Consider the following 1,153,433-nt stretch of genomic DNA (forward strand, 5'->3'; position numbering starts at 1 on the left):
AGTATGATCCTACAGACCATCTCGGGGGAATATAGTAGGTTACCGCCAGTGATGTCAAGGCAGCGGAACCTTGACTTGAGGATCCCAAAGGTGCGCTCGACAATGCTGCGTGTCCTCTTATGGGCGTCGTTGTATGGCCGCTCTGCAGCAGTACTCGGGTTCCCAAATGGTGTCATTAGCCATGGCTGGGTGCCATACCCCTGATCAGCTGAAAGAAAAACACAGAATGGGATCATGTAGATGTAGCTGGCACTATTGAAAAGACCTTTAATGGCAGTAGTTGTCTTGTGTTGTCTGTGACTCTTTTGTATACTGATGTGACATCCTATACTTGTAGGCTATACCATCTGCATTGTGTTGTTTCCTTGGCTGAGCAAGTGTTTGTCTGCTAACTGTTTGTCAGCAGTATGTTTTGGGATTTTCAGTACAGTGTGCCCTCCCTAGCATTGTGACTTGTGATACAGGTGTTCGTGTGTCTTCACTGAGGGTGAGATGATAGTTCCATGCACATTTAAATGTGGAAGTGTTGTTAACACGTTCATATCAAAGTACCCTGTACATCCCATACCTTGAAACTTATGCAATTTTTAATGTACAGGTCATTGTGACACCTACAATTTGTAAGGTGACATTTAGGCAACCACACTCATTAATGTACAGCGAAAAAGGGTAGTGGCGGTCAAGGTGCCGCACCTCCGTGACGTTACAGTAAGTATTGAGCAACAAAGTCAAAGAAACAAGAATCTGGTGCCAAGTTGGTCAAGTGCCCCACTACCCAATGGGCACTGAAAGTTGTGTATCTAGATACACAATGATAATTGCTGCAGAGTGACCAGGCACTCAGAAGAGTATAATCCGGTTAGATCAGTGGGAAATTGTATCCCTATGTGGATGGATCCAGAAGCGGAGAAGAAAACACTGATTCAAAGTTGGTGTTGGTCAAAGTCTTTAATCCTTAGCGTTTGTCATAGATGAGTTTTTCATTTGTGTAGAGAGACAGCCAACACGTGTTTCGTCACACAAGTGACTTTATCAAGGCTGTAAAACAATAAAACATACTAAGTGTCGTATACTGCTAAGCGTATAACCAAGTACGAGAGATAAGTTGTGCTCGTGCTCCGCTAATAAAAAAATGTGTAAAACTGCACACGCTAGTGAACAAACAGTGATTGGCATGGCAGACTAAATGTTCCAAGTGTGTATTCTAACAAAATCGAGGTGAGAGGGGAAAGAAGAGGAAGTGAATGGGACATCCAAGCTTACCCAGTGAAAAATAGAAAGCATAAAAAGTACAGACAGTTGCGTGTTAAGTTGTAGTGTAAAATAACCCCGGCGATGTATAGTGAAAAAAACACCACACCGCGGGTGTTAAGACGGCAAGAGACGTGACATCTAAGTGACTAGAGCTGGTAAGAGGAGAAAATACCGTGTAGGGCGGTGGTTGGTGAAAACCACTGTGAGTTCCTGCACTCGGTAACATACCTGGGCCAGGACGGCCAGGGAAAGTACGAACATGGTTGGTATGTAGATAAGTAGGTGAGAGAGAACTGGATCAGGTAAGTTGAGTGTAATGTCTCCAGTCGTCGAAGAAGGGGGGCAAGGAAGCCCTGATAAGCTTCCAAACGAATCCCTAAAAAATAGAAGCAGTCTGAGGTGGGGTATATACAGAAGGTATAAACAGTAACAATCTTGCAGAGAGCCAAGGTCAGTAACGCTAAAGCACTAAGGGGGGGTTTGGGGAAAGGAAACGGGGCCTGGTAGAGGGATGTTGTTAGTGATAAGCATTTAACCATAGGTCAGAGGTGACACAAGTTAAATGAGGAAAGACGCAGGGCGGTATAAACCAAAGAGCTCCAAGAAGGGGTAGGTCAGTGGTAAGAACCAAGTGTGTGATTACGGATAGGAGGTGCGTTACAAGTAACTGCACTGAGCTGTGTACTTTAAAGTGTAGGGTGCCGAATGGTAAAAGTAGAGGAAAAAAGACGGAGACAAGAAGATACTAAGGTGCGTATAGGAGATCCAAGGAAGTGCCAGTAACGAGTAAATACGGAAACGAGGTGCGGAGAAATGAGGCATGTGTTAGTTGATAATCAGGAAGTCCGGAGATAATGAAAAAAGTAACGGAGAACCAATAGTGCGAACTACAGTGAGTTCAAACCCGTATTCAGTTTAAAAATTGGGAAGGCATGAACACACCACATGTTACAAGTAACTGCACTGAGCTGTGTACTCTCAAGTATAGTATGCCGGGTGGTAAATGTAGAGGAAAGAGACGGAGATAAGAAGATCTAAGGTGCGTATAGGAGATCCAAAGTAGTGCCAGTAACGAGTAAATATTAGGCAACCGAGTTCGTAAGCGCGCTGGAATGGTGAAAGCGGATAGAGGGGGGCAAGTAAAAAGCCATACGAGTCTGAGAAGCTAGTGAAAAGAGCGAACATACCTCACAAATAGGGCTCGGTTCGTCTGTTGTACGGAGTGAATCGTCTGCCGTCTTAAACGCCCCGCATATTTATGTGGGAGCGTGTCATTAACATAGAGGGAGGACTACGCTGCAAGTGGAGCCGATGTTGGGTAAAACGGAAGCGGCCATCTATTAGTGATGTAAATAAACTGAAAACAAAGGTATGTAACGCTAGTAACCCAAGCGGTATACTCAGCGGAATGCTAAATTCGTATTCTTTACGAAAAGCATATGTCTGTGGGGTCGAGAGCAGTCAAAGAAATGCAAAAAGTTTGGCCGTGTCACAGGAGAGCTCAAGAATTCACGGGATTTGATAGCCCTAAATCCCTATGTAAACAGAGAAAAGAAACCCAGAAAGTGAAGAAAGGATAACTCACTGAATATAAGTGAGTAATGATACACCAGTCTATGTAACCTAAAGTATCATGCTTACAAATAATGTGGCAAGAGCTTCACCGGAGTGAGGGTTGACAGCTAACCTGAAAGAATTTTTTAGCAGAAATATACGTCATAACATTATGCATAATACAATGTAGGCGTAATTGAAAACCACCTTGAACACACATAATCATATAAGGAATGTAGAAATGTGGTTACATGTACAAGGTACAAACAGCAATAGTTTGATACACATTGAAATGCATGTTACATATAAAATGAGTAGTTACGCTCAAATACATTGAATAGGCGTGGAGCTAAAAGGCAAGCGTCAAGAAGCTAGGTGAGGAAGAAATGCAGTTCGTGGTCAGTGTTTAGCCCATGCTCTACTGCACGAAGTTTAAGAATCCAACCTGCCTCACATCTACGTAAGTCCCTGGTTCTGTCCCCCAGTCTGGGTGAACTAGTGACCTGGGCGATACCGTGAAACCTAATGTTAATCAAATCCCTCTCGCCATGCATAGTATTAAAATGGACGGCCATTGGGTATGTGCTGTTGAAGTTCCTAATAGCTCTCACGTGTTCTTGTATCCGTTCCTTCAAAGGGCGTATCGTGCTGCCAACGTAAATCAGTCCACACACACAAATCAAACAGTAGACAGAAAATCTCGTGTTACAGTTAATGAAGCTCATGATTTTATGAGTAACGCTCGTATTATATGTGAACGAAGTGATCTTGTTAAGAGCCAGTTGGCACGAAATGCAGTTTCCACATTTAAAGAAACCCTTTGGTTTGCTAGGCATCCAAGTGGAGGAGTGTATCTGTGTGAGGGGCATAAGAAAGCTGGGGCACAGTATGTTTCTGTGTGCGTCCCCTGCTGTGAGTCATGGTTGGAGAGTTGTTGATATAGCTCTTGAGACAAGAGTCCAGTAGTAGTAGATGCCAATGTTTCCTAAGGACACGGAGTATGGTTTTGCTGGCGGGACTATATTGAGTAATGAAGGAGATAGGATGTTTGTTGGGTATTCTGGGTGGTCTCTTAGAGACCCTGATGAGAAGCGAGTGTTGATCTTTGGAAGAAATGCGTTTAATTCCAGTGGAAATTAATTCCTTGGTATACCCCCGGGCTTGGAAGCGATGTGTCAGTATGTTAAGTTCTTGTTTGAAGATGTCGGGGTCGGTACAGTTGCGTCGAACTCTGATCATTTCCCCATAGGGAATGGCTCTGATTTGTGTCAGTGGGTGAGCGCTCTGCGCATGTAGGATAGAGTTACACGCAGTTGGTTTCCTGTATAGTCTAGAGGTGATCCTATGATTAGTGATATAGAGGAGAAGGTCTAAGAAATCGATTTGGGTGCGGTCCACCTTGTGTGTGAATTTTAAGTTGAAATCATTAGTGTTAAGATGTTGGATTAGTGTGTCGAGGTCCGAGGCGTTACCCGTCCAGATAACTAAAATGTCGTCAATGTATCTGCCCCAGTAGAGAATGTGCTGGCTGATGTGTTTTGGGCATTTGTACCACAGATGTGTTGATTCAAACTGTCCCATATACAAATTGGCATATGATAAAGAAAATTTTGCACCCATAGCTACACCCTGGCACTGGCGGTACCAGTTACCATTGTGTAGAAAGACGTTGTTCTCAAGTACCAAGCGTGTCAGGTCAAGAAGCATACAGGTGTGTTCCCATAGGGTGGCATCCCGTGAGCTGAGAGTCTTGGAAAGCATCTCAAGCCCCTTTTCTAGTGGAATGGTTGTGTATAACGAGCTAACATCTAGGCAGACAAATGTGCATTCTTCTGTCCATTCAATGTCCTCCAGTTTACAAAGCAGATCCCTAGTGTCCTGGATGTAGGACGGAAGGTTACGCACCAAGGGTTGGAGAAACGAATCAATGTATTCAGAAATGTGTTCAGTGGGGGACCCAAGTCCTGAGATAATGGGCCTGCCAGGTGGAAAACCGTCTGTTTTGTGTACCTTGGGTAGGATGTAAATACAGGGTGCTCGAGGTGCTGTAACTCGCAAGTACCTGTATTCGAGATCAGATAAGAGACACAGATTCTTCCAATGGGTAAGTTTGTTTTCTATTAAGTTTGAGATGTCAGGAAGGGGGTTAGACTGGACAGCAATGTAAGCCTGTGTGTCACTCAGTTGTCTGTCGATTTCTAAGATGTAGTCTGATCTATCCATGACTACTACATTGCCCCCTTTATCCGCTTCTTTGATAACCAGATCTGTGCGCCTGGAAAGGTCTTGCAAAGCCATACATTCACTATGTTTCAGATTTTTCTTATGTCTGTATGGGCGTGTCCCAAGTCTGTCCTCAATTTGGAAAAGTTCTGTGCTCACTGCTTTGTAAAAAACATCAATGCAATTATCTGGAGATAAAGTTGGGACAAATGAAGATTTAGGTTTAAGACCACTGTCCAGATCTAAGTTGGAAGGGATGTCAAGATGGACTAGTAGTTCCTCGAGGCGTAAGGGTGAGAGAGAGGGGTCATCCAGTGAAAGTATTGTCTGTATGTCTTGCAGATCCTTAATGGATTTGTTGCTGGTGGGTGTGTGTGCGGGTAAATCTTTGGTGGTGCCAATTTTATTGTGAAATAATTTTTTCAGTTTAAGGTTACGTACAAATTTGAATAGGTCAATGTGAATGTTGGTGTAATTAGGCATTGTAGTAGGACAGAAGCCCAGACCTTTTTGTAAGACCTTTATTTCATTAGTGGACAAACAAGAACTTGAAAGGTTAATGACTTGCACTGAGTCATCGATTGCTTTTACATTAGTACGGTCTGTTATGTTTGTTAGGACTGTTGGTTCCTCGTGGTGGATCGTGTTGAGACGCCCCCCCTTGTGTAGTTTGTTGTGTTTGAGCCCTCCCCTCCGGGTGGGTTTCGGTTTACGCCTGGTTTGTTGAAACCCTGCCGTATCCCTCTTCTGTATCGTCCTAATTCCTCTAAAAAAGAATTAGTTTGGAGAGAGGCATCAATGGGGGTTGTGTTTTCAATGGGTCTGTTCACGGAAGTGTCTGTGCCGTCGCTGGAAAGGTTGGAAATATCAGATAAGCTGTCTGAAATGGCACTCATCGGAGTGGCATTAGAGTTGGGCTTATTGGTGTCTCTATTTATCTGATCGAATTTCCGTGCAAAGGTGTAAATTCTGCCGCTACTATAGTCATTTTCGTCCCTGATGAGCTTTCTCATCTTCTTGTCTTTTACATAAAGTTGGTATCCATTAAGTATGTCCTTCATTATGGTGTAGTTTTTGTCGGTAGCTTCCGTTAGGTTTAGACTCTTGATTTCTTCCTCTAGAGAAGCTATATCCAAAAGTAGTTTGTTACGTTTCCTATCGGCATGTTTAATGAGAATGTTGATCATGCCGAATGATGTAGAGGAGATAAGGTGTTCCCACTCTCCAAGTAGGTCCGGGTCAAGGTCTTCAAATGAGGGAAATATTATGACCCGTAACCCCCTAGGGATCTGTTTAAGTTCCAGATATCTTTTGAGGGTCGTGATGTCCCACCAACGAGCTAACTCCTGTTTTCTTAAGCGTTCTAGTTTAATAAATTTATGTTTAAGCCCTTCCTTGGGTGGTATGGAATTCAGAGTATGTGCAGTGAGTGATTTCTTAGAGAATAATTCAGCAGCTAGGATATCCCTATTGTCATCAAAAGAAGCCATGCCTGGAAATCTGATAAGGAATAAGCAAATAATGTACAAATAGAATATACAGTATGACAAATATCACAGTAAACGGAGTGCAGCGGACCACCCTTTGGACAAAACCAAATAAATATACAGCGAAAAAGGGTAGTGGCGGTCAAGGTGCCGCACCTCCGTGACGTTACAGTAAGTATTGAGCAACAAAGTCAAAGAAACAAGAATCTGGTGCCAAGTTGGTCAAGTGCCCCACTACCCAATGGGCACTGAAAGTTGTGTATCTAGATACACAATGATAATTGCTGCAGAGTGACCAGGCACTCAGAAGAGTATAATCCGGTTAGATCAGTGGGAAATTGTATCCCTATGTGGATGGATCCAGAAGCGGAGAAGAAAACACTGATTCAAAGTTGGTGTTGGTCAAAGTCTTTAATCCTTAGCGTTTGTCATAGATGAGTTTTTCATTTGTGTAGAGAGACAGCCAACACGTGTTTCGTCACACAAGTCACTTTATCAAGGCTGTAAAACAATAAAACATACTAAGTGTCGTATACTGCTAAGCGTATAACCAAGTACGAGAGATAAGTTGTGCTCGTGCTCCGCTAATAAAAAAATGTGTAAAACTGCACACGCTAGTGAACAAACAGTGATTGGCATGGCAGACTAAATGTTCCAAGTGTGTATTCTAACAAAATCGAGGTGAGAGGGGAAAGAAGAGGAAGTGAATGGGACATCCAAGCTTACCCAGTGAAAAATAGAAAGCATAAAAAGTACAGACAGTTGCGTGTTAAGTTGTAGTGTAAAATAACCCCGGCGATGTATAGTGAAAAAAACACCACACCGCGGGTGTTAAGACGGCAAGAGACGTGACATCTAAGTGACTAGAGCTGGTAGGAGGAGAAAATACCGTGTAGGGCGGTGGTTGGTGAAAACCACTGTGAGTTCCTGCACTCGGTAACATACCTGGGCCAGGACGGCCAGGGAAAGTACGAACATGGTTGGTATGTAGATAAGTAGGTGAGAGAGAACTGGATCAGGTAAGTTGAGTGTAATGTCTCCAGTCGTCGAAGAAGGGGGGCAAGGAAGCCCTGATAAGCTTCCAAACGAATCCCTAAAAAATAGAAGCAGTCTGAGGTGGGGTATATACAGAAGGTATAAACAGTAACAATCTTGCAGAGAGCCAAGGTCAGTAACGCTAAAGCACTAAGGGGGGGTTTGGGGAAAGGAAACGGGGCCTGGTAGAGGGATGTTGTTAGTGATAAGCATTTAACCATAGGTCAGAGGTGACACAAGTTAAATGAGGAAAGACGCAGGGCGGTATAAACCAAAGAGCTCCAAGAAGGGGTAGGTCAGTGGTAAGAACCAAGTGTGTGATTACGGATAGGAGGTGCGTTACAAGTAACTGCACTGAGCTGTGTACTTTAAAGTGTAGGGTGCCGAATGGTAAAAGTAGAGGAAAAAAGACGGAGACAAGAAGATACTAAGGTGCGTATAGGAGATCCAAGGAAGTGCCAGTAACGAGTAAATACGGAAACGAGGTGCGGAGAAATGAGGCATGCGTTAGTTGATAATCAGGAAGTCCGGAGCCAACTGCTGTTCAATGTTGCGCAGTAGCTGCTGAATGGCCTGCCAGTTCAACCGGTACCTCTGTATGATGTTGTGTTCCCTGAAGCCATGCAGGGTTGTTCTTGGGCGGAATATCCTCTCCTGCCTTCTGCGCTGCCTTTGGGGTCCCTGCTGGTGTTGTTGTAGTTGCTGTTGTTGCTGCTGGGCTCTGCGTGCACGCTGGATAAAAATCACCTCCATGTCTCCCTGTTGCTGCTCTGCTGCTCTGCTGTTTGTTCTGTGTGTTCTGATTAAATACAGGTGTGTTTGCCCCATTTTAACGCCTGCCCTGACCCAGGCGTTAAATTTTGACGCAAATCGGGCCGTGCGTCATTTTTTTGCTCCGCCTCCCGGCCGAGAGTAATTTTTGCCCGGAAGCATAAATACGACGCGCGGCCGTGTGCGTCGTTTTTTGGACGGGAACGCCTACCCTGCATATCATTAACGCAGGGCGGGTTGCCGCATCAAAAAAATGACGCACACGGTGGAATTTTGTCATCCGCGGGCTCGGGCGTCAGAGTTTAAATATGGGGCAACGTTTGCGCTGATTGTGCGTCAAATCTTTTGACGCACAATCGGCGCAAACGGAGTATAAATATGCCCCCACATCTTTCCCCCTTAAACATGGTAACTGAAAACGTAAACCTATATCTAAACACATATATAATAAATGATAAACAATACAAAGGACTTTAATTAACAACCAAAAGTTTGTATTAAGTAACCTAACAATGATTTCCTTAACACCCTTCAACACTCTGCTGAGATTCCAAAATCATACCCTTTCACTCTCACAGCATTGCCTTTTACAGCTTCTACTGAGACAGGATCTCTAAACCTAGATGTACTTTTCTGTACGTGTAATGGTTCTCTGATGCAAACCCACTCCCCTTCTTGAATTGATTTGTTTTACAAGTTGCATGTTTCTTGTCAAAATACTCTTTTATTTTACTCTGAGATTGCTTTACTTTTGAACAGATTTCAACATCTATAATTCGTTCATGTTCAGTTTTAAACCTCCATTCTTTCAACCATGAAGGGCACATTGAAGGGAAGGTAAACAACCCTCATTATCTCAAAAGGTGTTTTGTTTGTCACACTATTTGGTGTTGCACGGTGTAAAAAAACAACATTCCCTCAACTGCCTTACATACTTGGATCCCATTTTAACAGTCCATTGGACACCTTCCACTAACATATAGTTCATTTTCTCTACAAAACCATTTGCTTGAGGATGATACAATGCCACACGTTTGTGACTGACACCACATGACATAAAAAACTGTTCAATCTCATTAGAGACATATTCCACCCCATTGTCTGATACTAATTTATTTGGGAACCCTTCCCTGATGAAAAGTTTATATAAAAAAGATATTACCACTTTAATATTAGATTTTTGAACAAATTCAACCTCCCACCATTTGCTGTAGTAGTAAACAACCACAACGGCATGTCTCATGTTCTTCGCCAGAACCCTAAATGGCCCAATGAAGTCAATGGCTAGCTTTGACCATGGGACTTCTGGTAATTCGATCGGATGAAGGGGGGGAAATACTCTTTTTTAATGACTGATCATCTGTGGCACATATCACACATTCACTAACCTCTTGAACTATTTCAACATCCATACTCGGCCACCAATAAACTGATCTAATCTTTCACTTGGTCACTGTCTGTGCTAAATGACCATCATGTCCCTCACATATTATTCTGTTTCGTAGTGACCTGGGTGGTACAAACTTACCCATCTCATTACCATATATTTTTGTTAACGTCAGTTCATCAGACACCTTAAAATATGGTTGTATGTTTGAAGGTAATGATTTCTCCTTTGGCCACCTGTCTGCCACATATTTTTATACACGTTTTAGATCTTCATCTTCCAGCAAGCCTTCAAACCACTCTTTTTCATCAAATCCACTCTCACAACACACATCATTTGTGCAATGAGACATTCTTCATCCTCATCTTCTGTTTGAGAAGAACCTACACTATCACATGCTTGAGGTGCTTTTGACAAATAATCTACACTCACATTTTTTGCACCAGGCATAAGTTGAACTTCAAAATTGTATTGTAGCAGTTTGGAATACAACCTGGTTAATCCTGGTGTCTGATACTTGCTCACATCCCCACTGGTATGTTTACTAATGGCGTCTATCAACAATGAGAATTTATGTCCCCAGATAAAACTTTTGAACCGTTCAACTGCCCAGCAGCATGCCAGTAACTCCTTTTCAATGACAGAGAACATTTTCTCTTTATCTCTTAATGTCTTAGACACAAAACCAATAGTTCTTTCTTCTTCCTGGGACCACTGAGACAATGGTGCACCTAATCCACAATTACAGGCATCCACTGTGATCAAACATTGGGCATTGAGATCAAAAGGTGCTAAAACTTTAATTGAACCAATTTCCTATTGCAGTGATTCAAATTCTACTCTACAACTTTCATTCCACTTTAAAACTTTGCTTTTCTTGAGTAACATTCTCAGATTCTGTGTTCTGTCTAAAAACTCCTTAATAAACTTAGAAAAGAGTTCACAAACTCCTAGGAAAGATGAAGGCTGTTCCTTTGTCTCAAGAACGGGAGCTGGTCTGATAGCATCCACCAACCCTGGACGCTGTTCAACACCTTTCTCAGAAATCACATATCCAAGATACTCCATGCTAGATTTAGCAAGAAAACACTTTTACATGTTTCCAATTATACCAGCCCACTCAAACCTTTCAAACACTGGCCCAGATTTATGATTAAATGGTGGAGCGCGATGTTGCACCAAATTTGGCACCACTGCACTCTCTGCTTTTCAAAACACAGGGGTGCGCAGTATTTAATAGAATACAGCACACCACTATATTGCCCCGTGCACTGGCACTAAATTTGCCTTGCAAGATTGATTCGATGATATGCTGTAAGACAGATGCAGCTAACTCCAGCCCAAATGGCATCCTCTTAAACTGGAACATGCCAACTGGTGAGACGAATACTGTAAAATGTCTGCTAGTTTGGTCAAATTCAACTTGGTGATATGCTGATGCTAAATAAATCTTACTGAAAATCCTGGATCCCGAAAAACATGCGATAATATTGTTGATGTATGGTAGTGGATGAGAACTGACCCAGATCACTTTATTTAAACCTCTCAAATCTACACAGATTCTCAGTTCCTCATTTATATTTTTTGCAATCACTAAAGGTAATAACCATAATGAAGATTCTACGGGTTCAATCACTCCGTCTTTGGTCATTTTCCTTAGCATTTCAGCTAATTCTTCTCTAATACTGAAAGGTATATTTCTCATCTTGTGTTTGATTTTTAAACACACCTTTAAACCTTTCCACCCATATACCACCTTCTCGATTTAAACTTTTGGTGTGCATATGCTTTTGATCATTCACTAATAATATTTGTATTTTTGTAAAGTCATCCCAAATAATGCTTGGTGATACCAGCCTAAAATGAGTAAGCCTTTTTTAGCTACATATACTTTTCCAGAAATGATTCGGTCTTTAAACTGTAGGAACACTCAAAATACCCTAATAACTCTATTTTCTTCCCATCAAACGATACCGGGCACCTGTCAGATGGTAACAAATCATTTTCTCCCCATGTTTTATAGAATAGGTCAGCTGTAATGATTGTCATTTTTGCACCAGACTCTTTTAAAATACTCAATTTGTTCTTATCAACTAACACTTCAGCATATAGATCAATGAATTCCAATTCTTCGTCTTCTTGCACCATTAAGATCATATGCTTAGTATTGTCACATAACTCACTCCACTCTTCCTCACTGTCATCATGAGTTACTACACCTACCCTGTTCTTGTTGACCTGACATACCTTCTCGAAATATCCTCTTTTGCAACAGGCGTGACAGTTTACATTCTTTGTCAGACATTGCCGACCTGATGGTGTATGAGTGGGATATCAATATCAAAAAAAAACATTCTTTTATTTAAAAAGTGAATTGTTTTTTTCTGGGTTGTTACCTTCTTTAGTTTTTTACTGCATCTTGTTTCCATGGATGGTTTTCCTTAGTGTTTTTCTCTGTGACCACACTCACCCCTTAGTTTTCCTTCCTAACCAATTCTTTTGACGCTTTTGAAATTTCTATGCTTTTTACAATGTCAAATGTTTCTGTCAAAGACGAATTTTTCAAAGTAAGTAATTTTTCTTGGACTTTCGTGTCTCACCTCGCAACAATTTGATCTCTAATAAGTTGCATAGTGAATTCTGCAAATTCACAGTCTGCAGCTAACATTCTCAAAACTGCTACATATGTGTTGGTTGACTGTTCCTGCTGATGATCACATGTGAAAAATGTATGTCTATTCACAATTAAACAAGGTTGAGTGTCAAAAAGTTTTTCTAATTTTTGTACGGTGTCCTGAAACTTCAACCTCTTCCTCAGACCCATCATGTTCTATAGGAGGTAAATATCCTGTCCTTCAAATCCTAAGTTATGCTCTAATAAAAATATTTTCCTTTCTGGACAATATGTGTTTCCTCCAATTGCCCCCGAATACTTTGTAAATGACCTGAAACATGTTTTCGACTTAATGGGAGGCTCACCAGGTGTCTGTAAGTGTGGTGGAGGTGCATGTACACTCTGCATAACAGCCATTGTCTAAAATGTATGTTCAATTTTTTTTTATAATGAAAAAAAAACAATTTCTGAAACAGTTAATTTACCTAAAGAATTATGCAAATCGGAATGCATCTGATGTGTATACCAGTTGGCAATACTGCTCAACCTAATACAAGCGTGTTCATCTTTGACAATGTTTTATGGAGAATAACTGTTTTTCCTTATAAGTATATAAGTATATTGGTTTTTTGAAGAAAAGTGTGTGTATCACTGAAACACACAATACCTTGATCTGCTTGCTTGAAGAACGCACGATACTCATGGGATACATTGAAATCTTGACTGATATTAAAATCTTTTCTGAGGATAAGTGTACGTATCACTGAAAAGCACACTGCAATTTGGCACCTGATATGTGCTGCTTTGATAAGTGTGAGTGTCACTGAGGGTTGTGCCAATGTCAAAACAGTGTGTGTCACTGTGCACACTAGTTGGAGTCGCATTGCCGCACCTGTGCCGTTCTGATTAGAGTGCGTGTCACTGTTGGTCGCACCACTGTTGAGATCCTCTTCTTGGTCTCATTCAGCGTGTGTGTCACTGTGCACACTGGTGGAACTGCGAGCTGATGGAGGGCTCACTTGTATTATGTCACGTGCAGCTTTCAATGTTGAACAGGTCACACATATTGTATGCCGCGTACCACCACCAGTGTTCTCTTGGATGCACGCAACCTCTTCATCCTCGTGCAGTGCTCAGCTCGCGCTGAACCAAAGACTCCTCTTGGGACAGCAAATGCCCCATCACGCTCCACCAAAGTGATTATTGTGCTTTTACCAATGTTATTCCCTCCTGCACGCATCCTTTAATTTGTACAGCATGTCCAACATGATTTTTCTTTAAAACATGCCTGGGTGTCAGTAATCAGACGTTTCTCTACTCCATAGAACACAACGTTTTTACATGTATACCAATTTTACATGCAACTCCTTTCAGCATTTATACTGATCAACTTGTAAACACAAACTGCTGCACAACCAATGTGACATGCAGCTCAAAATTCAAGTTGCAGCTTAATGGTCATTTACTCACGAAACCGGCATCCATCAATGCAGTAGATGCTTGTCCAGGTACACCGCTTCAAGTGCTGTCTGGTCCATTCAGCTCATTCCCAAAATTGTGGAAGTCCAATGTGCCAAACGATCACACATTACGCACTGCACTCAGGAGGTAATCTTTATTCATGTCTTCAAGTCAACAGCATGGGGAATAACTGTCACATCTTTAATCATTAACATTCCACCTTGGGAAATGGAATGTAGAACCCCCCCCCCATGACATTTCTAAGCATTGCTAAGCTGCAATGGATCAACACACCCTTACAATTGCTCCCAGAAAGAGTATGTTGTTGTCGCCATAACGCTACAAGCGACTCTGTCAATTAAAGCCCTTTCTTGCTCCCAAGCAGCCTTTGAATTTGGTCCATAACCAGTTGCACACATTTACATTACTTTGAGGTAGCAGGCAGCCTGATGAGGTGACCTGTTTTATCTTCATCTCTCTGTCCCTGCTCTGCTTTACAGATTGATTTCTTTTGTTTCATCTTTGTTTCATCACTGTCATTGTTGCAGCCGGTGAAATGGTAGAGGGGCCATGGGGAGCCACTACACCCCATTAATGACCATCAAACTAGCACAAAGGCTGGTCATGTCCCATGTTTCTTATTAGCATAGGGTCCCAGTTACCCTTATTGCACAGGAAACAGGGTCTGAATAATAAGGGCGTGGGTGCAAGATATGTAAATGTTCCATTTTTTCATTTTATCACAAAGGCCAGACAGCCTCCTTGGGGCATTTGGTCTAAGAGCGATAGTCCAGTGGAGTGGGCAGAAGTGACAAGATTTAGGTATCATTGGTGTTGCTAGTGCATTCACACTGAGGCCCAAGGATTTGAAGGGCCAGTTAAACCACAAATATGTATTTTTTACTATCCTTCTTTGCTTGCATTATGGCCCATTGCACCCTTGATGTGCCAGTGTTGCTTTGGCCCGCTGATCAATAGTCCAAAGATGGGGAAAATTGGAGCAGGGAAACTTTAGCTGGTTAGAGGGATGGTAGAGAGAATGGGGCAGGGGCCCACATATCTACCAAAGGTCAGAGAGGACTGCCTGCTACGCAAGGCAGTAGCTATCATTAGTCAAGTCGGTGGAGTGGCACTAGGGCCCACATGTGTGGGAAGCCTACTCCACCACCATTATTTTTTTTTCATGTTTGTTTATTAGTTTTCAGCATTAATTAAGACATAGCATTATATGATCACACGGATTGATTTGCCATAATTATTAACAGTATCTTTATATATTCATATCGGTACTAACGAGGTGGCGGTCTAATAAAGTTTGTCTCTTTGGTAGGAGCTTGTAATCACTTTCATACATATCAACAAAACTATTATACAAAGGGCATAACATTACAGTCATGGGACTTTGTGTGTTGCGGTGGGACATTATCTGTGCGGTTGCGGATAGCAAAAAATATTCAGGGATAGAGGTTGTAAGGGAGATGAGCAGTGTAACCCTTTTTGGTGTCTGTGGGCGAAATGGTGAGATATATGTCGGTTTGTAATTCACTTCTCAAGGAGGATGTGAATTATTCGTGGCTTCCACGTTAAGTACTAGTTGATCCCAGCATTCCCCACCTTTGCATATAATACCCCGGGCTCTAAGCTAATGGATATTGTGTGCTTAAGCTGTGGTACAAGTTGACAGGTCTTTCAGACATTGGGATTTAGCCGGGGGGAGGTTGCGGATTTCCATGGCATAGCTATTCTGCGTTTGAATTATATGAAGGCTAAGTCAATGAACCTGTGAAGGTATTTGTCTCCTTTCCTGCTGGGGCAAAGGCCCAAGAGGCAAGAGTTGGGTGTTACGGGTAAAGGGTGTGTTGTCAGGTCCGACACTATTGTAATAACTGTGTGCCAGGTAGTTTGTAACAGCTGGCAATCCCTATCATGTGATAGAATCGAACTGGAGCGGAGGTGCAGCGTGGGCAACTTGGATTATGTATGGGGTACATGAGTTGGATGCCGAGGGGGTCCAGATAGGCATGATGTATATAGTTAAATTATGTGAATCTAAGTCTTGGATTTCGGGATATCCCCTTGACAGACTGCAAAGCCTTATTCCATTCCCCGTCAGTTAATGGTTGCGGTAACACTGCATTCCATTTCTCTCTTGCAGTCTGCATAATGTTGTAGTCTGGAATGTATAGTGCGGCATACAGGGTGGTAATGGTACAATATGTACTTCTGGTTAGCAGTATAGTGTGTAGTGCGTGGGATGTGAGTGGCTCTGCATCTACTATTCCCCAGAGGTTGCGCATAACCTGCAGGATACTGTAATAAGTGAGGAATTGTCCAGGGGCAATATCGTAATTAGTAATGATGTCTTGAAATGACCTAAGTGTGCCCTTCGAAAATAAATTCTCCAGGCAGGCGATCCCTTTTTCAGTCCATTGGTTGCGATCAGTAACTCATGTCTTCTGTCATACCCCGGGTATTTCCCAAATGGAAATCTCCAGTGAGTATGGCATGTGTGGGCCCTTGAGATGTATGAAACGATGCCGGCATGTGTGTGCCACCTTCATTAACTGTGTCATTTTGTTACGAGGGCTACTAGTGTCTGTTAGCCAAGTGTACACTGCCACGGTCCCTAGTCGGGTTCGTATTGTCTGCGATTTAGGACATATTGGTGAAACTAGCCAGGTCATCGGTCATTGCAGCTGTGCTGCTGCGTAATATAGTTTGAAATTTGGAGCACCCAGCCCACCCTCTGCCAGTGGTGCTTGGGGTTTGGATAAAGCTACCCTGCAGCGTCCAATTCCACAGATCAGCTTAAGGAGCAGCCCATCAAGCATCTTGAAGAAGGCACGCAGTACTACTACAGGCAGTGCTGAGAATAAATAAAGGAATCTGGGTAGGGTTAAATTTTTTTAAATTGCCACACGGCCGACCGGTGATGGGGTAAAGATTGCCAGAAAGTGAGGGAGTTACGGAGATTTGCTATCGCCTTGTGCTAGTTACCTTCAAGAAGGTCATGCGTCATATGATAAACTTTAACTCCTAAGTACTTGAAGGAGTCATAGTGGGCGTGGGGCTAGCAGGAATACACATGACTTTGCTCAGTTAACCTGGAGAACCGAGGCCTCACCGGAGGCCGCACCTGAAGTGTGGCCTGTGAATCTCTGAAGTAGATAAGAGCGTCATCCGCATAAAGAGAAATGACGTGAGTCTGGTATACCCCAGGCTTCAGCGCGATCCCGCAGATAACAGGCAAGGGGGTTCCATAGCCAGGGCAAAGAGAAGCGGCGAGAGCGGGAACCCCTGGCGTGTCCCCCTCTGTATGTTAAAGCAACTAAAGATCACTTGACCTGCCTTCACCCTGGCTAATGGTTCAGTGTACAGCGTATTAAACCATTTCAGAAGTCGCGGTCCGAATCTCATGCGCTCGAGAGTCGCAAAGAGGAAGTCCCACCCTAAGGTGTCAAATGCTTTTTCTATGTCTAAGGGAACTGCTACCTGGTGTAAATCATCAGGTGGGGTGTTATGTATGATATGGAAGAGGCGCTGTATGTTCGGAAAGGTCCTCAGCCTGGGATAAAGCCTGATTGGTCGTGATGGACCAGTGCTGCATTACAAGTAGTAATCGATTTGCCAGGACCATCCCTAATATCTTACAGTCTAAATTTAACAAAGATAGGGGGCGAAACGATCTGACGTCTAGAGGACACCGCCCAGGTTTGGGTAGCACTACTATGAGGGCCTTGTGTAGGGACACTGGTAGTTGGCCCCGCTCAAAGGCCTCTGAGAATACCTCCAAAAGACGTGGTGTAATAGCGGTGGAGTTTGCAGTGTAATTTTCAATTGGTAGGCCATCTGTACCCGGCGTTTTATTATGTGCGATTTGTGAAATGTCTTCATTGATCTCGTCAAGTTGAATGGGTTCCTCCAGATTGTCCCGTTGCATAGGAGAGAGCTCAGGGAGGGATGTCTTGTTTAGAAATCTCTGTACACAGCTCAATTTTGGAGTTGTCAGTTTCTTATAGAGCTGTTGATAATAGTCACGGAATGCGTTGTTATACCCAATTGCAAAGTAGCCATCACGTCATTAGCTAATCTGATCACCATGGCCTGTATACTACGGTGTTCCCCTTCGAGAAACCAGACAAGCAATCTGCTCGAGTGATCTCCTTGGGCGTGTTGTAGTGCCATCCATGTACGAAAGTCATGACAGCTCAGGTTGAATTCCGTCTCACTACGATGAAGACGACGCTGTAGGAGCTGTGAGGGCAACACAGTGCACCCCACAACTTGTATTTCTGCTTGACGCAGGTCTCAACCACCGTAGAGAGGTCCTGTAGAAGTTGTTGTTGGATCCCCCAGGTGGTTGACTTACAGTGCCCTCGGATCACTACCTTATGGGCTTCCCATTCTAAGACACAAGAAGAGGCTGACATACATCGCTAAGACCCATGTGAGCACTGCATTTTCTGAAGTGGTGGGAAATACGATTGCATGTGGCAGAAGATAGTAGGGGGTAGGAACAGTCTAAATGAATGTCCATAGTACAGTTAACGTCTCCTCCCCATATCGCTGGGGTTAGTGGGTCCTGGAAAGTCCCTGCAGTAAGGAAATCTAGAAAGTGTGTTTGATTACCATTAGGGGCATATTTTGCTGCCAGAATAATGGGGATCCCATCTAGCCGTCCTTCCAAAATGACATATTGGCCTTCCGAGTCTGTTTGTTGAGTAATGAGCGCAAAGGAGACTCCTGGAGCTACCCATATGAGGGTACCCCTGACGTAGGCAGACATGACAGTGCCGTACGTTTGTCCCTGCCTTCTAGATCGCAGTCGATCCAGCTCTATGGCTGTAAGGTGTTTCTCCTGAAACATTGCAATGGGAACCTGACATCGCTTAAGATATGAGTACACCCTATGGCTCTTAGTAAGGGATGCCATGCCTCTTACATTCCAAGTCAGGATCCTATATTGTGGGGTATGCATTGATGATAGTGTATTAGGTATCATAATCGTAATGCGTGGGGGAGAGTGTCTGCTGAGCTATCAGTTGCTCCTCAATCCCTATGATCGCCCCATCTTTCATAAAAGGTCCCATTTATAGTCAGCCATAATGCTAGTGCCCCGCGTGTAAGGTACAATGCAGAACATTTTAAAACAAGCATGTAAATCGAAAAACATCCCAACTGTATCAACAATCTCCCCAGGGCCAAAGCCGCGTGGTTTGCCTCCCAATATTTATAATAATTTCTAAAATAACAGTTGCAGTCGTAACTTAGTAGATAATGGGTCCAAGTAGGCATAGTGCAGGGGTGTGTTTTATAAGTGCGTTTTAGGGCACCGCGCTAGGGCCCGAGTCTTAGTATGGAAGGGTCTCAAAGGAATCAACATCAGCTGTAGTGCCTTGTCTGCAGCCGGTAGGCACTCTGGGAGCAGCAGCTGTTGGTCAGCAAAAATAGCAAATGAGAAGCACAAAATCAAATAATGTCATCTACAGAGCCGGGGGTGATATGGGGGCCTCTGTTACTGCACACCGATGAAGCCTCGGATTCGCAAGTCTCGGATTCGCAAGTCTCAGATCCAGATTTATCTCATGCTATCCAATTGAAGAGCTGTGAGTGAGTTGATTTGATTTTTTGGCACTGCTTCAACTGCTCGGGCCTGTTCTGCAGCTGCTTGATCACGATCAAAGCAGGACAGTGGGAGTTTTCCGTGATGTCGCCGTGGGTTAGGTGTCATCCACGTGTCTGCTTCTTCTTCCTTCTCAAGTTTCCCAGCGAAGCCCTTGGCATGCAAACAGGTCCATACATCTTCCATCATTTGGAAGACGTGCGTCTTATCATTGTCCATAATCTTGAGTTTTGCTGGGAAGAGGAGAGTGTATTTGATCTACAGTACATGCAACCATTGTTTAACTTTTGTGTAGGAGCCACATCTGTGCTGCACTTCCATGGTGTACTCTGGGTAGGCAGAGATCATGATGTTGTCAAAGTGCCAGGGAACCTTAGTGCGGAACAGTTGGAGGATGAGATCACAGTCACGAAAGTTCAGCTGGCTGGCGGTGAGAGGGCGCAGCGGCACCCCCGCTTTAGGAGGTCGCCCTGGGATGCGGTGGGCTCTTTCTATGGAAAACAAGGGGGTAGTCTTATAATTCAGCACGGTATTCATGAGCCACTCCTCCAGGAACAATTTGGCACAGGGGAGTTCTGAGCGTTCAGGGAAGCCAATAAATCATGTTGTTACGTTGTGATCGTCCCTCCGCGTCTTCTGTTCGACAGTGCAAGGCAGTTATTTCTTCTTGCATGTTTGTTATTTTTGTTTGCATGTCCTGAACAGTTGGCGGCAGAGTTTGCGTGACTGATTCTGCCTGGGTTACCCTATCTGCAAATTTGCGGTGGTCAGCTCTCAATAAGTTCACTTATAGGGACACCAAGCCGATTTTGGCTTCTAGCGAAGTTTTGGTATCCAGTATGGCATATAGGATTTTCTCAAATTTCTCAGAGTGGCTATTGAAAGTGGATTAGAGGTGTCGAAAGTTGACTGCCTGTGACGGAGAGTCTAATGTGAGGCCATCACATCACCTACCATTTTAGTGGGACGTGTTTTGCCCATGGTGTCGCAAGGGGGAGAAGTGGCCAAACGTCTATGTGCCTTCCCCACTAGGTCGTCTGCAAGGTGGCTCATCTTCTCACCTTGGGTGTGGTTAAGGGGCAGCTCTGATTCACAGTCCCTTCAACTCTAGGCAACAGCCCTCCTAGTTCTCAAGATATATGCGACAGCAGACTACCTAGAAATGCTAGGTTTGATGCATCAGGGTCAGTTCTCCTGTGTAGGGCGATCAGCAATTGATTGCAAGTGTTTAAGTGTTCGTATCGACTGCATTATCTCAGACACTACAGTGATTCATCTCATGAAAAAGCTGTGGGTGCGGCAACCATCCTCTGTATTAGATCCGACACAATAACATAAGTGATCTCACAGGTACACACAGTCCGCTACTGTATTTTGCATGTTCCACCTGCCCAATGTCTCACTGTAGACCCGCGGTGTGCTTCCAATCAGGGCCCTCCCAGGCCGTGCGGTGTGCTCACAACATCTGGGCGCTACTGCTACCAAAAGCGGTATAGGGGTTCACTGTCCAAATAGAGCGCCAATGTACGTGCACTAACCTTCCCAGGGGCGTCAACTCCGTGTATCGGCCGATGTTGTTCGCAGCTCCTCCGGTGTCCCGGCTCAGATTTGCCAGTAATTGGGCCCACGTAACACGCCCCCCACTTGCAGCACAGCCGCGGCTCACAGGCTTGCACGGAGCGCTAACTGGGTCGAAGTGGGTTGGGTAGTCTTCCCTTGATTACGCCGTTCTCCTCTTCATGCACGGGCTGGGGCACCATCATCGCCTCCCTCGTGGCGTCCGTGGTGCCAAGACAGGCGAGCCCCATCACGCGATCCATGGTTTTGTTGGAGCCTCCCAGGCATCGACGAAGCCCCGCCGGGTTAGTGAGTCCCGGCAATGCAATTACGGGACCTGTCAGCTCGCAGAAAGGGGTCTTGGGGGGGAGCGCCGATTTCGTCAGTCTGCCCACCTGGAATGTTGCAGGAGATGGTACAGCCCATTCGCGCCGTTTATGGGCGCTGTTTGGGCTGCATGGGGTACAGGGTTTAGTAGCCTAAGGCTACAGTATAAATTAGGGCGGTCATTTTGTATTGCCACCATTTTGTTGGTGACAGCTTGGTAGAGAGGCCGTTTTTTTCTGGGCGTGTGCGTAGCGGTGTGGGTGTCAGGTTTGGTCGGGAGTTGGTAGAGGATTAAAAAAAAAAAATCTTAAAGAGATAAATAGCATAGAAGGGACATATTTCGGAATGTTACGTACCTGACTTCAAAGGTAGTGATTCCCGTAGGTTTCTTTGCGGCCTTACCGGAGTTTGTCGAAGGTCGAAGGCATGGACCGGCGTGTGCTGCAGGCCATGCAGTTGCTGCGGGAGGCAGGGCGCCTCGACTTGCTGGCGGAAGTCGCCACCCTCCGGGCCTGACCAGCGCGGCGAGCGGGGTGGAGGCCGCTGTTGAGGCATGCTCGGCTCCTCGAGGGAGTCGTGGGCGGCCGGCGCCGCAGGTGAGGAGAGCGGGTGTAGGGAGGGGCCGGGGCAGGGGTTCGGGGGCATCCGCCCGGTGTGTGGCTGGCAGCGGCGCCGGTGCGGCTGCCAGCATGTCAGGAACCATCGGGAGCCGGGGTCAGGATGGGGGCGGGCCAGGCTCCGATGGAACAAGGAGCACGGGGGTGGCGGCCGCACCCCTCAGGGGCGAGGCAGCCGGAACAGGGCCTTTTAATGGAGGCAGGCCCATCAGAACAGGAAGGTGCGGTAGCAGCGGGCCGGGACCTAAAACTAGTGAGCCTAGTAGGAACTAGGCAGCACAGGAAGGTGGGGCAAAAGACGCCCATATTGGGGAAAGGAAGTGAGAGGGGCATGACGAGGGTGGAGGGAGGGCCGGGCAGAAACAGGGATTGGGCAAAAATGGAGTAGGGGATATGGAAGGTTTACTAGGGCAGGATAAGGGAGGGTGGGGGTCCAGGAGAAGCTGGGGGAGCAGGTCCAGGGTTTGGGGTTGAACTATGCCGGGGAGAGTAAAGGGAGGGCTTCTCCCAGGGGCAGGGAACTGAGTCATATCCTGGAATGGAGTGACGAGGCGGAGCAGGAGGTAGAGGAGGACGGAATAACTCTTAGGGTGTGTCCGCCGACCCGCACTTATGGGGGAATAAGAAGGCAGACGGGGGTCAGTGGGGCTCAGGTACAGTCAGTTCAGATAGTGATGAGGTTGGGGGAGGGGAGGAAGCAGGGGGTATCCTTGGGGGGAGGGGGCCCGGCGAGGGCTTATGCTCAATGATACATTAGGATTTTTGCAGGTGGAGTGGAGCGGGAGTGAGGATGGGGACCCAGGCGGGCTCGTGACGGGCTCGGCACCCTGGGAAGAAGAGAAGGCGGGCCCCGTGCGGCTGGCTGGATTGAACCTCTGCACGTTGGCGGGACAGTGCGGGCCAAGGCAATAGCACGGCGGCGCCAGACTGGATTGGGTGTTGCACCCACCGGTTGGCTGGTGAGTAGGGCGAAGCGGCCTGGCCACGCAATGCAATGGGAGGGGCCTCAGGTGGCCCCGCAGGAACCGCGTACACCGGTGGCGCAGGTGGAGGACCTCATCAAGAGGGCTCGTTTTGGGGAAGGGGTGGAGGACAGTGACAGTGAGGACGTTGGTGAACAGGAGCGGTTGGATTATGAAGAGTACAGTGTAGAGGAGGGTGAGATACGTGAGGAGGATGCATGGTGGACAAAGGGGGGGGAATCTAATGATGTTCGTCAGTCATTGCAGGTGCCAGCAACGTCTGCGGGAGAGAGGAGAGATGCAGGGCGGACGGTTTCTGAGCGGCCCCTGTCGTTGCAAAAAGGTAACACGCTGAAGGTTTTAAATCAAGTTGGGGTGGCGGTAGGGACGGAGAACGGTACAGAGGGCGTGGGGGAGCGACTCCATAAAGAGGTGTACGTGACAGATGCGGGGGTAGGCACGGATGCGGTGAAAGAGCAAGTAAGTAAGGCAAAGGAAGGGGACTCGGGTAAGGTCGGTGAAGAGTACAGGGTTGGCAAAGTCAGCGGGAAGCACAAGAGTTTACCGTATATGGGGACGGCGAAGCCGTTGGGTGCACATCTTATGCAGGCAACAAAAGAGAAAATATGGAAAGGGGAGTACGTGGAAATGCTTAAATTGCTGCATAGGGAGGTGCGAGCAAAAGAAGGCTCTAAAGAAGAAGAGTATGAACTGGCGAAGCGGCCTAGGGTCCCGGTGACCATTGAAAATTGGACGGCGGCTTTTCTTATTTTCGCCAGCGTTTATTGCAAGCGTTTTATAGAGCGGGCGGTGGCCCTGTTCAAGTACATGGATGTTATCCGGAAGCCGTACCTAAATTACGGGGGCTACGTGTGGGCGCAATATGATGAAGAGTTTCGTGCACGCATGGCGGCTGACGAGGAGGCTCAGTGGGGAGAAAAAGATACGGATTTATGGCAGCATTCGATGGGGCCGGCGAAGTTTGTTAAGACAGTTTTTACGGCAAGCGGGTTGCCGATCATCTATCGGCCCTTTTGGGATCGCCCCACCCAGGGTGAGGCCAATTCAGAGGCTAGCACAGGTGACAAAGGGGGATCAGGCGCAGCAGGTACGGGCGGAAGAAAGTCCGGAGCCTGTTGGGATTTTAACAAAGGGTTGTGCACTAGGGAGTATTGTAAGTTCAGGCACGAATGCTCCAAGTGCGGAGGTAAGCATGCCCTTACTAATTGTTCAGGGGGAGCCAGCATCGGGCAACAGATGGCGGCAGCAGGAGGTAATTCAGCAGGGAATCAGGGACAGCCCAAGCAGAGGGGGCAGAGTAGTTTGGGAAAAAGCTATTACGCCAATTAAGTTGGACAGGATTAGTTTTTGGGTGAGTCGCTATGGTTTAGAGCGTCAGGGTCAATTGTTGTTGCAAGGATTTTCCGAGGGGTTTGAACTGGGATACAACGGACCGCAACAGCGTCGGTGGGTGGAGAACTTGCGTTCCATTCGGGGGAGGGAGGAGCTTGTGCGGCTCAAACTTGAGAAAGAAGTGGCTGAGGGGAGAATGGAAGGCCCTTTTGCGGACTGGCCTTTGGAGAATTTGATTGTCTCCCCTATCGGAGTGGTGCCCAAAAAGGAGCCGGGCAGTATCGGCTGATACACCACTTGTCGTGGCCTGAAGGGTAATCTGATTTCATACTAGAAGAACTCACTAAAGTGTCATATGCCTCAGTGGACGTGGCAATGGCATTGGTGGAGGCATTGGGTCCGGGTACCCTTATGGCAAAAACAGACATCAAATCAGCTTTCATACTCCTGCCGGTGCACCCGCGGGATTTTGAATTGCTGGGCATTTAATTTCAGGGCAATTGGTATGTTGACAAGGCACTGCCCATGGGTTGTTCCATTTCTTGCTCCTTATTCGAATGCTTCAGCACCTTTTTGCAGTGGATTTTTGTAACGGTCACAGGGCATGCATCAGTTACACACTATTTAGATAATTTTTTCATTGCAGGGCCAAAAGAGTCTGAGTCCTGTAAAGTAGCTTTGGGGAGCTTTCAGTCGCTCATGGGGGACCTGGGTGTGCCCCTGGCCCCCGAAAAGACTGTAGGGCCCTGTACGGCATTGTCCTTTTTGGGCATCGAGCTGGATACAGTGGCCATGGTGGCGCGCTTGCCTGCGGAGAAAAAGCGGACTATGTTGGAGACGGTGCGGTACATGGTCCGGAAACGGAAGGTGACAGTGAGAGAAATCCAAGTGTTGTTGGGTCATTTAAATTTTGCCTGCAGGGTTGTGCGGGCTGGCAGGACTTTTTGCCTGAGGCTTGGTATGTCACTTTCGGGTGGCACCATGCCACATCACCATGTACGGCTTAGCGCCGGGGTAAAAGAGGACTTGAGAATGTGGTGCATATTTTTGGAATCATTCAATGGAATCCCGATTCAGGCATGGCCCTTATGCGAATGGGACGTGCAGATTTTTTCAGATGTGGCGTGCGTTGGGATCTACTGGCAGGGCAAGTTTTGTGCTGAGCAGTGGCCGGAGGCATGGCGTGCGGGAGGTCGGAGTATTGCCTTTCTGGAGCTGTTTCCATTGGTGGTGGCAGTGTGTGTGTGTGGGGACAATGGTTGCGGCACAAAAGAGTACTCTTCCAAGTGGATAACATGGCGGTGGTGCAAGTGATAAATCAGCAGTCAGCTAGAGACCCGCAGGTGCTGCAGCTTCTTTGAGTTTTTGTGCTGGAATGTTTGCGGTGCGACATCTACTTCAGGGCGAGGCACGTGCCTGGGGTGAATAATGACATTGCGGATGCGTTATCTCGTTCGCAGTGGGAGAGATTCCGTGGGTTGGTTGTGGACGAACCTCTGAGCAGAACGGCGATGCCGGCGGCGCTTTGGAACGTAGGCGACAGAGGATTCTGCGATTGGTTGTGAATTTGTTGGCTCCATCTACGCAACGCACGTATGTCGGGCTTGGTGGGATTTTTTGGAGTTGGGGGCCCACCGTCGGCAGCTGGAGCAGGATCGGGTTGAGAACGTAGTTAATTTCATTATGGATATGGTGGACAGCGGACTGTCAAAGGTGTCCATGGCAGGGAAGTTGGCAGGTATCGCGTTTATGGGCAAGCTATTGTGGGGATACGCACCGTCGGCGGGGGAATTGGGTCAGCGCATCTTAGAAGGTTGGGCCAGGGAACGGGGAGTCAGAGCGCGGGAATGGCAGCCGATCACTGTGGGTATGTTGAAACAACTGATAGCGGCAACGGAGGTGATTTGTAGGAGTGAGGCAGAGGGCGCGCTGTTTCAGACCCTGATGTCTTGGATGTTCTTTAGGGCGTTCCAGGTGTCTGAGTTATTAGGTTCTAGTTCCTGGGATGGGGTTCGATGGGAGGATGTGTGCATTTCGGCGCTCAGGGTGGGAGTATCCTTGCGGCGGTCAAAGACGGATCAGCAGGGCAGTGGGAGACAGGTGTTCATGCTGGCCTACCCAGTGCGGGAACTGTGCCCAATGCGCTTAGCGCAGCGAATGCAAGGGATTTGGCGAAGATATGAGGGCTGGGTTTTTTGTCATTCGCGAGGCGACGTGGTGTCTGCGTATCAGCTACTTGCGGTTTTGCGGTCCTGCTTCAAGCATATAGGCGTTGAGGCGTCGCAATGTGGAACACATTCTTTGAGAATTGGCATGGCGACAGAGGCAGGTCGGCGGGGTTGGCAGAAGGCCGCAGTTTTAGAGTTGGGGCGATGGAAGTCTAATGTGTATAAGAAGTATGTGCGATGAGCGCTTGCGACAATAGGGAAGGTTACATGTATTTTTGCTCGCTGCAGGTTCGGTTCCGGGGCCAGCGGTGCAGTTCATATCCATATGGATCATGGGACATTCCTTTGTGAAATGGGCAGCAAAACAGGCACAGTTGACTACATTGGGGGCCAACTTAGGATTCGATGGTACACGTTATCGCATACGGTGGGAAGGCAGAGGGGGTATGTGCTGGTCCGACCTGTTGGGGACTTTAGAGAGGTTAAAAGGACAGGGTTGTTGCCCGGATGTACTGTTAGTCCACCTGGGTGAGAATTATTTGGTTAAGAGGACAGGACTGGATGTTTTACGAGACATGAAGAAGGACTTGACGGTAATGCGACGGCAGTGGCATGGTTGCCATTTGATTTGGACAGCTTTTGTTCCCCGGCAAGTGTGGAGAAGAGCGCGGAAACGGGGGCAATTGAGAAGGCGAGGAGGAAGATTAATAAGGAGATGCAGAGGTTTTGTGCAGAACAGGGATTTACATACATGGAACATACGGACATCAGGTTTGAGAACAAAGAATTTTTTCAGGGCGACGGTGTACACCTGTCCTTCGTGGGCATAGAATTGTACCTGCTCCAATTGAAAGAAGTTTTACGAATGATTTTCATGAACCGTAAGTGCCCTGGGGTGACAGCGGACTAGGGTGTATTGGGGGGAGCAGAAAAGGAGAGGATGGCCCTGGGGGCTGGATCCTCTTGTTTTCTGGTGGCGGAGACAGAGAACGGGCACATGACAGACGAGAACAGATTGGAAGAAAATAGGACAAGACAATTGCAGATTGGATGAGGGTGGACAGTAGCAGGGCTACGAAGATAATATGGAGCTTTAGGGGCTGGAGACTTGCACGCTCAAGACGCTAGCAACTGACTATTAAGGTACTAAACAGGTTAAACAGGAGCGGGAAGAAAGGAGGACTGGACTAATGAGCGGCAAGTGCAAAGGGGGGAAGGGGAGGATGGGAGTGTAGGGGAGGGGGGAGTGTTTGATAGGAGAGATTATGTATAGTGAGGCTTTAGTTTTGTAAGGCACAAGGCCAAGGGCGGAAATATTGTGAGTGCACCTGTTTCCAATAAAGCGGCCTTTTACACACAAAAGGGAGTGATGGTGCTGATTTTCTCCCGCAAAGGGGTCTTGGGGGGGAGCACCGATATCGGCAGTCTCCCCCCCAGGAATGTTGCGGGAGATGGTACAGCCCATTTGCGCCTTTTTTGGGCGCTGTTTGGGCTGCATGGGGTACAGGGTTTAGTAGCCTAGGGCTACAGCATAAATTAGGGCGGTCATTTTGTATTGCCACCATTTTGTTGGTGACAGGTTGGTAGAGAGGCAAGTTTTTTACCCACCCTCCCGCCCGGGGTGTTATAAGGCCAGTGGGGTTGGGGTAATATTTATTTTATTTTGGGTCACCAATAGTACTCTTGGCCCTGTTGGAAAGGGGTGCACGGGAGGGGTGTTTATGTATTGTCGCTTAGAGCAGGTGCAGGCGGAGGCAGAGAACGGGCACATGGCAGACGAGAACGGATGGGAAGAAAATGGGACAAGACAAATGCAGATTGGATGAGGGTGGACAGTAGCAGGGCTACGAAGATAATATGGAGCTTTAGGGGCTGGAGACTTGCACACTCAAGACGCTAGCAACTGACTATTAAGGCACTAGACAGGTTAAACAGGAGCGGGAAGAAAGGAGGACTGGACTAATGAGCGGCAAGTGCAAAGGGGGGAAGCAAGGGGGGAGGGGCTGGTAGGGGAGGGTGGAGTGCTTGATAGGAGAGATTATGTATAGTGAGGCTTTAGTTTTGTAAGGCACAAGTCCAAGGGCGGAAATATTGTGAGTGCACCTGTTTCCAATAAAGCGGCCTTTTACACACAAAAGGGAGTGATGGTGCTGATTTTCTCCCGCACACAGGATATTTACCGGGCCCAGCACGGACCTCGCTAAGGAGCGTCCGATGCGGTCGCAATCTTGGTCACGCCCCCACTCCATCACAATTATAACTTTCATGATTTACAAAAGAGGTTTGGGGGCTCATATGTCCTGCTAGCAGTAGCATTGAGGGCTCTTTTGCTGCAAAGAGGGTGTCACTACATGTGGGAGCTCGTTTTTTCTGATAGAGACCTTGTCTCAATCAAGACTAGAGGCATGATTGGGGAGGGGTCGAGAAGGCAGAGGAGGCAATCTGCTTTTCGGGGCCACAGTGGTCCACATTAGTGCCGCAGGTGTGCATGCTTTGGGGCCCAGTAGTGTGACAGGCTCACTACACTCCAATTACAGGGAGTAGTATGTTTTGGTCATGTTAATGCGTTCCTTTATGATAATATATTTCACATCAGGACTTGTTTTAGGCCAATGAATCTTTTGACCCAGTTGAGAGACACCTTAGGACGAGATAGCTAATCAATATATCAATCAATACATCAATAATGTCATCAATATTTATCACAACAATGCATTTCACTTTAGTCAAAGTCATCAATCAATTCAATGAAGCTACCATGACCTTTCAGCCTTGAATAACCACACCAGTTTAGTAGAGTTTTATTCCCTATTAGTTACAATCTAAGATCAATTGCGTTAATCTCAATACCAAGAAACATAATAACATAGTCACAATATGGCAACTTTGATAAGATTTCATTAACGCGAGAATCACAAACATCAGAACATAACACGACGTGAACATAGATCAAGTTTAGCAGAGTGTCAATATTGTGTCAGTTCAACAAAGCATAGTCTCGGTCGTTTGTCTATTTGCGTCAGTTTTGGTGAACACCTGTCCTAACCACTAATCAGCATTGGCATGTTGGGCTTCATGCAAAACAATTTAGAACACTAATTTGAAAAACATCTAGCTAAGGTCTCTGTCAAAAGCAAGCAGTTGGTACCTAGAAAGGAAAAGCAAACAGACAAATTACAAATGCATTGTCATAATTATCCTCCAAAGATTGGGTCAGCACACAGGTTCAGTCTTCAGGACATCAGTCAAATCGCCATCAGTCAGAACTCAGCTCTTGGGGACAAAAGGGCACTTCCCTCATAAGGAGGAAAAGTGAAAAGGGCAAACTAAGGGCAAGGATGGTTTTAATAAAATCTCAAGTCACCAAACAGAGTGACAGAGTTTCTGGATAAAATCAATAGCATTCCCTACCTAATTCTAATGACCTCTCTGTGACATGGGTTTTTATCCCTTTTTCGTAGTACATTCCCCCAAAATTCTATTGGACATTTACTATAGCCCACTATCTTTAACCTATCAAATTTAACATTAGGTAATCCTAATCTTCATCCCATATTGGTTTACAAGTTTTTGATTGGTCTTCGTAATTGACGTCTTCCGAGGTGGCACATCCGGTGTTACTTCATCCCTTGGCAATTCTTTGCACATCTTTTGGTCAGCAGTTCCATTGTCTTCTCCGGTTTGAATGACCCTGTACATTACATTAATCTACACTGTTTCAATATATTGTAACATTTATTCCATGGGCATAGAAAATGCGCCTGAGAACGGATTTAACATGGTTACATTTGTCTTCCAAGTCGAAGAAAAAGAACACACACAGGGTCATGGCCCCTTGTGAGTCAGCACACTGAAAAATTGAAAAATGCATTTCATATGAGAGCCGAGCAGCTAAGCTGCAGCTCATGCTAATTTAAGGCCTATGAGGTTTTCAATACAGATTCAATAACGCAATCTTAATATAAGCTTAATTGAACATAATATAAACATTTTGATCATCATTATTAGTTTGCGTATACATTGGTGGCCCTCTTCGTGGTCACAATTCAAGTGCACGTTTAAGTAAAATTGCTATTACTATAGTTTCTATGCGGCTGTATCACACATTAATTCATAAACATTTCATGCTACTATAGATTATATAAGCTACGCTCTCTCAGTCCCTCCTCTGATGACGTTTGTCATCACCCAAACCTTTCCCTTTGACCTTTCACTTTAATTTTTCACCTTACGCATAATGCGCATTTCAACATCTTGTCCCTTATGTAAACTTTCCAAAGTTTCGTTGAACATTTTCTCTCTTTCACTTTCTTCATTTTTTCTGGTTCTCTTTGTCCAATTTCTTTTGATTTTATCATTAATTTTGCATGCTCCCCATAATCCTAATAGACAGGCCAGAACAATTAATAGACCCCCTAATATTTTTGCAAGTACCCCATTCCAAATATTGCTAAACCAGTTCCCTACTCTGGCAATTCCCTTTCCAAATTTCTCCCACACTCCAGGTTCCTTCAAATCTTTCAAATCTGCACTATCTCTAGTTAGGTTAGTAAGCATACCTCTAATCTTTTTACTATTGTCCGGTATAAATGAGCAATAATTATGCTCGTTGAGCATCTTGCAGCCTCCGCCACTCTTTGCTAAAAGAATGTCTAAAGCAAGCCGATTTTGAAGAGTCATAGCTCTTTCCGCAGCAAGTTCAGTATCCATCAGGAGTATTGCCCCTGTAAAATTTGTCAGCATGTTATCCACAATAGTAGACAACCTTTGAATCTTCATGGAGTTCAAGATAACCCCTACTGAAGGGATTGTGGCTCCAAATATATGACCAATGACAGCAGCCACTGACTCTTGTTTTTGTCTAGCATGTTGTAATTCAGATGTTTTAGGTATTTGCTTTAAGTCATCAATCTGGTAAATCTTTGGGAAAACTATTCCCAAATAACATGTCCCATACCATCCCTTAGGAAGACGGTAATAAGCATTAAGTCCACAGATGTAATAGATCCCAGGGATTGCTGGATCCTGTCCATTTAACATGAATGTCCATTTACTCTGAAACAAAAACACATGCCTGCATTCACTCGTTCCCGCAAATAAATTGTCCTGCTCAGATTTTGGCCTATTTATACAAAGCCTCCCTACGTGTAATGCATCTATAGCTAATTTGCCTTGCGTTTTGATTGCGGTGTAAGCATAATCATTTGCATATGTGCGTTTCTCTAGCCCCTTTTCTAATCTTTCCTTTAATGCTTTGCGTCTATCATCCATGTGATCTAAGAAGCTTTTCTCTACAGGTGTCAATAAGCAGGTCAGATTATTGCGGTGTGCATAAGCTGTCCCAAATGTAAGCGTTGGCTCAAAGAAGCCTCTAACTATTCTCATACTATGCTCCTTAGCTAACTTGTTCAGAAACTCAATCACAGGCACAAAAGAAAACACAACATCCAGATTTGAATAGAAGTATTGCACATGCTCTTGACTACAGAATCTTGTTAATAGTAAGCTACAGCTTATCCCGTAGGTTAGCGGAAGGCTATGATAGGTGACCCCTTCTTGCACTGATGAAGGAATCTTTGTACACACATAACAGTTTTTTGCATCCATGGTCTCAACATACTCATTCAGCAAGCGATAGAAGACATTAGTAGATAGTTCCCCCTTTGAATTAGTTCCCTCGTGCAAGTGTCTTGCATCCTGCTCAAACTTTTCCCACGGTGTTAATGTTGTAGTCTCAGGTTTTGAAGCAGTGTTAGTTGCTTTCTTATCTAACCACGGCATTCCCACAATCACGCCCACAATTATTATTGCACACACCATACCTATTATAAGACTTAACCAGCCACATACCTTACCCTTCTTGTTACCGCCCCTATTATAAGCCATGTCTGTAAAGAATCAGACAGCAGAATAACAATCAACTCTGAGGACGATATAAAACTTTTTTTTTTTCTTTGATGAAAAAAGTCTCTTTTTCTCTGTCTATATTAACAGCGTTTCACTCACTCCAGGACCCCTTTGTCAAATCAGGTTAGCAGCTTGTCATAATCAGGTTTTTAAAGTCAAATCAAGTTATCAGTGTCTCATCCGGTAATTTATAAGTCTCTTTTCTTAAGTTTTTCAGTTCTCGATTTTAACAAAGTCTTTCTCTTTGAATCACTTCAGGTACTGTAGTATTGGCCTGGTACTTCTCGATCAAAACAGAACGCTAAGAATTCTTGTTACCATTCAGATGTTGTTGCATATGCCCATTCCGGACCTGCGTACCTTCTATTTGCGGTTCTCTTTCTTTTTAGTCTGCGTTCACCTTGCAATTCTCCTTCACTCAGATCTTCTACTCGGGATGCATCAGTCTCTTCTGTTATTGTTTCACCTGGTACGCTTCTTGCTTTTGCAGCCTGTTTCTCTGGCCAGTTATCTCCTTTATGCGTCTTCTTCCGGTTTGTCTTTTCAGGACGCTGAACAGCACCCTCCTCTTGTAATATGGTGTTTTCTCTTGACGGACCTGCAACTGGCTCAGGGGATGCCGGAGTACTTTGGTCTCTTTCTATTATTTCCCATTCTTTTTCTTCTTCTGGATCTGTAACGGGTTCAAGTCCTAACCCGTATCCGTCTATTTCTGGGAGAACCTCTCCTTGATTTAGTTCTCCTGCTGCATCTACTGGGATAGGCACACTGTCACCTCTCTTGAACTTGTTCACTGTTTGAGGGACTAGGCTGTTCTCAGTGGGCTCTCCTGTAGTCTCAGTTCCCTCTTGATTGTTTTCTGGCCCTGAGACTTCCCTTTCTGAAACTATTGTGCCGGAAACTTCAAGTTCCTCATCAGTTGGACACGTTACCTTCTTTGTGTGACTGGCATGTATCCAATTTGGAACGCCTGCACATTTCACAGCAGTAGTTGTTGTCAATATTACTTGATATGGCCCCTTCCAGCGCGGCTCCAAACACGACTTTCTCACGTGCTTCTTGACAACCACCCAATCACCGGCTTGTAGGGCGTGACCTGGATCACCGATTGGTGGCAATGTGTTAGCTTCTACCTGGTGAGAGAAAGAGCGAATCACATCAGCCAAGCCTTTGCAGTAATCCAACACCATATCATCCATGATATTCACTAGAGCATTTTCAGGTACTGCGGGTAACCTCATAGCTCTACCCATTAGGATTTTGTGTGGTGATAGTCCTGTCTTCTTATCATTATCGTTCCTCATTGACATCAGCACTAAGGGTAATGCATCTGGCCATTTCATATTGGTAGCTGCGCACATTTTTGCCATTCTTGATTTCAAGGTACCATTCATTTGCTCTACTAATCCTGAGGCTTCAGGGCGGTAGCTACAGTGCAACTTCTGTTCAATGTCTAATGCGGCACACAAGAGTTTAATCACCTCATTGTCGAAGTGTCTGCCCCTATCGGATTCTATAGAGACCGGAAACCCGAACCTGGGTATTAGTTCCCTAAGCAGTAGCTTTGCAACTGTGAGACTGTCATTTCTACGTGTGGGGTAAGCATCAATCCAGTGACTGATAACACACACACAATCACCAACACGTACCTCAATCCTCCGCAAACAGGCATTTCAATGAAATCCATTTGCATCTTGCTAAATGGACCACCAGCTCTCCCAATGTGGCTCAAAGTTTCCACAGTCCCTTTTCCGGCATTCATCTGTTGACAGATGAAGCACCTGTGACAGGTAACCTCTGTGGCATGTCTGAACTTTGGGTTAAACCAATCGATTTTGAATTACCTGATCATTGCATCTCTCCCAAGGTGGGCCTGTCCATGGTAGAGCCTAGCGAATTGTGACAGAAGAATGTTTGGCAAAACTAATTTCCCCTCCTCTGAGACCCACAAGTCGTCAGCCCTCTGTACACATTGCATTCTTTGCCAGGAGCGTTTTTCCTCTTTCCTAGCACGACCCTGTAGTGTCTTTAGCTCATCTAGGGTATCAACCACCCTTAATGCAAGGTTTAAGCATGTGTCATTTTCAGTTTGCGGCATCAATTCCCACTGATCCTTAAACAATATACAGTTCAATGCGCAAAACCACGCGACTTGATCTGCATAGCCGTTTCCCATGGACACAAAGGGGGTTATTACAACTTTGGAGGAGGTGTTAATCCGTCCCAGAAGTGACGGTAAAGTGACGGATATGCCACCAGCTGTATTACGAGTCCATTATATCCTATGGAACTCGTAATACTGCTGGTGGTATATCCGTCACTTTACCGTCACTTTTGGGACGGATCAACACCTCCTCTAAAGTTGTAATAACCCCCTAGGTCTTGTGACTTAACGTGAGCATTGCACTTTACCCTAGCAATTTCAAGAGGTAACTGAATCGCATGTAACAAGTCTTTGATCAGCTCACCATTTTTCACAGGAGAACCAGAAGAGACCTTGAAACCTCTCTGCGACCACAATTGGCCAAAGTCATGTACAATTCCAAATCTGTATCTGCTGTCAGTATAGATAGTGACTCAGATTTTCAGCTGCGTGGCATGCCTTAGTAAGGGCAATTAGCTCTGCCACTTGTGCGGAATACACTTTCTCGAGCCAGGAAGCTTCAATGATACCAGCTATGGTACATACAGCGTAACCGACTCTCTGCATTCCGACTGAGTCTCTCAAACAGGATCCATCAACAAACATAATACAGTCATTTTCTTTTAGCTGTCTGTCTTTAATATCAGGTCGTGGCTTGGTACATAGTTCTGGTACCTCAAGACAATTGTGCTCAATTTCTTCTTCATTATTAACTTCAGTATTCTCAGCAGGAAGTAGAGTTGCCGGGTTCAACACAGTACATCGTTTCAGCGAAACATTAGGTGACCCCAGTATAATTGTCTCATATTTAGTAAGACGAGCATTTGTCATGTGCTGAGTTTTAGTTCGAGTCAACAAAATTTCAACTGAATGCGGAACCATTACTGTTAGGGGATATCCCATGACTATGCCTTCACACTGCGTAAGGCTCTGACCAACTGCGGCAACTGTGCGCAAACAACCCGGTAAGGCTGCTGCAAAGGGGTCCAAGGTTGCTGAAAAATATGCTACAGGGCGATTTGCACCTCCATGGACCTGTGTTAAGACAGACAAAGAACAAGCATCACGTTCATGACAAAACAGTAGAAAAGACTTTGTGTAATCAGTCATACCCAAAGCTGGTGCTCTGCACATGCACTCTCTCAATTCCATGAATGACTCAAGCTCTTCCTTGGATAAAGCTATGGTATACGGCTCATCCTTGATCTCTTTACCTGTCAGCTTTATCAATGGTTTTGAGATAATCGAGAAGTTGGGTATCCGCTGGCGACAGTAGCCCACCATTCCCAAAAACATCCAGACATCTCTCTTTTTGTTGGGGGGTTCATTTGCAAAATGGCTGTTATTCTTTCTTTCGATATTCTCCTGGGCCCTCTTTCAATTAAGTGTCCTAAGTACTTTACTTCTTTCTGGCAGTACTGCAACTTCTTTGGTGACACTTTATATCCATTCTTTCCCAAATGATTCAGTAAGGCAATTGTGTCATACCTACAATTATCCCTTGTCTTGGATGCAATCAGCAAGTCATCAATGTACTGCACTAGAGTCGAGTAAAATGGCAGCACAAAGGATTCTAAGTCCTTTTTCAATATCTGATTGAAAATGGATGGTGACTCAGAAAACCCTTGAGGAATTCTGCACCAACTGTACACCTTGTCCAGGAATTTGAAACTGAATAAAAACTGGCTGTCCTCGTGAAGAGGTATTGAAAAGAAGGCTTGTTACAGATCTACAACGGTGAACCATTCAGCATCACACGGGACCTGAAACATAATCACTGCTGGATTGGGTACTATGGGACAACATTTTACCACAATCTTGTTTATTTTTCTCAAATCCGGCACAATTCGAACCTTCCTACAAGGCTTTTGCAGACCCATTATCGGTGAATTACATGGGCTGCTCAATACTTCCTTCAGGACTCCCTGTTTCACGAAGTCTGCAATTATTTGTGACACTTGAATAAGAACATCTTGTGCCATATGTTATTGTGGCACCTGGGGAAACACTGCATTTGGCTTAACTTGTACTTTAACTGGTTCTACTCCTTTTATCAAACCCACTTCTTTTCCTGTCAGATCCCACACTTTCTCTGTCACCGTTCCCTGTAACTCGGCAGGTAGGTCGATCACTGTAAGCATCTGGAACAATGTAATCAGAGGGTAATCTTAATTTGCAGTTCCTGTCTCTAACTCTGAGAACTGACCATCATCCCCCTCATCATCACTGTTTGTCTGTACTTCGATTCCATCATTGGAACATGTAATCGAACATTTTGTTTTGAACAGTGAGTCTCTTCCCAGTAGGGATACTGGACTCGAATCGCAGACTACAAACTAATGCAGTCCCTGGAAGTTGCCGATCTCAACCTGCACTGGATCTGTAATCGGATTTGTTAAGTACTGATTTGCTACTCCAACCACCCTTATGGTACGCCCCGAGAGTGGTCATTTTGGAATCTCTGCACTTCTGACTGTAGAGCGTGTAGCTCCAGTATCAACCAAGAATGAAACTTTGTGACCCATTACCTTTCCTTCTACATAGGGTCCCCTCTGATCTACCTCTAGGGACGCTGCAAGCCTGCATTCTTCCCTGCCTGAGCTGTCATCCGACCACTCTTCATTCATTCCATCCTCAAAACGCAATGGGAATTGCTGTACTGTATTATTTTGACTCATCACCTGACCTGTGACCTGCTGAGGAAAGATCACCTGTTGCTGTCCCATCGGAGCCATTGGTAATTGCATTTGCTGTCTAGGTACCATGGGAACCTGCTGTTGTACTTACTGCATTTGCGCCGGCTGAACACTCGGCATTTGCATTTGCTGCATGGGCTGTAACCCCTGCGTCTGTACCATGTTATTTTGGAAGTTCAAATTTTGATTTCTCAACTTTGGACCTCTCATATTTTGCAATGTACCGACATTAGTGCTTTGTTGAACGACACCATCCTGCACCACATTCGGGCATTCCCGCTTCCAATGCCCCACGCCCCCGCAGGCGTAACATGGTGACATCCTTTTCATCCCTTGTGCATAATTTTGAACCACAACAGTATTTAAGTCTGGACCGCGATTCACAAAACCTCGACCTCTTGGCTGTGCCTGAAACACACCATTCATTTGCGGTTGCTGTTGTATCATCTGTTGAACTCCATTTCCCTCAATTCCTGCCTGTGTAGCCCTTATCTGCATCACTATCACTTTCTCCTTCAACTTTTTCTGCTTCAGCTCAATTTCGTCACTACCGTATTTTGCATACTGCAACACCTCATCAATCAGTTTCGCTTGCCAACAAATCAAATGATTCTTAATCATCTGTCTAACCTCTGGTCTCAGCCCTTCAACAAATCTGAATACGAGATGATTCATGGCTTTCGGCACAATGGTCTCAGTACCACTATAATGTTTGAATGCCTTTAACAACCTCTCATAGTAAGCATGTATTGATTCCTTAACCTCCTGCGAGGTCCGGTCGATTTTCTGCCAGTCGGTCACCTTCGGCGACACTTTCTGCTTCAAAAACTCAATCACTTTGTGATAGTACTTCATCACCTCCTCAGAGGGAGCTCTGGTCACCTTATCCCTTGCCGGCTCCTTCGTCGGACTGTCTACCCCTCTCTTGCTCTCGAGCCACAAATCAGGCGGAACAATGATCTCAAACAGGGTATTCAAGTCTTCCCAGAGACACTTTGCAAGTTTCACGAACCTATCTGTTTGTTGGTACCACTCAATCGGTTTCTCTCTCAATCTGGGATAATCATTTGTAAAAGATAGGATGTCTCCTCTGGACCACGGCACATGAATTAAAACACCACCAGCTGTTTCTCTCATGGGTAATATTTTTACCGATTACGTATCGGGTGAAGCTTTAGCCTGACTCGACCCCGGACTGTCACTTTTCTCCTTATCTCTTTTTTTTGCCCATCTGCCTTCCCACTTTTCTAACGCTCCCCAAATTTGCGCACTTTGCAGTATTTCTTTTAAATGCGCTTTCATTCCGGCAGACCTCATATGCTCAAAGTCTTTTGAATCGAAGTCTAACCTGTAGCTTCTTTTCAAATGTTTAGTGTTCTCAATATCAATGTTGTACTTGTCTGCCAGGTTTGCTAATCTCTGATGCACCTTGCCTACCTCTTTAGTAATCTTAGGACACAGATATCTTAGTTCTGCTTCTGTGTATGATTCTAATCTGTTTACCCCCATTGTTCCGTCCACTAGTTCAGCAGCTTCCACCCCCAGTCTCACAAAATTCAGGTACTTATCTTTCCCTATCCTTTCCAGTTCTACTGTAGTTACTGTAGTCTTCTGTGAAGCATAGGTCTTCTCTAACCACTCATTCAACTGTTGTACTGTAAAACCTTGCAGTGAACTGTTCCCTGCATGCATCATTGGTGATTGTGAAGCGTTCGTACTTATTGCCTGTGGGCTTAACACCCCTAGCCCTGCCTGTCTCATTGCATCGAATGGTGGTTCAACTGGGCTAAGGTCTATTAAAGACCTTGGTTTCTCAACCGCTTGTTCTCCTGGGACCATTAACTGAGGGGTTTCTATGGACCCTCCTCTTAGCACATCTTGGGTCATCACTCCCTGATCACATACGCCAGGCTTACTGTGTGCATACAATGGCACCGGTGGACCAACAGTAATTGGTAATGATATTGCAGCATGTGTCTGACCTGGTCCCAAACTTCTTGGAGCAGCGACTCCAAAGGTCTGATCCAGCGAAGCCGGGGCAGGTATTAACGGAGGAACTGCTACTGGATTATATCCCGGTATCAGTTGTGGCTGTGGCAGCAATTGCGGAGTTGACTCAATCTGTACTAACCTTGACTTTGTATATATCGGGTCTGGCGGCACTATCAGATTTGTAGTAGTCTCTAGCACTGGGACGTCTGGATAGATTCTCTGTATCTGCGGTGGAGGTTGCAACTGTATCTGCATGTCTGGTGCAGTGGGTACACTGACACCATTCTGTATCAAAGCTGTATCGCTAGTCTGTACCGTATCAGTAACTCCCTTCTCCTGCGTCTTGTTCCCAGGACCTGTACTAGTGCTCGGGACATTATCGCTTACTGCATAACGTGGCGGGCGATCATGTAATATTCGATCCATAAACTCTTCATCGTCTGAGTCGTCTTCCTCTTCCCAAGGTCTCTTAGTTTCTTTAGGCTTACTAGAGTCTTTGTCTGTTTTACAGGTGGCTTTCTTTCCCTGCGTCTTTTCTCCCTGTGTAATTGCTGGGAACAATTTCAATCTATCAACTATTCGTCGTCTCCACATTTTGTTCTCATTATCCCACCTAACTCCTTCATAAGTCTTTTCTGCCCTTTTTATTCTTCTTTGGAATTTTTCTTGTCTATGTTTAAGAGCCATCAGATCCCAAATCGCTAAAGCCTCATATTGAGCTGGCCTCGGAGGTGGTTTTTGTGTACTCAACATCCACCTTAAATTCTCTAGCACCTTCGTATTGAACGTCCCATGTTCGGGGAACGCTAAACTTCCCTCTTTCTCTGTTAATTTGCGCCACTGTTTCATCCATAAACAAGGTGCGACACCTTTTTCCTCCATGACTATGTAAGCTGGAGTCCCTTCAGGCGGTGTAGGCTCCCCTTCAGTCGCCATAATGTATACTTCTCCTTTTAGAGCACTCTTGAAAGCCTTGACAAAATTCATCTTTGCGGTTTTTCTCTTATTTGTATTTAATCAGAAAGTGACTTTAATTCCCAGGACACTCTTCACCCACCTTTCTCAACCTATTGCCTTGCACAGACGGCAGCCAATCCGAGCGCGACCCCTCTCGACAAATGACCTATCTCAGCGCGGCACCACTGATGTCACACTCACACACTGCAGCTGACAAAGTCTTGTGGCTCGTCATTTACCTGGCCTAAATACACACAGATTTCACAATCACCTGCAAAAAGGCATAAGCTGAGCAAGCGCAAAACCCTATACCACACACGCTATAATGCTCCGAGATCCTGGGAAAGTCATGGTGAATTTAGAAACACATCATACCTTCAATTTGCATTATCTCAGAAAAACAATTTAAACAATGATTCTCCGTCATAGGGCCCCAAGGGGCCAAACCGTCACTCTGCTACCAGAACTGCTAACGCGTCCCTTTATGATAATATATTTCACATCAGGACTCGTTTTAGGCCAATGAATCTTCGGACCCAGTTGAGAGACACCGTAGGACGAGATAGCTAATCAATATATCAATCAATACATCAATAATGTCATCAATATTTATCACAACAATGCATTTCACTTTAGTCAAAGTCATCAATCAATTCAATGACGCTACCATGACGTTTCAGCCTTGTATAACCACACCAGTTTAGTAGAGTTTTATGAGTTTTATTCCCTATTAGTTACAATCTAAGATCAATTGCGTTAATCTCAATACCAAGAAACATAATAACATAGTCACAATATGGCAACTTTGATAAGATTTCATTAACGCGAGAATCACAAACATCAGAACATAACACGGCGTGAACATAGATCAAGTTTAGCAGAGTGTCAATATTGTGTCAGTTTAACAAAGCATAGTCTTGGTCGTTTGTCTATTTGCGTCAGTTTTGGTGAATACCTGTCCTAACCACTAATCAGCATTGGCATGTTGGGCTTCAAGCAAAACAATTTAGAACACTAATTTGAAAAACATCTAGCTAAGGTCTCTGTCAAAAGCAAGCAGTTGGTACCTAGAAAGGAAAAGTAAACAGACAAATTACAAATGCATTGTCATAATTACCCTCCAAAGATTAGGTCAGCGCACAGGTTCAGTCTTCGTCTTCAGGACATCAGTCAAATCGCCATCAGTCAGAACTCAGCTCTTGGGGACAAAAGGGCACTTCCCTCATAAGGAGGAAAAGTGAAAAGGGCAGACTAAGGGCAAGGATGGTTTTAATAAAATCTCAAGTCACCAAACAGAGTGACAGAGTTTCTGGATAAAATCAATAGCATTCCCTACCTAATTCTAATGACCTCTCTGTGACATGGGTTTTTATCCCTTTTTCGTAGTACATTCTACCAAAATTCTATTGGACATTTACTATACCCCACTATCTTTAACCTATCAAATTTAACATTAGGTAATCCTAATCTTCACCCCATATTGGTTTACAAGTTTTTGATTGGTCTTCGTAATTGACGTCTTCAGAGGTGGCACATCTGGTGTTACTTCATCCCTTGGCAATTCTTTGCACATCTTTTGGTCAGCAGTTCCATTGTCTTCTCCGGTTTGAATGACCTTGTACATTAAATTAATCTACACTGTTTCAATGTATTATAACATTTATTCCATGGGCATAGAAAATGCACCTGAGAACAGATTTAACATGATTACATTCGTCTTCCAAGTCGAAGAAAAAGAACACACACAGGGTCATGGCCCCTTGTGAGTCAGCACACTGAAAAATAGAAAAATGCATTTAATACGAGAGCCGAGCAGCTAAACTGCAGCTCATGCTAACTTAAGGCCTATGAGGTTTTCAATACAGATTCAATAACGCAATCTTAATAGAAGCTTAATTGAACATAACATAAACATTTTGATCGTCATTATTAGTTTGCGTATACATTGGTGGCCACTCTTCGTGGTCACAATTCAAGTGCACGTTTAAGCAAAATTGCTATTACTATAGTTTCTATGCAGCAGTATCACACATGAATTCATAAACATTTCATGCTAATATAGATTATATAAACTACGCTCTCTCAGTCAGTTTCTGTTTTTGTTTGATGTGCTTGCTCTTTTATAAGTCTCACATTTAGTGTGGATTATGACTTATAGAAAATTTACCACACAAATGATATCATAAGCCCCACTCCCTGCATTTAGCCCCACTCTCTAAAGTTTTGGAGGGGGGCTCAGCTTAAAAATATTTTGCTTAGAGTGGCTCAGGGAAAATACTTTGAAAACCTCTGCTGTAGACAATTCTACCTTGATGCTTTTGTACTCTTTGATGTAGGCCATCATTTCGACTGATGGGCTATATAATAGATGCCATTGGAGGTGTTCATTCAGGAGTCAAATGGCAACTGAAGGTGCTGTGATTGCCTGTTGGTGGGGAGGAGCAGGAGAGATTGGATGCTAGGGAGGCCTCACATTTGCTAAAACAAGTTTGTGGTGATTTTTTTCACCTAGGATGCGAGAGATAGGGGCTCTGCGGGGGGAGGGGACCTGTAAAAGGATACGGGGCAAATGTAGACGAGATGGGAGGTCTCTGTCTCAGGGGCAGGATCTCCTTCTTTAGGTCTGTGAAATAGAGTCAGTTGCAGTGTTATCTGTCTATCTTTCCGTCTGTCTTTGTATTGTTTGTAGTAAATACTGTCTATTGCTGGTGTAGAACGACAGCATTAATAATGGAACACGCATGCATTGCAATAGGACTTCAGAAAGATATCAACGCACTTTTCAAACAAAGACACTCTTCATTATTCACCGCCTGCAAGTAGTCTTTATACCAGTTTCAGAAGATTAAGAAGTGGAATATTTTGCTTGGATGTCAGCTTCAAACCCTGCAGTTGAACAAAGGTCACTGGCCGCAGACCTAGCTACATGACATGTCTGAACAGCATTACAACATGAATAATACCCCAGGCGTAGACATGCATCCACTTCCCAGTATAAACACTACCGTGCCATTCTAGGAGTGTCATTGAATCCGTGCCACACACACAATCCCGCTGCCACTCAGCTCTCAGGCACATGTCAACTTGTCAAACATTTACTTACTCTAATTATTGTACAGTGCTCTGCTGTCTTTGTTGACCTCGTTTGTGCTCATTAAAACTTTAAACAAAAGCACACGCGCTGGACATGCTTGACAGGCTCACAAAAAGTATCATAAACTTTACACGTAAGCAATCAGAAACAACGACTTGCACGGTTTTATTTCGTGAAAAGGTGCGGAGAGAAGGCAATTTATTGTTAGATAGCTTTTGTGTGGTTCACAACATCCACTAGTGTGGCATCTTATTTCTCTACAGTGCTACAAGTGGGATGGAAAAGGATGGGGCCTCTCAGAGGGGCGTGGCCTAAAAAGTGGAACTAGAAATTCATTTACAAAATTGAGTGGCCTAAGTCACTAAAGGCGTGGATGGTCTAACACGTGTGAACTAGAATCCGGCGCCTGACAAATTCAGAGTCACTGGACAAAGAATAACTGTGTTGCAATTTATCTGCCAAATTCAGCAAACCTTTCCTTTTCCAGTTGCTCACCTGTACCATTGAAGGTGAGAGAAAAAGCTCCAAGACGCTTGAGAGAATGTTGCATTACCACTTCGTCCCTCTCCCCTAGATTCCTAACTAGCAACGTGAGGCCTCGTGCCTCTCCAGGCCCTTTCCCAAGCATAAAAGCTCGTCCAGGGCTTGAGTCCTAGTGTTTCAATGATTATGTTTCCCCACTGAGGTCCAGTCAATTACAAAAATGTCCAATGTTAAAAAATGTAGGGCCAGATGTATCAAAGGTTTTTATCCATTCTGTGTCAATGGGAATATGTGTTCATACATATGGCCCGTAGTATACTATAATTTCGAAGGTTTCAGAGAGTGCAGTGCTTCCCTGGGTGTTCTCCTATGTGTCCTGTAGGGGAGAATGCAATGTTTCTCCTGGGGCCGCTTGCAGCAGGGTAGCGGGGTGCTGCGGTGAACTTCACGGCTGTGCTAGCCTACATGTCGGTAGTGTTTGAATGGTAAACGGTCCTGCAAGAAGGGCCTCAAGTGTACCAAGTACTCCAACCAGTGTTGTGTGCTGTCCATGCACAACCTAGGGGTTTGTACAAACTCTGTGATCAATGTCACTGTGCAGTTCATGTGTGGTTGCCCATAGGAATTCCAAGGGCACAAGAGCTCCCTCGTTGATGTGTGAGGATCCTACCCTTGTGCCAGTTGTACTCACTGTATAAACTAGAATGGCCACAATAATTGCTCTTGTTCCCCAGTTACCAGGGCAAGATTTGCCACAATGATATATGCCACCCTCGTAACATGTGTCATAATATGTGGCACTTTCGCTAATACCCCCGGGTTCTTAAAAATGGCAGTATGAAAGTGGGTAGATTAGGCAGCTGTGAGGGAACATTTATGTGCCATGTTTGCCATCACAAGGCATGAACGGACCTGGTCTGTGCCGTGGGGGTTGTGGGGTGCTAGTGTATTGGAGCACCTACCGGAGTGAAGTGGTTCTCTGGGTCACCGGTATTCTCCTGGGTGTCCTGGGGGGGAGAATGTGATGTTTCTCCTGGGGCTGCTTTTGACAGTGCAGCAGGGAGCTGTGGTGCGCTTCTTGATTGTGACAGCTTACCGGTGAAGCAAGCCCCTTTTATCTATGGTGGAGCTTTCTTTTGTATGTTGGCCACCCTTTTTAACTTTTCTCCAGAGTTTTGGATGGATTCATGGTTCCCTGCTTTTATGCTCCATACCGAGTGGTGGGTGGAGCGTTCTTCCTCTCCTTCTTCTTCTGAGGTTGTAGTTGGGCTGATGACTTTTCCAAATGGTTGACTTATTCTCTGGGGTAAAGGCATCGTGGATGCATTTGGAGTTTCTGTGGTCGTTTTAAGTGGTACCATCAGTTCATGGCACTGCAGGGCCTCCCGTGGCCGACACTCTCAACAAAAAAAAAAGCATAGTCTACTGCCGTTGATAACTGATGCCATTTCCCCACAGTAAATTAATGTGGCCTTTCGCTGACAGACCTTGCGGTGACTCCCTATTTATCATGAATTTTGACTCTCTGGAGGCGACAGGTTCACCAAGGCGAGTGCATCCGCTTAACCGTCTCTTGTCAAATCCAGCCCTCTGACTTTGGGCAATGTCGAAGTTTGACTCCTGGCCTTTCCCTCTTTGGGAGTACTCTGTCTCTAAGGCTGGGTTCTGGACTTGGTCAGCAAGGCTACTCTGCTGTCTTCACCTCACTGTCTCAGATTTAGGCATGTGTCCTTGCTCTTGTCCTGTTGAGAGGCGGCTTGCGATGGTCACCATTCCAACAGCCTGGAGGGGGTTGGGCGTGTATTCCTTCCTCTTTTTTTTCATGTGGATAGTGTCAGGTGGTTATCCTCCGGTGCTCACTCTCATGAGACTCCTTCTTGCTAGAGACTGCTCATTTTTCCACGTCATCCCTGCACAGCATTATTCTTCGATGCCCTGAAAAGTACCTTGTTGGCACCCATTGCTATGCAGTCACATCCTTCCTTGCCTCTCCTGCGGGCCTTCTGCTGTTTCTCCTGCAGTCCATGTTCCTCTGGTGTTGGCACAGTCTCTGCTGCTTCTGTAGCTGGGTCTGGTCTTTATGGGGCCTGAGTTAGCTCTGTGATGGGGTGGTTACCCTTCCAGTCAGCAGGGTGCAGCTGATTCAGTCTTTAATTCCGCCACTCTGGATGGCTTCCTCTGAGCTTGATTTCACATGGACTTTCCTCCTTTAGTAATAGGTTCCCGACTCGCTAGCTTTGATTTTCTCTTATGATTTTGGAGGACTTGCAGCAGTATTTGGCTTGGTGATGGGCTCTTTAGGTCACCCTCCTCGGTTAGTGATCGTGGGTGCCTGAATGCCATCCCTTCTAGCGGGGGCCTTTGGTCTTCCATTTCACGTATGCGGTCCACCACATGGAGAGGTCTCGGGACTGCCCGTTTTGGCTCTCCTAACCTTTTCTCCTGCAGTCTGCTACAGTCAGTCTTGCTCCAGTCTACCTGTTCTCCAACATGCTCATTTAGCGACCACCAATAAAAGGCAGGACCCTGACCCTTTCAGTCACCATGGCCCAGCTATTGTTTTTGATGCCTGGCCGTCTCCTTCTTGGACAGTCCCTAATATTCAGGGTCTCCCGTCCCCTTGGTTGAGCAGGGTGTTTACCTCCACCTGTGAATTTGACCCTCACCCCTTTAGTTTGGTCTCTTCTATCTGAGGTGGGGTTGTCTATTTATTCACACCTCCTCTTACATCTCTTCTTCCCGCCTTGTTGCTCTGGGTGGTGGAAGCCTGAAGCATGGGGGACAGAGGTAGTGTCCTGTCCCTGTCTGGTGGGTCATCTGTTGCTTGCCCTCCTTTCCCTTCCACCTGAGGTCTTCTGATCAGAGTGAGTGCTCTAGTGTTCTTGTGGCTCTGGCAAGGGCCCGTTCCTCCTGGTTTCCTCATCTCGAAAGTGGAGGGCAGACAGGGACTATTTCCCCATGGTTCTGTCTCCTTTGTTTTTTTTCCCATATTCTGGGACTGGTTTCTTGTTCGCGTACACCTGCCGGTCTGGAGTCTGTGTGGGAAGACTTTGTATTTCTGGGGTCTTCTGTTGCTGTCTCCTCTTCTGTTCCAGGCTCTTGGAATACATCCACTGGGCTTGTTCTGCTCGTCCTTACAGGTCCTTGAGGCAGTGGTGGTGGGCGGCAGGGGTCCTTGCAGTTTCTTTCCCTCTGCCTTTCCAGTTTCTACCATATCACTTTCTTCCCTTCTGGCTTGTCATTCTCCCTTGTCGCTGCTATAGGTGGCTAGCAGAACATTTGAGGATCCCTGGGTTTCTTTTGAAGATACATGAGGGCTTGCACCACCCTGGTTCTAGTTTTTTTTTTATCATTCCCCTCAGCTTTCTCATTTGGTTCAACCTTGGCTCTTCCTTGGTTTTCTGGACCCCAAAGTCTCTCTTTGATTTTGGCTTTCCATTCCATTGATTTCTGGTCTCTCGCAATGATAGTGTTTGTTATGCTGGCTGTTGCCTCGGTGTGGAGGTTTGGGGAATTGATGGCGCATTCTTTTTAGGCTCCATTCCTGCACTCTCTTGCCAAGTGTGTGGTTTAGTGCCTGGGACCGACATTTTGTACCCAGAATGCGCTCTTCTTTTCAGTTCCACAGGGTGGTTCTTTTACCTGTGTTCTGTCCTTTTTCTTGGTCTAATGAGGAGGGTAGCCTTCTGTCCCTGGTCCTCCTGAGAGCTTGTTCTGGATTTTTGAGGGTTGCCATCTGTCCTTGCTGTGGGAAAGTGCCCATTATTAACTTTTTCCTCCTTCAGTAGGTTATTTTTTCTGTGCCCTCAGTTGTCCTGGCTTTCTTGACTTGGGTACTGCTCACGTTGTTAGGAATCTAAGTGAGAGGGATGAGGGGTAATGCTTTGATTACTTACCAGTAAGTGCTTTACTCCAAGTCCTTCTCTCGCTTATATTCCCACCTCCCTCTCGCACAGCCCTGTGTGTCAAGGCCAACTGCATGTTCAGGACTTGTTGATGAAACAGGAAGTGTGGGGGAGAAGAGTTTCTATGCTTGAGAAAGAGTCGCAAGAGTCACAGAAGCCTCACGTGATTAGAAATCTAAGTGAGAGATAGACTCGGAGTAATGCAATTACCTGTATGCAGTCAAAGCACTTCTGATCTCAGTGCTGGAAAGAGCATAACAAAAATGGTTATTTCAAGGGCTTACTTTTTGAAGTCTGAAGCCTCTGATTACAGTGTATACTATTACATTATAAAATAAGATTCATTATCGATGATAAAAAGCTGAAAGTTGAGTTCGACCTAAGGGAGTTAGAACTTCTGCTTCTATACTGCACAGAGTAATCTACGTCAGACTCTTTAATCTGTCAAACCATGTTACAGCCTGATTGCATCAACCAGCGTTGACTGCATGTGCCTTACTCTATGGAAGACATTTTGGGCTAGGGGTGGACTTGATGCACTGAAAATGATGTATTTTATCTCCCATACTCCCATCATTCTCACTGAACCATCACTGGAAGGCCATGTCCTCAGTTCAGTCACATTAAAACACATATAAATAGCAGCATTTATTTGTTCACAAGCTCTCAGTACAATTTATTTTGAATCCATTCATAAACCTGGACTGCCACTAGATGAAAAATATAAATTGTATATTCAAGCAGCTAGCAAGTGCTGATGGGGCCCACATCACCAGCGGTGCTCAGTGGCATGCTGCTGTTTTACTGCATGCTATCCCAGCTACACCTCACTTCTTCAAAGAAGGCTCAGCATAGATAAAATCATTTAAAAATCTTATTTTATTTCATTTTATAAATGACATGAGGACAGGATTGCTTCTAATCAGATGCCAGTGTCTATTCAATATAGCTCTGCATGTAAAAAGAATTTGCAGTAAGCAGGAAGATTTTGAGGAGGTTCAGGATCAGATCATGAAGAGGTTGAGAGTGAGGGGTTACTCGAGTAAAGCTCAGCTAGAACACTTGCTATGGCACAAGAAAAGGTGAAGAGACATACAAGGAAAGATATTTTGTTTGTCAAAGATAAAATCAAAAAAGAAAAAGACAGCATAGTGAGTCTTATCTCAGGCTATCATAGCTAACATCAAACATTCCAAGCCATATTGAATAGGCATCTGATCAGAAGCGATCCTGTCATTGGTAAAGAAATACTTAGGAGACCACAGATCACTATCACGAAGGCGAGGTCTATGAGGGATATGTTGGTAAAAAGTGAGATTAAGGTAAAAAGGAAACAGTTCAAACCGAGAAGTAGGTTTATAAAGAGCTGGAAATGTAAAGCTTGCAAACAAGGTGTAACTATGCAAGAAGTGAGTACCCCTTTCTGCAAACACTTTAAGATACAAAATGCCTTCAATTGAAATACAGAATATGCAGTGTGCTTATTGACCTGTCCATGCCCTAAGGTATATGTGGATAGTACCATCTTGCCCATGCATAACATGATTCTCCAACACATAAGGGCAATAAGAAATAACGATAACACCTATCTGATGGCTGACATTTTTTCAAGTTTTATGAGGGTAATGAGAAGTTTTTAAAGTTCAGCATGATTGATAGTGTGCCCAAAACAATTAGGTGTGGTAAGAGAGAAAGGTATTTACGTCACCTTGAATCATATTATATTTTGAGATTAGATTTGAACGAACCCAAGGGCCTAAATGTAGATGACGAGATGATTGTACATTTTTAAGCAGCCTCTTTCTGGTTTTACTTTATGGGATGAATAAGCCATTTCTTTTTGGTAGTAGAGTTTTTAATATTGTTCTTTGGAGTCGACCCTGCTAGTGCATGCATTAGCACATGTGTCTCACTTGCAAGACTCTGTTGTGTACAGTAAAGGGCTTAGAACCCACCTGTCGCTTACAATTTGTTGGCATTCCTCGCACTCTGCTTTACAGCCTCATAATTTGTCACTGTAGGCCTGGCATCTTTTCCATTCCTCTGTTTGGAGCAGGGACCAAGCATTGACTGATTTAACTTAATCAGTGCCCGCCCGCTGCTCCAATGTGATTGAGGTGCTATTTTGTTCCTTTTAATTTCTAGTGCCCTTCAAACAGAAGGTGTGTGTCTGTCAAAAACTTCCCCAGTAAAATAAACAAAATTGCAAAGTTTTCTTTTTTATAGCTACCTTTATTTTGCCATGTTGTCTTTTCTCACTTTGCACTTATGTTTTCCTCTGTTTTTGCGATTATCATGTTGTAAATATTGCGAAGCTACATTGTTTCTTTCTGTGTAATTTCTGAAATGATGCTTTAACACATATTTGTGCAGTAATCCCCAATCTACCTCACTCCAGTCCGCCCCACTACAATCCACATCAATCCACCCCACACAATCCATCCCATACAATCCATTTGACTCCAACCCACTCCAGTCTAATCTGCTCCAACAAGTTCGCCCCACTCTAATCCAGAACAATCAACACCACTACAAAACAATCTGCCCTACTCCAATCCACAACAGTCTGCCCCACTCTGATGTGCCCCACTCCAATTCAAAACAATATGTCCCACTACAATTCCCAAAAATATGCCCCACTTCCATCTACCCCACCCTTTTCTGCCCCACTCCAATCCAAAACAATCTGCTCCACTCCAATCCAAAACAATCTGCCCCACTCCAATCCGCCCAATCCAAAACAATCTGCCCTGATGCAATCTGCTGCACTCCTATCCAAAACAATCTGCCTGCCTTTAATCCAAAACAGTCTGTCCTACTCCAATTCACCCAACTGCAATCCTATCCACCTCACTGCAATCCAATCCACCCCACTACAATCCAGTGAATCCAGTTCTCCCTACTCCAGTTAAATCTAATCCATCCCACTCCAATCCAATCCAATCCACCCACCTCCAGTCCACTCCACCCCATCACTCCAGTCCAGACCACCCTTCCCATCCAATCTAATCCAACCCACTCCAGTCCACCTAATCCAATCTACCCCACTCCAATCCAATCCACTTCACTACCTGAATCCCCTCCAACCCACTACACCCTATTCTACCCCACTCCACACCCAAAACTCTCTGCCACAGAACTCTACTCAACTCTGAGACACTGTGCTCCCCCTACTCCACTCTACGACACTCCAACAAATCCACCCTATGATTACTCACCCACTCTGACACTCCATGGCCCTAACATTTAGCCATGCTGGACAGCAGCCAGACTGGTGTACAACATGGCAAAACACATAGCCAAAGCCAATAGCTCTTGTATGGGTGAGACGTATTGGCTTTGCCAATGCTTGTTAATTTCTGAAGACACTGCCAAGGTGAAACAAATGATGAAATGTGGAATGCACACTGTTGTGATTTAAGAAATAGTAACCAAATAGACAGCTAGAGTAATTTGTTTTATTTTATGAAAATAGGATGTTAGCCCACTTGGACTTGATTGAGTTTGGTAATCAAATAAGTAATGCTTTTCTTTTTCAAGGTGGGGATTTTTTTTCAAATGAGCTGTTTAGTATATTTACACAATATGTAAAAATAGAAGTTCTTTTTTTTTTAAATGTAATAGTTTGAGTTGAATAATTATGATTTGTGATTTTCTCTGTGTATTATTTCTCGTTTTCAAATTTACATACACTGATAATTATGATACGAAGAGGAATTGAAGGAAAAGGAGCATCAAACCTCAGAATGTGAATTCATTTAATTGGTTGTGTGCAAAATGTAAAACTTTCAATATGGCACCAGTATTGATGCGATGTGGAGTGCTTCATAATGATGGTCAAATTGGCGACCAGCATTGTGAACAAAGTTTGATGCCAAAAGACGTTGATGCTGTTTTACTCCACATGCGGCTTATGAAATAAAATAAAAGAAGATTTTTCAGCGATTTTCTGTGAATGGGACTTTCCTTGAAGAAATAAGGGGAACCTGGAATGTATATGTGTTTTTATATATATAAATATTCATACCCAACGTCCACAAGGAACAAATCCAGCTTATTAGTAGGCAGACACGTTACGACACACCAGTGTGTTTCTCAATGCCATTGTACACAAGTGGGCTGTGAATCCCAAATTTTATATGTCCGTTCCCCCCCTCCCATTGGTTAATTTAGATGTTACAATTACCAACAGGTTCATGTTATTCCACCAGCAATTATGATGTCAGTGAGGTCCATGAATCTTTAGATCTTCAAGCCTCATTAGGCACAAGTCCCACAATGCACTCTTCCTGCTCTTGTACATGCTGGTTTCAATGCAGTGTTAAACAGAGGCAGTCCCACTTTACTCAATAAATTGTGTTTCCCTCACTCGGCTGACATTGCCAAATCAGGAATTGTGCACAGAAACAAGCGCTCATTAAGTAACTTACGTTCTCCATTCTAGTAATGATGACTCAGTGTCAATTAATGTGCCTCTCTTTCTCAGCGTGTAACGGTTCCAGCAGTATTACATCCTGCACCAAAGTCACTAAAAACATGTTGAACACTTTTCAGAGAGGGTGCATCCATACATGCTAGTGACTGCACGTCATAAATTCATACCCAGTTTCCACAAAGAATAAATGAGCACTCTCCAGGTTCACACAAATGCAATGTATTAATGGGCAGACACGTTTCGACGCACCAATGTCTTTCTCAATAACATTGTACACAGGTGGGCTGTGACCCCCCATTTTTATTTGTCTATTCCTCCTCCCATTACGGGGACGTTATAGTTGGGTTCTGAATTTACTCGCACAGAAAATTCAGCAATTATAATTACAGTTATTTCGAGTAACTATAACTTACGGCCTGAGGTAACTATAACTCGTGCCCCCGCCATGCACAGTTTTTTCTTCAATAATTTGACTTCTAATGTTTCATTGATATTTTTGTTGTCAGTATAAATGTTGCCATGAGTTTTGTAACATCTGGGGTAATTAGCAGTGCATGGCGAGGGCACGAGTTATAGTTACCTTGGGCCGTGAGTCCCAAGATGGCTGCCAACACTTCCTGGTTATGGTGATGGCAGCCAATCAGAGCTCTGTGGATCTCCGCACAAGCGTGTTATTATTTGTGAATCCTTCATGCCTCTAGATATCTATAATTCTTTTTCTTTTAATTTCTCAAAAATTACTGAACAGATTTAGACCAACTAACAAAAAGCACTCTTTCTGCACCAAGAGCTAGCTTCTTGCCAGATTTGGTGTAATTCCATCCAGCACTTCAGGCTATAGTCGTATCAAACATCCAGATGGGAATTATAATGGGAATCGCACTTTTCTTGAACCCCCCCTTTTTCTTTCTACATATAGATAAATAGATGTAAATCTAGCTATCTAGATAGATAGATAGATAGATAGATAGATAGATAGATAGATAGATAGATAGATAGATAGATAGAGAGATAGATAGACCTTACCTAGTGGTGGTCACCACTAGATATAGTTAGAACCTAGTTTCTATAGAAAAACATTTTTTACTTGCCTATATCTTTGGCGCCGGTCGACAAATCTTCCCAAATTTTTCCAAAAAACATACAACTCTCACGTCAGCTGCTGTCCTGAAAGTTTTGGGGTGCTTTTTCAAGCAGTGGGAGAGAAAAAGGAGGGTCACAAAACATGTTTTCTCCATGTTAATTTCCATAGGTATTTTTAACAGGAATAGTGGTCGAGACACTAGACGGATTTACAACAAATTTGGCAGAAAGCTAGCTCTTGATCCCGAAAGGCCCCTTTTTGTGATTTGGTGTAAATCAGTTGAGTAGTTTTTGAAATATTAAAGAAAAAACAAATGTGTATCTATAGGACGCAAAACCTATGTGAACTGTGAACCCTCCTGATTTCGTGCTGCGATCTGATTGGCTGCCAACATTCCAACAAGGAAGTGTTGGCAGCCAACTTGGGGCTCTGCTTCAGCCGAGTCCCACAAATAATGGTAAAAACAAGAAAAGGGGCCAGGGTAGGGATACCATGACCCTTCTGCTCTGGTGTTGGGGTCCCAGAGGGACCCCCTCCCCCCCAGGGCAAAATAGCTTTTTTTTTAAACATTTTGCTGCTAATTTGCAACAGGGTTGCAAATCTCAGACATTTTTTTTTTAAACTGGGTCCGGGGGCATGTTAAAATAAAGGTGGGGGGCTCATGCCCCCCCCGCTGAAGGCGCAGGGACGGCCACCTCCACGGGGCTTAAGTAATATAGATGTGGGGGGGCACGTTCCTCCCACTGCAGCCGCGGGGACCACCACCTTCCTGGGACTGAATTAAAATAATTAAAGAGGTCCATCACGGACCCTCCCGCCCAGGGGTCCACCACCTCCCTGGGGCTACTTAACATTGGAGGGGGCCCATGTGACCTCCCTCGAGGAGCCATAGATGGCCCTGGGGACCGCCACCCCCACAGGGCCAGCTCTTGCTATGTCCCAGGGTGCCACACCACCAGGACATAGCTGTTTGCTCTGACTTGGTGCAAGCTTTAACAGCTCCTGCCAAGTCAAAGCAAACACTACAGTCACAGGAAGTGATAGCTCTCACTTGCTGCGATCGGAGGTTTCCTCTGTTTCCCTGCCTGCAAACATGCAGGCCGGGAAACAAAGGAAACTTTGCTCTCACAGAAAGGGAGACTCATGGTTAGCAGCTCCCTCTCTGTGCCAGGAACCCCGGCTCTCACAAGAGGCAGGGAGCCGACAGGGATTCCAGGGGTCTACAGGCTCTCCCCGCAGTCCCATTTTACACAGTGGATGCCAGTGGGTTGAATGCCAGCTGGCTGCTGTTCTCAGCATGTCCAGTCCCTCCAGCTTGTGGATGCACAGAGCACATGGAGAAGGAACAGCCTAGTACAGCCATTCCATTGAAATCATTAATTCCATTTCTATCCCAACAAAGTTGTGGAAATATGGTAATGTACAACACCAGTTAGGCATTCCATGAACGTTGCTGTAGACGGCTGTAAAGCAGTGGGGACGTGGGATATTTTATCATGGCCAAAAAGTTTTCATAAGTTCTTGATTTTCGTCTTTTGTGTAGGTATCCAAGTATCCTGGTCCTTCTTCACCTTCACAAAATTATTTCTCTACACTTAGAAACCCAACAAGTTAAATTACACACCAATAAAAACCAACTAAGCCCAACATTACTCCTGGCTGCGATTAACGCGACTTGCATTTTTTGCTAGATATTTCTATGCACAAAAATGTGCTTTCAATGGGCAACTTTACATTTCGTGATGAGTCTCTATGAGCAACAGTATTTAGTGCCATTCCGTATAGCTATCTTGCATCTGGTCAGACCAGGCTTTAGGGAATGTATTTGAGAATCCAGCTCTTCCACACCACTACATAAAACATTACATTTTTTCTCAGTATTCATATAATACACCTCTTTGAATTTAATTTACATTTCTGCCACATCGCTATTACTTAGTATGTGCGGCTAATTGATCATTTACAGATTATAAAAGCTCCAGGAGTTGTAGAATGATTTACTTTTATGTTTGCCAATTTTGCCTTTGCACCGGGAATTTACTAGGGTAATGAAGAGGGAAAAACCTGGAAAACAAGTAAGACTAACTAGTAAGAAAGGACAAACATGTAAAACAGTAGAAGCCAACTAAAACAATTAGTACAAACTTTTTGCCCAAATAGACAAAGCAAAACGACCTGGAGGATCACTAATACTGTAATGTTCGGCTGTGACGTTGTTGGGGTGAAGGGGTTCCAGGGTGCAGAGTTAGGAGTACGTCATGAGTTATTGCAGACAGTATTCGGATGTGCAGTCTCAAACTTTCATAGTGTGGACTGATGAAACCATAGGTCTAAAACAGAAATGAAGCTCTGTGGCTAGTAATTAACGGCGGGTGAAATTGCATATCTTTCCAGTGAAAATTTGCAAACACGTTCTTGAAGAAATGCTTTAAGAGCAAAGTGCGGTTTGCCTGTACCCTGTGTGTTGTTTTTTTTCATGCAAGTGCTCACTTCGGGGAAAAATTCTCGCAAAATCCTGGCAGGAGACCGACTCACTAAAAAATGTCTCTTGACAAGATACTTTCTGAGTAAAGGAGTCTCTCAAATGCAAAACTGAGGCAGAATTCTATGATGTGAAATTTCAGATAAATAAGGCAGGCCTTTGACTAGAGTGCCACAGTGGTGTAAAACGATGTGTGGCAATGCTACCTTGAACGATTGCCGTTGGTTTCACATCTTGCAAGTATTTCTCCCATCATCTTTTGCGTATATCAATTAAAATTTCTGCCAGGCCCTCTAGTACTTGAACTGAACTAATCGGATCACACCAACTATGCTGGGTATAACAAACTTCTTTGGAGAGAGCAGTTTATGTAACGTTTTCTGGCCACAAGTCCTGTTGAGTGCGACAGGATTATGGGAATTCCATGAAAAACTAAACAAAGGGAAGGAGCTGCATGGATGTGCACTGCTTCGAACTATAATTAGTTCAGGTCAAACTATCAAGAGTCCTAAGTATGAAAGAGGAAAAAATATTTAATCACCCCCAGGTGAGTGCGCTCTAGGACCCGTCACAGGAAAACAAGGGCTACTAGGGCCCACCAGGATTCTTTGACATCAAGGATAGCAGAAAGAAACCAGGGCGGGTACTCACTGTAGACGGGAAGTCCACTGTCTAGAGAGCACGTGGCGATTAAAGGCAGTGACATAATGAGCAAATGGCGGTATTTGCTCTCTGAGAACACGCAAACGCGAGAACCTGTGTTGCGTGGCCACAGCTTTATAAGCAAAGTGCGAGCAATTCGTTCTTTGCCACATTTTGTTCTGTCTTATGAAGATGCGGACCTCCTTCCACCGAAGACCGGGGCTGCCAACCACAGCAGTTAATCCAATACCTGCGAAAAATTTAGAGGCGAGAGTCCTGGCACACTGAACGATAAAACACTGAAATATGCAACACCAGTTTGGATTGAGGTAACAAGAATGCGACTGTTATAACCAATAAAAAACGTTTTTCATCATTTCCTACATCTAAAACTCGGATTTAATGTGAGACACGTACCATAACAACCGTAAATTCAGCATTTTCTGTCTGTCGTTTTTTTTTTATGTGATCTAATATTTCCCTGGTAATTCTTTTTTCAAGAAACCTTTCCTCTTCACGCCTACTGTGGGCATATCGCCATTACATCTTAATGCAAAGTTTTTGGAACACCCACTGAACTAGAATGTTCTTGGCATTCACGAACAATTTGCCAGACTATTCCCACTATAGGATCTGAGATACATTTCTTGAAACCAAAAAGTAAGAATAATGTTGTTTTTAATGTGCAAAACGGTAGTTTGGCAGGTGATTTCTCGACCTGAAAAAAACTCTCCCAGGCAGGAAATAAAAGAACATACTTAAATGTGCTATTGCGCGTTTCTGCCATACCTATTCATTTGCATTGACAACAGGAGGGGTGCTTTGTTGCAGAGGTCTTTCTTTGCAACCTTCACAAAATTCTACAGAAAACCTAGCACACGTTTTGGAGTATTGCAAAGGTTTTTGTCTTTCCCGAGTTTGGTGGAAGTTGTGAATCTTCTGTTTTTATGTCACACATGTCCTTATTTAACACAAACAAAATAGTTCTGTATAAAACATAAATGGTAAAAACAATTGGGCTCTCATCACGGGTGTACTGATCAGTGGGCCGGATTTTTTCCCAAACCTGGAATTACGATAGAAAGGCTATAGGTGACTCTGGGGGTGGGGAAAATCCAACCAGATGCAAGTTGAAGCCTATGCCCCGCAAAGAGCTGAGGATTTACTTCGGAATTGGTGATTTCAGGTTCAGTTCCCACAATAAATCCTCATTTTCTCCATGATTCCACGGACGGGGGTTGGACATTTTTTCAGTAGCGGATTTTTCCGGGGGAAAGTAAAGAGATGCTTGGTTTCCCCATAGATCTCCTAATGCAGATGGGCCGTTTACAACATTTACCAGTCTTCAGCATCTTCTTGTAAAGAGGGCCTTATGATTATTTTCTTGTCAACTAAATTGTGCACAGAAAATCTCAGCAAATGGTAAACTTGCTGAGAAATATCTATATAAATGTTCTGTTGCATAGGTTTAGTTAAAGTTAACAAATCTTGCTGTGAAAATTAAAACACCATCAATTGTCAGATTGTCCTCAGGAACTCTTAGGGATAAATATGGAATCCTGAATTTGCATGGGTTTCAATAAATGCTTCAGTGGATTTTTGCAAATCCATTGAAAATAACGACTCGATTCATGACTTTCTGAGGTTATGTAGATTATATTTTTGTTGGTCAAATGTATGAGAAATTAAATGAGTGTTGGCATTGTTACTTTAATGGTAGCTGCCTATTGTCTCTGAAATAACATTTAGACTTTTATATTGCATGCATATCATTTGACTAGGACCAGATTTCGAGGGGGATTGGGGTAAACCCCAGTTATTGCACACAAAGGGTTTGCTACGCGAATGGAATTCCGAGTTTTGCTGCAATTACATCACCTTCACAATTTTCACAGGCAGATTTCGCCTGTTCAAACCAGGTGAAGCTGGTGAAATTTATCAGGTATGGGAAAAACCCACTACATGCCGAAAGTCATCTGTTCAATAAATACTAATTCCACATGTAAGCTTCAATTTGTCCTGTACAAACTCTGAAAAAAGTGTATTTACTGTCCCAGTAAATAGTTCACTCTGTGGTAACAGTCTTTTCCAAATGCTGTAAAAACGACACCCCTCAGTAATGGTATTTCCTGGATGATGTAAATATGGCCCTTGGCCACACAAGTATGTATTTATTCCTTACAGAAAGGCTCTCGCATTGGCTGAACCCATTTCATAGTCTTACGTAGTCAATTGAGTACTTCTCAGCAATAGAGCCTTCAGGGTAACAAAACTGCTGTTGATGTGTCAGCGCTGAAGTGGAAGACACAGGAAAAGCAGTTGCTCGTTCCCAACGTGCTCTGGGTTTTGGCACGCTATATTCTTTGTGGGTGACAAACATACTGCCAATTAAGTTGTTTTTATTTTCTAATTATAGTTTTGTTGGGCTGAACGCTTTCCATTTATTAATCCTGTCTGGGTGCGTCTGATGTGTGCATCAACACGTGAGCAGGTGCTAAGAGGTCTATGTTAATCGTTTGGGATTTGAAACAAGTGGGCAGCTTCTGCTACAGGGATTACAATGTGAGCACTCTCCATCAATTCAAAAACATAGACGTACCTTTCTGTTTGCTGGTTGCCGGAACTTGTGGTACTAGAATGCTGTTTGTCTGGCTTTTTCCAAAGAATGTAGACGTAACATAACATTGTCGACATATCCACACAATGGACATGATCAACAAAGGTAACTTAGACATTTGACTAAGTTTACACTTTGAAGTAAGTTTTCTATTTTTTGTATTCACAAACACTGAGTGTAAACTTACTACAAAACTGCATGTTACATGTCTCCACCCTCAGAGTAATGCAACTGACTTACTTTTGTATGAGTGGATGATGTTTCTCTCTTATCCTCTACCTGACCCTCTATGAACCACTCTTAATGCTCCCTAATCCCATCCCTTTTGTATTAAGAGTGCCCTTTCCCTACCTACACCCTTCATTCCCACACACATGTGCTACTTAAATGTATACGTAAGTGTGAGGAAACTTCACAGTCGGGCGGAGATTTCGCCAAACATAAGAATAGGCAATGCAGAAGCATAAAACTCTGTACTCAGATCGTGTAATTGCAATTTGTAGTACATTTTTTAGGACTGCAAAATGTACCACATAGTGCAGCTTGTGACTCAGACCATGAGTTTTAGGCTCCCAAAATGTTTTCTGTGTTTAAATCAGTGAAATATGATAGCTTGCCAAGAATCCTGACAAGATCAGGCTTACATTTACTTTCAATAGAACAATTGTGTTCATGGACTGGTTCCATTTGGCAGTTGTCCTCTGGACTCAACTTTGCCCCACTTCTAGGCTCCCAAGACAAATTCCCTGTCTTCCCATCTCCCTTATCCCATCCAAAGTATGTTACCCTTCCTAAGAACCATCCTTTTTCTTTGGACTTCTGAACACCCTTGCTGAGTCACCCGCCTGACCTCCACACTCCCTTTTCCTTTCCGGCGCCCCCTCTTGCTCATACAACACCTGCACTAATTCCACACCACCGTCTGTACCATGTCCTTGGGGAGCCACAAAGGTCCCATTCTAAATATGCAAGACACTATGGCCCTCATTCTGACCTTGGCGGTCTTTTCGCAAGACCGCTGAGTTACCGCCGCGGTGAAGACCGCCGACCGCGGCGGTGTGCCGCTGTGCGCATTCTGACCGCTGGGAGCGTTCCGCCGGAAAACCGCCAGCAGCCACACTGGCGGTCGGCGGGAAAGTGGAGACTGGTCAACCTCCACCGCCACGCCAGCAGAACACCGCCCACAGAATTACGACCCACATTTCTGTGTGGCGGTCTTCTGTTGGCGGTCTTCTGTTGGCGGTCACGTCCCTATGGCTCCCGTCGCCTCCCGGAGGACCAACGCACAAGGTAAGTTGATCGTCCGTGAGGGGAGGGGGTGGGGGGGTGTTGTGTGATGTGGGCGTGCATGGGGGTGTGCGTGTGAGTGTGTAGAGGGGGTGTGTGAGTGCGTGTATGCGGGCGGGGGGTGCTGCTGTGTCTATGGGTAATGTGTGCTGTTCGGCAGGTGCGCATGTCGGCATGTATGTGTGCGGGTATGTGTCCCCGTTGTGTATGTGTGTGTAGGGGGTGTGTATATGTGCATGTTGGGGGTGTGTGCATGTCGGGGTACATGTATGTGCATGTCGGGGTGGGGGTGGGGAGGGGGTTCGTACCACCTCTGGGGGGTGGCAGGGGGGTGGAGGGTGTGGGGGGAGGACTCGGGTGGGTAGTGGGGGGTGGGGGAGACCCCTATCAGTGCCAGGGAAGGAATTCCCTGGCCCCGATAGTGCTTACCGCCATGGTTCGCACGGCGGTTCCCGCCCGCAAGAAACCGCGGCGGTAGGCAGGGTCATAATACCCTTGGCAGTCTTGGGACGACCGCCGGGCCGGAGTGCGCAAACTCCAGCCCCGCGGTCATGACCGCCGCGGCGGTCGGAGTGGAGAAGTAGCGGTCGGTCGCGGCGGGGACCGCCGCGGTCAGAATGCCATTTTTAATACCGCCGGTCTGTTCGCGGTCCGACCGCCGTCTCTCCGCCGACCGCCAGGGTCAGAATGAGGGCCTATTTCTCCCCCTCTGTTAAATGAAAAATTGCAAATTTGTAGAAAACCATTCGACTGACACAAATATGTACATATTCAGAAACATCTACAACTATATCTCTCAAATTAATCCTCTTGGTGCTTTGATCTGTCGACACGATCTCTTTACTAAAAGCTGTAAATGGTCTTCTTCAATGTTGGAAATTGCCAAGGATGGCAAGGAATCAGCAATAGTCATTGAGTTTTCAAATCATTTTTTTTTTCACCATCTGTAGTTGAAGACAGATGAATCACTGGCCTGAAGTGACAAGAGTCTCTGGCAAGGGACTTTCCGGGTTGTTGGACAGTCACCATGTGTCTTTTGGCAGACACTAATTGAAAAGGTTAAGCATCGTAAGGAGCATCAGAATTTCTTTTCCTTAGTTCTCGAGCAATCACCAAATCTCTTTTTTTTAATAAGAGGTCTTGTCGCATGTTGCCTCTTGTCTGCATACACTTTCATTTTCTGTTTGTGACCGAAGTCCCTTGTACAAATTAGGCTTGTGTTACTATTTCTTTCTGTGGTCCATTGGGGTATCTTGGCTGCCATTGCTCTCCTGAACATCAAAGGTGCAAGACTTTCACCTGTGGTTAGGTGGGGTGTCTTGTAAAGTAGAGTTCAGCACTTTTATTAGACTGAGCTTCTCAAGAGTTGCACGCTGCACTGCTTTCTTTAGCACACTCATAAAACACTCATCTAGTCCATTGGTCTGTGCCCATAAAGTTGTGATTATTTGATGCATTATGCTCAGATGCTCCAGAAATTCTTTAAATTCTTTGCTGTTAAAGGGTGGACCATTGTCAGACTTCACAATGGCTGTCAAACCCCAAGTTGCAAATATGCCATCAGTTTTTTCGATTACTCGCTCATGTGTTGTGGATGAGAGATCTTCAACCAAAGGAAAACATGAATATTCATCTATTATCAACATTAAATGGTGTCCGTTGTCAAGTGGACCCAGTAGCAGCTGGTGACATTTGAAAGTAGTGGGGCGTAAAAGTCTGGATACGACTTTTACTTAGCGAGTGAAGTGAGCAAGCTCAATATACAAACGTGGGATCCAGGGCGAGTCCTCCTCCCAAGAAAAAATTTAATAAAGATTGACAAAAAAGTGGGGGCTCTCTAAAAGTGAACATGCTAAATACATTTCTGTGATTCCCATAGTGTGCCACCTGGCCTGTATTTTGGTTTCTCGTTGAGGTGTTATTACATTCAGAAATATAACAACTGAAATGCACCTAAAACCTGTCGGTACTGTTGGCTTTGTCAATGATTGTTAGCTGTTTAAGATAAATGAGTAACAACAATGATTAGTTATAAATAATTAACATTGGAAATGTTTAAATTCTGAAATTGTGAGACTGTGAATTACATATTATTGAGGCCCGTGGAACACCCTCTTTTCACTGTCCTCTGAATGCACTTCCTAGCATCTCCATCATTTTATTACCCCAAACATACACTGAACTCATTCACACTTAAGCACGTTGTTTCCTTTTGCCTTTGCCTTCTAAATATTTTGACCTCTATGCACCCCTGTCACACACATTACAGTGAATTTCATTTGTAATTGGAATACGTGATCATTGTTCTGTGTGCTCTGCAGAGGCACCAACACACTGACATGCACTTTGCTTTACCTTCAGCCTCAGCACCAGCGTTCTCAATCAAAGCTCCTCATAAACACCTGGCATGATGCAAAGTGTGCACCATGCAAGAGTAATACAATGCACAAAAAGAAATATAGAAACAGAGAATGATGAAACAGCTAACTCTCTTGGCGAATGCAACATTAAGTAAAATGTGAACTAAGATAGGAACTAAGGGCCAGATGTAGGTACAAAAAAATTCGCGACTCGCAATTTGCAGGCATGTGCGACTCGCAATTTGCGTGTTGCTAACTGGAATGCAGGTACAATTTGCGGGGACAAATTGCGACTCGCACCCGGAGTCGCACCGCAGATAGCGAGTCCGCTATTTGCGAGGTCGCTTTTTGCGACAGCGCAAAAAACGGACTCGCATTTTGCGAGTGGGTGTCGCAAATTGCGATTTTCATGCAAATTGATTGCAGGTGCTGCAGAACACTCCAGAACACTCTGGAAACACTTCTTGGCACATGATGATGACATCACAGCCAGGAAGTTTACAAATACACCTGGGAGGAGGGAGGACCACACCCTTTTTAACTGCTACACAGCTAATAGAGCAACAGCAACCATGGCTGACACTCCCAGAAAGAGAAAACTGAAATTTGCTGAGAAGGAGCTGGAGGTGCTCACAGAGGAATGCTGTCAGCACCATGTTGAGCTATTTGGGAAGGCAGCCCTCAATGTGCCAGACTCTGCCAAAAAAAGAATTTGGCAGGAAATTCAGGAGAAGGTGAACTCCCTGGGGGTCAGCCACAGGAGTGTCGATGACATAAAGAAGAGGTGGTATGACCTCCGCTCCCGGACTAAGGAGAGGGTGGCAGAAAGGCTCCGAGAGATGAGAGGCACAGGAGGGGGACCATCTTCCATACCACCACCCACACCCCTGGAGGAAAGGGTGGAAGAGACCCTGGAGCCGGAGTCTGTAACAGGATTTGGAGAACTGGACACCTCTGAGCCCAGCACATCAACCAGTGAGTACCATGTGATATGCCTGTACCCCCACCAATGCCATACCCACACCGCACAAAAAGAAATATAGAAACAGAGAATGATGAAACAGCTAACTCTCTTGGCGAATGCAACATTAAGTAAAATGTGAACTAAGATAGGAACTAAGGGCCAGATGTAGGTACAAAAAAATTCGCGACTCGCAATTTGCGGGCATGTGCGACTCGCAATTTGCGTGTCGCTAACTGGAATGCAGGTACAATTTGCGGGGACAAATTGCGACTCGCACCCGGAGTCGCACCGCAGATAGCGAGTCCGCTATTTGCGAGGTCGCTTTTTGCGACCGCGCAAAAAACGGACTCGCATTTTGCGACTGGGTGTCGCAAATTGCGATTTTCATGCAAATTTATTGCAGGTGCTGCAGAACACTCCAGAAACCACTCCAGAACACTCTGGAAACATTTCTTGGCACATGATGATGACATCACAGCCAGGAAGTTTACAAATACACCTGGGAGGAGGGAGGACCACACCCTTTTTAACTGCTGCACAGCTAACAGAGCAACAGCAACCATGGCTGACACTCCCAGAAAGAGAAAACTAAAATTTGCTGAGAAGGAGCTGGAGGTGCTCACAGAGGAATGCTGTCAGCACCATGATGAGCTATTTGGGAAGGCAGCCCTCAATGTGCCAGACTCTGCCCAAAAAAGAATTTGGCAGGAAATTCAGGAGAAGGTGAACTCCCTGGGGGTCAGCCACAGGAGTGTCGATGAGATAAAGAAGAGGTGGTATGACCTCCGCTCCCGGTCTAAGGAGAGGGTGACAGAAAGGCTCAGAGAGATGAGAGGCACAGGCGGGGGACCATCTTCCATACCACCACCCACACCCCTGGAGGAAAGGGTGGAAGAGACCCTGGAGCCGGAGTCTGTAACAGGATTTGGAGAACTGGACACCTCTGAGCCCAGAACATCAACCAGTGAGTACCATGTGATATGCCTGTACCCCCACCAATGCCATACCCCCACCCACCATGTACACAGGGGCATGCACAACCAAGATAGCTCTATTTTAGAGTAGCAGATACCAGCATGATGCATTATGGGCAATGTAGTCAAGTAGGCAGTTAATAGGCAAATGTTTATTAGGAAGTGTGCAACAGATAGTAGACACTGATAGTGTTTTCCCCATGTCCCACAGGTCTCCCACAAGACCCCACCACCAGCCACAGCAGCCAGGTGCCACTGGTCAGCCAGCCCCATGAAGAGACAACAGGAGCAGCCACCACTCCCACCTGCACCACCAACATCATCCCCTCTATGGCAACACCCGCTGCAAAAGTGGTTTCGGAGCCTGCACCAGCAACAACCAGGAGTGCCACAGCACATATCACAGGGCATCCACCGCTGCGCAGGCGATGCAGGATGAGGAGAGCAGGGCTGCAGGCAGAGTCAGGGCGTCCGTCCACCACACTGACAGAGGCACAACTGCTACGTGGTCAGCGCCTGCAGAATCAAAGGTTAGGGCGGATTAGTGGGGTTCTGCAGCGCTTCGTAAGGAACAATGAAAACAGCATGCAGCAGCTTCATGCACAACTGGACGTAATAGGCAACAACACTGGTGACCTAGACCTGTCCATGCGTGAACTGGTGGCTGGACTGCTTACACAGAGCGAGGGTGCGTGGCGCAGGGACCGCCAGCTGCTCCAAAGGCTGAACAGGATGGCCTCCTCTATTTGCAGACTGGCAGTGAACACTACTGGGCTGTCAAGGAGAACAGTCGGCCTCCAGGTGGAAATGGGCCACTTTGCGGGTGATGTGGCAAGGGGCCTGGGCCGGATCACCCATGTGATAGACCTCATGGAGGCACGGCAGGTGTCCAGGGGCAGGGGACACCACACAAGACAGCGAGGAGGGCTTCACTGTCAGCAGTGTCTCTGCTGGTGACACCAGGGTGCTCCGGAGTGGGAGTACGAGGCAGAGCACTGCTGAGCAACCTGGTACCAGCCAGGCTGGCAGAGGCCGCCGTAGGCTATAAACTAAACACTGTCCCTGATGTTGGGCACATGATGGCAATGTGCCCCATGCCAGGTGGGCTTTTTTAAGTCCCTGAACAGTTTTTCATTGTAAATAGTTCGGTTTTTGCGCATATTTAATAATTTTTTTGTTCCACTTAACAAATGGAGTGTTTGTTCAATTGGTGAGTATGGTAGAAGTTGGCACGTACCTTCCAAAGTATTGTGTTGCAATGTGTTCCCGTCTCAGTCTGCCTTGATTTGCGATGCTCCTATCCCCATGATGGCGATGTGGTTGCTCTTGCTTTTCATCCTCAGAATCTGGGTCTGCAGGGGTGAGAGGTAGCCCGCGTCGGGTGGCAATGTTGTGCAGGATGGCGCATGCGACAACTATTTTGAATGCCGTTATGGGGGTATACTGGATGGCACCTCCACTTCGGTGAAGGCATCTGAACCGTGCTTTCAGTAATCCAAATGTTCTTTCTATCAGGTTCGTGGTCCTCTTATGTGCACTGTTGTATCGCCTCTCACATTCATTGCTGGGTGTTAAGTACGGAGTCAGTATCCATGGCCGTAAGGCATATGCACTGTCACCTGTTGGGCACAAAAAGTACACTGTTAGAAAGTCCCGGTTGGTGTGCACATTGATCTGTGTGCATGTCTACAAGGTGTATGCAGCTCTACCTAGGAGGTATCCGTCTCCAAACTCCCCACGTTCCAAGCGTTGGTGTATCCCACTGTGCCTAAAAATGTAGGCGTCATGAGTACTGGCTGGAAATTTAGCTACGATGTCAGTAATGACATAATGGGCGTCACATACAACCTGAATATTGAGTGAGTGGGTACACTTTCTATTGCGGAACAGATATTCCAGGTTTGCAGGAGGGCATATTTGAATATGTGTCCCATCTACACACCCTATAACATGGGGAAAGTTGGCAATCCGGTAAAAGTCCAACTTGGTGCTGTTGATTTCTGCCTCATTCCTAGGTAGGTATATGTATTGGGACATGTGTGTGAGTAAGGCATCTAGGAAAGCCCTGAGGAACCTTGATAGTGCACTTTGGGATACCCCACCTGCCAAAGCAATGACCCCCTGATAGCTCCCTGAGGCCAAGAGGTTCAGTGAGCATAGCACTTGCACATGCGTAGGGATGGAGCAGCCGCGCAGAGTCTGGCGTTCTAGCTGCGGTTTGAGTAATTCAATTAAATCTAGTATAGCTGCGCTGCTAAGTCTATATTTATCGTATATTTCATCCTCGGTTTGCTGGAAGAGTGTCTGCCTTGTTCTGTAAATCTTCTCCTGTCTGTGACTCCTCCTTCTCCTCTGCTGGGCTGCGTGGGCTCTCCTCCTCACTGCTATCAGGTATATCTCCACCATCTTGAGTAACCCAGATGCCTTCTGGGTCTCCTTTTATACTTTGGTAATGATTACCACCTGCTCTGAGTTAGTGGTAAATGGGACATGCAAACTGGGCTTTTTGCGACTAGTCGCAATTTGCGAGTTGCTATTGCATATGGTTTGCGACTCGCAAATTGCGAGTTCCTATTTGCGGGACGCAAAATGGGGTCGCAAATTTTGCGAGTCGGTAACGGCTCGCATCGCTTTTTGCGAGTCGGAAATGGGATTTTTGCATCCCATTTCCGATTTTGCGGAGTCGCAAATAGCGCTTCGGGCCATTTGCGACTCGCAAAAGTTTGCTACATCTGGCCCTAAATCCCTGTTTAACATTCATTGTTTGCATATCAATCTACTCTTTTGGCATTTGTGCTGAGGGCATGATGATAGGACCAGTTTCAAAGCCATACAGCAGATAAGTGCCTTTACTGTAAGCACATATTTCTCCCTTTGCACTTTACTCCGATATTTGGTTCAGTTTGGCAAGGGAGCAAGAACCATGCTTGTCTTTTGGGTCAATTTTGTGAGGGAACAAACACATCAGCTCCACTTCTAAAGGAGCCAGCGATCTGCAGCCAGGGCCTGGGGTTTCACAGTGGGGGAGGTTAGTGTGACGAGGAGTCTCAGTACAATAAAAATGACACAAGATTAGCAATATATTAACAATTACCATTACCGAAGACAAGGCACCAAGCTACATGTACTTGCATCCACTCCCACTGCATGATGAATGGGGAAAGGGTGGGATCTATGCCTGTGAATGACTGATGGCTGCCCTCACACAAGGAGGAAGACTCCGACGCCTGAAACCATGACACTAAAAGTGTCTCTGGCCTATAGTAGACACTGCCATAGAATACAATGGAAATGAAGGGCTTTAGAGCAGTCAGCCCTGTGTTGTGCGTCACAGTGTAGAAAGTTGATTTACTGCCTGTCTCCGGTCGCTTGCTTCAAAGAGAGGCGGGGCAGGCAGCCTGGGACAGACAGCCCAGACTTAAATGCATTGATTTGTTTAGAGTTACAATTGTTATGATTGCATCTCGGAACAAATCGATATGTTTATTATTTTTTGCTGTAAATGTGTAGGAATTTCAGAGGGGCGCAGCCCCTCAGGCTTAAAGGAGAAACCACCCCTGTGTGGACCAAACAAGTAAATGGCTATTTTGTACCAGGCATGTTTAGGGAGTTCTGAAATGTTCCAAGTATGTTGAGTAACGTTGGTGGACAGGCAATTGCATATGTGACAGACCTTGTGTTCCCTTTTGACCATTTTGTTTAGGTATGGAGACCAAACTTGGTCCCGGAGAGCTGTTTGTAGTGGCAATACAACAGTGTCCTTGGTAAGCCACTTCCATCACCTTTTGTCAGAGACTCTCCGGAATCAGGATTCTCAAACCTCCAAAAAGCTCCTTTCTGCGTTATGGACAATTACGATTCATCTTTGACATTCTTGTACTTTTGATATTCACCATCTTTACTGAGAGTTCGAACGACTGGTGTGTAATTACGTCTTTTAACTTGAGCTGGTCACTGTCATGATTTGTAGCAGTGACAGTCTGGGCTAACGATACAGCAGCTGTTGTACTTGACTTGACAATGAAATTTGTGGAGGCCTCAGCCATTTTGGATGGAGTGCCGTGAGCTTGAATGGGGTCTCTCAAAAAGTAGTCAGCAGGATTTTGAACATTTTCTGGTTGATTCACAATTGTTTAATCGAATCGTATTCTTACAATCGCAGTCCCCATCATTCAATTGGAGGAGGCATCTTGGCTTTTGAATTGCCGAAGATGGTCAGCAAGGCTTGATGATCAATCACCAGCATAAAAGTTTTTCCGTACATACTACAACCAAACTTTTCTTTTCAGGCTGTGAATAAGCACGTTCTGTTTGGGACAAACTTCTACTAGCATAGGCCACAATATGTTGTCTTGTATTTGGGTGCCCACTATGCTGTGCAAGTATAGCATCTAACACAACAGGGCTAGCGTCAACTACAATCTCAGTATTGAGTTTTGGATTGAAGTACGCCATTTCTGTACCATTTTCTGTGGCATGTTTGATTTTCTTAAATCTCTTTTCCAATTCTTATGATCATTTGAAGGAAACATTTTCTTGGTTAACTCTTGTAATGGAGCACTAACAGTGGCAAAGTCCTTTATGCATTGTGAACAGCAGTTGGCTATTCCAAGAAATAAACGTACCACTGAAATATCTTGTCGGGGTTCAGTATTTGTAAAAGCTTGTACTTTTGCAGGATTATTTGTCATGCCTCCATCAGAAAATATATGGCCAGAGAACTTCAATTTTGTCTTATTGTGCTCTCACTTGCCTGCATTTAAAGTCAAACCTCCATCATTGAGTAATTGACATACTTGTGTGAGGACTCTATCGTGCTCCTTCCGTGTAGCTCCAAAAACCAGGGTGTCATTGCTATAGTTGAAAGCATTCACAACAGGTTGTATGATGTGTCATATGATGTCTTGGAAAAGTTCTGCAGCCTATGACACACCAAAAGTAAGTCTCTTCTATCTAAACAAACCAACATGTGTAGCAAAGGTTGTAACATATCTGCAGCTTTCTTCCAGTTCTAACTGATGATAACCTTTATTCAAATCAAACGTTGTGAGGCCCTGGATGTGTCTCTCATTCAATCGATTTGTTCGCTTGGTGCATGTCAATGCATATGCGCACAGCTCCTTCTTGGTTCTTTTTAGGCACTACTACTATGGGAGAAATCCATGGCCTTGGACCGGTGGAACGTTCAATAATTTCATGCTTAAGTAATGATTCAGGTTCTTCTTTAACAGCTTCTTGTAGATGAAAAGCAAATCACCTATGTCTCTAGATGGACATCCTCATTAATATTCAGTTTTACTTTCATAGACTTTAATTTTCCTAAACCATGAAACAATGAAGAGAAATGACTTACTATTTTGTGATGAGCATTCATGTTCTAATTCACTGAAAATAGTCCCATGTCAGCAGCTGTGTTGAAACTAAGTAAGCGGGCACTTGCCATTGTATCTTAAAGTACAGTGATGTGTGCTTCTACTTTTGTTCTCTTATGGTTCACTATCGCCATAAACTAGCCTTTACTCTTTATGGGTGTAGAGACAGTTCATCGTACTTTTTTTCAGCCATTATATTTAGCGAAGCACCGCTATCGACAATAAAAGGCATTGAATATCCATTCATTTTCAATGTAATCTTTGGACAGTGATTGTATGATTTTTTTATTTTGACATGTTGACTTTTCTTTGACTGCCTTTTCTCCTCACAAGCAACAAGTCCGATAAGTGCACATTTTTTTAAGGTAAGCAATGACATGGCACAATCACTTTCACTTATTATTGAGGCTGAGGAACAGTTTGACCATTATTTAGATGATGATCACATTCGTTTAGTATCTATTCATCTCAAATAATGTTGCCACTTGGCCTTGTGAGCACGAATCAAACATTACTTCTGGAACGTTCTGGCGGCCATTTTTTCTTCGCACCTTTATGCACTTACTTTTTCCTTCACTCTGCACATTGTCTCAAAATGGTTCTCTTTGCCACAGCTTTTGCATATTTGACCAATGGTGGGACATTTTCCTTTGTGTGGAAATGCAAATCCATATCTGAAACATGATGGCCCTCATTATGAACATGGCAGTCCCTTCCACGCCACCGGCGTTGGCGGTAGAAGCCGCTAACAGACGAGCGGGCTGGACCGCCAAATAATGAACCAAATGAAACACAGGCATCCCGCAAATCACCCACCGCCAGTAGAGGAGTGCCGATGACGGCAGAGTCCACCCACAGGCCGACGGAAAGGCCTAACCCGCCCATCAAATAATGAACCACCAGTCCGCCGCCAGTTCCGGGGCGGGAACCAACGCCACGCAAAGCCAGGCGGAAATGAACCAAATATAAGGAAACACTCACCGGAGGCCCACACAACGCGCCGAAGCAGACATGGACAGAGAGCTGCAGATCATGCCAGCCCTTCTCCTTGCCATATACCTACACGACCGAGACCGCTGACGAAAAAGACAACGGTAAGTACTGCAATCTACTGAACAAGGGAAGAAAGGACACAGTCACTTACCCACCCACCCTGCTACGCCCCCAACCCTTCACAGCAGCACACGTCATACACCCCACAGCAAGAGGTACTTACCCGACACAAGGCTAATCCAACTTGACCATAGTACATACAAATGCCCCACACCCATAAACAATGAAACAAAAGACCAGGGTTCAACGGCGTGCCGCCGAAACACAGGCGACACAGAAACTTTAACGTGAAGCTCACAGAGCCAAACAGTCCAAACAGGGCCAATGGCCAGTCCGTATGGTTACAATTGCCTTGGCCCACAACGGACCCAACCTGACTCCCACAAGTGCATGGTACTCCACCTAATGGGGCAACATATGGGCATCCAGGCACCTCACAGAACGGGGGCAGAGGGTGGGGGTGGGGATTTGCGACGGGGGTGGGCCTTGGACTGTCATTTGGAAGGTGGAGGGGGGTGGGTTTGTCCTTTGAAGGGTTGGGGGCTGTTTAGATCGGGTAGAGCTAGATGGAATCGGCTACGTCCGGGGCTTTTTTTAATCTGGGGAAGGGGCACAAGAATGTGAAGGGCGGACAGGGGTGGGCAGTGATGTGGAAGGAGTGGAGGTGAGCATGTTTGGGGACAAGATGGGGTGGGCCAGTGGGTTGGAAGAGGTCAGCACAGGAGAGGAAAAGTTTCTTCAGAGCAATTGGGGTGGTCATGGATGAGGGCGTGGGAGTGGAGGCAGAGGGTGTGGATGTATGTGGTGTAGGGGTGCGTGTAGTGGGTGCAGGTGACTGGACTGTATGCTGTGGTGTGGTGGATGTCTGATGGGTGGGTGTCTTGGTGCGTTTCTGTGTTTTGGGAGGAGGGGGGTGGACACAGTGGGAGAAGACAGACAGCTAGTGTGGATATATGTGTGTTGGTGTCTGCAAGTCTGGTGAGTGTGCTGCATGTGTCAACTACAGTAGTGGTGGTGAGTTGAGGTGTGGTGTATGGGGTGCATGTATGGAAGTCTGCTATTGTGGTGAGTGAAGGAAGAGGAGCAGCAACAGTGACTGAAGGTGCAGTGCATGAGGGTGTGGAGGTAGAGGGGACAGACAGGGAGGCAGAAGAGGTGGACACACTGGGGGAAGTGGATGTTGGTGTGTGTGCATGTGTCTGTTGGCTGTGTGAATGCTTGTGGTGGGAGGTGTGGTGCTTGTGTTTAGAAGTGTGTTTCTTGTGTGTTGATGTGCTTGACTCCGTGTCTGAATGTGTGTCTTGGACGGGTGAAGGGAGTGGTGTGCTGGAAGGAGTAAAGGAGGTTGGAGGGGGACGGAATGGCCAGGGAAACTGGCTGCCATCCGAGAGTAGGCCAGAGCCTGAAAAGATCTCTGTAGGGCAGACACAGCACAGTGAATGCCATCCAGATAGGCATTTGTCTGGTGCACCTCTGATGCTAGCCCCTGGATGGCATTGACAATGGTTGTCTGCCCTACAGAAATGGTTCTCAGGAGGTCAATAGCCTCCTCTGTGAGGGCAGCAGGGCTGACTGGAGCAGGGGAGGAGGTGCCTGGGGTGAAGGAGACACCCACCTTTCTGGGTGGGCGAGCACGGGCAACTCAGTAGGGAGCAGAAGGGAGGGTGGTGATGGAATGGGGTTGGCGGAAGATGTCACAGTAGTGGTGTGTGCACTGGGTCCGCCACTGCCGGGGAGCCCCCATCGGAGGAGGTCTCAGAGTCACTACCTCCAGTGGTAGTTGCATCCCCGGTGGAACTCCCCTTGCCCTCCCACCCACTGGTCCCCTTGGCGTAGGATGTCTCTGCCTCCGAGGATCTGTGGGGCACTGCCTCCCCACTTGCTGGCGCCTCAGCTCCCTCGCTAGATGTGAATGCTGTACCAAACCAACACAAGAGAACAGGGATGGGGAGACAAAACAGGAGAGGCACTTGTAAATAGCTGAATGGCGGTACATCATGGCCAGACATACACCCACTCAGAAGACACACCCAACAGGAAGCATCGTACACTATGCCCCTGACTACTGACCGGGGTACTGCTCTACACACATCCCCTGGAATACCTAAGCATACGACGTATGTGAGACCTGACAAAGACACCCCTACACCCTTTGGGGACCATTAAGTTGATGGACACCAGTCAAAGTCCCTGCCTCTAAGCAGCATGAACCCTAATGCACACCCAGACATCCTTCCAGACTGAAGTATGTGAAATGAGTACTCACCCCCTTGTGACTGCTGTGCAGCCTTCAAGCGCCCATCCAGGTCTGGGTACACCACTGCCAGGATCTGTCGCATGAGGGGGGTCAGTGCCCGACGGGCACCCCTTCCACGTTGGGAGGACTTCCCCATCTGGGCTTCACTGATCTCACGCGCCCAGCGCCGCAGGTCCTCCCACTTCTTTCTACAGTGGGTGCTCTGCCGGTTGTAGACCCCCATTGTCTGCACCTCCTTGGCGATGGCATGCCAAAGTGCCCTCTTCTGCTGGACGCTGTCCTAAAAGGGCGACACAGAAATGCAACACAGAGGTCAGGCACTTGCACGATAGGAACAGCTGGCCAATCGTCCACTATGGAACGGACAGTACTGTCAGACATACAGGACATACGCACGCAGCGTGCCATGCACCATGGCCCATGCAGGCACAGAGGTGCACACATATGTCCAATCAACACCATCCATTACACACACACAGTGCCCCCCAAACCCAGACTCACCTGTACCTCTGGCCGGCCGTAGAGTTTTGCGTACAGGGGCAGGACCCCGTCCACTAGCTTCTCCAGTTCCTCCTGGGTGAAGGCTGGGGCCCGTTCCCCTGCAACACGAGGCACATCCATAGCCAGAGGCAGGCCACAGCAGTACACACAGTGGAGCACCTGTCCGCACGGGATCAGGGAGTCAAGTGAATAAACGATGACAAACGCACGTACATTCTGCGGCGGTGTGCACCGTCACTGCCAGCGGCAATCATGATACGCCAGGATTCCCCATTGGCATCCATGTTAACCAATGAGGGTGCAAACGGCGGTAAACACCGCCTTACGCTGTGACGTCAACCGCTAGCGGTATGAGGTCACTTCCACAACAAAAGGGCAGAATTACAGTGGGCAGATATTTTGCCATGACCTACGCATCTAAAATTAAATACTCACAATGCAGGCCCTACTAGCAACATAAAGCACCTAGGCCTCTGTCCATTCAGTATTGTAGCACACATGAAATACTCTGTTCCCTCCTTGTGATGTACATGTATATCTGTCAGGTAGCAGTCAATGTAGAGACACTACAATGAACAATGCAGTGCACAAATGATGATAAGTGTGCCTATGTATGTGTCTTCATCACACCTTTTTTAAACCCCTCATAGGTACCAACCCTTGTGGCGAGGAAGGGCACCATCAGTGTACAGACCACTTGTGGATATGAGGACCATGGTGGAGCGTCACATCATAATCACTTACAGACTCACACGTGCAACAATTCAGGAACTTTGTGCTTTACTGGATCCTGCACTAACTCCAGGAAATCGTAATCAGCATGCCATCCCAACTGAAAGGCAGGTGCTCTCCGCAATCCATTTCATGGTCACGTGCTCATTTCAAGTGACCGTGGGCATGGGTACTGGATTTTCACAGCCAATGTTCAGCATGGTACTGACAAGATTTCTGAATGCATTTGTACCACATCCGCAGTCCTATGTGAGGTTTCCCCAAAGTACTGACCTCCATGCCATCAAGTCAGAATTTTATGTCTTTGCCAACATACCCCATGTTATAGGTGCCATCGATGGCACCCACATACCGATCATATCCCCAAGAGTGAGTGAACAGGTGTACAGAAATAGAAAGAACTTTCACCCCATGAACATCCAACTGGTATGTACTGCAGACCAGTACATCTCACATGTGAATGCCATGTTCCCAGGTTCAGTCCATTATTCCTTTGTGTTGAGGAACAGTAGTGTGCCACAGAAGATGGAACAACTCCAAGAGGGCAGAGGGTGGATCATAGGTAAGTGTGCCTGTCAATAACTGACACATTGCAGAGAACCAGCCTGTCTGATTAAGGGACATGACAATGACAACTTTGTATTGCACCATTTTTTAGGTAATTCTGGCTATTTAAACTTGCGTTCGCTCCTGACACCAGTGAGGAATCCCAGGACGGATGCAGAGAGAAATTACAATGAGGCCCATGGACGTACTAGGAGGGTGATAGAGCGAACTGTAGGTCTCCTGAAGGCTAGATTTCGTTATCTACATATCTCTGATGAGCCTGATGGCCTGGTAAGGTGTATAGAATAGTGGTGGCCTGCTGCATGCTGAACGGCGTGGCAGTGAGACATTCTATCCCCCTCTTGGAGGTGGAGGGTGCTGTAGGTCCTGATCAGCTACCTCAGAGAGGTGAGGAGAGTGATGGTGATGATGAGGAAGGGGAAGATGTAAATTCCAGGAACCTACTGATACAACTCTACTTCCAGTAAATGTGTGGGACTTTGGCCTGACATTGGGGTTTGTGACAAATACTGTCAGTGTGCTCAGTCATATGGGGGGGTTGGTAATGCTAGGCGAAACATGGCCCACTTCTGCATGGGACAGATTGAAATGATATGCTTTTCCTCATTGCCACCATTTAGGCACACAGGACTCCCTTCATGCACAGATTTAACAATAAAGTAGTGCGCTGCCAGTTGCATCCATACTTCACTTTGTTCACAATTTAACACAGGGGACAGTGTTACAGGTGTGAAATGTTTTTTATTGGTTGAAGTGAGTGAATAGTGCTATTTACAGTGATGGCAAGTCGTAAGGGGGGTTGTCCTCAAGACCAACATGGTGGCAGCCTTGTTGGTAGTATTGATGGGTCCATCTTGTCTTACTAGTAGTTCATATTGCCTCTTAGCTATGTGTGGTTGGTGATTGGGTGGGATGGTTGCAGTGCATGTTGTTGCTGAGTTACTTTTTGAAGGGGGCCTTGTTCTTAGCTGGGGTTCCAGTGCCATATCTTGTCCTGAGGGAACGTTTGGGTGCCTGCTGTTGATCTCAGGCGATGACATGGTAGGCCCTTGGATTTCCTGTGAGGGTAGTTCCTGGGAAGTTTCTGCTGATGGGGTAATCTGATGCTGGTTGTCCGGTGCTGTTGTGGGGGCCTCTTGTCCTGTGTGGGTGTCAGACTGGTTTTGGACCAGCTGCAGCAGTGCTCCTGGCATGGTGGCCATTGTGGCGTTGTGCTCCCCCAGTCTTCTGGTGGTGTTGGTGGCGGTCCTCCCCCAGTCTTCTGCACTACGATGTGGTGCCTTGATGCCATGCCCCTGACCTTTCCCCGCAGGTCATTCCATCTCTTCCGGATGTCATCCCTGGTGCGTCGATGGTGTCCCACTGCATTGACCCCGTTCACAATGGTCTGCCATAGCTCCATCTTCCTTGCGATGGGTGTGTGCTGCACATCGGCCCCGAATATTTGTGGCTACACGTTCAAGATCTCATCCACCATGGTCCTTAACTCCCTTTCAGTGAAGTGTGGATGTTTGGGGGGTGACATGGTGAGTGTGGTGATTGGTGTTGGGGCTGGGAACGAGGTGAGGGTGCTCTGCTGTGGGTCAGTGTGCGTCTCCTGTATGCTGGCGTTCGCTGTCTGCCTCTGGTGCTCTCCGTCTTCTTGTCCTGGTTTTGTTGCAAAGGATTGTGGGGTGTGTCTGGGGGTGTTTTATGGGGTTCTGGATGTGTGTCAGGTGTGTGGGTCATACGCCTTTCCAATGTGTGCACTTCTTGCTATTGAGTCCACTTGCCGCCCGTGGCTGTCGCAGCCGCCAATGGTCGTCCGGCCTCCACTGTCCACCAAGGTGATTTGTGCATCATTATTTAGAGGGCGGGATGTGGGTGTGCTTGGCGGTGGCAGAGTGGGGAGGTCCGGGATTCCTGCCAACAGGGTCATGGCGGAGAGTGGTGATCTGGGGATTTTCTGGCGGGGTTGGAATATTCGTTCATTGTATGGCGAGTTTCCATTCACTGCCAACGGCGGGATTCTGTTTACTGCCGCCATGGCGGTTGGCGGTGTTTTCCGCTGTGTTCATAAATGCCCGCCAATGTCTTTTTGCATGAAGACATCATTTTGTGCCCTTCAGTCCTTTGTTTGGAATTACTTTACACACATTTGACTGACTCACTCTGTTCACCTCCAGCCTCCATTTTGGCAGCTTGTCTGGCAGCCATCAACACTAACTCCAGTCTAAGAATTTCACTCAGCATTCGTCATCTGGATAAATCGGACAAGCATCCATTGATCACTCTGAGCCTCATAGCTTCTTCATCATTAAATTCATTGAAATAACAGTGTTTGATGAGTGTGTTGAGTCTTTCCATACATTGATCAATTGTTTCACCAACTCTTTGATGTTCTTAACTGAAAAAATATTGCTCATAATCAATGTTTGGTACTGGATTGAAGTTGAGAGTCAATGCATTCGTAATGTGATGGCATGTAACTTCTTCGTCATTCTTGGCATTTTTGCTATGAATTCTTTCACATAATCACCAGCAATAATTTTGAAATATCTGATAATCTTCCTGTTATCAGTCTCTTCAAGTGCATCAATAAATCTTCAAATGTATCTATCTAAGCAATCCACCTTTCACCAATATTTAGCTTTTTGGCAGTGCTGAATGGTAGCTGTGGTTTTAGGAAGGCAGCAGCATGTAAATGTTCATGGAAGTAGTTGACATTGAGGATGGAGCTCTGTCAAACACTATTGACTGTTCCTGGGAATCTGCATCATCACTGAGGTCCAACGATGTTTGAGCCTCATGGTCATCCATGACAACCCTTAGAATTTTGACCTTCTTTTGGCCTCCATCTGAACCCCGTCACTCTTGGAGACCTCTGGAGTTGTTCTGAGCCACGACCCAGCAGCTTTGATGGTGTACCGCTTCAGGTATTGGACAGCTCAGTAAGCACAACCCCAGTGGTTCTACTTGGGTCTCCCTATCCGGTGCTGAGGTCGTGATGCTCCACTTATCAAGACTCAGGTAAGAATATGAGCAGTATACCTGCTTTTTACTTGTTCTGTCAGTCGGCGCTATTATTTGTAAGGATATATGACAAATTATGATTGTCTTTAACTGTTCTTTGTAAGCTTGGTTGAATCCGCCTTCATTGTTAGCACTCTGTATATTGTATACTTTCATTTTGCATGGCAGTGTGGTACCTTTTTGAAGGATCTTGGTCATAGTTTCTTGACCAATGACGCTTGGACTTTCCTGTGAAGCTCTCTTTCCTTTTACATGCTTCACAATGGCTGGAGTTGCACTTTGACTCCACATACACCAACCATCCACTCTGCACTTTGATGAAAGCACACGTGGCACCTACAAGCAGTTTGCTTAGAGCAAAGCAAACTCTCCAGGAGAGAACTTTCTTTTTCAGGTTACCTATCCCCATCCCATCCCTAGTTGTAGCATCTTCCCCAGCCTGGGTACCCGCCAATGACTAGGCCACACACAGAGATGTAAATCACACATCTTTATTCCTCTGCTTTTACCTGTGAACTCCCAACATTATAAAGCAAACGTCATACTGTCTATTCTAGCAATTATGTCTCACACTGATACAAAGTCCTCGGGGAGCCGTAAAGGTTCCATTCTAAATCATGCAAGACACTACACAGCCCAAAAGGCAATAAGAAAATTAGGTGAGTGCTGTCAGATCTTACCTTAATTTCTGCAGGAGCGATTGGAATTTCATAAGGTAGGTTCCCATCTTCACCCACCACCGAGACAGCCCAACACAATTCAAAACTAATCTAGGTTAAATGGGAGAAGAGGAGATGGAAAAGAAAGAAACATAGGTCCCACAGAGTCAGTGCAGAGATGTACATGTTACCCAGTTTTGTTCTGTACACCTTCCTAAGTCAAATAGAAAAGAAAGTGGGAATCAGTGAATCTGCTAAGAGGTTAGAAATGGTACAGCATGTGTAAATATAGATTGTTACTTGTGTGAGAACACCTGAGTGAATCCCCTTTTCCGTTAGGTAGACAAATGGTTGTGTACCTGAAGTAGTATGCAATCTAAGGAAATATAACAGTGCTTAAAGAATTAAGGGCCAGATGTAGCAAAACGCCAATTTGCGAGGTGCAAAGTGCGAGTCCATGCGACTCGCAATTTGCACCTCGCAAATTGGTATGCAGTACGGTGTCTCAGACACCGACTGCAACTCGCTATGGGGTCGCAATGACCCACCTCATGAATATTCATGAGGTGGGTCGCAAATTGCGGCCCCACAGCGAGTATAGGCACTCGCAAACATGGAGGCCTGCTGTCGTCAGCAGACCTCCATGTTCGTGACTGCTTTAAATAAAGCAGTTTTTTTTTTTTTAAGTGTAGCCCGTTTTCCTTAAAGGAAAACGAGCTGCACTTAAAAAAAAAAACGAAACCTTTAGTTTCGGTATTTTTTCAGGGGAGGGAGGGGTCCCATGGAAGTTGAAGGGACCCCTTCCAATTTGCGAGTGGGTTACCATCCACTTCAAGTGGATGGTAACTGCGACTCCATTTGCGACTGCGTACGCGGTCGCAAATGGAATTGCATCCCACTGCGAGTCGCAAATAGGAAGGGAACACCCCTTCCTATTTGCGAGTCGGAAATGCATTTTGCGAGTCGGTTCCAACTCGCAAAATGCATTTCTGCATAGGAAACTCCGGTTTGCGACTCGCAAACGGCAATTTTTGCAGTTTGCGAGTCGCAAACTGTTTCCTACATCTGGCCCTAAGTGGTGGCAAAAGTAAGAACTTATTATACCCTATATATCTATGTGAGGGTTAAGCATACCTTGTAAGCTTCTGTTCAGGGTGGTAACAAACAACTCAAAACTAATGAAAAATATAGGCCCGTATTTATACTTTTTTTGCGCCGCATTTGCGTCGTTTTTTTATGCAAAAACGGCGCAAACTTGCAAAATACCATTGTATTTTGTAGGTTTGCGCCGTTTTGCGTCAAAAAACGGCGCAAATGCGGCGCTAAAAAAAGTATAAATACGGGCCATAGAGTCTTGATAAGAGTCCTTAGTACTTATTTCCTAAGAGTTCAAGATCAAGTACTTATATCTATTACTTTTGTTCATAGGTTTATCTCCCCATACATCAAAATACAGGACTCTCAAAGCAGGGTGCTGAAATCAGATAAGTATAATATAGTACACAATCTTAGAAGTGCAGTGCACGTTACCACCAACTTGCTTGAAGATTCCATTTTTTTTTAAAGTTCTGTTTTGTACTTTTTGTCTCTTTACAGGATCAGATTCCGGATCTAAGCAGAAGTGTCCATGCAGGACATCGAAGAATCCATGAAAAAGAGAGAAGGCTGGTGAAGGACTGACAAAAACGCAGAATGCGGGCATGACAAGAGCTTGCTTAAAAAAAGTCACACAAAACATTGGCAAACTACATTTTGCTCCAAAAGCATAATTATGTGAACTTTTCATGGAATTTCACTTCCAAGATAACCACGAGTAATAGGGAGTCACAGCCACATTGGCCAGGGCCAATGATGGGCATGAGTATGACTTTGGGTCGTGTTGAGACCTCTACAATGTTACTCACTGCTAACAGGAAACTGATGTACTTTTTGCCGTAACCATGGGGGTCTATCTAATCTAGTGTTATTAGTTATGGTTTTTTTCTGGCTGTATTTGTGTCTACATGTAAACCACTGTGTAGTGAATAGTATAACAAGTGAAGAAATACAGAGTAGGGTAAAACATCGCTTGGCTCTTTTCCACAAACACGTATTCTATATACAATATTAGCTAAATGTCTATTAATAGGAAATACTGACATTGACATTGATGTTGACATGGAACACAAATGGGATGAATAATGCAAAGAAGAGGCAAAATGCACTCATGTATGCATACATTTTAGTAACTTACAGGAACCACACTTAAGACAGTTTGATGGAGACATGCTCCAAAAAAATATGAAGGTACCAAATATTCTTTAATGCCTATTCTGCTTATGCCAGGAGGGCCCTAATAAGGTTTTGGTATGGTGTGCCCTTTGAGGTGCTTGCAGTGATAATTGATGCTCAAAGCAGATACATATTCACAATGGGTAAATTGGATGAGCACCCATAAGGATTTGGGGGACATATTCCCCTAATTTAGGCCAATCAATTTACTACCAATCCTTCACTAGAATGTTAACTAAATAGCTTAACATACCATGGATAACTGGTGATTATTTCAATGAGGTATCTGACATCCACATGGGCTGTTCATGTCCCCTTTGCCATATTCCACAGTCATAACGACACCAACGATTTTGGGAAAAAAGTAGTTTCAATATTGGCCATTATTTGATATTTGAATAAGTTGTTACTCAGACACAAAGGATATTACTGCTATTCTTCAGTTCATGGCCTTTATTCCAGTCTATACTGTATACTCCACACCCAGGACATGTATAGATCAATGGGTAGTTCTGAATATTTAAGTAGAAAATTATCAGACCACAAACCACCATTGGTGTAGTTGAAGTGAGGGTGGGTCGTTCAGCTCCCATTCCTACTTGACAACTGCAAACAACAAAGTTAGAGGATTACCAAGGCACACTGAAGGAAGCGCAACTTGAGTACATTGCCATAAATACTGACACGGTGTCCAGGAGGTTTACGAAATGGGAAGCCCTGAAAAGAGTCATTCAGGGCATATTCATTAAAATAATTTTAATTCAGCGGCTGAGCTGAGAACGGACGCTGGTGCCGGGTGGTTCACGTCTCGGACCCGCCGCAGAGTGCAAGACGCGGATGCGCTGTTGCCGCGGCGATCTTGGGGGAGCCGCACGAGCCGGGGGAGGACTGCTTTCTGAGACTTTTGTGTGTCCCGGCTGCCTCCCGGCTGAGGGGCTGAGGGGCTGAGGGTGCCTCCCCTGCTCCTTTCCAGTGCCAGATTCGCTGTCTTTGCTGTTTGCTGTTTGCTGTTTTGACCCAGGTTGAGGAGCCAGGAGCCAGGTGCCAGGGGAAGCCCGAAAAAAGAGAGTCCGAGGGAGTTTTTGCTGCCCTCCCCGGTGGACCCCCAGCAGACCAGGTGACCAGGTGAGCAGACCAGGGGAGACCGGGAGAGACCGGGAGAGACCGGGAGAGACTGGGAGAGACTGGGAGAGACCGGGTGAGACCGGGTGAGCAGCTACTCCTGCTGTTTCTGGGGGGGCTCCTTGGTTGGATCTTGGCATGCAGGACACTCCTTGACCACTCCTTGGTCACCTGATCCCCCCCCCCACTTCTACCCTCTGCTTCAGCTACGGTCCCGGCCTTGGTGCCGGTGTTTAGTCGACACACCCGGCCCTCCGCTTTAGCCTCGGACCCGGTGTTGTTGGTGGTCCGGTTGGTTGGTGGTCTCTCCTAAAGACTAAGACTAAAGTAAGGTAGTAAGTAAGTAAGTAAGGAACCAAGGGGAGGGACGGCGGACGGCGGACGGAGAACAGAGAACGGCGAAGTCGTCGAGGATGGTTGGGACAAGAGGAAAAACAAAGAAGGCCAGGGAGGCCAATGAGGCACTCGTTCACCCAGTGAAATTTCAAAGTTCGGGGCAGGAACTCAACAGTTCACAAGATCTGGGGTTAGATCAGGGTCAGGACCAGGACCAGGAGCAAAAGAACGATGGATTAAACCCAGATCTGTGACTGGGGGTGAGTGTTTGCATTGTCAGCACTCCGTCCATCATCCTTTTGTGTTGCTAAAGTTGCCCTAGGTGGGAAGGGTATACCCAGATGTGGGTCCCTTGCTCACTGTGCCACTGCAATCAAGCTAGCCTGGCTGAAGAAGGGTGATACCCTGAAACCGGTCCCAGGATGCTTGTTTCCGGTCCAGGGAGGAGCTGGCCTGGCAGTTCGGGCTGGACTGCTCCCATGAGGAACAGGGTCAAGACTGATTTGCATATGGCTACAATAAATGACCATATATCCCAAATTACAGATAAATGGAGCATAGATCTAGGAAGATGTGTCAGTGACAAAGTGGAAAGACATAATAGCATGCCCCCATAATGTTTCTCATATGGCCCTCTGTAAATGCATTCAATTTAACTTCCTTCACAGAGCGTATTTAGCTCCTGAGATACTATATAAGATCTATCCTACTGTTGCATCTGTGTCTGAGATGTTTAAGTAACGGGCTGTTTTTGGCACATGCTTGGGGCTATTCAACTATAATAAAATACTGGTCGCAAGTATACTAAAATCTGAGAAAAGATGTATGAACATACTGCTTAGTAGGGCAGTTTCCTAGCCCACAGACTGGTAGAGCTGTCTCTAAGTTTCTAGGTCTTGCTCTGTTACTTTTGAAGCATATCATTGCTATGTAGTGGAAACCCACAATGCCCCCTCCCCTATTACGGGATGTAACTAGACGTTTATAAATGGACTGAAGCTGAAAATCTATTGATACCTATATGAGAACTGAAAGGCCTCAGGGAGATACAAGCATCAGGGCAAAAGGATGATTTATTGGCAAAATAAGTGAACTTATCAAAGATGATACATTCCCCCTGCCCCACCTCCTGAACCACAAAGGGTAGTGTTAGACCTGACAGCCTTAGGGTGGTCACCCCCAACTTTTAGCCTGCCTCCCTCCACTTTTGAGATACTGTTTTTTTCTGGTTTTTAGACTCTGCGCACTTTACCACTGCTAACCAGCGTTAAAGTGCATATGCTCTCTCCCTTTAACATGGTAACATTGGATCATACTCTATTGGGCTATTTAATTTACACATAAGTCCCTAGTAGAGTGCACTATATGTGCCCAGGGCCTGTAGATTAAATGCTACTGGTGGGCCTGCAGCACTGATTGTGCCACCCACTTCAGTAGCCCCTTAACCTTGTCTCAGGCCTGCCATTGCAAGGCCTGTGTGTGCAGATTCACTGCCAATTCCACTTGGCATTTAAAAGTACTTGCCAAGCCTAAAACTCCCCTTTTTCTACATATAAGTCGCCCCCAAGGTGTGCCCTGGGTAACTCCTAGGGCAGGGTTCTGTGTAGGCAAAAGGCAGGGCATGTACCTATGTAGTTTACATGTCCTGGTAGTGTAAAACTCCTAAATTCATTTTTACACTGCTGTGAGGCCTGCTCCCTTCATAGGCTAACATTGGGGCTGCCCTCATACATTGTTTGAGTGGTAGCTGCTGATCTAAAAGGAGTAGGAAGGTCATATTTAGTATGGCCAGAATGGTAATACAAAGTCCTGCTGACTGATGAAGTTGGATTTAATATTACTATTTTAGAAATGCCACTTTTAGAAAGTGAGCATTTCTTTGCACTTAAATCTTTCTGTGCCTTACAATCCATGTCTGGCTGGGCTTAGTTGACAGCTCCCTTGTGCATTCACTCAGACACGCCCCAAACACAGGATACTCAGCCTCACTTGCACACATCTGCATTTTGAATGGGTCTTCCTGGGCTGGGAGGGTGGAGGGCCTGACACTTGCATGTCAAAGGACTGTAGCCTGCACTCACACAAAGGACTGCCACAACCCCTACTGGGACCCTGGCAGACAGGATTGAACTAAAAGGGGACCTTGTGCACTTCTAAGCCACTCTTTGAAGTCTCCCCCACTTCAAAGGCACATTTGGGTATTTAAACAGGGCCTCTGCCACTATCAACTCAGACACTTCCTGGAGAAGAGAACCTGAACCAAAACTTGCATCCTGCCAAGAAGTCCTGCCTGGCTGCTCAAAGGACTCACCTGTCTGCTTTCTGTGAAGGACTGCTGCCTTGCTGTTGCCCTGCTGCCTTGATGCTCTCTGGCTGTGGTGAAGAAGTGCTCCCCAAGGGCTTGGATAGAGCTTGCCTCCTGTCCCTGAAGTCTCAGGACCAAAAAGACTTCATCTCTGCAAGAAGGACTCCTTGGGTGGCGAAAATCGTCACACAGTCTGCCAGAAACCAAGTACAGCCTGCACCACGGTGAAAATTTCACTTCACGCCGAACCGGAATGACGCAGCCTGACTTTGCAACGAGAAGATCAGTGTAGCGCCAGCATAGCGACTGGAAATTCGACGCACGGCCTCACTGGATCGACGCACAGCTGAGCCAGAACGACGCAGCTCGACTTTCAGAGAGGAATCAACGCAGCGCCTGCCGTGCTGTAGAAAATTAAACGCAACGCCTACCGGATCGACGCAGCTCCTGTGACTCCGTCCTATCAGTGCCAGAAATCCACACACAGGCCCCGGGGCGTACGAAAGCCCCGCAACCCGAAGAGGATCCACGACCGAGCGGCAGAAACTGATGCACAGCCATCCCTGTGTCTAAACTAAATGACGCATCGCCGTGTGCGGCCCGGGAAATTGCCGCACACCCCTTTGTTTCCACGCACCTCCTCCTCTGCGGTTCTCTGCAGAGATTTTTCACACGAACCAGGTACTTTGTGCTTGAAAGAGACTTTGTTTGCTTTTAAAAAGACTTAAGACACTTTGGCCCTCATTACAACATTGGCGAGCAATAAAATCCAATTAATTAATAATCTGTATGAGTGACACATAGGCCTAATCAAATGCCGCATTTCAACATGCGTTTTCCTTTCTAAATGCTGCATGACCTGTATTTGCGTGAATTGTTTGATTTGCTAATGTTAACAAATTCCAAACAGCTTCAGCTCAGCAGAAATGTTTCTATTGTGACTTTTGTATGACTTTACATGATACAAACTTCCTAAGCTAACAAAAAAAACTATATTCTTCTATTCTTTGTGACTGCTTGACCAGCATTGGAAACTCAAAACTTGCTAAACTAATCTGAAATTTGCTTCTTTATGAACAGGCTTCTAGTGTCAAGATGCAAGCGAGAGGAGGTAATGCAAATACCACTTTGACTTACATGAGTGTCCTGTCTTTCAGAGGCCAAGACGGATGAGGAAATACTGTAGAGTTGCACTCTGTGTAACACTTTCACAAATTTGTATCTTATGTTAGAACTGGCTTTTTTAGAAGTTACCATCTCAATGGAAACTGTTACTGTCTCACGGTCTTCTCATCTGCTTATTGGTCGGCTAACTAACTTATCTGAAACAATTGTTATGTTTGTTTTCATTGTATTTTATTATAAGAGTATCTCAGGGAAAGTACAGATAGTGTTTTTCTTTTACTGCAAGACTGCAAGTGTGACATGCAGACAGATTCTCTCTCAACTCACAGACAGATTTTTCTGTCTGCCTAATCTATTCTGTATCACTGGCTGATACTGTATTCTTTATGAGGAGTGATAGCTTTATTTGATAAACTGATTCTCAGAAGCTTGTTCCTTTTTTATATTTTCTGACTAAAATGACTTATTTCACCTGATTTAGAATAATAGAATAGGGATTAGATTATGGGACACCCTTTATGCAATATTCTGTAAACTACATTCACTAATAAAGAAAATATTTTACATTTAAGGTAAATAAAGCCTTCTAATTCTAACTAGAACTCTCAATTTTGACACCTGAGAATTTACTAAGTATATAAAAGTCATGTATTGATGTCAGAATTGAAGTTTCATGTCTCTGGCATATTTCCAGGTCCCCTACTAGGTTTGTAAGAGTTGCATACTGTTTTAGAATTTTAGGATTAGGTAAGGTTTAGTAATGAGGGGAAAGAAACTGCAATAATTAAAAAATTCTGAAGTCTAGGTAAAACACAAGTGCACAGAACCCAGTTGCAAAGACTGACGAGGTGCAATTTCTGAAGTGGTTGTGGATTGCAGTTGAGGAACTGGTGAAATTGATGGGTGTGAGTATCAACAGGGTAATGAATCAAAATAGTGGAAATTATGATTTATGATTTGTATTGAAAACGTTCTAATGATATTTTGAAGTGTAATTGCTAGTATTATGTGCCTTGTTGAAGGAAATAAGAAATTATCAGACTAAAGAAGTAGTCTAAGATCCCGGGATAGAGATTTATATATATATATATATATATATATATATATATATATATATATATATATATATATATACACACACACACACACACACATATATACATATATATATTTATTATATATGTTTGTGTGTGTGTGTATATATATATATATATATATATATATATATATATATATATATATATACATATACATATTTATTGCCTGCTAAGAGGTGTAAGTCATGAGACGTCATGTTTGTACTCATTTTGATTAGCCCTTGTGAAGCCTCATGAGCAAAGGTGACACAACACTAATGATTTTCCATAGGTCGAGAACTCATCATTGTGAATGGAAAAATAGTACACAACCTAGTTCCAATAGTTTTTTTTTTATATATATATTTTTATTAACATTTTACTTACAAACAGACATAATTTCAGTACTGTTTACATTACTTGTTTCTATGTTCACACTTATGGCTTCGTCATACATTTTGAGTTATGCATCAATATCAGACTAGTTCTTGGTAACAAATCATATGTGGTTGAGATACTTCTCATGGGTATAGGTAGTGATTTTTCAAAGTCATTTATGTAGTAGGTACCTGTCTGATTCCATTCAGAACTATGTACACAATGGTGGTATGCAGTGCTAGTACAGTGCTGTGTTGAGCGAGGTCCATTGATATTAGTCTATTCAGTTCTGAGTTAATCCTTAATTACTGAATTTAGTAAAGTAGGGGGGAAGGTCTCTACGTGCACATGCAATGTGCTGATGCCATTATGCTCACTCCTCCACCGGGTCCGTTATGTTGTGGTGCAGTCTGACTCTTTCTTCTTGTGCCTACTATGTTGCTACTAGAACTGCCTTCTCTTCCCTTATCTAGTTAGCTTGCCACTGTGTGCTCCTTGCCCCTGATTTCTATTCTAAGGAGGAGGGTCCGTCGTCTCTCCATTAGTTCCCCTTTCATGAATTTCCTGCTTCCCTTTATCTAAGATTTCCTCCCAGTCAGGAGCAATGGGTTTCAGGCGTAGCCCCTTCATCTCTTCTCGCCTCAGTGCTTGAAGTTCAGCTCTCTCCCACCTTGAGACATCTTTTCTCTAGATTTTTAGAGGGGAGCTTTCAGAAGATTTCCATCTAATGGCAATCTGTCTCCTAAATAGTACCAGAGCCAGGTCTAAGAATCTTGTTTTTACCGATCCAGCCGCTGCTCCGGCATACAGTCCCATCAGACATGCCCATGGGGATTGATCTAGTTCCCTTTCCAGCAGCGACCCCAGCTTGTCTACCACCTCTCCCCAGGCATGTCGGAGCACTGCCACAACATATGGTCCAGGTCCGCATCTAGTTCCCCACACCTGGGGCATGCTCTAGTTTCGCCTCCGTAAATGATATTTAGTCTATGTGGGGTGAGGTACGTCCTGTGTAGGTAGTTGTATTGGATATAGTGCAGTTGTGTGTTTCGTGATACCATCTTGGGGTAGGACAGTGCTTTCCTCTAGGCCGAATCCGCTAAGTCTTTCCCTAGAGTTTTTTCCCAACGTTCTCTTAACGCCTGTAACGGCATCATGGAGCATTCCATTTGGGCCTTATATAATTTACCTACCAAGTGGGATTCATCTCCCTGTGTTAGGAGGTAATGAATTATCTTATGAACCTCGGGTTCCGCATTGACAGTATGATTTTATGCGGTGTGTTAGGTATTGATACGACAGGAACCTCCTGCCTGGGACATTATTTTTATCAGTCATGTCTGTGAAAGTTCTCATTATCCCGTCCTGGAAGAAATCTCCAATTGTCTGTACCATGGCCCGTGCCCAGACTCCCAGCCCGTGGCTAATTAGTGGTTTATCTGGCGAGGTTTGCACCAGTACTGTTAACGGAAGGGCTGGTGAATAAGCTACTCCCACCCCTACTCGTCTCGAGCAGCGTTTCCAGCAGGTTGCCGCAACCTTCATTAGGGCACTTTCCTCCCCCATGCTCCGTATCGAACAATCATGTGTGCTAGTATCTTGCCTACATCCTGCACTCCAGTGTCGGTGCATCTGTCCAGTTGGCCTCTTCCCCTTAGCCATCCTGTTGTCCACTGGAGTTGACAGGCCAGGTAGTACAGCTCAAAGTCCGGTACTCCCAGACCCCCCATGAGTACTGGCCTAGTCAGGGCCGATAGGGATGTGCGCCTCCGGCCTCCATACCACACCAGATCTCTGAGTGTATTTAATTTGTGAAACCATGTCAAAGGCACGAGCACCGGGAGGTTGGCAAAGAAGTAGAGAAGGCGTGGGAGCATGATCATCTTAGAAAGGGACACCCTAGCTGATATGGTTAGTCTGAGTGATCTCCAGAATCTCACTGAGGACCGGAGCGAACGCAACGCATTGCCCAAATTACTCTTGCGGAGGTCTTTTAAGTCGTGAAACACTTGTATTCTAAGGTAGTTAAAGGTGGGCGGAGCCCACACCACATCATCAGGGCAAGAGGAGGGTCTCTCACTGCCCTCTACCATGGGAAAGACAAAGGTCTTACCACGACTAAGACAGAGTCCAGAGACAGCACCAAAGTCATCTAATATTCTCAATGCCCTTGGTAAACCAGTCTCGCCATTTCTCAGATAAATTAATAAATCATCTGCATAGAGTGAGATGATGTGTTCAGTTTGTCCCCACTCCACTCCGTGCCCCCTTCCCTCTATCCGGAACTGGGCCGCTAGTGGTGCGATAGACAGGGCAAACAACAAGGGGGATAATGGGCATCCTTGTCTAGTCCCCCTGTGTACAGGGTAAGTCTCAGAAATCACTTTACCCGTTCTCATTCGCGCCAGGGGAGTCGTGTATAGCAGATCCACCCAACGCACCCAGCCCTCACCCATCCCCATCTGGAGCATCACTGAGCACAGGAAATCCCATCGTGTCAAGTCAAAGGCATTTTCAAAATCTATTGCCAACAGTGTCGACCCATCGGGCTTTGCAGCTTGCGGCATATGTAAAAGATTAAACAGGCGTCTCAAATTTAGGGAGGTGCTTCGCTCTGGGATAAATCCATGTTGATCTTCATGTATTAAATTGGGGATGTAGCTGAGTAGTCTGTTGGCCAATAGTTTACTAAAAAATTTAAAGTCACAGTTTAACATTGACAGCGGTCGAAAGTCTGTCACTGAGAGCTCACCTGTGTTCCGTTTGGGCAGGGGGACCACTAAAGCTTCTCTCAGTGTCCCTGGTAAGGAACCCCATTGGATAGCCTCCGCATACATTTCAACTAGCCTGGGAGCCAGCAGTGCGGAATACTTCTTGTAGAAGTCCATTGGGAGACCATCCGTACCCGGGGTCTTCACCGCCGCCAGTTGTTCTATGGCCTCTTTTACCTCTTCTAATGTCACTGTTCCCCCTAGGCTATCCCCATCCTGTTCTGGCAGAGTGGTCAGTGGTAATGCCCCCAGGTAATCACTGAACCTTTCGATTTCCAGGTTCTCTGGTTGTCTGTACAGGTAGGTGTAGTACTCACTAAAGGCTCCATTGACCTCACTAGGTGTATGTTTATGTAGTCCCTTTGCATCTTTAACGCTCACTATAGGCATCCCCTCTCCACCAGGTCTCACCAACCATGCTAGCATCCTCCCCAACCTGCCCTCCTCCGCTTGTATTGAGGTTAGGTACCTTTGTGTGTTGTGGCATCTTAACTGTTCCTCAGTCTGCTCTCTTTCTTTTCTTCTTCGTGGATGATTTTCTCTAAACCCATTAGCTCACGCTCGCAAGTGCACGTAATCCCAACAGTCTGGCTCATGCAATGCCCTCTTACCGCTACCTTTAGCGTTTCCCATTCCACTCCTCTAGTTGACGCTGAGTCAGAGTTGGTGGTGATATGATCTGTGAAAAAGGAACGCAATGTCTCCCTATATGCTTGGTCCTCCAGTGCGGCTGGGCCCAATCTCCATAATGGTATAGGGGGTCTGTCTCTAGTTGCTCGCCACGCGCAAATTAATGGGTTATGATCAGACAGAGTGCGCCCCAGATATTCAGTGTGGCTCATGTTCTGTGCTAGCGCTGCCGAGCAAATCACCCTGTCAATTCTGGTGTGTAACTGGTGTAAGTGTGAGAAGTAGGAGTAGTCCCTATCTTGCGGATGCTGCGCTCGCCATACATCCACCAAACCCCAGCCCCGAACCCATTCCTCCAAGTGTTTAGCTATCTTATGCATTGTTGCTCCAGCCAGTGGTGCAGTATCCAATACACAGTTAAAATCCCCTGCTAATAGTCCCTCCCCCCCCGGCGCGTGAGGTGACTCGATAAGCGCTGCATGAAGGGTATCTAGTCCTGGTTGGCCGCATAGGTACTGCTAATGGTAATTGTAACTCCATGTAGTATACCTTCCACAACCACAAACCTGCCTTCCTGGTCTATGTCCACAGCTTTGGCCTCAAAGGGGACCCCTGCTCTTACCCATATCAGTGCTCCCCTAGCGTAGGCCGAGTATTTGGTAGCAAATATCTGCCCCCTCCATCTACGCCGGAGTTTGTCTACTTCGGAGGTGGTAAGGTGAGTCTCCTGCAGCATTGCAATGTGCACCCCCGCTGTTTCAAGTACAATAACACTTTGTACCTTTTTGAGGGCGATCCCATTCCCCTGATATTCCAGGTCAGAAAGTTGTATTCAGCCATACTAGATTGATTAGGGTGAAACTGAGTTCTGTCGCGCCCCTGTGTGTCCCCTCCTCCACTTCTCGTTGTGGATGACTGTGTACTACGTTCATAGTGTTTTCATCACCATCAAAAAAGTGCAAACATAAACCCCAACTCCCGGACCCTGGGGCACCTCTCAAAATGTGGGTTGCCCATAACACATTGCAAAAACAAAGCAATAACAGCAAGTTAATTAAAGTTCTCGCCATCCTGTCTCGTGGCCGAGAAACTAGTGGCGGGGTGGATGCGTGTCCGTCAGGGCCTCAATCACATACCACTCCTCACCTCGTGTTCAGGTTGTGGACCATTTAACCTAGCTCGTCCGCCGTCTGTGGGGTTACCCTAGGCGCATCACCTGGGCCGCCGGAGCCCTCATCAGAGGACATGGATGCACGATCCCAGTCTCCACTACCACTATCAACCAATGGAGTGCCTCCACAAACGGAGGCAGCCACATTCAGTGCGTCCATCCTGGCCAGTTCCCTTTGGGCTGCGGTTGGTCTTGTCCGCGATCTGTTTCTGTTTCGCTGTCTCTTCTGACCCCTTCGACCCATGTGGGCCATGCACTCGCTCTGGCCATGTGGTCCCTCCGCCATTCCCTTCGATTCCAGCCATTCCCATGCCTCCTCAGGTGTTTGAAAGAACATGGTTTTGCCGTCCAGGATTACCTTTAACTTGGCCGGAAAGAGAAGAGAGTATTGTATCCCAGCTTCTCGGAGTGTCATCTGCACTTCCATAGTGAAATCGGGAAACAGCGTTACCGTGGTATTTTCAACTTTGAATGGTCCAGTCTCTCTGGCCCTTTGGTGTAGGGTATCTCTGTCCCTGTAGTGCATTAGTTTGGCTATCACCACCCTTGGTGGCCTTCCTCCTCGTGGCAGTGGGCGTGAGGGGACTCTGTGTGCCCACTCCAGGGAGAAGAAGGGCGAAAGAAGCTCTGGGGCCACAACCGTGCGCAGCCATTCCTCAAGGGACTCTACCATGTTTGGTTTCTCGACGCCCTCAGGAAGACCCACGATCCGTATATTATTTCTGCAGCTTCTCCCCTCTGCATCCTCTACCCTACGTTCTAGTTGTTGCACTCGTTCAGTTAGGTGTAGGACTGTGGCGGCGAGGTTATCTTGTTTTGATGCAAGCTCTGTCAGTTTAGTTTCAGTGTCTTTCACTCTGTCCGCTAATTTGTGGTGGTCGGCTCTCAGCAGACCCAGTTCGACCACTACCTGGTTGATGTCATGTCTCAGAGTGGTTTTTGTGTCTTCTATTGCACCTAGGATTTTGTCAAGGTTGGTCTGTACTGTGGATTGTGCAGGGTCCTCCATCTTCTCTTTGTCGTAGTCTCTGGTGGTGTTACGGCCCTGATTTTTGCCTCTTGCCCTGTGCCTGGTGGTCATCCGGGACATGTAGATCGTACTTCAATTGTCAGGCAGGTGGGAGATTACTTAGTGCCTCGTCCCTAGGCTTATAAGATCACCTCCATCTGTTCTCCACGGCATTGATAATGCGTTTCTTTGCAATGGCTCTGACTAGGGGTGCACCAATCAGCAGCACAAATCAGGCGCTGTCCCGGTACTGTCTTTCTTCAGTAAAGTGGCGTGGGTGCCCCTCAGGAGATCATGACACCAAGCCAGTCATCTTCCACGAACAGGCACTGTTTCTAAGGCTTGTCTATGTGTATGACCCCAGCTGTCATGGCGCTTTTTGGTACTGGGCTCCGCCCCCAGGCCAGGCACCCCTGCTCCGCGTTGTCAAGGCAGGGCCTTAATCAAGTTAGGATTGTGCGCTCAGTTCCGCGGGCCTCTGTCTCTCACCAACGGGCGCGTTCTGACTCACCACCGCGGCCCAGGGCAGGCTGCTAATTTGCCACTCAGTGTGCACTCTCCCGGTTCCCCCTGCTTGCCTCAAGGTTATGGGTCTAGTCTGATTTTCCCTCCGTGCCGCTGCGTCGGCTCTGCTCCCGCAGCCCAGTCTGTCCTCCCCAGTATAGGCCTCTGGCCTGAGCCCCCCTCAGGAGCACGTGACAACAAACCAGTCATCTTCCGCCAGCAGGCAGTGTTTCCAAGGTTTGTCTATGTGTATGACCCCGGCGGTTGTGGCGTTGTATGGTACTCTCTCTGCCCCCAGGCCAGGCACCTCCACTCCGCGCCGTCTAGGCAAGGCCTTGTTCAAGTCGGAATTGTGCTCTTGTGCGCTCAGCTCTGCGGGCCTCCGTCTTTCACCTACGGGCGCGTTCTAACTCACTACCGCGGCCCAGGACAGGCTGCCAACTTGCCACTCAGTGTGCACTCCCCTGGTTCCCCCTAGGGCTGTGGTCGGCTTGCCTCAAGGATATGAGTCTAGTCTGATTCTCCCTCGTTGCCGCTGCGTCGGATCTGCCCCAGCAGCCTAGTCTGTACTCTCCAGTATAGGCCTCTGGCTTACCAGGAATGATAGTGCTCCCCCGGGCCGGGCCGCAACATCCGTCCGGGTGTGCCTCCAGGGGTCTAGTTTTAAACCACCAAAATGCAGCTATTGAGGTTCCTCCGCGGCTCCGCAGGTATCCAACGGCAGGTCGGGCCCAAGATTAGGCTCTGTCACCGGCGCCCCAAACAGTGCCGCTGCTCCACTCCTCACCCCGGTGCCGCTCTTCCTAGGTCAATCGTGCACACTAGGGATCACCACTATAAGCCCGGAGCCTCCTCCAGCACGCCGGTCAAAGTCGGCACTCCTCCGGCCTCCAGCCACGCCCAGGTCCACTCCTGAAGTCGTCCGCGGGCCCCTCCGAGTTCCCAGGTGCTAGCCGGCCGCTCCTCGCCAGCGCCTCAGTATCCCTCTGCACGGCCCAGTCTACTGACTCAAAGAGGGAGTAGATTTAAGCAGGATTCTGTTAGGCCCCGACAGAGCCTCGGGATTATGCGTCTGCCATGTTGGTGTGGTTGGCCACGCCCCAAACTAGTTCCGATTGTTGACTGCACTATTGTTTTTTTTTAGAAGAAGCAGAAAAAGACTGACGTCATTATTTGTTGCTTAGTTGTTAGAATGGTCTGTTTGCTTCAGAAGGGCGAGGTGCTGCACGGTGCGAGTTAATACGTCATATTGTGCTGCGCTTGTATTGGTCAGTTGGTGTAACGCCGCCCTGTGATTGGATGAGTTGCAAAGTCATTGGTTGATTGAATTACTGAACTGCATTGTGATTTGATAAAAGGGGTCTGGGGTTCCGATGTTTACTAAACAATTTCAAAACAATTGAGACACTGCCATTTTTATTAATTAGTTTTTTAAATAAATCAGAAATCATGACATTTTTAAAACTTGAAGGAGTTTAATGAGAGGTGATGTAATGGCTCCATTGAGGTAGGGTGAGGTAGCACCTCCTGAGGGTACACCAGCATATCATATGATGGTTGAAGAAGGGTTACATACATGTGTTTGTCTTTGTCAATGGTGCAAGATCATTGAAAAAGAAGGGATGCTGAGTTTTCTTAGATGGAGGGCATTAACTTTAGGGATCATAGGTCGATTACAAGAACCATTGTATGAAATCAAGCCACTTCCCACACCTACTCAATTTGAAGCACTTAGTGATAAAATGGCTCGAATTAAGGACAGAAAGCGGTGAGAAACTAGGCAGATGCAATTTAGAATGACCAAGTGCAGAGATGGAGGAAGAGTGTCATGGAAGATACAAGATTATGGGCCTGATTACAACTTTGGAGGAGGTGTTAATCCGTCCCTAAAGTGACGGCAAAGTGACGGATATACCACCAGCCGTATTACGAGTCCATTATATCCTATGGAATTCGTAATACCGCAGGTGGTATATCCGTCACATTTGGGACGGATTAACACCTCCTCCAAAGTGGTAATCTGGCCCAAAATGACTAGAGAATCTGAAAAATCTGATATTAAAGGGGACAAAGAAGTGAAGGATGAAACAAAATCTGAAATAAATATTCATTCAGGTGTTGACATTTTAGATGAGCTTTTGGCTACATGTGCACCACCATATGTGGGTCCTACGCCAAACGGCAGAGCTCGGTTGATAAATATTGTGACTATAGCTCCTCTAGATCCAGGTGTTCCACAAGTTACTCTGATGCAAGCAGTAAGTCCTGCAAATGTACAAACTGTATTGACTCAACCGATTGTGCCAAAGTCAGTAATAACTCAACCAACTGTTGCACAGCCTCTTACTACACAGCCTGTAACTCAGCAAGCAGTTCAAAGTGCTCCAGCACCCATGACTGCTGAAACGTTAACACAAACAGATGGTCCAGTTTCTATGGTTATAACTCCATCACAGATTACTAATTTAATTACAACACAGACGGTGCCTGCACAGGTTGTTCAGACGCCAGTTACAGCAGTTCAGGAAATGACTGGAGGAATATCAGTAAATGAGTTTATTTCAATATCGCAAGATTCACAGATTGTAGTGTGGGCACCTCTACAGGCCATTCAAGCATTAGGATAAGGAAGACGATTTGTCTTCACAACACAAACTGTTCGAGGTGGTTTATTTCCTCCTGGTTTTGAAGAGGCTGCTCAAAATTGAGTAAAAGTTGAGGGTGCAGAATGACTGAGTGCTAGTTGAAGTTCAAATACAGTCCAGCTCCTGAAAAGGAGAGACCATTAAATGTGCCTAAATTGAAAATGTAATTAGAATTAGAGGATGTTTGGATCTTAATCATGTAAACCAATATCAAGAAAAAGAATTAGGGCCTGATTTAGAGTTTGGCAAAGGGGGTTACTCCAACACAAATGCGACAGATTTCTTTCCTGTCTGCCGTGTTGCAATTCTTTTATAGCCTATAGAACTTGTAATATGGTGGACGGGATATCCGTCACGTTTGTGACGGAGTAACCCCTCCACCAAACTCTAAATCAGGCCCTAAGTTTACTTGTGCAAAGAAATTATAAGTAAAGCTGCAACTACCATGACAAATGAACTAAGCTGGCAAATAAATGAGGTTGATATTTCTAAAAGCATCCCATTACAGAGACATTTCAGGGTGCAATTAGATGATGAATCAATTGAAAACATGCGCTCTTCAGGAATGCAAAATCATCCAATTGAATTACCAAAATGTATATGCAAATGGAGTGAATTTGAAAAAAATTTAAGTGAATGGTCACGAAAGTACGAAAACAAAAAGAAACAGGTAGAAGAGGCTGAGGAAAAAAGAAAACAAAATGCACAATCAGGAAAGAAAGAGGCAACTTCTCTCTATCCATTAAGAGAGATACCAGATGTGTGTATGCATGTCCCTTGGAGTAGGGGAGACCTTGCAACATTTAGGAACAATTTTCAAAAGTTGAGAGAAAGTCCAGTGCAATGGTATACACAAGTAGTTAGATTTGTTACAATTTCAAAAGTGTTGAGGGTTGATTTAAATACCTTTTTTGATATTGTCAAATTAGGCATGAACAGATACAATAACAAAAAGAAAAAATTAACATTGCAGCAATGAGGCGAAAACCACTCGATCCTGGGAAGGCCACTGGAATGGGGGAAGAGGGAGAAAAAAGGGGGAAGAATAGAGGAGGTGGACATACCACAGATTCCTCAACTGGGGGAGGCCAAAGGTTCCCCTGCATACAATACCCATCCCTGCACTCCATGCGGAAGGCAGGATAAAGAGAGGGTGGAGAAATATCCAACAACTAAGTCCTGTAGGGACGACTCCCCCCAACCCACTCCTCACCCGATTGCACAGACAGTGGCTCCCACACCTGCTGTTCATTCCAGGGGAGATAAAGGTGATTACATTTTTGAAGGACAGAGTTCCACCTAAGGATTTGGATTATTTGAAATCGAATCAAATTCAGCAGGAAGTCAAGGAAACTGTGCATGACTTTTGTTAGAGGTTGATGAAAGCATTTCAACACATACAGGACAAACTCATCTTGACCCAGCAGATATGGGATATTTCATTACACAGTTTTGACCTGAGATTTGTCAACACATACAACAGAATGTGATTTGTGGCAAAGTCTTTGGATCAGATTTTAAAGTATGCACATTATTGCAGCAATGAGCAGGAGATGAAACAGTGTAAAATTAAAGATATGTTTATGTTGGCATAGGCTAAGTTTGCACAATGAGGTGCAATGAGTCAGTCATTTGTTGGAAATGGTGGTCCAGTAAAAAATACAAGTGGAATGCATACAGGTGGTTTTCAAGCAGGAATGCAATTTGGTCTTGGAGGAATGATGGTGTTTCAGGGAAAAGGAAGAGGTTCTCCGATTGATCAGAGTACAGGTGTTGATGTTGCGAAGCTGGAGAAAATGACACCTTGTCACTTTCATTGGATTTCAATTTCACATGCATTGGAAGCACGAGTGTAGGCTCAATCCAGATAGAACTCTCAATAATCAGATGCAGGGAGCAAACCAGATACAGATGCCAAATGTTCCTATGCAACAGATGGAAGTGCTGATGCAAAATTAGATTCAATTAGTATCCATGCCACACGTACCTAGAGTTCAGTCCAATGTAAATAATGCAAGATTAAATCAAAATCAGTTGCCAAAAATTTATCGAAATGTAATGCAGATTCAAAATCAAAATTCAGTTCATCAGGTCCCATGCTTGACAACATTGGGGGTTAGACACAGGCACATCACAATGACAGTGCCTGAGAGGGGAGGCAGATTAAATGCTTGGTGCAGGCTTAGAGATAGACCAGAATGGACCATTTGTGGAACGTGAGGTAAACTGCTACCAAGTGTAATTTCTTATTGACACCGGAGCTCCCAGTTCCACTGTGAGAACAGTAGAAGCACTATACCTTCCCCTAACAAGAAAAGAGATCCACGTTGTGGGAGTTGCAAATAGACACCTTACTAAACCGATTTCAAAAGAAGTTTCTGTAAAAATCAGATCATTTGAAGAGAATCATCAGTTTGTGGTGTACGATTCAAGCCTTGTTCACCTTATAAAGATGGATTTACCGTGCAAATTAAATTGAACTATCGATTGCACGCAGCAAAGAGTCAAATTTCAAACACATGATAAGGATATAGAATATAAAATTGCCCAATAATAGACAGCAGGGATTTTACTGATGATAATGACAAAAGGGTTACCAGCAGATTTAAAAGAGATAGTTAAACTAGAAGTGTGGGATTTCACAGGAAAGGATATCTGATAAATCAAAGGAGTGGAACCAGTTAAAATTAACATGACACCAAATGTAGTCTTTCCTAGAACTCCACCTTATCACATGACACCTGTAGCGATAGCGGGAATAACCCCACTGATCAATGATATGATTGATAAGGGCATCTTGAGAGAAATAATTGGGAGTCCATGCAACTCACCAATTATGGGATTGTGAAAACCGAATGGGAAGTTCAGGATAGTTCAGGATTTCAGGAAGGTGAATGATATCTTAATCCCATGTTGTTCTGTGGTACAGAATCCAGCCACCATACTTTATCAAATTCCATGTACAGCTGAATGGTTTACCATGATTGGTCTCTGTCAGGCTTTCTTCTCGATTCCACAAGGACAGTCAGTACTTGTTCTCCTTTGTGTTCCAAAAGAAAGTATGACCATGGGATCCTGTCCCACAAGGCTTTACCCAGAGTCCATTGGTCTTTAATCAGATCTTGAAAAAGAATCTGGAATCATTGATCATGCCCCAAACTTCAATCCTGGTGCAATTTAATTGACAACTTTCTCATAGCATCAGACACAAAAGAATCTTGCAATATTGACACCATTGCATTGTTGAATCACTTGGCAGAGAATGGACATGAAGGCCTTCATTATGAACATGGCGGCAATCACCGCCAACCGCCGTGCCGACGGTGAACAGAAGACCGCCAGTGGCAGTGAACAGCACACTGCCGTATAATGATGCCAAAATCAAAAACCTCCAAACATCCTACAACCTTCATCAACCACCAGGGCCCATGATGGTGGAAAGCCTGTACACCTCACCACGTCACCGCCACGCAGACAAATCCTCCTCCCACCAAATAATGATGCACAAATCACCGTGGCCGATAGTGGATGTCGAACGACCATTGGCGGTACGGACTGCCACGACCTACAGTGGGACCCAACAGCAAGGAATGCACACATTGGCAAGTTTGAAACCCACACACCTGAGATACATCCACAACAGTATAAAACACTCACATACACACCCCAACAAACCTTTGCAACACCAGTTACATGAATGAGACTGACAACACTACAGGCAGACACAACACACAACATAACAAAAGTCACACACACATATGCACAAAAGCACCCTCACCAATACACCCAGACCACCCCACCCATAACACACACCATGGCATGCCCCTAAGCACCCACGCTTCACAGATAGGGAGGTAAGGACCATGGTGGATGAAATACTGAAGATCGAGCCACTACTTTTCGGGGCACAGGTACAGCAGACAACCATTGCTAGGAAGATGGAATTATGGCAGACGATTGTCAACAAGGTCAACGCAGTGGGAAACCATCCACACACAAGGGACGACATCCAAAAGAGTTGGAACGACCTGCTCGGGAAGGTGAGGTCTATGGCATCCAGGCACAACATTGTGGTACAGAAGAATGGGGGTGGACCCCCACCTACATCCCCGACTATACCTACTGGGAGTAGAAAGTAATGGCAATCCTGCATCTGGAGGGCCTCACTGGACTCACTGGAGGACTGGATTCGGGTAAGTCAACTACAATTACTCCATACCCATCACACCTGCAATGCATGTACCAGCCCACCCCTCCAACTACCACTAGGACCACATCCCCACCCAGGCCACAACATCTACATCCAGTCACCCTGCATGCCCACAAACCCACTATCAGGCCCACATCCCTCCCCCTGTGCACAGTCACCTACCCCTGCAAGGATTCACAATGGCACTACTGCACTCACAATGCACCTTCACATTCCACGCAAAATGAAAGAATAATCCCACAAAAAGTCCCTGAAAGGCCTGACAGGGGATTAAACAGCACAAAATAGGGCAGAGCTTTGCATCCATTTTTGTATCAGTACATGTAACATACATGTCCATTCCCCCCACAGACACCACCACCCATGCCACCTGGACTGAAAGGCCAAGGAGTGCCAGCGCCCCACATGGAGACAGAGGCCCCACTCAGGAGAGGGATGAATGGACAGTGAGGAATACCCTGGCCCGTCACACAGCCCTGGACTGTCACCCTCCACGATACCACTGATACCCCTACCACCCAGCCACCACCATCAGCTCAGGCCAAATGATCCCACACCAGTGTCTCAAGGCCACAGAGTGGCGGACCACATGTACAGAGGCCAAAGTCTCCACCAACCAACAGGCAGGATGATGATGGCCTCAGTGCAAGTGGGACTGCCAGACCTGTGCAGGGGACACAGGCACGGGGCAAGGGCCAGTGGGAGGGAATCAGTAGCCCAGGGAGGAGGCCAAAAGATGGATGCTGCAGCCCAGGAGGTGATTACTGAGGTCCTGGGAGCATACCACCATACCCAAGACAGGATGGGCCAGATCCTGGCCACCCTGGAGCAGAATCAAAGGCTGCAGAAAGCACAACACCACGAGGCAACAGAGCAATGGAAGCAGCTCAATGCCACCATGGCCACCATTGCAGGGGTGCTGCAGCACCACTACCCTAGCCAGCCTGAGACCCCCACACACCTGGAAGCCCCTACCGCTGCCCAGGCCAAAGACCTGCCATCCACATCTGCAGCAGCTACTGGTCTGGTGGCACTGGCAGAGGACACACAGGAGACCAGCACACCTAGCCCTGCAGCCCAGCACCAGTAACTCAAACCCAGATATGGCACTGGAACACCTGGCAAGACCAAGGCCACCGCTAAGAAGTGACTCTGCCCTGAACTGTCTCCCAAGTGTGCCACAGTGCCACCATGTTGACCCGCCAATACCAACATACTAACTACCAAGGGACTTATGGACCAATACCCACTGCCACCAACCGCTGAGCCCATGTACCCGGTATGGCTATGCACCAGGAGCCCACTCCCTTTCACTGTAGAGCGCACTCATGAAATTGTGACACGAAATAAAACACATCTACACCAAATCGTATGTACCCTTTTATTATGAGTTTACAAATGTGAGTGTGTATTCATTAGCCAGTCAATTTCATAATCATACCTTTGTTGGAGGAACGGTACCCCGTGCACAACAGTGTCTGAAGTAAGTCAACATTTACACCATTTCGTTTTCCCTGGCACATGCCACTTCAGTCTCCAGTTAACAGTGTCAATGACTACAGACAGCACATCCCCAAGCAAATGAGTCAGACTAACATTACGCAGTGCAGACAACAGCATCAGTGAACAGTACCTCATAATCACTGGAAGTATAGGTGGATCAGCTGGTTCCTGGAGCTGACCCATCTAGCGCCAAATTTATGGAGTTAAGGTCATTTTTTTGGACGTGGAAACCTACTTTGCGTCAATGAGATGCAAAGTAGGCGTTCCCCTGCAAAAAATGACTCTATGGCCTTAGTGCCATATTTATCCCCCTGTGCTAAAATCATGCACAGGAGGCAGGAGGGGTCAAAAATGGTGCAAAGCTTGCTTTGCACCTTTTTTTAACACCTGGGTCAGATCAGGCTTTAGGGGACCTGTGGGCCTATTTCGATGGTGTAACACCATGGAATAAGCCCACAGGTGCTCTCCCCAGGACCCCACCACCCACACCAGAGGGACAGTAGAGGATGGGGGACCCCATCCCAGGTAAATATAGGTAAGTACAGGGAAGTATTTTATTTTATTTTTAAAGTGCCATTGGGGGCCCTGAAATGGGCCCCCTAAATGGCACTGGGTGCAATGGCCATGCCCAGGGGACCCTGTGGTATGGATGGTTTTGGATCAGAAAATGACTCTAGGCAGGTTAGAGTCATTTTATTTTTACTCTAACCTGCCTAACATCATTTTTTGGTGCAAAACCCCTTTCTTCCATACCGCCAGCCCCACCCGACTAACATCATTTTTTTTTACGCTAGCCTACCCTTTGCACCGGCTTGCACCATTCCATAAATATGGTGCCCGACTGGTACACAGAAATGGTGCAAGCCTGTGCTAAACATTTTGGTGAAAAACTGTGTTAGTGCAGTTTTGCACCACAAAGTATGAATCAGGGCCTTACTGTTAAGGGAGTTAGTACCCAAGTACGGAATGCCACTTTCTCTTGAATCTTGTTGAAGTACTCATTTTAACAGTGAGATTATAAAAAGGTTTTGTGCAGCATTAAAAGTGGAACAAAATCGACATTGTAGTTATTGTTTGTAAGCATCTGGCATAGTGGAGCAACTTAATGGGATGAATAAATCCACTCTGGCAAACGTTTGTGCCTTCACTTCACTGAAATGGCCTGATGCTTTGCCTCAAATGTAGATGAGTCTGTAAAGTATACCTGACAGAAAAACTGGTTTACCATCACTTTAAATTTTAATGGGCAGAGCAATGAGATTACCAGCAGTTCCAGCAAATGCACTTGTGAATATTACAGATGACATGGCACTTGATTACTGTAAGGGATTGACTGAGGTGGTGCATTCTGTCTCTCAAGAGGTTGAAACTTTTACTGCAAATCCACACCGAGGCAGTGTCACAACCTTAGTCCTGGTGACTGGATACTAGTTAGGTTGCCTGTGAGAAAGTCCTGTCAAATAATTCTGATTACAAATACAGCAGGTAAGTGTGCTGGAGTCCCAAACTGGGTATACGCTTCACATACCCAGAGAATAATGTATGTTTTGAATATCACTGCCTCATAATACGTTTTTTTTTTTTACTGAAAGCTCCAGCACAACTAAAGAAGTGGATGAAGCTTTCTGCTGTTTATAGATGTTTCAGTCCCAACTTTACAGCTCCCTTTAGCTTGCAAACCAATGCCTCATGGATTGGTTTGGTTGCAGTAAATTCCCAGAAAAGGACTGTTAGGATATCATCTGCAAGTTCCTTTAAAGATATGATACAGAAGGAGAGCTAAGCTATAAATTGGGCAGTAGAATCTTTAAAATATTATCTTCTAGGCACACATTTTAGCCCTTTACCAAGCATGCTTCCTTTAACCTGATTCATTTGTGTAACAATGCCAGCCTGGAGTTGAACTTGGAGGGTGGCAGACATTTGCTGTCCTCCTTCTTTTCCTTAGAAAAGAATCATCACAACTTTAGGGGTGCTCCTAATTTTATATTTCATTTCATAAAGCAAATGAGATCACAATTGTGCAAAGCACTAAGGGCCAGATGTAGCAACGGGTTTATGCATCGCAAACAACGATTTTCGCTGTTTGCGACTCGCAAAACCCACATCGCGATGCCCTATTCCTGTTTTGCGAGTCGGTAACCTGGTTACTCATATATTTACAGCACCTAGTATTCCTATCCTGCTGGCCAACGTTACTCATGATCTGTAAAGACTCAAAAAGCAGAAGAGAAATTTAGAATAACTGCAGCAAAAATCAAAAACAAACTCTCCTTTCAGAAGTTATTTACAGCTCTCAGTTTAACTTCCAGGATCCCTTGTCAAAATTGGTAAGCAGCTTGTCAAAATCAGGTTTCAAAAGTCAATTCAGGTTATCAAAATCTTCTCTGGTTACTTTCAACAGTCTCTTTCTCAAAAATTTTCTCTCAGATTGTTTCAACAGTTCAGTTCATCTTTTTTCTTCAAGTGCCAAAATATTGACCTGGAATGTCTCTATCAAAACAAAAAGACAAAAATTCTTGCTGCCATTCACTTGTAGTTGTGTACGCCCATCCAAGACCTGCGTATCTTTGACTTGCTATTCTTTTTCTTTTCAACTTTTGATCGCCATTCAATTCTCCTTCACTCTGATCTTCTCTCCTTGTTGTATCTACTTCTTCCTCGATTGTTCCAACAACCACTTCCATTTTCTTTTCTTGTGACTCTGGCCACTTATCTCCTTTCAATGGACCCTTTGTCAGTGTTTTTTTCAGAGTTGAACTCGAAGCTTCTCCTTGCTCTGCTGAGTGTTCTCTTGATGGACCTGCAACTGCTTCAGGAGGAGTCAGATCACAGTGACTTTGATCCGCCTCAACTCCTTTCCCCTCAGGGTCTGGCAATTGTTCTGTTTGTCCATCAAGATCGTCTGCTTCTGGGAAAGCCCTCCTCTGACTAGACTCTCCTGCTGCCTCAACTGTGATAGGCTCTCTGTCACCCTCCTGGAGGTCTTCTCCTTCGTCTGTCACAGGAGTGACTGAACCTTCCTCAACGGGCTCAGATCCGGTCTCAGTTCTTCTTTGTTCTCAATTCGGCCCTGAGACTTGTTTTGCTGTTGTTGCTACTCTCAACAACTCTTCTTCCTCATGATCCAGTGGACATGCTACTTTCTACGTATGACTGGCATGGATCCAATTTGGAATTCCAGCGCACTTCACAGCAGCGGTAGTTGTCAGAACTACCTGAAACTGTCCTTTCCAATGAGGTTCCAAAAACGTTTTCCTCACGTGTTTCCGGACCACAACCCAGTCTCTGGCTGTCAGGTTGTGCCCTAGGTCATGGATCGGTGGCAGTGTGGTGGCCTCCACCTGCTGAGAAAAAGAGCGCACCACATCAGCCAGACCTTTGCAGTAGTCCAACACCATATCATCTGTAATAATTTGCAGGCAGCCCTGGCAACCTCATGGCTCGGCCCATAAGGAACTCATGCAGCGACAATCCTGTCTTCCTGTTGGGTGTGTTTCTCATTGACATCAGAACTAAAGGCAATGCGTCAGGCCAGTAGTTCCCAACCTTTTAACTTCTGTGGACCCCAACTTTATGATTACTGGAACCCAGGGACCCCCACTGAATCATTTTTTAAGTCCGGGGACCCCCTACTTAGTCATTACTGAAAGCTAGGGTTCTAATCTGTTAATATTCTTAAATTTTTTATGCAGTCGTGGACCCCCTGAGAATACTTCGCGGACCCCCAGGGGTCCCCGAACCACAGGTTGGGAACCACTGCCTCAGGCCATTTCAACTTCGTGGATGCACACATCTTTGCAACTCTGGATTTCAAGGTACCATTCATCTGCTCCAATAGTCCTGATGCTTCAGGGCGGTAACTCCAATGCAACTTCTGCTCAATGTTCAATGCTGCACACAGTAATTAAATCACTTTATTTTTGAAGTGACTTCCCCTATCTGACTCTAAAGAGATCGGAAACCCGAAACACGGTATCAGTTCCCTAAGCAGTAGTTTTGCTACTGTGAGACTGTCTTTTCTCCGTGTAGGGTACACTTCAATCCAGTGACTAAAAATGCACACAATCACCAACACATATCTCGAACCTCCCCACAAAGGTATCTCAATAAAATCCATCTGCATTCTGCTGAATGGACCTCCTGCTCTTCCAATGTGGCTCAAATTAACCACTGTCCCTTTCCCCCATTCAATTGTTGGCAAATGACATAATGATGGCGAACTGATTCAGCAACTTGTCTAAACTTTTTGTTGAACCAATCATGTCTGAACAACCGGATCATGGCATCCCTCCCAACATATGCTTGACCATGATAATGCCTAGCCATTTGAGACAACAGACTGTTTGGCAAAACCAACTGACCCTCTTCTGAAACCCACAATTCATCTTGTCTTTGCACACATTTCATTTTACTCCATGAATGTTTCTCCTCCCTGTCAACATTATTATGCATCATTTTCAATTCCTCCAAGGTGTCAATTACTTTCAATGCAAAACTTGGACAACTTTCATCTTCTTCACTTCCCACTTATCTTTGAACGGTATATAGATTGATGCGCAAAACCTTGCGACTTGATCTGCATATCCATTTCCCAATGATACGAAGTCCTGCGACTTCAGATGTGCTCTGCATTTCACCACGGCAATCTTTTCAGGCATTTGGATAGCTTATAACAATTCTTTAATCCTTTCACCATTTCTCACCGGTGAACCAGAAGAAGTCATGAAAACTCATTGTGACCACAACTGGCCTAAATCATGGACTATTCCAAATCCATACTGCCTATCTACATAGATTGTAACTTTCAGCTGAGCAGAAACATGTCACGCTCTAGTAAGGGCTACCAGTTCCGCTACTTGGGCAGAATACACTCCTCGAAGCCAAGAAACTTCCAGAATACCAGTAATTGTGCACACGGCATATCCTACTCTCAGTGTCCCTGCATGGTCTCTCAGACAAGAACCATCAACAAAGATAATTCTCATCATTCTCTTCCAATCGGGTATCTCTAATGTCAGGTCTCGGTTTTGTGCACAAGTCAGTTACTTCAAGACAATCATGCTCAACGTCTTCCATCTTTTCAATGTCAACATTTTTATTTGGGGTAAGGTTGCCGGGTTCAGCACTATACATCTTTTCAATGACACATTTGGTGACTCTAGAATACTTGTTTCGTATCTGGTCAATCTTGCACCAGTCAAATATTGGGTTTTAGCCTTGTAAGTAGAATCTCAATAGAGTGAGGGACCATTATAGTCAGGGGATGTCCCATCACAATGCCTTCACATTGTGTAAGGTTTTGACCAACCGCTGCAGCTGCGCACAAACAACACAGTAAGGCTGCTGCAACTAGGTCCAAAGTAGCTGAAAAATATGTTACTGGGCGGTTTACACCTCCATGGATCTGTGTCAAATCAGACAAAGAACATGCATCACCTCATGACAAAGCAATGTGAAAGGTTTCGTGTAGTCAGGCATACCCAAGGCTGGACCCTTGCACAGACTCTCTCTCAATTCATGCTTTCATTCCAGCCTGGTCTAACACTATAGGATCAGTGACTTCCTAGTGAGTCCTCTTCTGCAATGGTCTTGAAATGACTGAAAAATTTGGAATCCATTGCCGACAGTAACCTACCATCCCTAAAAACATTCTGACATCTCTCTGTATGGGTGCGGGGATTTATCTGCAACATGGTTGTAATCCGTTCTCTGGATATCTTTCTTGATCCTTTCTCAATCAGGTGACCCAAGTATTTCACTACTTTCTGAAAGTATTGCAATTTCAGCAGAGACACTTTATGACCATGCTTTCCCAAATGGTCGATTTCCTGTTCGACTCAGGGGGCCTAGACAGCTTGCAACATGGTTTCCGGAAATCCCATAGTACGGAATCAGCTCTCATTGCCTCATCCGATACCATACGCAGACTGGTTGATGAGGGTCAGGGGGTCTTCCTGGTTCTACTAGACCTGTTGGCAGCATTTGACACCATTGCCCTACATATCCTGCTAGAACGTTTACATCAGGTAGGCATTAGAGACCAAGCCCTTAAGCTTATTGAATTATTTTTATCTGATAGATGGGCCACAGTCAGCAGTGGTTACTTTAGATCCCCTGCCTACCTTCTGCCATGCGGGGTCCATCAGGGCTCTTCTCTCAGCCCGACGCTATTTAACGTGTACGTGGCCCCGCTGGCAGAACTAATTCACTCTTTCGGTTTTATCCCGACCTCCTACGCAGATGATACCCAGCTTATCATCCCGATTAACAAAGACATGGAGGAAGTGGCGACCCGCTTTAACGCCTGCATGATAGCAGTGAACAGCTGGATGAAGGCCAATTGGCTAAAATTGAAATGCGAAAAAATGGAGATCCTGTGCTTTGGGATCAAGAGGGAATATTGGTCCTCCATTTGGTGGCCCAAAGAGTGTGGCACTCTCCCTGTGCCAGGGTCTACCTCTAGGAATTTAGGATTACTGTTCGACAATCAACTGTCCTTTAAACCCCAGGTTAATCAGATAATTAAAACTTGTATGTGGACTTTGAAGAAATTAAAGAAAGTCTTTCCCTTTATCCTGCAACCTTGGAGAACTACTGCTACTCTGGCTCTGGTCAATTCCAGATTGGACTATGGGAATGCGCTTCTGCTCAACCTGGATAAAGGATCACTAAATAAGCTGCAGCTGATGCAGAACACCGCTGCTAGGCTACTATTGAAGCCGCCTTGTGCAGCCTCTGCTAAGAAGTGTCTCAAAAACCTACACTGGCGTCCGGTAATCCAACGGATCTCTTTCAAAGCCCTCTGCATTACTCACAAAGCCGTCCATGGGATTGGGCCTAAGGCCTTGACTACTAAACTGCAATGGTATAGACCTATAAGGGTGTTGCGCTCTGCCACCGCCTAACGAATTCAAACTCCCCGTACTAAAAAGGTGAAGTGTGGCGACAGAGCTTTTACTAATGCAGCTGCTAAAGCCTGGAACTCACTTCCACTGGAACTGAGAAAAGAACACAATTATCTGACGTTTAGTAGACTGGTTAAGACCTGGCTCTTCCCGCAATAAGATCCGGAGTCTCCCCCTCAGCGGATACAGCCTCACCCTAGTTAGCGCTTCGATGCCCTTGGGCCGGAATGTGCTTTATAAATACTCAATACATACATACATACATGGTTCAACAGGGCAATTGTATCATACTTGCACTCGTCCCTTGTTTTGGACACAATCAGCAAGTCATCAATGTACTGTACCAAGGTCGATTGGAAAGGCAATTCCAACGCCTCCAAATTCTTTTTCAAGATCTGATTGAATATGGAAGGTGACTCTGAAAACCCTTGAGGAATTCTGCACCAGCAATAAACTCGATCCAGAAACTTGAAACAAAAGAGAAATTGGCTGTCCTCATGAAGAGGCACAGAAAAGAAGGCTTGCGACAAATCTATGACAGTGAACCATTCAGCATCACATGGAATATGGAACATTGTCACGGCTGGATTTGGCACCACAGGACAACATTTGATCACAATCTCATTTATTTTTCTCAAATCCTGGAGAATTCGAACCTTCCCACAGGGCTTTTGCAAACCCATTATCAGTGAATTACATAGGCTGCTCAAAACTTCCTTCAAAACCCCTTGCTTTACAAATTCTGCAATTATATGGGCAACCTTCATAAGGACATCTTGCGGCATGTGGTACTGTGGAAGTTGAGGGAAAACTGTGTTCGGTCTTACAGTATCTTTAACTGGCTCAACTCCCTTTATCAGACCTACTTCTTTTCCTGTCAAATCCCACACTTTCTCTTTAACCATTCCTTGCAAATCAGGATGAAGCTCCTTCACTGTGAACATTGGGAAAAATTAAATCAGAGGATACTCCTCAATTGTAGTTTTACCTTCTATCTCTGGGGCTTGGTCATCTTCATCATCACTATTCATCTGAACCTCGATTCCATCATTTGAACAAGAAATCAAGCATTTGGTCTTACACAGCAAGTCTCTTCCCAGTAGGGATACTGGACTTGAATCGCAGACTACACATTTGTGTAATCCCTGAAAGTTGACAATCTTAACCTGAACTGGTTCTGTAATTGGGTTGGTCAAATACTGATTTGCTACTCCTACAATCTGAACTCTTTTACCTGAAAGGGGCAAGTCTGCAACTTCTGCACTTCTCACTGGAGAGAGTGTAGCTCCTGTGTCAACCATGTATGAAACACTGTGAGCCATAACCTTTCCCTTCACATAGGGATCTCTCTGATCTACTTCTAAGGAAGTTGCAAACACACATGGCTCCTCATCTGAACTGTCGCTCATCCAATCCTTGTTTATTTCATTCTCACTGTGTAACGGGAATTGGTGCACTGTGTCATTACTTTGGTTAAGCCTCTGACCTGTGACCTGTTGAGAAAGCATCATCTATTGCTGTTCCATTGGGGCTTGAGGTATTTGAATTTGCTGTCTAGGCACCATGGGAACCTGCTGCTGCATTGGCTGCAACTGTGTCATTTGTACACATGTAATTTGCACCTGCAGCATGGGTTGAAAAGTCTGCACTTGATTCACATTATTTTGAAAATTTGGATTAGGACCTCTCACTCTTGGCCCTCTCATGTTCTGGAATGAATTGATGTAATTAGTCTGCTGAACGACAACTTCCTGCACCATCATCGGACACTCCTGTTTCCAATGTCCAACAGCTCTGCAAACGTGACATGACATGGCAATAAAGTCTTCATTCCCTGCACATCGTTCTGAATCAGTACAGTACCAAAGTCTGGACCGCGATTCACATTTCCTCCGCGACCTCTACCTCTCATCTGGGGCTGAGACATCATAATTCCCTGCTACGGCTGTGATAACTGTTGTGCAAAATGCCCTTGCATACCTGTTTGCCAGCAAATCAAATGACTCTTAATCATCTGGCTAATTTCAGGTCTCAATCCTTCCACAAATCTGAACACAAAATGAATCATGTCTTTCGCCTCAATTGTCTCTGTACCACTGTAATGCTTGAACGCCTGTAACAATCTCTCATAATACACATGTATCGACTCCTTTGCTTCCTGAGCTGTCCTGTCAATCCTCTGCCAATCAATATTCTTGAGCGAAATTCTCATTTTCAAGAACTCAATCACCTTATAGTAATATTTCATTACCTCTGGAGACTGTGCACCTCTATTCTTGTCTCTCTCTGGTTCGCTTGTTGGCCAATCTACCCTCCTTTTACACTCTACCCACAGATCAGTTAGAACCACTATCTCTAGTAATGTGATCGAGTCCTCCCACTGGCACTTTGCAAGTTTCACAAACCTGTCTGCTGATACCACTCTACTGGCTTTTCTCTCAATTTTGGATAATCATTTGTAAATGATAGAATGTCACTTCTGCTCCAAGGGACATGGATAAAATTCCCACCTGAAACCTCTCTCATTGGTAAAATATTCACTGGATCTTTATCCTGCTGCACATTTGCAGTCAGCTCCACAGAATCCCTTTTTCTCTTGTCTTTTTTCTTTACCCAGCTGCCTTCCCATTTGTCTAATGCTCCCCAAGTCGGGGCACTTTGAAGCAATTCCTTAAGGTGTGCCTTCATTCCGGCTGATCTCATGTGTTTAAAATCTTTGATCTCGAAATCTAATCTGTAACTCCTTTTCAAATGCTTCGTTTTCTCTATTTCTATGTCGTACTTCTCTGCCAGGTCTGCCAGTTTCTGATGCACATTAACCACTTCCCTTGTAATCTTTGGGCACAAAATATCTCAACTCGCCTTCTGTGTAGGATTCTAACCTGTTCATACCCATAGTTCCCTCAATGTGCTCACCCGCTTCCATGCTTAGCCTAGCATAATTCAAACGCTCCTCTCCCTTCGGAACTCTCAGTGGGGTATTCCGCTTGTCTAATCATTCAGTCAACTGCTGAGATGTCAACCCTTGCAAATAAATGTTACTGGCTTCAACTGATGGCACCTGTATGCAACTGCATTTAGGGACTGCAGTGTCAATCATTTCCAACTCTGGCTAACGTTTGACCCTACCATAGTATCTGGAAGTGTTCCAAATGGACTAAAGTCTAACAATGATCTCGATCCGTCAGAAGTCAGTCCCACAGGAGAGACTACCCAAACATTTTCATTATGTCCTCCTCTCATTATATTCTGGGACATGGCACCCTGCTCACCTACTGTAGATGTCTTCTGTGCAAATAGGGGTACGGCTGGACCAACAGTAATAGGTAACCGTATAACACTCAAGGTTGGTCTGGCACTTACACTCTGTGGGAGAGTAACTCCCATGTTCTGATTCATCCTTGAAGACATATCTGACTGTGTCCATGTTACTGGAGTGAATCTCTGCATCACTTGAGGCTGTACTTGGGGCTGTAAAAGTGGAGTTGGTTCTGTCTGAACCAACATCGGTCTCGGGCAAATCTGTTCCGTTGGCACCATTAAGTTCGAAGTCATTTCCATAATGGGTACATCAGGGTAAATTCTCTGAACCTGTGGCTGTTGTACTAGGCTTTCTACTACAGGAGTAGTAGGTGCATGAAGACCACTCTGCATCGTATTCTGTGTCAGGCTAGCATTAACCTGCATCGGACTCACTACACCATTAACCTGTGTCGGGGCTGTCGGATCAGCACTGGTACTCGGACCACTCGCATGTGCTGCATATGGTGGTGGGCGATTTCTCAATAACTGTGTAAGAAGCTCATCATCATCTGACTCTTCCTTCATTGTCGAAGACTCTCTAGCCTCCCTATCTTCGGACAGACTTCTGTTTCTTTCTAGTAGCTTTCCTTCCTTCCTTCTCATCGTCCTGCGTAATTGCTGGAAACAACATAATTCTGTGAAAAGTCTCCATCCTCCAAACTCTCTGATCACTGTCCCACCTAGCTTCTGCTAAAGTCTTTTCTGCCTTTCTCCTCCTCCTCTCGAATTTCTGTTGCTGTTGCTGTCTCGCTACTAGCTCCCAAATCGCTAATGCCTCTAACTGTGCTGGTCTCGGAAGGGGCTTTGATTTATATAGCACCATCCTTAAATGCTCCAAAACCCTCAAAATTGAACATCCCATTTGTAGGAAATGCTAAGTTCCCCTCTTTCTCTGTCACTTTGCACCATTGCCTTAGCCAAAGACATGGCACAATACCCTTCTCTTCCATTACAATGTAAGTTGGGGTACTTTCTGGCAGTGAAGCTTCACCTATACTCATATGTATGTTTGTAGGTATGTATATGGAGATTTATATGGCGCGTTCCGGCCTTAGCATCGAAGCGCATCGAGGACATAAATGAGGAGGGACCGACCGAGACCAGCATCCTTACTGTGGAAACAACCATGTTTTCACTCGCTTCCTGAATATCAGGAAGTTATGTTCCTTCCTGATAGCCAACAGTAGAGCATTCCGATATCTGGCAGCCGCCACTGTAAAAGCTTTATCTCCCCACCTGACTCTAAGAGTTCAACAAACCTGTATCAGGTAGGAATTGTCCGATCTTAGGACGCACCCTGGATGATACCACCTGAGTCTATCAGCCAGGTGTTCAGCACCGTCCCCACAGAGCGCTTTAAAATGTAGGCAAAGGGCTTTAAAAATTATCCTCTTGCCAACCGGAAGCCAATGAAGATACTTAAGGCTATGAGAAGCCGAGGCAAAACATGGGAGGTCCAGAATCATACGATTCTCATTGTTCTGAATTAGCTGCAATTTACTCAAGGAACCCCCATCCGTATCCAACAGCAAGGAGTTACAATAATCCAATCTGGACATAAGCAATGCCAAAATAACAGTAACTCTTTCCTCCTGCTATAAAAAAAGGGAAAAAAAAAATCAAGAGTTTCAGTGTCCAGTAGCTAGATTTGACTATAGCACTAACCTGTGGTTCCTAATATACGTATCTCCCCTTAAAGCAGTCTTTAAAGCTTTGAAACATTTAATCTTTTCAACCTTTTGTGATTCAAAATCAAATCAGGAAGTTATTTTTAATCCCAGAATTCCCTTCACCTACTTTCTCACCCAAATGCCTCTTACGAACGGCTGCCAATCTGTGTGCGACCCTTCCCACTGCCTTATCCCAGCGTGGCTCCAATGACGTCACACTCACATGAACTGCGGCTGACAAAGTCTTGTCCTCCTAAACTTTGATTCACACAAAATGAATGCAAAAATTTGCAAGCACTAATCAATCAATCAATCACGTAATTTATAAAGCCTGCTACTCACCCGTCAGGGTCTCAAGGCGCTTGGGGGGGAGCTGCTGGTCAAATAGCCATGTTTTGAGGCATTTCCTGAAAGTCAGGAGGTCCTGGGTCTGGCGTAGGTGGAGTGGTAGGGAGTTCCAGGTCTTGGCGGCGACTTGAGAGGAGGATCTTCCTTTGGCGGTGGTGCGGCAAATGCAGGAGACGGAGGCGAGGGCGAGGCTGACGGAGTGGAGCCGGCTGACGGGAGTGTGGAAGGTAAGTCTGTCGTTGAGGTAGGCCAGACCTGTGTTGTGGAGGGCTTTGTGTGAGTGGGTGAGTAGTTTGAAGGTAATCCTCTTCGATACGGGTAGCCAGTGTAGGTCTCTAAGGTGGGCCGAGATGTGGTCACGGCGTGGGACATCGAGGATGAGTCGGGCGGAGGCGTTTTGGATACTTTGCATTTTCGTTTGTAGTTTGCCCGTGGTTCCTGCATAGAGTGCGTTGCCATAGTCCAGTCGGCTGCTGACCAGGGCGTAGGTGACAGTCTTTCTGGTTTCGATGGGAATCCACTTGAAAATCTTGCGGAGCATGCGAAGGGTGTTGTAGCAGGAAGAGGAAACTGCGTTGACCTGCTAAGTCATGCTGAGTGCTGAGTCCAAGATGATTCCCAGGTTTCGTACTTGGGTGGTGGGTGTGGGTGCGGCTCCTAGGGAGGTAGGCCACCAGGAATCGTTCCAAGCGGAGGGGTTGCTGTAGAAGATGAGGCTCTCTGTTTTGTCTGTGTTTAACTTGAGGCGGTTTGAGTCCATCCAGTTGGCGATGGCGTGAAGTCCATTGTGGAGGTTGTTTCTTGCTGTTGTAGGGTCTTTTGTGAGGGAGATGATCAGCTGGGAGTCGTCTGTGTAGGATACTATGTTGATGTGGTGGGATCTTGCGATGTTGGCTAGAGGAGCCATGTAAACGTTGAAAAGTGTTGGGCTGAGGGAGGATCCCTGGGGGACGCCACAGATGGTTTTAGAGGATTCGGACAGGTAAGGCGGAAGACGGACTCTCTGGGTTCTGCCAGAGAGGAATGAAGAGATCCATTTGAGGGCCTTGCCGTGGATCCCGGCGTTGTGGAGGCGTATTCGAAGGGTGTGGTGACAAACAGTGTTGAAGGCTGCGGAGAGGTCCAGGAGGATGAACGCTGCGGTTTCGCCTTCGTCAAGCATGTTCCTGATGTCATCTGTAGCAGCAATGAGTGCGGTCTCAGTGCTGTGGTTCTTGCGAAATCCGGGTTTGGAGGTATCGAGCGCTTTGCTGTCTTCCAGGAAGCAGGATAGTTGGCTTTTCATGATTTTCTCAATGATCTTCGCTGGGAAGGGGAGGAGGGAGATGGGCCGGTAGTTTTTGGGGTCATCTGGGTCCGCCTTGGGTTTCTTCAACAGGGCGTTGACGTGTTTCCAGCTCTCCGAGAAGGTGGCTGTCTCGAAGGAGCTGTTGATGATGGCGCAGAGAAGGGGGGCGATGATGTTGCTGGCTTTGTTGAAGATCTGGTGTAGGCAGGGGTCCGAGAGGGAGCCGGAGTGGATGGAGGCCAGGGTGTTCATGGTGTCTTCATTGTTGACGTGGGTCCAGGCATATAGAGGGTTAACGTTGCTTGGTGCGTTGGGTTCGTGGCTGTCTTTAGTTGGCTGGTGGGTCTGGGGTTTGAAGCTGTTGTGAATGTCTTCGATCTTTCGATGGAAGTAAGTGGCGAGGGAGTTGCAGAGCTCCTGTGATGGCGGGGGTTCGTAGAAGCAGGGCCTGGGGTTGGAGAGTTCTTTGATGAGGCCGAAGAGCTCTCTGTTGTTGTGAGCGTTGGTGTCTATGCGGCTTTTGTACTAGGTTCTTTTGGTGGTGCGGATCAGCTGGTGATGTTTGCGGATGGCAGTCTTGAGGGCGATGTGGTTGGATTCGGTAGGTACAAGGCGCCAGGTCTTTTCCATTCTTCGGCATTCCCGTTTGGAGGCCTGTAGGTCGGGGGTGAACCAGCTGGCCTTGGATCTGTGGTGGATGACCGAGGGTTGTTTGAGTGGCGTGAGGGTGTTGGCGCAGTCACCTATCCATTGATGCAGGTTGGTGGTGGCTGAGTTGGAGTCCCAGGTCCTAGGAGGAGGTGCCTGGGCGAGGGTGGAGATCAGCTGTTCTGTTGAGATGGGTTCGAGTGTGTGTCCTGCGGTGTGGGTGGGCGACGTGATGAGTTGCTTGAGGCCGAGGTTGGCGAGTAGGTTGGTGGTGTTGATATCAGTGTTGTTTTCTAGGTGGAAGTTCAGGTCGCCGAGGAGGATGTAGTCAGTTGAGGTGAGGGCTTCGGTGCTGATGATGTCGGTCATGTCGTCGCAGAAGTGAGAGCGGGGGCCCGGCGGTCTGTAGACCAGTGTTCCTCTGAGGGTGGTGTTGACGTTGACCAGGATTTTGAAATGGGGTGCTCAGCGGAGTTGATGGTGTCGTGGGAGCTGGTGGAGACTCTGATGGTGCTTTTGTGGACTATGGCGATTCATCCTCCTGGTTTGTTGGTGCGGTCTCTTCTGGTGATCTTGTAGCCTTCAGGTATGGCTATGGCTATGTCTGGTTCCGTGGCCGAATTCATCCAAGTTTCGGTGAGAAATGCATGTAAGGTGATGATGAGGTCAGTAGGTCCCATAGTTCGATTATGTGCTTGTGGACGGAGCGGGTGTTGAGCAGATTGCAGCTGAGGTGGTTGTCTACAGCTCTGTGTCGGAGCTTGGTGGTTAGAGTGCAGGTGAAGTTGCAGGCTCTGCAGGAGAAGAGTCCTTTGGTGTACTTAGGAGTGGACTGGAAGCAGATGGTGGAGCGTCCTGGATTGAGGGCGTGAAGGTCATTGGCTGTGTAGCGGTGATTGGTGGTATGGGGGCGCATGGGCCAGGGGGACTGGCGCTGGACGCGGTCTGGGCACAGACGGGCGCAGACGGGCTTGCCTTAGGCGCGCCTCCGGCCTAATCAAAACCAAAAACCAAATCTGCTGGTTTACTACAGGAAAGGGAACACAATCGCTTCAGAAACTTTATGGATTTTTCATTGATGGCTCTTTCCGCACTTACAGCTACACCTTCTTTCTCAGTCTCTCACACTCGCAAGCAAAATTCGACCCCCAAATTTTACTCTCATCTGATCAGTGGGTCTGTCCTGGTGCACATAGGACTCGACAGATCTCAGTCTAAATTTTCTTTCACTCACTTTGACTCACACTCTGACTTGTCAACCACGCCCGATCAACCTATTAAACCAGACAGATTACAACATAAAACCAAGTGTCTCATACACTTTTCAGTATACTCCAGAGTCTTAGACCATGCAGGGTCCGTACATCAACAACCACGTGGACAATTTTTTAGCACAAAGTGCCACATACATGTGAAGTTCGGTGACTTCCCTACTCTCACACTGCGGAGTAAGCACACTCATTCTACAACTTAATTTGGAGTACGCAAACTCCCTTAACCCTCACTAACCTCACAATTCACCTGTGATTTGCATACACTGTGCAAGCGCAACACACTTCATTCACACTGTCACTAGAATGCCAAAAACATCCTCAAACTACCATTAGTAAGCTCCTAGATTCTGGGAAAGTCATTTCTGGACTTAGGGAAACATTTTCTCTCCAATTAGCATCATTGAAAAATAAAATCCAAATCTCAATAATAATGAACTCTCAAAGGACGACATCATCAAGCTACCACCATCTCTGGGAACACCTACAACAGGCTCTTAAGGAGACGAACCATCCGTCTCTGCTATCTTCTCTGTACCGGATGTCTATTGTGAGCTCTTAAGGAGACAAACCATCACCTCTGCTACCATCACTGTTAGATCGTCTGACCTTAATAAGTAAACTTACAAGGGGCCGCAAATAGGTTGATGAACCTTTGGAGTCGCAATTAAGATGATCCCACCATAACTCCTATACATGCAGATCAATAATCAATAATTTATCAATTACATCAATAATCAATAATACTCAATGGCATTAGTAATCAATTGGAGTCAGTAATTGTCACACACCATGACCTTTCAGTCATGAATAACCACACCTTTAGTAAAAGTTAGAATATTTATTTCCCTATATTAACAATGCTAATGTCATGTAAATTAATCTCAAAATCAATTGATACGCATACAGAAACAACTCTGGCTGTCGGAACCTGCAAAAGAAGCGCAATCTAATCAAAGCTTGAACTACAACACATTCTAAAGTTACCGTACAAACTAATAACAAGAACAATTTCTTAAACGATATCACATACATTTAGGTTCAGCAGAGAAATTCATCAAAAATAATTCCCTATTAGCAGACTTTTATTAGCGAAAATCCTTATGTAACATCAGATTAGCATCAGCATGATGAGCTTCATGCAAACCAACTTAGTAACACAATTGAAAAACATCTAACTATGGCTCTATCAAAACAGTGCAGTTGGTACCTAGAAAGAAAAAGCAAATATGCATAACATACACATGGGTACAATAATACCTCTCCTCAATTGGATCAGCAAGCTAAAATAGTCTTTGTCATCAGGACATCAGTCGATCAGCAAGGCATCAGGATTCAGCATCAAAGTTCAGAAAACGCAAAGTCTTTAAGCATTAAAGTTAAGCACGTCTCTCGTCAAGATGCACAAGAAAATATTGACCTTTCGGCCAGCAAGAAAATAGGCTAGAGGCAAGTGCAGAATGCAAAAATGCTAGAAGGAATGCTGGTTTCTTCTCAGTGCAGTCTCTTTAAGCTAAATTCCCTAAAACTACTTCCCAAATCCCTATTGGTCAAGGGATTGCATGTTCACATTTTGTCCAAAAGTACTAACATTTCAAATCTATGAATTCTACCACTATTCCATTTACATGTCGCTGATTGGTTTTTCCTGCAATGTTCTCTTCATCCAGCTCGTCAGGTAATAATATTGTTGCAGCTTCTACTCCAGTCGGTGTCTCCATTGTTCTTTTCCTGAGAAAGTCAGTTTTACACACACTACACACATATTGTTACATTTATACATTTAGCAAGAACAGCATCTTCTAGCAGTTGGTTCTCATGAGAAAAGATTCTCAGCTATGAGCACATTTACACAATACAATGGAAAATCACAGTTTAACTCTCGAGGACAGCCATTTTATTAGATGTTAAGAAACACAGCTTGACATGAGGCCAGGCAACTAGGCCAAAACCTTCTCTAAGTTAAGGCCTACTGTTAATAAAGCTAATACATAATGCATAACCCTTAATGTGACCTATTACTACATTAGTCAAACATATGCTCAACATTTCATATTAATAAACTACTAGTAAGTAAACTTACATCGGCAGCCACTCATCGTGATCACATTTTCCAATGCGTGCATTATTTTTCAACGTTATTATGTTTTCTACACAAATCCATTACTCATACTACATGAACACCTATTAATAATTTTTATTAAAACACCTGCGCTAGCAAAGCGTACAAAGATAAGGGGGAAATGCTGGAACCACTTCCAGCCTATATTACGCACTTGGGGCCAGATGTAGCAAAGGTTTTTACCCATTCTGTGTCTATGGGAAAAGTGTTCGTACATATGGCCCTTGGTGATTTATTTAGTCTTTCATATTAACCAGATACAACTCATGGTAATGGATAATCTGATATTGTGCACTGTCCTTAATATAAGTATTGTGCATGTGTGTCAGAGAAGGCAGTACCATGGTGTGCTGATGGTTGTTCTTTTCAGAATGTTACTAAAAAGAAGTTAAAAGTAAAGCAAATTAGAGGCAATTAATTCGTGGTTACAGATTTCAAGAGATGGAGCATCAGAGTTATTTAAGAGGACAATCCTTCTTTGCATCAACTGAAAATAACCAAAAATAACAATAACATGCAGTTTGTAGTAGTCAGTGCCACTTCTGGTTGGGCTGGATTGTCCATATTGGAGCTGGACTAAGGCACATTTGCATGTAGCTGGTCTTTGTCTAAATTGGTATAGTTGGTGGAAAATGACGAACTGTGATGCGGCCCTATTTATCGACAGTGCCTGAGATTAATACATATACTCCTTCCATCAGTTTGCAGTACATGGTTGTACTTCGAGATATGCGAGAGAAAGATCTAAAAGTATGTTACCCATTGATGAAATGCCATGAATTTACAAAAAGAAAGATGTTTGAATTATGTAGATCATGGAAACAGGATTTACTAATACGAAGATCTGGACAATAGGGACGAAAAACGACCAAAGGTCGGTGGATAATAATGAATCCAGGTTACAATAATAGAAATAGGCAATGAAGAATGTTTATCACCTTTGATACATATATTTTATTGATCGCGTTATCGTTTTCTTGAAAAAGCAAAAAACTATGAAAATTACAACAAATAACAAAATGCCCCGACAGATGGGCAGGGCACCATAAATATACAGCAGGAAGGCTGCAGCTGGGCAGTCCAACCAGATGTTCGTCTGATCACCCACCAAACTCTTCATGACGGCCTTCATGTCATTAAAGGATTATGGTCTAACCACAAACGGAATCATTCTCACAAATATTGTGATTCCTACCCATAGTTGTTAACGTTTTCTGAATGCGAGCTGTAATGATAAAAGTGAGACTCGGATACAATTAAAGTAGTGGGGGAAAAAAAAGATTATCAACATTTATTCCGTTTCAGTCTGAGAAGCAAAATGTTTAAATATTAACTCGTAAAACAATCATTGGCAAAGCTAATAGATCTTGACTATCCAGATGTACTTAGTTTGTTAACTTTTTTTAGCCCTGATGTGGTAATGCTGTCACCGTCATAAATAAATACTCACTATATATATATATATATATATATATATATATATGTATGGCAACATGAGCAGCTGCATTGAATCGGGGCGCCGATGCGACCCGGACCCATCGCAGCATAATTCTGCCAATAATCTGCCACACTGAAGCAGCTGTGGGATGGAAAGCACCCCTCTTGGGTGGCTACTACTGGAGAACGGTGTCTCCGTGGAGACTGAAGGCCGGGGCGTACCGCCGTGCTGCGCTCCTTGTGGTGGCGTCCTGAGGGATAGGCTCAAGAACCTCGCTCCTGTCCTGGGGCGAGGAACTGCGGCCTCCCAGCCATGCCGCGCCGCCGGCGACCCATGCTGCTCGACCCACTTCCGCACCCAGGGCCATGCTTAGAGGGCCGCATTGAAGCTGTCAGCTGAGGAGGCAGGACGTCAGAATACCTGTCACAAACGAGGACTCCGTGTAACCTGGGTGGAGGGGCAGCGTTCATGGAGCGCGGCGGTCAGAGGAACAATGGTTGGACCCGTGGAGCTGCAGCGGCGGCTTAGATACCTGCGAGGTCACTGCAGGTGAGGTGCGACAGCTCAACTATCCCAGAGACCAGAGGGGGCCACTTGCCTCCCCCTTCCCCCAGCTTGGCATGTGGCAATGGTCGTATGGATGTTTGAGTTACCTCAGGCTCCCCTCACGCTGACTCCCCCTATAACACCAGGGCCGGACACGACTAAGGGGGCACTGAAGGGCCATGGCAGAATGCCTTACTTAGTAATTCATTGAACACCCCCACCATCATTCCCAGAGTTGTGAGCGTTGACCTTGGCACTTGAGTGAAGTGAAACTGCAGCGCCATCAGTGCCAGGATAGGGCTGACCAAGGACTGGCACAACCCCCAGCGCTCCCAAACATAACTACATTTGGGATTGATGAAGCTGGATTCGACCTTGGCACATCCTACCTGCTCTGGGGCTAATAGGTGCTACTGGTGCCATTGCATTGCGAGACGCTGAAGGCGGAGAAGTTGATTGGTGTGTCTTCATCTAGAGGGGGCTCTTAGACTTGCTGTTCATGTGTCTGCAATGCTGTCTCAGGCCAAAAACTCCCAAGCCCCTACCACACCAGAAATCTATCATGCCCGTGTTGTTCACCTCCACCCCGTAGTGGAGGACCCAATTAGGCAACTTGAGCGCACGCTTGAGTGCCATATCTGGATATTCAACAAGGTATTGCCAGCAACCTAAGACTCGAGGACCGCCTTGGAGACCCAGCTAAGTGCTATTCAAATTCAAATGGGACTTCTGAGAGAGGACCACTCCAAGTTAGCAGAGAGGGTAGATGAAGGAGAGTCCACCCTGATGTCCATGCGACCTTCTTTGGCCATGGTCCAAGAACAACTGAAAGTGGTACAGGCTGAGATGCAGACCTTCGAGGCCAGACGATGCTGAGGGACGTTTGAGATGGAATAATGTCTGCTTTTTGGGCTTTCCCGAGAAAGTGGATGGCCTCAAAATAGAGCTTTTCTTAGAGGAATGTCTACTCCAAACTGTAATGCATGACCGTACACTGAAGCTCTTCTTCATAGAACAAGCACACTGCATAATCAGCCGCCCACTTCTCCTGGGGGCCCCACCACATCCTGTGATTGCGCGATTGCTCATCTATAGGGATAGAGACCTAATCCTGCAACTATTTCACGTCAAAGGCCCCTGGTCATATAACGGTAGTACCATCACAGCCTACTTGGATTACACTGCAGAAGTCCAGAAGGTTCAACTTCGGTCCTTGGGCCTAAAATACACCCTTCTCCTCCTGGTGTGGCTCCGGTTGATTGACTCAGACACTACGCATTTTTTCTCCTCTCCAGAAGAGACATGGACATGGCTTCGATCCAACGGCACCCAGGAACAGGACACAACAGATGCTGGAGATCTACATGGCTGGTCGCATGGGTGGCCTAAACTATGGCGGAAACCACAGAGATCTTGTTCATGTCCCTCTGCTGAGCAGGTGGCCCTGGAGAGGGCACAGGTGGTGGCGGAGGTCTCTTTACACAGCACCACTCGCTTCCAGGTGTTGGCATCAGATGCTGACCACGAATGAGATCTGGGGATCCCAAGAATGGGGCCAGCAGATCGGGACTCCGTAAGTATACTGATGAGCTTGCCTAGAGAGAAATTGCCAGACCTATGACCAGGTCTTGGGTTGATGAGTGATATCGCAGGGGTTATGGGAAGAACGGGCGTTGGGGGGAAGGCCGGTGAAACTGTGGTGGAAATGCTTGGGCCTATGCTTAATAAGGAGCTGATGTACCACCTAGTAGGGCCCAGGTTGCTCTGGCCCATCACAAACGTAGTGCTTAGCGCTATTTGGCCCGACCCCTAGAGACTTCCGTACTGACTCACCTCAACGATGGTGCCCTTGTATGCTGTTTGGATTGTTGTGGCATAATGCCTGTTGGTATCCACTTCAATGAGAGGATGTGGCATAACAGGCATAGCTGCTGACTTTGGAGGAGGGGAACCACATTCGAGTCTCAGCATCAGCTCAACATCCTGTAATTCTGAGTAAATCACTTAGGGCCACATTAAAAGTCTGGTGGTCTTAAGACCTCCAAACTTGTGATGGCGGTTGCACCACTGCACTCCTGGCAGTCAGCCGGCCAGGTTACGACCCTGGCAGTCAGACCAGCAGGGGACCAACCCACCACCAGGAACATGGTTCGAGATGGGGTGGTAGCAGTCGGAGTCGTGTTCAGTCACGGTGGTGCTGAGTTCAGCGCTGCTGTGCTGATCACAAGTCCCCTTTCTGCCAGCCTTTTCATGGTGGGGTCTCTGCCAGGAAAAGGCTGGCAGAAAGGCAGTGCTGGGGGTCACAGGAGGGGCCTTGCACTACTTACCGCCATGTCGTAGGCAGTGCAGGTGCGACTTGCCCGGCACCCTCAGAATGTGCACTATCTTCTAACCCCTTATCTGTCGATGCCTCTGCTGAACAGAATGGAGCCACTAACCGTAATCCTGCTGAGATCTGACTGAGGCCCCTGGTTGGGCTGTGCTAGTGCTGCAGGGCGTCCTGGAATAGTGAGGGAGACAAAACCAGATCAGCGCCAGCTGAGAGAGCCACTCTTCAACTGGAGCCGATGGGTGGTGAGTGGGTGAAATGGCGAGGCCTGTGGCCCTGGTACACTGTGTGGTCACGCCCGCTGCCATACGAGACACTGTTAACCCCCACGTGCCTCCCCTCAATTGCTTTTAGCTGCGGCCTGCTGGTGCTGGGAGAGCTCTCCCCTACTCCCCTGTACTCCATTCGAGACATCCCCTCAGTGAGACCTTGAGGTGTGGAGAAGGTCTCAGCACCCTGATGGAGCCCTGACCTTAATGCGAAGGGCTTGAAAGGGCCTTGACATCCAAGCAGCCCCTAAGACCAGCATTTAATATGAAGGGGACCTGCCTAGGGAAATAGACCAGGACGTTGTCGGGGCAGTGACCATGAGGGCCCTTGGGCTCCCCCGCTCACCTGATTTTTGTTCTTCACCTTGAAATTTGGGCTGCACCCTGGGTCTACTCACGACCTAGAGAGACACCTAAGAAAACAACAATGCTCTAAGATCCTCACACTGTGCAGTGGTGTGCTGCGCTACACCTCATGGGCTGGTAAACCACCTGGTGGACTGGCAGTATCTCTACTGCGGCCTACTTGGGACATTCGAGAAGTCACTTGCGCTGGACCACCGACTTGGTCACAGGGCATCCCCCCACTTACTTTTTTCTGCCTGTGTTGACCGCTTCAAACTAAAGAATGAAGGCGTCATTTTCAAGGCACCCACTGCTATGCCCCGTCTTCCCCTGCACACCACAAAAGACATACTCATCAGCCACCACCTTTCATTGCCTAACACTAAGGCACCCTTATGATACCAGGGGCTGTGTGTGCTGCGACACCCTGGGGACTGGAGCAGTGCCATAAGCGAGCCCCTGAGGATAGCATTGCACGTGGAGGCAGACGCCTAGTGACGCACTGAAGGCTATATCCATATACACCATAGGTGCCGATACCCAAATGCACATGGATACTTAAACTATAACGCCATAGCCATAATGGATGCACGCTCATAGGCCCAACACCACTGACCACTCATACGCACTATTACAAGTTAAACCACCCTGGGGCCGTTTGATACTTCCTATACTGTGACATCCTGAGGCGCACCCAGCCATTGGCAAGAAGGCCCCTGCCAATTTATCTGAGGCCAACTCCGATACACTCTTAGTTTGTTCATGTGTGGGCATGGTGGCGGACTTATGCAAAGTTAATAACTGCTCTGATCTCCCACGGCCCAGTGAGACACATAGATTGGTCATGGGTCACTTAGGATACAGCATGCCACCAACAACGTCAACACAATCATCTACCTTGAGGCAACCATCAGGAGAACCAGCTGTTGCAGGCCCACCGGACTTGGAGGTGTCCTAGGGAGCTAAAACTGATGTGATGTGTTGTTACTGGCCGTGGAGAAGAGTGGAGCAACCCTCAAACAGGCACGTTCATCACTTGAAAGTAGAATTGACAAGGTCACAATAGACATTACGTTATTACACGCAAACCACTGTAAATTAGCAAACAGTGCATGTGATTTTGAACACGCGATAGCCAAGATCCAGATGGCAGCGTTGGACATGCAAGGCCAGCTGAACCGCTTTCATATAATGGAGGGCAAAGGGGAAGACACTGAGGGCAGATCCAGATGGAATAATATACACGTAGTGGGTCTGCTGGAAGGAGCGGAAAGCCTCAACGCGGTGACCTACACTGAGAACTGGATTCGTACCTTGCTTCTGATGCAGCGCTCTCCCCCTTTTTCACCATTGAGCGAGCTCACCGAGTGCCTGCCTGTCACCTGCTGCCTGGAGCCAATCCTAGACTATTCTTATTGCGTCTTCTTAATTACAGGGACCGCAACACCATCCAACGAGCAGTATGTAAACTGCAAAACATACGAGTAGACAATGCATCTATTAGGATCTTTCCTGATTATACCACAGTGGTGCAGCGCCAGAGAAGCTCCTTTCTAGCTTAAAGAAATGCCTCAGAGAATTAGATATCCGTTGCTCACTTCTAATTCCTGCGCGACTCTCCTGAGAAGGTGTGGGACTTGTGGGAGTCCATAGGCCTTGTGGTGAGGCAGCCCCTGACCTTTGCGATGGACCACCCTGATGCAGGGGTCTTCCTCACAGGCACCAATGAAAGAACGCCCCTCGAGACAACCTGACTCTGTCCCAAATCTGGAACTGGTGATACAAGAAAGACAACAGGCGCTGCCAATGGCTTCCACGATACGTGGCCGCCAACTGAATCCGAACCGTGATGCTGTCTTGGTAAAGTTCTTCAGTGATGAGGGCTCCTCCATTGCCTGGCCCTCTGGTGCTGATTCTATGGACCCACCTGCGGTCACTCCTCAGACTGTGGATGAACTTATATGAATCACTATTACTTGATACATACGTCCTGTTCTTGCTTCCTGTCTTCTCCCACTGTACCACTTGTATATAACATAACATCCATTACATTGCAGGTGACAACTACAAAGTCCTCACATGATACCTTTCCTTAGCATAGACTATACACAGACACCATACTGCGGCACACACCCATTCAGTATTCATCTGCTTTACCAGATTGTGCATGTGACAGGGAGCCACCTCAGGCGCAGGAAATAAACAGGCGGAAGAGCCCTGATCCGTCCCTCCAGTGCCCCAGGGGGATGAACGAGGGAATCACATTGGTACGCGTTAAGGAGTGTACCGATGTCAAAGAAAGAAAGGAGAAGGCGGACCAAGAGCAGGACAAGGGAGAGGACGCTGACTCTAGCAGGTCAGAAGTGAGACAGGGCGATGAAGGAAGAAACCAGCGTAATGGAGACGACGAGGAAAAGACTCCACAGACAGGCGTGACGAAGGAAACGAGCCCAAGAAACAGAGGAGTGGAAGGAGAGGAACAGACCGAGGCGGAGAACTGCAGGAGAAGTGAAGGAGGAACGTGGCTTGTTCAGGTACATGACTGCTGTTGCGTTCAAATAACTCCAGTGTAAGGAGGGTGGGGATTGGAAAAGGGAAGGTGTGGAGGTTCAAGGGCATGTCTGATTAGGTAAGGAGGTTCACTCTAACCTCCTAGTGCCCACTAACCCACAGGGAACACCCCCTGTCCATGGAGGTCTCCTTTGGGGTAAAGATGGTATGGCTTGAGAGATAGGACACAAGCAGGGTGACAGTATAGTAATTTTGGTGGCACACAAAGAACCCCCTCACCCACAAAACCCCCTCCCTCTTTGCATGCACAACAAGAATTATATAAAGAAGGGACACTTACCTGACAATGTCCTTTTTGTCTTCTTATTCCCGGAGCCCGCATGCTGGTGGTTGCTGACAACACCAGAAGACCCTGGAGAAGAAAAGACACCTAAATTGGGAAAGTGCAAAAACCAGGAATGGACTACAAATTGGACAGATCCTAGAGATTTATGTTTGAAAACATTGTGAAAGTAACAGAATAACTAGTTTTTCGACTGTGTACCACCTGCCTGAGTGGACTGAATCTATAATAGAGCACTGTGTCCTCTGTGGCAAAACCCTATCACAGGGCATTACACTTCTTGCACCTCCCTCTTGTGACACTACTAGTTAACCTGTAAGGTCATCACTTGCCTTCAACAGTTTAACAGTTTTGGCAGATACCAGTTGTCCCTCCGCACTATTGATGTTGCCTGTTCTGATTTTCCCCTTCCCCAGGCTGGAATTAGTTGCCCGGAGCCCCCCGAACTTCCTGCTCAATCTCACCTATCAGCATCATTACATAGAGGAACACTCCCCCCTTTGGAATTGTCACATGTGGGGCTCCAAGGTACTTCCCCCATGAGCCACACTAACATGACATGGAATATGAGGAGCATGCACACGCCCTCTCACCATTATGCAGTATATTCCTATCTAAAACGCTGATCCACACACATAGCACTCCTCCAAGAAACACACCTGACATTGGCAGAGGCCCGCAAGCTCCAGCAGAGGTGGCAGGGGCTGGTGTTTGCCACAAACAACTCCTCATTCGAGAGGGGAGTGCTAATTTGGATGAAACCAGGGGTCCCCGTCACAGCTGATGACATTATCATAGATCCGGTTGGCCTGTTTGTGCTTTTACATGGATGCTTGGATGGACGATGCCTCCTCTTGGGGCCGAGATATGCCCCTAATACTGACCAGCCCTTGTTCCTACATACACTATCTGACAGGTTGTCCTGTTCGAGTGGGATCCTGTGGCTCCAAAGGGGTGACTTTAATTCTGTCCTAGACACAGCTCTGGATTACTCTTTTCCACCTCTGTCACATACACTGGCCACGTTTAATGCACGTACCCTCGTTGACTGGCTTCAACATTGGCAGCTTGCTGACATATGGCAAGTTCACAACCCATGTACAAGTATCTATTCTTTCTATTCCTCACCGCACAACCTACTTGTTAGACTAGATTGCTTTGTAATATCTGACAATCTGCTCCCCACTATTCAACACATGGACTATTATGGCCAAACAAACTCGGATCACAACCCATTACACATACAGCAGACATGGTGAAACCTTACACCTACCATACCCACATGGTGACTGTAACCCACTGAGCTACATGACCTTTCCCTTCCATGCATCCCTCGATACAGCTATGGCAGACTGTTTTGAGATTAACATTGACACCGCCACTGAAAAACTGATTGAGTGGGATGCCTTTAAGGTGACCATCAGGGGCCACTGGCGTGGGCTGGTTTGGAACACTCGTAAACAATTGGATGGTGAAATCAGGCACGTTGAATGCAAACTTCTGCATCTTGAAACAAACTCTGTAACTGACCCAGCGCACATCCAACACCTAACCGAGCTGTGCTGCAAACACACCTCTCTATTGGAATGAGACCGGTGCTTGAATTACTCAGTGCACTCCTCACGTACTCATGCAACATCTGACCAAATAGGGCGGCTTCTAGCATGGTTGATACATTAGGACCAATTCAGACAACCAATTGTCTCACTAAACACATCTACTGGACTCACCCTATACACTCAACATGTAACACATGTGGGATTTATGAGGCATTACTCCTCACTATACACATCGGTTATGGATAGTAACCTGACCTGACTGAGGGCTTTCTTCTGTGCATTCCACCTCCCTAGCATCGCACCTGAACAACATAAGGAATTGGACGAACCTATAACTCTAGCAGAAATCCATGGAGCTATTAGAGCCCTTGCATCTTGCAGGCCCCTTGTCCAGATGGCATACTGGCTGACTATTATAAAGCATATGCTCCCACATTGGCTCCCCACCTACTCACTCTATACAAAGCATCAATCATGGCACAAACCCTGCCTCATTCATTATGGGAGAGCCAACTCATTCCCCTGCCAAAATCCGACAGAGACCCCGTAGCCCTAAGCTCCTATCGACCTCTGGCGCTCCTCAATACAGATTATGAAATTTTAGTTAAGATCCTTGCAGACTCCCTGGCATCCTTGGTGCTGCTACTGGTCCACATGGACCAAAACGGGTTTGTCCCAGTTCAAAACACATCCCTAAATCTGCGACGATTATTCTGGGTCTCAAAATACTCCATGCATCATTGGCCACACTCTGGATGCTTGGTTCTTGACCTTGAGAAGGCCTTTGATTCACTGGAATGGGGCTATCTATTTGCTGTACTTCTTCGCTATGGGCTGGGAGGCCGCTTCCTCTGATTGATTAAACTGCTTTACACTGCATAGTTAACTAGAGTAAAAACAGCTTCATATATCTCCAATCCTATTTCAACATGCAGAGGCACTTGCCAGGGATGCCCACTCTCCCCACTACTTTTCTCTTTAGCTGGAGGACCACTCGCTATGGCTATCAGGGCCCAAGGCGACAAATGGGCCATACCAATGGGAGGGGAAACTCATGCAATCTCTTTGTATGCCGATGATCTCCTCCTCTACACCCGAGACATGAGATCGACATCAGAGAACCTAGCTCAAATGCTCACAGAATTTGCTGCCCTCGTTGTCTTGCAAGTCAACTGGGCCTTATCCTGTTTGTTCCCCTTTACCCCCTTGTATCCCGATCCAACATTTACTTTTAATAGGACTCAAGTCAAGTGGCAACTGAAGATGTTTCACTACCTGGGGACACGTATATACCATCAACCAACTGACATAATGGACAGCAGTTTAACCAGGGCGACAACTGCCCTCAGGTCCCAAATTTTTTCTGGTGCACACTTCCCTTGTCAGCCATGGGCTGGGTAGCTCTACTCAAAATGGTGGTCCTCCCTGACTGATCTATTACTTCACTAACTTGCCTCTGTAAATCACACCCCCCTACTTCAGGTCCTTTGAGAGAACCATGCGAGATATGGAACAACTCACTGTGCAGGGTATTACTGGCGAAAATGTACCTACCCACAGACCGGGGCGGACTTGCAGTGCCCAATATGGAGCACTATTATATTGCCTTTCCAACTCCAGTGGGTGACCTAATGGGTGGCAGGGGAGCGACTCTCTGACACTGCCACATTGACCCCAGCATTGACTCGCTCAGTGGTGCTCCAACTCTTTCACCCTTGCACGTGTGGGAAGTCACCAAACTCATTACTGCTTGAAGTAGCACATAAGTGCTACAATGCACTTTGTACCTTAGTCACTCCACTATCCCACTGGCATTACCATTGTTAGGCACGCCGAGAGGCAACAGTAATACGATGTCAGCGGAGATCACCATTTGGAGTGCTGCCGATCTACAAACATTGAAGGACTTTTGCCGAGATGGTGAACTAATGCCATATGAGGCACTGGCAGGTGAGGTGGGGTTGACACTGGGTCTGTTTTTGCTTCAGACCTCACTCTTCACAACACTAAGCAGTAGATGGGGGACATGATGAGGGAACCTTCTATGCACCTCACACTGCATTATTTACATGTTACTGAAGCAGATCGCCACCTCATGAAATGGTTTGCAGCCTCACTCCGCCAACACACAGCAGTACCGCTCACACCTCTGGGACAACACTGGGAGAGAGACCTGACCCATCCCTTCACAGACAAAGAATAGGACTCTGTGCTGGAAAATCCAGCATGCATCCCTCGAAATTCCCGCTTCCGCCTCATTCAATACTATATAGCCCAACAAACGAACCTTACGCTGGCTAAAATGAACAGATACTTTAAATGGATGCACACTGCCCCAGATGTTGTTTCTTACATGCTGACCTCCTACACATGCTGTGGGCATGTCCACGTCTCCACACTTACTGGCGACACATAACCTCTCAACTGCACAGGCCACACTAACCTACACACATGAGAGGTATGCATCCTAGGGCTTTCACGCTGAAATAAATGCCAAAGAGTCACATCCTGATTTATAGAGCTGGGCTTGATAATAGCCAATCGCTTAATCAAACGATGGAAAACACCTGAACCACTCCCGCCCTAGCTTGGCAGCAATCACAACTGGTGTGGGCACAAACTGAAAGTGTAGCACTGTACAGGGAAGACACTCTGGCCCTTATTACAACCCTGGCAGTCGGTGTTAAAGCGCCAGTAATACTACAAACAGGCCGGCGGAAAAAAACATGGGATTACGACCGTGGCGGAAACCGCCAACATAGACAGCCACTTTAACACTCCGACCGCCACGGCAGTACAAACAAACAGCGTGGTGGACACCGCCAACAGACAGGCGGAACACAATGTACCGCCCACCCTATCACAAGATGCCAATCCGCCACCTTTTCCGGGGCAGAACCAACGCGAACAAAAAGACGGCGGAAACAGTACACAGAAGGGAAAACACTCACCCCTCCACACCCCACGAGGAACCAGGACGCCATGGAGCCCGAATTGCAGATACTGCTGATGATGGTCTTCCTTCTCTTCTATCAGGAGCTCCAATGACGGCGGCGATGACCACGGTGAGTACTGCACCTACAACACAGGGGAGGGAGGAGGGAAAAGAGAGTGACACACACACGCAACACGCAACACCCCCACCCACACCCACAACAACATACACACAAATACATGCAGCAACATTACATATACACCCAGTAACCCCCTGGAAGAACGCAAGGACAAAAGACATTGATTTGAACAAATGTAATCATGTGAAATCTCATTATCAAAGTTCAAAATCCAGTAAACGCAATTATGTACACCAACTACACAAGTTCGGATAGTGCACCAATTATTGTCTGTGGACCACTGGGCCCAAAATGTATGAGCGAAGCCCACACTAGATATCTGACTCCAAACGGAGAGAACACTGCAGGGGCATCAGATCGAAATGAAACAGGCACCTCAGTGAGGGGGGCACCTCAGCCAGATGAACGCATGACACCACTCGCCACTGCTGCACGAGGGGGCTCCATGCCCATTGATGTATCCTGGAGAGTGCAAAGCCACAGTCTCTCAAGTCTTTCCAGTGGGTGGTTTGCCCACTGCTTTATCCTGGGGAGTGCAAAGCCACAGTCTCGCAAGTCTTTCCAGTGGGTGGTTTGCCCACTGGTTTATCCTGAGGAGTGCAAAGCCACAGTCTCTCAAGTAGATAACAGTCTCCACTGGTTCTGGAGGGGGCTTTGTGCCCAGAGTGCTTCATCCTGCCAAGGACTGAGGTAGTGGACGCCTTTCTCCACTGGTTCTGGAGGGGGCTTTGTGCCCAGAGTGCTTCATCCTGCCAAGGACTGAGGTAGTGGATGTGATTCTCCACTGGTTCTGGGTGGGGCTTTGTGCCCAGAGTGCTCCACGTGCAGTGTGGCCGGTACAATACACTCGCCTGGGTGTGTGAGCCACGAGATTGCTGAGGTACAGGTAGATTGATATGCCATGGAGGCAGAGACATACCCCACACTGCTGCGGCTTTGCATTCCATATGCAGGTGACAACTGTGATGACAGTAGTGCTTCATGGAAGCTGCCCAGGGTCCTGGAACTCACCACCAGCCTCGGACGACTGACCACTGGGGATGGTAGGCATGTCTGCGGTGGTGCCACTGTCTGAGGATGTTGCGGGCCGCTGGCGGTGCTTGCGGCGGTGTCAGTCGTGGCGGTGCTTGCAGTGGTGTCAGTCATGGCGGTGCTGGCTGCGGGGTGCGTCGTGGCGGTGCTGGTTGCGAGGTCTGTGGTGGCGGTGCTGGCTGGGGGCTCTGTGGGTGCGGTGCTGGCGGCGGGGTCTGTGACGGCGGTTCTGGCGGCGGGGTCTGTGACGGCGGAGCATGTGTCAGCACCTGCTGAGGGAGAAAGCAGGATGTCTCCTGCAGCCTCGGACGGCTGCCCACCGGGGAAGAGGCAAGGGACTGTCGCAGTGGTTGTAGACGTGCCTGAGGGGGTGCAGGTGGTGGTGCAGGTGGCGGTGTTCGCCGCGTACAGGTTGGTGTGGACGTTGGCAGAAGGTGTGACACTGGTCCCTCAGTAGGTGCCACCATATCCTCTCCTGACCTGCCCTTCAGTTTTTTGCCCTTCCCCACCTTTGATGGTGGCGCAGTTGTCTTGCCACTATCCCCTTTCGTTTTCGCTGACCCCTTGGTGGCAGGTGGTTTCGGCTTCTCCCTCCGGGATGTGGGCACCTTTTTAACCTTGGCAGGTGGCAGAATGTCCTTGCCCTCGCTCCGTGGCACACTGGCAGCCCTGATGGTTGGTGCACTCCATGACCCGCAGTTGCTGGCACCACTGTGCCTGGGGATGTGGTGGCTGAGGTGCTGGGCTGGGACCTGGAAAGCCTGGCCCTAGGGAAGAACTGGGGGGGAGGTGAAGGGAAGAGGTCAAGGTTTGACTGGAAACGTTTTTTAGACACACTGGGACTGGTAGATGGAGGGGGTTTGAAAGTGGAGGAAGAGGTAGTGGTTGTAGGAGGTGTACGACTGCTAAATTTGGGTGAAGGTGCATGGGCTGGAGGCTGTTGTGAGGTGGATGGCTGATGGGTGGGTGTGTGCCTGCGTTTGTGTAGTTTGGGAGGAGGGCTCACTGACACACTGGGAGAGGACACTGGGGATGTGTGAATGGTAGTGGGGGTGGTGATTGCAGGTGAGCGGTGTGTGATGATGGGCGAGCTGTTGATGGAGGTAGTGGATGAGGATGTAGTGCATGCAGGTGTGAGAGGAGACGAGACTGGGATGGAGGAGGGAGACGTGGAGGTTGGGGACACAGTGGAAGAAGTGGATGTTGGTATGTGTGCATGGGTATGATGCTTGTGTGAGTGCCTGTGGGATGTGTGGTGCTTTTGTTTGCCTGAGCCACTCTTGTGTGTTGATGTGTGTGCATGGTGGTCTGATGGTGTGCTTGGGATAGGCTGAGGTACAGTGGATTGGATCTGGGTGGAGGAGGTTGGAGGTGGGAGGCTGGACACAGGGACAATGGCTACCATCAGTGCTGAGGCCAGAGCCTGAAATGCTCTCTGTTGTGCTGCCTGGCCAGAATGAAGGCCCTCCTGGTATGCATTTGTTTGTTGCAAATGCCTCTCAACACCCTGGATAGCATTCACAATGGTAGACTGCCCAACAGTGAGGGATCTCAGGAGGTCAATAGCCTCCTCACTGAGGGCAGCAGGGCTGACTGGGGCAGGGCCTGAGGTGCCTAGGGTGAAGGAGATGCCCACCCTCCTAGGTGAGCGGGCACAGGACACACGCTTAGGGGCTGCTGGGAGGGCGGTGCTGGTAGGGGGGCTGGCGGCTGTACCTGTTGATGCAGTGGGCACAGAGGGGCCTGCCACCACAAGGGAGCTCCCATCAGAGGAGGAGTCGCTGTCGCTGGTCTCTGCTCCTGCCCCTGCCGTGGAGTTCCCCTCGCCCTCCGTACCACTGGTGGCTTCAGACTCCGTTGCTTCAACCTCCAGGGCCAAGTGGGATGCAGCTCCCTCCTGCTCGGCTGCCAATGCTCCTCTGCCTGATGATGCTATTGCACACAAGGACAGGGAGACCACAAAAAGTGAAGGGGGGGCAAAAGAAAGACATGTTCAGTGCATGCAACGCCACTACCGTTGGCGGACACAACAGACACAGCAGCCCTCTGCACTACGCCATGCACTTATAGTTCCTAGATTAATCACATGCCCATGGGTTACAAGGCCTAAGCCCGATTGCTGCACACCTGGAAGTCACAGGAGTCTGACTAGGTGTAGATGGCTCTAACCACTAGTGGGGTTGGGGTGCCACATAGCCTGCCTCAAAAGGGACCTCGCCTACCAAGATTGCCCTGGCCTAGGGGAACCCACTGCCCACCTCCCCCACCTAGACACCTCGTAATGCGCGAAGAGTCAGCTGAATGAGAGTGTACTCACCCCCTTGTGGCTGCTGTGATGCCCTCAAGCGCCCATCCAACTCCGGATACGCCACCGCCAGGATCCGGAACATCAGGGGGGACATGCTGCGACGGGCACCCCTCCCACGTTGGGAGAGGCCTTCCCCAGCTGGGCCTCCGCCGTCTTCTTGCTCCAGCGGTGCAGGTCCTCCCATATTTTACGGCAGTGGGTGCTCCATCTGTGGTGGACCCCCAGGGTCCGGACGTCCTTGGCGATGGCACGCCAAATAGCCTTCTTCTGGTGGGCGCTCACCTAGAGGAATAGTACAGGGGGAAAGGAAAATCTTTACCCTTCCGGACCGTCATACTCATTGCCCCGTTCCCACCCTTGCCCTGACACACATACACTCACCGTCTGCACATGCAGGCCTCAGCCCCCCATGTATCTTCCATCCACACCACTCAAAACAGGCATTGCCCATGCAGCATGCTCACAGTGTACTCACCTGTTTGTCTGGAGGACCATACAGTTGAGTGTACTGGGGGAGGATCCCATCCACTAGTTTCTCCAACTCCTCCAAAGTGAAGGCAGTGGCCCTTTCCCCAGACTCATGAGCCATTGTCGCTTCCAGACATAGGTCACAGCAGCAGTTGCAGTGTAGGTCCTCTCCTGAAGGTCAGGTATCAAGTGAGTGAACAGACAGAAAATGGCGGCCACGTCCGCTGCGGTGCGTACCATCACCGCCGGCGTACATCATCATTGGCTCCTCGGACCCATAGGGCCCAATGTTAACCAATGCAGAATTGCGGCGCGGTCTTTGACTGCCCTCCGCGACGGTGTACAACACCAGCGCAGTTACCTCATATCCCCTTATCCCACCTTACAGGTCAGGCAGTCGCCATTTCAGGGGGCCACATGGCATTAATAATAACTGCGTCACCGCCAGGATCATGGTGCGACGGGCACCCCTCCCATGTTGGGAGGCCATCCCCAGCTGGGCCTCCGCCGTCTTCTTGCTCCAGCGGCGCAGGTCCTCCCATCTTTTACGGCAGTGGGTGCTCCGTCTGTGGTGGACCCCCAGGGTCCAGACATCCTTGGCGATGGCACGCCAAATAGCCTTCTTCTGGTGGGCGCTCACCTAGAGGAATAGTACAGGGGCGTCCGCGGCGGTGCGTACCGTCACCACCGGCCTACATCATCATTGGCTCCTCTGACCTATAGGGCCCAATGTTAACCATTGCAGAATTGTGCCGCAGTCTTCGATCGCCCACCGCGACGGTGTACAACACCAGCACAGTTACCTCATATCCCCTTATCCCACCTTACAGGTCAGGCAGCCGCCATTTCAGGGGGCCACATGGCATTAATAATAATTGCGTCACACCAATGTAGGCCTGGAATACACACAGTTACAGGCACATTCCGGATTAATAAATGTGTGCAAATGACACTTTGTTATACCTCAGTGTTGGCTGACTCTCTGCTCGCTGTTCTCCTCCATAGGGCACGTCTGCTGGGGCAGGTGATTAGATGGCGGCATCCTCTGGTGTACAGATCGCTGGTGGACCTGTCGACAATGGAAGAGAGACACGTATTAGTCACATACAGACTTGATTGTGCAAAAAAACAAGAACTGTGTGCCCAGTTGGAGCCAGACCTGATGTCAGCTACCCGCTATCCCACAGGGATACCCCCTATAGTGCAGGTCCTGTCAGTACTCCATTTCCTGATAAGTGGTTCCTCTCAAACAACAGTGGCCATTGCATCAGGGATGTCCCAGCCAATGTTCTCTAACGTGTTGTCCAGATTGTTGTCTGCCCTGCTTAAACACATGCGCATCTACATCGTGTTCCCTCAGGTGGAGGATTTGCCCACAGTGAAAGGTGACTTCTATGCCCTGGGACATATCCCCAACATCATTGGTCCCATTGATGGGACACATGTGGCATTGGTACCCCCTGCAGGAGTGAACAGGTGTACAGAAACTGGAAGAGGTACCATTCAATGAATGTGCAGATGGTGTGTTTGGCAGACCAGTACATCTCCCATGTGAATGCCAAGTTTCCTGGATCAGTGCATGACGCTTACATTTTGAGGAATAGCAGCACCCCTTATGTGATGGGGCAACTCCAGAGGCACTGTGTGTGGCTAATAGGTGAGGCCAAGGACCCTATACAGTGTGAATAGGTGTCTGGGTATGGAGTTGTCCCTAAGATATTTGCAGGTGATTCTGGTTACCCCAACCTGTCATTGCTACTGACCCCAGTGAGGAATCCCAGGAGAAGGGCAGAGGAACGCTACAATGAGGCACATGGGTGAACTAGGAGGGTGACTGAACGCACCTTCGGCCTTCTGAAGACCAGATTCTGGTGCCTCCATATGACAGGTGGTTCCCTCTACTACTCACCAAAGAAGGTGTGCCAGATAATCGTGGCCTGCTGTATGCTGCCCAACCTGGTTTTGCAACGGCAGGTGCCTTTTCTGCAGGAGGATGGTCCAGCTGGTGGTCTTGTGGCAGCTTTGGAGCCTGTCGACAGTGAAGAAGAGGAGGCAGAAGAAGAGGATATCGACAACCGAAACAACATAATCATGCAATACTTCCAGTGAGACACAGGTAAGAAGATGTCATTGCCTCCCACATCTCATACTATTGTTGGAGCTAGCATAAGTCTGTCATTTTCACTCAGTGTATGGACCCTGACTTGTCTCTTTGCCTTCCATTTCACAGATGTGGGTCCCACTTTGTGCCCTCTGCTACATTTCTTCCAGGCCTACAGCTGTGTTGCATCGGTATGTGCACAAGTAAATTGACATTGCTATATTCCATGGTTATTGCAATTACACGTTTGTGAAAGCACAGACTGACTCCAGATTGTTTTGTGATTGAAGTGTGTTTATTTCTGTGCAAATAAGTGGAGGGGGTTGTAAAATAGGCTGTGGGGATGGTGGAGAAATGTCCATGGCAAAGTCCAGTCTATTTGTTTCACAGGTGCATTGTCCAAATGGGCATCTGAAGTGGAGCTATGGCAGTTTAAGGATGGACAGGGTGACAATGTGGGACAGAAGGGTGACATTCAGGGGGGTCTCATTTCCTGGCGGGGGTCTCGGCAATGTTTTCTGTTGTGTTCCTGGATCTGTGTGTGCCATCGTGTGCAATGGGTGAATGACCCTGTACTCCAGTGCTTGCATTCTTGGCTTGGTCCTTGTGTGATAGTTGGTTTGGGGTCTGTGTGGGTATCTGTACTGCACATGCTTTGGCAATGTGTGTCCATGCTTTGGTGTTGCATACAGGGCTTGGTATTGGGATCGCTGGGTTGTGATAGTGGGGCATATGTGGGGTGAGGGTGAAGGTGTGGGTCTGTGATGGCATGCAGGTGGGGTGGGGGATATGGTAATTAAGATATGACTTACCAGAGTCCAGTCTTCCTGCTACTCCTGCGAGGCCCTCAGGATGCATGATTGCCAAGACCTGCTCCTCCCATGTTGTTAGTTGTGGGGGAGGAGGTGGGGGTCCACCGCCAGTCCTCTGTACTGCTACCTGGTTTCTGGATACCACGGAATGCACCTTCCCCCATAGGTCGTTCCACCTCTTCCTGATGTCATCCCGTGTTCTGTGCAGCTTTCCCACTGCGTTGACCCTGTCGACAATTCTGCGCCATAGCTCCATCTTCCTTGCAATGGAGGTGTGCTGCACCTGTGATCCGAATAGCTGTGTCTCTACCCGGACGATTTCCTCCACCATGACCCTGAGCTCCTCCTCAGAGAACCTGGGGTGTCGTTGAGGTGCCATGATGTGGTGTGGGTGATGTGTGAGGTGGTGTGTGTTGTGATGTGTGAGAGGATGTGTTTGTGTGTGGAGTTTGAGGTGCGTGGATGTTGTGTAAGTGACGGTGTTGTGTGTCTGTGGATGCTGGTGTTGTTTAAGGTAGTGTCTCTCTCTGGTGTGGTTTCAAAATTCTGGTAGTAAGGGTTTGTGGGTGATGTGAGTGTAAGCTTTATATTAGATTGGGTGTGTGGGAGTGGTGTGTGTATGTGTATCAGGTATGTGTATTTCGATTTGTCCAATGTGGTTGTATTTTGTAAATGTGCACGTATTTTGAGCGTGGTGGTTTGTACCGCCAATGGATTACCGCGGTTGAAAGACCGCCACGTTGATTCATGGGTCGCGATAGTGTGGGCATATTCCTGTTGGCGTGACAGTGGCTGTTTTGTTATCGCCAGTTTATCACTGACCTTTGGTGTGGCGGACTTGTGTGGGTGTCTGTAATATGGCGGATTCCGAGCTGTGGGTCGGCATAGCTGTAGCGGAATTCCGCGGCCGCAGCGGTATGTTGGCGGTCTTCTGCACAGTGGTAAGTGGCATTTACCGCCAGGGTTGTAATGAGGGCCTCTGTGTCTGTGTAAATACCCATGATTGCCACATGGGACATAATACTACATGATTTCTATTCAGACCAGCACTCATACTCAGGACATACTGATGTGGAGGTGGGAACAATTGGGACAGACAACCATGGTGGTTGAATCCTTTTACTGCAGATGTCCCAGGGCTCACTCTACTATGGATCCCTCTCAACTGGGCCGAGTACCCCTTCTGTACTTGACTCTCAGTGGTAGCTGTGGTTGAGCAATCAAGGCTCGCATGAGTTGCCCTTTCATGCAGTATTTGTTATTCATTTCCTTGCAAAACATTTTCATCAATGTCTACCCTGCACAGACAAATATCTGTTATCATGTCAGGGCAGTTCTTAGAACAACAGATGTTTTATTATAAAACGCCACACTGCCCCTACCTCATCATAGGGGATATTCCAGCCAGATAGCCATCTTATGCTGCACGTTAACATCACACTTCCTTCTGAAACTCTCTGTCTTCTCTTCATCCACATGGGAGAACTCCAGCAGACCAACTGACCTCTTTTCTACCTATAGAACAGGAATGGGGATTGGCTTTCTTTCCAGGGACTACACAGAAAGATTAGGGCTAACACTGCTGTCTCTGTCATGAAGACTCTTAGTGCAGGTAGGGATTTTAGATTCACTATTGTGACTGCATGATGTGACTTTCAGTCTGTGTCACTTTTCTAGTCACCACAATAATAGTGGTATGTTTCCGTTCAGATCAGCATTCATACTCAGGACATACTAATGTGGAGGTGGGAACGATTGGGACAGATCACACTACCTTAGATTACATGGCTGGAATGCGGGGTATTGTGCTAGCCCTCACCTATACCAAAAGCTCTCCCATGGTCAACATAAGCAATGTGTACCTTGACGTCTTTCGGGGACTGGCGGGGGGAGAGGGGAGCCAGGGGAAATCTGAGTTGCACTGTTTTGTATTTCCACTCCACATTGTTATTTACTTCCTTTTTCTCCACTTACTACTGTATTGTACTACAGAGACAACAACCCACTGATAGACCATACATTAACAATCCCACAGGTGAAGACTTATGAGGATTTTGTAACCGTTTCGTTGGACGCCTGAATGTGACCTTATACTAACATTTGAACATATGCACCACTCAACTCAGCATTGAAGGTTGATTTCACACATTAACTTCTTGTATATTGCATGTAACAATATTATTGGCATGCAGTTGATACCTCAAATCCTGAGTTGTAACCATTATCAAAACTGTACGATTTTTCAACAAAATCAATAAAACTGAATTACATTTTTAAAAATGACAGCACTTGCTTGATGTCTCTCTTGTTGTAAAACCACAAAAGCATAGGAATGAGGACGGTATTAAGGAAAGTGGAGTTCAGAGGAGAAGCGTAGCAGTGTAAGATGTACAACTATAATTAATAACCAAGGAAAGCTCCTCCTCTGCATGCCCATATCACTAACATTTCCATCAATAACCCTATTTAACCCTTCCACTTTTTTGTTCCCCATTTTACCAAGTAAAAACTTGTGACACTGTCAATTATAATAAAAATGTGATGTCTCCTTAAATAAGATCTTTCCATCCTGAGGAAATATATTGACAGACCAACCATAAGGGCACTCTAATTTTTGCAACTTGTCAATATTATGTTTATTAATGTACACTGCCCCATGGTAAAACATACTTATGTAAAAGTTAACACAACAGAAATAAACATCGGACTTACCCAGCTTGTCACAGACCCAACACACATTGCAGAATACACACTTGACCTAATCTTCGCCACCAATGACAACATCAAATACAACCCCTCTCTCCTCTTGCATGGACATACCACCCCATTACACACTTCCAAACCACCACACCACAAGTCAATGCACCCACCAGCATCAGCCTACCAAGCTGCAACTGGGGCAAAATCTCAGAAGTAGACTGGCTTAATTCTCTCAGTGGTGCTGGTTTGGTCTATGCTAACACCCTCAACAAGGGCATCACCAACTTCAACAAATGGATCGACAGCTGTGCAGACTCCCTTGCACCCATCAAATCCAACAAAGAAGAACCAACAAACAAGCCAGCTAGTACACATAAGATCTGCAGAATTGAAAATGCCACTGTAAACAGCTATAAAGGAAATGGAGAACCAGCCATGAGGCCACCACCAGAACCACATAACAGGATGCGCTTAGAGACTACCACCAGCAACAGACACAAAAAAAAACACTAGCTGAATGTATTGAAAGGAGTACCAACCCTTTGCACGGAGACCTTCTCCATTGTCAAGGAATTCACCACATCTGAGGCTGCACGCAGCACCATCACTCCCTCCCGAGAACTCTGCGACAACCTATAAAACTTGTTCCACTGCAAGATAGCAAACATCTACAGTTACTTCAAATGCCAACTAGACCCCAGAGATCTCATTGCAAACCTGCCCACCACCAACCAAAATGGACACTTGCCCAAATGGAAACCCTCACCGGAGAAGACACATTGACAATCATGCAGACCCTCCACTACCCGGCCTCAAGAGATCCATGCAGCCAACACATCAACAACACCCACGTCATCAACACCTCCATCTCATCCACCACTTTCCCAGAAGAATGGAAGTGTGCATCAGTCAATGCCCTCCTCAAAAAGCCATTGGCTGAACCAAACCAACTGAGAAACGTCTGTCTTATCTCACTACTCCCCTTTCCAGGCAAGGTAATGGAGAAAGCCATCAACAAATAACTCACCAGTCACCTTGAACTACACCATCTACTAGATATCAGAACCCTTTTCATAGGGTCATGGGGCTTGCAGGGACTACTGGGACCAACCATGGTGGTTGAATCCTTTTGCTGTGGATGTCCCAGGGCTCACCCTACTATGGATTCCTCTCAACTGGGCCAAGTACCCCTTCTGTACTTGACTCTCAGTGGTAGCTGTGGTTGAGCAATCAAGGCTTGCATGAGGGAAATGTAAATACAAGTCAATAAACACGACTCATAACTCAAAGTGAAAAGAGGACTATTGTGAGGTTATTTTAGCATTTATAAGGACACATGTATTTTAGCTCGGGCCTGAAGCCTGTGCCCTCTCACCTAGTTACATGTCATTTTGTTCCACTTATTATTTTAGCAAAGGTTAATTTTAGTGGTGATGTTTTAATTTTTAACAGTTGCCTTTTTATGCAGAATTTGTTAGTCATTTTCTTACAAAACATTTTCATCAATGTCTACCCTGCACAGACAAATATCTGTTGTCATGTCAGGGCAGTTCTTAGGACAACAGATGTTTTATTATAAAACGCCACACTTCCCCCACCACATTAGAAGGGACATTCCAGCCAGACATCCATCTTATGCTGCACGTTGTCATCACACTTCCTTCTGAAACTCTCTGTCTTCTCTTCATCCACATGGCAGGACTCCAGCAGACCAACAGACCTCTTTTCCACCTATAGAACAGGTATGGGGATTGGGTTTCTTTCCAGGGACTAGACAGAAAGATTAGGGCTAACACTGCTGTCGCTGTCATGAAGAATCTTAGTGCAGGTAGCGATTTTAGATTCACTATTGTAACTGTATGGTGTGGCTTTTCCTCCGTGTCACTTTTCTAATCACCACAATAATAGTGGTGTGTTTCATTATCCTGATAATTGCAATTCATGCCTTTTTACATCGAATGCAGTTGCTTCAATAAAACGTATTGAACCAAATCCCGCTTCTGTTTGTCTTTGCATGTATGAGGCATGTATAACTGAGAGAAAGGGGTAAGGTCTGTTCCATCAGGACTTCCCTGAGGAGTCTTACAGTGTCATGGAATAGGCTGCCACAAATCACCTTTACTCTTGGGGTCTGGTGAGGTGCTGCTGGCTAGCCGAAGGGGTCAGGCCGACAGCTCTCTTATGGTGTGGGATCAGACCCCCATGTGGGGTAGTGCTGCCCAAAATACAGCACTCTCATTCCTACAAGAGTCCAACGACAATAAATAAATGTCCAGCCAAATACTTGGTTTTATTACAAAAAGTAGTTTTTTATTTCTAACCCTAGAGGGGCAAAGAAATGTGACATTCAAATACAATGACACAGTCCCCCTTGAGGTTGGGGCTCTAGTAGTGGTCAGGTGAATCCCTGCCCCACCCTCCTTCATGTAACATGTTCAGGGTTATTCGCCATTCACTGGTGGCTGCATTAGGGAATGCAAGTTATTATGCTGTACTGAACAGCATAATAACTCTACAGGATTTCAGTCAAAAGTGTCTATGAAGCTACAACACCTTTAGCAGTGAATGCCGGGGAACCACAAAAGCCCTAGTTCAAGACTTACTCACTCTTGTAGCACAAAAGCATTCAGCTTTACAAGAGTGCCCTCAGAGCAGCACTAATGAGATCCAATCTTGCTCAGAGAAGTCAGGCTGCTTACGGTACATGCAACAGTTTTGGGTTGGTGCAGCCTCACCCTCCGGAGTGACGCCGACCCTCTCCCCAGTGATCGGAGCAGCTTCTAGCTCACAGGGATGTCAAGTTCTCTCCAGCGGAGAATGCAGTCCTTTGGCTCCCAGCTGTAGACTAGCGGGGGTGTGTCATTTTCAATGGGATTCTTCTGGTCAACAGGGGTTTATGGGGGTCAGTTAGACCAATCCTTCATACTGGTTGTCCATACAGAAGATTCAGGGGACTGAACTCTACCCCCTTCTGTGGAATCTCTTAGTAAGCAGACAATAGATATGGCAGGAGAAGATCTCATTCTGCCTGACGTTTTCTGGCCATTCAATCAATCAATCAATGTATTTGTAGAGCGCACTACCCGCCCGTAATGGTCTCAAGGCGCTGAGGGGAGGAGGGAGTGCTGCTACTGCTCGAATAGCCAAGTTTTGAGGCGCTTCCTGAGAGCAGCAGGTCTTTGGTCTGTCATAGGAGCAAAGGAAGGGTGTTCCAGGTCTTTGCGGCGAGGTGGGAGAAGGATCTGCCGCTGGTGGTCGCTCTTCGGATGCGGGGGACGGTGGCGAGAGCGAGGTTGGCTGAGCGGAGTTGACGGACGGGGTGTAGAAGGTGAGTCTTCTGTTGAGGTATGCTGGACCGGTGTTGTGGAGCGTTGTGTATGTGCGTGAGGAGCTTGAAGGTTATCCTTTTGTTGACGGGGAGCCAGTGTAGGTCTCTCAGATGGGGAGTGACGTGCCTGTGGAGGGGCATCGAGGATCAGGCGTGCGGAGGCGTTTAGTATGCGTTGCAGTCGTTTGAGGAGTTTGGCCGAGGCTCCTGCGTAGAGGGCGTTTCCATAGTCAAGTTTGCTGCTGACGAGGGCCTGGGTGACTGTTCTTCTTGTATCTGTGGTGATCCATCTGTAGATCTTGCGGAGCATGCAGAGGGTGTTGAAGCAGGATGAGGAGACGGCACTGACTTTCTTGGTCATGGAGAGTGTTGAGTTGAGGATGACGCCCAGGTTGCGTGTGTGGTCAGTGGGTGTCGGGGCTGCTCCCAGAGCGGTCGGCCACCAGGAGTCGTCCTAGGCTGAGGGGTTGGCACCGAGGATGAGGGCCTCCGTGTTATCCGAGTTCAGCTTCAGTTTGCTGTTCCTCATCTATTCGGAGATGGCCTTCATTCCTTCGTGGAGGTTGGATTTGGCGGTGAGGGGGTCCTTGGTGAGTGAGAGGATCAGTTGGGTGTCGTCTGCATAGGAGATGATGTTGAGGTTGTGTAGCGGGAGACGTGGACGAGCGGGCCATGTAGACGTTGAATAGTGTAGGGCTGAGGGATGATCCTTGGGGGACGCCACAGATGATCGTGGATTCTTCGGATCGGAAAGGGGGGAGGCGGACGCTTTGGGTTCTGCCGGAGAGGAAGGAGGTGGTCCACTTCAGAGCTTTGTCCCGGATCCCTGCGTTGCGGAGGCATGTGCGTAGGGTGCGGTGGCAAACGAAGACGGCAGAGAGGTCCAGGAGGATGAAGGGCCGCGGTTTTGCCGTTATCAAGTATGGCCCTGATGACGTTGGTGCCGGCGATAAGGGCAGTCTCAGTACTGTGGTTGCTGCGGAACCCTGATTGGGATGGGTCCAGGATGTTGTTTTCTTCGTGGTAGTGGGTCAGTTGTCTGTTGACGATCTTCTCGAAGACTTTGGCCGGGAATTGGAGCAGGGAGATGGGACAGAAATTCCTGAGTTCTTTCGGGTCCACCATGGGTTTCTAGAGTAGGGTATTGATCTCAGCATGCTTCCAGCTCTCGGTGTAGGTCACGGTCTCAAAGAAGATGTTGATGACTTTGCGGAGGTGGGGTGCAATGGTGGCGCTTGCTTTGTTAAAGATGTGGTGCGGACATGGGTCTGACGGAGATCCAGAGTGGATAGTGCTCATGGTTTTGATTGTGTTGTCTTCATTCACGTTGGCCCAGACGAGCAGGGGGTCGTAGTTGAAGGTGGGTGGAGAGTCTGAGGAGTCGGTGTATGGCGGGGTGGTCTGGCTGTTGAAGCTGTCATGGATGTCTGTGATCCTGGGGTGGAAGAACGTGGTGAGGGAGTTGCACAGGTCTTGTTATGGTGGGATGAAGTTTGTGCTGGAGCTGGGCTTGGAGAGTTCCTTCATGATGTTGAAGAGCTCCTTGCTGTTGTGTGCGTTGTTGTCAAAGCGGTCTCTGAAGGATGTTTTCTTGGCAGATCTGATGAGGTGTTGGTGTTTGCGGATGGCGTTCTTGAAGGCAGCATGGTGGTCCAGTGTCTGTTCGAGGAGTCACTTTCTCTCCGGTTTCCGGCAGGTTTGCTTGGAGGCTCGAAGGTCCGAAGTGAACCAGCTGGCTCTCTTGTGGGTGCCTCTGCTGGAAGGTTTATTGAGCGGGGCGAGAGTGTTGGAGCAGTCGTCGATCCAGTGCCAGAGGTTGCAGGCTGCGAGGTTGAGATCGGTGGGTTCAGTGGGTGGTTTTCGAGCGAGGCTGGTGTTCAGCTGGTCTTGGCTGACTTTGCTCCAGTTACAGCGGGGGATCTGTTGGGTGCGGTGGTGCGCGGTGGGTTTCCAGAAGGTGAAGTGGATGCAGTGGTGGTCGGTCCATGGTAGTTCGGTGGTGTGGCTGAAGGTGACGTGGGGGCTAGCGGAGAAGATGGGGTCCAGCGTGTGGCCGGCGGAGTGTGTTGGAGTAGTGACAAGTTCTCTGAGTCCGAGGGTGGTGAGGTTGTTGATTAGAGTGGTGGAGTTGGGGTCGTTATTATTCTCCAGGTGAAAGTTCAGGTCGCCGAGGAGGATGTAGTCAGCGGAAGCTAGGGCGTGCCTGCTAATGAAGTCAGCTACAGCCATTGGTTTGTGGGTGGTATGCTTTGGAGAAGTGGTATATGAAACCAGCTTCCTGCCACATTTCTGTTTTAGAGAAAGAGATGAAGCTAGTTCCCCAGTCGTAAATTATCTTTCTTGGAGATCCGACCCTAGAAAAAGTTCTTAGGAGACCTCTTGCTACCACATGTGCAGTCATGCTCCTCAGAGGTACAGCTGCAGAGTACCTGATGGCATGATTCACCACAACCAAGATGTACTTGTTGCCTTGCTGTGAGGGGGAGTCAAAGGGACCAACAATGCCTATTCCCATCCACTCAAACTTTGTCTTCCCTCCTGTCTTACCACTCATCTGTGTCTCTGCCCATCCTTGGACAGCAGAACAGAGGGACAACCTATGCTGGGTTTTTCTGATCCCTAGGTGTCCTGCTAAGAGTACTTCATGGCCAAGTGACAAAATTAAGTTTCTGTGCACTAATGGAATCACTAACCTTTTGTTAGTACTTGTCTCAGGATTTATTGGTTCCCTATATAGTAGACAATCCTCTCAGTCAACATGGTGTTTCTTGACCACCCCTTTGCTGTCCTGATTCTGGGCTTCCTTCTGAAGTCTCACATGCATTGGGCACTCTTCCTGTGCCTTGCAGAAATCTTCCTGGGTAGGCTCTCCAGCAGATAACAAACCTTGCAGCTCTGAAAGCATCCCTAACTCCAGCAAATGGTCCACTTCAGAAGCCTCATTCCCCTCTCCCTCTGGAGCAGAATTGATGAACTCCACATTTCAGTGTCTGCCCTTTCCTGCAAACTACCTTGTCATGGTCCCTGCAAATCAGAGATGGTGCCAGCCTCATTCTGAGACTAATGTGCAGTCAGTGCTCTGGTCAAGACATCTGGCATGGCTCAAGACATAAAGGCTTCTGGTCCTGGGACTAAGCCATGGGCAATCAAATCATTGCCCAAGAGACACCCAGATTCTCATCTTTTTCTTCCCCCAACATCAGTCATGGCCGCCTTGCCATTGAGTTCAATCTCAACTCCAGCAAGCAGGTACTCCTTGACCTCTTCACTGGCTACCAATCCTGTATCCTTGACTGCAGGCATTATATCCTCAGGCTTCAGGTACTTCCTCTCAACCATATTGTGAAATAACCTAGTATACCTCAGGGCAGGCCCTTTCCTCCCATTGATACTAACGTCCTGCACAAATTCCATTGTAATTGGGTGGATGTAGTTCAGAGCATCTGAGTCCCTCCCCCAAATGCCCATAGCTACTTAGTTGAGTGTAACTGATCTCTTTCAGGTACACGTACACATAGATAACATGCTTGCAATCACACGTGTCACTGTGTCAAGTTCCTTCTCTAAACAGTCTCTCTTGTAATGTCTTACCCAGTGGCACTTAAAACAAGTCATCACCTTGGACTTAGAAGGGCTTCCTTGTCTTCCTTTCTCATGATGCTCCTCCCCGGCCACATCATCACCATTTCCATATTTCCTGGGCCCTCTTCGAGTCTCATGAGAACTATCCTGGCCCTTACCCTCCAGTTTGGAATCAGTCTATGGAGTGTTCTTCTATCCCTTTGGTTTATAACCATGCTGTCCCAGCTGTTGTGAATCCTATTGGCCGACCACTTATTAGCTAACACTGCAAGATATATTGGATGCCTCTCTGTCAGACCAGGCAGGTGTTGCCTAAGTGGGTAGAGCACTCTTCCTTGAATTGTTCTGTCACCATTGTGTTATGGGACTGAAAATCCTTGCTCTTTATCCCTTTTACCCACTTATTCCAATCACGCAACATGCCATGAATCCATGTCTCAAACAGAACACCATGGGCCCTCATTCTAACCCTGGCGGTCAAAGACCGCCAGGGCGGAGGACCGCGGGAGCACCGCCGACAGGCCGGCGGTGCTCCAATGGGGATTCCGACCGCGGCGGTAAAGCCGCGGTCGGACCGGCACCACTGGCGGGCTCCCGCCAGTGTACCGCCGCCCCATTGAATCCTCCACGGCGGCGCAGCTTGCTGCACCGCCGCGGGGATTCCGACCCCCCCTACCGCCATCCAGATCCCGGCGGTCCGACCGCCGGGATCCGGATGGCGGTAGGGGGGGTCGCAGGGCCCCTGGGGGCCCCTGCAGTGCCCATGCCACTGGCATGGGCATTGCAGGGGCCCCCGTAAGAGGGCCCCTACATGTATTTCACTGTCTGCTGCGCAGACAGTGAAATACGCGACGGGTGCAACTGCACCCGTCGCACAGCTTCCACTCCGCCGGCTCGATTCCGAGCCGGCTTCATCGTGGAAGCCTCTTTCCCGCTGGGCTGGCGGGCGGTCTGAAGGCGACCGCCCGCCAGCCCAGCGGGAAAGTCAGAATTACCGCCGCGGTCTTTCGACCGCGGAACGGTAACCTGACGGCGGGACTTTGGCGGGCGGCCTCCGCCGCCCGCCAAGGTCAGAATGAGGGCCCATATGTTCTCTTGAAGTCACTGAAACTCTGCAGGTATTAGGCTGACTTCGGCTGGAACCTCTTAAGGAGTGCTTCCTTCATTCCCTCATAGACCATCTGGTCTGCCAGAGGCATACTCCCAGTGACAGCTGTCCCTTCCAATGGCATGCACTCCATTAAGGTAGATGTCTTGTACACCTCATTAAGGCCTGTGCATTACCAGCAACTTCAAAGCTCACAAACTGTTCTAGAATATCCCCACCTTCCACATACACATGCGCAAAATCTTTTGAAACCTCTGCCACAACCTGGCCTGAACTGGAAATAGAGTCACTTATCCCAGATGGAGTTGTCATTGCTACCATCCTGAGTTTCTCTCTCTCAAGAGCTATTCTTTCCCTTTCCTTCTCTCTTTCATTTTTCTTCTGTTTTTCCTCCCTCGCTCTCTGTTTTTCCTCCCTTTCTCTCTGTTTCTTCTCTCTCTCTTTCTCTCTCACAGTTTCTCTTTACGGGCCCACTCTTTCTGTTTCTCCCTCATCCTCTCCTCTTGTTCCCAGTGACCTAGTCGTACATTCTCCCTCTCAAACTCTCTGCCTTTCTCATCTTCTTCAGCTCTAGCTTTATGAAGTGCTAAATGCTAACTCAGGGTCTCTGCTAGACTCAACCCTCCCAATCGGTTTAGTCCTGGAAGTGGGGGCAGTGGAACCTTAGAAATTCTAGGTGGTGTGCATTCAAGAGATCTTCTAGAAACTAAAGGTGGTGAGTGCCTTGGTGAATCTCTGGAAAATGAATTAGTAGACACACTTGACGTGTGTCTGGGGTACACCTTTGCTAAGTGGATTCTAGAGTGTGACCCCAAAGTGCTCTCTTCCTGGGTTCCTACCATGGTTCTCTCCCTAGAGGGTGCTACAGCCTCCCCTCTTTCACCCAGTATCACAAACTGGTCTCTAATGAAATTAGCAAGGACCTATCTGTCCTTACTTCTGAGAATCCACCACCCTCTATCCCTACATCAATCCTTCATCTGATCTATGGACATTGTGCTGAGGTCAATTCCCAAACCTCTGTTCTCCATTGCTTATGTGTGTTGCCTTTGTTCAGACAAAAGCTGGATTTTTTCTAGTACCAGACAATGCCAGCTATGTATCTGTGGTTCCTAAATGTTAGGCACCCCATAGCTTGCTGCCAGTTGTCAGAACCCTATCAAGGCTTCAGGCCTTACTACCACTCCTAAACAGCCACAACAGTCTTTCTGCCACCTGGGGCAGATTGGGGAGGAGGGGGTTACCCTTAATCTTCCAATCAGCCCACTTAGACACAAGGGAAATATTTAAAAAAAGAGAGCTGTGGTGGCGTGCCCAGACAATGGGCCTGAACCCCATCCCTAATGGGCCACAAATGTGTTTCTGTCCCTTTGAAGAGCAGATTGAGGGGTTTAACTCAAATTTGCCCTGCAGTGGGCTGATAGCACTCAGACACCCGGGAAGAACAAAATAAATGTATGGGAGGGGTGGCTCACCCAGGTATTGGCCTGACCCCCACCCCTAAATGGCTGTAACAGTCCTTCTTCCCTCATCTGGAGGAAGATTGATGGGTTTACCCCTAATCTACGCCCAACATAGGTGGCAGAAAGCTCACATGGACATTAGAGATATATTGTATAAAATAAAAAGAGGGATGGGGCCACCCAGTAAACATGCCTGATGAGACTGACTCCTCAAATGCCTCTGCCTCCCTGGGGCCAGACTGGGAGATTATCCCTGCCTATCCCCTTTCCCCCATTTAATAAAAGACAATGTATCAGACGACAGTGTTTTTTCGGACATGATTGTACCAATTGTAGTGGATAACACCCAGCGATGCAGTGATTTGGTACTCTCCACACTGGGTGGCAAGGCCAGTTCAGAAGGAATGACAGGGGCAAGGGACAACATCAATTGCTTTTGAAAGGGGCCTACTCCAGTTAAGGTACAGGCTTTGAACTACTGACTACAATTTTATATTTGTCATCAGGAAGCAAAATGTCTATTTTGGGGTTTCACAGAAGGTTTTCGGCTCGGTTCTCAAGTTCCTCTGAGGTGGGTTAATAACTTAAATTGGCATTGGCTAACCCTGAGATTGAGAGGCAGAAGCTCCAGAAAGAAGTGAATGCTGGTTGGATTTTAGTCCTCTTTGACTATTGGCCTTTACAAAATTTGACTATTTCTCCTTTGGGATTGGTTCCCAAAATATAAGATAGAGACTATCGGTTGATTCATCACCTGTCTTTGCCCCAATGCGAGTCCATTATTTATTATATAGCAATGGAAGACTCAGGGGGTTATTCTAACTTTGGAGGAGTGTTAATCCGTCCCAAAAGTGACGGTAAAGTGACGGATATACCACCAGCCGTATTACGAGTTCCATAGGATATAATGGAGTCGTAATACGGCTGGTGGTAAATCCGTCACTTTTCCGTCACTTTTGGGACGGATTAACACCTCCTCCAAAGTTAGAATAACCCCCTCAGTGTGTGTTATTCATCATAGATGATGAAATCAAGTTAGTGAGGGCATGTGGTGCTGGTGCGAAATGGCAAAATCTAATATCAAGTGAGCATTTAGAGTTTTGCTGGTTCATCTGGATGACGTCTCTTTGCTTGGCTTGCAGTTTTGATGGAAGGATTCTCAACAACAGAATGTTGCCCTTGAGTTATTCTGTTTCTTGTTCTTTGTTTTGTAGTGAATCCATATTAGCTTTTATTGGGACTAAGGAGATTTCCTTAGGCCTTTGACCTGTTACCTATTGACTTTTAACCTACTTAGCTTGCTCTGTCTTAGTCTATGTATTTTATTATTTCTTTTAAGATGGCTGCCCTTGTTTATAGTTATTGAAATGCTTTGATTTGCATTATCAGTGCCATTCTGTGAAGACACCACTATCAGGGTCATTATCAAGTGATGTACGTAGGAATTTACATCACGTCCCTTTCTCTCTTATGTGTGACAGGAACATAATGTACGCTTGTTGGGGATTGTTTGTAAAATTGCCATCACAAATCTGCCACCTTATCAATTGTTTAGCAACATACCTGCTTCAGGGGTCCTACATGATCTGTATAAATACATCTCACACAGACAAGGTTATCAGAGGGATTCCTTCCAGATGCCATCTAGGCTGCACTTCACCTCGCTGCAGAACTCAGCCTTTGTATCACCACAGAGTGTGACCCACAGACCTCATTCCAAGGTAACTAGGGTTGGGGGAACTTCTCATGGACATAGTACTGGCAGATCAGGTTTATCATACCTAGCTCTCATTAGGTTTTCTATGCTAGGGATTTTACACTTCATGGTTATTGCAAGATGGTGGGAGGGTTTGTATTCACAACTCATCTTCACAATTATGCTTCTTTTATTGTTTGTTATCCTAATCATTGCAGCTCATGCATTTTACCGTAGATTGCAGTCTTTTCAATAAACCTATTGGAAACTTTCCTACATCTTCTTTATTGCCTTTGTGTGACTGAGACTCATTACTAACATGAGAAAAAGGTAACTTCTGTTCCACCACGACTCCCCTGAGATGTCACAATCTAGAGTCCATGCATAGGGCTGCCAGAAATCACCTTTCACTGTTTGGGGTTTTGGTGAGGTACTGCTTGTGAGCCAGGAGGGCTGGGCAGACAGTTGCGACTTGTTGTAGGAGTCACTCAGTTGCTCAGTTGCCTACAAACAAAAGTGCTGTCATACCTAAATCAGCAGTCTTTCCTAAAAGCGAGAGTCCAACTATGACAGTTTGAGATGTTTAGTTGCTTTTTGCAGTATTTTTTTCAGTTAAAAAATGTGCCTGTTATGTGAGGCATTATTTAGATGGTTTCTTGCTTCTTGCTAGTGGGCAGGATGAGCTCAGGAGAATGTCAGAAGGCTCGATGGAATTTCAAAAAGTTATGGAGGAGCGGCGGGTGCCTCGGTCCAGAAAAGAAGGTAGGGCCCTTTACAAAGATCACTTTTTTGGGTGTTGAATTTGACTTGGTGTGGATGGAAACTTGTTTGCCGAGGGATATGGAACAAACATTGATTGAAATTTTGGAGGTAGCATTGGTATGCTCAAAATTGGAACTGAGAAAGATGCAAAAGGGCCTTTTGAATTTTGCCCGTAAAGTTGTTTTTGAGGAGTTATTTTAAGGCTTCAGGTAATGAGATAAGGGTTTGGCTGGCATGGTCCTAGACAGATCAATTGGGCAGGGGGGCACAAGGTTGTTTTGACAAAAAGTTCTAATGTAGCTTGTCCTATTGGAAACTGGTTGCTTTTTCACATTTTTTTGGGCGGGCCGAGCATGTGGGTGTTTGTTCATGAAGACAGCTCATTTTGACAGCCTTTCAAGTTTTCAGATGGGAGATGTCATTTTGGGGTTTGATGGCCGCAAATTATGGAACATATTCTTTTAGGATTGGTGCAGCTACCAGTGCCAAGGCTCAAGGTAGGTCGGACAGACAAGTGAAGTCACTGGGTAGATGGAGCTCCAAATGTTTTAATCATTATGGGCCTGATTCTGACCCTGGCGGTCTATGACCACCAGGGTGGAGGCCGGGGGTAGCACCGCCAACAGGCTGGCGGTGCTACATGGGCAATTCTGACCGTGGCGGTACAGCCGCGGTCAGATACGGGAAACCGGCAGTGTACCGCCGGTTTCCCGCTGCCCTGGGGAATCCTCCACGGCGGCGCAGCTTGCTGCGCCGCCATGGGGATTCCGACCCCCTTACCGCCATCCTGTTCCTGGTGGTTTTGGCCGCCAGGAACAGGATGGCGGTAAGTGGTGTCGTGGGGCCCCCTAACAGGGCCCCACCAAGATTTTCAGTGTCTGCCACGCAGACACTGAAAATCGCGACGGGTGCAACTGCACCCGTCGCACCCCTTCCACTCCGCCGGCTCCATTCGGAGCCGGCATCCTCATGGAAGGGTGTTTCCCGCTGGGCGGGCGGGCGGCCTTCTGGCGGTCGCCCACCCGCCCAGCGGGAAACTCAGAATACCCGCGGCGGTCTTTTGACCGTGCAGCGGTATTCTGGAGGTTCCAGCCAGGCCGGCGGCTTCCGCCGCCGGCCGGGGTCAGAATGACCCCCTATGTGTATTGTGGCAATACTGTTCTTTTGCTATGTTGGTAATTGTTTGTTCTTTGGGCGGAAAACCAGGTGAAAGCAAGAAGTTTTGGCAGACAACTTGGCTTGGATGGGACTAGGGTTTTTCTATTGTGGCGGGGGAAGAGTGGCATGCGCTGAGAGGAGTTGTTGGGGTTTTTGTCTAAATGGATTACAGGGAAGGTGTGTCCTGATTTATTGGTTATACATTGAGACCAAAACAATATTGTTTCTCCTTCAGGTATTGGTCTTTTGAAAGCAATGAAAAGTGATTTGTCTCGGATATTGAACAGCTGGACTGGGACACATTATGTGGACTGAGTTGGTGCAGAGACTCGTTTGGAAGGGGAGCAGAAGCCTCGTGCAATAGAAATACCGAGGAAAAAGGCCAACAATGAGATGCAGAGTTCTTGTCACAGCTTAGGTATTTCGGTTTTGAGAAATGAGTAATTGGTGCAAGTAGACAAGTCATTGTTTCAGCAGGATGGGGTACACCTATCTGTTTTTGGTAATAATTATTATCTGTTGGAGCTGAGGTTGACCATTGCAGAGGTTATAGGGGGACGATCATGAAGCTGAGGTAGGATCCATTTTCTAGTTTAGTGCTTTGATCAGGGTGGGGTAGGAAAGCTCCTTGTGGGTTTTCTTGCTTGTTGGGGGCTCCAAAACAATCACAGTATGGGAGGGCTAAAATGGGGGGGATTAGTACAGCTCAGGAAAGTCTGGGGTATGGTTGAGGGTCAAACAGTAGGTTTGGGTAAAGGGAACAACATAGTGCTTGACATCAGCAGTGGGGCAAGATTCATATTGCACGTTTGGGGCATGTATGGGAAGACTTTGCAGGGAGAGGGTATTGTGGTTTAATGGGGTGGGAGAATAATTTTTCAGTGTATTAGTAAGCTTTCCAGTTTTGTAAGGCTTTTGGGTTTTATGTTTAGGCCAGACTTTCTCTATTAAAGTAGCCTTTTACCCCTTAATTTGGTACTCAGTGTTCCTACCCCGACTAGATGCTGATGTTTGAACATCTGGACAAGAGAGAGGGCCTCCCACCCTCGTGAAGCTCTTCTGTACCCGGTGCAGCTCTGTAAAACTCTACAGTACCAGCTGCGAGGGGCGGAAGCCATGGACAAGGGGCGCGGCCTCTCGTAGTCTCTCACAGTGCAACAAGATGCCCGTGAGGGCGGGCCTGCTCCGCCCCTCGGCAGCCCCTCTCCCATGACGTCACCTCCCCTCTGAGAGCTCCTCCGGCTCCAGTAGCCGCCTTGTTACTAGTCCCAACGCTGGCCGCTGTAACAAAACCCAGACGCTTTGCTGCAGGCAAATGGAGGCGGTTTAGACAGGAGAAGGACCTCTTCCATCGTTTATCACCCTGCACGGCGGCAGGGAGCGCCCGCTTCCCCCTCCTCTTCTCAAGATTTATTGATTATTTGGTTTCTGGCAATTAACTTTTTTTTCTGCCCCGATGATGTTACCAAGCCCAGTCACTTCCACACCTTTCTCTGTCAAGGACATTCTGAACCTGGAGCAGCAGCAACTCCCGGGGCCCCCACACCATCACCACCTGCACCATGAGCCGGAGCCCCACTTCCTGCCCTCGTCCTGCATGCTGGCCGGGGAGAACTCCAGCTTCTCCGAGGAGGGGGACGACAAGCTGCCCTACCTGGTGCCCGACGGGCCCGCGGAGGATGTGGGCGTCTCGCCCAGGAGGTACATAGTCAGCCACACGGCCATCGGGAGCACCTGCCAGCCCAAGGAAGAAGAGGAGGACGAAGACGATGGGGAAGCACACAGTGAGTACATGTGTCTAGCAACTGCACACTCAAGGGCAGCTGCTCTCGGGGAGCAAACAAGCTCACGGCACTAAGTTTAGCAAAATGTCATCACCGCGCTCGTTCCTTCAGAAGCCACATATCTGAAATATGCCTATTTATACCGCTGATGTGGTGAAACTTCTCAACTTGTTTTACCTGTTTTGCTTATTCCCTCCGAAAGCACCCCGTCTTCCAAAGTAAGTCAGTAGACTCCTGCAATCCCGAATCTTCCTGTAACGCGTTCACACCTTTTGTGGGTTCCCGGGCATTGGACACATATGTAAAGACACACAGACTGTCAAATTTTCAGTTATTTAGCGGCTTAGAAAGTATGCACAATGTTCTGTCGAGACTGAAAAAGCAAATGTAGAAATAGATCTCCGGGGATGGACCGGGCGTCTTTCCAAATATAGGGAAACATTTCTGAGCTAAATGTGGCAAATTATGATGTATGTTCCGAGTCCTCCTTAAAAACCTTTTACGACCAGTGTATTACTCCCGGGAGTCGGAACATGCCACTCAAGTAGCTTCTGCTGCCCCTCATTTGAACTTTCTAAACTTGGCAGCGGTGCTTTGGGTCCGTTCACGTACAGGCTTCAGTGTGTGTGTGTGTTCGCGCACGTTTTGCTTTGTTTCTTTAGTTCCTTGTCTGATCGTGTTTCTTTATTTCGTTGTATGTTTTTCTGCCTCAATATATGTGCCTGCCCCTTTCTGCACGTGTGTTTCTCTACTTGCACCTGTTTGTGTGTCTATCCGAGTATGCTTCTTTGTGTATGCCTTTATGTATGTGTGTTTCTGTACGTTTTTTTGATGTTGCAGTTTTTATGTAGTGGAAGGTATTGGGGTGCTTTACATGAGCACCAGTTAAATTACACAATGAAACGTGGGCTTAGTTTTATGGGTGCTTGTGTGTGTATGTGTGTGCATGTGCATCTGTATGCGCGCGCGCCTCACTGCATCTGGGCGCTTCATATGTCTTTTGAGGCGTTTTTTGTGTATCTATTTTTGTTGCAGTGCGTTTATGTTTCTGTTTCTATACGTACACCTGTTTGTCTGTACCATTTTCTATGTTTTATGATGTTTCCTTTGTATTTCTCTGTGTGTCTACGTAGTGTCTGTATGCTTTGTTTCCGTGCGAACATCAATGTGTATTTGTTTCTGTCTGATGGGGGTGTGTTTCTGGGTGTCTACGTAGCGTCTGTGTATTTCTGTTTCCGTGCTTAGGTCAATGTGTGCTTGTTTCTGTCTGTTTTTTTTTGTTTGGGGGGGGTTTGTTTCTGTGTGTCTGCTTAGTATTGGGTGTCTCTGGTTCCGTGCGTGTTCCAATGAGTTATTGTTTCTCTTGGGTTATTTTTTTTTTGGGGGGGGGGGGTGTTGATTGTGTGTTTTCGTGGGTGTGCCTAGAGTCTGTGTTTCTGTTTCAGTGAGTTCTTCAACGCGGGTTCTTTCTGTCTATTGTGGGGTGATTGTATCTTTCCTTGTGTCTCCGTGATGTCTGTGCGTTTCTGTTTCCGTGCGTGCTTCAATGTAGGTTTGTTTCTATTTTTGAGGCGATTCTGTCTATTTCTATGTGTGTGAATGTTTGCCTGTCTGCGTATTTTTCTGTGTGTGCTTCGCTGAATGTATTTAAAACGAGAGGGGGGGGGGGGGGGTTGCCTCCCTGTGCGGTGGTCTTAATTAACGCTGGGAAGACGGCAAAAACTTTAATAATCGCCTTCAGGTCTCCTGTCATTTGGGTGGTTTGTGGTTCATACCACCTAGTTTTACTTTCTCGTCGGAGCTTAACAGCTGCATCACAGTGTTGTGTGAGGAGTGTTACACACGAGGTGCATTTTATATCTACCCTGGCCTCATGCTGTTGGGTCATGTCATTTTAAATGTTTGGTAAAATGCCTCTCCGCCACCAAAATGACCACGGCTAAACGTGTTACAGAAAAGTTCTCCGAGGTACATGTACTGTGAGCACCTTGTACAGGTTTTTTCTCCACAACATTTCTGCCCTCTTCGGCTCGTGGAAGTTAAATACAAATTTTAATTACACACCAAAAGTCTTTTTCACATTTCTCGTGGGCACTATTTACTGATTGATATATGCTAGTGTCGCAAATACCGAACACAGTCACTGTGCTAGAAATGACAGAGATTCGAAGGTCACATGATTTAAGATGAATCTCACGGCATGAAACTGTTTTTTTACTAAAACTAATATGATGTACAAATAAAAAATGGTGTCCTAGTTAGTCAATAAAATTAAACAAGTACATAGATTAAAATGTACTCGTGGCGCTTAGATATTATACAAATGTTGCAACGAACCATTTCTTATGAGGAATAGAATTTTGATAGCCTTGTACACCTTCGAGGGGCGCGTGCACAGGTATGGTTTTAACGTCATTAATAACGACTATAAACACAGTTTAATCGGGACTGTGACACCGAGTGCGTGAAAAGGTAGATCCTGGGGTGCACCACATGAGGGTGGGACTTAGAGTGTGCACAATGCTAACGATAGCTCTTCCTTCACTCGTGAGATCCTCGGAACGGCTACATACATGAAGTGACCCTTTACCATGCCAATATTTGCTTTTGTGAGGCGAGAGGGTATTACTTCCATACATATACCGCGGCCGGTATTTTCCCAGACACCGTGCGTGTTGGCCAAGCCGCATAAAAGTGCTGCAAGTCTTTATATTATACGCACACGCGCTTCTTGCGTACTGCAGTTCGGCGGAAATGGGAAAACGCAAGTTTTCTCTCTAGCCCCGGATACTGGTGCCGGACTTTGAAGTCACTCAACTTTCAAAAGTACATTTACAGTCCAAGGCGAAGTGTTGCAAATACATTATATGTGGGGAAAGGAAAATGTTAACAGCTTTCTCACAGCTATATGTGTTAATATCAAAACATTAATGTCGGCGCAAGGTGTACAGTGGCAGCACGTGTTTAACATGGGCGAGGGGCTGATTTTAAGAAGTGCATTAACATTTATATTTTGGCAGAGTACCTTGGTCGGTCTGTCTGTCTATACAAACGTGTGCGCGCGTTCGTGCGTATATTTTTTATATAAATATAGTAGCCGTTTTTTTGTTTTTTTTGTGACACCTCTGAGTATGATCTGTAGTGCGTGAGATGAGTGTCACGAGTGGAAATTCCAATCGAATCTTGGAAGAGGGTTCCTTTTTGTCATTGGTTCTACTTATTTATTTAATTATGTGTTTGTTTTTTGTATTTTTTTAATTGCCCACAGGGTCTTTCTTCCCTTGTTGCACTGGTCCATTTTAAAGTCTATGGGTGGCTGTCCAAAACATGTGTGCCGCCCCTTAGTCCTGCAGACGCCACTGAAGGGGTGCATCTAGAATGCCCTTATGCGGGGAGGGCTCTGTCTTGTCAAGTGGTGGTTCCGTTAGAATAGCCCCAGCCGACTAGGGGCTCTGTTGGAATTATGCTGTCGCCGGTCAGATGGGGGCTCAGTAAGCATGTTCTTAGCCAGTTGAGGGCCCCATCTATGTGAGGAATCTGTATATCACTAGCCACTTGGGGGCTCTGCTAGGGTGTCCCTAGCCACGTGAGGGCCCTGTTACAATATTACTAGCCGGGGTGGAGGCTCTGTTACTTTCACTAGCCGGGTGGGGGCTCAGATAGAAAGTTCGGAGGTCCCTATGCGAGGACGACCCTGTTAGCTGCTGAGGCTAGAAAGTTCTCTATTCCAGTCAGAGAGGGTTCAGCTAGAATGCCGTAGTCAGATGAGGGCTCATAGGATGCCCCTAGCCCATGGACAGTTCAGCTAGTGGCTCGGATAGCCCTTGCCTGGATCGGTGAGGGCTTGGTTTGAATGACCCTAGACAAGTGAGGGCTGAGCTACACCATCCTTAGCACCTGAAGGTGGGGCTCCAGTGTCCCTAACCCTGCAGGGCTCAGCTAGAATGTTCTTAGTTGGGTGAGGCGTCAGGTTCTCTGCAGTAGCTGTGGCCACGGCTCCACTAGAATGTCCCTCATCGAGTGAGGTCTCAGCTGGAATGTCCTTCATCAAGTGAGGGCTCAGCGGGAATCAACCAATCAATCAAACAATTATACAGTACTGCAAATTACTCTTGAGGGGCTTGAGGCGGTGGAGCTGTAGCTGCTGCATGGAGGAATGATCATTAGATCATTCTGGTCTTTAGTTCTCTTCTGAATTACTGGACTGACAGTGAGGTCCTGAGGTGGAAGGGGAGGTTGTTCCACGCCCTGACTGCCAGCTGGGAGAAGGAGCATCCTCCACTGTTGTCTCCACGGATCTGTGGGCTGTCTGCAATGGAGAGGGAAGCTGATCAGAAGTGTCTGGTCAATTGGTGGAAGGAGAGGCGTTTGTTGATGTACACTTGTCCTTCATTGTGCAGGGCCTTGTAGTTGTGGGTCAGTATTCTGAATCAGGAGCCAGTGTAGTTTTTTGAGATGGTGTGTAATGTGGGTACTTTTGGGGAGGTTGAGTATGGTCTTGCTGCTGAGTTCTGTATTGTCTGGAGTCTCTTCAAGAGGTGTGCTGCCCCTCATGGAGTGATAGCTCAGCTAGAATGTCCCCTGTCGAGTAAAGACTCAGCTAAAATGTCCTTAGTGAGGTATGACTTTGGGTAGAGAGCCCACTGAGGCTCGGCTAGACTGCTTGTAGCCCGTGCGTGTTCCCCATATAACCAGGTGTGGCCAGGCCACAGCCAGGGGTGGACAGACCATGCAGGTGAAGGGATGCTCGTGGGATATGCGCTTGGGTGCACTTGCGCGTGCTCGCCTTTTGTGCCAGTCTGTGGCATTGCTAACCTCCTTGTGTTGCTTTCCCTGCAGAGCTTTGTTTCCTGAAGAAGTCCTCCGAGGGCGAGGAGCTCCGGCCTGAGGAGCTGGACAGGCCCAAGCAGCGCAGCCGGCGGAAGCCCCGCGTGCTCTTCTCCCAGGCGCAGGTCTTCGAGCTGGAGCGGAGGTTCAAGCAACAGCGCTACCTGTCGGCCCCGGAGAGGGAGCACTTGGCCAGCAGCCTCAAGCTCACCTCCACGCAGGTCAAGATCTGGTTCCAGAACCGGCGCTACAAGTGCAAGCGGCAGCGGCAGGACAAGTCCCTGGAGCTGGGGGGCCACCAGCACCCGCCTCCGCCCCGGAGGGTGGCTGTGCCAGTGCTGGTGCGGGACGGCAAGCCCTGCCTGGGGGGCTCTCAGAGCTACGGCACGGCCTACAGTGTGGGGGGCAGCCCCTACTCCTACAATGCCTACCCGGCCTACAGCTACAGCAACCCCCCTCAGTATAACAGCAACTACAGCTGCAACTACTCCAGCCTCCCGGCCGCGCAGGGCAGTGCGGGGGGCAGCCCCTTCATGAACATGGGCAACCTGCCCCAGCTGAACACTGCAGTGCAGCCACAGGGGCACCAAGGGGCCACCGTGCCGACCTGCCAAGGGACTCTGCAGGGCATCCGGGCCTGGTAGGGCATCTGCTGCCCAGGCCCCTCCTGGGAGTACCTTCATTGAACCTGCCTCGGCCCCCTGCGGGGAGGTGACCCTCACACTGCGAACAGAGGGGGGGCAGTGGCCACCCAGCGCTGCTCACTACCCAGCCTCAAGGAAACAAAGGGGACAGTCAAGGGGGTGCGTGAGATGGGCGAGCGGTGCAGCGCCCTCGGGCGTAACTGCCACAAGTATGAGGACCGCCTCGGCACAGCCACTGCTGCATATCTATAGCTAATATGCAACCGAACTAAAATATATATAGAGAGTATATATAAATAAATATATATGAATGTAAGAAACATTCTGCATGAAGACAAATCAGAACGCATTTTGGTATTTTGAAACCCAAAAACCGAAAGGCGGCAGCAAAACATGCCAAGGTCGCAGGATGCGTGTGCCAGCAAGCCGCGCTGGGAGTGTGCTCGAGGAACGGGAAGCTGCACAGCACATCCTGGCTGCTTTGGGTTTGTGGGAGTTGGAAGCGATGCGCTAAACAATTTCTGTGTCCTCCAGCATTTTAGGAAGTTTCACAACCGCAAAACATGGGTCCCACATTGTCAATAGAGTGTAATGTTTTTACCTAAATAACCACACGCTGTATCTACCGGATGTATTAACAGTAAAAGCGAAACAAGGAAGTACGTGTTTCACTAACGACTGAAAATAAAGTATATAAGGCAAGGCCTGGTTTCCAGGTAATATTGAAGCACAGATTTTATAAGGTGAAAATGGTTCGGTGACTGGAGAACATTCGGCACCAGGTGATAGCAGGGCTAATGGCGCCGAGAAGGAACAGGCCACTCTGCCTCTGACGGTGAGGGAGGTGGGGTCTGTCAGTCAGTTAAATATCATTCTGCAGTACGGAAAGTTTCCATTTCGAGGCTTCCCTCCCCCGCCGTTCGCTCTCAAAATGAAAAGAGCAGAAACGGCTCATTTGCTGCTTCTGTAAACTGTGGTATAGACATCAGCAGTCGCCCACCCAAGACCCCCGTACCCCTTACCCGGGCCATTTTATTTTAACTTTAACCCTCCAGAAGCCTCCCCTCTGCTGACCAGCGCCCCCTGCCTCCGCACAGAATGCATTGCTCTGGACTGACCTGGAAATAGCTAGACTTCGGCCCAAATAATATTGTCTGAAACTTACACTACTACAGAAATAATTTATATTTTCACATTATTTGAATGCACTGTTAACAGCACTTGTGAACGCACTGCTTCAGTACTGTAAATAGGACGCGTAGGATTTTTTTAAAGTAAGTTATGTATATTATGTTAAAAGAAAAATCAACAATAAATATGGAGGCACAATATATTCATATATTTAACGTAATTATGAATCGCCGCCCCACGGAAATGATAGTTACTGCAATATTTAACTACACAGTCTGTCTCATGTGGGTGTAATACACTCGTTCAACCCATGCTTTGAAGAGACATCCTTCCTTAGTTAAAAACACATCTCTGTATATTTCCATTCACCCTCGTGTATTATAATGTGTTTCTCATTAATGCGACAAACACAGAAACTCGTGCACATTTCGTCATCGAAACAAAAATAGCATGTAAAAAATGTAAAATTCTAAATCTCAATAATCTAGTTTCTGATGGATTTATTGAAACTCATACGTTACTATTTTTACAAATGAACGGGCTGTATCATCAGAGAAATGAAGTGCCAATGGCAAAGCCTTTGAGGCAATTACCGCATTTTAAAAAGTCACACGGTAGAAACGTCTGGAACAATTAAACAATTCGTTTCGTCGCATTTCCTCAAATGTTGGTCACTTCTTTTGTCACACACCGCAGTAATTCGCAACAATTAAGTCACTGCCTTGAATGGCGAATTCGGGGATGTGATACACCTTTCGAACTTCATAAATTATGAAAGAAAACCAATGCCATGTCAAAAAATAGGAATGAATTAAAATAAAAAACATATAACCTATAATTAGAGCAATAATGCCTCCTTGGGTTCTGGTTGTATCTGCAGATAAGAATTTCAGGTGTATTGTCGTGTTACAAGAACTCTTAAATTGACAATAGAAACAGTATCACGACGGAGATCTTCGAAAAATAATATCTTACAGCAGGCACGTTTATTGAAACTTCTTACACAATGGGAAAGAAATGGCCCGCGATTCAACTGCAATGGCGCCTTGCGGAGTGTTACTACTAAGTGCAAACAGCGCTACAGCTAGAAGTGCAATCAGCGCCTTAAATAATCTGTCCGCACGCCGTGCCCTGTCTCCCACCATGATTGGGACATTTTGAATCTTTCTTTTTGTGCACCGAGCATAGAATCCTCTGGGGGGGGGGGCGTTTTTCGCAGAAAGAACTGAAACAGAGCAGAGGTGCATTCGTTTGTTTAGGATCGCACGTTGATAAATTGAGGAACCCAGGATTAAACGCCGGGATCCTGGTTTCTAGCGCCTGTAAATTCTCCTCTAGAGTCGCCTTATCTCTCCATGTGGCATGCGAGATACAGTTGCAGATATACAACTTAGTGCATTAGAAGGAATAAAGTGCTCCCTTCCCTGCCCTGGGCATAGATGGTTGTCACAGTTCGTCCCTCTCAGAAGCACCGGGCCCTGCATCCTTGAACGTCTGGGGCTTGTCTTATAGACTTCTATGCGCAGCTAGGAGTATTTTATGCTGTACCATGCTTGTTGTCAGAGTGTTTAAAGGAACAAAGGTATGTTTTGTGCAGACCAGTGACTGTGCGCTAGAAGTATTACTTACCATGCATATATAAGTACAACTCGTAGAAACGGGGCCTCACTCCAACAGAGGGAAGGAGTGTTTAAGAAACAGACCCGTGAGCTGCTCGGGCAGAGAGGGCGAAGCAGCCCTTGTTTAAGTGTGGCTTATAACTCCTCTTTGGTGAATGAGTAAATAGATTTAAGTGCCATAGTACAAAAGGCGGGAAGTTGCGTGTCCGGTTTTGGTCACTGTGAGCCTCCCGCCGGGGAATATTGTGGCTAGCACTCTTCGGTATAAAAGGGTTTGGTACTTTCAATCGCATGTACTTTTTTCGCACGCAGGGGCACGGAAATGTAGAGTACCTCAAAAGCACACCGCGCTAAATGTATTTTGGGCTGCCGTGAATGTACCTGTAGAGATGTGATTGTAAGTGTGTTTTACTTCAGATGTATATAAGCTCTAGGCCCGTTCTTCAGAGAGTCACCGAGGGCATGTGGCTGCTGTGAGCGTGCGCTCCCTACTCGCCGGATCCCGGGCGTTGTTTCCGAGGCGCTCTTTCTCCCCCACACGTTGGTCCCGCTTGCGGCCCAGAGCTCTCCCGGCAGCCGAGCCCCGCAGCCCTCTTGTCACTCTATAGCGCGGCCGGGCTGTGTGCAGAGGGCAGCCGTGCCACACTCGGCCCGATTGTTGCAGTGCCAAGGCGTGTGAATGAGGGCCCGGCGAGGTGGCGTTGTAGGAGGCCGGCCGGCGCTGAAAGGGCTCGGAAGGTAGGAAGAATAGCTTTTTATGGGAGCCCCGGACAAAAGGTGTGCGCTGGGGAGGCCAGCTCGGCCGCGGCCGCAGAACAAACCCCGGGCGCCCGGATTGACGTTCCCTCGGGTCCCCCACGGAGCCCTAACTCCGTGTTATTATTGAGGAGGTCGCTTAACACAGGAGCAGGCCCAAGTGTTTACTTTTGTTCCCTTTTCTATGAGCGCAGAAAGCGGCCGGAGAGGGAGGGAGGGGTGAGGGCTACCGACTGGGGGTGCTTATTATCGAGGGAGGGGTACATTCAGCGGGGGCTGGCAGGATGAATGCGGGGTCATTATTGTTACATGTCTAGCAATTTCACTACCACAGAGGAGCCAGGGAGGGGGCGCAAGGGTTTGCATGGAAAACAATCACCTCAGGCCCAGGAAGAGGGAGAGAAAGGGGAGGGAGAGGGGGGGCTACACAACCTTGTCAAAGTATTCGGAAATTACGCACCTTTATTGCCGGTGGAGGGGTCTGCGTGTAATGAGATGGAAATGCAAAGCAAACTCATAAAAGTTTACCTAAACGCATTTACATGTTGCAAACGAAACCTTCCATGAGTTCGGCTACTTCTGGGCTTTCTGATGACAACTGTGACGTCTTAATCCTCCTGAGTCCGCCCCCCCCCCCCCCCCCCCCAGACAAACACACCGTGTACTCGTGAATACACACTGCGTACTTTACCCTTTTCTCAGCTTTTTTCAAATCGACTCCTGCGTGTATCTACGGTGTGGCGTTCGCGTGGCCTCCTCACCAGGCGTGCCCCTTACGTCACTTACTGTTCTCCTGAGGATACATTAGTGTGTGTGTCAGTCTGTGGCCTTGGCAGTTTTTAAACTCTAACTACTGGGAAACTAGGAGTGAATAAACGGGGAGCTAACACTTGTACTGTAAATTGTTTTCATTTCAGATTTAGAGTTATAAATAATACCCGCACCCTGGAAACAGTTTACGAAAACATGTTAATTGACTAGGCTAAGGAGGTACTGCCTGACTGTAAAGCGTCTTGGAGTGACATGCCATGACATTGACTACAATGCTTCACGGTGAAACTGTGTAAAACAAAGGGCAGATTAGAAGAACGCGTGTTTTTACAGGTCTTGCAGCTTGAACAGCTTGTTATTGTGCTATTGGAAGAAAAAAGGGAGAACAACCAAGGGGCAGAGCAGATGCGAACGAAAAGGGGACGGGCGGAGCCGGGAGCTCGCCAGCGCTGCAGCCACCGCCGCTCTCATCCCATCAAGTGCAGGCCCTTTGTGCTCAAGGGTCCTTGGGATATTGTTCCTCAGCTTGTTTACTTTTGTTGGAAACTGGTGTGGAGTATAATAGGTACTCTGTGTGTACTTTGCTTTCCACTCCACGATGCAGTGGGTGCCTTTGCCACGTCCGTGGTTGTCTGCTATTATTTCATGAAAAGAAGCACTTTGTCGAAAAATGTAGGGACATTTAGAAAGCCAATGTGATGGATAAAGCCAAGTGCTGCTGTCTAAATCGAACTACTTGCCACATAAAAAAACACACTAAGTACAATCAAAAAAACTGACAACGGTTAAGATTATGAAGGAAACAAAGAAGAGAACAATTAAAAAAACATCAAGCTACAATATACAACTTTATGAAAGTACTGCTCTTTACATTAGACACAACACAGAACTAAAACATTAATTTGAAAGACATACAGAAACCACTCTGACAGTACAAGTGCAAAACAAAAACACACCAAACAACTGCACCCACAATGACACAAGCCATTTTGATATAAAGTAGCATAACTTTAAAATAAAACAAATAATTACAACCATACAACTGCACATGGATAACATCAAACAATGACGTACTTTAAACTGTAAATATGTTAAGGTGTATTGACACCTTTGCATTTTGAATAAAAATTGACATTAATGATTAGCTAGTCATATCTATATCATAATCTCTTTTTCTGCACACACGCACGCATATCCAGAAGAAACAGTACTGTGCACAGACACACATCAAGAAAAAAACATAGATAAAGTTAGTTTTGCACTTAATTCACATACCATGTACCTATTCTGTTATGATCACAGCCTGGCTGTGCGCAGCGGGGGGTAGGCTGGAAGACCTGGCCTACGGCCAGATCGTGTATGGCCATCCCAATACAGGCGGCCTACCTCGCTGCTCCTAACCTTCACTTAAATGCCCAACACCTACCTATACATCCTAAAGGAATCTTTTCTCAACCACAAACCGTTTTTGTAAAAATTGCATTGATACAAAAAGTAGTTTTTTTTTGGACAAAATTGTGCCTTTTTATGGATACACATTGGTGGGTATGTGATTGTAATTTTCATGAAAATCACTTATGTACTGTAGCAACCTCATTTCTTTTCTTTTTTTTTTTTTTTGTCCTCCTAGCTCAGACACCTCTTGTTGTGCCCTGTTTTCTGTCAGTATGTTTCCCATAGTTGGGGTTTTGTATAGAATCTCAATTTTCAATATAGTGGGAAAATACGATCCTCTCATCACCCTGTTACATTTGTCTCAAAATTCAAATGTGATTGACAGAAATTGCAATTTTAGTAATTACCATTTTTAAATGCACAAATTATAAACGCGTAATCCTTTTAAGTCCACCCAGAACCTTTTTCAAATGCTAATTACTCAAAATCTACTGTACGGATTTATAACAAACCACCAAAAGCACACTCCCTGAGTAATGTTTTACTTTCATGCCAATATCGATGTAAATCGGTGTTACTTATTGTAGGCACAAGCAACATTTCTTGTGGAATCTAAAAGGGAAAACACAACTTTTTGGTCTCCCTCTTTACATTTGTTCCTCAGCATGGAATTTTGGGTCAGCATGAATTTTGGTATGTTGAATGTTAGTTGACTGTGCTAGGCAAATGCAAAATGTAATGCAGATGTGCCGTCCACAGGGTCAAAAGATATAGGCAAATCAAATCAAAGTACTGCAAAATAAATAAATAATATATATATATATATATTATTATTATATATATATATACATATATATATTTTGTGTGTGTATATATATATATATTTTTTTTTTTCACTGAGGAAACTCGAGATACCGAGGCTCAAAAGGTGGCGGTCCGACCATGGTGTCGGGAAACACCATAAATAAATTGAAGCAAATTTCTTGTAATCCCAAGAAAGGTCAGGACACTTCCAATGTATTCCAAATTATTTTACTATCATACAGATTGATCCTCCCAACGCGTTTCAGCCGTAGCCTTGAACCACTCCTTGTTCTGTGAACAAGGCTACAGCTGAAACGCGTTGGGAGGATCAATCTGTATGATAGTAAAATAATTTGGAATACATTGGAAGTGTCCTGACCTTTCTTGGGATAACAAGAAATTTTCTTCAATATATATATATATATATATATATATATATATATACACACACACAAAATCCCATCCAATATATATATATTACCTAATAGTGGTAGCCACTAGGTAGTTATAGTTAGGACCTAGTTTTTATAGAAAAATCATTTTATTTTGCTAATAACTTTGGCGCTGTTTGATGAATCTTCACAAAGTTGTCCAAAAAACAATGGTGGTCACTTCAGCTGCTGTCTGGGATGTTTTTGGGTGACTAGTTAAGTGGGGGCCGAGAAAAAGGGGAGGTCCCAAAACACTTTTTCCCCATTAAGTTTTCCATAGGGATTTTGAACAGCAATAGTCCCAAAACCACTGGACGGAATCGCACAAAATTTGGCAGAATGGTAGCACTTGGTCCAAGAAGAGGCCTTTTAGTTATTTGGTGTAGATCCATTCAGTAGTTCTCTAGTTATTAAATGAAAACCAAATTGGTATATATAGGTACGCAGATCCTTCTTGGATCCTCCGGACTTGGAGGAAAAGCCAGGCCCTGATTTGCTGCCCACCACCTGACAGAAAAACTGCAGCCCCGATTTTGTTTCTCGCATTGCCTAGAGAATGGGGAAAACTGTGTAAAACATAGAAGGGGTTAGGATACAGGTGTCCTGACCCCAGAGGACACAGGCACTGGCAAAAAATAGCTCTTTTTTTTTTTTTTTTTGGCTGATCCACGGATTCAAGGATCATCCTCAGATCCTCCTTGGATCCTGAGGAAAAGCAAGCTCCTGATTGCGGTTGCCGCAAACTGACACAGATATTAATGTGTACGTTAAAAAAAAATATATAAATTTACTGAAAAAAACAAAGGTTACAGGGACATTATAGTTCGGTTGACGTTTTACCCATACAAAAAATAGAAATTCAGCAGTTATAGTTATACTTATCTGAAGAAACTATAACTCGTGCCAGAAAGTAACTTTGGGCAACAAGTTATAGTTTCTTAACATAAGTATAACCATAACTGCTGAATTTCTATGGTTTTGTATGTCAGCCTAACTATAAAGTCCTTGTAACCTTTGTTTTGTTCAGTGAATATATAAATATATATGATGAAAAACAATAGAAGAGTTAGAAAGTGTGTTATGGTTGTGGTTCAAACACAGAAAACTACTGAAATTCATCAGTTATGGCATGCAGTGTACACAACAAATGCCTTGACTCACGCTTCTTTCCACTCCTGATATAGTATCTTTTTCCTTGTGCTATTGGCAAATGCAGGAGCTGCTCGTGGCGCTTTGAAGGAGCAAGTGGCGTATGCTGGGGGAAAGAATAAAAAAAAAAAACACTTATCAGATTCTCTGCTGCCACCACCGCACCACTCCTCTGCTTCCACTGCAGGCACAGGCTCCCAGCCTGCCCTGTGGCCAATCAGAACGCTGCTGCTGGCAGCAGGACAACAGCGCTCCGATTGGTTAGAGTGCCAAGTCAGGGTGCTCCGAGGCAGTGTGGGAGTCTCTGCTTGCCGTCTCCAACCCAGCAACACAGTGCTGGAATGGAGAGAGCACACTGCGCACATGTGTTTGGCCGGCCAACCATACATGCGCACTGAGGGGAGTGCAGTGCACTCCCCCTCCGTGCTCGTCATAGCCCGTGGCACTGCCCCTTTTACAATAAAACAATAATAAACATAGGCCCATATTTATACTTTTTTAGTACCGCATTTGTGCCTCTTTGTGACAAAAAAGCGGCGCAAACTTACAAAATAAAATTGTGTTTTGTAAGTTTGCACCGCTTTTGCGTCAAAAAATGACACAAATGCGGCGCTAAAAAAGTATAAATATGGGCCATAGTTTATTATCTTTTTATTGTAAAAGTTTTGCAGCTGCTGCTGCTGGCGGAAGGGGGCGACGCTCCTCCCCCATAGAGAAGGAGTCACGCCTCGGCAAATGTGTCTTTTGAGCATAGCTGGTTAAGTGCATTATGACATTCATTGTCTGGGTTGTATAACATAACTGGTGAATTTCAGTTGTTTTTCATGTTTGAGCCATAACTCTGTTTCTAAGTGTGTTTTTTCAATGAGTTTCTAGGGTTTTTATGATGCATTTTATTCCAAACCTGTGCTGTGCACAACCTCTGACCAAGTGCATTGGGTGTTGATCAATGGCCTGGACTGCATAGGCTAAGATCCTGCACCCAACCTGTCACAGATGGCCAATCTCATTATTACTATGTTATCTGATGTTGATTTGTAGAGTGCACTAATCGCTGTAAGGGGATCCAGGCACTTGAGCAGGTGTGTAGGCATGTGGTACCCACAGAGTTATTCAAAGAGCCAGGTCTTCAGCCTCTTGCGGAACTCAAGAAGGGAAGATGAGGCTCTAATGTGTTATAGGAGGTTGTTGCATGTTTTGAGTGCAATATATGAGAATGAATAACTTCCTGCTCTATTTTTGTGGTTGCGGAACATGTGCGTGAATAAGCGTGAGGCTGAACCTAGGTACCTGGTGAAAATGTATATGGCTGTTCCGATATACTTGTCCGGTGTTAGGCAGTGCTTTGTATGTCTACATAACGAGTTTGAATTGGCTGCATTTGTGAATCGAGAGCCAGTAGAGTTCTCTGAGGTGGCATGAGATGTGGGTGTGGCATGGGTGGTTGAGTATGTGTCTTGGTTTGAAGTCTGTGTAGGAGCTTCTTGGAGATTCCAGCATAGAGTGTTTTGCCATAGTCAAGTCCACCTGTAATGAATGCCTCAATGACAGTTGGTCTGGTGTGGCAGTATTTGAGGATCTTTCATAGCACGGGAAGGATGTGGAAGCAGCAGCACTGACTGCGTTAAGTTGTGCTGTCATGTCGAGCTTGTCATCCAGAATGATCTTGAGATTTATGATGTGGTCAGTGGGTACGTTTTCTATCAAGAAATAAAGAATGATCAACTGAATTGGATTCACCTTATAAACTTGCATACAGGAACTTTATAGGGTGTTTTTGTAACTCTGCAAACAATCCCATGTGGAGTGAATAGTACCCCCAACTTGTTATTTATAATTTAGTTTGGACTGCTATTGAGTGTGCTTCTCCCTATCTTGTGGTGTACGTGGTCAGTGTTTTTTTTTTAATCCTAGCTCTGTTGGTGACCAGGTGGCATTCCTTATGGAGGTCTTGTTTCTGAAGACCAATACTTCCATCTTGTTGGAGTTGAGCTTCAAGTAGTTGGTTTTCATCCACTCAGCTACCATGGTCATGCAGTTAGTGAAGTCGGTTATGGTGGCGGTGGTTTTGTCCTTTAGGGAGAGGATAGATTGTGTGTTGTCTGTGTAGGAGATGATGGTGATGCTTTGGGATTGGATGATAATGGTGAACAGTGTGGTGTAGATATGGAACAGAGTCGGGCTGAGAGACAATCTCTGGGGGACTCTGCACATCAAGTTCTTAGACTCTGATGTGAAGGGTGGCAGTCTGACTCTTTGGGTTCTTCCCGTGAGGATGGAGCATATCCAGCTGAGTGCAGGTCCTTGGATTCCGATCTGGTGGAATCTTCTGATAAGTGTGCTGTGGGGAACTGTGTTAAATGCCGCAGAGAGGTCGAGAAGGATGAGGGCCGCTGTTTCTCCTTGGTCCGGGATAGTCAGGGTGTCATTAGTGGCTGCAATGAGTGCTGTTTCAGTGCTGTGTGTTTTTTCTGAATCCTGATTGAATGTTGTCCAGTAGGTGCCGTAGTTCAAGGTGTCTTGTGGGTTGCTTGTTGATGGACTGCTCTATCGCTTTGGTTGTCTAGGGGAGAGGGGAGATAGAACGGAGTTGTCAAGTTGGCTTCTTGAGGAGGACATTGACCACTGCATGCTTCCAGTCTTCTGTGAATGTGGTGGATATGATAGAAATGTTGATGATGTGGTTGAAGGCAATGCTAATTAGTGATGCTCTGAATATTTAGGCATGGTGGGTTAATGGATCTGTTGGGGACCCTGATTGGATGGTCCTGCAGGATCATTGCTGTGTCTTCTTTGGTGAGAGTTTTCCATTTTTCCAATCGGTCAGATGGCCATCTTGTTTGGTGATGGGCAGTTTGGGGATGACATAGCTTGGGTCTTTTTGGTGTGTGATTTTGATGCGGAAGAAGTTGGATAGGAAATCACAGACTTCTTGGGAGGGACTGATGCTGCTGACAGAGCCCGAGGGTGTGGTGAATTAGTTCATGATCGAGAAGATCTTCTTGCAGCCGTTGGAGTTCCCTTTGATGCGTTCAGCTAGTGTTCTTTTCTTGGTGTTGTTTAGTTGCTGGTGGTAGCACCTGAACTGAATGCAGTCTTGTAGGTGGTTCTGTCAGTGGTTTAATGGTTGGCTTTCTATTTTCTTTATAGCTGTTTACAGTGTCATTTGTAATCTCAACGGACCTCTGTATACTAGCTGTTCTGCTTGGTGGTTATTTTTTGCTTATTGGGTTTGATGGGTGTGAGGGTGTCTGCACAGTTCTTGATGCAGTTGTTGAAGTTGGTGAGGTCATCATTGAGGTTATCCATGGGATTAAGTTGGGCTGTGATGAGGGTGTTGAGGCAGCCTGCTTCTGAGATCTTACCCGTGTTCCTTCTAGCCTGTGAGTGCCCTTCTGTTTTGCAATCTTGTAGCCAGCTGGGATTGCCGCAGTGATGTTGGGTGTTGATATGCAGTTGTGTTTAGGAAAGCTGGAAGCAACCAAAGTACGAAGACCTAGCTAGGCATGGCTGAAAGCCATGACCTATGGGCTCCATGGGGAGGGAGATTTATTGTAGGACAATGCCGATGGTAACAACTGTGTCAGAGCCTGAGTTAAATGAGCAGTTATACGACTTTCAAAAGCATGCCTTTACCACACTTGCCTTTACCATGATACTTTTACAGTGTATTGCCATTACAGTGCATGTCTTTACTACACACATGCCTTTACCACACATGCCTTTAGCACCCAAGGTAAGTAAGTTTAAGTTAAGTAAAACCCCTTCCTCTCTCTCTCTCTCTCTCTCTCTCTCTTTCTCTCTCTCTCTCTCTCGATAGAGAGAGTTGCCAATTGGTAGTTATAGTTAGGTCCTAGTTTCCATCGGAAACATGTTTTTTGCTTTGCTAATAACGTTGACGCTGCTTGACGAATCTTCACGAAAACTTCAAAACTAGTTTGCCACTCAATTCAGCTGCTGTCTTAAAAGTTTCAGGGTGATTCGTCAAGCAGGGGGCGAGAAAAAGCGGGGGTACCAAAACACATATCCCCATGCAATTTCCCATAGGGATTTTAGACACAACTACAGCCAGAACCGCTAAACAGAATTACACTAAATTTGACAGAAAGCTATATCTTGGCCCACAAAGATCTCTTTTTATGATTTGGTGTAAATCCATTCAGTAGTTTTGGAGTTATTAAAAAAATATATGTATCTCTAGGGGCACGGGTGGACCTAGAATCGGCCACATTTAAAATGAGATCTGATTGGATGCCACCACCTCAACCAGGAAGTGGTGGCAGCTGTTGGACCTGGCCCTTTTTACAGAGTAATTCCCTAAACGTTTTGCCTTCCTCCTCCTATTTTTTTTTATGACCCTTTTTGCTGACGTTATGACTCTGGTCACTTTATCACTGCTGATCAGTGCTAAAGTGCATATGCTCTCCCTTGTAAACTTGGTATGATTGGCTTATACCTGATTTGCACATTTAATTTACCTGTAAGTCCCTTGTACAGGGACCACAAAGAGCTCCACTGCTAGCTTTTTGCTAGTACACCGACTTCAGCAACTCCGGAACAACGTCAGCGATGCCGCAGCCTGCTCCCACACTGTGGACCTCGCTCCACACAACGACTTCCGCCTGCAGCGCAAGTCCGATGTCGCTGCGACTCCGCTAACGTCACTCAGGGTCATTGCAACATTGCGAAGTAGACACATCACGTCCTGACGGAGCAGAACCAGCGACCCTGCTGGGTCAGAAGGAAGTCACGCATCGTGGACAGCGCCATATGATCTCACCCTGCATCTGGACGGAGCTGATGCCTCGCAGCGTAGAACCAACGCCATTCTCCTCAGATGACGTAAGGGACTGACACTGCACCGACTCAACCGACGCCTCTTTCCGACTCGTGCGACATCCTTGTTCATCGTTTTTCAAAAGGTACTGTACCTGGGGGCCCGTGTGAATCTGAGACCGGCACCACTGGTGTTGAATTGTTGGGAACTACTGCGTCAACTACGCCATGATAGCCCCAGTTGGAGCTACTGTGTTTTCTAGGCGCTTTATTTGGATTTAATCTTTAAAAATTCATAACTTTGCTTGTGTACATTGGATTTTCATTGTTTCAACAGTATTTTATTCTGATAAATATTGTCTATTTTTCTAAACCTGTGCGGTGTCTTTTCGTGGTGTTTTCACTGTGTTACTGTATAATTTATTGCACAAATGCTTTACACATTGGCTTCTAAGTTAAGCCTGACTGCTCAGTGCCAAGCTACCAGAGGGTGGGCACAGAATATTTTGGATTGTGTGTGACTTACCCTCACTAGGATTGTGGTCCCTACTTTGACAAGGGTGTATACCTCTGCGAAATAGAGACTCCATTTCTAACAACAGCCATCTTGGGACTCGGACTCATCAGAGTCCCAACTAAAAAGGCAAATAAAGATCTATAAGAGGGCAGGGTAGGCATACCCTGGCTCCCTAGGCTCCCTCTTGGGGGCCAAAAAATGTACTTTTAACATTTTCCCAAAGATCCATGAAGGATCTGCAGATTTGAGGGAATTTTTTTTTTTTTTTAAAAACAAGTGCAGTTTACTGTGCTTGTTTTTAGTAGACTCCCTGAGTGGGCCAGGCCCTGGTGAGGTGAGGAGGATAATTCATTAATATATAATGGGGAGGGAGGTGCATGTGGCACCCCTCCCTTGGCCGCCTTCAGCCCCGTAGCACAGCTGATATTTAGAAGGGAGGGGGGGATGTGTCGCTTACCTGGCTTGGTTTCGACCCTGGGACTGAATCCCGGGGGTCCAAGCTTTTTTAATAGTGGGAGGTGGGGCATGTGACCCCCTTTTTAGCCAATTTTGGCCCCCCAGGGCCTGGCGTTAACAATGAAGGGGGGACACACCCTTCATCCCAAGTCGTTTTGGCCCTGGGGACTACCACCCCTTGGGGTCCAGACGTGAAAAAAGGGGGAGGAGGGATGATTTTGGCCTCAGGGACCCCAACCCTCAGTTCCCAGCTGTGCAAAAAAAGAAGAGGGGGGCCACAAGGGCCCCCTACTGGAGTCAATAATGGTTCTAGGAGCCATCCCCCAGGGCTGGCTCCAGCTCTGTGCCAGTTTCCCCACCTCCGGGACATAGGCCCTCATTACAACCCTGGCGGTCAGTGATTAATCGAGGGTAATGCCGCAAACAGGTCGGCGGTAAAAAAAATGGAATCACGACCACGGTGGAAACTGCTCAGACAGACAGCCACTTTAACATACTGACCGCCAGGGCGGAATAAACAAGCACCACGGCAATAACCGCCAACAGCCAACACGGAAGACAATGTTCCCCCCTCTGCATTATGACCGGCCTATCTGCCACGTTTTCCGGGGCGGTACCAACGACATCAAAAGCCTGGTGGAAACAGATCTCAGAAGTCAAAGGACTCACCTGTGGACACTCAGGGAACAACCATGACGCCATGGAGCCCGAGCTGCATGTCTTCCCCATGCTCGTCTACCTTCTGCTTCATTATGAACACCAACGCTGGTGAAGACGACCACGTGAATACTTCCGCCTAACACACAAGGGAGGGGGGAGGAAAAAGAGAGTGACACACACACGCAACACACCCCCCCCACCACCACCACCATACACACAACCAGATGCAGCAACATAACAGGACAAAATGATTTGAAGAAAATTAGTGTAATACGATGATGTACTATGAATAAGTGCATCCAAATCAAAACGTATATACATATTTACAAATGTAGGTACACTGTCCAGTCCTCAATGACCGTGGGCGATAGGGCCACAACACATAGGCCAAGGCCCCACCTCACTCCTGCAACAACACGGAGAGAACACTGCAGTGGCATCAGGTCAAAAATAGACAGGCACCTCAGGGGGACAGGGAATGGGGGGCACCTCAGCAGGAAGATGGTACAACACCACTGGTCCTGGAGGGGGCAACATACGCATCACTCTGTTCTAGGGAGTGCAAGGCCACAGTCTCTCAAGTGGGTGGTTTGTCCACTGCTTGGTCCTGGGGAGTGCAAGGCCACAGTCTCTCAAGTGGGTGGTTTGCCCACTGCTTGGTCCTGGGGAGTGCAAGTCCACAGTCTCTCAAGTGGGTGGTATGTCCACTGACTTGTCCTGGGGAGTGCAAGGCCACAGTCTCTCAAGTGGGTGGTTTGCCCACTGCTTGGTCCTGGGGAGGGCAAGGCCACAGCCTCTCGAGTGGATGGCTTCTCCACTGGTTCTGGAGGGGGCATTGTGCCCAGTGAGCTTCATCCTGGGGAGGATGGGGTGAATGGATGGCTTCTCTACTGGTTCTGGACGGGGCATTGTGCTCAGTGATGCAGATCTTGGGAAGTGCAAGGTCACAGTCTCTCACCTGGGTGTCACATCAACAGGACTTGCTGGTGCCAGGCTGCACAACAGCCCATGGACGCAGGACTACACATTGTCCACCAGCGGTGACGGCTGCTGAGTGGTGGTAGTGTTGGTGCTGCTGGTGGAGCTGGCAGTGGTGAGGGGAGGCTCCAGCCCATCCCCTGCAGCCTTGGACGGCTGCCCACTGGGGCTGCTGCTGGCAGTGGTGCTGCTGGTTGAGCTAGCAGTGGTAGGGGGAAGCTCCAGCCCATCCCATGCAGCCTCGGACGGCTGCCCACTGGGGTTGCTGCTGCTGGTGGCGGTACTGGCAGTGGTGGGGGGAGGCTCCAGCCCATCCCCTGCAGCCTCGGATGGTTGCCCACTGGGGCTGCTGGTGGCAGTGCTGGTGGCAGTGCTGGTGGCAGTGCTGGCAGTAGGGAGGGAGGCTCCAGCCCATCCTCTGCAGCCTCGGACAGCTGTCCACTGGGGCTGCTGGTGGTGGTGGTGGTGGTGCTGGTAGTGGTGGGGGGAGGCTCCTGCCCATCCCCTGCAGCCTCGGATGGCTGCCCACTGGGGCTGCTGCTGCTGGTGGTGGTGCTGGCAGTGGTGGGGGGAGGCTCCAGCCCTTCCCTTGCAGCCTCAGATGGCTGAACCACCATGGTTGGTGGCGGGGGCTCCGAATGAGTTCCAGTGCCAGGCCTCCTGTCCTTCCTGCCTGCTGGTGCATGCCCCTTGCACTTCCTGTCAGCAGCCGGGGATTGCTCCTTGCCCTTCTCTGTGCCAGCTGGGGGTGCCTCCTTGCCCTTCCTTGAAGCTGCTGGGGGTGCCTCCTTGCCCTTCCTTGAAGCAGCTGGGGGTGCCTCCTTGCCCTTCCTTGAAGCAGCTGGTGGTGCCTTCTTGGCCTTCCTTCCAGCCCCTGGTGCAGGCCCCCTTTCAGTGTGGCTGCCTGGTACCCGGTATCCTCTCCCACCTGGAGTAGCTGTCGACACTACTGTGGCCGGGGACTGGGTGGCTGAGGTGCTCGCCTGCGTTCTGACAACCCTGGCCTGACGTAAAGGACGGGGGGAGGGGAGTGGTAGGGAAGAGAAGAGGTCAACAGTGGAGAGGAAAAGCTTCTTAAGGACATTGGGGCAGGAAGAGGGTGAAGGTTTGGGAGTTGAGGAAGAGGAAGAGGTGAAGGTTTGGGAGTTGAGGAAGAGGAAGTGGTTGTAAGAGGTGTCTGCTGTGTTTGGGTGCATGGGCTGGATGCTGTTGTGAGGTGAATGGCTGTTGGGTGTCTGAGTGCTTGCGTTTGTGTACTTTGGGAGGAGGGGGCACAGACACAGTGGGAGAGGACACAGGGGACATGTGCATGGTTGTGGGGGTGGTGAGTGACAGCAAGGGGTGTGCAGTGATAGGCATGCTGGTGATGGTGGTAGTGGATGAGGATGTAGTGCATGCAGGTGTGAGTGTAGACGCAACTGGGAGGGAGGTGGATGAGGAGGAGGAGGGGGACACAGTAGAGACAGTGGATGTTGGTATGTCTGTATCTGGATGGTGTTTGTGTGAGTGCTTGTGGGATGATGTGTGGTGCTTGTGTTTGCCTGAACCACTCCTGTGTGTTGTCTTGTGTGCATGCTGGTCTGCCTGTGTGCTTGTGATAGGTTGGGATTGAGGGCAATGAGATTGAGTAGAGGAAGTTGGAGGGGGGAGGCTAGAAACAGGGACAATGGCTGCCATCAAAGAGGAGGCCAGAGCCTGGATTGATCTCTGTTGGGCCGCCATGCCAGTGTGAATGCCCTCCAGGAATGCATTTGTCTGTTGCATTTGGGCTGCCAGCCCCTGGATGGCATTCACAATGGTTGACTGCCCAACAGAGATGTTTCGCAGGAGTTCAATAGCCTCCTCACTCAGGGCAGCAGTGCTAACTGGGGCAGGGCCTGAGGTGCCTCGGGCAAAGGAGATGCTCACCCTTCTGGGTGAGTTGGCACAGGAAACACGCTGAGGGGCTGCTGGGAGGGCGGTTCTGGTATGGGGATGGCGGATGTATCTGTAGTTGGGGTGGGCACAGAAATGTGTCCGCCACCATGAGGAAGCTTTCATCAGAGGAGGTGTCACTGTCCGAACTGTCCCCTCCTGTCTCCGCCGTGGTGCTCCCCTCACCCTCCACCCCATTGGAGCCCTCACCGTCGGTGGATTCTGCATCCTGGGTCCTGTGGGATGCAGCACCCTCCGTCACCGGTGCCTCTGCTCCCCTGCCCGATGATGCTAATGCACAGAAGGATAGGGTGACAAAACAAAAAGGGGGGGGGTAAGAGACAAAGGATACACTTGGTCAATGGCGGCAACAACACCACCGTTGGCGTACACGACACACATACACAGTCCTACGCACCAGGCAATGCACTACCAGTCACAATGCTAGTCACCAGCCCGTGGACAGGGAGACCTAACGCCAATTGCAGCATACCTGAGACCCACAGACCCCTGCCCAGTAGTGGATGCCTACTAGCTTGGTTGGAGGAAGTTTACATCAGACCCTGCCCAACATGGGACCTACCTTGCAATGTCCGGCCTTGCTTAGGGGCACCCACAGGCCCCCACCCGGATACCACCCGCCACGCACAAGTAGTAAATTGGGGCACTGTACTCACCCCCTTGTGGCTGCTGTGATGCCCCAAGTGCCCACCAAACTCCAGATAGGCCACCGCCAGAATGAGGGCCATCAGGGGGGTCAGGGTTCGATGGGCTCCCCTTCCTCGTTGGGAGGCCATCCCCTGCTGGGCCTCCACCGTCTTACATGCCCAGCGTCTCAGGTCCTCCCACCATTTCTGACAGTGGGTGCTCCGCCTGCCGTAGAACACCAGGGTCCGCACGTCCTTGGTGATGGCATGCCATATACCCTTTTTCTGATGGGCGCTGACCTGCAGAGAAATACATATAGGAAATGGTATCATTCAGACTGTCCTGCCTGTTACACGCATGGCCCACCGTAGCCCTTCATATCCCCTTACCCACAGACATGGCCCAGCATACATGCAGCATGCTGCCCAGGGCCCATCCACCAATCCCCCCCTACACAAGGCCTTTACTCACACCACCCTATGCATTCATGCCCCATGCATTGTGCTCATAGTGTACTCACCTGTTGGTCTGGAGGCCCATACAGCATTTGGTACTGGGGTAGGACCCATCCACCAGTCTCTCCAACTCCGCTGAGGTGAAGGCAGGGGCCCTTTCCCCAGTCACACGAGCCATGGGCGGTTCCAGACACAGGTCACAGCAGCACATGCAGTTTAGGTCCTTTCCTGTTGAAGGTCAGATAGCAAGTGAAGGAACATATAGAAGATGGCTGTCACGTTCGCGGAGGTGCGTACCGTCACCGCCGGTGTACATCGGTTCTCGACCATCTCCCGCAACGGTGCACAACGTCAGTGGAATTACCTCATTTCCACCTGTCCCTCCACATAGGACAGGCGGACGTCATTTCGGGGGGGTGGGGGCAGGCCATGGCACTTAACTGCGTCGCAGTACACATAAGCACCATTTAGACCTATACAACAATATACTGTTACAATCACAACATGCAATGAAGTGTAGTGGTTGGAAATATGAGATACTGACCAGCTGCTCACCGTTTTGCCCCATAGATTGCAACCGCTGCAGATGAATAGGAGATGGAGAAATCCCCCCGTGTACAGACTCCTGGTGGACTTGGCAACAATGGAGGACAGGCACATTGGCCCTCATTACGACCTTGGCGGGTGGCTGAAGCCTCCCCCCAAGATCGGACCGCCGGGCGGCCGCCAATGCAGCCGCACCCCGCCGTGGCCATTTGGAGATCCCCGCTGGGCCGGCGGGCGGAAACCTAGTTTCCGTCCGCCGGCCCAGCGGGGATCTTGCCCGCAACACGGGAGCGGGCTTCAAATGGAGCCGGCAGTGTTGCGGCCGTGCGACCGGTGCAGTTGCACTCGTCGCGCTTTTCACTGTCTGCATAGCCTGGTTCAAACCGCCAGGAAAAGGCTGACGGTAGGGGGACTCGTAATCCCCTGGGCAGCGCTGCCCTGGTGGATTACAACCCCCGGGGCCATTGTGGCGGGAAACCGCCGGCCCCGGCGGTGCGACCACGGCGCTTCCGCCGCGCCGTAATGACCTGGGAAGCACCGCCAGCCTGTTGGCGGTGCTTCCGTCATAACAGCCCTGGCGGTCTTGGACCGCCAGGGTTGTAATGACCCCCATTATCTTCACCTATAGACTGGACAGGGTCACAATCACAGAGCTGTGTGCCCAATTGGAGCCTGACCTGATATCTGCTATCCGTCACCCCACCGGGATCTCCCCTCTTGTGCAAGTCCGAGCAACTGGCTCCTTCCAAGTGACAGTGGGCTAGGCAGCAGGAATGTCTCAGCCAATGTTCTCAATAGTGCTGACCAGAGTGTTGTCTGCCCTGATTAAACACATGCGCAGCTACATCATTTTCCCCCAGGTGGAGGATTTGGCCACAGTGAAAGCTGATTTCTATGCAATGAGACATATCCCCAACATTATTGGGGCAATTGATGGTACACATATTGCATTTGTCCACCCCCCGAGAAATGAACAGGTGTTCAGAAATCGAAAGAGCTTTCACTCGGTGAATGTGCAGATAGTGTGGCTGGCGGACCAGTACATCTCCCATGTCAATGCAAAGTATCCTGGGTCTGTGCATGATGCCTTTATCCTGAGGAATAGCAGCATTCTATATGTGATGGCTCAACTCCAGAGGCACCGGGTGTGGCTAATAGGTGAGCCCTGGTTCCCACCCAGTGGATGTTGGTATTTGGGTATGGTGTGGGTCCTAAGGGTTAGTGTGTGTCTAACAGTTGTCCCTCGATATTTGCAGGTGACCCTGGTTATCCCAACCTCTCATTGCTACTGACCCCTGTGAGGAATCCCAGGACAAGGGCTTTGGAACATTACTATGAGGCACATGGGCGAAGAAGCAGAATTATAGAGAGGACATTCGGCCTCCTGAAGACTAGGTTTCGTTGCCTCCATCTCACAGGTGGTTCCCTGTGCTAGTCACCCAAGAAGGTCTGCCAGATCATTGTGGCATGCTGTATGTTGCACAACCTTGCCTTATGTCGCCAGGTGCCTTTTCTGCAGGAGGATGAGGCTGGAGATGGCCGTGTTGCAGCAGTGGACCCTGTGGACAGTGAAGACGAGGAGGCAGAGGATGAGGATGAGGACAACAGAAGAGCAATAATTTGTCAATACTTCCAATGACACACAGGTAAGACAGTTTAACTTCACATTTAATTGACAGTTTTCTGTTTGACATTGTCACTGGCAGGGTGATTTTCCCACTTCTATGGACACTCACTGTACCCTTTGGCATCTCTATTTGCAGGTATTTGTGCCCCACTATCGCTCCTGGTGTGTTGACAGCAGCCAACTACAGGTCATTCCTATGTGTACATTACTGTACATTTGAATTGCAATGTTTAAACCTTGTTAAACGAATACATACTTAAATCATTTGACATTCTCCATACTTGTATTGTTTCAAAGGGTGTTTATTTAAGTGCTAATAAGTAGAGGGGGATGTGCAGTGGGCTGGGGTGATGGTGGAGGAAAGTCCAGGATAGAGTCCAGTCTATGTGGATTACAGGTGCATTGTCCAATGAGGCATGGGAAGGGGTGCAATGGCAGTTCAGGGTGGACAGGGTGACAGGGTGGGACACAAGGGTGACATTCAGGAGAGTCTTATTTCCTGGCGGGGTCTTGGCAATAGTCTCTGGCTTCTGCCTGGATCGCAGGGAACGTTTGCAGGGTGGAGGGCTGTTCATCGGTTTGGCTAGTGTAGGGGCCCAGTGGTGTGCCACTGCCTCCCTCATAGTGTTGGCCATTTCTGCTAGCACCTCTGCAATGGTGGTGTTGATGTCCTTCAAGTCCTCCCTGATCCCCAGGTACTGTCCCTCCTACAGCCACTGGTTCTCCTGCATCTTGTCCAGTATCTGGCCCATCGTCTCCTGGGAATGTTGATATGCTCCCAGGATCGTGGTAAGTGCCTCCTGGAGAGTCGGTTCCCCCGACCTGTCCTCCCCCTGTCGCACAGCAGTCCTCCCAGCTTCCCTGTTGTCCTGTGCCTCTGTCCCCTGAACCGTGTGCCTACTGCCACTGACCTCAGGTCCCTGATCGTCCTGTGTTTGTTGGGTGGCCTGGGGTCCCTGTAGTGGTGGACATACTGCTGATTGATGTGTCCTGGGGACAGAGGTATGGGCCCGCTGGGTGGGTACTGTGCTGGTGTTTCCTGAGGAGGGAGGCTCTGTAGTGGTATGGGACTGTGCCTGGGTATCCGACTGTCTGGAGATCCCTGATGGGCCAGGTTGGTCATCCAGATCCAGGCGTCCAGAGCTGCTGTCATCACTGTGGGCCTTTTCTGGGGGGGGACTGGATGCTGCTGGCATCTCCTCTCCGGTGACGTTGGCTGGGGGACCTGTGGGGATCTAAATGCAGTTTTATTGTTCCTGGGTGTGACATCTTGTGCATGGGTGTGTTCCCCTCTATGGTTGTTATTGCCCTGGCAGCTTTGCCTTGTGTGAGTTGTTATTTGGCGGGCTAGCTGTTTCCCTCTTGTGTGCATGCTTTAGCGATAGGTGTCCATGCAGGTCTGTGATGGGTGTCCATGCATTGGTGTTGCATGCAGGGCTTGGTATTGGGATGGGTGGGTTGTGATGGTGGTGTGTGTGGGAGGTGGTGGAATTATGGGAGTGAGGGTAAGGGTGGGGGTGATGGTATGCAGGTAGGGGGTGAAAGTAGTAAAGAGTTGACTTACCAGAGTCCAGTCCGCCTCCTACTCCTGCCAGGCCCTCAGGATGCATGATTGCCAAGACTTGCTCCGCCAATGTTATTAGTTGTGGGGGAGGAGGTGGGGGTCGACCGCCATTCCTCTGTACAGCTATTTGGTGTCTTGCTGCCACGGAACACACCTTCCCCCGTAGGTAATTCCACCTCTTCCTGACGTCATCCCTTGTTCTGGAGTGCTGTCCCACAGCATTGACCCTGTCCACGATTCTCCACCATAGCTCCATCTTCCTAGCAATAGATGTCTGCTGCACCTGTGATCCGAATAGTTGTGGCTCTACCCGGATGATTTCCTCCACCAGGACCCTTAGCTCCTCCTCTGAGAACCTGGGGTGTCATTGTGGTGCCATGGGTGTAGTGTGAGTGGTGTGGGTGAGGGTGTGTAGGGTGATGTGTTGGGGGTGTGTAATGTAATGTGCGTGGATGGTGTATAGGTGATGGTGGTGTGTGGCTGTGGTCTTGTCTGCGGTCTTGCTATCTCATTTGTGGCACTTGTTTTTAGTTGTAAAGGGCTGTGGGTAATTTAGGCGTGTGTTATATAGTGGTGTGTGTATGGGTATCAGGTGTGTGTAATTTGAATTGTCCAATGTGGTGCTGTATTGTTTGTGTGTGTTTATGTACCGCCACTGAATGTCTGCTGTGGTGATTCGTGGGTCATAATGTTGTGGGCGTAGTTCTGTTGGCGTAATTGTGTGGGTTTGGATACTGCCAGTTTATCACCGTTCTTTGGGCTGACAGACTTGTGTGTGTGGCTGTATAGTGACGGATTTCTATGTGTGTGTCATAATATGGGTAGCGGTAATCCGCTGCGGTGGCGGTATGTTGGCGGCAGTCGGCATGGCGTTAAGCGATACTTACGCCAATGTCATAATGAGGGCCATAGTGTTTTCCCTGCCTGCACTTGTGAGAAACCTGTGTTTTCTCTCGCTTGGCGGAAGCAATTTCAAAGCTCCATCCAGGTGAGACCAAACACTAAGTTAGTCATTATGAGTTTGGTGGTGTTGGACCACCCTGCAGGTGGTGACGGTGCGGACAGCCGACAGGGTGGTGGTGCGGACCGCCGTATTATGTGTGCAGCAATGTACTGTGAGCAATACAGCCACTTCACCGCCTGTGTGGTGCGTCTACCCCCGACAGTGGTGGACATCTTCAGGCTGGCGGAAAGACCCATCCCGCCCGCCGTATTATGATTCACCACACCGCCACAATTTCCGGGGCGGAACCACCGCTACACAAAGCCTGGTGGAAAGGAGCCATATAAAAGGAAGCACTCACTGTAGGGACACAGCCGATGCCGATGACTACATGGAGCGTGAACTCGCTATCTTTCCAGTGCTAATCCTTGCGATTTAACTCGAGGACCGTGACCGACGACGAAGACGACAACGGTGAGTATAGGCGCCTAGCACACAAAGGAGGGAAAGGAACAATTACACACCTACATGCCACACGCATCCCCTCCACTGACTACCCCACCCACAAACATGCACACCAACACCCATAAACACACACACCCTCCCCACCAACACCCTAACGCACACACACAGGCCAAACACGGTATGCATGCCGTACAGAAATATACTTACCTGACACATGCAGAGAAATAAATTAATGGATGCACATACCTGTGTACACGACCCTCCCATATTAAAACAACGGAATATCATTGCACCAACATGCCTGTTGGCCAGATATATTGAATGAAAATGAGAACTGAAAATAAACTATGTACAAACAAGGCCATGGGCCAGTCCATAGTAAATGTCTGATTGTGCCAACAAGGCCATGTCCTGTGTGTGCAGTTGGTGTTGGTGGGTGCCATTATTGACCGTGGTGGTCCGTACCGCCAATAGAGGACCGCCGTTGAATGACCATGGTGCTGATTTGTGGGTCATTATTTGCTGGGCTGTCTGTTGTTGGCGTGTCTGTGGCTGGTTGCTGACCTCCATCTTTCCGCTGTTGTTGGCCCTGGCGGTTTCAAGAAATTGGCTGTTTTTTGGAAGGTTGTGTTTTGTACTCATAATATGGCTGTATTTTTACCACCGCTACCAGAGGTCTTTAGGCAGGCGCTAGCACAGCGTTCGGTGGTAATTACCGCCTAACTCATAGTGAGGGCCAAGTCTGCTCCCAGCGGGCTGTGTCATGAAAAATGGTCCTGCCCCCTGGGGGCAGGCTTTTCATGTGTTTCCCTGCCTGCACTGAAGTGGGCAGAGAAACAGACGAAAACATTGATCACTCCCAAAGGGAGCAGACTTTTTTGCTGCTCCCTGTGGGTGGGACCAATGCCGACTGGAGGTGTGGAGCCAGCTGGGGTCGTGGCGGCATTGTTGCTGCCCCTGTGGCCCCCACCAAAGATGAAGTGGATGCCCTGGGTGGGCTCCAGAGCACCCACCCTTTACTGACTGGGCCCCTGGGATGGGGTTCCTGGTGCCAATATTGGCCCAGGGAGGGGGGCTCTGTGCCCCCATCCCCTTCATAAAATGGCTGTGTTCCAGAAGATGGGGTCCCTATGGCCAAAATCGGCCCAGAGAGGGGGACCACACAGACTCACTTCCCAAATATTAATTGGAAAAGTGCTCGGGCTGAATGCCCTCCCCCTTCTTAATATGTCTCCGGGGCCAGAAATGAGCCAGTGTGGGGGGCTGAGTGCTCCCCTCCCCAATTACAATGTGTCCGGGCCCCAGGAGATGGCATCCCAGGGTCGACTTCAGCCCCAGGAGAGGGATTCATGCCTCCTCCCCCACAAATTAAGCAATGGGCCCTGTGGATTAGGTCCCCAGGGCAACACATGACACGGGGGGCATCCACATAACCCCATCCTCTAAAAGCAGTTGTGGGCCCCGTGGCATAAGGCCCCTGGGGCCAAAATCAGTCTGTGGAGGGGAACTGCGTGCCCCCTCCTTCCAAAATGGTTGCATTTGGGAGGTTGGCCACAGGGTCTGGTCTGTGGCTAGGCCCTGTGGCCAACAGCCCAGTGTGCATGGCCAAGGACCATGCTTGTAATGGGATAGGCTGCCTCCCGGGGGTTGGCTGCAGGGCCTGGCCTGATGACAGGACCTGTGGGTATCCTGCCTCCCTGCATTGCCAAAAGGATATGCATGGCGTGGGGTTGGCTGCTTGCAGGGATTTGGCTGAAGGGCCTGGCCACAGGCTGCCCTACTCAAGTCTATGAAGGACCTTGGGACTCCTACCCCCGATGTTCACTAAACTGATTAAAAGTGGGGGGCTGTGCAGGCCCCTCCTTGAGCCATTATTGGTCCTGAGGAACCCATCCCCTGGGGCACACTCACTAGCTATGTCCTGAGAAGCCCACACCCAGGACATAGCATTTTCTCTGCCTGCACCAGCACAGGCAAGGAAACCTGTGTTTGCTCCCATTCGCCTTGAGCATTTTTGAATCTCCCACCAAACGGGAGCAAATACAAAGTTTGCTGTCATTGGGTAGGCGCTCTAAAAAAAGTGGGTGTCCTGGGTGGGCATTGGGGCATCCATCATTAATGATGGAGGCCCCAGGGATGGGGTTCCCAGGGCCAGAAAAGTCTCATGAAGGGGGCCATGTGGCCCCTCCCCTTTATTTAAAAAAAAAAACTGCCCTGAGGGATGGGGTCTCCAAAGTCTAACAAGGCTCAGATAGGGGGGCACACAGCCCCCTGCCCTTTAATTAAACAAATCAGCCCTCAGGGCTAGGGTCCCCAGGGCCTAACATGGTCCCATTCCCCTTTTATTAAAAAATAAAAAAAAACAGCCTGGGGTGGGGTCCCCTGGGCCTAATGAGGCTTTTGGAGGGGAGACACACAGCTTCCTTCCCATTTAATAAAAAAATGCCCCGTGGGATGGGGTCCTCAGGTTCTAAAGAGACTTGGGGAGAAGGGGCGTGTGCCCCCCTCCCTTTTCATAAGTTTTGGTCCTGGGGTAGGGCTCCCTGGGGCCTTTAATAGCTTGAGAAGGGGGGCAGTGGTCCCCCTCCCTTAAAAGAAACAGACATGGGAGATGGGGATCCCAGGCCCTACTAAGGCTCGGAGAGGTGGGCCACTTGGTCCCCCTCCCCTTTAAAAAAACACATAAGGCCCTGGGAGATGGAGTCCCCAGGGTCTAATAAGGCTGGGGCAGGGGCCCCTTTCAAAAATCGCAAAATAAAAAGGCAGGGGTGGATGGGGTCTGCCGACCCTAAAAAGAATCAGGAAGGGGGGCCATTTGGCCACTTCCCCTTTAAAACACAGGACCAAGGGATGGGGTACCAGGGCCTAATAAGGCTCGGGGTGGAGCCATGTGTTCTGCTTCCCCTTTAAAAAAACATAAGTTCCTGTTGCCACCCCCCTGTTGTGCATGGACGAAGGTGGGGGGTTGGCCTTATGTATGGTAATACAATATTACTTTGCCTTAAACAAAACCCTAGAAATTTGCTGAAAAACCAAAGGTAAAGTAATTTTATATTTAGGTGTGATAAAATAGATCTGTTTTTGTTTATAAAAAAACCTTAGAAATTCATGGAAAATACCAAAGGTTAACGTAATGTACGTAATGTACTAGTTAGGTAAATATGTCAGTGACAACATTAATACATTGAACTTAAAAAAAAACACAGAAATTCACTAGTTATACTTAGCAGAGCTAACTATAACTTGCGCCCCTGACAAGAACTGCTTATGACCTCATATATTACATTACTCATTACATGTTTTATGGCATCATTTATGACATCACTGATGATATTTCAAATGACATCATTGACTACATCTCTGATGACATCACTGATGACATCATCAAAAGATTGTGTTAGTTTGTTTTATAGTTTACATAGTGGCTGGTAAATACTATAATACTTTCTACCTAATTTTGTACAGCCTGTGTCCAGCTTAGTGGTGTAAGGGTAAAGAAAAAATAGCACAGTGATAATCCTATACTTAAAATCTTTGGTAGAAAAACAGACATTTGTGGTGAGTAAATTCACAATGTTGCTGGTGTTGTAGGGAGCTCTGTACTGGAGTTGCTCTCCACCTAAACTTGGGAACTACTCAGAGTTCTCTCTTCTCTTTTGCATAATTTATGCGTCACTCTAAGCCTGAAAGGGTATTGTTTTGACTTATACTGGGTGCTCCCTTGTGTATAGACAAAGCAAAAGCTCACTGAAGAGCTATAATGACAGTTAAACGTTTCAGGGGTCGCTTTTGGTTATTCCTCTTTGGCTTGGATGGTATTTTACCAATCTAAAGTTGCAATACTGTGCCTGGAGTGGTGAATAGCTTTTGTCATTTTACAGCTATGCGTGGATGGCAATGTGTAAATCCTATGCTTAAAGACTTTACTGTATAAGTGGCAAAACACTTTGTCCCTTTCTAGCTCCGCATGGATGGCACTGTGCTAATCATATGCTTAAAAACATTGCTAGAAACACAGACATTTGAGGTGAGCAAATGCCACTGGTGGTGTAGGGTGCTCTATACTGGAGTTGCTCTCCACTTGAACTTGGGAACTACCCAGAGTTCTTTCTTCTTTTTCCATAATTTAGGTGTCCCTGCAAGTCTGAAATGATATTGTTTTGACATATACTGGGTGCTCTCCTGTGTCTGCACAGAGCTAAAACTCTTTGAAGAGCCATAATGATAGCAAAACACGTGTCAATGGTTACTTTCGCACATCACAGGTTGGCTTGTATGTTATTTTACCAATCAAACTCTGTAATACTGTGCCTGGAGGGGTGAAAGGCTTTTGTCATTTCACAACTCAGCGTGGATGGCACTGTGTTATTAATATGCTTAAAGACTTTGCTGTATAAATGGCAAATGACTTTGGGGGTCATTACAACATTGGCGGTATAAGGTGCTTACCGCCGTGCAGAAGACCGCCAATACACCGCCGCGTCCGCGGTAGACCGCCACAGCTATTATGACACACATCACGGAATCCGCCGAAAATCAGACACCCACACAATACCGCCACACCAAAGGTCAGCGATAAACATGCGGAAACAAATCCTCCACCTCCACGCCAACAGAAACACGCCCATGCTATTATGACCCACAAATCCACACACTTCTCCAAAACACCACCACATTGGACAATTCCAAATACACACACCTGATACACATACACACACCACTCCCACACACCCAACACAATATAAAACACACACCCACATCACCCACAAACCCCTATGACCACAATTACTGAGAGAAGGCCAGAGAGAGACACCACCATCAACAATACTAGCATCCACAGGCACACAACACCATCACCCACACAACATCCACGCACAAAACACCACCTACCACTACAGTCACCACACTCATCAACACATACACCACCCCACACATCACACACACCACCCCATGTCACGCCAAAGACACCCCCGCTTCTCCGAGGAGGAGCCCAGGGTCATGGTGGAGGAAATCATCCGGGTAGAGCCACAGCTATTTGGCTCACAGGTACAGCACACATCAATAGCCAGGAAGATGGAGCTATGGCAAAGAATAGTCGACAGGGTCAACGCTGTGGGACAGCACCCAAGAAATAGGGAGGACATCAGGAAGAGGTGGAACGACCTACGGGGGAAGGTGCGTTCAACGGTATCCAGGCACCACATCGCGGTACAGCGGACTGGCGGCGGACCACCACCTCCTCCCCCTCAACTAACAACATGGGAGGAGCAAGTCTTGTCCATCCTGCATCCTGAGGGCCTCGGAGGAATCGGTGGAGGAACGGACACTGGTAAGTCAAATCTTAACTATCATAACCCCCACCCTACCTGCATGATATCACACACCCCCACCATCACACCCTCCCCTATAACCCCAAATCCTCACCTATCTACCCATTACACCAACCACCCATCCCAAACCCAAGCCCTGCATGACATACCTAAGCATTGACACCCGTCACCAAAGCATGCCCACTGCACAGACCCAGAACACCCCCCAACCATCAGCACACAAGCCCGCCCACAGAAATGCCTGCACTGGGGTTCACGCACACCCAACCATTGCTCACCATGAAACACACACATGCAATAATCATGTACTCATACCCCAGCAGGAACCCGAAGGAACGTCACCACACCAGAGGGTCCAGACAACACCACTCCACCCCCAGAAGAGGCCCACAGTGACGATAGCAGCTCTGCCCCACTGGATCATGATGACCAGGCCGGACCATCGTGGGCCTCGGGACTGTCGGTTCGCCTTGCACAGGCACAGCCCAACACCAAGCTGCCACCCTCTGGTAACACCAGCACAGCACCCACCCAGCAGGCCCAAACCTCCCTACCCAGGACAGGTCAATCAGCTGTGTGTCCACCACTGCAGGGCACCCAGGGTAACCCACCACCCCAACAACAACAGGGACCTGGGGGCAGTGGTAGTGGGCACACAGTCCAGGGGACGGAGGCCCAGGAACACAGGGGAACTGGGAGGGCTGCTGTGCGACAGGGGGTGGACAGGCCAAGGGAACCCACTCTCCACGAGGCCCTCTCCTCCATCATGGGAGCATACCACCACTCCCAGGAGACGATGGCCACGGTCCTGGACTTGTTGCAGGAGACCCTGCGTCTGCAGGAGGAACAATATTTGGGGTTCAGGGAGGAGCTCAGGACCATCGGCTCCACCCTGGGCACCATCGTAGGGGTGCTGACGGACATTCAAAAGACCTTGAGGGACACCGTGGCACTCCAAGGGGCCCCTGACACTAGGCAGGATGACGAACTGCCCACCACCTCCGCCGGCGCTAGTGGACAGGACGTCCCGCCACAGGACCACCACACCAGCACCCCACCCCCTGCAGACGGACAACCACCATGCAAGCGGGCACTGAGATCCAGGAACAGGACAGAGCAAGATGGCAAGACCCCCGCCAGGAAATAAGACCACCCTGATAGTCCTCCCACTGTCCCACTTTGTTACCCTGCCCAAATCGGAACTGGGCCAGCTCCACTTCCAATGCCCAGATGTGCAATGTACCTGTGAGACTAATAGACTGGCCTCTGCCATGGACATTCCTCCACCATCACCCATCACCATTTTACAACCCCCCTTCATTTTTGTACACTTAAATAAACACCCTTCAAACACCCAAAAAAATGGAGTCAGTCAATGATTTGTAAATCTGTATAATCAATTACAGTTGCATAATGGGTTACCCATTGGAAGGCTAACATACCTATGTCACACATCACAAGCCCTTCAAGGATGCAAACAGTTGACACGTAGGTTACCACACTTGTGGGACTGAAATGGAAGGGGACAACTCAGTTAACAAATAGTGAGTGAAATTGAGGTACAGGATAGAGGTAGATGTGTGAAAGTGAATGTAAAGGAAAAATAGAAAATGTGCTCACCTGTGTGTCACTGGAAATATTGCTGTATGACTGACTCCCTGTTGTCGTTTTCGTCTTCCTCAGCTTCATCCTCATCACTGTCCACAGGTTCCACAGCTGCTACAACACCGTCATCTGGATCATCCTCCTGCAGAAAAGGCACCTGGCGTCGCAAAGCCAAGTTATGGAGCATGGAGCAGGCGATGATGATGTCACACACCTTCTTCGGTGAGTAGAATAGGGATCCACCTGTCATATGGAGGCACCTGAATCTGGCCTTAGGAAGGCCGAAGGTGCGCTCGATAACCCTCCTAGTCCGCCCATGGGCTTCATTGTACCGCTCCTCTACCCTGGTCCTTGGATTCCTCACTGGGGTCAATAGCCAGGAGAGGTTGGGGTAACCAGAGTCCCCCAATAGCCATACACGGTGCCTCTCGAGTTCACCCATCATATCAGGGATGCTGCTATTGCGCAGGATGTAGGCGTCATGCACAGAGCCAGGGAACATAGCATTTACCTGGGAGATGTACTGGTCTGCCAAACAGACCATCTGGACATTCATAGAATGATAACTCTTCCTGTTCCTGTACACCTGTTCACTCCTGCGGGGGGGGGACCAGAGCTACATGGGTCCCATCAATGGCACCCATGACGTTGGGGATATGTCCAAGGGCATAGAAGTCACCTTTCACTGTAGGCAAATCCTCCACCTCAGGGAAAATGATGTATCTCCTTACGTGTTTCAGCAGGGAAGACAACACTCTGGACAACACGTTGGAAAACATAGGTTGGGACATCCCTGATGCCATGGCCACTGTTGTTTGAAATGACCCACTTGCAAGGAAATGGAGCACTGACAGCACCTGCACGTCAGGGGGGATTCCAGTCGGATGGCGGATTGGTGACATCAGGTCTGGCTCCAACTGGGTACACAGTTCCTGGGTTGTGGCACGGTCAAACCTGTAGGTCACGATTAAATGTCGCTCCTCCATTGTCAACAGGTCCACCAGCGGTCGGTACACTAGCGGATTCCGCCATCTTCTCATATGTCCCAGCTGACGATGCCTACGAAGGACAACAGCGAAGAAACAGTCACAATTCTTCCAGGTATGTACCCACAGTCACACAAAAGACTACCCCAGACAATAAACCCTTCCTGTATGTATGTTGAGTGTAGGCCTCAGTATGTGTGACGCAGTTGAAAATGAATCCATGTGGGCCCCTGAAATGGCGGCTGTCTGACCTCTAAACTGGGACAATGGGATTGTGGGGTAACAGCGATGGCATTGCACACCGTCGCGGTAGGCGGTCGTAGACCGTGGCGCAATGCTGCATTGGTTAACAATGGACCCTATGGGTCCCAGGAGCCAATGAACAGGTGCGCCGGCGGTGATGATGCGCCCCGCCGCAGACGTCACCGCCGCAGACGTCACCGCCATTTTCTATTTCTTCAATCACTAGATACTTGACCTTCGACAGGAGAGGACCTACACTGCTAGTGCTGCTGTGACCTCGGTCTGGAAGCGACGATGGCTGCTGCGTCTGGGGAAAGGGCCCCTGCCTTCACATCGGAGGAGTTGGAGAAACTTGTGGATGGGGTCCTCCCCCAGTACACACTACTCTACGGTCCTCCAGACCAACAGGTTAGTACACAGGGAGCACGTTGTAGGGGCTAGGCCTGGGTGGAGAGGGCTGGGTGGAAGAGGGAAGGGGGCAGAAGTCATACTACAGTAATGCATGGGAATAAATGGGCCACATGGTCAGAGTATGGAGGGGGCCACACACATTGATGGTGCTATTGGTAATGACTGTTCCTCTTCCCTTGTGCATGTCATGTAGGTCAGCGCCCACCAGAAGAGGGACATTTGGCATGCCATCGCCAAGGACGTCTGGACCCTGGGGGCCCACCAGAGACGGGGCACCCACTGCCGGAAGAGATGGGAGGACATTCGCCGCTGCAGCAAGAAGACGGCGGAGGCTCAGCTGGGGATGGCCTCCCAACGTGGGAGGGGTGCCCGTCGTAACATGACCCCCCTGATGTTCTGGATCCTGGCGGTGGCCTACCCGGAGTTGGATGGGCGCTTGAGGGCATCACAGCAGACACAAGGGGGTGAGTACAACATCAATCTACGGACTTTGCGTGCAGTGGAGGTGTCTGGGTGGGGGAGGTGGGCTGTGGGTGTCCGTAGGCCAGGGAGAGTTAGTTAGGCAAGACCCCTCCGTAATGTAGGCCATGTGGCACTGTACCCCACCTCAGAAAACTAGCAAGTTGAGGTATAGTTGCCCCTGTGGCATCCATGTGCGCAGATTTCCAGCATTGCCATGTAGCCCATATCCATGAAATTGCATGTGCAGAGGGCAGGAGCGCGGCGTTGGGCATTGGGCTGCTGCGTCTGTCTTGTCCGCCAACGGTAGCGGTATGCCATGTACTAAAACTCTCTCACTTCTGTCTCCCCCCCTTTTCCTGCTCTCCCTGTCCGTTTGTACATCAGCATCAACAGGCGGAGGTACAGTGGCACCGGAGCACGAGGGAGCTGCATCTCACATGGCCATGGAGGGCCACACCACAGACTCTGAATACACCAGTGGGACGGAGGGCGAGGGGAGCTTCACATCGGCCACCGGATCACCAACCAGCGACACAGACTCGTCCGCCGATGTGAGGTCCCCTGTGGTGGCGGCACCATCTGTGCGCCCCACTTCTACAGGTACAGCCGCCACCCCCCCTACCAGCACCGCCCTCCCAGCAGCCCCTCAGCGTTCGCCCCGTGCCCCCTCACCCAGGAGGGTGGGCATCACCTTCGCCTCTGGCACCTCAGGCCTTGCCCCAGTCACCCCTGCTGCCCTCAGTGAGGAGGCCATTGACCTCCTCAGGTCACTCACTGTTGGGCAGTCTACCATTGTGAATGCCATCCAGGGTGTAGAAAGGGAGTTGCAACACGGTAATGCATTCCTGGAGGGCATTCATTCTGGTCAGACTGCCCTTCAGCGAACCCTGCAATCTCTGGCCTCAGCACTGATGGCAGCAATTGTCCCTGTATCCAGCCCCCCCCCTCCAACTTCCTCCATCCAGACCCAATTCCCTGTATCCCAGCCCATCCCAAGCACACCTACAGACCAGCATGCAGACAAGTCAACACACCCAAATAGCTCAAGCAAACATAGGCACCACACACGCCACAAGCACTCACACAAGCATCACACCCATACAGACACAGCAACATCCACTGTCTCCACTGTGTCTCCCTCCTCCTCTTCTCCGTCCTCCCTCCCAGTGTCGTCTACACACACACCTGCATGCACCACATCTACAGGCACTAGGACTCGCACCAGGACACCCAGCACCACACGCCGCTCACCTGCACTCACCACCTCCACTGCCATTTACACGTCCCCTGTGTCCTCTCCCAGTGTGTCTGTGACACCCACTCCCAAAGTACCCAAACGCCGCCAATCACTCACCCAACATCCATCCACTTCACAACAGCCTCCAGTACTTGCACCTGCACCTGCACCCAAAACAGCTAAAGTGACACCTCCTACAACCACCTCCTCTTCCTCCACTCCCAGACCCCCTCCAGCTACCCATCCCAGTGTTCGTCAGAAACTGTCCCTCTGTCAAATTGACCTTTTTGCCCCCTCCAATTCATCTGCCCCGTCATAGCGCCTCAGCCAAAAAGCCTCCAGGACCAGTGGTGCCTGTTCAAGGTTTTTGGAGTGCACCGTCCACCAGGGCAGGCAGTAGGACCCGGAGCCAAGGCACAGGCAGCCCACCCCCTGTAAAGGCTCCGAAATTGGAGAGTGGACGACGGGACCGTGGCAAGACTCCTGGTGGGACAACAAGTGAAATGGGATCGAAGGCGATTGGTGAGTCAGCTGTAACTCCAAAAAAGGTGGGGAAGGTCCAGAGGAAGTCTGCACAGCCTGTTGTGAGTGTCACAGCGGAGAAGTGCGCCATCATTTCCGGCGGTCCAGACACAACCGCCAGCACCGTCGTCACTGGTCCAGAGAGCACCGCCAGAGTCACAGCCCAGGAGGGCACAAGTATCGTCACTGGTCCAGAGAGCACCGCCAGAGTCACAGCCCAGGAGGGCACAAGTATCGTCACTGGTCCAGAGAGCACCGCCAGAGTCACAGCCCAGGAGGGCACAAGTATTGTCACTGGTCCAGTGAGCACCGCCAGAGTCACAGCCCAGGAGGGCACAAGTATCGTCACTGGTCCAGAGAGCACCGCCAGAGTCACAGCCCAGGAGGGCACAAGTATCGTCATTGGTCCAGAGACCACCGCCGGAGTCACAGCCCAGGCAGGGCCAGGATGCCACACCCCCTCTGGGCAATGATGGAACGTCATGCCACACACCAATGTCCAGTGTGGAAATCGACATGCCACACACCAATATCCGTATCAGAACCGCCATGTCAAAGTACTGCTGAACAGTCCTGAAACGCCATGTCATAGCACCGCTGAAGAGGGCAAAGACCGCCATGTCATAGCACCGCTGAAGAGGGCAATGACCGCCATGTCAAAGCACCGCTGAACAGTCCTGAAACGCCATGTCATAGCACCGCTGAAGAGGGCAAAGACCGCCATGTCATAGCACCGCGGAAGAGGGCAAAGACCGCCATGTCATAGCACCGCTGAAGAGGGCAATGACCGCCATGTCAAAGCACCGCTGGACAGTCCTGAAACGCCATGTCATAGCACCGCTGAAGAGGGCAAAGACCGCCATGTCATAGCACCGCTGAAGAGGGCAATGACCGCCATGTCAAAGCACCGCTGGACAGTCCTGAAACGCCATGTCATAGCACCGCTGAAGAGGGCAAAGACCGCCATGTCATAGCAACGCTGAAGAGGGCAATGACCGCCATGTCAAAGCACCGCTGAACAGTCCTGAAACGCCATGTCATAGCACCGCTGAAGAGGGCAAAGACCGCCATGTCAAAGCACCGCTGAACAGTCCTGAAACGCCATGTCATAGCACCGCTGAAGAGGTCAAAGACCGCCATGTCATAGCACCGCTGAAGAGGGCAATGACCGCCATGTCAAAGCACCGCTGAACAGTCCTGATACGCCATGTCATAGCACCGCTGAAGATGGCAAAGACCGCCATGTCAAAGCACCGCTGAAGAGGGCAATGCACCGGGTAGGAATGAATGGTCCACCACATCAGGCATCCTTATCCCATGAGCAGCTGGGACAGTGACAGGACACTAACATTCACGGGGAGACTCATCCAGTCTGGGCACCTGTCACCCCCCAGTACCAGTATGGACCTGCATCAACTTGAGAGACTGTGGCTTTGCACTCCCCAGGATGTGACAGTGGGCAAGCCACACACTGTATAGACTTGAGAGACTGTGGCTTTGCACTCCCCAGGATGTGACAGTGGGAAAGCCACCCACTGTATAGACTTGAGAGACTGTGGCTTTGCACTCCCCAGGATGTGACAGTGGGCAAGCCACCCACTGTAGAGACTTGAGAGACTGTGGCTTTGCACTCCCCAGGATGTGACAGTGGGCAAGCCACCCACTGTACCGACTTGAGAGACTGTGGCTTTGCACTCCCCAGGATACATCAATGGGCATGGAGCCCCGTCGTGGATCTGGCTTGGCGTTTATGTGGCTGAGGTGCCCCCTATTCCCTTCCCCCTGAGGTGCCTGTAGTGTTTCTATCTGATGCCCCGGCAGTGTTCTCTCCGATTTTGGTCAGGTATCTATTGTGGGATTCGCCCATGCATTTTTGGACTGTTTGTGCACGGACATTGTGTACATATCTGCACTTCTTCTCGGATTGTATATATGTAAATGAGAGTGATTTTGGTATACATATATTTTTTTATTTTTGTATGACATGTATATTGGCACATTACAAAGTTTGACCGAAATTCGCATTGTCTTTGCATTCTTCCGGGGGGATTGTGGGTTGTTACTGTGATGTTTGTGACTGCATTGGTGTGTTGGTTGTAATATGCGAGGGTGGGGGTGGGGGTGTTTGGTGGGTGTCCCCCTAACTTTTGCCTCCCTCCTCCCCTGTGTCGTAGGTGCTGTACTCACCGGTATCTTCTGCGCCTACGTCGCTGTTGGTCGTGAAGGAGCAGAAAGACAAGGTCAGGTAGTATATGGAGTTCCGGGTCCATGGAGTCGTCGTTCCTCGTGGGATATGTTCAGGTGAGCGTTTTCCCATAGCAAAAGCTGTTTCCGCCGTGTTTTTAGCCACGGTGAATCCGCCCCGGAAAAGGTGGCGGATTGGCCTGTTGTGATACTGTGGGCAGTACATTGTCTCCCGCCTGTCTGTTGGCGGTTACCGCCGCGCTGCTTGTCTGTACCGCCGTGGCGGGCGAAGTGTTAAAGTGGCTGTCTTTGTTGGCGGGTTCCGCCAGGGTCAAAATTCCCTTTTTTTGTCCGTCTGACTGTTTGCTGTATTACCGCATCTTTAACACCGTCCGCCAGGGTTGTAATGACCGCCTTTGTCCCTTTCTAGCACAATGTGGATGGCACTATGCTAATCCTATGGTTAAAAACTTTGCTAGAAAAATAGAAATTTGAGGTGAGCAAATGCCACTGGTGTTGTGGGGTGCTCTATACTTGAGCTACTCTCAGTCTAAACTTGGGAACTGCCCAGAGTTCTCTCTTCTTTTTTGGATATATACAAAGGCAAGCGATGGTAATGGCACACATATTGTAAAGATAGCTTTGTAAAGGCTGTCTCCCGTATTTCCCCTACTGGGCATGGTCTACAGCCATGTCCAGTGGGTTCTGGAAAGAAAGAGACCTGGGACAGAGCATGACATGTAGATTTATATATACAGGGAGTGCAGAATTATTAGGCAAATGAGTATTTTGACCACATCATCCTCTTTATGCATGTTGTCTTACTCCAAGCTGTATAGGCTCGAAAGCCTACTACCAATTAAGCATATTAGGTGATGTGCATCTCTGTAATGAGAAGGGGTGTGGTCTAATGACATCAACACCCTATATCAGGTGTGCATAATTATTAGGCAACTTCCTTTCCTTTGGCAAAATGGGTCAAAAGAAGGACTTGACAGGCTCAGAAAAGTCAAAAATAGTGAGATATCTTGCAGAGGGATGCAGCACTCTTAAAATTGCAAAGCTTCTGAAGCGTGATCATCGAACAATCAAGCGTTTCATTCAAAATAGTCAACAGGGTCGCAAGAAGCGTGTGGAAAAACCAAGGCGCAAAATAACTGCCCATGAACTGAGAAAAGTCAAGCGTGCAGCTGCCACGATGCCACTTGCCACCAGTTTGGCCATATTTCAGAGCTGCAACATCACTGGAGTGCCCAAAAGCACAAGGTGTGCAATACTCAGAGACATGGCCAAGGTAAGAAAGGCTGAAAGACGACCACCACTGAACAAGACACACAAGCTGAAACGTCAAGACTGGGCCAAGAAATATCTCAAGACTGATTTTTCTAAGGTTTTATGGACTGATGAAAAAGAGTGAGTCTTGATGGGCCAGATGGATGGGCCCGTGGCTGGATTGGTAAGAGGCAGAGAGCTCCAGTCCGACTCAGACGCCAGCAAGGTGGAGGTGGAGTACTGGTTTGGGCTGGTATCATCAAAGATGAGCTTGTGGGGCCTTTTCGGGTTGAGGATGGAGTCAAGCTCAACTCCCAGTCCTACTGCCAGTTCCTGGAAGACACCTTCTTCAAGCAGTGGTACAGGAAGAAGTCTGCATCCTTCAAGAAAAACATGGTTTTCATGCAGGACAATGCTCCATCACACGCGTCCAAGTACTCCACAGCGTGGCTGGCAAGAAAGGGTATAAAAGAAGGAAATCTAATGACATGGCCTCCTTGTTCACCTGATCTGAACCCCATTGAGAACCTGTGGTCCATCATCAAATGTGAGATTTACAAGGAGGGAAAACAGTACACCTCTCTGAACAGTGTCTGGGAGGCTGTGGTTGCTGCTGCACGCAATGTTGATGGTGAACAGATCAAAACACTGACAGAATCCATGGATGGCAGGCTTTTGAGTGTCCTTGCAAAGAAAGGTGGCTATATTGGTCACTGATTTGTTTTTGTTTTGTTTTTGAATGTCAGAAATGTATATTTGTGAATGTTGAGATGTTATATTGGTTTCACTGGTAATAATAAATAATTGAAATGGGTATATATTTTTTTTTGTTAAGTTGCCTAATAATTATGCACAGTAATAGTCACCTGCACACACAGATATCCCCCTAACATAGCTAAAACTAAAAACAAACTAAAAACTACTTCCAAAAATATTCAGCTTTGATATTAATGAGTTTTTTGGGTTCATTGAGAACATGGTTGTTGTTCAATAATAAAATTAATCCTCAAAAATACAACTTGCCTAATAATTCTGCACTCCCTGTATATATATATATATATATATATATATATATATATATATATATATGTGTGTGTGTGTGTGCATGTGCACGTATGTGACTGTGTGCTACACACACATGTATACTTTAAAATCAATTTTCTCAGAAAGGAAAATGTCACATCAGGCAAAGGGATTGTTTGTTAATTGGCTGCCATTGTTGCAAACAAACAGTAAGAGATGCATCATTACTGTCTGGTAAATGGGTTCAACTTTCCATAGGCCATTTGTATTACCAAAACAGCTGCCCTTTTTCTCTATTGTCATATGCAGACCAGAGGAAGCGGTTCCTGTTACTGGTTCCCTGATGTGAGAATTTAATGCATTATAGAAAATGTAGTGCATGTGCGTTTACTTTTTGTAGACAGAATTGAGAATTGTAAACCGAACAAATATTGTAATTTATGTGTGCTATAAAACAGTTATGTTATATAGTGCTTAAGCAGCTTTAGCCGCGGTAAGACTGTGAGTGTCTTTATGACCTTTTCACATTCCATGGTGATACATATAGGTTGTGATTATAATGAGTGAGTTCATTTGCTGGCCATGCCTAGCCTGACTGCATGTTGGTGGGTTCTCTCAGGAATTAAACGATGTGAAAGATGATTCTTTGAAAGTGTTCTTTATTTATTACTACTATTTTGTCGCCGATTGAAGTCAGGCACGAGTCCGACATCAGAGAAACCGTGCTTGGCATTAAGAAATGCCGACAACTCCCTCATAAAGGCCAACCATCTGCCCTACTACCAGCTCAGCTTTGTCTTAAGCAGCTTCTGACACCTTCCCCAGTCTTGAGTTTCCTAAAACTTGACCTCAAGATAATCTTTGCTGCCCCTCAGAGCCCCCTATATAAACAAAGCAACAGTTCAAGCCCAACTTCAAGGTAGGGTGACCACCTGGCATTGATGCAAATTCTGGACAGGACTGTAAACAATTCAGGACAAAGGGTCAAAATTCAGGACAAAAATTCAAGAACAAATGTCAGTTTTACAGACACACGCAAGAGAGGCCATGCCTCACTATGTTGTCAGTGCATTTATTTACTCTTTTTTAACATAGCACTATTTATTCACTGTGGTCTTTTTGTGCCTGCCTCCTGGTATGCTACATTCAGGTGTCACATTATGTCCTTGTTCAGTAGTAAAGGAATGCCCTCCTGTACTGTGGCAAGGCCATCACCCCTACCCAGATCTTCCCAATCTTTCTTGAAGAGAAAGTAACAGCAAATTTTAGATTATGTTTCTGAACATTTTAAAACCCCTGGCAAACAGTTTGGGAAACATTAAGGTAATTAACCTTATGTATGTTTAAACAAATTGAACAAACACATCTGGCTAACCCCACCCACCTATGGACTTTCAACCAATTATTTTTTTAAAGAGGCAGGGCAGATGGTGTGGGCGGCAGTCTCCCACCTAATGTCAGGTTGTGAGGTACTCACAACTTGTCTGTAATCTCACAGCACTAGAGTGTATGTCTGGGACTCTACATTTATCTCACGAGTCTACTCTACACTCTGACAGTGCACCACTCTGCATTACTGTACTCTCTGCCACTCTATTGTATGCCACTCTACTCCACTGCACTCTATGCTACACTACCCTATGCCACTCTATCCACTGCAGTCTGCGCCAATGCACTCGAAACAACTGCACTGTACGTCACTGCCCTCTACTCTGCACCACTGTACTCTACACCACTGCTCTCTGTGCCACTCTACTCCACTCTACATCACTGCACTGACTCTACTCTGCAACATTGCACTCTCTGCCACTGTACTGTACACCAATCTACTCTGTACTACTGCATTCTATGCCACTGCATTCTATGCTACTCTACTCTGCATCACTCCACTCTATGCGACTGCACTCTACAGCACTAAAATCTACTTTGCACTGCACCACTCTACACTATGCCACTGCACTTTCTGTCACACGAGTCTACTCTGAACTCTATGCCACTGCACCACTCTACACTACTGCACTCTCTGCCACTCTATTGTATGCCACTCTAATCCACTGCACTCTACGCCACTCTACTTTGTCCCACGCCACTTCACTCTAAACCACTGCACTCTAAACAACTGCACTGTACCCTGCACCACTGGGCTCTGCACCACTGCTCCTATGCCTCTCTACTCCACTCCACACCACTATGCCACTAACTTTTAGCCATGAACAGCAGCCACTCTGGTGTATAACATGGCTAAAACACATTGGCAAAGCCAATAACTTTTGTGTAGACAAGACCTATTGGCTTTGCCAATGTTTGTTAGTACTATGAGGTACCAAGGCCCCTGAAAGAACGGTGAATGTGTAAGTCCTTATTTTAAACATGCATTTGACGCCTCCTCAGGGATAGTAAGTGCTATATAAATACAATTACATCATAATATAGGCTGCTATAAAATGCGCAAATACATTTCGGTTAAATAAAAAAAAGGCTTCTCAAATACAGATTTGAATAATATACAGTTTTTACCTAGTACTAAATAATTTTATAACACTCCATTAAAACCACACACTCCACAGCTCACCTTGGAACAACATTACAGTACCTCTCTAAAAGAAAATATCTTTGCCATCAGAAAACTTCTAGTGGCTCCTTTGGTTAAAGTGGATGCAGGTTTTCAAGCCCCTTTACATTTGCAGATTTACCAGTTGCCCACATTTGCATTTCTTTAGGGAAGGAGACACCCTGGCAAGAAGGTCTGTTTCTTACCTGTCTGCCCCTCCCTTCCTCCCTCTGAGCACAGGAGACTCCCTGCCTTTCAATCCAGCTGGGGAAGCTGATCTGCCCGTAATTTCGCCCTGCCTCTGTTGTCCCTTTGGTGAAAGGCTAAAATTACAGACAAATGCTGTTCGTTAAGCCTTTCATCACGGACAACGGACGGCAGGGCAAAATTATGGGCAGTCCGGGAAATTTACTGACTGGTGGTCACCCTACTTCAAGGTAGCTGCCCCCCCCGGGCACCCACAGTACTATCATAGCGGCAGTTCAGGCTGCGCCGCGTCGTCGTGAAGTTAATTTGCTCAGGCCTTCCAATTCAGCACGGCATAGGCTCACAAATGATCTAAGTTACTTACCGTTAACACTCCAAACGAACTGACATCATCCTGTCCCTTCGGTGCATCACTTTGAGGAGCACAGCTTCTTGTGTTAGGAAGTTCCTACTCTGTATGCACCACCTACAGGTTATTTACAACAGGCTATGGCTTCTTCCTAAGAACTCGCAACTGCCACCTTTAGGCTAGTATTTATATATTTTTAAAATATTTTATTGGTTTTATATTTCAGATATACGTTACAAGCTATACAATTGTTGTCATCAGGATCCCATTTATCTGCTTAAGAAGAAAACATGTAACAACCCCGAACCCCACACATTAAACACGTCTCGGAACACTACTTAACCTTCAGTATCATTACTTGCTGCATTAGCTGAAAACTTTAGCGTGTGATGAATAGCTGAGGTGGATCACGCGTGTGACCAGTATGGGCCCTTTGCTGCTGGATCTGTACCGTATGTCGCCTGGTGGTGGCTCGGGTTGGGCCCTGCAACCGCTGATGTTAACGGAGGTTGGATGTTTGCCCTGTGTGTTATAGATATTCTTGTGCTGGTGAGCTAGTGAGCTGTTAGCGCGGTAGGGAAGGGGTGATCGAGCCCGTTCGATGTTGGTGTGCCGTGCGTTGAGTTGTGCTTTCGTGGGGGGTGCGCAGGGGAATTTGTGCTGCTTGTTCGATCTGTGTATTCCCTGGTTCATGGGGGCATATCATCATTTTTGGCCTCGAGTTTAGTTACCAATGTTTCCCAGGTGACACACCCTGTATGCTGTTGTCCCTCCCGCGCCAACTTCTTTAGTACCTGGTATTCCGTGCGGGCCCAGCGTAGTGTTAGGGTGTACCAAGAGTTCCGATCGGGTGCTGTGGGCGCCTTCCAATGCATAGCTATCAATCTTTTGTACATCAAGCAGGCTAGGGCAACAAATTTGTGCAAGTGCCTTTGTTTTTTAGATCTTGACCTCAGCCCCAGTAGGCAGGATTTGGGTTCTGCTGCCAATACAAGCCCCGTTAGTGCGGAGATCCCCTGTACCACCTCCATCCATGCGTTTTGTATGCTAGGGCACTCCCAGACCATGTGATAGAAGTGTGCTGACGGCGCTTTACATCTAGGGCATGTCGGTTCAGAGTCAGGGAACATTCGCTTTATCCTGGCAGGGGACAAGTATGTTTGATGTGTGAAGTTGAACTGGGTGTACCTGAGTCTGGGGTTCCTTGACACTCCTCGGACATGGTGCAGAGCATTCGGCCACTCGGCTTGTGTGATCAGGTCAGGGAGAACGGAGTTCCATCTCTCCCTGGCTCTCTCCGCATGCGGCTCGGGGTTTATTAAGGATTTTGTACAGGCTTGATGTTACTTTTTTTTGGGCATCATATTGTAGAATATGATGGATTACAGGGGAGGGTTCTGGTTCTGTGGTACCTGCCCCCCACGTTGTTTTAATTGTGTGGCATATGGTGTGGTATGCCAGGAATTGTCCGGGACTTATCTTGGTGAGGGCCTGTAAGGCCTCGAACGACATTAGCTTGCCGTCTTCAAAGCAGTCGCCCACTGTCTGCACTCCTGCCTCTGTCCACGATGTCGACGCTTGCGTACCGGCCCCGGTCCACCCCGGGAGGTGATCCAAAGGAATGCACGGGGAGTAGGGGAGCTTCTTACCCCCACTTTGCACATATTTGACCCAGCAGGCGTGCGCCACTGCCAGCAGTGGATTATCAGATTTCGCCTTGGAACGTTTGGATGCCAGCCACTTTAACAGGGGGGTTTCTTTTAACCAGGTCTCCGGCCGCACAGACTCTGCCAGCGCCAGTCTGTGGATCCAATTCTGAACCCACTGCAGCTGTGCGGCTGCGTAGTAGCGTTCGAAGTTGGGGGCCCCCAGGCCACCCACGTCCACCGGTCGTTGCAACGTGGTTAGGGCCACCCGGGTTCTGCCCCCGCCCCAGATGAGTTGCAGCAGCGCTGTATTCAAATTACCGAAGAAGCTTTTGGGGATAATGATTGGTAGGGCCGCGAAGTAGTATAGCAGCCTAGGCAGAATCAGCATGTTCGCGATCGCCACCTTCCCTGGTGGCAAAAGCGGTAACTTGTTCCAAAACTGCCGTGAGCCTTTTATGGAGGCCAGCGCCCTTCCCAGATTTCCGTCTCTGAGATCTTCTGTGTTCTGGTATATGTTTATCCCGAGGTACTTAAACGTTTCAAAGCACCATTTCATGCGTCCCAGCGGGGGGGCCCCTTGTCTTTCGGGTGGCCACTTTACTAGCGGGAACGCACATGACTTTTCCCAGTTCACCACCAGGCCTGACAGGGCTCAGAACTCAGCCAGTAAAGATATTACTGAGGGGACAACCTCATAGCCTTTCCGGATATATATTAAGGCATCATCTGCATATAGCGAGATTGTGTGGTGGACCCCGTCCCTGACTATTCCCCAGCTGCGTTCCATGGAGCGTACTCTTGCCGCTAATGGTTCCATTGCTATTGCGAACAATAGCGGGGATAGTGGGCAGCCCTGTCTCGTGCCCCTAGTGATCAAAAAACTGTCGGAGATCACCCCGCCCGTCTTCACCCTGGCTTGTGGGCTGGAGTACAGTGTCCGGACCCAGCGTATGTAATTGGGGCCAAATCCCATGCGGCTCATTGTGGTCAGCAGAAAGTCCCACTCCAGCGTATCAAACGCCTTTTCAATATCCAGCGAGAGCACCATTTCATCGTATGCATCTGGGGGGGTGTCTCCCATTATGCTCAATAATCTACGGATATTCAAGAAGGTGTTGCGCCTTGGTATAAAGCCGTTTTGGTCGTCATGTATTATGGTATGCATGATAGGGGCTAGTCTGTTCGCCAATATTTTGCCTTGTATTTTGCAGTCTAAGTTTAGGAGCGATAGTGGTCTGTAGGATTTGACATCTGTGGGATCGCGGCCCTGTTTGGGGAGCACCACTATCATGGCTTCTCTCTGTGATGTGGGCAGGTATTCATTAGCCCACGCTTCTTCGAACACCTTCAGCAGGTGGGGTTTTAGGCAGGACGAATAGGCAGTGTAGTACTCCAACGGGAGGCCGTCTGTGCCAGGCGCTTTATTCCTGGGCATCTGAGCTAGGGCTAATTCTATTTCTCCCACTGTTAGGGGGGCTTCTATTGTTTCCCTGTCAGTTTGTGCTAGCTGCGGCAGGAGAGAGCCCGCGAGTAAGGACTCGAGTTGCGGGGAGGTGCATGAGGTGCGTTTGGTATATAAGTTTGAGTAGTATTCTCTAAACGTTCCGTTTATCTCAGCTTGTGTGGTGGCCATGCGATGTGCGTCGATTCGTATGGCCCCGATTGGGGACTGCTGTCTATCCTCACGTAGCAACCACGCCAGCATCCTGCTCGATCTATCCCCTTCTGTTTGCAGACGCATTAGATGATAGTTATAATCGTGACAGCGGAGTTTGCTGTCAGCATCGTTATATTTTGAGCGCTTTTCTTTAAGGACTGTGTGGGGAATTTCTCCTCGCGCTACTGTTGTTTCTGCCGCTCTAAGCTCCTTTTCTAATTTGCCGATTTCTGCCTGTAAAGTGCTTCTTACTCCCCACGTGGAGGATATGCATAATCCGCGGACCACTACCTTGTGTGCATCCCACTCTATAGCTCGTGATGTTGCGGTCATGGCATTTGTTTCCCAGTACTGGCTTAATGTGGATTTCAGTGTTTCGGCGAATGCTTGGTCTTGTAAAGCTTCCACTCGCAGTCGCCATGTGGGGATCACCTGGCGTGTCCTGCCCCAGTTCAGTGTTACTCTCAGTGGTGCATGATCCGACAGTGTCTTCGCTAGGTATTCTGCCTCACCGACCAGTGCTCCTATGTCCTGGGTGCCCCATATTATATCTATTCTAGTGTGGGTTTTGTGTGGGACTGAATAGAATGAGTATTCCCTCTGTTGCGGATGCCCTATGCGCCATAAGTCGTACAGCCTCATAACGCCTGCCCATTCCTGCAGGGGGCCTGGGGTTTTCCTATTTACCATCAAGCTCGCTTGGGCGTGGGATCTGTCTAGTGTCGCATTTTGTGTGCTATTGAAGTCTCCGCCCCAGAGGGCCGGGGCCATTGGATTTGTCAGTAGTGTCGGTGTGAGAGAGCCCAGGAATCCTACAATCCCGCTATTTGGAGCGTATATGCCTACTACAGCTAACTGTCGGCCGTCCAGCCGGCCTTCCACTACCACGTATCTACCTCCTTGGTCTATTTTGTGTGCCGATAGGAGGAATGGGACCCCGGCTGCGATCCAGATCAGCACCCCCCTTGCGAAAGCCGAATACGTAGTGCCTATGAGCTGACCCCCCATCTCTCTCGCAACTCCCGCAGGTCCGCCTCTAGCATGTGCGTCTCTTGTAGGATGGCAATGTGTACTCCTATTCGCCTAAGGCGTGCGTGTACTCTGGTCCGTTTACTCGGCGCTCCCAGGCCCCTCACATTCCATGTTACTATGACAAACTGGTCTATGTTATTTCTCCCGTGAGGCGCCATAAGGGTTTCTGGGATATACCACTATGCTTGGGTCCCGGTCCCTGAACTTGGCCCTCCTGGTCACTGCCCCTCTGACATATCTATTTGTTAAAGGGGGTGTGTGCAGCTGTTTACACTGTGCTTTGAGTGATTCTGGCGCGTGTAAGTTTACTAAACTACTAACCCCAACCACCCCTAATGGATCCCCAACCCCTCTAACAACTTGTGTGAAGCTACTGAACCCATGAGTGTGTGAAAAAACCCGTATCCGATTGGATTTCCGTGGTGGAGTAATCATATCTACCAGCTGTGGCTCTTTTACGGGGCTCACATCTTTCCGCAGACTGAGTCTGCTGATACCGTTGGGCGCCCCCAGGAAGTGAGTGTGCTCCGCGCTCCGTCCCCGCACCCCCCATACCGTTCCCCGAGGCACCCCGCATCAATTAGTTGTACATTTATACCAAAGATTCTCATTGCTGGTGGCGCCTTCGCCTCGGCCCTCGCCGCCGCCCCGAGGCCCCCAGTGGCTCCATAGTTCAGCCAATGTTAGTGCCATCGGTCCGGAGGAGCAGTTGGGTGCGATTAAAGCATGTCTGCGGATAAGGGGGTGATCCTCTGCCCACCTAGCTCTCCTGTTATTGTGGATACGGAGCTGGCCGTGTCAGAGTCCGTGCCCATCTCAGGGGGCTTCCTAGCCGACGTAAAGTTTCTCTGCATGAGCAAGGGAGTCTCTTTCAGTACTTTTGCTCTTTCTTCTGCTACTTTTTGGTCGTTAGGTTGGGCTCTGGCGCGCCTCCTGGTCCGCTTTCTTGAGGCAGAGGTTTGCCATTCCTCGTCTCCTTCCGCGTCTTCCCATGGGCGAGTGAGGCCCTTGGCGTGCAGCCAAGTCCAAGCATCCTCAGGAGTGGTGAATATGTGGGTGCGGTCCTCCGATATCACCCTTAGTTTCGCAGGAAATAGCAAGGCATACTTTATGTTGTGTTCACGCAGGCGTTGTTTGATTTTGACATGGGAGTTCCATTGATTCTGCACCTCCTTTGTGAAGTCCGGGTAAGCATTGATGGTCGAGTCCTCGTACTTATATGGGCCTTTGTTGCGGAACTGTTGTAATATTGCATCTCGATCCCTGTAGTTAAGAAATCTGGCGATCAGTGGTCTAGGCGATTGGCCTGGGGCCAGGGGTCTGCCCGGGACTCTGTACGCCCGCTCCACGGAGAAGAACTTAGATGGAGCTCCGTTTAACACCTCCTTGATAAGACATTGTTCCAGGGATATTTCCGAGTCTGGTTGCTGCATAGTTTCTGGAAACCCTAGAAAGCACACGTTGTTGCAACGCGCCCTGCTCTCCATCTCTTCCGATATCCTCCAGAGCACTTTCAGCTCTGCGTCTATGCGCTGGATCTGTTTTTGATTGTCTTGAGCCGTGGTGGTTAGATCGGATAGCCCTTCTTCAGCCGTTTTCACTCTTTCCGCTAAATTGCGGTGGTCCACTCGTAAGAGATTCAAGTCTTGTGAGACTGCATCTATTCTGTTTTCCAAGGAGGATTTAGGCGGTCATTCCAACCCTGGCGGTCCGAGACCGCCAGGGTTGGGGACCGCGGGAGCACCGCCAACAGGCTGGCGGTGCTCCTATGGGCATTCTGACTGCGGCGGTACAGCCGCGGTCAGTGACGGAAAACCGGCGGTGTACCGCCGGTTTTCCGCTGCCCTGGAGCTGCGCCGCCATGGGGATTCCGACCCCCATACCGCCATCCTGTTCCTGGCGGTTTCGGCCGCCAGGAACAGGATGGCGGTATGGGGTGTCGTGGGGCCCCTGGTGGCCCCTGCAGTGCCCATGCCAATGGCATGGGCACTGCAGGGGCCCCCTAACAGGGCCCCACAAAGATTTTCAGTGTCTGCAATGCAGACACTGAAAATCGCGACGGGTGCAACTGCACCCGTCGCACCCCTTCCACTCCGCCGGCTCCATTCGGAGCCGTCATCCTCGTGGAAGGGTGTTTCCCGCTGGGCTGGCGGGCGGCCTTCTGGCGGTCGCCCGCCAGCCCAGCGTAAAACCCAGAATAACCGTGGCGGTCTTCTGACTGCGCAGCGGTATTCTGGTGGCTCCCGCCGGCCCTGCGGTTACCGCGGCCGGTGGGAGTCAGAATGACCCCCTTAGTGTCCATGATCGCCTGTAATACTTTCTCAAACTGTACAGAATGCGACATGAGGGTGTTTTCCAATGACTGTAGGGACGGGTTTGTCTGCTGGTCTTTGGGTGCCGTTCCAAGAGTATTGCGGTCCAGGTTCTTGGATGATTTGGCCCTGCCAGCCATTGTGGCTGTCTAGGGATTACCTTGTGGGATGTTGTTGCGCAAGGCTTAGTGCAATCCACTCAGCGGGCCAACCTTTTGATTGTTGTTCTCGGTATGACGTGTGCTTTTACACTCCGGGTATGACGTTAATTAGTAGAGCTAAGGAGGAGCTTATTCTTAGCTTTTGAGTGCCCAGAACGTGCGTCTATATGCTCGCGGGGCGGTGCGGAGGCCGACAGTGCGTCCTTTGTTCTCGGCGTTTGGTCGCCCCGACGCAGAATGTTGCACCCCTTGTAAGGATGAGTCCCGTATGTGTTAAATTAGGATACAGGTTCCCCCAGGGGTAGCGACGGGGCCAGGCAGCAGCAGCGCCCCCAAGGAGGAGGGGGGGCTCGACAGCGAAGGGGAGCGCAACAGGGCGAGTTACTGGAGGGAAGCGGGTGTTTGGCCCCTGGGCGGGTTCTGCATTCACTTGTGCAGTCGCTGGCAGAGATCCGAGGGAGCGAAGAGAAGTCAGTTTGCTCCTTTTCGCGGTTGTACCATGGGGCCCAGGCGCGTGTCCTCCGCCCCCGGTCCAGGCCCACCGCCGGCACGAATCGGCCTTTCGGGGCAGGGTCAGTGGTGTGCCTGCGTAGATCTCCGGAAGTGGGTCACCTCCCGAGTTCAGGTAGCATGCAATGCCATTTTGGATCCGCACGGCGGCAGAGGAAGGAGCGTGGAGGGGGGGGGAGTTATTGGTGGTTCCCCCCCACGTGAGCCGTGTCTCCCCCAGCAGGTCTCCCCCTCACCTCAGCGTCTCTCGATGGTTGCCTCAGCACTTTTCCTGGGCCCACCCCGGGCCGAGATCCACGGCACGTCTCGTCTACGCACGGGCGAGCCTGCCCGGTCCAATGGAGGGTTCGTTCCTCCTTCGCCCCCGCTCGGCACGATCCAGCGTCGTGGGCCACGCCTGGGCTCTTGACATCGCCTCCTGCGGGTGCCTCTCGCGCTGCGGGAGTGCCAATCGCCGCTCCCGGGTCCCAGTACCCGCGCGGCGGGCACCGGCTGGTAATCGAGGGCGGAGGCCCGCGCCCCCGGCCCCCCCGGCTATTCAAAAAAATCAGGCAGGCGCGGGCGCCGCCGAGAAGAGGTGCGCTCGGGTCTGCCGGCACGGCACCCCCTCCCAGCGGCCTCGGCCGGGTTAGGGTCCACTCCCCGCAGCTCCAGAGCCCGCGGGCAGTTTCTGGCGTCGCGGTCTCGGTCTGGCCGGCGCGCAGCCCCCGCAGGACGCTCTGGTGCGCCCCGGGCAGTCCGTCCCTCCCGATCCATGCGTGGGGTTCTGGGGGGCGCCCTACAGGATGTTTTCTGGCGAGCCCTGGACGGAGCGCTCGTTTCAGGCGTCCATCCCAGCCGCCATTTTGGCTCCTCAGGCTAGTATTTATATATTGTTTCACACGTTCAGCTCAAAGTGTTTAAATTAAGCTATCCTAATGGATTTAACAGCTTCTACTGTGACATTGTCGCCTTTCTTAATGCTACCTGGGGATCTTCTGATCGAGTGGCAGGACTAGAATTACAGTTTGGGACCTATATATTGATGCTTGATGGGTCGAGGTTTCCAGCTGTCAGGGAAAAAGCTTTGTTATTAGGCTCCCTGGACAAAGAAGGCCAGAATGTTTTTAAATACCTCCCACCAATAAGGGATGCTGAGGGACATGAAATAGAAGATGTATAGAAAGAGGCTGTGCTACACCTGCAAACCAGACTTGCCAAAAAAGTAAAAGTTTTAATGTGTCATCATAAGTTCGATATGCCGCCACAACGCCCAGCTGAATCCAGACTTTGTGGCCAGATTGAGAACATTGACTGCAAAGTGTCAATTTGGACAAATAGGGGAAGAAATTATAAGAGATCAATTAGTTATGCAGTGTAACACCAAAAAAGTACAGGAACTAGGCCTGGGCGAAAAACTCGGCTCCACTGATGGAGTTTGTGGAATTCAGCAGAATTCCAAGTTATCAATAGACTCTGCACTCCACAACGTAGCAGAGTTTTTTCTGTTTCTCCCCCATTGGTGAGTGCCTTCTGTTATTTCACGCTGCGAGAGTTAGCGCCACACCAGTGACTTCTGGCGTGTCTTTTTTTACATAGGGGAAAACGAGTGAACACGTTCAACTGCTGCTGGAACCTGGCGAAGCTGAAGCAGCTAAAATCTACAACTTTGAGTAAAACATCTTCTCTAGTTGACCGTTCGCATTGATATTGTAGTGTGAGGAGTACTTTTTCCCCCCCAACAATAGGAAGTCCCACAGAGACTCCAACTTCCTGTTCCTGTCCAGCAGTCTCCTCCCACTGCTTGATCCATTTCCTGGTCACGTTTCACTTGGATTTTGAGATGAAAGGATCACTTTTTTCTCTCCTGGATACATCATTGCATTTAAGGACTTTTGTATTAGAATTTTCACAAGTAAGTTAAAAAACACTTGTGTAAGGATGTTTACAACTCGTTTGATTGATAGGGAGCATGCCCCAGGATTTATCTGTACTTTTGTTTGTTTTATTAAATTTATGTTGCTGGGTGTCCTGCATTTCTGGTCTAGTTATATTTTTACTTTTAACTTTATTTCCACAAAGGAAAAATGTTTTCCTTTCTTCCTTACCTGCTCCATGTTTTGTTTTGTGAATTTGCAATATTCATTAAATTGAATGTTAATGTTAAGTGGCATAGCCTGTTAATGTAATAAGCCTTCTAGCTGTAGGCTCAGTACTCATCATGGGTGCATGATGAAAAACAATTGTTTGTGGTATCTGTGGAACTGAAACACCATGGATGACATTGGATTAAAGATAGCAAAATGTTGTTTGGTGGTATTTCACATATTTGTTCTGCAAACAGTGTATGGGGTTGTTCTATAGTACTTTATGCCTTTGTATGATGTGTGTTGATGTTGTAAACTTTAGCCCCTTTAATTTTAGTTTTTGCAATTACTAATACTGAATCAATGCTATTTATTTTCTCCTGTACCGATTCCTTCTTTGTCTGGCCATTGTGTGAGAGTGTTTGTCAAAGGACACCATTTGTCTTTGTTCCCCCTGCCATGTAGTCAAAATTATATTCCTATATGTGTTTTTTGTTTTCTATTCATCCTGCTTGTCAGTTGATGTGGCTGGTGACCATTTTGTTTAGGCAGCCAGTAATCCTGCATGTGTTCTTCTTTGTTGTGGTGGCCGTGCCTCCTTGCAGGTTGTTGTTTGACCATATAGGTGGCGGCCAATTTGTGTAGGCAGCCAGTGTGCTTTCGGGCTGCATGTGTTCTTCTTTGTTGTGGTGGCCATGCCTCCTTGCTGGTTGTTGTTTGACCATGTGGCTGGTGGCCATTTTGTGTAGGCAGCCAGTGTGCTTTCAGGCGACATATGTTCTTCTTTGTTATGGTAGCCATGCCTCCTTGCTGGTTGTTGTTTGACCATGTGGCTAGTGGCCATTTTGTGTAGGCATACAGTGTGTTTTAGGCCTACATGTGTTCTTCTTTGTTGTGGTAGCCATGCCTCCTTGCTGGTTGTTGTTTGACCATGTGGCTGGCGGCCATTTTGTGTAGGCAACCAGTGTGCTTTCGGGCTGCATATGTTCTTCTTTGTGGTGGTGGCCATGCCTCCTTCCTGGTTGTTGTACGACCATGTGGCTGGTGGCCATTTTATGTGTTTATTCAGGCATAGTAGCTCAGTGATGCTTATTACTAAATGTACTGTACGAGCAATTTAATTTTTTTTATTATATACTTTTTTTGCATTTTTTACCTCCACCATTCCTTGCCTCCCAAATCTCTGTGGTTTTTCATGCTAGATCCCCTTCCCTAGTACATCAGCAATTGCAATCTATTTTACATTTTTTCATCCTTTTCTTCCAATTTTTTTCACAACCTTAAATTTCATTGTATAATATCAGTCTAATAATATTAATAATATTTTTTTTTCAAGGATTACTATTATTCAATTTGTCACCAGCACCTCCCTGAGTGCCAATGGCAGCTTGATGCAGACAAAGCTCTCAATTACATTCTGTATGTTGTAGGTGTTGCTCTTTCTTATCCTTCATGACTGTACATGATTATGAAAGTTAATGTTGGTGTGTTGTTTTTACGAATGGATACAATGTATTTCATGATTATTTATACATTTATTTACTTAACCATTCTATGATATTGTTTGTTTCCAGTTCTAGTACTAATGCAACTGCTAAACCAATGCCATGTTTCACTGATCCTTCTTGCATGTTTGCCTTTAGGTGCACGAAGAGAAAGCAACATCACCCACAGTATTGCCAGACAGAAGGCCTGTGCTTGACATGACGTGTGGCTACACGGACATCTCTTCAGCTGCTGAAGCTAAGTGCTACTACCAACTGACAGCTTCTAGATGGCCCGAATGAATGCTGCTACCAAGAAAGCGACCAGTGATAAGAAGGAGCTTCCCACCACTGGTATGTCACCCCAGACCTCTTTTGGTCAAAGACGTGTATCTGCCCCGCCAGCCTTTTGGGAGCAGCTGGGAGCACCACTCCTTCATCAGCGTCCCCATTCCAAAGTAGGCCCAAGCCCATGTTTGGCACAGAGGTTGCCTCTCTAATCACAGGAACGCCAACGAGCAGTGATGTTGAATTGGACTTATCTCTTTCTCAAAGTAGTACCCAATCGTTGCCGGAAACTCAGGCCTTTGAACAACAACAGCTGCAGCCAGCAATAGCAGTTCCTCCTGAAGTAGGAACACATCAGGATGTTGAACTTCATGCAGAGGAAGCTGAAGAAGCCCCTATTTCACAAGATCTACTGTCTATCAGATCTCCACCATCTTCTTCCTCAAGCCCCCCTTCTGATGATCACAACTCTACTTGGATGCCGCCTCAGTCTGAGACACACCAGGAGAGCAAGGAGTACAAAGAAAGGTCCCTGAAAGCCTTAGAGTTATGGATGAAGAAGAGGAGGATGACGAGTCTGATGATGAGCCAGTCATCATGGATGTTAGCCCAGCCCCAGTGGAGTTCAAACATTACCCCATTTTCTCAACCTGCTACAGGAGATGTGACAGCGATACCACCACCAGCTTCCATATTTACAAGGCCTCGGTGCAACCTACATCCACACCCACCTCAGTGGAAGAAGACACTGCAGAGAGGTAAACATCATCAAACAACACCCACCTACTGCTACTTCTTCAGACATTGGCAGTGGCACCAGTGTAAGAAAGTTGACCTCCCCATTTTGGGACTTCTTTACAGTTACTGAAAAGGAGCCAAATTGCCATATGTTCCATTTGCCGAGCAAGTGTTAGTCGAGGTAAGCTTGGTACAAACTATGGAACTAGAGGTCAAACAACCCATTTGAGAAAGCAACACACAATACCATTGAAGGCGCACCTTAGCAGCCAAAAGGAAAAGTCTGCAAGTGGTGTTAGTGAAGGTGTTGAAAGCAGGGAATCTGATCATCTCATGGTGGAATGTGAAGAAGAGGGTGACATTTTTGGTACACAAATCAGCCCTGATCCCAGCAGTGCAGTAGTATTGTTGCCCCAATCAGCAACATTGCAATGGTGCAGGAAGACTAAGAGTCAGGTCGAAACACCAAGGCAAGAACCTACAGTGGCTGCCCCCCCTGAGACGCACATTGATCCTACCACCACCTTCTAAGTCACCTGCATCAGACAGCAAAGAAAAAAATCTAGGCTACTATTACTGCCATGTTTAGGCAGGAGGAGAAGTACGAACACAATCACCCAATGGCAGATTTATACAACAGAAAGCTGGCTAAAATGTTAGTGTTGGACCTCCTACCTTTTTCTTTTGTGGAAGGAGTGGGTTTTCTACAATTTGTGGCGCTATCTGCCCGAAATGGAAAGTTCCCAGCACAATCTCTTTCACTAGAGTTGCTGTTCCAGCGCTACATCATGATGTGATGGAATTTGTTGGACAAGCTTTGTAGCAGAGTGCTGTCCAGACAATCCACCTGACAACAGACACATGGACCAGTTGCCAAGCCACTGATTACATGTGCATCACTGCATACTTGATCTCTTTTGTGGGGGGTTAAAGAAATGATATCTCCAGGTGTTGACACAGCTGAAATATTTAATGGTGCACGGAAGTATGCAAAAGTAAATATGTTCACCATGGAGAAATCCCATACAGTTGCACACATCTTGGATGACTTTATCAACAAGGTCTTTGAATGGCTGTTTCCCAGAGGGCTTAACATTGGATTTATTGCCATGGACAATGGCAGTAATATTTTTAAGGCCATGTCAGATGGTGGCTATTTTAGGGTCCTGTGTTTGGTGCACTGCATAAACATCATTGTACATGACTTCCTCAAAATAGAACCTTGAGTCAGTTAACTTACTGTCCACATGTAGAAGTATCTGCACTAACGTTAGCCATTCTTTAAAAGCCTGCAAGCTGTTGAGGATTATCCAGCGTGATAATAAAATGCCAGTTTAAGCCCTCATACAGGAGGTGGCAACAGGTTGGAATTCTGCTTATTACATGTTACAACGTCTCTTTGAGCAGTACAGAATGATCAATGAATGTGTCATGCAAAGAAGGGATGGAACTGTGAAAGGCATGATCATTGAGATGGACCAATAGGACCTGGTCAAATGCCTGACAGAGATGCTGCTTCCCTTTGAAATTTTTACACACGAAGTCAGTAAGTAGGACTGTACCATGGGTCAAGCTATCCCATTGGTGCATATGCTGCAGAAACAGCTAAAGAAGGTATCTGAATCATACACAGGTGTAGATGAAATAAAACATGATAGGAGTTGGTGGAAAGCTTAATCCTTCACCTGTCCGTTAATACAAGACTTCAGAGAGACATTGTGTCATCCAAACATTACATCTGTGACACAATTCTTGACCCGCAGTACAAACAATTACTGGCCTTCCTTTTTGAGATGGGGATGTTTCAACCTACAAAACATGGACTGCTGAGCAAGCCAAAGACCTAGAAAAAGAACGTCTGGAAATCAGAGGCCCACTCATGGGCAGAAGTTCTGGGGTGCATCCTACAACTTCCAGAGAGCCTGCGGACAGTGCTGTTGGCTCACAGCAGCCAGAATCAACACCAGCAACAACAACAGGAACAGGAGCAGTAGCCCCAAAAAGTAGCCCCAAAATCTGCATTTGACTGGTTTCTAAAAGCAGGGCTTTAGTCCACTGCAGAGATGAAGACAACAGAGCTCGAGCAAGGTGGAGTAACAATGACTACTGACAGACTCAACGGAAGTCTATCTGGATTAAAACCCATTGATGTATTGGTGTGGGAAGAGGCGCCTATGGACAGTGCTCAGCAGGCTGGCAATAAAGTATCTGGCTTGCCCTGTAGCCAGTGTGTCTGCTGAGCGTGTGTTCAGTGCAGCTGGTGCAGTTGTGACAGTGACAAGGACCAATCTCTCACCCCAAAATGTCAAGAGATTGACCATGATCAAAATGTATCAGCACTTCATACCACCAAATTACATCATACCTGAAGTACAATAAGAGGTGGATGAGGGTGATGAATGACTACCACTAGGTCATGGTAGTGTATTAGCTGACCAACTTATGGGTGAACCACCTGAGTTTGAGGATGAACTCTACTTCCCTGACCAGACATGGGGCACCATAGAGCTTCTTACTTTCTACTATGAACAGGTTTGAGGAAAAAAATAAAGTAGCTATCTTTGGGAACCTTGTTATTGTATGCTGTTTGTTTCTGTCTAAATGACTAATGAACCACAACTGTTTTAGGAACATGTATGGCTGAATTGTAGTTGGAGCAGTGTGCATTGAAGAAGCCCCCAAACCCACCAAAATCACTTCAAGGAGATTTGAGAGACAATTCCTGCCTCCATTCTCTGCCAATCCTTCCTTTTGTACCCTAGCAGGACTGCCCCAGATATTTGATTTACAACGTACTGGCCAATGTGTGTTTCGTTTCCTGAATCAAAGAGGATCAGCAATGTACCCCTATGCTTGATTGGAACAGGTAACTAATGCTATGTATGCCTCTTTGATTGATTGATATGAGGGATACTTGTTACAATGTTGAGAATTTAAATGGTTTGTGTGACTCATCATGTCTAGTGGTGCTAGATAGTGAGAGTGGATGTTTGTATTGTTTAAATATATTACACCGGCTTGTGTTTCTGTGGCGATAGATTTACAATGTTGGTGACATAAAAATAATGAATGATAATTTTTTCCTGAACGCAATTTTTTCCCCCTTCCCCTTTCACACTTACCGAAATTTGTTTGCTGGTGTTTTCACACTGCTTTGTTTTCTGGTGCTCTGCTTCCTGGTTCACATTTGTCAAAGAAGACCCAACCAGTCCATTTAGCTAACAAGCAAAATTCTAGCCCAGAAAATAATAAATACTCAGTGTTTCTCTTGTTGTTAAACAGTTACAGGGTGCTCTGTATCAATTGGGTCATGAGACTGTGACTCTCAGGAGCAGTTAGTATGGAGTTGGACATAATGATCTTTAATCAGAGTCTGGATTGGAGTGCGATGGACGGAATTAGAGCGTGATTTGACAACTTAACTGCTAGAAGTAGGAAGTTATCAACTTCCTAGAAATCAACAGGGGTGATGTGAGGATGAGTCTAACAGGCCTACACCAATCTGTGGACTGATGATGAAAACTGCATCAATTTCTTGATTTAGGAAATGCAGTGTTGCTGTGTGTATCTGCTGGCTGGCTCAAACTTGAAACTGTGTGGTTGGGTGGGGGCCCTGTTGTAGGAAACTGGAGGAGACGGACATGTGGTGGATGATAATGTCACATTAAGCAGTGCTCTAGGTTAAGTGTTATGATGAGCATGACAGTTGTGAGTTAGATCATCCCGACACATGTTGACACTTGTCTGTGATTGTTGGTGGATGATGGCAAAGGCCTTTGCTCTTGCTCTTGACCTCTGAGTCTTCTTGGTACACTACTCCTCATGCAGCTTACCTTCCATCCTTCTTTATTCTACAAAATCATGATGATGATTTCAGTTTTACTCCTGCATCATAACATTCCTGCTTACCTTATCGGACCACTTCACGCAGGCACTCAGGAAGATTGACGGGGCAATCCCAGAAGATTGCAGATGCACCACCCAATTTAGCAATACAGAATTGTATTTTATTTCAATGTTCTTTTTTTTACAACTGTGTGTGTTACCTTCACCCCAAGATTAATAATATGTACTATTTTGCAAACGTAGCTAACCGAAAGCTTTTAGATATATACAATTGGGGTCTCATTGGGGCTGGCAGGATCTAAAGTTATATGTGTCATACATATTCATGTTTTTATATTTCTCCCACAACAGGCTGCTGATCATTTCCCAGATGAATATTGTATGTGTGTTGTGTTTGCCTTTTTGTTACACCTTTCCCAAAATCCCTTTCCCATCCATTCATCAAATCCCTAACTCTCTTCCCCCTGGCTGCGTGATTGATTGAGGTGTTACTTCATAATTTACACCATTGATTAATCTCACACTTGGTGGGGCAGATATGGTAGAAGCAACCTCAACTCAGTGTGCAGGATCTTCATTTGAGTTCACCTATGTGGAGTGGGACCTCGCTTCCGGAGCCTTCACTGTCAGTGCACTAACATGCTACTACTACACCACCATTGTACCTTGAGAAATCATGCAGCCCTTGCTTCATCAATTCAGGTAAGAGAACTGTGGAGCATTGTTGTACCTTTAGTTTAGGCAATATAATTGGCAATAGCAAATCTCTCCACCCAATTCCTATGGGTCAAATTATGCAGAATGTACTGCAGAGACTAGAAGAATTTTGGGACAAGTTTACCTAACTGCATAAATAATTGTTATATACTATCAGCAGATTTTGAAAACATGCTGCTTAAAGGCAGCAGTGCGAAGTAAAACACCCCAAGGCATAAAGAACTGTAAATAAGTATTTATTTCACCCCATCTCTAAAAAAAAAAAAAAAAAAATACCCACCCCTTTCACCCACAACTGGCCCACCCCTATCCCCAAACACATGTCCTTTTCCCCAAACAGTGTTCACAACGAGAACATTTCCAATTGTCCAGTGTTAAAAAATAAAAATAAAAGTCTTTCACAAACTCATTCCTACCCTTTCCACCCATACCAAGTCCCACCCACCAAAATAAAAGGTTACAAAAGGGGCAGAGGAGGGCACTAAAGGCGGGCCAGGATTCTCCTGAGGAGCCCCTCCACCAGTGCCTGACTGTGCCAGCACTGTGACGTAGGTGTTGCTGGGCTGGAGGCACTGGGGCCTGGCTGGGGCCCTTAAAACTGCAGCACGCCTCCTCCTCTTTCTCGAGGACCATCAGCCGCTGGTAAACGCCCCGTATGGCCTCTAGCTTCATCCGCCACAGCCGGGCTGCTATTTTCTGACTTGATGGTGGAACAGCAGTAATAGCTACATCAAGAAAGAAAAAAAAAAATTGTAAACAGTTATTTGAGCAAAGCACTTGTTTAAAACCATGTAGTGTAGTGTAGCAGAGGTAGTATATTTGGTGGTCACCTCAGGCCATTCAATTTTAAGGTCATAACTGTCACAACCATAATATGCACTATAGAGCATAAGTATTCTTCTCTCTATGTTTTTGTAAGTTAATGGTGGCATTGCTAGCTCAGCTGGCGCCATAGTCGTACTTGTTATTGTATGCAACTGGGGCATCTGTACTACAAAATTAATTTATTCCAATGGCCCTGGTCTTCTTTGTACCTGGACCACAAGGCCGATGAATACTAAGAATGAAATCCACCACATAATATAATCAATCATGCAGACATCCTGCCCGCCGTAAGTAGGCGGTGGGAGAAGTGATGCACTGCAGTACAGGGAAAGGATTAAGGTTTGGGATTTAGATTTTATGTGACGCATTTGCATTGTCACAGACTATCCCATTCAGGAAAATCAAGGCACTTAATTATGGACCACTTTACTCCCTGTTCTCATGCCTCTCCTCCACCACACACTGTAATAACTACTTTTTTCTAAAAAAATACATTTGCTTTGCAGTACGAAAAGGAATCTTCCAATCTTCTCAACGTACTCAACTGTAGGGTAAGATAGAGTGGATTAGGACGGGTAGGTAGAGTACACATTTTACAAATCAATCAGTTCCTCCTCATCATCATCATGTGCCTGAGGATTGGCTAGTAGTTTGACTCACTGTGGTTGGCAAAGGTTGAAAGGGAAAAGTTAGAACAGAAGTAAATCCATTATAGGAGCCATTATGAATTATATTGGCTTGAAATATGTGGCGCAACCAAAGATAGAATTTTTCAAATTATTCAGTACTAGGAAATGACTGACACAGTTGGCACTGGAATGAAAGGGAAACACACCTTTGTTTAGCATTGCCATGCATTGAAAAGTGTTTGACACAATAACTTAACTTAAGCTGACAGATGCATATTGCACAGCTAACTTTGCAGTGTTGATTCTGCCAAATTGAACCATGCAGCTTTTAGTTCATCATGGGTGGCGCTGCTAAAATGCCACAGCCAGGGTGGGTGGCGATGGTAAATGGATGCTGGGATACATATTACCTGCCTCGCTTGACAAATACTGTGAGTCAAGGGAATATTTTGAAATACCATCCAAACCTTTGCATCAAATCTTTGATAAAAAGCATTCCAAGCAAGTAAAGTAGGTGAAAAGAATGCTCCTACCCAGAAGAGCTCCCATGTTTCTTCATTCCAAGCATTTATCTATTCATCATTGCAAATGTCTTCTTTTAGTACTCTTATTTTTCTTCACCCTTGCCTTTGATACTCACCATTTAAGCTAAGCTTTACATTGTCTCATCCAGTCCTTCGCCATTTAAAACCAACCAAATTCCAAGCATGGCTCTCTACTAACCTTTCGCCAACATAAATTTACCCAATAACCACCCATTCATCCTTTCACCCATCCAAGAGCTCTAACCCACCTGAGGAGTCTGTTCACCCTTCCAAGCATGGAATCCTTTCAACTATACGCTTTCACCCACCTGGGCTGGCATCCTTCACCTTTTATACTCTTTCATCCATCCTTCACCCACACATGCATCCTATCATCCTCCTCATCACCCACCTATATGATTATTATGATGCACCCTTTAATCCACAGACACATTCTTTCACTCATATTATACTGTACCCTTCCATTCTACTTCCATCCTTTTTTAAATGTTTCGAAACACATCATAGTTCAAATTCATTTTATAAACGTTAGTCTGCTGAGTTACAGATAGAAGAGGCAAATACTTACGTAACTCCCACTGCATCTTCAAAAACAGAGTACTGACAAGTGAGTCAACAACACTAGCACACCCTTGTAGTGACTATATTAATAATTGTCAATAAGCAAGCAATAGGACTTACCACTGCCTGCCGCCGCAGAGACCTCCCCCCCCTCAACCGCTCCCACAGCTGCGTCGGAGATGGTGCTCAGTGCAGCTAGAAAACAAATTACACAATTTAGACACCACATACGCCTCCCCCTATTGTTTTTTTCTAATAGCAAAATACAACCGACAATACTTCACTATATTTCGGGTACAGATTCTCTTCTATCAAAATATCAGGTAGGCATTTTGTTGTTTGGGAATTTTTTTAAAGCCAGGTACTCAAGTAAAAAACAAAAAGGTAATGGAGGGGCTGAACTAGCTATTGAAGAATCTGAGTTTTTTGGGAGAAATAAAAAGGTGCAAGAATTGGTCAATGAAGGACATATGGTCTTGGTTGTCTAATGCAATGGGACCATCCTCCTCATACTTCCAACCATGGTGCACAGTCATCAATTGCTAATATACTACTAATACATACACAACATTGGAGGGTGCAAACATTTACACAACCATGTTAAAAAACACCCTATTTCCTTTTTTTAATGATTGAGCTGGAGCAAGAAAAAGAATGCCTTCTCACGAAACATGTGGGGAATACCTTACATGGGCAAGCAATTTTCAGTACACGTGTTCTCTGAGCCTTACCACCACTCCACAAGAAAAGATACATAAGGGGAGAGGGAAAGCTCACTAACAAAGCAGAAGAAAAGGAAGTTACAGACAATCATAGCCAGACAGTTCTAAGTAAAGAAACTTGACGTATAGAAAATAAGTAAATAGAATAATGCAGGGATAAGAAGATTTTACAAAACAGATAAATCAAAGTGGAGTTGGGAAGAAAATAGGAGACAGGCACAGTAAAAAGGTAGAAAATAATTCTAAGTGTGGAGCGGTAAAAGTTAGGGAAATAAATAGTAATATTAACAACAACATGAGGACTTACTGGGGCCATCAGACCCATCTGCCCGGCACTTGTGGAGGGGCCACCTTCAGCTGCCTCGCCCCCCTCAACAACAGCCCTCCTCCTGCCCTTGGATGCTGGATGATGTAAGAAAAAACTTTAGAAAAGATCAGCGGTACCATTAATAAATAATCTTTCCAATACTATTAATCAGAGATTCAGGGGGCCTGTTTAATAATAATATTAGTATCAAGGACCATCCTATTTCAAATTTCTTAACCCTATTCCTTATTTCCTAAACTACATTTTGGAATTACTAATAAATTGTAATGAATGATTTCCACAGATCTCATCTCATTCTCAATCTCTCAATGCATAGAGTGGATGCATGAAAAGCTACTAACCATCATTGGGAAATTGCTAGGCAATTGGCACTGTACAAGCTACAAAAAATAAAGGCGCAGCGAAGTGAAAGAACATGCAAAATCACTAATACTAATGTAATAATGATGACTATCTTTGACAGGACACAGGGGGAGTCTCTGCATTACTTCTTAATCAGCCCAAGCAAGCGCCAAAGAAAAGTACAATTAGGTATCAATGATAATCACATAATATATTTGGAACATAAAGTTAACTTACCTGCGTGTGAGCAGCATGCTTACTCTTTGGGAAGAAACTATTAGCAGAGAGCACAACTGATAATGAATTTTTACTCACCCAGCCCCACAACCTCAACACCTAGCAGGTCGAGCAGGTCAATTTCCTGATTGAGGATGTTGGCCCACCTGTGTGTCAGCTGTTTCTGTGTGTGCCAGACCTCAGAGCTTCTGCACACAGCCCGGCGCCCCCTCACCCAGCACTGCTGGCACTCCCGGAGGCCGAACCGAGACTCGGGTCTGCTGCCTACTTCCAAGGCGGAGGATAGGTGGTGCTGCACATGGAACACCAAGGCAGCCACCCCACCTCAGAAAATATGGCGTGGAGCTGCACCCCTTGATACAGCCGTCGTCTGCAAGGAATAATGTGGCTGATAAATGGGGGCCTGGTGCTGCCGCTCCCCTGCTATGCCATGGTGCTGGGGACTTGTATCAGATGCATGCGTGAGATGAAAAACACTGTTGCAGAGAACAAAGTTTCTGATGTAGCAGCATTTGATGGTGATGTTGACCTTGTTAACACAGTAAGGAAGACACTGTTGTTTTCTAGAGTCTTCACCTTGTGTCTGCCACAGGTGTGGTAGTAATTATCACTTGGCAGATTCAAAGAACTGTTTCTTGGTGGGGAAAGACTGTTGCTATGAGTATCAAGGAGCTGACATAGATGGAATGGGCTATATCACTGCACAGATCAAATTTGAGAGATGACAGACAACAGGAAAGAGGTTTGTTGCTCCTGATGGTCCACCTATTTTTGGATGATTAAATCAATATGATCTCCATGTTGTGGTGAATCCAAGAGCTGGCAACCAAGTCATGGTTGTTGATGTCAGTGACTTGAAAGACACTATATTCCATCATGAGAGAGTCTTTGAGAATATCTGGGAGAAGCCAAGCACAACATGCACAAGATTAAACTTAAAAAGAATACTGTTCTGGTTAAGCATATTGCCAGAAAGGGTCCAGTGGCAGTGAGAAAAAAGTGAAGGAAATTCAACAACAATTGGTGGAGGACAAAGTTATAGAAACGGTGGGGGCTACCAAGTGGCTGCCTCCTGTTGTCATCAAAAAGAGGTCTGATGGCTGACTCAGGTTTTGCGTTGACTTACACAGCCTCAACAAGAATGTTGTGATGGATTTTTTCCCCTTGCCCAACATAAACAAACTGATCCTTATGTTGTCTGGTGGGAAATATCTTTCAAGACTTGATTTACAGGTGGAGTTCCATCCACACTCCAACATCTTACATCATTCATCACTTCTGAGGGCACATTTCAGTTTTGTAGACTTCTGTTCAGCTTGTCATCGGCAGCAAGTGTTTATCAGAGGTTGGCATCCAAAGCCCTGTCAGGTATCAACAAAGTCACTGTCTTTCAGGTCAACATTCTAGTGTTTTGAAATGATGTGAATGAACACAACGAAATCCTAAGTGAAGTCTTATGCAAGAGGTGGAGTATTTGGGTTTCCTTATCACAAAGGAGGGGGTCAAACCAAAAGTCAGCTCAGTGAATGCAATGGTGAACGCTGAGGTGGCAATGACAGGGGCAAACTTAGCTCATTTATGGGTTTAGTGGAATATTATTCCAGATTTGTGCAAGACTTTGCACATACAACAGATCCATTGAGAGCCTTGCTCTACATTTTCTAGAGTGTCTTCCTTGAAGTGAAGAAGAGGTCTGCCTGGACACCATCACACCTCTCACTGAAAGATCATGGCTTTAGGGTAAGAAATTTATCTGGAGTGAACAGCAGCACATGGCTTTTTCTCTCATCAAAGTCAAAATTGCTAAAGCAGGATTGAAAACCATAGTCACTGTGGATGGCTGTGCTCTAGGGATTGGGGAGGTCTTAGCACAGATGTTTGGCAAAGTGGAAAGAACAGAATCTTTTGCTTCTCGCTTTCTGAGGGATGCTTCGGTAACCAGTTATTTCAGGGTGTTCATTTTGGGAAGGACGATATTATTAAGGACAGACCACAAAACCTAACTTAAAGTTTTGGGACCTGGAGGCACAAGAAACAGTTCAGAGAGTGTAGACGGGTGTCTTCCACCGTGCCTCCAGACTCCTCCGACTGGCGCCGTTCGCGCGCGTCGGAGGACGGAGTTTACCGTTCCCATGGCAACATGGGGCGGCACCAGACGCCTGGGACTAGGATTTCCGGGTCCCGGGCACAGAAAAGAAAGACGGACTCGTGCAGGAGGAGGAGGAGTTCCCCACGGCGACAGACGTGAGGGGAGAACACCGAGAGCTGGAAAACGCGGCAGCAGCAGCAGCCGAGGAAGGCGAGACTGGGAAGTCGGAGCTTCCCAAAACGTGGGCAAGATTCGAGGAAAGAGCCAGCCAGCAGGAGACGAGCGCTTTCCGCCACGCCCCAGGAGGAACGTGGCTAAACAAGGTACGGTCCTTGTTCCAAGGACACAATAACCTCACAAAAACCCAGAGCACAGGGGAGAGGGGAGCGAGACAGGAGGGGAGGGTGGCAGAGGGGGGGGATTGAAGTGGAAACCGCTACTGGTACTGATAGGCACAAGGAAAACCGACCTGAGCGCTAGCAAGGACCTTCAGGGGAGCACTAAGGGTGTTTGTGTGCAACACATATATTTCTACCCTCCCACACATACACAACCATCTCTCTCTCTTTCTCTCTCTCTCCTCCCCTTGTCTCTTAAAATCTTACTTGTGTGTTAGAGATATCCCTCCGCCCGACCTACCTTCCATTCCGTTCCTTTGTTTTCCGGTCCACCTGGGAGTCCACCTCAAGTCAGCGCCAGTCAAGAGGGGAGTCTATAAAGAATACGAAGAGAGAAACATTAAAGAATAAAAGAGCACGGAAAACTAAAACAAAATTTTTCTTGTTTTGCACAAACTCTTAAATAAATATCACTGTCACCTAAAATAAGTCTCAGAGTCCTTTGTACCACCCGCACACCCTGTCACAGTGGTGTCAGAAGTGGGATGTGTACATAGGTGGTACGAGGAAACCAGCGAATATGGGGGATAAGCCAACACTGAAGGACATGATTCAACAGCGAGCTGAAGGTCAGAGGCACCTTCAGCTCGTATGGGAGGCACATCAGAGGGAGGCAAAAGAGGACCGGGAAGCCCTGCAAACGGCATTAAAAAGCCAAGCTACCATCATGGCTAATAATCAACTGGTACATGAAACTGGATTACAGAAATTAACTGATACCATCGCAGCAAGTAAAGTACATCCGAATGACCCGAGTTCTGTCCTGCTAAAATTTCAAGAGAGGGAGGACCCCGACGCGTTCTTCACGAACTTCGAACGCGTGGCATCCTCGGCCCAATGGCCAGAAGAACGCTGGGGTCAATACATTGCCCCTCTCTTAACAAGCATTTTGCAAACGGCGTACCAAGCTGCCAACCCAGGAGGCACGACACCCTATAAAGATATCAAGAGCAGTATCTTAGAAAGGGTGGGCCATGACTCCGGGTATTATAGAATGAGGTTTCGGAAGATTAGGTGGGGACAGAGTGAGGATCCCCGAAGCTTTTATTTCAGAGTTAAAGACCTCGGGTTAAAATGGTTGGGCCCACTAGGGACAGAAAGAGAAGACATCATCAAGGCGGTTATACTGGAGCAATATTTGGACTCGCTTCCAGGCTCTACTAGGAGTTGGATAAGGCAACACCCAAAAATTGACACCGAAATGGTGGTAGATCTAGCCTGTGCCTATCACAGATCTGCTGAATTTAAAAATCCGGGAATCAAAGTCAATACCAAACCTCCTGTGATACCCCTCAAATACCCCCCACGTCGACTACAGGAAGAACCAGGACCACATCGGAGTGGAGAGGTGGCCCCCATGCAACAGCCCCAATGTTACAGCTGTGGCGAGTGGGGCCACATCGCCAGAATGTGCCCGAGGAAAGGCGACAGGGTAGAACCCATGGAAATCGGGGTCACTAGGGGTAGAGTGTTGTGCACTGGTGAGGGAAACCTTAAGTTCAAACAAACTGTGAAAATAAATGGGAATCCCATACATACAGAACAAGGTGTCTGACTGTCAAGACTGGCAGACTAAGCCGCAGAGCAGTATGAGCTGACTACGGAGGAAGTGGTGGCTTTTATGGATGAGGCCACAGAAGGTTTAAGAAGCTCTGTTTCTAAGGAGGATTGGGTTCAGGGCTGTGGAACAGGATGAGAGAGAGTACGTTGGCAGACATGGTAAAACCGTTTCTCAAGATTGTGGATAAGCTATCTGTTTGATGATTGGTTGCTGATGAGAGGTGAAAGATTTGTGTCACCTAGTACCATCAGACCAAGGCTAGTGATTATAGCACAAGTGGGACTTTATTGGGCCTTATGAGTTCTCTCCAGAGCAGGAGACGTTTGCCATTGTGCTGGCTGATGCCAAATGGAAATGGGTAGACGTAGTGTTTATGAGATGCGTGAGTACCAGTTCGGCAATAGTGGTGTTGGGTGAAGTGTTTAGAATTGAAGGTTGTTGACGGACAACAGCACACAACTTACTCCACAGGAAAATGAAAAATGTTTAGGACACAGTTGGAGAAAGGCATGTATGTGCCTTGTTGGCATCAAGGAAATGGTCTGGTCGAGAGGGTAAATGACTTGGCGAAGGGTACGATGCAACAAGCTTGTAGCACTGGTTTGTCAGTGCAGGATGCCATTAAAGATATGCTCTGGGCTTATCACACCATGGTGAAGGCCAGTACAGGTAAGACTCTGTGTGAGATGCTGGAGGGTAGACAGGTGGGACTAAATTGGTTATTTTGTGGAAGCGTGATGGAACCTCCAAGAAAAGGGAGGTCTCCCAAAGTGAACCAGCAAAAGCATTTCATTGATGTAGGTGATTAGGTAAAGATCAGGTCTGGTGGAGATGGTAGCTGACTATTCAAGTTTTGGGGGACTTACAGGGTCAAGACTGTAGGTGGCAATTGGGTCAAGTTGGATAACAGGCAAACGTGGAATCTGAGGAGAGTTGCCTTGTACCAAAGACAGGGAATGGTGAAAATAAAGTCTGGTGATAATGAAGGACCATGTACTGCTTAGGTACCTATGAGAAACAATGAATTTGCAAACCATCAAGCGGGTAGGCCTTGGTAAGTTCCTGAAATTTTTGGCAGTGCTGAGGATAGTGAGGATGGTGAGATTACAAGTTAGAAGTGAGGTAAGAACAAGGAGACTCCCAGGTTTCTTGGGGGACTAGGTTGGGGGGTAACGTTGGTTTGGACGTTGGTTTATGATGTTTGACCAGGGGCTTCAGTTTGGTTGTCTTTGGATCTGTACCACAATGTGTTGTTTGTTTGTTTAATCTTTGTTCTGTGCTTTGTTGTTGTGTGTTCTCTATTTGTTGCTCTCTTAGTTTTGTTGCCAGGGAAGGGAGATATGCTATATTGTGCTAATACAGCTTTTGCCATGCTGAGGCTGTGAGTGCCTCTATGACATGTTCACTTTCCGTGATGAAACATATGGGTTCTGTGATTTGAATTAGGCAGCTCAGTTGCTGACTGCTTGGCCTGACTGCGTGTTGGGGTTTTTCTCTGATTCATTAAATTAAGTGAAAGATGATTCTTCGAGAGTGCTCTTCGTTTATTACCACAAGTTACTTATTTCTGCCTTCCACATTCTCATGATCTGCAGCAGCAGTGGCACAAGAGTTACGTTATAAAATGCCTTCACTTTTGAGTCAATGAAAGCATCTGGTCAGAAGAAGCCATCTGACATTTGACGATCAGCCTATGAAAAAAAGATTACATGTTGCAAGACAAATGTTCAATTGCTCTTTTACCGTTAATTTTAAAAGAGAGCTCCTTTAGGATTGTCTTGGGTGGAGAGGCCTGCAGCACCTTCTGCACCCCTAGATCCCCCACAATCCTAGTTCCAGCGTTACTGATCTCTTTGCAGGACTGAGTACCTTTGCAGGGTGGGAAAGGGAGAAAGTAACTTTACTTTTAATGAAGGTGTGGGAGTTATATTGAAGGACATGCTTCTTCCTTTGAGAAAAATGTACATGTTAATGATAAACACGTTCAGAATTTTCCTCCAGGTAACCTGATGGAAATTATGCATGTTTAAGCTATGCGCATTGGAGTATGTTAGGAAATCTACAACAGTTGTAGTTTCACATGAGTACTCTTGGGATTTTTTTGTTCATCACTAAAAGTCACAAATATACTCCAAACTTAGGAGACACACCATGGGATCTGAATTCTGAATTTATAACAAAGTTCCTATTCAGTACTGGTCAGCAAACTCTGGAAATTCTCACAACTTGAATAAGAAAGCTTTCAAAACACTAACTGCTTCCACATATGTTGCACTAAAAATATACACTCAAACAACTATGTATAATAGTGTGCTTGCCATTATACCATATGGCATGCCATGCAAACATGATCCATAGGGTTCCTATGAGATCAATCAAATACCAGCAGGTGTTGCTCTCTAGATTTACCACTGTTTGCTCTTTTTATTCCTAGGCAATGATTGGATATAAAGAAGGTGCTGTCCAAGTATAACACAATAATCTTAAATCTCATTAGGTCGAAGCACCCAACTTGGCTCCATCACTGAGCTCTGGTGAATAATTCTCGGAGGTCCTCCAACAGAAAAAGAAAAGTCACAAAGGCTGGGAGGGTAGAGGAACTGAGGCTTTTTTTCCAAAAGCTTTCCAAGAAACTGTTGGCTCAGTACATGTTTTATTACCCTGAAATCACACACAATGAAATAGTGCAGGCAAATGCAATCTTAGGCCCTCATTATGACATTGGCGGTAAATCCCACTTACCACCATGCCGACTGCCGCCAACATAACGCCGCTGCGGCGGATAATCACCAAGCTTATTATGACGCACAAATAGCAATCCATCACTATACGACCACACACACAAGTCCGCCAGCCCAAAGGTCAGTGATAAACTGGTGGTAGCAAAACCCACACAGTTACGCCAACAGAATGACGCCCATCACATTATGACCCATAAACACCGCAACGGACATTCAATGGTGGTAAACCATTGGCGGGACATACCGCCGCCTTAAAAATATACACACTCAAACAAAACTACACCACATTGGAATACACACACCTGACACACATACATACACCACACCCACACACCCACACCACTATAAAACACACACCCACAATACCCACATCCCTTTACGACTAGAAATAATTGCCACCAGAGAGAGATACAGCAGGAGCACCCACACAACCAGAGCCACATAACATCAGGAAGAGGTGGATTGAACCTACGGGGAAATGTGCGTTCCGTGGCAGAAAGTCACCAACTAGCTGTACAGAGGACTGGCGTTGGACCCCTCACCTCCTCCCCCACAACTAACAACACGGGAGGAGCAAGTCTTGGCAATCATGCATCCTGAGGGCCTGGCAGGAGTAGGAGGAGGACTGGACTCTGGTAAGTCAAATCTCTATTACTATCACCCCCTCTACTTACGTGCCATCACTAACCCCCACCCTTACCCTCACTCCCATCACTTCACCACCTCCCACATATCCCACCATCACAACCCACTCATCCCAATTCCAAGCCCTGCATGCAACACCAATGCATGGACACCTCTCACAGACCTGCATGGACACCTATCACAACAGCATGCACACTGGAGAGAATCACCTAGCCCACCAAATAGCAACTCACATAAAGGCAAATCTGCCAGGGCAACAACAACCATAGAGGGCAACACTCCCATGCACAATATGTCACACACAGAAACAATAACACTGCATTCATATCCCCACAGGTACCCTAGCCAATGTCACCAGAGAAGAGGTGCCAGCAACATCCAGTCCACCCAAGAAGAGGCCCACAGTGATTACAGCAGCTCTGCTCGCCTGGATCTGGATGGCCATTCTGGCCCATCAGGGATCTCCCCGGACAGTCAGTTACTAAGGCACTGTCACACACCACCACAGAGCCTCCCCCCTCAGGAAACACCACCACAGCACCGACCCAGCGGGCCCATACCTCTGTCACCAGGACACGTCAATCAGCAGTGTGTCCACCACTACAGGGACCCCAGGCCACCCCACAAACATAGGACCATCAGGAACCTGGGGTTAGTGGCAGTGGGCACACGGTTCAGGGGACAGAGGCACAGGACAACAGGGAAGCTGGGAGGACTGCTGTGCAACAGGGGGAGGACAGGCCCAGGGAACTAACTCTCCAGGAGGCACTCACCGCGATCCTGGGAGCACACCAACATTCCCAGGATACGCTGGGCCAGATACTGGACATGTTGCAGGAGAACAAGCGGCTGCAAGAGGGACAGTACCTGGAGATCAGGGAGGACTTGAAGGACATCAACACCACCCTGGTCTCCATTGCAGGGGTGCAGGCAGACATGGCCAACACTATGAGGGAGGCAGTGGCACACCACCTGGCCCCTGACACTAGCCAAACCGATGAACAGCCCTCCACCTCCCCTGCCGCTAGTGGACAGGAGGCCCCGCCACAGTACCAACAGGCCACCAGCATCCCTCCCCCTTCAGAAGGAGAACCACCCCGCAAACATTCCCTGAGATCCAGGCAGAAACCAGAGACTATTGCCAAGACCCCCGCCAGGAAATAAGACTCTCCTGATTGTCACCCTTGCGTCCTACTCTTTCACCCTGTCGACTTTGAACTGCCATTGCTCCCCTTCCTATGCCCCCTTGGACAATGCACCTGTGATACAAATAGACTGGACTCTATCCTGGACTTTCCTCCATCATCAACCCAGCCCATTACACTACCCCCTCTACTTCTTACCACTTAAATAAACACCCTTTGAAAAAAGACAAGTATGGAGTATGTCAAATCATTTAAGTATGTATTAGTTTTTCCAGGTTTAAACATTGCAATTCAACTGTACTGTAATGTACACATAGGAAAAACCTGTAGTTGGCTGCAGTCAACACACCAGAAGTGATAGTGGGGCACAAATATTTGCAAATAGAGATACCAAATTGTACAGTGAGTGGCCATTGAAGTGGGCCAGTGACAATGTCAAACACAAAACTGTCAATTAAATGTGAATTTACACTGTCTTACCTGTGTGTCATTGGAAGTATTGACAAATGATTGTACTTATGTTGTCCTCATCCTCATCCTCTGCCTCCTCATCTTCACTGTCCACAGGGTCCACTGCTGCCACACGGCCATCTCCAGCCTCCTCCTCCTGCAGAAAAGGCACCTGGCGACGCAAGGCAAGGTTGTGCAACATACAGCATGCCATGATGATCTGGCAGACCTTCTTGGGTGAATAGCACAGGGATTCACCTGCTAGATGTAGGCAACGAAACCTGGCCTTCAGGAGGCCAAAGGTACTCTCTATAATTGTTCTTGTTTGCCCATGTGCCTCATTGTAACGTTCTTCTGCCCTTGTCCTGGGATTCCTCACAGAGGTAAATAGCCATGAGAGGTTGGGATAACCTGAGTCATCTGCAAATATCGAGGGACAGCTCTTAGCCACACACTAACCCTTAGGGCCCACACCATACCCATGCACCAACATATACTGGGTGGGAACCAGGGCTCACCAATTAGCCACACTCTGTGCTTCTGGAGTTGACCCATCACATTTGGGATGCTGCTATTTCTCAGGATAAAGGCATCATGCACAGACCCAGGATATTTTGCATTGACGTGGGAGATGTACTGGTCCGCCAGGCACACCATCTGCACATTCATGGAGTGAAAGCTCGTTCGATTTCTGAACACCTGTTCATTTCTCCGGGGAGGACAAATACAATATGTGTTCCATCAATTGCCCCAATAATTTTGGGGATATGTCTCATTGCATAGAAATCAGCTTTTTCTGTGGCCAAATCCTCCACCTGGGGGAAAACGATGTAGCTGCACATGTGTTTAATCAGGGCAGACAGCACTCTATTCTGCACTATTGAGAGCATTGGCTGAGACATTCTGGCTGCCAAGCCCACTGTTACTTGGAAAGAGCCAGTTGCCAGGAAATGGAGCACTGACAGCACTTGCACAAGAGGGGGATCCCAGTGGGGTGACGGATAGCAGATTGGGTCAGGCTCCAATTGGGTACACAGCTCTGTGATTGTGGTCCTGTCTATTCTGTAGGTGAGGATAATGTACCTATCCTCCATTGTTGCCAAGTCCACCAGAGGTCTGTACAGGGGGGATGTCTCCATCTCCTATTCATCCGCAGTGGTTGCAATCTATGGGGCAAAATGGTGAGCAGCTGGTCATTATCTCTTAATTCCAACCTCTACAGTTCAATGCATGTTGTGATTGTAACAGTATTTTGTTGGAGATGTCCAAATGGTGCATTTGTGTACTTTGACGCAGTTAGGATCCATGGCCTGCCCCCCCTGAAATGGCGTTCGCCTGTCCTGTATGGAGAGACAGGTGGAAATTAGGTAATTCCGCTGACATTGTGCACCATTGCGGGAGGCGGTCGAAAACCACAGTGCAACTCCTCATTGGTTAACATTTAGCCCTATGGGGTACAGTGGCCAATGGTGGTGTACGCCGGTGGTGACGGTATGCAGGGATGTGCGGACCCTGGTGGTCTATGGCAGGCGGAGCATCAACTGTCGTAAACGGTGGGAGGACCTGAGACGCTGGGCACGGAAGAATGCAGAGGCCCAGCGGGGGTTGGCCTCCCAACGAGGAAGGGATGGCAGTCGAACCCTGAACCCCCTGATGGCCTGCATACTGGTGGTGGCCTATCCGGAGCTGGATGGGCGCTTGAAGACATCACAGCAGCCACAAGGGGGTTTGTACAGTGCCCCAATATACAACTTTCGTCTGGTGGGGTGGGATCCACGTGGGGGGTGTGAGCCCTGTGGGTGCCCCTAGGCCAGGCCTGGTATTGCAGGGTTGGTCCCATGTTGGCCAGGGTTCTGATGTGAAAGTAATCCAACCAAGCTAGTAGTCATCCACTACTGGGCAGGGGTCTGTGGGTCTAAGATATGCTGCAATTAGTGTTAGGTGTCCCTATCCATGGGCTTGTGACTAGCATTGTGACTGGTAGTGCATTGCCTAGTGCGTTGGGCTGTTTCCTGTGTGTGGGTGTGTCGTCTACGCTAACGGTGGTGTTGTTGGCGCCATTGATCCTTTGTGTCTCCCCCCTTTTTGTTTTGTCACCCTGTCCTTATATGCATTAGCATCATCTGGCGGAGGAGCAGAGGTACCGACAACGGAGGGAGCTGCATCTCACAGGATCCAGGAGGCCGAATCCACCGACGGTGAGGGCACCAGTGGGACGGAGGGCGAGGGGAGCACCACAGCGGAGACAGGAGGGGACAGTTCAGACACAGATTCCTCCTCCGATGAAAGCTCCCTGGTGGTGGCGTACACCTCTGTGCCCACCCCAGCTACAGGTACAGCAGCCACCCCCTGTACCAGCACCGCCCTCCCAGCAGACCCTCAGCGAGTTTCCCGTGCCCGCTCACCCAGGAGGGTGGGCATCTCCTTCGCCCCAGGCACCTCAGGCCCTGCCCCAGTTAGCCTTGCTGCACTGAGTGAGGAGGCTATTGATCACCTGCAATCCATCTCTGTTGGGCAGTCAACCATTGTGAATGCCATCCAGGGGCTGGCAGCCCAAATGCATCAGACAAATGCATTCCTGGAGGGCATTCACACTGGCATCCTCTCTGATGGCAGCCATTGCCCCTGTTTCTAGCCTCCCCCTCCAACTTCCTCTACCCCGTCCCATTCACCTCAACCCCAACCTATCCAAAGCACACAGTCAGACGAGCATGCTCCCAGGACACCACACAAGTGTGGACATGGCAAACACAAGCACCACACTTCATCCCACAGGCACTCACACAAACACCATCCAGAAGCAGACATACCAACATCCACTGCCTCCACTGTGGCCCCCTTCTCCTCGTCTTCCACCTCCCTCCCAGTTTCGTCTCCACTCACACCTGCATGCACTACATCCTCATCCACTACCCCCATCACCAGCACACCTAACAGCACACACCCCTCTCTGGCAGTCACCACCCCCACTTCCATGCACAGGCCCCTCTGTCCTCTCCCACTGTGTCTGTGCCCCCTTCTCCCAAAGTACACAAACGCAAGCACTCAGACACCCAACAGCCATCCACCACACAACAGCATCCAGCCCATGCACTTGCACCCAAACACAGCAGACACCTCCTACCACCACTCCCTCTTCCTCCACTCCCAAACCATCTCCCTCTTACTGCCCCTATGTCCCTAAGAAGCTTTTCCTCTCCACCATTGACCTCTTCCCTACTCCTCCCCCGCCCCTCACGTCACGTCAGGCGGTACACAGCCACCCAACAGCCATCCACCTCACAAGGGCATCCAGCCCATGCACCTGCACCCAAAATCAGCAGACAGACACCTTCTACAACAACTTCCTCTTCCTCCACTCCCAAACCTTCACCTTCTTACCACCCCAAGGTCCCTAATAAGCTTTACCTCTCCACCGTTGACCTCTTCCCTACCACTTCTCCCTCCCCCGTCCTTCACGTCGGGCCAGGGTGGTCAGAACCCAGGCGAGCACCTCAGCCTCCCAGTCCATGGCCACAGTAGTGTCGACAGCTAACTCCAGGTGGGAGAGGATCCAGAGCACCAGGTAGCCACACTGAAAGGGTGTCTGCACCAAGTGCTGCAAGGAAGGACAAGGAGGCACCCCCAGCTGCTGCAAGGAAGGGCAAGGAGGCACCCCCAGCTGCTAAAAGGAAGGGCAAGGAGCAATCCTCAGCTGCTGAAAGGAAGGGCAAGGAGCAGTCCCCAGCTGCTGCCAAATGGAGCAAGGAGCCATCCCCAGCTGCTGGCAGGAAGGGCAAGAGGCCTGGTTCTGGAACTCAGTCGGAGCCCCCACCACAAACTATGGTGGTTCAGCCGTCCAAGGCTGCAGGGGATGGGCTGGAGCCTCCCCCCACCACTGCCAGCACCGCCACCAGCGATGCCACCAGCGCCGCCACCAGCACCGCCACCAGCGCTGCCACCTTACCACTGCCAGCAGCCCCAGTGGGCAGCCATCCGAGGCTACAGAGGAAGGGCTTGAGCCTCCCCCCACCACTGCCAGCACCGCAACCAGCACCCCTGCCAGCAGCAGCAGCCCCAGTGGGCAGCTGTCTGAGGCTGCAGGGGAAGGGCTGGAGCCTCCCCCCACCACTGCCTGCTCCACCAGCAGCACCACCACTGCCACCACTGAGCAGCCGTCACCGCTGGCAGACATTGTGTAGTCCTGCGTCCATTGGCTGTTGTGCGGCCTAGCCCCAGCAAATCCTGTGGGTCTGACACCCAGGTGAGAGACTGTGAACTTGCACTCCCCAGGATCTGCATCACAGGGCACAATGCCCCCTCCAGAACCAGTGGAGAAGCCATCCACTCACCCCATCCTCCACAGAATGAAGCTCACTGGGCACAATGCCCCCTCCAGGACCAGTGGAAAACGCCATCCACTCACCCCATCCTCCACAGGATTAAAGTCACTGGGCACAATGCCCCCTCCAGAACCAGTGGAGAAGCCATCCACTCACCCCATCGCCCACAGGATGAAGCTCACTGGGCACAATGCCTCCTCCAGAACCAGTGGATAAGCCATCCACTCACCCCATCCTCCACAGGATGAAGCTCACTAGGCACAATGCCCCCTCCAGGACCAGTGGATAAGCCATCCACTCACCCCATCCACCACAGCAGGAAGCTCACTGGACACAACGCCCCCTCCAGAACCAGTGGAAGAAGCCATCCACTCACCCCATCCTCTACAGGATGAAGCTCACTGGGCACAATGCACCCCCCCCCAGAACCAATGGTAGAAGTCACCCACTTGAGAGACTGTGGCCTTGCACTCCCCAGGATCAAGCACAGGGCATGTAGCTCCCTCCAGAGCCAGTGGGCAAGTCACCCACTTGAGAGACTGTGGCCTTGCACTCTCCAGGACCAAGCAGTGGGCAAATCACCCACTTGAAAGACTGTGGCCTTGCACTCCCCAGGACCAAGCAGTGGGCAAGTCACCCACTTGAGAGACTGTGGCCTTGCACTCCCCAGGACCAAGCACAGGGCATGTTGGCCCCTCTAGGACCAGTGGCGTTGTACCATCTTCCGGCTGACGTGCTCTCTTATTCCCCGTCCTCCTGAGGTGCCTGTCTATTTTCAACGTGATGCCCCTGCAGTGTTCTTTCTGTGTTGTTGCAAGAGTAAGGTGGGGCCTTGGACTATGTGATGTGGCCCTGTGGCTCACAGACATTGAGGACTGGGCAGTGTCCCCACATTTGTAAATACTTTTTGATTCTGAAGCACTTATTTATACTATTTTATCTTATTACACTCACTTCAATCAATTCCTTTTGTCCTTGCCTTATTCCTGAGAGGTACGGTGTATATGTTACTGCATCTGGTTATGTGTATGGTGTTGGGGGTGGCGGTGTTGCGTGTGTGTGTCACTCTCTTTTTCCTCCCCCCGTGTGCTAGGCGGCAGTACTCACCGTGGTCATCTTCACCGGTGTTGGTGTTCGTAATGGAGCAGATGGTAAAAGAGCATGGGGCACACATGCAACTCGAGCTCCATGGCGGCATGGTTCTTCCCTGGGTCTCCAGAGGTGAGTTGTTTCCCTTCTGTGCAGTGTTTCCGCCAGGCTTTTGATGTCGTTGGTACCACCCCGGAAAAGGTGGTGGATTGGTGTCTCATAATACAGTGGGAGGAACATTGTCTTCGGCTTTGCTGTAGGTGGTTACCGCCGTGGTGCCTGTTGGTTTCTCCCTGGCGGTCGGTGTGTTAAAGTGGCTGTCTGTCTGAGCGGTTTCCGCCGTGGTCATAATTTCAAATTTATTACCGCTGGCCTGTTGCCAGTATTACCGCCACTTTAGCACCGACCGCCAGGGTCTTAATGAGGGCCTTAGTGTGGTTGATTATTCATATAATAAATATCATTTTAATCAAACATTGTAATGTCAAACCACACCATAAAATGTCATTTCAAATCAGGCAGCACAACATGCACCTATATCTCTTTGCTTTATTTCCATCTATTTTAAAGGAGACACCTAGGGTAGTCAGAGAGAGGTGCATGGGTAAATGAACTAATTCTTTAAAAAACCTATGGCGGCAAGGTGGTCCAGGGGAAATGGAATAATCATTACAAAAGGAATTATGATGCTGATTTGTCTGCAGTGCTCTGCAACCAGGGTGTCCAGGATCAAATAGAATTATTATACACCTAAAGAAACGGAGTGCTGTAGTGTGGCTGTGGGCCTTTCGTGGATGGATTAATGGAGGAATGGATGTGTATGGGTGGATGGAGCAAGGTAAAACGCAGAGTGAAATAAAATGAAATAAAAAAGTTAAAAATTTAAATAAAAATAAATAAATTAATAATATAATACAAATAAAAATAAAAAATTAAAACATTTTTTTAAACAAATAATAGAATATAAAACTAAAATTAAAAAATGAAAATAGAAAATTAAAATATAAACAACAAAAGCAGCAAGGAGGCATGACAAAAAAGAACACATGCAAGTCTGTGGCAAAGGGACACTGGCTGGATGGACAAAATGTTTGACAGCCACATGGTCTAACAACAACAGCAAGGAGCAAGGAGGTATGGGAGCAAAGAAAGAACCCATGCAAGCCTATGTGTTAGACGGGGCCCTTTTCACAGGGTCATCCCTAAACTCTTTTGCCTTCCTCCTCCTCCTATTTTTCTGACCTCTTTTTGTTGGCTCTAGGACTCTGGGCATGTTATCACTGCTGATCAGTGCTAAAGTGCATGTGCTCTCCCTTCTAAACTGGGTATGATTGGCTTACACATGATTGGCACATTTAATTTACCTGTAAGTACCTTGTAGAGTGATAGCTCTTATACCCAGGGCCTGTAAATTAAATGCTGCTGCTGGTCCTGCAGCTCCTCTTGCACCACCCACAGAAGTAGCCTTTCAAACCTGTCTCTGGCCTGCTACCACAGGGCCTGCATGCACAGATTACTGGCATGGGGACCTGGCATCTAAATGTACTTGCAAGGCCTGGAACTCCCCTTTTACTACATATCTGTCAGGTAGGACTTAGCTAGCCCTATGGGTAGGGTGCTGTGTAAGTAAAAAGTGGAGCAAATGTATTTATGTACTACATGTCCTAATAATGACTAACAGTGTATTTCGTTTCTTACTACTGTGAGTGCTGCTCCTCTCATAGGATTGCATTGGATTGCAGTCGGAGCCACCACCACAAACTATGGTGGTTCAGCCGTCCAAGGCTGCAGGGGATGGGCTGGAGCCTCCCCCCACCACTGCCAGCACCGCCACCAGCACCGCTACCAGCGCTGCCACCTTACCACTGCCAGCAGCTCCAGTGGGCAGCCATCGGAGGCTACAGAGGAAGGGCTTGAGCCTCCCCCCACCACTGCCAGCACCGCAACCAGCACCCCTGCCAGCAGCAGCAGCCCCAGTGGGCAGCTGTCTGAGGCTGCAGGGGAAGGGCTGGAGCCTCCCCCCACCACTGCCAGCTCCACCAGCAGCACCACCACTGCCACCACTGAGCAGCCGTCACCGCTGGCAGACATTGTGTAGTCCTGCGTTCATTGGCTGTTGTGCGGCCTGGCCCCAGCAAATCCTGAGGGTCTGACACCCAGGTGAGACACTGTGAACTTGCACTCCCCAGGATCTGCATCACAGGGCACAATGCCCCCTCCAGAACCAGTGGAGAAGCCATCCACTCACCCCATCCTCCACAGAATGAAGCTCACTGGGCACAATGCCCCCTCCAGGACCAGTGGAAGACGCATTCTACTCACCCCATCCTCCACAGGATTAAAGTCACTGGGCACAATGCCCCCTCCAGAACCAGTGGAGAAGCCATCCACTCACCCCATCGCCCACAGGATGAAGCTCACTGGGCACAATGCCTCCTCCAGAACCAGTGGATAAGCCATCCACTCACCCCATCCTCCACAGGATGAAGCTCACTAGGCACAATGCCCCCTCCAGAACCAGTGGATAAGCCATCCACTCACCCCATCCACCACAGCATGAAGCTCACTGGGCACAATGCCCCCTCCAGAACCAGTGGAAGAAGCCATCCACTCACCCCATCCTCTACAGGATGAAGCTCACTGGGCACAATGCCCCCCCCAGAACCAATGGTAGAAGTCACCCACTTGAGAGACTGTGGCCTTGCACTCCCCAGGATCAAGCACAGGGCATGTAGCTCCCTCCAGAGCCAGTGGGCAAGTCACCCACTTGTGAGACTGTGGCCTTGCACTCCCCAGGACCAAGCAGTGGGCAAATCAACCATTTGAAAGACTGTGGCCTTGCACTCCCCAGGACCAAGCAGTGGGCAAGTCACCCACTTGAGAGACTGTGGCCTTGCACTCCCAGGACCAAGCAGTGGGAAATTCACCCACTTGAAAGACTGTGGCCTTGCACTCCCCAGGACCAAGCACAGGGCATGTTGGCCCCTCTAGGACCAGTGGCGTTGTACCATCTTCCGGCTGACGTGCTCCCTTATTCCCCGTCCTCCTGAGGTGCCTGTCTATTTTCAACCTGATGCCCCTGCAGTGTTCTTTCTGTGTTGTTGCAAGAGTAAGGTGGGCCTTGGACTATGTGATGTGGCCCTGTGGCTCACGGACATTGTGGACTGGGCAGTGTCCCCACATTTGTAAATACTTTTTGATTCTGAAGCACTTATTTATACTATTTTATCTTATTACACTCACTTCAATCAATTCCTTTTGTCCTTGCATTATTCCTGAGAGGTACGGTGTATATGTTACTGCATCTGGTTATGTGTATGGTGTTGGGGGTGGGGGTGTTGCATGTGTGTCACTCTCTTTTTCCTCCCCCCGTGTGCTAGGCGGCAGTACTCACCGTGGTCATCTTCGCCGGCGTTGGTGTTCGTAATGGAGCAGATGGTAAAAGAGCATGAGGCACACATGCAACTCGAGCTCCATGGCGGCATGGTTCTTCCCTGGGTTTCCAGAGGTGAGTTGTTTCCTTTCTGTGCAGTGTTTCCGCCAGGCTTTTGATGTTGTTGGTACCACCCCGGAAAAGGTGGTGGATTGGTGTCTCATAATACAGTGGGAGGAACATTGTCTTCCGCTTTGCTGTAGGTGGTTACCGCCGTGGTGCCTGTTGGTTTCTCCCTGGCGGTCGGTGTGTTAAAGTGGCTGTCTGTCTGAGCGGTTTCCGCCGTGGTCATAATTTCAAATTTATTACCGCCGGCCTGTTGGCGGTATTACCGCCACTTTAGCACCGACCGCCAGGGTCTTAATGAGGGCCTTAGTGTGGTTGGTTATTCATATAATAAATATCATTTTAATCAAACATTGTAATGTCAAACCACACCATAAAATGTCATTTCAAATCAGGCAGCACAACATGCACATATATCTCTTTGCTTTATTTCCATCTGTTTTAAAGGAGACACCTAGGGTAGTCAGAGAGAGGTGCATGGGTAAATGAACTAATTCTTTAAAAAAACAATGGCGGCAAGGTGGTCCAGGGGAAATGGAATAATCATTACAAAAGGAATTATGATGCTGATTTGTCTGCAGTGCTCTGCAACCAGGGTGTCCAGGATCAAATAGAATTATTATACACCTAAAGAAACGGAGTGCTGTAGTGAGGCTGTGGGCCTTTAGTGGATGGATTAATGGAGGAATGGATGTGTATGGGTGGATGGAGCAAGGTAAAACGCAGAGTGAAATAAAATGAAATAAAAAAGTTAAAAATTAAAAAAACAAAAATTTAAATAAAAATAAATTAATTAATAATATAATACAAATAAAACAAAATGAAAACATTTTTTTTAACAAATAATAGAATATAAAACTAAAATTAAAAAATGAAAATAGAAAATTAAAATATAAACAACAAAAGCAGCAAGGAGGCATGACCAAAAAGAACACATTCAAGTCTGTGGCAAAGGGACACTGGCAGGATGGACAAAATGTTTGACAGCCACATGGTCTAACAACAACAGCAAGGAGCAAGGTGGTATGGGGAGCAAAGAAAGAACCCATGCAAGCCTATGTGTTAGATGGGGCCCTTTTCACAGGGTCATCCCTAAACTCTTTTGCCTTCCTCCTCCTCTTATTTTTCTGACCTCTTTTTGTTGGCTCTAGGACTCTGGGCATGTTATCACTGCTGATCAGTGCTAAAGTGCATGTGCTCTCCCTTCTAAACTGGGTATGATTGGCTTACACATGATTGGCACATTTAATTTACCTGAAAGTACCTTGTAGAGTGATATCTCTTATACCCAGGGCCTGTAAATTAAATGCTGCTACTGGTCCTGCAGCTCCTCTTGCACCACCCACAGAAGTAGCCTTTCAAACCTGTCTCTGGCCTGCTACCACAGGGCCTGCATGCACAGATTACTGGCATGGGGACCTGGCATCTAAATCTACTTGCAAGGCCTGGAACTCCCCTTTTACTACATATCTGTCAGGTAGGACTTAGCTAGCCCTATGGGCAGGGTGCTGTGTAAGTAAAAAGTGGAGCAAATGTCTTTATGTACTACATGTCTTAATAATGACTAACAGTGTATTTCGTTTCTTACTACTGTGAGCGCTGCTCCTCTCATAGGATTGCATTGGAGTGCCCTAACATGTCTAAGTGGTATTGTCTGATCTATGAGGGGTGGCATAGGCATGTTTGGTATGGTTGGAATGGTAGTGAGAAATGCTGCTTACTGGTGTAGGTGTATTTATTTATTATCAATATAGAAATGCCACTTTTAGAAAGTGAGCATCTCTCTGTGCTTATAACTCCGGTGTTTTGCAGCTTGACTTCAATCCACGTCTGGGGCAGAGTGTCAGCTGGGCTTTGTGCATACTTCTCAGAGAGCCTGTACACAGTGGAGAAGTGTGGCACAATGGTTAGAGCGGCAGACCCTGATGCAGAGATCTGGCCCGGGACCAGGGTTCAAGTCCCGCCTCGGCAGGTCTTGGGCTCAAATCTCTTGGACCAGATAATTCTCGCCTCAGTGCCTAATCTAATTAATGAGTCCCACTCTGTAACTCTGGGCAATAGCTTGCTTAATCTCCACAATTGCCCCACCAGGGCTTGGATGCCTGGCTTCACCCTGGGGGTGCCCAGGAGTGGGCACCTCACATGGAAAAGCCAGGAGGGGTTCCATAGCGGTATGTGTACAGTGCCTTGAGACCCTAACAGGTGAGTAGTGCGCTATGCAAGTGCGAAGTTTACAGTTTACACAGGGAGGGTAGAGGTGTAACAAGAGTACATCTGCATTCCTGGGCTGGGAGAGGTAGAGGTGGGGCACACATGCAATTGTAAAGGCTGTGCCCTGGCCTCACACAAAGGGCTCATTTACCCTCTACTGATGTCTGGAGCCAGTGCTGGAGGAGAAAGGGGGCATTCCTGGAACCAGTTAGTGTTGGTTGGAACCCCCTTCCCTCCTTTGTGGAAGCTAAGCAAAATGAGTATAAGTTCCAGGGGTTGTCCCCCACATTTAGATACACTGTATTGACTTGGAACCAGATGGTGCTGGAGGGGTGCTGTGACGCTGCAAGGAACCAACACTGGAGTGACTGGTGATGTGCTGACATGGGATCTGTTAAGCCTCGGAGGGACTGCCAGTTATTCAGCAAGGATCCTGGTCAGCTGGCCTTTTTTTTACCCTCCTCCCTGCGTTCCCCCCGTGATCTCCAGGGGCTGGGTGTGTGCCCCTTTCCCCCCTCCTTTGGAGTGCATCGCTTTAGGCAGACTGAGAGAACGCTGCAGGATTCGCCCTTGGGCTCCCAACGTTCGTTGCACACTGCAACCCAGCAGAGCTGCGTGGAGAGCACTATGGATAATGCTAGGATGGTGCTCCCCCTTTTGTGTCTTTCCCCCCACTTGCAGGAGCCGGGAAGAGGAAGGATTTCTGTGGCTGCTTCCCCGTAATGCCCGATGGGGAGCATGGGGGAAGCGCCCACTCCCTAATTCCCCCAGGGCATAGGTGGACTCTTAGCTCTGAGGTCCTTCACCTCTGCAGCCCAAGCCGCTTTGGAAGCACGTTCTACACCGACTCTGGTGGAAGGAAGAGCCTCTGGCGAAGAGGAGGACTGCAACAGGAGCGGGGTAGGGAAAAGAGCCCTGCTGCTGAGTTGTGAGATTATTGTAGGTGGCCCGCCTATCCTAAGAGGGAGATGGGCCATGTGTCCCCAGGAGTGCAGATATGGAGGGCAATAGGCCGTGCAAAGGAGCGTGGCCGGCCTGGCCAACAGGACAGGAGGGCCTGATCCTGGACTGGACATGGTCTTGAGCCAGGAGGCTCACTCCATCCGGCCAAGTTGTTGTGGTGGAGACTTGTGGTGTCCAAGGATGAGGGAGATGGAGCTGGCAGGAGCCGCCTCTCCCCCCTCACAGCACCACTAGAGAGGAATCCATAGTTTTGGATAGCTGCCCCGTGTGGAGGCAGGTGGTTGTTGGGAGTTCTGGCCTAGGTGGGGGACCCAGGGAAGTCTCCCTGCTTACAAGAGCAGTGTGTGTACCGCCCCCTGGGGTGGCCTACCTTGGGAGCACTGTTTGTGATTGCCATGTGGGTGAAAACCTTGGCTGAGGTCCCTGAGCGCGGCCAGGGCTCTTCTAAGAGACTGGGCTCCCAGTTACCATACCTCACATACAAGACAAAGAGAGGTTCCTGCGGCCTATGTGGCTATATATGCAACAATTACTGAGGTGTAGGTGGTATGTAATGATAGATGTCATTGGTTCATAGCCGCGTACATTCCATGCCCTGATTTTTGTCATGCTTTCTTTACATAGCCAGGATAACAAGGAATATACAAAATACCACAGCAATATGCAAAGTAATGTCTTGCATTCACGATGTTTTGCAGCCTTCGTGCAGAGGATGTTTTTGTTGGTTCCTATACATGTTGACTTTCCTCACTGGATTATTTTCCTCATTACTTATGCTGGGGGATATGATCTAATTTGTTAGGTCATTTTGCCTTGCTGTGCAAACTTACATTTCAGAATCTGCATTACCTGCATTGGGGAATATTGTTTTATGACAAGGGCAACATGCAAATGTTTCTTATGTTACATTCATGATGATGGTTTCATTATGACATGCATTTCTGGTGATAATGATGACCTGACTACTGCTTGTGTTGCAGAATGCTAGTAACCTATGTGTCTACCTGACTACTGCTTGTTTTTGCAGAGTGCTAATAACCTGTGTTATGTTCTGAAAACTGCTTGTATAGCACGGTATTACTAATACATGTTGTGTTTGGTCTAATGATGTTTTATGCAATACAGTTATATTATATATATCTTGTTGCAGCGTTACCTTGTGGTGTATTTATTGTGGCACAATTGTTGTGTGTGTCATGAAAATGCTTTATACATTGTCTCAAGGATAAGCCTGACTGCCCTTCCAGGCTTCCAAGGGGGCGAGCAGGGGTTATCTTGGGTGTGTGGCTCCCTTGCCCTGACTAGAGTGGTGGTCCCTGCCTGGCGGAGGTGCCTACCCTCGCTAGCCAAGAACCCCATTTCTAACACTATGGCGAAGGAACACTGGCTGCATGCACAAAACGGCCACCAGCCACATGGGCAAACAACAACAACAAGGAGCAAGGAGGCATGGGGATCAAAGAAAGAACACATGCAAGCCTATGGTAAAGGAACACTGGCTGCATGTACAAAATGGCTTTCAATCACATGGTCAAACAACAACAACACGGAACAAGGAGGCACAGGGAACAATGAAAGAACACATGCAGGCCTATGGCAAAGTAACACTGGCTGCATGAACAAAATGCTGCCAGCCACTTGGTCAAAGAACAACAACGAGGAGCAAGGAGGCATGGGGAACAAAGAAATAATACATGCAAGTCAATGGCAAAGAAACTCTGGCTGCATTCACAAAATGACTGCTGGCTATATGGTCATACAACAACAGCAAGGAGCAAGGAGGAAAAAGAAGAACACATGCAAGCCTATGGCAAAGACACACTGGCTGGATGGAGAAAATGGTTGCCAGCCACATGGTCAAACAACAACTGTGAACAATGAGGAGCATAGGTTGGTTCTATCTTCCAAGAGGAAGCTGAGGTCCCCGAGGAGTACGAAGGCTTATAGTCAATGGTGAGGGGGAAGAGGAAGTCTGTGATGAGATTGTTGAAGGTAGCTCATGGTCCCTGTGTTCACTGGATAAGGGTTCAGTTTAGGGTAAAGTTGTTGGAGATTTGCAGCCTGGTTGGACAATTTTGTCATCCCTTCTGCCCCTGTATTTTTGATGGGGCCCATATGGCTTTGCACAGATGACCTGAAAGCGCTCTTGATTGTGCACTAATTAGTTGTTTCCTACCCAGTCCACTTAGTTTGTATACCCCATCGAAAGATAGTGTTAGTATAGATCTCAATTTCTGCCCAAATACTTTTTTGCAGAAGTGCTGACTTGTTTTCGGTGAAGGGAGCATCACAATACTGCACAAAGCATGAATAAACTATAATTCAAAGTATAGAAGCAAATGCATCCATATTTTATTCAGTTGAAAATAAATTGAAGTCTTTGTGAACCAGAGACCTAACTGCTAACGCACATGTTGTATAATTGTTAACTTCTTATTATGATTACTTATGATACGGAAGAGAGAGGGTAGGGTTATTAAAGCATAGAAGTCTCAATAGTTTGCGACCACATTTTGAATGGATATCGACATCTCAAAGACAGCGGTAACCATTCACAATGTTGAAGCTGTAATAAAATAGTAAAGATCCATAAGCCTTCATATTTTGTAATGTTCAGTGGCTTTAGGAAAGTATTCACCCAAAAATCAGGTTCTAGTGAAGCTATTTGCCGCGGTTCCTGGATTTCCTTAGGTACTTTCAGGAGTCAGTTCAATTGTCCAATCAAATCTTCCAAAATCTACATGGATTTCAGTTTGTAGGGTAAGAATGGTAGAATGGTAGAATTGTGTCAAAGCCCTATGAGGGAAAATGTCCTTTCACTACTAATCTGCATTACTGTATTTCCAACTGTGAATAGAAAACTGGCGCTCTAAAACTCAGAAATGGTCTGTCCCACTACGGCAAACATGTTTCCCTAAGGCTTTCTCGACTCACCTTTGGCAGTTAGATCAGAGCTCTAAGGCAATCCAAATAGAAAACGTCATAATTGACAGCAAACAGTGGCCTGTGCTCACAGCGCTAAAGTCACTCACACTCTTCTGTAAGAAGCTACCACTGGCTGCAATAAGGAAGATCGCATTATCAAAGATGGTGATGTTACTCTGTCTTCTGTATTACTTTGCCAACCTCCCGGTAGAACCCCTCCTGCAGTTTTTCCCGTGACCTTAATTCTCTAGTAATAGAGCTTATATGGGTAATTGCTGCCACCAAATAGCCCTGAAAAAATTACAGCTCCCTACGGGTTAGGGAGGTCTATGCGCCCCATTATTTTCAGCCTTTGTTCTAGTGGCTAAACTGCAATAAGTTACCAGGTGCCTGGCAAACTGTAATCTGGAAGAATCATGCCACCATCCTCAACCCCTCACCGCTGCCACCATTCACAGTTTCCTACTTCTACTACTATCACCGGGCAATGTGCGCTGTCTGCAAGTACATATTCCCCGTTACGCCCCACTACAGGGCCTCCTACGTTATCTGGACAGCTTTGGACTTCCACAGCTGGCAAGAACGATCCCTGCCCAGGGCTGGAGACCTTTTCTCTGACAACCACCTTTTCTCTTTTGAGCAACTCCTAATGGACCATGGCCTCCCACCAGCACAAGCCTGACCTGCCACCAACCACACAACACTTGCTTCACCTTGTGGTCTACCAGGGATGATGAGCCATCTCCATATGCAGTTTACCAAACACTTCTGCCCATTGGGGAGGGTGGTCATTAAATCACCTGGCTGGCTCTATAAGGCAAACCGGAGGCACACTAATATTTCCCTAGAGGCCCTGCCCACTAGGTGGGAAGAAGATATGGGAAGGGCATTAAATGATGCTGAATGGATATAGGCCTTGGCTTTTCCTCACGATGTTTCAGGAATGGCAGGTTTAAAAATATCCAGTTCCATACATTACATGGTGCATACTTGACCCCAGTGCAACTCAATCGTTATTTCACCATAGAAGATCTCCGATGCCTGCGTTGTAACACTGGAGAGCCAGACCTCCCCCACATGTTATGGTCCTGCCCCACCCTCCTCACCTACTGGCAAGGCATTCACGCTACGTACTGCTAGGTCACCAAACTCACTGACATCTCCACCTAGGAGGCCTCTGTATTTTCAAGCGAAAGATAAAATGCTCCTTACGCACACACACTTAACCAGACTAGCTCTGCTGCTGGCCAAATGCACACTTACAGTACAATGGTGAGCCACCACTGCTCAACCACTAGCTGCAAGGCAGGGTGCAGTACATAAATGGTGAACAGTAGAGGGAACCACGCTCTGTTACAAGGAAGCATGTCACCTTTGCAAACACCTCATATCCCAGGGATGGGATGCTCCCCTGTCGCATTTCCCACAACTCCTGTCACCCGATGATCTACCTCCATGAGCTAGTTGCCAAACCACACCATCACAGGCAAACCCCTGCAAACATCTCTTCCATACTTCTTTGGCACACAACTACCTCTTACCCTTCTACCACCCTTCCCCACAAACACGCAACTTGCAAATATACAACTAATCTCCCACCATGTCCTGCCTACCCCACCAGTTATTTGTTACATATGAGACCCTCCTCACTGTCCTCCAACGCTTCCAGTTTCCAGCCTACCTCCATGCCTCCCCCTCCCAAGTCCTAATTGTATCATTCCCCAATAGCAGTTCTAATGTTGTTCTTCATTTTTTACAGATTGTATGATGACACATTGATACATGCTATGTATAACCTACGACTTGGTGTTGTGCAATATACGTAACCTTGCATAATTCCCTATGTAGGGATTGCTTCAATATTGCTGTACATTTAAATGATTGTGAAAACTCTATAATTGTTTTTTTTTTAAACGATGATTGCCAGACAGAGTCATGTACAAGTACAAGTGAGTGGGGCTGAGTGAAGAGATTAGCGACTCAGCAGATGAGCATTTTGGGTTCTGAGGAAATGGAAAGAGCTTGAGCTGTTGCATTTTTCCAAGTGTGACAGTGGCTATCCCTTTCAGAGATGGTTCTCAGTACCTTTTGTTCTAGACTCTGGAGATCAATGTGTGTGGATGTGAGTGTGTGTGTGTGCTCGGAAACTACTGGATTCCACACAAAAAATAGAAGCATGGTATATACATGTCTTTACCCATTCCTGTAATGTAGTAAGGTTGCTTGTTGTGTAGAGTTGTGTGAATTTGTATCAAATATGACCTGTAGGCCACATGTTCGCACAAATCCCATGCAAGACAGTACATCAAGGCAGACTGATGTGTTTTAGTGAGTGAAAGGCAGAGTGCAGGATTATTTTGAAGGCATAACAAATTAACATGACTGATCAGTGATGTGGTGTTAACTGGTTGCTTGAGGGAATGCAGACAGCCTGGTGACATGTTGCTATGGTCTCAGCAGTGGTGTAAAGAAGCTAATGTTACAACAGTGTAGGCACAAACCAGAATAGTAACCTAATATGGAAAGTGTGGCCCTTACCTGCACTCACTCTTTCAGGCAGGCCAGCAAGCAGCCTAGCTACATTGGCCCTCATTACAACATTGGCGGTAAATGCCGCTTACCGCCGTGCAGAAGACAGTCAACACACCGCTGCGGACGTGGAATTCCGCTACAGCTATTACGACTCACAGCTCGGAATCCGCCAAAATCCAGACATCCACACAAGTCCGCCAAACCAAAGGTCAGTGATAAACCTGCGATGACAAAACCATCACGCCAACAGGAATACGCCCACACTATCACGACCCACGAATCCACGTGGCGGTCTTTTAACCGCGGTATTCCATTGGCGGTACACACCGCCGCGCTCAAAATACACACACATTTACAAAACACAACCACATTGGACAATTCGAAATACACACACCTGATTCACATACACACACCACTCCCACACACCCAATACAATATAAAACACACACCCACATCACCCACAAACCCTTACGACCAGAATTACGACAGAAGGCCAGAGAGAGACACCACCATCAACAAACTAGCATCCACAGGCACTCAACACCATTACTCACACAACATCCACGCACCTCACACAACACACACAAACACATCCCCTCACACATCACAACACACACCACCTCACACATCACCCACACCACCCCATGGCACCGCAAAGACACCCCAGGTTTTCTGAGGAGGAGCTCAAGGTCATGGTGGAAGAAATCATCCGGGTAGAGCCACAGCTATTTGGATCACAGGTGCAGCACACCTCGATAGCTAGGAAGATGGAGCTATGGCGCAGAATCGTGGACAGGGTCAACACAATGGGACAGCATCCAAGAACACGGGATGACATCAGGAAGAGGTGGAACGACCTACGGGGGAAGGTGCGTTCTGTGGTCTCCAGACACCAGATTGCTGTACAGAGGACTGACGGTGGACCCCCACTTCCTCCCCCACAACTAACAACATGGGAGGAGCAGGTCTTGGCTATACTGCATCCTGAGGGCCTCGCAGGAGTAGCTGGAGGAATGGACTCTGGTAAGTGAAATCTTAACTACCATATCCCCCACCCTACCTGCATGCTATCACATACCCCCACCATCACCCCCATCACTCCAACACCTCACATATGTCCCACTATCACAAACCACCCATCCCAACACCAAACCCTGCATGCAACAACAAAGCATGGACACCCATCACCAAAGCATGTCCACTACAGATACCCACACAGACCCCAAAACAATTATCACACAAGGTCCTCCACAAGAATGCAAGACTGGGGTACAGGGTCACCCACCAATTGCACACGATGGCACACACAGATGCAATAATCATGCCTTTACACCCCTGCAGGACCCCTACCCAACATCACCAGACAGGAGGTTTCAGACATGTCCACCCCCCCACAGAAGAGGCCCACAGTGATGACAGAAGCTCTGTCCAACTGGATCTAGATGACCAGCCCGGCCCATCTGGGACCTCGGGACAGACGGTTCCCCTGACACAGTCACGAGCCACCACAGAGCCTCCCCCCTCAGGAAACACCAGTACAGCACCCACCCAGCGGGTCCATACCTTTGTCCCCAGGACATGTCAAGCAGCAGTGTGTCTACCACTAGAGGCAACCCAGGCAAACCCACCAACCCAAGAACAGCAGGGACCTGGGGGCAGTGGCAGTGGGCACACGGTTCAGGGGACAGAGGCACAGGAAAATCGGGGAACTGGGAGGTCTGCTGTGTGACAGGGCGAGGACAGGCCCAGGGAACCCACTCTCCACGAGGCCCTCTCCAACATCATGGGAGCATAGCATCATTCCCAGGAGACGATGGCAACGGTACTGGCCAAGTTTCAGGAGACCCAGCGGCTGCAGGAGGAACAGTATTTGGGGTTCAGGGAGGAACTCAAGTCCACCAACACCACCCTGGTCACCATTGTAGGGGTGCTGAAGGACCTTGTGAACACCAGGCGGGACACTGTGGCACAACAAGGGGCATCTGACACTAGCCTGGATGATGAACTGCCCACCACCTCTGCCGGCGCTAGTGGACAGGAGGCACCGCCACAGGACCACGACACCAGCACCCCACCCCCTGCAGATGGAGAACCACCCCACAAACGGTCCCTGAGATCCAGGACAAAGACAGAGAACAATGCCAAGACCCACGCCAAGAAATGAGACCACCCTGAATGTCATCCTTCTGTCCCACTTTGTCACCCTGTCCATCCTTAAACTGCCCTAGCTCCACTTCCTATGCCTCGTTGGACAATGCACCTGTGAGACAAATAACTGGACTCTGCCATGGACATTCCTCCACCATCACCCCTGACCATTTTACAACCCCCTCCACTATTTTGCACTTAAATTAACACCCTTGAATCACAAAACAAGCTGGAGTCAGTCTGTGTTTTCACAAATGTCTATTTGCAATAACTGAGGAAAATAGCAATGTCCATTGTATTGTCAACATACCTATGTCACACAGCTCTAGTCCATGAGGTAACATAGCAGAGGCCACACAGTGGGACCCACATCTTTGAAATGGAAAGGCAAAGTGACAGGTCAGGGTCCATACACTGGGTGAAAGTGACAGACATATGATAGGTCTAACAATTTTATCAGATGTAGGAGGCAGTGATGTCTTCTTACCTGTGTCTCACTGGAAGTCTTGCTGGTTCACGTTGTTTCTGTTGTCGATATCCTCTTCTTCTGCCTCCTCTTCTTCACTGTCCACAGGCTCCACAGCTGCCACAAAACCTCCTTCTGGACCATCCTCCTGCAGAAAAGGCACCTGTTGTCGCAAAGCCAAGTTGTGCAGCATACATCAGGCCACGATGATCTGGCACACCTTCTTTGGTTAGTAGTACAGAAAACCACCTGTCATATGGAGGCACCAGAACCTGGACTTCAGGAGGCTGAAGGTCCTTTCTATCACTCTCCTAGTTTGCCCATGTGCCTCGTTGTAGCGTTCCTCTGCCCTTGTCCTGGGATTTCTCACTGGGGTCAGTAGCCATGACAGGTTTTGATAACCAGAGTCCCCTGCAAATGTCGAGGGACAACTGTTAGACACACCCTAACCCATAGGGACAACCCCAGACCCAGTCAACTATTCACACTGTAAATAGTCCTTGTCCTCACCTATTAACCACACACGGTGCCTCTGGACTTGCCCCATCACATGAGGGATGCTGCTATTCCTCAGAATGTAAGCGTCATGCACTGAGCCAGGAAACTTGGCGTTCACATGGGAGATGTACTGGTCGGCCAAACACACCATCTGCACATTCATTGAATGGTAGCTCTTCCAGTTTCTGTACACCTGTTCACTCCTGCGGAGGGGACCAAGGCCACATGTGTCCCATCAATGGCTCCTATGATGTTGGGGATATGTCCCAGGGCATAGAAGTCACCTTTCACTGTGGGCAAATCCTCCACCTGAGGGAACACGATGTAGCTGCGCATGTGTTTCAGCAGGGCAGACAACACGTTTGAGAACATAGGCTGGGACATACCTGATGCAATGGCCACTGTGGTTTGAAAAGACCCACTAGCCAGGAAATGGAGTACTGACAGGACCTGCACTAGAGGGGGTATTCCTGTGGGATGGTGGATAGCTGACATCAGGTCTGGCTCCAATTGGGCACACAGTTCCTGGATTGTGGCACGATCAAGTCTGTAAGTGACTATTACATGTCTCTCTTCCATTGTCGACAGGTCCACCAGCGGCCTGTACACCGGAGGATGCCGTCATCTCCTCACCTGCCCCAGCGGACGTGCCCTATGGATGAGAACAGCGAGCACAGAGTCAGCCAACACTAAGGTAGTAAAAAACTTTTTTTATTGCACACATTTCTCAATCTGCTATGTGCCTGTCTTTGTGTGTATGCAAGGCCTAGATATGTGTGACGCATTTAAAAGTAATGTCATGTGGCCCCCTGAAATGGCGGCTGCCTGACCTGTAATGTTGGACAAGGGGATATGAGGTAACTGCGCTGGCGTTGTACACCATCGCGGTAGGCAGTCGAAGACCGCTGCGCAATCCTGCATTAGTTAACATTGGGCCCTCTGGGTCCCAGGAGCCAATGACGATGTACGCCGGCGGTGACGGTACGCACCGCCGCGGACATGACCGCCATATTCTATCTGTTCACTCACTTGATACCTGATCTTCGACAGGAGAGGACCTACACTGCAAGTGCTGCTGTGACCTCAGTCTGGAAGCGATGATGGCTCGTGTGTCTGGGGAAAGGGCCCCTGCCTTCACATCGGAGGAGTTGGATAAACTAGTGGATGGGGTCCTCCCCCAGTACACGCTAATCTACGGTCCTCCAGACAAACAGGTGAGTACACTGTGAGCATGCTGTATGGGCAATGCCTGTTTGGAGTGGTGTGGATGGAAGATACGGGGGGGGTGAGGCCTGCATGATCGGACGGTGAGTGTATGTGCATCAGGGCAAGGGTGGGAACATGGGACAATGACTGTGATGGTCCGGACGGTTAAAGTTTTTCCTTTTCCCCTGTACTGTTCCTGTAGGTCAGCGCCCACCAGAAGAAGTATGTTTGGTGTGCCATCACCAAGGACATCCGGACCCTGGGGGTCCACCACAGACAGAGCACCCACTGCCGTAAAAGATGGGAGGACATTCGCCGCTGGAGCAAGAAGACGGCGGAGGCCCAGCTGGGGATGGCCTCCCAACGTGGGAGGGGTGCCCGTCGCACCATGACCCCCCTGATGTTCCGGATCCTGGCAGTGGCGTATCCAGAGTTGGATGGGCGCTTGAGGGCATCACAGCAGCCACAAGGGGGTGAGTAACGTCACATCCATCTGACTCTGCGCGCATTAGAGGTTTCTGGGTGGGGGAGGTGGGCAGTGGGTTCCCCTAGGCTACGGCAAGCTTTGTAGGCAAGGACCCTTTGTGAGGCAGGCTAAGTGGCACCGCAACCCCACCAGTGGTAAGAGCAGTCGACACCTAGTCAGGCTCCTGTGACTTCCATGTGTGCAGCAATCGGGCATAGGCCATGCACCCCATGTCCCTGTGATTAATTAGGGAACTCAAAGTGCATGGCGTAGTGCAGAGGGCTGCTGTGTCTGCAGTGTCCGCCAACGGTAGCGATATTGCATGCACTGAACATGTCTTTCTTCTTTCTCCCCCCCTCCTTTTTGTGGTCTCCCTGTTCTTGTGTGCCTTAGCATCATCAGGCAGAGGAGCTGTGCCACCAGAGCAGGAGGGAGCTACATCCCACATGGCCCTGGAGGGTGAGACAACGGAGTCTGAAGTCACCAGTGGGACAGAGGGTGAGTGGAGCTCCACGGCGGGGACAGGAGCAGAGACCAGCGACACCGACTCCTCCTCTGATGGGAGCTCCCTTGCTGTGGCGGGCTCCTCTGTGCCCACCACATCTACAGGTACAGCCGCCACACCCCTCCACCAGCACCACCCTCCCAGCAGCCCCTCAGCATGTGTCCCGTGGCCGCTCACCCAGGAGGGTGGGCATCTCCTTCGCCCCAGGCACCTCAGGCCCTGCCCCAGACAGCCCTGCTGCCCTCAGTGAGGAGGCCATTGACCTCCTGAGATCCCTCACTGTTGGGCAGTCTAACATTCTGAATGCCATCCAGGGTGTAGAGAGGCAGTTGCAACAGACAAATGCATACCTGGAGGGCATTCATTCTGACAAGGCAGCCCAACAGCGAGCTTTTCAGGCTCTGGCCTCTGCACTGATGGCAGCCGTTGTCCCTGTTTCCAGCTGCCCCCCTCCAACTTCCTCCAACCAGACCCAATACCCAGTACCTCAGCCTATCCCAAGCACACCATCAGACCAGCATGCACACACCTCAACACACAAGGGTGGCTCTGGCAAACATAAGCACCACACATCCCACAGGCACTCACACAAGCATCATACCCATGCACACAAACCAACATCCACTGCCTCCACTGTGTCCCCCTCCTCCACGTCTCCCTCCTCCCTCCTTGTCACGTCTCCACTCACACCTGCATGCACTACATCTTCAGCCACTACCTCCATCACCAGCACGCCCATCACCACACACCGTTCACGTGCACTCACCACCCCCACTACCATTCACACATCCCCTGGGCCAGGGGATCCCAGTGTGTCTGTGAGCCCTCCTCCCAAAGTACACAAACGCAGTCACACACCCACCCAAAAGCCATCCACCTCACGACAGCCTCCTGCCCATGCACCTTCACCCAAAGTCAGCAAACGAACACCACCTACAACCACTACCTCTTCCTCCACTCCCAAACTCCCTCCATCTACCCATCCCAGTGTGTCTAAAAAGCTTTTCCTATCAAATCTTGACCTCTTCCCTACACATCCCCCACCCCGTCTGTCCCCTAGGGCCCGCTTTTCCAGGTCCCAACCCAGCACCTCAGCCACCACATCACCAGGCACAGAGGTGCCAGCAATAGCCGGATTTTGGAGTGCGCCAAGTAACAGGGCTGCCAGTGTCCCAGGGAGCGAGGCCAAGGACATTCCCCCACCTCCAAAACAGAAAAAGCTGCCCACACCCCGGAGAGAGAAGGCCAAAACACCTGCCACCAAGGGCTCAGGCAAGACAATTGTTGGAAGTGTCAAGACAGCTGCGCCACCGTCCAAGGTGGGGAAGGGCCTGAAAATGAAAGGCAAGTCAACGTCGCTGCCAACCTGCACGGCGGACAAGACCGCCACTGGCACCGCCACATGCACGGCCGCCACGGACACCGCCGCCAGCACCCCAGATACTGAGCCCTTCACCAGCACCGCAGACACTGTGCCCTTCAGCAGCACCGCAGTCAATGAGCCCGCCACCAGCACTGCCGCTACTGACCCCGCCGCCAGCACCGCCAGTGGCCCCGCGACATCCTGAGCCAGTGGCACCACCACAGACATGGCTGCCATCCCCAGTGGTCATTTGTACGAGGCTGGGGCCTGGGCAGCTTGCATGTTGCACCACCGTCAGTGGAGAAAAACATCCACTACCTCAGTCCTTGGCAGGATGAAGCACTCTGGGCACAAAGCCCCCTCCAGAACCAGTGGAGAAAGACATCCACTACCTCTGTCCTTGGCAGGATGAAGCACTCTGGGCACAAAGCCCCCTCCAGAACCAGTGGAAACTGTTATCCACTTGAGAGACTGTGGCTTTGCACTCCCCAGGATAAAGCAGTGGGCAAAGCACCCACTGGAGAGACTTGAGAGACTGTGGCTTTGCACTCCCCAGGATGCAGCAGTGGGCAACCCACCCACTGGAGAGACTTGAGAGACTGTGGCTTTGCACTCCCCAGGATGCAGCAGTGGGCAACCCACCCACTGGAGAGACTTGAGAGACTGTGGCTTTTGCACTCCCAGGATGCAGCAGTGGCCAACCCACCCACTGGAGAGACGAGAGACTGTGGCTTTGCACTCCCCAGGATGCAGCAGTGGGCAACCCACCCACTGGAGAGACTTGAGAGACTGTGGCTTTGCACTCCCCAGGATGCAGCAGTGGGCAAACCACCCACTGGAGAGACTTGAGAGACTGTGGCTTTGCACTCCCCAGGATGCAGCAGTGGGCAAACCACCCACTGGAGAGACTTGAGAGACCGTGGCTTTGCACTCCCTAGGATACATCAATGGGCATGGAGCCCTCTCGTGGAGCTGGCGTCGTGCACTCATCGGCTGAGGTGCCCCCCCCTTCCGTTCCCCCTGAGGTGCCTGTTTTATTTCGATCTGATGCCCCTGCAGTGTTCTCTCCATTTCGATCGGGTGTTGAGTGTGGGCCTCGTCCATGCATTTTGGGCCCAGTGGTCCACGGACTATATAGGTGCAGTACCTGGACTTGAATTCTTTGTGTACATAATTGTTTATAGTGTATATACATTTTTTACTAATGGATTATTCTTGATTACAATGGTTACAATCATTTCCTTTTGTCATTGCGTTCTTCTGAGGGGGTTGGGGGGTGTAAATGTAATGTTGCAGCATGTATTTGTGTGTATGTTGTTGTGGGTCAGGGTGGGGGTGTTGCGTGTGCGTGTCACTCACTTTTCCCTCCCCCCTCCCCTGTATTGTAGGTGCAGTACTCACCGTGGTCGTCGCTGCCGTCGTTCGTGCTCCTGGTAGAGGAGCAGGAAGACTATCGCAGGGAGGATTTGGAGTTCAGGCTCCATGGCGACCTGGTTCCTCGTGGGGTGTGTAGAGGTGAGTGTTTTCCCTTCCAAGTCCTGTTTCCACCGTGTTTTTGTTCGCGTTGAATCCGCCCCAGAAAAGGTGACGGATTGGCCTGTCATAATAGTGTGGGCGGTACATTGTCTTCTGCCTGTCTGTTGGCGGTGACCGCCATGCTGTTTTTTTGTACCGCCGTGGCGGTCGGAGTGTTAAAGTGGCTGTCTTTGTTGGCGTTTTCCGCCATGGTCATAATTCCATTTTTTTTACCGCCTGCCTGTTGGCGGTTTTACTGCCGCTTTACCACCGACAGCCAGGATTGTAATGAGGGCCATTGTGTTGTGTGTCATTACACACATAGAACCCCTTGTTCATACAGCAGTTGTGTGAACAATGTAAAGGTATTGCCATGTGAAAGGCAACAATAGTGTTACATGGTCTCATATACGTGTAGTAACATATGTTCCACACATCTCTATATACTTGAAAGTGAAAAATTCAGTCTGAATGTCACCAAAATCACTTATGTCTACAACTTTCATGGATTATTAGGGACATAATTCTATCTCTTTCCAGAGGGACAAACAACAACACCTGTATCAGCACACTGTCCTTGATGACCAACCTGTGGTGATGCCATCCTGCCCCCCATGGATGATGAGACCTTCCAACAATTCCTGGATTCTACTGATTCTCCTCTTCTGGTCTTGGCAAGCGCAGACAATGTTGCAAGGTCTGCAGAAGAACCACCACCCACAGAACATGCCCAGTCTAGCTGTACAATCCCAGCAGAGGGTTTTAAGGACTCCAAAGGTGAATTTCAACGATGAGTAGTAGTAGTGTAGCAGCAAATGGCTGATGAGGTGCAGACAGCGATGGACATCCTAGTGGCCACCCTAGAAGTAGTCCGTAGGTGTCTGACCCCTAATAAAGGCATGACAAAGGCTATTACAGACACCTACATTAGGCTCCATGTGACTGATGAGTCCCTAGCTGACATTGCTGGTGTCATGATACAAAGGGGTCAAAAACAGCCCTCTACATCTGACACCAGTGAATTTGCCACACAGCTGTGGGGCATCTGTAGCATCATGGAATCCATGGAGCACAGGTTGGACTTCTACATTACAACAATGGGTGACCTCAATTGCAACATTATTGCTTTGTTGGCAAGTCACCAGACCCTTGTAAGGGGTTTGCTGGCTGGCACATTAAAATACTGGTTGGGACAGAGGAGCCACATCTCCTGCCTCTGATATGTGTGTGTTTCATGCAAACACCGCCAAGGTCAGGGGATGAACAGCACCCATCAGAGGAGGAAGATGTGGAGTTCCCCAGTTTCCGCTGGCGAACTGCCAGACAAAGTTAGACAGTACCTCCTGGCCAGTTTCCTAGGGGTCCTGTGTTAAACATCATGCCACCTCCTTCGTCAGCCAGTACTGAACTCTTCGTTTGTGCACCTGTTGATCTTTTCCACTTGTGGACTTGGAACAAACCCTCCCTTCCCTAATAGCAATTTGTACCTTCTCACTGAAATACTCCTCACATCCACAGGTCACATGACGTGTCTCCCAAATAGATTCTGTCTGGTCATTATTAGCTTCCAATAACTGTTGAGGTTGCTCAAAAATCTACAATTAGACTCCCAAAAAATCATTGTGAGGGGCCTACAATCTTGAATAAAAATAACTCATATACCAATTTTTGCAAAACCACAAACAGTATTGATTGTCACAGAGTAAGAATTTGTTTCTAATCACACAAATACTCACCACCTAGAAATGGGATGTGTGAGGCATGGCAGGCCATAACACTGTTCCACTCATCCACATATATATCGCTATATATATGCCAACTTGGTGCTATATATATATATATATATATATATATACACATATATATATATATATATAAAACAACTTGATCATCCAAATATGATAATCTCACTGCTCACACTGAAGAGATTCTACAGCACAAAAATGTGCATGTTTTTACTAATAATAGCTCGATATTCATGCCTATAATACTCATTAATTAGCATCATACCTGTGCCACACAAAAATGCACAAGACAAATCCAATACCTTGAATGCCAGTAACCAAGCAATGCAAGGTCTCTTTGCCAGGGCCCTGTGTGCACTGCTAAATTGTGAATAATGCTACACTATGATAAGTAGGGTAAATGTGTCCCTCTGCTCATAAGAGGCCTCATATGTGTTGAGTGTGAGTTCAACCACACATTACTGTCATAGAATGTTGTACATATTTTTGCATAAGATCCAGACAACAGAACCAGAAACAATGCAACACCTCCTCAGATGAAGAGGACTTGGGAGATTTATGGGCATGAAACTTTGTCAGTACTTGATCATAGTGAGCTGCATGATGTGCCACACTTAGTAAGTTGTCAATGCCAATGCTAATCGATGATCCCCAGGCAGGTGTGAATACATTAACAACTAGGAACCAGCCAAGAACAATAACCCCCTTGCACAGACGTTCAAGGGTGTGGATAGTTATACAAGGCACCACTGTGTTTCCCAGCACAGTCAGAGATCTGCAATCTGTAGTGACAAAACTATCCAAACTATACCTGCCTTATCACTTTCACACAGAGCGCTACAGTAGGAGACTACCTGTGTTGTGCTGTGTGTAAAATCACAGACTAAGGGTCACTTACAGTGTCTAAGGTACAGAAAAGGGAACATACGTGACTCAAATGTGAGGTAGACTAACATTTGTCTATGGGCCTCTGACAAAGCAAGATATACCTTCACAGACTGCAGGTCAATTGCAATATTACTGTTACGACTCGGTCGTCCCATTTCCAAGGGGTGCTGTAAGGGGACTGTCAGAAGCCTGGGAATCACCTTGAACACCTATCTAGAGTCCCTTGCTGACTCCTGTTTGTTTCACTTTTCACCATGGTACACTTGTATAGTACTACATTTGTTTCTTGGGACTGCAAATCCCATAATGCACAGCTTGGTAGTCAGGAAAACCCGGATTCTGTTTCCCATTGTTTTCAATGGGAGAAGTCCAGTTGCTCCTTTTCACTGGATCCTCTCCTCCAGGACTTGCAAGTGTCCGAAACCACACACACCTGAAACCTCTCCTGTGCAGCCCAGCTTGGAACTGCTTATAAGCAGCCATTTCCTCAAGCTCCCCATCGTGCATCGGACTTCAATTCCTTTGTGTTACAGACCCCTTGTCGGATGGTGTTCCAGTTTTGTTCCTGTTCTGTTCCAGCCTGATCCTGTTTCCTGTTTCTCTGCCCTGCTCCTGATTGTTCCAGCCAGAGTCTGCTCCCTACTTCTTAGCCTTGTACCTGTTTGTTTCTTCCAAAGCCTGCTCCCTGTTTCTCTGCCCTGCTCCTGCCTTGTTTCAGCCTGAACCTTCTCTCTGTTTCCCAGTCCTGTTTACTGCTCATTTCCTACTCCCTGTATTCCAGTCCTGTCCTTGCCTGTTCCAGCCAGAGCCTGTTCTCAGTTTCCCAGTCCTGTCTCTGTCTGTCCCAGCCAGAAGTTTGCGCCCTGTTTTCAAGTCCTAGGCCCGCCTTTGCTTCAGCCTGAGCCTGTTCCTAGTTCTTGCCTCTGCCTCTTTGTTTGTTCCCTTCTGTTTCTGTTTCTTCTTGGTTCTTTGTGTCTGGTAAGTGTTCTATCAGTCTTCACCAGTGTATACGTGTCCTCCTGTGTACTGGGGTTGGCTCCTGGTTTCCAGGAGGCAATTCCAGCCCCCATCCTTGTCCAGTGTTATACGTTGTATTTCGTGCCTAACAGTGACAGTGTGCTATTGCTGTTTTCTCAGGAATCGCCACTGTGTTTCCAGCTGGACCCACAAGAGCGTGTCCTGTGTATGTAAGTACTATCCTTGTTTGTGCTCTAGGGTCCAGAGACAGAATCACTTCTGCTGCCTCCTTTCTATGGGGCTGGCAGGGTGACTATCTGTAAGAGCAAACTGCACAGAGGCATTGAGATTCCCTGTCACTGTGGGAGGTTCTGCGACTTACTCTGTGTACAACCCCAGCGTGTTTGTCCACTGGTAATCCGTTTCCTGTTTGTTCACACAAGGGTTGCTCTGCTTTTACTTTCCTGTTTCCTGTGCCTATCCATAGCTGTCCTTTCCGTGTATGCCTTTAGCTGCTCCTCTGCCCCAGTGTACTACCTCTTTAGGATATTCAGTGACCTCAAGGGGTGTCCCAACCAAAGTCCTGATCAGACCCGCCCGAAACCGTGACAATTACATACTCAACTCAGCTCACACAATGGTACAAACTCTTAAATATGAAATGATGATGAACTAGTGAATGTAGAAACATTTTAATGTCTCAAAGCTATCAGAACTACCTACATCTACCTAGCCTACACTAACTAACCATAACACTAGCCTAAACTATCTTAACTTATGTCAAACTATCTTAAGTACTATACCCATATGATAAGTTAAACATCAACACCCCATACCCCATAATACACATAGCTCAGTACTATACAAATAGCAACTGCATCATAAACATAAACTGCCTATACATGTAATCCTGAACAAACATACATTTTTATATTTTTTGTTTTTTAAATGAATGTTTTTTATTATTTTATTTAAATACACAAAACCTCAACCCCATACTCACTTAAAAACCTACGATTATAAAAACAGACTTAAAACTATTACCTACTAAACTTTTTAACTATTAACACTTAACTGCACCATACCTATGCTTAACCCTAACTCACACGATGCTAACTAATTCAACCAGAACTGAAACAGAGAATGTAATTGACAAAAGGGAGACTGTTTCAAATGTAGCCAGAAATTGGTTCCATGGCCTTCTGTATAGTGAACAAGATCTCATGAATGCTGGCCTGCTCCCTTTCTATGCCAGCCATCCTCCAGTTCACCCTACTCATTTCTTGCACCACCCAATAATTGTAGGTAGATATTCCCACCCAGCTGGGCATCCTTGGCCGTGTCTGAACAGTAGAGGGTCCCGCTGGGGCCTGTGTTGGGCTAGGTGGCACTTTTGTCACATGGAAAGGTCTTACTGTGCCTGAGTAGTTGGATGTGGTTGATGTTTGACGCCCTTAGATTCACTTAGTGCAGATGTTGTTTTGCTTTAGGGACTGCTCCAACTCCTCCAGGTTCCACTGGCCTTTAGCTGCTGATAGATGGCAGCCATCCTCCCATATGCCTTGGCAACCTTCAGGATGTTGCCTGTACCTGTCGTGTCTCATCTCAAATGCTCATACAATGTCCACTGTTATGTTATTTAGGAAGTAAAAGGAACAACATATTACATCAAGTTGCAAATGTACATCATGTTTCAAAAAGGCGGCTGACATTGTCATGCTATCTTAAGTCCAAGTCCAGACCAACGTCAAATACTGAACAGAGATATCCACAATACACCATATGCACAAAGACATCTCCTAATACAACATGTGAAAATTACTCAAGTGAGCTCATTGTAGTTGTACAATATTGAAAGGTAGTCACAATATGGTAACAAGCATATTTACTAATAACAGTGATTCTGAATTCTGATGATGTGTCAATAGGTATTTTTAGATGTGGTCCAGATATGTATTCTTTACGTGCAGGTCTAGCATCATGCAAGAGGGGGAACAGTTGGTCACAAACATACGTGAGCTGTGATAAGGTAAGCACGCACAGCCAGTGTGCTACTGCATTGCAATACTCATTTGGACTTACACAAGGCAGCACACATTGCTGACTTGACTTACTCTGCGTCAGGTGACTACTCCATAGATAGAGGGTGGCTGGTGCCCTCCTACAATACTTTAATGTTGAACACTCCAGCAATTTTGTCCCAGCCAAATACATTGAAATCTGACATTATGCATCTGGTATACAATTGTGATGATCCCATAAAGACCCTAATATATTAACCTTTATTTACCATCATTCTCCCTGGGCCACATTCTTCATTGCACATATAAATAAGTAAATGGATGTCAGGAGTGTGTGTATGTATCAGGAGTACTCATCTGTACAAGACCTTTGTTGGGTATGAAAGAGGGCCCCTTGCACCATGATGCAAGGGTGCCTGCATTGGTTCTAGCCAGTCAAACTTAGCCCACCAGTAGGTGTGCAGTGAAATGGCAGTTTGTTGCTAACACTGTGCAGTCCTACATGTGAACTTTCAGACAGTGATGTAACATGACTTTATACCTTGCACTGTATGAATGCCTCACAGAAATGGTAGAGAGGTCAAATACAGGGCATGAATCTGGCATTTCAGTGCCAATCTATGTCCAGACTAGTGCATTTCTCCAGCTTCCCACAACATGCCTGTTAGAAATGGGGTCTCTAGTTGGCAGTGGCTTGTACCCTGTCCAAGTAGGGACCCTCACTCTAGCCAGGGTAAGGGAGTCACACAGCTAAGATAACCCCTGCTAATCCCTTTGGTATCTTGGCTCAAGCATTTAAGCTTATCTTAGAGGCAATGTGTAAAGTAATTGTATACACCCCCACACCCCATACACACACACAGTGAAAACACCACAAAAGAAGTCCACACCAGTTTAGAGACATAGCCAATATTTATCTGTCTCCAACAGTCCAGCACCACCTGCGAGGGAGTGAAGCCAGCCACAGAGTTGTGTAGACCCCAGTTACAGTACCTTGGAAAACAATGAGGGAACAACGATGTTGCATGGAGTCGGGTATGTAAGTTGTTGCTGGAGCAGGTGCAATGTTGTTTTTTTTACTGCCACTGGGGAGTTGAGGCGTTTGTTCCTTACTACTAGGCAAGGGAGGTGAGGCATCAGTTCCATACGGTTGCAGAGGTGGTGATGCGTGTTGGCAGTGAGGCATCAGTTCCTTACGACATGGCGGGGTCGATGAATCCAGCAGGTCAAGACATGAGGCATCGACTTTGTGGTGTCACAATCACACCACGGGGCCACAGGGCTGCAGTGGAGTTGGGTGCCACGGACATCGGTGACAAGGCACTTTGGACTCACGCTGTGGCAGGACTTTGGAGGTGCTGTGGTGGTGCCCGGCCTGCATCGTACGTCGCTCTTGTTACACTCAGCAGGGTCCACAACTCCAGTGCAGGCAGAGGCGCGGGATCAGAGAGTGGCACTGGTTCCTAAGTTGATCTGATTGATTGACTAGCTTCCTCTGTGTTGCACCAGAACTCACTCTCAAGGGCCCAGGAACTGGATTTGGCACCACTAGGCATGTCAGGACTCTCACCAAGAGAGACCAGGTACTGGCAGGTGAATTCTTTGATATCCCCGAGGCTTCTTGAAAGGAGGCAAGCTCAGTTCAAGCTCTTGGAGAATCTTTGGAAGCAGGATGTAGAAACCCAAGCTCAATCCTTTCACTCCGAGGACAGAAGGAGCAAGCAGCAGGCCAGCACAATAAAGCAACAGGCATAGTGCCAGTCTCTTATACAGCATCCAGCTCGTCTTCCTGGCAGAATTTCCTCAGTTCAGAAGGTTTCTACCTATGGGATGTCCCAGGTCCAGTACTTACACCCATTTCTGACTTTGAAGTAGGCAGACTTCAAAGAAAAGTCTTTGTAGTGCACAAGCCCCTGCCTTTCTTTGCCGTGGCACCAGACACACTCTAGGGTGTTGGGGCCTGCTTTATGTGAGGACAAGAAGAGCCCTCTTTAGGTGCAAGTGTCAGTTCCTCCCACCACTCTAGCTCAGGAAGACCCATCAGGATATTCAGGACACAACTCAGCTCCATTTGTGTGACTGTCTAGAGTGAATGCACAAACTGCCCATCTGTCATCCTGGCCCAGAGATGTATTCAGCAGAGGCACAGAATGGTTAAGCAAGAAAATGCCCACTTTCTAAAGGTGGCATTTTCAAACTCACAGTTCAAAAATCAACTTCACCAAAAGATGTACTTTTAAATTAGTAGTTCAAAGACCCCAAACACCAGATCTCTATCTTCTTCCAATGGCAAATTACACTAAAAAGATATTTCAATGCAATCCCTATGTCGCCCAATGGGAGATATAGACTTTGGAATAGTGGAAACTGAGTTTAGCAGTATTTCACTATCAGGACGTGTAAAGCACACCAGTACACATGCCCTACCTTTTAAATACACTTCACCCTGCCCATGTGGCTGCCTTGGGCCTACTTTAGGGGTGACTTACATGTAGTAAAAAGTAAGGGTCGGGCCTGGCAAGTGGGTGCCCTTGCCAGGTCAAAATGGTAGTTTAAAACTGCCCACGCAGACACTGAAGTTGCAGGTCTGAGACATGTTTGTAGGCCTACTCATGTAGGTAGCACATTCAGTGCTGCAGTCCCACGAGTACCATTTGATTTACAGGCACTGGGCACACATAATGCACATTACAAGGGGCATACTAATAAATCAAATATGCCGATCATGGATAAACCAATCATCAATACAATTTAAACAGGGAGCAGTTGCACTTTAGCACTGGTAAGCAGTGGTAAAGTGCCCAGAGTCCTAAAGCCAGCAAAAACAAATAAATTCAGCACTAAATCAAAAATGGCAGGTCAGAAGCAAGAAGATAGGGGATACCACGCCAAAAGGTGACAAGTCTAGTAATGCCAATAACACTGTATCTATGCATTAAGGCCTTCTGTTGCCCCAAAGGGATAGCACCAATAACACTTGTACACTATATTTCAAAAATACACATTGCAGTGAGATATGAAGCATGGCATCCAGTTTGCACTTGCAAAGCCATATGACCAGAACCTTGCCATGTGTACATCCACACTCACACAATGCAATAGTCAGGCATTATGGTAATGATTTGTACAACACCATGGTTCAATAGAGTAGCAGGCCTACATCCCTGCAGGCTCTAGGTCATCAGTACAATTGCTGTTCTGTCACTCCATTTCACATAGGTATGACATGGACTGCTCTGCGGGAGGCTCGGGCACCCCTGATGCTGGATAATGACAGCCATACCTGAGGTTAATTTAGATAAACATATGATTTAACTACACTTAATTTAAATGTACATACACTTTTACAGAAACACTTGTTGAGATGTCTTTTTTTTCTCTTTCATAACTCAGCATCATGATGTGGATTCACTTTGGCATGTCACTACAACATTCCCAGCTTCTATATTTGGAAAAATGGCTAGAATGTGATGGCGACCCTGCTTACACTGTCCTCCATGTTTAAACATATTTGCTTTTGAAATGACACACATGGACAAGTATGTGATCCCAAACATTTCAATTGTTGATCAGAAGGAATCTTCATGAGCATAGTATGCTGCAAGGTGAAGCAATATAGGTGGCATATTGACACATTATAATGATCAGATTTCATAATACCTTCATGTTAACACTTGGTAACACTGTCTGAGTTATTGTTTGCACATCATCAGCACCTGCTTTATACTCAAATATAGGCATATGCAACAGAAACCTGCCCAGACAAGCTTAGCTACGGTTATTCCACGTTGCTGCAACAACTGTTGATGCATGATTTCTTACGTTTGTGCCTTTTGTAGTACAACTACATTTGATTGTGTTAAAGATCTACAAATTAAGCACCAGGTAATGGGTCATGTGCCAAATGCATCAAGACTAAAGATTTGCTAATATCACCACAGATGGGAATAATGCATGAACCCAGTGGGCCTGCTTACATTGCCCCCACAATCACAATAACATGCCTCCTTGTCAACTCTAAATTATTCTGTGGCCACACTCTGTTGTGTTGGCACACTGAGTATAACTTGGTTGCAGCCACCATACACATCACAGTGTGACAACTCTCATAGATCACACCCAGACGTCACAGAGCTACACCTGTGTACTCATTACACTTACTGGTTACATTGGGATCCAGGAAGGTGTTGACTTCTCTCCAGGTGAATGGGACTTGTCTACCTACAAAACAAGGATTTGAACATTGCAATGTAAATAGTGCAGCTGTACATGGGCCAAAAACCATAATAATTACCATAGTTTTCCAGTGTAGGTAAAAGATTCAACACTCTTGACAAACATATGTATACATTGTATTAATATGGGATGCAGCTAGTCGGCTTGCAGGGCTGAGCTGCCTTGATGTTGAAGCCCAGAGGTATCCAACATCACATGCCTGAAGAATGCTTCAGGAACGTGATGCTTTCAGTACTGCTGGTCAGTGTCAACTCAGGTCCCTTTGCACCATGACACAAGGGTGGAACCATGGGCCCCAGGCAGACTACAGTAGTGATGTGATGGGAAAGGACAGCTATACACGGTATGTTACATTGTTAAGACCGCATAAGACTTTTCACGGTGCTTGTGTACAAATTGCTGAGTAGCAGCAGTGCATGCTGTCTTGCAACATGGTGAAAGGATGCATGTCTTGTAAGCAGGTTCGGATTTTGTCCTGTAAGGCTCAACTTACTGCACAAAAACAATTGTCTGAGGCATTTTTATCTGTGTACTAATGCTGCACAATGCAGCACACATAGAAAGTTTTACATAAATGGAGTTTGAACATATATGTCCTCCTTACCCATTGCCTGTGGAGATGTGGCATTTTTAGGAATTCCCTGGTCAATCATGTATGTTTAATCAGGGAATGCTTCTAAATCCATTGTGTGTTCAACGTGAACCATCACTCACAACCCATAGAAAATCCCCCTTGGTCAGGATATAGCAACACAGCAATTGGCCCTGAGTTGCATTACACTGGATTTATGTAGTCACTTCAAGGCACACAAAGTGGTCTTGTGTTGCTTAAATACACTTTGATTTTTGCTTTGCGCATGAAGCAAGTTGCATGGTGCTATTTCAACCTACCACATTTAAAAGCCACCCCCTTCAATGTTCAGATTTAGCATGATTGCTATAGCAACATTACTCCATGACGATGGTACAGATATACGTACCTATGTGGCTTCTGATCTCCAATCCCAGCAAGTCGACCAGATCATCCTCACATGGCACATCAGCCCACCCTGCTTGAGCTGGGAGATGGTGTGATCCTCTCCAAAGACTTGGCACATCAGCTCCTACTGATCCTTTCTCTTCTTAAGGGGTTAGTCCTGGCTGACCCTACCCCCAGGGGCACCATGTGGGGCAGGTAATGCATAATGAGCCATACCAGCCCCCTAAGCTCTCCCTTCGCACAATTCTTACCCCTACCCTTTACTGACATGACCCTATCCCTCCCAAAGCAACTATACCCAAGCAAACACCGCTTAAACTAATGCCTAGAACTAATATATAAAAACCCAAAATTAGCAAACACCTGACAATACACACACAAAAGGTACACAATTTTCACAAGACCTGGAAACACCAGACATCAACTACACCAAAACTCATATAAATCCTCCAGACACTGTCCAAACACCATCAGCAACCAGCACAAGTTAACAGACTGTAAGAGAAAGTAGTGAAACTAACTTTCACACTTCCTAGTATGCAGCTTGGCACACCCAGTGCATAATTTCCTGGGTGTGTCCAGTACTTTTCCGACATTTGCGTTAATTTTTCTGACACATTGCTATGAAAATGGACAATGCCTGATGGATGCACTGTGCTGTAGCACTTGTGCAGTACAGTTAGATCCAAGCAGGGGTGATGATGCACAGGTTCTGACCCGCATAACTGGTGCAATGCGCTGGTTCAGAACCACACAACAGGGCCGAAGTGCTCGATGTCCAGTAGAAGTGTGGCTTCTGCTGTATCAAGCTCCTTAGACCCAATTCGAATGGTTTTAAGACTGGTGTGGCACCACAAGGCAGGTCACAGTGACAGAAGGCAGTGTCCAGGTGCTGAAGCAGGGTGGAAGGAAGTCTTTCATGTCCCTGACTCTTCATAACAGAAGGCCAGGCAGATTGCCCTTGGAGTCAGTCTGGGTTCAAGGGATACATGTACAGTCCTTATAACCCAGCTAGGGAACCAGCAGGCAGCAAGGTAGGTATCAAGAACGGAATGCTCACTCAACAATTTTCTTTGGCTTTACCAGGGTACACATCTGGATATCGCCTACAGTCATATGTGCATGTAAAGGTTCATCCTGAAGGCCTATACCCCACTCAATTTTGTTCCCTAATCAGTCCAATCTCTCTCTTACTGCTATGTGTTGAGACCCCTTCCATGTGATGGAACACACACTTAGGGAAGCACAGAGGCAGGCTAACACCCCCATACTCCTGTGTCTGTCCCACCCAGTTTGCAGCTTTGCTGGACTGTCAAACTCAATCTTGTGTAATTCCAGTTAAACTCATTTTTCACCAGGCAGCCATGTTTTGCGCACAAAGGTAGCCAAGGTCCTGCATTTAATTTAGCAGGGCAGCTACCTCTACACTCAGGTACAACCCCAGTTGAATGGTGTTTGCACCACGCAACATGGTGCATGTGTAGCCCAACTCAAATATGGTATTTGTGAAGCTACACAAGGCCAACTTGAACAGCCCTGAGTGACCTCATAAATCTCTACTAATACAATGTATCACAAATTGCAGCATTGCCTTACTCTGCGCTAGGGAGACGTTGAGTGGCCGTTCCCATGCAACTCCCATTGTTTTAGATGCATTTCCTGACTTACCATACTTGGTAAACCTGGTAATAGTACACACACAAAAGAGGGGAGAGAGGCGTATCCTCCTTACCCATCCTCCCAATTAATTACACTTATACACAAAAATAGGGTAAGAAGGAGAAACAGGTACTCTATACAAGTCGTCATCAACCTACCTAAGTGAGAAACAATGCTAGGTTCTTAAAAATTGCCCTCATCCACAAATCGTGGCATGCTTCATCATCGGGTTATTGCTTCAACATACCCGCGATAGCCAATATCAGGGATGGAGCAAAAGGGAAGGGGTATAGACAATACACAACATAAACGTAGGGATCTATTACGCAGAACACATATATATATTAGAACTATTTTGTGGATGCCCGCTTCTAATTTTATTCATGGGTCCCCTGGATAGGATAAAAACTTGCTGTTGCTGCAGTGTTATTAGGGAATTATTTCCCAGTCATTCCTGCCATCTGCTACTATGTCAACATGTTTCGGCCATTTCACTCTGCCCTCAGAGGTCTGATGGCTTTCATCAGGACAATGGATCCCTCTATCATCACCTCGTACCTGCTGTTGTGATATGTTTGGTTTGCCGGACTTAGCATTGTTTCTCACTTAAGCAGGCTGATTACAACTTGTATAGGGTACCTTTTTCTTCCCCTTATCCTATTTTGTGTGTATAAAAACCTGGTAGTGGGCCAGAAAGATACATCTTCTCAGAAGAGGGGTAACAAGGAGTGACATGTTTATTTATCCTTGTTACTTCTGTTACATTCTGCAGCACACGTAAATTGAGGAATATGCCTCTCCGGATTTGTTTTTTGCTGGAAGGTGCCCTCTCATGCACAAAAACAATCCTGCATGGAGCACAGGCACTCTTGCAACATAGTGCAAGTATTCTACATTGGTGCTAGGCAGCCAAAGCAGCACCAGCGCAGAGGAAAGAGCAGGAATGCACCATGTTATTTTACATACAGCAAATTCCTGTCCTTTTCCTCTCGCGCAGTGCAGCGCAGAAAAGTGACTTCCTGCACTGAGTGACAGAACTTGTAAATCTGCCCCACTGTTCTACATTACCTTTGAACTGTACTAGCCTGTCACTTGTAACACGCTCTACCAGCACACACACATTGCCCTTGTACACACTGTTTAGCATTTCAAACTATGTGTTGTGTATGTCTTGCACAGGCACATGTGTCCTGCACATGGTTTTGCTATTCTCACATTTCCTGATCAACCCAATGTTGGGCAAGTGTGAGTGTAACAGAAAGCAACAGAACTTTTGAAGAGGTGTGTGAGCCAGTATGTCTCACTGAAGTTAACCAGGATTGAATGGTAATTTACAATACTACTGTTGACTACACAGCATGCTGCCACCCCCACGTTAGCTCTGTCTTCCTCCTGGCAAAGGCAGTAACGTACAGGTGTTTGTGTGGTCCTCCTGGCCCAGATAGACTGCATTCAATGACACAGGTCTCTGTCAATGCACACATGCATATTCCATGTTTCCCTTTGGGTATATACAAGAGTTAGTGAGCCACAGAACTATGCAGTTTGGCCCTCTGGGCAGGTGTACACTACTTTCACCATGCAGGGGAAAAATCATACCCAACATCTCCATTGCACCATGTTCAATGAGAATGTGTATGTACACATATATTTGTGCATGACCTTTGACATGGACACTTCACACATTTACCATCTCTATGTTCCTGAGGTGATGTGATGGCTGGCAGACATCTCCCTTGTCTTACTTCCTTGGTTAATGCCACACATTGCAACTTCATCTGTTTATTGTGTTTTATTACAGGCCTTTGAGCTTCCTTGCATTGATGTGCAAAGCATGGTAAATATGCATTTTGTCAACTGTGGCCGAAAGTGATATTGACATCAATCTGCTCCAGAAAAGTGTCACATATGTAGTGTTTTGTGGATCCCCGCACATGCATGAACACCTTCTTTACAAATGACATTGTAACATCGACAACAGAGACTAGGACTTTGTCCATGACAACTGTGATCTGTGATGGCTATCTATTGCAGCATTTGCTCCAGCAAAGTGCTAGCATTTTACATGGTAGTCCATATGTGAGACACACTATAATGCTGAATATGCCTGAGAAACAGAATTATTGGGAAATTTGTGCTCATACACTATGTACCATATGAAACACATTTTGCTGCTGCAGAACACAGCAAGATGGCTTAAGTTTGTGAGGACAGGAAAGGCCCATTACTATGTAGATATGTGGCAATCCTTCCCTGTCCCTTTTATGCAATACACATTCATTTCTTATTATTTGGAGGTATGGACCCATGTTGAACAACAACTAAAACAACATGATTCATACATGTTGAGGCCTACATCTAGTAGAGAAAATGTGAGTGACTAGATTTTTACACTGACATGCACACATATACAATTCAATGAATGTTTTAGACATTTATTGTTGATCAGTTGACATGTTCTCATCACTATTACCATCAGGTATTAATGATTAAGCAAAAAATATGGTACATTTTGGTCATGTCTGCACCGACTTGCCATTGTGTTGTATCTTATCGTCATTTTCTTTATCCTGTTCCAGTTCCTCTAGATTTAATGGCTCACAGTCCCATGGGACATTTGTTTTAAACAATATTGTGCAATATTGTACAAACCAGAATTATTTTACCAACCATAGAAGGTGAGTATAATAGACTTCTGCCTGACAAATCCAGGCATCTGAACCTGGACTTTAGAATGCCAAAACTCCTCTCTACAAGGTTCTTGTCTTGTTGAGTGCTGTGTTAAAAAAAAAAATCCACCTCCATGTGAGGACTCATTAATGGGGTCATGACCCTTGACTGTAAGCCATATCCTTGGTCACCTGAAAAGTACAAACGTACAACAGTAAATGAATTTGCGCATTGTTACGTAGACATAAGTGTCTATGTGTGCTCTGTATGCTGGCAAAGTCATGCACATTTCTTACACTTTTGACCAATATATGTTATAAACTGGTGACCATTGCTTTATTAATGGATCTTTAGGTTCTATGTGTACTTACACATATTGCCCATGTCCTGAGACATAAGACACTTCTACATGCTAACTGTCATGTTTAGGCAGTAGATTTCTATGATAAATACTTTGGAATGCTCTTAACAGGTCTATGCTATTTGCTCTTCTATATGTGCAAAGTTACAAACTTATCCTCGGAATCTCTGGCATATATTCAGCCCTATGCTAGCTTTGACAGTGCCAGCATGTTTGACACCCACATACATTTGTCCTTTTGTCACCTATGATGTCCTTGCTTGCCTACATGACATTAGCACAGCTGTTGGTGTGTTCATTTAACTTAACATGGCTATTTGCTCAGTACGTGTAGTGATTTTCCAACATGTGACCTGGATAGGTATGAAGTTTTTCGTCAAACAACAGCTAATGCTTTTTCTTTGGCAAGATGTTGTGCTGAAGATAGATTGACACAAAGGCTTGGCAATCTAGGCCATTTTTACATTGGACAAACTGACGTCCAGAAAGGTAACTTTATACTACAGACTTATACACAGCACTTTCATATTTCACGTGTATGTATGTGAATTTGCCTTTTTAGATTATTCAGTTCTTATATGCTGTGTTAGACCTTGCATCCTTGGTGTGGTCTCCCCTAACTTTTTGCCTCTGCTTCCCAGGTTGTTGCTGTGTGCTGCACTCTGTTTTTGTTGCTCAAGGCACTTTACCACTGCTGACCAGTGCTAAAGTGCAAGTGCTCCTTATGTGTAAATTGTATGTGTAATTGGCTTTTCAATGATTGGCATATGTGATGTACAAGTAAGTCCATAGTAAAGTGCTCTAGAGATGCCTAGGGCCTGTAAATCAAATGCTACTAGTGAGCCTGCAGCACTGGTTGTGCCACCCACGAGTAGCCCTATGAACATAGCTCAGACCTGCCACTGCAGTGTATGTGTGTGCAATTTTAACTTGCCAATTCGACCTGGCAAGTGTACCCACTTGCCAGGCCCAAACCTTCCCTCTTTATACATTTAAGGCACCCCTAAGGTGTGTTTCTACTTTGCTCCGACTAGAGTGAGGGTCCTTGCTTAGACAGGGAGCAACCTGACTGCCAACCAAAGACCCCATTTCTAATATGCCTTGATTATGACATTGTTGATGTGGCAAGAGAGTGTAGAGTTTAGGATCCTGAGTATACTGCGATACATTACCCTGTCTGCATTTAATTTTGAATTATTTACTGGTGTATGCCATGCTTGACAGCATATTAATTGACTATGCCAATTTAACATTAATGGACTGAGATGCAGGAAATGTAGGTAACTTGATGCATCAAACTGATAATCTATCACATAGATCAGGGTTCTGCAAAGTCGGTCCTGGAGAGCCGGGTCTATGCCAGGTTTTTAGCATATCCACATTTAGAAAAAAGATGTTTCAGAAATCTACATTTTTCTAAATGTGGATATGCTAAAAATCTGGCATGGACCACGCTCTCCAGGACCGACTTTGCAGAACCCTGACATAGATAAAGTGTGTCTTTGTGGGTTGATAACTATGTGTAAAGTTGGACCTAGACTGTAAGAATGGCTGAGTGATATGTGTACTTTGTACTTTTAGTACCACATATGTGCCTAGATTTGCAAATTCAAGCAAGAATTGTAGCTGCACTTACAGTGCACAACATAAATGGAATTTACAGCAACGTCTTCCATTAGATCCCCTAGTACTTTGGTCAACATACAAAGTTACTGCCATGTGTGACACATTTACTTAGGAACTCATGATATGTTCAACACCCATTATTTTAGTATAACTTTCAGAAATTACCACTGAACTTGCATACATCTCAGACTTAGGTAATCTTTACCCTTTCTACTCATATTGACTTCACTTGTGAACCACCTAATCATTGTGTTGATCGCTAACCAGTGCAGAAAATTTGTTTCTGTCAACTAGCACAGTGTGAGATTACACAATAATTCTCACAGCTGATTGTTCCCTACTTCCATTGCATGATTAGTGAGGGAATGACACAATGGAAATCATTGTCTACATGTTAGAGTCCATTATTCCCTTTATGAGCATATGACACGAGATCCATTCACAAACACAGAGATGTCTATCATGTCATACATTACAGCTTCTTAGCTGGCATGAATATTTGTGGTTTCCTTATCAATGAGCAGGACATTCCCATATGTCTCATTCTGAAACTGCTCATTGATGATACTGTGGCAGAAGATGAAGGCATCATGTGCACTCCCCGGATATTTAGCCAGCACATTGATAAACATTCCCTCATGATCAACTATGGCCTGGACCAGGGGCGATTCCTGCCTTAGGGTGCTGGGGCGTTGCCCAACTGATATTTTGCCCCCTCCGGTCGTACACAGAACTCTACAACAATTTAAACAATTTGCTTGTGCCCACCCACGGCAGTCATGGCAGCGAGCGCTATGGCTCTGAAGGATGGTGGGGCTTTTTTCATAGAGTGACAGTACACAACAGCATGACATACATTCTGGTGCTCGGCACCTACTGCGTATGTCAGGTGGAATGGCTGTCCTTCTCCGGTCAGCCCAACATGCTCACTAAAGGCTTCTCTTCACCTTCAAATTAGAGAGCGGGTTTGATCAAAGCTGCAACCCCTGGTCTCCAAATGAGTGGTAAATGAGCCTGCTCACACCAATCCTGGTGCTGTTCTTATGCTGTATAACAGCAAGGGAGCAGCGTCAGGATTGGCTGAGACACGGTTGCTAGGCGTGGTGCAGTTTGCACATTAGCACAGCGGGAGCAGTAAGCGGGTACTGCTTGCCAACTGAGCCGCATGACCAAGGTCGAGTGAGTCGCATTTGTCGGTTTTATCCCAATACATTCCTGACCTGACTGGAGTGCCTTCTCTGTAACCACGACGACATACTAGTCAGCCAGCTACTCTTACCATGAGACAAAAGTAGGTGACTTCGTTTGTGTTATCCTTAAGCAAGTAATTATTTTGGTTTTACACTGTACTTGTCTTTCATTTTTGTCACTACTAACTCAACTACATGTGTCGTGTGGATACATCCATCTGTAATGTATACTATCTTTATCTCTGTGGCAGAATGACACACGGCAGGCGCACTGGCACAGCCACTGATCACACAACACCAGTGACCCTTTCAAAGTATATTTGGGCCTTCTTCTTGACTTCTATTGGCAATGGCAAAGGCGGCTTGAGGTTTTTGCAGCAATAAATGCACCTAATTACATTTCAGTGCGTGAAGAGACTGCTGCACTGCAGATGTGATCAAGCTTGTTTTTCTTATTTCCTGAGATATGGGTTGAGATTGTTCCAGAATTTAATTCAGAGTTATTCCTTATCGACTTTCACATGGAGAGCAGCTGAGGCATTAACTCTACCCTCATTGTTCGTCATTGGCTTCCAACACAGCAGTAGCAAGATCTTGTGGCTGGAGTCAGACCCCATGAAGTTAAGTCTCAGCTTGACCTCGAATCAGCTAACTGTCACCTCCACCCCGCCCCCAGCAGCAACTAAAATATAAATATGTTCCCTGATGAACAGTGCTTTAAATGGGCCGGTACTATCTGGTAGGGAGTACCGGCACTGTTTTATTTTTTAGAGGGAGAGTACCTGCACTTCTCAAGAAAAACGTAATACTTTTAATTGGAGAGAACCAGCACTTCTCAGAAACAAGCAGGTACTCTGGTGCAGCGTACCTGCACTTCTATTTTCCATTTCAAGCACTGCTGATGAACACAAGCACCCTTGCGCTTTAGCCCGCTTCTTAGCCTTTAGATTTGAAGGGAGGTGTGCGGCGCGCCCACATTCCTTTAAACATTTCAAAACAACTTCCATAAAAGCATTCATTTTGGATAATTCAAACTTTGGTCCATGTTAGACCTGACATGCCTTAGGGTGGTCACCCCTAACTTTTTGCCTGCCTCCCTCCACTTTTTGGACCCTGTTTTGCTGGCTTTTAGACTCTGCGCACTTTACCACTGCTAACCAATGCTAAAGTGCATATGCTCTCTCCCTTTTTAAACATGGTAACTTTGGATCATACCTAATTGGACTATTTAATTTACTTATAAATCCCTAGTAATGTGCACTATATGTGCCTAGGGCCTGTAGATTAAATGCTACTAGTGGGCCTGCAGCACTGGTTGTGCCACCCACTTAAGTAGCTCCCTTAACCTTGTCTCAGGCTTGCCATTGCAAGGCCTGTGTGTGCAGTTTCACTGCCACTTCGACTTGGCATTTAAAAGTACTTGCCAAGCCTAGAACTCCCCTTTTTCTACATATACGTCACCCCTAATGTGTGCCCTAGCTAACCCCTAGAGCAGGGTGCTGTGTGGGTAAAAGGCAAGACATGTACCTGTGTAGTTATATGTCCTGTTAGTGTAAAACTCCTAAATTCGTTTTTACACTACTGTGAGGCCTGATCCCTTCATAGGCTAACATTGGGGCTGCCCTCATACAGTGTTGAAGTGGCAGCTGCTGATCTGAAAGGAGCAGGAAGGTCATATTTAGTATGGCCAGAATGGTAATACAAAATCCTTCTGACTGGTGAAGTCGGATTTAATATTACTATTCTAGAAATACCACTTTTAGAAAGTGAGCATTTCTTTGCACTTAAATCTTTCTGTGCCTTACAATCCACGTCTGGCTGGGCTTGGTTGACAGCTCCTTGTGCATTCACCTAGACACACCCCAAACACAGGGTACTCAGCCTCACTTGCATACATCTGCATTTTGAATGGGTCTTCCTGGGCTGGGAGGGTGGAGGGCCTGCTCTCACACAAAGGACTGCCACACCCCCTACTGGGACCCTGGCAGACAGGATTGAACTGAAAGGGTACCTGGTGCACTTCTTAGCCACTCTTTGAAGTCTCCCCCACTTCAAAGGCACATTTGGGTATAAAAAAGGGCCTCTGCCCTACCTCATCAGACACTTGCTGGACAAGAAACCTGAACCAGAAACTACATCCTGCCAAGAAGAACTGGCTGGCTGCTCAAAGGACTCACCTGTCTGCTTTCTACAAAGGACTGCTGCCTTGCTGTTGGCCTGCTGCCTTGCTGAACTCTTGTCTGGCTGTGAAAGTGCTCTCCAAGGGCTTGGATAGAGCTTGCCTCCTGTTGCCTGAAGTCTCAGGACCAAAAAGACTTCTCTTTTTCACTTGGACGCTTCGTGCGCCGAAATTTTCGACGCACAGCTTGTTCCACAGCGAGAAAAACGCTGCACACCGACGCTGATCGAAGCGGCGCCTTCGGGATGACCGGAACTTCGACGCATGGCCTTGCAAGGACAACGCCGCCCGACCTCCAGAGGAGAAATCGACGCGACGCCTGCCGTGAGTGCGAAACTTCGACGCACAGCCCCGCAGAACGATGCGCAGCCGGAAAACAAGCAGGAGAATCCACGCACAGACCCGGGACATCTGGTAATCCCCGCAACCCATAGAAAGAAACTGTCCGCGAGCTGGAAAACGACGCACGTCTTCCCGCGTGAAAAATAACGACGCAAGTCCGTGTGTGCTGGGGAGAAATCGCCGCACACACTATTTTTCCACGTATCTCTTCTTCTGCGGCCCTTTGCGGAGATTTTCCACTCCAAACCAGGTACTTTGTGCTTGAAAGAGACTTTGTTTACTTTTTAAAGACTTAAAACACTTTGGGGGTCATTCTGACTTTGGCGGGCGGCGGACGCCGCCCGCCAAAGTAAGCCCGTCGAAAGACCACGGGGGTCATTTCGACTTTACCGCTGGGCCGGCGGGCGACCGCCAAAAGGGCGCCCGCCGGCCCAGCGGGAAAGACCCTGCAACAATGAAGCCGGCTCCGAATGGAGCCGGCGGAGTTGCAGGGGTGCGACGGGTGCAGTTGCACCCGTCGCAATTTTCACTGTCTGCATAGCAGACAGTGAAAATCTTTATGGGGCCCTGTTAGGGGGCCACTGCACCGCCCATGCCAGTAGCATGGGCAGTGCAGGGGCCCCCCCGGGGCCCCACGACACACGTTCCTGCCATCCTGTTTCTGGCGGTGTAAACCACCAGAAACAGGCTGGCGGGAAGGGGGTCGGAATCCCCATGGCGGGGCTGCAAGCAGCGCCGCCATGGAGGATTCTCCGGGCCAGGGGAAATCCGGCGGGAAACCGCCGGATCCCCTTTTCTGACCGCGGTTTTACCGCCGCGGTCAGAATGGCCCTGGAAGCACCGCCAGCCTGTTGGCGGTGCTTCCGTGTCCCTCCACCCTGGCGGTCCATGACAGCCAGGGTTGGAATGAGGGCCTTTATATCACTTTTCAGTGATATCTTCACAAATTCACATTGCAGCTTTATTCGTTTTGACCTACAAGTATCCTGATAAATATTATATATTTTTCTAAACACTGTGTGGTGTATTTTTGTGGTGCTATATGGTGGTATTGTATGATTTATTGCACAAATACTTTACACATTGCCTTCTAAGTTAAGCCTGACTGCTCGTGCCAAACTACCAGAGGGTGGGCACAGGCTAATTTTGGATTGTGTGTGACTTACCCTGACAAGAGTGAGGGTTCTTGCTTGGAAAGAGGGTAACCTGACTGCCAACCAAAAAAACAATTTCTAACAGTCCACAAATACCACATCAGTCAGTTGACACACGTGCTGCCTTGGCCGTCTCATTCACCCACTAATGTATGATGATCATGTTCGGAGTTTTTCTTTTCCATAACAAGAACAATAAAAGGAATGCCTGCGAGGCAACCACAAACACTTTTCAAATTGGAAATACTATTGTTATTTCACACATTCATGTGCAAGAATTTAGAAGTCACTGACACCGAATAAACAATGTTGTTTTCCACTTTTGGTGGGAGGGGATAACTGAGAGGAGAGTGTGGGCTAAGAGTGGGGGGAATGGAAGCCATGGCGAACATAAATAGCTGTTTCCAAGATAGATGACACGCACATGGTAAAAAGAAAATTCAGGAAAACCTAAATGGAGAGTTACTGAAAGGTTACAAAGAAAAAGCATCTGAAAAGGATAACCTAACTGGTGTAACAAGAATTAATATAAACAAAAATCACCACACAAACAGGTGCGGTTCCCAAGATCACAGTGCTGACAGCTATGCACTTTATATTTAAGAAAGGAAGCAGAGCTTTTTGCACTGAACAATGGATCAGAGGAGGGTGGACAGAGACTGCTGTGAGCCACAGTTACTAGTACAGTCAAGTTTTTTCTATTAATGCTTTCCCTTTAAACGACCTCAGGCCTCTTCCTATTTATTCTAGTTTTTAATTAGGCTGGCCAGCACTTTGCATTCGCTGCATGTAATGATTGTGCTGCACAGACTTTCAGAAGTTCTGCTTTCTGAGCAGGACGATAATTATCCGGCCATGTTGCATGATTCCCCGATTTTTGGTGGCCAAACAGCAATCCGTTTTTAGACTTAATTTGCCTTTCCTTTCTCACGTGCCCTACTACTCCCCTTCGCTTCTTACTTGGCCCAGCCCAGGGCCCTATTGAGAGGTTTGCAATCGTGTAGTCTACCTGTGCCTAAAAAGCAAATGACTGGAATGTGACCTTGTGTGATGTAATCTGGCGCTCATGTAAAGCGCTCTAATGCCGTAGGTCCTATCTCGCGCAGCGCTATATAAAACTGCAAAAAGGTCATTCAAAAATTGCAATATGGGGCATGTAAAATGATGTTACAGGAACAATCTGGCAAATAAAAGGTCTGTGAGGTATGAATAGGGAGATGCATACATGTCAAAATAAGCCAAAATGAAGATTTGGCTTATTATTAGTATGTTGAGTTGAGGAAAGAAATCATACCTTATGAATCAAAAGTACCTGTCAGTGCCACTAGGTTAAAATGAGCATAATTTGCTGAAACTACTTCTTAGAAAGTTTTGAGTTCCATTCCAATGTGTTAGTAAAGGTAGTTTCCTGGGTGAGCGAGGTAGAAGAGATTTATAAAGTGTATGTTTGTGTGTGTATGTTTGTGTGTGTTTGGTAATCCAGGCCTAATTGACTCACACACTTGGTAATAGGCCTCGAGATGCTGCAGGCCCATTCGTCCGACCTTTATAGAATGTATTCCGAGCGTTTTTACAAGCCATTTTAGCGGTGCTGCCAAAGGCTTAGCATGATAGCAACCCTCATTTTCTTTATGGGAGAACAACTGTATTATTTTCCTCCGTGGTAAATGTTTTCAGTGACTGAGGCCTAGTTCCCTGGGGGATTAGAGGGGCCTCCAATGGTTGTTAATAAAATTAAAAGTTAGTGGTCGGATGAGTGGGGAGAGAGGAAAAGGGGAAACAAAGGTAAAGATGAGGGGTATTTGATAAGCCTGTGCATTGACTTTAAACTATCAAAAAATTAACATAGATCAATATGGTGGTCTAGTGGGTGACTTGTCGACTTTTGAGTCAGAAGAATCACACTTCTAAAGGTAGATCAATAAATAAAGAAATCTGTGAGGTAAAAGAATTGTTATCTCACACTCTGTTACGAAGGTCTATGGTTATATTAAATAAGCAGCTACCTATGTTGTTATCATATGAAATCTCTTTTTTGATGTCATAACTCCACTTTCACAATTGCTTTATTAACCTCCTTGCTTTCTGAAATTTGCCTGAAAATGCACCATTTGCCCACTCCTTTTTTAAACTTTTCTCGGGGGAGAACACCCCTGAAACCCTATGTTAGTTGGGCTGGCTTGCTCACTTGTCACAGTTCACTCACCAGCAACTTTTACGCCCCACCACTTTCAAATACCACCTGCCGCCACTGACCTGGACATTGATGGGATGAGTGTACTTCTGGTTTCTGTACAGGTGGGATGTTGCAGCAGGGGGCACCAGTTGCACGTGTGCCATCAATTGCACCAAGAACAAGTGGAAATCCAGCTACGGTGTAGAATCATTGCTTGGCAGCCAGTTGTTTTTGTGGGGTTTCAGGGAAATGAGGGTAGTGGGCTGTTAGTTTAACGATGGCATCCAAAACAGAGGGCTGGAAGGTTGAAAATACCCCCTTTGAGACTCTTGCCAATCTGGCTGTTGTGACTTGGAATGAAGCTGATGCGAGCATGTAAAGCACAACCTTAAGTCTCACATGCGGTGGGATGTTAGTGGGCCTTGCAGTTGGTGGCTAGAGACTTGGCCCAATCCCCTCCAGCAATTCCATTAAGGACTCCCTCTTGAGTCTGTAAAACTGTATGACGTCCTCCTCCCTGAGGTCAATGAGATATATATGCTGCTGGGAAACATGCTCCATCCTCCTTTGCTGCCTATGTGGTGGTGGTGGTCTCCTAGCTACTCTACGTTGCAGTATGACAACCCCTATGGTGTAGTTGGGCTTGCTAAAGTGCTTTGTGGGGTTGATCTTTTTATACCAGAGCCACTGCACTATTTCCTATACTTGGTTTGCCGATGTGCAGGAATTCTGGAGCTTTTAAGGCTTTGTGTTATGAATAACGCGTTGGTAAACTCATACATACCACTGTGTTACAGTGTGTCAGATTTTTTGTGAGGAACGGCTACATTGCATGTATGAAATGTTGAGTCATGCAGCTGCTTTCAGCTCAGCTTTTGCCCCACGCAACTGTTAAAAAAATGACTTGTTTTTGCAAATGTGTAATTTTATAAATATGACTTACTTCTAGTGCCGCCATTGCGTCACAATTTGTGGCTCATCGCCTGCGCAAGACTCCCATAAATATGCCCCTTAGGGACTAAAGAATTTAAAAGTCAAAACTGACCCAGTTAAATTAGAATGACATTACTAACAGAAATTGGTAAAGACAGATTCAACAAACCAAAACGTATTGCAAAAATGACCTGAATAATGAAAGTAAGATAATCAGAAGTTGTTAGAAAAATAAAGCAGGGTGAAATCGTTCATTTGTATTAAATATCAAACTGGGCAGCAGTATGGCAAATGGCTCGTCGAAGGAAAACCAGCCTATCACTAATAATCATTAAGCAGTACAATTAGACAAGGTACAACAAGAACCTTGATGTGCTACACTCTGCTCTTCTGATGGGGACACTGGAGAGAGGTTTGCATTTTTTTGTAAGCTGCCATAATCTTCAGACTGAGCACCACAATGCTCAAGCCTCTTGTTAAAATGGCTGGGGACACCCCTCAAACTGTGAGGAGGCTGTCACCTAATGAATGTACTCTTTGGTCAGCACTTCACTCTGGGACCACCAAAGAAGCAGTGTGTCTCATAACAAAGACATTGGGGGTATATATTAACACGTTTTGCAGCATAAAGTACAAATTATGAGGCACATAATTGTGTTTTGCCACATATTCTTGCAGCACTTTATTTCATTCCCATTCATTAGTTTTCCATAGTGTTGACAGTGAATACTGCATAGTCCTGGACACTGCACTGGTAAAACAGTGAGAATACCAGGCATATGGTTACCATATTTTAGTAAGCAAGTCTTGGGAACACAAAGCTTTTACGTTCTGCGCATCATTTAGCTTTGTCATCTAAATTGGGCAATTGTAGACATGTTTCTTTAATTGCCCAGGCTTTATTAGTCGATTAAGCATTTAGGCCCTTATTACAACCCTGGCGGTCGGTGATAAAGTGGCGGTAATACCGCCAACAAGCCGGTGGTAAAGAAAATCGAATTATGACCACAGTGGTAACCGCCAACAGCCAGGCAGAAGACAATGTTCCACCCACTGTATTACAACAGGCCTGTCCATCACCTTTTCCGGGGCGGTACCAACGACAAAAAAAACACGGCAGAAACAGTTCTCACAAGTCAAAGGACTCACCTCTGGACACTCAGGGAAGAACCACGCCGCCATGGAGCCTGAACTGCAGGTGTTCCCCATGATGTTCTACCTCCTCCTCCACCAGGAATACCAACGACGGCGACGACGACCACGGTGAGTACTGCCACCTAGCACACAGAGGAGGGGGGAGGAAAAAGAGAGTGACACACACGCAACATGCAGCACCCCCACCCCAACAACATACACACAAACAGATACAACAACATTACACATCCACCCCAAACCCCTCAGGAATAATGCAAGGACAAAATGAAGTAATTGGAGTGTAATAAGATAAAATACTAGAAATACGTCCTAAAAATTCAAAACAGTATTTACAGATATACAAATGGAGGGACACTGCTCAGTCCATAATTTCTGTGGGCCACAGGGCCACATCACATAGGCCAAGGCCCCATCTTACTCCTCCATCAACACGGAGAGAACACTGCTGGGGCATCAGGTCGAAAATATACAGGCAGCTCATGGGGACGGAGAATGAGGGGCACCTCAGCCGGAAGATGGTACAACACCACTTATCCTGGAGGGGGCAACATGCCCTGTGCGATGTAATGGGGAGTGCAAAGTCACAGTCAAGTGGGTGGTTTGCCCACTGCTTGGTCCTGGGGAGTGCAAAGCCACAGTCTCTCAAGTGGGTAGTTTGTCCACTGCTTGGTCCTGGGGAGTGCAAAGACACGGTCTCTCAAGTGGATGGTTTACCCACTGCTTTGTCCTGGGGAGTGCAAGGCCACAGTCTCTCAAGTGGATGGTTTGTCCACTGGTTCTGAAGGCGGCTTTGTGCCCAGTATGCTTCATCCTTGTAAGGAGGAGGTGAGTGGATGCCTTCTTCCACTGGTTCTGGAGGGGGCCTTGTGCCCAGTGTGCTTCATCCTGGCAAGGAGGGGGTGAGTGGATGCCTTCTTCCCTGGTTCTCAAGGGGGCCTTATGCCCAGTGTGCTTCATCCTGGCAAGGAAGGGGTGAGTGGATGCCTTTTTCCACTGGTTCTGGAGGGGGCTTTGTGCCCAGTGTGCTTCATCCTTGCAAGGAGGGGGTGAGTGGATGACTTCTTCCACTGGTTCTGGAGGTAGCTTTGTGCCTAGTGATGCAGATCTTTGGGAGTGCAAGGTCACAATCTCTCACCTGTGTGTCATACCCACAGGATTTGCAGTGGGCAGGATGCATTACACTCCATGGAGGCAGGACTACACACTGCCCACCAACGGCGACGGCTGCTCAGTGGTGGCAGTGCCGGTGCTGGCGTCGGTGCTGCCAGTGGTAGGGTGAGGCTCCAGCCCTTCCCCTGCAGCCTCGGATAGCTGCCCACTGGGGGTGCTGCTGCTGGCAGTGGTGCTGGTGGCAGTGCAGGTGGTGGTGCTGATGGCGGTGCAGATGGTGGTGCTGGCAGTGGTGGGGGAGGCTCCAGCCCTTCCCCTGCAGCCTCGGACAGCTGCCCACTGGGGCTGCTGCTGCTGGCAGTGGTGCTGGTGGTGGTGTAGGTGGTGGTGCTGATGGCAGTGCAGTGGTGGTGCTGGCACTGGTGGGGGGAAGCTCCAGCCCCTCCCCTAGAGCCTCGGATGGCTGAAGCACCATGGTTGGTGTTGGGGGCTCAGATTCTGACACAGCACCAGGCCTCCTGTCCCTCCTGCCTACAGGGGCAGGCCCTTTGCCCTTGCCATCTGGTGGTGCCTCCTTGCCGTCTGGTGGTGCCTCCTTGCCCTTCCCCTTGTAAGCTGGTGGTACCACCTTGCCCTTCCCTTTGGCAGCTGGCGGTGCCTCCTTGCCCTTGGCAGCTGGTGGTAGATCTTTGCCCCTGGCAGCTGGTGGTACATTCTTGCCCTTGGCAGCTGGTGGTACATCGTTGCCCTTCCCCTTGGTAGCTGGTGCAGGCACACTGCCAGTGCTGATGGGTGTTTCCTTGGAGCCTCTCACTCCTGCAGTAGCTGCTGAAACTACAGTGGCCATGGACTGGGTGGCTGAAGTGCTAGCCTGGGTTCTGCCCACCCTGGCCCGACGTGAAGGACGGTGGGAGGGGTTGGGAAGAGGTCAACGGCGGAGAGCAAAAGCTTCTTAGGGACACTGGGTTGGGAGGAGGGTGGAAGTTTAGGAGTGGTTGTTGGAGGTGTCGGTCTGCTGTGTTTGGGTGCAGGTGCATGGGCTGGATGCTGTTGTGAGGCAGATGGCTGTTGGGTGTCTAAGTGCTTGCGTTTGTGTACTTTGGGAGCAGAGGGCACAGACACAGTGGGAGAGGACACAGGGGACGTGCGCATGGATGTGGGGGTGGTGACTGCCAGTGAGGGGCGTGTAGTGATAGGCGTGATGGTGATTGAGGCAGTGGGTGTGGATGTAGTGCATGCAGGTCTGAGTGGAGAGGCTACTAGGAGGGAGGTGGACGACGAGGAGGAGGGAGGCACAGTGGAAGCAGTGGATGTTGGTATATCAGCATCTGGATGGTGTTTGTGTGAATGCCTGTGGGATGATGTGTGGTGCTTCTGTTTGCCTGAGCCACTCCTGTGTGTTGTCTTGGGTGCATGCTGGTCTGAATGTGTGCTTGGGATAGGTTGTGGTTCAGGGGAATGGGACTGGGCAGAGGAAGTTGGAGGGGGGAGACCAGAGACAGGGACAATGGCTGCCATCAGGGAGGAGGCCAGAGCCTGGAATGATCTCTGTTGGGCCACCACGCCAGAGTGAATGCCCTCCAGGAATGCATTTGTATGTTGCAAATGCCCTGCCAGGCACTGGATGGCATTCACCATGGTTGACTGCCCAACGGAGATGGATCGCAGGAGGTCAATAGCCTCCTCACTCAGGGCAGCAGGGCTAACTGGGGCAGGGCCTGAGGTGCCTGGGGCGAAGGAGATTCCCACCCTCCTGGGTGAGCGGGCACGGGAATCCCGCTGAGGGGCTGCTGGGAGGGAGGTGCTGGAATGGGGGTGGCGGCTGTACCTGTAGTTGGGGTGGCCACAGAGCTGTCCGCCACCACTAGGGAGCATCCATTGGAGGAGGTATCACTTTCAGAACTGTCCCCTCCTGTGTCCGCCGTGGTGTTCCGCTAGCCCTCCATCCCACTGGTGCCCTCACCGTCGGTGGATTCGGCCTCCTGGGCCCTGTGGGATGCAGCTTCCTCCATCGCCGGTGCCTCTGTCACAGCCAATGTTCTCAAACGTGCTGACAAGAGTGTTGTCTGCCCTGATGAAACACATGTGCAGCTACAATGTTTTCCCCCAGGTGGAAGATTTGGCCACAGTGAAAGCTGACTTCAATGCAATGGGACATATCCCCAACATTACTGGGGCAATAGATGGTACACATATTGCCTTTGTCTCCCCGCCAGAGAGATGAACAGGCGTCTGGAAATCGAAAGAGCTTTCACTTTATGAATGCGCAGATAGTGTGCCTGGCGGACCAGTACATCTCTCATGTCTATGCAAAGTATCCTGGGTCTGTGCATGATGCCTTTATCCTGAAGAATAGCAGCATCCCATATGTGATGGCTCAACTCCAGAGGCACATGGTGTGGCTAATAGGTGAGCCCCTGGTCCCCACCCAGTGGATGTTGGTGTATGGGTATGGGGTTGGCCCTAGGGGTTAGTGTCTGGCTAACAGGTATCCCTCGGTATTTGCAGGTGACTCTGGTTACCCCAACCTCTCATGGCTACTGACCCCAGTGAGGAATCTCAGGACAAGGGCAGAGGAACGTTACAATGAGGCACATGGGTGAACAAGAAGAATTATAGAGCTAACCTTTGGCCTCCTGAAGGCCAGGTTTCGGTGCCTCCATCTAACAGGTGCTACTTACCCAAGAAGGTGTGCCAGATCATCGTGGCATGTTGCATGTTGCACAACTTTGCCTTACGTCGCTAAGTGTCTTTTCTGCAGGAGGATGAGGCTGGAGATGGGCGTGTGGCAGTGGTGGACCCTGTGGACAGTGGCGAAGATGAGGCAGGGGATGAGGATGTGGACAACAGAACAGCAATCATTCGACAGTACTTCCAGTGACACACAGGTAAGACACTGTAACTTCACCTTCCATTGCAGTTTTGTATTGTAAATTTTAACTGTCAGGTTGATATTCCCACTACTATGGCCACCTACTGTTCCCATTGACATGTCCATTTACAGATATCTGTGCCCCACTCTGGCTCCTGGTTTATTGACTGCAGCAAATTACAGGTCATACCTAAGTATACATTACTGTACAGTTGAATTGCAATGTCTACAGATTGTGAAACGAATACATAGTTCAATCACTTGACAGACTCAATACTTGTACTTTTTACAAGGATGTTTATTCATGTGCTAATAAGTGGATGGGGTATAGCTATAGGTTGGGGGGGTGGAGGAGAGTCCAGGATAGAGTCCAGTCTATTTGTATCAGAGGTGCATTGTCCAAGGGGGCATGGGAAGTGGAGCAATGGCAGTTGAAGGTGGAGAGGGTGACAGAGTGGGACACAAGGGTGACAATCAGGAGAGTGTTGGCAATGTTCTCTGGCTTCTGCCTGGATCGCTGGGACCATTTGCGGGGTGGTTCTCCTTCTGCAGGGGGTGGGCTGCTGGTGGCCTGTTGTTCCTGTGGCGGGGCCTCCTGGCCACTAGCGGCAGTGGAGGTGGAGGGCTGTTTATTGTTTTGGCTAGTATCAGGGGCCCATTGGTGTGCCACTGCCCCCCTCATGGTGTTGGCCATGTCTGCCAGCACCCCTGCAATGGTGACCAGGGAGGTGTGGATGTCCCTCAAGTCCTCCCTGATCTCCAGGTATTGTCCCTCCTGCAGCCGCTGGGTCTCCTGCAATTTGGCCAGTATCTGGCCCATCGTCTCCTGGGAATGGTGGTATGCTCCCAGGATGTTGGTGAGTGTCTCACGGACAGTCGGTTCCCTGGGTCTGTCCTCTCTCTGTCACACAGCAGTCCTCCCAGTTTCCCTGTTGTCCTGTGCCTCTGTCCCCTGAACCGTGTGCCCACTGACCCCAGGTCCCTGATTGTCTTGTGTTTGTGGGGTGTCCTCGGGTCCCTGTAGTGTTGGACACACTGCTGATTGACATGTCCAGAGGTATGGGCCCGCTGGGTGGGTGCTGTGGTGGTGTTTCCTAAGGGGGAGGCTTTTTGGTGGTATGGGACTGTGCCTGGGTAACCGACTGTCCGGAGGTCCCTCATGGGCCAGGTTGGTCATCCTGATCCAGGCGAGCAGAGCTGCTGTCATCACTGTGGGCCTTTTCTATGGGGGGACAGGATGTTGCTGGCACCTCCTGTCCGGTGAAGTTGGGTGGGGGCCTGTGGGGATCTAAATGCAGTGTTATTGTTTTTGCGTGTGCCATCTTATGCATGGGTATGTTTTCCTCGATGGTTGTTATTAGCAAGGCAGCTTTGGCTTGTGTGAGTTGTGATTGGTTTGGCTAAGTGATTGTCACTAGTGTGCATGCTGTGGTGATTACTGTCCATGCAGGTCTGTGATGGGGGTCCATGCATTGGTGTTACATGCAGGGTTTGGTATTGGGATGGGTGGGTTGTGATGGTGGGGTATATGTGAGTTGGTAGGGTGATGGGGGTGAGGGTAGGGGTTGTTGTTTGTGATGGCATAAAGGTAGGGTGGGGGATGAAGTAGTAAGGATTTGACTTACCAGAGTCAAGTCCTCCTGCTACTCCTGCCAGGCCCTCAGGGTGCATGATTGCCAAAACTTGCTCCTCCCATGTTGTTAGTTGTGGGGTAGGAGGTGGGGGTCCACCGCCAGTCCTCTGTACAGCTATCTGGTGTCTTGCAACCACGGAACATACCTTCCCCCGTAGGTCATTCCACCTCTTCCTGATGTTATCCCTTGTTCTTGGGTGCTGTCCCATGGCGTTGACCCTGTCCACAACTCTCGCCATAGCTCCATCTTCCTTGCAATAGATGTCTGCTGCACCTGTGCTCCGAATAGCTGTGGCTCTACCCTGATGATTTCTTCCACCATGACCCTTAGCTCCTCCTCCGAGAACCTGGGGAACAGTCCAGCCCGAACTGCAAGGCCAGGACTTCCCTGGACAGGAAACAAGCATCCTGGGACTGGGATGCAATGTCTGCATTGTTCAGCACTCCGTCCATAATTCTTTTGTGTTGCTAAAGTTACCCTAAGTGGGAAGGGTATGCCCAGACGTGGGTCTCTTGCTCGCTGTGCCACTGGATTCAAGCTAGCCTGGCTGATGAAGGGTGATAACCTGAAACAGGTCCCAGGATGCTTGTTTCCTGTCCAGGGAAGACCTGGCCTGGCAGTTCGGGCTGGACTATTCCCATTCGGAACAGGGTCAAGACTGATTTGCATGTGGCTGGGTCCAAACCCGGGGTGGGCTGGACTATTCCCATGGGGAACAGGGTCAAGAATGATTTGCATATGGCTGGGTCCAAACTGGGGTGACGTGGCGAGAAAAATAACGATGGATTAAACCCAGATCTGTGACAGGGGGTGAGTGTTAGAAAAGTTTCAACACTCTGTCCATCATTTTGTTTTGTTTTGTGATGTTGCTTTATGCACATCTTATGCCACCACTGTATGTGGCTACAAGGAAACCTCCCAGCATGCAATTACACAATGTCTGTGTCTGTCTCCTATCCTGGACCTATTTTGTCAGCCACCACTACCCAGTTCCACCACACTTACCTTGCAGGGTGGCTAGTCTGACTGGATGGATGAAGAAGTCTGGTAAGTATCCTTCAACATTTACAACTAAAAGTCACTCCATGTCTAGTTTTGTATACTGTCACCTTACCTACTTCTCAGTGTTACCTGCTAACTCACTAGCTAATTCAATGTGCAACTAATACAGCTGTCGTGGGTATCCTCTCATATTTAATGTCGCTGTTGTCCACATTAAAACACACCCTTATCACAATTTCCATGATCAACCAACTTAGGTATGTATTCAAAAAAGGTGTGTCACAATGTGGAACTTACCACGCAGATTTCCATTGTTAGGAGCATTCTTACTTATTTCTATTATACAGCCACTGACAAGCTCAATAGTCCTGGCTGGTTGCTGTGTTTTCTATCTGGGTGAAATAGCACAGAGCACAGATAAGCAGCAAAATCCCAGTTGGGTGGTGCACCATGGGAATCACAGCTTTTTAAGTTACATGTTTAAGCATGCCCTTAAGAACAGAGGCCATACCCCTTTAAAGAACCCACTTTTTTTTATCCCACTTAAAGCCCTTCCCTGAGTCCTTATAGAGATGCATTTGACAGTATTACTGCGTCCTGTTACCTTTGCAGTCCTGCAAACAGGCTGCATGTTTTCATCTTCTTTCATTGCCGCAGGTGTTTATAAAACCTTGGTGCTCAGACAGCTCAGCTGTTTTTGCCACAGTTCTGCAAATCAGAGTAAACTGGCGCCTCTGGCTCTATGTGGTTCAGCCCATCTGACATGCTTTAAGCAGCTTTGTGGCAGACTTGTTCCCCTTACTAAACCATCCCAATTATTTGCTATGTCTTGGTGTACATGAAAGAAAAAAGAGAAATGTTCTTGGAATAGTCGTCGGAAACCAAAGGGATGTTCAATTGGAATTACCTGTCCTGCACAGTTATTCCCCATTTTAGAGGCTAAAACTTGTGTTAGCTGAATTTCAGGTGGGAATAGCGAACAGAATTGATTCCGGAACCCATTATCCCTGCACCTAAACCCAACCATCTCCTATGAAGAACCTCTGATAGCTCCCCGACCATCAGAGCCTAACTGTCCCTGGCCGCATAATGGAACCTGCTCACGGGTGGTCTGTGGGTTAGATGCCAACAAGAGAAAAGAGGGGGAATGGAAAGGAAACGTGCAAAGTTTTACAGTATGGTATATCTGTGACAGCACCAGACCTTTGACCTCATGCTCTTTTAAAAAGCGCCAAGTAGACTGATTATGTAAGTTTGCCATATGACTTTTTAAAAGAGGTGCAGCTGAAACATTTTGATCTGTGGTTGCATTCGCGCACATGCATTTTGTGCTCCACGCTGACTCACTTCCTGGGAACTTCAGGCTCCTCTTGCCAGGATATGTGGAGATGTTGACATTGCCTGTGAGTCACGGAAACGATTCATTCAGATGTTCTTTGTTATTATCCACACAGTATTCCTGATTGGACAATACGCAGTCTCAGCTCTGATGATTGAAACTACACCGACTGCACTGTAATCTATGGTACCAGGCTACTGCCAGGAGTTTAGCTTTGTGGGTAAAGGCCCCCAGAGTTGACAACATGAAGAGAAAGTTCAAGCTGCGGGGCAGGGATTGCGGTATCATTTAATGATTTTCGAACTCTTGCTGCAACAATGTGTGATAGGCCTGGGGGTTTGGTGTGCTAATCCCTTGGACTATCAACCGAGAAGCATTGTCTTTTATAACTGACACCTTTTGCAGGCCCTGGATTTATAGCCAAGAACACTCTGCTTTCTGAACTAGTGGGGTTCCATTGGTTTGGAGGTGGACTGACCACTAATTTAACTAAGCTAATACCGTTTGGTCTGTTATATTAAAGGGTCCCAGGGTTAGCTGCCAGCTGGTTCAAGTTGCTTTATCTGTGTGTGATCATATTGCACCTTATTAACATCATAAAAGATTAACAGGTTTCTCAACCTGCACTGTATGTATACCTTTGGCATTGCAGGTTCTCTCTAGCTGGCTCCCATGCAAGTAAATACTGACCACTCACAGGCACATCTACACAGCTCATGCTAACAGCGTATCGGGCAGTGTAAGAGACATACTGCTAGGCTTCTTTAAATATTCAAGCCCGTTGTTGCTTTTATCATTGTGAGGCAGTGAAGAATAGTCCTCAGTTTGGCTGAGTAATGCTGCATGCCCGCACTGGTAACTCCTGAGGGTCGGAGAACGCCCCCCCCCTCTAATTATGAGTAGGCCACTGAGTGTCCACTTACAAATGTGGAGTTACAGCAAGGACGGCTCCTTCGCTATGTCGAAGGAGGATCATCCCCCGCCCCCCCTTGCTGAGTCAGCAGCAGAAAAATAAAACCATTGTCGTTTTATTTTTCTGCTGCTGGCTCAGCCAGCCTTGCAGGGAGGGGTGGGGCTGGGCAGCAGGAGGTTGGATTAGGAGAGAGTGCACCTAAGTGCACATGTGTGTTTGGCTTGTTGTCTCAGGCCGGCCAATCACACATGCGTACTTAGGGTTCTCCACCCTAGCTGTGTTTAACAGCTGGGCTGAAGAAACTTCACAGACCCCAGGGTTGTGTCTGAGCGGTAGTCTGAGCTGCTCAGACCAAACCTGGTGCTGCTTTCATGATAGGTATAGGATGAAAGCAGCACCAGGATTGCTGGGCAGCCTGTGCTGGTGTCCCACTGAATGCTGGGACACCACATTGAGGGAACAGGAGCAAAGCGGCGGAAGACAGCAGTAAGGTAAGTTTTTTTTTTTTTTTTTTTTTTTTTTTTTTTTTACCCCACCCCTTCAGATTTGCAGCGGCCGCCTCTGAGTTCCAGATTAATACCAAACTCCCAGGAGCTTCTCCTGAGGATTTAATTGAGCGAAATCCCATAGTGAAACAACAAAAGTCCATGGATTTACAATGTATCTTGAAATTTAAATGGGGGTGAGTAACACTCAAAATTCATGCCAACTTTTTATCGACTCATCTGAGGTAAAGAATGTGCCTAACAGCCGCAGGATGCAACATGTGTAGCTAAAACACAGAAGTCGCTGACCATGTGATATGTCATGGGTGCTATTGCCAAATATTTTTAACTTTTTACTCACTGATTTGGGTGCCTGGGTGTTCTCCCCTGGAGCAGGACAGGGCTTCTTAGTGCAGCTTCCTGTCTTTGGTGGATCAGATGTTAGTTTACTAATAGGTGGCATAGAAGTTCCATACTTTGTGTTGTGTTTGATTAATGTTAACGGTGGGGCATAAAAGACTATTTCATGCAACTAGAAACATTAGGCATAACATCCAACTTTTGTAAATGTAAATACTGTCCCTAGAATACTTGGGTATTTTTCATCAGGGTGAGAATGTTTCCAGGATTTCTATTAGACAAGGTATAGTTACTAAATCTATCAGAAGCATGCCAGTTGTAGATTTCAAACTAATATGTCACACAAAAGGAACTATGCCAATACAATACCACATATATGCACATATACATACATACATACATGTATAAAAAGATACACATACATACATGCGATACATGAATAATTATAAATCTTGGCAGGTGGGAATCCACCAGCAAAAGGCACACTTGCTGCAGTGCAGTCTCTTATGACAATGTGGAATGGCTCGACCCCTGTCATCGACAACGTAGGTTTGGCTTCAGCTGCTTTCTCCATGCTCCCAACTTTGTGTGACGGTGTGTGTCTTCTGCCACCCTGTGTCCTTTTTATCTCTGTGCCCCATCAGTCTCTATGATTTTACTGTCTGTTCTCCTCCCCTCAATGTGACCTTTCTGTCTGTATTCCGTCTTTTCGCTTCATCGGTCTCTTTTGCCATGTTGCTTCTGTCGGTGTTCCTCATGTCTGACTCTCTGTGCTCTCTATATCAGTGTTGCATGCGACCGTTTGAGCCAGTGCGGTCTCTCAGTTTTGCATCTTGCATTCAAAGCTATTTTACTCATTCTCTCCCTGCTGCAGAATACAGTTGAGGCGCACTGTTAAAGTTGTCCCTTTTTCTCTCCTCTTGCACTCCCTTCAGGTTCCTCTCTTTTTGTCCCTCAACCATTCCTCAGTCCTCCACTCTGCTCACACTCCTTGCAGCTCCTTTACAGCTCCACTCTCCCTGTGCCTTTTCTCCCTTCTGCCTACTCTGTACTCCGCACACATCCAATTCCTCTCATTCTGATCTTGATTAGGAGACTGCGCATCAAGAGTGTGTTTAGGTGCACAGGCAGAGCTGTGTGTGGGTCTCAGTCTGTATAGCAGGTTGCCTGCAGAACAGACTTGAGATGCACCAGCAGGACTATGTAACAGACTTTCTATTGAACTACAGAGCACCCAGGAATTGTACCAGACCAGGTGCTGTGGTTCAACCTTGAAGACGCTCACGGTTACACCATCTTCTTACCTATCTCCTTGAACAGCTCTCAGGAACCTGGCACCCTCCATCCTGACAGGCTCAGCTCAATGCCTCCCCTCCCCCTGCATGCTGTCACAGGCCTGCATCCTGAGGCACTGTAATTGGCCGGGGAAACAATTATTAATTTGGGGTCAATTATTTTAGGGTGGGGAACAGGCAAATGTGGTCTAGCCGGGCCCCCATTACTTCCTCCACTCCCACATCTTGTCTACGGCCACGCTCTGGTTATTTTTAATGAGAGTATGGAATTGGTGGACAACAATGTTTTCTGTTTGTGAAAATCCCAATTGTACCTCGAGTGATCCAATAGTATACCATTATCATTGACAAATAAGTAGTCCAAATGAAGCACTTCTGTAAATTCTTTTGGGGATGAGCAATGGAGACTTTCTTTTTTTGGTCTTCATTTGCTTTCAGGAGCTCAGGTCAAAAAGGACATTTTGCAGAGATGCCTCCAATTCCCCAGTTCCTGAGCCAGTTCCCTCTAAAATCATCTGTGTGAGATTTGTATTGGCCCCGGTGCTCCCCATTTTGTTGTTTGTTTTTATTACATCATCATCAGACATTAGATTCCTTCACTGAGGAGACTCATATCCCTGTAGCAACTCCCTACCAGTGCTCCCACGCTTACCACTTCTTCACCCTTATGCCAAAATATCAGAAACAGTCTATCTTGTTGACCCGCTGAGCTGAAATTACCCAATCCAGAAAAGTCTGGGGTACAGATGACACCCATTTCATGCAAATCTCCATCCATGCAAGCAGGATGAAAAAATAGTAATGAGGATTGCTTTTTCTGTAGCTTTGTCAGGAACCCACCACCATCTAAAATGTCAAAGATCACCAGTACAACCCTTACCTTATTTTCTCTTCGCATTATATTGGATAGAGCCATACCCAGTTCTTGCCAGACAACCTGAATAGCGGGACACTGCCAGAACATATGAACGTCATCTACCTTCTCCAAACCACACTTGAGCCATTCCTTCTTCTCCCCACCTCCTAGGTTTTCAGCATACAATACACAGTGAGTGCTGTAAATAGATGGTTCTTTCTGAGATGTGAAGATTTTACTCAAACCAATAAAGTAGACATTGATACGTGCCTTAAGAGAGGTGATTCCAACATTGGCAGGTCCTATTTCCAGGTGTCATCAGTCAAGGGTGAAGGCTCACTCCATCATTTCTTTGTGCGGGGGATTGTGGGGGGACACCTTGTAACTTTTCTTTCCACTCTGTTTCCTTACCCATCTTTACCCAGTCTGTGAGCCCAACTTGCCAACCAGTAGAACTTGAATTTAGAAAGTCTGCCATTCTTAATCCAAGTTAAGGTCTCCCAGGGAGCTAGATGGTTTCCCTCAATAATTTGACCCTGTTATTTATACCTTTTTCTCTTAAGGGTTTTGCCACATTATACTGTAAGCACTCTGGTGTCCCAGGTGAGTTCCATATTTGAGCAAAATCACTATATTAGGTATCATCAGCAACCTCCTAATCGGGATACAAAACTTACATGCTGCAATCAAAATATTCAGTCTAATCTTGGATTAGGAATTAGGAAGGAAAAGAAGACACTCTGAACAAGAATGTTCTTGCATACAGCTGAAAGGCCAAGCAGTGCAACCAGAAATCTGGGCCTGCTATATCTCCTTCAATTTTATGTCTAAGAAGTTTTCTCTAAGCAACCAGATGAAACTACTTATCTCCGTCCTGTAGTTTTTTAAACCATTTTGGTTTTAAAGTTAATGGAATTGTGTTAAAAATAAATGTACATTCAGGGAGTGTCGCCATTTTTATCATGTTGAAACTTCCTAGAATCGAAAGGGGGTGGCATCCCCATGATCTCAAAAGTTTCTTGGTTTCTAACATTATTTTCTCAAAATTTACCTGGGCCATCGTATTCATTTCCTGTACTACCTGGGCCCCTAAAATTCTTATTTCCCTTTTTTACTAGAGGGCTCTCACAATAGGTGTTCCACGTCATTATTTCAGTTTTTGCTGGTTTACCAAATACCTGGAAACTCACTCAAACTCATTCAAGGTTTCCGAAACCACTGGAAAAGAACCTGTGAAGTCCTGTTTATAAATCATCACATCATCATCTTTCAGTGTTGATCTGTTTAGTTAGATTACCATTTACTACAATTCTTGCTTTCAGTTCTTTGTAAATTAACCTAATTGTCCTTGAAAATTACTCCCCCAGGTCATATTTTTCAATCACATAGGGCCTCATTATGACTTGGACTGCCAAATGACCGCCGTCTCCCTCAGGAACAATGTTCCCGATGGGCTGGTAGCACTGCAGGTTAGAATTAGCCAAGGCGGGGTTGAACTCTGCGCCACCCTGCTGATTACAACCTGGTTGTCTCTGCCAGCCTTTTCATGGCACAGAACCTGCTGTGCAGACAGTGCACATTACAGGGTGCTGGTGCCCCCTGCAAGTGGCAGCACTGCATCTGGCTCTACTATGAGCCGGCGACCATGGTGCTGCTACTTTCCAGCTGGGATGTGTACTGCCACTTGTTGAATTTTGTTTTGACCAATGACTTTGTGTTTCACTACTGCGCATATTAGTTGCTCAATGATCACATTGTATGTTTTGTTCAGTTTAGCCGCCTATGGGCTTTGACATTGCATTAGCCATTACATTCTGTATTCTGCCTATTGGCTTTGACATGCTGTATCCAGTCTAGCCGCCTATTGGCTTTGACATTGCATGCCTATTGACTTTGACATGATGTATTCAGTTTAGCTGCCTATTGACTTTGACATGCTATTAGATATTCTGCCTATTGGCTTTGACATGATATCATATGTTACACTTTGTATTCAGCTCCGCTGCCTATTGGCTTTGACATGATATTATACATTGCATTTTGTATTCAGCTCAGCTGCCTATGGGCTTTGACATGATATAAGACATTGCATTTTGTATTCAGCTTAGATGCCTATTGGCTTTGACATGACACTAGACATTGCATTTGATATTTAGGTTAGCTGCCTATTGCCTTTAACATGACATTGCATTTGATATTTAGGTTAGCTGCCCATTGCCTTTAACGTGGAGTTAGACATTGCAGTTGAGAATCCAAGCTGTATTTTTCCAAGCTGTGTTTTTGCACCAGATGAACCAAGATGTTTTGCTCTCACAGTAGACTAGACCTGATAAGAGAGGGTACATTGGTGTTGTTTTTCCTTCGCTTGAGCTTGGGAACAGGAGTAGTCTTGGAGACCTGGCCAGTCTCCAAAAGGCTTGCTCAGTTTCCCAGGTCTGAGAGGAGGGGGCACACCTTTGTAACGAATGTAACAGGCTGCAGAGAGTCAGATTCGAATCTGCCGGACCTCGTGCTGGAGCTTGGCGCCAGCTGCCAGCATCCCGTGTGGGTAGATGAAACTCTTTCTCGCGGCTGACAGGGGTCATCAGCTTGCAGACCTTAGAAAGATGTAGCTGTAAATAGTTCCTACACGGTGAAGTATTTGTTTTGCTTTGCATTCAATATCTTATAAATATAACCTGCTGTGTATATTGCAAACTGATATATTTTGTTTGATTAACGCGGACTGGAAAGCTACTAATTCGTCATTCATATAACAACAATAAAAGTCTTCTTTGACCTCAGAAGTGCATTTCTGTTGTGTTATGTTAGTGCTTAGAAACTAAATAAGAGGAAAGCACTACAATTGGTACCAGGAGTGGGGTCGGTCATTAAGAGGTGATTAAGAAGGGGTTTGACGAGTTAGTAGATTTCTAAGTGCACACTTTAAAAGTGTAATTGTTTTTGTTGTTTGGAGATTTACAGAAATTGTTCTGTTTGGGGAATCACAGTAGCACGGCAGACCATGTCTGAGAATACATGTGTTGATGAACTGCCTGATGGTGCTAAGAAAAACTGTGAATTGTTTTCTGTTTGGGGAATTACAGAAGAAAATGCATGTGTAGCTAAAAGGCCTGATAATGTTTTGAGAAATAATTCCTGTTGTATATATGTAGAAAACGTGTCTTTTGGAAGTAATGATGACAGAAAGGTCTGGATACCTTTATCTGCTTACAGAGAAATGCAGGAGAAATGTAGGAAGTTGGAACATGAAAATAGGAATTTACGTGAGCAAATTAGCCAGGATACGATAATTCAAAATAATGCTGAAAGTTATAAAAATGAAGAATCTTTCTTGTCCCATTCCAGTAATGAGGGGGTTAAGACAGCTCCGAGCTGCACTGAGTTTTCGTGTGAGCCAGGGTTTTTGGCAGCCAAAATGCATTCCTTAACTGATAACACCGACGAGAGAGACCAGAATGTGATTTACGAGTTACCGTCGCAAAATGCACAAGTAAAACGAAAGATTTTAGAGCAAGAGCCGACTTTCATTAGCTTGTTTGATTTTTGGAAAAAGAATAGCTCTCATTTGAGTGAAATCCTAACACTTTTGTATATGGTCACTGTGAAAAGTTACATGCAGCTGCGCGCTTGTGATTTGGCAAATGAAATAATGCAGACTTTAGGTTTCTGCGCAGTGCAAGAAGGAAATACTTATGTACATTTAAATCATGAACAAGGGAAGAAAATAGTGCCCCTAGCAAGGATCATACAATGGATCTGGTACTTGCAAGACAGGGCTAGAGTACCACAGATAAAAGAATTACCGATTAAATTGTGTGCACCATTTGAATTCGTGTCTACTGAAGATAAAAAGCATGTTTGTTTTACTAATGATTTATTGACTGAAATGTTGTTTTCTGGCACAGGAGAAGGAACAGAGTTGTATAATGTGTGTCAGATTTTAAAGCAAGAGCTACGTGAGATGTGTCATTTTTATGCTGATTTTTGGTTCTTTGATAATGTTTTAGCCACATGGCTTGTACCTAACTGGTTCAATTACATTGCAGATGTTAATGAGAAAAATTCAGAGAGAGAAGTGTACACCCAGAATTCTGCCTTAGTGGGGATGGCTAAGTGGGTGCCCCAGAAATGTGAACAGCTGAGAGAAAAAGCCACTTACAGGTGGGCAGAGATGAGAGAGATGCACATTCCCCTAGATTTGATCAAAACTGTGCAGCACGCACAAAAGCAATCTGTCATGCAAGCAGTCACAGAGCAGTTGGGGAGAGGAAAGTTACCAGAACAGAAATGGCAAATTGATCAGGTTTTAGGGAGAGTGATTGTTGCAAATTACCAAGGAAAAATCGAAATTATGCTAATACCTAGAAAAGAATCTGATTCATTCATACAAATTGGAGACAGAATGGCCCAACTTGGCAAAAATGCAGTGAATGGAGGTTTGGTAAAGAATGAGTCTGCCCCAGCCCTTCTGACAGTGCAAGAAAAGGGAAGCTGTGGCGCAGCAGATAAAAACCTCAGTGCTGATGTGTGGGCTGAAGCCCCAAGTGACCCTCCAGAACCTGCAGAAAATATAACAAAGGGCCCCAAAAACGTCCTGCTGATTATAAAACAGGGAAAGAAAGAGGAAGGGTGCAGTTTAAATGAAAAATGTTATTTGCAAGAAAAGTCATACTTGTTTCTTTTGCAGATCCTACCACGTTTCGCCACTGTCCCTGAGTGCGCTGTGTGGTCCCCCTTCCGGTGTGTGCGTGTGGGGTCGGGGAAGGGACCGAATCCCCAACCTGAACCTGGCTGAGTAAAGTGCCAGCACCATGGATCCATTTTGCGCAAACTGCGCCTTCAGTTCAAGTTCAACTTGTTTGCTGTGTTTTTTTTTTTCCCTCTCGTATGGAACTCTGACTTTTGCTTATCTTCCAGCAAACCTTTCAGGTGGACCGTGCCTCTTTACATGAGCAGAACTCATGCCACATCAAATTGCTAACACTGTTGAATTAGAGACTCACTCAGAGTATAAAAATTGCCCAGTCTTTTCTATGTAGATGTATCTGATGTGAAAGGTCATGAGATCAATGTGTTAATTCACTTCTATTGCTTTACAGGGATTGCTTTGATCATTCAAATGTAATGTTTTTTTTTTGTTTGTGCTGATGTTTTTTGTTTTTGTTTGAAACAAGAGATATGTGAAACAAAAATTCATTGGTCAAAGGGCGGAATGTACTGCCACTTGTTGAATTTTGTTTTGACCAATGACTTTGTGTTTCACCACTGCGCATATTAGTTGCTCAATGATCACATTGTATGTTTTGTTCAGTTTAGCCGCCTATGGGCTTTGACATTGCATTAGCCATTACATTCTGTATTCTGCCTATTGGCTTTGACATGCTGTATCCAGTCTAGCCGCCTATTGGCTTTGACATTGCATGCCTATTGACTTTGACATGATGTATTCAGTTTAGCTGCCTATTGACTTTGACATGCTATTAGATATTCTGCCTATTGGCTTTGACATGATATCATATGTTACACTTTGTATTCAGCTCCGCTGCCTATTGGCTTTGACATGATATTATACATTGCATTTTGTATTCAGCTCAGCTGCCTATGGGCTTTGACATGATATAAGACATTGCATTTTGTATTCAGCTTAGATGCCTATTGGCTTTGACATGACACTAGACATTGCATTTGATATTTAGGTTAGCTGCCTATTGCCTTTAACATGACATTGCATTTGATATTTAGGTTAGCTGCCCATTGCCTTTAACGTGGAGTTAGACATTGCAGTTGAGAATCCAAGCTGTATTTTTCCAAGCTGTGTTTTTGCACCAGATGAACCAAGATGTTTTGCTCTCACAGTAGACTAGACCTGATAAGAGAGGGTACATGGGTGTTGTTTTTCCTTCGCTTGAGCTTGGGAACAGGAGTAATCTTGGAGACCTGGCCAGTCTCCAAAAGGCTTGCTCAGTTTCCCAGGTCTGAGAGGAGGGGGCACACCTTTGTAACGAATATAACAGGCTGCAGAGAGTCAGATTCGAATCTGCCGGACCTCGTGCTGGAGCTTGGCGCCAGCTGCCAGCATCCCGTGTGGGTAGATGAAACTCTTTCTCGCGGCTGACAGGGGTCATCAGCTTGCAGACCTTAGAAAGATGTAGCTGTAAATAGTTCCTACACGGTGAAGTATTTGTTTTGCTTTGCATTCAATATCTTATAAATATAACCTGCTGTGTATATTGCAAACTGATATATTTTGTTTGATTAACGCGGACTGGAAAGCTACTAATTCGTCATTCATATAACAACAATAAAAGTCTTCTTTGACCTCAGAAGTGCATTTCTGTTGTGTTATGTTAGTGCTTAGAAACTAAATAAGAGGAAAGCACTACAGGATGACAGGCAAAAACCTTGATTTCTGCCCAGCTGGAAAGTCATAATGGAGCTGGCGGGGAAATCGCCAGTAAGACGATCGGAAGTTTGGCGTACGGGTCTTCTTGTCTGCCAAACTCATAATCGGCCCGTAGTGTAGGAAAAGCCCAGCTCACCCTATCAAAGTCCTTAGCAGCATCAGAATCTAGTACTGTTAATAGAATTTTCTTTGCTGTGGCCATAACTATCCCACCCACCAGATCAAGTGTTAGCTCATGAAATTGTCTTCCCTTAATAAAACCCCTTTGGTCTTCATGAACTAGTGTCCCGATCACCCTCTCCAATCTTTTTGCTAACACATGTGTATAGATCTTATAATCGCTATTTAGGAATGAGATCGGCCTATATCGCAAATTTTAGGGTCCTTATTAGGTTTCAATATTATGCTAATCGTAGCTTCATCCGAGGATTGTGGCAAAACGTGGCCTTCAGAGAAGACTCCATTTATTAAATTGGATAGAACCAGAATAAACTCATCTTTTAAAACCATATGCAATTTGTTTGGTAAATTGTCTGAACAGCATGCTCTCCCTATATTTAGAGCCTTAATCTTAATCGCTCCCCTCACTTCCTAAAATACTAATCTCCTGATTTCAGCTCTATTTTAATTTGGCTTCAAGTGTCGGCAGGGCATCCTCCCCAAACCATTTCCCTATCTGATCTTCAGAGACTCCTAGATCATCTGTGTACAGTTCTTGAAAAAGGTTGGTAAAAGCCTGCTCTACGTCTGAGTCCTATGTGCACCATTTACCAGATTCTTTAATTCCAATTTCCTTGATGACATTCTTGGCATGTTACACCTTCATTTTCCAGGCTAGTAGTTTCCCGCAGCCCTCTCCATATTCACAGTGAGGTAGTTTACTAGCCTCCCATTTTTGCTGTACTATTTCATCAAGATAGTCTGATAGTTCTCCAGTAGCGCTTTTGATGTCATTATCAATTGTAATCTGACCCTGCGCCTTATAGTAGAAAAAATGGCCCAGTCAACAGCAATGGAATGTTACATGCACAACATATTTTTACAGGTTTCATGCATATGTGTACCTGTTAGTCAAAATGTACACACCTGCATCAACACAAGTGTAAAAAATATACCTTGCATTGCTGACAGCATCCCCCGCCAGGTCGCCGCTGTCCAGTATACCGCTGCTGGGCCAGTGGTAACATTGTAATATGGTGGGCAGAAGGCGTTGACTCAGAGGTCTTTTTAGGACCGCCGCCTTGATGGTCTGGCGGTCCGACCGCCAGACTCGTAGTCAGGCCCTCAACATTGAAAATTATTCTTTTTGTGTTTGATAGTTTTTATATTCTATAGAATCAAATTATCAAACCATTTGTAAAATTAAAATTAATTTAAAATATCCTCAATATACTTAACATGCATTTAATATTTGTGTATATGTGTAATTATTCTGTGTGTGTATTTACTTAGCTTTTCAGTTAATTTGCATTATTTTACACATTTGTTTATGTTATTTTTAAAATAAAATGTATTTCCAATATGTTAAAAAATAAATTCCAATATTTAAATTATTACATTGTAATATTTATAACAACTATTTTATTGGTTAAATTGTTTCTGAAAATTAAAATTTTGTAGTTTAGAATTATTTCACTTATATTATTTTTTGTTTTATTTCTTCCAATTATTTTTATTAAAGTTGCTTGTGATCAACCAACATGCACAAAAAAATAAACAAAGTAAGCACACAGTATCGTACATAAATACTTGTGAAAATAATGGCCTCATTACAGGGAAAAAGTATCATGGAGTGTAGCAGTACAAATACAAAATACAAAGCGCTGAGCCTCAAAAAAACGCATTCACCCAACATTGCTCAGAAGCGCATGGACCTTGAGGTCTTTAGCCTTAAGGATAGCTGGCACAAGCTCGTAAGTCTGTGAAAACAATGACCACCATTCAAAAACCAGCGGGGGTGGATTAAGGTGAACATAGACTCTGGCAATACACAACGGGGCAGCAATGATCGCAATTTATACCAGGGAGGTTAATCTGGAACTAATATTGCATTTGTGAGCCAACACGATATCCTTCACTGATCTCTCAATATGGTAATCAAGATGAAAGGTTAATAACTGTGCTACAGCTGACCAAAAAGCTTTGAGTGCTGGGAATTCCGTGAACATATGGATAATATCAGCTGCCTGTTGTTCACACTTAGAACAATAGGCATTATGATACGAACTACTCTTAGACCATTTGCATATTCAGTCTGGGATATAACGTAACATACACAATGTCCAAAATTGCCGCATTTTTAGGCTAACAGAACAAACAGAACATTTAATAATAGCAAAAGCATCTGAAATAACATTGGCTGAAATATCCTGACTAAGCTGGCCACCCCATTTAGCAGTGGGATTAGACCCATCATCCGCCCTGCCTTTGGACAAAATCGTGTATAAGATTTTAATTGATGGCTTGCCCCCTAGGGTGAATAAGTAAGTCAGGATATTGGCATCCTTAATCCCAGACTTACATGCCTGATTGTGTAGAAAAGAGTATTGAATTTGTAGGTATTTTAAAACGGACTGTTGGGGAAGGTTATAGAGTGTTTGCAGAGTAGAAAAAGCACAAAACCTGTCGGACATAGATTTGACCCACAGTCCTCATGCCCAAATGAAACCAACTTTTGAGCACTGAATCTTGGAACATAGTTTGAAAGATTGTGTTCCCCCACAGCGGTAAGTGAGTGCATAGATGAAAGAGAATATTGGGTGCAAATTTCCCCCAAAATTAATTTCTAATTTGGAAAAAAATAAAATCTTAATTTTTAAATTATTGTATTGTATTGTAGTATTTATAGAGCGCATTCAGGCCGTAGCATCGAAGCGCTAGGGAGGAAAAAACTGTAAATCAGGGGATACCAGATCAAGGCAGCAGATCACAGAGAGCATGCGGGGATACCTACTGCCTAACGCGCAAACAACCAGGTTTTAAATTGTTTCCTGAAACGGAGGTATGTCTCTTCCAGCCTAATAGAGGGTGGGATCGTGTTCCATAGTCTTGCAGCCTCTATGGAAAACGCTTTGTCCCCCCCATCGAGCCCGGTGGCAGCGGGGTACCGAGATCAGCTGCAGATTAGCCGATCTAAGGTGACGGCACGGCAGATAGGGCTGCAGAACAGAGCTCAAGTAAGAGCGGCGCTCCTGGTGATAGGCCTTATACGTAAGTCACAGTGTTTTAAACTTGATCTGTTTTTCAACAGGTAGCCAGTGGAGCCATTTAAGGCTCCCACTGGCAGAAGCAGCGCGAGGTAGGTCTTAACACAGACGAGACGCCGCATTCTGAATGACCTGTAGTCTATGTAGGGCGGCCTTACTGATGTTCAGCATGAGAGCGTTGCAATAATCCAGTTCAGAAATGACCATGGCTAACATAACAGTTGATTTAAGTTCCTCCTGAAGAAAAGGGAATATTTTCTTTAGCATTTTCATAGACCAATAACATGATTTAACCGTCTGGTTAACTTGTTGCTCAAACGATTATGTTCTGTTGAATGTAATCCCCAGATTCCTGACTGACGAACTCAGGGCTGGGCAATCGTTACAAGACGTAGGCCACCAGCGTGAGCTCCATGGACTAGTGTCTATGCCCCAAAAAAGAATTTCAGTCTTGGCCCCACTCATTTTGAGCCAATTATGGCTCATCCAGCTATTGATTCTACACATGCAATCATGGAATCTGTCTGCCACCTCCTCCCAATTCTGGTTCACCGTAATGATTAACTGAGTATTGTCTGCGTATGATACCACTTAGAAACCAAAGGTGCGAACCAGTTTAGCCAATGGAGCAACCTAAAGATTTAACAAAGTAGGGCTGAGCGAGTTGAAATGGTGTAGCCTTAAAGTCGCCACAGCTCACCTTAATAGATCTATCCGTCAGGAAAGATTTCAGAATGTCAAGCACCTTGCCTCTTACTCCAGCTTGATAAAGCCGCTGAAGCAGGAGTTGGGGGGATATGGTGTCAAATGCCGTGGAGAGGTCCAATAGAACAAGGATGGCTCCTTCTCCCAAATCCACTCTTCTCCAAATAATGTCAACAGAAGATATCAGGGCAGATTCTGTGCTGTGAGCTTGGCGAAACCCATGTTGTGATGGGTCAAGTGCACCACTTGCCTGGAGAAAAGTGGCCAGTTCGGTATTAAGATGTTTTTCTAATATCTTGGCGGTGGTTGGTAACAAGGAGATAGGGCGTAAATTTGTCAAGTCATTGGGTTCACCGCTGGGTTTCTTAATAAGAGCGATCACAATGGATTCCTTCCAAGCGGGAGGGAAGCACCCTTCCCTTAAAAAGTCTAAATAGACCGGTTCCAGGGCAGCAGAAACCAAGTTAGATGCTAATTTTAATATCCTAGGAGTACAAGGATCATTCGGTGAGCCTGACTTAACCCCTTCCAATATTTCAGAGATTCTGTTGGCTGATAAAGGGGCGAAATCAGACAATTTCGCACTGGAATCAGAGGGTAAAGTGCCCACCATATCGCCTCTGTCACCTTCCGTAGGCAGACAGGTGAAATACGAGTGCAGCTGAAGAATTTTGTCTGCGATTCTTGGCAAAAAATGGGAGAGTTCTCAAGCCATGAGGAGACTGGGTCAAAGTTTGAACCACTTTGAAAAGTTCCTTATCTCCATTCTGTGCTTTCCTAATTCTACTGGAGAAATATTCAGTTTTAGCCTTTTCAATGGCAGATTTATAGTTCTCAAGAGAGGCCCTGAGCTTAGCTCTCTCCTCTACCGTTTTATGGGCCTTCCATCTGCATTCCTGCCACCGATAGAGTCTCTGTAGATTCTTAAGTTCCGCTGAGTACCAGGGAGAGGAAGGGGTCTGCCCCACCCTGAGATTGAGCTTCACCAGAGGGGCAAGCCTATTAATGGCAGTCCTGTGCCCAGAATCAAAGTTCTCCAAATTGGAGAGGCCCCGTTCTCTAGCGTGGATCCATCCAGACTTCAGAGCCAAGGCTAGACTTTGTTCCTCCACCTTATGCCATTTCCTGCCTAACTTAGAGACCGCGGGCAATTTAATATCAACCATAGGCCAAGCTGCCCTAAAGGTCAGCAAATGATTATCTGTCCAATCCAAGGCTGTATTATCTAGGCCAGTCAGGCTATTATGTTGTGTAAAAATGCCATCCAGAGTATGGCCTGCGCGATGGGACGCGGTCAAGTCTTTGAGGGACCAGTCCAAGTTAGTCTTCAAGTCCAGAAACTCCCTTGTTAATGGGTCCTGGTTATCTTCTAAATGAAAGTTAAAATTGCCCAATACAACAGTCTTAGATATCAAGGCAATAGGTTCAATTATGGCCGGCCAAGAAGCAAGAAAGTCATTCTTGGTGCCAGGAGGACGATATATTAAAGACCTTCAAAGAGTATGGTGTAGTGAGAATGTAGCTTAAAGTAAGCTCCTTCACAGACAGCTGATTTAATACTGATGTCTTCAAGTGAGCAATTAAAATTGCACCTGGTGCACGCCCCCCTCCCCTTTTACCCGTTCTATTGAGTCTGAAGAATGAGTAGCCAGGGGGTGAGGTGGCCAAAAAATCCAGATTAGAGTCTTCTTTTGCCCACGTTTCAATGATAAACAGGTAGTCTAACCTAGTAGATTCAATCATCTCTCTGATTTCTAAGGTATGTCGCCCTAATGAGTGAGCAATAATTAAGCCATATAGAATGGACTGACTGGTCTCAGCTCCTAGGGATCTATGAGCTGGAAAAGTCATAGGGTGAGAAGACGGGCTGTCGTTATATGGTGTAATAGCAAGATTCCAGGCACATGTTTCACATAGCCATCCCCTCAAATGGTGAGGATCAACCTGGGCACAGTGCCTAAAATTCTGCAAGGTTGCGATCTTAAGAAGGTCCTGCCTAGAATATTTGTAAGGCATAGTGATGCAGCCCCGGAGACAGAGTATCCGACCCTGGCCCTGGTCGGGCACGGACGGGCGCAGAGAGGGCTTGCAGCCGCATCCCCCTCTGTTTAAATGCAGCAGGGAAGAGCAGGCCGTGTCAGTGCAGCAAACCACTAGACCGCCCCCCTCCTGTCCACTACCCCTAAAATGGCCGCCGCTGTGTGAGAGCAGGGGAGGGCTCTAACAGGCCCAAACCCCCAGCACGGAGAATCAGCAGCCGCAGTACTCCTCGGGCCACCGGTATGGTTTAAAAAATTTAAAAGTTTCCAAATATACAGTCTGAAATCTATAAAGACTACATGCCAGGAAATAAATATAATGAAGAGAAACAATTAGCCTCTAAAAAGGAAAAACTCGGGTGGCAAATCAGGAGCTATCTCCACCGAACCCAGAGCTTCAAAACATTAAAACATTGAAGAGAACATTAAAACATTAAAAAAATTCAGAGCAAGGGATTCCCCGAGCTCCAGAAGTGAAGATCCGGGAACCCAAGACTTACAGAATGTCCGCTGCGGAACAACCTGAGCACAGTGCCTAAAATTCGGCAAGGTTGCGGTCTTAAGAAGCTCCTGCCTCGAATATTTGTAAGGCATAGTAATGCAGTCCCCGGAGAAAGGGCATCGGCCCCGACCCCGGTCGGGCGCGGACGGGCGCAGACGGGCTTGCCTTAGGCGAGCCTCTTAGCTTGTATTATTTATAATAATTATATTATAAGTTACATTGTTTCTGAAAATTAACATTTTGTCGTTTAGGATTATTTAATTAACATTATTATGTGTTTGTTTTTTTATGGGTAATTACATTTTATTTTTTGTGATTAATTACATTTCTTTTTTAAAATTTTGTGAATATTGTTTGTTGTTTTATTTTATATTGTGTTAAATTACATTTTTTAGTACTTACCTAAATTGTATGTATTATAGTTAACGTCTATTGCTGTTTTAGTGTTTCTTTTTTATAACTTTGTAAAATCATGTGTAGTATTGTGGGAATAGTAAACCTGACCCCTTCATAACTTCCCTAAGATGGTTTAGGGCCTCATTATGAGTGTGGCGGTCTAAGGACTGCCAAACACGCGTTGCCGGTCGGACTGCCACACTCCTGGTGGCCCGACCGCTCAATTACAAGTTTGGCGGGCGGAACTGCCTAAAGACCGCCATACCAGCCAGGATCATAGATCCCGTTGGAGCGACGGCAGTTGGGCTTGTAACCAGCCATAGTGGCACTGAACTCAGTGCCGCCTGGCTGATTACAACCCTACTTTCCTTCAGCCTTTTCATGGCGGGAACTCTGCCATGAAAAGGTTGGAAGAAAGCCAGTGCCAAGGGCCACAGGTGGGCCCCTGCACTTCCCATGTTGACGGCATGGGCAGTGCAAGGGTCCCCTGGCCCAGCACCATCAGAATGTAAACTGTCTGTTTGTGGACAGTGCGCATTCCGAGGGTGCTGTTCGGCCCCCTCTGCACTACAGTATAGGAGTCTGCTACCTTATGGGAGCCGAGTCCTATACCATAGCACTGTTCCTGCCGGACTGACCGGTGGGAACACTCTATTACAATGTTCCTGCTGGTCAGCATGGCGGAAACATTGTAATAGGGTTGGGGGACACCACTGGTATGACAGCGGTATCCTCCCCGCGGCACTGGCGGTCGGCTGGACCGACAGCCAATGTCGTAATCAGGCCCCTAGTCTGGAGTAGGAATAGTACATTTGATTCCTTTGGTGTCCAACACCTTCACCCTAAAGGATTTTTTCAGAGTGGGAATGGAAAATCTGAACCCTTAAGTCTCCAACTCCTTCCCTAAAATGGATTAGTTTGCAGTGGAAATATTACATTTTACCTCTTTAGTGCCCAACAACTTCCCCAAAATATTTTAGATTGGAGTTGGAATAATACATTTTACCCGTTTAGTGTCCAGCACTTTCCCAACAGTTTTTAGATTGGAGTGGGAATAGTAAGTCTTACTCTCTTAGGGGGTTATTCTAACTTTGGAGGAGTGTTAATCCGTCCCAAAAGTGACGGTAAAGTGACGGATATACCACCAGCCGTATTACGAGTTCCATAGGATATAATGGACTCGTAATACGGCTGGTGGTAAATCCGTCACTTTTCCGTCACTTTTGGGACGGATTAACACCTCCTCCAAAGTTAGAATAACCCCCTTAGTGTTTACCATCTTCTGAAATTTTTTTTGAATTGGAGTGGAAATAGTACATCTTACTCGTTTAGTGTCAAACACCTTCCCCAAAATGGTTTAGATTGAAGCTGGAATAGTAACTCCTCTCCTTGTAATGTCCAATACCTTTCCCAAAGTGGTATGATATATATTTTTTTGTGTATAGTGAGCAGTTTCTTTTAAAATTAATAAGGAATTTGTGTCAATTTTGAACATGTTTTATGAATGCATTTTAGTTATTTTAATCCAGGCACATTTTTAATTTCTATTTTTGAGATATACATTTTGCTCAAGGAAACAAAAATACATAATTTCATATTCTACAGTTGTGCAATATATTTATATGATTTTTTTGGTACAGTATCACATGTATTGTATTTACTAAAACAGTTTTGAGCCATGTATATTTTAAACATTTTTACACAAATTGTCCATGCATTTTTATTCATTGTACATTGTAATCCTCCTTTTTATGATGCATTTTTTGTATATATTAATGAATACTATTAAATATACAATTATATTGTTATACTAATTAATGTATACTTTACACTTAAACTTGTATTAGTTCAATACATTGTTTAACATTGTATAAACAATTTAACTATTTTATATACAGTTTTAACATTATTTGGTGTGACATATATACAGAAAAGTTTTTTTTTAATTTTCATTTCTCAGAGATTTTTCTATGATAACCTGTATTTTGTACTGTATTTGTGTTATTTTGAGGTAGATTTCAAGCATGTCAGTTGCAGTTCCCTGTTGCTCTTTGTGATACAAGGTAATAGCATTTTGTAAGTTTAATCTAGGTTTTTTGGGGTGGAGAATGTAGGTAGGCATAGTTAGTGTGGTTTATGGTGATAGATTCAATTGGCAAGCCTCTTTAGTAGAGTTGTAATGTTATGCTGGTATTGTATTTAGTATGTTTGTATTGTGAGGGGGGAATGCTAATTTTTACAGGTTTTGAAGACAGAGTGCAACATTTGCAACTATTATTCTGCATTTTTGAAAAGAAAGTAATTTGGTTTGATTTAAACCAACATTATTTTTTATTTTCCTTTGATTTTTCAGATTGCCTGGAGCAGTTTTCACTTTGAATTTTATGGTTATTTTTGGTTCCTAGAAGCCTTGGATTACAATGAAGATTTCAGTTTTGCAACTTGTATGGACAACCTTGTTTTTTATTTTTTATTTTTGTGGACTGGATTTTCTGGAAGCGGTAGATAAAGACCATCAGCTACAGAACTGTAAATAAAATATTTAAATTTATTTTTGTTTGGAAAAGGTCACATTTTATTACATGTGTAATATTTTGCTTTTACTGAATTTGAAAAGTTTTGTTATTATGTGTTTTAATTCATAAGCTGCATTGTATATTTTTACATGGAATCTTTTTCGTTTGAGTATATTAAATAACATTTTAAATAAATAGTTTTTATTTATCAGTGTTATTTTGTACTTTATTTACACATTTTCACTCTAGACTGATTTATGAAAAGAATTATTTAAATATTTATTTAAAATTGTTTATTTATACTGGTATTGTTTTTTGTTTCGTTTTAGGGCCTGATTGTGAGTTTGGCGGTCTGAGAACCACCAAACTCTCGGTGGCAGTCGGACCGCCACACTTCTGGTGGTCTGAGTGCCAGGTTATGGTCCTCCGTCAACTCCGCCGGGGTCAGGGGGACGGGTTGGCAACGGTCGGAGTCATGATCAGCCACAGAAGTGCCAACTTCAGCACCGCCACGCTGATCATGGCTTCACTTTCTGCCAGCTTTTCCATGGTGGTTGCACCACTAGGGAAAGGCTGGCAGAAAGCCAATGCTGGGCTCCCGCAAAGGAGCAACATGACTATGTTGTGGGCAGTGCAGGGGGTACCCCTGCCAGCACCCTCAGAATGCGCACTGTCTAGTATGCATTTTGAAGGTGCTTGTTTGCGACGGCATTGGCCTCGGCTCCCTCAGGGAACCAAGTCCAATGCCGTCACACAGTTTCCATCAGGCTGATCAGCGGAAACATCATAATATGACATTTCCACCGGTCAGCCCAAAGGAAACATCGTTGTACGATGGGGGTGAGGCATTGGCTCCCTAAGGAAGCCGGGGCCAATGCTGCCACACTGTTTCCACCTGTCAGCCCGGTGGAAGCATCATAATACGACAGGGTGAGGCGGCCGTCTTGATAGCAGCCTCACCCCTGCCGCAATGGCAGTCTCAGTGGTTCATAATAGTGTTTTAGGTATCATTTCTAGGTAGTTTACACCTTTGTTATTTAGAAAGAGTCTGAATTTGAATTGTAGTAATTCATACATTTTTCTGCTTTGTTTAGTTACTTTATGTTTGGTTTGGTTTTTTGACTGTTCTATCCTTAGGTTCTGGTGGCTTTGTTTTTTTAAGAGCTTCTATGAATTTGTGTAGTGTTGGTTGTGTTCTTTCTAGGCTGGCATGGAATGCATGGTGCACTGTTGGTCCTGAGTTGATGAGTCATGGTGTTTTCATAGACATTCTACCATGGTATTTGGAGTCTGGGTTGGCTTCTGTGTTTAAAGTGGTGCAGTCTGCCAACCCAACTGGCTTCAAAGTAGTCCATTAGTAAACTTAATTTTATTAATTTATTTTGTAAAATGGGGAACCCTTTAGCATGTTGTAGTGGTTAGCTATGTCTGTTACAGGTACATATGCTAGTAATTGTTTACTTTTAAAAGCAAAATATCTGTTGCATATTCTACACTTAATGAGGATCCTTGCAGAATTTTTCTAATACTTTGGTTCAGGGGTACCAGCAGCCCTGTATGTCTATTTGAGGATATAGCTGTACCATCGTTTATATCATTGCCTGATCAAAATCTATTATAATTTTGTGTCACGACTAGTTTGACATGATCTTCAAGTTCATAGTAAATTGCACTCTGTTAGGCTGCAGTGCATAAATTAGGGGTTTGTTAGTGTTATGATATTTAGCTTGTATGGTGTATATCTGTGTGAATCGTATGAATCGTAAATCGTGACGGCACATTTTAAAAGTTCCATCCATCATCCAAATTTCTCATTTGTGTAGGGCCTGATTATGAGTTTAGCGGTCAGACTGCCAGACCACCAAGACGGCAGTTATTACGATATATACAGGCAGAACCTCTGCCTGCCAAGCCAAAGTGCAGACCACCAGCAGCGTGGAGGTCTGCTATTGTGGTGGTCCATACTTCTACGCCATCAGCACCGCATTCAACCACCGAGCCTATTACAAAAACACAGTCAACGGGGCAGTCCCCTTGCGGGAGTTAGTCAATGGCAGTGTACCACAGCGGTCCCTGTTCAGCAAAGTAACAGACAAGTGCAAATTGGACCCATTCAAAAACAACATAGCTGACAGTTATGGCCCAGTGGACTCACCTGCAAATCCCATTATAAAACCACCCTTTCACAGACCATTATTCTTTGCATCTCCACTGCAGCACAGCAAGACAGGGACCACACTACTTTTTGTAAATTCTTGTCACATAAGGCAGCCTTTTTTTTGCCCATCACATTTTTCACCTTTCAGACACTTCTGCTATTTCTTTCATTTTTTGTCCAATATATCACTTATCTGCCATTTGTCTTATATGTGAAGCAGAGCAATTGACCTGACTACAAAGCTCAATAGGCCCTGTTCCTGTAACTCCAACGACCAGCCCAGTGCTCACTTTCCAAAAGACACCTGTCTGTGAATTCTCAAATTAAGTTTACTCACCTTGGAGTATGTCATTTGTCTAGTGTGTGAAATGGAGTGACCTGACGTCAAACCACAGGAGGCCCTACTCCTGTAACTCCAACCACCAGCCCATAATTCACTTTCTCATAGACACCTGTGTGTGAACTCTCAAATGAAGTTTACTCACCTGGGATTATGCCATTTGTCTAGTGTGTGCAGCACAGGGACTGACCTGATTACAATTCCCAGGAGGCCTTGTTCCTGTAAGTTCAGCCACCATCCACAGTACTTACTTTCCGAAAGACACCTGTGTGTTATCTCTCTAATGAAGTTTACTCACCTGAGAGTGAGCAAAATATAGACCATGCTGACCTCAGAGACGTGTCTGTCTAACTAACTCCATCTTGACTTGGTATCCCAAAATTAAACTAGTGAGCACAGGAATCAAACTTTACCAGGTTTGTACACTAAGGGGGTCATTCTGACTCCCGCCGGCCGCGGTAACCGCAGGGCCGGCGGGAGCCGCCGAATGACCGCACCGCGGTCAAATGACCGTGGCGGCCATTCTGAGTTTCCCGCTGGGCTGGCGGGCGACCGCCAGAAGGCCGCCCGCCAGCCCAGCGGGAAACCCCCTTCCATGAGGATGCCGGCTCCGAATGGAGCCGGCGGACTGGAAGGGGTGCGACGGGTGCAGTTGCACCCGTCGCGATTTTCAGTGTCTGCTTGGCAGACACCGAAAATCTTGGTGGGGCCCTGTTAGGGGGCCCCTGCAGTGCCCATGCCATTGGCATGGGCACTGCAGGGGCCCCCAGGGGCCCCACGACACCCATTACCGCCAGCCAGGTTCTGGCGGTCAAAACCGCCAGAACCAGGCTGGCGGTAAGGTGGTCGGAATCCCCATGGCGGCGCTGCCTGCAGCGGTGCCATGGAGGATTCCCCAGGGCAGCGGGAAACCGGCGGGGCACCGCCGGTTTCCCGTTTCTGACCGCGGCTGTACCGCCGCGGTCAGAATGCCCATGGGAGCACCGCCAGCCTGTTGGCGGTGCTCCCGCGGTCGTTGGCCCTGGCGGTCCATGACCGCCAGGGTCAGAATGACCCCCTAAGTATTTCTAGGGCCCTAAACTGCATAAGCATATTGGTAGCAGCAGCAAACACAGTGACACACCACTGGACACATGATGACTGCAGATACAGATATAACATAGTTGTGTGTTGCCTGCATCAAACTCAACTAGGCTTCCAAATAGTCAAATCCACATGTTGCCTCTGAAATGTGTTGGCTTCACTGTTGGTAAGATGTAATTTACATTTCCTCATTCAAACTGCAAATGATCAGCACATGTACCGAACTGCTTGAGCCCGATAGTCTAGGCAAGTTTCACACGTCAGGTTAAGTACTCCAATACCATGGTAACATGGCACACTAAACTAACCTACAACTTAAGAATGTCCAATGCCTCTACTTGCTGTGACACAAAAACCACTTGAGGTAGATAGTACACTTCAACCAATAACAATGTACTCTGTTATGCAACAGGTCGAGCTGGCATAGCCCCTGGGCAGACCTCGTCCACCAACCAGACTACCACTCCACCCCCAGATGAAGCCCTCAGTGATCACAACACTCCTGGACTTATGGACGTGGAGGACGGTCCTGGCATATCTGGGCAACCTGGTAAGACGGCAACAGTGAGCCACACTGTGCCCGCAACTACACCTCCCAGCCCTGTAGCATCAACATCACAGGCAACAACGCGCTCCACAACCTGTGTACCTAGCACAGTTTACACCATCTTGTGCCCCCCACTTGTGGATCCTGAGGTCCAACCAAACACTCCTGACACTGATGTTCTGGAACCATGTTGGAGAGGGCACCCTGTGCCAAGGGCACAGGCTCGTGGAGGTAGGGTCCGTGGGAGGGATAATGTGGGCCGGCAGAGTGAGGCCACTAGGGCCACTCACGACCAAGATACCATCAGCCAAGCCACAGAGGTCTATCAGGAGTCCCAAGGTGTGATGGACTTGGTACTGAGTGAACTCCAGGAAATGAAGCAGCTGTAGAGGGACATGCAGAGGAACATGTACGAACAAACGGAGGCCCACAATTCCAAAATAGCCTCCCTAACAGGGGGGTTGAGGAACATCCATACAACCCTGAGCAAGGCTTTTCCACCCCAATCTTCCCCTTCCTTTGGGGCAATTACATCAGGCCCAGGTACATCTGCAGCAGCCACAGGAAGGGAGGCCCTGCCAGAGTCACAACTACGACAAACACCCTGTCTCTACACTAGCTGATCGCCCCTCACAAGCAGGGACATCCATGCAAGGACCCAGGAGGTGTGGATGGCAAGACACCCACCACTGCCAGCAAGAAACCTCTTCCTTAATGTCCTCTTTTGTGTGTCACACATACACTCTGTGGACTGATCCTGATCCACATTTCATTTCCAATGTGAAGAGTACTTTGGACTTTGAACTTCCAATTGTGTGCATCTACTCCAATGATTTCATTCACCATGACTGACCCCTTCACTTTACATTTTTCTTTATTTCTATCACAATCTTTTGTATGTAGTAGCATTGCAACAAATTCACCCGTCAGAAACTCAGTGTCAGCTGTCTTCAAATTAACATTTAGCTATGTAGATATGTCAGACCATGTCAACCATACAATGAAGATCCAACGTACTTGTACAAGCAGGGATATGTTGCTTGTACACAGTGTCCAGATCTGATTTATACCTATTCCAACCAAATACATACATACAAGTTTCTTATCATAGAAGAAAATGTATTACATTGCTCAGAGCATGGGCTGTCAATATGTCTGAAACATAGCAAAACATACATGATTGAATCACAGTGGTTAAATGATCAGATTTACAGGTACAGGCCTCCAGACCATGGAAGGAAGTGATTTATTATACATTGTCCTCTAGAATAGGCAAATATTAAAGTGGGAGATGGAGCCATATCACCTACCATACAAAAGGAATCCAACATCATATAATGCAAGACTCAGACAGTTGGCAGTACAGCAGTTTCTGATCACAGAGTCATTACAATCCAGTTCTTCAGAATCTCGTGGTATGACACAAACACATGTCAGTGAAGTTTCAAGGGAACTTTGGCCTACAATGAAGAAACACATCAACAGCTACATATAGTTCATATAAAAAGTGTTTAGCCAATGTGAAGGGATACTAACATGAATTTGGGGTAGGACCACATATTTTCTGACCACATGATGACACACATGATGCATCAGGGCCACCACATGACAAGGAACAAGTCCAATTGAGTCTTCCAAACTTCCATCCAAGCTGTATTGGCACAGGTCTTATACACCCAAAGTCTGTGACCTACATTTCTAGGAATAAACCATGTCCACTTCATATATCCAAACAGCATCATATACTTGCCACTGTCACAACTCTGAAATGCCCACATGAAGGTGTCATGGTGAAAGTACCTGAACAAAGAACAAAACAATGAGTATCATTATGAAACCATACATATGACACAAGTCGCATAGCAAATACCTTGAGAACAAAGTACATTAGAAAAAATCTGACACAAACAAAGGAACATCATCAAGATATTGATGTGTCAAAGGCTATCTCACCCAACACCCTTTGGTTTATTTTGCCTGAGCACCAGCTCCCTATTTCAAAAAATATACTCAGCTCATTATCACAAATACAGTTCATTGTACAGTCAAAGTCATAATATCTCATGACATACTTACACTCATAAGAAGAAGCTGTTGAGATCTTGTCGCAAGTCAACTCCTTCTTCACTACTATCATCTTCATATGCCATTTCAGGATTCTCACCTGGCGGCACTGCAGGCTCCCCCTCCTCTGGGATGTAAGTGATATTCCTCTGCCGGGTGATGTTATAGAGCATGCAGCATGCCACAGTTATCTCACACACTTTCCTGGGTGAGTAGAGGAGGGCTCCCCCAGTCCTTCCTGAGAGCGAAATCTGGCCTTCAGGAGCTCAAAAGCCATCTTCATTGCCTGCTGTTTTGTCCCGTGGGCTTCATTAAAACGGGCTTCCCCTGGCGTAGTTGGATTACTCAGTGGTGTCAATAAGCAAAGACAGTTTGGATATGCTAGTTGTCTGTTTTGGTATGAGACACAAATGCCACAATGAGTCACTCACCTAATGACTGTAGCACCTGCCATTGCACACACAAAATCAGGACAGATGTGACTTACCGACCATCCAAGCCCTCTCTGGTTGCAGTTGTGACAGCAGATGCGGTATGGTGCTGTTCCGCAGTACAAAGGAATCATGGGCTGAACTTGGGAACCAGGTACAGACGTTTGAGATGTGGAGATTTGACAAGCAGACAACTTGCACATTGATAGAATGGAAGTGCTTCCTGTTGCGATTGGCTTGCATTGGCACCAAAGCAACATGTGTGCCATCAATAGCTCCCACCGCATGAAGGAGGTGAGCAAAACCACAGAAGTCAGCCTTCATATTGGCTAAATCCTCACATCTGGGGGACCCTGATATAGCTGTCAATCTGTTACAACATTGTTGATAGGACATCTTTTACCACACCATTGAACGTATGTTGGGACACACCACCAGATATGGCCACTGTATATTGGAAGGACCCTGTGGCCAGGAAGTGTAATACTATCATGAGTTGAACAATGGGTAGTATGCATGTTGGATTACAGTTTTCAGGCATCAGGCTCCAACTGATGACATGAATCCACAATTGGTTTCCTATTCAGACAGTACTGTTTGATGATGTGATGTTCTTCCATGGTTTGAAGGTTTGGTAATGGATGCTACAATGTACCTCTGAGTGCTAGTGAGATGTTTTGAGGTGTCTTTTGTCACATTTTGTATTCCATACATTGGATGCACATGTTGCTAGTAGTGTAGACAACTACTCTATGTATTTCACATTATCATTGTGTTGTGTGATGTATGATAAGCCACAAATCCTCATTCTGTTCCATTCATACATCTAGGCAGGGAGACTCAAGAGCCATACAATTACATGTCTTTGGATATGATGTTAGAAACTGTAAATCAATATGTATGTGCATTACAGCATTAGCTGGGCATGCATATTTTTTTATTTATGTGAGGATCTTGGCAGCAATGTCCATAGTCCTACAGATCAGTCAGCCCACATCTGGCTTTGCCAAACTGTTGTATGAGAAGCATGTACAACTCACTGTGCCCTTCAGAGTGCCACACAACCATTAACCCACATAGAGGATGGGCACAAGATGCAGTGCCATGCATGGAAGTGAAGGTAATATGAGTGCAATGTAAGATCTGTATGCCTGGAATGCAGAGACCAAGGCCTGTCAAATGTTTCTCCCAGTATGCAACATAGACCAGGCTGGGGTAGAGTTACTGTGGCTATGTAATTGTGGCACCGGGCACACTCCCTGTAGACCTGCAGATCCTTGGATGTGGACAATATTATGGGTGTGCTGGGTGCTCCGCTCTGCTGGCAGAGCTATCGGAATTTTTGGAACTCTGCAATCCAAGCGGAATTCAGGCCAGGGCCATAGGCAGCGAAAGAAAGCTGCAGTTTCAGGCCTCTTGTGCACAGGCTGGTGCACAAGAGGCCTGAAACAGCAGGCCAAGGCCCTATCCTGAATGTGCCCAATCTCAGAAGCACTAAGCAGGGTCGGGCCTGGCTGACCAGGCCCAACCCTGCTAGCGCTTCTGAAACCGGGCGCATTCAAGACTGCGGAATTCCACCGAGTTTTTTTTAACTCTGTGAAATTCCGTGGAGTCGGACTCCGTTAACTCTGCCCTGGCAAAGACAATATGAGTCTTGAGTGGCAAAACGTGGCCTGAAGGCCTTTGTACATTGACTACATTAGGAATGGGTACTGAGGAAACACCCTCACCTAGGACATGTTTCCATTGCTCCTCATTTGCATGTCTGTCTTTGACTTATGCCAGGTTCCTTACTCTAACAAATCTGTTGTAACCTTTACATGAGTCATAGTTGTACAGTACAGGTGTATTGCAAAAGTGACAAACCTACAGTGCAGACAGTTGGTTAATTCAGGGGAGGGCATGACATGTGACACATTAGCTTGTTTACATGCAACCAGTCATACCAAAGATACCTTAGCATGTTGGATGTTGTCTCTGTGGGATAGCTACATCTCTGTGGGTTATGTGCCACAAATACATACCAAACAAACTCACTCTGAAGTGGTGTGAGATTACATTGGATAGGCCACATGTTGACACGTGCACAGGGAAGAGACTTCCCATGACATCCATGCCAGCTGTTTCATTGTCACTTGAGTCTTAGGGTGTAGTCTGTACTGTGGTAACTGTCTGTAGGGATTGTATGCATAGAGCCAATGTGGTTGGGTGTAAATGTGTCTATCCAGCCAGGCCCAAGGAGTCTTCCTTTCAGAAGGTCACAGTGGAGTGTTGTGGGTCACATCATAGTACATGTTGTTTGAGCCTGAGCTACCTGATGTCAGCGGCCTTGCTTAGTCAGTGTAGGCCATCAGCAGGGTAGTGGGTTAGTCTGCAGATGGCTCCAAAAGTGTGTATTTATGTCCCTGTACTATAAGGATGTGTGCTTGACACTTATGGTGTGTCAATTGCGATATTTGCGTGCTTGGTGTTTCTGAAATGTGTGTGACACAACCAGTTTGTCTAACAAATTAAATTGTGACCTCTTCATTTGTATTGCATCCATAGAGGTAAATGGCTATCAGAATAAAGGGATTTGGAGAGCCGTCGCCCAGAAGGTGCAGAGGTGGGAGGGCCCTAGACGCTGGACCCGGAAGATTGTGGAGTTCCAGCTGGGACTGTCCTCCCAATGTGGGTGGGGTACAAGCCAGAGCCTGACACCCCTGATGATCTGCATTCTGGCAGTGTCTTACCCCGAGCTTGATGGATGTTTGAGAGGAGCACAGCAGCTACAAGGGGGGCAGTCCTGAGCCTTTTCCTGCCTGTTACATTGCCAGGATGATGTGTTAGAATCTGCCATCTATTCCTGAATAATGGAGATGGGTCATGTGTGACACAGAAGATTAGTTTTTGTTTGTGTAGGTATCGAAGGCGGTGTATGCTGATGTGTCCAGTGACCTAGGACAGACAGCAGTGTACAGTCTATACCCAACACACTTTCCAGGGCCAACACATGGCTGAGTACACTGATCAATCAGGTCATGTTGTTTTTCATTGTGGGTATCATTTATAACCAACCGTCCACATGTCTTTAGTGTATCAGCCCCAACAATAGACAACATTTGGTAATGGATCACTATACTCAGCCATGTGTATGCTCAAGTGAGTATATTGGCATCTCTGTCCCACATAGGCCACTTGTCTTCAGTGTGTCGCAAGTGCACGTGCCTCACTACTGTCTCTCATGTGAAGATGGCCATCTACATGTGACAGGGCATACATTGCCCCTTGGGTGCAGTCACAGAACAATGCTTTCCATTGGTAAGTAGTGAGTGTTCAGTGACCTGATTTTGGTTACATCACTGTTGCCATAATTCCTCATGCCTACATGTTAGCATGTATACCTTTCACTTTTGTCATATCTTTTTCACTGTTATATGCAGGGTCTACTTGTTTTCATGGGATGATGTCTGATTCCCTTACATATGTGTGCATGCCAACATGTGTTTGGAAATTGACATTTGTGATGGTGCTACAGTTAATTTTGTGCCACAGACTTTGGTGTGTCACCATTGATTTGTGGTTCACACATATCCTCACCTGTCACTCCGTGTAATTTGGCACATACAATTGCAGAAGCAATGAAGGAAATGGCAGGTAGGACTACAGTTATTGCTCAGAATGTGCATTTCTGTGCCATTGATGTGAAGGTATTTGACAACGTACTTAGCATATGTTAAAAGGTGAAGGTTCATCACCTAACTGTTGACGTGCATCAGGAAGTGACTTGCAGGAATATGGGAATCATATGTGGTTGTGTGCACTCATTCATCCTAGGGAATCTGTGTTTTCATGACAAAAAGAGATAATGATGTGCCTTCACATTGAGCAACATGTTAAGGGCCTTCTACAAGTACTAGAGATTCCATGAACCTCTACATCATTCAATGGACTATTGATTTTAATTATGCAATCTGAATGGGTATTCACAGAAGTACCAATACAGACAGATGATTTTCCTGGGGCTAGCTCATTCAGTGTGGTGTGGATATATGTAGACAAATCCCCCAGACATTGTGGCCAAATTGTCTCCTGTGTACGTTTCTGTGCAAAATGTGTTATCTATCAGAGCAGCATTAGTACAACTTGCATGAGTTTATTTCCTGTCTCCTACTTGCTCCATGTGTACTGTGATTGCACAACTTCATCCATGAATTGGAGTAGTATGTGACTGTATTTTTCCTGTGGGCAACTGTTCACAATTCATGTTGCATACATGCATATGGTGTGGAAAATGTTGGAGTCACTTTGCTGAAGCTTGTGGCTGGTGGTCTGCTGCACAGTAAGGTAATATTTGGTAATCAAAGCTGGTGTTCAAGTGTAATCAGGCACATATAGTGACCATATTTGCCTTTGTAAATTCAGCATCAGCACAGGCAAGCAGCTGGCCACAGTACCTCCAGTCACAAGACATTTGACACAGAGGGACCCAGTGGTCCGAAGGGTAAGGGGAGTGCCACGGAGGACACCAGATCAACATCATCATCATTAGATTCTACCTCCAGAGGCAACTCTCTAGTGGTAGAGGGCCCATCAGGACCTGCACCTGTTCCATCCTTGTTTGCCAACCCCATTTCCACATCCACCATCTCTGTTGCTCCTTACCCAGTTGGTCATGCCCACTCACCCAAGAGCTTGAGCATCTCCTTTGCCCCAGGCACCTCACCCTCCCCATTACTGACCTCCTGAGCAGTAGCTCAGTGGGTCGGATTAACATTCTGAATGCCATCCAGGTGCAAGGTACCCAGCTTTAGCAGGTAGTTGCATACCTCTTCCCAGTCCAATTTCCCTCATCCCATGCCTGTCCTAAGCACGCACACATCCGCACCACCCAGCTCAACACACACAAGGAACACACATAAGCACAAGCACCACAAGACACACCGACATGTAAGAAGTCAACAGTCAATCACACACACCACCACACACACCATTCCCACAGACAGCATCCCCACAGACCACACATGCCATACCCCAGACACTACCCCAGTACTCTCAGACCCACATACCACACCCACCATATCCCCAGACTCCACCCCTACCACAACAGACCCACAAACCACACACACCATACCCACAGGCACCACCCCAACACCCATAGACCCCCACACCACACATCCCATACCCACAGACACCGCCCCAACACCCACACACCACAAGCACCATACCCACAGTCACCACCCCACCCCTACCACCACAGACCCACAAACCACACACACCATACCCACAGGCACCACCCCAGCACTCACTGACCCACACGCCATACCCACAGACAAACCCCAACGCCCACACACCACAAGCACTATACCCACAGTCACCACCCCACCACCACAGACCCACAAACCACACATACCATACCCACAGACATCACCCCAATACTCACAGACCCACATACCACACCCACCATACCCCCAAACCCCTCCCCCACCACCACAGACCCACAAACCACACACACCATACCCACAAGTACCACCCCAACACCCATAGACCCACACACAACACATCCCATACCCACAGACACCACCCCAACACCCACACACCACAAGCACCATACCTACAGTCACCACCCCCACCCCACCACCACAGACCCACAAACCACACACACCATACCCACAGGCACCACCCCAACACTCCACACACACCATACCCCCAGACAACACCCACAGACCCACATACGACACACACCATTCCCACAGACACCACCCCCAAGAACAAATCCACCACTCTCGCCTCAGCCACCTCTCCATCTTTCAGCCCCCAAAGAAACGCAAATGCCCACACTCACACATCCAACAGACACTACCCAAAACCAAGCATACCTCAGGCACACACATACCAGCACCAACAACACCCACAGCTGACACAAGCACTCCCTCAACCTCCAAACACCTATTCCCTTCTCTAGAGCCTACCCATTTTCCCAAGGAGAGTTTCCTTTTTGGGCTTGCCATTTCCCCTGTGAAACATCCCCCTTCACCCTCCTAAAGGACCCCACTCACATCCCAACCAATCCCTTCCACATCTAAGTCATCCCTTGTCACACCTGCCCCTCCCCAACATGGAACTAGCCATACCCCTCATGTCCCCAAGAAGAAGCCCACCTCTCCCAAAGTTAAGCCCACCCCTTCCAAAAAAACTACCCATCCTAAATTCTGCACCACTCCACCCAAGAAGGATAGCTGAGGTGCCTGGCATGCCCACTTGATGTCCCTTCCTGTGGAGCTTCCTATGGCAGTGATCAGTGATTCAAGTTGTGGTGCACATTGGTGTGCAAGCACCATTAGGTTTGGATTGGCCTTTGTTCATATTTGTGATGTACATTAAACCAACCTCTTTTTTTGGTTACACATTTGTCCTGCTATTGCTTTGCTACCTTTTTGCTGTTCCTGAGTAGTTTGTGATGTATGCATACAGTTGTGTTAGATTAACCCTGATTGCTGACCCATTTGTTGTTGTTCAATATCTGACTTTGGAGCAGTGCTGATATCAAGCAGGACATAGGGAGATGGTCAATGAATGCATATGTTGGTGGTAATCCAATAGCGGTGTCACTGCATTGAGTATTGTTTCATTTGGTAAGTATTTCATCTTGGCGTGACCACTGTCAACATCTATTGAGTTACATTTATCCTTCTGATGTAAATTAAACATTGGTATCATGTGTGCAAACTAGAGTTTTGCTTGTCCACACATGGAGGGTGTACAATTGTGCTACCTTCCTATACATTTGACTGACCGTGTGTCCATTTTCAGTAGGACCCATACTGTTGCTGTTGTATTAGCTTTCTTGACTTCCGCTTACACATTTGGCACACAGGCATGGTATTTGGTTATACAAATAGTTGTCCCTGTGATACATGAAGGCTCAGTTCTGGTGCAAACAGTGTTTTAGGGGCATGTGCAAAGTGAAAGGTGTCCCAGGACTGCATCCTTACTGGGGACCCCCTGATGCTGCCATCCCTATTCTAAAGGTATTGTTTATCTTGTGAGCTTTCAGTATTTTTCTTCCAAAATATTGTGCTTCCCATTTACCTTACATTCTCTGCAATGTGGGTGATATGTGTGATTCTATTATAGGGGTGTTGCACGGAAGGAGTGTTTGGGTTAATTGTCACCATCCATACATATGTGTCTTCAATATGAAGACAATCCATGGCATGTGTGGAATGTGAGGGTGTCAGTTCAAATAGTAGGATGTGATATAGATGTGGTTTTGCTGTTGTGTGACACAATGTAATGTACACTTCACTGTCCCTGAAACTAGGATCCACACGTCTGGTTTTGAGTGTGGCGGTGCAGTGTCAGTGACCTGCCCAATGAGGGTGTCATGTAGCTGTGATTGGGTCATATGGTTTGTTCAACTCCGACCCAGGACACACAAAGCTGTTGAGTTTGGAGACGCAGGTAGGTGTGTGGTCTTACCGTCAGCTGTATCCACGGCTGAGTAGATTTTGTGCTCCACCATCAACTGCGACAGGGCATGAAGGATCAGCTCCATGATAGCACAGAATGTGTAAAGCTCCTATAGGTGAGTTCCTGCCTTTTAAGCCTCCATTTCCGCCAGCTGAGGCATGGTGGTTGGACCACCACAGTGACATCAGCGGAAAGCATATGTCCGGTGAAAACACTAGAAGTCTGTCCTCTGACATCCTCATTGGCCTATCTCACGGATGCAGCGGTCTGCACTGCCTAGCGATTCCGGTGGGACCATGGGGTCTTTAGTCTGTGGAACTGCATGCCACGGTTGCCACCGCACTGGCGGTCTGTGGAGTGCCTAACTCGTAATCAGGGCCTTAGTCTTAGAAACTTATTTTCAGTTGCAAATATGATTATTCTTTTGTCATTATTGTGACTCTTGTGTAGGGAGAAGGGTTCCTTGTGATGGGTAGTGGTTAGGTGTTCTGGAATCTGAATGTCTTTGTGTTATTTGGGGGTACCAGGTGTTTGTCTTGTGGCTTTTTTGTGTGTGATACTAGTCATTTTAATGTAGAAAATTCTAGTAGCTGATCTGTAATATGCTCAGGCACAATGGGGAGTATGATGTTTTAAGTTTTAGTAGTGGTCTGTTGAGAGCTAGTGCTACCCTATTTTAAATCTTGAAGTATATGCCTTGTTTCTATATTTCTTACATTGAGGTAGTGGTTGTGTTCTCTGATATTAATCACATAATTGTTTTCATTGGCGCCCCCCTATAACAAGCATTAGCATATTATTTAGTACATTTCAATTAATGTACTCTGCGCTTGTGCTTTCCTGACTGTATGTATATCGCATGTGCAAAAGCAGTTGTTTGCATTTCTGTGATGTGCTATATATGGCGCTTCCTGCCATTCTGACTGAAAGTAGCATAATTTAAAAATTAATATTTTTTTGTAAAAAGTGTTTAGTTTGTTTGGTTATATAAATTAAACATGTTTTCAAATAATGTATCTTTTATATTTATGTGCTGTTGCTTAAGTTTCTGATGATTTTCTTCTGTTTGAATTTATGTAGTCAAGATTTGGGTCATGTGGGCTTCTCTTACCTGTTTGTGAGAGGGTTGGTTATTTTGGGGGCTAGTGGGGTTTTAGGTTTAAGTTTAATGTCAACAGGGTTTTATTTTATTTACTTTGAAAGTGCAATTGTCCAGGTTTACAAGTGAGGAGTGTTTCTTTATCATCAGATGTTTAACACAGATAATAAAAGAGATAGTTTAGTAATTTATTTTCACATTTCGAAATTATATTCTACTGCTCTAATAGTTCCTGAATATTGAACCATATATTGGCATGCAGTGTGTTGCGGGGGTTCTGGTAGCCCTGTGTGCCAGTGTTTGCGAAATTATGTTTTAATTGCTCTGTGTAGTAGGAAGTGTCCTTGTGGAAGATCAAACTCCGAGCGGAAGTCCTCTAATTGGAGGAGGCTTCCCTCACATACATGTCGCCCACTATGGTCACCCCTGCAATAGTCCAGTTCCTGATATCCCTCCAATCACCACCGTGCGGTAATATATCCAGCATGGTCAGTGGTATTTCTGGAGAATAGGGAATTTTAGTGTATGTCTTTTGCAAGCATCTGTTCCAGCATGTCTGTTATGTTCAGAATTTGTGTGTGTCCCTGTCTATGCAGCGATGGGCTCTTAGCCAAAATCCTATTAGTTGCAGGAGCTTAAGGACCAACGGTCCCACTTCTCACTCCGGGGTCCTACTTCGAGCTATCCACTGTGTAAGCCATTGCAGCTATGCTGCAAAATAAAATGTTTCAAAATCAGGTACTGCAAGTCCCCTGTTTCATGTGGCTCTCGGGAGAGTAGTCATCAAGGTACATGGATTAGAACTCCATCCGTAACTGGGTCTTCCCACATGCTAGTCCCTTTACTGCTGCTCGAACCTCATCCATGGTGATCTCCCCACCCAGTCCTTCTATCTCCTCTTGGGTAAGGCTCGGGGCCACAGAGGTTGCATAGATATCTTCAGGTCTGAGTTATTATTGATAGTGCTGCTCGTGGATAAGTTCGTATAGCATTGGGCGGAGTGCTGGTTTATGTCCTCTTGTTTATAGAATCGCTCTTCTTCTCCGTTTTGAGTTTGTACAATAGATGTTCCCCTCTTAGTTGGGTTTGCTAACCAAGCTAGCAGGGATGCATGTTTATCTCTACCCTCATGTGCTCTTGCCATATATTTCTTGTAGTTAAAGCAACAGAGTCTTTCTACACAAACCACCACTTTCTCCCTGGTCTCTCATGGGGTACTCTGTAGTTCCTGGTGCCCTAGTCTGTCCTTTTCAACTTCCCTTAAATCATGCTCTGCTGTTATAACTTCCCATAGTAGGGTACTCCTTATTCCGACTGACGTGGCTATGCATTTTCCCCTCATTACTACATTGAAGGCATCCCATACCACTGGGGACAGGACAATGTACCCTTGTTTTCTTTGAAGTCATGTCTTATGTGTTCTCTTATCATTGTTTGATAAACTGGATCTTCAAGGGATTCGGGTTTCAGCAACCAGGTTGGGATGCGGGGACTGGGGCCCTCCCAGTTCAATTGAAGTAGAACTGGGTTGTGGTCTGATACGGTCCAAGACAAGTATTCCATGTTGCCTATCCGGCTATGTGCTTCAAATGAGTAGAGAAAGGTGTCTAAACGTACATGTAGGTCGTGTAGACTGGAAAAGAAGTACTAGTCTCTTGTTTGTGGCTGCAATCTCTGCCAGGTGTCTATTAGGCCCCACTGCATTTGCCAGGACTTTTAGGTGTGGGCAATGCTTTTGACTGAGGATTCCCTCGGGGGGGATGTGATTAATCCATGGTGGGGTCTGCAACATAGTTAAAGTCCCTCCTATTATGAGTGCTGGGTGGATTAAGTGAGGAGTCGGAGTTCTCTAAAGTGTCGCCAGGAAGGCCCCCTGCTCTGTTTTCAGGGAGTAGACGATTATTAATACTATGTTGCTTCCTTCCAGCCAGCCTATAACTGCCACATATCTTCCCTCTAGGTCAATCACCTCTCCTGTGCACTGGAAGCGTTCCTGCTCACATCCAGATAAGGGTTACCCTTGCGTACACCAAATAGGTTGTGAAAGTTGTCTGGCCTCTCCACTTTTTGTTTAGTGCTACCCCTCTTTGGCTGTTAAGTGTGTTTCTTCTAACTGTCAGAGTCACCAGATCCTCGGGGTCTGTGCACGTTCCCAACACTTCCACCACAAGACAGCTCCAATACTCTGATTAGATTTATCACAGAGTCTAAGAGAGTCCAAGTGGGGAAAAGGGGATTAGGACGGGAACAGCTGGGAAGGAGACCTGTAGGAAGCAAAAGGATAAAACACAACATCAAAATTATATCTCATGAAATCAGTACCATGCTACAACTCTAAGCTTCGTCTTTTCCGAAAAAACATGAACAGTCCTAAAACTGACTAGGCTTTAGATGACCGAATGCCTGAGGAGGAAACAGGAAAAGTTAAATAGGACTTTCAGATTCGAGTACTTTCTTTAGCATGAGAATCAGGAAACACTCTGAGCAATTTCTAAACAACCATATGAATCTCCTTTTAAGAATATATATCAGGAACACACAGCATTACATCTAGAACTCTGGTATGGTTGTGTTCATCTCAGAAAAAAACAATGGGAAGTGAATTGCGCACATTGCAGATTTTTATATGAGTATTAAACACCATAAAGGATTGTGCACCATGAAATCACACAACGTAGATTCAAGGAATAAATCACGCAACGTGTCAACTTGAAATGCTACCAAGAAAATGTCTTAGAATAGTAGCGCACAGTAATTTACATTATTTATACACGAGGAAAGAATTGCGCGTCTTGCCGATTCAAATGCCACCATACAAATGCCAAGAAATGGTAGCGCACAATGAACGACATGAAAAGCACTCAGGGAAAGAATTGCGCTTCTTGTCGATTCAAATGCCACCATGCAAATGCCAAGAAATGGTAGCGCACAATGAATAACATGAAAAAACACTCAAGGAAAGAATTGCGCGTGTTGCCGATTCGAATGCCACCATGTAAATGCCAGAAAATGGTAGCGCACAATGAACAGCATGAATTACACACGAGAAGTGAATCGCGCGTTTCGCCAATTCGAATGCCACCATGTAAATGTCAAGAAAAGGTAGCGCGCAATGAACAACAAAGTTAAATGCTCATGAAACGAGTTGCACGTCTTGCCAACTCGTAAAACATCATGTAAATGTCAAGAAATATCAGCGCGCAATGAACAACAATGTAATAACGAAGTCGAATCTTTATGGAATAAATTGTGCGTCATCCCTATTTGCAAACCACCATACAAATGTCAAAAAATGGTAGCACACAAGTAATCTGTTATTCATTTAAGAATTAAAATCAAGAATATAAAAATTCTCAATTACGGTGTTGGGAAATGTCCAAACACCGTCTTACCGCCTGGAAACAGTGATCACCAATGAGAGATGAGTGCAGAAGACTGGAAAATCCAAATAAGCCGCCGGGACAGGAGCTCAGGAAGAAGCTGCTGCTCTGCACCGGGACCTCTGAATAGTGAGCACTGGAAGTTGGGCTGACTCTCTTTCATAGAGTCTTGGCCCAGCCTAGAACCACGCCCAGGCATGTGGCAGGGAAAGTCTCTAGAAGGCCCTGGAAAGGGACCACATCCTAACACACTCTGAATGTCTGCAGCAATACATTGCAAATGTACAGTATTTATAAGCACCTTAAAAATGAATCTTTTGGATGGAATTCTGCAATACAAAAGGTTAAACAATAACATATCATCACAATGCATAAATTACATTATCTTGCGAGTGTTGGGTTTTTGCATTCTAGATGCCCGTAGAGCGCGCACTGTCCTGGTGTTGACACTAACATGGCTATGTGGATGCCTTGCCTATTCAAGTAGAAGAACACTTTGTATAATTTGGTTGGTGTGTGCATCCCCCTGAAATTCCAGGAGAGGATCTTATACTTTACAGGGGTTTCCATTTATCTTCCTTCCCTGTCAGGTCGTGCAGCCAACACCCTTTGTCACTCTTTCCATAATCTGCTGTCCCCCAACCACCTGGCAGGTTTTTATTGTCCCATGGATCATGGCTCGTTTTGCCCCAATAAAATCAACATTGAACTTTTATCCCAACTCCTGCTCCCCTGGACGAGTAGGTGGTAACCACTTATCCAAATGTAATGTCTAACTATAACCTCTTATGTAAGAACTGACCAAGCATTCTGTGTAAGTGCGTTTCTCTATGTGGTGTGCTCTGCCAGTGGCCCCACCCAGCCAATCAGAGATTGACGAAATATTCCATCATTCCATTTGTCGTACTGTGGTGTGCAAGTCGTTTCTCAGATGATGCAGTCGGGCGACCCTGGTGTGACGATGGGTAGTTTATACTTAGTGTTCCGGAGGAACTGGATTCTCAGTTGGAGTCTGAGAGCCTGTCGGCCTCTTCCTGCATCATAGAATTTAGGCTGACGCTGTTCCAGCTCTTTGACACCACAATTTCCACTGCTCTTCCTCTTTCTCGGTGGACTTCAGATGTGGATGGGGCAGATCTCTTGTTGCCTAGTGAACTTCATGCTGTGCCGTCGCTGGGGGGGTTGTTTCTTCTAATGCTTTTGGTCCCCTTGGTGTCTGGGGTCTCTGCTTCAGTCAGTCCCATACCTCCTGCAAAGTATGAAAAAACTGTGTCCCTCTGTTTGTAGCCACTTGCAGGTGGGCTTTGAACAGCATTGCACATAGAATGTTGAGCGCTTGCAGTTTTTTCTTAATTGCTAGGAAGGTAGCACGCCGCTGTTGGACCTCTCTGGAGAAGTCCGGGAAGATACGCCTGGTGCTGTTCTCCACCGTTATGGTTCCCTTTTGCCTGGCCTGATTGAGGATGTGGTTGTGATCTTTGTAATGCAGTAGTGTGCCACCACTGGTCGCTGTGGAGCCCCGGGAGGGGGAGGTTGCGCCGGGACCCTGTGCACTTTTCGAGGGCATAAAAGGAGGTCAGATCTTCAGGTGCTATTTCATCTCGCAGCCATTCTTTCAGGTAGGCAAGCATGTCATTACCTTCAATATGTTCCGGTAGTCCTACTATGTGGATGTTGTTTCGGCGTGCTCTGCTTTCAGCGTCCTCTGCTCAGATTTCAAGCATCTGTACCTTTGTTTCCAAGTTGGTGAGGTTCTCATTTGCTGATGTGACTGCTGGAGAGAGATCGGCTATGTCTCTTACGTTTGTCGTGACCCGTTCTGCCAGACTTTTATGATCCTCGCTCAGTATTCCTAGGTCTGTTTTGGTTTAGAGCACTTCTCTGGAGGCCATGATTGCCTGTAATATGTCTTGGAGCATCAGGCCTTTTAGTGCCTCAGGCTGCAGCTGCAGAGCCATTGTCCTCCGATTGGCATCTCCATCTTCTCCTGTAGGCCACGCTTGTCCTGTGTCTTGCTCTTTCTTCTTGGCTATTTTCCACTTGGCGGTCTTAGGTTGGTCGTGCAGCACACTGTGCTGGTTGTAGTCCCCAGGTGGTGTCAGTACTGCTATACAGGTGTTCAGTGGTCTGTTCTTGGGCCTGCGGTAGATGCCGGTGTTATTTCCCGCCTTGTCGTAGCCTGATATGTGCTGCAAAGCGCTCCTTGGGGAAGGTGGGATATGTTCTTACTGTGCCACTCTGTGCATGGGAGTATCTGAGTTCACCTGGTGCCCTGGATTGTGATGTGGCCTCAACAGGCACACTCCTCTGTTTGTCATCAGGCTACCAGTGGCATGGTCACTGTTGGGGGTAACAATGGGCCTCTCCCTTTCTGGCCTACCTTCCAGGCCAGATGTGCAGCGAAGAAGTGTGATAAAAGCCTGCGAGCTTTCAGTTTTCAATGTTTGGCCGGTTTCTATGTTCCTTCAGTTATGTGATGGGCGGTGGCAGTATTGGCTACATCGTGTCTTATTTCTGAATCTGTTTCTCTGAGGAGTTCACTTGACTCATTGTGGACCCCAAGGGGGAGCGAATCTGATCATGCCAGTGGATTTAACTTGTGGATTCCGCAATAGGCGTTAAGATTGAGAGCTGCTGCATCACTTACTGTGTGGCATTGCCCTCATGCGTTGCTGCTCCTCACCTGTTGCCTGGTCTTTGCCATTTGCGGCTGTTACATGAAGGAGTTTTGCGGTGCCACTGCCTCCGCTGTTCCCCAGGTGGTACCCTTGGGCCGCTTATGGTGGAGTAAGCAGCCAGGTGCCCCTGCCACTTGGGCGCAGTGCTGTCCGTTGGAGTAAGCCCAGTGATCCCTCCGCTCAGTGCATGTTCACCACCCCACTAGCAGCCTGCCAGATGTATCAAAGCAATGCGGCTACAAAACGGACGTGTCTCCTGGGCTCAGAGGTGGCCGCTCCTGCTTGTGACAGTCCAGGTTGCAGCCCTAACAGTCGCTGCTGCAATGGTCCCAACTATAAACCATCCCTGGTCTTCCTCGTGGCCGCCATTTTGCTGCATTCCGGTCACGACTCTGCTTTGTTTGGAATAAGAATTTCACAGCTCTTTCTGGAGTGCAGATTACACATTTGTAGGTGAATCCCTGTTATGATTAGTGAGTGCTCTTGTCATACGTATTATGGCCGAGTTATTAGGCAGAATGAGTCTGGATGGGACCACTTTAGCAGGTGCCCCTCAATTTTCTTCCTATGCCATTGGCATCAGGCCATGCTCCTGTGTAATTGCTATTATTATGACAATATTTTGATAAATCAATATTGTTTTCCATTATATTTTGACATCCAACGTCTGCATGAGTATGAATAGCAGGACCGCGTGAAAATAGTTTTTGCACCAGAATCAAGTATTCCAAATTTTTGTTCACAAAGTACAACCTAACAAAATGTAAACTGGTAAAATTGGTCGAAAAGAGGCAAAAATGACCAAATGTGGCATGAGCACTGAGTCTGCACGTTATCTCTCCTTGTGAGCAGGAAACTTGTTGTAATATCTACTTGGGCAATTCAGCACGGTAAACAATGGATTTTTTCCATGCCGCAATTACACTTCAGTGTATTTACTATTTTCAATATATCATCCACTAGAGCTGTCTATAGATATACAGAACAGACTTCCTTGTTCATACTTTTAGTATTGTCATTTACATATCTTTCACATTTCGTATTCCATAAACAATTATAATTTGTTATACCCTGGCTTTAATTAGAAATAAAATTCATATATTCAATTTAAAAAGATTATGGGCCAGATGTATCATACCATTTTGCATTCGCAAACGGTGTGAATCGCAGAATTCGGCCGTTTGCGAATGCAAAAACGTGGTCTGCGATGCATGCAAGGCATTCGCAGGCCAAAAACAAGTAATTGCAAAATAAGTACATTTTTGCAAAGCGACATGGTTTTGCGTGTCGCATTTTGCGTCTCGCAATTTGCGACATGAAATACCGAATCGCTATTAGCATTTCGCAAATTGCGAGTCGGAATAGCGACTCGCAATTACAGATTCAGTATTTCACGTCGGAAATTGCGATATGCAAAATGTGACACGAAAACCATGTCACAATTCGATGCATCAAAAATTCGCAAATTGCTACTTTTCGCAGAACGGCCTTTTGCACATGCAAATTACCACAGAGTGAAACCTGGTGGGAACCAGGTGCAACCTATATAAAGAGGCCAAGAATGCCTCAGACTCTTTTCCACAATGGCTGCATTCTACGTCATGGCGAGGAGAATGAGGATCTTGGCAGGTCTGAGGAGAGGGAGGAGGAGACAGGAGCGCATTTTCAGAGTGCGCGTTACCCTTTTTGACCAGACTGAGGAGGAGATATATGATAAGTACAGGTTGAACTCAGCATTGATACTTGACCTGATAACTGAGCTACAACCCATACTGCAGCGCACAACATATAGGACTACTAGCATACCCACCCATGTGCAGGTATTATGCACCTACTTGCCTCAGGGACCTATCAAGGGCTCATAGCAGCAGCTGGAGGAGTATCACAAAGTGCCCTCTCTAGATTTTTCAAGGCATTTCTTAACGGCATGCTGAGTAGGATACACCAGTACATCAGATTCCCCCACACCCCACAGGAAATACAGCAGACAAAAATCGATTTCTACCTGATAGCACAGTTCCCCCACGTCCTAAGTGCCATAGATGGGACACATGTTGCAATCTGTCCACCATCGGCCACAGAGTATGTGTACCGCAATCGTAAATACCAACATACCATGAATATACAGGTGGCATGGCATGCCTCCTATATCATAACTGATCTCGTGGCCAGGTACCCAGGGAGCACACATGATTCGTACATCTTTCGCCATAACGGGATTCACACAAGACTCCTAGCTGGGGTGTTTGGTGAAGGATATCTACTAGGTATTGTCCCTCTGTACACTGGTGCATTGATGGCGTTGTGACGTCAGATGGCTCACTTACTCAATATACCCTCTGTTCCTTCCAGGAGACAGTGCCTACGCAGTGCGCACCTACATGATGACGCCCTACCTAAATCCTACAACACCAGCAGAATGGAGATACAATTCAGCACACAGGGCAACCCGCGATGTGGTGGAGCGCACCTTTGGCCTGCTGAAGAGTCGCTTTCGGTGCATCCACAAAAGTGGAGGGGCACTACAGTACAGCCCGGACACGACCTGTAGAATTGTGGCCACATGTGCGACCCTGCACTATATAGCTACCACCAGGGGCATACCTGTGGAAATATATGATCCAGACTCAGATGAGGATGATGATCCCATACCCCCCCTACAGCCAGCAGACAGGACCAGTGCAGCAGAGGGCAGGCAAAGGCGTGCTGAAATCACACACAACCATTTCAGATGTAAGTAATAACAACACAACTTCACTGACATGTGTTCTGGTTGTTAGTACCTTTATTACCTTAACTTCAGGTAACATAGGTGGCACTAGCAAAAAAAAATAAACACATTTGTCATAAAAGAACCATTAACAGTGTCTCACTATTGTATTCATAGTTCACTGTGAAACAAAATATGCTGTCAGTCCCCTTTGGCCATCACAGTCACTTTTTACGGCCACGCAATCCATTTTAAGGCGCATTGGCCTCACCAGCACCTCTGGTATCTGCCTCAGTGGCAGTGCTGTGCCTGGCACTGCGACGCCTAGGATCTGTCGTGGGCACTGCAAGGCTGCTGAGGCTAGATGAGTACTCAGTCTTCCCTAGTTCAAGTTCACTGGGTGTAGCAGAGCGGTTATCCAGCATAGTATCCAGAACATTTGTTATCTGGACCAGTCCCTAGGCCACATCCTGACTGCTGTGTGCTGCCTCCACCTGTGCGGCCACAGCACGCCACGATATGAGGGCCATAGATGTTGCTAGGCGATTGACAGATCTACAGAATCCACTAAACATCCCCATAAATCGCCTCTCATGCCTGCGGTGGCTGACTCTCTCATGCCTTATCTCTGTACAGAGTTCCTTCACTGCATTGGTCAGTTCCCGGGTGTTCTCCGCAGCTGTGATCTGTCCGTTATGCAGCTTGCTAATGTTTGAGTTAAGGCACTCCAACTGCCTATGCAGCCCCCCCATGTTGGCATTGTGTGCCTGCATCTGCCTATGCATTGCCCTCATGCTCTTATTTTGCAGGCGCTGCACTTTAAGCATAGAGGATTCCAGGCCACCAAAGAATGATGGGCCCTCACCCACTTCCACGTGCTGTGTGCCTGCATACTGAGGCCTCCTGCGGGGTGTTGAGTGACGCTGGGGCTGGGACTCCTGCCTCAGGGTGGATATGGCTTCTGGGGATGGAGTGTGGCCTTCATCCCGCATGTCGTCCAAGTCCTGACTCAAATCTGGGAGAGGTACAGCCCTTGCCCTGCATCTGATTGGCACAATATTCACTGACTCACTTGTGTTGGAGTCTGATGGAGGCTGAGTTTCAGCATCCCCCACAACGGCACATGCTGATGCTGCTGGGCCTGCGCCATCTGCAACGACATTGTGCAGCATGTCATTTATGTATGTATCACTAAGGGCCAGATGTAGCAAAGGGTTTTTCCCATTCTGTGTCAATGGGAAAATGTGTTCGTACATATGACCCTAAATGTTGCACAATGGTAATAAATGTACAGTTACATCATATCACTTTGTAGTGGGTGTTGTGTTCTCCTGGGGGTCGCTCTACTTAATTACATTCTATGTGCTACTTTCAGCTCTGGGTTGTGCACTACCACTCCCATAAGGCATTGTTGTGCCGCTTCTAAGATGTGGAATGGACTAGTTTTCACATTGCTTTGCACTAATTGCTAATTCCTAAGGGGCATTTGTACATACACATCTGAGGTTACATTTTATTATTGCACTTACCTTTACTGGTGCTTGGTGTGCCGGACGTGTCTATGTCAGTGACCTCACTGACAGCTTCTGGGAGGAGTGTCGACTCCACCCGGTCTTCCATGGGGGTGGAGGGTGTCTGGGTGGATGGTCCGCCTCCTGTGCTCCTTGCCTCCTGTAGTCTTCTGGCCACCCTCTCCTTGGCACGGGAACGCAGGTCGTACCACCTCTTTCTAATCTCCTCCACAGAGTGCTGCGTAACCCCCACTGTGCAGATTTTGGTTTGTATGTCCGCCCAGAGTTTGTGCTTCTGACTCTCTGGGACCTGGAGTGAGCTCTTCCCAAAAAGCTGGTCATGGCTCCTCACCACCTCCTCAGTGAGCACCTCCAGTTCCTGTTCACTGAACGTCAGTTTTCTCTTCCTCTCTCCCTTCTCCTTTACATTAGCAGATTTGGCCATGGTGCTGTGCAGTCTTGGCTTGCTCACAGACTTGCTCCCTGGGGCTGGGCTGTGTCTCTCTCACTGCTCCTTTGGGTGTGGCTCCTGCAAACTGCCTGGGATGACTCACTTCCTGCTTGTGATGTCATCAGTCTGTACCAGGTGTGCGTTTTTGCAATTTGCGATTTTCAAATACCGAATCGCACATTTTTTTGCAATTCGGTATTTGGACCTCGCAAATTGCATTAGCGATTTTTAAGAAATCACTATTCCCGAATCGCAAATTTGTTACATTGCATTTTGCGCCTCAGAAATAGCGATTTCTTAAAAATCGCTATTTGCGATTCGCAATGGTTTTTTTTCCTACATCTGGCCCTATGTAACGACAATTAGGCTTCTAGCATGCCATAAAAGTGCTCATTCCTAGAATCTTTTTTGAAATAAGTATTCTTTGTGGACAAAAATACTAACATGGTTTTCATAGAGAGCTGTATTTCCAGCTGGATTCAATACTTGTTGGTAGAATCCTTCTGCTGAAATATATCATGTGTACCTGAATTTACAGTCTCTGTGGAAGAGTCAATAAATCAGTTAACATTCCTTATGTGGCTAAAATAGCCATAAACTTACCTATCAGTAAATACAATAAAGTGCATCTTATATAATGTAGATTTTCCCAGTAATTTATGACGGAAAGTCTTAATTTTATTAAAGACACGGAGGCGAGTATTATGCTTCTCGATCTTGCTTTATTCTGAATAGCAGCAGTCAAGAAAACTACATTTCCCATGAGGCTAGAGGAACAGACAGCCAATGGGAAAAGAAAACGTATCGGCATGAACACCAATGGTGACACAGAACATACTATAAACACTATACTTGACTGCGACCAGCCCTCTTTCTTGATGCGAGAAGGCTAGTCTGTGTGAGAAAACAAAGGAATAATAGAAACAACAATGGCAACTGCCAAAATTAGAGAACAAAGTTCTTGGCAAAAGTTCATCCATGGCTTGAGGAGCGGGAAAATCCAGGGAGATGAGTGCAGCTTGTGTTGAATTTTAGGAAGATGGGTGATCGAACTTGGCGAAGTTGGAGGCATCATCTGACGATCAGGAAGAGTTTTGAGGTTGGGAGGATGTTGCTGAGGGAGGGAAAAGAATCGACAATGATTAAAGAATCTGTGGTGGGATAATACCCGTCTCCGTGTCTCTAATAAAATTAAGACTTTCTGTCATAAATTACTAGGAAAATCTACATTTTATGGCAAGACCGGAGGCTCCTATTATGCTTTTTTAAAGCATGTTAATTATTACTGAAGTTGCTGTATGAATTGGTTTACAGTAGAAAGTTCTGAAAACATAATCATTTGACCAGTCAGCCGATCTCAGAATGTCCTCAAGTCTGGAACCTACCCAAAAGGCTTTGGAAGCCATGGCTCCTCTGGAAGAGTGAGCACCAAACACTGACGTGTCTATACCTGCTAAAGTCATGACCCAGCGCACCCATCTGGCTAGAGTAGCAGATGTCACAGGTTTATGGGGTTTGCGAAAAGAAATGAGGAGTTGGGACGAGGACGTTCTAAGGTTGGCTGTGCGGTCTTCGTAGACTTTGAGACATTGTCCTACACATAGTTTGGGTTGATTAGGAAAATAAGGGTAAAACACTGAACGCATATTTGTTTTGGTACGTCTGTTAATAGAAAACAAAACACCTGTAGGAGAAAATTGACGGGATGAAATATCTAGCGCTTTGACATCTGATAAGCGTTTAATAGATACTAGACATAACAACATTGTGAGTTTGGCTGAAAGCATTTTTAGTGATAAATTTGTATTGTCCTGCCAGGAAATAAATAAATTTAAGACAACATTAACATCCCGTAGATTAGAATATTTGGGTAACGGAGGGAAAGAAAACTTTACTCCCTTAAGAAGGCGACAGATCAAAGGGTGTTCCCCGATCAGTTTTCCGTTGATGTGGACGTGCTGTAGAGAAATAGCTGACCTATAAAGGTTGACTGTCCTGTAAGACTTACCTGCACCGGCCTGGGCAGCGAGGAAATTTATAATGTAATTTATATCGGCTGAAAAGGGATCGATATCCCTTCCCATACACCAGCTTGACCAAAGTGACCATGCGGAATTGTATGCTTTCCTTGTGCCGGGAGCCCAGGCTTTGTTAATGAAGTCGGAAGCTTCTGACGAAATCGGGATGGGAGGTTGGGAATACCTGAAACCTTCCAGGCCGATAGGGTGAGGGTATTGTTGAGAATGAGAGGATGGAGAGAGCCGATAGGGTTCCGAAGAAGTGAAGGGAAAGTCGGAAGCAGAACTGGAGAGTCGATAGTTAATTCGAGGAGGGGGGGAAACCACACTTGGGATTGCCAAAAGGGAACTACCAGAATTAAGGAAGCTTTTTGGCGTCTGACTTGGGCGAGAACTCTGGTAATCATTAGAAATGGAGGAAAGGCGTAATTGAGTGTGGAGGACCAGTCTTGAAGGAAAGCGTCGGAAGCCAGAGACAAAGGATCCGGACGCCAACTGAAAAACAGAGGGAGTTGGGTATTTAGACGAGACGCAAATAGGTCTATTCTGAAGGGACCCCATTTGTGAAAGAGAGCTTGGAAAACTGAGAGGTGAAGCTTCCAATCGCTGGAATCTCTGAGATAACGAGAATGCCAGTCTGCGACATCGTTGAGGGAACCGGGAAGGTACTCTTCCGACAGGGAAATTTCGTTGCGAAGGCAATATTCCCAAAGGCTTTTTGCCAGATCTGCTAGAGGTTTTGATCTGGTGCCCCCTAAATGGTTTATGTAGCGGACAGCTGACACATTGCCCATGCGGAGGAGGATGGTACACTGAACCCTGTTTTTTGCAAGGCTTTTGATTGCAAAGGAGCCCGCAAGCATCTCTAAATAATTGATATGCAATTTGGACTCCTCTGAAGACCTGAAACCTCCAGTCGAGATTGCGCCACATCGGGCGCCCCAGCCCGTCAGACTTGCATCTGATTCTAACACAAGATCTGGGGCTGACGGAAAGATAGTCCTGCCATTCCAGGGATCTAAATGGTCTATCCACCATTGGAGTTCTGAGCGAGACTCTTGGTCCAGGTTGATGGTTTCTGAGTAAAAAAGTCCTCTTCTGAGGTGGCGGATTTTTATTCTTTGAAGGGCCCGATAATGAAGTGGACCGGGAAAAATGACTTGAATTGATGAGGCGAGGAGACCCACAACTCTGGCTAGGGATCTGAGAGATATTTGAGAGCTCTGAAGAAGTTTCAGAATCTCTGATTTCGTGGATCTTACTATTTGTTGAGGAAGCTGAAGAATAGCGGCCGAAGAATCGGTTATGAATCCCAAAAATTCTATCCTTTTTGAAGGAGTAGTGATAGATTTTTCTTTGTTGATAAGAAAACCCAATTGGGATAAGAGAGAGCAGGGGATTTGAAGGAGGCTTGTAGGATTGTGAGTCATAGTTGGAATTAAAGGAGCCTCTAGATCCTTGTGATCAGAGAGATCGGCTGGTAAAGCGGCTCCTGCCTGTACCGGCCTTTCCCAAAACCCGTTGGTGGAACACTTTTTTAATTGATTGTTGCGCCTTGTCTATGGAGGCGAAAGTGGAGACAAATTTCCCTAAGTCTTTTATGAATGAATCCCCGAAGAGGAGTCCGTCTGCCTTTATGCCAGGGTCGATGAAAGCGAGGTTGGCCAATTTAGGGTCTAATTAAAGTAAGAGACCTTTCCGTCTCTCGTGTATGATGGCTGAGTTGGCGTTGCCGAGGAGGCAAAAGGCTCTTTGAATCCACAAAGACAGTTCTGAAGGATCAATATCTGTATTCTCGGTTCTGGCTGATTCAGCCATATCAAAGATTCTGGCCAACGGACCCACCAGATCTAAAAGTTTGTCCTGGCAGTTGCACCAGGCTTTATCGACGCCCTTGCGGGGGTCCTTACCGAATTTGGAGAAGAAAGTAAGAAGGGATTGGTCGATAGAGGGGGTAGAAGTAATGTTAGAAGAAAGGGAAGGTCTGGGACATTCAGATCTTAATTTGGCCCTAGTGGGTTTGTCTAATGGGAGTCTTAATCTGGAGGAAATATAGTCAGCTACGTGAGAAGAAGGTAACCATTCAGTAGAGTTAGGGTGGTGAAGGAAGGAAGGGTTAAACATAGGATTGCCGTCGGGATCTAGAATTTGTTTGGCTGTGAACGGCTTAGTAGGCAAATCAAGTTTCGTTTTCTTAGGGGGAGGGGAGTATTGAGATTGGGAGCCCCACATATCTGTGTCGTCATCGAGACCATCTAAGTCACCCATGTCATCGTCTGTGTCGGAGATGTGAGAAACAATAATCTTTTGTGGCGCAGCCATAACGTGTTTGGTCTTTTCGGAACATTTAAGTTTAGGTTTCCCCTCCTTAGAAGGAGGCCTTGGAGGAGACTTGTCCTCAATCTGGGGTGAAGAAGCTTCACCAGTCGAGCTAGCGCCATCAGGGGTGACTGTATTGTGGGCTTTTTGGGCAGATACATGCTTAATTTTTATTTTTCTGCATTCCCCCGCAGAATGGGCCAATAAGGATTTGGAAACCATATCCTGTATAGAGGATTGAAGGTTTTTTGTAATTTTGCCCATTGAATTAGAAATGGCTTTTGCCACAGAATCATTAATAAAATTATCAAGGTCTTGGTTAAAGACGTCCTCTTCGTTATTTAATTGTTCAGGCATGTTGTTTTGGATATATTTTGGTAGAGGAAGGGTTAAAAGGAGGTAAACAGAGGCAGAAGTAGAGAAAACACGCCTCTGGGGGCGTTACCGGTGTAAGGAGGCGGGATAAATTTGAAGAGGTCGGAGAGACGAGGCAGCTGTTAAGGAGTGACGCGTTTGCGGTGAAAATGCTGCTGGTTTTGCAGGGCGAGTCCGTCTGAGGTAAGTGACGGAGCAACAAAGGAGCGGCGTGAAGAAAAACGGCCATTAGAACGCTTGCACGTTCCTCAGAAGGCCGGGGATAAGAGAGGAAGAAAGCAGGGGGAGTGGGGGACGCTACATCGGTGTTTGGGAAAACATGGCCGCGAGGGAGCAAACGGCGCACAAAGCATAGCATGAGCAAATGCTAAACAGTAATTAAAATGTGAAACGCGCACATATATTAAAAGAGAAAAATAATGGAACACTTATCTTGACTGCGAGCAGCAAGAAAGAGGGCTGGTCGCAGTCAAGTATAGTGTTTATAGTATGTTCTGTGTCACCATTGGTGTTCATGCCGATACGTTTTCTTTTCCCATTGGCTGTCTGTTCCTCTAGCCTCATGGGAAACGTACTTTTCTTGACTGCTGCTATTCAGAATAAAGCAAGATCGAGAAGCATAATAGGAGCCTCCGGTCTTGCCATAAAATTAGTCTCTGCATAACAAAGTTATATTGCCTCAAACTGATGTATAAAAATGCCAATTTTATGTTGTCTAATGTAGCAAGCTCGCAAAAACCAGGCCAAAAAACGCTTTTGTTAGGGATTATACAATGTGCGGAAAGTACAAAGGGACAAGTGGTTTGTTCAGAAGCATTATCACAAGGGCATTTATGGAGACTTTTAAGCCATATTTTCTGGTTGGGAAATGCAACTGAACAAGCATTTGCAATACAATCGGTCTGCATTTGCTCCTGTTAAAACTATTGGTGCTGTAAATTCCTAACTGGACTTGCCTTGCCACTAAATTGAAAATGAAAAGTAAAACATTAGTTGACAAAAGCGAGCCGATTCAAAGCACCATGGCCACCATGAGCGCGAAGGCGAGATGCAAGAGGAAAAAGAAGTCTGTTCGCAGTCAAACAGATCAGCAATCGTGTAATTATCCATGTTGGCTTCATAATGGCTTCACTGAATACTGGGAAGTTTGGTTTCAAACTTCTCAGCACAATAAACCCACACTGTTACCAGTGTGGATTTATTGAAAAATGCACACAGAGGGCATCTTAGAGATGCCCCTTGTATGTTAGCCCAACTGCTAGTGTAGGACTGACTGGTCTGTGCCAGCCTGCCACTTTCAGACTAGTTACTGACCACATGGGGTGAGTGTGTTTGTGTACTCTGTGGTCAGAAACAAAACCTGTCCTGGGTGGAGGTGCTTCACACCTCCCCCTGCAAGAACTGTAACACCTGGTGGTGAGCCTCAAAGCCTCAAGCCTCGGATTACAGTGCCCCAGTGCACTCCAGCTAGTGGAGATGCCCGCCCCCCGGACAAAGCCCCACTTATGGCAGCAAGTCTGGATGAGAAATTGGGGAAAACAGGGTAGGGTGACCACCCCAGCCAGGACCACCCCCAAGGTGTCCAGAACTGAGGTGGTCCCCTCCCTGCAGAATCCTCCATCTTGGTTTGGAGAACAGGAACCAATAGGGATTGGAATGTGCCTCCCACCCCAAAGCGGGTGGGCACAAGGAGGCTGTAGTCACCCTCAGGGACAGTAGCCATTGGCTACTGCCCTCTGACCCCTAACATGCCCCTAAATCTAGAATTTAAGGGCCTCCCTGAACCCAGCTCACCAGATTCCTGGCGACCTACAAGAAGAAGAAGGACTGCTAAGCTGAAAATCCCAGCAGAGAAGAAGGAAGACAACTGCTTTGGCCCCAGCCCTACCGGCCTGTCTCCTTCTTCAGAGAACCTACAAAAAGACCAGCGATGCGTCTAGCAGGCCCAGTGACCTCTGCCAACTCCAGAGGACTGCCCTGCACCAAAAAGGACCAAGAACTCCTGAGGACAGCGACTCTGTCTAAAAGAAACCTACAACTAAGGACTCACTCCAGATGCGTGAGTCCTGACCCCACTGCACCCGACATCCACGGCCCGTGTCCCGGTGGTCCACCCAGCAAGAAAGGGTCCCCAGGCAATTGGGAGAAAGAGCCTACCCCCCTCCAAACCTCCACGACGCCGCCTGCAGAGGGAATCCAGAGGAACCCCTGACCGCGAGCTCTGGACGAAGATATCCGACCCCTAAAGGACACACTGCACCCACAGCACCCAGGCCTTAGATAAACTGACCCCCTTTGCAGCATCGACCAGAAGGTGGCCCTCCTCCCTGTCCAGCCAGTGGTTTTCCCGAGAAGCCCCCCCAGACCTCGTCTGCAGCCTCAGAGTGACCCTCTTAATATGTTGCATTGGAAACCTGGTGCCCTGTATGCACCCTGCACCCGGCCGCCCTAGTGCCGCTGAGGGTGAGTGTTTGGTGTCTACTTGGTGCCCCTCCATTGCTCTCTTGAACCCCCCTGGTCTGGCCTTCGAGTCGCGGATTCTGTGTACCCCGCTGTCTCCATAGGAGCCCACGTTAAATTGGTTCTTCATTGACCTCTGCACCCGACCGGCCCCTAATGACGGACTATCTAAAACCCCGAGATAGGAATTGTAAGTTGAATACTTAACTGTAAAACTGTACTATCTTTTCTTCCCCCAGGAACTGTTGAAAATTGCACTGTTTCCACTTTTAAAATAGCTCTTTGCCATTTTAAAGGAAACTGCATACATTGTTGATTCCATTCAAAGTCCTGATTATATCTAAGCAAAGTACCTTTCACTTTATGTACTTACCTGCAAACTGAATTTTGTGGTTCTAGAAATAAATTTACAAAACTTATCAAAACTTATTTTTCTATATAAAATCCTATTGGTCTAGAGTTAAGTCATTGGGTGTGTGTTTCTTCTATTGCTTGTGTGTGTACCACAAATGCTTAACACTACCCTCTGATAAGCTTAACTGCTCGACCACACTACCACAAATATAGCATTCGTATTATCTATTTTTGCCTTTGTCAAGCCTTCACAGAACCCTTGGACTCTATGCACACTATATCTCACTTTGATATGGTATACGCAGAGCCAGCTTCCTACAGTTTACTAATTGCTTTGCCACCAGGGCAGTAGGGTTTCTCAGTTTATGTTTAAACACTCTCTTTTAATAAATCTATCACGAAAGCATGATGTGGTAGCACACTGTCATTTACAGGCAGTAAATTTCCAAAAAATGTCCAAAAACCTTCCAATTAACTTGCAGCTTTACTGATAGAACTATGTAGTGTATTAACAATAATCTGTGAAAATTGGGTTTCAGAAAACATTTATCATTTGCACATCACCAAGTAAAGTGTTCTGACTTTTTTTCATTATATTAAAATATTTTTTCATCACACAGATGTAGAAAAAATGGTCTTTCACAGCCATTGAAATATATTTTGAAATGTTTGTAAAGTTGAATTTAGTTATATAAATGTTGTGTGTTAGGAAAAACCTGATACCAAAAGCCTTTAATTTCACATAGGTCAGACAGTTCACCTTACAAAATCCTGGAACTTTGCCATCACAAGGAAAATTATTTGCATTGAAAAAGACAAACTGACTTTTGACCTCTGTCTCTGAACACAGAGCAAATGTGACAAAATAAGAATAAAAGGCATCATAATGCTAATTCAGTTTCTGACTGAACAGAACACCTGTTCTTTGTCCACTTGCCAGAAGGGTCGAGTGGAATCCTAAAATAACTTGACCTCATAAAATAAAACTCACCATAGTGAGTGGTCCAGTAGATTTTTCGAGCCTTGCAAAAAAAAGCATTTACCAATTATCACAAAGATTTTTGTAAGGTAAGCCCACAAATGCGTAAAGGTGGTGGGCCTGGTTAAAAGCCCACAATACTAACAATAGGTTAAAGCGCTTGCGCACTTGACCTAAAGCACAGGCACTTCTATAGAATGACGAAATGCAGTGAAAAAAGAAATTGACTATATGTGAGCAGTGGATGGAGACAAATATTCTAATCAGAGGGTTGTTAAAGAAGCTATGCTCCAGGGAAGAGAGAAGCTATGCCCCATGAAATAGACAAGCACAAGAAGGTGAATAAAAGCCATCTAAAAAGAAGCAAATGAGATTGAGAGGTATCCAGCTAGTGATAAGCAATGGCCTGATCCAAAGCCCACTGTAAATATTGGTGACAGACAATGTTGCCTATGAGGGAGACCGAAAAAGGCTTGGAGAATTTTGATTGATTACTTTTTAAGGTTTTCTTGATAATAACTTGTAATTTCTATGTCTTGAGCACATTTTTGGGGCACCTGGCATCTTAATTAATGCCCACCCCAAGGGTTTCACTAACAACAGGTGTGATCGCTGGAGACACTCTCCTTTCAGACAAGCCACCCTTAAAGGCTCTTTCACTCACAGGAGAGGAAAAGAAAAATGATGACCAAGAATTCAGTAACAGGTGAACTCTTAGTATGGGGATGGGGTCATTGAGAGGTAGACAGATAGAGCCCCAATCCTCCTCTTTGGGTCCTATGTGTTTATTAATTTTACAATGATTGTATATGTGTTTTAAGTCACTTCTATTAGTACATCAGGGGTTTGTGAAGTCAATAGATTGCTCGAGCATGTAATGTCACCTCCTGTGATGTCAATAATAAAAATCCAGCTTCTGCCAGTTTAATAGCCTGGTTAACTTTGCTATAAATCCTTTGCCCTATTGCCTGTTCTCTCCATTAATACACCATCTCTTAAATGTTTAGTAGCAATATGTGGAAAAAAATCATTTACTTGCTCTAAAAATGTAGACTTTTTTTAATAAAGCTGTATCATCCTGTTGAAAAGGTGCATATGGTGTTGTACATATTTTGTGTTAAGCTGAGTAAACACCGAGCTTCTGGACGTACAGCAAACCTCGTGCAAAATTAAGCAACCTTACGCCGTCCCCACTTCTCCCAAAAAAACAAATATTATAATAAAAAAATGTGACTTCAATTTGTAGCTATTTTTGTCCGACACTACAGCATCCCACGTCACTATTTATTACCTCCAGTAACTCTTCCCATTCTTCTTGGATATAGCCTCTGAAATATTTATCTGGGCCATCATGCTCTAGCCGTCCCTCCTGCCCTTCGCGGCTGCCAGAGGGCATTGGTCTTTCTTCAGTCGAGCCTCGCAAGCATTCAGATTGGGTTTGATGTATGTAACATTAGTGGACTGGAGGGGGCCAAAAACAAAAGGCAAAAAAAATGAAAAGTAATACAGTTTCACTAAAGCGAGCCGACTCACAGTGCCACGGCTGCCATGAGTATCAGCATAAAGGAGAGACACAAAAAGAAAAAAAAGTTCGCTCACAGTTAGACTTATTGGCAAAAGTGCAATTAGTAATGTAACAGGGGCGATGGCCAAGGCGGTAACAAAACCGCCCATGGAGGGCCAAACGTAAACCATTTACCAATGTCATCAAAGGATTTTTGAAGGGCAAGCCCACAAACGAGTGGTAGTGATGGGCGTGCAGTGGGCGTTGTTAAAAGCCCAGATACATACCAACATGTTGGAAATGCAAAGCTTACGCGCTGCTATGCTCAACCTAAAAAGGAGGGTGTCAACATGAAGGCGTGTAAGGTAGAATCTGTTTTGGGGGATTCAATTTCAGGTTAAATAAAATTCTGGACGAGGGCTTCTCTCCTGGCCTTGGCATACTTCCTCGTGGCTCATTACGGTTTGGTGGTTGGACAAGCCAACCGGCAAACGCACGGGGTTGAGGCGGCCGTAACTCACCCCCTGTTGTGTTACAATATTCCCACCGGGCTGACCGGCAAGAACAATGTATTACGACGTTCCTACCAGTAAGCACATCAGGAACAGTGCTATGGTATTAACAGGGGGCCGAGGCCAATACTGTAGCACTACAGCAGCCTCGGAATGCGCACTGCAAAGCAGACAGTGTGCATTCCAAGGGTGCTGGGCAGGGGCCCCCTGCACTGCCCATGACATGGTATTGGGCAGTGCAGGGGCATCCCTGTGGCCCCCTGCACTGTGTTTTTACCAGGCTTTTCATGTGGGAGGGGGGTCCCCACCATGAAGAGTCTGCGGAAATTGGATTTGTGATCAGTGAGGCGGTGCCACCGTAGTTGACCACAACTCCGACTGCCGTCAGCCCATCGAGAACCATGTTCCTGGTGGGGATGGCGGTACCCTGCCAGGGTTGTAATGTGGCAGTTGGACTGCCTGGAGTGAGAAGGTCAGACCGTCGCAATGGCATTAGTGGTCATAGAACCCCCAATGTCATAATGAGGCCCTTAGTCTAGTCAAAGGTATAGGTTGAGACACTGCTCTACTGTTCCCACACACAGATGCATGCTAAATTGCACTTAGGACAGGACTTTGTTTTCTTCAGTCCATACATCCAACCTGGAAAGTAATACTCAGCCCAAGATTATAGATGTGGAGTCTAATGAGGAAATTGGTCAGTAGCAGTTTGGCAAGTTTTTGTTTCCCTTTTTATAAATTGGTGCAATGGCTGCTGCCTTCCAAGATGCTAAACTATGACCACCTATGATGTCTCTAATGACATTTGTTAATACGGAGCCCAGAAGACTATATTGATATCGATGTTAAGACTCAGAGCTAAGACAGCAGCTTGGTCAGTTGTTACTGCCTCCTGGTCAGACAAACCAGCTGTAGTACAAACAGGATCAAAGTCTGTGCATAGAGTGGAGTGGCATAGAGTGGTATAGCATAGGGTTGAGTGGCGTAGAGTGAGAGGTGTAGAGTGGCATAGAGTGGAGTGGCTTAGAGTAAAATATTGTAGAGCAGAGTGGCGTATAGTGGGGTGGTATAGAATGGAATGGTGTAGAGTGGAGTACAGTAGAGTGGCATGGAGTTGAATACCATACAGTTGACTGGTGTAGAGAGGAATGATATAGAGTGTAGTGGTGTGTGCGGTAGTAGAGTGTTATTTAAAGAGACGTAGCATAAAAGTGTCTGAACATATGTACATGAAATTATGCAGGAATCTAGATTATGGGATGGAAAGGCTAATTTTGGTATTTTGTGTGAGTTGGTTAAGTACTGTTAAGGTTACAAGTGACACAAAAATGATCAATTATGCTGCGATGTACCGCAGTAATTTTGCGGTATTTAGCAGTGGATGCCAATCACAAGACAGTATATCATTGCCTAATGGCTGCCCTTACAAAAGTAAAAGGCAGCCATGTTGTTTTCACCATGCTTTGTGTTATACCCTTAGATATAGGTAAGTAGTAGGTTTTATTTTTGTTCTCTATCTATATCAACTTTATTAAAGTGGTAATAGCTAGATACATTTATTAATATTTCTCTCTAGATTTTTTCAAAAGTTTACAGAGTACCACACTCGAACCTACAAGTACCTTAGTTACAGGAAAAATAAATAAATGATAGAAAAAGAATCACTATGGTACACTATATTTGTGAAATTTGGTGTAGTACAGTGCAATTATCTTTTACAAATTATTTTTCTTTAAACATAACCCACCACAGTACAGTATATGTATACTGTATAGTGTAATACAGTGTACTTTTCAATGTTTTACATTTTCTTTAAATGTATTTAAGTACTGCAGTACTTCCTAGGTGGTAAGGTGTACCCCTGTGACCTTTTTGAAAAAATATAGAAAAATATAAATAATTCTCCCTACTTATTTCTACTTTTATAAAGCCTTTTACTTACCTATATCTAATGCCCTAACCTAGAACACAGCCAAAAGTGTGGGTATAATAACATGGATGCCTTTTACTTTTGTAAAGGTACCCATTACCCAATCATATACTGCCTTGTCATCAGCAAGTACCATGAAATTGCTGCAAAGGTTTGCGGTATTTTCATATATTACTGAGTCTAAATGTCACATAATTTCAAAAATACTTACTCTGCTTACCTGCTTACCTCTACTACCAATAAGGAGCATCAGCATACCATAATCTATAATCTTGCCAAATTTTATGAAAATCTGACTGGCTGTTTGGCCGCCATTAGTGAGTATAATGTCTATGGAAAATGTGTTAGTGGAAAAACCCGCTTGACCAAACAAGCCCATAAATGTCACCTTTACCCTGAGATGGCATTATAAATCAATATTACAAGTTACTTATTATGCATTTCTTATATAACATGATTTATGAATTGATTTACTACTCTTCAGAAAGATATGGATCATGTGAGGGCCACCCTGTTACATTTTTAGTACATATGTTTTGCTTGTAGCTGAAGATATGTCTGTTATTGTTTTGATAAATGTGTGTCTTTTGTTGGGGAATAGAAACTGTGCTAATATTGAAATTGTGTTTCCATGTGTTTCCGCGTCCCTTTATGACTAATTTACTCACTTTGGGACTCGTTTTAGGCCAATTAATCTTTTGACCCTGATTGAAGACACCTTAGGACGAGATAACTAATCAGCATGTCAATCAATATGTCAATGACGTCATCAATATTTACCATAATAAGACAATTCAGATTAGTCAAAGACATTAATAAAACTCAGAAACCACCATGACCTTGCAGTCATGAATAACCACACCAGTTTAGTACCATTATATGAAGTTTATTCCCTATTGATTACAATTCTACAAGTAAGTTTATTAGTCTCAAAACCAAGAAACACATTAGCATAGTCACAATATGGCAACTCTGGTAAGATTTCATCAAAGCAAGAATCACGAATATTAGAATATAGCACGACGTCAACATAGGTTATCCTTAGCAGAGTACCATTATCACGTTATTCAACAAAGCATAGATTTAGCCATTTGTCTATTTGCGTCAGTTTAGTGAACCCCTCATCTATCCTCAAATTAGCATTGGCATGTTGGGCTTCATGCAAAACAATTTAGCAACACCAATTTAGAAAACATCTAACTATGGTCTCTGTCAAAAGAAGCAGTTGGTACCTAGAAAGGAAAAGCAAACAGACAATTACAATTTCATTGTCATATTGTTACCCTCCGTATTGGGTCAGCATACAGGTTCAGTCTTCGTCCTCAGGACATCAGTTGATTCGCCATCAGCCTGGAATTCAGCAGTCGGGTAAAAAGGGCACTTCCCTCATAAGGAGGTAAAGTGTAAATGGGCAATATAAGGGCAAGGATGGTTTGAAGAACCAAACAGCAAAGTCTCTATGCAGAGTTACAAAGTGTCTGGGTCATAGCAAATCGCAATAGCATCTCCCTAACTAACTTATTTCCTTGTGTCAAGGGTTTTTATCCCTTTTCTGTTGTACAATCCGCTAAAATTTAACTGGTAGGGGTCAGCACCCCACTATCTCCCTCCAATAGGGTTTCAATGAATTCATTAAATTTGTCACCCCATAACAGTTCTCACGTAGTTTATTGGTCCTTATAATTGACGTCTTCAGCGGATAGAATGTCCGGTATGATTTCATACTCTTGTGGTCTTCTTTGCATCTTTAGTCAGTGGTTCCATTGTCTGTACCGGTTCAGGTGACCTTGTACCTGCGAGTAGTCTACACTGTTGCATTCAGCAAGAATGTTTCACTAAGCAAGTCGAATTTCATGAGAACGGATCTACTACAGTTACATTCATCTTCTAGCTTTGGAAAAACACGAGTTCATGCCCTTCAGCAAGTCAGCACACTGCATGTTAGAAAAACACATTTAATATGAAAGCAGGCAGCTAGGCCTCGACTCATGCTAACTAAGGCCTAATGATTTATTAGCAGAACTTTAACATATAACCTTTTATTATTAGTGCAAAATCATATTGTTAATCAGTTCCATTAGTCATTGTATATATTGACGGCCACTCCCCGTGGGCACATTTCAAGCGTACGTTTAGCAAAATACATTAATACATTTTCTATGCGGCATTATTACGCATTGGTTCATAAACATTTCATGTTAATTTTGAGTATATAAGCTGCACTCTCTCACATGCAAGAGTGTGTATTATTTAAATCAGATTTAAAGAAATTAAAACCATATATTCTAAAACGACCTTTTCTTTTCTAGTACATTGACAATATAGAGTGGGCTTAACAAGACTGAAAATATAAAAATAGTGCAATGTAACACACTGTATTTAATTATTTGCTTATAAGGTCAGCTTTTCACATACTAAGGAAGGTAAATGGATACACACTTGCATCAATGTTCAGCCTAATGGGTTGATCGTATTAGGTATGCAGATTAATGCCAGAGAGTCACACTGCCATTATGAAAGTGTTTTTTCCAGCGCTGAAAGAAAAACTAAATTCTGTATTAACCATTTGTTTTACTTTTTTTTATTTCTTTAGGGTAGCTACCTTTCCTGCATATGAAGTCTGACCTGTGAATTATGGAAAATAATTCATAGTGATGGCCTCTTTTTTTTGTAAAATGCTAAATCTGAAAGAAATGGCAAACATTCAATAACAGAAATTATCAGTGTCATATATATAACTTTGATTAAGACCATAAGGTCGAAACACGTTGAGCTTCCTGTTATCATGTGTACCACTAAGCTAAAAAACTTGACTATGTGCCTCATTACGAGTTTGGCGGTCAGACGAGCCGACCACTAAACTTGCAGGGAGGATGCCACCACCATGTCGGTGGCATCCGCCACAAGCGTATTACAATGTTCCTGCTGGACTGACTGGCGGGAACATTGTATTACACCGTTGCCGCTGAATGACCGCGAGAACAGTGCTACAGTATTGGTCTCAGCTCCCTTAAGGGAGCCGAGACCAATGCCAAAGCAAACAGTGCGCACTCCAATGGTACTGGGCAGGGGCCCCCCTGTGGCCCCCAGCACTGGCTTTCCGCCAGCCTTTCCATGGCGCAGTGACCACCATGGAAAGGCTGGCAGAAAGCTGAATTGTAATCAGCATGGTGGTGCTGAGTTCAGTGCCTCTGTGGCTGAGTACAACTCAGACAGCCTTTGGCCCATTGGGAACGATGTGCCTGGTGGTGACGGTGGTCCTCTGGCGTGTCCGCCCACCAGGGTTGTAATGTGACAGTCGTTCCGTCTGGAGTGTAGGGGTCCAACCATCACTGCGAGTGTGGGTGGTCTCCGGACTGCTATACTCGTAATAAGACCCTATGTCTTTTCTGATTGTGGTGTGTACCTAACAGGAGGGAACTCAAATGGATAAAGTACAGGGGTGTGGGTCCCTGTACATCCCACCAACTACTGAGTGGACATACATTTCATTAAAAAAATACTTTATTTGTTTGTACTTCATTTTTCCCACATTTAACTAAGAAAACAAATATATAAACCGTAGTGCTGGTTTTCAGAAAAAGTAAAAAATTTGTTATAAAAATTAAAATGTATTTCAAGATTTATTTAATGTCATTTTATAGTACATAATAAATAAAAATTAAATGTGCACGATTATTTTTATGTTTGATTTTTTTATATTATTTGCACAATGTATATATTAAGCTACAAAAGATTAATATGTTTGGTAGTAGTATCTTAACCCCTTCACTGCGGGCGTCGGCCACCTCCCTGGTGCGGATCACGACCAGTGGCCGACACCAGGGAGGGGGTTAATTTTTTTTTTTATCCCAGGGAGACACGGAAGCTTCTGTGTCTCCCCCCCACCCCCCACCCGCCCTGACGTAACAAAGTTGATTTCCCCATCGGAGCAGGAAGCAGCCTTGCAGCCGCTTCCTGCTCCAATGGGGAAAACGGCCTTCCCCACGTTCGGGAAGGCCTCGTAAGAAAGGGGAGAGTCTCCCCTTTCTTACGAGGCCTTCTGAAAGTGTTTCCTGGCCCCCGATCGCAGCTGTGCTGCGATCGGGGGCCAGGAAACACCACTAGACGCCAGGGATTTCACTTGGGGGGGTCGGCCCCCTCGGAAAACGGGCTGCCCCCCACCCCCACCCGGGGGCATATTTTTTTTTTAAAAAAATGTAGGTGCCCCCCCCTCCTAAATGGACAGGGGGTCTCCCGTCGGCAGGGCGACCCCCTGTGGGGGGAATATTTTGTTTAGTTGTTGTAGGGTTTCCCTGTGGGCCATTTTGGCCCCCAAGGAAACCATACAACAACAAAAAAAAAAAAAAAATTATATATATATATATATATATATATATATATATATATATATATATAGATAGATATATCTAAGTAGATATATCTATGTACACAGATATATCTATAGATAGATCTATAGATATATATAGATATATGTATATTTATATATATATATATATATATATATATATATATATATAGATCTATCTATAGATATATTTAGGTAGATAGATATATATATAGATATATAGATATATATATATATATATATATATATATCACTTTTGTCAATCTGTGTGTGGTTTCCCTGGGGGCTGGGATTGGCCCCCAGGAAAACCAGACCCACATATAAAAGTGATATATATATATATATATATATATATATATACATTTTCCACCAGTTGTCTTGCAGGTGTAGCTTGCGTCTTCAAAGCAATGCACATACTTCAACTGACGCTTTGCAACTGTAGCTTTTAGGCAGCAATAAAAAAGTCAAGTAAGTATTGTGACTATGTTTCTGCTACAAAAGGGTCAGACTTGTCTAGTGGCAGTTTTAGTGCCATAAAGAAGAGCAGAAGGTTTATATGCCTACTGCAAAGAGCAAATCTGTATTTTATGTAAATAGCTGAGTACATTAGTAAAGTCAGCCATTACCTGCGCTATAATACCAATGAAATGTATGTGCGGGGTGGAGGGCGGCTATAGAGAGATGAAGGGCACTTTTGATGAGTGGTAATGAGGGAATCCGAGGAGGAAGGAGTGGGAGCACCAATAATGATTGTTGGAATGGGCGCAGGAGGTGCTAAAGACTGTGACGAATGGTATGTGACAAGGTGTTTTTTGAGTGTCTTGAAAGAACGTGCTGATTGAGGGAAGAATCGCAGGTAAGGTGGCCTCTACTGTTGTACGTATCTCACACACACCATCGATTTTGGGACTGTCTACGTAGGCTAGTGTTTTAGAGCAACAGTTTAGCCAATAGCAGAGATGGCATCTTGATGGATGGCTGCTGCCGGCACTCGGGTTATAGAGGACAGCTCTGACATAGTATCAGAGACTGAGACATCAGATACTGAGACAGCATCTGAGGGATAGGACAATGGCGCAGACTCTGGGAGTGATTTTTCAGTCGGAGGAGTTCCATTCGATAACTCCTCTTCCAGTACATTATGAGGGAGGTGATGAGGACAGTCCTGATGTCCCTTCGCAAGCAGTTTGTGCAACTGGGTAATAGTGGGTTAGCCCAACCCAGAGAGCAGGTGAATGCGGCGGCAAGCAGAGAGAGAGAGAGAGTGCTCTCTTGGGAGCTCCCCAATTTAGTTCAGCCCCAAATTCCACCGCCCAAATCGTATTGTGGAGACATCAAAATTATCTATGGCAAAACAAACTGGTTTTGTAAGGCCGGCACCTGTGTTTTTGGTCCTAGGTTCGGCGGCCATATAGAGAAACACACTAAACCCAAACATTTGTGGAAACTAGACATTTGGGGGAGTCCACAGAGGTGTGACTTGTGTGGATTCCCCAAAGTTTTCTTACCCAGAATACCCAGCAAAGCTGAAATGTTGAATAAAAACTCTATTTTTCTCGCATTTCTGTCACACAAACTACAGGAATATGCTGTGATCCACAAAATTCCTACCACCCAGTGACTCCTCACCTGTCCTGATAAAAACACTACCCCACTTGAGTGCCTACACCTAGTGCCTGCGTCAGGAATGGATCACCCCAGGGTCAACAGCTGCCTCATGTAAGGACCAACATTGACCGTTGTGTGATCTATTCCTGTCGCGGGCACCAGGCCTACCCACACAAGTGAGGTACCGTTTTTATCGGGAGACTTGGGGGAATGCTGGGTGGAAGGACATTTGTGGCTCCTCTCAGATTCCAGAACTTTCTGCCACCCAAATGAGAGGAAAAAGTGTTTTTTTGGTCAAATTTTGATGTTTGCAAAGGATTCTGGGTAACAGAACCTGGTCAGAGCCCCACAAGTCACCCCATCTTGGATTCCCCTGGGTTTCTAGTTTTCAAAAATGCGCTGGTTTGCTAGGTTTCCCCAGGTGCCGGCTGAGCTAGAGGCCAAAATCCACAGGTAGGCACTGTTTTCTATGAAAAAATGTGATGTGTCCACGTTGTGTTTTGGGGCACTTCCTGTCACGGGCACTAGGCCTACCCACACAAGTGAGGTATCATTCTTATCGGGAGACTTGGGGGAACGCTGGGTGGAAGGAAATTTGTGGCTCCTCTCAGATTCCAGAACTTTCTGTCACCGAAATGTGAGGAAAACGTGTTATTTTAGCCACATTTTGAGGTTTGCAAAGGATTCTGTGTAACAGAACCTGGTCAGAGCCCCACAAGTCACCTCATCTTGGATTAACCTAGGTCTCTAGTTTTAAAAAATGCACAGGTTTGGTAGGTTTCCCTTGGTGCCGACTGAGCTAGAGGCCAAAATCTACAGGTAGGCACTTTGCAAAAAACAGCTTTGTTTTCTGTCAAAAAATGGGATGTGTCCATGTTGTGTTTTGGGGCATTTCCTGTCGCGGGCGCTAGGCCTACCCACACAAGTTAGGTATCATTTTTATCGGGAGACTTGGGGGAACGCTGGGTGGAAGGAAATTTGTGGCTCCTCTTCGATTTCAGAACTTTCTGTCACTGAAATGTGAGGAAAACGTGTTTTTTTAGCCACGTTTTGAGGTTTGCAAAGGATTCTGGGTAACAGAACCTGGTCAGAGCCCCACAAGTCACCCCATCTTGGATTCCCCTAGGTCTCTAGTTTTCAAAAAATGCACAGGTTTGGTAGGTTTCCCTATGTGCCGGCTGAGCTAGAGGCCAAAATCCACAGCTAGGCACTTTGCAAAAAACAGCTCTGTTTTCTGTCAAAAAATGGGATGTGTCCACGTTGTGTTTTGGGGCATTTCCTGTCGCGGGCGCTAGGCCTACCCACACAAGTGAGGTATCATTTTTATCGGGAGACTTGGGGGAACATAGAATAGTAAAACAAGTGTTATTGCCCCTTATCTTTCTCTACATTTTTTCCTTCCAAAGATAAGAGAGTGTATAAAAAAGACGTCTATTTGAGAAATGCCCTGCAATTCACATGCTAGTATGGGCACCCCGGAATTCAGAGATGTGCAAATAACCACTGCTCCTCAAAACCTTATCTTGAGCCCATTTTGGAAATGCAAAGGTTTTCTTGATATCTATTTTTCACTCTTCATATTTCAGCAAATGAATTGCTGTATACCCAGTATAGAATGAAAACCAACTGCAGGGTGCAGCTCATTTATTGGCTCTGGGTACCTAGGGTTCTTAATGAACCTACAAGCCCTTTATATCCCCGCAACCAGAAGAGTCCATCAGACAAAACAGTATATTGCTTTCAGAAATCTGACATTGCAGGAAAAAGTTACAGAGTAAAACATAAACAAAAATGGCTGTTGTTTTCAGCTCAATTTCAATATTTTTTTTATTTCAGCTGTTATTTTCTGTAGGAAAACCTTGTCGGATCTACACAAATGACCCCTTGCTGAATTCAGAATTGTGTCTAGTTTTCAGAAATGTTTAGCTTTCCGGGATCCAGCATTGGTTTCACACCCATTCCTGTCACTAACTGGAAGGAGGCTGAAAGCGCCAAAAATAGTAAAAATGGGGTATGTCCCAGTAAAATGCCAAATTTGTGTTGAAAAATGTGGTTTTCTGATTCAAGTCTGCCTGTTCCTGAAAGGTGGGAAGATGGTGATTTCAGCACCAGAAACCCTTTGTTGATGGCATTTTCAGGGAAAAAACCACAAGCCTTCTCGGCAGCCCTTTTTTTCAATTTTTTGGGAAAAAACTAAATTTTCACTGTATTTTGGCTAATTTCTTGGCCTCCTCCAGGGGAAACCACAAACTCTGGGTACCATTAGAATGGGATGTTGGAAAAAGAGGATGCAAAGTTGGCGTGGATAGCTTATGTGGACAAAAAGTTATGAAGGCCTAAGCGCAAACTACCCCAAATAGCCAAAAAAGGGCTCAGCACTTGGGGGGGAAAGGCCCAGCAGCTAAGAGGTTAATGTGCCTCCTCCAAATATATTCTTTATCCCTAGTTTATATTGGGATTGAGTAAGAATAGTAAAACTGACCCTACTCCAAATGTATGCCCTTTTCCCAATGTTTGCTGGAATTGAGTTAAAACAGGAAATACTACTCTCCTATGCAAATATATGCAGTTTTCCCTTAGTTTGTGGGACTGTGTTTAGAAAAGTAAATCAGGCTCACACAATTATCTATTCTTTCCTCAATGTCTGTGGAACTGAGTTAGTACAGCCAATCATAAACCCCCAAATATAAGCACTTTCTCCAGTGTTTGTGGTACTGAAATTAGACTACTAAGGGGGTTATTCCAACCCTGGCGGACGGTGTTAAAGCGGCGGTAAGACCGCAAACAGGCCGGCGGAAAACAAAAGGGAATTACAACCGTGACGGAAACCGCCAACATAGACCGTCACTTTAACTCTCAGACCACCACGGCGGTACAGACAAACAGCGCGGTGGTCACTGCCAACAGACAGGCGGAAGACAAAGTACCGCCCACAGTATTCCAACAGGCCAATCCGCCACCTTTTCCGGGGCGGATTCACCGTGGATAAAAACACGGCGGAAACAGCCATTTCAAAGGGAAAACGCTCACCTCTACACACTCCACGAGGATGGAGGACACCATGGAGCCAGAACTCCAAATACTCCCAGCGATAGTGTTCCTGCTCCTCTACGAACATCAGCAACGGCGACGCCGAAGACAACGGTGAGTACTGCACCTACGACATAGCGGAGGGGGGAAGCAAAAGTCAGGGACACACACACGCAACACCCCCACCCCCACCCGACCCTCGCACACTACAACACACACACCAATGCATTTCCAAACATCACAGTAACAACCCCCAACCCCCCCGGAAGAATGCAAAGACAAAAGTAAATGATTACTACCATTGTAATGTATCACAATACAGTAAGCTAATATACACAGAAATATATACAAATGCCAAAATATATACATCACGATCAGTAGTGCAGGTATGCACCATCCAATGTCTGTGGACCACTGGGCCCAAAATGCATGGGCGAGGCCCACACTAGATACCTGTCCAGAAACGGAGGGAACACTGCAGGGGCATCAGATAGAAATACAACAGGCACCTCAGGGGGAAGGGAAGGGGGGGCACCTCACCCGGATGACAGCACCACGCCAGATCCACGACGGGGCTCCATGCCCATTGATGTATCCTGGGGAGTGCAAAGCCACAGTCTCACAAGTCTTTTCAGTGGGTGGTTTGCCCACTGTACCATCCTGGGGAGTGCAAAGCCACAGTCTCTTAAGTCTTTGCAGAGGGTGGTTTGCCCACTGGACCATCCTGGGGAGTGCAAAGCCACAGTCTCACAAGTCTTTTCAGTGGGTGGTTTGCCCACTGTACCATCCTGGGGAGTGCAAAGCCACAGTCTCACAAGTCTTTGCAGTGGGTGGTTTGCCCACTGGACCATCCTGGGGAGTGCAAAGCCACAGTCTCACAAGTCTTTTCAGTGGGTGGTTTGCCCACTGTACCATCCTTGGGAGTGCAAAGCCACAGTCTCTCAAGTCTCTACAGTGGGTGGTTTGCCCACTGGACCATTCTGGGGAGTGCAAAGCCACAGTCTCTCAAGTCTCTACAGTGGGTGGTTTGCCCACTGTACCATCCTTGGGAGTGCAAAGCCACAGTCTCTCAAGTCTCTACAGTGGGTGGTTTGCCCACTGGACCATTCTGGGGAGTGCAAAGCCACAGTCTCTCAAGTCTCTACAGTGGGTGGGTTGCCCACTGTACCATCCTGGGGAGTGCAAAGCCACAGACTCTCAAGTCGATAACAGTCTCCACTGGTTCTGGAGGGGGACTGGTGCCCAGAGTGCTTCATCCTGTTAAGGACTGAGGTAGTGGATGCCGTTCTCCACTGGTTCTGGAGGGGGACTGGTGCCCAGAGTGCATCACTCTCTCCGTGACGGTCCCAGTTCCGTCACTGCCCCTGCCGCACATGGGCTAGCGATGCTTGAGTTGGCGGTGCTTGCCCTGTTCAGCGGTGCTTCCCCTGTTCAGCGGTGCTTGCAATGGCGGTCTTTGCCTTGTTCAGCGGGGCTTCCCCTGTTCAGCGGTGCTTGCCATGGCGGTCTTTGCCCTGTTCAGCGGTGCTTGCCCTGTTCAGCGGTGCTTGTCATGGGGGTTTCTGGCCTGTTCAGCGGTGCTTCACTTTGCTGTCTCTGACCTGTGCAGCGGTGTGTGCCATGGCGGTCCCTCATTGCCCAGCCGGGCTGTGGCTGCCGGGGTCCTCCTGAGCACTGACTCTGGCGGTGGTCTCCTGACCAGTGACGATAATGCTGCCCTCCAGGGTACTGACTCTGGCGGTGGTCTCCTGACCAGTGACGATAGTGCTGCCCTCCAGGGCACTGACTCTGGCGGTAGTGCTGCCCTCCAGGGCACTGACTCTGGCGGTGGTCTCCTGACCAGTGACGATAGTGCTGCCCTCCAGGGCACTGACTCTGGCGGTGGTCTCCTGGCCAGTGACGATAGTGCTGGCGGTGGCATCCTGGGCAGTGAAGAAGATGGCGGCCTTCTCCGTCGTGCTGCTCTTCCCAGACTTTGGCGCTTTCTTCTGCCCCTTCCCCACCTTGGGAGGAGTCACAGCTGACTCAACACTCCCCCCGGGACCCTTGTGAGCGGCTTTGCAGGCAGGAGTCTTCACCCTCTCCCGTCGGGCACTGTCCAACTTCTGGTGCTTCACAGGGGAGGGACTGGCTGTGCTTTGGCTCCGTGTCACACTGGCTGCCCTGGTGCCCGGTGCACTCCACATACCTCTAACAGGCACCACTGGTACCAGACTTTTTTGGGCTGAGATGCTACTACAGGACCTATGAATTGGAGAAGGGGGGTGGTGGGAAAGAGGTCAACGTTGCTCAGGAAAAGTTTCTGATGAACACTGGGACGGGTAGCTGGAGGGGGTCTGGGAGTGGAGGAAGAGGAGGTGGTTGTAGGAGGTGTAACTTTAGGTGATTTGGGTGCAGGTGCATGTTCTGGAGGCTGTCATGAGGTGGATGGATGTTGGGTGTGTGTGTGCCCGCGTTTGTGTACTTTGGGAGGGGGCGTCACAGACACACTGGGAGAGGACATAGGGGACCTGTAAATGGTAGTGGGGGTGGTGAGTGCAGGTGAGCAGGGTGTGGTGCTGGGTGTTCTGGTGCGAGTCCTAATGGCTGTAGTGGTAGTGCATGCAGGTGAGAGTGTAGACGACACTGGGAGGGAGGAGGGAGACGACGAGGAGGGGGACACAGTGGAGCTAGTGGATGTTGCTGTGTCTGTATGTGGGTGATGCTTGTGTGAGTGCCTGTGGGATGTGTGGTGCCTATGTTTGCCTGAGCTGCCCTTGTGTGTTGAGGTGTGTGAAGGCTGGTCTGATGGTCTGATGATGTGCTTGGGATAGGCTGAGGTACAGGGGATTGGGTCTGGGTGGAGGAAGTTGGAGGGGTGTAGGAAAGTACCATCTTGCCTGGCATGTTACCCCCATTTTTCACTGTATATATGTTGTTTTAGTTGTATGTGTCACTGGGACCCTGCTAGTCAGGGCCCCAGTGCTCATAAGTGTGCCTGAATGTGTTACCTGTGTTATGACTAACTGTCTCACTGAGGCTCTGCTAACCAGAACCTCAGTGGTTATGCTCTCTCATTTCTTTCAAATTGTCACTAACAGGCTAGTGACCAATTTTACCAATTTACATTGACTTACTGGAACACCCTTATAATTCCCTGGTATATGGTACTGAGGTACCCAGGGTATTGGGGTTCCAGGAGATCCCTATGGGCTGCAGCATTTCTTTTGCCACCCATAGGGAGCTCTGACAATTCTTACACAGGCCTGCCACTGCAGCCTGAGTGAAATAACGTCCACGTTATTTCACAGCCATTTTACACTGCACTTAAGTAACTTATAAGTCACCTATACAGTATGTCTAACCTTTACCTGGTCAAGGTTAGGTGCAAAGTTACTTAGTGTGAGGGCACCCTGGCACTAGCCAAGGTGCCCCCACATTGTTCAGGGCCAATTCCCCGGACTTTGTGAGTGCAGGGACACCATTACACGCGTGCACTACATATAGGTCACTACCTATATGTAGCTTCACAATGGTAACTCCGAATATGGCCATGTAACATGTCTATGATCATGGAAATTGCCCCCTCTATGCCATCCTGGCATAGTTGGCACAATCCCATGATCCCAGTGGTCTGTAGCACAGACCCTGGTACTGCCAAACTGCCTTTCCCGGGGTTTCACTGCAGCTGCTGCTGCTGCCAACCCCTCAGACAGGTTTCTGCCCTCCTGGGGTCCAGCCAGGCTTGGCCCAGGATGGCAGAACAAAGGACTTCCTCTGAGAGAGGGTGTTACACCCTCTCCCTTTGGAAAATGGTGTGAAGGCAGGGGAGGAGTAGCCTCCCCCAGCCTCTGGAAATGCTTTCATGGGCACACATGGTGCCCATTTCTGCATAAGCCAGTCTACACCGGTTCAGGGACCCCTTAGCCCTGCTCTGGCGCGAAACTGGACAAAGGAAAGGGGAGTGACCACTCCCCTGACCTGCACCTCCCCTGGGAGGTGCGCAGAGCTCCTCCAGTGTGCTCCAGACCTCTGCCATCTTGGAAACAGAGGTGCTGCTGGTACACTGGACTGCTCTGAGTGGCCAGTGCCACCAGGTGACGTCAGAGACTCCTTCTGATAGGCTCCTTCAGGTGTTGCTAGCCTATCTTCTCTCGTAAGTAGCCAAACCCTCTTTTCTGGCTATTTAGGGTCTCTGCTTTGGGGATTTCCTTAGATAACGAATGCAAGAGCTCATCCGAGTTCCTCTGCATCTCTCTCTTTACCTTCTGCCAAGGAATCGACTGCTGACCGCGCTGGAAGCCTGCAAAACTGCAACAAAGTAGCGAAGACGACTACTGCAACTCTGTAACGCTGATCCTGCCGCCTTCTCGACTGTTTTCCTGGTGGTGCATGCTGTGGGGGTAGTCTGCCTCCTCTCTGCACTAGAAGCTCTGAAGAAATCTCCCGTGGGCCGACGGAATCGTCCCCCTGCAACCGCAGGCACCAAAGAACTGCATCACCGGTACCCTGGGTCTCCTCTCAGCACGACGAGCGAGGTCCCTTGAATCCAGCAACTCTGTCCAAGTGACTCCCACAGTCCAGTGACTCTTCAGTCCAAGTTTGGTGGAGGTAAGTCCTTGCCTCCCCACGCCAGACTGCATTGCTGGGAACCGCGACTTTTCCAGCTACTCCGGCCTCCGTGCACTTCCGGTGGAAATCCTTTGTGCACAGTCCAGCCTGGGTCCACGGCACTCTAACCTGCATTGCATGACCTCCTAAGTTGTTCTCCGGCGACGTGGGACTCCTTTGTGCGACTTCGGGTGAGCACCGTTTCACGCATCCTCGTAGTGCCTGTTTATGGCACTTCTGCGGGTGCTGCCTGCTGCTGAGAGGGCTCCTTGTCTTGCACGACGCCCCCTCTGTCCCCAGACGCAATTGGCGACATCCTGGTCCCTCCTGGGCCACAGCAGCATCCAAAAACACTAGCCGCACAATTTGCAGCTAGCAAGGCTTGTTGGCAGTCTTTCGGCAGGAAAACACTTCTGCACGACTCTCCACGGCGTGAGGGATCCGTCCTCCAAAGGGGAAGTCTCTAGCCCTTGTCGTTCCTGCAGAAACCACAGCTTCTACTGTCCAGTAGCAGCTTCTTTGCACCCACAGCTGGCATATCCTGGGCATCTGCCCATCTCCGACTTGCTTGTGACTTTTGGACTTGGTCCCCTTGTTCCACAGGTACCCTCGACTGGAAATCCATTGTTGTTGCATTGCTGGTTTGTGTCTTTCCTGCAGAATTCCCCTATCACGACTTCTATGTCCTTTGGGGAACTTTAGTGCACTTTGCACTCACTTTTCAGGATCTTGGGGTGGGCTATTTTTCTAACCCTTACTATTTTCTAATAGTCCCAGCGACCCTCTACAAGGTCACATAGGTTTGGGGTCCATTCGTGGTTCGCATTCCACTTTTGGAGTATATGGTTTGTGTTGCCCCTATGTGTCCCCATTGCATCTTATTGTAACTATACATTGTTTGTACTGTTTTCTAATACTATTACTGCATATTTTGGTATTGTGTACATATATCTTGTGTATATTTGCTATCCTCATACTGAGGGTACTCACTGAGATACTTTTGGCATATTGTCATAAAAATAAAGTACCTTTATTTTTAGTATATCTGTGTATTGTGTTTTCTTATGATATTGTGCATATGACACTAGTGGTACTGTAGGAGCTTCACTCGTCTCCTAGTTCAGCCTAAGCTGCTCTGCTAAGCTACCATTATCTATCAGCCTATGCTGCTAGACACCCTATACACTAATAAGGGATAAGTGGGCCTGGTGCAAGGTGCAAGTACCCCTAGGTACTCACTACAAGCCAGTCCAGCCTCCTACAAGGGGGGAGGCTAGACACAGGGACAATGGCTGCCATCAGTGCTGAGGCCAGAGATTGCAGGGTTCGATGATGGGCAGCCTGCCCAAAATGAATGCCCTCCAGGAATGCATTAGTGTGTTGCAACTCCCTTTCTACACCCTGGATGGCATTCACAATCGTAGACTGCCCATCAGTGAGTGACCTGAGGTGGTCAATGGCCTCCTCACTGAGGGCAGCAGGGGTGACAGGGGCAGGGGCTGAGGTGCCTGGGGCGAAGGTAATGCCCACCCTCCTGGGTGAGCAGGCACGGGCCGGAGGCTGAGGGGCTGCTGGGAGGGCGGTGCTGGTAGGGGGGGTGGCGGCTGTAGCTGTAGAAGTGGGGGGCACAGATGGTGCCGCCACCACATGGGAGCGCCCATCGGAGGACGATTCCGTGTCGCTGTTTGCTGATCCGGTGACCGCCGTGAAGCTCCCCTTGCCCTCCGTCCCACTGGTGTACTCAGAGTCCGTGGTGTGGCCCTCCATGGCCATGTGGGATGCAGCCCCCTCGTGCTCCGGTGCCACTGTACCTCCGCTTGATATTGCTGATGCACAAAAGAACAGGGAGAGCACAAAAGGGGGGGGGGGCGACAGAAGAAAGACAGGTTGAGTGCATGGCTTACCGCTACCGTTGGCGGACAATTCAGACACAGCAGCCCCCTGCACTACGACGTTCTCTTGGCCTCTACAGATGCAGTTCCTGGGATATGGCCTACATGGCTATGGCTGACATCTGCATACATAGATGACACAGGGGCATGAATACCTGTACTTGGCACTCTACAGAGGTGGGGTGGGGTGCCACATGGCCTGCATTACGGAGGGGCCTAGCCTACGGAACTCGCCCTGGCCTAGGGAAACCCACAGCCCTCCTCCCCCACCCAGACACCTCCACTGCGCGCAAAGTCAGCAGAATGAGAGTGTACTCACCCCCTTGTGTCTGCTGTGATGCCCTCATGCGCCCATCCAACTCAGGGTAGGCCACCGCCAGGATCCAGAACATCAGGGGGGTCATGGTGCGACGGGCACCCCTCCCACGTTGGGAGGTCATCCCCAGCTGAGCCTCCGCCGTCTTCTTGCTCCAGCGGCGAATGTCCTCCCATCTTTTCCGGCAGTGGGTGCTCCGTCTCTGGTGGACCCCCAGGGTCCGGATGTCCTTGGCGATGGCACACCAAATATCCTTCTTCTGGTGGGCGCTGACCTCCATGACATGTACAGGGGAAGAAGAGAAGTCATTAACAACTGCACCGTCGAAGTGAGTGGCCCACAGCCCTGCCCTTGCCATGTGGCACATGCATTCACACTCAGTCATGCTCGCTGAACTGTGCCCCCTTCCTTCTTACATCCAGCCCTCTCCACCCAGGCATAGCCCATATAACTTGCACCCTATGTACTCACCCGTTGGTCTGGAGGACCGTAGAGAAGCGTGTACTGGGGAGGACCCCGTCCACGAGCTTCTCCAACTTCTGTGCAGTGAAGGCAGGGGCCCTTTCCCCAGACGCACGTGCCATTGTCTCTTCCAGACCGAGGTCACAGCAGCACTTGCAGTATAGGTCCTCTCCTGTCGAAGATCAGGTATCGAGTGATTCAACAGATAGAAAATGGCGGTCACGTCCGGGGCGGTGACGTCCGCGGCGGTGCGTATCATCACCGCCGGCGCACTTCGCATTGGCTCCTGGGACCCATAGGGTCCAATGTTAACCAATGCAGCATTGCGTCGCGGTCTACGACCGCCTACCGCGACGGTGGACAACGCCAGCGCAGTTACCCCACATCCCATTGTCCCAGTTTAGAGGTCAGGCATCCGCCATTTCAGGGGCTCACATGGCTTCATTTTCAATTGCGTCACACATACCGAGGCCTGGACTCAACACACATGCAGACAACTCTTTTGGAATTTGTTTCGTGTTCTGTGTAGCTGTGGGAACATACCTCTGAATTGCTTGACTCTGTGGTCGCTGTTGTCCTTCCCAGGCACCGTCAGCTGGGACATGTGAGGAGATGGCTGAATCCTCCGGTGTACCGACCGCTGGTGGACCTGTTGACAATGGAGGAGCGACATTCAATCATCACCTACAGGTTTGACCGTGCCACAATCCAGGAACTTTGTACACAGTTGGAGCCAGACCTGATGTCACCAATCCGCCATCCCACAGGAACCCTCCCTCAAGTGCAGGTGCTATCAGTGCTCCATTTCCTAGCAAGTGGGTAATTTCAAACAACAGTGGCCATGGCATCAGGGATGTCCCAGCCTATGTTTTCCAACGTGTTGTCCAGAGTGCTGTCTGCCCTGCTGAAACACATGAGGAGCTACATCGTTTTCCCTCAGGTCGCGGATTTGGCTACAGTTTAAGGTGACTTCTATGCCCAGGGACATATCCCTAACATCATAGGTGCCATTGATGGGACCCATGTAGCTCTGGTCCCCCCCACAGGAGTGAACAGGTGTACAGGAACCGGAAGAGTTATCATTCCATGAATGTACAGATGGTATGTTTGGCAGACCAGTACATCTCCCAGGTAAATGCTATGTTCCCTGGCTCAGTGCATGACGCCTACATCCTGCGGAATAGCAGCATACCTTATGTGATGGGTCAACTCGAGAGGCACCGGGTGTGGCTATTAGGGGACTCTGGTTACCCCAACCTGTCATGGCTACTGATCCCAGTGAGGAATCCCAGGAGCAGGGCAGAGGAATGCTACAATGAGGCCCATGGGTGGACTAGGAGGGTGATCGAACGCACCTTTAGCCTCCTGAAGGCCAGGTTCAGGTGTCTCCATATGACAGGTGGTTCCCTATTCTACTCACCAAGGAAGGTGTGCCAGATTATCATCGCCTGCTCCATGCTTCACAATCTTGCTTTGCGACGCCAGGTGCCTTTTCTGCAGGAGGATGGTCCAGATGACGGTGTTGTGGCAGCTGTGGAGCCTGTGGACAGTGATGAGGAGGAAGCAGAGGAAGAAGACATTGACAACAGGGACTCAGTCATACAGCAATATTTCCAGTGACACATAGGTGAGAACACTTTCTTTACTAATACTTTTACTTTCACACTTCTACCTCTATCCTGTCTGTCAATTTCAAGCAGTATTTGGTAACTGAGTTGTACATTTCCATTACGGTTTCACAGGTGTGGTTACCAACGTGTGTCATCTGCTTGCATCCTTCATGGACTTGTGATGTGTGACATAGGTATGTTGACGTTACTATTGAGAACGGATTTTGTCATTGTTATAGCTAATACACATTTTCAATATCACAGACTGACTCCAGATTGTTTTGTGGTTCAAGGGTGTTTATTGAAGTGCTGATTATTGGAGGGGGTGGTAAAATGGTGATGTGTGATGGTGGAAGAATGTCCATGGCAGAATCCAGTCTATTAGTCTCACAGGTGCACTGCCCATATGGGCATAGGAAGTGGAGCTGGGGCAGTTCCAATATGGACAGGGTTACAAAGTGGGACAGTGGGATGACAATTAGGGTGGTCTCATTTCTTGGCGGCGGTCTTGCCATCGTGCTCTGTCCTGTTCCTGGATCTCAGGGACCGCTTGCGGGTGGTTGTCCGTCTGCAGGGGGTGGGGTGCTGGTGTGGTGGTCCTGTGGTGGGGCGTCCTGTCCACTAGCGCCAGCGGAGGTGGTGGGCAGTTCATCGTCCATGCTAGTGTCAGGGGCCCCTTGGAGTGCCATGGTGTCCCTCATGGTGTTCTGTATGTCCTTCAGCACCCCTACGATGGTGCCCAGGGTGGAGCTGATGGTTCTGAGTTCTTCCCTGAAGCCCAAATACTGTTCCTCCTGCAGGCGCTGGGTCTCCTGAAACTTGGCCAGGACCGTAGCCATCGTCTCGTGGGAGTGGTGGTATGCTCCCATGATGGAGGAGAGGTCCTCGTGGAGAGTGGGTTCCCTTGGCCTGTCCGCCCCCTGTCGCACAGCAGCCCTCCCAGTTCCCCTGTGTTCCTGTGCCTCCGTCCCCTGGACCGTGTGCCCACTACCACTGCCCCCAGGTCCCTGTTGTTGTTGGGTTGGTGGGTTATCCTGGGTTCCCTGTAGTGGTGGGCACACAGCTGATTGACGTGTCCTGGGTACGGAGGTATGGGCCCACTGGGTGGGTGCTGTACTGGTGTTTCCAGAGGGTGGAAGGTCAGTGTTGGGCTGTGCCTGTGCGAGGGGAACCGACTGTCCCGAGGCCCACAATGGTCCGGGCTGGTCATCAGGTTCCAGTGGGACAGAGCTGCTGTCATCACTGTGGGCCTCTTCTGTGGGTGGGGTAGAGATGTCTGGACCCTCCTATCTGGTGACGCTAGGTAGTGGTCCTGCCAGGGTATAAAAGCATGATTATTGCATCTGTGTGTGTCATGGTATGCAATGGGTGGGTGAGCGTGTTCCCCAGTGCTAGCATTCCTGGGTGGGGGCTTGGGTGATGATGGTTAGGGGTTGTTATCGCTATGTGCAGTGGCATCCTTTAGTGATGGGTGTCCATGCTTTGTTGTGTCATGCAGGGCTTGGTGTTGGGATGGGTGGTTTGTGTTATTAGTACATTAGTGAGGATTTGGAGTGATAGGGGATGGGGCAAGGGTGGGGGTGTGTGATAGCATGCAGGTAGGGTGGGGGATATGATAGTTAAGATTAGACTTACCAGTGTCCATTCCTCCACCGACTCCTCCGAGGCCCTGAGGATGCATAATGGTCAAGACCTGCTCCTCCCATGTTGTTAGTTGTGGGGGAGGAGGTGGGGGTCCGCCGCCAGTCCGCTGAACCGCGATGTTGTGCCTGGAGACCACGGAACGCACCTTCCCCCGTAGGTCGTTCCACCTCTTCCTGATGTCCTCCCGATTTCTTGGGTGTTGTCCCACTGCGTTGACCCTGTTGACTATTCTTCGCCATAGCTCCATCTTCCTAGCTTTAGAGGTGTGCTGCACCTGTAATCCAAATAGCTGTGGCTCTACCCGTACGATTTCCTCCACCATGACCCTGAGCTCCTCCTCCGAAAACCTGGGGTGTCTTTGGCGTGCCATTGGGTGGTGTAGGTGATGTGTGTGGGGTGGTGTATGTGGTGATGAGTGTGGTGATGTGTAGTGGTGTGTGGTGTTTTGTGCGTGGATGTTGTGTGGGTGATGGTGTTGTGTGCCTCTGTGTGGTGGGGTTGTCTATTGCTGTGCTCACTCTCTGGCCTTCATCTCCAATTTTTGGTCGTAGGGGTTTGTGGGTGATGTGGGTGTGTGTTTTATATTGTGTTGGGTGTGTGGGAGTGATGTTTGTATGTGTATCAGGTGTGTGTATTTCGAATAGTCCAATGTGGCGGTGTTTTGGAGATGTGTGTGTATTTTGAGCGCGGCGGTGTGTACCGCCAATGGAATACCGCGGTTGAAAGACCGCCGCGTGGATTCGTGGGTCGTAATAGCATGGGCGTGTTTCTGTTGGCGTGACGGTGGAGGATTTGTTTTCGCCAGTTTATCACTGACCTTTGGTGTGGCGGACTTGTGTGGGTGTCTGAATTTCGGCGGTTTCCGAGATGTGGGTCATAATAGCTGTGGCGGAATTCCGCAGCCGTGGCGGTATGTTGGCGGTCTTCTGCACGGCGGTAAGCGGCTTTTACCGCCAATGTTGTAATGACCCCCTAAATGTGCCTAAACCCACCCAAAATACATATTATTTCCTCAGTGTTGGTCAAAATAGAGTTTGAGTATTCAAGCAACACCGCATAAATATATGTGCTTTCATCGGTGTACATGGAACTGAAAGTTGCACTTTTCCCAATGTTTGTGTAACTTTGGCCACAATAACAAATCTCTAATGTTTTTGATTTCAGTTAGAACACTAATTACCTCATTACAACCCTGGGGGTAAATCCCGCTTTCCGCCATGCTGAAAACCGCCAACATACCGTTGCGGCGGCAGAAATCCGCTACAGGTATTACGACCCACAGCTCGGAATCTGCCACAATACAGACACCCACACAAGTCCGCCACACCACAGGTCAGTGATAAACTGGTGATACTAAAACCTACACTGTCACGCCAATAAGAATACGCCCACACTATCACGACCCACGAATCAACGCAGCAGTCTTTCAACCGGTAATCCATTGGCGGTACACAGTTCTGCGCTCAAAATACACACATTTACAATACACAACCACATTGGACAATTACAAATACACACACCTGACACATATACACACACCACACCCACACACCCACTACACTATAAAACACACACCCACATTACCCACAAACCCTTACAGCCAAAAATTTCGAAGAAGGCCAGAGAGAGAGATTAGCTAACACAACACCAGCATCCACAGCAGACACATAACACCATCACTTATACAACATCCACACACCTCAAACAATACACACCAACATATCCCCCCACACATCACAACAGACAGCACCTCACACATTACCCACACCACATCATGGCACCTCAAAGACACCCCAGGTTTTCAGAGGAGGAGCTCAGGGTCATGGTGGAGGAAATCATCCGGGTAGAGCCACAGCTATTTGGATCACAGGTGCAGCAGACTTCCATTGTAAGAAAGATGGAGCTATGGCGGAGAATCGTTGACAGAGTCAACGCAGTGGGATAGCATCCAAGAACACAGGATGATAGGAAGAGGTGGAACGACCTACGGGGGAAGATACGTTCTGTGGTATCAAGACACCACATTGCTGTACAGAGGACTCTCCGTGGACCCCCACCTCCTCCCCCACAACCAACAACATGGGAGCAAGTCTTGGCAATAATGCATCCTGAGGGCCTCGCAGGAGTAGCAGGAGGACTGGACTCTGGTAAGTCATATCTTAACTACTTCATCCCCCCACCCCACCTGCATCACATACTCCCACTCTTACCCTCACCCCAATCATATCATCATCTCCATATGTCCCACTATCACAACCCACACATCTCAATACCAAGCCCCTGCATGCAACACCTATGCATGGACCACCGTCACCAAAGCATGTCCAGTACAGAAACCCACACAGACCCCAAACCAACTATCACAAAAGGGCTAGCACAATGACTCAAGCACAGGAGAAGAGGGTACCTCACCCATTGCACAAGATGGCACACACAGATACTAAAACTATGCATTTACACCCCAACAGGACCCATACCCAATATCTCTGGATAGGAGGCACCAGACATATCCTATCCCCCCACAGAAGATGCCCACAGTGATGACAGCAGCTCTGCACGCCTTGATCAAGATGACGAGCCCGGCCCAACAGGGACCTCGGGACAGTCGGTTCCCCTGACACAGTCCCAAACCACCACAGAGCCTCCATCCTCAGGAAACACCACCATAGCACCCACCCAGCGGGACCATACCTCTGTCCCCAGGACATGTCAATCCGCAGTGTGTCCACCACTACAGGGACCCCAGGCAAACCCATTAACCCAAGACAATCAGGGACTTGAGGTCAGTGGCAGTGGGCACACAGTTCAGGGGACAGAGGCACAGGATAACAGGGAAGCTGGGAGGACTGCTGTGCGACAGGGGGAGGACAGGCCCAGGGTACCAACACTCCACGAGGCACTCTCCAACATCATGGGAGCTTACCACCATTCCCAGGAGACCATGGGTACGGTACTGGACAAGTTTCAGGAGACCCAGCGGCTGCAGGAGGAACACTACCTGGGGATCAGGGAGGACTTGAAGTCCATTAACACCACCCTGGTCACCATTGCAGTGGGGCTGGCAGACCTTGTCAACACCATGAGGGACACAGTGGCACAAACGGGCCCCTGACACAAGCCTGGACGATGAACAGCCATCCACCTCCGCCGGCGCTAGTGGACAGGAGGCACCGCCACAGGACTAACAGGCCACCAGCACCCCACCCCCTGCAGAAGGAGAACCAGACCGCAAATGGTCCCTGAGATCCAGGAACAAGACAGAGAATATTGCCAAGACCTCTGCCCAGAAATAAGACCCTCCTGAATGTCAACCTTCTGTCCCACTTTGTCACCCTGTCCACCATAAACTGCCATAGCTCCACTTCCTATGCCCCATTGGACAATGCACCTGTGAGACCAAGAGACTGGACTCTGCCATGGACATTCCTACACCATCATCCCAGCCCATTTCACATCCCCCTCCACTTATTTGTAAAGAAATAAACACCCTTGAATCACAAATCAATCTGGAGTCAGTCTGTGCTTTCACAAATGTGTATTTGTAAAATCTCTGGAATATAGCAATATCAATGTACTTGTTCACATACCAATGTTACACAGCTGTAGGCCAGGAGAAAACATAGCAGAGGGCACAAATTGGGACCCAGATCTGTGAAATGGAAAGCCAAAGTGACAAGTCAGGGTCCATACACAGAGGTAAAAAGGCAGACTTATGCTAGGTCCTACAATAGTATGATATGCGGGAAGCAGTTCCATCTTCTTACCTGTGTCTCACTGGAAGTATTGCATGATGATGTTGTTTCGGTTGTCTACATCTTCTTCAGCCTCCACAGCTGCCACAAGACCAGAATAAGGCCCATCCTCCTGCACAATAGGCACCTGCCATCGCAAAGCCGGGTTGTGCAACATACAGCAGGCCACGATGATCTGGCACACCTTCTTCGGTGAGTATTATAGGGAGCCACCTGTCAGATGGAGGCACCGGAATCTGGCCTTAAGGAGGCCGAAAGTGCGCTCTATTATCCTCCAGTTCACCCATGTGCCTCATTGTAGCGTTCCTCTGCCCTTGTCCTGGGATTCCTCACTGGGGTCAGTAGCCATGACAGGTTGGAGTAACCAGAGTCACCTGCAAATATCGAGGGACAACTGTTAGACATACTCCAAACATTAGGGAATCTCCCATACCCAGACAGCAAATGAATGTGTGGCTAATTGGCTCACATATTAGCCACACACTGTGCCTCTGGAGTTGGCCCATCACAGAAGGGATGCTGCTATTCCTTAAAATGTAAGCGTCAAGCACTGAGCCTGGATACTTGTCATTCACATGGGAGATGTACTGGTCTGCCAAACACACCATCTGCACATTCATAGAATTTTAGCTTTTCCGGTTTCTTTACACCTGTTCATTCCTGCAGGGGGGACAAATGCCACATGTGTACCATCAATGGCACCAATGATGTTGGGGATATGTCCCAGGGCATAAAAGTCACCTTTCTCTGTGGGCAAATCCTCCACTTGAGGGAAAATAATGTAGCTGCACATGTGTTTCAGCAGGGCAGACAGCACTCTGGACAACACGTTAGAGAACATTGGCTGGGACATCCCTGATACCATGGCCACTGTTGTTTGAAAAGACCCACTGGCCAGGAAATGGAGTACAGACAGGACCTGCACTAGAGTGGGTATTCCTGTGGGATGGCGGATAGCTGAAATCAGGTCGAGCTCCAACTGGGCACACAGTTCCTGGATTGTTGCACGATCAAGTCTGTAAGTGTTAATTATGTGTCTCTCTTCCATTGTCGACAGGTCCACCAGGGGTCTGTACACCGGAGGATGCCACAATCTCATCACCTGCCCCAGCAGACGTGCCCTATGGAGGAGAATGGTGAGCGGAGGGTCATACAACACTTAGGTATCACAATGTCGTTTAGCAAAAATGTAACAATTTCTCAATGTGCCTTTGTCTGTCCGTATTCCTGGCCTAAATAGGTGTGACGCAGTTATTTGGCCCGCCATGTGGCCCCCCTGAAATGGCGGCTGCCTGACCTGTAAGGTGGGACAAGGGGAAATGAGGTAACTGCGCTGGCGTTGGACACCGTTGCGGTAGGCAGTTGAAGACCGCAGAGCAATTCAGCATTGGTTAACATTGGGCCCTATGGGTTCCAGGAGCCAATGACGATGTACGCCGGTGGTGACGGTACGCACCCCTGCGGACGTGGCCGCCATTTTCTATCTTTTCACTCACTTGTTACCTGACCTTCAACAGGAGAGGACCTACACTGCAAGTGCTGCTGTGACCTGTGTCTGGAAGCGACAATAGCTACAGTGTCTTGGGAAAGGGCCCCTGCCTTCACTTCGGAGGAGTTGGAGAAATTAGTGGATGGGGTCCTCCCCCAGTACACGCAACTGTACGGTCCTCCAGACAAACAGGTGAGTACACTGTGAGCATGGTGGATGGAACATGATTGTATGGATTGTCGTAGATGGAAGCGGGAGGGGAGGGGGCAGGCCAGTATGTGAGGACAGTGTGTGTGTATGTATGTCTGGGCCAGGGTGGGAGGATTTTAGGCAATGCTTGAGAAGAACAGTACGGGATAGTAACATCCATTAATACGTCACTTTTCCTCTGGGTCAGCGCCCACCAGAAGAAGGGGATTTGGCGTGCCATCGCCAAGGAAGTGCTGACCCTGGGGGTCTACCATAGACGGAGCACCCACTGCCAGAAAAGATGGGAGGACCTGCGCCACTAGAGCAAGAAGACGGCGGAGGCCCAGCTGGGGATGGCCTCCCAACATGGAAGGGGTGCCCGTCGCATCATGACCCCCCTGATGCACCGAATCCTGGCAGTGGCATATCCGGAGTTGGATGGGCGCTTGAGGGCATCACAGCAGCCACAAGGGGGTGAGTACACGCTCATTCATCTGACTCTGCGCGCTTGACGAGGTGTCTGGGTGGGGGTGGTGGCCTGTAGGTTCCCCTAGGCAAGGGCATACGCGCAAAGGTAGATCCATTGTTCTGCAGCCTCATTCCCAGTCCAACCCCAAAGGTGGCATTTGTCCTCTACACCTAGTCAGGCTACCATGGGTGCCAGCTGTGCATGAAATGGCTCTAGACAGAGGGGGTCATTCTGACCCCGGCGGTCTCAGACCGCCGGGGCCAGGGTCGGCGGGAGCACCGCCGACAGACCGGCGGTGCCCCGCAGGGCATTCTGACCGCTGCGGTTCGGCCACGGTCAGACTAGGAAAACCGGCGGTCTCCCGCCGGTTTTCCGCTGCCCTACAGAATCCTCCATGGCGGCGGAGCGCGCTCCGCCGCCATGGGGATTCTGACACCGCCTACCGCCATCCTGTTCCTGGCGGGTCTCCCGCCAGGAACAGGATGGCGGTAGGGGGTGCCTCGGGGCCCCCGTAAGAGGGCCCCACTTTGAATTTCAGTGTCTGCTTTGCAGACACTGAAATACGCGACGGGTGCCACTGCACCCGTCGCACCTTCCCACTACGCCAGCTCAATTCTGAGCCGGCGTCCTCGTGGGAAAGTTGATTTGCCCTGGGCTGGCGAGCGGCCTTTTGGCGGTCGCCCGCCAGCCCAGGGCAAATCCCAAAATACCCTCAGCGGTCTTTCGACCGCGGAGCGGTATTTTGGTGGGGGAAGTCTGGCGGGCGGCCTCCGCCGCCCGCCGGACTTAGAATCACCCCCAGAGTCCCCATTGGGCATGTGCTTTTCCCCTGCACTGTTAGTGCATGGCTTAGTGCATAGGGCTGCTCCTTGTTTGTTGTGTCCACCAACCGTAGTGGTGTTGCATGCACTGACCATGTGTATCTTCTGTCTTTCCACCCCCTTTTTGTTTTGTCACCCTGTTCTTGCGTTCATTAGCATCATCTGGCGGAGGAGCAGTGGCACCGGAGCAGGAGGGAGCTGCATCCCACATGGCCCTGGAGTGTGAAGTAACGGAGTCTGAAGGCACCAGTGGGACGGAGGGCGAGGGGAGCTCCACGACAGGGACAGGAGCATACACCAGAGACAGCGACTCCTCCTCTGATGGGAGCTCCCTTGCAGTGGCGGGCACCTCTGTGCCCACCGAATCAACAGGTACCGCTGCCACCCCCCTACCAGCACTGCCCTCCCAGCAGCCCCTCAGCGTGTGTCCCGTGCCCGCTCACCCAGGAGGGTGGGCATCTCCTTCGCCCCAGGCACCTCAGGCCCTGCCTCAGTCAGCCCTGCTGCACTCAGTGAGGAGGTTATTGACCTCCTGAGATTCCTCACTTTTGGGCAATCTACCATTTTGAATGCTATCCAGGGTGTTGAGAGGCATTTGCAGCAAACAGATGCATACCTGGAGGGCATTCATTCTTGCCAGGCGGCCCAACAGAGAGCATTTCAGGCTCTGGCCTCAGCACTGATAGCAGCCATTGTCCCTGTATCCAGCCTCCCCCCTCCAACTTCCTCCACCCAGACCCAATCCCCTGTACCTCAGCCTATCCCAAGCACACCATCAGACCAGCATGCACACTCATCAACACACAAGAGTGGACATGGCAAACATAAGCACCACACATCCCACAGGCACTCACACAAGCACCATCCCCATGCAAACACAGCAACATCCACTGCCTCCACTGTGTCCCCCTCCTCCACGTCCTCCTCCTCCCTCCCTATCTCATCTTCAATCACACCTGCATGCACTACATCCTTAGCCACTACCTCCATCACCAGCACGCCCATCACCACACACCGCTCACGTGCACTCACCACCCCACTACCATTCACACATCCCCTGTCTCCTCTCCCAGTGTGTCTGTGAACCCTCCTCCCAAAGTACACAAACATCGGCACACACCCACCCAACAGCCATCCACTTCACAAAAGCCTCCGGCCCATGCACCTTCAGCCAAATTCAGCAAACGTACACCTCTTACAACCACTACCTCTTCCTCCACTCCCAAACCCCCTCCATCTTCCCATCCCAGTGTGTCTAAGAAACTTTTCCTGGCTAACATTGACCTCTTCCCTACACCTACCCCCCCGTCCTTCCCCTAGGGCCAGGTTGCCAGGTCCCAGCCCAGCACCTCAGCCACCAAATCCCCAAGCACAGTGGTCACAGCAACTCTGGTCTCATCGCGGCTGCCACCCATCAGGGCTGCTAGTGTGCCACCTTGTGAGGCCCAGGAGCAGGCCATTCCGCCACCTGCCAAGGTGAAGAAGGTGCCCATATGCCGGAGGGAGAAGCCGCACTTACCAGCAAGCAAGGGCTCCTCCAAACCAAAAGGGGACAGTGGCAAGACACCAGCAGCAACATCAAAGGTGGGGAAGGGACAAAAACCAAAGAGCAGGTCAGGACAGGGCACGGTGGCTCCAGTCGAGGGACCAGAGTCACCCCTTCTGTCAACCAGTACACCAACCTCTACGGCGGTGGACACCGCCAGCTGCACCGCCACCAGCACCACCACCAGCACCGCCACCTGCACGTCTACTGCCTCAGCAACAGTCCCCAGCATCATCCCCAGTGGGCAGCCGTCTGCGGCTGCAGGAGACATCCTGCTGTGTCCCTCAACAGGTGCAGACACATCCACCACCGCCAGCACCTCCGCCACAGACACCGCCACAACCACCGCCACCAGCCCCGCAACATGCTCAGACAGTGCCACCACAGCTGACATGGCAATCATCCCCAGTGGGCATCCCTCCGAGTCTGCAGGAGAGGTCCTGGACCCTGCCCAGCATCCATGAGGCATGACTCTCAGCACTGTTTGTACCTGCAGTTGGCAGGCGAAGTCGCAGCAGGGTGGAGTGTGTCTCTGCCTCCATGGCGAATCATGCTACCTGTTCCCAGGCAATCTTGCGGCACACACACCCAGGTGAGGGAATGGGACCTGCCACACTGTATGTGAAGCACTCTGGGCACAAAGCCCCCTCCAGAACCAGTGGAGAGATACATCCACTTCCTCAGTCCTTGGTAGGATGAAGCATTCTGGGCACAAAGCCCCCTCCAGAACCAGTGGAGATATACATCCACTTCCTCAGTCCTTGGCAGGATGAAGCACTCTGGGCACAAAGCCCAATCCAGAACCAGTGGAGAGATACATCCACTACCTCAGTCATTGGCAGGATGAAGCACTCTGGGCACCAAGCCCCCTCCAGAACCATTGGAGAGATACATCCACTTCCTCAGTCCTTGGCAGGATGAAGCACTCTGGGCACAAAGCCCCCTCCAGAACCAGTGGAGAGATACATCCACTTCCTCAGTCCTTGGCAGGATGAAGCACTCTGGGCACAAAGCCCCTTCCAGAACCAGTGGAGAATAGCATCCACTTGAGAGACTGTGGCTTTGCACTCCCCATGATAGAGCAGTGGGCAAACCAGCCACTAGAAAGACTTGAGAGACTGTGGCTTTGCACTCCCCAGGATAGAGCAGTGGGCAAACCACCCACTGGAAAGACTTGAGAGACTGTGGCTTTGCACTCCCCAGGATAGAGCAGTGGGCAAACCACACACTGGAAACACTTGAGAGACTGTGGCTTTGCACTCCCCAGGATACAGCAGTGGGCATGGAGCCCCCTTGTGCAGCGCTGGCATTGTGCGTTCATCCGGCTGAGGTGCCCCCGCCCCCCGAGGTGCCTGTTTCATTTCGATCTCATGCCCCTGCAGTGTTCTCTCCGTTTCGAGTCAGGTATCTTGTATGGGCTTCACCCTTGCATTTTGGGACCACTGGTCCATGGACAATGATTGGAACACTATCCGGACTTGTGTAGTTGGTGTACATATTTGTATATACTGATTTTTTTAATTGCACTGTCTGATTTTTATTGATTACAATTGTTACAATCATTTCCTTTTGTCCTTGCATTCTTCCAGGGGTTGAGGGGGTGTATTTGTAATGTTGCTGCATGTATTTGTGTGTATGGTGTTGTGTGTGAAGGTGGGGGAGGGGGTATTGCGTGTTGCATGTGGGTGTCACTCTCTTTTCCCTCCCACCCTCCCCTGTGTTGTAGGTGCAGTACTCACCGTGGTCGTCAACTGTGTCTTTGCTGCTCCTGATACAAGAGGAGGAAGACCAACATGGGCAGGACCTGTAGTTCGGGCTCCATGGCGTCCTGGTTCCTCGTTGGGTGTCGAGAGGTGAGTGGTTTCCGTTCCAAGTCCTGCTTCTGCCGTGCTTTTGATAGCGATGGTACCGCCCCCGGAAAAGGTGTCGGATAGGCCTCTTGTAATAGTGTGGGCGGTACTTTGTCCTCCTCCTGCCGTGGTGGTCGGAGTGTTAAAATGGCTGTCTATGTTGGTGGTTTCCGCCATGGTCGTGATTCAATTTTTTTTCCCGCCAGGCTGTTGCCGTTATTACCGCTGCTGTAACACCGACCACCAGGGTTGTAATGAGAGCCTAAGTGCCTCATTACGAGTTTGGCGGTCTTTTGGGAAGACCGTTGTGGTGGCGGCCGCCAAAATACCGCTGTGTTGGTGGTCTTACAGAGTGGCATAATATGAGTCACACAGCCAAAATCCCGACATCGCCAGGTCTCAGGAGCGCAGGGAAGAGGTGGCTCCACCACCAGCTCTGCCAGCCCACCAAAGATCCTCCAAATCTATTATGACCCACAAATCACAATAGCAGTACTTCCATGGCGGAAATGGGGGTGCGAACTGCAGTGGTCGGCGGTCACCACAATAAAACAATACACCACATTGGATAGTTTGAGTTCCACACATCTGACACACATCCACACACCCCACACACCTACATACTGCACTGCAAATCACACCCCTTCACGCACCACAATCCTTTGCAACCAGAACGTCACACACAGAAGACAGAGCACCATTCAAAAATACAGAACATTAGAATAGGCACCCCTCCACATTTAAAATAACACTCATCCCACGCCTGCACATCATACACAACACGCACATTTTTCTCCACACATCGGACACCACCGGTCACCCACTCACAACAGAGCACCCACTCCTCATCACCTGTTTTTTTTAACCATTTTGTGTTGTCCATCACTACCATGTCCTCACAAAAACATCCCTGCTTCACAGACGAGTTGAGGATCAGGATGGACGAAATCATCAAAGTAAAGCCAAACCTATTTGGAGCCCAAGTCCAACAAACCTCTATTGCCAGAAAAATGGAGATGTGATAAAGAATAGTCAACAGGGTGAATTCCGTAGGCATCTATACATGCACATGGGAGGACATCAAAAAGAAGTGGAACGACCTCCAGGGGAATGTATGTTCCATGGCTGCCAGGCACCAGCTAACGGTCTTCAAGACTGGTGGTTGCCCCTACCTCCTCCCCAACGTTCACATCATGGGAGGAGAAGGTCTTGGACATCCTGCATCCTGAGGGCTTGACAGGAATACCTATGGGAGTGGAGTCGGGTAAGTCACAAAACTGAAAATGTCACCTTAAAGTTCTGTCTTGCATGCTCACTGATCACCTTTTGACATCTAAATAGCCAGCACATGCACCACCCATGTGTCCAACTGTCCAAATACCCCTCCCTGCCATTCAACATGTCACGTAAACTCTCCTGGGGGCACAGTGTCTGTGAATGGTGTGAGTAGTGCCGGGACTGAAAGCACTATAACTCCCAGCAGTCATTGTTCTACCAGAGAAAACCAGAACAGTGTAAAATAGTGAAAATAGCCTTGCATGTTACCTACGCAATCCATTAGACCCACCTGAATGATCCTCAGTTGTACAGTCAAGGGCAATGACAGCAATGCTATGGGCATCTGCCAGTATAATACCACCAATACAGCTACAGCTGTGTTCTCTGCTAAAATGGCCCCCTTACCGCCGATCACCCATTGAAATATACTCACCAGGGGGGAATTCACATATCTGCAGTGTGCTGTACTAGGTGTAACCTGATAAATATGGCCAGGTAGAATGGTCACTCCTAAGGTGATGGACAGGTCAGTTTCCACTTTACATCCTGCAGCTGTCTGGTGACACAATACTGAACTACTGCTAACTGGGAGGTAACAAACAGTATAAAGGTACACAGCAGACAAGATATATGTCTATCAACAGACATCCAACTGCAAAGCTAATCTGATATGTTGTAGCAAGGTATATGATATAGCAAATTTCTGTATCCTATATAGCTGAACCACAGATTTAAAAGTAGGTGTCACTGTCACATAAGGGGATCAAGCAAAGCCTCTCTGTACATGGCTCAAGCAAATCATGTTGCAATACCATCTATAACTGTCTTTTACACTTCTGCAACAGGTCACCTACCCAATGTGTTCACCTGAGACAGCGTCTTCAGCCCTGGATGAAGCCCTTAGTGATGAGACCACCCCTGGATGTGAGGACATTGAGGATGACACTGGCCAATCTGGGGCACCTGGTCAGTCTACTACAGTCAGCCTCACCCTGCCTACATTGACCCGTTCCAGCACTATTGCACCTACATCCCAAGCAACCAATCACCTCCAAACCTGTGTTCCAAGGACAGTTACAACCATTGAGTGGCCCCCAGTACAGGTACCGGTGCCACCACAAGAAAACTTGACAATGAACGGCTTGGCACCAGTGGGAGTGAGCAAACTGTGCCAAGGGCACAGGCATGTGGGGGTGGGGTGCGGGCCAGCTGAGGCTCCTAGGTATATAACTGGCCAGGACACCATTTCCCCAGTCTTGGGAGCCTACCAACAGTCCCAAGGCATGATGGGCCAGGTACTTGCCATAATGGGGTAGATAAAACAGCTGCAGAGGGACAACCACCGGGAAGTCATGCAAAAGTGGGAGGCTCACAATGCCAACATGGCTTCCCTAACAGGGGTGCTGGGATACAATAATTCCACCTTGAGTAGGTTATTTCCACAACAGCAGATCCCTTCCATTCACCATTTAACTTCAGCCCTTCCTACATCTGTGGCAGTCAGTGGAATGGAGACTATGCAAGGGGAAGGACATGCCTCAGACACCCCAGCCTCTGTACCTGAAGAACCCACTGCAAATGAGGATGTCCACTAAAACATCTAGGAGGAACAGATGCCAAGACTTCAACCACTGCCAGGAAGTGGTCCTCTTCTCATTAATTCCCCTTGTATGTCATAGATTTACCCTGTTGACTGTTTTACAACCACTCTCCATTTTTCAATCGTACAAGGACAATGGACTTGAGACTCCAACTGTTGTAGCAGCTAACCCTGATGATTACATCCACCATGACTGAACCCTTCACTGTGTGCACTGTATGATTTGATCCCTATCCTATAATTTCCCTGTGCATTTGTGAATAAACCCAACTAACACACATATCATGTTTGGAATCATTTTTCAGCTATAGCGAACAGTTAATTTTGAAATTTGTCACATATGTACTAATTCTATTAAGTCCCATCTCACATGTACTCTAGAATCTGGGTTAGATTAATGTACAATGATACAAATGGACACACCCCTATTCAAATTTAGTGCACCTTCCTGCACATAGGTTGACAACATGCCAAAGATCATACAGTGCAGTACAGTTTTACAATTCAATGCTTCAACATAGGTGTGAATAACAAGCAACCCACAGACTAATGAAGTTAGGAACATGTCAGCATATGTCTATCCAAGTAGGCAAACAGATTGGTTCAATGTGTCATCAGCTAATGCCTTATCACATACCCATACTATACCTCCCAAATTACCATACCCCATAATACAGACAGAGGTCAGTACAACCTTCTCCAGTCATGGAGCGTTCCACTTACCATGGATATGGTACTACTTGGATATTAACTACTTGGATATTAATCGAGTGGAAGTTTTTCCTGTTCTGATACACCTTTTCATTGCCTTTTAGGGGAATCAACGATACATGGGTACCATCAGTGGCTCCAACTACATGTGGGATGTGTGCCAAAGCATAAAAATCAGCCTTCACATAGGAAAAATCTTCACACTGGAAATTGGATGTATCTGTCCAGGTGTTTCAACAGTGCTGAGAGGACATCCTTCAAGATGAAACTGAACATAGGCTGTAACATCCCTGCAGTTAGGGCCAAGGTATTTTGAAATAATCCTGTGGCCAGGAAGTGCAGCACTGACATGATTTGTACAGTGGGTGGAATACTATTGGGATGACGAATGGCAAGCATCAGATCTGGCTCCAACTAACGACAGAGATCCATGACTGTTTGCCTATCCATGCGGTAGATCTGGATGACATGTCAATCCTCCATGGTCTCCAGGTCTGCTAATGGACGGTACACTGGAGGTTGCCTGACCCTTCTCATTCCAGGGTAACTAGATGAAGGAATACAAGAAAGTATGTCTATCAGTCATTGGGTCCCTTGTATGTATGAAAATACATGTGTCACACATAATGCTTGGACATGCCATATCTAAAAGTTAATTATTACATATTAATACATGATAGTCACACCCCCAACCCGACCGGAAGAATGCAAAGACAAAAGGAAATGAGTGGAACCATTGTAATATATTAAAACCAAGTAGGCAAAAATATACATAGACACCATAAACAAAATATACACCAAGCATAGTAGTCCAGGTAGTGCTCCAATTAAGTCCGTGGAACACTGGGCCCACACGGTATGGGCGAGGCCCACACAAAATCCCCGACCATGACAAAGAGAACACTGCAGGGGCATCATAGAGCAAAAAAACAGGCACCTCAGGGGGAGGGAAATGGGGGGCACCTCAGCCGGTTGAGAGCACAACACCAAATCCACGAGAGGGCCACATGCCCACTGTTCAATCCTTGGGAGTGCAAAGCCACAGTCTCTCAAGTCTCTACAGTGGGTGGGTTGCCCACTGTTCAATCCTGGGGAGTGCAAAGCCATAGTCTCTCAAGTCTCTACAGTGGGTGGGCTACCCACTGTTCAATCCTGGGGAGTGCAAAGCCACAGTCTCTCAAGTGGATAACAGTCTCCACTGGTTCTGGAGGAGGCATTGTGCCCAGAGTACTTCATTCTGCTAAGGACAGAGGTAGTGGATGTATCTCTCCACTGGTTCTGGAGGGGGCCTTGTGCCCAGAGTGCTTCATCCTGCTAAGGACAGAGGTAGTGGATGTATCTCTCCACTGGTTCTGGAGGGGGCTTGGTGCCCAGAGGGCTTCATCCTGCTAAGGACAGAGGTAGTGGATGTATCTCTCCACTGGTTCTGGAGGGGGCCTTGTGCCCAGAGTGCTTCATCCTGCCCGTGACGAACTCAGTAGCGTCAGTGCCCTTGGCGCTCATGGCCAGCGGTGCTTGAGGCGGCGGTGCCCTGTTCAGCGGTGCTTGAGGCGGCGGTGCCCTGTTCAGCGGTGCTTGGAGCGGCAGTGCCCTGTTCAGCAGTGCTTGTGGCGGCGGTGCCCTGTTCAGCGGTGCTTAAAGCAGCGGTGCCCTGTTCAGCGGTGCTTGGAGCGGCGGTGCCCTGTTCAGCGGTGCTTGGAGCGGCGGGCTCCTTTGCAGTGACTCAGCTGCTGGTGGTTGTCTCTGTCCCAGCGGGGCTTGTGCTGGCGGTCCTCTCTGTCCCAGCGGGGCTTGTGCTGGCAGTCCTCTCTGTCCACGGGGCTTGTGCTGGCGGTCCTCTCTAGCCCAGCGGGGCTAGTGCTGGCGGTCCTCTCTGGCCCAGCGGGGATGATGGCTGTGGCCTCCTGGCCAGCGGGGATGATGGCTGTGGCCTCCTGGGCAACGGGGATGATGGCGGTCTCCTCCGCCGTGCTGCTCTTCCCAGACTTTCCTGGTTTCTTGTGTCCCTTCACCACCTTGGAAGGTGTCGCAGCTGACTCCACACTCCCACTGGGACCCCTGGGAGTGGCTTTGGTGGCTGGAGTCTTGTGGTTGTAGGAGGTGTTCGTTTGCTGACTTTGGGTGAAGGTGCATGCGCTGGAGGCTGTCGTGAGGTGGATGGCTGTTGGGTGGTTGTGTGCCTGCCTTTGTGTATCTTGGGAGGGGGCGTCACAGACACTCGGAGAGGACACGGGGGACGTGTGAATGGTAGTTGGGGTGGTGACTGCATGTGAGCAGGGTGTGGTGGTAGTGTGTGCTGGTGATGGCAGTAGTGGCTGTTGTTGTAGTGCATGCAGGTGTGAGTGGAGACGAGAGGAGGAGGGAGGAGGGAGAGGAGGAGGAGGGGGACACAGTGGAGGCAGTGGATGTTGGTGTGTCTGCATGTGTGTGATGCTTGCTTGAGTGCCTGTGGGATGTGTGTTGCTTATGTCTGCCTGAGCTTCTCTTGTGTGTTGAGGTGTGTGCATGCTGGTCTGAAGGTATGCTTGAGATAGGCTGGGGTACAGGGGATTGGGCCTGGGTGGAGGAAGTTGGAGGGGGGAGGCTAGAGACAGGGACAATGGCAGTTATCAGAGTCTGAAAAGCTCGCTGAAGGGCCGCCTGACCAGAATGAATGCCCTCCAGGAATGCATTTGTTTGTTGCAAATGCCTTTCTACACCCTGGATGGCATTCAAAATGGTAGACTGTCCAACAGTGAGGGACCTGAGGAGGTCAATGGCCTCCTCACTGAGGGCAGCAGGGGTGACTGGGGCAGGGCCTGAGGTGCCTGGGGCGAAGGAGATGCCCACCATCCTGGGTGAGCGGGCACAGGGCAAGCGCTGTGGGGCTGCTGGGAGGGCGGTGCTTGTGGGGGGGTGGCGGCTGTACCTGTAGATGCGGGGGGCACAGATGGTGCCGCCACCACAAGGGAGCTCCCATCAGAGGATGAGTCTGTGTTGCTGGTGTCAGCTCCTGTCCCCGCCGTGGAGCTCCACTTCGCCCTCCGTCCCACTGGTGAACTCCGAGTCCGTAGTTTCGCCCCCCCAGGGCCATGTGGGATGCAGCTCCCTCATGCTCCGGTGCCACTGTTCCTCTGCCTGATGATGCTATTGAACACAAGAATAGGGAGAACACAAAAAGGGGGGGAACGACAGAAGAAAGACATGTAGAGTGCATGCATTACCGCTACCGTTGGCGGACACGACAGACACAGAAGCCCCCTGCACTACGCCGCACTCTTGGGCTCCACTGTTCAATTCCAGGGAAATGGCCTACTAGGCTATGGACGACATCTGCACACATGGATGACACAGGGGCATGACAAGGTGTACTTGGCACTCTACAGAGGTGGGGTGGGGTGCCATATGGCCTGCCTTACGGAGGGACCTTGCCTACTAAAATCGCCCTGGCCTAGGGAAATCCACAGCCCACCTCCCCCACCCAGACACCTCCACTGCGCGCAAAATCATCAGGATGAGAGTGTACTCACCCCCTTGTGGCTGCTGTAATGCTCTCAAGCGCCCACGCAACTCCGGGTATGCCACCGCCAGGATCCTGAACATCAGTGGGGTCATGGTGCGACGGGCACCCCTCCCACGTTGGGACGCCATCCCCAGCTGAGCCTCTGCCGTCTTCTTGCTCTAGCGGCGAATGTCCTCCCATCTTTTCCGGCAGTGGGTGCTCCATCTGTGGTAGAGCCCCAGGGTCTGGACTTCCTTGGCGATGGCACGCCAAATATCTTTTTTCTGGTGGGCGCTGACCTACATGATTTGTACAGGGGGAAGAGAAACATATTACCAACTGCACCGTCACAGGATTGGCCCCCATCCCTACCCTTGGCATGTGGCACATGCACTCACCGTTGTTTCATGCACGCCGCACTCTACCCTCTTCCTTCTTACATCCACCCCTCTCCACACAGGCATAGCCCATACAGCATGCTCCCAGAGTACTTACCTGTTTGTCTGGAAGACCGTAGAGTAGCGTGTACTGGGGGAGGACCCCATCCACGAGTTTCTCCAACTCCTCCGATGTGAAGGCAGGTGCCCTTTCCCCAGACACTCGAGCCATTGTCTCTTCCAGACCGAGGTCACAGCAGCACTTGCAGTGTAGGTCCTCTCCTGTCGAAGATCAGGTATTGAGTGATTGAAGTGATAGAAAATGGCGGTCACGTCCGCGGCGGTGCATACCGTCACCGCCGGCGTACATCGTCATTGGCTCCTGGGACCCATAGGGTCCAATGTTAACCAATGCAGCATTGCGCCGCGGTCTTCGACCGCCTACTGCGATGGTGTACAACGCCAGCGCAGTTACCTCACATCCTATTGTCCCACTTTAGAGGTCAGGCAGCCGCCATTTCAGGGGCCCACATGGCTTCATTTTGAACTGCGTCACACATACCTAGGCCTAGACTCAATACACATACAGGCCACTTTTTGGATTATGAATCGTGTTCTGTGTAAGCTGTGGGTACGTACCTCTGAGTTGTTTGACTCTGTGCTCGCTGTTGTCCTTCATAGGCACCGTCTGCTGGGACATATGAGGAGGTGGCGACATCCTCCGGTGTACCGACTGTTTGTGGACCTTTCGACAATGGAGGAAAGACATGTGATCATCACCTACAGGCTTGACCGTGCCACAATCCAGGAACTGTGTACCCAGCTGGAGCCAGACCTGATGTCAGCTATCCGCCAACCAACAGGAATCTCCCCTCAAGTGCAGGTGCTGTCAGTGCTCCATTTCCTTGCAAGTGGGTCATTTCAAACAACAGTAGCCCTAGCATCAGGGATGTCCCAGCCTATGTTTTCCAACGTGTTGTCCAGAGTGTTGTCTGCCCTGCTGAAACACATGCAGAGCTACATTGTTTTCCCTCAGGTGGAAGATTTGCCTACAGTAAAAGGTGATTTCTATGCCCTAGGACATATCCCCAGCATCATAGGTGCCATTGATGGGACTCATGTGGCTTTGGTCCCCCCCCCACAGGAGTGAACAGGTGTACAGAAACCGGAAGAGTTATCATTCGATGAATGTACAGATGGTATGTTTGGCAGACCAGTACATCTCCCATGTGAATGCCAAGTTCCCTGGCTCAGTGCATGACGCTTACATCCTGCGGAATAGCAGCCTCCCTTATGTGATGGGTCAACTACAGAGGAACCGTGTGTGGCTATTAGGTGAGCACCTGGAAGCAAGACAGTGGGAATGGTTGTCTGGGTCTGGGGATATCCCTACAGGTTAGTGTGTGTCTAACAGTTGTCCCTCGCCATTTGCAGGTGACTCTGGTTACCTCAACCTGTCATGGCTCCTGACCCCAGTGAGGAATCCCAAGACAAGGGCAGAGGAACGCTACAATGAGGCCTATGGGCAAACTAGGAGGGTGATCGAACGGACCTTCGGCCTCCTGAAGGACAGGTTCAGGTGCCTCCATATGACAGTTGGATCCCTATTCTACTTACCAAAGAAGGTGTGCCTGATCATCGTGGCCTGCTGTATGCTTCACATATTGGCTTTGCGACGACAGGTGCCGTTTCTGCAGGAGGATGGTCCAGATGGCGGTGTTGTTGCAGCTGTGGAGCCTGTGGACAGTGAAGACGAGGAAGCAGAAGAAGAAGACATGGACAACTGGGACTCAGTGATCCAGCAATATTTCCAGTGAAACACAGGTAAGAATACAAACATGCCTACTACATGTACTTTAACACTACTACCTCTCTACTGTCTGTCGTTTTCACCCAGTGTATGGCCACTGAGTTGTCACTTTCCCTTACGATTTCACAGATGTGGGTCCCAATGTATGACATCTGCTTTGATTCCTCATGGACTACACCTGTGTGACATAGGTATGTTGACATTACAAATGAAAGAGCTTTTTGCCACAGTAATTGCTAATACACTATTTCGAAATCACAGACTGACTCCAAATTGTTTTGTGCTTTAAGGGTGTTTATGTTACTGCTCAATATTGGAGGGGGTAGCAAAATGGTGAGTGGTGATGGCGGAGGAATGTACATGGCAGAGTCCAGTCTATTAGTCTCACAGGTGCATTGCCCAAATGGGCATAGGAAGTGGAGCTGGGGCAGTTTAAGGATGGACAGGGTGACAAAGTGGGACAGAAGGATGACATTCAGGGTGGTCTCATTTCTTGGCAGGGGTCTTGGCATCGTTCTCTGTCTTTGTCCTGGATCTCAGGGACCATTTGTGAGGTGGTTCTCCCTCTGCAGGGGGTGGGGATCTGGTGTGTTGGTCCTGTGGCGGTGCCTCCTGTCCACTAGCGCCGGCGGAGGTGGTGGGCAGTTCATCATCCAGGCTAGTGTCAGGGGCCCCTTGTAGTGCCACAGTGTCCCTCCTGGTGTTGAGTACTTCCTTCAGCACCCCTACGATGGTGCCCAGGGTGGAATTGATGGCTCTGACTTCCTCCCTGAAGCCTAAATACTGTTCCTCCTGCAGGCGCTGGGTCTCCTGAAACTTGGCCAGTACCGTTGCCATCGTCTCCTGGGAGTGGTGGTAGGCTCCCATGATGTTGGAGAGGGCCTCGTGGAGAGTGGGTTCCCTTGGCCTGTCCTCCCCCGTCGCACAGCAGCCCTCCCAGTTCCCCTGTTTCCCTGGGCCTCTGTCCCCTGGACCGTGTGCCCACTACCACTGCCCCCAGGTCCCTGTTGTTGTTGGGGTGGTGGGTTAGCCTGGGTTCTCTGTAGTGGTGGACACACTGCTGATTGATGTGTCCTGGGGACGGAGGTATGGGCCCGCTGAATGGGTGCTGTGTCGGTGTTTCCACAGGGGGGAAGCTCTGTGGTGGCCTGTGACTGTGTCAGGGGAACCAACTGTCCTGAGGTCCCCGATGGGCCGGGCTGGTCATCTAGATCCAGTTGGACAGAGGTGCTGTCATCACTGTGGGCCTCTTCTGTTGGTGGTGTGGACATGTGTGGACCCTCCTGTACGGTGACGTTGGGAAGGGGTCCTGCAGGGGTATAAAAGGATGTTTATTACCATGTGCCATGGTGTGCAATGTGTGGGTGACCGTGTACCCCAGTGCTTGCATTCCTGTGTGGGACCTTGTGTGATGATGGTTTAGGGGGGTGTATGGGTATGTGCAGTGGCCATGCTTTAGTGATGGGTGTCCATGTTTTGCTGTTGCATGCAGGGCTTGGTGTTAGGATGTGTGGTTTGTGATGTTGGGACATTTGTGAGGAGTTAGAGTGGTGAGGGTGGGGGTATGTGATGGCATGCAGGTAGGGTGGGGGATGTAATAGTTAAGATTTGACTTACCAGAGTCCATTCCTCCACCTACTCCAGCGAGGCCCTCAGGATGCAAAATCGCCAAGACTTGCTCCTTCCATGTTGTTAGTTGTTGGGGAGGAAGTGGGGGTCCGCCGCCAGTCCGCTGAATCGCAAGGTGGTGTCTTGAGACCACGGAATGCACTTTCCCCCTGTAGGTCGTTCCACCTCTTCCTGATGTCCTCCCGATTTCTTGGGTGCTGTCCCACTGCGTTGACCCTGTCCACTATTCTTCGCCATAGCTCCATCTTCCTTCCAATGGAGGTGTGCTGCACCTGTGCTCCGAATGACCATGACCCTGAGCTCCTCCTCCGAGAACCTGGGGTGTCTTTGCCGTGCCATGCAGTGGTGTAGGTGATGTGTGGGGTGGTGTGTGGGGTGATAAGTGTGCTGATATGTAGTGGTGTGTAGTGTGAGGTGCTTAGAAGTTATGTGGGTGATGGTGTTGTGTGCCTGTGGATGCTAGTATTGTTGATGGTGGTGTCTCTCTCTGGCCTTCTCTCAGTAATTGTGGTGGTAGGGGTTTGTGGGTGATGCGGGTGTGTGTTTTATATTGTATTGGGTGTGTGGGAGTGGTGTGTGTATGTGTATCAGGTGTGTGTATTTCGAATTGTCCAATGTGGCTGTGTTTTGGAGATGTGTGTGTATTTTGAGTGCGGCGGTGTGTACCGCCAATGGAATACCACGGTTGAAAGACTGACGCATGGATTCATGGGTCGTGATGGTGTGGGCGTATTTCTGTTGGCGTGACGGTGGAGGTTTTGTTATCGCCAGTTTATCACTGACCTTTGGTGTGGCGGACTTGTGTGGGTGTCTGAATATTGGCAGATTCCGTGTTGTGGGTCATAATAGCTGTGGCGGATTTCCACGGGCGTGGCGATGTGTTGGCGGTCTTCTGCACGGCGGTAAGAGGCTTTTACCGCCAATGTTGTAATGACCGCCTAATTCTGGTATGAACTATATGTAGCTGTTTATGTGTGTCATCATGGTAGGCCAAAGTACCTGTGGCACATCAATGACATTTGTTTGTGTCATATGACCAGATGCAGAAGTACTGAATTGTAATGACCCTGTGATCAGAAATGTTTGTCCTGCCATATGTCTGAGTCTTGCAGCTGATGACATCAACCAATTTCATGTTTGCCTATTCTACCGTACAATGTCTGGTATATCCCTTTCTTTCATGGTCTGGAGGTCTGTACCTGTAAATTTGATCATTTAACCAGTATGATTCAATCATGTATGATTTGCTCAGTTTCAGACATATGGACAACCTATGAGCTGAACAATGTAATACATTTTCTTCTTTGACAAGACACTTGTATGTATGTGTTTGTGTGGAATGGTTGTAATCCTGAACTGGACACTGTGTACATGCAACAAATCCCTGCTTGCAGAAGTAGCTTGTTTTTCCATTGTATGTTTCACATGTTCTGAAATATCCACATTTCTAAATGTGAAATTGAAGACAGCAGACAATGTGTTCATGAGTTGTGAATTTATTAGAGTGCCAAGGGTGAAAACAAACTTGTGGCAAAAAGTAACATAAAAGTAAATTGAAGGGGTCAGTCATGGGAGTAGATGCCACACCATCAGTGGTCCAGAGTACTCCTCTCATCAGAAGTAGAATGGGGTTTGGTATCAGTCCAAAGAGTGAAAGTCTGACGCACAGAGGAGGATATTAAGGATGAAGTTTATTGCTGGCAGTGGTGGTTGTCTTGCCATGCGCACCTCCTGGACTTTTACATGGATGTCACCGCCTGCAAGGATAGGGGGAGTCAGCTGCTGCAGAGGCATGGGTGTGTGAGGGTGGTTGGCCCTCTTGCATGGCCTCCCTTCCTGTGTCTGCCGCAGATGTACTTGAGCTTGATGTGGTTGGTCCACAGGAAGGGGTAGATGTTGGGGGAAAAGCCCTGCTCAGGGTTGTATGGATGTCCCTCACCACCCCTGTTAGGGTGCCCATGTTGGAGTTATGGGTCTACATATGTTGGTTCATGTCCCTCTGCAGCTGCTTGATTTCCCAGAATATGGTTAGCACCAGTCCCATCCCCCCCTTGGGACTCATGATAGGACCCCAGCACTTGACTGATGGTATCCTGGTCGTGAGTGGCCCCCATGTCCTTACTCTGGAAGCCCACAGCATCCCTCCCATGGACCATACCACCACGAGCCCATGCCCTTGGCACAGGGTGCCCTCTCCAACTAGGTCCTGGACCCTCAGTGTCAGGATTGTTGATTTGCACAGGACTGGAGGGCACAAGATGGTAGCAACTGTGCTAGGTACACAGGTTGGTGGCATATTATTGTCTGTGATGTTGAAGCAACATGGGTGGTAGGTGTTGTTGTGAGCACTGTTGCCATCTGACCGGGCTGCCCAGATGGACCAAGGCTATCACCCACATCCACATGTTCATCCAGAGGTGAGTTGAGAGTCTGGTTGGTGGATGATGTTTGTCTAGGTGCTGTGTCAGCTCGACCTGTTGAAGCATAGAATACCATGTTATTGGTTGAAGTGTGGAATCAACATCCACAGGTTTTGAGTGACTGTAAGTAGAGCCCTTGGACACTTTTAAGTGGTAGGTTTGCTGATTGTGCTATGTTACCTTTGTATTGAGGTTGTTGGCATGGCATGTGTGAAGCTTGCAGAAACTACTAGACTCAAGCAGGTCATTATATTTGGTGATCAGTTGCACTTTAGATGAGGGAACGAACATGACATCTTAGAAACAGTTAAGCCAACATAGTGGAGAGGAGACATGTATTTAACCATTCTAAGGCCTAGTTGTGTGGGATACAGGCTAACACACAACTTTGTGGTATATGTAGCTGTAGCCATCATATTAGCAGTGCTTAGTCAGTGTGTTAACTACCACTACCAAGCTGATGAAGCTGCTTAATGCCGTAGGAATGCATGATGTACACACTTGGTAAGGTGCCATCCTGTCCTCATTAGCTTCATTTTGCGATACCAGGACAAGGCCAGGTTAGGTAGACAGACAAGTCTCTGAGTTCAGCATGATATATAGATTGCTAACTCCCAGGGGAGGGTGCGTGATTTGAGAGATGGCACACATGTGTATTTGGACAAGTGCAGGAAGGCATGTTAGTTAGACACCCAGAAACAGGGCTTCCTGGTAGTTGTAATCATATCACTTGCTGCCTCCCCACAATACACAAACGCTAAACTCCCAGGAAAGGGTACATCATTTGAGAGTTGGCACACAGGGGTATTTGGACAAGTGCATGAAGGCCTGTTGGTTAGAGGTACATAAACAGGGCCCCTGATAGTTGTAGTCATGTCACTTGCTGCTTCCTCACACTACACAAACGCTAAGCTCTCAGGGGAGGGTACATCATTTGAGAGTTGGCACACAGGTGTATTTTGACAAGTGCAGGAAGGCCTGTTGGTTAGAGGTACAAAAACAGGGCCTCCTGGTAGTTGTAGTCATGTCAATTGCTGCCTCCCCACACTACACAAATGCTAAACTTCCAGGGGAGGGTACTTAATTTGAGAGTTGGCACACAGGTATATTTAGACAAGTGCATGAAGGTCTGTTGATTAGAGGTACAGAAACAGGGAATCCTGGTAGTTGTAGTCATGTCACTCTCTCTACTTCCTAACACCAGAGCCTCCTGGTAGTTGTAATCATATCACTCTCTGTGCTTTCCAACACTTGCCAAATGTTCACTCTTTCATATCTGTTACCACACTGCAGTTAGGTTGGCCCATACGTTTACATGTTGACACATACCATGGGTCCTGGGATGATCTTTTGATGTTGAAACACTTACAGACCGCCATTCCAACATATGGCATGCAATGGGGATTGAAACATGTGATGTCATGTATGACAATGCACATTGACAAGCCTACATCTCTGCAACTCTCAGTATTGCATTTTGGGTAAGTACATGAACAACAAAGTGGCAAAAGGTGAGATGTGAGCATGCAGGACATTGAAGATCTGGGACAGTTTTTATGTTGTAACTTAACAGACTCCACTCCCCCAGCTATTCCTGTCAAGCCCTTGGGATGCACAATGGCCAAAACCTTCTCCTCCCAGGAAAAGAGTTGTAACGGGGCACTGGGAGGACCACCACCAGTCTTATTGGCCTCCATATGTTGCCTGGAGGCCAGGGAACATACCTTCCACCTCAGGTCATTCCACTTCTTCCTAATGTCCTTCTTTGTGCAAAGGGTGGCGCCCACAGCATTCACTCTGTCAGCTATCCTTTGCCCCATTTCCATTTTCCTACTGAGAGGAGTATGCTGGACTTGAGCTCCAAACAATTGTTGCTCTACTTTTATGAGTTCAACCACCATGACTCTAAACTCATCTTCAGAAAAACGGGGATTTTTGGAATGTGACATGAGTGTAAAATGAAGTAGGTGGTACGGCCTTACTTAAAAAAAGTGATATAGGGAATGAATGGACAAAGTGTGTGAAAGGTGTTGAATGGGATGGTGAACAATGGGTGCCTTATCTGTCAAGGATTTGACAAACAGCTCTTTTCTCTCTCTTGCAGTGGAGAGGCAGAGTATCATGGTCAGGGAAGGGGTGTGTTTAATAGTGTGTTTTGCAGGTGTGTCCACTGGGCCAATAAATGTCAGCTGTTTTCTTTTTTTAATCCATCCAATAGGCACTTGTCTGTTGCTTTGATATTTGTGTACCGTGGCGGCTGACCGCTGTCAGCTGACCACCACAAGGAGACCATCACGTCGACTCTGTTTTTGTAATAGGCTCAGAGGTTCCACGCGGTCATGACGGGGATACCTCCAAGATTGTAAGCCGCTGCACAGCTGCCAGGCAGACTTTTGTTTTGATGGATAACAGTTCAGCTTACATACATCGTAATATGACAGTCTGGAGACCACTGGTGCAGTGGTCTTTTGGGGACCACCACCTTGATGGTCTGGCAGTCCGACCGCCAAACTCAAAATCAGGCCTTTTGATATACAAGCATTTGTTTAAAAATGCTCTCTTTATTAAAAATATCTATTTCAATATTGCTGTTATTTTGTTAAATAAATTCCTTTGATTTGTTGCAGTTTTTTAATATTATAATTATGTATATTATTTTGAAAACTAGAGTTATGTATATTGTAAGATCAGATTTACAGTTAAATATAAATGTATTTATTAATATGAAACATACAAAATTGTTCAGTTTTTCTGAAAACAACAAATGTTTTAATCTTTCATTTGTATACATATATATCTTAGACCTGGAATCCTTGGTGTAGTTTCCCCTGACCTGTTTTTGCCAACTTTGTTTTAGCTCACCCTAGGGTTCTGCACACTTTACTCCTGCTAACCAGTACTAAAGTGCTTATGCTCTTTTTCCTAAACATGATGATATTGGCTTATCCTCAATTGGCATACTTAATTTACTTATAAGTCCTTAGTAAAGTGCACTATGTGTGCCCTGGGCCTGCAAATGAAATGGTACTAGCAAGCCTGAAGCACTCATTGTGCCAACCACTTCAGTAGCCTTCTAAACATGTATCAGACCTGCCACTGCACAGCCTGTGTGTGCAGTTTAATACTGCCATTTTAACCTGGCAAAGTAAATCCTTTTCCAGGCCTATGTCTTCCTTTTTAGTAAATATGCCACCCCTAATTTAGGCTGTGGGCATCCTTAAGGGCAGGGTGCAGTGTATTTAAAAGGTTGGAGGTGTCCTTTTAAGTTATACTGGCCCTCATAGTGAAAAAGTCTTAAATGTGTTTTTCACTATTGCAAGGTCTATCTCTCCCATAGGATAACACTGGATTTGCCTTAGAACCTTTCATAAGTATAACATCCAACTGGGAAGATAGATTTTTCAAGTTTGGTGTCACAATTTTCAATCACAATACATAATGAAGATGGATTTAAATTGCAGATCTGGAAATGCCACTTTTAAAAAGTAGGTATTTTCCTATTTTACTCATTTGGTGCCTGCTGCCTGTCTCTGATCACATGTCTGGGTAGGGTGACAGCTGGGCTTTGTGTATTCCTCATAGGCAGGAAAACACAATGGGAGCTTACGATGTGTCTCAGTGATCTATCTCTGGCAAGATGGGAGGGAGAATCTGGACACAGCCTTACTTTCACCTAAATAGGATGTGTCTTATCCACACACAAAGGTCTACAGAACTCCATGTAATGAGCCTGGAGCCATGGCGAGAAGGGTAGGTCTTCTTTGCACTTCAAAGGCATGTCTTTGAAGTCCCACCACTTTAAAGGCACAACTGGGAATAAGTACTGGACCTCAGACACCACCACTTCAGTATTCTTCAGGACCTCTGGATGTTCTGCCAGGAAGGACTACTGTGCTGCTGAAAGGACTGTCACTCTGCTTGACTGCTACTCTGAAGGAGCTGCTGCCTTGCTGTGCTGGCGTGCTGCCCTCTTTCCGGGGAAGAAGAACTGGACCTGGAACCTATCTTGAGCCTCGGGCCCCACACTGACTCTAAGGGCTAGTCTACCGGCCTTCTGATCTGAACCCCAGGAACATAACAGCTCCCCACAGCTCCTGGACCCATCTTGGACAAGCTCCTTAACCCCATGAGGTACCTCACAGATCCTGGGCCCTTTGAAGAGGTTTTTAGCTCTTAAAGTCAATCTTTTGGGCTCCTCGCATTGACCGCTAATGGGCCCGTTCACTTGGGAACCACATCGTTCGCCCTGAAGGCCAGCACTAACTGCTGCAAGTTCAGCTCTTCACACAGCAAGGATCGTCACTCATGACCACGAGGCTGCAGTCCATTCATCCGCTATGCCTGGCCTGCTCCTCGCGCCCCAGCTTTGGATCTCCACTGAAGGCTCACCTTTCTCCTGGCAAAGTTCTTCCACGTGTGCGGGACACTTGGCACACATCTTAATAAAGTAAAACTTTAGCAGGACTAATCTGGGACTGTATCTGACTCCCACTCCATCACAGTCGACTTGAACTTTTGGATTTGAACCCATCCTGCGCGACCATATAGCCATGGTTGGCGCATTTAGGCATTATATTGCAGTTTATTCTTTAAAAATCCATAACTCTGGTTCTGCTGATTGGAATGTTGTCATTTTTGGTCTTGTTTTAGCTATTAAATTTTGCTCTATTTTTCTAACCAAGTGTGAAATATTTTTGTGTTTGTTTTCACTGATTTTCTGTTTGAAGTGTTGCACAAATACTTTACATACTGCAAAGGTGCAAAGCTACCAGAGTGTGAGTGCAAGTAATTTAGGGTTTGCCTAACACCCTGACTAGACTTGTGGTTGATGCTTGGCCAGGGCTTATACCCCAGTCAACCAGTAACCCAATTCCTAACAATATACATGTATAACATACCATTTACATATAACATGTATATAGAGCAATTGAAGTAAGGTATTTGTTGCGTGTCTTAAGGAGTATTACTTTTTTTGTTTAGTATAATTAGTGTAAATTACACTTTAAAAAAAAAATATTTTATTGAAATTGTGGAACTGCATATTTTGTCCTACATATTTTAGCATTCTTTTAAAAATAGTATGGGGCATATTTACAAAGGTAAATTTGGTCGTAAATGTAAATTTATGACTGAATTTACCTTCCTTATGCCTGGCAGGAATTCACAAAGTTATTCCTGATTGGGTAAGTCCATTGACAAGTGTGGGGAGACCCACATCTATATATCCTACTCAACAAGAGGAATATTGACATTCATGGATGTTTTAAGGTGTGATTACCTCTGGAAACTGGAAAATGGCCATGGACAGATTTTTACCCTAGCACAGTGCTGGCATACATTCCATTTCCAGGTGGGAAGGTGAATGAAATGCCCCCAGATTTGAAGTTGGTGTGGGGAAAAACATTACTCCATTGAGAAAAATATTTCCTGACGTTCAAAAAACAAAAACACAAATTGTGCATTTCCGTAGAGGATCGACTCTCCGTTATGGAGAACTCTGTACAGAGGCAATGGTATCCCAATTGTATATCATGTCATTTTAGAAATCTGCACCAAAATCTTTGACTAGCACAGCTTTCTTTGCATATTCCTGAAAATGTTTGTGAATTCCAAAAACGAGTAAATCTACACTCAGACGTAAATGTAAATCTATGAATGTAGATTTACCACTTTTTTTGTGAATCTGCCCATATTTTGTATAGTAAATATGTTGGTAGTGTATATTTTAAATGCACAAAACTTTTTACAATTGATATTTTTGTAGTAGGTATTTTTGTTATTTTAATTTAGTTATAGGAAGTCAATATTTTGATTGCATGCATTTTCACATCACTAATTTAGATATTTTGAGGGTGATATCTACAAATACAACTCTCTGCAAGTGACAAACTGTTTCATAAAGTTAACTAATTAATGAAAAACATAAAATATCCTTACTTTTTATTAAAAGATAAATCATGTTAATTAATGTTCTTATATTTTCTGATAACATCACAGGTGCTAAACTAGCAACTTGCTGCTAAACCTTTGATGGGTTTGAGGCAAGGGCATCTGTATATTAAAGATGAAATAATGACTTGTCAGACATAAACAAAATATGAATGAGGTAACAAATAAGGTAGAAATATTTCTGGCTTGGCAGGGTAAGAAACAGGATCTTGAAATATTATTTTTGAAACAGAGGATTCAATGACTAGAATCAAGCTCACTTATCACTGGGAATTTTAGGTTTTGTTTTACAAGGTTGTAGAAACATGTACTATCAATTCTTCTGCTCTTAGATGATGGACATTCTTTTTAGATAAGAACTACCCAGCCCCTACCTGGGGCTGAGGGTTTGTCTATAATTGATTGATTTCTAGATGCACTCCGTTTAACTGATAAACCTCACAGCAAAGGAAAAGTTCTAGACTTTTGATCTACACAAGTCTTATGAAAAGGTTGGAAGAACATCTTTAGGACATGCTACATGCAATTCTTCTTTAAGCACACAATTTTGTTAACTTTTTTTTGTAAACCAAACAAGGATCTTTGACAGTGTGTACAATGCTTATTTCTGACCGCTAGTTGTGTACATAAGGTCCAGCGGTTAGTCTGTCCCTGAATGTCAATAATGGGTAGGTGCTGATCACAAGAGATTCAACCCATGGTGACACTTAAGATTAAACATGCTTGTATATATCAGTATTTGCCCAAAGAATGAAGCCCCCAGATATCTCTTCTTAAACATAGAAAAGGCATTAACCTGGTGAATGAGGAATGTTCAAGGAAAGTTATTTGCTTACTAGGACACTATCTGACGCATAAGTGGACTGCAAAGCATTTGATTATTAATTGAAGCCTGCATGGACACATAACAATATGCTATGGGACATAATTATAGGACATTGTGTGCTTTATTATAATATTGCTTTGTGTTTAACACCCTAGTTAATATTACAGGGGAAGAGATAATATTGGGATGGATTTTTGGGTTCAATGTTACAGTTAAAACATTAAAATTATGATTTTCCTTGGTACTGCAAATATAATGTACGATAGAGGCCATTTTTCAGCACCTTGTATATAAGATACACTAACCCATTTAGTAGCATGTACAAATCATTATAAGAATAAAGACCAAATATATAATCAAGAAAAGGCGACTCACAATTTATTTTACTTTACAGTAAACAATGAGAATATTCAAATGCAAGGAACTCAAGTGGATATTACTTAATCAAAGAGGACCTACTAATCACTGCTGGGTCCGCAGATTGCACTCAGCACAAGCAGAACATAATAACTTCAGTCCTCGTGTTGGAGTTAATTTGGGAATGTGGAGCATATCCCACCATCCTCCACAACTTGGGCTCTGATTTATACTTTTTGGTGCAAAACTGCACCAACGTAGTTTTGCACCAATATGTTTAGCACCCGCTGGCACCATTTCTGAGCACCAGCTGGGCACCATATTTATAGAATGGTGCAAGCCGGTGCAAAGAGTTGGCTAGCGTGAAAAAAATGATGTTAGCCAGGTGGGGCTGGCGGTATGGAAGAAGGGGGCTTTGCACCCAAAAATGACGTTAGAGTAAAAAAAAATGACTTTAACCAGCCAATCATCATTTTCTGATGCAAAACCATCCATATCACATGACTCCTGACTTAGAGAAGACAGGAGTCATGCCCACCACCCCAATGGCCAGCACAGGAGACTAGGGTACCCTGGGCATGGCCATTGCACCCAGTGCCATGAAGGGAGACCCACTTCAGGGCCCCAGTGGCACATAAAAAAAAATTACTTGTACTTACCTATACTTACCTGGGATGGGGTGCCCCATCCTCCGCTGTCCCCCTGGTGTGGGTGGGGTTGTCCCTGGGGCCTGCGGAGGGCACCTGTGGGCTTATTCCATGGTGTTCCACCATGGAAATAGGCCCACAGGTCCCCTAACACCTGCCAGGACCCAGGCTTTAATTAATGGTGAAAAGCAAGCTTTGCAACATTATTTGACCCCTCCTACCCCCGCTGCGTGATTTTAGCACAGGGGGATAAATATGGCGCTAAGGCAAAAGAGTCATTTCTTGCATGTGAATGCCTACTTTGCATCTCATTGACGCAAAGTAGGTTTCCATATCCAAAAAATGACTTTAACTCCATAAATTTGGCGGTAGACGGGTCTACCACCAAAGTATAAATTATGGACTTAGTTTTGCACTGAATTTGGATCAAAATAAATTACACAAATTCGGCATAAAACAAGTATAAATATGCCTCTAAGTATTGTGAACAGATATCTAACAAAGTACTTGGCCTCGCATAAATGGCAGAATTTAGACAAAATTAGAGCAGCTAAAGTCAGCCAAGTGCTTAACACTATGAAATGCTGAATTTGAAGTATCTAGAAGATAAAACTGTAAGAATAAAGACCAAATAAGTAACTAACACAATGCTTTATGTCTTACGATGTAAATTAAAGAATGAGGATATTTTATTTTAAGGAGGTCCAATGGTTACTGTTTAAGATGGATCTAGATGGATTTTTTTATGCTAATTGTTTTATTTGCTTTGAGCACTTTATGGAACACTGATTTGTAAACAATCATTATTCTCTTACCTCCACTTAATGAAAATAATGTATAGAGAAAACATCACATCAAACTCATTTAACAATATGCAGCAATCTGAAAAATATTCACTTATTAAAAGGAATGTTGTCGTTTTGTAGAAACTACTTTCTTGAATATTATCAACAGATACCACAGCTTCTGTTACAGGGTGCCAGAAATACAGAGAATGTCTGCATGAAGGTGGAACAGATTGACGTGGTGTGGTCTTGCATTGCTTAGGATTTGTGATAATATTGTACAGGGTTAGGTTGTGTTCAGTGCCCTTCCAAAACGACCGCTGATGAGAATATTACGTATTACCTATTGTCCTGACAAAATATCACAGTTGCTTTGCTCTTTGGTTTTACAGAGTCATGTCCCAGAGTTTTCTTGAGCTAGTAGTGGTAGCTTTGCTATTAGGTTATTTTGTGCCACGCTCTCTCCTCTAAAATAAGAGAAGGCAGGCACTCAGGGGCATATTGATACTCTGTTTGCGCCGAATGTGCGTCAAACATTTTGACGCACATTCAGTGCAAACCTTGCCCCATTTTTTACCTTTGACGCCCGAGCCCGCGAATGTCAAAATTCCTCCGTGTGCGTCATTTTTTGGATGCGGGAAACTGCCTTGCGTTAATGACATACAAGGTAGGCATTCCCGCCCAAAAATGACATTAAGGCCTGTGCGCCTTATTTATACTCCAGCGTCATTTTGACGCACAGGAGGGGGTGGGCCTTGAAAAATGGCGCACAGCCTGATGTGTGCCGTTTTTTAACACCTGGGTCAGGGCAGGCGTTAAGCGACCTGTGGGCTCACTTCCATGGTCTCTGACCATGGAAGGAGTCGAGAGGTGCCCTTCCCTCCCCCAGGGACACCCCCTGCCACCCTCCTCCACCCCTGGAGGACACCCATGGATGGGGGATCCATCCCAGGTAAGTTGAGGTAAGTATTTATTTAAATATTTTTAAAGTGGCATAGGGGGGCCTAATTTGGGGTCCCCTCCGTGCCACTGTGCCCAATGACCATGCCCAGGGGACAGAAGTCCACTGGGCATGGCCATTGGGCAAGGGGGCATGACTCCGGTCTTTGCTAAGACAGGAGTCATTTCAATGGTGGTTGTGCGTCAAAAAATGGCGCAAGTCTGGTTTGAGGCATGATTTTTTCCCCAAACCTGACTTGCACCATTTTTTGATGCACAACCCCCATTTTCCCCTACGCCGGCGCTGACTGGTTTGAGTCATTTTTTTTTACTCAGACCAGTCCGCAGCGCCGGCTAATGTCATTTCTTAAATAGGGTGCCCACAAGGCGCGTAGGAATGGTGTTAGATGGCGGTAACATTTTTGACGCAAATCAGCGCTGCCGCTGGTTTGCGTCAAAAAGTATAAATATGGGCCTTAGTGTGCAATTCCATTGTGGCTGTATTTACCCCTTGTGATACAGAATGTGTTTTGGCAGCCTTTATCAACCTGTACAGCGGAATTTGTGAACCTTCACGTGACTCAGCCACACCCAATAATGTGCTAGCGTACACAGCTAAAAACAACTTTTTTTCAGTAATCACAACTTAACAGAGCCATATCGTACCATAAAGAAGCTCAGGATTTCACAGTAAAGGAAAGTTTACAATTCATGCAGTAAAACACATTGATGAAATTACAAAAAAATAACCACTAATGACTGGGATAGTTTACTAAACAACGACTGTTCTCCGCTTCACCTACCTAATCCTGCGAGCGCAATTCGTACAGCTTTGCACAAGTCAAACATCAAGCTGAAGTGGGCATGAGTAGCTAAATTACTTTTAACCTATATAATATAGCCCTGGTGGGCAAATACCCGACCATACTCTGACTGCCGCCTGATGCGTAATGAAACATGATAGCTCTTTTGCCGCTCCATACTGAGGTCTATACTCCGCTCTGAAAGAAAAACAAGTAAAAACATATTAGAAATTGACAAAACAGGTTCTCATAAGGCTCCTTTAATCGCAGAAAGCTAGGCAGATCTTTCTCTACTGCATGTCTCACCCAGGAGTACACACACCATATTTGAATGTAGTATCCGTTATATGAAGAGATCCAGTTACTTCTAAGTGTATGGGCATAGATGGCAGGCTGCAGAGACTCATTAGAATTTTCTACACAGAACCCACAACTCAGGTGAAGATTGGGCAGTGTATATTGGCCCATTCCCTGTGAGCAGGAGTATGTACCATAGGTGCCTCTATCCTTGCTCCTCATCGCTCTGGCGACGGAGCCACTGGCACAGAGGCTCACAGCAGGGCCAGACATGGGGCCTATCACTGGGAGGTGGGTGACACAAGTTGTCTCTCTTTATGCTGACAAAGTATTAATATACATCCTTAATATATGAGAAGGTATTCCCGAGATAACAAACATCTTATTGGAGTTCTAGATTGCCTCTAGGCTGAGAGTAAACAGATCGAAGAGTTGCCTGTTCCCAACCCACCCGGAGTGCCCACTGCAGCAATTGTTGATGGACACGCGCCCACGAAGCTGGGAGCCGCACACCTTCAGGTACTTAGATATCAACATATACCATACCTCCCAGGACCTCATAGGTGGCAACCTTATGCGGGCCATTGTCAACTGCCGTATTGGATCACGCTCCCACTTACAGTGCAGGGCAGATTGTCACTGTTGAAAATGGTGATACTCAAGCGCTTGCTGTATTTCTTCCACAACCTTCCGGTGGGCATACCCTGGAGCACTTTTCATACCTTACATGAATGCTGGAAAGCTTCCTCTGGAACAAGAACAGGCACTGAATTGCTCTGCATAAGATGCAGTTACCAGCTGAGAAGGGAGGCCTTGGGCCCCTAACTTCTAAAATTATCATCTAGCGGCAAGGCTGCAGTGGCCTGCCCACTGGCTGGCGGGCCAGCTATTGGAGGAACTGGTCATAACCTCTAAAGAACACACTCAGTGGGTGGTGTCAGAGACCTTTCTACCATGTGGAAGTGTCCCGCAGGAGTCCAACAGCCTACTACACATGGCACATGACAGCTTCCACAGAAGCTTGCGTCTCATGCCATGCCCCAACACGCCCTTGGGATCCATCTTGGATCCATCCTACCATTCTGGGATCTAATTGGGAGGGAGGGGCTGATAACATAGGAGGCGGACAGAGTGGGGAAACACGTGTGCTCATCTTCTTTTAGCAGCTACTGACTGACTATGATCTCCCGGTGGGCCACGTTCTGGCCTACAGCCGATTGCTGGCTGAGATGAGACAACTGTGGCAGATTGCCGACACTGGGGCAGTTCAGTACCCGCTGGTGCACAACTTCCACACCACAGGTGAGGTCCGCTGATTAATAGGCTGGCTCACACGTGCCCTGTCACACACTATACAGGGTCCCCTATTGACGGCCTGCTGCAGTTGGAAACAGGATATAGGCCGGAACTTGACCCAGAAGGAATGGAATAGAGCACTACTGTACCCACGCAAAGCTTCCACTATGCCAAATTTCAATACATCCAACACAACATCCTAGACAGGGCCTACATCGCCCTGTTGAGGCTACACATAATATTTGGATCTGCCTCAGCTTGCCCGTGGTGCTAAAAACCAGTTGTCAATATGGCGTATATGTTTTGGAACGGCCCTATGATAGCTCATTTGTGGAGTGAGGTCACGGATGTGCTGGCTGGCATCACAGGGCACAAGGACCCTTACACCATGGTGAGCAGAGTCTTGGGACTGTTTGGGCACAGGAGAGCAGGGAGTATCACAAACTGCTTCATAGACCTGACAATGCTTATAGTTGGTAGGTCAATTGCCACGCACTGGAAAGCAACCATGCTACCAAGGTTGAGACACTAGTGTGCAGCAACACTTAAGTGGGGCAGGGCTGAATCAGTGGTGTTGAGGCAAGAGGAAGCCCAAGGGCTGCACAACACTTCCATTGCAGCAGACTGGGAAAAACTGCTGGAGGAAGTACAGACGTTCTAGGAGGGGCTCCCTGCATGATAATGAGGTACTTACCACCTGATAAAAGGCACTACATTCAGGGGGTGCCAACTTGTTCCTCCTTTGTCCCACGCTAGATCTCTCCGGTGGTGGCAGATGTGATGCATGGGGGTGCTGAGGTTTGGGCCCATATTTCCCAAAAACAGAGATGTTTCCAAGATCAGGGGTGGACATATGCATTGTGCGGACATATGATGGGAGATGCCGCTACCCTGTTTTCAATTCCCTTTGCTTGAGATTGCTAATATCATGACTTATTGTTTCTTATGTTCTAGTTGTTAATCTACTGAACCTATCACTCCTACTAGACCCGATGAAACACAATGTAAGCATAGGGACCATGGTCGGGTTGCAAAGCACTGATGTGTAACACTGAACCGCACAATCGATATAAACTGTATGGTGATACAACAAAACTCAATAAAGATGGTTTAAGAAAAGTGCTTTGCTTAGCGAGCCTAACTAGGTCCCTGTAACCAGCTCTCACTCTATTGCAGTCAGCCCAAACTTATGACTTTGTCCTGGTCTGGCGCGATCAGATTGCGCTGTGCTCTTTTTTGCGCTATTTTTACTTGAAACTTGAAATTTCAATATCCCCTTTTCTACTGATTGGATTTTTGTCATTTTGGTCTTGTTTTATTATTACAATCTACTCTGTTTTTCTAACTCTGTTGTGGGCTCATTTTGTGGTTTGCTTTCACTGTGTTACTGTTTGCAGTGTTGCATAAATAATTTACACAGTGTCTCTGAGTTAAGCCTGACTGCTCTGTGCCAAGCTACCAAGAGGTTGAGCACAGGTTAATTTGGAACTTGCTGTGTCTTATCCTGACAAGGATTGTGGTTGCTACTTGACCAGGGCTCACATCCTTGTCAACCAGCAACTCAGTTTCTTACAGTAGCACCATATATAACTAAGGGCCTGATTTAAATTTTGGTGGAGGGATTATTCTGTCACAATGGTGATAGACATCCCATCTGCCGAAATATAAATCTCATTATTTCCTATGGGATTTGTATTTTGGTGGTCGGGATATCCGTCACCTTTGTGAAGGAGTAACCCTTTAGTCCGAAATCTAAATCAGGCCCTAAGTATTTTAAAACATAGAACGTTAACACTACTTATACTATACACATATAGCACCAAAGATTACCATTGACTCCTATTAATGTATTATGCTGCCACATTACATCTACATCCATTCACATACTTTCACACTACATCTGATTCAATTACCAGACTCCACTGTACACCACTCCACTCTACTCTACTCTACTATATTCCAAAGTATGCCACTCTACTGTACTTGACAACACTGTATGCCAATAACACTCAATATTATTTAACTCTATACCACTCCACTGTATGCCACTCCACTCTATGCTGTTCCACTGTATGTCACTCTACTCTACAGCACTCCACTCTACGCTACTCCACAGTATGCTATTACACTGTATGCCACTACAGTCTACCCGCAACACTCTATCCTGCTCCACTCTACAATACTACGCTCTACGGTATTCCACTGTACAAGACACCACTCTATGCCTCTCCAGTGTATGCAAATCTACTTTACGCTGCTCCAGTTTATGCTATTCCACTGTACTCCACTGCACTGTGTCCCTTTCCACTTCATACCACTCTACTTTAGCCTGCTCCACTGTACACCACTCATTCTGTGCTTTTCCACTCTATGGTACTCCACTCTACACCACTCCACTCTCCCTCACTCCAGTGTGCACTATATCACTGCATGCCATTCCGGTGTACGCTACTCCACTGTTTGCCATTCCACTCTATGCTAATCCACTGTACGTCACTACACTGTACCTCACTCTACCCTATTCCAGTCCACTCTACAACACTCCACTGTATGGCACTCCACTCTGTGTCGCTCCACTCTACGCAACTGCACTCTGTGCTTTTCTACTCTAACACACTCCACTTCACTGTACGCTCTTCCATTGTATGCTGCTCAATTGTATGACACTCCAGTCTGCGCCATTACACTATGGCGGTCATTCTGACTTTGGCGGGCGGCGGAGGCCGCCCGCCAAAGTCCCGCCATCAGAATACCGCTGCGCGGTCAGAAGACCGCCGCGGTAATTCTGAGTTTCCCGCTGGGCTGGCGGGCGACCGCCAGAAGGCCGCCCGCCAGCCCAGCGGGAAACCCCCTTCCATGAGGATGCCGGCTCCGAATGGAGCCGGCGGAGTGGAAGGGGTGCGACGGGTGCAGTTGCACCCGTCGCGATTTTCAGTGTCTGCTTGGCAGACACTGAAAATCTTGGTGGGGCCCTGTTAGGGGGCCCGACGACACCCGTTACCGCCAGCCAGGTTCTGGCGGTCAAAACCGCCAGAACCAGGCTGGCGGTAAGGGGGTCGGAATCCCCATGGTGGCGCTGCCTGCAGCGCCGCCATGGAGGATTCCCTTGGGCAGTGGAAAACCGGCGGGACACCGCCGGTTTCCTGTTTCTGACCGCGGCTGTACCGCCGCGGTCAGAATGCCCATGGATGCACCGCCAGCCTGTTGGCGGTGCATCCGCGGTCCCCGGCCCTGGCGGTAGGCAACCGCCAGGGTCGGAATGACCCCCTATATACCTCTACACTGTATGGAAATCCAATCTACACTATTCCACTGTATGTAACTCCACTGTACAACAGTGCATTCTATGCCATTGCACTTGATTATATGCCACTCTATATATACTCTATTCCCCTGTACTCAACTCCATGGAATGCAACTCTAATCTACTGCACTCCACTCCACTCTATACCACTCTACTCTATGCCATTCCAGTCTAGGCCACTGCATTCCATGCTACTGTACTCTATGCTGTTGTATAGCTATTTTAGCCATATTTTAGACATGTTATTTTAACAGGCTAGGCCTGCCATTGTGTACTTTAGCCCAGTTACATTTTAGTCAAGCATTGCTTTATTTTTCTAGAAATAGCCACATTTGCAGTGTTCTTTTATTTTCCTCTATCTACTTGTTCTTTCCCCTAGGAGAGCAATACGTTCTTGGTAGGGCATTCATTTCACCTTGTGCTTTCTTCAAGGCTACAGTCCGTTAGGTTGCTGGCAAAAGTGGCAGGCTGCGTCTCCAACATTTACAGAAACATACACACTCATACATGGGGACACTTTCTTAGAAAGTCTACTGTTTTATTATAAAAACACTCCTTTGTCGCATACACGTTAGAGGGAGATTCCAGCCAGATGACCACGACTGCATGCGGATTGCTGATTGCCTCGCTACAGCTGCTTGCTTAGACTGCGAAACCCCTGGCCTACATGGGGACAGTGTCTTTCTAGACTACAGGCTTCCATACTCAGGTATGAGGGATGATGCTTTCCCAGGGGGGCACCTGAAGGGCAGATTAGGCTTATTATGCTGTGCTCTAATATAGCATAGGAAGGAGAACTATATCTTACTCCTATTGACAATATGGCGGGACTATTTTTGTGTTTCACAATCCTTGTCACCTTGTCACCTTATTGCTTTTATTGTGTTTTATCATCCTAGTTATTGCAATACATGCCATTTTATCTAAGATGCAGTTACTTCAATAAACCCTTACTGAACTATATCCTGCTTCTGTTGTCTTTTCCTGTGTGAGACTAATGTAACTGAGAGAAAGTCTTCCTTGTCATGCGCCCAGTTGCCACAATCATCCCTGCTCTTGGGTGGAGATGAGCCACTGCTAGTTAGCTGGAAAAACCGGAATAAGGTTGACAGGCATCACATGGTGTGGAATTTTACTTAGTATCCCACAGTCTATGCGATTCTGCTGCCCAAATCCAGTAGCCTCATTAGCATAACGAGAACCCACATGACAATGCTACTCCACTCTACACTATTTCACTGCATGCAACTCCACTCTATGTCACTCCACTGCATACCACTCAACCATAAGCTATTCGACTCTATGGGATTACTTTCTACAATACTCCCCTTTGTGCCACTCCACTATACTATTCCACTCTAACCCGGAACTCGATGCCACTATACCCAACACTGTCACTGTCATACTGTAAGCCACTATACTGTACCTCACTCTACTGTACACTATTGTACTGTATGCCACTCCAGTCTGTGTTACTCCAATCTACAACACTCCACTGTATGCTATTCGACTCTATGTCACTCCGCTGTACTCCACTCTACCCTAAGCCATGCTACGCTACTCCTTTATGTGCTATTTCACTATATACAGCTACACTCTTTGCCACTCAAATCTGCACTATATGACTCTGTGCCTCTACACTTTATAACACTCCACTGTACTCTATTCCACTCCACTCTATGGCACTTAAGTACATTCAACTTCACTCTACATCAGTCCACTCTACCCTACTGTACTCCAGAACACGTTACACCACTCTATGCTATGCCACTCCACTGGACTCCACTGCACAACACTTTAAGCCACTGTATGGCACTGTACAACACTCCACTCTACACTGCCTACTGTACCACACTGTACACCACTCTACAAGACTCTATTACACTCTGTGCCACTATACAACACTGTACTCCATTATATGCTCCTACACTACACTGTATAACTCAATATTCCACTCTATGCCCCAATCCCAGTGTACAACACTCTGTTCACCCTATGACACTTGCTAACACTTTACCACTCGCCACTGCACTGTACTGCACAGGACTCCACTCAAATTTACACAGTTTACTCAACTCTACATTACGCCTGTCCACTCTAGTACACTCCGTGCAGTAGCTCTAAAACCTTCACGAAAGAACTTGAAGTGATTTGTCAGAGACTGAATGAACAAGGGTACCAGGAGAACATGCTTACAAGAGCTATGGACAAGGCCGCTCAATTAACTAGAGCAGCGGTTCTCTGTGACAAAGGCAGTAATCCACTGTGCTATGCACATAAAATACTAGTCTTTGCATGATACACATTCTTTGCAGCAAGCATATTAACCATCTGTGCTAACTTTTGAGTCAAAACTGTCACTAGACAACATTAATCACCAAAGTTATCTTCAAGCTATTATTTGTGCCCAAAAGTTGCTGGATGTACAAGGAACTTTGCAGTGCTTTTAAAACTGCTGCCGAAAGGAAGTAATAAATCTAAAACCACTTGTGTTTCTGTCTAAAGGCTCATGCTGTAAAAGTGCCTTCCTGCCAACCCAGGACTGCAAACCCCATGGGAATGTGTCCTGTCATGGTGGATTGGGGTTGACACATCACCTCTCCAGCGCACTAGGAGCATCGCCTTCAGAAATGCTGCATCCTGGACCCGAAGCATTGCCGCTGCTGTGTGGAGAAAATCAACACATCTTCACTGCTGTGTGGAATGGATTGACGCATAGCCTCCATTGCAGGGATCGACATTGACGCATCGCTTCAGCCTGCTCCTCACATCTTCGACTCTGATGCATCCAGGATTAAAGTACTTTTGTTAAGCAACCCCAACGGAGTCCCTGTAGCCAGCTTTTGACTTAGTCCTGGTTCAGTTCAACCAGATATCCCCAGCTGGCACTTCTTGTTTCTAAGCTCTATTTCACAGTTTATTCTTTAAAAACTCATATCTCAAGCTAGTCTTATTGATTTTTTGTTGTTTGGGCCTTGTCTTATTTACTAAATTAAGATCTAGTTTTCTAACCAGGTGTGACACCTTTTTGTGTGGTGTTTTCAGTGTTTTACTGTTTGAAGTGTTGCAGAAATACTTAACACATTGCCTCTTAAGTTATGCCTGATTGCTCTGTGCCAAGCTACCAGAGGGTGAGCATAGGGTAATTTAGGATGTATTTGTGTCTGACCCCAACTAGGACTGAGGTTCCTACTTGGACAGTGTGCATACCTCTGCCAACCAGAAACCCAATTTCTAATAGTGACGTAAATCTTTTTAAATCCTCTGTGACTGATTGTATCTCAAAAGGTGACAGAGAAATAGCCCTACGCAAATGGGAATAAAAAATAATTTTATTGGAAACTAAAGAACCAAATGGATTACATATTAGTGGGGAAATGTATACCCATTTTCAGGTGTAATATATTGCTGCTTTCCTTCTTAGAAAGCCACGTTTACATATTTGTAATGCTTATTTTTTCATTTTCTTTTGTTTTATATTTTCCTGTACAGGATTGGAATATTCCTCTGGAGCTTCAATAAATAACCTTTTTGATGGCTGTACATCAGGGTGAAGGCATTGCAGGCTTCCCACTTGGCCATGACATATCTATTTTGGTTTGACTAGTAGAGATGTGATTCACAGTTTTGGGTCAATTTGGGCAGGATGTAAGGTTTGTATTTACTGACCACAGTGAACTGTTGTTTTATGTATTTGCACTTGATAGGATTTGAGGCACTGTGCTTCATTATATTTTTCTGAGGATGACAGAAATGATGGTTATAGGATACAATGATAAGGCAACATGTGAGCAATGCTGTCACAAAAACCACCATGTCAAAATTGAAAATTGAGCTAAAGAAAAAAATATCTGTTTCATAGCTGTTTGTTTGAAAAGTATATTGAGCAAGATGGAGTCTCAAGTGGGACAACACCACCCTTGTGTGGAAATTGTCAACTGTGGTTGTACCCTAAATTATCTATAATTTGTGCCCTCACTGTACACTGGTAATTGCCTCCCATACTACATCCCTCATCCTTCATCCAACATTGATAACACCATTTCAACATCTGAAATGACATCATTAATAACAACTGTGTGCACGACGTGGGTGTGAGTTATAGCTCCTCAGGACATGAGTTATAGTTACTTGGAATAACTATAACAGGTGAATTTCAGTGGTTTCGTTATATTTAAACAGTATGTTTTAATTGACATTTTCACCTACCTATAACATTAGTTTTGTCTTATGAATTTCTAACGTTTTTTTATATAAAGTAAGATATCATTACAATTCCTACCCATAAGATCACATTGACCTTTGTCTTTACAGTGTAAGTCTATGTTTTTTTTTGTAAAGTAAATGTCCATCGCCTGTGGCCAGGCCCGGCCCAACCCACCCCTTGGGATGCCAAACCCCCTCCGCGCATGGCCAACTGTCATGTAATAATATAAACAGTGTCATTTTAAGTAAGGCAGACCTATTGGCTTTGTCAAATGGTCAGAACATCTAAATATAAAAAGCGGGCCTATTGGCTTTATCAGGAGGTGAGCACATGAAAATGTATAAAGGAGACCTATGGACTTTGTCAGAAAGGCACGAAAAGCTAAAATCAAATGTTTATTTAATAAATGCAGTTATTGCAATGTTTAATAATAATAATCATCACAAAATATTTCAACCAAGCACTTATAAAAAACATAAACATGCCTTTGAGTCTATTTTTTACATTTTTAAGACCGCAAAGCGCAGCAATAGAACCAATCACAAAAGGTCCCTGCACTCCCGCTCTAGGTCGGAGTGCTTTGAAAATAATGGTAAGCTCTCCTGGGATCATGGATTCAATCGCCCAAGAGACTTACTGTGTTTTAAAAAAAAAAAATTAAGGGGGCTGCTGTGCCCCACCAGACCCTTGAGCTCAAAAAATATTTTTCATAAAAGTTATTTTGGGGGATTATGGGGCACCCCTCAGGTGGAGCAGTGAATGTGAATTGAGTGGCTACTCTGCTTATTTCACATTCCTGCTTTATTTTTTATGAGGAAAGGGGGTGGCTTAAGCTTTATTGGGGGGAAGGGGCATGGGGATACCTCCCCGAGCTATCCAGTGGCCCTAGACACCGCATCCCCCAAGGCCAAATGGCAGCAATGTCCCAGGGACCCCATTCCCTGGGACACTGCTGTTTCTTAGCTGCAAAAGCACGGGCAGGGATAAATCCCTTTCCATGCTATTGCAAGCAGTAAACACAGGTTTGCTCATGTCTGGCAGGAACAGAAAGAAAAGCTGCTCCCACCATAGAGAAGCAAACAGATGCAGTCAGGGTGCAGCCAGGGTAGCTGGTGAGGTCACGGGGGCCTTTGGGTGCCCACTGGGGCCCCAAGGCCTGCAATGGGCATCCTGGATAGGACTCAGGCACCCACAGTATTTTTGTATTTGTATTGACTCCAGGTGATGGGGTCCCTAGGACCATGTATTGGCTCGGGGAGTGTGGCTGCATGCCCCTAATCCTTCAATAACATAATGCAGTCCGGGGGAGATAGGATTCCTGTGGGCCTTAAAATAGCTTCAGGAGAGGGCCACATGCTCCCCTCCCCATTAAATTGAAAGCAGCCTCAAGGAATCTAATTCCCAATTACCTTGAAATGGCTTGGGGAGGGCCCCGCACTACCCCTCCCTATACCAAACCCCACGACATTGCCCACCCCATGGGGCATAAAATAGAACAGGGCTCAAATCCCTAATCCTTTTTTTAGTTTTCTGTAGATCTACAGATCCTCTGTGGATCTCCAGTACTGCTAAAAAATAAGTACATTTGTGTCCCCCTCTCCGTTTGGGTTCCCCACCAGGCCTAGGGCACAGGGCATTGCTACTCTGCCCCTATATATTTTGTTTTTACCTTTTTTAAGGACTGGGGACTGACTCCCCAAGTCCTAAAATGGCTGCTGCTACATCTTTGTTGATGTTGAGGCAGCCAATCAGATCCTATCTTTCAAACTGATGGGTTTGCAGATCCTCTGCAGTATAATATATTGTATTGTATTGTATTGTAATCGTATTTATATAGCGCTTTTTGATGAGTAGCACGCTACTCCGGAACCCAACAAGAATTAGTGATGGATTAGTATCGTTAAATAATGAGTACAGTTTTAGTATTATTATGAGTTAATTTGAGCCGCGGATATAAGAGTTTGTTAGTTAGATTGACTGGAGTAATGGAGGGGTGGAGGAGGAAAGAAATCCAGAAGTGTTAATTGGGAGTATATCCTTCATTTACTCAACCCAAAGGCTTGGGATGAGTAAAGGGGGGTGGAGGGGGAAGAGTATGTGGAAGGGTTAGGGAGAGCATAGTAGCAGGGTGAGATGAATGCAGGATAATTTAGTAGGGTTGTGTGGGAGGTCACAGAGGTAGAGTGAGGTTTGGTGAGTTAGATGTGGAAGCGGAGGGAAGAGCTTAGGCAGAGATATTTAGGAGATGAAAGTAGTAGAAGGGATTTGGGATGAGTCAGAGTGAGAATGGAGGATAGTTTGATAGAGACATGACATAAGAGTGATGAGTAGATAACTGTGATAAGATGAGAGCAGGAATTCATAGCTATCTAGTATAACAACCCACACAGGAGCCATGCAATGATCCACGAACATGCCAAGCACAGAAACAACATATACACATACATACATATATATATATATATATATATATATATATACACACACACACACATGAATACACACACATATGCACATATGATACATAATTAGAATCATGGGTAAAAAATACTTAGTCAGACAGGTTTAAAGAGTGTGTGTGTGTATTTTATTTTTATGACATAGTAGCAATACATATTTTCCAAAGAAACTATAAATAAATAGAAATATACATATAATCTGAAAAAAAATATTTATCAACATAGGCATATGCAGTTCATAGTTGTTTGACAAAGGTGGTTATGAAGGAAAGAGCCAACTCTTGAGTAGTTTTCTGAAGACAAGAAAGTTATCTGTGGCTCTTATAGTTGGGGGTAATGAATTTCACAGTTTGGCTGCTTGGACGGAGAAGGATGTACCACCTATAGTCTTTTTCTTGTATGGTGGTGTTCTAAGGCGGGGTGCCAATCTTGAGCGGAGGGTTCTTTGTTGGATGTATTTGGTAATTTTCTTTCTGATAAAAAGCGGTCCTGTTCCATGTATAGCTTTGTGGGTGATACAAAGCAGCTTGAAAGTGCATCTTCTGGCAACGGGTAACCAGTGTAGTGCTCTCAAGGCAGGGGAGATGTGGGCTTGCGGCTTTATATGTAGTAGTAGCCTGGCTGCGGAATTCTGGATACGTTGTAGTTTTTTCATAACAGATAGAGATGATCCATGGTAGAGGCTATTGGCATAATCGAGTTTGGATAGTACAAGCGAGATAGTAGCTTGCACCTTGTGTGGAAATCCGAGGTGGGGGAAGATGCGTCGTAAAGTCTTTAAGGTGATGAAGCTTGTGCGTGCTAATTTGTCTACTTGGGCATTCATAGTTAACTTGGAATCCATGGTGATTCCTAGGTTTTTAACTTCCTTGGATAATTGAGGAGGTGGTCCGAGATCGTCAGGCCAGACGCACAGAGGGTCATAATTTTTCCAGTCACCACATATGAGTATTTGTGTTTTGGAGGTATTTAGTTTGAGATGGCTCCAGGTCATCCATTGATCAACGGCTCTGAGGCAACTGAAGATTTGTGAGTTTTCAATGTTTTTGGGGCCTTCTAATTGAAGTAGTATTTGTGTGTCATCTGCATAGTTGTAGCATGTGAGATGGAAATCATTGATCAGTTCTGGTAAAGATATCATGTAGATGTTGAAAAGCAAAGGTGAGATGATTGACCCTTGGGGGACCCCTGCTTTTGTAAGGTAGGGTTCGGACGAGAAGGGGGGCGAGTGGATGATATTTGCTCTTTTTTGAAGATAGGAAGTAATCCAGTCGAGAGCAATTCCTTGTATGCCGGCTTTGTGGAGTCTTTGAGTTAGGGTGTCATGGTCAACCGTATCAAAGGCAGCTGAGAGGTCCAAGAGAAGTAGTGCAGCAACTCCATTTTGGTCGACTGTGTTTTTAAGATCATCCCAGATTGCCATGAGTGCCGATTCAGTGCTTCTTCCTGGGCGGAATCCAGTTTGGAAGTCTGAAAGTATAGAATTGTCTTCAATGAATTGTGACATCTGGGCGAATGCTGCTCTTTCTATCAATTTGCCCAGGAAAGGTCCATTTGTGATTGGTCTGTAGTTGTTGGGGTCTTACGGGTCTAGGTTTGTTTTCTTTAATAAAGGTCGTATGTATGCCTTTTTCAGGTCTGCAGGAAAAGTTCCTGAAGTTAAAGAGTTGTTGATGATTCTTCTTACAGGTGTGGCAGCAGAAGTAGATAGCAGGATGTTCTTGAAGATTTGTGGTAGGCAAGGGTCAGAAGGGCAACCAGAAGGTCTGCTTGCTTTGACCAAATCCATAAATTCACCCTGGGATATTTGTTTAAAGGACTGTAGAGGTTGGGATGGTTTATTCTTAAAGGGTATTTTAGGAAAGGAGTTGGTGCTGATGGTTTTCTTCTGTTTTAAATAGGAGTCCAATGTGTCTGCCTTGGTTGTGAAGTGAGTTGCCAATTTGTTTGTGAAATCTTGAGTGGTGGGATGACTTCCTTCCATGCATGTAGGTTTTCGAAATACATTGAGAATTTTATAAAATTCCTTGGTTGTGTATTGAGCATTTTGAATTCTGTCTGAGTAGTATCTTTTTTTAGCTTTTTTGATTAATGATTTGTATACCCTGTTAAGTTTGTGTAGCTCTAGTTTGTCTTGACTGTTGTTTGTTTTGAGCCAGGTCCGTTGCAACTTTCTGATTTGTTGCTTTATCTTTTTAAGTTCTGTGTTTCTCCAAGGTGTTGGTTTTCTTTTGTCGTGTTTAGTTTTTCTGAGTGGTATTAGGACATCAAAAGCTTCCTGTAGCCACTCAAAGTTTTGGTACAGAATTAATTGTATCTAGATCTGTGTTTGCTGTTAGTTGTGTTTCTAAGTGATCCAAATTGAGTTTGCTCCATGGTCGATAGGTGTATGTATGTAAGTAGTTGTGGGGTGTGTTGATTTCTGGAGTTGTGTGTCGGAAAGTTATCATATGGTGGTCTGACCAGGTGATTGGTGTGATGCTATGAATAGTAACGAGTTCAGGCTTAGCAAAAATGACATCTAGGATGTGACCAGCGATGTGTGTGGGATTGTGTACAATCTGATGTAGGTTCAATGCGAGTAGGCCAGTGGTGATAGCTTTTGGATGGGGCATATTGGGTTTGTCAAACCAAATGTTTAGATCCCCAAGAATGCATAGATTGGAGTATAGTGTAATAAGGTTTGAGACTGTGTCAAGAAAAGCATCTGGGAAAGTGGAGTTGTTGGGTGGAGGTCTGTAAAGGAGGAGAAAGTTACAGGAGGAAGTTGGAGTAGGGTGTCATCTGGTAAGGAGGGCTTCACAACCTTGTATGGAGATGTTGTCTGTTTTACTGAGGTTCATTGCCTGTTTTAATATAATAGCTAGTCCACCTCCTCTCTTGCCTATACGGTTTTGTGTGATGGTTTGATAGCCTGGAGGAACGGCTTCGTGCAACACTGGTGCGAGCGCTCATGTTCCAGTACAGAATAGTTACGTTCAGAATCAGTTAAGATATGAGATAAGTAAAAGACAGGGTGTTCTAGCCCATCGTCGTCTTGTTTTTGAAGAAGAACAGCTCCTATTGCTCTATCAGAAGCATCTGTTTCTAGGATTAATTTTTTGCGGTGTCTGGATGCCGTAAGATAGTTGCCTAAGTAAAAGCTTGTTTAAGGTTTAGGAAGGCTGTTCCGGCGGTCTCTGTCCAGCAATATCCACACCTAAGGCTTTCTTTAAGGTCTGAGTGATACAACTTGTCTGCTGAGCGAAGTTCTCTATAAACTGTCAATAGAAATTAGCCACACCTAAGAAACATTGAGTTTCTTTTATAGTAGAAGGGGATGGCCACTCCAGAGTAGCTCTGACTATCTCTGGATCCATAGCAATTCCGGTCTTGTTAATACGGTAGCCAAGATATTGCAACTTGGTTTTATCAAATTCTCATTTTTCTGGTTTACAAAACAAATGGTGTTGCAGTAATCTATCCAGGACTTGAGTAACATGTGTTGTATGTTGTTATGGATGGGTGGAGCACACCAGGATATAATCTAAGTACATTACAATAGCCTGATTTTGAAGATCTGAAACGTGTGGTCTATGAATCTTTGGAAAATAGATGGAGCATTTGTTATGCCATAGATCATTACCCGATATACAAAATGGACTAAAGGAGTCCGATATACATATATTGTGAACTTTATTTTCTCAAAACCAATGGAACGGTTTACTGCAAATCACACAAGCATGATTTCTGCATAAAGATCTAGCTTTCTGCCAAATTTGGTGTAATTCTCTTTGCCTTTTTTTACAGTATGGAAAATTACATCAGGAAAGCAGGTTTTGGGATCCCCCACTTTTTCTCGCCCCAGCTCGACGGATCAACCCAAAGTTTACCACCAAGAAGCTGAGGTGGAGGAGACTTTTTTGGAAAGTTTTATGAAGATTCACTGGGCCATTAGCTAACAAACAAAAACAAGCGCTGTAGGCTCCACAAACTGAATTGCTTCATATCAGATGTATTGTCATTGAAATAAAAGAAGTCTACACATTGAATAGAATAGAGGTTAAATCTATTGCATATATATATATATATATACATATTGTAAATATAAAAGCATGTTGTAGGCTCAAACTGCCAAATTGCACACTACTAGATGAAATGTCCTGGAATTAAATCTTTGGTGATATGATACTGAGGCAATATGCATGGATCATATGTAAATGGAGAACATAAGAACATGAGAGATATCCTAAAATAAGGGAACAAACTAAACATTGAAAGTTGTCTGGAGACCTACACTGGCTCCTATGACTAACAAAAAAACAGTGTGAAATCAGAAACAACAACATTGTGCTTGATAGTCATAAGAGGGAACATTATTTCTACATGTTAGTGTAATATTCTTGGATGTTGACAGTCTAATCTTTATCCATTGTATTTCTTTCTGTAAAAGTACCCTCCTGATGTCCATACCAGGTGTGTGTGCCACTATTTGCATCACCATGTATGTTTAAGTTAACAAATATTGGGGGTTATTACAACTTTGGAGGAGGTGTTAATCCGTCCCAAAAGTGACGGTAAAGTGACGGATATACCACCAGCCGTATTACGAGTCCATTATATCCTATGGAACTCGTAATACGGCTGGTGGTATATCTGTCACTTTACTGTCACTTTTGGGATGGATTAACACCTCCTCCAAAGTTGTAATAACCCCCATTGTGTCTTTGTTCTTGAAAATGCATGGCCCCTGTTCATTTAACTTGTTTGTGTATTGCTTTTGTGTTTTCTAAGGAAAGTGTTAACTTTGTATTTAGTTGTACCTGTATAAACAATTCTGCATTGGCATTTAACTTAGAAGTACAGTTTTATGTATCACAAGTCACATGTATGTTGATCGGTAGTTCCTTGTCACTTTATGGGTGTGTCACTTCATTCCCTGGGATAATATTATGACAGTTGCCATAATTATAGCATGCTTATGAGCCTTTTTGGATATACTTGTCATCCTGATGTGTGATCTTAGTAATAGTGTCATTGAACTGTTTTGCCCTTCGATGGGCAAACAGGGGTTGTTTTTTTAATATATCTTTGAATTCCAATCAATAAATCCAAGAGATTTTTTTTCACTAGATAGTATGTCATGGATGAACTTTATTCTTTCATTTATGGGGTTTAATTACTCAGTCCTTTGAATTAAAAGTTCTTTAGTCCACGCCACATTGATACAAATATCATCAATAACCCTGTAGAATTATGTTATATCATTGGACAATCCAGAGTTATTTAATATATGCTCCTCTTCAAATTTTATCGTGACGATATTTGCATACCTAGGAGCTTCGCAACTACCCAGTAACATCTCATTGAACTGAAGATGATATTCTTCTTTGCACTCAAAATAACTGGCACAGTGTAAACAGTAACAGTTCTATGACAAACACATCTACGGGTCCACATTTATGTTTTCACAAAAGTATCCATTCTACATTTTATGAGCCAGAATTGTGTGTGATCAATGTATACAATGATTTTGCATCTTTTGCATACAGCCATATTTTTACATATTCTTAAATGTTAATTTGTTCTAATTTTCTTAAGAAATCAGTTGTGTCCTTGATGTAGGAGCAATGGTTCTGTACTAATGGTTGCTTATGGTAAGCTATGTACTTGCCTGTTGGTTAATGTATAGACCCACTGCCTGATGCAGTCAGTCTAAATAATGGGTTATCTCCATCCTTTTTCGTTTTTGGCAGCAAATACATGTATTGTGACTCTTAGAATAGGTATGTGTTAAGTACTCCCACTACATTTTGGTGATTATGCTTTTCTCTTCTGCTCAAGTGGGAATGTTCCTTGAATCGGTTTTATAATCAAAGATAGGTGCAGCAACACCACAATGGTTCCAGAAAATTGGCACCTATAAAACACACATGGCGGGGGTGCACCCATCCCCAAACACCATAAAGTAAGATGCCACATGAAGTTACAAACACACAGCCAATTAGAACACAGCACACACAGTAACACACAGCAATCACGTGCCGCTCAGGTCGGACATCTAGATACGTTGCTGGCTGGCCCACATTGTGTCCAAGCAAGCTCAAGGCCCACCTGCATTTGTTAGCAGGACCTTGTTTGTGACTCCATAACAACTGTTCACATTCTTCACCCCAGAAGGAATGCTGTAATGGTTTTATTGTACCCAAAGAAATGTATAAAACACTACGCAGAACACATGTACTTTGAGACAGTCCTCAGTCCACGGTTCTGTAATTGTTCTTCAGGCCGTAATGTTTAATTAAACTAAGTGTTCCTGTTTTGCCAAACACCTCTTTTGTTTTTCAGTGTAAATTCACATTTGGGAAACAATCTTTTCATTAGATTCAGAGGAATGCATACATAAAGGCCATTTCCATATTTCCATAGACAAATAGTTACCAATGTTTGAATCATCGTTTTTATGCATATCAAGACGAAGCAAAGTGAAAATCTTGCATACCAAAACAGAAAACAGAAACTGAGTAAATTTTACTTGCCAACAAGTGTGATGGCCAACTTTTTAGCAGCATTGGATGACTACAGTGTGTCACCAGGTTCTCAGGGCTATGAGCCTTCAGACCAGTAGGCTGTCGGGTTTTCAAACAGAATCACTATTGCTTAATTGCCACTGAGCTATATTCAAATTGGTGTATGTTTCAGGGCCATGAATGTGATCATTCACACAGTTTTCATGGAACTCTGTATTCATGACCACCAAAGAGCTGCACGCACCTAACACTTTGAATGCTAAATCTGACTTTTTTATATTTTTTCAATATTCCCAAATTCTTCTTGCTCAATTTCTTGTTCTTGTGTCAAGGACTTTATAACTGGATTGAGGCGTAAAGATGCTTTGGGCATGATTTGTTGCAGAAGTGTTGGACCTGTGGTCATCTGCCTTCCATGATATTGTTAAAGGAATGCTTGAGTTTCAATGTTCTGATGAATTTATGTATAGCAACCTGAGTTTCTAATTCATTTGCGTTGCAGGTGGGTATATAGGATGTTCCTTTTTGCAAAATCTAAATTTCTCATGTTGTTCATGCTCTATTCAAAATATTTATAAATAACCTTTGGTGTACCGCCTTAAAGCCCTGTAGCTTTTTTCAATCGGATCCTTTTCCTCTGAGGGTTTTTTGTTTGAAGCAGGGCTTTAACCAAAGAAGACAAATCTTTTAATGTCCTCTGAACCTCCAGTGTTTGATTTACATAGTCTGTTTTGTTTCTTATGATTTGCATAAGTCTCTGATAGGTATATGCTCTCTACTCATCCTCTAATGTTGTGGCATCCTCTTATATTCCTTGGAGCCTTTATTTCTCAGTTTTTTCCATAAGCTTCCGCCCAGTTGTAAACCTCTGCCAGTTTTTTATCAATTATATCTCATTTAAATGTCTTGGTTTTCTGTTTTCTAATTTATTTGGTATAGGTGGCAAGTTGTTTTTTATATCTTCCAAAATGTGTTCCTTTCTGTATCTATTGATTTGCCTCTAATTTCTTTTTCAAATGTTCTGTTTCCTATTTTAATTCTGTTCGAATTTTTGACAATTATTCTATGATTAACAGCATTAAATCCAGTGAGCACTCTTTAGTATTGCATCCCAGCTTTCAATAATTTGCCCTTTCTGTTTACACAATGTTGGTTTCAGGGATATTCTTAAAGCATGAGGAATACTTTTCAGTTTGTAGCAAGGTATTAGGGTTGTAGCATGCAGTCATTGATTGATTAATTTTCTCATTGGAACGTTCAGTTTCTTTATGTTGTTTTCTATGGTTCCAGATGAAGTAGCTTGTTCTTTGATTTCTTTGATAAATGTATGCATTTCATTGGCCTCAGATCTATGAAGACTAGGGGCCTGATTTAGATTTTGGATGGAGTTTCCAGTCCACTGTATTACGATTCCTATAGCATATAATAGGATTGTAATACGGCAGATGGGATATTTGTCACGTTTGTGACGGAGTAACCCCCTCCGCCAAACTTTAAATCAGGCCCTAAGTCTGTGCTCCACTAACTATCAGATGAAAACTGACTCTCCGGTTTTGATTTAACTCTCTTTGCAAATTTTCAGATGTGCAGAAGTGCATCTTTCTTCACCTCAAGTGATCCATATTTCATGAGTGAACAATGTGAAAAAGGAAAATTTAGGCTGAGGTTTTCACGCAATTATAGACTATTGCCCTTCCCTAATGTTGTTTGTTGATATTTACAACAAATGCTGGTGGTGACTAAAACCTATTGCTTGCTGTTGTTCCTTTCTTCTGTTATAGGTTTTAAGAGTAAGAAGAAAGGAAGATAGATCATCTGTTTTGTGTCTGACACCTAGAGTCATCATACAATTTCCTGCTATTCCATCCACTAATCAGTTCACTGGGGTAGGGTCTTGAGTGATAGGGGTTGTGCTTTGCTGGCTGTTTGGATGAAAATACCCCCTGCTTAGCTTTGGAAGTGTACTCTCTCCCCTTGTTATTTCCCTTCATTTTTACCTCAGTGAACATGCCAATCACATGTGATCAGACAAGCACCTCCCTATTTATGTCAGATGATACCACAGAGCATTGCTTTGAGGTTGAGATCACTGAAAGTCATACACTCTTCTAGAGAATGGATACTTCCCTCTCAGTCCTGGCCTTTGCAACTGGCAGTGATTGAAACATATTTTGTAAGCAAATCAAAAGGTTGTTTAACTTTTGACCTTTTGGGAACTTGTCTACTGGTCTTCCATTAAAACGTTAGCCAGTCCTACTTAACTAGGTTCTTTTATTTCCATACCTGTGAAATGTATATGCACACTATGGGCCTGATTACGACCTTGGCGGAGGGAATTACTCCTTCACAAATGTGACAGATATCCCCTCCACCGTATTAGAAGTTCCATAGGATATAGTGGAACTTGTAATACGGCAGGCAGGATATACGTCACGTTTGTGACGGCGTAATTCCCTCTGTCAAGGTAGTGATCAGGCCCTATGTGTTTTTGTCACAGAGTGAGTGTGAAGCTTATGTGCATGGTTTTGTTAGATGCAGTAGGGATTCCATTTTGTACTCACTAGAGCTCTCTAAGACGGCGGAGGGCCTGGGCAAGGACTTTGATAGCCTGAAACATTCCTACCCTTCCTAAAAATGTCACTGCAGTTTGGTGGCAGAATCCTGAAGGCTGTGTCAGTGTTCTCCCTTTGAAGCTTGACCCTGTTCTCCTGTATGAACGTTGCTTCCATTATGCCCCTGCCTGCCTCATCCTACCCCACAAACAAATTAGCCTGCCTCTTTGTTCCCAAAAAAACAAAAGTCTCTGGATAGGTTAAACCATGCCAGTGGAAGCCTTGAATTATTCATGCTTCTGGCATAAGGTGATCATGCAGTGACAATCTTGAAAGGCCATCTCTGGGAATAAACAATTAGTTGCTTACTCTGTTCGATGTGTCAGGGTTTCTCAGTGACCAGAGAGGGAGTACACATAAGTGTAGTTGCGAAAACTGCTGTGTTCGAAAGCAAGAATCTGATGACTGTTATCCAGGCTGGGACCAGTGCTTTATTGATGTTCTGCTGGTATCCACTGAGGAAAGGAGAGACCTGCCTGCTTTGTAGATGGGGGCTGGAGTGTGACCTGCATAGGATACCCTACCTAAAAGAAAAGACCAACAGCCCGGCTGTTTGAGAACCATTTGCAAGCTGCATGAGGTCTTCCAGTTCGTAACCTACTATATCTCGTATAACATTTCCGATTTTGCAGTCGTTTGGTTTCTTTGGCACGTTATTTGTTGATATAGTCCGACGTTACTCAAAGTACGGCCCGCGGGCCGCCAGCGGCCCCACGGACCTACCTTGGCGGCCCGCGGAGACGCACAACAAACGCCATATAATAATGGCAGCAGTATGTAAACATAGAAGAGGGCCGCTGGAGCATGCACAACAGTGGCTTCTTTGCGCATGCTCCCGCGGCCCTCCTCTATGTTTACGTACAGCGGCCATTGTTTATGGCGTTTCCGTGACGATCCTGGAAGCCAAAGCCCCATAAAAGTCAGCGCTTGCAGCTAACTTTTACGGGGCTTTGTCGTCTGCTTCCTGTCACTGGCTCCACTTCTGCTGCCCGCCTGCCTGCCTGCCTGCCTGCCGTTCTACATTTGTGGCATCTTTACAGTGCTTTGAGTCAGGTAAGGCTCTTTGGTTATTTATTTATTTGTTTTTAATGTAGTGTGTGTTACTGGGGTAGGGGTGAGAGCAGATTGCGCTGTGTGTGTGCGCTGTGTGTGTGTGTTACTGGGGTAGGGGTGAGAGCAGATGGCGCTGTGTGTGTTACTGGGGTAGGGGTGAGAGCAGATGGCGCTGTGTGTGTGTGCGCTGTGTGTGTGTTACTGGGGTAGGGGTGAGAGCAGATGGCGCTGTGTGTGTGTTACTGGGGTTGGGGTGAGAGCAGATGGCGCTGTGTGTGTTACTGGGGTAGGGGTGAGAGCAGATGGCGCTGTGTGTGTGCGCACTGTGTGTGTGTTACTGGGGTAGGGGTGAGAGCAGATGGCGCTGTGTGCAGATGGCGCTGTGTGTGTTACTGGGGTAGGGGTGAGAGCAGATGGCACTGTGTGTGTGCGCGCTGTGTGTGTGTTACTGGGATAGGGGTGAGAGCAGATGGCACTGTGTGTGTGCGCTGTGTGTGTGTTACTGGGGTAGGGGTGAGAGCTGATGGCGCTGTGTGCAGATGACGCTGTGTGTGTTACTGGGGTTGGGGTGAGAGCAGATTGCACTGTGTGTGTTACTGGGGTAGGGGTGAGAGCAGATGGCGCTGTGTGCAGATGACGCTGTGTGCAGATGGATTAAAAATACAGCATTGTTTAGCAATGTTTTGAAAAAGGGAGCGGGTGGTTGTTCCCCCTCTAAGCCCCGCCCCCGCTGTCACTTCAGTGCGGCCCTCGGCCGCAAACCATACTGCAATTTTGGCCCCCGAAAAAAAGTTTGTGAGGACCCATGATATAGTCCAAAACCATGTTCCAATCTGTTGATTTGTCTTTAATCTCTTTTTTAAACTGTTCTATTTAGTGGTTTAATTCTGTCAGTATTTTTGACAATTCTTCTAATATTAAAAGTATTAAAATTAAATGAACTTTCTTCAGTATTGTGTTACAACTTGCTCTCCCCTTAACACACTGTTGATTTCAATGATATTCTTAAACCACGAGGTATTCTTTTAACTTCGTGGCAAAGTATTATGGTTGAAGTATGAGGGCAATAATTACATTATTTTCTTTTCTCATTAGATAGTTCCTTTGCTTTGTGTCGTTTTCTGTAGTTCCAGGAGATGTGGCTTGTTCTTTGTTTTATTTGATTAATACATACAATTCATGAAGCCAGAGTCAGTAATACAGTACCGGAAGCCTATTTACAAATTCAATGATTATTAATAATGTTCTTGATTTATTGTATGTTTCTCCTGTATATATTTTTCAATTGACATTTGTTCCTGTATCTCCTTTTGTGCTAGTTACAGAGCTCACGGGCACTGTTTCGATGGTATCTCACTTTTTCAAGGCTAAAAAAAATAATAAAATTAAAATCATATCATAGCAGGAAAGTATGTGTCAAAATATGTATACAATATTATTGAGTCAGTATAACAGATTAATAATGATTTGCAATATCATGACCACCGTTAGTTATTGCTACAAACCACTATGTGCGGTTTTATGGTTAAATGCTTTCTAAATCACATATTGTGTATGTAACGCACAGGCAAACTTTCAAACTGTAATTTTAAACAAAACTGCCTGTAAGTTTTTTTTTTAATTAAAGAAACACATATAACTTATTATGCGAGCACAGAACAAAGTCTAATTTTGGGTGTTATGGTTAAATGCTTTCTAAATCACATATTGTGTATGTAACGCACAGGCAAACTTTCAAATTGTAATTTTAAACAAAACTGCCTGTAAGTTTTTTTTTTTTTTTATGAATGAAACACATATAACTTATAATGCGAGCACAGAACAAAGTCTAATTTCGGGTGTTATGGTTAAATGCTGTCTAAATCACATATTGTGTATGTAGCGCACAGGTCAACTTTCAAACTGTAATTTTAAACAAAACTGGCTGTAAGTTTTTTTTCTTTAATGAATGAAACACATATAACTTATGATGCAAGCACAGAACAAAGGGGGTCATTACAACCCTGGCGGACGGTGTTAAAGCGGCGGTAAGACCGCCAACAGGCTGGCGGTCTTTTTTTTTAAATTATGACCATGGCGGTTACCGCCATGGTCATCCGCCGCTTCTCCGTTCCGCCCGCTGGGCTGGAGACCTGGGTCTCCAGCCCGGCGGCTGTGACAATACCGCCGCCGGTAGTTTGACCCGGCTTACCGCCGTGGATTTCCAGCGGTAGGAACCGCCATGAAATCCATGGCGGTAAGCACTATCAGTGCCAGGGAATTCCTTCCCTGGCACCGATAGGGGTCTCCCCCACCCCCCACCCGACTCCCTCCCTTACACCCCCCACCACCCCTGCCACCCCCCAAAGGTGGCAGGACCCCCCTCCCCACCCCGATCCCCGACATTACCTTACACATACACACCCGACACGCACGCAGGCACCACCAACACACATACACGCACACACACCGACACACATGCCAACATCCACACACACAGTCAGACACGCACACCCACATTCAAACATACAGGCACACATCCACACAGACATACCTAAAGACATACGCGCACTCATTCCCAAAACACGCAACACCCCCACAAGCATACACGCACTCACACACCCCCTCTACATACACCCACGCACACCCCCATGCACCCACACAACACCCTCCCACCCCCTCCCCTGACGGACGATCGACTTACCTGTTCCGTCGATCCTCCGGGAGGGGACGGGAGCCATGGGGGCAGCTCCGCCGACACCACACCGCCAACAGCACACCGCCGCGCAGAATCACAGGACGTGATTCGGTGGGCGGTGTTCTGTTGGCGTGGCGGTGAAGGTGGAGCAACCTCCACTTCCCCGCCGCCCGTCACTATGGCTGTTGGCGGCTCTCCGTCGGAAAAACGACATAGAGCTCTCAACAGTCATAATACGCCGAGCGGAAAACCGCCACCACTGGCGGTCTTCAGCACGGCGGTCCCTCGGCGGTCTTGTGAAAAGACCGCCGAGGTTGTGATGACCCCCAAAGTCTAATTTCTGGTGAGACTCCCAATGGTCAAGTTGTTTAACTACCACATATCTTTCTTGGACAATAGCAGGCAGGTGATTACTGTGGGACCTTTTAAATGCAAAGTAAAAGTGCTCAAAAAGGCGTTTCTCAGGGCTTGTACCTTAGCCCAACCTTATTTCATATATAAATGACCACTCCTTAAAGTTCCTATCAAATCTTTTGGGATCTCTATTATGTCTCATGCCGATGATACACAATTAATCTTGACCCTGAATAAGAACTCTTCCCCTTTAGAGCTTAGTTTTAGAACTTCTTTTTGGAAATATTGAGGTGGATGAATGCGAATTTTATTAATTGAAATGCAGGGAAAACAGACATTCTTCTATTTGAATCTCATAACTAGTTTTTCAACTTGGACTGGTGGCCGGAACAGCTTGACAACCCTCCTTCACCTACTAAGGTAGCATAGAATTTAGGTGTTAAGTTTGACAATGATTTATCTTTTCCTCAACAGGTTAACTCGGTCTTAGGGACCTACTTCTCGGTAATCAAGTCCCTTAAAAAGTTCTTAGATTTTCTTCCTCTCTCAGCAACAAAGATGGTTGTCCATGGCTTGGTCCCTTCCAGACATGACTATTGTAATAGTCCTTATTTTGGTTTGGGTTTGCCCAGATATCTAATTAAGAACTTGCTGTGTTTCTTTCTTGCTCTCTGAGGTATGAGAAACATTCCAATGTTATACGTAGTGGAGAATGAGTACACCATGGACATTCTGGTGCAAAGTGATTTATTGGTGGTATTTACAAGGTGAATTTAGTTGTACAGTATCTAGGTGTAGAAGTTCTGTACAATTTGTTGTCTCCTGCGTACTCTAGCAGCAGTGTTTTGTAGTCCCTCCTCCACCTGTGTTGCACAATTGTCATCCTCCTCATCATTGGGGACATCTACCAGTTCATCCCAGGGGACATCAGTCTGAATACTTATGTTGTGCAAGATTGCACATACAAGGATCAACTTGCATACCGAGGGGGTGCATACAACAGGCTTCCTCCTATCAGGGCCAGGCACCTGAGCCTTGACTTTAGAGCCCAAATGTCCTCTCCACCACATTTCGTGTCCTTATAAGACCTTCATTGTATGCCCACTTTTCCACCGTTGTTGGGTTTCCAAAAGGAGTCATCAGCCATGGCTGCATGCCGTAAGCTTGGTTGGATTCAAAGGAATGAGGGAACATGTGTTGGTCATGCATATTTGTGGTTTTGTGAGTGCTATGGCAGATGTTAATTTTAGGTGATGTGGTGACTCAGACTTGCTTCATGTATTGTGTGTTTTCCAGTTTTGTGGAATGGTTGCATTGGAGCGTGGTGATGGACATTACTATTATGGGGTATGGCTCAGGGACCTGGCGAGTGTCAAATCAAATCTGGATTGACAGTTCAACCATGCCAAATATATGTTGTGGTGTCCATATCTGAGGCTGTGCCCTATAGTTAGCGGAACCTACTACCTCACAATGGTGTGATTTGTATTGACACCACAGTAGCCCTACAAGGCCAAACTCAGGCCTCCATGCTACCATGTGGCACTAGGCATGCAGTGCGACACGTAGTGACCCTTTGTGGCAGATTATGCCTGTGCCAGCCATCATGTGCACAAGGGTGAGATTCACACAATAGGAGCAGTTGCAAAATTGGTGCAGAGGAATCTCCAAGGTTCCTAGACATGATTTATCAGAGACACTTTAAACACATGCACAGAGCAGGTGTTAGGAGGGGGCACACCATAGTTTTGAATGGGTTGCTATGTATGGTGAATGAAAGGTAAGGTATGTTCTCAATATTCCTACAGAGTCCTACTATGGCATACATTATCTTGTCACTATTGCACCTACTCTGCACCATGGTGTGCCATTTGTTGTATCCAACGCACACATGGTGGTGTTAGGGGGACTCTAAGGGATGCTAGTAAAATGGCACTGGACTAGGTGCTGCGCCACTTTTTCTTAATCTGACCCATGGTCTTTCATGGATGGTGATGTTGTATTCCATTGTGTGCAGCACAATGCACCAGACAGGTGACGGTGCACACAACGTGTACGTCTGGTATGTTTAGGTGATATGTAGGTGGTAATGGCAACACTTGGATGGCATTTGATCTTGATGCCACCTGAGGCTTGAACACCATGACAAATATGGGGCTGTGCCTATATGTGACTTTCTTTACATATGCCCAATGCCATTCACATAGCTGAGCTATTCATTGTTAGGTGTTATGTGTGTGGAGTCTGTATTTAGTTGTCAACCAGTGGATACTTGTAGTGGTTTGGGCCCAGCTTCTGTTTGCTCCAGCTGTCCTTCATGTGGTGTGCCAGTCAGGTTGCGGGTGTATTATGTACATATGGGTGTATGTGTGTGTGATGTGCAATGTATGTGGTGTAGTGTGGCATGTGGCAAATGTGTTGTTGTCTGAACATCTGTGTTCCCCTGTCCATGTGTGTTTAATGTGGTGTATGTATTGTTTGTCCAACTAGGTTGGTGTATTGTATGTGTACTGATTGGTAGGGTGGCTTACCCACGAGTAGCCCATTGCCATATTGCCCGTCCTGGAACCACTTTTTGATGGTTGAATGCTGGACTATGTAGGCATCATGGACGCTGCAGGATATTTGGCTAGGATATTTGTGAAGAGCCCACGGTGGTCCACAATGGCCTGCACATTTAACGAATGGGTGTATTTGCGGTTCTTGTAGAGGTGTTCTGTTGCAGCAGGAGGCACAAGTTAGACATGGTTGCAGTCCAATGCACCCAGCACATGCGGGAACCCTGCAATTTGGTAGAAACCTTACTTGGTCTCCTGCTGCAGTTGCTGGGTGTTGGGGAAGCAGATGTGGTGGGGTGTGAGGTGGATGATTGCATCCAGAACCTTTGGTAAGAAGGCCGAGGATGGCTGGGTGATACCAGCCACATGTGCGCCCGTTGTGTAGGATCATCCTGATGCCAGCCTATGGAGGACAGCCAGGAGTTTGGTCATGGGTGGAATAGTTGTTGGAGTTTCCACCCTTGCAGTGAAGTCTGGCGCAATGTGGTGCAGCCGGCGTACAATGGACTCCTGCTTCAGACGGTAGATTCTGATGACATCTTGTTCCCTGAGCGCAAAGATGGTTGTGCTGTGTCGAAATATCCTCTGCCACCTATGCGCTGCCTTTGTGGCTGCTGTTGTGGTGTTTGGGGTTGCTGCGGTGCTGCTGGAGGGACCTGTAGTCATTGCTGTTGACTGCGGCGTGTGCCAAGCACAGTTAACAATTCCATCTTGTCCAGGAGGTTGCCAATCCTCCGTTTGTTTCCCTTAAGTAGTAGTGTGTGGCCCTCATTTTAATGCCTGGTCTGACCAGGCGTTAAAATTTGACGCTAATTGAACTCAGCTTTGTTTTTGGGACCACTTCCTTCATGTGCGTTGTTTTAGCATCGGGCTGTTAATATGGCGCTGGAGGGCTAGCGTCATGTTTTGGAAGGGAACAACTACCTTGCATCTCATTGTAGCAAATGACGCAAGATGGGGTAGCGCTCCCAAAAAATTACCCTAACTCTGAAATGTTGTCCCTAGATGGGTCTGGTGACAAAATATAAATATGGCGCTCTGTTTGAGCCGCTTTTGCATTTAAAAAAAGTAGGCAAAGGCAGCACAAACTTTTCTTAAATATAGGCCTTGGTCTCCTGGAAGGTGTGAAACGCCTCATTCTGTGAGCACTTGGAGAAGAGTGTATTGTGGTGGGGTGGAAGGTATAATGTTTGGTTATTCCTCAATCGAGAAATTAGTGGAAGGAGTAGGAGAGACACGGAGATGATCCAATTACTTACCTGTGATTTCCATTACTCCAGTCTCCCTCTGTAGAGTCAATATATACATCTCACTTCCTTCCTGGAGTAGTCATGTTGAGGCTGCTTTTGTGGGTGTCTTCCTGGTGGTAGCCCTTTATAACATCCACCCAGGACGGGGAGCCCTATTTTGAATTACTTTGAAGTGGTCACCACTTTAACTTCGGGTAATGTTTGGCCCTGGGATGCCCGTTTGGATACGACGACAAGACCCCTTCCTCCACCTTCATGGGCGGGTGGCGGAAGGGGACCGTCCCTCTCCTTAAGGAGTCTGATGACAGTTTGAATCGTGTGTTGTGAGTCCAGGGAGCGCTGCTACCCTGTCCGCACACATGATGGATTCGGCGAGATTACCTCTCGCCCATTCATTGCTCGGGGCCCGGGGCGGGGCGCAGGCGCCAGGACAGGTGATTTACACAGCTGATAAAAAAAAGGCCCGAGGTGTCTCTTTGGTGTCTCCCGCGGCTCTTTCATTCCGGATCTTGTGACGGGGTCAGGCTGCAGAGAGGCTCGTTTTTCAAACCGTCGTCGGCTCCTCGGACAAGGGCGGGCTAAATGAGTAAATAAAGAGGCAGACAGCAGAAACCCAGACGAGCGTTTCCCCAGCTTACCTGTACTGTTCACAACCGCCATACCGCATCATACTTGCCTCTGCCCTCCTACAGCATCTGCCTCTCCCAGCGCAAGGGCCATGCTTCTGCAACCCAAACCCCTTCTGAGGGAAATGCGCGGTGGAAGCCCTCTCCAGTCTGAATCTACGACGCCTTCCTCAGGTCCATTGATGTCCTCATACGTGCCCTCCCCCGTGCCAACACACCTGTGCTGGGGATCCTACGCCCAGCCCGCCCCTTGGGAAGCAACAATAGCCAGTTTAGATTTACTATGTGCGAGAAACACTCCGCCTGTAAAACAGCCTGAACCCTGAGAACAGTGCGACTTCGTACCAGCCTCTGCGCTGCACCCCAACACCTGGGCTCTCTTCCCTTGTCTTCCTGACACATCCCCTCTACACTCAGAGCCTGTTGTGTGACCACTTACATCACGGGACACGTATGTCAAGGAACACACGTCACAGAACACGTGTATCTCAGGGACCACACGTCCGCGGCTATATACCTTATAGAGCACATATCCTAGGTAGACTATGCCTCCACCCACTCACACTTCTCTACTCTCCCCTTTAACCCTTTCGTTTATCCTACTCCTCCGCTGACGTCCAATGAGCGCCACCTCAGCATTTACGGACCTCTGGGCTCTTCCTCCATTCACTCTCACCACTTCCTGCACCTCAGACCTGGGTGCTCCTGGCTGCTGCTGGTGGAGAGCAGACTCTGGTATCCGTGGACTGCACACGACGTCCCAGACTTCCCTGTCTTATTAAAATTGAGAGTTTGACCTCTGAGTGTCGATGAGTGTGTGGTTTTATCGACATTTACTGCCCGTGCCAACTCTATTTGCTTGAACAGATGGCGGTGCTCACAGGTGAAGGGAACTCCCCCGTGGCTGGCATCCACAAAGCGATGCAAACCACATCTTTCACTCTTGCAGTCATCTAATTTGCACACTAGAGAAGCAATCGCGTGATTCCAAGGACAGTGCAAGGCTTGACACACACTTTCAATCAAGGGAGGCACTGCACGACAGTTCCCAGTAGACTGAATTGCACATCATGTATGTGCCGAAGGTCACAGGAGGTGTCAGACGAGAGCGAGATTATAGTCCAATCGTTTAATAAGCTTTTAACGGGTGTTGTGAGTATAAGAGTATCAGTGGCTTCACAGGCACACATACTCAGTAAATCCACATTTCGAATTCGCACTTGATGCTGCGCTCACTCAGACCCGATGCGCCCCCATAGTTTATGAGTAGTCTATAGAGAGCATTGACAGTTTAGGGCCGGGTGCGCTCCATTACGAGGCTAGGTGGATCGTAGAAGGAGCAGGTGACCACAGACACACCCATTCTGCTGGACAAGATGTATGTTCTGTTGGGGTGCTCTTCAGGTTCAGGCGCCTTCCAAACCAGGCATTGAATGAGTGACAAACCTGGCACTGAATATACTAATGGTTACTGCAATGTGTCTATATTAATTGCCTTGTTAGTTTTGAGTTGATGGATGCTTACAAACATTTCTTATACTATATTGGTTATGGCGCATACAGGGAGTGCAGAATTATTAGGCAAGTTGTATTTTTGAGGATTAATTTTATTATTGAACAACAACCATGTTCTCAATGAACCCAAAAAACTCATTAATATCAAAGCTGAATATTTTTGGAAGTAGTTTTTAGTTTGTTTTTAGTTTTAGCTATGTTAGGGGGATATCTGTGTGTGCAGGTGACTATTACTGTGCATAATTATTAGGCAACATAACAAAAAAAAATATATACCCATTTCAATTATTTATTATTACCAGTGAAACCAATATAACATCTCAACATTCACAAATATACATTTCTGACATTCAAAAACAAAACAAAAACAAATCAGTGACCAATATAGCCACCTTTCTTTGCAAGGACACTCAAAAGCCTGCCATCCATGGATTCTGTCAGTGTTTTGATCTGTTCACCATCAACATTGCGTGCAGCAGCAACCACAGCCTCCCAGACACTGTTCAGAGAGGTGTACTGTTTTCCCTCCTTGTAAATCTCACATTTGATGATGGACCACAGGTTCTCAATGGGGTTCAGATCAGGTGAACAAGGAGGCCATGTCATTAGATTTCCTTCTTTTATACCCTTTCTTGCCAGCCACGCTGTGGAGTACTTGGACGCGTGTGATGGAGCATTGTCCTGCATGAAAATCATGTTTTTCTTGAAGGATGCAGACTTCTTCCTGTACCACTGCTTGAAGAAGGTGTCTTCCAGGAACTGGCAGTAGGACTGGGAGTTGAGCTTGACTCCATCCTCAACCCGAAAAGGCCCCACAAGCTCATCTTTGATGATACCAGCCCAAACCAGTACTCCACCTCCACCTTGCTGGCGTCTGAGTCGGACTGGAGCTCTCTGCCCTTTACCAATCCAGCCACGGGCCCATCCATCTGGCCCATCAAGACTCACTCTCATTTCATCAGTCCATAAAACCTTAGAAAAATCAGTCTTGAGATATTTCTTGGCCCAGTCTTGACGTTTCAGCTTGTGTGTCTTGTTCAGTGGTGGTCGTCTTTCAGCCTTTCTTACCTTGGCCATGTCTCTGAGTATTGCACACCTTGTGCTTTTGGGCACTCCAGTGATGTTGCAGCTCTGAAATATGGCCAAACTGGTGGCAAGTGGCATCGTGGCAGCTGCACGCTTGACTTTTCTCAGTTCATGGGCAGTTATTTTGCGCCTTGGTTTTTCCACACGCTTCTTGCGACCCTGTTGACTATTTTGAATAAAACGCTTGATTGTTCGATGATCACGCTTCAGAAGCTTTGCAATTTTAAGAGTGCTGCATCCCTCTGCAAGATCTCTCACTATTTTTTACTTTTCTGAGCCTGTCAAGTCCTTCTTTTGACCCATTTTGCCAAAGGAAAGGAAGTTGCCTAATAATTATGCACACCTGATATAGGGTGTTGATGTCATTAGACCACACCCCTTCTCATTACAGAGATGCACATCACCTAATATGCTTAATTGGTAGTAGGCTTTCGAGCCTATACAGCTTGGAGTAAGACAACATGCATAAAGAGGATGATGTGGTCAAAATACTCATTTGCCTAATAATTCTGCACTCCCTGTATAATTAGCATGAACTCCAATACTTTCATAGTATAGTATTTAATATGGTGTAGTGGTTAGCTAAAAGATGCTCTTATTTGTCACACTCTGCTTCCTTTTTTTACTATGAGAAGTATCTTTAAATTAAACCGTTTCTTTCAACAGGTTTACATCCACAAATTGCACGCAAAAAATCTCAATCTATTTTCCTGCATGAAAAACTGACCTTCCAAGCACTTATGTTTTTTAAATCGGCCTCTTTTTCTTTCTACCTACCTTCTTTCTCCCTCATCTGTGTACAAGTTACTCTAAAAATCTCATAACTAACAGCCTTAAAGCTCTTTTGAAACCATAACAATATTAATTGCAGCTAGTAATTGTGCTTCATGTACCCCCACTAATAATCAAATCAAACGAAACAAGCCCCCACACAGCATGCAAATCAAACCAATAACCAATTGGCTGACAACTAACTAAGTAGGCTCTGAGTAGCGTGTTACTCACCATAAAGCGCTTCAACGCCTCATGAGGGGTAGTAAGCGCTATACAAATACTGTGTGTACATTATTGTTACAATCAACAATATATTAACTTTGCGATTGTACCCGCACAGTTGGCAGCCGTCAAAACTGAAACCTGTTTCCTAAATGATGTGCAAGCAAATTAGTCCAGCGAACTAACACCTGAAAATATGAAACTGCTTGGAGGCAATTAGATGTGTTCAGGGGCGTAGCTTTTTTTTGGTGGGTTGAATTATTTGGAGTGTAATAAATTTATTTTCTGAAGAATAGTTGGGTGCAGGTGCTTTCATTCGAGTATGGTGAGATGTCTGTCAGATTTCACCTGGGATTTATTCACACACACTGACAAAAACACACAATCATCTCATCTCTGTTTTGAAAGCCCTAAAATGTTAATTATTTTACAAAATATTAGGCGTGATTTAAGAAAGTATTGCTGCACCCAGTGCAGTGCCACTTTTCTTGCGCACCCCTAACGCCACCATGTGTGTGCCGTATCTAAGGTACGGCGCACTGTGGTGGTGGTTAGGGAACTAGCATCAGAATTTTTTATGCTAGTTTAGAGTTATGCAGGATTAGCGTCAACATTTTTTATGCTAATTACGCAAAGCCCATTTAGGCCCATTGTAAACAATGGTGTGCCTCCTTTTAATGCCTGCTGTGAGTAGTTGTTAAAAGTGCGAAAAAAGTGATGCAATTAAATCTTTTAGATTTCTTTGCGCCATTTTTTTCGGCTTCCTTTACGCGGGAAGGCCCCCTCGCATGCATTATGCCTGGTGCAGGCCCAACAAGGCCAAAATCTCTGTCAGACAAATTTACAAACTGGCGCAGTGCATGCATTGTGCCACTTTGTAACCCTTTGCGCAGCGATTTTGGCCTTGTTGGGCCACATTAGCATACAAAAAATTACACTAATTTGGCGCAAGAAGACACTAGGGGTCTTAAATCTGCCCCATTGAGTTTCTCTTACTTAATACTTCTACCAATCAGAACTCCTCTCCCTTAACCCTTCCTTTTGAGTCCCTCTCATGCAATCTGCTTGTCGTATAATACATTTTAACATTATATGCCAGAGTGATTGTTGGGAAATCTGGATCCCTCCCCAAATCTTACTGACCAAGCGACCTCCGAGGTGTGTTGGCATTCTGTGTGTAAATGTAAACTCAACATCCGATTATTCCGAAAAAAAGCATTTCGAACAAGTCATAATTTTCACTGTTAAAAGAGAACATGTACCTTTTCAAAGTGCTATAGGGGAAGAGATTTACATAACCATCTGAATCAAAGAAGTACCCAGTATTGGGATATTTATCAGAAAAGAGTTCCAGATGTAACCAAAGCAAATGCCTTTTAATTGAGTGGCCCTGGTCCTGCATATTTCATGGTAGAAATCGTAGCTTTCAAAAAGCGAACATTTGAAATGGTCTCATTTGAGAAATATGCCTGACAGAGATTAGGTACACTTGTGCATAGGAAACAGTTAAAAAGTACGGATGATGTAATTGAGCAGGTGTTCAAGCAAGTCATAGGCCCTCATTGCAACCCTGGCAGTGGGTGATAAAGCGGCGTAATACTGCCAACAGACCGGCGGTAACAAAAATGGAATCATGACCACGTCAGAAACCGCTCAGACAGACAGCCACTTTAACACACCGACTGCCAGGACAGATTAACAAGCACCACAGCAGTAACCACCAACAGCCAGGCGGAAGACAATGTACCGCCCAGTCTATTATGACCGGCCTATCCGCCAACTTTTCTGGGGCGGTACCAATGACATCAAAAGCCTGGCGGAAACAGATCCCAGAAGTAAAAGGACTCACCTGTGGAGACTCAGGGAACAACCACAACGCCATGGAGCCCGAGCTGCAAGTTTTCCCCATGCTAGTTTACCATCTGCTTCATTATGAACACCAACGCCGGCGAAGATGATCACAGTGAGTACTTCTGCCTAGCACACAAGGGAGGGGGGGAGGAAAGAGAGTGACACACACACGCAACACCCCCCCCCTCCACCCCGAACACCTTATACACAACCAGAAGCAGCAACATAACATATCTACCCCGTACCCCTCAGGAATAATGCAAGGACAAAATGATTTGAAGAAAGTGAGTGTAATACAATAAAAAACTATGAATAAGTGCATCAAAATCAAAACATATATACATATTTAAAAATGTAGGGACACTGCCCAGTCCTCAGTGTCCATGGGCCACAGGGCCACAACACATAGGCCAAGGCCCCACCTCACTCCTGCAACAACACGGAGAGACCACTGCAGGGGCATCAGGTCAAAAAAAGACAGGCACCTCAGAGGGTCAGGGAATGGGGGGAACCTCAACCAGAAGATGGTACAACACCACTGGTCCTGGAGGGGGAAATATGCCCTGTGCGCTGTCCTTGGGAGTGCAAGGCCACAGTCTCTCTAGTGGGTGGTTTTCCCCCTGCTTGGACCTGGGGAGTGCAAGGCCACAGTCTCTCAAGTGGGTGGTTTTCCCACTGCTTGGTCCTGGGGAGTGCAAGGCCACAGTCTCTCAAGTGGGTGGTTTGCCCACTGCTTGGTCCTGGGGAGTGCAAGGCCACAGTCTCTTTAGTGGGTGGCTTCTTCCACTGGTTCTGAAGGGGGCATTGTGCCCAGTGAGCTTCATCCTGTGGAGGATGGTGTGAGTGGATGACTTCTCCCCTGGTTCTGGACAGGGCATTGTGCCCAGAGAGCTTCATCCTGTGGAGGATGGGGTGAGTGGATGGCTTCTTCCGCTGGTTCTGGAGGGGGCATTGCGCCTAGTGAGATTCATCCTGTGGAGGATGGGGTGAGTGGATGGCTTCTTCCACTGGTTCTGGAGGGGGCATTGAGTCCTGTGATGTAGATCCTGGGGAGTGCAAGGTCACAGTCTCTCACCTGGGTGTCAGACCCACAGGATTTGCAGGGGCCAGGCTGCACAACAGCCCATGGATGCAGGACTACACACTGTCCGCCGGCAGTGACGGCTGCTCAATGGTGCTAGTGGTGCTTGTGGCGGTGCTGGCAGTGGTGGGGGGAAGCTCCAGCCTCAGACGGCTGCCCACTGGGGCTGCTGCTGCTGCTGGCAGTGGTGCTAGTGGCGGTCCTGGCAGTGGTGGGGGAAGGCTCCAGCCCTTCCCCTGCAGCCTCAGACAGCTGCCCACTGGGGCTGCTGCTGCTGGCAGTGGTGCTGGTGGTTGTGCTGGTGGCGGTGCTGGCAGTGGTGGGGGAGGCTCCAGCCCTTCCCCTGCAGCCTCGGATGGCTGCCCACTGGGGCTGCTGCTGCTGGAAGTGGTGCTGGTGGCAGTGCTGGCAGTGGTGGGGGGAAGCTCCAGTCCTTCCCCTGCAGCCTCGGATGGCTGAACCACCATGGTTGGTGGTGGGGGCTCCGAATTAGTCCCAGCACCAGGCCTCCTGTCCTTCCTGCCTGCTGGTGCAGACCCCTTGCCCTTCCTGTCAGCAGCCGGGGACTGCTCCTTGCCCTTCCCTGTAGCAGCTGGGGGTGCCTCCTTGCCCTTCCCTTTAGCAGCCGGGGGTGCCTCCTTGCCCTTCCTTGAAGCAACTGGGGGTGCCTCCTTGCCCATCCTTGAAGCAGCTGGGGGTGCCTCCTTGCCCTTCCTTGACTCAGCTGGTGGTGCCTCCTTAGCCTTCCTTGCAGCACCTGGTGCAGGCACCCTTTTAGTGCGGCTGCCTGGTGCCCGGTATCCTCTCCCACCTGGAGTAGCTGTCAACACTACTGTGGCCATGGACTGGGTGGCTGATGTGCTCACCTGGGTTCTGACCATCCTGGCCCGAAGTGAAGGACGGAAGAGGGAGAAGTGGTAGGGAAGAGGTCAACAGTGGAGAGGTAAAGCTTCTTATGGACCTTGGGGCGGGAAGAGGGTGAAGGTTTGGAAGTGGAGGAAGAGGAAGTTGTTGTAGGAGGTGTCTGCTGATTTTAGGTGCAGGTGCATGGGCTGGATGCTCTAGTGAGGTGGATGGCTGTTGGGTGTCTGAGTGTTTGCGTTTGGGTACTTTGGGAGGAGGGGGCACAGACACAGTGGGAGAGGACATGGGACGGTGCATGGATGTGGGGGTGGTGACTGTCAGTGAGGGGTGTGTAGTGATAGGCGTGATGGTGATGGTGGGAGTGAATGAGGATGTAGTGCATGCAGGTTTGAGTGTAGACGCAGCTGGGAGGGAGGTGGACGACGAGGAGGGGCACACAGTGGAGACAGTGGATGTTGGTATGTCTGCATCTGGATGGTGTTTGTGTGAGTGCTTGCAGGATTATGTGTGGTGCTTGTGTTTGCATGACCCACTCCTGTGTGTTGTCTTGTGTGCATGCTGGTCTGCCTGTGTGCTTGGTATAGGTTGGGGTTGAGGGGGATGGGAATGGAATTTAGTAGAGGAAGTTGGAGGGGGGAGGCTAGAAACAGGGACAATGGCTGCCATCAGAGCGGAGGCCAGAGCCTGGATTGATCTCTATTGGGCCGCTATGCCAGTGTGAATGCCCTCCAGGAATTCATTGGTCTGTTGCATTTGGGCTGCCAGCCCCTGGATGGCATTCACAATGGTTGACTGCCCAACAGAGAAGGATCGCAGGAGGTCAATAGCCTCCTCACTCAGGGCAGCAGGGCTAACTGGGGCAGGGCCTGAGGTGCCTGGGGCGAAAGAGATGCCCTCCCTTATGGGTGAGCAGGCACGGAAACACGCTGACGGCTGCTGGGAGGGCGGTGCTGGTACGGGGGTGGCTGCAGTACTGGTAGTTGGGGTGGGCACAGAGGTGTCCGCCACCACCAGGGAGCTTCCGTCAGAGGAGGTTTCACTGTCCGGACTGTCCACTCCTGTCTCCGCCGTGGTGCTCCCCTCGCCCTCCGTCCCACTGGTGCCCTCACCGTCGGTGGATTCGGCCTCCTGGGCCCTGTGAGATACAGCTTCCTCCATTGCCTGCGCCTCTGCTCCTCTGCCAGATGATGCTAATGCACAGAAGGACAGGGTGACAAAACAAAAAGGGGGATAGAGACAAAGATTACACTTGGTCAATGGTGGCAACAACACCACCGTTTGGCATACACGACACACACACACACACACACACACACACACAGGGAACAGTCCTACGCACTGGGCAATGCACTACAAGTCACAATGCTAATCACCACCCCATGGACATGGACACCTAAGTAGTATATTGGGCCACTGTACTCACCCCTTTGTGGCTGCTGTGATGCCTCCAAGTGCCCATCCAGCTCCGGATAGGCCACCGCCAGTAAGCTGGCCATCAGGGGAGTCAGGGTTTGACGGGCACCCCTTCCTCGTTGGGAGGCCATCCCCAGGTGGGCCTCTGTCATCTTCCGTGCACAGCGTCCGACAGTGGGTGCTCCGCCTGCCATAGACCACAAGGGTCCGCACATACTTGGCGATGGCACGCCATATCCCCTTTGCAGAGAAATACACATAGGTAAAGGTATCAGTCAGAACGACCTGCCTATTACACTCATGGCCCACCATAGCCCTTCAAATCCCCTTACACACAGACATGGCCAAACATACATGCAGCATGCTGCCCAGGGCCCTTCCACCAACCCCCCCTACACACGGCCTTCACACACAGCACTCCATGCATTCATGCCCCATGCACCTTGCTCCCAGTGTACTCACCTGTTTGTCTGGAGGCCCATACAGCATTCTGTACTGGGTTAGGACCCCATCCACCAGTCTCTCCAACTCCGCCATGGTAAAGGCAGGGGCCCTTTCCCCGGTGACACGAGCCATGGTCAATTCCAGACACAGGTCATAGCAGCACATGCAGTGTAGGTCCTCTCCTGTTGACGGTCAGGTAGCAAGTGAGTAAACAGATAGAAAATGCTGGTCACATCCACTGCGGTGCATACCGTCACCACTGGTGTACATCACCATGGGCCACTGTAACCCATAGAGTCCAATGATAACGAATGAGGAGTTGCACAGTGGTTCTCGACCACCTCCCGCAATGGCGCACAATGTCAGTGGAATTACCTCATTTCCACATGTCCCTCCATACAGGACAGGCGGACGCCATTTCAGGGGGTGGGGCAGGCCATGGCACCTAACTGCATCACAGTACACATAAGCATCATTTGGACCTATCCAACAATATACTGTTACAATCACAACATGCAATGAAGTGTAGTGTTTGGAAATATGAGACACTGACCTGCTGCTCACCATTTTGCTCTATAGATTGCAACCTCTGCGGATGAATAGGAGATGGAGATATCCCTCTGTGTACAGTCTCCTGGTGGACTTGGCAACAATGGAGGACAGGCACATTATCCTCACCTATAGACTGGACAGGGCCACAATCAAAGAGCTGTGTGCCCAATTGGAGCCTGAACTTATATCTGATATCCTTCACCCCACCGGGATCCCCCCTCTTGTGCAAGTCTTATCTGTGCTCAATTTCCTGGTAAATTGGCTCCTTCCAAGTGACAGTGGGTTTGACAGCAGGGATGTCACAGCCAATGTTCTGAATAGTGCTGACCAGGGTGTTGTCTGCCCTGATTAAACACATGCACAGCTATATCGTTTTCCCCCAGGTGGAAGATTTTGCCACAGTGAAAGCTGATTTCTATGCAATGGGACATATCCCCAAAATTATTGGGGCAATAGATGGTACAAATATTGCATTTGTCACCACCCCGCCCCCGGAGAAATGAACAGGTGTTCAGAAATCGAAAGAGCTTTCACTCAATGAATGTGTAGCTAGTGTGCCTGGCGGACCAGTGCATCTCCCATGTCATGCAAAGTATCAGGGGTCTGTGCATGATGCCTTTATCCTGAGGAATAGCAGCATCCCATATGTGATGGCTCAACTCCAGAGGCACCGGGTGTGGCTAATAGATGAGCCCTGGTTCCCAGACAGTGGATGTTGGTGTATGGGCATGGTGTGGGCCCTAAGGGTTAGTGTGTGTCTAACAGGTGTCCCTCAATATTTGCTGGTGACTCTGGTTACCCCAACCTCTGATGGCTACTGACCCCTGTGAGGAATCCCAGGACAAGGACAGAGGAACGTTACAACGAGGCACATGGGCGAACAAGAAGAATTAAAGAGAGGACATTCAGCCTCCTTAAGGCTAGGTTTCGTTGCCTCCATCTCACAGGTGGTTCCCTGTGCTACTCACCCAAGAAGGTCTGCCAGATCATCGTGGCATGCTATATGTTGCATAACCTTGGCTTATGTTGCCAGGTGCCTTTTCTGCAGGAGGATGAGGCTGGAGTTGGGCGTGTGGCAGCAGTGGACCCTGTGGGCAGTGAAGATGAGGAGGCAGAGAAAGAGGATGAGGACAACAGAAGTGCACTAATTTGTCAATACTTCCAATGACACACAGGTGAGACAGTGTAACTTCACTTTTAATTGACAGTTTTGTGTTTGACATTGTCACTGGCAGGCTGATTTTCCCACTTCTTTGGCCACTCACTGTACCCTTTGGCATCTCTATTTGCAAATATTTGTGCCCCACTATCGCTCCTGGTATGTTGGCCGCAGCCAACTACAGGTTATTCCTATGTATACATTACTGTACAGTTGTACTGCAGTGTTTATACCTTGTTAAACGAATACATACTTAAATCATTTGACATAGTCCATACTTGTATTTTTTTCAAAGGGTGTTTATTTAAGCGCTAATAGGTAGAGGGGGGGTGTGCAATGGGCTGGGTTGATGGTGGAGGAAAGTCCAGGATAGAGTTCAGTCTATGTGGATCCCAGGTGCATTGTCCAAGGGGGCATAGGAAGGCGAGCAATGGCAGTTCAAGGTGGACAGGTTGACAGGGTGGGACACAAGGGTGACATTCAGGGGAGTCTTATTTCCTGGCGGGATCCTGGCAATAGTCTCTGGCTTCTGCCTGGATTGCAGGGAACGTTTTCAGGGTGGTTCTCCTTCTGCAGGGGGATGAGTGCTGGTGGCCTGTTGGTCCTGTGGTGGGGCCTCCTGTCCACTAACAGAAGCGGATGTGGAGGGCTGTTCGTCGGTTTAGCTAGTGGTAGGGGCCCGGTGGTGTGCCACTGCCTCCCTCATCGTGTTGGCCATGTCTGCCAGCACCCCTGCAATGGTGACCAGAGTGGTGTTCATGTCCTTCAAGTCCTCCCTGATCCCCAGGTACTGTCCCTCCTACAGCATCTGGTTCTCCTGCATTTTGTCCAGTATCTGGCCCATCGTCCCCTGGGAATGGTGGTATGCTCCCAGGATCTTGGTGAGTGCCTCCTAGAGAGTCAGTTCCCTGGGCCTTTCCTCACCCTGTCGCACAGCAGTCCTCCCAGCTTCCCTGTTGTCCTGTGTCTCTGTCCCCTGAACCGTGTGCCCACTGCCACTGACCCCAGGTCCTTGGTCATCCTGTGTATGTGGGGTGGCCTGGGGTCCTGTAGTGATGGACACACTGCTAATTGTCATGTCCTGGGGACAGAGGTATGGGCCCACTGGGTGGGTACTGTGCTGGTGTTTCCTGAGGGGGGGAGGCTCTGTGGTGGTATGGGACTGTGTCTGGGACACCGACTATTCGGAAATCCCTGATGGGCCAGGTTGGTCATCCAGATCCAGGTATCCAGAGCTGCTGTCACCACTGTGGGCCTCTTCTGTGGGGGGACTGGATGTTGCTGGCACCTCCTCTCCTGTGATGTTGGCTGGGGTACCTATGGGGATGTAAATTCAGTGTTATTGTTTCTGTGTGTGACATCTTGTGCATGAGTGTGTTGCCCTCTAAGGTTGTTTTTGCCCTGGCAGCTTTGCATTGTGTGAGTTGTTATTTGGTGGGATTGCTGTTTCCCTCTAGTGTGGATGCTTTAGTGTTAGGCGTCCATGCAGGTCTGTGATGAGTGTCCATGCATTGGTGTTGCATGCAGGGCTTGGTATTGGGATGGTGGGTTGTGATATTGGGGTGTGTGGGAGGTGGTGGAGTGATGCGAGTGAGGGTAAGGGTAAAGGCATGTGATGACATGCAGGTAGGGGGGTGATAGTAATAGAGATTTGAATTACCAGAGTCCAGTCCTCCTCCTACTCCTGCCAGGCCCTCAGGATGCATGATTGCCAAGACTTGCTCCTCCCATGTTGTGGGGGAGGAGCTGGGGGTTCACCGCCAGTCCTCTGTACAGCTAGTTTGTATCTTGCTGCTGTGGAGCGCACCTTCCCCCGTAGGTCGTTCCACCTCTTCCTGATGTCATCCATTGTTCTGGGGTGCTTCCCCACAGCGTTGACCCTGTCCAGGATGCTCCACCATAGCTCCATCTTCCTAGCAATGGATGTCTGCTGCACCTGTGATCCGAATCGCTGTTGCTCTACCCGGATGATTTCCTCCACCATGACCCTTAGCTCCTCCTCTGAGAACCTGGGGTGTCGTTGTGGTCCCATGGGTGTAGTGTGAGTGGTGTGGGTGAGGGTGTGTAGGGTGATGTGTTGGGGTGTGTGATGTAAGGTGCGTGGATGATGTATAGGTGATGGTGGTGTGTGGCTGTGGTCTTGTCTGTGGTCTGCTAACTTTCTTGTGGCACTTGTTTGTATTTGTAAAGCATTGCGGGTAATGTGTGTGTGTGTTTTAAAGTGGTGTGGGTGTGTGGGTGTGGTGTGTGAATGGGTGTCAGGTGTGTGTAGTTTGAATTGTCCAATGTGGTGTTGTTTTGTATGTGTGTGTGTATTTTGAGGGCGGCGGTATGTACTGCCAATGGTTTACCACCATTGAATGTCCGCCGTGGTGATTTGTGGGTCATAATGTTGTGGGCGTAATTCTGTTGGCGTAACGGTGTGGGTTTGGATACCGCCAGTTTATCACCGACCTTTGGACTGGCGGACTTGTGTGCGTGGCTTTATAGTGACGGATTGCTATGTGTGTGTCATAATATGGGTAGCGGTGATCGGCCACGGCGTCGGTATGTTGGCGGCAGTCAGCATGGCAGTAAGCGGTACTTACCGCCAATGTCATAATGAGGGCCATAGTGTTTTGTAATTGTCACCAGAAGACATTATTGGACCACAAATCATGTGTTACATACACATTTGTTTATAACACATAACATCTGTTTATATATATTTGGGATTCCAGTTTGTTTTGAATCTAGAATTCAAAGGACTGCTAATATGCTCTTCTAGCGATTAGTAAATTCATCATAATCCTGAAATAACATTATTGGGACATAATACATGTCTGTATTTGTGTGGGAAGCAAGTGCGGGTAGGGGTGAGGTAAGGTCCCAGGTCAACAATAGGGGATTTTACCTCGATATTCTGGGGGCACCTTACTTCTGGACTCAAACCAGAACACTAAGTATACCCCTTCAACTTGACCCTCTGAGAGGCAGGCAGAATGATTGAAGGCTTACTTAGAGATGTGGCACGAACTAAGGGCTCAGAACTTTGTGCATGGAATTTTCAGTCAACCGATTTCCAGCCAATGGTGTGTCTTTTAAAACGAAAATACCTTATTCTACACACCTAGATGTTTATACATAAAAAAATAAATACACCTGGGGAAACATCAATAATGTGCCAAAACGTGAACTTCTTTTCAAAGAATACTTTATTCTTCATAACTTTAGCAAAGGAGTTTGTCACCATAAAAACGTGTCTTCCCATGAACTTTGATCACGGGTTTTAATTCTCAAAGTAAAACACTTTTCTCAAGAGTTCCATCAAAGGGTTTTCCCCTAGGAGCCAGCTAGAACAACTTTCTGCCGGCTCCCCCTATGTTATCACTGCTATGTATTCTGATTCTGAGGCTTGTGAGCAGCTCAGTCTGTGTGAAACTATGCATCTAATTTCATCCGCCTGATCTCTTCCTGGCCAAGTGTGCATGTGTGCACCACATCGCTGTGGACGGGAGAGGTGGCAGTTGCAGCTGGAGGCCAGGTGGAATCCTGGAGATGTTGAACTGAGGATTGGCTGTGTGCACCCATCACAATCTCCCCTGCATGTTTCTAAGCCTTGCACCACTGTTCCAAGCTATGGTCTAACTTCCCCAACTGAGCACCCTTACACAAATGGGAGAGTCCACCTGGGCATACAATGGTTTTCCTACAGAGGAGGGGTTATGACCACAGGGTGGAAGGCCTAAAGGTGTTCCTGGTCACAACACACCAGGATCTTACAGTGGAGAAGGCAAAAAACAAAGGTAGCACAAATGTATGGTGCTGCTGAATGATGTGGGAATATTAAGTAGCCTATCACTTAAGAGGCTTATAACTTTGAACCTTATGATTGGGCTTAATTTTTCTGAAGCTTTGCACTGAGCAAGGGTCACCCAAGCATCAGGCTCATAAAAAGGGTCCACGAAATGTGGCTTCGCAAAAGACTATCATTGCAGCTACTGGACACTTTGTGTGTGAGGTTTTGGAAGACCAATCAAGATTAAGATCCTGTTGGGGTCAACAATGGAATCACACTGAAAGTTTCAAGGATGGAGAAGGCTCCAGTGGCAGCTGCTGTCGGGGCAAAGTGGCAGGGGCACAAACAAAAAGACAACAAAAATAGGAACAACAAAAAAAAACTTACCTCACACCTACTGCTGCATCGAGTTACATCGCTGCTCTTCTGCACTCTCTGCAGGCTCCCAGGCACAGGCTCCCAGCCTGCCCTGTGTCCATTCCTAACGCAGCTCTCATGCTGTGGGCAGCATGAGAGAAGCATCAGGATTGGCCTGAGCACCCTGGCTTTGTGCTCCCAGGCAGACTGGGAGCCTGTGCCTGCTGCCTATAACCCGGCAACACAGCTCGGGTTGGAGATACCTTAGTGCACATGTCTGTTTGGCCGTCCTGAGATGGCCGGCCAAACATGCATGTGCACTGAGGGTAGTGCACACCACTCCCCCTTCCAGCCTGTCATCAGTCACGTACAGTGAAGAAGTCATTGAGAACAAACCTGGCCCCTCCATAGAGGCCAAGGCACGTGATACAGTGTACCTCACTCACACATTACAGCAGTCAATCACTTCAGCTTAAGGACCCTTCACAACAATTGGCTATGTAGCACTGGACCAAGCTCCAGGGCCTCTTTTCTATTTTGGCTGCCCAATCTCGGCCAACAGGCTCCTTTATCCTAAATAAAGTAAAGCTCTCTAATACTTCCTACAGTACAAGCGTGGTGCGGTCTGAACACCTTCATTCTTCGATGGAGTGTTCCATTGTTTGACACCAATAAACGATTCGACTAAATCATATTGCTATTGATGAAATAACAACACTCTTCCAGAAGGTTCGAGCCTTTCCAAGTTATATGAATATCTACCCCCTCCCTTCTTCACCCCCTCCCCCACACACACACACAAAAAACACAGAAACATGCAGTCCCTGGTACCCAATCTATACAATGGTGCTCTCTGTACAAAATGGCAGCGGACACTAGGCAGCCCTCGCAGCACCCTCAAAGCCTCGGCCTCGCGGTTCTTTTCTAGGGCCTGTCTGACTGCATTCAAGCTCCTTGCACCACTCTGACAGCTTCACTATGCTCACACGTGTTTATCTCAGTACAATCACAAGCCACAGCCTTCCCCTCACAGCCATATTGTGCTGTCCCGGCCATTCAAGCTGCATGCACTTCTCTGTGGTCACTCACAGCCAAACAGTTCTCTCGTGGACAGTTTGGGCTGCCACACAGCTCTTGCTTAGCTCTCACAGCCGCACACTGCACTCTCCGGGAGCTACCCGAAGTGCAGTGGCAGCTCTTGCATCACGATCGTAGCATCACTGTGCTCTCAGGGGCCACCATGAGTGTAGTCACAGCCCCCAGCCTTCCCATGGCTAGAGTGGGCTTTGCTGTCTTGCACTGTGTGCAGACACCGCCTTTGTAGATAGGGCCGGCTTTAGCACTAGTGGCGCCTGTTGGCACCTCCCCCCAATGACCTTGTCCCCGGATTCCCTCACTGCCACCCAGGAAAAGTGCCCCACAACTCTCCATAGCCCCTCTATCACATACGGTTCATTTGTTTTAAAGTACTGGGAAAGGCTGACTTTACTATTCAACTCAGCTAGTCACATAAAATACAGATCCGTTATTTGAAAAGGCATATTAACCTTCTGCCCTATTTTATGGCGAGTCAAAAGTGTCATTAGACAAAACTCTGATGTTCTCTCCGTAGCAGGAACATTAATCACGAGAGTTATCGCCACGTTTTTTTTAGTACTGACTATAAGCTACACACAAGAAACCCTGCAGCAGGTGCATTTGAATCGTAAGTTATTGCTCAGCACTGTGCACCCCCCCCAGGTCTGTCGCCCCCCTATCATGTCCGCGCCCACTGCACCCTAAAGCCGGACCTGTTTTCAGCAGTCTCACAGCCAGGCCGTGCTCTCGTTGGCCGGTCCAAATGTGTTCGTAGCAGCTGCCTCATCACAGCCACACTGCAATAAGAATCTCCAGTTGCCACGGCCACGAAAATGATTCAGTTCTATTATCAACAACATTTCCCACATAATGGACAATAACAGCACTGTTCACAGTAAACGTGTTGCAGTAAACGTGTATCTACTGTAGATCCAATGTTACTGAAAAGAAGCTCAGCAGAGTACCGTGATGCTGGCTGTTTTAGTTCATGTTAAACGTACTAAGGTAGTGAAACTTTTACTCATCCTGTATACATGCCAAAAAAGGACGAAATTCGAAAGCAACACTGCCTCGATACGGCATGCGATATTCTGCATATTTAGCCTTTTGTTGTGGCATAGTATAAGAGGCGTCGTTTGGTCAGTATGATTGGGGAGAGGGGCTTGTGAGCTTTACATATCCCGACAATCACTCTGGCACAGGATGTTAAAATACATTACATAACAAGCAGGGCGCAGGAGAGGGGCTTAAGGGGCAGCTGGAAGGGAGAGGAAAGTGTATTGGTAAGTGTATTAAGTGAGAGAAATAACCAACATTTTTAAGTCTTTCCAAAGAGGGAGAGAATGTGTGTGCTTTTTTGTCTATATGTTGAAACAATCCTGGAGAAATCCGACAGATAACCTCATCATACCCGACTGAAAGTGCCTGCATTTGTACCCAACTATTCATGACAAAATACATTTATTAGGGCGGTGTAACCCCCTCCCCCCCCAGCTGCGCCCCTGAGTATACTCTAACCAGCTACATAATTAGGTCCTCCATTCACTGCTGCACAATTCTAGTAGCCATGCCAATGATCTCCTTTAGAAGAAAGCGAGAAAAAGAGAAGGTCGGGCATATGCGTGCTTTATGTATTTGTGTCTGTGTACTTTAGAATGTGCAAGTATATGCGTGGCACATGCTGTGAAGTACGCAAACGAACATGTGAGTGCCTGTGTGTGAATGTGTATGTAAGGGAACGTATGCGTAAATTATGAAAAGAAGAGCATGTGCCCGCATGTATGTGTTGCATGAGTTTTTTCAATATGTTTGGTTTGCATGCACGCTCCGTTGTTTTGGAGGAGTGTTGTGTTCATGGGGGTGTCCGTGTACATGTGCATATGTGTATGTAGGTTGTGGTATTTACATATTCTTTCTCTTCCTCTGTTCATGTTTTACCTGCACGAGTGTGATTGCTGTTTCATGTGCATAACAGAATGAGGGTTAGGATATTTATAGCTGAATGATGTTTAGGTTTTCCACGTGTGCATTTTACATGCTTGTGTATTCGTTTTGGAGGTCTGTGTGATTTGTATGTGTGCGTAGGTTTGGTTGGGATGAGCTTGTGCTGTTAGTAGCTCTTTCATGTTGGTATTTTGTATGCATGTGTGTTTTTAGTTTTGGGGGTTTGTGTGATTTCAATGCGCGTCTCTATGTTTTAAATGGTATGTCTGTCTTTATATATGTATCTCTAGTTGAGTGTTACAGGATGTTTGTGCTTTATTTCTTTTGGATGTGTTTGTGCTTTATATTTGTGCGCGTGTGTGATTTATGCGTTTTCGTCGTTTTATTTGCATACCATGCTGGCGGATATGCGTTTGAAGTGCGCACTCTATCTCTCTTCCTCTGTTGTTTTTTTGCGCTCACTTTTCCCCATGGCATTCTTGGCCTATCTCCTGGGATCTGAAAATAGAAGTCTGATTGACACTATCTGCAGCAGTCTTTAGATTTAGTGAGGCTAATGCCGTCTTCTCCGGTCTCACGTGTTATCGCAATGTAGCCCTCTCTCCACTCAGAATGTTTCCTTATTTTAGCTCTGCGGCTTTAATCTCTTTTTAAGTGCTACACTTTTCCTTCTGTGTGATGTGTAAAGCCACTCCCACAACTCAGCATCACGCGCTGGCTTGGTCCGCCTCCTCCAAATGAAGCGAAAATCCTCTGGACGAACATCTTAGGAGCCACGTGCTGACGTATTTATTTCACCATTGTCTCAGGGGAATAGATCACCACTGGCAGTTGATCTGGCCAGGAGGCCTGCTGCACCGCTCTATTATTCATGCTTACTCTCTCCATACTGCGCCAGGGGAGAGTAAAGCCCTACAGGTGAATGGATCCACCTCAAAGATATTTTCTGTATCTCGTTTCAGTGCATGCAGTTTAATGGCCTGATTTAGAGTTTGGTGAACGGACTAAAGGCAGTTAGGGTGACTGAGGACTTTACGTCCCTCACCCAGTAGTGGGTGGCTACCAATTACATTGGTGGGCTCAAGAACACACAAACAACTGCACATAAACATAGTATCTAAAATAATATATATAACCAATATAAAAATAAAAACATAAATTACTTGATGTTCTGCAGGACGTCATCGTTTTGCAGCACATTCTCCAAGCTGAAAGCCCACAGCCAATTCTCTCATCCATTCAAGAAGCTATTTTCATGCTGTTAAGCAGCATGGAAAAAGGGTCTTGATTGGCTGGAGCAGGCTGGCTTCATGCTTTGAAAGGCACTGTAGGCCTGTGCCTGCTCTCCAACCTGCCTGTCCAAGACAGCCAGGTTGGGGAAGTTTGAATTGTGCATGTCAGCTTGGCCGTAGCAAGGTAGCTGGCCAAATCAATATGTGCACTTTAAACTTAAGTGGCCACTCCTCACTGCTGCCAATCACTGGCAGCAATGATGGACTGGTCCCACCCTGCACTCACACTCTGTTTGCTGGCAGAAAGCATAAAAAATACTCCACTCTATGCTCATTCACTCTACGACACTCTACTCCATTCTACGAGACTCCACTCTAAGACATTCCACTCCACTCTACAACACTCTACAACACTCCACTCCACGTCACTCCATTCCTGTGTACACCACTCCATTCTTGCCACTCCACTCTACACAAAATTACGTCACTCCTCTCTAAGACACACCACTCAAATCTACAATACATCACTCCACTCTATGACATTCTGCTCAGCTCAAGCTATGCCACTCCATACCACTTTAAACCCCTGTACTCTATGATACACTATTCTACTCTATTCCATTACACCACTCTATGCCACTCCACTGTATGCCACTCTATGCCACTCCAATCTATGACACTCCACTTCACTCTACACCATTCCACTCTACAACACTCTATGCCACTTCACTTTGCAACACTCTGCTCTATGACATTCCACTCGATGACACACACTTGACTACGCTCTACTCTATGCCACTCCGCTCTACAACACTCTACTCCACTCTATGCCACTCTGCTCTACAACACTCTACTCTATATCACTTCATGCCACTTTACTCAACTCTCCGCTACAACACTCCACTCTATATCACTCCATGCCACTTTACTCCACTCTACTACAGTCTATGCTACAACACTCCACTCCACTCTATGACAATCTACCGCGCTCTAGGATAGGACATTCTGCTTCACTGTATGCAACACTCTCAGTGCCACTCTATGACACTTTACTCAACACTACACTACTCCATTCTACTCTACGACACTCTATGATACACTATGCCACTCCACGCTACTACCCTGTACTCCACTCTATGCCACTCCACTGTACGACACTCTACTCCTCTTTATGCCCTTTCAATCTACACCCTTCCACTCTACTCCACTCCGCTCTATTTCATTCCACTCTACTCCATTCACAACACTCCATGCCACTCTGCGCCACTCTATGGGCCAGATGTAGCAAAGTTTTGCGAGTCGCAAATGGCCCGAATCGCTATTTGCGACTGCGCAAAATCGGAAATGGGATGCAAAAATCCCATTTCCGACTCGCAAAAAGCGATGCGAGCCGTTACCGACTCGCAAAACGTGCAACCCCATTTTGTGACCCGCAAATAGGAAGTCGCAATTTGCGAGTCGCAAACCATATGCAATTGCAACTCGCAAATTGCGACTAGTCGCAAAAAGCCCAGTTTGCATGTCCCATTTACCACTAACTCAGAGCAGGTGGTAATCATTACCAAAGTATAAAAGGAGACCCAGAAGGCATCTGGGTTACTCAAGATGGCGGAGATATACCTGATAGCAGTGAGTAGGAGAGTCCACGCAGCACAGCAGAGGAGGAGGAGGAGCCAGAGACAGGAGAATATTTACAGAACAAGGCAGACTCTTTTTCAGCAAACTGAGGAAGAGATCTATGACAAATACCGCCTTAGCAGAGCAGCTGTACTAGAATTAATTGAATTACTAAAACCACAGCTAGAACGCCGGACTCTGCGTGGCTGCGCCATCCCTACGCATGTGCAAGTGCTATGCTCACTGCGCCTCTTGGCCTCGGGGAGCTATCAGGGGGTCATTGCTGTGGCAGGTGGGGTATCTCAAAGTGCACTATCAAGGTTCCTCAGGGCATTCCTAGATGCCATACTCACACACATGTCTCACTTCATATACCTACCCAGGAATGAGGCAGAAATTAACAGCACCAAGCTGGACTTTTACCGGATTGCCAACTTTCCCCATGTCATAGGGTGTGTAGATGGGACACATATTCAAATATGCCCCCCCTGCTAACCTGGAATATCTGTTCTGCAACAGAAAGTGTACCCACTCACTGAATATTCAGGTTGTTTGTGACGCTCATTATGTCATCACTGACATTGTCGTAAAATTTCCAGGCAGTACCCATGACTCATACATTTTTAGGCACAGTGGGATACACCAACGCCTGGAACGTGGGGAGTTTGGAGACAAATACCTCCTAGGTAGAGCTGCATACACCTCGTAAACACACACACAGATCAATGTGCACACCAACCAGGACTTTCTAACAGTGTAATGTTTGTGCCCAACAGGTGACAGTGCATATGCACTACGGCCATGGATAATGACTCCGTTCTTAACACCCAGCAATGATTCCGAGAGGCGATACAACAGTGCACATAAGAGGACCAGGAACATGATTGAACGCACCTTCGGATTGCTGAAAGCAAGGTTCAGATGCCTCCACCGCAGTGGAGGTTCCCTCCAGTATACCCCCATTACAGCATTCAAAATTGTTGTCGCATGCGCCATCATGCGCAATATTGCCACCCGACGTGGGCTACCTCTCACCCCTGCAGACCCTGATTCTGAGGATGAAGAGCATGAGCAACCACATCGCCATCATGGGGATCGGAGCATCGCAAATCAAGGCAGATGAGACGGGAACACATCGCAACACAATACTTTGGAAGGTACGTGTCAACTTCAAACATATCCACCTATTGACCAAAAACTCCATTTGTTAAGTGGAAAAAAAAAACTATTTAATATGTGCAGAAATTGAACTATTTACAATGACAAACTGTTCATGTACTTCAAAAAGCCAACCATGCATGGGGCACATTGCCGTCATGTGCCCCAACATCAGGGACAGGGTTTAGTCTATGACCTACGGCGGCCTCTGCCAGCCTGGCTGGTCCCAGGTTGTTCTGCAGGCTCTGCCTGGTACTCCCACTCCGGAGCACCCTAGTGTCACTGGCAGAGACACTGCTCACAGTGGAGCCCTCTTCGCTGTCCTGGGGGGTGTCCCCTGTACCCCTGGACACATGCCGTGCCTCCATTAAATCGATCACATGTGTGATCCGGCCCAGGCCTCTTGCCACATCCCCTACAAAGTGGCCCATTTCCACTGGGAGGCCGACTGTCCTTCTGGACAGGCCAGTGGTGTTGACTGCCAGTCTGCCAATTGATGAGGCCATCCTGTCCAGCCTCTGGAGCAGCTGGCGGTCCCTGCGCCGCCCACCCTCGCTCTGTGACAGTAGTCCAGCCACCAGTTCCCGCATGGACAGGGCTAGGTCCCTAGTGTTTGTGCCAATGACGTCCAATTAGGCATGGAGATGCTGCATGCTGGTCTCATTGTTCCTCACAAAGCGGTGCAGAACCCCACTAATTCTCCCTAACGTTTGGTTCTGAAGGCGCTGACCACGGAGCAGTTGTGCCTCGGTCATGGTGGTGGATGGACGCCCGGACTCAGCCTGCAGCCCTGCTCTCCTCAACCTGCGTCGCCTGAGCAGCGGTGGATGCCCTGTGAGCTGGCACTCCTGGCTGTTGCTGGCGGAGCCTCCTGAACCACTGTTGCAGCAGGTGTAGACATCAAGGGGATGGTGTTGGTGGTGCAGGTGGGAGTGGTGGCAGCTCCTGTGCTTTCATCATGGGGCTGGCTGACTGTTGGCACCTGGCTGCTGTGGCTTGTGGTGGTGTTTTGTGGGAGACCTGTGGGACATGGGGAACAGACTGTCAGTGTCTACTATCTGTTGCACACTTCCTAATAAACATTTGCCTATTGACTGCCTACTTGACTACATTGCCCATAATGCATCATTCTGGTGTTTGCTACCCTGAAATGGAGCTATCTTGGTTGTGCATGCCCCTGCGTACATGGTGGGTGGGGGTATGGCATTGATGGGGGTACAGACATATCACATGGTACTCACCAGTTGATGTAGTGGGCTCAGAGGTGTCCAGATCTCCAAATCCTGTCACTGCCTCCTGCTCCAGGGTCTCCTCCACCCTTTCCTCCAGGGGTGTGGGTGGTGGTACGGATGATGGTCCCCCTCCTGTGCCTCTCATCTCCCGGAGCCTTTCTGCCACCATCTCCTTGGTCCGCGAGCGGAGATCATACCACCTCTTCTTGATCTCATCCACACTCCTGTGGCTGACCCCCAGGGAGTTCACTTTTTCCTGAATTTCCAGCCAGAGTTGTTTTTTTTGTTGAGCCAGGCACATTGAGGGCTGCCTTTCCAAAAAGATCATCATAGTGCTGACAACATTCTTCTGTCAGCACCTCCAGCTCCTTCTCAGAAAATTTCAGTTTTCTCCTTCTGGGTGTTTCTGCCATTGTAGCTGCTGTTCCTCCTGTTGGCTGTTTAAAATGGGTGTGGTCCTCCCTCCTCCCAGGTGTATTAGTAAACTTCCTGGCTGTGATGTCATCATCATGTGCCAAGAAGTGTTTCCAGAGAGTTCTGGAGTGGTTTCTGGAGTGTTCTGCAGCACCTGCAATCAATTTACATGGTACTCGCAATTTGCGACACCCACTCGCAAATTGCGAGTCCGTTTTTTGCGCGGTTGCAAACAGCGACCTCGCAGACAGCAGACTCACTATCTGCGTTGCGACTCCGGGTGCGAATCGCAATTTGAACACGGACATTGTACCTGCATTCCTATTAGCGACTCACAATTTGCGAGTCGCACATGCTTGCAAATTGCGAGTCGCTAATTTTTTTGTACCTACATCTTGCCCTATGTCACTCCACTCCATGCCTGTCCACTCTACTCTATGCCACTCCATAATAATCTGTCACTCCACTCAAACTCTACTCCACTCTACTTCACTCCATGACAGTCTATGCCACTTCACAACACTCTACGCCACTCAATGACACTCCATGACCTCCACTCTCTGCCACTCCATTCCACTTCACTCTCCTCTGCACCACTAAATTTTAGCCACGGTGTACAATATGGCCAAAACACATTGGCAAAACCAAGAGCTCCTGCATCAGTGAGACCTATTGGTTTTACCAATGCTTGTTCATTTTTATTGTACAAATCAAAAGGTACACTGTTCCACAGAAAAAAACAGAAATCCACGAGGCACTTCGCAAAACAGAAGCAAAAGCCCTCACACATCCATTGGATGTTATGCTTCATCACTGGGCATGCTCCTCATCAGACTGGTGCTGTAATGTCTGATGGGTCCCTCAAGGGGGCTCTTTGCTGGAGATCCTAACTGATCATGCGTGCAGTGATCAGAAAGACATAGGAATAAAATTAGACCTACAGTCATAGAGAAAAAAGGTTTTAAATTGGCTGAAGAACCTGGCAAACCCAATTGTTATTGATTGTCAAGGATCTTGATCAATGTTAAAAACTACTAGGTAGTGGGATGGAAATAATGTTCCACCACTCAACTAATAAAGGTCAACATGTTTCATGCCTCAGAAATCCCCACGGATCAAGTGGCGTTTCATCAGGACCAAAATCATACAAATGACTCCTAGACTATGTGAAATACAAAAATGTGTAATGGAGGTATGGAAAAGTTGTAAGTTTGCTAAAAAAGCTACGCACCTAACCGCTGGTAGGTTCTCCGTTGAGGACTATCATCCCTAATTAGGTGACTTTCGTCTTGAGTTGGCATTATCCCATGGAGCACTGTCCCAAATAGAGGATGGTATACATCTACTTAGGTTGTTAGGTGCTTAGCATCTATCTCCCTCTGACTCTCTTTCTCACTCTCGCTTTCTCCCACTCACACACCACCCTTATGCAACCACTCACAGATCCACTCAGACACTCACGCACCCACTCACAGACCCACTCAGACCCTCGTGCACCCACTCAAAGCTCCACTCAGACCCTCACGCACCCACTCACAGACCCACTCAGACACTCACACACCTATTCACAGACGGACTCAAACTCGCACACACCCACTCACAGACCCACTGACACCCTCATTCACCCACTCACAGACCTGCACAGACACTAACACACCCACTAAGACACTCTCAAACCCAGACTGAGACTCGCCCAGCCACTCTCTCCCCGAGAAACACGTTCTTACACCTATTCTCACATCAAGAGAGATAAGCTGCCGCCAACTCCCTCAATGCATGGCCAAAGGGCCATGTACAGAGGAGGGTTGAGTGGTTAGAGGGGTTGGCCGCAGGGAATGGCTGCAGGCCAGGCCTTGCGGGCAACCCCTGTGCACGAAGCAAAGTTGGGTGCTCATAGGGGGTTGACCTCAAGGCCTGGCTGTAGACCAGGCCCTGTGGCCAAACGCCACTGCCAAAGGCCTTTGGTCATGTGAAGGTTGGATTAACGTATAGTAATGAAAATTAGTATACGTTAGCAAAAACATAGAAATTCACTGAAAAAAAAACAAAGGTTACAGGGACATTATGGTTAGGTTCTGAATTTACTTGTACAAAACCATATAAATTCACCTGTAATAGTTAGAGTTATCTATAGTAGCTGTAACTCATGCCCTAAGGTAGCTATAACTTGTGTCCTCACCATGCACGGCTAATTACTTCTCAAATTGCGGCACTCATGACATTTTTGATAACATCATTGATAGTATTAGTGTAATATTTCCAGTAAAGTTTTTGATGAAAAAACTGTGCATGGTGGTGATGTCAGTTGTAGTTATCTTAGGGCACGAGTTATAGTTTTTCTGCTGCTTTTGTGATTAAATAAACACATTGTAACGTTGAGCGCCGCGACCTGTTTCTGTTCTTTGACGTTGGATAGAATGCATAGAAGGTTTTGAATAGTGCTGGATTGATGACGGTTCGCTACTTTGGAGTGAGCTCACGGCAATAGGTGGCACGAGGAATCAGCGACAAGTGGAATTATATATATATATATACATATATATATATTTATATATATATAAACAATGCTCATTCACCTCAGCTCCTTCTTGGAAAGTGTTACTGTGATCCATCAAGCAGGGGCTGAGAAAAATCGGGGGACAGGCAACATTTGTTTTCTTCCATGTAATTTCCCATAGGAAATTTATACTTCAGCCAAAACAGCTGAACGGAATTACATCAAATTTGGCAGAAAGCTAAATCGTTACCTAGAAAGTGAGCTTTTGTGCTTTGGTATGAATTGGTTCAGTAGTTTTTGAGCAGTTCAAGTTTTAAGTATTATGTATAGTTGTTGCTGCAGGCCTGGAAAACCATAACTATCTGATTGGCTGGTGAGGGAATCAACAAAGATGTATGGCAGCCATTTTAGGACTCAGGAACTCAGTCCATGTGTTGCAGGAAGGAAAAATAATAAACATATAGTGGGGTAAGGTAAAGATACACTGGGCCCCTAAGCCTTGTGTGTGGTCTCAGAGGGCCCTCCTTTGCCCCCAGACCCAAACAAAAAAAAAACAGTACCTCGTAACAGTGACAGTACTGCAGTACCACAGTAAAAATTATTTTAAAAAAAGACATGCCCGCCATTTTAAATTATAATCCTCACAGAGTTGGCAGTTATTATAAAAAATAGACATTGTCCTAGGTTCCCCAGCTGGGACAGTGGCACACAAAACAGAAAAAACAGCAAAGGTGCAGCATTAAATGAGTGGGCTCCCTGCGCTGACAGAAAAAAAATTAAAGCTTGGTTATGGATACCCCGGGTAGGACAAGGGAACACGAATAAAAAGAAAAAAGAAAATTAGTTGTAGGCCTCACCGCTTAAATATTGAAGCAACAAAGTTGCTCATTAATTATTCACTGCTCCCTTCCAGAGGCACCGCTTTATGCCCTGCATGGGTTTTGTTTACACTACTGTAGTTGTCGTGGTGCCCCAGTGATTTATAAAATTGTTGTGGGGACTACAAGGATCACAGCAGACCCACCCAGAAATGTATTAATAAACCACAATAAGTCCCTTGGGTCATTGAGTGCACAACCCCAGGAGAGCTTACTATCATTTTTAAAGCACTTTATGATGGCATTTTATGTTCTTCAGCTGAAGTGGCTGGACCTCTTGTGTTTGGTCATATGGCTGTATTTTGTGGCCTGGGGAGTCTTAAAGAAAGACTCAAGCACATATGTATAGTCGTTTTGAACATAAATGCCTTATTTTGTGAAAATAATTGTTATTGAGCGTTGATGTAAGAAATGGGGATATTAATCGAAGGGGCGGAAAATTAATCTGCGCTTAACCCTTGCCAGGCTTAATTTAGAAGTAACGTGTAAAGTACTTATGCAGTACTAAAACAATAATAAGGTACGGTCAAAATACAAAACAGTTAAGATCCAAAAAATGAATTAGAAAAATTAAGTGTAATTTGCTAAACAAAATGACACCATAATGACAGAGAATCCAACAAGACAAGCCAGAGTTAGGATATTTTTTTACACATTTTAGTAAAAATAGTGCTAAGAAGCATAAATTGCCAATAATAGTCAATGGGTGAGGCGGGACAGAACCTAGATGTATTATGATGCTTACTGTAAGATAACGTGCGTCTCTACTTTCACACCTTTATCCAATTCTATCAAGAAATTGATTAACAAACGTTGGCCTATTTTGACTAGTATAGGTAATGACATTCCTAAACCTCTTTTTGCTTTCAAACGTACGTCCAATATTAAGGATATGGTTATACATACCCGTCCACAGCCCAAGCTTGATATTCAAAGACAGAAAACATTATGGGACCTACCGCCTGTTACGGGCCACCACCCTTGTGGTAATTGCAACGTCTGTACTCTAACTAAACATTTCACATCCATAGTTCTAAATCCCATAGGGACTTGGCATCTCAATAAACACACTAACTGCAACACTAAAAATTGTATCTATATGATCACATGCCCCTGTGATTTACGTTATATTGGCATGACATCAAGACCAGTAAAAATCCGCATTAACGAACACAGGAGTAATATTCGTTGCAATAGAATTACTACCAAACTCAGTGAACATTTTTTGGAGGCAAAACACACACCAGATGATATGTGGTGGGTAGTAATAGAGGCACCTAAAAACCACTCGTTTGACACTAGCCATCTTTTCAGAATAGAACAAAGATGGATTTTCAAACTAGGTACCTATATATATGGTCTGAACGATGACATACCTTGGACTTCACTGACCTGACTTGACTTTTATGCAGACATATTGGTTGTTCATTTCTCGATTGGTTACTGGAATAAATTTCATACACATATTTCTTGGTATATAATGTGGTATTGTTTACCCTGAGAATACCTTTAAATGAATTTTGTCCCATTATGAGCAACTGTACCCTTGCCAAGGAATAATAAGTTTGGCTCCAGATCTGATAACTATATACTGACGCACACTCTAATGGCTTGAAAACCTTTAATTTTATACATTTTCCACTTAGTTACCTTGTAGAGCTGTGGAAATGCACTCTTGTTTGAAGGAGACACACATCCCCCGTTGTCTACCTCCGATTGAGGAGGAGAGATGTGTATTATTATTTGGGCAGAGCGTGAGCAGGACACATCGGTGATCTAACTAGGACTGAATTTGTTAGTCCTTCGTTAGTCTTCACTTGGGGTTTCGGGAGTCCTTTCTCCCTCTCCATGATTCGAGACGCGCGGAACCCGTGGAAACACAGTTACTTCCGGGTCCGCGGCGTCCCTTTAAGCTCCGACGGCGCTCGCTCTGTACTTGTGCGAGACGCCGTTTACGGAGGGTAGGTCCACAGTTACGGACCTGGAATACTTATGTGAGTACTGCGGCTGCTACTTACGCGATTTTTAACGCTCTTTAGCTCGTCTTTCGAGCTCAAAAATGCTTAATGGTACACTAATACCACGTATTATAGCAAATGGATATTTTGCCTTAATTATTTGAAGCAACAGATATAACGACCTAGCGTTTCTAATGTACACTTCCAGGTTACACGAGTGTGGGCACTATGATGGCTATTTCCCTTAATTATATTGCACTTATAGTGACGTTCACTATAATCTGTTGGTTTGCTCATTGTTAATGATTGATACTCACTACTCTAACGCACATAATTGCTTGGTTACTTTTGTCACCAATCTTACCCCATAATACGACGCACTGACTACAGAGTGCTGGGTGCTACTTGTATTATGTGTACAACATGGATTACATGGTTTTTTTGTGTGCTTTTTGATGACTTACATCTACCAATAGGCTACGTGTTTCCAAGTCCCTGAAACGTGCCTCTCAAGGAGCCCTATCCTGATTAAGGGATGGTAAGCCCATATTTTACTTTTAAGACTGCCTGATCAACCTTATGATAAACACATATTACACCATGATATTCACAATAGATATTATGAGTTGTATGAATATATTTTTGTTTGTTTTGATACTTCTCTGTCCCCTAGGGCGACCTGATAGTGACGTAGCGAGTTTGACTTAAAAATGTAAGTGACCGGTATATATATTTAATTTTCGTCACTCTTTCCTTTGTAATTGGAGAAGAATTTCCTTAATAATTGTCTTTTTTTGGTCCTGATGAAGCGTCATTGGATCCTTGAGGACCACACGACGCGAAACATGTCGACCTTATTCTGAGGGTACTGCGATTATTACAGACCCCAATAGTTTGTTGCTCTTTGAAAGTAATTGAGCATCAATACTCAGTTTATTACTTTCCTATTTGATTTTAGTCTTGGTCTTCATCCGAGTATATTAAATTAAAAGAATGTTTCTTTCTTCGGGATGAATAACCAATTTTAGTCTTACATCTTATTCTCTCCGAGCGTATGCTGGTGCCTTAATATAGGCATTCCTTTCTGATTAGTTTACATCTGAACAGAACGGCTGAGTGCTTCCCTTTTAGGGGAGCCCGTCAGGCGTTGCAGCGCCGGCCTGGCGAGGAGCATTTCCCAATGATGATGCCAGTCATCCATTGTGATGCTTGAGGGTTTTGCTCCTGACACCTCAGTGTGCCCTAGGTTATTCGAGTACTTTTGGAACAGTGTACCTTTTTTGTATATTAGCTTACTGTAAGGGACCAGGTCAGATACACCAACCAGGTTTGTCTTGGTCAAAGACTGTATATTCTGAATTTAGTCTTTTATGTCCCAGTCCAGTTCAGGAGTACACTTCGAAAGTCCTCTAAGACCTCAGCATAGGTACTTAGAGACTCCCTCATAGGGTGGGAGGAAGAGGTCACAGCATGGTACAGGCCTGATCAGCTGGGCAGGTGCAGAAAAACTCCTTGTTGTGTCCATTCAGCTTTAATAGGCAGTGAACTGATGCTTAGAGTCACTTCTGGGGTCTTGGATTCCAGTCAAGCAGGTCCAGTCTTGCTTCTTCAGACAGCAGGACAGTCCTTCGTCTGAATCTTCCCAGGTCCAGTAGTGTTAGCCAACCAAGACCATATGTCCTTCATTGACCAATTCTTGCACCCTTTTCTTTCTCTTGAAAAACTCAGATTCATCAATAGCTAGATCTACCCCTCCATTACAAAAAGTTTTTGTTTGGCTTGACTAACTGGCTTTTAAAAAACTGCCAACCAACAAAATGCCAACCTGATATTTTGATAGATGATAAGTCTGTAACCAAAATATAGGGGGTCATTACGACCCTGGCGGACGGCGGTAATTTGGGGAAAGGTACTGCCAACTGGCTGGCGGTACCTTTTTCCAAATTAGGACATTGGCGGTTTGGCTCAAGCCAAACTGCCAATGTACTGCTCCATCCGCGAGGGCACTGCAAAAACAGGGTGTGTTTCCCATCCCTCCCAGTTCCCACTCACTCAGTCGCTTCCTAGTACTTCACTCCTTTAATCTTTCTTGAGTTCTGCCCCAGCCTTCCTCTTAATTTGAAAAATCCATTCTTTGCTTGTGCCACATTTTTCTAGTCAATTGATATACAAATATAAATCATTATGGCTTTCATAATGGACTTACTTCTATTCTAATTTTCCCTTTCAACATTTGCCAACCAAAGTGACTCATACTACAAGCCAAACCTTGGGCACATGATGATGAATTGAGCAGTAAAGCATGTACTCAGCCTACCCAGTCTGATTCCCTCTACCTTACCCGGCAGTAAAGTAAGTTAAGATTCCTTTATTCCTTTGCTTACTGTAAAGTAAATATTACAAAGTGTGGTGGAGGAGGGTGATAAGGACAGTAAATAAAGTGGGACTAAGTAAGTGTCTTGACTTTTGTGGATGGGATAGTCTGTGACGAACATGCCAAATACAATCTGTGTGTATATATATATATATGTATATATATATATATATATATATATATATATATATATATATATATATATATATATTTCATTCCTTAATCCTTTCCCTGTACTGTAGTACATCACTTTCCCCACTGTCTACTTATGGCAGACAGAATGTCTGCATGATTGATTTTATTATAGTATGTGGTGTGTATCATTCTTAGTATTCATCTGCCTTGTACTCTGGGTACAACTGAAAGGCATTTATTTAGGAGAAGAGCAGGGTCATTGGAATAAGAGCATTTTCTAGTACAGCTGGCCCAGCTGCAGACAGTAACAAGTACGACTAGGGCACCAGTGAGCTAGAATGCCTCCATTAATTTAGCACAACAGGAGAGAGAAGAGTACTTGTACTCCATAGTGCATAATGGATGTGACTCTAATCACCTCAAAATCGACTGGCCTGAGGTGACCAGCAAATGAACTGCTACTATGCCACTACATGATTTTAATCAAGTGTTTTGTTCACAGCGTTGTTTAGAATTTCTCTTTTTTCTTTCTTGATATAGCTATTCGTGCTTGTCCACCATCAGGGCAGGAAATGGCAGCCCTACTGTAGTAGCAGAAGCTGGAGGTCATTAGGGCAGAATATCAGCAGCTGGTGGTCCTCGAGAAGGAGGGGGAGGAGGCAGCAGCCATTGTCAATGTTCAGGGCCCCAGCCAGCTCCCAGCACTTCTTAAGCCCACGCTCAACACCAGTACCACAGTTTCAGGGCAGCTGTCTGCCACCATTTCATCACTCCTGGCCCCCCTCAGCAACCACTTTTCAACACCACGTTCCTAGAAGTCTGGTGCAAATGAAAGTCAGGCAGGCACACATGGAGGGGCTCCTCAAACAACTCCTGGCCTGCAGTTAGTGCTCTCTTTGGCCCCTTTTTTAACCTTTTATTTTGGTGGGTGGGACTTGTGGGTAGAGAGGGTGGGAATGGGTTTTTGGGGCCGGGAGCTTTGCACTTTATTTCTTTCATTCAAAGTCAATTGGACATACAGGGGGTCATTCTGAGTCTGGCGGGCAGCGGAGGCCGCCCGCCAGACTTCCCCCCTCCAAAATACCGCTCCACAGTCGAAAGACCGCTGAGGGTATTTTGGCTTTTGCACTGGGCTGGCGGGCGACCGCCAAAAGGCCGCCCGCCAGCCCAGTGCAAAAGACCCTTCCCACGAGGACGCCGGCTCAGAATTGAGCAGGCGGAGTGGGAAGGTGCGACGGGTGCAGTGGCACCCGTCGCGTATTTCAGTGTCTGCAAAGCAGACACTGAAATACAAAGTGGTGCCCTCTTACGGGGGCCCCTGCAGTGCCCATGCCATTGGCATGGGCACTGCAGGGGCCCCCAGGGGCCCCACGACAACCCATACCGCCATCCTGTTCCTGGCGGGAGAACCGCCAGGAACAGGATGGCGGTATGGGCTGTCAGAATCCCCATGGCGGCGCAGTGAGCTGCGCCGCCATGGAGGATTCTAATGGGCAGCGGAAAACCGGCGGGAGACCGCCGGTTTCCCGCATCTGACCGCGGCCAAACCGCCGCGGTCAGAATGCCCTGCGGGGCACCGCCAGCCTGTTGGCGGTGCTCCCGCCGACCCTGGCCCCGGCGGTCACAAGAATCACCCCCACAGTTTCTTTGGACTTTGGAGGGGTAAAGGGAGATTTGTTTCAGGATGGGGTAGGCCAGTTTTGGGTGGAATGGTGGGTTTCTAATCTTGTTGTTAGGGACTGGGGTTAATAAATATTTATTTATTGTTATTTGTGCCTAAAAACGTTTTTGGGGTGTTTTACTTCACACTGCTGCCTTTTAGAGCAGCATGTTTTGAAAATCTGCTGATAGTGTATTCCTTTAAGCATAGCATCTTTTAAAATCTGCTGATAGTGTACAACAATTTATTATGCTGTTAGGTATCCTTAGCCTACTAATCTTCTAGTCTCTGCACTGCATTCTGCAAATATATTTGACCCATAAGGACTGTGTAGGGGTGAGATTTGCCATTGCCTATTATATTGCCTAAACTAAAAGTACAACAATGCTCCACAGTTCTCTTACCTGCAGAGATGACGCAAGGGCTGCATGGTTTCCCCAGGTGCCATGGTGGTGTAGTAGTAGCATGCTAGCACACTAACAGTGAAGGCATCGGAAGCAAGGTCTCACTCCACCTAGGTGAATTCAAATGAAGATCCCGCACACTGGGTTGAGGTTGCTTCTATCACATCTGCTCCACCGTGTGTGTGATTAATCAATGGTGTAAATAATTAAGTAGCACTTCAATAAGCCACACAGCCCGGGGGAAAAGGGTTAGGGATTTGATGAATGGATGGGAAAGGCATTTAGGGAAAGGTGTGCCAAAAAGACAAACACTACAGGAAACACATTATTCATCTGGGCAATGATCAGCAGCCTGTTGTGGGAGGAATAGAAAAAATAAATGAGTATGTATGACACAGTTAACCTTACATTCCATCAGCCCCAGAGAGATCCAAGTTATTATATATAAAAAAATGTTCTGTTGCTTACGTTTGCAAAATAGAAAATATAATTAATGTTGGGGTGAAGTTAACACACACAGTTCAAAAAAAGATTATTGAAAGAAAAATGGTACTAGCCTGTTTTGCAAAAGTGGGTGGTGCATCTGCATTGCTCTTGGATTGCCCCGACAATCATCTTGAGTGCCCGCCTGAAGTGGTCCAATAAGGTAAGCATGAGTCTTATGGTGCAGGAGAAGAGAAGGCCAGCAGATTGTACAACAGAAATGATTATTATGATATTGTAGAATCAAGAAGGATAGAATGGAAGGTAAGCTTCATGAGGAGTAGTGTACCAAGAAGACTCAGAGGTGGCAGAGCAAGAGCAAAGTCCTTTGTGATCATTAATTTTATGATTGATGTGCAATCAATTAAGTGAGAGCAATTGCAACAACCAACAATCACAGACAAGTGGCTGCATGTATCAGGATGATCAAAATCGCAACTGTCATGATCATCATACCAGCCTTGAGCAAGTGCATAAAGTGACATCATCCATCACATATGTGTCTCCTGAAGTTACCTACAACAACAGGCCCACCCACCCAACCGCATAGTTTCAAATTTGAGCAGCTAGCACACACACACAGCAGCATTGCATTTCCCAAATCAAGTAATCGATGCACCTCTCACTACCAGTCTGTAGATTAAAGTAGGCCTCTTAGACTCGTCATCATCCATGTTGATTTCCATGAGGTTGATAACTTCCTTCTTTTTCAGTTGTTTAAGTTGTCAATTAACGCTCTGAGTCCTTCCATCATCCTCCAGAATCTGAATAAAGATTATGTCCAACTTCAAACCAACTGCTACGGAGAGTAACAGTCTCAAGACCAAATTGAGATAGAGCGACCTGTAGTGCATAGCTGTGTTTACCATAAAGAGAAACATTTAAATGTTTTTTGGTGTAGACTAGATTTGTGTTTGTTAGCTAAATGGACTGGTCTGGTCTTTGACGAATGTGAACCAGAAAACAAAGCACCAGAAAACAAAGCAGGGTGAAAGCGCTGGCAACCAAATCTTGCTAAGTATCAAAGGGGAAGGAAAAAATTCACATTCAGGAAAAACATTATCACCCATTATTAGGCCACCAACATTGTAAATCAATCATGACACAAACACAATCAAGCGTAATAATTATAGTTAAACAATAAACACCCACTGTCATTATCTGCCACCACTATGCATGAGTCACATGAACAATCTCAACATTGAAACAAGAATCCATCATATCACTAGTTGGGGCATATAGCATTACTTACCTGTTCCAATCAAGCATGGTGGTACATTGTTGATTCTCTTTGATTCACAAAGTGAAAAACACATTGGCCAGTAAGTTGTAAATCAAATATATGGGGCAGTCCTGGGGAAGAAAAGATAGGCACAAGATGCAGGCAGGCATTGTCTCTTAAATCTCCTTGAAGTGATTTTGGGGGTGGGGCTTTTTCACTGCACACTGGTCAAACTCCAATCCAGGCATACCTGTGCCTAAAATGGTTGTAGTTTATTAGTCATTGAGACAGAAACAAACAATATAAAATACCTATACCTTTTTTTTTCAAAGCAGTTCATCAATTGAAGAAAGAAGAAACTCCTATGGTGGCCCAGGTCTACTCAGTAGTCAGGGAAGTAGAGTTTGTCCTCAAATTCACGTGGTTCACCCAGAAGTTGGTCAGCTAACACACTACCATGACCGAAGTCTGACCAATCACCCTCATCCACCTCCTGATGTACCTCAGGTATGCTGTAATTCAGGTGTATAAAGTACTGATTTATGTTGATCATGGTCAATGTCCCAACGTTTAGGGGCGAGAGACTGGTCCTTCTCACTGTGACAATCGCACCTGAACACACACTCAGCATACACACTGGCTACAGGGCAAGCCAGATACTTTATTGCCAGCCTACAGAGCACTGGCAATGTGCGTTTTTTCCCATACCACTACACCAATGAGTTTTGATCTAGATAGACCTCCTTTGAGTCATCCAGGTAAGCCTGGACCATCCTCTCAATAGTCATTGGTGCTCCACCTTGCTTGACCTCTTTTGCCTTCACCTCTGCAGTGGACTTAAGCCTTGCCTTTAGAAACCATTTAAATTCAGATTTTATGGCTGCTGCTCCTGTTCCTGTTGTTGTTGCTGGTCTGGGTTTTGGTTGCTGTGAGCCAACATTACTGTTCGCAGACTCTATGGAAGTTGTAGGCTGCACCCCAGAGCTTCTGACCGTGAGTTGACCTCTAATTCTCAGCCGTTCTTTTTGCAGGTCACTGGCTTGCTCAGCAATCCATGTCTTGTAGGATGAAGCATCCTTGTCTGAAAAAATAATGAAAGTGGCCAGTAATTGTTTGTATCATGAGTCAAGAATTGTGGCACAGATGTAATGTTTGGATGATACAATGTCTCTTTGCATCCTTGTATTAACAGATAAGCAAAGGCTTAAGCTGTCCGCCAACTACTGCACATCTGTTTTTGCATCAACAATGTACGTTTAAGACACCTCCTTTGGCTGTTTCTGCAGCATATGCACCAATGAGATATCTTGGCCCATGGAACAGCCCTCCTTGCTGACTTCCCGTGTGAAAAGTTCAAAAGGAAGCAGCATCTCTATCAGGCATTTGTCCAGGCCCCATTGGTCCATCTCAATGATCATGCCTTTCACTGTTGCATTCCCTCTTTGCATGACATATTCATTGATATGTCTTTCCTGCTCAAACAGTTGTTGTGACATGTAATAAGTGGAATTCCAACATGTTGGCACCTCCTGTATGAGTGCTTAAACTGGCATTCTATTATTACGCTGGATGATCCTCAACAGCTTGCATGCTTTAAAACAAATGCTAAAATGAGTGCAGATTCTCTTGCTTGTGGACAGTAAGTTGCTGACTCCGGGTTCTTTTTTCAGAAAGTCCGGTACAATGATGTTGATGCAGTGCGCCAAACACAGGACCCTGAAATAGCCACCATCTGACATGGCCTTAACTATATTAGTGCCATTGTCTGTGGCAACAAATCCAACGTTAAGCCCTCTGGGGTGCAGCCATTGAAAGACCTTGTTGCTAAAGTCATCCAAGATGTTTGCATCTGTATGGGATTTCTCTATGGAGAACATAGCTACCATTGCATGATTCTGAGCACCATAAAAAATTTCAACAGTGTCAACATATTCAGATATCATTTATCTAACCCCCACAAAAGAGATTGAGTGTGCAGTATGCACATGTAATCTGTAGTTTGGCAAGTGGTCCACAAATCTGTCATCAAGTGGATTGTGTGGACAGCACTCTGCTGCAAAGCTTTCCCAAACAATTCCAGCACTTCGTGATGTAGCTCTGGAACATTAACTCTGGCGAAATAGGTCCGGCTGGGAACCTTCCATAGATGGCCGTCACAAATTCTAGAAAACCCACTCCTTCCACAAATGAAAAAGGGAGGAGGACAAATGCTAACATTTTAGCCAGCTTCCCGTTGTACAAACGTGCTGCTCAGTGGTTGCATTCATACTGACCCTCCTGCCTAACCATGCCAGTAGTATTACCCTGGATTTTGTTTCTTTACTGGTGCCACTGATGCAGGCAACTTCAAAGTAGGAGGTGGTGGTAGGCTCAATGTGCGTCTCAGCGAGGCAGCCTCTGTATGTCCTTGCCTTGGTGTTTCGACCTGACTCTGGGTCTTTTTGTGCCATTGCCATGTTACTGATGTGGGCGACGATACTACTGCACTGCTGGGGACAGGGCTGATTTGTGTAACTAAAATGTCACCCTCTTCTTCACCTTCACCTTCCACCATGATTGAATCAGATTCTCTGCTTTCACCAGCACCACTTGCAGGTTTTTGGCCACTAAGGTGCCCCTCCCAGCGGATTGTGTGTTGTTTTCTCAATTGAGTTGTTTGGCCTCCGATACCATAGTGTGTACCAAGCTCACCCTGACTAACAGTTGCTCAGCAAATGGAACATATTGCAATGTTCGGCTCCTTTTTACTAACCGTAAAGAATTCCCAAAATGGGGAGGTCAACTTTCTAATATTGGTGCAACTGCATATGTTGAAAGAAGTGGCAGTAGGTGGGTGTTGTTTTGATGATGTTTGCATCTCTGCAATGCCCACTTCTACTGAGGTGGATGTCAATGTCGGTCGCAGCCGGGGCTTTGTAAATATGAAAGCTGGTGGAGGTGGTGGTGGTGGTATGTGGGCCACATCCCTCAGAGCAGGTTAAGAAGATGGGGTAATGTCGGACTCCATTGGGGCAGGGCTAATATCCATGATGACTGGCTCGTTGTCAGACTCGTCAGACTCCTCTTTTTCATCCATAACTATAAGGCTTTCAGGAACATTCCTTTTCACTCCTTGCCTCTCCTGGCATGTCTCAGACTGAGGTGGCATTCAAGTGGAGTCTTGATCATCAGAGGGAAGCTTGAAGAAGAAGATGGCGGAGATTTGGAAGACAGTGGATCTTGCGAAAGAGGGGCTTCTTTGACTTCCTCAGCATGAAGCTCAATATCCTGATGTGCTCCTACTTTGGGAGGAAGTGCTATTGCTGGCTGCGTCTGTTCTTGTCCACTTAGATGAGTTTCCGGCAAACATTCAGTACTACTTTGAGAAAGAGATAAGTCCAAATCAACATCACTGCTCATCAGCATTACTGTGATTAGAGAGGCAGCCTTTGTGCCAGACATGGGCTTGGGCCTAGTTTGGAATGGGCCGCCGATGTGGGAGTGCTGCTCCCAGCTTGCTCCCCAGAGGCCACTGCAGCAGGCACACGTTTTTGCCAGAAAAAGGTCTGGGGAGACATACAGTGGTGGGAAGCTCCTTCTTACCACTGGCCGCTTTCTTGGTAACACCTTTCTTTGGGGCCATCTTGAAGCTGTCAGTTGGCAGTAGCACTTAGCTTCACAAGCTGAAGAGATGTCCATGTGGTCGTGTGGTCGTGAGTGTGGTCACGCCTCACATCGTGCACAGGCCTTCTGTCTGGTAGTACTATGGGTGATGTCTCTTTCCCTTTGTTCACCTAAAAGCACACATGTAAAAAAGATATCAGTGAATCATGGCATTGTTGCAGTTGCATTAGTAATAGAAACAATATAATTTAGTGGCTACTTAAATTATAAGTAATTATTAAATAATAGAGTCTATTCATTTGTAAAACCACATCAACATTACATTTCATCATCATGTACACTCAGGAAGGATAAAAAAGAGCAACAACGACAACATACAGAAAGTAACTGTTAGCTTTATGTGCATCAAGTTGGAATGTGGCACTCAGGGAGGTACTGGTAACAAATGGAATAATCCTTGAATAATGTAATGTTGTGCAGCTGTACACCTATAGCAAACATAGGGCTAATGGGGAACATGGAGAAAACAAAAATACAATAATAAAAAAATACATTAAAAAATTATTTTTCCAAAAATCCAAAATAAAAAATATATTTTTAATATTATTATTGTTATTTGTATTGTTATTATTCTTATTCTTATTATTCTTATTATTATTGTTATTATTGTTATATTAAATTAAATAAAGTTAGTGAAACAAATTATTAAAAAGGGAAAGGGGACTACCATGAAAAACCACAGGGGTTTGGAAGACAAGCAGTGGTTCAGGTGAAAAATGCAAAAATGTATATAATAAAATATAAAACACTGTTCATACAGTACATTTAGTAATAAGCATTGACCTACTAGGCCTCAACCATAACACACAAAATGGCCACCACCCACATGGTCAAACAATAACCAGCAAGGAGGCATGGTCACCACAGCTAAAAAGAACACATGCAGGCCTAAAAGCACACTGGCTGCCTACACAAAATGGCCACCAGCCACATGGTCAAACAGCAACCAGCAAGGAGGCATGGCCATCACAGCAAAGAAAAACACATGCAGGCCTAAAAGCACATTGACTGCCTACACAAAATGGCCACCAGCCACATGGTCAAACAAAAACCAGCAAGGCCACCACAACAAAGAAGAACACATACAGGCCTAAAATCACACTGACTGGCACCACCCAAATGGTCAAACAGCAACAGCCAGCAAGGAGGAATGTCCACCACAAGAAAGAAGAACACATGTAGGCCTAAGGTACACTGGCTGCCTACACAAAATGGCTGCCATCTACATGGTGAAACAGCAACAACCAGCAAGGAGGCATGGCCACCGCAACAAAGAATACATGCATGCCTACTGGCTGCCTGCACAAAATGGCCACCAGCCACATATTCAAACAACAAGCAGAACGAATAGAAACCAGACAACACATATAGGCATTGGACTATAATTGACTATACAAAAAGGACCCCATTCCATATGGCATGGGGAACAAAGACAAATGGTGGCCTATGACAAACACTCTCAGGCACTGGCGAGACAAAGAAGGCATTGGTACAGGAGAAAAAAACAGCATTAATTCAGTAATTCCAAAAACGAAAATTAAAGGGGCTAAAAATTTTACAACAACAAGACACATCATACAAAGGCATCAAATATATAAAAGTATCCCTCCATACACTGTTTGCAGAAAAAAATGTGAAATACCGCCAAACAACATTTTCGAATATTTAATCCAATGCCACCCATGGTGTTTCAGTTCAACAGACACCACAAACAGTTGTTTCATCATGCACCCACGACTAATACTGTGCATACAGCTGGAAGGTCTATTTTATTAGCAGACTAGGCCACTTAACATTAACATAGTGAATTAAATGAATATTGCAAATTTACAAAACAAAACATGGAGAAAATGTAGTGATTTGTGAAACGGTTTTCCTTTATAGAAGAAAAATTACAAGTAAAACTATAACTAGGCCCCAAATGCAGGCCATCCACCATAATAAATTTAAAACACTGACTGAAAGTACAGATAAATCCTGGTGCATGCTGTAAGGAAATGCCTCCTTGGCATGGTTGCCCCCTGACTTTTTGCCTTTGCTGATGCTATGTTTACAATTGAAAGTGTGCTGAGGCCTGCTAACCAGGCCCCAGCACCAGTGTTCTTTCCCTAACCTGTACTTTTGTATCCACAATTGGCAGACCCTGGCATCCAGATAAGTCCCTTGTAACTGGTACTTCTAGTACCAAGGGCCCTGATGCCAAGGAAGGTCTCTAAGGGCTGCAGCATGTCTTATGCCACCCTGGAGACCTCTCACTCAGCACAGACACACTGCTTGCCAGCTTGTGTGTGCTAGTGAGAACAAAATGAGTAAGTCGACATGGCACTCCCATCAGGGTGCCATGCCAGCCTCTCACTGCCTATGCAGTATAGGTAAGACACCCCTCTAGCAGGCCTTACAGCCCTAAGGCAGGGTGCACTATACCATAGGTGAGGGTACCAGTGCATGAGCACTGTGCCCCTACAGTGTCTAAGCAAAACCTTAGACATTGTAAGTGCAGGGTAGCCATAAGAGTATATGGTCTGGGAGTCTGTTTTGCACGAACTCCACAGCACCATAATGGCTACACTGAAAACTGGGAAGTTTGGTATCAAACTTCTCAGCACAATAAATGCACACTGATGCCAGTGTACATTTTATTGCAAAATACACCCCAGAGGGCACCTTAGAGGTGCCCCCTGAAACTTAACCGACTGTCTGTGTAGGCTGACTAGTTCCAGCAGCCTGCCACACTAGAGACATGTTGCTGGCCCCATGGGGAGAGTGCCTTTGTCACTCTGAGGCCAGTAACAAAGCCTGCACTGGGTGGAGATGCTAACACCTCCCCCAGGCAGGAGCTGTAACACCTGGCGGTGAGCCTCAAAGGCTCACCCCTTTGTCACAGCCCAGCAGGGCACTCCAGCTTAGTGGAGTTGCCCGCCCCCTCCGGCCACGGCCCCCACTTTTGGCGGCAAGGCTGAAGGGAACAAAGAAAGCAACAAGGAGGAGTCACTGGCCAGTCAGGACAGCCCCTAAGGTGTCCTGAGCTGAGGTGACTCTAACTTTTAGAAATCCTCCATCTTGCAGATGGAGGATTCCCCCAATAGGGTTAGGATTGTGACCCCCTCCCCTTGGGAGGAGGCACAAAGAGGGTGTACCCACCCTCAGGGCTAGTAGCCATTGGCTGCTAACCCCCCAGACCTAAACACGCCCTTAAATTTAGTATTTAAGGGCTACCCTGAACCCTAGAAAATTAGATTCCTGCAACTACAAGAAGAAGGACTGCCTAGCTGAAAACCCCTGCAGAGGAAGACCAGAAGACAACAACTGCCTTGGCTCCAGAAACTCACCGGCCTGTCTCCTGCCTTCCAAAGAACTCTGCTCCAGCGACGCCTTCCAAAGGGACCAGCGACCTCTGAATCCTCTGAGGACTGCCCTGCTTCTACGATGACAAGAAACTCCCGAGGACAGCGGACCTGCTCCAAAAAGACTGCAACTTTATCCAAAGGAGCAGCTTTAAAGAACCCTGCAATCTCCCCGCAAGAAGCGTGAGACTTGCAACACTGCACCCGGCGACCCCGACTCGGCTGGTGGAGAACCAACACCTCAGGGAGGACCCCCGGACTACTCTACGACTGTGAGTACCAAAACCTGTCCCCCCTGAGCCCCCACAGCGCCGCCTGCAGAGGGAATCCCGAGGCTTCCCCTGACCGCGACTCTCTGAAACCTAAGTCCCGACGCCTGGAAAAGACCCTGCACCCGCAGCCCCCAGGACCTGAAGGACCGGACTTTCACTGCAGAAGTGACCCCCAGGAGTCCCTCTCCCTTGCCCAAGTGGAGGTTTCCCCGAGGAAGCCCCCCCTTGCCTGCCTGCAGCGCTGAAGCGATCCCTTGATCTCTCATTGACTTCCATTGCGAACCAGACGCTTGTTCTAACACTGCACCTGGCCGCCCCCGCGCCGCTGAGGGTGAAATTTCTGTGTGGGCTGGTGTCCCCCCCGGTGCCCTACAAAACCCCCCTGGTCTGCCCTCCGAAGACACGGGTACTTACCTGCTGGCAGACTGGAACCGGGGCACCCCCTTCTCTCCATTGAAGCCTATGCGTTTTGGGCACCACTTTGAACTCTGCACCTGACCGGCCCTGAGCTGCTGGTGTGGTAACTTTGGGGTTGCTCTGAACCCCCAACGGTGGGCTACCTTGGACCAAGAACTGAACCCTGTAAGTGTCTTACTTACCTGGTAAAACTAACAAAAACTTACCTCCCCCAGGAACTGTGAAAATTGCACTGTGTCCACTTTTGAAATAGCTATTTGTGAATAACTTGAAAAGTATACATGCAATTGAAATGATTCAAAGTTCCTAATGTACTTACCTGCAATACCTTTCAAACAAGATATTACATGTTAAATTTGAACCTGTGGTTCTTAAAATAAACTAAGAAAATATATTTTTCTATAACAAAACCTATTGGCTGGATTTGTCTCTGAGTGTGTGTACCTCATTTATTGTCTATGTGTATGTACAACAAATGCTTAACACTACTCCTTGGATACGCCTACTGCTCGACCACACTACCACAAAATAGAGCATTAGTATTATCTCTTTTTACCACTATTTTACCTCTAAGGGGAACCCTTGGACTCTGTGCATGCTATTCCTTACTTTGAAATAGCACATACAGAGCCAACTTCCTACACATGCCATCTATCACAAGTTGTACGCACCAATATACAAGTGTTTTTGAACTTACTTGTGAAATCTCAAATATAACAAAGTCCTTAAATCCAATGATACATCCAGGAGACAAAAAAAGAGTGATCCATCCAGCTTGAAATCCAAGTGAAAAGTGACCAGGAGATGGACAAAGCACTGGGAGGACCCTGCTGGACAGGAATAGGAAGTTGGAGTCTCTGGGGCACTTCCTCTTGTTGAAAAAAAAAAACATTTAAAAAGTACCCCCAGCCCCAAAAAAAACAATGGGAATGGTCCACTGGACAAGGTTTTTAACTCAAAGTTGTCTTTTTGATGAGATTTAGCTGCTTGAGCTTTGCCAGGTTGCAGCTGCGGTTCATCACGCTCACATGTGCTCACCTACGGCACAAAAAGAAGCGCTGGAAGTTGCTTGCGCGGCGCAAGATCTCGCAGGAACTCCCGGATGGGTAAAAAATCTTGTTTGCTCTCTCTAATGCCCAGCACATCTCTTGCATTGCTTACCACACATGCGAATTACATCTAGCACGCACCAATGGGGGAAAACGACACTCTGTTGCGGAATGCGGAGGCCATCGATAACTCCAAGTTCTCTGCTGAGTTGCCAAATTCCACAAACTCCGCAAGCGGAGCAGAGTTTTTTGCCCAGGCCTAGTCTCCACTACACATTTCCCAATGGGGGAGCCATCAACAGCCCAGGGGAAGCAGGAAAGTCACATAAGGCCCCAGAAATGTTAGGCAGGTAAATGCCAACTTTCTAAAAGTGGCATTTCTAAAATAATCTAAATTCTGAATTAAATTCTGACTTTATTATTTAAGAGAATTTTTAAATTACAATTAAAATCAGCAGAAGTAGTATTTCTCTAGCTCCTACCAAACTGAATTAATCACTTATTAACTGCAATAAGGTAAGCCAGTATTTGACTATGGAAGGCCAGTTTTCCCACAGGGAAAAATTGCTTTGGAGATTTTTCACAGCCAGGACATGTGAAACATTAAATATACATTTCCTAATGTTTGAATACCATGCACCCTGTCCTAGGAGCAGGTAGTTTAACATCGAACAGCTGCCCATGTAAAACTAATTTATTATGTACATATGATGAAGCATGAAATCTTGCATAGAGCCAATCTTGAAAAAAAACATTTTACATTAAGAAAGTAAACATTCTGGCAAGCATGAATCAATACTCCACAATGCCAGCAGTACTTAAGTTTGCCATCTATAATCAACAGGTTATTTTATTTGTATATATCTCAAACAACCAGTAAAAGGTTCTTCCATTGGTGACCAAACAAAGTTGTGAACATGTGTAAACCAAGTGAAAACACGCCAAAATTGAGAAAAAGAGAATTATATTATTAAAACAATAGTTGGTGTGTTGGTACAAAGTCATGCAGCCATTTGTAGTAACAGTACACTTGTGCACACAGGGCAAATCCCGATGTGAGATGAGCAGTTTAAAGGGCGTTTCTACCCATTCATCGATACCTGGGTCTCATCAGAACGTATAATAACCTGGGGAATGGTTGCACGTTCAGTAAGGTTCATGGAAAAAGGAGATAAGGTTATCTCACTGTCTGTCAGATCGGGAGGCCACTTTCAAATTGCTGCTTCATATAACCTTGCCTTATCTAAGACATTAAGCTGCTTTGTATCTACAGGCTTAAGGCTGCTCTTTCACACATTATTCAGTGAGTACAACCTCTTCATTCTCTTTACATATTGGTGTTGTTTCAGGTCAATTCTGGGTACTATCGACCCCTTTCAAAAGCAGCTGTCCTTTAATGACTGACTCCAATTGGTTAATCAGTGATACTATCAATGATGTCATAGAAGATGTCAGTACTTAGCAATGCATGGCGAGGGCGCAAGTTATACTTATCTAAGGGCATAAATTATTGTTACTTGAGATTACTATAGCTATAACTGCTGAATTTCTATGGTTTTGTGTGTGTAAAATCTGAACCTAACTATAACGTCCTTGTAACGTCCTCTAACCTTTGTTTTTTTCAGTGAATTTTTAAGGTTTTTAAATTTTATTTTCTAACTATAACGTCCCTGTAATCTTTGGTTTTGGCAGTGAATTTTCACAGTTTTTTAATGCCATTCCCTAACTATAACGCCCTTGTAACCTTTTTTTAATGTATTTCTCTGTTTTAATTAAACTAAATTGTATTACAATTTGACCCATAAGTTCAGTTTACTAATATACATTTTCACAAGTTTATAAATACATTTTATTCACATAATCATTCTAATTATATATTTTAAAACAAAAAAAGTTAAAAAATTAAGTTAAGGTAATTTATTTAACAGGGACGGAATAGATTATACCTGTGGTCATCTTTATACTTTCGCTAGAAAATATTATGTTCTAAGGAACAGAGTTGCAATGGATAAAGTTGCAGACTATGGGACACCAGGAACAATAGATAGCTTGGATGCAGGCTCTGCTGACGAAGACCCTAATGTTACAAATTTGGATTTTTCTGGGGAGCTGAGACTAGTAAAAATGGTATCGAGACAATGAGAGGAAAAGGGAAAGGGACCACTCCCGGGAAGGGACAAGGTAGAGACAAGCCAAGATCCGGAGGAGCAGAAGAACAGGGAAAACCAAAATGAGGAGGAGAAAGGAGAAAGCAAAACTGAAAAGGAAACTAACGAAAGAGAACTTAGTAATTATTTTCTCCTCTAAAACACTCTGCTCCAACCAATGAAAGGTACTGAACAAAGGACTGTCATTCCGCCCAGACATGGAGCTCGATCTAGCCAATTTACGTATTGACCTACATAAATTTTGTCGAAAATTGAAATTGAAAAAGCACTTTGAGATCCATCCTCCCAAAAACAAGGCCAGATGAGCCAGATAAAAACTTCTAGCACCACTGTGAAAGATTTACCAACCCTGAGAACACTTTCAGCACTAGAGGAAGAGTCAGAGAGAGATTCAAGGGAAACAAAATTGCCACAGGTACCTGATGAACAATTCTGTAAAGACATGGGTCTTACAACATGGAAGGGAGGAAATAGTGGAATGAAACCTCAGTCAGTTTTCTGTCCATAGTTGCCACCTGGCAATAAAATAAACCTCTTCCAAGAGATAATGATAGAATACATTCACAATCTAATGCACACAATACAACCAACGAAAATGTTGAGAAAATTGACCCAAGGAGATGGTACAGCTTTGAAGGAGCTGAGGGAAGATCCTACAATACTAATCAAGTCATTGGACAAAGGTGGCAACATTGTGATCCAGGGCAGCCTTGACTACATGGCAGAAGCAATAAGACAACTAAGAAATTATCAACATTATGAGAGACTAAAGGAGAATCCAATAAAATCCATAACTACTGAATATCACAAACAATTACAGGAATGGATGGATTTGGATTTTCTTGACCTGGAAGAATACAAATATCTGAAGGTTGAGCATCCTGTTACCCCGGCTATCTACTTTCTTCCTAAGGTGCACAAGTGTCTACAGAAACCACTGGTCTGACCCATCATTATTTCTATTGGGTCTTTGCTGGAAAACACATCAAGGTTCATTGCCACCTTCCTGATCAATTATGTCACCTCTCTACCATCCTATCTATGCGATACAGTGGACTTCTTAGCCAAAATTCATGACATCCCTTGGCAAGAGATTTATATAATAGTGATAACTGATGTAACTTTATCGTACACATCCATCTGACATGAGGATGGTGTAACAGCTGTAAAAAAGAGCCCGATTTATAAGTTACTTTGAACACTTGAATATGCTCTCAGAAATGCTATCCTTCTGCCTCGCTCACCAATGTGTCCATGTTCAATGGTGAGTACTACTAAGAGAAACAAGGCATAGTCAGGGGTTCCTAATTTGCTCCAACCTCATGATGGGGTTCTGGGAGGTTGAAACAGTCTGGAGAGAAGAAAACCACAACATCCTGCAACATATCTTATTATGGAGAAGGTTCATTGAAAACCTTTTTTTGATATGGGAAGATGACATGAAGAGCCTACAGGAATTCATCCTGTCTAGGTAATAATGATTACAATCTAGGTTTCACCTTCTCCATCAGTTCAAAATGAGTCACCTTTCTAGATGTTGAGGTGTTTGTGAAAGATATGAAGCTGTGTACAAAAGTCCATCAGAAAGTGAGCTTGTGCAACAGTATTCTCTGTGCAAATAGTGGCCACCCCAAAAACCTTAAGTATAGCATTCCATATGAGGAAATGTTAAGAGCCAAAAGAAACTGCTCTGAACCTGATGATATGGAAGAGCAGATACAAGAAATGAAAACACAATTCCTATCTAACGGCAACCCAATTAAAGTGCTCCATGGTATTATGGAAAGAGTCAAGAATTGACCAAGGGTAGCACTCCTTGTCACCAGCGGGAAAAACTCAGGTGAAGACAAAATCCGAATGATTATGGATTTTAATTGTGGACACAAACAGCTTAAAGAGATCTTCCAGTGCAACTGGAGAATACTTTGAATGGATGGGACACTGAGAGGTGCACTTACAGATCATCCTTGTATAACCCCTTCGCTGCCAGGACTTTTCCCCCTCCTGTGCCAAGCCTTTTTTTGGCTATTTAGGGCAGTTCTTAGCCCCTCATAACATTTTGTTCACATAAGCTACCCACGCCAAATTTGCGTCCTTTTATTCCAACATCCTAGGGATTCTAGAGGTACCCAGACTTTGTGGGTTCCCCTGAAGGAGACCAAGAAATTAGCCAAAATACAGTGAAAAGTTTTTTTGTTTTTTTTAAAATGGGAAATAAGGGCTGCAGAAAGTAGCTAGTGTTTTTTTTACCTGAAAATGGCATCAACAAAGGGTTTGCGGTGGCAAGGTCACCATCTTCTCAGCTTTCAGGAACAGACTTGAACTGGAAAACCCAATTTTTCAATACAATATTGACATTTTACTGGGACATACCCCATTTTTACTATTTTTTTGCTTTTAGCCTCCTTCCAGTTAGTGACCAAAATGGGTGAGAATACAATGCTGGATCATAGAAAGCTAAACATTTCTGAAAAGTAGACAAAATTCTGAATTCAGCAAGGGGTCATTTGTGTCGATCCTACAAGTGTTTCGTACAGAAAATAACAGCCGAAATAAAATAATATTGAAATTGAGCTGAAAACAACAGCCATTTTTCTCCACATTTTACTCTGTAACCTTTTCCTGCAATGTCAGAATTTTGAAAGCAATATACCGTTACGTCAGCTGGACTCTTCTGGTTGCGGGGATATATAGGGCTTGTAGGTTCATCAAGAACTCTAGGTACCCAGAGCCAATAAATGAGCTGCACCTTGCAATGGGTTTTTATTCTATACCGGGTATTCAGCAATTCATTTGCTGAAATATAAAAAGTGAAAAATAGGTATCAAGAAAACCTTTGTATTTCCAAAATGGCCACAAGATAAGGTGCTGAGAAGTAGTGGTTATTTGCACATCTCTGAATTCCAGGGTGCCCATACTAGCATGTGAATTACAGGGCATTTCTCAAATAGATGTCTTTTTTACACACTGCCTTACATTTGGAAGGAAAAAATGTAGAGAAAGACAAGGGGCAATAACACTTGTTTTGCTATTCTGTTTTCCCCCATGTCTCCCGATAAAAATGGTACCTCACTTGCGTGGGTAGGCCTAGCGCCCACGAAAGGAAACGGCCCAAAACACAACATGGACACATCACATTTTTTCACAGAAAACAGAGGTGTTTTTCACAAAGTGCCTACCTGTGGATTTTGGCCTCTAGCTCAGCTGGCACCTCAGGAAACCTAGCAAACCAGTGCATTTCTGAAAACTAGACACCTAGGGGAATCCAAGATGGGGTGACTTGTGGAGCTCTGACAAGGTTCTGTTACCCAGAATCCTTTGCAAACCTCAAAATTTGGCCAAAAAAACACTTTTTCCTCACATTTCGGTGACAGAAAGTTCTGGAATCTGACAGGAGCCACAAATTTCTTTCCACCCAGTGTTCCCCCAAGTCTCCCGATAAAAATGGTACCTCACTTGTGCGGGTGGGCCAGGTGCCTGCAACAGAAAAAGGCCAAAAACTTGTAGAGATTGAGGGGATAGCACAGCGAGTTGATAAGCACATATTTTTCTTTTATACATCTTTTAGGCTGACTCTGCTTAGGGGTTCCATGCAAGTGAGGTATCATTTTACTTGGGGGACTGAGGGGAACGCTGGATGGTAGGAAATTTGTGCGGCAGCGGTGATCCTACAAAGAAAAGTGAGGAAAATAGGATTTTTTAATGCAAATTTTGAGGCTTGCCGAGGAGTCTGGGTAAGAAAATGTTGGGGGATCCAGGCAAGCCACAACTCCTTGGACTCCTTGGGGTGTCTAATTTTAAAACATGTCTGGGTTTGGTAGGTTTCCCTAGATGAAGGCCGCACCCGGGACCAAAACCACAGGTGCCACCCCCCTCCCCAAAACATAGGTAGTTTTACAATAGATCATTTTGGTGTGTCCACATACTTATGTGATGTTTCAAACACTAAAATTGTGAAAAGAAATGCACTTAGGTTATGTTAAAAAGACCCCTCACCCACCAACCAAGCTGGTGGCATGCTTCATCATCGGGGTCCCACCCGAGGCACCTAGCGTGTCACAGGTGTGCTGCGACGCCTGATTACAGCGGAGCAGGTTTTGTCATTTTTACCACACATACTGGTTGGATTTGGCACGAGGGTGAGTGATGGTTCAGTGGATCAAATTTTATTAACAAGAGATTTCACAAAAATCAAATGCACTGTTAATCACTGAAAGGCCAAAAAACTGAACTAGTGACTCACAGCTCGTGAGCTCTAAAGCCACGGCAAGGCACCAACCGCTTTACAGTCCATTCACACACCTTTTATACATGACATGCACAAGACCATTCACGCTTCCAGCCACGGGCCCAGCACATTACAAAACTCGCATCGACAGACAGACAGTGCCACTCAAGGGCCCATCACTTACATACGCCCACATGCCTGATACAGCAATCACACCAGCTGATGGGAGTGTGTGGACTGGTGTTTGGCTGGCAGTGTGTTGCAGTTGCCAACAGCAAGTCAATATGTACACTATGTACACCCTCAGCCAAACCCCACTCCACACACAATGGCATCACTTTTTTTTTTTTTAAACAAAGAAACCACTAACTAATTAGAAATAATTACAAAACTACAAACACAAAAGCTCTAACTAAGTACATGACAGAAATGCTAACCATGAAACTGAACACATGAAAATACAAAACAGACAGTTTACACTCATGGTTGTTCCCAGTAATTCTTCTGTGTGTGGTAATTCTTAAAACAACCACCCACACACAGCCCAGGCTTTGAAGGACAATCTGGGCAGTACATTCGAGTCTCCCTCCAGATACGTCTTCGAAAACACACTCTACATTTCTTAGCTGGAATGTTTTTTTTGGGTGTGGGAGGAATGTGCTCAGCAAAGTGGCGATCTTTCAATCTAGCCACATCCCCCACCACTGCTTCTCTAGGAACTCTGGCCTGTTCCACCACAATATGGCTCTCTATCACTGACTCCTGAAATTTCACAAATGTCATCTTTGTATCTGGAGACCTATCCTTAAACACAATAAAAGCATTCAAAGTTGCTAAGTGGAAGAGGTGAATTGCTAACTTCTTATACCAAGACTTACGAATCAGTATAAGGTTCCATCCTTTGATCAACTCTAGCTACACCTCCCATGTGCTTATTATAATCTAAAATGCACACAGGTTTGCACACTTCAGCAACCTGGCCCCAAACAGTCACGGGGGAAGTACTCTCATCATGGATGGTACTTAGCATGTAGACATCCCTCCTGTCTGAAAACTTCAAAGCTAGCAGCTCCTCATTCCGCAAGGCACTGCACTGTCCCCTCTGAAGTTTTTTTACAGACAAGCTCCCTTGGATAGCCTTTCCGGTTACAACGAATTGTGCCACAAGCAACAGTGTCCACTCTAAACAATTCCTTGAACAACTGCACTCCAGTGTAGAAGTTATCTACATACAAATGGTGACCTTTGTTGAACAGTCGTCTACCAAGTTCCCACACAATTTTCTCAGTAACTCCAAACGTGGGAGGACAACCAGGGGGGTCAATACTGGAATCCCTACCAGTGTAGACACGGAAATTATACACATATCCTGTACTATTTCAGACAGCATATACAATTTAATTCCACATCATGCCCTCTTGCTAGGAATCTACTGCCTAAAAACCAAATGATCATTGAAGAGGACCAAAGACTCGTCCACAGCTATTTCTTTGCCTGGAACATAGACCTCTGAAAACCGATCTACAAAATGATCAAGGACAGGCCTAATCTTAAAAAGACGGTCAGAATCAGGTGATCTTGTGGCAAGGCTAATGCATTGTCAATAAAATGCAGCATCCTAAGAAGAAGCAAATACCGATTACGACTCATTGTTGCACGAAATATAGCTGTTGCCATCAAGGGACTAGTAGACCAATAAGAAGTCAGTGACAGCTTCCTTATCAACCCCATCAAAAGAGTCAAACCTAAAAACCTTTTCATCTCCTCCAAATTTGTGGGAATCCACTGGGCAGCTCTAGAGTTCGGCCTATGTCTAGTAGCGTTGTCCCTCAAATACTGCTCCGCATACAAATTAGTCTGCTCAACATTCTCTTCCAAAAACACATCATCCACAAATAACCCAAAGAAATTGACAGGCAAAAAGTTCTCTGTATTGACTCTACACCCCGGGGGACCAGTAAAGGCAGGCAACTCTGGCTGCTCCATGTTTGGGGCAACTCAGAGTTCAGGTCTTCTAACGGGAAACCTTTCAGCCCCAGGTTGCTGCACTAATGGCACATCTGTGTCCTCCTCTGAAACAGGCCCTTCATCTGCACTGAGTGTGGCTTCCTCATCAGAAGATTCCTCTCCAACAGAAACTTCACTGCCAGAATCTCTCACTTCCTCCTCTGCCTCAGATGCAGAGTCCGTCTCATAATCATGATCAGACAATGACTCAAAATGCATACCAACCACCTGCTGAGCGGTCATCCTGCGGCTAGCCATGATCTTGCCTTGGGGGCAGATGAGCCTAATAATAATAGGCCGATCTGTCCCCAAGGGGGGCAGAAATGGCCTTGATACATGTGCCCCCTAAGGGGGGCAACCCTTGCCCAAGGGGTTGCCCCTCCTCCACTAACACACACACTCACACACTATCCCTGGTGTCTAAGTGGCTTCTGCCCCCAAGGGGGGCAGAAATGGCCAACAGTTCAATGCCCCCCTTGGGGGGCACCCCTTGCCCAAGGGTGTCCCCCCAACAAAAATAAACATATTAAAAAATTCCTGGTGTTCTAGTTGTTTCTGCCCCCTAGGGGGCTGATCAGCCTAAAAATAATAGGCCGATCTGCCCCCAAGGGGGGCATAAATGGCCACAACAAACATGCCCCCCACACGGGAGCGACCCTTGCCCAAGGGGCCGCTCCCCAACACAAAACACAGCAGAAATAAAGACGAAAAAAATATCCCTGGCGCAGATCAGCCTAAAAATATAAGGCCGATCTGCCCCCAAGGGGGGCAGAAAAGGCCATAACAAACATGGCCCCCAAATGGGAGCGACCCTTGCCCAAGGGGCCACTCCCCAGCACAAAACACAACATAAATAATGCAAAAATTAAAATCCCTGGCATCTAGTGAAACATATTAGGCCGATCTGCCCCCATGGGGGGCAGAAATGGCCACACAAACATGCCCCCCAAATGGGAGCGACCCTTGCCCAAGGGGCCGCTCCAAAACATGAAAACATTTCCACAACAAATCAAAAAAAAAATCCCTGGCGTCTAGTGGGCATTCGGTGGAAAGGAAAAGCCTTTGCTTTCCCCCGGTGCCTCTTTGTCCCAAACCCCCCACCCGCCGGAGGAGAAACTCACCTGTTTCTCCGTTCACAATCTGGAAGCAAATGGCTTCCAGTGCGACCGGCAGTGTGTAATGATGTCAGCGCGCGTTGGCGCGCTGACTTCATTACAGAGGGGTGGCGGGGGTGTAAGGGGAAGGTCTTCCCCTTCCATCCCCGCCTTGGGGGGGTGAGGGTTTTACCCCACAGAGGGAGTGCTAGCGCTCCCTCCGGGCTCTGGGCCGAGGACGTAATGGTTACTTCCTCGGCACAGGAGCACTGTGCCACAGGACGTAACCACTACGTCCGCGGCACAGAAGGGGTTAACCAAAAGGAAAGTAGCCTCCATTGGAGACCTCCTCACGCAAAGCCACTTCTCTGCAAAGAAACCAACGCCTTTAAATTGGCTCAACACACCAGGCTTTTGGTGACGTGCCAAATGTAGGGCATGTGAACAAGGCATGAATACCACCACTTACAAGCTCCAAGCTGGGAGACTGGAGAAAATTCATGAGCATTTCACATGCAAGACAAAATTTGTGGTCTATGTATTGGAATGCCTCTTTGGGAAGCAATATGTGGGGAGCTCTATAAGCTAAAATTAAGAATCATACGGCATCTACAAGCCATTAAGAACCATGATTTCTTCTATCTGATAGCCAAACACTTTGGGGGAAAGCGTAATGGTGATAACAAGCAGCTTAGGTACTTCGGGATAACACACATCAAAGTAGCGGAACAGGGTGGCAACAGAGAATTAGCCCTTAGGAAAATGTAGTCTCACCTGATAATATTATTGGGAACACAAATCCTGCATGAACATAATTTGGATGGCGAGATACATGTACATTTCTGATGTTCTCAAAATGAAATCCTGTTTCTCCCCCCCTTACTTTATGACATCAGAGAAATCTTGGCTGTGGCAATGTGCGCTACCCCACGTTATAGAACAATCAACATTGTGAACTCACCACTGACCATACCAGAGATGATTTTAACTCTAAATTTGGTAGGAATGACTGTGCCTGAGATAACTTGGGCTTTCTGTGTATTTGACATAATTTATGATAGGAGCCTGACAAAAGTGATCAGTTGCCCTAAGCTCTTATGTTATTTCTCTTTTGAAGGCAATTTTCAGTGTACCATGGGAGATGGCTTCTTTTTGGGAAGATACGCAAAACAGTATTAAATAATATGCACTTTACTATATGGGGGAAATAGGGAAGCAATTACTAAGTTACACTTATTGAGTAGACTGAGGGGAAGCTCCTATTTACTTGGTCCTAAGATCTTGCCTTGTTAAGTACTAAGCAATAGGGCAGAGTCCCCCCGATAAACACTTGCACCTCCTCAACAATCATTAGACAGGGGCTTCAGGAAAACATGGACCTTTTGGGTAGCAGATACACATTCCTAATGGGGACATGTGCTTGATACATATCCCTCTTTCCTCTGACCCATATTGCATTACAGGTGTGGTGCATGTGATTTTTGTAATTTAATAACCCCTCTTAATCCTTTGCACTTTATTGCTAGATTTTCATGTAGCCTGCTTTCCATTGAGCTAAATGGAATTGGTTGTATGACAGAACCATGCATGCCAGAACAAGCGCATGCCTGAACAACGTGGTCGGAACCACAACTGTGTTGTTTCCATGCATGTTTTTACCACACATGCCTTTACAACAAATGTTGTTGTAAAAGCATGCCTAGTAAAGGCATATGTGGAAACGACATGTGCGGTTCTATCATACAACCCCCCACTGACCACGAGGCCCACAGCAACCCCCACTCCTAACAGCTAAACTACCCCAACCACACCCCACCAGAGCCCTAAAAAAAAAAAATCCCAACCCCACCCCTCCCCAAACACTAAACTACCCTGACCCCCCACCCACGCTGAACCCTAAAAATACCTACCACAACCCCACTCCATAAAACTAAACTACCCCAACACTACCCACCCACCCTGAGACCTACAAAACAATTATCCCGACCCCCCATCCCACTCATAAACATTAAACTACCCCAACACCCCCATCCGCCCTGAGCCCTAAAACCTTCCCCCTAATAAGTAAATTAACCCGACCCTCCACCCACCCTAAGCCATAAAAAACACTCTCCTGACCCCCCACCCTGCCCCTAAAAAGTAAATCACCCCGACCCGCCCTCAGCCCTTAATTCACCCACCACTAAAAACTAACCACCAACCCTGCCCCAACCCCACTTACCTCTCCGCGTCCTCTCCCGATCCTTCCTCCTCTTCTCTCCTCCCTCCTTCCACCCTTCCTTAAACCTTCCCCCACCACTTTAAAAATAAACTACTCTCACCCAACCCTAAGCCCTAAATTAAACAAAAATACCCAAATCCTTCTACTCCCGCCCCTAAAAAAAATAGCCCCACCCCCACCATAAGCCCTAATAAAAATACCCAAACCTTGCCACCCCTGCCCCCTAAAAAAGAAATGCTACCTGCAAAGCCCTTAATCAACCCAGCCTGCCCCAGCTCCACTCACCGTGTCCTCTCCAGAACAACGCATGGCTTTTTCTATGCCTTAACCATGCATATGCGTAGTTTGGCAAATGAGTGGTTAAGGCACAGAAAAGCCATACATTGTTCCGACAAGCGTGGTTATGCTTGTGTGGAAACGTACACATTGTTTGCAATGCGTTGTTAAGGATGTTTCCCAATGGAATTTGTACCCCCTGCAGTTTGTGCACAAATAACATTTTTGCACAGGTAGTCTCAGGGAAGTATGGAACTCTAGCACTTTGTCACCAGTTTACACCAATGGCTACTGCAGAATGCTTTTTATAAAGCCATCAAATTTGCAAATTTTGCACAATAGCAACTTTTGCACAATTAGGGGGTCATTCAGACCTTGGCGGACGGCGGAGGCCGTCCGCCAAGGTACCGCCGACAAATGACCGCACCGCGGTCAAAAGACCGCGGCGGCCATTCAAACATTTCCGCTGGGCCGGCGGGTGCTCTCCAAAAGAGCGCCCGCCGGCCCAGCGGAAATGCCCCTGCAACGAGGACGCCGGCTCAGAATTGAGCCGGCGTAGTTGCAGGGGTGCGACGGGTGCAGTTGCACCCGTCGCGTATTTCAGTGTCTGCAAAGCAGACACTGAAATACTTTGTGGGGCCCCCAGGGGCCCCGCGGCACCCCCTACCGCCATCCTGTTCATGGCGGGTTTCCCGCCATGAACAGGATGGCGGTAGGGGGTGTCTGAATCCCCATGGCGGCGGAGCGCGCTTCGCCGCCATGGAGGATTCAATGGGGCAGCGGTAAACCGGCGGGAGACCGCCGGTTTACCCTTTCTGACCGCGGCTCAACCGCCGCGGTCAGAATGCCCTTGGGAGCACCGCCAGCCTGTTGGCGCTGCTCCCGTGGTCGGTGACCCTGGCGGTCACCGGCCGCCAGGGTCAGAATGACCCCCTTAGTCTGTTATTTATAGAGCTATCTAGTTTGCAACCTTTGCAAAATAGTACCTTTCGCACAATGAGTCCATGTATCATGGGGTCTTCTAGGGTAGTTAAACACAAGCTCTATTTATGGACGTTAAATGCATGCTCTATTTAGGACACAATACCTCACACAGATAAGATCCTCTACCAGTATAGTTCAACCTATATCAGCACTTTATGCAAAGAGCAGGGAGTATTATATGAAGGTAGTGGACCTCTACGCACAATATAAGCTCCATTATAGACTATGTACCTCACAGAGACTAATCCTAATTTGATGTTGTACATATATATATAAACCTAGTGGCGGTCGGCTCTAGGTAGTTATATATAGTACCATGTTTTTATAGAAAAAGCGTTTTTTGACTTGCCTGTATCTTTAGCACCGTTTGACAAATCTTCACAAACTTTTCCAAACAAAGTGTTGTGTGTGTGTGTGTGCACGAAAAGTTTTGGGGTGATCCATGAAGCGGGGGCAGAGAAAAATGGGATGGAATTGCATTTCCCATGTTAATTCCCATAGGACCTTTAGACACGTCTACAGCCCGAACCGCTGGACAGAATTACACCAAATTTGGCAGAAAGCTAACTTTCAGTTTGCAGATCACGCTTTTATTTATTTGGTGTAAATCCGTTCAGTAGTTTTTGAGACATAAAGGGAAAATATATTTGTATATCTCTAGCTGCAAATATTTCACAAATAATTCGTGAAATTCACGAATTTTTAGCGAATACGCATGTGAAAAGAAGCGATACAATTGGCTGACCGAAATCTGACTAGAAAATCTAAATTGAAAGTTGCATAAGGGGTCAGGGTGAAGGTACCCTGACCCCAGAGGTGTGATATAGGTGTGTTTTAGAGGCAAATTATGGGTTTATAATAAGTTTGCATCACCAAGCGCGATATATGAAAATATTCACATTTTCACGAATTATCCACGGATATAGAAAATTTTTAAAGAAAAATAACAGACTCATTCATACACTGATTCATTCACTTATACATGCACTCAGAGACTCATGCGCCCACTCACACCCACTCAGACAGTCATGCACCTACTCACACCCACTCAGAATCATACACCCTCTATCAGACCCACTCCAACACTCATGCACCCGCTCACAGATCCACTGACAGAGACAGACCCTGTGTCCAACCTGCGCTGCCCACGGCCACAGGATGTGCATGGTGTGGGTTTGGGTTGGGTGGTTATAAGGGCTTTCGACCAACCCCTTCTGGCTTTATTTTAAAAAACCATAGAAAGTCACTGAAAAAAACGAAGATTACAGGGACATTAAAGCTAGGTTCTGAATTTACTCGTACAAAACCATAGAACATCAGCAGTTATAGTTTTTTGCCCTCTGTTTCTGTCTTTCTGCTTGTTTCTTGACGTATGTTTCTGCCTTTCTGCCAATATTTTGCTCTTTTCTTGCCCTCTGTTTCTGTCTCTTTGCTTGTTTCTGCCCTTTGTACCTTTCTTATCCTTTCTGCCCTCGTTTCTTCCTTCATACTCATTTCTACCCTTTGTTTCTGCTTTTCTGTCCGATTCTTCCCTCTGTTTGTGCCTCTCTGTCCTCTTTATGCTTGTTTCTGTGCTCTGTTTGTGCCTTTCTGCTTGTTTCTGCCTTCTGTTTCTGCCTTTCTCTCTGTTCCTGCATTGTTCCTGCCCTCTGTTTCTGCCTTTCTGCTGGTTTCTAACTTCTGTTCACTGCCGGTTCTAGGGTGCAACCGGTGACACCGCACTGGGAGCTGACTGCAGGTGGGGGAGCTGTGTGGGGGCGCTGTGTTTGCAGGTATATTATTGTTTTAAAAGCACCTGATTTCACATTCCTTGTCTCCTGCAATTTTCCAGGCAACAATGTCAAGATAACGCTGGTGATTAGTGTTCTGCCTGGTGCGAAATTGGAGTTTTCTCTAGTGGAAGTTTTAAGATACCACAGGGGGTTAATGTGCCTCCTGCAAAGAGCATGTACTGTGCAGATCACAATGTACATATAACACAATGGGTTGGTGCGTTACTACTGTCAGGGAGATCCTTTTGTTACTTGAGGTTTATAAGTTCAAATCCTATAGATTAGAGTGTTATTATTTTTTCCCTAGTCTTTCATTATCCGAATGCTGCAAAAAGGGTTCTTCTGGGTATGAATTCTTATTTATTAAGGAGAACCCCCCAACCATGGTGTTACATTTTAAATTCTGCGTTTGTGCTGCCCCCAAACTAAGCACTCATAAACTATACTACCTACCAGTATGGATGACATGTGACTCCTACATCTTTTAGTGCTCTGTTTTATGTAACCTTTCACATACACTGATTTACACACTGTGATTGATTGTCTCTATGTAATGTGTGTGCAATGCAAAGTGCTCTGACACACTACACTGAAAAGAGAGGCACTACAAAACGAATTAAATGCATCTGAGAGAGGGTGGTCATGGAGACTTGAGGGCACTGTTAAAGGGTGGTAGTGAAGGAATCTGTGGCGGTGGTTGGTCACTGGTGGGCACCAACAAACACTGTTGCACAGGGCGCCACCAGTGCTAAGACAGGCCCTGCCTCTGTTTATGTCTTTCTGCTCATTCATTGCCCTTTTGAGATATCTGGGACCGGGGGGGAGCCTCAAGGCACCTCCTGCAGTCCCATTCGCTCTCACTCCTCTGGGATTGCTAAAGCAGCTCCCTCTCTGTGAGAACAGTTTTCTCTGACTGCCTGCCCGCATCGCCACGGGCAGGCACACAGAGGAATCCTATGCTCCGATGAAGTGAGAGCAGTCTGACAGTTCTCCCTTCATCGGAGCACAGTGTCTGCTGCCAAGCCACAGCAAACAGCTATGTCCAGGAGCCGGCCCTGAGGGGTGAAGATCCCATGGACCATCAGTGGCTCCATCCAACCTACAATAGCCCAGGGAGGTGGTGGTTCCTGGGGCTGCAGGGGGTCCTTTCCATTTTTTACAGTTTGCCCTGGGGAGGTGGTGGTCCCAAGGCTGTTGGGATGTGGGGGTGCGGCCCCTGCACCATGCTTACTGATTGCTCTGGGGAGGTGGTGGTCATGGGGCTGTGGGGGGGCACGTGCCCCCCTGCACCAATTTTACTGATTTTACCCAATGTATTAAATGTGAATTGTGAAATTTGACATTCGCACACGTGAAAAATATAAAGCATAACAAATTTCATGGAGTATTTAAAGTATACATATATTTATGCAGAGAGATATCAAATAAACATTTTACGAATTTTCAATAGTGTAGTTCGCTCTCAACATAATATCCTCCTGAGGTATAGGTTCCAAAGTCATCAGTCCATTATTAAACAAAATCAACGTTCATTATGTATTCTCCTCTACAGTCCAAAAATAATATCCACAAATCCAATCATATCCTACGTGATCGATCCCAAAAGTTATCAATTCAGTCCAGCGTCTTCATCAACATGTGTTTCATCCGGGGAGTACCCCTGGATTTCATCAGGACCTCCTTCCAAATATACTTGAATGATAGATACACTCAATGGTATTATTTATGATTTCCTAGTCTTTAATAAATCCAGCCAATATATCTGTATCTTCCATTAGCCTCCAAATGTTAATATATATTCTCTATAACCCAGCTAGTGTGATCGAGCGAGTACGCATTCAGTTATTGAATACAGATATATTGGCTGGATTTATTAAAGACTAGGAAATCATAAATAATACCATTGAGTGTATCTATCAATCAAGTATATTTGGAAGGAGGTCCTGATGAAATCCAGGGGTACTCCCGGATGAAACACGTGTTGACGAAGACGCTTGACTGAATTGATAACTTTTGGGATCGATCACGTAGGATATGATTGGATTTGTGGATATTATTTTCGGACTGTAGAGGAGAATACATAATGAACGTTGATTTTGTTTAATAATGGACTGATGACTTTGGAACCTATACCTCAGGAGGATATTATGTTGAGAGCGAACTACACTATTGAAAATTCGTAAAATGTTTATTTGATATCACTCTGCATAAGTATATGTATACTTTAAATACTCTATGAAATTTGTTATGCTTTATATTTTTCACGTGTGCAAATGTCAAATTTTTCAATTTAGATAACGTTTTGTTGTCGTTTTGGGGGATATAGAGGGTGTAACCCCAGTCCTTTGCACCGTGTATTATATTTAGGTTTTTCTATATATTTAGAGCAGGAGCGCCTATTACTCACTAATCACCCCCCTAATTGTTGTAAATGTGAATTGTGGCAAAATTTAAAATGCTTTTAAGCTCTGGGGCTCACTCTGGGACCCCAGCACGAGAGCTAAGGGGTCAGGGTGTCCCTCCCCTAGTCCCTTTTGGTATTTTTTAATGTTTTTTTTCTGGGACTCGGCTTAAGATGAGTCCTAAGGTGACTGCCAAAACTTCCTGGTTTGAAATATTGGCAGTCAATCAGAGCTCTGTATTTCCCTGCACAAGCTTGTCATTATTCACGAAGTTGTTGCAACCAGAGATATACAAATTTGGATTTTGGTAAATTTCTCACAAAATGAACTGATTTACACCAAATAGTGAAAGCATAATCTGCATACTGAAAGCTGGCTTTCTGCTAAATTTGGTGTAATTCCATCCAGAGGTTCTGACTGTAGTCATGTTCAAAGTTCTTATAGGAATTGACATGGAAAATGCAACTTTTTTGATCCACCTTTTTATTCTGCCCCCACTTGACGGATTACGCCGTCAAAGGGTGCCAAAGATATGGGCAAGTCCAAAAAAGCTATTTCTCTGGAGACATGATCCTAACTATAACTAGTGGTGACCGCCACTAGGTAGTGTGTATGTGTGTGCATATATATATATATATATATGCATATATATATATGTATATCTTTATACACACATATACATATCTTTATACACACATATATATATTTTTTTACTGTAACATTATTGTTACTTGAAAATGTTAATTAAAACATAAAATTTTTTAAACTTTACCAATCACTGACACACACACACACACACATATATATATATATATATATATATATATATATATATCAAAACTTCAGGGTTAGAGTTACTCGTTAATTATGCAAAAAACAAGAGGGAACTCTGGGTAGTTCCCAAGTTTAGGTGGAGAGCAGTAGCTCCCGCAAGGAGCACTCTGCGACACCAGCAACACTCTAGGTTTGCTCACCTCAAATGTCTGTTTATCTAGCAAAGTTTTTAAGCATAGGATTAGCACGGTGCTATCCATGCCAAGCTAGATAGGGACAAAGGGGGTAATTCTGACACTGGCGGTCATCGACCGCCAGGGCCAACGACCGCGGAAGCACCGCCAACAGGCTGGCGGTGCTTCCTGGCCAATTCTGACCGCGGCGGTAAAGCCTCGGTCAGAAAAGGGAAACCGGCGGTTTCCCGCCGGTTTTCCCCTGGCCATAGGAATCCTCCATTGCGGCGCTGCAAGCAGCGCCGCCATGGGGATTCCGACCCCCTTTCCGCCATCCTGTTCCTGGCGGTTCTTACAGCCAGGAACAGGATGGCGGGAACGGGTGTCGTGGGGCCCCTGGGGGCCCCTGCACTGCCCATGCCACTGGCATGGGCAGTGCAGGGGCCCCCTAACAGGGCCCCATAAAGATTTTCAGTGTCTGCTTTGCAGACACTGAAAATCACGACGGGTGCCACTGCACCCGTCGCACCCCTTCAACTCCGCCGGCTGCGTTCGGAGCCGGCTTCATTGTTGAAGGGGCTTTCCCGCTGGGCCGGCGGGTGGCCTTCTGGCGGTCGCCCGCCGGCCCAGCGGGAAAGTCAGAATGACCGCCGCGGTCATTTGACCGCGGTACGGTCTTCTGGCGGTTCCCGCCAGGCGGGCGGCTTCCGCCGCCCGCCGGGGTCGGAATGACCCCCAAAGTCTTTTGACATTTGTACATCAAAATCTTTAAGCATAGGATTGGCACAGTGCCATCCTCGCCAAGGTGTAAAATGACAAAAGACTTTCACAGTATCATAGCTTTGGACTGGTAAAATACCATCCAAGCCAACCTGGAATGAGTAAAATCAACCTCTGACACGTGTTTTAATATCATTACATCTCTTCAGAGAGGTTTTATATATATATATATATATATATATATATATATATATATATATATTACCTAGTGGCAGACACCACTAGGTAGTTACAGTTAGGACCTAGTTACTATTGAAAGAGAGTTTTTTGTTTTGCTTTGGCGCTGCTTGACAGAGCTTCACAAAATTTTCAAAACGTATACATTGCTAAGTTCATCTTCTTTCTTGAAAGTTTGCAGGGGATCTGTCACGCCGGGGCTGAGAAGAAGGGGTGTCCCAAAACACGTTTTCCCCATTCATTTTTTTCATAGGACCTTTATACATGCATACAGCCCGAACTACTGAATGGAATTACGCCAAATTTGGCACAAAGCTAGATTCTGATCACGCTTTTCTTCTTTGGTGAGTATCCGGTCAGTAATTTCGGAATCATTTAAGGAAATAAAATATAGATATATAGGGATGCGGATCCTCAGCAGATCCAAGTGTCCCCGTGCTGATATCTGATTGGCTGCCGACACTTCAACAAGAAAGTTTTGGTAGCCATCTTGGGACTGGGCTTCAGCCGAGTCCCAGAAAAAAAAAAAAAAACGGGCCAGGGTAGGGTCATCCTGACTCCTGGTGCTGGGGTCCATGAGGGACTCTGCCAGGGCTAAAAAGCATTTTTTTAAAAAGAAACATGGAAAAATATGTGGTTGGATCTGCTGATTTTTCTGAGATTTCAAAAAAAAACCTGCGGTCTCCCACGCTTTCTATTTGTTTTGCCCCACGGTGAGCCATGTCCCAGGGGCTTTTGAGATAAAAATGTGGGGGGACCGCCACCTCCCCAGGGCTAGTAACTGATATGCTAAGGGCTGCATGCCCCCCTGCTGACCTGGGGACTGCCAATTCCACAGGGCTTTGATTGAATGTGTGGGGGGGGACATGCCCCCCCTACTGCCCCAGGGACCACCCCCTCCCTGGGGCAAAATGTTATTGATTTGCGGGGGGCCACGCCCCTCCTCCGCACACTGGGGAACACCACCTCCTGGGGTTATGTCATCATTGGAGGGGGGCCGCGTGGCTCTCCTCGAGGTGCCTCTGATGGTCTGGGGACCACCATCCCCAAGGGTTGGCTCTTGCTATGTCCCGGGGTGCCCACCCCTGGAACATAGCTGTTTGCTGTGGCTTGGCTGCAGCTCTGCAGCTGCAGCCAAGACACAACAAACACTTTGGGTGTTGAGAGCTGGATCTGTAAAGTAGGCCCGTTGTCAAAATCCAAAGCTGGCAAACCAGCTCAATGCTTGCTAAAGCATTGGCAATGTGAGGGAGGCCTTAAGGCTTCATCATGCTGCCAGATAGGCCGTAAGGGCATTTTTATTAATTGTATATACATTTTTCAAAATAAATAAATGAATAAACATGAAGGGACTGCGGGGGAGTCCTTGAGGCCTCCTCCAAGGTCCCAGATAGCCCATAAGGGGTTAAAAAAAACAGTAAGAACATATACCTCAGTGTGAAGGTCACTAGACCTTCACACTGAGCAGGCAGGGTTCAAGTCCAGCTGGGCTCATTTCTGTTTTTTAAATAAATTATTATATTTTTTAAAAATAATAAATACATTTTTATTGCAAATTGTACAGGAATACCTCATTCTAAGTATATCAGACACCAAAGCCCTCTCACGTTTTTTCTCTCTTTCTGTCTCTCTTTCAATCAATTTTTCCCACTCACACACCCACTCGGACACTTATGCACCCACTCACAGACCCACTTGGACACTTATGCACCCACTCACAGACCCACACAGACTTTCATTCACTCACAGCCCCAGTCAGACCCTCACGCACACATTCACAGACACAGTCAGACAGCTACACACCCACTCACACACCCACTAACTCCCTCATACACCCACTCACAGACCCGCACACACATTGATGCACCCACTAAAACACTGATGTACGCACTCTCACACCCTGACAGACAATTTTACACACTCTCACTCAAAGATATACACCCCTTCATACCTATTCTCACGGCCAAAGGGCAATGCGCAGCATGGGGTTGGATGGTTAGGGACATTAGCCGCATGGTCTGGTTGTGGGCCAGGTCTTCTGGACAACCTCTGGTGCACATGGGTGAAGGGTGTGCATGGTGTAAGTTTGGGTGCATATAGGAGGTTGGTCGCAGGGAAGGTTGAGCGCGGCAGTGGTTAGCTTAACATATAGTAATGAAAATTACTTACATTAAAAAAAAACATAGAAATTTACTTTAAAAAACAAAGGTTGCAGAAACATTATAGTTAAGCTCTCATTTTAAATTTATTAAACAATAGAAATTCACCTGTTATAGAGTTATCTCAAGTAACTATAACTTGTGCCCTAAGGTAACTATAACTCGTGCCCACGCCATCCAGTTTGTTCATAAAAAATGTTACTTCAAATATTACATTGATATTATCAATGATGTTATCAAAGATGTCCTCAATGCCGTAATTTGTGGGGTAATTAGCAGTGCACAGTAAGGGCACAATTTATAGTTACCGTATTGCACAAGTTATAATTACTTTATGGTTTGGCACATTTGAAATGTGACCCTAACTATAATGTCCCTGTAACCTTTGTTTTTTTAAGTGAATTTCTTCGTTTTTTTAATACCATTTCCTAACTATAAAGTCACTGTAACATTTTTTTTTTCAGTGAATTTCTACATTTTTTAAAACTTAGTCATTTTCATTACTATACTTACGTTAATCCAACCACCATTGCGCACGGTCAACACAGTTGGCCGCAGATTCTGGACTGTGGCCAAGCCCTGCAACCAACCCCTGTAACCACTCAACCTTGCGCAGAACTCGGTCTTCGGCCGTGCACAGCAGGTGTTGGATACAGGGCCTGGCCTATGGCCAGGCCCTGCGGCCAGCTCCTATACCAACCAAACCCTGCAAGGCCCCTCTCCCCAGGCCAATCGCAGCCCAAGGAACCTATCCCCCGGGGCCCAGCCCAAATATTTTTGGGGGGGTGGGCTGCACAGCCCCTCTACCCAGGTTGGTCTTCACCCTGGAGAAGCCATCCTCCAGGGCTCAGCCTAATTATTCATTTTATTTTTGGGAAAGGGGCCACGTGGCCCCCCTGGCTGATCTTGGCCCCAAGGACCCCATCCCCCAGAGCCTGGCCTAAACATTCATTTTTATTTTTGAGGAGGGGGTCGCACAGCTCCCCTCCCCAGGCCAAACTTGGCCCAGGGTACTCCATCCATAGTTATTACTTTTTTTTAAGGGAGGGGGGTCCCTAGGGCCATCAGTGGCACCAAGAGGGGGGCTGTGCAGCCCCCTTCCAACGAAGAGCCCTGGGGAGGTGGTGGTCTAAAACTGCCCCCTTCTATTGTTTAGTGTTTGCCCTGGGGAGGTGGTGGTCCCCAGGGCCTGCGGGGGAGCAACGCGGTGATCCCCTGGGCTGCAGGGAGCCGCATGGCCCTATGACATAGATTTACATTAAAACCTCATGGAGGTGGCCGTCCCCAGGGCTGTGGTGTGGGCGGGCTCCCCCTTACAATTCATGAAAGCTCTGGGGAGGTGGTGGTCCCCAGGGCTCGGGGTGGGTGGCCCTCCTGAATTAAAATTAACAATGCCCCGGGACTTGGCCTACCTGAGGGCTTCAGAATTATGGAGTTCTGGAGTCCTCGTTTCATTTTTTTTTTTACATTTTCACCGGATTCGCAGATCTGCTGCGACTCGTGATGACGCAGAAAAAGAAGGTCCGACATATATTCATGTATACCGTGTAATCGATACACATAATGAAGTGTGATTTTAGTAAAGAAAAATATGTGCGAGGGAAATTGTGCCCTCTGGGTAGTTCGCCATCATTCTAAACGAGCTTTATTAATCATGAAGTATTAAAAATGTAGTAATCCGTCATAATCGCAATTGTATGCCATGATTTCTTGTTTGAAAACTGTTTTGCTTAGCTTAAATTTAGTACAGGCTTTGGCCTGGTTGCTTGGTTTCAAATTCTAACTGCGTGATTTTTTTCCTTGAACTAATGAAACATATATTCTTGCTTGAAGTTGTATTTTTCCAGTAGAAACTGGCTGGTACACTTATCTCCAAGGTTTCGTGCTAGGCCGGTTACATCCCCTTTGATACAAGGTCAGTCTCTGCAGGTGCGGACAATGAAGGTACAGATAGTAAAATAATTGGCAAACCATGATACAATTTGTGTTCCAAGGCTCCAAGGACCGTGTATGCATAAATGGGCGCTAGTAAAAGACAATTTTTGATTGGACAATTTGAAGCCAACCTATGAACCCTCCAATGGAAGACCCTGCAGAATTTGGAATGTTTCTTACTTAAACCCACCGGACAAAGAGAAGTCAGCCATTTTCCTCGATGCCAGTTTGAAGCCTGATGCCAGACTCCATTTTGGACGACACCCTGATGCCCTTTTCTCTATCTGAGAGAAAGAGACTTTAAGAATTCTCACCCTAGAGACTTTAACTTTGATTTGCCCCCGTCTTGCCCATGCAGTAACTTTGCCCCATTCTCCTTGCCGTTGCAAGGAAGCTTGCCCTTAACTTTGCCCCCTTTGAAATTTGCCCCATGCTGATCAACCGGTACCTGAAGGACGAAGACTTTTCTTGAATGCTGATTGTATTTGGTAAATATGAAAGGATAAATGTATTATGCATTGTGTTTTTTTTCCTTTTAGGTACCAACTGCTATTTTGATAGAGTCCTAGCTAGAAGTTTTCCAAATTTGTGTTGACTAAATTCGTTTTGCATGAAGTCCCACATGCCAATGCTAATTAGAGGTTAGTCGAGGTTTTCATTCAATGTATCATGAAGAATTGAAATCTTGTTATGCTGACCGAATGTATGCAATTAGTCAAATACAGTTAGTCACATTGGTGATTTGCATTGCTATAACAGAGTGTATCATCATTCAGATTTTACGTAGATTGTGTTTCTTCCGCCGTTATGGACAGCTAGTAATGTTCATATACATATATCAATTGGTCTTGAGACATATATATCGTGCTAGCTTTGTTAATATAGGGAAATAAATTCACTAACTTTTAATAAACTGGTGTGGTTATTCATGACTGAAAGGTCATGGTGCGCCGAAATACCAACTGTTATTGATTTCTGATGTGTTATATTGATCTATTAATTGAGTATTGATTACCGATTACAACAGTTATTGATTATTGATCTGAGTGACTCGACTATTGAGGATGAGGAGAGCCCGACTCGGTTAAAAGATTCACCGACCTCCAACGTGTCCAGGTACAGGAAATTTATAAGGGCTGGACGCGTTATCAGTAGATGGTAGCAGAGATTGATGGTTTAGCCCTTTGGGACCCCATCCGAACAATAGACAGAGTCAGGTTAGAATTTTCTTTGATAAAACAAGTTGGAGAGATGATGATGCCCTGAGTCCCCAATGACTTTCCCGGGATCTCTGAGCTTGCGAATGAGGAACATGGAGGTATGAAAATGGTCTCAGCGTTTCTAGTGACGGTATGAGTGAAGTTAGGGTTTCACGCTTGCACAGCTTATCGCCGCAGATTAATTGAGAAGTTCGGGAGGATTTAAGGAGTTAAAAGATATTAGAGGAGTGTTCCTCCAAAGGTGTGAGAGTAGGGAAGTCGTCGAACTTCACGTGTGTGTAGCGCTTTGAGCAGAAAAATTGTCCACGTGGTTGTTGAGACGGGCCCTGCGAGGTCAAGAGACTCCGGAGTATGTTGAAAAGTGTATGTGACACTTGTTTGATGTTGTGATCTGGTCGGTTTAATAGGTTGATCGGGCGTGGTCAACAAGGCGGTATGAATGTTGCAGAGTGAAAGAAAATTTCGACTTTGAGATTTGACGAATTCTAAAGTGCACTAGAATAGTTCATTGATCAGTTGAGAGTAAAGTTTGCGGGTCAAATTTTGCTTGCGAAAGTGGGAAACCGAGAAAGATGGAATAACTGCTGAGGCTAGTGAAAAATCCCTAAGGTTTCTGAAGCGATTGTATTACCTTTCCTGTAGTAAACCGACAGATCTGTTTTATTCTTTTGGTTAAGTGCTTGCGTTATATTGCAGAAATTAGTTTATGAGTGAAGCCGAATGAAAAGAGGACAAGCCGCAGGACTTTTGTCAGCCGCAGTGTGTGAGTGTGACGTCACTAGGAGCCGCGCTGGGATAGGTCGGTTGGTGAGAAAGGTCGCGCACGGATTGGACGCAGTCCGTGAAGCGCAATTGGAAGGGGAAAGGCAAGCGAAGAGTATTCCGGGAATTAAAGTCACTTATTGATTACATATTTTAGAAAAACAAAAGACGGAAAGATGAAATTTTTCAAAGCATTTAAGAGTGCCATGAGGGGAGACGTTTATATTAAAGCAAATGTAGGAGAAGAAACACCGCCTGAGGGTACACCAGCTTACATCGTCATTGAAGAAAAGGGTGTAGCGCCATGTCTATGGTTAAAACAATGGTGTAAATTAACAGAGAAACATGGAAGTGTAGCGTTCCCTATCCACAGGTCGTTTTAGAAAATCTGAGATTTGCGCTATATGACATGAAATTACCCCCAATGCCAGCACAGTTTGAGGCATTAGCAATTTGGGAGCTAATAGCTAGAAACCAACCACAAAAGAAATTTGAGACAAGAATAAGAAAAGTAGAAAAGACACTAGCGGATGCTAGATGGGACAGCACACAAAAGGTTTGGAGATCAGACGTATTGCAGGGAATTAAATTGTTTCCAGCGATTGCCGAGGAAGCGGAGACGGAAGGAAGGAAAGCCACCTGTAAGACAAACAGGAGTCAGTCCAGAGAGGGAGAGGGCAATAGAAATTCGAAAAGGGGAGACGAGTCAGATGATGAGGAGTTCATTATACAATTGCTGAATGATCGCCCACCACCATACGTGGAAAGCGAAAAAGGCTCAAGTATTAGTACTGCCCCTCCAGAACCAATACAGGGTAATGTAACACCAAATTTGAGAATATCTCAAAGGCCGAGCAGCTCTGACATGCCTTTCTCACCACGAATACCACGGATTCAGAGAATGTACCCAGACGTGCCAACATTGAAACCTGCTGATAACTATCAGCCACAGGTTCAAAGGCACTGTTGCGATGAGCATAATGTGGGAATGACTTCTGATTCAATGGCGCAGGGAGGACAAAACTATCAGAGACTGACATTGATTCAAGCTGAATCAACACAGTTCTCGATGCCCCAAAAGCAAACACAAGAAGCGCGAGTAGTAGAAAGCCAGTTAGGTATGCCAGCAATGATGAACCACAATGTGGGTATTAACATGCCACAGAATTCGGGGAACAGACAGAATCCAGACGCGATATCTCTACCTATCACTGTAGGTCCACCAGTACCACTGTACATACAGGCAAATTCAATCACCAGCGACCAAGGGTTAACGATACAAAATGGGACAGGGAGAAGCTGCATAGAAACCACTCCAGAGACAACTCCGATAGCGGCACTGCCAAATGGATCTGGGTCCTTGTCGGAATTTAGTCCAATTCCAATTTGTGCTCCGTCAACCGTGGTAAGGTCACTTCCGCCACTATTAGTACCGTTAACCTCACAGACTGAAACATTACAGAAACCGTCAGTGGCAGTTGATGTAACTGCTACATTGATGGGACTGAACGCGCAACAGTTAACACAATGGTTCAACAGCCTGAACTCCCCACAGAGTACATCAAGCGGGAAGGGAGAAGAATACCTGAATAAAATAAGGTTGGGTATGGAGGCAGATGAACTGGTAGAGGGAACAATGGGTTTGAACAGATTGGAATCATACACAGAGGAAGAACTAAGATACATGTGCCCTAGGATTACAAGAGAAGTGAGCAACATACATAAGAAATTACAAGAAATTGCAGACAGAAACGAGATCGATATAGGTAAGACCAAACATCTAAGCAGAAGTTACAGGTTAGACTTTGAGACAAAAGATTTTGAACACATGAGATCCGCAGGGATGAAAACACACCTTAAAGAGATACTGCAGAGCGCACAGGTTTGGAGATGTTTAGACAAGTGGGAAAGCCGGTGGGTCAAGAAAAAGGATAAAAAGAAGGAAAACACTTCAGAACGAAGTGAGAAAAAACAACAGAATGACGATCTGATAACTATGTTACCAATGAGAGAGACAGCAGGGGGAAACCTTGTGCATGTACCATGGCACAGGTGCGATATTCAATCCTTTACGGATGACTTTCCCAAATTAAGAGAGAAGCCGATTGAGTGGTATCAACAAACGGATAGATTTGTGAAACTCGCGAAGTGTCTCTGGGAAGACCTGAACACCTTATTTGAAATTGTGGTTCCGGCAGATTTGTGGGAAGATTGTAAAAGGGCTGTAGGTTGGCCGACGAGTGAACCAGAGAGAGATAGGGACATAGGTGCGCCATCACCTACGGTAATGAGTTTGTACCACAAGGTGATCGAGCACTTGAAAACCAAGGTTGCGTCGAAAAATGTGGATTGGCAAAGGATTGACAGGACCGCTCAAGAGGTTAAAGAATCTATACATGCGTATTATGAGAGGTTGTTGAAAGCGTTTAAAAATTATAGTGGTACGGAAACGATTGAGCCAAAAGACATGCTCCATTTTGTGTTCAGGTTTGTGGAAGGGCTGAGACCTGAAATTAGCCAGATGATTAAATCGCATTTGATTTGTTGGCAGTCAAAGTCGATCGATGAAGTGTTGAATTATGCAAAATACTGCAGTGATGAGATCGAGACAAAGCAGAAAAGATTGAAGGAAAAGGTGATGGTGATGGTGATGCAGCTCAGAGCAGCTCAGACAGGTTTACAAGGTTTGCAAGGTTTTCAACAACAGATGCCGCAGCAGCAGCAACAGGGAAATGCTATGTTTCAGCCGCAGATGAGAGGCAGAGGCCGGGGAGGTTTTGTGAATAATGGTCCTGATTTGAATACCGTTATGATTCCAAATGGTATACAGGCAATGAAGAAGGTGATGCCATGTCACACGTGCGGAATCGTCGGGCATTGGAAACGGGATTGCCCAATGATGGTGCAGGAAGGTGTAGGTCAGCAAAACAATGATGTCAATGCATTTCAGACTATGAGAGGACCGAAACTGAGAGGTCCGAACCCAAATTTTCAAAACAATATAAACCAGATGCAGGGTCTACAACCCATGCAACCGCAACAGGTGCAAATGCCTCGTGTGCAAATGACACAATTGCAGCCAATGCAACAGCAGTTTCCTATGGTACCTAATCAGCAAATGCAAATACCCTTAGCACCAATAAATCAGCAACAAGCAATGCTTCCTCAACAGGTCACGGGTCAGGGAATGAGTCAAAATGACACAGTACACCAATTCACACTACACAGCGAGAATGGAATAAACGATGCATGGGAGAATGAAAGTTCAGATGAGGAGGGAAATTGTGTGCTTGCAGCATCTTTGGAAGTTGATCAAAAGGGTCCGTATGTGGAGGGAAGAGTCATGGGTCATCGCGTTTCCTTCTTGGTTGACACAGGAGCTACACGTTCCACTGTCAGGAGCATTGAGGTACCGAATTTGCCACTTTCAGGGAGAACAGTTCAAGTAGTGGGAGTAGCAAACAGGTACCTGACGAACCCAATCACAGATCCAGTACAAGTCAGAATTGGTAACTATCAAGGGTCACATAATTTTGTGGTATGTGACTCAAGCCCGATATCACTGTTAGGGAGAGACCTATTGTGCAAATTGGGATGTTCGATTATGTGTTCGAACGATGGAATTAGAATTCAGATGAGCAGTGATGGGGAAGAAGAGGACAGTGTAGAAGGGGATGAGATGGAAACTGTCGATGAAGAGTATCCTCTAATTACCCTTTTTCCGATGATCACTGAAGCAGATATTCCAGCTGAATTACAGGAAACAGTCGGAAAAGAAGTGTGGGACATGACAGGAAAAGAGGTGGGATTGGTGAAAGGAGTGGAACCAGTGAAAGTGACTGTAAAACCCAATGTAACCTTTCCCCAGACCCCACAGTACCATATGGCACAAGACACCCTCATGAAAGTCGCCCAACTCATTGATGAGTTTGTAAAGCAGGGAGTACTGAAAGAAGTGTTAAGCAGTCCATGTAATTCACCAATTATGGGACTAATAAAGCCAAGTGGAAAGGTCCGAATTGTGCAGGACTTGAGGAAAATAAATGACATAATAATTAAATGCTGCCCTGTAGTACCAAATCCAGCTGTGATAATGTTTCAAGTCCCTTGCGATGCCGAGTGGTTCTCAGTCATCGACTTGTCACAAGCATTCTTTTTGGTGCCTCTTCATGAGGACAGCTAATTTCTCTTTTGTTTCAAATTCTTAGACAGAGTCTACAGTTGGTGTCGAATTCCTTGTAGTGCTTTCCTCTTAGCTAGTTTCTAAAGCACTAACATAACACAACAGAAATGCACTTCTGAGGTCAAAGAAAACTTTTATTGTTGTTAATTCTTCCCCAACCACAATATTTATGAATGACGAATTAATAGCTTTCAAGTCCGCGTTAATCAAACAAAATATATCAGTTTGCAATATACACAGCAGGTTATATTTATAAGATATTGAATGCAAAGCAAAACAAATACTTCACCGTGTGGGAAACTATCTACAGCTTCATCTTTCTAAGGTCTGCAAGCTGATGACCCCTGTCAGCCGCGAGAAAGAGATTCATCTACCCACACGGGATTGCTGGCAGCTGGCGCCAAGCTCCAGCACGAGGTCCGGCAGATTCGAATCTGACTCTCTGCAGCCTGTGTCATTCGTTACAAAGGTGTGCCCCCTCCTCTCAGACCTGGGAAACTGAGCAAGCCTTTTGGAGACTGGTCAGGTCTCCAAGACTACTCCTGTTCCCAAGCTCAAGCAGAGAGAACAACACCATGTACCCTCTCTTATCAGGTCTAGTCTACTGTGAGAAAAACATCTTGGTTCTCTGGTGCAAAAACACAGCTTGGAAAAATACAGCTTGGATTCTCAACTGCAAGATCTAACTCCACGTTAAAGGCAATAGGCAGCTAACCTAAATATCAAATGCAATGTCATGTTAAAGGCAATAGGCAGCTAACCTAAATATCAAATGCAATGTCTAGTGTCATGTCAAAGCCAATAGGCAGCTGAGCTGAATACAAAATGCAATATATAATATCATGTCAAAGCCAATAGGCAGAATATCTAATAGCATGTCAAAGTCAATAGGCAGCAAAACTGAATACATCATGTCAAAGCCAATAGGAATGCAATGTCAAAGCCAATAGGCGGCTAGACTGGATACAGCATGTCAAAGCCAATAGGCAGAATACAGAATGTAATGACTAATGCAATGTCAAAGCCCATAGGCGGCTAAACTGAATACAGAAAGCAATGGCTAATGCCATGTCAAAGCCCATAGGTGGCTAAACTGAACAAAACATACCATGTGCTACTGGTGAACATTGAGCAACTAATATGCGCAGTGGTGAAACACAAAGTCATTGGTCAAAACAAACTTTATCAAATGGCAGTACATTCCTCAAGGGTTTTCGGAGTCACCGTCAATTTTCAATCAGATTCTAAAGAAGGATTTGGAAGCGTTAGAATTGCCATTCGAGTCAACCCTAGTACAGTACATTGATGACTTACTGATTGCATCCAAGACAGAAAGTGACTGCACAGCCGACACCATTGCCCTATTGAACCATTTGGGAAGGAATGGACACAAGGTGTCTCCTTCAAAATTACAGTTCTGTCAGAAGAAAGTGAAATATTTGGGTCACCAAATAGAGAAAGGGTCACGGAGAATAATGAAGGAAAGAATAACAAGTGTACTTCAAATGAGTCCTCCAAAGACGAGGAGGGAGGTGAGGAAGTTTTGGGGAATGGTGAGTTACTGTCGCCAATGGATTCCCAACTTCTCAACCCTAGCAAAACCTTTACTGAAACTGACCCAGAAGGATGCATTGGATGAAATTGAACTGAAAGGAGAAGAGATGGATGCTTTTATTGAATTGAAAGAATGCATGTGCAGGGCTCCAGCTTTAGGTATGCCTGACTACACAAAGCCTTTCACATTGTTTTGTCATGAACGTGATGCATGTTCCTTGTCTGTCTTGACCCAAGCCCATGGTGGCGTGAACAGACCAGTAGCATATTTTTCAGCTACTTTGGATCCGGTCGCAGCAGCACTGCCAGGGTGTTTACGCGCCGTAGCAGCAGTTGGTATCAGCCTCACTCAGAGTGAAGGAATAGTGATGGGACACCCTTTAACAGTCATGGTCCCTCACTCAGTTGAGATACTTTTGACACGTTCCCGAACACAGCACATGACTGGTGCTAGACTTACAAGGTACGAAACAATAATTCTGGGATCACCTAATGTGCAGCTGAAAAGGTGCACTACGTTGAATCCAGCAACCTTGTTTCCCAGTGAAAATGCTGAAATTGAGAACGCTGAAGACATCGAGCATGACTGCCTTCAGGTGACTGAATTTTGCACCAAACCTAGACCTGATATCAAAGATACCCGATTGGAAGAAAATGATCAAGTTATTTTTGTTGATGGTTCATGTTTAAGAGATGCACTGGGAATATTGAAAGCAGGATATGCTGTATGTACTGTAACAGGTGTTCTGGAAGCATCTTGGCTTCAAGGAGTTTACTCTGCACAGGTAGCAGAATTGGTAGCCCTTACCAGAGCGTGCCAACTCTCTGCATTAATGAAAGTTACCATTTACACTGACAGCCAGTACGGGTTTGGAATAGTGCATGATTTCGGACAACTGTGGTCACAGAGAGGCTTCATGACCTCTTCAGGATCACCAGTGAAAAACGGTGAAAGAATAAGAGAATTGTTAAATGCCATTCAATTGCCAGGGGAAGTAGCAGTGGTAAAATGCAGTGCACACTCGAAGGGACAAGACTTTGTTTCCCTGGGAAATGGATATGCGGATCAAGTCGCAAGGTTTTGCGCATTGAACTGTATATTGCTTAGGGATGAATGGAATTTGATAAGTGAACCAGAACTCGAACCAAGCGAAATCTTTGCTCTAAAGGTGGTAGATACGATGGACGAATTGAAATCCCTACAGAATGATGTCAGTGAGGATGAAAAACTCTTGTGGACCAAATTACAATGTGTAAAGAGGCTAGATGAATTATGGGTTTCAAGTGAAGGAAAATTCGTTCTTCCAAATAGCCTTTTGACACAGATAGCTAGATTTTACCACGGACAAGCTCATCTTGGGAGGGATGCCATGATTAGGTTGTTTAAAACTTATTGGTTTAACCCCAAATTCCGTCAAGTTGCTGAAGCAGTTTGCCACCGTTGCGTCATTTGCCAACAGATGAACGCAGGGAAGTGAACCGTAGTAAATTTGAGCCACATTGGAAGGGCAGGGGGTCCATTCAGCAGGATGCAAATGAACTTCATTGAAATGCCTGTGCATGGAGGCTTGAAGTATGTGTTGGTGGTTGTGTGCATTTTTAGTCACTGGATTGAAGCATACCCTACACGCAGAAATGACAGTCTCACAGTTGCAAAACTACTCTTGAGAGAGTTAATACCACGTTTCGGATTCCCGATCTCTTTAGAATCAGATAGGGGAAGTCACTTCAATAATGAAGTAATAAAATTGCTTTGTGCAGCACTGAACATTGAGCAAAAGCTGCATTGTAGCTACCGCCCTGAAGCATCAGGTCTAGTGGAGCAAATGAATGGCACATTGAAATCGAGAATGGCGAAAATATGTGCATCGACAAACTTGAAATGGCCTGACGCATTGCCTTTGGTACTAATGTCAATGAGAAACACCCCTGACAGAAAGACTGGGCTGTCCCCACACGAGATTCTCATGGGCAGGGCTATGAGACTTCCAGCAGTTCCTGCAAATGCGCTTTTGAATATTACAGATGATATGGTGTTAGACTACTGCAAAGGTCTAGCTGATGTGGTTCGATCTTTCTCTCACCAGGTGGAGGCAACCACCTTGCCACTGATCCAAGGTCCAGGACACGCCCTGAAAGCAGGTGACTGGGTCGTGATAAAGAAGCACGTGAGGAAGTCGTGTTTGGAACCCTGTTGGAAAGGACCTTTCCAAGTGATTTTGACGACTACCACCGTTGTGAAGTGTGCGGGAGTTCCCAACTGGATTCACGCCAGTCACACAAAGAGGGTGTTGTGTCCCACAGATGAGGAAGTTGAAGCGCTGAAGTTACCAGTACCTGATAACAAAGTACCAAGTGCTGAGGCAGAGCGAAACAGAACCAGAAGCGAACAAGCAGAAATAGAGGAGGGAGAAATATTTTCTGAGGACGAAGCCCCTGATTCACTTGGGGAAGACCAAGGAGGAGCCTCAGACAGCGACGAAGCAGCTGAAGGTAACAAAGAGCCTGAAGCAGCTGAAGGTAACAAAGAGCCTGAAGCAGCTGAAAGTGACAAAGAGCCTGAAGAAAGTAACGGTGACAAAGGGCTCGAAAGAGGTGAAGAAGCAGGAGAGCCTGATCAGAGGAGGGCTTTCCCAGAAGCAGACGATACAGAAAAGGAAAAGGAAAACCTGATTGACTCCCCAGAAGGAGGGGACAAGGCAGAACAGAACGGAACTGCTCAAACTCCTTCAGAAGAGATTGCAGGTCCATCAAGTGGACACAGTGCAAAAAGAAGACCAAGCATATCGCCAGTAAAACTAAGAACTAGAGAAACGTTGAACGACAGTGAAGGGCCAAGAGTGAAAGAGAAAAGAAAGGAAGTGTCTGTTGTAGTACCAACACCAAGTGAAGAAAAGGACTTGGGCAAAGAGGAAAGTATCAGTGAGAAAGAATCAAAGAGAGATGCAAAGTTGAAAAGAAAAAGGATACCAAGCAGGAGGTATTCCGGTCCGGAGTGGGCGTACGTAGCCAATAACGATTGGTCAGACGAATTCGTATCCCTCAGTCTTGAGAACGAAGAGGCAGAACTTCATTTTGGAAGTAAAAACTTTATGGACTCTGTTGATTGAAACCATTGATCACTTGATTGATTTTTCAACCGGCTAAGACATTGCTAACTTGATTGACTTTGAAACCGATTTTGAGACAATGCTGCTAACCGATGAGAGACTAAACTGCTAAAGAAACAGTGTGGACATTGAACTCGTTCAGCTTTGTATATACCTGCAACTTAAAAGAGAAAAAAAAAAAAAACGCTTTGATAAAGTGTCTTCAACTTTCTGATTCTATACAGATCATGACTAGCTTCACTACACAGGGGCGTAAAATGAAGTATTGTAAATACATGTGTATAGGCTTAATAACCGCATGCGTACTAATAATTGTAGCAATAGTTCTTGGAATGCATGGTAAAAGTGAGAGTGAGACGAATGATACTTCTAAACCTATTATTGTTACTGAACTAACAGCTCTGAAGAGACTCGAGCAAGACGAGAGACACTTGCATGATAAGAAGGAACTTTCATCTAACGTTTTCTATCGCTTACTGAGTGAGTATGTTGAGACCATGGATGCGAAAGATTGTTATGTGTGTACACAAATACCTACCTCAGTAGTGGAAGGGGTAACGTATCACAGCATGCCTCTTACGTATGGAATTACATGTAGTATAGTAGCTTCCCTCTTACGTATGGAATTACTTGTAGTATAGTAGCTTCCAGATTTTATGCTCAAAAAGACATTCATTATTTCTATACTAATTGCGATGTTACTTTTGCATATGTCCCCATAATAGGGCACCTGAGTAAGATAGCTCGAGATTATTATGCCAAATTAATGAGGGAATTCTTCGAACCAATGTCACCTTTTCACACAGCTCACGCACATAGAGAGAACCTTACATGCTTGCTTTCACCAGTAGAAATAGAATTTTTAGACCGCACTGATGATAGGAAGAATGAAATGAAGGAGAAATTAGAGAGGGAATTACACGAAAGGACGTCTGTAGATAATTATGCTTTTGCTGCAATAAAGACACAAGGGAAAATAGCTTTAGATACATTGCATGTAGGAAGATTTTGTATACATAGATTTCCATCATATTATGACACAGTTTTTGTGGGAACGAGTGAATGTAAACATACATATGCATTTCAATCTAAGTGGACGTTCATGCTGAATGGACAAGACCCAGTTATTCCTGGAGTATATTATATTTGTGGACTCAACGCCTATTATCGTCTTCCTAAAGGATTGTATGGAAGGTGTAATTTGGGAATAGTGTTCCCAAAGGTTTACCAACTAGACGACTTAAAGAAATTTCCAAGGCTGTCTGAATCACATCGTGTTCAGAAAAGGGAGACAGCTTCTGTTGTGGTAGGAGATATATTTGGAGCATTGATTCCTTCAGTAGGAGTCATATTGAATTCAATCAAAATACGAAAGTTGTCTACTATTGTGGATAACATGCTGACAAAGTTTTCAGGAGCTATAATCCTGATGGATGCTGAACTCGCTGCAGAAAGAGCTATGACTCTTCAAAATCGGCTTGCCTTAGACATTCTTTTAGCAAAGGATGGCGGTGCTTGCAAAATGCTTGGCACGCGTCACTGTTGTACATATATACCAGACAACAGTGGAAAAATTAGAACGATGCTTACAAATTTAACTAAAGAGAGTGTAGATTTAAAGGAATTGAAAGAACCCGGAGTTTGGGAGAAAGTTGGAAAAGGATTTGCTTCTGTGGGAAATTGGCTCAGCAACGTTTGGAACGGATTGTTACTAAAAATAGTAAAGGGAATATTGATAATATTAATTTGTTTATTAGGCGCTTGGGGAACATGGAAAGCTTTCAAAATGTTAAAAGCAAGGAACAAAAGAAAAAGAGAAGAGAAAATAGAGAACAAAATGGTGGAAATATATAGGGAAAAGTCAAAAGGGACTAAGAGAAAAAGGGAATTGACTGAAGTGCCAAATTACTATACAGAATTTTAATGGGATAAAATGTGTGGGTAGATTTGATGTGATTACATAATTAGTCATCAGAGGAGGGATTGATGACGCAGAAAAAGAAGGTCCGACATATATTCATGTATACCGTGTAATCGATACACATAATGAAGTGTGATTTTAGTAAAGAAAAATATGTACGAGGGAAATTGTGCCCTCGGGGTAGTTCGCCATCATTCTAAACGAGCTTTATTAATCATGAAGTATTAAAAATGTAGTAATCCGTCATAATCGCAATTGTGTGCCATGATTTCTTGTTTGAAAACTGTTTTGCTTAGCTTAAATTTAGTACAGGCTTTGGCCTGGTTGCTTGGTTTCAAATTCTAACTGCGTGATTTTTTTCCTTGAACTAATGAAACATATATTCTTGCTTGAAGTTGTATTTTTCCAGTAGAAACTGGCTGGTACACTTATCTCCAAGGTTTCGTGCTAGGCCGGTTACATCCCCTTTGATACAAGGTCAGTCTCTGCAGGTGCGGACAATGAAGGTACAGATAGTAAAATAATTGGCAAACCATGATACAATTTGTGTTCCAAGGCTCCAAGGACAGTGTATGCATAAATGGGCGCTAGTAAAAGACAATTTTTGATTGGACAATTTGAAGCCAACCTATGAACCCTCCAATGGAAGACCCTGCAGAATTTGGAATGTTTCTTACTTAAACCCACCGGACAAAGAGAAGTCAGCCATTTTCCTCGATGCCAGTTTGAAGTCTGATGCCAGACTCCATTTTGGACGACACCCTGATGCCCTTTTCTCTATCTGAGAGAAAGAGACTTTAAGAATTCTCACCCTAGAGACTTTAACTTTGATTTGCCCCCGTCTTGCCCATGCAGTAACTTTGCCCCATTCTCCTTGCCGTTGCAAGGAAGCTTGCCCTTAACTTTGCCCCCTTTGAAATTTGCCCCATGCTGATCAACCGGTACCTGAAGGACGAAGACTTTTCTTGAATGCTGATTGTATTTGGTAAATATGAAAGGATAAATGTATTATGCATTGTGTTTTTTTTCCTTTTAGGTACCAACTGCTATTTTGATAGAGTCCTAGCTAGAAGTTTTCCAAATTTGTGTTGACTAAATTCGTTTTGCATGAAGTCCCACATGCCAATGCTAATTAGAGGTTAGTCGAGGTTTTCATTCAATGTATCATGAAGAATTGAAATCTTGTTATGCTGACCGAATGTATGCAATTAGTCAAATACAATTAGTCACATTGGTGATTTGCATTGCTATAACAGAGTGTATCATCATTCAGATTTTACGTAGATTGTGTTTCTTCCGCCGTTATGGACAGCTAGTAATGTTCATATACATATATCAATTGGTCTTGAGACATATATATATCGTGCTAGCTTTGTTAATATAGGGAAATAAATTCACTAACTTTTAATAAACAGGTGTGGTTATTCATGACTGAAAGGTCATGGTGCGCCGAAATACCAACTGTTATTGATTTCTGATGTGTTATATTGATCTATTAATTGAGTATTGATTACCGATTACAACAGTTATTGATTATTGATCTGAGTGACTCGACTATTGAGGATGAGGAGAGCCCGACTCGGTTAAAAGATTCACCGACCTCCAACGTGTCCAGGTACAGGAAATTTATAAGGGCTGGATGCGTTATCAGTAGATGGTAGCAGAGATTGATGGTTTAGCCCTTTGGGACCCTATCCGAACAATAGACAGAGTCAGGTTAGAATTTTCTTTGATAAAAGAAGTTGGAGAGATGATGATGCCCTAAGTCCCCAATGACTTTCCCGGGATCTCGGAGCTTGCGAATGAGGAACATGGAGGTATGAAAATGGTCTCAGCGTTTCTAGTGACGGTATGAGTGAAGTTAGGGTTTCACGCTTGCACAGCTTATCGCCGCAGATTAATTGAGAAGTTCGGGAGGATTTAAGGAGTTAAAAGATATTAGAGGAGTGTTCCTCCAAAGGTGTGAGAGTAGGGAAGTCGTCGAACTTCACGTGTGTGTAGCGCTTTGAGCAGAAAAATTGTCCACGTGGTTGTTGAGACGGGCCCTGCGAGGTCAAGAGACTCCGGAGTATGTTGAAAAGTGTATGTGACACTTGTTTGATGTTGTGATCTGGTCGGTTTAATAGGTTGATCGGGCGTGGTCAACAAGGCGGTATGAATGTTGCAGAGTGAAAGAAAATTTCGACTTTGAGATTTGACAAATTCTAAAGTGCACTAGAATAGTTCATTGATCAGTTGAGAGTAAAGTTTGCGGGTCAAATTTTGCTTGCGAAAGTGGGAAACCGAGAAAGATGGAATAACTGCTGAGGCTAGTGAAAAATCCCTAAGGTTTCTGAAGCGATTGTATTACCTTTCCTGTAGTAAACCGACAGATCTGTTTTATTCTTTTGGTTAAGTGCTCGCGTTATATTGCAGAAATTAGTTTATGAGTGAAGCCGAATGAAAAGAGGACAAGCCGCAGGACTTTTGTCAGCCGCAGTGTGTGAGTGTGACGTCACTAGGAGCCGCGCTGGGATAGGTCGGTTGGTGAGAAGGGTCGCGCACGGATTGGACGCAGTCCGTGAAGCGCAATTGGAAGGGGAAAGGCAAGCGAAGAGTTTTCCGGGAATTAAAGTCACTTATTGATTACATATTTTAGAAAAACAAAAGACGGAAAGATGAAATTTTTCAAAGCATTTAAGAGTGCCATGAGGGGAGACGTTTATATTAAAGCAAATGTAGGAGAAGAAACACCACCTGAGGGTACACCAGCTTACATCGTCATTGAAGAAAAGGGTGTAGCGCCATGGCTATGGTTAAAACAATGGTGTAAATTAACAGAGAAACATGGAAGTGTAGCGTTCCCTATCCACGGGTCGTTTAATTTAAGGGTTTTAGAAAATCTGAGATTTGCGCTATATGACATGAAAGTACCCCCAAGGCCAGCACAGTTTGAGGCATTAGCAATTTGGGAGCTAATAGCTAGAAACCAACAACAAAAGAAATTTGAGACAAGAATAAGAAAAGTAGAAAAGACACTAGCGGATGCTAGATGGGACAGCACACAAAAGGTTTGGAGATCAGACGTATTGCAGGGAATTAAATTGTTTCCAGCGATTGCCGAGGAAGCGGAGACGGAAGGAAGGAAAGCCACCTGTAAGACAAACAGGAGTCAGTCCAGAGAGGGAGAGGGCAATAGAAATTCGAAAAGGGGAGACGAGTCAGATGATGAGGAGTTCATTATACAATTGCTGAATGATCGCCCACCACCATACGTGGAAAGCGAAAAAGGCTCAAGTATTAGTACTGCCCCTCCAGAACCAATACAGGGTAATGTAACACCAAATTTGAGAATATCTCAAAGGCCGAGCAGCTCTGACATGCCTTTCTCACCACGAATACCACGGATTCAGAGAATGTACCCAGACGTGCCAACATTGAAACCTGCTGATAACTATCAGCCACAGGTTCAAAGGCACTGTTGCGATGAGCATAATGTGGGAATGACTTCCGATTCAATGGCGCAGGGAGGACAAAACTATCAGAGACCGACATTGATTCAAGCTGAATCAACACAGTTCTCGATGCCCCAAAAGCAAACACAAGAAGCGCGAGTAGTAGAAAGCCAGTTAGGTATGCCAGCAATGATGAACCACAATGTGGGGATTAACATGCCACAGAATTCGGGGAACAGACAGAATCCAGACGCGATATCTCTGCCTATCACTGTAGGTCCACCAGTACCACTGTACATACAGGCAAATTCAAGCACCAGCGACCAAGGGTTAACGATACAAAATGGGACAGGGAGAAGATGCATAGAAACCACTCCAGAGACAACTCCGATAGCGGCACTGCCAACTGGATCTGGGTCCTTGTCGGAATTTAGTCCAATTCCAATTTCTGCTCCGTCAACCGTGGTAAGGTCACTTCCGCCACTATTAGTACCGTTAACCTCACAGACTGAAACATTACAGAAACCGTCAGTGGCAGTTGATGTAACTGCTACATTGATGGGACTGAACGCGCAACAGTTAACACAATGGTTCAACAGCCTGAACTCCCCACAGAGTACATCAAGCGGGAAGGGAGAAGAATACCTGAATAAAATAAGGTTGGGTATGGAGGCAGATGAACTGGTAGAGGGAACAATGGGTTTGAACAGATTGGAATCATACACAGAGGAAGAACTAAGATACATGTGCCCTAGGATTACAAGAGAAGTGAGCAACATACATAAGAAATTACAAGAAATTGCAGACAGAAACGAGATCGAGATAGGTAAGACCAAACATCTAAGCAGAAGTTACAGGTTAGACTTTGAGACAAAAGATTTTGAACACATGAGATCCGCAGGGATGAAAACACACCTTAAAGAGATACTGCAGAGCGCACAGGTTTGGAGATGTTTAGACAAGTGGGAAAGCCGGTGGGTCAAGAAAAAGGATAAAAAGAAGGAAAACACTTCATAACGAAGTGAGAAAAAACAACAGAATGACGATCTGATAACTATGTTACCAATGAGAGAGACAGCAGGGGGAAATCTTGTGCATGTACCATGGCACAGGTGCGATATTCAATCCTTTACGGATGCGAGCTATAGCTACCTTAGGGCACGAGCTATGGTGTCTTGAGATAACTATAATAGATTAATTTCTATGGGTTTTGTATGTTTAAGTTATAACGTCCCTGTAACCTTTGTTTTTTAAGTGAATTTCTATGTTTTATTTAATTCTATTTCCTAACTATAACATCCCTGTGACCTTTGGATTTTTAAATAAAAATATATATACAATCACCAAAAAACAAAGGTTACAGGGAGGTTATAGTTAGGCTCACATTTTAAACGTATCAAACCATAGAAATTCACCAGTTATAGTTAGAGTTACCTCAACTAACTATAACTTGTGCCCTAAGGTAACTATAACTCACGCCCCTGCCATGCAGTTTTTTCAGCAACAAGTTTTACTGCAAATATGACATTAATATTATCAATGATGTTATCAAAGATGTCATGAGTGCCGTAATTTGGGGGTAATCAGTGCAAGCGAGGGCTTGAGTTATGGTTTCCTTCTATATTTGTGAAATGTCCCGGTATTTGGTTTTAAAAATCTGGTCACCTCACAAAGGAGACTCCAGCACACCATGGGGAGTATTAGTGCAGTTTATTATTTATTAATTAATAATTATTATTTATTATTAATTTGCACAAAAACTACCGGTGTGCCAGAGCCTTCTTTTTCAAGATACTGAAGGCTTTTTAGGGAATTTGATGGAATTGAGGGAAGCGGAAGCGGCCCTTAAAGAGGAAGCCGACCACGGCTCTTGAGAGCAGGTCGACAAACCGCTATGTTCTCTGGGTGTGTGTGTGTATGTGTGTGTTTTTGTCTCTCTCTGTGTTTTTAAATATAACTTTGTATGTAGGCATGTATATAGTTTATATACGCAGATTTCTATTAACAGATAAACATGCATACAAAGTTGGATTTATTGTAATAAAAAGTACTTGGACAAATGTATGTTGGTTGCAAGATGCAGTCTTTTTTTTCTTCGTTGACTCCTGGCACACTAAGCTATTGTAGTAAGCGAACAAGGAGTGAGGGGAGAGCAAATGGAGCCAGGAAACGGCTTCATGTGCCCCCTTCTAAATACACCTCTGTTACACACATGCCTGGGAGCGTTTATCCTAAGGGGGCTCTTTTTCAGGGAACACACGTCAGGGAGAGCGTGTTTCCGCACTCACGCCCGTTTGCTCTCTCCTTTTAACCTTTCCCTTCGCCCTGTTACTTCTCAGACGAGCCCCTCTCAGCAGGTGCAGAAACCCCGTCCCCTCGCACTGGGTCTAAACCCCTCCAGACGGCCCAATCCGCAGTTAATGGCAATAAATCATTATACCATAAAGATACCACAGATCGTAGTTTTTGGAACATATTGGCCGCAGTTTATTGAGGGGTTAATTACAGCATGTCAGCCCTTCTTTTATGAGGGTCATAAATCAATCATAGGTTTAGTTTGTTAAGGGCAATAAATCATTATCCCATTGATACATTTGTGTTACATGCTTTCCTTAACAATTTTCTCATTTAGACGATAATTCTTATGGCATGCTGTTTGCTCTTTGTTTTCAATCATTCTCTCACGCTGTCCGTCATTCTTTAGCTAGGAGGGTACTCGTATTTTGGTTTTAGGCTTAGCTCGCTACCTTGTTTTGGTCCTTGTGTCCCGCTCTCCAGTGGACCCGGGCTGCGAGTGCCGTGTTACCGAGTAACTCCCCTGACTGCCTTACCCTGCCGTGAGGCATCCCAAGGTAAGTAGCCTTGCCACCCCGCGGTGCTGGGTGTGGCCTTTGTAGTTCTTTTATCCTTTCTTTCCGCCTCCTTCCCTCCGTTTACGTCCGATGACCCAGCCTGCGACGCTCTGGGTGCCTGCTGCTCTGTTGGTGTGGGTGGGTGGGTGTTTCTCTCTTCTCGGCTGCCCGGTCACCTGCGATGATCAAGGTGCCGGGCAGCCCCCTTTTTAAATGTCCTTGCGCACCTCCCCCAGGTGCCCCCCCCCCTTCGTTGTTTGTTTTCAAACTTGCCCTCCCCCTATTGGTTGGTTGCTTCTTCCTGTCCCCAACCCCTTTCCGTTTCCGCCCAACGTTGGCCCTACGATGGTGCCAGAAGAGGGAGCGCGGGGGGGGAGGGGAGGTGGCCTTGCCACCTTTTACCCCTTTGTCTAGCGCGCCAAGCTTTGGCGCGAATGCTGTGCTCAGGGCCGCGGTTGGGTTTCCGCTCCGCCCACCCTGAGCTCCCGGTGGTCGCGGGCCTCCGCCCGTTCCCTCTGCTCCACCCTCACCATTTACCCAGCTCTGCCCCTCAGAATGGCTACCCCTGGCGGCGGGGCAGACACGCTCGTTGTCCGCGGACCGTCCCGTAAACAAAGACGGCGACAGGGCGGCTTTACAGGAGTGTCCACTGCCGGCCGAGAGGCTTAAGATCCTATCGGGGATGAGTGGAGCCGCGGGGGCTCCAAATTTCCCAGGTCCTTCCTTCTTAGGACACTTGAGAGAGCAGCTCATAGGAAGTCCGTCTTCCCCAGCCGTTCCAGCCACAATTCGCAGCCTCCAAAGAGCGTCACACACATGTGAAGCTAAAAGTGTCAGTATGAGGTCGCCGCGGAGGGGACAGACCTCCCAAAAAGTCTGCAGCACACGCATATTATTCATTGGTTTTACCTGGCCAAATCTTTCCATAAAACAGTTTCTTAATTTTGGGAAGATTTCGGAAACTGGTGACAACAGCAAACATGCACGCGCCAAGACAGTGCAGTTTTCCTGTTACACATTTTCTTAATGAGTAGGTTTCGTGCCATTGTCCCATCCGTGCAGAAAATCAATAAGTAAACAGGGTCTCGTTTCCCAGGCCCAGAGACGGCTCCTTGTGATATACAGCGGATACACACAGCCGACCGGTCGGTGGGCCCTGGAAACCAGCACTGTTTGTTATTGAAACCATGGCGTAATATGGCAACACACCAATATTATTAATAAATATAACAATCGAGGCCGCGGGACAGAGGGAGGAGGATCCATGCTGACCAGGAGGTCTCTCTGGAGACTTGTTCTTAATATGGCGAGGAATATGAAGAATTCACACCAGGCTCCTTCGGTCTGCCCTGCACTTCACCTTGCTGAGGTGAGCTCGGGTGCGTCGCCTCGTGCAGCTGAGCACGGGCCTCATTTATCGTCTGTTACAGAATGGAGAGTGTATGACTGGGCGAGCAGCCATTCTAACCGTGTCCGTGCCTTGCCTGCGTGCGCACATAGCCCTACCCAGCAAGGGACTGGATGCACTCACGCGCGTTCGTGCACTACTGCACACACGCAAGCACGGTCACTGACACGCACACAGACGCACATGACATTTTTTTGAAGACAAGGAAGATAAGAAATAAACTCAAGTCTATTCTGCTCATTGCTGGACCTTGCATTTTTTAATTGATTGATTCCGGTTCAGCACCAGAAGTGAAAGGCTCGCAAGAACTGGGTGGATGGATTGAGCCGGTGTTGTAGGGGGGAGTGAAAGGGGCAGATTTTTATAAGCGCTCAGTTTTGGACCCGGAATGTATTTTTCATCAGCACCAGAACAAGAGAGAATCGGGCAGATAAGAAGGAAAGGCGAAGAGAAAGACGGAAAAACAATGACAAAAGAAGAAAGCAGGTCTGAAAGGAGCCTTAAAGAATGGGATAAGTAGTATGAGGCGGTCGATGAAATAGGCATTTTCCTTTCCGGTAAGGCCTCTCCGCACATAAGTACACGTCAGTAAAATACACAGTCATTTCCCCCACGGATACAGTTATGGATCAGCTTCTGTATGGTATTCTCGATATGCGACTGGTATTTGCCCTGCAGGCACCAGACTTCAGAAAGCGCAGGCGGTTCCGCACATTTAGTACGATCTGTCAGTCTCGATATTATCTGTGTTTTTTTTTGTTGTTGTTGCTAATGCTGATAGCACGTTACCCGACCTTTCTACTATTGACTAGTGCTGTAAAGCGCCACCAGGATTCTCTTGCAGTTGATTGGCATTTATTTTTTTAATATTCTCCCTACTTCTGAGCGTTTAGGTGCTGTAGGGCCTTGAGTCTGGAGACTTTAGGCCAGGATTGTCCAACGTGTAGCTCATGAGCTGCTGGTAGCTCCCCGGATACCTTTCAGTAGCTCTCTTGTGTTCACCTCTTCCTACTAAACTGGAACATTTTGCTTGGTTGAATTAACATATGTACAACAAAATTGTGTATTCCAAGATGAAAATATGTGCATTTTCATAACTCACAAGCTGATGTTTGGAGACAAATGAATGATTTTTCAAAAATATTTCAAGCTGATTTGAGTGATAAATCATGTGGGCAGAATAATTACGAATATGATTACATTATGCCAGGAACCCCGCAGTTGTGGCTGGCATGTATTCCCTACCCCTTAGTGTTCATAATTGACAAAGCCTGAGATCACTGCTGCTAATCTTGGATGTGGTGGCCACTAATTTAATCTTGTCTGATGTGGTCACTAGTACATTGTCAATAATATTAGTAGCTCACAATGATTTTCAGCGACTATAAGTAGCTCTTACTATACAAAAGGTTGGAGATCCCTGCTTTAGGCACTATATAATAGTATGTATAACGTGCTACATAAATGCAGTCAGTAGTACTTATCGTCGTAGGTCAACCTTGTTTTCCTTATGGCCATGGAGGCGCCCAGGACCCTGGGATTACAGTGCACCCTACCTGCCCCCTCCCTCCCTGACATGGCCCAGTGACTTAGCCTGAGACCACACTTTTGGAGGAGACATTGAAAGATCTCAGGCCATATTTTATTGTACACACAAAACATTATTCACATTAATATGTCAAAAACACCCAAAAATATTTTGCACAGTCACTAATTTTCCTATTTACATGTTTGTTTGTGAGTCAGTTTTATGGTTTGCTTGACTGTTTGTTGGTGTTGGTTTCCTTTATTTTAGAACACACACTGCATGCATCAAGCTCAGATCTCTACATTCTTCCATACCTTGGAAAACACTTACATAGTCTGTCATTACAAGTTGAAAACTGGCCCAATTTGTAAATATAGGCCACTGTTTAGGTATCTAATTGACTAATGGGGGCTACTTGTAGTTTGGTGCCTATTTTCTGTCCAAGTCCGACCCAGTGATCTTGTTCTCGGGTCATTTGATTTTGGTTCAAGGACTAGATTCAGCAGATCACCGCTCCGTGGAAACAACGGAGAAAGGAGAGGTCAGAATTACAAACAGTCCAGAATACTGAACGTCTTAACCCTTTCGCTGCTGTATTGCTTGCAAACCTCTCTGCTGAAGCATTCTTAAAAAAAAAAACAGCCTTAGGTTGTTTAAACACATGCACTACTTTGATCTATATGTGCACCCATACAAACTATTGGCGGAATTTAAGAAAAGTGGTGCTGCATCCAATGAAGTGCCACTTTTCTTGCGTCCCCCTAATGCCACCATGTGTGCACTGTAGTTATGATACAGCGCACCATGGTGGTATTAGGAACAATAGCGTCAACATTTTTGACACTATTGTGGCGCTTTGCTCCACTACCGTTAACAATTTTGAGACTAGTGGAGCAAAGTGCAAAGAGACGTATTGATTACAATGGGTGCGTCCAAATCCTGCTTTCAGTAGGCGTTAAAAATGACGACAAAAATGGCATATGAAATCTTGTAGATTTGACTGCGCCATTTTTGTGGGCCTCCTTACGCCGGAATGCCCCTTTGCATACATTGTGCATGGGGCATGCATAATGTGATGCAAAGGGTTGCAAAGTGGCGCAATGCGTGCATTGCGCCACTTTGTAGATATGGTGCCGTGATTTTGCAAGCCTAATGCCACATTAGCATTAAAAAATGACGATAATATGGCGCTAGGCCTTCTTAAATTTGGCTCTATATTTTTGTAACACTTTCAAGCATGGCTTAATGTGAGCCGGTGGTTGCTTGTGCGGAGGACCAGAATTTATTTTGGAGGGTCGGCCCTTATTTTTTTGCCACAAGCATTTACTGCGAGCAAAAGACACATATGGGAAAGACGGAGAAAGAGGAAAAAATAAAAAGCATCACAAAGGGAAAAAGCAGAAAGCTGCACGAGCTAGCTGAAGGGGCAAGAAGTGGTTGTAATGGATTAAATAGGCTTGAGATGGCTTCAAGATGCTGCCTCAGTATTCTGTGCTCTCACATTTCATTGTTGTAGCAAAGTTTTTCAGAGGAGAGCTTTGGGCACTGGCATGTTTTTATTTACAAATTAGGCAAAATATTGGTGTAAACCCACATCAATGTATAATTGCTGTTCATAGAGGTAACAAAACATGTGGAGATATTTCAATTTTTGTTACCAAATTTGATCAAAGTTTTATTATATTTTCCAGAGACAAACATAAATTCTGGAACAGCTACTAAGAGAAAAGTGCCCTAAACCTCTGGAGCCCACTAATACTAAATATGTGTGTGTTGCTCTCTGGAATGTAGTTGATAAAACCAATTATGTAATATTAGCAACAATCATTACATTGTGGCAGAATCATTGCTTCTGGTGTATAGTTAACTTGATAAAATCAAACATAAGAAAATGTAAAAAGTATACCAACTGCATACTTTCTAATTCTCACTAAGTATTGTGTTGGTGGAAGCTAGGTCTCTCTTGCACTGGCTGGTTGGCCAGGAGAACACGCTGAACATGTTTGTCAGAGTTTTTGCATTCGTTTACCAAAACATGGTAATTGTACTTAGTCCCCCCACACCAGAGCATATGCCTGCCAAGGCTTGATCCTCAGATATGTTCTTCTGGGTCTTCTGAGCATGGGGGTACTTATAGTTTTTCATTATTTAATGTTTTCAGAGTGCCTACTGGCGGTAAGCAAGTTTATTTGAGAAATCTGGAACAAAACTAAAAGCAACATTTTGATTTAGGGTATCTGTCTTTTAGTGATATCACTCCTGGGCTATGTGAAAATATATAACATTAATATATTTTCACCATCTACACAGCCTAAAGTTTCTACAGCTGGATGCCGCACTTCCCTCACCCTAATTGGCTGGCTGGGAAACTGTACAGGGCAGCACATATATCAGATCATTAGTGCTGAAGCAGATGTCTTAATTAGAAATTATTAATGAGTGTTTACGTATTTTGAATAATGACTTATGTAGAAAATGAATAACGTAGAAAAATAATGTGTACGTTTGAAATTGAGACCTCAAAGAATGGCCACCAGTGTTCTCAAAATGTACTAAATAATGATTAATACTTATGAAATATTGAAAATGTATTAGATTAATGTAGTAATATGTCATATTAAGGGTTATGAAGTATGGTCTAGCTTATTAATTGTAGGTCTTAACTTAGCGAGTGTCTTGGCCTAGTTTTACCAGGCCTCATGGAGGAGCTGTATTTCTTAGCGTTTAATGAACAATGCTGACAGAGTGGACTATCTGTGAAATGTTAATTGTCTTGTTAAAATGCTTCGCAGAAGCTTTCCATGAGAACCAACTAACAGGAGACAACATCCTTAAAAGTGTAACAACTGTGTGTAATGTGTGATAGAGGTACTGTAAGGAAATGCCTCCTTGGCATGGTTACCCCCTGACTTTTTGCCTTTGCTGATGCTATGTTTTGAATTGAAAGTGTGCTGAGGCCTGCTAACCAGGCCCCAGCACCAGTGTTCTTTCCCTAACCTGTACTTTTGATTCCACAATTGGCACACCCTGGCACCCAGATAAGTCCCTTGTAACTGGTACCTCTGGTACCAAGGGCCCTGATGCCAGGGAAGGTCTCTAAGGGCTGCAGCATGTATTATGCCACCCTAGAGACCCCTCACCCAGCACAGACACACTGCTTACCAGCTTGTGTGTGCTAGTGAGAACAAAATGAGTAAGTCGACATGGCACTCCCCTCAGGGTGCCATGCCAGCCTCTCACTGCCTATGCAGTATAGGTAAGACACCCCTCTAGCAGGCCTTACAGCCCTAAGGCAGGGTGCACTATACCATAGGTGAGGGTACCAGTGCATGAGCACTGTGCCCCTACAGTGTCTAAGCAAAACCTTAGACATTGTAAGTGCAGGGTAGCCATAAGAGAATATGGTCTGGGAGTCTGTTTTACACGAACTCCACAGCACCATGATGGCTACACTGAAAACTGGGAAGTTTGGTATCAAACTTCTCAGCACAATAAATGCACACTGATGCCAGTGTACATTTTATTGTAAAATACACCACAGAGGGCACCTTAGAGGTGCCCCCTGAAACTTAACCGACTATCTGTGTAGGCTGACTGGTTCCAGCAGCCTGCCACACTAGAGACATGTTGCTGGCCCCATGAGGAGAGTGCCTTTGTCACTCTGAGGCCAGTAACAAAGCCTGCACTGGGTGGAGATGCTAACACCTCCCCCAGGCAGGAGCTGTAACACCTTGCGGTGAGCCTCAAAGGCTCACCCCTTTGTCACAGCCCAGCAGGGCACTCCAGCTTAGTGGAGTTGCCCGCCCCCTCCGGCCACGGCCCCCACTTTTGGCGGCAAGGCTGGAGGGAACAAAGAAAGCAACAAGGAGGAGTCACTGGCCAGTCAGGACAGCCCCTAAGGTGTCCTGAGCTGAGGTGACTCTAACTTTTAGAAATCCTCCATCTTGCAGATGGAGGATTCCCCCAATAGGATTAGGGATGTGACCCCCTCCCCTTGGGAGGAGGCACAAAGAGGGTGTACCCACCCTCAGGGCTAGTAGCCATTGGCTACTAACCCCCCAGACCTAAACACGCCCTTAAATTTAGTATTTACCTAAAGATTTAGATTCCTGCAACAACAAGAAGAAGGACTGCCTAGCTGAAAACCCCTGCAGAGGAAGACCAGACGACAACTACTGCCTTGGCTCCAGAAACTCACCGGCCTGTCTCCTGCCTTCCAAAGAACTCTGCTCCAGCTCCAGCGCCTTCCAAAGGGACCAGCGACCTCTGCATCCTCTGAGGACTGCCCTGCTTCGACGACGACAAGAAACTCCCGAGGACAGCGGACCTGCTCCAAAAAGACTGCAACTTTATCCAAAGGAGCAGCTTTAAAGACCCCTGCAATCTCCCCGCAAAAGGCGTGAGACTTGCAACACTGCACCCGGCGACCCCGACTCGGCTGGTGGAGAACCAACACCTCAGGGAGAACCCCCGGACTACTCTACGACTGTGAGTACCAAAACCTGTCCCCCCTGTGCCCCCACAGCGCCGCCTGCAGAGGGAATCCCGAGGCTTCCCCTGACCGCGACTCTCTGAAACCTAAGTCCCGACGCCTGGAAAAGACCCTGCACCGCAGCCCCCAGGACCTGAAGGACCGGACTTTCACTGCAGAAGTGACCCCCAGGAGTCCCTCTCCCTTGCCCAAGTGGAGGTTTCCCCGAGGAAGCCCCCCCTTGCCTGCCTGCAGCGCTGAAGAGATCCCTTGATCTCTCATTGACTTCCATTGCGACTCCGATGCTTGTTCTAACACTGCACCCGGCCGCCCCGCGCCGCTGAGGGTGAAATTTCTGTGTGGGCTTGTGTCCCCCCCGGTGCCCTACAAAACCCCCCTGGTCTGCCCTCCGAAGACGCGGGTACTTACCTGCTGGCAGACTGGAACCGGGGCACCCCCTTCTCTCCATTGAAGCCTATGCGTTTTGGGCACCACTTTGAACTCTGGACCTGTCCGGCCCTGAGCTGCTGGTGTGGTAACTTTGGGGTTGCTCTGAACCCCCAACGGTGGGCTACCTTGGACCAAGAACTGAACCCTGTAAGTGTCTTACTTACCTGGTAAAACTAACAAAAACTTACCTCCCCCAGGAACTGTGAAAATTGCACTGTGTCCACTTTTGAAATAGCTATTTGTTAATTAACTCGAAAAGTATACATGCAATTGAAATGATTCAAAGTTCCTAATGTACTTACCTGCAATACCTTTCAAACAAGATATTACATGTTAAATTTGAACCTGTGGTTCTTAAAATAAACTAAGAAAATATATTTTTCTATAACAAAACCTATTGGCTGGATTTGTCTCTGAGTGTGTGTACCTCAATTATTGTCTATGTGTATGTACAACAAATGCTTAACACTACTCCTTGGATAAGCCTACTGCTCGACCACACTACCACAAAATAGAGCATTAGTATTATCTCTTTTTACCACTATTTTACCTCTAAGGGGAACCCTTGGACTCTGTGCATGCTATTCCTTACTTTGAAATAGCACATACAGAGCCAACTTCCTACAGGTACTTTCCCAGGACGCAAACAATTAAGACACTGGCTGGAGATGAAGATGCAACAAATTCGATACCTGACAAGCCAGATGATGAGAACATTGTAAAGCAGACCAATCAACGCCGTTTGAAGTGAGAAATATTAGAGTTCATAGATTTGGAATATGAAAATTATTGGACAGAGCAATAACGTATGATTAATTGACCAATTTGAAATTAAGAGATAGTTTGAGCGATTTTGATATAACAACGTGACTGAGGGAAAATACTTCAAACCTTATTCTGATTCAAGATGCGATATTTGGGAGAAGAAGAGATTTGAGATTCTGTCATTGGGCTCTTACTCTCCGTCTGAGAGCTTGATGTTTGCTGATCGATTGATGACCTGATTACGAAGACTGATTCTGCTTGCTGATCCATACTAAGGATAGGTAGGTATGACAATGTGACTGAATTGCATTTTTGTGCCTTTTCTTTCTAGGTACCAACTGCGCTGTCTTAATAGTTTTCCTTAGCTAGATGTTTTGCAAATTTGTGTTCTCAATTGTTTTTGCATGAAGCCCCACATGCTGCTGCTAATCTGGATTAGTTAAGGCTATTCACATGATGATTGACAAATTGCAGGGACAAATGGTTGACAAACTATTTTGCTGAACTCTATGGATGTCGTAGTAATATTGAAATTGGTTTTAATAATGATTTGTGCTGATGCTTTGGAATGCCTTTTGATTCAAGCTTTGATTAGATCATGTCTCTTGCGTCTTTTTGATTAACAAATTATTATTAATTCTGTTTGATTTGACTTGGAGATTAATTTACATGACTGTAGCATTGTTAATAATAGGGAAATAAACTTACTAAACTTTAATTAAAGGTTTGGTTATTTATGGCTGAAAGGTCATGGTGTGTGAAAATTTACGAATTCCATTGATTATTGATTTGACTAATGATTATTAATTATTGTGTATTGGTTATAGTTTCTGCTCTGGAACTATGGTAATAACATCTTAAACGAGTCAAAAGGTTCATTGGCCTACACGCGTCCCCTAGTAAGTTTACTTATTAAGGTCAGACGCTCTAACATTAGCAATTGTTATTAACAAGTCTCTAGCACAAAAAGAGATCAATGGAACCTAACATATTAAAAGAAAGGGGTTTGGGCTGTTAAGGACTGCTGAAGGAGTAGCCTAATGCAGCAAGCAAAAAAGTGAAATCTTCAGTCAGTCATCATTTCCTTATTTCTGCCATGGGTGCAAGCAACTGGAAAAAATTCTAGCACAGCCACATCTTATTTACATAGTCATCAATAGCTTAATCTCATTTCAGTCTCAACATGATGTTCACATGTATTTCAATGCAGAGACGTTTCAAGGCATGGGCAAAGTGGGCTCTGGCCCAGGGCCCCAGCCTTCCAGGGGGGCCCTGATAGAGCCAGCTCAGTGTTTCAGAGAGTCTTGCCCTGATGACCGTGAATAATTCTTAAACAGATTTTTTAAATACCGTTTTATTTTAATTTATTTATAACGTGGGTGATGTGTGAGAGTCTACTACTGACATTTCTCAGAGAATTGTTGTGTTTATGTTTCATGCAACGTTAATAAAACGACTTTCTTTTAGATCAAAACAGGACCACACATATGAGAAATGGAAGGGTGTCACAGAGAGGGCATGAACGCGCTCGAATTGGGTTATGAATAATAATTTCTGAACAGGGGCCCCCAAAATATGTTTGGCCTAGCCCCCCCAAAATCCTTAAAATGTCCATGCTCCAATGCTCATTGCAATAGCATGTTGTGCCAGTGTTGCTGATCAAGTGAATGAAGTCAACAGTAAAATTCTTTAAACTGTTGACAGAGATACCTGTTAAAAGAATAATAATGAGAGCCTGTGGTTATGATTTTTGCTGAAGAGAAGGAACAATCAGCATAAGACAGATCCTAGATATCATTTTTATATTGATTGTATCCAATGTGCATTTAACGGAGTCTCCTCTGATGGTCACACAATTGGTCTCCCTTCTGGAGCCAACGCTTAATGACGCTATGGTAGTCTCATTAGGCTCACAAGAGTCCCAAGACTGAAAAGTGTTCCTTGTGTACAGCCAGTATGTTTTGTGCTCTTAACCTGAGCAGTAATTTGATGGAGGTCTTCCTCAAGGCAGAGGAGACCTTCGTATGGGCACCCAGTCAAGCAGAGGAACTTCTATAATTAATCAAAAACGAAGAATGAGAAAAAAGTATTTTCCTGTGGGCTTCTTGAAGTACTGAACGAGAGGGGCCTAATGAGGTAAAGAGACAGGTCCGCTATGTGCACCGCTGAGAGACCAGGCCAGCTGTTTGGAGAGTCTTAGTCAGTGAGAGTGTTCTCCCCGAGGCCAGGGACCTTCTGGTACTAAGGAGAACCTTTACTTCTCTACTTTATCCTGGCACCACAGTGCACGCTTCTGCTGTTCAAGCTACTATCATGATTTTGGTTGGTCGTAGGCCTGCAGCCAATGATCAAATACTTGATCACTAAAGGAAGGCAAATGCTTTATATACTGGAGTGTTGCTGAGCATTTCTAAGTGGGTTACAGGACCGCAGATCAGAAGGCAGTAGATGGCTGTCGATAAATCTAGATGAGAGCAAAGTAAGGGGGGATTCTCCATTTTGACCTACAGTTGTGGGGTGCACCATTCATTCAGAAAAAGTGCACTTAAAACATGTAACACATGCACTTTATGCTTAGCACGTCAAATCACACTTGTAAATGTGGGGCAAGCAAACATCCCCAGTCATGGGTGACGGCAGGTTTTACCAAAGAGGGCTGTCTTCTTTACATACTGGAAAATGGGAGAATAACAGTCTTCTATGGGTCAGGGGTACACTTTGGGGTGCCTCCCCAACCAGTACATCACAAGTCAAAGTACACTTGAATACACAGAGGGAAATGCACACAGCTGACCATAGAGTGTAAAGCAGTGATAGGCTGGCATTGTTTTCCTCCTCGCTACACCAGACATATCAACTCAGCAGCAATATGGCTCGATCAAATTCACATGAAACGCCCTGTGAGGTTATTGAGGGCCCTATCCGAATTAAATGATTGATGCTACTGAGTGTCTGCGGAATGGTAGGTCCAATGTACAGGAAATGGGCTAGTCCCATAATGAGCAAGCCTGGTCTTTATATCCATTGAACGGGGCCTTCATGTCATGGAATTCCTTTATGTGTTCCTGGTTGTCGTGGAGGATTGTTTTTGCATTATGGATTTGAGAGATCATTTTGTTCAATTACCTTTTACTTAGTCAACCACATAACCAGTGGGAGACCACAACTTCCCGTCCCTTCTTTACTCTACAAGCGTGAGGAGCTTCTAGACAGCCTGGTTAAAGCGAAGCTCAAAGGGGCTGAACCCCATCTTTTCGTCTGGCAGCTCTATGGATGTAAAAGCAAGCAACAGGGATGTCTCAATTCTTATACAAGAGTATTTCTAGATCCACCATTGTGCTTTTCAGAATTCATTTCAACAGCCGGCAATACACACATTTTGTCCCAAGCTTGATCAAACTATGGGCTGCATACTTCCAGTCAGTGTGCAAAGATTTATCTACCAGAATTCGATGCCCCACAGCAGTGAAGACTGAGAAACTCTTTTGTGCTCCATGATTGGAGTCACTGACTGCCAACTTCCCTTTGCCAGGTTCAGAAACAGGAACCTAAGAAACCCTGAAACCTATCACGGTAAGAGCTTCTTGGAGGCTGCCTTGAAGGCAAAAAGGCAAATAACTACTGAGTAAAGCTGATGGAAGCCCACTTAAATAAAGAAGACTTTGCCTAAAACAGGGTGATGACAAGAAGATGAGGCTGAAAGAACGGGAAGCTCCCATTTGTAACACAGGGAAGGATTTGCACTGCCAGACCATATGGGGAGGCCTTCACTCCCAGGTGCTTGTGCGGCAAACTCAGAAACAGCATCTCCAGATTATGCTGGGGGGTCATGAAAACAACAAACATTTCTCACAAGATGTTTCATCAAGAAGACAGAGCACCTGTGACTACTTGGTGCTGGGGAATCAGGTTGGTGGTAGGCCCAGACCGCTCACCGTAATAGGTGGTGGCTTCAACCTTCACTTCCTGATCACCACTATGACCAAATGTAGACTCTTCACCTTGTTTGGCTTTTAGGTTTGTGTTTGAGCTTGAGGAAAATCTCTGTAATGAAGATTTTCTGGACCATGATCAGAGCAAGCACGGTATGGCCTCTTCATGACTGGTGCTTCCTGTCATCATTAATCCAGGGTGTACACATACCACACAAGAAGGGCAAAGGCCATGGTAATGTTGGATTGGGTGGGGTAGAGTCAGAACAGTCACGTTTGGTGGACCATGTAGGATGATGTATGCTCTCAAGCAGCACATACATTACCTTCTGCTGGCACCGGCAGGCCCAGCTTGTCAAAAATAGCAAAGATAGAAAGGTACTGTGAAAGGAAGAGACACAAGTAGAGAGATATGGACCATCCATGATTTACCTAACCACTATCTTTTGGGGAAAGGTGAGTGGACTGAGATGAGGACTACAAGAACATCACCCACTAATTGCCGCAGAAGGGCTGTTTGTCTTAACTTGTATTGTATAACCAAGACAGTAACGTTCCCAGTGGAGCAATCTAGGCTGTCTCCATGCGCACAATAATTATTGCATTGATCTGTGCACAATTTTGAGTGTCCTCTGATGTTTATGCAGAGCACTGTGTTGTGTGTATGTATACATTTATTAATTAATATCATTACAATCATTTAAAACATCATAGTAAAATGATCAGACTATTGTACGTTTATGATACAACGTACATCTAATGTTACACATATAGTCAAAATAACCCAACTATACCTCAGTAATAAAATATTAATTAGTCAAAAGTAATGAACATTACCTTAACAACACATATATAAAAATGTGTGCAAAGATACAACTTAATAAAATCAATTGATTGATGCCTTACTAGGATGGCAGTTGGCACCATCTTAATAGTAGCCTGCTGTGTAATAGTATGGCCAAATAATAATTTTTTATATTAATGTTTTTATTGTTTATTGCTGAGTTACATTTCTAAGTACATTATACATATGTGTAGGCAGCCATTCTCATTGTTATCTCGCCTCTGGGTCCCTGCAGATCACTTTTTCACATAACTGGGTTATCATACAAGATTAAAAAAATACCTTCATTTCTTTAAATTCTGTTGCGTGTCAACAGCAAGGTAATTTTCCTTTTTGAGTAAAATCGCTGCCTGGAACCCGATTTATTGATAGATATTATATTGCTAGTTGAGTATGAGTTTCTACCCCATATCATCTCCCTCCCTTGGTCGGTTCAACCTCGCTACACAGGGGGTCAAGTGTTTGAGGGTATACTTGGTGTTCCGCATTGTACAGCCCCAGGACGCAAGAAGTAATAGGCTGCTACTGTTAAGTAACCTCTGTCTGTCCTGGGACTTCTTAAAAGTTCCTACTTCAGGTCTTGAACAAAGTAATTTTAATTAGGAATTAATTAGAAAGCAGCCTCCTGAACCCTTGAAAGCTGTAGGACATTCCAAAGTGTATCCTTGCTGTTACCTGTTCACACAGCAATTTGAAATCCCCAGAAAACTGCAAAAAGAAGCATGTTTGTGGAGTTATGCTCTAAATTCAGGCCTGGAACATTTGGAACAATTCCTTTGAGCTGGAGCTTCTGGAACTAAATCACTGTCTTGTCCCACCATTGTTGGTTGAATGTTGTGAAGTCTTATGTGATGTTAGTTAACATATACATTTCACATGACATTTTATGTATATAATCCCCTGTGGTGGTCCCTGCTGGGCAAGTATAGGTAGGACCAACCTTCTATAGGAAAAGCATTTTTGGATGGCTTATAACTTTGACACCTTTTGACGAATCTTCAGGAAACCTTCAATATAGTCTCATCCATCCCATTTTCTTCCTGGAAAGTTTTGGGGTGATTCGTCAAGCGAGAAAAAATGAGAAAAAGGGGGAGGTTAACAAAGCGCATTTTACCAATTAATTTTTACAAAGGGAAATTAAACACACCTATTGCTAAAACAGCTGAATAGAATTACACCACATTTGACAGAAAGCAAGATCTTGGTCCTGAAAGTGTGACTTTTGTGATTTGGTGTAATTCCACTCAGTAATGTTTGAGAAAGCAAGGTTAAAATATATAGATATTTCACACTGCAGAGGATCCGACAGATGTTATGATAACATCTGATTGACTGCCACTGCATCAACAAAGATGTGATGGCAGCCATTTTAGGATTTGGGGACTGAGCTCCCCAGTCCTGAAAAAAGGTTTAAAAAGACATATGTGGGCAGGATACAGATACCCTGCCCCTCTGTGCCTGCTGGGGGGCCCTGAGGGACTCCCTTTGAGGCCAAAAATGAGTTTTTAAAATGTTACCGCACATTTGCAGTGGATCTGCAAAAAAAGAGAGTGAGCTCCTACACTTTAAAAAACCTGGGGTGGGCCATGGCTATGGTGGGCGAGCAGCCATCTCCATGAGCCTCATTGAGGCCCTGGGGACCCTATGCCCTGATCAGAGTATTACATTAAGGGGAGTGGGGCACATGGCCCCACTTCCTGAGTCTTCCTAAGGCCCCGGGTACCCCATTGCCTGGGGCCGATATTTAAATTAAGGGGAGACGGATGCCTGGCCATTTAGGCACTGTAAAGTTTGACAAAGGTTGAAAGGAACATTATAGTTAGGTGAAAATTTCAGTTAAAACATATCAGTTTTAAAGAAGAAAATCACTGAAATGAACCAGTTGTAGTTATATCAAGAAACTAAAAGTTGTACCCTTAAGTAACTATGACTCCTGCCCTTGCCATGCACTGCTAATTACCTCCAATATTAAATCCCGCATTACATGTTCTTTGACAACACTGCTAACATCACTGCAACATCTGAAATTACATAATTGATGACATCATTGATGACAACATTGTGCATGGCGAGAGCGCAAGTTAAAGTTACTTTAGAGTACAAGTTAGAGGAACTATAACTGGTGAATGTTAGTGGTTTATAACATATGTTTCAAATGACATTTTCATCTAACTATAACATATGTTTAATCTTTGTGTTTTTTCAGTAACTTTCTAAGGTTTTTCCCAGCACCTTTTGTGTGATTGATATAACGCCTTAAATGGGCAATTGCCAGCTCCACTTAATTTAGATATCTGCCTCAGGGAATGGGGTCCTCAGGGCCTCAGGTAGGGGCTATATATATATATATATATATATATATATATATATATATATATATATATTTATATATATATATATTTATATATATAAAAGTAGTTATAGTTAGGACCAAGTTTCAATATAAAAAGTTGTTTTACTTGCCTATATCTTTGGCTCAGCTTGACAAATCTTCACAAAACATTCCAAAAACATTTGCCAGTCATGTCAGCTGCTGTCTAGAAGGTTTCAGGGTGATTAGTCCAGGGGGAGTCGAAAAAAAGGGAGGGTCACAAAACTCATTTTCCCCATTCATTTTTCCTTAGGGATTTTGAACAGCGATAACGCCAAAACTACTGGACGGAATTATACCAAATTTGAAGAAAGGTAGGCCCTGGTCCAGAAAGCAAATTTTTTGTTTTGGTGTGATTCAGTCCAATGTTTTTTTGAGAAATTAAGGGAAAAACTAATTTGTATATATAGGAACGCAAAAGATTCATGACCCCTCCCAATCTCACGCAGCAATCTGATTGGCTGGCAACTCTTAAACCAGGAAGAGTTGGCAGCCATCTTCGGATTCGGTTACTGAGTCCCAGAAAAAAAAAAGTAAAAAAAAAGAAAAGGGGCCAGGGAACAGATACCCTGACCCCTTAGCTCTGGTGGTGGGGTCCCATAGGCACCCCCCCACCCGGACTAAAAGCTTTAAAAAAAATAAAATTATACGGGTGGGCCATCTTTTTTTTGAGTGCAGGGGGACTCCTGCCCCCCTAAGCCCCGAGGACCATGACCTCCCCAGGGTTAAATTGTTTGTTGACGTGGGATAGGCCTGTCTTCCTCCCCCTCAGCCCTTGGGACCACCACCTCCCAAGGGCTTCACTTACTTAATAAGTGAGGGGGCCAGCCGCTGCCCTGGGGATCACAATCTCCCTAGGGCTTTATCAAATAAATATGGGGGGCGCCCGCCAACCCCCCTTAGCCCGGGGACCATCACCTCCCTGGGGCTTCAGTACTATTTAGTGTGGGGCAGCCACCTGGCCCCACTAGGGCTGGCTCCTGCTATGTCCCGGGGTGCGCACCCCGGGACATAGCTGTTTGCTGTGGCTTGGCTGCAACTTTGCAGCTGCAGCGAAGCCACAGCAAACACTTTGTCAAACAGGTCCCACTGTCAAAAACCAAGGCCTTCAACTCTGTCCCCTGCAGGCATGCAGGGGACAAAGATGAAATGCTTCAGCAAACAGGGAGCTGCTGTTAAAGCAGCTTCCTGGTTTGCTGAAGTAGCGACATCCTGAGGGAAGCCTATGTCTTCTCCCGCAGTGCCAGATAGCTCGAATAGGGCACCTTATATATATATATATAAATATATATATATATATATATATATATATATATATATATATATATATATATATATATATATATATATATATATATACCTATATATATATATATATATATATATATATATATATATATATATATATATATATATATATATATATATATATATTATGTAGGGACGATGGGGGGGCCTCCCCTGCTGTCCCAGATAGCACATAAAGGGCTAAAAAATGAATTAAAAAAAGAAAGCAGTAGCTCAGTATGAAGATCGCAGACCTTCACACTGAGCACTTAGGGTTTGAGTCCAAGTGGACTCGCTTCCCTTTTTTTAAAAGTACAAAATATGTTCATTTTAAAAAATGACAGATACATTTTAAAAAAATTGTACATACATATCTCATTCTACGTATATCATACGCCAAAGCCCAAATAACTCTCCCTGTCACTTTCTTTCTCTCTCTCTCTTTCAAATAATTTCTCCCACTCAGACACTTACGTACCCACTCAGACACTCATGCACCTAATCACAGACCCAATCAGAGCTTCATGTACCCACTACCAGCTCCAATCAGACTCCCATGCACCCACTCACAGACCCACTCAGACAGTTATGCACCCACTTACACACCCACTCAGACTCTCACACACCCACTCACAGACCCACTGACAGCATCATACACCCACTCACAGACCCGCACACAAACTGACACACCCACTAAAACACTGATGTACACACTCTCACACCCAGACAGAAACTCTCACAGCCACTCTCACCTTCAGATACACCTTCTTACACCCGTTCTCACACCCAGAGAGATAGGCTGCATTCAACTCCCACCGTGCACAGCCAAAGGGCTGTGTGCAGAGTAGAATTGGGTGGTTAGGGGTGTTAGCCACAGAGACTAGCTGAAGACCAGGCCAAGTGGGCAACCTCCGCTGCACATGGGCGCAGGCCATGCATGGTGCAAGATTGGGTGGTTATACCGGGTTGGCCTCAGGGCCTGGCCGCAGGTCAAGCCCTGTGGCCAACCGCCACTGCACACAGCTGAAGGCTTCCCCAAATACTTCCTCTCAGACCTATTCCGAGACCCAGAAAAGCTGTGGCCAACTTCCTCCGTGCACAGCCAAAGGGCTGTGAAGAGCATGGGGTCGGGTGGTTAGGGGGAATCTCCGCAGGGTCTGGCTACCGACCAGGTCATGCGGGCAACCTCCGTTGCACGCAGGTGAAGGCTGTGTGTGGTTGCAAGACTGGATGGTTATATGGGGTTGGCCTCAGAGCCTGGCCTCAGGATAGGCCCTGTGGCAAACTGCTGCTGCGCACGGCCTTAAGCGGTGGTTAGATTAACGTATAGTAATGAAAATTACTATACTTTAAAAAAAACATAGAAATTCACTGAAAAAACTAAGGTTACAGGTATGTTAAAGTTAGGAAATAGAATTGAAAAAATAGAAATTCACTTTAGAAAACAAAGTTTACAGGGACGTTATAGTTAGGCTCACATTTTACATGTATAAAACCATAGAAATTCACCAGTTATAGTTATACTTACCTCAAGTAACTATAACTCCTGCCCTAAGATAACTATAACTCACGCCCTCACCATGCACTGCTAACTACCCTACAAAATATGGCACTCATGACACCTTGATAACATCATTGATAAAGTCACTATAACATCTGCAGTAAAATTATTGACCACAAACCTGGGCATGGCGGAGCGCGAGTTGTAGTTACCTTAGGGCACAAATATAAACATCGCAGGTGTCCCAGTTGAAGCTCCATTTCTGAGAAGGACAAATGATCTTAACACATTGGCTTGGCGAAGGCAAAACAAGTGTGATTACTCTCAGATTCCATATTGAAAAATTATCTGAAATCCTTTGTGGAGGTGAATACATTTTTCATCTATTGGAGCGCAATCTGTATGTGACTGTGACAAGTGAGTTCATTCTTGTCCTCTCCTGGTGAGAGCAGAGACCATGGTTCTCCATTTAAATTGCTATGAGTATGCAAATGTGCAAATCACCTAGAAGTTCCACCCTCTTGGCCCGCCACGTCCACCTTAGTTGTGTGCAAAGGTCTTCCTGCCTTTTGCCAGGATGAGGGACAGCTTACCAAAGGGCCCCTCAATGTGTTTGCCACCAATTTTGGTGGTGCATTCTTGACGCTGAGGAATACGAGGACACCCCCACCAAACAAAGAAGCACTTACATCATACAGCTAACAGGAAGGACCCTGGTTTGGTGGAGATGTATGTCTTTATAGTCTCTGTAGGACGATTCATGCTAGCACAGACTTCTGGAGGAATAATGAGATTGCCAAATGCACACAAGGTGGCTGTAGGCATTACCTTGTGGTCAATTACGCAGCTGTAGTGTAGAATACACATTGGACATCTACCCAAGGAGGTAGCACTTACTAACTAACCAGTAGAAAGTTCTTCAGTTGGGTAGACATTTTGTGCAAAACTGTGGACTCTTGTTGGATGGCCGAGTCACTCACATAGCTACTGACACACCCACACAGACACTCACACACCCACTCACAGATGGACTCAGACACTCATGCACTCACTCACAGATCCACTCAGAGACTCGTGTATTCAAAACAGACCCACTCAGGCACTCACACACCTATTCATACACCCACTAAGAAACTCATGCACTCTCCCACAGACAAACTCAATGACTCATGTACCCACTCAAAGACCTACTCAGACACTTACAAACTTACTCACACACTCATTGTCGAAGGTTATAGGTTACACTTAGGAAAAGTTTTTTTAAAAACCTTAGAAATTCACTTAAAAAAACCAAAGGTTACAGGGATGTTATAGTTAGGAAACAAGATTTTAAAAAACCTTAGAAATTCACTGAAAAAAACAGAGGTTATGGGTACGTTATAGTTAGGAAATAGAATTTTAAAAAAACATAGAAATTCACTGAAAAAAACAAAGGTTACAGGGATGTTATAGCAAGTCTCACATTTCACTCATACAAAACCAGTTAAGTTCAGCAGCTTTAGTTACATGAGCTAACTATAGCTTACGCTCCCACAATGCACCGCTTATGACCTCACATATTACATCACTCATGACATGGTCACTGATGACATCACTGATGACATCTCAAATGGCATCTTTGAAAATATATATATATATTTATATTTACTGAAAAAAACAAAGGTTACAGGGACGTTATAGTTAAGAAATAGAATTTTAGAAAACATAGAAATTCACTTAAAAAACAAAAAGTTTTAGCTAGGCTCACATTTTACTCACATAAAACCATAGAAATTCAGCAGTTATGGTTATCTCAAGTAGCTATAACTCATGCCATTTTTCTGATCTGCATAGTGCAGGGTTGGTTGCTCAATGGGGATTTGGCCACAGGGGCTAAGGCCAGGCACTACAGCCAACCCACACATGGCATATGGTTGGGTGCTTATAGGTGGTAGGTTGCAAGGCCTGGCCACATGCCAGACCCTGTGGCCAACCCATGCCGCACATAGCCAAGGGCGATTTTTAAAGAACATTGGGGTTTTTATATGTGGTACTCTTGAATTGGCATGAGGATTACATTTTCTCCTTTTACTCTTTTGTGTGGAAGTGTGTGGTTACTGATAATAAGTAAGGGAGAAGTGAAAAGGAGAGGTTCCTCCCTCCCCTCTTGTTGTGTGTCTGGACTTAAACTTTGTCCCCTGACTCTGAGAAAAAGACTGTTGACCGAGCTTCTGACATGCTTACGCCGTCCCATTTTACCTACTTTTTGCCAACTTTGGTTAGTCACTTTTTGCCCCATTTATCATTTTTCGAAATTCTTTTTGTCTTTTTTCTTTTTACTCTATGTCCACATGTATTTTAGCCCAGCACAGATTACCATTTGACTTGCTAATCAGTAGGGGTTTCCCTTGCCCTAGCTAGTTAAGCTTAGACAACCTTAGTGCTTAAAAAATCTGAGCAGCGCTTGTTTTCTACCCCTCAGATTATCCTGTTGCTGCTTTGTATTTTCATTGGTGAATGTTTGTTTCTTTTGGTGTTAGTTTGTTTGAATCTTTTTCATCGTCTCGGTAAGCCCTTGGTGATGCTGTATCTTTAAAACTTTGTTTTGAGAATTTTCTGCATAACCTTGAGGCTGAGTTTGTAACCTTGAGGCCCTAAACTTTATTTCAGACTGGAATTTTCCTTGTGTGGCCACATGGGTCATAATGTCATTTTAAATTGTATTGTTTGAAGAGTTTTCATTACACTGTTTCTCCACCTCTTCATGCTGGATGAAAAGATTTATTGACCTTGTTTAAAGCGCCACCGAAAAATACTTTATCATCATCTTTGGCTTGATGAGCTATAGGCCATTCCCCATGGCTCTGAGCTGTGGGAATGGACCATTTGCTGAATACGTTTAAAGATCATGCACAGCAGGGATTGGCTGCCCCCAGTGGGATAGGTGCAAGAAATTGCTGTATACCAATACAGGGAGTGCAGAATTATTAGGCAAGTTGTATTTTTGAGGATTAATTTTATTATTGAACAACAACCATGTTCTCAATGAACCCAAAAAACTCATTAATATCAAAACTGAATATTTTTGGAAGTAGTTTTTAGTTTGTTTTTAGTTTTAGCTATGTTAGGGGGATATCTGTGTGTGCAGGTGACTATCACTGTGCATAATTATTAGGCAACTTAACAAAAAAAAATATATACCCATTTCAATTATTTATCATTACCAGTGAAACCAATATAACATCTCAACATTCACAAATATACATTTCTGACATTCAAAAACAAAACAAAAACAAATCAGTGACCAATATAGCCACCTTTCTTTGCAAGGACACTCAAAAGCCTGCCATCCATGGATTCTGTCAGTGTTTTGATCTGTTCACCATCAACATTGCGTGCAGCAGCAACCACAGCCTCCCAGACACTGTTCAGAGAGGTGTACTGTTTTCCCTCCTTGTAAATCTCACATTTGATGATGGACCACAGGTTCTCAATGGGGTTCAGATCAGGTGAACAAGGAGGCCATGTCATTAGATTTCCTTCTTTTATACCCTTTCTTGCCAGCCACGCTGTGGAGTACTTGGACGCGTGTGATGGAGCATTGTCCTGCATGAAAATCATGTTTTTCTTGAAGGATGCAGACTTCTTCCTGTACCACTGCTTGAAGAAGGTGTCTTCCAGGAACTGGCAGTAGGACTGGGAGTTGAGCTTGACTCCATCCTCAACCCGAAAAGGCCCCACAAGCTCATCTTTGATGATACCAGCCCAAACCAGTACTCCACCTCCACCTTGCTGGCGTCTGAGTCGGACTGGAGCTCTCTGCCCTTTACCAATCCAGCCACGGGCCCATCCATCTGGCCCATCAAGACTCACTCTCATTTCATCAGTCCATAAAACCTTAGAAAAATCAGTCTTGAGATATTTCTTGGCCCAGTCTTGACGTTTCAGCTTGTGTGTCTTGTTCAGTGGTGGTCGTCTTTCAGCCTTTCTTACCTTGGCCATGTCTCTGAGTATTGCACACCTTGTGCTTTTGGGCACTCCAGTGATGTTGCAGCTCTGAAATATGGCCAAACTGGTGGCAAGTGGCATCGTGGCAGCTGCACGCTTGACTTTTCTCAGTTCATGGGCAGTTATTTTGCGCCTTGGTTTTTCCACACGCTTCTTGCGACCCTGTTGACTATTTTGAATGAAACGCTTGATTGTTCGATGATCACGCTTCAGAAGCTTTGCAATTTTAAAAGTGCTGCATCCCTCTGCAAGATATCTCACTATTTTTGACTTTTCTGAGCCTGTCAAGTCCTTCTTTTGACCCATTTTGCCAAAGGAAAGGAAGTTGCCTAATAATTATGCACACCTGATATAGGGTGTTGATGTCATTAGACCACACCCCTTCTCAATACAGAGATGCACATCACCTAATATGCTTAATTGGTAGTAGGCTTTCGAGCCTATACAGCTTGGAGTAAGACAACATGCATAAAGAGGATGATGTGGTCAAAATACTAATTTGCCTAATAATTCTGCACTCCCTGTATATGGTAAAAGGATTCACTGATGCAAATAAAAGCTAAAGTGTAGTCCTGGTTGGCTTTAGTTATAACACATTAACATACATCTAAAAGAAACCTTGGAAATTCACTTTAACAAACCACAGTTGAAGTGGAGTTAAGGTTGTGATTTAAAATGAAAAACTACTGAAGTTAGAACTGCAATCCATTACAGACATGAAAACCATAGCTACCCATCTTGACTGCTCTCCCCTGCTTTCTTCAAAAGCCATATGTGCAAAGGAAATAACTTCGCTCTTCACTTAAAGAAATGTATTAGCTGAGGCAATGGGAAACCAGAGGCTGCCCCAGGACCTAAAGAAAAAGTATTGCGTATACCCCCGAAGGAGCACGCAGCTGTGGCATCAGACCGGTTTAGACCACAAGAGGCCTGACAGTGGGCATGTGCCACAACCTATGATGGCTAGGGTGAGATAGCCCTACTCAGACTTTCTTAAAGAGACACTCTCATAAAGATAGTTTAAGCCTAATTTTGTAGTCTAAACTCTGAAGGTGTTTAAAATGTATACTGTCGTTCTGCCAGCCTAAGGCACCCTACACTAGCCTTTATAATGATAGCACCAAATATGCCATGGGGCCCAATCAATGCTTTCATCAGCGTAGTTATGCTTTGTTCAGCAGACACTCGTGTTGGGTGGCAGTTGTGGGTGACTGCCATCTATTTATCAGATAGAGGGCAGAGCTACCTTCTTTTTCTTCTGCTCTTGCCTCTCACTGTCTTTTTCTACCTTTTTTGTCATCAGCGCTAGAGCTGTTTTGATTGAGATATGGCCATCTCTGGGGGGAGGTCTCGTCACGTTCTGCAGTGGGGTCCATCATTTTGAGTTACGCCACTGCTCTGAGCGCGAGGTGATCAGGAGTAAATCAGGTAAGTTGTTTAGGAGTACACCGGGAAGGCCATGGCTTGAGAAACTCACAGTGAGTGTCAGGTCTGAGGATTACACGTGAGAGCACAGAGACACAGAGTAGGGACTGGTGGGAACAACTGCAAGTAGTATTCTAAATGAGTATCTACCTTGAAGTGAGTTACAGAAACAAGCCTTACAATGTTTAGAAGGGCCAACAAACATCTGACTTCGATAGCTCAAACCAAAGACTAAACATACAACCAGAGAGAGTTCCTACCGACATACAATGTAGAGCCACACCCTTAACACATCCTGGCCTATTTCTATATGAATGCAGGAAGCATTGGGGCAATAAACAAGTTCACAGGGAAGTGGCCTAGTGATAGGACAATACATTTACAGTGTGCAGCATTACTCAATGTCTTACGGTGAAATTTATAGCCTTGTGAAAGGAAGACTTTGGTTGAATTGTAAAGAAATGTTAACAAGTGCTCAAGGGATTTTGGCTTTTCAATTATAAGGTGATTGATTAATACACGATTGTTATGGTTCTCAGTGGAGGTGACAACATTAAATGTCTTTTTAGTATAAGCCAGTCTAAAGAAAACCTTCAAATTTCAGTTCATAAGCCTCATTTTCTCTGCCAGTGTTTCAGACTTTAAACAACCCCCACCATCTGGTAGATTCTAATGAAGAGCATGTATTTTAATATGTTATCTGTACAGCTCTTTTATTTTGTCAGTGGGGTACAAAACTGAAAACGAAGAGAGTGCTTTTTTTACCCTTAGAGGCATATTTAAGAGCCCCTAGCGCCACCTTACCACCTCCATAGCATAATTTGTTTTACCCTAAGGTGGCGCTAACGTGGATTTTCTGCCGCACCATATTTACAAAGTGGCACAATGCATGCAACCCCTTGCGCCACATTATGCTTGTGCCAGGCATAATGTATGCAAGGGGGGTGTTCTAAAGATGGGTGGGCCACAAAAATTGAGCAGTGAAATGTAAAATTTAATTGCGCCATTTTTGGCGTCATTTTTTACACCTGCCCAGGCGTCAAAATATATGTGTGTGTGTATGTATGTATGTGTGTGTGTGTGTGTATATATATATATATTACCTACTGGCGGTCACCACTTGTAGTTATAGTTAGGACTATTGAATAAGCGTTTTTTGACTTGCCTATGTCTTTGGCGCCGGTTGATGAATCTTCATGAAATTTTCCAAAACAATTTGATGCTCACTTCAGCCGCTGTCTGAAAACTTTCAGAGTGATCCATCAAGTTGGGGATGAGAAAAGGGTGGGGTTCCAAAACACGTTTTCCCCATGGTAATTTTCATAGGAATTTTGAACACGACTACCGCCCGAGCTACTGGACGGATTTACACCAAATTTGGAAGAACACTAGAATGTGGTGCAGAAAGCACTCTTTTTGTGATTCGGTGTAAATCTATTCAGTAGTTTTCTAGGTACTAAATGAAAACCAGAATTAGACATATAGGGAAGCGGATCCTCTTTGGATCCTCCATGGAAGCAAGGGAAAAACAAGGGCCTGATTGGCTGGCCGCAACCTGACAGAAAAGTTGTGGCCACCATTTTGTTTCTCTCATTGCCTTGGATGGTGGGAAAAACAGTGTATAAACACATAAGGAGTCAGGATACAGATATTCTGACCCCATAGGACACATGAAGAGGTCTCATGGGCTCAAAACTGCCCATTTGTGTTTTTTTTCAGCCGATCTGTAGATTCGAGGATCCTCCTTGGATCCTCCTCAGATCCTGGGGAAAAGCAAAGTCCTGATTGGCTGGCCGCACGCAAACTAACAGAAATATTAATGTGTGCGTTCAAAAAAACCATAGAAGTTCACTGAAAAAAACAAAGGTTACAGGGACGTTATAGTTAGGGTGATGTTTTACCCATACAAAAATATAGACATTTAGCAGTTATACTTATAGTTATACTTATCTGAAGAAACTATAACTTTTGCCGGAAAGCAAATTTGGACAATGAATTTTAGTTTCTTCACATAAGTAGAACTATAAATATAACTATAACTCTTGAATTTCTATGGTTTTGTATGCTCTGTTCTGCTGCAACTGCTCCTCCTGCCTGCCCTGTGTGGCCTGTTGGTTGTGAAGCCCCTTTCCTGCCCTCTCTTATCTGCGTCCAGAACCTACCCCTCCCTTCAGTCCTCCATGGTCCTTTGTGCATGTGCCTGCGCATTCCCTCTTGCCTACCATGCCCGATGCTGCCATTTATTCTCCCTGTTGCCATGCATGGTCTTCTGTGCTGCCACAGCCACTACCACCTGCCCAGTGTGGTCAGCTTGCTGCCCCTGACCCCCCTCCCACCTTTCCTTCTTTATCTTTGTGTTTGCCATTAGAGTCTCACTGTTGCCCTCTATGGTGTGTTATGCTTCCAGTCCCCATCCCACCTGCCTTCCAAGGTCTGCTTGCTACTCCTGCCCCTTGCTCCCTGCCCTCTGTTTTCCAAGTGAAAGCCCCTATCTCCTCCCTCTTGTCTTGTGCAGTCTCTTGTGCCCCTCCCTCCTTCCTCCTGCCTTTCATGGTTTGTTATGTTGCAACTGTGTCTCTTGTCTGTCCGGTATGGTCAGCTTGCTTGCTGCCCTGGCCTCTTCCCCTCTGCTCTCTGTTGTCCATGTGCATGGCTTTCCATGGACTGTTATGCTGCACTGCCATCCCGCTTGCCTTGTGTGGTGTATTGTGCTGCTGCAACCCCTCATACTTGCCCTGTGAGGTCAGTTTAGTGCCACTGCCCATCTTCCTCCTGCCCTCTGTTATTGGAGTCCATGTCCCTACTCCATTTCTCCTGGTCTCCGTTATTCAATGTACTATAGGTGCCAACAATTGAACTTGGTAAAAGGGAGATTTTGAAACAAAACTTTGGAAATTGACTTTCCCAAATTGCTTTCCATAGTGCTTGCCCTTTGTGGTGTGTTGTGCTGCTGCAACCCTTAACCTCTGCCCTGTAAGGTCAGTTGTGTGCACCTATCCAGCTCTCTCGTGCCATGTGTTATCCGAGCCCATGCCCCAACCCCATTCCTGCTGCCCCCTGTGATCCAATGTACCATATTTGCCAATAATATTGAAAAATAAAACTAGGTAATTGGTTTTCCCCATTGACTTACATTGAAAAAGAGAAGATTTTAGGCAGGAGACAGATAAGTAAAGCCCTTTTGGGCTTATGAAAATAGGAAGTCTCCTGCCTGAATCTAGTCTGTTGGCATTTACGGTTGCACTGCCACTGTCTCTTCATTCTGCCCTCAATGGTCTGTTATTTTGCCACTCTTGCCTGTCCTGCATGTTTTTTTTTTTGACCCTGCCCACCTTTCCCCTGCCTTCCATGGTCGATTGTGGTTCCACAGCCCCTCCTGCCTGCTCAGTGTGGTCAGCTTGTTACCTCTGCACCTTCCTCCCTGCCCTTAATTATTTAAGTCCATGCCCCTGACATCTGTGAATGCAGAATTTGTATTCATAATTATTCATGTACTCTGAATTATGAATCTGCATAGAATTTGATTTTTGATTAACATGAAAAACAATGTGCGATTTGGAAAATGTGCCCACTTGAGTGGCTGTCATTAATCAGGAAGTGTCCTTACTAAATGCTTATTAATATTAATTGAAGTGCCCATGTTTAGGTTATTGTAGTAGTGTGTTATACGAATGTTTTACAATATGTATTTGCTTTGTAAATTGTAAGCCTTAAGTTAGCTTGGTTTGGGCCTAGTTGCATAGCCTCATGTCAAGCTACACTGTTCAAATGAATTTGTGAGATTTTCTGTCTAGAGAAATAAATTCATGTATTGTTTTTCACTGAGTTGACCCAACGTTAGTAGGTGTCCTTAACTTTCGCATGAAAACTGCTTGCTAGAAAATCATGTATTGGTTATTGAAACATTTTATAGTTTGATGCATGAGACAGCGATGTTCCCAGGAGCTAACAATGGATGCACTGACTGGAGTACCGATGGATACAAAAATTTTACTTGACAAGCCTGATGGTGGGAACAGGAGAAGAGGAGCCAATCATCAACATGTGAAAGACAGCTAAGTTAAATCTTAGATTTGGATGCTTATTTCTATTAGACTAAATGTAAATGTGCGATTGTTTGACCAATCACTACGTGGGAAGTTCTTCAGAAGATTTTAACTTAGCCTGACTGCACAGAGAGGAGAGGGCTCATTTCTATTTTTGCCTCCATAGATGTGCTCATTGCTATTGCGATTTCCTCCTGAGAGGATTCTACTTTGACTTTATTGCTTAATCTTCTGATGCTGAATGCTGACCCTTAGATATTGCTTTCCTGATGGTTCGGATAGCTTATAGACCCCCTTTTCTGAACCATTCCCTTTTATGGCCCGTTGCTGATGCTGACCGAAATGATGTCCAACTGATGAAAAATATCACAACTTGCTGACCCCTCCTGATGAGAGGTATAACAAAATTCTCTTGTTCTTGTTGTAAGTTTGTCTTTTGTTTCTAAGTACCAACCGCTATTTTGACATAGCCATAGTTAGATGTTTTCCAAATTTATGTTGACTTAATTGCTTTGCATGAAGCCCAAACATGCTATGCTAATCAGAAGGTTAGTTTGGGAAATCCTGACAATTAAACAGATTTCTATTAACAAATAATTGATGTTGCTCATTTGCTGAACTTCGATGTATGCTATCTCTGTTGTGCAGTTATTCTTGCTATTGATTTGTACTGTGAATTTAGAATGTTTTGTAATTAATGTACTAGTTGAATTGAGGTTCTTTAGAAAGTTTGGTCAACCAGTGTTGTTATTATATGAATATCAGTTTGTGTTGAGATTAATTTACGTGATATTAGCATTGTTAATATAGGGAAATAAACTTTTTAACTTATACATAAAGGTGTGGTTATTCATGGCCAAATGGGTCATGGTGTGTGGACATTACTGTCTCCAGAGCTGTTTATTGTTGTTTATAGATGATTTATGTTGCATTTGGGATTTATGGCAGGAATTACTCTATGCGCAGTAAAAAGCTCCATCAAACCTCTAACACGTCCCTTTATAAATTAAAGATAAGAAACCAAATAAGGTCCGACGTGCTAATAGAAATGGTAGCAGAGAGGATGGTTATTCTCCTTAAGAGCCCATCATAAGGCCCAGTGCATGGTCAGTCTTCCTAAGAGCTTACCAGAAGGTCCTTTTGCTTTCCAGAAATAATAAAGGAGTATGATGGTTATTGTCCTTGAGAAGCCAACTCAAAAATCGTAAGGTCTGTTGTTGTCCCAGAAATGGTGGTGGAGTTTGATGGTTAGTTTAAGAGAGAAGGGAGCAGAGTAGGAGGTGTTTTCTCAGAAATTGAAAAAGTATTGGATGGGTAGCCTCCTTAAGAGATCAAATAAGTTGCAGATCTTGTAAGAGAAAGTGGTAAAGGTTAAGATGTTTGGATTCAGTGATACAAATTGGAGAGAAAATGTCACCCTAAGAACTTACAATGTCTTTCCCAGAACCTTGGTGCTTGCCAGTGCTTGTTTGAGAGTGTTCTCAGCATTCTAGTGACAGAGTGAATGAGATAGGTTTTGCATTTGCACAGCTTAAGCAAATCGCAGGTGAATTGTGTTGTTTGTGAGGGTTTAGGGAGTTTGCATACTCCAAATGAAGTTGTTGAAGGAGTTTGTGTACTCCGAAGTGTGAGAGTAGAGAAGTCGCCGAACTTCACATGTGTGTGGCACTTAGTGGTCAAAAATTGTCCACATGGTTGTTGGTATACAGACCCTGCGTGGTCTAAGACTCCGGAGTACTAAATAAGTGTATGAGACACTTGGTTTATCCTGTCATTTGTCTGGTTTAATAGGTCAATCGGGTGTGTTTGACAGCCTCAAGAGTACTTGTTAAAGTGAGTGAAAGGCTCACGACTGAGATTTGGCGAGCCCTATGTACACCAGGATAGACCTAATGACCAGTTCAGAGTGAAATTGCTGGGTCAAATTTCACTTGCGAATCAGGGAAACCGAGAAAGAAAGAGTAGCTGTTAGAGCGAAAGACCGTCAGCTTACTAATCAGTAAGGTTTCTGAAGCGATTGTGTTACCCTACCTGTAGTAAGCAGCCAAATTTGTGTATTGGGTTTTATTTAGTGCTCGCAATATTTTGCATTAGTTTCGCGTGAAATTGAGTTGAGGATGGCAAGCCGAAAAACTGTGTCAGCCACAGTGACATCACTAGAGCCATGCTGGGATAGGTTGGTTAGTGAGAAGGGTTGCGAACGGATTGGTGGACAACTGTGAAGCGCAATTGGTTGATAAAGTCGGTGAAAGAGATTTTGGGATTGAAAGTCACTTCCTGATTTGATTGAAAGTAGCGTAAACCACAGAAATTACATTTTTCAAAGCTTTAAAGAGTGCCATAACGGGGGATATGTATATTCCTACTAGAACAGGAGAAGTTACACTGCCAGAAGGTACACCCTCCTATACTGTATTCAAAGAACAGGGTGCTGCGCCATGTCTTTGGTTGAAACAATGGTGCAAAGAGACAGAGAAAGATGGGAGCTTAGCATTTCCTGCCATGGAACATTTAGGCCCTCATTATGAACACAGCGGGAATCCCCGCTGTGTCCATGCTGGAGGACTCCGCCGGCCCAGTAATGAACATTCCTCAGGGCCGGCAGGCGTAAACAGTGTTTCTGTCCGCCAGCCCAGCAGAATGCTGGGCCTGGACATGGAGCTGTCATCAATGCCGTATTGCAGCGGTTGCAGCAGCACCTGTCACGCAAATCACTGCCTGTAAATTGGGCAGTGATTTGTGCGAGAGGGCTGTGTACAGGGTCCCTACACTGTCCATGCTAGGTGCATGGGCAGTGCAGGGGCCCCCAGGGGGGCCCCAGAGCACCCCTTCCACCAGCCTTTCCACCAGCCCACCAGGAAAAGACTGGAGGAACAAGGGTTCCTTATCCGGAGGGCAGCGCTGCTTGTAGTGCTGCCCTGTCGGATAAAGAAATCCACCATCATCAGGCTACCTGTCGGCGGTAGCCTTGCGGTGGTGGAGGGCCGCCTGTGGCGGCCTTCCCTTGTTCATAATATGGCCGTCCAGACCGCCATGCTGGTGGCGGTAATTTCCACCACCGCTGGCACAGTGGTCTGGACCGCCATGTTCATAATGAGGCCCTTAATCTGAGGATTTTAGAGAATTTGAGGAGAGTAAAATTTGATTTGAAACCTCCTCCGAGACGAGCACAGTTCAAAGCTGTAACAATTTGGGAACTAGCAGCTAGACAGCAACAGCAACAGCAACTGAAATTTGAGAGAAGAATGAGGAAAGCCGAGAAATCTCTAGCAGAGGCTAGATGGGATAGTGATCAGAAATTCTGGAAAACTGAGACTTTACAGAGAATTAAGCTGTTTCCTGCAATTACCCAAGAGAATGGGAACAAGGCTAAAAAGAGTAGTAAAAAGAGGGATTCCTATCCTTCTAATGATGGAGAGTAGAGATCGACAGAGTCTAGGAAGTCTTTGACACACGATGAAGGGTCAAATGATGATGAGTTCATTTTACAATTATTGAGGAATCACCCCCACCATATGCAGCACATGAGAGAAGTCCAAGCACTAGTGTAGACCCTACAGCTCCGATATCAGTTGAAGCGACCCAGAGTCAGAGTCAGTTACAGGTTAGCCAGTGGACCCAATACTTCAGCGATTCACAGGCCTATGCCACAGACAGATATTCCCAGAATTTACCCAGATGTACCTATTGTAGATACTGCAACACAACAAACCTAATAGTGCCGACAAGACATGTTTATCAGAAACCGACATTGATTCAGATAGAGTCTACCCTGAACTTGATGTCCCCAAAACAGACACAGACAATTCCAGGATACACCCTGATAACAGGATCTCAGACAAAAATGTCTGCATTAATGACCCAAAATACAGGAGTAATGTACCCAAGAGAGCCAAATGCCGGACCAAGACCAGATGCAGTGTCGGTACCAGTTACCATAGGTCCAGTCATACTGTTGTTCGCCCAGGGAAATAATGGGGACAGTGAGCAGAATGTCCAGAACCCAAACATTGTGAGGGAAAGAATCTAAGAGAACGCAAGGATGACAACTCCCATGACACCAATATTTGATGGAACAGATCTGGTAATTGATTTAAGTCCTTTCAGGGCCCCTCCAATGATGAGGTGAGATCAAACACAGGTCCTAATCCAATCATGGTGACACCAGAGACCCCAAACCTCACATTGGAGCAAGTGCCAGGTGTAAGCCATAACAACATTTAATTACAAGGTTTGACAACTCAGCAGTTAAGTGAATGGTTGGAGGGGTTGAGCAGCAGTCAAGGAGATTCTAGTGGAGGAAGTGCCCTGAATTTGACCTGGCTTAAACTAGAGGCAGAAGACCTAATTGAGAGAACAATGGGGTTAGACAGGATTGACACATTCAGAGAAGATGAGTTGCATTATTTGTGCAAGCTGAATACTAACAAAGAGTGAATAGTACACCAGAAATTAGCAGACCTAGCAGAGAAATATAACATAGAGATGAGAAAACAAAGCACCTGAAGAGGAGCTACAGGTTAGATTTTGACTCAAAAGATTTTGAAAACATGAGAGCCACAGGAATGAAAATTCACCCTAGGGAATTGATTCAGAACATTCAAACATGGGGAGCATTAGACAAATGGGAAGGCAGGCGGGTGAAGAAAAGAGAAAAGAGGAAAAGAGATTCCACAAATCTTACTACAATTGTGCAGCAAGTTGAGGACCCAGTGAAAATTCTACCAAAGAGAGAGATTCCAGGAGGGAATTTTGTCCATGTCCCTTGGAGCAGAAGTGACATTCTGTAGTTTACAACTTATTATCCCAGGTTATGAGTGAAGCCATTAGAAAGGTACCAGCAGACAGACAGGTTTGTGAAGCTTGCAAAATGCCTATGGGAAGATTTGAACACCCTTTTAGAAACAGTGCTTCCAGCGAGTGCAAGAGGAGGGTAGATTGTCCGACAAGAGAACCTCAGAGAGATCCAGCAACAGTTGCACCGTCTCCAGATGTAATGAAATATTACTTTAAGGTGATTGAATTTTTGAAAACGAGAATCTCGCCCAAGAACATTGACTGGCAGAGAATAGACAGGACAGCCTAGGAAACAAAGGAGTCGATACATGCATACTACAAGAGATTGTTGCAGGCATTCAAACATTACAGTGGTACAGAGACAATTGAGCCGAAAGACATGATTCATTTTGTGTTCACATTTGTTGAAGAGTTGAGCCCCAAAATTAGCCAGATGATTAAGTCATTTGATTTGTTGGCAAGCGAAGCCGATTGATGAAATATTGGAGTGTGCAAAGTACTGTAGTGACGAGATTGAGTTGAATCAGAGAAAGTTGAAAGAGAAGGTAATGGGGATGCAGATTAAAGCAGCACAAACAGGGATGCAGGGACGTTTTCCACAACAGCAGCAGCAAGAAAACATGGTGTTTCAGAATCAAGCAAGAGGTAGAGGCCGTGGTGAATTGGAAATGTGAACCGTAACCCTGATTTGAGTATTGCGGTGGTTCAGTGTGATGTGCAAGGAATGAAGAGACTGTTGCCATGTCACGCTTGTGGAGGCCTCGGACATTGGAAATGGGAGTGTCCGATGTTAGGTCAGGAATGTGTTGTTCAGTGAACAAGCAAAATCAATTCTTTTCCAAACATGAGAGGACCAAGAATACAAGGCCACAGTCCAAATTTCCAAAGCAATGTGAATCAAATGCAAGGTTTTCAGCCCGTGCAATAAATGCCAATGCCCTGTTTACAGATGCCACAGTTGCAGCAAATGCAACCTCAAGTTCAAATGGTATCTAGACAGCAAATTCAAATACCTCAAGCCCCAGTGGAGCAGCAGCAGGTGATGCTTCCTCAGCAGGTCACGGGTCAGAGATTTAATCAGAGTAATAACACAGTACACCAATTCCCGTTACACAGTGAGGATGGACTAAACAATGACTGAGTGAGTGACAGTTCTGATGAGGAAGAATGCGTGTTAGCAGCTTCACTAGAAGTAGATCAGAAAGGCCCATATATGAAGGGAAAAGTGATGGGTCACAAAGACTCATTTTTAGTTGACACAGGAGCTACACGTTCAACAGTGAGAACTGCAGAAGTTCCAAACTTGCCCCTTTCAGGGAAAACAGTCCAGATCGTAGGAGTTGCAAACCAGTATTTGACAAACCCAATTACAAAACCAGTTCAAGCTAAAATTGACAACTTTAAAGGATTACACAAATTCGTAGTTTGTGACCGAAGTCCAGTATCCCTACTGAGAAGGGACCTGTTATGCAAGACAAGATGTTCGATTACTTGCTCGAACAATGGAATTGCCATCCAGACAAACAGTGATGATGAAGATGACACACCTCTAGAAACAGATTGTGATACAGTGAATGAAGATTATCCTCTGATCAGTTTCTTTCCAGTTTTCACAGTGAGAGGTCTTCCTTCTGATTTACAGGGAACAGATAAGATGAAGGTGTGGGATTTTACAGGAAAGGACATTGGTCTAATAAAGGGAGTCTAGCCAGTTAAGGTCCCAATCAAGCCAAACACGATTTGTCACAATACCACATGACACAAGAGACGATTATAGGAATTGCTCCTATAACTGCAGAATTTGTAAACCAAGGTGTTTTAAAAGAAGTGCTGAGCAGCCCATGTAATTCACCGATTTATGGGTTTGCTAAAGCCATGTGGGGAATTTCGAATCGTTCAGGATTTGAGAAAAGTAAATGACATTGTGATAAAGCGGTCATTATGAACATGGTGGTAAACCCCGTTCCCCGCTGTGGTGACGCTGAACAGAATTCCGCCATTGGCAGTGAACAGAAACCCGCCATATAATGATGCACAAATCTGAATCCGTCAAAAATTTCCCAGCCACCAGTCACCGCCAGGACCTTGTCGGAGAAAATGCAGGACATCCCATCCCGCTACCGCCGAGCACACAACCTCCCCACCCTCCAAATAATGATGCACAAATCACCGCAGCGGTCAGTGGAAGTCGAACGACCATTGGCGGTACAGACCGCCACATCCAGCAATGGGACCCTACAGTAAGAATTGCACACATCGGCAAGTTTGAAACCAAGACACCTGACACACATCCACAACACTATAAAACACTCACAGACACACCACACAATCTTTTGCAATGCCATTGGGACAACTGAGATTGAGAACTCCACAAGCAGACACTGAATGCCACAACAGATGAATCACACACCCAACCACACAACAGCACCCTAACGTAGATCCACACAACACACCACTCACAACACACACCATGGCACCCCCCAAACACCCACGTTTCACAGAAAGGGAGCTAAGAACCCTCGTGGATGAGATACTGAAGGTCGAGTCACAATTATTCATGGCACAGGTCCAGCACACACCATTCGCCAGGAAGATGTATTTATGGCAGACCATTGTCAACAAGGTCAATGTAGTGGGACACCATCCACGCACAAGGGACAACATCCGCAAGAGATGAAACGGCCTGCGTGGGAAGGTGAGGTCCATGGCATCCCGGCACAACATTGCAGTCCAGAAGGCTGGGGGAGGACCTCCACCGACACCACCCGACTACACTGACTGGGAGGAAAAGGTACTGGCCATCCTGCACCCTGAGGGCATCACTGGACTCACTGGAGGAATGGACTCTGGTAAGTCATCTACAATTACCCCTTATCCACCACACCTGTAATGCAGGTACCACCCCACCCCTCCAACATCCACCAGGACCACTACCCCACCCAGGCCACAATCACTACTTCCAATCACCCTGCATGCCCACAAACCCACTAACCGGCCCATATCTCTCCCCCTGTGCACAGCCACCCACCCCTGCAAGGAATCACAAAGGCACTACACCGCCCACAATGCACCTCCACATCCTAAGCAAAATGCAATGGCAACCTGACAAAGGCACCCTGCATGGCCCAAATTTGAAAAACCTGCACAAAACAGCCCAGCCCTGTGCACCCCATCCGATTATGCAGCTGTAACAGACATGTCCATTCCCACCAACAGGCACTACCACCCATGCCACCCTAATGGACAGGACAAGGAGTGGCAGTGCCCCACATGGAGACAGAGGCACCACCCAGGACACTGGAGAGGGAACCCTGGACGGTGAGGAATACCCTGGCCCCTCACAAAGTCCTGGACTGTCACCATCCAGCAGCCCCACCCAGGACACCACTGACACCCCTACCACACACCCACCAACATCAGGCCAGGGCAGCGGAAACCACACCTGTGTATCTAGGCCACAGAGTGGTGGAACACAAGGACAGAGGCCACAGTCACCACCTACCAGCAGGCAGGAAGACGATGGCCCCAGTACAAGTGGTACCTCCAGACCTTAGCAGGGGACACAGGCACAGGGGGGTAGGCCCAGTGGGAGGGCATCAGTGGCCCAGGGGGGAGACCACAGGATGGATGCAGCCCAGAACGTGATCTCTGAGGTGGTGGGAGCATACCACCATAGCCAGGACAGCTTGGCCCAGATTGTGGCCACCCTGGAGCAGAGTCAAAGGCTGCAGAGAGCCCAACACCAAGAGACCATGGAGCAGTGGAAACTGCACAATGCCACCATGGACACCATAGCAGGTGCGCTGCTGCACCTTGTCCCAACCCAGCCTGAGACCGCCACAGACCAGGACGCCCCTACTACAGGCCAAGATACAGACCGGCCAACAACAGCAACAGCAGCAACTGGACTTGTGCCACCATCTAAGGACACACAAGAGACCTGCACCTCAACCCATACAGGCCAACACCAGGCACCCAAACGGTCACTCAGGCCCAGATATGGCACTGGAACACCTGCCAAGACCAAGGCCCCCTCTAAGAAGTGACTCTGACAAGAACTGTCCTCCAAGTGTGCCACTGAACCACCATCAACACAGTGCAATAACAACCCCAAAAACTGGAAATAACAGATGGACATATCACCGCTGCCAACAAACGCTGAGACCATGTAGCCAATATGGACATCCACCAGTAACCCACTCCCACCACTGTAAAATGCACAAAGGCATCCCTGACACCAAATAAAACACCTGTTCACCAATGTAAATGTCCCATTTCATTATGTTGAATCAAATGGAAGTGTGAATGCAATTGTACTTGAAATCCTTTATTCATATCTCAATTGCAGGAATGGCACCCCACTCATAACATGGGGTTGTGCCAACAGAATTGTCAAACACGTTGTCCATAATGTCACATGTCCCATGCAAACCTGGTCACAGTGACAATGTCTATAGACCCAACACCCCCATAAAGGATAAGGCATACTGACAGTATGCTGCACAGACAGCAACATCATCAAAGAGTCCCACTTAGTTACTGGAAGTACAGTTGGATGAGTTGGTTCCTAGAGTGTACATCTTCCCCCTCCTCATCATCACCATCACTCTGATTCCCTCACTGAGGAAGCTGGTCTGGATATTCAGCCCCCTCCTCCTCCAAGAGGGGAATAGATTTCCTCACAGCCACTTTGTGCAGCATGCAGCAGGCCACCACTATTCTACACACCTTTTTAGGATCATAGGCGAGGGATCCCCCAGAGATATGGAGGCAATGGAATCTAGCCTTCAGGAGACCTATTGCGAGCTCTATCACCCTCCTAGTACGTCCATGGGCCTCATTGTAATTCCTCTCTGCATCTGTCCTAGGATTCCTCACTGGTGTCAGGAGCCAACGCATGTGGGGGTAGCCGGAATCACCTGCGAAAGGGGGGAAAACAGTACTGTCACTGACAACCCTCAGTTGCAGACAGCCTGGCTGTCTGCTATGAGCCAAAAAGTGTCAGACACACTTACCTATGATCCATCCTCTGTCCCCTTGTAGTTGTTCCATCATATGTGGCACACTGCTGTTCCTCAGCACAAAGGAATCATGGACTGATCCAGGGAACAAGGCATTCCCATGTGAGATGTACTGGTCTGCAGTACACACCAATTGAATGTTCATGGAGTGAAAGTTCTTCCTGTTTCTGTACACCTGTTCACCTACTCTTGGGGGATGAGAGCTATGTGGGTTCCATTGATGGCACCTATCACATGGGGAATGTTGGCGAAGGCATAGAAGTCTGACTTGATGGCAGGGAGGTCAGCACTTTAGGGAAACCTCACATAGGACTGCAGGTGTCGTACAAATGCATTCAGGAATCTGGACAGTATAATGCTAAACATTGGCTGTGAAAAACCTGCACCCGTGCCCACTGTCACTTGAAATGAGCCCATGGCCAGGAAATGGAGTGCAGAGAGCACCTGCACTTCAGTAGGGATGGCATGCTGATTCCAATTAGCCGGGCTCAGTGCTGGATCCAGTAATGCACCAAGTTCATGAATTGTAGCACGGTTGAGTGTGTAATTGATAATGATGTGACGCTCCACCATGATTCCCAAATCAACAAGTGGTCTGTACACCAGATGGGGCCCTCCCTCGCCACATGGGTCTGTACCTAGGAGGAGTTGAGAACACGTGTGAGGAACACACATACATCTGCCCAACATGTTAAATATTCAGCACTGCTGGCATACAAGTCGATGACACATATGCATAGTAGGATGTTAAACTGGAGTGACATGCCCTCAATGATATATCAGGACTGTTGTGGTGAGTAAATGTATATTTGTTCATGCCTTTGGGGTTTGGGGACAATAGGGCCTGCATGGGGCAAATGAGAAATTAATAACTGCGTAGTAATGGCTAAAAGGTCTGCCCCCTGTAATCCAGAAATGTTGTACTGAAAGTGACCTCTTCCAGATAGCGGTTGTCGTAATAGCGTAAGGTGGTGTTCTCCGCCGTGCGACCATTCATTGGTTAACAAGGTTGTCAATCGAGATTATTAGCATATCATGATCGCCGCCGGCGGTAACGGTGCACACCGCCGCAGAGCATACGCCATCTCGTCACCCAAACTTTACTTGACTCCCAGATTACGTGCATGCAGGTACTCCACTGAGTGTGCTGCTGTGTCCTGCCTCTGGTCCTGGAAATGGCACAAGTGGCAGGAAAAAGGGCCCCGGCCTTCACCTGCAAGGAACTAGACAAGCTTTTGGACAGGGTTCTGCCCCTGTACGCCAAGCTCTATGGTTGACCAGAGGTACAGGTGAGTAGGTGGATTGGGGGGCATAGATGTGTTTAATGGTGGTAGATGGCTGTAAACATGTGTGCCCTTTTGACATTGTACAGTCGTGGGATTCATGACATGCTGCATGTGTGAGGTCTTGTTATGCTGTTGTGAGTGTCCGTCCCATAGGGGACGTATAGCCAGCTGTATGTAATGGGCATAGTCTGACCTCTGTGTTCCTTTTTCTGTGTGTCCCATATAGGTCAGCGCACATCAGAAGAGGGGGCTCTGGCATGCCATTGCGGGGAGGTGCGGACCCCGGGGTCTACAACCGGCAGAGCACCCACTGCAGGAAGTGGTGGGAGGACCTGTGGCACTGGGCGAGGAAGACCTATGAGGCCCAGCAGGGGAAATCCTCCCACCAAGGAAGGGGTGCCCGTCGGGCACTGACCCCCCTAATGACCCGCATTCTGGCAGCGGCGTATCTGGACCTGGATGGGCGCTTGAAGGCTGCACAGCAGACATAAGGGGGTGAGTACAGAAACCATTGTATGCCTCCGTGATGGATATGTGTGAGTGTGCTGTGGTATGTATGCTGTCTAGTGGCAGGGACTCTGACTGATGTCCTTTTACATAATGGCCCCTGTGGGGAGTTCGGTTGTAAGGGTCGGGTGTGCAGTACTTCAGGTCCTTCATTGATGTAGGAAATGGCTGTAGAGCAGGGTTGTGGCCACTAGTCAGGGGCATAGCCTTGTGAATAGCGGTAGGTGCTGCATGGTGGAATATTTTCAGGGTGGGTGTATGTGTGAACCAGTTATGTACCTCCATTCAGCTATTCACAAGTGTCTCTCCAGTTTTGTCTCCTCATCCCTGTTCTCTTGTGTTGTCTGTTTACATCAGCATCATCTGGCGAGGGAGCTTAGGCACCGGCGAGTGGGGATGCAGCGGCCCACGGTTCCACAGAGGCAGTGTAGATGCGACACCAAGGGGACCAGTGGGTTGGAGGGCGAGGGGAGTACCACGGGGAGGCAACTACCACTGGAGGTAGTGACTCTGATACCGTCTCCGATGGGAGCTCCCTGGCGGTGGCGGACCCTAGTGGGCTTGATACCGCCTCCGATGGGAGCTCCCTGGCGGTGGCGGACCCTAGTGGACCCTAGTGGGCCCACCCATTCTGTGTCATCTTCCGCCACTTCCATACCATCACCGCCCTCCCATTTGCTCCCCACAGAGTTGCCCGTGCCCGCTTGCCCTAGGCACCTCATCCCCTGTCCCAGTCAGCACTGCTGCCCTCATGGAGGATGCTATTGACCTCCTGAGGACCAGCTCTGTAGGGCAGACAACCATCGCCAATGCCATCCAGAAGCTAGCATCAGAGGTGCAGCAAACCAGTGCCTACCTGGATGGCATTCACGGTGCTGTGTCTTGCCTACAGAGACCTTTTCAGGCTCTGGCCTCCTCTTTGATGGCAGCCAGTGTCCCAGGTCATTCTGTCCCCCCTCCAACCACCTCTACCCCTTCCAGCACCCCTCTCCCTTTACCCGTCCCAAGCACACATTCTGACAGCCATGCACACACCTCAACACACAAGAAGCGCACTGCAAAACACAAGCACCACACTTCCCACCACAGGCATACACACAGCCAACATACAAAGGCACACACACCAGCATCCACTTTCTCCAGTGTGTCCACCTTTTCCGCCTCCCTGTCTGTCACCTCTACATGCACACTCACAGGCACTGCACCCTCATTCACTGTTGCTGACCCCATTCTGGCAATCAGCACACAATCAGACATCCATTCATGCACCCCAAACACCACACCTGCACTCACCATAACGACTTTGGTTGACACGTGCCGCACCCTTACTAAACTTGCAGACACACAGACAACATACATTTACACTGGCAGCCGGTCTTGTCCCACCCCCCTCCTCCCAAGACACTCAAACGTTCCAAAACACTTACCCAACACACATCCACCACACCTCAGCATACTGTACAGTCACCTGCACCCACGTCACGCACACCTACACCTGTCACGACCACTCCCTCTACCTCCACTCCCACGCCTTCCTCCAGGTCCACCCCGATTGCCCCTAAAAAACCTTTCCTATCCAGTGCTGACCTATTCGAACCCACTGGCCCACCCCGTCTCATCCCTAAATGTGCCCACCTCCTTGCCCTGTCCACTCCTCCCACATCACAGCCGGCCACTGTCCGTCCTTCCCATTCCCGTGCTACCTCCCCTGTGAGCAAGAGACCCCATGCTGGCCCAGGAAAATCTGTCACACCCCAGTCCAAGGCCGCTCCACCAGTTTCTAAGACCAGACCCAAGCCCCCTCCACCTCCTAAAGGTAAAGCCAAGCCCCCCCCCCTCCTAGTTGTAAGTCCCCACCCCCACCAGCCCCCTGCCCCTGTTCCCTGAGGTGCCTGGATGCCCCATTGCTGCCCCTTTGAGGTGGAGTACCTTTACACTTGTGGGAGTAAAGTTGGGGCCATTTGAGCCCATCGGACTTTGGAATATGGACTGGCCATTGGCCTTCTGTTGGACTTCTGTTGCTCATGGAGCTTAATTAAAGTTTGTGTGGCCAGTGTTGGTTTTGGCACAGTCTGGATCCGAGGTTAATTGTTTCTTTGTGTGTGCGTTGTGCACATGTGTGTACTTTGGGCAGGTTTAATTTGCCTTGTGTCGGGTAAGTACCTGTTGCTCTGGGGTGTATGGCTTGTGCTGTTATGAGGGGTTGTGGGTGCGTTGCGGGTGGAGTGGGTGGGTATGTAACTGTGCCCTTTCTTCCCTTGTTCAGTAGGTTACAGTACTTTAAGTCGTCATCTTCGTCGGAGGTCTCGGTCATGGAAGTATATGGCAAGCAGCAGGGCTGGCATGATTTGCAAGTCTCTATCCATGCCCGCTTTGGCGTCTTGTGTGAGCCTACGGTGAGTGTTTTATTTGGTTTGTTTCCGCCTGGCTTTGCATGGCGGTGGTTCCGGCCCCGGAACTGACAGCAGTCTAGTGCTTCATTATTTGATGGGCGTGTAGGTCCTTTCCGTCAGTCATTTCAAACCCATTACAGAAGTTGACTCTCAAAGAATTTACTGATTCCCTAGTGTTAGACCAAGCCTGCATGAAAGCCTTTACTGAGTTGAGAGAAAGTCTGTGCAAATCCCTGGCTTTGGGAATGCCTGACTACACAAAACATCTCATGTTGTTCTGTCATGAGCGTGATGCATATTCTTTGTCTGTCGTGACTCAAGTCCATGGTGGTGTAAACCGCCCAGTAGCATATTTTTCAGCTACTTTTGACTCAGTTGCAGCAGCTTTACTAGGCTGTCTGTGATCCTTTGCTGCGCTTGGACTGAGTCTCACTTAGAGTGAGATCATTGTGATGGGACATCCTTTAACTGTCACGGTCCCTCACTCCATTGAAGTTTTACTCACCAGAACCAAGACACAGCATTTGACTAATGCCAGGCTGGCATGCTATGAAACAGTCATCCTGGGGTCCCCTAATGTATCACTGAAAATGGGTACAGTGCTTAACACAGCAAACCTTACTTTCTAGAGAGAACATTGAAGTTGACAAATTGAAAGAAGTAGAGCATGACTGTCTGGAAGTAACTGATTTGTGCACAAAGACAAGACCTGATATTCGAGATACACGATTGGAAGAAAATGATCAAAATATTTTCATTGATGGTTCCTGTTTGAGAGACAACATGGGAACATTGAGAGCAGGATATGCTGTGTGCACGATTTCTGATATACTTGAAGTGTCCTGGCTTCAAGGAGTTTACTCTGAGCAAGTGGCAGAAAGGGTAGCCATTATTAGAGCATGCCATGTCTTGCATAGCTTAGAGTTACCATTTATACGGACAGTCAGTACGGATTTGGAATAGTCCACGACTTTGGCCAGCTATGGTCACAGAGAGGTTTCCTCTTCTGGTTCACCAGTAAGAAATAGTGAGGGAATCCATGAGTTATTACAAGTCATTCAATAGCCTGAAAAGATTTCTGTGGTGAAATGAGGTGCACACCTGAAATCACAAGATTTTGTGTCAATGGGAAATGGATATGCAGATCAAGTCGCAAGGTTTTGTGAATTGAACTTTATATTGTTCAAGGATAAATTGGAATCGTTGCCAGAGGAAGAAATGTGCCCAAATTATGCTTTACATGTTATAGATACTTTGGAAGAATTGAAGAGTTACAGGATAATGTTGACAAAGATGAGAAAAATAATTGGGTAAAGTTCAAAGGTGTTCAACGTGAAGATGATGTATGGGTTTCAGGAGAGAGACAAGTGGTTCTGCCTAATAGCCTGTTGACTCAAATGGTGAGATATTACCATGTTCAAGCGCATTTTGGGAGGGATGCAATGGTCTGTACCTTCAAGCAGTTTTGGTTCAAACCAAGGTTTAGGCAGGCTACCAAACCAGTTTGCCATCATTGCATTGTCTGTCAGAAGATTAACATGGGAAAAAGGACTGTGGTCAATTCGAGCCACATTGGAAGAGCGGGAGGTCCATTTAGCAAAATGCATATGGATTTCATTGAGATGCCTGTATGTGGAGGATTATGATATGTGTTTGCATCTTTAGTCACTGGATAGAAGCTTACCCTACACAAAGAAATGACAGCCGCACAGTAGTAAAATTACTTCTTAAGGAACTGATACCATGTTTTGGGTTTCTGGTCTCTTTAGACTAATATAGAGGAAGTAACTTCAGCAATGAAGTAATTCATTTGCTATGTTCAGCTCTAAACATTGAGCAGAAGTTACATTGTAGTTACCATCCTGAAGCCTCAGGACTTGTGGAGAAGATGAATGGTACCTTGAAATCTAGAATGATGAAAATGTGTGTGTCTACGAATCTGAAATGGTCGACGCACTGCTGTTAGTTCTGATGACTCTGAGAAACACGCCCAACAGAAAAACAGGATTGTCGTCTCAAAATTCTCATGGGCAGAGAAATGAGGTTGCCAGCGGTTCCTCTCAATGCTCTTGTGAACATAACAGATGATATGGTGTTGGACTACTGCAAAGGTCTGGCTGATATGGTTTGCTCTTTCTCTCATCAGGTGGAAGCCACCACACTGCAACCATCTGAAGCTCAAACCCACAAACTGAGAGCGGGAGATTGGATTGTGATCAGCAAACATGTGAGGAAGACTTATTTGGAGCCTCAGTGGAAAGGCCCTTACCAAGTAGTACTGATTACTACTACAGCTGTGAAGTGCACTGGAGTTCCAAACTGGATCCATGCCAGCCATACTCGGAGAGTACCATGTCCGCTGGACAATGAAGAAGAGTTGTTGAGAGTACCAACAACGTCCAGACCAACTCCAGAATTGAGAAGGAGAAACAGAGACTGAATCTGAGCAGACTGAAAGCAGTTCAAACACTCCTGTGAGAGACAAAGAAAACATACAGGAGAGTGACAGTGAACCAACCTCAACTAGCAGGAGAGTCTAGTCAGAGGAGGGCTCTCACAAAAGCAGATGGTCTTGAAAGACAGACGGAACAAACTACAGATCCCAAGGGGAAGGAGTTGAGGCAGATCAAAACCAAAATGATCTGACTCCTGAACCAGTTGCAGGTGGGTCAAGAGAAATTCCTGCAAAACAGAAAGAAGTTGCAAATCCAGCACTGAAAAGAGCATTGACAAAAGGCCCTCTGAAAGGAGATCATTGGCTGAAATCACAAGCAAAGAGAAAAGAAGAAATCACAGTGACAAAAATTGAAATAGACACAACTAGAAGAGAAGATTTGAGTTAAATGGAGATTGAAGATTGAAAAGAAGGAGAATTGCAAATCGAAGGTACGCAGGTCCTGAATGGGTGAATGCAACGACAAGTGAATGGCAGAGTGAATTTTTGACTTTTTGTTTTGATCGAGACATTCCAGGTCAATATTTTGGCATGTGAAGAGAGTCAATGAACTGATCTGTTGTAAACTGAGAAAAGGTGAGAGACTATTGAAAGTAACCAGAAAATATTTTTTGATAACCTGATTTGACAAGCTGCTAAACCGATTTTGAAAAAACTACATTTAAAAAAAAAAAAAGAGTCCTGGAAGAAAGACTGAAAGCTGTAAATAACTGCTAGAGAGCGTTGAAGAATTTTGTTTTTGATTTTTGTTGCAGAGTTATAAATTTTCACTTCTACTTTCTGATTCTTTACAGATCATGAGTAACCTTAGCCAAAAGAGTAGGAAGAATAGGTGTTGTAGGTACATGGGTATTGGTTTGGTGATTGTATGTGTGCTATTGTGTTTGGTGTTGATTGTGAGGATGAATTTTCTTGACAAGAGGGTGGCCAACCATACCTCAGTTTTAGAGACAACTACTACACTTACAGAAGTAGATAGGTTTAGGATAGATAAGAAATATTTGCATGTAAATGATGCACAAGGAGAACTTTCTTCTAATGTTTCTATTGCTTATTATGTGAGTATGTTGAGACGATGGATGCTAGAGATTGTTATGTCTGCACACAGATTCCTTCATCAGTGGAAGAAGGAGTTGTCTACCATAGTTTGCCCCTTACTTATGGGATAAGTTGTAGTCTGTTACTAACAAGATTCTATAACCAGGAGTATATCCAAGATTTCTATTCCAATCATGATGTTGTGCTTTTGTTTGTTCCTATAATTAAGTACCTCAGTGGAGTAGCTAAGGAAAACACCATAGAACTAGTGAGGAGATTTTTTGAGCCTATATTAACATTTGGCACTGCTTATGCACATCGCAATATTTTGACGTGCTTGCTTACACCCATAGAGAAGAGCTTCTTAGATCAGACTGTTGATAGAAGAAATGCATTCAAGGAGAAATTAGAAAAAGGTTTAGAGAAAAGCACATTTAGAAATGATCATGCATTTAGTGACATAAAGACTCAAGGGAGGCTTGCTTTAGTTGCACAACACGTAGGAAAGCTTTGTGTATATAGGCCTAAATCTAGAACTGATACGTTGTCTGTGGGAATGAGTGAATGTGGACCTGTGTTTTTGTTTCAGAGTAAGTGAACATTTATGTTGAATGGACAAGACCCAGCAATTCCAGGAGTCTATAACATCTGTGGACCGAATGAGTATTACCGTCTTCCTAGAGGATAATATGGCACATGTTACCTGGGTACAGTTTTCCCAAAGATATTTCAACTTGAGAACTTGAGTAAGATACCTAGAATAACTGAATTGCATCACATTAGACAAAAGCGAGAATCATATTCTGGCATAGTGGGAGAAATATGTGGAGTAATAATTGCTTCAGTGGGAGTTATTCTGAATTTAATGAAAATTGGAAAGTTGTCTACTATTGTGGATAACTTTCCACACAAACTTTTCAGGAGCCATGATCCTAATGGTCACAGAAATGGCGGCGATAAGATCTATGACTCTTCAGAACTGCTGTGCATTAGACATCCTTTTAGCAAAGGAAAGCGGAGTCTGTAAAATGCTGAATTTGCAACATTGTTGCTCATATATACCTAACAATAGTAATTTAATTAGGAGCCTTATTAATAATTTGACTAATGATAGTGCTGATTTGAAGGAGCTGAAAGAACCTGGGGTTTGGGAAAACAATGGCAAAGGTATACCTTTTGTGGGAAATTGGCTTGGCAACCTAGGGAAAGGGATAATATTGAAGATAATACAAGTGATGTTGATTATTATAATTTGTATAATCAGAGCATGGGGAATATGTAAATTGTATAACGTGATTAATATAAAGAAATTGAAAAATTATCAGGAGGGAAGAAATTAAAATCGAGAAATTGTTTAGAGAAAATTGAAAAAGGGAAAGAAGAAATGAAAATTATAAAGAGGGCACATTTTAAGGGAGCAAAAATTTGCATTGGAAGATGTAAAGTGTAATGACATATTTAGTCATCAGAGGAGGGATTGTGAACACAGAATTTGTATTAATATGTATTCATGTACTCCGAATTATGAATCTGCATAGAATTTGATTAACATCGAAAATAATGTGCGATTTGGAAAATGTGCCCACTTGAGTGGACGTCATTAATGAGGAAGTGTCCTTATTTAATGCTTATTAATGTTAATCGAAGTGGTCATGTTTAGGTTATTATAGTAGTGTGTTTTACTAATGATTTTACATTATGTATTTGCTTTATTAATTGTAAGCTTTATGTTACTGAGGTTTGGGCCTGGTTGCACAGCCTCATGTCAGGCTACACTGTTCAAATGAATTTGTGATATTTTCTGTCTAGAGAAATAAATTCATGTATTGTTTTTCACTGAGTTGACCAAACATTAGCAGATGTCTTTAACTTTCTGATGAGAACTGCTTACCAGAAAATCATGTGTTGGTTATTGAACCATTGCATAGTTTGATGCGTGAGACAGCGACGTTCCCAGGAGCTAACAATGGATGCACTGACTGGAGTACGGATAGATACATACGTTTTACCTGACGAGCCTGACGGTGGGAACAGGAGAAGAGGAGCCAATTATCGACATGTGAAAGACAGTTTAGTTATATCTTAGATTTGTACTCTTATTTCTCTTGGGCTAAATGTAAACGTACGATCTTTGACCAATCACAACGTGGGAAGTTCTTCAGACGATTTTAACTTAGCCCGGCTGAGAGGGCTCATTCCTATTTTTGCCTCCATAGCTGTGCTCATTGCTATTGTGATTTCCTCCTGAGAGGATTCTACTTTGACTTTATTGCTTAAACTTCTGATGCTAAATGCCGACCTTTAGGTATTGCTTTCCCAATGGTTTGGATAGCTTAGAGTCCCCCTTTTCTGAACCATTCCCTTTCCTGGCCCGTTGCTTATGCTGACCGAACTGATCTCTAACTGACGAAGAATATCGCAGCTTGCTGACCCATACTGAGGAGAAGTATAACAATATTCTTTTGTCTTGTTTTAAGTTTGCCTCTTGTTTCTAGGTACCAACCGCTATTTTGACAGAGCCATAGTTAGATGTTTTCCAAATTTATGTTGACTAAATTGTTTTGCATGAAGCCCAAACATGCTATGCTAATCGGAAGGTCAGTTACGGAAATCCTGACAAGTTAACAGGTTGCTATTAACAAATAATTGATGTTGCTCATTTGCTGAACCACGATGTATGCTATCTCTATTGTGCAGTTATTCTTGCTATTGACTTGTACTGTGATTCTAGAATGTTTAGTAAACAATGCACTAATTAAGTTGAGATTCTTTAGAAGGTTTGGGCAACCAGTGTTGTTCTTATATGCGTATCAGTTTATGTTGAGATAAATTTTTGTGATATTAGCATTGTTAATATAGGGAAATAAACGTTCTAACTTTGATATAAAGTTGTGTTTATTCATGGCCAAATGGGTCATGGTGCGTAAATATTACTGACTCCAAAGGTGTTTATTGTTGTTTATATATGATTTATGTTGCATTTGGGATTTATGGTGGGAATTACTCTAAGCGCAGTCACAATGGGGGTCATTCCGACCCTGGCGGTCCATGACCACCAGGGCCGGGGACCGCGGAAGCACCGCCAACAGGCTGGCCGTGCTTCCTGGGCCATTCTGACCGCAGCGGTAAAACCGCGGTCAGAAAAGGGGAACCGGCGGTTTCCCGACGGTTTTCCTCTGGCCCAGGGAATCCTCCATGGCGGCGCTGCTTGCAGCGCCGCCATGGGGATTCCGACCCCCTTCCCGCCATCCCGTTCCTGGCGGTTTTTACCGCCAGGAACAGGATGGCGGGAAAGGGTGTCATGGGGCCCCTGGGGGCCCCTGCACTGCCCATGCCACTGGCATGGGCAGTGCAGGGGCCCCCTAACAGGGCCCCATAATGATTTTCAGTGTCTGCTTTGCAGACACTGAAAATCGCGACGGGTGCTACTGCACCCATCGCACCCCAGCAACTCCGCCGGCTCCATTCGGAGCCGGCTTCATCGTTGCTGGGTCTTTCCTGCTGGGCCGGTGGGCAGCCTTTTGGCGGTCGCCCGCCGGCCCAGCGGGAAAGCCAGAATGGCCGCCGCGGTCTTTTGACCGCGGTGCGGTCTTTCGGCGGTAACCGCATGGCGGGCGGCTACTGCCGCCCGCCGCGGTTGGAATGACCGCCAATGTCTTTCGAACCCCTAACACGTCCCATCCCCTTATAAATTAAATCCTCCCAAAGTAATTTATTGAACAACTAGATTGCTAACATTCTATATTTATTACAAATGTATGGCATCCCTGACGCCATCTTGATGTACTCAAAATGGTGATACCTAAGGCATTTCATTTAGAATATATAAAAATGAGAGGGACTTATTGCCATTGAAATTATGGTTAGTGCTCAAAAAAGCTAAAATAAGGACATATTTTCTGAGTTCTTAAATAGCAACAAAGCAATTTTAAATAATTTGCTATCTTTATATTTCTTCATACAGTGTGTACTATATATATTAAACTTGTGGGAGAGAATGTGGTGTTACGGCCAGAGATGCAGACTTTGCAACAGAGGAACCAGGTTAGAGTTTTGGCATTAGCTCGACATCCTGTGATCTGGGCAAATCGCTTAGTCTCCCCATGTCTAAAACCAAAATTAATATGTCCCTGTGTAATGTAACTGATACACATGTAAAACAATCCACTACCTGTTGGCCAAGTCTGTGGTATGTATAACTGCAAAAAAAATAAACAAATAAAGGAAGTCATTACGAACTCGGTGGGAAATTCCGCCGAGTTTGGTGCTGGCGGTCCAAAAAAGACCGCCATCACGTTGAAGACCCCGCCAGCCACATAAACAACATTCCGCAGGGCTGGCATGCGGAAACAGTGTTTTCGCCAGCCGGCCCAGTGGAATGCAGAGCTGGTACATTGACGCAATTGCGCAGTGACATGCGCGACCGGGCTGTGCACGGGGGCCCCTGCACTGCCCATGCCAAATGCACAGGGGCCCCTGGGTACCCATTCCGCCAGCCTTTCCCTGGCGGTTTAAGGCCGGGGGAAAACAGGTAAATCATCCGGTGCTGCCTTGTCTGATAAGGAACTCCGCCATCACCAGGCTGGCTGGCGGCAGTAGCCTGGTGGTGGCGGAGTTCCGCCTGTGGCAGTCTTGCCATGTACAGAATATGGCGGTCCGGCCCACAATGCCGGTGGCGGTAATTACCACCACCGCCGGCATGGCGGTCCGGACCACCATGTTCATAATGACCGCCTAAGTGTTTTGCACACTTCTGTCATTGGGCTGCACTTGGGCTACATTTGTGTGATATTTGTGATACATTTGGGCTCTTTTTTTCTCTGGTGGCCATCGTGGGAGACTTATTTGTTATGAAGCTATCCAATTTACTCATTTACTGCAGTATCCTCAGTAGACATGCTTTCAATTTTCCACTTCGATTCCATCAACATGGTGTTCAGATGTGTCATACTTTCAGCATAAATTCAGAATGTTAGCAGTGTAGTTGCTCTTTAAAACACTGCAGTAAATCTTCTGATCACCAGGGAGTTAATTGACAATCTACTGCTGGTGTTGAAAGTGCATGTGTCAGTTTGTATTACAGAATGTTTTAAAGAAATAGAAGAGAAAGATATTTGAGAACTCACTTAAAACACGTCCGTTCTTTTTCTTTGTATGGCACTAACTGTAATTTCTAGCACAAAATGGACTCCCTCATTTTGTTCCTGCGTAAATTAAATGTTTTAAGTTCCACCACTAATTAAATCAAGATGGCTTCAGGTATGCCACACTTTTGTCATAAGTAAGACTGCTAGCGCTCTAGTTGTTCCTTAGAACACTTTGGGAAGCTGCAGTAGAACACAAGGGTATCAACTGGCAGGCTGCTCCTGTTGGGAGTACATGTTTTACTGAAAATGTAACTCTTTATTCTCAAATGGCTGAGAAAGATAGTGTAAATTTACAGAAAATATGCTCCCATTTCAGCTTCTGGAGCACCTTTCTGAATCTCTATAGGAAAATCATGGGAAAACATTTTTCTCTCAAACTTGACTCATGAAATCCCAGGAGACACACCACAATTCCTAAAATTAGTATGGTATCATCAACAAATGATTTATATTGTAACTAAAATTGGTTATCACCCCTTTTATGTTCTCCTTTCTGTGACCTTCAAAACCTGCCGTTCACTCACATGCATTTTAATGGGGTGCTATCATGACTGTTGGTCCCAAGATGGCTGCCAGTCCTTCCTGGTCGAAGTGCTGACAGCCAATCAGATCTCACCAGGAGATCTGTGCATAGGCTCCGCCCAAATGTACACATTTCTTTTTCCTTTAATAACTCAAAAACTCCTGAATGGATTCACAACAAATAAAAGAACGATCTCTGCATCAAGATCTAGCTTTCTGTCAAATTTGGTGTAATTCAGTTTAGCGGTTTGGGCTATAGTCGTGCCTGCAGCCCAAACCGTTAGACAGAATTACACCAAATTGGGCAGAAAAGAAGCTCTTGGTATGCAGATGAGCCTTTTTCTTATTTGGTGTAAATCCGTTCAGTAGTTTAGGAGAAATGAAAGGAAATCCAAATTTGTATATCTATAGGGTCACCCAGCCTAAAAAAGAAACATAAAAAAAGGGTTGAGTGTACCTTTACACTACCCCTCTAGCCTTAGTCCAAGGATTTCCCCGGGCTAAAAAGCATTTTTTTTTTAAACATGCGGCAAAAATCGCGACTGTTCACAAATTTTGCCACACTTTAAAAAAAAAAAGAGAGTCTCCCATGCTTGCTTTTATTTTTGCTTATGGGAGGGCCAGGTCATGGGTGCATATTATTTTAATGAGGGGGCACACGGGGCCCTCTCCTAGGCCTTACTGAATCCCAAGGACCACCACATCCCTGGGAGTTAGCATATAAAATATGTGAGGGGGCTCACCCCCCACACCCCAGGGACCACCACCTCCCCGGGTAAAGATGTTATTAAATATAAGGGGTGTCCTACAGACCCCACAGGCCCCTGGGACTGCCACCTCCCTAGGGCTATAAAAATAAAGTGTGCGGGGGTCACGTGCCCCCCTGCTCCTCTGGGGCCACCACCTCCCCAGGGCAAAGTTGTAAATAAATATAAGGGGGGAGTCCTATGGACCCCTCCGGGCCCGGGTACTGTTCCCTCCCTAGGGCTATAAACATAAAGTGTGTGGGGGTGCAGGTTATAGTTTCTTGAGATAACTCTAACTCTAACAGATGAATTTCAATGGTTTTGTGCATTTAAAATGTGAACCTAACATAGGCGTCCCTGTAACCTTTGGTTATCTCTCTCCACACACACATATATATATATATATATATATATATATATATATATATATATATATATATATATATATACATATACGTAGATGGGTAGATAGATAGATAGATAGATAGATAGATAGATAGATAGATAGATAGATAGATAGATAGATAGATAGATAGATAGATAGACAGATAGATAGATAGATTCACCAGAAACTCTCTCCATATGCAGGAGCACCAGCAGTTGACACATGCAGAAAACTGTGAACTAGCTTTTAGAACAATGAACACATTCGTCAGATAACATCTTCCATCTTACTGACACACTTAAGCTAACCTTGAAGTTCTGACACACCTACACCTGTACTCCTAATGGTTAGTGACAGCCTCTCACGTAGCCCCTCCTGCTTTCCTGCAATCCCAGCTTCCACAGGCCCAGCTTGACCTTTTCCATATACTCAATTCTGTTTTTCGTATCCCTGCTATTTTCTTATGTTTTCTTTTCTCTCCTTGCCATATGTGTTTTATATATAAGTGCAGTTGATCCCTTTTTGGTACTACCAATAAGTAGGGTAAGTATTGTTTAAGTTATAACGCATTGAAACTTAGTGATATCAATGTCTGTGGTGGCTTCATGAAAATTGGCGGTATTTCGTGAAAGTGCCATGGTACATAGCAATGACAAGGCATTATGGGCAGGGCCACCGACCACGGGAGCACCGCCAACAGGCTGGCGGTGCTCCCACGAGCATTCTGACCGCGGCGGTTCAGCCGCGGTCAGAAGCGGAAAGTCGGCGGTCTCCCGCCGACTTCCCGCTGCTCAGGTGAATCCTCCATGGCGGCGGAGCGCGCTCCGCCGCCATGGGGATTCTGACACCCCCTACCGCCATCCTGTTCCTGGCGGGTCTCCCGCCAGGAACAGGATGGCGGTAGGGGGTGCCGCGGGGCCCCTGGGGGCCCCTGCAGTGCCCATGCCAATGGCATGGGCACTGCAGGGGCCCCCATAAGAGGGCCTCACTGTGTATTTCAGTGTCTGCAATGCAGACACTGAAATACGCGAAGGGTGCAAACTGCACCCGTCGCACCCCTGCAACTACGCCGGCTCAATTCTGAGCCGGCGTCCTCGTTGCAGGGGCATTTCCTCTGGGCCGGCGGGCGCTCTTTTGGAGAGCGCCCGCCGGCCCAGAGGAAATGTCTGAATGGCTGCCGCGGTCTTTTGACCGCGGTGCGGTCATTTGGCGGCTCCCTCCAGGCGGGCGGCTCCCGCCGCCCACCGGGCTCAGAATGAGCCCCTATGTGATTTTCTAAAGGCAGTCATTTTGTTTTAATTACCCTTTGACTGTTTTCTGGATTAAAGCCCTGGATATAGGTATGTATTAGGTTTTATGGTTTTTCCCTACCTAGTTCCACTTTATTAAAGTGGTAATAGGTAGGGAATATTGTTTATCGGTTTCTATATATATTCTTTTTAATTAATGGAGCAACGCAGTACTTCCTAGGAAGTATTGGGGTACTCAAAAAAATTTAACATTGGAAAACAAGTAAAATACGCTACACTACACTATATTTAGCAAATATGGTGTACTATTGTGTATTTACAGCTTTTCACATATTTAATTCTTCAAGAAAAAAGTCTACTTAAAGATGCTTTTAAAAGAAATCTACATTTGTTAAAAATTATAGAAAAATTATAAGTACACTCTAGTACACTACATTTTACTAATTATGGGGGTCATTACAACCCCGGCGGACGGTTTTAAAGCGTCGGTAAGACCGCCAACAGGTCAGCGTAAAAAAATGGGAATTATGACCATGGCGGAAACCGCCACCAAAGACAGCCACTTTAACACTCCGACCGCCACGGCGGTACAGACAAACAGCTTGGCGATCACCGCCAACAGACAGGCGGGAGACAATGTACCGCCCACAGTATTACAACCTACCAATCCGCCACCTTTTCCGGGGCGGATTCACTGCGGATAAGAACATGCGGAAACAGCCATTTCAAAGGGAAAACACTCACCTCTACACACTCCACGAGGAACGATGACACCATGGAACCGGAACTCCAAATTCTCCCTGTGATAGTCTTCCTGCTCCTATACGACCATCATCAACGCCGGCGGCGAAGACAACGGTGAGTACTGCACCTACGACATGGGGAGGGGAGGCAAAAGTCAGGGACACACACATGCAACACCCCCACCCCCACCCCGACCCTCACCCACTACAACACACACACCAATGCATTTCCAAACATTACAGTAACAACCCCTAAACCCCCTGGAAGAATGCAAAGACAAAAGGAAATGAGTTCAACCATTGTAATATATCAAAATACAGTAACCAAATATATACAGATATATATACACACATTCAACAAAATATACATCACAATTAGTAGTGCAGGTAATGCACCATTCATTGTCCGTGGACCACTGGGCCCAAAATGCATGGGAGAGGCCCACATCAGATACCTGATCAAAACGGAGAGAATACTGCTGGGGCATCAGATAGAAATACAACAGGCACCTAAGTGGGAAGGGAAGGAGGGGGACCTCAGCCGGATGAGTGCACCACGCCAGATCCACAAGGGGGCTCCATGCCCATTGATGTATCCTGGGGAGTGCAAAGCCACAGTCTCTCAAGTCTCTGCAGTGGGTGGCTTGCCCACTGTACCATCCTGGGGAGTGCAAAGCCACAGTCTCTCGAGTCTCTACAGTGGGTGGTTTGCCCACTGTACCATCCTGGGGAGTGCAAAGCCACAGTCTCCAAAGTCTCTACAGTGGGTGGTTTGCCCACTATACCATCCTGGGGAGTGCAAAGCCACAGTCTCCCAAGTCTCTGCAGTGGGTGGCTTGCCCACTGTACCATCCTGGGGAGTGCAAAGCCACAGTCTCTCAAGTCTCTACAGTGGGTGGTTTGCCCACTGTACCATCCTGAGGAGTGCAAAACCACAGTCTCTCAAGTCTCTACAGTGGGTGGTTTGCCCACTGTACCATCCTGGGGAGTGCAAAGCCACAGTCTCTCAAGTCTCTACAGTGGGTGGTTTGCCCACTGTACCATCCTGAGGAGTGCAAAACCACAGTCTCTCAAGTCTCTACAGTGGGTGGTTTGCCCACTGTACCATCCTGGGGAGTGCAAAGCCACAGTCTCTCAAGTCTCTACAGTGGGTGGTTTGCCCACTGTACCATCCTGGGGAGTGCAAAGCCACAGTCTCCAAAGTCTCTGCAGTGGGTGGTTTGCCCACTGTACCATCCTGGGGAGTGCAAAGCCACAGTCTCCCAAGTCTCTGCAGTGGGTGGCTTGCCCACTGTACCATCCTGGGGAGTGCAAAGCCACAGTCTCTCAAGTCTCTACAGTGGGTGGTTTGCCCACTGTACCATCCTGAGGAGTGCAAAACCACAGTCTCTCAAGTCTCTACAGTGGGTGGTTTGCCCACTGTACCATCCTGGGGAGTGCAAAGCCACAGTCTCTCAAGTCTCTACAGTGGGTGGTTTGCCCACTGTACCATCCTGGGGAATGCAAAGCCACAGTCTCACAAGTCTCTACAGTTGGTGGTTTGCCCACTGTACCATCCTGGGGAATGCAAAGCCACAGTCTCACAAGTCTCTACAGTGGGTGGTTTGCCCACTGTACCATCCTGGGGAGTGCAAAGCCACAGTCTCTCAAGTCTCTACAGTGGGTGGTTTGCCCACTGTACCATCCTGGGGAGTGCAAAGCTACAGTCTCTCAAGTGGATAACAGTCTCCACTGGTTCTGGAGAGGGACTGGTGCCCAGAGTGCTTCATCCTGTGAAGGACAGAGGTAGTGGATGCATGTCTCCACTGGTTCTGGAGGGGGACTGGTGCCCAGAGTGCTTCATCCTGTGAAGGACAGACGGAGTGGATGCATGTCTCCACTGGTTCTGGAGGGGGACTGGTGCCCAGAGTGCATCACTCACCCCGTGACGGTCCCAGTTGCGTCACTGCCCCTGCCGCCCATGGGGTAGCGGTGCTTGCCATGGCGGTCTTTGCCCTGTTTAGCGGTGCTTGAGTTTTCAGTTTCTGGCCTGTTCAGCGGTGCTTGCCCTGTTCAATGGTGCTTGAGTTTGCAGTTATTGACCTGTTCAGCAGTACTTGCCATGGCGGTCTCTGCCCTGTTCATTGGTGCTTGCCCTGTTCAGCAGTGCATTCCATGGCGGTCTTTGCCCTGTTCAGCGGTGCTTGAGTTTGCAGTTTCTGACCTGTTCAGCGGTGCTTGCCCTGTTCAGCGGAGCTTGCCATGGCGGTCCTTCATTACCCAGCTGGGCTGGGGCTGGCGGTCCTTCATTGGGCAGCTGGGCTGTGGCTGCCGGGGCCCTTCTGGGCAGCTGGGCTGTGGCTGCCGGTGGCCTCCTGGGCACAGACTCTGGCGGTGGCCTCCTGGCCAGTGACAATCGGGCTGCCCTCCTGGGCACTGACTCTGGCGGTGGCCTCCTGGCCAGTGACGATCGGGCTGCCCTCCTGGACACTGACTCTGGCGGTGGCCTCCTGGCCAGTGACAATTGGCTGGCGGTGGCCTCCTGGGCAGCGGGATGATGACGGTTTTCTCCGCCGTGCTGCTCCTCCCAGACTTTGGCGATTTCTTCTGCCCCTTCCCCACCTTGGGAGGAGTCGACACTCCCCCCGGGACCCTTGTGAGCGCTTTGCTGGCTGGAGTCTTCACCCTCTCCCGCCGGGCACTGTCCAACTTCTGGTGCTTCACGAAGGGGGACTGGCTGTGCTGTGGCTCCGTGTCACACTGGCTGTCCTGGTGGCCGGTGCACTCCACATACCTGTAACAACAGGCACCACTGCTCCCGGAGATTTTTTGGCTGAGGTGTTAGTATGGGACCTATGATTTGGAGGGAGGGGTGGGAAAGAGGTCAAGCTTGGTCAGGAAAAGTTTCTTAGGAACACTGGGATGGGTAGGTGGAGGGGGTTTGGGAGTGGAGGAAGAGGTAGTGGTTGTAGGAGGTGTACGTTTGGTGACTTTGGATGAAGGTGCATGCGCTGGAGGCTGTCATGAGGTGGATGGCTGTTGGGTGGGTGTGTGCCTGCGTTTGTGTATCTTGGGAGGGGGCGTCACAGACACACTGGGAGAGGACACAGGGGACGTGTAAATGGGAGTGGGGGTGGTGAGTACAGGTGAGCGTGGTGTGGTGGTGGGTGTGCTGGTACGGGACGTAGTGGCTGTAGTGGTAGTGCATGCAGGTGAGAGTGTAGACAACACTGGGAGGGAGGAGGGAGACGACGAGGAGGGGGACACAGTGGAGGCAGTGGATGTTGCTGTGTCTGCATGTGTGTGATGCTTGCATGAGTGTCTGTGGGATGTGTGGTGCTTATGTTTGCCTGAACTTCCCTTGTGTGTTGACGTGTGTGCATGCTGGTCTGATGGTGTGCCTGGGATAGGCTGGGGTACAGGGGATTGGGTCTGGGTGGAGGAAGTTAGATTGGAGAGGCTAGAGACAGGGACAATGGCTGCCATCAGTGCTGAGGCCAGAGTTTGCAGGGTTCGATGAAGGGCAGCCTGACCAGAATGAATGCCCTCCAGGAATGCATTTGTGTGTTGCAATTCCCTTTCTACACCCTGGATGGCATTCAAAATGGTAGACTGCCCAACAGTGAGTTACCTGAGGAGGTCAATGGCCTCCTCACTGACGGCAGCAGAGGTGGCAGGGGCTGAGGTGCCTGGGGCGAAGGTGATGCCCACCCTCCTGGGTGAGCGGCACGGGGCGAAGGCTGAGGGGCTGCTGGGAGTGCGGTGCTGGTAGGGGGGGTGGCGGCTGTACCTGTAGAAGTGGGGGGCACTGATTTTGCTACCACCACAAGGGAGCTCCCATCGGAGGATGAGTCCGTGTCGCTGGTTGCTGATCCTGTGACTGCCGTGAAGCTCCCCTCGCCCTCCGTCCCACTGGTGTATTCCCAGTCCGTGGTGTGGCCCTCCATGGCCATGTGGGATGCAGCTCCCTCATGCTCCGGTGCCACTGTACCTCCGCCTGATGATGCTGATGCACACAAGAACAGGGAGACCACAAAAAGGGGGGGGTGACAGAAGAAAGACAGGTTGAGTGCATGGTTTACCGCTACCGTTGGCGGACAAAACAGACACAGAAGCCCCCTGCACTACGCCCCACTGTTGGGCTCTACAGATGCAATTCCTGGGATATATCCTACATGGCTATAGTCGACATCTGCACACATAGATGACACAGTGGCATGTATACCTGTACTTGGCACTCTACAGAGGTGGGGTGGGGTGCCACATGGCCTGCATTATGGAGGGGCCTAGCCTACGGAACTCGCCCTAGCCTAGGGAAACCCACAGCCCTCCTCCCCCACCCAGATACCTTCACTGCGTGCAAAGTCTGCTGAGTGTTGTTGTACTCACCCCCTTGTGTCTGCTGTGATGCCCTCAAGCGCCCATCCATCTCAGGGTAGGCCACCACCAGGATCCGGAACATCAGGGGGGTCATGGTTTGATGGGCACCCCTCCCACGTTGGGAGGCCATCCCCAGCTGAGCCTCCGCCGTCTTCTTGCTCCAGCGGCGAATGTCCTCCCATCTTTTCCGGCAGTGGGTGCTCCGTCTGTGGTGGACCCCCAGGGTCCGGACGTCCTTGGCGATGGCACGCCAAATATTCTTCTTCTGGTGGGCGCTGACCTACATGAAATGTACAGGGGAAGAAGAGAAGTCATTACCAACTGCACCGTCAAGGTGAGTGGCCCACATCCCTAGCCTTGCCATGTGGCACATGCATTCACAGTCCTTCATGCACGCAGAACTGTGCCCCCTTCCTTCTTACAACCAGCCCTCTCCACACAGGCATAGCCCATACAACATGCTCCCTGTGTACTTACCTGTTGGTCTGGAGGACCGTAGAGTAGCGTGTACTGGGGGAGAACCCCGTCCACAAGCTTCTCCAACTCCTCTGCAGTGAAGGCAAGGGCCCTTTCCCCAGATGCACGAGCCATTGTCTCTTCCAGACCAAGGTCACAGCAGCACTTGCAGTGTAGGTCCTCTCCTGTTGAAGATCAGGTATCGAGTGATTGAGCAGCTAGAAAATGGCGGTTGGTGCGTACCATCACCGCTGGCGTACATCGTCATTGGCTCCTGGGACCCATAGGGTCCAATGTTAACCAATGCAGCATTGCGCCGCGGTCTCCGACCGCCTACCCCAACGGTGTAGAACGCCAGCGCAGTTACCTCACATCTCATTGTCCCACTTTACAGGTCAGGCAGCCGCCATTTCAGGGGCCCATATGGCCTGATTCACAACTGCGTCACACAGACCGAGGCCTTGTCGCACTACACAAATACAGGCCAGATTCTGTGTATGAATGGTGTTCTATGTAGACTGTGGGTACATACCTCTGAGTTGTTTGACTCTGTGGTCCCTGTTGTCCTTCCTATGCACCGTCCGCTGGGACATGTGAGGAGATGGCGGAATCCTCCGGTGTACCGACCGCTGGTGGACCTGTTGACAATGGAGGAGCGACATTTGATCATCACCTACAGGTTTGACCGTGGCACAATCCAGGAACTGTGTACCCAGTTGGAGCCAGACCTGATGTCAGCAATCCGCCATCCCACAGGGAACCCCTCTCAAGTGCAGGTGCTATCAGTGCTCCATTTCCTTGCAAGTGGGTCATTTCAAACTACAGTGACCATGGCATCAGGGATGTCCCAGCCTATGTTTTCCAACGTGTTGTCCAGAGTGTTGTCTGCCCTTCTGAAACACATGCGGAGCTACATCGTTTTCCCTCAGGTGGAGGATTTGGCTACAGTTAAAGGTGACTTCTATGCCCTTGGACATATCTGCAACATCATAGGTGCCATTGATCGGACCCATGTAGCTCTGCCCCCCCCCCACAGGAGTGAACAGGTGTACAGGAACCGGAAGAGTTATCATTCCATGAATGTACAGATGGTATGTTTGGCAGACCAGTACATCTCCCAGGTAAATGCTATGTTCCCTGGCTCTGTGCATTACTCCTACATCCTACAGAATAGCAGCATCCCTTATGTGATGGGTCAACTCCAGAGGCACCTGGTGTGGCTATTAGGCGACTCTGGTTACCCCAACCTGTCATGGCTACTGACCCCAGTGAGGAATCCCAGGACCAGGGCAGAGGAACGCTACAATGAGGCCCATGGGCAGACTAGGAGGGTGATCGAACGCACCTTCGGCCTCCTGAAGGCCAGGTTCAGGTGCCTCCATATGACAGGTGGTTCCCTATTCTACTCACCAAGGAAGGTGTGCCAGATCATCGTGGCCTGCTGTATGCTTCACAATCTGGCTTTGCGACGACAGGTGCCTTTTCTGCAGGAGGATGGTCCAGATGACGGTGTTGTGGCAGCTGGGGAGCCTGTGGACAGTGATGAGGAGGAAGCAGAGGAAGAAGACATTGACAACAGGGACTCAGTTATCCAGCAATATTTCCAGTGACACACAGGTGAGAACACATTCCTGCCTACTACAAGTACTTTCACACTTCTACCTCTATCCTGTCTTTCGATTTCAACCAGTATATGGTAACTGAGTTGTACATTTCCATTACGGTTTCACAGGTGTGGTTACCAATGTGTGTCATCTGCTTAGATTCCTCAGGGACTTGAGATGTGTGACATAGGTATGTTGACATTACATTTGAGAACGGATTTTGTCACTGTCATTGCTAATACACATTTTCAAAATCACAGACTGACTCCAGATTGTTTTGTGCTTCAAGGGTGTTTATTGAAGTGCTAAATATAGGAGGGGGGGTGGTAAAATGGTGAGGGGTGATGGTGGAGGAATGTCCATGGCAGAGTCCAGTCTATTAGTCTCACCAGTGCACTGCCCATATGGGCATAGGAAGTGGAGCTGGGGCAGTTCCAATATGGACAGGGTTACAAAGTGGGACAGTGGGATGACAATCAGGGTGGTCTCATTTCTTGGCGGGGGTCTTGGCATTGTGCTCTGTCCTTTTCCTGGATCTCAGGGACCGCTTGCGGGGTGGTTCTCCGTCTGCAGGGGGTGGGGTGCTGGTGTGGTGGTCCTTTGGCGGTGCCTCCTGTCCACTAGCGCCGGCGGAGGTGGTGGGCAGTTCTTTGTCCATGCTAGTGTCAGGGGCCCATTGGAGTGCCACAATGTCCCTCCTGGTGTTAAGTATCTCCTTCAGCACCCCTACGATGGTGCCTAGGGTGGTGCTGATGGTTCTGAGTTCCTCCCTGAACCCCAAATACTGTTCCTCCTGCAGGCGCTTGGTCTCCTGAAACTTGGCCAGGACCGTTGCCATTGTCTCCTGGAAGTGGTGGTAGGCTCCCATGATGGAGGAGAGGGCCTCGTGGAGAGTGGGTTCCCTAGGCCTGTCCGCCCCCTGTCGCACAGCAGCCCTCCCAGTTCCCCTGTGTTGCTAGGCCTCCGTCCACGGGAGCGTGTGCCCACTGCCACTGCCCCCAGGTCCCCATTGTTGTTGGGTTGGTGGGTTATCCTGGGTTTCCTGTAGTGGTGGACACACAGCTGATTGACGTGTCCTGGGTACGGAGGTATGGGCCCGCTGGGTGGGTGCTGTGCTGGTGTTACCAGAGGGTGGAATGTCTGTGGTGGCCTGTGACTGGGTGTGGGGAACCGACTGTCCCGAGGCCCACGATGGTCCGGGCTGGTCATCATGATCCAGTTGGACAGAGCTGCTGTCATCACTGTGGGCCTCTTCTGTGGGTGGGGTAGAGATGTCTGGACCCTCCTGTCTGGTGACATTTGGTAGTGGTCCTGCAGGGGTGTAAAAGGATGATTATTGCATCTGTGTGTGTCATGGTGTGCAATGGGTGGGTGAGCGTCTACCCCAGTGCTAGCATTCCTGTGTGGGGGCTTGTGTGATGATGGTTGAGGGGGGTGTTATGGGTATGTGCAGTGGGCATGCTTTAGTGAGGGTTGTCCATGCTTTGTTGTGTCATGCAGGGCTTGGTGTTGGGATGGGTGGTTTGTGTTAGTAGTACATATGTGAGGAGTTGGAGTGATAAGGGAGGGGGTGAGGGTGGGGGTCTGTGATAGCATGCAGGTAGGGTGGGGGATTTGTTAGTTAAGATTTGACTTACCAGAGTCCATTCCTCCACCGACTCCTCTGAGGCCCTCAGGATGCACAATAGTCAAGACCTGCTCCTCCCATGTTGTTAGTTGTGGAGGAGGAGGTTGGGGTCCGCCGCCAGTCCGCTGTACCGCAATGTTGTGCCTGGAGACCACGGAACACACCTTCCCCCGTAGGTCGTTCCACCTCTTCCTGATGTCGTCCCGATTTCTTGGGTGCTGTCCCACTGCGTTGACCCTGTCGACTATTCTTCGCCATAGCTCCATCTTCCTAGCTATGGAGGTGTACTGCACCTGTGATCCAAATAGCTGTGGCTCTACCCGTACGATTTCCTCCACCATGACCCTGAGCTCCTCCTCCGAGAACCTGGGGTGTCTTTGCCGTGCCATGGGGTGGTGTAGGTGATGTGTGGGGTGGTGTATGTGGTGATGAGTGTGGTGATATGTAGTGGTGTGTGGTGTTTTGTGCGTGGAAGTAGTGTGGGTGATGGTGTTGTGTGCCTCTGTATGGTGGGGTTGTCTATGCTGTGCTGTCTCTCTGGCCTTCATCTACATTTTTGGTCGTAGGGGTTTGTGGGTGATGTGGGTGTGTGTTTTATATAGTATTGATTGTGTGGGAGTGGTGTGTGTATCAGGTGTGTGTATTTCGAATTGTTCAATGTGGTGGTGTTTTGGAGATGTGTGCGTATTTTGAGCGCGGCGGTGTGTACGCCAATGGAATACCACGGTTGAAAGACTGCCGCGTGGATTCGTGGGTCGTGATAGCATGGGCGTATTTCTGTTGGTGTGATGGTGGAGGTTTTGTTTTCGCCAGTTTATCACTGACCTTTGGTGTGGCGGACTTGTGTGGGTGTCTGAAATTTGTCAGATTTCGGGATGTGGGGCGTAATAGCTGTGGCGGAATTCCTCGGCCGCGGCGGTGTGTTGGCAGTCTTCTGCACGGCGGTAAGCGGCTTTTACCGCCAATGTTGTAATGACCCCCATAGTTTAATACAATGTATTTTTAAGTTTTACTATATATATAATTTTTTTCATGTAACTGCTGACGTACTTTATAGGTACTAGCGCAACTCTCTGTAAACTGCTTAAAAAATATATAGAAAAACAGAAATAAATGTCACTACCTATTAACTTAAAAAAGCCACAATACATAGGGTAAAATAATAAAACCCACTACTTACCTATATCTAAGGTCCTAAACCAAAAAGCAGCCAAAGTATCCTGAAAACTACATGGGTACCTTTTGTAAAGACAGACATTAGCTTATCATATACTGGCTTGTCATTGGCATGCACTGTAGTATACCACAAACTTACAGCGGTGTACTCAGGAAATATATATTACTTATTATTATCAAACGAATAACTTTAATACTAATTAGGCTAATTACATCTACTACCAATAATTTACATTTACACTCCATAATCTGTATTCCTGCCACATTACATCTTCATCATTTCACACACTTTCATGCTACATCTGTTTCAACTACCAGATTACATTCTATTCTACTCCCCTCTAAGCCAGTCTACTCTACACCACTCCTATTTATACTATTCAGGCCTACGCCACTGCACTCTATGTCACTCCACTATATTCCACTTCACTCGACACCATTCCACTGTACTCTTTTACACTGTACCCCACTTCATTGTACGACACCCTAAAGTACACACCTCCACTGTATACCACTACAATGTATGCTGCTCTACCGTATGCATTTCCACTCTACTCCTCTACACTTTATGCTATTCTACTCTATTCCACTCCACTCAATGTCACTCCACTCTACACCACTCTACTGCATGCTATTCCACTGTATGCCACTCTATTGCATGCGACTCCACTGTACGCCATTCTACTATATGCTATTCCACTCTAGGACACTCTCCTGTATACTGTATGATGTTACAGTTTATACCTCTCCACTCTATGCCATTCCACTCTACACTCTCTACTGTATGCTATTTCAGTGTACACCGCTCCATTGTATGCCAGTGCAGTCTATGCCACTCCACTCTAAGCCACTCCACTACCTGCTATGTTACTTTACACTATTCCACTGTACGCCACTCCACTCTACACCACTGTACACAGTTATACTCTACACCACTCCACCGTATGCCACTCCATTTTTTGCCTCTCCACTGTACACCACGCCACTCTCCGCAATTTCACTATACACTATTTCACTGTATGCAACCACATTATATGCTGCTTCACTCTATGCTATTTTACTCTACATCACTCCACGCTATGCCACTCCACTCAATGCTATGTCACTGAACACCAATCCATTCTAGGCCACTCCAGTCAATGCCACTCCACTCTACACCACTACACTGTACGCTATTACACTCTATGCCACTCCACTCTATCACACTCCACTGTACAGTATTTCACTGTACACAATGACACTCTACCAGATTCCACTCTGTGCTATTCCACTGTGCACCACTCTGTGTCACTCCATTCTACACCACTCCACTGCACGCTATTCCACTCTACAGCACTGCACTGCACTGCAAGCCACTCCAGTCTATGCCACTCCACTGCACCCCTTCCACTTCATGCCACTCCAACATATCCTAACCAACTGTACGCAGCTACACTCTATGCCACTCCACTCTATGCTATTACACTCTGTCACTCCAATCTACACCACTCCACTGTATGCCACTCCACTCTACACCACTCTACTCTACGAAACTTCACAGTCGACTGTTGTGCTCTGTACCACTCCACTGTATGCCACTCTAGTCTATGCAACTCCACTATACCACACTCTACAGTACGCTACACCACTATACACCATTCCACTGTATGCACCTACACTTCATCCAACTCCACTCTACACTATTCCATCACTCCACTCTACCCCACTGCACTGTATGTTGTTCCACTGTGTACAACTACACTGTACACCTTTCCACTCTACACCACTCCATTCTACACCACTCCACTTTATGCTATTCCACTCTGCACCACTGCACTGTATGCCACTCCAGTCTATGCCACTCCACTGTACCTCACTCCACTCAACTATATACTGTTCCACTGTAAACGACTACACTCTATGCCACTCCACTCTACACCACTTCACTGTATGATTTTCCATGCTTCACTAATTCACTGTACACCACTCCAGCCTGCACCACTCCACTGTTCTCAACTCCACTCTACGCCACTCCACTGTATGCTATTCCACTGTCCGCAACCAGACTCTATAACACTCCACTCTACACTATTAAACTGTATGCCACTCTACTCCACCCCACTCCACTATATCCTACTCTACTCTAAGCTATGCCACTGTACACCACCCCACTCTATGCCACTCCAGTGTACGCCACTCCAAACTGCTCCACTTCTTTCTACCCTACATAATTCTACACCATTCCAGTCTATGCTATTCCAGTGCACACTAATCCACTCTACACAATTCCACTCCATGCCTCTCCACTGTACTCTCAACGACACTGTACTCCACTTGAGAGTCAACCCCACTCCATTTTATCACACTATGGGCCATATTTATACTCCGTTTGCGCCGAAATTGCGTCGTTTTTTTTGACGCAATTTCGACGCAAAACTAACGCCAACTAACGCCATATTTATACTATGGCGTTAGAGGCGAATAGCGCCAAAGTTCCCGGAATGTGCGTCATTTTTTAGCGTGAACCCCTTCCTTGCGTTAATGATATGCAAGGGAGGCGTTCCCGTCTAAAAAATGACTCCCAGGCCTTTACGTGGTATTTATACTCCCGGGCAAAAGCGACGCCCGGGAGTGGGCGTGGCTAAAAACGGCGCATTTGCGCCGCTTTTTAACGCCTGGGTCAGGCATGGCGTTAAGGGACAAGTGGGCTCAAAATGAGCCCAGAGTGCCCTCCCCTGCCCCCAGGGACCCCCCCTGCCACCCTTGCCCACCCCAGGAGGACACCCAAGGCTGGAGGGACCCACCCCAGGGACATTCAGGTAAGTTCAGGTAAGTTTTTTTTTTTTTTTTTTTAATAATATTTTGTGGCATAGGGGGGCCTGATTTGTGCCCCCCTACATGCCACTATGCCCAATGACCATGCCCAGGGGACAGAAGTCCCCTGGGCATGGCCATTGGGCAAGGGGGCATGACTCCTATCTTTACAATGATAGGAGTCATGTTGATGGGGGATGGGCGTCGTTAAAAAATGGCGCAAGTCGGGTTAAGACGATTTTTTCGACGTAACCTGACTTGCCCCATTTTAAGACGCCCATGCGCCATTTTCCCCCTACGCCGGCGCTGTCTGGTCTACGTGGTTTTTTCCCACGCAAACCAGGCAGCGCCGGTCTGATTGCGCCGTCTAACGCCATTCCATAAATACGGCGCCCGCATGGCGCTTCAGAATGGCGTTAGACGGCGCAAAACTTTTTGACGCTAAACTGCGTTAGCGCAGTTTAGCGTCAAAAAGTATAAATATGGGCCTATATTCTTCTCTATAGCACTCCACTGTACAGCAATGTACTCCTGCCAATGCTAGCCTGTACTTTATGACACTCTACTAAAGTATATGACAATGTATGCAATTTCCTCTATGCCACTCCACCCCCTTTACTACACTATACTCTATGATACACTTCTCTACTCCACTGTGCTCCACTACTGCACTGCATGCCACTCCACTGTATGCCACTTTATGCTATTCAACTCTATGACTGTCTATGCTACTCCACTCTACCATACTGTACCACACTCTACTGTACTGCACTCTACTCCACAGTGCAACACTGTAATCCACTCTGTGGCACTCCGCTATTCTCCACTGTATAACATTTTCTGACGCTCCACTCTAGGTCACTTTAGTCTTTGCCCCTCCACAGTACACCACTGCACTCTATGCTACTCTACTCTATGCTATTTGACGGCACACTACTCTACTATTTGGTATTCCACTGTATACCACTCCACTCTACGCCACCCCTCTGTATGCCACTCAGATGTACGCTTTTCCACTGTACACCACTCCACTTTACCCCAGTCCACTCTTCACCATTACACTGCACACTACTACACTCTATGCCACTCCACTCTACTACACTCCACTCTACACCAATACACCATAAGCTGTTACACTCTACATCACTGCACTCTACCATACTCCACCCTATGCCTCTCCACTCTATGCTGTTCTACTGTACGCAACTACAGTCTACCCCACACCACTCTGTTCTATTAGATCTGTACCCCACTCCACTCAATGCCACCCCACGGTACACTGTTCCACTGCACACTGTTTCACTCTACATGACTGCACTGTATGTCACTCAAGTCTATGCCACTCCACTCTAGGCTATTCTACTATATGCAACCACACTCTATGCCACCCCACTGTATGCTATTTCACTTTACAACACTCCACTTTACACCACTCCACTCTACATCACTTAACTGTATTCTATTGTACTTTATGTCACTCCACTGTACCCCATTCTAGTCTACGTGACTCAACTGTACAAAAAGTCCAGTGTATATTACTCCGCTATATGCTGTTCCACTGTACGCAACTGCACTCTACCCCACTCCTGTGAACGCTATTTCAGTCGAAAGAACACCTCCCTATCCTGCTCCAGTCTACACCACTCCAGTATGCTCTATTCCACCTTATGCAACTACAGTATATACCACTCCACTCTATGCTATTCCACTACACTGTATACCAGTCTTCTGTATGATATTTCACTAGATGCCACTCCACTGTATACCACTCCAGTTTATCCCACTCCCTTGTACTCCACTTCACTTTATGCCACTCCACCACACGCTATTCTACTGTCCACAACTACACTCTATGTTATTCCACTGTGCACCACTCCACTCTACCCCTTTCCTCTCTATGCCACTCCACTCTACGTTTTTCCACTTTATGCCACTTCACTGTATGCCACGGCACTCTGTGCCACTCTGGTGTATGCCGCTACACTCCACTCAACTATATACTATTTTACTCTATGCCACTCCAGTGTACGCCAAGCCACTCTACTGCATTTCACTGTATGCTACTCCACTCCATGATACTCTATTCTATACTGTTTCAGTGTACGCCACTATACTGTATGCTATTCCACTGTATGCCACTCCACCTTATGTCACTCCTGTGTACGCCACTCCCCTGTATGCCAATCCTCGGTACGCTATTCCAGTGTACGCCACTCTACTCTACCAGACTCCACTCTACACCACTCCACTGTACACAATTCAACTGCACTCCTCTCCACTCCATGCCACTTCAGTGAGTGTGACTCCACTATACACCACTCCACTGTGCTGTTCTACTGTACACCACTTAACTGTATGCCACTGCACTCTATGCCACTCCAGTGAACGCCACTCCAATCTACTCCACTCCACTGTATGCTTTTCCACTCTACTTCATTCTACTCTACACCACTCCAGTGTACACCACTCCATTCTGCTCCACTTTACTGCACGCTATTCCACTCTATGCCACACCACACTACACCACTCCACTGTATGCCACTACAGTGTATGCTATTCCACTCTACCCCACTCCACTTTTGGCCACACCACTCTACGCTACTCTACTTTGTGCCATTTCAGTCTACGCTATTCCAGAATACGCCACTTCACTGTGCTCAACTCCACTCTACACAACTCCATTGTACTCCGTTCAAAGAAATTGTACTCCACTGAATGACAGTCTATTCCCCTCAACTCTACCACACTATGCTCTACTCTATAGCACTCATCTGTACAACAAAGCACTCCTGTCAATGCGGGTGTACAGCACTCTGCTCTATTCTGTGCTACTGTGTGACACTCTACTTCACTCTACTACACTGTATGCAACTTCCTCCCACTTTATTATACTCTACTGTATTGCACACTACTCTACTCCACTCTACTTTACCAACTGCACTGTACTCCACTCCTCTGTACACTACTCTATGCCATTCACTGTATCACACGCTACTGTATTCCATGCCACTCCAGTGGACATAACTGTAATTACCTCTGTGACATTCTATTCTACTCCACTGTACGACACTTTCCGATGCTCTACAACATGCCCGTCCACTCCACTCCCCAACACACCACTCCACTCTAAAATATTTTACTCCACTGTATGCTGCTCCACTCCATACTCCTCCACATATATATATATATATATAGCAAAACATGGTTGTCCTCTGTGAAAGCGCATTCCCACCTACAGGTTATGTAATCAGGAAAATAGAAAAGCCAGCAACTCATAGTGAATTCTTTAAGCATTTTCATTATTCCAGGCCTTGTTTTGTTCATTCATCTCTGGACACATGTTTCTGGGTTGTCTGGGTGAGAAGGAGGGAGAGGGAGGCAGCAGGCATGTACAAAATTAGGCTGGGGTGAGCGCAAGTTCAAAGCAGTGAGAAATAGAGAAAGGAGGACAGCATGCCAGTTGTGGCTCACCAGGATTACAGGGGGCGGGGCGGGCCAGCACGCACGTGTGCAGGGGAATAGTAATAAACTTTTTTTTAAAAACTTTTTAAAATATACCTCCACTCCGCTCCGCTCCATGCCGCTCTGCCGCTCCTCCATCTCATCAGCAGGCAGGCACTGGCTCAAATCAGGCTGAGCGCAAAGACAAAGCAGTGAGAAGGAGGGAAGAGACGGCCGGGCTGAGAGCAAGCAGAAAGCAGAGAGAAGGAGAGGGGGCAGGCAGCAGGTACACACAAAACCAGGCTGAGCACAACCAGAAAGCAAGCAGTGAGAAGGAAGGAGAGTCAGGCAGTAGGCATGCGAAAAACTGGGCTGAGTGCAAGCAGAAAGCAGTGAGAAGGAGGGAGAGGCAAGCAGCAGGCATACACAAAACCGGGCTGAGAGCAAGGAGAAAGCAGTGAGAAGGAGGGAGAGGCAGGCAGCAGGCATGCACAAAACCGGGCTGAGCACAGGAGTAAGCAGTGATAATGAGGGAAAGGAGGGCAGTAGGCATGCACAAATAGGGCTGAGTGCAAGAAAAAAGCAATGAGAAGGAGGGAAAGGCAGGCAGCAGGGACGCACAAAACCAGGCTGAGCACAAGGAGAAAGCAGTGAGAAGGATGGAGAGGATGGTAGCCCACCTGTCCACCACCACCAGGTACAAATTTCACAGACCAAGGAGACTTGACTGAAGAGGAGCTAGTGCAGCCCAGGTGGTACAAGACCACTGGGTGCAAACATCATTGCCCCAAGACAATCCAGCTACTGAGGATTACCACCTGAGCTGAACACCACCACCAGGTGTATGCTTAATGGACCCAAGGTGCCTGACTGCAGAGAGGATAGTATCACCCCCATCGGTACACCACTACTGTGTACAACCATCACAGACCCAAGGCACCTGGAGGGGGTAGTAGTGGTCAACAGGTGCACCATTAGTTGGCGCAAGCTTCACAGACCCAAGCTGCCTGGCTGCGAAGGAACTAGTACTGCCTGGTTGGTAGCCCACTAATGGACCCAAGGCTGCCCCCCTGTGGAAGAGCTAGCATCTTGTCAGACAGGTCAGATCACAGAGCATAATTAAAGCAGCTGTTTAAATAATGAAAACTAAACGTTGCTTCTCTTCCTTCTGATCTGTTTTTCTAGCTGCACTCTGCTAAGTAGAAAGGAGATATTTATGACAACATGTTTTTTTGCATTTCTTAGGTAATTATACGAGTGTTAAAATATTTCTGGATGTTTCAACTTATTCTGAGCTACTGAACTTTTTTTTTTTTTTAAACAACTTATATTAAACTGATTCTAATATACTTTTCCAACACATATCTAACAGCTTTTTGATGCGCTTAATTATGCATTAGAGATTCTATTTTTATTCTTCATGTTTGCAAGCATTCTCTCTCTTTCAAATGAAAGGGCTACGTACCAAGGATTTAAGTGTTTTTTGGGTGATACTGTCACCATGTATTATAAGGTATAAAGTATCCCCGTCATACATGATAAAGATATTGCAAGTCACCTTGGAGTTCCATAACCTTATAAAGGAGCTTGTCCTTCGGCCTCATTCCTCTACATGGACATGAAACTCCTTGGTGACTTGCAGTATCGTTATAATGTATGGCAGGGGATACTTTATCTCGTATATAATAGGTAACTGGGTGTTTTTTAAGTTGTCTATTATGAAGAAATTATAGACTTGTTTTTATACAGGGATTGCAGAATCCCATGTATTATAGTAGTATATCTATGATTCTGTAGGCCATACAAGGAGGGCTCAATTAGTTCCAAAATTGGGCCAAGGAGCCTAAGCCACCAGAACATTATGCTAATGTCTAGGATAAAAGAAACCCCCCCTGTCTTCCTCTCAGGAAGAAATGGGTCAGTACCTACTCTAAGAACAAGTTGTGTTGTACAAGGAATACCCAATCTCACCACAGGTGAAGACTTTGAATGTCTCCTGGATGTTAGTGACCTTCAGCCTGTTCAGATCTCCTGTCCAAAAAAGGCCAGTTGGGCAGCAGAGTCCTTATGCCTCCAGGGTGACTCATTTTTTTTGTCCTCCACTCTGGTTCCTTTAGTGCTGGGGCCATTTTCCAGGCCATTTCTACAAAGAATTGGGGAATGCAGGCAGCAAACAGCAAAATTAATTCTTATTCACTTGTAAACAGACTTGCGTCACTGAGTAGTATCTCTGCTTTCCAAACAAGTCTTAATTCAGTATAACTGGGGACATGACGGATAGTCATTGTACTAGAGATGGAGAACCACCACATCTGTACAGCCAAAGGAGGGGGATGCTTTCTGCTAGAGGTGGGCAAGCCACTGAAAGCTCAAGCCAGGCTTGAGCCCGAAGCATGGTCCTTGCTCAGCTCGAGGTCCTGGTTGAACCTCGAGCCCGCCATAACAAGCTAAACTTTCATTTGGCTTCTCCCTGCCTCCCTTACTCTACTCAAAATGTTGCTTTACGGTCAGAGCTGCCAGTGGTGGTGATTTAAAACCAAGTTTGGGTCTCTTTGTTGACTCAATATTCTGTGGAAACAGCTTAATCACCCCATCACCCCATGCTTATAAATAATTAAAGTGACCTTGTTTAATGTAAGTGACACTCATGAAAAGTGGTCGGCCTTCCCGTTGAGTCTGTGCTATATTTAGGAAAAACTGCTATTTGTGAAATTTAACAAAAGGAGAGAAAAATAGAAAACCCATTTACTGGATGATTTGTACAAAGTGAAACCAGAAAACCTGGATAAATAGTGAATTCAATGCATAAACTGTGTGATCTGTGGCAAATCTTCTATTTCCCTCAATGCTTTTTTCTTCATTATTGTGCCTGAATGCATTTTCAAATATGTGAGTTCAGACTACCAGTTGTACAATAGGTACTTCTCAGTGCAGTGCTATAATAAGCCCCATTAATGTCAAAGTTTCCACGTTAAAGAAATACACTTTTTCAATTTTGAAGAGACTTTATGATATTTTATGTGGTTTGTTCAATAGTTTGCATAGCAAATATTTTCAGGGCTTGGCTCGTGCGCAGGCTCTAAGATCCGAGTCAGACCCATGGTTTGGCTCAGCTCCCCCTGCACACTTGTTGGCTCACCCATCTCTACTTCCTGCAGGCAAACCTGAAAGCAGATCGGCCCACACTGTCAGACTGTTGTATGCAGGGGTGACTCACTAATAGAGAGGGTAAGAGTGGTGACCTACCACTTCATACCACCTTCATTCGTCTTAGGTTTAATTAGTATAGTGTGGGGGCTGGATCATTGTAGCCTAGGAGAAAGGGTGTGGCTGTCACATAATTCTTTATGGCAATGATTCAATGTAATTGTTGTGCGCATGTCAATCTGACCAATGCCTTTTTAATGGCCAGTCTGACATGCGTACTTTACATATCTAGAGTTGGACTCTATGGAAAGCTGGTGGAGTGCAATTATCGCAGCCCTCAGTCTCCAGTGGAGCGTTTTGTTAACAAGCCCTTGTGAATCACGAAGCTTCAATATTGCTCTTTACTGTAGTAAACAGGAAATAAACAGTATCAAGATTGGCCGGATACATTCTGTGGGGCACAGCAAGTCCACGCAAAATGGAACACAACAGCGCAGTGGACTGTTCTGCTTTCTTTATTATAAACTATAGTTCTTCTAAGTCACAGTGAGGTAATGTTGTTTTGCAAGAAATGCACGTGTTTATTTTTTTTTAGTTAGAGAGGATCTGTCTAACGGATATTTTCTTTCATAATATCTGTCACTAATTAAACTGTAATATGAGTATGATTGAAAACATACTTGGAAACGCTGTCAAAGGTGGTGTATGTATTATTTCTTCAAAAACGACATTATTTTCTACATATTTGATAAAAGATACATATGTTCATGATCATTGCTGATGGCATTTGGTACATTTTATTTAGCATAATTTATTAATTCGCTTCAACCTCAAAATGGTAGTTCCTTGCATTTTTATAAACTTGAAAGGACTAGATGGTTTGCTAATTCAATACCCAATTGCTGTATTTGGATGTCAGACTGGAACTAATAAGGTACAATCTGTGCCCAATCAGTGATAATGTGTAAAAATGACAAAATAATGAAGTGATAGTATCACAAAAAGTGCCATGTTAGGTTCTCCACTGGTGCCTAATTCCAATGACCCTGTATATAATATAAAATCAGCAATATATTAATCTTAGATCTCCACCTCTTCCCAAATGCAAGCTTTGTTGGTCAAACTGTGCCTGGCCACGCTGCAGTCAGCAGCCACAAGGGCGTATTTGTGAACACTGTAAGAGGTGCAGTGGCATTGCATGTAGGTATGTGAGTGGCATTCTGCACCCCAACTGTGGTGTTTTTTTAATAGAACGAAGCAGATAGTAGAGGGGGGACATATTCTTTGCCTGACCTAGGGCCGATAGCACCCTTGTTATGCCCCTAGATAGCTACAAGAAGCTTATATTCAATCACACTCACTTGCTCTTTGCAAGTCAAGAACAGTTTTTACGCCCCACCAATTTCAAATTTCACCAGCCACCACTGGCTGTAGGTCAGTCTTTTGAATTGAGCCAGGACACTGAGCTCGATATAGATTACATCCAAAAACGTTACAAGGGTAAAACTGCTAGGAAGGCCCTATTTACAGTTTGGCCAGTAATTTTAATCTGGGTACAAACAGAGAAATATGCACCAAATTTGAAATTATAAACTTTGTGAAAGTTGCATGGTTACGAGATTATTTCCCCATGCAGACTTTACCAGGTATCTCCTCGTAAAATGTACACAGGGGAAGGAGGTCAGACAGTAAGAGAACCTGCAGTAATTGGATGAACAAACTCCTGTGAAGCAGGCTAGCCCTCGTTCTGGACTGATATCTTGAAATTAGATGGTAATTGGAGATGCTGAATTTGCCACAGGACAAAACGATTGACTGAGTAATCAGGCCAATCGGTAATGAGGTTCTTGGTCAGTCTTAGCAGCTGCTTTAGCAATAGGTGGGCAGATGGCATGGCCTTAACTCTAAGCAGGAATCCATCAGCTGTGCCGGAAACATTGTGTCATTGCAGAGGGAACATACATACACAGCACATATGCATCGTTAGGCAGGACACTCATATGGCTAAGTGAATGGCCCCAGTAATGAGAGGCTGTTGGGTGGAAAGTTCAATGCACAGGTCTGCCAGGGATACCAGTAGAAAGGTATCTGCCCTGCCTACCAGTCATCTGCTGATGAGGGAGAGAATTCACCCTATACTCTGGTGGGGGGTACAATTTAGCAGTATCTCCTACCTCAGTGCCAGGAGTGTCTCTAGCCCCGAGGCTACTGAGTGGAGCAATGTTACATTGCAGATGTGAACTCATAAACTGGAGACATTATTCAACTGTCGACTAACTGATATGCAAAAGTCACATTTTGTGATGATGAAATCTGACAAAAGATTTGATGACTAAGCAATTTCCTCATCAGATCTACTTCCGCTGACATAATCTTCGGCTCGTGCCACTACCCTCTCCACATCCTTTCCGTGCGTGGGATGCCAGGGTCTACTCTGGGACTTCAAGGAACGAGAACATATGCCTCAGAGCGGCTGCAATTATGGAGGGCCCCGTGGAGAGCAGACGCAGTCTAGTCTCTCCACAGGAGCTTTCGGGAGGGGAGGTGGCGTAGAGGAGGCAGGATTAGGCTAGGGTGCGTGGGGGTGAGAACAAGGAGGTGGGATAAATAGAGTGAGGTGGCAGGGATCGGCCTCTTCCGCGGCAGCCCATTGCGCGGTCGGAAGATTGGCCGGTCCTTTTAGGTAGGCAGGTAGGGTGTGTATAGTGTATGCACCATGGCTCAAAGCCACAATGCTGCTCCGGTGCAGGCCGCATTTCACCTACTCGGTGAAGCCGGCCGTGCTGATCTACTCAGGCCTGGTGAGTTAGACCAGGCCTAAGTTGGCATGATGCGCCCCACACGCGCGACCTCCAGCGGTGTGGCGGTCGCCGTTGCTGTGTGCGAATCGCCCGATAGAGCAAAAGGGAGGAAATCAGTGGGGAAATCAGTGGACGTAGCACGTCCTCTTCCCAGACTCAAATTTGGGCCGGATAGGCCTGCGGTGGGGGCGGGCGGGACCAGTGGGGTGGGCTCCCCAGTGATCCCCCCATTTTGGGCCCTTCAGGTGTGGGCACCGCAGGACAGGATGGTGGCCCTCAAGGGGGCCATGCAGGTATTGAGGCTGGCCCCTGTATCCAGGGAAGCCCCCCTCCAGATTTCCCTGTGGGCAAGGTGGGGCTCCAAGATGGCAGGCCTGACATGGGCCCCTGGCAAAAAGAGGGCCAAAGGGGCGGGCAGGCATGGCCCAGGGTTGGCAGGGGACAGGGCACTGGAGACTGGGGCTTGGGGGGATGGTGAGGAGCTGAAAGTGACACTGAGGGCCCCCCAGGGCCAATTAGGGGAGACACCTCCTAGTGTGGCAATAGAGCAGCACGTAGCACAGGACTGGTCCACAGTGGATATTGAGGCCAGGAACAAGGAAAAGAGTAAGGTGGTTGTGGAGAAGGAGGAGATAAGGGCCCAGCTATGCAGAATTTTTAAAGATAGGTACAGTCCTTTCATAAGATTGATTTGCACACAGGACATTTTGCAGGTGCCTGGGTCTCGCTATGTCATGTCCCTCCCTCTCTCACCATAGGACTAGTGTGTCTGTAGGGCTGCGAGAGGACAGCAGAGTGCAGGAGACATTCCTGGCACAGTTCAATGGGGTTTCTATGATTTTTCGGGAGGAGGACACGATTTGGCAGCTCAGGTTTTGGTCTTTTTTGGGACAGTCGGTGGTGTGCGGAGCAGTGGCCCGCATGTTGGTTGACCCAGGGCAGGAGTGTTGCTTTTCTAGAATTCTTTCCCCTGTTGGTAGCCTTGACTGTGTGGGGAGATGAACTTGCCAACAGGACAGTAGTTTTTTACATGAACAACATGACGGTTGTAGAACTGGTGAAAGGACAAAGGGCTAAGGACCTGAGGATGTTGCGTTTATAGAGATGTCTTATGCTTCAATGTTTATCTTTAAATGTCATATTTAAGGCAGGGCACATTCCTGGGGTGAACAGTTCTATTAGCAGAATCCCTGTCTCGTTCACAGTGGCAATGGTTTTGTAGTTTGGCTCCAGGAGCAGAGCGACACAAGACAGCGGTCCCAGCAAACATTTAGGAGTGGGGGGCATGATGGTTAGCTGAATCAACTTGGAGTAGTTATTGCCTGGCATGGTTCAGTTTTGAATGTTTGGAGGGGGATTTTTGGGTGCAGAGTGATGACATGCTGCAATCTTGCACTTTGCGTTTTGTGTTGTTTCTGATTGAAAAGGGTGTTGTCGCCTGCAATGATTGGGGGCAAGTTGGTGGGCGTGTCTTTTTATGGGAAATTGTTTTTTGGTTATGACCCAGCAAAGGATGATATCCTGGGTAAAATATTGAAGGGGTGAGGTAGAGCAAGAGCGGGGAGGGGCAAGGTGGCGAGGTAACCTATTACATTTGAGCTATTGTAGTTGTTGCATGTGCTGCCGGTATGTTGTACAGACCCTCGTGGGCTTGCATTGTTTTGATTGTGCATGGTTTGGATGTTTTTTGGAGCATTTCCGGTGTCTTGAGCTTTTGGGTGTGGGCAGGTGTGTAGGTGTAAAGAAGGGTGACATGTGCCTGAGAGGGGGGTGCTTGGGCATATTGCTTAGAAAGTCCAAGACAGATCAGTTGGGAAAGTGGAAGTGGGTGTGGTTGAAGAAAGATGGGGATACAGTTGCTTGTCCTATTGTTGAGTGGAGCAGTTTTCGGTCTCAATGGGTGACCGGTGGGGGTGGTGTTTTTAGCCATGCGAGTGGTGAGAAGCTCACTGCGTTCCAGTTGTTGGCTGTTTTGCGGATGGTGCTACGAAGGATAGGGAAACAGGCACAGTGCTATGGGACTCATTCTTTTAGAATAGGGGCGGATACAGCTGCAGCTCATTTAGTTTGGGACTGGGGGGCAGAGATTAGGCAAATTGGTAGGTGGGGATCTAGGTGCTGCGAGCGTTATGTGAGGTCTTCAATTGTGGGGTAGGTAATTGAGTAGGACGGGGTGGGGGCTGGGAAAGCAGGGGCTATGAATATTGTATTAAAATTTGTTCTTTTTGCAGGTTGAGTGGCCGGCCCCAGGAATGGGAAGATAGTAATTTGGGTGGTCGGTCATTCATTCATCCACTGGGCGGTGAAATATGAGGAAAGGCAAATATATGGACACTCATTGGGATTGCCAAGTAGTCATCACGAAAAATAATGGTGGGGGAAGAGCAGAATGAGGTGGTGCAATTTGCTTCCTTTTCTAACATCAATGATGCCCAATTGGGGTTGTCCGCATCTGCTGTTATTGCACCTGGGGGAAAAATGACTTAGAGAAACTTTCCGGCTCACCCTACTGCAACATATGCAATGGAGTTGCTTTGTCAAAAGATGCACGGTACCTGCTTAGTATGGACCGCGTTTGTACTTCAGAGGAAGTGGAGAGGAGCGCTGAAACATGGGGCTTTGGAGAGGGTCAGAGGAAGCTCAATAGAACAATGAGAGTGTTATGCTGGGCACATGGTATAAAGGTGTTGAAACACGAGGACATTACAGAAGAAGAGGTAAGGCTTTTCAGGTCTGATGGTGTGCACCTCTCTAAGTTGGGCAATGCATATTACATCATGGAGCTTCACTTACTTTTGGGGGATTTGTGGGTGGACAGTATGTGGCTCAAGGAGAATGTGTCAATTTGTGCAATGTTGCAGTAGGCTCGCTGGTGGGGTAGCAAAACGCCTAACAGGTTTATGCTGAGTGGCAGTAGATGGGGGAGGGTGGAAAGTCCGATGCGGGCCTTCCAGGGCGAACAAAGAAGCAGATGACGGATGATAGCTTCGGGGATGCCCGTAGCAGGCAGGGGATGGAAAAAAAAGGGGGATGTGTGGGTGACTTTAAGTGGAAGATGGATGAATGGAGGCAAATGGAGGGAATGAGTGAAAGGAGGGCTGTGGAGAAGTTTCATAGGGGTGGGGTTTTAAAGTTAGTTTGAAGTTCAGTATGTACAATGTTATGTACATGAGGCAATCCTGTCCTAAATAAATGGCCTTTTACACTACATAAACACTGTGCCACTGACTGTGTCCCAATGGAGGGCCCCGTGGAGAGCAGACGCAGTCTAGTCTCTCCACAGGAGCTTTCGGGAGGGGAAGTGGCATAGAGGAGGTAGGGTCGGGCTAGAGTCTGTGGGGGTGGGAACAAGGAGGTGGGATAAATAGAGTGAGGTGGGACGGACCGGCCTCTTCTGTGTCAGTCCATTGATCGGTCGGAAGATTGGCCACCCACCCACCGTACATGAGGAAAGGTTTCACAATGGTGGTCCTGTATGGTTCGTGTGGGGTTGGGTTAGTGCCAGTTAGGGCAAGTTGCTGACAGGGGTTGGGTGCCAGTAGATGGGGGAGGGTTGAGAGTCAGATGCAGGCCTGTCCACCCTTTGGGGGGGGAAGAAGCAGGTGAAGGATGATAGCATGGGAGATGCCCAAAGCAGGCAGGGGATGAAAGGAAAAGGGGGATGTGTGGGTGAATTGAAGTGGAATATGGGTGAACGGAGGTAAATGGAGGGAATGAGTGAAAGGAGGACTGGGAAGAAGTTTCAAAGGGGTGGGGGTTTTAAAGTTAGTTTGAAGTTCAGCATGTACAATGTTATGTATATGTGGCAATCTTGTCCTAAATAAATGGCCTTTTACACTACATAAAAATTGTGTCACAGATTGTGTTCCGATAACACACCTCAGACCTCCAAAGACTTCACATGAGTGGTATTAATTAGATTTTTAAGCACAAAACACATCTCCCACCTGACCTGAGGTTATCAAATGAATACTATTGGGGTGGATGATTCTATCCGATGCCTGTGCAAGGAATTGGCAACATTCTGCTATAGCAAACGACATTTAATTATCCAAATTATTAGATTGGATTGTAGCGCTACCTACGGGCGAAATTATGAAATTCGCACATTTCTATTTACAGTGCATTGGAATCAAAATCATATTTAACCAAATAGCGGGTATTTGCCAATTTGAAGATGTACGGCAGCCTCTCTCCCGTAACATGCAGCCTTGACTTCCCCAAAGAGTACGTGGTGCCCCTGGCATGGCATACATAACTGTTCATAGGTTAAGTTGTGTTGGTTGTTTTCCTTTCTATTGTGCCGCTTGTGTTTCCATATTCGACAAACAGCTGCAATCGTGATTTATGTTATCTTTACCGTAAAACCTGGGTTTTGCTACGTACAGAATGCCCATCAGCATTCCCATGACGCTAAAATGCCCCTTACTTTTCCATTAATTTAATCGGGTGTCGTCTGAGTGCCTGGAATGCACCGGGTGAGGCTCACATTTTATTTTTGCTGCGACACATTGAGCAAGTGCTCGTGTTTCCCACTTTTTGCTTTGTAGTATGATTGGAACATACTTCGTCCCCCCACCCCCACTGCAGCATGAGGAGAGGCACTGCTAGTTAACATCATTGCTTCAAGCTTCTCAAAAGTGGCCCCTTTGCTTTACCTCGACATTTTGCTACATGTATCACTTGCATGCTGAGCTGGAACACTTTCCACTAACTTAAAACCAAAACACAACAGATTATTCACCATTTATTTTACAATATGTAACAAGTACTTTTGAAGTCAATAGGCTTTACCGCACATACTCGTGTACATAGTGGCCGTCCATGCCTGTGTTTGCATGCTTTAGCGCATAAACGCTTGACCTACTGCCTTTGCCAATGCTTGTTGTAGTAGGCTTCAGAATGCAACAGCACAAGGACTGGTCATGTTCAGTGGCAAAGTCGTCGCACAGGCTTTGCACTCACGGGGGCATGCCTGCTCCGAACAGGGAGAAGACACTGTGCACCGCCTGTGAAGGAAAGTCCTTGGACCACTACTGCCTGCAATAGGGTAGACCTGTGAATCAGAAGATGGTGTTTTCTGGTTTTTAGATTTACCAAAACTTAATTTTATCTAGGGCACCCCAAGCCACTGTAATGATTTCCTGGGAATTTGCTATGTGAACCGTAAAAACAGTTACAAGTAGTTTTAAAAGGATTTGGCGGAAGTCAAAATGTAGGACAGTAACTAAAGACAAATGATCCAACCGTTCGATTGCAGAATGTGCTATACAATTTTACTGAGCCACAGAATGCAGCACAAAATGGTTATCTTATCTCACATCACAAACTGTGAAGCCGCTTCTGACAGCCAAATACTATTATAGCATCTGTTTTGTTAGTGGTAGTAATAGAGATGATTTTGCTTTATTAAAAACTGTGGCCCATATTTAAGAAAAAGAGTTGATGTGCCTCTTTTTCTGTGCCCCCCCCCAAGGGCACCTAACAACACTATGGTTATGCCATATTTATAATACGGTGCACCATAGTGGTCATTAGCATGATAGCATAAAATGTTTGACGCTATTGTGGTGCTTTGCAATACTAAAATCAAAAATGTTGATGCTGGTGTAGAAAAGTGCAAGGAGGCCCATAGGTTTCTATGGGAGTGTCTTTTTAACACCTGCTCTGAGCAGGCGTTAAAAATGATGCCAAAACTGGCGCAGTGAAATCTGTTACATTTCACTGCAGCATTTTTGCGGGCCTCCCAGTACTGGAATGCCACCCTTGCATACATTATGCCTGGCACAGGCATAATGTGGCGCAAGAGTTTACAAAGTGCCACAGTGCATGCATTTCACCACTTTGTAAATATTGCATGGGGAAAAAGCCACTTTAGCGCCACCTTAGCATTAAAAAAATTACACTATAGCGGCGCTAAGGGCTCTTAAATATGCCCCTGTGTGCCTAACACCATGAACATGTTTGCGCTTTACAGTACTGTATTTTATTGTGCTAACCACACCATGCCTTACTTCCACCTTGAATCCTAATGCCACCATGATGTGTGTTTTCATTACTCTGCTCACTGCATGAAGCAAAATGTGCAAATGCTCTGTATTGACACGCTGTTCTCGAGGAACTCTGGAGTGGAAGATTTCCTTTCCTGTGCAAAAATGTCAAGTCTTATCCTCCTGAGCCAAAGTAAGCCTATTCATAACACGATACTGTCATTTTTTTAGTGTAACTATATTTGTACTGACACATCCAATGCCATTAGGTCAGGAGAGGTTGTATTAATATCGATTTAAGGAATGGTGTTTGGATGGTGTTAGATGAAGCTACATTATATTTCTTATTGTGATTTGTCAAGTTGTGCAACAATTTTCTTCACCTTAAGCTGACCATGTTATTGTCACTGTGTATTTTGCTACACAAGACCCTGAATTTGAAGGTGAGCCAGTCTGGTTTGTCATGACTCCTTGAGAGCTGACCCATGTTTGTCTCTTGCTTTGGACTTTTTTGTTTTGTATTTTTACTCTGAGACTTGACTTTATGTCAGATTCTGTGCTGCATATGATTGAGCCTTGTGCTAATTTCTTATATTGATTTATTATGCATTTGACTATTATTTTTTGTCTTCTATACTGCACTTAATTTTATTTATAAACCTTGAGGTTTTCTAACTCTACTGATCTTGGGACATCTTGAGTTTTAATACTTACTTTTATTACTGCCTATTTACTAATGATTTTGATTTTGCTAGAGGCACATGACCTAATTTATTCTTGAGGATAACACTGTCCGTGATCCAGCAAACACACTTTATCTATTAATAGATTATTAAAGATAATATCAACAGATTTGCAGGGCTTTCAGCCCTCTGCCATTCCCTTTCAACCTGGCAGTGAAAATATATTTTAGATGGCATTTTGTACCAATCATGCACTCACTAGGTGTTGCACTTCCATTCTTAACATCAGTTTCAAATTATTTTGATTTGGTATTCTATTATTGTGATTGTTATCATTGAGAACAACATAAAATGCCACATAATTTATATTATAAGAATATTGCAAGTCACCAACTGATTCTATGCTGAAATAGAGGAATTCCACAGGAGGCTGAGTTCCTTCGGAGATCACAGAGCTCCTGGCTGGATTGCGGAGTACATACACACAATAGGTGTTACTTTATTCCTTATATTTTACTCTATGTGGCTGCATTAACTCTCTCCTTCTTGCCTGGTATCAAAACTTGGCCTCTTGCTCCTTATGCTGAAATAATGTTTTATGAGTATACAAATTTAAAATGGATGTGAAACTTTTACTGTAAGAATCAACATGACAATATGTAGCTTGCTATTTGCTATAAATACATTGTAGACAGTTTGATAGAAACTACTGCCAGGATGTTTAGTTTTGAATTCTCAGTAATGCATTATTCACAGTAGAAAAGTGAAGTCATTATATTATTCTAAGTGAGTGATGGTGTCCCAGGTAGGCTATGCTCCGGAAATTAGAGACAGTTTTTAGGTGTGGCTTCTGGGACATTAATATTGTAGGCAAAAACCAAAGGTTAAAGTGCAATAATATCTTTCTATAGCTTACAAACCCTTGGAAATTCACTGAAAAAAGGTTGAAGGGATGTTACTGTTAGGGGAAAATTTAAGTTAAAACACACTTTTTTAAACCAATAAAATTCACCCAGTTATCTAAAGTAACTATAATTTGCACCCTAAAATAACTAGAACTCATGCCCTCCCCATCACTGCTAATTACCTGACACATTACATCACTCATGACATTCTGTCACATTAATTATAACACCACTGCAACATCTGAAGTGACATCGTTGAGGACTACACTGTGCATGGTGCACAAAAAGCTTAATCAACATTTTGAACTAATCCGTCAAGTAGGGTGCCAAGAAAAAAGGGAGGGGGCAAAAGTGCCATTTCCCATGTTAATTCCCCTAGGAAACTTTGCTCTGCAATACAGCAATGGCAGCTGAACTGAATTACACAAAATTTGACAAAAAGTAAGAACGTTACTCAGATGACGTGCTTCTTCTAATTTGGTATGAGCCTCCCATGTCAGCTACTTAAGCATCTCTATGCATCTCTCTCGCTGCCAGTCTAACTCTCCCCATGTCTTATTCCTCGCCTTCAGAAATGAAGTTTCAGGGGGGAGCATTAGGGGTATTACCCCCTAAAAATGTATTCCATTGTAAATAATCGGGTACAAGTGCTTTCAGTGGGGTATGGTGAGGTGTCTGTTGGATTTCACCTGGGATTTTTACATAGATCTACATACTTGCTCTCTTGTCCGTTATGAGGGTTTTAAGAAACGTTGGTTAATTTGCAAAAAATGTGTTGTGTCTAACAATACGCACTGCTTCTTAACCCCCCCCTCATGCCCTGCTTAGTTGTTGGCAAATCTGAAGTTCACCCTCCCCCCCCCCCCCGCCCACCCCCCAATCTTACTGACTAAGCTACCCACTCCCCTGCCCCTTTACCATTTTGCTCGGATTCTAAAAATCATAGTAATACGTTGTTCTATAACGTTTCATATGGCTGTGTCTCCGTTTCTATATATAATCAAATACAAAGATAATTTAACGACCCCTGAAAGATGAGAGGCTGATTTATCCTTGCACGAAACGATAACCTGATGTTCTTCACGGATAAGCACCCTAGACGCAGTTGTGGAAAAGCGATATTTGCTATCTACCTATAACTGTTACTGTTATATCACCTGGACCTCTTCTCGTAGCGACCAGTCTCCTAATCTCTGCCCCCACTATTTACTCCTTCCTCACCTCTGACTCCCTCGCCTCACCTTTCTCGTAACTGTGGTTTCCGAATCAGTGCACCGTCTTCGCCTTTCGCCCGGCAGAGATCTAGTAGAATGCACTAGGTGGCGCTGTAAGACTGATACACTACTCATCTCTGTCAATATATTTTTTTAAAAACTAGGGCGACCATGAAAACGGCGCAGCTACCAGTCCTACGCTTAGCAAAGACAAAGCTTAGACAGGTGCCTTTAGATATAAGCCGATAGCGTAGTTTACACAAGTAAACTGCACAACTTTTCAGGTCTGAGGGTCCTACTCTTTTCTTGTACTCAAAGAGGCTTCTAAACCACGCGTCGGCACCCCACGGGAACAGCATCCCCTGCAGGTGTGTCCCCTTGGGATGTGACAAATGTCGTGTGGGTGGGCTTTAGTCCGTCACTAGCGTAAGGCCACTTCTTTCCTAGCACTGAAGGTAGAGCATCCCCCTCCACTGCATGAAGAGAGCTCTGGGGTCTGCACTCTCTGTTAATTACGTACCTCGACAAAAACATGGCCATACAGTACGGTCTATGTAAAGCAACTTGCCTTTCCTACTTTCTTCCTTTTGGACGTGATGTCATGACATAATTTAATGCAAATGTCGCTGTAAGAATTATTTTTGTTAAAGCGAATTACAACATACTGCAAAGTATTCAACAGACTAACAATTGATCCAGTAACCCTATACGACAGTGTCCGCGCGCCCCCTATGCCATCATGTGGTCAATTGGATTTCTGTTGGAATCTGCAGCAGCTGCGTAATGTTATAGCACTTCCGCTCCTCGGCGCAGCACGTATTGACAACTTCTTAACCGCTTGTTCTGCAGCTCATGATTAATGGGACTCCAAAAGAACTGATTGAATTATTGTCTTATTGTCTTGTAACTCAGTGCACACAACTCACCATGCACGGCCTTAGAAATCGGATGCTCCCTCCCTGACCAGCCACAGATGGACATCGCACGTGGAACGGCATGTGTCGATAGATAGGTAGATGGATATACTGAGGCTGACAATAGAAAGCAGACAGCTGACAGATAGATATATAGATAGATAGATAGATAGATAGATAGATAGATAGATAGTTAGATTCTTGTTCTACTTAACATGATACATAGGAAAAGGCTCCATTAGTCGCCAATAACTTTCACCCTAGTTGACAAATCTCGACGCTTTCCATAAATTACATAGTGCACACACGTTTGATCTCCCCTTTTTGAGTAGGAGATTTGCTAAGACTTTGCGTCAGAGTTGTGCCACTTTTGTGGTGCAACCCTGACACAAAATCCTTTTTTGCCATTTACTAAGCCACACAAAGTTGATTTGGATGGCACTAAAGGTAACTTAAGGGCGCTCACAGCGGTGCCTTTCAATAATTTGCATCAGAAAGGCATTCTATGAGTGGAGCATGGGTGTTCCCACCATTCACTCAAGTATTCTAATGCAAAGCCAGTTTTAGAAAGACTTGTATACCTGGGTTTGCGCAAAAATGTTGTGCCTACCCAACAGAGGCATAACGTTGAGAAATATCTTTATTTCTCCTTGTTGCTTCCTCTTTCCATGTTTGCTGCACTTTGCATGTAACATGTCACACACATACATTATGCAGTGTAATACAGATTTAGTAAATGTAAGTGTAAAAGGTACAATCAGAGAACACATCATATAATTATAAATGTTATCATGATGTTGCTGTGATATAATTTCTGCTGGTAGTGGAGACCTGATAGGTTAGTGTTTGTTGTCAAATTTGGGGCCATATTTATACTTTTTGACGCAAAACTGCGCTAACGCAGTTTTGCGTCAAAAAAATTAGCGCCGGCTAACGCCATTCTGAAGCGCCATGCGGGCGCCGTATTTATTGAATGACGTTAGCCGGCGTTAGCCGCCGGCGCTGCCTGGTGTGCGTGAAAAAAAAACAACGTACACCAGGCAGCGCCGGCGTAGGGGGATATGGGGCTTGGGCGTCAAGAAATGGGGCAAGTCAGGTTGAGGCAATTTTTTCGCCTCAACCCGATTTGCGCCATTTTTTTTTCACTCCCAACCCCCATAGAAATGACTCCTGTCTTAGCGAAGACAGGAGTCATGCCCCCTTGCCCAATGGCCATGCCCAGGGGACTTATGTCCCCTGGGCATGGTCATTGGGCATAGTGGCATGTAGGGGGCACAAATCAGGCCCCCCTATGCCACAAAAAAAAAAAAAAAAAACACTTACCTGAACTTACCTTAATGTCCCTGGGATGGGTCCCTCCAGCCTTGGGTGTCCTCCTGGGGTGGGCAAGGGTGACAGGGGGTGTCCCTGGGGGCATGGGAGGGCACCTCTGGGCTCCTTCAGAGCCCACAGGACCCTTAACGCCTGCCTTTTGCAGGCGCTAAAAAACATCGCAAAAGCGGCCGTGCGTCATTTTTTTTGACCCGCCCACTCCCGGGCGTGAATTTTGCCCGGGAGTATAAATCCGACGCACATGCCTCGGAGTCGATTTTTTAGACGTGAACGCCTACCTTGCATCTCATTAACGCAAAGTAGGAGGCCACGCTAAAAAATGACGCAAACTCCATGGACTTTGGCGCTCGACGCGTCTAACGCCAAAGTATAAATATGGAGTAAGTTTTGCGTCGAAATTGCGTAAAAAAAAACGACGCAATTCCGGCGCAAACGGAGTATAAATATGCCCCTTGATATTTTGGGCATTGGTGCACTCGAGAGTTTTGTTGTATATGATCCAGAGCAGCACCAAGTTCAAAATGTACATTAATTGAGATTCAGTTAGATATTCATCTCCTGCAGACTAAACAGCATGAAAATCCATTCCAACGAAGCACAAATCTTTAAATTACTGAAAAGGCGGTATCCAAATATATTACTCCAAGAGATACATCTAAGCGACAAAGAGGCAAACAAACTGCATCTAGAATGGGTGGGACTGGAACTACACAGGTGCTACTCTTAAAATGTACCCTTCTTGAGGAAACTCAATACCAAATATAGGCACTGACAAGGAAGGGCGATGGATAACCACAAAACAATTTTTAATTAGATGGAAATAACTCTTTATCTCTCTTAACAAAATCCTATGGTGAAATTCCATGACAATGATGGCACCAAAATCACTTTGCATTGTAAAAACAAAATCATTGGGGGTGGCTTTATAGCCCTGGATGAATTTCTGGATTGGATTGTAACTAGTACTACCAGATTTGTTACTGAGAGGAGAGCTGTTCGACACTTTAGTAAATGACAAGTAGTCAACAGACAATGACAAGATCTGACAACTCTAAATGGAACTGTTTACCATGACATAACAAACCAAAACATATATGATTGTCATTGTAAATCTCCATCTTTAACACAACAAATTAAACTCAGCAAACCATTTCTATGCTAGTTATCATTATCCTGCACTATTTTACATATCTACAAGGAGACTGGGCTTCCTAGTTGCATGCTTGTACACACAGTTGTCAGGTACTCATTCACATTCCATCCATCTGTGCAGATGAAACCACCTACATCCCAAGGGGTGTGCCTGCTGTCCTGGACACTTGTCCTGGTCCTGCCCCAACCAACTTTCATGTCAAGATGTGCAAAGCAGCTAGAGCCCCATGTCCTACACTGCCGCCTGCACCCTTGACCTTCACACCCAATCCAGGGTTGGACTTCCCATGGAATGTAAATGCCATCTGCCCACCTTGTGCCCTTCCAACTTTATTGTGGTGGAGACGGACTCCAATTGGATTGTCTGCTGATCCGGCCTACTTTACTGCTTTACTAGATAACAACAGCTATCGGGAAACGTCCTTAACAACGCCTCCTTAAGAACGCGGACGTTTCCCATGCAAGCGTAACCACGCTTACCGGAACAATGCATGGCTTTTTCTGTGCCTTAACCACGCATGTGCTGAACTAAGCATATGCGTGGTTAAGGCACAGAAAATCCATGCGTTGTTTGGGAGAGGACGCGGAGGATGCAGTGAAGAAAGTGGGGTTGGGGCAGGGGTGGCAGTGGATTGAGGGATTTGAATGTGGAGGGGTCAGGCAGGCAATTCTTTTTTAAGGAGCAGGAGTTGGGGTTTGGGTATTTTTTTAAGGGCTTAGGGTGAGGGAGGTCAGGCAATTTTTTTTTAGGGGCGGGAGTGGGGGAGTAATTTTTTTTAATTTAGGGCTTAGGGTGGGGTTGTTTATTTTTAAAGGGGTTGGGAAGGCTTCTGGATGGGCAGGAGGAGGGAAGAGAGAAGAGGAGAAGGAGAGGACGCTGTGAGGTAAGTGGGGTTGGGGCAGGGTTGGTGGGTGGTTTTTAGCAGTGGGGGTGGATTTAGGGGTTAAGGTGGGTGTGGGGTGTCAGGGTACTTTAGTTTTTCGAGGTGGGGTGGTTGGGGGTCGAGGTAGTTTAGTTTTACAGGGGTGGGAATTGGGGGGTCAGGATCGTTTTTTTTTTACGGCTCAGGGCGGGTGGGGGTTCTGGGCAGTTTAGTTTTACAGGGGTGGGAGTTGGGGTAGTTTTTTTTTTTAAGGTTCAGGGCAGGTGGGGAGCTTGGGGTACTTTATAGGGGCTTTAGTTTTTTTTTTTTAGGGCTCAGGGAAGATGGAGATGGGGATAGTTTAGTTTTGTGGGGCATGGATTTTATTTTTTTTAGCGTTCAGGGTGGGTAGGGGTGTAGGGGTACTTTGGCTTATATGGGTAGGGATGTGGGTGTTGGGATAGTATTTTTTAGGACTCAGGGCGGTGGGGAGATCGGGGTAGTTTAGGTATTAGAGGTGGGGGTAGTTTTGGGCCTCAGGGCGGGTGGGGGAGTTGTATGACAGAACTACGCATGCCGTTTCGCATACGTTTTCTCGGACAAGACAGAGATCCTCATGATCAGCTCCACCCCTTCTGCCTGGAATAACTCCTGGTGGCACACCGCTCTGGGGGCCACTGACCATGCTCCCAACCTGGGCATCATCCTGGACTCCTCTCTATTGAGAACTTGACAAGTTAATTCTGTCTCCTCATCAAGCTTCCACACCCTCCTGCAGAAGATTTTCAAATGGATTACCTCCCTCTCCCTGACTCGAGGAAGACAGTCACCCACTCACTCACCACCAGCAAACTGGACTACTGCAATACACTCTATGCCGGCATTCCCAAGAAACTTCAATCAAGGCTAAAAAGAGTCCAGAATCCAGCAGCCTGACTCATCCTGGACATTCCCCGTCACAGCCGAATCTCCTCCCACCTCAGAGACCTACTCTGGCTCCCAGTCAACAAATGCATCACATACAAACTCTTGATCCACACCTTCAAGGCACTGAACAACACAGAACCAGCATACCTCAAACACCGCCTCACCTGCTACGTACCCAACAGACGTCTTCGTTCCTCTCAGCTCGCCCTTGCAGCCGTTTCCAAGATCCAGAAAAGTACAGCAGGAGGAAGATTCTTCTCCTACCCAGCAGCCCGGACATGGAACACACTCCCCCTCAAACTCAGGCAGACCGCATCACTGAAGTAGATCAGGAAGGACCTCAAGACCTGGCTCTTCGACTGAGCAGCATGCCTACTTTCAGCGCCTTGACATACTATGGGTGATTAGCCGTGCTTTATAAGTCCATGATTGATTGATTGCTATGCCTTTACTAGGCATGCTTTTTCAACAAAATTAATTCTAAAGGCATGCGTGGTAAAGGCATGAGTGAAACAACGCGGTCATAGTTCCGACCACGTTGTTAAGGCATGCATTGTTCCGGCATGAATGGTTCCATCATATAACCATAGCTATCATCCAACAAGATCATTAGTAACCAATAATGAAAACATGGGTTTGGGTGGGCGATAGTTTCGTGTTTGAAGCATCCCGCAGCCTGGAATTGCAGGAAGGAAAAAGTTGAAGCCAGGATGGCGCTGCCCTGATCCAACCTTGCTGTGCCAACCTGTGCAATGACGTCTCCCTCTTGTGACTCACTTCCTGCCCCGGCCGCCACAGAGCTAGAAAACCCTCGCATGAGAGCGGGGGCAGGATGCTGGCTTGAAGGTCCCTGCATGATCGCCCCCGTCACTCCCAGAAGGCCAAGGGTCGCAAAAGTGGGGCAGTGGTATGGATCCTCGGGTGCCCCTGGTCTACTGCTGCTCACACCTAGGTAGGGTAAGCTCTTTTATACTTTTTTGTCCTGTCGATGATTTATATCCCAGAATTTAATTTGCAATAGGTGATGTCTGAGTCCTTCCTGTCAGCAAAGTACAACTCGTTGCAGTGCCTGACCCTGCATCTACATACATTGTAGTGGATCCTATTCAGAGACGTATACAAGATTTTACTCAGGGGTGGCTACTCCGCTATGGCGGAGGAGCGTCACCTCCCCCACCAGCAGCAGCTGCTGCAAAACGTTTATAGCAAAAACATAATAAAATGTGTTTATTATGTTTTTACTGTAAAAGGGGCGGGGCCACAGGTGTGACAGGGACAGGGGGGAGTGCTGTGTCTCAGGCCGGCCAAACATACATGCGCACTAAACTCTCTCCAAACCGGCACTGCGTTGCTGGGCTGGAGCGTGCAGGCACAGGCTCCCACTCTGCCTCAGAGCACCCTGGCTTGGTGCTCCGACCAATCCTACCTCTGCTTTCATGCTGCCAATAGCATGAAAGCAGCGGTAGGAATGGACGCAGGACAGGCTTGGAGCCTGTGCCTGCAATGCAAGACAGAGCAGAGCAGAGCGGATGGAGTGGCGCGGTGCGGAAAAAAGGTACATTTTATTTTTTCTATTATTATATTTTTTTGGCCCCCATCATGCGCCGCCCGCCCCTTGTCCCTCCCGCAAGCCGCAGCTGATTTTACTTGGCACTTAAACTCTTTTTTACAGGGTGAATCCACACTTAAAAAACAATGTTGGAACTGAGGTCCTGAATTTGTTAAAGATAAATGATAGATGTCTACTCATCGAGACATAGTTTTGAGGCATTTCGCAGAGAACAATCATCTAAAAAGATAAACAAATAAGGAATTCAAAATGGTACCTAGCTTTATTGGAAAACAAAGACAAATAGAATTACGTGTCAGTACCAAGAGAGTTAAAAAAAGTGCAAATATGAGTTCAACAATGAGCAATTTAATTTCAAAACAAAGAAAAATGTCTCTTCTAAACGCCTCAAATTTAATTCTGAGACAAAGGGGACACATATAATACACAGCTTGTGCATTAGGTAAAACAAGTGGAAAATAGCTCCTATATTCATTGTATAAAAAATTCAACTGAACAGTATACATGAGAGCAATGAGGTAATGGTAATATTTCAGAACTTTTATGCAGACTTTTACTTTGAGAAAATAATAAGAACTGGTTAATGAACTCGTGGATTCCTTACGTATTCAATGTCTTGTCACTAACCGCAAAAAATACTAATTAGCTCCTTTGTAACAACAAAAATCAAGATTAGACATCGCGACCATGCAACATTGAAATTCACCAAGCCCACATGGTCAGACAATTGAGTTTTATAAAAGCTTCATTGAGGAAATTGAAATGCTTCAAGTGTACAACAAAGGGAAAGAAACCACATTTTCCAATATAAAGACGTTTATAAAGGTAATTAGTAGCATCATAAAAAGACATATAATTTAGAACTAAATATGGCTGACCATCAAGTGGAAATGCTTTCTTGAAGTATTGAAATCTATTAACTCCAGCTCAATTTTGCAATAGCTTTAAATATTTTTATGAAGGATCTGTACCCTATCTTAACACAAATGAACATTTGTCTGACAAAATCACATTTAAAAGTGCAAGAAATCAAATTTGTTCACTTGCTCATTTATTATCCACTGTGGCTTTTGAATGCATATCAAATTCAGCACTGTGTCATACTAATATTGATGTGTAATATCTGAAAATGTATGTTTTGTTTATAGGTTTCCTTAGAACTCTTGGTTTGTCATCTGTTTTTCTAGATTCGCATCAAACTGACCATTCAGCAAAATACAGATCAATTAATGTTTTGGTTGTGCTTCATGGATCCCAGCAACCTTAAAGATCACAAAATATTGAACAACTACACATCTGATATATCTACACATAGAACGAGAAACCATGGCTAAACATGTATGGGTAACATACTCCATTGACTTGTATCAGAAAAGCAATAACACCTGTATTGAATACAATCAAGTGTCCCTTCTGCAAGATGCCTTTCCAGATGCCTCAAGGACATACAGACTGTGCCTCTCCTCAAACAGCCAACCCTGAGTCCAGGCGACTTTACAGGGTACCATCCTAACAAACCCTTACAACTCCTGGGAAAGGTCTTTTTTTTTTTAATCTAGTAGAAGAGTCATTACACATACATACATTTAATTACCAAATAATACATACAAAGGCTGGTTGAAATTCAGTAGAATTGCAGTAGAAGATAATAAAAGTACAAATATCAGAAGGTGGGCAGGATAAGCAAATCCTTCCCCATCAATGGAATAAATGCTAATTTATTCTAATGTGAAAAACACAAATCAAAGGATACAGCAGCAGAAGCCTACACAATACCTAAGGTAATCAATTATATTGGGCATATATTTCCAGTTCTGTAAAAAGTTTTGCGAAGAGCCAGTTCTACCTGCATACAAACTCTCGAATAGCTTTATCCGTTGCAGTCTGGTGAACCACAGAGAAAGCGACGGTACAGTCCTAGATTTCCAACTTTGTAAAATTAATGACCTAGCGACCAACAAGGAAATAAATAAAAACTGTTGCTGCCTTATAGTGATATCTAAAGTCTGTGGTACTAAACCAAATAAAGCCTGCATGAATCTAGACATAAGTTGATCTGCGGCTGTTGGTTTAAAAACCAGACAACCTGCCGCCAGAAATAACAAAGATGTGGACAAGTAAAACATGTAGAAGTCAATCACCTGTGGAATTAGAACATAAAGAAACTGTTTTAGAGGAAGCCACCGGGTATATTTTTATGAATATGCTCCAGGGTATAATAGAGCATCCACTGGCTGAAAAAGGCCATTCTTCTGACATTTTCAGCACAGATTGCTCTACTGCAGAACGTGTTATAAAAACCCCAGCACGTAAGGTCTATTTGCCTATTAGTTACGGAGTGATAGAGCTTAGTAGTGGTGGTATGGCTTCATCTGCCTGTTGTGAATGTAGCAAGTGATACCAATTGCCTATCCCTTAAGATGGGGAGTAAAGAGTGACACATTTATATCTTGTGCTGTTTGAGATGAGTCCTGAAGGCTCACACTGACAAAATTCCTATTTGAATGTAACTAAACCATACATTGGAGGTAATATTAGGATCATTTATGACTAAATGGTCCCAAGGTATCATGGCTCCTGTAGGACAAACTTTGCCAACAAAGGGCATCCAACCTCTTCTCATCTAGAAATTACAGATTTATCTAACGGTAAACTTATCTGAGAAGCATTTCTTAGGCGTAAGGATGTATGGGTCCAAGCTGCCTTTTATTCCTGCCAAATATGATTGAATCTGAATTTTAGAGTGTGAGGAGTCTTATACCTGGTACGCTTTATGAGCCTAGGTATTTTCAGAAATGTCATAACCTCAGCATCAGCTTTTCCAAGCATCTTTCTAAGATAATTACCGCTGTAATTATCTCTAGAAATTAGTGATGCTATTTAGCCAGCCAAGCAAAGCAGTTTGATAATGCATTTGAATCCTTTGTAATGCCAACCCGCCTTCTTCCACATCTAGTTGTAGTACTTTTAGATTTGTGTGTGTTTTTTTCCGTTGTCATATGAAACATCTAAAATGCAAACAAATTCATCAAAATAAGATTGTGGAGACTTGATTTGGACATAGTGAACACAAAGATAAACAAGGGAAGTATGGCCACTTTGACTAGATCAACTCGACCGAAAATGGTTAAGGCTAGAGATTTAGTAACCCTCAGATTCTGCTCATGGTAGATATATAATTTACTCTGAATAAATTGGAAGGGTTAAAGGTAACATAAATCCCCAAATATATAATCGGGCGGCAAAGCGCAAAGTGAGCCCCCATTTTGACCGGAAAAACAGAAGGAGAGGAATTAAATAGTAAAACTTCTAATTTGGGATGAATGTCTTTATAGCCAAATGCATATAATTGCCTCAATTTTGGCAAATGCATTTTGGATGTTTCCTTACTCAGCAAGGAAATATAAAATCATATAATCTGCAAACAATTAAAATTTTGCCACACTCTCGATTGGAGGCCAAATTGCAGGATGTTGCCTCAATGCATAAGCAAGAGGTTCAATAAACAGAGAAAAAAGCATCACAGACATAGGGCAGCCCTGTCTTGTGCCATGCCTAGCAATAACGTGGCCCACTAATCTACGATTGATTACGATTTTCACCTCTGCCTCATTATAAAGAAGGCAAGACTAACAAAGCACAGCAGGAACACAAACTTGAAAGGAATTAAGAATAAAATGTCCTATTGCCCCAGGTCTAACATCTAACATTAATGGCAGCCTTATTTTGATTAACAGAAAAAAAGTCGATAGCCTGAATCAAATAAATTGTGTTGGTTAACATTAATCTGGCAGAGAGAACGCCATTCTGGTTGGGACAGACCAAGCTTGGGTCTAGCAGGGCCAGACTACATGACAAAAGTTTCATAAAGATCTTATAGTCGCAATTAAGAAGACAGATAAGCCGATACAAAGCTGGATTTTTCAGTGCTTTCCCTTTTTCAGGAAGCTAATGACCATTGGCTCTGTGAATGTCGTAGGGGGCACCTTGCCTTCCAATAACTCATTATATATAATGATCAATATGCTACATAGTTGTAGAATTAATAATTTGTAGACTTCTGCCGGCAGCTGCCCCACCCAGGTGCCTTGACGCTTGGGGATGCTTTGATTGCTGATTCAACCTCTGCCACAGTTATACGGAGGATGAGAGCTTGTTGGTGTGCCTCCGATAGAAGAGGCATCTTGGAAGATTGCAGAAAATTGTTGATACTTCAGGTGCTGGTTTATTTGCTACCGAATCTAGTTGGCAATAGTGTGTGAGGAACACTTCCCCTAATTGGTCTGACCGAGTAACAAGCTCATTCGAGTCATCATCAAAAATAGATTTAGTGATGTTGTTATTACTTTTCTTCCTCACTGACCAGACTAGTTAATGGCCAACATGCTAACTCACCTCGTAGCTTTTTTGAGAGCAGGTATTCTGGTTCACTATCTCAGCCACTGTAAGGTGGTCTTTAAGATGGAATCAAGCTTTATTAAGCTGATCTCTAGCTTCTTGCGTACTGGATAAGATGACAGCTGCAGCATCTAAAGCATGGTGCAATGAAACGACTTTAGCCTTATGCATCTTCAGAAGCTGCGCTTTGTAAGAAATACCACAAATAAAGGATTTCAAAGAGCCCCACAAGCAAAAAGAAGAGTGGGTTCACGGTTTTCTTTCCAAGAAGTGCCCCAGTGCACAACCCAAGCGAAGTCCGTTAATAGAGATTTATCTAAAAAACTTCTAGGGTTAGCATGACTAATGCCTTCTATATATAACTCAATTGTAGGTGCCAAGTGATCAGGAAAGGCTGAGTCTGGCGACGCATAATTTTGGTTGTACTATCATGCGTTACAGGAGTGACATAATAGTGTAATCGCTAATACATATATTGTGTGCCTTAACGTTTCTAATGTAAAGCAGAGGGGCTAAATCAAATTACTGAAGGTGCATTCACAGTAGAAAGTTATTAGTTCATGTATATGTGTGTTCTAGTTTTTGAGTTTATCCTGCTGATTTGTAGTACTCATGCACATTTATATTCACGTATTCTGATTTTGGGATTAGGGTGAATTTCACATACTCAAGTTTCATTTATAACCTGTGTTTTCCTTCATCATTGTAAAATGCACTTATAATCACTTAGTTTGAATGTGCATTGAATGTTTTATTAAGTTAGCATAACCAAAGGGCTGAAACATTTGGTCTCTTGTGTAACCTTCAACATGGACTTTTGTTTGTGTTGCAATGTTTTTCTTTGCAAATGCGTTTGTGTGAGTCCACCGTGACTGTAAGGCATATTGTGTATTAGAGATAGTGGGGTCTGGGAGGTTACTTTGGCAAGGACAAGGAGCACCAACGAACTGAGAAGAATGGACACCTGTTTGTGTACCAGGCACTGGAAGATATTTAAGGTCATTCTGATGTCCGATTTGTGGGAAGAGAACTTGAGGGGAGTCGCCAATGTCAACTGCTCAAGGAAGATGGAAAACTATTCTCAAAGGTTCTGTAGGTTTGATCAGTATTCACCTAGTTAGACGAGGGCAGATTCCCTTGAAACTTGGTGTGGTAAAGACCTCTCTAACCATTATTTCTTTGTGTGGCTTTATGTTATGCAACACATCTCTATCAGAAATCCAATGAGGTGACACTTTCCTATATTTGCTGAGACTTAATTGGGATTTCCCTTTAGTTTAGTTAAATATATTTAGATTAAATTAGTTTATTCAATGATTAGGCAAGAAGACCGAAATTTATAAAAACAGATAATCAGATTCTGTTTCCTATCTTTTGTATTTCCTCAACTGAAATTCTTGTATGCCTTATGCTTATATGATTTAACTTAATTCAATGCTTTACCTCACTTTGGTGATTTTGAATTTATATAACATCTTTTTGAGAGTCATTTACATCAGTTTGGCACTTCATTTATAATAAGCTTTCAAACTTTATCCTCAGTCTCCTGGATTTAATGTGACCAAATAGGTTACGCTCTCAATTGAATTGAAAGGTTGATATTAACTCTCCTTTACCTCTTAAGCATCTTAAAAAAGGTCCATTGGAAGAAGAGAAGTAAAAACAAGAGCCCAGTATGCCATCCAGACTAAAACCTTGGCCTTTTCTGTGCATAAAGAATGAGATTTCAGAAAATAATCTATATGAGAAGTAAACCTGAAGTGTTTAGAAAAACAAGTTTAAAATAAAGTTGCCAGATGCTCGGCCCACCAAGAGTCAAATAGAGCCAGATCATATCCCAGGAGGAGGCGATTGAGTTTACCTGGCGGGTCATGGAAAGGGAGGAGTCTAGAATGATTCCTAGGTTGTGGGCATGCTTAGTCAGTGCAGGGGGGGTGCTGAGGGATGTGGGCCAGCAGGATTCGTCCCAAGATGAGGTGGCATTTCCAAAGATGATGAGCTCAGTCTTGTCGGAGTTGAGTTTGAGGCAGCTTTCTCTCATCCAGGTGGCGACAGATTCCATTCCTGAGTGGAAGTTCCTTTTGGCCGTATCCGGGTCTTCGGTGAGGGAAATGATGAGTTGTGTGTCATCGGCATATGACATGATGTTCTTACCGTGGCTTTTGACAATGACAGCGAGAGGGGCCATGTATATTTTGAACAGTGCGGGACTTAGGCCCATATTTATACGTTTTTAGCGCTGCATTTGTGTAATTTTGTGATGCACAAGCGTCACAAACGTACAAAATCTAATTGTATTTTGTAAGTTTGCTCCACTTTTGCATCAAAAAATGATGCAAATATGGCGCTAAAAAAAGTATAAACATGGGCCTTAGTGAGGATCCTTGGATGACTCCGCAGTTGACTCCTGTGGGTCTGTGAGTGTAGGGCCGGTGTCTGACCCTCTGTGTCCTCCCAGAGAGGAAGGAGTTGTTCCATTCCAGGGCTGTTCCGCAAATTCCTATGTCATGGAGTCTAGTGCGCAGAGAGCTGTGGGAGACCATGTTGAATGCTGCTGAGAGGTCGAGGAGTATGAGCACTGTGGTGTAGCTGCGGTGTAAGAGTAATCGGATGTTGTTGGCAGCTGCCAGGAGGGCTGTCTCCATGCTGTGGTTGCTGCAAAAGCTGGACTGGGAGCTGTCTGGGGAGTTGTTGGCCTCAGTGAAATTCCGTAGTTGTACGTTGATTGCTTTCTCCAGTACTTTGGTGGGGTAGGGTAGCAGCGAGATGGGGCAGATATTCTTTACTTCTGATGGGTCAGCCAAAGGCTTCCTCAGGAGTGGGCGTATTGTGGTGTGTTTCCAGTTCTCAGGGAAGGTACAAGTGTTGATGGAGCAGTTGATTGTGTTCTGGAGCTCGTGGGCGCTGGATGGACTGGCTCTGATGTATATGTCGTGCAGGCCGGTGTCCGTGAGGGCTCCGGAGGTGGTTCTGTTCATGATGCTGACTGTTTCCTCTGTAGTGAGCGTAGACCAGCTGTGGATGTCTGGGTGGGTTCTAGAGGGGTGGGTCGGTCACAGGTTCCAGTGCCAAGATTTTCAGAGAGGAAGGCCTGGATCTTGTGGTGGAAAAAGATGGCAAGTTTGTCGCAGAGGTCCTGTGAGGGGGTGATGCTGGTGGCTTCGGAGGGGGAATATGTGAACTTGTTGATGACTGAGAAGAGTTCCTTAGAGTTGTGTGTGGAGGAGTTGATGCGCTCCCAGAGTGCGCCCTGCCTTGTGTTCTTGATTTTTCACCAGTGAGCTGTGGTTTCGGCTCTGAATGAGGCGAGGTCTTCACTGTTTTGGCTGTTCCTCCATTTTTTCTCTAAACATCTGCGGGTACGCTTTGATTCTTGGAGGTCGGTGGTGAACCAGAAATGGGTAAAAGTTCTGTACCTCTGACACCACATAGTTAGAATCCTTCTGGACTGAGGAAATTCTGCCAGGAAGTAGAGCTGGATGCTGTAGGAGGGGCTGCCACTCTACCTGTTGCTTTGTTGTGCTTGCCTACTGCTTGCTGCTTCTGTCCTGGGAGTGAAAGGATTAGACTTTGATTTCTACATGCAGCTTCCAAGGGTTCTCCAAGGGTCTGGACTGAGCCTGCCTCCTGTTAAGAAGTCTCAGGGACATAAAAGACTTCATCTGCCAGTGCCTGGGTTCTTTTACTGAGTGTCCTGACTTGCCAAGTGTTGCCAACTCCAGTCCTTGGCCCTTGGAAATGCAAGCTGGTGATCTGAAGGAGAAAATCCACAAATCAACGTGCCACACCAGAAACATTTATGCAGCCCCTTCTCGAGGCTGAAAAATCAATGCAACACCTGTCTCGTGGCTGAAAAAATTGACATTGTGCCTGTCCCGTTGCTGCAGAATCGCCGGAGTACCTGTTTCACAGTGGTCCCATCAACACAGTGCGTCTGGATTTTCTGCCAATTTTTCATCGAGCCTGCACCACAGTAAGGAACCGAGGCTGTGTGTCCAGAACCCGATGCATCACCTTTCCTGCAAAGAAAATAGTCAATGCATCCCCTTACCTGCCAGTAAGGAACCAACGCATCATCTCACCTGTGAGGAAAGAATCAATGCATCACCTCCCCTGCACTGTAAGGAACTGATGCATCGCTTTGCTTTTCCGGCGCCTCACCTCCTCTGTGGCCGGCATCATCTTTGTTTTTGACGCAACCCAGGTACTTTGTGAAAAAGAGATACATCCAGTGATTTCTATTAATTAAAACTTGCTTAAACTTTTAAAAGTGATAGATTGACTTGTGTATATTGGATCGTTTGCTGTTTTGGTCTTGTTTTACTCAGATAAATAATGGCTATTTGTGTGTGTGTGTGTGTGTGTGTGTGTGTGTGCGCTTGTGTTTGAGTGGACAAATACTTTACATATTGCCTCTGAGATAAGCCAGCCTGTTTGAGCCAAGGTGCCAAGGGGGTCAGCAGTGGTTATCTTATTTGTGTGACTCTTTTGCCCTGACTAGAGTGAGGGTCCCTACTTGGGCAGGGTACAAACCACTGCCAACAAGAGACCCCAATTCTAACAGTAGCATTTATGAAGTGCTGCTTGATGCTTAGCACTTAGATGAATTAAAAATCTCCAGGAATTGTGCAACAGACGGGACCATAGAAAGGATGTGAAAGTGACCCTCATGAATGACCTTAAGTTTGCCCTGTTGAATCAATCCTGCCTGTGCTCCAGTTGCTTGAATGAATCAATCATAGATTTGTATTCCTTACTCCGGCAAGCAGTAGATAATGACATATCAGAAAAATGTGAAAGAAAAAGTTATCCACTGTTTAAAAAGACTTGCTTTGCAATGCTTAATTGAAAATTTGCTCTCTGATATTATAATCTCCAAGATTCACAAGTATCTTTTTTAGGGTCTTTTGGATTAGAAGGGAAGTAGCCCACGACCCGGTAGCTATGCATAATTGTGACTTCCTCAATTGAAGCTGAAGACTCTAGAATTACATATGACTTCACCAACTCCATAATTAACCTACCAACATCCTGATCTTTATCTTGGCCTTCAGGTACACCCACAAAGCGAAGATTAGATTGACAGGCTCTAGCTTCCATCTCGTCAAGCTTAGCCTTGGTACCGTTGATATCCTCTCTTGACTGCACAGTCGTGCTATCGAGCTGATTGAAGTTGTCTTCAAGATCTGATATCTTCTGATTGCTCCAAGCGAGAATTGCATTGAACCAAATTCTCATTTATGACATGCAGTCGCTCATTGATTTCTTTATTGACTTTGGTTTGAGCTGCTTGCTTCTCGTGAAGAAGTGCAGCAAGCGGCGAAGAAGACACAGGCCAAATAATGCCAAATGTAACAATTCCTGTCTGTCCTGCTGCATCATCCCTTATAACATTGATCGACCAAGCTTTGCCCATGAATCAAGCGGCTGTTGGAGGTGGGAATCCTTCCTAGACAGCTCATTGCCCCACAGACTAATCCAATCCTGGCTGCAAATTTCTAGTTGATACTCAGCGCCTATTAATGGCAATGTTTCATCACAAGAAGGAGTATCAACAGTTGAAGTGTTGTTATAAATGACCATTGACAGAGCAACCGGGGTGGGCCTGGAAGGATGCGAAAGATAAGCAAAAACTGGATATGCAGCTTTAGGAGATTGAGTGCTGCAAGCTGAATCAGGTGCTGGCCCTTTCTGCGAATGCTGTTGCTGTTGTGCTGAGGCCATTGTGGCCGCATAGGGGCCGTGACTTGTGGCAATAAATTTACAATTTCAGTGAATCATAGCATTCCCCAGTGTTCTGTGACAGCTCTTGTCCTACCACCTATGTGGTAGATTTCCCCCTCTCTTCCATCTAACCGTCTGTTACTAATGTTGCTGAAGCCTGCACACCATCTTTGAATAATAGCAATAATAATAATAATAACAACAATAGTAATAATAATAATAATAGCAATGATCACAATGATAACTATAATTATGATAACAGCCAATGCTATTAGTATTAGTATTATTTTTGTTATTATTGTTATTAGTGCTGTTGTTGTTAGTATTAGTCATAGCAGCAATAATAGTAGAAAGAATCTCATGTAAAGCTAAATAACTGTCTCATAATGCAGAAATAAGGGTGTTGTAGGTATTAGCCAACTCAATGGTACTCAATTTCCCAACGTAAGTATAAAGAATAAAGGGCTGAGCCTGCCATCTGTCCAAACCTCTGACTAAATTGTGGTGGGTGTGTATCAATGCATACTGCAATGTGTGCGTGAGCCTCTGTTGGTAGGCGGTTCTTGGGTGCGTGTATCTGCGTGTATGTGTATCTCTGGTTAGTGTTATAGGTGGCAGGTATGTGTGTATGTTAGATGTGTTAGGAGAGATATGCGCTATTGCAGTGGGTCATTGTTTCCATCACCTCTGGCAAAGTAGGAATTTATTATACTCCAGGATAAAGTTCAAGACCACTATCGTTGGTGATGTCCCTCCCCATAGTTTTAGCCATCTTTTTCTAAACTCTCGTCAACAAGCATTCCCAAATGTTACTTATCCTGTCACAATCTCCCTACAAAAAAATACATTTATGATTGTAGTACACAGTATTTTCCAAAATAGGCACCAATGTGACTATAGTACAACCACCAGCTCTTGTTCCTCACTGCTTGTCTTTATGTAGAACGAGTTCCACTCCCCTCCCAATCCTTGTGGCACTGTCAAATCCAAGACAAATCCCTCCTCATGCCATGACAGCCTGCCAAGAAATCCAGCCAGCTGCTTCAGAGCTGCTCTTCCAGCAGAAAGTAGAAAACAAAGAAATAAAATAATATTGCATTGAACTCATTATGCTATAAAATTCAGGCGCAGAAAGAAATGCTCAGTGGTGAAATGTATGTCAAAAACACCCACTTGCTGGGGTGGGGTGGTGGGTAAGGGAGTAGTTAACAGGGGGTTTACTTAGCTCTGCTTCAACCAGAAGTAGCAGAGTGATTTACTGTGAACAGAAAACAATTAAAGAAGATAGATGAACCACGTTTGTGACAACGAAACTAAGGCCCTCATTATGACATTGGCGGTAAGTCCCGCTTGCAGCCATGCCGACCACCACCAACATACCGGCGCCGTGGAGGATTACCGCTACCCATATTATGACACGCACATACCAATCCGTCACTGTACAGACCACACACAAGTCCCCCAGCCCAAAGGTCAGTGATCATTTGGCAGTACCAAAACCCACACCGTTACGCCAACAGAACTATGCCCACAGCATTATAACCCACGAATCACCGCAGCGGACATTCAACCAGGGTAAACCACTGGCGGTACAAACCGCCACGCTCAAAATACACACAACCTAACAAAACAACACCTTATTGGACAATTCAAACTACACACACATGACACACATACACATACCACACCCACACACCCACAACACTATAAAACACACACACACAATACCCACAACCCCTTACGATGAAAAAATATTGCCAACTGAGAGAGACAGACCAAAAGCACCCACAGAACCAGAGCCACTAAACACCATCACCCGTACACCATCCACGCACCTTACAGCACACACCCCAACACATCACCCCACACACCCTCACACACACCACACACACTACACCCATGGTACCAAAAAGACACCCCAGGTTCTCAGAAGAGGAGCTAAGGGTCATGGTGGAGAAAATCATCCGGGTAGAGCCACAGCTATTCTGATCACAGGTGCAGCAGACATCCATTGCTCGGAAGATGGAGCTATGGCGGAGAATCGTGGACAGGGTCAATGCCGTGGGATAGCACCCAAGAACAAGGGATGACATCAGGAAGAGGTGGAACGACCTACAGGGGAAGGTGCGTTCCATGGCAGCAAGACACCAGATAGCAGTACAGAGGATTGGCGGTGGACCCCCACCTCCTCCCACACAACTAACAACATGGGAGGAGCAAGGCTTGGCAATCATGCATCCTGAGGGCCTGGCAGGAGTAGCAGGAGGACTGGACTCTGGTAAGTCAACTCTCTATTACTATCACCCCCCTACCTGCAAGCCATCACAAGCCCCACCCCTGCTCTCACCCCCATCACCCCACCACCTCACATACACCCCACCATCACGACCCACTCATCCCAATGCCAAGCCCTGCACGTAACACCAATGTACGGACCCCCATCACAGACATGCATGGACACACATCACTAAAGCATGCACACTAGAGACAATCACCTAGCCCAACAAATCACTACTCACACAAGGCTAAGCTGCCAGGGCAATAACAACCATAGAGGGCAACACACCCATGCACAAGATGGCACACACAGAAACAATAACACTGCATTTACACCCCCACAGGTCCCCCATCAAACGTCTCCGGAGAGGAGGTACCAGAAACATTCAGTCTCCCCACAGAAGAGGCCCACAGTGATGACAGCAGCTCTGGACACCTGGATCTGGATAATCGACCTGGCCCATCAGGGACCTCTAGACAGCCGGTAACCCAGGCACAGCCCCATACCACCACAGAGCCTCCCCCCTCAGGAAACACCACCACAGCACCCACCCAGCGGGCCCATACCTCTGTCCCCGGGACACGTCAATCAGCAGTGTGTCCGCCACTGCAGGGACCCTAGGCCACCCAACAAACACAGGACGATCAGGGACCTGGGGTCAGTGGCAGTGGGCCCATGGTTCAGGGGACAGAGGCACAGGACAACAGGGAAGCTGGGTAGACTGCTGTGCTACAGGGGGAGGTCAGGCCCAGGGAACCGACTCTCCAGGAGGCACTCACCAACATCCTGGGAGCATACCACCATTCCCAGGAGACAATGGGCCAGATACTGGACAAGTTGCAGGAGACCCAGTGGCGGCAGGAGGGACAGTACCTGGGGATCAGGGAGGACTTGAAGGACATCCACACCACCCTGGTCACCATTGCAGGGGTGCTGGCAGACATGGCCAACACCATGAGGGAGGCAGTGGCACACCAACGGGCCCCTCACACTAGCCAAAACGATGAACAGCCTTCCACCTCCACTGCTGCTAGTGGGCAGGAGGCCCAGCCACAGGAACAACAAGCCCCAACACCCCTCCCCCTGCAGAAGGAGAATCACCCTGCAAATGGGCCCTGCGATCCAGGCAGATGCCAGAAAACATTGCCAAGATCCCTGCCAGGAAATAAGACTCTCCTGAATGTCACCCTGGTGTCCCACTCAGTCACACTGTCCACCTTGACTGCCATTGCTCCGCTTCCTATGCCCCATTGGACAATGCACCTGTGATACCAATAGAATGGACTCTACCCTCGACTTTCCTCCATCAGCAACACAGCCATTTGCAAGACCCCCTCCACTTATTAGCACCTAAATAAACACCCTTGGAACAAATACAAGTATGGAGTCTGTCAACTGATTGAAATATGTATTCATTTAACAAGCTGTAAACATTGCAATTCAACTGTACAGTAATGTATACATAGGTATAACCTGTAGTTGGCTGCAGTCAACACACCAGGAGCCAGAGAAGGGCACAGATACCTGGAAATAGAGATGCCAAAGGGTGCAGTAAGTGGCCATAGTAGTGGGAAAATCAGTCTGCCATGTACAATGTCCAACACAAAATTGTCAATGGAGGGTGAAGTTATAATGTCTTACCTGGGTTTCACGGGAAGTACTGTCGTTTGGTTGATGTTCTGTAGTCCTCATCCTCATCCTCTGCCTCTTCTTCATCACTGTCCACAGGGTCCACTGCTGCCACACGCCCATCTCCAGCCTCATCCTCCTGCAGAAAAGGCACCTGGCGTCCCAAGGCAAGGTTATGCTACATACAGCATGCCACGATGATCTGGCACACCTTCTTGGGTGAGTTAGATGGAGGCAATGAAACCTGGCCTTCAGGAGGCCCATTGTCCTCTCGATTATTCTTCTTGTTTGCCCATGTGCCTCATTATAACGTTCCTCTGCACTTGTCCTGGGATTCATCACTGGGGGCAGTAGTCATGAGAGGTTGGGGTAACCAGAGTCACCTGCAAATATTGATGGATACCTGTTAGCCAAACACTAACCCCTAGGGCCAACACCATACCCATACACCAACATATACTGGGTTGGAACCATGGGCTCACCTATTAGCCACACCCAGTGTCTCTGGAGTTGAGCCATCACATATGCGATGCTGCTATTCCTCAGGATAAAGGCATCATGCACAGACCCAGGATACTTAGCATTGACATGGGAGATGTACTGATCCACCAGGCACACTACCTGCACATTCATGGAGAGAAAGCTCTTTCGATTTCTGAACACCTGTTCATTTCTCCAGGGGGTGGGGGGGGACAGATGCAATATGTGTACCATCAATAGCCCCAGTAATGTTGGGGATATGTCCCATTGCATAGAAATCAGCTTTCACTGTGGCCAAATCCTCCACCTGGGGGAAAACGATGTAGCTGCGCATGTATTTAATCAGGGCAGACAACACTCTGGTCAGCACTATTGGGAATATTGGCTGAGACATTCTTGCTGCCAAGCCCACAGTCACTTGGAAAGAACCAGTTGCCAAGAAATGGAGCACAGATAGGACTTGCACAAGAGGGGGGATCCCAGTGGGGTGACATATAGCAGATATCAGGTCTTGCTCCAATTGGGTACACAGCTCTGTGATTGTGGCCCTGCCCAGCCTATAGCTGAGGATAATGTGCCTGTCCTCCATTGTTGCCAAGTCCACTAGGGGTCTGTACACGGGGGGATGTCCCATCTCCTATTCATCTGCAGCAGTTGTACTTTAGGGGGCAAAAGAGTGAGCAGATGGTCAGTATTCCACATTTCCAAACTGTACACTGTATTGCATATTGTGACAGTAACAGTATGTTTTTGGATAGGCCCACATGGTGCCTATGTGTACTGTGATGCAGGTAGGTGCCATGGCCTGCCCCCCCCCGAAATAGCGGCCGCCTGTCCTGTGTGGATGGACCTGTTGAAATGAGGGAATGCCGCTGACGTTGTGTGCTGTTGCAGGAGGCGGTCGAGTACCTCAGTGCAACTCCTCATTGGTTGTCACTGGGCCCTATGGGTTACAGTGGCCAATGTTGAAGTACACCCGCAGTGACGGTACGCACCGCCACAGACATGACCGCCATTTTCTATCTGTTCTCTCACTTGCTACCTGACATTAAAAGGAGAGGACCTACACTGCAAGTGCTGCTGTGACCTGTGTCTGGAACCGACCATGGCTCGTGTCACTGCGGAAAGGGCCCCTGCCTTCACCGCTGCAAAGTTGGAGAGACCGGTGGATGGGTTCCTACCCCAGTACTGAAAGCTGTATGGGCCTCCAGACCAACAGGTGAGTACACTGTGAGCACGATGCATGGGGCATAAATGAATGTAGTGCTGTGTGTGAGGGCCTCGTGTAAGGGGGGGTTGGTGGAAGGGTCCTGGGCAGCTTGCTGCATGTATGGTGGGCAATGTCTGTGCGTAAGGGGATGGAAGGGCTATGGTGGGCCATGAGTGTAACAAGCCAGATGGTATGGCTGATAACTTTTCCTATGTGTATTTTTCTGCAGGTCGGCGCCCATCAGAAAAAGGGTATATGGCGTGCCATCGCCAAGGACATGCGGACCCTGGGGGTCTATGGCAGGCACAGCACCCAAACGGTGGGAGGACCTGAGATGCTGGGCACGGAAGACGGTGGAGGCCCAGCTGGGGATGGCCTCCCAACGAGGAAGGGGTGCCCATTGAACCCTGACCCCCCTGATGTTCCGCATACTGGCGGTGGCCTATCCGGAGCTGGATGGGTGCTTGAGGCCATCACAGCAGCCACAAGAGGGTGAGTGCAGTTTCCAAATCTACTACTTGGACGTGGTGGGGTGGTCTACGGGTGGGGGATGTGGCCCTGTGGGTGCCCTTGGGCCAGGCCGGACATTGCAGGGTAGGTCCCATGTTGGGCAGGGTCTGATAAACACCACCTCCTACAAAGCTAGTAGGGATCCACTACTAGGCAGGGGTCTGTGGGTGTCAGGTATGCTGCTATTGGCGTTAGGTATTCCTGTCCTTGGGTTGGTGACTAGCATTGTGACTGGTAGTGCATTGCATAGTGCGTAGCCCTGTTCCCTGTGTGAGGGTGCTGTGTACACCAATGGTGTTGTTGGGGCAGTCATTGACCAAGTGTATCTTTTGTCTCTCCCCTACTTTTTGTTTTGTCACCCTGTCCTTATGTGCATTAACATCATCTTGCGGAGGAGCAGTGGCACCGGCGACAGAGGGAGCTGCATCCCACATGGCCCATGAGGCCGAATCTACTGGCGGTGAGGGCACTAGTGGGACAGGGGGCGAAGGGAGCACCATGGCGGAGACAGGAGGGGACAGTTCTGACAGTGATACCTCCTCCGATGAAAGCTCCCTGCTGGTGGCGGACACCTCTGTGCCCACCCCAACTACAGGTACAGCTGCCACCCATGTACCAGCACCGCCCTCCCAGCTGCCCCTCAGCAAGTTTCCTGCACCCGCTCATCCAGGAGGGTGGGCATCTCCATCGCCCCAGGCACCTCAGGCCCTGCCCAGTCAGCCCTGCTGCCCTGAGTGAGGAGGCTATTGACCTCCTGCAATCCATCTCTGTTGGGCAGTCAACCATAGTGAATGCCATCAAGGGGCTGTCAGCGCATTTGCAACAAACAAATGCATTCCTGGAGGGCATTCACTCTGGCATGGCAGCCCAACCGAGATCAATCCAGGCTCTGGCTTCCTCCCTGATGGCAGCCATTGTCCCTCTCTCTAGCCTCCCTCCTCCAACTTCCTCTACCCAGTCCCATTCCCCTCAACCCCAACCTACCCCAAGCACACATTCAGATCAGCATGCACCCAAGACAACACACAGGAGTGGCTCAGGCAAACAAAAGCACCACACATCATCCTACAGGCACTCACACAAACACCATCCACATGCAGACACACCAGCATCCACTGCCTCCATTGTGTCCCCCTCCTCCTCGTCATCCACCACCCTCCCCGTAGCATCTCCACTCACACCTGCATGCAGTACATCCTCATCCACTACCCCCATCACCATCACGCCTATCACTACACACCCCTCACTGGCAGTCACCACCCCTACATACATGCACACGTCCCCTGTGTCCTCTCCCACTGTGTCTGTGCCCCCTCCTCCCAAAGTACACAAACTCAAGCACTCCGACACCCAACAGCCATCCACCTCACAACAGCATCCAGCCCATGCACCTGCACCCAAACACAGCAGACAGGCACCTCCTACAACCACTCACTCTTCCTCCACTCCCAAACCTTCACCCTCTTCCCGCCCCAGTGTCCCTAAGAAGCTTTTCCTCTCCGCCGTTGACCTCTTCCCTACCCCTCCCCCCCTGTCCTTCATGTCGGACCAGGGTGGTCAGAACCCAGCCGAGCACCTCAGCCACCCAGTCCACGGTCACAGTAGTGTCAGCAGCTACTGCAGGTGGGAGAGGCTCCAGGGAACCAGCCATCAGCACTGAAAGTGTGCCTGCACCAGCTGCCAAGGGAAAAGGCAAGGAGGCACCACCAGCTGCCAAGGGGAAAGGCAAGGAGGCAACACCAGCTGTCAAGGGCAAGGAGGCACCACCGGCTGCCAAGGTCAAGGGCAAGGAGGCACCACCAGCTGCCAAGGGCAAGGAGGCACCACCAGGTGCCAAGGGCAAGGAGGCACCATCAGCTGCCAAGGGCAAGGAGGCACCACCAGCTGCCGAGGGCAAGGGGCCTGCCCCTGCACGTAGAAAGGACAGGAGGCCTGGTGCTGAGACTGATTCTGAGCCCCCAACACCAACCATGGTGGTTCAGCTGTCCGAGGCTGCAGGGGAAGGGCTGGAGCCTCCCCCCACCACTGGCATTCCCGACACCAGCACCGCCACCAGCACTGCCACCAGCACCACCACCAGCACCACTGCCAGCAGCATCAGCCCCAGTGGGGAGCCATCCGAGGTTGCAGGGGAACGGCTGGAGCTTCCCACCACCACTGCCAGCACTAACACCAGCACCACTGCCAGCAGCAGCAGCCCAAGTGGGCAGACCTCCGAGGTAGCAGGGGAAGGACTGGAGCCTCCCACCACCACTGCAAGCACTGACACCAGCACCGCCACTGCCACCACTGAGCAGCCATCATCGCCGGCGGGCAGTGTGTAGTCCTGCCTCCATGGACTGTAGTGCCCCCTGGACCCTGCAAATCCTGTGGGTGTGACACCCAGGTGAGAGACTGACCTTGCACTCCCCAAGTGCTGTATCACAGGGCACAAGGCCCCCTCCAGAGCCAGTGGAAGAAGCCATCCACTCACCCCATCCTTGCCAGGATGAAGCACACTGGGCACCAGGCCCCCTCCAGAACCAGTGGAAGAAGCCATCCACTCACCCCATCCTTGCCAGGATGAAGCACACTGGGCACAAGGCCCCCTCCAGAACCAGTGGATAAGCCACCCACTTGAGAGACTGTGGTCTTGCACTCCCCATGACCAAGCAGTGGGCAAACCGCCCACTTGAGAGACTGTGGCTTTGCACTCCCCAGGACCAAGCAGTGGTCAAACCGCCCACTAGAGAGACTGTGGCTTTGCACTCCCCAGGACCAAGTAGTGGGAAAACCACCTACTAGAGAGACTGGCTTTGCACTCCCCAGGACCAAGCAGTGGGCAAATCACCCACTTGAGAGACTGTGGCTTAGCACTCCCCAGGACCAAGCAGTGGGCAAACCACCCACTTGAGAGACTGTGGCCTTGCACTCCCCAGGACCAAGCAGTGGGCAAACCACCCACTTGAGAGACTGTGGCTTTGCACTCCCCAGGACCAAGCAGTGGGCAAACCACCCACTTGAGAGACTGTGGCCTTGCACTCCCCAGGACATGGCCCAGGGCATTTAGCCCCCTCCAGGACCAGTGGTGTTGTACCATCTTCCGGCTGAGGTGCCCCCTTGGCCTGGGCAGTGTCCCTCCATTTGTATATATGTATATACTGTTTTGATTTTGAAGCACAATTTTCTACACTTTTATCTTATTACACTCAGTTTATTCAATTCCTTTTGTCCTTGCATTATTCCTGAGGTGTACGGGGTGAATATGTAATGTTACTTCATCTGGTTATGTGTATGGTGTTGGGCTTGGGGGTGTTGCGAGTTGCTTGTGTGTGTCACTCTCGTTTTCCTGCCCGCCTCCCCTGTGTGCTAGGCGGCAGTACTCACCGCGGTCGTCTTTATGGCGGCGTGGTTCTTCCTTGTGTCTCCAGGGGTGAGTCCTTCGCCTTCTGTGTACTGTTTCTGCCGTGCTTTTGATGTTGTTGGTACCAACCCCGAAAAGGTGGCGGATAGGCCTGTCATAATAGAGTGGGCGGTCCATTGTCTTCCGCCTGGCTGTTGGCAGTTACCACTGCGGTGCTTCTTGCTACCGCCGTGGCAGTCGGTGTGTTAAAGTGGGTGTCTGTCTGAGCGGTATCCGCCGTGGTCATAATTCCATTTTTGTTACCACCGGCCTCTTGGAGGTATTACTGCCGCTTTATCATCGACCGCCAGGGTTGTAATGAGGGCCTAAGTGTACATTAGAAATAACGGGTAGAATGACGTACGTCATCATAAAGTCAATTGTTTATGGAGCTCTTTTGAGGACCATTGAGTGGAGAACGGATGAGTGAGCCGTGGCGGGAAAGACTGATTTCTTATCTTCTCAAATAAGGAGTCAAGATGCGCTCTGGAGCTCCCCATGATGCCAAACTAAAGGTCCCTGGTAAACAGTGCTTAAGATACCGAGGGCCTGATTTAAGAGAAGTGCATCTGGTGCAGCACCACTTTCCTAGCACCCCTTAGCCCCCCCGCCACCATGTGTGCACCGTACTTAAAATACGGCGCACCATTGCACAGTGTAGGGAGCAATAGCATCATTTGTTTTACGCTAATGATGTACTCTGCAGGAGTAGTGCCCAAATTTTGGCGCTACTCCTGCAGAGTACAATGGGGCCCATTATAAATAATGGAAGCCCTCTTTTACTGCCTGCTCTAAGCAGGCATTAAAAGTGCCAAAACAATGGTGTTTCCTTGAGCCATTTGTTTGCCCCCGCCTAACGGGGCAACGTCCCCCGTTGCGTACATAATGCCTGGCGTGGGATTATGTGGCGTGTGGCAGAAGGGTTTGCAAAGTGGCGCGATGAATGCACTGCCCATTTTTGAGATGGCTGAATGTCTCCTAGCGATGTGTCTAAGTACAGGGCATCCACTGGTGTAGCAGATACACTTTAGGAAAAGCAGTGTGGGACATTATTTTTGTCATCCTCAACATTGTTTTTTATTTTCCTTAAAAAACTTCAAAGGCTGGAGTATGTTTCAATAAAATGAAAGCAATGTCCCTGATGGGCTATTTCATGTATCTTCTTTTCAGTTTAATTGAACTTGATTTAGTGCCTATCAAGGATCTGAACAAACTACTTACCAATGCCTCTTTCATCTAATCTTGCCTATCACTCACATCCAATTCCATTATAATCTCCACACTACCAAGCGACAGATGACTGAATACATCTGCAGCCCTCTCCTCCTGTATAAGCTTATATATATGCTTCATAGCTTGCTGATATTGTAACTGTTAGAAATGGGGTCTTTGGTTGTCAGTCAGGTTACCCCCTGTCCAAGCAAGGACCCTCACTCTAGTCAGGCAAACCAGAAACACACCTGGTGAAACCCCACTCACTCCCTTAGTAGCTGGGCACTAGCAGGCAGGCATAACTCAGCAGCAATGTGTAAAATATTTGTACCAACACACACAGTAATACAGTGAAAACCCTACAAAATGGACACCACACCAGTTTAGAAAACAGGCAATATTTATCTAAATCAAACAAGATCAAAACAAAAAAAATCCAACATACACAAGGTAAAATATGAATTTTCAAAAGAGTAAGGGGGTCATTACAACATTGGCGGTATAAGGCGCTTACCGCCGTGCAGAAGACCGCCAATACACCGCGGCGGCGGCGGGAGCCCGCCACAGCTATTATGACACACATCACGGAATCCGCCGAAATTCAGACACCCACACAATACCGCCACACCAAAGGTCAGCGATAAACATGCAGAAACAAATCCTCCAACTCCACGCCAACAGAAACACGCCCATGCTATTACGACCAACGCATCCACGCGGCGGTCATTCAACCGCGGTATTCCATTGCTGGTACACACCGCCGCGCTCAAAATACACACACAGCTCCAAAACACTGCCACATTGGACAATGACAAATACACACACCTGATACACATACACACACCACACCCACACATCCAATACAATATAAAACACACACCCACATCACCCACAAACCCCTACTACCAAAAATTCAGAGAGAAGGCCAGAGAGAGACAGCAAAGAATAGAGAACCCCATCACACAGAGGCACACTACACCATCACCCACACAACTACACGCACAAAACACCACATACCACTACACTCACCACACTCATCAACACATACACCACCCCACACATCACACACACCACCGCATGTCACGCCAAAGACACCCCCGCTTCTCCGAGGAGGAGCTCAGGGTCATGGTGGAGGAAATCCTACGGGTAGAGCCACAGCTATTTGGCTCACAGGTACAGCACACATCCATAGCCAGGAAGATGGAGCTATGGCAAAGAATAGTGGACAGGGTCAACGCTGTGGGACAGCACCCAAGAAATAGGGAGGACATCAGGAAGAGGTGGAACGACCTACGGAGGAAGGTGCGTTCCACGGTATCCAGGCACAACATCGCGGTACAGCGGACTGGCGGCAGACCCCCACCTCCTCCCCCACAACTAACAACATGGGAGGAGCAAGTCTTCTCCATCTTGCATCTTGAGGGCCTCGGAGGAGTCGTTGGAGGAACGGACACTGGTAAGTCAAATCTTCTCTATGATATCCCCCACCCTACCTGCATGCTATCACACACCCCCACCCTCACACCCTCCCCTATCACCCAAACTCCTCACTAATGTACCCATAACACCAACCATCCATCCCAACCCCAAGACCTGCATGACACAACTAAGCATGGATACCCATCACTAAAGCATGCCCACTGCACATACCCAGAACACCCCCCAACCATCAGCACACAAGCCCCCACACAGGAATGCCTGCACTGGAGTTCACGCACACCCAACCATTGCACACCATGAAACACACACATGCAATAATCCTGTACTTATAACCCCGCAGGAACCCAAAGGAACGACACCACACCAGAGGATCCAGACAACACCACTCCACCCCCAGAAGAGGCCCACAGTGACGACAGCAGCTCTGCCCTGCTGGATCTTGATGACCAGCCCGGACCATCGTGGGCCTCAGGATAGTCGGTTCCCCTTGCCCAGCCACAGCCCAACACCGAACTTCCACCCTCTGGTAACACCAGCACAGCACCCACCCAGTGGGCCCATACCTCCGTACCCAGGACAGGTCAATCAACGGTGTCTCCACAACTACAGGGCACCCAGGGTAACCCACCACCCCAACAACAACAGGGACCTCGGGTCAGTGGTAGTGGGCACACGGTCCAGGGGACGGAGGCCCAGGAACTTAGGGGAACTGGGAGGGCTGCTGTGCGACAGAGGGAGGACAGGCCAAGGGAACCTACTCTCCACGAGGCCCTCTCCTCCATCATGGGAGCCTACCACCACTCCCAGGAGACGATGGCAACGGTCCTGGACAAGTTGCAGGAGACCCTGCGTCTGCAGGAGGAGCAGTATTTGGGGTTCAGGGAGGAGCTCAGGACCATCGGCTCCGCCCTGGGCACCATCGTAGGGGTGCTGACGGACATTCAAAAGACCTTGAGGGACACCGTGGCAGTGCAAGGGGCCCCTGACACTAGCCAGGACGATGAACTGCCCACCACCTCCGCCGGCGCTAGTGGACAGGACGCCCCGCCACAGGACCACCACACCAGCACCCCACCCCCTGCAGACGGCGAACCACCCCGCAAGCGGTCCCTGAGATCCAGGAACAGGACAGAGCAAGATGGCAAGACCCCCGCCAGGAAATAAGACCACCCTGATTGTCCCCCCACTGTCCCACTTTGTTACCCTGTCCAAATCAGAACTGCCCCAGCTCCACTTCCAATGGCCAGATGTGCAATGTACCTGTGAGACTAATAGACTGGACTCTGCCATGGACATTCCTCCACCATCACCCATCCCCATTTCACAACCCCCCTTCATTTTGTAGCACTTAAATAAACACCCATGAAACACACAAAAAACTGGAGTCAGTCTAAGATTTTGAACTTTGTACTTTCAATTACAGTGTCAAAATGGGTTACCCATTGGAAGGCTAACACACCAATGTCACACATCACAAGCCCTTCAAGGATGCAAGCAGTTGACACGTAGGTTAAAACATTTGTGAAACTGAAATGGAAGGGGACAACTCAGTTAACAAATAGTGAGTGAAATGTAGGTACAGGATAGAGGTAGACGTGTGAAAGTTAATGTAATGTGAAACCTGAAAATGTACTCACCTCTGTTTCACTGGAAATATTGCTGTATGACTGACTCCCTGTTGTTGTTTTCTTCTTCCTCAGCTTCATCCTCATCACTGTCCACAGGCTCCACAGGCTCCACCGCTGCTACAACACCGTCATCTGGATCATCCTCCTGCAGAAAAGGCACCTGGCGTCGCAATGCCAAATTATGGAGCATGGAGCAGGCGATGATGATGTTGCACACCTTCTTCGGTGAGTAGAATAGGGACCCACCTGTCATATGCAGGCACCTGAACCTGGCCTTCAGGAGGCCGAAGGTGCGTTCGATAACCCTCCTAGTCCGCCCATGTGCCTCATTGTAGCGTTCCTCTGCCCTGGTCCTGGGATTCCTCACTGGGGTCTGTAGCCAGGAAATGTTGGGGTAACCAGAGTCCACCAATAGCCATACACGGTGCCTCTGGAGTTCACCCATCATATCAGGGATGCTGCTATTCCGCAGGATGTAGGCGTCATGCACAGAGCCAGGGAACATTGCATTTACCTGCGAGATGTACTGGTCTGCCAAACAGACCATCTGGACATTCATCGAATGATAACTCTTCCTGTTCCTGTACACCTGTTCACTCCTGCGGGGGGGACCAGAGCTACATGGGTCCCATCAATGGCACCTATGACGTTGGGGATATGTCCAAGGGCATAGAAGTCACCTTTCACTGTAGGCAAATCCTCCACCTCAGGGAAAATGATGTATCTCCTTACGTGTTTCAGCAGGGCAGACATCACTCTGGACAAGACGTTGGAAAACATAGGCTGGGACATCTCTGATGCCATGGCCACAGTAGTCTGAAATGACCCACTTGCAAGGAAATGGAGCACTGACAGCACCTGCACGTCAGGGGGGATTCCAGTCGGATGGCGGATTGGTGACATCAGGTCTGGCTCCAACTGGGTACGTAGTTGCTGGATTGTGGCACGGTCAAACCGGTAGGTGACCATCAAATGTCTCTCTTCCATTGTCAACAGGTCCACCAGCGGTCGGTACACCGGCGGATTCCGCCATCTTCCCATATGTCCCAGCTGACGGTGCCTAAGAAGGACAACAGCAAAGAAACAGTCACTATTCCTCCAGGTATGTACCCACAGTCACACACAAGACTACACCAGACAATTAACCCTTCCTGGATATGTTTTGAGTGTAGGCCTCGGTATGTGTGACGCAGTAGTAAATGAAGCCATGTGGGCCCCTGAAATGGCGACTGCCTGACCTCTAAACTGGGACAATGGGATTGTGGGGTAACTGCGCTGGCGTTGCACACTGTCGGAGTAGGCGGTCCTAGACCGCGGCGCAATGCTGCATTGGTTAACATTGGACCCTATGGGTACCAGGAGCCAATGAACAGGTGCGCCGCCGGTGATGATGCGCACCGCTGCGGACGTCACCGCCGCGGATGTCACCGCCATTTTATATCTGTTTAATCACTAGATACCTGACCTTCGACAGGAGAGAACCTACACTGCCAGTGCTGCTGTAACCTCGGTCTGGAAGCGACGATGGCTGCTGCGTCTGGGGAAAGGGCCCCTGCCTTCACTGCACAGGAGTTGGAGAAACTTGTGAATGGGGTCCTCCCCCAGTACATGCGACTCTACGGTCCTCCAGACCAACAGGTTAGTACACAGGGAGCACGTTGGATGGGCTATGCCTGGGTGGACAGGGCTGGGTGGAAGAGGGAAGGGGGCAGAGTTCTAAGAACAGTAATGCATGGGAATGAATGGGCCACATGGCCAGAGTTGGGAGGGGGCCACTCACATTGACGGTGCAGTAGGTAATGACTGGTCCTCTTTCCTTGTGCATGTCATGTAGGTCAGCGCCCACCAGAAGAGGGACATTTGGCGTGCCATCGCCAAGGAAGTCCGGACCCTGGGGGCCCACCAGAGACGGGGCACCCACTGCCGTAAGAGATGGGAGGACATTCGCCGCTGCAGCAAGAAGACGGCGGAGGCTCAGCTGGGGATGGCCTCCCAACGTGGGAGGGGTGCCTGTCGCACCATGACCCCCCTGATGCTAAGGATCCTGGCGGTGGCCTACTTGGAGTTGGATGGGCGCATGAGGACATCACAGCAGACACAAGGGGGTGAGTACACTCTCATTCTGCGGACTTTACATGCAGTGGAGGGGTCTGGGTGGGGGAGGTGGGCTGTGTGTGTCCCTAGGCCAGGGCGAGTTAGGTAGGCAAGGCCCCTCCGTAATGTAGGCCATGTGGCACTCTACCCCAGCTCAGAAGAGTGGCAAGTTGAGGTATAGTTGCCCCTTTGCCATCCATGTGTGCAGATTTCTACCATTGCCATGTAGGCCATATCCCAGAAATTGCATGTGCAGAGGCCAGGAGCACTGCGTAATGCATGGGGCTGCTGCGTCTGTCTTGTCCGCCAACGGTAGCGGTATGCCATGCACTAAAACTCTCTTTCTTCTGTCTCCCCCCCTTTTCCTGCTCTCCCCGCCCTTTTGTACATCAGCATCATCAGGCGGAGGTACAGTGGCACCGGAGCACGAGGGAGCTGCATCCCACATGGCCATGGAGGGCCACACCACAGACTCTGAATGCACCAGTGGGACGGAGGGCGAGGGGAGCTTCATGTCGGCCACCGGATCACCAACCAGCGACACGGACTCGTCCGCCGATGGGAGCTCCCCTGTGGTGGCAGCACCATCTGTGCGCCCCACTTCTACAGGTACAGCCGCCACCTCCCCTACCAGCACCGCCCTCCCAGCAGCCCCTCAGCGTTCGCCCCGTGCCCGCTCACCCAGGAGGGTGGGCATCACCTTCGCCCCAGGCACCTCAGGCCCTGCCCCAGTCACCCCTACTGCCCTCAGTGAGGAGGCCATTGACCTCCTCAGGTCACTCACTGTTGGGCAGTCTACCATTGTGAATGCCATCCAGGGTGTAGAACGAGAGTTGCAACACGGTAATGCATTCCTGGAGGGCATTCATTCTGGTCCGGCTGCCCTTCAGTGAACCCTGCAATCTCTGGCCTCAGCACTGATGGCAACCATTGTCCCTGTGTCCAGCCTCCCCCCTCCAACTTCCTCCACCCAGACCCAATCCCCTGTACCCCAGCCCATCCCAAGCACACCTACAGACCAGCATGCACACAAGTCAACACCCAAAAGTAGCTCAAGCAAACATAGGCACCACACACACCACAGGCACTCACACAAGCATCACACCCATACAGACACAGCAACATCCACTGCCTCCACTGTGTCCCCCTCCTCCTCTTCTCCTTCCTCCCTCCCAGTGTCGTCTACACACACACCTGCATGCACCACATCTACAGGCACTAGGACTCGCACCAGGACACCCAGCACCACAAGCCGCTCACCTGCACTCACCACCTCCACTGCCATTTACACGTCCCCTGTGTCCTCTCCCAGTGTGTCTGTGACGCCCCCTCCCAAAGTACACAAACGCCGGCAATCACTCACCCAACATCCATCCACCTCACGACAGCCTCCAGTACCTGCACCTGCACCCAAAACACCTAGTTACACCTCCTACAACCACCTCCTCTTCCTCCACTCCCAGACCCCCTCCAGCTACCCATCCCAGTGTCCGTCAGAAACTGTCCCTATGTCAAATTGACCTTTTTGCCACCCCCCCCCCCCAATTCATCAGTCCCGTCGTAGTGCCTCAGCCAAAAAGCCTCCAGTATCAGTGATGCGTGTTCCAGGTTTTTGGAGTGCACCGTCCACCAGGGCAGGCAGTAGGACCCGGAGCCATGGCACTGGCAGCCCACCCCCTGTAAAGGCTCTGAAATTGGGGAGTGGACGACGGGACCGTGTCAAGACTCCTGGTGGGACAACAAGTGAAATGGGATCCAAGGCAATTGGTGAGTCAGCTGTAACTCCAAAGAAGGCGGGGAAGGTTCAGAGGAAGTCTCCCCAGCCTGTTGTGAGTGTCACGGCGGAGAAGTGCGCCATCATTTCCGGCGGTCCAGACACAACCGCCAGCACCATCATCACTGGTCCAGAGACCACCGCCGGAGTCACAGCCCAGGAGGGCCCAAGTATTGTTACTGGTCAGGAGACCACCGCCGGAGTCACAGTCCAGGAGGGCCCTAGTATTGTCACTGGTCCAGAGACCACCGCCAGAGTCACAGCCCAAGAGGGCCCAAGTATCGTCACTGGTCGAGAGACCACCGCCAGAGTCACAGCCCAGGAGGGCCCAAGTATCGTTACTGGTCATGAGACCACCGCCGGAGTCACTGCCCAGGAGGGCCCAAGTATCGTTACTGGTCAGGAGACCACCGCCGGAGTCACAGCCCAGGAGGGGCCAGGATGCCACAGCCCCGCTGGCCAATGATGGAACGTCATGCCACACACCAATGTCCAGTGTGGAGATCGTCATGCCACACACCAATGTCCAGTGTGGAGTTCGTCATGCCACACACCAATGTCCAGTGTGGAGATCGTCATGCCACACACCAATGTCCAGTGTGGAGATCGTCATGCCACACACCAATGTCCAGTGTGGAGATCGTCATGCCACACACCAATGTCAGTATCCGAACCGCCATGTCAAAGCACCGCTGAACAGTCCAGAACCGCCATGGCAAAGCACCGCTGAACAGGGCAAAGACCGCCATGTCAAAGCACCGCTGAACAGGGCAAAGACCGCCATGGCAAGGCACCGCTGAACAGTCCAGAACCGCCATGTCAAAGCACCACTGAACAGGGCAAAGACCGCCATGGCAAAGCACCGCTGAACAGGGCAAAGACCGCCATGTCAAAGCACCGCTGAACAGTCCAGAACCGCCATGCCAAAGCACCGCTGAACAGGGCAAAGACCGCCATGGCAAAGCACCGCTGAACAGGCAAAGACCCCCATGGCAAAGCACCGCTGAACAGTCCAGAACCGCCATGTCAAAGCACTGCTGAACAGGGCAAAGACCGCCATGGCAAAGCACCGCTGAACAGGGCAAAGACCGCCATGTCAAAGCACCGCTGAACAGTCCAGAACCACCATGTCAAAGCACCGCTGAACAGGGCACAGACCGCCATGGCAAAGCACAGCTGAACAGGGCAAAGACCGCCATGGCAAAGCACCGCTGAACAGGGCAAGCACCGGGTAGGAATGAATGGACCGCCACATCAGGCATCCTTATCCCATGTGCAGCTGGGACAGTGACAGGACAGGAACTTTCACGGGGAGACTCATCCAGTCTGGGCACCAGTCCCCCTCCTGAACCAGTGGAGACCTGCATCTACTTGAGAGACTGTGGCTTTGCACTCCCCAGGATGGCACAGTGGGCAAGCCACCCACTGTAGAGACTTGAGAGACTGTGGCTTTGCACTCCCCAGGATGGTACAGTGGGCAACCCACCCACTTGTGAGACTTGAGAGACTGTGGCTTTGCACTCCCCAGGATACATCAATGGGCATGGAGCCCCGTCGTGGATCTGGCTTTGCATTCATCCGGCTGAGGTGCCCCCCCTTCCCTTCCCCCTGAGGTGCCTGTAGTGTTTCTATCTGATGCCCCGGCAGTGTTCTCTCCGATTTTGGCCAGGTATCTATTGTGGGCCTCGCCCATGCATTTTTGGACTGTTGGTGCACCGACATTGTTGTGTACATATCTGCACTACTTCTTGTATTGTATATATAATTATGAGTGATTTAGAGATATATATCTGTATATTTTTGTATGACATGTATATTGGCACATTACAATGTTTGACCGCAATTTGCTTTGTCTTTGCATTCTTCCGGGGGGATTGTGAGTTGTTAATGTGATATTTTTGACTGCATTGGTGTGTATGTTGGCTAATGCGAGGGTGGGGGTGGGGGTGTTTGGTGGGTGTCCCCCTAACTTTTGCCTCCCCCGTGTCATAGATGCAGTACTCACCGGTATCTTCTGCGCCTACGTCGCTGTTGGTCGTAAACGAGCAGAAAGACAAGGGCAGGTAGTATTTGGAGTTGCGGCTGCAGCACTTCTCCTCGGCTCTTCAGCTATTCTCCTTGGCAGAGGTTCCTCTTGAACCCAGAAGGGACCTAATTTTCAGGGGTTTTGGGTCCAATATTTCTACCCTTTTCTGCCTGTGAAGTAGGCATACTTCAAAAGAAAATCTCTGTTGTTCACAAGATCCTGCCTTGCCCAGGTCAGGCCCCAGACACACACCAGGGAGTTGGTGACTGCTTTGTGGGAGGGCAGGCACAGCCCATTCAGGGGTAAGGGACTACTCCTCCCTCCACTCTAGCACAGATGCACATCAGGATATGCAGGCTACACTCCAGCTCCCTTTGTTTCACTGTCTAGAGGGGATTCACAAACAGCCCAACTGCCAACTGACCCAGACAGGGAATCCACAAACAGGCAAAGTCACAGAATGGTTTAAGCAAGAAAACGCCTACTTTCTAAAAGTGCATTTTCAAACTGACAATCTAAAAATCAACTTTACTAACAGATGTATTTTTAAATTGTGAGTTCAGAGACCCCAAACTCCATATTTCTATCTGCTCTCAAAGGGAATCTCCACATTAATAATATTTAAAGGCAGCCCCCTAGACAACCTATGAGAAAGATAGGCCTTGCAGCAGTAAAGACTGAATTTAGCAGTATTTCACTGTTAGAACATGTAACACACATAGGAATATGTCCCACCTTTAACATACACTACACATTGCCCATGGGGCTACCTAGGGCCTACTTCAGGGGTGCCTTACATGTATGAAAAGAGAAGGTTTAGACCTGGCAAGTAGGTACACTTGCCAAGTTGAATTGGCAGTTTAAAACGGCACCTACAGACACTGCAGTGGCAGGTCTGAGCCATGTTTACAGGGCTACTAATGTGGGTGGCACAACCAGCACTGCAGGTCCACTAGTAGCATTCGATTTATGGACCCTAGGCACTTCTGGTACACTTTACTAGGGACTTACTAGTAAATCAAATATACCAATCATGGATAAGTCAATTACACATACATTTTACATAGGAGCACTTGCACTTTAGCACTGGTTAGCAGGTATCAAGGAAACTTTTGTATTTCCAAATAGTTGCAAGATAAAGTGTTAAGAAGCAGTGGTTATTTGCACATCTCTGAATTCTGGGGCCCCCATACAAGCATGTGAATTACTGGGCATTTTTCAAATAGTCGTTGTTTTTACACACTGCCTTACATTTGGAAAGAAAAAATGTAGAGAAAGACAAGGGGCAATAACACTTGTTCTTCTATTCTGTATTCCCCCAAGTCTCCGGATAAAAATGGTACCTCACTTGCGTGGGTAGGCCTAATGCCCGCAACAGGAAAAGCAACATGGACACATAACATTTTTACATTGAAATCTGACATGTTTTTTGGAAAGTGCCTAGCTGTGGATTTTGGTCTCTAGCTCAGCCAGCACCTAGGGAAACCTAGAAAACCTATTAATTTTTTAAAACTAGACACCTAGGGGAATTCAGAATGGGGTGAGTTGCAGGGCTCTCATCAGGTTCTGTTACCCAGAATCCTTTGCGAACCTCAAAATTTGGCAAGAAAAACACTTTTCCCTCACATTTCGGTGATAGAAAGTTCTGGAATCTGAGAGGAGCCACAAATTTCCTTCCATCCAGCATTCCCCCAAGTCTCCCGATGGTACCTCACTTGTGTGAGTAGACCCAGTGCTCGCGTTAGGAAATGCCCCAAAACACAACATGGACACATCAAATTGATCTATAACAAAACTACTTGTTTTTGCAGCGGGGAGTACCTGCGTTTTTGCTCCCAGGTGCAGCGGTCATCTAGGGAAACCTACAAAACCCAGACATTTTTTAAAACTAGACACCGGGAGGAGTCCAGGGAGGAGTGGCTTGAGTGGATCCCCCAAACTTTTCTTACCAAGCCTCCTCTGCAAATCTCAAATATAGCTAAAAAAATCACATTTTCCACACTTTTCTTTGTAGAATCACTGTGCCAGTACACATTTCCTACCACCCAATGTTCCCCTCAGTCTGCCGATAAAAATGATACCTCACTTGTGTGGGTGGCCCAGGTGCCTGCAACAGGAAAAGGCCAAAAACGTGTAGAGATTGAGGGGACAGCGAGTTGATAAGCACAATTTATATTTTTATACATTTTTCAGTTGACTCTGCTTTGCGGACCCACACAAGTGAAAGACTATGGGGAACGCTGGGTGATAGGAAACTTGTGCCGACGTGGTGATCTTACAAAGAAAAGTGAGGAAAATATGCTTTTTTAAGTACATTTTGAGGTTTGCAGGGAGTATGGGTAGGAAAATGTTAGGGATCCATGCAAGCCACACCTTCCTAGACTCTTCCGGGTGTCTAGTTTCTGGGTTTGGTAGGTTTCCCTAGATGACTGCCACACCCAAGACCAAAAACGCAGGTGCCCCCCACTGGAAAAACAGGTAGTTTTGTAATAGATCATTTTGATGTGTCCACGTCCATCTGTGATGTTCCAAACACTAAAACTGTGAAAAGAAACACACTTAGGTGGTCATTCCAACCCTGGCGGTCCATGACCGCCGGGTTGGAGGACCGCGGGAGCACCGCCGACAGGCCGGCGGTGCTCCTATGGGCATTCCGACCGCGGCAGTAAAGCCGCGGTCGGACCGGCAACACTGGCGGGCTCCCGCCAGTGTACCGCCGCCCATTGGAATCCTCCAAGGCGGCGCAGCTAGCTGCGCCGCCGAGGGGATTCCGACCCCCCCCCCTACCGCCATCCAGTTCCTGGCGGTTCTCCCGCCGGGAACCGGATGGCGGTAGGGGGGGGTCGCGGGGCCCCTGGGGGCCCCTGCAGTGCCCATGCCACTGGCATGGGCACTGCAGGGGCCCCCGTAAGAGGGCCCCTAAATGTATTTCACTGTCTGCTGTGCAGACAGTGAAATACGCGACGGGTGCAACTGCACCCGTCGCACAGCTTCCACTCCGCCGGCTCGATTCCGAGCCGGCTTCATCGTGGATGCCTCTTTCCCGCTGGGCTGGCGGGCGGCCTGAAGGCGGCCGCCCGCCAGCCCAGCGGGAAAGTCAGAATTACCGCCGCGGTCTTTCGACCGCGGAACGGTAACCTGACGGCGGGACTTTGGCGGGCGGCCTCCGCCGCCCGCCAAGGTCCGAATGAGGGCCTTAGTTTATGGTAAAAAGACCCCTCACCCACCAACCAAGTTGGTGGCATGCTTTATCATCTGGGTCCCACCCAAGGCACCTAGCATGTCATTGGTGTGCTTCAAAGCCTGAATACAGCGGAGCAGGTTTTTTCATTTTTACCACCCTTACTGGTTGGATTTGGTACGAGGGTGAGTGATGGTTCAGTAGATAAAATTTTATTAACAAGAGATTAAAAAAAAAATGAAATGCATTGTTAATAACTGAAATGAGCACAGACTACATCTCTTAGCAGGAAAGTCTTTTTTGTCCATGGGAGTAATGTGGCGATCTTTCAATCTAGCTACATCCTCCACCACTGCTTCTCTAGGAACTCTTGCCTGCTCCAGCACAACAAGGCTCGCTATGACAGACTCCTGAAATTTCACAAATGTCACCCTTGACTCTGGGGAACTATTCTTGGACACAACAAAAGCATTAAAAGTTGCCAAATGGAACAGGAACCGCTAATTTCTTATACCAAACGTAAGCCTTACGAGCAGCAGTGTAAGGTTCCAACCTCTGATCTACTCCATCAACACCACCCATGTGCTTATTGTAGTCCAAAATGCACGAAGGTGTGTGCACTTCGCCAACCTGACCCCAAGCAGCCACGGGTGAAGTACTCTCATCATGGATGGTAGTTAGCATGTACACATCCCTCCAGTCTACAAATTTCAGAGCTAGCAGCTCATTCTGCAAGGCACTACACTGTCCCTTTTCAGGTTTTTTACAGACAAGCTCTCTTGGATAACCTTTCCGATTAGAGAGGATTGTGCCACAAGCAACAGTGTCCACTCTGAACAATTCCTTGAATAGCTGAACTCCAGTGTAGAAGTTATCTACATATAAATGGTGACCTTTGTTAAACAGTCATCTACCAAGTTCCCTCACAATTTTCTCACTAATTCCAAAAGTGGGTGGACAACCAGGGGGGGTCAATACTGGAATCCCTACCAGTGTAGACCCGGAAATTATAAACATATCCTGTACTACTTTCAGACAGCATATACAATTTAATTCCATACCGTGCCCTCTTGCTTGGAATGCAGTGCCTAAAAACCAAACGACCCTTGAACAGGACCAAAGACTCGTCCACAGCTATTTCTATGCCTGGAACCTAGACCTCTGAAAACCGATATACAACATGATCAAGGACAGGTCTAATCTTAAAAAAACGGTCAGAATCAGGGTGATCTCGTGGCAAGGATAAAGCATTTTCAACAAAATGCAGCATCCGAAGAAGCAGCTCATACCGATTATGACATATGGTTGCAGGAAATATAGCAGTTGCCATCATGGGACTAGTAGACAATATGAAGACAGTGATGGCACCCTTATCAGCCCCATCAAAAAAGTTAAACCCAAGAACTTTTTCAACTCTTCCAGATTTGTGGGAATCCAAAGGCTAGCTCTAGAGTGTGGCCTAAGTCTGGCAGCATTGTCCCTCAAATACTGCTCTGCATACAAATTAGTCTGCTCAACAATATGTTCCACAAATGCATCGTTCATAAACATCTGAAAGACATTGACAGGCAAAAAGTTTGCGGTATTCACTTTACACCCCAGGAGATCAGTAAAGGCAGGCAACTCTGGCTGCTCTGTGTGTGGGGCAAACCAGAGGTCAGGTCTTCCAATGGGAAGCCTCTCAGCCGCTGGCTGCTGCACTATTGACACATCAGTGTCCTCCCCTAAAACAGGCACTTCATCCGCACTGAGAGTGGCTTCATCATCAGATGATTCCTCTCTGACAGAAAATTCACTTCCAGAATCTTGCACTTCCTCCTCTGCCTCAGATGCAGAGTCAGTCTCACAATCATGGTCAGAAGACGACTCAAAAAGCACACCAGCAACCTGCTGAGCGGTCATCCTACGGCTAGCCATGATCCTTCCTACGAAATGTAACTGGACAAAAGCACCATCAACAGCCAGCACTGTGTACGGAAAATAATAAACAAAGTGTGTTGTTATCACTAAGAGTTATAAACTCAAAAACTATACCACTCACTTGTCTGAAAAAGCTAGATTCACCAGCAACTACTCTGCACAGCCACAGCAATCGCCAATGATATCCAACTAAAAAGAAAACAGAAAGGAAAATTACACATAAGACAACACACATATCATGCCATGATCTAAGGACAATTTCACACACAATCCTGCATTTAGTTCACCACTTGCAAAATGTCATTCGTGCATGGCAACGAAAGTAAATTGGAGTAAATTGTTTTTTCTTACCTAAAACATGCAATTACGCAAACTGCTGGTCAACCACTGCCAAAACCGCAAGGAGTCACAGCAAAGGAAGCAAAAGCTATGAACTAGAAAAAAAGGAGAAATAAGACATTATAATCACAAATGCAAATACTTTGCTAGTCGACAAACAACCAGCCACCAAACATTTAGAAATTTCCCTGGTGCCTTAGTGGCTTCTGCCCCCCTTGTGGGCAGATGGGCCTAAAAATAAAAGGCTGATCTGCACCCCAGAGGGGCAGATATGGCCAACAACTGTGTGCCCCTTTTGGGGAGGGTGGCCCTTGCCCAAGGGGTCACCCCCAAACAAAATAAAACCCAAATACAATTATTCCCTGGTGTCTATGTGGCTCCTGCTCCCCCCGGGGGCAGATTGGCCTAAAAATAATAGGCCGGTCTGCCCCCAAGGGGGGCAGAAATGGCAACAGATATATTGGCCCCCAAAGGCGAGCGACCCTTGCCCAAGGGGCCGCCCCCCCCCCCACAAACAAAACGAAACAAAAACAATGCCTGGTGTCTTAGTGGATCCTTCCCCCCTCCCCTTGGGGGCAGATGGGCCTAAATAAATAGGCCGATCTGCCTCCAAGAGGGCAGAAATGGCCTACAGTGCTGTGCCCCCTTTGGGGGGTGACCCTTACCCAAGGGGCAGCCCCCACACAAAAACAAACAAAGGTAAACAATCCCTGGTCTCATCAGGGTTTCGGCCCCTCTTGGGAACAGATTTGCCTAAAAGTAATAGGCTGATCTTGCCCCAAGGGGGGCAGAAATGGCATAAAATATATTACCCCCTAAAGTGGAGCAACCCTTGCCCAAGGGGCTGCTCCCTGTACTGAAATTGACAAAAAACAAAAATCCCTGGTGCTTTCGTGGCTTCTGGCCCCCTTGGGGACAGACTGGCCTAAACAAAATAGGCTATTCTGCCCCCAAGGGGAGAAGAGATGGCCTATAGTGCCTTTGGGGGTGACCCTTTCCCAAGGGGCCCCCTCCACACAAAAAATACAAAAGCTAATAATCCCTGGAGTTCATGTGGTTTCTTCCCCTCCTTGGGGGCAGATAGGCCTAAAAAGCCGGGCAATAATGGCAATAAATAATATGCCCCCCTAAGTGGAGTGACCATTGCCTAAGGGGCCGCTCCCCCATAATGAAATGGACAAAAAACAGAAATCCCTGGTGTCTAGCGGGCATTGCGATCGGGCAGTAGGAATGCTGAAAGAGACATATAGGGAAAGGAAAACCCTTTCCTTTCCCCTGATGCCTCTTTCATTGCAATCCCCCCACAGCTGGAGAAGAAACTTACCTCTTTCTTTCCAATGGCTTCCAGCGCTACTAGCACCCTCTGATGATGTCAGCGCCCGTCATTAGATGGGGGGTCGAGGGTGGAAGGGGAAGTGATTCCCCTTCCATCCCTGTCCACGGGGGTGGGTGGGAGGGGCATGAGGGAACACTAGCGCTCCCCGCTCCCCCCTTGGGCCTGTCTCAGGACGTAATGGTTACGTCCTTGGCGCCTCTGCGCTGCAGCCAAGGACGTAACCGTTACGTACGTGGCAGGGAAGGGGTTAAGAAAGAAGTGGCTTTTAAATACCTCTCAGGGGCCATTTTAGGCACAGTATAGATACAATGATCTCAGTTTGGATTCGCTGGAATCCAGGCCAGGGACTCCGATGCTAACTGCACTCCTTCTCTTTTCAGTCAAATGAGATCTATAATGAACTCCTGAATCTGAAGTCGCAATATAGCGGAGAAGGGAGACAGAGAGGAAAGAAACATTCAACAAGCATCTTGTACCTCTGACCTCAGGAGTACTGACTGGTGTAAGGTGTGTGGCAAGAACACCCCGGGCCTGATTTAAGAAAAGTGTCTCAGCACCCAGTGCAGAGCCACTTTTCCTGACCCCCTTAGAGCACCCCTAACGCCACCATGTGTGTGCAGTATCTAAGATATGGTGCACCACGACGGTAGTTAGGGGAACTAGAATCAACATTTGATTGCTAGTTCGGAGCTTTGCAGGATTAGCGTAAAAATTTTTTACGCTAATCCTGCAAAGCCTATTGAGGCCCATTGTAAACAATGGTGTGCCTCCTTTTAACACCTTCCCTGAGGCGTTAAAAGTGCTGAAAACAATGATGCAAATAAATCTCTTAGATTTCTTTGCGCCATGTTTTGCCCCCTTAACGGGGGAACACCCCCTTCGCATACATTATGCGAAAAGGGTTATAAAGTGGCGCAAAGCGTACATTGCACCACTTTGTAAATTTGGTGCAGTGATTTTGGCCTCGTTGAGCCACATGAGCGTAAAAAAACTAATGTGTCACAAGGGGGCACAAGGGGCTCTTAAATCTGCCCTTTAATCTGCAAGGGTCTGTATGGTAACCCCCGTAATCCCTGAGTACAACAGGACACAATTGGGGTCATTATTACCCCGGCATTAAAAACCACCTACAGCTTCATGTCAGTGAACCGCTGCCAGCCCTATTATGACACATGATACAGCCTGGCGGTGTTCTGCTGGCGGACGCTGCTGCTGACAGCAGCGCCCTGTCCCGTCTCCTGCCAGAGTACCCCCTGAACACAGGTAAGTCAGGTGCTCCGACAAGGGAGGGGGGTGGGGGTGAGTGGTGTGTATGTGTGGGTGTATGTGCGTGTGTGTATGTGGGTGTGTGTTGGTGTTGTATGTGTGTGCATGTATGTATGTGTGAGTGCATGTATGTTGTGTTGTGTGAATGCGTGTCTGCGTGTATGTACGTAAGTGTGTGTGGATGTGTGTGTGAATGGATGTATGCATGCGTGGATGAATGTTGGAATGGGTGTTTGTGTGCGTGTGTGAAGGGTAGGTGTGTATGAAGGGGGGGTTTGGATAGGAAGGGGGGTTGGGGGGAACCTGGAGAGGGAGGGAAGACCCCTATCAGTGACAGGGAAGGGATTCCCTGTCACTGATAGTGCCTACCGCCATGGTTTTTGTGGCGGTAAGGTTGCCACGAAAACCATGTCAGTAGGCGGGGTCATAATCCCGCAGGCGGGCAAGTGACGGCCGCCGGGCTGAAGAGTGAAGTCTCCAGCCCGGCGGTCGTTACCGCTGTGGCGGTCGGTATGGTACATTGGCGGTTTGGTAAGGTCATAATATGTAGAAAAGTACTGTCAGCCTGTTGGCAGCACTTTCCTCCATATTAACGCCGACCGCCGGGGTCATAATGAGGGCCAATGTCTGGTGAGTATCAGTGGGATGGCCTACCAGGGTATGGAAATGTAGGAAGTGCCAATGACTAGCCCCTAGACGACCAGGGATGAGTCGATGATCTGAATACAGAGATTCACCTCCAAAAGTAGAGATGCCAGGAGCCAGAGTGACTTGGAGTGTTTGAAGATGAAGAAAACTAATTGAATTGCATGAAGCAGATCTCACAGTCTTTGGAAGAAGGATTAACCTGAGCCGCCCTAACCACCCGAGGGAACTGAAGGGAAGCAAAACAAAAACAGGTGAAGGGAACCAAAATTGTGTGGACCATGTGACCTGAATGTAGAACTCACCAGTTGCTGCTGCCAGGTAAAATGTGTTACTGTGACTAGGGCTTCGATTTTCCCAGCTTTTGCTGAACCACCTGGCTGTTTCCAGATTTTTCTGACTCCTCTAGAATGTTCTAACTCTTCTTGAATGTTCTGACTCAGTCTACGCTGCCCCAGAAGTGCTGATCTGTATTATCCTGTGACTCCTCCATCCTTCACCTCCCATCCAAGGCCTTCCTATGGCAAGCTTGTTTTGCAAAGTCTGCAAAATGTGGTTTCATCCTTGCGACATTAGCCACGATCCCTGGAGAAAACATACTTTGTAATTCCTGATGTTGCTTCCCTCCAAAAGGCCCCATCATGCACCCATTCCATTCAAACCAGGATATGTTTTTTTAGGAAAATGATGGCGGACTAACCGAATTAAGCTAATGTAGGAATCAAGAATTGTGTTCACCTCAAACTCATGGAATTCCTCTCTTACAACTGAAGAAGGTTGCACCTTGTCTTTATTGGTTGCTTTGTTACCCCTAGAGTTGTAGACTACTGGGTGTATGTGTCACTGAGCTGGTAACTTCAGGTGTGCTGTGGAATTCCTGATTGTGACAGTGAATTTAAAAGGACTAACAAGTCAGGGAAGTAACTTAGGGTGGGAACCGTGAATAGATTTTGTGATAATAGTCAAACAAGATAATTCAAAATGAACTGAGGAACAGTCTGTCTGTGCTGATCTTCACATCATATATAGTCTGCATTGGTTCTCTGGAGATTTTTATGGACATTAGTTAGGTGTCTCTTATGGTATTGGTAATACTCTGCACAGTAGGTACTGGAAATAGGGACATATCTGGCCAGATATGAGGACGATACCCATATGAGAAAAAAAACTAGGCCTGGGCCGAGTTTTTAGAGTCTACTAGGTGGAACTCCACGAAGTGCAGAAAAAACTCTGTCGTGCTACGTGGAGTTCCGCGAGAGGCGTAGCGCTGTTCAGCTTTCATTTTCCATGCAGGAGTTTTTCCTGCTCTGTAAAATCAGTTCGAACTGTATCACATGGAACACCAGAGGACGGTAACTTATTTTTGCCGCTCTAGTAGATATTCTACCTGAGCGTCAGCTTCCTCAACGCGAGCGTCAGCTTTCTCATTGCGAGCTGTCGCGGTCTACTGCAACCGCTCACTTTCAGAAATCTTGCTCGCCAACTTAGCAATTTCTCTCGCTCGCGCTCACCAACTTAACAAGCAAGAGAAAAAAACTCCACTCCGCATCACTTCATAGAGTTTTTTGGAACTCCGCACTCCATGTGGAGTGCAGAGTGGGGAAACCTCCGCGAACCCCGCTGGTAGAGCGGAATTCTTCACCCAACCCCCTAACAAAAACCTAAAGAACTCAGTTAGTGGAAGCATTTGTAACTAGTGTACTGGCTGGTCCAATAAAAAGAACATTTATATTCTTCTAAAACTTCATTAACTCTCTCTGTCTAACTTTCCATGTGAGAGTGGTAACTGCCAGGATCTCACAAGTGCGCAGAGTAGCTCCCCCATGTATCCTGTTCTCAGCAGGTGTGACTGACTTTGTGGCACCAGGCCTTGTGGAGGAGTGCACACTCAAAGGAGAAATGGGTGATGGTGGTTATGGTGCCAAATGTATAATCAAGAACTCTGTATATAAAACCCTGTTGTAATTTAAGAGATGTGCAGAGTTGTTAAACTGTGTTATAAACTCTTTTCTTAGAATCCATGTCTAATATGGGAATTTGCATTGTGAAGGGGAACCACAGTTCAAAGGTTCCCGAAGCTCCTCCAAACTGCTGACTCATTGGGTGGGGCGCACTTCCCCGGTTCTCTGGTGCTCCTTTCAGACTGCTGATTCATCAGGTGAAGCACACTTCCCAGATTCCCTGGTGCTCTCCCCAGTGTACTGAGTTATCTGGCGGCTTGAGTATGAAAGCTGGCTCCAACCCAGCACACATACTCACTATTCAGGATGTCTGGAGCAGAGACCCTCTTCTGATCCTGTGTTCCTTGGTCTTTTGTGTAGGAGGCTCGCCCTCTGTGTAGTGTGCAAAACTAGGCACCCTGTCCAGGGCATCCTGGCAACCGCAAGTTGGTTTATAAAGGTAAATACTAGACCATCAAATGCTCTCATGTTTATGGTAGCTTGGTTGAGCACTCAGGCTAATATTGGAGAAGTGCAAAGCATTTGTTGTATTCACAGTATCAATAAATGAGACCACACACTCAAAAGGATAACTCAAGGCCAATTTACAGAAATACTTCTGATTTTTATAAGAATTTGAAGACCAAGCTTATCAAAATCAGGTAAGTACTTTTTAATTTATGAATTTCATTATAAATAGTCTTTTTGTGCATAATTACGCACCATGAAATCAATAGGGAAAATACTTTGAAAATGCATTTAAAATCAGGCAGTGTGTTTACCAATGTCGCCTATTGCAGGTATCTTGAGGTCGTCGGTGGGCACTATGGACCAGCTGGAGAAGTTCTGATGGCTCCCGATTTCAGCGGGAGCAGTTGTAGAAAGTCATTGGAGATGGTGACAGGCCACTGTGGGGGACCACATGGAAAAGCGCTAAGCATGTGGACTTAAAGGTAAGTCCTGTGGGTCCCTTTGGAGCATTGAGGTTGCAAAGGGTGTGGGACCCTTAGGGCACAGCTGGATATCCGGTGCAGGGCACAGGGCACAGGGCACCCGAGTGCAGAGCGAATCAGTGAGCCAGGAGTTGTGAGCAAAGGTACACTTGGAAGCAGGAGGTAGGTCATTTTGAGGGAAGCTTGCAGGTCAGCAGGGACACACTTGTGGGAGGTCTGGGTGGTCCTTGAAGTCCCTCGACTGGGGCTTCTACCTGTCCCTTTTTCAGTCTGGAATGGACTGCTCTTCTCTGTTTCCAGCATGAGGTAACTAGTACCTAGGGCTATTGCAAGGTCTGGCCACTGGAGGGCACAGTGCCACTAAACATGGTACACTGCCAGGGGTTGTGCTCATGGTTTGGTGGACAAAGTGTGTTGTGGCTGCGGTGTCCGGTCCTTGGTCAACAGCAGGTCAGTGAAGTTGGTTTCTTGATGGTGTGGAGTGATGGCTTCACTCTGGAGGAAGATCTTTGGTGGTTTGTGAAGAGTGGAGATCCTCTGGAGGTTTGCATAGTCTGTTCAACATCCGAGCAACCCCTCAGCAGTGATTGTCGAGTCTTGGGTGCATCAGGCAGGGTTTGGCACCTTTTCTTGGTGCAGCAGGACTTCAGTTCTAGAGCCTTGGATCTTCTTTGTTGCTGGTCTTCTTTAGTCCTTGGAATATGATGTACTGGTCTAGGGATGCATACTAAATACTGTATTTTGTGGGCATTTTAGGCGGTACCTAGTAGTGACCAATAGGTGATCTACCTTAGGGTGGCTACACCCACCAAGTGACCATTCCCTATGGTCACTTCCTTACACCTTACTGGTATTTTCCTTCCATACAAGATGGAGGAAAATGAAATAGAGGGGTCACCTTGCATGCAACACCTTGGGGGTGGTGCAAGCCGGGACTGACCACTCCTCTTATCCTTTGTCTGGTTTCTCACAGTTGCTACCACCAAAAGTAAGGGTTTGCAACAGGGCAGCCATCTGCTGATAGCAGCAGGCCTGTGGGTCGAGTTTCAAGGGCGGTAAGCCCGTTGAAGCTCACTAGCAGGGCAGCGCACATTCTTGAGGGCGGGGGAGTTAGCACTTTTACCCAGGAAGTGCTTTGTTATGAGTCCCAGAGATCAGGATCTCTCACTCCAGGGCATGGAATTATGTCTGGTGGTGGCAGGCAGGTCGTGACCGGCCAGCAACCATGCCAGGGTAGTTAGCTTTTGCAGAGGGCACCTCTAAGGTGACCACTGGGTACATTTTGTAATACATTCAATACTGGTACCAGTTTGGATTCCTCAGGCTGAGTTGTTTGATACCAAATAACTCAGGGTTCAGGGTAGCCATCATGTACTGTGAAACTCGTACTGACCAGTGTCCAGCACATTAATTAAAATGGCTGCCCTATTCACTTACTATGTCCCAGCTTTGGCAAGGACACAATAGTTGCATATTGCTCAGGCATCTATGCCCACAAATACCATATAGTGCACCCAGACTTAGGGCTAGAAAGCCTGCCAGCGGGGTGATGTCCTTATAATGCATACAGTGTATCGTGGACAGGGCACACAGGCCATGTGTCATGTCGAGTTTGTCTTTAAGGATTGCATCAGAACACTCAGACTGCAGTGGCAGTGCTGGGGGCTTCTGGATGGATGGCCCTTGAGGGTGGTACAATCTTTGCTGCTGCCCTCAGGGACCTATCCTTAGTGCCAAATTCTCTGAGTACCTAAGTACCATTTACTAGGGACTTATAGTGGCAGCTAAAGGTGTTGTCAATTGTGCCAACGCATCACAACAGTTTTAGGGAAAGAGATCTGGCCCCGGGGAACCTGGCTAGCAGGGTCCCTGGGCACTAACAACTTTGAGACTACATCAAATGCCAGGCAAAAAATGTGTGGACTAACCATGACAAAAGAGGCCTTTTCTCATACTACCCCTAAAACAAAAGAGGATGAGACTACCCTTTAGTCGTCATCCTCTAAGTGGAAGAACCTGGAAAGGCCATCTGCATTGGCATGGCAGTCCCAGGTCTGTGTTCCACTTGAAAGTCCATCCCCTGTAGGGAAATGGACCACCTAAGCAGTTTGGGGTTTTCACTCTTCATTTGTTGTAGCTATCTGAGAGGCCTGTGGTCAGTCTGATCTATGAAGTGAAAGCCAAACAGGTATGGCCTCAGGTTCTTCAGGGACGAAACCACAGCAAAGGCTTCCCTCTCTATGACACTCCATTTGTGTTCCCTAGGGAGTAGTCTTCTGCTTAGAAAAGCAACAGGCTGATCATGTCCATCATATTTTTTATGGGCTAGGACCGCTCCACTTGCCAGTTCAGAGGCATCTGTTTGGACAATAAACTGTCTGGTTTAATCTGGAGAATGTAGGACTGGGGCAGAGCACATAACATTCTTCAGAAAGTCAAAGGCCCTTTGACAACTCAGTGTTCAGTTAACCTTTTGGGGCATTTTCTTGGAGGTTAACTCTGTGAGGGGGCACCTATGGTGCCATAATCCTTCACAAATCTCCTATAATACCCAGTCAAGCTAAAGAATGCATTGACCTGTGTCTGGGTTGTGGGGGCTTCCCAAGCCAGAATGGTCTGAATCTTCGGTTGGAGGGGTTCAACTTGTCCTCCACCAACCAGGTGGTCCCAGTAAACAACTTTACCCTGCCCTATCTGGCACTTACTGGCCTCAGTAGTGAGGCCTACCTTTTGCAGAGCCTCAAGAACCTCCCCTAGGTGAATCAGGTGATCCTGCCAGGTGGAACCATAGACAGCTATGTCATCAAGGTAGGCTGCACTAAAAGATTCCAGTCCAGCACAGACTTGGTTCACCAACCTCTGGAAGGTGGCAGGTGCATTCTTTAATCTAAAGGGCATAACAGTGATAGTGCCCTCTTGGGGTCAGGCCAATATGCCAGTACCCTGATGTTAAATCAAATGTACCCAGATATGTGGCTGCCCCTAGTCTGCCAATGAGACCATCAGCTCTTCGGATTGGGTGCACATCAGTTTCTGTTACAGATCTGAGGCCCCTGTAATCCACACAAAACCTAATCTCCTTTTTCTCTCCTTTTGAGTGAGGCTTGAGGACTAAACTACTGGGCTAGCTTTGGGACTCTCTCAGGGTTCAATGACACCCAAATCCAATATCCTTTTGACTTCAGCTTGTATGCTCTCGCCTCCCTGACATGGTCTAACTCTCTATAAAATTTGTTTTTGACAGGCAAGCTGTCACCAGTGTCCACATTATGGGTACACGAATCAGTCCTTCCAGGGGTCAGGGAGAATAATTCAGCATACTGGTTAAGGATTTGCCTGCAATCAGCCTGCTGTGGTCCTGTGAGGGTGTCTGACAAAACCACTCCATACACAGAACCATCTTGTGGGCTGATGGTGAGGAGATCAGGGAGAGGTTCACTCTCTTCTTCCTGTCCCTCATCTGTAACCATGAACATGGTCACATCAGCTCTATCCTAATGGAGTTTTAGGTGGTTGTCGTGGATGATTCTCCTAGGGTTTTTGCAACTGCCTAAATCAACCAAGTAGGTGACTTCCCCAAGAATGGTATGGGCCCAGACCATTTGTCCTGGAGAGCATTTGGAGCAACAAGCTCCAACACTCAAAGTTTCTGCTCTGGTTTGAACTCAACGATAGCAGCTTTTTGGTCATACCAGAGCTTTTGCAGCTCCTGGCGGGCATGAAGATTTTGGCTTGCTTTCTCCATGTACTCTTCCATCCTTGAATGTAGGCCAAGTACACTGTCCACAATATATTGCTTGGGCTCAAGAGGTTTTTCCCAGCTTTCCCTTGCAAGACTTAGTAGTCCAATGATAGGATGCCCAAACAAAAGTTCAAATGGAGAGTCTCCTACTCCATTTTGTGGCACTTCCCTGTTGGCAGAAAGGAGATATGGAAGTAAAACATCCCATCTCCTTCTGAGTTTTTCAGAGAGTCCTCCAATCATGCCTTTTAGGGTCTGGTTAAATCTCTCAAGCAACCCATTTGTTTGATGTTTGGTATGCAGTAGTGAACTTAAAAGTCACACCTCATTCCTTCCACATGTGTTTTAAATATGCAGACATGAAGTTAGAACCTTTGTCTTATACTCCCTCCTTAAGAAACCCTACTCTGGTATAAATACCTAGAAGGGCTTTTGCAACTGCAGGAGAAGTAATGGTCCTAAGGGGTATAGCCTCAGGATATCTAGTGGCATGATCCACTTCCACCAGATAATCTATGCCCTGATGCTGTTTGGGGGTCAACGGGGGCCAACAATATCAACCCCTACCCTCTCAAAGCGAACTCCAACCACAGGTAGTAGTATTAAGGGGGCCTTTAAGTGTCGTCCTGCCTTGACACTGGCTTGGCAGGTAGTGTAGGACTTACAAAAGTCTTTACCTTTTTGTGACAGTCTTGGACAGTAGAAGTGGTTACCAAACATACTCCAAGTTTTGTTTTGGCCCAAATGCCCAGCTAGGGGAGTGTAATGGGCTAGAATGAGAAGAAATTCTCTGAACTGCTAAGGTACTACCACCCTCCTAGTTGCACCAGGCTTGGGGTCTCTGGCCTCAGCGTACAAGTGTTCATTCCTCCCAATAAACCCTGTGGGTACCACTGACAATTCCTTGCTCTTCCTGTGCAGCTTGTTGCCTCAGACCTTCAAGAGTGGGACAGGTGTTCTGCCCCTGGCACAGATCCTCCCTGGAGGGTGCCCCTGGGTTCAAGAGCTCTGCGTGGTAAAGCCCAAGTTCTGCAGGCTCAGTTACCTCCAGGATCGGTGATTCCTCTTCCTGGGAACAGGGATTCTGATTTTGGATCTGATTGGAAGCTGGCTCCCTAGTCTTCTTGCCCTTCCCCTCGGAGGCTGGTCCACTATTTCAGGATCCTGCTCTCCGTTTTGTTTCTGGAGTGTACTCTGTGCCCTAATCCTGACACAGACCCATTCTGGGATCCAACGCATGGCTGCATGGTCTTCAGTTCTCCTTCAGCCCAGGGAGAATGATTCAGGTCATTTCCAAGCAGGCAATCTACTGGCATGGATGAGGACACAACCACGTCTTTTTGCTCCACCGCTCACCCCAGTCAAAGATCATCATGGGCATTTGATGGAACTTTGTCTCATTGTCAGCACTGGTCACAGGATAAGACTTCCTTATCAGGTACTCATCTGAATGGATCAAGTGCTGAGTTACCATGGTAACACTAGCTCCTGTGTCGATCAGTGGTTCCACTTTCTCCCCATGAATCAAAGGGTGCTGCCTGTATGTTTGCATATTACTTGACCAGGCTTCACAGGATAACTCTACCACTCCCTCAGTGACTAATGTTGCCTTTGGGGGATTATTCACATGGTCAGACCACAACTGTGATCCCATCTGGAGACAACTGCATTTACTGCAGGTTAACTAGAGGCATTCTTTTTGTTTTTACAGCTAGGATCTCCAGTTTGGTGCCCTCTGTTTTTTCAATCATAGCACCAACTCTTTCTTCAACACCGCCTGGAATGCCCTCCCTCTCCACATCAGATACATCAGACAAACCACCTCCCACCTCAGCTTCACGAAGGAACTGAAGACATGGCTTTTTAAAGAACCACCTCACCGGTATACGCTACACTTCCCCCCCCCCAACGCCTTGAGACCCTAACGGGTGAGTAGTTGTGCTATACAAGCACTGATTGATTGATTCATTGATTGGGATCAAAGTTCTTTCCTTTGTACCCACCCCTAGACTTTGAGGAGTCTCGTTGTCCACCCTTCTGTGCAGATTTTTTGGGGACCTTGAGAAGACTCTTTATTTTTGTTTGGCTTCCATCTTTCCCTTGGGGGGGAGGAGGGCCTTAGTGACTTTTTCTTTTGGTCTCCCACGCCAGTGGTAGTTTTGGTCACACTTGGTTTGACCCAGTGGTCTGCCTTCCTCCCTAACTCCTGAGGGGAAGTGTACCCTGGTCTACCAGGTATTGATGTAGCCTCTCATTGTAACAATTACTCAGCAGATGCACTTTCATGAATAGGTTGTACAGCCCATCATAATTTTGTCCCTTGTTACCAGCTAACCAACCACCTAGCATTTTTACTGAAAAGTCTACAAACTCTACCCAAGTTTGGCTCTGGGTTTTTCGAGCCTCCCTTAACTTTTTGTGGTACTCTTCAGTTGTAAATCCAAAGCCCTCAATCAGGGAACCTTCATAAGGTCATTGGATTTATAGTCTGCCTCATTCAGTGTCAAGAACCTATATCTGCTCTTTCATGAGAATAACTCCCATGACAGTGTGCCCTGGTGTTTTTCTCAATTTGTCACCCAATGCAGGCTCTTTCAAATGCAGAAAACCATTTCACTATATCATCCCCTTCTCTAAAGGGAGGGACAATTCCTTTTGGGAGTATAATATTGAACACTTCCTCTTTCAATACTTGGATGCTTTTACCAGAGATGGGTCCTAGGCCCAACTATTTTCTTTGTTTCTCAATTTCCAAAAGCTGAATTTATAAGGCTAGTCTTTTGGTCAGCCTGGCTAAAGCCAGATCTTCCTCTGTGGTTGCATGAGTGCTTTGGGTGGAGGAGCTACCCTCATCCCAATTTCTTACAGGGTCTTCTTCTCCAACAGGTACTTCATCATGTAATTCATCTGTGGGGTTATATTTTTCATGCTGGGCCACCAGAAGGCTAAGCTTGCCTGCACTTGGGCTTTTTCCAGTACAAATGTGGTACAGTCTACAGAGCCTCCTTAACTGGTCATAGCTATATTCCTGGTAAGTGGCCAGATCGACCTCCTGGCTCTAGCCCTCCACATCAGACATGTTTTTATTTTACTAAAGCTGGGATATTTTTATACATCTTGAACCCCTTTTTGGATAAGGCCAACTAAAGTAAGGACTTTAAAACTTTTGCTATTGTTGTAGGACCTAACCAGGGCCCTAACAATTATTTTAAAGATGTGCAAAAAAATTCTAGCCAATTGAAAAACAAAAACAATTAGGCTAAAGACAATTTAGAGAGTTACTCGTGTGCTCACAAAATTGACAAAGTGGTAGTTTGTCTTTATCCCACAGCTAATACACCAAATGTAAGAGGCTGGCCCTCTAAGTAGCGTGCAATACTAGGCACACCGTGCAGGGGGTCCAGACAACCACAGGTTGGTTTACAGATGTAAAAACTAGACCACCTAATGCTCTACTTTTTATGGTAGCTTGGTCGAGCAGTTAGGCTAATCTTGGAGAAGTGCAAAGCATTTGTTGTACTCACAGTATCAACAAATGAGACCAAACACTCAAAAGAATAACTCAAGACCAATTTACAAAAATACTTAAGATTTGTATACAATTTTAAAACCAAGATCATCAAGTACTATTAAAGTTATGAATTTTTGAAGTTTTAATATAAATAGTCTTTTTGAGTGAAATTACGCACCGTAGGAATCAATGGAGAAAATATTTTGAAAATGCATATAAAATTAGGCAGTGTGTTTACTAAGGCCTCCTTTTGCAGGTATGTCGAGGTCATCAATGGGCACTATGGACCAGCTCGAGAAGTTTGGGTGGCTCCTGATTATGGCGAGAGAAGCTGTAGAAAGTTGATGGAGCTGGTGCCTGGCCACTGCGGGGGACCACTTGGAAAAGCGCTGCACAGGTGGACTTAAAGGTAAGTTCGATGGGTCTCTTTGGAGTGCTGCGGTTGTAAGGGGTGGGGGACCCTTAGGGCACAGCTGTATCTTCAGTGGAAGGCATAGGGTGGCTGAGTGCAGAGCGAATCTGTGAGCCAGGAGCTGTGCACAAAAGGTGCCCTTGAAGCAGGAGGTGTGACGCCGTGGACTACCATGGCGTCTCTTTTTCAGACTGCGGTCGGGCCCATCTTTTTGTGCACGTTTGGCGTTTTTTGCTGCGGTGCGGCCCAGCAGGCACATTTTGTGCTCCAGGTCGCACCGCAGCCCATGGTAGCCTCCCAGACTTTCCTTTCCTAATTACCTACTTGGGTCCTTTCTCTTTCTCTTCTTTTTCTCTCCTTTTTTTTCTGTCTTCATGTCTTCTTTCTTCCTGGTCTTCTATATTGTCTTCTTCCTTGATGTTTGTCTTCCCAACATGCCTTTTTCCTTTTCCTTTTCTACTTGGTCTTTTTTCTCATTCATTTCTATGTGGTCTTTCCCAATCCAGGATGGTGTTGTATGTTCTTCCTGTTTTGTCTCTTCCTGTTTCATGATATATAAGCACTGTAGTTCCCTCCTTCCTTGCGTTGCAAACACTTACATCTTGGTGGTGATCCTCGCTCTGTTTCCAGTTTTCAACTCGCTCCTGCTTCTTCCCAGCAGAATTGACTTCTATTTTTTTGCCTTTTTTCATAGTTTTTTTCCTCTTTTTCAGCAGTTCCTGTGATAGAGGTTTTTTTCCCATTACATGGGTTTTTCCTTTGGGACTCCTTCTAGAGGGTACAGCCTGCCTTGGTGTTTTTTCTAGTCGGCAGAACAATGGCTACTAGAAGGGGTCGCTCTTATCTTGGCCAATGCCGAACCAGTAAGAAACCAGGTGTCCCTTCAAGGACTGCAGCATACGGTGGTTTAATGTGCAGACCGTGACATGAGGTAGGTCTCCTTGAGGGGCGCATGCAGGTCGGCAGGGGAACTCTTGTGGGAGGTCCAGGAGGTTCCAGAGGTCTTTTTACTGGGGCTTCCTCCTGGTCCTTTTTCAGTCTGAAATTGATTTTTCTTCTAGGTGTCCGTTGTGAGGTGACCAATACCTAGGGCTATTACACGGTCTGCCCACTGGAGGGCACAGTGCCACCAAACGTTGCACACTGGCAGGGTTTGTCTTCATGGTCCAGTGGGCGAAGTTTGGTGCGTCTGTGAAGTCCAGTTCCTTGGTCAGTGGCTGGATCTTTAGTTGTTTGATGGTGTGGAGTGATGCCTTCACTCTGGAGGGAGATCTTTGGTGATTTGTGAAGAGAAGAACGGAGGTCTTCTGGGGGTTTATAAAGTATGTCCAGTGTCCAAGCACCCCCTCCGCAGCATTTGCGAGACCTGGGTGCAGCAGGCAGGGTTTGGCGCCTTTTCTTGGTGCAGCAGGACTTCAGTTCTCAAACCTTGAGTCTTCTTTGTTGCTGGTCTTATTTTGTCCTTGGAATCTGATTTCTTGGTCTAGGGATGCGGACTAAATCCTGTATTTAGTTGGCATTTTAGGGGGTACCTAGAAGTGACCAATGGGTCATCTACATTAGGGTGGCCACACCCACTAAGTGACCTCATCCTGTGGCAGAATTCACTTCCTTACACCCGATTGGCTATTTTCCTTCCATACAAGATGGAGGAAACTGAAATAGAGGGGTCACCTCGCATGCAACACCTTGTGGGGTTGTGCAAGCTGGCACTGACCACTCCTCCTGTCCTTTGTCTGTTTTCCTGCCAAAAGTGGGGGTTTGCAACAGGGGTGGCCATCTGCTGCTGGCAGCAAGCCTTGGGGTTGAGTTTTAAGTGCAGTAATCCCTTTGAAATTCACTGACAGGGCAGTGCACACTCCTGAGGGAAGGGGTGTTAGCACCTCCACCCAGGAAGGGCCTTGTTCTGAGTCCCAGAGAGCAGGATCTCTCACTCCAGGGCACTGAATTATGTCTGGTGGTGGCAGGCTGGTTGTGACTGGCCAGCAACCATGCCACAGTAGTTAGCTTTTGCGGGGGCACCTCTGAGGTGTCTCCAGGGGATATTATGTAAGAAATCTAATACTGATACCAGTTTGGATCTATCATTCTGAGTTGTTTGATACCAAACAACCCAGGGTTCAGAGTAGCCATCATGTAACTGTGAAACTCGTACTGATCAGTGTCTGGCACTTGCATTAAAATGACTGCCCTGTTCACTTACTATGTCCCAGGTTCGGCAGGGACACAGTAGGGGCATATTTCTCATGCATCGATGCCCACACATACCATAAAGTGCACACTGCCTTAGGGCTGGAAGGCCTGGCAGAGGGGTGACTTACCTTTAGTGAATGCAGTGTATAGTGGACAGGGCACACAGGTTGTGTGCCATGTCGAGTCTGTCTTTTAGGATTGCATCAGAACACTCAGCCTGCAATAGCAGTGCTGAGTGCTTCTGGATGCATGGCCCTAGAGGGTGGCACAATCTGTGCTGCTGCCCTCAGGGGCCTACCCTTAGTGCCCTATCACCTGGGTACCTAAGTACCATTTACTAGGGACTTATAGAGGCAGCTAAAGGTGTTGCCAATTGTACCAATGCATCACAACAGTTTTAGAGGAAGAGATGTGGCCCAGAGAGGCTGGTTAGCAGGGGCCCTGGGCACTAACAACTTTGAGGCTACAATAAATACCAGGCAAAAGATTGGGGCTAACCATGACAAAAGAGGCCTCCTATCTTGGTTCTGATGTGCTTTCAAGACAATGTCCCCTCAAGAGTCCTTCACTGTTTGCCTCATCTGTTGAACCTGCAGAAGCTTCCATACGGATTCTGCAAAGTGGAGGGGATTCAACTGAGTTTAGGAGACCAGCCGGGGCCTGAGCGGTATGGGCTAGTTGGTCATTTAAATATTTTTAAAAGACCAATTAAAATGTAAACAATGTGACAAAATCTTGATGAAACTTTAAAAGCATGTTTTCAAAGAGGTCTAGGAATAGATAAACGGTGATTTCAAAAGTAAAAACTGAAAATAAAGGTAAAGAGGAGGCGCTTTAGATTCCCTTGATGTAAAGGTAGTTTGTGTCTGCATATTGTCTTTCTAGAACCAGGCTGACGGAACCCTGTCCCACTGCCTAATCTATGGAGAGAGACAAGAAGACCCAAAGTTGTACATAGCCATATGGTCTTGTTTTAAAAGACTTAAAAACAGAGATTACTTGATAAAACATTTGTGTTTAGATGAGGAATAAGAATTCATAATGTTTGTTTGGATATTACAGCACCTACTCTGGAGACACTGTGAATTCTCCTAACTTCAAGGATAACTCCAAAAGCCCAAAACTCCTCCAAGGAACAGGTTCATAGTTTATGTTCATCTCAATTAGTAATAGAGAAAGAGGGAATGTATGCTCTAAAGATTTTAAACACTTAGGCCCGTACTTATACTTTTTTAGCGCCGCATTTGCACCACTTTTTTACGCAAATGGGGTGCAAAGAAAGTATAAATATGGGCCTTAATTCTTCTCTTCCAGATCTCCCTCCCAGCTGTTCCGTCCCCCAACACTATTTCTCTCACCTGGCCACCTCAATCCTATGTGCCAAAGTGGCAGTCAGAGTTGGTGGTGCCTGGAGGTGGACCCTAAAGATCTTTGTGCAAACTCTGATGAAAGGATATTGCTGATAGTAACTGATGAATTGGAAATGCATTATGCCTAGCTAATTGATTAATTCTTTCCAAAATGTAGAAAGAAACTGTAATCCTCAACTGTCAAACAATGTCCTCTGAAAGTCCATGGAGATGAACATTCTTGCTTGGAAAGACCCAGGCTAATCAAATGTGCAGACACCTTATAAAGTCAGACAGAAGGGATATAATGATAGTCTATTGCTCAGAATTACGAATCACAAGTCCAGGGTTGATTGGGTTGTAATTGCCCTCAGGACTTACTGTGAGGTTTCTGTTCTAGCACAGGTGGCATGATTTATGTAGCGCTTCACACCTTGATCCATGTATTTCCACCAAAAATACTGTTTAAGACTGCTCCTGTTTTTCTACATCATGCATGTTCTGCTATTAGAGTGTCGTGACAATAGAATCCAAGATATTGTAAATTATTTTCAGGTAAATACAAACAATTGGAATACCATAACAAATCGTTCAACCTTTTTCTATTCAAAGGACTCTCCATTATCCATTCCTGGTGGTTGAGAGCAGCATATTGATCTTTGAATGCAGTTAGATATGAGCCAGCATCCCTTTCTTCCCTCAACTACAGAACTAAAATAGTATGTAGGTCCAGCAGTGCTGTTTCCTCTTCCATGGGCCAGGACAAGGCATAGTCTGCCACGATGATTGCCTGGTCTGTCAGTGATTTAATATAGGTATCTAGAGAAGAAAAGGGACTACCGTACATGTCATGGATTGGAAGACTTCATTGTTTTGTGGTAACCCAGCTTCTTATGGTGTGTCCAGACTGTGAATGGAAATTCTACCACTTCAGATAACAACACCAATGTTAGAATACTTCCTTTATGGCCAACAACTATATTTATATATTGTGTTATTCCTCTCAGCTGGATTTAAGGCCAGGGAATAGAAAGCCACAGAATGCAAGGCTGTTTGTTGTGATTAATTAACCTCCATGGCATAAGACAGGGCATTTCTTTCCACAATAAAATGTATGATCTGGAAGTTTTAGTACTGAATCTGTCATGAAACCTTCTTTTTTCAGGGAATTCATTCTCTTGTTTAGGATACCCTGCAAAAATAGCTCGTTTCTTTGTTAAATGAGTGAGGAGAAGGACTTTGGATAAGAAATCTTGAATGAACAGTTGATAAAAGTTAGTGAAACTGAGGAATCTCTGTATCTCCCTGACAATTCTAGGAATAGGGCATTATTGTACAGATTTGATTTTATCTATATCCATTTGTCCTCCATGATCAAAGAGATAAAGTGGAGTGGCTATAATAAACCCCGCAGATATCGAGCCCAGTGTTCAGAAACCAACAAAGGTCCGCATTTAGTTGAAGAGATGTTTGGAGCCAGGATGACTTGGACTGTTTGAAGTTAGAGCAGGACAATAAGCAGAGCTCAGAATCTGTGAAAGGAAGGGTTAACCTAAGGTGCACTTACCACCTAAGGGAACTAAACAGGAGCAAAACAAAAAAGGTGTATTGAATGAAAATTGTGCAAATTATGCAACCTAATTCGAAAACCCACCAACTGTTGTTGCTGGGCAAAGTCATAATCACAAAATGAGATGGAACAATTCTTCAGGGATACCCAGCATGGCTGCATGAGTATAAAACTCTACCTCAGCCCAACGTGAGGTCTCTAGGTCATTACCTAAGAGACAGTCTACAGGTAAGCTAGGTGATACTACCACCTGCTTAGGGCCAGTAACTCCACCCCAACTAAGCTGAACTATAGCTAAGGGAAGAAACTTAGTGGAGTTATGGACATCAATAAACGTGTACTGTTGTCCAATGATGTGTTGTTCAGGAGGCACTAGGTTTTCAGTCACCAAAGTGATACTGACACCTGTGTCCCTGTAGGCCTGGGCCTCAACACCATTTATTGAAACTGTCTGCCTGTACTTATCCATTGTAAGGGGACAAGCAGCCAGTGTGGCAAGGCCAATGCCACTAGGTGTGACAGAAACTGTCTTGGGACTGACTACCCGAGTTTCTATGATGGACCCATAAATGAACCCAACTACACCCTTAGTTTGACTGTTGCCAGCAGTCCCACCACTATTACCACTACTGCTAGGGGCACTAGAGTTTGATGTATTAGTGGTGGTAGGCTCAGGGGGTTTACCTGGACAGGACTTATCCCCTGGCCTATGGCCTTTATTTTTACACACAAAGCACCAAGGCTTTTTAATGTGTGTATGTTGTGAAGAAGAGGAAGAATTTGTTTTATCCCCACCCCCTGAAGAGTGTTTAAGATTTGAAGAAGGATCTTTGGTTTTACCCTTATCCCCATGCTTATCCTGAGATTTCTCACCATCTCTCTTCTTGCCATCCTTGTCACTCCCTGTATGAACTTTTCTGTTCACTCTTGTTCTGACCCATTTGTCTGCCTTCTTTCCCAATTCTTAGGGAGAGGTCAGATCTGAGTCCACTAGATATTGGTGTAACAAATCAGACACACAGTTATTCAGAATATGCTCTCTCAAGATTAGATTGTACAGGCTTTCATAGTCAGAAACTTTACTGCCATGTAACCACCCCTCCAAGGCCTTCACTGAATAGTCAACAAAGTCTACCCAGTCTTGTGAGGACTCTTATCTGGTTTCTCTGAACTTAATCCTGTATTGTTCAGTGGTTAAGCCAAATCCATCCAAGAGTGCATTCTTCAAAACTGTAAAATTATTGTCATCACTTTCCTTCACAGTAAGGAGCCTATCCCTACCCTTTCCACTGAAAGATAGCCATAGGATAGCAGCCCCCTGCCTTTGAGGGACCCCCTGTACAACACAGGCCCTCTCAAGTGCAGCAAACCACTTGTTAATGTCATCCCCCTCCTTGTAAGGGGGAACTATCTTATGCAGATTCCTAAAATCATGCTCTTTCACAGGATTACTATCTGGAATACTGCTGCTGCCACCATGGGGTCCTAGCCCCAACCTCTGTCTTTCTTTTTCTAAGTCTAAAGATTCCCTGTCTAGAGCCAGCTGTTGCTGTTTAAGCTTCAGCCTGGACTCTTCCACTCTCAATCTATTGAGTTCCCTTTCTAACATTCTGTCATCAGGGTGGGTGGGTTGGGCATGCTTTGACACAGAAGAGTGATGTGAATGAACAGAGGGAGAATTGTCCCTAACAGTTGGCACTCTAACAACCTGGCCTGCAGGAATGACATCCCTACTGTGATGAGAGCTCACATTAGTACCAGTTATGCTAGGTGGTCTGCTAAGGGGCAGGTTGGGAAGGATACCATCTAACACTCTTCCTAGGGGTGCCCCAGAGTCAGAGTGTGAACCATCTCCTAACTTCTCAATGGATGTGCCAGCTAAGGCCTTATCATTCTCAATAAGCATGTTAGATAACGATTCTCTTGAGGGATTCTTCCCTACCCCTAAACTTCTATCAATGCAGAGACTCCTCAAACCTTTCCAGTTAAGGTGGTCATAAGCTGAGCTGACCAGATCAAGAGAAGGACCTACATCAGACATGATAGAAAAAGGTTTAGGGACAGATAAAAGAAAGAAAAAGTTTCAGGACTTTTTAAGGAAACAGAAAAAAATCTTTTTCAACTTTTTAGAAACTTTTTGAAAGTTTAGAGGTACTTTTCAGCACTTAGCAAATAGAGTAAGAGAAGAAAAGCAAAACTCTTTGGTTAGGTGTACATACACTGAACTTGTTTTGTATATTTTTCTCTTATGAAAAGTACAAAATGACAAAGTGGTAAGTAGTTGCAAGTACTTATCCCACCGCTGCACAACCAATGTAGGAGGCTGGTCTGGCTTGTAGTGGGTACCAAGGGGTACTTACACTCTGTACCAGGTCCAGTTATCCATTATTAGTACAGAAGAGGTGTTTCTAGCACCTTAGGCTGATAGAAGGTAGCTATAGCAGAGCAGCTTGGGCTGAACTAGGAGACATGCAAAGCTCCTAATATACCACTGGTGTCATATGCACAATATCATAAGAAAACACAATACATAGATATACTAAAAATAAAGGTACTTTATTTTTATGACAATATGCCAAAAGTATCCCGTCAGTATGAGGATGCCAAATATACACAAGATATATGTACACAATACCAAAAATATGCAGTAATAGCAAAAGGAAGTAATGCAAGCAATGTAAAGTTACAGTAGATTACAATAGGAGCACATAGGTATGGGGCAACACAAACCATATACTCCAAAAGTGGAATGCGAACCACAAATGTACCCCAAACCTATGTGAGCTTGTAGAGGGTCGCTGGGACTGTAAGAAAACAGTGAGGGTTAGAAAAATAGCCCACCCCAAGACCCTGAAAAGTAGGTGTAAAGTGCACCTATATTCCCCAGAGAGCACAGAAGTCGTGATAGGGGAATTCTGCAAGGAAGACCAACACCAGCAATGCAACCAAAGTGGATTTCCGGACGAGAGTACCTGTGGAACAAGGGGACCAAGTCCAAGAGTCGCAACAAAGTCAAGATTGGGCAGATGCCCAGGAAATGCCAGCTGAGGGTGCAAAGAAGCTGCCACCGGATGGTAGAAGCTGTGGATTCTGCAATAACAAAGAGGGCTAGAAACTTCCTCTTTGGAGGATGGATGTCCCACGTCGTGAAGAAGCTTGCAGAGGTGTTCCCATGCAGAAAGACCGCAAACAAGCCTTGCTAGCTGCAAGGGTCGCGGTTAGGGTTTTTGGATGCTGCTGTGGCCCAGGAGGGACCAGGATGTCGCCACTTGGATGAGGAGCCCTCACAGAAGCAGGCAGCACCCGCAGAAGTGCCGGAACAGGCACTACGAAGAGGAGTGAACCGGAGCTCACCCAAAGACACAAAAGGGAGTCCCACGACGCCGGAGGACAACTCAGGAGGTTGTGCACTGCAGGTTAGAGTGTCGGGGACACAGGCTTGGCTGTGCACGAAGGAAATCCTGGAAGAGTGCACAGGAGCCGGAGCAGCTGCAAATCATGCAGTACCAAGCAATGCAGTCTAGCGTGGGGAGGCAAGGACTTAACTCCACCAAACCTGGACTGAAGAGTCACTGGACTGTGGGAGTCACTTGGACAGAGTTGCTGAGTTCCAGGGACCACGCTCGTGCTGAGAGGGGACCCAGAGGACCAGTGATGCAGTCTTTTGTTGCCTGCGGTTGCAGGGGGACGATTCCGTCGACCCACAGGAGATTTCTTCAGAGCTCCTAGTGCAGAGAGGAGGCAGGCTACCCCCAGAGCATGCACCACCAGGAAACAGTCGAGAAGGCGGCAGGATCAGTGATACAAGGTTGCAGTAGTCGTCTTTGCTACTTTGTTGCGGTTTTGCAGGCGTCCTGAGCAGTCAGCGGTCGATCCTTTGGCAGAAGGTGAAGAGAGAGATGCAGAGGAACTCTGATGAGCACTTGCATTTGTTATCTAAAGAATTCCCCAAAGCAGAGACCCTAAATAGCCAGAAAAGGAGGTTTGGCTACCTAGGAAGGAGGATAGGCTAGTAAGAAAGGTAAGAGCCTATCAGAAGGAGTCTCTGATGTCACCTGATGGCACTAGCCACTCAGAGCAGTCCAGTGTGCCAGCAACACCTCTGTTTCCAAGATGGCAGAGGTCTGGGGCACACTGGAGGAGCTCTGGGCACATCCCCTGGGAGGTGCAGGTCAGGGGAGTGGTCACTCCCCTTTCCTTTGTCCAGTTTCGCGCCAGAGCAGGGCTGGGGGATCCCTAAACCGGTGTAGACTGGCTTATGCAGAGATGGGCAGCATCTGTGCCCATCAAAGCATTTCCAGAGGCTGGGGGAGGCTACTCCTCCCCAGCCTTCACACCTATTTCCAAAGGTAGAGGGTGTCACACCCTCTCTCAGAGGAAATCCTTTGTTCTGCCTTCCTGGGCCAGGGCTGCCTGGACCCCAGGGGGGCAGAAACCTGTCTGAGGGGTTGGCAGCAGCTGCAGTGTAAACCATGAAAAGGCAGTTTGGCAGTACCCGGGTCTGTGCTAGAGACTCGGGGGATCATGGAATTGTCTCCCCAATGCCAGAATGGCATTGGGGTGACAATTCCATGATCTTAGACATGTTACATGGCCATGTTCGGAGTTACCATTGTGACGCTATACATAGGTAGTGACCTATGTATAGTGCACGCGTGTAATGGTGTCCCCGCACTCACAAAGTCCGGGGAATTTGCCCTGAACGATGTGGGGGCACCTTGGCTAGTGCCAGGGTGCCCACACACTAAGTAACTTTGCACGCAACCTTCACCAGGTGAAGGTTAGACATATAGGTGACTTATAAGTTACTTAAGTGCAGTGGTAAATGGCTGTGAAATAACGGGGACGTTATTTCACTCAGGCTGCACTGGCAGGCCTGTGTAAGAATTGTCAGATCTCCCTATGGGTGGCAAAAGAAATGCTGCAGCCCATAGGGATCTCCTGGAACCCCAATACCCTGGGTACCTCAGTACCATATACTAGGGAATTATAAGGGTGTTCCAGTATGCCAATGTGAATTGGTGAAATTGGTCACTAGCCTGTTAGTGACAATTTGTAAAGCAGAGAGAGCATAACCACTGAGGTTCTGGTTAGCAGAGCCTCAGTGAGACAGATAGGCATCACACAGGGAACACATACATATAGGCCACAAACTTGTGAGCACTGGGGTCCTGGCTAGCAGGGTCCCAGTGACACATAACAAACATACTGACAACATAGGGTTTTCACTATGAGCACTGGGCCCTGGCTAGCAGGATCCCAGTGAGACAGTGAAAACACCCTGACATATACTCACAAACAGGCCAAAAGTGGGGGTAACAAGGGTAGAAAGAGGCTACTTTCTCACACTTTGTTCCCACAATTGGCACAGCCTTGGCACACAGATAAGTCCCTTGTAAATGGTACTCCTGGTACCAAGGGCCCTGATGCCAGGGAAGGTCTCTAAGGGCTGCAGCATGTTTTATGCCACCCTGGGGACCCCTCACTCAGCACATGCACACTGCCTCACAGCTTGTGTGTGCTGGTGGGGAGAAAATTACTAAGTCGACATGGCACTCCCCTCAGAGTGGCATGCCCACCTCACACTGCCTGTGGCATAGGTAAGTCACCCCTCTAGCAGGCCTTACAGCCCTAGGGCAGGGTGCACTATACCACAGGTGAGGGCATATGTGCATGAGCACTGTGCCCCTACAGTGGCTAAGCAAAACCTTAGACATTGTAAGTGCAGGCTAGCCATAAAGAGTATATGGTCTGTGAGTTTGTCAAACACAAACTCCACAGTTCCATAATGGCTACACTGAAAACTGGGAAGTTTGGTATCAAACTTCTCAGCATAATAAATGCACATTGACGCCAGTGTGGGATTTATTGTAAAATGCACCCAGAGGGCATCTTAGAGATGCCCACTGAATACCAGTCCGACTCCTAGTGCTAGGCTTACCAGTTTCTACCAGCCTGCCACAACCAGACGGGTTTCTGGCCCCATGGGGTGAGTGCCTTTGTCAATCTGTGGCCAGGAACAAAGCCTGTACTGGGTGGAGGTGCTTCTCACCTCCTCCTGCAGCCACTGTAATACCTGGCGGTGAGTCTCAAAGGCTCATGCCTTTTGTTACAGCACCCCAGGTCATCCCAGCTAGTGGAGATGCCCGCCCCTCTGGCCACTGCCCCCACTTTTGGAATCAAGGCAGGAGAGGATAATGAGAAAAACAAGGAGGAGTCACCCACCAGTCAGGACAGCCCCTAAGGTGTCCTGAGCTGAGGTGACCCCTACCTTTAGAAATCCTCCATCTTGAGTTAGGAGGATTCCCCCAATAGGATTAGGGATGTGCCCGCCTCCCCTCAGGGAGGAGGCACAAAGAGGGTGTAGCCACCCTCCAGGACAGTAGCCATTGGCTACTGCTCACCTGACCTAAACACACCCCTACATTTAGTATTTAGGGGCGACCCTGAACACAGGAAATCAGATTCCTGCAACCTACACAAAGAAGAAGGACTGCTGACCTGAAAGCCATGTAGAGACGACCGATGCGACAACTGACTTGGCCCCAGCCCTACCGGCCTGTCTCCAGACTCAAAGAACCTGCACAGCGACGCATCCGACAGGGACCAGCGGATAAGCCTCCAAATGATCCAAGCGACCCTATTCAGTGTATCAACCGCTTTACCCCTTTAATAAATATCTCAGATTCACAGGACGACCCTGACCCATGCATCAGGGTGGGTGGGTCAGTAGAAGTAGATGTAAATTAGCACTCAGCCCAGTCAAATGCACAGCATATGTTATGCATACAAGATTTAAAGAGGGAGGTGTCAGAACTTAAGTCTATGGTCAATTCCTTAATTGCAATAGTCAAGCAGCTAGCTTCTCCAGACACAACGACTTCCATAAATCATTATTGCTATCCAATGCCAAACCATTCAGGTACCATGACGAAATTGCCCACAACGCTAGCAAATAGTTGTGCTGACCAATCTCTAGCTGATGCTAAGATCAAGAAATCCGATCAGCCTCCCCACCCAATAGCTTAGGCGCAGGGAAGGCATTTGATGCCTGCTATCAAACTACAAAATCCACAAGCAATACTGTCCCTAAATACATTGCACAACCCATCATAGACCGATTCCAATCTAAAAGGACTGTTCTAATGGTCAACGTTCCTAAGCTACACCCACTGGCAGAAAGAGAAGGGGGGGATTCCATTAGAAATCTAGCGACCTCTGACCCTGCATCCTTGCAGGCAGGTCGCTTCCTCCTCACCACTGCTCCGGTAAGTGCTGCCATTTATTTGGGCTTGTTTGGGCTTGTTTGGGCTTGTCTGGGCTTGTCTGGGCTTCTTGGCTTCTCCTCTCCCGGAAGGCCCGCCCACCTCCCTCCTCCTCTGAGCTCTTCCTGACCCACCCCTGCCCCGCACTCCCATTGGAGGTTTCCCTCCCTCCTCCCAGCTGCCACTCCCTCCCACCTCCCCTCTTATGCCAGCCGCAGCACAAGGTTAGAAGCGACCTCTGACCCCGCATCCTTGCAGGCAGGTCGCTTCCTCCTCACCACTGCTCTGGTAACTGCTGCCATTGTTTGGGCTTGTTTGGGCTTGTCTGGGCTTGTCTGGGCTTGTTTGGGCTTGGCTTCTCCTCTCCCGGAAGGCCCCGCCCCCCTCCCTCCTCCTCAGAGCTCTTCCCGCTCCTGACTCCTGCTGCCCCCGCCCCTTGCACTCCCATTGGAGGTTTCCCTCCCTCCTCCCAGCTGCCACTCCCTGCCACCTCCCCTCTTATGCCGGCCGCAGCACGAGGTTAGAAGCGACCTCTGACCCTGCATCCTTGCAGGCAGGTCGCTTCCTCCTCACCACTGCTCCGATAAGTGCTGCCATTGTTTTGGGCTTGTTTGGGCTTGTCTGGGCTTGTCTGGGCTTGTTTGGGCTTCTTGGCTTTTCCTCTCCCGGAAGGCCCCGCCACCCTCCCTCCTCCTCGGAGCTCTTCCTGACTCCTGCTGCCCCCGCCCCCCGCACTCCCATTGGAGGTTTCCCTCCCTCCTCCCAGCTGCCACTCCCTCCCACCTCCCCTCTTATACCGGTCGAAGCACGAGGTTAGAAGCGACCTCTGACCCTGCATCCTTGCAGGCAGGTCCTTTCCTCCTCACCACTGCTCCGGTAAGTGCTGCCATTGTTTTAGGCTTGTTTGGGCTTGTCTTGGCATGTCTGGGCTTGTCTGGGCTTGTTTGGGCTTCTTGGCTTCTCCTCTCCGGAAGGCCCCACCCCCCTCCCTCCTCCTTGGAGCTCTTCCCGCTCCTGACTCCTGCTGCCCCTGCCCCCCGCACTCCCATTGGACGTTTCCCTCCCTCCTCCCAGCTGCCACTCCCTCCCACCTCCCCTCTTATGCTGGCCGCAGCGCGGACGCTCAGCGGGTGCACCGCTGGCGCACCAAAGGCACGCCAAAGGCAAGCCTGTCCGCGCCAAGACCGCGCCCAGCGCCAGACCCCCTGGCCAACACGCCTCCAGCGCCACCAAACACCTTTACACTGCCAACGAACTCCACTCCCTTAATCCAGGACGCTCTTCCATCTGCTTCCAGTCCACACCGACGCACACCAAAGGACCCTTCTCCTGCAATGCCTGCAATTTCAGCTGCAACCTAACCTCCAAACTCCAAATCAAAACAGACAACCACCTAAGATGCATCCTACTTAACACCCGCTCTGTCCATAAACATGCAATTGAACTCTGGGACCTCCTGACCATATACTCGCCCGACATCGCATTCCTCACCGAAACCTGGATGAATTCGGCCTCAGAACCAGACGTAGCCATAGCCATACCAGAAAACTACAAGATCACCAGAAGAGACCGAATCAACAGACCAGGAGGAGGAATCGCCTTAGTCCACAAAAACACCATAAGAGCCTCCACCAACTCCCACGACACCATCAACTCCGTTGAGCACCTCCACTTCAAAATCCACATCAACGCCAACAACATACTCAGAGGAACACTGGTCTACAGACCCCCTGAACCCAGACCGCAGTTCTGTGATGACATCGCCGACGCCATCAGCTCCCAAGCCCTCGCCTCAACAGACTACATCCTCCTTGGTGACATAAACTTCCACCTAGAAAATAACAACGATATCAACACCACCAACCTAATCGACAACCTCGCCAACTTCGGCCTCAAGCAACTCGTCACTACACCCACCCACTCTACAGGCAACACACTCGACCCCATCTTCTCAGCCAGCAACCACGTCTCTTTCAGCCACACCACCGAACTCAGTTGGACAGACCACCACTGCATCCACTTCTCCTACCAAAAACCAGTCACTCACCACCACCGCACACAACCCCCCCTGAAGCAACTGGAGCAAAATATCAACGGATCAACTGATCTCCACTCTCGCCCGGGCCCCACCCCCTGGAACCCCGACATAGCCACCAACAACCTGCATCGCTGGATAGAAGATTGCACCAACACCCTCGCAACACTCAAAAAAATCCCAAACACCTTCCACAGAATCAAGGCCAGCTGGTTCACCCCAGAACTACAGGAATCCAAACGGCTATGTCGCAGAATGGAAAAAACCTGGCACCTTGACCCTACCAACTCCAACCACATCGCTTTCAAGGATGCCCTACGCAAACATCACCAACTGATCCGCACCACCAAAAGGACCCACTTCAAAAACTCCATCAACGCCAATGCTCACAACAGTATCTTCGGCATCGTCAATGAGCTCTCCACCCCAGGACCTGCTCCAACGAACCCCTGCCATCACAGGAGTTCTGCAACTCACTGGCAACCCACTTCCGTCGAAGGATAGAAGAAATCCACAATAGCTTCAAACCCCAGACCCACCAGCTGACTACAAACACCCAAGAACCCAACGCTCCAAGCAACACCCACCTCATCCACACCTGGACCCCCATCAACATAGAGGACACTGCCACCATCATGGCCTCCATCAACTCCGGATCACCATCGGACCCCTGCCAACACCATATCTTCAATAAGGCAAACATCATCATCGCCCCCCACCTCTGCAAAACCATCAACAGCTCCTTCGAGTCAGCCACCTTCCCAGAAAGATGGAAGCACGCAGAAATCAACGCCCTGCTAAATAAACCAAAGTCAAACCCAGACGACCCCAAGAACTACCGGCCGATCTCCCTCCTCCCCTTCCTAGCCAAGGTCATCGAAAAAATTGTAAACAGCCAACTATCCCGGTTCCTGGAAGACAGCAAGGTACTCGACACCTCCCAATCCGGATTCCACAGAAACCACAGCACTGAGACTGCACTCATTGCTGCCACAGACGACATTAGGACCCTGCTCGACGAAGGAGAAACAGCAGCACTCATCCTCCTGGACCTCTCCACAGCTTTCGACACGGTATGTCATCACACTCTCCGCACACGCCTACACAACGCTGGAATCCGCAACAATGCACTCGACTGGATCTCGTCATTTCTCTCAGGCAGAACACAGAGAGTCCGCCTCCCACCGTTCCTGTCAAAAGCTTCCAGAATCATCTGTGGCGTTCCCCAAGGATCTTCGCTCAGCCCCACGCTCTTCAATGTTTACATGGCCCTCCTCGCCAACAACGCACGAACTCACCACATCAACATAGTTTCCTACGCAGACGACACTCATTTCATCCTCTCCCTCACGAAAGACCCTACAACTGCAAAGCACAACCTCCACAACGGACTTCGCGCCATTGCCAGCTGGATGGAATCAAGCCACCTCAAGTTAAACACAGACAAGACAGAAATCCTCATCTTTGGTACCAACCCCTCAACTTGGAATGACTCCTGGTGGCCCACCTCCCTAGGAACAGCGCCCTCACCCACCACCCACGCACGCAACCTAGGCTTCATCTTGGACTCCACACTCAGCATGACTCAGCAGGTCAATGCCATCTCCTCTTCCTGCTACAACACTCTCTGCATGCTCCGCAAAATCTTCAAGTGGATTCCCTTCGAAACCAGGAAAACTGTCACCCACGCCCTGGTCAGCAGGCGACTGGACTACGGAAACGCCCTATATGCAGGAATAACAACCAAACTCCTAACAAAACTGCAAAGAATTCAGAACCATCCGCCCGCCTCATTCTGGACATCCCACGCCGTGACCACATTTCCCCCCCACCTCAGAGACCTTCACTGGCTACCAGTATCAAAGAGGATCACCTTCAAACTCCTCATCCACGCACACAAGGCTCTCCACAACACAGGCCCAGCCTACCTCAACGACAGATTCACCTTTCACACCCCCACCCGCAATCTTCGCTCCGCCAGCCTCTCCTCCATCCCCCGCATCCGCTGCACCACCGCCGGAGGAAGATCCTTCTCTCACCTAGCCACCAAGACCTGGAACTCCCTACCGCTCCACCTTCGCCAGACCCAAGACCTCTTGACATTCAGGAAACGCCTCAAGACATGGCTCTACGACCAGTAGCTCCCCCCAGCGCCTTGAGACGCTAACGGGTGATTAGTGCGCTCTATAAATCCTTGATTGATTAGAAATAAGGCAATTCATTGGGTTTCACCACGTAAGAGGCTGTTACTCTGTAATATGTGAGGATATAATTTATGTAGTAAGAAGGCCCGACGTAGGCACACACTTGACATTCTACAGTTGACACTTAGGGATAGGAGTATGGTGGACAACCTGGTGGCCCTAGAGGCAAGGACAAGTGCTCCAGGGCAATCCTGTATCCAGTTCAAATATCCTAGTCCATCTGTATAATGTAGGGCTCGTCCCATCCAATGCCCAACAGGTAATCCATCTGCTCTTAGCAAGAATGATTGACTTAAAGCATCATCTGAAATACATGTTGAACTTCCCCCTGACTTACATGAAACAACTGTCTCTGGTCTGGCTGTAGCCCCCAATATTGCCTCCGCAAGCACTCACGTTTCTTCTCCTTATAGATCCCACCAGACCACCCGTGATCCATTGCATAGCAGTGATAACATTGAACATTCTTTCCCCTGTGAATCTCACTTATTACAGATTGCAAAGCATGAGAATACCGCACCTAGGACCAGGTCAGGTCCCCCAGATGGTTATCATTACTCGATACAGGGTTCGCTGGACAATAGTGATTACGACCCCTCTCCTCCCAAGCAGCCTCACCTGTTGCACCACCCTCTGGTAACCAAACTCTCAAATATGTCAGTGGACAGGGCTGTCCATTCAACCACCTGGGTACGACTTGTCTCAAGGACTGTGGCAAGTCTGAGATCTATCTCCCCCGTCCTTCACCTTCTTTATTAAGGAACACAACATATGTCTTCTTCAAGAGACATTGTCGATCAACCCACTCTTTCGAACTGGCTATTCCAACTTTTATATTCCTGCTCTGCCCAATACCAGGGGCAGGCCCTCTGGGGGTCTAGCCCTTTGGACTAGAACATCACTAAACTGTTGTATATCACAGCTATCCATTGATTCCCCCGACCTGCTAGGTCTTCGCCTATCATTTGGGGCTGATGCAGTTGTGATTATTTTTAACATCTATACCAGAGGGGTTGGGGGGGGGTCGGGTTTCCAAAACCCTCTGCATTTTGGAGGCATTTTTGCAAAACTGTCCCCGTCATTACAAAATTATTGCGGCAGGTGACTTTAACATCACATTTGAACTTCTTGACTGGGATGATTTTGGGTCCACCCACGAGGAGGATCAGGTATGGTCTATCCCTGCCCTGGATATCCCGCCCTTTAAGAGGTGGTCACAAGTTGCTGTTCAAGTAAAATCATTGACTATGGAATTTGGACCTAGGACACTCAATGGCAGGACCAAATCAAACGTAAAGTGTTGTCACACGTATAACAAAGTTAATCACACCAGTAGAATTAATTATTGTCTAGTCGACATAAGATTATGGCCTTTAGTCATTGACATGATGGTTATTGAGAGATCTGAAAGTGACCATAAGCATCTCGCAGTTCACTTCTCAGCTTTGAGCAACCACCTGTCCATGATCAAAGCACCAAAGGGAATCAGTCTGGTTAATGACAAACACCACCTAAAGTGGAGCCAGGTTCTGTCTCGACCTACACTCATCGATGCTGCTAACAACACCTTGAGGGCCATATTGACGGGCTTGGAGGTGGGCTCCGCAATCCCCAACAAGGAAATAAGCTTACATCTCATGTTTCAAGGGTATTACGGCCCTCTTCTTGGCTGACATAGCCTCTGATAGTAAGAGGCTCAAGGGTAGGCATCGCTGGTTTAACAAAGAGTGCCACTCTTCAAGCAAGCATTTAATCCAAGCTATCAAATCTAAGGATGTAAATGCAATTATCTCAGCCAGAAAGTCTTACAAATCAGCTATCAACAAAGTTAAACGTGAACAAGACGACAAGTGGTGGGCTGCACTTAGTGACGCTGCACAAGAGAGGAATTGCAGCACAGTTTGGTCCCTGGCAGCACACGGCCCAGCAAACAGCGAATTGAACATTACAACTAATATTGAACCAAAGGACTGGGTAGACCACCTTAGCGGGTTGTATTCTTACAACCATGAGAGTTCTACCTCTCGACATAAGGACACTTGCCCAAATATTACCCGAACACCCACCCCTCCAGTGTTGCAACTATTTTCCCAAGCAGACATAGCATACTCTTTAGGCCCTCTAAAGCGTGGTAGGGCACCTGGTGCAGATGGTGTTCCAGCAGACTTATTTTTAACCGATATAGCAATCTGGTCAAGCTATATCACCATCATAGTGAATGCATTAGCATCTGGGGCAACAATCCCAGAGTCTTGGAAGGGGGCCATTGTTGTCCCAATTTTCAAAAAGGGCGACAGAAGCCTCCCCAGTAATTATAGGCCAATTAGCTTAATAGACTGTGTGCAGAAGGTGTTCTATCATTGCCTTCTGGGCAAGATTCAAGACTGGATGATGGAATGCAACATCCTTAGTTCTTTCCCTAATGGGAATCCCCGAGCACATTCTTGTATTACTAACTCGGCTCCATGAGGGTAACTATGCACATGTCAGGTGGGACGATAGGGGGCAGATAACTGACAGAATTCAGGTGTCAAGGGGTGTGCGGCAAGGGTGTGTCCTTGCTCCTACCCTGTTCTCCCTGTACATAAATGATATTGTCCCCTCTTTACTCAGGCTGGAGGCTGACGCACCATCGCTAGGCAAACAGAAAATTCCGGTCCTGCTCTTTGCAGACGATACACTCCTGATATCCAAGACCCCAAGTGGATTACGTAAATTTCTCGTGTGTTTTGAGGAATTTTGCTCCTCACGGGGACTTGAAATCAACGCCTCTAAAATGAAATTGATGACACTTAATCCACATAGATCATTTAGAGGAAAGTTCACTCTCGAGGGAACTCCACTTGAAAAGGTTGGCACTTTTAGTTAGCTGGGCATAATGTTAACTGAGAAAATGTCTTGGAAATCACATATTGCAAAGCAAGCACTGAAGTTAAAGTAAACAATGGGGGTCTTAATAAAGAACTTTAACCTCTCACATACTAAACCAATACGCCCGCAATCTGGATATATGAAACCAAGGCAGTAAGTTCAGCCCTCTACGGGGCTGAACTTTGGGGCTATGCCAAAGCCCAAGACATAAAGGTTTCTGAAAATAATTTCTTAAGAAATCTAGTGTCCCTCCCGCCAAGTACTCCACTGTTTCCCCTTTTTAAAGACCTAGGCATGAAATGCATTAACCACAAAGCCAGCCTACGTCACCTTTTGTATTGGCAGCATCTTTGGACCACCCCGGAGCTTGCCTCCTTTACTATAGCCTTGCAGGTCATCTTAGAAGCAGACCACTCTCATAGTATCCCCTGGTTCAGACACATCAAGGGGCTACTTTACTCTCTTGGGCTTAGAGAACTTTGGGATTCCCCAACCACTACTTCCTTCCCTTCAAAAAATGATCTTAATTTTTTTTACTGGCATATGGTAGACTCTGAAGACAAGAGGGTTGCTTTTCACTCTACACTATTATGTGACTTCACCAACCTAAAAGAGACGTGCAAATATGAGGCTTTCTGGGACATAATCACTGTGCCAAGAGAAAGGAAGTTGTACTTCCAGTTCCCTATTGGCACCCTGCCATTAAGACTATTTACTAGTCGCTGGTCACATGACGAAACAACCATCTGCCCAGCTTGTAAAGCACCCATTGAAAACCTCCCTCACGTCCTATTTGTCTGCCCTGCATACACTGCCTCACGCAGGAAATGCCTGGCCCCGGCTTTTAGACTGCTGGGAGTTCGCAGGTCCGACTTAGCTCTCTGAATTCTTAGATCAGACACTCGCCCTTTGCTAGTGATTGCTGTTGCCAATTGGGGCAAGTTGGATTGTCAGAGGGAAACTTGTAGCTGTATAATGGTTTTAGCAAGAATGTATAAATTGTCTATGGGAGTGTATTTAATTTTATTATTTTACTTAACCACATGTACTGTATATATTTTATTTTATTATGTGTAATCATTTATTGTTGCTGTGCTTTTGTGTCTCTTGTAGCCTAAATAAAGTTCTTTTGACTGATTGACTGAGTGACAGTGAAGCCAACGGATGGTAAGCAATAGGCAGGCTCCAAGGACCTTGTATACAATATCTCTTGACAGTGAGAGCGCATTTGCTGCTAAATGTGAGATGTAAAAACCAGGCAAGTATATTTTCCACAGTCCCACTCATTTTTGGAGAGCCTCCAAAACAATAGGCCTGCAATATGGTTTGGATCTATGGTTTACCTGGCCCACCCTTGTTACACTTTAGAATTAAAACTATGAAATGTTAAGATTTATTGCAGTCGTATGATATGCGCAGATGTGCAATTATGCATTTTATTTTTTCTCTCTCTTTCACATAGAATTTTGTCCTTGGGAAGAAATTAATTTCGGTACACAAACTGAAAAAATGGGATGGTTTCGCCCACGTTGCCTTTCTAATTACACCACTTACAACTACCCGAAGTATGCTTATGTGTAGAAGTTCCAGGATTTAGTGTAAATGCACTGTCAAAGTTTGTGAATGCTTTCAAAGAAATCACAGTGTGGATGTCAACTGCCTTGGCACTGCCCCGTACCATGACACTCCCATGAGAACCAGTGCTTAATTTGTGCTTGTTGTTTCTGGTGCTGAGCACTGGCAGTTATTTTTGAGGGCCGGCACTTATTCTTCTGCCCCAAGCATTTGCTGCGAGCAAAAGACACATAGCGGAAAGACGGAGGAGGGGAAAAACGAAAAACATCACAATGGGAAAAAAGCAGAAAGCTGCAAAAGTGATCTGAAGGGGCAGGGAGTGGCTTTGAATGCATTGAAGAGGCCCGAGATTGCTTCAGGATTATGCTGCCTCAGTTCCCACATTTAATTGCAGCAGGCGCGTGTTTAAGGGGGGGGCTTTGAGCCCCGGCACGTTTTTATTTACAAATTAAGCTCTGATGAGAACTAACATTTGAAATCACCCTGTTGGATTTTCCCGATAATTTATATCGTCCGCACATGCAAATATCCACTTTATCTGCTTCTCTGAATCAAGAGCTGTAATGTACAAACACAGATGCACACTGTTGCACGTGTATGCAACTTTGTCTTCCGGGAGCAAATGTTTTAGGATCCGGCACTTATACAACCAGGCCTAATGTGGCTGAGGCACCAAACTCGCACATGGTCCTAACTTTCTAGTAACATTAAAATATGTGGTTGTGTCTTGCTGTGATGCTTGCTTTTGTAGCTCGAGGGCCACTTCACAGACCTTGTAACTAACCTCTCAGGAGAGACAAATGCACACAACAAAAAAAGCAACCATCATCATCTAAGAACAGCTAAGCTACGATTCCAGCCTGTTATTCCTCTGTTTAACGATGGATCGGGAATGCATTCTGTGACCAAACGTGTCTATCCTATCTATCGACAACTGTAGGGAAATATTTGTCATTTTAACTTCTTTAAGGTGGGTTGTGATAAGTGGTTCGTTCCCCTTCATAGTGGAACATCTTTCGATGGTGCATAGTTACAATAAAAACGTGCCCTTCTCAAAGCACTTACTGGCAGTCGCATTCATCAATAGAACCATTAACAGCACATTTTACTCAGCGGCGATGCTGTTTTGTGAATGTCATTAGGACTGCAGTTTATTTTACTAAATTAAATGACTTTTTGGTTGAAGTGGTACATTAAGGCCCTCATTCAGAGGGCAGAGGAAGCACCGCCAACAGGCTGGCGGTGCTTCCGGGGCATTCTGACCGTGGCGGTAAAGCCGCGGTCAGAAAAGGGGAACCGGCGGTTTCCCGCCGGTTTTCCCCTGCCCCAGGGAATCCTCCATGGCGGCGCTGCATGCAGCCCCGCCATGGGGATTCCGACCCCCTTCCCGCCAGCGTGGTTCTGGCGGTTTTCACCACCAGAACCAGGCTGGCGGGAACGGGTGTCGTGGGGCCCCCTAACAGGGCCCCAACAAGATTTTCAGTGTCTGCATAGCAGACACTGAAAATCGCGACGGGTGCAACTGCACCCTTCGCACCCCAGCAAATCCGCCGGCTCCATTCGGAGCCGGCTTAATCTTTGCTGGGGCTTTCCCGCTGTGCCGGCGGGCGATCTTTTGAAGATCGCCCGCCGGCCCAGCGGGAAAGTCAAAATGCTCCCCGCGGTCATTTGACCGCGGGGCGGTGTTTGGGTGGTTTCCGCCCAGCGGGCGGCGCCCGCCGCCCGCCGGGGTCGGAATGACCCCCTAAGTCTGCTTAAATGACAAACTCTACATAAAATATATGTATATATTTAAATACGTATTAACCTGATTACTTTCAAATAGATTGCTTTGAGTAGCTTCTCCCAGCTGCTTTCTAACCTCTTCTCAGCACCTTCGCTTGCTTTGATTTGTGGGCACATATTAAATTTTCTACTATATTTTATGAAATACCACACATGTATAGTCCATTAAATGCCAGGCCTTTTATTAAGGGGCAGCAAGAGGCTGGCCTTTTAAGGGGCTGGCATGATTATGTGCTAGATAATTCAGAGCCTGTTGAAGATTAACTGATGCTCAGATAACTAAGGATATGCAGTGCGGTTACAGGAGAGCTGGTAGAAGCCAGGCTGTGAAAAGCATAGGGCTGAAAGGAGAGAGTTTCTCATAGTGTACAGGCAAGCTAAAAAATAAATTAGAGGCGGGAATATATATGTTTTTTGCAGTGCTTTATTTGAGCCAGTGGTTTCTGGTGTTTTATACCAGCACTCAATTATCAGCACCCAAACTTATGTCAATCCGCCACATGGTGGTATTGTCTGTCTAATTTTAGAAAGCGCACAACAACAGTTTTATAATTAAATATACAATGAAAATGAGTGATACTTACCACCCAAACCTTTGTTATAGCTTTAGGTGGCCTGGAATAGTCTGAATTGTCACAGTTGTAGGAGTGTGATGGTTAGTACTTGTGTCGGTATGGTCATTAACAGTTCAGACTTGGTCAATTGGTGGTGCAAGCTGCAGTGGCCTCCTGAAAAGGGCCTTGGCACTTACTTTTTTACAATTTAAGCACTGCTTTTTTGGTATTTGATGCTGAGTAAACTGATTGCTTTATGATAAAAAAAAACGCTGCAAACAAGTGGGAAATGCAACAGAAAAGAGCTTCAAAGTTCTTTAAAGCTTGAAGTTCTGACTTTCAGACCCTAGTAAAGCACAGCTATTAACTCAAACCTCCAAAACACAATTTCTTTGCAAGCTTTTAAGACCAAAGATTGTCTGTTTTCGATACGAAGGGAGTAATAAGAAAAAAAAAAAGATGCAACACGAAAAGTAGTACCTTAGTCACAGCTCCAGCACTGAAAGGATTCTAGTGAAGAGGAAGTAATATTTTTTAGTCCATGCTCCTGAGGAAAAAAGAGGAAGTGAACAGTAGACACTACCCAATTAGGAGGCATAAAATAAGAGTGCCAATGAAGCCAATGAACGGTAAGCAACAGGAGTGCTTCAAGCCCCTTGTTTGTATACTATATTGCTTGTAAGCAAGAGTGCATGCTTTCACAGGCAAGAGCTAAAAAAGAAAAACATTTAACAGGAAACTTCTCCAGCCATGCACCTAGGTGCTGGAACAATACCCCTGTAGTCATCAACAAGTGTGATCCTCCTAAAATTCAGGTAAGGGCAGACGGCAGTGCCTAATTGGTAAACCGAAGGTTTTTTAATTGTATTCCTACACTACAGTCTGAGTCCATTAGCCCACTCCACTGTGCTGTTGCTAGGCTCATGTATGCACACACACACACACACACCCCACCACCATCCTCACCTCCAAATGCAGCCTCCTAAAATGACCACCGCAACCCAAACAGAATTCTGGATGCACAGTACAGACATCTTAAATGACTTACTTCCATTAAAGTATACACTGAACAATAGTAACTGAACCCAATTTTCTGCTGGCAAAAGGTCAGTTCCTGAGTATTTCAACATTGCTTTTGCTTTCCTCTCGTCCTTGTCATACTGTTTCCACTTCGATGACATCCGATATGAAAACTACAAAATGACCAAACTTCCTCACTCCACCACCAACGTAAATTATTAGATTGAGCAGATTACATAAAGCGCATTTGTTGTGCAATGGTCTGTTAGCAGCACAGCCCCCTGGTGTGTATTTTATTTTGTAAACATATTGATATCTTCTTTTCGTCACTCTTTTAACTCACACATTCTTTCGAAGGCCTGCCACCATGTGTACACATTTCTGCACATTCATGATAAATGCGACTACCTCTGAAGATAGTCTCATGCTTTTCAAACTGTGTTCTACTAAAAACCGCTCGGCTCAAGACTGGCCCAAAGCTGCCCGGGTGTGCCGAGCTGGCTGCACCTCTGCTCTGGCCTATTTTTGTGTCCTCCTTTGTGCGGCCTTGTGCAGGGAAGAAGGTGCTTGTCACGCTGCTTTCAACGCCATTGATTTGCCATTACTCACCGAACAATCCCTCTATTAACCTCGACAGGGAGGGGGTTATTAGAACAAATAAACCGGCTGTAAATGAGGTGTTTGGAGGAGAGCAGCAGGGGAGGAACCGCACTAATAAATTCTGCCAGGGACTGGAAAGTATGAGACCACCCAGGCGTCAGGCACTGTCTGCGAATATACAGACGGGAGCTGCTGGCTGGATGGGGCGGAAGAGGAGCCTCTCGGTTGCATGTGTCCTGCTCCTGCGGCGCTATTTGGCACGTTTGTTACGACCTCTCGTCTTTTTAAACAGAACTATATCAATGTCTTTCAAAATTATAACGTCGAGTCACTCAACTACAATGGAAATGAAAGATAACTTCAGTACGACTTCTATACGGAAATGTTCTATTTCATGTCTAAGCTGAAGTCCGTTTATGTACCTCAAGGCTGCGGAGTGGAGAGATCTTTCAGACAACGGAGCCTTCAGGGCAGCTGTCACATTATTTGTTGACATTGTCTGTCTCATAAAGGAGAATAGATGGGTATTTCTCTTTCCATAGCAGTTGAAGGTGGTACCACAGGAGTGCACTGGTCGTCTTTCCGCACTGTGTACACTGATGTGGTCTGGCGTGTTAAACACTAGACGCGGAAGCGCACGTTTGTAACTATGGTTTCAGAGCCTCCCTTTCAGTTGCGGTGCTGCTATTGGTCACAAGGAGGGCTGACAACTCGATGTAAGTTTCCGTACTTCAGTCAAACCTCCGACAGCAAGAAATGCCTCGTGCTAGAAAACAATGTCTTCATTCAGTCTAAGGCTCTCTCAAATATATTGTATGCTTTTGACCTGTAAAGACTGCCAACTCAGAGAGAGTAAGAAAAGCTCTCTGTGACACATGTAGCTCTGTTTCTGACACCCTCCCAAACAATCATTCTTAAGTATGTTTTTTGCATTGAAACCTAGTTCAAAGGGTGATCGGCTCTCATTCATATTCCGTCTTTCACATGTACATTTCATGACTTTGTGACGAAAGGAAAGCGAAAAACAATATATTAGCCTCCAAAACTTGATAGATCATTGACCTAAGGGAGTATGTGGCACTATTTTCTGTTATTCCACAAAACCCTGAATCCTTGCTGGAAATCCCAGGTGAGCTGATATAAATAGTTTATTCTATTCTCTGTTGTAGGCATATTCGTTTTCGGACATCTAATGGGCTACTAGGTATATCATTCCAAGTGATTCTAGTTGCTTTTGCTTATGGGTATCTATTGTTTATCTATATTTTTCATGTTAGTTCCAGTCGAGATGTACAGTCCAGTGCCCAAACACCCCTATGCTGAAACTGGAACCTGTAGAAACCATTTGTAACTAGCAAACTGGTATTTGCACTATTGTTAGTTGAGGATGCACGTGGTCGTCCCAGAGGTGGCTTTTGGGTCCACTCTTAAAGTATTCAGAATCTGTTCAATGTAAGTATGGTTGGCCACCTCTTCAGCGGATGCGTGGCTTATCAAATCGTTACCTCCATACCCTCTAATGTGCACAGAGGTACACTAAAGCAGAGCTTAAATATTTAAATGAACGGTTAAATAGCATGGTCGTTTTTAGTAGGCCTCTGATGAATAAAGCACCCAGCAATTAGTATATTTTGAACATCTGTGATACGGTCAAAGTGTGTCAATTTGGATTAGCATGCGCATTTGCACATGTCCTTACTCTTGTAATTTACAGATTTACAATTTGTTACTCTTGTTGCTTTCTTTCATGTCATTTTATTCAAAAACTCGTCTCCTCTCTAATAAGACGGTCATCAATGCTCCTAAGGAAATATTAATAGCAGCTGATCCAAAAACACACTTTTTGACCTTTCCATTCCGAGTGCTACCTTAACACATTTCAGTAAATATGTTATTTTTTACTGACTACACATCCACGTTACACACTGCTTCCACTTTTGTTTTGTATGCTGCGCATTTCACATAAGTTAACAATCATATGTATAAACATAAAGAAACATAAATCCAGCGCTAGCCAAGCCTTACTCAAACACATGCAGAAAACAAGGTTTATGGTGTCAATGCAATTGCACAAGGAAAACAAACTCATACACTAAGAAAAATGAAATAATGCTTCAGTCATCATATAGTACATAAAACGTTGGCAGCAAAATATTTAAATAGTGGTGGTGGAAGAGAAGGGTAAGTTATGAGAGAGGTGCTAAAAACATTCAAGATCGTGAGTAAAAAAAACATTAGTGATTTTTGTCTGTGGGGTACATCTGGGAGTACCTAATTAAGGCATAAAAGCACTTAAATCTCAACCCAGCAGATTGAAAGCTCTGAGAAATATGGACTTTACAACTCAGGATGATCATTGTCATAGCCATTGTATTGTCTGGACCTTGTATACAGATGCACAATGGAACGTTTGGGATTCAGATGTGATAGCTTTAGAGAAATATGTAAGAACCAGCAGTAAAAAATATTTGAATTTGAAATTAAAACCCCAATTTGAAATATATGAAAAAGTCAAAACATAACAGAATACAAATCCCACTCCAATTTATAAAAATAGACAATATTTAAATGAACAAAATGACACCAAAACAACTAAAAACAATAAGGGAACCAGAGATATGCATTTATAAAATTATAAAATAAAAATAGCACCAAATAGTGCAAAATGGCAACCGCTGGCAACCAGTCATGCTAGATGAGGACCAGGGTAGAGTTTAAAGCTGAACACATTGGATAAACAAGTCGGATTGGTTGGGAAATTACCTTCACACTTAGAAAGTTTTCAAGAATACAAAGTCCTAAGAGGACAAGGCTGCAGTCTGGATCTGAAGATGGGCTTGTTGACAATGGGTTGACGAAGGCCAAAGTCTCAGTGAAGCCATCAATGAAGATGGGAAAGTCACTAGCAGGAAAAGCCCAGAGTTTGTACCGAGGAAGTCAACAAGATCAATCAAATGGTGCTTGGTGTCAGGACCTTAGAACCTTTCTACCTTCAGACTTAAAGTATTTTCTGCAAGCTGAATTTCCTCAGTGGGGCAAGGCTTTAGGCTGCTCTGATAAGGGTTCGATGCCATTGGATGCTGGTCAGCATCAGACTCACTGAATTAGATTTGATTCTGCAGACAGGAATGAAGCGGGAGCTATGGTGAAGTCAGGACCATTGAGGATGACTAAGAACGAAGCGGGAGCTATGGTGAAGTCAGGACCATTGAGGATGACTACTTGGTGGCTCGGCTGGCTGGTTGGTCCCTGTTCTAATAACCGTTCTCCAGGCAAAAGCTAGTAAAAAATTTCTAAGACCCATGTGATTAATTGCAGGCAGAAAGAGTACACGCTTACACCGGCCAAGGTTTCCCGGAACATCACTTAGGGGTCAGGACTCACCCAAAGGATGCCACCACAAGGGGTGAAACTAGTCAACTGGACTCTTCCAGGGAAATGGGCTTCTTTAGCTTTTGTGTCCCTGTAGCTTAAGAGGTCAGCCAACAGACCCTTGGAGTCCACTTCTTAGTCCTGGGTGCAAATGGGAGTCCTGGGTATAAATGGGAGCAAGTCCAGCCTTTAGTGTTTTCCTCACAAGTCTCAACAGCAGTTGCAGTCCTTCTTTTGTTTTCCACAGCCCCAGTAGTGTTCTGAAGAGGGTGCCCAGGAATGCCACATTTATGTCTAGAACTAGCCAGTGGGTGGGGGTGACTCCTGGCCCATCTCTAATCAACAGAGAAAAAGTTTCCACTTTTACAGCATCTCCTGTGTGCCCTACTGCAAATGATCCCTCGTCGCCCCTCTTTAACTTAAACCAAGATGGCAGAGATTTGCTCCTTCTGTAAAAAGATCCCGTGGCCACCCTAGAGGTGTGGCCAAGGAAATGAGCAACCCCCTCCTCGTGGACACACAAAACCGGTTCTGGGGGCGCTCCTCTCCCACTTGTAGTGGTGCCTGACTGGCTAAAGGAACATAGGAAGGAGGAGGCCCTGGTGTTAACTACATCTGCCTGTGACCTCTGTAGGCCTCTTTGAAGTTAATTAAGTTCCAGGGCACTGCCCAGACTGCCATCCTGTCAGAGGAATTGAACATCTCCCCACACCCAAAGAATTTATCTCAGCTCTGAGACCAAGTTTGCATCTCTTCAGAGAGCTTTTTAGCCCCCGAGTGAGAATTGCAAACTCATGCAAATGGATTTCTAGAGGTTTTCGGCAGATTAAAGGTGACTTTGTAAAAGTACGTTTTGTAAAATTTGTATTACAAATCTGACTTTGTCAATGAATTGGGTTTGTAATAAATATTTTAAAAAGTTCAAGAAAGTACTTTTTATCTGGTTCCTAGGAGGATATCAATTTATTTCCCAAACCTTTCCTATGGAAATCTGCCAAGGCAAAAAACATATGGGGCCTTGTCAATGTAAGGACATGTTTTACATTTAATGTTTACATGTCTTAGCTTTTAATACCATGCGGCTTGCCTTATTGGATAGGAAGGCCTAATTAAGGATGAAATGAATATGTAAAAGGAAGGTTTAAGCCTATCTAAAGGGGTTATTTTGACAGGCTGAACTTGCAGTTAAATTGCAGAGCCAGGTTACTCGTGGCAGGCCTGCAGTCATGTTTTGACAGTCACTCTAGTGTTGGGCCAATGTGTGTTGTAGTCCATAGGTGATATTTACCTTAAATGCCCTGAGTACAATTTGTACCATATACTAGGGTGTTATAGGTAAGTTAAATCTGCCAGTTAGGAGTATGGGCAATTTTGACATGTGTTGAGGATTAGAGCACATGCTCCAGGCCTGGTTAGCAGAGTCCCAGTACACAGAGTAAAAACAATGAGCAGAATCAGTCCAAAAAATGGGGTTAGCGTGCAAAAAGAGGCATTTCCCTAAAATAGCCATAAAAGAGAGGGGTTGTTTTCTGGTCAGAACTGTTCTTGGGAGACTATGGCCCTCATTACAACCCTGGCAGACGGTGGAAAAAGGGCGGTAAGACCGCAAACAGGCCGGCGGTCATTACCGCCCCATTATGACATTGGCGGTTCGGCATTTGCCGAACCGCCAATGTCCCGCACCATCCACCACGGCGGTAACGACCTCCAGGCTGGAGACAAAGGTCTCCAGCCCCGCGGCCGTCACTAGACCTCCAGTGGTATCAGGACCCCCTATACCGCCAGGGATTTCGTGGGGTTTTGTACCGCCACGAAATCCATGGCGGTATGTACCATCAGTGCCAGGGAATTCGATCCCATTGCACTGATTGGAGTCTCCCCCTCCCCCTACTCCTACCCTGAGTCCTCCCCCAACACCCACGACCCCCCTACCACCCTCAAAGGTGGTAGGACCCCCTACCCCTCCCCACCACTGCCCCCGCTCCCCCACCCTCATGGAAACCCACGCACATACCCACCACACCTCCCTACACGCATGCTCACACCACACACACATACACACGCACATACATGCACACATGCACAAATACATACACTTTACATTTTGCATACACACATTACACCCCGCATGCATACACGCACTCACACAACCTCTCTACACACTCACACCCCTATTCACGCACACAACGCCCCCCCACCCCCCTCCCCTAACGGACGATCACCTTACCTGTTCCTGTGATCCTCCGGGTGAGAACGGCATCCATGGGGGTTGCTCCGCCGCCAGCACCTCATCACCAGAACACCGCCACGCCGAATACTGGGTCGTATTATGGTGTGCGGTGTTCTGATGACGTGGCATTGACGGTGGAGCAGCCTCCACTTCACCGCCGACCGCCAGTATGGCTGCGGGCGGCTGTCCATCCAAAAAAGGCAGAGGGCTGCCAGCAGTCATAATATGGTGGGCGGAAGACCACCACCACTGGCGGTCTTCGGCCCAGCAGAACCTCAGCGGTCTTGTGAAAAGACCGCCGAGGTTGAAATGAGGGCCTATGTCGCTCACAAAAGGAAACAGGCCCAGTTTGGGCAAAGTATATTTTTTTTCTCAGCCAGTTTGTTGCCAAAATCACAGTGAAAGGAAGTGCAGCAATCAAATCAATGATCTTAGTTTCAATGTGTCATGGTTCAGTGGTCATTTCCAAAGGAGTGATTTCCCAGTCCTCTTTTAAGAGATTAAGGATATGCATCTACTTCTTTGACTTATACAGTTATAGCTTCTCTAAAATTAGGAATCTTCTTCTCTTGTTGGAATGCTATATCTGTAAAGAAGCCAGAGGCTAAGCCCTCCTTGATTGCAGTGAAATGGCAGCCCTCATCTACCTGGACCTGTCAGCTGCTTTCAACATCATTTCCCGTCACATCTTGATCAACAGACTCCACCACATCAGAATCCAAGGAGGCCCCCTCAAATGGATCACCTCATACCGCACTGGAAGAACCCAGAGAATCAGTCTCCCACTGTTCACCTCGAAATGCAAGAAATCATCTGCCGCGTCCTGCTAGGATCATTCCTCAGCCCCACCCTCTTCAACACATACATGATCCTCCTGGCCAACACTGCCAGATCACACAGACTCACCATCGTCTCCTACGCTAACGACACCCAGCTCATCCTCTTGCTGTCAGAAGACCCCTTCACCACCGTGCCAACTTCCACAGATGTATGATGAACGTCACAGACTGGATGAGGGATAACTGCCTAAATCTCAACATGGACAAGACAGAAGTCCTTATCTTTGGGAACAACACCTCTCCAAGGAATGATGTATGGTGGTCTACTGAACTGGGCCCATCCCCCCAAAAGTCCACGTCCACAAACTCGGCATCATCTTGGACAGCAAGCTATCTATAGAAAAACAGGTCAACACAGTCTCATCTGCCTGCTACCACACCCTATGGGTGTTTCTCAAGATCTTCAGGTGGCTTCCACTCAACACCAGAAGGACCATCATGCAGGCCCTCATCACCAGCAGGCTGGAATAGAGGAATACACTCTATGTAGGAATCACTGCATGCCTCCTGAAGACACTACAAACAATATATAACTCAGCAGCTAGACTCATCCTTGACCTCCCCAGATGTATTCACATCACACCCCACCTCAAGAAACTTCACTGGCTCCCAATCCAGAAGAGATGCCGGTTCAGGATGTTGACCCATGCATACAAAGCCCCACACAATGAAGGACCAGCATACACCAACAAACGCATGACCTTCCACCAACTGACCAGACCATTACAATACACATCCCTCCTCCTCGCAGACACCCCCCAGATCCGGTAAAGCAACAGCAAATGATGCTCCTTCTCACATCTGGTTGCAAAGCTTGGAACAACCTTCCAACACAGCTCAGGACTGGCTCATCGCTCCAGCAATTCTGGAAAGGACTCAAGACCTGGCTGTTCGGATTATCAGATCACAGTGAAGCAACTAGCTATTCCAGACTCTTGAGACCCTCACAGGTGATTTGTTGCACTTTGCAAATTCCCTTCAGACTTAAAGTTCCCTGCCTCATTGAGTCCCTGCTTGATTGATTGATATCCAGATTTCCCTGAATAAATCATGGCATCCTTCCATCTCTAATGGATGCCTTCTCTTTTGAGATTCAGTTTGTAGGACCAGATCAACACGTTCATGTAATGAATAAATAATGGCAGTTTAAAACCAAAGTAAATGCATCTTTAGTCTCTTCATCAAGGCTGCTGTCCCATGCCTCCACAGCCAACAATTATTTAAATGTATACATGGAAGCAAATATTGCAGTCCTTGATTGATCATTACTAAGGCCATATGAGTGTCCTGTTTAACTTGCTTTTACCGAACATAGTGTAAAGTCTTTAAAAAATAAACTATAATTCTTAAGACAAGGGTGTTGAATGAAGATCAGTTAAGTTCCCAGGTCAACAAGTCATTAGATGAATTAGATAATATTAAATAGACTTTGGCTGACATGCTACAAATGTCAATTACATTGAACCAGAAATGCAGAGAATGTTATGGCCTTACAAATACTTCTCAGGAGTCGCCATTCCTGTTATACTCCCAGCCTTGTCAGTCCTCTGCCAAGTGGCCAGATATTTCCTGAAGCAGAGGTTGATGGAGATGCTATGGTCTGGGAGATTTATGGCAGTGTCTGACACCATCTTGTTAATGCAGCCTAATAAAGAGGCCCATTCCTTATTAGTTGTAATTCAGTCCCCTTAAATTGTGTCAATAACTTGAGCTCTGACACTTTTAATAGGTTTGGTAATCTATCAGGACTCTGGACTTGCTGTCTTTTCTGAAGAGCAAATATATTCCACTTCTTTCTCTAAGACCACTAACACCTAGGCTGAACAGGGACAAATCTAATGATATTGGTATCAGGGGCAAAGAGGAGTGAAGGGAGAGAGAGGTAGGGAATGTTCTGGTGATAAAGTGACTCAGAAACATCTGTGATTTTCTATAAAACATGCCTAACCTTCAGTTTTTTGTAGAAGAATTACATGACACATTAGGCTGCATCTGTAAATTACACAATGTTAGAACATTGGAATGTTGGGAGCTCCATTGAAGACAATGGGGTGCTTCAGGCTTCTAAAGGTTGGTAAAAGCCGGACCTCCAACATTCCAATGTTCTTCACACAGCTCTCTCCTGTAAGCATCTAGTTATTGTGATAATGACATGAACAGGTAAAGCCATTAAAAGTATATCTTCCTGTTGAATGTTTGTTGCCCTCTCACTGCCATATATCTCACCCAGATAGTTATCTTACTTAACGCTAAGAACCTCACATAATTGTAATTTTCTCCACATTACTTCTTCAAACTTCACAGTTTTTCAAAACACATATACATTGTTAATATGACATTGTACATCTGCTCCAATAACACAGCTCACATTTAACATTCTTAAGTTGGTAAATTTAATTTCAACATGTTTTATTTGCGCTCCCTCTTGCACCAATAAGTAAACTAAGCAGTACACTATAAACTGCCCTAGCTGTTTGTTTCTAGGCAGTCAAATGTCGCTTTTCGTACAACAAGTTCACTCTCATTTTCCAGTTAGAATTATGTATCATCTTTCTTTTCCTTTCCCAAATTTGTTTCTCCTAATAAACTTTCAAGGGTTTCCATTTTAACTTTCTTTATTTGTCTTATGAACTCTAAGTCTGTAGTTTGTAGTGAAAAAGTATGGGTAAAACCAAATGAGGTTCTCTAGTATATTTTTACATTGTAGAACTTTACCTGTAGGGGATGATGCCCTTGTTACATACTCTTACACTCTGTGCGGGCTGGTTAAATGCAAACTAAATGTTTGCCACAAAAATTGTTTAAAAGGAAGAAATGAGAACTTATTTGAGGTCTTTTTCTCACTTATCAGCCTGATCCATTCCGTATGTAATGTTCCAGATAATTTTCAAAATGGATAACTGATCCCTCAACATTTAGGCCCTCATTATGACCCTGGCGGACAGCGGTATAATGGAGAAAAGTACTGCCAACAGGCTGGCGGTACTTTTCCCCACAATATGACATTGGTGGTTTGGCTCAAGCCAAACGGCCAATGTACCACTCCGTCCGCCACGGCCGTAACAGCCGCCGCGCTGGAGACTTCAGTCTCCAGCCAGGCGGCCGTCACTAGCCCGCCAGCAGGGTTATGACCCAACCTACCGCCATGGTTTTCGTGGCCTCCTTACCGCTACGGAAACCATGGTGGTAGGCACTATCAGTGACAGGGAATTCCTTCCCTGTCACTGATAGGGGTCTTCCCAGCCCCCTTTATCCTCTCCCTCCTCCCCAGATTCCCCCACCCCCTCCAGACCCATCACATACACACACCTGCATGCACCATCACACACACTCATACCCACATGCACCCACTCATGCATACATCCATTCACACCCACATCCAAATACACTGACATACTTACAGGCACCCACGCATTCACACAACACACGCACTCACAAGTCCACACATGCACACACAGACCACATGCAACACACACCCGCATTCACGCACACACAAACATACGCCCCCACCCACACACAGAACGCCTCCACCCCCTTCCCCTGTCAGAGCACCCAACTTACCTGATTTCAGGGGGTCCTCCGGCAGGAGATGGGTCGCTGCTGCTAGCAGCAGCATCTGCCAACAGAACACCACCAGGCCTTATCATGGGTCATGATACGGTCTGCGGCGGTCTACTGGCATGGTGCTGCTGCTGGTAGCAGCAACACCTTAATGCCATCCGCCGCCATGACCGCAGACAGAATTCCGCAATCCTTCTGGTGGAATTCCGGCTATGGTCATAATATGGCAGATGGCTGGTAGCCGCGGGGACGACTTTTTGCGGCTATCACCGCGGCGGTAGACGGTTTTTACCACCGTAGTCCTAAGAAGGGTCTTAATTGGGAACCGTTGAGAATTATAGCCACCAAAGAAAATTGCATTCAACACAAAACGTGCTTTGAATGGATCATGTATTCCTTGCTCAAATGCAGAGCACTCCACTGGATTAAGAGGCTTGTATGACACAGCCACTCATGCCTAAGCAATGCATGCCTGAAAAATGCAGTGGGAACCAGAACGGTGTCTTTACCACACATGCCTTTACCACGCATGCCTTTACAACATTTTCATTGTAAAAGCATATGTGATAAAGAAATGTGCATGGTAAATTCCTCCCCGTCCTGCGCCCTAACACCACCCTTACCCTGCAAAGCACCCTGCCTCTGCCCTTAAAACTGGCCCTGAGCTCTAAACATAAAAAACTACTCCGAACCCCCTGCCCTTAAAACTACCTTGACCCCCCAGCCGTGAGCCCTAAAACTGCCCACATACCCCTAAAAACAACACCCTCTACCCCAAACTACCCCAACCCCTGCCCTGAGCTCTAACTCAACACCCCTGCCATCCACCCTATCCCTGCCCTTAAAAGTACCCCACACTGAGGCCTAAATCCACAAAACTACCCCAACTCCCCAGACCACTGCCCCTCTGCCCTCAAATCTACCTGACCCCCCAGCCCTTAGCCCTAAATTGCAAAAACTACCCGACCCCCCTGCCCTGAGCCCTAAAACCCCCACACACCCCTGAAAACAACCTTCTCACCGCCAAATTTTCCTGATCCCTCAGTACTAAATCTACAAAACTACAGTGACCCCACAATCCCCCTGCCCTTTAATCTACCACGACCCACCCAACCTGAGCCCTAAATTGCAAACACGATGCAACCTCCCCATACTCAGCCCTAAAACTCCCCATGCACCACTAAAAACAACCTCCCCTCCCCAGATTACCCTGACTCCCCACACTCAGCCCTAAATCAAAATAACTACCCCGGCCCTATAAACAAACCCAGCCCCATTTACCTCTCCCTATCCTTCTTCATGCTCCTGCTTGCCCACCCATCTACACATTTAGACCATTGCCTGAACCATGCATATGCATCCTGCCTTATCCACCCATGTGTGTGGTTAAGGCACATGCGTGGTTCAGGCAAGTGTTGTTCATCTTGCAGACAAATGAGACTCATGGTTGAGCCTGCATTTTTAGGCTGTTTCCCAATTGAGAGTCACCAACGGTTCTGAGGCAAACTAAAAGATCATAAATAACTTATTGGATTTAGGTCTCAGGGCCGGAGGGAGTCAGGGTAGTTTGGGGGTTTTAGGGCTCAGGACGGGGGTTCAGGGTATAATTAATGATGGAGGTTTGGGGGGTCGGGATAGTTTTGTGGATTTAGGTTGCAGGGCGGAGGGATTGGGGTAGTTTGGAAAGGGGAGGTTGCTTTTAGGGTTGTGTGGGGGTTGTAGGGCTCAGGACGGGGAGGTCGAGGTAGATTTAAGGGCAGGGGTGTGGGTAGTTTTGTGGAGTTAGGCCTCAGGATGGTGGTTTACTTTTAAGGGCAAGGGTAGGGTGGACGGCATGGGTGTTGAATGAAGGCTCACGGTGGGGGGTTGTGGTAGTTTGGAGAGGGGAGTTTTTTTTTAGGGGTATGTTGGTGGTTTTAGGGCTCAGGGCGGGGGTTGAGGTAGTTTTGAGAATTTAGAGCTCAAGGTGGGTGGGTGGGGTAGTTTTAGGGGCAGGGTGGGTGGCAGGGGTGTTGTATAAGAGTGGGGGTCAGGGGAATTTGGGTAGTTTTGTGGAATTAGGCCACAGGGCAGGGGTGGGGGGTGTAGTTTTAAGGGCAGGGCATACGATGCTCGATGTATTCAGCCTGCGGTCCGGACTACTTTATCTTTTTATTTCCCATGCAGCGCGATCGCATTGCATTTTACATAGCGAGATTGCGCTGCGTTTTTTTTTGCTTTACAACGCTAATAGCTCTAACTTGAACAAATGTGAGACCCGTTGCATTGAAAATGCTTGTTAGGTTTAGCGCTCAGGGCGGAGGGGCGGAGGTCAGTATAATTTTAAGGGCAGGGTGCTTTGCAGGGTATGGGTGTCTGGTGTTAGGTCGCAGGGCGGTGAGCGGTAGGGAATTTACCACACATATTTCTTTACCACATATTCTTTCACTACAAAATTTGTTGTTAAGGCATGCGTGGTAAAGGCATGCCTGATAAAAATTTGGTTGTGGTTCCAGACCCATTGTTCAGGCATGCATTGTTTAGGCATGCATGGCTGTGTCATACAACCCACTTTTCACACTCTAGTGAACATGTGACAGCCAGGAGACAGAGTTCATCAAACTCCTACATATGCTAGGGTATTCCTTATTAGGCTCTACTAGTAGGGATTTTTATATTGTTTTGACAACTGAGTTCTTTACATATTTGTAATTTATTACAGTATACTACATGGTTGCCTTGTAGAAAGGCTAACTACCAACACTGTAGGTCTGATTTAATTATGGTGACAAGTCAGTGATAAAGGTTATAGGCCTGACTGTCTATAATGAAAAGTTATGATAAAGGCAGTCCGTCTGGCATATTCATTGTGAAAAGCATATGTTAAATCAATAGGCATTCAAGGGCAGATTGTTATTATTGTATATTAAAGTCCATATATAGGTATTTTGTTACACAAAATCTCACAGATTACCATAGTAGGCAAGTGGTTTGTAGCTGGTTATCCCATCTGAAAAACAGTGGGTTTAGAAGATTTGCAGTGTCGGACCCCTTGTTAGGTCCTCGTAGAAGTTACAGTATTTTGATATTTCAAATGAATTTCTGTATAGTATGTTATTTTATGTCTATATGCGTGATGCTTTCCTTGTGGGAAAGCTTACGCTCAGTACAGGAAGCCTGAGTTGATTAAGGTGGCAATTCAATGTTAACAGCTAGTGGCCTGATTGGTTCACTAGGAAAAATATTTTCAATGCCATAGCTCTGATCTGTTTATAATAAAAAGTAATGACATATACAGTAAGCCTGACATATTGATAATGGAAAGCATATGTTAAGGTCAATAGAAATGTAACAGTGAATTGTTACTTCTATTAGAGCCTATAAATAATTTTTTAGTTTTTTTGTTTTACAGGAAATGTCACGGGTTACTTTGTGGGGAAGGATTTTTGTGTTTGTTACATTTGACAAAACTTAAGGGGAAATGATTCTTATTGTAATAATTCTTACTAGAATTTCTTCTGAGCTGTCTGCCTGGACCTTGTAACAAAAAGAATAAATAATGCATACATTGACATATATAAATATAGATATATTGGAGGTCTTTAGGTCAACTCTCTTCTGCAATTGGTCTGTCTCAGGGTCACCCCAAGATGGCCAACACATTGGTTTTAAATGTGACATCATGCTGAAACTTTAAAACAATGATAGACTGTTTACAATACCTCTGCAAGACAGACATACCCTACTATAGTTAGTTTTGTTATTGCAAGCCTATGCCTATCATGTTTAGACAGCAGCATGCTTTTGTTTTTCTCCTTGTGTTCCCTTAATTCAGCTTGCATGTGTTGTTGAGTTTGTGTGTGTTTTACTGAGTTTGTGCCAGAGAGGGCTTGCAAGAATGAGTCAATGGATGGATGGATGGACAAAAAAAATGCACGAGTGCAAAGGTGAGTGACAGAGACCATTTATAATGAATATTGAGTGCCCAAACCCATCAATGAAACAAAGGACATTTTCATTTATATCTCTGACCTTCTGCCAATGCTTGTTTGTTGTTATGTCTTGCTTCAGGTGGATGATAACCAGCCTAACTGGTCCATGCACTTGCAGAGATCTCTGATAGTTTTCAACTTTACCTGTGATCCCCAAAGTTGTCCGTCCACTTATCACCATTCTTACACTTGTCACGTGCTCTTCCGCCGTGAGCCTAAAATACAGCAACGCCTTTCATGTCGAGTCCTCCCTCGCCACCTATCCACTTTGAAAAGCACTCAGCAGTCTTTGAAATGCGACTGGGGAGCATTCAGTTATGTCCAGCAATTCAAACAAAGTGGGGCGAAAGGCGCTAATCCCTGCGAATGTTGCTGTTTTGTAAATTGTGTCTTTGATGTTTGTAAAATGCTACTCTAATTCCATTTCCACACTCAGCTTCCTGCTTTAACAGCAGTTCAGCTTTATCCATCTCACTCCTTACAGGGCGCGCCAGTACCTGACAACAGACACATTTAATGCTTTTTAGGACAAGTAGATGGGTGGATTCGATGCCTTTCCGACTGAATATAAAATGTGACTGCATGAAATTATTTTGGACAAAAGACGCCCTGTACACACGCAAATATATTTTAGTTAGTATTTCAGAACATTTTCAGCTGGCATGAGAGTCCTAAAATAACTAAGAAGTCATAAAAGTGCGGCCATAACCACTTGTCTGACTTCCAACTAGGTCCTCGATGTTAGGACCCCCACTTGTGGTAGCCTTTGTTCTCCTAGGGCTAGCCAGTCTTACGTCTGTTGTTTCTCTCAATGGACCACTTTTGTGATCATGGAAGTCAGCTGTCTACATAGCCTAAAATCTGTGCCTCCTTCGGGTCGGTTGCTTGTGAGGGTATTGCAGAAAATGGGTGGGTCGACTGCTTAAGAACTGTTTGCTATCTTGGATGTTTTGATAGGCGACGGAAGCTTGCAACCATTTTCCCAGGCGCCCAACTATTTGGACTGTGGGATGACCTGCGCCACAATGATGCCAATAGGGTGAGGTTCAGGGGTGGTGTAAGGTGGGTGCAGGAGAAGCATGTGCATGGTGAGGACAGTGAATCATGGATTTATTTTGAGAGTCAAATTATAATCTTTGAATGCCTTTGTTCCCATAATTGTCATGTGATAGCGAAGGGTGAGCCAGATGACTTGATCATCAAGACCAAAATGAATTGAGCCTTCACATGGCTTCTGTCCGCCGCCCACCTTATGTCCTCTTGGACCAAGAATTAAAGACAAAACTGTAAGTTTTGGTATAAAACGTGAGAGGGGAAAACATAATGCCCATCTAGCTGATTGCACAATGTGAAACAAGAAAACCCAGGATCATTCCTTGCTTCCCCACTTGACCAAATCGTGTCATCCTAGGCAATTATTTATATCACTATTTTTTCTTTCTTCAACATCATATGACATTCATGAGTTCAGGATCTATGCTGTAAAAAACCTTCTCTTGTGTGTAATATAATAAACTATAATGTTGTTTCAAGTTTAATAACAACCTCAGCCACTCAGAAGGGTCACAAGACTAATTACATACCTTTTGGTTCACTAATGGCAAGGTTTCTAAATTCATTTTATGAAATGTATCACTTTGAATATTTGCCCCTTACTGCAGTGATATAATCTAATGTACTAAGGTAAAACGCTTCTGCATGTTAATGAAATGCACTTTTTTCAATTTTGAAGGAAGCTTAGCATATTTATAAATTTGCACATCTTTAAAAATAATTGTGTTATTAAAGATACATGGTACAGCACATGTTTCTTAACATGTAAAGAAATGCTTGCCTCTTTAACTTCTTTCTGAATGTTAGTGCTCTTTCAAGTAAACAGCAGCCCACTGCTCCTGGTCACAAGTGACCGCCACCGTAAAGTTTAGGAGAGCTGCAGGTGACCCAGGGCGTACTTTGAGTAACCCTGCATAAGCTGAAGAAGGGCAACTGAGACTTTAAAACATGCATTACAAATGTAGGCAGATTTCTCTGCTCCTGCCAGCCATAATATATAATATCACATGCTGCAGATCAGCTCAGGGACTAACTCAATGTGAGAATGTTTGTGCTTTTTATTTTTGTGCATTATTAATACATTCTTGAATTTGTATGTGCACACTGACCCAATGTTATTACATGGAACAACTTTGCTATAATATGTAGGAATGTTGTTTCCTGGCTCTTATTAACCAGACTTCAATTAAGCCCAAACACCATCTTGTTCAAAATAGATGTCTCCCCCTGCACTTTTCAATGTCCATTATTTCTGCAGCACACATTCAAGCAGTCATTTTTATTAATAGGCATAGACATTGTTCTTGCTGTTTGTGAAGAAACAATTCCAGTGTGGGCATAATAATGTACCATTTTGAGAACCTTCCATTAGCTCACTGTACCACATCAGCAAACTGCTGTTCATCTAATTAATTTGCCCTCACATCACTGAATGACATTAACATAGAGTGGACAGAATCAATATTCATGTAGTAGGATAGTGATTAGGTGCCAAAGCAATATGATGTTTTATAAAAACTGTGCTCTAATTTGCTGGAAATTAATTTATTTTGATCTCATGAATTTGCACTTTCTATTCTGTCCTATTTATACACCTGATTTTGGGGGGTGAGCTAGAAGACTTTTCAATGATACAAGGGATTGTGAGGATTTGGTTGTATTACATGGTATGGCTCTGAAGCCATACCATGGAATACACTCACAAAAGTGTTTTAGGTCCAGTCAGACTCATTTGAACAAAATTAAGCTCAACCCTGGGTAGTTATGGCTTTTGAGCACAAGGCTTCTACAAATGAACTTAGTGTAAAGAATTTAACAGTACAAAATAATGAAATAAGGAAACCACACAATATGAAAGAAACACAAAGCCAATTTATAAAAATAGATTGTATCTTATTAATTTTTAGAGTCTAAGATGAGCAAAAGCCACCAGAGGGCTCTGGAGATATTGATCTGTAAAGGTTTTATCACTTTTCATTTCAACTGTAAACAATCGTTGGTCAGCAAAAAGTTTGGAAACTGCTTTAAAAGTTGTAAAAGTTAGGTTGGCTATTATGGCATGTCTTGGATGACCACATCTGTTAGGATGAAGGTCAGGTGCCAACGGGGTAGATTTGCACAGTTACCTGGCCACCAGAGAATTTTCCATGCTAGTTCTAAACTTTACAGCACAACACTATAGGCTTAGAGGCATGGTCCTGATGCTGGGGATGCAGGATGAAAAGATGCACAAAGATGCTCTGGTTGCTGTACGGCTGATGGTGATGCCTTTGTGATGATTCCTCAGTCCATGGGTGATATGGGGCAGCTTTGACCACCGAGGTCAGGGTTCCAAAAAGTCATCTTCAAGACAGTAGAAGGCCAGCTGCTGCTGGGCTACCAGTCTCAGTACACAGTAGTTGGAGCGAAATTCTTTAGTGGAGGCTAGTGTCCCTCTTGGATGATCAATCTGGACTTTAGAGACACTCTTGATTCTGACTGACTCACTTGCAACTTTTGGCTTTTGAGGATTGGTCACTTAGAGTGTCTAGCAGTAGTGAGTTTGCAGATGTAACAATCAGTTTGCCTGTTTGGACGTCTTCAGTTCTTTGGTCCCTGGATCTGGTTCCAGGGGATCAGTCAGCTGATGCATCTAGTCACTGCTTTGGACTTTTCCCTCACACCAGGAGCCACACAAGAACAGTCCCAACTTCACTAGCCCAGGGTGCAACAGGTGCAGTCTACCAGACAGTGCAGCCTCTCTTTCTACAGCCCGGGAGTCAGCACGGCAGTCTTTCTTTGGCCCTTGTTCCAGTTCTGACATGATCTAAGGTTCAGGGTGCCAGTGGTGCCATATGTATCCCGGGAAAGTGCCCTTAGGGGACCACATGGTCACTAGCTAATGGACTACCAGGTCCCCTCCCTCTTGATGACAAATGTCCAGCAATATGTGGCATCTGGCAATCTGAGGGTGCACTTTTCTAGCCACCCACAAGATGTCTAAACCATTCCTCTACTGTGAGGAACTTGGTAGCCCTTGCTAGACCTGCCTCCAGTCTGTCTACCTGACAAAAAGCGAAACCCCTCGGGAATGTTATTGCTATTTGCCCATCAAAGGTGGCTTATCCTTTGAAGCTTGCCTTTTGGGCTAACACCCTGAGTGCCTTGCTGTGAAGGGGAGATAACACCTTGCCCTACAGCAGGCTGGTATTGTTCCTAAGCCTGAGAGTCATTCACACAACTCCCTAGGGGGACTGAAGGCTGTCTGTTGGCCAGTGCCTGTGTGAGGCTCCTGGGCAAGCTGGGTCACAGAGTGGCAGCTTTCTGAAAGTTGCAATATATTAATAGTGACATTAAATTCCAACTAGGTATATAGTTAGGTTTAATGCCATGATTATTTTGATACCTTAGTGTGTAATGTAGCCATTTTAAGTATAGCTTCATGCACGTTAGTTTAACATACTAGGCCGCTGTGCACTTTGCCCTGTTTTAATTAAGCGTTTTTTTGTTGTTTTTTTTAAACAACTTTGGCACTAAGCCACATGCTTACTTATAAATTGTCAAGTAGTATGCTTTTGTGAACTCTTAACTTGTCAAAATTAAGTAGGGTTTTAGATATATAATTTAGGTTAGGACATTTTACCTTTGGCTTAAATCACTTTCTACCGACAAGGGGAGGGTGTAGTTTAGCCATTTTAAGTATAGATTCATGCACGTTAGTTTAACATACTAGGCCGCTGTGCACTTTGCCCTAGATATATTTTATTCAGCTTCGTACTGTTATTTTACAATAGCCAGTTTTTACGGTCTTGTTTTAATTTCTTCAATCAAACTGTTTAGCTTAGTTCAGCCCTGTGTTCTCAAATAATGCATTCTTGATCGCTCTGTGCTTCAGTCAAGGCTACAGTATGGTACATTGCCGGTAAACGTGGTAGAAGTTTAGTCTCCAGCATTCGTAGAAAATACACATCCTTACATAGGGACATTTTCTTAGAACATTTGCGTGTTAGTTATAAAAACACTTTCTAGTCCTAGTACACGACAAGAGAGAGATTCCAACCAGGGACCCACAACTGTATGCTGAATGCCCCGTTGCAGATGCTGATGCAGATTACAGGTCTTTGCTTAGGTATGAGGGTCGATGTCCTCCCGGGGGAACCTGAAAGGCAGGCTTAGAGCTTAAGATGCTGTGCTCGAAAATATAACCTAGAGAGAGAATAACCTTGTGGCACTATGATAGCTTTATTCTTGTGCTTCACTCTCATCGTCACTATTTCAATATTACTGTGTTGTGTAGTTCTGGGTATTGCAGCTCACGCTTTGCTATTTAAAATGCATTTGTTTTATTAAACCAATCTTTAAAACTTATACTGTCTTTTGTCATTTATATATGAGACCGCACTGTGTATGAGAGAACCGGTTGTGACCTGAGTGACCACGACTTCCCTGAGAAGTACTGAGATGTCATGTGCTCGGCTGCCCAATTGTCTCTACCATTTGGGAGGGATGAGGCACTACTAGTTAGCCGGATTTGGAGTGACAAGCGTCATCTACCGTGGGCTAGACTCAGTCCCCCACATCCTGGACAATCTTGTTGCTCAAAATCCAGTAGTCTCATTAGGATAATGAGAGCCTACGTGACATGGCGCCGCCAAAGTTGGGTCAGACTCTAATTTCGGGTCCACTGGCATATCTCGGTCTAATTTTTATATAATGACCCCTCAGTTCCGTATACAGAGACGTCCGTGGTACTGAGGATTTCCACCACAGCCGTATAGGTAATCCTATTTTCAACTGGTGGTTGTTCAAGCTTGAACCTTAAAAGGAAAAAAAAAACATCTTGGTGTGCCTTCTCTGAACTCTTAGTGCTTCTATGATGGCGAATCCCCAGGTTGTACAAATAGCTCTTAACATGAGACAACCTCTCACAGCACATTTACTAGCACATGGCCTTACGGCCCAGGGAGGTCCAGTCACGTTTGTGGTGGACGCCCACGCAGCTTATAGAACAGAGCTTTTTTACTCTTGGGTCACATTTCCAGCAGTTGATGGGAACACAAATACATTTCATACATATACAGTTGCGAATGCGCCTGGCCAATACAGGGAGTGCCAGTCACGTTTGTGGTGGACGCCCACGCAGCTTATAGAACAGAGCTTTTTTACTCTTGGGTCACATTTCCAGCAGTTGATGGGAACACAAATACATTTCATACATATACAGTTGCGAACGCGCCTGGGCAATACAGGGTGTACGCATACTTAGAGATACCTCTATTTTATCAAGAACATAATAATTGGCTTGATGGTGCCCTCCCCCATACAATATTACCGGTAAGGTTAGGTCCACTAAGTAATGACGGTCCTACCCCGCCTTTATTGGCCACATATACCACATCCTGCGGTTTCAAATTTGGCAATAGCTGAGGTTCGACGCTTATACATTGAGTTAACAGCAATATACAGACGATTAGTTAAATTTGTGATGCAAACCTTAAATACAAACCCAGCTCGTACTGCTCCAGCACAACCACATGCAGTAACACCAGGTATAAATCCGGTGACTGTACATTCTATTATGGGTAAGGTCCCAGCCAAATGAGAGGAGACTCTGTTTTGGCTAGCACAAAAAATTAATACGCTGGAGGCAGTATTTCCTTATACGGGACATCAGGATAAACACAGAATATTAACTATGTGCTTGCCCTTTGGGATGGTCCCTACAGTTGAACACTGTAACACATGGGGTACAGTATTTGCCGCGCTCTATACAACGGCACACGGTACACCGACACTAGCCAACATACCTGAAGTGCTTAAACAAATTCAAGATGAATACGGGGCTGCTCCGGCCCTAGATTTGGCTATGCAACTGATGGGCAATTTTGCCACAGTTTCTTCAATCATCCTAAGTAACCTTAAAGGGGAAGCAGTTGCACTCACAGTGCACATGCAGCTCCGTGACGTTCCACAACAAGATCAGGAGCGAGAGCTGCCTAAATTAATAGCGGAAACATATTCAAGTATTGGTCAAGATAGCCTTGGGGCTAGACCACAAAAACCTAAATTTCAGGGTAAAATTAATTAAGATAATACTAAACAACAACCTGAGGGTAATAAGAAGGGAGAAAAAACAACAAACAACTAAAAAAGAAAGGGGAGAATCTCCACGAGTGGAGACCCCACAGAATAGATATATTCTCAGGAATAGAGAGAATATAAAAACACCTGATAGATATCAATATACTGATACACGCCAATCTCGTTCCTTTCAGGACTCATCAGAAAAGAGAAATGAGAGAGGTGGGTGATCAGAGCAGAGAACAGAGTATGTGAAACCAAGACAGGAATCACAACGCTCTTCGGAGGTTTCTGTTAAAAAGGAAAAGAAACCCGTACAACAAAAACAACAATTTAAAAAGAATAAAGTGGCAGCTGTCTCAGTTAGACATGCCACTCAGAAAGAGGGTTCTCTTGAAGAACAAGACCTGGGCTCTAGCACTGCTAGACAGTGCAGCAGAGGTCACAATAGTTCGCCAGAATCTTCTAGAGCATCTGGAGGTGAAAGCAACTGATGACTTTATACAAGTAGAAACAGCGGACATGCGTGTCTCCGAACCCGATAGGGTATATAAAGTAACACTACAGTAGTTAAAATATATGACATGTTGTTGGCCGAACAAGATTGGCCGCGTAATTTTGTCCGCACCTGCCCATATGGAGAAAAGGTTATTAATCCTTCCTTCTCGCCCCTTGTTCTAGAGGAACTTGCTGAGTCCTATTCTATAGAATGGGCTCTAGCACAAGCACCTGCGTTATACAGAAATCACATAGGGTGGGATAGGGACCATGTCATTCCCATTAAAAATTAACCTCAGCCACAACCGCAATATCCCATAAAACATGAAGCAAGGGCACCAGTGAGAGAGATACTTACGCAATTAGAATACCAGGGTGTGATTGAACCCTGGGTCTCACCAATGAATAACCCCTTATTTCCTGTAGCTAAGCCGGACCATTCATACAGAATAGTCTTAGACTACAGACATTTGAACGTACATATGCTATACAAAACTCACATAGCACTGCACTAATGAGCAACATTGTGTGGAATAAATAAATACAAAACAACTTTAGATATCTCGAATGTGTTCTTCTGCCAGAATATAGCACCTGAAAGCAGGGACTGAACAAGCTTTAGCGCATTAGGCTCCCAGAAAAAATTCTGTCATTTGCCCCAGGGGTATAAGAACAGCCCAGGACTGTTTGCGGCTCATGTGACTGCTATTTTACACCAGATAGACCCTGAAGCATTGTCATATGTGGATGATATTTATCTAACGGATGATGAGTTACTACTACATTTAAGATGGGTAGCCCGCATTGTTGTAGGGTTTGTCGAACTTGGCTACAAATTTTACTTTAAAAAGTCAAAAATTGCCTTCCTCAGAGTCCTGTTCCTGGGATATGAGCTGTCGAGTGAAGGAAAGAGCATTGGGACACAATTTTTGGAAAAATGTGCACTATTGCAACCACCAAATATGGTTAAAAAACTTCAATCATTAATGGGCTTTCTAAATTTTGGCAGAACATACATTCCTGATTATGCCACACGCATAAAACCTTTATATGAGTTAATACGTCAAGCCAATTCTGGACGGTTGAACGTACACGTATTCTTTGAGAGTTACAGGAAGATATGCTAGCAGCAAAACATTTACACACACGGGACAATAAAACATATTTGGTCATCAGGGTAATAGCTGGGGCCATCGGTTTTACTTATGTCACATTTAATGAAGGTGAGACAGTCCCGATTGCATACAAATCACATTTGTATTCAGCTGCTGAACAACGCTTTGCACCCACAGAGAAAATTCTCACTGCTGTGCAGATGGCTGTTATTAAAGAAAGACCTCTTGCCCAAGGAAAACGCATCATTGTTGTTTCTCCTATTCCAGCCCTGGAGGCAGTTACAAACACTGACATTCCGAACACAAAAGCACTTCATCTACGATGGATACAATGGGCTACGTCTTCAACAGCCACTGATCTAGACTACATTTTTGACCCAAAGTTACAAACTCAAGAATTTCTACAATATGAAGTAGAATATCTAGTTCCCGCTGACACCTTGCCTATTGATCAATATCATGCAGTCATGTACACCGATGGCTCTGTGCAACCTGCGATTGGAACTAAACATCAATATTCTGCTGCCTGCACAGTCGTGAGCGGCTATATGTAGGGGAGAAATTCTGTCCCCAACATACCTATACACAGACCTTAGGGGATTGTACAGCACAATTGCCTGAGCTAAAAGCTCTACTGATGGCACTAGAACATACGGATCCAACACAGTTCACACTGATTGTTTGTGATTCATATTATTGCATCCAGTCTTTTAATGAATACCTGCATTACTGGCGTTTGAATGGGTTCAGAGATTCAAAAGGCAACACCATAAAACACAGACTCCAGTGGGGGAAGGTAGCAGACCTAAAAGAGACGCTACCCAAAGCCCATGTTGTGCATACACTTGGACACCAGCGCGTTGGAATACACGTTGCTGGAAATACTTTGGCCGATGAAGCTGCAAAGTCAGCAGTGGCAGTGGCCACTGTAGCTGCAGTGACTCGTTTGAGTTCCAAACCAGAAACAGACATTATGGCTGCCATAAAAGCTATGATTGATGGCACGCCATATCCTAAAGGATTTCCTAATAAATATCAATACTTGATGGGAAGTATGCTGAATGCTGAGGTTAAAATTCCAGGCGTACGCGACATCCCCAATAAAGATGTAAGACCTCAATTGATTAAAGCAGCGCATGAGGGGGTGGCATCTGCACAGGCTGGTGTGGCGGCTACAATTTCACTCTTACAGGCCCGTTATTGGTGGCCTGGTCTCTATAAAGAGACTAAGCAGTATGTCCTTTGTTGTGACATCTGTCAACAAATTAAAGTTTCCACGGCCAAGCTCCCGCCGCAGACACCCCTCTTAATTTCCAATAGACCATTACAATGTGTGTACTTGGACCATTGCGGTCCATTAACACATGATAGTGCATACAAATATATATTAGTCACTGTTGATTCCTGCTCGAGATTTGTGTGGGTGTGGCCACAACGCTCGGCTGACGCTCGGACTGTTATTAAAGATTTGCAAGTCTTTGACGGCACATATGCATTTGCGCCATTCCATTCGGACCAGGGTCCTGCTTTTGCCTCAAAGGCATTCAGGGACACCATGGCTTCATTGGGGGTCCAACTCCAGTACTCGTCTCCATTTCATCCCGAGGGAAATAGTGTTGTAGAGCGATTAAACCGCGATTTAAAGCAATCCTTAATGCCCAGAGTCTTAGGTCCGGGTCGTAGTTGGCTAACCCACCTGTATGGAGTTCAGAGAGCACTAAAAAACCTGCCTCGGAGGTCCCTGGGGGGGTCTAACTTCATATGAGTGCCTGTTCAGAACACGAATGGTTGTTCCGGATCTTGATGGTCCTGGCGTGGAGGCAGTGGAAACACCTTTTGACATAAATTATCGTGTCACTGTTTTACAGGAATTACAGCAGTTCCGTGAAGATAACTCTTCTAAAAGTGCTGCCTCCACAGGAATTAAGGATGTGCCAGTAACACCTACCAGCTGGATTCCCAGGGTTGGGGATCTTGTACGTGAAAAGGTTGCAGTGAAAAAATAATTTGGCCCTTCTTATCGAGCACCAGTCCTAGAGTGGAGATACACGGTACCAGAATTGTTATTCTACCATTGTTGCCAGGTTGCCAAAGAAAATCGCTTTGTTTCCATTGGCAGTGTCAAACTACAACATGTGGCCGATTCTGCACAGCCGACCAAGAGGAACGTCCAGTAGTTCCCAAATCCCTCTCACTCCTGGAGAAGAAGTTCCGCTTCAAGTTGTTTATACCAACACTGATACCTCTCTGAGCTTGGGGAGGGTGGATGATGAACTTGCATTAGTTCCACTAACAACAAGCAATTTAGAAACATTTGATCAAGTCACTACGACTACTAGCCAGACGGATGGTGCTGTTTATAGTGTACCACCACAGGAAACACCAACTCCACCGTTGGCCACAACTCCGCCATTTGCACGAACAGCCTATGGTTACTTTGCCGACTACAACCATGGTCTATCGGACTTGTTTGCCTCTTCGACAGCTGATCTGTCAGGTGCACGTAAGCTAATACATTGGCTTAAAGAAACATATTTCATTTTTCCAGGGAACTATGTATGGCTTTCCTTGACTGTCCTAGCCTTTCTGCTTTGGCTTGGTTTTGTCATTACCTTTTTCTTGTTAATACATGGTCATTTTCTTCCCGAGAGATCAGCGGTTGAACAGGTGGAGGGGGTTTTGAAACCACATTTTTCATCACATAAGATTCGAAGAGACCTGTCTTTTGTGAACATTTCTGCAGTGCCAATTGCTGATGGGATTGTGTGGGACAAAGTAATGTTTGATATATATGGTCCCACTGAAATTATTCAAATACCATATGTGTTAAAACTATCCACGAATGATATAGTTATACCAGGCATTGTATCTGATGATTGGGATGTGAAAACAGTTGATTCTATGATGACAGAATTGCAATACTATACTGTCTATGAAAACGAAGATGTATACCAGTTTAGAGAAAACTATGGTGATATGTTTTGCTATAATTATTATGGGCACCACTTCATACATAATGTAGAGCGAGCAGTCCAAAAACGATATTTAATTATACACAATGGGAACATTACCCAACTCCCTCGCAAGGGAGTTCAAAAACTTATACTGAAAAGCTTGCATATTTTTCTGGGCATCATCAAAAAAATGCTGAGTCATATTATTTTAAGGTAACTCCTACTAAGGATGTACATATGTTATTGACCAACACACTTTTTTTATATTCGGACTCCTTTGTTTCCCGGTTATCAATTGAAGGTTATGAATATTGGTTAAAATATGTTGATTTGAAAAGTGTTTGGGGAACAAAAAATTGGCAGGCCAAGGGTAGAGAAACATTGTCTAGAGCATGTCTCATCCCTGTTCAAATGATCTTTTTAAATAAAACGGTACAACAAACAGGTTGTTTAGGCTTAGCAACAATTAGAGAATTAAACATGCCCAGTATACCTGCCCCTTCAAAATTTAATAACTGGCAAAAGTACACGAATGCAACTGTAAACAAGCTCAATGAGTGGGTCCAGAATGGTATGTTTAATGTTTCACTGACACGTCCAGGTGGGTGGTTATTGTGGCCCATAGATACTAACGGGTGTCATCAACGTTTTGTCACCTCCTCAGGGGGTTTCCGGACGAGTAGGCCAGACCCTCGCTATATTTCACCAGAACATGCTGACATAATTACAACGTATAGTGTAGGAAAATTGTGCCAACAGTGGCTAGTATCATCCTCACTAGAGGTGGTTAAGGTGCACCTCAATCTCTTGTCTAACAACACTGACTTAAAAGATTTCTTGTCAGGCCCCAAGATACCACGTAGGAAGCGTTTCCTGTATGAGGTATACAATGAAATATGGAAACTTTCCCAACAAGAGGCTGCAGCCCGGTTAAGGCAGATAAATCAGGAAAATTTGAAAAAGGCATTAGCTGTTGTGGATAATGGGACTCACACCTTGTCCGACTGGATATATACAATTAACAACATTGTTTCTTCTACTATAGACATTATACGATCTTTATGTCTTCCTTATATCATGGACAGAGTCAGACCAGGTCCATTATGCAGTTGGGACACTTCAGACATTGAAGGCGGGTCGCGTTCCGTGGCAGCACATCAGTGCCAGGGAAATATTCCTTTAATTTGACGCGACAACAACAACTAATGGCTAAAAAGGAAGCGACTTATGTCATGCTTAACATTGAAAAGATAGAAAGACTGCCTTTTACCATGGCCGAAATTCCTTCGGCAGAGTGGTTGATACACAGGGTTATTAATCTGCCTATTTCTACATTACAATTCACTTCTTGTTTGAAACACGTTCCGGTAGGCAGATCTGAAAAGTTGGGAGATAGTTACATCCATGAGGTGTGGGAGCTTCCCTTCTCGTACAAATGCCTCAATGGCATGAAAGAGGTCTTTCTTAGCGGTAGTAAATGCAAGACTTCCGTCAGCCATTCGATGATTTGTAAGCAGCTGTCCCTGCATGGGGCGTGTAATGCCTTGGTTGCAAACTTGGCTTGTTATCTGAAGGGAGTTCCAGTCCCCTTGATTAAACGCACGTTCCAGGTGCTTTCAAACGGCAGCTACATCCTCCTCAATAGTGAAGGCTGTTGTGGCATGAGGGCCGGATTAGTTTACGTTGTTTCGGTCTCTAAGGTTGTTACATGCTGCGGGAATGTGTTGTTTCCCCCTACTAAATTTAGGGAGGTAGCTGATATCTGGCCTCACATTGCTATTTCCAAGGTGAATTTTGACAAGTTAAGTAGACTGAAGCCTTTATTGTTTCAGAAGTATGTGGCCCTTACATCTGCTCGTGAGACCTACGCACTTCAAGTGGTAAGGTCGTCGGCAGAAATACAGTCCCTGTTAAATACGAACTTTCCAAGACACTGTGGTGAACTCGTGGGACGTATATTTAATGCGTCCAGCACGGCTGGATTAGCACATTTTTTCAAAGCTGTTGGTATTGGTTTTGTTCACACCTTTTCCTCTATATTCTGTTTGATACCTTCGGCTATTCACTCATTTTCTGAAGCATTTTTTGGGGATTTCCAATAACTTTGGCTTTATTAGCCGGCATTTTGCTGTTGCTATTGTTTTTCCGCAATGGCTGTCCTGCCGCAACAAGGACAAATGAAGGCGCTCCCATCAGCGCAGCTGTGTTGTGAACGCATGAAGCAGCAGTTTGGAGTAACACTTCTGGAACATTTGGGGTGTGACTGTTCTCTGTCATTCAGACCTGTTTTGGATTGTGTGCGGCCCGTGTTTCGGTGCCGTTGGTGCTCTTTTGAACATGCACTGGAAGTTTGTCTTTCACAGCAAAGCCCCTCTGTGATTGATGCTGATCTGTTGATGTTCTCGTTGAGGGTTCATTACCAGACATGCGCACTGCAGTGCGTTTGCTAAGAGAAGCTGATTACGAGCTACCCTTCCTGGAGGAAGTTGCCATCAACTCGTTAATGGGCACTACACGGGATGCCACCTTGGTTGAGACTGGGGCTATGGAACACAAGTGCTCCTTGGTAATTTTTGGCGTGGACTTACCTGTTATGTCATCTGCAGAAGTGGATGATCTCCTCCGTTCCATCTCAAATGATTAATTCGGAACTGTTTTAATTACGCGTTTTCTTTTGTTTTTTTTTTACTAATTTGGCACTAAGCCGCATGCTCACTTATAAATTGTCAAGTAGTATGCTTTTGTGAACTCTTAACTTGTCAAAATTAAGTAGGATTTTAGATATATAATTTAGGTTAGGGCATTTTACCTTTGGCTTAAACCACTTTCTACTGACAAGGGGAGGGTGTAGTGCAGGCATTTTAAGTATAGCTTCATGCACGTTAGTTTAACATACTAGGCCGATGTGCACTTTGCCCTAGATATATTTTATTCAGCTTCGTACTGTTATTTTACAATAACCAGTTTTTACGGTCTTGTTTTAATTTCTTCTATCACACTGTTTAGCTTAGTTCAGCACTGTGTTCTCAAATAATGCATTCTTGATCACTCTGTGCTTCAGTCAAGGCTACAGTCTGGTACATTGCCGGTAAACGTGGTAGAAGTTTAGTCTCCAGCATTCGTAGAAAATACACATCCTTACATAGGGACATTTTCTTAGAACATTTGTGTGTTAGTTATAAAAACACTTTCTAGTCCTAGTACACGACAAGAGGGAGATTCCAGCCAGGGACCCACAACTGTATGCTGAATGCCCCGTTGCAGATGCTGATGCAGATTACAGGCCTTTGCTCAGGTATGAGGGTCGATGTCCTCCCGGGGGAACCTGAAAGGCAGGCTTAGAGCTTAAGATGCTGTGCTCGAAAAAATAACCTAGAGAGAGAATAACCTAATGGCACTATGATAGCTTTATTCTTGTGCTTGACTCTCATCGTCACTATTTTAATATTACTGTGTTGTGTAGTTCTGGTTATTGCAGCTCACGCTTTTCTATCTAAAATGCAGTCATTTTATTACACCAATCTTTAAAACTTATACTGCCTTTTGTCATTTATATATGAGACCGCACTGTGTATGAGAGAACCGGTTGTGAGCTGAGTGACCACGACTTCCCTGAGAAGTACTGAGATGTCATGCGCTCAACTGCCCAATTGTCTTTACCATGTGGGAGAAGTGAGGCACTACTAGTTAGCCGGAGCAAGAATCCGGATTTGGAGTGACAAGCGTCATCTAGCGTGGGCTAGACTCAGTCCCCCACATCGTGGTTGATCTTGTTGCTCAAAATCCAGTAGTCTCATTAGGATAATGAGAGCCTACGTGACTAGTGTACCCAGTTAAGTAGTCCCATTCAGAAGTTAGCCAGACTGTGGTGCAAGCCAGTAACCCTGTAACAGCAAGTGGGGCTACTAACTTTTCCACAGCAAAACACCAATTTGGTGGTGTTGCTGCTAAGGCCTATATAAAAATATATTTCCTACTTAATAATATACAGCTCCCTGTCATAGGGCTCTCTAGGCTTTCCTTAGGGTAGATGTATGTATATTGCTGAGGAAAGTGGTAGCTTTGCCTGTGGTTGAATGGTGTAAACACTGCCCTTTCAGTCTGCAGTGGCAGGCTGGAAGCTATTTTGTACTTTGTCACATGCAGACTGGTACAATCAGTGCTGCAGCTATGGGTGGACACTCTACCTTACATGCCCTTGGTACCCTGGGCATCATATACAAGGGACTTATAAGTAAGTCAGTACTTGCCAATTGGGTACAGCCAATCCAACATACACTTTGTAAGGGGTTAGAACAAACAACACTGAGGCCTGGGTGGCAGGCCTTGTGCACTCTCAGGGTAAAATAAAACAGCAGCATCAGTCCAAAAATGTGGGGGTTAACCTGCAAAAAGAGAGGCATTTCTTTACAGGGATGCTCACTTGGGACTTCAACATTTTTATCTTATATGCACAATATTCTGTAATGCCCTAGTCAAAGCACCTTTATGGCACTGCATTTATGAACTCCATACCACACCTTTTGAATGTTTGTTATAAAACTTTTAAAATTATTTCTTGATGTAAACCTTAGCTGCTGAGTAGGTCCTTACTTAACTGACAGTAGTTTTTGTGCTGTGGGGTGCCTTATCTGGGGGCACATTAGCTCATGAAATTGAGGTTTAACACGATCTCTAATTCATCAAATTTTGGGCAAATATTTAAGGTAATGTTTTTCCTTGTGTAATTTGTGCTTGTCTTTCATGCATGCTTCCACTCAGTAGAGGGGCAGAATCAGTTCTGGTATCAGGTCTTGGTGACCTGTACAGTATTCTAGATAGCAGATGTTTCAGTGGACTATAGGTGTTACATATTTCTGTGGTTTTGATACCATCAACCAATAGCTTCTGCTTGATCACATCTAGGTCCAAAGAAATGGCGAACTGTCCATTACTGATTTAAATCTTTTGTCATTGTGGGAGTCCAGGAAATATGTCTTGCACCTTAAACTTTGAAAGCAAAGGGTCCTGCTTTTGGGTCTATCCAGTGCTCCTCTCTTCCACCAACTTGCTCAGCATCTATATTAAGTCTTTAAGTGATTGTTCTCCAGATTGATGAGGATCTGCCAACATCTTTCATCAGATTTCACATGCAAGGTGATCAGGTTTTGAATGGGTAACCACAGCATTTATAACTTAATTTCAAATAAAAATGTAATTATTTCAAATTTTTAATTAAAATAAAATTATTTTGCTGAAGTTTGAATTGAAAAAGTGTCACACAAATCCTATGGTTTAATATGTGCTAAAAAGTATTACTTGTAAGTTACATATTTAAAGTAATGTAATTATTTTTCAATGTATTTGTACTTTAGAATAATGTAAATAATTTAATTTAGTTTAACATTAGTTAACATTATTTTCCTTGGGGTGAGGGGTGTTGCAGTGCCAGTGGTGGTGTTGGACATACCTTGGCTCTGAGCTGGAGTACATTTGCATTTGTTACTGTTTTGTGTATTTTCTGGTGGAGTAAATATAAAAGGACTGTTTGTGAATAGCAAAGGACTTACTCTTTTTATTTGGTTGGGGCATGGCCCTCCTTCTAAGCCCTTCTCTAGTCCTTCCTACATCCCTCCTTACTACTCTTTTAACCCCTCTTTCTTATTCATATTTATTCCGCATTTTCTAGCCGCTCCCCTCTTGCTATACTCCATTTACTATTAAAATGGATCTCGCTGCCAGGGCAGAGTTTTTCACACATGAAATATAGAAGAGGCAGACGCATACACCCCTGCACATAAGTGTGTGAATCGCTATTTGTAGCACTTTAGTAATACTATTGTAGTACTACTAAACGTAGTCCAAAATTTGGTTTATGAATAAGCCCTGAATGCCTTTACCTGGAAGACATTAATTAAAAAACACCATGGTGTGGTAGACTAGTTTTTATCACTAGAGCCCTCATATAGAGATGGGAGGTAACAGAGCATCTGAAAAAAATCAGTAGATGCCCCTGTTTGCCAAGCTGGTGACCTTGTCTTCCTTATTTAGAGATGGAGAAACTACTTTGTTTCTGACAGTAGATCCCAGTGGGCTCTGTCGACTGAAAGCTCTTTGCTGGAGGCCTTCTACCGCAAGACTACTGTCACCAGGGTGCCTAAGGGCCCACTGCCTTTGTGGAGGGACTTCAGCTGCTTGTTGTTCCTGCCCATGATTGTTAAGTAGGGTGGGATAAAAATACAACAAGGTTTCTAACCTTTTAGGAGACAATTCCCAGTGTGTCATGGAAATGGATTTTTATTTTCAAATGCAAACTCCAACATTGAGGTTTGTCTTTAAAGAGTCAGCAAAACATTCTGACTGGCAGATCCTGCCACGATAGCATGGCAGACTGGCCGACATTCCAGCTGCCCTAGCAGGAATATTTAGATATACAGCCGTCTATAGGCCATACATTTAATTTAACTTTAATTGCTTTCCCACATTCTCACTGCTGTTGTGCTAGTGATGCGTTTACGACCCATGGACACCCTTAAATTTATATCAGATTTGGGGTATTTTTGTCTACCTTTTTTTGTTGTTGGTTGAGGGGGTCTCAAGGTCAGGCAGGCAGCCATTTTGCTTTATTCTCAGCCTGGGTCTCCCTTTGCATGTCTGTGTCCACCATTTTGTCAAACATGTGTGCATGCATGCGTCAAACAAGTGTGTATGTATGTGTGTGTGTGTGTGCATGTGCGCGTCTGTGTGTGCATGTGATATAGATAGATAGATAGATAGATAGATAGATAGATAGATAGATAGATAGATAGATAGATAGATAGATAGATAGAATATGGTTGATTCACATATATTTTCAGTAAAGTTTACAATTCTTTTGAATGGATAATTTCTGATAGTTGTCCTTGTTAGGGACATTTTGTTTCATTTTTACTTATTGTTTTGTTCATATCTATGTTCTTGTGCTGCCCTAGTGATTTATGGGGCTCTGGAGGGGTCTATAGATATTTAATCATTTTAATTATTTTTCACATTCTCACCTCTGCTTTGCTAGTAGTCTACTGGACATACATTGGCCTAGCACATTATGTATACAGTTAAGCAATCCTCACCCTGCTTTTGTGTTTTGGGGGAGGGGAGGTGCTCTAGGAGCAGCTGCCATTTTCTCCTTGGCCTCTGTGCCACCTCCTTCCTTGCCATATGCTTACCTGCCATTATGTGAAACCAGTTTGTGTGAGTGTTAGACATCCTTTTCCTTTTGTTTCCCAGTACCCCCTTCTCCCTTGCCAACTATGTGCTAATATACCATTTTATGAAACCAAGGCGTGGCTGTGTGTGTTTGTTTGTGCTGGTTGATTAACAACCTTTATTTAGGCTATTAGAAGCCTCTTGCTCTGTATTTTACAGAACAATTACAGCCCACAAATATTTTTGTTCATTTTTCATTTTCTGTTTTGTGTGTTTTGTTATTGTGTTTGTGGTGCTGGTTGTTAAATGCATGCCATAATAATTGTTTTTAACTTAACTGAGTTTTCTCAGCCTCCCCCCACTTTCAATGTGTATCCCAAGATGGTGGCCAGAAATGATCTCTCATTGTAAAGCTTGTTTTTATTTTGGCCATGTTGTTTGAGCCTTATGGGCCATGGGTATTATTTTTAATTGATTTAATAAAATTTTTGCCAGACTCCTTCTGGCCGACATAGGGGGTCCTATGGGCATTGGTGGGACACCAGATATTTCTTATCTCATCCCATTTCTCCAGGGCTCAGTGGATGTTGCACTGATCATATGTGAGACTCATTAGAGCAGGGTAGTTTATAGTATTTGAAAATGCATTGTTGTATTTTTTCTTTAATGTTTGATGTTTGTCTAAATGGATGTCAAGCTTTACAATTAGTTTGCAGATGGGTATTATTGTTATATGTTATAGTGACTTGTATTTAATTCACTAGAATGGCAAATCTGACAGTCTTTCTTATTTTGTATTGGCTGTGGTGGATGAGACTGAGACAAAGACAAGTGTCTCAATAAACTGAACCAGAGTCTAGTGATCTCTATGCCGAGTGCAAACTAATGAGAAGTAAAGACGATGGCAAGTGTGAGAGGGTGAATTTTCTAATATGTTTAATTACTAATTTTAATGCATCAACTGTATAGCAAATTAATATGCAAAAACGGGTGACATTTAAAAATGGTTGTCATAATACATTTCTGTTCTTAGCTGAGCAAACAAAAAAGATTCTAATTAAACATTGTGGTTATTTTCCGAAGTTCAATGCTTATATAAAAGTGGGTTAAATGGTTTATTAGATGTGTACACAGCTACCCCTACTGGGTTGCTGCATTATGTCTTACAAGGTCATGTTTAACCAAGTTCTTGCATAAGTTGAATGTTCTATTGTCTGAAAGTGTCACTAATACGTGGTTTCTTCCTCAAGGATGGAAGTAGGTGCTACATTGTAATGAGTTTCTTCCTGATCAGAGAAGTTGAGACAAAATTGGAACAATGGAGCCACAGACGAGATGGAAGAGGAAAGGTTACTGTTATGAAAATGTCCTGGTTGACGTCAATGTTATAGCATTATAGGTTATCAATTAGAGAAATTATTGGTTGAATCATAAGCCACCCCATGTATTGACCAATCATAAACTTTTTGAAGATTAGTATAACAAGCTGGGTAGGATATTTTTTAGCGGGACTCCATGATGAGACTCTATGACAGATTTTAGGAGAGAAGAAGAATCAGCAGTGTGGATTTAGCTGTCGATAGACACGATCTTCTGAAGTTGTACCTGATGGTGTCCTTTTCCTGAGGTAGACTACATGTTGTTGTTCTATGGGTAATGTATAAAATTGTATTGATACATGTGTCTCTTTTGCTTTGCAGGTACCAACTGCATCTTATAATTTGACTGCTGCATATTAATAATGTTTTCCTCTATTAACACAAGATAGTATGTTTTTCTAAATTCGTGTTCCTAAATTCTTTTACATGAAGTCCAACATGTTAATACTAATTTGTGGATAGTGAGGGTTGTACCTTTAAATGCTCAAAATGTATATTGATACTCTTTGAATGTTTGTACTAATGCATACTTTGCCATTATTATCGATTCTGGTGTTGTTAATCACTGTTATAATCTTGGAGATTATTTGCTTGATTGTTTTGATTAACCTCAGATATATACGACGTTCTAATCAGCCACTATTAATTCTAAATGCTTATCACTTGTGTTTAAGAGTAATTTTCGTGACATTAGCATTGTTAATCTAGGGAAATAAATTCAGACTTCTTCTTAATAAACCGGTGTGGTCATTGTCTAAGGTTCAGAATTCTAAATTAGTTATTTAATGTTGACAGTTGCATTGTTCATTGATGACATCCTCTCAATCCTTTGTCGCTTCGATCCATTGACCTCTTGTGCAAAATCCACTTTTCAGCGTAAGTAATAGCTAGGATTTCATAGTGCTGCAGCAGTTTGTTTGGTAGCAGATTACGGTTATGTCATTGATTGATGATGTCATAATGAGGTTAATGTAAGATTTTATTTCTTTTAATGAAAATAGATTTGTTGTTTTTTTCTGAAATATTATACGGATTTGACAAGATGAGTTGCTAGTTGCCTTCAGTGACTTTCCCCAGTTCTTGGAGACCCTCTAGGTTGAAGGGTATGTTTCTAGCGGTGTTTGGTTAAATTGAGTGATATTATTTGTGCTTGCACAGCTTAAGCTAATTTGCAGATGATTGAGGTATATACGGGTTTAGAGGAGTGGAGATACTCCAGTAGAATTTAGAAGGAGTGGGCATACACCAATATGTATGAGAGCAGGGAAGCTGCATTCTTCATTTGAGTGTGGCGCTTAATGCAGAAATCATTATCCACTTGGTTGTTGATGACAGACCTAAGGAGAGAGGTCTTGGACTCTGGAGTATATTGACAAATCTAGTGAGACACTTCGTATATATTGTAATATGTCCATTTAATAGACCGATCCAGCGTGATTGGTAAGTCGAGGTTGTGAGATAATTGGTGTGATTGAAACTATACTGAGATTTGGTGAGTACTAAGTGCGCTAGGACGACAGTCCAATGATCAGTTGAGAAGTGAAATTTGCAGGCTGAATTTTGCTCGCGATTGAGGGGAACTGTGAAAAAGAGTAGGATAAAGCTGTAGGTTACTTTGGAAGGTTCCTGAAGCGATTGTATTACCCTACCTGTAGTAAATGGGCAAATTTGTTTCCTTATTTTGGTTTTGAGTTTTGCTCGTGAATTAATATTGCGTTGATTTAATGTGTGAGTTGTGAAAGAAATCGGTACGATAGACTTTGTCAGCGTCTCAGCGATCGCGCTGAGAAGGGGTGTGTGTGTGTTAGTATGACATAAGTGGTGTCGCTGGGATTGGTTGATTAGTGAGAAGGGTCACACACGGATTCGTGAATCAGTCAGATAATAGAGTAACACGATTGGAAGGTGAGGGGGTCGAAGAGAACTGTGGGATCGTAGTCACTTTTCCAGATTGGTTGTTTTTCTTTTTATCCGATTTCCTATTTATTTTGTTTAGTTTAACTCAGTTCGTAAATAACTTTTGTTGTGGATATCAGGTTTGAATAAAATTCAGTTGAAAATTACGTTTTTCAAGGCTTTGAGAAGTGCATTGAGAGGCGATGAATATATTACTGCACTCAAAGGAGATATTTGCCCACCAGAAAATACTCTGGCATATATTGTATTCGAGGAGAAAGGTGCGGGAGCGTGTCTCTGTTTGAAACATTGGGTTAAGATTACAAGGAAGGAAGGTTGTTTGGCTTTTCCAGAGAATGGAACATTTATTTTGGAGAATTTTGGAGAATTTGAGGTTGAAAATGTACAGCTTAAAACCTCCACCGAGGCCAGCACAGTATGAAGCCCTAGCGATTTGGGAGCTGGTAGCTAGATAGCAACAAGCATTGAAATTTGAGAAGAAATTGAGGAGAGTAGAAAAGACGCTAGTGGAGGCTAGATGGGATGAAGAGCAGAAAAGGTGGAGAGTAGAAACACTACACAGAATTAAATTATTTCCTGCAAGGACAAAGGAGGATGAGGATGAGACAAAAGATGGGAAGAAAAAGAAAAAGGGTTTAACAGTGACTAAAGAACAAAAATTGAAAGACTTGAAAAGAGTCATGTTCAATGATGACAATGAGATAAGTGAAGACTAAATAGTTTCTGAGATTTTAGAGACTTATCCTCCACCAAACACGAAACAGAGAGACCAGAGATCAAATGAGAGTGGAATTAATAATACAATTCCTAGTGTACCATCTACATCAGAGATATCACAAGATATCCTGAAGAATGAAAGAGTTCAGATGCAGAGTAGTTTCAATGATTCACTAAACAATAGACAGCAGTTGGAAATAAATATTCCTGAAACACAGCCAGAGGCTCAGATTATAAGGATGACTACTAATCTAGTGTTCTCTCTTGGTCAATAAGGATTGGGTATGATTCAAAGAGAGCCTGTTCAAATACAGATTCTATAAATGCAGAGCATAGGTGCAGGACAGGTAAAGAGGGTTTGATCTTTAGCTAATCCGTATGCAATTTCTGTACCTATTGCGATGGGTCCGGTAACTCCATTATATGCACGTATAAACAATAGTGGAGTGAATTCTCTGATCCAAGTTCAGAATGAGGTTTTGGAAAAATCAGTTTCTAGACAAGGACAAACTTTGAATGAGACTAATTCTTTAATAGATTTGTTGCCAGTTGAAAATACTATTATCAGAGGGGAGAAATTAATGGTTCCACAACAATGTGCAAGCTCAGAACAAGAACGAGATTTAGGTGCACAATCTAATGGAGTTTCTTTGAAAGGTTTAGCTGCACAAGAAATAACAAAGTGATTGGAAGATTTAAGTAAATCAAAAATGCTAGAAAGGAAAGACAGGAAAAAAGACACAATAAGCAGAGTGAGATTGTCAATGGAAGGAAATGAACGTCTGGAAGGGACCATGGGGATAAACATACTTGAGTCCTATACTGAAGCCCAATTGAGATATTTGTGTAAAATAATTACCAGAGGAGCAGAGAAAGTACACCAGCAGTTACAAGAAAAAAACAGATGAATATGATATTGACTTATCAAAAATGAAAAGCCTGAAAAGAAGTTATACATTAAACATGGAGGAGGAAGATTTTATACACATGTGATCTGCAGGAATGAAAACACATCTTAGAGAATTACTTGAGAGAGTGCAGGTTTGGAGAGCATTGGACGAATGGGAAGGCAGATGGGTCAAGAAGAGAGAAAGACCAATAAAAAATTACATGACACAGGCAGGAGATCCAGTGAAAATATTACCAATGAGGGAAACACCAGGAGGGAATTTTGTACATGTACCTTGGAGTAGGGGTGATATTTTAAGTTTTACAAATGATTACCCAAGGTAAAGAGAGAAACCAGTGGAGTGGTAGCAGCAGGCAGATAGGTTTGTGAAGCTTGCAAAATGTCTGTGGGAAGATCTGAATACACTTTTTGATATTGTTGTTCCAGCAGATTTGTGGATTGAATGCAAAAGGAGTGTGGATTAGCCAACAAGTGAGCCACAAAGAGATTTGAAAACAGGAGCACCATCGCCTGAAACAATGAAATATAACTATAAGGTTATTGAGTTTCTGAAAATGAGAGTTTCCCCGAAAAACGTTGATTTGCAAAACATAGAACATCGGATGTTAGAACATCGCAGGAAGGGAAGAAATCGGTTCATACATGTTATGAAAGGTTGTTGAAGGCGTTCAAACAATTTAGTGGTGTGGGAACAATTGAGAAAGAGCATGAATCATTTGGTGTTTAGGTTTGTTGAAGGGTTGATTAAGAATCATTTAATTTGCTGACAAGCAAATCCGATTGATGAAGTATTGCAGCATGCTAAATACTGTAGTGATGATACTGAGCAGAAAAAGTTGAAAAAATGCAATGCTGATGCAGATTAAGGCTGCGCAGACACAAGGGAATGATTTGTTTCCGAGTCAAGGTAGAGGCAGAGTTCGAGGTGGAATGATGATTCCGCTAGTCAATAGAAATATGGATTTGAGTTCAGTGGTGATGCAGGATGAGCAACAAAGGCGAAAGGTGTTACCTTGTCATAATTGCGGGGTAATTGGACATTGGAAGAGCCAGTGCCCGATGTTAAATCAAGGTGGAGTTGTACAACAGACAAATGGTGTCAATTCATATCAAAGTAAGAGAGGACCCAGGATGGGGGGGTCAAAATCAAAATTTCCAGAATAATATGAATAATATACAGGGTTTTCACCCTTTACAGTTAATTCAACAGGTACAGAATGCACAACCACAGGTACATCAGGTATAAATGCCACAAATACAACAAATGCAGCCACAGGTGCAGATGGTGCCTGTACAGCAAATGCACATGCTGAGACAGGTTCAAGATACAGAGTCCTATGGATCAACAAAAGGTAATGCTTTCGCAAGTGGTCACAAATCAGAAAAAGAACAAAAGTGAAAAAACAGCTGAACAGTTTCCTTTACACAGTGAGGATGAAATAAAAAATGAATGGTCGTTAGATAGTTCAGATGAGGAGGACTATGTGATGGCCGCATCATTAGAAGTGGATCAGAGGGGTCCTTATATGAAGGGTAAAGTACATGGTCATGAAGTTAATTTTTTTATTGATACGGGAGCAACACGTTCGACAGTAAGAACTGTAGACGTTCCAGATATACCAATTTCAGAGAGGACAGTGCAGATGGTAGGAGTTGCAAACAAACATTTGACTAACGCTCTTACAGAACCAGTTCTTGCGAAGGTTGGCAATTTTAGAGATTTTCACAGTTTTGTCATTTGTGATTCCAGTCCCGTATCATTACTGGGAAGAGATTTACTTTGTAAAATAATTTGTTCAATTTCATGTTCAACTGAAGGGATTGAGATTGAGACAAACAGTGATGGAGAGGATTTGACAATTATTGTCGAAAAAGGATTGGTGTCAAGAGAATTTCCTTTGATTAATTTTGATGATCAGATTGATGAAAATGAGCAGACAAATGAAGATAACAATTCAGTAGACTAAATGAATTTCTTTCCAGTCTTTGAAATAAAAGATCTACCAGTCGTTTACAGGAGAAAGTCAAGTTAAAGGTTTGGGACTTATCCGGAAAAGACATTCGTTTGATTAAAGGAGTTGAAGGAGTCAGAGTGACAGTGAAAGAGAATGCAGTGTTTCCACAAACTGCACAATATCCAATGACGAATGAAGCAATTGAAGGGATAAGACCTTTGATAGAACCATTTTTAGAACAGGGAGTTTTGAAGGAAGTGATGAGTAGTCTGTGCAATTCACCAATAATGGGGTTGAAAAAGCCAAGTGGGAAAATCCGTCTTGTCCAGGATTTGAGGAAAATAAATGATATTGTGGTGAAATGTTGTCCAGTCGTGCCGAATCCAGCTGTGATAATGTTTCAGATTCCGTGTGATGAAGAATGGTTCACAGTGATTGATCTTTGCCAAGCCTTCTTTTCTGTGCCTCTACATGAGGACAGTAGATATCTCTTTTGTTTCAAATTCTTGACCAGATTCTATTGTTGGTGTAGAATTACGCAGGGGTTTCCAGAATCACCATCAATTTTCTATCAGATCTTGAAAAAGAACCTGGAGTCATTGATAATGCCTTACCAATCGACATTGGTGCAATATATTGATGATTTATTAATTGCATCAAGGACAAAAGAAGGTTATAGGGAGGATAAAATTGCAATGTTGAACTTTTTGGGAGACAACGGTTATAAGGTATCTCCTACCAAGTTGCAGTATTGTCAGCGAGAAGTGAAATATTTGGGTCATTTGATTGAAAAAGGATTGAGGAGAATCTCAAGAGAAAGAGTAGCGGCAATAATGAAAATGAATATACCTAGTTCACAGAAGAGTTGAGAATGTTTCTGGGAATGGTAGGATATTGTTGCCAGTGGATTCCAAATTTTTCAGCCATTTCTAAACCACTGCAAAGGCTAACACATACGGATGTTTCAGATCCCATAATGATAGACGAAGAATGCATGAGAGCATTTACTGAATTGAGAGAAAGTGTGTGTCAAGCTCCAGCTTTAAGAATGCCTGACTACACAAAGAATTTCCTGTTGTTTTGTCATGAGCATGATGGATGTTCCTTGTCTGTCTTGACACTGACACATGGTGGTGTCAATCGTCCAGTAGCATATTTTTCAGCTACTTTGGATTATGTTGCAGCATCCTTACCAGGATGCTTATGAGCAATTGCAGCAGTTGAGCAGCATATAACTCAAAGTGGAAATATTGTGATGGATTATCCTCTGACAGTAACGGTACTTCATTCAATAGAAATTCTGTTGACACGATCAAAGGCACAATACCTGACAAATGAAAGATTGGCACGATATGAGATAGTGATTCTTGGGGCACCAAATGTGACAATAAAGAGGTGCACAGTGCTTAATCTGGCAACATTGCTACCAGATGAGAGAGGTGATCTAGACAAAATAGATGACATTGAACATCATTGTTTAAAAGTAACAGGATTATGCACAAAACCAAGAGATGACATTAAAGACACTTGTCTGGAAGGCAATGATCAAATTATTTTTGTTGATGGTTTCTGTCTAAGAGACAACAGAGGTACATTGAGAACAGGCTACGCAGTGTGCACACTTACTGGAATACTAGAAGCTTAATGGCTTAAAGGAGTGATTTCTACTCAAGCTGCAGAATTGGTGGCTCTTACTAGAGCATGCCAATTATCAGATCAGATGAAAGTAACGATTTACACCGACAGCCAGTATGGATTCGGTATTGTACACAATTGTGGGCAAATTTGGTCACAGAGAGGTTTCCTAACCTCATCAGGTTCACCTGTGAGAAAGGGTGAAAGGATACATGAATTGCTACAGGCCATATAGAAACCTGAGATAACTGCCGTGGTTAAATGCAGTACACATCAGAGAGGACAAGATTATGTAAAATTGGGAAATGCTTATGCAGACCAGGTTGCAAAATTTTGTGTCCTCAAATGGAATTTCATTCAAAGGAAATTGGGAATTAATGTCTGAATATGATGAAGTGTATACAAATTTCACGATGCGAATTGTTGAGACATTAGAAGAATTGAAAGCCATACAGAACAATGTTTCCGAAGAGCGTAGGGATTGGTTGAAACATCACTGCATTCAAAGAGAAGATGACATTTGGGTGACAATAGAAGGGAAAGTGGTTTTACCAAACAGTTTGTTGACACAAATGGCCACATGTTATTATGGTCAAGCACGCATAGGGAGAGATGCAATGATGAGGTGTTTTAAACAGTTCTGGTATAATCCAAAATGTAGGCAAGTAGCTGAACTGGTCTGCCATGGGTGCATTGTTTGCCAACAAATGAATGTAGGCAAAGGAACAGTTGTCAACATGGGATATATTGGCATGGCAGGAGGTCCATTCAGCAGAATGCAAATGGATTTTATTGCGATGCCTGCATGAGCTGGTTTGAAATATGTGCTGGTGATTGTGTGTATTTATTGTCACTGGATTGAGGCATATTCAACAAGGAGAAATGATAGCCTTACAGTAGCTAAGTTACTTCTGAGAGAGCTAATTCCACGTTTTGGTTTCCTGGTCCCTTTACAATCAGATAGGGGAAGCCACTTCAATAACAAAGTGATAAAATTGCTTTTTTCAGCATTAAACATTCAGCAGAAACTACATTGTAGTTAACGCCCAGAAGCCTCTTGACTTGTAGAGCAGATGAATGGAACTTTAAAGTCACGCTTGTCAAAAGTGTGTGCATCAACAAATTTAAAGTGGCCAGATGCTTTACCATTAGTGCTAATGTCAATGAGAAGCACTCCTGATAAGAAGTCTGGGTTGTCTCCTCACAAAATTTTAATGGGGAGAGCAATGAGATTGCCAGCGATACTTGCAAATGCACTTGTGAATATTACAGATGACATGGTGCTAGATTATTGCAAAAGCCTGGCTGATGTAGTTCGGACTTTTTCTCATCAGTTGGAAGCAACAACAGTACAACAAACTCAAGGTCAAGGCCACAACTTGAGAGCTGGTGACTGGGTGATTATACGAAAGCATGTAAGTAAGTCTTGTCTGGAGCCACAGTAGAAGGGGCCTTACCAGATCATTCTCACAACAACAGCTGTAAAGTGTGCAGGTTTACTGAACTGGGTGCACACCAGCCACACGAGAAAGGTGAATGACCCAACAGAACGAGAAGAAGAACTGTTGAGGTTACCGACAGCTGACAACATTGCGAGTAAAGAGCAAGAAAGTGCAGAGCCGAACTATACCAATGATCAAGATGTACCTACTCCTATAACTGATGAGAAAGAACAAGGCTCAGAAGAAGCTGAACAATCTGTAGATGGAGTAGAAGAAGAGTTGGTTCATGAGGAAAGAGAAATTTCGGTTGAGAGAAATTCTGATCAGACGAGGGTGTCCTCAGATGAGAGTGATCAGAGACAATCGGCTGAGAGAAGATCTGCTCAGAGGAGGGTGTCCTCAGTAGCAGGTGGTTTGACATTCCAAACTGAACAAAGGACTGACCCAATTGGGAAAGGAATTGAGGGTAGTCCCCCCCCAAGTGGATTACATCTTCCTGAACAAGTTGTGGGAACATCGGAAGAAAATGGTTCAAAATCAAGTGAAGACTCAATCTTGAGAAAGCTGTTAACAAAGAAGACATTGAAAGAAGACAATTGGCCAGAGAAAAGTTCAAAAGGTGGAAGAATTAATGTAGTACCACCAATCCAGGAGGAAAAAGAGTTGAATGAAGGTGAAAATAGCAGTGGAAAGAAGGTGAAAGAAGCAAAAGACCGTAAAGGAAAAGAGTTGCAAGCAAGCGATATTCTGGACCAGAATGGGCATATATAACTACAAGTGAATGGCAAGAAGAATTTTTTAGCTATTGTTTTGATAGAGATACTGATTTTTTTTATTCTGGCACGTGAAGATTGTGGGAAAAGAATTTTGGAAAAGACAAATTAAAAATCAGACTTGACAAGCTGCTATACCGAAATTGACAAAAGAGACTGTCCTGAGTGAATTAATTATTGGAAAAAAATGATAATAATTTAGGAGGGTTTTTTGGTTGTTTACTTAATTTTTTTAAACATTTTGAAATTTTTTGTTTTTTTATTCTTTTAGCCTATGGAGACCATGAGAAACTTTCATAACCAAAACAGTAGAATTAGTTGCTGTAAGAATTTTAGGTATTGGATAGGTGTTAGTAAGTGTGTTAATTTTTTTGTTGTTGTTTGTAGGGGTGTCTGTTTATGAGATGAATGGAGCCAAACATACTGCAAAGATTGATAATTCTTTGGATACAACTGGTACATCACTAACTAAAGACAAGTTTAGAATAGATGTAAAATAATTACATGAAGGGAAAGATCTTTCTTCCAATGCTTTCTCTCGCTTATTGCATGAGTATGTTGAAGTGATGGACACGGAAGATTGTTATGTATGTACACCGATTCCAACTTCAGTGGAAGAAGGAACTACTTACCATAGTTTGCCTGTAACTTATGCTATAAGCTGCAGTCTTTTACTAACACGCTTCTGTAATCAGGAATATATTCAGTATTTCTATTCAAAGTATGACATGGTATTTTCATTTGTACCTGTCATTGGTTATTTGAATAGAATAGCCAAAGATAATAACACAGTTATTATGAGAGATTTCTTTGAGCCTACTTTAACTTTTGGTACTGCATTCGCTATTAGAAATAATTTAACATGTTTTCTAACACCTGTAGAAAAGACGTTTTTAGATAACACAGAAGATAGACGGAGAGAAATAAAGGCAAGGATAGATAAGGGAATGATTAGTAGAAGACCTGGGATTGATTATGCCTATACTGATATTAATGAACCGGGAAAACTAACACTAGATGCTGAACATGTGGGAAGACTTTGTATATATAGGCCATGGAGTAAGAATGATAGAGGAAGTGTATTAACGAGTAAGTGTATACATGTGTTTATGTTTCAGAGTAAGTGGGATTTTATGATGAATGGACAGGATCCACCAGTGCATGGTATTTACTATATTTGTAGAAGAAATGCATATTACCGTCTTCCTAGAGGATCGTCTGGAACACGTTATTTGGGAATAGTCTTTCCGAAAATTTATCAGCTAGAAGGATTGAGTACATTTCCAAAACACAAGCGAGAATCAATTTCTAGCATTGTAGGAGACATTTCTGGGGCTATAATTCCTTCAGTGGGAATAGTTCTGAATTCTATCAAGATACAGAAGTTGTCTACAATAGTGGATAACATGTTGACGAGTTATTCTGGAACTGTCATTCTTCTAGATACTGAGTTGGCTGCTACAAGAGCTAAGGCTTTTCAGAACCGCCTTGCGTTAGATATTCTTTTAGCAAAGGAAGGCAGAGTTTGCAAATTACTTGGTTTGAATCACTGCTGTGCATACATTCCTGATAATTCAGGAAAAGTCAGAGAGTTGATTAAAAACGTAACAATTAACAAAGCAAATTTAGAAGAACTAACGGAAACTACAGTTTGGGAAAAAGCTGGCAAGGGAATTGCAACTGTGGGAAATTGGTTTGGTAATGTGGCGAGAGGTATTATTTTGACAATAACAAAATGAGTGTCAATAATTGTGATTTGTTTAATTGGAATCTGGGGAATATATAAAAAGATGAAAAGCTTGAAAAGGAGAAAACTAGAAAAGAATTGAAGAAGATTTGATATACAAATGACTACATTTTATGGGGAAAAAAAGGAAAAAGAAAAATGATGTAAAGGTAAATGAGACCAGATTTTGAATTCTCAGATGATAAATAAATACATTTATTATGGATTGATGTGATGACATAAATAGTCATCAGAGGAGGGATTGTGAGAGTGTGAATTTTCTAATAGGTTTAATTAATAATTTCAATGCATTAACTGTATAGCGAATTAACATACAAAAACGGGTGACATTTGAAAATGGTTGCCATAATTCATTTCTGTTCTTAGATGAGCAAAACAAATTCGAACTAAATGTTGTGGTTATTTTCCATAGATCAATGCTTATATAAAAGTGTGTTAAATGGTTTAATAAATGTGTACACAGCTACCCCTAGTGGGTTGCTGCATTATGTCTTACAAGGTCATGTTTAACGAGTTCTTGCACAAGTTGAATTTTCTATTGTCTGAAATTGTCACTAATACGTGGTTTCTTCCTCTAGGATGGAAGTAGGTGCTACATAGTAAGAAGTTTCTTCCTGGGAAGAGAAGTTTAGACAAGATGGAACAGTGGAGCCACAGACGAGACGGAAGAGGAAAAGTTACTGTTATGAAAATGTCCTAATTGACGTCAATGTTATGGCATTATAGGTTATCAATAAGAGAAACTTTTGGTTGAATCATACGCCGCCCCATGTACTGACCAATCATAATCTTTTTGAAGATTAGTATAACAAGCTGGGTAGGATATTTTTTAGTGGGACTCCATGATGAGACTCTATGACAGGTTTTAGGCGAAAAGAAGAATCAGCAGTGTGGGTTTAGCTGTTGATAGACCCTATCTTCTGAAGTAATACCTGATGGTGTCCTTTTGTTGAAGTAGACTACATGTTGTTATTCTATGAGTAATGTATAAAATTGTATCAATACATGTGTCTCTTTTGCTTTGAAGGTCCCAGCTGCAACTTATAATTTGACTGCTGCATATAATAATGTTTTCTTATATTAACCTCAGATAGAATGTTTTTCTAAATTTGTGTTCCTAAATTCTTTTACATGAAGTCCAACATGTTAATGCTAATTCGTGGATAGTGAGGGTATTATCTTTAAATGCTTAAAATTTATATTGACACTCTTTGATTGTTTGTACTAATGCATACTTTGCCATTATTACCTATTCTGGTGTTGTTAAACAGTGTTATTATATTGGAGATTATTTGCTTGATTGTTTTGATGAAACTCAGATATATAAGACGTTTTAATCAGCCTCTATTAATTCAATATGCTTATCACTTGTGTTTGAGAGTTATTTTTGTGAAATTAGCGTTGTTAATCTAGGGAAATAAATTCATAATTCTTCTTAATAAACCGGAGTGGTCATTGTCTAATGTTCAGAATTCTAAATTGGTTATTTAATGTTGATAATCGCATTGCTCATTGATGACATCCTCTCAATCCTTTGTCGCTTCGATCCATTGACATCTAGCGCAAAATCCACTATTGAGCTTGAGTAATAGCTAGGATTTCATAGCGCTGCAGCACCAGCAAGGATCTAGTTCCTTTTTCCACCAAAGTGTACAATGCAGTGTATGTGCTGCATCCTCTTCTAGGCAGCAAGGTGTTGGGATCATCCCTGAATCAACAGTACCATCACTTAAACCAAAGCCCATGACTCCCACTGCTGCAGTGACATGAAGTCATGGCTGAGATTAGTGAGCAAATTGACTCAGCAAACCGAATTTTCCCAGAAAATGGTACAGTAACAAAAGTCTGCTATACTTTATCCTAGTGAGTTAGATGCAGATCAGGAAATTTGGCTTGCATCAGGAAAAAAGGACTAATTACTCAATTTTGTCAAAGGCCCTGATCTGATGATGGTGACAAAGAGTGGGACTCTAAGCCTCTGCATGGGAGACACTGCACAACAAAGGTTCCACCTTCTGAAAATTACAAAAATCAGCACCAACATACCAAATGTAGTCCCAGCCCACCCTAAGCAACAGTGGAATTTGCCTATCTCCACCACAAGCTCCCTGCCCCAGGTTTGGACTTTCTAACAGGCTAAATGAGAAAGATATTACATACTACATAACTTACTACTAGCAAGTGTATTGTGGGAGGTCAGATGGATATGGTGACACCACAGACCCATCGGTACAACTAAAAATAATCACTTAATCATATAGAAAAGGAACATAAGAAAGATTGGTATTGCTGACACATACACACCTGAAATGGTGGAGGGAGATTATGATAATGATGATAATGAAGGCTTCATCAGGACCAAGAGTCCTGCCACTCAAAGAATATATTTAGCACCAGCCTCTGCTTGGCATATGAAACCATTGGATATCACAGTCATGCTAAAGCATCCAAGCAACCTACCTGCCACCAAGTCACTCCAGGTGGCTTCATCACAAAATAACACTACCACAGCTAGAATAAAAAAGGATGCACCAGTCATTTGAACCCATTATGTGGCCCATTTATACAGAGGAAAACTGGACAAAGCATTGGCGCTCAGCATCCTCACATTTTGTTTGGTGGAACGAGAGGGGTTTCTGGAATTTGTAGAGACCCCAAGTCCCAAATAGAAGGTTCTAAGCCAGGTCTATTTCTCAAATCTCCCTACCCCACAGAGGCACCATGTAGTGCTGGGATTGGTTGGTGATGAATTGAAGGACAGTGCAGTGTAGTCTGTCCATCTCACTGTACACATGTGGAGCAGCTCTCAAACTATAGACGATATGGGAATTGCAGCATGCTGTGCCTCATTGGAAGGCATTAGGAGAAGGCAATCACTTGGTGCAATCAGTGTTGATGCTTTTCAAGGATTTTATCAGTATGCAGCATTTGCAGTGCTCTCCACGGAGAATGCACAGACACAGCTGCCAATATTCTGGAAATGTTCAATATTAGAGCCTAAAAGTGTCATAAACCGCATTGTGGGAAGAATGGATTTGTGGTCACTGACAAAAGCAAGAATATTGTCAAAGTGATGGCACATGCAGTATACTTTTAAGTGCTCTCTGTAGCTCAATTAATCAGCATGATTCTGCAGGATTTCCTTGAAAAGGCAGAAATATTCTCCAACATAGTGGTTACCTGTCATAGGATTTGCATGCATGTTAGCCATTCCTTTACAGCTCGGTTGAGTTCGAGGACCATTCACTGAGGTCATAATAGCCCTACTGCAGGAGGTTCCATCTTTTTGGAACTCCACCTTATACATGCTTCAACTCCTGCTTGAGGAGAAAATGTCTATAAATGATCATGTGCTGTCAAGGAAAGTAAATGCAACTGCCAAACCCATGTCAGTGGATACTGACAAACAACAGCTAGTACAGTGCATAATCAAAAGGCTTTCATCCATTCAGATTTTGGTGCAGGAAGTCAGGAAAGAAGATTGTTCCAAGAGTCAAGTTGTCTCATTGCTGTTTTTGCTGCAGACCCAATGAGTATATGGTGGAAGAAACATTTGCCACCGTCACCTATGAAGCTGTTGATTTGGTCAACAACTTGTGCATTCCTCTGTCAAAAAATAACAGGTTGCAATGAGAAAAAATGTCTCCCTGGAGAGTGTATTTTTGCCTCAATTCTTTATCTGTGAAACAAATATGAGCTGTCTACTTTAATTTCCAATGCAACTTTAGATATCTCTGTTTATAAGATCTGGATCTTCAAGAAAGAGTCTGAACTTGAAGAAGAAAGATTTATACTTCTAAGGCAAAGAAAAACTATCGTCACAAGTCTCTGAAGAGCATGGTGGAGGCTCCTATACCATGTTTCCAAGGATCAGTACCATTGATCTACTGGCTTGAGAAAATTAAATGCAAATGCCACATACACAGGCAGAACTCAGCAGCCTGGCAATGGCATATCTATCATGTCCTGTAGCCAGTGTATCCTCCAGGTGAGATTTCAGTGCAGTACGGCAATTTTTACTTCATAAGCATAGGGCCAGGTGAACTTTCAGTGAACGTTATTATACTCTTGCTTCATTTCACACTTGTTGTGTGAAATTCTTGAAATGATGCCAATACACAACCTCGCTTATTTATGTCATGGTAAAAACTTAGCAGAGGAGCAATGGAACAACACAACCATAAAATTTGAATAGCTGTTGTTTGTAGTACTTGGGCTTTGAATGCAAGAATGTAGTACTCATTGCATTTCATGTCATACCTGTGTAATTTCACATATTTATGCAAAAAGCAAATTACGCAAATTTCACACATGAGTGGTAAGGACAATTCTGTCTTCTCAAACTGTGGAAAAACTCACAATAATCAAAATAAATAAGCATTTTGGTGGTCATTACAACCCTGGCGGACGGTGTGAAAGTGGCGGTAAGACCGCCAACAGGCCGGCGGTAAAAAAAATGGGAATTATGACCGTGGCGGAAACCGCCAACAAAAACAGTCACTTTAACACTCTGACCGCCACAGCGGTACAGACAAACAGCGCGGTGGTCACCGCCAACAGACAGGCGGGATACAATGTACCGCCCACAGTATCACAACCTACCAATCCGCCACCTTTTCCGGGGCGGATTCAATGCGGATAAAAACACGGCGGAAACAGCCATTACAAAGGGAAAACGCTCACCTCTACACACTCTACGAGGAAGGAGGGCACCATGGAGCCGAAACTCCATATTCTTCCAGCACTAGTCTTCCTGCTCCTATATGACGATCATCAACGCCGGCGGCGAAGACAACGGTGAGTACTGCACCTACGACATAGGGGAGGGGGAGGCAAAAGACAGGGACACACACATGCAACACCCCCACCCCGACCCTCACCCACTACAACTCACACACCAATGCATATCCAAACATTACAGTAACAACCCCCACCCCCTCCGGAAGAATGCAAAGACAAAAGGAAATGAGTGGAACCATTGTAATATATCAAAATACAGTAACCAAATAAATACATATATATACACATTAAACAAAATATACATCACGATTAGTAGTGCATGCAGGTGAGAGTGCAGACGACACTGGGAGGGAGGAGGGAGACGACGAGGGGGCGACACAGTGGAGGCAGTGGATGTCTGTGTCTGTATGTGTGTGTTGCTTGCGTGAGTGCTTGTGGGATGTGTGGTGCTTATGTTTGCCTGAGCTTCCCTTGTGTGTTGACGTGTGTGCCTGCTGGTCTGATGGTGTGCTTGGGATAGGCTGGGGTACAGGGGATTGGGTCTGGGTGGAGGAAGTTGGAGGGGGGAGGCTAGAGACAGGGACAATGGCTGCCATCAGTGCTGAGGCCAGAGTTTGCAGGGTTCGATGAAGGGCAGCCTGACCAGAATGAATCCCCTGCAGGAATGCATTTGTGTGTTGCAATTCCCTTTCTACACCCTGGATGGCATTCAAAATGGTAGACTGCCCAACAGTGAGTGACCTGAGGAGGTCAATGTTCCCCTTACTGAGGGCAGCAGAGGTGACAGGGGCAGGGGCTGAGGTGCCTGGGGTGAAGATGATGCCCACCCTCCTGGGTGAGCGGGCACGGGGCGAAGGCTGAGGGGCTGATAGGAGGGCGGTGCTGGTGGGCGGGTGGCGGCTGTACCTGTAGAAGTGGGGGGCACAGATTTTGCCGCCACCACAAGGGAGCTCCCATCGGAGGATGAGTCCGTGTCGCTGGTTGCAGATCCTGTGACCGCCGAGAAGCTCCCCTCGCCCTCCGTCCCACTGGTGTATTCGGAGTCCGTGGTGTGGCCCTCCATGGCCATGTGGGATGCAGCTCCCTCATGCTCCAGTGGCACTGTACCTCCGCCTGATGATGCTGATGGACACAAGAACAGGAAGACCACAAAAAGGGGGGGACGACAGAAGAAAGACAGGTTGAGTGCATGGCTTACCGCTACCGTTGGCGGACAATACAGACACAGAAGCCCTCTGCACTACGCCGCGCTGTTGGGCTCTACAGATGCAATTCCTGGGATATGTCCTACATGGCTACGGTCGACATCTGCACACATAGATGACACAGGGGCATGTATACCTGTACTTGGCACTCTACAGAGGTGGGGTGCCACATGGCCTGCATTATGGAGGGGCCTAGCCTACGGAACTAGCCCTGGCCTATGGAAACCCACAGCCCTCCTCCCCCACCCAGACACCTTCACTGCGCGCAAAGTCCGCTGAATGATGTTGTACTCACCCCCTTGTGTCTGCTGTTATGCCCTCAAGTGCCCATCCAACTCAGGGTAGGCCACCGCCAGGATCCGGAACATCAGGGGGGTCATGGTTCGACGGGCACCCCTCCCACATTGCGAGGCCATCCCCAGCTGAGCCTCTGACGTCTTCTTGCTCCAGCGGCGACTGTCCTCCCATCTTTTCCGGCAGTGGGTGCTCCGTCTGTGGTGGACCCCCAGGGTCCGGACGTCCTTGGCGATGGCACGCCAAATATCCTTCTTCTGGTGGGCGCTGACCTACATGAAATGTACAGGGGAAGAAGAGAAGTTATTACCAACTGCACCGTTGAAGTGAGTGGCCCACATCTCTAACCTTGCCTTGTGGCACATGCACGCAGAACTGTGCCCCCTCCCTTCTTACAACCAACCCTCTCCACACAGGCATAGCCCATACAACGTGCTCCCTGTGTACTTACCTGTTGGTCTGGAGGACCGTAGAGTAGCGGGTACTGGGGGAGGACCCCATCCACGAGCTTCTCCAACTCCTCTGCAGTGAAGGCAGGGGCCCTTTCCCCAGACGTACGAGCCATTGTCTCTTCCAGACTGAGGTCACAGCAGCACTTGCAGTGTAGGTCCTCTCCTGTTGAAAATCAGGTATTGAGTGATTGAACAGCTAGAAAATGGCGGTCACATCCGCGGCGGTCACGCCCGCGGCAGTGCGTACCATCACCGCCAGCGTACATCATCATTGGCTCCTGGGACCCATAGGGTCCAATGTTAACCCATGCAGCATTGTGCCGCAGTCTCCGACCGCCTACCGCGACGGTGTAGAACGCTGGCGCAGTTACTTCACATCCCATTGTCCCACTTTAGAGGTCAGGCAGGCGCCATTTCAGGGGCCCACATGGCCTGATTCACAACTGCGTCACACAGACCTAGGCCTTGTCGCACAACACAAATACAGGCCAGATTCTGTGTATGAATGGTGTTCTGTGTAGACTGTGGGTACATACCTCTGATTTGTTTGACTCTGTGTTCGCTGTTGTCCTTCCTAGGCACCATCCGCTGGGACATGTGAGGAGATGGCGGAATCCACCGGTGTACCGACCGCTGGTGGACCTGTTGACAATGGAGGAGCGACATTTGATCATCACCTACAGGTTTGACCGTGCCACAATCCAGGAACTGTGTGCCCATTTGGAGCCAGACCTGATGTCAGCAATCCACCATCCCACAGGGATCCCCCCTCAAGTGCAGGTGCTATCAGTGCTCCATTTCCTTGCAAGTGGATCATTTCAAACAACAGTGGCCATGGCATCAGGGATGTCCCAGCCTATGTTTTCCAACGTGTTGTCCAGAGTGTTGTCTGCCCTGCTGAAACACATGCGGAGCTACATCGTTTTCCCTCAGGTGGAGGACTTGCCTACAGTTAAAGGTGACTTCTATGCCTTTGGACATATCCCCAACATCATAGGTGCCATTGATGGGACCCATGTAGCTCTGGTTCCCCCCCCCCACAGGAGTGAACAGGTGTACAGGAACCGGAAGAGTTATCATTCGATGAATGTACAGATGGTATGTTTGGCAGACCAGTACATCTCCCAGGTAAATGCTATGTTCTCTGGCTCTGTGCATGACGCCTACATCCTGCGGAATAGCAGCATCCCGTATGTGATGGGTCAACTCCAGAGGCACCGGGTGTAGCTATTAGGGGACTCTGGTTACCCCAACCTGTCATGGCTACTGACCCCAGTGAGGAATCCCAGGACCAGGGCAGAGTAACGCTACAATGAGGCCCATGGGCGGACTAGGAGGGTGATCGAACGCACCTTCGGCCTCCTGACGGCCAGCTTCCGGTCCCTCCATATGACAGGTGGTTCCCTATTCTACTCACCAAGGAAGGTGTGCCAGATCATCGTGGCCTGCTGTATGCTTCACAATTTGGCTTTGCGACGACAGGTGCCTTTTCTGCAGGAGGATGGTCCAGATGACGGTGTTGTGGCAGCTGTGGAGCCTGTGGACAGTGATGAGGAGGAAGCAGAGGAAGAAGTCATTGACAACAGGGACTCAGTTATCCAGCAATATTTCCAGTGACACACAGGTGAGAACACATTCCTGCCTACTACAAGTACTTTCACACTTCTACCTCTATCCTGTCTGTCAATTTCAACCAGTATATGGTAACTGAGTTGTACATTTCCATTACGGTTTCACATGTGTGGTTACCAACGTGTGTCATCTGCTTACATTCCTCATGGGCTTGAAATGTGTGACATAGGTATGTTGACATTACATTTGAGAATGCATTTTGTCACTGTCATTTCTAATACACATTTTCGAAATCACAGACTGACTCCAGATTGTTTTGTGCTTCAAGGGTGTTTATTGCAGTGCTAAATATTGGACGGGGTTGTAAAATGGTGAGGGGTGATGGTGGAGGAATGTCCATGGCAGAGTCCAGTCTATTAGTCTCACAGGTGCATTGCCCATATGGGCATAGGAAGTGGAGCTGGGGCAGTTCCAATATGGACAGGGTTACAAAGTGAGATAGTAGGATGACAATCAGGGTGGTCTCATTTCTTGGCGGGGGTCTTGGCATTGTGCTCTGTCTTGTTCCTGGATCTCAGGGACCGTTTGCGGGGTGGTTCTCCCTCTGCAGGGATTGGGGTGCTAGTGTGGTGGTCCTGTGGCGGTGCCTCCTGTCCACTAGCGCCGGCAGAGGTGGTGGGCAGTTCTTCGGCCATGCTAGTGTCAGGGGCCCCTTGGAGTGCCACAGTGTCCCTCCTGGTGTTAAGTATCTCCTTCAGCACCCCTCCAATGGTGCCCAGGGCGGTGCTGATGGTTCTGAGTTCCTCCCTGAAGCCCAAATACTGTTCCTCCTGCAGACGCTGGGTCTCCTGAAACTTGGCCAGGACCATTGCCATCGTCTCCTGGGAGTGGTGGTATGCTCCCATGATGGAGGAGAGGGGCTTGTGGAGAGTGGGTTCCCTAGGCCTGTCCGTCCCCTGTCGCACAGCAGCCCTCCCAGTTCCCCTGTGTTCCTGGACCTCCGTCCCCTGGACCGTGTGCCCACTACCACTGCTGTTGGGGTGGTGGGTTATCCTGGGTTCCCTGTAGTGGTGGACACACAGCTGATTGACGTGTCCTGGGTACGGAGGTATGGGCCCGCTGGGTGGGTACTGTGCTGGTGTTACCAGAGGGTGGAAGGTCTGTGGTGGCCTGTGACTGGGTGTGGGGAACCGACTGTCCTGAGGCCCACGATGGTCCGGGCTGGTCATCTGGATCCAGTTGGACAGAGCTGCTGTCATTACTGTGGGCCTCTTCTGTGGGTGGGGTGGAGATGTATGGACCCTCCTGTCTGGTGACGTTGGGAAGTGGTCCTGCAGGGGGGTAAAAGCATGATTATTGCATTTGTGTGTGTCATGGTGTGCAATGGGTGGGTGACCGTGTACCCCAGTGCTTGCACTCCTGTGTGGGGGCTTGTGTGATGATGGTTGGGGGGGTGTTATGGGTATGTGCAGTGGGCATGCTTTAGTGATGGGTGTCCATGCTTTGTTCTCTCATGCAGGGCTTGGTTTTGGGATGGGTGGTTTGTGTTATTAGTACATGTGTGAGGAGTTGGAGTGATAGGGGAGGGGGTGAGGGTGGGGGTCTGTGATAGCATGCAGGTAGGGTGGGGGATACGATAGTTAAGATTTGACTTACCAGAGTCCATTCCTCCACCAATTCCTGCGAGGCCCTCAGGATGCAGAATAGTCAAGACCTGCTCCTCCCATGTTGTTAGTTGTGGGGGAGGAGGTGGGGGTCCGCCGCCAGTCCGCTGTACCGCGTTGTTGTGTCTGGAGACCACGGAACGCACCTTCCCCCATAGGTCGTTCTACCTCTTCCTGATGTTGTCCCGATTTCTTGGGTGCTGTCCCACTGCTTTGACCCTGTCGACTATTCTTCGCCATAGCTCCATCTTCCTAGATATGGAGGTGTGCTGCACCTCTGATCCAAATAGCTGTGGCTCTACACGTACGATTTCCTCCACTATGATCCTGAGCTCCTCCTCCGAGAACCTGTGGTGTCTTTGCCGTGCCATGGGGTGGTGTAGGTGATGTTTGGGTTTGGGGTATGTGGTGATAAGTGTGGTGATATGTAGTGGTGTGTGGTGTTTTGTGCGTGGAAGTAGTGTGGGTGATGGTGTTGAGTGCCTGTGGCTGCTAGTTTGTGGATGGTGGTGTCTCTCTCTGGCCTTCTTTCAGATTTTTTGGTCGTAGGGGTTTGTGGGTGATGTGGGTGTGTGTTTTATATAGTATTGAGTGTGTGGGAGTGGTGTGTGTATGTGTATCAGATGTGTGTATTTCGAATTGTCCAATGTGGCGGTGTTTTGGAGATGTGTGTGTATTTTGAGTGCGGCGGTGTGCACCGCTAATGGAATACCGCGGTTGAAAGACTGCCACGTGGGTCGTGATAGCATGGGCGTATTTCTGTTGGCGTGACGGTGGAGGATTTGTTTTTGCCAGTTTATCACTGACCTTTGGTGTGGCGGACTTGTGTGGGTGTCTGAATTTTGTCGGATTTCGGGATGTGTGTCATAATAGCTGTGGCGGATTTCCGCGGCCACGGCGGTGTGTTGTCGGTCTTCTGCACGGCGGTAAGCGGCTTTTACCGCCAATGTTGTAATGACCCCCTTTGTCTCTAAAAAAATTATGATCCTGCTGAGGATGCAACATTTGAAGAAGGTAATGACTTTTCAAGTATGATGACCAAGCCTCTAGAGGAAGCCACTGAATATGAACTTACTAGAGTAAAAATGAACAATTCAATATTAGCGGCTAGGCCATGCAGCCACTGACATATGTATGAGCCTTGATAGCTTTTTAATGTTTTTTAATTTACAAATCATTCATTTCATAAAACTCAATTTTTTTTGTTTAAAAATACAAGATGGAGGCCACATTATTGCAAATTGCGTTAAATTGTGATTTTTCCATGGTAAGTTCATTTTTTTTTTCATTTCTGCAACCATTTTTAATGTTTCTGTGCATTCCTTAGCTATCCCCTGGGATCAGTCACCCCTCATAGCACCTCCTCCTGTCTGTGACCTATTTTTCCACAGCACTTAAATTTAGATTTTGACCAAAATCATGATTTTCAATATGGGTGAAAAATAAATTTTACTCCCTTTCATCAGCCAGCCAGATTCCACAAAAAATCATGGGATTGAAAGAAATTGTGATTTTGGATATCACGCATATACAAAACAGTTGAATTGTTCAGTGTGATCATCACCTTTTTTAAATGCTAATATCTTGAGCATTACTGAATGGATATATTCCAAACCAAAAAAGCACACTTTTAGAGTAAAGTTCTGTTCATGTCAAGTTTACCTAAATCTATTAATCAGTTTTTGCTGCAAATGTGAGCCCCATGGGAACTAATATGAAAAAACACAATTAATTGTCCAACCATATTTTTTTGTTGATGAAACTGCATGAAAGTTAGCATGCCTGGCAGCAACATGTCTATTAAGGGAGTTTAAAATATAGGGCCTAGTTTCACCTCTCTCTGTCTCTTCCCATTCCTGGCCAGAAAAAAAGAAAGGCTCCAACCTATCCTGGGTTTATTTAATCTCTATGTGTCCTGCTAAGGGCACTTCATGGGCTAGTGGCAACAGGGAATTCATGCACACTAATGGAACTACTAGCCTTTTGCTAGTTCCTGGCTCAGGATTTTCCAGTTCACTGTAGAGCAGGCCATTCTCCCAGCCAACATAGTGTTTCAAGACCACTCTTTTGAAGACTTCTTCCTGGGCTTCTGTCTGAGGAACCTCTCCAGTGCCTTCAGAAATCTTCATGGGTAGGCCCCCAAGCAGCTAACGAACCCTGTGAAACTGACCCAAGCTCCAACAATTGGTCCGCTTCGGGAGCCTCATCCTCCTCTCCATCTGATTCAGAAGCAATGACCTCCATGGCCCTTGACCATGTGAGTCTACCCTTTCTTGCAACCTAGCTTGTCCTGGTCCTTGCAAATCAGAATTTATCCAGCCTCACACTGAGACTGATGTGCAGCCTGTGCTCTGGTAAAATATCTGACATTGTCCAAGCCGTAAAGGCTCCTAGTTCTGGCACTAAGCAAGTGGCAATCAAATAATTGCCCAAGAGACATCAGCTCTTTGCTTTTTCCTTACCCTGTCATCAATCATGGCCCCCTTGCCTTTGAGCTCAAACTCAACCCTGACAAGCAGATACTCCATGGCCTTTTCTCTGGCTACCAAACCTGTATCTTTGATTTCAGGGAATATCTCCTAACCAACCATTCTGTGGAAAGCTCCAGTATCCCTCAGGGCAGGCACTTTGCTCCCCTTGATACTACCTTTGTGCACAGCTCCCATTGTATTAGGATGAATGTGCTTCAGAGCATCTGGGTCCCTCTCCTAAATGTCCATTGGTACTGGATTGAGCGAAACAGATCCCTCTTGGGGCCCTTCACGGCATGTGTAACATGCTAGCTATCACAGGCGTCGCTGGGTCAGGTTCCTTCTCTTGGCAATCTCTCTTGTAAAGTTTAATCTTGTGGCACTTAAAACAAGTCACCACCTTGGACTTGGGAGGGCTTCCTTGCAGTGTTTAATTTGTGCTTGTTGTTTCTGGTGCGGAACACCGGGAAGAGGCTCAAGATGGCTTCAGAATTATGCTGCCTCAGTATTCCATGCTCGCATATTTAGTTGCAGCAGCCGCATGCTTAAGAGGAGGGCTTTGGGGTACCGGCACGTTTTTATGTACAAATTAAGCACTGCTTCCTTGCGTTCCCTTTTCATGATGCCTCTTTCCAGATACACCATCACCATTTCCATGCTTCCTGGCCCCCCTCAAGCCATATGAGAATTACTCTGGCCCTTACCCTCTGGTTTGTAACCAGTCTGTGGAGAGCTTTTCTCCCCTTTAGCTTAAAATCATGCTGCTCTAGCTCTGAACCATATTAGTCAACCACCTCTAAGCTAACACTGCAAGTTTTTTTGGATCCCTCTTTGTCATATCAGACATATAGGTCCTCATTATGACATTGGTGGTAAATCCCACTTACCGCCATGCTGACGGCCGCCAACTTACTGCTGAGGTAGCAGATATCCATTCACCATATTATGACACACACACTCCAATCCGACAGAATTCAGCCACATACACAAATCCGCCAGACCAAAGGTCAGTGATAAACTGGCAGTCCCAAAACCCACACCGTTACGCCAACAGAACCACGCCAATCACATTATCACCCACGAATCACCACGGCGGACATTCAATGGTGGTAAACCATTGGCGGTACATACTGCCGCGCTACCAATGGACACACACATACAAAACAACAACACATTGGACATTTCAAACAACACACACCTGACACCCATACACACACCACACCCACACCACTATAAAACACACACCCACATTACCCCCAACCCTTTACGACTACAAAGCATTGCCACCAGACAGACACCAATACCACATGCACTCCACATCACACACCCCAACACATTACCCAACACACCCTCACCAACACACCTCACATAACACCCATGGCACTACAAAGACACCCCCGTTTCACAGATGATGAGCTGAGGGTCATGGGTAGAGCCACAGCTGTTTGGAGCACAGGTTCAGCAGATGTCAATAGCAAGGAAGATGGAGCTTTGGCAGAGAATCATGGACAGGGTCAACGCTGTGGGACAGCACCCCAGAACTTGGCCTAACATCAGGAAGAGGTGGAATGACCTACGGGGGAAGGTACGTTCTATAGCAGCAAGACACCAGCTCGCTATCCAGAGGACTGGCGGTGGACCCCCACCTCCTCCGCCACAACTCACAGCATGGGAGGAGCAACTCTGTAGGGGAGGGCAATACTGTATCCTAAGGGCCTGGCCGGAGTTGGAGGGGGACTGGACTCTGGTAAATCAACTTTCTACTTTTATCCCCCCCTACCTGCATGCCATCTCATACCCTCACCCTCACTCCCATCACTCCACCACATCCCACACACTCCACCATCACATCTCACTTATCCCAATGCCAAGCCCTGCATGCTGTACCAATGCATGGACACCCCTCACAGCCCTGCATGGACATTTATCACTAAAGCATGCATGCCATAGAGAACTAACAATCCCACCATACACTAACATACACAAGTGAAAGCTGGCAGGCCAAATCCAACCATAGAGGGGAAGCCATGGATGTACAATATGTCAGACACATAAACCATAACACATCATTTACATCCCCACAGGTACCCCAGCCAATGTCAGCAGAGAGGAGGTGCCAGCACTATCGAGTCCCCCAACAGAAGAGGCCTACATTGATGACAGTAACTCTGGTCTTCAGGATGTGGATGATCTACCTGGCCCATCAGGGACCATTGGACAGCCGGTTACCCAGCCCAGTCACACACCACCACAGAGCCACCCCCATTTCCAGGGGCAACCACCCAGCATACCCACACCTCTGTCCCCAGGACAAGTCAATCTGCAGTGTGTCCACCTCTACAGGGACCCCAGGCCACACCTTGCCCCCAAGACAATCAGGGACCTGGGGTCAGTGGCAGTGGCACATGATTCAGGGGACAGAGGCACAGGCCAACAGGGAAACTGGGAGGACAGGCCCAGGGAACCGACTCTCCAGGATGCACTCTCTAAGATCCTGGGAGCCTATCAGCATTCCCAGGACACGATGGGCCAGATCCTGGACAACGTACAGGAGAACAGGCGGCTGCAGGAAGGACAGTACCAGGGGATCAGGGAGGACTTGCAGGCCATCAACAACACCCTGATCTCCATAACAGGGGTGCTGGCAGACATGGCCAACATTATGAGGGAGGCAGTCTCACACCAGCAGGCCCCTGCCACTAGTCAGACATCTGAACAGCCATCCACTTCCGCTGCCGCTAGTTTCCAGGAGGCCCCGACACAGGACTCACAGGCCACCAGCACCCCTCCCCCTGCAGAAGGTGGACCACCCCGCAAATGTTCCCTGTGATCCAGACAGAAGCCAGAGACATTTGCCAAGACCCCCTCCAGGAAATGAGACTCTCCTGATTGTCACGCTTGTGTCCCACTCAGTCACCCTGTCCACCTTGAACTGCCATTTCTCCCCTTCCTATGTCCCCTTGGACAATGCACCTGTGCTACAAAGAGACTGGAACAATACCCTGGACTTTCCTCCATCATCGCCCCATCCCATTGCACTTCCCCCCTATATGCTAGCACTTCAATAAACACCCTTGGATATCAAATATGTATTCTTTGAAACAGTTACAAACATTGCAAATTAACTGTACATAGAATAAGCATAGATTAATGACCAGTGGCCAACAGTGATCTACGCCGGCGTTGACGGTATACACCACCGCGGTCGTGACTGCCATTTTCTATCTCAATCCTCACTTGCTACCTGACCTTCCATAGGAGCTGACCTACACTGCATGTGCTGCTTTGACCTGTGTCTCGATCCTACCACGGCCCGTGTGACTGGGGATAGGGCCCCAGCCTTCACTTCGGAGGAGTTGGAGAGACTGGTGGATGGAGTCCTTCCCCAGTATGGACTGCTGTATGGGCCTCCAGACCAACAGGTAAGTACACTGTGGGCACGATGCATGTGGCATGAATGCATGGAGTTGTGTGTGTGAAGGTCTCATTTGAGGGGGGTGGGTGGATGTCCTCTTTGCGGTGTACACGTTGTGAGCTGGGCTATGTGTGTGCCATTGGTGATGGAAACGGGTATGGTGGGCCATGTGTGTAACTGGCTGGACTGTTTGTCTAATGGTCTTTTCCTGTGCGTATTGCCTCTGCAGGTCAGCGCCCATCAAACCAAGGGTGTATGGGGTGCCATTGCCAAGGAGGTGTGAACCCTGGTGGTCTATGGTAGGCGGAGCACCCACTGTCGCAAATGGTGGAATGGCCTGAGATGCTGGGCCCAGAAGACGGCGGAGGCCCTGCTGGGGATGGCCACCTAATGAGGAAGGGGTGCCTGTCGAACCCTGACCCCCCTGATGACCCACATACTGACAGTGGCCTATCCAGAGCTGGATGGGCGCTTGAGGGCATCACAGCAGCCACAAGGGGGTGAGTACAGTGGCTATCATTACAACTTACGGCTGGTGGGGTGGTATCCGGGTGGTGGATGTGTGTTAGTGGGTGCCCTTAAGCCAGGCCTGACATAGCAGCGTAGGTCCTCTGGTGGCTAGGGTTCTGAAGGGATAATCCTGCCTACCTAGCTTATAAACATCCACTACTGGTCAGGGCTGCGTGGGTCCCAGTTGTGCTGCAGTTGGTGGTGTGTGCCCCTCCTCATGCTTTGCTGGCTAGCAATATCAGTGGTGGTGCAATGCATAGTGCGTAGGCTTGTTCCCTGTGTGTGAGGGTGCTATGTATGCCAACGGTGGGGTTAGTGCAGCCACTGACCCAGTGTATCATTTGTCTCTCTCCCCCGCTTTCTTGTTTTGTCGTCCTGTCCTTATGTGCATTAGCATCATGTGGCAGAGGAGCAGAGGCACTGGAGATGAAGGGAGCTGCATCCTACAGGACCCAGGAGGCAAAGTCCACTTCCGCTGAGGGCACCAGTGGGACGGAGGGCGAGAGGAGCACTGCGGCTGAGACTAGAGGGGACAATTCAGACACAGATACATCTGCCGATGGAAGCTCCCTGGTTGTGGCGGCCACTCCTGGGACCACCCCAGCTCCAGGTACAGCCGCCAACCCCCGTACCTCATTGAGTTGCCTGTGCCCGCTCACCCAGAAGGTTGGGCATCTCCTTCACCCCAGGCACCTCAGGCCCTGCCCCAGTGAGCCCTGCTGCCCTTAGTGAGGAGGCTATTGACCCCCTGGGATCCATCTCTGTAGGGCAGTCAACCATTGTGAATGCCATCCAGGGGCTGGCAGCCCAGATGCAGCAATCAAATGCATTCCTGGAGGGCATTCACACTGGATTGGCGGCCCAACAGAGATCGATTCAGGCTCTGGCCTCCTCTCGGATGGCAGCCATTGCCCCTATTTTACCATCCCCCCTCCAACTACCACTTCCCAGTCCCGTTCCCCTCAACCCCAACCCATCCCAAGCACATAGCCAGATGAGCATGCACACAGGACAACACCCAAGAGTGTCACAGGCAAACACAAGCACCACACATCATCCCACAGGCACTCACACAAACACCAACCAGTTGCACACAACAACATCCACTATTTTCACTGTCTCCCCCTCTTCCTCCTCCTCCACCTCCAAACCAGTTACGTCCACACTCACACCTGCATGCACTACATCATCATCCACTACCTGCATCATCACCACACCAAGCAGAACACACACATCACTGGCAGGCACCTCCACAACATCCAAGCACACATCCCGTGTGTTTTCTCCCACTGTGTCTGTCCCCTTCTCCTAAAGTACACAAATGCAACAGCTATCCACCTCACAACAGCATGCAGCCCATGCACCCGCACCCAAATCAGCAGACAAACACCTCCAACAATCACTCCCTCATCCTCCACTCCCATTCCTTCTCCCTCTTCCCACCCCAATGTACGTACAAAACTTTTCCTTTCCACCATTGACCTCTTCCCTACCCCTTCACCCATCCTGCACGTATTGCCAGGGTATTATGATCTCAGCCAAGCACCTCAGCCACACAGTCCACGGGCCCAGTTCCATCCGCACCTACTCGTGGTGGAAAAGATTTCAGGCAAGAAGGGCAGCTGCTTTCACAGAGCCCCCACCACCAGCCTTGGTTGTGCAGCTATCCAAGGGTGCAGGGGCTTTGCAGGAGCCTCCCACCACCACCATCAGCATGACCACCACAGTGCAGCCATCCGAGGGTGCAGGGGCTTTGCAGGAGCCCACCACCATCACCAGCACCACAACCACAATGCAGCCATCCGAGGGTGCAGGGGCTGTGCAGGAGCCTCCCACCACCACCACCAGCACAGTGCAGCCATCTGAGGGTGCAGGGGCTGTGCAGGAGCCACCCACCACCAGTACCACCACAGTGCAACCATCCAAAGGGAAAAGGGGCTGTGCAGGAGCCCACACCAGCAGCACCACCACAGTGCAGCCATCTGAGGGTGCACGAGGGTGCAGGGGCTGTGCAGGAGCCCACCACCAGCACCACCACCACAGTGCAGACATCCGAGGGTGCAGGGGCTGTGCAGTAGTCTCCCACCACTAGCACCAAGAGAATGCAGCCATCACCGCCGGCTGACGCAATGTGATCCTGCCTCCATGGGCTGCTGTGCGGCCTGTCCACTCCATAACCAGTGGTCATGTCACCCTCCTGAGAGACTGTGGACTATCACTCCCCAGGACCAAGCACAGGGCATGTTGCCCCCTCCAGAACCAGTGGGGAAGACACCCACTCCTGAGACTGTGGCCTATTCTCCCCAGGACTAAGCACAGGGCATGTTGCCCCCTCCAGAACCAGTGGGGGAGGACTGTGGCCTATCATTCAGAGGACAAAGTACAGGGCATGTTCCCCCCTCCAGAACCCACCTGAGAGACTGTGGCCTTGCACTCCCCAGGACAGAGTAATGGGCATGTTGCCCCCTCCAAAACCAGTGGGCAAGTCACCCACCTGAGAGACTGTGGCCTTGCACTCTCCAGGACAGAGTAATGGGCATGTTGCCCCCTTCAAAACCAGTGGGGAAGACACCCACTCGAGAGACTCTGGCCTTGCACTCCCCAGGATAGAGTAATGGGCATGTTACCCCCTCCAGAACCAGTGGCCTTGTTTCCGCTTGCGGCTGAAGTGCCCCCCCCGAGGTGCCTGCCTATTTGCCAACTGATACCCCTGCAGTGTTCTCTCCATATTGATGCATGTGACAAGTGGGGCCTTGGACTTTGTCCTGTGGCCATGTGGCCCACGCAAACGGAGGACTGGGCAGTGTCCCTTTTTCTGTACATTTGTTGATATCTGTTACATTGGCTAAATTATTTTTATACTGTGTTGATCTTATTACAGCCACTTTAGTAAATGTGTGTTGTCCTTGCATTATTCAGCTGACTTAGGGGATTAACTTGTTTTCTTGTGTATCCGGTTGTGTGTAGGGTGTTTGTGTATGGGGTGTGTGTGTTGCGTGAGTGTCACTATCTTTTTCCTCCCCCCACCCTTGTGTGCTAGGTGGCTGTACTCACTGTCGTCATCTTCGCCGGCGTTGGTGTTCATGGTGGAGCAGAATGTAGAATATCATCAGAAATACATGCAGTTCTGGTTTCATGACGGCATGGTTCTTCCCTGTGTCTCCAATGGTGAGTCCTTTCACTTCTGAGCTCTGTTTCCGCCAGGCTTTTGATGTCGTTAGTACCGCCCCGGAAAAGGTGGCGGATTGTGTAGTCATAATATGGTAGACGTAACTTTGACTTCCATCTGCCTGTAGGTGGCTACCGCCGAGGTGCCTGTTGTTTCCGCCCTGGCGGTCGGTGTGGTACATTGGCTGTCTTTCGGAGATCATTCCGCCATAGTCATAATTTGGCAGTAGTTACTGTCGGCCTGTTGGCGGTATTACCGCCACTTTACCACCGACCACCAGGGTCGTAATGAGGGCCATATTGGCTAAGTGGGGTGGAGCACTCCACCTTGAAGCACTCTGTAACCATCAACTGGTTAAAGTACTGAAAATTCTTGGCCTCTATCCCTTTTACCCATTTATTCCAATCACGTAATGAACCATGAATCCAAATTTCAAACGGAACATGAGCTGCTTTCTTGCTTTCACAGAATCTCTGCATAGCTGACCTAAGCCCAAACTGCCTAATGACAGCTTCCCTCATTTGCTCATAGACCATCTTCATTCCCTCAATGAAGGCTGTCCCTTCCAATGGCATGAACCATGTAAGGAAGCAGGCTTTTTGCAGCCCGCCTTTCTGCTCCCATTTGGACTAATAACTGCTGGTTTTTCAACCAGCAGTGAGGCCTGCTAGCCAGACCTCCATGCCACTGTTCTGACCCCATACAAAGTGTGTGGCGAATTGGATACACCCAATTGGTAAGGCATGACTTACATGTAAGCCCCTTGTATATGGTACCCAGGGCATGTAAGGCAGAGTGTCCACTCAGGCCTGCAGCATTGTTTGTGCTACCTTTCATGTGACAAGACACAAAATGGCTCCTAGCCTGCTACTGCAGACTGAAAGGTCAGTGATTGCACTGTTAGTTCGACTGTCATTTAAACCTATGGCAAAGCCACCTTATCCCTTAATGTTACATATAAGTCTTCCCTAAGGAAAGCCTATGGACTCATATGGCAGGGAGCTGTATTTTGTTAAGTAAGACGTGTTTTTTATGATATGTCTTAACAGCAACAGTTCCAAATTGTCATTTTGCTGTGGGTAAAGTTGGTAGCCCCATTGGCTAATGTGGAGTTACTGGGTGGCATATCAACCAGCCTAACTTTTGACAGGGACTACCAAAGTAGGTCATGTAAGGTATCACATCAATCATAGCATTAAGTGAGATTTAATGACCAAGTCAAAACTAATTTCATTTTTAAAGGTAAGCAACTTTAAGGAATGTACCACTCTGTGTCTAGTCAAGTGGCCTCCCAAAAAGCACTGACACACAGACACCTTTCTGCCCACCTGTGGAGACGGGTGAATGACTCCTAGGCCAGGACCCAATGCTGCTGCTGCACTGGAAGGTCTGACCCCCTGCCACAGGATGACTGCCTAGGTGTTAGTCCAAAAGGCAAGCTTCAAAGGCGAAGTCACATTAGAAGGGCCTGTGTGATAACACTTCCGTGCAGGATGTCTTTTGTTTCTTACAGAGTAGACCGGGGATAGATGGAAAACCAGTTCAAACACCATTTTTCCAGGGGTATGTAGCCCCATTGTTTCCACACCTCTAGGGATGGACTACCAAGTTTTTTACTGCCAAGGAAGGGTTATGCTATGCTGGTTGTGGCAGGAATGTTGCATTCTGGGATAGCCAGATGACACATATCACTGTAACTGTGTCACCAGAGAGGACATGGCCAACTACCCACAAGCTAGTGACTGCGTTGTCCCTTTGGGCCACTTTACTGGAATACAATGGATACCCGCGGCATCCAAAACTTCAGTACTCACTCGATCTGGAAAGAAGATGAGAAAAAGATGACTCTGAACCTGTTTGAGGTACACAAAGAGAGGCTGTGATGCTGGAGTGACTGCACCTCCTGCACTTTTGGCTAGTGGAGTTTGGAGCCTGTTATGCATGCCTAGCTTGGGGAAGCAAGCACTGATCCTTGGCCCCAGGCCAAAGCAAAGACTCCAAGGGTCAGCTGGCTGGCTCCCCAGAACAGCACTGGGGACATCAAAGCTGCAGGAGCCCAAGTTGCATCTCTGGTAGCCATTGCAGTGGTTTTGCAGCTACCAGTCACCGGGCAACCCCCATGGACAATTCAGAGATAGCCAAAAGGTGCACCCATTTCTGCTGAACCCATGAGTGTTAGTGGTGACTGGGTTCATCACCCAAGAGGGGCACCAGCATCCACCAAAGGTTTGCACAGTGTGGCTGCTGTGTTGGAAAAGCGCAAGGTCTGTATCAGCAGTCCTTGGAACCCTGCAAAGAGGACTTCATGGGCCCCCACACTTTGTGGCCAGAGTCACCCTCACTTGCCTGTGGTCTGAGAGCTCGATCAGACTTCACCCCGCGGACTGCACAGTATCTGGAACATCCTTGAGCATCTTTGAGCCTGTATCCTTCGGCATCAGGACCACTCCATTATCGTCTACGGTGGTCATCCTGTAAAGTTTGGATCTTGCTCTAAAAACGCTCTGGTGAACAGGTCACTATCCAATGTATCCTCTCTGCCCACCTGGGCCTCTGTCCTGCTGGACTTGGTCACCTAACTTGGGCCAGAGAAGACTAACTAACTTTTCAAATGTTTTCAAAAGTTTCGAAAGTTTTTGTTGACCAATGCATGTTTGCTGTTGATGCTAAAGTTATGTATGCCTTTAAAAATCTATATCTCTGTAACCCTCCAGTGGATTTTGATGATCAAGGTCTCTAATGACAAATAAACGTCTAATATATTTTTCTAACCTGATGTTTATTTCTTACTGTCATGTGATTTTCTTATTCTGCCATTTGGTGTTGTTGAATGCTTTACACATTGTTCCTTTGCTAAGGCTTACTGCTCATAGCCACAGCTACCCAGGGTTGAGTTTACAGTTTAGTACCTGACTGGACCCAAAATGGTATTTGGGAGTGTACTGCATGGTGGGGCTACCTAGCCATACCCTAGAGTATACCACAAATCTGCCAACACCCCATTAAGGCAACAGACTTAAGCAGTTCATTTAAGTCCTGCATCTTATAAGCTACCTCTAAGCTCACAAACCTTTCCAAAATACACTGACCTTCCACATACACATGCACAATATATTTTTGAACCTTGGCCACAACCTGGCCTGAACTAAATGTAGATTCACTTATGCCAGAAGAAATTATCATTGCTGTCATCCTACGTTTATCTCTATTAAGGGCTATCTTTTCCCTTTCCACCTCTTTTTCATTTTCATTCTATTTCTCCTTCCACTCTCTTTGTTTCTCTTCCCTTTCTCTCTGTTTCTCCTCTATTTCTCTTCCTGATCCCATTCCTCCTGTTTCTCCTGCCTCCTCACCTCTTGTTCTTGGTGAGCTAGTCTTAGATTCTCCATCTCCGACTCTCTGGCATTTTCATCTTCCTCGACTTAGCTTTCTAAAGTGTCAACTGCAAGTTCTGGGTCTCTGCTAGACTCAACCCACGCAAGGGATTTACTCCTGGAAGTGGTGACAGTGTTACTCTAGAAATTGGAAGTGGTGTGTAGACCTGAGTCATTGTAGAAAATAAAGGTGGTGAGAGTCTTGGAAAATGCATTAAGGAGGCACTTATTATGTGTCTTGGATACATTTATGCTAAGGGCATCCAAGAGCCTAACTCCACAGCCCTCTCTTCCCAGGTTCCAACTATGGTTCCCTTCTCCAGGGTCAACTACAGCCTCACCCCAGTATCTCAAACTGGTACCTAATCAAATTAGCAATTACCTCTCTGTCCCTACTCCTGGGAATCCTCCACCGGCTCTCCCCATACAAATCCTTCATCTGTTCTGTGGACATGGTGTTGAGGTCAATTCCCAAACCTGTGTTCTCCATTACCTATGCTTGTCACCTTTGTACGTAGAAGAAAAAGAACCTGGACTTATTGCACCATTGGTGCAGATTGGAAATGGCCAATGCCACTCTGAATCTTGGTTCCTAAATGTGTGACATCCCACCATTTGCTGCCAATTGTCAGAACCCCTTTTAGAGGGCCAAGGGCAATGCAGGGGCCCAACTGTGGTGATTGAGGTCCTTTATTAAGGCCTGGGTGACATTTTAATTATCCTGGAGTAATCAGAGTAATTTCATTAACTAAGCATTATTCTTGTTATGCAACAAATCCAAATTTATGTGATTACACCAGCTTGTGAAATTAAGAGTAATTGGGGGTCAAAATCCTACCACAGGAGCACAGGACCAATAAACTAAGGCCCAGATTGAAGAGGGCCTAGCACCTCCTTGTGCCACATTAGCATAGTTTTTATGCTAATGTAGCCCAACAAGAGCAAAATCACAGCACCTAATTTACAAAGTGGCACAATGTGTGCATTGCGCCACTGTGTAACCCCTTGCGCCACATTATGCCTGCGCCAGGCATAATGTATGCAAGGGGGCGTGCCCCCATTAGGGGGGCTGAAACAATGGCACAAAAAATAATCTAAAAGATTTCTTTGCGCTATTTTTTGTGGCCTTTTTAACACCTGCTCAGAGTAGGCATTAAAAGGGGGCCACACCATTATTTATAATGGGCCCCTATGAACTGTTCAGGGTTAGCGGCAAAATTTTAGCACTAGCCCTGAACAGTATATTAATAGCATCAAAAATGTTGACGCTATTTCCCCCCTACCCTGCGCCACGGTCCGCTGTACTATAAATATGGCGCACACATGGTGGCATTAGCAGGGCGCTAAGGGGTGCAAGAAAAGTGGCGCTGCACTGGGTGCAATGCCATTTTTCTTAAATCTGCCCCTAAGAGAGAGTGAGCAGCTGCTGACTACTGCTGTTCATGTCATGTGGCATTTACTGATATTTCAAGCCCATTTTGGACGCAAGGGTACATTTTGCAGTAAGAAAACGGAGCTAAATGCTGGATTACACTTCTTGTGTAAATACAAATACTTTTGAGGTCATTACACTACTCCTGATGTCCCTGGCCTGACCTACAATGGATCCTGAGCAACTGAACCAACTACCCCTTCTGCACTTGACTCTCAGTGGTGGCTATGGATGAGCAGTCAAAGGCTCCGTTGGGGAGGGGGAGTGGAGTGTATATATAGGATGAGTGCACACAACTCATAAATCAAAGTGCATACAGTAAACTCAGTAAATTAAAGTCCAATTCAAATATTTGTTTTTTTATTAGAAAAATAAGAATTTTATTTCTAACTCTAAACATTAAATGGAATAACAACATTCATAAATAATAATACAATCCTGTTGAGGTTGGGGCTCTTTGCATTTGTTAAGTAAACCACTGTCCCTACTCTCTTCCTTGTAACATGGTTGGTGTTATTTCCAATTCACTGCTGGCCATACTCAAAAGGTCACTCTTGACTCTTTAGGAATTAGTCAAAAGTGTCTATGGTTCTGCAACACTGTCAGCAGCGAGTCACCTGCGACTCCACAGGCCCAGTTCAAGTCCTATCCCCTCCTGCAATATGGAAGCTTTCATCACTGCAGCGAGTGCCTTGTCCACAGGTGCTCAAAAGTGCTGATCCTGTTCGGAGAAGTTGGGCTGCTCCTGGTACACAAGGCAGCACCCGGCAGGATCTCTCCATAGAGTGGCACTGCCAGCTTTTCCCAGTGATGTGAGATTTTCCCTCTTAGAAACGGGGTCTCTAGTTGGCAGTCAATTTACACCCTGTCCAAGTCGAGACCCTCACTTAAGTCAGCGTAAGGGGGTCACACACCTTAGATAACCCCTGCTTACCCCCTTGGTGGCTTGGCACCAGAAGTGTGGCTTATCTCAGAGGCACAGAGTCAATATGTTAAATATTTGTCCCCACACACAGTGAAAACACTAGAAATGGACACCACACCAGTTTAGAAAAATAGCCAATATTTATCTACGCAAAACAAGACCAACATTACAAAAATCCAACATACACAAGCAAAGGTACACATTTTCAAAGATTAAACTTCAGTTTAGTGCTTAGAAACACAATAGCTTCAACTGGGGCCATCATGGCTTTGTGATAGAGTAAATCCCAACAGTCAGAGACGACTCACGAGGGAGTGCGGCAGCGGTCATGGAGTCATGTAGACCCCAGGTACATTTCCTTAGAAACGAGGCAGGGTCAAAGAGTTGACATGGAGTCAGTGAGGTGAGTTGTCACTGGAGCACCGTTGGTTCTGTACTGCTGTGCAGAAGGTGAGGCAGCGTCAGTGGTGAGGTTTTAGTTCCTTACGATCCGGCGGGGTCAATAAGTCCAGCAGGTCAAGATGCGATGAGGAGACTTTGCGGTGTCTCAGGCCACAGGGCCACAGATGCTGCGGTGGAGTTGGGTTTCACAGACGTTGGTGACACGGCACTGGACTCATGGTGTGCTGGGACTTCAGTGGCGCTGCGGCTGCATTGGGCTTGCGGTATCCATTACCGTCATTCCACTTCAGTGGGGACTGCGGCTTTCAGTGCAGGCAGCTGGGCAGCGGCGCCCATTCTGGAGCCGTCCGATGTCGGGGTGCCTGGTTCTTCTTGTTTTATGCCAGATTTCACTCCCAAGGGCCCAGGAACTGGAGTGGGCACCTCTTAGCAAGTCAGGGTCCTCAGGGAGAGAACCCAGGGGCTGGCAGGTGACGTTTTTGGTGCCCCTGGCACTTCAGAGACAAGCTCAGTCCAAGTCCTTGGAGAAACTTGACAAGCAGGATACACAGCAACGTCCAGCCCTTGTACTCTCCAAAGCTGAAGCAGTAACTGCAGGCCAATCCAGCAAAGCACATACAGCAAAGGGGTAGTACTCCTCCTCACAGCTCTTCATCTTGGCAGAGTTTCTACTTTTGATCCAGAAGTGTTCTGAAGTTGTGGAGTCCGCAGTCCAATTCTTATATTTATTTCTGCCTTTGAAGTAGGCAAACTTCAAAGGAAAGTCTTTGTAGTGCACAAGACCCTGCCTCTCACTGTCCTGGCTCCAGACACACATTAGGGGGGTGGAGACTGCTTTGTGTGAGGACAGGCACAGCACTATTCAAGTGCAGGTGTCAGCTCCTACCACCACTTTAGCCTAGGAAGACTATCAGGATATGCAGGACACACCTCAGCTCTCTTTGTGTGACTGTCTAGGGTGAATTCACACACTGCCCAACTGTCAGTCTGACCCATTTTCAAATTTGCAATCTAAAAACCAACTTTCCCAAAAGATGTATTTTTAAATTGAGAGTTTAGAGACCCCAAACTCCAGACCTCTATCTGTTCCACATGGAAATTATACTTAAAGGATATTTTAAGGCAATCCCCATGTTATCCTATGGGAGAGATAGGACTTGCAATAGTGAAAAACGATTTTGGCAGTATTTCACTATCAGGGCATGTAAAACACACCAGAAATACACTGCACCCTGCCAATGGGGCTACCTTGGGCCTACCTTAGGGGGTGCCTTGCATGTACTGAAAGGGAAGGTTTAGGCCTGGCAAGTGGGTGTACTTGCCAGGTCGACATGGCAGTTTAAAACTAGGTCTGGTGTATAACTCTGCTCTGCCGGCTTAGTTTGCAGAATTCGGGCACTTCGTGATATGCGGAGTAGTGTGAAGTTCCTGAATTCCGATCTCTGGCGCAAAGCGGAGTTTGCTCACGATCTTGAGATTGGGTTTTGGCGCTTCCTTGTGAGTGTGACAATACTCCTGGGCCACTAGCGATTGCCCGCAAGACTTTGCATTCTCTTACATTGCTACCAGGCACACGGCGGCCAAAACACTGCAGCTCGCAAACGTGAACTCACTTCCATAGTAGATTTTCTAATCTGGAGCCAGTAAATGGAGTCAAAAACAGATTTTGATTAGATTTTCTTCTCAAATGAACCTTGCAATTTGTTTTTCAGATTGAGAAGCCTTTTTTTCCAAACAGGACGGAGGTGTGTCAGAGACTCCAACTTCTTTTTCCTGACCAGCAGGTTCCTCCCAGTGCTTTATCCATTTCCTGGTCACGTTTCACTTGGATTTCAAGGTGAAAGGATCACTCTCTTTGTCTCCTGGATATACCTTTGGATAAGGACTTTGTTTTTTTTTAACGACACAAGTAAGTTCAAAAACTATTGTATAAGGGTGTTGTGTTTGCTTGTTTGGGCATGCACCAATATTTCTTTTTACTTTAATTTGATATTTGATTTAAATAAATTATAGTGTTGTGTGGGGTGGATTTTATCTATTGGCCTAGTTATTACTTATTGAGCATTTCAGTGATTTTTCACCTTTTGTAAAGGAAAATTGTTGCCCAGCTCAGTACCTTTTCTACATATTTGTAACATTTGTAATATTATTTTACTATGTGCCCTAGATATCCGAAGGGCCATCTAGCCAGTCGGCCCAGCACTAGTAGTCAACAGTGCATGAAATAAATGTTTCAGTGGTATATATTTTTACAACTTCATTTTGGGCAGTGATGGCATTGGATTAAATTTAAAATGTTGGCTATTGTTTGCATTTCATTTTTTTTGCAAAAAGTGTATATATTGTGTGGTAATAATTTTTTGATGGCATAGGAAGATTTTGTTTGATCATGTGGCTGGCAGCCATTTTGCACATGCAGTCATTGTCCCTTTGCCATAGGCTTGCATGTGTTCTTCTTTGTTCTCCTTGCTGTTGTTTGACCATGTGGCTGGCAGCCCTTTTGTGCATGTAGCCAGTGTCCATCTGTCATAGGCTTGCATGTGTTCCTTGTTTGCCATGCCTCCTTGCCCCTTTTTGTTGTTATTTGATCATGTGGCTGGCAGGCAGCCATTTTGTGCATGTAGCCAGTGTATTTCCCTTTGCCATTGGCTTGCATGTGTTCTATGTTTGCCATGCCTCCTTGCTCCTTGTTGTTGTTGATTGATCATGTGACGGGCTGGCAGCCAATTTGTCCATGCAGCCAGGGTCCCTTGCCATAGGCTTCCATGTGCTCTTTGTTTGCCATGCCTCCTTGTTCCTTGTTGTTGTTGTTTGATCATGTGGCTGTCTGGCAGTCAATTCATCAATCCTGACAGTGTCTCTTGCCATAGGCTTGCATGTGCTCTTTGTTTGCAATGACTCCTTGCTCCTTGTTCTTTGACCATGTGCCTGGCTGACAGCCATTTTATCCATCCAGCCAGTGTCTCTTGCATAGGTTTGCATGTGTTCTTTGTTCTCCATGCCTCCTCTTTGCTCCTTGTTGTTGTTGTTGTTTGACCATGTGGCTGGCTGGCAGTCATTTTGTCCATCCAGTCAGTGTCCCTTACAATAGGCTTCCATATATTATCTGTTTGCAATGCCTCCATGCTCCTTTTTGTTGTTGTCTGACCATGTGGCTGGCAGCCATTTTGTCCATCCAGCCAGTGTCTCTTCCTATAGGCTTGCATGTGTTCTTTGTTCTCTATTCCTCTTCCTTGCTCTTTTTTGCTGCAACTTGTTCTTTGACCATGTTGCTGGCTGACACCCATTTGTGTGTGCAACCAGTTTGTCTTTGACATGGCTTACATACAAACATCATAATTATTGATAATTTGTTTTTTAAAGTTTTTTATTTTTTTATTTTTCTGCCATTTCCTATTTAAATTTTTAAAATTTCATTTTTTATTTCAATTTTTAGATTTTAGTTTTGTGTTTTTTTATTAATTTTTAACGTTTTTTTATTTAAATGTTTATCCATACTTTTTTTAAGTGTTATAATTTTTTTGTTTTTATTTTAATTTTTATTTAATTGTGCTTTTTGCCTTACTCCATCCATCCACATCCATCAGATCCATTCCATTTCTCCATCCATCCACCAAAGACTCACAGATGTTCTACAGCATTCAGTTTCCTAGGTGTAATTCAATTTCCTCAAGGACACCAGGGCTGCAGAGTACAGCAGACAAATCAAAAGCACAATTAATTTTTTGAATGATTAATCCATTTCCCCTGGACCACCTTGCTGCTATAGGTTATTTAAAGGATTATTCCATTTACCTATGCACATCTCTCTGACTACCCCAGGTGTCTCCTTTAAAACAGATGGAGATAAAGCAAAGTGCTAGATCTGCCCACTGTGCTGTCTGCTTTGAAATGTAATTCTTTATGGTGTGGTGGTGTGGTTTGCCTTTACAGTGTTTGACTAAATAGGTATATTATAAGTAACCTATGCTTGGTTGTTCTTAGGTGCACAAGAGAAGAGACCCTACATCTCCTGCAGTACTGCCAAAGAGAAGGCCTCACAGTTACTTCAGTCCATAGGCACCAAACTCTTCTTCTTGTCCATCTTAGGCCACTGCAAACCTAGAGCTTAAGATGGCCCCAAAGAAAGTTGCTCCCAAGAAAGTGGCCAGTGAGAAGAAACAGCTTTCAGCCAGTGGCGTGCCAACTACAGACTTTTTTAGAAGCCGTGTGCCTGCCACACAGGCCTCCAGGGATGACCCCGGGAGCACTCCCACATCAACAGCACCAACCCAAGGCCATGTCTGTCAGTAACACAGCCACTGCAATCATGGCGATGAGCAGTGATGGTGAATTGAATTTGTACCTTTTGCAAGAAAAGTTCTAGAAAATCTTAGAATCATGGAAGGGGATGATAAGAATGATGATGATGATGAGTCAGTCATTGTGAAAGCTGGCACAGAGGAGTCTCATATTACAATCCAACTTGCTCCAAGGGACATGGCACAGGCAGTACCACCAGCTCCCATATTTGTAAGGCCCCAGCAGAGACCTGCACCAACCCATAGCTCAGTAGAAGTATGCATTGCAGAGGGGCAATCGACGCACCCATGACCACCTACATCCAGTTCTTCTTCAGGCATTAGCCCAATAAGAAAGTACTTCTCCCTAGTTTGGGACTTTTGTTTACGATTACCAAACAGGAGGAGAACATTGCCTTATGCTCCATTTGCTACACGAGTGGTCATTGAGATAAGCCTGATTCACATTATTGTATTGGAAGCCAGATGACCCATATGAAGAAACATCATGCAATCCAGTGGGAGGAGCACCTTAAACAAACGGCTTAACGTGGTTGCGGTGGTGAAGAGGAGGAGAGTCAGGAAACATCAGCTACAACTGGTCAAATCATGGTGGAAGATGAAGAAGAAGAGGGGACAACCTCATGTAAAGCAGCCCTGCCCATAGCAATGCCACCTCAGCGACCTCACAATGGCACAGGAAGACTCAGAGTCAGATGGAGACACCACAGCACACAGTAACTGCACCAACACGGTGTGCATTGAGTCTACCACCATCTACATCTTAAAAGTTGCCTGTGTCAGTGGCCCCACAAAAGAAAAACATCCAGGCTACAATTATGGGAATATTCAGGCAGGAGGGGCCATACGATGGCACCCAATGGCAATAGAAAATACTCCCTCTCCACCCACAATAGCCACAATAGTCCCACCCTTCTCCCCGAACAAATAACACCATCCCCAAAAATGTCAAACAAAAAGTTCAAAGTCCAGTCCAGCAAAGTCCAGCCCTAATCCCACCCCACCCTCTCTACCCACAACAACTCCCTCCCACCAAAACAATAAAATTAAAAAAGGGCTTAAAAAAGGGCACTGTCAATATGGGTCCGGAGCTGTTCAAGGCTCTGCTCAATGCTGGTAAACCGGCTCTCCATCCGGTTCATCCGCTGCAGGATGTGTCAGAGCAATGCCCTGGTGGACCAGAGGGTGCAACAGCAGGTTCAGTCAGGGACCATGACCGCTAGTGATGGTGCCAGAGAAGCACTGGCCGGGAGGCTGGGGGGCTGGCATGCTGCTCTGCTGAGTCCTAGGTCTAAGGCAGCTGTTTCGGCCTCTTCTTCCTCCAGGATTACCAGGCACTGCCTGAATGTTCCCCAGCCTTTCTGCTGCAGAAGGGCCACTATCTCCTGCCTCGTGGTGGTGGTCATCGGGCAGGAGTAGCTATATTGAGAAAAAGAAGACTAACAAAAGACAAATTGTAAAAAATGCTCTGAACAAACACTTCTTCAAATGACAGGGGTGACTCAGTAGCTCTACATTGCTGGTCCCCTCGGGACGATGGAATTTGATGTAATTATTTATAATTAGGAGAGTCACAGGGCCAATATGCATCACATAAGAATCACTAACTGTCTGGTAGAAAAGAATTAAGGCAGAACAATACCAGATAAAAAAAAAACATTGATATCCTTTTTTTAAACTGGCTTTTCTAGTAACTAAACAGACACATTTAGTGGAAAAATAAAATTAAGTACCTCTCATTACTATGAGTAAAGCTTTATGCATTATGGAGTTCAAGTTGACATGCCAAATAATTGAAGGCATGCTAGCCAGCGCTTCAGGTACGTTGCTACTGTCTGCAGCTCGGGCAGCTGTGGCTGACAATGATCTATCTTTAATTCTAATGGCCCTGCTCTTCCCCACATGCCTTTCATCTAGTTTAGTTTCTACACTGACTCCAAAGAGACAGATAAAGAAATAAGATACATCACACATGTCATGTATAAAATGTGGATATATTTTATCCTGTCTGCTGTAAGTAGACGGGGAAAATAATGCACCGCACTACAGGGAAAGGAATGGGTTATATAGATTGTATTTGGTACGTTCGTCACAGAGTATCCCCTACTCCAAACCTGAGATAAAATCGGGCACCTACTAGTCCCACTTTACACACTGGTCTTCCCTCCATCACAAATTCTTTCCAACAAATTGATTTCCTGGGCAGTATGGAAAGTGAAGAAATTACTTACTCTACCGCAGAGTAAGGCAGGTGGATTAGGCAGGTACGTAGGTAGAGCTTTTGCTACAGAACAATAGACGGTGTCACTGATCCCTCTACAGAAGAGCTCCCTTCTTTATTCATCCAAGCAATTATTCAAACATCCTTAAATTCTTCCCCTATGTACGCCCATAGCCACCATGATTGAAGCTTTACTTTCTCTCTTTCAGTCTTTCACCAAAATTCACAATCCTTTATTCATCCATTTAGTATCCACACTATCCACACTTTCTTTCAATCATTCCATCCATTTACCCAATACCAATACTCACCTACGCATCCTTTTTCATCCACCCACGCATTCTTTCCTTTCACTCTTTTCACCCATCCTTTCTTTTAACCTTCCATTCTTTCATGTTTCCATCAAACCATCACTTTTAGCTTATATTATGTGTGCTTTTGCTGAGTTGCAGATAGAAGAGGCCATAAGTAACTCAACCACCGCTGTAGCTGTAATGCGGTGGGGGGGTCATGAATCCGATCATCACAATGCCCTTGTTGCTAGCGTGTAAGAGTAATTGTCAATAAGCAAGCAACGTCACTTACCAGAACCCCTCCTTGTCACCGCTTCTCCTCCTGCTCCATCTGCTCCTGCAGCAGTTGAACTTGAGCTGGCTGCACTGGTTGGTGTGGCTATAAAAATACAGTATACAGTTTTTAGATGTCAGGTCCCAGTCTTAATTTTTTTAATCAAAAACTGCACCTGCAGTCATTGCAGTTTGGTTAGCACAGCAGTATCTCCTGTCAAATATATCACCCTGGGCATTTTGTTAAAATGTTCAAAAAGCAAGGTCATCAAGCCAACCAAAAGCTTTGCGTAATAGAGGGGCAGAGCCTTGGCCTATGACTGACGATGGCTTGGAATCTTTGAAGAGCAATGAAGGGGTGGAATAGAAAATGGTCAATGAAAGACAGGAAAAAAAGAGTGCAGGGATAACAGGAATTAAACAAAACGTGGATAGGGCAATTTGCAAAAAGGAAGACAGTATAAAAAAAGTAAATAAGGCAAAATTAAAAGTGGTATAAAATTGAGGAGAGGTAAAAGTTAGGGAAATAATAATAATAATATTAAATAATAGGACTTACTGAGATGAGCAGAGCCATCGGCATCGGTGCTGGTAGTGGCCACCTCCTCAGATCCTGCCAGACCCGTTGGTGTACCACCCCTCTTCTTGCCCTTGGGTGCTGATGTAATATGCGTTAAGCTCAACAAACTTATTATATAATAGGCAAATGCAATAACATTGTACTTAAATCAGGGCGCCTATGGTACTATACTAGTATAATCAACTATTGTTGAGTTGGCTATACTCCTAAAATCCCTATTCCAAATTTTGTTAACAAAAACTACCTTTGGAACTAATACATTGCATTTGCAATGAATGATCTTTCATTCTATTCTCATTTCTCAAGCCCCTTGATGAACCAACTCAGTCACCCTTTTTTGCAATGCATGCATACTCTGTGAAATTGCTTTGGACAGTATGAGCTACATAAAGTCAGATAGAAATTTAACTCACTGATATCACTAATTTACTATGGAGATAGGAAGACAGAGGAGTCTGCATTGCAATGGCTTCTTAAATAATCAGCCAAAGCGAGTGCCTACTTGATAGTACAATGATGTAGCGCCGAGCACATGCCTAGCTCTAACTGGATCACATAATAAATAATAGTCTTAATGTAAACTAAACGTAACTTATCTCTGAGTGGAAGCTGCATGCTAGTTGAAAAAAAAGTTAGCATTGTAGAACACAAACACAAATATAATACCCACCAATCCCCAGGTTCTGAAAGCCTAACAAGCCGAGCAGGTCCTGCTTGCAGTCAACGATATCCACTCAGAGGGGTGTCAGCTGCTGGGTGGTGCGCTGGACCTGGATGGTGGCCCTAACCAACTGGCGCACCCTAACCTAGTGCTGCCGATGCTTCCGCAGCGGGATAACCACTTCAAGGTCTGCCGCCTACTGCCAGCATGGATGGGAGGTGGCGCTGCACCTAAAAAAAAAACAGTGCTGCCACCTCCTCCTCACTGAAGATCGTCCGAGGCTGCACCCATTGACAGTGGTGCTGCCCACAAGGCAGGAGGCTGCTGTTGCCCCGCTGCTCTGCCATAGTGCTGGGTGGGGTCCAGGGGTAGAAAAGAAACTAGAGGAAAAGGAAGAAAGAAACAGGGGAAATATAAACAAAAATACAAAAAGTCACAAAAAATAAAGCAAATTAAAACACTGTAAAAGTATTGAGACACAAAAGACACACTAACACAATAAATAAATAAATAAATAAATAAATAAATAAATAGGTGTAGCTCAAGTATAGGGTGGAGGATTACAAAGATTTGGGGCAGATTGAAATTGAAGGAAACTGAAGGCCCAGCACAATAAACAGAGTGAAAAACAAGATGGCCACGCCCATGCGAACCGCATGGTGCTGATCATAAGTGATTTTGAAAATTGAGTACGTACTTTGCATTGCATTTGACATGAAACGCAAAGCGAACTTGTGCAATGGAGACCTCCCCCGGCTAGCGGAACTCCACGTAGCGCAATGTAGTTTATTAGCCACTTCGCGGAGCTCTGCACACTCCGCCCAGGGCCTATTTAAAAGTGCACACACAGACAATGCAATGGCAGGTCTGAGACATGTTTACAGGGCTACTCATGTGGGTGGCTCAATCAGTGCTGCAGGCCCACTACTAGCATTTGGTTTACAGGCCCTGGGCACACATAGTGCACTTTACTAGGGACTTACTGGTATATCAATTATACCAATCATAAATAAACCAATCACCAATACAATTTAGACAGAGAGCATATGCACTTTAGTACTGGTTAGCAGTGGTAAAGTGCCCAGAGTCCTCAATCCAACAAAAACAGGTCTGAAAAAAATAGGAGGAATGAGGCAAAATGTTTGTGGATGACCCTGCAGAAAGGGCCAGTCCAACACTCCCAACCTGTGAAGATGATACCAATCAATCTTCCATACACGGTGAGGAGGGATTTGATCCTCCAGCTTGCCACTGGACCCCAGCGAGGGTGCAATATCTCCTGCAGTATCTTCCATGGTTTTTGGGGTGGGGATCAGTCACGGGCATGTGTTGATGTGCAAGCTCAACCTGCCAGTCATAGGTGCAATCTTCTCCCAGACAACAACGCAAACTTCTTGCATTGTTTGTACCAGCAGCCTCTTCTGGCATACAGGGTTGCCACTGTACTTTTGGGCCTGGGTGCAGACTCCTCTAGTATAATTGCCCGCACAATGGCAGTCGCTCTTGGCAAACAAGGCTGTGCTAAGGTGTCATTTCCCATTGGGAGCAGATAGAGATACGGCCTTTAGGGACTCTGAACTCACAATTTAAAAATACATATTTTGGTGGAGTTTGTTATTAAATTGTAAGTTTGAAAATGCCACTTTTAAAAAGAGCATTTTCTTGAATAACCATTCTGTGCCTCTACCTGTCTGTTGAATACACGTCTGGATCAGGATGACAGTTGGGCTGTTTGAGAATTTACTCGAGACAGTCACACAAAAAGAGCTCAGGTGTGCCCTGAATATCCTGATGGGTCTTCCTGGGCTAGAGTGTTGGGAGGAGCTGATACTTGCACCTGAATAGTGCTGTCATGATACAAAGCAGTCTCTAATTCCCTGGTGTGTGTCTGGGGCCAGGGCAGGAAGGGCAGGGTTTTGTGCACTACAAAGACTTTTTGCCTACTTCAAAGGCAGAAATTGGTATAAGTACTGGACCTCTGACCCTACATAGTTAGAATCCTTCTAGACTGAGGACATTCTGCCTAGAAGAAGAACTAGATACTGTAGAAGAGACTACCACTATGCCTCTTGCTTTGCTGTGCTGGCCTCCTGCTTTTGACATAGTTTGCGAAGACTTTGATAACTATTTAACTAAGAATAAGTATCGATATGCCTCCAGCAACTTAAGTACAGAGGAACTAGCTGCATTACAAGAACTTAAACAAAACAAAAATATCATCATTAGGCAAGCGGACAAGGGTGGGAATGTGGTCATTATGGATAAGGTAGATTATGATAATGAGATTTTGATCACATATAATCCCGTCCCCAGTCTTGCACATATGATTAATAACAGATTAGTTATGTGGCAACAACAAGGGTTACTTAATAAAGATGAATATCTGTACCTAAAGATACACCATCCGCGTTATCCGTGTATCTATACTTTGCCTAAGATTCACAAAGGTTTACCTTTCCCACCTGGGAGACCAATTGTATCAGGTATACTTGGTCCTACGGAGAGGCTTTCAGAATATGTGGACTGTTTTTTGCAACCGTTGGTTCATAATCTTCCTTCTTTCATTAGAGACACCACGCATATTCTTAGCATTTTGAGTGATGTGGAGTGGGACAGCAACATGTTATTGGTGACTTTAGACGTGGTGTCTCTTTACACTTGTATTAATCATGATGTCGGCTTAGAGGCCTTGAAATTTTTCCTAAGCAAAAGATCAGCAAGTTTGTGGGATCATACAATGATGATATTGGATATGGTTAACATGATTACAACTAATAATTTCTTTTTATTCAACAACATGTGGTTTCGACAAAAATGTGGTGTGGCAATGGGTTCCAAGTTCTCTCCATCCTATGCAAACCTGTTCATGGGATGGTTTGAACACACATGGATTTGGGGCCCAAATTCTGTTATCTGGCAAACACATATACTGTTTTGGGGTCGCTATATAGACGACTGTATAATGATTTGGACATGCGGTGAAGCAAAACTGATGGAATTTTGTAGTTTCTTAAATTCTAACAATATGAATGTTAAATTTACGTACCAATATAGTGCGGCTAGGATTGAATTTTTGGATGTAGAACTCTTCATCTTTGATGACAGAATTCATAGTAGGCTTTTCCGTAAGGTGACTGCTTGTAATTCTATTTTGCATGCTGAAAGTGCACACCCCAGACATCAGGTGGCATCAATTCCCTTTGGGGAACTTTTAAGGGCGAGACGCAACTGTAGCATAGATGCGGAATTTGTTACCCAGATGAATGACATGGAAAGGAGGTTTTCAGCACGGGGTTATTCTAATAAGATTATTAAGAAAGCACAACTGAAAGCTAGACATATAGATAGAAAAGAGACTTTGAAACTCAAAGTACAGAAAGAGACCAAGGAGACTTCTAATGTGGTGAGGTTCATAACAGATTTCAATGATGCTTCCTTGATCCTGAAGAGATTTATGAACAAACATTGGAATTTACTTATGCAGGAAGAGGCATTGAAGGATGTGGTGGCTGGAGGAGTCATCACATCATTTCGTAAAGGCAGAACCTTGAGAAATATATTGAGTCCTAGCTACACCACCATCTCCCCCAAAGAAAACATGGTTATCTCAGAGAGGGGAGGGCTTTTACAAATGTGGCTCTTGCGGGGTTTGTCGGTGGGCGTGTCACAAAATGCAAGAATTTTCTCATGATGGTAAAACATTTGTTCTGTGCTCCACTATGGACTGCAACTCTAATTTTGTTGTATACATTATTCGCTGTAAATGTATTAAAATGTATGTTGGAAGCACTATAAGATCACTCAAAATCAGAATAGGAGAACATGTTCGGGTACTTAAGAATGGGGATGTGAGGTATCTCTTAGTAGCTCACATGACAACTTGTGATGCACAACCAACCAAAAAATGCTTTGAATTTTTTGGACTGGAACATGTCCCCCGTGACCAAAGAGGGGGCAACAGAGAATTGCGTCTACGCAGACAAGAAGCTCTGTGGATTATGAGACTCAGAACCGTGGAAACAGGATTGAATTCTGATAGGGAACTGGAATTTTTCTTAGGGGACAAAATTATTACCTTCTGTGTTATATAATAGGTTAGTTCTTATTATTTGTAATAATTTTTTGTATTTGCAAATAATGGCCCTCATTCTGACCCTGGCGGTCGGCGGAGAGACGGCGGTCGGACCTCGAACAGACCGGCGGTATTAAAAATGGCATTCTGACCGCGGCGTTCCCCGCCGCGACCGACCGCCACTTCTCCACTCCGACCGCCACGGCGGTCATGACCGCCGGGCTGGAGTTTGCGCACTCCGGCCCGGCGGTCGTCCCAAGACCGCCAAGGGTATTATGACCCTGCCTACCGCCGCGGTTTCTTGCGGGCGGGAACCGCCGTGCGAACCATGGCGGTAAGCACTATCGGGGCCAGGGAATTCCTTCCCTGGCACTGATAGGGGTCTCCCCCACCCCCCACTACCCACCCGAGTCCTCCCCCCACACCCTCCACCCCCCTGCCACCCCCCAGAGGTGGTACGAACCCCCTCCCCACCCCCAGCCCTACATGCACATACATGCACCCCGACATGCACACACCCCCAACATGCACATATACACACCCCCTACACACACATACACAACGGGGACACATACCCGCACACATACATGCAGACATGCGCACCTGCCGAACAGCACACATTACCCATAGACACAGCAGCACCCCCCGCCCGCATACACGCACTCACACACCCCCTCTACACACTCACACGCACACCCCCATGCACGCCCACATCACACAACACCCCCTCACCCCCTCCCCTCACGGACGATCAACTTACCTTGTGCGTTGGTCCTCCGGGAGGCGACGGGAGCCATGGGGAGGTGACCGCCAACAGAAGACCGCCAACAGAAGACCGCCACACAGAAATGTGGGTCGTAATTCTGTGGGCGGTGTTCTGCTGGCGTGGCGGTGGAGGTTGACCAGTCTCCACTTTCCCGCCGACCGCCAGTGTGGCTGCTGGCGGTTTTCCGGCGGAACGCTCCCAGCGGTCAGAATGCGCACAGCGGCATACCGCCGCGGTCGGCGGTCTTCACCGCGGCGGTAACTCGGCGGTCTTGCGAAAAGACCGCCAGGGTCAGAATGAGGGCCAATGTGTGCTAAAAGTATGTTTTTAGTGTACTACTGTTATACATTGTAAATTGTGTACATACGAATTAATGATCAATGGTTCTCAAGCGCGCAATAACTCACAATCAATGAGTGGGGATGTGATTTTTTCCCCTTTGATGTTTTTCCTTTTCATCTTTCAGATTTTTTGAATAGGAGGTGACTAGTAGTTTAGATATGGCCAAGTGGCGTATTTTGTTCACTATATAGGTTATTATTTTCCTGTATTCTAATATTATGGGTGTCCCATTTGTGTATTTGATGTGGTGGTGTACTTATTATGTTTCCATTTATTAAGTTTTGGCCTGTAGTAACAGTGCAAGTAGCAGCTTTATTTTACTTACATTGTTGATTCAATTTAATTAGTGTTGTCTAGTCATTTACCAAGTAGCTGATTAGTTTAACGTTAAGTGCTTCTTCACTTATGAGGAGGTATAGAATCTTTTTCTTTTCTCCCCCCTTTTTCTTTCTATTGTACCTACTGTTAGTAGTACTGATTCTTAATTCAACTGCAATGGTGGGCGCAGTGACTGGCCATCTTCGATGTTGGTGCCCCGGATAGTCTGAACGCCGAACCCGGAAGTGTATATAACTTCCGGTTTCGGGTGTGCGCGTTTAGCGCACATGCTAGGCGTCCGTACTGGAAGACACCGCTTTTCTTAATACTTATATGCCGTTTCAGTAATTTGGGGTAAGTTAATATCAAATGGTACAAGGATCTTGGTACGCATATATACATTATGTCATTAATATAACTCTCCAAGTCGAGATAGTATCGGCACTTTGGTGGTTATCTTTCGTGGTCTTGTATTACAATTCATGGGGTATTTTTTATATTATGGTATGGATTCCTGAATAGACGTCATAGATATGGATTATGTCTGTCATGGTACATTTTGAATAATTAAGAGATAAAACTTTTTGCCTTTACGAACTATTAGTTTGTTGAAGTATATATTCTTTCCCCTTTTCTTCACATTAGATTTGAAGCATAGATTGGATATCAGTTACGTTTGAAGTACATATTGGATTGGATATAAGTTGATGACTATTTGCCTCTAAAATTGTGGTTGATTTACAAGGTATTTGAGTATAATTAATCTCTCAATGGCACTTTTACACACTATGGGTTGCAGGTGATTGCTTTTTGGTGTTTATTGACTTTGGTCTTTCACGCATAGTTAAGCATGCTGTAAGTTTATGTTTTCTTATCACTCACAGGTGTTTTAGCAAGTGTCTTTTAGATGGAGTTGGTAGTTGACCTCTTTCCTCTCACTTTTAAGAGGTGTTAGTATGACCACTAATTCCTCCCTTTGATTTTGTTACTCAATTGATGTGAACTTGGCGATTGAGGATATTGATCTTAACTCGTGTGTTATCTTTATGATTTTTAGCCCTGAAGAAGTCGTAAGGGATGTAAACATTTCCCAAGACGAAACACGTGTTGGCTGGATGTACAATCTACCTTTGATGTTCTGAATTTTTTCAATAAATTCTTGGATTCATCAGTGGACTCTAAAACTTGCTCTATGAGACATGGACTTCTATGATATTGTCTATCTATCATATTAATTTATACATGGTTCTACAAGAGGGGACCCTCACTGTGTATTGTTTTTGTTTTGAGGTTGTGCATATCTCTAAGGGTAGGGTGTTTCCCTTGTGTGGTTCCCCTGTCATAATACATAGGGTACAGTGACATCCTTAGCGCCATATCTCCTCACTGTGCACCCCATTAACTTTTTCTGGCCTGCTGCTTCTATCCTGAGAGTGAAAGGTCTGGACTTTGTTTTCTACATCCTGCTTCCAAAGGTTCTCCAAGGGCTTGAACTGAAATTGCTTCCTGTTAAGAAGCCTCAGGGACATTAATGACTATATCTGCCAGCACTTCGGCTCTCTTGCTGAGAGTCCTGTCTTGCCAAGTGGTGCCAAATTCAGTTCCTGGGCACTTGGGAGTGAGTTCTGGTGCAACCAAGAGGAAACCAAGTACATCGACTCCAGAGTAACTTCGAAACCGGTACCCCTGTCCAACTCTACGTCGCTTCCTGCACTGGAGCCATGGACCCCACTGAGGGCAGTGACCGCAACTGACGCCGCAGACCCGATACCGCCACAGCAACTCCAAATTTCTGCCACAGTGTGAGTCCTGAATGACATGTCACTGACATCTGTGACACCCGACTTTGACTCCAATGCAGCACCTGTGGCCCTGTGGTGTGATTGTGAAACCGCGTAGTAGACACCTCGCGTCTTGACCTATTGGATTTATTGATCCCACCCTGTCATAAGAAGCCAATGCCTCACCAGCGACGCCGCATCACCTTCCCTGCAACCATAAGGAACCAACGCCTCACCTACCATGCCTAGCAGTAAGGAACCAATGCATCACCTCCCCAGTATCAGTACGGAACCGACGCTGCACAGACTCCAATGACGCCTCACCTCCCCGACTCCATGGAACTTCTGAGTGTCCTCATTTTCTAAGGTACTGTACCTGGGGTCCCTGTGACTCCATGACCGGCCTGCACTCCCTTGTGAGTAGTACTGGACTGTTGGGAACGACTCCGTCAAGACGTTGTGGTACCCTAGTTGGAGTTATTGTGTTTCTAAGCACCATACTAATCTTTGAAAATGTGTATCCTTGCTTGTGTATGTTGGATTTTTTGTTGTTTTAATCTATTTTTTATTCAGATAAATATTGGCTATATTTCTAAACTGCTGTGTAGTACTTTTGTGGTGTTTTCACTATGTTGCTGTATGTGTGTGTACAAATACTTTACACACTGCCTCTGAGATAAGCCTGACCATTCATGCCAAGCTACCAAGGGGGTGAGCAGGAGTTATATTAGCTGTGTGTGACTCCCTTACCTGACTAGAGTGAAGATCTCTGCTTGGAGGAGGTGCAAACCACTGCCATCTAGAAACCTCATTTGTAACAATGTATATATAGAAATATATTCAGCTTTCCTGAAAACACATTGCAGGGAGAAATTCATAAATAAGAACAATAAGACTGGCACAGGGCATTAATCAAACTTCAAGAAACTGAAAGGGACTCCAAGAAACATATTAAGTCACATAATTTGCAACAAAACATTAGACTGAAGATACACTATACATGGTATAAGCATTTAAATGAAATGCAACTTTGGATATATTACAATTACACACTCAATGGACATCTGCAATTACATCAATGAAATTCAAAAGCTCAGTAAACAAAACAGTAACACGAACTTTGCACCACCAAGACAAAGATAAATTTGCTAAGAAACTTTGGTGGTCATTACGACCATTGTGGTCTTCTGACCACCAGGGTTAATGTGGCGGTATCACCGACAACACGCTGGCAGTAATGACCTCCAAATTATGACCATGGCGGTGATCCCTCCCATAGACAGCCAATTAACCACACCAAACGCCAGCGTGGTACGAACACCGAACACAGCGGTAGCCACCTACAGGCAGGTGGAAGGCAAGGATCCGCCCACCATATTATGACATAGCACACCACCACGGTTTCCGGGGCAGTAGCAACGACACCAAAAGCCTGGAGAAAACTCATGACTTAAAAGGAGCCACTCACGTCCAGTGACACACAGGAGTCCGTGGCCACCATGGAACCAGAACTGCAAGTATTCCCGATGCTGTACCACGCCATAGCCGTCCTGGAGCACCAACACCAATGAAGACGACTGTGAGTACAGCTACCTAGCACACAAGGGTGGGTGGGGGCTCATGAGTCACTAATGCCCACAGGGAAAATTCCAAGCCCCAACTTGACTCCTGACAACATCAGGACTCCACTGTTCGGGGGCATCATGCTGGAAAAAGGCAGGCACCTCAGAAGGTGGGGCAGATGGGTGGGCAGGGGGTGCAACTCATTGTGAAGGGCTCCTAGCCCACTGGTTGTGGAGGGGGCTTCCTACCCACAGGATGAGGAGGGGGCTGGCTGCCCACAGGAAGAGGAGGGGGCTGGCTACCTACTGGTTCTGAAGGGGGCTTCCTGCCCACAGGATGAGGAGAGGGCTGGCTGCCCAAAGGGTGAGGAGGGGGCTGGCTGCCTACTGGTTCTGGAGGGGGAATCCTGCCCACAGGATGAGGAGGGGGCTGGCTGCCCACAGGATGAAGAGGAGGTTGGCTGCCCACTGGGGTCTGGCTGCCCACTGGTTCTGGAGGGGGCTTCCTGCCCACAGGATGAGGAGGGGGCTGGCTGCCCACAGGATGAGGAGGAGGCTGGCTGCCCACTGGTTATTGATACTGCCCGTTGGCCTTTGGTTCCATATGCTGCTCCTTGGCCGCTGGTTCTGGATGCTGCACCTTGGCCTCTGGTTCCAGATGCTGCTCCATGGCCACTATATTGTGGGCCTCCTGGTCCAAGGATTTCTGTGGGGCCTCTCTGTCCAGGGATTTCTGTGGGGCCTCCTTGTCCACTGATTTCTATGGGGCCTCCTTGTCCAGGGATTTCTGGGGCTCCTCCTTGTCCAGGGATTTCTGGGGCTCATCCTTGTCCAAGCATTTCTGCGGGGCCTCCTTGTCCAGGGATGTCTGGGAGGCCTTCTGGGGGGCCTCCTTGGCCTTTGATTTCTGGGGGGCTCCTTGGCCTTGGATGTCTGTGGGGCCTCCTTGGGTAGGGGCTTCATTGCGGCCTCCTTGGCCCTGGCTTTTGGAGGTGGTCCCATGGTCTTGGCAGTCTGTTTGGGAGGGGGCGGAACTTTAGCCCTCCGTTTGGGAGGGAGGAGTGTCCATGTTGCGGGGGTCCAGCTTTACACTCATGTGCCCCATAGTGGCAGCTTGAGACTTTGAGGGTGGAGCTGTGTCAGACTGGGTGCTTGAGGTACTGGCCTGGGGTGGTATTACCTTCCTTTTACGGGCAGGACGGAGGGGAGCGGGAGGAAAGAGGTCAAGGCGGGCAAAGAAAGCTTCTTGGGGCCAATGGGACGGGATGTGGGAGGAGGGATGGGAGTGGAGGTAGAGGGAGTGGTTGTAGGAGGAGGAGGAGGTGTGCTGGACTTGGGTGCAGGTGCATGGACAGTGTGCGTGTGTGAGGTGAATGGCTGTTGGGGGTCTGAGTGCGAGCATGTGTGTGTTAATGGAGGGGGCAGACAGGGTGGGGGAGGACAAAGATGATGTGTGGATGGATTTTGGGGTGGTGTCTCCAAGGCTGTGCAGGATCTGGGACTGTTGATGCAGTGCATGCAGGTGTGAGTGAGTATGTGTCTGTGAGGGAGGAGGAGGTGGGGGAGACAGTGGAGGCAGTGGATAATGGTATGTGTGCATCTGTCTGTTGGCTATGGGAGTGCTTGTGGACTGAAGTGTGCTGCTTGTATTTGAGCATGTCTTGTGTGTTGTTTTGGGTGCATGCTTGTCTGAATGTGTGCGTGGGATGGGTTGGGGGTGAGATGACTGGGTAGTGGTAGTTGGAGGGAGAATGGATGAAACAGGGACACTGGCTGCCGTCACTGAAGAGGCCACAGCCTAAAACGATCTTGGTAGGGCCACCAACCTACCGTGAATGCTTTCCAGGAAGGGACTGCATTTCAGCATCTGGGAAGACACCCCCTGGATGCCATTCACAATGGTTGACTGCCCTACAGAGATGGATCTCAGGAGGTCAATAGCCTCCTCACTCAGGGCAGCAAGGCTGACTGGGGCAGGGTCTGAGGGGCCTGGGGTGAAGGAGATGCCCACCCTCCTGGGTGAGTGGGCACGGGCAACTCAGTGGGGGGCAATGGGGAGGGCCATGCTGGTACAGCGTGGTGGAAGAACCTGTAGCTGGGGTGGTCCCTGAGGGGTCCGCCACCACCAGGGAGCTCCCATCGTAGGACGAATTAAATTCAGTGGTGTCACCTCTTGTCCCCACCATGGTTCTCCCCTCACCCTCTGTCCCACTGGTCCCCTCGGCGTCAGTGAACTCTATCTCCTGGGTCCCGTGGGCTGCAGCTCCCTCATTCACCAGTCCCCCAGCTCCACCACCAGATGATGTTAATGCACACATGGACAGGATGACAAAAGGAGAGGGGGGCGGTAGAGAGAAAGGGACCACAGGGTCAATCTCAGCACCAACAGCACGGATGGCAGGCACATCAATGTCACACACTGAGACTGAGAATGGGCAGTATGGACCACACTGGCATACTATTGGCTAAGTACCACAGCATGTAGGAGCCAAACTCTGTCAGCTACACACCAACTGGGACCAGCTAAGCCCTGCCTCACATGGGAAGCCACCTACCTAGCTATCTAATACATGCTTTACACCCTATTATCCCGAGCTGGACCACACAGCAATATCTGAACAGTCATATTGGAGTATCCACTGACCAGGGCTGTTGGATGTTGTTGTGATGACCACATATGGAATCTTTCTGATGTGATGAACATGTATGAAAACCTCGCACAAGAATAAAGACACTGAACTTTAACTCTGTTTGGATTATATATTGATTCTCCGAAGACCAAGAACCTAACTGTACAGACTCTTATCTTATTTCATACGAGTGCCCTGGACTTTTGAATCCACTGACTAGTACCCTGCACCCAAACCCCATGCCAGGTAGCAGAGATGGTTGACATACACACTGTACTCACCCCCTTGTGGCTGCTGTGATGCCCTCAAGTGCCCATCCAGCTAGGGGTAGGCCACTGCCAGTATGTGTGCCATCGGGGGGTAGGTTCCGATGGGCACCCCTCTCTCGTTGGGAGGTCATCCCCAGCTGGGCCTGTGGAGTCTTCCGGGCCCAGCGTCTCAGGTCCTCCCACCATTTCCTGCAGTGGGTGCTACGCCTGCTATAGACTCCCAGGGTCCACAAGTCCTTGGCGATGACACGCCACAATCCCTTCTTCTGATGGGGGCTGACCTGCAAAGGAAACACAGAAGGCCGCACACCATGAACCTGACAATCCAACCTGTCCACATATGGCCCACAAAAAGCATTTCCCCTCATCAGGCACACACATGACCCGCACCCCTGCAGTTACACTGCCACAAGCCATACCCCCCACCTGTCACACTGCCAGCACACACACACATCTCCATGCAGTCATGTTGCATGCAACGTACCCATGGTGCACTCACCTGTTGGTCTGGAGGCCCATACAACTGGCCATACTGGGGTAGGAACCTGTCCACGAGGCACTCCAACTCTCTGACGTGAAGGCTGGGGCCCTTTCCCCTGTAGCACAAGCCAAGGCAAGTTCCAGACACAGGTCACAGCAGCACACACAGTGGAGATGTTGTTATGTATAAAGTAAGGTATCAAGTGAAGTGTTAGAAAGGAAATGGCGGTCACGTCTGTGGCGTGAACACAAACAGCGTTGTTCACCATTGGTTCCCATACTCCATAGACGAACATGTTAGCCAATGAGGAATTGCACGGCCGTGCGGACTGCCTTCCGCCATGATGCCAATGCCAGCGGTGTGAGGTTACTTTCACATGTCCCTGAATACAGGACAGGTGGGTGCCATTTTCTAATTCTGGTACACATGTACAGATTAATAAGTGTGTCATTGTAGTCAAATGTACTTACCTACACAGTTCTAGTTTCCAACATACAAACATGTTCTGTGTACACTGCTGTAGAATGTTCATGGTTCCTGTGACACTCCTTTTCTGCATCTGGGTCCCTGAGGTACCAAACACTGTGGAAGAATAGGAAGAGGCAAGCACCTATGTACAGACCCCTTGTGGACTTGGCTACACTGGAGGACCGGCACATCGTATTTACCGATCGTCCTGACAGGGCCACAATCACAGAGCTGTGTGCACAATTGGAGCCTGCTCTGCTACCTGCTATCTGTAACACCACAGCAATCTCCCCTCTTGTGCAGGTACTCTCAGTGCTCCATTTCCTGGCAAAAGGCGTCTTCCAGATGACAGTGGGCTTGGCTGCAGGGATGTCACAGTCAATGTTCTCTAATGTGCTTGCAAGGGTTTTGTCTGCCTTGCTCAAACACATGTGCATCTACATCGTATTCCCCCAGGTAGATGATTTATTCACTGTGAAGACTGGATTCTATGCTATAGGACATATACCTCATGTTAATAGGGCCATTGACGGGACCCATATTTCCTTAGTCCCCCCCAGGGCCAATGAACAAGTTTACAGGAATCGGAAGAGTTTCCACTCATTCAATGTCCAGATGGTGTGCATGGCTGACCAGTACATCTCCCATGTCACTGACAAGTATCCAGGATTGATGCATGATGCCTTTGTCCTGAGCAATAGCAGTGTCCCACAGCTGATGGCACAACTACAGAGGCACAGACTGTGGCTAATAGGTGAGCCTGTGTCCCCACCCAATGTTTGTGAGTGTATGCCCTCAGGAGTCATGGCCCATGCCATTGCGCAGGGCTAATGTGTGTCCCTTACGTCTTGCAGGTGATTCCAGCTACCCAAACCTGTCCTGGCTCATGACTCCTATTAGGAACCTGAGAACAGGGGCTGAGATTAGGTACAATGATGCCTATGGGCATACCAGGAGGATTGTATAAAGGACCTTCGGTGTCCTGAAGGCTAGGTTCAGGTGCCTCCAACTGACAGGTGGATCCCTATGCTACTCCCCTGAGAATGTTTGCAGAATCGTTGTTGTGTGCTTCATGTTTCACAATTTGGCCCTCAGACGGCATGTATCCTGTGTGACTGCAGCATGATGCCAGTCATTCTCTTTACTTTCCACCTGTCACCTATATCTTCTCTTATTGCAGATGTTGGTGTTGTTCCAACAGTGTACTGCTGTGATGTGTACAGACTGCTGACACATTTGTTGGATGGGTCAACATGTTACTGGACCTTTACACAGGATCATGCAGTTCATTACACTTCGTTACATTGTACATTACCTGTAGATAAAGCACGATTACTCAAGTTGTGTCCAAGGGTGTTTATTGAAAATTGTTCAACAATGGGAAGTGCTATAGAGTGGGGTTATGGGTGGGAATAGTCAAGGGTAGTGGTCCAGTCTGTTTGTAGCACAGGTCCAGTGTCCAAGGGGCCATAGGAAGGGGAGAAATGGCAGTCCAAAGTGGACAAGGTGAAATAGTGGAATACAAGGGGGACATTCAGGAGGGGCTCATTTCCTGGCGGTGGTCTTGATCTTTGGAACTGTCTCTGTATAGCAGGGAAAGTTTTCAGGGTGGTTCACCTTCTGTGGGGGAGGGGTGCTGGTGGCCTGTGGGTCCTGTGGCAGGGCCTCCTGTCCACTAGCTGCAGCAAATGTGGAGGGCTGGTCACTTGACTAGCTAGTGGAAGAGGTCCGCTGGTGTAATGTGTACTCCCTCATGATGTTGGCCATATCACCCAGCACCCCTGCTATGGAGACCATGGTGGTGTTCAGAGCCTGCAATATTTTACTGATCTCCTGGTGGAGTTCCTCCTGCAGCCGCTGGTTCTCCTCCATGATGTCTATCACCTGACCCATCTTGTCCTGGGATTGTTGGTAAGCCACCAGGACATTTGTGAGTGCCTCCTGGACAGTCGTTTCCCTGGGCCTGTCCTCCCCCTGGCGCACAGCTGTCCTCTGAGTGTCCCTGGCCCCCTGTGCCTGTGTCCCCTGAACGGTGTGCCCACTGCCACTGACCCCAGGACCCTCATTGATTGCCTGTGAGGTGTGGACTGGGGTCCCTGTACAGGTGGCCACCCTGCTGATTGATGTGTCCTGGGGACAGAAGTCTGGGGACATTGGGTGGCTGCTGTGGTGCTGGATACTGAGGGGGGAGGCTCTGTGGTGGACTGGGTGTGGGCCAGGGTATCCGCCTGACCAGTGGTCCCTGATGGGCCAGGGAGTTCATCCAGATCCAGAACTCCAGAGTTGCTGTCATCACTGGGGGCATATTCTGGTGTGGGTCTTGGTAGCCGTGGCACCTCCTTGCCACTGAGATTGGCTGGGGCACCTGTGGGGATGTAAGTGGTGTATTATGCTACATGTCAGTGAAATATTCTGCATCCCTATCTTCCCCTATATTATTGCTGTAGCCCTGCCACCTTTGTTTGTGTTTGGTGTTGTATTGCGGGATTGTTAGTTCTCCATGCTGTGCATGCATTGGTGGTGGGTGTACATGGAGGGCTTGAAAGAATGTGCATGCAGTGGGTATGGCACGCAGGGCTTGGCATTTAGGTTAGTTGATTGTGGTGGTGCACTGTGTGGGCTGGAGTGGAGTGATGGGTTTCAGGGTGAGGGGTGGTGGTGGTGAAAGACAGGTATGGGGGGATAGGTAGTGAAATCGACTCACTAGTGTCCAGTCCTCTGGCAACTCCAGTGAGTCCCTCAGGATTGCCAAGACCTGCTCCTCCCATGCTGTCAGCTGTGTGGGAGAAGGTGGGGGTCCACTGCCAGCCCTCTGGATGGAGAGCTGGTGCCTTGCTGCTATGGAACGTACCTTCCCCGTAGGTTGCTCCACCTCTTCCTGATGTCGTTCTTTGTTTGCGTGGCTTGTCGTGTTAGCAAAGGATTGTAGGCGATGTGGATGTGTGTTTTATAGTCCTTCTGGTGGGTGTGTGGGGTGTGTGTATTAGTGTCAGGTTTGGGGTTTTTGTTGCCAATGTTGTCTTTTTTTGTCTTTGGGTGGCCGTATCCACCGCGGCGGTGTTCACCACCAATGGTTTACCGTTGTTGAATGTCCACTGTGGTGATTGGTGCGTAGTTATTTGGAGGGCGTAGTGTTGGTGGCATAACGGTGTGGGTAGTAGTACCAACAGTTTATTGCGTTCAGTGGGTCTGGCGGATTTGTGGTTGTGGCTGCTTTCTGTCGGCTTTGAATGTATGTGTCATTATGTGGGGGACAGATGTCTGCCTCCGTGGCAGTATGCTGGCGGCAGTCAGCACAGTGGTATTCATTATTTACCACCAAGGTCATAATGAGGGCCTATGTGCTTGGATTATATTAAATATGTACAAACAAAACAGACAGCAAGATTACCCGAGTATCAATTTTTCTAAATATCTCAAATTTAATTTGTTATCTTACCAAATATATAGCTTCCCTACTGAAGATCTGACCCCCAAATGGGGGCAGTTTAGGTCAACCAAAACTTGCTCACTGTGCAGCTACAAAAATTATATTATACTACATATTTTATGCACTTGCCCAGAACTATTAGATCTGCAAAAAATGGTGTTACAACCATACTTAAATACATTGGAGGTGCATACTTGTAGACAAGCATTAATTCGGAGTCTGAACGGCCAACACACTCAGATGAACTGCAAGTTTGAAAACGTCTAGAGTGCAGCAGCCATTAAGCTTGGTGCAAGGGCTCAATTATTACCTGACTGTCAGCCCTCAATTGACAACTTCGTTATTGTAGACAAGTGTTTATATGCAGCTTGAATGGCTAGGTCATTGTCCAGGAACAAACGTATATTACTCAAGAACCTCATCTAAAATATGATAGAGATTGCTTCCCCCTTTTCCTCGTATACCATGATAAATCTTTTTATATCCTTTTTATATTGCATTTAATTTTTTTTTTTTTATGGAATGTCATCATGATGTGAATGTTGTCATGATTGTATGAACTGACCAGTAAAAGATTAACTAAGAACAGTTCCAGGTAGATTAGGTAAGCCTAAAAATGTATTCAAAGTTAAAAATGAGAATACCAGCAAGAAATTCTAAGAAATTCATGAAAAATTACTGTGCTATAGAGAACTAATGAACATTCTGAAGTCAATGAGGCATGTAAAATGGAGAATTGCTTGCCATAGGCAACTGCAGTTTATAGAGAATCTTATAGAGAAGTAAATTGTTCTAAAGAGGAAATTGTTCATTAAAAAAGAAGCAGAATATAAACAAGTCCAACATTTGTGCCATGTTTGAGGGAAAATGGAAACATACTTCCAGTATTGAAGGTTCTTTAATGAGGAGAACCACCACCATCAGCAGCATAGTTTAATGTTTTCTGTTGACACGGATGTATGTGGGCATTAAGTGAGAAAGGTGCACCAGTTAAAAAAAAAGTTAGTGCCAAAAAAGAAAGAAGATAACTAGGAAGCAGATGTTGAAAAGACATCCTCTAGCCTTATCTATAGCTGTGCAGTAATGTTTGTAACAAAACCTAACAGTGAATTGACAAACTAAGGTAGTTCATAAACAAATATAATAGATGACTTGCCAAGTTTAAACGTAAACTTTTACAAATCTTTAATCTATGGAGAATTAGGAAACATTCGAATTAGCAGGGGCATTGTTTGGCTTTTTCGTCAAAAGAGATGTGTGACAGTACTTTCTATTGAATGCTGTCAGTAGACCAGAGTAGTGTGAGCAACATAATCATACTTGCTTCTGAGAGTATTATCATCCAAACTGTACACCCTTTTCTAGCTATCTGGGAATATTAAAATTACATCTGATCTTTGGCAGTGTTGAGTTCTTTCAGTGATTGATGAACCGCCTGGCTCATAGGAACATTGACCAATAAGGCAATTCACATTGGCACACAAAAAGGGTAAAACCATTTGATACATCAGCACCCTTTTCTAACAAGTCAGTATTGGTAGCAGGTCAACTGTCAAACACCCCAGGCTTCAAAAATTCAATGCAATGTGTTGTGATAGATACTGGTGAAAGGTATACTGTTACAAGGTACAGGGAATACTGGTGAAACATCACACAATTTTCCATATCCTAACAATATTCATAGCTGCGATGTACCCTATTATTATGTGTGATACCTTTGGCTAATCCCAGCTTTTCACCCAACTGCACTGTACACTTGGGCTTTTTTGAACTCACAGTTACAATGTAAAAGGACAAGAAGGACTTAACTTGCTGAAATTTCCACTGGGGGAATCTGGCAGCTAGGAATGTCCACACAACGGCAGCACAACCTTAATGTATTTAGACAAACAGCATAGAAAAGCAGTGGTGGGTATGCCTAAAGCAGCACAGTTTAGGTGCCTTAGAATACAGGGCTTCAAATTAAACTGGTGTAATTCAAACATTTAAAGGTTTTACAAGGTACAATTCTTTTGACAGAGTTGAGTAAGGAGTAGGTAAATGACCTCCAACTGTGCAGGAATTTGTTCACTAAAACATTTGAATATGGCATTTTACATTTTTTAAACAGTCTCACATAAGTCCATTGGACACTCTGCCAATGGAAAGACGGTAGATAATTTGCATTGATTCATTAAATATGTGCTTTGTAACAATCAGTGGAAAAACAAACTTTTTGTAATCATGGAAAACCACAGGTTTTGTCAATTTTGTGGGTTGGTCAGCTGAATAAACATTGATCCTACAGTTTTCAAAACGTTTGGAAAACAACACTGAAATCCACACAAAATAAACACTAAAAAAAGGGCAGCCTACACATATTATCAAAACAGGAGCACAATTTCTTATTATGAATTCAAGAGAACTTCTCAAAACATTGCTTCAGTAAAGATGAAATGAAATTCTTGAATTCAACCTGATGAATCTGATGGCAAATTAAAGTGAGGCAAATGTATACTGGTTCAGTTGGCATTCTGAGTTAAAGTGCATGTTGCATAATTTAGGTGCTCCCACTTGGTTCGTAACTCCCAGCTGTGAGCGGTATGCTTGGGATGATCTGCACAAGTGTCTGAGGCAAGCAAACTCCAATACTGGTATCAAACTCAGGACACCTGGAGATTTGTATTCAAAGGATCTAACAAATGTCTACAGGTTCTTTAATCACTGGTTTCTAGTCATAACTCGCTTCATCTGCAACAACAAACAAATCCTCCACTTGGCAAGGTTGTTGCCTGTTTTTAGAGGAAGGAATACCAAGCATGAGCCACCCCACATATTCAAATGTTCGTGTGGGTAAAAGGTAGATGAACATTTGGGGACTGTGATGGAAGGTTTGGTCATTTTTTAACAGTAGATTACTTTTGAGATTAAAAAGGAGTCTCAGAAAAACTATTGCATTTTTAGTCATCCAGATATGAAAGTACTGGCATTACAGATACAGAACAAAAGGGAAATAATATACAAAGTGTTGCTTTGGGTTCCCTAGGCCTGTCATTTCTAAAGGGAGAATACATATTTTTTATGTCTGCATTCAGGAACACTGCCACTGGCAAATCATTAAAAACACTTACAGCAGTAAGGGAAGTATTCCCTAACCTATTAATGACTAAACTCCTGTCAATTTGCATATGTGGAATGTAACTATGGACATCCAGTCCATTTTTTGTAAACAAATTCCATTGAGGTGGCACACTAGGTCACCTCCTACATAACAAGTCTGAAAAGACAGAAATGAAAGATGTATGGGAAGACATCTCTGCAGAGAAATTTTTATCTAAGAAATTGTATGGCTTCAGTTTGAAGATGCTTTCACATAGATTGGTCCCCTTGAAACATGTGATTGGCTTAGTTCTTCCAGGTTATACAGGTAGAGTACGAACATATTTTGACTCAGTTTAGGTCCTGTATCAACATGAAAAAGAGTGATATAGTCCTCTGCAGAGATATAGTATCTCGTTCTTGTAGAACTGTGTAAGAAATGTGGTTATTTGTTGAGGGGTTGAGGGGGTGGAAGTCCCAGTTGACAACAGCCACAGTCCTTGTCAGGGTGAATCACAAAAGTCACTAAATTAACCTGTACTTAGCCCCCTGGTATCTTGTCATAAAGCAGTCGGACTTAATTTAGAAGGAATGTGTAAAGTATTTATGCAGCTCACAAACCGTAATAAAATGGAAACAACACAAGAAAAATCCCAAACCAATAGTGTAAATGTCAACAAATAACACAAAACCAACATGACAAAAATCCAATCAGGAGAACCTGAGATATGCATTTTCAAAGTTTTTAGTAAATGTCATCTGGTCATGCTAGACCAGTGTAAGGTCACAAGCTTAGGCTGACCACTGGTCAGAAAGAAGGAACGGAATAGTCCAGCTGAAAGAGTTACCTTCTCAAAGTCTTGCATAAAGAATTACATTAGCGGTGAAGGAGGCCGCAAGGAGCAGGGAGAAAGTCACAGATGGTCATCACTAAAGAGGGAAAAGCAGGTCAGTTAGTTCACGCTGTCTTCACTGTAGCATGAAAAGTCAGTTGCGCATCATGGATGGTCTTTTTGGGGGTTTTGCGCTGTAGCTTAAAATGTAGATCTTGCATTGCTGTCCATCGCTGGAGGTCATTGTGGCCTGAAGAGCAGGTCTTCACTGGAACTTTGTGTTGGTGGTTGTCATAGGTAACAGAGGCTAGCCATAAAAGGGTCACATTGGCAGTCACAAACACCTCAAACTTTAGGATTTAATCTTTACTTCTTGAGAGAGGAGTTGCCAGCCAAGGGTCCAGGACCTCGGAGGCATATTTTGACGATCAAGAATTCACTCCAGCAGAGGCCAGCAGAGCTCAAGCAGGTCCAGTTGCAGGTCCAGGCAGGTCCAGTTGCAGAAAGCTTGGCTGGGCAGGTGCAGGGAGGCCCCTGGAGCTTGTTATGTCCTTGTAGCTCAAACAGGAGGCCAGCAAACTGACCTTTTGAGTTACTCAGGTTCTGCCAGGATGAAGGCAAGCAGGTCCAGTCTTCCTTCTCAGACAGGAAGCAGCAGTGCAGTCCTCTGGCAGTAGGGCAATCCTGTCAAAAAATAGCAATGCTTTCCATAAAATAATGGTGTGCAAATTACAAACCACTTCTCCTGAATGCAGTGTACATTTCTTTGGCCCTAAAAGTATAAGGTGAGTGGATAGTTGGTTGTGTGGACAAAAAGTGATTTGCTCTGTATATTTGTGTCTGCCAGTGGCATTTAAAATTAAACACAAGTCCCAAAAATAATTTTTTGGCAACAACCAGCAGGTGTTATAAAGAATATGCTTGGCTGGAGTTCGTAAAGTTCCACTACGCAAAACTCAGCAAAGCGACCAAAAAACTGTTGTGCTACGCAGAGTTCCGCAAGTGTCGGAGTGCATTACGTTGCACAGTTCCTGCTGATTTTTAGCGTCAGGTGTTTGATCCAAGCTGAAATCTCAGCGCGAATGGCACCACGTGCTGCTCAGGAGGTCACTGCTTCTGTTCTGCCGTGACCGCCTGCGATGACAAATTACACTGGGAGGTGGTCTGGATTAAGATTTTCCTCGCTTGCCAAGTTAACGTTGGTGAGCTCGAATGAAGAAAAAACTCTACTATGTGGAGTTTTTCAGAACTCTGCGCTCTAACAGGAGCGTGGAGTGGGAAAAACTCAGCAAGCAGAGTTCACCTCCCACCCCTAATAAAGAACATTGGGCCAAATGTAGTAAGTATGTTAACAATCACAAATGCTCTGATTCAATGTTTGTGACAGTTAAAATACCTTTTGTTATTTTAGGTGTCTGGAAGAGGTGTGTTGTAGGCATTCCTTCCAAATAACTAATTGGAATGTAATGGATCAATGTTTTGCAACATTGATATCTTACCTCCACTTCGAACTAGGCGGCAACTCATTCACAAAAGTAAAATGCACTGCTCAGGGCCCCTTACCCTTTGTGAAAGAAACAAAAAACAATTCTTAAAAAGGAGGTAGTGATCCACGGGACTAGTGGCTCCTCTTATTAAAATGAAAAATAAAGTAAACTTCTTTTTAAACACAGTCTCATTTCATTTAAGGGAAATAGGCTACATTAAGTTTTTTTTGAAAAATTGCGTTATTAAACAGCAATTACAGACATAGTGGTCTTCTGACCCCATCAGGCCACCATCCCTGTGATGGCCTTCAATCGTAATATGTCACAATTTGCAACCCACTTCATTAATATGCATGAGGTATTACAGATTCTGACTCAATATGATTCAGATTTCTAAGAACTGACCTATTAATACATAGGCTGGTTCTTCAAAATCTTTGCTCACAACAGAAATACTGGTCACAGTTTGTTTCAATCAATATTTTACAACCAGATAATAAAATATCTGGCCCCAAGTTTCCTAACCACCTTTCGATGTAGTGATAAGTTTAAATCTTGATGTTTCAGCTTATCTGTTGTGCTAAGATGAATAATTTCCTGCTTCTGCAAATGTAACATTTCCCTGTTAGACCACGTGCACTCATCCAATGCTTGACGATTATAATTTGTACATTTTCTGCAGCTCCTCAACCACAGTTGGAGTTGAATGTATGCCTGGAAACACAAAAACTAAAGTATGATGTTTGAGCATTTTTGCTTATTTGCTTACATTTATCCTAGAGTCTCTCAACGTGGTGCCACACATTTGAACAGCAGCCTGTCTCATATTCCTACTTAATTCAGCATATTGGAAATTCAGCTCTATCAATCAATCAATCAAGGTTTGTAAAGCACGGTAAATCACCAATGAGGGTCTTCAGGCGCTGAGCTGCTAACTGCTTCATTGTGAACTGTTCATTCGAACAGCCAGGTCTTTTATCCTTTCCTGAATTCCCAGAGCGATGCGGTGGTCTTAAGGTGTAAGGGAAGCTTGTTGCAAACTTTAGCCACCAGGTGTGAGAAGGAGTATCCTCTGCTGTTGTCTCTGTGGATCCAGGGGCTTTCTGCGAGGAAGAGGGAGGTGGATCCTAAGTGTCTGGTCGGTTGGTGGAAGGTCATTCATTTGTTGATGTCTGCAGGTCCTTTGTTGTGCAGGGCTTTGTATGCATGGGTCAACATCTCTTCTAGATCGGGAGCCTGTGTAGCTTCTTGAGGTGCAGTGTGATGTGGGCCCATTTGGGGATGTTGGGGAGGATGAGTCTTGCTGCTGAGTTTCGTATTATTTGTAGTATTATTTGTAGACTCTTCATGGGGTACACTACATAGTGTGTGTTTACATAGTCCAGCCTGCTGGTGACAAGGGCCTGCGTGACGGTCCTTCTGGTGTTGACTGGTAGCCACCTAATGATCATGCGGAGCATGCATACAGTGTGGAAGCAGGTGGACGAGACTGCGTTTACCTGTTTCTTCATGGATAGCTTGTTGTCCAAGATGATGTCAAGTTTGCGGGTGTGGCCTATTGGAGTAGGGGTTGGGCCTATTTCAGCAGGCCACTATACATAAGTCCATGGCAAGGTATTGTTCCCAAAGATGAGGACTTCCGTTGTGTCCGTGTTGAGCTTGAGACAGTTGTCCTTCATCCAGTTGGTGATGTTCATCATATATCTGTGGAAGTTGGCTCTGATGGTGGAGGGGTCTTACAGCAAGAGGATGAGCTGAGTGTAGTAAGCGTAGAAGAAGATGTTAAGTCCCTTCGATCTGACAGTGTTGGCCAGAGGGGTCATGTACGTGTTGAAGAGGGTGAGGACGATCTTTGGATGATGCTGCAGATGATTCTCTAGTTTTTCAAGGTGAATGGGGGGAGACAGATTCTGTAGGTTCTTCCGGTGAGGTTTGAGGCAATACATTTGAGGACATCTCCCTGGATTCCTATGTGGTAGAGTCTTCCAATCAAACTATATATTCACATTTCCAATGCTGCTGTGAGAGTTTTGTGTTTGCACATACAGGAACTTGATGAAGACTGGCTGCCATTTCTCAGAAGTGAGCTGAAGAAGGTCACTAAAGAGTTTGACATGTTTTCCTCCAAATGTGTGATAGTTTGCTCTGTGAATGTCATGCATTCTCAGGTGAATGAAGGCTAGCATCAAATTTGAGACAATGTTGACATAATCAATAATAAGGACCTTCATTTTTGTAGGAATCCTGAGAACTTTATTACAAGTGTCACTAACACGAGGTTTTCCTGTTTGTTTTAACATTCCATTGGCAGCATTAGCAGACAATGCAAACATGGACATCAACATGCCCGGGGTAGAGGAAGTAACATCTTACACCATTTAACCTTTACATTCACTCACACATAGATGCCTGCAAATACACACACATTCACTCATGCACACACTCTCGCTTATATAAGCAAGCTGTCACCTGCAAGACCGCATACAGCATACATTTAAACACATTTTTTACTTACCTCAGCTGCCAGAATGGGTCATGTTCCAGCTAATTGTACTCCATTTCTTATTACACTAATAATGAATAACATGAATTCATTATTAGTATAATAAAAAAATTGGCTGAAAGTAGGGAAAGTGGAGCCCCAAACAGAGTCCATATGGATAAGCCGTCACTTTGTCCTGGCACTGATTTTGCCACTTTTGAGGCAGGGGTCACAAAGACAGTGCCAGGGGTCACATGGGACAAGCCAGGGGTCACAGCTACAACCCCCAGTGACCCCTAAATGACACCCATGAATGCAGATTTATACCTTTCATGTTGTGTGCAACTAGACACATGGGTGCTGGTACAGCATATGATAGGTTGCAATCTGTGTTTTTCTGTACGTACACAGTAGGCACTTATACAATGGAACCTTTCTAAGTGCATGCCTGGCCTCTAACACAGAGAAGTGGAGGCTTGAACATGTTGCAGGTACATTTAGATTTCTCAGGTTGTATTCCATGTTCAACTGATGCTGTAATGCCCCTGAAAATCTTAAGCTACTCTTCATTAAGTTGTGTTACAAAGCTATATAGGTTAGTGGAATCACTTCTTACCTGATTCATAGAATTTTCGACTCCATTCACAGTTAAGGCTGCCTCATTTTTTACAGTAGGTTCACCAAGCAGATATTGAATACCTGTCCCTGAGCTCTGACTCCCTTGAGAACTTGGCCACTTCAGCTGCAACTGTTTCCTCTTGTTGAATTTCATCATTCAACATTTTAATGTAAATGGGAAAGACTTGACATTGAATGTTGGCTTTTCCTCAAAACAGTGCCTGCCATTTGATATCTCTACACTTGTCCTGCCAAATAAAAGTTGAAAAAATATTAGAGCATTGTTATTCCTCTAGGTTTTCTTTCAGTAGAAACACACATGGCTAGCATGCTAGACACTCTCTTGCGCTATGGTGAAACAGTATCTGCATTAATGCACGCAGTGAATAATGTTGCAGTGGCAAGGCAGACAACATAGACGTGGCAGATTAGAGCAGACATTTGTTGCAGCCAGCTGAACTATACCCTTCACCAATGTGTAATTACAAGGATGTGCCCCCCCCCCCTCTTTGCCGATGAGCTAAAAAGAAACTCAATTCTATTATTGAACAAAACAACTAAACAGTTATAAAAACTATAGACATCTATTCCTAGGCGCATGCTTTTATGGAAAACTGCACATAGGCAGGGCTCTGAAGAAAGCAAGATACACGTTTAGACTTACGAGAATCGGCTGGCACATGTAGAGAAGCATTAGAGGATATCTGAACCATTGTTTTGTTTATAACACATCCAGACATTGTAATTTGTAATAGGTAACCTCAGTATAAAGAGATATCCCATTGTTATTTTTATAACAAACTAGATCCCTATGCTTATGAAGAAATACATGTTTATGGTGAGCTCCCAACAAATAGTTGAGCCCATTCAAGCAGTATCTACTAAAGACACCTCTGATGAAGCATGCCACTATCACAGGTAAGATGCCTTCTCCTAATAGAAAAATATTCCAGTGAAGCAATAAGAGAGTCCATAACTAGGTAATCCCTTTTTGAAGACCACACACCCTTATGTGTTGTAGTGAACAGTAGGAGAGTACCCTGTCTTTGTAGTTACGGTGTTGTCTCTCTTTTAACTTTGGCATAATTCACTGCAGCGTGGGACAGATTTACTAATGCTTCACAGAACACAGCACACTAAGCAAACTTGTAGACTGCACTCTAGAAGAGGAAGAGAGTAGGACAGCACCACACCCATTAACATGTGACACTGGTTTCCTTTCATCCTTCAGTGACACACTTTGGGTTGTCATGTGCCATTGCACACACCCTTGCACCATACTGTGAGGCTGTGTGTGTTCTATCAATCATAGGTTGAGTGTTGAAAGAGGACCTTTCCAGTACAAAAACAACACTTTAATGATTTTCCACTTTGTATGTGTGACGTAGAATGCACTACACATACAATGCTGGAAAAATGTGGAGAGCCTTAAAACTTGGTCCACAGTTACGCCTGCTTCAGGAATGCATATGTTTTTGGCACAGATCCCTCTCTATCTACATTAGTTAATAGGTATTTTTATCAAACCTAAAGGGTGATTGCACAGAAATGCTGATGTACCTCAGAACGCTCCCTAAATGCAAAGTAGAGCATACAGCTACGGTGCATTACTTTGGCGAACTTTCTAACGAAAGTCTTGATTTGCCCTGGAAAGTAAATACAGGCTCAATGTTTGACAGTGGGTTTGCATTACAAATGTAACACAGAGCATGTACAAAATGTTAGTAAATCTGGGCTTATGCTTATATGCTGCTCAACATTGTGCCAAAGAATTTTATTTTTGCCATTTACTTAACATACTAGCACAATTTAACATTAAGAAACATGACATAATAAACAGCATACATGTTTTCTTTAACCCATTAAAGTGGTTCTATAAAGAATATTTTTTCAGATTATTTAAACCTTTTTTTTGTTTTTCTAGAGTATTGTTTGGGGGGTCAACGAAAAAGAAAGAAACAAGGACATCTGAACTTGGATGCAAAAAAAGAATTCTCCTTGCAGACCAGTTTATGGGCAGCTACTCTTTTGTCCTGAGCAGAAGACATTTGCTCCCATTTCAAAATAACTTTGCAACATTTGGTGCAGTACATCCCTATGCGAGATTATCATGATTTGAGATAGAATGCAGTCTTTGAGTTGCAGAGATGGCCATGTACTTGTAGAAGAGCCTCTTCTTCCTCCTCCTGTCTTCTTTTGACTGCACTGAACTGGGTAGGATGTCATGCATTTAGGAGTTTCCTCATATTGTATGTGCCAAATTAGTACTTTTGCCAGAACCCCAGATAAACTCTTCTCAAGTCACATGGAACCCCTTTTACAGAGGTATACAGAAAGAAGAAAATTGACAGATGATGGAGTTTGGTATGGCCCTGTCTTCGGCTCCTCCTCCTCATCCTTGCTAAGGTTTAAGGTGTCTCCTTTCCCTTAGATGCCATGATTTCATTTGGCCAAAGCCCACAAAAAATGGGACACTGCTTGAAAACATGTCCCAAGACACAGCACAGAATGGAATACAATTAAGTGTAATTTCATAATGAAAGTAATGGGAGGGCACTGTCTCAAAATGCATCGATACAGCCATTTCAACTAATCAGATGAGCTTTTACTGTAGGTCATGGTGTCAATAGGTAATTATGTCAAGAATATCGTGATGTCAAAAATATCATGAACAGAAATACAGAAGGTAAAATTATTGTTTTAAATGTTGGTTTTAATATTATATAACATATTGTTTTTACAGTATGATTGCAAATAATACCATTTTTTTGGAGGGTTTTATGATATATTTTGTAGTATTTATTTAGGGTTACATGATAATTTTCTTTTTTCATTTTTCATGTCTAACTTAATGCAATTTGCAAACATTGCCATTCATTTTTTAAGTATTAATTACAGGAGTTTAATGCTTTTATAAGTTGTATGATACAATAGGCATGGGACGTTGGGTTTATAGGGGAAAAGAGTAGGAAAAATGTTAGTAAAATTTGGATACCTCAGTTCAGGATATCACATCTATTACACAAATCCCCAATTCTTATCATATGGCTTAAAGTAAGCAAAACCTTATTGTCAATAAAGACTTCAAATAACAAAAGTCAGTGACCCCAGGGTCTGCATAGATATTCTTGTAAACCCATATTCTCAACCAGAACAGCTCTCCCTCCACATCAGTTGTTCAATTAACGAGTACAAGTTATTTCAAACAGTATAGCAACTGATAGCATCACTATCCAAACTTGTGTCAGATTGTAATTTACAATAACATGCACAACATTTATTATATCCCTCTATTTAGGTTGTGTTTTTAGTGATATGTACTCCATTTATTATGTTCCCTGCAGGAGTACAACATTTTAATAAACGCATGTACCTGCTGTGTAAAGAACGGTATTCATCAGTGTCCAATCCATACTAAGGCCCATATTTATAAATTTTTAGCGTCACATTTGCGTCGTTTTTTGACGCAAAAGCAGCGCAAACTTACAAAATACAATTGTATTTTGTAAGCTTGCGCCGATTTTGCGTCAAAAAACGACGCAAATGCAGCACAAACAAAGTATAAATATGGGCCTTAATGTTAGGCGAATCAACCGTTTCTTACTGGTTTTATAAAGACCCAATTCATCTACGTGTTAATTCTGACCCATTGCCACCATTTTGTGGTCCTAGAATATAAAGCACACCCTTTAAAATGATCTAAAATAATAAAAAGGTACCAAATTAAAAAACATACACAGTGCCGATTTTACCACATACATAAATGCTTTTTAAACATTCAGATGTGTAACTTCTCTGTTTCTCTTAGTCTCCGAACCATATAGCAAAATGGGTCTAACTTCTAAGTTTTCTATAGCCTGGGTCCATCCATGTGCCCATATAGACCCTCTCTGACCACTATAAGGTCCTTAAAAGCAAAACAATTCAATTATTCACAACAAATAGCAACTTCTCCAAACTAACAAGTCCTATTAATAAAATTTTAGGAGTACTTATGAGAGCACATTTCCCACAATACCCTTCATTCAGTTACAGATAGCCCCACCATGCCACAATAGCAATATTTCCCCAATTCAACAAAATTTGTCATGTATGTACATACTTACTTCCAAAATCATTGCTAATGGCCCCCACCAAATTACATGCTACCGTGTAAAAAGAACCAAACTCCTAACAAGATACACAATGATGGCATGAATTCCTGAATATGCTTTAATTCTGCATTATGTAAACATGAACCCCAATACACCGTTGAAGTCTCAAGGGTTATAGAACCGCCAACATCTCATTCTTGAACCATAATGTATCACTGCATATTTTACCACAATGTTCAAACATCACACCCCTGAGGTCTGCATCATTCCTGTTGCTATTTTTTGTCAAATTAGAGGAATACTGCAGTCAGGCTGAGATGAGACAATATGAACCCCCGGGCAGGCAATGATGCGGACCTCGGGGTTGTGATATTTGATTCATTGTGGTAAAATATGCAGTGATACAATATGGTTTGAGAGACACTCAGAAGGTACACATCTTAACTTTTGAAATACGTTTATGTGTGAGGTGAATTCGGCACTGTGTATGTTTTTTAATTTGGTACTTTTTATTGTTTTGGATAATTTAAAATGGTGCAGTCTATATTCTAGGATACAAAACGGTGGCAATGAGTCCAGTAGGTCCAAATAAACACGTGGACGAATTGGGTCGTTATAAAACCAGAAAGATGTGGTTAATTTGCATAACATTTTTTATGGATTGAGGACTGCTAAAGAGCGTTCTCAACTAGCAGGTACATGCTTTTATTAAAATGTTGTACTCATGCGGAGGTCATAAAAAACGGTGAACATATTACTAAAAAAACAATCTAATAGGAGGGATATAATAAATGTTGTGAATGTTTTTGCAAATTACAATCTGACACGAGTTTGGATGGTGATGCTCTCAGTTGCTTTATTGTTTGAAAGAACTTAGACTCATTAATTGAACAATATATGATGGAGGGAGAGCAGATCAGGTTGAGTAATATATGCATGATAACATGCTTTTTGTTAAAATTTAGAACTCATGCTGGGGACATAATACACGTGTACAAATCACTAAAAACTACAACCTAATTGGAGGGATATAATTTATGTTGTGCATGCTATTGTAAATTACAATCTGATACAAGTATAGATAGTGATGCTATCAGTTGCTATATTGTTTGAAAGAACTTGGACTCATTAAGTGAACAACGGATGCGGAGGGAGAGCTGGTTGGGTTAAAAATATGAGTTTACAAGAACGTCTATGTGGAACCTGGGATTACTGACTCTTCTTATATGAAGTCTTTATTGACAATAAGATTTTGTTTACTTTAAGCAATATGATAATAGGGGATTTTGTGTAATAGATGTGATATCTCAAACTGTGATATTCAATGAATGAGATGTTTTCTCTGTTTCTAAAGGGATGGGTGTAAATGTAAATTTGTATATATTATGTTTTATTGCCCTGAAAAAGTCCTGGAAAGGGCCAAAATGTGTTGGCTATGGGAGAATGAATGAAACATAAAGGTGTTTCAGAAAAATGAAGAAAGAATTGAATAAAGAATGTATTTTCATATAAGAAAAGGAATGGACTGAAGATATATTTTTTTCTTATATGGCTGGTTTGCTTATTGAATAATCCTATATAAAAATGGACTGCTTTAATCTAAAATGGATGGGGTGCTGGGATAAAATTTCTGTTTCCATATATGTATTGGACATTTTGTCATATATGGAAAGTTAAAGGGACTGGTTTTCTGGTTCCATGCATCTATAGTTCTAAACTAGGTGCCTATTTTGGATGGGTGCGATAATTTATGCTTCAGCCCTTTTTTGTAAATTGTTGACTTTGGTTATATATTTAGCTATTTGTTGTGTTCTAATGTACTAGTTTTGTTTCTAAATAAGTGTAATGAAACATGATTATACAATAATTAAGTGTAGTAAATAATAATTTATTGTTTGTTATAATGTAATTTACTACTAATGTATTTGGTACGATTTAACAAATATATAACATATTTATGATTTGTAATATATTTTTAAACTAATATTATTTAGTTGCTAACATAATTCTATTGAGTTTTAAATATATAGGGCCTGATTCTAAGCTTGGCGGGCGGAGGGAGCCGCCCGCCAAGCGGGAACCGCCAGAAGACCGTCCCGTGGTCAAAAGACCGCGGCGGTCATTCTGGGTTTCCCACTGGGCTGGCGGGCGACCGCCAAAAGTCCGCCCGCCAGCCCAGTGGGAAACACCCTTCCCACGAGGAAGCCGGCCGAATGGAGCCGGCGGAGTGGGAAGGAGCGACGGGTGCAGTTGCACCCGTCGTGAATTTCAGTGTCTGCAAAGCAGACACTGAAATTCTTTGTGGGGCCCTCTTACGGGGGCCCCTGCAGTGCCCATGCCACTGGCATGGGCACTGCAGGGGCCCCCAGGGGCCCCACGACACCCCATACCGCCATCCTGTTCCTGGCGGGCGACCCGCCAGGAACAGGATGGCGGTATGGGGTGTCAGAATCCACATGGCGGCGCAGCAAGCTGCGCCGCCATGGCGGATTCCCATGGGCAGCGGAAAGTCGGCGGTACACCGCCGGCTTTCCGCTTCTGGCCGCGGCTGTACCGCCGCGGTCAGAATGCCCGGCGGAGCACCGCCAGCCTGTTGGCGGTGCTACCGCCAACCCCCGCCCTGGCGGTATTTACCGCCAGGGTCAGAATGACCCCCATAATGTGTTTAATGTATCCAGTGTTTAACACCTTAAAAAAAAAAAATTAGGCTGGACTGGAAATAGATAATATGACCACTTTAGTGTCCAAAACGTTTCTCTTTAGGGTTTCAGTTGGTTTGGGAATAGTAAATGACTCCCCTTTAGTGTCTAAAACCTTCCAATAGATGGTTTATATTGGAGTAGGAATTGCAAATGTTAATCCTTTAGCGTCCTTCCCCTAAAAGGCATCGCCTGGAGTGTGAACAGCAAATGTTGTCCCCTTAGTGTCAAAGACTTTCCCCTAAATGGCTGAGATGTCAGTGAGAATAATAAATGTGACCACTTTAGTGTCCTACACCTCCCCTTAAATGGCTTAGATTGGAGTGGGAATAGTAAATGTCACCTCTGTAGTATCCAAAGCGTTTTCCCAAATGAGTTAGAGTGGGAATAGTAAATGTGCCCACTTTAGTGTCCAGCACTTTTCCCTAAATGACTTAGATTGGAGTGACATTTTACTGGGACATACCCCATTTTTATTATTTTTTGTTCTTTCAGCCTCCTTCCAGTTAGTGACAGAAATGGGTGTGAAAAAGATGCTGGATCACAAAAAGCTAAACATTTTTGAAAAAAAGACAAAATTCTAAATTCAGCCAGGAGATATTTGTGTAGATCCTACAAGGTTTTCCTGCAGAAAATAACAGCTAAAATAAAAAAATATTGAAATTGAGGTAAAAAAAAACAGCCATTGTTCTCCACGCTTTACTCTGTAACTTTTTCCTGTGATGTCTGATTTTTGAAAGCAATATACTGTTACGTCTGCTGGACTCTTCTGGTTTCAGGGATATATAGGGCTTATAGATTCATCAAGAACCCGAGGTGCCCATAGCCAATAAATGAGCTGCACCTTGCAATGGGTTTTCGTTCTGTACCGGGTATATAGCCATCAATTTGCTGAAATATAAAGACTGTAAAATAGATTTCAAGAAAACCTTTGAATTTCCAAAATGGGCACAAGATAAGGTGATGAGAAGCAGTGGTTATTTGCACATGAATTCCGGGGTGCCCATACTAGCATGTGAATTACAGGGCATTTCTCAAATAGATGTCTTTTTTACACACTGTCTTACATTTGGAAGGACAAAATGTAGAGAAAGACAAGGGGCAATAACACTTGTTTTGCTATTCTGTGTTCCCCCAAGTCTCCCGATAAATATGGTACCTCACTTGCGTGGGTAGATCTAATGCTCGCAACGGGAAACGCAACATGGACACATCACATTTTTACATTGAAATCTGATGTATTTTTTGCAAAGTCCCTAGCTGTAGATTTTGGCCTCTAGCTCAGCCGGCACCTAGTGAAACCTATTTCCTTCCACCCAGCCTCCCGATAAAAATGGTACCTCACTTGTGTGGGTAGGCCTAGTGCCCGGGACAGGAAATGCCCCAAAACACAACATGGACACACCACATTTTCCTATAGACAATACAGTAGAGCTGTTTTTTTTCAAAGTGCTTGCTGTGAATTTTGGTCTCTAGCTCAGCCGGCACCTAGGGAAGCCTACCAAACCTGTGCATTTTTGAAAAGTAGACACCTAGGGGAATCCAAGATGGGGTGACTTGCGGGGCTCTCACCAAGTTCTCTTACCCAGACTCCTGTGCAAACCTCAAAATTTGGCTAAAAAAACACTTTTTTCCTCACATTTCGGTGACAGAAAGTTCTGGGAATCTGAGAGGAGCCACAAATTTCCTTCCACCCAGCGTTCCCCCAAGTCTCCCGATAAAAATGCTACCTCACTTGTGTGGGTAGGCCTAGTGTCCGCAACAGGAAATGCCCCAAAACACAACGTGGACACATCACATTTTCCCAAAGAAAACAGGGCTGTTTTTTGCAAAGTGCCTAGCTGTGGATTTTGGCCTCTAGCTCAGCTGGCACCTAGGGAAACCTACCAAACCTGTGTATTTTTTAAAGGTAGACGCCTAGGGGAATCCAAGATGGGGTTACTTGAGGGGCTGTCACCAGATTCTGTTACCCAGAATCTTGTGCAAACCTCAGAATTTGGCAGAAAAACACTTTTTCCTCACTTTTTGGTGACAGAAAGTTGTGACATCTGAGAGGAGCCACAAATTTCCTTCCACCCAGCGTTCCCCCAAGTCTCCCGATAAAAATGATAACTCACTTGTGTGTGTGGCCCAGGTGCCTGCTACAGAAAAAGGCCAAAAACCTGTAGAGATTGAGGGGATAGCACAGCGAGTTGATAAGCACATATTTTTCTTTTATACATCTTTAGGCTGACTCTGCTTTGGGGACCCACACAACTGAGATATCATTTTACTTCTGAGGCTGAGAGGAATGCTGGGTGGTAGGAAATTTGTGACGGAGTGGTGATCCTACAAAGAAAAGTGAGGAAAATATGCTTTTTTTAAGCAAATGTTGAGGTTTGCAGAGGAGAATGGGTAAGAAAATGTTGGGGGATCCACACAAGCCATACCTCCTTGGACTTCTTGTGGTGTCTAGTTTGAAAATATGTCTGATTTTGGTAGGTTTCCTTAGATGAAGGCAACACCCGGGACCAAACATATGGGTGCCCCCCCAAACACAGGTAGTTTTGTCATAGATCATTTTAATGTGTCCACGTACTTCTGTGATGTTCCAAACACTAAAATTGTGAAGATAAACGCACTTAGGTTATGTTAAAAAGAACCCTCAACCACCAACTTGGTTGGTGGCATGCTTCATCATCGGGGTCCCACCCGAGTCACCTAGAGTGCCACGGGGGTACTGCGACGCAGGTTTTGTAATTTTTACCACATATACTGGTTGGATTTGGCACGAGGGTGAGTGATGGTTCAGTAGATCAAATTTTATTAACAAGAGGATTTCACAAAAGTGAAATGCACTGTTAATAACTGAAAGGCCAAAAAAACTGAACCAATAACTCACAGCTCATGAGCTGTAAAGCTGTGTCAAGGCACCAACCACTTTACAGTCCATTCACACACCCTTGATACATGACATGCACAAGACCATTCAAGCCGCCAGCCGTGGGCCCAGCACATTACAACACTCACATCAACAGAAAGTGCACTCAGGGGTCCATCACTTTCATACGCCCACATGACTGATACAGCAATCACACCAGCTGATGGGAGTGTGTGGGCTGGCGATTGGCTGGCACTGCCAGCCAAGCGCCACTCAACACACAACACCAGACAAGCACCACCCCATACACACCGCTAGCCAAGCGTCACACCACGCACACCGCCAGCCAAGCACCACCCCACACACACCACCAGCCAAGCACCACCCCACACACAACGCCAGCCAAGTGCCACCCCATGCACACCGCAAGCCAAACGCTACCCCACATACACCGCCAGTCAAGCGCCAGTACATGCACACCGGCATCACTTCTTTTTTTTTTAAACAACAAAGAAACCACTAATTATAAATAAGTATAAAACTACAAACACAAAAGCTCTAATTGAATACATGACAGTAATGCCAACCGTGAAACAGAACATATTAAAATATAAAACAGCAGTTTTTGCTCACGATATTTCCCAATAATTCATCTGTGTGTGGTAGCTCCTGAAACAGCCACCCACACACAGCCCAGGCTTTGAAGGACAATCAGGGCAGTACATCCCAGTCTCCTTCCTGATACCTCTTCGAGCACAGACTCTACATCTCTTAGCAGGAAAGTCTTTTTTGGCCGTGGGAGGAATGTGCTCAGCAAAGTGATGATCTTTCAATCTAGCCACATCCTCCACCACTGCTTCTCTAGGAACTCTTGTCTGTTCCAGCACAGCAAGGCTCGCTACGATAGACTCCTGAAATTTCAGAAATTTCATCCTTGACTCTGGAGAACTATCCTTGGACACAACAAAAGCATTAAAAGTTGCCAAGTGGAACAGGTGAACCACTAGTTTCTTATACCAAACATAAGTCTTAGGAGCAGCAGTGTAAGGTTCCAACCTCTGATCTACTCTATCAACACCACCCATGTGCTTATTGTAGTCTAAAATGCACACAGGTTTGAGCACTTCAGCAACTTGCCCCAAAGCAGCCACAGGTGAAGTACTCACCTCATGGATGGTTGTTAGCATGTACACATCCCTCCAGTCTACAAATTTCAGAGCTAGCAGCTCATCATTCGGCAAGGCACTACACTGTCCCTTTTCAAGGTATTTACAGACAAACTCTCTTGGATAACCTTTCCGATTAGAGAGGATTGTGTCACAAGCAACAGTGTCCACTCTGAACAATTCCTTGAAGAACTGAGCTCCAGTGTAGAAGTTATCTACATATAAATGGTGACCTTTGTTAACCAGTCGTCTACCAAGTTCCCTCACAATTTTCTCACTAACTCCAAAAGTGGGTGGACAACCAGGGGGGTCAATACTGGAATCCCTACCAGTGTAGACCAGGAGATTATAAACATATCCATTACTACTTTCAGACAGCATATACAATTTAATTCCATACCGTGCCCTATTGCTGGGAATATACTGCCTAAAAATCAAACGACCCTTGAACAGGACCAAGGACTCATCTACAGATATTTCTTTGCCTGGAACATGGATCTCTGAAAAACGATCTATAAAATGATCAAAGACAGGTCTAATCTTAAAAAGGCGGTCAGAATCATGGTGATCTCGTGGCAAGGCTAAAGCATTCTCTTCAAAATGCAGCATCCGAAGAAGAAGCTCATACCGGTTACGACTCATGATTGCAGGAAATATAGCAGTTGCCATTAAGGGACTAGTAGACCAATATGAAGACATTGATGGCTTCCTTATCAGTACCATCAAAAAAGTTAAACCCAAGAACTTTTTAAACTCTTCCAGATTTGTGGGAATCTACCGGCTAGCTCTAGAGTGTGGCCTAAGTCTGGCAGCATTGTCCCTCAAATACTGCTCTACATACAAATTAGTCTGCTCAACAATCTCTTCTAAAAATACATCGTTCATAAACAGCTCAAAGCAGTTGACAGGCAAAACGTTTTCTGTATGTATTCTACATCTTGGGAAACCAGTAAAGGCAGGCAACTGTGGCTGCTCCATGTTTGGTGCAACCCACATGTCAGGTCTTCCAATGGGAAGCCTCTCAGCCTCTGGCTGCTGTACCATTGTCACATCAGTGTCCTCCTCTAAAACAGGAACTTCATCAGCACTGAGAGTAGCTTCATCATCAGATGATTCCTCTCTGACAGAAAATTCACTTCCAGAATTTTGCACTTCTTCCTCTGCCTCGGATGCAGAGTCAGTCTCATAATCATGGTCAGAAGATGACTTAAAAAGCACACCAACAATCTGCTGAGCAGTCATCCTACGGCTAGCCATGATCCTTCCTACAAAAAGTAACTGGACAAATGCACCACCAACAACAAGCACTGCGTAAGATGAGTAATAAACAAAGTGTAGCTTTATCACTAAGAGATGTAAACTCAAAAACTATACCGCTCACTAGCCTGAAAAAGCTTGACTCACCAGCAACTACTCTGCACAGCCACAGCAAACACCATTGATAACCCATTAAAAAGAAAAAAGAAAAAGAAATTAGACATAAGACAACACAAATTTCATTGTGCATAAATCTAAGGACAATTTCACACACAATCCTGCATTTAGTACACCACCTACAAACATGTCATTCATGCATGGCAACAATACTCCTTTGGAGTAAATTTATTTACTTACCTAAAACATTGAACTACACAAACCGCAGGACAACCACTGCCAAAACCGCAGCAAGCCACAGCAAAGGAAGCAAAAGCTTTGAACTAGAACAAAAATGAAAAATAAACTGTTATAATCACAAATGCAAATACTTTGCCAGTTGACAAACACCCGCCAGCAAACGTTTACATATTTTCCCTGGTTTCTAGTGTTCTCTGTCTCCCTTGGGAGCAGATGGGCCTAAAACAAAATAGGCCAATCTGTCGCCAAGGGGGCAGAAATGGCATAGACTATATTGCCCCCTTTGGGGGGGTGACCCTTGCCCACACACACACAAACACACACACACACATGATCCCTGGTGCTAAGTGGATTCTGCCCCCGTTGGGGGAAGATAGGCCTAAACAAAAATAGGCTAATCTGCCCCAAAGGGGGGCAGAACTACCCAACAGTGCATTGCCCCCTTTGGGGGTGCCCCCTGCCAAAGGAGGCACCCCAACACAAAAAAAACAAAGGAAAGAAAAAAATAATTCCACGCATCTTTATGGCTTATGACCCCTCACCCCCCGGGGGCAGATGGGCCTAAAAAAATAGGCAAATCTGCCCCCAAGGGAGGGGGGGCAGAAATGCATAGAATATGTTGCCCCCTTTGGAGGGCGACCCTTGCCCAAGGGGCCACCCCCCATACAAAGTGCACACACACATGATCCCTGGCGCTAAGTGGATTCTGTCCCCCTCGGGGCAGATGGGCCTAAAACAAATAGGCCCTATAGTGCTTTTTGCCCCTTGGGGGTGACCCTTGCCCAAGGGGCAGCCCCCAACACAAAAAAAATAGACACAAAAATAATCCATGGTTTCTAGTGGCTAATAAAAGGCCAATGAAACAGCGATAAATATATTGGGGCTCCCAAGGGGAGCGACCCTTGCCCAAGGAGTCGCTCCCCCACACTGTAAACACACACACATAAACAAATTCCCTGGTGTCTAGTGGGCATTCCTGGGCCTGATCGCATCACGATCGGGCAGCAGGAATGATGAAAGAGACATCAAGGGAAAGGAAAACCCTTTCCTTTTCCCTGATACCTCTTTTTTTGCAACCCCCCCACCCCCGCCCGGATGCGCTGGAAGCAAATGGCTTCTAGCGCGTCTGGCACCCTCTGATGATGTCAGCGTGTGATCGTGCACTAATGTCATTGGGGGGGTGGGATTCCCCTTCCAACACTAAACTTGGGGGGTGGGGCTTCGGCCCTCGGGGGAGCGCTAGAGCTTCCCCCGATGGCCGGTCCCAGAACATAATGGTTATGTCCGTGACGCCTCAACACCGCAGCCACTGACGTTTCTATTATGTCCTTGGTGGGGAAGGGGTTAAGGTATATGTTTATATTTTTAACACATATTTTTAAACTTAAAATACAGATGTAGTACTCTGGATTTTTGACATTTCCCATATTTTCTGAACTAAGAAATGTTTTTTTTTCATTGTTTGATATATTGGTATTTTCCAACATTTTTGCAAATATGGTACTTTTTTTTAACAATATACATTTGTCATACATACATTTTTATAAGTGGTTTGGTATACTTTTAAAGTATGTTATATAATTTGGTATTTTAATAGTACTATATATTTTAGGCTTACATATTTATTTATATTTCTATAATGTTTGTTTTCTTTCACATTTTTTACATATTTTATACCATTGGTACCTATTTTTAAACATGTTTAAATATATTTTTACTTCTGTTGTTTTCTACAGGGAAGTAGCCTTTCTTGTTTTCATTTAGCAGCCATTTGTTTACCACTCAGTGTACTTTTGCAATCTATTTCTGTCATTTAGTGTTGGATTTGCTGGGAGAAAGTAATGGTTACCTGCTGTTGATTGTTGGATAAGGTAAAAACTTTTTAAAAGTTTTTCTAGAATTTTTTTGTGGTGGGAGATGTTGGTATAACTAGGTATTGGCAGATATATTGTTAGTTTTCATTTTGAAGGTAAGTTAGTCATAGTTTGTGTACTGTTGTTTAGTAGTGGTGTGCCCACTTAGAATTTGATAGTATTCTAGTGTTATTTTAGGTATTTTCATGTTTTATTTTGTGTTTATTATGTAATTTGTATGTTATATTTGAAAATATTGTTTTGTGTGAGGTGATATTCTATGTTGTTTAAAGGTTTGCGGATCAGAGGTCATCCCACTGACCTGTAGTTTTTAAAGTTTTTTCAAAGGAAATGAATTTGGTTTGGTGTGAACCAGTATTATTATTATTCATTTTCTTAGATGTTTCTGGTTTTCTGGGACATTTCTTTTTTTAAAATGTTTTGGGTTTTTCATGGTTCCTTATGACTTTGGGTTACTTTGATGGATTTACCTTGGACTTTGTCACTTTTGCATTGTTTTGGCGTTTTGGACATCGCTTTGGTGGATTATGTTTTTTAATTGATGTAGATGGAGCTTTACAACCACATAATGGCACGTTTAATGTACTTATTGTTGGTGCAAAATACTATATTATATTTCCTATAATCAAAATGTTTAATTTTACATTTCTGTGTGTTGGATTTAATTGGTTCTATTTTGTGTTTTATTTCTATTGCGATTGCTGATGTGATGACATTTAATTAACTGTTAAACATATTTTTATCTATTTGTCTTATCTTTTATATGTTAGTTGCATGTTTAAAATAAATTGTTTAATATGTATTTTTAAAAGCCTTACGTTATAGTGGTGTGTACCTTTGTTAAGGTTTGTTGGCTAGTGTGCAGTTAGCTAGTTGTTTTGTTATAGGGAGTTTGCTATTGATTTTAAGTAGTGTACCCTTTGTTGTTTAGAAAGATTCTAACTTCATTGCTGCATGCCGTACATTCTATTTGTCTGTTTACTTTTTTCGTTTAATTTTGGTTACTGATTGCACGATTCTTAGTTATTGGTAGGTTTGTTGTTTTTGTACGGCTTCTGTGAATTTGTATGGTGTAGTTTGGGTTCTCCCTAGTGTGGCTTGGAAGGCATTGTGCCATCATTCTACTGAAATGTTGGTTTTGGCTTCGTGGGCCATGGTGCTGGTGTAGACATTTCATCATTGTATTTGGAATTTTAGTTGGTGTCTGTGTCCAGAAACTGTAATCTGCCAATTTAAGTTTCTTCAAAGTAGTCTATTAGGAGACTGCCTAGCCCATTACTAAAACACAGTTGATGTGGCGTTCCCCCTGCAGCAGTCAGCTGACAGCAGGCAGCTGCCATGATGTGCATTAAGCAACAGGCAAGTGCCCGTTGGATGGATCCAAAAATAACACAGCTGACCTACATTGGCCCAGTAGACTCACCTGCAAATCACAGTATAAAGCACACTGTTTCCCAGACCATGATCCTCTTGCATGCACTGCAGCACAGCAAGCAAGACACCAGAGACCACTACTGCATACCATAGATAGATTAGCCGCACATATTTTCACAATCCCATTTCACACCTTGCATGCACTTTTTTCCATTTACTCCCTATTACATTTTGCCTTTTAAGTGAGTCCCTACCCACCCAATTTTACATCCATGTCACATCCTGATAATCCCTGTTTTTCAAAAGATGAGTTGAGAGTCATGGTGGATGAAATCATAGGAGTAGAGCCACAATTGTTTGGTGCCCAAGTCCAGTACACTCCTCTCAGTAGGAATATAGAAATGTGGTAAAAGATCGTTGACAGAGTGAATGTTGTAGGCACCACCTTGCGCCTGAAGAAAGATATAAGGAATAGGTGGAATGACCTAAGAGGGAAAGTGCATTCCTTGGCCTCCAGGCAAAACCTGGAATCCCTGAAGACTGGTGGTGGTCCTCCCAGTGTCCCATTACAGCTCGTTCCCTGGGAGGAGAAGGTCTTGGTCTTCCTGACTCCTGAAGACTTGACAGGAATAGCTGGGGTAGCGGAATATAATAAGTCACACCACAAAAAAATTCACAAATCCTCATTATCCTGTATGCTCACAACTCACCTTTTGACACTGGATGGTTCAACTTCCTCCGCAACATGCAACACCCACAGTAGCAGAGATGTAAGCTTGTCATTGTGCATTGTCCTACAGAACATCACATGCATCAATCCCCATTACATGCCATATGTTGGAATTGGCCTGTTACCATTTCAACATCAAATGATCCACCCAGGACCCATGGAAAGTGTCAACATGTGAATGTATTGATCCACCTAACTGCAGTGTGCCAACAGATATATAAGAATAAACATTTGTCAATTGTTGGAAGTTGAGAGAGTGACATACCTACAACTACCAGGAGGCCCTATTTCTGTAACACAAACCAACAGGCCATAATGCACCTGATCAAATACACCTTAGTGCCATCTTTCAAATTATGTACCCTCCCCTGGGAGTTTAGCATTTGTGTAGTGTTGGGAGCCAACAAGTGACATGCCAACAGCTACCAGGAGGTGCTGTTTTTGTAACTCAAATCAACAGGCCATACAGCTCTTGACCAAGTACACCTGTGTGGCTTCTTTCTACTGATGTAGCCTCCCCTGGGAGGTTAACATTTGTGTAGGTTTGGGAGCCAGGAAGTGACATTCCCACAACTACCAGGAGGCCCTGTTTCTGTACCTCAAACCAACAGGCCATACTGCACTTGACCAAATGCACCTGCGTGTCATCTTTCAAATGATGCACCCTCCCCAGGGAGTTTAGCGTTTGTGTAGTGTTGGGAGGCCCACAACAACCAGGAGGCCTTGTTACTGTAACTCAAACCAACAGGCCATACTGCACTTGATCAAATACACCTGTGTGCCATCTTTCAAATGATGTACCCACCTCTGCGAGTTTAGTATTTGTGTAGTGTTGGGAGGCCTACAACTACAAGGAGGCCCTGTTTCTGTACTTCAAACCAACAGGCCATACTGCACTTGACCAAATACACCTGTGTGCCATCTTTCAAATGATGTACCCACCCCTGGGAGTTTAGCATTTGTTTTGCGTTGGGAGCCAGCAAGTGTAATGCCTACTGCTACCAGGATGCCCTTTTTCTGTATCTCAAACCGACAGGCGCTACTGAAAGGACCCTGTGGCCAGGAACGGTAGTTCTGCCATGAGTCTCTCAATGGGTGGTATACGTGTCAGATTAGTGTTCTCAGGCATGAGATATGGCTCGAAATGATGACATAAATCCAGGATTGTTTGCCTATTCAGAGGGAACTGTTTCATCATGTCACATCCTTCCATGGTGTGACGGTATACTGGAGGTTGTCGCTACCTCCCTCTCACAGGGTAATCAAATGATTTGGAACATTAGTCACTATGTCCAGACCAACATATTATGTGAGTGACAACAAAGTCATGTGAAATTACTGACAGAAATTACATTACACCCATTACACATCAAAACAGTCTGCTACTCAAGGTCCAGCTATGGCCCCCATGGTTGTCTAGATGTGACTACAACATATATGTGCACACAACGCACCTATCTGCTCCTCTTTTGGCCCTCGATATTGTAAAGTATGTTCTGACTGCCAGAAATACAGTCATCAGCGGGTTACAGTGTACCACATTAATATGGCATCTGTGACTAGCAACGCACTACACTGATGATTGTGTATGAGAATCTACATATCAAGGGATGTTGACATATTTTGAGATGTTAGTGCATTTATATACATACTGTGACTCATTTTACTATCTCCAGAACTGTAGTTTCATCCACCAAAATGGCAGATGCCTGACCTCGTGCATTGGACTTTAGGAACCTCCCTCTGCCAGCAGAAGTTGACCGCGCGTTGGGCAGTTTCAACCGCAGTGATCACAGCCATAGGCTAATGTTGCTGACTGTGACAGTTGTGGGCCAATGGCTGTTGCCGTCAAATGGTGATGGCCATTATGGCCCCGGCGGTGAATGATAATGTGGGGGCAATACTGCCAACAGGTTGGCAGTACATACCGCCACATTATGATGTTGGCGGGTTGGCTGCAGCCCACCCGCCACTTCTCCACTGATTCCACCACAGCAGTATGAACCGCCAGGCTGGAGATGTCTATCTCAAGACCGGTGGCCGGCATACTACAGCATGCAGCATTATGAGCGTGCCTGCCAGGAAAACAATGGTGGTAGGCCCTACCAGTGACAGGGAATTCCTTCCCTGTCACCGGTAGGCGGCTCCTTCACCCCCAACACACACATGGCACCCCACATCCCCCCTCCATCCAATCTCCCACCAACCCCTCCGATCCTCACACTCACCCCCACCTCCTCCGATCCTCAGACACCCCCCCACCACATCTGATCCTCACACACGTACCCCCACCCCACCCTCTCCAATCCTCACACTCACCCCCACCCCTCTGATCCTCACATACAACTGCCCACCCCTCCAATCGTCACTCTCACTCCCCACCCCCTTCGATCCTCATACACGCACCCACGCCCTGTGATCCTCACACACCCCTACCCCCTCCGATCCTCACACTCACCCCCACCCCCTCCGATCCTCACACACAACCCCAAACCCCTCCTATCCTCACACTTACCCCCACCCCCTCCGATCCTCACACATACCCTCACCCCCTCCAATCCTCACACTCACCTCCACCCCCTCCAATCCTCACATCCCCCTCTGATCCTCACCCCCTCCACCCCCATACACGTACACACCTGCAGACATGCACCACGCATAAACCCAATCACTCACGCTGGCATACACGCATTCATTCATACATACTTCTAGACATACTCACACACATTCTTACACGCAATCACACTGAAATGCATACAAGCACTCACTTCACCATTCTTACATGCATTCACTCACATGCATACATCCACGCAAACAACAAAACACACACAAATGCATTTACACATACACTCACACATTTATGCACACTCGGACGCACACACACTACACCCCCATCCTACCACCCACCTCGCCTGTCGGAAGAACAACTTACCTTGGTTGAGGAGGTCTTCCTGCAGGGAACAGAAAGGGACACTGCTACCACCAGCAGTGCCCCGCCACAAGAACACCGCCAGGCCGTATTACTGGACATAATACGGCTAGTGGCGTTCTACTTGTGTGGTAGTGCTGGTGGTAGCAGCGCCAGCTTGCCACCGTACGCCAGTATGATCACTGCCAGATTTCCACCCTTCTTGTGACGTAAGTCAGGCAGTGCTCAAAATATGGCGGACGGATGGTAGCCACGGTGATGGTATGTTGGCCGCCATCACCGCGATGGTAGGCAGTCTTTACCGCCACTGTTATAATGACGGTCTGTGTTTTGGGAAATTACTCACATCCCTCCTGACACTGCTGCCATCAACACCTCCACCATGTCAGTTGCTTTGTGCCACCTCTGAGAGCATTCATGCCAGCCAAGCAGGTGAAAGGGCCCCTGCCTTCTCTCCAGACGAGCTGGAGAGACTAGTGGATGAGGTTCTTCCCCTGTATGGCCAGTTCTAAGGCCTGGGGAGCTTGGACGACGGGGTAGGTCAGACTGACCGTGGCACTCTTCAGTTAAATTGTCTTAATAGAAGAGCGGCTAGCATACATGCGTTCCCCAAGGGGCTCATGTACCTGACCCAGGAGGACCTCCACATTCAGAAGTTTATGATTTCTTTTATTTCTTACATAGGCAATAGGAGTAGAGTTTGTTTTATTCTCTTAGTGGGGGTTAGGCACAACATACAGGTCCTGAATAATAGTCACCTGATCCATGTGACTGTTTAAGGCGAGAAACATGTTGACCATGACTAGCTGTTCTGTAGTGTAGGAAATACCCACACAGTTCCATAATATCTAAGGCCCTCATTACAACTCTGGCGGTCGGTGATAAAGTGGCGGTCAAACCACCAACAGGCCGGCGGTTAAAAAAATGGAATCACGACCATGGTGGAAACCGCCAACACAGACAGCCACTTTAATACTCCGACTGCCACGGCAGTAGAAACAAACACCACTGCGGTAACCGCCAACAGCCAGGCAGAAGACAATGTAACGCCCACACGATTACAAGGCACCAATCCGCCAGATTTTCGAGGGCAGTACCAACGCCATCAAAAGCACGGCGGAAACAGTCTTTGGAATGGAAACCACTCGCCTCACGACACCCAACGAGGAACCAGGACGCCATGGAGCCCGAGTTACAGGTCCTGCCCAGGTTGGTTTACCTCCTCATCTACCAGGAACATCAGAAACGGCGGCAATGATGACCGTGAGTACTGCACCTAGCATACAGGGGTGGGGGGAGGAAAAAGAGAGTGACACACGCACGCAACACGCAACACCCTCACCCACAACAACATACACACACACACATCTAATAACATCACAGATACACCCCGTCACCCCCTGGAAGAACGCAAGGACCAAATGAAATGAGTTTAACGAGTGTAATAATCGAACATTCAGATAGCCCAAGATAACTTTAAATCATTCAGTATATACAAATATTTACAGCAAGTACACAAGTCTGTATACTGTCCCATTAAATGTCCATGGACCAGTGGTCCCAAAAAGCATGGGCAAAGCCCACATATGACACCTGCCTCAAAATGGAGAGAACACTACAGGGGCATCAGGTAAAAAAAAAACACTGGCACCTCAGGGGGAAGGGGAGGGGAGGCACCTCAGCTGGATGATGGGACGACGCCACTGCTCCTTGAGGGGGCTCCATCCCCACTGCTTGGTCCTGGGGAGTGCAAAGCCACAGTCTCTCAAGTGGGTGGTTTGCCCACTGCTTGGTCCTGGGGAGTACAAAGCTACAGTCTCTCAAGTGGGTGGTTTGCCCAATGCTTGGTCCTTTGGTATACAAAGCCACAGTCTCTCAAGTCTCTCAAGTGGGTGGTTTGCCCACTGCTTGGTCCTGGGGAGTGAAAAGCCACAGTCTCTCAAGTGGGTGGTTTGCTTACTGCTTGCTCCTAGGGAGTGCAAAGCCACAGTCTCTCAAGTGGGTGGTTTGCCCACTGCTTGCTCCCGGGGAGTGCAAAGCCACAGTCTCTCAAGTCTCTCAAGTGGGTGGTTTGCCCACTGCTTGATCCTGGGGAGTACAAAGCCACAGTCTCTCAAGTGGGTGGTTTGCCCACTGCTTGCTCCTGGGGAGTTCAAAGCCACAGTCTCTCTAGCGGATGCTGTTCTCCACTGGTTCTGGAGGGGGTCTGGTGCCCAGAATGCTTCATCCTGCCATGGACTGGGGTAGTGGATGCTGTTCACGACTGGTTCTGGAGGGGGCATGGTGCCCTGAGTGCTTCATCCTGCCAAGGACTGGGGTAGTGGATGCTGTTCTCCACTGGTTCTGGAGGGGGCATGGTGCCCAGTGATGCTGCACCAGACGTGTGGCAGTTCCCATTCCCTCACATGGGAGTCTGAGCCAGGAGATTTACCGGTAACAAGTAACATGATACTTCATGGAGGCAGAGCCACACTCCTCCTTGCGACGACTAAGGCTGCAAACTGCTGGTAGTGGCAGTGCTGGTGGTGGTGCCTCATGTAGGGTGTACAGGGTCCAGGACATCTCCTGCAGCCCCGGAAGCCTGCCCACTGGGGATGCTGCTGATGTCCGCTGTAGTGGCACTGGCTGGGCACGTCGTGGGGCAGGTGGCGGTGGCTGAGGCGGTGTCTGCGGCGGAGATGCTGCCGGTGGTGCAGGTGCCTGCACTTGTGGAGGGAGACATCAGGCCGTCTCCTGCAGCCTCGGAAGGGTGCCCACTGGGGATGATGCTGGTGACTGTAGTAGAGGCAGCAGACGTGCAGGTGGTGGTGAAGATTGCGGTGCAGGTGGCGGTGCAGGTGGCATTGCAGGTGACAGGCATTGCGATGGTGCCTACTGCCGGACAGGTTGCTGGGCTGTCTTGCAAAAGGGGTGACACCAGTCCCTCACCCGGAGGCTCCATGCCCTGAGCTGACTTCCCTTTGCTCTTTTGTCCCTTCCCCACCTTGGAAGTCGCTGCTGGGACCTTGGCACTGTCCACTTTGGTTCTGGAAGAGGCCTTGCTGGGTGGTTGGTGCAGCTTTTCTCTTTGGCATGCTGGCCCCTTCTTTACCTTGGCAGGTGGCGGAATGGGGTGGTCCTTGGCCGCACTAGGTGGCACACAGGCAGCCCTGATGGCTGCCCCCTTCGATGTTCCCGGACTTGCAGGGACCACACTGGATGAGGATTTGGTGGCTGAGGTGCTGGGCTGGGATCTAGACATCCTGGCCATAGGGTAGGACGGGGGGAGGTGTAGGGAAGAGGTCAAAGTTAGCAAGGAAAAGTTTTTTAGACACACTGAGACAGGAAGATGGAGGGGGTGTGGGAGTGAAGGAAGAGGTAGTGGTTGTAGTCGGTGTACGTCTGCTGAGTTTGGGTGAAGGTGCATGGGCTGGAGGCTGTTGTGAGGTGGATGGTTGTTGAGTGGGTGTGTGCCGGCGTTTGTGTACTTTGGGAGGAAGGCTCACAGACACACTGGGAGAGGACACAGGGGACGTGTGCTTGGTAGTGGGGGTGGTGATTGCACGTGAGCGGTGTGTGGTGATGGGCGTGCTGGTGATGGAGGTAGTGGCTGAGGATGTAGTGCATGCAGGTGTGAGTGGAGACGAGACTGGGAGGGAGGTGGACGTCGTGGAGGAGGGGGACATAGTGGAGGCAGTGGATGTTGTTGTGGGTATGGTGCTTGTGTGCATGCCTGTGGTATGTGTGGTGCTTATGTTTGTCTGAGCCACTTTTGTGTGTTGATGTGTGTGCATGCTGGTCTGATGGTGTGCTTGGGACAGGCTGAGGTAGAGGGGTTTGGGTCATGGTAGTGGAGGTTGACTGCCATCAGTGCTGAGACCAGAGCCTGAAATGCTCTCTGTTGGGCCGCCACGCCAGAATGAATGCCCTCCAGGTATGCATTTGTTTGCTGCAATGCCTCTCGACACCCTGGATGGCATTCTAAATGGTTGACTGCCCAACAGTGCGGGACCTCAGGAGGTCAATAGCCTCCTCTCTGAGAGCAGCAGGGCTGACTGGGGCAGGGCCTGAGGTGCCTGGGGCAAAGGAGATGCCCACCCTCCTGGGTGAGCGAGCACGGGAAAGACGCTGAGGGGCTGCTGGGAGGGCGGTGCTGGTAGGCGGCTGTACCTGTTGTTGCGGTGGGCATAGATGTGCTTGCCACCACAAGGGAGCTCCCATCAGAGGAGGAGTTGCAGTCGCTGGGGTCCCTTCCTGTCCCAGTCGTGGAGCTCCCCTCGCCCTCCGTCCCACTGGTGCCTTCAGACTCCGTACATTCACCCTCCTGGGCCATGTGGGTTGCAGCTCCCTCCTGCTCCGGTGCTACTGCTCCTCCACCAGATGATGCTAATGCACACAAGGACAGGGTGACAAAACAAAAAGGGGGGGAAGAGACAGAGGATACACTTGGTCAATGCCAGCAACACCACTACCGTTGGCAGTCACAAAACACAGGGAGCAGCCCTATGCACTAGGCCATGCACTAACAGTTCTTAGGAAAATCACCTGCCCCTGGGGGACTATGACTAATCCCATTTGCTGCACACCTGGAACCTACAGGAGCCTGATTAGTTGTAGATGGCCACTACTACTATTGGGGTTGGAGTGCCACAGAGCTTGCCTGACAAGGGACCTACCCTACCAAGTTTGCCCTGGCCTAGGGGAACCCACAGCCCACATCCCCCACCCAGACACCTCGTAAAGCACGCAGAGTCAGCTGAATGAGACTGTACTCACTCCCTTATGGCTGCTGTGATGCCCTCAAGCGCCCATCCAACTCCGGATATGCCACCACCAGGATCTGGAAAATCAGGGGGGGTCATGGTGCGACGGGCACCCCTTCCACGTTGGGAGGCCATCCCCAGCTGGGCCTCCGCCATCTTCTTGCTCCAGCGGCGCAGGTCCTCTCATTTCTTGTGGCAGTGGGTGCTCCGTCTACGATAGACCCCCAAGGACCGCACTTCCTTGGCGATGGCACACCAAATACCCTTCTTCTGGTGCGCGCTGACCTACAGGAAAGGTAAAGTAAGAATGGAACTTACTCCCCCGTCCGGTTCTTCTTACTCATTGGCCACAATTTCCCTCCCATGCCCTGAAACACATACACTGACCATCCTCACATGCAGGCCACAGCCCCCCCACACGTATCTTCCATCGAGACCACTCCATATATTCATGTCCCATCCATCATGCTCACAGTGTACTCACCTGTTTGTCTGGAGGACCGTAGAGTAGCGTGTACTGGGGAGGACCACATCCACCAGTTTGTCCAACTCCTCCGCTGTGAAGGCAGGTGCCCTTTCCCCAGACGCTGTAGTCATTGTCACTTCCAGACCCAGGTCACAGCAGCACTTGCAGTGTAGGTCCTCTCCTGTTGAAGGTCAGGTATCAAGTGAGTGCACAGATAGAAAATGGTGGTCACGTCCACGGCGGTGCGGGCCATCACCGCCGGCATACATCATCAACCACTGTTGAATTGCGTGGCGGTCTTCGACCGCCTAACGCAACGCTGCACAACACCAGTGCAGTTACCTAATTTCCCTTTGTCCCTCCTTACAGGTCAGGCAGCCTCCATTTCAGGGGGGTACATGGCAGGGCACCTAACTGCATCACAGCACATTTGAGCAGGAATACTTATAGACGGCGCCACACACCGATTAAACACAATAGTGCAAAACACCCGTGTGCAACCTATGTGATATATGACCCTCTGCTCACCATTCTCCTCCATAGGGCACATCCGCTGGGGCAGATGATGAGATGGGGTCATACCCTGGTGTACAGACCCCTGGTGGACCTGTCAACAAAGGAAGACAGATACATCATTATCACCTACAGACTTTATCGTGACACAATCCATGAACTGTGTGCCCAGTTGGAGCCTGACCTGATGTCAGCTATCCGCCGTCCCACAGGAATCCCCCCTCTAGTGCAGGTCCTGTCAGTGCTCCATTTCCTGGCCAGTGGTTCCTTTCAAACAACAGTGGCCATGGCATCAGGGATGTCACAGCCAACGTTCTCCAACGTGTTGACCAGAGTGTTGTCTGCCCTGCTGAAACACATGCGCAGCTGCATCATTTTCACAGGTGGAGGATTTGCCCACAGTGAAAGGTGACTTCTATGCACTGGGGCATATCCCCAACATCATTGGTGCCATTGATGGTAGACATGTGGCATTTGTCCCCCCGCAGGAATGAACAGGTGTACAGAAATCGTAAAAGAACCATTCAATGAATGTGCAGATGGTGTGTTTGGCAGACCAGTACGTCTCTCATGTGAATGCAAAGTATCCTGGCTCTGTGCATGATGCTTCCATTTTGAGGAATAGCAGCATCCCTTATGTGATGGGGCAACTCCAGAGGCACCGTGTGTGGCTAATAGGTGAGCCCAAGGTCCCCAAACAGTTTGAATAGGTGTCTGGGTATGGGAGTGTCCCTAAGGGTTAGTGTATGTCTAACAGATAACCCTCGATATTTGCAGGAGACTCTGGTTACCCCAACCTGTCATGGCTTCTGACCCCAGTGAGGAATCCCAGGACAAGTGCAGAGGAACGCTGCAATGAGGCACATGGGCGAACTAGGAGGATTATGGAGCGGACTTTCGGCCTACTGAAGGCTAGATTCTGGTGCCTCTATCTAACAGGTGGCTCCCTATACTACTCACCGAAGAAGTGTGCCAGATAATCGTGGCATGCCGTATGTTGCACAACCTGGCTTTGTGATGCCAGGTGCCTTTTCTGCAGGAGGATGGGCCTGATGTTGGTCTTGTGGCAGCTGTGGAGCCTGTGGACAGTGAAGAAGAGGAGGCAGAAGAAGAAGATATTGACAACTGAAACAACATCATCATGCAACACTTCCAGTGAGACACAGGTAAGAGACTGGCACTGCTCCTCTCATATCAGACTACTGTTGGACATTGTATAAATCTGCCTTTTTACCTCTGTGTATAGACCCTGACAGTTCACTTTGCCTTTCCTTTTCACAGATCTGGGTACCACATTCTGCCTTCTGCTATGTTCACTGCTGCCCAACAACTGTCATACTTTGGTATGTGCAAATGAACATTGACATTGATATTTGTCAGAGAGGTTGTAATAACACATTTGTGAAAGTACAGACTGACTCCAGATTGTGTTGTGATGCAAGGGTGTTTATTTCAGTGCTAATAAGTGGAGGGGATGTGCAATGGGCTGGGGTGATGGTGGAGGAATATCCATGGTAGAGCCCAGTCTCTTTGTATCACAAGTGCATTGTCCAAGGGGGCATAGGAAGTGGAGCAATGTCAGTTCAAAGTGATCAGTGTGACATAGTGGGACAGAAGGGTGACAATCAGGAGAGTCTTATTTCCTGGCGGGGGTCTTGGCAATGTTGTCTGTCTTGTGCCTGGATCACAGGGACCGTTTGCTGGGTGGTTCTCCTTCTGCAGGGGGTGGGGTGCTGGTGGCCTGTTGGTCCTGTGGCGGGACCTCCTGTCCACTAGCGCTGGCGGACGTGGAGGGATGTTCATCGTTCGGGCTAGTGTCAGAGGCCCTTTGGTGTGCCACTGTCTCCCTTATGGTGTTGGCCAAGTCTGCCAGCACCCCTGCAATGGTGACCAGGGTGGTGTTAATGGACTTCAAGTCCTCCCTGATCCCCAGGTACTGTTCCTCCTGCAGCCGCTGGGTCTCCTGAAACTTGGTCAGTACCGTGCCCATGATCTCCTGGGAATGGTGGTATGCTCCCATGATGTTTGAGAGTGACTCATGGAGAGTGGGTTCCCTGGGACTGTCCTCTCCCTGTTGCACAGCAGTCCTACCAGCTTCCCTGTTGTCCTGTGCCTCTGTCCCCTAAACCGTGTACCCACTGCCACTAACCCCAGGTCCCTGATCGTCCTGTTTTTATGAGGTTGCCTGGGGTCCCTGTAGTGGTGGACACACTGCTGATTGACGTGTCCTCGGGACAGTGGCATGGGCCCGCTGGGTGGGTGCTGTGGTGGTGTTTCCTGAGGGGAACTGTCCAGATGTCCCTTATGGGCCAGGCTGGTCATCTTGATCCAGGCGTGCAGAGTTGCTGTCATCACTGTGGGCCTCTTCTGTGGGGGGACTGGATATGGCTGGCACCTCCTGTCCGGTGATGTTGGGTAGGGGTCCTGTTGGGGTGTAAATGCATAGTTATTGCATCTGTGTGTGCCATCTTGTGCAATGGGTGAGTTTCCCTTTACTCCTGTGCATGCATTATTGCCTTGGCCCTTGTGTGAGTGGTGTTTGTGTGCCCTTGCTGAGTCTCTCTACTGGACATGCTTTGGTGATGGGTGTCCATGCAGGTCTGTAATGGGTGTTCATGCATTGTTGTCACATGCAGGGCTTGGTATTGGGGTGTGTGGGTTGTGATAGTGGGGTATCTGTGAGGTGTTGGGGTGATGGGTGTGGGGGTAGGTGCTTGTGATGGCATGCAGGTAGGGTGGGGGATTTAATAGTAAAGATCTGAGTTTCCAGAGTCCAGTTCTCCTGCTACTCCTGTGAGGCCCTCAGGATGCATGATCGCCAAGACTTGCTCCTCCCATGTTGTTAGTTGTGAGGGAGGAGGTGGGGGTCCACCGCCAGTCCTCTGTACGGCTACCTGCTGTCTGGATACCACGGAACGCACCTTCCCCCGTAGGTCGTTCCACCTCTTCCTGATGTCATCATGTGTTCTAGGATGCTGTCCCACTGCATTGACCCTGTCGCCAATTCTCCGCCATAGCTACATTTTCCTTGCAATGGATGTCTGCTGCACCTGTGATCCAAATAGCTGTGGCTCTACCCGGATGATTTCCTCCACCATGACCCTGAGCTCTTCCTCAGAAAACCTGGGGTGTCTTTGAGGTGCCATGATGTGGTGTGGGTGATGTGTGATGTGATATTTGTTGTGATGTGTCCTGTGATGTGTTGGGGTGTGTTCTTTGAAGTGCGTGGATGTTGTGTGAGTGATGGTGTTGTGTGCCTCTGGATGCTAATGTTGTCTTTGCTATTCTCTCTCTCTCTGCTTCTTCCAAACTTTTCACTGTAAGGGGCTGTGGGTAATGTGGGTGTGTGTTTTATAATGGTGTGAGTGTGTGGTGTGTGTATGTGTGTCAGGTATGTGTATTTTAAATTGTCCAATGCGGTTGTGTTTTGTAAGTGTGTGTGTGTATTTTGAGCGTGGTGGTGTGTACCGCCAATGGTTTACCGCGGTTGAAAGACCGGCGCATTGATTTGTGGGTTGTGATAGTGTGGGCGTATTCCTGTTGGCGTAACGGTATGGGTTTTGCTATCGCCAGTTTATCACTGACCTTTGGTGTGTTGGACTTGTGTGGGTGTCTGTACTGTGGCAGATTTCTAGATATGGGCATAATACCTGTAGCGGATTCCCGCCGCGGCCATGGTATGGCATGGCGATAGGTGAGATTTACCGCCAGGGTTGTAATGAGGGCCTAAATCTCTAATTAGAGTGGTAGACATACATTTAGTTGTTAGTAGGGAACCAGATCACTGTTTTCTGTACTTCCCAATGTTTTTGTTTTTAACCTTGGCAGGGGTGCCAGGTTGTAAAAAAGATAGTTTTCTTGGGCACCCTTAGCCAATTTTTGCAGTTTTCCCAGCCCCTCTCGCATCCACTGACTACCGGCATTCTTCCTTAAATAGATCTCCGGCAAAGAGCCCTTTACTAGGACCCATCAGGCATTACAGTGCCAGCCTGATGAGATGCATGGCCCGATGATGAAGCATGTCACCCAATGGTTAGTGAGGGCTACTGTTCCTGTAAGACTAATGCATGTGGTGACTGAATATACCTGCTACCCCAATTGGTGGAATGGAGCCCTTTCTTTTGAAACAGTGCATCTTATTTCAGTTATAGGTTCATGTAGGGAGATTGATGCAGTGGACCACATAATTCTCCCTAGCTTTGTATCCCTAAAAGGCTTTTTGGTACAACTCTAAGGATTACCAGAGGAGCAGATAACTACCTCATTGCTTTATTTGACCCTGTTCAACACCACCCTTTTCTTCCTCACAGGCTAAAATGTGCTTCTGAGTCCGAGTGAGTTATTTGGGTAGATGTTGTCACAATCTGTGGTCCACACATAGTATGTACAGGTTTTGGAGCCCTTTACTGTGTGCATTTCAAATGTCCATTGTGTTATGTGATCCTCCTTGTTTTGCTGTCATATGTCTATGCAAGTGAACATCACAGAAAAGCAATGATATCTGTGAGGATCTGATGATGGTAAACGAAACAGTAAATGTATTGTCAATACAGCATGAGCTGTGTAGGTATGCTGTTTGAGTCAGTTGAGGATGTTGGTAGCAATGTGTAAAGTCCTACTGATCACTCAGCTCAGATCTGGCCTTGGCAAACTGTGGTATGACAACAAAGTAAATCTCATGGAGCCCTTCAGAGTGCCACACAACTCTGAACTCACATATAGGATGGCCACAGGATGTACTGTCATGCACGTGATGGTCATGTAGGTTCTGTACGCTCAGCCTGCAGAGGGCAAGGCCTGTCAAAGTCTTTTCACAGTATAGGTAGTAGCCAAGGCTTGTGCACAGTAACTCCCTGTAGACCTTCAGAATTTTGGGATGTGGCAAAAATGAGTTTTCAAAAGCAGGATTTGGCCTGAATGCTTTCACATTGACTGCAGTAGGAATTGGGATTGAAGTAACCACCTGACCTGTTACTTATTTCCATCGACCTTTATAGTCAGTGTGGGATATTGACTCATGACAGGCCCCTTACTCCCATAGGTCTGTTGTCTTCTGTCCATAAGTCAGGTTTGTACAGTGCAGGCCTAGTGCACTTACAAACATACACTACAGATAGTTGGTTAATTAAGGGGAAATCATGATGTGAATCACTAGCTTTGTAACATGCAACCAATCCCACCAAACATACTTTCCTATGATGTATTTCATCTCTGTCGGAGTGCCACATATGGCAACAGGTATTTCCTGTGATACCAGTACATACCACACAAACCCACTCAGAAGTGGTATGAGATTCCATTAGGTAGACAACATGTCAACACATCCACAGAGAAGAAGCTTTTGTGCCAGCCCTTTCATTGTCACCTAGGTCTTAGGGTGTGGTTGGTTACATGGTAGTTGCCTGTATGAACCGTATTCAGTGAGTCATTGTGACTGGATGTTAAGGTGTCTGTACAATCATGCATAAGTAGTTTACCCTTCAGAAGGTCACAATGGCATATTGTGTGTCATTGTGCCTCACATCACATTCAGTGTGTCAGCCCCAACATCAAACAACATGAAGTAATTGATCATTGTACTCAGCCATGTGTCTGCTCAAGTGAGGATATTGGCATCTGTACCCAACAGGCCACTTGTTCTCAGTGTGTCAAGAGTGAGGTTGCCTCACTACTGTCTCTTATGTGATCTTGGCCATCATACATGTGATATGGCATACACTGTCCTTTGTGTGCAATCAGTGAGAAATACTTTCCCTTGGTAAGTAGTGAATGTACAGTTACATGATTTGTGCATCATCATTGTTGGCAACAATGTTTGTGGTGACATGTTAGCATGTCTACCTTTCTCTTTTGCAGTATCATTTCCACTACTGTTTCATACATGTTCTACCTGTCTTCATGGGATGATGTCTGATTCCATCATATATGTGTGCATGCCAAAATCTCTTAGAAAATATTTGTGTATGATGGGTATACAGTTCATGTGATACCACATATAGGAGTGTGTTGACATTGTTTGTTGCATCACAAATACCCTAAGTCGTTACTCCATGCAATTTCTCTTGATCAATTGCAGAAGCCCTGATGGACATGACAGGCAGACGTACATCACTTACTCACAAAGTGCATTTCCATGCCATTGATGTGGAATCATTTGGCTACATGGTTGGCACATATCAATTGTTGTAGGTTCATTACCTGACTGTTGACATCCATCAGAGAGTGACAGCAGAAATGGGAGTGGCAGCAGAAATGTTGGAGACATATGTGGGTGTGTACACTTGGTATTACAATGGAATCTGTTTTGCATGACTAAAAGGTATGGTGGTGTGCCTTTCAGTTGAGAATCATCCTAAAGGCCCTCTTCAGATGATGGAGTTTCCCTGAGCCACAGAAACATTCAATGGACTATTGCCTTTCACCTATGCAATGTTAGAAGGGTGTTATCAGCAGTATCAAGCGAGACAGGCTATTTCCCTAGGCCTAGCTGATTTATTGTGCTGCAGATATATCTGGCCAAATCTCCCTGATATTTTGACCCGATTGTCTCCATTGTACAAGATGTGTCATCTGGCAAGATGTGTCATCTGGTAAACCAACATTAGTGCAACTTCCATGAGACTATGCAGACAATGTACATATTGTGAAGTAACCACTGATGTGTTTTTACAGTGTGACATGGGGGTGTCAATGTCACCTTCTTCCTGCTACTTTGCTTCCTTCTGCAACATAGCCAGATTATTTGTGCAACAATTCCTCATGATGTGGTATTTTGTATATGTACATATGATGATTGCAGGACCTTGTGTTAAAAATGTGAGAATGAAGTTGGCATTGCCATAATTATTGATGCCAACAAGTTAGTGAAGGGTGCCACAAAAGCCAAACCATTCAAGGTGACAAGTTCTCCTACTTGATCTATGGGTTTTGCGATTGGACAACTTCACTCATGCAATTTGAGTTGTATGTGAATCAGATTGTCCTGTGTGCAAATGTTTACAGTTCATGTAGCATGAAAACATGTGTTGCAGCAAAGTTTTGAGGCACTTTGGAGGACCTTGTGGCTGGGGGCTACTGTACAGTTTGGTAATGTTTTCTCATCAAAGCAGTTGTTCAAGTGTGTTCAAGCACATTGAATGACCCTATTTGTATTTGTGACTTCAGCATCATCCCGGGCAATCAGAGGAGACAGGACCGACATCAGGGGGGTAGCAGCTGGCCACGGTGCCTCCAGTCACAAGAAAGCCGACATGGAGGAACCTAGTGGCCCAGAGGGTGAGGGGAGTGCATGGAGGACACTGGCTCCATATCATCTTTGGAGTCAGCCTCCAGTGGACACTCCCTACTGGTGGTGGAACGCTCAGGACCTGTTCCATCCTGGTCCGCCACCCCCAGTTCCATGTCTACCCTCCCTGTTGCTCTCCATCCAGTTGGCCGGGACCACTCCCCCAAGAGGATAGGCATCTCTTTCGTGCCAGACACCTCACCCCCTGTGCCTGTTACCCCTGATGCCCTAAGTGAGGTGGCTATTGACCTCCTAAGGAGCATCTTAGTGGGTCAAACTGCCATTCTAAATGCCATACAGTTGCAGGGTGCCCAGCTCCAACAGATGGCTGTGTACCTGGAAGGCATTCATAGTGCTGTGTCTGGCCTCCAGAGATTGTTTAGCTGCAGACCTCCCCCTCATGGCAGCCTTACACCCCCCCACAATCCTACCCCCACCACCTTTCTCTCCCCCATCCAATTTCACTTTTCCCATACCTGTCCAAAGCACACTCACACATACACATGCACCCACCTCAACAGCCACAAGCAGCACACATAAACACAAATACCACAAACATACAAGCACACAAGCACTCAACAGTCACTCACCCCACTCACAACCACCACCACATCCACCTTACCCCCAGACACCACTCTAACACATACAGACATAGCCACCACTCCCACCATACCCCAGACACCGCCTGGTTTACTAATAAGTAAACCCCATACTTCTTGTGTTTATGGTTCTGTTGTTAAGGGAGACGGTATGGGGTGGTCTTCCTCCTCTCCCTGACTCTCTGTTTGTGTTAAGATAGGTACATTGTCAGTTACCTGGCCAAAGGGGGCACCATGGGGCTGTGATTGTAACCTATGTTGTATATGACTCCGAATGAGGGCACAGACAATCTTTTGGACCACGGAGCACAGCCGAAATACCAGGTCAAAGGTGGCTGGTCAAGATGCTGTGGATTCCTGGGAAACTGGAATGTATTAGGCTTACCATTGCTTGCGTCCATGATGGCAATGATTTTTTGCCCAATCGAGCAGCACAGGTAACAGCAGGATGTGCAGAATCAGCTCCATGGTGGGACTGAATACGTAAAACTGAGTACAGGTAAGTTTCACCTTATATGCCTCCCTTTCCGCCAACTCAGTTGTGGTGCTTGGACCACCACAGTCATGTCAGTGGACCATAACATTGTGATTAGACTGAGGGTTGCACTGGCGGTCCACCCTCTGACAGACGCACTGGCTTCTCTCGCAAATGCTGTGGTCTATTTTTGTTGGGGGTGTGGGCAGGACTGCTGCGGTCTTTCATCTGTGTCACCACGCGCATTGTAATACACTGGTCAGACCGCCAACACGGCAGCCGTTGGACCGCTGTTGTGGCCATGGCGATCCCCAGACTGCCAAACTCATAATCAGGCCTTTAGTTTGTGTTCATTTTGTTAGTAAGATGGGTATTCTATAAGTAAGTTGTAGTGTCCAGCTCTCTCTTTTACAGGGACATAGGCTACTCCAATTTGTTTTTCTATTCTTAACCTCACCAGCGCTCACGACAAATAAAGGTGTACTATTGCACAGGTGACTGACTATGTGTTTTTATATTTTCCCTTGCATAGCTGGATCCCATACATTTCCAGATGATTTGAATTTCTGCACTCCCTCCTGTTCTTTTAACAGTGAGGTTGAGTCCGCCCAGGTGGCACTGTCCCACCTGGGTGGGGCTAGGTGGTCATATGATGAAGCAAGACACTATATAGTGTGTGAGACCTCCTAGTCCGTAAAGGAAACTTCCCTCAACACGTTACTCATAGTATGAAACTAAGGGGCCCTAGGTAAATCTTTTACCAGCGGTTACATCTAATAATTAAACCCCATACGTCTTGTGTTTATGGTTCTGTTTTTAGGGAGACAGTATGTGGTGGTCTTCCTCCTCTCCCTGACTCTCTGTTTGTGTTAAGATAGGTACATTGTCAGTTACCTGGCCAAAGGGGGCACCATGGGGCTGTGATTGTAACCTATGTTGTATATGACTCCGAATGAGGGCACAGACAATCTTTTGGACCACGGAGAACAGCCAAAATACCAGGTCAAAGGTGGCTGGTCAAGATGCTGTGGATTCCTGGGAAACTGGAATGTATTAGGCTTACCATTGCTTGCGTCCATGATGGCAATGATTTTGTGCGCAATCGAGCATCACAGGTAACAGCTGGATGTGTAGAATCAGCTCAATGGCGGCACTGAATGCGTGAAACTGAGTACAGGTAAGTTTCGCCTTATATGCCTCCCTTTCTGCCAGCACAGTTGTGGTGGTTGGACCACCACAGTCATGTCAGTGGACCATAACATTTTGATTAGACCGGGGGTTGCACTGGTGGTCCACCCTCTGACAGACGCAATGGCTTCTCTCGCAAACGGTGGGGTCTATTTTTGTTGGGGGTGTGGGCATGACGGCTGCGGTCTTTCATCTGTGTCACCACGCGCATTGTAATACACTGGTCAGACTGCCAACACGGCAGCCGTTGGACCGCTGTTGTGGCCATGGCGATCCCTAGAGTGTCAAACTCATAATCAGGCCTTTAGTTTGTGTTCATTTTGTTAGTAAGATGGGTTTTCTATAAGTAAGTTGTAGTGTCCAGCTCTCTTTTTTACAGGGACATAGGCTACTCCAATTTGTTTTTCTATTTGAAAGGCAAATTGGTTGTTTGTTGCATATCCTACACTCAGTGCAGATTGTTGAAGATGTCTCCAAATGCTACGATTAAAGTGGTATTAACAGGCTTGAATGGCTGTGTGTGGGTACAGAGTAAGTATTGTTTGTATCATGGCTTGTTCATAGTTGATTATTATTTTATGTGGGGAGTTGTTTGTTTTAGTTTTATTGTGGTTTAGTAGTTCATAGCAAGTTCTACTTTTTTGTTAGGTAGCAAGGCTTACATGAGGGCATATTAAGGTTTCGATATTCACAATGTATGGTGTATGTCTGAATGGTTTTGGGCGCAAATTCCATCCATCATTCATGTTTGACATTGGCTTAATCTTAAAGAAATTATCTGCTGTAGCAAATATGTTCTCTGCTGTAGCAAATATAATCTCATTTGCCATTATTTAGGTTATCATGTTGGAGGAAGCATTCATCATTATGTGCAGTGTTCAGGAAATTGAATATCTTTGTATCTTCTAGGAGCAGCAGGAGTATCACTGGCGGCTTTCTTAATTTGTGCTATTATGTGTTTTAAGGTGGGTTTAGGTGGCAGCTGTTCTCTGATGTAGTCAGGTACACTTGGGAGTATATATTTTAGAATATTAGTTGTGGGCTCATAGGAACACGTGATTGCCTCTTTTAAATCTTGAAGCACATGCCTTACTTCAATTTCAGTCACATTTGGGGGATGGTTCTCTCGCATTAATAACAGCATAATTTACCATAGTACACTCCCATAGCATGCAATAGAGTAGCATTTAGTGCATTTCTAATTAACATTGTCGTTGCTTGTGCTTTCTTGACTGTAAGTGTCTGTCATTCTGCTTGAAAATAGTATAATAATGCCATTAAATACATTGTATTAATTTTAATTTTCCTTTGCAACTGTACACAAGACATTACTATAATTATTTTGCATTTTGTGCTTACATATGTGTTGGTGATTATAGTTGCAGCTCTTGTTTCAGTTTTCTATTGAAGGTGTTTTAATGTAGATCAAGTGGTTTATTTTCTGTTGGGTAGAAGTCTATTAGTCATATTTTAAATATTTATTTATGGGCCGCTGTAGAGGATAAGGACTTTTGGTTTTAGTTTTTGGTGATATTCAGAAGTAGTTTCATTTTACTTACTTTTAATGTGAAATTTCCAGGTGTTCGATTGTTGAATTCTATTTGCCAGTCAGTAGGTTGTAGATGGTGTTGTAATTTTTCTGTAGTCGCTAAAGTTTGGTTGATGAATAAAAGTAGATGGTTTGGTTAGTTCTTTAAATTTTTACATTTTTTAAATGTTACTTTCCACTATGTTCAAATACTTGTTTTCCTTACTTGTTAAGAGAGTTCTTTTTTGGCTTTCTGTTGGCAATCTCACAAAGTGTCACTGTCTTGCAGCTGAAGGGATTTTTGTGTGGCAAGTGTTGACATTTTCTGCTCCTTTTATATTGTAATATTAATTAATTTCCTATTTTTATTGGTTAGTTTGGTTTATGGTTGTTTTTAGGGATTAGTGTTCATTTAGATTTAATTTTTTATCAGTTATCTTTTATGGTTGATGCTAATTAGTGCTTCTGTTCTAATGCCAAATATATATTTCTGTTTGTTTCATTTGACATGTATTTTTTGTTTAATTGTAGGTGTTAATGTTCATTTTCTACACATTGAGTTAGTTGTAGAAAGTACTTTTTATTTGTTATTTGTGTGTTGTGTTGACATGTATTTTCTTTTTTTATGTTTACAGTTTGTTTTATTATTATAATATTGAAATAATGTAGTTAGGCAATTTTTTTATTTATGAAGAGTTTAATTTCATTTGTTGTTTAAAGTAAAATAGAGTTATGTAATTTTGTAATATTGTAATATTTTTTCATCTTTATATGTATATTTTTAACTAGCAATATTTTGATCATCGACATTTGTGTTGTTAATTAAGGATAGGATGGCAATATGTTTGTATATTATATGCATTTCCGATATTTCTGTATATAGATATTTTTTTTTAATAATATCATGTCACTGATCCATAGGTCACAGTTCTCAAGTGCCTTGCTAACACCTAAAAATGAAGACATTGTACCAAAGCCTACAAGAGCTCTTGGTTATTTGTGTCTTTGAGGCAACCGCTAGGCTTAAACTTGAAATAAAATGATCCCTTCATAGTAAACACAACTATTTTTAAAAACTTCAGGATGCTGCAGGACTCCTGTGGGACCCAGAAAAAGAAGTAAAGGTCTCTACGGGAGTGACAAGGCAATCTTTCATTGGCTTTTTGGGTCCCACTGGAGTACTGTCAACCCTATAGAACATTTTAAAAAAATAAAGGCAGCCACCTGATTGGCAACTAAGGATACAGTATTCATAAAATAAGTCCACAGCCTTTAGAAACAGCTTCAAATGATTTTCCCCACCACCATTACCAGATTGGTAGTTTAAACATGCAGTTTGGTGTAAATACAATCAGTCAATCATGGCCTTCATGGCCTCAGACCCAATGAGATACTATGAGATACCAAACACCCCATCCAGCCAACCTGTTACAGGCCCAGCATCAGAAAGTGATAACATTATTGTCATTCCATCAGCTGATTGATTTTTTGTTATTTCAACATCTAATCATAACATTACTTTACCCTTTGTTTTTTTCAATCAAACACATATACATATATGAAGTGTTTTTTTTTTGGTTTGCTAATTTGTTTGGTGCTGCTTGATGAATCTTCACGAACATTAATACAAAAAAGTTAGAGCAAACTCAGCTCCTTCCTGAAAAGTTTTAGGGTGCTCCATCAAGCAGTGGCTGAGAAAAAAGGAGAGAACAGTGAATCCACAAATACAGCTGAATGGCAAGCCCTCGCCATTCACAATGCTGTTGTCAATTATGTCATTTCAGATTACATCAGGGATGTAATCAAGGAAGTCAATGAACATCTCATAAGTGATGTTATATATGTGGGTACATGTCCATGATGAGGGTGTGAGTTACAGTTACTTTGGGGCATGATATTTAGTTACTTAAAATAACTGTAACTAATACATTTCAGTGGTTTTGTTATTTTAAAATGTTATGTTTTAACTGACATGTTCACCTGAATGTATTAGGTGTTTTTTAATTGTAATGGGAAATATTTGACAATTTCTAAATATAATAACACTCTAACCTTTATTTTGGTCAGTGAATTTCTAAGTTTAAAAAAAATATAAAATAATATGTCCATCACCATGCGTAATGTGGGGTTGGCCCTGTGCCCAGCCCCTCTTCTCCCCAAGGATGCCTAACCACCTGTTTTGATTATCCAATTGAAAATATTATTTTCAAACATTGGTGAATATGTGAGCGGGGATCCACATCTGCATTGGAGCACCCATACGTTGGTTTATTGAATCGGGTCCCTAGGCCCGTTGAGAAACATCTCGCAAGTATATGCCTATTTGGTTGAGTGCTGGAAGCGACCATTTTTAATGGAATGGCATACTTCTGGTTGTCTCCTGTTTAGCTTTGTGGACTGAATGAAGCATGGAAATTACAGCAGTATCTGGGTCCGGGTTTATATGACTCAGAGACCCGGGAGGGCGGCAGATTTCACAGTACCTACATTACAGTACAATCATGGTGGCAGCGGATGAGAGTTGCCAAGACAGCAAAACATATTTTTGTTAATACGAACAGTGGCAGCTCACCGAATGTTACAAGTGAAAGCAGACTAGTGCTCTATTGAGTAAATCAAGGATGTTTTCCCTCAAAAAACTGATGCAGAAAGAAATTAGTAAGTGGTGGGAACTTAAGTCACTCGCAAGGTATTTGGAAGTTAATTGAGTTCCTAGGGAACTGTGCATTTTTATAGTACCTACATACGAGATGCCATTTCTGTGCCTTTTAGAAGAGTGGGCTGATTTTATGGCTACGTCCTCCATGGGATAATGCACATTTTGATCATATATGTAGAAATGGACTTGGCGAGGATTCACCATGAGACTGATGAAATTAGGAAGGAACTGGAGAAGGAAAGTGACCAAACTGTAATGAAGGAATTGCAACAAGCAACACAGACTAGGTTATCTAAGTATGAGTATGAAGTAAAGTCACAGAAACAACTGAAATTTCAAAGGGATAAAAAGATTATATGGAAGCCAGGATCCTCACTTTTGCCAAGAAGTTTGATGTATTAAGAAAAGAAATGAGAATGAGGACACACAAAAACAACAGGATCGTATTTAGACAGAATCGAGTTTGGATCTGAATTCTGGCCATGAAGATATGGCATCTCCTTTGGGTGCTTTGATATGTTTTTACAGTGAATATCACCTATTGCACAAAGTGGACAAATCGCTAAAGGTCAGGCCTCCATTGCACGGCAAGGGAAGAGGTTGAGGAAGAGGCAAAGACAGAGAAAATGCCCGAGATGAGAGAGAGCAGGTGCACCAACGACTGGACACTATACCTGCAGGAACAGAAGGCCCCTGAGTGATTCGGAAATATCTACACTTAAACTAGGACTGACCTCTTGCCCTACTGTGGAGTTCAATTATGCACAGACTTGAGTAGATCCGTATTTATTCATTAGGAAATTGAAACTACAAAAGTTACAAGAGTTATCTAACAAAAGATCTACTTGTCCTAATAAATTGAACATGACTAGCAGTATGACCATTGGTGATGTGGATTGTCTTATGGCTTTGGAGTCTTATTAAGGGAAGGAGAACTTACTGATCCTGGTGTCAATCTTGAAAGGGTCATGCAATCATTGGACATAGATGTAAACACCCCCAGTGGTAGTGGGTTTAAGGTTAAATCTTGCAGGATTCCGACATTAGCTTGTGATAATATTGATGTTTTTCATGAAATAATGGGGAAAGAGCATTCATTGTTAAAAGACAAACAACACAAGGGTCCTGATAACCTGACCCTTGAGTGTAGGCAGGCTTTGATCATTTTGTGTACGGATGATACACTTGTCATCAAATAATCTGATAAATGAGGAAAAATTGTGGTAATGGATGCAAGTATGTATGAGAGGGAGGCATTGAGACAATTAGGTCAGACTGAATGTTAGAAAATTATTACGTTTGAGACTTACAAAATATCTGTGAGTACATATTATGACTCTCTGAGCAATTGGCGAGACAGGGGTATTTTGGATTTTGATGAATACTTGTTCTTAAGAAAAGATTATCCCAAAGACCCCTTGTTTTTATCTTCTGCCCAAAATACATAAAAGCATGTCAGATCCCCCAGGAAGACCCATTGTCTCCTCTAATGAGGGATTTTTAGAGAATATCACAATCTAGATTAATTTCTTTTTGTTCCCCTCTGAATCTTCATTGCCATCCCATTGTAGGGATAGTAGTGAGTTTCTGACTAAAATTGAAAATATTGATTGAGTGAACACTAATATTTTGATTATGATGCATGTCACTTCCTATTTACATCTATTGATCATGAGTTTGGCTTAAAAGTATGTGAATATTATTTGAGAACTAGAGCCATTTGTTTCTATGAGCACAATAAAATGCTGTTCTCAATGATTCTATATTGCCTCAAAGAGAATATCTTTATGTTTGATGGAAAGTACTACAGATAAAAAACCGGGACAGCTATGGGCTCCTGCTGGCACACACTTCGCAAACTTCGGAAGACCTTCAAATGGATCTCAGCAGTCTGACGCAGCACAGTCACCCACCTCTTAGTCACTAGCAAGGTCAACTATGGCAATGCCCTCTACGCCGGCACTCAACTAGGAACATCAAAAAACTTCAACTTATCAGGAACACCACTGCCAGACTCATTCTGGACCTCTCTCGCTGAGAACACATCTCCCAACATCTAAGGACCCTCCACTGGCTACCGGTCGAGAAGCCGATCACCCTCAAGCTTCTCACCCACACGTACAAGGCCATATACAACGCAGGGCCTGCCTACATGAACCGAGTCTCCTTCCACACCCCAACAGATCCCACCTATCCACCCAGATGGCCCTGGCACATCCAAAAAAAACACCGCCGGAAGACAATCATTCACCTACACTGCAGCAAAGAGCTGGAACAACCTCCCCCTGCACCTGCAAAGCCTGTCATTCACTACCTTCAGAAAGAACGTCAAGACGTGGGTCTTCGGAGGAGGCCCCTCCCCCTAATGCCTTGAGACCCTCACTGGTGAGTAGCTGCACTTTACAAATATTAAATGATTTATATATTCATTCCCTTCCTATTGTAAGGATAGTACTGACTTTCTGACTAAAATTGAAATTATTGATTGGGTGAACACTGGTATTTTAATTATGATGGATGTCACTTCCTATATACATCTTTTGATCATGAGTTTGGCTTAAAAGCATGTGAGTATTATTTGAGAACTAGAGCCATTTGTTTCTATGAGCACAATAAAATGTTGTTCTCCATGATTCAATATTGCCTCAAAGAGAATATCTTTATGTTTGATGGAAAGTGCTACGGATGGAAAATCGGGACAGCTATGGGCACCTGCTTCACTCTCAGCTTCGCAAACCTTGTGATGGGCTGGTGGGAGGAGCATTTGTACACGGCGGACAAATATGAGGAATTCACCCATCATGTGCGTATTTGGACTAGGTACATTGACAATTTATTTGTTTATTTTGTGGGATGGACCATTGGATGTGGCATAAAGGTATGTTCAGATCTTGAATGATAATTACCACCAAAATGAGGCAGGTGGAAATTGAGTTCTTGGATGTTAAGTTAAGGGTAAGTAATTGAAAACTAGAATCTATATTATTCCATAAGGAAACAGCTCGTAACAGCATCTTACATTTCATGAGCTATCCTCCGAGAAATCTTATGAACAGCATCCCTTATGGGGGGATCCTCAGGGACCAAGAGAGCATGTAGCACCCCTGATGAGTTTGATAAACAAAAGGTATCTATGAGACATAGGTTTAAAGAGAGGGGGTACTCAGACAAGTTCTTAAAGATTGGTGAGAAAAAAAGCTGAGCCTATATCTAGAGAACAGTTATTATTCCTGAATGATCGAAAGATTTTGAAGGAGAATTGTGTTCAGCTCATTGCCACTTTTAATAAAGCTTCACACATCTTACATAGGATTCTGAAGAAACATTGCCTGTGTTAAAAAATAATAGTGTTATAGGTTCCACCTTACCTCTGAGACCATCTATCACTTATAGAAGAGGCAAGTCTCTGGAGAATATGCTGACAAGTAGTTACTTTGTCAAAAATCCCAAGCAAAAAACATGGCTGACTAATACCAAGGGCTTTTTCAAATGTGGCAAATGTAAGCCTGCAGATAAATTAGTAATGTACGGGAATATACCTCAGCCACTGGGAGGAAAAGGGTTATCAACCAGTTTTTAACATGTTTCTCAGATTTCTGTGTGTACATCTTACGGTGCCCATGTAATTTGATACATATTGGCAGTACAATGTTTCCCTTGTTGAAGCGGATTTTGGAACATCAAAGAGCAATTAAAAATGTGGATGGGGCCTATCCGGTTGCCAGACATTTTTCTACCACGCATTATGGTGATGTGTCACAGTTAGTATTTTTTGCCATTGATGGAACTGAGAGCACTGTCCGGGGAGGTAATCATATTAGGGCACTGAGACAGCGTGAATCAAGGTGTATGTTGGATCTACAGAAAACATACTTTAGGTTTACATAGGGGTGAGGAACTGGAAGTGTAATTAGGATAAGCATAATATTAGGCCCATGTAGAGGGTTGGTCAATGTTGATATTATCCAGCTCAAACATCTCATTGGGTAACATTGGTTTGCCCATATGTTCTACTCTAGTTTTTCCCACTAAACTTGTCTAAATGGGAGTAGTGTACATTCAAACAAATATGGGATTTTTTTCCTAGTATGATTTTGTTTGCATAGTGGTATTGTTCATAGTTTATATTATTTATTATTTAGTACTTTGATTTATGGTGTCTATCAACTGGGATGGAATGATTTTGCTATTTGCATTTTTTTTGTAACAGTGTACTTACTTTGCTGCACCGGTTTTTTAACTCTTAGCCCTTGGTTGGCCAAAGAAAATTGCACTTTGCTAATTAATGTGCTTGAATATTGAATTTGGTGCGCACTATGTGGGTTATTATGATCATGTTTTGGCCCTATTATTTTAATTGAAATGATTATGTCAATTATATTGATTGTTTATACTCATCTTTTATAAATGAAAACTATATTCTCTATGCGCACTAGGCACTGTATTTTGAGTATTTACAGCCAGTACGCAATGTACTTATTATTATAAAATACCTGTGGCGTATTGTATACCATTAAGTATTTTTTTCATCTATGGTGCTATGGTATTTTAGTATGTTATGTATTGTCATTAGAAACTGTTGATTATTTATTTGTGATGTGCTCCTGATTTATGTTTAGTGTGGTGGGCATTATGCTTGTCCTCAGCCATTGATCCGTTTGTTTGAATCTTTTGTCCATGTTTATGATGATTGTTTGTATTTGTATTTATTTTCTAAGGGATGGGGACACGTTATCTTGAGAAAGGCTCTGTGAAGCTGAAACGCGTTGGTGCGCAAGATTTAATAAAAGTGAACTGTAATACTGCCCTGGAGTGCTCGTTGATCTTTGAAGTTCAAATCTTGGTGAAAAAAAAAAAAATATATATATATATATATATATATATATATATAAATAGATAGATAGATATAGCTATATATATATATATATATATATGTGTATATATATATATATATATACACACCAATGGGTAGTTATAGTTAAGACCTAGTTTCTATATAAAATGAGTTGTTTTACTTCCCTGTATCTTTGGCGCCGCTTGGCGAATCTTCACAAAACTTTACAGTAAAATGTGCCTGTCGGGTCAGCTGCTGTCTGGAAAGTTTTGGGGTGATCTGTCCAGGGGGGGCAGAGAAAAAGGGGGGTCCCAAAAACACATTATCACCAATCATTCTTCCTAGGGATTTTGAACAGCGATATCGCCAAAACTACTGGACAGAATTACACCAAATTTGGCATAAAGGTAGGTTTGGTCCAGAAACACTATTTTGTTTGTTTTGGTGCAATTCCTTTCTGTAGTTTTTGAGAAATAAGGGGAAAACAAATTTGTATATTGAGGTTGCAAAGAATTTGCAACCCCTCCCAATATTGTGCTGAGATCTGATTGGCTGGCAACACTTCAACAAGGAAGTGTTGTTAGCTATCTTGGGACTCAGCAGCAGAGTCCCAAAAAAAATTAAAAATATAAAAGGGGCCAGGGTACAGACACCCTGACTCCTTAGCTCTGGTGGTGGGGCCCCAGAGGGAACCCCCAGGGCTAAAAAACATTTTTTTGTTAAAAAAGACAAAGCGCAGGCTCCATCGCTTTGTTTTTTTAAGCTCCCAGGAGGGCCAAGTCCAAGGGGCATTTGTTTTTTGGAGTCTGAGGGCCGCGTGGCTCCCTGTCCGCAGCCCTGGGGACCACCACCTCCCTGAGGTGAAGTAGAAATTATGTAAGGCGGTGCCCCCTCAGAACCTGGCATCACCACCTCCCTGGGCAAAATCAAACTGGTGTGGGAGAGACCCATTGGGCTCTCCCACAGCCCTGGGGACCATTACTTCCCCAGGGCGAGTAATCTACTATGAACAGGTGGGCAGTGCTCCCCCTCCACACCACAGGGACCATCACCCTGGGGCAAAAATGGATTGTAATATGGGCAAGGCCCGATGTCCTTCCCCACAGCCCTAGGGACCACCACCTCCCTGGGGCTTCATTTTATTGACTTGCGAGGGGACCCTGGGGCATTTATCTCTTGGAGTGCGGGGGGACAACTGGCACCCCCCGCAGTACTGGGGACCACCGTCTCCCTGAGGTGAAATAGAAATTATGTAAATAGGGGCAGCAGCCCCGGGGATCAAAACCTCCGCTGCACATTTGTGCTCTTCTGTGCAAGGGGGGGAGCCTAGCCGGGGATCACCACCTCAATGGGGTATTCGTGCTCTTGTGTGCTCGGGCCGCAGGAACCCCCACGTCCATGAGGATCACCAACTCCCCGGGGCTATTTAAAATAAAAAATGGGGGAGCAAGTTATAGTTACCTTAGAACAAGAGTTACTTGAGAGAACTCTAACTATAAGAAGTGAATTTCTATGGTTTTGTACGTTTTAAATGTGAGCCTAATTATAACATCTGTGTAACCTTTGGTTTTTCCAGTCTATTTCTATGTTTTTTTAAACATATATTACTTTAAATTATTGTACCTTAATCCAACCACTGCCACAAATGGCCTTTGGCCGTGTGCAGTGCCGGTTGGCCACAGTGCCTGGCCTGTGGCCAGGCACTGAGGCCAACTCCCTATAAACACCCAACCCTGCAGGGCCTTCCCTCATGCGCAGCTGAGGTTGCCCGCAAGACCTGGCCTGCAGCCAGACCCTGCAGCAACCCCCCCGCCAACCACCCAACCCCATGCTGTGCACAGCCCTTTGGCTGTGTGTGGCGGGAGTTTCCCGTGGCCTCTATGGGTGTGAGAATAGGTGAGAGAGGGTGTATCTGGGAGTGAGAGTAGCTGTGAGAGGGTTTGTCTGGGTGGGAGAATGCATACATCGGTGTTTTAGTGGGTGCATCATTGTGTGTGCGGGTCTGTGAGTGGGTGCATGCTGGTGTCATATGGGACCGCAGGGGAATTGTCAAGGTCTCCCTGAGGTGCCTTTGCTTTGGCAACCAAGGAGCTGCTTTAAGTAGCAGCTCCGTGGTTGCTGAAGCAAACCTTCTATCTCTGTTCTCTGCACGCATACCTGTGTGCAGGGAACCGAGATGAAAGCTCTGCTTTTTGACAGTGGGACCTGCTTGACAGATCCCGCTGTCAAAAAGCGGAGTGCTTGCTATGACCCCAGGTTAGGCACACCGGGACATAGCAGCTGCAAGCCTTGGGGGTGGTGGCGCCTGGCCATCAGTGATTCCATGAGGGGGACCGTGCGCCCCCCCTCCAATCCAGAATTCCCCAGGGAGGTGGTGGTCCCTGGGGCTTAGGGTGTCCGAAACAGACCCACTATTATTTCCTATATAGCCCCGGGGAGGGGGTGGTCCCTGGGGCTATGGGGGAGACGTCGAGGCTCCCCCACACACAATATTTGAAATGCCCAGGGGAGGAGGTGCTCCCAGGGGCTGTGGGGGTCCTGTGCGGCTCCCCCGCTAGTTAATAAAATGAAGCCCAAGGGAGGTTGTGGTTCCCAGAGTGCGGGGCCGTGGGACCCCTGCATAAATTACATTGATTGCCCTGGGGAAGTGATGGTCCCCGGGGCTGTGGGGGTGCTGGAGGCTTCCCCTATTAAAGGAAAACAGGGCCCCTGGGACCTTGCTCACCTGGGGGCTTATTTAAAAACAAGTGTGGGAGCCTGCGCTTGTTCTTTTTTTTAAGCTTTACAGCTGATTTACGACCCTGTCCCGACTCCGTGGTAAAAAAGTTTTAAAAAAATGCTTTTTAGCCCTGGGGGCGGTCGTTCGGGACCCCAACACCAGAGCTAATGGTCAGGGTGTTCATTCCTTGGCCCCGTTTGTATTTTTATTCTTTTTTTCTGGGACTCAGCTGAAGCCAAGTCCTCACACGGCTGCCAACACTTTCTTGTTGAAGTGTTGGCAGCCAATCAGATCTCTGCACGAGATCAGGAGGGGTGGCGAATCCCTTGCATCCCTAGATATACAAATTTGTATTTCCTTAAATTTCTCTAAAACTACTGAACAGATTTATACCAAACAACAAAAAGTGCTCTTTCTGGACTAGGAGCTACCTTTCTGTGAAATTTGGTGTAATTCCAACCAGTGTTTTTGGCGCTATCACTTTTCAGTTTTTCCTATGGGAATTGACATTGGAAACTCTCTAAATTTCAGCCCCATTTATCTCAGCCCCCACTTGATGGATCACCCCAAAACCTTCAAGACAGCAGCTCCCAATTTTGGGAAAATTTCGTGAAGATTTGTCAAGCGGCGCCAAAAATATAGGCAAGCAAAAAATAGCTTTTTCTATAGAAACTAGGTCCTAACTATAACTACCTTGGGCGACTGCCACTAGGTAATGTGTATATATATATATATATATATACATATATATATATATATATATATTTATATATGTACATACATATAGATATATGTACATTCACTGAAAAAAACAAAGGTTACAAGGACATTATAGTTAGGTTCTGAATTTCTGAATGTACGCGTTCAACACCATAGAAATGTAGCAGTTATAGTTAGAGTTATTTCAAGTAACTACAACGCCCTAAAGAGACTATAACTCGCGCCCTCGCCATACACAGTTTTCTCAGCACTAATTGTATTGCAAATGTTGCAGTGATAATATCAAAGATGCCATAGAAGATGTAATCAATGATATATTATGTGGAGTAATTAGCTGTGCATGTGAAGGCGCGAGTTATAGTTACCTTAGGGCATGAGTTATAGTTGCTTGAAATAACTGAATTTCTAAGGTTTTTATGAGTAAATTCAGAACCTAACTATAACATCCCAGTACCTTTGTTTTTTTTTCAGTAAATGTCTTTGGTTTTTAGTGTGAAGTAATTTTAATTACTGTGGTCCTCATTGCGACCCTGTCGGACGGCGGTAAAATGGAGAAAAGTACTCTAACAGGCTGGCGGTAATTTTCCCCATATAAAGACATTGGCCCCCTCCCCAGCTCCCCCCCAAGCTCCCCTCCAGCACCCCCCCTCATGCATGCACCTTCATTCACACACGCACACATGCATTCACACACTCATTCTCACATTCAAGCATGCATGCATACATCCATTCACTAAGGAGTACGGGGTTCTCTTATACACCAAAGGAAGGAAGCCAAGGTTACCAATTGTGCCCTTGGTTCCTTGTGGTCCTCTGTTAGAGAAAAAAGGTCAGTATGAGATTGGTGAGCATTAAGAGGAAAAAGGGTGAATTTCCTTTACGGACTAGGTGGTCTCACACACTATATAGTGTCATGCTCCATCATTTGACCACCTAGCCCCACCCAGGTAGGGCTGTGCCACCTGGGCAGACTCAACCTCACTGTTAAGAGAACAGGAGGGAGTGCATAAATAAATTCTAGGTCTGGAAAGATCGAGATCCAGCTAATCTAGGGTAAATAAAAACACCTAAACAGCCACCTGTGTAAAGTTACAATTTAATGATGGGGTCTGTTTGGTGTGGTTAAAAGCATAGAGTGGGAGCCTCTGTGTGAACAAGGACTCACAGGGTCACCCATCTAAAGAGTGATAGCCAGCAAGTTTCTGCCCTCAGTAGTGAGCCTAGGAAGGTCTCTGGGCATTCATCAGTGCATCGGATCCCTAAGACTCATATTAAGAGTTGAGAAGACACTACTCAGTTGGTAACAAGTAAAAGGAATAAAGCAAACGGCCTACCTTGCCAACAAACTACCTTGAGGTGGCCCTATCCCTAGAGGCTAATGGCCTCTGGTATCCAGGAGGGGGAGTGTCCCCTTATTGTCAGACATGCATCAAAGGGGGCGCTCGCTGTGCGCCTATACCGTCCTCTCCATGGACCGCTTCCATTCACACACATATCCATACATACTTACATACATACAGGCACACACACATACACACAACACAACATACACACACTCACACATCCATACATGCACACACACACAACACGCAACACACTCCCGCATTCATGCACGCACAGACATACACACACGCCCCATCCCCCTCCTCTGTAGGAGCACCCAACTTCCCTTTTGTGAGGGGGTCCTCTAGCAGGAGACGGGACGGGGCGCTGCTGCCAGCAGCGGCATCCGCCAGCAGAACACTGCCAGGCCGTATCATATGTCGTGATACCGTCTGCCGTGGTCTACTGGCGTCGCGCTGCTGCTGGCAGCAGTACCCCCTTACCGCCATCCGCCGGCATGGCAACAGCCAGATTTCCGCCATCCTTCTGGTGGAAATCCAGCTGTTGTCATAATACAGCAGATGGTGGTAGCCACGTGATGGTCTTTTGGCGGCCGGTGCGGCGGCGGTAGGCGGTATATACTGCCAATTTTATAATGAGGGCCCATGGTAATCCAACCAATGTCACACACTGCCTTCAACTGTGCGCAATGATGGTCCTGAAGCCAAGCCGTTATAATCACCCAACACTGCGCCACGCACGCCAGTTGGCCGAGTGCTGCGGGGCTTGGCCACAGAGACTGTCTCTGTCAGTTGATCTGTGAGTGGGTTTGTGAGGGTCCGAGTGGATCTGAAAGTGGATGTGTGAGTCCATGAGTGGGTCTGAGTGGGCGCATGAGTAATTGAGTGGTGTGCGAGTGAAGGCATGAGTCTCTGAGTGCAAGTATGAGTGAATTAGTGGATGAATGAGCCTGTGAATGCTTTTTTTTTTTATATTTGAGAAGGACAGCTCAGCAAGAAGCCAAAATATTGTAATTATGCCACCAAGAGAAGTACTTCGATCTCCGTCCCATCTACCTAAACCAGGGCCACTGGAATCAAAAATGTTCGAGCATTCGCGTCAAGAATTTTCAAGTCTGTTAAGGACACAGTGGTGAGGATTATGTCATCTCTTCCTCTACTCATAAACACAGCAGCCAATGAAAAAACACAACTGCATTTCCCACGAGACCCAGGCCTCCATATTACCCACCAACCAGGGCCCACTCTATACTACATAGTCCTTCCCTGCTAAAGTCCGTCCTCTTTCTTTTCTCAGCGTAGTCCACTGTAAACATATTGAAAACTTGAATTGTCCAACCGACCAAAAAGGAAGAGCTGAATCCCCCTGATGTCACTTCCCAGGGATCAGCGACGAACCAGCACAACCGGTGCCACTATGACCACTTCTTTTCTCTTTGTGACTTCTGATCATCCTTCAGAGATTCTTTTAAGTAGCTTTGTCATCTGCAAGAAAATATAATGTCATAACATCTACCAATAAAAGTAATTATATTTGGCCTAACGGGTGGGAAAAACAAGAAATGATAATACAATCACATGACATGTGCCCTTAATTTGGGCGGGATAATACTTGCCTCTGTGTCCTTAATAGAAATGAAAATTATTAACATGAATGATACGAATGTCAGGACCAGAGGCTTCGGATTATGCTAGTTTAAAGCTGAGTGACAATACCAGAAGCAACATCCACAATAGGTTTATGATAAGACAATTTAAAAGTGGACTGGGCTGACCAATCAGCCACTGTCATGATATCTTCTAACTTTGACCCTGATTCAAACGTGTTTTATGCCTTTGCTCCCCTTATTGAATGAGCCCCAAAAACTGAAACATCTACCAAAGCTTCTTGCAATAACCACCTGACCCATCTTACTGAGGAAGCAGAAGAGACAAGACTAAATGTGTTTTAAGAGAAATTAGCAATTGACCAGCCCTGCGAAACCCACGAGTAACATCCTTGTCAACTATTATACATTGCACCACACACAATTTAACATTATCCCTGAAACTTGGATAACTAATACATTTGGAATTTGACTTTGTGCATTTGGAAATACGAAAAGAAACTCCGGTTGGAGTAAACACTCTACCTGCAATAATCAGAGCTTTAACATCAGACATTCTTTGACAGGATATCAAACAAAGTAAAGTTGTCAATTTTGCTGATAATTGCTTTCTTGAAATGATGATCCCCAAATCTTGAAGCAGTTGAATTGCCCAAGACAGGTGAGGCAGGACCAGGGATTTTTCCTGTGCCATGATGAGAATGTTGTCTAAATAGGCTATCAGGCGAACACCTTTGTCTCTGAGCCTTTGCACCACTAGATGCATGACTTTGGTAAACATCAAGGAGCAGAAGAAAGCCCAAATGGAAGGGCTGAGAATTCGTAACACTTGCCTTGCCAAAGGAATTAGAGGAAGCATTGGTGAGGGGCAAAAATAGGAATGGTCAAGTATGCATCCTTGAGATTGAGGCGCACCATCCAATATCCTTCCTGTGACAGATCTCGAAGAAGATGAACGCCCTCCATCTTCAGGTTTCTGTAGACAATCCAAGAATTGAAGTGCTGAAGATTGAATACTAATCGAGAGCCCCCTCCATTCTTTTGAACCGGAAAGATTGTGCTCACAAAGCCTCTGGGATGATGTTGAGATTGAACAATAGCACCTTTTTTGAAGAAGTGATTTTATTTCCTGGTCTATAAAACCCTTTCTTGATGGGGAAAATGGAGAGGATGAGGAGACAGCATTTGGTAAAAGTTTGAATAAAATTTGAGATGATAACCTGAAATTGTTTCCAAGATCATGTGTAATCATTGACCAGTTCTGTACAAACAGACTCACTTTGCCCCTAGAACAAATTCATTGAAAGGAATAAGATTTACCTGATTGAGAGGTGCCTTGATAATATTGTCCTCTTCGACGAGACCCTCTGGAATTACCTCCCCTGTATCCTCCACTTCAAGGGGGGATAGAAGTTGGAGGAAATTTGATAGCCAGAGTCCCCTCTGCATCTGTAGTATGGTCGGGAGGTCTGGGGGTAACTACTGGCCAACGATGACCTCTGTAGCATCCTGCTCCGTGAAAAAGGCCTCCCTTTTAACTTTTTTAATTGAAGCCTGGGGTTTATCTAAGGCAGAATAAGTGGCAATGTATTTGGCCAAATCCTTAACAAATGTATTGCCAATTAGGAGTCCATTAGACAGTGGACCTGCATCAGAGGGAGCCATATCTATCAATTTGGGGTTGATGCGCATCTATAAAGACTTCCGTCTTTTGGTAGAAATGGAACAGCTGACATTCCCTATCAACCACACGGCTCTGTGTGCCCACTCTAAGAGGACATCAGGTCGATGGATTTCCCTGCATCTTTAGATTGGTCCTCCAGGTCCAGAATTTTTGTAAGGGGTCCTGTTTAAACCAGTAACTTACCCTGACATCCACGCCATGCCCTGTCTATGCCTTTTTTAGGATCCTTTATATATTTTTTAAGAAATGTCACCATATGTGGATCTAATTCTGGGGCTTCTGCCACCTTCCCAGGTAGAAAAGGGTGAGGGCATTCTGATCTTACTGTATTACGGATGTCCTTTCCAAATCCTTTCCTGGGACGGGATTGGACATACAACACAACCTCTTGGCCTGGGGGACCATTCTGTGGATCGAGGATGCACTATATTGTCTGGGTTAAATTGCAAGTTTTTGCTAGGCAGAAGTGAGGGTGATCTTTCAATGTGGCGTGATTTAAGCTTACATTTGCCTAGGAGTGTATGGGAGGTCGAAATCGTACCTGACTCTGAAGATGAGGCATTGTCTGACGTTTACTGGGGTTTTTGAAATAACGAGGAGGCCCCCTGATTTTGTGTGGAACCATAACCATGGTCCACAAGTACAGCTTCAATAGTCTGCTCAAAGGGGTCTGAAGTAGACTGGCCAGGATTATATTGATTAACCTCTACAGGGGTGGGGGACCACGAGCCTGCTCCAAAGCACCTCAAGCCATATTTAAAAATAGGTTGTGCAAAAGGGCGTAGGGCTTTGATCAAAGCTTTGTCCACTGAGTCTTGAACATGAAAGTTAAGGGCTTCCACAAGGTGCTCTTCCGTCTGATGGTCTTCAGCATAATCATCCCCATACTGCTGTTCATCTGAATGGTGTTGTTCCATATTCTATAGTTATTTATTTATTATAATAAGTAGAAGTCAAGCAAGGCATTCCAGGAATTTGGGGAAGGGGGGCCCAGGTGCTAATAGGGCACTTGCAAGGCCTTGCCGGTAGAATTCAGTGAGCAAATAAAATGGAGGCGAGAGAGAGCACCAAAAATCCCCATGAGCCAGGCTCTACATTACTTTTGCAGCCCCTTCGGGCGTAGAGTGAAGAAGCGCACAGCAAAAACCGGCACCTCTGACTGCAGAGGGATAATGCGCACAGAGCCGAGATCAGCGTTGTGCACATGCCAGAAAAGGACACAAGGCCTCTTTCAGTCCTCTCTTCCCTATCCGGCCACAATATAAAGACAGCAAGCTGCCTATTCGTCAAGCGGAAAGAACACACGTCGCGACCACAAAAACCGGCCCTGGCGCTTGACGACTGCGTAGCGATCGATAAGGAGAAAAAAGCACAATGATATAGCATTGCTAGTGTAAGAAAAGATCTTTAATTAGCTGTGTGAGTAGCAAAGAAAGAGGATGGACTTTAGCAGGGAAGGACTATATAGTATAGAGTGAGCCCTGGTTGGTGGTTCATATGGAGGCTTGGGTCTCATGGGAAATGTAGTTGTGTTTTTTAATTGGCTGCTGCTGTATTTGTGAGTAAAGAAAGAGATAGCATATTCTGAAGCCTCCAGGCCTGACATAGAATTGTGCGAGTGTGCAGACACAGCGATTTCTACATAATTAGGGATTTGCCCAGTGGCAGCTGGTAATTTTAGGAGTTAAATCATACACACGTGTACACATACATCCATTCACAACACTCATCAAATATTCAAACATACACGCATGCACCAAACATTCATTTAAAGAAACACACACACACTTACCTTCAACTCTGCCTCGGAGGTCCCTCCCAGGAGGGTTGGGACTGCTGCCTTCCCTCACTGGCAGACATTAGGTCAGCCAGTAAGTCAGCAGTCTCAGCTTCGTCACAGAATGGGATGGGGTCGGTGAGACTGCTGACCCCACCCCACTCTGTGACGAGGTGTCACTGATTGACACTCCTTCTGGACACTTCAGGGCTTAAACCTGAAGTGCCCAGGTCGGAGTCAACGGGTGACCCTTCCCCTCATCACCGAGGTAAGGGTCTCGAGGCACCTTTGCTGAGCTGAGGAGGTCATGCCCATAGGAACCTTGACCTCTTCAGCCCTGCAAATTTCAGCTCAGGCAGCCAGGCGTCGGCGCAAATCGCGCATGTCTTGCTCCTGGCTTCCTGATCTGAAAATGAAGAGTGTCTGTCAGGCTGACATTTGCTCAGCCTGACAGACACTCTTCATAAGGGGCAAAAGGTGGGGGGTGCGTCGTTCCTCCTCCCTAAAGGGTAGGCTGCGGCTGGATTTGCCACATAATCTATTATCTGCTACATAATTTGCACATTTTAGAAAAAAAAAAATCTGTAGCACAGGATCAAAAGTTACTAAACACCCAGAAACAAGTGTTGGTTGGAGCGCAGGGGATTGATAGCCCTTCACAAGGTTGACTGGGGACTTTTAAGTTCCTTACTGCTGTACTTGGGCGTTAAGCCGGAAGAGAAAGAAAAAGATACCTTTACTCGGAGTTTAAAATGTGTAAAAAGTGACAGAATAAGGACGAAATACTATCACAAAAAGTGTTGCATCAGGCAGCATAATTTGCCCATTCTTGACATTTGATCCCCCCCTGACTTCATTCCAGTGGCCGAAAACTAAGAACTTCTAAGTACTGACATTGTCCATGAACAAAGGCTCCATTTTAACCAGGCCTGGTTGGTAGGTGGAGGTGCAGAAATGCCAAACCTTTGAAGTCATCGACATTTCTAACATAGAGTTGCACCGTTGAATGCTTGCACACATTCTCACTACAAAATTCAGTGAGATAAAGGAAGTCCTTAAACATGCCCGAGGCCAAAATGCCTAAAATGAAAGCCAGCATAAAATAGGGTGTGCGCTATCATGCCTGTTTCTAATTTATTGTCCGTATTATTTTTATTTTTTCGGTTTCTTTAAAACGAACATCACATACGCGCTTTTAATTCCTCCAATTTCCTTGTACTTTCTTTGATAAAACCCATTACTAGTTTGAGGAAGCACAAACAATGATGGGTCGTGCGGGGGTCATTAGAATACCGCACAATGCACAATGAGCACAATGTCAAAGTAAGGCCCCACAGCCCTGTTATCATTGAAGACCACATAGGAAATGCACCTTCTGAAAATAATCGAAAGTTTGTTTGATTTAAGTTGACCTCCTGGGGCGGGAAGGGAATGAGCCCGATCTTGTTTGCGTTTCCTAGGTCACTTCGGGACATAGTCAGTGACACCGTGTTCTTAAAGTGTAAAAGTCCATTTATTTAGGACAGGATTGCCTTGTATAAAATAACATTATAACTAAACTTTAACCAAGTTCAACCCCCCCACCACCCTTAGAAAACCTCTCCAGTCTTCTTTTCACTCATCCCTCCATTAGCTTCTGTTCAACCATCTTTCACTTCAATTGACCCACACATCCTCCTTTTTCTTCCATCCCCTGCCTGCTTTGGGCATCCCCCACGCTATCATCATTCACCTGTTTTCTTTCTTCCCTATGAAATGGGCCAAGTCCACATCTGACTCTCCACCCTCCCCCACTGAAGGCTACACCTCCTATCAGAAAACCTGCCCTAACTGGCATCCACCCAACTCAACACCAAAGAAACGTGTCAAACACTCCCCACAGTTCTATCTAATGCAGGGCGGGAGAGTGGCCAAGAACGTGCACACAGCGCGGACGTTAGCGTGGAAGAGACCGGTACCCACGACCCTTTAGCTTAAATACCCCACCCATGTCCCACCCCCACGTACTCTATACCCAATCCTGCCCTCCCTTTGTCAAACATCCCCATGGAGAGACTAGACTATGTCTGCTCTCCATGGGGCCCCTCATCGGGACAAAGTCAGTGACACCGTGTTCTTAAAGTGTAAAAGCCCATTTATTTAGGATGGGATTGCCTTGTATACAATAACATTATAACTAAAGTTTAACCAAGTTCAAACCCCCCACCCTTAGAAACCCTCCCCATTCTTCTTTTCACTCATCCCTCCATTAGCTTCCTTTCATCAATCTTTCACTTCAATTGACCCACACATCTCCTTTTTCTTCCATCCCTTGCCTGCTTCGGGCATCCCACATGCTATCATCCTTCATCTATTTTCCTTCTCCCCTCTGGCTGGGTGGCCAAGCCCTCATATGACCCTCCACCCTCCCCCATCTACTGCCTCTCAGCACAAACCTGATAGGCGTTTTGCTGCCCCACCAGCAAACCCGCTGCAACATTGCATGCTATTGCACTATCTTTGAGCCACATCCTCACTCCCCACAAATCTCCCAGCATTAATCACAGCTCCATGAGATAATACGCATTCCTCAGCTCGGAGAGGTGCACACCATCCAACCTGAACAGCTCAACCATTTCTTCTTTAATGTCCTCATGTTTCAACACTTTTATCACATGCGCCTAGCGAAAACCCTCATAGCTCTATTTAGTTTCTTCCGAGCCCTTCCCACAGCCCCATGCTTCAAATCCCCTCTCCACTTCCTCTGAGGTACAAACTCGGTCCATAATTTGCAGGTGCCACGCATTTTCTGGCAAAGCAACTCGAGATCTCATTGCATGTGTTGCAGTAGGGTGAGCCCAGAAAGTTTTACCAAGTCATTTTCCCCCAAATGCAAGCACTTTTTTTTTGTTTAAATATTTTTATTGTTATTTCAACAGTGAGATACAAAGATCAAACGACAGTTGTGATACATATTTATACTATTATTTACATGTTCCAATGCTAATTCTTCCATTGTACATGCATACTTAGCGGTATGAATACGATTATGCAATTGGAAGAGGATTCTTGGAAACATTATGTTCACACTGAGTGCAAAACGAGGGGAAAGAGGAAAAAAAAGGGAGAGAGAGGACTGTGTGAGGGACAGAAAGAGTGAGGTCGTATTTGGGGCTAGTGCGTGCAGCGGATGGGGGGAGGGAGAAGGGAGGGAGAGAAGGGCGCCTCCAGGCCCCCCACACACACAGGGCCCCTTGAGGTAGCTGGAGCTGCGCAGCATGTGCTCTCATTATGATCGAGTGTCGGGGCAGGCCAGAGGGACCCAGTAGTCGCCCACATCCCGGGGTGGGTCAGGGAGAAACGACCGCCCAGACGGGGAGGGGCACGGCAGGAGGGCCATCCAGGGCAATTTACGGCTCCAGGTGCGTACTCTCCCAGGGTCTGATCTATTACCAGCAAGCACCCGTTTCTCATTGTGATTGTGGTATGCATTTCCCCAGACTCCACAGATTCAATTATTTCTTGTTGGTATGCCATTTGATTATGTCTACCGGATTAACCTATAGTGTCCATATTTCAAGCCTGAGCTGTCAGCTGTTAGGTATTGCCCGTCATTGACATTTGGTTGTTTATTTATTTAGGGGGGTCGGTTATCATCCTTGCTTTCCATGGTTATCACAAAGGAATTCCATGTGTCCACTCCTTTGATCTGGATCCCTTTATCCTTGAGTGATTGTAATGTCTGTGCTTCCGCCTTGGCCCAGTGCAGCAGCTCAGATTGCCACTGATTGATACTTGGCATGCTAGGCGCCTTCTAATGCATGGCTATTAAGCGTCTATACATCACTAGTGCTAGTGCTATGCATCTGTAAGTCTGTTTCTGCCTTTTGGATCTTACCACTATTCCAAGTAAACATAATTCGGGTTTGAAGGACAGCAGAATGTCAGTCCATTCGGTTAGCATGGTTAATATGTTGTTCCATGCACGCAGAATTGGAGGACAGTCCCATGTCATATGGAAGAAAGTGGCCTCTGTATTGCCGCATCTGGGGCACTTCTGTGGTGTGTGGGGGAACATGCGCTCTAGCCGGTGGGGTGATAAATTTGTTTGATGTACATAGTTAAACTGGGTATAGCGAAAACGAGGGTTACGTGATACTTCATGGATCATTTTCATGGCCTGTTTCCATGCGTTCTGTGAGAGTGGTTCTGGTAGAACCTGATCCCATCTGTTTTTGCTTGCTCCTGTCCATGTTCGATATGTGTGGTTAGAATTTTGTAGGTCCTCAATACATTCATTGGGGTAGCTATGTTATCAAGCAGATCGTGTAATATAGGGGCCGTATTTGGTTCCCCATTTCCGTAATTCCAGACTGAACGTACCAAGTGACCTATTGCACCATAGGCGAGAAAACTACTCTGACCCAGGGTGTATGTATCCGCCAGTGCCTCATATGTTAGAAGATGCCCTTCACTGTAAATATCACCTACGGTAAGTATGCCCTTCTCGGGCCATGTACTCAAGCCTACCGTGGTTGCAATCTTGGTAATTTTTGGGATAGCCAATAATGGGATCCTGGGGGAGTACTGCAGTTTTTTGTCTCCTGTGAGAGCGTAGTGTCCCCATGCCCAGTGTGCATTATTCAGTAAGATATTCCGTGAGTGTTTAACTCCATCTCGGTTCATCAGGTGTTGCAAGATGTTAGTGTGTCCTAGGCCCGAGTGTATCATCTGTGTTTCTACACTCGTAGGGTTTCCGATCTATTTAAATATCCATTGCAACTGGGCGGATGCGTGATATAATTCAAATCTTGGTGCCCCCAGCCCTCCAAATGTAAGTGGTTGATATATTTTGGATAATGCCACACGCCGCCGGCCATTGCCCCAGATTAAGTCTATTAATATGCTATTCAGTGATCTGAAAAAGGAGGAGGGCAATGCCAGTGGGAGGGCCATGAAGAAGTACAGTAGACGTGGTAGTATTAACATCTTTGCTATGGCCACTCTACCCATGGGCGAAAGCGGAAGCGAGCACCAGAAAGGCAGAGAGCCCCTGACGGATCGGATCACTTTTCCCAGGTTGCCGTCTTTGAGGTCCTGGGAATCATGATACACATTTCTCCCTAAATATTTAAAGGTGGGGTAACACCATTTCAAGCCACCCAGATTAGAGGTTAATTGATATATTTCCGGAACAGGTTGCATAGGGAATAAGCATGATTTAGACCAGTTCACTTTTAACCCGGATACCGAGCCAAATTGGTGCAGTAATTTCAATAACTCGGGTAGGGATTCTGTGTGGTTTCGTAGGAATATTAGTGCGTCATCCGCGTATGAGGACACTATACGGTGTGTGTGTCCGTCCGGGATGCCCCAAGCTGGAGCTAGTGTGCGAAGCCGGGCAGCTAAAGGCTCTATAGCTAGGGCGAAAAACAGTGGGGACAGTGGGCAACCCTGTCCGGTGCCTCTCCCAATGCTGAACTTTTCAGATATCATGTCTCCTGTTTTGACTCTAGCTGTTGGGTTAGAATATAGTACCGTCACCCAGTTAACGTATGTCCTGCCGAGGCCCATGCGGTTGAGAGTTTCAATCAGAAAGGGCCATCCCAGCGTGTCAAATGCTTTTTCGATATCTAGTGATACAGCTACCTGGTTGTGTTCGCCCACGGGGGAGTTTGCCATAAGGCGTAGTAGATTCCGTATGTTTATGAAAGTATTGCGGCCCGGTATGAAACTGGATTGGTCATGGTGAACCAGGGTCGGCATCCATGGGAGCAGGCGATTTGCTAGAATCTTACCGAGCAGTTTGCAGTCTGTGTTTAACAACGATAGCGGCCTGTATGAGCGAACATCTAGTGGGTCCTGGCCTGTTTTAGGCAGTACCGCTATCAACGCCTCTTGTAAGGTGTCTGGTAGTTGACCGTATTCTAGAGCCTCAGTTAGCATTGCTAGGTAAGATGTTAACGTTTGTTTCGGGAATGTGCTATTATACTCTATGGGGATGCCGTCACTGCCTGGTGCTTTGTCATGAGTTAATTGTTGTAGAGCTTGTTGTATCTCTGCTATATCAATTGGTTTCTCCATGTCCACCAACTGAGTGGCAGTTAGGTGGTTTAATTTGATGCCACAGAAGAACTCTTTTAATTGTTCTGCTGAGGGAGGGGGGGGGCTTGTATAATGCACTATAATACTCTCTAAAGGCGCTGTTTATTTCCACTTGAGTATTCACAGTTATCCCTGTATCCAGGCGAATGGCACCGATAGGGGGCTTCCGATGTTCATTTCTCAATAGCCATGCCAGTAGTTTACCTGATCTATCCCATTCCGCATGTGTGTGATCCACGTAGTGGCGGTAATCATAGTGCCTTAGGCGCCTATCCGCTTTGCTCCATTGTGTGCATAGTCTGTTGAGCTCCGCGGCTGTGACAATGCCCTCTATTTGTTTGCATTCTGCAATACGGATGTCCCGTTCTAATTTGTGGAGCTCTTGCGACAATGTATGCCATGCCCCCACTGTCATAGATATGCATGTGCCCCTCAAAACTGCTTTGTGTGAATCCAATTCATTTGCCCTGGAACTCGAAGTCCCGGTATTTAGTGTAAAATACAAGCAAATGTGTGTGGCTATTTCTTTTCTGAACGGGGGGTCTTGTAGTAATCGGGGTTGGAGACGCCAGGTTGGAATACAAGCGCGTGCCCTACCCCACCTAATGTGGATTATAAGTGGGCAGTGATCCGAGATTAACCTAGCGGTGTATTCTGCCGCCGTGAAATCTGTGTGTTAAGTCCTGCGAGGTGAGGATGAGATCTATGCGGGTATGTAGTAAATGTACAGGGGAGTGATAGAAATATTCCCTTTTTTGGGGGTGTAGATGTCTCCATACACCTATCAGGCTGCGGTCTGTTATCCATGTTCGTAGCATCTGTGAGTTTTTCGCTACTGGGGCGGCCACCAGTGGGGGGTATGATCTATCCATATCTATTTGCGGGACACAATTCATGTCCCCGCCCCAAATACTTGGTATTGTTAATTCGTGTGATAAGTGAGAGATTGTTTTTTGAAGGAATTCACCCCGTTTAATGTTTGGGACATATGCCCCATTTATCGCTAACGTTTCACCGTCTAGTGAACCTACTAACTGTATGTACCTACCTTCTTTATCCGTGGTGCTGCGTTTTACTATGTAGGGGACCCTTGGCGCTATCCAAATCAGCACTCCTCTTGCAAAGGTTGATGTTCCTGAGCCATATATTTGTCCCGCCCATCGTTTCTCAATCTGCGTAATATCTTCTGGTGTGACATGTGTTTCTTGTAGAATAGCTATGTGTATGTGGTGGCTTTTTAAATGTAGATATATTCAATTGCGTTTAGTTGTTCCCGCCATGCCTTTCACATTCCATGTTAGTATGTTGTAAATAGGTTCCTTGTGCATTGTATCGTGTAGTATTGCTTAAATCCATAAGGAAGCACACAGCAGGTCACAGTCTCACTCTCCGACCTGCCACCCAGCCGCCCCTGTGTGCGCACCCCCGCAATCCGCCCCCCCCCCACACCCCGAGCCCCCACGCCATGCAACATCGACCCTGGAGATGGGGGATGGACCCCGATGTAAAGAGAAAGGAAAGGAGAACCAACAAAAAAATGATATTTTGGGCAAGGCCCTATTTGAAACAAAGTGGCACAACCGGCACCTAAACTAGAGGCTGAACAGTTCAGTTCCATTTGGGTACCGTTCAGGTGGAAGGGGACATGAGTTGGTTGAGGTAGGCACCCTCTTGGCCCGCCTCCAATATGCTTCTTTCCCTGTGTAGATCAGAATGCAGACATGTTGTCCAGTGTTGGTTACACCGCGGCTTATAGGATCCTTGTCGGTTCAGCCGTTGTCCCAGGGTGACCATGTCTATCAGTGTTGATGCTTGGGGGAAGGGGGGGGGGAACCGCCCCCGGTCGACTCAGGACCTGACGGCCCGCTCGAAGCACATTCCGTGGATTCTCAAATCTCGTCTGCCAGCCGCGGGGTGAGGTCAGGCCCGACCAACAATTGAGATAAGGATGAACTGGACCTGCTGTCTGGAGAGCCACTATCGTTGACATCCACTTCGCTCGTGGTGGTTGAGAACGATCGTGCAAATGTGCTGGCTTCTTTTCAAATTTGCGCTTGGTCGGCAGCCATCTGTGACTTCGTTGGGCGCACCGTTGTGTTTTTCTTTTTCTTTCCCCTAGCACCTGGGGTGATCCATGCCTCCTCCGCTGTGTCGCCCGGCGATGGAACGGCCAGGCCCTTGGCGTGTATCCATGTCCAAGTGTCCTCCGGTGTAAAGAACATAAGAGTCTTTTAGTTGATTATGATTCGGAGGCGAGCTGGGAACATGAGTGAATAAGTAATTTGGTGTTCACGCAGTATTTGTTTAATTTTGAAATATGATGTTCTTTTATGTTGTACTTCCATTGTGTAATCTGGGTAGGCTGATACGTTGCTGTTTTCCAAGCTAATTATGCCTGTGGATCTGAAATATTGGAGAACTAGATCTCTGTCTCTGTAATTTAGGAACCGCACTACCAGAGGTCGAGGTGGGGCGCCCGGCCGGGGGGGTCTTCCTGGAATTCTGTGTGCTCTTTCTATTACCGGAACCTTGGTATTGTCCAGTATTTTCATTATATTTTTCAGCCAGTTTTCTATAAATTCCTCTGCTTTGGGAGTCTCCAATCGTTCCGGGACACCCAGGAATCTAATGTTATTACGTCTGGAACGGCACTCCGCGTCCTCAGCCCTGGGCTGCAGTTGCATTAGTTCTAGCTCCATTTGTTGAATTTTGGTTTTCATGTTTGCGACCTCTGGTTGGACAGTTTTTAGTGCAGATTCTGTGTCATTAACCCTGTCGGTAAGCTTACGATGATCTCCACGGAGCAATGAGACTTCTAACACCACAGCATCAATTTTGCCTTCAAGTGATGTCTTGGTGTCCATTATTGCTTGCAAGAGTTTGTCGAATTGCAGGGAGTGCGTGCGCAGCATTTCGCTCACAAGTGTTGTGATTTGCATATCAGAATGACTTGCTGGAGGGGGGTTGCCACCGTCCATGTGGCTCCCCGGTTTAGGGTGTTTTGGCTTGACCATTGCGTCACGAGACGATAGTCACCGCTGGGCTGCCCACTGAGGCTGGTTTCGGATAAAGCTGCCAAGGGGTGCAGGATAGTCGTTTAAGGTTGCTCACGATGGGGCGTACGGGCTAGCACCCTCCCGGGTTGATATTTTTTTAAGAAAGCACCGTCTCGAGGGCCAGGATCAAAGAGAAGCGGCGGCAGGCCGTCGCCACTAACTTTACGTCCTAGGGCCCGGTGCCAGCCCACCCGGCCCTGTCCCAAGGGCATGGGTCCAGGCACCCGTGACGAGGGAGCCCAGAGCGACTCACTGTGGTAGTTGGGGCTGACCAGGCAGAGGCCCGAAGGATGGTTGCTCCAACTTGGCAGGAGCGCTCCTGCGTGTTGATGCACACGGCCCGAGTCTTACAGTTCCTGTTCACTCATCCACGCTTCAGCCTCTGCAGCATCAAAGTACTATTGCTGAACCTTGTGCGATTCCCCCGGCCCGTGGCATTACTTAGACTCCTCAATCAAGAGGTTCCACAGCCTCTGGAAATCAGCAATCCTTTGTAAGGCTGCTATCTTTGAGATTATTTAGGCTCCCCCCGAGAGATCATCGTTTCAGTGCTGATGGCCCTTGGTGACTTTCTGAGGCCTCTCACGGGCGCGTGTTAGTTCAGCCCTGGTCTCCACGGACCCCCCCACCTCAGGGGGCCCGGTCCGGGTGGTCGCAGCAGGGGGGGCGGACCTGCCCCAGCAACGCGGTAAGGGAAGGTCCGATCCGGGAACCAGAGAGACCACGTCCGGCAGCAAGCGGCTCCCGCCTCCCCCGCGCCGAGCGCAGAGAGGCCCCACAGACCCAGTCGTCGGGGCGGCGCCTTCTCAGCACAATAGTTGGGCCCACCCAGGCATAGGCCCAAAGGATGGTTGCTCCGTCTTGGTCAGAGCGCTCTTGTATCTCGGCGCACGCGGCCCTGCACCCTCCTCACGGGCGCGTGTGGAAGTAGCTACGGTCTCCACGGGCACCCGCCTCAGGGGGCCCGGCTTGGGCGCCCGTGACAGGGAGGGCCCGATTCACCCCGGCATCACGGCAGGGGAAGGTCCGGTCCCGGACCGCAGAAGGCCGAACCCGGCAACGCGCGGCTCCCGCCTTCCCCGCGCCGAGCGCAGGGAGGCCCAACAGGCCCGATCACCAGCCGCTGCGACTCCCCGGGATCGGGGAAACCACGACCCGTCCGGGCAGTGCGCGAGCCCCTCCGGTCACCAGAGCACCCCCGTCACCATTGGGGGTCCCCGTGGGTCACGGGCGCGTTGGAGAAATGCCGCAGGGAACAGGATATATGCTGTATTTGGTGGGCCGCGAGCGGAGTCTCTGAATCAGGCATCCGCTCCGGCCGCCATCTTGGCCACGCCCCTCCCACCAAATGCAAGCACAGCATATCCGGACAACCCCAATTGGACATCATTGATGTTAGAAAAGGAAACAAATTACCCCACTTCATTCCACTCTTTCCCCACCACAAAACTTCATGTTGTCCACTTGACAATCCCAAGGAATGTCCATATACCTGCCTTTCTGTGTATTTCTCCATCCAATGGATGAAGGAATGACCGGAAAACCAAGTGACCATCTTCCCCTTGCTGGGGCCACACAACCTGCAAAGAGAACAGATATTAAAAACAGAATACCACTTGCCCCCCACCCTTACCCCCCAGTATACTGCAACATGACTCAAGCCCTTACATAACGTTCACAGCACCGCAACCTCCACCTGCCTATACACCTGATAGCCGACCAGTCCCAACCCAGATGTGCTGTGGCAGTGGCTGCCTCAATTTTAAAAGAATGAGTCCCTTAGCACTGTGCCGGTCTCCCAATGCTTCTCAGTGCCATACGCAAAACAGCCAGCAACTGAAAAGTAGTGAGCTTTTTGCCACTCCCATGGCTAAAAACAACTGTTTCCCCAATCAGCCATGCTGCCCTAAAACTGCTCCACTCAACAACTGGACACGCCACTGCGTTCCCCCCTGCTACTCAACAATACCCACTTTCCTCTCCCCAACTGGTCCATCTTGGACTTCCTGAGCCATAACCCCAAGTGCTCTTCCTGCAGATAAATGTCACCCCTCCATACACCAACCCCTTTGCCCACCTGCAGCAACTCAGACACCTGAAATGCTCCAAAAAACATCCACACCAGACGCAAATTAAACAAAGCCAGCTCACTGGGGTCAACACAGTAAACCGGCAACACATGCATCAGCTCTAACAACAAGTAAAAAATGATAGGTTCCCTTGCGCCTGATCCTTCTCCGCCCGCACCCTACCCCACCCGTTCAACATTCTACCCAAGATATCATCCTGTGCTGGGTCACAACCAAAAAACAATTTTCCATAAAAGAAACTCCGGCCAGCTTCCCCCCAATAGTTGCAAGTCATAAACCTTTCTGAATCAAAAACAAAACAAATCTCAACGTGCGAGACTGCAGCATGTCTGCATTCTGCACCCAAAAATCCCCATCCCAGTGCTCAAAACTCTAAAATTCCAACCAGGCCAGTCAATAATTCCTCTGCATTGAATCTGCTAAAGACATCTCCATCAGCGCAATGATCATCACGCCCCCCCATTCCCAAATGTCTGCCGGGACCGCTGTCTTGAATCGCTCCGCTCCTAGCACCAAGCTGCAAAACCGATGCCACTGTGAACGAGACATGGAATCTGCAATGCCGTTGTTCACCCCAGGAATGTGCTCCGCTTTGAATATAACATTTAACGATAAACATTTAAGCATAAAACATCTCAACAAATGCAATACCCAAGGTCCTTAGCCTTCTGTCTGTTCACCAGTTCCCCTACTGTCATGTTGCCTACAAAAAAAACTACAGTTCTGTTGGTGAGTTCACCACCCCAGACCGTCAAAGCTACTAAGAACGGGAAGAATTCCAAAAAGGCAATACTCCTGCCTTGTGTCAGCCAACACACTGGCCACTGCTCGACACACCACCTGCCATCCCAAAACAACCCAAACCCCGAGGCACCTGCTGCATCCGAGAACATTTGTGCCTGCCAGATCGTGTCCTCCTCCCGGAAGGTCATGGAAACTCCATTAAAGCTTGCCAAGAAGTTCTCCCATACTCTGATGTCTTCCCGAAGCCCCACCAACACTCGAATCCTATGATGGGGGAGTGATGCCCCTGACATAGCAAGCCCCAGTCTCCTGCATAAAGTCTTACCCCCTTGTACCACTCTGCAAACGAAGTTGAGGAAACCTAAAAGCTGCTGAGCTATACGCAAATCAAACTTTTGCAAACTTCTCGCCAGTCTCAAAAATTCCAAGCTCTCCGCCACTTTACCCACCAGCAAATGTGCTACCAAAGCCTCTGTGTCCAATTCGATCCCCAAAAATGTCAGAGAATAACTAGGACCCTCGGTCTTCTCAGGAGCCAATTGAACCCCTATCTCATTGGCCAATCCTTAAAAACTGCCTAATCCCCTGCTACAGGCCTGGGACCCCCCTCGTCCAATGAAAAGAAAGTCAGCTAAATAGTGTGTCACCTCTCTATGCCCACACACCTTTACAAAGACACACTGTAGAAATGTACTGAAGGCCTCAAAAAACGCACATGAAATGCACAGCCCATAGGAAGAACCCTGTGCACATAGATTGCCCTATCTAATTGCATCCCTAATAGGGGAAAATCTTCAAGGAGAATGGGTAAGAGCCGGAATTATACCTTGATGTCACATTTAGCCAGCTCCGCCCCTCTACCACACACCCAAATGAGCCGAATGGCATCATTGACTGAAGCACACTCCACCCTTGTGTCCTCCTGTGTGATAAAATTGTTTACTGATGCCCCTTCCAGCCATGACAGATGGTGGATAAGACAAAACTCACCTTTGCTCTTTTTGGGCATGACACAGAGCGGGGAAATCATAATTGTGTTTAGGGGCCAGTCAAAGAAAGGACCTGCAATTCTACCTTCCATAACTTCTTTCATTATTTTGTCTGCAACCACTTGTGGCAATGTTTAAGCAGATCGCAAATTGTCTGCCCATCTCCTCTGCCTCGGCCCTTGGTACCCTATCTGAAAACCTTCCTTGAAACCCCATTCTAACTTGCATGCTATGTCCCTGTCCGGGGACATACGCAACCAGGGGAGCATAAATTTGAGCTTAATTGGCGTAGGCACCCTTTGGCGCAGGAGCACCTTGTGTCCCTCTACCCCTGGCTGACCTCCACTGCTCTGCTGGACTTGTGAGAGAGAAGCACTGCATGACCGGGTGTTTACCCCCGGATTTGGAACATTCGTGCTTGAATTTACAGAGTTGGCGCAAGCACAAACCCTTGTTAAAGTTCCAGCATGCTCTCGACATGGACAGTTGTGGTCGCTGTGGAGCTCCCGCCCCTCTTGGCTGGGGCGCGCCTGAAAGGGCTTGCACACCGCAGGCAGCCCACTGGCCATATGTGTGGATGCAGCAGAATGCGAAGAAGCCATCCACTGCATCCACTATTCTGAGTCGACATCCCCCAAGGGCTTATCTGGATTCACGCTGACCCGTGCTCTGAATTCTTCATAATAGTTCAACCATGCAAAACCCCCAAAATGCATTTGCGCTTTTTATATAATGTTCATGTATTTAAACAGCGCAATGGCCCTGTCCGGAAATTTTCACAATAGATACTGGCATTTATAAAAAATGCAGACATCCAGTTATCCATTGTAATCGGCACTCTGGGCCTACATGCTAGTTCCCATTCCTCCTCTTTAGAGTCCTCCTTAGCCTGAATGTCCCTGTGTAATAGTTTAAACAAATCCATATATTTGTGGTGCTAAATCCTGGACTTTGTCTTTTCTGACATGTGAGAACCCAAAGGCATCGCCAGTCCCATGTACCGGAGACGTTTCCTAAGCCTCTCTCCACTTTTGTCATCACCATTCTTCCCATCCTCTTTCAATTTCTCCCCCGTACCTCTCGCTGGGGCCTCAGCCGAATCAGTCGGTGAAACATCCCCCACCTGGGCTGCACTAACTCCAGGTATGTCATGAATAGAATGATCACCTACCCTCACCGATTTGAGTGTAGTCGACACAACTTTCTTTGGGCCATCGCCCCACACTGACCACCATTCTCCCTTACCTTGCAACTGTGTTGTCTTCCCTTGAGCTGTCTTCTGGGCTGGGTGAAACCGTTCTTCCCCGCCTATGGCCATCGTCACCTTCCCTTTGCCTGTTTGTACCTGTAATACGGAATTTGAAGAGGGGGTTGCACCACTCTTGCGCCCTCCCCCTCTCCTGCTTTCTCTTCTCCCTTCGCTTTCACGTATCCCTCTTTCTTCCCAATCATCCGACTCGTCACCATAATCCAACTCCACTTCCACCTCATCGTACCTCTTAGTTCTTTGGTCCCACTTTTCCCAGCCAATGTCTCAGTCAAAAATTCTTGCACGTGTCCCTCATGACGACCACCATAATTGCGCCCAGTGCGTTCCCGCGGTGTAGAGAAGGCCTCTGAAGACCCCTCTAGCGCTTTTGACCAACATCCTGGAGCCTTGGTGCGTTCCGTTGGCACCACCTTTTTTCTGCCAGTCCCTTCCACTGACATCGACTCTTAGCACCACTCTTGGCCGTATGTGCCACTCGTGTCCGTCACACGGCTCTACCCCTTGGCCGCACAAGCCGCTTGCCTAACCTCCCTCGGGACCCACACCCAAGTGCCTGACCATCTTCATGGCTTCTAGGACTTCCCACCTCTCCCTTGTCTGCCTTCCTATTGGGGCGACGTGCCTTTTCTAGGGCCTCTTTGCTGCCCTTACATAACTGGGTCCATCTGTCTTCCATCTCCTGTACAACCCGCCTATGTTCCCTAACCCTGGCCTCAATGTCCACCGAGGACCAGTCCAGTACCACCTGCTGCCCAATGGCCCTGCCAGTTGATGCCTCCGTGCATTGGCCCCTAGGGGCCCACCGGGTCCCTTGCTGCTCCTCACCCATCCCCCTGCTCCATCGAACTATCACCCAGCACCCTTTCGCCCTGCCCACCTGCGCTCCTTGCCCTGCTCTTGCTGAGGGGCCCTTTTGGCCCCAACTCTACTGGGCCCCACCTTTGCCTCATGGGCCACTGTAAGAGGGCCTGCCTGTTTGCCATACTCAGCCCCCTGGCCTACTTCCTGGTCCTCACCTGCCCCTGTTGTGCTGTGGCCCTCCAACCCTTTAATGCCTGCCCCATGCCCAGCTGATCCTGGGTCTCTAGGCCAGGCTGGGGGAGGGGGTCCCATCTCCACCCCCAAAAACTGATTGCGCCGCGTTAGGGAGGCCCCCCTCACTCACTCACTCCCTCACATAAAGTCGTTGCATCAGAGGGGCCTGGGGGGAGGACCCCCTCCATCCTCTCCCTGTGGCTGATTTCCTTCTCTTTGCCCTTTCGGGTGAAGTACAAGCAGCCACCGCAGCTGAAACTCTGCTGGAGGCCGCGCGCGCCGTGCGCGTTATCCCAACCCAAGCCTGGTCAAGGACACCAGGCCTGAGGTCAGAGCTGCTGGCTACGCTGAGCAGGCGAAGCGCAGCTCGCACGGCAGCAGGGTCGTGGCTCTGAGCCATGGCGCTGCAAAATACCATCAGCACAATCAACGCCACAACAAATACCTACCCCCAGCAGACTGGCCCAAAAACTTCCACACCACGCAGATGCTCCCCACACCCCTTTAGCTTAAATACCCCACCCATTTCTCACCCCCACATACTCTATACCCAATCCTGCCCTCCCTTTGTCACTTCCCTTCCGAACGTCCCCGTGGAGAGACTAGACTACGTCTGGTCTCCACATGGCCCCTCAAAGTGCACGTGATGAACTGTGCAGAAAACTGTTTAATTGGCAAACTGCGTTCTTGCATACCTTTACATACATGGCCGTCTCAGATAGCATCCAGACACTAGCGCACACCGTGCCTCACTTGCTCTACCAACACAAACTGGACTCTGTGGTCTATGTACAAGACTGGAACCCGCGACGTGTTATGAACGAGTGACCCTTTGTTTGGGTTTTCACCTGCCGTGCCCTGTTATTTTCTTACTTGAAGAGTACAGAATCCCCACACAAAATCATTTGTTGAGGGGCCACATTAAAATAAACTAGCCACCACTGAAAGAATAAGCATCTAGAAAGGTAAATACACTCATCATATTCAAGGAGCACACAGATATAACTACAGGCAGCAGTACATTCTGAAATGTTATTCTGCTGAATCTCCAAACAGTTCATTGAAACATCCGTTTCATTTTCATTTTAAGAACTACCCTGTGGACAGTAATTAGGTCCTGGAATTAGTCAATACTCTTTTGCTCATAGTTAGAACTCCCACAACTATAAACATTCTAATGTTTCTACATTAATAGTGCGAGAAAGTCTATATTCGCCTTATGGGTTCCCAAGGAATATTCTGTGTGCTCGGCTGGGAGAACCTCCCATGTTGTTATTCATTCAGACACCTGATGGCCTCTAATGCCTATAACCTCACTAACTTACCATACCTCTCAGTTTACATCCACCCATTCAATTATAATTGTCCTTCGGGGTAGAGTCCCAGCAGGGTCACCTCAGCCTTCCATCATTCTGATGTTGGTAAATCGTGTACCGTTTAGCTTGGTAATAGTGGCACCTATTATTTCAGGTCTTAAAAAAGGCAGAAATCTGAAAGGAGGGGCTATATAAAACAGGTTATTATTATTATTATTATTATTTACACCCTCCCAGAACAGCTTATAGAATTATCTCTGCTTTAAATGTTGTAACATGTATTTCCCGTCAGCATTGAAAGCTTTGGGTGTGAACCATCCACGCAGAAGTGGATTATGGTACAAACACTCTGCCATTGACAGACCACACATACCTTTCACCACGGCTCTCTCCGAGGAGTTCAGACACATAGTTTTCTCCCTGGGAGGCACACACAGAGACAGAGAGCAGGAGACGCTTGGAGCTGATGTGATCAAGCACTAGCACGCAGGAGGGGGCTATCCAGTCATCTACCGAAAATAAAAGCTCTGCACACCCCAGTAGCAACAAACATTCAGCTGGTCTGACTTTTCTGTAACCAATTCATATTTCATCTGAACTGATTGTACTCTGGGATATCAAGTACAAGAATATCGATTCACACTAATATCGTAAACAAAAGATCGAGGGACAAAACATCGAAAGGTAAGTGCAGGGAAGTTTAGATTTACTATTCTTAAATCCACATCTATGTCTCAATGTGGAGTTAGGTATAGTGGGTATGGAAATCTACCCATACTTATTCCCATGCTTTCAATATTTTGTCTCTCTGTATTCTGTCTACAATATTAGTGTCCACCAATCTTCTGCAGTCGATATTCAGGATCCACGCCAACTGAACTACGCTCCACCTGATCTCATTCCAGCATTCAACATTGAGATGTGTGATGCCATTACAGCCGCATCCACCACCTAAGAAAACAGCCTATTTGTTGGTAACTTCCAGCTCAGAGGTGACTGTGAGGGCTTTTGTTGAGAGCAATGACATCCAGAAGCTGCTGGGCTTCACCTATATACATTGAGGTAATTTACCACATTTGTCCCTGAAAAGTGATGTCCCCTACTAATGGTGATTCAGAAAGGCATGTATCAACGCCTTGAGAGTACAATTGCTGCCATAAACCCTTGGTCAGTTAACAACACCTTAATAGAAGTGATATCTGATTCGCAGGGAACCCCTGTTTGCTCCCATCCATGTTTTTCCAAATGGGATTTTTTTTTTAAAGCACCGCCGGTTCCTTTAATAAACACAGCCTGCATTAAAAAAACATGAGTTGTTCATTTGGGAATAAAAACGCAGGGATGGTGATCTGAAGTTCCTTGCATACCACCATCCCCTTTGTAGCTAATTACGAGGGGTCGCAAATAGCTTACCTGCCTAATGAATATCCATTAGGCTGGTTATTCTGGTACCCCGTTGTAATGAAGATTTTGTGATGCAACATACTACTACATTTGCTGCTCGCAAAATTAACTGCAAAAAGTCGCAAAAAGTTGGTGTACAATCTGCACCCACATTCTGCTCTAGACTCTTAGTAAATCTTTGGAGCATCTGTCCCTGAAGGCCTACTTCTCTGGGCTTTCACGAAAAAAGTCTATAAAAGCTCTAAAAACTGACCCCATATTTTCCTAGGGTAAAAAATTCTTAACCCTAACAGATTTACGACTTTATTTTCATCCTATGCTTAGGCAGCCTTGGGGGACATTTTCCCTGGGTGCGTTACTTTTATGCTTTATTTTGGTGCAGACACCCAGGTGGAGTTAGATTTTCGTTTCCTTTATGTTTTTAAAAAATGGGTGCTGTGCTGTCTTGGGCGCATATACAGGCAAGGAAAGCACCCATTCCTGTTTTCCCACTGAGGACATTGGGAGCAGTGAATGATAGGGGGCTGGGCACTTCTTGCCTGGAAGCCCTCTGCTTCCCCTGGTCAACTCTGGGAACACTTTGGGCTCCCCAGGCCGGTTGACTTTGGCAACAGTTTCCCAACCTCTAAAGGAGGTATTCAGAGAAACAGAAGAAATTCAAAGAAGTAGCACAATGGTGCTCTGGTCCCAATGGGGGATTTAATTAAGAGGTGTATGCCTCTGCACTCCTAAGTAGTTACTGCAGCTCTGATGATGCTGCACACGAGCAACCATTTGAAATAGCAATAACTTGATTCCTGTTGCATTGTATAGTGTTTCAGACTTTTGTTCCCGGCTGTGGTACTACTCTCCAGGCCCCCTGACTTCCATAACTTGGTTGATGTCAGTTCTTTGTCCTTTCTGCGCAGTTGGTCATACCTTCTCTAGTCAATCTCTGCCTGTAGGGCACTCTTGTAGCACCACTTCCCACACTAAATTGACCTTTTCCCTCAAGGCAGGTTGAGCTAGCACTCACGTCCTTTGCACAGCCGTTTAGTCATCAGACAGTTGGGCTGATGACTCCATAAGGCAGGCCTCTATTCTGAGGGATAAAGTCCAGACATCCCTTTTCACCAGCAAGTGGTGGTTATTATTCTCCAGGAAAACTAGAATCCCCTACCAGGGGTCTTGCCTGGGCTGTGTCCACTTGGGAGTAAGCCAGCTGTTGGAAATGGGGTATGTAGTTGGCAGTAGTTTACACCCTGTCCAAGTAGGGACCCTCACTCTAGTCAGTGTAAAGAAGTCACACATCTAAGATAACCCCCGCTCATCCCTTTGGCATCTTCGCTCAAGCAGTCAGGCTTATCTCAGAGGCAATGTGTAAAGTATTTCTACACATGCACAGTAACACAATGAGAACACCACATACATACTCCACACCAGTTTAGAAAACTAGCCAATATTTATCTTAGTAAAGCAAGACCAAAAAGACAAAAATCCAACATAGACAAGTAAAAATACAAATTTTCAAAGAATAAAACAGTAAAGTGCTTAGAAACACAATAGCTCCAACTGGGGCTATCACAGCATCTCGACTTAGTCGTTCCCAACAGTCTGAAGCCACTCGCGAGGTAGTGCTGGCCTGTCATGGAGTCGCACGGACCTCAGGTAGAGTACCATGGAAAACTAAATATGTTGTATGGAGCCGGGGTGGTGAGGCGTCACTGGAGCTGGTGCGGCATCAGTTCCTTGCTGCTACCAGGGAGGTGAGGTGTTGGCTCCTTACAGTTGCAGGGGAGGTGATGCGGAATCTGTGGCAAGATGTCAATTCCTTATGACCTGACGGGCTTGATGAATCCAGCAGGCCAAGATGCAAGGCGTACAACTTTTCGGAGTTGTGATCTCACCCTGGGGTCACAGGTGCTGCGCCAGAGTCGGAGTCGAGTGTCATGGACATCAGTGACACGGCACTCAGGATTCATGCTCTGGCGGGACTTTGGAGGTGCTACGGCAGCATCTGGCTGTGTTGCAGGTCACGGTCATTGCACTTCATGGGGCCATAGTTCTGGTGCAGGCAGCGGTGTGTAGTCAGACAGTGACGCCAATTCCGAAGTTGCTCTGGAGTCGATGTGCTCAGTTTCTTCTTGGTTGCACCAGAGCTCACTTCCAAGGGCCCAGGAACTGGATTTGGCACCACTTAGCAAGTCAGGACTCTAAGCAAGAGAACCCAGGCATTGGCAGGTGAAGACTTTGATGGCCCTGAAACTTCTTAACAGAAGGCAAGCTCAGTTCAAGCCGATGGAGAACCTTGGAAAGCAGGATGTAGAAAGCCAAGTCCAGTCCTTTCAATCCCAGGATAGAAGCAGCAAGCCACAGACCAGCACAACAAAGCAACAGGTAGAGATTCCAGTAGATAATTAATCACACAAACACCTTCTACATGGAGGTTGCAGTATGTCTGCGCCTCATCTCTATGACAGAGACACACCCTGTCCTAATCCAGGAGCTCCGGAGCTCCTATTATGGGGAATATGGTAATCCTTCTGTACCAGACAAGTGCCTCCCAAGAGTGAATGCCCCCAGGCACGGCATGGCAGAGGCACACCCCACTGAAGATATGAGCGGAGAGACCCCTCCTGGTCCCCTATGTGCAACTATGCCAGCGTAGGTGCCTGCAAGCGTGCAGGGCAGTGACCAAAACACATTTTAGCCTCCCTTGGTTGGAAGCAGCCCAGGGTCAAGGCCCCACCTCACAGTAGAGCGATCACAGGAGGGAGGGAGGAAACAGGGCTCACGCACCTACTTCCTTGGTGGGGGACAATGGGTCCTCTCTGCACGAGGCCCCTGCACCCAGTCCACGACACTCGTGGGCGTGGGGCAGCCTCTCTGGGTTCTCCTGGTGTTACGAGGGGTGGACAGGGTGACTCCAGCCGGCTCCACTGCTCCTTGCACACCGCAAGCTGAATGAGCTTACTGGCTCGGGTACAAAACTGAGTCCTCCTGCCGGCCAACAGAAATCACCTCCTCGCTGCCTGACCATCTGGTGTTTTTAGTCTCCACAGTGCCCCAGGAGAGAGGGCATCTCTTTTTGGAGCGGGTCGAGACGCGGCAGTGGGGGAACCAAAGCAGGTGCCGTCTTGTGCCCCAGGGGAAACATGGGGAGCGTGCTCATCAACACTAATTCCCCAGCTCCTCACGACCTCTCCCATGTCGGAGAGGGGTGGAGGAGGCCACACACCATGCGACATGGGTGCTTCCTTTCACCCAAGCAAGTGCCAATTCGGAAATAAAGAGCTCCTCATGCGCTGCTGATAAGGAGGAAACGCTCCTACACAGAAGAGACAAAGTGCTTCCCCCACGCTTTGAGAAAGAGAATGCAGGGGGAAAACAAGGGGGAAATCCACTCAGCCCCTGGAAACAGTGGCACAGGGTTTCAGGGCCCAAGCAAGCAGGTTGGCACAAGGTTTCAAAGGCAGTGGCAGCCCCTCTCAGTGACCTAGCTGGCAGATCACAGGTCAGCACAACAGCAGGTCAGTCCTAAGGCAGTTCCTGTCAAGTCCTTGCAGCAGCATCTGGTGTCCAGTTCATTGGTCCATTAGTGTTCCTTCTTTCTCAAAATGTAGGGGACAACCACCTGTACTTATACTCATTCTGCTCAGCTTCCACAAAGGTGGGAAGGGAGGTTCCAGCAAGCACCAACCGGTTCCAGGAATGTCCCCTTCTCCACCAACACTGGCTCCAGACATCAGTAGGGGGCAAACAAGCCCTTTGTGTGAGGCCAAGGCACAGTCTTTATAAAGGCATGTGTGCCCCGCCTCTACCTCTCCCAGCCCAGGAAGAACACTCTGTATGCAGATGTACTCCTGTTAAACCTCCACCCTCCCTGTATACTAGCTGTCTGAAAAGTATGCACAAAGCACAGCTGTCACTCTACCCCATACATGGATTGGAGTTAAACTGCAAAAGCACCAGAGTTATAAGCACAGAGAATTGCTCACTTTCTAAAAGTGTCATTTCTATATTGTTAATAAATAATCCACCTACACCGAGCAGCATTTCTCACTACCATTCCAAACATACTTAAAATGCCTATGCTATTCCTCATAGATGAGAAGATGCCACTTAGACATATATTAGGGCATTTCCAATGCAACCCTATGAGAGTAGCAGCGCTCACAGTAATGAGAAACTAAGTAGGCTGTTTGTCACTACTAGGACATGTAGTACATAAAGACATATGTCCTACCTTTTAAATACACAGCACCCTGCCCATAGGGCTATCTAGAGCCTACCTTGAGGTGACTTAGGTATAGTAAAACGGGAATTTAGGCCTTGGCAAGTATTTGGACTTGCCAAGACAATGCGGCAGTAAACTGTGCATGCAGACTCCGCAGTGACAGGCATGAGAAAGGTTTGAAAGGCTACTTCCGTGGGTGGTTCAAGTTGCGCTTCAGTCCCACTAGTAGCCTTTAATTTACAGGCCCTAGGTATAGGGGATACCACTGTACAAGGGACTTTCAGGTAAATTAAATGTGCCAATCAGAACAGAAAATTGATGCAAAGATGCATTTAGCTCTTAAATATCTCTTGGAATGACAGATTTGTATTTCATATAAGTATGTGCACTATTGTAAAACTTTGCTGAAATTTGAGATACAGCAAACTTGTGTCAATTTGGCACACCCCTAGAACTTCCCAGAACCGATCTCAGAACTGAACTACTGGATACACAACTCATATCTTCTATCTACCATTTTATTATAATGATGGGGCAGAGACGTCTGAGGTACTGTCCCAGGGTTTTTCTACTATGAAGCCAACATCCACACATTAGTGGCGAGAAGTTCTCTCTGCTCCAGGATTGTGGTATCCATTGCCCACTCCCCTTGCCAGGCCCAGCACCAGACATCTAGGAACTTCAATGAAGACTGCCAGGAGGGGTTGACTGGACACTACTTTTGTGGAGACATCAGAGCGAGCAGAATGATTGCTCCACAGGGACATAAAAGGTATCTTTGCATAATGGAGATACGGCTCAGAAGAAGAGCCACCATGACAAAACCAAGGCAGGCTGAGACAAAGACATCTGCTCTGCACCAGGGAGGGATCTGCACCACTACACGAGGGAGAGGCCCCAAAGTTCCTGATGTGCTGTCATAGTATGACTAAGCTGTATGCCTTACTGGTAGAAAGTTAGTTGGGGACTCAAGCCTGTCCAAAGTTACCCAACATCAGCTGAACATCACAAAGCCACTTGTCATTATTGGAAATCACCAGGGGCGGCTCCTCAGTTAGGGCGGAGGAGTGTCACCTCCCACCGCCATCAGCAGCAGCAGCTGCCACACTTCTACAGTAAAAATTATTGTACAGGGGTGGGGCCATGGGCTTTGACGAGTACAGAGGGGGAGTACATGCGCACTAATTTCTGTCCAACCTGACAATGCAGTGCCGGGTTGGAGAGAGCAGGCAGACTCTCTCAGTCTGCCTGGGAGCACCCTAGCTGCCAGCAACGTTCAGATTGGCCGCAGGGCAGGCTGGGAGCCTGTGCCTGTGGAGAATGAAAGAGGAGCTGCGCGGCGGTGGCGGATTCAGGTAAAAAAATGTATCACTAATTTTATTAATTTTTCTACACCCTTCCCTGTACCAACCCACCGCCACCACGTGCCGCTCCTGCAAATCACTAGAGAAAAGCTGTATCAACAAAGGATCGATACCTGATCCAAACTACTTACCGGAGATACACCTTAGATTTTGCTCCTGGGCCTAAAGAAGAATCCCAGGCCTCAAGCTTCATTGATATGCGAACACCTGAGACTGGACCTGCCACTGCTTATCTGAAGACCTGCAGCCTTAACTGTAGAGTGTGCAGCAGCTGGCGGACTGGGGCAAGGTCCTTCCTTGGTGCACTCTGTAGCCCATATGGTGCATACCCCACAGGCACTGCAGGTCAGTGGACTGACTGACAACCAAAGGTGCTGTGCATTATATGGAACCCTGAGAAGGGCGGGAGCAAAGTCTGTAATACCACAAGGGAAAGGGCATTAAGCGCGCTTCCATGACCCAACTAGTTTCCCTTCTCAGATTGTCAGTCCCCCCCAAATACTCTCAGGGAGAGCCTGAGGCACAAGACTGGGGGGATTGTGGCACAACAGATATTGTTACAAGGTTGTCACATGAAAGTAGTAGATGTTACTTCCTGCTATAAACACACTCTGGTGATTATAAAAAACTTGCATTTCTGTAGTATTTACTGAGCAAACATTACATTGTGAGTGTGATTTAAGTAAATTATAAATTCCTTTTAAAGACCTAGCACTGACTTGACAGTCTGGTATTAACTTGTATGGGCTGTGTTGTTGCGCTCAGAATCTCTAACACCAAACCCCCTCCTTGAATAAGGCTTGCACTGATTAACTTAGCTACCCTGACGGTCAAGTACTGAGGGGTGTACACTGTGCTCATTTTTGGGCCTAGTAGAAAGGATCAACCCAGCACACCAAAGGTAAATGGCTTGGATTGACACAGTCTTACTCGCCTATCGCCTGGATACGCTGTGGCTCCCATAAAAGTTTTTATGTGCGCCTAAATGACGCCTTTAGGTTTTTTAAATTTTCAGTAGCATGGGAATTTTGCATTTTTGTAATAGAAAATGCAACCTATTTACAAAATTTACAACACTGGTGCATGCATAGCGAATAGTCAACTTTTTATTAATATCCCCAAAATGGATGGCTAAATGTTTGCCAAACCAATGTAAAGCTTCCCAGATGGTTGTTTGAAGTATGCTCCTACATGTGCTTTTCAGTGAGTGGTGATCACAACCCACTCCCCTGAAACTCCATTGCATGTGCTCACTTTTTAAACCAAAGACCAGATATATGTAATGATAACACAACAAAACATCTGCACAGTACAATGGGAGGGTCTGGTCTTCTGAAATGAGTTGTCCAGTCCCTGGTTGCTAAAATGTCACCCTCCACACCCCACCATCCACTACTCAGCTCATGCCCAGCTTGTGTCTATACTGAAGTATACAAAAAAGTGATGGGCGGAATGCTTGAATTGATCTCAGCCAGCTCGTAATTGCTCAGGGCTGCATCCCTGTCCATCATTACTTTGCACGCCATGCCACCTCAGTTTAGACCCTGCCATAAGCAAATCAATCTTGACCCTGCTCCAATAAGAACAGACAAGCCCAAACTACCAGACTAGGTCCTTCCTGACCCGAAACACAAGAGACCGGTTTTACACTGGTTAGGGCTCATCAGTCGGGTACAGCTTTGTTCCAGTGGCACAGTGGGCACAGCACCCAAATCTGGGCATACCTGTCACACTTAAGGCGTTATTCAGAAGTGTACATAAAAACTATTGGATGCGATGCTTCAATTAAACTCAGCCACTGCTGGGGTCTCCATCCAGTCCATTGCTGTTGTGTACACCATGCGGTTTGTGCCGAAAGCATTGAGTGTGCTGGACTCTGACTCACTCAGTGGTTTCTGGTGGCTAGTCTAGTGGGGGAATGTGGTTAACCAATATAGTTTACCATAGGTAACTAGCGTCCGGAGTCAAACATGTTAATGAACGCCCCTGTAGAGGGGCAGGTCTTCTATGGAGGGACTCGCCAGGGTAGGGAGAGGTGATGGAGGGGGGTTTGACCTTGAGGGACTATGGGGAAATAAAAGCCCCATGAATTCGCCAGAAAGGGCTTACAGCGCCCTCAGCAGGCCACTGTGGTTTTTCCAGGCAGAGTATGCATGCCATGGATCTGGAGCTGACCCTCCCTCCAGCTGTCAAGTACTTCAAGAGCCGGTTCAGGAGGGCAGGGGACTTGGGGTGGGCGAGGGTCTCATCCAGAGAGGGCTCAAGTGGTCCAGGAGTAGAGTTCTGTGCTCGTGTGGGCGGTGGCACCCGTGTCCTAGGTGCACCAGAGAAGCAGCTGACTGCCAGAGCCGGGTCCCTAAAGTGAGTGTCCTCTGTCGTTCACTCCCCTCTTCCTCAAGCCGTCCCATCCTCCCCGCCTTCTTTCAGTGATTCGCACGAGAAGAAGAGAAGGTGTCTGAGGGTTAAGCGGGGCTCCATTTCCTGTCCTGGGGGGCTCAGAAGGTGCTAGTCCGGGCGGTGGCACCCATGGCCTGCGTGAGGCGTCCTTATTCTCAGGGGCTGGATTCCTAAAGTGACTCACCCTCGACGCTCACTCCCCCACCCCGTAGCTGCCCTCCTCCCTCCGCACATGACTCCACGGCACATACCAGGAGGGTGACGGGCTCCCACCTCGCTCCTGGAGGAGGCCGGGTCCCTGCGCTCACTCGGGTCTGGGACAGGGCTCAGGGGCTGTGCGAGGGATGCGGTAACATGTCCCATCGCGCCGCCTGCATCACGTCTTTCCGCATCCAGGACATCCTGAGCAGGGGCTCGGAGGGGGATGCCCCCGCCAAACGGAGAGGCAGGGACCCGCGGGACCAGCTGCCTACAGAGAGCAGGGAGGAAAGAGGGGTCGCCCTGCGGAGGCTGCCGCCGAGGACCACAGAGGATACCTCGGACTCCCCTGAGAAACCCTCACACGGTGAGGGGAAGAATGCCTGGCTGCTGAGCCCCGAGAGCCCGGAGCGCTGGAAGAAGAGGAGCTCAGATTCCGGAGCAGACGAGCCCCCTTGGGACCCTCCCGAGGGCGATCCGGACACAGGTAGAGTGTGATATGGGCATGTGTGGGGATGGGGCGCTCCCTCGTGAGGATATTTCTGAGTCATAATTACTAGCCCTATAACACCATTAGCCACTTCAGAAAAAGCTGTGTGTGACTTCAATAAAACCACTGAGACATAAATACATTTAGGGGACACGTACGGATGGTGCACCCTCGCTGTATTGTAAATGGGAGAACAAGCAGAGGCGGAAGAGGTTAGAAGCGCCTCTGGGGCATTATTGAAAAGAGGGACCTATGGGGGATTCCTCCATAAAATAACCCAGCGCTGAGTAGGTACAGCAGGCAAGAGGGTGTCAGGGTGTGTGCACTGAGTGGGCCTGCTCTGTGTGGAGTGAGAGATAGTGCTGCAGTCCCAGCGCAGACCTCGGTGTGCCTCAGTCCTTGCAAACACGCAGATTGTGGCAGGATACCAGTCCGCGGGGCGCTTTGTGTGCACAGAAACAAGCTGGGGTAGGTGAAGTGCCTTCTGCCCCCGTCCGGCCGTGGCCTCCAGTGGCAGCCAGATGTTTCACGGCATCTGTGTGTGGAAATAACCCGCGCTTCTCCTCACGGCCGGCTTCTGGGGCACAGGCCCGCCTTTCATGAACTGTTTGAGGTTCAGGGCCCATGGGACGCTGAAGTAAACGGGATATGCTTTACAGGGGGATTGTGTTCGTCTCTGTGCTGTGGAGCTATGTGGTTCTGTTATTGTGTTTGGGTTTCTGGCTGCTTGTGTGTGGTGTGTCGGTGTATGCCTGGGCTGCCTCTTGTGTGACTGTGCGTGTTTCATGACTGAGCTCATGCGTGAGAGTGTTGGTGCATCCGTGTAAAGGTGTGTTTCGAGCTATAGGTCGTTGTTCCTGCGAGTGACGGTGCCTCTTCGCGCGAGACTGCGTATCGCCTTCTGCTACTGTCTGATTGTCGACTTTGAACATAGACGCGACTGTGTGTATGTTTATGCCCACGATTGACTGTATGTAATTCTTGGTGTTTCTTTACTCGGCATCTAGCTGCATTCTCATGTAGTTACTCGCGGTGCGTCTGTGTGTCGGTATTAACGTGTCTTGCCTGTCTCCGTATGAGTCTGTGTAGGTGTGTGTACCTGTGATTGTGCCTGTCACTGTGAGTTAAAGTCCTTATTTGGGGCCAAGGTCGGAGTGGGACAGAAAATAGGCCCAGGCACCACAGTAGAAGGGGGCCCGATTAACGAGAAAAGTAGTTAAAAAGTGTCCCCTATTTGGAAGGCAGGGCCGATTTGAACTTGAAAAGATACGCTGTATAAATGCTTTGCAATGTGTGGGAGACTGCACTGACTTCTGCCTGCTGTACGCAATGTTTGTGTTAATATCAAGGAACTCAACAAAAAAAAACGTCCCACCAGACCCTAAATCAGGTCCCAAACAGCCAAAAAATCCGCCCCAGCGCTGACCTGTAAGACCAGCCCTTTGCGCACAGCCCGCTTGCCTTATAGTGACCCAGCCTGACCCTGGCCAAGGCTTTTACTTCGTTATTGGCTCAGCGTCTGACTGTGCATTTGACTACGTATAATTGAGTTAGGGTCGGTATCGGTGTGCCGTGTGTCTGTTTTTGCGCTGGTCTATATGTGTGAGTTTATGTGGGCGAGTGCGTGATGTGTGAGGGTGTTGTATGGGGTAACTGAGCTTCGTTGGTCGATGAACCAATTTTAAGGCGAGATAATGATACCTGAAGGCGTTGAATACTGCGGGTGCACCACTGCCAGTAAAGACTGGCTCTCAAATTAAGGCAACTGGGCGATGCTACGCAAAGGCAGCACAGAGGATTCGTCAGGGTAGAAATGATTTAGAAGTTTGTTTTTCAATCTATACGTGTCGTCTAGTCTGTTTGCTACAAGCCAACATGCAGATGAAAGGCCTATAACTTCCAGGAGGTGTAGGTAAAGTTGACATGAAATCTTTGGTGATTCGGTGTACTTATTTGTGAATTATAAAAACCCTCCTTTTAACCCTGTGGTGTTAGCTGCACCAAAGGAAATTCTGCCTCAGGTATAGCTAGGCCTGAAAGGCTTTTCACCACTCTTAAAGTGGAATTAATTTACCACCGACTACTGCTACAGCTCCTGCAACTGGAAAGGCACATCATCCATGAACCCTTTTTGGCAGGTGTCCGGCGCTGTCCAACAGGCCTCGGTGGTCGGGCTGCGGCCCTCTCACAGCTCCACTCGGCACCGCAGCAGTCATGAAGGGCTCCTCGGCGATCATTGGAGAGGGCTCTTTGTTGCTCCCCAGCGCACCTCAGGGAGGGCTCCTCGTGTCTCCCCAGACCTCCTCCGGGAGGGCTCCTGGGTCTGGAGGCTCCTCAGACCTCATCAAAGAGGAATCCTCACCGCTCCTCAGGGAGGGCTCCTCACAGCTCCTCAGACCTCCTCAGAGAGGGATCCTCACCGCTCCTCAGGGAGGGCTCCTCACAGCTCCTCGGACCTCCTCAGAGAGGAATCCTCACCGCTCCTCATGGAGGGCTCCTCACAGCTCCTCAGACCTCCTCAGGGAGGGCTCCTCACAGCTCCTCAGACCTCCTCAGGGAGGGCTCCTCACAGCTCCTCAGGGAGGGCTCCTCAAAGCTCCTCGGACCTCCTCAGGGAGGGCTCCTCACAGCTCCTCGGACCTCCTCAGGGAGGGCTCCTCACAGCTCCTCAGACCTCCTCAGGGAGGGCTTCTCGTGCCCTTTCCCTCTCCACTTACCACCATGCCCCTCTGACCCCTCACCAGTGTTCTCGCAAGCAGAACAGGGCACGTTAGTCAGGTTTGCACTCGGAATTGATACAACATGCTAAGTATTAGCCACACTCTGCAACTGGAAATAAAACAAAACTCAGTACACGAGACACAATTGTAAATTATTTTTAATCCACTCGGCTTTGGTTACACAACACATTCACTCTATACATCTGTCCCATCTGAGGTTGTTACGGGAATAATTTACAGGTTAAACACTGAATTACATTTTATATACACAAAAAACGCAATTCGATTTCATTTTTAAGTTCCTAAAATACTGCACTTTTCAACTGCAGCGAATTTACGATGCTTTTGTTATATGCATTTCCTTTACTATAGTCGTAAACTGAATAAGTACTCTGAAAATAGGTTTTAATGTGAAAGAAGAAATTTTCAAAATATAGTCACCGCAAAGTGAGCAAAGGTGTTACTTTTAAAGGGTTTGAAAGCCCTTATACAATAATAATTACTTATTCTGTCATGCGAATATTCTCTTTGTGATTTTTGGCATCAGTTTTCAGTTCGGCGTGGTTCAGGCAGTGTGTGTGATTATGTTTGTGACAGGACGGTGCGAGAGAAAGACCCGGGTACAGGTCAGTCTGAGGGGCACTAAACGGGTTAACCCCGGGCCTAGGACACTGCCAGGCTGAACACACAGCTTTTAAGTCACAATTTGTAGAAATTAAGGGATGCAATAAGTCACCCGGAGTGCGCACATCCCCGCGCCTACCCATATTGTAGTGGCTCGATGCCCTATACCAAGCGCTTTCCATCGGTTTCAACCGAGCACCTTTGTTGTTCTAGTACATGTGGTTAACTGATATTCCCTTGCTAGGCGTGTATATGCACCAACAGTTTATAAACATGTTTACATTTATCATTTCATACACAAAAAGTGAAAGTATTTTGTTCGCTGTCCTACTTCGAGCGAGGGAAAGGAACTGGAACGTACTGTAGTTTTGGCTGGAGAAAGGATAGATATTTTGTATTTTTTCTGTTTTGTTGAAACCACTTTCTCTAATCCTTAGTTCGCGTGCCTCCATTTGCAGTGAGTTTAATAGTTAATTCGGTAACGCATATTTTACTTCCTGGTCATTCCTGCAAATTAATTCCTGATGTGCGCACTTGGGTTGTGTGTGTATTGTTGGGACTTATACATTTTAATCAGTCTCCCACTCTCTCCTCTCTCCGCAGGGAGCTGCCTGGATCCCGGGGACGGACAGGACGGCAGCTGCCCCCCAGGGCTCCCCAGGCCTGCCAAGAAGCGCTCCAGGGCCGCCTTTTCACACGCGCAAGTCTACGAGCTGGAGCGCAGGTTCAGCCTTCAGCGCTACCTGTCCGGGCCCGAGAGGGCCGCCCTGGCGGCCAGCCTGAAGCTCACCGAAACGCAGGTCAAGATCTGGTTCCAGAACCGGCGCTACAAGACCAAGCGCAAGCAGAAGGCAGCGCAGCTCTGCCCGGGGCCCAGCCCTGCGCGCAGGGTGGCCATCCGGGTGCTGGTGCGCGACGACCAGCTGCAGAGCGGCCCCGAGGAGGCGCCCCGGCCCAGCCCGCCCGGCCTCTCGCTCTACCAGGCCTGCCACTACTACCCCTACATGTACTGCCTGCCCGGCTGGCCGTCGCCCCTCGGCCTATCCGGAGCGCCCCACTGACTGGAAGAGCGGACCGCGGGTGAGGCGAGAGGGCGCGCCATGGACCGTGAGTGGCGGCCCGGAGACGTGGCCTGGGTCGGTCACGCCCTCCAAGGGACTGCTGCGAGCTCTATCCAGGAAAGGACTGCATGGGCAGGCAATGAAGTCATGGATACAAACACCCAGAGGGAGTACTGAACGGTGGCACAAAAGCCCTCTTCTAAAAACTCATTACCTCCCCACATCAGCTGTGGTTTTTTTAATTGAAATTGCGTTTATGTGGCGCTTACTACCCCTGACGAGGCGTCATGTGCATTCACCCCGGTGTTTACAACTACCTACACCCGTCAGCTGCGTCTGTAAACTTGCATCACCCCTGGGTGTTTACACGTATGAGAAGTTTGGGTTTGGACCAGAATCTGATGCAGCGAACATTTCTACAACTTTGTGCAGCTACGAGATGTGCCCTCGACAGACCAGTGCATGGACCATCTACAGATATCAGCTGGGAGGACAGGCCTGCATTAAGCACTGGTGTCCACGTCTGCCAGACTTATGGAACATTGTGGGCATCCCCCACAGGTGCCCACGAGTGTGAGCGGATATCTACAGCCTAAGCACCAACCACCCCTCGAAAAAAAACTGCAACTGTCCTCGGAAGCGCTCTGACTAGTGTTCACCACTTCAGCATGACGCACGTGACGCCTCTCTGTCCACGCTGCGTCCGCCGTGACAAAACAACACCCCACAGACAAGAGGGTGCCTCCAAGTCACCCACAGGCACCAGGGTATGTGGAAAGACAGGGGCTGCCTGCATTGTGAATAGAATACACTGATACTAGGGGCGCATAAAATCATTTGCCACTATCAGCGGAGTACCGAGTAATCTGCCGAAATTACAGGAGTGCTAATTTCATTTAAAGATGCAAGGTGTCTGAAGAATTATGCCCAGGTACCAGCCGTTTTCGCAATCCTGTTCAGATAGCTAGAGTGTACAGAATTAAATGCAAGTTCCAGAGATCTATAGAATCATGTGCAGTTTCTAGGTGTACTGTCTCATGCGCAGGCCAGGTTCTAGGACGTGCTTAATCATGTACAGGTCCCAGGGGTGTACAGAATCATGTACAGGTCCCTGGGGTGTACAGAATCATGTACAGTTCCCAGGGGTGTACAGAATCGTGTGCAGGTCCCAGGGGTGTACAGAATCATGTACAGGTGCCAAGGGTGTACAGACTCTTGTGCAGGTTTCAGGGTGCACAGAGTTATGTGCAGGTTCCAGGGGTGTACAGAATCGTGTGCAGATACCACATGTGTACAGAATCACGTGCAGGTTCCAGGCATGTACAGACTCTTGTGCAGGTTTCAGGGTGTACAGAACCATAAGCAGGTTGTAGGAGTGTACAGATTCATGCGCAGGTTCCAGACGTGTACAGATTCATGGGCAGGTTGTAGGGTATACAGAATTCTTGCAGGTCCCAGAGTGTACAGAAACGTGTGCAGGTCCGGGGTATACAGACTGATGTCCAGACACAGAGATCCCTAGATTTCCCTCCAGATAGATGTGAACGGAGACATCTTCAGATGCCGGCGTCTTCCAGGTTATTGTTGAGGCTGAGAGTGCCTCCTGCAGGCCCCGAGGAGGTGTCCCCGAGGCAGTCTGACCCTGTCTAAACATCACAACCCGCCCCTGCCGCAGATCTGCCTCAGCCCACGGGGACCGAAATATGCATCTACCAATCTGTAAAGAATTGTAAAAAAAAACCTTCAGTACATATTTCCAGTTCATATAAGAAACTCGTATTTGGTTGTATTAACAAAAAAGAACAGAAATCGAAACTCAGGTAAAAAGCACGTTCTGGGTTTTGCAAGGGGAAGTTTGTAAACAACACGATAAATCCTGAAATAATGTATGTTTTCTCCTCCATTTGGTTTCCTTTTTGTAATCAGAATAAGTTTTTTTTCCCTTGAAAGTTGTTGTATATACACGTTTTACTTTTCTACATTAGAAAATGTTGTAAATGTATATAATTTTAAAATAAATAAACATGCTGGTTTCATTTTCATAAACCATCAAGCTGGAAGTAAAGTCATTTCACTTCTTAGAGGTGAGCACTATGGAACCAACACCGAAGGCGATTCGGGGGGGGGGAGACCGAGGCATCCTGGGGCCGGGAGGGGTCGGTGGGGAATGGGTGGCTAAGCAAGGGCTGTAGCGAGCGGGCGGGGCTGCTTTAAGGCGACTACAGTGAACTGTCCATGTCCCCGAGGAGCCCCGGCAGGTTATCAATGCGGGGAGAAAAAATGAAAACAAGCCTTTTTTTTAGAGTGAGCCCTGTGCAGATGTGCGATTGAAAATATAAAACGACTCTAAGACTGTGCACAGTTTCGTTTATGGAAATTAATTCTGTATTCGTAGTTTAAATCGTTCAGGCTTCTCTCTAAGAATTAGAAATTCGTATATCTGCCTTGGTACTTTAATATTCCCACTCGTGTGATCGGTCAGTGATATTTTTTTTGCGGCTGGTCGGGGGCAAACAAATCTCTGCACCAACTGGGGCCATTAGACTCCGTCCTCAGTGCTTAGATACAACTGGAGTGGTCTCCGTGGCAGCTCGTGGCACCGCAGCGTCAAGGCACCTCTGGGGCGGCGGGTGACGGAGTCAGTGACTGACACGGGGCGGAGGTTCGGTGTCCCGTGGATAGGTGGAGGTCACAGGCGGAGATGTCAACCTTTCGGCTGAGTGTGGCCCGGGGTGGCCGGACTCAGCGAGAGGACGCAGCCTGACTGCCAGCACTTACCACCGACTGTACAGTGGGAAACCAGGCTCGAGCGCGGCGTCGCTTCAACATCCTGGCATTCTAGGCAGATCCCTTCATCTGCCCGCGCCTGCGAAAACGAATGCGTGGCGTGACTGGCGCCCTTGTAAAGCGTCCCGGTACCTTCGGGTCGAGTTCGCAAAACGACAAGAACATGTTTTCGTACTGTTTGTTAGACGGAAGGCTTTGGACGCCTCGTCAGAGGTAGTAAGTGCTATACAAATACAATTTACAACAATTTAAATAAAGGCTGTCGCCGTCCCGGAGTTTAGGAAACACTGCGCAGTCACACGGAGAGTGAGGGGGGTAGGCGTCCGCCTGGGGTCCGGGGAAGGGGGGGCTGGGGCGAAGCCATGAGTGCGGGGTCATCTCACGAAGCATAACTTACAGCAGGGAAACACTGTCTGCACCTTCCAACACAACAAGAACACACCTGGGGGAGGTGTCACTCTTTCCTATTAAAACATATCAATAACACACGAGAAACGCAGATGTCTGTCTAACACATACACGTCAAACAAGAGAGATGTCATTCCTCCCTGTCCAATACCGAAATAAACAAGAGAGATGTAGGTGTCTGCTGTCCAACACATAAATATCAAACAAGAGAGATGTAGGTGTCTGCTGTCCAACAAATAGATATCAAACAAGAGAGATGTAGGTGTCTGCTGTCCAACACATAAATATCAAACAAGAGAGATGTAGGTGTCTGCTGTCCGACACATAGATATCAAACAAGAGAGATGTAGGTGTCTGCTGTCCGACACATAGATATCAAACAAGAGAGATGTAGGTGTCTGCTGTCCGACACATCAATATCAAACAAGAGAGATGTAGGTGTCTGCTGTCCGACACATAAATATCAAACAAGAGAGATGTAGGTGTCTGCTGTCCGACACATAAATATCAAACAAGAGAGATGTAGGTGTGTGCTGTCCGACACATAAATATCAAACAAGAGAGATGTAGGTGTCTGCTGTCCGACACATAAATATCAAACAAGAGAGATGTAGGTGTCTGCTGTCCGACACATAGATATCAAACAAGAGAGATGTAGGTGTCTGCTGTCCGACACATAGATATCAAACAAGAGAGATGTAGGTGTCTGCTGTCCAACACATTGATAGCAAACGAGAGAGATGTAGGTGTCTGCTGTCCGACACATAAATATCAAACAAGAGAGATGTAGGTGTCTGCTGTCCGACACATAAATATCAAACAAGAGAGATGTAGGTGTCTGCTGTCCGACACATAAATATCAAACAAGAGAGATGTAGGTGTCTGCTGTCCGACACATAGATATCAAACAAGAGAGATGTAGGTGTCTGCTGTCCGACACATAGATATCAAACAAGAGAGATGTAGGTGTCTGCTGTCCAACACATTGATAGCAAACGAGAGAGATGTAGGTGTCTGCTGTCCGACACATAAATATCAAACAAGAGAGATGTAGGTGTCTGCTGTCCGACACATAAATATCAAACAAGAGAGATGTAGGTGTCTGCTGTCCGACACATAAATATCAAACAAGAGAGATGTAGGTGTCTGCTGTCCGACACATAAATATCAAACAAGAGAGATGTAGGTGTCTGCTGTCCGACACATAAATATCAAACGAGAGAGATGTAGGTGTCTGCTGTCCGACACATTGATAGCAAACGAGAGAGATGTGACTGTCTGCCTGTTTGACACACAAATAATAACCAGGAGGGATGTGACTATCTTTTTACCCAATAGATAAATAACAAACAAGAGGTATGGAAGTGTCTCCCTGTCCAACGCATACATAACAAAGTGAGATGTGACCGTGTGCCTGTCCAAACACATAAATAATAAACAACAAATGTAGCTGTGTGCCTGTCCAAACACATAAATAATAAACAACAAATGTAGCTGTGTGCCTGTCCAAACACATAAATAATAAACAACAAATGTAGCTGTGTGCCTGTCCAACACATCAATAACAAGAGAGATGTAAATATCTGTCTTACACATAAATAACAAGAGAAATGTAAATATCTACCTGTCTTACACATAAATAACAAGAGAGATGTACATATCTACCTGTCTTACACATAAATAACAAGAGAGATGTACATATCTACCTGTCTTACACATAAATAACAAGAGAGATGTACATATCTACCTGTCTTACACATAAATAACAAGAGAGGTGTGACCCTCTGCCTTTCCCACACATTACTTACAAAAAAGAGGGATGTAAATGTCTGCCTGTCTAACACATAAATGGCAAGAGAGATGTAATCGCCTCTGCCTCTAACATATACATAAAAACAAACATCTTAAGAACATAAATAATAACCAAGAAGGAAGTCATTGTCTCTTCCTCCAAACACATACATGTTAAACAAACATTCTCCCTGCCAGTGTCTGCGCTAGAAACGCACAAACAACAAACAAGAGACATGCCACTTTCTACTCCCGTCAACACACGCTAGGAAACAATGGTGCTCTAATTGTGTCAATCAAGAGACACACATACCAAACAGAGGTGTCTCTGTTTTCAACAAAGGCCGCAGTAACAAATGGCACTCGTGAAGCCGTCAGCACCCTCGCCACATAAATTCAAAGCACAAACGAGTTGTAAGCTTCTTCACCTCTAATTCAACAAACACCATACACCAAAGAGGTCACTGTTTCCATCTTCAAACACATAAATATCAAACAAGAGAGATGCTAATCTCTGCTGTGTCACACAAAAAACAAACCTCAAAACAAAAAGGAGCAAAAAAGAGCAGGCACTTCGCCCGCCCACACACACATAAAAAACAAACAAGAGAGATATCACTGTCTGCATGCTCCGTCACATAAATAAATTAGAGACGTACCACGCCTATGCAAAAACGCGATTGACAAGGAGAGAGAGAAACCACTGTCCCCCATCATCAAACAAAAAATAACAAACAAATATATATTTGTGTGCGTTTCAAACACGAAAAACAATGTTCTGTATTGTAACTTTTGTTTAGCGCTTTAAACCGCCGGCGATGGCTGAAGTGCTGTCCATTAAGTTCGGATAAGACGCTACCGAGCAACCTTCCTGTGGTTCGTGGCCTCAATAACAAGCGAACAGTTGCTGGTGATCACTAGTTACAGTTCATAAAACATCTGCACAACAATCGGTGAGTCTAGGCCAGGACTGTCCACACACCTAGAGGGCCACGCGGGAAACAAGGAGGACACTTCCGGCTTTATTCATAGTGACTCCCAGCCCTGCTCTGGATGAGTAACACTTCAAAACACGAAACAGTCAAAGCAACTGAAGGTGGGGAAGCCCGGCTCCTGCCTTGGTCTGTGACTAAAAATTAAAGCCGAAAAACGGTTTGAAGCGCTATGCTCTATTTTTCTGAGCAGTGGGTACATTTCATCGGATTATATATTACCCTTACGTCAATGAATCCTTACATGCACCCATCTGAACAATTGTTTTCCTGATCAATATGTCACATGAAACAAAAGTGAATTTTTTCTTTTGTTGAGTAAAATTAAACTGCGCGGCTGGGATCTTGGTGAAATTAATCTTCGACAGAGTGGTGAATTGCGCGTTTGGAAAACAAATATCTAAGATAGGTGCAAAACTCTCAGATTCCCGACCATGACGTAAAGACCAGACGGTAAGGTGTTTAGTAAATGCGTGGGTCCCTGGAAAAGTATGGTTTACGCGCACATGTGGGTGTTGTGTGTAAAGATGTATAAATAGTGAAAGCGATGCTACTATTATTGCACACACACACACTAGTCAGTGGATATACGTAAAGAAATAAGGCGAACATATGATAATTACATAATATTACAAATAAGTGGCATCAAAAAGTTATTGGTATAAATTCAATAATGCCGTAAGGCATAATTTAATGCAACAAAAACACTGTTGTCCTTCTGATTTTTTTACATGAGTTATGAGAGTTTTTCTTTCATAACTACAAATAACACGCCCCAAACTACAGAAAATTTGCAGAGGTTCAGAAAACTGGGCACAGTTATTGTTCTCTATTTTTGATGCTGTAAAATATGAAGTCGCGCAAACACATTTTCTGCCACTTTGTGTTACACAAATATATCTGCAGCATAAACTGCAACAATATATCGTGGAGCCCCTACTTGACGTGACGTGTCAAAGAAGGTTCGTTAATTATACAATAACTTGATTCATGCTTTTCCCTGGTGCAAATCTGTTTGTTATTCAAAGCAACGAACCTGTTTCCACGTTTTTTTTTTTTGGGCTGCGGTGGTTCTGATATTTCTATTGCTGAAACCGAATTAACCAGTTTAAATCTTGCAGGCACACAAATAGCGCTTCCGTGTTACTTTTTAACTCACAACGGGTTACTCATCTTTATTGACAGAAAAAACAGGTATTAGAGAAAGAAATCAGAATACCTATTGGAAGAATATATTGAAAAGGGAGGCAACCCGGCCAGCCACAGTGAGTGCTAAATTCATTCGACGTCGTGCCAGAAATATGTTCACAAGCACTTCATTGCCCCATGCACTCAAACCCGAAATGTGAACCATTGCATGAACGGTGTTAGTGGCACCAGATTTCACATTGTAGAGGAAACATACTGATGCAGCCAGCGCACGGCATAACCTCTAGAAGTGGTTTATTCCTTAGTGCGGCGCCTGCCAGCAGGGCTGGTTTCTATATTAGAAGATGCCCTTCACGCGCTCCGTACTGACTGTCCCCGCGCTCTGCGGCCGTATCCAGCACGCTCTGATATACATACTGGCAGCTTCCACCCCTGTATTCCAAATAACGTCAACTCAAAGCGCTTTTCACGTTATCAGCCTGGGTTTAGGCTGTTGGAAAAGTTTGCGATGCCTGTGCTTTAAACTAGAAAGAAATATGTTTAATCATAGACAACATTTGGAGAAAAAGAGGGCGGATTTTGCAAGAGGGGAAGGTGCTGAACAGGAGTAAACCATCCATGAAAAGTGCAATTTGGTTCTCCTGGGGGTGGGGTGGATATATATATATATATATATATATATATATATATATATATATATATATATATATATATATATATATATATATATATATATATATATATATATATATATATATATATATATTCTCCTTAGGCTGAAAATAAATTATTTATCAGTTTTCACTTAATTTTCTGACCTCAGAAAGATGGAAGTATTCGACTAAGTCTCATCGTCAGATCGCTGCTTTTGTCACTGGAAAATGTTCAAAGCATAGAGCCACCCTGCCTTGTCTTGAAAGTTGCACACTTCGATGTTTCAAAGAATAAATAGGAACACCCGGCCGTACTGAGGCGCGCTTACTGGACCGCGCAGCACCGGAAGCACGTGTGGCCCTCAGGAAACCGGAGCTCGGAAACTGCAGTGAGGCAGACCCATAATGCTCGCCCCGGCGAAAACCCGCAGTGCGCGGCCTCCTTCGGCGACATCTCTCTTCGCCACGTTTATTATAATTTTCGACATCGGCTCCGTGTGTCCTGGTGTCAGACGGAAGGGGCCGGAGGGGGCTCTTCCTCAGGTGAAGCAGCTGCGCCTAGACGTCGGTCTGAGTTCACCGAGAGTTTGCAAGCGAAATGAAGTGGTTCTTGGGGAAAACAGAGCCTTTCTCATCCACTCCGCTTCCCAGTCCCACACAAAGGTAGAGCTGAAAGATTTATAATGCGCGATTCAGTGGGAAATGGTGAAACTTTCAGGTGGGATGTAAAGGGCCTGCCGCGGCCCCGTCTGAGCTACAGACGACGGGCTTCGCTTCACCTGAAATATTAGTCCGTTAAGAGGACAGACGTGTCGACAGGAAGCCGGAGTCCTGCTATCAGGGATCGGCATTTTATTATATGCACATCACACCATCGTAGCAGTGCTCGGATAAGCTGCTTCCACACACCTCTTTAGGTGGGATGAAACGACGAAACAAGGAGAAGAGGGGCCGAAGCTGTACAGCAGTTTATGTGACTGTGCCTAAGCATTATAACCTAAAAAGCACAAGTAACTGAGTCAATATTCAGACTAGCAGAGGGAAGCGCGCCATTCTCTGCTAAGGTGCGGCCATACCCCACTTGCCACCAGCCACAAGTGTATGCCTCTGAGGCTCCTGGAGGATGTCATCTGACTCTAGGTTGTCCAGCTCCACCAAGAAACAGGATTGCTGGTCTCTCTTACGGAATAAGCCACAACATTCTCAAACTGGTTGTTCCCATACCTCCTGTGGGACCTGTGATTTCTGCAAATCTGCTCTGGGTGCCAAACCACAAGATCTCTACTACTGTCAACCAGACAATGCATCTGCTATACTATTGTTCACACCTAGCACATGCTTGGCTTTAAAGATGGCATTAAACATCAGACAACCCAGCATGAATCTTTGCGGTAATCGTAAAAGGTACCTGTCCTTAACCTTTTGGCCAGTGACCAAGTCCACCATTATCTTTTTATCAATGTTGAAGGTAACTGTTTTATTCTCTAACTACTTACCGCCACATTATGGCATTGGCGGCTTGGCTGAAGCCAACCCGCCAATGTACCACTCCGACCGCCATGGCTGTAGCAGACGTTTGGAGGCATTTCAAGTGACCCCTTCAGTTACATATGCTCTCTGCTGATGATGGCCCAAAGCCAGAAACACGTGTCCAGAGATACGGCACTCGCTGCACCTACCTTAGGTGAAAGACTTTCTACAGCGATACAGCACTTGCTGCACCTACTTAGGGTGAATCATTTTTTGAAAAATTCTCGCTATTTATATTTAAATGACTGCATTTACCATGATGCCTTGGGGCTATTTTCCGCTTGAATGCAAGGCAGTGTTCTCCCTTTTTCTTTTTGGATGTCTAAATGACGGCTCCTGTGAGCCTCTTGCTGACGAGCACTGGCGATGCACCTGTGCGCCTACTGAGTGGTACAAAAACCTGTGAAGACGTTTGGAGGCATTTCAAGTGACCCCTTCAGTTACATATGCTCTCTGCTGATGATGGCCCAAAGCCAGAAACACGTGTCCAGAGATACGGCACTCGCTGCACCTACCTTAGGTGAAAGACTTTCTACAGCGATACAGCACTTGCTGCACCTACTTAGGGTGAATCATTTTTTGAAAAATTCTCGCTATTTATATTTAAATGACTGCATTTACCATGATGCCTTGGGGCTATTTTCCGCTTGAATGCAAGGCAGTGTTCTCCCTTTTTCTTTTTGGATGTCTGAATGACGGCTCCCGTGAGCCTCTTGCTGACGAGCACTGGCGATGCACCTGTGCGCCTACTGAGTGGTACAAAAACCTGTGAAGACGTTTGTCGGCATTTCAAGTGACCCCTTCAGTTACATACGCTCTCTGCTGATGACGTCCGAAAGCCAGAAACACGTGTCCAGAGATACAGCACTCACTGCACCTACCTTAGGTGAAAGACTTTCTACAGCGATACAGCACTTGCTGCACCTACTTAGGGTGAATCATTTTTTTTAAAATTCTCGCTATTTATATTTAAAGGACTGCATTTACCATGATGCCTTGGGGCTATTTTCCGCTTGAATGCAAGCCAGTGTGCTCCCTTTTTCTTTTTGGATGGCTGTAGCAGCCATTGGGCTGGAGATAACAATCTCCAGCCCAGTGGCTGGTATTGTGCCGCTGGCGGTATCATGACCCTGCCTACCGCCATGGTTTCTGTGGCATTCGTAACGCCACGAAAACCATGGGGGTAGACCCTATCAGTGACAGGGAATTCTTCCCTTGCCACTGATAGGAGGCCCCCTCCCCCCAACCCTCCCTTCATCCACGCTCCCCCTCCCTTACGACCTACCCCATACACACACACGCAGACACACACTCATCCACGCACACATCCGCACACATATCCAAATGTACACAGACACGCATTCACATTTTCCATTCATACACACACTCACACACATTCATACACACACTCACACACATTCATACAAGAATGCAAACAATACAGACACACTTGCATTCACAGTCACACTCCCACATACATGCACCCCCCCACAAACACACACAACACCCCCCACCCCTGTCGGAAACCCGACTTACCTGCATCCCAGGGGTCTTCCGGCAGGGAATGGGACGGGACGCTGCTATCGCCAGCAGCGCCCTCCAGCAGAACACCACCAGGCTGTATTATTTGACATAATACGGCTGGCAGTGGTCTACTGGTGTGGCGCTGCTGGTGGTAGCAGCACCACCTTACCACCATCCGCCAGTAAGGCCACAGCCTGATGTCTGCCCTTCTTGTGGCGGAAATCCGTCTGTGGTCATAATTCGGCGAACAGATGGTAGCCGCAGCGACGGTCTTTTGGCGGCCGTCGCCACAGTGGTAGGTGGTTTTTACCGCCATTGTCATTATGAGGGCCTAAGTATCCTGCAGAATGGCCTTCCTGCTCTTACCACCCTACAAACAAAATTGAGGAGTCCCAACAAGCAACTGCAATTTGTGTGCTTTTATTGTCTCTTCGAGCATCTCAATGATCTCCATAACCTTCTCTTTAGGCAGCCTCGCTTCCATTTTTACTGTGTCCAATTCTATACCAAGAAAAAACAGACAAGTAACAGTGCCCTCTGTCTTCTCTGGAGCTGTACACCAAAATCTTCTGCCATGGCCTGGAATTGTGTCAATAAAATTTTGCATTCCTGAGTTCCTCCTGCACCTACCAACAAAAAGTCTTCCAGATAGTGTGTGATCAGCTCTATATCTGTCGTATAAGTGAAACACCATTGTGAAAAGTTATTGAAAGATTCAAACAAATTACATGAAATTGCACAACCCACTGGTAAAATCTTATCAACATACAACTGGTTGTCAAACAGGATCCCCAACAATGAAAAGTCCAGAGGATGAACCGGGAGCAGCCTAAAGGCTGACTTAATATAAAATTTTGCTAGTTCTTCCGCTCGACCCACTGCTTGCACAAGTTCCATAGCTACATCAACAGAGACAAAATGAACTGCAGCATCCTCTCTTGCTATGTAATCATTACCAGATACCCAGTGTGGCCTTGAAAGGTAATGGATCATGCAAAATTCTCCATTGTTCTTTTACAATACTACTCCCAAAGGAGAGCTCATTAGGTCAGGTAAAGGCCAATAGCCGAAGGGGCTCGCCATTCTCCCTTCTGCCACTTCCTTGCGCAGTTTCTATCTTTTTTTGTGGTGATGCTCCTTTGTTGACTTCAAATTGTCGGCAAACCCCTGTACCCTTTGAACTTTATAACCTAACCTAAACCTTCTTTGAATCCCCATTCCAACCTTGCTGGCTCCTCTCTATTGGGCTTAAATGTCAACCAATAACTCAAAACTTCCAATTTAATTGGTGTAAAAGCCCTTGTAGGCAGATTGAAAGGATCCCCCCGCTACCTTTTCTACTTACACCAAGGCCTCCCTGCTGTCCAAAACACTGCAAGACTGCATGCTTACCTCCACATTTTAAGCACTCATTTTTGCATTTGCACAGATTTCTCGGGCCGTAACCTCTGTTGAACCCCCAGCAGGCACCTGAATTGAAATGTTGTCACCTTCCCCATGTTCCCACACCTGGGGTGGATTTCCCTAGAAAGGGCCCGTGCAGTACTGCTAGTCCACTGGCCATATGCATCGTAGGTGGAGGCCTTTGTGGATACCTCCATTGGACCCACAGTTCGCTATCCACCTTGCCCCATGGTTTTTCATGTATAAGTACCATTCTTGCCCGGAACTCTTCATCGTAGTGTAACCAGATGAAGTCCCCAAACTCCATATGAGCCTTTTCTATTGCGTCTATATAGTGAAAAATAGACGCCACCCTGTCAGAGAATTTTTTCACAATAGACACTGGCAAATATTAAGAATGCCGACGTTCACGTCTCAATTGTAGTGGGTACTCTAAATCTCTTAGCCAGTTCCCACATCTTCTCTCTAGACCCCTCTTTGGATTGTATCTCTGTTGGACCTGGCCCTTTTTACAAGGTCATTCCCCAAACTTTTTGCCTTCCTCCTCCTATTTTTTCTGACCCTTTTTGCTGACGTTATGACTCTGGTCACTGTATCACTGCTGATCAGTGCTAAAGTGCATGTGATCTCCCTTGTAAATGTGGTATGAATGACTTATACCTGATTGACACATTTAATTTACCTGTAAGTCCCTTGTACAGTGGTATTCCTTTACCCAGGGCCTGTAAATTAAATGCTACTAGTGGGACAGAAGTAGCCTTTCAAACCTGTCTCAGGCTTGCTAGCGCAGGACCCGCATGCGCAATTTACTGCCACAGGGACCTAGCATCTAAATTTACTTGCCAGGCCTGGAACCCACCTTTTACTACATATAAGTCACCCCTAAGGAAGGCCCTAGATAGCCTTACGGGCAGGGTGCTATGTATGTAAAAGGCAGGACATGTGCTTAGTTGTGTGGCCTGTCCTGGTAGTGACAAACAGCCTATATGGTTTCTCACTACTGTGAGTGTTGCCTTGTCATAGGATTGCATTGGAAATGCCCCACCTTAAACCTGGGTGGTACTGTCTAATCTATGAGGGGTGGCATAGGCATGTTTGGTATGGTTGTAATGGTAGTGAGAAATGCTGCTTACTGGTGTAGGTGGGATTTTTAGTCATAATAGAAATGCCACCATTTGAAAATGGGCAGTTCTCTTTGCTTATGACTGGTGTATTGCAGCTTGACTCCAATCCAAATCTGAGCAGAGTGACAGCTGGGCTTTGTGCATACTTTTCAGACAGCCTGTACACAGGGAGGGCGGAGGTGTCACAGAGGTGCATCTGCATGTTGAATGGTCTTCCTGGGCTGAGAAAAGGAGAGGCGGGGCACACCTACATTTGTAAAGGTTGTGTCCTGGCCTCACACAAAGGGGTCGTTTACCCCCGCTGATGTCTGGAGCCTGTGCTGGAGGAGAGAGGGGACACTCCTAAGACCAGTTAGGACTGGTCGGAACCTCCTCTCCCCTCTTTGTAACAGTTGTGCAAAATGAGTATAAGTACAGGGGGTTTTCCCCATGTTTTAGAGCACTTTTGGAACTGGGACCAAACCTCTACCACAGAGACTACTGGACTGCACAAAGGACTCATCTGGACTGCCCTTCTGTTTGTTGCCTTGCTGCCTGGCTTCTGCTAGGGGGCACAAAACACTAATCAGGATCACTTTTCTGCCTGTTGCCCTCCTGACCAGCTGACCCCCTAGGCTTGGACTGGACTGGCATTGCTGGAATGGTTGAAGAGATCGCCCCTACCTCGCTGTGGGGTGCTGGCCCCCCCGTTCATTGCGGCCTATCCTTGTGTCCCCCTGAGTGCTTTGAGGGAGCCCAGCATATGAAGAGTGCTGCTTTTCTGCTCCCTGGGATCTTCTAGTACCAGAGTGTGGTGAGCACTGCAATTTTGGGAAGGTTAATTCAAGCACTTTATGGGCCAACTGCCCCCAAGTGCTGAAAGAGCGCCCTCGTAGTGTGGTGGACCTGGCCTCCTCCCTGGCGCAGGAGGAGTGAGGAAGCATGGACCACAGAACTAGTGCCACCGGGGTGAGGAGCTCTGTGAAGGGTGCACACAGGGCACCGTCAGGCACTGACTTTGGTGCATCCCCCCTGCGGCTCCAAGTAGAGACGAGGGAGAGAGCCAGGAGCTGCTCTGTGGCCTCAGTAGTCCCTCAGCGAGTGTCCTGCTCGCCAGAAGATTGAAGAGGGCTCCCCTGGCCCCAGGGGATACTGCGGGCCCCAGGGAGGTCATGGCAGAAATCTGAGCTAGGAGGCTCATACCACCGGACCCCCCTTTCTACTGCTTTGCACCCACGATTGGGAGGGAGGTCCCCCATTTCTGCTGGGCCCCCTGTTGATGTTCGTGGCTCACAGGCGGGGTGGTGACCGCGCCAAAGGTTCCCCAATCCTGCTGGGCCCCTCCGCATTGGTTTGGTGACTCGCTGGGGGGGTGGAAACCTCATTGGAGGTCCCCCGTTACAGCTGGACTACTCCCCCCCACTGCATTTCAGTGCCACATAGCAGGCCGGGATAGTGATCTTCGACGGAGGTCCTCGGCCCTGCAAGCATCACACAAGAGTTGGGGCAGAAGAGTTCTAAACTTGGGACACAAATGTCCCCGTTTGCGCCCCTATTTTTCCCAGTGTGGCACCTGTGGTGAGCCGGTTCTGGTGAGAGAAGCATATAGTGGTAGTTACATGACTTTTATGTGCCTTTCTTATGCCACTGTCTTGGCCTATGATTAAACACCTATTGCGCCATGTGCATTCTTGGTGAGCTGTCAGGTTATACTCATCCATGATAATGTTTTGGCAGTTATGATCATATGTTTCACCTTGATATGTGCATTTTTGTAACAATGACAACTTGACTACTACTTATGTTGCAGGACAACCAGTAACCTATGTGTTTTTATAATGACTACTGTTGGTTTTCACAGAGTATTAGTACCTGGGTAATGTTCTGACAGCTGCTTGCATTGCAGGGTATTACTGATACTTGCATTTGGTCTAATTATATTTTATGCAATACAGTTTATTTTTATATAACTTATTGTTGTATCTCTTTTGTGGTGTATTTATTGTGTCACATGTGTTGAGTGTGTTGTGCAATCGCTTTACACATTGCCTCTGGGTTATGCCTGACTGCTCGTGCCAGGATACCAAGGGGGTGAGCAGGGGTTATCCTGTGTGTGTGACCCCCTCGCCCTGACTAGAGTGGGTGGGTTCTGCCTGGCTTAGGTGCATACCCTAGCCAACCAGAAACCCCATTTCTATCAATCTCCACATGCAATTGCTTATATTCGTCCACCAATTCCCCCTTTCAGATTTTCTCTTTTGTTCCTGTGCCCAAATATGCTCCCAATCGCATAGGTAGCTCATTTATGGCACCCTTTTCAGACCTGTTTTGTTATTTTCCCCCTTTTCTGCTGTCTTCTCTACTTTATCCACCATCACCTTTGTCATGTCACCCTCTTTACCTTTGGTCTTAGGTTCTCCTTTTGCATCTGATTGTGTGTCTTGTTACCTCTTCTTCCCTCTAGATTCAGTCCCCACACTCTTATCCACCGCCATCAAATCTGTCCCTTTATGCGCTTTCTTAATATCCTCATGTTCTTTCTACCCCTCCGTCTGGGGATGCTGTATGCCAAGCGTCTCCAATCAGTAGCTCCTGAGCTTCTGGTAGCTCTCCAGCTACCTGTGAGTAGTTCTCCTGTGTGAGCCCAGCTTTCCAAATTAGAAACCTTTGCTTAGTTGAACTAATATGTGTATACCTAAATTGAAAAGTGTGTACTTGTCACGATTCACCCTTGGCTTACCGTCTGTATCAGAGAGGGATGGTGTGTGGCCCCGGTTCCTGCAAGTCCTACTCTGACCGAGGTAGGGGTGACCCCTTACGGTAGCCACGGTGTTGTTGACAATAGTACGCCACCACAGTCCGTGCCCTCCAGAAGGACTCCCAGAGGAAAAACCCCAAGGGGAAAAAACCTCCAACAGGAACTCCCTGGAACAGAAGGAGGACACAAGGAATTAGCACTCAGAAGCCTGGAAATACTGGAAGCAGAGGAAAAACAGGAACAACTGGAGTCCAAGCGAAGAATTGATTCCACTTATATACCCCTAGACAGGAAGTGACTGACAGGAAGAAGTAACACCACCATTTTGGATTGGGAAGGGGCTATAGCAATAGATAGGAAAAGGCACCATAGTAAAAAAGGGAACAGATGCATGCAGGGAAAAGAGAGGTGCAAGGTGTGCTGGGAAGGAGAAGGCATGGCTTCAGGAATCATGAAGGAGGAAAGGAAGGCCCTGAAATGGGGCACCCGGTAAGTGTGATGCTAGGGGTGGCGCAGACACCCCACAACAACACCTGCATTGCGCGCGGCGAGGACCGATGCCCAACCCTGGGCCTCAGGCCTCGCCATGGCCAAAAGAACAGCGCACGGCCGGAGAAAAGGGCCGCTGCGGTCCTCACCGCGGCGCGCAGCTGGAAAAATGGGCCGCTGCGAGCTCCGTGACCCCCAACACGGGCCGTGGCTCCCACCGCAGCCCGGCCAGGAGACGCTGTGGGTCGCCGCGGCGCGACAGTAGGCCCCCCCTGAGGCCCCAGGTTTGTGAGGGAAAAGACGGAAAAAACGACGGATCAGAAGAGGGGCATGAAACAAAGATGCGTCTTCCCAGGAGCATTCACTCATAGGGTAGCCCTTCCAATTAATGAGGTATTGGAGATGACCACGGAAGACTCGAGAGTCACAGATTTCCTGGACCTCGTATTCAGGCACGTTGTCAACCAGTTGAGGAGGAGGACAGGTGAATTGTCTGCGAAAGGGATCAGGGACATAGGGTTTAAGCTGAGATACAAGGAACACAGGATGTATTTTCCAAGTCTGAGGCAAACGAAGACGAACAGAAACAGGATTGATCTTTTGAAGAATCAGAAATGGACCATAATACAGAGGTTTGAACTTATTTTAGGTTAATCGAAGAGGTAAGAATTTAGATGAAAGCCAGACTTTATCATTGCTCGGATAAGGCGGGGCCTCACAACGTTTCTTGTCAGCCATTCTTTTCATGCGTGTTTTTGTGGCTAAGAGATTCGAATGTATGACACGTTGGATACCCCGTAGTTGCCGGACATATGAGGTAATGGCAGGGAGAGTAGATGTTTCTTTAAGAGGAATAGGAAAGGCTTTCAGATGGAATCCATAAGAACAATAAAAAGGAGAGACTTTCGAGGCACTGTGTTTCCCAAATTGTTGTATGAGAATTCGGCAAGTGGTAGGTACATAGACCAATTGCTTTGCATAGCATTGCAAAAACTACATAGGTATTGTTCTAGGCCTTGATTCAGATGTTCTGTCTGTCCATTAGTTTGGGGATGGAAACCAGATGATAGAGCTACCTCTATTCTTAGTGTCTTACAAAATTGTCTCCAAAAACGTGAGATGTATTGGGGACCCCGGTCTGAGATAATGACTTGCAGCAGGCCATGAAGCCGAAAGATCTCCTGAATAAAGATTTGACTTAGTTCTTTTGCCGTAGGTAGTTTCCTTAATGCCGTGAAATGTGCCATTTTCATGAAGGAGTCAGTCGTTACCATTATTACCCGATTCCCAACTGAAGGAGGTAAAGAGCACATGAAATCAGTGGATATAGTGTGCCACGGACCTGGTGGAACAGGTAAAGGATGGAGTAATCCTACTGGTTTATTACGAGGTGTTTTTACTTGTGCACAGATGGGACAAGAAGTCACATAGTTTTCAGTGTCTATTTTTAGTGTGGGCCACCAAAAAGGGCGAAGCAGGAGATCTTGGGTAGCCTTCATACCACGATGACCTGCGATGGGGGAATCGTGGCACATTCGCAGGGCCTCTGTTTGGACTATTTTAGTAGGTAGGTCCAGATAGTAGTAATCCTGATCTTCATGGAGCTGTGGTCGTAAATTGTTCATCTCAGTTGTTTCAAGGTTGGAATACTCAGTTTTCACTTTGTCAAGGAATGATTGTACCATCCCAATGATCCTATTATTTTCAAATAGGTTTTGCACAGGAGAATCACTACACTCAGGATAGCGGCGTGACAGGGCCTCTGCCAAAATATTTTGGGAACCAGGGATATATGTGATGTAGAAATCGTATTGACTAAAAAAGAAAGCCCATCGAGCCTGTCGACTATTTTGGCATTGAAAGTTTCACAAACACTGTAAATTCCTATGATCTGTCCATGCCTCAAAAGGTTCTTTTGATCCCATAAGAAAGTGTCTCCATTCAGTGCAAGCTGTCTTCAAGGCGAGTAGTTCTCGTTCTAACACCGAATAGTTACGTTCGGAGTCAGATAGTATGTGTGAAAGGTAGAATACGGGGTGCTTTAACCCATCATCATCTTGTTTTTGTAGCAAGGCAGCCCCGATTGCTCTTTCTGAGGCATCTGTAATGACAATTAATTGTTTGGTGGTGTTTGGATGCCGTAGAATGGGAGCTTGAATGAAGGCATGTTTTAACTCTTGAAATGCGGATTCTGCGTCTTTGGTCCAACAAAAACCCTCCCGTAAACTTTCCTTCTTAAGGGTTTGCGTAATATAACTGGTTTGCTGGGCAAAGTCGGCTATAAACTGACGATAGAAATTGGCCAATCCTAAAAAACATAGAGGGTCATTACAACCCTGGCGGATGGCGGAGAACCGGCGGTAAGACCGCCAACAGGCTGGCGGTCTTACCTAGGTGAATTATGACCATGGCAGTTACCGCCATGGTCATCCGCCGGTTCTCCGTCCCGCCCGCCAGGGCGGAAACGACCGCCGGGCTGGAGACCTGGGTCTCCAGCCCTGCGGCCGTCAGTATACCGCTGGCGGTATTTGGACCCGGCTTACCGGCGTGGATTTTCAGCGGTTTGAACAGCCATGAAATCCATGGCGGTAAGCACTATCAGTGCCAGGGAATTCCTTCCCTGGCACTGATAGGGGTCTCCCCCAAACCCCACCCCCACCCCGACTCCCTCCCCTACACCCACCACCACCCCTGCCACCCCCCAAAGGTGGCAGGGCCCCCTTCCCCACCCTGACCCCCAACATAACATTACTGACACACACCCGACACGCATGCAGGCACCACCAACACACACACACCCCGACATACATGCCACAGCCACACACACAGTCAGGCACGCACACCCACATTCAAACTTACACGCACACATCCATACAGACATACCCACAGCCATACATGCACTCATTCCCATACACACAACACCCCCGCAAGCATACACGCACTCACACACCCCCTCTACATACACACACGCCCACCCCCATGCACGCACACAGCACACAACACCCCACCACCCCCCTCCCCTAACGGACAATCGACTTACCTGGTCTGTCGATCCTCCGGGAGGGGACGGGAGCCATGGGGGCAGCTCCGCCGACACCGCCACGCCAACAGAACACCGCCACAGCGAATCACAGGACGTGATTCACTGGGGGGTGTTCTGTTGGCGTGGCGGTGGAGGTGGAGCAACCTCCACTTCCCCGCCGCCCGCAAGTATGGCTGTTGGCGGCTCTCCGTCGGAATAACGACGGAGAGCAGCCAACAGTCATAATACGCCGAGCAGCAAACCGCCTGCACAGGCGGTCTTCCGCACGGCGGTCCCTCGGCGGTCTTGCAAAAAGACCGCCGAGGTCGTAATGACCCCCATAGAGTTTCCTTGATGGAGGAGGGGGATGGCCAATCCAGAATGGCTTGGATCTTGTCTGAATCTATGGCAACACCTACTTGATTGATGCAATACCCCAAGTATTTTACTTCAGTTTGATCAAATTCGCATTTTTCTGGCTTGCAGAATAGATGATGTTGTCTAAGCCTTTCTAATACTTGTAGTACATGTTTAGTGTGTTGTTCTGGATGAACAGAGAATATCAGAATGTCATCCAGATAGACGACCACTGTCTGGTGTAGGAGATCAGTAAAAATAGCGTCCATAAATCTCTGAAAGATGGAGGGAGCATTGGTTAGTCCAAAGGGCATTACCTGATACTCATAATGGCCGAAAGGTGTTCTGAAGGCGGTCTTCCATTCATCACCTTCTTTTATCCTTAAAAGATGGTATGCTCCCCTAAGATCTAACTTGGTGAATTTCTTAGCCCCTCTGACGGCTTCTAAAATATCCTTAATGAGAGGCAGAGGGTAGCGGTCCTTAGTAGTGATTTTATTCAATCCGCAAAAGTCTATACAAGGACTTAAATCTTTCGTCTTCTTTGGTACGAAAAAGAGGGGAGCCTCTGCAGGTGAAGAGGAAGGGGAAATCAGACCACTTTGTACATTTTCCTCTAGATATTCCTTGAGGATCTTTTTCTCAGGCTCGGTTAGAGAATACATTCGCCCAAAAGGAACCACAGCATCTGGTTCCAGAGGAATGGCACATTCGTATTCTCTATGAGGTGGCAATACAGGCTTTTCTGGTTTCTGGAATACATCTGCATTTTCCAGATAATGTCTGGGTACTCCTTGCAGAAAGTTGATGTAACATCCTACTTTAGGTGGTGTTAGTAAGATACTCTTCGGGGACCAATAAGTTCCTGCCAAATAACAATGCTGTTGGCAAAAGTGGGAGGAAAGAGAAATGGTTCTAGTTTCCCAATTAATATAGGGATTATGCCGGGTTAGCCATGGAATACCCAGAATCATTACGTGATGCGGTGAGGATATCAAGTCGAAGGAAATGTTTTCTTGATGTTTCCCGAAATGCAAACATAACGTAGGAGTGGTATGCCTGACAGGTCCCGAGGCTAGGAGGGAACCATCCACTGTGTGGACTTGCTCTGGTACGTCCTTGGGTATCCGAGGAATCTGTCTTTCCATTGCCCATGTTTTGTCTAGGTAGATACCGCTGGCTCCACAATCCAACAAGGCCAGTTCTCTTTCTTCACGGCTATCTACTAATTGTAAGGTGACGGGTAAGAGGAAAAGAGCGGTTATTTCTTCTCTGGAAGAAAAGATGGAAGGTATCTCGGCATATCCTGTCCTCACCCTTCTCACAGAGGATGGGAGCTGGTGTTTCCCAAGGGCTTTGCTGGACGGATGGGACAGGTACGGAGTAGATGACCAGACGCACCACAATAAAGGCAAAGTCCTTTCCGTCGCCTGTTTTCACGCTCACTAGTTGATAACGGCCCACGTGCCATATCGATTTGCATAGGTTCCTCATCAATAGGCCCTTTAGATTCAGAACGAGTCTCCTCGGAACGATGAAGAATGACGCGGGAGGTCACTGAGTGTGATGGTATACGATTCTTTTTCTTCTCCATTCTTCGCTCATTTAGACGATATTCTATCGAAAGTGTCAAATCCATTAAACCCTTGATATCCTCCACTCTGGAGGAGTGCACTAGTTCATCTTTGATTTCATCCCGAAGACCTCTTCGAAAAAGGGTCACCAAGGTACGCTCCACTCAAGAGGTTTCAGCTGCCAATTGTCTAAACCAGTGGTTCCCAACCTTTTGACTTCTATGGACCCCCTCTTTATCATTAATGGAACTCAGGCACCCCCACTGAATCATCATTGGAATCCCGGGACCCCCACTGAGTCATTACTGGAGGCAGGAGACCTAATTTTTCAATATTTGTTAATTTTTTTAAATTTTGTAAGCAGCCGCGGACCCCCTGAGAAGGCTTCGCGGACCCCCAGGGGTCCCCGGACCACAGGTTGGGAACCACTGGTCTAAACCGTGTGATGTATTGTAGAACATCCTGACTTCCTTGTTGAATATCGCATAGAGCTTCTTCTGCCGAGGATTCAAGTCCAGGACGCTCAAACATTTGTTTAAAGGCAGCGATAAATGCTGAATAGTTAGGCAAGCTGGAATCATTGCCTGTCACCAGGGGGGATTGCTCAGGCTAATGCTGGACCGGATAGAGCGCTGATCAAATATCCGACCTTAGTTTTATCTTGCATGAACTGTGAAGAACGGAATGTGAAGTAGACTGTCAAGGCATCTAGGAATTCTCGCAATTTGTTAGGCTCCCCAGAGAAGCGACGTGTTGTTGCAGAGATAGTAGGGACATCAGTGGCCCTAGAGGCTAGGGCTTGTCGGAAAGCCGTATTTTCGGTTCGTAGCTGTTGGAGTTCTTGAGCTTGTTGTTGGATAGTCAAGAGCAATGTTTGGCTTGTTGGTTCCGTACTCATCACAGGATTCTCCATGGTTCCGGACCACTACTGAAGTTTTGGGTGTTGCAATCTGTCACGATTCACCCTTGGCTTACCGTCTGTATCAGAGAGGGATGGTGTGCGGCCCCGGTTCCTGCAAGTCCTACTCTGACAGAGGTAGGGGGTGACCCCTTCCGGTAGCCACGGTGCTGTTGACAATAGTACGCCACCACAGTCCGTGCCCTCCAGAAGGAGTCCCAGAGGAAAAACCCCAAGGGGAAAAAACCTCCGACAGGAACTCCCTGGAACAGAAGGAGGACACAAGGAATTAGCACTCAGAAGCCTAGAAATACTGGAAGCAGTGGAAAAACAGGAACAACTGGAGTCCAGGCGAAGACCAACCGGAGCGTGACCACCACAGCAGAAGTGTTGCAACGCAATGAGAAGAAGAATTGATTCCCCTTATATACCCCTAGACAGGAAATGACTGACGGGAAGAAGTAACACAACCATTTTGGATTGAGAAGGGGCTATAGCAATAGATAGGAAAAGGCACCATAGTAAAAAAGGGAACAGATGCATGCAGGGAAAAGAGAGGTGCAAGGTGTGCTGGGAAGGAGAAGGCATGGCTCCTGGAATCATGAAGGAGGAAAGGAAGGCCCTGAAATGTGGCACCTGGTAAGTGTGATGCTAGGGGGGGGCGCAGACACCCCATGACAACACCTGCGTCGCGCACTGCGCGCGGCGAGGACTGATGCCCAACCCTGGGCCTCAGGCCTCGCTGCGGCCAAAAGAACACCGCGCGGCTGGAGAAAAGAGCCGTCGCTGGCCCCGCGATCCTTAACATGGGCCGTGGTCCTCACCGCGGCACGCAGCCGGAAAAAGGGGCCGCCGCGAGCTTCGCGACCCCCAACACGGGCCGCGGCTCCCACCCCGGCCCGGCCAGGAGACGCCGTGGGTCGCCGCGGCGCGACAGTACTTGGGGTGAAAATATGTGTATTATCAGAACCCATAACTGAAAAAATACATTTAAAGCTGATATTTGAAGAATAAGTCCTGCAGCTTTGGGAGACTTATCACTAACATTATTCCCTTTGTGCGAGGGGCATTACAGACGTGGCTGTTATGTACTACCCGTGTAGAGGTATTCCAAACTGACTAAGCCTTTTTTATATTACTGCTGGCAATCCTGCACTGAGGTGATCATGGCTGGTAATCTTGCATAGCCTGGTCACTAATGTACTCTTGTCTTAAGTATAAAACACTAATACTTGTGCGAGGTCAGGATGATTTTCATGAACAACAGTAGCTCTCATTAGTCAAAAAGGTTGAAGCCCCCTGCTCTACGTTGTCCACTTCTCCCTTGTGGCCTCTTAAAATCCTGTTATTTCTCTGCGGTGTCTGAACTGCTTGTTCCAACCTGCAAGGTATGGTCTTTGAAAACGTTTTTAGCATTCCCACAGTCCCCTTTTCGGTGCCTCTTTTGTTTTATTTTCTTTACTCCCTTACCAATATGGAATATCCCCTTCTTCCAAGTCCTCATCCTCGTCATCATAATCCAACTCACAATCCATGACCTTTTCCACATTGCCAATACTCACACCTGGATGTTCTCCATCACCTACTCCCCCATCAAATCTTCTTCAATCTACTTTTTGTTGCCTGCCACAGATGACACCAACATTTTCTGTTCCCACACTGTCGGGACGATTGCACCAAACCTCTCCCTCATTTTGTGCTGGTCTTCCCAGGTAAGCCTCCAACCTGGCCGGCTGTGCCTTACTGCGTCTGCTTTTCTCATGCAGCATGCTCCCTTTGTCACCCATCAAGTCACCAAAACCTGCAGGCGCTGTGGCCCTAAATTTGCCCTGAATTAAAACATCCCTGTTTGCCTCAAACTCCTCAGCCACCCACAACCACCTGCCAGAGCCTGTGTAAGCCGGAAGCTCATTAGCAACCCTAAAAGTTCCTTCGCCTGGCTCCTTCACCATCAAGTCTCACTGCGCCTTTATATTGACTACTTCCCTACCATCTGCCCCTTGCAGAGCCTCCCCTTCACTCCTACCTGCTTCCTTAAATGCCTTACACATAGCTTTTTTACATTCCTCATCCCAACCACTCCTTCCGTCCAAGACGTTTTAACAGGCAAAAGCGCTCTTTCAATACTTTGAGCTGCTTCAAAATCCTGTGCATTGCACTGCAGCAAGTGCTTAAATATGGGTACATTCATTTTTTCCCTTTCAGTACTCACGCTAAATAAAGCGTGCTTGCAGTTCGCTGCCCCCTGCTGGCCCAATAATAACATTATTACACTCCATTGGCCCCAGTGGGTGGGGCCGATGCAGCATGCTGCTGAATGTTTTTAATCTTCTCACAGGAATCCCCGGGGCCCGCCTTTCACTCGCCATGCGCTTCCCAGTAGACGCTGGTGTGCTTGTGCGGCCTCTGCCTCCCCTCTCGGTAACAGCAGGCAACACCTGACGCTGTAAGGTATTAACCTTCAATATTTTTAACTGTTTTAGAGCTAAACTTCCCTAGGCAACGAGCACTTTCACCTTTGTGTCGTTGTTGCAGCGGTGAGCAAGCTAATACAGCCTCAACAACACCACTTACTGCAGTGCATTTCAGGCGCTCCAGCAAACCCAGACTTGGGACAGGACTCCTGGCTGCATCAAATCCTTACTTCCTGCTTCACATAGAACCCTCAGTGCTTCTCTCACCACTGCTGCTTTATCCGTTACACTAATAACTCGCTTAGCCTTATGCTACCACCACAAAAATCCCTCCAAACAAAAGCAATCAGGCCACAGCGTTGGAATGAGTCACTACACTACCGGCTGTCCTTTCAAAGCCTTGCTCCACCCTCCGCACTAAGTTGACCAATGGGCATTCCCCACTGGCGAGGGTTTCACCACTCTCCCGAAGTCACCCAGGCTCAGTCATCCAATAGGAGCCCCTATTCACTCTGCTTTAATTCTATTAACTTTCCCTCTCTTTCTCCTTCTTCCTGGCCAGACGCACCTTTGCTTTTTTCACTTCTCTTCCAGATCAAGACCTCCAGGTGCAATTTTATGGAAAAGGTGCACTGTCCGAGTCATCGTCCCGGAACAAAATTTTCTGTGTGCCAAGCACAAACTTGCATAGCCTGCATATCATAAAAATGTTAAGTTGAAAGAACCACGGCACATCCAAGCATTCCAAATGTAAGTACTTTATTCTTCTTGGGTATTCAATGAAAACAGCAAACGTTGTACCAATCCATGTATATACAGCCAACACGTGTTTCGTCGTGAAAACGACTTTTTCAAGGCTGTGAAACAATATCCAAAACATATCATGGTCAGCCAATAGTTCCAATGTCTAGTGTACGATCTTTGCCATCACCAAAAAAAAAATTGTACCCCTCCTTTTGTGTTAGGTGGGTTAGCAAATAACCAATTGGTGCTCGCCTAGATTGCTAGAGAAAGGAATAATAGGCATGCTGAATGGATATAGCCCATAGATAAGAATTTTATGGAGTGAGTCGTTGTATCACCCAGTGTACAAAATTACAAAAATGCATATCAGTGACCCTAGTGGCGAACAAACGAGAGGAAGAGAGAAGATATCTATATAGAAGCAATAAAAGAACCACCAAGGATTATACTAAAGAATCATACCTCATTAAAGACTGTAAGTTATTTGATCTGTGTCACAATATGGTCGTCTTGTAATATTCGGTGTAGAAGTTGCTTATCACATGTGTGGATATATCAATATATATTTAACAGTACACCTTGGTAATGAATCAAGGTTTGTACCAGGACCATGATAAGTCCAACTGAGAAAAGAAAATAATCAAAAGAAAAGCTCAGTGCCATATACTAGTAAGATGAGTAATGAAAATAGTGACATCATATACAGTAACGATCTAGAGGTGAGTGATATGTCCTTCTATATCTAGAGAAAAGGTATGTGTGTTCATACTACAAAAACATCCATCTCCTGATATGGTGGTAAGAATAAAGTAGACAATATGCACTATTAGGATTCGATCTTCAAATGCAGCATAGCATATTGGTCCTATCTCCCTCCTAGGGAGTATTCAAAACAAATTGCCAAAGTGGAGAAAATAAATATATAGAGCTTGAAATTAAATACACCCGCACATGGAGTGTCCATTATGTTGTTGCCACACAACTCTGACTAACAACGGTAAAGCCTTTAGAAAAACATGTACACTGTATATTTATAAATGGCGGTAAAATATGGAGGCATTGAGCTTAATGTTGTGAGCATTCTTTCCCGTATTGTATTTAAGCAACTAGCACATCTTAAAGCCAAATATAATATACAGTAATATAATATTTGGCTTTAAGATGTGCTAGTTGCTTAAATACAATACGGAAAAGAATGCTCACAACATTAAGCTCAATGCCTCCATATTTTACCGCTTTTATAAATATGCAGTGTACATGTTTTTCTAAAGGCTTTACCGTTGTTAGTCAGAGTTGTGTGGCAACAACATAATGGACACTCCATGTGCGGGTACAGATGTGGACAATTTTGCATTCCTCTTAAGGGTTTCACCCTCTGAAATACTTCACATGATCTGCAATTTTAAGTGAAGAGTTAACAGGTATACATTTGCCGCTCTAAAGGCACTTATTTTCAGGCTTTACAGACTACACTCTGTAGTTTAGTACGATACACTACACACATTCCTGAGATGAGCACAGTGACAGAACCTTAGAGCCATAGTTACAACACAAGTGACAGATACACCACCTTTAAGTGGGACATCTCTATATTCTACATTATTCAACAATCCAAAATGCCTCAAAATCTTCAGTGAAGGTTTAGAAATAATCACCCACACCTTATAAATGTCTTTGCTCCCTTGAATTTGCCTATAGTACAGAATTACAACTATTTAAAATATTGACTGGTGGATTAGCTATTGTGAACAGAAGATTTGGCCTTCCTTAAACATTTTTGGAATAGGCTTTGGCTTAAGCCTAAACCTACTTTCAAACAAGCTCTGCAACCCACATCAGGAGCGCTCAGCCTTTATCCTGTTTAAGGGTAATACCTGCACCTCAAACTTTATATGTAAATGTTGCAGCACATACTTTTCAACAAGCACAACCATGCTTGCAACCAGAGCTTATGTTATTTCAGTGCTATGGATTCACACATGCACATTCATTAACTCTATACCTGTTATGACTATGATGTTATCAGTGATGTAATCAATGAAGTCATTTGAGACGTCATGAAGAATGTCATCAATTACGTCGTTTAACATGTCATAAGTGATGTAATATGTGAGGTCATAAGAAGTGCACAGCATGTATATTAATAGCACAAGTGGCAATATTATGAACAAGACAGTTTTGAGGTCAAATAAAGACTTCCAAGTCAAGTAATGATTTATTAACAACTAGCTTTATTTGTGCTTTTTACAGTTTCAAATGAAATGCAAGTAGAGGAATAGTACAATTATACAGAAAGAGATTCAGGGGGGTCATTACGAGCTTGGTGGTCATTTGGGAAGACTGCCAAGGTGGCGGCCACCAAAAGACCGCCAAGTTGATGATCATCTGACCGCCATATTAAGAGTCACACTGAGAAGACTGCCAAAAAACAGCCAAATTTCCGAAACCGCTAGGTCACTGGAGGACATAAAAGAGGTGGTTCCACCACCAGCAATGCCAGGCCGACAAAAGTCCTCCTATCATATTACGATCCACAAATCACGACAGCGGTTCTTCCAATGGCGGTGCTAACTCACATCACACTGAACACAACACCACATTGGATAGTTTGAATACCCCACTCTAGACACATATCCACACACCTGACACACCTACACACTGCACTATAAAACACACCCATATACAACCCACAATCCTTTGCAAACAGAACAGCACACACAGCCACAGACAACCAACATTTCAGAAAGATACCAAAAGCGAGATTAGGCACCCATTACATTTCACTATGAACACATCACACACCTGCACAACATACACAACAAACATTTTACTACTACACACAATCCACAGTAACCATCACTTACTCACAACACAGCACCTACACCTCACCATTTCCCTTTTTCTGCAGCCTTTTTCTTTGAACACACCCACGTTTCACGGATGAGGAGTTGAGGGTCATGGTGGACGAAATTGTCAGGGTAGAGCCACACCTGTTCGGAGCACAGGTCCAGCAAACATCAATTGCCAGAAAAATGAAGTTGTGGCAAAGAATAGTCCACAGGGTCAATTCTGTAGGCAGCTATCCACGCACAAGGGAGGACATCAGGAAGAGGTGGAATGACCTCTGCGGAAAGGTACGTACATGGCATCCAGGTACCAGCTGGTGGTTATGAAGACTACATTCGCATCTTGGGAGGAGAAGGTCTTGGACATACTGTATCCTGATGGCCTGACAGGAATACCTGGGGGAGTCAGGTAAGTCTCCACAAAATCTATCTCACCCAATTGTCATATCTTGCATGCTCCCTCACCACCTTAACCCACCCCAATTAACATACCACCCACTACACCTCTGTCCAAATGTTCCAATAACCCTCTCTGGCATGCCACATGTCCACTAAACTCACCTGGCTCCACAGCCCTTCGAAATGGCACATGAAGTACAGGCAACTCATAGCACTACTACCCTCAGGATGCAATATTGCACCATTGTGAAAACCTGAACAGTGCACCAAATGTGAGATGTCATGCATGTGAAAATAATTCCCACTGTTGCATGTGCAAGTGTGAAACAGTTAATGACAGCAATACAATGGTGCACTCCCACTATCAACACAAGCAAAACACAGCTATAGCTGAGTGCCCAATCCTAATGCCCTTAGAATAAAGATTCCTAAAATTGAAATGTACTCCCCTGGGGTAGAAATCTAGATGCCGAAGTGGATGCACATGAAGTACATCCATATACAGGTCTATGTCTATTGCTCACTCCCATACTCTGCACAATAGTGTCCTTACTCTGACACTATTGTGCAATGTACAGCTCTTTTTTGTGCCATGTACAATGTCAGACACTTCACTAGGCAACAAAGATGAACACCAATGTCAATAATCGGATAACATAATATGATGACAGCAGTCCGATCACTACCAACATCGTTTAACAGCTTCAAGCATGATGTATGGTTTTGAAATTACAGAGTCTCATGTTGTACAAAGTAAGAATATGCACAGCTGTCATTGTCATTTCTGGGATCATGTTAAGGCACTGTCTGCATCACACACAACAATAATACCCTAAATGTAACAGCAACTCTGTGTTCCACTTCTCCCACAAGCAACCTTGCCAATGTCACCATGGACAGGATACCAGAGACTGTCACTACCCCTCTGGATAAAGGCCCCAGTGAGGACAGCACCACTGGATATGTGGGAACTGAAGACATAGCTGGCTCATCAGGTATACCTGGTGAGTCAACCGTCAGCCCCACCCTGCCCACATCAACCCCTCCCAGCCCTGTTGCATCAACATCACAGGCTACCATTTACCCCCAAACCTGTATCCTAAGGACTGTCTCATCCATTGTGTGCCCCACAGTACAGGTACCTGAGGCTCCTCTTGTCACCCCTGTCAATGATGGTCGTACCATCACTGGGAGTAGGGCACATTGTGCCATGGGCACAGGCAAGTGGGGGTATATTGCGTGGGAGGAATGCTGTTGGCCAGAGGGTGGGGGCTCAAAGGGACAATATTGACCAGGAAATCATCTCCCAAGTCTTGGGAGCATACCAAAATTCTAAAGGCATGATAGACCAGTTAATCACCATGATGGGGGGAATATAAAAGCTGAAGATGGACAACCACCAGGAAATCATGCAGCAGTGGTAGGCACAAATGCCATCCTGGCTTCCATTGCTGGGGTGCTGAGGGACATCTACACTACCCTGAGTAGGTCTGCCACACAAAATCAGGCCTTTTCTACTAGTAATCAGGCCCTTCAACATCTGCGGCTACTAGTGGAATTGAAGCCCTGCCAGGGGAAGGACTTGCCTCAGACATCCCACCCTCTGTAGCAGAGGCACCCACCCAACAAACGTGGACATCCACCCAGACATTCAGGAGGAGCAGATGGCAATAAAAAACCCACTGCCAGGAAGTAAACCTCTCCTGACTGGTTCTCCTTGTGTGCCAAAGATACACGCTGTTGACTGTTCTAAGACCTATCTCCATTTTCCTATGGTGCAAGGACACTGGACTTGTGTTTCCCAATGGTGTAGCAGCTACCTTAATGATTTCAGCCACCATGAATAAACCCTTCACTGTTTACTTTGTGTTTTACTTGTTACTAATCTCACATATTGTTTTACTGTCCACAATAATCACACTTAATCACAGGTCCTGTGGAAGTGTCATTTATCAACCATGTAATGCATGCCAACTCTAGTATCAGTGTGTCCCTCTGTATTGTACAACCTTTGTTATGGACATCATACATGGACTCTATCAGCAGGAGACTCATCACATTGGGATTGTAACATGGACATATTAAAAAGCAGGTGTAAACTTCCTCTACGCACATTGATTGCTAGATATGCAAACATCACATAGAGTATAACTGATAGTTACATCAGGATGTTTGCTAAGGTCTCATACATTACTTAACCACAGTACACAGACGTTAGGGACATGTCAGTTTTCCTACAAGCCACAAGGCATATTGGTCCTTTGTGTCATTTGGTAAAGCCGTAGCAGATACCCATAAATAAGCTTCCTAAAAATCATACCCCATGGAAAAAACAGAGATCAGTACAGATGTCCCCAGTCCATGGATCATTCACTAACATTGGTCACATATCTGTAGGCTTGACACTCACCTATGTCAGTCCACAGATATATGCACAATGGTCTGCAAAGTAGGAACACACTGACGGCTTTGTACAAGGTAGATTATATCCAACAGAAACCATTGTGATGGTAGAGGCTATGGGGGTACATTTTCATGTGTCAGACACATATGGACACACAAATGACACCATTTGACCACCACAGAAACCTACAGGTCATCTTGACGGGAAAACACATTTCCACTGCAGTGTTCTGACAGTTTGGCCATGTTATTTACACTCTACACACTCATGGAAATTAGTACAAGGTTTAATCCATGTCCATTTCTCATGTCTGCCTGCAATTCCAATCTGCTTCTGACACTGTCTGCCACTTGTCAAGGATGAAGAGCCAAACTGGAACTCTGAAAATCTATGATTGACAGAGATAAGGGATAGGACATAGCAGAAAACATTCATAAATTCAGACAAGTCATGTTCACAAGTGTGACTTTACATGTGCATTAACAAATCATGACACTGCAGACCACTCAGTTCTGTACACAATACTAAATTACAATCTGCATTCACAACTCACTCATTGGCATTGGAGCTACCTAAAACCTCATAGATGCTGGTAAAAGAGGAGGTGACATTCTACCCATCAACTCTAGGTTGTAAAATGAAATCTCAGCATTAAGAAGACATTACATACCTTTATTCAATTGAAGTACTGATTAATGAGATCTGCCCTGAAGTTTTCAGCTGCATCTTCATCTGCCTCATCATCACTTGGCAAATCTGCATTTTCATCCACAGGTTTTGCAGTCTCCCTCTCATCTGGTATGAATGGTATCTGATGTCTCAGGACAAGGTTTGTGGAGCATGCAGCAGCCACATTCTTTTTGACATACCTTGTTGAGTGAGTAGAGGAGGGCTCCACCAGACCTATCAATGCAATTAAATCTTGCCTTCAGGAACCCAAAAGTCAGCTCCACGACACGCCTTGTCCTTCAGTGGACCTCATTGTAGTGGACTTCCCTTAGCGTGGTTGGGTATCTCACAGGTGTCAACAACCAAGGACGGTTTGGATAGCCAGTGTCCCCTGTAAGGACATAGGTAGAACAACATATACATATGTCGAGGACATGCACAATTGTGATAACAGGAAATAAAGTTTGCAAACACACATGTCAAATCTGACTTACCAAGAAGTCAGGCCCTCTCTGTGTAGAGTCGTGCCATCAGCAGTGGGATATTGCTGTTCCGCAATATGAAAGAATCATGGACTGATCCTGGATACTTTGCACTGACTTGTGAAATGTACTGATCGGCCAAACACCCCACCTGAACGCTGATGTAATGGTAGTTTTTCCTGTTCCTATACACTTGTTCATTGTCACTGGGGGGAACCAAGGCCACATGGGTGCTATCTATGGCTCCAACCACATGTGGAATGTGTCCCATATCAGAAAGCTCTGCATTCAGATAGGCCAAATCTGCACGTTGGGGAAACCTGATGTAGCTAACCAGGTGTTTAAAAAATGAACACACAGCACATCCTTCAAAACCAGACTGAACATGGGCTGGGACATTCCTGCAGTTAGGACCAGTGTATTCTGGAAGGACCCAGTGACCAGGAACTGTAGCACTGACATGGCGTGAATGATGGGAGGTATGCTATAGGGATTGCAATTGGTGGGCATCAGATCTGGCTCCAACTGATCACGAAGGTCCATGATTGTATGGCTATTCAGGCGATATGTCTGTATGGTATGTCTGTCCTCCATGGTGTGCATGTCTACTAGTGGGAGGTACACTGGAAGTTGTATTCCTCTTCTCATGCCAGGGTAACTATGTGGAAAAATGAAAATATTGTATGTGACATGAACAATGCACACATGACGAAAATGTCCATATACAAGTCACACATATCTGCAGTCGAGGTCAGTTACAACATCTACAGTACAGCATATTGCTATGTATCCTATGACGCTCCCCTTGGTGCACATTCCCTGAATTATCTAATGTACTGTACATGCATATTTAAGTGTGACTGGCAGTGTTTGATAGTCCAACCGAGTTTACATGTGAAACACATGTTGTAGCATCCATTCTACCTAAACGCCGCACATAGGATGTTAAGAACTTGTGTACATTTCTTTCAGCACAAATCACTCTGTTAGACAGCTTTAACTACTCACATGCACAAATAGACCACTAAACCTGAAGGCAGTACTAACTGATATTTAGCACTATACAGGAAATCGTAAATGACGCAGATTCCAAAACTTTTCCATACATGAAATGTGCTCAAAATGACAGCCGCCTGACCTACTGTACTGGACATGTGCAAGTGAGCAAACTCTGCTGGTGAATGTTGTCATGCCAATAGGCAGTCAAAACTGCGGTGGAAATTGCCATTGGTACACAAGGGTGCCTTTGGTGGGCTTGGGCCAATGGTGATGTCTGCCAGCGGTGACGGGCCTGTATGTGGCGGACATGACCGCCATCTTCTGTAGTATTGCTCACTTGACTCCTGACACTGCTGCCAGCAAGCCCTTCACTACCTGAGCTGCTGTGTACTGCCTCTGAGAGCTCTCATGCCACGTCCTGCAGGTGAAAGGGCCCCAGCCTTCACCCAAGAAGAGCTCAACCAGCTTGTGGAGAAGGTCCTACACCCCTGTAAGGACAGCTATATGGTGCACCAGAGGAGCAGGTGAGTCCAATGGTATACCAATGTGTGATAGGTGTAGGTGTATGATGGTGTACTGAACTGAGAGGATGGGAATGTTTACCTACTTGCTTTAACTGAAGTGTTCTGTCCACTTGTGTTGGCATGGTACATGTGGACATAACTTTTTCCTTTGGACTGTCTCATCCATGCAGGTGAACACCCATCAATAAAAAGGAATCTGGCGAGCCATCGCCATGCAAGTGCGGACCCTGGAGGTCAATAGCCGGTCAAGCACCCACTATAGGAAGCGGTGGGAGGACCTTAGACACTGGGCCCGGAAGACCACAGATGACCACCTGGGGATGTCCTCCCATTGAGGGAGGGATGCCCGTTGGACTTTGACCCCCCCTAATAGCTCGCATTTCGGAGGTGGCCTACCTTGAGGTGGATGGGAGTTTGAGGGCAGCCACAAGTGAATAAGCACTGACTACACACATGTAAATGCCTCTGCCAGTTAAGTGTATGATGTCTAAGTATCTCAGCTGTGACAATGTGGTAAGTGCTACAGGTTAAGGGTCTTCTAGGAAGACATAGTACTACAGTTGCCAACATCGATACACAGATGTGGAAATTGTATTGTGTATAGAGACATATTAATCATCAATGTTGACCAAATTGTATGACAGCATGTGGTGATGCACATGTGACTGTGTCAGATGTGTACCTCTACACTGCTATACATACGCGTAACCTGCTGTGCCATCCTTCCCACCTACTGATCCACAGTCCATATACCCAATTGGTAAGTTCTTCAACTCTTTTGTCATTTCTTTCCACTGGATCTATGTGCAACATAGGGTCTGATGGTCCTGTGTTTTTAAATAGATGGACACTTCATGTGAGGGCATTATCCCAATCAGGAATTTGACATAGCATACTTACTACACTCCCTCTGAGGTGTGAGGAGGTGTCCCCAATGTTATGTCTAAACTATACATTGCCAAATGTGATGTTTCATCAGGGTGGACATCCTCCATTATGGAAAGCATGATAGTAAGGATACATTCACAGTACAGGACATATAATTGACATGAGTGTTCAGACAATTTCTGCCATGTACATGGTATTGATAAGATAAATGGTTAGCCTCCTGATCTCTTAGGCCATGTAATTTGTGCATGCTACATAGTGCAGGACCATACTTATAAGGGTGCAACATACACTGTTTTTTGCCTACATCATGTGTCAATTTGTACTTTTTTTAATGTTGAGGGCTCTCCTTTGCCATACTTACATTTGCTAATCCGAGGTAGTTTTGAAACATTTTGTAATGTGTCAGCTAATTTAAGGCTTACTGCATAGTGTATCAGTTGTCCTAGTTGACATTCACTTGTTCGTGGAATGGGAAATGTTGCCAATCAATTTGCTGGACTCTAGGTGTATGTATCAAACATGGTTACATTAGGAGTGGTGTATGTCAGTGTTACTTTTGTCCTAAGAGGTCAGGTTACATGTGCCTCGACAGTTGGTAGTGATGTAGTAATGATTTCTTGATAGACAGTGATGAACTGTATATGGAGAGACTTTTGATGTTGCCAAATAATCTTGTGCATGAATAGTATGTGTTACAGCTGAATTGATGGGATGGTGCTGTAGTGATCTGATGGTTGGCCTATGTTGTTGGTGAGACTGTTATCACATGATGTAGTCTCTAAATGGTTCCTACCTGGGGATTTCCTATACATAGATGTGATGTTACTGTTGTGAATGGTGTATTGTATGTGCATGTTAAGAATGTGATGACCCTCCCTCTCTCTGTTTCTCTGCAGCAGCATTGGCAGGCGAAGGAGGCGGGGCACAGCCGAGTAGGGAAGCTGCTGACCACAGGACCCAGAGTGCTGACACCACCAACAGTGGCCAAGATGGCGAGGGTAATGCCACCGGAGTGACAGGATCAATTTCATCATCTTCAGAATCCTCCTCCAGTGGACTTTCCCTGGTAGTGGCTGACCTGCCTGGTACCACCCCAGGACAATCTCTGTGCACCATCCACCATTTTATCACTGCCCTCCCTGTAGCTACCCACCCAGTTGGCCGTGCCTGCTCACCGAAGAGGGAGGGCTTCTTCTTTGCCACAGGCACCTCTGCCGCAGCCCTTATCAGCCCTGCTGCCATCAGTGAGGAAGCTATTGACCTCCTGAGGTCCATCTCTGTGGGTCAGTCGACCATCATGAATGCCATCCAGGGACTTGCAACTCAAACCCATCAGAATAATGCATTCCTGGAGGCACTTACTGTGCACTGGCTGGCTTACAGAGATCCTTTCAGGCTTTTGTCTCCACACTGACGGCAGTCAGTCATCCTTTGTGTCCTGTCCCCCTTCCACCTTCCTCTTCCTCTTCCCAATCCCAAACCCCTCTTTCCTGACCCAGCCAAAGCACACAGACAGAGAAGCATGCATCCAAGGGTAGCTCAGACAAACATAAGCACCACAAAACACACAACTAGCATGCACACAAGCAACATACACCTGAACACACAGCAGCAGTCACAACCTGCCCTGACACACCCACAACCCCCAGCATCACTGACAGCACACCTGACACAATTGCAGACACCACATCAACATTCACACATTCTGCCACCACACTTATCCTACCCACAGACAGCAGCACAGTAGACCCTCAGGTATCCACCCCAGTCACCACACCTGCAGACACCACATCCACAGACATGCCTACTGCAGCACATACGCCATACCTGAAGTCACCACCCCAACAGACAGTCACCCACGCACCACGGCATCCCCCAGCACATCCACCCTCCCTCGCAAGACACATAAGCGCCGTCATTCACCCACACAACAGACACTCACCACCCACAAGCATACCCCACACAAACATGCACCTAAGACATCCACACTAACACCTCAGACAACCACTCCCTCTCCCTCCACATCCAAACATTTTTGCTATGGCCATCCCTGTGTGTCAAAAAAAACTTTCCTTTCAGAGCTTGCCCTTTTCCCTACTCCTCCCACATCCCATGATACCCCTAAATGGTCTGTATCCCTCCCCAAGTCCGGGCCTTCTACCTCCAAGACCTTCCCAGCCCCCCTGCAAGTACCCATGACACTCCCTCCACCAAAAAGCCAACCATCCCCTAAACATAAGACCATTCCTAAACCCCCCCTCCCAAGCCAGATCCCAAAGGCCCCCTCCAAAACCTAAACCCAAACCACACCCCACCCCTCCCCCCACCAGATAACCCCTGAGGTACCTGCCTGCCCACTTGATGCACCTACCTGTGAAGGTTACATGGCAGTCAGGAGTCAAGTTTGGGGCACACATGTGCACTGTGTGCATTCCAGACTGTTGTATGAGGACTGGCCTATGGCCTTTGTTTTTCAATTGTTTGAAAAAGTAATAATAATTTGAACCAACCTGTGGTTGGTTTAGTGGTTACATCTTTGTCATGTATTTCTTTCCTAGGTATGTAGTTGTTCCTGGCTACCTTTAGTTGTGTGTCTGTGTGTGTGTGTTGTGCTTAGGCCACATGTGTTGTTTAGGCGGTATGTGAGGTTGTGTGCAGTGCTTTTGTCTGAAAGTGGTAGGGTGTGTGTTGTGTGATGGACAATTGTGTGTTGAAGAGTTTTTGTTGGGTTGATATTGTGTGTTGTTTGTTTTGAGATGTGTTTGTTGGTGTGTTGTGTGGCTTCGTGTGCTTTGACTGTGTTCATGTCATGTGCATGGAATGTTAGATACAGTGTTCTTTGTAAGTTGATCAGTAAGTAGTGTGATTGTGTATTTGTATGTATTTGTTTGCCATTTGGTGTTACATTGTGATGTATGTGTGACGTGGACCTGGATAGTGTCTCCTGTGAGTCCCTGCAAAGAGATTGGAGATGGTGCGGTTGTGTTGTGGTTGTGACATGTTGTGTGGTTGTATGGAACTGTGTGAGTGTGCGCCTGTGCAGTGTTTCCGTCGTACCTGTATGTGTTTGTGACGTGTGTATGTTTGTGTTTTGGAGCCTTGGCATGTTTGTTGTGTATATGTGAGTGTGTGTTTGTCTGTATGTGAGTGTGCTTGTTAGTGTGTTGTTACGTGTGAGTGTCGCCCTCACACACCCTTCCCGAATGTATGTTGTATGAGTGGGCAAAAATTGACAATATACAACAGCAACAAGTAAGAGAGTGTACTTACGGTTGCTGTCGTCGTCGTCACTGATTCTGAAGTCTTTGGGCGACCAGGAGCAGTGGGATGACGTGTAGTTCTGGTTCCATGGTGGCTCCAGATGAGTATGGCTTCCTGAAGGTGAGTGTCTCCTTTTATGCAGTTGGTTTCTGCCTGAGTTTCCGTGGTGGTGTGACCACGGTGGAAACCTTGGCGGTGTGCAACATTGTAATCTGCCTGGCAGAAACATGGTCTCCGCCGGCCTGCAGGTGTCTACCGTCGTCCATGGCGGCCAGACCGCAGTGGTGATACTGGTGATGCTTTGACTGTATTCTATTGGGAATACCGCCATGATCATAATTTGGCTGTCTTCCCCGCCAGCCTGTTGATGGTACAACCACCAAAACCACCAACATGGCAGTCCTGAGACCGCCAAACACGTAATGAGGCCCTCAGTCTTAAGGAAAAGCTTAAAACTGCCATTACATGTCTTGCAACATTGGAAATAGTTAAGTAGCTTCTTCAGCGCATGTGCAGGTAGACTGTTAAAAGTGAACCTGAATCTATCTGAGGATAATTCCTGGTTATTGGGCTTCAAAGTGTAAGAGGCTTTTAAGGATTTTCACAAGATGTGCTTTCTTGTGGCTCATTCAGAAGATTTCAAAAACATGAATGGTTATGGCATGATAACCCTCCAAATCAGCTCTATTTTTCACACCATGTGCTAAAAAAGTTTTTCACTAAAGAAACAAAATGCATTTATAAAGTAAAAGTGACTCTGAAAAAACCTTGGTGTGATGTGTTTTGTGCAAACTTCTAGATAGAATTGGATACATTCCTTCAGTCTGAGGAAGATCCTATTTCCTTCTGCTGTCAAATGTTCTGTGAAATGTGCAAATGTGTTGTGTGCAGGTTCTGTGCCCCACACTCTATTGCACACAACCAAACGTTGTGCAGAGCAGCAATCAGACACCTGTGGAGGGTGTGGTGCAGATTCTCACAACATGCCAACCGTCTACAATACATGGGTGGTCATTACAACCCTGGCGGACGGTGTTAAAGCGGCGGTAACACCGCCAACAGGCCGGCGGTAAAAAAATTGCAATTATGACCATGGCGGAAACCGCCAACAAAGACAGCCACTTTAACACTCAGGCCGCCACGGCGGCACAAACAAACAGCGCGGCAGTCACCGCCAACAGACAGGTGGAGGACAAAGTACTGCCCACAGTATCACAACCTACCAATCCGCCACCTTTTCCGGGGCGGATTCACCGCTGACAAAAACACGGCGGAAACAGGACTTCGAAGGGAAAACGCTCACCTCTACACACCCCACAAGGAATCCGGACGCCATGGAACCAGAGCTGCACATCCTGCCAGCCCTTATCTTCTTGCTCCTCTACCAGGAGCACGAACACCAGCGGCGAAGACAACGGTGAGTACTGCACCTACAACACAGGGGAGGGGGATGGAAAAAACAGGGACACACACACGCAACTCGCAACACCCCCGCCCCCACCCACGATAACACACACACGAATACAGCATGATACGTTATAGTTACACCCCCCTCCCCCCGGAAGAATGCAAAGACAAAAGAAAATGAGTGTAACCATTGTTATATATTAAAATCAAGTACGCAGAAATATATATATACACTATAATCAAAATATACACCAAGAATAGTAGTCCAGGTAGTGCTCCAATGAAGTCCGTGGAACACTGGGCCCACACAGTATGGGCGAGGCCCACACAAGATCCCCGACCATGACGTAGAGAACACTGCAGGGGTATCATAGAGCAAGAAAACAGGCACCTCAGGGGGTGGGAAAGGGGGGGCACCTCAGCCGGTTGAGTGCACGACACCAAATCCACGAGAGGGCCACATGCCCACTGTTCCATCCTGGGGAGTGCAAAGCCACAGTCTCTCAAGTCTCTACAGTGGGTGGGTTGCCCACTGTTCCATCCTGGGGAGTGCAAAGCCACAGTCTCTCAAGTCTCTACATGGGGTGGGTTGCCCACTGCTTTATCCTGGGGAGTGCAAAGCCACAGTGTCTCAAATCTCTACAGTGGGTGGGTTGCCCACTGTTCCATCCTGGGGAGTGCAAAGCCACAGTCTAGGAAGTCTCTACAGTGGGTGGGTTGCCCACTGCTTTATCCTGCGGAGTGCAAAGCCACAGTCTCTCAAGTCTCTACAGTGGGTGGGTTGCCCACTGCTTTATCCTGGGGAGTGCAAAGCCACAGTCTCACAAGTCTTTTCAGTGGGTGGGTTGCCCACTGCATTATCCTGGGGAGTGCAAAGCCACAGTCTCACAAGTATTTTCAGTGGGTGGGTTGCCCACTGCTTTATCCTGGGGAGTGCAAAGCCACAGTCTCTCAAGTGGATAACAGTCTCCACTGGTTCTGGACGGGGCTTTGTGCCCAGAGTGCTTCATCCTGCTAAGGACTGAGGTAGTGGATGCCTTTCTTCACTGGTTCTGTAGGGGGCATGGTGCCCAGAGTGCTTCATCCTGCTAAGGACTGAGGTAGCGGATGCCTTTCTCCACTGGTTCTGGAGTGGGCATGGTGCCCAGAGTGCTTCATCCTCCTAAGGACTGAGGTAGCGGATGCCTTTCTCCACTGGTTCTGTAGGGGGCATGGTGCCCAGAGTGCTTCATCCTGCTAAGGACTGAGGTAGCGGATGCTTTTCTCCGCTGGTTCTGTAGAGGGCATGGTGCCCAGAGTGCTTCATCCTGCCAAGGACTGAGGTAGTGGATGCTTTTCTCCACTGGTTCTGGAGGGGGCATGGTGCCCAGAGTGCTTCATCCTGCCAAGGACAGAGGTAGCGGATGTCTTTCTCCACTTTTTCTGGAGGGGGCATGGTGCCCAGAGTGCTTCATCCTGCCAAGGACAGAGGTAGCGGATGTCTCTCTCCACTGGTTCTGGAGGGGGCATGGTGCCCAGAGTGCTTCATCCTGCTAGGGACTGAGGTAGTGGATGCCTTTCTCCACTGGTTCTGGAGGGGGCATGGTGCCCAGAGTTGGTTCAGGAGGGGGCATGGTGCCCAGAGTGCTTCATCCTGCCAAGGACAGAGGTAGTGGATGTCTTTCTCCACTGGTTCTGGAGGGGGCATGTTGCCCAGAGTGCTTCATCCTGCTAAGGACTGAGGTACTGGATGCCTTTCTCCACAGGTTCTGGAGGGGGCAAGGTGCCCAGAGTGCTTCATCCTGCTCGTGGCGGTCTCAGTAGCTTCAGTGTCCTTGGCGCTCATGGGCCAGCGGTGCTTGTGGCGGCGGTGCCCTGTTCAGCGGTGCTTGTGGCGGCGGTGGCCTGTTCAGCGGTGCTTGTGGCGACAGTGGCCTGTTCAGCGGTGCTTGTAGCAGCGGTGCCCTGTTCAGAGGTGCTTGTGGCAGCGGTGGCCTGTTCAGCAGTGCTTGTGGAGGCGGTGGCCTTTGCAGTGACTCAGTTGCTGGCGGTCCTTCATGGCCCAGAGGGGCTGGTGCTGGCCGTCCTCTCAGGCCCAGCGGGTCTGGTGCTGGCGGTCCTGTCTGGCCCAGCGAGGCTGGTGCTGGCAGTCCTGTCTGGCCCAGTGGGGCTGGTGCTGGTGGTCCTCTCAGGCCCCGCGGGGCTGGTGCAGGCGGTCCTGTCTGGCCCAGCGGGGCTGGTGCTGGCAGTCCTATCTGGCCAAGCGGGGCTGGTGCCGGCGGTCCTGTCTGGCCCAGCGGGGCTGGTACTGGTGGTCCTCTCTGGCCCAGTGGGGCTGGTGCTGGCGGTCCTGTCTGGCCCAGCGGGGCTGGTGCTGGCAGTCCTCTCTGGCCCAGTGGGGCTGGTGCTGGCGGTGGCCTCTTGGGCAGCAGGGCAGGTGCTGGCGGTGGCCTCTTGGGCAGCAGGGCAGGTGCTGGCGGTGGGCTCCTGTGCAGCGGGGATGATGGTGGTGGGCACCTGGGCAGCGGGGATGATGGCGGTGGGCACCTGGGCAGCGGGGATGATGGCGGTGGGCTCCTGGCCAGCGGGGATGATGGCGGTGGGCTCCTGGGCAGCCGGGATGATGGCGGTGGGCTCCTGGCCAGCGGGGATTATGGCGGTCTTTTCCGCCGTGCTGCTCTTCCCAGACCTGCTGACTTTCTTGTGGCCCTTCCCCACCTTGAAAGGTGTCGCAGCTGACTCCACACTCCCACCTGTACCTCTGGGAGCGGCTTTGGTGGCTGGAGTCTTCCCCCTTTCCCGCCAGGCACTGGCCAACTTTAGATGCTTCACAGGTGGGGGACTGTCCGTGCTGTGGCTCCGTGCCACACTGGCTGCCCTGGTGGCCGGTGCACTCCAGATTCTGGTGACTACACGCGCCACTGGTCCCGGAGATGTAGTGGTTGAGGTGCTAGGTTGGGACCTGGAGAGTCAGGCCCTAGGAGGCGGACGGGGTGGGGGAGGTATGGGAAAGAGGTCAAGGTTGGACAGGAAAAGTTTTTGGGAAACACTGGGACAGGTAGCTGGAGGGGGGTTTGGGAGTGGAGGAAGAGGTTGTGGTTGTAGGAGGTGTTGGTTTGGTGACTTTGGGTGAAGGTGCATGCGCTGGAGGATGTCGTGAGGTGGATGGCTGTTGGGTGGGTGTGTGTCTGCGTTTGTGTATCTTGGGAGGTGGCGTCACAGACACACTGGGAGAGGACACAGGGGACGTGTGAATGGCAGTGGGGGTGGTGACTTCATGTGAGCGGGGTGTGGTGGCATGTGTGCTGGTGATGGCAGTAGTGGCTGTAGATGTGGTGCCTGCAGGTGTGAGTGTAGATGAGAATGGGAGGGAGGAGGGAGACAAGGAGGAGGGGGACACAGTGGAGGCAGTGGAAGTTGGTGTGTCTGCATGTGTGTGATGCTTGCGTGAGTGCCTGTGGGATGTGTGGTGCTTATGTTTGCCAGAGCTTCCCTTGTGTGTTGAGGTGTGTGCATGCTGGTCTGAAGGTGTGCTTGGGATAGGCTGAGGTACAGGGGATTGGGTCTGGGTGGAGGAAGTTGGAGGGGGGAGGCTAGAGACAGGGACAATGGCTACCATCAGTGCTGAGGCCAGAGTCTGAAAAGCTCGCTGAAGGGCCACCTGACCAGAATGAATGCCCTCCAGGAATGTATTGGTTCGTTGCAAATGCCTTTCTACACCCTGGATGGCATTCAAAATGGTAGACTGCCCATGAGTGAGGGACCTGAGGAGGTCAATGGCCTCCTCACTGAGGGCAGCAGGGGTAACTGGGGCAGGGCCTGGGGGTGAAGGTGATGCCCACCCTCCTGGGTGAGCGGGCATGGGGCACAGGCTGAGGGGCTGCTGGGAGGGCGGTGCTGGTAGGGGTGGTGGCTGCTGTACCTGTAGATGCGGGGGGCACAGATGTTGCCACCACCACAAGGGAGTTCCCATCAGAGGACGAGTCTGTGTCACTGGTGTCAGCTCCAGTCCCCGTCATGGAGCTCCCCTCGCCCTCTGTCCCACTGGTGTACTACGACTCCGTTGTCTCGCCCTCCAGGGCCATGTGGGATGCAGCTTCCTCCTGCTCCATTGCCACTGCTCCTCCGACTGATGATGCTAATGCACACAAGAACAGGGAGACCACAAAAAGGGGGGAACGACAGAAGAAAGACATGTTGAGTGCATGCATTACCGCTACCGTTGGCGGACACGACAGACATAGAAGCCCCCTGCACTACGCCGCGCACTTGGCCTCCACTGTTCAATCCCTGGGACATGGCCTACAAGGCTATGGATGACATCTGCGCACATCGATTTCACAGGAGCCTGACTAGGTGTACTTGGCACTGTACACAGGTGGGGTGGGGTGCCACAGGCTCTGCCAGCACAAGGGGACCTTGCCTCCTAAACTCGCCCTGGCCTAGGGAAACCCACAGCCCACCTTCCCCACCCAGACACCTCCACTGCAAGCAAAATCAGCAGAATGAGAGTGTACTCACCCCCTTGTGGCTGCTTTGATGCCCCCAAGCGCCCATCCAACTCCGGGTACGCCACCGCCACGATCCTGAACATCAGGGAGGTCATGGTGTGACGGGCACCCCTCCCACGTTGGGAGGCCATCCCCAGCTGGGCCTCCGCCGTCTTCTTGCTCCAGCGGTGAATGTCCTCCCATCTTTTACGGCAGTGGGACCTCCGTCTGTGGTAGACCCCCAGGGTCCGGACGTCCTTGGCGATGGCACGCCAAATATATTGTTTCTGGTGGGCGCTGACCTACATGAATTGTACAGGGGGAAAAGAAAAGTTATTACCAACTGCACCGTCACAGTCATTGGCCACCATTCCTACCCTTGCCATAATGCACATGCACTCACCGTTGTTTCATGCACGCCTCAATCTCCCCCCCCATCTTTCATCCACCCCACTCCACACAGGCATAGCCCATACAGCATGCACCCAGTGTATTTACCTGTTTGTCTGGAGGACCGTAGAGTAGCGTGTACTGGGGGAGGACCCCATCCACAAGTTTCTCCAACTTCTCCGATGTGAAGGCAGGGGCCCTTTCCCAGTGGCACGAGCCATTGTCTCTTCCAGACCGAGGTCACAGCAGCACTTGCAGTGTAGGTCCTCTCCTGTCGAAGATCAGGTATCGAGTGATTGAACAGATAGAAAATGGCGGTCACGTCCGCAGCGGTGCGTAGCGTCACCACCGGTGTACATCATCATTGGCTCCTGGGACCCATAGGGTCCAATGTTAACCAATGCAGGATTGCGCTGCGGTCTTCGACCGCCTACCGCGACGGTGTACAACGCCAGCGCAGTTACCTCACATCCCATTGTCCCACTTTACAGGTCAGACAGCCGCCATTTCAGGGGCCCACATGGCTTAATTTTTAACTGTGTCACACATACCTAGGCCTAGCCTCAACACACATACAGGCCAAATATCGGATTATGATTCGTGTTCGGTATAAGCTGTGTTTACGTACCTCTGAGTTGTTTGACTCTATGCTCGCTGTTGTCCTTCATAGGCACCGTCCGCTGGGACATGTGAGGAGATGGCGGCATCCTCCGGTGTACAGACCGCTGGTGGACCTGTTGACAATGGAGGAAAGACATGTGATCATCACCTACAGGCTTGACCGTGCCACAATCCTGGAACTGTGTGCCCAGTTGGAGCCAGACCTGATGTCAGCTACCCGCCATCCCACAGGAATCCCCCCTCAAGTGCAGGTGCTATCAGTACTCCATTTCCTTGCAAGTGGGTCATTTCAAACAACAGTGGCCATAGCATCAGGGATGTCCCAGCCTATGTTTTCCAACGTATTGTCCAGAGTGTTTTCTGCCCTGCTGAAACACATGCAGAGCTACATCATTTTCCCTCAGGTGTAGGATTTGCCTACAGTGAAAGGAGACTTCTATGCCCTGGGACATATCCCCAACATCATAGGTGCCATTGATGGGACACATGTGGCTTTGGTCCCCCCCGCAGGAGTGAACAGGTGTACAGAAACCGGAAGAGTTATCATTCCATGAATGTGCAGATGGTGTGTTTGGCAGACCAGTACATCTCCCATGTGAATGCCAAGTTCCCTGGCTCAGTGCATGACGCTTACATCCTGCGGAATTGCAGCATCCCTTATGTGATGGGTCAACTCCAGAGGCACCGTGTGTGGCTATTAGGTGAGCACTTGGAAGCAAGTCAGTGGGAATGGTTGTCTGGGTCTGGGGATATCACTCCAGGTTAGTGTGTGTCTAACAGTTGTCCCTCGCCATTTGCAGGTGACTCTGGTTACCCCAACCTGTCATGGCTACTGGCCCCAGTGAGGAATCCCAGGACAAGGGCAGAGGAACGCTACAATGAGGCCCATGGGCAAACACGGTGGATAATAGAGCGGACCTTCGGCCTCCTGAAGGCCAGGTTCAGGTGCCTCCATATGACAGGTGGATCCCTATTCTACTCACCAAAGAAGGTGTGCCAGATCATCGTGGCCTGCTGTATGCTTCACAACTTAGCTTTGCGATGACAGGTGCCTTTTCTGCAGGAGGATGGTCCAGATGGCGGTGTTGTTGTAGCTGTGGAGCCTGTGGACAGTGAAGATGAGGAAGCAGAAGAAGAGGACATGGACAACAGGAACTCGGTGATCCTGCAATATTTCCAGTGAGACACAGGTAAGAATACAAACCTGCCTACTACATGTACTTTAACACTACTACCTCTCTACTGTCTGTCGTTTTCACCCAGTGTATGGTCACTGAGTTGTCACTTTCCCTTACGATTTCACAGATGTGGGTCCCACTGTGTGACATCTGCTTTGATTCCTCATGGACTAGAGCTGTGCGACATAGGTATATTGACATTACAATTGTAAGAGCATTTTGCCACAGTAATTGCTAATACACTATTCCGAAATCACAGACTGACTCCAGATTGTTTTTTTTATTCAAGGGTGTTTATTTAAGTGCTCAATATTGGAGGGGGTTGCAAAATGGTGAGGGTTGATGGTGGAGGACTGCCCATGGCAGAGTCCAGTCTATTAGTCTTACAGGTGCATTGCCCAAATGGGCATAGGAAGTGGAGCTGGGGCAGTTTAAGGATGGACAGGGTGACAAAGTGGGACATAGGGATGACATTCAGGGGGTCTCATTTCTTTGCGGGGTCTTTGCATCGTTCTCTGTCTTTGTCCTGGATCTCAGGGACAGTTTGCGGGGTGGTTCTCCCTCTGCAGGGGGTGGGGTGCTGGTGTGGTGGTCCTGTGGCGGTGCCTCCTGTCCACTAGCGCCGGCAGAGGTAGTGGGAAGTTCATCGTCCATGCTAGTGTCAGGGGCCCCTTGTAGTGCCACTGTGTCCCTCCTGGTGTTGAGTACTTCCTTCAGCACCTCTACAATGGTGCCCAGGGTGGAATTGATGGTTCTGAGTTCCTCACTGAACTCCAAATACTGTTCCTCCTGCAGGCGCTGGGTCTCCTGAAACTTGGCCAGTACCGTTGCCATTGTCTCTTGGGAGTGGTGGTAGGCTTCCATGATGAAGGAGAGGGCCTCGTGGAGAGTGGGTTCCCTGGGCCTGTCCTCCCCCTGTCGCACAGCAGCCCTCCCAGTTCCCCTGTGTTCCTGGGCCTCCGTCCCCTGGACCGTGTGCCCACTACCGCTGCCCCCAGGTCCCTGTTGTTGTTGGGGTGGTGGGTTAGCCTGGGTTCCCTATAGCGGTGGACACACTGCTGCTTGACGTGTCCTGGGGACAGAGGTATGGGCCCGCTAGGTGGGTGCTGTGCTGGTGTTTCCAGAGGGGGAAGCTCTGTGGTGGCCTGTGACTGTGTCAGGGGAACCGACTGTACTGAGGTCCCCGATGGGCCGGGCTGGTCATTTACATCCAGTTGGACAGAGCTGCTGTCATCACTATGGGCCTCTTCAGTTGGTGGTGTGGACATGTGTGGACCCTCCTGTCCGGTGACGTTGGGTAGGGGTCCTACAGGGGTATAAAAGGATGTTTATTACATCTATGTGAGCCATGGTGTGCAATGGGTGTCCGTGTATCCCAGTGCTTGCATTCCTGTGTAGGACCTTGTGTGATGATGGTTTAGGGGGGTGTATGGGTATGTGCAGTGGCCATGCTTTGGTGATGGGTGTCCATGCTTTGTTGTTGCATGCAGGGCTTGGTGTTGGGATGTGTGGGTTGTGATAGTGGAACATTTGTGAGGAGTAGGAGTGATGGGGGTGAGGGTGAGGGTGGGGGTATGTGATGGCATGCAGGTAGGGTGTGGGATGCAATAGTTAAGATTTGACTTACCAGAGTCCGTTCCTCCATCTACTCCTGCGAGGCCCTCAGGATGCAGAATCGCCAAGACCTGCTTCTCCCATGTTGTTAGTTGTGGGGGAGGAGGTGAGGGTCCACCGCCAGTCCGCTGAACCGCGATGTGGTGTCTTGAGACCACGGAATGCACCTTCCCCCGTAGGTCGTTCCACCTCTTCCTGATGTCATCCCGATTTCTTGGGTGCTGTCCCACTGCATTTACCCTGTCCACGATTCTTCGCCATAGCTCCATCTTCCTTGCAATGGAGGTGTGCTGCACCTGTGATCCGAATAGCTGTGGCTCTACCCGGATGATTTCCTCCACCATGACCCTGAGCTCCTCCTCTGAGAACCTGGGTTGTCTTTGCCGTGCCATGGGGTGGTGTGGGTGATGTGTGGGGTGGTATGTGTGGTGATAGGTGGGGTGATATTTAGTGGTGTATTGTGTGAGGTGTGTGGAAGTTCTGTGGGTGATGGTATTGTGTGCCTGTGGATGCTTGATAGTTGTTTGTGGTGTCTCTCTCTGGCCTTCGTTCGTGATTTTTGGTCGTAGGGGTTTGTGGGTGTGTGTTTTATATTGTGTTGAGTGTGTGGGAGTGGTGTGTGTATGTGTATCAGGTGTGTGTATTTCGAATTGTCCAATGTGGCTGTGTTTTGTATGTGTGTGTGTATTTTGAGCGCGGCAGTGTGTACCGCCAATGGAATACCGCGGTTGAAAGACCGCCGCGTGGATTCGTGTGTCATGATAGTGTGGGCGTATTTCTGTTGGCGTGACGGTGGAGGATTTGTTTTCGCCAGTTTATCACTGACCTTTGGTGTGGCAGACTTGTGTGGGTGTCTGAATTTTGGCGGAGTCCGAGCAGTGGGTCATAATGGCCGTGGCGGGATTCCGCGGCCGTGGCGGGATTCCGCGGCCGTGGCGGTGTGTTGGCGGTCTTCTGCACGGCGGTAAGCGGCTTTTGCCGCCAATGTTGTAATGACCGCCAGGGTCTTTGATGTACGCAGAAGAGTTCGCAGAACCACAGAAGGTGTGGAACAGAACTTGGCAGGAGGTCAGGGCCTGTGGCAAACCCCACTATGCATAGCTAAAGGTTGTATGCAATTGGGGTCAAATGCCTGCAAATGGTGGGGTACAGATTCTGGTTGGAAGCCAGTCTCTGCAGTCCAACGCCACTGCACACAGCTAAAAGCACTGTGTAATGGGGGCGGATGACCATAGAATGTGAGCATAGTGCATTAACAGAGGTAAGGCCATGCGACTCAAGGTCGCTGTGCGTGGCTGAAGGCTCTGCCAAGTAAGGTTTGTCCACCAATAGAGGGGGGATGAAGGGCCTGACTGGACATGACTCATTGTGCACAGACCTACAATGTATTAGGGCTTGTCAATTCATGGCTTATTGGATGTAGGGCTTAAATGGAGGCCAGGTCCTGCGGTCAGCTCCTGCAGTACAATTCCTCTCACTCATTTGTTTAGTTTCATGCAATCTATAACGGAGTCTGTAAAGCACAGTTTCACTCACCCATCTCTCCTCATGTGCATCATTTACACGACTCAATTTGGACACACAGATATACAATACAAAAAACATATTGTATATATGTTTGACCCTTAAATGGTGAATCTAAAAAGAATTATGTTTAGTTTTTTGTGGTTTTACTTATTTGTGTATATAAAACCAAAATATACAACTGCAAAAATGGAATAGGAACTTGGATGAAAAAAGAACACTTTTGCATGTTATCTAGTGTAACAGGCCTTGATGATTTCTGCTTGTGCACACTGGTCTCCAAGGGAGATCACCGTCCTGCAAACCAAGCAGTGCAATTGAATAGCTGTGTAGTATATGTTAATCACATCCTGAACCTGCTGAAGTATGTCCGATTGCAGTCAGTCAGCAGGATGGATGACGTGCTGTAATGTGACAGCAGATGTAGCAGACACCTCTTTGGTGGCTCTCATCCTGTTGGTCACATTAAATTGGTGTTGATGCCAAGCATATGTCATAGTTGGACTCTCGCTCCTAGGCGAGACTGCTGGTTTATGGATTACAGCACTTAAGTTTGTAGGCAACTGAGTCAATCCTACAGCAAGTCGCAACTGTCAGCCCAAACCTCCCGGCTCACAAGCAGCACCTCACCAAAATCCCAAACAGTAAAAGGTGATTTCTGGCAGCCTTACGCATGGACTGTAGATCACGACATCTCAGGGCAGTCGTGGTGGAACAGAAGTTATCATTTTCTCATGTTAGCAATCACTCAGTCACACACAGGCAATGAAGGAGTTGCAGGAGAGTTTTCAATTTATTTATTGAAAAGATTGCAAACTATGGTAAAATATATGAGCTGCAATGATTAGGATAACAAAAAATAAAAGCGGCAAAATTGTGAAGATGAGAGTTGTGGATACAAAAACCCCCACCATCTTGCAATAAACATAAAATGTAAAATCCCTAGCATAGAGAACCTAATCCCAACTTAATAAGAGCTAGGTATGATAAACCTAATCTGCCAGTACCATGTCCATAAGAAGCGCCCCCCCAACCCTTTTAACCTTGGAATGAGGTCTCTATCTCAGAGTCCGTGGTGTGACAAAGGCTGACTTCTGCAGACAGGTGATGTGCAGTGTAGATGGCATCTGGAAGGAATCCCTCTGATAACCCTGTCTGTGTGAGATGTATTTGTACAGATCATGTAGGGCCCCTCACACAGGTTATGTTCCCAAACAATTGATAAGGAGGCAGACTTGTGGTGGCAATTATGTAATCAATCCCCAACAAGTGTACCTTATGTTCCTGTCACACGTAAGTGAGAAAGGGACATGATATGGAATACCAACGTACACCACTTGATCAGGATGCTGATACTGATGCCTTCACAGAGAGGCACTAATAATGCAAATCAAAACATTTCTTATACTATAAACTATGGCAGACATTTTAAAAGAAATAATAAAATAAATGGACTAAGACAGAGCAAGCTAAGTAGGTTAAAAGTCACTAGGTGACAAGGGCACAGGGCTGCAAGCCAAAGGGCTAAGCTAATCTCCTGAGTCCCAATAAAAACTAATATGGATTCACCACACGCTTCCCATTGCTGAAACAAGAATGCTAACACGCTATTGAGGGCGCATAAGTCCCAGCTAAAATGCTCTGAGCTAAAACAGTCTAAAATCTAATTAAAACTAGGCTAAAAACATACAAAGAGATAAAGGGCCTCATTACAAACCTGGCGGTCTACTGACCACCAGGTTCGTGGAGGCAGTCGCACCGCCACCAAGGCGGCAGCTCAAGCGCCATGTAACGATTGTGGCGTTTGTGCTGCAGTCACACCACCAGCACAGCCAGGTGTAGTCATCCCGGCGGTCTGGCGGTCGTGGTGCTCCTGATCCACCAGGGCAGTCCAGGGCAGTGGATTACGACTTTGTTCTCTGCCAGCGATTTCATGGCAGTAGCACCACCATGAAAAGGCTGGTAGAGAACAGGTGGACTCGGCATGGGCAGTTCAGGGGCCCCCATGGCCAGCACCATCACAATGTTCACTGTCTGCAAAGCAAACAGAGAACATTGCAAGGGTGCTAGTGCACCCTGCGCACTACAGCATTGACGCCGACTCTATGAGGAGCCGGAGACAATGGCGTAGGCAGTTTCCAACTGAGCCAGTGGGTGGAAACTGAGTTTTCCGCCCACTAACCCAGTGGGAACCTTGTAATGGGCCTGGCGGGATGGCAGGTGACAATAGAGGCAACCTCCCTGTCGGGATTTCGACAGACAGGCTTTTCTATGCACCAAAATCGTAATAAGGCCCAAAATGTCGACCATGACAAGCACAGCAGGTCAAATGTGAATGGAATCAATTAGGCAATTTGGCATTAAACTTTGAAACTTTTGAAAAAGGCCAATGGTCAAATTAATTAGCAATAATCGTGATGTTGAAAAATGTCTCCAAAGTCATCAAATGGGAGTGCATCCAGGAATTACTCCACATCATCAGATGTCAGATCAATAACAGGATTGGCAGACTGATCCATGGAGCAGAAGTGCAGGATCATCCACAAAGACAGCATCATTCATAGTGCCTAGTGGAGCCAAATAGTTGACCAGCTGTGGCTCATAAATGTCCTCACGAATCAACCTCAGGTCATGCGGCAGAACCGTGAATGAACCCTCATCAGGAACATTAGCAGTTCCTCTTCCACATGAGGCACTGGCTGAACAGCAAGACACACCAGAGGTAAACACTAGAAGAGGCACCAGGCGCAATGAAAGACAGGTTGCACGCACCATAGGACTGATTGGAATGACAAAGATGAATCATGCTCCAATTCCTCCAGCAACGGAGCACCAAAAAACTGTACCATGCGATCACTGCACAGCTGGGTTGGTGGTAGTAGCTCCATCACTCTGCTTAGCTGAGAAGGCACAACCACTGCACATTAGGAACAGCAGCAGCAGTATCCCGTCAATCAGAGCCAAAGTCACAGGAAAGTCACCAAACACACTTGAAAAGAGTGAATGGATAGCTGATGGAATGACTCCGAAGACAGTCTGGAGGATGGAAAGGAATTGACCCAACAGCCTTAAAGAAGTGTACAATCCCCTCAGTGCTTGAAGCGTTGAATATTCTGAAGATCAGCTCTCTAAAGTGCTTCTTTAATAGAGCTATCTCTTAGCCGCTTTTATCTGCCCACAGCAAATTGTTTCCAACATTTTGTGAAACGAACGATGGAAATTGGCAGATTTATAATGCCATGTACAAGCAATACTGTTTATGGACTTTCTGCTACGGTGAAAGGCAGCTTTTCTAACTTTTCTATGTTGAGCATGGTGTAACTCGCTTCCTTCTTAGCCAGTATCTGTTTCTCACATCACTACTATTAATGTATTTCCAAGGGATGTGGCCATTTTTCAGAATCTCTAATGTCCAACCCAACTGCATGACAGAACGCAGCTGACTTTGCCCATGATGTAAGAGTGACATGTCATTCAGAATGATGTCTATTGCAGAAAACACTACGTTATTAAGTTTGTGTATTATGTTGGACAGAGTACTCACACCATTATCGACAACAGCTAAAGCCTTTTCCATATTTTCCTTATCTATCTGCCATAAACATTCAGCTGCTTCCATTTGAGAAAGCTTCCATATTTCCTTGTATATAGCATACAGGAATCATTTTGATTGTGTTTTTCTTGGACCTGCAAGAAATCTTGCAAGTCTACTTCTTCTGATAGGAGACTAAGATGTTATTTAACTGCTGCTAAGGTCGTAGTGCGTAACCATTGTTGTCACAGTTTACCCACACTGTGGGGGTGATTCCAACCTTGGCAGGAACCGCCAAGCGGCCGCCATGCAGCCGCAATAACGCGGCCCCCATTCCAACATTCCCGCTGGGCCGGTGGGCGCTAACCATGTTAGCACCCGCCGGCCCAGCGGGAATGAGGCTGCAACACAGGAGCCGGCTCCTAATGGAGCCGGCGGTGTTGCGGCCGTGCGACAGGTGCAGTTGCACCCTTCGCGCTTTTCACTGTCTGCCATGCAGACAGTGAAAAGCAGGCCGGGGACCTGTTAGGGGGCCCCTGCACTGCCCATGCCAGTGGCATGGGCAGTGCAGGGGCCCCCAGGGGCCCCAGGACACCCCTTACTGCCAGCCTCTTCCTGGCGGTGTAAACCGCCAGAAACAGGCTGGCGGTAAGGGGGTCATAATCCCACACTGTGGGGGTGATTCCAACCTTGGCGGGAACCGCCAAGCGGACGCCATGCGGCCGCAATAACGCGGCCCCCTTCCAACATTCCCGCTGGGCCGGCGGGCGCTAACCATGTTAGCACCCGCCGGCCCAGCGGGAATGAGGCCGCAACACAGGAGCCGGCTCCTAATGGAGCGGGCGGTGTTGCGGCCGTGCGACAGGTGCAGTTGCACCCTTCGCGCTTTTCACTGTCTGCCATGCAGACAGTGAAAAGCAGGCCGGGCCCTGTTAGGGGGCCCCTGCACTGCCCATGCCAGTGGCATGGGCAGTGCAGGGGCCCCCAGGGGCCCCTGGGGGCCCCTGCACTGCCAGCCTCTTCCTGGCGGTGTAAACTGCCAGAAACAGGCTGGCGGTAAGGGGGTCATAATCCCCAGGAAAGCGCTGCTTGCAGCGCTGCCCTGGCGGATTATCACCGCCGGGGGAAAATCGTCGGGAAACCGCCGGCCCCGGCGGTGCGACCGCAGCTTTACCGCCGCGGTCAGAATAGTGAATGAAGCACCGCCAGCCTGTTGGCGGTGCTTCCGTCATTCTTGCCCTGGCGGTCCAACCGCCAGGGTCAGAATGACCCCCTGTATGTGGTAACTATACCTGAGTGTTGACCCGAGACATTGCGAGGGTCCGGCTGGCTAATCTTGAAACCCCCTGAGGAATTAACAAAACACTCCTGACACCCATTTGTGTCTATTGGCCACAATAACCACCCACCGGGACTTGAAATTGTGGAATTATAGTTACCATCCTGAACCCAAGCATTTAGCTCTTCCTCAGTGACATTCAGGAAAGTTTGGCAATCGGTAAATTTGGCTGCTGTGGGGATACTGGGCATATTAATTTCTTTTATTTTTGCTAACCCTAGGCAGTATGTTACTTGAACAGTGTCTTTAAAAAATATAATTTGGACAGGAAGAAGGCATGCTCTGAACAAAGGTTCCCTACCCTGAATTTGCCAATCTTGTGTTACCCATATACTTTTCACATCAATAGTGCTCTTCCAATATTCATAACCTTCAACAGCAAGTCGGGAAACAAAGGAATCTGAGTAGATTAATTTGATGTCAGTTAGCAACATCTTCTGCATTTTTAATGGTGGTAGTTTGAAATATTATGACTCTGCATTTGTAGTGTCATGACCAGAAAAGCATGCAAATTTGTCTACATATGCTTTGGGGTTCCCCACAGGTGGAGTGGAACAGTGCTCCCATTGTGTGTAGTTCAATACCGAGTTATGTCTAGTTGCTCGGTGCAGAGAGTAATGTCTCCAATGATTATAACAGAACATTTTCCCGTAAGTTGCTGTGTTTATATATACATCATCACTTTCAAATATTGTGTAATCCTGACGCTCAGCAATCATAGAATCAACTGTTTTAACATCCCAATCATCAGAAACAACACAAGGTGTAATTACACCGGTGACTGGAATTTTGAATATATATGGAATTTGGATATCCTCAGTAGGTCTGTAAATATCAAAAGGAACTTTATGCCAAACAATCCCATCTTGAATTGGTACTGCTGAAATGTTCACAAGGGACAAGTCAGTTCAGACCTTATGTGAGGAAAGATATGGAGTTAAAGCTCTGTCCACTGGCTCGACAGAGGAGCATTCAGAAAGATAAGGACCAATTATCAAGAGAAAGAAAACAGTCACAAAACCAATCCCTAACAGAAAGTAAAGCAATGCCAGTGGTATCCACATATAATTCCATTGATTAACCAAATAGTTATTTTTAAGCCATATGTACTGCTTCAATGTCTTTAAAACAGTTTCAGTTGCAGATGAAGTTGAAGAAAAGTAATTGAGGTCGATGAAGTAGCCAGAAACAGTTTCTGCGAATACAGGAGCTGGTGCATTACTTGTGGATGGATCCACTTTGCGTGGAGGTTCATAATAGGTGGTGTTGTCAGTTTGCATTTTATTGGAGTCGAAACAGACACATCTTGGACAGTTCTTGTCGGTGAAGCAGGGACAGGAATCAGCAGAAGCTCATTCTCCGCCCTCCCCATGCTCGAGGAGGCATTTGTAGCACCATTGTACATGCTGATGTAGTCAGAAGTGTTATTGTTTTTTCTTTGAAGAGATATATCCTGGTGGGTAGGGAGAGGGGACCGGGGACTACCCAAGGGACCTCTGGGTCTACTATGCCGAATCAGCCATATGATGCAGTTTGATGTTGTCCATGGAGACAAATCTGTTCTCTTTGGAACCTGGCAGTGGGGATTGAATGACAGTTCTGGTGCCTTGTATTCCCAGGACTGGAATTGGTGCTGTGTAAGATGGGCCGAATTCCTTCTTCACAGCAATCTTCTTCTGAACCAGATCCCCAACTTTATGAATCCAGCCTGTAGAAGTTGTTGGCAAATCCCTTATTCCTATGGTGGCAGCACTGAAGGATGAATTATCATCACAAAATTGTTGAAGCTCCTGTAGGACAGTGAGACATTCATTTATGTCAAAAGGGGTGTCTCCTACCACCATACCAGGGCCATCTAAATCTGGGACATACAGGAGTGTGTCCTCCCAAGGACCATATTGGCAGATTATTCATTGCTCTCTTGACCCCATATAGGTGATGAAGCCAACTGCGGCCTAAACCTAATACTCTAGCTGTCAAGGACTCTTCCTCTCCACAACAGAATTACCCTCAGGATGATTCAGAGAAGAGTAATGGAGTTCAACACCCATCATCCTCATGGGGTCCTTGAATGACCTAGAGACAAAAGCAGGGCCCTGGTCTGAGTGGAATGCAGTAACTGCATATGCACTGATAAAGACCAGAAAGTCTTTTATAAAAGTTTGGCCATATCCACAGGAATCTAGCACAAGATTCAGCAGCATCTAAGATGTATGCATCATCAGGTTGTAAGGGACCACAATGGTCCAGGTACACACATTATAGTGGCCTATTGGACACTAAGAGGGATGTCTGCAGTGGGTATTTGATGTTGGAGCCCTTTAATTGCTGGCAAATGTCACACCAAAGGACAAATTGCTAAGTCTGGTTGTATAGACCAGGCCACCAGAAGCGTTTCTGTAAGAGTGATATTGTGGCCGCAACACCAACATGAGCAGATGCAACACCCTCATGCGCTGCTTTGATGAGATCTAATCTCTGGTCTTGGTTGGGGATCACTCGATCTCCAACCCCAGGAACTGTCAAAAAGGCAACGTTCTGTGCACTAATATGATAGGAATATTTTGTAGAATAGGCTTGCCTTCATCTGAAGCTCTTACGGCAGCCTGAATTTCATTATACAATCTCATGCAAGAACAACTCATTGCAGAAACAGATGTCGTGGCAACTGCGGATTTGGCTGCTCCATCAGCCAAGGTATTTCCAATAACTTATACTCCTACATGATGGTGGCCCAATGTATGCACTACATGAGCATCTGATAGCTCATCCTTAAGATCAGCTACCTTCCCCTACAGTGTTCTGTGTTTTATGGTATTTCCCTTTAAATCTCTGAACCTGTTTAACCGCCAATGATTGGGTTAATCATTGTAGGACTGGACACAGTAGTACGAATCACACACAATCAATGTGAGGTGTTCAGGATCCGTATGTTCTAGTGCCAGGATAAGCGCTTTAAGTTCAGCCAACTGTGCTGTGCATTCCCCCAGGGTCTGCATGTAGGTATTCTAAGGGTGGAATATAGCATCCTTCATCACTCCTCTCACAGCTGAGCAAGCGGCTGAGTATTGATGCTTCGTACCTACAGCTGGTTGTGCTGAACCATCAGTGTAAATGACAGTGTGATATCTGTCAAGTGGCAAGATGTTGAGAGGTGCTTCTGTTCATATTGGAGAAATTCTTGCATTTGAAGCTCTGAGTCAAATATGTAAAAGCAGTCAGAGAGGTTTCCCATTTAATCCAGTGAGGATGTCATTCTTTAGCATTAGGAACGCTTGCTTTGGTGACAGCCTCTAAATCCGGCACCGGGGTAACAGTAATAATGCGTTTCCCTTGGGAAAGAGGCCTCTCCTTCATGAGATATCTACATGAAACTCATTTTTATTAAATTTAAATATTATAGCAGAAAAACGTTGCTACTCGTTAACTCATACAAAAAATTCTTAAATGAAGATGAAAAGCATGTGCCTAGAATCTTTCAAAAAAGCTCCACTGAATCCAGTACCAACACATATGTGAAAATGTGTTTTTAATGTTTTGAAAGCTGCATCAGCATATGATGGTGAATCATTTTTATAATCATACTTTAGGAAATAAACAAGGAGTGATAGTTGAAAAAAGTGATCTCCAAGTGAGAAAAGAGACACCACACCATAAAGCAATAAAGACATTGCTCATAGTTCTGTGATCTTTGGTGTATCTCAAAAAGACAGCCTTTAATTAAGTTATAATGTTTGCTTGTCAATATATTTTTTGACAATTCAAAACATAATCGAAAAGGTCATGTCTGATTAATGCATCAACGGTATTTTGACCCTCATGCTGGATACTAGGGTCTCATCAGGTTAAAAAAATTACCTGGGGAATGGTGAAAGATTGGAATTATTAAAGCCTCAGCTTGATGTTGAATATTGGTATCACTATCTGACGCAGAATGATGCTTTTGTCACCTTAATACAAGAGCTGGGTAGACAGGCAGCATCTTCCCACATTGGGGAACGCTGTATTTTCTTGATTCTGAAGTCTGGATACTTGTATCCAGTGATACCAATAATCGACATCCAGCTGATCCTGTGATCATTTTGAATTTGTTTTAACACTTCTGGTAAATTGGCAAGTATCAGGGTACCATGCGTGGTAGTGTATATTGCAGCGAAGACTGTACCCCATGTGATGCAGTCGTCCACAAAGGGCAAGCACATTGTGCAAAATCTATGTTTATCTTGGGGCCCCGTATGGGGAAACACTGCTTCCAGCTTGTTAGTTTTTACTGCTACTAGAACGGAATCTTCTCATGTTCTGTGGGTGCTTTGCCCATGATAGAATGTACTGTTTGTGGGTTAATCCTGGTAATAGCCAATTGGTGACCAGCTGGTGCAGCCCGTGCTAGGGCGGTGTTCAAGGTACGCATAGCGAATTGTACTAATCGTCTGTAAAGTTGTACTAGCTCATTATAAAGTGTGCATACGTCAGATATTTGCATTGCCTGTATGCCAGGATGTGGTGCGTATGTGGCAAGCATAGGCCACATTGGTCTGTCATTACTTAAGGGACTTAATCTCACTGGTTGTATTACATGTGGCAGGGTGCCATTGTACCAGTTTTGATGTTCTTGATAAGAAAGCGTTATCTCTAGATCCCGGTAAGCCTGGTACCGCTGCAGTACATCCGCTATTTTATATGTGTGAAATGTATGTGTTCTGTCATCTTTTTCAGGAAAAGGGACCCAGGAATAGAATGTTTCTGTTTGGTAAGCTTCATGAGCTTCCATGATAAATGTGACCTCCCCGGCCTCATGCATTAAGCCATGGGCTTCTAGATGTTGTGTTAATGCATGTCTGACATTTTATGAAACGTCTGTGGCGTTAGCCATGTTGAGTAGGTGCAGAGTTGAAACACCAAATGGGGAGAAGTCCTTTTAAGAGTTCCAGCCTGAACAACCTACAGCCTAGTTAGGTGCTCCCTATTCAGCTGAGTAGGATTATCCCTAAGACCACGGACATCTCCGTATAATAGTACTTAGGGTACCTGCTGTGTGTAAGACAAAGATACTCAGGATTTCGGTAAATTAGTGCCAAAACACCATTGTTGATTGCACCTTGTCATAGTTGGACTCTCCCTCCTAAGCGAAACTGCTGGTTAAGGGATGACAGCACTTCTGTATGTAGGCGACTGAGTAACTTCTACCACAAGTCGCAATTGTCAGCCAAACCTTCCCGGCTCACAAGCGGTACCTCACCTAAAACCCAAATAGTAAAAGGTGATTTCCAGCAGCCTTACACATGGACTCTAGATTGCAACATCTCAAGGGAGTTGAGGTGGAACGGAAGTTATTGTTTTTTCACGTTAGCAATAAGTCTCAGTTATACACAGGCAATGAAGGAGATGCAGTAGAGTTTTCAATATATTTATTGAAAAGACTGCAATTTATGGTAAAATATATGATCTGCAATTATTAGGATAAAGCATAATAAAAGAAGCACAATTCTGAAAACCCCACCATCTTGCAATAAACACGAGATGCAAAATTCCTAGAATAGAGAACCTAATCCCTAACCTAATAATTGCTAGGTATGATAAACCTAATCTGCCAATGCCATGTCTATGAGAAGCGCCTCCCAACCCTCGCTACCTTGGAATGAGGTCTCTATATCAGACTCCGTGGTGACACAAAGGCTGATTTCTGCAGAAAGGTGAGGTGCAGTGTAAATGGCATCTGAAAGGAATCCCTCTGATAACCTTGTCTGTGTGAGCTGCATCTTTACATATCATGTAGGACCCCTGACGCAGGTATGTTCCCAAAAAATTGATAAGGATGAAGACTTGTGGTGGCAATTATGTAAACAATGCCCTGCAAGTGTGCATTATGTTCCTGTCACAGGTAAGTGAGAAAGGGACATGGTGTGAATACCTACGTACATCACCTGAGCATGACGCTGATAATGCTACCTTTACAGAGTAGCACTGGTAATGTAAATCAAGACATTTCTATAACTATAAACAATGGCAGCCATCTTAAAAGAAATAATAAAATACATGGACTAAGACAGAGCACGCTAAGTAGGTTATAAATCACTGTGTGACAGGCGCACAGGCCTGCAAGCCACAGTGCTAAGCTAATCTCCTGAGTCCCAATAAAAAGTAATATGGATTCACCACACATAAAGATGGTTGTTCATCAAGGATGTTATGAATGAATACTTCCCACAACTTACCAGGCTCAGTAATTTGTCACAAATGCACACATGGATGAAAAAATGTTTTTTCTAGCTGGGATCATGAAGAACTTCCACATGATGCACTTGGAAGTACACTTGCAATCTTTGGTCTGATCTTCATTGGTCTCATAAGCAACTTCTTCTAGATTTCCCTTCTGTTGGTCATCTTGCTCAAAAGGGGTAGCTAAAGTTGAGAAAAAGCTCTCTATAACTAAAAAAGGAAAGAAAAGCAATAAACAGTTAGCTAGCTGCCTTTGATGTAGATCTCTCATACATCAAGAAGAGAAGTGGCATGTTAAAAAAGAAAAACACCTACTTGAATGTGGAAGAATACAGCCACATGAGTCAAAGAAATTGTTTCAATGTTGTCCAAGAATTCATGATTCCTCCACAGCACCTATGGAATACCCTAAGGCCATGGCAGTGGTTTCTGGCATCAGGGTATCAAAAAAGGTTAAAATGTGAACGTTACAGTACTGATTTTCCACTTTCTCTTGGCAAATCCATAGTCTCAAACTATAAAAATTAGTTAATTCTCTTATCAAACTTAACTTTTTAAAAAGTTATGGGATTCACAGTTCCATTTTTGGAAGTGCGGTATCCAATATTTCAAAAGTGCCAAAGCATCGTAGCATTGTTTCTGTTAAAGCTGTGTAGAATTCACAAACCGAAAAAAGCATCGAAAAAATGGGATGAGTCAGCAACGGAGGTCTACAAACTCTAGAGACAAGAAGCCCCCTGTTTGGAGAACACTATCTTGCCTTTGTCTCTTAAGAGGGAGAACAGGTTTTCAATCCGTTGTCATCTCAGCCACTGGAGAAAGTCAGGAAGCAGTTAGGACAGCAGAAGTGACAATCTTCTGCACAGCCACTCCCGCATGATGATGATGATGTTGTGGTGGTGGCTTCAATAGCCAGGGCTCTTGCTGCACCTCCGTCTAAAAATAAGTCTACCATATGACAATTTTGTCCCCTCGTGCAGGGCATAAATATGTAAATGGCTGCATGTTCACATGTAGCTTATGTGACCAAGGGTTACAGAGAGGCCATCCAGAGACGTATTTATTTGAAAGGAGCAGCATGAGAAAACATCTCTGAGTCATGCACCCAAATGAGTACTCCTGAGGGAAGTTGCAGAGGCAACAGTAGGAGAAAGAAGAGGAAAAAACTACCCCCAGAAATCATGCAACAAGGGTAAGCACAGAAGCAAGGTTATGTTACCAGCTATGAAATTGTTGGGCACAGGGCATGGCTGTGCACTGTGGGTGTTGGCCATCTACTGAGAGTTGGACACAGAAACTGGCCAAGGGCCATGTCCTGGGGCCAACACCCCTTCACACAGTCAAGTTCCTGTAGATCAGGCCCTGTGGGCAACCTCGTTCCAGACAGCTATGTCCAATGGAATTGGCAGCCCGTGGAGTGTTGGGCACAGGACCAGGACAGAGGCCAGGACCCACAACCAGCGGATAGTGCATATGGCCAAAGGCCAGGCACTGCAGGTGTTAGCTGCCCTCGGCAGTCAGTCCATGCAGCCAAACCCCATGGCACATGGCCAAAGGCCATGCAACACAAGTGTTAGTGACCGATGGAGGGTTTGGTGAACAGTCGCAGGTGGTCTGGCCCTGTGAGCAACCCTGCAGGGTAATTCCAAAAGGCTTGTGCTGTTGGTGTTGGGTGTTTGCAGTGTGTTGGGTACAGGAGCTGACCAGTGGCAGGCACTCTGGGAAACCCTGTTTCACATGTGCAGTAAGAGGTGGCTGCCACTGTCGAGCCCTCTTGGCAAGCCCTACTCTGCAGAGACTAAGGTCAAGTGTTGTGTGTGTTGGTCACATACCGATGGTTGTGCGTAGGGCCTGATTGAAGGCCAGGCTCTACAGCCAACAACCCGCTATGCACAGTGTTTAGGTAGGGGTGGCCTTCCGCAGAGGGTTGAGCACAAGGAACTCTTAGATATTTATATGACCAAGAAACACCAAACATTTGCTGAAAAAAAAACAAAGACTAAAGTAAAATTATGGTTAGCGTTGGTTATTACACCACAACATATGTTAAAAAAAACTCAGAAACTCACCTAGAAAATGCAATGACCTCACAATATTTACTCCAACAATAACACCTAAAAGCAAATCAGTTTATACTATGTTCATAGTCATCTCTGTCAAAGTGGCAAGAATAACATATGTAATCTCCTCTGTAAATGATTTACAACATTTGTAATTACATCAGTGTCATTAAGGTGAGGTCATGAGTATGGCATTTGGTGTGCGAATTGTGGTTTGCAGTGCTGTTTTGGGAGTTATGTATTGTGGTCCTAATCATAACTTGTGAATTTCAGTGGTTTTTCGGTTTTAAATTGTTACCATAACTGGTCTTTAGCTGTGTTTAGATTAATTTCTCAGGTTTCATAAACATATGTTGTGGTGCTAAAATCAACACTAAGCATTACTTCACTTTAGCCTTTGTTCTTTTTCAGTGATTTTTTCAGTTTTTTTTTTAGCATATTCCACATACAAGAGTTTTCTGTACCTAACTCTCCACACAAATCTGTATGTACTATGGCCGGTTTTATTTTCTCTTGGTATGCCAAGTTTTATGTAAATCAATGGGGAGCACATTTTGACAGGCAGATCAAAAATCTTTGAAATGCTAATAACGTTCATGCTTTATCAAAGATTTACATGAAATTTACAGGTCATCATCGTCATTAGATTATTTTTGATATATTGTCTGCAAGAAGGTGGGGAGCAGGGTCTGGCTGGAGACGGGCATGCAACAGCCCCTCTAGGCAGAAGGCTGCGCATGGAAAGGGTTGGCCACCCGCAAAGATTCGGGTCCCGGATCTGGCGCTAGATTGTGCCCTGCAGCCCATCCCTACTTTCCATGGTTGAAGGCTGTGTGATGCAGTGGCAGGCTGCCCATATAAGGTTAAGCACAGGCTCTGCAACCATTCCCAAAGCGCATATGGCATTGTCCATATAAGGTGATTGATTATTAGCTGTAAACAGAAAGTGAGTCCTAAAAAAATAGTTCCATAAGGAATATTTAGGGTTACAAAACAAAACCTAAAACCCACTACTGAAATTGGCCAGTTACTGTTGCATCTCATCATGCACTGCTTATGACCTCACACACTACAGCATTCATGGTATGTTCAATGAGATTGAGGACATCATTGATGACATCTCAAATGATATCACTTGTGACATCATCCAAAGGACCCATTATTCTGCTCATTTCTTCCTAACATAATTGCTTTTAAGTAGGTCATTATTTACTAAGGTGGTCATTTTGATTCTGGCGGTCTTTTAACCACCAACAGGCTGGCAGTGCAGACTGACACATTCTGAGTGTGGCGGGTTTTACCGCCATTGCGGTCGGAACCGCCGGGCTGGAGATGATCATCTACGACCCGGCGGTCCACAGAAGACTGCTGGAGGTATTAGGAGCTGGCCTTCCGACATGGTTTCCGCAGCAGTAGCACCACCACGAATACCATGGCGGAAAGGCTACCGGTGACAGGAAATTTCTTCCCTGTCACTGGTAGATGGCTCCCACTCCAGCAAGCACTAGACCACCCCCCTCTTACCACCTCCCTTCAACCACATCGCCCCTCACCCACCCTCCCTGCAACCACGCACACAGACACCCACACGCACCATGCATACTTCCATTCACCGACACTTGCATACACGCATCCACTCACACGCATCCATGCACGCATTCACCTCTATAATTCATACACGCATTCAAGCATGCATCCATACATGCATTCACAACATTCACATACGCATACTCACACCCATCCAAACACGCATGCTCACACACATACACACTTACATGCAGACACGCACTCACTTCAACATTCAGACATTCATACAACCACGCATTCACACATCTATGCACACATGCAGACACCACACACTCATAAATGCACACACAACACCTCCTGCCCCCCCCTCCCCTGTTGGACGATCACCTTACCTGTTCTGGGGAGAAGGTCGCCGGTATGGAAGGGGAAGGGGCGCATCCACTGTCGGCAGCGCCCCACCAGCAGGACACCGCCAGACCGTATTATGGCCCATAATACAGTGGGTGGTGTCCTACTGGCGTGGCGGCGCTGCTGGTGGATCCGTCAGACCGCCTCCGCCCGCCAACACGCCTACTGCTGGATTGTGGCAGAAATCCAGCAGTACCCGTAATATGGTGTGCGGTCTTCTGGGGCCAGCGGCTTTGGCAGTCTTCATGGAACACCACCAAAGTCGTAATGAGGGTCTAAGTGTTTCACCTACACAACTGTCATAACCTCTGAGTAGTGCATGATAAGGGTGCAAGTTCTAGTTAGCTTACTAAACTATAATTGGCAAATGTCAGTCTTTTTTAGGTTTTATTTTCTAACTGCACTTTAATTGTGCTCTTTACAGTGAGTTTAAGATTTGTTTCATTATATCCTATGGCCTTATAAGCAAACCTAAATAAAACTTAAGGTTACTCTTTGTTTTTTTCTTATGCAGGCTGTATTCAGTCCGCATGGGAATAGAACATTTCAAAATATAAAGATAAAGGTAAGGGGAGACAGGAGATGATATTTTCATTCTAATTGTCCCACTCTTTTCTCGCTGGCTTGCCAGACTTGACAAACAGAAAGATTTTTAAAAAGGTTCAACTTTACAATGACTAAGGTTAAATAATTTATTAACGAAAAGTGCAGCATAGCTTCATGTTCTGCCACTGTGTTTGAGTTTTATTTCCTGTTTCCAAATCCTATGCCTACACACTTATGTGTGTTTGTTTGCGTTTTATTTAAGGTTGGATAGGTGTGGTGTGTTTATTGCACTCTCTCCGGTAATACTAATTCAGGAAATAATTTAACAAAAAGCAATACCCTTTGGTGTTCAAACGAAAAGATGAATGGCTTAACCGTACAGTGGCTAATTTCCGCAATGTTGAACTATGAAACCTGGGTTAAAATTCAAGGTTCTCCACCGGTTCTAAATCAGTGCCATCCTAAAACTTCACTTGTAAATGGTTAATGTAAAATAATCTTACTTCCCTTTCAATTAAAATATTGATCATATGTACAGAGAAAATGGCAAACTGATAGGTATTGGCATCAAAACATGGGGCTATTTTGTATGGTTGTTTTTTAAAAATTATTGCTTTCAATAAATGGAGCTTGAGCATAGACTATTTTCAGTCGTACCTCGTGTTGCTGTCTCTGCTTGACTTGCCCCACTAGAGCTGTGCCGGCTGTGACTTATGGTTACTGCGAGAGGTAGCTAAATTTGGGTCACAGTGAGGCTGACTGGCACTGCCACGGTCAGGGCTGCTCTGCGGATGCAGATGGGCTCGGCCGGCTCACTACTCCAGGTGGCCAAGGGGTCTAGGACTGCCAGGACGCTCTGATGAACTACGATCCATTTCACTGCATTACGAGGTCGCAGGTAGGGGAGCACATGAGCTGGGAATTCATGTTGACGTGACTTGTACCTGTGCAGTTGAGCTGTGCTGTGCAGGCATGACACAGTACATGCGCACTGCTGGCGATGTCACTCATGCTTTGTAAAAAAAAAAAATGCCAGGGCCTAAAGATGCAACTGGCTTAGTCTGAGGCCTGGATGCTTTTCATTTGCGTGTTAACGAGACCTGCGTGGCCAGGCACATGCGAGAAGCTAATAGAATAACTTCCGGTCCCCAGAAATTAGTGCTGGCTCAAATTAACTACTGGGTTGCTGTCTATAAGAGTTGACACTAGTAGTACTCTCCCTTGGGCTGTCCACTCTAAATCATTCATTTAGATTTCCCAACATCACTTTCTTTATATGTGAAGCATGTGCTTTCCTAGCGGCACATTAATTCCAAGATGTAATTTTTCAAATTCTCTAAAATGAACAGCAGTAGTCAAGGTAACATCCGCCTGTCATTTGTCGTTTTATGTACAATATCTGTATAGAGACCTGGTGAGACTATTTGCGCTCACTGGAACTGGGACAAGTGACACCAGCATTGCTAACAAATGTGGGGAATACGGGGTTGTGTATTTTTGGTCAATAAAGGATCACTGGACTTCAATCTTTATGTATTTTATTTATTTTTGTATTTTTATACAAAGTGTCTATGAGCCTTATTACGACCTGAACGGATGGGTTTCCTCCATCACAATTGTGACGGATATCCCGTCCGCCCTATTACAATCTCATCATAGATCGTACGAGATCGTAATATGGCAGACGGGATATCCGTCGCATTTGTGATGAAGGAAAACCATCCGTCAAGGTCGTAATAAGGCCTTATGGGGGTTATTACAACATTGGAGGAGGTGTTAATCCGTCCCAAAAGTGACGGTAAAGTGACGGATATACCACCAGCCGTATTACAAGTCCATTATATCCTATGGAACTCGTAATACGGCTGGTGGTATATCCGTCACTTTACTGTCACTTTTGGGACAGATTAACACCTCCTCCAAAGTTGTAATAACCCCCTATGTGTTTTGTCAGAAATATATCAATATTTTGGAGGTATTCGAGAGTGTGATTTGCGGTAAAATTCATTGCTTGATCCTTGGGTAATTAATGTGCTCTGTGGTAATTGAATTATGTTTATAATTTTTCCCTACTATACGGTATTTTTATGTATTTTGTCTGGTTTGCTTGGAAGGCAGGAGATAAGGCCCAGAGCGCAACCTCTGCTGTCCAGCTGTGCCCAACCTCTGCAGTCCAGCAGTGCCCCCTTCACCTAACTTCTAATGAGTATATCTTTATATATATATATATATATATATATATATATATATATATATATATATATATTCACTGAAAAAAACAAAGGTTACAGGGCGTTATAGTTAGGTTCTGAACTTACTCATACAAAACCATAGAAATTCAGCAGTTATAGTTAGAGTTCTTTCAAGCAACTATAACTTGTGCCCTAAGGTAACTATAACTTCGACACCAACCCCCTATAAGCATGCAAACTTGCACCATGCACACCTTCACCCTTGCGCAGCGAAGGTTGCCTGCAAGACGAGGCCTGCAGCCAGACCCTGCGGCCAACCCCCAAACCACCCAACCCCATGCTGTGCACAGTCCTTTGGCTGTGCACGGCGGGAGTTGGCAGCGGCCTCTATGGGTGTGGGAATAGGTGTAAGGGGGTGTATCTAGGGGTGAGAGTGGCTGTGCAAGTGTCTGTCTGGGTGTGAGAGTGCATACATCAGTGTTTTAGTGGGTGCATCAGTGTGTGTGTGTGTGTCTGTGAATGGGTGCATGAGAGTCTTACGGGGCTGTGAGTGGGTGCATGACTATCTGAGAGGGTGTGTGAGTGGGTGAATGAGTGTCTCAGTGGGTCTGTGAGTGGGTGCGTAAGTGTCTGAGTGGGTGTGTTTGTGATGGAAAGATTGAAAGAGATAGAGAGAGCGAAATAGAGTGAGAGGGAGACAGAGAGTTTTTTAGGCTTTGATATATCATATACTTATAATAATGTATTTGTCATTTAAAAAGAGTAAGATCAACTTTCAGTATGAGGCTTAAACAATTGTAGGTAAAAAAGGGAGGGAAACGAGTCCAGCTGGACCTGAACCCTCAAAGCTCAGTGTGAAGATCTGTCACCTTCACACTGAGCTATTCTATTTTTTTCGTACTTTTATTTTAGCCCTCTATGGGCTACCTGAGACCTCGGGGGAACCCCCAAGGACTTCCCCGCAGTTCCTACATGTTTTTTTTAAATTTTCTATTTTATAACAAGCCCTTTTCTGGCTATCTGGGACCACGGGGGAAGCCTAAAAGCCTCCCCCGCAGTCCCATTGCTTCAGCAACCATGGAGCTGCTTTAAGTAGCAGCTTTGTAGTTGCTGAAGCAAACCTTTCATCTCTGTTCCCTGCACACATACTTGCGTGCAGGGAACAAAGATGAAAGCTCCAGTTTTTGACTGCTTTACAGATCCCACTGTCAAAAAGTGGAGTGTTTGCTGTGTCTTGGCTGCAGCTTCGAAACTACAGCCAAACCACAGCAAACAGCTATTTTCCGGGGTTGGGCACCCTGGAACATAGCAGGGGGTGGCCATTGGATGTGCCAGTCCCCAGGGCCATCAGTTGCTCCATGAGGGCGGCGCATGGCTCCCCTCCAATCAAGAATTCCCCATGGGGGCGGTGGCCATTGGGGCTAAGAGGGTCCGAAACAGACCCCTCTAATTTTCTATAGGGCCCTGGGGAGGTGGTGGTCCCTGGGGCTGCAGGGGGACCATGTCTGCAAGTCAATAAAATGAAGCCCCGCAGAGGTTGGTGCTCCCTGGGGCTGTGGGAGAGGCCGACTGGCCTCCCCTACACAATTGATGCATTTCGCCCAGGGGAGGTGGTGGTCCCTGGGGTGAGGGATGGGCCATGTGGCCCTCTCTCACATATTTCAGGAATAGCCCTGGGGAGGTGGTGGAAGAGAATGCCCCGGGACCTGGCCAACCAGGGTCTTTTTTTAAAATGAAGCACAGTAGTCTGCGCTTGTTTTGTTTGTTTTACAGCAGATTTGAGACCCTGTCATGATTCCACAGTAAATGTTTTATACAAAAATGCTTTTGAGCACTGGGGCAGTCCCTTTGGGACCCCAGAGCTAAGGGGTCAGGGTGTTCGTACCCTGGTCCCTTTTGTATTTTTTATTCTTTTTTTCTGGGACTCGGCTCAAGCTGAGTCCCAAGATGGCTGCCAGCACTTCCTTGTTTGAAGTGTTGACAGCCAATCAGATCTCAGCACAAGAGTGGGAGGGGTTCCAAATCCTTCACGTCCCTAGATACAAGTTTGGATTTCCTTAAATTTCTCAAAATCTACTGAAGGGATTTACGCCAAATAACAAAAAGGGCTCTTTCTGGACCAAGAGCTATCTTTCTGCCACATTTGGTGTAATTCTGCCCAGTGGTTTTTGCACCATCACTGTTCAATTTTTCAAATGGGAATTAACATTAAAAAAGTTCTATATTTCACCTCCCCTTTACCTTGGCCCCTGCTTGATGGATCACCCCGAAACTTTCCAGACAGCAGCTCATGTGACTGTTGAATTGTTTTTGAAAATTTTGTGAAGATTCGTAAAGCAGTGCCAAAGATATAGGCAGGCAAAAAACAACTTTTTCTATTGAAACTAGGTCCTAACTATAATTACCCAGTGGTGACCTCCACCCACTAGGTTAAATATATATATATATATATATATATATATATATATATATATATATATATATAAGAGAAGATGGATGGATGGATTCACTAAATAAAGTTTACAGTGACATAATAAGTGAAAATGTCACTTACAACATACAATTTTAAAATAAACCAAACACTGAAATTCGCCAGTTGCATGTCTTGTACAATGTAATATGTGAAGGTATCAGCAGTACATGGTAAGGACACAAGTAAATGCACCCATGAAACCGACCACAAGGTGTCCCTGCATTCCCTGGCTGAAGAGCAAAAAAACCCTGCTCTAGAAAATAATTAAAAAGAATTTGTTTTCCTGGGATCATGTTACATAGACCACTGGAAACATAAGGATGATTTTTAAATGTTTTTCTAAGGGAATGTGGCACTCCCTGCAACCCCTACAACACTTAAATAATATGCTGGTAATGCCCCTGACCAGATTAGGGCACCACTATGATAGGCGTTATATGTTAATTAGCCTTTGAAGGGCATTTTATGGTGTTCCTTACTTGGAGCAGTGAATAATAAATGAGTGGCTCAGATCACTGATTTGATAATCTTACTATTGTTTGCTCTTTTATTTCTTTTGGTAGGTGTCCCAGTTCCATACAATACAAAAACAGCTTGATTTTTTTTGTTGGGGTCTGTGGGAGGGACCCTAACACTCCCTCCCCAAAATAAATATTTTGGCCATGGGAGATGGAGTTCCAATTGCTCTTGAAGGTGTGGGGGGTGCATACCGCCCTCCCTAAAATAATGAAATTGGCCGTGGGGGATGGGATCTTTGGGGCCTTTTAATGGATCAGGGAGTGGGGGGTGCATGCCTCTCCCCTCTTTATAGTACATTTGAGTGAACCCCTGGGCCCTGGCCCACCCCGGGGGGATTCAAAATGAAAAGGGAGGGAGCCCACCTGTTTTTTTTACCAGAAAGGGGGATATGCAGTACTGCAAAAAAAAAAAATGTTGTTTTGACCCCAGGGGTTGGGGTGGATCCCTCTGGGACAACCCACAGCAGGACTAGGGGGTCAGGGTATCGTTAGCTTCCACCCTATATGTGTCTCAGAATCTTAAAATGGCTGCTGCAGCATATTTGTTGACGTTGTGGCAGCCAATTATTTCTAATCATTTGATCTGTCGGGTTGGCGGATCCTCTGAGGTGTTATCTATACATACATTTTGAACCTTAATTTCTCAAAAACTACTGAACTAATTTACACTGAATGGCACACAGCACACCTTCAAGGTAAAGATCTGTCTTTCTGCCAAATGTGGTGTAATGCTGTACAGCCGTTTTTGCAGTAGCTGTGTGTCTATAGAGGAAAAAGATGTTTTGAGCACTCGCCCTGCTTTTCTCAGCCCCCGCTTGATGGATCACCCCAAAACTTTCCAGGAAGGAGCTGAAATGGATGAGACTTTTTTCTGGAATTGTTTGTGAAGATTAGTCAAATTGTACCAAAGTTGCAAACAGACCAAAAAATCAATTTTCAAAGGAAATGTGGTCCTAACTATAACTACCCAGTGGAAACAAAAGGCACACATAATATACTGGACCATGATTTTCAGCTTAGAAGGAACTTCTGTTCACTGCATAGAAATGAATGTATATCCCCAAAAAATCACAAGAGCAATATATATGTATCAATAGAAAAGCTAGACATGAAGGAGATGCACGAGTAAGTGCATGAAACTTATATGTAATGAGTGCTCTTGTAGAATGTGTCTATGTGTAAAGAGTTGAGTGTTTCCTCTGACGTGACCTAGGAAAAAGGGAGTGCCAATGAAGTAATCCAGGTTAACCAAGCAAATGCAGTTAAGTCTTACAACATCAGACATTTTAGGACATTCATAAACATTCAAGACCTGATATAGAGTTTGACAGACAGGGTAACCCATGGCAACACATAGAGCATATGCTCACCATGCATGAGTAGCCCATGTATAGGAAGCAAGACCAAAGGGAGTGTCTTTGGCCATGTCGCCTGTTTTTAATGAGGCCTGATACTCCGTAGGATGTCCATAGTGTGACAAGACCTGTGATCAGAGCATGGGCAGAAGCACCAGTCCTGATAAAGCTAATCCTTGTGCGTCTGCATTTTCGAATCCAATAGCAATTAATTTCCAGCGTTGCACATATTTAACTTTGCTTAAGTTCATATCCCCAGACATCCGAATGATCTTTAAATGACTCAGGTTGCTAGGTGGGCAAGAAATCTTCCCTTCAAAACAAACATGATTTTAAAGAATTTGGAAGAATTACTGGACAATCATACCATGTGGGCTGGCTGCCGAGTTGCAGAATTGTACACATTACGTGATTGCCCAGGTAACCCTCTCAAGTCTTGAGACAAACTAAACCGAAAAATAAAAATGCTGTGTGGGATGGATAGAAAGATGTATACAGTCGACAATAATACTTCAATTATTATGGAACATAAGGTATTCTCTTAACCACATATATCAATTTTATTTATCATCTCAAATCATGAATAGAATGTAGTCATTTTTTTAAATGATTTTAAGGTGAAACAAAAAATAGTTTTTTGTGATTATATATGAACTACAGTGCAAGGACAAAATACAAACTCCTCATATCAACTCATATATTCAACAGATTGCCAAAATGTTTTCTTTATATTTGGATCCGTCGAAAAGTAGTCCAATAAACCAGATGCCTAATCTCCATGTGTAATAATACATCGACTGTGATTATTTTTGTCTTGTTCAAATCACAAGTCTTTCATTCCGTCGCTCACTCCTTATTAACAAAAGTCGACGAGTTTTGGCCATTTCACTTTAGGCTTCCCAAGGACAATAGGAGGAGAGTGAACCCTTGAGCTCTAGGGCTCTTCCAACAATTAGCACCAATCAAAATATCATATGAGTGAACGAATCACTATCCAATACAGACTCCATGCGAGGTCCAAGTCCGAGGTGCTCAGTCTAATGTGCCCGTGCGTGGTGAAATGGCGTGCCGGCAATTCTATGGCGGTCATTCTGACCGCGGCGGTCGTCGCCCGCCATGCGGTTACCGCCGAATGACCGCTCCGCGGTCAGGAGACCGCGGCGGCCATTTTGGCTTTCCCGCTGGGCCGGCGGGCGACCGCCAAAAACCTGCCGGCCGGCCCAGCGGGAAAGCCCCTGCAACAAGGATGCCGGCTCCGAATGGAGCCGGCGGAGTTGCAGGGGTGCGACGGGTGCAGTGGCACCCGTCGCGATTTTCACTGTCTGCTAAGCAGACAGCGAAAATCTTCGTGGGGCCCCCAGGGGCCCCACAACACCCGTTCCCGCCATCCTGTTCCTGGTGGTAAGAACCGCCAGAAACAGGGTGGCGGGAAGGGGGTCGGAATCCCCATGGCGGCGCTGCAAGCAGCGCCGCCATGGAGGATTCCTTGGGCCAGGGGAAAACCGGCGGGAAACCGCTGGTTCCCCTTTTCTGACCGCGGCTTTACCGCTGCGGTCAGAATAGCCCAGGAAGCACCGCCAGCCTGTTGGCGGTGCTTCCGCGGTCCCCGGCCCTGGCGGTCATGGACCGCCAGGGTCGGAATGACCACGTATGTCTTGATTTATAAGCAGTGCTTTAAATGGGCCGGTACTGTCCGGTACTGAGTACCGGCACTTTTTTATTTTGAGAGGTAGAGTACCTGCATTTCTCAAGAAAAACGTAGGACTTTCAATTGGAGAGTACCAGCACTTCTCAGAAACAAGCAGGTACTTTGCTACAGAGTACCTGTACTTCTACTTTTCCATTTCAAGCACTGCTTATAAAATATAAATCTCGGAGCTCAATCCGATGGGCCCGCTCGTGGAGTAAGCGTCTTCCACCTGAGTTGCTGGAGCAGGTCCCTCACTTCAAGAATCTCCTACCATTGCAGTAGGGAATTTATGCCAAAGTGCTCCCAGACAGTAGTATATTTTGCATGAAAGAACTACTGCAGCAGCTTTGTTGACTTTGAGAGGCAAAGTGAACATTAAATGCTAACATTCCTCCCAAGCCATTCAATACCACAACATTCCGGTTCCATTGCAGTATGAGAGTTGATTAATGTTCAAGACCTAGCAGGTTTCTCTTTCATTGTTTAGTGTCTGGTGTGAACAGCTGCTCCAGCACTGTTTTCCCTTGGTGCTATCTTATTTTCAGTCCATCATTTGTAATGGATATTAAACTACAGGAAGTCAATAAAACAAAATTTAACTTAGAGGCGATTTACCTAATGTGGTACAATACCAGAGTTTATATTTGTAGTGGCTGAGGTTCTACATCCAAACTAACATCTTTCTACAATAATGCCATTCGAGCCAGCTGAGCCTTCACCACTGAGTGGTCCTGCAGGAGGAACACAAAAGAATTGCTCTTGAATTGTCCCTCCCTTCTTCATATCATCCAAGAGAAGTCAAGCCAATGCTCTCTATGCTTGGAGGTCAGGGGAGGGGAGAGCTGGGGGAGGTCACATGTAACACTAGCACCACTGCCGCTTTGCCATGCTAGCAGAGTCACTCACTCCAGAAATTCCACCTGTTAAGGTGATCCTTGCCACCATAACCTTCCTCTTTGTAGACTGCTAACAACCTCACACCTGCCAACACATATACCAAAAAATCACGTTCATCAATATAACAAATGCAATTACAAAATATGTTACCAACTACTTTACTGATGACATGAATGATGTGATCACGTAGCAATATCAGTAATTGACCTTTCTCTTAATGTATCAATGTTGTAGTTGATACCTCTACTGCCTGTCTCCCACTATGTCACCTGTTGGCTACGGCACTTCCTACAACAGCATGAAAGGAGTCCATCATTTTTTAACCTTACTATCACTGAAAGCGTGGCTAGTGGAAAGATTTAAAGCCATTCAAAGCCAGTGAGACCGAATGAGTAACTGTGTGTGTGCTTGAAATTGTGAGCATTTGAGTTAATGAGTGGGAAGGTTGGCCAGTAAATGAGTGTCTACGCAACTGTTGTCTTAACACCATTCAGGAGTGTGGAGCTGCACAGATGTCTCCCCACAATGCAGTTCTACTTCCAGTAGTGTACACAGAGGTGGAGTAGGAAACAGATAGTGTTCCTGGCTCCAACAATAGCACTGCTTGCTTCCAGACTCTTCTTTGGCCAAAACTTCGGTCCCTCTTCACGGTTTCCAATAATGTATTACACACTTTGGGCCTGATTTATGCTTTTTTATCGCCACATTTACGACATTTTTTGATGCAAAACTGGCGCAAATGTACAAAATATAATTTAATTTGGTAAGTTGGCGCCACTTTTGCATCAAAAAATGACGCAAGCGCGACGCTAAAAAAGTATAAATCAGGCCCCTTGTGTCTCTCTGAGGGACAGAGAAGATACATAGGCTCGGATGCACCAAACGGCACACTAACAGACCAAATATAGCGCATAATGCATCCTGCTGTGTCTGCCTCATGAAACATCGATGAGCATCAAGCCATGGGGACCAGAAGCCAAGTAAAGAAGGAATGGGAGAAAGGGGTACACTTGATGCTAAGGTAATTGAAACACAAGTGGGTAGCCGAGGCTGATCTCCCAACACTAAAGAGCCAATGTTCTGCTGCAGTTGCAAAGCGAAATGGCTATGCCCTACTTTTGTAAGCAGCATTGGAAAAGGACAATGGCAGATTACTTCTCGATTGAAACGTGTCTGCTTTCATACCTAACATTATTTAAACTGAAGATTTAGGGACCTATTCACAAATTCATGCAACTTCAGGCTCACCAGATGACCCTTGTCCTCTCAGAGTTTTACAACTTGTGCATGACCTAATTGCATCTTTTCTGGAAAAGGTGTACAATCAGGTACTTAAATCAGGAGTATTCCCAGTGCTGGAAGAAGGTTGTAGTTACCCCACCCTAAAAAGAAGCCAAATTGGGATCCCGGGAACCTTAAATATCTTTGTCCAATTTCTCTCCTGTCTGCACCAGCTACATTTTTTGAAAAATACATAAATTAAGAATTAGCCAAGTATATAATCGCCCGAGATCTTCTGGACACATTCTGCAATGGGTTCCGAAGTGACCACATCCTGGTATTGTTTGATCTGTCAGCGGCTTTTGATCCAATATCTCCATCCCCTTAGGTGCAAAGATTGCACTAAGCAGGTCTGAGGGCTACACCTCTGGAACTCCTGGGATCCTTTCTGATGAATAGGATACAAACAGTCAGCTGTGGGGACCATAGGGCAGAACCATTCCATCTCCCTTGGGGAACCCTGCAGGGGTCCTCCCTCAGTCCCAGATTGTTTCACCTTTATGTGGCCCCCTTGGTGAAATTGGTGTAATCCTTTTGTTTCCAGGAGTTGTCCTATGTGGACGACACCCAAATCATTGTGTCTAAATCTGATAATATGTCATTGGTGCCAGACAAATTCAAGTCTTGTATTATGGAAATGTGCATCTAGATGAAGAACTGGCTGAAACTTAAAGCCGAAAAGACTGATATTTTTTGTCTTGGTGGCTCAAAACTCAGTGTGGGCTGAGAATTGGCTACCCACACCAGTAGCTGTCGCAAAAAACCTAGGGGTGATTTGTTTATAAAACCCTTACTTTTGATGTTCATCTCAACAGGACGCTGAGTTCCTGCTTCTTCATTATCAAGCTTTTGAACAAGACCTTCCTCTTCATTCTGGCTGAACTCAGGTTAGAAGTGGTTATAATGCTTGTTACATCACGCCCGGACTATTGCAATGCTCTATATTGAAATGCCTACAACTCCTCGCACAATAAATTATAGGTGATCCAAAATGTGGCTGCCCATTTGGTATTGGAAGTCCCTAAACATCTCTCAGTTAAGGAGGCTTGTGCTCCCTTCATTGGCTTCCTGTCAAGAAGTGTCTGACTTGCAAAGCTCTTTGCATAGTCTATTATGGAGCTACATCATCAGGGACCTATGACCCTGAGAAATGCTTTTAATTGGTAAATCCTTAAAAGACACCTGAGGTCTTTATCTTTGAGGAAGGTGGCTGTGCTTTTTCAGTGGGAGCGGCCAAACTATGGAACACACTGCCAAGCCATATTCAGTGGTGTAACGAAACTTGAGGGAGTCCCCCTGCAAAGGACATTGAGGGGTCCCCCTCCAAACTCACTCAGGAGCTCTCAGGCCAGGGTATGGTGCAGAGGGGAGTCCCTGGAGCTGTCAGGTAAGGCGGGCATGCGCTCCCTTCATTGGCTACCTGTCAGGAAGTGTGCGACTTTCAAAGCGCTTTGCATAGTCTATTATGGCGCTAAATCATCAAGGACCTATGCCCCTGAGAACTGCTTTTAATTGGTTAATCCCTAAAAGACAGCTGAAATCTTCATCTATGAGGAAGGTAAACATTCTCATTTTTCAAGAGGCCTGTGCTTTTTCAGTGGGAGCGGCAAATCTATGGAACACCCTGTTTATCCATATTCAGTGGTGTAATGAAACTTGAGGGGTCCCCCTGCAAAGTACATTGAGTGGCCCCCCTCCGAACTCACACAGGAGCTCTCAGGCTAGGGTACTGTGCAGAGTGGGCTCCCTGGAGCTTGGCGCCTCCCAGCACCGAGGGGGCTGCGGAGACCTTTGTTACGCTACGGTCCATATTGCGAGTTTGAATTCTTACGCAGCTTTTCATAAGCAATAAAAACCTGGCTCTTTTCTCAATCGTAATGGTGTGCTATGTGTTTTTCTTTTTAATCTCGGCAGCTCTAAACTGGTGCTATCCCTTAGACACCTTGCAGTTTAACATGCATTATAATTTTTTTTTAAAAGGATACAAAATTACATTTTGTAGTACTTTTAGCAAAAAATGATATTCTCTAAACTCCACCTTTCTTATTTTTTATGTGTGGAAATCTTCACCTCCATAGCAGAGATCTCAGCACGCGTAGGTATACGTTTGAGTAGTAAGTGTCGGAGGGTTGAGGCAGTGGCTGGAAAATGATGAAGTTGTTTGTCTAAATGGGACAGGAGGCTAAGGGAGGAGTAAAGAGAGGTTTAGGGAGGGTTAAGAAGAGTTTTAGAAAGAGACATGCATCCTCTCACAAAAGAGTAAGCGCATTGCTATTCACAGACTGCACTTCTATATTTATCACAGCCGAAAAGGACCCAAAACAATAGTAAATGTAATGCACCTCAGACTTGGAGTTAGTCTAGCACCACCCATGGCCACTCACAGACACTGCAACATCTTCCCATAGAAAAAAATGAAATGTCGGTAGGTACATAAAATATAACCTTGAAAGAAATAATTTTAAAATGTTAAAAGAGTAATTTATTTAAACTTTTCATATATATATATATATATATATATATATATATATATATATATATATTGCTTAAAAATAAAATATACATTTTAAAAGTGTAATTATATATTATTTTAAAATAAAATATTTGAATTATCTTTAAAAAAAAATACTTTTAAAATGTTTTTTTTTATTTTTTTTATTGTGCTTGAGATACAGCTTATACATAGGTTAAGTAGTCAGCAAAAACAGGAATCTATTTACAATACCCAATTTACAAAATCATCTATATAAATAGAAACCATACTTGTCACTAGTTCTATTGCTCATTGCAAATTCATAACATGAGAAAAGTGCATTAATAAACCTATTTACCATCCTATAAAGTGTACATACATACAATGAAAGTGACCACGAACCATTGATTTTATTTCTTAGGAACCTATTACCCCTAATTGAAGTCTCCTGTTCCAAGACCCACGAACAACAGCTCGCACTGACCAACAATAGACAAAATGTTAGATGGGAATCCCTGAGCACCGACACAGCCACCTTGGCATCTGTGTACAGGCAGTTGGCTGATCACATGGATCGTATATCTCAGCCTTTAGAAGATAGTGGTGGGCTTATAGCAGCCCACACACTTTTTTTTAATTCTCTAAAAAATATTTTTACTAAAGAGTCTGCAAAAGAAGTTAAAAAGAAGTGCAACGCAAGGTGGTTCAGCGCCGCATGCAGGGAAGCACAGCACAAACTGCTGAGAGCCTTAAGAGGAGGCCAGTCAGATCATATAAGGGAAGCCAGGAAAGATTATAAACAGGAACAAGGTAGAGCCCGTAGGACATGGGATGAATCTAGATGGGTTTCCCTCCTGGAGTCTGCTAAAATAAATGACACCTCGAAATTTTGGAAATTGGTGGCTGATGCCAGCGAAGAATCTAATTGTTCGCCTGGTGCCTCAATACTCCCTGTAGAGTGGACAGATCATTTTTCCCGATTATATTCTGGGATCACTGGTGTTACTTCCAGGGAATTGACCCATGCCATGATTACTGAGACCCCCAAAATTTAATTTACCCTGGCAGAAACTAAGGCTGCAATCGCTTCATTGAAATGGGGAAAGGCCCCCGGCCTTAATAAAATACCAGGCGATTTATACAAGACAAACTCAGATATATGGGCCCCATATCTGAACCTCATTTCCAACGCGGTAACTGCAGGAGCACCTGTCCCGAGCTCCTGGATGGGAGCAGAGATAGTTCCCATCTTTAAGAAAGGTAACCCCTCTAACCCTGTTAACTACCGCCCAATCTCCTTACTTGACAACTTCCAAAAACTTTTTGCAAAGCAAATTTTGTCCCGTCTAGAAGAATGGATTCTGGAAACCAATGCCATTTCTGATTTACAAGCAGGGTTCAGACCAGCAGTTAGTACCATAGATCAGGTGCTAAGATTTTTAACAATAAAATGGAAGACTGTGGAAGTAGGAGGGGGTAACCTTTTTGTAGTTTTTATTGATCTTAGAGCCGCGTTTGATTTGGTCCCCAGAAACTAGTTATGGCTGACACTAGCCAATATGGGTGTCCCACATGGCCTCTTGAAACTTATCATCCGACTACACGAGAATACTTATGCTCAAATCAGGAGCGGCAAGAATGGTGATCTAACAGAATCAGTGGCTATTGAGAGGGGAGTCAGACAGGGGTGTGTTTTGGCCCCAACCCTTTTTCTTCTATACATAAATAATTGTATTAAGTATTTAGCAAATTGCACTAATGATTCCCCAAAGCTGGCCGGGACCAAAGTTCCATGCCTACTTTATGCAGATGACCCTATCCTCCTGTCTAAATCATCCATGGGAATCCAGAATCTGGTTAACCAGTTCGGTGCATTCTGCAGAGATTACGGGTTAGACATAAATCTTAAGAAAACTAAACTCATGATATGCAGTGCCCCGAACAAGAAGCTTAGAGCAAATATAAAGATGGATTCAATTTTTCTGGAGAGGGTAATGGAATACGATTATTTGGGCATCAGACTATCTGATAAGGGCAGCTGGGATGCAGCTATAAGGAAAGGGGCACTAACAATCAGCCAAAGATGTGGAGTGATAGGACGTAAAGCTAGCACTGCAACAAGCCCCCCTCTGACCCTCATCTCTGAAATATACAAAACCCAAATCCGTGCCGCGGCCCTATATGGAGTGGAACTTTGGGGATCTCACAGACAAATGGACACTCTTCAAATCAAAGAAAATAATTTCCTTAGACACATATCCAGACTAGGGAAGGGCACGCCGATGCTCCCCCTAAGACTGGACCTGGTTCTAAATAGTATTAAAGATACAGCATACTTAAGACCACTTCTGTACTGGGTCAGACTATGGAAAACGGAGGAACTCGAACCCTTCAGGTCAGCAGTCAAAGAACTATTGCCACCTTGTTATGGATGGGAAAAAGTACGGTGGCTAAGGGAGATGAAAGCGGCTTGGGTTAAACTGAATTTATCCCATTATTGGGAGAATCCCGAGATGATTCCTGGTAACGCTAAACGCCTGATCAAAGACCATTACTGGGAAAAGATCCATGAGGAATCTCTCGGCTCAAATGGGTTAGGCCGGCTGACAGCAGAGTTTCTGCTGGTTAAGCATGAACCTTTGCCTGAAAGCTTCCTGGATCTCCCTATACCAGCCCGTGCTCACTCTCTATTACTTCAGTTCAGATATGGAACATTGGCAGTCAACAGCTTCACGGCTTGCTGGTCGACCAATAGTTCCTTATCTGACAAATGCATAAACTGCCATCTATGCAAGGAAACTTCTGAGCATGTCCTATTTTTCTGTCCTCTGTACAAATGCCCTCGAGGGAAGTGGATTATCCCTCTGTGCAAAACACTGCTAACACAAAACCGTATCAGTGTATATAGAATATGCAAATATGATACTTCCATGCTGATAGTGAGTTCTGTTTCTAAATACTTGGCAGCAGCATGGAAAATCCGCAGTAGGATCACTACAGATCTTAATCCACCGGTTGAAGAACGGTCTAGAAGTTAGCGAACTAGCACCCTGTTATATCAGTCTGGGATTTTAAATAAAACTATTAGTGCGACCTAACGAGGATAAAAGACTGTATCCTCGAGCATGCTGTCTAGTGGGTTACCCCAACTGAAGTGACTTATAGCTCCTCAGCATATATAATTTTATAAATGGCAAGATGCAATTTATTTGATCAACCTATTCAATAGAACTGATTAACTTAGGGCATCATTTTCTACTGGTTGACTCCTAACTTTTGCTAACAGGAGCTATTGTATGTAGTTTTTATGTCTTATTTTATGTATAAACCCATTTTAGAATGGTTTTTATGTTTTTTACAATTGATTAGTATCATTTTAGTATTTAGCGTCTTGCATAGGGTAAGATCCAGAGACTATTTTGAGAATCCTGTCTTAATTATTTATGAAACTTTTTCTGTAGTTTTATGAACTTTTTTTTTTTTTGTATTAATTGCCAATGTCTTTTTTATTTTTTCATTATGCGATGGTTTATGGCTTTTATCTCTTTGTATGTATGATCACTTTTAACTTCTCAAATGGTCCAAATCAGGACCGACTAAACTATTGAACTATTGAAGTGTAATTATATATTATTTTAAAATAAAATATTTGAATTATCTTTTAAAAAAAATACTTTTAAAATGTTTTTTTAATTTTTTTTTATTGTGCTTGAGATACAGCTTATACATAGGTTAAGTAGTCAGCAAAAACAGGAATCTATTTACAATACACAATTTACAAAATCATCTATATAAATAGAAACCATACTTGTCACTAGTTCTATTGCTCATTGCAAATTCATAACATGAGAAAAGTGCATTAATAAACCTATTTACCATCCTATAAAGTGTACATACATACAATGCATGTCTCCTATAATGTACATGGATAGTCAGAGTATAAGCCATTAGATGGTAACTTGTGTCAATTTGAAATATCCATATTCCAAGAGACCTGATTGTGCACAGCACCAGTCTCTATTGGCTATTGAACATTTAAGAACCCATGAAAGTAAATAATCCTGACTTGAGTCTCTACTTATTTTCATTGGAAAATCCAGACATTAGGAGTTGTAACACAATAGCAACAATTATCAGGAAACAACAGCTCCAAATGAGGTGCTTTTGAATTTTAGATCTTTTTAGATCTCCATCTGTAAACTGGAGAAGCAATGTGTGTCAGTGATGAGATACACAATTAAGAGCTACACCTTGTTTCCCTGAGGGAAAAGTACGCAAGGTTGCTGATATTATTAAGGGTGACATGAACACTAGAATACGTCCTGGTATTGGGGATGGAGATATTGCCTTACTTCACTTTTACTAAGTCTCTCAATAGTAGTTTAAGAAGAGGATTTAGAGCACAAACATGCTATTCACCCTGCAGTATTGAGCTGTTTGTGTTCAGTTTTTAAACAGACAGACTTAGGGGCTCATTCTGAACCCGGCAGTCGGAGATAATGTGGCGGTAGTACCACCAACAGGCTGGCAGTACTTACCACCACATTATGACATTGGCGGGTTGGCTGAAGCTAAATGACTTTATCTGAAAGAAATAAAGGAAACTTTTTGTGCCAAGCAAGTGAGATTGTGATGCTTTATTTAGGAAACCATGTAAGGGAAAGCTGTAGTCAATAGACAACTGAAAATGATGCTGAAAATGAAAAGGAATATGATTGAAATCAATGAAAAGTGTTTGTACAAGATACAGTGGGCGCAGGAAACATGATTTATGCTCACAATATTATATATAGGAGAGATTTCCAGAAGAAGAAAATGTGATAGTTAATGATAAGTTACGAAAAAAGTAATGTTTAGGGTTCTTCATATGATGAAGGGAACTATTTTTATTCGAGACCCCTGTGTGTTTGGCAGAGCTGTCCTTTATAATTCATCCAAACCACCATATTGACAGGCACATGGTGCTCTTTTTCGTGTGGGGTCTCAGGGGCTCCTGCTACTCCAACATGATCTTTATTTGATGCCTTGTAAGTTATTGCAAAAACATTAACAATACTATTAAGAGTAAACTACAACATTCGGGTATACCTGTTGTTAGGTAAGAGCCCCCTTATTTTTCTTCCCTATTCTTTTGCATGTAACATAATATGTACTGTTGATATAAAATTGATATGTATTAAATATATACTGCACAGTGAGTAATAATTCACATTTCCCTTTCCTAGTGAGGCCTGAGTAGTCCTCACATCTGTTCCTGTGTTTTCATGATGACATAGCATATCCAGATTATGAACCAGTTAAATATTCTGAAGTGTTGTTTCTGTGATGACACTCCATGAAATTGCTTCTTAATACTTACAATGCTGTCCAGGCAAAATCTTATTTTGAATTTTATGTTGAAATCGCATATCGACGGAGTACTGGACTCCAGTGAGATCAAAACTCAGCACCCAGGGCTGCAAGTGATGGATATGTACTTCTGGGAGTGGACCAAGTGATATTCAGGGTGTTTTAGTTTGGTGAGTGTAACTTGCAAAATTCAGTGTAGTGTAATCATGTGGAATTACCTAAGAATATGTTTGTTTTATTTAAATGTAATCACATATTTGATAATTTATTGTTTTATATAGCTGTCATTCGGCTTTGTAGGTGCCTATATATGTGCGCTTTCAGTACTGACAACCCAATTCAAAGGAGCTCTTTATTTGCTGCATCTCTACTTAGTTATAAAGGGAAATGGGATTTTATCAATCAAAACATTGTTCAAATTACAGATTTTTGTTATAAAATATTTTAAGACCCTCTGCGAGGTTTAGAAATTTAATTTTCGATAAAAATATGACTATGTATTTGAGCATATTGATAAATGCGGACCCTGGTTTCATTTCTCAAACACCAGTTGTGGTGAACTTCAATCTCCAAAGTTAGGGCCCGATTACGAGTTTGGCGGTCGAACCGCCAGACTGCCATGTTGGCGGTCCTAAATGGATCGCTGAGCAGGTGGTCCCCATACCACCATATTACGGTGCAAACAGGCAGGACTGCCGCCCGCCAAGCAAAAAAGGCACACTGCCAGCAGCACGGTGGCTTGTATCTAGGCGGTCCGGTGTCCAGCACTGTCAACACCGCGGCCAACCGCCAAGCCTATTACAAACACAGAGTCGCCATGGCGGTCTAATAGCGGCGGTTAGCCAATGGCAGACAACCACAGTAGTACGCATCCAGCAAAGTAACTAACAAGTGCACATTGGATGAATTTAAAAACAACACAGCTGACACACATTGGTTCAGTGGACACACCTGCAAATACACTATAAAACAAACCCCTTCACAGACCACAATTCTTTGCATTTCCACAGGGAGCCAAAAACCACGATTGCCGTTTAAATTTTTTTTTCATAGGTTAGGCACCCCTTTTTCCATTATCCCATAGAATGCCCTGCACACACTGTTGGCCATTCCCTACCCATTGCACTTCCCCTGTTAAGTAAGTTCCTGTCAACCATTTTAGATGTCCACCATGTCACGTTCCCAAAATCCCTTTTTCAGAAGATGAGTTGAGAGTCATAGTGGATGAAATCATGAGAGTGGAGCCACAAGTGTTTGGAGCCCAAGTCCAGCACACCCCTCTCAGTAGGAAAAAGGAAATGTGGGACAGGATTGTCGACAGAGTGAATGCTGTAGGCACCACCCTATGCACAAAGGATGACATTAAGAAGAGGTTGCATGACCTCATGGGCAAGGTCCTTTCTCTGGTTTCCAGGCAGCAACTGGAGGCCAAGAAGACTGGCGTTTGCCCTCCCAGTGTCCCAAGAAGGTCTTGGCCACCCAGCATCCTGAGGACTTGACAGGACTACCTGGGAAAGTGGAGTCTGGTAAGTTACAACACAAAAACGGTCACAAAACTGCAATGCAATGAATGCCCACAACTCAGCTTTTGACACTGTCTTTTTCACGTACCTCACCAACATTCAATACCCAGAGTATTTGAGTTTTAACACTGTCAATCTTTATAATTAGACCCAACATCACAGCTACCATGGCTCATCACATGCCATGTGTCCAAATGGTGCCTGTAAATCTTACAATACCAAAAGCACATTCCAGGATTTATGGTATGTCCCAAAATGTAAATGTATGCTCAAACCTAAATGCTACTTGCATACAGATATGTCATACCCAACATTTGTCAAGTGTTGGGGAGTAGAGGAAATGACCTGAGGGCAACTCCCAAGAGGCCCTGTTTCTGTAACTCCAAACACCAGCCCAATGTCCACTTGGCCTAATACATCTGTTAGTGAACTCCCATTTGAAGTCTACTCACCTGGGAGATACCATTTGTTACGTGTTGGGAAGTAGAGAGAGTGACCTGCCTGCTAAGGCCTGGAGGCCCTGTTTCTGTAACTTTAACCACCAGCACAGTGTGCACTTGTCCAAATACCCTTGATTGCTAACTCTAATTTGAAACGTACTCACATGGGAGGATGCATATGTTAAGTGTTGGGAAGTAGAGGGATTGACCTGACTGCAACTCCCAGGAGGCCTCGTGTCTGCAACTCCAAACACCAGCCCAGTGTCCACTTGGCCCAATACATCTGTTAGTGTGCTAACGCGTCCCTTTATGATAATTTATTACACATTAGGACTCGTTTTAGGCCAATTAATCTTTTGACCCAGTTGAGAGACACCTTAGGATGAGATAGCTAATCAATATGTCAATCAATACATCAATAATGTCATCAATATTGATTACCACAATGCATTTCACTTTAGTCAAATACATTAATCGATTTGAGACACCAGCATGACCTTGCAGTCATGAATAACCACACCAGTTTAGTAGAATTTTATGAGTTTTATTCCCTATTAGTTACAATTCTAAAAGTAGATGTGTTAATCTCAAAACCAAGAAACAAAACAGCATAGTCATGATATGGCAACTCTGATAAGATTTCATTAAGGCAAGAATCACGAACATCAGAACATAACACGGCGTGTACATAGATCAACTTTAGCAGAGTGTCATTAATGCGTCAGTTCAACAAAACATAGATTCAGTCGTTTGTCTATTTGCGTCAGTTTTAGTGAACACCTGTCCTAACCACTGATTAGCATTGGCATGTTGGGCTTCATGCAAAACAATTTAGAACACCAATTTGGAAAACATCTAGCTACAGTCTCTGTCAAAAGTAAGCAGTTGGTACCTAGAAAGGAAAAGCAAACAGACAAATCCCAATCTAATTGTCGTAGTTACCCTCCAAGGTTTAGGTCAGCACTCAGGTTCAGTCTTCGTCTTCAGGACATCAGTCGATTCGCCATCAGTCAAAACTCATCTCTGGGGCAAAAGGGGCACTTCCCTCATAAGGAGGCAAAGTGTAAATGGGCAATCTAAGTACGAGAATGGTTTTAAGTAAACCAATAAGTCACCAAACAGAGTGACAGAGTTTCTGGATAAAATCAATAGCATTCCCTAACCCACCTAAATGGCTCCCCGTGTCATGGGTTTTTATCCCTTTTTTGTAGTACATTCCCCTAAAATTTCATTGGTTCATGGTTATACCCCACTATCTTTACCTTATTAGAAAACAGATTATGGGGGTCATTCCGACCCTGGCTGTCCATGACCGCCAGGGCCGGGGACCGCGGAAGCACCGCCAACAGGCTGGCGGTGCTTCCTGGGCCATTCTGACCGCGGCGGTAAAGCCGCGGGCAGAAAAGGGCAACCGGCGGTTTCCCGCCGGTTTACCCCTGGCCCAGGGAATCCTCCATGGCGGCGCTGCAAGGGATTCCGACCCCCTTCCCGCCATCCTGTTCCTGGCGGTTTTTACCGCCAGGAACAGGATGGCGGGAACGGGTGTCGTGGGGCCACTGGGGGCCCCTGCACTGCCCATGCCACTGGCATGTGCAGTGCAGGGGCCCCCTAACAGGGCCCCATAAAGATTTTCAGTGTCTGCTTTGCAGACACTGAAAATCGCGACGGGTGCCACTGCACCCGTCGCACCCCTACAACTCCGCCGGCTCCATTCGGAGCCGGCTTCATTGTTGCAGGGGGTTTCCCGCTGGGCCGGCGGGCGGCCTTCTGGCGGTCGCCCGCCGGCCCAGCGGGAAAGCCAGAATGGCCGCTGCGGTTTTTTGACCGCGGTGCGGTCATTCGGCGGTTCCCACCAGGCGGGCGGCTCCTGCCGCCCGCCGAGGTCAGAATGACCCCCTATGTCATTAATCCTTCACCCCATATTATTTTACAAACATTTTATTGGTCCATATGATTGACGTCTTCAGAGGTAGCACATCCGGTATGATTTCATCCTTCTGTAATTCTTGGCACATCTTTTGGTCAGTAGCTCCATTGTCTTCACCGGTTTAAACGACCTTGTACATTACACTAATCTACACTGTTGCATTTCAGCTAGCACTCTCCTACAAGCAATATGAATTTCATGAGAACGGATCCACTATGGTTACATTCAGCTTCTAGTTTGAAAGAAAACAAGAGGTCATGTCCTTTTGCGAGTCAGCACACTGCACGTTAGAAAAACACATTTAATATGAGAGCCAGGCAGCTAAGCTTTGGCTCATGCTAACTTAAGGCCTACAAAATTAATTCAGCATAACTGTAATAACATAATCATTAATTAATAATTAGTATAAAACTTATTTGATTACAATAATTCATAAACATTAGTCATTTTATTAGTCTACGTATACATTGGCGGGCACTCCCCGTGGTCACATTTCAAATGCACGTTTAAGCAAAATGTATTTAATACAATTTCTATGCGGCATTATCACACATTAGTTCATAAACATTTCATGTTAATATAGACTATATATAAGCTACGCTCTCTCAGTCCCTCCTCTGATGACGCTCATCACACAAACCTTTCCCTTCCAACCTTTCACTTTCAATTTTACACTTTGCGCATAATGCGCATTTCAACATCTTGTCCTTTGTGTGAACTTTTCCAAATTTCATTAAACATTTTCTCCCTTTCATGTTCTTCATTCCTCTTGCTACGGTTGGTCCAATTTCTTCTAATTCTTTCATTAATTTTGCATGCTCCCCATAAACCCAATAAACAAATTAAGACAATTAATAGACTCCCTAATATTTTTGCAAGCACCCCGTTCCAAATATTACTAAACCAGTTCCCTACTCTGGCAATTCCTTTTCCAGCTTTTTCCCAAACTCCAGGTTCTTTCAAATCCTTCAGATCTGCACTATCTCTAGTTAGGTTAGTAAGCATACCTCTAATCTTTTTACTATTATTCGGGATAAATGAGTTACAATGACACTCGTTGAGCATCTTGCAGACTCCGCCGCTCTTCGCTAAAAGAATGTCTAAAGCAAGCCGATTTTGAAGAGTCATAACTCTTTCCGCAGCAAGTTCAGTATCCATCAGGAGTATAGCCCCTGTGAAGTTTGTCAGCATGTTATCCACAATAGTAGACAACTTTCAAATCTTTATGGAGTTTAAGATAACCCCTACTGAAGGAATTATGGCTCCAAATATGTCACCAACGACATCAGCCGCTGTCTCTCGTTTTTGTCTAGCATGTTGTAATTCAGACATTTTAGGTATTTGCTTTAAGTCATCAATCTGGTAAATCTTTGGGAAAACTATCCCCAAATAACATGTCCCATACCATCCCTTAGGGAGACGGTAAGAAGCCTTAAGTCCACAGATATAATAGATCGCTGGATCCTGTCCATTTAACATGAATGTCCACTTACTCTGAAACAAAAACACATGCCTGCATTCACTTGTTTCCACAAATAAAGTGTCATGATCAGATTTCGGCCTATATATACAAAGTCTACCTACATGTAGTGCATCTATAGCTAATTTGCCTTGCGTCTTTATTGCAGTGTAAGCATAATCATTTGCATATGTGCGTTTCTCTAGCCCCTTTTCTAATCTTTCCTTCAGTGCTTTGCGTCTATCATCATTGTGATCTAAAAAGCCTTTCTCCACAGGTGTTAATAAGCAGGTCAGATTGTTGTGGTGTGCATAAGCTGTTCCAAATTTTAGTGTTGGTTCCGAAACCTCTAACTAATTTTATACTATGCTCCTTAGCTAACTTATTCAAAAACTCAACCACAGTCACAAAAGAAAACACCACATCCAAATTAGAATAAAAGTATTGCCCATGTTCCTGGTCGTAGAATCTTGTTAGTAGTAGACCTACAGCTTATCCCGTAAGTTAGCGGAAGACTATGGTAGGTGACCCCCTCTTGTACTGATGAAGGAGTCTTTGTACACACATAACAGTTTCTCGCATCCATTGTATCAACATATTCATTCAGCAAGCAATAGAAAACATTAGTGGAGAGTTCCCCTTTTGAATTAGTTCCTTCATTTAAGTGTTTTGTATCTTGCTCAAACTTTTCCCACGGTGTTAGTGTAGCAGTTTCAGGTTTTGAAGCATTATTAGTCGCTTTCTTATCCAACCACGGCATTCCCACAATCACACCCACAATTATTATTGCACATACAATACCTAATATAACACTTAACCAACCACACACTTTACCTTTCTTGTTACTACCTCTACTGTAAGCATGGTCTGTAAAGAATCAGATAGCAGAATAACTCAAAACAAACAATCAACTTGAGGACGATTAAAAGCTCTTTTTTTTCTTTTCTTGATGCAAAGTCTCTTTCTTTTCTGCGTGTATTTACAGCGTTTCACTCACTCCAGGATCCTTTTGTCAAATCAGGTTAGCAGCTTGTCATAATCGGGTTTCAAAGTCAGTTCAGGTTATCAGTGTCACATCCGGTAATTTATAAGTCTCTTTTCTCAGCTTTCAGCTTTCAATTTCAATTTTAACACAGTCTCTTTCTCTGATTAATTTCAGGTACCGTAATATTGGCCTGGTACTTCTCGATCAAAACAGAACGCTAAGAATTCTTGTTGCCACTCAGATGTTGTTGCATACGCCCATTCAGGACCCACGTACCTTCTATTTGCAACCCTTTTTCTTTTCAACCTGCGTTCACTCTGCAGCTCTCCTTCACTTAGATCCTCCTTTCTGGTTGTGTCAATTTCTTCCTGTATTGTCTCACCTGGAACGATCTTTTCCCTTGCAGCTTGTTTCTTTGGCCAGTTATCACCTTTATGCGTTTTCTTCCTGCTTGGCCTTTCAGGACGCTGAACAGCACCCTCCTCTTGTGCTATGGTGTTTTCTCTTGACAGACTTGCAACTGGCTCAGGAGACGCTGGTGTGCTTTGACTTTCCTCTATTATTTCCCCTTCTTCCTCTGGATCTGTAACGGGTTCAAGCTCTAACCCGTATCTGTATACTTCTGGGAGGACCTCTCCTTGACTTAGTTCTCCTGCTGCCTCTACTGAGATAGGTTCACCGTCACCTCTCTCAAACTCGTTTGCTGTGTGAGGGACTAGGCCGTTCTCAGTGGGCTCTCTTGCAGTCTCAGTAACCCTTTGACTGTTCTCCGACCCTGAGACTTCCTTCTCCGGAATTGCTGTGTCGGAAACTTCAAGTTCCTCATCAGTTGGACATGTCACTTTCTTTGTGTGACTGGCATGTATCCAGTTTGGAACGCCTGCACATTTTACGCAGTGGTTGTTATCAGTATTACTTGATATGGCCCCTTCCGGCTCCAAACACGACTTCCTTACATGCTTCTTGACAACCACCCAGTCACCAGTTTGCAGGTTGTGACCTGGATCACTGATCGGTGGCAATGTGTTGGCCTCCGCCTGGTGGAAAAAAAGCGGACCACATCAGCTAAACCTTTGCAGTAGTCCAACACCATATCATCCGTAATTTTCACAAGAGCATTTGCAGGTACTGCGGGCAACCTTACAGCTCTGCCCATGAGGATCTCATGGGGTGATAGACCTGCCTTCTTATCAGGGGTGTTTCTCAGCACTAAGGGCAATGCATCCGGCCATTTCATATTGGTAGCAGCACACATTTTTGCCATCCTCGATTTTAAGGTACCATTCATCTGTTCCACTAGTCCTGATGCTTCGGGGCGGTCGCTACAATGCAGCTTCTGTTCAATGTCTAATGCAGCACACAGGAGCTTAATCACCTCATTGTCGAAGTGTCTGCCCCTATCTGATTCTAAAGAGACCGGAAAACCGAACCTTGGTATTAACTCTCTAAGCAACAGCTTTGCAACTGTGAAACTGTCGTGTCGTTTAGGATAGGCTTCAATCCAGTGACTGAAAACGCACACAATCACCAACACATACCTCAAGCCTCCACATACAGGCATCTCAATGAAATCCAATTGCATCTTGCTAAACGGACCTCCAGCTCTCCCTATGTGGCTCAAAGTCACCACTGTCCCTTTTCCTGCATTCATCTGTTGACAGATGATGCACCTGTGACAGGTAACCTCTGCGGCTTGTCTAAATTTTGGATTGAACCAATCAATTCTGAATAATCTGATCATTGCGTCTCTCCCAAGGTGTGCCTGACCATGGTAAAGTCTTGCAAATTGTGACAAAAGACTGTTGGGCAAAACCAGTTTCCCCTCCTCTGAGACCCACAAGTCGTCAGCTCTTTGTACACATTGCATTCTCTGACAGGAGTGTTTCTCCTCTCTGCTAGCACGACCCTGCAGTGATTTTAGCTCATCTAATGTGTCAACAACTCTTAATGCAAAATTCAGGCATGTCTCATTTTCAGTCTGCGGTAACAATTCCCACTGTTCCTTGAACGATATACAGTTCAATGCGCAAAACCTTGCAACTTGATCCTCATAGCCGTTTCCCATGGACACAAAGTCTTGTGACTTTACATGAGCATTGCATTTCACCACGGCAATTTTAAGAGGTAATTGAATCGCATGCAACAAATCCTCAATCTGTTCGCCATTTTTAACTGGAGAACCAGAAGAGGTCATGAAACCCCTCTGTGACCACAATTGGCCAAAATCATTTACAATGCCAAACCGTATCTGCTGTCAGTATAGATAGTGACTTTCAAATTTTCAGCTGCGTGGCATGCCTTAGTAAGGGCAATTAACCCAGCCACTTGTGCGGAATACACTCTTTCAAGCCAGGAGGCTTCTATAATACCGGTGATTGTACACACAGCATAACCGTCTCTCATTATCCCGACTGAGTCTCTCAAACAGGATACATCAACAAACATAATGCAGTCATTTTCTTTTAACTGCGTATCTTTAATGTCAGGTCTGGGTTTGGTACATAGTTCTGTTACCTCAAAACAGTCATGCTCCACTTCCTCCGAATTACTAATCTCAGTGTTTTCAACAGGAAGTAGAGTTGCCGGGTTCAATACAGTACATCGCTTTAAAGAGACATTAGGTGACACCAAAATAATTGTCTCATATCGGGTAAGTCGGGCATTTGTCATGTGCTGAGTCTTAGTTCGAGTCAACAGAATTTCAACTGAATGTGGAACCATTACTGTTAAGGGATGTCCCATCACTATGCCTTCACACTGTGTGAGGCTTTGACCAACTGCTGCAACTGTGCGCAAACAACCCGGTAAGGCTTCTGAGACTGGGTCCAAGGTAGCTGAAAAATATGCTACAGGGCGGTTTGCACCTCCATGGACCTGTGTCAAAACAGACAAAGTACAAGCATCACGTTCATGACAAAACAGTAGAAAAGGCTTTGTGTAATCAGGCATACCTAAAGCTGGTGCTCTGCACATGCACTCTCTCAATTCCATGAATGACTCAAGCTTTCCTCGGACAGAGTTATAGTATACGGTTAATCCTTAGTTTCCTTGCCTGTCAGCTTTATTAATGGTTTAGATATAATCGAAAAGTTGGGCATCCACTGGCGGCAGTAGCCCACCATTCCTAAAAACATCCTGACATCTCTCTTTGTTGTGGGGGGTTCATCTGCAGTATAGCCGTCACCCTTTCCTTTGATATTCTCCTTTCTCAATCTAGTGCCCTAAATATTTCACCTCTTTCTGACAGTATTGCAGCTTCTTTGGGGACACTTTATGTCCGTTCTTTCCCAAATGGTTCAAGAAGGCAATTGTGTCATACCTACAGTTGTCTTTTGTTCTGGACGCAATCAGCAAGTCGGCAATGTATTGTACTAAAGTTGAACTGAAAGGCAGTTCTAATGACTCCAAGTCCTTCTTCAATATCTGATTGAAGATGGAAGGTGACTCAGAAAACCCTTGAGGAATTCTGCACCAACTGTACACCTTATCCAGGAATTTGAAACTGAATAGAAATTGGCTGTCCTCATGAAGAGGCACCGAAAAGAACGCTTGTGACAGGTCTACAACTGTGAACCATTCTGCATCGCACGGAACCTGAAACATAATCACTGCTGGATTTGGCATTATGGGGCAACATTTTACTACAATCTCGTTTATTTTTCTCAAATCCTGCACAATTCGAACCTTCCCACAAGGCTTTTTCAAACCCATTATTGGTGAATTACATGGACTGCTCAATACTTCTTTCAGGACTCCTTGCTTTACAAAGTCTGCAATTATCTGCAACACCTGCATAAGGACATCTTGTGCCATGTGATACTGCGGTACCTGAGGAAACACTGGTTTTGGCTTCACCTGTACTTTAACCGGTTCAACTCCTTTTATGAATCCCACTTCCTTTCCTGTCAGGTCCCACACTTTCTCTGTCACTGTTCCTTGTAACTCAGCTGGCAAGTCAGTTACTGTAAGCATCGGGAATAAGGTTATCAAAGGGTAATCTTCATTTGCAGTCTCTGTTTCTGATTCTGTAAATTGCCCATCATCCCCCTCATCATCACTGTTTGTTTGCACCTCAATTCCATCATTAGAACAGGTAATCGAACATTTTGTCTTGCACAGTAAGTCTCTTCCCCATACAGGATCGAATCGCAGACTACAAACTTATGCAGGCCCTGAAAGTTGCCAATCTCAACTTGAACCGGGTCGGTAATTGGATTTGTCAAGTACTGGTTTGCTACTCCTACCACTCTTATGGTACGCCCTGATAGTGGCAATTTCGGAACCTCTGCACTTCTGACTGTAGAGCGTGTAGCTCCCGTGTCTACCAAGAATGAAACCTTTTGACCCATCACTTTTCCCTCTACATAGGGTCCCCTCTGATCTACTTCTAGGGACGCTGCAAGCGTGCACTCCTCACTGTCAGAACTGTAATCCGACCATTCATCATTCATTCCATCTTCACCACGCAATGGGAATTGCTGTACTGTATTATTTTGGCTCATTATTTGACCTGTGACCTGCTGAGGAAGCATCACCTGTTGCTGTCCCATTGGAGCTAATGGTAATTGCATTTGCTGTCTAGGTACCATGGGAACCTGCTGTTGTACCCGCTGCATTTGTGCTGGTTGAACACGCGGCATTTGCATTTGCTGCTTGGGCTGTAAACCCTGCATCTGAACCATGTTATTCTGGAAGTTCTGATTTTGACCTCTCAGTTTTGAACCCCTCACATTTTGAAATGTACTGACATCAGTGCTTTGTTGAACGACACCATCTGGCACCGCATTCGGGCATTCCCGCTCCCAATGGCCCACGCCCCCGCACGTGTTACATAGTGACATCTTTTTCATCCCCTGCACATCATTTTGAACCACAACCATATTCAAATCTGGACCACGATTCACAAAACCTCGACCTCGGCCTCTCTGTTGCGCCTGAAACACGCCATTCCCTTGTGGTTGCTGTTGTATCATCTGCTGAATTCCATTCCCTTGCATACCTGCCTGCGCTGCCCTTCTCTGCATCACCATCACTTTCTCGTTCAACTTTCTCTGCTTTAGCTCAATCTCGTCACTACAGTATTTTGCATACTGCAACACCTCATCAATCGGCTTCGCTTGACAACAGATCAAATGATTCTTAATCATCTGGCCAACCTCTGGTCTCAGCCCTTCAACAAATCTAAACACAAGATGGTTCATGTCTTTCGGCTCAACGGTGTCAGTGGCACTGTAATGTTTGAACGCTTTCAACAATCTCTCATAGTAAGCGTGGATAGACTCTTTAACCTCCTGTGAGGTCCGGTCGATTTTCTGCCAATCAGTCACTTTCGGCGACACATTTTGCTTCAAAAACTCAATCACTATATGATAGTACTTCATCACCTCCTCAGATGGTGCTCCAGTCACCTTATCCCCTGCCGGCTCCTGGGTCGGCCAGTCCACACTTCTCCTACACTCAAGCCATAAGTCGGGTGGAACAATAATCTCAAACAAGGTATTCAAGTCTTCCCAGAGACACTTCGCAAGTTTCACAAACCTGTCTGTCTGCTGATACCACTCTATAGGTTTCTCCCTCAACCTGGGATAATCATTTGTGAATGATAAAATGTCTCCTCTAGTCCAGGTACATAGACTAGAACCACTCCAGCTGTTTCTCTCATTGGTAACATCTTTACTGTCTCAGTGTCCGGTGAAGCTTTAGTCAGACTTGATCCCGGACTGTCACTTTTCCCCTTATCTCTTTTCTTTGCCCATCTGCCTTCCCACTTTTCTAAGGCTCCCCAGATCTGTGCACTCTGCAGTATTTCTTTAAGATGCGCTTTTATTCCGGCTGACCTCATGTGGTCAAAATCTTTAGAGTCGAAGTCTAGTCTGTAACTCCTTTTCAAATGTTTCTTATTCTCAATGTCAATATTGTATTTATCTGCCAGGTTCGCTAACCTCTGATGCACCTTGCCTACTTCTTTAGTGATTTTGGGGCACAAGTATCTCAATTCTGCTTCTGTGTATGATTCTAATCTGTTTACCCCTATTGTCCCTTCCACTAGTTCAGCAGCTTCCACACCCAGTCTTACAAAGTTTAGGTAGTCATCCTTCTCAGATTTTTCTGGCTTCTCCGCAGTTACTGCAGTCTTTTGTGAAGCATAAGATTTTTCTAACCACTCATTCAATTGTTGCACAGAGAAACCTTGCAACAAAATGTTTCCCAACTGCATCAACAGTGACTGTGATGTCACTGCACTCATTGTCTGTGGGGTTAACACATTTATCCCTGCTTGTCTCATTGCCTCTAGAGGAGCTCCAATTGGAGTGAGGTCTAACAAAGATCTGAGTCCTCCTGCTGCTTGTTATCTTGGTAAAATGGGCTGGGGGGTTCCTGTGAACCCTCCTCTTGTTATTTCTGGGGTCCTCACTCCCTGATCGCATATACCAGGCTTATCTTGCGCATACAATGGCACCGGCGGACCGACAGTAATTGGTAATGATATGGCAGCTGGTGTCTGACCTGGTCCCAAACCCCGCAGAGCAGTAACTCCCAAAGCTTGACTCACTGTAGCTGGGGCAGGTACTAATGGAGATCCTGCTACTGGGCTATAACTCGGAACCAGCTGTTGCTGCGGCTGGGGCAGCAATTGCGGAGTTGGCTCAATCTGAACTAACCTCGATTTTGTGTATATCGGATCAGGCGGCACTGTCAGATTCGTAGTAGTCTCTAGTACTGGGACGTCTAGATAAATTCTCTGTATCTGCGGCGGAGGTGGCAACTGTATCTGCATGCCTGGCGCAGTGGGTACACTGACACCATTCTGTATCAAACCCGTATCACTAGTCTGTACTGTATCAGTAACTCCCTTCTCCTGCGTCTGGTTCCCAGGTCCCACACTAGTGCTCGGGGCATTGTCGTCTACTGCATAAGGTGGCGGGTGATCATGCAATAACTGATTAAGAAACTCTTCATCGTCTGAGTCATCTTCTTCTATCCAGGACCTCTTAGTCTCTTTAAGCTTATTAGAGTCTTTATCTGTCTTACAAGTGGCTTTCTTTCCCTGTGTCTCATCTCCCTGTGGTTTTGCTGGGAATCATTTAAGTCCGTCGACTATCCCCCTTCTCCACATTTTGCTCTCATTGTCCCATCTAGCCTCAGCTAAAGTCTTTTCTGCCCTTCTCATTCTCCTCTCGAATTTCTGCTGGCTCTGTTTGATGGCCATTAAATCCCAGACTGCTAATGCCTCATACTGAGCTGGCCTCGGAGGTGGCTTTTGTACACTTAACATCCACCTCAAATTTTCTAAAATTCTCGTATTGAACGTTCCGTGTTCCGGAAACGCCAAACATCCCTCCTTTTCTGTTAGTTTGTGCCACTGTTTCATCCATAAACAAGGCGCGACTCCCTTCTCCTCCATTACTATATAACCTGGAGTACCCTCAGGCGGTGTAGGCTCCCCTTCACTCGCCATAATGTATGCGTCTCCTTTCAGAGCGCTCCTAAAAGCTTTCATAAAATTCATCTTTGCGTCTTTTCTTTTGTCTTGTATTTAATCAGGAAGTGACTTTAATTCCCAGGACACAGGCTGCCAATCCGTGCGCGACCCCTCTCGGCAACTGACCTATCCCAGCACGGCACCACTGATGTCACAATCACACACACTGCAGCTGACAAAGTTTCGCGGCTTGTCCGCCCCTCACTGGATTCACACCAAACTAATGCAAAATTACTGCGAGCACCTTTAACAACAACAACAACTCAAATTTGTCGGTTTACTACAGGAAGGGTACACAATCGCTTCAGAACCTTACAGAGATTTCACTTAAAGCCTCGCCCGCTACTCTCTCCTTCTCAGTTCCAGCATATGCAAGCAGAATTTGACCCGCAAATCCTACTCTCGACTTGTCAATGGTTCGTTCTAGTGCACTTTAGAACTTGCCAAATCTCCATCGAAGGTTTCACCCACACATTTAGACTCAAACTCAACTTGTCAACCACGCCCGATTGACCTACTTAAACCGCACAAATTAAAACACAAACCCTAGTGTCTCCTACACTTTATCAATCTACTCCGGAGTCTTAGACCGCGACGGGTCCGTACATTAACAACCAACCACGTGGATGATTTTTTAGCACAAAGCGCCACACTCATACGAAGTACTCCGACTTCCCTACTCTTATACTTTGGAGTACGCCCACTCCTACCAAAACAACATTACCTGGCCTAAACACTTCCTAAACCTAAACAACTTCACAAATCACCTGCAGAATGCATAAGCTAAGCAAGCGCAAAATCTATACCACACATGCTAAGACGCCGAGAACATTCCCAACTCACTTAGGCAGACTCCGAGATCCCGGAAAAGTCATGGAGAATTTAGAAACACATCTTATTTCCAGTTTGCATTTTCTCAGAAAAACAATCTAAACAATAATTCTCCGTCCTAGGGCCCCAAAGGGCCAAACCGTCGCTCTGCTACCAGAACTGCTAACGCGTCCCTTTATGATAATTTATTACACATTAGGACTCGTTTTAGGCCAATGAATCTTTTGACCCAGTTGAGAGACACCTTAGGACGAGATAGCTAATCAATATGTCAATCAATACATCAGTAATGTCATCAATATTGATTACCACAATGCATTTCACTTTAGTCAAAGACATTAATCGATTCGAGACACCGGCATGACCTTGCAGTCATGAATAACCACACCAGTTTAGTAGAATTTTATGAGTTTTATTCCCTATTAGTTACAATTCTAAAAGTAGATGTGTTAATCTCAAAACCAAGAAACAAAACAGCATAGTCATGATATGGCAACTCTGATAAGATTTCATTAAGGCAAGAATCACGAACATCAGAACATAACATGGCGTGTACATAGATCAACTTTAGCAGAGTGTCATTAATGCGTCAGTTCAACAAAACATAGATTCAATCATTTGTCTATTTGCGTCAATTTTAGTGAACACCTGTCCTAACCACTGATTAGCATTTTCATGTTGGGCTTCATGCAAAACAATTTAGAACACCAATTTGGAAAACATCTAGCTATGGTCTCTGTCAAAAGTAAGCAGTTGGTACCTAGAAAGGAAAAGCAAACAGACAAATCACAATCTCATTGTCATAGTTACCCTCCAAGGTTTAGGTCAGCACTCAGGTTCAGGCTTCGTCTTCAGGACATCAGTCGATTTGCCATCAGTCAAAACTCAGCTCTGGGGCAAAAGGGGCACTTCCTTCATAAGGAGGCAAAGTGTAAATGGGCAATCTAAGGACGAGAATGGTTTTAAGTAAACCAATAAGTCACCAAACAGAGTGACAGAGTTTCTGGATAAAATCAATAGCATTCCCTAACCCACCTAAATGGCTCGCCGTGTCATGGGTTTTTATCCCTTTTTCGTAGTACATTCCCCTAAAATTTCATTGGTTCATGGTTATACCCCACTATCATTACCCTATTAGAAAACAGATTATGTCATTAATCCTTCACCCCATATTATTTTACAGACATTTTATTGGTCCATATGATTGACGTCTTCAGAGGTAGCACGTCCGGTATGATTTCATCCTTCTGAAATTCTTTGCACATCTTTTGGTCAGTAGCTCCATTGTCTTCACCGGTTTAAACAACCTTGCACATTACACTAATCTACACTGTTGCATTTCAGCTAGCACTCTCCTACAAGCAATATGAATTTCATGAGAACAGATCCACTATGGTTACATTCAGCTTCTAGTTTGAAGAAAAAAAGAGGTCATGCCCTTTTGCGAGTCAGCACACTGCACGTTAGAAAAACACATTTAATATGAGAGCCAGGCAGCTAAGCTTCGGCTCATGCTAACTTAAGGCCTACAAAATTCATTAACATAACTGTAATAACATAATCATTAATAATTAGTATAAAACTTATCCGATTACAATAATTCATAAACATTAGTCATTTTATTAGTCTACGTATACATTGGCGACCACTCCCCGCGGTCACATTTCAAATGCACGTTTAAGCAAAATTTATTTAATACAATTTCTATGCGGCATTATCACACATTAGTTCATAAACATTTCATGTTAATATAGAATATATATAAGCTACGCTCTCTCAAGTGAACTCCCAAATGAAGTGTACTCACCTGGGAGGATACTATTTGTCAAGTGTTGGGAAGCAGAGGTAGTGACCTGAATACAAAGTGCAATAGGCCCTGTTTCTGTAACTCCAAAATACCAGCCCAGTGGTCACTTGGCCCAATACATGTTAGTGAACTCTCAATTGAAGTTTTCTCATCTGGGAGGATACCATTTGTCAAGTGTTGGGACGTAAAGAGAGTGGCCTGACTGCAACTCTCAGAAGGCCATGTGTCTGTAACTCCAAACACCAGCCCAGTGTCCACTTGGCCCAATGCATCTGTTAGTCAACTCTCAAATGAAGTGTACTTAAGGGGAGGATAGCATTTATCAAGTGTTAGGAAGTAGAGGGAGTGACCTGACGTCAAAGCACAGTATGCCCTATTTCTGTAACTTCAAACACCAGCCCAGTGATCACACGGCCCTATAAATCTAAATCTGTTAGTAAATTCCCAAATTAAGTTTACTCACCTAGGAGGATACCATATGTCAAGTGTTGGGAAGTAGAGAGAGTGACCTGACTGCTAAGGCCAGAATGCCCTGTTTCTGGAACTACAAACACCTGTCCAGTGTCAACTTGGCCCAATACATCTGTTAGTTAACTCTCATATGAAGTGTACTCACCTGGGAGGATACTATTTGTCAAGTGTTGGGAAGCAAAGGGAGTGACCTGTATACAAAGTACAATAGGCCTTGTTTCTGTAACTCCAGTCACCAGCACAGTATGCAAATATCCTTGTTTGCTAACTCTCATTTGAAGTGTACTCACCTGGGAGGATACCATTTGTATAGTGTGTGTCGTAGAGTGAGTGACATGACTGCAACTCCCCAGAGGCCGGTTACGGTACTCCAACCACCAACACAGTTTACACTTTTCCGAATGACCTTGTTTGCTAACACTCAATTGAAGTTTACTCACCTGGGAGTTTCCAAGATACAGATCATGCTCAACTCAGAGACGTGTCTGTCTACTTAGCTCCACCTTGACCTGCTAACTCAGGATGAAACTATTGAGGACAGGAATGACACCTAACCCAGTGTGTACAACAAATATTCCTAAGGCCTCAAGCTGCATCACCAGATTGGCAGTGACAGCAGACGCATTGACACAGCAATGTGCACATGATGATTCCGATCAAATATACAACAAAGTCCTGGGTTTGCCTGCATTCCACTCAACTAGGCCTCCAAATGGTCAAAGCCATATGTTGCCTCTCCACTTTGTTGGCTTGACTGGTGGTAAGATGTCATTTTCAGGCCATCTTCCAAAGTGCAACTGATCTGCACATCTCATCAGCTCCTTGAGTTAAATAGGTTAGGCATGCTTCACCTATGTCATGTCAAATAGGCCTGGGAGGAGTTTGCATAGTCGCGCCACACAGAACTCCACAAAGTGGCAAAAAAACTCTGCTCCGGTATGCCACACCGTTCGTGTGACGTTTACAGTCAGTGGCAATGGGAAGTACGTTCTCACACTGGAAATCTCACGTGAATGCCACCATGCGGTTTGCACGGGTGCGGCCATCTTGAATTTTGCTTTGTTATGGTGCTGGGGCCTACTTTCATCCCTTTTCAATCTCTTCCATCCTACTCTTATAAAACTTATTTTACTCTAATGTCTAAATTTCTATTTATTACCTTACCTTTTCATATTTTATGTTGTTTTTTTTTTAAATTGTGACTTTTTGTGAGTTTTGTACTTTTGAAATTGTTTGCTTTACTTTCTTATTTTTTTTTCCTTCTTTACTTTTTCCATTCTTCTATACTCCCCCCCAGATGCCCAGTGCCATGGCAGAGCAGGGGAGCGGCAGCACCAGGACCCCCAAACCACCATTGGCAGCCACCTTCCTTGCCAGTGCAGCCCTGCACCATTTGTTTCTGAGGTGAAGGTGGCAGCACTAGTTTTTTATGTGCAGCACCACCTCCCCTCCACCCTGGCAGCAGGCAGTAGGCCCAGGAGTGAATACGGCCTCTGGGAGCACTGGGAGAGGGTGCGCCAGACTGTGCACCGCAGCTCTGGAGTCCGGTGCACCCAGCAACAGCTGACGCACCGGTGGACTGGCACCCTAGATCAAGAGATGGACCTGCTGGACCTGCTAGGCATGGAGGTTGTAGTGCTCTGTAAGTAATAATTAATTATTAGTTGTGTTCTATGATAATATTTTTTCCCAAATAGCAAGCATGCTGCTTACATGCAGGTAAGGTTAACTTTATGTTAGAAATATTACATGATCGTCATCTAGACAGGTGCTCGATGCCACCTAATGGTACTTGTTGTTTGCGCTCACTTGGGCTGATTATTTAAGAAGTAATGCAGAGACTGCTCCTGTGTCATGTCACTAAGATAGTTATTAGCATTAGTGAGTTAGCATGTTCTCTCACTTCTCTGTGCCTTTATTTTTTGTAGCTCGTACAGTGCCAAGCTATTTCCCAGTGATGTGTAGTTATGCATGCATGCATCCATCTATGCATGAAAAAATGCAGACTGAGTTGGCACGTCAAAGGGTGTTGAGAGATCGAGAATGAGATCAGAAGCAAAAATCATACTTTGCAATTTTTTAGTGATTCCAAAATGTAGTTTAGGAAATTTGGAATAGGGCTAGGAAATATGGAATAGGATGGTCCACAATACTAGTACTATACAGGTGCTCTGATTTAGTTAGAAAAGTGCAATGTTACTGTGTTTGCCTTTTCCTGTCAAAAATATTTTTGGAGAGATTATTATTAACTGTACCACTAATATATTGTAATTGTTTTTCTTTATTTCTTACATCATTCAGCATCCAGGGGCAAGAAAAGGACTGGTCAGGCCGGTGAGGGAGGTGCCCCCTCCACAGGTGCCAAGGCAGATGGCTCTGCTGGCCGCCGTAAGTCCCTCTGTTGTTAATATTAATATCTATTTCCCTAACTTTTACAGCTCCACATTTAGAATTATTTTTTATTTTTTTTCTGTGCCTGTCTCCTAAATTTTTTACAACTCCTCTTCGATTTATCTGTTTCCTAAATTCTTCTCATCCCTGCATTACCCTATTTACTTATTTCCTATAGTTCAAGTTTCAGTATCTTACTTCAAACTGTCTGTCTGTACTACTCGGTCTGTAGCTTCCTTTCTTCTGCTTTGTCAGTAAGTTTTCCCTCTCCCCTCATATATCTTGTGGACTGGTGGTACTGTAAGACTCAGAGAAGCCATGTATTCCACTGTAAAGATTGCATGCCCAAGTAAAGTATTCTATGCATGTTTGTTGAGAAGGCTTTCTTTTTCTTGCTCCAGCTCAATCAGAAAAAAAGGGTGTTTGGACATGGCCTTGTAATTGGACCTTCCAATGTTGTGTATGTATTATATTGTTATTACAGTATAGCAGCAGTTGATGACCGTGCACCATGGTTGGAAGTATGAGGAGGACTGCCCCATTCCATTTGCCAACCAAGACCATATGTCCTTCATTGACCAATTATTGCACCCATTTTCTCTCTTCAAAAACTCCAATTCATCATTAGCTCTGTCCCTCCATTACAAAAAGTTTTTGTTTGGCTTGACTACCTGACTTTTCAAAAATTGCCAACCAACAAAATGCCCACCTGGTATTTTGATAGAAGATAAGTCTGTAACCAAATTATAGTGATGTATTATGGTTGTATTTTGCTATAAAAAAAAACAATTGGGGAGACGTATCTGGCATCTAACATGTGTAATGTTTTTTTCTAGTCGCACCGCCCACCAGTGCCAGAGATAGCTGCGACAGCACCAGCAGAGACGCGACAGCACAAGTGATCGAAGGGGGAGTCTTGACGGCGGTAGTGGCGGACAGTGGTAAGTCATATTGCTTGCTTATTGACAATTAGTAATATACTCACTGCAAGGGTGTACTAATGTTGTTGACTCACTTGTGAACACCCCGTTTTAGCAGATACAGCAGAAGTTGAGTATTAATGACCTTTTCTATCTGCAGTTGAGCAGACAAACATTCATAATAAACTTCAACTATGGGGGCGTGGCTTCGGGCGCCAAGATGGCGGTCGCACTCTGGGAGTTCTACGGACCCCTCTGTCACCCACCGGTAGAAGGCCCCATCCCGCACCCAAACTGCCCCTGCCCGGTCGCCAGACGGGTGGGATGTCTGGAGGTGCGGCGTGGGCCAGGTGAGTGCCGCTAAGGAGCAGCATAAGGGCAGCGAGAAGCAAAGTCAGTGGCGCGGCCTGAACGGGTGGGCCTTGGCTGGAGGCCGGGGCCGTCTTCTGGGTGTCGGGCCATGGCTGAGCCAGACGCAGCCCTCGGTGGCGCGGCTGCCTCGGTGCAGCATGCAGAGGTGTGGTGACATCCCCCCAGGGGCGGAGGCCGGAGCCAGGGGTGACCAGAGGCGCGTTGGGCAAAGAGGAGCCCACGCAGCAAGAGGGCCGATATTGTGACGCGCCCAAGAACGTGGAGCTGGCCCTCTCCGAGTTCTGGGCTCTGACCGGCCTGCGCCGCCGGCACTAGAACGTGGTGCAGTTCGAGGAGTGTGTCCTGCGACACGGCGGCCTTGCCCAGTGCATGAGCCACGGCAACAAAAGCTCCGAGCTTTACCTGCGCCTGGTGGAGACTTCGCTGAAGGGCGAGAAGATCCTGGGCTATTCCGAGGAGGCGTGTTACCTATGGTTTGTAATGGAGAATTGTGAGGGTGGTGACTTAAACGAGTACATCCTATCTCAGGGGCCAGACCCTGCAACTACAAAGCACTTCATGCTCCAGCTTACCAGTGCCATTGCTTTCTTGCACAAAACTACATTGTGCACCAGGATCTGAAACCAGACAACATCCTTATCACTGAGAGGTCTGGCTTCCCTGTCCTCAAAGTGACAAACCTCGGCATGAGCAAAGTCTGTGCTGGTTTGACTGCACAGGGTAAAGAAGGCAGCAACACAGACCCTGAGAATAAATCGGTGATTGTGAACAAGTACTGTCTTTCGCTAGTCTGGGGCTCAGACTTTTACATGGCACCAGAGGTCTGGGAGGGATACTACACTGCCAAGGCTGCCATCTTCGCTCTAGGAATAATCATCTGACTGCAGCCGGGCTCGACCGGAGGGCAAGCAGAGACCACGGATAAACCCAGGCCTACCCCAGTGAGTGGAGCAGACCAGGTGGTGCGGCAGCGGGCAGTCGGGCCGAAGCCCTGGAGGTGTTGTTGGGGTTCTGCCGGAGGCGCAAGTCATGCCGCGGTGTGCGGGCCCGGCGAGGCCAGAGGGCCCCCCTTCCCTGTAAGCGAGGAGCCTTGGGTGCGATGACACGGCCCCGGGCGAGTCCAACGGGCGGAGACCCAGGCGTGAAGAGCACCTAGACGCATCAGGCCATGTGACCTGAGTTGTACAGCTGCCCTAACAAAACAGTGCCAAAAAGGCCAAGGCTACTGGTGAGGAGCCACCAAGAGGACTGTTGTGATCAAGTGAATCCCACCGGAGGGTAGCCCTTCAACCAGAGAATAATGTGAGCGGAGCGTGATAGGGGGTACCTGAGATGAAGGGGCCCCCCCCCGGATTTTTTAACTCTGTAGCACCGTGCCAGGCGACAGTGGATGAGGTGGCCCTGAGAGGGATGTATAACACTGTGGAAGAGGCATCGAGGTGCTTGACCCGGTGAGGCAATATGGGGAAAGACAGGGCTAGCAGACAGCCTCCGGCATCCCAGCAGGGCATCGACCAGTTCACCACGCAAGCACCCCCCCAAAGTGTGGACAACCTGGTGTCTGGGGGTCTGCAGCGGAAGGGGTGAGTGCGATCCTCCAAGCTATCCAGTCCTCGCAACTTGCAGTTGAAACTAAGATTGGTGAGGTGCGCGAGGATGTGGTCCTGTTGCGGCAAGACCTCCAGACGGCAGTGGGTCGCATTACGGAGGCAGAGGACTGTGTTTCCCATGCGGAGGATGAAGCTGCAGACTTTAAGACCAAGGTTGCCCAGCTGCTGACCCGCACAGGCGAGTTGCATCGCCGAGCAGAAGATGCAGAGAACCGCTCCAGGCACAATAACTTGCGCTTCATCGGCTTCCCGGAGGAGGCGGAGGCAAACCAGGCGCTTTAGTTTTTGGAGAGCTGGATTCGATCCTGGATGCCAGAGCAGCGTCTCTTTCCCTGGTTTGCAATTGAACGGGCGCACAGGGTACTCGCGCCCAGACCCACACCTGGGGGACCCAGGAGGCCACTAATCACCCGCTTCCTGAACTTTAAAGACCTTGATACCATCCTTAGGGAGGCCAGACTGCATCCAGACCTCCGATGGGAAAACCATAAGATTCTAGTATTCCCGGATTACACCCGGGAAGTTCAGACCTGGTGCCGCTCCTACGAAAGTGTAAAGCAAAAACTCAGGGCAATGCAGCTCACCTATATGCTTCTCTTCCCCGTTTGCCTTAAGGTCATCATGGATGGGAGGTCTTTCTTCTTCGATTCATCCGAAGTGGCATGGGACTGGCTGACTGAAGAGGGCCGGTTGGCCCAGAGGGTTCCCCCCGGTCCTGGGGAGGGGGGGCTCCCCAGGTCCTGGTCCAATTGCTCCTGCGGGCATGCGAGGGGGACGCAGATGTACCAGATCCTGCTGCAGGATCGGAGTAGTCCAGGCAGCCCGACTGACGAAGACTCGCGGCAGGGGCCTAGTCATCCGACTAGATAAGCCCCCCTGGACACGCCAGAGGTCAAGGGACCCACACGAGTGGAGGAGGAGGACCGACTCAGCCAGACTCCCATGTTCTCCTGAAGGGCGGGACGCTTGGACTGTCTGCTGATGAACTCGCCTGAGTGCACATCCTTCCTGACTGACGCTGGGTGCGGATGGGAAGGGGCTAGATTGCAGATATCCAGCTGAATGGAAGGTTCCACCACTCCATACCAATGATAGGCCCCTTGGTCTCCAGGTTTTGGTTGGGTTTTTGGGTGACAGATGCTTCAGGGAAAGAAGTACAAGGTGGGGGTGATTGGGGAGGGGGTGTTACCAATGTAGCAGAGTTTTGATGTTTCACCATGGTTCGGTTGTTGTTACTTCACCTTTTCCTCTTATTTTAGGTGGTCACTCCCGGGCCCACTGACAGGCACACGACAAAAAGTTTCATTGGTGCACCTCACGCACAGCCCCCTTTGATGCAGGTCCTTTCGTGGAATGTGAACGGGCTCCTAGACAAAATTAACAGGTCTCGATTTTTAATACTCTTCATAGATATGCCCCCTCTGTGGTCCTCCTCCAGGGGACCCACTTGCTTGGCACTCACTGCCCCATGCTCACACGGGGGGATATGACAGAGTCTGTCATGCAGGGTTTTCCAGGAGCTCCAGGGGGGTGGCGGTTCTGCTGCACCGTTCCTTGCCCATAGTGATAACTGCTACCTAGTTTGATTCGCTGGGGCGCTATGTTGTGGTGTCCGGTACACTCCGGGGGCAACCGATCAATATCCTGAGCGCTTACGCCCCTCCTGGAGCGTTTGAATGCTTCTTGCTTGCCTTCAGGGACATGTTGTCGGGCTCCCTCAGAGGCTGACCCTACTGGGTGGAGACTTCGACTCCGTCATGAACCCAGTGATGGATATCTCTGGCCCCTTGTCCATGAGTTGCTCCCACCGGGCGTTGGGCTGCGCAATTGGCCAGAGAGCCTTGGTCTCAGTGAGGTATGGCAAATATGGGATCCCAGATCCTGGCAATATACTCATCTGTCGGCGGCGCACCACACACATGCCAGAATTGATCTCATCTTCATGCCAGCACTGGATGAATATTTCCAGTGTCACTGGGGTGGAGATTCTGCCTCATGGGGTCTCGGACCACGCACCGTTACAAATCCATCTGGGTGATACGGACCCCACCCGGCACCCAGTGTGGCGTCTGAATGCTTGGTACCTCCAAGATAGGGAGTATAGGCTGTGAAGGATCACCTCACCCATTACTTTGACCACAACCTGGGGTCCGTGCAGTCGCCGGGAATAGTCGGGGCGGCTTGCAAGGCTACCCTCCGGGGGCAGTCTAAACATCTCCTGCGCGTGCAAGAGCGCACACGTAACCTCAAAGTGTCAGACCTTGATGCCAGGGCACTACGATTTGAACGTCAGCTGTCTCTGCGCATGCTTCCGTTACGAGGCAACTTACCCTGATTAGAGATGAGATCAGACTCTCGGTTCATGGAACGGCAAAGCATATGTGGTGAGCCTCAGCAGCCCATGTGTACAACTGGGGGGACAAAAACGGAAAGCTCCTGCATTGGTTGGCATCCCGACCGTTGGCTGATAGGGTTATCCCTGAGATAGTTAACGAGTCAGAGGCCCTTTCCAAAATGCCTAGCGGAATCGCGCAGAGCTTTGCTGTTTACTGAGCACGACTTTAAGAAGAGCGGCCCAGGCCGCAGTCAGAGAGAGAGAGGCCTCCCTACTGGGGGATATAACTCTCACTAAGCTCTCATTGATGGAGAGCCGCAACCTGGATGAGGCCGTTAGCCTCTAAGAGGTTGGGGAGGTGATTGTGATGCTTGCTTCGGGCAAGACACTGGCCCAGATGGTTTTCCGGCGGAACTATACAGCAGATGCAGTGACATCCTAGGTCCCCACTTGCTCGCCATGTACGAGGAGGCCGAAAAGACAAGCGGCTTTCCCCCGGGCCTCGACCAGGCCACCATAGGGGTGATCCCCAAGACTAACCGCCCATCATGATATTGCTCCGCCTATCACCCAATCTCCCTTCTCAATACCGAGATCAAGGTTTTGTCAACGATCCTTGCAACCAGACTGAAAGGGGTGTTGCCCTCACTGATACACCCAGATCAATGCGGCTTCGTGCCCACGCAAAGTACTAGGCACTGCATTAGGCGCCTGCATGTGGCGTTGGCCCACCGAGGCCTTTTAACCCCTCCGTTGCCGCTCCTCCTACTAGATTTCGAAAAGACTTTTGACACCGTGAACTGGACCTACCTAGACCAGGTACTATTGAGCAATGGGCTTGGTCTTAGGTTTCGTGGCCTAGTGAAGCTCTCTACTCCAACCCAATGGCGCGAATGCAGCTGAACGGGGAGATCTCAGACCCGTACCTCATTTGACGAGGCACCCGCCAGGGTTGTCCTCTGTCTCTGCTTCTCTTTGCGCTAGCGATGGAGCCCTTGGCGTAGCTCATAAGAGAAGACCCCCTGATGAACAGTTGGTCTTGGCCTGCAGAGCGAGAAGACCGCGTGGCACTTTACGCAGATGATGTACTCCTCTTCCTGGCCAACCCTACCCTCAGCGGACCACGGGCGCTGCAGATCCTGGGCCTGTTCTCAGAGGCCTCCGGCTTGATCCTCAATCCCAGTAAATCCCTGCTGGTGCCGCTGCACCCCTCCAGGGACTGTGTGGATTGGCAACAAGGCATCCCCATCAAGCATAACAGCTTCCGGTATCTGGGTGTGCAAGTGGCTTTGTTGCCAGAGCTGGCCTGGGCGCTTAACGTCTCCCCACTCACCTGACGGGTTAGAGATGACCTTCAGCGATGGCAGACCCTACCCCTTAACCTACTGGGCAGAATAGCACTCTATAAAATGATGATACTCCCCCGGTTCCTCAACCTGTTGCAGAACTACCCTCACCCTGTGCCTCGGCGATGGTTTAGGAAAATTGATGCTGCGGCGCGGCGCTCTGCCCAGACTAGCCCTTATCACCTGTCAAAGGGATGTTTAGAAGGGCGGGCTGGGGATGTCTAACATCTACTATTACTACTAAGTAATGCACCTATTGGTGATGAACGACTGGATGAGGTGGGGCTGGTCAGACCCGGCGTACCAGCTGGAACTTCAGACGATGTGTTTCTCCAAGGTACTTGGAGCACTATACAGTAACCCCCTCCCCCGCGCGGTCCCAGATGTGACAAGGGTGGTTTTGATGGGCTGGTGTGAGGCTCAGAGAGTAACGGGTTAGTGGGCCCGCCTCACTCAGCAGACCCCGCTGTGGCACAGGAGGTGGTTGGCGGAGGTCTCGGCCTTGGAAGGGTTTCAAAAATGGGACCTCATAGGAATCTCACTACTTGGGGATGTCTGGGAGGGGTCACATATGCAGTCCTTTGAGGAGCTTCAGCGGCATTATTTGCTTAATAGGACCCAGTTCCACAAATACCTGCAACTCCGACATGCGTTACGCGTGTATGTCAGGGCCGGCGAGGTCCTCCTCAAATTCAGTCCCATAGAGGCAAAGGTGCTGATGGGAGGTCTGAGTAGAGGGGGGGTGTCACGGATCTACCGCTCCCTAATTACAAACACAGCTCAGTCACTGGACAAGCTCCATCGGAGGTGGGAGGAGTGGTTTGATTCAAAGGGTTGGGGTGGTATTTCTGACTGTTCCCTTGACTCAAAGTACTTTTCAAGTGAGGCAGAAATATGTATCCCATCAGCATTAATCATAACCTCCCTTCCTACCTATGGCACCCATGATGACCTAACAGCTGCCTGGTTCAATTCGGCAGAATTGGCACTGCAATGATTGCTCAGTAATGTGCGTCTGCTTAAGTTAAGTTAATGTGTCATTTATTTTCAAAGTTTTCAATGCATGGCAATGCAAAAACAAGGTGTGTTTCTCTTCCTTCCCAGTGCCCACTCACTCAGTCACTTCCTAGTACTTCACTCCTTTAATCTTTCTTAAGTTCTGCCCCAGCCTTCCGAAAATTTTGAAAAATCCATTCTTTGCTTGCGCCACATTTTTCTAGCCAAGTGATATATTTCATTATGGCTTCCATAATGTATTAAAGTCTGTTCAAATTTTTCCCTTTCAACATTTGCCAACCACAGTGACTCACACAACTGGCCAACCTTAGGCACATGATGATAATGATGAATTGATCAGAAAAGCGCCTACTGTACCTACCCAGCCTAATCCCTTCCAATTTACCCTGCAGTAGAGTAAGATAAGATTCCTTTCCTTCCTGCCAAGCAAATGTATTTTGTTGGAGAAAAGTAATTGTTACAAAGTGTGGTGGATGAGGGTGATGAGGACAGGGAGTAAAGTGGGACTAAGTAAGTGCCATGACTTTTGCAGACGGGATAGTCTGTGACAAATGGATGTATGATGGAACAACGTATGCAATTACAACGCATGCCTTTACAACGCGGTGAGTACAATGCATGGTCATTCCCACGCATGCACTTACCACAAAATGTTTTTACCACGCATATGCTTTTACCTTGCATGTCTTTACCACGAAAAGTTCGTAGTAAAAACATAGTTGGTAAAGGCATATGCATGGTAAAAAGTAGAGGTAAGTATAACATACATTATATATATATATGTATATATGTGTGTGTGTGTATAGATAAACATATATATATATATATATATATATATATATATATATATATATATATATATATATATGTATATATATACATGTAATATATATATTTCTATATATGTGTGTGTGTGTATATATATATATATATATACATATATATGTCTATACATATAAACATATGTATAGACACATATATATATGTATATATATATACATGTATATATATTTATATATGTACATTTATATGTATATATATGTACAAACAAACCTTCGCACCCAAAAAACCCACCTACCCTAAAACCTAAAAATTACCTTACTATGCCAAAACCCATACCCACCTTCAAAGCTAAACACCCCTAACCACCCCAAATCCCATACCCACCCTAAAACCTAAAAAAAAACCTTACCACCCCTAATCCCATACCCACCCTAAAACCTAAACATGCCCTTACCATCCCAAAACCCAAACCCACCCTAAAACCTAAAAATGCCCTTACCACCCCAAAACCCATACCCACCCTAAAACCTAAAAATGCCCTTACCACCCCAAAACCCATACCCACCCAAAAACCCATACATGCCCTAAAACCTGAAATGCCCTTACCACCCAAAAAGCCATACCCACCCTAAACCTAAAACTGCTCTCACCACTACAAAACCCATACCCACCCGAAAACCTAAAAATGCCCTTACCACCCCAAAACCCAAACCCACTCTAAAACCTAAAAATCCCCTTATCACCCCAAAACCCCATACCGACTGTAAAACCTAAAAATGCCCTTACCGCCGCAAAACCCATACCCACCCTCAAACCTAAAAAAGCCCTTACCACCCCAAAACCCCATACCCACCCTAAAACCTAAAAATGCCCTTACCACCCCAAAACGCCATACCCACTGTAAAACCTAAAAATGCCCTTACCACTGCAAAACCAATACCCACCCTAAAACTTAAAATGCAATTACCACCAATAACTTTTACCCACCCAAAACCCTATGGCCCTCATTACAACCCTGGTGGTTGGTGTTAAAGTGGCGGTAATACCGCCAGCAGGTGGACGGTAACCATCGCCAAATTATGACCATGGTGGGAAGATCTCCTATAGACAGCCAATGTACCACACCGACCGCCAGGGCAGAAACAACAGTCACCACGGCGGTAGCAGCCTACAGCCAGGCGGAAGTCAATGTTCCACCCACCATATTAAGACCCTGGAAACCGCCACCTTTTCCTGGGCGGTACCACCGACATCAAAAGCCTTGCGGAAACCGAGCTCAGAAGGGAAAGGACTCACCATTGGAGACACAGAGAACAACCACGCCACCATGGAACCTGAACTGCATGTCTTTCCCATGATCTTCTAGGTTCTGCTCCACCACGAACAACAACACCGGCGAAGATGACGGCGGTGAATACAGCCGCCTAACACACAAGGGAGGGAGGGAGGAAAAAGAGAGTGACACACACACGCCCAACACCCCTGACCCTCCACACCATACACACAACCAGCTGCGTTACAAAAACAATTTTACCCCATAACTCGGATGAACAATGCAAGGACAAAATGATTTTGCAAAAGTGAATGTAATGAGATAAACACAGCATGAAAAATAAGTTAGGCAAGATAATAGATATATACATATGCACAGAAAAAGGGACACAGCCCAGTCCACAATTTTCGTAGGTCACATGGCACACATGTCACTTGCTTTAACAGGGAGAGAACACTGCAGGGGCATCAGTTGGTAAATAGGCAGGCACCTCAGAGGGACGGGGGACGGGGCGCACCTCAGCTGGGAGATGTAACAAGACCACTGGTTCTGGAGGGGGCAACATGCCCTGTGCTTGGCCCAGTGGAGTGCAAGGTCACAGTCTCACATGTGGGTGTCATACCCACTGGTCCTGGAGGGGGCAACCTGCCCTGTGCTTGATCCTGGGGAGTGATGGGCCACAGTCTTTCATGTGGGTGTCTTGCCCACTGGTTCTGGAGGGGGCAACATGCCCTGTGCTTGATCCTGGGGAGTGATGGGCAAGTGGGTGTCATACCCAGTGGTTCTGGAGGGGGCAACCTGCCCCGTGCTTGATCCTGGGGAGTGATGGGCAAGTGGGTGTCATACCCACTGGTTCTGGAGGAGGCAATCTGCCCTGTGCTTGATCCTGGGGAGTGCAAGGCCACAGTCTCTCAGGTAGGTGTCTTGCCCACTGGTTTTGGAGGGGGCAGGCTGCACAGCAGCCCATGGAGGCAGGATTACATACCGTCCGCAGGCGGTGACGGCTGCACAGTGTTGGTGCTGCTGGTAGAGGGAGGTACCTGCCCATCCCCTGCAACCTCGGACGGCTGCACAGTGGTGGTGCTGCTGGTGGGGGGAGGCTCCTGCTCCTCCCCTGCAACCTCAGACAGCTGCACTGTGGTGGTGCTGCTGGTGGAGGAGGCTCCTGCCCATCCCTTGCAACCTCGGACGGCTGCACAACCATGGTTGGTGGTGAGGGCTTGTTCACAATTCCTGGTCCAGTCTCCTTGCCCTTCCTACCTGCTGATGCAGGCTCCTTGATCTTCCTGCCTGCTGGGGCAGGCTCCTTTCCCTTTTTGCCTGCTGGGGCAGGCTCCTTGGTCTTCCTGGCTGTTGGGGCAGGCTCCTTTCCCTTCTTGCCTGCTGGGGCAGGCTCCTTTCCCTAGAGGCTCGCTGGTGCAGGCTCCTTCCCCTTCAGGACATGTGACCTGGATCCATTTCCACCACGAGTGGATGTGGTGTCGACTGGGCCCGTGGACTGTGTGGCTGAGGTGCTTGGATGGGTTCTTCCCACCCTGACCATACGTGCAGGACGGGAGGGGGCAGGGAAGAGGTCAATGGTGGATAGGAACAGTTTTTTAGGGACATTGGGGTGGAAAGAGGGAGAAGGAATGGGAGTGGAGTGGAGGATCACGGAGCGGGCGTTGGAGGTGTCTGTCTGCTGCTTTTGGGTGCAGGTGCAAGGGCTGTATGCTGTTGTGAGGTGGATGGCTGTTGGGTGTCTGAGTGCTTGTGTTTGTGTACTTTAGGAGGGGGGACAGACACAGTGGGAGAGGACACAGGGACGTGTGCATGGCCGATTGTGGAGGTGTCTGCTGGTGAGGTGTGTGTTCTGCCTGGTGTGGTGATGCTGGTAGTAGATGATGATGTAGTGCTTGCATGTGTGTGTGGACGGAACTGGGTGGGAGGTGGAGGAGGAGGAGGAGGGTGAGACAGTGGGAATAGTGGATGTTGTTGTGTCTACAACAAGATGGTGTTTATGTGAGTGCCTGTGGGATGAAGTGTGGTGCTTGTGTTTGCCTGTGACACTCTTGGGTGTTGTCTTGTGTGCATGCTCGTCTGTATGTGTGCCTGGGATGGGTTGGGGTTTAGGGGAATGGGACTGGGCAGTGGAATTTGGAGGAGGTTGGTAGGTACAGTGACAATGGCTGCCATCAGAGAAGAGGTCAGAGCCTGAATCGATCTATGTTGGGCTGCCAAGTCAGTGTGAATGTCCTCCAGGAATGCATTGGATTGTTGCATCTGGACTGCCAGCCCCTGGATGGCATTCACAATGGTTGACTGCCCTACAGAGATGGATCCCAGGAGGTCAATAGCCTCCTCACTCAGGGCAGCAGGGCTAACTGGAGCAGGGCCTGAGGTGCCTGGGGCGAAGGAGATACCCACCCTCCTGGGTGAGCGGGCACAGGCAACTTGCTGAGGGGCTGCTGGGAGGGTGGTGCTGGCACCAGGGAGCATCCATCGGAGGAGGTATCTGTGTCAAAACTGTCCCCTCCAGTCTCCGCCGTGGTGCTACCCTCGCCCTCCGTCCCACTGGTACCCTCAGCGTCGGTGGACTCTGCCTCCTGGGTCCTGGGGGACGCTGCTCCTTCCATTGCCGGTGCCTCTGCTCCTCCGCCAGATGATGCTAATGCACATAAGGACAGGATGACAAAACAAAGAGGGAGGGGAAGAGACAAAGGATACACTTAGTCAGTGGCTGCACCAACACCACCATTGGCATACACAGCACCGTCACACACAGGGAACAGCCCCAGCAATATGCCATTGCACTACCAGAGAAATAGTTAGCGGCCAAGTCATGGGGAAGGGCACACATCGCTAAATGCAGCACACCTGGGACCCACGCAGGCCTGACCAGTAGTGGATGCCTACGAGCTAGGTGGCTAGATTTTCCCTTCTAAACCCCAGCCACGAGGGGACCTACGCTGCAATGCAAGGCCTGGCCTAGGGGCACCCACTGACATACATCCCCCACCCATATACCACCCTACCATGTGTAAGTTGTAATGATGGGCACTGTACTCACCACCTTGTGGCTGCTGTGATGCCCTCAAGTGCCCATCCAGCTCAGGATGGGCCACCGCCAGTATGTGGGCCATCAGGGGGGTCAGGGTTCGACGGGCACCCACTTCCTCATTGAGAGGTCCTCCCCAGCTGGTCCTCCGCCGTCTTCCTTGCCCAGAGCCTCAGGTCCTCCCACCGTTTCCGACAGTGGGTGCTCTGCCTGCCATAGACCCTCAGGGTCCGCACCTCCTTGGCGATGGCACACCATATACCCTTCTTTTGATGGGCGCTGACCTGTGGAGGCAAAACACACAGGAAAATAGATTTAGAGAAACAGTCCTGTCTGTTAAACATATGGCACACCATACCCGTTTACACACACATGGTCCAGCACACAACCTGTACGCCACACAGAGGACATCCACCCACCCCCTTACACGAGGCCTCCACAAACACAACTCCATGCATTCATGCCACATGCATCGTGCCCACAGTGTACTCACCTGTTGTTCTGGAGGCCCATACAACAGTCCATAATGGGGTAGGACCCCATCTACTAGTCTCTTCAACTCCTCCAAAGTGAAGGCTGGGGCCCTTTCCCCGGTCATTCGGCCCATGGTAGGTTCCAGACACAGGTCACAGCAGCACATGCAGTGTAGGTCCTCTCCTGTGGAAGGTCAGGAATCAAGTGATAAACATGATAGAAAATGGCGGTCACATCCGCAGCGGTGCATACCGTCACCGCCAGCGTAGATCACCATTGGCCACTGTACCCCATAGGGGCCAATATTAATCAATGAGGAGTTGCACGGCGGTTCCCGACCGCCTCCCGCAACTGTGCACAACATTAGCAGAATTACCTCACTTCCACCTGTCCCTCCACACAGGACAGGCGGATGCCATTTCATGGGGGAGGGGGGAAAGGCCCTGGAATAATGCTGCATCAAAGGAGATATTAGGGCATACTGGAGACATCACAATGACCCATTAGAAGTTTACAGGATGCAAAGTTCTGTTGTAGCACCATTGTTCAGTTTATGGACGGCTCCTCACTCTTGTGTCCTTTAGATTGCTACAGCTGCAGATGAATAGGAGATGGAGATAGACCCCTGTGTACAGACCGCTGGTGGACTTGACAGCACTGGAGGACAGTCACATTATCCTCACCTATAGACTGGACAGGGCCACAATCACAGAGCTGTGTGCCCAATTGGAACCTGACCTGATATCTGGTATCCATCACCCCATTGGGATCCCCCCTCTTGTGCAAGAGCTATCAGTGCTCCATTTCCTGGCAACCTGTTCTTTCCAAGTGATAGTGGGCTTGGAAGCAGGAATGTCACAGCCAATGTTCTCAATAGTGCTGACAAGATTGTTGTGTGCCCTGATTGAACACATGTGCAGATACATTGTTTTCCCCAAGGTTGAAGATTTGGCCACACTGTAGGCTGAGTTCTATGCAATGGGACATATCCCCAACATAATTGGGGCGATTGATGGAACACATATTGCATTTGTTCCCCCGCCAGAATGAACAGGTGTTCAATAATCAGAAGAGTTTCCACTCTATAAATGTACAGATGGTGTGCCTTGCGGACCAGTACATCTCCCATGTCAATGCTAAGTATCCTAGGTTCGTGCATGATGCCTTTGTCCTGAGTAATAGCAGCGTCCCAAATGTGATAGCCCAACTACAGAGACACAGGGTGTGGCTAATAGGTGAGCCCTGGTCCCCACCCAGTAGATGTTTGTGTATGGGTATGGTGTGGGCCATATGGGATAGTGTGTGGCTAAATGTTGTCCCTCAATATTTGCAGGTGACTCTGGTCACCCAAACCTATCATGGCTGCTGACCCTTGTGAGGACTGCCAGGACAAGGGCAGAAGGTTATAATGAGGCACATGGGTGAACCATGAAGAATAATTGAAAGGACCTTTGGCCTCCTGAAGGCCAGGTTCCGGCACCTCCATCTAATAGGTGGATTCCTGTGCTACACACCCAAGAAGGTCTGCCAGATAGTGATGGCATGCTGCATGTTGCATAACCTGGCCCTCAGACGCCATGTCCCATTTCTGCAGGAGGAGGAGGCTGGAGATGCCCATGTGCCAACTGTGGACAGTGAGGATGAGGAGGCAGAGGATGAGGATGAGGACAACAGAACATCTGTGATCAGACAATACTTCCAATGACACACAGGTAGGACAGTGTTACTTCACATTTCAATGAAATATATTTGCATTTGTGTGGCAATGGCATGCTGATATTTTCCACTTCTATGCCCACTTACTGTTCCCTCTGGCAATTCATTTTGCAGATGTTGGTAAGCTCACATATACTCCTGGTGTGATCACTACAGCCAGCTACAGGTCATTAATCTATGCTCATTTTCTGTACAGTTGATTTGTAATGTTTGTACCTGTTTCATTGAATACATATTTGATATACATGACATACTCCAAACTTCTTTTTTTCCAAGTTTGTTTATTGAAGTACATGGAGGGAAGAGTGAAATGGGATGGGGGTGATGATGGAGGAAAGTCCAGGGTATTGTTCCAGTCTGTCAAGGGGACATAGGAAGGGGAGCAATGGCAGTTCAAGGTGGACAGGGTGACAGGTTGGGACACAAGGGTGACAATCAGGAGAGTCTCATTTCCTGGCGATGGTCTTGGCAAGTGTCTCTGGCTTCTGTCTGGATCGCAGGGAATGTTTGCATGGTGGTTCTCCTTCTGCAGGGGGAGGGGTGCTGGTGGCCTGTGAGTCCTGGGCAGGGCCTCCTGGCCACTAGCGGCAGTGGATGTGAAGGCTGTTCAGATGGCTGGCTAGTGGCAGGGGCCCGCTGTTGTGAGACTGCCTCCCTCATGATATTGGCCATGTCTGCCAGTACCCCTGCTATGGAGATCCGGGTGTTGTTGATGGCCTGCAAGTCCTCCCTGATCCCCTGGTACTGTCCCTCCTGCAGCTGCCTGTTCCGCACATTGTACTGGATCTGGCCCATAATGTCCTGGGAATGTTGATAGGCTACCAGGATCTTTGCAAGTGTCTCCTGGAGAGCCGGTTCCCTGGTCCTCCCATTTTCCCTGTTGGCCTGTGCCTCTGTCCCCTGAACCATTTGCCCACTGCCATGGACCCCAGGTCCCTGATTGTCTTGGGTATGAGGTATGGCCTGGGGTCCTTGTAGAGGTGGACACACTGCTGATTGATGTGTCATTGGGACATAGGTGTGGGTACGCTGGGTGGGTGCTATGGTGGTGTTTCCTGGTGGGGGAGGCTCTGTGGTGGTGTGTGACTGGGCCTGGGTAACCAGAGGTCCCTGATGGGCCAGGTTGGTCATCTAGATCCTGAAGACCAGAGTTGCTGTCATCACTGTGGGCCTCCTTTGTTTTGGGGACTGGATAATGCTGGCACCTCCTCTCCGCTGACATTGGCTGGGGTACCTGTGGGGATGTAAATGATGTGTTATGGTTTCTATGTCTGACATATTGTGCATCCTTGGCTTGCCCTCTTTGGTTGGTTTGCCCTGGCAGCTTTCACTTGGGTAAGTTGGTATATGGTGGGATAGTTAGTTCTCTATAGTGTGCATGTTTTAGTGGTGAGTGTCCATGCAGGGCTGTGAGTGGTGTCCATGCATTGGTAGAGCATGCAGGGCTTGGCATTGGGATGAGTGAGATGCAGGAAGGGGGTAGTAGTAGTAGAGAGTTGACTTACCAGAGTCCAGTCCTCCTCCTACTCCAGCCAGGCCCTCAGGATGCAGGATTGCCAAGACTTGCTCCTCCCATGCTGTGAGTTGAGGGGGAGGAGGTGGGGGTCCATTGCCAGTCCTCTGGTGTCTTGCTGCAATGGAATGTACCTTCCCCCATAGGTCGTGCCACCTCTTCCTGATGTCATCCCTAGTTCTTGGGTGCTGTCCCACGGCGTTGACCCTGTCCACGATTCTCCACCATAGCTCCATCTTCCTAGCTATTGATATCTGCTGCACATGAGCTCCAAATAACTGTGGCTCTACCCTGATAATTTCCTCCACCATGACCCTTAGCTCCTCCTATGTGAAACGGGGGTGTCTTTGTAGTGCCATGGGTGTTGTGTGAGGTGTGTTGGTGAGGGTGTGTTGGGTAATGTGTTGGGGTGTCTGATGTGGGGTGCGTGAGCGGTGTACAGGTGTGAATAGTGTGTGGCTCTAGTTGTGTCAGTGGTCTTGGTGTCTCTCTGCTGGCAATGGTTTGAAATGGTAAAGGGTTGGGGGTAATGTGGGTGTGTGTTTTATAATGGTGTGGGTGTGGTGTGTGTATGGGTGTCAGGTGTGTGTATTTGGTATTGGCCAATGTAGTGTTGTTTTGTCTGTGGGTGTCCATTGTGAGCGCGGCTGTGTATACCGCCAATGGTTTACCGCCATTGAATGTCCGCTGTGGTGATTCATGGGTCATAATGTGGTGAGTGTTGTTCCGTTGGCGTAACGCTGTGGGTTTTGATATCGCCACTTTATCACTGACCTTTGGTCTTGCGGATTTGTATGTGTCGCTGTATTCTGTCGGATTGGTGTGTGTGTGTCATAATATAGTGAACGGATATCTGCGGCGGTGGCAGTAAGTTGGCGGCCGTCAGCGTGGCAGTAAGCGGGATTTACTGCCAATGTCATAATGAGGGCCTATATATATATATATATATATATATATATATATATATATATATATATATATCACTTAACCCACTTAATACTTACCTGTACTTACCTTTAAAACATTTACTACGCATACACCTCTACTGTTCATGCCTTTACAACTAAATTTGTTGTAAAGGCATGCGTGGTAAAGCAATGCATGGTAAATGCATATGCGTTGTAAATGCATTTTGGTAAATGCATTTAGTTGCATTCACCGCATGGTAAGTGATGTTTCCCATGACAAACGTGCCAAATACTATGTATATGTCCCGTTCCTTAATCCTTTCCTTTTACTGAAGTACATAGCTTTTACCACTGTCTGCTTATGGCAGACAGGATGTCTGTATGATTGATTTTACAATAGTACGCAGCGTGTATCATTCTTAGCATTCATCTGCCTTGTAGTCAGGGTAAAATTGAAAGGCATTTTAGAAAAGTGAAGAGCCATTGGAATAAGATAATTGTCTATTACAGCTGCCCGAGCTGCAGACAGTAAGAAGTACAACTAGGACGCCAACTGAGCTAGCATGCCTCCATTAATTTAGCACAACAGGAGAGAAAAGAATACTTGTACTCCATAGTGTATAATGGCTGTGACTCTAATCACATCAAAATGGAATGGCCTGAGGTGACCAGCAAATGTACTGCGACTGTGCCACTACATGATTTTAAACAAGTGTTTTGCACAAAACATTGTTTACAATTTGTGTTTTTTCTTTCTTGATATAGCTTTTCCTGCTGATCCACCTTTACTGCAGTAAATAGCAGCCCAGCTGTGGCAGCAGAAGCTTGAGGCCATCAGGGCTGACTATCAGCAGCTAATGGTCCTGGAGGAGGAGGCAGCAGCGGCATCTGCCATTGCCCAGGGCCCCAGTCAGCCCTCAGCCCCTTCAGCCTCTCAGTATACACACTGGCCCGCAGGTCGCTGGCAGCCAACTGCTGCTATTCCATCACTGCTGCCCCCACTCAGACACCTCTTTTCAATGCCGCGTCCTCCAAAACCTGACACAAATGGAAGCCAGACAGGCATGCATGGAGGGGATTCTTAAACAACTCCTGGTCCACCATTAGTGCCCTCTTCTGCCCCTTTTTTAATCTTTGTTTTGATGGGTAGGACTTGTGGGGATGAGTTTTTGGGACCAGGTCCGAGACTGTTGGACTTTGTTTTCTGTTGTCATGGCCTTTTTAGGTTTTTTTTACATTTGGTTGGGGACAGGGAGATTTGTTTGGGGAGAGAGGTGGGCCAGTTGTGGGTGGAAGTGGTGGGTTTTCATTCTTCTTATTAGGGCTAATAATTATTTATTTAATGTTATTTATGACTCAAATCTTTTTTGGGGTGTTTTAGTTTGCACTGCTCCCTTTTAGCGCAGCATGTTTTCAAAATGTGCTGATAGTGTATAACAATTAGATACGCTGTTTGATACCCTTATTCTACTTCTCTCATAGTCTTTGCACTGCAGTCTGCAACTATATTTGACCCATAAGGAGTGGGGAGGAGAGATTTGCCATTGCCTAATATATTGCCTAAAAGTAAAACAATGCTCCATAGTTCTCTTACCTGAACAGATGAAGGGAGGGCTGCATGGTTTCCCAAGTTGCCATGGTGGTGGTAGTGGTAGCATGCTAGCGCACTAACAGTGAAGCCATGGGAAGTGAGGTCCCACCTAGGTGAACTCAAATGAAGATCCTGCACAGTGAGTTGGTGTTGCTTCCACCACATCTGCCCCATCAAGTGTGTGATTAATTAATGATGTAAGTTATTAAGTCACACCTCAATAAATCACACAGCCCGGGGGAAGAGAGTTAGGGAGTTGATGAATGGATGGGGAAGGGGATTTAGGGAAAGGTGTGACAAAAAGAAAACACTACACAAACACAATATTCGTCTGGGCCTTGATCAGCAACCTGATGTGGGAGGAAAAGAAAGAAACGAGTATGACACAGTTAACTCAAATGGATTGCAAACATCCTGTCAGCCCCAGAGAGACCCAGGTTAATATGTATCTAAATGTTTCATTACCTAGGTTTGCAAAATAGTAAATACAAATAATGTTGGAGTAAAGCTAATACACACAGTTCTAAAAAAAAGATTAGGAAAAGAAAAATGATACTAGTCTGTATTTCCAAATTGGGTAGTGCATCTGCATTCTTCTTGGATTGCCCTGTCAATTTTGAGTGCCTGCTTGCTGAAGCAGTGTGATAAGGAAAGCATCAGTGTTATGGCACTTTTTTGCCTTTTGTGCAGGAGAAGAGAAGGCCTGCAGACTGTAAAAAAGAAATGATTATCATGATATTGTAGAATGAAGAAGGATAGAATGGAAGATAAGCTTTGTGAGGAGTAGCTTACCAAGGACACTCAGAGGAGGCAGAGCAAGAGCATAGTCCTTTGCAGTCATTCATTTTATGACTGATATGTGATCAATTAAGCAAGAGCAATTACAAGAACCAACAATCACAGACAAGTGGCTGCATGTATATCGAGATGATCAAACTCGCAACTGTCATCATCATCATAATAACATTTAGCCTAGAGCATCATAATGACATTTAGCCTAGAGCACGTGCATAATGTGAATATGCAACATCATCCATCACATGGCTGTCTCATCCATTTACCTACAACAACAGGCCCTCCACCCAACCACATAGTTTCAAATATGAGACAGCCAGCACACACATGCAGCAGCATTGCATTTCCAAAATCACGTAATCAACGCACCTCTCACCAGTCCACAGAGTTGAGCTGGCCTCTTAGACTCATCATCCATGTTGATTTCCATAAAATTGATAACTTCCTTCTTCTGCCAGTTGTTGAAGTTGTTAATTCATGCTCTGTGTCCTTGCATCGTCCTCCTGACTCTGATTAATGAATATGTCCAACTGAGTACCAACTCCTCCCGAGAGTCCCAGTCTCTCGACCCAATTGAGAGAGAGTGACTTGTAGCGCATACCTGTGTTTAACATCAAGAGAAACATTGGGTCGTTTTTTGGGGTAGACTATATTTGTGTTTGTTAGCTAAATGAACCAATTAGGTCTTTGGGGAATGTTAACCAGAAAACAAAGCAGTGTGAAACCGTCAAACAAATCTTGCTAAGGGGAAGGAAAAGACTCCTTCAGGAAAACAATGATCACCCATTAGGCCACCAACATTGTAAATCAATCACAAACACAATCAAGCACAATAAATCATAGTTGAACAATAAACACCCACTCTCACTCTCTGCCACCACATGAATCATCTCAACATTAAAACAAGAATCACTCATATCACTCGTTGGTGCATGGCATTACTTACCTGTTTCCAATCAAGCATGGTGATACATTGCTGATCCTCTTTGATTCATGAAACGAAGTACATATTGGCCAGTACGTTGTAAATCAAATATTTGGGTCAGTCCTACTAGGGGATAAAGGAAAGGATAGCCATGGGGACGCAATGAGGCAGGCATTATCTCTCCAATGTCCTTGAAGGTATTTCGGGGTTGGAGGGGGTGGGCTTCTCCACTGCACACTGGTCCAACTCCAATCCATCCATACATGTGTGTAAAATGTTGGCAGTTCATTAGTCAGTGAGACACAAACAAGCAAAATAATAATGTTCTCCAGCTAGCTATATCCTTTTTTTTCTCAAAGAAGTTTGTCTTTAGAAAGAAGAAAGTTCTATGGTAGCCCAGGTCTCCTCAGTAGTCAGGGAAGTAGAGTTCATCCTCAAACTCAGGTGGTTCACCCAGAAGTTGGTCAGCCAACACACTACCATGACCAGAAGGTGACCAATCACCCCCATCTACCTCCTGTTGTACTTCAGGTATGCTTTAATTTGGGGGTATAAAGTGATGATTCATTTTGATCATGGTCAATATCTTGATGTTTTGGGGTGAGAGACTGGTCCTTCTCACTGTGACAACTGCACCAGATGCACTGAACACACCCTCAGCAGACACACTGGCTACTGTGCAAGCCAGATACCTTCTTGACAGACTGCTGATCACTGGCCATTAGCGCCTCTTTCCATATCAATACACTGATGGGTTCTGATCCAGATAGACCTCCGTTGGGTCATCCAGGTAGGCCTGGACCATCCTCTCAATAGTAATTGGTGCTCCACCTTGCTCAACCTCATTTGCCTTCACCTCTGCAGTGGATTTAAGCCCTGCCTTTAGAACAAATCAAATGCAGATTTTGGGGCTGCTCCTGTTGTTGTTACTGGTATTGGTTTTGGCTGCCGTGAGCCAACAGCACTGTCCACAGGGTCTATGGAAGTGTTAGACTGCATCCCAGAACTCCCTGGTCCATCTCAATGACCATACCTTTCCCAGTTGCATCTCCTCCTTGCATGACATATTCATTGATTGGTCTCTATTGCTTAAACAGACATTGCAAAATATAATAAGTTGAATTCCAAAGTGTAAGTTGCTGACTCTGTTTTTTTTTTTGTTAGAAAGTCCTGTACAATGATGTTGATGCAGTGCGCCAAATACAGGATCCTGAAATAGCCACGATCTGACATAGTCATAACTATATTACTGCCATTGTCTGTGGCAACAAATCCAATGTTAAGCCCTCTGGGGCACAGGCATTCAAAGACCTTGTTGTTAAAGTCATCCAAGATGTTTGTAGCTGTATGGGATTTCTCCATAGCGAACACAGCTACTGTTGCATGCTTCCATGACAAATTTCAGCAGTGTCAACACCTGCAGATATAATTTCTCCAACCCTCATAAAAGAGATCCAGGGTACAGTGATGCACATGTAATCAGTGGCTTGGCAAGTGGTCCACATGTCTGCTGCCAGATGGATTGTGTGGATAGCACATCATGATGTAGCGCTGGAACAGCAACTCTGACAAAATAGGTCAGCTGGGAACTTTCCATTTCAGGCAGATGGCCACCACAAATTCTAGAAACCCCACTCCTTCTACAAAAGAAAAAGGGAGGAGGTCCAGCGCTAACATTTTAGCTAGGTTCCCTTTGTACAAACGTGCCATTGGGTGGTTGCATTCATACTGCCCCTCCTGCCTAAACATGCCAGTAATAGTAGCCTGGATTTTTTTCTTTACTGGTGCCACTGATGCAGGTGATTTCCTGAGAGCAAAAGGTGGTGGTAGGCTCAATGTGCATCTCAGAGGGGCAGCCACTGTATGTTTTTGCCTTGGTGTCTCAACCTGACTCTGAGTCTTCTTGTGCCATTGCGATGCTGCTGATGTGGGCGACAATACTACTGCACTGCTGGGGCTGATTTGTTTAACAAAAATGTCACCCTCTTCTTCACCTTCACTTTACACCTTGATCGGATGAGATTCCCTGCTCTCACCACCTTCACCAACACCACTTGCAGGTTTTGGGACGCTAGGGTATGCCACCCAGTGTATTGCGTGGTGTTTTCTCAAATGGGGTGTTTGGCCTCCAGCTCATAGTTTGTTCCAAGCTTACCCCAACTAACACTCGCTAGGCAAATGGAGCATATGGCAATGTTCGGCTCCTTTTTACTAACTGTAATAAAGTCCCGAACTGGGGAGGTCAGCTTTCTAACACTGGTGCCACTTGAAGACAGTGGATCTTGTAAAAGAGGGGCTTCTTCGACTTCCTCAGCATAAAGCTCAATTTCCTCTTGATGTGGTCCTACTTTGGTAGGAACTACTCTTGCTGGCTGTGGCTTTTGTTGTCCACTGAGCTGAGTTTCTGGCAATGATTGGGTACTACTTTGAGAAGGAGATAAGTCCAATTCAACAACACTGATCATCAGAGTTGCCGTGATTAGATAGGCTGCCTTTGTGCCAGACATGGACTTGGACTTAGTTTGGAGTGTGGCTGCTGATGTGGGAGTACTGCTCCTAGCAGAAGGCACACAGTTTTGCCCAAAAAAGGTCCGGGACGGCATACCAGTGGTGGGAAGCTCATTCTTATTATTGGCCGCTTTCTTGGTAGCACCTTTCTCTGGGGCCATCTTGAAGCTGTCAGTTGGCAGCACCACTTAGCTTCACAAGCTGAAGAGATGTCTGTGTTGTGAGTGTGGTCACTCATCACGTCGTTCACAGGCCTTCTGTCTGGCAGAACTGTGGGTGATGTCTCTTTTTCTTTGTGCACCTAAAAGCAAACATGCAAGAAGAACTTCAGTGAAACGTGGCACTGTTGCAGTAGAATTAGTAGTAGAAACAATATAATTTAGTGCTTACTTAAATTATAAATAATGAACAATACAGTGTATCAATTCGTAAAACCACACCAACATTAATGTTCATCATCATGTACACTCTGAAAGGATAAGTAAGAGAAACAACAACAGTATATAAAATGTAACTGTTAGCTTTATGTGCATCAAGTTGGCATGTGGTACTCAGTGAGGTGCTAGTGACAAATGGAATAACCCTTGAATAATGTTGTGCAGCTGTGCGCCTTTCACAGATATGGGGCTGATGGAGAAAATGGAGATTTAAAAAAAAAAATGTAAAAAATTACAAATTAAAAAAAAAAAAAATGTTTTTAAATTAATAATGAATATTATTATGCCATTAACCAAAATAAAGTTTGCGAAACTAATTATTAAAAAATTATTTACAAAAATTAAAAATACAATTGAATAATGTACAAGGAGAAGGGGACTACCATAAACAACTACTGGGATTTGGGAGGCAAAGAGTGGTGCAGGTGAAAAAAGCAAAAAAGTATATAATATAAAACACTGTTTATACAGTATATTTAGTAATGAGCACTGAGCTCCTAGGCCTCACTCATAACACAATAAATGGCCGCCAGCCACATAGTCAAACAACTAGCAAGGAGGTATGGCCACTACAAAGAACACATGCAGAACTGGCTGCCTACACAGAATGGCTGCCAGCCACATGGTCAAACAGCAACAAAGAGCAAGGAGGCATGGCCACAACAAAGTAGAACACATGCAAGTCCTAAAAAAAGCACACTGGTGGCCTACATAAAATGGCCGCCTGCCACATGGTCAAAACAGCAACAACCAGCAATGAGTCATGGGCACAACAAGAACACATGCAAGGACTAAACAAAAAGTACACTCGCTGCCTACACAAAATGTCCACCAGCCACATGGTCAAACAACAAGCAGGATGAATAGAAAACAAAAACAGATGTAGAACTATAACTGACTAAACAAAAAGGGACCCCTGGCCACAAGGCATGGGGAACAAAGACAAATGGTGGCCTATGGCAAACATTGTCACACACTCGCCAGTCAAAGGAGGCATTGGTACAGGAAAAAGAAACAGGCTTAAGTCAGCAATTCCAAAAACGAAAATTAAATGGGCTAAAAAAGTACATGTTACAACAACAACACACATCTTACAAAGGCATCAAATATATTATACCCACATACACTGTTTGCAGAAAAAAATATGAAATACTGCCAAACAACACTTTGTAATTATTTAATCCAATGCCATCCATGGTCTAAATGATGTTTCAATTCAACAGACACCTCAAACAGTTGTTTCATCATGTACCCATGACTAGTATAGGAAGGCCTATTCCGTTAGCAGACAAGGCTACATAACATAGTGAATTAAATGAATATTGCAAATTTACAAAACATGGAGAAAATGTACTGAACTGTGAAACATTTTTCCTTTAAAGACGAAAAATTATAAGTAAAACAATAACTAGGCCCCTACTGAAACTGCAGGCCATGCACCACAATAAATTTTAAAAATTGAATAAAAGTACAGATAAATCCTGGTGCATGACCTCAATAAAATAAACAAGTTGTACAACACCCTTATACACATGTTATTGAACTTACTTGTGAAATCTCAAATACAGCAAAGTCCTAAAATCCAATGATACATCCAGGAGACAAAAAGAGTGATACCTCCAGGTCAAAATCCAAATGAAAAGTGACCAAAAGTTGGACAGAGCGCTGGGAGGAGCCTGCTGGACAGAAACAGGAAGTTGGAGTCTTTGGGGCACTTCCTTGTGCTGAAAAAAAGTAAATTAAAAAAGTACTCCTTGCTCAAAAAACAACACGAACGGTCCATTATAGAAGGTTTTTAGCTCAAAATTGTCTTTTTGAGGAGATTTAGCTGCTTGAGCATCTCCAGGTTGCAGCCGTGGTCGATTGCGCTCACTCGGGCTCGCCTACGTCATAAAAAGAAGGGCCAAAAGTTGCCGGCACGGCCGTAAAATCTCACAGGAACTCGCAGACAGGTAGAAAATCTCATTTGTGCTAGCGAATGCCTGCCACTTCTCTCGTCGTGCTTCCCGTGCATGCGAAATGACATCAAGCGCATGCCAACAAGAAAAAAATTCAGTTCCATTGCAGAGTACAGAGTCTATCGGTAACTCTGTGTTCTCCGCAGAATGCAGAGTTGCCTAATTCCAAAAACTTTGCGAGCAGAGCAGAGTTTTTCACCCAGGCCTAATGTCAAATAACCCGATACCATGCTAACTTGGCACAATAGGATTACCTACAACATAACCATGTCCAATGTCTCTGCTTACTGAAACTCAAAACCTTTGGAGGTAGATGTCACAATTCAACGAGTAACAATGTATGTTTTTCATCAACAGGTAGATCTGCCACTGGGCACACAGAGGCCACAGAACAGACTACCACTACCCCACTGGATGAAGTCTCAGTGACGACAACACTCCTGGACGTGGAGGAAGGTCCTGGCACATCTGGGCAATCTGGTCAGATGGCAACAGTGAGTCTCACTGTGCCCACAACGTCACCTTCCAGGCCTGTTGCTTCAACATCCCAGTCAAGAATGATCGCCCCAAACCTGTGTACTTAGCACAGGTTCCACCATCTTGTGCCCCCCAGTCCTGGATCCTGAGGTGCAACTCGAAACTCCAAACACTGAGGTTCCAGGACCCAGTTGGAAAGGGCATCCTCTGCCAAGAGCACAGGCTTGTGGGGGTAGGGTATGTGGGAGAGATGCTGTGGGCTAGTGGAGTGAGGCCAGGTATTGCCTGAACTCCAGGACAATAAGGAGCTGCAGAGGGTCATGATTGAAGAAATGGATGCCCATAATACTGAAACGGGTACACTAACAGGGGTGCTGAGGGAAATCAACACCATACTGATCAGAACTTTACTCCCAACATCTACCCTTTCTTGTGTGGCACCTACATCATGCCAAAATATATCTATGGCAGACGCAGGAAGGGAGGCCCTGACAGAGGCACAAACAGCCGCAGACACCCCTGCTTCTGCAGCAGCTGATCCCCCTCTCAAGTGGAGACGTCCAGCAAAGAATCCAGGAGGTGCAGATGGCAAGACACCTACCACTGCCAGCAATAATCCTCTTTCCTAAGGTCCTCCTCTGTGTGTCACACATTAACTCTGTGGACTGATCCTGAACCAACTTCGTTTCCAATGGGAGGAGTACTCTGGACTTAGGAGTTCCATTAGTGTGGCATTTACTCCAATGATTTCATTCACCATGACTGACCTCTTCACATTTCTTTTTTTGTTGAGTCATGTATGTATGTATGTATGTATGTGAAATTTATAAAGCGCATTCCGGCTCAGAAAGCTTTGAACCGCTGACAGAAGGTGAGAGACGCAGAGACCGAAGAAAAGGGCGACAAGAAAGGAAAGCGAAACCAATGACTAGCGTGGGAAGATCCTGATTTTGATCAGTTTCCTGAAACTTAAATAACATGGGGCCAGATGTAGCAAACGATTGCGACTCGCAAACGGGCCGAATCGCAATTTGCGACAGTGCAAAATCGGAAATGGGATGCAAAAAGCCCATTTCCGACTCGCAAAAAGCGATGGGACCCATTTGCGAGTCGCATCCGGTGCGACCCCATTTTGCGACCCGCAAATTGCAAGTCGCAATTTGCGAGTCGCAACCCATATGCAATTGCAACTCGCAAATTGCGACTAGTCGCAAAAAGCCCAGTTTGCATGCCCCATTTACCACTAACTCAGAGCAGGTGGTAACCATTACCAAAGTATAAAAGGGGACCCAGAAGGCATCTGGGTTACTCAAGATGGCGGAGATATACCTGATAGCAGTGAGGAGGAGAGTCTGCGCAGCCCAGCAGAGGAGGAGGAGGGGCCACAGACAGGAGAAGATATATAGAACCAGGCAGACTCTTTTTCAGCAAACTGAAGAGGAGATCTATGACAAATACCGCCTTAGCAGCGCAGCCATTCTAGAATTAATAGATTTACTGAAACCACAGCTAGAACACAAGACTCTGCGTGGCTGCGCCATCCCTACGCATGTGCAAGTACTATGCGCACTGCACCTCTTGGCCTCAGGGAGCTATCAGGGGGTCATTGCCGTGGCAGGTGGGGTATCCCAAAGTGCAGTGTCAAGGTTCCTCAGGGCATTCCTAGAAGCCTTAGTCACGCACATGTCTCACTTCATATACTTACCAAGGAATGAGGCAGAAATTAACAGCACCAAGCTGGACTTTTACCGCATTGCCCACTTTCCTCATGTCATAGGGTGTGTAGATGGGACACACATTCAAATATGCCCCCCTGCTAATCTGGAACACATTTTCCGCAACAGGAAGTGTACCCACTCACTCAACATACAGGTTGTTTGTGATGCCCATTATGTCATCACGGACATCGTAGCTAAGTTTCCTGGCAGTACCCATGACTCATACATTTTTAGGCATAGTGGGATACATCAACGCCTGGAACGTGGGGAATTTGGAGACGGTTACCTCCTAGGTAGAGCCACAGACACTTGCAGACATACACACAGGTCACTGTGCACGACAATCTGGACTTCCTAACCGTGTACTTTTGTGCCCAACAGGTGACAGTGCATATGCTCTCAGGCCTTGGATCATGACTCGGTTTTTAACACCCAGAACTGAATCAGAGAGGCAATACAACAGTGCGCATAAGAGGACCAGGAACCTGATCGAGTGCACCTTCGGACTGCTGAAGGCAAGATTCAGATGCCTCCACCGCAGTGGAGGCGCCCTCCAATACACCCCCATTACCGCTTTCAAAATTGTGGTCGCATGCGCCATCCTCCACAACATAGCCACCCGACGTGGGCTACCTCTCACCCCTGCAGACCCAGATCCTGATGATGAAGAGCAAGAACAACCACATCGCCATCATGGGGATAGGAGTCTAGCTAATCAAGGCAGACTGAGACGGGACCACATTGCAACGCAATATTTTGGACGGTACGTGTCAACTCCCACCATACTCACCTATTAATCATTTGTTAAATGGAACAAAAATAACTGTTTTATTAATGTCATGAAGAAACTATATACAAGTTGAAATTGTCCATGGGCAGGAAAATGCCAACCAGTCATGTGGCACATTAACGCCATGTGCCACATTAATCTGTCCTGGCTGTTATCTATGATCTCCTGCCCCTCCTGCCAGCCTGGCTGGTCCCTGCTGCGTCCATGGTGCTGTGCCTACCACTCCTCAGCACCCTACTGTCAGTGGCAGAGACACTGCTCACTGTTGAGCCCTCCTCCCAGGTGTATTTGTTAACTTCCTGGCTGTGATGTCATCATCATGTGCCAGGAAGTGTTTCCAGAGTGTTCTGGTATGCTTTCTGGAGTGTTCTGCTGCACCTGCAAGCAATTTTGAAGGTAATCGCAATTTGCGACACCCACTCGCTGATTGCGAGTTCGTTTTTTGCACACTCGCAAACAGCGACCTCGCAAACTGCGGACTCGCACACAGCGTTGCGAGTCCGGCTGCGAGTCGCAAAATCGGATCGCTTTTTTTTCTGACATTCCAATTTGCGACTCGCATTTTGCGAGTCGCATCAACTCGCAAAATGCGAGACGCAATTTTTATTTTTGCTACATCTGGCTCTAGGTTCTTTCCTAATATTCAGGGGAAGCAAGTTCCAACATTTTGCTGTGGCTGGGGTGAAGGCTTTATCACCCCATTTGACTTTGTTGGTACGAGAAACCTGAATTCTGTAGGCCTCGGATGACCTAAGATGTCTCTTGGGTCTATACCAGCAGAGCTTGGTGATCAGATATTGAGGACCGATACCATGAACAGCTTTGTGAGTCAAGCAGAGCATTTGAAAAGTAATGCACTGAGCCACCTGGAGCCAGTGTAATTGTTCAAGGCTATCTCTGACTAAGGCCAAGCAGGGAAGGTTGAGGATAGCTCTAGCAGCCAGATTCTGGATCAGCTGTAGCTTATTCAGCGAAACTTTGTCCAGATTAAGTAAAAGGGCATTACAATAGTCTATTTTGGACATAACCAAAGCTAAGGTAGCTGAGATTTTCCATTCCTGTTGAAGATAGGGAAAAACTTTCCTTAACATTTTTAAAAACCCTAGGCACGTTTTTACAGTGAGATTCACCTGAATCATCAAATATGATTCCTAAATTCTTACTAGCGGTAGTAGGGATTGGGAGAGTACCACAGTCTGTCAGCCACCATCGTGAATTCCATCGCTCGTTGCCTGGCCCGAAACAAAGAATTTCGGTTTTGGGAACATTCAATTTAAGCCAGTTTGTCCTCATCCAGTTGCTAACTGCCTGCATACAGTTGTTAAAACGATCCGCCACTTCCTCCCAGTTTTTGTTAACTGGGATAATCAACTGTGTGTCATCCGCATAGGAGGTGGGAATGAATCCAAAGGACCGAATCAAATTGGCCAGCAGGGCGACATACATGTTAAACAAAGTGGGGCTCAGCAAGGAACCCTGAGGAACCCCACAGGGTAATAAATAAGCCGTGGGTCTAAAATTGCCACAGCTGACAGTGGTCCATCTGTTAGTCAAAAAGGAATCCAAAAGTTCAAGAGCCAGCTCTCTAATACCTGCTTGATAAAGGCGGGCCAGCAGAATTTGCGGTGAGATGGTATCAAAGGCCGCAGATAGATCTAATAGAACTAGGAAAGCCCCTTGCCCTTCATCCACCATTCTCCGAATGTAGTCTGAAGAGGAAATAAGAGCGGGCTCCGTGCTATGTGCCTTTCTAAAACCATGTTGAGAAGGATCTAAACCTCCCTCTTCCAGTAGGAACTTTACTAGTTCCTTATTAATTAATTTTTCAAAAATCTTTGCAAGAAAAGGGAGGAGCGCAATCGGACAAAGGTTATTTAAGTCCTGGCTATCACCATTTAGCTTTTTATTCAGGGATGACTGTAGTCTCCTTCCAGGAAGCAGGGTAGACCCCGGAGCTAAGGACCTCCTGAAAATTGGAACTAAGGCACGAGAAATGAGCACGGGGGCCAGTTGGAAAATGGAAGGGGGACAGAGTCCAGGGGGGAGCCTGATTTAATTTCAGAGATCAGCTTTATAATGCTATCCAGAAATGGGGATTGAAAGTTAGGTAGAGTTGAAAGGCCAGCTTTGGGATCCAAAAACATCGTAAGAGAATGGTCCACAATGTCCTCATGAGGGGTAAAGTTGGCATGAATTTGAAGAATTTTATTTTCAAAGTGCCTGGCTACTTTGTTACAAAACTCTTGAGAATTTTCCAGTTCAGATGGCCTAGAAGGAGTGGATAGTGCCTTAATCACTTTAAAAAGCTCTCTAGGGGCATTCAATGCCTCTTTAATTCTAAGAGTATAAAATTTAGATTTAGCTTTAAAACTCGCCACTTTATAAATTTTGAGAACAGACTTTAATATATCCTTCTCCTCTGGGGCAGGATTAGATTTCCAGCATCGCTCCTGTTGACAATAGTTTCTTTGAAGGAGCTTGAGTTCGTTAGTGAACCATGGTTGGCTGGGCTTCTTGGAGTTGCGAGGCACATAAATCTTAAAGGGGGCCAATTGATTCGTGGCAGTTTCAACACCCTGATAAAAACTATCTAGCAAGGGCAGGGACAGCTTGTTGGCACTGTCCCATCCCTCTTCCAAGGCAGGCGCCAGCTCTTCCAACTTAATCCGTTTCCATAGTCTGATTACTTTACTCTTGGTTTTGGATAATGGAGGGTGATAATTGTCTGTAAATTTAAAGGTCAGAAGATGATGGTCAGTCCAGCTCAGCGGGGTGTTTGATAATACCAGCTGATCCTCAGTGCTGGCAAAAACCCCATCTAATAAATATCCCACTATGTGAGTAGCAGAGGATACCTTAAGGGTCCAGTCCAGGGCCGCCATGAAATTTAACAATTCCATGACCACTGGAGAGTGAGTCTCGTCAAAATGAATATTAAAATCACCTAGTGTAATTGCCTTGGTGGACATGATCATGGGTTCTAACAGATCCGTCCAAGTTTGGTAAAAGCCAGCAAGGGGTCCAGGTGGCCGACAAATTAATAAACCTTCAAGGAGACCACATGTTACATATATTTTCTGTTAGTTGTAACTTCCCAATAAAATCACCCATCACTGACTCATTGTCTGCTGTTTTTGATTTCACATTTAGCCAAGTAGATATGTCAGACCATGTGGACCATATGATGATGATCCAAGGAACTTGTTCAAGATGGCATATGATGCATGTACACAGTGTTCAGCTCAGGATTTCAACCATTCCACACAAACACATAGGGGGTCATTCTGACCCTGGCGGTCCATGACCGCCATGGCGGAGGGCGGCGGAAGCACCGCCAACAGGCTGGCGGTGCTTCCTGGGCGATTCCCGCGGTCAGAAAAGGGGAGCCGGCGGTTTCCCGCTGGTCCAGGGAATCCGCCATGGCGGCGCTGCTTGCAGCACCGCCATGGGGATTCCGACTGCCTTCCCGCCAGCCTGTTTCTGGCGGTGTCCACCGCCAGAACCAGGATGGTGGGAACGGGTGCCGTGGGGCCCCCGGGGGCCCCTGCACTGCCCATGACACTGGCATGGGCAGTGCAGGGGCCCCCTAACAGGGCCCCACAAAGATTTTCACTGTCTGCTGTGCAGACAGTGAAAATCGCGACGGGTGCCACTGCACCCGTCGCACCCCTGCAACTCCGCCGGCTCCATTCCGAGCCGGCTTCATTGTTGAAGGGGCTTTCCCGCTGGGCCGGCCGGCGGTCTTCTGGCGGTCGCCCGCCGGCCCAGCGTGAAAGCCAGAATGGCCGCCGCGGTCTTTTGACCGCAGAGCGGTCTTTCGGCGGGAACCGCTTGGCGGGCGGCGACCGCCGCGGTCAGAATGACCGTCATAGACTGTCATTATGTCTGAACTTTTGCAAATCATAAATGATTGACTCATACTTAGTAATAGAACATATGTACAGGTACAGGCCACCAGACCATGGAAGGAAAGGATTTGCCAGACATTGGGCCTGATTACAACTTTGGAGGAGGTGTTAATCCATCCCAAAAGTGACGGTAAAGTGACGGATATACCACCAGCCGTATTACGAGTCCATTATATCCTATGGACTCGTAATATGGCTGGTGGTATATCCGTCACTTTACCGTCACTTTTGGGATGGATTAACACCTCCTCCAAAGTTGTAATCAGGCCCATTGTCTTGTAGAATAGGCACACATTGAAGTGGTTGATGTCATCAGCTTGAGCCTTAACACATACCACATCAAAGTAATCCAACACCACATAATCTATGATTCAGACAGATAACAGTACAAACGTTTCTGATCACAGGGTCATTATATTCGAGTACTCATGCATCTGGTGGTATGACACAAACATATGGCAATATTTTGGCACAGGCACTGTGGCCTACAATGATGAAACACATCAACAGCTACCTACAGGTCATACAAAAAGCTAGCGTGAAGGGGAACTGACATGATTGTGGCCTAGAAATACATATTTTCGACCACATGATGACACACATGATGCATCAGGGCCACCACAGGATACGACACAAGACCAATGGACACTTCTAAACTTCTATCCTCACACTGTGCAAGCTGTCTTGGCACAGGTCTCCTACACCCAAACTTCATGACCTACATTACCTGGAACAACCCATGTCTACTTCGTATGTCAGAACAGTATCACATACCTGCCAATGTCAGAAATCTGAAATGCCCACATGAAGATATCATGGTGAAGGTACCTGTATAAAGAACAAAACAAGGAATATAGGCATGAAACCATATATATGACACAAGTCACATAGCAAGCACCTGGAATACAAAGTACATTGCAAGAACTCTGACACGAACAAAGCAACATCATCAAGGTGGGGATGTCAAAAGCTATCTCATCAAACAGCCTTTGGCTGAGTGCTGCTGAGTATCAGCTCCCTAACTGTTTAAAAAAACTCAACCCCGCACATTCCCACAACTACAGAATATTGTATAGTCACAGTCATGACATCACATGACATACTTACACTCATGACAAGAAGCTGTGGATGAGATCTTGTCGTAAGTCAGCTCCTTCCTCTTCACCATTGTCATCTTCAGTTGGTATTTCAGGATTCTCACCCAGTTGCACTACAGGCTCCCCTTCCTCTGGGATGTATGGATATTCCCCCGCAGGGCAATGTTGTGGAGCATGTAGCATACCACAGTGATCTGACACACTTTCCCGGGTGAGTAGAGGAGGGTTCCACCAGTCCTGTTCAGACAGTGATATCTGGCCTTCAGGAGTCTAAAAGCCCGCTCCACTGCCTGCCATGTTCTTCCATGGGCCTCATTGAAGCAGACTTTCCCTGGCGTAGTTCGATTCCTCAGCAGCGTCAATAATCAAGGACACTTTGGATATGCTGAGTCTCCTGTTAAAGAAAGTGACATAAGTGCAACAATGAGTTACTGACTTCATGATTGTGGCACCTAACATTGCTCACACACAATCCGGACAGACATGACTTACCAACCAGCCAGGCCCTCTTTGGTTGCATTTGTGACATCAGCTGGGGTATGGTGCTGTTCCCCATCAAAAAGGAATCATGAGCTGATCCAAGAAAACAGGCACACAAGTTTGAGCTGTAGCGATCCACCAAACAGACAACTTGCACGTTGATGGAATTGAAGTTTTTTTCTGTTCCGATAGACTTGTTCAGTGGCCTGCGGTAGCACCAATGTATGCCACCACATATGGGAGCCGGGCAAAACCATAGAAGTCAGCCTTCACATTGGCTAAATCCTCACTTTGGGAGATCCTGATGTAGCTGTCAATGTGTTTCAACATTGCTGAGAGGAAATCTCTCAACACCACACTGAATATAGGTTGAGACATACTACCAGATAGGGCCACTGTATGTTGGAAGGACCCTGTGGCCAGGAAGTGCAAGACTGCCATGACTTGAACATTGAGTGGTATGCAGTATGGATTACTGTTGACTGGCATCAGATCTGGCTCCAACTGATGGCATAAATCCACTATTGTTTGCCTATTCAAACAGTGCAGCTGTCCTCCATGGTTTGAAAGTCTTGCAATGGACGGTAGATAGGCAGTTGTCTCATTCTCCCTCTTTCAGGGAACCTATGTGTGTAAAAACATGATTTGGAACATTAGTCACTGTGTCCACACTAACATGATACATACCCACAAAATTATGTGACAAAGCATTTCTAACTGGGAATACATTACACCCAGTACACATCACAGCTGCCAATTCCACATGGGTACAATGTGATCCCCCCCACCATGGTTGTGAACACATATTTCTACAACGTGGATTTGGGCAAAGCCCAACTATCTGCTACTCAATTGCCCCTAGAAATGGTACAACCTTTTCTGACCACCAAAAATACCGTCAGCGATGGTAGACAGTGCACCACTGTCATTTGCCATCTGTGCCCTGCAACACACTACACTGGAGCTGTGTAGTGGGCCCTACACAACAAGACAGATTTAGGATGTTTGTGATAATCCTACACATAGTTTGTTGTTGTGACGCATTTAACATGGCCATATACTGTATTTCAAACCACCAAAATGGCGGATGCCTGATGTACTCCACCAGACATCAGGAACCGCCCCCGGCCACCGGCAGACGTCATCCGCAAAATTAGCAGCACCAACTGCAGTGGACACAGCCATAAGCTAACACTGTTGCCTGTGGTGGTCACGGGCCAATGGCTGTGTGTGTCAGCGCGTTTTGCAAAATCAACCACATGACTCCGGACACTGCTGCCAGCAACACCTCCTCCACTTCTGCTTCTGTGTGCCACCTCTGGGAGCGATCATGCCACGGCCAGTAGGTGAAAGGCCCCCTGCATTCTCTCCAGAGGAGCTGTGGAGGCTTGTGAACAAGGTCCTTCACCTGTATGGTCAGCTCTATGGCTCACCAGAGGAGCAGGTAAGTACCTCACAGGCACAATTGACTCTGTTCAACACCATCCATTCCCTCCTCACAGGCTACAATGTGCCCCTGTGTGCCAGTTAGACTTCTTGTGTGCCTGTTGTTGCAGGTTGTGTGGCATCAATGGGATGTACATGGTGCAGGTATTGGAGACCAGTATTATATGTTGTGGACATTCGCATTGTGTTGTGTGATGTTTTTTGAGGCCCTAGATCCTCCTTGTGTTGAATGCACATAACTAGGCAAGGAGATTTTACTGCCATACAGTGACATTTTTTGTTTATAATGGTTGTAAATGTTAGACGTGTGTGCATGACAGCATGAACTGCATATGCATCTTTTCTGAGTCATTTGAGGGTCTTGTAAGCAATGTGTATTGTGCCACAGATCTTTCATCCTACATCTGGCCTTGGCAAACTGTTGTCTGGAAGGCATTTCATGACTTGCTGTGTCCTTCAGGTTGCCACACAGGCCACATTGCTGATGGCCACATGATGTACTGTCATGCATGGATGTGAGGGAAATGTGTGTGTCATGTAGGTTATGTATGCTCAGCCTGCAGAGACCAGGGCCTGTCAAATGTACCTCCTAGTATGGAACATATTACAGGCTGTGGGAGAGTCACTTTGGCTATGCAACTGTGGCACTGTGTCCGCTCCATGTAGACCTGTAGATAGGATTCTGTCTTGTGGTCATGATGAGGCTCTAGTGGCAAAACTTGCCCTGAATGTCTCATTCCATTGACTAGATTTGGAATGGGTTCTGAGGTAAATCCACGAACTAGTCCATATGTGAATTTTGCAACATTGTCAATGTGTATCTTTGACTCATGACAGGTCCCTTCCTCCCATAGCTCTGTTGTCACCTTCACATAAGTCATATTTGTCCAGTACAGGGGTATTGCACAATTGACAAACCCACTGTGCAGATAGTGTGTAGATTCCAGGGAGGACATGACATGTGACTCAGTAGCTTTGTTACATAGCAGAAATTGAACCAAACATACCTTTGTATGTTTTGCCACATATGTTCAAAGGTGTGTTCTGTGGTACAGGTACATACCACAGAAACCCACCCTGAAGTGGCATGAGTTGGTATTTGGTAGGCAACATGTCCACATATGCAAAGAGTAGAGTTTTTCCATGCTCACCATGCCAGCCCTTTCAATGTCACTCAAGTCTTAGGAGGAAGTTTGTACTATGGTAGTTGTCTGTAGGGACTGTATGCATTAAATCAATGTTGCAGATTGTAAATGTGTTTGTCCAGTCAGATCTGAGATTACCCTTCTTTTTTTTAAACATATTTTTATTAGTTTTCTATATACAACACAGAGTCTTATCTCTAGTGAGTTCTTCAGCCCATCCAACTCCGCTGTTATTACAAACATCAGTTCTCGACATTTATTGATCATTACCCCCCCCCATGGCAAGGCTACACAGGGTACACATGCATCGATTCAACAGTTTCTAGGATAAGCTTGTCATATCCACCTCACGGAGCTCTTGCTAATTTTTAACTTGCTGTGGTAGAGAGTAGCTGTAGTTTGTGGGTGGAGACCCATCTGGATAGCTAACTAATTTCCCCCCTCCTACCACTTCCCATGTGTGCCTAGCCTCCTGAAGGTGTCATCATATTCTTAACTTGTGTTGCTACGGTGGTCCAATGGTTCTGTGTCCGGTCCCCCCTCATCGGTTGTGACAATGTGACTTAGAGTAAGGAAGGGTCGGGGATATAATCTCCATTAGTTGTGTTGATTCTTTTATGTTATGATAATGTTGGATTATCTGAGGGTGCTTTTCCCAACTGGTCCCATTCACAGATCAAGAAGCCCCATGCTCTTGCCCTTTCCAGTAATCCTTGTCCCCTCCTGGCTTCTCGATGTCTCACTGTTTCCTCAGCTCTCGCCCATTTTGAGACTTCCCATCTCCAAGTGTGTGCCTGAGGACTCCGTGCTGCTTTACAGGTCATTGCTATTTCTCTTTAACTGATACAAGGGCCAGATCTTTAAACTGATCTTATACCCTATACCAGGCTCTACGATGGTATCTCCCCAATAGGCAGTGTTTAGGGTCATCGGGGACTTTTCTGTCTATCACCTCAGTTAGTGAGTCAGTAACCAACCCCCAGAACTCCCGTATCTGTGGACAAAACCAAAATATGTGGAGGAACTCAGCTTCGAGCTTGCCGCATCTTGGGCATTTGGCATCCGTCAGTCCAAAATGTTGTGTCTAAGTCTGCCCGGTGTCAGAAATGCTCTGTGTAAGATGTGTATATTTATAAGCTTGATCCATGCATTGCAAGAGACTCTGAGGCATTCGTGAGGTATTGAGCCACGCCTTAAATGGGTGGCTCTGCACGTCCGACTCACCAGTGTTTCATAGTTGCCTCGGTAACCACTCTGTGGAGAAGGAAATGACCTGCAGGGATGGAATATCTGTCGCTGAACTCTTCGAACGGCAGTTGGTAGGCTGCCTCATATAAGGTGCCCAACGAGGTCGCCCCAGCTGACTGCCACCTTTCCAGGTCTCTCCAATCTCCTCCATGTTGTAACGTCTGAATACATTGTAACGGGATCTCCAGCGCATATGGCACTCTACACTGCGACTTGGCAAGAAAGCACACCCAGCATTTGTGCAACACTTTCAACTGATTGGGACTAGATGGGAGTGAGGGGCCCAGACGTAGGATCACCCTGGCTAGAGTCTGGAGATCCGGGGCAGAAGGGTTAACCGCCCTATCGGCCGTCGTATAATCAGCCAACCCGCGGGCCAGCCATTGCAGCTGCCCTGCCAATAAGTAAGCCTCGAAGTCTGGAACAGCCAAACCCCCCTTCGCCAGTGGTCTCTACAGTACCGAAAGTGCCAAGCATCTCCTGCCATCTCTCCACAAGAAGCTCACCACTATAGAATTGAGGCACATATTGATACATTTTTAGCGCCGCATTTGCCTCATTTTTTGGTGCAAAAATGGCGCAAACTTACAAAGTCCAATTGTATTTTGTAAGTTTGCACCACTTTTGTGTAACAAAATGGCACAAATGCGGCACTAAATAAAGTCTACAGTAAATATGGGCCTCAATTCTTTAAAAAAGGCCCTTGGTGTCCACAATGGGAGGGTGATGAAAAAATAAAGCAGGCGGGGCAAAGCTATAATCTTCAGGAGCGCAATTCGACCTGCATCAGATAGCGATAGGGTCGTCCAAAAACTCATAGAGCCGCGGAGTCCTCTCAGAGCCCGTTCTACGTTTCCCTCCAGCAGGTCACGACGGTTGTGGTAGACATGGACTTCCAGGTAGGCCAAACATCGTGGCTCCCACTGTAAGTCGCCAGGATCTGGTGGCACTGCACGGTCCTCCACAACTTGAAATGGACTCGATTTTTGCCAGTTTACTCTCAGGCCAGACACCGTACCAAATCTCTCCAATAACCGCCTTGCCCCACACAGAGCACCCTCTGCATCACCCAGAAAGAGGAGGAGGTAGTCCGCACATAGAGCTATGTGGTGAATCTGCTCCTTCATTGTTATACCTTTATAAGCACTTCCTGTTCTGGCTATGCAGGCGAGAGGTTCAAATGGCAAGTGCAAAAAGCAAGGGAGAAAGGGGGCAACCCTGTCTAGTTCCCCTTTCTACTCAGTAGCTCTCTGAAATGGTGGTGCCCGTGCAGCCCTGGCTCTCAGTTCTGCATAAAGCAAGCGGGTCCAAGCAATAACCGGTCACCCAGGCCGAATTTACGAAGTACTTCGTGTATGTATTGCCATTCCCGGCTATTAAAAGCCTTTTCAAAGTCAATCTCAAAGATCAGTGCTTCCTGTTTGTCCTGTATATCGCCGTTTAAAAGGGAGAGGAGATGTGGGATATTCATAGCTGTTTGACGCCCTGGTCCATGTGGACTAACTGTGGAATATGTCGTAACAGGCGTGTCGCCCAAATTTTACTCAAAATGTTATAGTCTACAGATAGCATCGATAGTGGGCGATAAAAGCCTACATCTGTAGGGGGTTTCCCAGGTTTGAGGAGAGGGATAATAAAGGCTTCCCGAGCTGTTGTGGGGAGGATGCTACATCTCATGGCCTCCTCAAATAATGCAACTAGTTTAGGGCCCATCTTAGTGATGTATGTTGAATCAAATTCAACCACGTACCCATCTGGTCCCAGTGTTTTATTTCGTGCCATGTCAGCTGTAGCTGCTTTCACCTCTGCAAGTGTGACTGCCGCTCCCAAGTCTGTCGCCTCCTGGTCCAAAATGGTAGGGAGAGCTACATGTAATAAAAAGATGTTGGCATCTGCTGGAGTTGAACGAACTTTGCTCTTGTAAAGGTCAGTATAGTAGTTAAAAAATTCACAGTTAATGGAGGATTGTGTGTAGAGACTCTGACCTGTGGAGTCAGTCAGTTCAGTTATAACAGAACCTCTGTGCGCTGGATTCGCCAGCCAGGCCAGCAGGGAGCAAGCGCGGTCTCCTCTGAATGGGCACGAACTACGTAGCTTCAATAGTCATAACAACAGAGTATCTCCATTGTTATCGCTGTGTTTTCTCGGGCAGCAATAAGCCTCGGTCCTCAGGGTGATGTGTAAGTAATCCTGATTGATCAATGTTAGGGCCATATACGATGCTTAGGACTATGGCCCTCATTCTGACCTTGGCGGGCGGCGGAGGCCGCCCGCCAAAGTCCCGCCGTCAGGTTACCGTTCCGCGGTCGAAAGACCGTGGCGGTAATTCTGACATTCCCGCTGGGCTGGCGGGCGGCCGCCTTCAGGCCGCCCGCCAGCCCAGCGGGAAAGAGGCTTCCACGATGAAGCCGGCTCGGAATTGAGCCGGCGGAGTGAAAGCTGTGCGACGGGTGCAGTTGCACCCGTCGCGTATTTCACTGTCTGCGCAGCAGACAGTGAAATACATTTAGGGGCCCTCTTACGGGGGCCCCTGCAGTGCCCATGCCAATGGCATGGGCACTGCAGGGGCCCCCAGGGGCCCCGCGACCCCCCCCTACCGCCATCCGGTTCCCGGCGGGCGGACCGCCGGGAACTGGATGGCGGTAGGGGGGATCGGAATCCCCTCGGCGGCGCAGCTAGCTGCGCCGCCTTGGAGGATTCCAATGGGCGGTGGTACACTGGCGGGTGACCGCCAGTGTTGCCGGACCGACCGCGGCTTTACCGCCGCGGTCGGAATGCCCATTGGAGCACCGCCGGCCTGTCGGCGGTGCTCCCGCGGTCCTCCAACCCGGCGGTCATGGACCGCCAGGGTTGGAATGACCACCTATGTCTCTACCATCTATCTTCCCAATTGCCACAGTATAGTGACCCAATGGGTCTATAATAGTCGCTGTGTGTTGGTAGGGGTTTCCGGGTTTAATCCATATTAAGGTTCCTCTGGCATAGGCCGAGTAAGTAGTGTAGTATACTTGGCCTTTCCATCGCCTCTGGAGATGGCATCCCTCAACTGTGTCTAAGTGTGTCTCCTGAAGTAGGGTGATATGGATTTCCCGCCTAGTGAGATGTGAAATACTTTATGCCATTTAGCCATGGAGCGCAGCCCTCTAACATTCCATGTTAGAACCTTGATGTTCAGGGTGGTATCCATCCGGAGTGCTGTATAAGACATAGGCCCTCATTACAACCCTGGCGGTCGGTGGAGAAATGGGGTAATACCGGCAACAGGCCGGTGGAAAAAAAATGGCATTACAAGCATGGCGGTGACCGCCATGCTAAACCGCCACTTCTCCACTCCGACCGCCAGGGTGGTAACGACCGCTGGGCTGGAGACTTCAGTCTCCAGACCAGCTGCTGTCACTACACCGCCGGCGGTATCAAGACCCCGCATACCGCCATGGATTTCGTGGGCTTTTGTACCACCACTATCAGTGCCAGGGAATTCCTTCCATGGCACTGATAGGGGTCTCCCCCACCTCCCTCCCCCACCCCGAGTCCTCCCCCCACACCCCTGACCCCCCTACCACCACCCAAAGGTGGCAGGACCCCCCTCCCTACCTCCCTAACATTGACACCCCCCCCCCACACGCACACATACACTACAACCACACATACCCGCACACATACAAACAGACATTCCAACAGACATACGCACGGACATACATGCACACATACTCACAAACATACACACACATATACACAGAGACATAAAAGCAGACAGACACGCACACATTTTCCATACACCCAAAACACCCCCCGCATGCATACACGCACTCATACACCCCCTCTACACACTCACACGCACACCCCCGGGAGGGAACGGGATCTATGGGGGCTGCTCCGCCGCCAGCTCCCCGTCACTAGAACACCGCCACACCGAATCATGGAACGTGAAACGGAAAACCGCCTGCACTGGCGGTCTTCAGCACGGCGGTACCTCATCGGTCTTCCAAAAAGACCGCTGAGGTTAAAATGAGGGCCATAGTGTCAAACGTGGGGGTCTGGGACCTATCTGAAGAGGAGCACTATCGGCAGCTAATTTTACTGAAGGCATGGCTAGGCAACACAAAACAATTCTTTTGGTAACCAAATAACATGCATCCCAAATCCCAGTCCCCAGGGCAAGAAGTGAGACTTGCTCGCCCAAACTATCAAACAACCAGATAACAGGTTTGTACATACCATCTATCATTCAGGCTATGGTCTGTGAGGGGGCTGTAGCATCATTATGCAGCACGGGGCTCCAGGTACCCCCAATCCCCATCTCGCCCCCACTGTGTGTCTACAGTGTAGGATCAGATAAGGGTGTCCCTAGGAGTATATCATTGTAGTTTGTATGAGGGCCAGTTGTTCTTGTTTTGCTCAGCTATGGTCGGCATGGGTGCCGAAAGAGCAGCAGCAGTGACTGCCAATTGATTTTAACTGGAATACTTGTATAGTCCTTCAGATGAGATCGTCTGCGGTTCCAGGAGTAACCGCTGGCAGAACTATACTTGAGCGGGATGAGGTCAACGAGTCATTGTCTGAATCTGTCTGATTGCCATCTACTTCCTTGTTCGGGGACATAGTGCTCTGCAACGAGCCACCCCAACGAGGCGACCACTGCCACAACTCGCTGCCCCTCTTCCTGCGTTTCTTCTGCTCTAGGAGGGTCTATCCTGACTGACGATTGTCTCTGCTGGGATCGAGGTCTACGCTTCCTCTCTCGATGCCTTGAATTGCCACTCGGGACCGGGTTGAGCAGCATGTATAGCAATGACCACACCTCCTGTGGCGAGCTAAAAAATTCCACTCCAGTCGGAGTCACCATTCGGAGTCGTGCCGGGAACTGCATAGAGTAGGAGATCTTCAAATCCCTGAGTTTCTGTTTTGCAGCACTAAAGGCCGCTCTCTGGTGTTGGACTTCCCTAGAGAAATTGGGAAATATTGACGCTGTGCTATTATCCACTATTACTCTCTCCTGTAGTCGAGCTTGTGGTAGAATATAGTCCCGGTCTTTGAAGTAGAGTAGCAGCGCTACTACTGGTCGGGGGGCCACCTGGAGGTGGTTTTTGACCAGGTACATGATGGGCCCTCTCCAATGCAAAAAAGGGGGAGAGCCCCTGTGGGGCCACCACAGTCCTGAGCCAGTTCCCCAAATAGTTCACCATATCCGGGACTTCAATGTTTTCAGGGAGACCTACTAGTCTAATGTTATTGCGTCTTGCTCTGTTCTCCACCTCTTCAGCTTTCCTTTCCAGTATTTTTACTCGTCCTTCAAGAGTCGTCAAGCGGCCATCTGTTAAGGACAATGCAGGTGCTGTTGTTGAGATCTCCTGCTCTGTTGTGGAGACTCGGTCTGCCAGACGGCAATGGTCATCCCGGAGTAGGCCTAAATCAATGTTCAAGGTGTCAATTTTAACCTCTAGTGCTGTTCGTGAGGCCGCTATTGCCTGCAGGACGTCTTGCAGTGTGGGGGTGGGGGTCTCCGCATTATTTGCAAGCCCCAGTGGCTGTTCTTCCTCATTCATGGTCGATTTTACTTGCTGGGAGGTTCCTCCTTCTCCGTCTTTTTTCTTAAGGGCCTTTCCCATGACAGATTACGTTGTTGTGCAATTCTGTTGTTTATTTGAATGCGCAGGATTATTCGCGGTGCCCCCTCAGTCAGGGGCGGGTCAGAGAGACTTTTGTAGGTGAGCACCCTAAATAGAATTCCTCTTCAGTCGGGATCCTCCCGCGCATCCCAAGGGAGTCCCGCAATGGGATTGGTGTTTCTCCCTGACCACCGGGTATTCTAGTGTGAGGCTTTTCCACCAGGCCGCGGTGCTCAGTGTATTCAGGGTCCGGCGGGCCCCATGGTGCCAGTGGCCACCCACGAGACTCTTGACTCCAGCGAACGGTGCCCTAGTGCTCTTCCCACCACAGTTTTTAGTAGAGCACCCAAGTCCCTGGTAGCCTCAAGGGGTCATAGGAACGCTGCTCTGCCCGGGCGTTGAACTTTGTTGTGCTCCCACCATTGTAGTGTCTATCCCAAAGCATATCTGGTGCCTTCACAGCCTGTGGCTCCCCGCCTTCGCCCCCACACCTCCTTCACCAGATCTCTTTCTAACCTTCGGGTATGGCCTGTTGCTGGGCCTCGGCGGCTCCACCTCGTTGCTTCCACAGCCCCAGCCAGTCTCGTGTTGCTGTCGCCTCCCACCTGTTATTGCTGCTCTTTATCAGTCTGGGCCGTGCATCTCTCAGCCCTGCGATGCACTTCTAGGCCATGGGAGCAGGTCGTGCTGCACCCATCCTCTGGTCCTGTGTGCGTGGGTGGCACCTCTTGGCAGCCTCACTGCTCGTGCGGCCTCCAAAAGGCCCCAGCTCTCGGCCTATGTAAAGGGGTTGGGAGGCCTCCCCAGTCTCAGGGGCCTCCGTTAATGCCGCGCCCCAAGTGCTTTCTAGTCCTAGAGAGCCCGGCTTCAGCGCAGCTCTCTTAGCGCTCCCCCCAGCACCCCCGAGAGGGGCGGTGCAACATCTGTGTTAGCAGGGCCTCACCGGGAGTCGGGCACCATCTTAGTGCTGCCTCAGTGGGCCGCCCCTCTCAACACCAGCAGTCCTCTCCAGGCCCCTCGTCCTTGCCAAAGTTCAGGCAGGCAGCTGCACCAATATTGCTGGTGTTCCTCCTGCTTTCCATGGCCCCGATCTGCTGGAGGATGGGCTGTGGGGGTCAGATGAGACCATGGGTCCAGGAGTTCCGGCTCCCTGCTGCCATTTGCTGCTTGGCCAAGCCCCCCCTGAGGAGGTTACCCTTCATAAGCCACATTGGTGCGTAGTGTTTCATTGTGGCTCACATCGCAGTACATGTTGCTGGAGCACGGGCTACCTGATGTCAGTAGGCTTGCTTAGTTATTGTAGGCCATGAGCAGGGTAGTGGGTTAGTTTGCAGATAACTCCAAAAGTGTGTAACCATTGCCCTTTACTTATCAGCATGTTTGCTTTACACTTGTGGTGTGTTGACAAATGACGGATTTAGAACTTGGTGTTTCTGATGTGTGTAACACAACCATTTGTGCAAAAACGTGTGTTTGTAATCTTTTGATTTGTCTCTTGCATCCATACAGGTCAACCCCCATCAGAAGAAGGGGATTTGGAGAGCCATTGCCCAGAAGGTGTAACCCTGGAGGGTCAATAGCCGGCAGAGTGCCCACTTTCGGAAGAGGTGGGAGGACGTGAGACACCAGGCCGAGAGGATCGCTGAGGTCCAGCTAGGGCTGTCCTCCCAATGTGGGCAGGGTGCACGTCAGAGCCTAACCCCCTTAATGGCCCACATTCTGGCGGCAGCCTACCTGGTGCTTGAAAGGCGTTTGAGGGGAGCAGAGCAGCCACAAGGGGGTGAGTACCTGGCTTATTCATGCCTGTCACACTGCCAAGTTGATGTGTTAGGGATTCTGGCATCTCCACCAGATGACTGTGGATGGGCCATGTTTGACACACAAGATGAGCAACTGTTTGTGTAGGTATGGAATTTCCTGCATACTGATGTGCCTTGCCTATTAGCCCAGGGTCCTAGGACACAACTGGCTACAGTCCACAAACAATTTGCTCTCCAGGGCCACCAAATGGATGTGTACAGTGATCAATCAAGTAATGTTGATTGTTGTTGTGGGTGTACATTGTATGCAACAGTCCACTACTCCTCAGTATTACAGACCAAACAAAATGAAGTGATGGATCACTGTCCTCACCAATGTGTCTGCTGAAGTGAGTAAATTGGCATTTACCCCCCAGAGGCCACTAATCTTCAGTGTGTCACGAGTGCTGGTGCCTCACTACTGTCTGTCACGTGAAAGTGCCCATTATGTATTGACATGATTTGTGTGACATCACTGTTGCCAACATTCCTTGTGCCTACATGTTAGCATGTGTTTCTTTCTCTTTTGACAAATTATTTTCACTGATGTTTCATGTATGGTCTACCTGTGTTCATGGGAGGATTTCTGTATTCCCTCACATGTTTGTGCATGCCAACATGTGTTTGGAATTTGACATATTGTCATGGGGCTACATTTCATGTGGTGCCTCAGACAGAAGTGTGTTACCATTGATTGGTGGCTCACATATACCCTTGCTCGTCATTGCATATCATTTGGCATGTACAACTGAAGTAGTAATCATGGACATGACAGGTAGGACTACAGTTTTTAACCACAATGTGCATTTCCATGCCATTGATGTGGCATCATGTACCAAACTGCTCTGCACATGTGAAATAGGGAAGGATTGTTACTGACTGTTGGCATGGATCATGGAGTTACTTGCAGTTATTTGGGAATCATATGTGATTGGGTACAACCATTCATCCATGGACATCTGGGTTTGCAGGACCAAAATGGAGACAGTGATGTAGCTTCCAATTGGGCTACATATTACGGTCCTTCTACAAGTACTTGATAATCCCCGGGCCTCTCCAACATTCAAAGGACTATTGGCTTCTACTGATGCAATCAGAGTATGTCATTGTAAGGAGTGCCATACAGTAGGAGTTATCTCCCGGGACTAGCAGAATCATTGTGTTGTGGGTTTTGGAGACATATCTTACTGACAATTTGCACAATTTGTCTGCAGTGTACATTTGCATGCTAGATGTATAGTATAGCTGAGCAACATTAGTAGAACCTCCATAACTACATTAGGACAATTTACACATGGTGAAGTGAGCACTGTTGATTTGTTTATAGTGTGACATGGGTGGATGTTCACTGTAAGGTTAAGTGAATGTTAATCCAATTGGGGTGTCATTGCATTGTTATGTTTACTATGGTGAGTATTTCATCTTGGGTTGGCCAATGTCAGCATGTATGGTGTTAAACTAGTCCCTGTGATATGGATTGGACATTTGTCTCATGTGTGGGGGCTAGAGTTTTGTTTGTCCACACATTGAGGATGTTCCATTGGGCTACCTTCCTTTACATTTGACTGACCATGTGTCCATCTTGATGTGTGTACCTTGCAGCTACTTCATCTACATGCATTGCCCATGCTGTTGTATTTGCTTCCTTGATTTTCAATTACACATTTGGCAGACTGGCATGTCACTTTGCTCTAGTATTGTTTGTCCGTGAGATACATGTAGGGTCTGTTCCTGTGCAAATAGTGTTTTAGGACATGTGCAAAGTGAAATGTGTCCCAGGGTAGCATCCTTCCAGGAGTGTTCCTGATGCCCCATCCTTATTGTGCAGGTATTGTTTGCATTGTGAGCTTTAGATATTTGTCTCACAAAATATTGTGCATCCCATTGACCTTCCATTGTGTTGCAATGTAGGTGATACGTGTGGGTCCATTACAGAGATGTTTCATGGGAGCAGTATTTGTGTTATATGATACATCCATACATATGTGTGTACAATCTGATGACAGTCCACTACGTTTCAGAAATGTGAGGGTGTCAGTTGAATTGGTAGATGTGATGTTGATGTGGTGTTGCAGTTGTGTGACACAATGTTCTGCACACTTCTCTGTCCCTGTCCGTAAGATGAGCAGACGTGTGTTTTTGTGGAGTGTGGCAGTGCAGTGTCCATGACCTGCCCAAAGGGGGTGTTTCATGGCTGTGAATGTGTCATCCCCTGTGAATGACTCCGACCCAGGACACAATGACAAGTGTACTTGATCCACTTACCGTGACCCCCAGATCATGTGGATGATGGTGTGACGATATCTTGTTGAGCTTGATGAGTAGGTGTGTGTTCTTATCCTTGGTTGCATTCATGGCGACATAGATTTTGGGCTCCATCCATGAGCAGCTGCAGCAACAGCAACAGCACATGTATAATGGCTCCATGGCAGCACAGGACATGTAACGCTGCCTGCAGGTGAGTTCCTTCCTTTATAATCTCCGTTTCCGCCTGCTGGAACGTGGTGGTTGGATCGCAACAGTCACGTTGGCGTAAGGCAACTTCACAATGTGTCCGGTGGAAACACTTGCTCGATGGGCTGATTTGCCTGTCTCTTTTGTGGTGTAGTAACCCTTTCAACCCTGCCCAAGGTCAGGCAGTCAGTTTCAGTAGGATAGGACTGAGCCAAAACATAGGCCTGGGCACCGAAATAAAAGTTGCCCGCGTTAGCGAACGAGGTTGCTAAAAGAGTGCCCACATTTGCAAATCAGGCCAGTTTTGAGCTTCTAAAAACACACTTTATGAGCTTTTTCCACAGAATGGAAATCTGCATGCATTTCTGCTTTCTGCATGCAAAGTTTGTTGTAATACCAGGAAAATCAACAAAAAACGCCAGCCCACCTGGCCATAACACAGGCACACAAACAGCTTCAAAAACTGGCCCACACTTATCTGTGAGACAAGCCCATCGGGCGCTGCCTGATTGCCCTATAGGCCAGTCCCACCCTGCGTCCCAATGGGACCGCTGAGCACTTTCTGTGTGGGTAATGCCACTTCGAGCTTTCACACGGTTGGTCGCAACAGCGCGACTCATTTTTCAGCAAAAACATAGTACCTGGTAGCACTATTTACATTAGTTTTTACACAGGTTGTCTGTGATGTCGTGGCAAACTTGCGCCTCGCTTTTTCAGCATTTGCTCACGGGCCAGCACCCGCATGTATGTAGGTGTGCGAATATTCGTTTGTGTCACACAACACAGGCATTGCTGTTGGATTTGTCATCAGAGCGAAGTGTGAGACAAAAGCTCGATGATATAAGAAAACGCGTCCTCCAAGTTTCGCTTAACAAAAGAGATGGAATTACTAACATTGTCAATGTTCTTTGTGGGTTCATGAGGGCATATTCTCCTCACCTGGCCTTTTGTGGTGTAATTGAAACTGTCACCTTCACGACCTGACCAGAAAAGTGTGTATGGATCCGCGGATTCTGTTTGTTACTATTACAAATTATGGTGTGTCTTTCAGCAAATGGTCTGACACGCTTGACTGGTAGGTAAAGAATTTAACGCTAATTACTTTAAGAATACTAGTGAAAATGAGACAGTAACATGCTCGGCACATAGGTGAGTGGTTACTGGGAATGCCGTCTTATGCTCCAGTAACAAGAATGAATGGACTAACCTCCACCCCTTCCCCCACCTCGCCCCACCCCCAGCAGAGGTGTCAAGAGAACGGCCCCGCGCAGAGCCTGTCTGCACAAAGGCGCCGCTCACCGGTTATTCACAGAGGCTTCGTCTCGCTAGAATGACAGACGATTTAGGAATGCCCTTCTGTCTAATTAAAATGTTTTTCCCTCATTGCATTAGGAATTTATTATTTTGCCGCATGATCTGTCATGTCAGTAATTTCTTAATGCGCACGTGTGTATGTATGTCTATGTGTGTACGTGCACATCTTTCAACAAAACCAGAAAGGCCAGTCTTAAGTATTAAAGGTGTTACTCTTTTCTGTGATGTGATTCCACATCTGTTAGGACCTTGAGGGCCCCAGTTTGGACCGAGCCTCCCCCACTCGCCCCCCTCACACCCAAACGAGTCAATGACAAGACTTTACACCAGAGGTCTTCCAACTTTTTGATGCCAGGACCACTTCTCCAAAAATGTTAGGTGTAAGGACCCCCTACTGACAAAAATTCTAGAACCTGGTACTCCTTATCATAAACAATCATAAATGTCCCCAATTCCCACATCAAATCACTTTTATGGTGAGGTAATAATATTAAACAGTGTTTAGCAAACCAAAGGCCAGTAAGTGTGGGGGTGTGGTCAAAGGTGTGGCTAAAAACAAAGGTCCTAATTTATGAGGAATTGGGAGTAGGGCAGTGCCACAAGTCTTCTTGCTACACTGCCCTACGCCAATATAAAAGGACAGTGCCTTCCTGTCCTTTCTCCCTGCGCTGGTGCACAAATTGCTGTCTGCCACTAACGAAGGCGGGATTGATTTTGTGCAGGAAGGGGTACCTTCCTCCACAAAAACAATCCAGAGAGGCCCTTTTCTCTTTCTATATGTGTGGCAGAATGTAACACACATGGAAAGAGGAAAAAAACTAGAAGAAATTAAAACATTTTTCCTAATTATGCCTGCTCTGGGGAGGCGTAACGTTTTGGCAGTGCTCCAGTTTATGTGATTTTGTCAATCTGGGCAGTGTCAAAACCCATGGGTGTTGCGTGAGAACACCTGCCACAACGCCCATGGAACGCCTCCTTGACGCAAAGCAAGACAACACAGCGGCTTGCGCTGCTTTGCCTTACTCCATATCTATGAGGCCATGCAAAGCCATACAGAGTTGCTTTGCGTCGCCTCATAGGTATGATTGAGAGGCTTGTGCCGCTGGAGCATTGAAAAGAGTGATGCTCTGGGGGGTGCAAGCCTCTAATAAGTAAGCCCCAAAATATCCTGTAAGTTTTTTGAAGTCTTTAACCGCCACGTAGCTACATATAAAATAACTGCGAGCTTAAATGGGAAATGCACTGTAGTGCATTATGAAACCTTTGTTAGTTAATATACTGCAGAGATCTGTGTGTAACTGGAGAGCAACAGAATTAAATCTTGGTTTGTGCAGTGGAGAATAGTGACTTGTGTATTTTTAGTGCCACGAGGTCACAGCCTGTGACAGAAAGCACTGTGAATATGTAAGGCATTATTTAATACTTGCATTACACATAGTAGAAGATAAGCCACTAAAAATGTTTAAGATGAAAGGATGCTTCCAAAATGTAGATTTAAGTAATACCAGACATATGCAATACCATTTTTAGTAGCTGTCCCTTCAACACCTCCAGGTGAAGTGAGCGCTATGTAAATACAATTACAATTACAAGCACACACTTCACAGTGCAGTTGTTAACTCCCAAAAAATAAATGTTTGTCATCATCTTGATCATTTAAAGCCAGAACCAGCATATTTTACAGTTGCAGATTACCCTTTACATTTGCAGATCTACTCGTAGTGCCCATTTGCTTTTCATTCAGGAAGGAGGCACCCTGGCACAAAGGTATCTTTAGCTGTCTGTGTAGTTCACAGCACAGGAGACTCAATGAATCAAAGTTCAGCTGAGGCAATTTAATGATCAGACAGACGAAGTGAGGCTGAGGGAATGCACAACCCTCTGCCCAGGACTCCACGGCCCCGTAGGGGTCGCGACCCACAGATTGAAAACCTCTTCTCTACACCATAGCATGGCTATTGGTCATGTTTATTTGACCACACAACACAAACACAGCATTGTCCTTGAAACCAAATTGAACACTTTACAAATAAACACTAGTTTATGGTTATGGGACATAACATTCAGTAATACTTTTACAGAAAAATCACTTGAATGAGTAGGTAGCTAACAAATCCTACCATCCTATGTGGACCACATAGGCAAAACCACCTGTGCCTCTGAGGGGCAGTACCTCATCTAGAACTCTTGAGGACCTGCCGTGGTCCCACCCTCCCCAACACCAAGTTGCCTCAGGAAGACCAATTGCCCCAACACCACTTGGTGCCTAGAGTTGCCCCAAAACCAACACTATCTGCAGCATTCATAAACAATCCCAAGGTCTGACTGGATACTGCAGTGGAGGGCCACACCACTGAGCCATTGAAATGTGCAAGGAAGTCATGCCAAATCTGGAGGTCCTACATAATTTCTGCCAGAAGTCTTGTATGGTGATGTTTCTGTGTGTGCCCGGCAATTGACCTGGCAATAGGCTTAGAAAAGGGGCATGCCATGGGTATGATTTACAGGTTGAAATTGCGCTAATCATCCAAGGCCTAAAGTTGGTGTAAAGTCACTTTCCTAAGAGCTAAAAATGTGTCAATTGACTCAGACCGTTAGGCAGCATACCCCTGCCACGGTGTCAGTCTCAATGCCCAAAAAGGTTTAAGCAGGTTGATGGTGGGACTGTTTTGTAGGGGTCAAGGGGCACACCGAAGTCCTAGAACAAAGAAATTGAAAACATCTATTGCAATGGGATGACATAGGTGGCCCCATCAAGAGAACATTTTTCAGCTAGTAGATAAAGTCTTGGTGGCCGAATTTTTCTTTGAATATTCACTCTAGGGATGACCTGAATTGCTCGAAGTAGGTGCAGGAGGCTGAGCAGCCTATTGACATACATTTGTCATAATAGCACATGCCCCCAAATTGAAAACCTAAAAGGTGGTAATCATCAGGGTGCACTGAAAGAAGACTGAATGCAGATATGATGTCAGTCTCAGCTAGCAGGACCACTAGGCCTAACTTCCTTAGCCATACCAAGGCCTGGTCAGCTGATGAATACCTCATTGAACAGGCTTGGGAGTCTATAGAGTCATTGACTAAAGCCCCTCCCGGGATGAAGAGGTTATGTATGAGTCTTAGCCGACCTGGCTCCCTCTTGGGATCCAACCCCAGGGGTGAATATACAAAGACCTCCAATGGAGGAGTAGGGAAAGGACCAGCATTTCTGCCCAGAGACATTGACGAAGTCACCTTTCCAAATTATTTATTTGGTGTCCGCTGATACAGGTGATGCCAATTTGCCTGGCTTGGATAGCATGTTTTTTCTGTCCCCATGTCTCTGCTGGATGCCAGCCCAGATTTTTCAGTGGCCCCTTTCTCTTTTTTACCTGCGGCAGACATCGCGGGTCCTGCTGCCTGTGCCTGTTCGTTCCCCCGCAACAAGTGTCCTCTGCCTTCTTTTTGCGGTCAGCTGCTAAGGCTTCTACTTGTTTGTGCAAGTCTGTAGTTACAGATGAAATCAAATTCAAAGGGTGTCATGGGAGGTCAGGGAGGAGTGCGCAGGGGGTCGTCTTAGCCTCAGCTGCTAAGGGTGCCAGTAACTGGGACACTGAAGCCAACACTCCGGACATCGAATTTGGGAGGTCCCTGCTACTGCTACCAGGTGAGAGTTCTGGGTCAGAGAAAGGGGGAGCAACCTCACTGTCTTTGCAATTGGCAGATCCCTCACCCCTGGACTGCGCATGATCAGCTAACCCATCTGTTGGAGCCAAGGTGAGATCCCTCAAAGACTGTCTAATTTTCCCCATGGTCCCCAGGACGTCATGCAATTCACCAGCCCTCGGAGGAGCTGCAAGAGGCCAACTAGGTAATCTACCACCAGAGGTTGTGAGTCAGTGACTATCTTAGGCATGGGAGCCACCCCAGATGATCTGACACCTATCATTGATGACATTGTTTGGGCCGGTGGCTGGGATGCTGCAGGTGTTGGGACTCCTTCTGCAGACCCAACCACCATTTCTGCTACCCCCGCCTGTGATGGTACCTGGGCTATCTCTCGTTCAGGCAAACTACACTCACCAAGCGACTGACCTGGCCTTGTTAGTTACTTAGACACTTGTAGACTGGTGGAAAAGCTGCCTGAGGGGGAGCATGAGACAACTGAGGATGACTAAGCAAGGGAACATTCTAATCTTGCTCAGGATCTGATCCCCCACTAAAGGAATCACCCTCGTCACCTAACTTGGCTAACACCAGATTCATCAACTTTGTTAATTTAGGATCCCTGCCCTTCATCTTGCTCACATGGCCACTCTCCCCTGACATTGTGCCGAACAAAGTTCTTAGAGAGGTTCTAAAGTAGAAGCAAGCCAACAGTGCAAGAGGGAGGTCAATCTGGGAGAAGTTTAAAAGTAAAAGCAAACCAACTATGCAAGAGCCAGACAACTACAGCAGGTACAAATTAAGTATGAGCAATAAACAGCACCAAAAAGAAGGGACAGACTCCCCACTCTTATCTTATCAGGTGATCTGATCTATATACCTGACATTGAGGTCCCTGGCCAGCCAACAAGAACACCACCCTAGGGAGAGGCAAGAGGGCCATACAGGATGAGGGGTCCTGCTGGGCTGGTAGGCCGTGAATGGCAGCTAACCTGGGCCAGGATTTGGGATGGGCACTGGGAGAAGCACCTTAACAATCAGAGGGGGAGAAGAGTGGGATGATGGTGCTGGAGACAGTTCGGCTGATGCATCACAGTCCCAAACCCCGAATGATAAAAAAGATTACCCTTGTACTCTGTTGGGGCCAGGAGGCTCAATGTTGCAACAAGGCAGTGCCAGTTGCTCATGGCACAGGGCTGAACAAGCACTCTGATCAGGCGTAAGAATGGGGTCGCAATACTCTGCGGGCAGAAAAGGCATGCCTTTAACCAGTCAGAAGTTTACATTCCTTTCACAAGCATTGCTTTCTCTGATGATATGAGCAGAGGAATGAAGATGCCTTCTTCTATTTGTGTGACGTGGGGCCACCGACTAAGGGCTTAAAGCATTGGTGAGCAATGGACATTGATAGATAAAGGATGTGGCTAACAGTGTAAGAACAGGCACCAGGTGAACTGGAGTTGAGGACTAAAAACCTGGCCCGTTGGAGGCTGTGAGAAGGGCTGGCTAAACAACATTGACCTGAAAGGAAAAGTGAAGGGGCCTCTTCTCAGGCTTAGAGACTCGCCACTGTGAATGTGTGTACTGAAGTGAAAAGCTGAGCGATAAACATGGAATGGAGGGAGAAGGAGGGGATTAGGAAAGGGAGACATTGAATAATCTAAAGCAGACACTAACAGAAAGGTTTACTTCAACCCTTCTGCCACTTCTGTGTTGCAGCTTACCAGGTTTCTGGTTAAGGGAAGCATTTCAAGGAGTTCCTCAGAAAATGTGGACTTTTGCTACCTTAATCAAGTGTATTGAGGAGTATGCTGAAGTTAGACTCCAATCTAGATTCATCGGATGAGCATCACAAAATGGCCTAAACAGAGGTCTAAAGGCTATGATGGCCTTACTACAGCCACCCAAGCACAATTAGATGGTAGAGCACAGAAAACTAAGACAACCTGAAACCAGCTGTCTTTAATAAAGAAATTGAAAACATTCCACCAAGAAACTGCAGGTCAAGCCCCTACATTCTCTCATCTGGTTGGTGGCAATGCCCTACTGTACAGCCTCCAAGACTCCACAGTGGGCACCCTTAAGGGCATCAGACATGCCACAGTTCTTCACCTGAAGAATTATGACCACACCAATCCAACCATGATGGAACACTACTGGTTCTCCTTGCTGGCTGGTACCCTCTTCAAAACCACCTGCATCATGTGCAAACCCATTTTGGCTAGAACTAATGCCGAGCTGGCTGACAAACCCACCCTCTTTGGTTGCTCTCTGCTCACTCGTAGAGAGGTCTCCATCGGACTGGAGATGAAAAAGAACAAAAAGGTAAAAATAAAATAGGCAACAGGCCCTCTCCTTGTATGCACCCAGAATCTGAAGCAACATCCTGGTATCCATCAGAACTATGCCAATCCTGTGCAAATTTAGGACACAGCTGAAGACACACATCTTTAAAAAACAATGTCTTACGATGCAGTAATAGCCCAGCCTTACCCTTAGAAACTACTTTCATATCCAATCTCACTTCGACTGTATCTTTTTCTTTCACGCTGAGATCCATTGCTTTTGGCTAGGAATGGGAAACAAAATTATTACACACATACCAAGTTGCAAATGTGGAGAATACAATGGAGGGCTGAGTTGCAGTGAGGAAAGAGATGAACAAAGAGTTGAAAGGTGACAGCAGGATTGCTGAAAGAGCAGTCTTTCACTGCAGTAGACACTCTAAGCAAATTTACAGAGTTTCAGTACTGCACTGTTGTTAAAATGCATGGACAGTAAAGTGGGAACATTTGTGAAGTTGGTTAGAGCTTTAACTGTTCAATACCTTGGTATGTTCACACCAGACCCAGAAAAGGTGTTGAATTGCATGGGGGAGGGTTTTGTTCATCGAATGGTGAATAGAAAATTTGAAAAAGGACTTTTCTTGGTTTGAGAGGACATTTAGGCTTCTAAATGTTTTTCACCTTTAATATCATTACAAAAATTGTGTGACACACTAGTATCATTAAAAAATCCTGATAAACATAATAGCATGTGGCATAATATCACAGATAAGAATATCTTTTTTATTTATGTTTTAAATATTGAAGTAATTAATATCATTTTATGTAATATAGTGCATATACTATCTCCTTTTCTTTTTTTAAATATTTTATCAGAAAATGTTATCATTATTTTAATTTATTTATTTGTGATTATTTTCAGTAAAGTTTACTTTTGGTTTAGTCATATATTTAACCCATTCGATGGCAGGCCTGTTCCCCTCAGGTGCTGAGCCTTTTTTTGGCTATTTGTGGTAGTTTGCACTTAGGCCCTCATAACTTTTTGTCCACATAAGCTACCCACACCAGATTTGCGTCCTTTTTTCCCCAGCATCCTAGAGATTCTAGAGGTACCCAGAGTTTGTGGGTTCCCTTGGAGGAGACCAAGAAACTTGCCAAAATACAGCAAAGATTTAGTTTTTTTTAAAGATAGGAAAAAAGTGCTTCAGAAGAAAGCATGTGTTTTTTTCCCTGAAAATTGCATCAACAAAGGGGTTGTGGTGATATAATCACTAACTTCCCAGATTTCAGGAACAGGCAGACCTGAATCAAACAACCACAATTTTTAACACAATTTTGGCATTTTACTAGGGCATACCGCATTTTTACTATTTTTACTTCCAGTCAGTGACAGAAATGAGTGTGAAGCCAATACTGGATCCCGGACAGCTAAACATTTCTGAAACGCAGATAAAATTCTGAATTCAGCAAGGGGTCATTTGTGTAGATCCTTAAAGGTTTTCCTACATAAAGTAACAGCAAAAAAAAAAAAAATCTATTGACATTGAGGTGAAAAAAGAGCCATTTCTGTCCACAGGATATACAGGGCTTATAGGTTCATCAAGAACCCTAGGTACCCAGAGCCAATAAATGTGCTGAGCCTTGCAATGTGTTTTCATTGTATACCAGATATACAGCAATTTATTTGGTGAAATATAAAGAGTGAAAAATAGGTATCAAGGAAACGTTTGTATTTCCAAAATGGGCACAAGATAAGGTGTTGAGAAGCAGTGGTTGTTTGCACATCTCTGAATTCCGGGGTCCCCATACTAGCATGTGAATTACAGGGCATTTCTCAAGTAGACTTCTTTTTGACGCACTGTCTTACATTTGGAAGGGAAAAATGTAGAGAAAAACAAGGGGCAATAACACTTGTTCTTCTATTCTGTTTCTCCCACGTCTCCCGATAAAAATGATACCTCACTTGTGTGGGTAGGTCTAGTGCCCGCAACAGGAAATGCAACATGGACACATCACATTTTTACATTGAAATCTGATGTGTTTTTTGGAAAGTGCCTAGCTGTGGATTTTGGCATCTAGCTCAGCCGGCACCGAGAGAAACATAGCAAACCTGTGCATTTTGAAACCTATACACCTAGGGGAATCCAAGATGGGGTGACTTGTGGGGCTCTCACCAGGTTCCGTTACCCAGAATCCTTTGCAAACCTCAAAATGTGGCAAAAACACTATTCCTTCACATTTCGGTGCTGCAAAGTTCTGGAATCTGAGAGGAGCCCCAAACTTCCTTCCGCCCAGCATTCCCACAAGTCTCCCAATAAAATGGTGCCTCACTTGTGTGCATAGGCCTAGTGCCCGCAATAGGAAATGCCCCAAAACACAACGCGGACACATCACGTTTTCCCAAAGAAAACTGACCTGTTTTTTACAAAGTGCCTAGCTGTGGATTTTGGCCTCTAGCTCAGCCAGCAACTAGGGAAACCTAGCAAACCTATACATTTTTTAAAAACTAGACACCTAGGGAAATTCAGGATGGGGTAACATGTGGCGCTCTCACCAGGTTCTGTTACCCAGAATCCTTTGCAAACCTCAAAATGTGGCAAAAAAACACCTTTTCCTCAGATTTCACTTCTGCAAAGTTCTGGAATATGAGGGGAGCAACAAACTTCCTTCTACCCAGCAATCCCCACATCTCTTGATAAAAATGGTACCTCAGTTGTGTGGGTAGGCCTAGTGCCTGTGACAGGAAATGCCCCAAAACACTATGTGGACACATCGAAATTATCAATTACAAAACCACCAGTTTTTGCAGAGGGTACACCTGCGTTTTTGGTCCTGGGCTCAGCAGCCATCTAGGGAAACCTACCAAACCCAGACATTTCTGAAAGCTAGACACCCAAGGGAGTCCAGGGAGGTGTGATTTGCGTGGATCCCCCAGTGTTTTCTTACACAGAATCCTCAGCAAACCTTAAATTGAGTGAAAAAAATCAAATTTTCCCCACATTTCTGTGTGGGATCACCGCACCAGCACAAATTTCCTACCACCCAAGGTTCCCCTCAGTCTCCCAATAAAAATAATACCTCACTTCTGTAGATGGGCCAAGTGCCTGTGACAGGGAAGAGCCAAAAACATGTTGAAATTGAGAGGGAACCAAACCGGGTCCAAAAGGGCAGTTTGAAAAAAAAGTTTTTAGGCTGACAAGTGGGGCAGAATATTTATCAGTATAGATGCGACAATGTTGGGTGGTAGTAATTATGTGGATTCCTGCAGATTCCAGAAGGTCCCATCACAAAAATATGGGGAAAATGTGTCATTTCAAGCAAAGTTGGAGGTTTGCAGGGCACTGCGGGTAAGAAAATGGTGGGGGTTGCATGTGAAGCACACCATCCTGGACTCACACGGATATTTAGTTTTCACATGTGTCTAGGTCTCGTAGATTTTTCTAGATGCCAGCGTCACAAAGTCCAAAAAGTGGAGCCCTCACCATTCCAAGTGGGACAATTTTGAGAGTTGCCCAGGCTCTCATGGACCAAATGTAAAATCAAAACCCAAAGTAATCACATGTCCTCTTGCTTACCGTTGGGATTAGATCTTTTAGTATGCAGGGGGAAGAGCTGAAAGACCGATGAGCAGAACACCTTTGTCCACTTGGGGGCAGATGGGCCTCATAGAAATAAGCAGATCTGCTCCCAAGGTGGGCAGAAATGTCCTAAAATAATTTTACTCCATGGGGAACGGCCCTTGCCCAAGGGGCCGCTCCCCTATGTAAAAGTTTACAGAAAAAAACATCTCTGGTGCCTAGTGATTTCTGCCCCCCTTGGGGGCAGATTGGCCTAATAAAAGAAGGCCGATCTGGCCCCAAGGGGAGCAGAAATGGCCTAAACTAATTTGCCCCCCAGGGAAGCAACCCTTGCGTGAGGGGTCGCTCCCTTTGCTTGAAATTGGCACAAAAGAAAATCCCTGGTGTCCTGTGGTATCTGCCCCCCTGGGGGGCAGATTGGCCTAATAAAAATAGGCTGATATGCCCCCAAGGTGGGCAGAAATGACCTAAAATTAAATCCTCCCCCCTCAGGAGAGCGACCCTTGCCTAAAGGGTTCTTTCCCCATCTGTAAAAAATAAAAAAAATAAAAAAGATCCCTGGTGCCTGGTGGCTTCTGCCCTCCTTGGGGGCAGATCAGCCAAATTAGGATAGGCCAATCTGCCCCCAATGGGGGGGGAGGGGGCAGTAATGGCCTAAAATAAATTTGGCCTCAAGGGGAGCAACCCTTGCCTAAGGGGTTGCTCCCCTTGCATGAAATTGGCATTCAAAGAAATCCCTGGTGTCCAGTGGTTTCTGTCACCCTTTGGGGCAAATTGGCCTAATAAAAATAGGCCAATCTGCCTCCAGGGGATGCAGAAATGCCCTAAATTTATATATTTGCCCCCAGGGGAGCGACCCTTGCATAAGGGGTCGCTACCCACCTGTAAAAATGTTTTACAAAAATTAGCCCTAGTGCCTAGTGGCTTCTGCCTACCCGTCGGGGCAAATCGGCCTAATTACAAGAGGCTGATATTCCCCCAAAGGGGGCAGAAAAGGCTTTAAAATAAATTGTCCTCCTTGGGGAGTGACCCTTGCCTAAGGGGCCGCTCCCCTTATGTCACTTTCTAAAATAAACAAAATCCCTGGTGTCTAGTGGGCATTTCTGCAGCACGCTCGGAATGTTCAGAGAGACATGAAAAGGAAAGGAAAAGCCTTTCCTTTCCTTTCGTTTTCATGCCTCTCTGACCTCCCCTGCCCCTTACCGAGGAGAAACTAATCAGTTTTTCCTCGGATTGTGTCGGAAGGATGGAGGCGACCTCTAATTAGGTCAACGTGCGATCGCGTACTGACATCATCAGACTTCACTGGAGGGATTTGGGGGGGTCGGGTGGTAGGGGAAGTGATTCCCCTTCTAAGAGGCCCATGGAGGTAACTCCCCCTTATGGACCGGGTGCAAGACTTCATGGTTACGTCCAAGGCACACGAGCGCCGTGGCCGAGGAAGTAACCGTTACGTCCAAGGCACCAAAGGGGTTTCATTAAATTGTGTGTTGATGGATTTGTAAGGGACTAGAACAAGATGTGTTTAAAATACTTTATAAAATTTTCATGAATGTATTAAACTTAATTGGATAAAAAGATGATTATTTATTTTAATTTAATAAATTAATATTATTTGTACATATTTGTGTTATTTTAATGCATTACATTTAAAATGTGAATTAGTTATTATTTTTTGGTGTAATGTTTGTGTGTATTTTATATGTTGTAAGTTTTTAGCTTTATGTTATTATAAATGTTCAAAATTATGGTGGGAAATATTTGAAATATTTGTATTTGGGACCTAATTTACAAACTGCTCCTTACTTGGCAGTACTATAAAACGTGTCACAAATTGTAATTCACATAAGACCATTTCATGGTTGTATGTCTCTACATTGCCTATACTTATGTGTGTGGAGTTCTCTGCCCGGACTGTGGAGTCTGCGCACACGTAAGCATAGGTTTTAGTAGTAAATGTGGAAGTTACTAGCAGGAGTGGATGGAAAAAAGGACAGACATAATACAAAAGAGGATGGGATTAGCGAAGAGAAAGAGGGGGTTAGGGAGGGTCAGGAAGGGGCCACAAGAGAGTAAACCAATTGCAATTCTAAGGTGGTGGAGAGATGCAATTTACACTTTTATAATAAACCCACACTTGGAGTTTGGGAATACTGAAAAGGAATAAATGTACTCCAAAGTGCAATTATCTGTTAAATATTTACTTTTGGCGTGTTGCTTGGGTGCAAGAGTAGTAAAATGTGATTGTTTTTAAATATATTTTGATTGATTTAAATCTTTATTTACTACTTAACAATTTGCAACATCATTTAATATATATGTAAATTAAATATTAAAAAAATTTATATTGCTAATTTGTAAATATATAGGTTTTCCGATATGTTATTATTATTTTTAATATTATATTTCTTTTTCATTAAATTATGTATTCATCCATTAGGTTTGCTATATATGTATTTTTGGTCACATTTTATTTGAAGATACATATTTATTCTATTTTGTTAAATTATTAATTATCATGATATTTTTTGTATTTTTTATATATATATATATATATATATATATACATATATCAAAACAAATCCCTTTCAGGGTTAGAGTGCCGCATAAATTATGCAAAAAAGAAGAATAGAGAACTCTGGGTAGTTCCCAAGTTTAGGTGGAGAGCAGCTCTAGTAAGGAGCACCCTGCAACACCAGCGACACTCTAGATTTGCTCACCTCAAATGTCTGTTTATCTAGCAAAGTTTTTAAGCATTGGATCAGCACAGTGCTATCCACGCCGAGCTAGATAGTGACAAAGTCTTTTGCCATTTGTACAGCAAAGTCTTTAAGCATAGGTTTGACACAGTGTCAACCTTGCCGAGCTGTAAAATGACAAAAGCCATTTACCACTCCAGGTACAGTATTACAGCTTTGGACTGGTAAAATACCATCCAAGCCAACCTGGAATGAGTAAAAGCAACCCCTGACACGTGTTTCGCTCTCATTAGAGGTCATCAGAGAGGTTTAGCTTTGTCCAGACACAAGGGAGCACCCAGTATAAGTAAAACAAATCCCTTTCAGGGTTAGAGTACCGCAAAATTATGCAAAAAAGAATAGAGAACTCTGGGTAGTTCCCAAGTTTAGGTGGAGAGCAGCTCTAGTAATATATATATAGTTTTGAGTGCAACTTTTGTAAAGTTAATTCATTTTTAATTTATTTTAATGCTAAATAGTTTTAAATGTATGTACTTACCTACCTATGTATTTTCAATATTTTTGTCCATAATATTTTTGTAGTCAATATTATTGTATTTTACACAGTAAATATGTAATGCAGATATGTTTGTCCTTGATAATTTTTAAACCATACTTTCTTTGTGATAGACAGTCCATGTTCATGATTAAACAAAGTGAGCTCCAGGTTTTCCTGGAAATCACTCCTGGTGCTTGTAACACACTGGATACAATGCTAATACATCACTTCAGAAAGGTAAATAAGTATCGTGAACATTGCACATAAGTCCTAGATAGCAGTACTAGGACTTGCTGATAATTCCTAGATAGCAGTACCAGGAAGTGTTCAAAACACTTTAAAACTGGGTTCGAGGGGGCGTGGTCTGGCAACTATCAAGGATGGCCGCCTAAGAGCCAAGCTCCGCTAGTCAGCAGGCTGCGGGCCGAGGACGGCGACGCCAGGGCGCACAGAAAGCCCCCCCCTGGCCATCGTTGCAACAGGGAGCAAGGACCAGCACTGAATGGAGGACGGGGGGAGAAGCGGGAGATGCGCTCCCTTCCCCAAGCCCCCCTTGGGGAACAGACAAGACGCTGAGGCCCGCGGTGAGGCCTGAAGCCGCGGCCTCACGTGACAACGATGGAGGCGCACGGAAGGCTTCCCCCCGGCCATTGTCAAACCAGGCATTGTGGGCCGGCACCGAGCGGAGGACTGGGGGAGAAACGGGAGACGAGCTCCCTTCCCCGAGCGCTCCGCTGTGAGCAGACGACGACGCAGAGGCCCGCAGTGAGGCCTGGAGCCCCGGCCTCGAACTGGGTGACGCACCTCTCCGCGCTGGGACCTCCGGAGACAGTGGTTCCCCTGGGCCCCCCCACGCACCGCTTGCTCGTCTTCGCTGCCCTCTTCTTCCTTCCCTCGCCTGGGGGCTTGGGGAGTGCCGGTTGGGGCCCGGCGGTCCGCGGGGAGTGGCAGGGAAGCCGGAGACCCCTCTCCCCCACCCGACCTCAGGATTTTGATCCTCGGAGCATCTCTCTGGGGAAACACATGTGGTTTACCGCCACCAGGTGGATGGGGGCATCGCCTGAAGCCACGTCGGCCCCAACCTGCCTGCAGTGAAAAAACACAGCAGTGGCCTGGGATATAGGACAGGCCCCGTCCAAGAGGTACACCTTACTCTCACTTTTCCAAGGAGGACTATCGGGCAGACACCGGGGGCGATGAGGGTTGGTGAGTCGCTCCACTTACTCCCAGTCCCCCCCCCACATCACTTGGACTCTGGCGAGACCTGACAGCCTAAGGGGACTCCCACCCTCCCGATCAACCTGGAGCAGGAACCGGTGGTCCCCCCCGTTTTCCCCCTTTTTTCTTTCTTCTTCCCTTGTTGGGGATTCAGGACACGCTACGTTCTCTAGGTGGGGGTGGACCGTCACCGATGCCCACAATGGGGCCTTATCGCACCCCCCTCAATCGCGCTGACCTCCTTCTCCCTCCCTGGAGAACCGGAAGATTGCACGAGACAGCATCTGCACCGGGCCCCCCCTCCGCGCTGCGCGTGAGACTGGAAGCCCGCTCCTCGCAACCCTGTTGTGCATCAACAACACACGCACTTGAAGCTGGTGATTAACTATCTCTCCTTCCACCGCCCCCTCTCTGCTCCCTTCCACTTTTTTCGGGTCTACCGAGTCAAAGGTAAATAGCCCTTGGATCCCTACTTACATGGGGGAACGCGCAATGCCCAGGGGCAAGACGGTGGGAAAAACACCGGGTAAACCAGCCCGCCAACTACTTTCCTCTGAAGCCCTGCGTCAACAGAAAACCCCCCTGCAGAGGTCCCTTTACCTTCCCTCCGTAGCAGCATGGCAGGTGACACACAAGGGGCGACAATGGACCGTATACTGCAGGAGATATCGGCGGTGAGTCGCAAACTGGAGGGCATGGACAGTGCCATGGTGGCGCTGACAATGGAGACAAGATCTATGCGCCTGGATATAGCGGCCTTCCAGTCGCAAATCTCCGGGCTTGATCAACGAGTGGTAACAGTGGAGACGCAGGTGGCCTCATGGACCGACAAAGATCAAGAACTCCTGCACCTTTGTAGTTGGCTGACTGACTTGGAAGAAAGGAGCCGCAGGAACAACGTCCGCCTCCTTGGATTTCAAGAAGGCGTTAAGGGCACAGATATGTTTTCCTATCTGCGGGAAACGCTACCCAAACTAACGGAGATAACGTTCGATCCTCCTCTGGAATTTCGAAGGGCACATAGATTGGGCCGCAAGAGACAAAATGGAAATGGCCGTCCCATCATAGTCTGTTTGCTGCGACACATGCAGGCTCGCCAGCTGCCTCCGGTGGCCAGAATACAAGGCCCATTTAAATCAGGCACCCTGGAAGTCCGACTTTCAGCTGATTTCTCCAAGGAGACTGCCGAACAAAGGAAGGCCTTCCTATCCCTCCGTACTCGCCTCCGTCACTTAGATGTGAAATTTGGCCTGTTCGAACCAGCCAGAAAGTGGATTACCAAGAACGGGGAGTCCTGGAACTTTTACCACCCGGAGGATCTGAGAGTGTTTTTAGACAGGCTACATGAGCAGTCCCCAACCATGTAACTGACAACCCAGACCCCCCTAGACACACGGGACGTACCCGCAGGAGCCAGCCATCCTGTACCAACACCCGCATCTGAAGGAAGATCCACCACTGATACCCAAACCAGGGGAAGGGACCTAGACAAACTCACAAAAACCTACGACGACGGGGTCAAGTGCTCCAGGCAGTGGCGATATATACACAGACATCGGACAAAGACAAGTCCCGTTCTCCTTTGAAGCCATGGCGGCCCCTACCTGAGCAAAAGACAGCATTGGACTATGGGGGGTGCTCGCGGCTGCTGCCCGCGGACTGCTCCGTACACGCCGGTGGGACCTGGCGGCGGAGAGGACGAACCGGGGTGATGAGTATCTGATTTTGTGAATTATCATATATATTGTTACGGGGAGCTTTCACTCTTGACTGTCCTTGTTTGTTGTTCCTTTTTTTCCCCTTTTTCTCATTGCTTGCCCCTGCCTGTTATAATCCTGCTATAATCCGGTCACAACCCGGTTATAATTTCGTTATAACTCTGCTATAATCACCCATACTTATGAATGTCCTCATATCTCTCGTACTTCTAATTTCTCTTTCTAGACGCCGAGAAATGGGGTCGCCTCTAGCAACACAGCCCCCGCTCAATTTATCTGTCAATTTATTTGCTTATTTGTTTATAAGCAAAACACTAGACACCTCCTTAGAACCGTTGCACTGTTCTCACTGTTAATAATCTACCTTCTTCTGGATTGCTTTTCGTGACTGTTGTTGATTGTCCTTTATCGGTGGTATCCCATAATTGCATCAGGCTACCACATGGCAGCTGCGCAACCCTCCTCCCTCCCCTCTCCCCCGCTGCGCACTATCCGCCCCACCTGGTTTTCCCTGCCCCTCTCCCCCCCTTAAAAACTAAAAGCTGAAAACACACTACATGTAGGAAGTTTTGCTATATTCTCTGAGGCGCGGCCCAGGCGCTGATTTAATTTTGCAAAACCTTGCAGGTCCACTCAACACCTCGCCCATGTCCTTTATCCTTTCCCCCTCCCCTTTCCCACCCCCCACTTCCCCCCCCTTTTACCTGCGATGCCGTGCAACCCGACTTGGGATCTTAGGACTTACTGGCATGGGTCGCCATAAGAACCGCATACAATGCGCATACAGTCCTCCCCCTACACCCTTCCGTTCACCCCCCCAAGTCATGTAGACTTGCAAGCAACGGGTACGACCAGACCAGGGGGGACTGGGGCGCCGTGTGGCGTCGCCCCCCTCGGCCTGGGGCCTGCTGGTCGGGCACCGGAGCTCAATAGGCCTGGGTTTTAGACCCGCAGATAACAGTTCGTGAACGCCAGGACTTGTGTCGTGATTTTCTTTCTCTCTTTCCTCTTATTTCCTATTTCTTGCTCTCTACTTTCTCTTTTTTTTTCTTTCCTACCCTTCTTCCCTCCCTTTCTGTCTTCCTCACTTATTTATCCCTGCCTTCCTCTTTCTCCACCCTCCCTTTTCATTTTTAAAGCTGCGCTAAACCTCTACTCCCCTACTCTTCCTCACCCCCTATCCCTCCACCTAGATAGGTGTACATAAGGCGTAGGGATGTCTAACCCGAACTCAGCACCAACAGTGCCTCTACGGATTATATCATGGAACATAAACAACCTTACCCACTTTGTAAAACTGAAAAAATAACTATCCTATCTCAACTCTAAACGCGCTGACATTGCCTTTCTGCAAGAGACGCACTTAGATAAACCAGAATCCGATAAGCTACGTTGAGATTGGGTGGGCACAGTCCTGTCTAGCTGTAACCCAACATCACCCAATACGGACAGCACCCCAAGGAAATGTGGGGTAGCATTATTGCTCTGAAAAACCCTGCCCTTTACAGTTATTAAATCATGGACAGACTCTGAGGGTCGTTATGTATTTGCTAAACTAAAGATAGGCAGCACTTCACTCTGTGTGGGCTCTGTTTATGCACCAACTGGCCCAAAACGCCTCTTTTTCCTACAACTTAACCAACTCTTGATGGAGATGGGAGCATCCCGATACGTAATAGGGGGTGACTGGAATCTAGTCAGAGACTCAGTACTGGACATAACAGGATCTCTGGACGTAAGTAATAATGCAGATAGAGTCCTACAAACCGATATGCTATCGCACAATGGCCTAGTGGACCACTGGCGCCTTATGCACCCGACTGATAGGGAATTTACATTTCTCTCACCAGTACAGGGTACCCAATCCCGCCTTGACTATTTTCTCCTATCTCATAACCTAGTGGCTCACATTCAGGGCGACTGTATACTAGAAGGTGGCCTCTCAGACTATTCCCCAATCAGCGTAGACATACGACTGGGTCTCGTATCCCCGGGACGTAAGCCCTAGAGACTTGCAGTCCATCGTTATCGCTCACCCCAGGGAAAGTTACAGTTACAGGACCACGCAGCCACTTATGCCCAAAGCAACCCAGGCACCATTGACTCTAGTCGAATCAAGTGGGCCGCAGCTAAGGCAGCGATACGGGGACAGTTAATGAGAGACGCAGCGCTCGAAAACAAAGACAGAAGGGAACAACAAGCTACACTAGAACTCGACATTCGCCGACTTATTAGACAATATACTGAGCACCCCTCTCTCTCAGGACGTTGCAACCTATAGCGTGCCCAGATGGCCCTAAACGAGCTATACACTTCCCAGGCCGAATATGCCCTCCAGAGGCTACAAGGCAGACACTACGAGCAGGGCGAGAAGGCAGGGCGCCTGCTAGCAGCCCAACTTTGCCAAAGAACGGCCGCTCTAGCAATCCCGGCCATCCGCGCCTCCTCTGGAGAAATACTGACGCGCCCGCAAGCAATCGCAACTTTCTATAGACACCTTTATACTCCAGAGACCACATCTAGTCCCGCCCAGATCACAGCCTTCCTGGAGAGTCTTGACCTACCCTCCTTGTCAGAAGAGGGGCCCGACCTTTTAGAAGGGGAAATAAGTAGTCAGCAAATAGAAAGGGTTATCTCAGACCTTCCATACCACAAATCACCCGGAGAGGACGGATTCCAGGCAGAATTTTATAAATAGGTAGGGAAAGAGGCGACTGACATCCTACACGCGGCCTTAAACGAAGCCTGTACGACGCAGGCCCTGGGGACTATCTCCAACAATGCCACAATAGCCATCATACCTAAACCCGGACGGGACCCCCAACTGTGTGGCAGTTACCGACCTATATCCCTTCTAAACAATGACATCAAAATACTAGCAAGCATCCTAGCAAATAGACTACGCTAAGTTATACTGTCCCTGATCCACCACAGGCAAGTAGGGTTTGTACCGGGCCGCACCTCTAAGAACCACTTGCGCACCCTATGCCATACCCTAAGGACCTCAAGGGACCTACCGGTGGCGGCGCTAGCTCTGTCCTTGGATGCCGAGAAGGCCTTCGACCGCATAGAGTGGTCTTACTTGTTCGCGATACTGGAGAGATTTGGTCTAGGAAGTGGATTCATATCAATGGTGTGGCTGCTTTATGATCAACCTACGGCAAGAGTTAATTGTGGAGGCTTCCTCTCAGACCCCTTTCCGATCTGTAGAGGCACACAACAGGGTTGCCCCCTCTCGCCCCTATTATTCCTGCTGGCAATGGAGCCCCTTGCGGCAGCTATCCGATCCTCCCCTTCCATAATAGGCCTCCCACTGCCAGAAGGCATTTCTAAAATCTATTTATATGCTGATGACGTCCTACTAACTCTCATGGATCTGGAACGATCCATCCCAGCATTACTGTAGATTATAGATGGGTTTGGAACCCTCTCCGGCTACTGCTTTAAGTGGGACAAGAGTGAGGCGCTCCCTCTCTCGCGGATGACAACGAGAGCGGCCCTCCTAGGCTTCCCATTCCGCTGGACACCGAAACGCCTCAAATATTTGGGGGTGCTAGTCAATCCGGGACTGGAACACATGGTGGCGGACAACATTGACCCTCTCATCGCTCATACGAAACTTGACTTCGCAAAATGGAACCAAATAGGCCTCCCTATGTGGGGCAGAGTACAGGTGGTCAGAATGGTCACGATTCCCCGCTTCACTTATAGATGCACTTATCAGAGCATTCGTATGGGGATCAAAGCGGCCATGCTTATCGCCTACCAAACTCATAGCCCGTTGCACCCACAGGGGCATGGGGCTCCTGTCGGTGGAGCATTATTCATTGGCACTGCACCTGTCCCAGTTGTCTCACTCCCTGACCAAGGAGCCAGCTCAGCCTCAATGGGTTGTCGTGGAAAGGCTGTTGCTAGCCGTGAACGAGGGACTCGGAGGGCCCTACCGTGACGACTTGCCATCCACTAACCCGGTGAACCCTATATGGAAGGCATCCCGGGCAGCCTGGTGAAGGGCTCACAGCTTGCTTGGGATCCACCCTCTCCTACACGCTCAAGCACACCTGTGGCGCAACAGTGGACTCTGGATAGGAGGCAAAGTGTTCAATTGGCCACAGTGGAAGAGGGCTGGCATCCACACCCTCTCCCAGATCCTGGAAAATTACACACTCAAATCTTTTATTAGACTACGGGAAGAATTCGATCTTCAGCCGAGCCAAGAGTGGAGGCACATGCAACTCAAGCACTGCATTAGGCATGGGACCGACGTTGCCCGACGGGGGTCCCAGTCCTCACCTGTAGTGTCCAATCTTCAACAATGGGGACAACAAAAAGGAGTTATGGTGGGTCTATACGACCTACTAACCCGACAACTCTACTCCCAACCCCTTCTGGACAAACTACGCTTACAGTGGCAAACCCGACTACAACAGACATTTGACCCATGACTGGGAGGACATTTTAGATGCCCTGGACAGAGGTACCCGGGAAGCGTGCTTAAAGTTTTGCCTCTTCAAGATCCTGCACGATTGGTATTGGTCTCCTGCGAAATTGCACAGAACAGGACTGCCTCCACATGCGAAATGCTGGCGATGTCCAGAGACACACTGTGACCTAAAACATATCTTAATCGACTGCCCAACAATCCGACCAATATGGGACGTGATGGGCTCCACTCTAGCCGACTCCATGCCTCTTCCGTCACCACTCCCTCCCTCTCTCATACTTTTACGTGACCCAACCTCCCACCTGGACCTCTCTAGACCTCGCAAAAGATTGCTGCACACAGCAATAGCCACTGCAAAAATCTACATTCTCTGTCACTGGAGGTCGGAGCTCCCCCCAACCCCAGAAGAATGGATTATAACCATGACCCGTATTGCTATGCATGAAAAAATCTTCTATAATTTGCAAGACCAAGCTCAAATATTCAACCAAGTGTGGGCTCCCTTCCTCACTGTGGGAAGACCATAGTCTTTAAGATGACACCTGTCACCCATTCCCTTCTTCCCTTTTCCTTCCGCTGCCCCCCTCTTCTTCTCCCACCCTTATTTTCTTTTTCTTTTTCCCTTCCTCATCCCTCACCTCCCCCCTTCTCCTTCCCCACCCCCCTCTTCCTCCTTCCTTTTTATATACTATTTTTTTCTTTCTTCCCTTCCTCTCTCCTCTCTCTTCCCTCTCTACAGTACATCAACAGGTCCCTGGCTCTGGTCTCGCCCATTTCCTCCAGCATCCTTCTCCTCAAAGCACCATTTCTCTGAGGCAAGGAAAGGACATTTAGTACTAAGCATGGCCTATACCGAGCAAAGATAGAAGACCCAGGCCCTATTGTCCCGATAGATCAGCTACCCTACCAAAATATTACCCCGGCAATTACCATCTTTCTGGGGTTACGACCTCCAAAGTAAACATGCCCGGTCAAAAATCTACGCCCTCCTGCGTGTATATGCAATGGCTTGCTCCCAACCCGGATCCTGACAGTGAGGAGCGAACTTCTTATCCTCATCTACCCCCTTTTTCCTTTTCTCTCCCTTTCCTCCTTTCCTCTTTCTTTCTTTTTTGTTCTCTCCCGGTCAACAGGGTAGGTTTTTCAAAATGCGGTGGGCAACATCCTAAGGCGTTTTATGTAATTATTATTCTTGATCCATTATGTATCATTGTTTGCAGAATGTGAAGACTTAGGTCCCTTTTTGGTTTTTGTATGTATCATTTTGCAGTGTTTACAATACAAATCTAAAACAAAAAACAAAAAAAAACTGGGTTCACTCTAATTTGCAGAAGTCATGAAAATCAGATGATGGGCATAGATCCTGGTTTGAAGGCCCTGTAATAGATCACATACCTTCAACACCCACTGGCACTAAGCCATTGTGGGAAAAGCTGAATGCTAGCCCACGTTGCTTTGCTTCTAGCTGGCAAGAGTCTGGCAGCCAGCCCACGTAACTTTGTCTTGTTATACTGTTCGACCGCTCTCATCATGTAAGAGCACTTGCTTGTCCCACATATTAGGTAGGCAAGTAGGTGCCACTAACTGACCCATCAAGAACCTTTTTCTGTGTTAATGTTCACTGGCACATTTTGAGAACTGATTTGGACAGCCTGAGGTTATTCGGGATTATTGGGCCCCAATTCTGTCAATTGAAGTCGTTTACCTCTTGAGTCCTGGGTCCATCCTACTAAAGGACTCAAACTGAGCACCAAATACACCACTTTAGCACATGATCCTCAAGATAATGATGCAGAGTTGTTGAAGGCTTGCTCAAGGAGGTGGTGTTGGCTAGAAACTCAGCACAGACCATAATAATACTCAATAACACTTTCAGTCTATCCAATGTTTTTACTCTTAAAAAGAAAACGTATTAAATTCCACACAGTGCTAAATGCTATACACAAAAAATACAGCTGTTGATATATATCTTGAAAGGTCAACTAAATCCATTAAATTGGCGGAGCAACATTGCTTACACACTTTTTTAAAAGCATTCCCACAATGGGCAACCTCTAGGAAGGCATCAGGTCTGTTTCGTCTTTCTAGGAAGGGAGACTTAGATGATACCTTTATTTACAAATTACTTTGGATGTTTGGCTCGAGAACAAATTACTACCCAAGGCTCAATATAATTAGTAGTTCATTTGGATTGAAGAATGAAAGTTGTAGCTCATTGCCAAGATAGTTTCCGACCTATTTATTCATACACATAATTGTTTAGTGTTGATTTCCTTAGCTAGAGATTCTTTGGCTATAAAGCTGATATCTTTGAGTTGTAGGTCTTGGGGTTTTAAATCAGTATTTGGTATGATTAATAGGCAGGAATAATGTGTGTATTTCCCCTCATTAGTAAAATCAGTACTGTTGCTGTACACCAGCAGCAGCGAGAAGACATACCTGGATTCACAATAGTAAAAGATTTGAGACCAGAATTTTTGAGGGTGGTCTGTCCCCCACGGACCATTCTGACACCAGGGAACTCCATCTTCCAATAATCTTCGCACCAGGAGACACGGCTACAATCATTCCTTGATGGAGGTTGGGCCACTTCCAACGTGCTCATAGCACTTTCAGCAATCCCACTGAGTGGGATGCTAGCAGGCTAAACATGAGCCCATCATCGCCCAGAAGAGGCTGGGCCATCCTCCTTGACTGTTGGATTTGACGGTGATGGCGACTCTCATTTATTGTTCTCTCTTGCTCTGTTACTTGCTACTGATGCTATCTTGGTGGGGGAAATGGTCAACAGAAAGTTAACTAGGAACACAGACAGTGTTGCTCTAAAGCCGCAGAGTGGTACCACACTCGACTCTTTCCTGGCCCTCAAAGTTGGTGTAATTTCAAAGGAAATCGACTTGGCAGAGAGGCGTTTATCCTTTGATCAGGGAGGGGGGCTGAGTAGTCCTTTATTGAGTCTGGCAGTCCCCCTTTCTGGTGTTCCTACTAGGACCCCTCTAACTGCTGTGACCCATTCCCCATTGTGGATATTGAACAAGACTCTCCGCCACCCTCAATTAGTTTGCAGAGCAACTGTGTCCCTATGAATACATGTACTTGTGGCCCCTCTGCTAATAAAAAGAACAAAAATGAAGCAAGGGGTTGCTTATGTGCCAGCTACTTTAGATAGGTCCGCAATTTATCCCACAAACAAATCTTGCGATCGTGTTTCATTGCAGTCTGGGCTGATAATTTCTGTTGATACCGGGCGGCAGGATTAGGCACCTAATTTTGACTGGGAATGTGTCCTGGAGAAGTTCATATCCATTGTGGCTGCGTCGCTCCGTTGGCGGATAGGAACCATAGCCTAGAAGACACTATTTTGCAATCATGTCCTAAGTACAAGGACTTATTGGTGCAGCTGGTCCCTGCCCAGCCCCCAACCCAGCCACTTACTACCAGTCTGGCCATGGCAGAGATATAGGTTGTGTCCCTGTCTCAAGGTCTGTACTGCCTGATGGAGTGCCTTCTACTACCAATAGCCAGCTCTTGTCCTCACACAGTGCAGGAGCTCTGAGCTTTGGGTAAGTGGTGATGGTCAGTGGGGGCACAGAGGTCTCACCAAGAATGTACTTCAGAGCCCTATCTCCCACTCAACCAGCCCTGCTTGAGCCTTCCCCTGGTTGCTGGCCTGATGTGGCAAACTTGATTGTAGTACTGCCTCTTTGCTCTTCTGGGGAGGAATCTTTTTTGCAGCTTAAAAAAAAGTGTGCCATTGGTTGAACCGGGATACTGATTTTACCATTTCCAAGTATAATGACATATTTCTTGTGAGGAGTGTTGGGTGGGTTGGTCCTTCAACCGAAAATATAGGAGGAGATTTTGTCATCATAAACTGCAAATATCCAGGACTGGCCCATCGCCTTATCCATTCTGGTACCAGGGATGAAAAGTTGAAGCCGCCATCAACATTGTTCCTTTGGACTTTTTCTACAAACCTGCTCCATCTAGGTTGATGGGTGACTGTAGACTTTCTCAGCTTGGATTGACATACCTGGGGATTTTCCTGTCTCCACATTGAATAGATATCGTCCTCTGTCAGGCTTGGACATCAACTATTGATGCCCATCTTCCATGGAAGTTGGTAGGGTGCCTGTCCCAGAAGGGGCTGGAAAAGTGAGTACCCATTTTAATACTCCTTTACATCCTGTAGTTGTTGTCCCCTCCCCCTCACTGTGTGAATTCTCTATATCAACATCTATTAGAAATTCTACGGGCCCTACTACTTTCTTCACAAAGGTAGTCTCCTGGAATATTGCTTGCATTGTGTTCACATGATCCTGCCCAGACTGGTGCCAGTGTACTCATAAGTTTGACATTTGCTGCTTTAAGGAGACTTGGTCCATGTCTCCACAGTTCTGTTCTGGGTTTGTTAAATTTGATCAGGCTGCAACTTTTTTCAGGGAAAGGATGTCCATCCGGGGGGCTTGCAATTTGGATTAAAATGACTTTGCTGTGTTCGACCAAAGTTATCGATTTGGGTTCCCCTGATGTTTTGTGTGTTACTCTGCACTTCCACTGACTCTCCCCACTGGTTACTTTAAAATTGCGGTAGTTTACCTTAATTGTAAGTTCAAGCTGCTTAGTATTGACTCAAATCATAATTGTTGAAGAGGATGTAACATGGTCAGTTCCTGTGCTCTCTCTCTCACCCACTAAGAAGTGGACAGCTGCTGCTCTACAGCTAAACACCTGTAGCTTGATTAACTGCCTTTGAGTTTGTAATTGGAGAGTGATGTCAGATAAATGAAGGAGGCACACTTTTAATCGCCAGTACAGGACAAGACTTATAGATTGTATTATACATTGTTGGACATTACGTTGTGGCCGATGATGATTGACATGCATGTAATTCCCTGACACAAAGGTGGCCATAATGTCTTGGATCTCACACTGAGATCGTTGGTGTAGGAAAGTGCCTCTTTTGACATGGTCACCCTCCCACTTTTTGCCTTGTTTTAGGTGCAATTTCGGCTGAAAGTGCACTGGGTACATGCTAAACAGGTCCGCAGTGCCGGGTCTCTTTTCCTAAAAATGTACAGTAGGCTTTCCCAACTGGCAAACCTTTAGTTGCCACTGTAAGTCCCTAGTAATGGTACCCCTGGTAACTAGGGCATGGGGTACTAAAGGAAGGCCAATGACGGCTGCAGCACGGATTCTGACACCATCAGGGACCCTCTCACCTAAGTACACACAGCGCTGCCTTCGCAGACTGCGTGTCTTGGTGAATACCTAAAATCAAAACACAACATGGCACACAGCCTGTGTGCCCTGTCCCCTGCACACTGCCTGCAATGTGCAGTCCTTTCAGCCCTAAAGGCAGGGTGCATTATATTACATCTGACGGCATACCTGCATGAGCAGATATGCCCCTGCTATGTTTTTGTCGATTCTCAGACATAGTAAGTGAACAGTGCAGCCATTTTAAGTGCATGTGCTAGGCACTGGTCATTACGAGTTCCCCAGCTACAGGATGGCTTCAATGGCAATAGGTATGTTTGGTATCAAACATCTCGTATTAATAAACCCTCTGTGAGTCCAGTGATGGATTTATTAATACATGCACTCAGAGGGCATCTTAGAGGTGCCCCCTTGAAACCTACCAACTCCTACAGTGGGCACTGACTGGTCAGAACCAGTGCAGTCACTTTAGATAGAGTTCTGGCCAGCTGAGGTGAGAGTCAATGCTCTTGAGGGATCTGAACAAGTGCCTGCTCTGGACAGAGGTGTGACCTCCTCTCCCAGGCAGGATGGACCTTCTAGGGCAGGGAGAATCAAAGCCCTTGCCACCTTTGAAATGCAACCAGGCCTCTACAAATGGTGGAGAAGGCTGAACCCCAGTTCCTAGCCCCAATTTTGGCAGCAGGACTGCTGGGACTATTAGGTAATTTAGGAGGAGTGCCCACTTCATGCCAGTCCCAACCCTAGTGGACACTACTTTTTAAATTCCTCCATCGTGCATGGAAGAAATTAGGACAATAGGGTAAGGGCTAGGCTACTTTCATAGGAAGGATGTAATCACCATACTCTTACCATACCATACCTTACCCTTACCTCTATCTACTGAGGTCGCCCTTACCTCGGTCTGCTCTCCCAGGGTCTCCCTCGTCCGATGCCAGGTTTAGGCGCTGGTATTGCAGTGGTTGCCATTTTTCCTTCTCTGGTGATGGCACGTCTGCCAGCCGCCATCTTGGTGGGTTGGCGGTCTAGCTGACGCCAGCTCCACATTAGACTTCTATAAAAAGCACGATGCTGCGGTCGCGCAGCGGACCTCCCCTTATCTAGGTGGGTGCAAATACAGACATATTTTTATATCTTTAAGATAAGTTTTGCAATATTTAACGATTTTAAGGTTTTTAACTTGCTCACCCTAAGGCCCATGGTCATTGGCCTGGGTAGTTCCATTTAGGCTCACATTAATCGGGGTCCCCCTTACGTCTATCTGCTCTCCCGGGGCATCCCTTGTCCAACACCAGGTTTAGGCGCTGGTATTGCGGTGGTTACCATTTTTCCTTCTCTGGTGGTGGCACGTCTGCTGGCCGCCATCTTGGTGGGTTGGCGGTATAGCTAACGCCAACTCCACATTAGACTTCCATAAAAAGCACAATGCTGCGGTTGCGGTAGTCTCTAAACCCCCGCTCCCATTAGCATGGTCAGATCATTTAATAATTTTACTACATTTAGCCACACCTACCAGATGTAGACCTTCTCAGGCATCAGGTCAACCTTTCAGGTGCTGGCACAAACTTAATGCCAATGACTGGAACTATACTTTGAAAGACCGTAAACGTGATTTTCTTGACATGAATAATATCAGTACAGATTCATTCAACAAATGGATCAAGGACTGTCTAGCTACTCTACTCCCATACAGCACGAAAACAGGGAGCTGCGGCATAATTGGTGCTCCATGGTTTACTCCCCACCTGCGAAACCTAAAAAGGAAATGCAAATGTTTAGAAAGGAGATGGAGAAAAACCTCTGAACCTGCTCTAAAGGAAGAATTTAGGAAGGTGATCAGACACTACCACGCAGAAATCGAACTAGCCCGAATGACCTACTGTGCTGCTAGGATTGAACAATCTTCTAATTCCTCTAAAGAGATATTTCAGTTATTCAAAGAAATTTTACAATCACCCTCTGAGGGTGAATTAATTGAAGCCTCTCTACAACACGGCAACAATTTAGCATTATTTTTTCAACAAAAAATTGCCGATATTTACTCAAGTTTTTCGAACAATAAATTTCACCCGGAGGATGTGACACAATTTCATCCTAACTGTGCTGCCTCCATTTTACAATTTTCACCTATTTCACAGGATCAGGTAGCATCTTACTTTTCAGTTCTCAAGTCAGGATCCCCTCTGGACCCCGCCCCTCCATCGGTAATGGCCCTTTGGGGTCCAGTCATCGTTCCTATCTTGATAGAACTTGTAAATCTCTTCATATCTAGAAGCACTGTTCCCGATCAATGGAAACATGCGATAATCAGACCTTTGTTGAAAAAAACTAACCTGGATGCATCAGTACTTAAAAACTATAGACCTATATCACTACTTCCTTCTCCTTCCAAAATTTTAGACAAACATATTAATGCGCAACTATCTTCATACCTAGAGGATAATAACATTCTTCATCCCACCTAAATGGGTTTTAGGCCCTAACTCAACACGAAATCTGCTTTGATCGCCGTCATGAAAGAGGCTAGGAAGCGCATGGATCAGGGGCGCCCTACGGCAATTATACTCCTGGACTTTGGCGCGGCCTTTGAAACAGTAGATCACCAATTGCTGTGTCAGAGGATGAAAGAGATGGAAATTGAGGGAGGAGCACTTAACATGCTTTCTTCATTTTTGAAGGAAAGAACATTTCAGGTTCTTAATCGCTCATATCTTTCCAGTAGGTTTAAATGCAACTGTGGGGTGCCACAGGGCTCCTCCCTTAGTCCCACATTATTCACTATATATATGGCTCCACTGGCCAAGATAGTGGAGTCATTCGGGATCTCTTTAGTTTCCTATGCTGACGGCACCCAGTTAGTGGTTTTGTTTTCCTCTGACTCAGGTCCTGATGATTGCCCACTGCCCCGTTGTCTACAGGCAGTGTCAAGATGGATAAATGAAAGTATGCTCCAATTAAATGGAGACAAAACCAAAGTAATGATACTAGGTCAGAGTCCTCGTCCGGGCATGAACCCCAGGTTTCTGACTTCTTTGGGGGAGCTGCCAGTTCCTAAGAATCATGTTAAAGGTCTAGGAGTTTGGCTGGCCCCCCAACTCACTTTGGAATACCAAGCAAAAAAAAATTCTGCCACTTGCTTTAGTATAATGAGGCTTCTGAGGAAAATCTTTGCCATACTTCCGTTTTTGGCAAAAAGACTCATTATTCAGGCTCTCATCATTTCTCAGCTAGATTATGGAAATGGACTACTGCTTGATTCTCTGACATATGTTAAAAGGAAATTACAAATAGTCCAAAATTCTGCTGCCCGGCTTCTTTTAGATATACCAAGGCATGTCTCGGTTAAAACTGCCCTTGCTGGACTCCACTGGCTCCCAGTGGAACAGCGCATAGTGTTTAAAACCCTGTGCTGTATACATAGATCACTATACAACAGAGGTCCTATACATTTAAAGACTCTTGCATCTTTTTATACTCCAACTAGAGAACTCAGGTCTGCCTCAGCAGCACTTGCCATTGTACCTAGAGATAAAAAATCCAGATGGGGAGGCACCACGATGGCTTATCTTGGAGCCAAACTGTGGAATTCCCTCCCCGAAGCCTCCAGTCAACATTGTCATAAACAGAATTTTCCTAAAAGATTCAAAACTTGGCTGTTCTAATATGTTTTGTTATGCATCCAGAATTTTTGAAAGTGGTCCTCTAGCGCTGGGAGGCCTCTGGGTAACCATGTGTTATACAAGCATCGTAACATAAGATAACATAAAGGTGAGTAGACCATTGGCTGTCACCTGCACTCCCTGTAACACCCCCAAATTCAGTATTTAGGTGGCACCCCGGAACCTATAAACAGATTCCTGTCAACCTAAGAAGAGCCGGACACCACAGAAGTCGCCCAGCAGAGAAGACTGAAAACACCAACTGAGTTGGCTGCAGCCCTACCGGCCTGTTTGCAGCCTTCAAAGAACCTGCCACCAGAAGATGACTGTCCTGCAGCCCTGCAACCTCCAAAGCCTTGGGAGAACTGCCTGCCTTCAACAAATAACAAGAACTCCCATTAACAGCAGACCTGTTCAAAAGAAACATCTTCAAAGGAGAAAGAAGTCTGCCTGAGGAGCACGCAAAACTGCTGCTGGAACCACCTCTGCACCTGACGCCCATGGCCCAAGACCAAGTAACCCACCAGTCTAGTAAAGGTTCCTTAGTGCTTCTGACCCAGAGTCCATCGTCGTCCGACCCCTGCCGGACTTCAGAACAATGTCTGCAGCCCAAATCCAAGGGCTCCCCTGACCGCGGCTTGCCCAGTAAGCTGTTCCAACACCAAAAGACACACCTGCACCCAGAGCCCCTGGGCCTTGGGGAACTAAACTGTTGGTGTCCCTACGACCCCTGGCATCTTAACTTACCTGGGCAGCCGTGGGTTGACCTCACCTGGTCTCCTGGTCAAAGCCTGCAGTTCATTTCTGATAGTGATCTCCTGCATTGACTAACATTGGGAGCCCACCACTGTGTTGGCACTCTGCACCCAGCCGACCCTGTGCTCCTGAGGGTGTAAGTTTGGTGCTGCATTGTGGCCCACCTTGTCCTTGCTTCAGCCCCAGGAGATCCACCCCTGACCACGCTCTACTCACCTGTAAGCAGTGCTACAGCAGATACCCCCGTCTCAATTAGATAGCATTGAACACCCAACTCTGTACTGGCACACTGCATCTGGCCACCCCTGTGCCACTGAGGGTGTATGTTTGCTGCTGCCTTGTGGCCCCTGTGCTTGCCTCAACCTCCTGAGACCAACCTCTGACTTACCTCGGAGCAGCGCATCTTCAGTCTCTCCCAGTCCCCATTAAATAATTGGGCACTGACTTCGACTTAGACCTTGGCACCCAGCCACCCCCATGCCACTGTGGGTGCACACTTAGGGCCCTATTTATACTTTTTGGTGCAAAACTGCACTAACGCAGTTTTGCACCAAAAAGTTTTGCACCGCCTTTTACCATTTTTTAGCACCAGCTGGGCACCATATCTGTGGAATGGTGCAAGCCGGGGCAAAGGGTAGGCTAGAGTAAAACCAATATGACTTTAGTCGGGTGTGGCTGGTGGTATGGAAGAAGGGGGTTTAGCACCAAAAAATGACTTTAGGCAAGTTAGAGTCAAAACAATGACTCTAACCAGATTAGCGTCTTTTTATTATGCTAAACCTACCATACCACATGACTCCTGCCTTAGAGAAGGCAGGAGTCATGCCCACCACCCCAGTGGCCAGCACAGGGGACAAGGGTCCCCTGGGTATGGCCATTGCACCCTGTGCCATGTACGGGGGCCCATTTCAGGGCCCCTATGGCACTTTAAAAAATAAAATGCACTACTTACCTGTACTTACCTGGGATGGGGTCCCCCATCCCCTGCAGTTCCTCTTGTGTGGGTGGGGGTGCCCCTGAGGCCTGGGGAGGGGACCTGTGGGCCTATTTCCATGGTGTTCCACCATGGAAATAAGCCCACTGGTCCCCTAACGCCTGCCCTGACCCAGGCATTAAAAAATGTGGCAACGCAAGCTTTGCCCCATTTATTTACCCCTCCTCCCTCCCGTGCACCATTTTTGCACTGCAGTATAAATATGGCGTTAAGGCCATAGAGTCATTTTTTGCATTGAAACGCCTACCTTGCATCTCATTAGGTAGGTTTCCACTTCCAAAACATTAGTTTAACTCCATAAATTTGGTGCTAGACGGGTCTAGCACCAAAGTATAAATATGGAGTCAGTTTTGCACCGAATTAGAGTTTTTAAAAAAATGACGCTAATTCGGTGCAAACAGAGTATAAATATGCCCCTTAGTACCAGCTTGAACATTGCCTTGTGCTAGCCTAAAACTCTGACGACTGGGGTTATAAGTTGTGTACTTACCTGAGAAACTGTATTCTTGTTTTCCTTCCATAGGCTAACATTGAAGACTCAGAAAATTGCACCGTGACAATTTTTTAAACAACAAAGTATTTTTCATTTAAAAACTGCTTACCTTATATCGAAGTTCTTTGGTCCAAAGTATATATAAAAGTAACTGTTATTTTTCTAAATTGGTCTCAGATCAATTCTTTGAGTGTGTGTCTCATTTATTGCCTGTATGAGTACAACAAATGCTTAACACAACTCCTTAATAAGCCTAACTCCTCGCCCACACTACCACAAAAAGAGCACTAGACCTATCTAGAACTGCCTCTGCAAACCTATGGGGATCCTCTGCACAGTGTCCCTCATTTTAGTGCACTATAAAGCGAGCCAGCTTCCTACAGTTGGGTTTCACTATTAGTTCTCTTACTGAACCTTTTGATAGGAGTCGAACCCTCACTAACAATCGCCTTAGGCTAAAGTGGAGCTCTGTGGTTGATTCCCCGGCAGTTTTTTAGGCTAAAGTGGAGCTCTGTGGTTGATTCCCCGGCAGTTTTGAAGCAGGTTTATGAGGTTGTTGTCTCTGGCTTGGAAGCTGTGCAGGCTGAGGGAGTGAACCTGGTGGGAATTAATGACATCCACAATACCCTTTTTAAGGCTAACAAGGATATCTGGTGCCCCTATTTCGCTCTATATTTTAATGCCATAATGGATGGCTCCCTTATGTCTCCTTCGTGGGCTAGGGCAGAGATAATCCCAATTTTTAAAAAGTGCTTAAGGTCTCTCTCTTCCAACTATAGGTCCATTAGCCCAATTAACAGCTCTCAGAATTTTTTTTGCCGGATTGTATTGGACAGATTGCATGATTGGATGAAAGATGTGGGCTTGTCTCCATTGCAAGCCAGCTGAATGGATGGTATTAGCACCATTGATCATGTGTTTCGCCTTCTAACTAATTCACTGGAAAGACGCCATACTGGGGAGAGGCTGCCTACACATAATTTTTGTGGACCTTCTGTCCGCTTTTGACCTCGTATCCATGGAGTCCTAATGGAAGGGTATGATGGAGCTGGGTGTGCTGAAATATCTTGTTGATGTTATTATCAGGCTCAACTCTTATCATTTTGCCCAGGTCAGATGGAGTCCCCAGGGCGATCTGACAGCCCCCATCTCGGTCACTCAGGGTGAGAGGCAAGGGCGTGTGCTAGCCCTGATGATTTTTCTTATACATATAAATGATTTAGTGCTCCAGCTTGGGCTGTGTGATAATAATGCCCGAGTCTTACCAGTGAGAGGGTCCCAGTTCTCCTGTTCGTGGATGATAACCTTTTAATCTCAAAATCTCCTATGGGGATTCTAAAGCGTTTGGATCAGTTTGAAATCTTCTGCAAGCAGGAAAGCCTGGAGATCAATTTTAGTAAACTAAGGGGGTTATTCTAACTTTGGAGGAGGTGTTAATCCGTCCCAAAAGTGACGGAAAAGTGACGGATTTACCACCAGCCGTATTACGAGTCCATTATATCCTATGGAACTCGTAATACGGCTGGTGGTATATCCGTCACTTTACCGTCACTTTTGGGACGGATTAACACTCCTCCAAAGTTAGAATAACCCCCTAAGTGTATGATGTTTAACGCCTGTCTGTCACTCTCACCCCATTTTAAACGAGAATGTAAGCGGTCCTGGGATAGTTGAAAATCACTTTTTGCGACTCCTCACTCTCCTTATGCCCCTTCGATTTGGGCCACAGATCTCTTACCAACAAAGTGGGCCTTACACTAAAATTGTATTGGCGAGGATCTGGGTGACCCCAGAACTATTGCCATACCGGCAGGGACTGGAGGATGTTTTTAAGTTACCTGGGGCTTCTAGAATCCCGTAACCCAGATTTGTAAAACACAGTCTAACTGGGATGGAATGTGGGAAATTTTGTTTTACCCCTGAAGTTGACTGTGGGGTTTCGAAATCAACACTTAAAGGGTTAACATTGGCGATGTATAGATTATATGATTTCAGGGTATGGAAGTGTGGTTTCCCTTACTGCTGCTTTTCTTGAATTTAAAGATGGTTATATCATGGAAGGTTATGCGGATGAGATCTTGCCAAAGCATTATGCATGAAATTACGCTTTGGGACCCTGCCACTTTGTTCAGTTACGGCAAAGTCTCAGCACACATTTAAAGAGTCAGATAAGCATTGTCCCTTCTGTCTCCAGGTGATAGAGTCCATTGATCAAGTTGCAATGTTCTGTTTGAATTACCATGGGTACCGACAGAAGTGGATCCTGCCGCTATGCCGCAACCTGGGAATTAGGGACTGTAGATCGGAAATCAGGATCCCGGAAAGTGATACCAGCCAACCTATTACATTTGCCTTCTTTTGTTTTTTGCAGAACATATGGAGGATCAGGCAAAAAAGGTTAGCCTCCTGAATGGTGATGCTGTATGACATCCTCTGCTTTTAGATTCGTGAGTAAGATGTGATGGGGGAAGCAAACATTGCAAAGAGGGACACCATAGATATATGGCTGACCTATGTTTGTTGCACTATTATCGAATTAATCTTTTGTAATTCACATGTATTTCTTTTATCATCTGTTTTAACGGTTTTATATTATTGCATATTTTGTTCTTTATGTGCTTTTATGGCAGGTATGCCGAATAAAGATTTATGAATAAATGAATGTATATATCGTCAAGGTACATATATGGGGAGTTATAGATAGTAAAACTTTGCCTACCTGTAGAAATTTACTTCCACTATATTTTTGCTGTTGATCTTCTTGACATGATATTTTGTTCACATGATAGTTTTTTCTCAGATATTTTGTCTGCAAACCTAGCCAAGTGGGATTATATAGGAGGATTGCCACCTTTACGTGTTGAGGGACTTGCAGTCTCAGTGACCCAGAGAACTATGCCAGCAGGAGCTTCGTCTGCTGACAGGGCCTCCCAAGCCAGAAATGTCATAAAGGTAGGGACCATATGAAGCGCGATCCACTTAGGCTCCAGGTTGGTGGTTGGGCACAAGGCTAACATCTTTGTGAGATCACGTGATGAACCTGAAAAATGGTGTAACACAGGTGCAAGGGTTTCACTCATGGGTGAGTGTGCAGATGACTACCAGACACAGAAATATAAACCTTTGATGCTGAGCAATCTGCTCACAGATTTCTCTCCTATGATGCTAGACACGACAGCGAGGCTTCACGTGTTAGCGTCGGGTACAATTTGGAGACAGGGTTATCACTGAGAAGATAGATAGTTACAGAAGTTACATTTAAGTTAAGGCATTATTTTAGTATTGTGAAAGTGAAGTAAAAACATGACTATATGAAAGATAAGTCTTTGAATGAATATAAACGCTTTCATCTTATGTTCATATTTGAGTGGCTTCCATTTCTCAAATTGATCAGTGAGTGGAAGTGGTTGTTTTGCAATGTGACAGTATGTGGACTTGTGGAGAACAACCACAGTAATTTAAAAATAGTCTATTTTATTTCGATTACATTTGCTACACAGAAATGTATTTTCCACCCGCTTTTGAATTCCAGTGTTGGGGAACTATTTATGGAAAGATTATTTGTTCTTTGTGTGTGGTATGAATACTCAGTGTGCAACAATTCTGTTTTTAATCCGCCTGAATTCATATGATTCAATTGTAAATTTAAACTGATAAGGCTGAGTTTAGAAATATTCGTAGCAATTAATGGAATTTTGATTAATGTAGTAAGTGATATTTCATGTTTAATTGATTTGTAAATGTGATTTGTTGTGATTACTTGTTTTAAAGTTTGGGCAGTTTACGTGTTTTATTGTTAAACAAACCAAACACTACATACATAAATAACCTGTGGCATATAATTTGTTGGGTACTTATGGACAAAGATATTTTTTATATTAGATTCTCCCATTATTGTGGTTATCTCATTTTTATCATCCAGCCATTGTTTATTAAAGAAATTTGAATACTACATTTCAATACAACGCAAACTGCTGCGGTTGAACACCATTGTCTCGAGGATTATTATTTTTATCCATATCACCAAAATGCCCGTTTTTAGTTTTTTTTTTAAACTGGAAAACATAATCCATACAAGGGAACAGAATATCTTAACATTTACAAAACAACAAAGCCACAGAGCACAGGGGATAAACTAAAGAAATTATAACAAAGACCCGGCCATAATAGTCAAAATGATTGAAGCATTGTGGAAAACAAATCTACAGAAAAACCCGTTGTCTTGACCAGCCAATGTCTCAGCCATCGAGAGCCGAATTTATAGTCAAGTGGAAATATTGTCATGCATCAATATTCATGTACTAAGGGAATAGGTAGCTTGATCTAAGAAAAGGAAACCCGTGGCACCTTAAAAGCCAAAATTCTTTAAGGACTGAAGCACAGTGAAACTACCTTGTCACTTACCCAAGACCTCTTTAGCCACATGTTAAGCGCGTTCATCCACGGTGAAAGGGTCTTACTGAAAATAAGCAATGGCAAAGTCAATAGGATTCGATTTCTCATACCATAGGCACACATGCACAGATACAGAACACTACATGTGGACATACTCACAAACTGCATACATGCAGGCAGACCAGCTCACACAGTAACGTATACATATGCAGACATGTACCTACAGAAAACACCAAGGGCCTGATTTAAGGAAAGTGGTACTGCACCAAGTGCAGCGCCACTTTCCTTGCGCCCTTTGGAGCCCCCTAACGCCACCGATACGATACGGTGCACCATGGCAGTAGTTAGGGGAACTAGCATCAAACTTTTTGACATTAGTTCGAAACTTTGCAGGATCAGTGTCAAAAATGTTGACGCTAATCTTGCAAAGCGGATTGAGGCCCATTGTAAACAATGATGTGCCCCCTTTTAATGCCTGCTCTAAGCAGGCGTTAAAAGTGCCAAAAAAGAAGATGCAAAGAAATCTCTTAGATTTCTTTGCCACATTTTTTCAGCCCCACCCTATGGGGGAATGCCCCCTTTGCATACATTATGCCTGGCGCAGGAATAATGTAGCACAAAGGGTTACAAAGTGGCACAATGCATGTATTGCACCACTTTGTAAATTTGACGTGGCAATTTTGGCCTCGTTGGGCCACATTAATGTAAAAAATAACACTAATGTGGCGCAAGGAGGCTCTAGGGGCTCTTAAATCTGCCCCTAAAGATCCAAATTGTGTGCTCAGACTGTGTACATAGAATCTCATATTGACACAAATAGTCTATTATTTGTTCCATTGACAGGACAGTAGCCTGATTTCACTTTCTAGCTGAAGTGCAGCTCTGTGTACCGTTGCACAACAGGGCATTCGTTTTTTTCATATTCATTTTCTTTCATGTAGAAGTGCATTATACATTTTAAAAATGTGTCAGCCATGTATTTGTTTGATTCTTATTTTCATTAACATAAAGTATATTTTAGGGCTGCATCTGTCAATAGTTTCATAGCTTCACATCCTTTCCAAGATTGTAATAAAAATGTCAACTTTATATTAAGACAATAACAATGCTATGCTATTCTACTTTTTATGGCATACATGTAATGCATGACGTAGCACCCATTAAAGACGCCTTTCAGGCAAAATCAAATGTTCATTGTTATGTTACAGGGATGTTCAATCAATGAGCAAAGCGTTTGGGCATGACTACACAACGTGGTCACATGGGATCCTGGTTGGCAGCGCCTAGCTTAACTCATAGTGCATGAAAATGTAGCAACGCTGCTGACATTTGAAACCCATGCGCACAAAGAGCATGTGTGGCTTACCTTCCTAGCTTGGACTCCAGCTAGACCATGATATCTATTACAGAGTCTTCAAACATGTGCTTGGCACTGTGTTGTCCGATCACAAGAAGGAGGTCTCAGAAGGGGTCGCAGAAGAGGAGGGAAAGTCTTTCAACATCTTTGTGTGTGAGAGAATCAAGAGAGCAGGTCTCTCACTGGCAGTAGGAGCCCCTGTGTCCAGTATCAGTTGTCCATCACCAGACCTGTCCAACTGAGGCAGAGAGCCGGGCCCAATGGTAGTTTGGTCAGGCCCTGGCATATTTCAGCATCATCGCTATCCCAATTATAGCTCATTAAAAGCACATTGTAAAATATAGTGTTGTGGTTTAGCAAACCAAGTGACAAAACTCCCTTATAGTGGGGTAGCAACTGATAGCATAAGGACATACGTGAGTGTGATCGGTTGCATTGAGAGATGTGCCCTGTGTGTTGCCCTGCTGCACTTGCAATTACTCCTGTCCCAGCGGAAGCAACCGATTTACTTGAAAGAGTGGCTGTGTGAAAAGAGTTAAAATGAAAGAAATGCAATCACAATGCATTTTGCATTAGCAGTATTTATATTGTTGTCAAAGAATGTGTGTCAGATGTGTGTGATTTGGTTCAGGCGTATGTAAATCTCCTATCCCCTTCCATGTGGAGGTCCACTTCCTGCATGCTGAGGTCTCTGGACCGTTTGCAGACTTCAGCACCTGTTGCAGAGATCTTTGTCAAGTGTGGAGAAAGTAAAATACAGTTGTAAATTTACTAATAGGAGGTTTACAGTCATACATTGTTTATGCAGATTGCACCCCCTAAACTGGGGTTTGAGTCATGGAAGTATTTTTACACTTGGAAATGTTGAGTAGCAAATGTAGGCAAATTAATCCAGCTGTAAGAGTACATTTACACAAGTAAATCAACACATGCAAATTTACATTTGGTAATAATGTGTCTTCATTACAAATGAGGTAAGAAGACACACACGAACAAATACATGAATACACACGTAAATACATATAAAAAGAATAAGTGGTTTACTCTTACGCTCTTGGACATCTTCATACACATCATTATCTAAGGAATTAGAGCAACGGTGAAGTAAACTAAAAGTGAAAAGAGAGAGTAAAATATGAAATGTAAGCCAAATACATGAAAGTATGTGGCAACCTCCTCTAAACTCAAATGCTTAATTATTTTACCAAGATTATTTAAAAGGGTCATCCAGAGAATCATACCACAACATGTCACCAAACCCAGCTGGCATCATCAAAGAAGTAATAATCTAGAATACCTACTGCTAGTGATTGTCAGAGATGCAAGATTGGGAAAGCAGAATTGTTTTTTTCTTGACATTAAATGACCCTTTTTAGCATCTTGTGGCTATTTATATGCACTTTAGGGTTCACTAATAGTTTTGACTGCTTTCACTTACAATTAATAACAATCCTACATTCAAATTAATTCTGGAGATAAACTGGCTCTTTATTATTCATCTGTCAGTGAATGTGCATGTTCCCACTAGAGTCTCTCCATACATTTAGAAAATTCTACTTGCCTTCAAGGGGCATAATCTGCTTCTTAGGAATAATAGGGCTCGATTAATCAAGAGTTGTGTTTGCTCTGTGCTTATGAAGAAGCATCGGAGGAGCTTCAAAATGATCTGAAGCTATTGGTAGCCGGGGGAAGCAGTGGCTGTCCTTGATTGTCACACAGTACCCTTCTCGCTGCTCTTGCCACGCCCTATGCCCAAAGAATATGAAAGCAGCGGAAGGCACCGAAAGCAAACAGAATTTTTAGAGCCGCCTTTGCTTTCTGTAGTTCCCATTCCTGGTCTTTCCACCAGCCCTTTACAAGTAAATAGCAGTTGTTTGTACTCAGAGTGAGATAAGCAGCCTTACCAAGTGCCACCCATCGCAGGTCAGACTAACGCACATCATCAGTCCTATTCCCGCATTCCTGCACTGGCACCGCATTGTCACACAATTCTAATAGCTCTGCACCATTTGTTCAGTAAGATCCATCCTCTATAAGAAAGTTATTTGCCAGAAGAGTTTCTGATAGAGGTTGCTTGTACACTTGCCTGCAGCCGGCTGGATAATCAGTGGTAAAGGAGAGGGCAGGCATGTCATGATTACCTGATGAAGCCCATGGTCATGCTGGGAGATGGGCCTCCTTGCCCCTTGCAGAGTTCAGTGGCAGTCCTAGCAAGCAGCACTACCTCGAAGTAGGACACATGCAGTTAGCAGCCGAGTTCACCTTAAAGCAATCACTGAGGCAAGGCCATGCCTGATATTCTGAGTAAATTCACAAAGCACCACCAGGATTAGTGCAACGGAGTAGCGGTGGGTCAGCCAACACATTAACAGGGAGAGGTGAGCTAAGAGCCTGTCCACGAGCCGAGCCTCAAAATATTTGGCATGTAAACCATGCAACAAACATGATATGGAAATATGATAAACTCTCTTTAGAATAAAAAAGGTACTTAACATGAGGAAGCTCTTCATTTTAGTCATCAGATTAGATCAGTGCACTGAGAGACATTACTTAGAAACATTCCTGCCCTCAGCCTTGACAACAATAACATTTGAGAACTAAGAGGGAAGTCATTTGTCATGTGTACTGTATGTGGTGGACCTGATTCTCATTACTCAAGGCAGAACATTGTAGTCTTTTAAATCAAACGCAATAGGCTTGTCATCAGCGTGCATACCCTGGGCACATACAGCTGAAGATACTCTCATATGTCATAAAGCAGGAAAAGGAGGCTCAATTAAATAAAGTATTTGCCTAGAATCATAAAAATTGGTAGGAGCCGGGATTGATCCCAGGTTTCAGGGTCTGAGCTCAGCAATCCCTTCACCAGGTCACTCGTTTCAGTCTGCAGCATGTAGCCAGGCTGCTTCTTTTATGGCTATTTCCGGCGGTCCCTGACTACACTTGTTTTAGTCAGACTCTGCCCTGCTTCATAGCCCTAGTCATACATACCAAATTGTTCCTCTCACTTGTTAGTTCCAGTCGCCTTCAGTGCGCTTTCTCAGGACTTGATCTGCTGCTTGCATCGAGACAGTCTGCAGTGAGTGTGAAGCAAACCCCACGCCTTGAAGTTTAACATCTCTTGTGTCGGTGCTGCACACTCGAGGACAGACTTATCTTCTTGGGCCCAGACTTACTAAAGCTTTATGCCTGGTTTGTGTTACTTTTGTAACACAAACCCGATGCAAAGTTTTATGCTGGGGTTTGCGTTCTATAGTTTACTGAGTTAAAGTAAAGTTGTGCTATGTGCTGCTTTGCGTTAAGGGGGGCACTCTGTGGTTGATCCAGGGGTATTCCCTTGCAACCACCCATGGGTTTTGATGCAAATCCCTGTTTACAAAGATTTGTAGACAGGAATTTGAGCCAAAATATTATGCCTCCTAGAGGCAGGCATCACAAGGAGAAATATTTTCATGTATCCTCATTGTCCTACTTTGCATTCCTTCTGCATTGTACAGCGCACACATACAGCAGAGGAACAGTGTTAAGGGATAGTTTTTGGACGGGAAGCGTCCCCTTCCAGGACACAAACATATTCTTTACAGAACAAACAAAGCCTTACACTATAGCCAAGCATGTATGTGTTGGCTCATGGCAGCCTAAAGTCTGCCAGCACAAGGAGAGAGGAAACCAGCATCAAACTTTAGTAGATATGGCGCTGTTCTGCTCTCTCCCTTCCATGCAATGGAGCACAGTAACGTTAGTAGCTGTGCTGCGTTGTGTGATTTTTTGGAAATCCCTGGCCTTGGGTCTGTGCTGTGAAACATTGTAAAATGCTGGCAGCATCTGGCGCGTTCTATGATGATGACTTGTTGCCAGGTACACAGCGCTATGATGTTGTAACACAATGGCTTTCCAAAAATACTTTGTGGCTGGTGCAGCTGTTTAAATGAATTCGTAGGACTTTCCACTGCCCTGTACAGAGTACCCTTTGATATGAATGGTCTTATGCTTGGCTCTGTAAAACGGGCCTGGATTGAGCCTTTGCTGAAAAAACACAAACCTAAAACCTCATTGTGAGTTTAAGGCTTAAACTCAGGGGTAAGGGCACGTACCTATGGGGGCATAGGCCATTTAAGACAAGGGTTCAAGTTCCACCAATGCTGTCAAACATATCCTAACGTAGCAAAATCTTGTTGCAAAATTGGCTTGTATGGCAAAGATCATTGAAAGAAGTTGTGAATAACTTGAGAGGTTCGTCATCGTCTGGGAAGCTTTTCCCAACTTTATGCGCACCTGTTCCTTCAAGTTCATTCTATACACCCATTTGTCAAAGAAAACACCATCAAGTTTAACACAGTTCAATTGATTCTTGAGATATATATTAATGTTCAAGGCATTTTGGATTATAAAAATCCCCTAATCAGGAAATTACGCCATGTTTCTAGTGTTTTTGAGAATATCTGGGGTGACAATTAAAGGGAGATAGCATTACCATTTCTATAAAATGAAAAATAGATTTCGACATAGATTGAGAAAATAATTTTCATGTAGGAAACTGTCAACTGAAACAACCATAAAAGCATTACCACAAAAACGTCATCATCACTAAGTTTAAAATGTATTTAAAAATCTGAAAAAACAAGATACAAAAAAGGTTTTACTTTAAAATTACCCACCATTTTATACATATCTGTAGAGCTAAATCAGCCCATCATCGTATCCCTCACATGCAAGGCAGCTTTTAAAAAAACTAACCACTTGAAATAAAATCTCATCTGACATCTGCAGATGTCAGGGCCGGACGAAATTGTTTAAAACCACGTTCCCTAAGAAGAGGGATCTAACTAGGAAACACTCAGGTTTTCAACCTAGTGAGGTTCTGATTTTGTCTTAACGGTTGGGTGAGCAGGCGTGTCGGATTAATATATATTTATATAATGTAACCTAATTAATAAAAACATTTGTTTGATATTAGAATTTGTTTTTATGAAAACATCTCTCTCTATATAAATATATATATATCTGTATAAAAATATATATATATATATTTATATTTATATATATATATATATATATTACATACACATTAAAACTATTTAAAAAATTATTCCGTTCAATAAAAATATATATTAATTCATTACTTTAGGCAATATATAAAAAAATTAAACATTTAAAACCCCAAAACACAAATACTATAAATAGTACAACCATTACAAAATGTAAAAATAAAAACAAATGGTATAAAATATATAAAAATTCAATTAATGTAATAAAATCTATTTAACCAATAGTATGAAAACTATTTGGAGTCTTAGAATATTAAGTATACTATTCCTACTCTAATTTATGAAACAGTAGGAAAAGTGTTGAACTTCGGAGGGTTAAAAGTTACGATTTCCACTTCGGTCACAGCAACAGTAGTGAAAGGGTTGGACTCCAGAGGGGTTAAATTTACTACTCCCACTCCAGTCCAAGGAACTGCCAGGGCTGCGGTGGCAGTCTCACCGCCGGCGGTGAAGACCGCCACATTACAAGTGTGGAGGTTTGGCCTCTGCCAAACCGCCACATCTCAGCTGGTACCGCCGGGGTGGTAGGACAGCCGGGCCAGAGGACAGCACATACGGGCCAGCTGTCCACTGCAGACAGCCGGCGGTATGAGTTGGCTTTCCGGTAGCACCTCCACAAAAAACCCTTTCGGAAAGGCTGTCAGTGACAGGAAATTCCTTTCCTGCCACCGGCAGATGACTACCCCAACCCCTCCTGCAAATGCAATACCACTCCACCCCCCCTCCCATGACAGAACCCCCCTCCTCCACCCACACCTTCCTTGACCTCCCTCACTTCATAACCGCACACACACCCACACGCACCCTGCATACACGCATAAACCAACACTTGCATACATGCATTCACCAACAATCATTCACCAACATGCATTCACCAACACGCATACATACACTGATTCACTCGCACAAACAGACATGCATTCACACTAACATTCCAACATGCACTTACTTCAACAATCACACACCCATTCACACACTGACATACACCTACTCACACATGCACACACAACATCTCCCACTCCCTCCCCTGTCGGATGATCAACTTACCTTGTCGGTGAGGAGGTCGTCCGCCAGGGAACGGGACGCAGCACTTCCACCGCTGACAGCACTCCGCCATGAGGACACTGCCACGCTATATTACAGTTTGGAATAAGGCTGGCAGAGTCCTTTTGGCGTGGCAGTGATGGCGGTGGAAGTGCCTCGGCACTGTGACTTCCAGCATGACTGCTGAAGGATTTCCACCCAAATTGTGGTGGAAATCCTTCAGTACTCCTAGTCTGGTGGTCAGAAGACTGGTGGTCTTCTGCGCCCGCGGCTTTGGCGGTCTGTGTAAACAAACGCTGAAGTCGTAATGAGGGTCAGAGTGTTAGACGTCGGAGGAGTGAAATTTACTATTTCTATTCCAATCTAAACAACAGTAGGGAAAGGGTTCGACTTGAGGAGAGTTAAATTTACAATTCCCACTCCAAACAGCTCAACAGTAGAGAAAGTGTTTGACTTTGGAGGGGTAAATTTTACTATTTCTACATTCAGACTGTGCAATAGCAGGGATTGGATTTCAGAGGGGTTACATTTACCATTAATTCCCCAAGCAGCTCAACAGAAGGGAGTGTTGGACTACTGAGGGGTAATATTTACTATTGCCACTCCAGTCTACAACAGCAGTAAAAGTGTTAGATTTTGAAGAGCTTAAATTTACTATTTCCACTCCAAGCAGTAAGTAAAGTGTTGGACTTCAGAGGGCTAAAATGTAGTATTTCCACTCTAGTGTGTACAGTTGTAGAGAAAGTGCTGGACTTCAAAGGGATGAAATATGCTATTCCCTCTTCAGTCTGCATAAGTAGGGAAAGTGTTGGAATTTGGAGGTGTTACATTTACTATTCCCACTCCAAAGAACACAACGGTAGGGATAGTGGTGGACTTCAAAGGGGTTACATTTACTATTCTTACTCTCAAAAGGGCAACAGTAAGGAAAGTGTTTGTTTTCGGAGGGGTAAAATTTACTCTTCCCACTCCACTTTGTCCAACAGCTGGGAAATCATTGAATTTCAGACTGGTGAAATTTACTATCCCTACTCCAAACAGCACAACAGTAGATAAAGTGTTGAATTGCGATGAGGTTAATTTTCCTGTTCCTACTGCAGTCTAAGCTTAAGTAGGGAAAGCACTTCACTTGAAACATATGAAATATATGAGAAATCTCATGAATGTAGACTTTTTTTAAAAGAAGTTGTAAGCTCTTAGTATAACATTTAATAACCTTTATATATGTTTATATAGGCATTAAAAGTACTAAAGCAATCAACTTACATAAGTACTATTCAATAAAATAATTAAATATAAATTATTATGTAATTGATATTTCATTATTATATAATTGTTATTCAATTATTAATTAACTTCCCACGCTATACCCCTCCAAACCTAGCAGCCTGCACATAAAAATATAACTATACCATAATTTACAGTTTAAAAAATAAATAAATAATTCATTAACAATTAATAATTAATTGTCAATTACTTAAAATGTATTTAACTTCCCTCCCTAGACCTCTACACACCTAGCAGCTGGCAACAAAAATATAAATAAAATAATTAAGGATTCCATAATTTAAATATTTAAAATTCAAATAAATAATGAATTCACAAATATTAACAATAGTTAATTAATTATTACTTAATTAACTTCCCACTATATCCCCCACAAACGTAGCAGCCCATAACTAAAATACAAGTGAAATAAATCAACATTCCATTATTTAGATAACTGAAAATCAATTAAATGACTAATTTCCAATTAATAATGAATTGTTAATTATTACCTAATTTACTTCCCGCCCTTGTCCCCTACAAACCTAAAATCATGCAACAAAAATCTAAGTAAAATAAATCAATATTACACATTTTGCATTTTTGAAAATCAATTAAATTACTAATCAACAATTAATAACAAATTATTAAATAATCAACTTCCCACCCTAGGCTCGTAAAAACCTAGCAGCCCGCAAATAAAATATAAGTAAAATAATTAAATATTCCATAAATTACAAAATTGTAGTTCAATTAAGTAATTAATTAACATTAATTATCATACAATGAACTTCCCACCTTATACCCCTACAAACCCAACTGTCTACAAACAGGACAATTCGATAAATTACTAATAATAATTAAATACATTCTAAATCACTTAGCATTACAAGTCATTAAAAAAAATATTTCTAAAACAATAGTAACATCTTTAAGTGTTATAGTGAGTGAAACACATTAAAATAATTCAAAAACGATATTTTAAACAACTATATTACTTAACATGATGATAGATATTTTTTTAAACCATATTACTAACCTAAAAAAAAATATTCTTGTGAAAGACATCATTACATTAGGATATTTATGCGCCACAATAGTTTATTTCCGATATCTATCCCTCCCAATATTTTAAACTTGATATTTTGTCTAAACACCTCATTGGACAGGACTGACCAACATAAGAATAGTCAGAGTACAAGCGCACCTGACTTCTTATGGCCCACTGGCAGTTTGGGAATCCAGGTCCATCCACACAGTATGGGGTATTTAACCGCATGATTACTCAGTACACAATTGCTGATCGTGTTTTGGCAAGCCATTCCTTTGGCCACACGGAAGGAAGAGTAAGAGACACAGAGAAGGGAGAAGGTTTTTTTAGATCCTCGTGTGTTTGGCAGAGAGTGATTTTAGTAACCCTAACATTCAATGAGTGTGTGTCCCACTCGCTCAGGTTACATCATAGGATCAAACAGAAAATAGAAAAAATGAGGGGGTTGGGATTAGAAGGGGATCGTACAACTCTGATAACTGCACAGTAAAGTTGTCAGAAATAGACCAGCACACTACTATTGCTGCCTACTGTCAGGAATTAGGGCTGGCAATACTCTTACCACCTAAGCCCTCAGCATGCATGGTCTCTTTGTGTCAGCCTCGTTGGAATTATAAGATCTGCTGGAACACCATAGTTTCTTTACTTTTACCTGGTGATTTCGCCTGTTGAAAACAGACAAACTTTCTGTGTAAGAGTATAAGGGAAAATAAGGAATTACTTGGGTAATCAGACCTGAATGATAGATTCCGCTGGTAATCCCTCATGTTTTAGGAGACCCACACAGTCCACCTTATAGTGGGCTGATTTTCCCCACCCCCAGATTTACCGTAATCTATCGTGCCAGTAACTGTAGGGGTCAGAAAAATCCAGCCCATTTACCGGGCCGCCCATAATGAGGGCCTTAGTAAGGCTCGAGCATGGGGGAGTGGTGCTCCAAACATGCTCATGCTAAGTTCATTTCGGTAAAGGAAAGGATGATAGTTATGATGGAGTGCCATCTCTGTCTGGACTGATGGTGTGTGTGCATGGAAAATGCACTGTACAACAGAATTCCAGTAATGAAATCCAATATCCAGGTGGCAAAGATCACTCTTATATCCTGGAGAGAGAGCCTCTATGTAGAATTATTTGCTATAACGTCCCATGATGTTCACACCACCCTTTTCTACACAATCATGGTATAATGTGGCTGCAGCCAGCACATTGCTATATGGATTTTGGATTTCCTTTGCCAAGACCTATATTTTCATAAATATTCACACTAATGGAAGTTGGCAATACAGAGAAATATTTTGAAAGGTTGTGTTGCTGGTGAAAGGGAACTTTGAACTGTTTTCTTGAACACTCACCTTAACTCATAAAAGACTTTGGTTGTTATTTATATTATTTTTTCCTGTGATGGAGCTGGCAGGATCCTTAGATTGCAATGTATTGCACATTTAAACATGAATTTCATGCACAAGGAATTGGAATATTTAGTTTGCGAGTGAGCCATAGATGGTATTTCTCCAGAACTGTGAAGGTTACATTGGTTACCCTAACAAAAGAAACAGAGTTTAAGATAACAACCATACTACGTTCAACCATCTGGAGTTCATAACCAGGGTTTTGAAGAGATATTTACAAGAGTTTTAGTACTGGAAAAGCCCTAACATAGAGCCTAATTTACATATTGCCTGATGGGTTACTCCTGTTTGCTGAAATCTATATAAAATTGGAAATAATGGGATTTAGATTTCAGCGGACGGAATATCCGTCACCAATGTTACTGAGTAACCCATCAGCCAGTTTCTCAAACAGCCCCTTGGTCTTTTAGCCCAGACTCATTTCCAAAATATTTCCTTTTGGGAATGGCAGGAGAAGGGGAATTTCCTAGCATTTATTTCCTTCTGACTCCGGAACAAGCAAGGAAGGTATTTATTTTGAAAAGTTACAACATCAGTAGGCTTGGCATGTTGATTTTGAAAGGGATGTGCTATATCCAATATGTTTTTCATGGATGAATTACTATTATATTGTGTTAGAGACTGGACAGAGATACTGTAACAAGGAATCTTACAGGTCACAATATTAAGCAAGGGTTTCAGTGCTGGTAACCCCACTGAACAAACCTTGGGGATAGTAGATTTGCACTGAGATAATTCATGTTAGACCTTCTTAGTTGGAATTGTTTATTGTTTTGTTCACTTTTGAGTATATTTGAAAGTGCAATATTTAGCTATGTGTATACTAAAGTACGTTTTTTCATCTGGTCTGGCAGCTTTAGCAGTATAGTAGACATTTGTAATAAAAATATAAATACACAGAGGGGCTTCACATTCCTTCTCTTAAACCAGTGATCTGATCAGTATCATTCACATATTTTTTATGCCCATGACAGCATACAGATGGGCCAATGAGTCAGCCCACTTCAGCCATTGGCTTTACTGGCCAGTGACTGATGACATTTCACATAATACAATATGAACATCCACCTAAAAAAATGTGCTTCTGTGCCAGGGTTGGCGAACTAGTTCTTCCTTTTCTCTGTTTATAGTTCTGTTTCATTTCTTTCCTTCTCCTGGGAAAGCCTAGCAGCTCCAGATACATTACCACAGTGTCCGTAGCTTGCCAGTCACCCAAAATATGCAATATGTTGAATCCATCACGGCCACTGCTTCTAAACTAGGAATCATCTTAGAAACTTTTGCTCTTTTTGTTTATCTTACGTTTGGTTGTTTGGTTTATGTGTGTTACAATGTTGATTGGTAAGTGGATGAAAGTCAGAAAGAATAATTGGTTAGAGAATGGATGCACAAGTGTAAGGATGAATGATAGACACTTGTATGATGAGTTATTGAGCGGCTAATGTTCTGTGTCGGAAGAGGCATTTTCAGTTATAAGCTTGACATATTGGCTTTGCCTAATCTTGTTTGTATATACAGCAATGCACACCCTGCCACAGCCGGAGATTAGCTTCCCAATATCTCTGCACAGACTGCCTTCTTCATACTTCCTGTTCACTACCTTAGGTATACTTCTCATTCCTGTTTATAACCTTATATTTTTTGGTTATCATTTTCATTGTGTGAAAGAGCTACGCATGGTATGTTATGTTACGTTATCTTGTGTTGTGTTGTGTTGTGTTATGTTATGCTATGCTATGTTATGCTATGTTGAATTGTATAGCGCACTAATCACCCAAGAGGGTATCCAGGAGTTTGGGCAGGTGTGTGGTCCCCAAGGTGCTTATAAAAAGAACTAGGTCCTCAGCTTCTTGTGGAACCAAGGAAGTGAGGAGGAGGCTCTGATGTGTTGAGAGAAGTTGTTCCATGTCTTAGATACAATGTAGGACAATGGTTCCCAACCTGTGGTCCGCGGTCCACAGGCGTCCATGACACATTCCCAGGGGGTGTGCAGGCATCTCAAGGCCTGGATTGGCAGGAAAGCACATCCCCAACTGGGTTGTCTTGACAGAAACATGTGAGTGTTTTTATATTTGTTACTTCATTTGTGCAGCAGTTTTAAAAGCACCTCAAAGTTCCTTGTAGACCAGCACTTTTCAGGCAAAAATAAAAGTGTCAAGATAACTTTTGTGATTAATGCACCTGCTGGAGAGAGATAGGAGTTTTGTCTAGTGGTAGTTTTCACTCATCTAAGGTACTGCAGATGGTTAATATGCCTGCTGCAAAGAACTTGTGTCATGCATATCAAAGAACAGTGTTTTATGTGCATAGTACAGTGGGTTACTGCTTTTGTCACTGAGATGATTCTTTGGTTACTGTACAGTTCATAAATTACAATTGTAATCCAGCTCAGTAAGCTATAAACTGTCATCGAAGAGCTGCTTGCAAACCGTATGGCACAAGTTAAAAAGTCCAGTTTTCACAGTCTTTCATTATCCTGATTGCTTGCGTATGAATAAATACTTAATATTGAAGTCAGACGCTAACCTCTCTGTCATGTTCTAAATCCTGAGTTTGTACTTCTCCAGACACTCTTAGAAAATGCTTACCAGTATGGATGGCATAGGAATCCTACACATTGTAGTTTCCTTTGTCTTATGCAACATTTTGTATACACTGATTTACACACGTATGATTCATTGTCTTTGTATGTGTGTGAGTTAAAATGCTTAGACACTCTACACTGGTATGAGAGGTGCTATGAAACAAATTAAATACATGTGACAGAGGTGCTATGGAGGGATGAGAGGCACTTAAGGTTTTCCTCCCTTTCCCAACCACATATTTATGTGAAAAACCTTTTTCAGATCTTAGGCACCTAAAAACTAAATACAGAAATTGCTTTAGAATCCGACCTAAGGATTAAACTTTCTGAAATAGAACGAAACATTGAAAATTTAGTCGCTGAGATACAGCACTAACTTTCCCATTAAACATTTTGAATTTTTGCATATTTTTTCAATATAAAATAATAAAATCTTAGGTAATTCGAGCATTTGTGTGTACTTTTTTGTGTATGTTTTGTGAATTACTGTTTTAAAGTATAACATTTAAATTGTAGAAATTGCTTGTGGGGTCCCAGGTTTCCAGTAGTTATTCAGTGGGGGTCCTCAGCAGTCAAAAGGTTGGGAACAACTGATGTAGGAGAGTGAGCGACCTCCTGTTTTTTTTTTTTGAGGATGCAGGAAGTGTGTGCAAGTGAGACTAAGGCAGAGAGTAGGTGTCTGGTGGATTGGTGAAAGTGTCTACGGCTGTTCAGGTATTCTGGTCCTGTGTTGTGTAGGGCTTTCTAAGTGTGTGTGAGAAGTTCAAATTGCCTGCACTTGTGAATGGGGAGCCATTGAAGCTTCCTGAGGTCAAGTACGAGTCTTGCTGTGGCATTCTGGATGATCTGGAGTCTGTGTAGGAGTTATTTGGAGATTCCTGCACAGAGGGTGTTGTCGCAATCCAGTCTGGTGGTGATGAGTGCTTGCATAACGGTTTGTCTGGTGTTCTGAGGCAACCATTTTCAGACATTTTGCAGCACGGTAGGAGCAGCAGCTGATCACTTTGTTAAATTAAGCCATAAAGTTAAGCTTGTTGTCTAGGATGATCCCTAAATTTCTTTCATGGTCTGTGGGTGTGGTGTTGGTCCTAGCTCCGATGGCCACCAGGTGGAGTCCCCTGTGGATATCTTGTTGCAGAAGATCAATATTTCCGTTTTCTTAGAGTTGAGTTCGCAGCCAGTCTGCTTCCATGGTAATGCAATTGGTGAAGTTGGTTCTGATTGTGGTTGTCTTGTCCGTCAGGGAGAGGATGAGTGTGTGTCATCAGCAAAGATGACAGTGATGTCTGGTGGTTGGACGATGTTGGTGAGAGGTGTCATGAATATGTTGAAAAGGTGGCAGCCTGACCCTTTGGGCTCTTCACGTGAGCAGAGAACAGCCCCATTTGAGAATGAATCCTTGTGTGCCCATCTCATGGCGTCTTCTGATAGGGTGTTGTGCAAGACAGTATTAAAGGCTGCGGAGAGGTAAAGCACGATGAGGGCTGCTGCTTCTCCTCAGTCCAGGATCGTTTGAATTTTGTAAGTGGCTGCGATGAGTGCTGTTTCAGTGCTGTGGTTCTTTCAATATCCAGATTGAGTGCTGTCTAGAAGATGGTGAAGCTCGAGGTTGACTGTGAGCTTCTTTTTGATGGCATGCTCCGTAACATTTGCTGGCTAGTGGAGAAGGGAGATGGGTCGAAGTTGCCCGCTTGATTTGCATCGGCTGTGGGCTTCTTGAGGAGAGCGTTGATTTCTGTAAGTTTCCATTTATCCAGGAAAGTGGCGGACGTGATGGAGGTATTGAGGATGTCAGTCAGGATGGTGCTTATTGGTGATGTTCTCAGATAGTAATGTTGTGGGGAGATGGATCCATTAGGGCGCCTGAGTGGATGGTCCACGATTGCTGCTGCATCATTTCTGGTGAAGGTTGTCCATTTGGTCGTCTTGGTTGGTAGGCTAGCAATGAGTTTCCTGGGGTTGGGCTAGTGTGTGAAGTTGCAGTAGATATTTGCGATTTTGCTGTGGAAGAAGTTGAATGGTTGTCACAGAGTTGTTGGGAGGCACTGATGTTGACAGTGACTGAGGGTTGGGTGTTATCCCTGACGATCACAAACATCTCCTTGTAGGTGTTGGAGGTTCCTTCGATATGGCCCAACAGTGCTTTTTTTCTTGGTTTCTCAAACATCTGAGTGCAGCCTTGTAGGTAGTTCTGTCTGTGGCATCATGGCTGGCTCTCCATTTCCTTTTTCGCTGTTTACAGTGCTGTTTGGTGTTTCAGAGGTCTTCTGTGTACCAGCTGGCCTGCTTGTTTGATCTACTTTTGGGTTTGGTGAGTATGAGGGAGTCTGTGCAGTTCTTGATCCAGTTGTTGAAGTTGTTGATGTCCTTGTCGAGGTTGTCTGTGGGGCTATGTAGTGCTATGCTAAGGGCGCTGAACCAGTCTGCTTCTGTGATTTGTAATATGTGTTTTGTGTTATGCTGTGATCATGGGTATTTCAAAATAACATTGGACGCTTCTATGCTTGTCATTTAGAAACTGCCTATAAATAACTAGCTTTTATGCCAGTTTCTTTGAAACTGTTTGTTGGAAAATCAGAAAATTACAATCACATTTTTAATAAAGTGTCAGTCTTAAAATTGTTGAGGGGTTGGAGCTTGCTTCTTTGCATTTTTGCTTTGTGCAATTTGTGTTATGCCTTCATGCCCTACTAGTGAGACAATTCACCAGCTGCCACGTCACATTACTGAAAGTAAATTGAGAATGCCAAATGTAGCCACCATGCATTGAACTAGAAAGAATTCCATATATGCATATCTATCGAACTGCATGCAACCGTGCTATTAATATATTTTTTATAATATGTTATCTGAAAACTTATCTGGAAAATGTGCATAAGTTATGAAGAAGTACATCATCTCATCTAAAACATGGAATACACCCTCCCAACCATTATCATCCCCATGCAGCCACCCAGGCACATAACATTTCATGATTCAGAATCCTGAAGAACCAAACCTATCGCTGCCCAACAGTGTGAATGGTATGACTTACAGTGGTGCAAGGTGGTTGATATAAATAAAAGAGCATAACAACGAAGTAATTTGTAAGTACCTAAAACGTAATGTGTTCATTCTGGCTTCTGGAGAATAACAAACAGTTTATCAGTGGGGCCACATCCTTGTGTCTGGTCAGGAATTCAGAAGTCTGTCTCCTTTCCAAAATAACAGGTCAGCAGAGATGAATGTTCCCCTATCCTTCCCCACAGAGAACTGTCTTTTTAAAGTTTTCATCTATTATCTTAAGCAACATTTTTAAGTTACATTGATGAATGTCTTTGATTTGATCTTTAAATTGCCATAAACCTCAACCCACTATACATCTTAAATGCCATCATTTTTCAAAGGTATGTTATTAGAAACTTTGAAAGTGCTGAGGGCTGTCCTTTAGCAGGCAATAGGTTCTGTTGTCTGGGCGGGAATCTACAGTCTGAACCACAAAGAGATGACAGGTACGTGAAAAGAAATGTGAGGCTGACTTGGTTATGCTTCCAGTTTTACTCTTAGCACTCACCAGGGACCATATTACAGAAAAACTGCACTGATGCAAAAATAGGTCATGTTTATTTGCACAATTTTTTCTCCTGGTGTATTTCTACACTAAAACCAAATAAACATTTTCAAAGGTGAACAATGTGAATAAATGTGCGGCACAATCAGTTCAATTTTTCTTCTCTAAGGAAAAAATAGAACAAAAGCACTTTCCTTTATTATAGCGAAAATGTTTATTGTCTAGACCCTATTATTGTTAATAATAACCATATAAATGTTGATAAGAAAAAAATATGTTTAATATATATGGTGACAATCTTTTTTTCCATTATTATAAGAAGCCGTTCTGAATTTGCTTTGCTTAATTCAGTATTACACCAGCACCACTACTACTTTTTTTTTTAACACCAGTGCAGGGTTTCTGTAACAGGGCCCCTGGGGAGGTATGTGAATGTCTGCAGTCCTTAGGTTGTCGTGGGGGGCGGTCACCAGTGAGTGGAGAGGGGTCATATTGTAGGGAATTTTTTAGGTCTGGCCTAGATACAGTTTTAGCTTTCGCTGTCAAAGAGCTAATGTCTGGGCTTTATTTTTTCTTTTCTTTTTTTACTCCTGCAAGTCCCCAGCACTTGCTGTGCTGCTTGATTTCCTGTCTGCTACTACCATTTTTTTAATTTTTAAATATTGTTTTTTTTGGTCATTTTTCAGCGATGACTACACACCACTGCTGGATGCTCGCACCTTCACCATATGTTGATTCCCTTCCCTCCCTGTGCCTGTTCTGTTTTGGGGAAATAGTTTTTCTCTGTGAGGGCCTGGCAGCCTCACAGTGCTGCTGGGCTGCTTGCTTCTTTCTTTTAATAATATGGCAAGCTATATAAATGTACTGTTCTAAAATGACTGTGGCCATGATGGAACTGTAAATAAAGACAAAATGGACTTCGGTGCATAACGGACATGCATTTGCATTTGTCACGATCCATGCTCATAAATAATTTAAAAAAGCCGATCGTGTATCTGACTGTTTTGTCAAACACCGGATGCCATTTTGGAATAAGTTCAGTCCAATTGAATCAAGCCTTGCTAAAGCCACTTGTAAAAGTGAGGCCTATTGACTTGTCAATAGTTTCTATTTGTTGAAATTCGGACTCTCAGGAGCGCCTCACCACATTTTGTTTATATACACACTGAAAAAACCACAGGGTGTTATAGTTAGGCTTACATATTAAACATACAAAACCTTAGAAATTCACCAGTTATAGTTAGAGTTCTAAACTAACTATAACCTGTGCCCCAAGGTAACTATAACTCGCGCCCTCTCCATGCACAGTTTTTACTCAAAAATGTTACTGCAAATATTACATTGATATTATCAATGATGTCATCAAAGGTGTCATGAGTGCCATAATTTGGGGTAAGCAGCAGTGCATATTGAGGGTGCAAGTTATAGTTACCTTAAAATGTGAGCAAACTATAATGTCCCTGTAGCCTTTGCTTTTTTTCAGTGAATTTCTATGTTTTTTTATTCTAGTGCCTAACTATAATGTCCCTGTAACCTTTGGTTTTTTCTGTGAATTTTTGGGATTTTTTTTTAACGTATAGTAATTTTCATTACTATACGTTAATCCAACCACTGCTTCGCACAGCCTTAAGTTGTTTTGAACTTTTTATTTTAACTTTTTTTGTCTTTCAGCACTTTATGGGCTATCTCGGACAGCGTGGGAGCCCTTATTTTTTTTTTTTTTTTTTTTTTAATAAAAAGTCCCTACGGGCTATCCAGCACTGCGGGGGCCCGCTGTCAAAACCTGAAGTGTTTGCTGAGGCTTGGCTGCAGCTCTGCAACTACAGCCAGGCGACAGCAAACAGCTATGTCCTGGGGTTGGGCACCTCAACACATAGCAGGAGCCGGCCCGGGGGGGGTGGCGGTCCCCAAGGACATTTGTGGCTCCAAGAGGGGGGCTGCACAGCTCCCCACCAACTTGGGCATAGCCAGGGTGTGTGTGGTCCCTGGGGTGGGGGTGTCCCAAAGGGACCACCTTTCTTATTTTAAATATATGCCCCAGGGGGTGGTGGTCCCTGGGACAGCGGGGGCGTGCAGTCCTTGCAAATAAATTGGTGGTCCCTGGGGCACGGGGAGCCACAGGCCCCCCGCTTATTATTTTCTGAATGCCCTGGGAAGGTGGTGCTCTCAGGGCAGCAGGAGGAGGAGGAGCTTCCCCCACACATTAGATAGCAGCCCTGGGAAGGTGGCAGTTCCTGGGGGGAGAGCCCGCATAAAACTCAGGGGCAAAACAAATAGAAAGCGCAGGAGACCACGTTCTTAAAAAAAAAATCTCTGAAAAATCTGCGGATCCATCAGTGGATTTTTCAGATTTTATTTTTTTAAATGCTTTTCAGCGTTTTTGGTTTTGCTAATAACTTTGGCGCCGTTTGATAAATCTTCACAAAATTTTCCAAAAAACAACGGACGTCACTTCAGTTGCTGTATGAAAAGTTTCAGGGCGATCAGTAAAGCGGGGAAATTTAAATTTATATATACAGAGACGCGAAGGATTCACAACCCCTCCCAATCTTGTGCTGAGATCTGATTGGCTGACATCAGTCAAGCAAGGAAGTGTTGTCAGCCATGTTGGGACTCGGTTTCAGCCGAGTCCCACAAAAAAGGTTAACAATATAGAGAAGGGGCCATGGTAGGCTCACTCTGACCCCTTAGGTCTGGTATTGGGACCCCAGAGGGACCCCCCCAGGGCTAAAAAGCATCTAAAAAAAATCTGCAGAATTGCAACCGGGTTGTGAATCTGCAGAAGAAAAAAAAGATAAAAATGAAGCACGCTCTTTGTTATTGAGAAGCCTCTGGGTGGGCCAGGTACCCGGGGCATTTAGATTTTAATGAGGAGAGCTTCTTTCCCCCTCCTGCTGCCCCAGGGACTGTCACCTCTCCCGGGGCTTATAACTAATCTGCGGAGGGCCACAAGCCCACCCACGGCCCCAGGGACCACCAGCTCCCTGGAGCTGTATAGAAATATGATGCAGGCCATGTGCCCCTCTGCTGCCGCGGGACTTTCAGCTCCCAATGGCTGTATAGAAATATTATGCAGGGAGGCCCCGTGGCCCCCCGCATTCCAAGGGACCACCACCACCTCTGGGCTAATATAAACACAGTGAATGAGGTCCATTTTTGACCCCCAGGGACCACCACCTCCATGGGGCTTCTTTGACATTGAAGGGGGCTGTACGACCCCCTCAAGGAGCCACTGATGGCCCTGGGGACCGCCACTTCCCAGGGCCAGCTCCTGCTATGTCCCATGATGACCACCCCAGGACATAGCTGTTTGCTGTGGCTTGGCTGCAGCTTTGACAGGTGCAGCCAAGTCACGGCAAACAAAGTCCTCTTTCAGACAGCGGGACCTGTCAAACAGGTCCCTTTGTCAGAGAGCAGAGTTTTCATCTGTCTTCCCTACATGCAGGGATGCATGAAGGGACAACAGATGAAAAATTGCTCCAGCAACCAACTCCCTGCTTGCTAGAGAAGTGGGACTGCAGGGAAGGCCTTGAGGCTTCCCCGCGGTCCCAGATAGCCCATAAAGGGCAAAGAAACTAGCCAAAAAAACATAGAATTTGTAGCATAATGGTGATGGTAACAGACTTTCACCATTAGAGTTCAGGGTTTGACTCCAGCTGTAGTCAGTTTGACTCCAGCTGTAGTCATTTTCCTCGTTTAATTTCTTTTCAACTGCAAATGTTTAAGGCTCATATTGAAAGGTGTGCTTACTATTTTAAATTGAGAAATACATTTTTATTTTCAATTTCTGCCGAAATATTTAATTCTAAGTATATCATACATCAAAACCTAAACAACTTTCTATCTCTATCTCTCTCCCACCCTTTCTCTATCTCTCTCTTTCAATCTCTTTCTCCCACTCACACACCCATTCAGACCCTTAGGCACCCAGTCACAGACCCACTCAGACACTCATATACCCACTCACAGACCCACTAATGACCCTCGTGCACCTACTCACAGCCCCACTTAGACCTTCACGCTCCCACTCACACACCCACTTACAGACCCACTCAGACTCTCACACACCCAGGCACAGTCCCACTGACACCCTCATGCACCCTCTCACAGACCTGGCAGACACTCATGCACCCACTAAGACACTGATGCACGCACTCTCACACCCAGACAGAGACTCTCACAGCCTCTTTCACCCCCAGATACACTATCTTACACCTATTCTCACACCCAAAGAGACAGGCTGTGGCCAACTCCCGCCGTGCAGGGTCAAAGGGCCGTGTGCAAAGTAGGGTTGGCTGGTTAGGGGATTGGCCACAGGGACTGGCTGCAGGCCAGGCCTTGCAGGCAACCCCTGCTGCACACAGGAGAAGGACGTGCACCGCTCAAGGTTGGATGTTTACAAGGGGTTAGCCCTGTGGCCATCCATCACGCGCACGGCCAAAGGCCACGCATGGCAGTGGTTGGATTAACATATAGTAACAAAAATGACTATATGTTCAAATAAATAGAAATTTACTGAAAAAAACAAAGTTTACAAGGACAGTATTGTTAAGAAATAGAATTTAAAAAAACATAGAAATTCACTTAAACAAGTAAAGGTTACAGGAACCTTATAATAAGGCTCATATTTCAAACACACCAAACCATAGAAATTCACCAGTTATAGTTACAGTTATCTAGTAAACATAACGCGTGCTCTAAAGTTAACTATAATTCGTGCCCTGGCCATGCTCTGCTAATTACCCTACAAATTACAGCACTCATTACGTCTTTGATAACATCATTGAAAATATCAATGTAATATTTGCAGTAAAATTATTGATGAAAAAACTGTGCATGGTGAAGGCGCAAGTTATAGCTACCTTAGGGCACAAGTTATGGTTACTTGCAATAACTCTAACTAAATGGTTTCTGTGGTTTGGTATGTTTGAAATATGAGCCTAACTATAACGTCCCTGTCACCTTTGGTTTGTTAAGTGAGTATATATATATATATTGTTCACTTATAAAAGCTTTCAGCTAGACCTCATCTTCCTTCGTTCTGCTGTTGTGTGGTGCGCATTTCTTTTCCGCCTACTACATTGTACAGCATGGGGCAGTGGGTTTTCATTGTGTGTGGATGAATTCTGCTGTTTTACTAGGATCACATGGAAATACAGAGTAATTCCCGTAAGTTCTAAGTACTATTATGGCAATGTGGCATTTTGTGACCAAAAAATATTTTTCTTGTTTCCATATTTTTTAATATGGCAAGGCCTGGGCAGCTCCCACAAAAATGTTTTATTAAAACTATGGCAAAACAAAACAAGCATTGATAAAGCGAAAAGACTGGCAGCCAACACTGGACCGATTGGCCTTGCTAATATTTGTTCTCATTTAGGCCCATATTTAAAGAAAAATGACGGAGTGCGACACTGCGCCAAAATTGGTAGTACTGCGCTCGTTCATTTTCACAATGCGGGGATGTGCTGTATTTAATTGAATACAGTGCACCCCTGTGTTGTTCCTTGTGCTAGAGCTAAAGTTAGCTGCCAACGCAGGCATACTTGCTCCATCAAGCAAGGTGTCCCTTCCTGCACATAAACAACCCTACACCTCACCGCAGACATGGTGGCTTAATGGCACCTTGTAAATACGGCGCAGGGCATAGAGCCACCGGAGTGTCACAAAAAGTGACGGTCTGGTAGCGCCAGGGGGCTCATAAGTATGCTTGAACTCTCCCTATGCCCCGCGCATCAAAAGATTCTAACAGTGAGCAAATGGCAGCAGGGTAGTTTTACAGTAAATACCAGTTTTAACTTGCCATTTAAACCTGACTGTTAACAACACTTGCTTGGCATTCAGTCACCTGCTCTTGGTGGTGCCATTGGAGCATATTCCAACTGAGACTGCCTCAGGCTGCCATATTTGGAAGTTAAGAATCAAACTGATGAACTCAAGTTGTCAAATAGAGGAAATGATCTGTGGAGGAACTCTGTGGGAAAAGCTCCTTAGACATTCAGGGGGTGTATCTCGACAGACAAAGGAATGCATGGAGGAAAAAACAACTGCCTCAAATAGCGCTACCCGCCATTTCAAGGATAATAATTACAATATGAGCACAGCGGAGGTTCACTTTCTGTGACAATGCACCTGGAGTTGCTTTCCCTCTAACAGTATATTGTCATATTGTTAGAAATCACCTCTTCAGTTTACTCAGGTGTGCTGCGAAGGTTAGCCCCAGCGCATGGTAAGAATTCTTTCCGCTCACTCATGCGTTCTGGTTAGCAGAAGCTTAAGATCATAACTTCTCACCATGTCATCCTCATAAACACAGCCGGCCATTGTTTGGGCATGCTCCCTGTGGCAATGATCCAAGGCGAAACTAGAGAGTGGGTGAGGATTTATATGCATTTCTTCAGCACTAACTCTTCATTCATTGTCTTCACGGACCTTATTTGACGTAAAGACTTCTCGGTACTAGCCGACACGGGTCATCTGCGTATGAGATGCTCTGCTTGAAGCGCCTCAACATGAACTATAATCAATTGGTCGCACGTCATTCAGTACCTGTCCAATGGATCGCCTCTGGCTCGTAGAATAGGCGGTTCTGTTGTATTGTTAAAGTGCATGAACACTGCGGCAACTAAGTCTTGCAAGAAGTGCTTTAGCTCTCTTCCGGAGATCTTGCAATCAATGCAGGAAATGCACATTTTTCACATAAGGGGTTGATAAACGTTGGCCTTGGTGTTTTGTGAAGAGGCAGGTGCCATTATGACTTCTGAAGTTAGGTTATTGCCTAATTCACGTACGGTTTCTGCCAAATTATTTGGTGCATCAGGTTAAATCAGCGTTTGCAAATAAGTATAAGTAATACATGTGTTTCCTCATGTCAAACATGCTATGTTAGGGGGCCACTGCTTTTCCTTGCTTTGGAAAAACGCAGCATTCCCTGTCTGAAGTGTGGCCCTCGAAGTACTAGCTGCAAGGCATGAGAGTCAAGCTGCGGGGCTCAGATGGGTTAAGCCCTGGAGGCCAGCACGAGGCAGTTGGGAGTCCAAAGTCCTTCTATGGGGGACCCTGACAGAATACTTCACTCTACACCTCCCTTTGTTGAAGATTTTGTGTAGTCATAACCATGTACGCATGCACTTTCTTTTTCATTTTTAAGGCCTTGTGTTGTTTTCCCATCCATCACCTGTGACATCTACTTCTGCTTATCGCACTCCACCAAAGAGCAAATGGTCGAGACTGGTAAGATAAATGTGTGCTCTTTGGGTTTAACCTATCTTTTTATTTGTAGCTGACAGAATAACTGTACCTATACTGTTACACGCCCCTACTTGCTCCCTGGTCAATATGAAAGGCAATTATTGATTGTTATATATTGTCTGATAAAATTGCCCTTAGACTTCACATGGTAAGGGAATCACTTCAAGATGTCAGTTAGGCCTTATCTGAACTTGCAGAAAGGACATCTTTGTAGGTTTTAAACTTTGAATTTAAAACACTAAAATATTATCTTATTGTGTGACTTAGAATGTCTTGCGCTTCTGTATGTGTATCTCTCCTGTCAGCTTCTGTCTTATAACAGCTCCTGCTGTCCACTTTGCGAACATAAACATTAAAAACATCAGAAGACATCCTGGAACCAGCAATTAAGTCCTATACCATCCATCAGTCGGGGAAGGCTGGGAACTTCTGATATTTACATATTATCGTTATTATTTTCATTAATGTATTTTTATATTGATTATCTTATATAAAAAGTTGCACGTGTTTTATTGGTGTTTATTATTCTCATCTCATGTACATATCTCCAATGTTTCAGCATTGAGGGTCAAGATCACTTTTGTAGCTTGTCATTAATCACTGAACATAATTCTTCGCTCCATAGGTGCTGAATCAGGAGGTATCTTTGCAACACCAACTTTGAGAACAATGGTTCAGCGACTAACATCCTTGGCGGTCATCCAGAAATGAAAAATATTTGTCTCGAGCTAGTGAGTTGACATTGTTGAGAGATAATTCCATGCATGGATCAATCCTTAACTTCATATGTCTCTTTACGTTCACGTGGTACCATATAAATAATACATCTTTTTTCAAAGCAATGTCAATGAAAGTACAAGGTCGAGACCTTTAGTCAAAAAACTGCATTTGGTGTATTTCAACTATGTCTTCTTCTTAGAGGTCTTGGGGACATTGCACCAGACGATGATGCTGACCTGTCTTCAAGCTGAGAATAGCAGTCAATCCAAGGAGAGCAGCCAATATTCATCTCAGCAACCATTTTAGCAGCCAACACTGCTTAAGAAGAAGAGGCTATGCAAGAGCTAGTTAAGGTGAAGAAAGACCTGGACAAAGAGGACTGCATCAATGTCTCCACACACAACATCTTTAAGGAGACCAGTTCTAGGCTGGGAAGGAGTATTCATCCAAAACAAGTTGCTATCTCTCTAAAAGGACTCCATCAGAAGAGTGACAGGCAAATCTGTACCAAGGATAACATTGCACAATGTTAAAAAAACATAGCAAAGATGCACAGAGAACATAAACAAAGACTGAGAAAAGAGAGTGCAAGGCAACTTGTTTTGGCCACGAAGAGGAAAGAAGCAATAAACATAACATACCAATGTAATTTTGCATGGTCAATGCCTACATGGGATTCTACAGAAGCACCTCAACACAGGAGGGACACCACCTGCAAACATACTACTACTGCCACAACCACCAGTACCACCTCCAGCAGCACCACTCCCATCTGCACCAGCATCAACTCAAACACTAACAAAACAATCACAATCGCAACCAATTTTACCACCAGTATTGCTTAGGAAGAGTAGTAGGATAAACCCCTGAAATCAACTTCTGTTTTGTTAAACATCACTCCTCGTTCCTATCACAGTCTTGCAGCACCAGATTTACAAAGTGGCACATTGCATGCATTGCACCATTTTGCACCCCTTGCGCCACATTATGCCTATGTCAGGCATAATGCATGTAAGTGGGGCGTTCCCCTGTTAGGGGGACCACAAAAATGGCGCAGTGGAATCTGTGAGATTCCACTGCGCCATTTTTAGCGGTTGTTTTTAATTCCTGCACAGAGCAGGCATTAAAAGGGGGCATACCATTATTTATAATGGGCCCCTATGTACCTTGCAGGATTAGCGCCAACCTTTTTGGTGCTAATCCTACAATATACTACAGTAGTGTCAAAAATGTTGACGCAAGTGTCCCTAACCTGTGCCATGGTGCTCCGTATGTTTAATACGGTGCACACATAGTGGCGTAAGGGGGCACTGATGGGCGCAAGAAAAGTGGTGCTGCATATAATGCAGCACCACTTTTCTTAAATTTGGGCCTTTGTCTTTTATCTTGGAAAGTGTTATTTGTGTATTCTTTATTTACTTTTAAAATGTGTTGCATAAAATAAATGTCATTTTGGTATTTAAAGCATCTTCATAATAACTGAACATTTCTTTTGCATAACATACAATATATTAATCCACACAAAAAAAAAAAAAAATGAATGTTTAAAATGTTTACGCATAATTAATAAATTGTGAAGTTATGTAAAAAATGATCGCAAAAAGTAATATAAAATGCACTTGGGAATAAACAAAATTAATTAAAACAGAGTTGGTTTTTTTAGTAGAACTGTAAGCTTGGGTGGGGTAAATAATAAAAACATGTCAGAAAGTATTAAGGGAGCATTCCTTTATGGAAAAGGGACAAAGTTAAAACAAAATGTCCATAAAAATCACTCCATACAATTAATTCTAAATTTGTAAAACAAATAAGTCACAGTTCATAAACCAAGTCCAGTTTCCATAACAAAAATAAATTCATATCCAATCCAGACGTTGTGTCAGAGTTAAGTTCCTGGCCTGGGGGCAGAAGCACCTGACTGTCTTCTGTTTAACTCTTCATCACAGTGATGTTAAAGTCCTCATTTGGCAAAGATCTTAAATGGCTGGACATGGCAGAGCAAAACACCGTACAGGATGAAGGAAACACAGGGGTAGCCCAGGAACCATGCATGACAGATGAGCTCAGAGATGGGACAACAGGGTCAGTTGGAGAGTGGATGAGACTTTGGAACTGCTGTTCAGTCACTGAATCTCGAAGTATCTGGACCTCTGCAACTAAATTTCAAGTATCCTGAAAGATCAATCCCTGGACCCTTTGGATTGGCCTTGGGATCTACTTGAGAGAAGACAAAATGGCATACTGTAGAGGAAGGGAGTGGTCTACACATGAGGCTTCTAGTGTGTCAAGGGCTCAAGTGACCTCTGACTGCTGATGTAAGGGGCTTTTCAGTTAAGGTAGGGGTGGGCACAGCACCAAACTACAATAGGGCTTGCTCTTCAGACACTAAAGGCTATTGTTCCTCAATACTAATACACTGGAAAACACTGTTACAGAAAAAAAGTAGGTCAACTAGGCACTCCTCTATCTAGAAGCAAATACCCTCACACATGCAATTGGATGTCATGCTTCATCATAGGGCTTGCTCCTCGCCTGAATGGCGCTGTAATGTCTGACGGGTATATTGTTCCTCAATGCCAGAAGAGCCTTAATAGCTCCCTCCTCCTAGTTCATGTCTACATCCAATCCTATTGTAACAGAGGTTGTTTGTGTATGTACTTTATGTGTCTAAAGCACCTTTTTTTACTTTGTATGTTCTTAAGTATGGGCACCCTATGCCAGAGTTTGCTTATACGTGTTAATGAAAAGTACTTGAATGTTATAGAAAGTGAAGTGGTCATTTGTAACCAGAACATAGGATGTTATTGGTGACATCACATGAATTGAACAGAGCTGACTCAGTGTGGTATGTAAGGATAGTGTGGTAGTCAACCATTCATCATTGACATTGATCAAACTATCAGCTCAAGAAAAATGAGTTAACTAGTAACTGCACCAGTATACTCTGATCTGTAGTCTGTACCCCAAGCTGCAAACCTGGATATTGGTGTAGCTCAGAGTCAAGGTCTGTATGCAAGCTCTCTCACATGGCGATATTGCATAGCACACAACAGACAACAACCATCTTGTGCATATTCTTTTGGGAGTACACCAGCACCTGTCAGTATGGTCAGGATATATGAACTGTTACTTAAGCACCCCAGCATTGTGTCAGTAATGGCTCATGTTCTTATATATCTCCTATCATACGTCTGTTGGAGTAGTGTTGTTGGACATCTTTATCAGCATAATTGGCAACAAGAACAAATTACATTTCTTAATAGGGTTTTCTAATTGTAATATATCATGTCTACATACATGCAGTGAGTGTCAGGGTAATGTGTGTGTATTGTGTTGTGCAGGCTAATGAGTATGTTTGAGATATCACCACCACCGCCCCTTCAGGCGCACATGTAGCCCCAGTGTGAGATGCTCGTACTTAATAAAGACCCACATGTCACTGAAATCCCCAGCAACCAAATCATGTGCAAGGGGTGACTGATGAAAGACATAGACATTGTCTGTCCCTCAGGAAAGCCAGCATACATATTACTGATTCCACCCCGGTATTCCAGAGAGCTTGCATGTTGATGGAATGCCAGTGGCCTCTGTTGCAGAAAAGGTGTCCTGTATGGTGAGGTGGCTGAAGTGCAACATAGGTGGAGTCAAAGGCAATTCTCACGAGGGAAGTGAGCAAAGACATGAATTCCCTTGCCACCCTCTGCCTTTCCACCAGTGAATGTGACATGGTGATAAAATAGCGCACTCTTGTGTTGATGCATCGCAGTACCTCATGCGAACATCTGGACTGGCTTGCCTGTGAGATGACTACAATTTAATAGCTGACCCTCTGGAAAGATCCAGTGGCCATGAAATGGGTCCAGTGTTTTGACATTGGCAAGGAAAGCCTAGGAGTGGACTGTAGATGAATCAAGCTCTTGCTCCCAATCTGCAACCTTGTCAAGTATCACATGAGGTGAGAAGTGGTATCTGGTAATAACTGCTTCTATGGACATCCCAACGATGTTGATCTTTTGCCTGTAAGCCCTTCCCCCAAACGAAACCAACACACACATTCTCTCACATAGTGAAGGCAGAAACATGGTTTGGTGTTTGATTTAATTTCTTATGCGGTCGATCTGGATGTGATTGGTTAGTGTTGAAATGTGTATCACCTGCACATGGTTGATTGATATTTAAACAATCATTATTTGCATTACCTGGTGTGTTGCAAGCCTTGCTATAAAATTTGAAAAGATTTACTTTTAAAAGAGTTTTTGGATCTTACAAAAAAATACGAATTGGTATAAAAGTCAACAAGATCTGATTTAAAAAACTATCATTTGTTAAAATAAAGATATTGTTTTATTTGTCAATATATTTCTATTGTTATCTCATGGTTCCATTGTTTTCTATGGTAGTTAATTGCAGTACCAGTATTTGACCTGTGTGGTACTGGAGCTATTTCAGTAATGAGCTGGAGTACATTTACTATGCTTTGGGTCCTTTTTGGCAGTATTAGTTTTGTAAATGCAGTTTGTGCATAGGCTTGCTCTTTTGAGGGTGGTTGTTTATCCCTCTCTAAACCTCTCCTTACTCTCCCCTTAGCCTTAAACCCTCCTAACCTTTTGTAATCCCCTCTATTTCAGGCTTAAGTATTCCCTAAAGTCTAGCTCCCACATTTACTGAAAAAAACATATGTGTATGTGTGCCAAGATCTCCTCAACCTGGGCAGAGATCTGTGCCTAGAAAACATGAAAGAGGGGAAGATCTTTTCATGTAGGTGTGTGATTGGTACTGTTGGAATACTACTAAACATATTAGAAAACGTTGTTTGTGAAAAGGCTCCATTGTACTTCAGCCAAATTAGAGCTTTTACTTCACTAAGATTTCAGGAGAGTTAGGGCTAACCATAACCATATGATTAGCACCAAACAAATTACATGTACATTTTCATGTCAAATTTGTTTGATCTTTTAGCAGTGCTAGAGATGGTGAATTTGAAAGCATTGCTTTCTATGGCAGCATAATGATATGTCACAAGATAACATTTTTGCGAAGTATGTTTTGGCCTGAATCCAAAACTGTCAGTGTACACTTGTACATCGCATAGTTTAGATGCTAACTTCAGAAGTGCAACATTCTTTGTGCATTCCTTGACCAGAGGTTTATTCTCATTTTCACAATGACTGAGATTGAACATGCTACCTTGACGGCCAATGTGTAGAAGTGATATTTTTATTTTGTTTTGTTTCCGAACCCATGATATTTTTTTATTGTTGGAGCCTCCATGTGTGCATCTGGGGGCATAATTATGGCAAATAGGAAAAATCAAAATGTCTTTTCAACCCTGAACAATATTAGGTTGTGTTTTAACGCAGAAAAAATAAATAGTGGTAGACAGCCACAGGCTGTTTTGCCAAAAATGAAGTGCAAAGGAGAAGTAGACAAATATGCATTTCTTACAAGAGAGGATATGATTAGCAGTCATGTTTTCAGCTTTAGCCCCATGGAAACCTCAACTCTAATACTAGCTTTCCAACTATACTCAGTTGTAATGATGGGAAATCACTTCATCTTCCTGGGGCTTTTTTAGAGTTGAAAGGTAGCAGGCCATCTGACAAACAACTGTTGGCAATATCAATAGCTCCGGCTTTAAAGGAGTGCTGTATAGTAATGTGAAGCATTACAAGTAAATAGCATGAAAATGGATTTGTATTTGTGTGGAAGCAAAGAACTGTAAAATAATATTGGTTAAAGTTAAAAGTCATGTGATAGTTGACCTTTTAAGCCAGACCAAAACATCTGTGCAGGTTAATGACTGTCCAGCTCCCATCTGTACTACAGCCAGAGTAAAACAGCATACATTTTCTAGTAATCTAAGACCCTTTCATAGCTTTACGATGTCACATGTGTGTCCCCAATAGTTCAAGCTCTAATAAACAAAATGATCACAGCTGTGTGGAGAGCAAGCACTTTTTGTTGAAGCGCACAATTGCTGCCCAAACAAAACAAGAACTCCTGGCTTCCAACATGTTGGTGAAGGCAAAGTCCCTGTCTAGTGTTCCTCATATAATTGTCTGGTGACAGCTGTGCTGTCAAGCAAGACCATAAAAATGGCGTATGTTACTTCTGCATAGTTCTCCATTCCTCAACCTCAATTGGAGGCGAGGAAGTGCTGTTTGAGACAGCAGAGTCACAGTTGGCTATGCTTTATAAAACACTCTTATCGGCTCTGGACCACTGTTGGCATGTGATAGAAGGCCAGCCCTGCTCATGGCGGGCCTTCCAATTGCAATTGTATTACATTTGTATAGTGCAAGGTGCAGAAGCACACTGCTGGACAGATAGCATACCACACACTGAGGAAGTGCTTGGTTGAAAGCATTCTCTCTGCATTGGGGCCTATGTGGGAAGGGTTGTGTGCCATGTCTGAGTAACAGATTGGTAATCTTATCCCTTATTATTTCTTGGGTCGCAAGAGTGGTAGTGAGACAAGAGTGAAAGATTAGGTGCATGCACTTGATGCAGTTGGCCTTGGTCAGCTGCTATTAGTTGCTCTGCAGGTCCTGTATGAGATATATTTGAGTGACTGCCAAATCATCAACCCTGGTGCTGTGGTCATTACAGCAGTTAGATACAGCCCTTCTGTACCCTCTTTATAACTGCAATGGAAATAGAAAACAACTAGAGAAGAGAGCGATTCACCGGCATTTCCTAATGTAAACCCTTGAGGGAAGCGTTGAGGGAGGGAAGCAGGTGGACCCCACATAATCTGCTGGTAGATGCGCTCTACAGACCTCCCCCCCTCGCTTCGTGCAGTGCCTCCGTCTGGGTCCGAGGCCGGGAGGACGACCACATGCATGCGGGAAGGCCTCTTACCTTTGGCATATCAGCGGATGGGCAGCGGGGGTCACTGGGTTCAAGCATGCTGTAAGCCACAACAAGCGCAATGTGGGAGAGGTGCGCGCTGTCTAGAGATGGAAGATGTGGCGGGCCATATGTTATGCATGGGAGCTGCCAGGTTTCTGTGGGGGGGGGGATAAGTGAAGCGCACCTCACCAGGCTGGCATAGCGTGGGTTCTGACTCTCTATAGAGGGTCGCTTGGTCGGGCCCTTCCCTGCCTCACAGCATTATCAGTCACTTGGCTGTTTCTGCCCGGTTTGTGCCCTCTTGCTTTGAACTACTTTTCCTTTTTCTAATAACTGGTGGTACATGCAGCAGCTACACAGCAGGGCTCCAACACCTCAGTCACTATTTTATCACCTCAGCTCTAGAAGGCTAAAAGAAAGGTAGCATGCTCTACTGTACTTGAAAGGGGGAAACCACCAATAATCTGCAGTCTGCCATAATGGCAAAGTCAACATAGTCTATGGAACTTCTGGTGCAGCTGTCAAAGGGCATTAATGATTCATCAAGCCCATCACCTGGTGCAGATGTAAATCAAATTAATGAGGCTCTAACACAGGTAGCTGCTAAACTTCCTGCCTTATTCTGTGAAGTAACTGCGGTGGCTGGAGCTACTTGGAAACATGTAGAAAACGAAGGGGCACCTCAGGTGCAGGCGCAGGCACAGGACAGTCCGAATTTTGAAAGCATCTCAAGGGTTGCCAAGAAAGACTATCCACTTTTCACCAAACGTTCTAAAAGTGCAGCAGGCTTGTTATCTACTGAGGACCCAGTTACGGACGCAGGAAGGAGAGAGACTAAAGATCGTGTATCAGAGGAGTTAACAAGGGGTCCAAATCTAGTAAAACAAGTTATTGTTCAGTGATTAGAGACCAGTTTTCAAAGGTACAACCTGGCCTGAGTGTACAGCGAGCGGATGATGGATCTGAGCAGCATCATCTCCTGACTAGTGGCAACCCTCAAGAGGCCTGAAAACATGAGAGTGCACGGAGGGGTAGACAGCCACAGTCCCTTCTATATACTATTTTGTGTGAAATACAAGAGTTGAAAGACACTCAGACAGAGACTAGTTAAAATAGAGGAGGCCATGTGTCAAATTCCAGCACATTTGCAAGAGCTTGAGCAAAGGATGGCAGATCTGGAAGATCACTTTCTCGTCTGGGGCAGGGAAATGAGTATTACTCAGAAAAAGCTGCTTTAATCATGGAACGAAATTAAAGACATGGAAAATTACTCAAGGAGGTTAAACCTTCACTTTGTGGGAATATCAGAAGGGGCTGAGAGCACAGGTAATCATCAGAATATTTTGTAATATATGGAATCATTGATTAAATCATGCATTTTGGACAACCTTCCAGAGGATCTTTCCATTATGAAGGCCCATTGGATTTCTGCCCAGGGGTCAACAAATGCAAATTATCCCTGTATGGTCATTTGTGAACTTCATGGATTATAGAATAAAGTAACTGATCCTCTCTAAGGTGATCCAAAAGAAGTCATTCATGCTAGCAGAGAAAGTTCAAGTCTGGGTATTCTCAGGAATGTCTGCAGCATCAGCACATAAACGGAGATACTTTCCGGCCTGGTGGGACAATTTAAGGCAGCTAGGGCCTAGGCCTTGATAGTTCAACAGCCAAAATTAAAAGTATTGTCTAAATGCCATTTTTTTTCTTTGTTCATCTCTTGAGGAGGCTCAACGCTTATTGAAAAGGGTCCAGGCCTGAAGAGTGATTTAAAGAATCATTTTGCTATTTTTGCTGTTATGTTTATTAGTTCTTTCTGAATGAATTCAGGCTATGATGATTACAATTTGAGGAAGCAGTGGGGGGAGGCTTTTCTCTCCTTTTGGCACCTGTATGGATGTTATACCTTACCACCCAAACTAGGAAGGGATAGGTGGGAGCCGGTGGACCATTCCCTCTTTGAGGGTAGGTGGGTGCTAGGGGTATTAGGGTTGATGAGGAGGGTGCACATGGGTTGGATTATATTTGTAAAAGAGCAGATACACCATCAGAAGTTCGATAATGCCCTTAAAACAAGCAGGGAAGGTTCATCGGAGGGTGCAAATGGATTGGGATATCCAGCTTATCAGGCAGCTAGTTTTAGGGAGAGCCTAACTCTTAAACAAAGTAAGTAAAATGTGCAAGATAGGTGCAGACTCCTGCAATGTTAAATAGACAGAAATATGAGGCTATCATGAATTGGCTATCTTCATTGCACGCAGAAGTTATTTTTCAGCCGGAGACCCATCTCAAAGACAACAATCCAAAATTATGCATTCCCAAGAAGTATGCTCAGCTTTTTTCGGGGAGAGGGTAGCAATATTTCTTGCAAGATCAGTAGACTGGAGGTGAAAGAAGTAATAAGGGAAGGTGGATCTGGATGAAAGTCAGGGTGCAAACTGCTTCTCTGCATTTTCTCAATTACTATGGCCCTGAACAAGATGAAGTCACCCCCTTAAAGCAACACTTTTCTATAGCAATGAGTGCGGAAGGTCCCTTGATATGGGGTAGAGATTTCAATTTTATTCAGAACCTTAAACATGACACGGCATATAGAACAAAGAAACAGCCAAAGCCTAAAACATCTTCGGTTTTTGATTCTATGAAGCATTATTTTAATTTGATGGATCCGTGGCGTTCGGATCACCCAGATCAGGTGCGATTTACATGCTCCTCTTGCCTATATAATAAGGCTTCACGATTAGATTTTTTCTTGCTAAGACAATCTCTATGCTGGGGCATTACGGATATTTTGGCTAATGCCTTCTCAGACCATTTGGTGACATGTATTACCTTGGAACTGGAAGCGTTAAGTACCCCAAGGACGAGGTGACAGTTTGACAGAACTCTCTTGGCAAGTCAGGTTTGGCTGAATAAAATGTGAAAATGTATTCAATAATTTTTTGAAGTTCATTAAAAAAACTGCCTTGCTCTTTGCAATAGGGGAAATCTTTAGGGCAACATTTTGCAGCTAAGTGATTGCATTTAAAACAAAGATGAATAGGCTTCAGAACGCTCAAATTTGTGAGCTGCAGGCAACCCTTGATAGCGCTCAAGATGCTTCAGCTAGGGCAAAGGTGGGTGAAAGAGCTAGTCAAAGAACAGTTTGATCAGGCTTCGCAGAAATTAAAGGACGTCTTTGTTTTTAGAAAAGATTAATAAGAATTTTCCAGCAAACCAGTATGAGGAAAGCCAGTTGATAGGTAGGCTATTGGCTTGGTCAACGCAGGATTCATTGCATATTACTAAAATTAAAGATCCAAGCAAGAATGTTGGGCAGACAGACGATCATAAAATCACTCAACTATTTTTCCAGCATTATAGAAATACTCATGAAAATGCCAAGGCGATCCCTAGATCAAGTCTCAAAAAGCTTTTTAGTCTTATTAAGCTTCCATCTTTGACAGATGTTTAGGTAGAGACATTTCAGGAGGTCATCTCTGTGCGAAAGGCTGCCCTTGCACTGCAAAAGATCACCAATGCTAAAGCTAGTGGTAGTGATGGGGTTCCAACCGAGGTTTATTAAATGTTTCATAAAGAACTGCTACCTCATTTGGTGAAATGTTTGAAGAGAATTCAGAAAGGGATGGATATTACATTTACCTTTAAAGAGTCAGTGGTGGTGAGCTTTTTAAAAAAGGATAAACCATCTTCGAGTACAAATTCATATCGCCCAATAAGCCTGCTCAATGCAGACTATAAGTTATTTGCAAAGATGTGGTCATCACACATACTTGTGACTGGGCTGACCCTGGTTCATTGTGATCAGAATGGGTTCATGCCATATAGAACAATGGCGGCGAATACCCATTATTTGGTAAAGGCAATAGATTTTCTTTCTAGTTGTCAAGAAAAAGCTGCAATTATAATGCTCAATGCAGAGAAGGCAAACAATCTCGTCAACTGGGGCCTTGTTTTCCGCACTTACAAGGTTTAGATTGCCAGATAGGATGGTGGAAATGCTTAGAAATATTTATCAAGGGCCTGAGGCATGAATTATAATTATTGCAAAGGTAGTTATTATGGTTCAAATTGAGTAGAGCACCTGTCAGGGGTGTCCAATGTCACTTATACTTTTTGCCGTGTTCATCGAGCCACTTGTGGCTAGAATTTGTGATGTAGATACTATTGTTCCCCCGGTGCAAGGCATTGCTAAGCTCAAATTGTTTGCAGACAATATGATTTTGTACCTAGAATCAGACAGGGCAAATATTGAAGAGGCTTTAACTATCATTCAAGACTGTACAAAAGTAGGTGGCTATAAGGTTAATCAAAGCAAAACAGAGATTCTACATTTTAATGCCCAGCCATCGGTTTTACCCGTGGATTTAATAGGTCAATATAATAGCAGACGCCCAATTTGCTATCCTGGGGTCTACGTGTCTAGCAAATACTCATAGTTGTTTAGGATAAATTATGCAAAGATATTAGAGAAGGTGAAATGTCTCCTGACTAGATGGTTGCATCGGCCTCTTACAATAATTGGGAAGATTTCTTTAATAAACATGCCAATTGTGCCCCTGTTTCTGTTTTTGTTCATAAATCTTCCCATCAAAATTAATAAGGTTTTTTTTAGGAAATAGACTCTCTTATAGTTACGTTTTTATGGAAGTGTAAAAACTTGAGGGTTAGGTATTCAATTCTTCAGCTTGATAAAGGACAGGGTGGGCTGGCCTTGCCTAATTTATTCTTGTACTACCAGGGTGCATGGTTGGATATTATGGTGAAAAGGGCAAGGTAGGGGGTGGGCTTTATATTTCTTTCTTGGAAAAAATGTTGCAAGAGTCAGAAATCAATCTTCCTGTTATTTTAAAGATGGCAAGATTGTAGAAAAGGACAAGATGCAACATTCTAGAGGAAATTCAAAGAAGATTAAAGAGCTTCTTCAGAGCAAGGCAAGTTCCTTCTTGATTTCCTAAGGCTACAGGATTGCCGGGGTTTAGGATTTCCTATCTCAGAAATGGTATGTAGGTTTTGGAATTCCTGAGGGTATGAAGTACTGGGTCATTTGTATGTTGGGGCTACGATTTTAACTTGGGAGGAAGTCCAACAACGCCTAGGCACAGAGTGCCATAAGCTCTGGCTTATTGTTGTGCAGAAAGGAGGATTTATGACTAACCACTTGCAAGAAATGCGCCATTCTACCAATGGCCTGATGAAACTATGGTATAAAACTCAACTCACGGGGATAAGGAACTGGTTCAGGGCTCTTCAGAAATATTCAGACTCTTCTCTGGTTGGGGAATATTTAAGTAATTGGATGTCGAATGTCAAGCAGAAAATGGAAGCACACTTCCATGCTAGTTTATAAATCTTTCAGGGCAGCTAGTTTTAAGAGAATGGGTTTTAGCAAGGTGGATGGCATAATGGCATACTATACTCCACTAGCAATACATAAAAAGTTTCCATTCATCCCAAATCAGGGCTTTAGATGTGCACAAAATGATAAAGAGGATTAGCTGCACATGTTTTTCTCATGCCCCAGACTGTCATAATTTTGGGAGGAGGTGTTTCAACTTTGAGTGATTATTTATAGGTTACAATCTACCCTGAAGAACTTTTAGTTCTTTTTGGGGCATCTATCTCAGCCTCTAAGTTGGATAAATATTCTCAATATTTTGTTGCCTCACCTCCAGCAGTAGCTAGATCTTTGAAATGACAGTACTGGTGGTTGATTACAGTTCCAATGATTAGGATTTGGCTAGATAAACTAAAAAGGAGGACGCACATTTTTGAATAAGAATACACCAGGAAGGTTGACAACACTAAAAGGTATGTTGCTGTATGGGCACTGTTAGATGCCCTTGTCTATTGTAGGAGCTAGGTACACCATAGTTGTACAGTTAATAACCAAGACGGGGTCAGATTTGGAGCTTAACCCCTGGGGTATTTGTGTATTTCCGTAATAAAAATATATTGCATGCATCTTTATGAGGTATGGCGCAGGTATGTTCTGTGCATCGGGGGGGGGGGGGTGCTAACTTTATCAGGAGGGAATATTTATAATGATGCTCTTGCTATTTGTTTCTATCAAATAATATTTGTATGTGTGTTTTACAATGAACTAGCTAGCACCCTAGCACATTAATAGTTGTGACACTTTGGAGTGTTTAATTCAGGCACTTTATTACTCTTGCACTTTTATTGTATAAAATGCTGCTACCTCCTACAATGCACTTCCATTGCTTAAATACCGGTATCTTTTGTAATATGAACCATGAATGCCATTAATGTATGTCTAGTAAGACTGATTTATGTAACAGTTGTAGACTAAGGGCCTGATTTAGAGTTTGGCAGAGGAGTTACTCCATCACAAACGTGACGGATATCCCGTCCACCATTTTACAATTTCCATAAGCCATAATGGAACCTGTAATACGGCTGACGGGATATCCATCACATTTGGACAGAGTAACCCCTCCGCCAAACTCTAAATCAGGCCCTCAGTCTGCCTGAGGACGATTTCTTAGTCACACTAGGCTGGAAGCATATGATTGGACTACATGATAAGATGGACTTTTCCAAATATGGTGCAGTACATTAGTTTTTGTCTGTGGACAAATCCTGCTTCTTCGTCTGTACGCTCGGTGCACTTTACAGGCCTACAAGCGGCTATAATGGGGAAGTTGTGAAATCGTATTGGGAGTAGTCTTAAAATGCTTTTTGCACATTGGCACTTTAACTCGAGAATTGTTGCTCCTTGTTTATGATGCGCACCTTCTATTTTTAGTTGTTAAGAAACCCTTATATTTTAGCTATGTACAGGAAGTACTGGTTTGGAACACCCTGCAAAAGCTAATTATAGCTTTATAATAAAGCACTAGGGGCCAGATGTAGCAAAATGCTAATTTGCGACTTGCAAATTGCGAGTCCCTGCGACTCGCAATTTGCAACTCGCAAATTGGTATGCAGTACGGTGTCTCAGACACCGACTGCGACTCGCTATGGGGTCGCAATGACCCACCTCATTAATATTCATGAGGTGGGTCGCTAATTGCGGCCCCATAGCGAGTCTAGGCACTCGCAAACATGGAGGCCTGCTGTCGTCAGCAGACCTCCATGTTCGTGACTGCTTTAAATAAAGCAGTTTTTTTTTTTTAAGTGTAGCCCGTTTTCCTTAAAGGAAAACGAGCTGCACTTAAAAAAAAAAACGAAACCTTTAGTTTCGTTTTTTTTTTCAGGGCAGGTAGTGGTCCCTTGAACCACTACCTACCCTGAAAAAATATTTGTGGGTCCATTCACAAAGTGGATGGGACCCCTTCCAATTTGCGAGTGGGTTACCATCCACTTGAAGTGGATGGTAACTGCGACACCATTTGCGACCGCATATGCGGTCGCAAATGGTATTGCATACCACTCAGAATCGCAAATAGGAAGGGAACACCCCTTCCTATTTGCGATTCTGAAATGCATATTGCGAGTCGGTCCCGACTCGCAATATGCATTTCTGCATAGCAAAGAGGCATTTGCGCCTCGCAAACGGCGATTTTCGCCGTTTGCGACGCGCAAATCCTTTGCTACATCTGGCCCTAGGGAACTCTCGCTCCTCTTTTGAGCTGTTATTAGTGTTCAAGACTTTGCTGATTACTTCTGTGTACTAATTATGTTTAGTGGTATATGTGCTGTTCACATTTGATAAATAAGGTTTTAAATAAAATTGCTTGTCAATTATATATTTATTGGCTCAATACACATACTTTCAAAAAAAGTAAACAGTTGTTGTACTACCAGAATTCAAGTGCTTTGGAGTGTCCACTTTTGGAGCTTGTGGGGGCCAATTTGAGATCTGCAGATATGCACTATTTTGAGGTATCATTACAGTAAGCCTTTCCAATGAATGCATGAATTTATTCTACAGTTAATAAAAACCATTATAAAAATATACTATGTATTATCACAGTAAAAAACATCAATTTCCCCAAACATAAAAAACATTGATATTACATTCTCTTAAAAAGGAATACATATAAAATAGACAATTTAAACAAAGTCCAACAGTGAAATGAACCTTTATGGAAATCTTATACAGCGATTTCTTCAGCTCAGATATCTCTATTGTCCACCATCCTACTGTAGCAGAGAGTGTATCCTCCGATTTAGTAAAATTTTCTTCTCTGCCACCTTTAAAAATTTCACTATAAGGGAGTTCAACATTGGATCATCTAGTTTAAGACATGCTATTACTGCTTGTCTGCACGATCGTATACCACGTTGATTAAAAAGAGATTTTAAGAAACATCTTCTTTCTTGCACTAAGGATGGGCAAATGCATAAGAAATGCATACGATTTCTCTTCCCATTCTTACATAACCTGCAGCTTTCTGTTAAGCTCATCCTTTCTCTTAAGGAGTCACTTGTGTCACCCGGCAGCTTCTCTAAACAGCAAATTTTAAAACAAAGGACCTGCCGGCTTCAAAATACAGCTGATATTGGAGGAACTTATAATCTTTCAACCTTTCCAATGTTTTGCAGCACTTGTGGTACTGATGCATTGGCCAATCTCATTGTATATTGGGAGCATGTTCTCTCAGTATTGTGTTGATTGGTTTAGAGCATGGGTACTCGCAAACATTTTCCCAGGGGCCAAAAAGTTTGGTCTGTGATGTGACCGGGGGCCGCATCAATGCCGGCGGAATGGCAGTCGGATGAGCGGGTTGGGAGGACTGGCGGTTAAGTATTGGTAGGTGAAGCGAAGGGTATACATCTAGTGGTTGAATTGAGCAATATGAAACTAGAAAACCTGGGATTAATCTTAGCTTCCCCACTTTTCCAAATTGTGTGATCCTAGGCAATTGCTTAATTTTAGATTCAGGGTCTGCACCATACAAATCTGCTTCTGTGTTTGATTTAATAAACTACAATGCTGTTTATCTATAATAGGAACCCAGGCCACTCAAAAAGTGCACATAACATCTGACTTGCTTGTTTAATTCACTATTGGCGTATTTGTCAGGGTAGAAGTGAAAATTTATGTTTCTAAATTCTTGTTTGAAAACTATCACATTTAAAATAATACTTCTCATTACACTGATATAATAAATAAATTACACTTAGGTGAAATGGACTGTGTGTTAATACACTTTTTTAATTTTGAAGTGACTGTTATATTTGAACACTTTTGCTGCAAAATGTATTTAAAAATGAACTTGCTTCTAAAGTGAAGCTCAGGACTCTCTAGTTACTTTCTTTCCTTAACACAGTTAACCTTGCAATAAAAATTGCCTCTTTATTTACATTCGAATGAAGAGCAACCCTGTACTCCTGCTGTCCAGGGGGCCGCATGTAAATGTCAAGTGGGCAGCATGCTGCCCCCGGGCCGTACTTTGAGTACCCATGGTTTAGAGGGTTAATAGTGATTGTTTGAAAGAACAGGCATGGAATATGGTATTCCTGGTTGCAGGATAACCCGGTATCGTTGTTTCTCTGAGTCTAGTCTGGGACAAACATATGTTCTGATCTGCTATGGTTACCATCTGCCAGGGCAGATGTTTTATTAGGATTGCCCAGAGAGAAGTACATTTTATCCAGAGCCTGAGCTGAATACAGTTGGCTCTGAAGGTACAAAATAATGAAAGTTCTGTGTTTTTTCCTGGAAATGGACTAGTTGCTGTGGAGCGCTATAAATGCTAGTCTAGATGCTAGTCTATAGTACAGTGTTGTATTCTGAGCTTATCTAAGAATTTAGCTTGCATGTACTGTGGACCTTTCCCCTGAATAGCTCGGGGTAATGCAAAATGCTTTCAAGGCATAGATTTAGGATATTGGGAGCCAGTACAGTGCATGAAGCACTGGTGTCCTGTGCTGTGTTGAGGATCATTTGTAATTTGCAAAATAAGAAGCAGGGAGCTCCCAGGTAGACAGGCATTGTCTCTACAAATTCAAAATGAGGGAAGATGTGCTGCAGTTTCCATAAAGTGTAGAATGCAATCATTGTGACTTCATTCACATGCGGGATGAGGATCATATTTGAATCCATAGCCACTCGCATATTTCTTGCCTCAATTTATGAGATTGGTGGGATACACATTTCTTTGGGCCTGATTGTTACTGGCTGTCTGCATGTTGTGGTCTTGATTTTGGAGGAATTTGACTTAAGGTGATTAATCAACACCATTCATGCATGGGACTCATCAAGTCTAGATGTGTATATGTCCTTGGAATTTTCGAGTCTTAAACTAATCTCTGACTCATCTGCATAGTTGTTACATGTTAGGTTGAATAAGCGATCAGAGTTGGTAAGGAGGTGTAGAAGATGTTGAACCAAACTGGAGAAACGATTGTGCCTTGTGAGATGCTTGCAAATAGTCTAACCACAGGCAAGTGCTTGGGGTAGCATTCTGACCCATTTGTTTGCTTATCATTCCACTTCAGATTAGACCCTGCCATATGCATATCAGCCTTGGTCCTGCTCTATTAGGAACAGCCTGAACTGCCAAGTTGGGTTCTCCATGAACCAAAACATAGCCAAACCAAGATCTCTTAAATCTAGTTGGGACTCTTCAATCAGGTAAATCTTGGTTCCAGTTGTACAGTGAGCAAGGGTTCCATTTCTGGGCAAACCCTTGGCCACTTATGGTGTTACACCAGTCATTGCAAAGATGATGGTAAGAATGCTTACAAATAGACCAACAGCTGGTAATCAACAGTATTGCAAACTCTTGCAGCTGAAAGGCAGTCCCTGTGAACGATGACTCTCTCAGCGTTTTGACAAACTGAAAAGCGTGATATTAATTGGAGAGAAGAAAAAAGTCAAAACTGTTGCTTATTTGGAGATTCAGACTATTGTGTGAAGACTGTTGTTTCAGTAAAGGTAACTTGAGGCTCTCAGCAAGTTTTTCGAATTTGGAGTGGTTGTGTTTTGATTGAAAATCCACACAATCTGTTTTAATAATACAGACATGGAATTCAAATTAATATTTGGACGATAGCAATATATAAGCCCGTTTATGCATGGTCTTCTGTGCTGCCACAGCCCCTCCCACCTGCCCAGTGTGAACAACTTGCTGCCCATGCCCCCCTCTCACCTTCTCTCAATTGTTTGTGTGTATGCCAGTATAGTCTCACTGTTGCCCTCCATGGTGCGTTGTGCTTCCAATGCCCATCCCACCTGATGTCCACAGTCAGCTTGCTGCTCCAGCCATGCCTTTTGCCCCCTGCCCTCTGTTCTCCTTGTGCAAGCCCCTATCCCTTCCCTCTTGGTCGGTTGTTGTGCCTCTTTACCCTCCCTCCTGCCCTTCATGGTCCATTGCGCTGAAACTGTCCATCCATTATGCTGCAACTGTCCCTCCTGTCTGTCCAGAAAGGTCAGTCTGCTGCCCTTACCTCTTTCCCCTCTGCTCTTGCGTGTCCATGTGCATGGCTTTCAATGGACTGTTATGGTTCACTGCCATCCCACTTGCCCTGTGTAGTGTATTGTGCTGCTGTAACCCCTGAAGCTTGCCCTGTAAGGTCAGTTTGGTGCCCCTGCCCATCTTCCTCTTGCCCTCTGTCATTGGAGTCCATGTCCCTATCCCATTTCTCCTCCCTCCGTGAATCAATGTACTATACTTGCCAACATTTTGAACTTGTTAAAAGGGAGATTTTGAAAAACAACTTTGGAAATTGACTTTCCCCTTTGACTGACATTGTAAACAAGGATATTTTAGGCAGGAGACAGACAAAATATAGCTATTGTAGCCTTAAAAAAATAGGTAGTCTCCTAACCGAATCAGATCTGTTGGCATGTATGGTTGTACTGCCTCTGCCCCTTCCTTCTGCCCTCAGTGGTCTATTATATTGCCACAGCCTCTCTGGCCTGTCCTGCATAGTTGCTCCTCCATGGTCCATTGTGCTGCCATTGCATCTCCTGCCTGCCCAGTGTGGTCAACTTGTTGCCTCTGCACCTGCCTCCCTGCCCTCAATTATCCAAATTTGTTCCCCTGACATATGCTGCCCCACAGTATTCTAATGAACAATTACATTGCTAGCATTCTATATTTATTACAAAAGTGTGGCACGCCTGACATCTTCTTGATGTAATCAAAATGTAATATTTAAAGCATTACCTTTAAAAATTATAAAAATTAGATGGTCTTATTCCCATAGATATGATGGTTAGTGCTCTGAAAAACTAGAATGAAGACATATTTTCTGAAATCTCAAATAGTGACAAAGCACTTTTAAATTATTTCCCATCTTTATGGTTTTTTATCGAGTTGATCACTTAATTATATGTTAAACTTAGGGGAGAGGATGTGGCGTTATGGGCAGAGCTGCAGACTTTTCAACTGAGGACTCAGGTTCGGGTTTCAGCATCAGCTCGGCATCTTGTGAATCTGGGCAAATCACTTAATCTCCCCATGCCTAAAACCAAAATGAATATGACCTTGTGTAATGTAGTTTATGCTCATATAAAACACTCCAATACCTTTGTGTCAAGTCTGCGGTATATAAAACTGCAAAAAACTGAAAAATTACATGTTTTGCATGCTTCTGTCATTGGGCTATACCTGGGCTAAATTTGAATGACATATGTGCTACATTTGGGCCTTTTTGTCCCTGGTAGCCATCTTGGGAGACTTATCTGTTATGAAGCTCCCAATTTCATCATTTACTGCAGTATCCTCAATAGAAAATGCTTTCAGGTTTCCATTTCGATTACATCAAGTTGGCATTCAGAGGTGCCACACTTTCAAAAAAAATTCAGAATGATAGCACTCTAGTTGCTTATTAGAAATGATGTAGTCGAAATTGTAGTAGAGTCTCTCGTGTCACAAAGGTCATCATAATGTGACAGTTTATGCCTTATGTTAATCAAAGTATTAATAGTCAAACGTAGACTCAGCACTGACACGTAATTTAAATGTGCATTTCCTTGTATTGCAAAGCTTCACTTAGGTGGTATTTCAATGAAATTACATGTTAGAGGGATAACATTGATATTATAATTGAATTTTAGACTAACAGTACATATTGAAATGATACTGAATTTCTAATGATGAAATAATTTGAAATGCATGCAAAAATGAGAGAGATGCACTTCTTTGTTATGTTTAACGAAAGGCATAGACAAAGTTTATTGGTCTAGAATGAATATATAATCCATATTAATGAAGGATAATTAATGCTGAATTCTTATTTTGCATACTATTTGTGTTTTTTTTAAACTTATTAACTGAATGTAATGTGATGATTTCTTGCATTATCATACGGGAGGCCTGCAGAGCTTGTATTTTGTGACCGTGTTAGAAATGGTGATCGATTTTGTAACTTTCTTTTAGGTTACGTTCCCATGAGAAGACCAGATTGCCCTTGAGAAAGGACATTCGGGAACATGGATTGACATTGCATACAATTGTTTCAAATTTGTGTGGAGGCACATGGAATGGTTGCAGATGCTTTGTTGATGAAGAGTATCTGAATGTTGAGCCCTCTTGGAGAGGTATCTTCTCTGCTTTTACCCCTTGAGATACCCCTTTGAGACTTAGAAATCTTTTTTGATACCCTTCAGAAAACTCTTGATCGAGCTTCTGATATGCTGACATTTTCCTTTTTTATCTTTTTGCCTATGTCAGTTAGAAACCTGCAGTCTGAGATTATCTTTTCCAAATTATTATTGCCCTTTTGTGCTTTATGTCTTTTGCCCGCATGTGTTTCACCCTACACATGTATTTCCCTGATTTAGCTAGTTTTAGGGTTTTTATTGCCCAGCCTAAATCATGACTCTGCTAAATTGAATTTGCTGATGACAGCTAACTCTGAGCAATGCATTATTTCTGTATCTCAGATTTCCGACTGGAGTTTTTCTTCCCTGGCCACATTGGGCATGGTGTTTAACATAATTGGGTATGTATTGAAATTGTGTTATCGGTTCTACCACACCACTTACTGAGTCCAAAGATCCATTCTCCTCAATGAGCATTGATTCCTGCAAAGGATGAAAATGCTCTAGCAGAACACTGTAGTAAAGCTGCTGATAACCAGGTAGTCAACTGGCACTCTGCTGCTGGTGTTGAAAGTGCATGTTTAAGTCTGCATGTCAGAATGTTTTATTGAAGAGGAACATATTTGAGAAGTCACTTAAAATGTATCCTAATTTTTGTTTCTGCAGCACTAACCATTAGTTCTATGGAAAAAAATGACCCCTTCATTTTGTTCCTTTCTAAGTTAAATGTTTTAAGTTTTACCAGTTTGAGTCAATCAAGATGGTTTCAGGTTTGCCACACATTTTGTCATAAGTAAGACAGTTAGAGCTCTGGTTGTTCTTTAGAACACTCTGGGAGGCTGCAGTAGAACACAAAGAAATCAACTGACAGGATGCCTCTCTTGAAAGTACGTTTTACTGAGAATGTCAGACTTCATTCTCAAATGGCTAGGAAAATAGAATGAATTTACAGAAAACATGCTCTCATTTTAGCTTCTGGAGCACCCCCCATAACCTCTAAGGGAAAATCATGATGAAATCCAAGCTGAAGGCTTTTTCACAGGGTATAATGACCTTAGAACACACCACAGTGACCAACGGTGAGAGCAAAAACAGGAGCCTGCATTTCAATACCCTTTACAAACGCCGGGAGAACACACCAGGGTTGTCCACTGTCGCCCCTACTGTTTGTATTAGCGATTGAACACAACTCATCCTCTCCCTCATCCGCAACCCCACTACTGCCAAAACCAACCTACGCGCCGCTCTCCTCGACACCGCCAACTGGATGACCACTAACCACCTCAAGCTCAACTCAAACAAAATCGAGATCATCATCTTTGCCCCCAACAAAACCACATGGGACGGCTCCTGGTGGCCCACCGCCCTAGGCCCCGCACCCACCCCTGCAAACCACGCACGCAACCTCGGCATCATCCTCGACCACTCCCTCTCCATGACACAGAAAATTAATGCTCTAACCCCCTCCTGCTTCCACACACTCCAGACCCTAATAAAATCCTTCAAATGGATTCCCCCAGAAACCAGAAAGACAGTCACCCACGCACTCATCAGCAGCAGACTGGACTACGGTAACGCCCTCCACGCCGGCACCACACTCAAACTCAAACGTAAACTCCAGAGAATCCAGAACACAGCCGCACGCCTCGTCCTTGGCCTCCCCCGCCATGAACGAATCTCGCCACACCTCAAATCCCTTCACTGGCTCCCCATAGACAAGAGAATCACATTCAAGATCCTCATCCACGCACACAAATCCCTCCACAACACCGGCCCAACCTACCTCAATGAAAGAGTTAACTTCCACACTCCCACATGCAACCTCCAATCAGCCGACCTCGCCCTAGCCACAGTCCCCCGCATCCAACGCACCACCACAGGAGGCAGGTCTTTCTCCTACCTCACCCCCAAAACCTGGAACTCCCTCCCCACCGACCTTCGCAAAACCAAAGACCTACTGGTCTTCAGAAAGAACCTCAAGACATGGTTGTTCGATCAGTGAACCCTCTGCCTCCCCTCCCCCAGCGACTTGAGACCCTCACGGGTGAGTAGCACGCTCTACAAATATTTTTGATTGATTGATAGCACAGCTGCTGCATCAAGAGGCAGAGGACTGGGGCGTCCCACTAAATGACGTGACCTAGGCTGTGTCTCTTTATGCAGATGGCATGATCCTGTACTTAAGGATTTACATCTGGACCAGATGAGTATAGCCAGAACACAGTCCAAATTCAGACACCTATCTTGCCTCCAGATAAATGTTGACAAAACATGTGCATTTCCTTTCACGCACATTCCAATGCAATCCAATAGGGTTTGGGCCTATATCAATCCAACAGCATGCACTTTCTATTACTTTGGGATTCCACATATACCGGGACCCACAAGACATACTAGACGGAATTCTTTGCGGACAATTAACTCTCTCAAACCCTAAATTAGTCATTAGACCACGCTACCTCTCTCAATAGCTGGCAGATTAGCACTGGTGAAGATGGTCCTTCTCCCAAGATTGCTATATCATTGAAGGAAAATCTTCCTTTTTGCCCTTGTCACTCCCAAACGTTTTAGACAGATACTGGTGGTTACTGACTCTTGGCTGTGCCCTGGGTAATGCTAACCAGTCCCAGGGCCGGTGCTCTGTGTAAAGTGGATATGCAAGTTAGGCTAATTATAATTGGCTTTGCCAAACTACATATAAGTCCCTAGTATATGGTTGGGCATGTAGGTTTAGGGACCCCAGCAAGATAGTACCCCCATAGGTGTACGGCTGAGGTGCCAGTGTCATTTTAAAGGTAGGCCTGCCTTGCTGGCTGCTTTTAAATTAAAGTTACCTTCAAATTTGACTTTGGAATTAAAAATACTTCCAAAGTCTTAAACTACCTTAACTTTACATATAAGTCACCTGTAAGTTGTTCCCTAGGTGCACCCGGGGTTGAGTGCAAAGTAACTATAAGCAGGGACCTTATACAGGATGTTTTATAAGCCCGGGTGAGGGAAAAATAGCCAAATTTGTTTTCCCTCATTGTAGTGAATGGGCTCCATAGGCTAAAATGAGGGGAGACTTTATTTTTAATTAATAAAGTCTCAAAAGGAACTAAATATTTCAATTTTGGTATCAAACTTATTGTTCTAATAAATCCAACAAACTGCCATTGTTGAATTTATAATAACTAGTTCAGGGAAAGAGTTTTAGAATTCTACCTGAAAGTTGCCAACCTTAGCTCTGTAGTGCCCTTCTCTGATTGGCCAGCCTCTGGTAGCCTCGCCAGGCTGCCTTGATGAGGTGTGAAGTGCCCCGAGCTGAGGACAAAGGAAGTGCCTTGGGGATGAAATCCACCTCAGCAGATGTGGTAAAACAGGATTGGGGGGGGGGAGAAGCCGCACAGCACTTCAAATGAGGGAAGGACATTTGGAGCAGCTTAGGACCTCTCCATTTCCTGCAAACCAAGACAACCAGGAGCCCCTTGATTAGATTAGGAGAGGGCAGGAAAGGGATGTGTTAAGGAATTCTAACCACACCAGTGGGTGGACACAGCGAGACCTAACCTCAAAAAATTAATTTCTGCCATTTTGGATTTTTAAGGAATGTTTGTTCCCTGGGATTGATTTTTGCCGCACTTCCCAGGAAGTGCTCATCCAAGAGGGTGGTGGCCTGCCTGTGATTAGACAGTTGCCCTCCACCCATGTTTTCCATCCCAGGAGGAAGGATACATATGGCAGAGTTGCACCCACACCTCAGATCCCTACCAGGAACAAAGACAACAAGAAGAAGGACTGCCCTGCTAGACCCCTGACCTGCACCTGGACACTGCACTGTGAAGGACTGCACCAGCTGCACACTTGGGCTGCACCACAAAAAGGAATTTGCCTAACTTTCTCTGGTTCAAGAAAGATCTCCCTGTTGCTACAGGTAGAAAATAGCAAACCAGAGTCCATGTCATCAAATCCTGAAGAAACTGACCGGCTGAGTTTGAGCCAAGTCCACTCTGGGAGTTGGAGTCCTAACCCTCAAGGAACAATTCAGAGCTTCTGGAACCTTGGGATGAGCTGTGGACTCCTAAAATACTTTAAAAGCTATTCTAGAAGAACATCCAGCTGTTGGAGAAGATTGGCGAACTTTCGTCAAGAAGCTCCATAAAGGAATTGACCCGAAGCCGTGAGTCAAGCCGGCTTACGTCGACCTCAACCCAACCTGACTTGCAGGTTTGTCCTGCTGAAAAGCTCCGGAACCCCAGACTTCCAAGATTTCACCAGGGGCTCCTGGAAAGGCAATCCAACGACGACGACTAGTAATCGACTTTTTGTGGGGGGTCATCTGATGTCGGAGAGAAAAAGCTAAAAAAAAGTGACAATGTCCGAGCGTAAAAAGTTGACCGAGGATTCCCGCACAAGGAAGGCTCCCTGGACATTGGATCCAATTTCAAGTTCAGCCCAGACGAAGATTTCTGTTCTGAAATATTGACTCAGTCCAAACGTAGAATTCTTGACTGATGTCTCCTTCAACGCGTAACTGAAGAGTGCGCCAGGGAGGTTGGATCCAATTTATGACTTCATCCCGGTAATGAAAATCTTCAAGAAAAAGACTATGGTGGTTATTATGACATTGGCGGTGAGTGATAAAGTGGCGGTAGTACCGCCAACAGGCTGGCGGTAATTACCGCCAAATTATGACCATGGTGGTGATAACTCCCAAATACAGCCAATGTACCACACCAACCGCCAGGGTGTAAACACCACTGACCACAGCGGTAGCCATCAACAGCCAGGCGGGAAGACAAGGTACCGCCCACCATACTATGACATAGCACACCGCCACAATTCCTGGGGTGGTGCCAACGCCATCAAAACCCTGGCAGAAACAGAACACAGAAGACGAAAGACTCACCCTCGGAGACACAGAAAAGATCAAGGCAGCCATGGAACAGGAACTTCAAGTCTTCCCGATGCTCTTCTACGCCATGCTCCACCTGGAACACCAACACCGACGATGACAGTGAGTACAGCCGCGTAGCACACAAGGAAGGGAGGGAGGAAAAGGAGAGTAACACACACACACGCACAGCACACACCATTCACACACACACATACACAGAACTGGCTGCAGAGGAAAAACAATGTCACAGGACACACGTCATAATAATGCAAGGACTACAGCATTCCAGAACTAAAAGTGTATTTGGATGAAAACTACCACCATTTTGTCATGTGACAAAATACACATGAGTCACTGTGCAGAAAGGGCCAATGGCCAGTCCAAAGTACAAAAGGCCCACATGGCCACAGGGCACAGTCCAAGCCCCAACTCTTTCAGCGACTTAATCTGCACTACACTGTGCAGGGGCATCATGGTGGGAATGGCCAGGCACCTCAGGGGGAAGGGCCGGGAGGCGCCGCAGCTGAAGGGGGGAATTTGCCCACTGGTTCTGGAGGGGGCTCCATGCCCATTTTCCTATGCTGGGGATTGCAAGGTCACAATCTCTGAGGTGGGAAACTTGCCCACTGGTTCTGGAGGGGGCTCCATGCCCATTTTCCTATGCTGGGGAGTGCAAGGTCACAGTCTCTGAGGTGGGGAACTTACCCACTGGTTCTGAAGGGGGCTCCATGCCCATTTACTTATGCTGGGGAGTGCAAGTTCACAGTCTCTGGGGTGGGGAACTTGCCCACCGGTTCTGGAGGGGGCTCCATGCCCATTTTCCCATGCTGGGGAGTGCAAGGCCACAGTCCCTGAGGTGAGGAACTTGCCCACTGGTTCTGCAGGGGGCTCCTTGTACAGCAGTGGCCTACATGCCCTCTGCTGGAGGTGACGGCTGCTGTGTCCCAGTCTGTGGTGAGGGCTGCTGTGTCCCAGCCTGCACCTTGACCTCTGCTGTTGGGGGGGGCTCTTGTCCCTCTTAGGTGGTGGGGTGGGATCCTTCCCTTTCCTGGATGGTGGAGTTGGATCCTTTCCTTTCCTGGGTTGTGGAGTGGGATCCTTCCCTTTGCTGGCTGGTGGAGTGGGATCCTTCCCTTTCCTGTGTGCTGGAGTGGGATCCTTCCCTCTCTTGGGTGGTGGAGTGGGATCCTTCCCTCTCTTGCCTCCACTGTCCCCGTGAACTGTTTGGCTGAGGTGCTGGGCAGGGTCATTGGGACCCTTCTCTTACAGGCAAGATGGGAGTAGAGGGGGAGGGAAGAGGTTGAGTTGGGCAAGTAAAAGCTTCTTAGGGACGGTGGGGCGGTATGAGGTAGGAGGGATGGGAGTGGAGGTTAAGGGAGTGGTTGTCGGAGGTGTACGTCTGCTGGACTTGGGTGCAGGTGCATGGGCAGTGTATGTGAGGTGGATGGCTGTTCGTTTTCTGTGTGTGTGTGTTTTTGTGTCTCTGAGGAGTTGAGGGGCAGACAGGGTTGGAGAGGACACAAGTGAAGGTGGGAATGGATGTTGCGGACGTGTGTGCAAGTGAGGTGTGTGTGCTGCTTGGGGTGATGATAGTGGCGATGGCTGTTGATACAGTGCAAGCCTGTGTGAGTGTGGATGTGACAGTGAGGGAGGAGTATGAGGAAGGGGAGACAGTGGAGGCAGTGGATGTTGTCATGTGTGCAACTATCTGTTGTTTGTGTGAGTGCTTCTGGCCTGCAGTGTGCTGCCTGTGTTTGTCTGTGCCACTCCTGTGTGATGTTTTGTGTCCTTGCTTGTCTGTTTGTGTGCATGGAATGGGTTGGGGTTGAAGAGACTGGGACTGGGAAGTGGTAGTTGGAGGGGGAACGGTAGGAACAGGAACAATGGCTGCCATCAGAGAGGAGGCCAGAGTGATCTCTGTTGGGCCGCCAATACCCTGTGAATGACCTCCAGGAATGCATTGCATTGCTGCATCTGGGATTCCAGCCCCTGGATGGCATTCAAAATGGTTGACTGCCCTACAGAGATGGTTTTCAGGAGGTCAATATCCTCCTCACTGAGGGCTGCAGGGCTCACTGGGGCAGGGTCTGAGGTGCTGGGGCAAAGGAGATGCCCACCCTCCTGGTTGAGCCGGCACGGGCAACTGGGTGAGGGGCTACTGGGAGGTGGGTGCTGGTAAGGGGGGGTGGTGGCTGTATCTGTAGCTGGGGTGGTTCCAAAGTTGTCCGCCACCACCAGGGAGATTCCATCGGCGGAGGTATCAGTCAGTGTTGTCACCTCCTGTCTCTGCCGTGGTACTCCCCTCGCCCTCCGTCCCACTGGTCCCCCTGGCGTCGGTGGACTCTTCCTCCTTAGTCCTGTGGTCTGCAGCTCCCTCTATTGCTGGTGCCCCTGCTCCTCCGCCAGATGATGCTAATGCTCACATGGACAGGATGACAGAAGAAAAAAAGGTTGGTTGAGAGAAAGGGAGCACTCAGTCAATTACAGCACCAACACCACAGATGGCATACACATTACCGTCACACACAGGGATCAGGATTGTGTCCCATTCATCACACTGGCATTAAATTGGCTAGGTACCACAACAAGATGAGAGCCAAACACCACCAACTGCACCCCTACTGGGACCCCCTACGCCCTGACAGACATGGTATGCAACCTAGCTATGTTACCAGATTTAGCAATACATCCATTACCCTTGAGCTGGATTATGCTGCGTTCTCTGAGCTGGCATTGAGAGGCACCCACTAACTGACAGCCACCACCAGGTTCCCATGCCACCTACCAATCATAGTTGTAACCCACACTGAACACACCCCCTTGTGGCTGCTATGATGCCCTCAAGCGCCCATCCAGCTCTGGGTAGGCCACCGCCAGTATGCAGGCCATCAGGGGGTCAGGTTCCAAAGGGCACCCCGCCCTCGTTGGGAGGCCATCCCCAGCTGGACCTCCGCAGTCTTCCAGGCCCAGCATCTCAGGTCCTCTCACCTCTTCCTACAGTGGGTGCTCCGCCTGCTGTAGACCCCCTAAACGTCACAATCCCTTCTTCTGATGGGCGCTGATCTGCAGAGGAAACACAGACATGAGAACACCATTACACATACAATCCAGCCTGTCACACATATAGCCCACAAATCCCCTTCCAGCCCCATTAACGACCACCATGTACACTATCACCATACATACGACCCCTCCCAAATGACACAATGCTTGCACACTCATCTCCATGCAACCCTGTCACATGCCTCGTGCCCAAGATGTACTCACCTGTTGGTATGGAGGCCCATACAGCTGCCCATACTGTGGTAGAACCCGATCCACCAAATGCTCCAACTCCTCTAAAGTGAAGGCAGGGGCCCTTTCCCCGGTCACACGGGCCATGACAGGATCCAGACAGAGGTCACAGCAGCACATGCAGTGTAGGTGTTGTCCTGTTGAAGGTCAGGAATTGAGTGGGGTAATGGACAGAATATGGCAGTCACGTCCACGGCACTGTACACCGTCACCGCAGCCGGTGATCCTCATTGGCCACTATACTCCATAGAGCCCCATGTTATCCAATGAGGAATAGCACGGCGGCGCAAGACCGCCTTCCGCCATGACACGCACCACCAGCGGAGTTACCTCGCTTCCACCTGTCTGTACGTACATGACGGGCGGTCAACATTTTATGGTGGTGGACAGTATTCAGAGAATCGTGAACTGCATCATTTCCATTTTTTGCACATATATTGCCATTCCCAATGTCCCATCACGTTCCTGCTCGATGTACACTGAGGCGGTAGATCCATTGTTTATATTGTGACTTTTGTGTCCCTTAGATACCTACCACTGCGGAGGAATCGGAGAATAAGACAAGCCCCTATGTACAGACCCCTTGTGGACTTGGCTACGCTGGAGTAGAGGCATATAATACTCACCTATAGACTGAACAGGGCCACAATCACAGAGCTCTGTGCTCAATTGGAGCCTGATCTGATATCAGCTATCTGTCATCCCACTGGGATCCCCCCTCTTGTGCCGGTTCTATCAGTGCTCCATTTCCTGGCAACTGGTTCATTCCAAGTGACAGTGGGCTTGGCAGCAGCAATGTCACAGCCAATGTTCTCAATCATGCTGGCAAGGGTTTTGTCTGCCCTGGTGAAACGCATGTGCAGCTATATTGCTTTCTGCCAGGTGGAAGATTTGGCCACTTTGAAGGCAGGATTCTATGCAATGGGACATATACCCAACATTATTGGGGCGATTGATGGTATACATGTTGTGTTTGTTCCCCCCCGCCAGAATGAACAGGTGTTCAGGAATCGGAAGAGTTTCCACTCACTCAATGTGCAAATGGTGTGCCTGCCTGACCAGTACATCTCCCATGTCACTGCCAAGTATCCTAGGTCAGTGCATGACACCTTCGTCCTGAAAAATAGCAGTATTCCACATGTGATGGCACAACTACAGAGGCACAGGGTGTGGCTAATTGGTGAGGCTGCATCCCCACCCAATGTATGTCAGTGTATGCCTTCTGGTGTTGACCCCATAACATTGGGTGAGGCTAATACTTGTCACTCAATATTTGCAGCTGACTCCGGCTACCCACACCTATTGTGGCTCCTGTCCCCTGTGAAGAATGCCAGGACAGGGGCTGAGAATCATCATAATGATGCACATGGGCGAACCAAGATAATTATTGAGAGGACCGGTCTGCCAGATAGTAGTGGCATGCTGCATATTGCACAACCTGGCCCTCAGACAACATGTGCCTTACCTGCAGGAGGAGGAGACTGGAAATGCCACTGTGCCAGCAGTGGACCCTGAGGCCATGAGGATGAGGAGGCAGAGGATGAGGATGTGGACAACAGAACATCAGTACATCCGATGACACACAGGTGAGACAGTGGAACCGGCCATTCCTCTGATTAGTTATGTGTTCTGTGTGACTGTAGCAAGATGGCATTCACTTCCTCTGCATCTCTACTTACTGTCACCTATGTCTTCTCATTTTGCCGATGTTGGTGATATGACAACAGTTTACTGATGTGATGTCTATAGACAGATACACGTCTTAAAATGTATGCTATCACAGTGTTCAGATCATGTGCACAAGATGTAACTGTTTCCATATATGCACATTTTCATTACATAAAACACTTTAACTTAGGTTGCGTTCAAGGGTGTTTATTGTAGTGCTAATAATTGATGGAAAAGTGCAATGGAATGGGGTGATGGTAGAGGTTAATACAGGGTATTGTTCTAGTCTGTTTGTAGCACAGGTCCAGTGACCAAGGGGCCATAGGAAGGGGAGCAAAGGCAGTTCACAGTGGACATGGTGACAAGGGGGGACACAAGGGGGACATTCTGGAGGGTCTCACTTCCTGGCGTTGGTTTTGGTCTTGGCAAGTGTCTCTGGTTTCTGTCTGGTTCGCAGGGAACAGGAGGGGTGCTGGTGGCCTGTGGGTCCTGTGGCTGGGCCTCCTGCCCATTAGCCGCAGCGGATGTGGTGGGCTAGTCAGTAGACCGGCTAGTGGTAGGGGCCCACTGGTGTTCTGTCCATTCCCTCATGATGTTGGCCATATCTGCCAGCACCCCTGCTATGGAGACCATGGTGGTGTTGTGGGTCTGCAAGTCCTCCCTGATCTCCGGATGGTGTACCTCCAGCAGCCACCTGTTCTTCTGTATGTTGGTAAGGATCTGGCCCATCTTGTCCTGGGATTGTTGGTAAGCCCCCAGGACATTGGTGAGTGTCTCCTGGAGAATTGGTTCCTGGGCCTGTCCTCCCCCTGGTGCACAGCGGTCCTCCCAGTGTCCCTGTTCCCCTGTGCCTCCGTCCCCTGAACGGTGTGCCCACTGCCACTGACCCCAGGTCCCTGATTCTCTTGGGGGTGAGGTGTGGACTGGGATCTCTGTACAGGTGGGCACACTGCTGATTGACTTGTCCTGGGGACAGAGGTGTGGGGCATTTGGTGGGTGCTGTGGTGTTGGATACTGATAGGGGAGGCTCAGTGGTAGACTGAGTGGGCTGGGGTGGCCGACTGACCAGTGGTCACTGATGGGCCAGGTAGTTCATCCAGATCCTGAAGTCCAGAGTTACTGTCATCAAGGGGGGCGTCTTCTGTTGGAGGACCGGTTAGTCGTGACACCTCCTCTCCACTGAGATTGGCTGGGGCACCTGTGGGGATGTAAGTGATGTATTATACTTCATGTCTGTGACATATTGTACAAACCTTGCTTCCCCTCTATTGTTGCTGTTGCCCTGCCACCTTTGTTTGTGTATGGTGATGAATTGTGTGCTTGTTAGTTCTCCGTGCTGTGCATGCTTTGGCGATGGGTGTCCATGCAGGGCTGAGAGGGCTGTCCATGCATTGGTATGGCATGCAGGGCTTGGCACTGGGGTTAGTCATATGTGTAGGTGCAGTGTGTGGGATTGGAGTGATGGAAGTGAGGGTGAGGGGGTGAGATGGCATGCAGGTATGGGGGGTGATAAGTAGTAAATATTGACTCACCAGTGTCCAGTCCTCCGGCTACTCCAGTGATTCCCTCAGGATTCAGTATTGCCAAGAGTTGCTCCTACCATGCTGTGAGCTGTGGGGGAGGACGTGGGGGTCCACCGCCATTCCTCTGGATGGAGAGCTGTTGCCTTGCTGACACGGAATGTACCTTCCCTGTAGGTCGTTCCACCTCTTCCTGATGTCATCCCTTGTTCTTGGATGCTGCCCCACGGCGTTCACCCTGTGCACGATTCTCCACCATAGCTCCATCTTCCTGGCAATGGATAATTGCTGTACCTGTGCTCCAACCAGCTGTGGCTCTACCCTGACTATTTCCTCGACAATTACCCACAACTCCTCATCTGTGAAACGGGGTGCCTTTGTGGGGACGTGGGTGTTGTGTGTTGTGCAGAGGGTGTTAAATGATGTGGTGGGGTGTGGGATATGGGGTGCGTGACAGATGTATGGGTGTTTGTGGTGTGTGTGTGTAGTTGTCTCAGTGGTCTTCGTGTTAGTCTTGTGGTACTTATTGGTATTCGGAAGGTGGTGTGTGATGTGGGTGGGTGGGTGTGGTGTGTGTTTGAGTGTCTGGTGTGTGTGTGTTTAGTTTTGGCCAATGTTGTTTTGTTTTGTGTTAGGGTGGCCATTCTGAGCGTGCGGGTGTGTACCGCCAATGGTTTACCGCCATTGAATGTATGCCGTGGAGATTCGTGAGTCATAATGTGGAGGGCATTGTTTTGCTGGCGTAACGGTATGGGTGTTTGTACCACCACTTTAGCACTGACCTTTGGGCTGGCGGATTTGTGTTTGTGGCAGTATTCTGTCGGTTTGGTGGGTGTGTGTTATAATATGGTGAACAGATATTTGCCACCATGGCGGTGTGTTGGCGGCCGTCACTGTGGCGGTAAGCGGGATTTGCCACCAATGTCATAATGAGGGCGTAAGTCTGAAAGTAAACTTTTGACCAAGGCCTCCCACTTACTGTAGCCGAGCAGGCTCCATCGTGGTCAGCCTCAAATTTTGACTTTGCCCCAGTCGAGGTGTCACCAGATGTCCCAAGTGGTGTCCGCTTCCCCTTATTCTATGTTAATCATTTTGGTGTCAAATTAAAGATAATTTTTTTTCCTATTTTTATGAATTGGTTTTGGATTTTTAAACTGTTTCCTGTGTTTTAGTTAATTACTGTTAAGCTGGTGGTAAAGACTGCTGCATTTCAAGTTGTGGGGTCTGGCTCAAGCAAGACCGCCACAACGCCCCCTGGCCTGCCGGTGCGGTCGCACCATTAAGGCCAGTGGCAGCCCTTATGCCTCTGGCCACATTACGAGGTGACATACAGCCAGGCTTTTGGTGGTGGTCGCACCCAGGACAGGAATCTCCATCTCTGTCGCCGGCACATGCACCCCCCACATCCATACACCTCCATGCATCCCCCACCCCCGCACACATGCACTCATTCCCCTACCCCCTTCATTCACACCCATGCACACCCATTCATGCTCACACATCCACATACATGCACGCATTCACTCCTTGTACCTGTGTCCCAACGCATGCATACATACCCCCAACACCGCATACACGCACTCGCCCCCTCCCCCAACACTCCATATACGCAATCACTCCCCTCCCCAACACCATATACCCACACTAACCTCCTTCCCCAACACCCCATACACACACTCACCCCCCTCCCTCAACACCGCATTCACACACACACCCCCTCTCCACGCAACACCCACACAGATACCCCCTTTCCCTCCGCATTCACATAGACACCCCTGCATTCACTACATTCACACACATGCACTCACACATGCCCCACAGACACCCGCTCTCCCCGACGATCCACTTACCTTGCCTGTCAAGGAGGTCATCCTGGAGGGAATAAGGTCCACCGCTTCCACCACTGGCAGCACCCCGCCATCAGGACACTGCCAGGCCGTATCACAAAACGGGATATGGCGGACGGAGTCCTGTTGGCTTGGCGGTGCCGGAGATGCAACCACCTCTGCACCGCTGACTGCCAACATGACTGCTGGCGACTTTCCACCTCAAGTATGGCGGACGGCTACCAACAGTCGTATTATGACGGTCTGTTGGCGGTCTAGTGGTGGGTTTGCCTATGGCGGTCTAGCGAATAGACCGCCAAAGTCAAAATGAGGGCCTTTGTCTCTTAAATTCAGCCTTGTTGCTCATTGCCAAGCTATCAAGGTATTGAGACCTAACTGGATTTAGTTGGGGTTAGGGGCCTAATGCTAAGTGTAGGTACTTGCCTTACCAATAATCCACTTTCCAACAATCATTTAGTAAATGTACCTGTTCTGATTCCGGCTCCTGTATTAAGAATGCTGAACACACTGTTGATTGAGCTGGTGTAGGGGGTGGCCACTGCAGAGTGAGTCTAGCAAAACTTCAATTACCAGTGATGAGGGGTGGCATGGGTGCCTCACATCTTAAAGCATACCGTATTGCCCAACAACTGCAATGGCTGGCATATTGACTCGCCGGACAAAACCTGCACGAAGTAGGCCTCACATCAAAAAACCCTGATTTCATACATTTACATGGGTTTCCAGGCAACTCATTTTTAATACATGCTAGCATCCTGCATTATGTTCGGCATTATGGGCACCAGATGGGAAGGAACCAGACACATATGATGTCCTCCAGGCACTACACACAATGGATCGCAGCAGTCATTTAGTTTGTTGGCAGTACCGATCACATATGGGGATTCTCCTGGAGAAGCTATGCACTAAGTAGGAGATATATTTGTCCCGTGGTTTTAGTGATAAAGATTGAAACTTTCTTCGAGCGTCCCCCAAAATAGTGTCTTGCAACTCTAGATTCAAATTCATTCAATTCTCTAGAATCCACAGTGCTTATCTTACACCCACAGACTAAACAAAATGTTTCCGGGTGCAGCAACAGAGTCCCCCAGCTGTCGCAAGGCAGATGCTGATTTAGTCACATGCTATTGCACTGTCCAGCATTCTCTTTGTATTTGACAGAGATAGCACGGTCTCTTACTGATCTAACTGGACACTCTTAATGGCGGACGCCTGACTCCTGCATTCTGGGCCTTGATACCCAGCCCCATAAAGTCAGTGTCAATACACTTCACGGACCGGGCTTTGCTGTTGGCCAAATGTTTAATAACGAGGCATTGGAAGTCACCAACAACTCCACAAGTCATACACTTGTAGAAGGAGGTGGCTGGTTGAGGGTTGGCAGAGAGTGGTCCACTGCGGAGAGAAGAATATAGGGCTCTGCACAAGACATCCATCTCTTTAGAGTGGGATGTGCTTCTGGAGATATTTAAGGGGCAAAGAGATGATAGTGGGGAAGACCACAACTAGATCCGCATCATAATTATGACGCTTTCACTTATATGACATTACGCTCCCTCATTCCCCTTTTGCCTCTTTCGATAACTTCCTGCACATAATAGCTCAATGCTAGAACTGTGCATGACTAAACCTACACCACCTCATAACCTAACATGAAATTGTGCACCAATTAAGTTGACAGTATACCATTATCTACTTAACTATGTATATCTGAAGACAGGGTCATAGACCTAGTCCTAAATATAACTTTATTCCAAAGGTGGCTCAAATTTGTGGTTAAAATGTTGGGAGGGTGGGGGAGGTACTGTTGGGACTTGTCAAGAATGTAGTGCATTTCATATTACATAAATGACTTTGCTGGCATCCTACATGCTGGAAATCATGCATTGCAATAGCATGGAACAAGGTCGCGATTCTACCATGGCGTAATGTAGTAAGATTGAAATTATGGGCCATATGTATGAAGAAATGGCCTTGCGAATCGCAAATAGCGATTTTTAAGAAATCGCTATTTCCGAGTCGCAATAGGCCATGTAACATAATTGCGAATCGGAATTAGCGATTTCTTAAAAATCGCTATTTGTCGTTTGCGAGGCCGATTTACCGAATCACAATTTGCATTGTCGCAAATTGCGATTCGGTAATTGAAAATCGCAAATTGCGAGAAATTTTGAGAAAGCACACCTGGAGGAGCCTGATGACATCACTAGCAGGAAGTGAGTCATCCCAGGCAGTTTCAGGTGCCACACCCAAACCAGCATCCAGAGAGAGCAGCCCAGCCACACTGAGCAACACTCTGAAGGAGGCAGCCCACCTGAACAAGGATGGACACCTCAGCCCAAGGAAAGGAGAAGGGAGAGAGAAAGAGGAAGCTCAAATTCAGCGAACAAGAGCTGGAGGTGCTGACAGAGGAGGTGGTCAGGAGCCATGACCGCCTTTTTGGTAAAAGCTCACTCCAGGTGCCGGAGAGTGAGAAAAGGAGACTCTGGGCAGATATACAAACCAAAATCTGCGCAATTGGAGTGGCACAGCACTCGGTCGACGAGATTAAGAAGAGGTGGTATGACCTGCGGTCCCGTGCGAAGGAGAGGGTGGCAAGAAGACTGCAAGAGGCCAGGGGCACAGGAGGCGGTTCACCCACAGAGGCACCATCCACCCCATTAGAGGACCTAGTAGAGTCGACACTCCTCCCTGAAGCTGTGACTGGGGTCACAGAGATAGACACCTCCGGCACACCAAGTACCAGCTAAGGTAAGTGCAATATTGAATTGTAACCCATATGTGTATGCACAAAAGCCCCTTACGAATTAGCAAATAGTGTAAAACATTGTGAGAAGTAGTCCATTCCACTTCTTAGTAGCAGCACAACAATGCATTCTGGGAGTGGCAGTCCACAACCCAGAGCTGAAAGTAGCACGTACAATGTAATTAAGTAGAGCAACACCCAGAGGAACACAACACCCACAACACAGTGAAGAGAAGTACCTGTACCTTTATTACCATTGTGTGCCCTTACTTGCAACACACATAACTGACATGCTGCATATTGTCGTTGCAGGTGGGCCAGGCCTAGCAGCCACAGCATCAGCCAGCGTAGGCGAGACTGACACCCATCCAGCCTCTGACTCCAACACTAGTGGGTCTCTCACCATTGCGCCAGTCTGACGCAGGCCCAGGGCACTGCCAGAGCTCAGTCAGGACTCGGATGAGCAGCAGGAAGGGCCAATTACACCACCCCCAACTGGCAGGCGCACAAAGATGCAGGAGGCCAGATTTCAGCAGACCACAGCACCCCGCAGGATGGCGACAAATGCCGGTGCACAGCAGAATGAGGCAGGTGAGGGTCCCTCCTTCTTTGGTGGGCTGGAAGCAGCTATGTTGCAGCAGCAGCGCCTACAAAACAAAAGGATAACTGGCTTACAAAAACAAATGCAGCAACATAACACCAACATGGGGGCCTGCATCGCCAGCTTGAGTGCCTGAACGCAAATATAGAACTGCTGTATGAGGGACAGATGCAGGCATCGCAGGACACAAGAGAGCTCACTTCTGCTGTGCGTGAACTATGCCAGGAGCTGCGCCATGAGAGGGTGAGCCACCGCAGACAGGAGCGCAGATTCATGAACATGTTCGGGGGCTTCTGTCGCTCTGTCAACAGGGTGGCTACTGCAACCTCACTGATTGCATGTCGTGCAGTGGCTGCACAGGTGGAGGCTGCACACAGAAGCAGGGATGTGGCTAACGGACTTGTCCAAATCACCAATGGGATAGATAACATCATGGGACAGAGGTCAGCCACACCTAGTGAGCTAGCACTGGGGGACACAGAGGACACTTCCAGCCTCAGCAGCCTAGCTGTACCCGCAATGAACACCAGACGGCGCAGTGGCAGGCACAGCACTGCCACTGAGGCGGACAATCGAGGTGCCAGTGAGGTAACTGGGCACCCGAGTGGTGTACATGGCCACAAAAAGTAACTGTAGCAGCCAGAGGGGTAATGAGTTCACTATGAGGTAATAGTGCATTACTCTGAACTTCTATTGTCTCTAGTTTTTTAACTCTTTTCTTTTGCTATTCGTTGAACGAACATTACCTGACGTTAACGTAAGAAATGTAATTCACTACAGGTACATTTGTCAGTGCATTTGTCTTATTCATATTTACATCTGAAATGGTTGTGTGTGATGTCAGCACGCCTTTGCCTTCCCTCTGCTGCACTGGTCCTGTCTGCTGGCTGTAGGGGTGGTATGGGATCATCATCCTCATCAGATTCAATTCAAATTCACAAATTTCTACTGGTGTGCCCCTGGTGGTAGCTATATTGTGCAAGATTGCACAAGTAGCCACTATTCTACATGTGGGCTATGGGCTGTACTGTAGTGCCCCTCCACTTTTGTGGAGGCACCGGAAGCGACTCTTCAGCAGTCCAAAGTTGCGCTCCACCACGTTGCGGGTCGCCCTGTATGCTGCATTGTACCTCCGTTCAGCAGGTGTTGCAGGATTGAGGTAGGGCGTCATCATGTAGGTGCGTACTGCGTAGGCACTGTCTCCTGGAAGGGACAGAGGGTATGAGTAACTGCGCCATCTGACATCAGCACGCCATCAATGTGCCATTGTACAGAAGGACAATACCTAGTAGATATCCTTCTTCAAACTCCCCAGCTAGCAGTCTTGTGTGAATGCCGCTATGGCGAAATATGTACGAATCATGGGTGCTCTCTGGGTACCTGGCTACGAGATCAGTTATGATATAGGAGGCATTGAAAATCACCTGTATATTCATTGAATGTTGGTATTTACGGTTGCGGTACACATACTCTGTGGCTGATGGTGGAAAGATTGCCACATGTGTCCCATCTATGACACCTAGGGCATGGGGGAACTGTGCTATCTGGTAAAAATCTATTTTTGTCTGCTGTATATCCTGTGGGGTGTGGGGGAATCTGATGTACTGGTGTATCCTGCTCAGCATGGCGTTGATAAATGCATTGAAAAATCTAGAGAGGGTACTCTGTGATACCCCTCCAGCTGCTGCTATGACCCCTTGATAGCTCCCTGAGACGAGTAGGTGGAGGGAGCATAATACCTGCACATGGATGGGTATGCTGTGAGACCTTAGTGTTCTGCGCTGCAGTATGGGTTGTAGCTCAGCTATCAGATCAAGTATCATGGTTAAGTTAAAGAGTGTGATGCGCACTCTGACAATGCACTCCTGTCTCCTCCTCCCTCTCCTCAAACCTGTCAAGATCCTAATTCTCCTCGCCATGACGTAGAGTGCAGCCATTGTGGAAAAGAGTCTGAGGCATTCTGGGCCTCTTTATATAGGTTGCACCTGGTTACCACCTGGTTTCACTTAGTGGTATTTTGCACGTGCAAAATGCCATTCTGCGAAAAATCGCAATTTGTGAATTTTTGATGCATAGATGATTTTGCGGATCGCAATTTGCGCCTCGCAATTTCCTACTGGAAATACCGAATCGCAAAATGCGACTCGCAAAACCAGTTTGCAAAGCAAAAAATCAAAATTTTTGCGATTTCTTATTTTTGGTCTGCGAATGCCTTTCATGCATCGCAGACCACGTTTTTGCACTTGCAAACGGCCGAATTTTGCCATTCGTACCGTTTGAGAGTGCAAAAAAGTTTCATACATCACGCCCTATGTTACTAAAATGCAAAAAAAATGTTAAAAAAAGAATACACCACACTTCCTAAAATTACTGTGGTACCACCAACAAATGATTTATATTGTAACTTAAATCTGTTATCACCATTTATACATTCTCCTTTTTGTAACCCTCAAAACCTACCATTTGTTACAATGCATTTCAGTGGGGACCACGCTTCAGAGTCCTATGAGTGCTACCACAGCATGTTGTCCATATTGTGGCCAGACAATAAAGGTGCAGTCCGTTTGAGACCCCATATATGCCCTTTGGGGTCTCACCCTGCCCACTTAAAAAAATGTTAAATTCATTTTCAGGTCACAGGGGCCTGAGTCTTGTAATGACTGCCAAAACACATTGTTCAGGTTGTCCCCAACCAATCAGGATTGACTAGTCTCCTTTAAATTTTGCCAATCAGAGTTTATCTAAACACCAACTATTCAGATACACACATTTCTTTTTCCTTTAATATCTCAGTAATTACTGAACGGATTCACACCAAATCACAAAAAAGGTGCTTTTTGGACGAAAGCTACCTTGCAGCCAAATTTGGTGTAATTGTGTCCATCAGTTTGGGCTGTAGTTACGTCTAAAAATCCATATGGAAATTGCATGGGGAAAAAGCGTTTTGGGACCACCCATTTTTCTTAACCCCCACTTCTCCCTGAAAAAAAGATAAAAAATAAGAAAAGGGGCCAGGGTAGAGACACCCAGACCCCTTAGCTCTGGTGCTGAGGTCCCAGAGGGATCCTGCCAGGGTATAAAAACATTTTTTTAAACATTTTTACAGAGAGCCATTGCAGATCCACGGGCTTGTTTTGGAAAAAGCCCCCAGGTGAATCAGGGCCCGGGGGCATTGTTTAAAAAAATGGGGCACCTGGGGCCCTCCTCCTGAGTCTTATTGAGCCCCGGGGGCCACCACCTCCCTGACCTAATTAGTTGTAATGGCACCCCCCAACCCGGGGACCCCAATCTTCCTGGGGCAAAATCAAACCAATAGGGGCCACGGGGACCACTCCCGGCCCCAGGGAATACCACCTCCCAGGGCCAAATTAGCAATAATGGCTAGAAAGAGACTCTGTAACCCCAGGACCACCACCTCCCGAAGGCTACCTTCAAAGTAATGGGGAGACTCACGGATTCCAGCCCCGTTCCCACTACTACCCCGGTTCTAAGGTAAAAGTAATGAGGTCCTCGCAGACCCTCCCGGGGATCACCACTTCCCAGGGGCCAAAATAAGTTTTGGAAATGGGAGGGGACATTGCAGCCCCCCTCCCTGGTCATATACAGCCCCGGGAACTACCATCTCCCCGGGGCAGGACCTTGAAAATCAAAAGAGAGGGCAGTGCGGCCCTCTTCCTGGAACCAATAATGGCCCTGGGGACCACTGCCCCTCCCCAAGGCCAACTCCTGTTATCACCCCCAGAACATAGCTGTTTGCTCTGACTTGGCAGGGGTTTTGACAGCTCCCACCAAGTCAGAGCAGACACAACTCTGCTCCCAGCAAGGCGGGTTGGGAAACAGAGTCCCCTTGCTGGGAGTGGAGTTTTCGTTAGTAGCTATAACTCATGCCCTAAAGTAACTGTAGCTTGGGCTCTTGCCATGCATTGCTAATTACTCCAGATAATACAGCACTTGGACTCATCTATATCGTGATTAAAAATATAAATAAAATGCTAGCAGTCAAATTATTGAAGAAAACATCTGTGCATGGCGGAGGCATGAGTTATTGTGACCTTAGGGCGCAAGTTATAGTTACTTGAAATAACTCTGGTTTTTGTGTGAGTAAATTCAGAACCTGACTATAACATCCCTGTAACTGTTGTTTTATCAAGTGAAAAAAAAAAATAAGTATATATATATTTTTTTTCTGATAAAAGCAAAGGTTACAGAGATGTTATAGTTAGGTTCAGATTCACCAGTTATAGTTATCTCAAGTGTCTGTAAATCGTACCCGAAAGTAACTATAACTCATACCCCCATCATGCATAGTGTTGTCATCAATAATGTCATTATGTCATTTCAACAGTGATGTTGTCAATGATGTCATACAATATGTCATCAGTAATATGTGAGGTAATTAACAGTGTATTGCGAGGGCGGGAGTTATAGTGACATGGATCGTCTGTCCTGAAAAGGAATTAAAAAATATATAATGGGAGGGGTGAGCACACCATTACCTCAGGGGGCATGTGTAGGGTCCCAAAGGGACCCTGTTGATTGGCTGGCCACAATATGGACAGTATGTTGGTGCAGCCACTACAGAACTCAAGATCATGGTTCTCGTTGAAATACATTGTAGTGACTAGCAGGTTTTGGGTGTTACAAAAAGGAGTACATATAATGGGAAATAACAGATTTTAGTCAAAAATATGTAATCTGTTTATGTGTACCATACTCATTTTTAGGTTGAGAATAGCAGCAATGTGTTGGTATCTAAGTGGGCTTTTAACCACACCCATCTCACGGCCATCACATTCACTCGTTCGTGGGCTTGCCTTTCAAAAATCCTTTGATGACATTGGTAAGTGTATACGTTTGTCTCGCCTTGGGGCGGTTTTGTTACCTCCTTGGGGACTGACCCTGTTACATGGATAATTACATGTTTGCCAATAAATTTGACTGTGAGCAAACTTCTTTTTCCATTTGTGTCTCTCCTTCACGCTCATGCTCATGGTGGCTATGGCGCTTTGAATTGACTTGATTATGTCAACTGCTTTACTTTATATTTTCAGTTTATGTGGCAAGAAAAGTCCAGTTAGGAATTTGCAATACTAATAGCTCTAACTCGAGCAAACACGAGACCCATTGCATTGTAAATGCTTGTTGGAATTTTGGTACATTTTGAGTGTAAAAATGCTGGTCCTCTGCTGGAATGTGATGTACCATGGTTGAGACAAAACTGCTTTCTCTCATGGTTGATGTTGTGAATGATATCATACAACATACCATCAGTAATATATGAGGTAATTAGCAGTATATTGCGAGGGCAGGAGTTATAGTGACATGGGTTGTCTGTCTTGAAACGGAACTAAAAAATATATAATGGGAAGGGTGATCATACCATGACCCCAGGTGGCATGTGTGAGGGTCCCCGTTGATTGGCTGGTAACTATATGGACAACATGTTGGTAAATCCACCACAGAACTCAAGATCGTGGTTCTCGTTGAAATATATTGTAGTGAATAGTAGGTTTTGGGTGTCACAAAAAAGGAGTATGTATAATGGAAAATACAAAATGTTAGTCACAATATGTGTCATTTGTTTATGTGTACCATACTCATTTTGGGAATTGTGGTGCATTCCGAGGTGTTTTTGCCCAGTGAAAAATGATGGTGCACTGCTGGAATGTGATGTACCATGGTTGGGAGAAAACTGCTTTCTGTCATGATTTTCTCCTAGATGGTATGGAATGTGCTCCAGAAGCTAAAATGAGAGCACATTTTCTAAAAATCCACACTATCTTCCTCAACCATGTGAGAATAAAGTGTAATACTTTGATTAAACCATGACATGTACTGCCAACTGAAGCAGCAGCCTGCTAGTGGATATCCAAGTGTTCTACTGCAGCCTCCCACTGTGTTCTAATACATATCCTGAGTGCTTACATTCTGTGTTTATGATAGAGGTGGGTCACACCTGAAGCTGTTCAAAGCTGCAAAATGTAGAACATTTCCTTTAGAAATGAACATAATGAGAGGGTCAATTTTGTCATTGTAATTTTGGTTAGTGTTCTTGAAAGCTGAAATGAGGACTCATTTTCTATGTGTATGACTATCAGCAGGGTTCAGGGGCATGCCAACAGAGAACAGGGGGGTGCGTGAGGGAGTAAGGGGCAGCAGGCTAAACATGGAGGTGTCAAAGTTACACACATGGAGAATGAAGGGCAGGAAACAATGGGTTGAACAGCAGTGGCACCAAGCTGACCACAGAAGGCAAGACGGCAAGGGCAGCACAACAGACTATGGAGGGTATTTGCAAGGGTTTAAGGACAATTACACAGAAAACATAGGACAGGAGGAAGGGGCCAGGTGCAGTACGTTGACCGTGGATAGCAAGTTGACATGGGGTGGGGCTGCAAGTTGATAATGTAGGGCAAGTGGGAGGGGTCAGGGCCACACAAACAGAGAGCATAGGGCAAGTAGAAAGGGTGCAAGGGAAGAGGACGCTAGCTGCCTATTCAGTGAAGGCCAGCATGGGAAATAACAGCAAGCTAACCACAGAGAGCAGGAGGGAGCAGGAGGGAGGTGGCAAATGAACACAGAGTGCAAGCAGGAGGGTCGCTGAGGCAGCATGCTGACCACCGAGTGCAGGCTGCTTTGAATTTGCCACCAATGGAGGGTGAGTCTCGGCTGACCCCCAATGCACACGGCCAAAGGCTATGGCCAGTTGAGGTGTTGACTGAATATGAACAAAAAAACAGAAATTTATTGAAAAGAACAAAAGTTAAAGTGACATTATATTTAGGCGTGGGTATATGATCACTTTCATTCCAGTAAAACATTAATTTACTGAAAAAAACAAAAATGAAAGTGATTTTATAGTTAGGTGTTGAAATAGGTGACACACTAATGTGTATAAGCCAAAAAACACTGAAACTTGTCAGTTATAGTTAAGTGAATTAACTGGTGACCCCCCCCCACTATGCACTGCTTGTTACCTCATATATCACATCACACATGGCATGGTAAATTACATCATTGATGACACCACTAATTTTGGACAACCTCAGTGTATAATCCTGACCCCTTGATATCCAGATGTGTTGCAGTGATGATGTAATATTCCAGGAACCATGGGCCAGATGTATCAAGAATCCATTTTGCGATTCTCTATTAGCGCTTTTCAAGAAATCGTTATTTCAAAGTCGCAAAATGGTATGTATCATATGTGTTCGGTAATAGCGATTTCTCAAAAATCGCAAATGTTACTACCGAATCGCAAATAGAGATTCTGACCCCAATTGCACCTATGGGCCCGTAGGCCCATATTTGTGAATTTTTTGCACTTCCCAAATTTCAATTCCTAACTGGAATTTGCAATTTGGGAAATGCAAACCCCAGGGTGCTGGGGGCCTAAGGCCCCCTCTGCTGCACCCCCCAAAATTATTTTAGGACATGTAAGGCGCACACATGCCAAAGGGGCATGTGTGCCTTACACATCAATTTTAAAAGTGCACTTTTAATGCATTTTTAAAATTTGCACATGGTTACCACCAAATTGTATTTGGTGGTAATTGCGATTCCTCAATGCCCAATTTGCATTAAGAAAAAGCTTGATACATGTGCTTAAGAAATCACAAATAAGGATTCCTTATTTGTGATTTCTTATTTAGAGAATCGCAATTTGCGATTCTCTAAAAGGGGTTGCAATTTCAAGGAATCGCTATTTTAGCGATTCCTTAAAATTGCATAGCGAATGCCTTTCATACATACTGAAAGGCATTTTTGCATTCGCAAACGGCCATTCGCACCATTTGTGAATGCAAAAACTCTTGATACATCTGGCCCCATAAGACCTCTATACTCTTTTTTGGTGTCAAAACATAGGTTTAGAAGGTCAAGTAGTCTTATGGAGACAGAAGATAACTTCTCAGAGCAACCCTTCTGGATTTTTCTGAAATGGCAGGTATAATAGAGGAAGAAGAGACATGTATAGAAATTAAACAAATAATAATGGTTTTAATCCTTTTATGTATACACCAATGTTTATGATGTGAATATGAAAAAAGTAATGTTTATCACTCCTGCTTTAGAAACATTTTCATAGTTCACTTTATTTATTTGATTCAACAATAGCTCGAGGCATATTTGCAGAATGTTGAACATTTGAGAAGAGCACATCGGCAGGGACATCTTTTTGTAGCACAGGTTTTGCAAGTACATGGACGTGTAAGTTCTGTGGGTAGAGGCTTTAGAAATTTTGTAAGCTTTAGCACCCCAATAATATCTTCTCAATGAAATTCACATGGATCTTTCTCTATATAAGCATGATGCAAAGCATTTACATATCTTCTAATCAAGTAGAATGGTCTTTTAATGCGTCCACGCACAGACTGTACCGAAGATCATCAAATGTGTGACAGTTAAAACTCATTTTCCACACTAGCACAAGGCATTTTTCTACATCTTTAAAGTCATATTCTTCTTCTGCCTCAGAAAATCCTTTTAGAAGCCTCACAGATATGCCAGTTAAAGCTCCAAGCTTTGTTCCAACTTTGCTCATATTGTCATAACCTATAAGAATATGTGCCTTGCTAAGAACACTAAGCATCTCTGGGTCAAGTTTAATGTACAGAATATGAAGCAGGATTAAGTGTCTTTGCTCACCTGTTCCATAGCGTATCCATAACCCTGAAAATCTGCGATTTATGAACATTGCAACAAATCTAAGTAGCACAATAACATCATCTGTATCACTTCATTGTACAAAGACTTGAATGAAACAATTTCAAACAGCCCACTCAACATGTGGCACAACACAAAGATCAGCTTCCTCCAATTTTCTTTGGCCTATACCTTTTGAATAAATCTCTGCAGGTACCAGTTCCATCATTGACAATCATTTCACTTGTAATAATTGGAAAATCAGTGTTCACTGAAGCATCAGCAATGTTTTGGTGAGTTAACATCTCCAGATTCATCTTGTTCGATGTTGATGACCAGGATTGATCAAGTTGCACAGGATTAGGTGCCGATTTTTTGATGCAGGCAAGGTCATTTGTTCCACTTGCAGACATTTGTCTGATTATCTTACATTCTTTGCAAGATAGTTCAAGATAACTGTCAAAGACAAAATGCAGTTCTTGCAAGGTGAACACTGACTTTGATATCTGTAGAACAGTCTGAATTACCTCTCTGAATTTTTGCATGGATGAAATCTTGACCATTCACAATTGTGACATATAGACCACAAAAACAGCAGTTTTCAATGAGGAAACCTTTTCAAATTGAAATTCTTCAGGTGAAAGATTTTTTTCGAGCTCTTGTACAAGGTTGTGCTTCACTGGTTTAGTTGCAACAACTCCATCAAATAATTTGTTAGTTGGAAGAAGATCATGAGACAGAATGTCCGTGATAAGTTCACCCCTTTCTTTTTTTACATCCATCTCTCTATGTGCTTGCGAAAGTTGTGTTTTTTGTAACCTGTTTTGTGGTGGGTGGTTGGAAGAAACCCTTACTATGGCAATTGAAGCTTGAAGTGTAGCTTTAATGATTATGTCAAACACCTTTTTCTCTTTCAATACAGATCTCTCCTGTTTAATTTCTGCGTATAGTTTCGATCCATGTTCCAGTACATCTAGTAGACAGGTATATATATCGTTATCCACATATTGTTTAGTGACAAAGTTTTGTAGTCACACAGGCTGTCATTTTAAAGGGGTTCCCTTGCTGCTGCATGGAATGAAGAAGGCTGCCAGCATGTTTATTAAAACGTTTCCTTCTCTTTCCCACAAGTTTGTGGTGAGGAACAGTTTCATGATGCTCCTCTAATTTTGAATTTGTCATCTCTCTGAAAACATTGCAAATAGAGAGGACTTCATGGTAAACTAGCTGCCATTGAGCAACATATTCACTTATACGTGTCTGACCAACAATTTCCTTGGAGCTTTTCTGTGATCTCTAGATCATCTGCTCCAGTTTAATATCTGGAGCCACAGCATTGATCCTTCCCTCTCTGTCTTTCACCACAAAATGTCTTTGGATTAATATTCTGTAGATGTATGGTTTTTCCAGCTCTTGCTTCTTCGCTTTTTCCTACTACCAGGACCCATAGCCAGAGTCTTCACATGCAGCTCCAAATCACCTTTCCGATCACCATAAACCAAGTTTTTCACAAGAGCAATCATGTGTAAAATATTTCCCCAGTACTTGCAAAGTTCTGATTTTTCTTCACATTATTTGAAAAACTCTACAAACTTGGGCCCGTATTTATACTTTTTTTAGCGCCGCATTTGCGCCGCTTTTTGACGCAAAACAGCGCAAACCTACAAAATACAATGGCATTTTGCAAGTTTGCGCCGTTTTTGCGTCAAAAAACGACGCAAATGCGGCGCAAAAAAAGTATAAATACGGGCCTTGGTTTTCAGGTTGTCTGATTCTGAACGAGTGTATTGAACATTGCCTTTCTTTGTGTAATGTCTTTTGAATGAAGTACACCCTGTGCCTTGTTCACGTCTGAGATAAGATATGCACAACCTAATTTGTTATTCTTGTTTCAGAAAGTATTCCAACACAATGTTTCTATAGCCTCAGATACAATGAGTATTTCTTGTAATGAACAAACATAATTAGTGCTGCTCAATACTGACTGGAAAGTTTGGCTTACCGATTGCTGCCTCAATAAGTGTCTTGTCTGTGCCACATCCACTGAGATAACTTCCTGCACACCTCAACAAACGCCATCATTGGATAAAGATCATCAAATTCTACTGGACAGCTCATAAAAATGTAATCTACAATATGGAAAACACCCTCATCATAAGAAAATTGGCAGGATAGGCTGGGCTTCAAGCTGAGCACATACATTTTGGATTTTCCTTATAGCTGTGTATACTGTTGCATAGTTTGTGACTGGAGATGATATTACTGGTAAACACCCAGCTTCGCCAGTGGGAAGGTATTCTGGGAGATCAGAGTATGAATTCCAGGCCACAGAGGAACTGGCTTTTCTTCATCCTTCAGTCTGCACCGAATAAGCAATATGATAAATTCAGTTAAATCAGCTTTGTAGACTGCAGCATCAGCTAAAGGTAGATGCATGTCCTCAACCACTTTGAAACTTTCTGGTAGACTGGGATGTGCTGATGGCTTGTAGTAATTTTGCACACATTGGCAAGGCAGTTGAGTTGTACGTTTGCAGCTTCCTATGTTTATGCCTACAGCTGACACTGCTTGTTTTCCAGCAGCTACTCCATTGGTACAGTCTTGAAAAAGCACCATGGCAGGATCATGTGTACTAGATGTTCCAGACAAAGAAGAGCTGTCTGCAAAATCAAAATTGTCAGGATCAGCAAATGTGAATCTTTTCCTGGGAAAGTGATTTGGAAGTGGTGTGCTGTCAGATTCACAAGATTTTACAGCATGAGCTGTTAACAAGTTCCTGCTCCGTACTGTCATTGTAACTTGTTGATACACCAGTCCTATTCATTGAAGGGATCAGCTCTCTACTTCTGCATTTGTCATAGATTGCGTGGACAGTCATCACGTGTAGCAGAGTTTTCTTTTTGCTGTAATGTAATTCATAAAACATGGTTTGGAAAAGACAGTACATTTGCACAGCATAAGCCTATTGGTGCATGGTATTGTGTCCACTTCTTCGCTTATATTTTCAAAGCTATCATCAATGTTGTTGGCTTCTGTTCAAAATTCAAGAACTTTAGTCTGTAATAGTTTTGCTTTATTAATATTAAACAATGATGTAAAAAATCTTAAGACAACATCAGGCATTCTTGTTGATCCCCATGATAAATCTTTCAGGATGTTTCTGAAAATTGTTCCTGCTGTTTTTACTGCATCCTGTGATGCTGTTTTGGCAGCAAGAACTTCAGAAGTCAAATCAGCTGAGAACACGATAAATGGCTTATTCTTTTTGTTAGACTGACAAAAAACGAATTCTGTCATTGTACATTCTCACCAGAAAAATCTTTATTTCATTATTATCGATCAATACAGTTTCATCAATGTTGACCATTATTTCTCTGATCTCACTGAGCATGAACCCGTAGCCAGCACTCAAGTGTGGCTTTAACACTTCATTTGCTTTCTCAAAGAGTGCAAACTTAACTGAAGGCCGGCATTTACGTTGCTGCTGGGAACTCATTGTACATTCATATTTTGAACATATGCACAAATGCAGTTCAGGTGGGCATACAAATCCACTGCAAATACATTCACCTCATTGTTTAGATCAGCTACCTGGCAGAAAACTTCATCTTGGAAGAAACTAGCTGCAGATAAAAACATGTTTGCCCTTTGAGACTCACATGCTTTGTACTTTGGGGGTCATTACGACCTTCCGCCCGCCAAGATCTGACCGCCGTGCGGCTGCCAATGCGGCTGCACCCCCGCCGTGGCCCCATGACTCCCCGTTCCGCCAGTCTTTTCCTGGTGGTGCAAACCGCCAGAAAAAGGCTGGCGGTCGGGGACTCATAATCCCCTGGTGCGACTGCGGCGCTTCCGCCGCGGTCGTAATATGCCTGGAAGCACTGCTAGCCTTTTGGCCGTACTTCCTTCATTTTAGCCCTGGCGGTCTCGTACAGCCAGGGTCAAAATGACCCCCTTTGTTCTTTCATCAGCCCTTTGGCCCTTGTTCTGGCTATACCACAGATAACACATTGAAGACCCTCTGCTTTCTGATCAGTTGTTGGCGGTGGATGAGGTGCAGCCATCGATATTCTAAGTGGATGGCATTATGGGGGTCATTCTGACCCCGGCGGGCGGCGGGCGCCGCCTGCCGGGCAGAAACCGCCCAAACACCGCCCCGCGGTCAGATGACCGCGGGGGGCATTCCGACTTTCCCGCTGGGCCGGCGGGTGATCTGCAAAAGATCGCCCGCCGGCCCAGCGGGAAAGCCCCAGCAAAGATGAAGCCGGCTCCGAATGGAGCCGGCAGATTTGCTGCGGTGCGACGGGTGCAGTGGCACCCGTCGCGATTTTCAGTGTCTGCCAAGCAGACACTGAAAATCTTTATGGGGCCCTGTTAGGGGGCCCCTGCACTGCCCATTCCAGTGGCATGGGCAGTGCAGGGGCCCTCAGGGGCCCCACGACACCCGTTCCTGCCAGCCTCTTCCTGGCGGTGTAAACCGCCAGGAACAGGCTGGCGGGAAGGGGGTCGGAATCCCCATGGCGGCGCTGCTTGCAGCGCCGCCATGGAGGATTCCTTTGGCCAGGGGAAAACCGGCGGGAAACCGCCGGTTTCCCTTTTCTGTCAGAATTGGCCAGGAAGCACCGCCAGCCTGTTGGCGGTGCTTCCGTGGTCGTTGGCCCTGGCGGTCGATGACCGCCAGGGTCAGAATGACCCCCTATGTTTGGTTGTCATCGGTTTCTCTGAAGACTCAAATTCTTGTTGTGATTCACTTGTTCTTTTTCTATTGGATGTGACTTGAAGCACTTGTTTGTACAATGATAAAATATTTGATCCTCTTCACCTATCAGTCTCAATCTTTTGTGAACTTCGTCTTGCCATATTTCTGCAGCATCCCAAACTCTCTTCTGTCCAGCCACAGTTGATGTTAGCTTTTCTTTCGGATTAGTTTGGCATATAACACATTTTATTATGTTGAGTCCTCAGATTTTGTTAGCAATACTCTGTCAGAAAGTAAAGATCCTTTGCTACCACCTGCTTTGTTCATGTTTGCGAATTTGAATCAACGGAAAACCTGAAACAAAAGCAATATTAAAATAAATTACCAATATGATAGCTAAAACACATAATTATGGAGCCACCATTTTAGAAAATGGTGTAGGGGTTGGTCTGAGGAGTTATTTTTTGTCTCTATAAGACTACATGGCCCCCAAAACCTATTTTTTGACACCAAAATGAAGTATATAGGTCTCATGGTTTTTTAAATATTATATCATCGCTGCAGCACAGCTGCCATTTAAAAAAACGTTGTTCAGAAAACAATCGACTTGGATTAGCAATGTCTACCCATGCTAAATTACTTCTCTAATGATACCAAAACACAAATCAAAAAAGAAAATCCTTGGACAACAATTTTATATAGAGGTATATCAAGGGGCCAGGACTAGTAAACCTGAAACTGTATTCACCACTCCATGCTGTTGTCCCAAATGACACAAAAAGTTATTGAATCCAGCATGAAATAAATACAAATCCTTTATTTTGAAGAAAATGCACACTTTTGTGCAAATCCCACTTTTTCATGGTATGATTTTCCGGTGGCTGTTTTCTGAGACTGAGGCAGTCATGTTAGCGTTCCTCTCTTTGTTAAAGACTAACCATCTCTAGCGCCTTGATGTCTTTGGGCATTTGTTTGCGCTTTATAAATCATTTCCATTTCATTTCAGCGTGTATTAATTCATTATAGCAAAAACAGTGCACAGTTCAGGTACAACATGTATGTGAATTGTTAGAGTGTGTTCTGCAGCCAACACACACTATAAACAAAATTGCAATTTCGAGAAAAGTTGGGAAAGTATACATCACGTTTAGAAAGTAAGCATTCTGAATATTCAGTTCAATTTATTTTTTTAGGATTGTATATTTCACATTAGAGTGAGGCAATGTTAGGCAGTACAAATATAATTAGTAAACAGCAGTGGCAATGAAGAAACATAAAGATCCTTATAAGATCATTAGTAAGAAGGAGACACTCCACTAAATTCAGGAGATTCTAGTATCAGTCAGTAATCCTCGTTCCTCTTTTCAAACTGCATTTTTTTTTTTTTAAAGCCTTTTTTTTGCAATCACTCTCCCTGCTTGCTCCTGCTGCATCAGGGTTACTGAGACTCCTGATGCCAATTATTTAGCCTGGCATTAGAAAAGACAGATAACACCACATTGCCAGGAAGTTGGTTTTGCTGTCCTTGAAGTTCCTTTTACAAGTCATTGCTTTCAGGTGTGATAGTTCAACCAGGTCAGCTAAAGTAATCAAGGGTCCCAACTCCCAGAATGCGCTAGTTTGTTAAATGAAACCCCAGTCTTGGAGCTTCATGTTATCGGTGGCACGAAATTTTTTGGTAACCTAATCCATGGTCCAATGTACTTGTGATCATTTTCATTTACCCTTGTAACAGTTAGGATTTAGCATTGGGTAAAGGGAAAATAAAATTGCCCCAGCAGAGGCCAAGGCATTGGCATGAGGAGCAGGAGCAACGTTGGCTCCACAGGGAATAACAAGAATGGGGTAGATCACAATCTCTTTTGGTGATACCTTAAAAGGTGGACTTTAAAGTGATTAATACACAAAGACAGCATTTACCAGAAGCAAGAATCACCGCTGTAAAGATGTCATTGTACATGCATTGCCAAGGATATCCAATATGTCCATCATGCTTGCTGAGAGTAACCTCCCTTATTTTATCACAGCTAGGCTTGCTCCCCCAGTAAAATGACTCCCACAGAATGCACTTTCCTCTGCTGAATGCCTCTCAGCACAGCTCAGCAAGAAGGCCACAGTTGAAAGACAGCTCGCCAACCAGTGGTAAAGTGCTTTTGATCCTCCTTTCATAATGGTAAAGTTGGTATGCTTCTTATTGGCACATTTATTTATTCACAGGTCCCTAGTATATGGTACCAGGTGTACACTGAGCCTGTAAATAAATGCTAAAAGTCAATTCATGCACTCTATCCACTGCGGTGGCACTGTAAAGTATATCTCTAGGCCTACAATTGTAGCCTGACTGTGCAGTTTTAAAACTTCAAATTCAATCTGTCAAAATAACACTTTTTGACGGGCCTAAACCTTCCTTTTAAATATTAATAAGTCACTGCTAAGTAGGCCTTACTGCCCATAAGGCAGAGTGTTTGGTATTTGAAAGTAAGACATGTTAAACGTCTTCACAACTGAAAAAACCTAAAAACTATTTTCACTGTAGCAGGGTTAGTCGTTACATAGGAAAGAATTGGGATATAATGTTAAGTTTAATAAATATTATCTCCACATAGAAAGCAGCTACAAATTTAGTTTTTGGATTATTTATTACAAGCCCATTTCACTGGTGATGTCAGGTTTTTAATAAATATTTTGTAAAGTAACCTTTAGAGAGTCACCTTAGCCCTTCATGAACTTCCTAAAAGCTAAATCTACATTTTGCTGTCCAGCATCTGCCAGCGTGTAGTGATCATTAATGAGGAGCAAATTTGCTCCTGGGACAGGTACAAAATGCCTTGAGAGGGGAGGTGTTGTCGTGCCCTTGACAGGATGGCCCAAGGTAAGGGCACAAGGACTTGATAACCCTCAATGCTGCACGCCCTGTCACAAGATGACTTAGCTATCTCCCACTCCTGCACCCTTCTTTGGTGCCCAGAGCTAGGTCTGCCTCCATCACATTGGATCTCTTGTTGACATCCTAGTGCTAGATCCTACTGGAATGTCAAGCCCTTCTTGACAGGTCTGCTCTGGTTTTTCATAGGACTAGTAGCACACTTCAGAGAGGCCTCTCCTGTCACAAGTGTTAGCTAACACTTGGGCAGGGACCTTTTTTTGTGCCCCCAGCCAGACATGCCCCAGGTTCAATAGGCCTCGTTTTGACATTACAGTGTTATAGCCTGTTTCACAGGTCTGCTGGTTTACATATAACATTTTGGGCACAATTCAAAGGAGAGAAAAAGAATGCCAAAAAATGTGTGTGTATCCACACTGATACCCAGTTTTATTCTACCAGACGTCTGCCTCTGATCTTGTTGAGGGTAAAGGGACTGTCTGAAACTAGATGCTAGTGTAAGATGTGGGAAGTCTCTAGTATTACCAAAGTACAGTCCCCTCACACACCCCCAGCCCTCAGAGCTCATGTTTAGTGAGGCAGGAGACTTTGGCCATGTTCAAAACACCCAATAAAGGAGAAGTGTGGCACAATGGTTAGAGCCACAGACCCTGATGCAGAGATCTGGCCTCGGACCAGGGTTCAATTCCCGCCTCTGCGGGTCTTGGGCTCAATTCCCTTGGACCAGATAATTCTCGCCTCGGTGCCTAATCTAATTAATTGGTCCCACTCTGCAACTCTGGGCAATAGCTTGCTTAATGTCCACAACGTCCCTGACAGCGCTTGAATGCCTGGCTTCACCCTGGGGGTTGCCCAGGAGTGGGCACCTCACAGGGAAAAACCAGGAGTGGTTCCACAGCGGTATGTGTACAGCGCCTTGAGACCCTAACGGGTGAGTAGTGCGCTATACAAGTGCGAAGTTTACGAGGTTTTAATGTGTGTAGGGTTAGCCCCCAGAATCTTTACCCCATTGATTAGGACATCCCAGGTCTCATTCCCACCCTATAGCTGTGCTAGTCACAAATTTGGCATCTCCAAGCACTCACTTCAGAACATTCTTGGCCCTGAAGAACATCAAAAGGGGACTGATCTTGCTGTCTGCACACTGAAATGAGCCCTGGATTATTGGACCTGCTCTCTCTCACGTCCCCTGGTAAATATGTGGGCTCTAAGGGTTACACAACTGATCTCCTGTTCAAACTACAGAGATACAACAAGCTCCAAAAGGCCTTTGCCGCAACTGCCCTGCTGATTAGTGGCAAGTGGACCAAGACTGGACTCTACTAGATGCCCATGTGAGCCTCCTGTTGCCTTCCCTGAGATCCTGGAGGGATTTTAGAAGTGTACTCCTGTGGTGGATTAGGATTTAAAAGGCTTAAGTCAGACGGCAACATATTTTGGCAAGGACCAACCTGGTTGATGTATCTGTCCCGCACTCCATCGTAGTCAGTGTCAAATTGCACCTAGGTATTGTTCTACAACGACCATTGACTATCATAGGCACTTTGTGCTTTTTGGTGCTATTTTCACTTTAAAAATTCAAAAATCATATTCCTCGTTCCACTTTTTGTCATTTTGGTGTCTTTTTGTTTATCAACTTTTACACAACCTTTTTACATTTGTTTGTGGATTTTTTTATTACTGTTTTAATACTGAATAAATACTTTACACATTACCTCTAAGTTAATCCTGCTGCTCTGTGCCATAACTGCTAGCGGGTTGAGCTCAAGTTAATTTAGTGGCTTTGAGGGTTCACCTTAAAAAGGACCATGATTATTATTTGAGATGGGCACTTAGCTCTCTTAAGTAATACTCTAACATCTTACAGGGGCTTGCTGATAAAGTGGTATATGGTACACTATTTCTGACTTAAAAGCCATCCACGGCTGTGACTGAACATTTAAAATGTAGAGTCTGTGAAATCTAAAGGAGAAAGACAACCTTATTCAATTTATTAGCTTTCACAGACACCTTTCCCATTACAGCACACGTAGGCCCTCATTATGACCTATGTGGTAAATGCCTCCTACCGCCACGGCGACGGCCTCCAAAAGACCGTCGGTGTGGCTACCTACCGTCCGCCATATTATGACAGTAGCTGGCAGAATTCCGACTATGGTCATGGCAGTGGACAGCAGTAAGGTGCGCCACGCCAGTAAAACGCAGCCGACCGTATCATGACACATAATACGGCCTGGCGGTGTTCCGCTGGTGGACGCTGCTGCTGGCAGAAGCTCTGTGTCCCGTCTCCTGCCGGAGGACCCCCTGCAAGCAGGTAAGTCGGGTGCTCCGACAGGGAGGAGGATGGGGGTGCTGTGTGTGTGTGTGCGTGGGTGTGTGTGTGACTGTTTTTGTGTGTGTGCATGCGTGTGTGAGGCATGTGGAATGTGTGTGTGCCAGGATGTATATCAGTGTGTGTTGATGTGTGTGTATGAATGTATGAATACGTGGGTGAATCTGGGTATGCATGTGTGTACGCGTGTGTATGTCTGTGCGTGTAGGTGTGTATATGTTGGAGGGGTCAGGCAGGGGAGGGTAGATGAGAATGGGAGCAGGAAGGGGCAGGGGAGACCCCTATCAGTGCCAGGGAAGGAGTTCCCTGGCACTGATAGTGCCTATCGCAATGATTTTCGTGGTGGTAAGATTGCCACGAAAACTATGGCGGTAGGCGGGGTCAAAATCCTGAGGGTGGGACTGTGACGGCTGCCTGGCTAGTGACCTCAGTCTCCAGTCCGGCGGCTGTTACCGCCCTGGTGTTCAGAGTGGTACATTGACAGTTTGGCTTGAGCCAAACCGCCAATGTCATATTTTGGGGAAAGGTACCGCCAGCCTGTTCGCAGTACCTTTCTCCAAAATAACACCGTCCGTCAGGGTCATAATGAGGGCCATAATTAATTAGAGATTTCATTGATCTTTTTCTTCCATTAAAGAGTAAAATGTAATGGACCAAGTAGAATCCAAACTATTTTCCCCCTCAGACTCATGCATATAGGACTACACAGCGCAGAGGGTCTTACTGCATAAAGTTTAATGCCTAGGTGGTGGAAAGTAAATTTACAGGTACAAACTGTAGAAGTATGTGCTGAGGGATTACAGCGTAATTTGAGACTCTTGTCCCATTTCTACCAATGGTGCTTTGATTCCAGATGGTGCACCATTAGAGTTCACTATAAGTGGTGGTGAGGTGGCACTGTAGTGTTGCACCGCGCCTGATTTAACAGACATTCACTGGGACCTCTTATGTAACCTACTGATTGGTTTAACCTACCTGCTGCAAAGATATGTGTGTGTATGCATGTCTGTGTGGATGTGTGTGTGTGTGTGTGTGTGTGTGCACGTGTGTGTGTGTATAAATTACACTTGATAGGCATCACTTTCAGTGGAATCTGTCTGTTAATTTACTTGCTTCAAACTCAGGATTTCGTCCATGTGAAGTTGAAATTTTAGTAACTTTTAGTTTGATAAGAGCCTATAATTTTATTAGAACTGTAAGAAACTGAGTTATTGGTTGAGGTGGTGGAAACCTTCTCCGGCAACAACCACAATCCTTCTCAGAGTGGAACACAAAAATCACTAACTAACCTGTGCTTAAATTCTTGTAGCTTGGCACAAAATGACTCAGGCTTACCTTAGAGGCACTATGTAAGGTATTTATGCAGCACACAAATGGTAATAAAATGAAAACTCAACACAAGGAAAAATCCAAACTGTTGGAAATGGCCCTTTCTGCAGGGTTATCCCCAAACATTTTACCTTTCTCCTTCTATTTTTCGAGCCCTCTTTTTTTGGCTTTAGGACTCTGGGCACTTTACCACTGCTGGTCAGTGTTAAAGTTCTCTCCCCTAAAACTTGGTATAATTAGCTTACACCTGTTTGGCTTATTTCATTTACCTGTAAGTCCCTTGTAAATTGGTATACCATATACCCAGGGCCTGTAAATTAAATGCTACTAGTGGGCCTGTAGTGCAGATTGTACCACCCACAGAAGTAGCCCTTCAAACTTATCTCAGGCCTGCCACTGCAGTGCTTGCGTGTGTAGTTTACTGCCACATTGACTTGGCAAGTCGAACTACTTGCCAAGGCCTAAGCTCCCTTTTTACTACACCTATGTCACCCCTAGGATAGGCCCTAGATTGCCCTATGTGCAGGGTGCTATGTATGTAAAAGGTAGGGCATACATTTTTAAGTATTTCATGTCCTAGTAGTGACAAACAGCCTATTTTGTGTGGTAATTTCTGATCTGTGAGGAGTGGCGTGGGCATGCTTGGTATTCTTGGAATGTTAGTGAAAATCATGCTTACTGGTGTTGGTGGATTTTTCATTACTATTTTAGAAATGCCACTTTTAGAAAGTGGTCATTTCTCTGAGCTTATAACTCTAGTGCTTTGCAGCCTGACTCCAAACAACGTCTGCGGCAACATGACTGCTCGGCTTGGTGCATGCTTTCCAGACAGCCATAACACAGGAAGGGCTGGGTGTGACAGAAGAAGCATCTGCATGCTGAAAGTCATCCTGGGCTGAGAAGAGGGAGTGTGGTTCACACCTTACATGTTAATAGGCTGTGTCCTACCCTCACACAATGGACTGATTACCCCCACTGATGGTTGGAGGCAGGGCTGGGATGAAATGGCATTGGGCCTCACTTGAAAGGGCCCCTTTGAAATTATCCTCTGAACAAAGGCATCATTGAGTATAGGAAGAGGGGCTCTTGTCCCATGATTTTAGAGCACTTTTGGCACTGGGATTGAACTTCTGTCAGAAGGACTGCTGAGCTGCAAAAGGACGCATCTGGAATCTTCTGTTTGTTGCCCTGCTGCCTTGTGTCTGCTGGGTCACACAAAGGACTCATCTGTATTACTTTTCTGCATGTTGCCCTGATGCCAACTGTACCCTGATATTGGACTGCCAAAGCGCTGTGGTGCTATCAGGGGAGATCGCCATCAGAGCTGCCAGTTTTACTGGGCTGGTCTGCCTCATCACTACTACCTACTTGGTGCCCCTCCAGGTGCCTCCCAAGGTAACCAGAACAAGGGGAGTGATGTGTCCTGCTCCTTGGTTTGTTTGACTCAGCACGTGAAGAGAACTTCCCTAATTATTACACAAGTGCATGGTGAGCAAGCTGTTTATAACTTTTGGCCCTTTTGGATTACAGCGTGTAGTGGATGCTGTAGTAACTCTCAGAGCAGGTGGACAGCTTTATTCACTCCCCTCATTCCCAGTGAGTGAAGGGCACTGCACCCTCTCCCGTGGGGCGCGTTACAGGAGTCCTTTGATTCCTGTGCCACAGTGGAGTCTGAGCCCAATGGCGCTATGCCCACCGCACTGCCGATCCCGGCATCACCAGAAGTCCCTAGGAGGGCGGCCCGTTTGTGATGTTCGCAGGGACGCGTCATCAGGACAGTGCCTGATCCCACCTGCTGCAGACCATGAGGAGATTGGCAAGTGCGCTTACAACAGGCAAGGGTGTGGTGCCGCCCCCCCTGTGCGGGAAGGGAGACCAAGAGACTGCCTGCCAGTACCCGCTCGGACTGGCTCCCAGCTGCAACACGCTGCTGAAGGGGGCAGGGAGATCACCACAGCAGCAGCCGTTCCTGGACCAGGTGCGGTGCCTACCTCAGCAGGCGGCCCTGCTCTATCCTCTGGGCCTGGCAGGATGCAGCCTGAGATTAACCAGGGAGTTGACTGCATCTTTAGTAGCGGCGCCGCTGGTTCGCGGGCAGCTGCCTGTTGCCATTCTGCATGTGTGGAGACCCAGCGAGGTCACCCCACACTCATCAGCAGTGTGAGTGCCTTCTCCCCTTTCTGACTTACCTAGGGTGGGGTACCCTCCATGCTGACATAGTGGATCGCCACAGCGACAGGGTGCCCCCTCCCTTTTCTGACTTACCTTGGGGGGACCCTCGATGCTGACGTAGTGGATCACCACAGCGACATGCGAAAGAAAAGTGAGCGGTTGCCTCTGTGATGGCTTACACCAATTACCGTAACCTTCCTGACAGGGAGATGGGTGGGCCGATGCCTGTGTTTTGCCTTCTGGTCTTTGTATGTTTTACTGCTACACTTCCTCACAAATGTGTTATGGTATCTATCCTTTATACGTTTGTAATACCAGGATAACAACTAAGGTCATCATACTTGTTTAATGTGTCCAGTTATTATGCTATTCCAAAAAAACACCAAAGGGGGGACCGGGAGCGCTTCAAGGTCCATCATACATACTCCTATAGACAATATATTTGCAACAAAGGTATGCAGTTTCTTCCAGCCTAATATTAGGCAATGGAGAAGAGAGAAAAGTGAAAAGGGACAAAGAAAACAGGTGGGAACAGGTCCACCAGTAGTGGAGCAGTAAACTGTTACTTCACGAAGAAAACCCCTCACAAGCCCAGATAGGTGTCATGCTTCATCATAGGGCCGGCTACTCATCATGCCCTGATGTTGTTATACTTGACAGTAATATTCTTGCCTCATCAAGATAATGAGTACTACTTCTGTGATATGCTATGCACAGTATTTATGATTACGTGGTTTTTGACTTATGATAAATACAATACAAAAAGCATATTTTTAATATTCCTCTGGGGGGTCTCTTTGGTGCTGTATTTATTTTGTCGCTGGTGTGAGTGTGTTGCGCAAACGCTTTACACTTAACCTCTGGGGATAAGCCTGACTGCTCTGTGCCAAGCTATCAGGGAGTGAGCACAGGTTATCTTAGGTATGTAAATTACTTGCCCTGTCTAGAGTGGTGGGTTCTGCCTGCCTTAGGTGCATACCCTAGCCAACCACAAACTCCATGTCAAACAAAAACCAACTTAGAAAAATAGACAATATTTGAAGAAATAAAATGACACCAAAACTACTTTACTATGTTGTCACATTGGATAAATCCCGTCAACAATATGTCAGATAAAACATATATTCAGGGCCGTCTTTTGGCCGTTGCAAGCGGTGCGGTTGCACCAGGCGCTGACCTCAAGGCGGCGCTGTGTTTAGCAATAACTTCTGAAACTTGCGATTTAAAAGCACCGGCTGAAAAGTTCCTTGTGTGTCCAGACTTCAGGAAACAATTAAAATGTCAAGAGACCTCTTGTGATTAATGTTCCTGCTAGGGAGAGAGATGGGAGTTTTGCCTAGTGGCAGCTTTGACTCAGCATAAAGTAGCATAGAGGGTTAATATGCCTGCTGCAAAAAACCGAACTATGGGGCATATTTTTAAAAAGTGGCGCTGCACAAGGACTGCACCACTTTTCTTGCACCCCTTAGCCCCCCCTAATGCCACCATGTTTGCGTCATGTTTAAAATGCAGCGCACCATGGCTGAAGTTAGGAGACTAGTGTCAAAATGTTTTATGCTAATCCGGCGCTTTGCAGCATAAGCATCAAACATTTTGCCGCTAATCTTGCCAAGCACCCAGAGGTCCATTGTAACAAATGGAAGCCTCATTTTAATGCCTACTCTGAGCAGGAGTTAAAAGTGCCGGAACAAAATGATGCAAAGAAATCTGTCAGGCCCCTTTGTTCCCCCTAGCGCCATCATGTGTGCGCTGTATTTAAAATACAACGCACCATGGCGGTAGTTAGGGGACTAGCGTCTGAATTTTTAATGCTAGTCCAGCGCTTTGCAGGATTAGCATAAAAAATGTTGGTGCTATTCCTGCAAAGCACCCAGAGGCCCACTGTAACCAACGGAAGCCTCCTTTTAATGCCTGCTCTGAGCAGGTGTTAAAAGTGCTGTCAGATTTCTTTGTGCCATGTTTTTGGTCCCCCCAAGGGGGTAATGCCACCTTTGCATACATTATGCCTGGCGCAGGCATAATGTAACGCAAAGGGATACAAAGTGGCACAATGCATGCATTGCAACACTTTGTAAATATGACACCGCATTTTTGGCCTTCTAACCCCACATTAGCGTTAAAAAATCACGATAATATGGCATTAGAATGGCGCTAGGGGCTCTTAAATATGCCCCTATATTTTATGTGAATAGCTGAGTGGATTAGTAAAGCCAGCGTTTACAAATGCTTTAAAACACATGAATATATGTGAAAGGGGAGCAATGGAGAGATGAGGTGCACATTTGCTGGGTGGTGGTGAGTGAAACCGAGGAGGAGGTCATGGGGGGGCGCCACAATAAGCTGTTGCACAGGGCGCCACCAGTCCTAAATCCGGCCCTGCATATATTTACAGTTCAGATGTTCATGTATAATACAAAAAATAATCCTGCAATAAAACACACACATAGGGGTAGTTTGACCCACAATTCATGGCTGGATCGAGAAAAAGACCTGTAGCTAACCCAGTTAAATAGAAACTGTAATTCAAGTGTGCACATATTTTAAGGAAGATACAATAATTATAAGAACAGAGACAAGAACAAAAATTAAGCTACAGTACAGAACAGAACAAGTTCTCACTGTGCTCCCACTTGGGCTATTACAGCAATCCTAACCATACATAAGGCTGAAAAGACAGATGTAAGGGCGCTAGCTAATCATATTCTTAAACAGACAATAGCCTCCTGATAGGCTAGTGATACATACCCCCCTATATTTTCAAGGACTCACTTTTTAGGGTCGAGCCTGCTCTAGCATGCGCTTGCGCATGCGTATCGCTTGCAAGATGCTGTAGTAGTTAGAAAAGGGCTCGGAGTCCCGTCCATGTCACGTTAGTGTCTTTCATTGGTTCGTGGGCTTGCCTTTTAAAATCTGCTTGCTTTCATTAGCGGAAGGCATGCATACATCATGAATCTCTGGTGGTTAGCCCTTCTCCAGCGCAGCGACCAAGTACTGAAAACATACAATGCTCACTGTTTTCGCTCCGGTTTGTGGACTACTTTTTCTCTTTTTTCGCAGCGTGATCTCGCTGGGCAGAAGTTGAGCGCTTTGCATGACATCGACCCTGTTACATAGTTAATGGCACTTTTACCGGTTACGTAGATAATTGCACTTTTGCCGATAGGTTTCATTACAAGGGAACTGTAGAAGCACGATCACGCTCTTTTTTCCACTTAATGAGTCAAGAAAAGTCCGGTTGGGAGTTTACAACTGCTAATAGCTCTAACTCAGAGAAATGTGAGACCCATTACATTGCAAATGCTTGTTTTGACTGTGTGTGCCCGGAGAGCCGGGAAGGCACCCGGCCTTGATATGTGGTTAACATTCAAGCCATTTTATTATAGATTGTTTGTTCATGCAGACTTGTCATCCATTGCCCTGTACCATCCTGCCATTTACTGCTACTACTGCAAACGTTACTGAGCCCAGCATTTGAGCCATTACATACAGTGGACCTTCATTTTCTTTCATAGCTTTTCCAAAAAGCTTTATTTTTGGTCATGATTTGTTCAGAGAGGAGGACAGGTGAGATTGGAGTCTTTTCGATCTACAAATCTTGTCTGTGTTTTTTCACAAACAAAATTGTTTTAAGTGCTAGTGCTTTACATTGCACACAGGATCTGGCATTAGCAATTTTCCCATGTTTCTTTTCTGCCGCAGACACTGGCACATAGAATCTTAACAGTCATAGAGCATTATCCTACCATATAGCTAAGAGCAGTGCTTAATTTGTGCTTGTTGTTTCCGGTGCGGAGCACCGGCACTTATTTTTGAGGGCCGGAGCTTATTTTTCTGCCTCAAGCATTTACTGTGAGCAAAAGACACACATAGGAAAGCGTAGGAAGAGAAAAACGAAAAAGCGTCAGAAAGGGAGAAAGCAGAAAGCTGCAAGAGTGAGCTGAAGGGACAGGGAGCGGCTGTAAATGGACTGAAGAGACCCGAGATGGCTTCAGGATTACACTACCTCAATATTCCTTGCTCGCACATTGAATTGCAGCAGCCGCGTGTTTATGAGGAGGGCTTTGGGCACCAGCACATTTTTTGTTACAATTTAAGCACTGGCTAAGAGGGGCTTCTTTCAGAAAAGTAGATGTTTTGTTTGTTCTCTCAGATAAGGGATTTCGATGTTCCTCTGCAAATTTGAGTTGATGGTTGAAACACGCAATCATAACCTCTTATGAGAAGAAAGGGAAAGATATTTCAGCCACAGGTCAAGGTAGATCAACCAGAGGAATGTTAACGTTATGATTAAGAGGCTTCAATAAGCAACCCCACGTGCTTTAAAGAACAGTTATCATTTACAAGTAAGTGGGGGTCTATTATCTGAATTTGGCACATGTGCATTGGAGTCAGAAAGTGTTCACTGATAACATATTTTTTCAAAAATAAAGCACAGTGTTGTAAATACATATTGTTACTTCATGGTTATTTCGTCTGGTATGTCTTCATGGTCGCCAAATGCCTTCTTATTGGGTGCAGGCTCAAAAGGTAAGGACTGTGATGAGGAAGACAGACATCGAGGTAATATTCGAGATAACTAACAATAATCTATATTAATCCAAGTCTTGGTTGGCCTCATCATAGTCCACATTTCCCACCTTCACATCCCAGTGTTGGTTTTCAAAGCGGCTCCTAAAGGAAATTTTTTCGGCAGTACAGGAAGAGGTGTGGGATGGCTTCCTCCTTTTCTAGGACAGGCGAGATTTCTACCTTCAATAAGAACCATACTGGAAGTTGGGATGTTTGAAGCTCGGATAGGTGGACAGTGTCTGTAGAAAGTGACCTAACATTCATAAGGCGAGGAAAGTGAGAAGAAAGACCTGAGCTTGGAGTAATGAAGGCTAATCCTTTTGACAGTACGACCATCATTAGAATCATAGCACTCATTTCTGTTCATATTTACATTGGAACAAATGAGCACTTTGGATCAACTCATTAATTATCCTGTCATCAACTAATTAATTACTATCAGCTCATTAATTGCCAACATGATTGTAGCCTTATTTGAGAAATATTTTGGACACTGACACCTACAAGATCAAATCACGTTGGGAAGAAGACACAGGATAAGTGAAATAACAAAAAGGGGGAGGGACCAGGAGCTAATTAAGGTCCAGTACCCAAGCTCTGAAAACTATAATACGTTCAACAAGGGAGATGCTGTTCCTATCAGAAAAAAGTAAAGGCAGGGGAACACCTACAACTACACTTTGACCCATAGGTTATATTTTAGGTGTGTGGTATTGTACCACTTATCCCTATCTTTACGTTTTAGGTCCTGAAGAATCGGAGTGGATCCCTTTTTGGGTCTGTATGGTGCAAAATATGTTGACCTGATTGAACCTAACCAAACTGCACTTAGGGGGTGATTCCAACCTTGGTGGGCGGCTACCGCCGCCCGCCAGGCGGGAGCCGCAATGCGGCCGACATGCGGCCGCAATAACGCGGCCCCCATTCCAACATTCCGGCTGGGCCGGCGGGCGCTAACCATGTTTGCGCCCGCCGGCCCAGCGGGAATGAGGCCGCAACACAGGAGCCGGCTCCTAATGGAGCCGGCGGTGTTGCGGCCGTGCGACGGGTGCAGTTGCACCCTTCACGCTTTTCACTGTCTGCCATGCAGACAGTGAAAAGCAGGCCGGGGCCCTGTTAGGGGGCTCCTGCACTGCCCATGCCAGTGGCATGGGCAGTGCAGGGGCCCCCAGGGGCCCCAGGACACCCCTTACCGCCAGCCTCTTCCTGGCGGTGTAAACCGCCAGAAACAGGCTGGCGGTAAGGGGGTCATAATCCCCAGGGCAGCGCTGCTTGCAGCGCTGCCCTGGCGGATTATCACCGCCAGGGGAAAATCGGTGGGAAACCGCTGGCCCCGGCGGTGCGACCGCGGCTTTACTGCCGCGGTCAGAATAGGGAATGAAGCACCGCCAGCCTGTTGGCGGTGCTTCCGTCATTCTTGCCCTGGCGGTCCAAGACCGCCATGGTCAGAATGACCCCCTTAGTTTCTTGTGGCTTTCTGGACCCCTTACACACCCCTTTAGTAGCCCTGATCTGTTGTGCAGGTTTTTTAACCGTGCCAAGAGAATCTTTACATTAGAATTGACTTTTGGTATCTCTTAGACAGTTTTAATCTCCTTTCACTTGTACATACACATTGTCTCCACCCGTACTCTTAGGTCATCCTCACACATATACCTCTCATCATATGGCAGCAAACCAAAAGATCTCCACTAAAGTGCCCTTCAGGGGACCTGTGGGGCATTGCAACGTCGGCCCCATGATGAGCATGCCCGGTGATGAAGCATGACATCTTTAGAGATGTTTGAGGGCACTAAGAATTTATCTATATGACCCCCAGTTCATAATTTCATCCATCACTCTGCCTTTACTTTTTTCTGATAGGAACAGTACCTCCCTTGTTGAACACAAGAAGACACGGGAGCCTAGGGGATCAAATTACTCTTGTAAAAGAGAGACTAGAGCCTAGGGAATCAAAGCCCCAATAGCAAAAAGAGACAGAAGCCTAGGGGATCAAATCACCCATGGGAAGTTGAGGCTGGAGTGTAAGCAAGAATGGAGCGAAAGTGATCTAAGCACCCATGGGAAAGGAAAACTGGTTCCTAGGTGATCTAAGCGCACATGTTAAGGCTAGACTGGAACCTAGGTAATCAAAGAACCGATAGGAAGGAGAGATTGGAGACTAGGGCCTCCAAGCACCCAAGTAAGGAGCAGAACTGTACGGGTGGGTGTACCACGCTCTGAATCTCTCAGTGGCATACGATAAGGAGTACTTCTGCTGTCAAAGAGGTGTGAACTGTTTGCAGTAGGCCAGCCAGCTATTCACATGTGCATTACCAGAACCTATTTCCTCTTTGAGTGGGTGAGTAAAGCTGCATATCAACTTGTCAGATTTTTAAAGGCAATAAAAAGTTAAATCCAAACTTAGTGTGCAGCTCACCCTCCCCTTGCTCCTACGCTCTTTGCCGGCCAGGCTGGAAGTGTGAGTGCAGGGTACAAGCAGGCTTAGCAGCATTCCTCCAGGTAAGAGGCAGACCGACTCCTGCTTTTTGTCAAAAGTGACATAAGACCAGGGTGAAATATTTACTGTAACAAATTCATAGCATAATGCGGTTTTACAAAGGTCAATATTTCACTTTGAAATGTGTTTCTCGTCGCCTGTTTTTCTATCCAGGCTTAAATCTCTCTTGTTATACGTTACAATTACCTCCTAAACCCTGTCATGTTGATCTGTTGCACACGATGGCCTGAAAATTTACCGAGCAAGGCTTGCAGACCTTTTCTGTATTTGTTCCCGTGTTCCCACTGAAATGCAATGTACCATGTACTTTCTATAAGTGAATGTTGTGTTTAGCCTTCAGGCACTCGGATAGTCAGAGTGGTAGTGGTATTCAGTACATTTGGACGGGCTGTGACGCCTCTGGCAACGTAAATACAAGCGCGAGAGCTTCCTTGCTGTAAACCTCTGTTATAAACAGTGAACACGCTGGGCTCTTAAAAGCACATTAGCGGCGGCGGAGGGGGCTCGACAAAGAAGGGGGTGAGAAGGGCGGATGGCTCTTTTTTAGATGTTTAGCCTGCCTTAGCTTTGGGAGTTTCACAGATGATTCCTCACCTAATCTGGCCGCATTAACTTTTAGGTGCTCCATCTCATAGTCAAGGCTCTCTGCCTGAACACTGCGCGACATTTGAAATGGGGAGTACAGTTGTTCCTTCGTGGGTATGGTGCCTTATTTACCTTGGTGCATGTCAAATACCCCCCACCCCCCCTCCCCCCCGACCCAATTCAGAGGGCCACAGAGCAAGCAGGGGTTACTGTGCTCAACCACGGGAGCTGATGCCTTTTACTCCTAATGCATAGCTGCCAAGTTTTCAGATTGGTTATGAGGGACATTTCCATGGTTTCAATGCACTAATCAGTGACATTCAGCTGCAACTGTAAAAGCAAGCAATCAAGTGCATTGAAAGAGCTAAAATATAGAAACATTCAAACTTTTGAGGAGTGAGAAGTTTGCAAAATAACTTAAAAGTAATGCAGAACTTGGGAAGTCAATAGTCTAAAACCTCTTTCTAAGATGTCATTCTATAATTCATAATGAGCTGCAGAGAGCACTTCTCAGAAACAGGGAGAATTGGTGGTATATGCGGAGCTGAGCCAAATACAGCCCATGAAATAACTAAGAGAAATATGGATTTAACAGTATGAACTTTAGATAACACATTTATGATACGATCAGCATGTGATCCTCCTAAAGTGCAAATGTGATATGCTCACAAGCTTCCTAAACTTTAGTAATCAGGCCTCAAGTTTTCAGAATATGATGCTACTTTCTCAGTGGGTGCTCAAAAATTCAAAATTCAATACAGACAAGAAGTAGGTTGCTGACAAAAACCGGAAGTGCATTGGACAAGCATGTCAGCTGTGCTCCCTCATTTATTAAACCCACCTGCTACTTGCTGTCCGTGAAATAGCAACACCTCCCAGATTGGCCCTTAAATGTCATATTTCTCCATTAATTGGTATTGGAGCCAGGCTGACATAGGAGGCAGCATCGCTTATCATGCCCCTTCAGGAGGTTTCTGGCATTCTCTCAGCACGTGCACTGACAGAGATCATACACACACCAC

At 46.2% G+C, this 1,153,433-nt stretch overlaps 2 protein-coding genes and 1 pseudogene across 2 annotated transcripts; all 3 read left to right on the forward strand.

Moving 5' to 3' along the window:
• The first annotated feature begins 155,385 nt into the window (after window positions 1–155,385).
• Window positions 155,386–163,338, forward strand: NKX2-3 (NK2 homeobox 3). The gene is made up of 2 exons (XM_069239666.1): window positions 155,386–155,898; window positions 160,738–163,338. The coding sequence occupies exons 1-2, from the start codon at window positions 155,571–155,573 to the stop codon at window positions 161,367–161,369; spliced, it is 960 nt and encodes a 319-aa protein (XP_069095767.1). The 5' UTR covers window positions 155,386–155,570; the 3' UTR covers window positions 161,370–163,338.
• Window positions 163,339–868,233: 704,895 nt separating this feature from the next.
• Window positions 868,234–875,502, forward strand: LOC138300373 (homeobox protein zampogna-like). Its single transcript, XM_069239667.1, has 2 exons — window positions 868,234–869,048; window positions 872,999–875,502. Exons 1-2 carry the CDS (start codon window positions 868,718–868,720, stop codon window positions 873,454–873,456), a joined length of 789 nt encoding a protein of 262 aa, XP_069095768.1. The 5' UTR covers window positions 868,234–868,717; the 3' UTR covers window positions 873,457–875,502.
• Window positions 875,503–977,047: 101,545 nt separating this feature from the next.
• Window positions 977,048–978,080, forward strand: LOC138301715 (serine/threonine-protein kinase 35 pseudogene; annotated as a pseudogene).
• The last annotated feature ends 175,353 nt before the right edge of the window (window positions 978,081–1,153,433 follow it).

Source organism: Pleurodeles waltl, chromosome 6 (genome assembly GCF_031143425.1).
Source record: "Pleurodeles waltl isolate 20211129_DDA chromosome 6, aPleWal1.hap1.20221129, whole genome shotgun sequence".
Taxonomy (NCBI): Eukaryota; Metazoa; Chordata; class Amphibia; order Caudata; family Salamandridae; genus Pleurodeles; species Pleurodeles waltl.

Bases quoted from the DNA above. Each gene is read 5' to 3' on its own strand.
- NKX2-3 (XM_069239666.1), top strand. From the start codon at position 155,571: ATGATGTTACCAAGCCCAGTCACTTCCACACCTTTCTCTGTCAAGGAC. The intron at 155,899-160,737 runs GTGAGTACATGT...CTTTCCCTGCAG, and splicing joins AGACGATGGGGAAGCACACA to AGCTTTGTTTCCTGAAGAAG.
- LOC138300373 (XM_069239667.1), top strand. From the start codon at position 868,718: ATGTCCCATCGCGCCGCCTGCATCACGTCTTTCCGCATCCAGGACATC. The intron at 869,049-872,998 runs GTAGAGTGTGAT...CTCTCTCCGCAG, and splicing joins CGAGGGCGATCCGGACACAG to GGAGCTGCCTGGATCCCGGG.